General features: G+C 41.5%; 3 protein-coding genes, 1 long non-coding RNA gene and 1 pseudogene across 6 annotated transcripts in view; 2 read left to right on the top strand and 3 right to left on the bottom strand.

Annotated features, from left to right (window-relative positions):
• The first annotated feature begins 4,953 nt into the window (after positions 1-4,953).
• LOC146036644 (uncharacterized) lies at positions 4,954-14,753 on the top strand. Its single transcript, XR_014460893.1, has 4 exons — positions 4,954-5,141; positions 6,454-6,607; positions 9,563-9,675; positions 14,446-14,753. It is a non-coding gene; the product is annotated as an uncharacterized LOC146036644 (long non-coding RNA).
• A 165,665-nt stretch (positions 14,754-180,418) lies between these two features.
• On the top strand, positions 180,419-906,850 carry TENM1 (teneurin transmembrane protein 1). 3 transcript variants are annotated; one of them, XM_083159335.1, is made up of 33 exons: positions 180,419-180,949; positions 353,522-353,800; positions 410,546-410,803; positions 457,688-457,729; positions 552,976-553,216; positions 592,733-592,971; positions 625,564-625,713; positions 635,700-635,899; positions 637,776-637,986; positions 641,459-641,560; positions 651,784-651,981; positions 652,326-652,526; positions 676,993-677,178; positions 679,616-679,639; positions 681,191-681,337; positions 689,435-689,651; positions 699,113-699,232; positions 706,222-706,483; positions 724,806-725,073; positions 740,872-741,015; positions 763,665-763,914; positions 771,093-771,113; positions 783,492-783,724; positions 796,660-796,814; positions 825,219-825,585; positions 827,165-827,675; positions 843,194-843,366; positions 850,458-850,693; positions 882,127-882,423; positions 884,621-885,008; positions 888,031-889,251; positions 892,021-892,163; positions 897,431-906,850. In XM_083159335.1, the coding sequence occupies exons 2-33, from the start codon at positions 353,581-353,583 to the stop codon at positions 898,187-898,189; spliced, it is 8,184 nt and encodes a 2,727-aa protein (XP_083015461.1). In that variant the 5' UTR covers positions 180,419-180,949; positions 353,522-353,580; the 3' UTR covers positions 898,190-906,850. The 3 variants fall into 3 exon arrangements, with proteins under 3 accessions (XP_083015461.1, XP_083015460.1, XP_083015462.1); XM_083159334.1 differs by having other exon boundaries at positions 625,561-625,713; XM_083159336.1 differs by lacking the exon at positions 457,688-457,729 and having other exon boundaries at positions 625,561-625,713.
• On the bottom strand, positions 390,209-390,327 carry LOC146039872 (5S ribosomal RNA; annotated as a pseudogene).
• Positions 906,851-922,765: 15,915 nt separating the features above from the next.
• On the bottom strand, positions 922,766-952,336 carry SH2D1A (SH2 domain containing 1A). Its single transcript, XM_083160579.1, has 4 exons — positions 952,105-952,336; positions 933,531-933,594; positions 932,771-932,900; positions 922,766-923,646 (listed from the first exon to the last, which is right to left on the bottom strand). Exons 1-4 carry the CDS (start codon positions 952,239-952,241, stop codon positions 923,642-923,644), a joined length of 336 nt encoding a protein of 111 aa, XP_083016705.1. The 5' UTR covers positions 952,242-952,336; the 3' UTR covers positions 922,766-923,641.
• A 184,030-nt stretch (positions 952,337-1,136,366) lies between these two features.
• The window catches only part of STAG2 (STAG2 cohesin complex component), a 115,499-nt gene continuing 98,432 nt past the window's right edge, over positions 1,136,367-1,153,433 (bottom strand). Inside the window, exons 29-35 of the mRNA XM_083159333.1 lie at positions 1,148,314-1,148,442; positions 1,147,889-1,148,094; positions 1,147,609-1,147,798; positions 1,147,399-1,147,512; positions 1,143,200-1,143,326; positions 1,139,136-1,139,213; positions 1,136,367-1,138,133 (exon numbers count right to left, since the gene is read on the bottom strand). Of these exons, the coding sequence (XP_083015459.1) occupies positions 1,138,110-1,138,133; positions 1,139,136-1,139,213; positions 1,143,200-1,143,326; positions 1,147,399-1,147,512; positions 1,147,609-1,147,798; positions 1,147,889-1,148,094; positions 1,148,314-1,148,442 (868 nt within the window). The 3' untranslated portion in view covers positions 1,136,367-1,138,109. The remainder of the gene's footprint in view (positions 1,138,134-1,139,135; positions 1,139,214-1,143,199; positions 1,143,327-1,147,398; positions 1,147,513-1,147,608; positions 1,147,799-1,147,888; positions 1,148,095-1,148,313; positions 1,148,443-1,153,433) is intronic.

Below are 1,153,433 nucleotides of genomic sequence, written 5' to 3'. Positions count from 1 at the left end.
GAAAGCAGCCACCCGGGCCATCAAAGGAGCAGCTGCACCCAGGTAAATTCGTCCCTCCACTGTCCCTGTGTGTACCATGTCCCCCATCCCCACTATCCCTGTGTGTACCCTGTCCCCTCACTGTCCTGTATGTACGCTGTCCTCCCCCCAGTGCCCGCCGTGTGTACGCTGTCCCCCCATTGTCTGCCGTGTGTACGCTGCCCCCCCCATGTGTACACTGCCCCCCCTGTACTGCAGCTGCACCCCAGGTAAATCCTTCCCCCCACTGTCCCTGTGTGTACCCTGTCCCCCACCCCACTATACCCGTGTGTACCCTGTGCCCCCGTGTGTTCGCTGCCCCCCCAGTGCCCACTGTTTGTGCATTGTCCCCCCAGTGCCCCCTGTGTGTATGCTGCCCCCCGTGTGTACGCTGTTTCCCCCCCCCCCCAGTGCCCCCCGTGTGTATGCTGTCCCCCCCCCAGTGCCCCCCGTGTGTATCCTGTCCCCCCCCCCAGTGCCCCCCGTGTGTATGCTGTCCCCCCCCCAGTGCCCCCCATGTGTATGCTGCCCCCCCCAGTGCCCCCGTGTGTACGCTGTCACTCCACAGTGCCCACGTGTGTGCGCTGTGCCCCCCGTGTGTACGCGTGTCCCCCCCGTGCCCCCCATGTGTACGCTGCAGCCCCCATGTGTACGCTGTCCCCCCCAGTGCCCCCCGTGTGTATGCTGTGCCCCCCGTGTGTACGCTGCCCCCCCCCAGTGCCTCTCATGTGTACGCTGGGCCCCCCGTGTGTACGCTGTCCCTCACCAGTGCCTCTCATGTGTACGCTGGGCCCCCCGTGTGTACGCTGTCCCTCACCAGTGCCCCCGTGTGCACGCTGTGCCCCCTGTGTGTACGCTGTCAACGTGCCCTCCGTGTGTACGCTGTCTCCCCCCCCTTGCCCCCCATGTGTACGCTGTTTCCCCCCCCCAGTGCCCTCCGTGTGTACGCTGCCCACCCCAGTGCCCTCCGTGTGTACGCTGCCCCCCGTGCATACGCTGTCCCCCCATGTGTACGGTGTGCCCCCCGTGTGTACGCTGTCCCTCCCCAGAGCCCTGCGTGTGTACGCTGTGCCCCCGTGTGTGTACGCTGTCCCCCCAGTGCCCCTGTGTGTGTACGCTGTGCCCCCCCCCCAGTGCCCCGCGTTTTTACGCTGTTTGCCCCCCATGTGTGTACGCTCCCAGTGCCCCCCCCCCCCCGTGTGTACGCTGTCCCCCCTGCTATCCTACATTCCCTACCATCCAGCCAGGGGACATGGCCGCCCGCCAGCCAGCAGCTCCTATCCCCGGCATGCTACATCCCTGGCCGCCCGCCCACAGCTCCTAAAGCTAAGTCCTTTGTTGTTGTTGTTGTTGTTGTTGTTGTTGTTGTTGTTGTTGTTATTATATCTCCTGCCCAGACTCTGTCCTCCCCATGCTGCCGCCGGGACCAGGTTCAGGCGCTTCCACAGCCTGCGGCCTAACAGTCTGGTGAAGCCCCAGCCTTAAGTTGCCTCCGCCACCCGGAAGACAGAAAGCAGCCACCCGGGCCATCAAAGGAGCAGCTGCACCCAGGTAAATTCGTCCCTCCACTGTCCCTGTGTGTACCATGTCCCCCATCCCCACTATCCCTGTGTGTACCCTGTCCCTCACACCACTATCCATGTGCATACCCTGTCCCCCCACTGTCCTGTATGTACGCTGTCCTCCCCCATTGTCCGCCGTGTGTACGCTGTCCCCCCCATTGTCCGCCGTGTGTACGCTGCCCCCCCCATGTGTACACTGCCCCCCCTGTACTGCAGCTGCACCCAGGTAAATCCTTCCCCCCACTGTCCCTGTGTGTACCCTGTCCCCCACCCCACTATATCCGTGTGTACCCTGTCCCCCCAGTGCCCCCGTGTGTTCGCTGCCCCCCCAGTGCCCCCCGTTTGTGCATTGTCCCCCCAGTGCCCCCTTGTGTACGCTGCCCCCCCAGTACCCCCGTGTTTACACTGTGTCCCCCCCAGTGCCCCCTGTGTGTACGCTGCCCCCGTGTGTATGCTGTTTCCCCCCCCAGTGCCCCCGTGTGTATGCTGTCCCCCCCAGTGCCCCCCGTGTGTATGCTGTCCCCCCCCAGTGCCCCCCGTGTGTACGCTGTCCCTCACCAGTGCCCCCGTGTGTACGCTGTCTCCCCCCCCTTGCCCCCCATGTGTACGCTGTTTCCCCCCCCCCCAGTGCCCTCCGTGTGTACGCTGCCCACCCCAGTGCCCTCCGTGTGTACGCTGCCCCCCGTGTGTACGCTGTCGCCCCCCGTGTGTACGCTGTCGCCCCCCCCGTGTGTACGCTGTCGCCCCCCCCCCCGTGTGTACGCTGTCGCCCCCCCCCCCGTGTGTACGCTGTCGCCCCCCCCCCCCCCCCGTGTGTGCGCTGTCGCCCCCCCCGTGTGTACGCTGTCCCCCCCCCCCCCCCCCGTGTGTACGCTGTCGCCCCCCCCCCCCCGTGTACGCTGTCGCCCCCCCCCCCCCCCGTGTGTACGCTGTCGCCCCCCCCCCCCCGTGTGTACGCTGTCGCCCCCCCGTGTGTACGTTGTCGCCCCCCCGTGTGTACGCTGTCGCCCCCCCGTGTGTACGCTGTCGCCCCCCCGTGTGTACGCTGTCGCCCCCCCGTGTGTACGCTGTCGCCCCCCCGTGTGTACGCTGTCGCCCCCCCGTGTGTACGCTGTCGCCCCCCCGTGTGTACGCTGTCGCCCCCCCGTGTGTACGCTGTCGCCCCCCCGTGTGTACGCTGTCGCCCCCCCGTGTGTACGCTGTCGCCCCCCCGTGTGTACGCTGTCCCCCCCCCGTGTGTACGCTGTCGCCCCCCCCCCGTGTGTACGCTGTCGCCCCCCCGTGTGTACGCTGTCGCCCCCCCCCCCCCCCCCCCGTGTGTACGCTGTCGCCCCCCCCCCGTGTGTACGCTGTCGCCCCCCCCCCGTGTGTACGCTGTCGCCCCCCCCCCGTGTGTACGCTGTCGCCCCCCCCCGTGTGTACGCTGTCGCCCCCCCCCCCGTGTGTACGCTGCCCCCCGTATGTGTACGGTGTGCCCCCCGTGTGTACGCTGTCCCTCCCCAGAGCAGCCCGTGTGTACGCTGTGCCCCCCGTGTGTGTACGCTGTCCCCCCAGTGCCCCTGTGTGTGTACGCTGTGCCCCCCCCCCCCCAGTGCCCGCGTTTTTACGCTGTTTGCCCCCCCATGTGTGTACGCTCCCAGTGCCCCCCCCTCCGTGTGTACGCTGTCCCCCCTGCTATCCTACATTCCCTACCATCCAGCCAGGGGACATGGCCGCCCGCCAGCCAGCAGCTTCTATCCCCGGCATCCTACATCCCGGCCGCCCACCCACAGCTCCTAAAGCTAAGCCCTTTATTATTGTTGTTGTCATTATTATTATTATTATATCTCCTGCCCAGACTCTGTCCTCCCCATGCTGCCGCCGGGACCAGGTTCAGGCGCTTCCACAGCCTGCGGCCTAACAGTCTGTTGAAGCCCCAGCCTTAAGTTGCCTCCACCACCCGGAAGACAGAAAGCAGTCACCCGGGCCATCAGAGGAGCAGCTGCACCCAGGTAAATTCGTCCCTCCACTGTCCCTGTGTGTACCATGTCCCCCATCCCCACTATCCCTGTGTGTACCCTGTCCCCCCACTGTCCTGTATGTACGCTGTACTCCCCCCAGTGCCCGCCGTGTGTACGCTGTCCCCCCCATTGTCCGCCGTGTGTATACTGCCCCCCCCATGTGTACACTGCCCCCCCTGTACTGCAGCTGCACCCAGGTAAATCCTTCCCCCCACTGTCCCTGTGTGTACCCTGTCCCCCACCCCACTATACCCGTGTGTACCCTGTCCCCCCAGTGCCCCCGTGTGTTCGCTGCCCCCCCAGTGCCCCCCGTTTGTGCATTGTCCCCCCCAGTGCCCCCGTGTGTACGCTGCCCCCCCAGTACCCCCGTGTTTACACTGTGTCCCCCCAGTGCCCCCTGTGTGTACGCTGCCCCCCGTGTGTACGCTGTTTCCCCCCCAAGTGCCCCCCGTGTGTATGCTGTCCCCCCCCAGTGCCCCCCGTGTGTATGCTGTCCCCCCCCAGTGCCCCCCATGTGTATGCTGCCCCCCCAGTGCCCCCCGTGTGTACGATGTCACTCCACAGTGCCCACGTGTATGTGCTGTGCCCCCCGTGTGTACGCGTCCCCCCCCAGTGCCCCCCATGTGTACGCTGCAGCCCCCGTGTGTACGCTGTCCCCCCCAGTGCCCCCCGTGTGTATGCTGTGCCCCCCGTGTGTACGCTGCCCCCCCCCCCAGTGCCTCTCATGTGTACGCTGGGCCCCCCGTGTGTACGCTGTCCCTCACCAGTGCCCCCGTGTGCACGCTATGCCCCCTGTGTGTACGCTGTCCTCGTCCCCTCCGTGTGTACGCTGTTTCCCCCCCCCCCCCAGTACCCTCCGTGTGTACGCTGCCCACCCCAGTGCCCTCCGTGTGTACGCTGCCCACCCCAGTGCCCTCCGTGTGTACGCTGCCCCCCCAGTGCCCTCCGTGTGTACGCTGTCGCCCCCGTGTGTACGCTGCCCCCCGTGCATACGCTGTCCCCCCATGTGTACGCTGTCCCTCCCAGAGCACCCCGTGTGTACGCTGTGCCCTGCGTGTGTACGCTGTGCCCCCCGTGTGTGTACGCTGTCCCCCCAGTGCCCCTGTGTGTGTACGCTGTCCCCCCCCCTTGCCCCGCGTTTTTACGCTGTTTGCCCCCCATGTGTGTACGCTCCCAGTGCCCCCCCCCCCCGTGTGTACGCTGTCCCCCCTGCTATCCTACATTCCCTACCATCCAGCCAGGGGACATGGCCGCCCGCCAGCCAGCAGCTCCTATCCCCGGCATCCTACATCCCTGGCCGCCCGCCCACAGCTCCTAAAGCTAAGCCCTTTATTATTGTTGTTGTCATTATTATTATTGTTGTTGTCATTATTATTATTATTATATCTCCTGCCCAGACTCTGTCCTCCCCATGCTGCCGCCGGGACTCGTCGGGACCAGGTTCAGGCGCTTCCACAGCCTGCGGCCTAACAGTCTGTTGAAGCCCCAGCCTTAAGTTGCCTCCGCCACCCGGAAGACAGAAAGCAGCCACCCGGGCCATCAGAGGAGCAGCTGCACCCAGGTAAATTCGTCCCTCCACTGTCCCTGTGTGTACCATGTCCCCCATTCCCACTATCCCTGTGTGTACCCTGTCCCTCACACCACTATCCATGTGCATACCCTGTCCCCCCACTGTCCTGTATGTACGCTGTCCTCCCCCCAGTGCCCGCCGTGTGTACGCTGTCCCCCCCATTGTCCGCCGTGTGTACGCTGCCCCCCCCCATGTGTACACTGCCCCCCCTGTACTGCAGCTGCACCCAGGTAAATCCTTCCCCCACTGTCCCTGTGTGTACCCTGTCCCCCACCCCACTATACCCGTGTGTTCGCTGCCCCCCGTTTGTGCATTGTCCCCCCCAGTGCCCCCGTGTGTACGCTGCCCCCCCAGTACCCCCGTGTTTACACTGTGTCCCCCCCAGTGCCCCCTGTGTGTACGCTGCCCCCGTGTGTACGCTGTTTCCCCCCCCCCAGTGCCCCCCATGTGTATGCTGCCCCCCCCCCCAGTGCCCCTCGTGTGTACGCTGTCACTCCACAGTGCCCACGTGTGTGCGCTGTGCCCCTCGTGTGTACGCGTCCCCCCCAGTGCCCCCCATGTGTACGCTGCAGCCCCCGTGTGTACGCTGTGCCCCCCGTGTGTATGCTGTGCCCCCCGTGTGTACGCTGCCCCCCCCCCAGTGCCTCTCATGTGTACGCTGGGCCCCCCGTGTGTACGCTGTCCCTCACCAGTGCCCCCGTGTGCACGCTGTGCCCCCTGTGTGTACGCTGTCCCCGTGCCCTCCGTGTGTACGCTGTCTCCCCCCCTTGCCCCCCATGTGTACACTGTTTCCCCCCCCCCAGTGCCCTCCGTGTGTACGCTGCCCACCCCAGTGCCCTCCGTGTGTACGCTGCCCCCCCAGTGCCCTCCGTGTGTACGCTGTCGCCCCCCGTGTGTACGCTGCCCCCCCATGTGTGCGGTGTGCCCCCCGTGTGTACGCTGTCCCTCCCCAGAGCACCCCGTGTGTACGCTGTGCCCTGCGTGTGTACGCTGTGCCCCCCGTGTGTGTACGCTGTCCCCCCAGTGCCCCTGTGTGTGTACGCTGTGCCCCCCCCCCAGTACCCCGCGTTTTTACGCTGTTTGCCCCCCATGTGTGTACGCTCCCAGTGCCCCCCGTGTGTACGCTGTCCCCCCTGCTATCCTACATTCCCTACCATCCAGCCAGGGGACATGGCCGCCCGCCAGCCAGCAGCTCCTATCCCCGGCATCCTACATCCCTGGCCGCCCGCCCACAGCTCCTAAAGCTAAGCCCTTTATTATTATTGTTGTTGTCATTATTATTATTATTATATCTCCTGCCCAGACTCTGTCCTCCCCATGCTGCCGCCGGGACCAGGTTCAGGCGCTTCCACAGCCTGCGGCCTAACAGTCTGTTGAAGCCCCAGCCTTAAGTTGCCTCCGCCACCCGGAAGACAGAAAGCAGCCACCCGGGCCATCAGAGGAGCAGCTGCACCCAGGTAAATTCGTCCCTCCACTGTCCCTGTGTGTACCATGTCCCCCATCCCACTATCCCTGTGTGTACCCTGTCCCTCACACCACTATCCATGTGCATACCCTGTCCCCCCACTGTCCTGTATGTACGCTGTCCTCCCCCCAGTGCCCGCCGTGTGTACGCTGTCCCCCCCATTGTCCGCCGTGTGTACGCTGCCCCCCCCATGTGTACACTGCCCCCCTGTACTGCAGCTGCACCCAGGTAAATCCTTCCCCCCACTGTCCCTGTGTGTACCCTGTCCCCCACCCCACTATACCCGTGTGTACCCTGTCCCCCCAGTGCCCCCGTGTGTTCGCTGCCCCCCCAGTGCCCCCCGTTTGTGCATTGTCCCCCCAGTGCCCCCGTGTGTACGCTGCCCCCCCAGTACCCCGTGTTTACACTGTGTCCCCCCCAGTGCCCCCTGTGTGTACGCTGCCCCCCGTGTGTACGCGGTTTTCCCCCCCCCCAGTGCCCCCCATGTGTATGCTGTCCCCCCCAGTGCCCCCCGTGTGTATGCTGTCCCCCCCCCAGTGCCCCCCGTGTGTACGCTGTCACTCCACAGTGCCCACGTGTGTGCGCTGTGCCCCCCGTGTGTACGCGTCCCCCCCAGTGCCCCCCATGTGTACGCTGCAGCCCCCGTGTGTACGCTGTCCCCCCCAGTGCCCCTCGTGTGTACGCTGCCCCCCCCCCCCCAGTGCCTCTCATGTGTACGCTGGGCCCCCCGTGTGTACGCTGTCCCTCACCACTGCCTCCGTGTGTACCCTGTCCCCCCGTGTGTTCGCTGCCCCCCCAGTGCCCCCCGTTTGTGCATTGTCCCCCCCAGTGCCCCCGTGTGTACGCTGCCCCCCCAGTACCCCCGTGTTTACACTGTGTCCCCCCCAGTGCCCCCTGTGTGTACGCTGCCCCCCGTGTGTACGCTGTTTCCCCCCCTTCCCCAGTGCCCCCCGTGTGTATGCTGTCCCCCCCAGTGCCCCCGTGTGTATGCTGTCCCCCCCCGTGCCCCCCATGTGTATGCTGCCCCCCCACCCGTGTGTACGCTGTCACTCCACAGTGCCCACGTGTGTGCGCTGTGCCCCCCGTGTGTACGCGTCCCCCCCAGTGCCCCCCATGTGTACGCTGCAGCCCCCCGTGTGTACGCTGTCCCCCCCAGTGCCCCCCGTGTGTATGCTGTGCCCCCCGTGTGTACGCTGCCCCCCCAGTGCCTCTCATGTGTACGCTGGGCCCCCCGTGTGCACGCTGTTGCCCCTGTGTGTACGCTGTCCCTGTGCCCTCCATGTGTACGCTGTCTCCCTCCCTTGCCCCCCATGTGTACGCTGTTTCCCCCCCCCCCCCCAGTGCCCTCCGTGTGTACGCTGCCCACCCCAGTGCCCTCCGTGTGTACGCTGTCCCCCCAGTGCCCTCCGTGTGTACGCTGTCGCCCCCCGTGTGTACGCTGCCCCCCGTGTGTACGCTGCCCCCCGTGCATACGCTGTCCCCCCATGTGTACGGTGTGCCCCCCGTGTGTACGCTGTCCCTCCCCAGAGCACCCCGTGTGTACGCTGTGCCCTGCGTGTGTACGCTGTGCCCTCCGTGTGTACGTTCCCCCCCCCCGTGCACCCTGTCCCCCCCAAGTGCCTCCTTGTGTACGCTGCTCCCCCCCCAGTGCCCCACGTGTATACGCTGTCTCTCCCCCCCCCCCCCCCCCTCCGGTGCCCCCCGTGTGTACACTGTCTCCCCCCCCAGTGCCCCTGTGTGTACGCTGTGCCCCCCCCCCCCCCCCCCGTGTGTACGCTGTTCACTCCTGTACACACTGCCCCCCCCTGCACATAATACCCCCACACTGCCCCTCCGGCACATAATACCCGTTTGTACGCTGCCCCCCCCCCCCCAGTGCCCCCGTGTGTGTATGCTGCACCCCCCAGTGCCCCCGTGTGTGTAAGCTTCCCCCCCAGTGCCCCCGTGTGTGAACGCCGTCCCCATCCTAGTGCTCCCCGTGTGTGGACGCCATCCCCACCCCAGTGCCCCCCGTGTGTGTACGCTGTCCCCACCCCGCTGTCCCCGCCCCAATGCCCCCCGTGTGTGTACGCTGTCCCCGACACAGTGCTCCTGTGTGTACGCTGTCGCCCCCCGTGTGTACGCTGTCGCCCCCCGTGTGTACGCTGTCGCCCCCCGTGTGTACGCTGTCGCCCCCCGTGTGTACGCTGTCGCCCCCCGTGTGTACGCTGTCGCCCCCCGTGTGTACGCTGTCGCCCCCCGTGTGTACGCTGTCCGTCCCCCCCAGTGTCCCCGTGTGTGTACGCTGTCCGTTTCCCCCAGTGTCCCCGTGTGTGTACGCTGTCCGTCCCCCCCAGTGCCCCCGTGTGTACGATGTCCCCCCCCCCCCAGTGCCCCCGTGTGTACGATGTCCGTGCCCCGGTGTGTGTACGCTGTCCCCCACCAGTGCCCCCGTGTGTGTACGCTGTCCCCCACCAGTGCCCCCGTGTGTGTACGCTGTCCCCCACCAGTGCCCCCGTGTGTGTACGCTGTCCCCCACCAGTGCCCCCGTGTGTGTACGCTGTCCCCCACCAGTGCCCCCGTGTGTGTACGCTGTCCCCCACCAGTGCCCCCGTGTGTGTACGCTGTCCCCCACCAGTGCCCCTGTGTGTGTATGCTGTGCCACCCCCCCAGTGCCCCGCGTGTGTATGCTGTTTGCCCCCCATGTGTGTACGCTCCCAGTGCCCCGCGTTTTTACGCTGTTTGCCCCCCATGTGTGTATGCTCCCAGTGCTTCCCCCCTCCGTGTGTACGCTGTCCCCCCTGGCATCCTACATTCCCTACCATCCAGCCAGGGGACATGGCCGCCCGCCAGCCAGCAGCTCCTATCCCCGGCATCCTACATCCCCGGCCGCCCACCCACAGCTCCTAAAGCTGAGCCCTTTGTTGTTGTTGTTGTTGTTGTTATTATAATAATATTTCCTGCCCAGACTCTGTCCTCCCGATGCCTAACAGTCTGGTGAAGCCCCAGCCTTGAGTTGCCTCCGCCACCCGGAAGACAGAAACAAGCCACCCGGGCAATCAGAGGAGCAGCTGCACCCAGGTAAATCCGCCCCCCCTACTGTCCCCCATCCCCACTATCCCTGTGTGTACCCTGTCCCCCCCACTGTCCCCCACACCACTATCCCTGTGCACACCCTGTCCACCCCACTGTCCCTGTATATACCCTGTGCCCCCCCCCTGTACTGCAGCTGCAACCAGGTGAATCCGTCCCCCCACTGTCCCTGTGTGTACGCTGTCCCTCACCCCACTATCCCTGTGTGTATGCTGTCCCCCCACTGTCTCTGTGTGTACCCTCTCCCCCCCACTATCCCTGTGTGTACCGTGTCCCCCCACTGTCCCCGTGTGTACCCTGTCCCCCCAGTGCCCCCGTGTGTACGCTGCGCCCCCATTGCCCCCGTGTGTACGCTCCCTCCCTCTTCGCTCTCCCCCCTGTGACCATGTGTGCGCTGCCTCCCCCCTCGCTGTCCCCCATGTGTGCGCCCTGTTCCACCCATGTGTATGATAGAAGAAGAGGGGAAAAGGATTGTCTCTTTTGCTGGCGCACTGATAAGAGGAAAATATTGCAGAAAATAAATACAAGATGAAATATACCATTTAATTTATTTATAGTAAGACAGTTTAGGTGAAATTTTCACCACATAAACAATAAAAAAAAATTTTTTTAATCGCACGTGTTGTATTTGTGTGTTATTATTGCTTATATCCGTTACGTAATAATTTGGGGAAACATTGATTGATATGTACTAGATAATCCTGGATCTAGAATAATAAGAGTTATCTGGAAATGCGAGAAGAAAAAGACTCTCTCTTTTTTTGGGGCACTCTTTTTGTGTGTGATTACAAGCTGTAATCTGTAAAGACATCGATAGGAATGTCTATTTGAGTATCAATGGTAAGTTGTATAATAGAAGTTGTGACGCAAGCTTGAAAATGGTATGAATAGTGGTACCACTCTTCAGAGAGAAACTCCGAGGTGGGGGCAGTGTCAGGGTGATCCTGACAACATAGTTATTTCTGCTTGGTACCCTGTGCAATAATTGCTTTTATGAGAAACCAAAAAGAGACAGATATTTGCGGGCTAACAGAGAGCCATCAGCAAGGTAATCTGCCTATCCTCCTACTCTCACCATCGTGTTTCAGAGGATAGTGGGATGGGGACTAGGCAGAGAAGCTTTCTGCTCAGAAAGTGACAGTTTTATTTCCTTCTACTGCTTGCCTATATCTGTATGGCGACACTGATGTTATATAACCTTGCAGTGCCGTCGCCCAGATACCAGCCAAGTGAGAGAGGAATGAATAGAAAATTTAGATAAATAGAGAAACGATACAGTTTCTGTGTGTAAATGAGTTTACCAACAAATAGACAGAGATCTGCCGTGCGATTGATACATTGGATACACACTAGCTGTGTGCATAGGAGAAATCTGTTACAATGTATCCACCCGGTTTGTACAGAGAAAAAGTTCAAGGTTAGAGATTGACAGGATATTAGTTCCTATATAGATTCTGCTGTCACCTCATCTTAGATAAGAGGATGAGGGATGAGAGATCTGATAGGATATCTGTCAATTTGGAAGAAAGATAAAGTAAACTCTCTGCTGCTCTGCGTTTAACATGTAGGACCAATCCTGATACTATTACGCATAGCAGGACTTGAACTACCGGTCCCGAGAGTGAGAAGAGTTTATAGCAGTACCAGTTAGCCGCTTCACAGTTAGGTTTAAACAGAGTTATTATAAAACCTTAATATTTCTAATAGCCTTAAACTATAGTGAGTATTTATTCAATTAATATTGTATAATCCAATTAGCATACAGGAGTTATAAAGTCGATGCTAAGGTATATTAAGCAATGTGGGCTGCGCTATATATCAGCTCAAGGTATGAATAGGTAGAGTAGTATACATTTACATATGATACACACCAGCGGGGTCTATTAGATATAGGATGTTTAGTATAGTTTAAACACCCTGTTACTTATCTGGTGTTGTATTCTCCCGACGTCCCATACGTGGCAGACAGGTCTACAGATCCGGCTGTCAGGGAGAAGGGAGAGAAGGGGAAAGCCGTGCCGCTTGATGCAACAAGCATCAGGTGTTCATTAATAGTCCTATTTGGAGTAGCGTAAAGCGGGCTGCAGTTCTTGGAGCAGGCTATCCCTGGGTAGGGCTCCTGTGCCCTCGTACCTCAGATATGTATACTGATCCCTCTGATAGGTGAGGGTGACCGGTTGGTCCGTTTGCGCTGTGTGCCCGGTCTTGAATCAATGTCCCATATGTGACCTGCGGCAGCGTCAGACAAGCTCCAGTCAGCAGGAGCGGATTGCCTCTGGGTAGTTCTCTGTGTGGTGGCGTGGAAAGACGCGTTTCGCCCGTTGAGGGCTTGATCACTTCCTGTGTCACTTTCTGAGCAGAAAGCTTCTCTGCCTAGTCCCCATCCCACTATCCTCTGAAACACGATGGTGAGAGTAGGAGGATAGGCAGATTACCTTGCTGATGGCTCTCTGTTAGCCCGCAAATATCTGTCTCTTTTTGGTTTCTCATAAAAGCAATTATTGCACAGGGTACCAAGCAGAAATAACTATGTTGTAAAATTGTATTACCTACTAAACTAAAACCTTATTTCCGTTACCCACTGCACTTGAGCAAGTGGGATTAACGGTAATAGACCTTATCACTGTAGACCACTCCCTCTAGAAAAATCAAGGGGACAACCATATAAATACTGTGCGCGTTAGACAGCCTCCTGCTAGCCGGAGCACAAAAATTAAGTGTTATATAGGAACTCAGCAAAGTAGCTGAAAATAAGTGTTTCTGTCATTAATAATTAACACTTTCACCTATAATTGCAAGCCATTGAGCACAATTTGAAGGAATCTTCGTATTGAAGACTTCTCCTCTAATTATTATTGGGTTTAACAAGACTCTGTGTGGGTTTTATATGTGTAAGTTCGTCTGTATGTTACATGTAATTGTGGAAATATTGTACACCCGGTTCAGAATTACAACTGAAGGGGTACTATAGGGCTATCTTCTAATTTAAGTAATTACTGCATATAAGTCATATGGAAGCAGTACTTTGTGCAAATGGGTATAGATGTTTAATATCACAGTAATTATCCATTTACATGTTATACGCACAGCCGGTTTCCAAACTGGATTTTATGTAATTTGAATGAGGATACAAATAGTGCACTTTATTTATAACCAATGTTCAATGACACAGTAGATACCCTTTATGTATTGGCAGGTTTTCAAGCTGAGTTTAATGCTGTGTACACACGGGACAAACCAGCATGAGATTTTGACTATATAGTCAAAATCATATGGAGATTGTATGCAGATCGCACAGGTTTTTTACCTTGCAATACTGATGCGCACTCCCGTGAGAGCACATATCGAAATCCAGATAGACAGGGCAGCAAGGACTATATAGTGCAAATCTAAAGCTGATTGTATGTAAAAAGTATAGAGATAGCAAAGATTGTATAGCACTCATAGTACTATAAATAGTAATAGTAAATAGTACTATTTGTACTGCTGGGGCACTACTAGTCCCAGCGGGCCCTTTATTGCCCCGCATGCTGGGACTCTTAAGTCCCTGCATGTGGTGCAGGCTTGCTGGGACTTATAGTGCCACAGCAATACACAATAGTTTTTCTATTTTTTACACCAAATATTAGCTCGATGCCCACAGCCCAGGGGTATCGAGGACAGCCGCGGGCTTTAGCATGGGCAGGTAAATTCTGGAGGGGGGGACCCCTGCTTTGGGGGGTCCCCACTTCCCCAGGACCCCTGCTGACCGGTCAGGGGGATGAATGATTTGGCAGGGGGAACTTGTATAAAAAGTTTCCCCCCCGGCTGTGGCATTACCCTGCTGGCTGGTTGGGCCCGGTGCTGGTTCTTGAAATACGGGGGACCTCTACTCATTTTGTCCCCCGTATTTTGGGAACCAGGACCGGCCCTTGAGCCTGGTGCTGGTTTTATGAAATCCAGGGGACCCCTATTTGGTTTGCCCCGTGATTTTATGAAACCAGGACCGGCTCCATGAGCCCGGGGCTGGTTACGCTCAGGAGGGGGGACCTCACGCCGTTGTTTTTTTAATACCAAAAATCGCATGTTTTGAAATGCGCACATTTCCATGACTGAAAATGCGCACATTTCCATGACTTAAAATCGCACCATATCCCAATTTTTCCCGACGAATTCGCATTTAGTTAAATATGCGGATAAAAAGGGAAAAATGCGAGTTCTAAAAGTGTGATTTGCGCCGATATGGTGCGATTTCAAAAAGTGCAATAAAATCGCATTCTATTAAATGTCACCCATTGTCTCCAGGGGCAAGTAACTGTTTATTTGTAAGTGAATAGCGTATTTAAGTGTCACTATTCATATGTCAATGTTCCCCATCACGTTTATAAGTTTACAGTATTAAACAGACTTCAAGTATTTCTGCAAGTATATTATTACCACTGATTTACCGCTATTACAACTATATTCAATATGCGGCAGGGCTCTCAGCCCTTATTCAGGTAACTACCGTCTCTCTCCCTGCCCGTCTTTTTGAATCTGACCTCAGTCGGGCGGGCCTGGGTAAGTTCAGTAGTGTACTATCTTTACTACTTATGACGCTATATTATCTATTAGCGGAACATTCCGTATGAACACTATTGTAATATTCAGTACCCCTATGTGTGTGCCCTGTCTCCCCCTCTCCCCACGTGTGTGCCCCGTCCCCCCTCGGTCCCCCCCATGTGTGCATTGTGCGCTGTGCCCCCCTCAGTGCCCCGAATCAAAATCTGCCGCTTGCAGGAACCCCAGGAGTCGGGATTCGGAACAGCCGGGCGAGAGCAGAGGGCAGCCCGGCTGTTGATGACTCATGCATGAACCGCGGAGGACACCTGCTCTCTCTCTACTCATGACTCCACAGTGAATCCCCCTTAGCTGGAGACCTGGACAAACCCGTGAATGTGTAGTGTGTCGGGACTCAGACGGCAGGAGGTCTCTGAGAAGGAGCTGAAGGATGGAGCAGGGCCCTGGGAGAATGACGGAGCAGCCGCAGCAAGAGGAGGAAGGTGACATATATACCCAGGGCCTAGCGCTTCATCTGCTCATACTGGTGTCCATCACTTTCACACTGTTCTCATTATCCCCATGTGTGCGCTGTCCCCCCTAATTGTCCCCATGTGTGCATTGCTCCCCCCCACACACTGTCCCCATGTGTGCGCTGTCCCCCCTCACTGTCCCCATGTGTGCACTGTGCCTCCATGTGTGCGCGGTCCCCCCTCAGTGCCCCCATGTCTGCGGTTCCCCTCAGTGCCCTACAGTGAACCTTCTACACACTGGGTGTCATGCTCATCGCCAGGGGTCTCATGGTATGGGTGTCTCCATTGCCAGGGCTTTCATGCTCTGGGACAGGTGTCATACTCGTTGCCAGGGGTTTGTAATGCTTGTAGCCAGGGGTAATGTTCGTTGCCAGTGTTATTATTAAACATTTTTAAAAATCCAATTGTTATTCTTACAGTAAAATTTTACATTTCTGAATTAAAAAAATAAATTGAAAAAAAGCGGTGAAATTCCATAGACAAAAAACCTTACGGTTTTACATGTCCCATTAAGGCTTCTAACACATGATCTGGCATTTCAGAAACCTGCTGTAACTCTTCCACTCAAACGCCAAAAAGCAATGAAATTCCGATCATTAAGGCTGGCGCCTTAATGGACGTGTTCCTTGCGCAGTACAGATATGGTACGCCATCACAGCCTGTGGGTAAGTGCAGATTCAGCACTCTCACAGAGTGAGATTGCTGTCACTCACACAATGGTGGAGCTGCTAATTCACAGATTTGTGTGCTCATTGGAATACACACATGCAGTCTATGCAACTGAAGGTCTGAGCAGTTATGTGGCGCACTCATCCTAATACTGTAAGTACCCGCAATCATCTAAAACTGTCTAGCCCACTGAATTACTATAGTGTTCATTCTAGCACCTGCCATCTTTGAAAACCTATGCAGTGCCTCTTCCCTGCCTGGGGTGTAGCTGTCTGCTGTAGTGCTTCGAGAACAGTGTGGTCTGTATATCAGCACTGCAAACCAGACCTGTGCTAGAAACACTTCAGCAGACAGCAATACCCCAGACAGGGTAGAGGAACTGCATGGGTTTTCAAAGATGGCAGGTGGTAGAATAAACACTATTACTAGAACTATCCCACTGAGGGTCCAACATCTTTCACACTCACTACATATATCCATTTCATTTAGTATTCACATGCAGTTACCAGAAACATCTTTCATAATTGCAAAAAGTATAATACTCCCAACTACTATGCATCTACACTTTCTTCTCCTATACGCCTTCATGCTGTTCTGTCTTCCCTGATACCTACTGCTGTGTGTATTGCCTCATCTGCACCAATGTGTCTTTCCCCATCTGCGCTGCCCTGTCTTTCCACCCCAATGCCACTCTTTTTCTTTCTATCTGTGCCAATGCATCCCAGTCTATTAGTGATACTCTGTACCCCCTCCATCCATGCTGCTCTGCCCTTCTCATCCATGCCACAGTTTCCTTCCATCTATACTGCTATCTCTCTCCTATCTGGTCCACTGTCTTTTCTCCAACTGCTTCACTGTTTCCCACCCAATCGCATCACTCTGTCTTACCTCCCCCAATCTGTGCCACTGTTTTCCACCCATCCGCATTTGTTAGTCTCCCATCAATGCTGCTTAGCCTTTCCACCATCTACGCATTTCTATTCCTCAACTGCACCACACTGTCTCCTCCCCCAATCAACACCACTTTTACCCCATCCTCTCGGCTCTGTTTACTGCTCAGACCTTCAGTTGCATAGACTGCATGTGTGTATTCCAATGAGCACACAAATCTGTGAATTAGCAGCTCCACCATTGTGTGAGTGACAGCAATCTCACTCTGTGAGAGTGCTGAATCTGCACTTACCCACAGGCTGTGATGGCGTACCATATCTGTACTGCGCAAGGAACACGTCCATTAAGGCGCCAGCCTTAATGATCGGAATTTCATTGCTTTTTGGCGTTTGAGTGGAAGAGTTACAGCAGGTTTCTGAAATGCCAGATCATGTGTTAGAAGCCTTAATGGGACATGTAAAACCGTAAGGTTTTTTGTCTATGGAATATATATATATATATATATATATATATATATATATATATATATATATATATATATATATATATATATATATATATATATATATTATGTTTCTATATATTATATATTTCTATATATATATATATATTTCTATATATATATATATTTTTCTATAAATATATATATAAAATATTATTTAAGGCAGGGCTGACCCAGGTTCAGTGTAAATGGTGCAGACCCAGGTCCGACCCAGGTCAAAGTGCTGTGTAAATGGGGTATAAAGCAGGGTCAGACCCTGGATACTCCAGCATTCAAAGACCAGGGTCCGACCAGGGTTTTTGGTGTAAAAGGGGTATAACAGTGGTTTATTAAACAGAATGGGTGATAACAACTCAGCATATTCCAGTAACATAATCCAAACCAACAGTTTCCACAGTAATCCCCTGACAGAATGTCACTTCTAGGGAGCAGAGAGAATCTCTCTTAGTATTATATTATAGCAGGGGTGTGTCCTCCTTTCTTCTGTGTCTTGAAGTATGGAAATAACAGTTTTCAATCAAGGTGAGTACATGAGACACAGAGACAACCTGTTTGGTCAGCTTTGGAACAAAGGAGAGACCACTTCACATAGCTTGGTCTCCTGTGGTTTTCGTAATCAAACAACTATTGTTGAACAACAGAGTATAAACAAAAGGATCAATGGTACCAAGAATCAGTTAACATTTGGGTTGTTTGTAAATAATATAAATCTTAAGGCTACCATGAAAAATTAAGACTGGTTTAAACACAGAGGTCAAGGGGACAGCATCGGCAGCACATTTTCCAGGACTGGTTGGTGACCCTCAGACAAGGCCGCATACATACGGATTGCACCAGTGGCCGGAGTGTGCCACCAGGGACTGGAAGCCGGGATTCCCACTGATCATTAAGACCTACTTAAGTATAACAATTAGAATACACCATGTGCACATAGGTGGGACTGAGTTGGAAAGAATGCTTTCTTCTCTCTGTTTACTAACCTAAACAAAACCGGTTGAATCAAGGAAACGCTTGAATTGCATGCATGCACTAACCATCTGAATACTAGTTAAAGGGGAATTAGTTTCTTCATTGTAGAGCTTTTATACGTGTAGCTTTAATTGTATGCTGATTACTTAGTACTTTTTCTCTTTCTACATTATCACATGCCTAGCTATGTTAATGTGATTTGAATAATCTCAGCTTCCAGATCCAGGTCTAAATAACTGCCTTCGTCCTGCTGTTTATTTTCTGGTTTTGCAATCCATAGATTAATGCATCATTCCCTGTCCTCTTTAAAGTTGTAACTTTTGTTGTGCATTCAGGGAGTTTTGGCAGTATTCAGATTGCAGGTTTTATTAGTGAAAATGAGTCAATGTGTGGGCAGTTTCATAGCATACAGTAGCCTTGGATAGCTTCCCTGTGCTTATGCAATTCTCAAACAGAACTAGAGTACGCTTATATCTACTGTAGATGGATGATCAAATGTTGACTGATTTAATAGAATAATAAGGGCATTTCTTGCAGGTAATCTGTAATATGTGTGATGACGGGACTATTGCTTGACCTATTGTCATATATCATAATTCAAATATTTAATGGACAGGCTACAGTATGACCAGGAAAAGATTTTGGAGTCTGCATGTGATATGTGTACCAAACAAAGCAATGGAAAGTCTGTGGAAATATCTGTAGCATTATTTGTATTTTAACTGCTATTCTTACAAATGATACTTCATCATTGACTGACCTGTTTACAATGGAAGCATAGGATACACAGGGGCAGGGGCGTAACTATAGCCCCGCAGCCCCGCGGGGGGGGGGGCGCTGTGCATGTGGGGACGCTGGGGGGCTGCAGTGTTATAGTTATCCCCGCAGCCCCCATCCCCCGCCCGCCCATCGCCCTCCCATCTGCCGCCCGCAGCCTTACCTGTCTTTAGTGGTGGTCATTCTTCTGCTAGTGAGACGGACCACAATAAAATGTCCGCCCCATATAGCAGACAGTTCTCTGAAACTGTCTGCTGTATGGGGGCGGGCATTTTGTGTTGGTCTGTCTCCATAGCAGAAGAATGAAGCCAGCAAGGGAGCTGGGACCAGCAAGACAGGTAAGGCTGTGGAGGGGGGTGCAGCCGGGGGGGGGGGGGTGCCCAATTCATAGTTACGCCACTGCACAGGGGTAGATTTATTAAGCTCGGTGAAGTGAAAAACGGTCTGGTTTTTATCACTTCACCGAGCTTAATGAATCTGCCCCACAGTATTTACTTTGAATATTTATGCTATTGCTTATATTGCCTTTGAGCGGACTGTAGCATGTGGCTTTCTTTCAAGTATATTGCTGTCACTATAATGGGAACATGATTTGCAAGTTCAATTGGAAAACAGTTGTTAAATAAATGGAAAACATATCCTGCCTTCTGTGGTATTTTACTGTACAATAGGAGCTCTTTCAACAGACAATTACTCTCTTTGTAAGGATAAAGCATATTCCATAAATTTGTATTCATACTTACTTTATTATATATTTGAGTGAAAAACACACATCCACAGTACATACATGGCACAGGCTATAGACGGTACATGTATAGACCTAGCAAAATACAGAGTGAACAAAAGCAAATGCAGAGACCGCAAGAAGCATAACTGCTATAATGCCATAATGTTAGCTATGACATGAAAATATTTTAAGAAGGGGGGGCGAAAGAAATAATGAAAGAAATAATGAAAGAAAGAAAGAAAGAAAGAAAGAAAGAAAGAAAGAAAGAAAGAAAGAAAGAAAGAAAGAAGAAAGAGTGGAAGGAGGCTTCTCTACAAGTATGGTGTCAGAAATGTCAGACTAATGCCTAGCTAATGTTTACACTCCTCAGGGATTTGTGAACACACAGTTTGTTATTTAACCTTAGTTTTTGGGGGCAGAAAAAGAAAGGGGACACCTCCACAAGATTGAGAGTGAGAAGATGAAAATAGATTTTAATTCTCATCAAAAGAAGATGTCTAACTGTCTTTGGCCCCAACATCCATAATAGGCATTCTTCAAGCATTAGTAGCACTAGCAGAAAAAGCTATTTATTATTTATTTTTATCAACAGTTTCTTCTATAGCACACACATGTTCCACAGCGCTTTACAGAGAATATTTGAACACTCACATATTCCCTACCACATGTACATGCACACACAGACCTTCTAGGGTTAATTTTGTTAGCAGCCAATTAATCTACCAGTAAATTTTTGGACTGTGAGAGGAAACCGGAGTACATGTGGGAAACCCACGCAAGCACAGGGATAATATACAAACTCTGCACAGTTAGGGCCATGGTGTGAATTGAACCCATGACCTCAGTGCTGTGAGGCAGTAATGCCAACGATTACACCATCCATACTGCTCCTGTAACAAACAAATGCCATATCCTGAGTGTTTCATTACCACTGAATGTTGGTGTATGGCATATTGGCAATATTTACATTTTTGGCAATAAATGTTGTCTTTAGAATTGATATTTTCATTATTATTGTGAAATATTGTTTAGATTTGAGGTGATTTAAAAAAAAAAATAACAACTGTGTCAGCTGGAACACCATTAACACAACATAAACAGCCTGAACATAAACAACACACCCGTTTAATTTCTTTACATACATACCGTGACTCAAAGCATTTCTAGCAATGATAAAACCCTGGCACTTAATGAATGTTATATTTTGACAGGTTTTTTTTTATATCTTTTAAAATGTGCCTGCACTGAACACACAATACAATGCCTCACAGTGATGCCACCCACCCATCCCATCACTGAAAAAGGCACATCAGTGATACAGCTCAGAGCCCTTCACTGAAAGTTTGAAACAGTCACAGCATTGCTGCATCTCACAGCACTTCCCGGTCTGACACAGTAGTACTGCTGCAGCCCAAAGTCACACACCCTAACCCTCTGGCATCCTTTTATAGAATCTAAAACACTCAAGATTTGATGCTGGAATGATGAAATTCTGCCTCGTTTTGAGATCCGAACCTGGTGGGAAAACCTGTAGCCACGATCAGGAACAACTACTCTGAAACATCAAATTTGGGTGGGTTTGGTTTTCAGAAAACGTAACAGTCACATCTTTAATAATTGCAAAGATCCTGTGATGAGAGACTGTGCTGTATATGAATTCTGCTCTATTAATACCAAATAAATCCAATTTATGTTTTATACTTTACTGTTCCCATTTTACATTTCTGAAAAACACAGCTTTTCTTCTTTGCATTTTGATTTTTTGAAGCTACTAACAGCTCATTAATAAAATATTAATTAAAATAGAGACAAGAATGTAAGTACCCTAGAATTCCCTGAAATCCCATAAACTGCTAATTAGAATAACAAACATGCAAGTGGTCTTGAAAATATTAATTGCAATGATTTTAATGATGTGTTTCCAAGCCAGCAGACAGGGTGACTGGGTGACACTTATTTTTATTACAAGAAAAACCTAAGTGCTTCAGTCTCATTTCATGGTGGCCTAATTTATAGCTACATTAAAGCTATTTTACAAATGAACTATGTTATATTACATACCAACGTTGTATTGATTTGATAACAAAAAAAAAAAATTCACACACGAAGTTAAAGGAATAGCTGGCCACAAAGTTGGCATAATTTAATATTGCAAAAAGTCACATGATGCAACAGTTTCTTTGTACCTAAATATAAATCTTCATATACATTCTGGTTTGTGACAGTAGCATATACTGTAGAGTTACCACCCATCCAGTTTTCAGTGGGATTATTTTGGAATTTGACATAGTGTCCTGGACCAGGAGCATAATGTTGCAAACCTGCCTTAAGTCAATTCCACTAAACCACTGCTGCTGTCTGTGGCTGTGCTGCCTGTAAGAGCCCTCTCTACCTACTCCAATGCTTCAGGCAGCAGCACTCTTATTCATGTCTGGGATCACAGTTCCACCTTGACTTGGATCAGGTGCACAGAGGCTGGTGCCATATTGAATACAGCTGGCTGGCATTGACATGTTCTCATGAATCCTCACTGTGAGCAGAGCCAAAGCGAGAAGCCCAAGGACTATCAGATACCACTTTATGCATGTCTGACACCCATGTCATGTGACCTGGTGCTGCTGATACCAGCCCACTTTTCTAAGTGAGTGAGTTTGGGAATTAAAGCTAAAGCTGAAAATGTTCCCATACTGTATGGCACAATATTTTTATGTGGAACATGGAATATGTCAGAGACTACTTGACTGTTATGAAGATCTTCGAAAACTTATGACATTTTTTTGTACAATGAAAAACATAACAGACTCCAGGGGATTTTACCTGTACTAAATAAGTACATACAATTCTGACAATGCACCTGTGAATTATAGCTGGAACAATTCCATGTAAGCTAACTGCAACTGCGATGTCATCAACAACATGGACTTTAAACCTTTCACTATGACACCTAAAGATCTATAGTGAATTTGGTTCTTTGGTGCCTCATGTTATATTACTGAAATAATTAGCTAACTTTGTTGGAATAAAGTTCAAGGAAATAATGTGATGCGTTCATGCTAGATGGCTATCTCTATATCCTGCAGTAGAGATAACCGTGCACTGCTGGTCTGCTATCAAGACAATTTTTCTAAATCAAAGGGTGAAGAAGGCTGTCCATGATGAATATTTCAGTTTGTAGCCCTAGATGGAGAGTATAATGCTAAAAGTGACTATTCACTTGATTAATACTACCTATGTTTACTGTACATGCTTACTTGTATTTTCCACAAATTCTTTACTAAAGACATTTTCTTGAATGATGGCAACCCTAGTACAGGTTGAGTATCCCTTATCCAAATGACATGCAATTGCATTACATCAGATCTATATCACAAACACTTACGTTACACATTTTCTTATGTTGTACGCCATTTGCTTTTAGGCATCAATTAAAATAAAAAATCTATAGTATAACAGAAACAGTTCTTCCAATTGTATTGTGAATTATCAAAAGCACTGTCAAACACATTATCTATTCTACAGAAATCAATAAAGTACCATATATTGCCAGCAATGTGTACACTAGACACTACCGTCATTGCAGTTAGAAGGGGTTCATAACTCGGTACTTGTGTAATAGCACGGCGCCCGGCTATGCTATGTTTTCAGCGTAGGCTAAGCTACACTGTCAGTGTAGCCCAAAGGCTGCCTAGCGTAGTTAGCGCAGTGACCCTTTAGCAGGCCAATGGCTGCCTAGCATAGCTAGCGTACTTAGTGTAGTGACTCTGTGGCAGCCTGGCTCTGTGCCCGGCGTCCATGGCTCTGTCCAGAGCATCCATGGCTCTGTCCCCAGCGTCCATGGCAAGCCTAGTGAGCGCCTCTCACACAGTGCCGTTAACCGCCAGATCCCCTGCGCTGGTGGACACTGTCGGAGAGGGGATCATGCAGGAGCCGGTGGAGAGGTGCTCCAGCTGTCTGAGACCCAGGTGCGTCTCAGACGCTCCTGCGTCTCAGTAATTATTGCAGCAGGGTATGGCAAACCCTGCCCATGTCCGCTTCAGGGAGATGGGGTTAGGGGGTTTGGTGGCACGTGCGTCTCCTGCACAAAGGGGGTTATGCGGACGCAAGTGCATCTGATGCACAATAAAGGAGGCATTTGCCAGTGCTCCATGTACATACTTTCAAATACCTCCATTTGAAACCCACACTATCCATGCCAGCCCGAAGCGTGGCGAGCAGAGGAGTCCTCCTGACCTTTTCATAACGCCACTATCCACGTCGGCGTGGAGTTGATTTTAGAAAGTGTGGCGAGCACTGCGCTCGCCACACTTTATAAAGTCAACTCCATGCCGACGTGGATATTAGGGGTATGAAATGGTCAGGAGGAAGCATAACGCACCCCCTCGTGGGTGGCTTCGGGCTGGTGTGGATAGTGGGGGTGTTTCAGGAACACATTCACACCTGCCACATCATACATCTGAGACAGTAATGACGACATGTGTTAACTGGTAACTGGATTTTAGTTAATAATAATAAGAAGAAAGCAACTTAACAAAGTAAAATAATTAACAGTGTCAGAAGTAATGCAGTCACTTCACCTCTGACTGACTAGGGTAACTGCGTAACACTGACTGACTACGCTGGCTGTGGGGAACAATACACTGAATCTGACAGAGACGCTGACTACACTGGCTGCAGAAAAACTACATCACTTCTTACTGACTACGCTGACTACGTTGGCTGCGCAAACACTATGCTGATTTTGACAGAGACGCTACACTAACTAATTAATGGGTGCCGTGCTATTACACAAGTACCCATAACTCAAATTCTAACCTAAAAGGCTAACGTATGAGTTGGACCAAGCATATCCATGCATCCTTTCTACAAAATACTAATTCTAATACTATACTGTAAGCTACTTTGGAGGCAGCAAGTCTGAGAAATGCTACTCATTGCAGATTTTCTAAGTCACACCGTAAATCTCACTCCATTTGCAAATATGATGGGTAACTAAGGCAACATCTGTGCTTGGTCTATGTTAGAACTACCCCAAGGTCATTCTGGTGCGTCTCTCTAGGTATAGGTAGGCATAAGTGGCAGCATCACATCAACCTGCATGTGTGTTGTCATTCAAACTGGATATGCACAGTGTGAATTCATGAAACATATTTAATATCAACTGCCATAGTTCTATCTCAGCCAGGTTATTTTTTGTTTAACCTAGAAATGTTTATTTGAATGAGAACTGAACAATAAAAGAAAATACTGTATAACTCGGTGTTATATGAAAAAATATTACAAAAGAGCCTTCAAGAGCCTAAAAAAAGACCACTTTCTCATCTATAATGTTGGTACATAAGTACTGTAAAAAGGTTTATAATGACCAAGGAAAAATGCTGTTTTCCCCAATGGATTCCAGATGATTGCACTCTAAGGCCAAATTCCTATTTTCCTCCTAGCTTTCCTGCTGTATATATTACAATGTTCACACACCAGCTCCCTTTCAAGTCTATAGCATAGCGGGAGCATGCAAATGCATAAAGACTGCTATGCCCTGTTGGTGTTGCTGCAATACACACCTATTGCAGCAAAGACATAAAAGTACACATCTGTACTTCAGTTTGCATTGCTCCTTTATTGAGTTCCACCTCATACCAATGCCCTTCTCAGCTAATACTTCTAAGCCTGGCTCTGGGACTTTCTTCTAACCATGTCATTGGTGTAACAATCAGTGGTAGCTGTTGTCCTGAGTACCTTCTTTCTGAGTGTTGTGGAACATGCTGAGTCTCCAATGGAGTGGTCACTCATAACTCTTTGTGCCTGGGTACTGGATTTATGTCCCTCTTTGAGTATGAAGGCTCAATAACCTAGCTTTGGTATTTGAGTCGTGACATCTTTAGTGGACTACAGTTGATCACAGATTATCTGTATTACCTTGTTTCCTGTTTCTGACTTTTTAAATATTGGTTCTAACTGCATTGTTGTAAAAGTCATGACTGGGTCTTAATTGGTTCCCAGGCAGGCTGAGTCCTTCCAGAAATCACTGACCTCTTTGAAGACATTAGGACATTTCCTATATTGTTGGCTAATACATGAATAAGCAGCTTAAATAGTAACTACAGTATGTTTCCTGTATCACTTTACCTATATAAGTAATAAGTCCAGTCTAATGGTCCTGACTTAGATCTGACCTTCAAATCTGCAATGTGAACCAACCACCATCGCTGGCTCTGTGACAAGTGACCTGCTACGGTTCTATCAGTTTATATGAAAAAATATGTTAGTAAACCGCCTGGGCAGCATTTTCACCTCCATAATTTATCCAGACCTTGTATTTTTTCACTACAATGCTTGACCTGTGACAACACTAGATAATTAATAAATATATTCAGCCAGTAATTTTTGATTCATAGAATGCATTTTGACAGAGATAAATTAAGCTTCAGAATGGTATTTAGAGGCAATTTCATCCATTCAATCTCATCACTATATCAATTTCATATTATTCTCCTTTTAAGGAACATCTGGAAGACTACATAATTTTTGAGTGGTCTACTAGACCCCATGAATGAGTGGTTCTCTTTCTTCATACCCACTTCCTACTAAACTAGGCAGGATAAGTCAAATAAAACTAAGAACAGTGGTTCCATAAAAATAGTGAAGGCAATATGACATGATTCTTTTACAGTCATTACACACAATTGGCGCAGGACACAATAGCATGAAGAGCCTGGTCCCACTGGTCACCCAGTAATCACCTGCCTCTCCACTACAGGCTTCTCCTGAACTTGATAAAAAAATAGTAACTATGATGAAGATTACATTCTGCACATGAATATGAATGCTAGATTCCTCCAGATCACATAAAATACATTCCAGTCATGCCTTTTTTTTCTACAACATTTTGGATGAATCAACTTTATCCAGCCATTGCTGGATAAGACTACTATGAGAACTTGTATTATGAACCTGCATTGTAGTATTACTTTAGGTTGATGTCCTTTTAAAAAATAAAAAAATAAATAAACTGCTCCTGCAGTATGGGCAATTTGGGCATTGGGCTACTAGTTCAGATGAACATTTAAAGATATTTATTTTGTTTGGTGATGGATTAAATTAGCATAATATATGATGAAAAAATACTAATTTCTAGTTAGAATAGTCTAACTGAAATGTTAAACCTTTTGTTTTACCTTTGAGAATATATTCAACTGTTGTATTGGAAAGGATTATAATAATGCATGATAGATTACAAGGAATGAAATATAAAATATATTAATGTTCAATTTGATTTTACCTTTCCACTCTTTGATCTAAAACAAAATGCAGTGTCCTTTCAATTAAAATGGAGATTTATTTGACAACTAAGTGCTCTCACAAATATGGTAGTGTTTGCCTGCTGGAATTATTACCATTATTTATGAATGTTCAAAACCAAGAAGTTGTTTCATTTCAACTGATGACCTTATTGTAGTTGACATTGCCAAGAACAGAAAGTCTCTTAACAAACCCAAGCAATAATACTCACCAATGGGTTTTATAGTGTTTCTTTTTTTAATTTGAGACATGTTAATAATCTCTGTAATAAATTACTGCATAAATATTCTTTCTGATAGGCTATGCATTTATTTCAGTGTCAGTGGACAAATAAACCTACCCACGAGTGACTAACTACCTGGAATAAATAGTATTTTACTCAGCATCTAGCCATAGTACCTTAGCAATGCAATTACATGCTGGGACCTATTATCTCAATTAATGGACTGTTTTATATTCATTATACATTATATTCCAAGTGCTTTCCAGGCCCAGCCTTAACGTTGCTTCTGGCAAAGTAAAAAATTATAACAAATAACTAGGAAAATGCTTTCATTTACTTACTAAGATATGTACCGTGTAATTATACTTTAGGCATAACTAAGCATGATACTGAAATGTCCTTTGGTTTAATTCATCAGAATATTTCATTTTATTAACACTATAATAAAAGTATTCTAAAAAGTATTCTAAATGTTATGACCTCCCAAGATATAACATATGTATTTGCAATGTTTGCCTTTTCCATAAAATTATAACAAATCAAAATATAATTGCAATAAACAGAGACTTTAATAATACTTTAAAAATAGCTGAATAAATGGACTCATAGAGTAATTTTAATACATAGTATTTTAAAATAAGACACATTCATTAAATACTGTACTATGATATTTATTAAGTACCATTCCAAATAAAAACTTTGTAGTTTAAATATAAAAAAAAGATATAGCTTATACAGTATAACTGCTAAACAAAAAAAAATATTACAGCCAAATCCAAATATATTCCTGGCAGGGTTTAAACACCAAAGCCAAGGTAGCCTATCAAATGTGAATAATGATGTTCTTAGGTAGGATATTCAATAATAGTCTTGATTGGCTTTTTGGTTCTATCAGGTACAATTGTATGCGGAGTTGGGGTTATATATATTGAAGGGATACATTGATTATCACCTTAAAAAAGTTGGGTGCATTGCCATAATTTAATTTTATATTTTCTGTTCTTTTCTTGGTTGCGAAAGCACACTCCATGAATCCAGTTAATGAAGAGTATTAGCCCTTGAACCTACTCTAGTTGCTTAATAGTGAATCTTTTTTGATAGACTTGGTGGTTTTCTTCTGATGAATTCATTTGATAAATCCATACATGGTCTTGTGCCATATGTCTGGACAAATTTTGTTTTCATTGATCCACTGGACCATGGGTTTCTAACAGACTGGATGGCAAAGCCCTTTGCTCGTTCAAACTATTTCTAATCTGCAGATCACAGAGTGTCTAAGGAGCATGCTCATCACCAGTGCCCTGCCAGTGTTCCATAGGGATCTTTCCTATTGGAAAGCGTACACATAATTCTCATAATTTAAGCATATAATTCATAAAATGGATTTATTGATGTTTTGACATGTTCTATAAATTACGATTCAATCGGAAAACAACAATGGTTTCGGATTCAAAATGTAATTTGAAATGTCAGAAAATGTGTTCTTCCTTTAGCATCAAAGGTGAAAATAAATTCATCAACAAGGTGTAACATTTAGCACTAATTATGCTAAGTAATACTGCTAGCTTTTTATTGTCTTCCACTGTATAAGTTTGACAGTGTGACTCCAGATATCAATATAGGTGCCTGTCACCATAGCAACCAATAAAAATATAGAAGGTGCCATTAAATGTGGAATTTTTTTCTACCATGCTGCTCTTCATTTGTATATAAAAAAATATATAAGTCAGCAGTATGGGCCTTATTCTAGTTATTTTGTTTCTGTGCAGGGAAAATAGTGACTGCTTTATTTTTACACTGCAATATAGATCTCACTTTGAAGAAAAACCCCACCCAAATCTAATTCTCTCTGCACGTTAAATCTGCCCCTCCTGCAGTGCACATGGTTTTGTCCAGCTAAGAAGGAATTTGCCTCTAAGAGTGAACTAGAATAAGGCCCTATGTTACACATGTGTTGTATTCAGTATTTTTTTATGCCACTGTTGAACATAACCTTGTGTGATGAACACATAGCTGATTTTGCTATGCATCACAAACAACAGGAAACTGATACTTTGGTAAAGGAAAAAGAAGAAGAAGAATCATTTGGGGATTTCAGTTCTAATTACATGAGAGCAATGTAATACTGGCTAATCCAACATGCAATGGGACCCTGCATCCTGAGATGCATATACTGTACACTTGAACAATGCAGAAGATGATGGCACAATAGGTCCAAATTTGCTCCCTCGGGTTTGGTGGGGCTAGCTAATGCGCAAATATACGAATGTGCAGACCCCCAGAGCAAATGCTTCCGTTGAGTTTTACAATAACCATGCATTTGCAACGTGATGGGCTGGCAGGGGACTTTGTGGGCGCACCCAGAGAAATGCTGGACATACTCATGTGAATGCAGGTGTGCACCTGTATCCTCAGGGTAGGTAGCTGAAGTCATTTGATGTCAGTACCTTAATTCAGCGGAAACCGGTCATCTGAAAAGTAAATATAGCCTTATTTTTCAGAGCAAAGGATGGAAAATTATTATATGGTGTGTGACCATCAAATTATTTTTCCTTTGTACAGTTGTGTGCTAGTGGCACTGGCTACCTGTTACCTTGCTAGCACACATACATTGGCACTGGCTACCTGTTACCTTGCTAGCTCCCAGGCTAGACCTATATTGGCTCCCAGGCCAACCTGTTACTTTACTTCAGAGACTTTTACCATCTCCAGTCCTGACTGCCAACAGTACCGTCAACACCTGAGTTGATGACTCACTACTTCAGTCCTTGGTGATCACTACCATCCTACGTCAACCACCAACTATTGTGTACACCAGAGACTTTCACCATCCCTGTCCTGGCTGTCGACATCCCTGACCATTGACACTACTACCGGCTCCCAGGCCATCTCCAAGTATCTTCGGCTCCCAGGCTGTCGACACTACTACCGACTCCCAGGTCATCTCCAAGTATCTCCGGCTCCCAGGCCGTCAACAATTCTAATGACTCCCAGGTTGTCTCCAAGCACCAACGGCCTCAAGGTCACCCACTGTCATCCCTGGCTACCTGAGTATCAATACTTACCTTCGGCTTCCAGGCCGCCAGCTCAGGTCATTTCAAGACTCCAGTACATCCACTCCTGTTCCCTCTGTACCAGCCAGCTTGTACCAGAGGATCAGGGCAGGGGACTGCGACCTGCTCGTCAGGTGCAGCTAAGCCCAAAGCCCCTTGCGGGGTTCCCTGGTGAAAACCACTGGCGAGGTAGACTCCGAGCCTCTGTTCCTGGTCTCAGACAACACTCTGGTCCAGCTGTTCCCTGGTCTCCCAGTGTAAGACATCACCATACATCAAACCTCCAGCCTTCCTGTTACCAGCACCCTCCACTGGTCCACCACGGTCACAGCAAACCCCGGTGCTGACAGGTAGACTGTTCTTGCATTTGATATCTTCAATAAGATAAAAACATAAAACATGGCAGGGGTCCTCGTGGAACCTCAATGAAAAATTTGATGGCTATACAGTAGGCTTCATTTCAATAAGTGGAATTCACCAATACAAACAAGGCAGAAAGTGATAGAGCCTGTGGAGAATTCTAAAACCTAACAAAAATAACTTTTGGGTAATAGGTGAATATTGACAAATATATGTAAAGACTGATTCAAAGAACACTTAAGGCTCAATCTAAAAGAACAGATATGTATGAAGACAAACCTTAATCCCGTTCTCGTATTTGTGGAACAACACTGATGGCGCTTGACTCCAAATAAATGATGGTAGTGGAGTATGGAAAAATCAAGAGATAGCGTGTATAAGATATCTTCAAATCATAAGACCAATGTTTTTATGGGGAGGAATATAATCAAATTGTACCAAACTCACATAATGGAAAGCAAGATCCCACACATAAAGGTATCTTTAGGGGTTCACCAATTGTGCTCAATCCTCAATCAAAAATGGACAGCGTACTGTACTTACTGAGATAGAAAACTTTCACCTCTCATCAAGGTTTCTTTCTTGATTATCAATCCGGCCTACCCTTAGTGTATCTCCAAAGGTCGATATTGCATATGCAGAAAAAATATACAAATATAGGGTTCAGATGTATGATTCTTCTTTCATTTATTCATATAAGGGGTCACGGGGCACCTTTATGGCGTACCAAACTCACAAGAAATCATATCACACCGTGTTTATAAAGGTTTCTTTATATTAAAACACCATGCATAGGAATAGAATATGGCATATTTGAAGAGAAGAGGGAAAAGACTCTTTTTTATTGGGGCACTCTTAATTAAATTAATAAGAGTGCCCCAATAAAAAAGAGAGTCTTTTCCCTCTTCTCTTCAAATACCCTATGCTTACTCTCTAGGGAGCACCTCCACATTTCTAATCGAAACAAGTGGTTTTTACTTGTATCTGTATTCTGACCATACTGTGGATTAGAACATACTAAACCTTATTCTTTACAAACCTACACCAGTGCACTGGTCTATCCCCATATCCCTTACAAAAAAATAGAATATGGCGTACCGTACTCACAGTGCAACTAGCAATGATGTTCCTATCACGGTTTCTTTAGTGATGCTCAGTTTGGACCAATCACCTCACACATAAGGTGGTGTGTGTAAATAAAAAATAGGGACGGTCTTAGACTCATATATAAAAAGTTTAATATAACATCACAGATAAGAACAAGAAAAATAGTAAATAAAAACAGACACCTGAAAGGTGGCCTGGAGTGGACACGGCCACAACCCAGGTATAAAAAATGTCAGTCACTCCTCTTCCAACGCGTTTCAACCGCTTGCTGCTGTCTTCCTCAGCCTTGAGGAAGACAGCAGCAAGCGGTTGAAACGTGTTGGGTGTGTAAGTAAAAATACAGTGCCCAGGTGTTTGATGGAAAGGTGTCAGCTCTGGCCCCGATCTGACTGTTTCTACTACAGCCAATGAGTAAGTCCTAGACTACGCACAGACTGGAAAAATCATTTTACAGTCAGTGGCTTTCAAATGGATTTGCAGCTGATCCAGCTACAGTCATTTTGCAAGACCTGCTATTCACAGGCATGGGGTGGGATTTCACTGTAGGGTGGTGGCATATACCTGTTCAATGGGCTCTGAAATTTAGCAGCTATAGTACAGGATGCTCAGTGGATGGCTGTCAGCGCAGAGTGAGCAGTGACAGAGAGAGTACAGCACTGGAACAGGTCAGATTGTGTAAATGTTATTCAATTGTAACAGGGTTGTTTAATAAAATTGTTTCATTATTTACTTTTTACAGGCACTGCGGAACCTTTGTAGCACCATATAAATAAACAATAATCTTATCATAATAATAATAATTATAATAATAATAATAATAATAATAACAGGTGAGGTATGAGACCCACTTTAACCATTACTTTAAAAAGTAATGTGATTTTATCTAATTTTTACACGCATCAGCCTAGTGACCACCACCCTAGCATGCCCACGACAACCCCAGGGTTCAGCCCTGGATGGGTGAAGCTTGGAGGGGGGCCCCCTTTATTGGGGGGAATCCCACTCCCCCAGGTACCCTGTCCAGGGCTGACCAGCCATGGTGCTCATGTGATGCCGAGAGACCTTGCGTAAAAAGTGTCCCCTGGCTATGGCATGATACTGATATCTGTTAAAGTCTGGTGCTAGTTCCAAAATACAGGGGATATCTATGATTTTTTTCCCCCATATATATTTGGAACCAGGACCAGTTCAAGAGCTGGGTGCTGGTTATGCTTGGTTGGAGGGCCACACACCATTTTTTTAATCTCTCATGTCTAAAAAAAAATGACTAAATACCGCATGTCTAAATAAATCACACTAAATCACATGCGAATTTTGACTAAGTCTAAAAATATCACACCCAATTTACATCCAAAAATCGCAAATGTGATGTGCTATATGGTGCAGTTTTTTTTAGACACTTGAAAAATCACACCCTATTACATTTTGCTCATAGTATCCTTTACATAACAATATACACTTTTGCAAATCAGCACTTTTATTTGGGCAAGACAATTATTTTGAGTTTGATAATGCACATAATTAGGGTCTCCACGTTTCAGTGTTTGAAAAATTAACCTACAGTATGGTATTTTTTTCTGTAATTTGTGATAAATACAGTACATTTATTGTATTATAAAGTAATAGCTATATTCATATTGTGGGTGGAGGTCTTTTGTCTCTTACTTTTGGTAATTATTACTACCACAATATAATGGCATTTAAAGTGCATACACATGGTGCGATTTTGACTACAGTACAGTACAGTATGTATGATTTTCACTATGTAAGATTTTGCCTATGTCATATTTTGACTATACTATAGTATAGATACTAAAATTGTTCTGCCTGTCTATTTTTTCTTGCAATACCTAGCACACATCGGCTGTATACACACAGTGCAATATATGCTATGTTTTCTACTGATATGGGCTATATAGTCTATATAGATCGTTCATATAGGACCCTGTATATGCCCTATTAGGATATTCTTCCCTAACAACAAAGGTAGACTTTTTAGATGAACAATTAGCTTAGAGCCGTTATAACTTTATTTTACTGTAGGGTGAATCGCGTAACCAGATGACAAAAAGGTAATGTCATACAGAACATCACTATGTTGTTATACTTGCAAATCATCAGCCTAGGGCTATGTATTATGGATCTGGGACCTGACAGTGGCGTTTAAGCTTACTCCATTTTTTTTACTTGTATTACCAAAGCCATAAACTAAAGCACTGATGTAATTCTTCTCTTCAGTGTAACAAGCATTGATCGCCTCTTATTGTATATGATAGCAAAAGGGTAGTCAATTAGATTCATTTACAACATAGTCTTTGTTATAATTACTGAAAGTTATCGAACAAGACATGGAGTTATTGCCTGGAAGATCCATTTGAAGCTTCAGAGGGGAATCTGCAAACACAATGAGAAGTAAACAACACATCCTGTTTATAAAGTGCTTTAAAATGTAATACTTAACAAGGCTGTGACAGGGATTCCTAAGCAATCATAACACAACAATTCAAAATTGAAGGACAAGGTACACTAATCTCTATGTAAACACATTACTCTGCTATAGAGCTAACACTTCTGATAAGTTGCATTCAATATAAGAAAGCTTTATTCCAATAATACAAGACTTAGAAGACTAATTATGTATTTTGTGCCTGAATGATCAAATGATACACCATATTCAATGAAAAAAAAAATGTTCTAAATCAGTGGGGAATATATAGATTGTATTTAAAGAATCATGTTGCTTTTCAAGGTATCTGCTTCTCCAGTGTACAGTAAAACTGAACTTTGTATTGTAATATGAATAACTTGAAAAAATAAGGGGGTGTCATTACCTTTTAGATGAACTGATTAGGCGTAGAACATACACTTTTCTATGAATGTGCTAAACTGCTTTATTTGGTGACAGATAAGAGTATTAAAAATCTATTTAGGCCGGCCCTGTGATACAGACACTGCGGAGCCCTGCATATGTACCCCATTCGGAGGGGAACCCCTGATGAGGACCCCAGGGAGTGTCTGAAGCACTCCAAGCGCCCAAAAGCCTCCCCCTACATCTGGTGAGCCTGAGCACAGTACCTGCAAGGAGAGAATCCCTCCCTGCCTGAATCAGGAGCCATTGTAGGATCTCACTGCTGCCTGAGTAAGGTAACTCTGCTATAAAGTGACTCTGTGAGCTTTGCCTGTGCTTCCCCTCTGCTTCATGCTCTCACTGGGGTTTGGAGAGCTTGCTCCTGCTGACATAAAGATTCTGTAGCCTCCAACATGCTGCTTTAACCTTTATGCCTGTAACTTCCCAAAACCACAGCTGATACACATCAACCCGTTCCATTCGCCTCTGTCCCTGCCCATCTCTGCCTCCGACTGTGCTCTCTGCTGCCCTGATGCCTCCTAAACGGCCTAAACCCCCTGCGGCAGTGCCGCCAGTAAGCTTGTTCAAGACTGCATCCAAATCTCCCAGTATGGCAGGCCGCCCTGGACAACCTCCTCAGCCACATCCTAGTACCCCAGTCACCGCCGCGACCCCTCCCACGATGAGCCCATCACTGTCCACAAGATGCTACAACTACTAGGCGACCTTAAGAAGGACATTACTGCTGACATAACATCATCTATACGTGAACTGAAACAGGATGTACATGAGTGAGGTGACCGTACGGACCACCTTGAGGTTAAGATGGGAGAGATGGTGACCTCCCATAACGATCTGATATCCGCCCATGATGCGACTCAATCTGAACTAGCCATGCTTACTGATAAGCTGGCAGATATCGAAGACAGGGACAGGCGTAATAACATAAAGATCCGTGGGATCCCAGAAACGATTCGCCCATCTGAGCTTGAAAACTTTGCCAGGGACCTGTTCCAAAGATTGCTCCCGGACCTTCCATCCTCCCAACTCCTGATCGCATACATCGTTTGCCCAAACCACGCAACGCCCCGGATGACTCCCCGAGAGACACCATCTTAAGGCTTCACTACTTTCAGACCAAGGAACGCCTTTTAAGAGCCTCACGGGACACCGATCTACTTTCCTCGGTCCTGGACCCCCTGCAGCTATACGGAGATCTCTCCGCAACCACCCTGCAAAAATGCAGATCTTTCTCGGCCCTCACTACAGCCCTGCGGCAAGCCTCCATCCCATACAAGTGGGGCTCCCCTATAAGCTAATAGTCACCAAAGATGGCTCGACGGCTGTGCTACTTTCCCTAGATGAAGGCCTGAAATTGCTAGAATTATGGCAAATCCCTTGTTCTTCTGACCCTCCGAAGTTTGCATCATCGCTCATACAAGATTGGTCCAAAACCCCTAAATAATGACCCCTGGAAACGTCACTGTTACATCTAGACCCGACATCTACCATTGGCCTTACTGAGGTTCACCCACTCTACCGCCCAGCTGCTGACACTCACCTTTTGAGTTGAATCGGGACCATGTAACTATGTTTTTCTTCTCACTATTATTCAGTATGGGTGTGTTGACTTTCTATTTTTTTTTTGCAAATGCTAAGTTTTCGTAATTACATTCATGCTCAGGGGACAGCTACCCCATTACTCTGCACTATTGAGTGACCTCTGACACCCCCGTCCCTCCTGGGCGGTATGCCATACTGCATTTGATGTCACATGGGTATTCATATATAGGCATATCTATGTGTATATACATATGCTTTTCCATATTATTTTTCTCTTGATAAGTGTATCTTTGTTAAAGTTTAATTTTTTTTTTTCTTCTTTTAATGTTCCCGGTGGTGGGGAACAATGCCGCTACCCCCACAATTTTCGCCACACTATTTTGTGGCCTACATGACTCTCATTTCTGTTTGTTTACTTTCTTTTTTCCCCTCCCCTATTCCCCCCAGTTCCCCCCTTTCCCTCACAGGGTATTTATTTTATCTCTGCTTAAATGTCAAGGATGTTTGGTCACACTTACGCCAGTTCCCCCCTATTACATAACCATGCCGCAGTTTATGTCTATTAATGCTAAAGGGCTGAACTCCCCCCCAAAACTAAGGACTGCCCTTCGCTATTTTCATTCCCATAGAATTGATATCGTAGCAATCCAAGAGACCCACTTTGCCTCTTCATCCCCCCCCCATCTCTGTCTGATCACCATTACCCAACAGGTTTCTTTGCTAATGGCCCCACTAAGAAAGGAGGTGTTGCTATCCTTATAAACCATCACTGTGACTTCATTTCTTCCTCTCAAACTGCTGACCCTCTAGGAAGATATCTTATACTGACCGGAACATTAGATGGCAAGTCGGTCACCATAGCTTCTGTATACGCCCCAAACACAGGCCAGCTTCGCTTTCTCAGGAAATTCCTCAACACTGTCATAAAAACAGCTGCAGGCCAGGTAATCATCCTCGGTGACTGCAACTTAGTATTAGACCCCAAAATGGATAGAACCAACACTGTCGGTCAAGCCCCCTCTTCACACTCACTACACACCTCTAAGGCCTTTGGGCTCCTATTATTGGAATTCGGTATGATTGACGCCTGGCAAGCCTTACATCCCACGATGAGAGATTACACTTTCCACTCCCGGGTCCACCACTCATACTCCAGAATAGATTATATGTTTTTAGACAAATGGTCCCTACAACAAATTCGCAAAGCCAATATTCTCCCTATAACTTGGTCAGATCACGCCCCCTGTGTTGCAACTTGGGACCTTACCCATAAAATCCCAGCCACTAGACCCTGGATATTTAATAATTTCCTATTGTCTTCAGTGGAAGCCACACAAAAAATTCCGGCCTCTTTGAATGACTTCCTCAAACATAACAACCCTGATGATACCTCCCCTATCAACTTTTGGTGTGCCCTTAAGGCAGTAATACGTGGGACTGTCATTCAAATAACCTCCAGACTTAAGCATCAGGAAAGGGCGACACAGAAATTCTTGGAGAATCAAATTCTTATACTAGAGGGTAGACATAAATTAGATCCCAATAACTCCTCCCGTTTCCAAGATCTAGGGAAGCTCAGAACTGAATTGGAGGTTTACACGCTACGCAAGATTAACGCAAATATTGCCAGACTGAACCAAAGATTTTATGTAGAAGTAAATAGAGCATCCCGACTTCTAGCTAGAAAACTGAAAGGCAAACAAATAAGGGCTTCAACTAAAACTCTATATAACACGGGGCGTGGCCTAGCGGCATATGGAGTAGGACCTGCTGAGCTCCTGACCCTATACTCCTGTTAATACCCTTTGTCAGCGGGGAGAGCCTCTATCTCGGTGGACATAAGTGACCTTCATACCCCTGACCGCGCTGACCCTGAGGTGGGGTGCCTGTGCCGCCTGGATTGAGTTGTACCTGGCTTGGGATTGATACTTCCCCGCTGAACACGCTGCCCGGCGCCATCTTGGGACCGGGAGCGGAGACGGCTGCTACAGCACCTGCTGCGCAGAGCTACACGGACGAAGATCTCCGTGTCCTGCGGTGTCTGCGACCCCCCCGGGCGCAGCGTCTCTGCCCTCCTGGGGTGCGCAGTGAGGAGTTTGCTGCTCCGGCGTGCACCCGCCCGCCGAATGTGAGAAGCGGCGGTGGATGGGGTTCCTCCCGCTTCAGGTCTCCCTCCTGTGACAGCATCGGCGCCGGAGGGGTGGTGGGGAGAAGAGGCGGCCGCTGCTGACTCCGATGCTGAGCGTCTGTGACTCCTTACCTGGCGGTCGGCTCCCGGAGGGCTCCAGGTCCTGCAAAATAGTGAGTACCCCGATACCATCTTGTGGAGGGAAAGCTAAGAGGCCTCAGCGTTCCTTGTACTATTCTGGGACCTTGCGATTCACCGGGGATTCCCCCCCCCTCTGAACAGTAAAGGGAGGTGAAGTTACAGTGGATGCTCTAAATACACATATATTCCCTGCCTGACAGTCTGCACGTGGTGGGACAGAACCTCTGCTAAATAGTGAGCACCCCCCCCCCCCGCCATTTTGCGATAAGAAGGCTGTAACAACTCTGCTGTGCCTAGACTGCCTGATGGTGAGTGGTGCCTGTTTGGCCCCTTATATATTTGAAAGCTGCTAGACTGGGACTGCAGATGGAGTGACCTGTCTTGCTCTCGAGAACTGCTGGATTCTGAGACTCTGCCTCATTACTGACATCCCCCATTATACGGGTTGGTGGCTGGGGTCACTGCGGAACACGTGCTGTACCCCACCTGCTCCTCCATAAAGGACTCACACCTGTGGCCCCCCTTGTGTGCCTTTGACTGCGGGTTGCTGCTGACAATTTAAACACCTGTTGCAGGGGACTATTGAGCACTTTCCCTCCCTTCTTGAGAGACCTCATCCTGCTCTATGTCCCGTAGAAATACACCAGCTGCTGCGGCAAAACTGGCAAAATTTGCTAGACAAGACCCCGCACCACCCCCTGCCGAGGCCCAATCCCCTGAGTCCGAGATGGCGGAATCACCAGAGGTAACGCTGGCACAGCTTCTGCAGGCCATTACTGATTCGGAGAAGAGACTCGCTGGTAAAGTTGCGGAGGTAAAAATTGATATCCTTTATAAGACAGGACATGCAGAAACTGAGGGATCGGGTCGAAGAAACTGAGACCCGAATCTCTATGCTAGAGGACACCACTGCGCCTATCCCTAACCGCCTCTCCACGCTAGAATCCCAAATGTCAACTTGTCAGCAGAAGCTGACAGATATGGAGGGGAGGCTGAGGAGGAATAATGTGAGATTTGTAGGTCTCCCTGAGAAGGCGGAGGGTACGAATCCTGAATCTTTCCTTGAGTCTTGGCTGATATCCCTGTTTGGAAAGGACGCCTTGACCCCACAGTTCGCAGTGGAGAGGGCACATAGAGTACCCACACGTCCGCTGCCTCCTGGTGCACCACCACGTACATTTATTGCAAAATTTCTTCAAACAAAGGACCGTGACGCAGTTCTCCGACTGGCAAGAGTGAAGGGCCCCCTTGAATATGAGGGCCAGCGGGTGGCAGCCTTCCAAGACTTTTCTGTTGAAGTCCAGAAATCCAGATCACAGTTCACTGGGGTTAAGCAACGCCTACGCTCCCTCCAACTGAAATATTCAATGCTTCAATACCCATTTCTTTGATACACCCCAGGCTGCCTCGACATGGATGGACACACAGCCGGCCCCGCGGGAGCTTCCTCCCTGAGCTGGCCCTATGATTTGTCTGCTGGAGACTGTCCAATATGCGCATAATCTTTCCTCTCTTTTTCACAGGCACCCCGCACTGGTAATGTTTGAAATATAAGGTCATGTTATCTAGAGATGATAGAGGTATACTCTCCTACCTGACCAAATGAATATATACCACGGTCAGGGCTACCATGTTCTTTAGGTCATAAATAGTAGTTGCCCCCTAAGGGTTTGTTTTTTTTGACTATATTCAGTTGAAACGTCTCCCTAGAGGACTCGATTCGGGGTTTAATGTTAAGGGAACAAAGTGTACCTATGTTTGGGTGGGTATGCCGGGTGGGTTGGGATTTTTTTGTATATGTTAGTTTTCTTATTTTTATTGAAGTGTGTGCATTGTTCCTACATATCTGCTCCTGGATCATGGATGGGATGGGATGGTTCGACATGACTTTCTCATTGTGTGCTGCCTCCTTCTGTCCACTATCTCCCCCCTGTGTTGTGCAATGGTGAACGTCATAGGATGGAATGTTAGGGGTCTTAATGACCGAGTTAAACGCACCCTGGTAATGAATCAACTTAGGGCTCGCTCCCCAGGAATCGCATGCCTTTTTGAGACCCATCTTGTGGGTAGCCGAGTACTGGCACTTAGAAAACCTTGGGTGGGGTGGTCTTTTCACTCAGTTTTTCATCCTAACTCTAGAGGAGTCTCGGTATTGATAAATAAACGTGTGGGCTTCAGATGCCAAAAAGTGCAAACAGACCCTAGAGGTTGCTATGTGTTTCTGGCAGGCACTCTGTATGACTCCCCCCTTGTACTGCTGGCCGTTTATAACCCACCTCCATATCAACCCACTATAATCAACAAGGCGTGTACCTTTATGCAAGACTTCCCATCATATCCAGTTATATGTGTGGGGGATTTTAATGCTGTGATGGACGAGTCTCTGGACAGGTGGAGACCTGTTCCCGGAGGAGGGAGGAGTGGGGCTACACCCTTTGCGCGACTTGTCAGAGAGGTGGGCCTGGTAGATGTGTGGAGACTAAGATACCCGACGGCTAGCTGCTTCTCATGTTTCTCAGGTACTCATGGGGTTTTCTCACGTATTGATATGGCCCTGATCTCTAGACGGCTGGTCCCCTCTGTGACTGCCATTGAATATTTGTCCCGTGGTGTCTCTGATCACTCCCGGTATGTCTTGAGGTGGAGCTGGAGGGCACCAGGGGCGCAAAATTCTGGCGTTTTAATCCTTTCTGGCTGACGCAGATGGGAGCAGCCTCTGAGTTGTTGGCATTATGGGAAGAATTTTTTGTAAATAATCCTGTGGAGGGGGATGCTTCCCTGGTCTGGGATGCATTCAAGGCGTTCTTGCGTGGCTCACTAATTTCCCGGGTTGCACAACTTAAGGTCTTTAGCTGCAGGGCTGAGACCGAATTGGAGAGGCAAAGTGCAGAGCTTGAACAGAAATATTTGGCATCTGGGCTTACAGTTGACCATGTGGAATGGCTTATTGTCCATAAACAATGGAGCGAGATGCTGCTGGATAAATCCAAGCGACGTCTCTTGTTCCAGTCACATGACTTTTACACACAGGGTGACAGATCGGGCAAATTTCTGGCTTACTTGGCCAGGGAAAACCTTCCGCCCACAATTGTACACAGTATACGGCAGGAGGATGGTGTGATGTGCATAGGGACTCTCCCAGTGGCGACTTCCTTCTATAATCATTTTTAAAAGGTGTATGAATCCCGAGTAACCTACAGCCCGATAGAACTGACTGACTACCTTGATGGGATCACGACCCCTAGCCTGAGCACCGACTCTAGGGAATTTTTGGACACCCCCCTCACATTGGAGGAGGTTGAGGCGGCAATTAAGGCCTCCCCCAATTAAAAGTCCCCAGGTGTGGATGGGCTCCCTATTGAACTATACAAAACCCACATAACATTATTTGCTCCCAGACTACTAGCTCTCTATAACCACCTGCTGAGGCAGGGCTCTCTCCCTGCGTCTATGGCAGAGGCGCTGATAGTCCTTATCCCAAAACCTGGTAAAGACCCTTTATCACCTGACTCTTACTGACCCATTTCTTTACTATCTACCGATGTCAAAATACTGGCTAAACTGCTGGCAATACGTTTAAATGCGGTCGTGCTCCAGGTGGTACATGCTGACCAGACCGGCTTTATGCCTGGCAGATCGACAACTCTTAACTTACGTCGTCTTTTTACCTATTTGCAGTGGGCCCGGGAGGGAATGGTAGATGCAGTTGTGGTCTTTTTGGACGCGACCCGCGCTTTTGATTCAGTTGAATGGGGCTACTTGTGGGAGGTGCTGAGTAGGTTTGGAATAGGCCAAAATTTCCTCTCATGGGTTAGGTTGCTGTATTCTGAGCCGACCGCCCGAGTGATGGTTAATGGCTTTACCACATCCTCCTTTAGTTTGGGCAGGGAAACCAGGCAGGGGTGCCCCCTGTCCCCCCTGCTCTTCGCACTCGCGGTGGAACCACTGGCCTGTTACATCAGGGCATCCCCCCTAATTAGAGGGTTTCGGATAGGAGATACTGAGGAAAAAATTGGGTTATATGCAGACGATATGATCTTGTACTTATCTGACATGACCTCTTCCCTCCCAGCATTACTTGCCCTGATGACAGAATATGCCCGATTCTCAGGGATAGGAATAAATTGGGATAAGTCGGTGGTATTTCCCCTACTTCCTACCACACAACAGCCCCTGTCTTATAGTTGCCCCCTACGTTGGTGCACGCAATTTAAATACTTGGGTATCCAAATTTCCCACTCCCCCGCTGAATTTATACCCCTGAACCTGACTCCGCAGATTGACCATCTACGTCAGAGAGCCCGCACTTGGCAGACGCTTCCCTTATCAGTGACGGGCAGGGTGAACCTCATTAAAATGACAGTCCAGCCCAAATTTTTGTACATTCTGCAGAATTCACCCACATATATACCTGTCTCCTACTTTCAGCTTATAACTAGACATATAGTCTCTTTTATATGGGGGGGCAAACGTTCCCGGGTAGCAGCTAGAACTTTATGCCGATCTAGATATGATGGAGGCTTGGCACTCCCAGATCTAAGGCTGTATTACCTGGCGGCACAACTAGCCCAACTAGCTGAATGGATCACACCAATGCAGCACGGGAATTTGCCTACCGCTCTATTAAGCAGGGCAAATTTATTTTTCACACCCCTGCAATTTCTTCTGGCAAAAACCACATTAAAGACGCTTCCCCCGCTTCTACAACAGGCCCGTAGAGTGTGGGTGACGGTGGGGACCATACGGGGTGACCCGGTAGTGGACTCCTGCTCCCCCATATGGAGGAATAGAGAATTTCCTGAGCTTTACAAATTAAGGGCAGGCTCAGACTGGACATCATTTGGTGTCTCTGAAATAGGCCACCTCTTTCAGGACGGAACATTTCACTCCTTTAACCAAATATGCAATACCAAGACAGTACTTCTATAAGTACCTCCAGCTTAGACACGCAGTGAATGCACAGTGGAGAGGGAATATACCTGACCTTGCTGCATCCCCAGTTCGTACATTGGTCAGTAAACTCCCAGATCGAGGGAGGGTTTCCGCTCTGTACTCTCCTCTTCTCACCTTTTCGGGGGTGGATCGGCTGGAGGGCCTGCGGGCTAGATCGGTGGTGGACCTAGGGCCCATTGAGGACGAGGAATGGTCTCATATGCTGGGCTCACCCAGGGAGGCCACTGCGTTTGCACGGTTCCAGCAGATTCAGCTATATATCCTACATTGGGTCTACTGGACCCCTCATAGATTGATGAGGATGGGTGGTATCGGGTCTGATACGTGTCCCAAGTTCAGGAGTCCAGATGCAGATTTCTGGCACCTACTTTGGCAATGTCCACAGGTACACTTCTTTTGGGAGGCTGTCTTAGCTAGTGTCCAGGACACGGGTGTGCAGGTCCCGCTTACTGGCCCCCGCATTTGTGTCTTTGGACTAGAATTGGAGGAACTGCTCCCTAGATGTCACAGAATTTATGTTAATGCCCTTTTTACTCTGGCCCGTGTGTGTATTGCTAGGACGTGGATGGGTCCCTCCCTCCCGTCACATGCTATGTGGGTGGCCCTGGTCAACACCACTATATCTCATGAACGTTTTATGTATACTAAAAGGAATTGCCTGGGGAAATACAATAAAATTTGGAGCCTATGGCAATCATCTGCCCTGTATCTGCAAGACCCATGCCAGTGATTCCCTGAGACCCCCTGCACTTACAGAATTGATAAACCCTTGTCTGTGTTTAGAGCTCGGTTAAGGCCCTCTGAGACCTTGTTTCCTCCTCTCCTTGGATGCCATTGTACGCATCACCTGTCATACCCATTGTTTAATGTCATAATGCAAATGTGAATATCCGAACACAACAATTATGTTTTACCCTTTTCCCAACCTGGAATAATGTAACACACAAGTAATGTTTAAGTTTTATATCTTTATTATTTTCTTTTTATTTGGTTAGTTATGTAAATGTATTACATGTAACTTGAAAACTCAATAAAAAAACACTTGATTCAAAAAAAAAAACTCTATATAACACTGCCGGTGCCAAACTTAATAATCCACTGGATATTTCCAACGCCTTCGCAGAGTACTATGCCCGTCTCTATAATCTAGTTGAGGATGACAGTATCCCCCAGCCCTCCCCAGAGTCCATATCGGCCTTCCTCTCTAGTATATCCCTCCCTACTCTCTCAGCCCAATCCCTCGACTCTTTAAACGCCCCCTGGTCGGAGGAAGAAATTCGTACTGCCATCAAATCACTGAAAAAAGACAAAGCTCCCGGCCCAGACGGCTTCTCAAATAATTACTACACTGCTTTCAAATCTACCCTTACCCCAGTGCTCTTGCGTGTGTTCGAGTCTGGTACTTCATTAGGTGCGTTCCCCTCAGAAATGCTTGAGGCCCGTATTATCACCATATTGAAACCGAATAATGATCCTTCATATCCCCAAAATTACCGACCTATAGCTCTGCTGAACACTGATATCAAACTATACGCCAAACTAATTGTGAATAGATTGAACCCTCTGCTTCCTAGCTTAATTCACATAGATCAAGTTGGTTTTGTTCCAGGTCGTCAAGGACAAGATAACACCCGGAGACCTCTGGCTGTCTTAGAACATTATATCCGCTCTGGTTCCTCCCTGGTAACACTTTCCCTAGTCGCCGAAAAAGCCTTTGATAGGATCCATTGGGGCTACATGAAGGCAGTCTTACTTAAGTATGGTTTTTCAGGCCGTTTCCTTCACGCTATTTTATCACTCTACTCATCCCCTAATGCCCGAGTCTCTAGTAATGGTTTCCTATCCTCCCCATTCCGAATTAGCAATGGCACCAGACAAGGTTGTCCCCTCTCCCTCTTAGTGTTTGTTTTAGCGACGGAACCCCTTGCTGAACTTATCCGCACCTCCCCTCTCCTTACTGGCCCAATCATTAACGGTTCACACCATAGAATTTGGACGATGTCCTGCTTTTCCTGACAGACCCGGTGTCAGCCCTCCCAGAGTTGCATAACATTCTCCGGAACTACTCATCGGCTTCGCTATATAAATTAAACACCACTAAAACTGAAGTCCTGCCACTGAATATTTCACCTAATACATGATCCCTTTTGCAGTCTAAATATAAATACAGCTGGCAAACACACTCCCTCTGCTATTTGGGTATACACTTATCAGCTACTGAGGAGTCACTCTTAGAGGTTAACTATGGCCCCCTTCTGAAACAAATAACAGCCATCACTAAGGACTGGCTGTCGCATGAGTTTTCCTGGATGGGTAGACTGGCTATGGTTAAAATGACGATCATTCCCAAGATCCTTTACCTATTTAGGTCTATCCCCAGACTCCTACCATCCCATTGGCTTAATAAATTCCAGGCAGTGCTCAATAATTACGTATGGAATAACGCAAAACCTAAAATCGCAAAAAAGTACCTTATGATGTCCAAGGAGCTTGGAGGCCTATCCTATCCCAACCTAGAATTGTACCAGCTGGCATGCTTAATAAACCAAATCAGCGACTGGTCAGTACCCTCTGACCTTAAACCATGGGTGGCCCTGGAATCGAGCATGTTAAACCCTCTCTCCTTGATAGACATAATGTGGTGTTTACCCAAAGTTAGATTGGTCTCTACGCAGGCTTTAAGAGCTTCTGTGGACACCCTCAAAGCATGGGACAAACTCTCTAAACTTTTACTGTAACCATTACCATCACCCAATATGACATTACTAGGGCTCTCCTCCTTAATCCCTGATTTAAACTTATCTACATGGAGTAACAAGAGCGCCAAACAGATCAGTGACCTATTTTCAGACGGTGTCCTTAAGTCCTTCTCACAACTGCAAACCTCCTTTTCTCTCCCAGCTGCTGATTTTGATAAGTATTTGCAAATTAGGCATTGGTTGCAATCATACCCCCTTCTGTTCGACCCCTCCCATGAAGTGCCCCCTTACCTCCTCTCTCATCTCGCTTCCCCTTACCGGAAGGGAGGCATTTCCTTTTGGTACTCAACTTTAGTAGCCTCCACCCAACCTGATAAAACTCAGATGCATTCAAAATGGGAACGTGATCTTAATTTCTCCTTAGAAGCTAAAGAATGGTCCCACCTGTTTTCATCTGTCTTTAAAATGTCTAAATGTATTTCCCATGTTGAAATGTATATAAAACTGTTTTACCTTACATATTTAACCCCTGCCAAGCTACACAAATTCTAGCCAGCACAGTCTAGGACATGCTGGCGAGGCTGCGGATCAGTGGGTGATGTGATTCACATTTTTTGGTCTTGTGCAGTGCTTCGGGCCCTATGGATCTGGGTTGAGGACCTCATACTGAAGGTGACTGGCCTCCAGGTCTCCTTGTCACCACAGGCCGCTCTCCTTCATATTTTTCCAGATTCAATTCAATTCCCATTAATAATAGATATCTAATCACTCACATTCTTATTGCCACCAAAACCTCCATTGCACAGTTTTGGAAACAATCGAACCCCCCCCCCAGTGGACCTCATTAAATCTAAGCTTTCCCACAACTACACCATGGAAACCACTTTTTGCCAGTATTCCCCTTCCAATGCCTCACTGCTTAGGAAATGGTCCGGTTGGCAGGAGTTCCTATGTAGAGGTCCATGACCTTCGACATATATGCAGCTGTGTTTTCCCTATGCTTTTCCGATGGGAGTTGGCCTCCTCATTTTTCATTGTATTGTACATACCGGCAAATCCCGCCTATTAGTGTTGAATATACGCTTGGACTGTTACGTTTTGCATATTGTTATTTGTACCCTGTGCCCCACCCCCTCCCCTCTCTTTTTTCTGTATCCCCCCCCCCCCTTTTTTATTCTGAAAACCCAATAAAAATTACTCTTTAAAAAAAAATTTATTTAGGGAACAATAGAGTGATATATATATATATATATATATATATATATATATATATATATATATATATATATATATATATATAGATATATAGATATATAGATATATAGATATATATATATAATATCATTGATCAATTCATGAACTAAAACCCCATTATTTATTGAATTGATAATTTGAATGTTGAGGTGAGTTAGTTTGTGTTTGTATTTCCTAGAGTGTGTGGTCACAGGCCACTGCACCCCAACCTGGGAAGTGGGTGCTGTTTGCACCCCATTCAGAGGAATAGCGAGTGTGTTGGTACTTCTGTATCTATATCTGTTACTGTGATCATAGCTTTCTCATGCACCCTAGATAAGCTCATTTACCTGAAACCTGTGACAGCTGCCCCTTTAATAATAATTCAGGTGCTGTTTTTGGGATTGTCTCACCTTTAAAAGCCATAAGGTACTTGGCAGTTGAGCTTTAACCCAAGAAAAAAACAGATGTTCATTTTAGCTATGATGTGCAAGCAGTTGCCAGCTTCCAAAGAAAACCAGTTGCTAGTGTAGGACTTGCAGTGAAATGGGGTCCCTTGGCGATGGGCTGCAAGCTTAAATGCATTGATCAATTCATGAACTAAAACCCCATTATTTATTTATTGATTATTTGAATGTTAAGGTGAGTTAGTTTGTTGTAGTGAGTGCTGGGCCCCCTGTGTTTGTATTTACTAGAGTGTGTGGTCACAGGCCACTGCACCCCAACCTGGAAAGTGGGTGCTGTTTGCAACCCATTCATAGGAATGGCAAGTGTGTGGGAGAAGTGGCCACATCCCAGCCAGTGTGGGATGTGGAGCACTTGCCAATATTATATATATATTAATTCCAGTCAAGAATCAAGTCATTAGGAGACAATTAGTTATCCATCATGCCCCGACTTTTTGGTCATTTGAACATGGACCTTTATCAAGGAGCCTAAGATACATGCAAAAAAAATATGCAAAACAACAACTTAATAGATGTGCTTATAATCTAGAACAAGCATCAGTAGAAACAAAGGTTACAATACTTGGTTTAGATGGAGTATCGGCAATCAGCGTGCTGAAGGAATAAACCTCATTGTTGATGGAATCAGCACAAGAAAAAGGCTGCACAGGCCCGGCTTTTATACTCCTTATAAGTGATGAGTGATGAGCATCTAAGCACGTGTGGCACCAGAGCCACACGTGCATAGACGCTCATCACTTGTAGTGTAGTTTATCTGCGCAATTCTATTTGAACACCTTTCACAATGTCCTTATCTTTATTTTAAACATGAATTGGTCTGAAAAACAGTTTTGCATCCCCTATGCTGGGAGCATGTGCCAGAAGAGCAAAGTGGACAATTTAGCACTGGGGAGAGACACTCATTGGAATGAAAGATTATTACAGATCTACTGAGAAGCTGGAGCTGCCAATGAGAAATGGTAAGAGACCAACCAGGGATGGTTTGTTGACATATCAACATAACGTCGACATACCCATGAAGACCTACTGAATGTCAGCATGGTCACTGTCGACTAGTCATACCACAGCAAAAAAACAGAAAATAAAAGTGGCGCTGGTTTGATGAAAGGTATAACAAATGTTTAATAACAATTAAAAATCATATGGTACAATTGCACAACAATATGAGAAAATATAAAAATAGGTGAATAAATAAAATAAATCTGGACCGGAGGCTGAAATGATGGGACAAGTAATGAACTCAGTCTCAATGGATCAGGGGTATAACGGTAAATGAGATGAATCAAAGTGCCCAATGGGCTGATAATTACCACACACTGTCACAGTTGGTCCAATCCCAGGTGCAAAATTGCAAAGGTGTCCTCAAATATGTGCGGCTGTGGGGCCACAGTAGGCACTGACCCAGTATTGATGGGGGCTGGAGATGTAATCAGCATCGCTAGAGGTTCCAACCTCAGAAATGATATGGGGCAGGTGTCCTCGAGGTTGGTAGACTTGTGATGATATTAGATGTAAGTTGCCAACATCAATTCCTGCATTCGATGCACAATATATGTGTGGTGGCTGGGATGGTGACCAGCGATTGTGAAGGGGATAAATGAAAAGTTCCACTGTCGGGGAGACAGACTGGGGGGTGTGGGCGACTGTGTCACAAAGTGATCCAGATGGTGGGGAGTCCAATGGGTATCACGTGGTCCGGTCCAGAAGGTACTCCTCTAGTCATACCACACCCATATGCTATGCAAAAATTTTACACAGCAACTGTTAAGCCAGAATTCTAAAATCAGATGTATTGTGTGTATTGAAAATAATAACAAAATCTACTGGATATGCTATTGAGTGCTGGCTGGACTCCAAGGAGCACACACGCCTAATTGACACTTGTGCTGTTTTCAAATGGTATTTAATGCTGAAAAGTTTGATGTAAAACATTAATGTGATTGTATTGTTCTCCCCAAAAAATTTTTTAGGGGATGAATAAACCAGTTTAAAACTACCTGTTCTTGAGGATTTCATTCCTATTTTAATTCACTTTTGAATGAATTTAAGCACATTTAAGTATATATCTAATGATAAGAAGGATTATCCACCAGCCTAAATGAACACCTGCTGGTTACCAACACTTGGAGTCTCAATATAACAGACCCAGATACTCTTGAACCAAAGAGAAACAATAATATTACTTGAGATTGTAAAAAACCTAATGAAGTTTCTCATGGAGACAAAATGTGTTGGGTATTTACTACAGCTCTTTGAAAAGAAAAATAAAAACATCCATAAAAAAAGAAGCTACAAGTGTATTAATTTATTTTAATTTTAGATACTTTAAGACATTACATACATAAGGCGCTGAAGACACTATTGTGGTGAGATTATATATATATATATATATATATATATATATATATATATACAATTTTTCAAATGAAGTAGGCACTCACCAGCACTGAGAGTTGTGCAAAAAATGCAGATAAAGTTTTATTCCATCAAGTCATCAGTAATAGTCGACGTTTCGGCCCACCACAGGGGCCTTTGTCAAGACAGCAGTATCTGGATACAGCAAGAGACAGAGTATACAGCTGGTCTGCCAGTCAGCTACTTATGGCCTGCACCTTAATTACCTGTTGACGCCCACTCACCTGTGTGGCACAAACAGGAAGTACTCACAAAACCATAAATACACTGTGTTCACTTACCAAATCTAAGGGCATCAATGCCCCTTGCGCCGGGCACCATGTGTTGAGCAAAGCTAGTCGAAGTAGACCATTAGAAAGTAGTTAAAAAAGCTTACTTGCGGCTAATGCCGCAAACCGGAAGTTCCTTGCGTTCCACGACTGTGGAACGCATCCCCCGCCCGGAAATGGTCATAACCCAGTGCTGTGTCAAGCGCAGCACACATTGTATACTAAACAAACAGCTGACCGGCCGGGGAAACATGACAATAGCGCACCCGGAAGTGGGGTGTGCTGCTTCTACATATAACCTCCTCAGTACAGGCTTTCTTTATGCCCATACCACAGTACGTCACCAGCGCCATCTAGTGGCTGAATGCGAGATTTATAGGAGCTATAAACATTATTATTAACCAAGATTCAGGCTTTGCTTATGCTCATAACATGGTGCCCCACCAGCGCCATCTAGTGACTATATGAAAGATCTATATAATTTTAAAATGTCTTTATCAAACAAGATTCAGGCCACAAGTAGGAGATTTTGGCTGACCACTTGCATTCACAATTCATTTTACTTATATCTATTTAGTCTACATATAATAAGTTGTGAAAAATAATAAACTGTGAAAAATAATAAAAAAATATAAAAAAAAGAAAAAAGAAAACGTGACAGATAAAATACATAAATTACTGTTGCATTGTCCAGTATATCACTAGGCTGGCCCCCAGTCAATAGCCACCATATAACCCCTCCATCTTAAAGAAATACATTATAGGCATTATGCTCGTTTAGCCCTTTTGGGACTAATGTCCCCAGTTCGAAAATCCACCTCGCCTCTCTTCGCTGTAATATTTTCTCACGATCACCCCCCCGTTTCAGGGGCGGAACGTGGTCGATCAGCATACACTTAAGACTTGCAACGGAATGTCCACATTGACAGAAGTGTCGTGCCACAGGTTTATCGGATTTTTTATTCTCCAATGCTTGGCGGATCGACAGACGATGATTCGCCATTCTGTCCCTGAACGATCTTGTCGTGAGCCCGACATAGTAGAGCCCACATGGGCAAATCAGGATATAGATGACAAAAGACGAGGTACATGATAACCGATGTCTTATCGGAATCTGCTTCCCACTGTGTGGATGTGAGAAAGTTCGGCCGACAAGCATAGACCGGCAGGTTGTACAATCCACACACCGTACACAACCAAGCCTCTGCGTAGGGAGCCAGGATGCTGCTGCAACTTTTGGTTGTTTGTTGGGGCACATCAGAAGTTGTTTCAGATTAGGCCCACGTCTATACGAGAACATTGGCAATCTCTTATTGATACCCTTCAACTTAGGGTCAGATGTAATAGTTGACCAATGTCTTTTCACTGTATTTTCCATATTTTTGGATGCAGTGTTATAGGTTGAGCAGAAAATCATCCTGCCTGCTTCTAGTCGCTTGGTTGCAGTGCTCTCTTTGGTGTAGTGCCTCATTTTTGCCTTTCTTAAACACCTTTCAACTGGGTAGATCTCTCAATTTATGCGAGTACTGAGGAATAACACCTCTGAGATCAATACGAATAAGCAGATTGAGGATATGCGGAACAGGTTCCTTGACAGAGGATATTCCAGCACCACAGTTGAAAGGTGTTTAAGAAAGGCAAAAATGAGGCACTACACCAAAGAGAGCACTGCAACCAAGCGACTAGAAGCAGGCAGGATGATTTTCTGCTCGACCTATAACACTGCATCCAAAAATATGGAAAATACAGTGAAAAGACATTGGTCAACTATTACATCTGACCCTAAGTTGAAGGGTATCAATAAGAGATTGCCAATGTTCTCGTATAGACGTGGGCCTAATCTGAAACAACTTCTGATGTGCCCCAACAAACAACCAAAAGTTGCAGCAGCATCCTGGCTCCCTACGCAGAGGCTTGGTTGTGTACGGTGTGTGGATTGTACAACCTGCCGGTCTATGCTTGTCGGCCGAACTTTCTCACATCCACACAGTGGGAAGCAGATTCCGATAAGACATCGGTTATCATGTACCTCGTCTTTTGTCATCTATATCCTGATTTGCCCATGTGGGCTCTACTATGTCGGGCTCACGACAAGATCGTTCAGGGACAGAATGGCGAATCATCGTCTGTCGATCCGCCAAGCATTGGAGAATAAAAAATCCGATAAACCTGTGGCACGACACTTCTGTCAATGTGGACATTCCGTTGCAAGTCTTAAGTGTATGCTGATCGACCACGTTCCGCCCCTGAAACGGGGGGGTGATCGTGAGAAAATATTACAGCGAAGAGAGGCGAGGTGGATTTTCGAACTGGGGACATTAGTCCCAAAAGGGCTAAACGAGCATAATGCCTATAATGTATTTCTTTAAGATGGAGGGGTTATATGGTGGCTATTGACTGGGGGCCAGCCTAGTGATATACTGGACAATGCAACAGTAATTTATGTATTTTATCTGTCACGTTTTCTTTTTTCTTTTTTTATATTTTTTTATTATTTTTCACAGTTTATTATTTTTCACAACTTATTATATGTAGACTAAGTAGATATAAGTAAAATGAATTGTGAATGCAAGTGGTCAGCCAAAATCTCCTACTTGTGGCCTGAATCTTGTTTGATAAAGACATTTTAAAATTATATAGATCTTTCATATAGTCACTAGATGGCGCTGGTGGGGCACCATGTTATGAGCATAAGCAAAGCCTGAATCTTGGTTAATAATAATGTTTATAGCTCCTATAAATCTCGCATTCAGCCACTAGATGGCGCTGGTGACGTACTGTGGTATGGGCATAAAGAAAGCCTGTACTGAGGAGGTTATATGTAGAAGCAGCACACCCCACTTCCGGGTGCGCTATTGTCATGTTTCCCCGGCCGGTCAGCTGTTTGTTTAGTATACAATGTGTGCTGCGCTTGACACAGCACTGGGTTATGACCATTTCCGGGCGGGGGATGCGTTCCACAGTCGTGGAACGCAAGGAACTTCCGGTTTGCGGCATTAGCCGCAAGTAAGCTTTTTTAACTACTTTCTAATGGTCTACTTCGACTAGCTTTGCTCAACACATGGTGCCCGGCGCAAGGGGCATTGATGCCCTTAGATTTGGTAAGTGAACACAGTGTATTTATGGTTTTGTGAGTACTTCCTGTTTGTGCCACACAGGTGAGTGGGCGTCAACAGGTAATTAAGGTGCAGGCCATAAGTAGCTGACTGGCAGACCAGCTGTATACTCTGTCTCTTGCTGTATCCAGATACTGCTGTCTTGACAAAGGCCCCTGTGGTGGGCCGAAACGTCGACTATTACTGATGACTTGATGGAATAAAACTTTATCTGCATTTTTTGCACAACTCTCAGTGCTGGTGAGTGCCTACTTCATTTGAAAAATTGTATGATTGGGATGAAGATCCTCTAGAGTGGAGCACCACCCTGTGTCTCCGTTTGTGGACTGAGTGCGGTTCTCCTACAACTGTATATATATATATATATATATATATATATATATATATATATATATATATATATATATATATATATATATATATATATATATATATATATATATATATATATAGAGGTCTTGGGGTAGTGGCGGCACTCTCAGGTAGTAAAAATAACGACACTACACTGGGCAGGCTTAACGTTTCAATTCCTGTTATGGAATTTTCATCAGAAGCATGTGGAAGTCCACACCACTATGTGGAACGCAGGTGATACGTCAGAGGGGGAGGCCAGAAGTGAAGGTATCCCTGTACTCTGCGTCTCCTGCGTTAGCATGGTGAGGGGAAGATGGCGGGAAAGAGCCTGGCGAGGTGACCGCAGGTGAGTGCTTGATTACAGGAAGTTGCACCGGGAGGGGGGGCGTGCTTTTTTGTAGAACACTGCTATATATTTGTATCACTGTGTGTGTAAGTTTGATCCCTGAGGACGGGCAATAGCCCGAAACATGTCGGAGGAATAAACACGTTTTGTTTGCCGCCTGATCAATCTATGCTATATATATATATATATATATATATATATATATATAAATAAACATATCCAGTAGACAGGCACACTCCTCAACGATGGCAACTGTCGCGGTGCTTCCAGCCAGCATGCTATACAAACGTCCTCCAGAAGCGAGCACCCACGGTTTTATAGAAAATAACACTCAGCACTCTGAGATTTAATGCAAGCTTTCGGGCTTTTAATTTAGCCCTTCGTCAGGCGACACATTTACAATAAGACATAGACATACTCACATTTAAATACCTGTGTATCCCCACATCCTGGCGCCGCCCCACCGTTGACAAAGTCCAAAGCGTGCACTCGTGCCGGTACTTCCGGGTGTCCCACTTCTGGTGTTCCCCGCTAGAGGCAACGCTGGATGTTGCCAAGGCAACGCGGCACCTAGATAAACACAAGATGTTACTTACAAAGAAATGCAAGTACAACAAGGTTATTTTATACATATCACATAACATATACATTTACAAAAATGACAACAGCACTAAATCCTTACATAAAAAGTTATTCACAATACTACACTACCACATTAGACTTAATAGAATCATGAAAGGGTGATACGACTCATAAAGCAGATATGGGTCAGCAGTGAAAATAAGCAATATAGAGTATATATACTTAGTCTCTATGAAAACACATTAAAGTTAAGCATATCATTTAGACCTTTTGGCCTCACCGTCTGTAAAATAAAAATCCACTTAGCTTCTAAGCGCAGTAGGCTCTTATGCCTATCCCCACGTCTTTTATTTTCTGGTATATGGTCTATTATGATATGCTTAAAACTCGAAATGTGGTGTTTCATCTCTGCAAAATGCCTAGCTAGGGGCTGATCGGAGGGCTTGCCTGCAAGGGCTGCCCTGATCGAGGTCCGATGCATGGCCATCCTTTCCTTAAAGGGCCGGATGGTTTTCCCGATATAGCAGAGGCCACACCGGCATTTTACCATATAAACCACGAACGAACTGGTACAAGTTAAGGCATGACGTATAGTGTATTTTCTGCCTGTATGGGGATGGAAAAAGAACTTGGTAGCTACAGTGTGTCCACATGTCGTACATCCGACACACTTGTAACAGCCAGGTTCCCTTCTACGGGATCTATTGTCAGCGGACAAATGCTCACTGATGTCCGTATGTACCAGCCAATCGCGTATGCTCTTACCCTTCCTAAAGCAAGGTCGAATTTGTACATTTTTAAAACTTCTTAAATCATTGTCATTTTGCACCATCGTCCATAATTTCCTGCTCCAATAGTTAACATCTTTCTGGGCAGTGGTATAATGTTGTACCCAGTTAATATATTCACCCTGTTGAGTAACTGCTGTCATTTTAGCATGACTAAGAGCCTCAGCTCTTGTCACTTTCCCCACTTTGGCTAAGGCACCTTCTAGTGTCCTATCTGAATAGCCACGCTGTTTAAATTTCTTGGTCATGGAGTCAAAGGTAGGTTGGACAGCTGAAGGAAGACTGGTAATCCGCTTGGCTCTCAAATATTGAGAGTAAGGTAAGCTATTGATGGTAGCTGGGGGGTGGTAACTATCTGCCTTAAGAATCATATTTCTGTCTGTTTGTTTAGTGAACAATGAGGTAGAGATATGGTTGTCATCTACCCGGATCAAAACATCAAGATATGCAATCTCTTCTAAACTCGTCTGATATGTAAATTTTATTGTACAATCTCTGCGGTTTATTTGATCAACAAGATTTATGAAGTCTTCTGCTCGTCCCCTCCACAGAAGTATTACATCATCGATGTATCTCTTGTAAAAAAGAATCCTGTCCCGGACCTCTCGGTTAAAGAAAAAATCTTGTTCAATATCTATCATGTATGCATTCGCGTAAGCTGGGGCCACAGGAGACCCCATGGCACACCCGCTTACCTGCAAATAATACTTTTTGTTGAACATAGAGTAGTTTTTAGTTAATACTACTTGAAGTAATTCCAAGAAGAATGTCAAGTCAGGTCCAGTATACAGAGAATTGTTACAAGCCACCCTCATGGGGAATATTTGTATACAGACTGGTGATGTCCAGGGTACATAACCATGTACCGTCTGGAACATCACCAATCTCATCAAGCTTAAGCAAAAGATCTGTGGTGTCTTTTAAATAAGTATCCCCATCCTGTACACACGGCTGCAAAAAAGCATCCAGATATTGCGAGATATTATTAAATAGGCCCCCCCGGGCTGAGATGATCGGACGACTCGGGGGTTTCTCCAAACTTTTATGGATCTTAGGCAGCATGTACAGAATGGGGACTCTAGGCTGGGAAACTTTCAGAAATTCTCCAACCTGGCTGGAAATAAACATGTTAAATAAGGCACCATCAATGATGTTAAATATCTCTGTCCTATAACGCTCAGTTGGATCAGAACGAAGTTCTTTGTATACATTTTTGTCAGATAATTGCATTTCAATTTCACTACAATAGTCTAAGACATTCTGAACCACCACCCCACCTCCTTTATCTGCAGACCTTATGACCACGTCTTTGTAGCCACTAAGGTCTTTTAAGGCCTCCCATTCATTTTTAGATAAATTATTTCTGCTAATTACAGAATGCTTTTGTGAATCCAAAACTTGAGCGTCAAGAGCCTTTACAAACCCTATAATTGAGGCATTGTGTGTCACTGGCTCAAAATTAGATTTATTATGGAAACGTCCACTGCTTGTAGAACTCACTGTCCCAACCTCGGTAGCACTGGAACCCTGCCACTTGGAAAATAATTCCTTTAGTTTTTATTGGCGGTTGAGGTTATGCAAATCAATTTTCCAATTAAGTTCGTTAAAGGGATTGGTCGGTACGTAACTCAACCCTTTATTGAGTACTTGCAGTTCAGTCTCAGTCAAAGTCCTGTTTGAGAGATTAAAGACTTGATTTATTTGTTGCGGGTCTTCTTTTTTGTGGCGACGTTTGTCTCCTCTCCTGGTGCGCTTGTAGCGCGGCCTCTGCCGCGTCTGGTTGTAACTCCTAAAGGGAGTTTGACACCAGACCTATATCGATGTGTATCATCACCGGATGAGGAAGGAGCTTCACTGGAATAATTGTTTTCAGCATCAAAGCGAGCTCTGCGTTGTCTATAAGGGCGATTTCTGGTTCTGTTATCAGGTTTTCCAGACAACCACCTATATACCTGATGATCAGCATAGTCTTTATTGACTGTGTCCAGTTTTCTCTTCTTAAACGCCACTAGTTCTCGTTTGTAGGATGTTACCTGTCCATCCAATTTAGTCCTGTAACAGCACTGCCTTATTGGTATTTTCATATTCTTTAATTTTCTCTCGCACAAGACTTAACTCACGGGCTGACTCTTCAACCACTATTGTCATCAAATCGAGTGAGCACTTATTCAGTACTGCAATCCATTTGCGACAGAATTCTCCATTGTGTCGACCAATGGTCGGTGAGTTGTTGACCCGAAAACCACGGGGTATTTTCTTGTCTCTCACATAATCTGAGAGTGTTATGCCGTGGAATAAAAAATCTATTTCTTTTTTTCTTCAGACGCAAGAGGTGAAAATATACATCTTCTGGCGTTGCTTCGCCTAGGGATTCAGCAAACTTTTCTGTAAATAATATAGCCTCTGTCTCACTTTCTGACAGGCTTATGGTCTCAGTAAGGGGTACTTGTGTCCAATTGAAGCCAGCTGCTTCCTCCATTGTAGTGGAGTATAGGTGCTGTAGCTAGCACAGAAATGAGCTACTGCAGTTTATACAGCAGCCAATCATGCAGCAAAAATCTGTTCAATCCAAATGTGCAAACAGCCAGTACACAGATTTCTATTGGATGGAGGTGCAATCCGTCCCAGCAGAACCGTAGATCACTATCCACATGTCTGTTCCACTAATACAAACATATCCAGTAGACAGGCACACTCCTCAACGATGGCAACTGCCGCGGTGCTTCCAGCCAGCATGCTATACAAACGTCCTCCAGAAGCGAGCACCCACGGTCTTATAGAAAAAAACACTCAGCACTCTGAGATTTAATGCAAGCTTTCGGGCTTTTAATTTAGCCCTTCGTCAGGCAACACATTTACAATAAGACATAGACATACTCACATTTAAATACCTGTGTATCCCCACATCCTGGCGCCGCCCCACCGCTGACAAAGTCCAAAGCGTGCACTCGTGCCGGTACTTCCGGGTGTCCAACTTCCGGTGTTCCCCGCTAGAGGCAACGCTGGATGTTGCCTCAGAGTGCTGAGTGTTATTTTCTATAAGACCGTGGGTGCTCGCTTCTGGAGGACGTTTATATATATATATATATATATATATATATATATATATATATAATAGTAGTCCAAATAAGAGCACTCACCAGACTTCCAAATTGTCTGTAGTAAAATAGTTTAATACATCACCACCACCAAGTGTCATGTCGATGCTTCGAGCCACGCCGGGCCCTTTGTCAGGACCAAAAAACTCAGATGTTCACAGCATCAGATCATCGCATCTGCCACAAAATAGCATGCGATCGCATGTCATTTTATAGGGTGTTGGATGCCATGACATTAGGTATGCAATCATATGATTGTATGTCCCCAAAAATAGGTTTAACGCAACCCCCCACACACACACACACTATCCACGCCAACCCGAAGCGTGGCGAGCGGCGGCGGAACACGTCCTCTGACTTTTTCATTACCCCACTATCCACATCGGTGTGGAGCTGATTCTATATAGTGTGGCGAGCGCAGCGAGCCACCGAGCCTGAAGCGTGGCGAGCAGACACAGAATACATGTAAAGTAATCCGCATGCGTTTGCTACGCTTAGGGCTCGGTGGCTCGCTGCGCTCGCCACACTATATAAAATCAACTCCACGCCGACGTGGATAGTGGGGTAATGAAAAAGTCGGAGGACGTGTTCCGCCGCCCCTTGCGGGTCTCGCTATGCTCGCCACGCTTCGGGGTGGGGGGGGGGGGGTGCGTTACATCTATTTTTGGAACCTACAGTCATATTATTGTATACCTAATGTCATGGCATCGCACACCCTATAAAAATGCATGGGATCGCATGCGATTTTGTGGGACATGCGATGCTATGCTATGCGATGCGATATTGTGGTGTAAAAAAATGACATGAAAAGTCGCATCGCATCGCATGCCATTATAATGGCCCATGCGATGCGATTTCCCTATGGTGCCATACGTAGCAAATCTAGGTGCCGTGCTAGGAAACAAGTACCAAATAGAAAGAGAGAAAAAGAGAGAGAGATGTATATATCTATGTATAAAACTTATCTTATTTAAATTACATTTTGGTGAAGAACAGGTTCAGGAACTCAGTTCCTGATGATGTCATATTTAATTAGAGGTTTAGGAACTGAGTTCCTGCTGGTTTCTGCTGAAAAATAGCACTGTGTAGAACCGCAGCCTCCCCATAAAGAAGCACGTTTACATTACCATACCCCTGACAGACAAAGGATATGTTTTAGGACTAATTACAAAGATTTCACCACTACTGATTATGACTAAGGGGACAATTCAGACCGGCTCGCAGCTGGCCAAATTCATCCCTGTCCCTGATGGTCAGGGTTTGTTTGCACATACTCATGGGCAAATATTACTCCAATAAGAGTGCCCCACAAAGCAACTTGTTTCTTTGATTGCATCTCATCAATTTTTTGTTGTTTCAGCAATATATACCAAGTTAAGGGAACATCACCAACCAAACTGCACTTAACATACAAAGTTAAGTTATGATATTGGTCTATTATCATACGTTATTGAATATGTATATGACAATGTATGATCGGTCTGATTCTCCCACATCTGATTCTATGTGTTAGAGGACACGTCTGTAAGTTCATCACTGCAGCAGCAGGAATCCATTTTCCTTTAGATTTCCACATATACATTAGAAAAGTCATAGAAACATGGCTCGGACATCATGGTCCCTAAAGGCTGCACAGTAAAGAAGTCACAGGAATATGGAATGGTCATCATGCTCCCTTAGGCCTGCACATGCACATAAGAGAAGTCACAGGAACATGGCACAAGCATCTTGTTCCTTTAGGCCTGCACATGCACAGTAGAAAAGTCACAGGAATATGGCATGGTCATGATGTTCCCTGAGGCTTGCACATCAACAGTACAGAAGTCATAGGAACATGGCATGGGCATCATGTTCCATTTGGCCTGCACATGCACAGTAGAAAAGTCACAGGAACATGCAGGGCCGGACTGGCCATCTGGCACTTCTGGCAAACACCAGAAGGGCCAATGGCCTTGTGGGCCAATTTTTTGTAAAGACTGCAGTAGCACCGCTGATGCCTTCATTGTGTTGAGCCCATGGAGCTCCGGGATCAGCGCAACGCCGGGTGACATCACCTGAGAGCGGCGTCTCACCCAGAAGCCGCCTTAGCCTCTGTTGAGCTCTGTGCTGTGGGGAAGGACGCTGCCTGCCTGCGGTGCACGCAGGAGGCAGTTACACCAAGGACACCACTGAGGGACAGATCAAGCTACAGGGGACTACGGGTGACCTGTGGTCACTACATTCGCCAAGGTACTGCTGTGGAGGCTGACTATAAGTGACTGGGACGCCAGTTCACCTTAAGCAGCTCCTGAGATCTGCCTGTATCTGGCACTGTGGGGCATGTGTATCTGGCACTGTGGGGCATATGTATCTGGTACTGTGGGGCATATGTGTATCTGGCACTGTGGAGCATATGTGTATCTGGCACTGTGGGGCATGTGTATCTGGCACTGTGGGGCATGTGTATCTGGCACTGTGGGGCATGTGTATCTGGCACTGTGGGGCATGTGTATCTGGAACTGTGGGGCATGTGTATCTGGAACTGTGGGGCACGTGTATCTGGCACTGTGGGGAATGTGTATCTGGCAATGTGTAATCGGCATTACGGTGTGTTCCATAATGTGTAATGCCTTCTTTTTGTGATGCTACACCCCCTTTCTGTGAGGCCACGCCCCTTTTGCTGTGCTATTTCGCCGCACAAGGGTCCCACCTACGTCAGCTGGGCCTGTGTGCTCAAAATGCCAGGGCCTATTTCTGGTCTCAGTCCGGCCCTGGGAACATGGTATGGGCATGATGTTCCCTTAGGCACACACATTCACTTAAGAGAAGTCACAGGAACATGGCACGGGCATCATGTTCTCTAAATCCTGCACAGTAAAGAAGTCACAGGAACATGGCATGGGCATCATGTTCTGTTAGGCCTGCACATGCACAGTAGAAAAGTCACAGGAACATGGCATGGGCATGATGTTCCCTGAGGCTTGCACAAGAACAATACAGAAGTCACAGGAACATGGTATGGATATGATGTTCCCTGGGGCCTGCACATGCACAGTAGAGAAGTCACAGGAACATGGAACGGGTATAATGTTCCTTAAAGCCTGTACAGTAGAGAAGTCACAGGAATATGGCATGAGCATCATGTTCTGTTAGGCCTGCACATGCACAGTAGAAAAGTCACAGGAACATGGCATGGGCATGATGTTCCCTGAGGCCTGCACAAGAACAATACAGAAGTCACAAGAACATGGTATGGATATGATGTTCCCTGGGGCCTGCACATGCACAGTAGAGAAGTCACAGGAACATGGAACGGGTATAATGTTCCTTAAAGCCTGCACAGTAGAGAAGTCACAGGAACATGGCATGAGCATCATGTTCCCTGAGGCCTGCACATGCACAGTAGAGATGTCACAGGAACATAGCAATGGCATTATGTTCACTGAGACTTGCACATGCACAGAAGTCTGTGAGGGTCAGAAATGGGGAATGTTCTACAAAAAAAATGCTGCTCATTATTTTAGGCCTGCCATGGCCTGGGTTTTGCAATTTCCTGGACTTGACACAGTTAAAACATCAGTTATCCTGTGTCAATTAGGAGCACTCAGATGGCCAACATGTTCACAGAACGATCTGATGGTGCATTCTCAGACACAGCAGCAGATCACAGAAACTTGGTAGACGCTTATTTTGAAACAAGACACCACCTGCAGCATTAGCACCAAAGATACAGCTGCTGTGTGTACTCTACTGTGGCAGTCTCTGAATCAGGCCCTATTTGGAGGACAGAAATGCATACTGTACAAACAAAATGGGTAATTCTAAATGAAGCTCAAAATGTATTCAACTGTTCAAGCAAACACTGTCTATTTGCACACTGCATACTTTTTATTTTGCTTTTATAATAAACATTTCAATGGATTTTCATTTGCATACATTTCCCTGCAGATCTGCTTTGTGTCATTTACTTATAATACCACAATTTGCTACCTTTGCATTTTCCTACCAGTGATATCTACATTACCTTATGTATCTTGTTTCCTCATAGAAACATTGACGTTATAAGTTCTGTTTAACTTTAGATAATAGTGTAACTGTGTAAAATAACTGTGAAATGCCAATGATAGTCCATGTTCCTTTGTGATAAAAACCAAAAAGAATACATCTGCTCATGGTGTTGGTGAGGTAATCTGAACATAGAGAAAAGCTTACAAAAGTATTGCCTATGGAAAATGAAAATGAAAGTATAAAGTTTCACAGTTTGGCTCATGAACCTTTATCTCCATTTACCAGGTGATGTTTGTACTGTACTTATCCTTAGCAACAGACTGGGTATGTATAAATACAACTAAACAATTCATGCCAGGTTAGGTTTGCCATTAAAATGCCTACGTTACACAAATCAAGATCTGTTTTTAAAAAAAAATATGTAAAAAATACTGGTTGAACTGATAATTAAAAAACAATAAATGTTTATAAAAACATTTTTTTTATATTTTTTTATTTACTAACAAATCTATTGAATAAAAAAAAATAAATGCATGCAGTAAACTTAAAATTAAAGGATAATTTAGTGAATGCTCCAAGTGCAAAATGAGTAATGCAAAATTTTTGCACTGCATGTGGGCCTGTTCCAAGATTCTAAAATTCTGGCACAAGGTGCTGCATTTCATCAACTCACTTTTAAGCCTCTCCCTTCCTCCAGACCCAATAGCCTGCTTATGTCTTAACTTCAAAAACTGGAATACACCCCCCCCCCCCTCTACAAAATGTATCCCTATTCTGTCCATTATTCTAACTCTAGCAAAAAAGATCATCCTAATGCACTGGACGACGACTACTACTCCATCTCTTTGTGAACTTAAAAAGTAAATTGCTCCAAATATTATTGTTTGATAAATGCTCTCTGATGCACAATCTCTATGCAACATATTGTTGTTGTTTGCTTACAGGTACAGTACAAAATGTTGATATTCAGGATGTCAACATTTAGAATGTTTACATGTTGGCATAATGTCAATATGTCATATTGCCTTATGCCACACATTGCCATATTGTCAAAATGCCTAACCCTATGTTTATTCACTACCGTACCCTAAACTTAACTCTGAATGTGCCCATACACATGTCCAAATTGGGGCAATTTCACCCGATCCCAATGGATCGAGCTGAGATATTGGCCCAAATCTGATGTGTTTGATGTCCCACTTGGGTCCGATGCATGGTCCCACAAGTATCGGACCTGAGCCAGAGGCTGGACCTGCTGCCTGTTCGACCTCTGACTTGCACCACCCTCCCAGCTGCGGGGAGCATTGCCCCATGCAATACATCACAAGTGAATGGAGCAATACATAGCAGTAGTATATAGGTATCTTGACTCCAAACCTGAAATTGTTAAAAATGTAGTGTTGACATTCTGTTGTTGATATTTACAATGTCAACATAGTGATTCATGCTGAAGATACAGTATGTCATTTTTGATATTGTGAATGTTGACATTTATAATGTCAAAATGCCAACATTATCAAAATATTCCATGCCTTCTACCAAAGTAAAAAACACAGATTATTAAATACCCCAAGTCTATCGAGCACACTATACTATCCACAGTTATGTGGTGTTTTTATTTCACTAACAATACCTGTAAACAAAATATATGTTTTTTGGAGGGTGTAAAAAATAGTGTAATCAGATGTTTAATAATAGTGCAAGATACTAAGATACTAAGATATGGCCCTGGATCCTCCTTCCTCTCAAACATGCTTTCTCCTGAAGTACACTGTTGATTACATATAGAAAAATAATTCTAACTCCCTTATATTTATCATGTGGAAAATTTAACAATTTTACTAATTTATAAAAAGAGGAGGGTTAGAAAATGTGGAAAAAATAAATTAACATAACTGTAGTCAGATGTTTGTCAATTATCTCCTTGCTTTAATTTAAGTGGACGTCCTCCAAGTTTGATCCCAATCGGATGTCACTTTGGATAGTATATGCAGATAAATGCAATGAATAAAAAAAAAAAAAAAAACAGTGTTTAGTAATATCTGCTCAGAGCCTGCCCCAGCTATCCAGCCATCAGAGGCATAAAAGGCTAGAGGGCTCCCCACTAAACTCGGCCCTTTGCCACTGTCAAGGCAGAGCTGGCCCTAGACAGGCTTGAATGCCCTTAGGCATTGGCCAAGTTTACTATGCCTAGGGCTAGCTTTGTATCTACTGGTAAGTGACAATATATAAAAAGGTGTCAGACCCTAGATGGTAAGGGGTGATGTGTACTGTACATGATGGGTCTGCTGTGCATATCTTCACTCACTCAGTTTAAAGTGTCTAGCATTCACAAAAATGGTATCTTTGGAACCCCTAATGAGATGTGCATACCAATACTCATGTAAAAGTGCTGCGGATGATTTGTATAAAGATATCTTCTCCTCCTGGAAAAATAATATCCATTCAATGATTAAAAAATGATTTACATACATAAAGAAAATATGATAAATTACATAATGGATAAATAGGAAGAAAAAGCAGGCTTTATGATCCGTATGGTTCCACTACACTCTAAAAGAGAAAATCTTAAACCCGAATAGGCTAATGTAAAATAAAGTGCACGGAACTCACCTTTCTCTGACCTGTGTGTGCAGTATCAGGAAAAAAGCTGCTCTTTAGGCCAACATGTTTTGAGACAATGGCCTTTTTAAAGAACATAATTAAACCAAACACAAAATGACCTATGCCACCACAAAACAAGTTAAATATTCACAGAGATTCTAATAAAAATGCAGCTTCCATTTGGCAAAAAATGTTACTGCCCCCCCCCAAAAAAAATTACTCCAGGCTCTAGTTAATAACATCTGCCACTTGTGTCCTCGTTCCTCTTTTAAAATAACAGTAAGAGATTGCACTGATGAATATCCAGAGTCATTGATAAAATGTGTGGGTGGATATTTATTAGATTCCTGCAGATATCTTGTGTCCAGCAACTATTACGTGTAGAATGAGGAAGAGTTCTCAGCTATGTTATTTTTTTCCTTATTCCTTAGAAATATACTCAACTTCTATAAACTGTTTGCTATTAGTAATGGAAGGGAGTGCAGTGGGCCACACACTTATGTGTCCTGGAGCTTTTCTTGATTTTCTGTTTTGAACCACTACTAACTGGGGTGAGGGGAGGGGCAATTGATTCTACTATTATCCTCTGCTTATAATACAACATTGCTGAGTCATGTTTGATCTTACTGCAAAACTTACAGTCATTGGTAGAGCTACATCACACATTCTTCAGGAATGGAGTCAAATGTTAAAAGTGTTAAAGGTTCTGGAAGATAAATGTCCTTACTGGTTTCTTTGCCTGTGTGAGGGGGCAGTTTTATAAGGTTGAATGTGGGGCTGCCTTAAGTCATCTTTATTACTCCACTGACCAATCAATATTGTGATTAGAAAATCATTTGCAGCTGTGAAATTAACACCATGTGCGCTGAAGTATATTAAAAAACACATTACAAAAAATCTAGTGGATATCATTCAATAAGCACTAAGACAATGCTTACAGATAGATTATTATGGTCAGTAATAAATCAATAAATACATAAATACTTATAGGTGGCAGGTATACAATATTTTGTTCATAGCAAATACACATGTACAGTATAACCAAATAATGAAATTGCAATGGCCCACAATATAGGGGAGAAGTATAGAAGAAACCTACAACCAACATTAAGACAACAAATAGCCAGCCTAAAGCAGGCATGTCCAAACTATGGCCCTCCAGCTGTTATGAAACTGAGAGTCCCATCATCCCTTACCATTAGGGAATGCTAAAACTATCACAAGGCATGATGAGATATGTCATTTCAGAACAGCTGGAGGGTCACAGTTTGAACAAGCCTGACCTAGAGGGATGATGTCTCATTGCAATAAGCAGTGGGGCTCTAGCTCAAGTCTTGTGTGATCCAGGCATACATTTTTTTAACATTTTTTATTTTAAAGTTGTTTAGATTAAAAAATAATTAATAACAGGTATCTAGCTCATTTAGTTTAAACCATTAACCATATGTATCTAAGTACAGACACTGACTCATTAGCCATATTGATCTAGAGATACTCTATCAATCTTCTATCCAGGAGTATTGAGAAAAACGGGCATTAGACACACAGATAACCTTATGGGCTAATACTCTGCCACTCCATGCAGCAAATTCTGTGTTCAAGTCTCATCTTATATAACAGAGAATAAAAATTGTTATAATAGAATACATAACAGGATTGTCTGGATGTTTAGGAAGGCAGTCTAGAACACAACACTTAGAAGATGTAATAAATGATCAACACATACTGCAGGGCCATATTCAATTATTCAATCGAGCCCGACCTCCCATGTAATGTGACAGGAGATCATGGGGCAATATTAAATTAATGTTTTTATTCATACATATTTTTCTCATTATGGTCAGGCGTAGGTGAAAGAATAGCGGATAAACCCAAAAAAAACTAATAGGCGTATTAAGAAAAGTCCCATTTGAGAGCTAAAATGGGTGATTTTTCATGCATTCAAGATTGACCCTACCAGGGGTAGCAAGCTGAAATGATGTTAGTGCACCTACTGGCAGAAACAGTTAAATAATGCCGGGAAGCGCACGGGTCCCAAGACTGAAGGAAATAATTTGATACCTAGGGGTGTTAATCATCTCAATGCCTTGTAACTTTAAGCAATTTATTTATTTACAGTTTCTTAAATAGCACAGCAGATTCCATCGCGCTTTACAACAGTATAAAAAAACTAATTGATCTTTCAGCGCTCCTTTAAAATTATTCAGCCCAGGGTCACACGAAAAGGAGCCTTCACCAAAAAGCCCTACTGCAATGTAGAAAACCAAAAGATAGTGACAGCCACTGTGATATGCACATGAACCTCTACCTTTTGTGAGTGGAATGCAAGAAATACAATTATTTATTTAATACGTACATTGTTGCACTATGGATTTCTGTGTCTGAGTTTCAGAAAGAAAAATCTCAATCATTGCATGTTATATGTAAAAGAATACACTTAATCAGCAAATCCAGTGTGTAAGTGTATGCATGTTACTGTACATGATTTTTTGCCAGTGGCTGTCACTATCTTTTGGTTTTCTGCTTTACAATTGTAGGCAGTGATAAAATACACTGGGTAACAACAGACAGACTTGGAGGTAACAGGGCCCTGCTGCACGCTTACAATCAATGTTCCCATCTTTATTTAGGGCCATGTGCCTTGAAACACTGTTTCAATTTTCTCTTCAAAATGTTCCTATGCTTTAAAAATCTTACATTTACCGTATATACTCGAGTATAAGTCGATCCAAATATAAGCCGAGGCACCTAATTTTACAACAAAAAACTGGGAAAACGTATTGACTCAAGTGGGACCCTCACTCGAGAATAAGCCGAGGGGGGCTTTTTCAGCATAAAAAATGTTCTGAAAAAGTAGGCTTATACTCAAGTATATATGGTAAGCTTCTAGTGGTTCTTCCTAAATACTGTTTTCCACATTCACAGCTTAAAAGATAAATAATATAGATATACTGGCAGTTTATTAAATGTTGAATGTTAAACTCCAACTTCAGGGAAAAAGATAAACGTAGTCTTTCCACATCTATAACAGCCTATTGTTTTCTTTAACCAATTAGTATCTTCTTATAGAGGAGTGATGTAAAGTGCCTTATTACTAAAACAAAGTTGGTTATAAAAGATTTTTTTTAGGTTTCCAGTCTTCTTAAATATTACAGATGCTATTTCATAGATAGGGAGAGAGAATCCTATCTATCTTTAACATTTCAAAGTTCTTATTCATAATTTCCTTGACATATTTAGCAAGTAGAGGAGGGAACTCTCTCAGGGCCATCTCAGGGCCTCATCTAAAAGGGTTTCATTGTAAATCTTGATCCACAAATGCTTAAGTGAGATCACTTGCCTGTTCCAGCAAAGTTTAATCATAAGTGCAATTTAATTTTAAATATTCACCTGTGGTTATGTTGTTCTTTCACTTCTGTTGGGGACAACTTCCGTAGTTAAATAGTCGTTACAATCAACATCATTTCTAAAAGTTTTAGCCCAAATTTAGGCATATCTGATGGAGAGAGCAATGTCCAGAAAGGTAATGCGAGAAGAGTGAAAACTATTAAGAGACACTGAGTTAGTCTTAAGGTAAGTCATTAGGGGGTCAGAATTACTAAGCTTGACAAGTGATAAAATGGAAAGTGATAATGTGCCAGCCAATTAGCTCCTAACTCAGTGATTCCCAAACTGTGTGCCAGGACAACCTGGAGTACCACAAAGCTCTTCCAGAGGGGCCACGGGTGGTGGTCCAAGACCAATTCAAATTATTTAGGGTTAAAATGATAGGCAGAACATGTGCTAATGGATGCCAATCATAAAACATGTAGACAATCAGAAGCACAAATGTGTACTAGCACATAGCTAAACCAAAAGATGACAGTAAAGGCACCATTTACTAAATGTAATATTGCATTCCAAATATATCAAGAAATTATTTTACCTAGGGGTGTCATGAAAGATCTAGGGCACCATGATTCAAGAAAGTTTGAGAACCCTTGTCCTTACTGCCATATTACAGGCTGGGTTTGAAAAAAATGACCACGAGGAGCTGATTGGCTGATGGTTTATCTCTCTCCATTTTATCACTTTTCAAGGTTTAGCATATCTAAATAGCTCCCTAAAATATACTTATATAGTGAATACATCAAATAGTACTTAGGGAAAGATGAATTGTAAAATTAATTAGATAAAAAATATACATATGGTTATACACATGGTTTTCCACTATGGTGATCACCTTCACCCTCTTAAACAAATGTTAAATGAATATATATATATATATATATATATATATATATATATATATATATGTATATATATATATATATATATATATATATATATATATATATATATATATATATATATATATATATAGTTAAAATACCTTGGGTGACCTTGACAAGATAAATTAGAATAGGAAAGACACACACTTTCTGTGTAGTAATCACAATTTGACTCATTTGGGACCAAAGTTTTAATTTTGTAAATAAATTTGATGCTCGGGGCCAGAACAGATTATTCCGTATTTTGGAATATTTTTATATTTGAATGAGGTATCTTGATGTACCTTGCATTTATGTTGTATAAGCACATCAAACACATGGAATACACACAAATATATTTTATTTGTGCATGAAACAAGGTTTTAAAACATGAAACAAAGTTTGTGTATAATCTCAGACACTGAATTTGAATGCCAAGCAATCATGTCCTTGCACATACTTAGTGCCAGTCACATGTTATTTCCCTAGTAGTGCCAGTTACAGATGTAGCCAGTAGGTTTTAAGCAAAAAAAATAAAATAAAAAATAAAGGTACATTTTGAAGACTAGGTTTTTAGAATAATTTGGATGATGGATATTTGGATAAGGTATACTCAACCTGTATTCTGCTTTAACATTTCTTAAATGTTATGTTCATATTTCAGCAGTCTAGAGATCCTGCCTATGTATTACATGACACACAAACATTCAATACGATAACATATATGCCCTCCTTAGTATTGCAAGTTTTTAAAGTTTTTAAGTTTTTAAAGTTGTAAGATTGTTTTGAAGTTAGAGGCTATATCATATGGGATTTGCATCATGCATAGTCCACACCTGTGAAATTTATTTCTTTCTTATAATTTCTTATTCTACCTTCTCATTTTGTTGGGATCGCACATTTGACCAGTTTCTTTTTCAAAGTAGGTATTTTTCTCAGAATTAAATTCAGTTGATCAAGAATCAAAGGTTTTTTTCAATAGATACCAACGTTATTTATAAATAAGTTCAATCGTCTTGTGCTGGCCATGGTAGGTAGTAGGAAATAATTTTTTTCCCATATTATTCACTTTGTTTTTATACTTCAGAAGATCATATATTTTGATTTGAGATATAACTTCAAAGGTTAAATCAATCAATGTATTAGAGTAGTCCTTGGTCAGAAATGTTTGTGTCATTTTTTCTACTTTTTTCAAAGATATTTATGTTAGAACAGTTCCCCCTTATTATTTTGGATTGTCCTTTTGGAACATTATTTTGCCATACTGGACTATGTTTACTGCCCATTGATTGCCTATTATTCTTTGTACAAAGTTTACTGTCTTTTACAAATAAAGTAAAGTCTAGGAATGTTTTTGTATTACTTGTGCTAAATATACTGTCATATGAGTATAAAAATATTGTTCAGTCCTGTACGAAAGTTATCTAGATCAATTTCACTAACCTGAAATTGTGCTATTTTAAAATGTTCCCTTGAATGCATTATAGTTACAAACCACCTACTGCAATCCTCCCACAACCCCATAATTAATTTACAATAATTAAGAATATAGAATTTTGGTGATGATCTTCTTCTGCTTTAAAATCGGAAAGTACTTTTAATAACATGGTTTCAGTAATCAATGTTTAAACAAACAAGTGGCTAATGTATTTTCATTAAAAGTGACAGTCAAAATTGATAATATACATGAATCTCTAAACACAGACTGAGGACTTCATGTTGATAAGTCTGACTGATCACAAATTCAACAACTGGATGACTTTAATCTACAAATTAAAGTAATCCAGTTAACAGTTTGTGAAACAGAATTACAGTACATTAACATGGCCACTCTCACATAATTAGTACTTAGCTAAGTTAGCAAATAGCTAAAGAAATATATTTTAAAACTAGTAATATTAATTTTGTGATATATAATCCAGTTAGATCAACTGTATGAACTTTATCTGTTTTTATTAGTACTCTATGCCTTGCTAGTCCTCCCAACCTTCAGCCATACAGTACACCAACAGTTCTACAGAGCAGAATTTAATGACTTGGAACCATCCTTTTCTAATAACCACTTAAATACTTAGAAAGATAGAATTTGTGAGCAGATAAGAACCACATAACTGCCAAAAAAAGTTTTTTTTGTTTGAAATATAATACAGTTAATAATTTGCTAGCTGAGGTCCCCTGCATTTCTCAGGTTTGGTTGTGTAATTAACATTACTGGGACTTTATCCTTCTTTTAATTTAAGCTTAACCGCTTGCTATGCCCATCATGTGACCGGCAAACACCTGTCTGTGGTGGGCTCCTGGATCTGACCAGTTTCTTTTTATTAAATCTTGTTGCTTCCCTGATACCCTTTTTGTGTAGAGGCTGGACAATTTGGCTCCCCGGGACCACCACAGATGTTCTAAGGTTGTCTTACCCTCACAGAATTTCTTTTACAGATTGTAAGTCATATGTGTACCAAGTTTGGTGTAAATTGTTCCAGGCATTCCAGACGTATGCTGGATATATTGCTTCCCTGACCCACTTTGTTTAGTGGCTGGACCCTTTTTAGGCCCCCCAGAACCCCCACGGGGTTTCTAGGTGTGTCTAACTCCCTCAGTATTTTTTTTAAGATTGTCAGACACATGTGTACCAAGTTTGGTGTAAATTGCTCCAGGCATTCCATAGAACAAATATTTAAAAATGTATTGTGCCATAAGACCACCCCTGGGGCATTTCTAGTAGTGCATAGCATTATTCCATCAATGTTTTCAGACAAATCCAGAAAAATTAGCTCTTCCCCATTTGCAGATCACAGTAGGTGTTAATGTGGGTTGATGATTAAACAAAGAAAACAATGTAATAATGTTCACATGGCAAACTACTGTGTTTCCCTCTTTACACATTAGTAAAAGCACATGTACTCCAGAATGACATTCACAGGGCATCCTTGAGTATAAAGTCAGCATATGCCATGTGACAGATGAGATGTTGGAAATCAGTTTTTCACATATACATGTACAGATAGGGTGACCAACTCATCCCTTTAATCCGGGACACATATTAATTACACAGGTTCTGTGGCTGGCTTTCACCTGGTTTTAAACTGCCACACCTCAAGACTCCATTTCACCTGATTTTAAGCTGCCACAGAACCTGTGTAATTAATATGTGTCCCGGATTAAAGGGATGAGTTGGTCACCCTATGTACAGAATGAATTTCCTATTCAAATGCCTTGGCAAATGTAGCCACTTTTGCAAACTTGTCAGAGAAAGATTATCTGGCTAAAGTTATATCCCTTTCAGCCATCTCAGTTAAGAGGCTAATATACTAATGTAAACTTGACAAATGCAAATTTACAAGTACAGATCATTAAATATCTGCCTTGACAGGCTTAGAAAATTTTTAATTCTATAAATTATTCCTTGAATTGTGCTCCTTCACAAAAACAGATAAGTGAAGCCAATGAAAAAGGCCCAATTAGGTTTGGATCATGGTTCTCAATCTTTTGAAACTCACGCCATCAAAACGCACTAAATTGATGGATAAGTGGTAAGTGGTTGCTCGAGCCCTGGATCATCAGAGACACCCCACACTGAGAGACCACCACAGCTGCTATACCTGCACCTCTGTAGACCCTGGCAAGCTTGAAGCTGGTTACCCACAGCAGCTAGATTCCTGTTAATGTGTTGATTATCCTACTATTAAACCAGGAAAACATATATAGTGTACACAAAGCGAGTCTAAAACATACCCTAAGTATGATATATGCTAACCAATTCTTGAATGTAAATGAAACTTGCCCTGGTTAATTTTGAAACATTACCCACCAGTTGATTGCATTGGTGGCTATCATCATTTATGTGTTCCTCAAGATAGTCTGAAAGTATTACATAAAAAACATGCTGTATTATCTCTCACTTATAGTGAATCTATGATGAGATTGAGACTTCTATCTTGGATTCCAACTGTTGGAACGTCCCAACAGTCGGAATCCCGTTCTGTTAACAGTCAGTTCAACTTTAAATCAACAGTCGGAATTCAATGTTCCGGCTGTCGAATGTCGGAAAGTAGGGGTGTCTGTGAAAAGGGTGTGGATTGTCTAAAAGAAATTCGACAATCCTTGGCCTTTTTTGACAAAACATATCCACTTGTTTTAAAGACAGATCTGTTTTGTTGAAATCTGCTTTCATTGCTGTCAAAACAGCAGCAATGAATAGGTGGTGGCCACTATTTCCCCTGTTGTATATAGCAGCCAGGATTGAATACCATCCTAAAGGTTGGAGAGTCACTGATACCTTTGCAAAAACAGCATATTTTTTACACCTGAATTTACAGTATATGTAATGTATAGTTAGATTTGCTAACAGGAAGTCACAGAACAATTCAGTTTGCTAAGAAAAAGTACCCATGTAATAAACCTTGCTTCAAAAAACTTTAATAATAAAATTTTGAGAGTAATTCTAGTAATTGTAGACATTAATGGCTACATGTTGCAGTATGGACTAAAAAAATCCACCATTTCCGATCTATATCATCTATATCAGATAAGGATCCTTAGAAATTTTCTGACTAGGGTGTCTGGAAAATCTGATTCTGTTGATGGAAGTGCAATATCTTTATTTTGTTCCATTGTTTATTTTTATTTATATATATATATATATATATATATATATATATATATACATAAAATATAAGACAGATTAGTGTCAGTATTTAGGCACATTTAATAATATTAGTAGTGATTTTACTTTAATGCTTATTTATATATAAGATATGATAGCATAATGCAACAGATTGCATTGTTGATTTGTACATGCCATATGCTTAGTGCAATGTATTAGTTATAGATGAAACAGATTCTTCTCTGCTTTTTAAGAAGATGTTTCAGTGGGAAGAAATTCTGTCTTATTTTATTAACTCAAAACATTCTTTAGAGAATGTGCTTTTGTTTAATAAGAGAGTTTAAGACCACTAGGGCATTCCTTATCTCGCAAAAACACACACCTGATGTCTCTTTGTTTACCTATAAGATGGATTGTACTAATATACTGTTTTCTGTTCCTTGTAGGCAATGGAGAGAAACTAATAACATGAATAAAGTAATTCTTTAATTAAAAAGTAATTCTTAGCCGGATTGTTTTAAAGATTTTGTTCAAGAATTTTCAGGTAAATGAATGGATTTTACATATTTTTTTGTGTCTTTTGAAAGTGGAATTAATTTTCTTCATTTGATGTTGATGTTCATTATAATATTGTACTGTGACCTCTTAAACAATTATATTTGCAAATGAGTACAAACAGATTGAGCAGACTTGGTTCAGATGAATGCACAGTTGGATATTATAGTAAATTGAGAAAAAGTGTCTGAAAATACATAATTGTATTCTTGACACTTAGAAGGGGTGTGGACTAAACATAATAGGCACACAGCTACCAATGCCTCACTTCTTTTGATCTACAGTATGTCTCCTACACCTGTATTGAACCATAAAGCAGTACAGTTTTTTGAACATAGTTCAAAATTAAATAAATATACAGTACATTGTATAATTTTTATTAAGGTTTGGAGAAACGGTACTTGTATCATTTTTATTAAGGTTTGGAGAAACGGTACTTGTGATTTTTTCATCGCATGCCACTAGTTAAGGCATGCGATGAGACGCGATGGGACCTGTTTTTCGTGCTTTTTAGACGTTCCTTGTACAATGTAAAAAACAGTTGCATCGCATGCCATTGTAATGGCATGCGATGCGACGCGACCAACCCGATTTTTACATTGTACCCAATGTTAAATGGTCACCCCCAGACCCGATTTTTAATTGTATACCCACCATGATGGTTAATTATTAGGTAAAATGCCCCCCCATTGTTAATGCAACGCCACGATAAATGCAAACCTGAAGCGTGGCGAGCACAGCGGTACGCGTCCTCTGACCTTTTCATACCCCTACTATCCACGTCAGCGTGGAGTTGAGTGCAGCAAGCCACCAAGCCCGAAGCATGGCGAGCGCAGCGAGCCCCACGAGGGGACGCGGAATACATGTGAAGTAATGCGCGTCCCCTCACGGGGCTTGCTGCGCTCGCCACGCTTCGGGCTCGGTGGCTCGCTGCGCTCGCCACACCATAGGCATTTAACATAGGAATCAGGCATCTGGGTGCCTGTACAATTAAAAATTGGATCCAATCGCGTCGCATCGCATGCGATGCGATGTGACCGATTTTTGGTTGTACAATGACATAAGATGAAGAAAATCGGGCGCCCAGATAATACACAAGTACCGGAGAAACTCTTCTAATCCCCCCTATGTGCATCTGTTTTGAGGACAACTACAATAATAAGTAAATACACCATATTAAATAAATGTAATGTGTTGTCACATCCTTTCAGTAGAAGTGATGTGCAAATACATCAAATAGCTCAATACTTTCCGACTATTTTTTTATTTACAGTTTCTTATATAGCGCATACATATTCTGCAGTGCTTTACAGAGAATATTTGAACATTCACATCAGTCTCTGCCCTAGTGGAGCTTACCATTTATGTTCCCTACCACATGTACAAGCACACACAGACATTCTAGGGTTAATTTGTTGGGATCTGTATATTGTTGGAATGTGGGAGGAAACCAGAGTACCCGGAGGAAACCCATGCAAGTTCAGGGAGAATATACAAACTCCGCACAGTTAGAGCCATGATGGGAATCGAACCCATGACCTCAGCGCTGTGAGGCAGTAATGCTTACCATTACACCATCTATACTGTATGTACTGAATATAATTACATACTGTATGAATTGTACTACTTGTATGCATTATCTGCACCAACAATGAATGCCCATGCCCTTACACATAAAGACTTCTAGCCTCTAAATCATCTTAGACAAGCTTAGAAAAACCACCCACAATGTTAAGACATTGTACCCAATTTGCAATCTGTTTGGACCAATATGTAAAGTAGCACTCAGCCTCATATCGAAATCTCTTATTTACCTATGGATAACAGGGTTGCAAGCAGCGCTCTGTTTTATTTGTCTGATATGAGCTAGTTTAATTTTCTTACTGTTTTGTTCCCAACTGGAAAGAAGTTTGATTGATATTATGTAAAAGAACAATCTATCCAGCTGCATTTATCGGGTAAAAGAAACCATGATTTTTTTTATTTTTGCTGAAAACTGAGCACCTCCAATGGCGGGATTCCGTGTAAAACCGAGTCCCAGTTCTGTCATCCTTCTGTTCAGATTTTGGATCTAAAAACCCAGATCTAAGTTTTGGACACATGTAAACAGGTCCAAATAACATTATTTTAAGTGATTTATCAATTTGAAAGAAAACTTAAATGGAACCAAAACACTTGGGATGGTTTTGCCAATACCAAAACACAGGGGTCCATGCACATTTTTGAGAGTTGGAGTACAGTGCATCCAGAAAGTATTCACAGCGCTTCACTTTTTCCACATTTTATGTTACAGCCTTATTCCAAAATGTAATAAATTATTTGTTCACCTCAAAATTCTACACACAATACCCCATAATAACAAATTGAAAAAAGTTTTTTGAGATTTTTGCAAATTTATAAAAAAAAAATTAAGAAATCACATGTACATAAGTATTTACAGCCTTTGCTATGAAGCTCAAAATTTAGCTTATGCGCATCCTGTTTCCACTAAACATCCTTGAGATGTTCCTACAGCTTAATTGGAGTCCACCGGTGGTAAATTGAGTTAATTGGACATGATTTGGAAAGGCACACACCTGTCTATATTCGGTCCCGCGCTTAACAGTGCATATCAGACCACAAACCAAGCATGAAGTCAAAGGAATTGTCTGTAGACCTCTGAGACAGGATTGTCTCAAGGCACAAAAAATGGGGAAGGGTACCAAAATATATCTGCTGCTTTTAAGATCCTAATGCGCACAGTGGCCTCCATCATCCATAAATGGAAGAAGTTTGGAACCACCAGGACTCTTCCTAAAGCTGTTCCAAAACTGGGCGATCGTGGGAGAAGCATCCTAGTCAGGGAGGGACCAAGAACTCAATGGTCACTCGATGTCAGAGCTACACCATTCTCCTGTGGAGAGAGGAGAATCTTCCAGAAGGATCTCTGCAGCAATCCGCTAATCAGGTCTGTTTGGTAGAGTGGCCAGACGAAAGCCACTCCTTAGTAAAAAGCACATGGCATCTCACCTGGAGTTTTCCCAAATGCACCTGTAGGTCTCTCAGACCATGAGAAACAAAATTCATGCCAGCTGTCATTTCCTCCTGAATGTGCATGCTTATATAATTGACCTAAACATCAATTATATAAGCGTGCATGCACCTCATCTTTCGATGGTCAGGGATCATCAAAAGATGTGGGATGTTCCCCCTTGCATGCAAAAATGTATGTTTATGTAAAACATCCATTCACAGCCTGTGCAAATGTACATGGTGTGCGAGGGGGCATACCACTTGCAGGGCAGGTTCTGGTTGACTTGCAAGAGTGTGAATTCGCATCCAAGCAAATCAACCAGAATAACCCCCATATTGTATATTCCTGGTTTCTGAAGAATAGTAAACTATTTATTTGTTTGTACCCTTATTGTTATTTTTTCTCTAGATAGTAAATATATATAATCTCCACTGGGTCCAGCACAGCCACTTAAAATTCTTTGGGGGAGGGTGCCCATAATCCAATAAAGATACAATCCAATGCAGTAACAGCACTCCATCCACTTGAAAATAGAAAAACTTTAATCCACTTCCAAACACAGCTGTGTTTGGACGTAGATTAAAGTTTTTCTGTTTTCAAGTGGACGGAGTGCTGTTACTGCGTTGGATTGTATCTTTATTGGATTATGGGCACATATATATATAAAATAAACAGAAGAGAGAGGTGCGCCTCATAGTGCAGATAAATGAGTTTTAATTATGAGCAATAAAACACTCCAGGCATAAAAAGACAATGGCACGTACCATGAATAAAAGCACTATGGACTGATTACCACATGATATGACACATTACCCACGGCAAACTGCTCCTCTAAAGCCATGATCGTCCTCAGGAACATGAATCACTGCAGACGCTGGGTTGCACTGCAGGAGCCAGCACACAGACGGACGGACGGGGGGGCGCCAAACAGGAGACATGTTGGGACACAAGCACGAATGGGTATCACAGGCCATGCCCTAACGAGTTTCGTCAGAGACTTCGTCAGACGGAGACTAGAGTAATTCACATTGGGAAGAGGACCAAGGAAGGAGGCTTTGGAATTCCTTGAAGTTTGCTGATTAGCCTTTGGAACTATCTTTGGAAGATGCTCACTAAACAGTGGTTGAATATCACTTCATACGGTACACCTTTAAAATTGGGGTGTTGGTCTGTCTTCATGTGGTGAAGGGAGACAAATTGATTACTAAAATACTACACCAGAGGCGCCCATCTCACCCTTTTTTTCTTACATTCCATACACAGGGTTCCCGGGAACAAGAACCCATAGGGGAGGTGCTGCCACCCCAAAGAAAGAAGGGGAGTGTATTTGAGACCTGACACAGGACAGTGCAAGAACATTTATATCCAAAAAGTGGGGATTCACCATCGCTAGTATCACCATATATATATATATATATATATATATATATATATACATATACTTAAAAAGATGAGGGGATATATTAAAAAAAAGGGAGTCGGATACATAAAAAAAGAGAAAGAGTACAGTACCTTTTAAAAAACATTCATGATCAGATAAAATGTGAGGAAATCTAATAAGATATATAATAAAAGATGCAAAAAAAAAAAAAAAAATATATATATATATATATATATATATATATATATATATGGATGGGTGATGTTCTGCCTAGGCAAAAAATCAGAGTCGGCACTCTCCAATGATAATAAATGATCTTTAGTAGAAAAAATACATTACAGGTGCTCCAGGTGGCATCGACGTTTCATGGCCCAACCGGCCATTTCATCAGGATGTGGGCTGCGGGTAGAGGGTGTGCAGGTGCCAGGATGGTGTGCTGTAGGTGCGGTCTTACCTGACTTAAATAGTGGATCCCCAGAGTGTAAGTGCTGTCAACTGCTGCTCCGTTTCGCGCCACAGGCCGATCGCCGTGTCTCTCGCTTCCGGGTTGCGTCACGTCACCACGTCCCCGTCAGATGGCTTACGCTGTGCTTCCGGGTTCTGTGACACGCAACCGCTTCCCTGGTGCGGTTCACGTGGCGCCATTCTGGGGGCGGGACGGCTGTCAGCTGCTGCAGAAGAAAAAGAGCAAAGAGATATAATGGGAAAACTCTGTAGGTCTTTGCTGTGCGTGCAAAAAATAACAGTACGGTGCAAGGTATAAAAGGAAGTGACGGTGGGGGTCCTATAACGCATAAGTGTAACTTAAGAGGGCATATAAAGTCTGATAACGAAATACCTAAACTGGTGAGACAGGTAGCTTACAGGGCAAGAGGTAATAAAGATAAGAAATGTGAGAAATGTGAAAAATATACAAAATATAAGGAATATAAGAAAAGAATTTAAAAAATTAAAATATGAAGAGTATGGGACATATAACCCTGGTGGAAATAAGGTCAAAAAGTAATAAGACATGAATGAAACAGGGGCAGTCATGCACTAAAGGATAGTAAAGATGACATGCGTTATTGGGGGGCTGTGCCATAAATGGTGCCCATATTAAACCCTATAATGAAAACCTAGCCCACCACCCCTGTATATGTAAAACCAGGTGGAGGAACGATGTTGGGAGGTGGAATCAATACATATCATAGAAATACATTAAAAGAGAATTTCTCGTTTAGTCCTCCTGGTGCTACAGTGTTCAAGATGTAAATCCATTTGGCTTCTCTCTGGATGAGGAGTTTTTGTCTATCTCCTCCTCTAGGCAAAGGTGGTATATAATCGATGATTTTGTATTTAAGGCTGGTGACCTTATTTCCACCAGGGTTATATGTCCCATACTCTTCATATTTTAAATTTTTAAATTCTTTTCTTATATTCCTTATATTTTGTATATTTTTCACATTTCTCACATTTCTTATCTTTATTACCTCTTGCCCTGTAAGCTACCTGTCTCACCAGTTTAGGTATTTCGTTATCAGACTTTATATGCCCTCTTAAGTTACACTTATGCGTTATAGGACCCCCACCGTCACTTCCTTTTATACCTTGCACCGTACTGTTATTTTTTGCACACACAGCAAAGACCTACAGAGTTTTCCCATTATATCTCTTTGCTCTTTTTCTTCTGCAGCAGCTGACAGCCGTCCCGCCCCCAGAATGACGCCACGTGAACCGCACCAGGGAAGCAGTTGCGTGTCACAGAACCCGGAAGCACAGCGTAAGCCATCTGACGGGGACGTGGTGACGTGACGCAACCCGGAAGCGAGAGACACGGCGTTCGGCCTGTGGCGCGAAACGGAGCAGCAGTTGACAGCACTTACACTCTGGGGATCCACTATTTAAGTCAGGTAAGACCGCACCTACAGCACACCGTCCTGGCACCTGCACACCCTCTACCCGCAGCCCACATCCTGATGAAATGGCCGGTTGGGCCATGAAACGTCGATGCCACCTGGAGCACCTGTAATGTATTTTTTCTACTAAAGATCATTTATTATCATTGGAGAGTGCCGACTCTGATTTTTTGCCTAGGCAGAACATCACCCATCCATATTGACTCCGTCAGTAAGGCACCCCCAAAGTTGAAACTCTTCCTCCGGAGTGCGAAAGCTCTTTGTATATATATATATATATATATATATATATATATATATATATATATATATATATATACCATATATACTCAAGTATAAGCCTACGTTTTCAGAACATTTTTTAGTGAGGGTCCCACTTGAGTCAATACATTTTCCCAGTTTTTTGTTGTAAAATTAGGTGCCTCAGCTTATATTCGGGTCGACTTATACTCGAGTATATACAGTATTTAAAAGTATAATGGTGTTCTTTTTTAAAAATAATTGCTTTTCTAAGGCAGTGCGGTGGGAGCAAGTGACCGACGTTTTCCCAACATGTTTCTTCCATCCGGACTTCATCAGGGGTGACGTACTTTCCCCCCTGTGTACAATAAATTTTGAACCTATTTTGAACCTATTATTTATAAATACTGTTCCATCAAATCTGTGCACGCTAGTTGCTATTCAAGTCCACGTCTTTCACCAAAACTACCCTCTGAACAGTCCACAGTCCAGCTGTTTTTTGGCTGACATCCCACAAAACCAGGGGGGTGCCTTATATGGGGCTGAACTTTTATTTAACAATTCCTGTACAAACACCTTGGCGCACAGTATACTGAATCTACTTGGTTCACATATATATAGTTATTTGAGCATAAGGAGCTGAAACAAGTCAACTTTAAGCCATGTGATAATTTACACCATATTAGAGAAGCAGGTCAGGCAGATGTTGTATCAGCATCTTCTGTTTATACTATGAACAGCAGTGCTGATGCAGCATCTGCTGTGAGCTTTAAATGAACTATTTGCTATTTATCAGAGTTGTTCCCTGATAAATAGCAACTTGCACTGCATTGTTTAGCCTCAGTTATCTGAACTGTTAAACCAAGCTTGCCGAAAAGATGCTGTACCAACAAAGCACTTTACAATTGAAAAGTATATTACAACTAGAAAAACATAACAGATTGATTTTGCATCCACAACAGGTCAAGCTATAATTTACTGGCACTTCCACTGTGGTACAGTGTAGCTAATGTCAGGCCAATGATTGGACAAACTTGTGTCAAGGGTTTAATAAAAAGCTGTTAATGTTCCATACTTTAGTGAAAGCTGCCATTTTGCTGACGCTATGGGTTGATAATTAAGACCCTAAGTCTCTCAAGAGCAACCATGCTCATATTCTGACAAAAAATATTGTTCTTCCCGACCTCGTGTCTAGTTTTAGGTTTCAGACATGTAACCACCTTGTAGTAAAGACGTTTCTATTGCACTCGCAAGTGTTAAATAACCAATTGAGGTCAAACTGCTAGCATTGCCTTTAACAGTAAATTAGTGGCCAAAGCCCATTCTATGATAGTCCACAGAGTTAGATCTTGGCTTACCTGACTGGAGGTGCTAATGCATTTTTATACTCAATGATATCTCAGAGGACCATCTTATGCTATATTGTTATAGAGACAACAGTACAGACATTTCCATGTAGTGGTTGCCATAGACATCTGACTCTTACTGAGTTCTCATGATACGGTGTCTGAGAAAAACTTACTTACCATCTAAGTGTATCTTCAGGCTTTCTAAGAGACCCTCTCCTTTGATCACGCTCCATTATCCCAGCACTAGATGCTGTTACTGCCTACAACCTCCCGTGCATGTAGGCCTCGGGCATATTCCTCATGCCCACTGACCTTCCCTCCAGTTCCCAGCATAGGTGTGGCCATCTTGGATTCATCAACATGATGCTTAAAGCCAATACTGTCAATAATTCTACAACATCCAATTAGCAAAGTCCAGTCCCTATAAGTATGCTGCTAAAAGACTTTGAAAATGATCAGTGCAATGATGTCTCTAGAGTAGCTGCATCTCCAGCTCTGCTCCAGAGTGTATCCTGCTTTCTATAGCATAGTGCAGAATCTCCATCCTGCTGCACAACATGACTCCCTCGTGTCCTGAGTGGGAATTACCTTTGGTTCCAGCCAAGCCTAATTTCTCATTGGTATACCTAATTAGTTTCCTGATCATCATAGCTTACCATCAAGATACCATCATTCAAGATCCCTCACTGCTTACTTTATCTGCTACCTGATCACGTGATCAGTACAACCCAAATTTACCAGACACCTTCTCGAGAGTCAACATTAATATCATCATCATCATCATCATCAGTGTAATACCATTGGTTATCATCGGTGGACCTCTCCCGTACCTGTGTTAGTCGTATCTGCCTGAGCTCCATATCTACCTGTAGAGCTCCTCTGTGTCACAGTACACTATCAATGGTCAATATAGGTCAATACAGAATTCACAGAGATTCTGAGGAAGTCGCTGACTGCAAAGAAAGGCGGGGAAACGCGTCAATCATTTCTGATTATCTGCTATCCACACACCCTGCTGCCCGGGTCTCAGTACTCCAGAAAAGACTGCATGCTAGGAAGCACCAGTGGCCGGGAGGGGACGCGGAGGACACTGACCACAGGGAAGGATACCCTCTGCTAAAACGTGGAGCTCCACACATAAGTATTGCAAATACATTTATTTTCTGTTGCTCATGCTGCATGAGTTCACAATAACTATATCTAACAAATGATTGCCATCTAACAACTACTGGGAACTCTGTTATTACTAACATCTAACAAATACAAAAAATAACATCCTGAACTGTGAGAGAGTTCGGTAAAGGGCCATACTGTGTCCTAAAATACAGACTTACCCAGGATTTGAAAATTATGTCATGTTTTGCACTTTTTAATTTTAAATTTTTATTTACAGCTGTGGGAGAGCTCATTATAATTTGTTGTGGTTTTAAACTTAATACCGGCTGGTATATACAAATTTATTGCTTAAATGTGTATAAGATTGCTATTTTAATAAATTTCATAGATTTTATTTAATATATAATTTGGGTATTTTTAGTTACTTTCAAAAGCCCTGCTTTTCTTGCTCTTTTTCTTTTGATTTAATCCAATTAGGGGCCGAGTACCCCTAAATTAGCAGCTGCATATTTGAATGCAACTGTGAATCTGCGCTTTCGTCCAATTTTTTGTCTTTTGTCTTTTTGTCAATTTAGAACTGACTTCAGTATCCAGAGACTCCAGTGTTGTGTCTACTACCTTACTTATGCGATTCCCGCTGGTTCCTGTCCAGAATTCTCTTCTTCCACCATGCCTCACAGTCACAGCTTCAGGCATAGGATATTTTATATATTCATTAAGGGTCTCCGCTTATGTGGAATAAGTTCATTGAAGAAGGCAGTTTCCAATATATTTCAGCCTCAGACAAGAGTCACCTCTCAGACAGGACATCAGGATTAAACATTTCCTGGACTTCTGCTTATATCTGAAGCCTGGGGTGTGTGTTCACACAATGCAGTAAAAAAACTATGATAGGGAATGGTTCTAATATAAGGAGAATGGTCCTTTTTCTATCCATTCCATAAGGGATCTATATGTGCCCTTGTGCTGAATCAATGGGGAATCTTTGAATCCCACCAGAGCCAAAAGGCTCCTTAGGGCAACAGAGTTTTCATTATTCCCTTTAATGCAAGGTACAGCATTGCTCTATTCTCCCTAGGCTTGGAAAAGGGAACACATGGGGAATGGATACTTCAGCTCTTCCCACAAGATTTGTGGACAGGCTTGCCCACAAGGCTCTATACACAAACCCAACAAAATATGACACACTTACATGTAAAAAATATAAAAGAAGAGTTAATGTGCCTAACACTGCAAAAAAATGCAATGAATAGGTATCAGCCTATGATCCTTGCGCCGGTAAGAATTCTGAGGCAAAAGGTAAAAAGTGCATTGTAAAATAAAGTACATACAGTAGTGCAAAATAGCTTACAAGTGCTTACATGCAAGTCTATCACCAGTGTATTTTCAGACATATCTGACTCAAGCAGCACAAGGTGAACTTTGTATTCAGGCAGCTGGCCTCTTGGACAGTGGACCAGGTGATGGGCCATCACCTACTAAGAGCACCTTTAAGCCACATTGCATTCATAGACATCTAAAGCCCAATAATACAAAATAAATAACTTAAAGAAAAGCAGAAGTTTGGTTGCAACAAACATAATATGGGGCAATTCTGCATGGAACAAGCCAAAGTACTCAGTGGACATTTATTGCCTACATTGCAAAAAAAAAGTTAATATTCTGTAAAAATCAATTTTGTCAATTATGGTTATATCTGTCAATCATTAAATTTGGGTTTAGGATTTTAAATTGGAAAATAAACCACAAGGGTCTATTTTTTTTTATTAATTCAAGGATAAAAGACCATTATAGAAAGAGTACCATAACATTAGACTTATTAATACAATAAAGTTTGTTGCACGTTAAGATTTTTTGCAGGACTCAGAAGTGCAATATGTAGTGGCACCTTTAATGTAAGCGCTTTAGATGTTGACTAGTAGCAGAATTATAAGATATTCCAATAATAAAAAAAAAAAATACTTTTGTAAACCTTAATGTAACTAAACAATTAAATAAATTGTGTGCTCTATTGAAATCCTATATTTAAGGCTTTCCAAAAGACTTATTTTTGTAATTTGTGCATGAGTAGAAAAAAAAATGTAGACATTCATCAAGACATTTGGATCTTTTTGATTTGATATCTAATCAGTAAGATGGAAACCAAGCAGTTATTATTTATCCACTTTTAAACCCTGATTGCATTTTTTATTCTGCACAATATCATGCTCACAATAATTTCAAGTGTTTACATGGTTCATGTCATTCATTTGTCCCCTAAAAAGCAATCTCGGTGTCATGATGGATTTGTAACTATGTTAAATCGAAGTTTAACATTTGATATGTTATAAGTCATTCAAGTGAATGTTAAATGTTTTGTAGAATGTTAAAAGGCAACACATGTAACAATAGTATGTAAAACTTTTCATAAGAAGTACACACAACCAAAGTCAAAAGTAACTGAAGGTAATACACATGGGCTCAGGCTGGGACATTTGGGCTCAGTGATTTAGTTTAGTCAAAATCATGACGTAGCTGTCAGTGATAGCCGGCTGCCAACCCGACCGCTAGCCCATGTGTACAGCAAATACACTGTGCAACATCAAAGTTAACTTGACTGCACAGTCTATTTGGAGGGGAGGTATCAATGCTGTGGGGATAAGCATCGCTATCACCTGCAGTGTACACACAGGGCAATTTTAGCTAACCTTCTAGGCGATTTTGACTATCTAGTTGAAATCGCCTGGCCAAATCGCCCTGTGTGCACACCCCTTAAGAAGTACATTCACTATTACTAATTAGATATCAGGCTATGATAAGCTCACATATTTTTCCACATATCCCATAGAAGTAAGAAACAAAAAAAAAACAAGGTTTACCTCTCATAATTATCTTCTATGTGCATTTAATTAAATCTCAAAATGATTAATGTTAAAAATTATATTTATTGCAAAGTAATCTAGACATTTTATTTATTCACTCCTGAAAATAACCTCAAATACTTTTACCACTATCAGTTAAATGTGTAGACAAGAGATGGAATGAAATCAAGATAAGGACAAGAATGGTAAACTTTCTTAGTGGTAAGCATCCAATGGTAAAAGTCTTGAAAGGGCAATAACACTGCAAGATTGAGATTTGAAGTCAGTTCAGGAGGCAGTTGGCATTCCCTCCATTACTGGCTGCATCTACACATTGCCTTTCAGCAGGATGCAGTTGAACAGGATTCTGTAAGCAGGATGCAGCTTCTTGTATCTACACATACATCATGTTTAGCATCCTCTTGAGTAAGCATCCTGCTAAACAGCTCCTGTTTTCCACAGCATCCTGCTAAAACACAATGTGTAGACACAGCCATATATTTACATGTGCCGACTCCTTCCTGCCAAACAGATCCCTTTAAAAGGGATCTGTCAAAAGACAATGGGAGTTATTCTGGTTCACTTCATTTTGGCAAAATCCTTCTTAGATGGACAAAACCATGTGCACTGCAGGTGGGGTAGATGTTACTTGTGCTGTAAATATAAAGGAGTCAGTATTTTTTCTGCACAGAAACAAAATAACTCACCCAAATCTAACTCTCTCTGCAAATGTTACATCTGCCCCACCTGCAATGCACATGGTTTTGTCCATCTAAGAAGGAATTTGCCAGAAGGAGTGAACCAGAATAACCCCCAATGTGTAGACACAGCCTTAGACCTTATGCTTGTGGTGCTATGATTTTTTTAATTGTGCATGTTAATTATATGGTCTGCAAAGGACAAATGTACATTATAAAGTAATTTGAACCTTAATGAATTTTATTTAAAACATCTATTTTTTTGGTACTTATGTTATATCTGGGCTCCCGTTTTTCTTATTAAACCACGTCCCCTCGCGGGGCTCGCTGCGCTCGCTGCGCTCGCCATGCTTCGGGCACAGTGGCTCGCTGCGCTCGCCACACTATATAAAATCAACTCCATGCGTAGTTGGATAGTAGGGGTATGAAAAAATTGGGTGCATTTAACATGGGAGCCCAGATAATACATAAGTACCCTTTTTTTGTATATTTGTCTGTTTGTTTGACCAGTAAGCATTCGTAGACTGTTGGGCCGATTTAGGCGAAACTAACATGAGGTGGCTTTATTGGGTTTAGATTAGGTTCATGGCCACTTAAACCCCCAATCCTGACCCTGTGGGGTCCCATGGGGCCGAAAAAGGAATCAGGCTGATACACACAGTCAGCCAGAGAAGTAAAATATGGCAAAGTTGCATAACATAGAGGGGAGTAGAGGACATGGGGTTTTAAAAAAAAAGGAGTCAGATCTACAGTGCAGATCTACGGTGTATGCCGGGCATAGAATGAGTATGGGTAGCATGTTTCCTTCTGCTGGAAGGATTTGGATGAGGGATGAAAAATGATCTGGGATGCCAATTGGAATGGTCAGGTCCTCTGTCCGACGTCAAGATGGTATATGCCAGGAAGACCTTTGACTAGATGGATACCTAAACATTTTTTAAAAAAATCCTGCAAATGCCCCACAAAAAAAAAACCCATAAAAAAAGATTACTGCACAGAGAAAGTCTGGGGATTATGGCTACAGGCAAAACCCCATCAACAAAAATGACACTGGGCAGCCACTTCAAGGGTCTGTTGGAAGAGATGGATGAAGTTCACATAATGCTAATTGCACAACAAAACCCAAGCAACTTCAGGTAGCACAGCTATTATGAAATAAAGAAGCTCCGCGGTAATCATCCTTGAAGACAGATAATGTGAAGAGAGATAAAGTATAGGCCAACCAGATCCTGTTATTTTTCAGAAACAGCCTGTAACATAAAAAAGAGGTTTGCAGATAGTGGAGGGTTTAAGGCTCCTCCCCTAACTGTGGGTCCTGGCGCTTTAATAGATATAATCAAATGTAAAAATAAAATAAATTGTAATATAATAATCCACTGCTGCTGCAGGTGTTTAGCAAGTCTGCTAAGAACTCACAATGGGGGTAGAAAAAAAAGATTGAGGGTTAAACACTATGCGCTGCTAAGTGGATGTAATGACTAAAGTCATAGGTGTGCGCAGCCCATTTTCTTAGGGGGTGCACCATTGGAGGGGCATGTCCATCACAGCCTAATTGGCATGTCCATCAATGCAAACTGAATAGAAGGTGACTTGTATTTATGTATATGCAATTCAGAACGAATCATCTCCGCCACACACATATTAGAAACAGGGACAGTGTGCGCCAAAGCCGCGCTGCAAAAATTTCCACTATAATGCCCATTACACATAATGCCACACACTCTAATGCCCTTTACACATAATGCCACACACACTCTAATGCCCATTACACATAATGCCACACACTCTAATGCCCATCACACATAATGCCACACACCATAATGCCCATTACACATTATGCCAGGGCTTGACAAATTTTTGTAAAATATTAACAACAGGTACAGTGCGTGCCGAAGGCACGCGTCAAAAATTTACACCGTAATGCCTCACACCGTGATGCCCATTACACATTGCGCCACACACCGTGATGCCCATTACACATTATGCCTCACACCATGATGCCCATTACACATTGTGCCACACACTGTTATGCCCACTACACATTGCACCTCACACCGTGATGCCCATTACACATTACGCCTCATAACGTGATGCCTTACACATTACACCACATACTGTGATGCCCATTACACACTATGCCACACACATAATGCCCATTACATATAATGCCTCCAGTAATGGCCCTTACACATAATTCCCACAGTAGGGCCCCTTACAGATTTCACATATTAGTGCAGGAGAGGAGAGAAGAGGGAAGAAGAGCGCTCATCGTCACAGCCCTGTGGGGTGTGCGCTCAGCTCCTGTGTGGCTGAGCACCTCATACCGGCGCTGGCGGACATTTGAAATATGGAGCTGGCTCATGAGTCAATAAGAGTTTGCAGTCTAGCAGCCAATTTCTAACTTTGGCTGGTGATCCTTGAGCTCTGACAGGCTGGCAGACAGGCACCATATTTCAAATGTGCATCAGTGCCAGTGTGAGCAGCTCAGCGCATGCACCAGACAGGGCCATGGCGATGGATGGCAGAGAGTGAAGAGTAGCCAATTGCTGCTCCCTCCCAGGACCCAGCGTTCTAGGCTGTATCCTGCTCAGACTGTTAATTTATCAGGCACCTTCCTGTAGTTTTATTACTATTCAACAACCCCCTCCTTGTGGATCAGTTATTAAAATTTTGCCCCCCCCACTCCTTTCCGTAGATACCTTAGTGCTTCTCCTTAGTGCTTCTGTTATATTATATCTTCTGATATTTCAGTGCCCCCCCTCCCACCCTGTTCCCCCCTCCCCTTAAATTAGTTGACTGTACCTGTGGCTCAGGCTCTGGCTTGGACTTGCTGCTCTGAGCGTCATTCATGAGGCTCCTCACTGCTCAGATCACTCGTGTCTGAGCAGTGATTTCTGGCCCGCCCCCCATTCAGCAACAGGCAGCCTTGCGATTGGCTGCCAGTTGCTAGTGCCGACTGAGGGGAGGAACAACCCCACCCGGCGCCCGCACGTCTGTCATACCCCTGCATGAAACTGTAAATGGTGGTAGATCCACCCATGGCGGCCGCCGGCCGCAGCACTGGTCAGCAGCCAGCTCACTGCTGCTGCCGGGAGGTTCTGCAATCGTGTGGGGCTGGGGGTGCCTATCATTAGGAGGTGCCTGTGCACCTCTGGCACCCCCCGTGCGCACGCCTATGACTAGAGTGAACCCCTCTGAATAAAATCAACACTGGACACACTATAAATTATACAAATTTTATATGAAAAAAATACATGTGATTATTATCACAACACAGAATACTAGCACAAGTAATACGTACAAAAATATATATATTAAAATTGTTAAAATGTTCAGAACATGCCAATATAGCATAAATATATAGCAATTGAAAGTAGTGAATTAGTATAGGAATCAGGGTGATGAGTTAGTGAGGGGTTAATTCCAGTCACTGGCAGAACAAAGTTTGCGGGTCAAGCAGGTATAAGAAGAAAGCAAGTAGGCTGCTAATACACAAAAAGCCAGTTACCAAGTAGATGGTAAACACATATAACAGTCATTTTAGGCACATATGTGAATGCAGCTGTTAGTGCTGTGGGGAATAGTTGCTCACCCTTCGCTTTTTGTAGTTGTTTGCTGGAGGAAGCGGCTCCACCCGATGATGGTGGCATAATAATTATGCAGGTAAGTTTATGTCGCTTCGGATAAACTCAAATAAGCATAACCAATCCCACAATTAATTAACTTTGCCCTCTAAAAACAGGAGACATATGACCAAAAAAGTTTAAATAACACAAATAAATAATAATAAATGGTTTATTAGCCTACAAGAAAACATATATGTTCAAAATGTCTAAAAAATTAAATTGTTTGTGTTTTCATACACATTAACAAAGTACAATATTAATGAAGAAAATAATGCATCAACAATCCTTTAATTGCTAGACTACAATTCCCAATCATATTTTCCATTTGTAAAACAACAGAAGAAAAAAAATAAAAACAATTTTTTAGGCTGTCATTGGAATAGCTTGATATATGAATAATACATAAACATGTCGTCCTTCTCCAAAACGTAATTAATGTTTCACATTAGTAACAAAAATGAACTTTTTGAAAGCTCCATCAGAATCTCTTCATGTTCCAGAGCATAAATTTATAAAATATATTGAAATTATCTCCAGTAAAACGTTTAATGCATTTTTAATTTTAAATTCCAGTTACAAATAAATACACTCCTGCATATTGATTCTAAAACCGCTATTGAAGAAATTAATTAAATCTCACGTATGTTTTTCACAGCATTAGATGAAAGATTTTCTTTGTGCACAAAGATATTTTATATTTTAAATGACAATATCTGAATTCAGAAATGTAAACTGTCTGATTAATTAGATAATCTGTACAACATTTAACACGTTAATCTCTTATTTCCTAAGTATTATACAGTACACAACAAAATGTCCTTCACCTGTTATGGCATTCTCTTTCCCAATGACTTTGCTTCATATACCGCATCTGGTCAGCTACAACATTAAAAAGATGTACATTTATATTGTGGTAAATCTTTGTGCAGTTCATGATATTATAAAATAATAACCAAAAATTTAACTGATGGAGACAGAAACAAGGGCATTACAAACTATTAGGTTAGTTAAACATTCATACTGTATAAATTATTAATTACATGCATGGAATGAGAAAAAAAAGGCTGATAGATCTCTTTTAATGAAAACAGGGTGTACAGTACATGTGACTGATGTTTCTTTCACTTGCTAGTAAGAGGATTCCTATGAACCAAGATGGTTCTTGTAAACCCAGAAGTGACATCAATTTTTATCATATATGACTATGAGGATTCCTGAAAATTGGCTACTGTCCCTTTAGGGCAAGGTAGGAAGATTGTTGCAGATATAAGGATATTTATGTGGGTTAGTGTATTGTATTCTATTTGGTTTTATATCTTGTAAGGTCTTGACGAGAGATCAGATGCTCCCAAACACAATGTCAAGGTACAAGGGGGCAGATGTATTAAGCCTTAACAAGAGATAAATGCAAGGGTGATAAGGAGAGATAAACATCCAGCCAATCAGCTCCTTACTGACTTTTTTCAAACACAGCCTGTAACATGGCAGTTAGCAGGTGATTGGCTGGACGTTTATCTCTCCTTACCACCCTTGCATTTATCTCTTGTTAAGGCTTAATACATCTGCCCCAAGGTTATTTTTCTTTTTTTGCATAACTACGTCTCTTAGTGTAGTTAATGTATGTGCTTGTATATGTGTAACTTTAATTTCATGCACCAGAGCAATCTGCTTTGTTGGACTGGAGTGCCAGCAGAAATATATATCTATCCACACACAAAGACACCTAGAGGGCACTATGTACTGTGAATATTCCAGAAATGTTGGTGTTCATATGATAATTCACAAATGTTGGTGTTTATGTAGAAAGTTCATATGATTAATACAGCATATTTTTGGTTCTGTGTTCCATCTCAATATGATTTACATGCTATACTATTGAGCCCGCTCTAAGCAAAAGCTTCCAAAGCTAGTCTCCTACCTTCTGTGTATGTGCATGTGTGAGAAAGAGATGTAGTTTCACTCTCTGCCAGCAGATAGCAGTATTTCAGAGACTCACAGACACTACACACACACACACACACATATATATATATATATATATATATATATATATATATATATATATATATAGATATATCTATCTATATATATATATATATATATATATATATATATATATATATAAAAAAAATCAGGTTGAAGCAAAAGTATCCCAACAGTGGTAACTAAAGTATATATATCCACCAGATCACCCAAGAAATAAGGGCCACATGGCCTATCATTAGGTTGCTACAACTATCCTCAGTAGAATTATATTTTATCTGAGTGACTATCATTACTGTTAATATGGCACGGCAACTGGGTCCTCAGGGGGATTTATCATTGAACCCCATATTGTTATTGACATCTTTAGCAGCTGTTCCGAGACTGAAACAAAATTATTTATTGAAAATGAATGGCAGATTAGCTGAAATTATTTACATAGATGTATTAAAACTTAAAAAAGTGGTTGACTTCCAGTATGATTTGATTTCACTCAGTGATTATTATAGAGCCAAAATGATACATGGAGGCTTCCAGATGAAAAAGTGTCCCACAATTGGAAGATATGAACCTCAATTCCTTAAAAAGTGAATAACTTTGACTAACAGATGTTTGCATGAACTGATGTTGCTCTTGAAAAATCTATTAAAAAAGCTGCTAACGAGGGGGCGTGGCCTAGCTGCTGAACCGAGCAGCAGCATTTTCCCTGCACTCCTGCCCATTCTCCGTTTTTGGGGCATTTACCCACTTATTCTGCTACCCCCCAGCCTCCCCACCGCCTGTACCTGCTGGACGCTGGCCTGGGGCACCGGTGGATGTGCGCTGCGGAGCCGGGAGACGTGGGGAAACGTCTTTGCGGGTTGCGGCCTTGCCCACCTCCGAAGCCGGGACCTCAATTAGTACAGCCAGCCGGGTTTCGAGCTCCGTGACGCGGACGGAGGAAACGGGGGCGCCTGGAGCCGTGATTTTTACATCTGCTACCTCCTCTCCCCTATTCCAGCCTCCGCTGATGCTCAGGACCTGATCTGGGGGTGCCAGCTGTCCCTGGAGAGAGGGGTAAGTGCCTGCAGGCTCTGCCAGCTCCGGCTGCTAGTTACAGCGGCGGCCATCTTGGATGTGACCCCCCCTCCTCTCCTGCTGCTGCGTTCGCCCTCCTGCACCTGGGTTTTCACTAGCCTCTGTTGGGGTGCCCCAGGAGCCCCCTGGAGAGATTGCCCCTCTGTGCCCTGGGGGATCAGTGGGACCCAGGGCCCCCATACTATCTATACTCCTCCAAACATCTAATCTGAGGCCTGTGTTCCTGGGCGACCCCTGGGCTGCCCCTTTGCAAGCTGGACAATATCAACAGCATCTCTCCCCCACTGGTATAAGCTGACACCCTGCTTAGCAGGTATGGCAGGGGTCAGCCTCTCACTGCCTGCCCAGAGCCCTGTGCCGCGCAACAACCTGTGACATCCAGACCGGGCTGTCTGTTGCCCCACCTGTACACCATCCCCCTGTTACCTCTGTGGCCCAGCAGAGCTCTTTTGGACCTGACTCAGAGCTTCACTCTCCGGGAAGCCCCAATCAGCTCCTTATTCTCACTAGCAGCTGTGGTAGCGCCCCCCCCCCCCCTTTTAGCTCCTTCCACAATAGTGGGCTACTTTTCGCAAATCCTCCTGCTGCTCCAGAAGACATCTTCACCTCTGCCCAAGATCCGTTGTCGTAATCCACTATGATGTGACACTACGCCCTGCAATGTCACCGCCCATGTGACCCGTAATCTCATGCTCATTTCATTAACAGGCACCATTCCATTATACTAGTGTGTGAAGCCCTGTCTGTCACTATTTTCATACTCCTCTGAAAACCTCTATCATGTCCCCTAAGAAATCTAAAGAGGTCCCTACCCCGCGGGTCTCTTTTCCTGCTAGGAGGGCCACGCAGGCCCTGGGAACATCTCCGGGTACCTCTGTGGCAGTGCCAGCATCTGACACCCCAGCACACAGCTCTGGCCTGTCATTCTCAATGGCAGGCGCAGATTGTGCCCCAGACACCCCACTAACAGCTGGGCTACTCTGTCAGATACTGTCCACCTTCAAATCTGACCTGACCAGAGACTTAACAACTGCGATTCGGGAAGTCAAGACCGATCTAATTGCTGTTGGGGACCGAACAGATCACCTTGAGAGGAAAATGGAGGAGCTGGTGGCCTCTCATAATGACCTCCTCACCTCCTATGACCAACAACAGGCTGAAATTGAAGCAGTTAAAAACAAGATGGCAGATCTCGAGGACAGATCTAGGAGGAACAACATAAAAATCAGGGGGATTCCGGACTCCGTATCCAACCCTGAACTGGAAGGCTATGTCACCACGCTGTTCCGCAAACTGCTGCCTTCCGTAGAAGAAAGAGACCTCTTGATCGACCGGGTCCACCGGCTCCCAAGACCTCGCTCAGTCTCGTCTGATCTCCCTAGAGACACTCTCCTCCGTGTACACTTCTTCACCACCAAGGAGCGCATACTGAGGGCTGCAAGATCGGCCGGGGAGAAGGGTACATTGGGAGGCCTACAGATTTTTCCAGACCTATCTGCAATGACGTTAGCCAAAAGAAGAGCGCTGACCCCGATTACCACTGCACTATGAGCCAACGAAATCCCCTACCGTTGGGGTTTCCCTGTGAAGCTTCTGATTACCCATGAAGACTCCACACACACCATCTCGTCCCTTGAAGCAGGACTCAAGCTCCTTTCAGAATGGGACATCACGGTGAAACACCCATCCATGCCTAAACGGAGTTCAGCTCCGCGTGCGGAATGGGGGAACACTTGAGAGACCAATCCACTACCCCTTCGGGGTATGTAAGCCATATGTCCTTTATCTGGACAATCCCTGTCTCCTCACATCCTGGAGTCTGACTTCTTGGCTAAGTATAACAGCCGTTTGATTATTAGGCTTATTGTTTGTTTAGGTATAACATGCCTTTTGCTACTATCCTGATGATAATACTGTTTTGCGCTAGCTCGCAGCTAAATGACAGGTTACGTTAATGTTCATACAGTATTTTTCAAGTTATGCACTGGTTTATAGATGTGTTGTTAATTGGACAATTTTCTTATTGGGCCTACATGGGCGGTGGCACTAGGCCACCTATAGAGCCCCCACCTTCTCCCGTACTACTGCATTTGTCTCCCCTTACCTCCCTGCAGTAGTCATGTCGGTCCGATATAATGGACCGTTTTGGTTTAATATTTTCCCGTTCCTTTTCAATTTGTTCCCTATTCTCCCCCTAAGTTACAGCCCTCCCCCTCACACTAGACTCTGTCTTGTACCTCAAAAATATGTACACCTTACATACCATATAAACATTACGCTATTGGTTGACCTTTTCACCCATCATTTTGCCCATGCGATCCTATGACGACTAAGATCCTTTCCTTGAATGTAAAGGGACTGAACTCCCCCAACAAACGTAGACTTGCCCTCACTTTCTTCCATAAGCAGAGGGGAGACGTGATCGCTCTACAGGAGACTCACTTTTCCTCCGTAAACCCCCCTATATTTAGAGATAACAGATATCCTCTGGGATTTTATGCTAGTGGTCAGGTTAAACGTAATGGTGTTGCCATTCTTTTCAGCAATAAAGTGACATTTGTCCAGCACTCCCTTACTGCGGACAAAAATGGGCGCTATCTAATCCTGACTGGACTGCTAGATGACAAATTGGTTACCCTGGTCTCAGTATATGCTCCTAATTCTAACCAAATCCCCTTCTTACGTAAATTATTTCTTCTAATCCGCAAAGTAGCCAAAGGGTCACTACTAATAATGGGAGATTTCAACTTGGTATTAAACCCACATCTAGATAAATCTAACAAACCTCTCACGACTAGGCTCCCTCCCCCCCCCGGACCTTCCTTAGCATTCCGCAACATGCTAACTGAATTCGACCTATATGACATCTGGAGAACTCATAACCCATCGGGCCGCGAATATACATTTTTTTCAAATGTCCACAATTCATACTCTAGAATTGACATGCTTTTATGTGACAAATGGACCCTACAACACTCCAAAGACATAGACATCCTCCCCATCACCTGGTCTGACCACGCCCCGATACTGTGGAAATGGTCTTTAAATAACTTCAATATCCCTCCCAGACCTTGGCGCTTAGCTCCTCATCTTCTAACTGACCCGCTGCCTAATAAAATTATTTCGGACAGTATATCCTCGTACTTCGCTAACAATACCCCGCAAGACACGTCTACATTCACACATTGGTGTGCATTCAAGGCGGTTACTAGGGGTGCTGCTATTCAGGCCGGGGCTGCCCTCAAGAAACAAAACATTCAAAGACAAACAGACTTAGAAAATAAAATTAGGGATTTAGACTGCAAGAACCAATCCTCCCCTTCCGCTGCCCTCAGGAAAGAGCTTTCAGAAGCTCGTAGTCAATTACAGAAAATGCTCCTGGCCCAAACTCAGTTGGCCTTGAACAGACTCCGTACAAAATTCTATCTATCAGGGAATAAATCTGGGAAAATGTTAGCACGTAAACTGAGAATGCAGCATGCCAAGAATAGGATTAAGCTCATACATTCCCCATCTAAGGAGAAACTCCTAAACCCAAAGGATATATCTAACCAGTTTGCTAAATATTACTCTCAACTGTATAACCTATCTCTAGACCCAGACACCCCCCAACCCTCTAAAATGTCTATATCCTCTTTCCTAGAAGGAGTTAATTTGCCTTCCTTATCCAATGATCAGTTAGAAGTCCTAAATGCCCCCTGGTCTCCGTCTGAAGTAGATGCTGCTGTTAAATCCCTACCTAGGGGCAAAGCCCCAGGCCCCGACGGGTTTATCAATAATTTTTACATCACTTACCGCGAAACCCTCACACCCTATCTGACTGATCTTTTCAATACTATCACATCTTTAGGTTCCCTCCCCAAGGAAATGCTGGAAGCACAAATAATAACCCTGCCCAAACCAGGAAAAGATCCAGCCCACTGCCAGAACTATCGTCCGATAGCTCTGCTGAACAGCGACACTAAATTGTTCGCAAAACTTATAGCTCTCAGAATTAAAAATTATTTGCCTATGCTGGTACACCCGGACCAGACGGGGTTTGTCCCAGGGAGGCAGTCGTCTGATAACACACGTCGAGTGTTTAATTTAATTGACTCTCTCACGGATGATCAGGGCCTTCTGCTGCTGTCTTTAGACGCGGAGAAGGCCTTTGACCGCTTAAACTGGGAGTATATGCAGACTGTCCTCTCTAAATTTGGGTTTAGGAATCAGATTATGTCTTCTATTTTGGCACTATATAGTACCCCCACGGCCCGGGTGTTTAGCAATGGCTTTCTCTCAGATCAGTTTCCCATTTCCAATGGAACAAGGCAGGGCTGTCCCCTCTCCCCAATAATATTTGTGCTATCTATTGAACCCCTTGCCTCCAAAATTCGTGCTGACCCTGATTTTCCCGGTCTCCAATCAGGATCCTCATCGCATAAGCTAAGTCTCTTTGCGGATGATATTTTACTTTTTGTTTCTGATCCCTTACGTACATTACCCCACCTACACGATACTCTAGACAGTTTTAGTAAAGCCTCATACTACAGATTAAACACCACAAAAACTGATGCCCTACCCATTAAGTTAGCTGACTCATACCCAATTCTGTCCTCTAAATTTCCATATAACTGGCAGAAAGTGTCTATACGCTACCTGGGTATAAATATCCCATCAGACACTGGGAAGGTCCTTGAGGTTAACCTACCACCCCTTCTTAGTTCATTAGAATCTCTTTCCAAATCCTGGCTTGCGTTCGATGTCTCATGGATGGGACGCATGGCTGCCTTTAAAATGTCCCTATTACCTAAACTCATGTATCTCTTCCGCACGATCCCCTACACTTTCCCGAAAAAAGAGCTTGCCAAATGTAACTCAATCATGCTAAAATATATCTGGTCCTCAGGTCCCCCTAAACTGGCTCGCTCTAAGATGACCCTCCCTAGAGCCAAAGGTGGATTGAACCTCCCAGACCTAGGTTTATACCATGATGCCTGCAAACTGGCCCAGATAAAAACTTTCTTTGAAGCACGCTCAGAATCAAGGTGGGTGGATCCTGAGATATCGCATGCAACGACCCCAATCGATGATCTGTTTAGAATACCTAAACAACTCCGACCTGATCTCTCCTCACTCCTCCCAACTACTAGGGCCTCTATTGCAACCTGGGATGCATTGATTTCTAGACTCCCCCACCCCATATCTCAACTCCCACTAATTTCATTGAAATCATTACCCAAACTAATACCCAATCTACATCTTGCCAGATGGACCACGCTAGGTATTTCTAAACTACGTGATATTTTGGAAGGCCAGCATATCCTCCCGTTCTCTGCCCTCCAGCAGAGATTCTCTCTCCCCAAATCTGAACTACTGCATTATTTTCAAATTTGTCACTGGTGGAATACTGCCCATCCGTCTAATAGTATACCTAGTAACTTTGATTCACATATCTACTCCCGACTTAACCTACTAAACTCGAAAGGGGATGTTACATTCTGGTATAGAACATTGATAGACATTCCAAATTCCCCTAAGTCAAATGCACAGACTAAATGGGAAGCTGACTTAGGTATGACCCTCTCGGACGCTCAATGGAGCAAAATTTTTCTCTCCTCCTATGCTATGTCAAAATGTATGAACCATACCGAGATGCACATAAAGTTAATACACAGATTATACCTAACCCCAGCCAAATTACACTCCTTCTGGCCCACATGTTCCAAGTTTTGTTGGAGACATTGTGGCAATACTGGTCACATATACCATATATTCTGGTCTTGCCCCCTTCTCACTGTGTTTTGGAAGGAAGTATTTGACCTAGCAAATCAGGTCTTAGACACAGCACTATTACCCACTCCATTAATAGCCTTATTTAATATATTTCCCGACACGGTCTTACCTAACAAACGCTATGTTCTAGGCCATATATTCATTGCGGCCCGTGCAGCCCTGGCCCAGTGCTGGAAACAAAACGCCCCTCCTCCACTTTCAAAAGTTACTCAGAAAATTAACTTTAACTTCACCATGGAAACACAATATGCTTCCCACTCCGGCTCTGTATCTGCTTCAATGGCTCGCTGGTTGCTTTGGCATGAATATGTTACTAGTGGAGCAGGTACATCGCACATTTCCAAATCACCCCAATGTGACCCCCTCCAATTCAGCCTTAACGAGAGACAAGCAGAATCTACAGACTCTTCTTGATCCCTTAATTCTCCACTCTATAACCTGCTTGCGTGGTTGCGTTACGTACTTAATGTTTATCTAACTATTTTTACTGCAGATGTATTTGGCTAACATAGATATAGCTTACATTACTATTATGGTTAAATACTTTACCTGATGTTTCTGTTTAGGCTTACTGAATTCTCATTGTGTACCGTATGACGATATTTCTTGCCTGCCTACTTATGCACAGAGTCTATGTACCCTCCCCCCACCCCTTTGCCCCCCCCCTGTTCCCCCTCCTTGTTCTACTTTATTCTGTAACCCCCCATCAAAAATTTCAATAAAATATTGATGTTAAAAAAAAGGTGGGGAGGGATAGATCACCAGCCAATCAGCTAGTAGCTGTCATTTTTCAAACACAGTCTGTGACATGAAGGTTGGGAGCTGGTTGGCTGGTGATTTTTCACTCTACATTTTATCACTTTTTCAGCTTAGTAAAAAAAAAAAAAAAAAGCTGCTAACAGTCAAGAATAACATGACATTGTTTCCTTAAAAACATATGCCTACAATTACTGCTGATAAAGAAACTGAGTGGATGCCTAAATTAGATAATTCAATTGCCTTAAATACTGTAAGAGATATTTACTTAAATTTAAAAATGAGATGCTTAGCAAAAGTTGAAATGGATTATAAATAACATAGAGTTTACCATAGGCTGTCTATTGGTTCAGAAACTAAAGATTAAGGGCGGTATTCAATGAGGCTGATTCGCCATGTTTTTATGGCGAATTTGTGCTGTTTGGCGAATTTTTGACAAAAACGGTGAATCACCCTATTCAATGACCAGATGGCGAATACATTTTTAAGGTTTTTTTCGCCATGATTCACCGAGTAGCAATCGCTATCTTTTTATGGTGAAGTGGAATGTGAACTTTTAAAATAAAGTGTTTTGTTTTTTACATTTGGTGTCAAAAAATCAGGATTTTATTCTGAGGAGGGGCATGCTATTTTTATTTATGTGCTGTAAGCACATGAATATATATTTCATTTTTTTTTTTTTTACACAGACCAGCCAGCAGGGGGCCGGGAGTCGAGCCGCTCATTAGATATTCATATATTCACTGCACCCGATCATTACATATGCATGATCGGGTGTAGTGAATATACCCGGTCCCCTGCTGGCACCCCCGGGGAGACTTCCATCTCCCTGCCTGCAGTTGTCCTCAGGCTCCCTGCGGAATCGCCGCAGGAGTTAAAATTCGCCGGTCAGGGGCAGCAAATTATTAAATGTTGCAAATGGTATGTACAAGTATTAAGTATTTCTTAATCTCCGGAATTCCAATACTGGATATTAAGGGGAGAGAAAGTAGAACACAACATATTGCAAATCAATATGTTTAAAAAGTTTTTAATATACACATTGCACTTACAAATATGTAACTTGCTTTAAAACTAGTCTGTTTTGTCAAAGGAACATTTCCGAAACGCGTTAAGTTTCCAAACCTTGTTACATTGGACTTGTGGACCCTGGATGCCTGCTGAGGTGAAAGTGAACCCCTGACTGAGGCACCTTTTCCGTATTGAGGAACCCAGACTGGAGATCCATTTCAACATCTTTCTGCCTGCTGCATTCCTGGGGAAACTTGTCTTATGCTTTTAAATTAAGTCACATATTTGTAAATGCAATATGTATATTAGAAAATGTTTAATCATATTGATTTGCACTATATTGTGTTCTTATTTCTCTCCCCTTAATATCCAATAGGGGACTATTGGAATTCTGGAGATTAAAAAACACTACATGTGTACATACCATTTGCAACACTGAATAATTTGAGACCCATCCACATTATATTGGTTTTGTATGCATTTATTCATTTATACACAAGGTGTAAATATATTATTTCATAGTTACATCTGAGCACTATCTTTCAGATTCACATTTCTTTTCTGTCTATCGGTTCAGCAAATGAGCCAAGGTTTCCATTTTACTGGCTCAGTATGTGATACTGAGTCATCACAGGATAGTAACAGCCATCTACCAAAAGGAAAGATGCCCCTTTTAGCAGCATAAACGTGTTTAAAAACTTCAGGGAAGAAAGGCACACATATCCATATAGGATGGAATAATCATAGGCAGATTAAAAAGCCTCCTTTGCTCAGAAAGAAATAATCTTCCATTTATCAGCTCATGAAATGCCAAATTTTGAACTCATCGTGTTGAACAGAGGTTTAATGTTTATAACGAGTGATAGCTAATTTTTTGATGGCAGACAGGCAACAACATTTTAAAGAATAGTATAATTCTGCTTCTAAAACTAGCACCATTCCGCCACAACTACATAAGGTCCAGATATGGTCTACATTTGAACTTGATTCTTCAAATGCTATGTTCAAGACATACAGTATATAAGTATTTGGGATCAAGAAGTTACATACATCACTACAAGTCTTCAGTAAAATCCTCCCAATTTGGCACCCGTGGAAAGGGCGGTACTTAAATTTCTAACCAGTTATTCCAACCAGGACATTCAACCTGCCTACACAGTGGACACTATTGTTTTAGCAAGGTCTCACTGATTATAGAATAAAAGTTATGTGACGATTGAATGACCTTACAGTGTATTACAAATTACATGGTGATCCAACAACTTCCTGTAAAACAGAACTTATTGCACTACTAATTATGGCGACAAAACAAGATGTTGATGATATGTTCCCTGTCTTTCAAAAGAATATCCTCTAACACAGGGCTGGGCAACACCGGCCCTCCAGATGTTAATGAACTACACATCCCAGGATGCTTTGCATTAGTTTTGCTATGTGGCCATGCTGAAACTGATGCAAGGCATGCTGGGATGTGTAGTTCATCAACATCTGGAGGGCCGGTGTTGCCCAGCCCTACTCTAACACCTAAGCTATATACTCTGCCAAAAATATTTAAAGGGATTAAACGGCCCCCTCCCCATCCACCCCACACCAAGTACATTCCATAACTGCTGCTGTATCTAAATTTATCCTCGCTAGGAGTTTTTTCATGTTTGATGGTGCAAGAAAGAACAGCAAAAATAAGGATAATATGACATTGAACATACAGTGTGACACTAACTTGAATAAAAAGCCATTTGGAAACATAATAATTTGGTTACTTCAGATGCAGCCTTCAAAATGCAGGCATAAAACCACTTTTGTTGAGTGTCAGCAGAGGACAATCTAAAAGATTATTTACTGTGTGCTTACATGTACCATAAAATGGATGACAATAGCATGTTGTTGTCCCAGAAGAAGGGTGCTTCAAATGCTTAGTCTGCACAACATGCCATGCCATGATAACTGACCAGCACTTCTGCCATCCACATAGTCTCAAGAAAATGTATATATGGTACAGACTATAATGCACACTTGTCCACATTGTATATTATTGTGTGTGCCCCTATGGGCTAATGTACAGCACGTGGAGAAAATGATACATAGGGCCTTATTCTAGTTCACTCTTTCTGACAAAATCCTTCTTAGATGGACAAAACCATGTGCACTGCAGGGGGCAGATGTAAAATGTGCAGAGAGAATTAGATTTGTGTGAGTTGTATTTTTTCTGTGCAGGGTAAATACTGACTGCTTTATTTTTACACTGAAATATAGATCTCACTTTGAAGTAAAACCCCACCCAAATCGAATTAGCTCTGCACAAGTAACATCTGCCCCACCTGCAGTGCACATGGTTTTGTCCATCTAAGAAGGATTTTGTCAGAAACAGTGAACTAGAATAAGGCCCATTGTCTGCAAGAATGAATGAACCTCAATAGATGTGTCTGTTCTCAATTCTATTGGCCTTGTCAACAGGTTATACAGTCAAACCTGTAGTGGAACATTTAATGGTAGGTAAAAAAAACAAATATCTATGCTGAGATATACGGCAATAGGCTGGATTCTATCATCAGTGAGGAGTGGATATCATGCCACAGTTCTATTAAAAAGAGAAGCATACTGGATACATAATTTAGACACTGTAGCCCCTAGAGCAGACATTCCCAACCACACCAACCACAAAACACCTACAGTGCAGGTTTTATGCTGGCCACACATCAGACCGACTTTCCTCCAACCGTCCAACTAGTTGGTTGGATGCAATAAAAACCTGGTACTGGATTGGAGCAAATGTAGTTTGTAATTAGCTCATTTGTTTCCCAAATTGGAAAATGGACAACAACTGTCACTCATGTACTGTAGTTTGACCTATTTGATTTAAACAATTTCACTGAATGTTTTTGTCCATTCTCCTGAGTTTGTGAGCAAATTGCTTATTGGCATTTGCCCCCATACAGTACCATATTTTCAGTCCAACCAACCAACTAGTTGGATGGTTGGAGGAAAGTTGTGCTCAAGCCTGGATATCTACAAAACCTGCACTGTTGTGTGCCTTGAGGAACGTGGTTGGGAATGCCTGCCCTAGAGGCTTAAATGAAATTAACTGTTTAAGTATCTTTGCTTAATTTGACAATTGCTAATGGAAATTATGTGGATAGATAGATATATATGTACACAGCATGTACAGCAATGACAGAAATATGTATGTTTTTATAAAATGCATTAAGTAGGTTTAGCCTTTTCAATATACACAGGCAAAAATAATTCACAAAATTAAAATACAAGGGCAAACTAGGTGAAACTCTGTATAATATAAATGATTTCTTAGTAAAAGCTCAGTGTAAAATGTCAGCATCAAGCAACATGCACAAATGATCTGTCTGCAAGGAAAAGTAGTCCAAATGCTTAAATAAAATAATCCAGGGTGTTCATTAATTACACAGGTGCACAGTTTTTTTAATTTCAAGATTAATAAAATTTAAAGGCTATGAAAATATTACATCTAATTACAGTGAAATATGTTCCATTAATGTATATTTTGATCTTGAAAATACATGAAATGTCTTTGTGAGTTATATATTCTTTCTTGATTTAGTTTTATGTTCTGGGGGTTGATGGGTGGGTTGTACCAACTGCAAACATTAAAAATTATTCCACTTTAACCTTAATTATTTTTTGCAAGTTTTTACTGCATAATAATTTTTAAGTGCCCTATAAATCAAGACACCAATGACTTTTTGTTTAAAATTTATGCTAAAATCTTGCTTTGATCCTTTGACTTTTATATGGAATGCATTTATATTTTCTACACTAACATGCATGACAACATAATTCTTCACACTTATTATTCAACATTATTGCTTTAATGAGAGGAATTGGAAGAAAAGTAATGTCATTGTCTTTTCTACAGGAGCAAGGACTTAGAAATTATGAATTGAGTTCAGAGAAATATCAATATTTTTCCACTGTAAAATCTGAAAAGTTATATTTACAGCAAACACAAAGTTTTGCAAGTAGTCAAGCAGAGAAAACACATTTCATCATTTTACCTTGATTCATTACCTGGGTTGCAATTCCCTTCTCTAGTGCTTCTAAAGCCCCGTACACACGGGGGGAGATATATTGCTCAGCCATATATTGCTAGCTAGATTTATCGCTGGGCCACACTCCCATCACTGGCAATATGGTCGCCTGCGACCATATTTCCAGCGATTTCAGCCCCTATCGCCCCCGTGTGTACACAGCTTTACACACCCTGACCTGTGTCCTTGCAACTTATGGTAATTCAGCATCTTATGGTGTGCAGCATCTATAATCCACTATGTAAACTTACTTTACTAGCCCTCCGGGGCAGTTCATTAAGTCAAGTCTGCATCACTGTTTTTGCTCTAGATCATGTTCACAGCAAATGTACTTTGTGCTTGTGTGCTGACTCTAGGTTCTGACCCCCTCCCCCTCACCCACCCACCCACCACCACCAGCACCACAACCACAACCTTATATCCCCATGATTTCCTCTAGTAAGCTATCTGGAACACTACTCTGATCTCCAGGATATAATTTAACAGCTATTTGGGACTTTGCTATTTGTCTGGACTATACTTTGCTGTTTGTGAATAGCTTACAACAATCTGCAAATAGTTTCTGGTTTTTATATACTTCACCCAGCATTTATCCTTCTCAGCATTAGTTCTGTTAGTGTCAATTATACCTTCAGCATTGCCCGGTAAGTCTTTTCACTCACAAAAGATTGTCACAATTAATTACTGATGTATGGGGCCCTTTACAGGTTCTGCTATTTTCAGCTGAGGATAAGAGCAGTCAGAATGGGGCAGTGCAGACAGCTGACTTGCTCTAAAATAGTGAACACTGTGCATCTGTTCGCAAACAGGGCAAGCAGAAAACCTGACCTGCAAGCCTACTCAGTGCCTCTCTCACACCGCCGGCATTAGCATGATCCCCTCTCTTTGGCGGAACGGGGATCATGCATCACACAGATTACCTTACATGCAATCCATGTCCCCTCATGGGGCTCGCTGCGCTATACACGCTTCGGGCTCAGTGGCTCGCTGCACTCACCACACTATATAACATCAACTCCACGCCCATGTGGATAGTGGGGGTATGAAACGGTCGGGAGGACGCGTAACGCATCCCCTTGCGGGGCTTGCTGTGCTCGCCACGCTTTGGGCTGCCGTGGATAGTGGGGATTTAAAAAGGTGCTACAAAACCCCGAACCCGGTAGGAAGGGTTGCTGTACGTAATAGCCACTCAGATGCAGGAGCGTGTCATTGCTGAGCGTCTGAGATGCTCCTGCGTGTCAAACAGATGGAGTGCCTCACCGCCGGCGCCAGCATGATCCCCTCTCCGCCAAAGAGAGGGGATCATGCTGGCACTGGCATTGTGAGAGAGGCTTGCCAGGGACACCGGGGACAGTTCCCGGCAACAGTATGGTAGTTACTTGTTTAGTATCACGGTTGCAGCCTACACTGATAACATATCTTAAGCTGCCACCATGAAACTACACAAGTAAGGCAGCCATTGGGCTACGCTGATAACATAGCTTAGGCTGCCACCATGAAACTACACAAGTAAGACAGACATTGGGCTACGCTAATAGCGTAGCTTCAAACGTAGCATAAGCTGCCGCCGTGAAACTACACAAGTACCAATATCTAAGTTAGATACCTATATCATTGTCCCTGCACTGTGCCAAGGATAGGTGTTTTTAATGTAGAAGTGACCAATACACAATGTTTTCTTGTTTAATATCAACTCACTTATGTAAAGACACATCATGAATAATTTATTAATGTATTATCACAATATATTACAATTAATAAATTATCCTGTGTCTTTAAAAAATTAGAGAGCGCACTGTGTTGATCTAATATGACATTTATTCAATAAAAATATATATAGCCTAATTAACCCCTTCAGTGGTGTTAAAAAAAAAAAAAACACCACTACCTCCCTGGGTCTGGGCAGCGCCGCTGAACTGTCAATCAGCGACTGCCCGGACCTGCACCTCCCACGCAGCGTACCTGTCCCCGGCAGCCGGCTTGTCATAAGCCGGCGCCGGGGACTTCAATAAGAGACCCGGAAGGGAAGGGGGAGGAGGATGGGGGAGGCGGCTCCAAACAGTGGCAATCCCAAGAATTTTCCGGGATTGCCAGACTGGGCACTGAGGCACAGCCCAGAAAATTCTCAGGATTGCCACTGAAGGGGTTAAATGACATACACAAAAAAATAATAGTGATAATATGTTAAAAACACAGGTGCACCTTCTCCACTGCCGCTGCTCCATCCCTCGCTCCCACCACTGCAGCAGTGTCTTTAAGCGCTCAAGCTACAGTCCCCCTCTGATTGCAAGCCTAGGCAGAGGACAGATGCCGGGCATCAGGAGGAACAGGTGGCCGGGCCTGCCTCCACATAGCCCTGGAGGCCAGCGGCCATGTTTCTTTAGCCCTGGCCATGTTTTGAAAGCCGGCGCCGTGGGCTACAGGAACATAGCCACCGGCAGTGGTGGTGGAGGGGGTAAGGCGGTTGCAGCCTGCAACACTCCAGTTAAAGTGGCCTGGGGGCACATGTCACCCTGCCCCCGGACCAGCCCGCCCCTGTCGCCCCCCGTGCATTCACAAGGGGGACAGATGGTGTGCATCTTCACGGGTGTGGATCATTTGGTCTACAACAACTAGGTTGACAAGCATTGGGTCAGCACCAGTAGGTCGACATGCAGCAAGGTCGGCATGGGTTAAGGTCGACATGGGTCTAGGTTGACATGGGTCAAGGTCGACATGGGTCTAGGTCGACGTGGGTCTAGGTCGACATGGGTCTAGGTCAACGTGGGTCTAGGTCGACACAAGCATTAGGGCAACATGGGCTAGGTCGACAGTCAAAAGGTGGACATTGGGTTTTTCACTGTACTTTGACCCGAATGTCGACACAGTCAACATGGACACAGTTTTAAGTGCACTGCACCCCCTCTCATTGCTTGCTTCACTCGCGATGCTTCGGGAACGGTGACTTGCTACGCTCGGCACACTATTTTGTTCTCCCACCACGCGCTAGTGGATGGTAGGGCATGAAATATCGCCTGTTGGAACATTTCAGCTCAAAAAACAGTGAAAAACCCCATGTCGACCGTTTGACTGTCGACCTAGCCCCTGTCAACCTAATGCTTGTGTCGACCCAATGTCATGTCAACCTAGACCCATGTTGACCTTGACCCATGTCAACCTTAACCCATGTTGACCTTGCTGCATGTGGACCTAGTGGTGTCGACCCAATGCTTGTCGACCTAGTTGTTGTAGACCTAGTTGTTGTAGAACTAATGATGGTATCCCATCTTCACATGCGCAGAAACATTTCTGCACATGTGCAGATGCAGGGTGCCTGTGCCTATGGCGAACGGGATGTTCGTCGGGTGCACGCACCAAACAGTGTGGGCGGGGGGGGGACATGGGGTGGCGGGCCGGGCGATTCCCCCATGGGAACACCTAGAATTTCATGGGCGTTCCCATGAAAAGGCTGGGCATTTCCATGCAAATTGCCCTGTGATGCAGGTGCGGGGGTGGGCAGCTGACATCACCGGATGTCAGCTAACCACCCACTTCCTTCCAATCGTGCATGTATATCTAAGTGACCTGAGAGTCACTTAGATATGCGTGCACCTTCGACATCATTTGATGGTCGGCGACCATTGAATGATGTGGGTGGTTCCCCCTAGCCTTCGAATGGATGTTTATGTTAAACATCCATTCGCAGGCAGTGCGGGTGAACCCACTGTGAGAGGGGCGCAGGCGTCCCGGCATTCGGTGGGCGGAGTCTGGTGGACTCGCAAGGCTGCAAATTTTAACCAGAATAACCCCCTATATGGTTTGTTGCTTCAAATAAGCAGGCTTTTAATATAACATTTTTTTAAATAATTTTGTTGGATATCAAATGTGTTTTAGCCTTGTTTAAACATAAATGTACTGTAAGGCCTTCAGGATATCAATCTAACCTTGACTAAGAGACATAAATACAAAACATTTCAAATTATAATGAAAATACTTTCAAAATTCCAAGTCATTCACATTTAAGTGTTTTACTCATTTCTAACATGCAACATACTTCATTTAAATCACATTTGAATCATTATATGTATATGTTTGTTCCTCTTACTGTAGTTAATGTGCTTCTTTTCATTTTGTTATTTGATGGTTTCCATTATCTTTCAGGCATAAAAAGCAAACTAATGACACTAAAAAGAAATGTGTGACAAAAATAGAATTCTACTGTATAGCTTACATTACTTGCTAAACAAACTACAATGTGAATTGTGGACAAAAAAGTTAACCCATACATTTCTATATTTTTAGTATTTAATGTAAACAATATATCCTTATCACAGCTTTGATTATAGTAGGCAAATTTCTATTAATATCTGATGGAAGTCATTGAGCTATTGAAGTATATAAATTGGAGTTGCTGAATCAAAGGCTGAATTTAGTTAGATATTCCCATATACAGTAGGGTGCGATGTACTAAGGTTAAAAAGTGATAAACCACCAACCAATTAGCTCCTTCCTGACATTTTTCAAACACAGCCTGTGACATGGCAGTAAGGAGCTGATTGGCTGGTGGTTTATCACTCTCCATTTTATTACTTGTCAAGCTTAGTACATCTGGCCCATGCTCACAGTCAACTATGACTAGAATGCAAATAATCCTCCATTACATTCCATCTATTCTGTTCTTGATTTTCTGACCCAGCCACTGACACAATTTGTTTTCTTTCAATTATAGGATTTGATATAGAAATTATAAATAGAGCACTGTGAGCAGATTTTAAAAATCAGTATAGAGATCATATCTCAGTATGATCAATTTCCTGCAATGGATCACACCCATGGTTTACGCTGCTGTTTATATAGATATTCAGAGTAGTTTGTTCATGTCAGTTTCTGTTTTGAACACTGCATTAACAAATTTTCACTGAAAGCTCATCTAAATGATGCCTCAAGCAATGTAAATAAATAACTCTCAACATGTTCTCCTACAGCTGTTGTCAAACTGATAACTACTGTATAAAAGGCTGCATGCATTTGCTAGTGCTAATCAGAGCACCACATCGATAGACTAATGGTATATTAGTCTATCAATATTAAGTGTGTGATACTGTATGTGCATGATTTTAAATTAATTGTTAGTAAACCCTTTGAAAGGCCAAGTGAATTTGTCAAAATATGTGTGAAAATGGGCAAGCAAACCTTTCTATTCATCATAATGACCTGCAATGTTTACCTTATATAGGAAATATTATATTTTTTACACATTTTTTATTTGAATTTATAAAACAAATGTGAGCAACACTGGCATTGTTAGTGGATAATTTGTACATCTCTCACAGAGATGTTGGCACTCAAAGGGTTAATCAGTGGCATGTTGTGGGGTGAGGCAGGTGAGGCACAGCCTTTCCTGTCATACTAGTGCATATGCCGGCATTTTGAATTGATAAAGTATGTCAAAAATACAAATAATTTATAAAAAAAATCTATGGCAGGTGAGGCAGTGCCTCACCTGGCTATCTCTTCTGCACATCTCTTATCAAAACACAGTGAATCTCCAGTAGTACACACTGCTGCACATGTGTATAATGCTAGTATGTACCCCATGGCTCATATATTGTGTGCATATCTGGCTCTGGTACTTGCCAGGGACTCTTGAGCCATTTACCTCACTGCACGTCCATGGGGTTAATATACCATTGAAAACTATTTCTTACATTGGTATAACATATATTATATATATATAAGCATGTTTCATTCAGATAGAGGGGTAGAATTTCTAGAAGTGGCCTTACATGAGCATAAGAACTAACACCAATTTAGGCAAGATTAAAACATCACTACACCCACCTTACCCCTGTGAGGCTGAACACAGACCACATAATCAGCATCAGGCAAACAGTTAATTAACATAATCCTAAAAATATCCCCATGCTTCCCCCAGTGGAGCTTAGAAACACCCCAAAAAATTTTACACCCCCAGATAGCACTCATTGTTGTCCACTTAACAGATGTCCAAATGGATCTAAATGGGAGCCCACCTTAGACTAGTGTTTGCCATGTCAGGTACTTTGCTTTGTGAACCAGAAAAGGTTGTTTGTGTGTGAGACACAAGGGGGTCGGGCCACAATATGGGCAGGGCCAAACCTATAAAAAGATGGTAGGTGACCTCACAGGTGTTCCAGCCTATCTGGAATCCTCCCTGTATTTTGCACAATCCCCTCGCCTGGATGGACAGGCAGACAGACAAACAGACAGACAAATACTTCCAAAAGTCATCAGCTGTTTTGCATGAATACAAAAATTACCATATGTCTCACTGAAATTACAATAAATCTACAATGGTTTATTGTACCACAGACACTAAAACTTAATAAGGTAAGGCAGCTAATGAAAATGCTGTGTAATATATAATGTACAGTATATACCGGGGCGGATTGGCCATTAAAGTTACCGGGAAGGTTCCCGGAGGAGGCCGTCCGACCCTGAGTCTGAAAGCTACAGGTGGCCAGATATTAGAAATCCCTCCCTAACTACACTGCTGTCCCATTGCAAAAGTAATGGAGGGATGGCAGCAGCAGGAAAGGAAAGGGGCCGGCCACTGCAGAGTTATGGGTAGCACTAGCAGCGGCCATGCACCGAAGCAGTTCCCCAGCTCCAGCAGTGTGCTGCTCAAAGCTTATACAGAAAAGAGAAAGTATGTCCGTGTGTGATGCACCTGCTTGAACTTACACGAATAAAATGTAACTTTTATTACTGAGTTATTTAAGAAAGCGAAATATAAAAACACACATACAACAAATACACACTGTGTTAAAAAACGGTGGCTCTCTGATCCTATAAACGGTACTAATTAACCATGAATACAAATACAGAATGAGGGGCCGCAATATCTTTACAATGTAGTAAAAAGTATCAGTGTAATATCACTGTATATTTGGCCACGTTCCCAATGTAGAGGCGCACTGAATAGTTATCCTCAATCAAATTGGATATGTTGACTGATAGATAGTGCTGGAAGTCTCAATAAATGAGGAATAAGGACTGCCTGGGCTGCTGTGTATCACAAACTGTGATCCTAACAAGTGTCGACAATGAAGCCGTCACTTTGGGAATGTCGATTCTCAAATGAATATGTAGAGGCTGGTGGTTTTTTATAATGCGCTAAATAAATGCGCTTGCCACCAATAAGCCTAGTTTGAGGTGACAAACCAAGGTGTGAGCTGTCAATAATAATTTGCAGTTTGCTCGGAACACCTTAAGAAATAGCTGATAATTTTCAACAAACCAACGGTGCTTGCTCAATCTCTTAATTACCCAAGAAAACGGGAATAATATGGAGATAATTAATAGTGTGGTGACCACTCATGGGAATGAACCGAATTTCATCCCAGCGGAGTGTGGTTAAATCTGAAGGTCAGTGGTGGATACAGTAAGTGTGATATCGACACTATGTGTCAGCAGTGGTTGGCAGGCAGACATATAATAGTGGCGTTTATTGTCCTGAGCCCCATTAGAGTAATGTGATTAATGCACAGTTGATTTAATTGGCATCAAGACAAATAACATATGCACCAAATATTGAGCTCCAGCGGCAGGTAATGTAATGTGCCGTGATTGGCAAGGTCTCTGTCCAGGCTGGCTCACATATAAATAAACATATCTCCAATGCCATGCAAGTGGGGTATTTCAAATACTCTCGTGTTATAATTAGGAGTAATGCCCCGCACACCAATAATAGATGTCAGAGGGGTGCAGTAATACTTTTACTGTGATACCCCCAGCGTGAGTCACTGCCTAGTGACTCGAGGGATTCTCTGCCACTGCACAGTGACAAACGTGAGGCTGTCCTCACACTATCAGCCTGTGCGCCTCTAATTAGTACCGTTTATAGGATCAGAGAGCCACCGTTTTTTAACACAGTGTGTATTTGTTGTATGTGTGTTTTTATATTTCGCTTTCTTAAATAACTCAGTAATAAAAGTTACATTTTATTCGTGTAAGTTCAAGCAGGTGCATCACACACGGACATACTTTCTCTTTTCTGTATATGCTCCAATCCCTATGTCCAGTGGTAGCACACCCCCGACAACATATTGATATTCCATTAGTGACTGTACTAATTGGGGGTCCACCCTTTTTCCTCCTATTGATGAGGATCCTGTGCGAATAGACAATCTTTGTGTGCTGCTCAAAGCTGCTTCTCCTCCTGCTCCCTGCATTTGTACAGAAGGAGGCCAGCTGGAGCCGAAACTAACAGCAGCAACAGCAGCAGCTCATGATCGGATGGTGGAGCTGCAGCTTGGATGACAGTGGGGGACTGGGCACAGCAAAGCAGCAATGGAGCCCTCCATAATAAGCAGCAGCTGGAGGAGCAGAGAAGCCCCTGCAGAAAGAGAAGGTAGGGAAAGGGGTATCAGTGTGCACAACTGGCATTTTACCGTGATTCGAGGTTAAACGCCATGGGGGGAGGGGCCTAATTATGTAAATCAATTTGTCACAACACTGAGCAAACATAAATTTGGCTGTTGCTGTGCTGCATAGTCAGAGTCCCAAATTGTACATGATTGTGTGTGTGGCTGCATTTGCATCTAGATGGAACATATCTCAGCCAGCACGGGGCTTTCCAGATTGCCCCCGCTGGCGAAATGGCGCTCCCAGTTACAGCACACGCATCCCAGTTACCGTGCGGCGGGGAATGCGAACCCTGCCTGTCTCCACTTCAGGGAGATGGGCAGGGTTAGGGGGGATCGGGGAGGTGGGAGACTGCATCGGGCACTGGCAGTGGGGAACCGGGGGAAGTCTGTTAGAAGGGGATGTGCGCGCGTCTCCATCCGGCGCCTTTATAGAAAATAGGTATAGTTAAATATTGTTTAGAACCCGGAAACTATAGTAAAAACTAAGAATAAATTTTGTTATTAAAAAAAATGGAAAGAATTTTTTTTTACATATATAGGAGTAAAAATACAATAAGTGAGGGTAGGTAAAAAATTGGATGGGGATAGGAATATCTCCAAGGTCACAAAAAATGGGGGGATAATTAGGGGAACAAAAAGACACACTACATGTACAAAAAATACAATATTGTAGCTAAAATATATATGAGGTATAGTAGAGATTAAATAGGTTATAGGTAAAATATGCGATGAGAATAAAAGCGGAATAAAAAGAATGGCTTAACTTAGTGCAGTGAATAAGGATTTCAGAAGCTGCCCAACATGTTTTGTCACAAAAGGATTTCCTGAGGAAGTCCCTTTGTGACGAAACATGTCAGGCACCTTCTGAAATCCGTATTCGCTGCACTAAATTAAGCCATTCTTTTTATGTATCAGCAGCGCTACTGCTGTCAGTAACTGGTGTGGGCGTTATGTATCAGCAGCGCAACTATTGTCGGGAACTGGTGTGGGCATTATGTATCAGCAGTGCTACTGATGTCGGGAACTGGTGTGGGTGTTATGTATGAGCAGCGCTACTATTGTCGGGAACTGGTGTGGGCATTATGTACCAGCAGCACTACTACTGTCGGAAATTGGTGTGGCCGTTATGTATCAGCAGCGCTACTACTCTTGGGAACTGGTGTGGGCGTTATGTATCAGCAGTGCTACTACTGTCGGGAACTGGTGTGGGCGTTATGTATCAGCAGTGCTACTACTGTCGGGAACTGGTGTGGTCGTTATGTATCAGCAGTGCTACTACTGTCGGGAACTGGTGTGGGCGTTATGTATCAGCAGTGCTACTACTGTCGGGAACTGGTGTGGGTGTTATGTATCAGCAGCGCTACTATTGTCGGGAACTGGTGTGGGCATTATATATCAGCAGTGCTACTATTGTCAGGAACTGGTGTGGGCATTATGTATCAGCAGCGCTACTATTGTCGGGAACTGGTGTGGGCATTATGTACCAGTAGCACTACTACTGTCGGGAACTGGTATGGGCTTTATGTATCAGCAGCGCTACTACTCTCAGAACTGGTGTGGGCATTATGTACCAGCAGCGCTACTATTGTCGGGAACTGGTGTGGGTGTTATGTGTCAGCAGCGCTACTACTGTTGGGAACTGGTGTGGGCATTATGTATCAGCAGTGCTACTGCTGTCAGTAACTGGTGTGGGCGTTATTTAGCTACTACTGTTGGCTACTGGTAACGCCCAGTTACATATAATCGGCATTACTACTGATGGCAACAGTGGGCATTATGTGTGTGTAATGGTTCTAATACTGTGGGCATTATATACATTATGTACAGTAAGCAGCGCTACTACTGTGGACATTTTATGTAAGGGGCACTACTGGGAAATTGTGTAAGGGACACTGCCTGTGGCAAATGTGAATAAGGAGGAGTGTTTGGGTGTGTGGCATAATGTGTGCTACATATTCTGTAAAGGGAAATACCGTGTGTGGTATAATGTGTAACAGCCATTACTGGTAGGCATAATGTAAAATGGACATTATGATGTGTGGCATAATGTGTAATGGGCATTACGGTGTTATTGGTACTGTTATGTGGCCACACCCCTTCTTGATGAAGCCACACCCTACTTTTTTTGCGCGCACCTCCGACACGCACTCTCCCAGTTTTGACTATGGTGGTGGTGGGGGTTCACCAACTCCCTTTCTAGCACAGGGACACCAAAATGGCTAGTTACAGCACTGGTGCTGTGTGAGGTGAATATGTAATGTCCCCAGCCATCCCCATGTATCAACAGCAGTGCTGCACAGTGCCCCACTGCTGGATGCGCCCCCTCCTCCTCATGCCCACTGTCCGTCTCTCACCCCACTGCCCCCCTCCTCTCGACCCACCTCCTCCTTCCCATACACTAAATATAAGTCCCCGGCCATTTCTGTATATCATCGGCAGCGCCACACACAGAGCCCCTCTCCAAGTCTCCATACATTAAATATATTGACTCCCCGAGTCATTCCTCAGCCATCCCTGTGTATCAGCGGCAGCACCGCACAGTGCCTCGCTGCTGGAATGCGGCCCCTCCACTCTCCCCACTGCTGGCCAATGCCCCACCTCCACCTTACCATAGAGTAAATATAATTCCTCGGCCATCCTCTTGTATCAGTGGCAGCGCCTCACACATTGCCGCACTGCAGGGCGTGGCCCCTCCTCTCTTCCTACTGCTGGCCGCTGACCCACCTCTGCATTCCCATAGAATAAATAGAAGTCCCCGGCCATCCCCGTGTATCAGCGGCAGCGCCACACACAGTGCTGCACTGCTGTATGTGGCCCCGGCTCATCCCGCCTGCTGTCCTCCTCTCTCCCAGCTGCGAGTCACTGCCTGCCTCCTTTCTATACAGTTAATATCGGTCCCTAGCTACGCCCATTATTGATTTGTTGCCCCTACACAAGGCCACTTCCAGATATCTTCCACGGCCACTTTTAGTCCTCAATCCGCCCCTGAGTATATACATGTACTAGTTAAATAGAGGGATCGTATCTGTTAGAATGAAAATTTGCATGATATACTGTAAGCACATAAGTGTATATACTGTACATGTAATTGCATACATATAAGACCTACAGTACATTGCAGTTTTTAAAAAATATTTGTTTATACTTTAATGTTATCTCATTCTACAATTGGTCAGTATTTAAAAGTTAAATGGTGTAAAGGTGCACATACATGGTGCACGAGTTTTAAACTAGATTTTCTTGCATATAGTTCAAAATGCAGGCCATGTGCTAAAACACTGTGGGGCAGATTTATTAAGCTCGGTGAAGTGATAATCTGTCTGGTTTTTATCACCGGCCAATCAGCTCCTACCTGTCATTCTTCAAACCAAGCCTGTAACTTCACAGGTAGGAGCTGATTGGCCGGTGATAAAAACCAGACAGATTATCACTTCACCGAGTTTAATAAATCTGCCCCTGTGTGTTTTGAACTAGATGCGATGCAATCTAGTTAAAAAAGTACGGGCAGCACAAACTTTGTGCTGTGCGGTGGGATGTGCGCGGGAGCAATGCACCTGTCCACCTGCCTGGTGACCTGGAAAACATGAACTGTGTGGGGTCCTGAGGACTGAGTTTGAGAACCCCGGGTCTATGGTAAGGAGGCGATTGGAAATGGACAGTCCATAACCATCAATGTTGTCATTCTAAATAACATGCTTTCTTAACCCTTTGAGTGCCAACGTTGCTGTGAGCGATCCTCAAAATATCTACTTAAAATGCCAGCATTGCATCAAAGGGTTAAATTCATTTCATGTGGGTGATGATGACAACCATTGCCGGCTTCATTCTGATGGCAGTTAACACCATGTTGGGTGATGCTATGGCATACATTGTGTTCATTAGAGATGGGCGCTGGGGCCGAAGATTTGGATTTGGAATTGGATTCGTTGCCGGGATTGGGATTTGTCAAGCAGCGGTGAAAGGCTTTTGATTTGGATTCTTATAAAAAATATATATATATGTTTTTTTTTATTTTGTTAAGGAAGCAGCTTGTCCAACCCTAGCATGGAGGCAGAACAATCACACATGGAACATCTGACAGTATCTCACTATGGTGTATTGGGGTGCAGTGCACACAAACAAACAAAAGAGCAGAATATATTTTTTATTTTAATTTTGAGGATGCAGGCTGAACAATCTGACAGTATCTCACTATAGTGTATATTGGGGTTCAGTGCAGTACAGCACAATTATTTCTTCTAAAGTAGACACACTGACTAACAGAGCCTGCCTGCCTGTACACTGTGACTACACTACACTGACTGACACAGCCTCTGCCCAGCACTACACTGACTGACAGTCTGTCTGACACACAAGTTACACAAACCAAACAGTGACTATGTAAACTAGTACTACTACTGACATTGACTATATATATTATAGTCAATAATAATTTATGCCTGGGCCCTTAAAAGGACACCAGGCTAGCACAAGACCCAGCACCAAAAGACCCAGCACTCCACAAGACCCAGCACAAGAGAACCCAGTGGCGTAACTATAAATTTTGCCCCCCCCCAGCCAAAATATTTTCAGGCGCCCCCCCACGTACTGTCCCTTATACATTAGGCAATACATCTTAATGTCACTTAAACTATATGATACACACTGTAATTCCACTCCCACTTCCACCCCACACCATAATGTACCTTACACTATACACTCTATGGTTAGGGTTATAGGTTGCGGGGTGGGTGTATGGTTAGTGTTATAGGCTGCGGTGTGTGTGTGTGTGTAAATTTAGTGTTATAGGCTGCGATGTGTGTGTGTAAGGTTAGGGTTGTGGGATGCGTGGTGTGCATGTATGGTTAATGTTATAGGCTGCGGTGTGTGTGTAAGGTTAGGGTTGTGGGATGCGTGGTGTGCATGTATGGTTAGGGTTATAGGCTGCGGTGTGTGTGTATGGTTAGGGTTATAGGCTGCGGTGTGTGTGTGTAGTTAGGGTTATAGGCTGCGGTGTGTGTGTGTATGGTTAGGGTTATAGGCTGTGGTGAGTGTGTGTATGGTTAGGGTTATAGGCTGCGGTGAGTGTGTATATGGTTAGGGTTATAGGCTGCGGTGTGTGTGTGTGTATGGTTAGGGTTATAGACTGCGGTGTGTATGTGTATGGTTAGGGTTATAGGCTGCGGTGTGTGTGTATGGTTAGGGTTATAGGCTGCGGTGTGTGTGTGTAGTTAGGGTTATAGGCTGCGGTGTGTGTGTGTATGGTTAGGGTTATAGGCTGTGGTGAGTGTGTGTATGGTTAGGGTTATAGGCTGCGGTGAGTGTGTGTATGGTTAGGGTTATAGACTGCGGTGTGTATGTGTATGGTTAGGGATATAGGCTGCGGTGTGTGTGTGTATGGTTAGGGTTATAGGCTGCGGTGTGTGTGTGTGTATGGTTAGGGTTATAGGCAGCGGTGTGTGTGTGTATGATTAAGGTTATAGGCTGCGGTGTGTGTGTGTATGGTTAGGGTGATAGGCTGTGGTGTGTGTGTGTGTATGGTTAGGGTTATAGGCTGCAGGGGGGGTAGGTGTACAAACTCACACGCAAACTTGGTGCAGGTGTATTGGTGCAGTTATTATACTTATCTGCTCCTGCAGAGGTCTCTCTGCTGGCTTGAAGTCTGCACAGCCGTGCAGTCTGGAGCAGGAGGGTTCTATTAGGCAGGCAATGAAATAGCGCTGCAGGCGCTATGTGGAGACACGGACACCATCGGGCGGTGATTGACAGCTCCCCCAGCATAATGTCACAGCGGGCTCTGTCTCCTCAGCTCCCCCGGCATAATGATACAGCGCGGACTCCATCTCCTCAGAGCAGTAGCAAATATAGCGCCGGGGCTCTCCTCAGTCACAGGAGGGACGCTGATCCTAGTTACACAGCGCGGGCACAGCACACTACAGTGCTGGGACCCCCCCCCCCACAAGCAGCGCTACAATTGGCTGTTAACGGAGCGCTGAGGGGCTAACTGCGCTGTCACTCAGAGATGTGAGAGCGCAGGACCGCCTATACTTAGGGATGGTAGCTGCAGGGGACAAACAGCCTGCGGGCTGCTTCTGGGGTTGACATGGAGAAGGTTGCTGAGCGCACATCTCCAACACCTACACCCCTGTGGCCCCGGCTCCCCTCCGCCACCGCTGGGGCTGCCTACCACTAGTTACGCCACTGAGAGAACCCACAGAGCTTTGTGCTGTTTGGAAGCATGAGAGAAATGGTGTCAAATAAGTGAGACACCGATCCTTTGTTTGTTTATTCTTTAATGTTATTTCATTCTACAATTGGTCAGCATTTAAAAGTTAAATGGTGTAAAGCTGCACATACATGGTGCACAAGTTTTAAACTAGATTTTATCGCATATAGTTCAAAACGCAGGCAATGTGCTAAAGCACCATGCGTTTTGATCTAGATGCGATGCAATCTAGTTAAAAAAGTATGGGCAGCACAAACTTTGTGCTGTGCGAAGGTATGTGCGCGGGACCGCACATGCCATCGCTCCCGTACATTGCACCATGTAAGTTAAATATAGCAGAAAGAAATGTAAACACATTACAGTACTTGATGGATGATGGTAAGATCCTAAGAAATAGAGAACGGAACTTGATAGCTACACAATGAAATATCCGGAGCTAATAGAAAAAATGAATTCAGCAAATAGTCAGAGCTAACCAAAGAAAAGAACCATAAAACATGTCTTGCAAGTAAAGATAAAAGCTACAGTATACCACAGGCATAACAGTTAAAACATCCATAAGACTGATAAAATTGAGCAAAGATAAATTTTTTGTAACCCTTATTCTATGAACAAACATTGTATTAAGAAGAATATGAAAATAACTCTGTGTTCAGGGCAAAAGACTCACAAATAAGTTCATTAGTTTGTCTTTAAAGTTCTTTTGTAACATAAAAAAAAACAAGAAAATGTCTGTCTGTTAATACACAATAGGATTTGAACACCTCTGCTGGTAATAGAAGAAATATGAAGAAATAAAGCATGAGTTACACATCTATTGTTAAGTATTCATGATTAAATGCATTCTTGTTTCTCCCAGGTGCAGAGACTCATGCATATAATAACTACATTCTTTACAAAAGTTTGGTGGGGAGATTTTCTTTTATTCCAAAGTTTGAAATCCCAGTTATCAATGTGCACTGATTTATATTTGTGGAAGTAATTTACATAAAATGTATAAATGTATTGCTAGCAAATCACTGCAATTAGCAAATTTATGGTCTATGGAACAGGTTCTCAAACTTGGTCCTCACGACCCCACACAGTGCAAGTTTTGTAGGTCATGGGCCTTATTTTGGTTCATTCTTTCTGACAAAATCCTTCTTAGATGGACAAAACCATGTGCACTGCAGGGGGGGCAGATGTAACATGTGCAGAGAGAATTAGATTTGGGTGAGTAATTTTGTTTCTGTGCAGGTAAAATACTGACTGCTTTATTTTTACACTGCAATATAGATCTCACTTTGAAGTAAAACCCCACCCAAATCTAATTCTCTCTGCACAAGTAACACCTGCCCCACCTGCAGTGCACATGGTTTTGCCCATCTAAGAAGGATTTTGTCAGAAAGAATGAACCAAAATAAGGCCCATAGGGAGTTATTCTAGTTCACTCTTTCTGACAAAATCCTTCTTAAGCCCCGTACACACGGGTGAGATATATTGCTCAGCAATATATTGCTAGCAATATGTTGCTAAGCAATATATTGCTCAGTTTCTCCTTTTCATCAGCGACCAGAGATGGTTGCTGATGAAAGGGAACCTCTGCCAGCGGTGCCGCAGAGGTAATCAGCTGGTCGCAGGAGCAAGCTCCTGTGACCAGCGATTATAACAGGGCTGAAAACGGGATTGCGCACCCGGTGATTTATCGCCCCTGCGTGTACACAGCTATAGATGGACAAAACCATGTACACTTCAGGTGGGGCTGATGTAACATGTGCAGAGAGAATTAGATTTGGGTGTGCTTTCAAAGTGAGATCTATATTGCAGTGTAAACATAAAGCAGTCAGTATTTTCCCTGCACAGAAACAAAATAACTCACCCAAATCTAATTCTCTTTGCACATTTTACATCTGCCCCCCTACAGTGCACATGGTTTTGTCCATCTAAGAAGGATTTTGTCAGAAAGAGTGAACTAGAATAAGGCCCATAATCACAAGTAAAATAATTAGTTCCACCTGTGGATTTTTTAAAAATGTGTCAATGAGTAATGAATGCAGTTGTCCACCTGCCTGGTGACCTGGAAAACATGAATTGTGTTGGGCCCTGAGGACTGAGTTTGAGAACCCTGGGTCTATGGTAAGGAGGCGATTGGAAATGGACAGTCCATAACCATTAATGTTGTAATTCTAAAGAAGATGCTTTGTTAACCCTTTGAGTGCCAATGTTGCTTTGAGCGATCCTCAAAATATCTACTAAAAATGTCAGCATTGCATCAAAGGGTTAAATTCATTCAATGTGGGCAGTTTCACCATGTTGGGCGATGTTATGGCATACATTGTGTTCATTAGAGATGGGCTTCTGGGGCCAAAGATTTGGATTTGGAATTGGATTAGTCGCCAGGAGTTGGATTTGTCAAGCAGCGGTGAAAGACTTTGGATTTGGATTTTTTCAAAAATGGTAAAAAAAACAACAAATCTCAATAACATTAATTTCCAGCCCTTTCCAGACAATTTTGGCCACTTTACAGCTCACAATGTTGTTTTCATTCAATTTTGGCCAAGGTCTATATTTTTTTTTGAGGACGCAGTTGTCCAACACTGCATGGAGGCAGAACAATCACACATGGAACTTCTGACAGTATCTCACTATGGTGTATTGGAGTGCAGTGCACACACACAATACACAAGAGCAGAATATATATTTTTTTTATTTTTGAGGATGCAGCTTGTCCAACACTGCGTTCAAGGCAGAACAATCTGACAGATAGAACTTCTGACAGAGTATCTCATATTGGTGTATATTGTGGTGCAGTGCAGTACAGCAAAATTATTTATTACAAAGTAGACACAGTGACTGACAGAGCCTGCCTGCCTTCTGTACACTGTGACTACACTACACTGACTGACACAGCCTCTGCCCAGCACTACACTGACTGACAGTCTGTCTGACACACAAGTTACACAACCCAAACAGTGACTATATAAACTATAACTACTACTGACATTGACTATATATATTAAAGTCTATAATAATTTATGCCTGGGCCCTTAAAAGGACACCAGGCTAGCACAAGACCCAGCACCACAAGACCCAGCACCCCACACGACCCAGCACAAGATACCCCACAAAGCTCTGTGCTGTTCAGAAGCATGAGCAAAATGGTGCCAAATACGTGAGACGCCGAGCCTTTAAAGACTTAACGTCTAGCTAGAATCGGACGCAGGACTTTGCCGTTCGGCCACACTTGGGTTTCCGAACAAAGCCAGAAACTTGCAAGCGCAGCTCACGGACGGCTTAGGGGGCGGTGTTCAGAGCAGTTCGGATTACTTGGAATCCAGAACACTCATCTATAGTGTCCATTGCAGAGATTCTGAATATAACTAGACATGAGCACACCATAAAGAGCTAAGCTGTCAAATGGATTACAACCAATAGATACAAGACATTTTAGATAATGTTGCAATGGTGGCGCCCATGCAACAATGACACCCTCATAAAAAAATTTACTTTATTTAAATTTTTAGGATCTAAAACATTTGCAATGTACCAAATATGTAAACAGTATGTAGATTTTTGCATAACTTTATGCCTGAAGTGCAAGATTTTTTAGCGAAATTGCTTTATAAGCAGTCATTAGGCCTGATTCAGAGAGGATTTATTTGCAAAGTGATTGAAAGTAAAGGACTGTATTGGGAAGGTAACAGAAGTGGCAGCAAAAATGCAGGCATGCAGTAATCATTTATTATTGCTTGAGGCTGTGACTGTCTGCAGTGTCTTACTTTCTGCACTTCCATAGGGCCAGGAGGTGGTTGATGATTGCCTTATGTGTGTTTAATGGTTGAAAATGGTGGATCAGAGACCCTTAATATAGGTATATGTGCAGTATATATCTCCCAGTAACATTCGCATATTTTTATACTGACATTGCTTGCAAATCTGTAGCTGCAAATGTATTTGCATAAATACATTTGCAGCATGTGTTTGAAAGCATAGTTATGTACAGTATTTAAGTACAGTGGCGAAATTAGTGGGGCTTGTAATTTTTACCCGGTCCAGGTCTGATGGAGGGGCCCAGGGCCCACTACCCCCCTTCCCCATTGCAGAGAGCCAGGCAGTGGGAGAGAGAGGACAGCAACCGTTTAATCCTGGGGATATAGAAGGAAATACTTGTGACACAGGGCCTTATTCTGATCGGTGCGGATATTCCCGCATGCGGACGGACCGCCGATGTTGATCGTCTGCGCATGTGCAGAGGTCACTCTGCGCATGTGCAGGCGATTTCGCCGCACGGATTCTTTATACGCCGCACAGGGGGCGTAGAGGGGTGTGAGGGGCTACTTAGCCTCATTACCCTATGCATACGCCCTGCGTTTCATGGGCGTTCCCATGCAAACGCGGGGCGTATGCATGGTAATGAGGCCGTGATGCGTGGGTACGGGGCGGGCATCTGACATCGCCGGATGTCAGCTGCCCGCCCCCATACATGATTTCACACGGACAAGTGTCCGTGTGGTCTTGTGTTGCGGGACCTGGTGGAGCGTGCGGCCCTGCATTCGATGTTCGGCGACCATCGAATGCAGGTTCTGCTCCCAAGACGGAGGAGGCGTATCCCCGTCCAATTTCATGCGGATCGCCACATATCCGCGTACGGACGGCAGGTGGCGATCCGTATGGAAGGCGGGGATTCGCCTGTACGGTTGCGGCCGCATATTCTGATCGGGCCGCACCGATCAGAATAAGGCCCACACTGACCAGTGTAGTGAAGGACTGTGGAGCCAGCACCCTTTCGCACACTTCCCATATTTACATCTGTGTAGCAGATTGGAGCATGGCCTATCCACAGGAGGATTACACCAGTGGTGGTGATATGCTTGTTTTATGTAATTTATGTGAGTGCAATGTGTAAACAAAAAATTGTTAGTCTTATGACAATATTGCACTACTTCTGCTATTTCCTTTTTTCCTGAATAGGAAGAAAGGCATTAAAGGGCGAGATTCTGGTTCACTCAAATACTGTTCGTACATACGTTTTTGCTAATTTACTAAGCCAAAAGTACATGTGTGTTATATGTTTTATGAATGGCATATTCATTCATATTTTTGCCTATAACTGAATACACATCAAAAGTACACATGCGTATGTCATCATTCATTTCGTATGCTGAATACGGCTAGTAATTTAGCATAAAATATACCTGGAAATTCTCCTAATTTTCCAGGCATATTAGGCTGAAGTCTGCAGAGATCAAGCAAATCCATGCAGTCTTACATGTACAAAAATAGAATAATTAAATAATTTTAGTCGGTGGATATGAGACAACAAAATCATCAAAGTTTACGATATACATCTTGGTATTTATGATGCCAAGTAAATAATGACCCTAGTAAATAATGATTGGAACATGGGTTGTCAGGGGAGCCCTAACATAAGAGAGAGTCTTAAGCTGACCATACAGTACATCTACAGATTTGTTGTCCGATCTGGCAGGTTGGAACAAAAACCTGGTAATGGATGAGAGCACATGATAGTTGACATTTGCTTTAAAATGCAGGAAAACTGCCATAAAACTGTAATTCTGATATTACCAGGTTTTTGTTCCAACCAGCAAGATCTGACAATCAATCTGTAGATGTATGGCTAGCTTAACTTTATTTTCTAACTTTTTATTTATTCATACATTTATCTATTTTCTTTTTCTGATTTGATATGTTTTTGTATTATCTTTTTTGTTCTAATTTGTTCATAAGCACAGTCTATTGCTATATAACTTGATATGTTCTAGTTTCCAATAGTGAAACTCTGTCAATTATTTATGACATTATATTACTATTACGACTAACTATGGATGATATGTGATGCTGTTTACTGATTGCTACCAAACTGTTCTTTAGAAGACCCATCACAGACTCGTTATGTTTTATTGTCCTGACTGCCTTTTTTAAAAAAAAATCAAGTAATTGTTAGTGATGAATTTTTGTATACGTACAAAAGCAAAATTAAAATAATAAAAAAATGCAATTTAATATATATATATATATATATAGATATATCTATATATATATATATATATATATATATATATATATATATATATATATGAACAATGGTACATTTGTCTAAATATTTGACATACAGTATGTGTGTCATACAGCCATAACCGATTGACATATACTATGAAAGGTCTTAGGAGTGAATAGTGGGAGGCATTGCATGGAGGCGACGGCACCCAGACAAAGCACACACAAACAGGACAGTGGAACAAATTACAAATTAGGGGGAATGGTCTTGGATGTACAGTGAAGAGTTTCAACATAGGCCCCAAACCTTGTCATATTTACTTTCACATCCACGTTTAGAGTACATAAAGCGTTCATGGGAGAGGGTGACATTAACAAGTGAGATCCACATAGCATGAGAGGGAGGGTCTGGGCTCATCCAGGTCCTAGTAATACAGACACGGGCTAGATTGAGAAGGTAGTTAACATATAGTCGGAGATGAGTAGCTCCTCCAGATCAAGACCAAAAGTACAAATACGGGGAGTAATAAGGGGGACCTGAACTCCTGTATCCTGGATAATAAGAGTAACAGCCTCCTAGACAGAGTATACATGTGGACATAGCCAAATCAAATGCCAGAAACCAGCCCCAGACTCCGAGTATTTAGGACATGCGTCCTTAGCAGTACTGCCTATCCGCAGCAGTCTGCTCGGAGTCCAGTAAATTTGGTGTAGAATATATAGCTGGATTTGCTGGAACCTGTCATACGCCGTGGCACTCCTCGGGGAGGCAACCATAGAAATCCAATCCTCATCCTCAATGGGCCCCAGGTCAGCCACCCATTTAGTATGTAAAGTACTTCACTTACCAGTTCCGGAGAAGGAGAGGAGAGAGGAGTACAGAGCCGAGATTCGTTGTTGGTCTGGCACCTTACGGACAATGGCATGAACAGGGCACTCAGAGATCTGTGGAGTGGTGCCCCCCTACTGCGCAGTTCCGCATGTCTGAACTGTAAGTATTTATAAAGGTAGGAGCAGGGGACTGCATATGTAGTCACTAAATGTTCAAAGGAGTGCAATATCCCATCTTGATAAAGCTGGCCAATTGCAGAGACTCCAAATGATATCCAACCTGAGCCATCTTTTAATTTATAAAGTTCAGGAAATTTTTATTTCTCCAAATAGGGGAGCAGGTGGCAAGTTTAGGGTTTCCCTGTATCATCTCCACCGCCATCCACACCCAATGGGCCTTTTGTAGGAGAGGGGGGAGAGAGATCAGAGGCGTATGAGCCAGTAGGAATTGCAATGGCAAAAGGGGAAGACTCACCCTGCTTAAGAGAGCAACAGGCAAGTCTCCATAATCACCAGCAAACCAATTCCACTATCTGAGTTAACTGGGCAGCTAAATAATACAAGAGTAGGTCAGCCAGCGCCAAGCCACCATTGGATCGAGATCTACATAAGGTTTTAGGGGAGATTCGCACACATTTGCAGCCCCAAATAAAAGATCTAATATGCCAGAGAATTAGCTGAAAGTGAGAGACAGCGATATAAACAGAGGAATTTTGGAGGATATAAATAAATTTAGGTTGCCTAATCATTTTTATAAGGTTCACCCTACCGGTAACCGATAAAGGGAGGGATTTACAGACACGGGCCTTATGGCGTAATATTTGCAGGGTTAAATTAAGAGTCACATAGTCAGAGGGGGAGTGAGACATCTGAATACCCAGATACTTAAAATGTGTGCACCATCGCAGTGCAGAGGAAATATTACAGATTTAATTAGTTGATTCCAAACCCTGAAAAATGGCAAATTTGGTCACTAAGTCATGGAGTACTGGCAATGATAGGATCATATCATCGGCATAGAGCCCAATTTTTTCCTCTTTACCCTCAATCTGAAATCCCTTCACTTGTGAGGAGGCCCTAATATGACATGCCAGTGGTTCTATCGCAAGGGCAACAAGTAAAGGGGACAAGGGACACCCCTGTCTAGTTCCCCTCTCCAAAGCAAAGGAATCCGTGGTGTAACCGTTAACCACCACCCGGGCGGCAGGTCCTGAATATAGCAATTTGATCCATGCCAGAAAATTCGGACCTATACCAAATTTAGACAGTATCTCCCATAAATAGACCCACTACATGGAGTCAAAAGTGCATGCGGCATCTAATGACACTATAATAGCTTCAGTTATGTCCTCGCTGGCCCACTGTAAGTAAGTAAAAAGATGACGAAGATTAAGAGCAGCCTGGCATAAAGCCGGTTTGATCTGAGTGTATTAATTCAAGTATCACAGCATTCAGGCATAAATCTAAAAGTTTTGCAAGTATTTTAATATCAGTGGACAATAGGATGATAAGAGTCAGGAGATAAGGGGTCCTTACCAGGTTTAGGTATAAGCACCACTAGGGCCTCCGCCATAGAGGGAGGGAGCCATGTTCCAGGAGAATATTAAACAGGGTCAATAGCTTGGGGGCAAAAGAAGTTATATAAAGTTATAAAACAGTTATATAAGTTTTGTAAATTCAATGGGGAGGTCATCTACGCCCTGGGCTTTAGCATGTCCTGATTGCCTTTTTAATTGGAAATGACATCACTGTGCAATTATTTATATTTACTGTGCATTTTATTGTATCTCATATCTTTTATTCAAGTATGTGAATATATGTAATGTCAATATCTGTTATGTTACATTTCATAGATCAAAAAAAGCCCCTGATGAAGTTCCTAACCTGGAACGAAACGCATTGGGTATTGATCAATCAAAATAAACAGGAATTTATTCCAGAAAATCAGAAGCTACAAGCATCTTTATTCTTTTATATATTTTTATATATTTTATATTCATTGAACGGACATTACATATTGCACTTAGGGCAATGGGGACACTATTGTGGTTAGTGGAAATTGTAGGTTCCAAGTGGTAGGGAACCTAAGTGTCTAATAGCGACCACCTGTGTATATATATATATATATATATATATATATATATATATATATATATATATATATATATATATATATATATTGAAGCGCAATTTTGGGGATTTTGTTGTGTATGTGTGTGTATATATATATATATATATATATATATATATATATATATATATATATATATATATATAGTAGCAAAGTCCAGTATTCAAGAGAAAGACTGAGGAGGGCACTCACCAATCAATGCAAAAGATGATTTATTCAAATAGAATCCATATCTCGTGGTCTATATATATAGATATATATATATATATATATCTATATATAGATATATATATAGATATATATATATATATATAGATATATATATGTGTGTGTGTGTGTGTGTGTGTGTGTGACTTGAACCCAGGAGACAGTGCGGGAATGTGTTTGTAAAATGCGATCCTAGAGGTGGAATGTATCATCTCCTTGCTCACAGGGACAGGGTTATGAAAGGAGCCCTTCCCTGCGATGCTGTCAGCCAGAAGCTGGGGGGTCTGCACATGCGTGGTTATTGCTGACCCCCTGCCAACCCCACTGACCGCATTGATCCCATAGGCTACAATGGGCTATCGCCATCTCAGAATGGCGATAGTCCAGGGATGCGAAGCTGGGCTGCCCGATGTTGATACATCGGGCAGTTTTGCATCCCCCATAGAAGCCTGTGGGGGATGCAGCCAGCAGCGGTGCAGGGAGGACTGCAGCAGGGATCAGACAGTGACACTTAATATTTGCAGCTAACCCCTGAAAATGGGTGTTTTCGGGGATTTAACTGCAAATATGGTTTGATAAATGTGGCCCTTAGCCTTAACTATAATGAGGTTTTATCCATACTTAAAAGTAGTTTTTAATAGTACTACTGAAGCCAGAAGTATAAGTCCTTTGCGGTATAAGGTAACTTCCAAGTCCCATACTTCCTTATAACTGAAGTAAGAAAATACAAGAATGGACTTTCCAAACTTTCTAAGCGCAACCAGTCCAGATGTTTTCCGACCGTCAAAACTTTGTTCAGTCTTTCTGTTGATTTATCCGATGGTTCTCAGAAAATAAATCAAAGAAAACCACCAATTAGATGCAGACTCAGTGAAGGACAATTTAAATTCTACTATTTGGAGTGAAGTAGGAGGGCATGGATGAGCGTACCCTACTGACAGTGTGACTGGCACCGTATGTGCACGTAGCGGGTACTTGTCCTGTTGGTAAGTCCTCGATGGCCTCCTTCTTGACTCCCGGTGTTGTGTATACCGTAAAAATAAAAAGTGAACAACAATGTGTGACTCTATTTACTGACAATCAAGTCTTAAAGTGTGTTTGTGAAAACATAATCCAGTGGGCGCACCTCACTCACTTATAACAAGGGTGGGGCACACATATAAAGGTTTCTTTCTCTTGATAATATGTAAATGTGATGAAAATAGTAGGTGTACCCCACTCACGGTTAGTATGAAGAATTCTAAGTCCGTAGCGGTTTCTTTGCCTTTTGGTGTTCTTATCAAATATTTGTGGTATTCAGGATTTCTCCATCCAGAGTGTATATAGAAAAATACAAACAGAAAAGAACAATGTGTAGTCTTGTCACAACTCCCTAAACGTCTATTATAGACCCATAAGGTAGTGATTTTTCTACCAGGAGAATGTGATGATCTCAATGTGCTTTCGTACCGGGACTCACACTGGGTGGTGCTTTTTACAAGTGCGTAAAGGTATCTTTTAGGTGCTCACAGATCCGTGAATCTCTATCCTTCACCAAGTGAAAAATTGTACCCCGTAGTGGTGGGATGATCTGAACAGTGATGGTGGCGTACCCAGACTTACGGTTGAGCAAGTCTTTATACTCTTATACATTTTCTTTAGCTCTGTACTACTGGTCATTTGTTGGGAATTATTCTTCCAGATATGAAACCGGTATGTACAGAGTAAAAAGAAAAAAATATGTATCTCAAAATCCTATCCCACAACATGGGATTTTTTTTAGCAATTTCAGGACAGACTTTTTGTTCCTCCATAAAAAATCATTTATTTTCACTTAAAAAACCTTCATCCCCATGTCGGTAGGATGCCACAGTCAAAAAACAGTTCATAAGACCCACAATGGTCAGACACAAAATAAATATTAAAAAATAATGAAAAATCTTATACATACATCCAATGTTGGGCATAAAGATGTGATGGCTGCTCACTCTCCACACTGGCTGTCGACGCGTTTCGGTGTAAAACACCTTTTTCAAGACATGCTAGAGGAGAGTGAGGGGCCATTCTTTTATACCATGAGCAGCCAGTGGTTTTCAAACAGGAAGGGATGCAATCAAAATCCCTGAATCTTGAACATAGGTTAAAAAATGTATAATCAGACACATAATCCATATTAATACATCTTTCATTATAAAACTTTATACATAGAATAAACAAGAAAAAGCTATTCTATGTATAAAGTTTTATAATGAAAGATGTATTAATATGGATTATGTGTCTGAATATACATTTTAAGACTTGATTATCAGTAAATAGAGTCACACATTGTTGTTCACTTTTTATTTTTATGGTATACACAACACCGGGAGTCAAGAAGGAGGCCATAGAGGACTTACCAACAGGACAAGTACCCGCTATGTGCACATACGGTGCCAGTCACACTGTGAGTAGGGTACGCTCATCCATGCCCTCCTACTCCACTCCAAATAGTAGAATTTAAATTGTCCTTTACTGAGTCTGCATCTAATTGGTGGTTTTCTTTGATTTATTTTCTGAGAACCATCGGATAAATCAACAGAAAAACTGAACAAAGTTTTGACGGTCGGAAAACATCTGGACTGGTTGCGCCTTAGAAAGTTTGGAAAGTCCATTCTTGTATTTTCTTACTATTGTTTTTGGTTATTTGGTGATAACTGGGGATAAGCATGAACTAAAGGCAGCATTGCGCCAAGGAAAGGTCATATCCTGTATCTGTTTTTACACATTCCTTATAACTGAGTATGCAGTAGTAAGTGCACTCCAGCTGTATTCTTCAAGACTAGCTGTATGCATTAAGTGCAGGTCCTATCAGGGTGTCTCTGAGCAATGGAATTCTTAAACCTGTCACTAAAACACATACCAGAGCCGGAAGTGCATTCCGGCACTTCAGATCCAGTCGATGCCTTCTATCTTTTGAGCACTGAAAAAAAATGCCTCCATTCCAGAGCTGGCTGTTTAACTTGGTCCTTTGTGTATTCGCACTATGGGCATGTGTATATTCTCAAATAAGCATGTACAGGGCTGCTGTGTGAACACCTTCGGTGACTTGCACAGTGACCAAGGCATTGGGGCGGGCAGGATGGGGGCAGGCAGGGGGGTTGGTGCATGGGGACCCACAGTGTTTCCTTAGCCTACCTGCAAAAACATTGGTTTCGCCCAGGAAATTGCTGGGTGTCTCCATCCGAATGCAGACGGGCTTATAGCTACCGGGGGTGAGTGGCTGACACAGTGCCTGCCCCGTTCTCGGTCTGAAAAAAAAATGAAAATGAAACAAATATAAAAAATTTGTGTGAATATTCTTGCTAGCATAATTGCTCCATTTGGTGGATGGAATAGCAAAAATACACTTGATAGGTAGGTAAATTTTGATTGATGACGAATAAACATATTGTTCAGAACACCAGCATCTTGTCATTCATTTCATAGCAATACATAACCAAGGTGAGCGCTTAACAATTACTATCTATTTAAAAATACAATTGCACTAAGATATACAGTATATCATTACTAGACTGAGTTGAAGTTGAGTATGGTGTCTCCTATTGCTGGAGATGAAAGATAAAGGAAATGTCCAAGAAGACTGTATTAGGATCTGGAGTTACTCAGAGGCAGTAAGCATAGAGGCAGTCTTAATGGTTTATGAATACCTGGCTTATTGCTGTGTGTAGATCTGAGGCTGAGGCATCCTTTTAGGTTTGGAAAACTGGTTGGGAATGGTGTATGGTGGAGTCTGGTTTTTCAAGGGTGCAGACTGGAGCAAATGAAGATGGAGGACTCAACGTGTTTAAATGTATTCACACGTCTTCTTCAGGAGCTGGAAAAACTTTTCGGTGTTTGGTGACCATCTAATCATTTTGCCCCGTTCGCTCCCCTGTAAATCGCTGTTTATGCTAAACAACTATTTGCATTGCGGTGGGGATGTGTGCATGGCGTTTGAGGGTCAGGAATTCACTCAACCAGTGGATGGTGTTAGATGGCTTGCTAAGCAACAAATTTACACTGCTTAGTGAGTCAGGCCCTTTGTGCCAGCCTTCATCAGGGGTCTGATGAATGATGAAGGCTGGCATGCTGCCGGCTGAAACAGCTGTCGGGACTGCTGACAGACTGATAACTACTATGACCTGTTGAAATACATCATCTTTATTTTCACCAAAATCGTGAGTGCTGGTTTTTCTTTCCTGCTTAGGATTGAGTGCTGCTGTAACTTATGTCTGGACCCTGCACCACACTATTGTTCAAGACTGCGATTGAGTGCCACCTTGCCTAAGTGAATTATATATATATATATATATATATATATATATATATATATTGGACTACATCCAATTTGCATCAGATAAATCATGTGACTTATCTGACGCAAATTGGATGTGAAAAATGGCACATCAAGTGTCAAATTGTATGTGGGCCTCCTGGGAAACTGCCGGGGAAATTGAAGAGAAATCAGATGCAATTTTACAGGTCAGATAAATCTCATAGTGTGTGGGGGCCTATAGTAGTGGTCCGATTGCAGAGCAATACTACTTACAGAAATATGCTTTGTGAATTGGCATGGATAATTTTGTTGTACCGTAGTATTTTTGTTCTGCTAACATAAATACAGTGATAAGAACAATATATTTCTTGATGTACACAGTAAATTATGATTGTATTTTTCAGGACTTTTTGTTGTGTTTTTTTAGTACTTAGCTTATTATAGTTATTTATAGAATAATCAAGTACAGTATTCAATTTCTATTTTAAGCAGTTTATTAGTAGTTATAAAACTTGTATTTGGATTTCAAATAGTGGAGAACCTCTGTACAACACAGATAAATCATCGTCATTATGTTCTATCATGATTGTTTTTCACTTCTAAGGGCTGTGCCCTGCAGTGTTTTATTTTCATTATATACAGCTGACTTATTGCTTTTCTTACATAAATCATTTTCCTGCAACCAAATAAAATGGTCTGCAAGCTGTTCTATATTTACATGTTTTCAAAGAACTCTAATAAAGGGCAATTTACAAAAGAAAGGCAAGTAAAATGTGTATATTTTAAAAATGCATAGTACATCAACAGAGTTTGGAAGGAAAATGCGTATATATGGTACAAATTGCAATTCTTAATAGTGTTAATAAGCAACAACAATCATTGTGAATTAATGGTAATATTGAATCTTTGCAGTCATAACTGATCCAATTTTTTTTTTTTTACTATGAATTCACTCATTATGAAAATAACTGAATACACTTTAATATTGTAAAACGCAACCAGCTTATTTAAGGTGTTGACTGTACAACTGAATTTAATTGTTTTATCATTTTTGATAATTAAACAGAGCAACAATATAAGCATGTGTGCAAAATACTATAAAATGTACAAATAATAGTATTTTTTTAATATGAACAGATATATAATGAGAAAATAACAACCATGCTTTATGAAAATAAACACTGACCACAGAAAAAATATATAGATTTTTTAATCAATGTGGTTCCCCAAATATGTCACAAAGTAGGAAATATATCAATTAGATAATTTATACCAATGGGGATATTTCAGCAAATATTTCCAGCACATATACTTCATGTTATAACATTTAAGGGTAATTCTTATTTCAGATCAATACAAACAATTGACAACTGTTCCCATATTGGTGCAGATTTAACACAGAACTTAGAGGTCAGCTTACAACTACATACTAAACACATATCATTAATGATACTTGGTGAACAAAATCAACTATCAAATATACAAATTACAGGTTGAGTATCCCTTATCCTAATATCCGTTATCCAAATTATTTCAAAAACCATAGTCTCCAAAATGTGCTTTTATTTTTTTGCTAAAAACCAACCGGCTACATCTGTGACTAATGGGAAATAACATATAACGGTACTTGTGTATTATCACTGTGCCGCTGCGTGCAACGTAGTTGGCATAGTCAGAGGTACGTAGTCAGAGCTACGTAGACAGCGTCAGCCAGCGTAGTCGTAGTAAGGCAGCGTAGTCAGCATAGCATAAAGTAATGAGTAAAGCTGGCGGCGTCCACAGGGTTGGGTGCACTAGCAGATGCCGAAACAGCATCGGAGGACGCTCTTCACATACAGCATCGAAGCATGGCGGGCTGACGCATTACGTGTCCTCCCGACCTGTTCATGCCCCCACTATCCACATCAGCATAGATTCGAATTTATAAAGTGTGGCAAGCACAGCGAACCACTGAGCCTGAAGTGTGGCCAGCACACGCGTAAAACAAGCCCAAAGCGTGGTGAGTGGGACGCGGATTACTTTACATGTATTCCAGGTCCCCACCACCATCAATATCTTCTAGTGTGTATGTGCCTTTAGGAAACTGACTTGTACAATTTATTGAGACTGCAATCTCTGGCTATTAGTTTCAAAATCACAAATATCACTACAATTTTGACTGAGAGGGGTAACTATTACTTAAGTCAGTGGTTCCCAAACTGTGCGCCTAGGCTCCCTGGGGTGCCTTGGGAGACTTGCAGGGGTTCCTCGGGTTGGTTGTCCAGGACCAATTGAAATTATTTATGATCAATTATTTCTGGACAAAACCAGTGTTGGTGGCTGCCAATCATAAAATGTGTACAATCAGAACCAAATCCTGCTCTTTACCACATAACTGAACCTAAGAAGCACATATAAACACAGTCTACTTAATTTGATTTTATATATATATATATATATATATATATATATCATTTTTTTTTGGGGGGGGGGGCCTAGGGGTGCCTTGGAAAAATTCTGATACTCTAGGGTGCCGTGATTAGAAAAAGATTGGGAACCCCTGACTTAAGTAGTTTATACCTGGATGTTTCTTTTATTATTGCAAACTAAGGGGGTTATTCAGACCTAAATGCACAGCTGCAAATTTGTAAAGCTGAATGAATATCAAATGACTATGTATGTGTACAACACATAGTAAGCACACACATGGCCATCTTGTGATAATATTCTTCTACTTTTTTTATTGCTGACCGAACGCATGTTAATTGACATGAAGCTAACATTTGGGGTGGTAACCAGCCATGCCTATGTGTTTGAAGGTAGTAGTGTGATATGAGCTCTTGCCCCATTTATCCTGTTTCTATCCACCCACTGAGTCCTGAGTTATGCACAGACTGCACACATGGAGCAATCATTCAATAGTGAGCAGCTTGCATATGGAGTTACTGATAATTGACATTCAGCATAATTTTCACAAGCTGTTTGCTAGCCTTAAACTGCAGTTTGCAGTCTTGGGTTGTGATTTCACTCTGGCTGGCATTTACCTGATCACAGGGTTCTGCAAATTTGTAGCCCAGTGATCAAGTCTGTATAACCCCCTAAATCAATTCCTGACATACTGTAGTTGAGAAAAAAAATATTATAATTTAAACAAGAACAAATAATGGGGAGGAAGTTGGATGCGTAGGTGCAGCAATCCTCCACAACTCTTATTATGCATATGTCTGGGGAGGAGGGACTGCACACTCTAGACCCGCTGCCAGGTCTTCTGGTCCTGCTGCCAGCTCTTTTAGCACTGCTGCCATTGCTTTCAGGTCCTCCACAGCTGCGGGTGATTCTTCTGCCGCTCACGGCAATGCTCCAGCGTTAAGGACACGAAAAGGAAGAATTCCCGCACCAGTATTTTTTAATGAGGATCCTCTTCCCCCCAAATTTTCCTATATTAGGGAGAAGATAATCTTCCCTAAGATAAGTCTAGGGGGTGCTACCCACTACTTATAAACAGACCTAAACACCCACAAAGACAAGAAGTATATTTTAGGGTGCACTGAGGACCAAATAATTTCTTACATAAAAATTAACTTTTTAATGTTATTCTTTAAAAAAGTCTCATATAAAGAGGAGACCTGATATCCTTGAAATTGTGAAATATTAAAAGATAGAAATGTGAATAAAGAGATGAAAATAGTTTGTGAAATATATTAAAAAGGAAAGAGAGGAATATATGTGTGTGTGTGTGTGTGTGTGGAGGTTTATTAATTCAGTATTTTTCATATAAATAATCCTATATCATGCCTCCATTACTGCCCACTTGTCTTAATCACGTTGTTAATACTCATTGTTGTATACTTATAAACATTAACAAGGCTAAAAACTTTCCTTTACTTGAAAAGGATAACGCCAATATAATACAACAAGCCCGATCAGGCTATATAGCTATTCCATGTTAAAAGGAGACTGCCACGTGATTAAGAGAAGTGGGCAGTAATGGAGGCATGATACAGGATTATTTATATAAAAAATACTGAATTATTAAACCTCAACACACATCCAAGGGCACGCCTAACACTTCGACCATACCCATGTTGACGCCCCAATTTATGCCCAGTTTTGCCCACTTCCAAACCACTCCCATAGATACACCTACATTACGGCCATATTGTCCGAGAGTGTTCGGTGGACATTTTTTATGTGTATCGATCTGACCGAGTTCGGAGTGCCGCTATTTCACATGCGCAATGCGTAGGCTACGCATGCACACTCTGCAGGAATACGCAATCCGAACAAATGTGTAGCTGTCCGACTCAATCAGAATAAGGGCCATACTGAAAACTTTAATTGGGTGAATTGAATGGTTTATTAAATAAAGATAGGCAGCTCAGTTTACATGAAAGAAAGCATACAAAAGGTTTATTATTTGCATATATTCAATAGTGTAACAATGGATATAACACTGAGTAACAAAAAAAATGTATATTGGTTTGTGAATATATATATATATATATGTGTGAAAAGAAATGGAGAGGGAGCGCACCATGAGCATAAAATTCAATACTTTACTTGAAAGTGTAATAAAGCTCACATACATGAAAGTAAACAGAGATCTGCTTGCCAGAATAAACCCCCGCACCACACCAACAGCTTCAGACCGGGACCAGCCGTAAACCGTCTGTGGACATCAGGTGGGTCAGGAACAGAATTGCACAGCGTCGTCAATCAGGCCACGCCCAACCGGTTTCGTCATAGGTAGACTTCGTCAGGGGGTGTTTCTATTCAGTGTGCAGGTATGGTATATATATCTGTTATTCAGCTGGAAACAATTGACCCTCTCACGATCAATCAGCATCCTAGCTCTGGTTACAGCGTTATAAATCACTCAACATATATATGGCAATATAATAAAATTTACAAACATAGTAATAAAAAGAAGAATTGATACATAGTATGACAATTTACAATAATAAAAGAGTTTTATACATATATAGGTAAACAATTTATAATAACATTTAAAAACAATTTTTACTGATAAAACACGTATCCGTGCAAAATTTAGCAATTTAGACCGATGTTGTTCATTTACTAAAGAGAGGAGCAGAGAGAACAGACGTTAATGACACAAGCAATATAAAGAAGATTTTCACTAAAGAAAGTTGCGAGGCTGACTTACACCCAGGCAACCCACCGGCGACACACTATCGACAGAGCATCTGAGGTCCGCAGACCCAACACAGAAGCCGGTCAGTGAGCCGTCAGTGAGCGCCCTCTAGTGCAAGAAAGATACAACATCGCAACCCTCATTCATTCCCACTGGCGAGAAGGTACCCAGAGTGTGGATCCAATAAGTCTCCCGTCTGCTAAGTTTTTTTAGGAGATCTCCACCTCGCTCGTCCAGTGAGACTTGCTCTATACCTTTAAAGGAGAACTGATTCAGGTCTCCATTATTGCAGGCTAGAAAATGCCTAGAGACACTATGTGTACTAAGTTTATTGCGAATATTACGTGTGTGCTCTAATATTCTAATTTTGAGTAAGCGCTTAGTCTTTCCAATATACCTTTTGCCGCAACTGCAGCTCAACATATATATAACACAGGAGCTAATACACGACATTTTACTTTGGATATTCCAAGATTTTAAATGATCTTTGTCCCAGTATTTAAATTTATCCCGGTCCACATACTGGCACATTTTACATTTCGTGCAAGGAAAGAAACCCTTCGTTGTTTGTAACCAGCAGGATGTTTCTATTTTTCTTAAATGGCTTGGTGCCAGAGTAGTTTTTAAAGTAGCCGCCTTTTTAAAAACTATTTGCGGTCTATTAGGAATAACAGTTTTTAATATTGGGTCCAGCAATAATATACCCCAATGTTTATTTAATATTTCTTTAATTTTACTACTATCAACATTATATTTGGTTACAAAAGGTACAAACAACGATTCAGATTTCCCCTCTTTCACTCGATATGATAACAAAGATTGTCTATCCTTTGCATTTGACCGATTTTTACATTTCTGCACCAATTCCTGCGGATATCTTTTGTCTTCAAAGCGATTACAGTAAATTTTTGCCTGCTCATTGAATTTTTCTAACGTTAGACAGTTTCTTTTCAATCTAATGAATTGCGAATACGGTATATTCGCAACCCATTTGTTGAGGTGACAGCTGGTGAAATTAATATAACTATTGCTATCAACACTTTTGATGTGAGTATAGGTGTTGATGCAATTATTGGATGCCCAATCAGTGGTGTCCAATACTTAATCAAGAAATTCGATTTTGTCATGGCTAAAGTTGGAAGTAAATCTCAGATTTAAATTGTTAATATTTAATTTCTGCATAAACTCATTGAAGATACCCTCATCGCCCTGCCACACAATAATAATATCGTCAATGAAGCGCTTAAAGCACTTAATGTGTTGTTTATATTCATCATTAATTTCAATATTATTTTCTTCCCATTTACCCAAATAAATGTTAGCCAGGCTGGGAGCATACGGAGTCCCCATCGCAACTCCACAGAGTTGCAGAAAAATTCATCTTGGAATAAAAAATAATTGTTTTCTAGTACAAATGAAATACTATCCAAAATGAATTGACATAAATCACCGCTAATGTTGGCATCTTTTTCCAAATAATATCGCACTGCATCCAGACCTCCTTTGTGGGGAATCGAGGTGTATAAAGCCTCTACATCTATGGTAGACCAATTATAATCGGCTTCCCATTTAAATTCATTTGCCCACTGGAGAATCTGTGTAGAATCTTTAATATGTGATTGCAGACTAACCACATATTTCTGCAGATAAATATCAACAAATTCGGACAACTGGGCTGTAGCAGAACCTATCCCTGATATTATGGGACGACCAGGCGGCTGCTCTAGCCGCTTATGAATCTTAGGTAGATAATAAAAAATAGCCACCCTTGGGTTCTCATTCACAATATACCTTGATTCATTTATATTAATACATTGTTTTTCCAGTCCATTTTTCACCAGTTTCTTAATATTATCTGTCACCTTTTCGGTAGGATTAAGGTCTAATTTACGATATGTTGTATTATCGCCAAGTAATCGATTGGCTTCAGTTAAATAATCATTTCTATTTAATATAACTAACCCCCCCCCACCTTATCAGCACACTTAATAATGATATCATTATTTTTCTCTAATTTCTTAAGGGCACCTCTTTCATTCGGGGTTAGGTTATCATGACCTTTCCTGGAATTGGAACATAAAGTTTCAAAGTCCTTCTGAATAAGGCTCTGAAAAGTTTCTAAATTGCTGACACGCGATTCAATCGGATAAAAGTTTGAGTGGGGTTTTAAATCTGTACCTACAATGGCTTCTTTTTGATCATTTTTATTCTCCAAATTTGTATTATTTTTGGCAAAATGACGCTTCAGCGTCAGATTTCGTATAAACTTATTTGAATCAATAAATAAATCAAAAGCGGTAGGTTTAGCATTGGGCGCATAGGACATTCCTTTTGCTAATAAATTTATCTCATTAGGTTTAAGCTGATAATGTGACAAATTAAAAATCCCTAGCTCTCTTAGTGATTTTGTCTTCTTATTTTGTAACCCCTTTCCTCCTCGGGTTCCTCGTCGTATCGCTCCTGTTTTCTTTTTATACCGGGGCTCTCTCTCATCCCTCGGCTTAATGTCGGTCTGTCTCTCCATTGGGGTCTGTCTAAAAAATTCTTTTTATTTTTAGGAGTAGATGGATTTAACACCTCAAATCTATTTTTTAAAGGTAAAGGCTCATTATTAGGATTATTTGTTCTATAAGAATTCCTGCGTCTCATAGGAACTATTTGCCAATCATTATTTCTTTGTCTGGGTTCATAATTATTTTTATTTGTTTTTTCAACACGGGGCCAGGATCTGACATTGCCGTTTTTATAATCCATTAAATCTCTCCTGAATTTTTTTACTTTGACCTCAATTACATTATCCTCCATTTTCTTAATTTTAATATCACTCTGTTTCATTAGATCTTTAAATTCCTGTAAGTCTTTCACGGGTTCTAATTTAGACTCCAGTGCTACAATTTCTTTGTCAAGATCATTGATTTCATGCTTCCTCTCTCTCACTATCAATTGTATTAATTGTAGCGAACACTCATCTACAATATTGTACCAGGCCTCCAGAAACTCCTTTCGTTCATTTCCGAAGGTAGGATTTTTAATGATCCTCAGACCACGTGGGATCCTTTTAACCTGGACATAATTTTCAAGCGTAGTAATTTCCCAGCTTAATTTCATTTCTTTAGTTAGGAGTTTTTCAAGCTGAATATTTAAGGCATCTATATCATTTGCCTGTTTGGGAATATTCTCAGCTGAATTACCCGAATCAAACACATCATTCAATTTTTTGTGGCATTCTTCGTACCTCCTAATTCTTCTTTCCATCATACCACACTACTAGAATAGTGCCAAATCACAACGCTTAATAAATATACAAAGTCACAGATTAATTATCATAGTATAAGACCTGCAGCAGCTGGAAGGAATGGTCACAAACACAGAAAAGGGAGTCCAAACCGCGCACAGCCAAAAGTAATTAAGAGTGCGTCCTTTTCTGTCTTAGTAGTATTTGCAGCTTTCTCCAGGGAACCAGACCACGGTTCAATATCCCACAAACATGTGAAAAGAAATGGAGATGGAGCGCACCATGAGCATAAAATTCAATACTTTACTTGAAAGTGTAATAAAGCTCACATACATGAAAGTAAACAGAGATCTGCTTGCTAGAATAAACCCCCGCACCACGCCAACAGCTTCAGACCGGGACCAGCCGTAAACCGTCTGTGGACATCAGGTGGGTCAGGAACAGAATTGCACAGCGTCGTCAATCAGGCCACGCCCAACCGGTTTCGTCATAGGTAGACTTCGTCAGGGGGTGTTTCTATTCAGTGTGCAGGTATGGTATATATATATCTGTTATTCAGCTGGAAACAATTGACCCTCTCACGATCAATCAGCATCCTAGCTCTGGTTACAGCGTTATATATCACTCAACATATATATGGCAATATAATAAAATTTACAAACATAGTAATAAAAAGAAGAATTGATACATAGTATGACAATTTACAATAATAAAAGAGTTTTATACATATATAGGTAAACAATTTATAATAACATTTAAAAACAATTTTTTTTACTGATAAAACACGTATCTGTGCAAAATTTAGCAATTTAGACCGATGTTGTTCATTTACTAAAGAGAGGAGCAGAGAGAACAGACGTTAATGACACAAGCAATATAAATAAAACAATCAGAAGATTTTCACTAAAGAAAGTTGCGAGGCTGACTTACACCCAGGCAACCCACCGGCGACACACTATCGACACAGCATCTGAGGTCCGCAGACCCAACACAGAAGCCGGTCAGTGAGCCGTCAGTGAGCGCCCTCTAGTGCAAGAAAGATACAACATCGCAACCCTCATTCATTCCCACTGGCGAGAAGGTACCCAGAGTGTGGATCCAATAAGTCTCCCGTCTGCTAAGTTTTTTTAGGAGATCTCTACCTCGCTCGTCCAGTGAGACTTGCTCTATACCTTTAAAGGAGAACTGATTCAGGTCTCCATTATTGCAGGCTAGAAAATGCCTAGAGACACTATGTGTACTAAGTTTATTGCGAATATTACGTGTGTGCTCTAATATTCTAATTTTGAGTAAGCGCTTAGTCTTTCCAATATACCTTTTGCCGCAACTGCAGCTCAACATATATATAACACAGGAGCTAATACACGACATTTTACTTTGGATATTCCAAGATTTTAAATGATCTTTGTCCCAGTATTTAAATTTATCCCGGTCCACATACTGGCACATTTTACATTTCGTGCAAGGAAAGAAACCCTTCGTTGTTTGTAACCAGCAGGATGTTTCTATTTTTCTTAAATGGCTTGGTGCCAGAGTAGTTTTTAAAGTAGCCGCCTTTTTAAAAACTATTTGCGGTCTATTAGGAATAACAGTTTTTAATATTGGGTCCAGCAATAATATACCCCAATGTTTATTTAATATTTCTTTAATTTTACTACTATCAACATTATATTTGGTTACAAAAGGTACAAACAATGATTCAGATTTCCCCTCTTTCACTCGATATGATAACAAAGATTGTCTATCCTTTGCATTTGCCCGATTTTTACATTTCTGCACCAATTCCTGCGGATATCTTTTGTCTTCAAAGCGATTACAGTAAATTTTTGCCTGCTCATTGAATTTTTCTAACGTTAGACAGTTTCTTTTCAATCTAATGAATTGCGAATACGGTATATTCGCAACCCATTTGTTGAGGTGACAGCTGGTGAAATTAATATAACTATTGCTATCAACACTTTTGATGTGAGTATAGGTGTTGATGCAATTATTGGATGCCCAATCAGTGGTGTCCAATACTAAATCAAGAAATTCGATTTTGTCATGGCTAAAGTTGGAAGTAAATCTCAGATTTAAATTGTTAATATTTAATTTCTGCATAAACTCATTGAAGATACCCTCATCGCCCTGCCACACAATAATAATATCGTCAATGAAGCGCTTAAAGCACTTAATGTGTTGTTTATATTCATCATTAATTTCAATATTATTTTCTTCCCATTTACCCAAATAAATGTTAGCCAGGCTGGGAGCATACGGAGTCCCCATCGCAACTCCGCAGAGTTGCAGAAAAATTCATCTTGGAATAAAAAATTATTGTTTTCTAGTACAAATGAAATACTATCCAAAATGAATTGACATAAATCACCGCTAATGTTGGCATCTTTTTCCAAATAATATCGCACTGCATCCAGACCTCCTTTGTGGGGAATCGAGGTGTATAAAGCCTCTACATCTATGGTAGACCAATTATAATCGGCTTCCCATTTAAATTCATTTGCCCACTGGAGAATCTGTGTAGAATCTTTAATATGTGATTGCAGACTAACCACATATTTCTGCAGATAAATATCAACAAATTCGGACAACTGGGCTGTAGCAGAACCTATCCCTGATATTATGGGACGACCAGGCGGCTGCTCTAGCCGCTTATGAATCTTAGGTAGATAATAAAAAATAGCCACCCTTGGGTTCTCATTCACAATATACCTTGATTCATTTATATTAATACATTGTTTTTCCAGTCCATTTTTCACCAGTTTCTTAATATTATCTGTCACCTTTTCGGTAGGATTAAGGTCTAATTTACGATATGTTGTATTATCGCCAAGTAATCGATTGGCTTCAGTTAAATAATCATTTCTATTTAATATAACTAACCCCCCCCCCCTTATCAGCACACTTAATAATGATATCATTATTTTTCTCTAATTTCTTAAGGGCACCTCTTTCATTCGGGGTTAGGTTATCATGACCTTTCCTGGAATTGGAACATAAAGTTTCAAAGTCCTTCTGAATAAGGCTCTGAAAAGTTTCTAAATTGCTGACACGCGATTCAATCGGATAAAAGTTTGAGTGGGGTTTTAAATCTGTACCTACAATGGCTTCTTTTTGATCATTTTTATTCTCCAAATTTGTATTATTTTTGGCAAAATGGTGCTTCAGCGTCAGATTTCGTATAAACTTATTTGAATCAATAAATAAATCAAAAGCGGTAGGTTTAGCATTGGGAGCATAGGACATTCCTTTTGCTAATAAATTTATCTCATTAGGTTTAAGCTGATAATGTGACAAATTAAAAATCCCTAGCTCTCTTAGTGATTTTGTCTTCTTATTTTGTAACCCCTTTCCTCCTCGGGTTCCTCGTCGTATCGCTCCTGTTTTCTTTTTATACCGGGGCTCTCTCTCATCCCTCGGCTTAATGTCGGTCTGTCTCTCCATTGGGGTCTGTCTAAAAAATTCTTTTTATTTTTAGGAGTAGATGGATTTAACACCTCAAATCTATTTTTTAAAGGTAAAGGCTCATTATTAGGATTATTTGTTCTATAAGAATTCCTGCGTCTCATAGGAACTGTTTGCCAATCATTATTTCTTTGTCTGGGTTCATAATTATTTTTATTTGTTTTTTCAACACGGGGCCAGGCTCTGACATTGCTGTTTTTATAATCCATTAAATCTCTCCTGAATTTTTTTACTTTGACCTCAATTACATTATCCTCCATTTTCTTAATTTTAATATCACTCTGTTTCATTAGATCTTTAAATTCCTGTAAGTCTTTCACGGGTTCTAATTTAGACTCCAGTGCTACAATTGTTGTATCTGTTGTATCTTTCTTGCACTAGAGGGCGCTCACTGACGGCTCACTGACCGTCTTCTGTGTTGGGTCTGCGGACCTCAGATGCTGTGTCGATAGTGTGTCGCCGGTGGGTTGCCTGGGTGTAAGTCAGCCTCGCAACTTTCTTTAGTGAAAATTTTCTGATTGTTTCATTTATATTGCTTGTGTCATTAACGTCTGTTCTCTCTGCTCCTCTCTTTAGTAAATGAACAACATCGGTCTAAATTGCTAAATTTTGCACAGATACGTGTTTTATCAGTAAAAAAAATTGTTTTTAAATGTTATTATAAATTGTTTACCTATATATGTATAAAACTCTTTTATTATTGTAAATTGTCTTACTATGTATCAATTCTTCTCTTTATTACTATGTTTGTAAATTTTATTATATTGCCATATATATGTTGAGTGATTTATAACGCTGTAACCAGAGCTAGGATGCTGATTGATCGTAAGAGGGTCAATTGTTTCCAGCTGAATAACTGATATATATATACCATACCTGCACACTGAATAGAAACACCCCCTGAAGAAGTCTACCTATGACGAAACCGGTTGGGCGTGGCCTGATTGACGACGCTGTGCAATTCTGTTCCTGACCCACCTGATGTCCACAGACGGTTTACGGCTGGTCCCGGTCTGAAGCTGTTGGCGTGGTGCGGGGGTTTATTCTGGCAAGCAGATCTCTGTTTACTTTCATGTATGTGAGCTTTATTACACTTTCAAGTAAAGTATTGAATTTTATGCTCATGGTGCGCTCCCTCTCCATTTCTTTTCACATGTTTGTGGGATATTGAACCGTGGTCTGGTTCCCTGGAGAAAGCTGCAAATACTACTAAGAAAGAAAAGGAGGCACTCTTAATTACTTTTGGCTGTGCGCGGTTTGGACTCCCTTTTATATATATATATATATATATATATATATATATATATATATATATATATTAATCAGTACAAACAGAGAGCGGCACTCAGCGGTCTTGGTGCAGAAAATCTTTATGGTGGGGTGTCCAATGTTTCGGAGCAACTAAGCTCCCTTTTCAAAGTGTACAAAAAACAACATGTGAACTCTTACCTTAAATACACAACCCGACACAGTGCGCATGGACCTCGTACATGGGGCGGGTGGAAGCGTCTGACATAACTTCCGGGTGCGCGTGCTGTACGTGTACGCGTCACCACTTCACTGTTGCTAGGAGACTCAAGACGCCGGGTGCAGGAGACGTCTAAGCGTCATGTTGCTTAGATACCACGGCGCTGTCAGGGTTCCATCCGCCCACCAGGACAGGGAAAATCTGTAAAGTGAACACAATGTAGTATAAATACGTGAATCATAGAAAATGCATATTTAAGAAACCCAGGGGCTATGACATGGTGAAAGTGATTAGACTAAACATATTAAAAAGCCGGGTGGCGGCAACTTTTGGATATCTGTATAACGAGTCCCTGGGTCACCCACCAGGAGTCTGTCCGGATCTTGCTGCATAAGTATGAACTAAATATAGTATGAAATACAATATATCGGGGCTGGGTCGGGCATAGTTGGTTGCTAAATTACCTAGCTAAACTATACTGGGTAAAGGCACAAGGGGGACCTGAGTGTACTGAAGTCCCATCCTCCCTCGTGAATAGGGGGATGTGGATGTGGCAGTCATGTGTATAGATGTTACTTTGGGGGCCAGTGGTATGGATTCAGCAAAAGACTCCAAAGGATAGTCTGTCGCTAAGCCCCTTGGGCTTGCAAGTGTCCAGTAAAAAAATCCATTTTGCTTCTCTCTGTAGCAATCTGCCTTCTCTGTTGCCTCCTCTGTTGGAAATAGGAATGTGGTCAATTGCCATATATTTGAGGTCTTGTAGCGTATGGTTCTGTTCGAGGAAGTGGCGTGCTACAGGTTGATCCGAGGTCTTGCTCTGTAAGGTATTTTTGATGGAAGACCGGTGTAATGCCATTCCCTCACGTAAGGTCCTCACCGTTTTGCCCACGTAGAGAAGGTGACAAGGGCATGTGATGTAATATACAATGAACGTGGATCTACAATGTAGCATGTGCCTTATTGTATAGGATTTATTGCCTTCGGTGTTTTGAAAGGTTTGTCCTACAATTAAATGTTCGCAGGTTGTGCATTTAACGTACCGATAACAGCCCGGTTGTCGGGACAGGAAACTCCTAGGCACGGCTGTTTTGCTGTAATTGGAAATATCAGAGTGGACCAGGTGGTCTTTAAGGTTCTTGCCTCTACGGTAGCACAACATTGGTCTAGTTTTCTTAAAGCAAGGAAGCTCACGATCAGTGGCCACAATGGGCCACAGTGCTCTAGTCGCTCGAGGAATCACTGGACTACTGGTGTTAAATTTAGAGACCCAGGGTATGATAGACGACTTTTCCTTCTTGCGGGATACCAGCAGTTCTTCTCTCGGGATGCTGAGAACCTCGATTTTGTGCTTCTCCAGATCCTTGTGGTTATAGCCCCTGGTTTCAAACTTGGATACCATCCGGTCCAGTGCAGTTGGAAGACTACTGGGGTTGCTTGTAATTCGGGCAGCCCGGATCATCTGCGATTGGGGCAGTCCTCTAATCAGTGATCTGGGATGGTGGCTGTTGGCTCTTAGCAGTGTGTTTTTATCCGTAGGTTTAGTATACATGGACGTCTGGATCTGCCCCTCTGATAGGGTGACTTGTACGTCCAGGTAGTTGAGCGAGGCTGCAGATTGTTGGTGGGTGATCCTGATGGGTGAGTCTCTGCTGTTGATATTTTCCAAGAGTATCATCAAGGCCTCCTACCCCCCTGTCCAGAGGAGGAAGAGGTCATCGATGTACCTGGTATATAATAAAATGTTGGCCGCTGTATCTGGGTCCTCGAAGAACACGCCCTCTTTTCATAAAACATGAAGATGTTAGCGAAGGAGGGCGATACATTGCTGCCCATTGAGCATCCATTGAGTTTCTAGTAAAAGGCGCTTTCAAATAGGAAGTAGTTCCTTTTCAATGTCAAAGACAGAAGTTGAATGAATCTTCTCTTCTCAAAAAGTCCCACATCACTTGTACACCAGAGTCCTGGGGGATGCAGGTATATAGGCTACAGATGTCTATGACACAGATTATGGTGCCTTCTGGTATAGTGTCCAGGCCTTTGAGTTTAAGAAGGAATCTGGTCGTGTCCTTAATGAAACCCTGTTGTTTCATAATGAGTAGCTGGAGGATCGAGTCCAGGAACTGGGAGACTGGTTGGTAAATGCTCTCTTGGGCCGAGATGATGGGCCTCCCTAGATCCGGACAGACTCCTGGTGGGTGACCCGGGGACTAGTTATACAGATATCCAAAAGTTACCGCCACCTGGCTTTTTAATATGTTTAGTCTAATCACTTTCACCATGTCATAGCCCCTGGGCTTCTTAAATATGCATTTTCTATGATTCACGTATTTATACTACATTGTGTTCACTTTACAGATTTTCCCCGTCCACGGGGGCGGATGGAACTCTGACAGCGCCATGGTATCTAAGCAACATGACGCTTAGACGTCTCCTGCACCCGGCGTCTTGAGTCTCCAAGCAACAGTGAAGTGGTGACGCATACACGTACCCGGAAGTTACGTCAGACGCTTACTCCCACCCCGTGTACAAGGTCCTTGAGCACCGTGTTGGGTTGGGTATTTAAGGTAAGAGTTCACATGTTGTTTTTTGTACACCTTGAAAAGGAACTTATTTGCTCCGAAACGTTGGACACCCCACCATAAAGATTTTCTGCACCAAGACCGCTGAGTGCCGCTCTCTGTTTGTACTGATTGCTATCCCCCCCCCCGGGAAGGCACTGAGGGCAGCTGTTCACTCAAGGAGAGTGTCGGGCTGATATTGACTATATATATATATATATATATATATGTATATATATATATATATATATATACGTATAGCAGGGCCGGGCACAACCTCCGGGTGCGGTTGCTCAGTCGGGTGCCCTCGTCAGGGTAGATACACACTTCTGTAGGGATGGACGCGACACTCCAGGCTTTTGTGAACAGCAAATTTCTTTATTCGAGTTCACTCGAATAAAGAAATTTGCTGTTCACAAAAGCCGGGAGTGCCGCGTCCATCCCTACAGAAGTATATATATATATATATATATATACAGAAAGAAAACAACAGTGCGCAAATGGTTAATCTCTCATATAAAAGTCTCTGACGATGAGAGCTCTCACAACTGTTCCCACTCCGGGTCACTTCCAGTTCTTATAGGGGAAACAGATGATAGTCAATGAATGGGAATACACTCAGTTCCTTTAAAACCGGCTGCTCCGTTCTTAACCCAAACGGGTATCCTGAAGCCCACAGGCCAACAAGAATCTACAACAGAAAGAACGGGCGCTCCATAGTGCAATTATCATAGGTATAAAATAATTTTATTTTTAAGAACAATTCACCACAGTGGCTAAGGTGACTTACCACATGTGGCGGTATATAAACACCGCAGAAGATAAAACATAAATGACGGTGCTCAACACCGTGTTACCACTGCCGGAGCGGTCACTTTCACCTGGGCACCACAGTCTCCACAGTCTGAACGTCGCAAGGCCATGCCCCTACGCATTTCGTCACACGGACTTCCTCAGATAATGTAAACAAAACATATACATATTATAAGCAGAATGAACTAACATATCCAGTCCATGCAGAATAAAGAACAAACATTTATCAAGAGAAATAACATAATAATAAGGATAGAGAGCTTACAATTAACTAAGGCTATTCCAGTTGATTTTCTCATTAAGGTCATTGGGATGAATGGTCCCCAGCCGGAAAATCCACTCAGGTTCCTTAATGAGCAATTTCTGGGCCCTATTACCCCCCACATAAGGATTCTGCCACATGATCCAACATGAAATATTTAAGAGATGAAATGGGACGACCTACGTTTTTTAAATGGTGTGCCACTGGTTGGTCCACATCCCTACTTTTAAGGGATAGGTTAATGGCCAACCGGTGTGCCACCATTCTCTCTCTAAAGGTATGGGTGGTCTGCCCAATATAGTAAAGACCACATGGACATACAATTGCATAAATCATGTATGACATTTTGCAAGAACCTGGCTAATATGAAACATTTTGGAGGAATGGACGTGTTTAAAATGGTACACACCACTAGGTATTTACATGTCTCACAAGAAATTCAGCTGTAACAGCCAGGGGCTTTGGTAAAAGAATTGGGAGGTTTGGGGGATGTCTCTTTCAGTAATATCAGCCCTCACCAGGTGATCCCTAAGGTTAGGGCCCCTTCTGAATGCTGCCAGCGGTTTGATCTTGTACAGACCCGGTAAATCAGGGTCCGTTTTTAATAAAGGCCAAATGGCATTCCTGGCAATCCTTATGACCGGGCTCGCTGTAGTGAATGAACTTAACCAGGGTAAAACCCGTGAATGATCTTTTATCCTAGGTGTAAGCAATTCAATTCTAGACATCTCCAAAACCTTGTTTTTTTTTTCTTCAAGAAGGGTAGTATAGTTATAACCCCTAGATACAAATTTAAAAACCAAAATGTCCAGATGAGATTCAATCTCAGACGGATTTTTGATAATTCTAGCCACCCGCATCATTTGAGATTGTGGTAAACCACATTTCAAAGCTAGTGGGTGATGGCTGGATGACATTAAAAAGGTGTTTCTGTCAACATCTTTAAAGTAAACATCAGTACTGATCCTATCGGCTCTAATTGACACTGCTACGTCCAGAAAGTGTGTCTCTAAAGTGCTCCAAGTTGCCGCATGTTTAATGGTGGAGACACCGTGTTCATATCCACCAGCAGATTTGCTAAGAATTCCGGTCCACCCGTCCATAAAATGAAAAAATATCATCGATATAACGGGTGAACATAAACAAGTGAACCTTTACCTGTGGGTTATTGAGAAATCTCAACTCTTCTTCAAAAAAACATGAAGATATTAGCAAAAGAGGGGGCCACAGGAGACCCCATGGCACACCATCTTTGCTGTAAATAATAAAACCCATCAAATCAAAAGTAGTTATGCTGCAATGTGAGTGTCAACAGCTGGATAAACAGCTAGTGATTGAATTATTCAGGGTCAAGAAATTGTATAATGTACTTGCGGGCTGCCTCCACACCCCCATCATGAGGGATGAAGATGTAGAGACTGCACAGGTCCAAACATACCATAATTGTACCATCCGGTACAACATCAATATGGTTCAACAACTGGAGAAAGCTTGTGGTGTCCTTCAGGAATGATGGCTTGAGCCGCAATAAAGGCTGTAGAAGATGATCCAACAGTTGAGCAACTGTTTGGTAAAGGGAGTCACAAGCCGAAATAATCTGTCTTCCTGGAGGTGACACAGGATCTTTATGTACTTTTGGTAATGAGTATAGTACCGGGACAACGGGATATTCTTTGTACACTGCTTTAAACAGCTTAGTCGAAATCATCCCATCTTGGATGGCTGTGATTAGGATCCTATGCAGCTCTTGTTGGTACTGAATGGTTGGATTACCAGGCAACCTTTTATAGATATCTGTATCTGCAAATTGAATATGTAATTCCTGATGGTATTTGACAATGTCCTGAATCACAATGGCTCTGCCCTTGTCGGCGGGCCAAATTACGATGTCCTCATATTTACTAAGAGCACTGAGGGCCTTTGATTCCATCTTTGACAAGTTATTTTTGATCTTGGCCGGTGCTGCTGAGAACTTTTTATTGGATTCATCCAAAATATACCAAATGAACGAATCGAAGGGTTGATGGAGAAAGGGTCAAATTTTGATTGAGATGTCTTAGTTAGGAATTGGTGCAGTGGATCATTGGATGTCACTGGAGGGATGGACTGAAAATGCTCTTTAAGACGAAGTTTACGTAAAAGTTGATGGTGATTTTGTTTTCATGCAAAGGGGTCATGTAAATTAGTGGGTACATAAGAAAGGCCTTTATTAAGAACGTGTAGCTCCAGATCTGTGAGCCTACGCTCTGACAAATTAATTACAGCGGTTTCTTGGCCCTTATTCATATCTGATCGCAGTACAAATTTGTTCTCAAAATGGGCAAAACCATGTGCACTGCAGGTGGGGCAGATGTAGCATGCATAGAGAGTTAGATTGGGGGGAGTTATTTTGTTTCTGTGGAGGGTAGATACTAGCTGCATTATTTTTAGACTTCAATTTAGATTTCAGTTTCAACCCACCCCACCCAAATTCTCTCTGCACATGTTACATCTGCCCCACCTGCAGTGCACATAGTTTTGCCCATTTTGAGAACAAATTTGTACTGTGATCAGATCTGAATAAGGGCCAATGTTCCGACTTTGTTGAGATCTAATAGGGGGAGGGGGTGAATGCTGTGTGTCAATGTGTACATGCTGTGTGTCCATGTATATGTTGCATGTACTGCATGTGTTTACATACTGTACTATGTGTTGGTATGTATATGTGGCTTGCATGTCTGTGTGCACATGCTGTGTGAATATCTTTTCTACAGTACAGTTGGCTTCCCTCTCAACTTTGTTCCTTAGGTCATAGCTCACCATGGCCAGCCATGGCTATCCTATTGTTCTCAGCATCAATACAATACATAAAACAATACAGTAGGGGATTAGCATAGTAATCGTATTACTAACCTAATCCAATTAACAGGCTAAATGTGGAGGGCTCCATCTGTATGTGTGTGTCTGTGTATATCTATGCTATGAGTTTATCTATGTGTGCATGTTGTGTGTCTCTATGCTTTGTTTATCTATGTGTACACGCTGTATGTACCTATGCTGTAGCGTGAATCTATGCTATCGGTTTCTGTATGTATGTTATGTGTGTGTGCATGCAGTATGTACATGTATGCATACCTCCCAACTTTTAAAATCAGTGGGGTTTGGACTCCTACCTGCGCATTACCTGGGTGTGGACAAAAGGGGGTGCAGCGTCCCCATTTTTTGTTGCTGTGGGGGCCATGGCCAGTGCTCGATGAGCTGCTGACTATGCGCTCTGTCTCTGTAAATAGACGCAGTGTCTATTCACCGCTGCTCTGCCAGACCAGCAAATTATGAGGACTCCCAACAGCCACCACCCCCACCCCCACTGCAGGACGCTCAATGTACATACAGAACACGCCCCCCCCCCCATGGAATTCCTGCGTTTGCCACTGAGTGAGACAGCAAGTCATATCCTTTTTGTCAGCAAACAGATATGAAGGGGTGGCATTTCAGATGTAATACTTTAGAGAAAATTATTGTCTTTGTAAATAAAAATATTTCAAGGTAATAATAGTGTCTTAAAACATTTTGAGTATGTTACTTTATACTTTAAAATAATTAATTTAGTGATGTTATTCATCAAAAATATACACAATAAGACCTGGAGGGCACAGGAAAGTTGTACATCTCTTTTTACTGCATGATATTTTATATATGTATGACCTATTAAGATAATATTACCTTGTTTCAAAATGCATAGACTACTAAGGCCATGCCTCTGAAACATGAAAGCTTTAAAAATGTGTTTAAGTGACAGAAACATAAATTGTATAGTACAGGATTTGCAGGTTTTGATGTTCGGTTGAAAGCTGTGGTTACAGTGTATCTCTGTAATATGCTTGTCCTTTCTTTTGAAGAAGTTGTAACTGTCAAAATGTACTGATCTTCCTGAAAAACTATACTTTTAAGCTGCATTATTACATATTATCTAAATGTTAATCACCTGCTCTACCCCTCTCCAGATCTTTGTGCCTCTATATTCAGCTAGTTGTACTGGGCTATCACAGTCCTTGCTGTTGGATGCTTATTCAATGGTATGTGGGTAGGATAAATAAGAAACTGTAGTCTTGGGGACTTCAGCTTGTGTTTTTTTCACTCTCCTTCATAATTTAAAAATTACAAAATTTAAAAGGTTGTATAATTCTGTATTACAGTAATGGAGGTGCGCTGGAGAAAAGATTGAATGGAGAAAACACTAGGCTTACCAGGATGGAAAGTGCAATAAAAATAGTGATCAAGTGGAAATTTAGCACTGAAGCCCCATACACACTAACCAAAAGTTTGAATTATATTGCTCATTTTGGCCATTCTGAGAGACATAGTTTGTAATGTCTCTTATTGTGTATTCTCAATATAGTTAATAATGCACACATGGGTCGTTAATGATGTCATCCATCATCTATACATGCAGCTCAATTCGACTATATCATTAATGACTGCATAGAAGGAGTGGGGACTATGATGTAACTGAAGGATATTGTTAATATCATTCAGTGTATAAGCTCTATAGAAAATTTGCCCAGGAGTTCAGCGGGAATTGTAAATGATATCGTTCATGAATTAATCATCTAATGTGTACCCAGCATAAAACTGGGTATGCATTAGATGATATGCTCTGTGAACAATCTCATCAACGGTTGACCTTGAACAACCTAGAGTGCCAGAACAAACGATATCTTTTGTGAAAAATGAAATATTGTATAAAAGATATTTTCAAAGACACATGTCCTTCTCTGAGGAAGCTGCCGAGTTACCGAGGTGGAAAAAACGTGTCATACCCGTTGGTAACAGGACTCTCTTCATACGGACACACACTGTCATCCTAAGTGCAGAGGCCACTCTCCAGAAAGAGGAAGATTGGAAGTGCTAACCATCCAGAAGTGCTTCTCATAAGGAGACAGGTGGATATCTGTAAAGAACTGCATGTGTGCAGATAATCTACAAAGTGGTAACTATTTACTAACACTACAGTTCCTACTAAGGCCAGTAATGTGCAGGACAAACTTTTTATTAACTTTGAACCTCGCTTTGACTGAATCCAAACGAAAGTAAAGCCACGTCAACAAAGTAATATCTAAAGCAAAACTGGACTCTCTTCTATGAGAAATACTAACCAACTATTTCTAACATACCAACCCTAATAGGAGACTGACCATCCAAATGAGAATCCACTAGTGCATTGTTTACTATCAGATGTGATTTTTATTAATGCCGGCTTAAATAAAGTTGTTGAACTTATATATATTATATATATATATATATATTATTATATATTTTATTGGACTGTTTATATATATATATATATATATATATATGTATATATATATATATATATATATATATATATATATATATATATACTCTGTTTATAGCGTGTGCCGCCACTATTCGTTTGTGTATATTGGCCCCTGCTTGGGTTTCCTGGACGTGCACTGCAGTTTATTCACCAGACGGATGTGCTGCTCCATTCCGAAATATATATATATATATATATATATATATATATATATATATATATATATATATATATATATATTGTGTTTTTGTATTCATTATCTTTATTTTTTGTATTTCTTTTATATATAATTTATATATAATTTAGCTAGATTATTTATTTGTGCAGATATTGTACATTTTGTTTAAGTGTACATGCTTGTTTATTGTTAAAATTAAAGGGATATTCACATCCATATTCTAGTGCAGTCTCTTTTTGATTTCTATTAACTTTTTAAGCACTGCTCCTGCAGTTTTCATATTATTCATATATTTGCATAACTGTGTGTGTTCATCACAATTGCAATCAGTCATCATGATCAACTTCACAGTCATCATTATTAACTTTATAATACACGTTACACTTAACCTGGGTCTGAGCACACGCAATTTAGACCATTATAGGAGGCTGGTTTTCAGTGGACAGCTTTGTTTTACAATGAGAAAATTGTTCATTTGGGCAATTTTGACAACAGATATAAACATTTGTGCAATAGATTGGTACATTTTGTATGTATTTGAATACACATACTGTATGGGCCAGAGAACAGACATTGGCCCTTTACTATCTTAGCATCTACAGCCTTATTGCTACAGTGCCAGTGTAATTCTAAATTAGGAATTACAGTTATACCCATGGTTAGCTTATATGCGATGCATATGCACTAAAGAAAATTGATCAAGTGTGTCTGTAACTGGGAGCATACAGTGCTTGCAGCAGCTAAATGAGGATGCGTCTATATGCACCTTAGCTCAACTATATGCATCTTAGCATGGCTAGTCTTATACACAACGAATCTGCATACGTATTGTGTATATGATGAAAAGGGACACATCTGTAAGTCAGTTCTCACCATTGAATGTAAATGCCAAAATGAATAACATTAAAATATACTTTATCTATTAAAATGCACCTTTGAATTAACTTATATGTGTTCATTTTGCATATAATGAACAAAAATGTTAATAATATTTTGAGTACACATGTATACGGACACTGATTATTATCACGGAGCACAATAATGTGACCAGCACTTATTACAAACCAGGAAGTAACTTCACACACACAGGCAAGGACATACAGCAAACTCCACCTACAACAGTCACTGCAGCATTGTGGTCACAAACAGGGGCGTAGCTAAAGGTTCATGGGCCCTGGTGCGAAAGGTCAGCTTGGGGCCCCCCTACATACAACAAAATTAAAATCTTGGTCTGTTTATATTTTAATGTAGACACATAATATGCCCCCACAGTGCCAAATACACATATGCCCCCACAGTGCCAGATATGCTCCCACAGTGCCAGAGACACATATGCCCCCACAGTGCCAGATATGCTCCCACAGTGCCAGAGACACATATGCCCCCACAGTGCCAGATATGCCCCCACAGTGACAGATACACATATGCCCCCACAGTGCCAGATATTCCCCCACAGTGTAAAATACACATATGCCCCCACAGTGCCAGAAATGCCCCCACAGTGCCAAATAAACATATGCCCCCACAGTGCCAGAAATGCCCCCACAGTGCCAAATAAACATATGCCCCCACAGTGCCAGATATGCCCCCACAGTGACAGATACACATATGCCCCCACAGTGCCAGATATTCCCCCACAGTGCCAAATACACATATGCCCCCACAGTGCCAGAAATGCCCCCACAGTGCCAAATAAACATATGCCCCCACAGTGCCAGAAATGCCCCCACAGTGCCAAATAAACATATGCCCCCACAGTGCCAGAAATGCCCCCACAGTGCCTTTCCCACCAGCAACTCACGATTGTTGCTGCAATGCTGCCTCTCCATCTGCTGCTGCTGCTGGGTGAGGGGGGGGATCCAGTGGGGTCCGGTGGGGTCAGACAGCCTCCTGCTCTCCCTGGCCGCTTAGCCAGTCACTGGCTGCTGCCAGGCAGCCTCCTGCGCTGGCCACGGCTTCCAGAACACGGCCGCGGCTACAGGAAAATGGCCGCCGGCATGTCCTCAGTGCAGGAGGCCGGCGGCCATTTTCCTGTAGCCACGGCCGTGTTCTGGAAGCCGCGGCCAGCGCAGGAGGGCAGCTTATGACTGGCTAAGCGGCCCGGGGGGACCTGCTGCCATCGGCCCCCCTGGCTCAGGGGCCCGGTCGCAGGTGCGACCGCTGCGACCCCTGTAGCTACGCCACTGGGACTCACAAACCATGCTTAGGAGGATCTGCTGACAGAGGACTGAGTAACGTAAGATCACATAGCGGAGGAGTGTAGACATCAGGAGGCTCTCACAGGGCTGACATTGATTCACCTATACACCAGACACAAGCCTTAATTGTAGGATTGATGCCAGAGATGATTCAAGACCTATCACCGGCAGCATCTTCGACATAAATTGCTACAGGTCCAGGACAAGATACTGTTACACAGTTAACAGTGTCCTCAACAATAAGAAGTACCCAAAGGATAATACAGGATTAACAGCAAGATAATATAGAGGTATTGATTGAAAACCTTCAGAGCCATTTACAAGCTTTTTTCACCTTGGATCAAGCTTATGCATTCACACCTATAAAGATGTGGGATGCCAATCATTAGGGTACTGACTACCATAATTTACTTATTGTTTTAATAATTTAGACTTTATGAACTCATTTTACATAACTGTTTATATTTACAGCCTAGATTTGATATTCACCATTAGTCTGACTCAATAACCAGGCAGTATGTGAGGCTTCTGAGTCAGTTTAACTGTGTATGTCTGTATTGAACCAAAACTTACACCAGGAGACTTTGTGCAAATTCAGACTTGTTTGCACAGGTCCAAATTCGGCCCCATCCCCAATGGTAGAGGTCTGTGTATTTGCAAATACCCGTAGCGCGCCCCTTCGGCAAACTCTATTGTTCCAGAGATATCACTGTTGTTGTCTATGAAGCCAACTGCAAATTATGGGAATATACTGTATATATTTAAAAACAAGAAATGATGATATAAAAACACACCCTAAAAATGGTGAAGGCCCGGGTAACCTCAGCCCCAGTTTACATAAAAAGTAACTGGGAAATAGATGATAGTATCCTACACCATCCTACCAATAGGTTTCACAGTCCAATGTTGACAGTCCAATGTTGACCTATTGACAGTCCAATAGGTTTTGACAGTTCAATGTCCAATCAAGGTTATTGGTGACTTTACTGATTGTCGACTGGTTATCTATTGGGATTCTTATGGTGACTCCTTCCCACAACTTTGTTCATAGTCACTATTTTTGGCAAAATTTGAGTCTCATGGACATTGATGGAGACATGGAAAGATTGTGCTAGTATTTATCCCATCTACAGCGGCATATTTTGCTCTTTCAGTAATAAGAGGCATATTGTAACACAAATGCATTCCTGTATATCATGGAGCCTGGCTGTATAGATGTTGACATAAAGTCCGAAGCTCTGTAGAATGAAGGCCTAATTCCCTATGGTTTTGGTACATCTCCAATACTTACAATTGGCAATGCGCAGCTTCAGTAGTGTGCCTGCACAAATATGTGACAATGGCCACAGTGCCACCTAAGCCACAACATGATTGACAGCAGCTGTGCATTTAGCATGAAGTTTCTATTAAGTTTGAACATCATAAAAATGAATAAGGCCTAACAAGCCTATGTATTTAAGTAAAAATTTAATTGTATTTTGCATGTTTTAACACAAATGTTCAACTACACATTGTTTTAAGTAAATTTTATTGTTTAGCTCTTTTCCACAAGCATTGATGTTCTATTAATTTGCTCCATTAAATTGCAGACAAAATACTGCTGACAAAAATGATAAATCAAATAAATTAGATATATGTCAAAAATGTATAAATAATGAACTAAATACTGGTCTACTCATAAATATATTAGGAAACGTCTGCAGAGTCAAAAATAATATTTCCCTTATGGTTTACATTTTTAAAGCATATGAGTAAGTTTTCATTTATGAGGCTGCATTATATGTTTCTAAATATATATAATTAAAATGGAGAGTATTGCTTCTAATATTATATGGTATGTCTTTTTTATTACCATAAATATATGTATTAGGTCGTTTTTTTTTTTTTAAATATGCGCCAGACCAGAATATAACCCAGTATAGAAATATTGTTAGTAGCATACTGTATATTGAAATTTGATGGTTTTTATTTAATCAAAAAACAATCCATGCACATTGGATTATATTTATATATATAAAAAACCTGAATAAATCATTACAGATATATCTGACATTGGGGTCTAACCAGAAATGTGTGGTACTCATAGCTAAATGTTGTAATGTGACTGCCATTTCAGACCTGATTGTAGGGCTACAACTTTTTGCAGCCCTGTGATCAGTTAGCCCCCTCCCAGCCTGAGAGGAGGGTGCCCCTGTGCACAGCTACAAATTGCTTTGCAGCCATGCAAGGGGGAATTCTACTTTCCCCAAGTTCGGTCACAAATGCAGGCTGTCAATCATTTAGCATATGGCCTGTGATCACAGGCCATTGCTGACTGTGGCAACACAGAGTGCTCATGCATGCACAATGAATGCATGCATGCATGATTATTGGTCCTCCGATAATAGACATGACTGCAAATTCACAGCCCTGCAGTCAGGGCTGAATCAGGCCCATAATCCATGAGAGCTCAGAAGCAGGGACAGGCTCACCAAGCCCATACCCAAAACACAGCCATCCTCTGCCTCTCCCAATCATTAATTCTGTGGACATCGCCACAATGACTGGTAACCCAACAGCACCCCCTCCTCTGCCAGCTGTTTATATTGTGGCAGGGACAGGGATCATGCAGGGAGAGCAGCAGCATGTCCCAGACTCTGGCCTAACATCACCGCTGTGCTTACAGTAGAGAAGAGTTAATGAGCATAAATGTTACTATGCGCTCTGCAACTTCTCCAAGGGGAGAAGTCGCATTCAATCCCCCTTCAACTGCTCAGCAGAATTACGTGCAGAAGGATCGCATACAACAAATTGTATGCAGTTCTTTTACATAAAATGTATCGGTACTTATGTACTAACTGGGCTGCCGATTTTGAAATCGGGTCCATCGCATTGCATCGCATCCGACCATATCGCATGCGATGCGATGCGATGGACCCGATTTTTCCATAGGATTCAATGTTAAAATGGACTGAGTCCATTTTAACATGGAATTCAATGGGAAAAGGGGTCCTTTTCATACCCCTACTATCCAAGTGGGCATGGAGTTGGATATAAACCTATGGCGAGCGTAGCGAGCCACCGAGCCCGAAGCGTGGCGAGCGTAGCGAGTCCCGCGAGGGGACACAGAATACCGTCCCCTCGCGGGGCTCGCTTCGCTCGCCACGCTTCGGGCTCGGTGGCTCGCTACGCTCGCCACAGGTTAATGTCCAACTCCATGCCCACTTGGATAGTAGGGGTATGAAAAGGACCCCTTTTTCCCATTGAATTCCATGTTAAAATGGACTCAGTCCATTTTAACATTGAATCCTATGGAAAAATCGAGTCATCCCATCGCATCGCATGCGCTATGGTCGTATGCGATGCGATGCGATATCGCATCGCATCTGATTGTATGCCTTAAGTTAAGGCATACAATCAAAAAATCGGCAGCCCAGATAATACATAAGTACCAATGTATCATATATGATCCAAGGCCTGAGGGATCGGATAAGTCTATAGTGCAGGCCTTCCGATCTCTGGCTCCAATCTAATACATGTGGGACCATCAGATTAGAATCAGAGGTGAAAGACATGCAATTTGACACTTTTCATCTGAATTATCATAGCAATCCATCAGAATTGATGTGGCTAAATCATACTTGTGCATGGGCACCTTTAGAGTAGACACTGCAAACTGCAGAATACTGCTGCTGCAACAGTTCATCCCCACTGAAATATACATATACCACTGCTAATACCCCATTCTCACTGCTGCAAAAACCCGGGTTTTTGCAAGGGCAAGCAGTAATTTCCCGTGTCCTGTCTCAGTGTGAAAGGGTCTTTGTGAAATTCCCGGGTGTTATGCCCCGGGAATTATACACTGTTTTTTTGCAGGGTTTTTCCTGGGTAATACACGGGTGTACGGCAGTGTGAACAGCACAGACCTGTGTTTTTCACACATGATGCCAAAAAAACAAGCTCTAGTCTCATCACACTGTGACTAAGATGCATTTTTGTCTAACAAATGCAGAGTCACAGGGGACCTGCTGTTTGGCATGACTGCCGCAATAATGGGACACATCTGTAAAGAACTTAAAAAGTAGAAAAATGTGTCAATATTAGATTAAGTCCCTATTGGTGGCCCAGGACCAATTCATATTATTTATGGTCAATGCAAAGGGTAAATCCAGTGGTTGTGGATTCCAATCATAAAAATTTTGGGCAAAAAGAAGGGAATATTGTCCCTCAACACATAATTGAACCTAACGATGATATATAAACATAACTTATCTAATTTAATATTTTTTTCTAACTCTCAAAAAAATTAATGAAACAGAATAAAAGTTTAAAAGTAAAAAAAAGCACAAATCTCTACTTCCACCCCACCTAACTACCCTGTCACCCCTTCACTGGCTCAAGGACATTACCAGGACCTGGGCAGTGTCGGTCACGGAGCCAGAGAGGGCTTAATAACCCTGCAGGTTGCGGCCTGACACACTGGACAGAGCGGGGACCTGGATTTCAGCCATGCCAGGGGCGGCGCATGGCCGCGATTAGCCGTGATTCGAAGCTCACAACACCCAGACACTTCTCACAGGCAGCTGCCCCTGCTTGAAATCTGGGTGGCTGCCCACTGTGCAGGACAAGGACCTGGCAGCTGCTGGCTCTAAGCTGTGAGCCCTTTGGTGTCTGCACACCACATAAATCACCCTCTCCCAGCCCAAGGAGCATTGGGATGTGCCCTGTCATGGCTGCGGGGACCCCACATCACACAGCCAGATTGCAGCCTACTTACCAGTCGGAGTTGGGGCCTCAATTTCGGTGATACCTGAAGTGGGACACATTCATCAGCTGGAGCCCATGGAGACAGATTCTACACTCTGGCCCTGGATGCTGGAGGAATACATTGGGACTCATGCAACCAGTGTTTTAATACTCTCAGGTACTCTGCTCATATTGCCCGCACTGTCTGCATCTGCTACACTCTGCTCAGGACCTGCTTCTCCCCCCCACACCTTCAGAACTTTCTACCATTTAATTTTATGGCTGCCCCCTCTGTTTAAGATATGGAGAGTTAAAAGTGCTTGAGCATGGTATGTGTGGGAAATAAAAAATACATGTTTAAAATGTGCTTTGCCGTTTTTAAGAAATACATTTCATAAAATGTTTACAGCTCTTACTGAGCAATTTTGGGGGTCCGAGCCGTGCGAGTCTTCCGGCACTATGGTGAAGAACCTAGGACGCTCTATCTGTCCCTATCCTTACCTAGATCTTCTGGCCTTCTGTCTTCTCCACGTGGCGCTCGTTTCGGATCTCCGCACGCCAGCCATCCGTGACCGGAAGTTCGGGTGCAGCGGCTTCCGGTTTTGGCGGTGTGTGCGGTATCAGCTCCCCGGGCCTCCAACGTGTTTCGAGAATAACACTCTCTTTGTCAAGGATGCCTGATTGTGTTTCCTGTTTGCTTTTTATTCAGTTTTTTCTCCTTACATTATTTGAACAACTTTATTTAAAAATGGAAATGGTTCCATCTTTTGACGGCAAGCACATGTCTAGAGTAATTTTAAAGGTATATACTCTAAAAGTGGTCTGTGTGTTTTTAAATGAGAAATGCTGCTAGTTCTATGTCGATGTTCAGTCCCATTGGTTGGAGAGTGTTTAACACGTATATCCATTTGGTTTCTCTCTGTTTATGGTTTTTTACATGGTCTCCTCCTCTCCAATTCATGGTGACTTGTTCAATTGCGTTAATTTTCTGATCTTCTGGATTCCTTCCATGTTTTTCTGCAAAGTGGCTGGAAAGGCTGTGGGTTGATAGTCCCTTTCTTATATTATAAATATGTTCTGCTGTTCATTTTTTTAGTTCCCTCTTGGTCTGGCCCACGTATTGTAGCCCACACGGGCATTGCAACATATAGATAATGTTTTTTTGAATTGCAGTTTATATGCTGTTTATGCTGATATTCCTTTGCTGTTTTATTTGAGAGGTATGATGTCAGAGGTTTTGTTGAATTTTTCTTAGTTGCTTTACAGCTGACACAGTTCAGACACGGAAAAAAGGCTTTTGTAGTTGCTTCTTGCCTTTGTCTTTTTAGGGGGACGAAGCTCCTTCTTGTCTCTGGTTTTTTGCTCCTCTGTAAATGATTCTGAGTTTTGGCGGTATAAGGGGTTTCAGTTCATTGTCCAGTTGTAGGATGTGCCAATGTTTTTGTATTATTTCTTCTATTTTTTGTGATTTGAGTTGTACTGGGTGATAAATGAGATGGGCAGTTCAGTGTTGTCTGTGTTCTTTTGTTTATATTTTATGAGTTCAGTTCTGTCCAGATGCTTTATTTTTTTCTGCTTCCTTTTCTAGAAAATGTTCTGGGTATCCCTTTCTTTTGAATTTATTCAGCATTGTTGTGCTTTGTTCTTCGAAGGTTGAATATTCTGTGCAATTTCTTTGAATACGGCGCAGTTGACCCCCTGGGATGTTTTTGCGCCAATTGTTGTGGTGATTGCTGTCATAAGGGAGAATGTTATTTCCGTCGACTTCTTTTGTGAATGTTTTTGTCATAATATGGTTTTCCCAGATGTATATTTCCAGATCAAGGAATGTAACTCTTTGTTTGTCTGTGATCGTGGTAAACTCAAGTCCAGCAACATTATTGTTCATATGAATGATGAATTCGTTCAGTTGGTTTTGTGTTCCTCTCCAGATAAAGAAGAGGTCATCATTATAACGATACCAGCAGACTATGTGTTCTCTGTGGGGGTTGTTATTCCAGATTTGATCCTCCTCCCAGTGTACTACAAACAGGTTCACGTATGATGGGGCAAATGATGTCCCCATTGCGGTGCCTCTCGTTTGAAGGTAGAAGTCATCATTATACCAGAAATAGTTATTGTTCAAAATGAATTCAATTTGTTCCATTATGAAGTTTATCTGTTGGTTATGAAGGTTTGATTGTGTTGATAACATTGATCTGACGTAGGTGCATCCAAGGTCATGGCTGATGCATGTATATAGCGATTTCACATCACTAGTGCATAGGATTCCCATTCAGGATGTGGCAATATCTGTAGTATGTGGAGTGTGTCCTTCAGGTGACTCTTCTGCTGTTGCACTATGGGTGGGAAAAATGTATCAATATATTTGGAAAGATTTGTGGTTAGTGAATCAATACCGGAAATTATTGGTCGACCAGGCGGATTCTGTAAGTTTTTATGAACTTTGGGCAAGTGGTAGAATGTAGGTATTTTTGAAAGGTCTGTTGAAATGAATTTATGTTCTTTGTCGTTGAGGATGCCGATGTCTCTTCCTTCATCAAGTTGTTGCTGTAGTCTTGTTTGAAATGTTTTTGTTGGGTCATTTGGTAATATTCTGTATGTGTCCTTGTCCGATAGGAGATTGGTGGCTTCTTTTTCATATTTCCTTTTGTCTAGAATCACCAGTCCTCCGCCCTTGTCTGCGGGCTTAATCACGATAGATTTGTCTTCTTTACAGTGATTTTAGAGCTCTTGTTTCGTCTCTCTTTAGGTTATACTTTATTTTCTTCTCTTTTACAGGGTGAGATCTCAATTCTTCTTTGACTAGTTTCTGAAATGTTTCCACATGTGGTCCTTTTATGTGGGCTGGGTAGAATGTGCTCCCTCTGTTTACACAGCCTATCTGAATCATCTGCTTCCCCAGCTTAGGGAGAAGTGCTGTGTATACAAATTCCTTATGTATTGCAGATAATTGGACTCAGCTTCTGCACCTTTATGTTTTGAATAGGACTCTTCATATGGACTATGGCTTGCTATTGCACTGTAATGTAATCTGGCCTCACCCTCCTAACCCCAGCGGGCCTGACACCTTACAGTTTTATTATACTCCATGATGTGAATCCTTTCATGCACAACTGGACACTCTAACCTCACACAGGTAGCCTACATACTACTCTTCCTGCATTCTTTCATTTGTTGATTGCACCACGGTGGGACTTTTTGTTTATGAAAAAGTTTTTGGTACCCCTTCAAATGTCCTGTGCGGACCAGGCTTTAAACCCCCTCGACGACAACACGTGTGGACATTCTACTGATTCTGATCGCTCCTCTACTAGATCTTCCTCCAGAAATAAGCTAAAAATCAAACGCTAAACCGAAAAAATCCAAAATGAAACCAGATGATATTACTACGGTCATGGGCCCCTTACTTGACGAAAAGCTGGCTGGCCTCAAAAAGGCCATTGATTCTACTCTCACCCAATTGATCAGACATTCTCAGCATATGGATACAGTCGAACAGAGTATTTCATTTTTGGAAAATGACCTCAACACCGCCCAGCGCACCATAGAAGCCTAATCCAAAGATATCACGATCCTCAAGGAGAAAATTATATCACGGTCCTCCAGGAGAAAATTGATGACCTGGAAAACAGGAGCCTTCGTAATAATCTGAGGGTGATAGGCATTCCCGAATCGGTCAAATGTCATGAGCTACTACACCTGTTATCTACCTGGCTCCTAGAGCAATTGGCTCCTCAAAGGAGTCCCATTAGCTGTAGAAAGGGTGCACTGCATTGTCATTATGAGAATCCTAAATTCTGTGGACAAAATTAGAGTCTTGGATCAGTACCGTAAAAAAACTGTTAGCCTCTCCTATAATGGCGACCTCTTACTCATTTTTCATGACTTCTCCAATTTGGTGGCTATCAAATGCAAATATTAAATTGTCCCTACTATATCCGGCCTGTCTTCAGGTGTTTGTAGATGGAAAACCACTCTTGTTTGACAAACTGGAGGGAGCAAAGGCCCACTTTTCCATCCCGGATACTTGAAGACCTTTTTCGTCGCCCCCTTTTTTGTTTTTTTCTTCCCTCTAGTTTACTTTTTATGTTAGAGCTTGATATACATATACTGTAAACGTTGTTTGCTAAAGTTCTATTTCTCTTTACTCAATGTACGTTATGATGTGTGAATATGTATCACAGTGATTAAGGGTTGGGTGACCGTTGGGTCTCTCTTTTTTATTATCAATTATTATCTTTATGTTAGTTTATATGTTGTTTTTGTTTTTTGCCCATTCTCGCCACGTTTGGTCCTTGCTAGATTACAATCCCAAGACATCACGAACCCTCTTGACTACACCATTTGTACCTGTACACATTCTATATCAGTGATATACGCACACATACGCCCTGAACTAGACCCTGACACAGACCTTCCAGGACTTCATAAATTGGCCACACAAACTATGACTCTTGACCCCAAGAACATTCTTTCCACATTCTTACTAAATCTTAAACATATCCCTGCTACCTCTTACCAAGAGATGTCCTACAAAAACATTTATAGAGCATATTATTCCCCTAAGCATTGTCAACTGATGGGCACTGCTAATACCTCTGATTGCCCCAAATGTCACTCACATGAGGCTGATCTATACCATTGCCTTTGGACTTGCCCCCACATACAGACCTTTTGGAATACCCTACATAATTACACTACTTTCTCCTTAAAACTGACCTTCCATTGTAATGAATCATGGGCATTATTTGGATATATTGCAGATCAAATTTCTGTCCCCAAACATGATAAAAAAAACTCCTTGTAATTCTTTCAGTGGTTGGAATGAAACGTAATGGATTCAAATTTCAGCTCCCTCTTTGGAGATGACAACCTCTCAATTACTCTTTCTATTTACCATGGACTGGCTGGAGGCATCGCTCCATATAGAATCCATTACCCCAGTCTTCAAAAAGTTTCCAGTCAGTGGTTACGAAACGCGTTGACGTCATCTAATTTCCTGTGGGATCCCCAGAGCACTCCACTTGGTCTCTACAAGCTACAAGCTACATTGATTGTGCCCACCAATCTTCCAGCTAAGGCACCAGCAGCACAGCCGATACATCTGTCCGTAGAGTGCGGCGGTGCACTCCGGACTCACCCAGCATATACAGTTACCGGCTTCCTTACTCCTAATGCCAATCAGCTATGGGACAGCGCAGTGTATTCAACAGTGCCTGGAGCCCGCATGCCTGTAGGTGAGCAATCATTGAACCGATACACTCACTGTGGGCTTCCATAAGGGTTTAAACATACAATTATCTCTGCCCTCCTGGGAAAGACTCTTTGCCTACCTAACAACTTGTGTGTGTCAGTATACATGCTAAAAGGACTGGCTATTTTACCCACATCGGCACATTAACCCTGCAGGTAGCGGACACCATTTGGTATTTCTTGGACTGCTGCAAATGTTCAAATATAATACCTATTTCAATTACCAATGAGAGATCTGGAGGTACCTTACTACTAAGTGCTACTTCGTATTAACCGGTTATATTTTAGGTTTATTTCTTGATTTTATTTGTACTGTTTGTATGTAAATTACATTTATGTGATACATGTTTTAAAGTTATAAAATTACTATAAAATCTCTACAGTGTGTCTGGATTCATTCTTAATCAGCAGATCTATATATATAAATTTAATTCCAGCAGCGCAGAGTATTAAAAATCCTTTTTTATTACCCCAGTCCTATTTAGATGCTGGGATAAATATATCCAGACTCTACCTCCCAGGACTAAAGTGGCAATCCAGGCATGCTTCCAGTCCAATTCATGGTATAATTTACAGCTTCTTCAAAACAAAACACCTATTATAATATAGCTACTATGGTGCACACTACTCTCCTCTCTCTTTTATCCTTCCCTTTCTTTTACTCTTCCCTTTCTTCTTCTTCTTGTATTTTCTGCTGGATGGCTGGATCGATCCATGGATGGGTTGATGGCTTGGTCTCTGGAACGGGCGATTGTTCCTTATTATATAGTTATTGTTATTAAAAAAAAGTTTTGGTAACCCCTCTTTTAATAATATATGATGTTTTTATTTTGGCCCTTATTCAGATCTGATTGCAATACAAATTTGTTTGGAAAATGGGCAAAACCATGTGCACTGCAGGTGGGGCAGATGTAACATGTGCAGAGAGAGTTAAATTTGGGTGGGGTGTGCTGAAACTGAAACCTAAATTGCAGTGCAAAATTAATGCAGCCAGTATTTACCCTGCACAGAAAAATATAACTCACACAAATCTAACTCTCTCTGCACATGTTACATCTGCCCCACCTGCCATGCACATGGTTTTGCCCAATTTCCAATCAAATTTGTCCTGCAATCAGATCTGTATAAAGGCTACAATGTGTGTCATTACTGTTCCTGGAATGATATTCCCAACATCATCATTTCAACACCGGTGTTACCAAGTTATGTTTTTCCTTTTTTATTTTTCCTTATTAATGTTTGATTGGAAAAAATGAAAATTGTGGATTGCTCCTCATCTGATATCTTTGTCTCAAATTCCTGCTGTCTATATTGATTGTGACTTATGAGGATCAATAAAATATATTTTGAAAAAAAAAAGTAAAAAAATAAATGGTGTCCCCAGCTGTGACTCTAATGGTCCAGTGTTAAAAGTGTGATTCAAAAAGCTAGGTGCTTCAGATAATTCCCATGCATGAGCAGGCACAAAGGCAGAATGGCCAGCAGAAAGAAATATTCTGTAGTAGGAGTTGATGGTATAGCTGGATGGCCTCTGGTGCTGGAGTTCATATTTAGATATATATATTAGGGCAGCATGGACAGTGTAATGGTTAGCATTACCGCGTTACAGCCCTGAGGTCATGGGTTCAATTCCCACCATGACCCTATTTGTGTTTGTATATTCTTCCCGTGCTTGCGTGGCGGTTTCCTCCCACAATCCAAAAATATACTGGTAGGTTAATTGGCTTCTTAACCCAAGAATGTATGTGCTTGAACATGTGGTAGGGAATATAGATTGTAAGCTCCACTGGGGCAGGGACTGATGTGAATGTTCAAACATACTCAGTAAAGTGCTGCAGAATATGTGTGCATTATATAAGAAACTGTTAATAAAAAAATAAATAAATAAATAGGAATCAATTAGAAATCAACATTGTAGATTATGATTTGGAGTTAAAGCAGCAGTTATTAGACTGGAACTGATAAGTAGATTTCAGGCTGAGGCCAAAGAGGTGGTTGTCAGACTCAAAATGATGATGCAGATGTTGAACCAGAACCAAAGATACAAATATCAGGCTGGAACAATTGATACAAATATTGGTCTGGAACAAATAAAGCAGATATTGTGCTAGAACCAATTGTACTAATATTGGTCTGGAACTGATTATACTATTATCAAACTGGAAGCGATGATTCAGATATCTGGCAGGAACTGACAATACTAAATGGAAGGAACTGCAAGGATTTTGCAAGGGCAGGATGCTAGAATGAACACTACAGCATGGGCGCTGTAATGGTTAGTATTTCTGCCTCACACCATTGTGGTTATGAGTTCAATTGCCGCCATGGCCCTGTGTGGAATTTGTATATGCATGCATATGTTTCTTCCAGGCCCTCTGCTTTCCTCAAACAAGCCAAACATATACTGGTAGGTTCTCCCAAAAAATAACCCTAGCATAAATGTCTGTGAGTGTACATTTGGTAGGGAATATAGATTGTAAGATCCACTGGGGCAGGAACTGATGTGAATGAACAGATATTTTCTGTAAAGGGCTGCATAATATTTGTGCACTATTTATATAACTGATAATAGTAGTAATAATAATAATAATAATAATAATAATAATAATAATAATAATAACAATAATAAAATTCAATCTGCATCCAAACCCTCACTGTAAACCACTATTTTAAATCAATGTCACACATGTACAGAGCAACTGAGCTGCAAACAAAGTAAAAAAAAAAAGCATCCACCCCAAGCCCACTGTCTCATTTACCAATTAAATGATGGACAATTTTACAGATTTCTTTTCTGTCTGATTAAACATTAGAATGTAATCACATTTAATGGTCATTTTAGGCACATTCTTAATTATCATGTTATTTAGAACCAACCAGTTTCACAAGTTGATATGTGTGTATATTCATCTTAAGAGAAGGGTGAACCAATACTGTATATCATACTGGCTTCATTTCAGTCTCTTGAAGCATCATTTGGCATTTGTGTCTTGCCCCCATGCCCTATGCTCTGGCTACATCCTTCGGGTCAACAGATGGTGGTTTCTGGTCTCACGTGACCTGGTCAATAGGTGATTCCCTGTTACCATCAGTGACCACCCATTATTGTCTCCACCCACTACACAGTGGGTGGGGATATTGCTACCACCACCACACTCACCACGTGGCATCTGGAACCACGGATACCTAGTCAGTACTACCTGCTAGGGTGTATGCTTTGCCACGCTGCAGTAATCCCATTGGTTGCAAGATAAAAAATGGTCATCTTGAGGCAAAAGGTGTTTATTTGCTCAAAGTTCTGAAAATAACTCTTTCTCCTATCTCTAGGAGGAAAAGCACACAGTGTTCAGTGCTAAGCACTGGGCTCCCTTATCCTTGCAGCCCAGGAAATCCATCCTGGCTGCAGGGGATCCTGAACTGGCTGCACTGGGAGCTGGATATCCAGGTCTCCCAGCCTGCGGCAGGCTACCTTCACACAGACCCCTAATGCATGCCTGAAGATTCCCCCTAGCTCCAGGGCAAAAGGGATTAACCACTGGTCCCCTTGCCTCGCACACTCTAGCCATGGCTGGCTCCTCTGCCTCCCCTTTGCCTCCCCCCAGTGCCCAGAGAGAGCATGGCACTTTCACCACCTCTGGTACACTGGGGGTTTATGCTCATGCTGCCTCGCAGCAGCCATCATGAGTTGCAGTGCTCCCTCACCCAGCAGTGATCACCCCATCTTCCTCCGGCACCCGGAGGTAAAGTGGCACTGCCACTGCCTCCTGCCCCTGTCTGCCTCCTCGATGCAGCCACCGGAGCTGACTTGGGGCTGCAAAGTACCAATTCCTCCTCCGATGCCGCATGGCAGGAGCAGAAAGTTCCTGACTCCAGGCCATGGTGCACAGCATCTGCAGTGCCTGGGAGTGCTGCAGCCGGGGACTCTATTCTGGCTGTAGCAGCTCCTGGCATGCCACTCAGCCATGCTAACCTCTGCGACCAGGGAGAGTCACAGGAAGGACTGTCATGGCCAGATACACCCTAGCCACAGCATTCTATTCAATGTATGTAGTGCTCTAAAACACAGAGACAATTATATAATACCCCTAGAGTTACTGTATGCTAAAGAGATCTTCTGCCTATAAAAGCAGTCCACTTTTCCCTTGGAGTAACACAAACTCACCCATACTTAGGATGATGCCAGGTCTTAAAACTCAGAACAGTAGGGGCTTATATAATTGATAGGTAGTATTGGTATGGTAGTAGATGGAGTTGATAAAGGCAAGGATAAATTTAGCTGGGGCAGATCTGAGGTTTTAAGTTTTATTTGTGGCCACTGATGGAAAATATTGCAAGGAAAGATGACTTCTGAGAGGTATGAGGGATATAATAGTGTGAAGGTGGAGATTAAGCAGCAGTGCAGGGATAAAACTGAATTTCATATTGCAGAGCTGGAGAACAGTGGAAGAAACATAGAAAACAGAAATGTCTGTATATCTTGTGCAATGCAACTGGCCTCCACCTATTGTATATCCCTAAAAGTTACATCAATATGTATTAATTACTGTAGTTTAATACTGTAAATGGGCAAAAATATCCCGTTATTGTGTTTTTAAAAAGAAAAAGATAAATATTCATCATTAACTGGAAAGAGTCTCTAAATTCAAATTTCCATTCTTCAATATAAGTAGTAAAGATCAGAATGTTTTTTCCACTTGCAAAAGAGGATGAGTGTTTATATTAACCTTTTCCTCTCCACTTCTGTGAGTAGACTCCACATATGCAGATCTCTCAAACACATGAATGAGACATGCAAAAACAAAGAAGGAGACTAGTAGTACATAACCTTAATAAAGATGGAAATTTTAATATTAAAATGCATTTACAGTGTAGATTCAAAATAGAGTATATAACACATGAAGCCATTCCAGTAGAATATTTCTAATTAATCGAGACAGATAAAATATATAGGCTTCCCGCAGAGTTCCAGACACTCCATATCCTCAGACACAAAAGCACCAATCCTATTGGGTCAGTGTTTTTCACCCCACAGCTTAATGTGTTTCAAACCCTTAAAAGGTTCATCTTTAAAGCATAGAGTGGTCATTGCCAATGAACAAATATGGGGGTATAAACTGAACTTAGAGACTCTTTCATTTAATAGTGGAGAAACCAGGCACAGTCAAGACACATGTGGTAGCAATATACTATACACCAGGTCAAAAGCTGTAGCATCAGTGGTCATAAGGCTTTTAACAAGAACAGGGATCAATGAGGGAGAGGCTAAGCAGCTGCATGTACAACAGACATTCCTGCAGCCAGGACCAACATTCATGAGGCTATTCAGTCCCAGTTGGTTAGCAACCACCGGGACCAGAATCCCTAGAGCAAGGTATGATGTGGTATCCCAGTTGCCTAATAAGTACTAGGACCTGCTGCAGAGATGGGCCATGGCAGCAGCTCATAAAACATAGAAAAAATAGATTCTGAGTCTCCCCAGCCCCCCTTTCTCCCCCTCTGTCTCCCGCTCTGACTCCCCAGCCCCCTCCCTCCTTGTATCCTCAAACTGTATCTCCCTTTGTTTCCACCCCTGGCTCCCCCTTCCCCCCTGTCTCCTCATCCCCCCGCTCTTCTCTCTCTTCTGCTCCCTCTCCCCCACCTCTCTCTCATCTCTTTCATTACCCGTCTCCTCTTTTTAGCTGCCTCTCCCTCTTGACCCCCTCTTTCATACTCTATCTCTCTATCTTTTGGTTTCTCGCTCCCCTAGAAAGGCCTTTCTCTCTTCCTGGCACTCTCTCACTCCCTGTATTTCACCATTTATTTCCCTGACACTGTCTCTCTCACTCTCTCTAATTCACTCTCACTGTGTGTCTCTCTCTCTGTCACCCCTCTTTCTGCCTGTCTCTCCAACTTTCTCTTCCTGACACTCACTATATTGTGTTTCCTTCTTTTTCTCTCTCTCATTCTCTCTCTCTCTTCCTCCCACCCTCACTGACATTATCTCTCACTCATTCTCTCACCCTCTCTCTATCTCCTTTTTTCTCATTACCACTTTTCCCATGAAGCTCTTTCTATCCTTGACTACTCCTCTGTGTCTCTCTCCTCTCTTTTCCTGACACCCTCTTTGTATATCACTTCCCTCACTCTTTCCTCAGTGCCCTTGACAATGTTTTTTGTGTGTGTGTTGGGGGGGGGCTTTCAAAATTTTGCTAGGGGCCCTAAATTTTCTAGTTACGCCACTGTAAACCTCCACCTCCAGACAGTGCAGGATAGGTTTTTGTGAATGTTTTACTTCCAAGCTAAAGGTTTTTTTTATTATTTTTATTGGGTTTTCACAAGTTAGACAAGTTAACACAAGTCAGGATAAAATTTACTACAAGTTCCAGACATCTGAGTTTCAGTTATGATTGGAAAAACTTTGAACTTACAAAAAGCACAGAACTGTGCTTCAAATCCTGGATAGCTAAAAACTGTATGTAATAGCATACCTCCTATGTAAAATTGACAGTCAAAATACAAGTTAAATTAGAAATTAGAAAAAAAGGGAAAGTGGGGGGATGGGAGATGGGTAGACAAGACAAGAAATATATCATACACAAGGGAGTTTCAGCTTGTATATCTTTAGGTTTAAAGGATCTAGAATTAAACCAGTATTAGTCCAAGTGGTGATTGTTTGGTATGATTTTTTAAAATGACTTACAACTATACCCTGATCATGCGAAATCAAGAACTGTCTGGGGTAATATACAATAATATATTATTTGCAAAGGAAAATTCACTCTAGGGGTTTTTGTTAATTGTCTGTATAAGTACCAAGAGGTTGATTCAAAAAGATTGTATATAAATGTTTGAGTGTCGACCTCCCAACTGCCTATATATCTCTCCAGTGTAGCTCTCCTTTCAAAGTATAGGATTTTTAATGGCATGTTTTTAACTGCAGATAGTGTGGGAGACGATTTTTAATCCAATGTGAAAGGATTTGTTTTTTTTGCTATAACTAAGATGGTGGATATCACCGGTTGAATTCTTTTTTTCTCTGGACCAAGGTGCCATACTTAAAATCAAGAAATAAGCACGCAATAGGATGTTTTCTGGTCTTAATTTTAAATGTTTGATTGATGTATTCCACTACCTTGTACCAGAATCTAGAGATCTTACTGCATGTCCAAAAATTATGGAATAGGTCTGCACTATGGCCCTTATTCTAGTTGACTCGGACAGATGCGTATTTTTCAGACAGGAACCGAGTGTTCTCAGCCCCACCTACCGTACGGATCGCTAACACTGTCCTAACCCGGTAAGACGCTGAGCGAACAGACCGCTAGTGGATGTTTCATGTGAACACCTCCTCCATTTGTGGGAACCTCCCCCATCCTCTGATGGTCGCCGACCATCGATTGATGGACTGAGCGGTCAGGCAGCACCGAGTGCTCCAGACCACTCGGACATGTTTCCATATGAAAGCAGGGAAATGGGCGGGCAGCTGACATCCGGCTATGTCAGCTGTCCACCCCCCACACGTGCCTCCCGGCCGCATTACCATACGTACACCCAGCATTTTCATGGGAACACCCATGAAACGCAGGGCATATGCATATGGTAATGAGCCCAAACAGCCTGCTCGGACGGTTTTAGCCGATCATTTTCTGCACAGAACTCACTCCGTTTACGGACGTGCGACGCATTCCCACATGCGCAGATACGCTTCTGCATATGCGCAAATACCAAACATCGGCCGTCCGGCCAAACACGGAGCTGTCCGAGTCAATCAGAATAAGGCCCTATGTATATTGCATTTAATACAACAGCCTGTGTCCTCAGGGACCAAATGTGCCCTCTGATTAGGGGCAACATATGCCCTTTGAATAAATTTAAAATTTGTTTCCTGTGGGGAGGCAGAGTGAAGTATTTATAATGTTATTTAGAAAACTATCAGACAATTCTAAATAAGGGATATCTCTTTACCATGTAGAGGTCATCTTTAACCAAAATGTATCTCCTGCAGAAACCTTAAAAGTAGAGTAATACTATCCAAGATGAATCGAGCAGTTTTTGGTTAGTGCCATCAAAACGCAGAGAGGGTCCGCGGCGGCTGTCTCCAGCATAGGTAAAGCAAGTGATTGCATGTAGAAATCTTGATTATGAATACTATATTTTAGTTGTAATTCAGCAAATGACCACATATTTTTTCCGCCTGGGTCAAAAACATCTCTTATTGAGGCGATGCCTTTGTCCCTCCAATCAAGAAAATGTGTATTCTCAAGTCCAGGGGTGAAACAGTGGTTACCCCATAATGTATTATATAAGGACATTTCAGGTCTCTTGCCTTTCTTTTCATGGGATTACCGCCAGGCTATATACACATGCCAGAACAGTAAGTTCTTTTTTACTTCCTGAGGAAGTTTATGTTGGGGAGTGTGAAGAAGCGTGGCCATTGAATAGTGATGTAGAGCGGCGAGTTTGTAAATATAGATTTACCCCATAACCAATCTGTGATATATCTGAACACAGCCACTCTACTGGAGAGGACAGGATCTGGTATTCCCAAGCCTCCTTCCCCCTGGGCAGCCGAAGCCTTGCAAAAGGAATTCTAGGTCTCTTACTTGCCCATAAAAAAATTGTAAAGCATCTGTTAATAAAGAGGGTTTCCTTTCTAAGAAGACGGATAGGCAAGGTTAATAATGAATATGCTAAAGTTTAAAGCTAAAAGTTGAGTGAGAGGCTAATATCAGTCATTTGATGTCAACAATAAGCAGATACATGAGTCTATTGCTGTTACACTGACCTGGATTGTTTTCCTTATTAGGGAGAATGGAAACAAGCACCTCAAAAGCATGGGCAAAAAAACATGAGCATCAGAAATTGTATGCAGGGCTTAAAGTAGAAACGGGGTTAAAAGTAGGTTTATTTGTGGTTAAAAGGAAGAGTATTTGTGCTCTTTACAAAAAGGGTAGCATAAGTGCAGCCTCAAGCTCCTCCAGAGTGAAAGGTATCTCTATAGAAGAATGCAGAAAGGGAAAAAGTAAACTTAAAATGTGGGGTACTGTAGGTATAGAGAGCAGGTATTGAGAATATAAAGTCAGAAAAAATATATATTAAAGATCACTGCAATATATTTGGGATGGATCAAGTCTTGCCTAGCTTTAATTTTAGGAAAAAAAGTGTGAGTCACAGGAAAACACTGACCTAGCTAATATGTAAACCAGCATATTACCCTTTACATAACACTTTACAGAACTGATGATAAAGTACAGTAGCTGTGCATTATTTGAACAAGTACTGTCCACATCTCTCTAAAATTCTGCCAACAAAGAGGCATCAGGGATGGCCTCATGCCCTCAAGGGGGTAAATTTACTAAGTTCTATTTCAGATGGGATGTTGCTATTGGCAACCAATCAGAGTCTATCGTCTAATAGAGTTGATCTTCTAATAGGCGCTAAATAAATAAGAAGTACATTTTTATTGGCTGCCCATAACAACATCTAAGGTATATAGATAAACAGGGATGCTAAAGATCTACTTCTACCTCTGCACAGGTCATCGTTCTAACAATAGCAGTGCTACAATCACTAATAAAACTTACATTTATACAAAAATGTAGGTTAAACAGTATCTTGCGCAGATAGTTCCAGTCTGTATATTTTTGCTTTAGAAGAAAGCCTCTGTATGATGATTTCTGTGTATGTAAATCATTGCTCAGGGAACAGGGGTAAATTACCCCAAATGAGGTAAAAATTAAATTCCTGGGGTTGATGTATGATCAGACTGCCAAAAACACAGCCAGGAATGCATATGAATCTATATGCATGCACAGCTGTTTCATCAGCACGTCCACCCATTACTCATAGGAATTTCATTTCATTGCATATAGAATCTATATATTCTATATGCATGGCCGGTTTGTGCAGTGGCATAACAATAGCCCCACAGACCCCACAGTGGCAGGGAGGTGCTGGGTAAATGTGGGTGCCAGGGGTATGCGGGGTTATCACTGCACCACTGCTGCCAGCCGGGTCCTGCAGATCTGCTTGCCTGCAGTCCCAACTCCCAGAACTCCTACTGCTGCTGCTAATGAAAAATAGCCCTAACAAAATGTTTGCCCCCTTACAGCAGACAGGTTTTGAGGATGCTAGAGGAGGCGGCCTCCTCTAGCATCCTTAAAAATGGTCTGCTTTTAGAGGCAGCCATTTTGTTGGAGGCGTTTTTCACTAGAACTGCAGCAGAAAGAGCGCCGGGACAGATCAAATAGATCTGCAGGTCCTGTAGACCCATCAGTGGCAAGTGGATGGGTGAGTGAGGGTAAACTTTACTGGGGGAGGCAGTGGTGAGGGGTTTGAGGAGGGGTTGTGAGGGGGTAGGGAGGCTCTGCCGAATTTTTCTAGTGGGGGGGGGAGGACGAAAATTTTGTAGTTGCGCTATCGACAGTGTGTGTTACAGTACTGTAGTATACAAGGACCTGACGCAGTGCAGTGCATATGGCCCTTGTGCATAACAGGCTTCCAAATCCTCCAGCCTCTTCGGTACAGTTGACTAGTTGCTGCGCCATCTTGGCAACACAGTCTGTACTGTCGCTGTGCTGCCAAGTCTATTCGCCTTTGCACAGACTGTTACTATATCATCTTGAAATACTGACACTAATAGTTGCTTGGACGTCGCATTATCAATGGCTGTACCACAGTCACAGCCTGGCAGTCATTGATGATGATGATTACTATTATGTATGACTGTGTGTGGTGGCAGGCCGAATGCGGAACAGGGGTCGCATGTGATGCGTCACAATTAAAGGACCACATGTGATGGATCACATGCGACCCTGCCGCCCAGGAAGGTTCTGTGCAGCTCGTAGGTGATCAGCTGGGCATACACTGCTGCAAGAAATAGCAGTAGTGTATGCCCAGCTTTATTGGGTCTGAGGGTGAGTAAACAGAATTGGAGGTTATTCAAAGGTGAGCATACAGTATACAGTGATAAATCTGGTTTCAAAAGGATCTCGTACACAAAGCATAAGGCTGGTGCAAATCACATTGATAGCAATAAAAGCTATTTTCACCAGTAATTGGATAGGGATAGTATGGCTGTAAAGATGTGCCCAACTCTGTATACAGTAGGTCCACTTTTATTTCCAGGCATGCAATGTGGCCACATTTGCGTCTAATAATGAATCAGGTTACATTTACTGTATATATTCAGCATTTTTTCACACACCTCTAGGCCAAATGTTTCTTAATGAGAAATTCAGAAAACAAATAAATGAATGATGTAAATTGTGCTTACCTGTCATCTTTAACTTCAGTTATGTGCTGGTGGACAGTGTTGTTTTTCTGATTGCAGCCACCAGCATGAAGATTATAATTTGACTTTGTCTTGGACTTTCAACCCCTAAAACCCCTGCATGTGCCTTTTTTTTCTCGTTTGTTGCAGAAACTGTGTCACCCAGCTGCAAGGATTTTAGTTTCACCAGAACATTACTAAGCTGTTTAAGAGATTACTGAGACCTTTTCCCCATTTTTGCATCTTAATCAAAGGTACATATATTATCATGCCAACACAGAATAAATTCATACCAGTATCCAAGTCCTAATTATTTTTCAAAGTAAAGTGTGAGCCATTAAGCATTAGACTGGAAAACACTAAAAAAAAATCTACATATATAAAACAAACTTGTAATTAATGTTAGCCATAGGAAAAATACAAAAATATACTTTAACTTGTAAAAAAAAAACCATACCGGTAGGTTTGCTTATGTATTTTCACCACAGGTGCATTTTCCCTATGACATTTGATTGCTGGAGTAATGAAGTTCAGAAGCAAAGCTTTATTTACATGTCCTAAAGGTCACAATACATCCAACATATTATTTTTGCTAAACACTGGCACACAGTAGCTTCACAGACTTCTAACCAAAGAGACCTCTACAGTCTGAAAATATATTTTCATCTTCCTGTACAGTCATTTGTGCTGGATTGTGCACTCTTGTGAGGCAGTACACAACTGGGAACGATAATCTATGACACTAAAACATTGTCATTTTCTTTCAACTGTTTTTAGAAAGAGTGAATTCTACTATACAATGGCAGTTATATGCCAATTGAGCTATAATTGTATTGATCATACTACAGCTTAATAAAGTTTGATGATCTATGGCTTCCAAGATCCCACTGACATAACATTATGCTAAAGGATTGCTTTTCATTTCAAGACCATGTATGCACAACTGATGTTGTGTTCTGCTTAATACACACTTTGTATACTCAGCATTTAGGATAAGTATGATTAAACAGCATTTCATTATGTAGTTTTAACAAATCTCTTGTATGAAACTGCTGTATATTAAAATAGTTTATTTAATAATAATGCATGTATGCAAGTGAGTTGCAAATACTGTAAATTTAGTAGCTTATATGTACTAAAATCACCTAACATGTTATAATCGTAAAAGAAACACAAAGATATAGCAATCCGTTGGAGCTTTATCATGTATACATTTGTATGTATTTAATAATGTTCTGCCAGCATTAGTTTTGTTTCAGGCTTAAAATCTCGAGGCAGTCACATAATCTATAGAAAGGAGGGAGAAGAACTACAGCTAGCTTCTACCCTGACATGGAGAAATTTAGTCAGCAGCTTCTCCTCCTAGCTCAGTCCACAGTTGCAGTTGTGTTCATCTCTGCACCTCCTCCTCCTGTCTCTTCTATCAGCCTCTAATCAGCAGCAGCAGCAGCATTGGGAAGAGAGGATGCTGCCTGCACACAGCACGGCCAGCTCCAGTAACAACTGATGGCAGCTTTAAATACTGTTGCACCCGAGCTGATCTGCTAAACCAATTTACAATTCCACCCCTTTAACCAGTGGCTGTGGTACAGTCCTTAGGAGCTGTGTCTGCACCTAGGATGGTAAACGCCTGATTGTAGCACTGAAGAGCCCTAGGAGTGCGACTGGCTGATAATAAAGGAGTGCTGCTTCTGTAGGAGATGATCACTTGCTGACCCATAGAATTAAACCTGTCACTAGCATCTTGTTCCCATCCTTAACGGACTCTTGACTGAGAGAAAAGGCATCCAAGGTGGATTTATCTGCTGCTTGATTTGCACAGAAGCGGTCAGGCAAGGGCAACACAGATCGGCTATGGCAAGACCTGCACAGGGCAAAAGAAATCAGCCTGGGGGATCAGGGCTTCTCAAAGTTCTGTCTCAATAGGTAGGTACTTGCACTGAGGATCCTGTGCATCTCATATATTTATATGCATAGCAGTGATTTCTGGTGTTAGTATTTGATTGCAGACACACATGTATGCACGTGTGGAAAACATGCTCTGTTGCTAGAATCACCGTATAGTGGCAATGACATATCCCGTTACTCTGCCGGCTGTGTATTGCTGGCTGCTAGTACTGTGTGGATTGTAGGAAATGCACTGGGTGGATGGGATTCAGCACTCTAACAAGTGGACAGCGCATCATAGTGTGGGGTTCTCCTATAGACCATAGAAACAGCGAGTGTGATTGCAATCAGCATTAATATAGTAGCAATGCCACGTACAGTAGTAATAAGTGTGTGTGTGTGTTTAAATTAATTATATATATATATATATATATATATAAATATATGTGTGTGTGTATATATATATATATATATATATGTATATATATATATATATATATATATATGTGTGTGTATATATATATATATATATATATATATATGTATATATATATATATATATGTATATATATATATATATGTGTGTTTGTGTGTGTATAGTGTGTATGTATATATATATTACAAGAAGTATCCCTCATATAGTACAAAATACCCATTTGCTGTCTTGTGATACTACTCTGTAATAGTAATTGGTAGAAAATGTAATGACTGATTGACATACTGGAAAGTCAGTGTTATTTCAACATACATTATAGTTTATTCTACTATCAATGTTGATGAGGGAACATGCTTTTCATATTCCATCCCCTGGTGTTTTCATAGTGATGTATATTACCACTGTGTTTGTTTAATGACATGTATGTGCACAAAAATCTTTCAGACCCATTGGTCTCACTATCTCCCTGTCAGGTGGTACAGACAAAACTTATTAAAAGGTACATTTCCCCCTATGAATGGTGAGTGGAGCTAGACAGCTTAGTTATTATAAGTAACATACATGTCACATCCAGTCAAAATTTCTTCCTGTATAACCATCTCTATCCCATTGGCAGTGCAGCTTTAGACACTAGGGTTGTAAGCCACATGATTATGGCCATTAGAACAGTAGCTTTGAAAGGTTCGTTATTATATAGTACTAAAATCATTTTCAGAGATAATCTTCACTTAACACTAGAAGTGACCTCAATCTGCTGTTAACTCATTGAGTATCTTGTAGGCCAGAACTTTGCTCCATGTTAAGCTTCTTCTTAACACATTAGAGGCATAGTAAACATTGTATTTAACATAAATGTGAAGGAAATAAAATTTCTTTATGTATAAAGTATGTATTGGGTGTTGTGACCCATTCAGTCTCCTGAAACCTTTTGCAGTTGCTGCTCTTGCAGGGTATATCAATAGATTCATGTCCGAAATGTCTTGATCTGGTGTCTTCAATATCGATTTTAGAGCCTAATACTTTTGTCATAAAATAATACAGAATATAGTAGTAGTGAGTAACACACTAAAACAGGGTAATTTGCAGTTACTGGGTGAGGCTAGTGATCCATTCAACTAAGGAAGTACTGTAAATGATATGCTGCTTAGTTCCACAGATCTTGAATTTGTTATTGAATCCTTTGATAACGTGAACCAGGATTTGCAGATAGTTTTTGACTGCAAGAAAGTCATTGGTTTTAATATGTGGTTAAGCAGTGTGTTAAGTCTATGTTCTGAGTATCTCCTACCCACATTTATTATATATAACAAATACATTTACATATAATGTCAACTTTTTCGATTTTAACTCCTGCTGATATTTATTTTGTTTACCCTGTAGCTATTAGAAACTGCACAGATCCCAAATAATGATGGCTGTCATGTCTTTTTGCAAGCCAAATAGCAACCACCACATGGTGTTCAATCGTGTATTGAAACACTTTCCCTCATTTTTATTTTTTATTTTATAATAGCAGTAAATTGATAAATATTACCAGAAGAACATGGCAAATACATAAAGTATATATACATATATATACATATATATATATATATATATATATGTGTGTGTGTGTGTGTGTGTGTGTGTGTATATACATCTGTCTATTTCTATCAATATTATGTTTAGCCCACATTACTGTTCAATTATATATTTGTAAATAGCATTTTGATGTTATAGTAATTTTTTGACAGCTCATACGAGACTTTGACAGATTAACCATTTCTTGCTTGAATAAAAGCATGATTTTTGCAACTCAAAGTGACGCAAGCATACTTCTTTTAACTTAAACTAATTACCATAAGAATCAGAATAAATGGCATTTTCATGTATTATTCCACTACCCTAAATGTCCAGGGAGGGTTAATATCCTGTGAAGTGAATATATTTATAATGTCTCTATGGTTATCTGAAGTACAGATGTCGCCATGGTTATTGCATTTTCTAACTCATTAAATCCCACCGGTTTTACACTACTGAACATCTGTATTTCGACTATAGATATTTTAAAGAAATACTACCACATTCTCTTCAAGGGACACTATATTTATTAATCAGAAATCAAATCCACCTTTTATTGTTTTTTAATGTTAATGTATATTCTATTTCCTATTGCAATACATACATTAGACGCAATTATAGAAAACATTCACACAGTTTTCACTTTAACCATTAACTATATTTCGAATTTGGATATTTCCACGGAACATATTCAATATTCCGAGTGAAGATTGTTTATTTGAACATATATTATCATGTATTAATCTACTGGTAATATTTTAGAGAATCAGTTGTGTTGGTCCATAATTATATAGATCACTACTACAACGGGTATTACAGAGCCCACAGGAACACAAACACAATAATATTAACATAAATATGCGACATAGCCAGAATTAAAGTAACATTTTTAAATGTTTGCGCTCTGTACTTATTAAACAATTGTGATTTCCTCTGGATAAACTTATCTTAGCCCATCTATCGATCCTTTACTGTATATACTGTAGAAAAATATATTGAAAACTTTTATGCTGATATGTCTTACTAACTGTTGGTTAGCAGGGGCCTGTTTATATGGTTCAGCATGAGTTCAGAAACTCCCACTTACGTATTTGTTATTGAGATGTTTGTTTTGGGCTTACTGGTAAACAAGCATCACCGTTGTAATTACATTGTAGCTGTGCCATTTCATTGGATAGTCAGCATCAATAGCAAAGAACAAGCAAATAAACATAGGAAATCAGAGCAGGAGTAGTTCCTAACAATGGGAACTGCAATGACAAATTCTTAATGTAAACAGGGACACTGCAGCACCATAGGCTGCAGTGCAGATTTAGCTTGTTGCATCTTCTCCAAAAGAAGCAACAGCAATCAAATGGCATAGAACTGTGGACAAAATCCATCTATCAGTGACTATGCTTATTTACAACAGATTTGCTGCAGCAATACCATGTGATTTGCTGCAACACTTTCTGAGCAGAAGGTTAGCCAGCACATTCACATTGATACACTGAGCTAAGTAAAATTGCATATTTGATCATGGGATTATGTATCATTCTAGAGCAGTGGTTCCCAAACTGTGTGCCTAGGCACCCTGGGGTGCCTCAGGACACTTGCAGGGGTGCAGGGGTGCCTTGGGTTGGTGGACCAAGATCAATTCATATTATTTATGGTGAATGTCACAGGTAAAACCAGTGCTGGTGGCTGCCAATCATAATATATGTGCACAAACAGAAGCAAATCCTGTCCCTCACCAGATAACTGTGACATATAAACACAATGCACTTAATTTAATATATTTTTTTTTCTGAATTTCTCGATAAGAAGCATTTGGCATAGGGGTGCCTTAGAAATATTTTGATGTTCTAGGGGGCCGTGATCCGAAAAAGTTTAGGAACCTTTGTTCTAGAGAATGAAAATTCAAGTATATTTAGAATTTGCTACCATATTGCAAATAGTATTTCTATCTAAAAAAAGAACTAAGGAAAACAACTGTCTAAATAAGATATAGTTATAGAGCTTTGTATAGCATCATTTTAGTAGAAATGGGAAGTGGACACTAATTTCTTAAAATACATTTAAAAGTTAATGCTGTTAAGGATTAAGACAGATTATTGTCAAATAAATATATATTTAACCTGTACAGAAGACACTTAGGTATTACTCACTAGGTAGCTGTACTGAGTGAAACTAGGTCCAATTTGTAATATTTTAGAATGTCAAAATAAAACAGTTCCTAAAGTCTACGTTTACAATGTTGCAAAGTGAAACAACCCACACATGACAAAAGACATGCCAGTTTTCTACATTTATGCTGTGTGAAAAATGTGTCTTTTTAGAAGGTGGGAAAATTTTGGAGCTCGTTATGGATATAACTTTGCATATATACCGTAATTAAATAAATACTTTCATAGTATAATGGTTTGCTCTAAACTGATTTTGTTTATTAAGGACTTTCTCAAAATATATACAGTATATGATCCCTACATGTGTGCTTGTGTATCATTTTAATCCTTGACGCTACTCGAATTTCTGCCAAATGTATATCCTTTGCATATGCCAGCGACAGATGAATGTGCAGATATAATAAACAATACTGTAAGTAAAGTGATAACATTTTCATAATAAAATCCTTAAAAAATCAACAAATATTTTGTGATGTACTGTAGAATTAATAAAAAAATGTTCAGGCCTAGACAATGAGTGACTATCCAGGTGTTGTGAAACTACTAGTCCCAACATACCTTGGCAGCTACTGGCTGTCAGCTATCTAGTACTTTAGGTATTGACTGGAAATAATTCTCAAAGGTAGATTCAAAAGTCAAAATATTAAATAACCTGTATTAACATCTTGCAGATTGCTTTCTATACTATTCTACCTTATTTTTTATTACCAGTTATATATATAGCACACACATATTCTACAGTGCTTTACAGAGAATATTTATTTTGGTTTGAGCCAATGAACCTACTAACATATTATTGGATTGTGGGAGAAAACCAGAGCACCCAGAGGAAACCCATGCAAGCATAGGACTAGTATGTAAACTCGAACAGTTAGGGCTATGGTGGGAATTGAACCCATGACATCAGTGCTGTAAGACAGTAATGCTAACCATTACAGTGACAGTGCTGCCCCTACATGGTTAACAGTTGCTTTGGGTTACCACACATTTGTACTTACATCTACTGTATGTTACTGTGCCACATCTATTAAATATATATTAAAAAGTATAGGCTAGCTCTATTATAAACTGTAGCATCACTAAGTATAGTTTAGCTTTAAATTACAGTTGGCTTTAACATATAAAGCACAGCTCAATGTATGCAAGACATTTCTTATTCAAGAGTGCTAAATAGACAACTCTCGAGTTTGAAAAAATAAGAGGCCCTTGTCTTCTAAGGCCAGTGGCAAGCAAAAATAAGAGCTCTTTAGGTCATCTTTTAGACTGATAGGTACCCCCTTTACTGATACAGTATATATACAGTATATATATCTATATATAGATATAGATAGATATAGATATAGATAGATAGATAGATAGATAGATAGATAGATCTATATATATATATATATATATATATATATATATATATATATATATATAGAGAGAGAGAGAGAGAGAGAGAGAGAGCTGTTTAGCCTGGCACTCACCGTAAAGTAAGCAATGGTATTTAGTGCCTTCCTGAACTTTTACATAGGCGACAATGTAATAAACAGCGACACTCCATGCAATTAATAGAAAGAAAAAAAAGTACATAAGATGAAACAACGTTTTGATGCACAATACGGCCTTTTTCAAGGTGTGACAAGGCTTGCACACCTTGACAAAGGACAAAGGGGCGTATTGTTGGTTTCATCTTTTGCACTAAAAGCTTATTTTTTATTAATTGCGTGAATTGCCGCTGTTTAGTACATCATCGCATATATATATATATATATATATATATATATATACATACATAGATAGATAGATATACACTTAGTAATTGAAGGAGGCACTAATCAGACTTCTTGCAAGTAAAAAATTGCTCCGACATGTTTCAGGAGAGAACCTCCTGTCATCAGGGAACAGCACGTAATGATTACAAAACACAACTTTAGTCAGACAGTCCAGACACCTTCACCAATCCCAAGGGTTCACAGGACCACAACCTGCTGCAGTCTCACCTGTGCTCAACAACCAATCTATCGAAGGCCCGAGCACAGCTGGACCAGCTAGTACTTTGAAACGGAGAACCCCTGAGTACACAGAAATAAAATCAACATAAAAAGAGATAAAAAACGTCAAGGTGCAGTTTCATATTACAGCAAAATACTGTACAAAACATACATCAGTATATATCTATATCATTATATATCCAACCTATCTAACCATACACTGTTATCTGTAAATGTGATAATCATACATATGATGCACCAGTTATGATAATCAATTGGATTAAGTAATCTGTTTAAATACTATAAGAAACAATGTAATCCTGATTTTTCATTAAGTCTTCTGGGAGCAATTGAATCCAGCCTCACATCCTGTTGCTTTCCATTTCCATTATCAGCAATAGTTTACCTCTATCACCAATGGGGGGATGAGATCTATTAATCAAGTAATCTATATAAATCACATCCCCCATTGCAGGAACCAGTGACCAGTGTATATATATATATATATATATATATATATATATATATATATATATATATATATATATATTATATATACAGTATATATATATATATATATATATATATGCTGTTGGAAGAAAGGCGTCACTCTAGGTTGAGCCAGAACACTCTGCACTTTTGCTTTGTAGAATCCTGCCAGATGCCTTCCCAAGAAGTATGCTATGCTGTTGGAGGACAGATGGCACTCTCGGACTTAATAAGACAAGAAGCAAATGGCTGAACTTCAACATTTTGGTTTTATTCAAGACCAACATCCTAGATTGCCGCCTGTCTTCCAACATCATATATATATATATATATATATATATATATATATATAGATAGGGACTAACAACGCTACAATTTGAAGTACACTATTTCCAACAGCGCCCAAAATTTCACTAGGAATTATTCCAACATTACAAACCAACAAATTTCAAACATTAAATTATTTTTTTTTAATTATTATAAAATCAAATAACTCCTTGTGGCTGGAGTAAATCTTGATGTAAGCAGTTGTTTGTAATCATGGATACATGATACCCAATGCGTTTCCTCTTTAAAAAAACTTCATCAGGGTTGAAAAAGATCTACAATTTTAGAATATAACAATCAGTGTACATACAGAGGATCATACAAATATCCAACATATTTCATTTAGAAGGACAGACAAAATATAAAAAAAAAAAATCTATAAAAGGACGGAGGAGAGGCGGCATTCTCAGACTTAATAAGAAAAGAAGCAAATGGCTGAACTTCTACGTTTCGGTTTTATACAAAACCACCATCCTAGAGTGCCTCATGTCTTCCAACAGCATATATATTTATATATATATATATATATATATATATATATATATATATATTATTCTGTGATGCTTCTGTATCTCTTATACTTCCTTTACTGACAATTTGTCTAAGGGATGTTAGATACATGAATGCCTCCTAGATGAATGCATGAGCTCATGCTTGATTTATCACAATCACTACATTATAAACTGCATTAAACCTACAATTCACCAGAGTTTCCAGTATTTTGTTTATAAATGATTGAATTTAATTTGCAGCTTGTATTGGCAAAAGGACATTAACCAGCATTTGTAGCACATAATGAAAGAAATTCTGTAATATTTACCAGTACCATTTATCTTTCACTCAGCAGTCAGCTTTTGGTGTCATTAAAATTCTTGTACTGTGGAAAAAGTAAGAGACTAATTATTTCTCCAGAGATAAAAAGGAAGAAATAATTTCTAGGTTGGTAAAACTGAACTTCTAAGGTTCTAATTAATATGCCAATGGTCTTTGTATATTTTACTTAATTTGATTCACTAAAACATACTCTACTTTGCATTCAACAACTGATACGTTTGGACACATTTTAGTATGTAAACCGATAAACAGCAAGTTCAGTAACATGACAGACAGAGATAATGCTATATAGTAATCCATTCTTCTCAAACCTCTAACAGATGTAGCCCTCATATATAGTTTGTATTGAAGTTTTTCGTCAACTTAATCCTTGTAAATGTATCAAGCATCTTAATCATCTGAAAATAATACAATGAGCAGAATTTATGGTGTTGTAATTGCCACTTGCCATTATGTTATATAAATGAGGACCACAATAGTATATTTAGAGAATATTGTGGAACTACAGTAGCATAAAGAAAAATTGATTTAAGTATACTATTGCAGTAGTATTGGCAAAATGATGATTTTAGAACTACTGTACTTTTCACTAAATTGTGCTTACATATTGAATTATGTGGTACTTGTTTCCTAGAACGGCGCCCACGATTCCATCATATGGCATCTCATCGCATCACATCCCCCGCAATATTGCGGCATGCGATGCGATTTTTAATTGCACACAGATGGGTGCTTACAATGTGATTCCATCATTTAGTGTCACCCGCAGTGTCAACGCCACCCCCACTATCAACGGCAACCTGAAGCGTGGCGAGCGGCGGCGGTACGAGTCCGGCCTTTTCATACCCCCACTATCCACGTCAGCATGGAGTTGATTTCAGATAGTGTGCCAAGCGCAGTGAGCCACCGAGCCTGACGCGTGGCAAGCGCAGCGAGCCCCTTGAGGGAACGCGTAAAATGAGCCTGAAGCGTGGCGAGCGCAGCGAGCCCCGCGAGGGGACACTGATTACTTTACATGTATTGCGTGTCCCCTCGTGGGGCTCGCTGTGCTCGCCACGCTTTGGGCTCGTATTCCGTGTCCACTCGCCATGCTTCAGGTTCGGTGGCTCGATACGCTCGCCACACTATCTAAAATCAACTCCACGCCGACGTGGATAGTTGGGGGTATGAAAAGGTCGGAGGACGCGTACCATTGCCGCTCGCCACGCTTCAGGATGGCGTGGATCCATGGAGATTGCATTGCATCGCACAGCACTAATAACGGTACGCAAAACCATGCGATGGGCGCCGTGCTAGGAAACAAGTACCAATTATGTATATAGCAAATTGCCCAAACCGCTAGGAACTAGTCAGATTATATCTGTCATTAATCAAGGAGAATTTCATAAAAAAGAAAGTGGATGATTGCTCTGGATTATAGCTTGCTAATAAATAAGACAACATTTCTAAATATTATGTGTTATATCAATCAGCTTTGAAATAGTTAATTAATTATTCATGTTCAAATATGTCATTGGGCATTATATGTTAGTCACTTGACTGCTATGATTATTATTATTACCAGTTATTTATATAGTGGAAACATATTCCGCAGTTGCTTTACAGAGAATATTTCCTACATGTACATGCACACACATTAGTCTTTGGTGGGTGCCAACTAACCTACCAGTATTTTTTTGAATTGTGGAATGAAACTGGAGTACCTGGAGGAAACCCACCCAAGCATGGGATTAATGTACAAACTCTGCATAGTTAGGACCATGGTAGGAATCAAACCCATGACCTCAGTGCTGACCATTAAACCATTTGTGCTCCCCGATGACTCTCCAGATAGTTACTACTGTGCTGTATATAAATTGACAAATAAACACATTTTCTATATAAAAAAAAGTCTAATGATTTACAGAGCATTCAGATATTCAAGCATAGTAGGTGAAAATTTACTAAAGTTATAAAAATTAAAAGAGATGATGTTGCCCATACCGGTTTATCCATGCTTTTGGTACTGTATTAGTTAAGTGACTTTGAGTGGAATAAGCTGTACCCATCATATGCTCATAGAACCAAAAAACATTTTAATTGATAAATATGATGCTCTTGACAGAGCCAGTGATGTACTAATGTAGCCAAGCTCATCATGGTTACAGCCGCAGTTGCATGATTAGCACACCGAGTCTCATCCGCGACTCAGGCTGCCGCTTAATAGATTTTCAATGACTCGCCGGTGCAACGATGATTTGAGTGTATGCTGACCTGCAGGCGCATTATGCCACACATGTTGCATACATGATGGAGCCAAGATGAGCATAGCTATATCTGTACCTAAAGTAATCAGGTTAACGAGGAGAGCATGCTAGGTACTAGTGACTTATCTGGGCGCCCGATTTTCTTCATCGCACCTAAACATCGCGTCAAATCGCATCGCATACAATCAGATTGCATGCGATGCGATTTGACGTGATTTGACGCGATTTGCCGTGATTTTAATATGTGAAGGCACCCAGATGCCTGTTTCAAATGTGAAATGGCCCCCCAGACCCCATTTTTAATTGTATACCCACCCTGATGGCTAAATGCCCCCCATTGTTAACGCCACCCCACTATCAACGCCAACCCGAAGCGTGGTGAGCGCAGCGAGCCCGCGAGGGGCGGCGGTACGCGTCCTCCGACCTTTTCATACCCCCACTATCCACGTCGGCGTGGAGATGATTTTATATAGTGTGGCGAGCGCAGCCTGTGAAGCCCTTGAGGGGACGTGTATAGCTGTGAAGGTATCCACGTCCCCTCGCAGGGCACGCTGCGCTCGCCACGCTTCGGGCTCGGTGGCTCGCTGTGCTCGCCACACTATATAAAATCAACTCCACGCTGACGTGGATAGTGGGGGTATGAAAAGGTCGGAGGATGCGTACTGCCGCTCCTCGCAGGCTCGCTGCGCTCGCCACGCTTCGAGTTGGCGTTGATAGTGGGGTGGCTTTAACAATGGGGGTCATTTAGCCATCAGGGTGGGTATTCAATTAAAAATGGGGTCTGGGGGGCCATTTCACATATGAAACAGGCATCTGGGTGCCTGTACATATTAAAATCAAATCGCATCAAATCGCATCGCATGCAATACAATAGCATACAATGCAATGCGATTTTCTCTTCAAGGGAATTTCAAGGGAAATCGCGTCAAATCGCATCAAATCGCATGCTTAGGGTACTGGCATACAATTTCAACATCGGGCGCCCAGATAAGTCACAAGTACTGCATGCTATGTTACATTTGCAGTATTATTACATTGAATTAACCAGTACACTTAGATAAATGATAGACAATGGTATCCTGCACAACTGAGTGGAGATGTGAGGCTCTTATAAAATGAAATTGACACAACAAGCTTCATATATTTACCTCTAGAAACAATAGGTCCAAGCCAATGATATTTGTATTCCGATGGCAATGTAGAGTACATTTATATTTATACTATAGTTGTGTATATACCTCATTAGGGTTCCTGGTATTAGGGTATTTTTGTAACTTTATCAAAGGCTACACTGCCAATAGTTATTGCTTATTATTGTCAGCTATTGCCAGCAGTAAACATGTCAGGCAGTACAGATTTCACTCATCTATAACAAAAACCTTTGTGACATACTTAAATTGTGTTTTTGATTATCACACACTGAATTTAGGGATTTCAATATCCAACTCAAGTTGAAAATGTTTTACTTTACTGTTAAAAAGTTACAAAAGTCATACATCCAGCTTTAATATGGCACACAGCGCAAGATGCCTATCTTGGGTGAGCCTCCAGTTCTTGTGGACAAGACATAATTTACATTAAAATTATGGACAGTTATGTGTTTATTAAAGAAAATGTTCTAATTCATACATTTGTCCACTTCCAAACTACAGGCTTTATTCTAGTTCACTTTCTGACAAAAGTCCTTAGATGGACAAAACCATGTGCACTGCAGGGGGGCAGATGTAAAATGTGCAGAGAGAATTAGATTTGGGTGAGTTATTTTGTTTCTGTGCAGGGTAACTACTGGCTGCTTTTTTTGTACACTGCAATATACTGTAGATCTCACTTTGAAGTGAAACCCCACCCAAATCTAATTCTCTCTGCACAAGTTACATCTGCCCAACCTGCAGTGCACATGGTTTTGTCCACCTAAGAAGGATTTTGTCAGAAAGAGTGAACTAGAATAAGGCCCATAATCCCTAAACTAAATATAATTAAAAAGTTGTATTTCTAAATAATTGTCAGAAAAACATAGTACATGCCCTGCCATAAAAATTACTGTTACGAGAATAATGAGATTAAAAATACCACTATAGTACAATGATTTATAGATATGCTAAATTACATTCCCTGTTTGCCATGGCTCCCAGCCTTATTTCACCTTCATCACAGTCTCTTGCCCTATATACAGTACAATGCAGTTAAGTAAAATATAGATGATTTTATTTCAACAGTAAGCTTTGCTTGGAAAGTACTGTAAGTTGTCCATGAATAAAATAAGGCAAAAACAAAAACCATAAATAAACTAATTGTGTGTGTACTGTATTTAATTGATTACTTACATGCATTTACTAGTCTACTTGATTGACTATCAGTTGAAGCTGATAGTTGCAATCCTCTATTACCCCAGGGAGCCTTCCTAGACAGTTTGACTGGCAGATTCCTGTCAAAAAAGTCCAACTGATTCTCCACCAGTTCTTTTTCAGTGAACCCCATCAGATTCCTGTTTAATGTCCTTTCAAAAATACAATTTCTCACATATACTGTACAATAAACAACAGCCAGTGAAAATAAAATGCTATTGTGTTCTTTCATTAAAGAAAATGTGTTGTTCTACTAGCAATATCAATAGAAAATAATGTTAGTGTTTATTGAACTCTGCCTGCAACCTTTTACAAACAGTTTTTTCTTAATTTCACAAAACTGTTTATCAGGTTTCAGTGGGGCTAACGGTATAATGTTCTATTATGTTAATAGAAAATTAAAGTTCCAAAAAATGTGAAATCTTTATAGAATTCAGTACAATCATTGTAATATACAGGAAACTAATGCTGTGTACACACGGGGGCGATAGTGGCTATAATCGCTGGGAATATGGTCGCAGGCGACCATATTGCCAGTGATTGGAGTGCGCACCAGCGATAAATCGCCAGGTGCGCGCTCCCGTTTTTTGCCCCATTGTAATCGCTGGTCGCAGGAGCATCATAATCGCTGATGCAAAGGAGACACTGGGCAATATATTGCTCAGGAATATATTGCTAGCAATTTATTCCTGAGCAATATATCTCCCCCCGTGTGTACGGGGCTTATCAGATTGAACTAAGAAAGTAAAAAAATAAAAATCCCAGCATAAAAATATGAATTTTCCAAAAATGTTCCTTTATAATCTTGATCTAAATATTTAACAGGCTGTTGAGGTGTGAAGGATTTCGGCCAAAGCATATTTTTTTTTACTCAAAACTGCAGCTTTTCTCTTGAAATGGCTTTATCAGTCATACTATATGGAACTTTATATGGTAATAAATACTGATTTTGTTTTAAAAAGTCTGTCCCTGCTCCCAAACGAAGGAAGTGGATATGACTGAGAAAAAAAGGACCCTTTATTTTTTGTATTCATCTCTATAAAGTTGAGTACAATTTTCAAGCATTATTTATTTAAATTAATAGACTGCATGATTTTTAAACAATGATACCGACTCTAGAGTATAACTACCTACTGTCATTCCCAGCCCTTACCAAATTGGGGCACTGTACAATATTCTGGTTGTGCCCCCCACACACACACACACACACACACACAATCAATCACATACACACATTTTGGGATCTTTTGTGGCCTCACAGAATGGGTATGACCTCACAGAAGGGGTTGTGGACTCATGGTAGCTATGCGGGCTCACTGTGCTGTGCTCTCATCATGCAAAGCTTCATCCACCCTTATATATATTCAGACCCAGCTCATATTGTATTTACTCAACCCCAGTACACAGTCTCTCTCTCTCCAGCCCACACAGTATCTCTAGTCCCCAACACTTATGTTACTTGATTTCTTCTGGCTGCACATCATGGCTCCTGTATGAGCTATATCTCAGGAATGCATGATGTCATGCATGCTGTGCCACAAGAAACCTTTTATTGCACCTGTCACCATCGGTGAGAAAAGAATCTCCCTAGAAGGACCCTGATACTGCCGGTGCTTCCTGGTGTGTTGGTGGCAGTCCTGGTAGGCAAACATTTAGGCTGCCTGTAAGCCTTGTCTACTGTCCTGCAGAAGAATCTTAGAGTATCCTGCCCCATTAAATCAAACCTCCAGATTCCCCACTAAATCATCAGGAATCCAGACTGTGCATGTGCAGGTCTGGATGTGATGTTGGTGAGGCCTTGCTCAGAGGATGTCAGCTAGCCTTCTAGATTCAGATTCACACACACACACACACACACATATAAACTTAAAGATTATACAAAGGTGCAGTACTATATACTGCTGGAAATTTGTTGATCATTTTGATCAGGGATGTGTGGATAAGGCAGGCAGGTGAGGCAAGTCCTGATTATTGTCCATAGAACCTGTCATGGATAGTATGACACCAGAGGCTCTGCCTCACCTGACCGTGCATCACTGCTGGACACCATGGTGATATGGCTAGAGTTGGTTGCCTCAACCAGCCAACTCTGAGGCTGCGGGCCAGATGTACTAAGCTTGAAAAGTGATAAAATAGAGAGTGAAAACCACCAGCCAATCAGCTCCTAATTGTCATGTTACAGGCTGTGTTTGAAAAATGACAGATAGGAGCTATAATATAATGTTTTTCAAGACGCAGGTAGAGCTGGTGCTAACTGTTTAGCAAGGGTATGCTAAGCAGGAAATCACTGTGCTAACGAGGCATCCTCCCCACTCTGCATCCCTGCTTCTGTGCCTGTACTCTGTTGCTGTGGATACCACTGCCCCTGTCACACTCTGGGCAGTAGTGCCAGCAGCCTGAAGCTCCAGTCCGTCCCTCCCTTCTTCCAAGCAGCGCATTCAGGATTTATGTTTGCACACACACACACACACACACACACACACACACACACACACACACACACACACACTGACAGCCAGAAACTCCATCCACACAAACTTTCAGAAAAACAACTTTGTCACCGCTGTTGCTTTCTGTTCCTGAAATGAGGCAAGAAACTATGGGGCAGATGTATTAAGCCTTCACAAGAGATAAATGCAAGGGTGATAAGGAGAGATAAACATCCAGCCAATCAGCTCCTTACTGACTTTTTTCTAACACAGCCTGTAACATGGCAGTTAGCAGGTGATTGGCTGGACGTTTATCTCTCTTTATCACCCTTGCATTTATCTCTTGTTAAGGCTTATTGGGGCAGATGTATTAAGCCTTAACAAGAGATAAATGCAAGAGTGATAAGGAGAGATAAACATCCAGCCAATCAGCTCCTTACTGACTTTTTTCAAACACAGCCTGTAACATGGCAGTTAGCAGGTGATTGGCCTGGCTTTTATCTCTCCTTATCACCCTTGCATTTATCTCTTGTTAAAGATTAATACATCTGCCCCAATACATCTGCCCCATTATTACTTGTACTGTGGTTACTAAGGCCCCCCCTCCCCATGCAGCTTCACAGACGAGCGTGTCTGTGCTGAGCGACCAGTTTAATGCTTTGAAACACTTCTATCGTACAGTAAGTGCTAATGAATGCTCAAGTTGAAAGTATGTGCATCAATTTTTTTTTTTACCTGAGCTATTTATTGTGTGTGTATATATACACAATACAATACTAGTACTTTGTGCATAATGTGTATAAGGGGCACTACTACCCTGCTTATTATATGTATAATCAGCACCGCTATTGTGGACATTGTGTGTAAGAGGCACAATCACTGGGCCTTATTCTGATTGACTCGCAAATTTGCAGCCTTGCAAGTCCATCAGATGCCACCCTCTGCCGGCAGTGCCGGCCGGCCGCCCCCCCCCCCCCCCCTCGCACGTCGTGCCCCTCGCATGGCTACGAATGGGTGATTTACATAATCATCCATTCGCACTCACGGAGGAATAATTCGATGGTCACCAACCATCGAATGATTTCTCCCATGCACGCAGCTCAGAGTGACCTATATAGTCACTCTAAACTGTGGGCACCCTGTGCAAGGACAGGGCGGACAGCTGACATCCGGTGATGTCAGCTGCCCGTCCCCCGCATGTCCCCCATGGCCTCATTAGCCTGGGAACGCCCAGCATTCTCATGGGAATGCCCATGGAACGCTGAGTGTTCCCATATGCTACTGACACAACCCAGTGCCCCCGCCCTTCTCCGCCCACCTTGGCCAAAAGTTCACCAATGGGTGCACGCACCCTTTGTCTGCACATGCGCAGAAATGCGCCTGCGCATGCGCAGACACTAAACATCGGTCCACATGGAGGAGGACCGAATGAATCAAAATAAGGCCCATTTTGTATAAGCGGCTCTAGTTCTGTGTGCATTATGTGTATAAGAAGCGCAGGGCTACAATGACACTGTCGCGTAACTATGACTCCAGCACCGCCCATTTCTACTGCATCATATTCACACTGCCAACCTGTGGAATGGAGAGCCCATAGGTCATCAAGTATCATCTAAAGAATGCTGCTGGAATAATATACATTAAAGCCAGTTTAAGAAATTGAAGCATAAATGTGAAGTACTGTGTTTTTCAATACAATTTTCCATTTAAAAAGATCTGCATAGCAAAGTCAGTGATTAAACAGCTTTTAATATGGATTATAAAAAAAGTTACATTTAAAAGAGTTATGTTGGTTGTGTTCAGCATGAGCATTTCATACCCATTCATTGGATTTATTTAGTCTGTAGAGATTGTGAAGTGTAAGGGTTCTTGTTCTTGTTTGTCATTTTTTTTTAAATTTTGCACTTATAAAAAATTAAAACTGCCAGGAGTCAGGTAAGGACTGCCGCTCCACTGCTGTGTCCACAATCCCTCCCTCCCTGCGCCCATGCGTGTGACTGCAAATGTGATTGCAGCCATGCACATGAGGAGAAAAACATTCAATCCATTGAATGGTTTTCCCCTCTCATGACTGCGCAGAATAAGTCTTGATTTGGGGAGTGTGGAGAAGGCGGCTTCTGATGACATCACCGACACCCCTCCCAATTGCTAGGTAATGCCTGCATTTCAGGGACACTCTAAGAAAATGCTGTGTTCCCACCCGCAAATGCTCACAGGGCGTCAGTCCCCCTGAGGGCAGTCTGCAATGGCTAGCCTTCGCAGGCTCCCATCACTCAAACCGCTTGTGCATGCGCACAGCATACCATGTGCATGCACAATCATTTGATAATCGTAAAGGCTGCGGTTTCGCAGCCCTACAGATGGAGCGGGACTTATCTATCCAGGGGATGGCGATGGCGACACCAGCTGCCATCCCCTGCCCCGCGCCATCTATATGCCGGAAGGGGATGCGCGCGCACGAGGTGCACGTGCGTCCCCTTCCGACGGTGCTGCCAGCGGTCGCCCGGTGTCTACACCGGGTCCCTGCACCCCCCCGCAGCCCCCTGAAGCCCCCCGCAGCCCCCTGAAGTGGGAGGCGGACAGGATTGCGTCCGCCTCGCCGCCCCGCCGCCCGGATACTGAGACGCGCGTGTGTGGGGGACGCACGCGCGTCTCAGTCAGATTGAGTGCCATGTTGCTGGCGGATCGCCAGCAACATGCTGCTGGCGATTCGCCAGCAACAATAAGACCCGCTCCATCTGTACATACCAACCTGAATTGGGGCCTCTAGTCTCTCAAAATGTTTGTTATGAAGAATTAGCATTCCCAAAGATTCCACATTACAGCTGAATGAAAAAAATAACAGATATTTTATGTTTTTTGTTTAAAGTATCAAAACTTTTTTCAGTTTGTCAAAATAATGATTGTTTTATCTATGAACTGTATCTGAGGTAGTTTTTATTCAGAAGTAATTTAATTACTTACTGTATGACTGTTTTGCAGATAATTTGACATCACTTGTTCTACAATGTTGCAAAATATATTTAATCATCTTTTGTAAAAAAAAAAAAGGTAGACTTTTGCAGTGAGTTTGCCAATGCTTGTTGTAGTTTGTATTTCAGACATTCCACTCATGACCAGTAGGTGGCCATAATGTATGGAATTTGTGCAGTGTGTGTAATCATCACCTTTTTAATATGGTCTGCTGCTTGTTTCCGAACAAAATAAAAAACTGAAAAGACCACTTATCCTAAATCCAATTATTCTAAAATGATCCTGTCCTTCACAAAACACTATAAGCTGAAGTTAGTTAGTAATGGCTCAGCACTGCAGCCTATTTATTTAATCACAGTCAATAAACAGTATTGGAAGAAACTAGCTACTTCCTTTCACAGATCCAATATTTTTGATGAATTAAAAACGTAAGTATAATTGACTTCAGTATTCCCTATTGGCTCTTTTTAATACATCTAATAAAGTAGACTTCATATTTCACATCGGACATATGTGTGAAAGCAGAAGAGCTCTTACAGTTTATTTTTACAGTTTTGTTATTGGTATAGCAATCATAAAAGATGGTAATGACCGAAGAGTACTGTATGATAATGGAATGGTTTTATTGGTCTGAAAAGAAAAGCTTCACAAGGAAAAACACTGCTACTTTCAATGTATCACAACAAAGTAAATTCTGGGACCACCATACAGATTCTACTGCCAGCTTTCCATGATCTGCAGAACTGTGTAGACTAGACTCCACTTCTTGAAACTGTATTACTTTTTTAAGATATGGAAAAGCACCTGTCTCAAAGCTTAAACCCCAATGTCAATCACAGGTAAACTACAAAAAGTCACTTTAAAAGAGACAGATAATAAAGATTTATTTGCAGACTATGCTCAGGGCCAATAAGTAAACATTTTTTTTTAAATATTGTGAGCAAAAAACATGTCCATTACATTTGCTTATTTTCCATCAGTGCATCAATTTCTTCTCTCACCCTCCATCCGCTCACTTGCGTGAAGACGTTGGGCAGCAGAAAGAATTGTGTTCTATACACTGTACTTTCCTCTTCTGTTTTTTTTTTCCCACCCCCCTAAGGATACCTGTGATGCTATGAACATATATAATCTCGCTTTAATTGACGGCTAGTCACCATCAATGGGTACTAATGTGACTGTCTGTAATATACTTATTTAATCCTATTTTTAAGAAAATTATTTTTGATTGATCTATACAGACTTGTCACACTTGCTGACGTGTCACTAGCTGTCCTATCCATAGGACTTCAATATAATTTGAATATCAATCTTATATGTATATTTAAACAAACACCACTAACTGCCACTGTTTTTGATACCGATATATGATCAATATCAGTGGACATGTTTTTTGCTCACAATATTTAAAAAAATTGTTTACTTATTGATTAACTCTCCATGGCTAATTATTCATCATGAGATATTATAGAGTTATTACTATTTTAGAATAATTGGAATTAAAAGTTAAGTTTTAACATTTATTCATTATACATCATTCCTAACAATTTAAAAGTGTGCCTCCAAAAAGGAATCCTTTTTGTGAACGGCTGCCCACCTCCTGTGGAACACTGTTTCTCCTCCTCTAAGTATATTGGTACTTGATTCCTGGGGGCACCTCCAACGTTGCAATTGTTGTATTTGATCGACAAAATTGTCTCTTTAGTTGGTTTTTCAAATATATGTATTTATCCATATCCTTATCCTGTGCAGGATACCACCATTATTTGTCTCTATGCTCAGGGCCACCAAGAGGTATGTGGGTTTGGCCTAATCACAGCAGCCCTTTCCACATCCCGCTATTAGGCCACTCCCCTAAAAAATTTAAGGGGTTGAAAGCACTCTAAAGTTCGAGGGGGGAGTTCCCCCCCCCCCCCCTCAGCAGCAGCAGCACACACCTATAGCATGTGCTGTGCTGACAGCAGGCTCAACATGAGCTCTCACGCTGTCAGTGAAATGCATACTGTAGGTGTGTGCTGCTGGCCCGGGTAATTAGTACCTGCCCCCCCCCCCCCCTCATCAGTACTGTTATGAACATAAATAAGTATTAAAGGTATACATTCCAATTAACTTCATTGGAATGGACTTGTTACTTAACTCTAGTGATGACAAGTAGCCAATATTTTAAAGCCTAATCACAAATGGCCTTGCTGTATATTATTTTTTAATAATGTATTATATGTTGAAAAAAGAATGGAGGAGGCGCATGTGTAAGCAATACGTAATACAAATTTACTAAACAATAAAAGCTCACATACATGGGGGTTTTAAAAGATGCATATAGTTGTCACCAGCGTTCGAAAGTGCATACAGTTGGAAATCCTGGTTCAGCGGTTCAGCTATACAGCGATGTTACTCTCCGCAACGCAGGACACAGACCAGCAGGTTCACCGTCAGGATGGACAAGTCCTCGATGCGTTTCCTCCAATGGACGAAACACGTTGAGGACTTAAAACCCCCATGTATGTGAGCTTTTATTGTTTAGTAAATTTGTATTACTTATTGCTTACACGTGCGCCTCCTCCATTCTTTTTCCATGTGCTACGATTTGGAGGTCTGAAAGAGCCTTCCACGGGAGCTGAGGCTGCACTGCACCGGGGATATCTTTACATGCGACAGACTGCTTCTAAAAACACAGAAGACTGAGGGCACAACAGAGTTTATGGTTGTATATATTATATATTACCTTTTTATTCTAAGAAATGGATTTAACATATGATTTTAGATATACAGTATACTAAATATCATATCTTTTGGAGTCCCACTAGAAAGGCAGTCAATAAGAAATGCTGAGCGAATTATAATAGGGTGTGAGAATCAGAGATTTTGAGAAAGTTTACTCAGGTTTTTTTTAAGCAGCAATAATTTGCCTTGCAAAATCAAGCTGGTTTTTCAGTGTAAATCATTGCCTCTTTAAAAAAAAAATGGGAAAAAACTCCCCAAATCTCTCACTTTCTGATTTAACACCCTATTACATTTGACCCACTGTGTCAGATGTTTCCTGATACAAAAGTCTTGGACACATCAATTGTAATCAGCAGAGATCCCAGCTATGTGTAACTCCCAGAGACATTAGAGGCACTGGCCACGTGCTCCATCTGTCAGAGGGGCATGAAGAAAGAAAGACCAAGGGTTTGGACTAGGACATTTCTTATGCCCCTTTCAGACCGCACTAAAAACACGTTATTTTGCCAATTTTTAACGGTTTTAAAATGGTAATATGTGCGGTCTGAAAGGTGCAGAGTGATTTTACCATTTCCAAAAAAACGGTTTTTGGAAACGGTAAAAAAGCAGGGTCCTATTCATTTCAGACCTGTTTTTGTTTGCTGTCTGAACGGGTCTGAAACAGTACCCAGGCAGCAGTGAACACTATTGGTCCCCAGCGCAGTGCATATTTAATGAGCCGGACGCTCATTACATATGCGCATATGTAATGAGCGGTCGGCTCATTAAATATGCACTGCGCTGGCTCGGAGCAGATCAGCTACTGCTCAGTCAGACCCTCTACCCTTACCCTTCCAGCATCCTGCAGCTCCCCTCCCTGCCTGCAGTGCGGGAGCTCCTGCTGACAGTCTAGGTGCGGGCTCTGGTGCCTGATCCCCTCTCTCTATACCTCCAAGAGGTCACTCCCCATCGCTGCTTTCACTCCGCAAACCTGCTTTAGACCAGGTATTTACATGCTATGTGAAAATGGTTAAACTTGCTCTGACCCATTTTAAAAAACGTTTTAAATACCTGGTCTAAGCAGGTTTTGCGATGTGAAAGCAGCATTAGAGATTTGCTACAGTCACTGCTGACTAAAATCCACTTTGCAGCCCTATTCAGCTTAGGTGTCTTGGAATTTATAATAACAGTTCAAAATGAGTATATAGTGAGCTGCATTTTTTTTATGTGTTTTATGATAAAGGAAAGGGGAGCAGAAGTTGTTTTAATGAAATGCATTCGTTCCTATACTACAGATTTTCTGAGGGGTTTATCAAAGCTTGAAGAGAGATACAATTGTGACAGAGAATGTGACAAACCATTCTGCCCCTAACTGTCATTTTTCAAACACTGCCTGTAAAATGTCATTCAGAATCGGATTGGCCTGTACTTTATTGTATCGCTCTATGAGCTTTGATTAAAAAAAAATAATAACTCTTAAAACTCTGGGCCAGATGCACAAAGCTTCAAAAGTGATAAAATAGAGAGTGATAAACAACCAACCAATTCGCTCCTGTCCGACATTTTTCAAACACAAGACCTAATGTATGTCCATTTGCAGCAGGGCTGCGTTTGCGCGAGGTCCAATGTTGTTTTACTGCACATGCACATTTTTGCATGCACCCAGGACAGCAGGCAGGGGGTGGAGAGGGGCATTGGAGGTGGGCAGCCTCATTAGCATATAGAAACGCCTAGCATTTTATGGGCGTTCCCATGAGAATGCTGGGCACTCTAAAGTTATTGAGGCCAAGACACAGGGGCAAGGGGCGGGCAGATGACATCACTGGATGTCAGCTGCCCGCCCATTGCCTTTCCAGCAAATTCGCACCCTTGTGAATCAACCAGAATAACCCCCACAGTCCGTGACATGGAAGTTAGGAACTGATTGGTTGGTTGTTTATCACTCTCCATTTTATCACTTTTAAAGCATAGTGCATCTGGTACTCTATCTGGTACTCTATCTATTATCATGTGCTGCCAGCATAGATTACTTCTTGCCACAATTAGCTGCAATAAGGAATCTATTATTTCATTGACGAGTCACTGGGATGTTAGTGCACCACCTTCTACTTCAACCCCAATTGCCTGGTGTGAAAAACCCTGTATAGAATAGAATATAATAGAATCAATGTTTGGGTTTCAAGGAAGTGTAACCCTAATAAAAATCCTATTATTGGGTAAAGTGTTTAGTAAACTTATTTAATCATGTGGGACCATTTTATGTAAGTATGTGAAAGATGTCAACAAATTAAGTTGAAGATTAATAAGATAAGTAAGTGAAAAGAATTAGGAAATGGTGCTTGATGCACTTGGACACTGTATATGCAAAGTGGATGCCAGATGGCTGACAGATAGTTGGGATTCCGACAGTCATTACACCAATGTCGGAATCCCAAATGTTGAAACCCCAAGACTCGGGATACCGACGGCCACCGGTTATTCTCCCTCGTGGGGATCCATGACCCCTATAGAGGGAGACTAGAATAGGTGGTGAGCATAGTGAGCCACTGTGCCCGCAGCGTGGCAAGTGCAGCGAGCCCACAAAGGGCTTTGTTCCACCCATCCCCCCGCTGTCTGAGTCCGGGCAGTTGGGATCCCAATGGGATAATGACTTTCGGGATCCTGACTATTGGTGTGCTATACCACACCCATGCAAAGCACACAAACAGGCAGCACTAGGTTGACATGCACTAGGGTGACATGCAATATGTCTATACAAGTAAAAGGCTGACATGGCTTTTGTTTTTGATGTTTACTTTTTCTTTTTGGACTTTTTCATGCTTTACAATCCACATTGTCTACAATTTTATTTCATTTTTTTCATTAAATAAAAACATAAACAATGGGGGGGGGTTTACAGATGCCACCTGGATTCACCTTTGATTGCCTACATCTCTGAATCAAGCCTTTAATTCTTATCAACAGGGGTATGTTGAGAGAGGAGGCAATCTGGGTGCTGTCTACTCTCTTTCTGGGACCCCTCCTTTCTAGCTGGCAGTGAAGAGCACTGGTAGTCTGTAATATTGTGCCAGAGTCTACTGCACATGTTCAGGTCTCCTGTACAATTTCCATTGATTTTCCCCACTGTGAAAATTTGGGGAGAATTGCAGCTGCAACATTTTCCAGATACAATGCTGCTACTGCCTATGTGGGACTACATATAGGTAGGTATTGAATATATGGGTACAGGATGTGCGGTGTGGGTCCACCTGGCCCCTGTGCACTGCATTCACTTCATTTTAGATATACTATACAGAAAGCTATTCAATTGTGGGGACTTCTGTTGAATGTGAGGATAAAGTAGCCAGTTGTGAGCTTCTAAAGAAATTGTCAGAACAGCGTCTTCTCATGGTCATGTCTTAACAGCATAAACACAAATAAGGATATTATTTCCTTACAATAATTTCAGTGACTCAAATTTCCAGTAACACATCTATAGTATATTCATAAAATGATTATTAACAGAGCTAATTTTTTCTAAATCTTCATTCAAATGATTGTAACCAATCAAATTACCTTTTATCTCTCTGTTGCAATTAACACAATGCAAACAGATGTCTAATGAGAATGATGCACATAGAATTCGTTCTACAATTGTGCAAATATGTTCTAACACTTGCATGGGTCAGTAACCTACCTATTATCCCGTATTCTCATGCATATTTGGGAAGGAAATGTGTATATAAAAGTAAATTAAGGACCTTTATGTGTCAAATAACAAAGTAATACATGTGAAGCTTTTATATACAATAGTAGAGTCAGAATCAAACTGCCATGCCCCTAAAAATGAAACAGTAGAATTATAACAGTATATTAACATATATCATACTCTGATTATATTGTAAAATAAAATTCACACTATACCTCAATATTAGGCAGGAGAGGAGCCTTGCTGTACTGCCTTGGGGAGTTTCACCACTTGCATGCGGTTATGATTGGGGTATAAGGCCAATACCCCAGTCACCAGGTACCGTGCTTCTTCCATCTGGTGTTCCCCATTTCTCTGTTTTTACACCAATAAATGTGTACACCCCTTTCCTGAAAGAGGCCTTTTTGTCTTTTATATGGTGCAAATTATGGATTCATATTGCCATGGAGAGACCTGGGTCCTTTTCCCTAAGTAAAGAAACCTTTATGCGCCTGTACCAGCAATTCCGACTTGTGAGTACGGTACGCATCCGGTTATCCAAATCCACCTGTGGTGAAATCCCCTAGTGTTGCAAAAGATACCTTTATGAGCACAAATTTTCAATCTTGAGCGTGAGTACGGGTACGCTACTGAAGAACCCTCTCCCGTGTTGTGATAAAGATTATTTCCCTATCATTAAGGTTCTAACCTTTATCATCATTTCTTTTCATTCCTTTCGTCGGATGTGTAAACACCTCTTTATCGCCATTGGTCCCTTTCTGTACGAATACCTCAATATTAGTTGAATATGTTATATGAACATTTGTTAAAGTGCCAATGCCTTTTTGTTTAGTCTTGAAAATATTGGAAATCATCATATATGAACAGTAGCAATGTATGCACAGAAGAAAATCTCACCATATAATGTTTATCTTCTAAGTACACTACAAATACAATGTCCACTGTAATCGCCACTGCATTTTGCTGCCAAGTAGCTGCTCAGACAGCTTTGCAATACTTGGACATTAACTAGATCAGGTTAACAAGAGGCCTGAAAACACAGGAAGTATCATAAGCAGAACAGAAGCAAGCCTTCTGGGCAAGACAGAAACTGTCAGTGGATCAGCACTAGCCAAGAGTAAATGCTGAACTGCCTAGCTGCAGCAGCAACATTCAGGATTTTATGTGAAATGACATGACCCTAACCAATCAGAAAGCTGAGTTACAGCCAAGTCTGAGCAGGCAGCTGTCCAAGGTACTGCAGGTGTTAGGTTAAAATGGTTCCTGACAGCAGTCCAATTTGCTGCAGACATTTCTAGCACTATTACAGGTATCTTTCCATATCCATCTTTTTAATAGTATTATTTTTAGTATTAGTAGTAGTATTTTAAGCTAAATTTAAATGTTATTGTTTTATTTGGTGCTTTTTTTGAGTTTTCACAGCAATTTATTGTAGAAACATGGGTAATCGACATAAGCAATAAGTAATAACAGCTTGGCAGATGAACAAATATCACAGCCCAAACTGTGAATGTGACAAGCAATACATAAAAGAACAACAGGATAAATGACAACAGCTTTACAATTATATTTTGAACGAAGCAAATACAAGTTACAGTATATATTGTTTGACATGAAGTATAAACATAAATATATGACAGAGAGTAAGTAGACTGCATTTTAGCTAAGACTATAATCAAGCAAACACTGTGATACAATATTGCCTTAAGATTACGATAACATATATCATTTGACAACCAATGGAATCACACACACAGATTAGGGGAAAGGGAAGGGATCATGTTTAAGAGCCTTTCGGAAATAGACAGAATGACTTTGGAAGACTGGTCCTCTGATTGATTTACAAATTGTATTGTATTGGGCCTGATTCAGACCTGTTCGCTAAGCCGCATATATTTGCTGTCTAGTGAACAGATAAACACTGTCCCACCACCACTGGGCGCCCGCCAGCTGAGTTAATACTCACACTAGCATGCAAATGGATGAGTACGTTTACACATCCACTGGCATGTGGCGGCATTCGATGGTCGCTCACCATCAAATTATTTCTTTCCCCTTGCATTAATAAAAGTCAGTCAAGACTGATTTCTATTATGGCCGAATTCATGGCGGGTTCTGCTGCCATGTATCAACAGCTGCCTGCCCCAAGCAGGCATCAGCACACCTGCCCAAAGCAGGCATCGGCACACGTGCATTAGTAGGGGTACACCCAGAATTTCTATGGTGCGTTCGCCTGCTTCCTCCCCCTGCCTGCTACTTAATGAATTAACACCTTGGCGAGTGAGAATATTCGTGCAAACATCAGCCGACGGTCCGAATTGGCCAGCAGCGAGCAAGTCTGAATCACACACTCTGTGCATGTTCACAACCAAGTGCCGAGATAACTCATGTTTGGTCTGGTGCATTATTGTAGGAGGTGGTCATTTTTTTCTCTTTTTTAAAAAGTGGGATGGATCTCACTCACTGATATTGCTTCCTATTTTGGGGCTGTACTTAAAATAAAGTGGCTTGATACCATGGTCAGAAATACAATTATAGACTGCCATTAGTGCAGGCAAAAAGAATATGATAAAAGTCCACTGTAAGGCCATCTGATAATGGTGCCTTCAGAAACTTTCAGGTATTTCATTGCTATCCTTCACAGTAATTCAGTATTAGGAGAGCCTACCATAAAACCTGCATCAGAGCATAGTTAAGGCAGTGTCAGACTGTTCCAGAAGGTCTTGATCTTGGGCATCGCAGGTAAAAAAATTGCGTCGGTCGCATCGCATGCGGGCTAAAAAATCGCATGCGATGCGACCGACGCGATGCCCGCGATTTTCCATAGGGAACAATGTAACCAAATCAACATAGGGAACAATGTTAAATGGGCCAGAGACCCCCAAAAAAACCCCTGACCAGTGAAATGGCCCCCCAAAAATAGTTAACGCCACCCCACGATCAACGTGAACCCGAAGCGTGGCGAGCGCAGCGAGCCCGCGAGGGGCGGCGGTACGCGTCCTCCGACCTCTTCATACCCCCACTATCCACGTCAGCGTGGAGTTGAGAATAGATTAGTGTGGCGAGCGCAGCGAGCCACCGAGCCTGAAGCGTGGCGAGGGGACGCAGATACCTGTGAAGCCCGCGAAGGGACGCGTTTACCTGTGAAGGTATCCGCGTGCACTCGCCACGCTTCGGGCTCGGTGGCTCGCTGCGCTCGCCACACTAATCTATTCTCAACTCCACGCCGACGTGGATAGTGGGGGTATGAAAAGGTCGGAGGACGCGTACCGCAGCCCCTCGCCACGCTTCGGGTTCACGTTGATCGTGGGGTGGCGTTAACTATTTTGGGGGGCCATTTCACTGGTCAGGGGGGTTTTTTGGGGTCTCTGGCCCATTTAACATTGTTCCCTATGTTGATTTGGTTACATTGTTCCCTATGGAAAATTGCAGGCATCGCGTCGGTCGCATCGCATGCGATTTTTTAGCCCGCATGCGATGCGACCGACGCAATTTTTTTACCTGCGATGCCCAAGATCAAGATCGTGGCCGTGCTAGGAAACAAGTACCAAATATTACATTTCAAGAAGACCCAGTATGCGAAGATTATCTAATTTATTCCATGCTGGAAAGGGCTGGGTTGTAGTGGAGCTTCTTTTGCTTTCATCCTCACATGCTGAGGGCAGAACCAAAAGTTGTTGATTCAAGCTTTTCAAGCTTAGTCTGGTCCTTTTTGAGGTAATTTATATACATTTGTCACATTAATGATTTATGTCTGACTATGTTGCTAGCTGGCTTGTCATCATCCAGCAGTGAAGTTAATGGTCCTGTTTATTTGTAGAGGGCAGAGGCTGTAGTCCACCACTTTCTGTATGAGATCAACATAACAAGTATAATAGAATAAATGTTAACATATCAGCTCACTTCATTAATATTTAAAAAAAAGATGATAAGATTATTTTAAAATACTGTATGTATATTGTTGACATGTAGATAGATGGTGAAACACTAAAAGCTGTCACCCATAACTGTGTGTTTTTTCTTGACGACTCTGCATTCAAAAACTCAGGCAGTTTAGACTACAGTTGCATGTTGCTTACTTTGCTCTAGGACTGTAGAGTACTTTGCCCAGAAGAGATTGATACATTATCATATTTAAAGCTATTTATCCTACACAATTTATTGGATGTAACTTATTATTACAAACCCATCCTATTTTTGCTACCAGTGTCTCATTTTTTTTAAATTTAGTGTATCAAAGCGACCCACATCTGTGGGCATACACATAAATTAATTGACCCACACTTGTGGTAACATACCTTTGGTGATACCAGAGACAAATCACTGAAGGGACTCAATTGAAGTCCAATAAGTGGTTCTGACCACTGATTTATGTTTTGTGTAGTTTGTTTGTGTCTTTTGTCCATCTGTCACAAAAATTGACGCAGATTTAGCATATTATCATGCATTTGTGAACTGGACACACACCATACAAATTATTGGATGTAACCTATTATTATCTATCTATCCATTTTCACTACCAGTGTCTCATTTTATTGAAATCCAGTGTATCGAAGTGACCCACACCTGTGGACACACTGAATAATTGACCCACATTTGTGGTAACATACATTGTTGATACCAGCGACAAATCGCTGGAGGGACTCTATTGAGTCCGATAAGTGGTTTTTACCACTGTTTCATGTTTTGTGTAGTCTGTTTGTGTCTTTTGTCCATTCTAAAGCCTTTTTAGAATCATTGATTAAAAGTTACGTTTTACAACTGATAACCAAAACAAAAACATTTTTTCTTTTTGACAAGCGTGCCCCCAAACAAAGGAGAGTACTTTTTTCTTTTTTTCCTCAAATTTGTACATATTCTACTCTCAGGGGTGCACCTCCACATGAGTGACACATTTGAAAATATATTAATATATACATTCTCTTGTTTATTGTGGATCTTACAACTTACATATCATAAAAACCATTCCATTTATAGGTGTATCTTGTGCATAGGTTCTTCCCATACCCCCAAACCCCATCCCAAATATCCTATGTCAGCTGTATTCTGTTATCTTTGAAGCTACTCTTGCGGAGTCAAGGTAAACAATGAAGAGGTCACTATGGCTATGTTTAAAAACCTGACCCCAGAATTTGATTTTCTAATAGTGGTATTGGAATCAAAAACTACTACATAAAATTCTGATATTGTAAGGACTAAGCTGCTACAAGATAAGGAATGGATTCCTGTGGAAAAAGGACAAAAGCTGTACACAGAAAAATGGTTAAATTCAATGAGTAAACGCTAACCCATCACATCATCTAATGATTGTACAATACAAGTAGACCTAAAAATCAGAGGCAAATCTATAGCCCCAGATATTAAAAAAGATTTATATGTACCACATTTTGGAAATAATTTAATCGCCATGCTTGGGAAAAAACGTAAAAATTTAATTTGCAAAAGGCAAGTGAGCTGTGCACAATGATAAAGGGAGAATAGTAGCTACTGTTACCTGATGCTCTAAGTTTTACGTTTAATAGTGTTATGCAATGGCTGCAATTGTTGAACTATGGAAATATGGCATATAAGATTGGGACATTTAGATAATGAGAACATACAAAAACTCCAAGAATGGATGGTAAAAGGAATAACTAGAAACAATCATGATCATCCAATTCGTGACAGTTGCAAACCTACTAAAGCTGAGGTATAATTTTCGTTGGTGTAAACAGATGTATGTGGCCTATGGAACATGAATTGTTTAATGGTTTCAGGTATTTTATGACACTATTTGGGAACACCCCAAATGGTTTCAGGTATTTTATGACACTATTTGGGAACACCCCAAAAGGTAGAGTAAGAATTTTTCCAAAATTGCATTCTTAGAATCATAAAGTTTAGAAGAAGTGAAATTAATTAATCAGTGGTCCGATTGCAAGTCTGCTGTAGATAAAGAAATTACATCTTTAAATGAAAATATGACTTGGACACCTGTGAGCAGACCCACTGGAAAACAAAAGCAATTTTTTTTTTTTTTTGTGGAAAGCTACTGTAAATACAGATGGATTGATTGTTCATTTCAAGGCTTACATTATTGCAAAAGGGTTTACTAAAAGGTCCATAAATGGGTATGGTGAAGTGTTCTCCCCTATTACAAAGTACAGTATCCTCATTTTCTATGTGTACTATATGACTCACTGTAGATTTTGATTCAGCATATCTTAAGGGTGATCTAGCTTAAGAAAACTTTATGGATCCAACAGAACACCATGATTAAACTTTATTTCCAGAAGGAAAAGTATTCCTACAAATCATTGGCTTAAAACAAACTGTACTACTGGAGTATGCAAAATCAATGCATGCTCATGTCAACAAAAGTACAAAACAAACTAGAAGCATGTTGCCAACTACAGAGTTGGAAATAGATGAGAGCTATAATATACCAATATGCACTTGGGAGCCTGATGTATGCAAATGTTGGAAGTTGCTCAGACATCACAAATGCAGTGAGCCACAATACTGTAATCATTTTTCACTGAATCCTGGATAACAGCATTGTTTAATGTTTAAGATGATCTTGTTATACCTGAACTGAACTATCTTATTAAAACTATGTTTTCAATTACAAAAACTTTAAAATGTCATAAAATCTGTGATTAAGATTGGAGAGCAGGTGAAGATGACAGATTAAAGTTAAATTTGTGTTCAGTACATATTTTAGTAAAAATAACATGATTAATATTTGAAAGAGAAATTAGCTGTTACTGGCAATGAATTATTGTATAAAAGGAATAGTACAAAATAAAATATGCATATAACATTTTTAATGTAAGGTGCACACTATTAGTCATACAAAAAGTTACTCCTGAGAACTTTGTAGCATGTGTTGGGTTTTTTGTTCTATGTTCTACTTTGTATTTTTTTCCTTGACAGCTGGATAGCCAATAAGATCCTCTTTTGAGATTCGGGTAAATAAGGGTAAATCCGGGTAAATCCGAACCCGCATATCATTTTCATTGATGGAGTACAACACTGATCTTTTTTTCAAAAGCTGGTTTAAATGTTTTGTGGTGGTGATGCCATAGATCCCAGTTAGGTTCTCAATAGACAGTATGTAGTATGTGTACAGTTTTATTTTAATGCTTAGTCTTCATGGATTAAGAGAATTAAGAAAAAAGATAATCTCATAGATTTTAAGAATACTACATTTGTAAAAATTAAACTAGGGATTGAGTGTGCATGTATATAAATTTTGTGATGTTGAATTTTAATATTTTAAATCCTGGCTACTGTAATGTACTGTAATGTATTTTATGCTGCTTCTTGTTGTCCTACAGTAAATGCGCCAGCATATCCAAGCAGTTTATGTTGAATAATGATTAAATCTTTTTTTGGTAACTATGCATAACACAAAACTCACTGTTCATAGTACTGTATGATTGTTGGGCAAAAAAATTTTTTAAGCATGGTTGTTGTTTTCATTAGGGTATTTAGGAGGTCATTCTAGTTTGCAAACATGCCCATGCATTTGCATGGGAATTCACTGTTTTTTTGGTGCAAATGTGCATGTGCAGGGCCTCTTTGCGGGTGCCTTCGGAGGCTTGCATAGTCTCCATGGTGCTTGCAAAGGGTTGGTGCATACGGGGTGGGCAGGGGGCATTCGCATGTGAACGCCCTGCAATTCCAGGGTGTTCCCACGAAAATGTTGGGTGTCCCCATGTGAAAGTGGGCAGGTATCTATCTTCTGGGGGTGGGCAGCTAACATCACTGGACGTCAGCTGCCTGCCCAGTTCTCTGAGCTGAATGCCGCAGATCTAAGTTTGCAGAGACTGACTTAGATTTGCGAGCACTGAAGAAATCATTCGATAGTCGGTTACCATCAAATGATTTCAGGGCTGCACGCTAGCCTTTGAATGGATGTTTATGCAAAACATCCATTTGCAGTGCAGCGTGTACATTCACCCTGCAGCGGGGGGGGGGGGGGGGGGGGGGCATTCGTAAGGCTGTCGGGCGTCATTGCAAGTCTTGCTAAGCAGCAAAATAACGCTGCTTAACGGGTCAAGAATAATGACCTCCTTAGTCCAGTGCTGAACTGTTTGGGGATGTGTGAGATAATGGATTACAACAGAGCAACTCTATGCTGGAAGTAATCCTGATATAATATTACTATGCCAGCCTTTTATAGTTTAGTGCTGTTTGCATTATGTGGGGGGAAGGTGCAGCTTGTGGGGGGAAGGGGATTGACAGCCTTTAAAGACAGCAACAGCAGCAACAACAACATGTTTTTAGCATTCTACATTAAAGCACCAAACATAATTACCAAATTGTTAACTGGCATCCCAACATCATCATCATCTGCTTAAGTGATTCATATGCTATAATTTAAACCCATTTACCATACAATGCTGAGCCACAGTTAGGTTAAAATACATGTTGTAGCTCCAATAATACAATGCAAATGCCTCTTTTAGTACACAACTTACATGTTGTTTTGGACAATAATGCATTTAAACTGAGCATCAGACCATTGTTTTTTTTCTTGTCAGAATGACATTTCTCTTTGCTGTGTTCTATAAATTGGAAACATTAATATTTTATATATACTGTATATTGCATTATTTTTGTATCTGTCTCTGGTTTCAGCCACAAAGCTCTAGAGTTTACGTACTTCAAGCATTTCTGTTTATAACAATATAAGTCAGAGATTCTAAAGAATTTGTGTCATGACATAATGCCTTGGGGAAATATTCCCTGGAACAACTAGTTTAAACCTTTTAAAGTACATATAATTTGCTCTGGCCAACTGCGTCCTTTTTACCTTTAAATGATTATGTCAACGGTGATTGAACAATGGTGTTATGGTGTTGTGGTTTGTAACAGCTTATTTACATACTACTTACGGCAACATCTCAAATAACACAAAATCATTTGAAGAAAATTACATTGCCTACATAATAATTTGTTCTAAATCCCCAAATAAAATCAAAAAAAAAAAAAAAAATATATATATATATATATATAATATATATATGTGTGTGTGTAAGAATAAGAAAAACAGTGCACAATTGGTAAAGAGTCTTTTTAAATAATACCACTTTCTGTTGATGTCAAAAAAGTCCCAGTTTAACTGGCAAATCCGGGTTCCTCAAAGTTCCATGCCTGAGATATATCAATTAGACACTCCACTAATTTAAACCTGGCTGCTCCACAGTTTGTGATACCGAAGGCTCTCCTGAATCCAAACAGGTGCTTCAAATCTAGAAAGACAGTGGGCGCTCAAATAGTGCACGTTACCACTTTTTTATATAAACATTTATTGGACAATGATAAAAATACAAAGGATCGGGTCACGTACCATTAACAGCGGCTAAACAGTTTGCCGCATTTAGATAGCATAGAAATAGTGCTTTCCAGAGTGGTTACACTCACTCCTTCAGCTCGGCTCCACAGTCACGATCACGCTGATGAGAGGCCACGCCCTATATATATATTTTTTTAGGTAGACCAAGTTATCAAGTGGTTTATTATTATTATTATTATTATTATTATTATTATTATTATACAATAGGTAGAGATGTGATGAGAAACCTTTAAGTTATAGTTTTTTTGTTGATGGACACTTATTTATGTAGGGAAAGTGTTTTTTTCCCCCCAAGCAATACCTGTAATAAAGTAGTATTTTTCAACATAATGGCAACAATACTGAGTATCATTGAATTAGATTACATGTATACTGCAGTAAAGATTATTTACTTCTTGCATACAACTTACTTTTCTACAGTAGTTATTGTTATTAATTTTAAGTGTACTGTATATACTGGCACGCAAAACCATATCCCCAAAAGAAGACTCGAAAACGGGACTGTGGCCACATAAAACACACAGGTTTCACTGGACCAGTGTGTTTTGGGACAATATAGGTAATCTTATTGATAGCCTTAATAAATATTATTGAAACATTAAGAAAATAAAAATATTTTTTTTGCTCCTGATGCTTTACCACTGGTGGTTGGATATCTCCATAAGACACATACTCTGTGTACATTTAGGTGGCCTTTCTGTTGTGTTCAGCACCATTGTTTCATTATTTGTGTGTTAAGATAACTATTCAACAAACCAGCCGAGTAACAGAATTATTCTTCTGATACAAATAATAACTGTTATTGCCTTCTATGAGGACAAGCGCCTGTGCTGTCTTTGGTGTAATGAAAGTGTCATCCATTCATTCTTTGTACCTCTAAAAACTGCTTTACTGTATGTTATTATATCAGGTTCAGTGTAACACAACTGGATTAATTAAGTAGCTTAAATAATTAGCTTGGCCCTATCTTCCCTATTTATCCATGAAACAGCATTACTGTGCAAAATAACCAAAGGAAAGAATATTGTCTACTAATCTTTGCACCCCATATTTCATAAACTATTTATAATATAATATATTATTATTAATAATAATAATAATAATAATAATAATAACAACAACAACATATTACCTAACATAGATCTTTGTAAAATAAATAATCCTTTATATTTTAATTAACAAGGGTTTTTCATATTTTCTATTCTATTCTAAAATATATTTTGATTAATTTGTATCTGTACAGTACATGCTGAAATTCTATTTTCAGTAGTTTTATGGCCACTTGTATTTTTAGCTTAGTTTACCTTTAATCTCAGTTAATCGAGGTCAAGTTCTTCAGTGCTCCAAGCCTAGCCACACACAGCATCACATATCGGAAAGTGCTAGGCTTATGTAAGAATGGCTCTTTACAGGATTAACATGTACTGTAAGCATCTTGTTGAAGCACTATAAATTTAGAAAGACTAACAGTAATTCTTTACCCTTTTTGGTTTATGTTCAATGTACCGTCTTACTCTTTATCAAGTCAGTATGATTATAACATATGCAGCATAAAAACAAAATATTTTAATAGGTTTTTAGCCTACCAAAATTATTGTAATGGAGACAAAATACTTGAAAAAAATGTATTTGTAATAGTTACTGATGATATTGTTTATTTGACAAAATTCACTAAAAAGTGTGATCCATTTTAATTGCTCTTTTATAGTAATATTCTTAGACACTAAGTTAAAGATATCAGTGGCTAAATTGTTTTTTATCCACAATGTTTTGCTTATCAGCTTTTTGTTGTCACTTACTGTATCCTGTTTAAAAAAAAAAGCTGCAGATCTTTATATTGGTGCAGTACTTTTTGGGGAAAAAATACAATTTATAGGAGGCAGGTGAAAACCAAACTCCTGATGAGCTCCGAAATTGGGCTAATAGGATTATCTTGTCTAAACAGTGGTAAATAGGATATCCCCATGGTATCAGTTCTCAGTAAGAAGTTAAAGTCTGTAGATAATTGAGAAAAGAGCAGAAGGGCACACCAAATGAGTATAGTATTTTCTTTTATATAAAAAAAGAGAACATATGTATGGCCTAATTTTGTGCAGCACACTGTAGCAATCTGTCAGCCACCCTCCCTGCTTAGACATTCTGCGCACCTGACTAAAGTCCCAGCCACAGCCGCCAGAAGCCAGAGGTCTGAAAGAACACTCTCGGTGCTACACCACACTGATGAGACCTGAGTGCAGCATACCGTGAGAGAGACCATGGTGATAGCTATCTAGCAAGCTTATTATATTTTACCCCCATGTAGGTGAGCATATGTTCTCATTTTTTTTATATAAAAGAAAATACTATACACTTTTGGTGTGCTATTCTGTTTATTCTCTGTTCTCAATACAAATATATATGAAAACCACACACTCTTCCTGGCACAAAGAGGGGTGTCAAATCACATAAATAATTACATATGTATCATCCACTCTATGGTAGATAGTGATTCGCACACCAGTTCTGTGTTCAGACAAAAAGTTTATATAAACTGCGTCACATAAGCAGAAAAAAAACAACAAGCAAATGGCAGCATATTGGGATATCAGCATATTGGGATATAAAATCACGGTGCAGGTTACTTATCAAATTCCATCAGTGTCATAGTGAGTGTGGAAACCTGCCACCAGCCTCCAATCCACCATACCTGACAGCCTGTTTCGGTGGTCCCACCACTTTTATCAAGGGTACAAGCAATAGTGACATACTGCCATATAAATAGAGCCTTAGGTGCCACCAAAATCAACCAGACATCCCTCTCATGTGTGCATCTCCAAGGCAGCATAGAAACAGCCATGTTACCGGCTATGTGGAACGCAGGAAGCGTCAGTGACACGCACTGCCGCTCCTGCCCACAGCTGGCCGGGTCACAGCAAATGAATCAACAATAGGGACATTAAACACCCTGTAACATCTCACATGTGAGTGGTGCAGTCAACACGACCACTTGTGGTGATCCAGTGCCCGGCACACTATCCATGGCTCTGACTCCAACACATCATAAGCAAGTGCCCTTTGGATGTTGAAGAGTACACATGCTCAGGCTACACTAAGGGGATCTCTTTCTTCGCCCCCCAAAAAACTAGGAAGTGATTTTATCAACTTTCTGGAGGTCGAAAAATTAAAGCCTAGACACCTGTTTATTTATATCCTTGATTCAAACCTAGAAGTTAATTAAGGAATCACTCATTGGAGTAACTACTCTCGTTACACTTTGGAAATCTAGTGTGAATAAATTATTCCTACTTCTTTACAAGCTAGAAACATCTTTAATTCTATAAAGATTCATACTATAAGTATCGAACCCCTGATGAAGTCTCATAAAGAGACAAAACGCGTTGGGAACTTGGTATTATCCTGATTCCAAGAGAATACTTATTTTCCAAGAGCACTTGCTTTTTATATGTTTTATAATAAATGTTTTATATTTAAAAAGAAGTCTTGGATGATAATTTTACATTAAGTGGAAAGACTAAACATATTATACTGTCAAATTATATATGGGCGCCGAATAACACTATTGGGTTGTGTATTGGATTGTGTGGATCCCTCTAGTAGGGGGTCTAGTGTTATTGGCGACCGCCTTTTATCTAGCGCAAATTGTTAGTGATATTGTTTTGTTGATATATATATATATATTCAAATTAACTATTATTCATTAGTAAATTGTGTAAGAAATACAAATTCTGTCCAATATAGGGAATCTGTATGCAACAGTGGCAGTATGACTAGCAAATTACATTTCTCAAAATAATTAGGCATATTAAATTTACAAAATGCATTTTGATAACCCTTAGATCAGTGGTTCCCAAGTTGTTTACCTAGACACACTAGGGTGCCATGAGGCTCTTGCATGGACCCATATGGTTGGTGGTCCAAGACCAAATCAATATTTTATGATCAAAGTCATTGGCAAAATAATTTCTAAGAGCTGGAGATAATAACAAATGTGGACAATAAAAGCACAACTGTATACCACCACATAAATGTATCTAAATGTGACATGTAAGCACAATTTACTTAGTATGCTATTAACCATAATGCACCAGCATATATCTCTTTACTTATCACAAAATATCTCCCATCTCGACCACTCCCCTCTGCACAAGATCTGCGTCTCTCTTTTGCACGGATCACTAGCTCCTATTCACTATTACAGGACTTTCATCAGGCTGCTCCCATCCTATGGAATGCCCTTCCACGCCCAATAAGACTCTCCACTAGCCTCCAAACTTTTAAGTGTTTCCTGAAAACTCACATCTTCAGGCAAGCCTATCATATTTAAGTTCTACATGCATAACCCTCTGAGGCACTTATGTATTACTTATATAGCTTTCTTCTGGACTTGCAACTTAGTGGGGCTGCTATGCTATTACTGGTGCCTGTCCTTGTGTTTAACTCCTATGTTCCTATAGATTGTAAGCTTGCAGCAGGGCCCTCTTACCTCCAAGTCTGTCTGTTGTTACCCAGTTTGTTTTCTCAGTGTACAAAACAGGTACTTTCGTAACTGATGGGGCGCCTGTGTGAGTTGCTATGCCAGCAGCAATCAAAAAAGAGATTGTAAGTCCCTATATGTAACAATGGAAAAAGGAGCGATATGATTGCACTAGATTGATGGCAGAAAGAGGCTGATGATAAATGTAAAAAACACTTTTAATTAGTACAATTGTAACACTAAAAATTAGCAAAAGTATGCATAAAACATATCATTAAAAAGAATGGGGAGAAGAGAGTCCTAACCTGGACGCAGCTAATGGCAGATGAGTATTGTAGTTTTTATTTTAGAAATAAATTAATGCGCTGGGGGCTGCCTGACACTATACAGTTGATATGTCACCACATATACAGAAACATACATGCAAAAATAAATACTGACAGTTTTTTTCAGGTGCTCCTCACTTTCAATTTGTTTGTCCAATGCAGTTTCTACTGATACTTCTCAGTGTACATGGAAGAGAAAAAAACTTACATAGTGTGATACCTTAATTATATATGGACTAAACAAATGAAATCCCCAAGTGGGGAACCGTACCCTCTGTTATTGTCCACTTATTTTAAGTATACAATCTGGGCTCAATGGGGGAGGAATCATCTCCAAACCATGATCATCTGTCCCTTGTAAATGGATCACCATGCGGGGAAATGATTTGCCTCCAATAGTGAAATACCATTTTATTCAGTTAAAATACAGTTAAAATTTCAATATGGGTGCATACAATGGACTCTCACCAGAATTATTTGTCCTCAAAACTGCAGACAAAAACAGCGATAGATGGAAAATCACAGGTGTCCCTGGATGCTGGGTGTAGATGTTTTTCCTGGTGATAGGTTCACTGTCTGCAAGTTCCTGCTTCCAACGCATTTCAAACAAAGTTTGTCCTTTCTCAAGGCATAGAGACTGAATCCCATAAGAGGGTATTTATACTCCTCTATCCACTTAACAGAGCATTGCCTAATTCCAGACATGGATTCGCTAGCATTCTAATATCCACATACATTACATGTATATAAGATGAATTCCGGTTCCGAGATTTGTGAGAGGGCTTCTGCCCTTCCCTCGTGTGTTGCTTGATTTTGGCACCAAATCTCCCCCCCCAGAAGTAAGCTGCGTGCCACCGACAGCAGCACGTGTTCTTGTCCAGCTGGAAATCTCATCACTTCCGTGGCACCGGAAACGACGTGCGTTCCATTGCCGTGTAACCTGAAGTTCCTTGCATTCCAATGCCATTTTGACGGTGGTGGCTGATGTGCGATAACTTTATTGTTCGATTTAATAGGACCACTATCCATCACCTATTCAATATGTGGGAAAAAAACAAAAAGGAAACAATTAATATCATTTACCTTTGTATGTGCACACACAATATTTAAAATGCAATAAAATTACAGAAAAAAATCTTTTTTTAAAAACGATATAGGGGTTGACAATAAAATTTCAGCAGTAAAAGTCTCAACAAGGGGAGGACAATAAAACACTTCAAATATTCACCAACACCTCAACACTTACAAAAAAACATTTTAATTCGAAGTCTTTGTTGAAAAAAAAAAATTTCATCAAACCCACATACTCCCGGTCATACATTAACAGTGATAGCTTCCATCAAGACAACTGGCTAAACTCAATACCAACGAGGTCTCCTAAAAATCAGAAAAATAGGGAATTAACAAATACCACACATACCAGGAGAGTAATATTCAATTTCATTAGCGCTTTTTTCACTCAGGTGTAGGTGTATTTTTATCCATTTGTGCTCCTTTCAGAGGGTTGGTGTTACATTATTTTCTCTATCACCTGCAATTAAAAAGCTGCTTATAGCGCAATATTTTTCTCACCTCATTTCTGTACACATTGGGAACAGCTAGACAGCATCTGAGCAATTGCTCAGATGCTGACCTGCATTAGACTGTGCATGCCCAGTATAATCCCAAAATCCTGGAATTGAAATCCCAGCAATTATGGGGCCAGATCCCAGGATCCCGCCGATCCCTACAAATGAATATAAAATGAATATAAAAAATTACACTAAGAAAAATTGTCATTTGGAATTAGAACCAGTAAAATGGGCTACCTGATTGACTTTTAATTGAACTTAGCAAAAGTACAAAACTGTAACTACTCCATGTGTACATACAGTAAAATGTACACTGTACAAATGACACATAGCATACATGCAGTATAGCATACAGTACTTTTATTTCAGAAGTTGTCTGATATTATCATGGTTCTTAAAGAAAATAGATCTTTTTGCTCTTTTATATTGTACAGTATATTTTACAAGTAGAACAAGTTTTACAAGTAGAACATTAGTACCAGGGGCAGAACTCTGGGAGGCAATGGAGTCATCTGCCGCCAGGCTCCTGCACTCAAGGGGGCATCTCTACTCCCATGAAAGTTTAAATCCATTAATTGAAAGCCATCAAAATAACGTCTGTGGCTGAGTTCTGAAATAGATCATAGGCGTGCGCACGGGGGGTGCCAGGGGTGCACAGGCACCTCCTAATGACCGGCACCCCCCCCGCACGAACGCAGCACTGTCCTCCCCTGCCAGCAGCAGTGTGGAGCTGCCCGGCGGCTGCCTGTCGCCGGAAGCAGTTTCCGGCGCCAGGACCTGCATCTATGCGCTCCGGCCCCACAGCCAGCGGCTCCTTAAGCAGGGAGACGGGGGTCACCTCACCTGCGGCAGCGCTCCTCACTACGAGTCCTCCTCCCCGCTTACTAACCAGGAGCACCATCTGACACGGGGGTCACCTGCAGGCTGCAGCATCGCTCAGCCAAGTTCCTTCCCCCGGCGCCCCCTCCCCTCATCTGCCTGGCAGCAGCAGCTTTGTCCCCGGCCCACACACTGCTGCAGTGGCAGCTAGCTCTCGCCTTCCTCCACAGGCTCCAGGCTGCTCTGTCATTTATACATGACACTGCATATATACTCTAGCACAATGGGGCATTATATGTGTATGTAACTACAGGGGGCATTAAGTATGTGGCACTACAGGGCCATTATATGTGTGGCACTATGGGGGCAGTATGTATGTGGCACTATTGGGGCATTGTGTGTGGCACTACAGGGGCATTATGCATGTGGCACTATGCAGGGCATAATGTATGTAGAACTAAGGGGGGCATTATAAGTGGGTAACGAGCATGTAATCCCCCCCAGACAATGAGCATATATCCCCTTGCCCCTTGGGCAACAGGCATGTAGTTCCTATGGCAATGAGCATGCAACCCCCCCCCCCATGTGAAGGGTCATGTAACCCCCTGGCATGGAGCATGTAAACCCTGGCATCGAACATGTAACTCCTGACAACGAGCATGTAGGTAAGCACACTTATATGGCATAATAAGTAATGGGCATTATGGTGTGTGTCATAATATGTAATGTATACACTTATACACCATATAAGTGTGGTGTAATGGGTAATTTGGTGTGTGGCATACTGTGTAATGGGCATTGCTGTGTGTGGAATAATGTGTAATGAGCATTACAGCATATGGTATAATGTGTAATAGGCAATTCGGTGTGGGCGTAATATGTCATGGGCATTATAGTGTGGGATGTAATAGGTAATTGGCATAACAGTGTGTGGCTTAATATGTAATTGGTATTGTGGTACCTTTATGTGGCCTAATATGTAATTGGCATTATGGTGTGAAGCAAAATTGGCATAACAGTGTGAGGCGTAACATGTAATGGACATCACAGTGTGGGGCGCAACGTGTAATGGGCATTACAATGTGTGGTATAATGTGTAAGGCATATGGTATACTATGTAATGGCTGTGTGATGTGCAATAGGCATTATGGTGTAAATTTTTGGTGCATGCCTTTGGCGCTCACTGTCGCTGTTGTCAAGTCCTGGCATAATGTGTAATGGCATTATGGTGTGTGGCATTATATGTAATGGCCATTACAGTGTGTGGAATTATGTGTAATGGTCATTATACTTTAAATTTTTGCAGCACTCCTTAGGTGCACACTGTCCCTGTTTATAGTATATGAGGGGGTGGGGGGGGGGAATGATTCACTCTAAAGTGCATATACATAAATAAGTCACCTATTTATTTTGCATTTATGCCCATTAGGTCGTGATGGACACGCCCAGTAGGCGGCGATGGACACGCCCCCCCCAATGGTGCACCCCCTAAAAAAAGGGGCTGCGCACGCCTATGAAATAGATATGTGTTCTCTCTCTCTCTTTCTCTCTCTCTCTCTCTCTCTATCTATCTATATATATCGGTTTTTTGATAGAAGAAATCAAACGCGGCACTCTGGGAATTTTAAATATAAAACGTGTATTGTAGCAAAATAGCTTCCAACGTTTCGGGGTCTGTATCACCCCTTTGTCAAGGAATACTTGCACAGTATTCCTTGACAAAGGGGTGATACAGACCCCGAAACGTTGGAAGCTATTTTGCTACAATACACGTTTTATATTTAAAATTCCCAGAGTGCCGCGTTTGATTTCTTCTATCAAAAAACCTCTATACTACCGATCCGGAGGGCACCTGGGTCCCTTACCTAATTGGAGGAGTGCCAGGCCTATTCTCTGAACTTATCTATATATATCTATATAGTATCTATATATTTATTTAATCTTTTTTTTTTCATAAGAGGCATAGGTATACTGTATGTATGTATATATAATTATATATGGTTGAGTGTGTGTGGATGTGTTGGGGGGAACCAATATACATCTTGCCTCTGGGCAACTGGGATGAACGTATGCCACTGAGTAGTAGTGCAATCTATTCAGTGAGAACAGAAATAATCAACTCTTCATTGTAAACATAAAATAGTTTGTAAAAAAACACAGAAGAAAGTACAAAAAATAAAACTATGCATGTAATAAAAGTTGCAGGATGATATGTGCAAAGCAATAAAGATGTTTGGAGAAATGCTTTAAACAACGAGAATAAATATTCAGAATCTGTGACTGTTGCTGCAAATCTAAAACATTGGTAACTTTGTAATGCATTATAAATGAAAAAAAAAATCCATAAAACAAGTCAAAAATTTATTTCTATGTACAGTTCTTCTAAAACTAAAGAAAACTAAACTCTACGTTGCTGAATTTAAGCTCTCATCCATATTTACTGTTATACAAAAACTCAAAATATCCAATCACATTTTTGCATTATTCCTCTAATACTTCATACTGTAAGATATTTACCAATTTCTGGATTCAGCTCTTTCCTATTCTTTGCCCTAGTTGGTAGTCATCAGCTCTAAATTGAATAGTAGAAAACACGCTATTGTCTGATAAACAGCAATTTGCTAATATTGCTGCTTATCTCTATAAAATGCATTTGAAAATGCCCTATTTCATAGCAAAGTGTTTCTTAATAGTGATATTTTTGCTGCATATTACTCATAAAAGCTTGAGAGGTAGCTAGATTTTTGCTGCAATAATAATTTCAGAGGGAGCAGTGTAATATCAGGGTGTAAGAGAATACATTCTACAGTATGGACTGCAAATTTATAATGGAAATTGAAGCTGTGTTTGAAAAAAATAACATGTATTAAGTGGTTCAAATTTAAATGTAAGCTTGCAAAAAGTAATCTATCCTAATTTAAAGTGCATATACTTTTTCATTGATAAATTCAATTCTGGGAAATCAATTGATGTAATAGAAATAAGTGCAGATAATGCAAAAGGTAATCAAATAGATTTGCTACTATTTGGCATTGGCAAAATTTCATCAGTTTTCAACATTGTTGGATTGACCTAGAACTTGACTTGCAGAAACTTAAAATGGCATTTGAAATCATTCAGGAGCTATTGGAACGTTGTTAAATTATCAGAGCCCATATCTGTATTTGTGATCTTTGAATTATTTAAAGCAGTCGTATACTGTCTACCAAAGTTTAAGTATTAAAGGAGATGTACAGTATAATGCCATAAACAAGGTTTTCATAACAATTAACAGTGGGGATAATTCAGATATTCACCTACTATAAGTAAATTCATCCTGCTGCAGTAGTGATCTAAGCTGCATCTTAGGATATAGCATCAGATCACTGCAACACCATTGGGTGCTTGTGGCACCCAATAGGTCATGAAAGCTACCCAACACAGAACTTCAAGAGAATCCAGGAAATATATTTGTTCAATGTTGGAGATCCTAGTCTCATCCCTGTCCCTAAACAGTGGTGACATGCATCTGTTTTCATAAATGGTGGCCGTCACCATCACCAAACTATATTAAACTGTCATGCCATTCTGATGCCGTACTGTATCCTGTGTCACAGAACCTATTCATGAATGCGCAGAATGGGTCCTGCACATGTGCAGTGTAGGGAACATGGATACTTTGTTTATTAGGATGCAGATTCTTCGGGTTCTGAAATATAACCATTGTGCAAGTTTGGAGTCTCTACTGTTATTAATAAAGTTACATCTATAATGTGAGTGAGTTAGCTTTATAATAAAAAAGCCTTAAGCAATGCAATTTATAAGATGATAAGACATTGTCCTAAAAATATATTCAAGAGAAAAATGGCTACAACTAATTTACTCAGTCTAAAAAAAAAGTTCAAAAAAGAAACACATTTGCAATCACAAAAGAATTTAAATGTATTACTCAACGTCAGTCTCAGTATATTTCACCAATACTGCCACCAATATGTTTAATCAAGTTTTAATTATGCCAGTGCCACGAAGAAGATGACAAATACTATATTGTAGTTTTTGTCACATATTCACCCTCATACATCTTGCCTTAATTCACCATGCAACAAGAGATTCCTGGCATGAGTGAGCTGACAGGACATGTGCAATTCCATTAGTGTCGGGCATTGGCATTGCTGAAAATGCATCTTATTTGCACAACCAAATAAGATGCACAAGCAAGCTGTGCTGATTAAAATAACACGTGACATGCCGATATACTGTGTTCAACTACCCTTCTGTCTGGATACTGTATGAAATTAAATTGAACAGCCGTGGTCACACACAAAATATAGGCATGCCACATACCATTTTAATCAGCATAAGCTTCATGTGCATCATAAATTGCACTGAAATATGCACAGCTCTACGAAGACACATCACAGCATGGCTTTTAATGTTCAATGAGGCTAGATGTATGTGGTCAAATGGGTAGTTGACTGTCCTACTGAATTTGAACCCTGTTGGACAATAAAATTCATTACTGCAGAATGGCAGCTGTACACATGTGCTCAGTCGACATTACATGCACATTACTCAATTCCAGAGATGAGCTCTTTTCCGAGTCCATGCTCTACATGTGTTTTTTAATATGGTCATGTGAATGTTATGTTTATACCTGTTGTGAAATCTTTGGGGATGGCCAGGGCAGCTGAGAGAAGGGGGGAGCGGGTACAAATTACCCGGGCCCAGGCTTGCTGTGGGGGGCCCTGGTCCGACCCCTCCCTTCCCCCTCCGTCCCTCCCGGGTAGCAACAGTAGCACACACTTCTACAGCATGTGCTATGCTGACAGCAGGCTCAGCATGAGTGTCTCACTGACAGCGTGAGAGGTCATGCTGAGCCTGCTGTCAGCACAGCACATGCTGTAGGTGTGTGCTGCTGCTGAGTTTTCTTTCACCCTCCTTTAAACATTTTGGGGGCGTGGCCTAAGTGTGGGAGGTGCCCACACCTCCCACACTTAGGCCACGCCTCCAAAATGTTACTGGGGCCCGGCATTCCTCTAGGCTGCCCTGGGGATGGCAGGGAGGCAGAGGATGGTAGAGGAGACAGAAGATGGCTGGAAGCATGCCTGATGACTCCTCAGATCTCTAAGCTAGTGATGCTAGAAAATATTACTTGAATCTAATAAGTTTATAGTCTAATCCCAATGTTACAACCCTAAAACTGATCATTTTCTTTATTCATACCACATATGTTAGAAATACCAAATGGAATGGCTGCTAATCTGTTCTCTATCACTATTTGGAAGACTTCTGATATTTAGCTGTTACTTGTGCCTAAATGAAAAATGTAATTGTGTAACTAATTACATTTTTCAGAATTCATAGAAACTCTTAATGTAATGTGCTTACTTCAAGAGATACAGAATGATGTGACCATAGGTAACAGCAATCATTACTTTTCATAATTGTGTTATTTTGACAGAATCTATTAAATACAAATATCTTAGGCAGTACAGTATTTGACGTAAAAAATGTTTTTTCTTAATGGTTTACTAAATCTGTTTCATGGTAAGAAAAATAAAGTGATACTGAAGTTCACTGGGTTAATTTTACAAATGAAATAAAAAATGTGATAGATTTGTTTTTTACAAAAATATACTAATATACAATGGATGCAATTAACCACAATAAAAAAAGTAATTGTATTCGCTGGTAATGCCCATTTTGAAAATATCTATAAAATAACCACTAGCTATTAAAATCATTGTTCTGTTATCTACTCTTGTAGCAACATATGAGGAAAATACAGTTTAATAGCAAGCAGGGTTGAATTGACTGCTGTAGGCTTATAATACTCTATCTGATTGGATTTAGGTAAGCTATATATTGTTGGAGGGATTTTTTAGATAAGTTTTAGCACATAATAGATTGTTTCCAATGTTTCCATTGCCAAAAATGGAAAAAGAAATGTATTTCCAAGACAATATATTGCTCTCTTTTGCGAAAAGTAGAGGAATATTTCTCTTAAATGATATGTGTTTATTCTGCTTTGGAGGGAATTTAAGCCGTGTTATTAAAATTTTAATTTTTGTGTGTTTAGTGCAAGTGCATACATTTAACAACAATGTGCACAACAATCAACTGTGTCTACTACAACACTAGAATGCTGAAAGCAATGTTCTATAAAGTAAGTAGAAGCTAAATGTCAGCTCACTAGTCTCTCAATATATGAAAATGTCTGAAGCTCTAAAGCAATACCACATAAGAAAAGATACAAGGCTGGCTGTGTATCTCTTTGAAATTACAGTCTAATGCCCCATACACACTATATGATATGCCACAAAATGAAGTGGGTAAACACTGAATGATGGGGGGAGGGGGGTATTTAGTCCCGATCGCTGTGGTGAGAATCTGCAAGCTGATCTTTTATCGAACAACTGTGCATACGGTTGGACTTGTGCGCATGTGCAAGGCCAACAGCAACAAAGATTAGCTATTACTTTATTCGCAATTCCCTAGCAAGTTGATTAGCAGAAAGATGGCATTTGTGGGTGTTAGCAGGATGTTTTTTGGGAGTGTCAGGAAAACCGCATGCCCCCTAAGCGTTTCGAAGTTGGGTCTCTGAGGCCAACTCCAGCCTCAATTAGCCTATCTTTGTCCTACACTCAGAGTTATGCACACTTGAACAGACTGTAACATTTATTTGGTGGCGAGTGAATTTTGAATGGATATGCAGATCAGCGATCCATTCGCAAGTCATTCGCAGACTTGCATGGGCATCATATTACTCTGTCTGGGTGGCAGCTATCTGATCTCAGGCCTCTGCAAATTCGCACAGCAGTGGTTAGGTCTGAATCAAAAATATGGTAAAAAAGCGCTATGTTTACAAATGAAATTGATGTGCCTAAGTAATTTAAAAGTGTTTAGGAGTGGTACCTGTAAAAATAAAAGTGGTTAATACCAATGTTTACACTCTTTTGGGGAAAGAGTGGAGTTTTGTGAATTATGATCAGTCCGGTATTGCTGTCCCTATCTTACCCTGAAATGATCCGTGTTGGTAACTTCCTGGGGTAGTGACAATGTGGGTCCTTCTTCTTATCAGCTGTGAGGGCTTCCAAGCGTAGAGACCGGCTGAACCACGCTTGCATGTGGCAGCCACTACGCTAATGCTCCGTCTTCGCTGAAGAAACCGGAAGTAACCGGAAGTTGCACTGAGGCCGCAGAGTGAGTTGGGGACGAGTGTGGGTGACAGCATGCCGGATGATCTTTGTTGTCCAACAAAGATCATCTGAATTAGGTCTGAATCAAGCCCGATATCATTAACAATATCATTCAGTGACTTCACTGAGACCTCCGCTGTTTGGGGTGAATTTTTTAGCATCCCAATTATGTGCACAAGTGAAGTGGAAGCAAAGCCTAAATATAGTACAGATAAATTCCCCCCACTGAGTCTCTGGGGATAAATGAGCATCTATGTAACATAATTACTATACAACACACTTATGGAGTTACAGAAAGCTCTACACACAGGTAAAGTGGAAGCAAAATGGCAAATGTGCTTCACATATCCATCCGCAGCATTGTACTGTAGTTTTCATTATTTGAGCAATTGCCACCCAGCTGCAAAGCACTGTAATAACATGGTTTTGCACGCTTTTGCCATACTATGCCTTAGTGCGCCATAATGGGACATTTCTCATGGCCCGACAATGAAGCAAGGAGGGCAGGCCAACAAGATAGATAAGCATGGCTACATCTTTACTACAGAACTAGAAAGTGGAACATCATCTCTATGGTTCCAATTACCATTCAGTAACTATTTTGAACATAGTTATGGATTTAAAATGCAAGCAAAATAACTTAATTTCCCACAACTTATCATAGTACATCCTAAACTGACAGTTGATAACGCCAATTTCTTAATTTGACTTTGTATGTTCCTTAAACTTAAATAAATCAGTTGTGCTCATGTTTTTGCAGGTGCAATGGCAGCAGCTAGTAGCAGGGGAATGTAAATCACCTCTTCTCTTTTTTGTTATTACCATGACTACTTACAATGACATTTTTGGCATTGCAAAGTTAACAGGTGTGATAAACGATAAACAAAAATGTTAGGCCAAAGTTTAATTTCTGGCAAACATAAATAGTCTTCTACTATATGAGAATAATTCACAAAGTTACTCTGCCTGCTTAAATAAACCCATTACATAGTGACTGTGGTGCTATAAAGCAAGGTGTGAGTACAGTATCTTTATTTAACCCCTTCCCGACATTTGACGTACATTTACGTCATGGTCGGGAAGTACTTCCCGACACATGGCATAAATGTACGTCATGGTTTCTAACTGTCACTGCGTCTATAGACGCGGTGACAGTTAAGAGATGTCTGCTGTCCCTGACAGCAGACATCCCCCCTCGCCGCCCAGGGGGGGCAGGGGTGCCCCCCCCGGTCGGCGATCGCTGTGATTGGCTGTTCAAATCTGAACAGTCAATCACAGCGTTTCCTGTGTTACCGGCGGCTAAGCCGCTCGGTAACACAGAAAACGGTGGTGATCGGTGCAGCACCGATCACCACCGAGTGGCAGCACCCCCCTCCCACCCGCCGGGCACTCACCCGGCAGCAGCAGCAGCTCCAGCGGCTCCACCGCTACGTCCGGAGCGCACGCTGCGCTCCCCTCCTCCCCCCTCCCCCCCGCAGCAGCAGCAGCAGCAGCAGCATCATGCTGCTGCTGGAAAAGTGAAAAATAAAATAAAATAAAAAATAATGGGCAAATGTGTGTATATATATATATATATATATATATATATATATATACACACACATATATATATATATATATATATATATATATGTGTGTATATATATGTATATATATGTATATATATATATATATATATATACACACATATATATATATATATATATATATATATATATATATATGTGTGTGTGTGTGTGTGTGTGTGTGTGTGTGTGCGTATACCGCACCGATCACCAACGATCGCCAGCCCCCCCCCCCTCCCACCCGGCAGCCCCCCTCCCTCCCACCCACCCGGCTGCCGCAGCGCCAGCACCCCTCCCACCCCCCCGCCAGCCGCAGCGCCAGCCCCCCTCCCAAAGCTGGTGACCAAAATGGGGTCACTTGTGGGGGGGTTCCACTGTATTGGTGCTTCGGGGGTCTTGCTAATGCGACATAGCACCCGCCATTCATTCCACCACCAAAAATCACTCCTTCCCTTCTGAGTCCTGCCATGCACCCAACTGGTATTTTTTGGTCACATGTGAGGCATTGCCGTACCCGGGAGAAATTGGGGCACAGATTTTGGGGTGCTTTGTCTCCTTCATTCCTTGTGAAAATTAAAAATTTTGAGCCAGAACTGCATTTTTGTGTAAAAAATTAAATTTTTTTACACAAAAATGCAGATCTGGCTCAAAATTTTTCATTTTCACAAGGAATGAAGGAGACAAAGCACCCCAAAATCTGTGCCCCAATTTCTCCCGAGTACGGCAATGCCTCACATGTGACCAAAAAATACCAGTTGGGTGCATGGCAGGACTCAGAAGGGAAGGAGTGATTTTTGGATTTTGCAGCACAGATTCTGGTTGAATGACCCCTGAAGCACCTATACAGTGGAACCCCCCCCACAAGTGACCCCATTTTGCAAACTACACCCCTCAGGGAATTTATCTAGGGGTATAGTGTACATTTCAAACCCCCAGGGGTTTCACCAATTTTGATACAACTGGGCTGTGCAAATGAAAAATTACATTTTTTACACAAAAATGCAGATCTGGCTCAAAATTTTTCATTTTCACAAGGAATGAAGGAGAAAAAGCACCCCAAAATCTGTGCCCCAATTTCTCCCGAGTACGGCAATGCCTCACATGTGACCAAAAAATACCAGTTGGGTGCATGGCAGGACTCAGAAGGGAAGGAGTGATTTTTGGATTTTGCAGCACAGATTCTGGTTGAATGACCCCTGAAGCACCTATACAGTGGAACCCCCCACAAGTGACCCCATTTTGCAAACTACACCCTTCAGGGAATTCATCAGGGGGTATAGTGTACATTTCAAACCCCCAGGGGTTTAACCAATTTTGATACAACTGAGCTGTGAAAATGAAAAATTAATTTTTTTCATTTTCACAGCCCAGTTGTATCAAAATTGGTGAAACCCCTGGGGGTTTGAAATGTACACTATACCCCTAGATGAATTCCCTGAGGGGTGTAGTTTGCAAAATGGGGTCACTTGTGGGGGGGTTCCTAACTTTTAGCATCTTATGGTGCCTAGAAACCTACATGGTGCCTAAAAAATAATCTCATAAAAAGGAGGCTCCAAAATCAAGTAGGTGCTCCTTCTATTATGAAGCCTGTGGTTTGGTCACCGTGCACACTAGGGCCACATATAGGATATTTATGAAAACAAAAGAATTGGGGGAATCAATTTTTAGTCACATTTCTCTAGTAAAATCTACTGTATTCGTTAGAAAAATGTATTAAAATTGAAACTCTGCAAAAAAAAAGAAATTTTGAAATTTCACCTACACTTTGTTTTAATTCCTGTGAAACACCTAAAGGGTTAACAAACTTCCAAAATGCTGTTTTGAATACTGTGAGGGGTGCAGTTTTTGAAATGGCATCATTTATGGGGGTGTCTCACATACAAGTCCCTCAAAGTCACATCAGAACTGAACTGGTCCCTAAAAAAATCAGTGTTTGAAATTTTCTTGAAAATTTGAGAATTTGCTATTCATATTGTAAGCCTCCTAGTGTCCCAAAAAATTAAAAGGAAGTTGAAATAATGATGTCAACATAAAGTAGACATATGGTCTATGTTAGTTATTCACTATTTTGAGTGGTAAGATTATTTGTCTCACAAGCAGAAAATTTAACATTTTGCAAATCGCAAAATTTTCCATTTTTTTCCGACATTTTGGTATTTTTCACAAAAAAACACAGACTGTATCGACGAAAATTTACCACTAACTTGAAGTACAATGTGTCACGAGAAAACAATCTCAAAATCACTGGGATAAGTAAAAGCAAAAAAAAGTTATCCCCACTTAAGTGAGACATGTCAGATTTGAAAAAAATGGCTCTGTCAGGAACGCAAAAACTAGCTCTGTCAGGAAGGGGTTAAGAATTGTGCCATACACACAGATGGTCTGGAGAATTTAAATGAAATGTACATAAAACAGAACAGTTATACAGTATTATACTAAAAATCAAAATATGTTACCTGCAAAGTAATAATGGGACATACAACATAATCAATAACAATGCTGTAACGAAAGTTACTGCCCACATAATGGTCATGCTTCCTTGTGGCCTTTATCTAGTGAGAAGAAAAATATAAGTCTTAAAACAGTATAAGAAGAAAAATGAATTAGCAATTGAAAGCACTCTTGTACTTGTATAGTTTTTGCTAAGAAGTGATTAAAAGCATTGAGATCCAGTTCAAATGAGTGTCACTGTTTTAAGGTTAAAGTTAAATCTAGTGTACACTCCATAATAGTGTCTGATAACAGGCCTTTTCTTTTTAGTAAGGCAAAGAATAAGACTTAAATGTAGCTGCTACTTCCATGTACAGAAGTCAGAGGCAGGAATGCAGTGTGCTCTGTAGACATGTTCTCCCTGTTTCCACCATTTGCTAAAGAGAAAGCTACAGTATACCAGTAACTGTAGCTTTCAGGTATATTATTATAGGGTTGTGGCATGTGGAGAGGTGTGATGGATATATTGAGGAGGTATATGGTCATGGTGGAGGTTTGTGGGGAAATTGCAAAGGCATGTAAAGGGCATATAGTGAGGTTAGATGGAAATATAATGAGGTCTGTTGAACATATAGTGAGATCTAATGATTTTGTTCAAAGGAAGATATGATGGGAATGTAAATGGTATGTGGGAGGTCAATCGGTCATGTGGTCAGGCCTAATTGGAAAATACGAGGCATGTTGCGAAGTCTGATGTGTATGTGAGAAGGTAAGATAGGAATTTGGGAGAGTTTAGAAGTACATGTGGTATCGGAGGGCTAGTGGAGGTATGAGTACATAAAGAATACATGCATGTTGTGGTAAAAAGGGGTATGACTAAAGAGGGGACTATTTTAGAGCATTGGTGGAATTTTAAAGCAAGTGAGCTAAATGATAATGAATTTGGAATGACTGATATGAGACTCTTGATCTAGTGTTAACCACTTACCTTGCATGGTCATTGTCCATATAACTGCAGCCAGGTAGGCTTTACATGACACAGACATATTCCATATCAATGAAGCAATTCACTGCACACATACAGAACAGATATCCTCCTCCTCATCCAGCATCCCAGCATGCAGTAGAGGTCTGTGCTGCCATCATCACTGCCAGAATTGTATCCCAGAAAGCCATGGAAATGGCACAAAGATACAGAGAATGTAGTTATCATCCAAGCACTTACATATGCCACTATTACCATGTGGGGGTGTGGGGGGGGGGGGGGGGTTTGGTGTGATACAGCTCTGAATCATTTGGCACTAAAACAGCTACTGTATTTTCACTGGTGCATGTAATGTGCTTTTAAATGTAATTGAAAACAATCTAAAGTTTTATCATTTCTGATTCTTTTTATTTTTCAAATTGTCAGTTAAGGGGTTAAAGCTATTTTTTAATTCTTAAGGTGTGACTATTAAATAATTAACCATATCGTTGCTGCATATAGCTGTAACCCGACCGCGATGCATACAAGTCGTACCATTAGAACAGGGATAGGGCAAGCTGAACTGGCTGCACAGCTTGTACACTTTGCTTCAACCAGAAATTGAGCTGTCTACATTAAGTACCTACACCTATACTACAAGTGAGCATCGGATATTGTGGATCCGGTTGTCTATACTCAATAGACGGGATGGTCCCTAAAAGTTTAGTCACTAAATACTTGCACCAGAAAAGGTGTACTAAGAAGATCGTGGACACCCCAAATGTATGTATATGCATCCGTCCCACAATTGAACATCCGATATCTGGGATCCAACGTTTACCCAATTGATGGGAAGGCCTTAATTAGCCAACAGTCACTAACCTATTGCACCTTAAAGGTGTAACAAGAAGGTTGTGGACACTCCACACGCATTTGAAGCGTCTGATATTGTACCTAGATTTTTGGATCTTGTGGAACACATCCTTGTAAAGAACATACGTTTCTTCATTTTTAAGATTGATTTCCTAATTTTTGTGTAAAACCCCTGATGAAGTATTTTTCAAGACGAAATGCGTCGGGTTACTGATGTCACATTCCGAAAAGGAAACAATGTCCTGATGTGGATTTTTAAATATAATAAAGCACTCTGGTTTTAAAGATTACACATTGTATTGGGTTACTGCATTCTGTACCATTGTCATTAGTGGTGAGAATTTAGTTAGGTGGTGAAAGTGCTCTCTATACTTTCTGTTTCTATTTCCACTTTGCCTCCCACTAACAGGGGGGGCTTATAGAGTAGCTGCTTACATAAAAGGGTGCACGTTGGGTCATTCTTTGTTATATATATATATATATATATATATATATATGGAGAGAGAGAGAGAGAGAGAGAGAGAGAGAGGGAGAGAGAGAGAGAGAGAGAGAGAGATGCATGTATTTTATTTACAAACTCAAACATTTTGCCTAGGGCATTCAATTTGCTAGGCTTTGATCATATAAATAATAATAATAATAACAACAACAATAAAACAATAATATAAAAGTTGCTTATTTAAGCTTGCATAGGAGCTAGACAGAGAGCCACAAAGCAAACACTATCTTTAAACATTAACATTTTGTAATATATACATTCAGGAGATTATTAATACTTCAATAATTGAATGGCATTAATAAAAGAATGTTCATGACATGTCATTCAATTGTTGAATGCTTTCAAAGAATTGTAGAATATACTGTATATATATATATATATATATATATTCAATTAAAATATACCATGCCACAGTTTTTTTATACTGTACAGTATACATGCAATAGATTATATATATATATATATATATATATATATATATATATATATATATATATATATATATATATGAAATACAGGGGGGTAGTGGCCTTCTTTCTGCGCTAATATGGGGGCAGCACTTCTATAGTGCCTTGCTGTTAATAAAGGCACGATGGATACAAATAGAAATGGGAAAAAGAATAGGAGTGCGCCCCAAGAACAGTTTAACACCACAAACAATATACACAGTTAAAATATCTGTATTTATTACAGCAATTAGTACATAAAAGAACAGTTTTACATAAAATTTGATCGGTAGATCCAACAAAATGATCCCAGAACAGAAAACGACCCTACGCGTTTCGTCCGTTAGGACTTCTTCAGGGGTGATCTGGATCCAATTAGATCTTATAAATCGAAAAGGTACGACTATTTTCCCGTATAAGATGATAAAAGGGGGTAAAGCCGCTAATGAACGGTCTACAAGAGTTTTTAGCTTCGATTCTTGGGCGAAGTATCACAAAGGCTCCATAGTAACCAAAAGTTTTGCACTTAAATGTTGAGCGAAGATGTAGATGTACATAGGCGACAGTGAGCAATCGATATGGAGTGAATAATTTCCAGTTCAATTTTCACACAATATACTTCAGAGAGCCAGAAGCAATGTGTATTCCCAGTGGAAGTACCGCATAAGGTATGTGGTACTTCCACTGGGAATACACATTGCTTCTGGCTCTCTGAAGTATATTGTGTGAAAATTAAACTGGAAATTATTCACTCCATATCGATTGCTCACTGTCGCCTATGTACATCTACATAGTTACTATGGAGCCTTTGTGATACTTCGCCCAAGAATCGAAGCTAAAAACTCTTGTAGACCGTTCATTAACGGCTTTTCCCCCTTTTATCGTCTTATACAGGAAAATAGTCGTACCTTTTCGATTTATAAGATCTAATTGGATCCAGATCACCCCTGAAGAAGTCCTAACGGACGAAAGCGTAGGCTCGTTTTCTGTTCTGGGATCATTTTGTTGGATCTACCGATCAAATTTTATGTAAAACTGTTCTTTTATGTACTAATTGCTGTAATAAATACAGATATTTTAACTGTGTATATTGTTTGTGGTGTTAAACTGTTCTTGGGGCGCACTCCTATTCTTTTTCCCATTTATATATATATATATAGAGTCCAGAGGTGAGCAGCACTTCCTCAACAGCGGTATAACAGCGGGGTGCCATCCAAAACCCCGATGGGTTAAATAAACAGATTCCAGGCGGCGGCACTCACCCAACAATAATGCACAGAGGCAGGGAATAAACTTTCAACGTTTCGAACCTTTAATTAGCGGTTCTTCATCAGGATACAACATACATAGTCAAACAATAAGCATATTTATACATACCCCAGTGCTCAATAACCCAATGGCCACACAGTACCTTTGGCGCCCTCCGTTCAGGTCGCGGCGTCAACGTCAGGTGCGCACAGTCAGCGCGTCACAGCGCCCAGAGAGCGCGTCACTGCGTCTGATGCGCGTCATCACGCTGACGGACGCTCAGCTAGACAATCACAGGACGGACCAAGTCACTATGGATACCAAACAAACAGAGCGGTCACATGACGCGCATCTGCTAATACAAAAAAACCCACAATATCAGAAATCAGTCGTGCAAATAAGAAAAATATAAAGAATGAAAAAACAAGAAAAACAAGAAAATATAAAACTTGTACAGAATATATAACAGACATCATTATTACAATATAAAAATAGTCATAAGCATATCGAGATCAAGAATATGTTGATGCATAGGTGCAAAACATCTATAAAAGACATAAAAATCTAGAGTTGACTCAGTTAATTTATAGGAAGCAGTGTAAACCTTTAAATTCATTGAGGCCACGAGGGGACAGCGTACCAAGCCGCTGTATCCAACGTGCCTCACACTGTAACAAGTTTTTAGAACGGTCTCCTCTGGTGATAGAGACAGGGATGTGATCAATTATAGTGTATCGTAACATCGGGATCGTGTGGCGGGCTTCTAAGAAGTGCCTCGCCACAGGTTGATCACTAACACCTTTCTCCAAAGCCACTTTGATAGCATGTCAGTGATTTGCCATCCTCTCTCTCAGTGTACATTCGGTTTTCCCTATGTAACTGAGAGAGCAGGGGCAAGTAATCATGTATACAATAAATTTAGTAGTACATGAAACTCTATGCCTAATGAGGAACCTTTTGCCACTAGATGGGTGGACAAAAGAATCCCCAGTGACTAGAGCACTACAAGTGATGCATTTAAGACACCTAAAACACCCAGGTTTGGTGCCCAGGAAAAGTTCGCTACCACTTTGCTGTAGTTTGGCAACATCGGTTTTCACGACAATGTCCCTTACACTTTTTATACCACGGTATCACGTTAAGTGATTACTATAAGGCAAAACGTATCCCTAGAGGCTTTAGGGTCCGTAATGCCCCTACTATTGGACGATTTAATGTCTCCTTTTGTAAAAAATGGATCGCTGTACTGAATAAGTGCAGCTTCGATCTGATCCTCCTTGTGATCGAGGAATCGGGTCGGGAGCTTGAGTTGGCAAAGGAGCGTATTAAAAGCTTTGAAGAGACTCACAAAACAAGTTTCACTGCTGACACCGCTGTGGACTGGCTCGACAAATTGGGCAAACAGGTCACTAACTATAAACGTGATCTAATCCAATTCAAGAAGTCTAAGCTTATGAAAGTAAATCTTGATTACGAACAAAACCGTGTCTACTCATGGATCCATGGTGGGAACCAGTACGGAGGTCCTCGACGTCAGGGCCGTCACCCCAAACAACAAAACAGATCCAACTATGACACGTCTGACTCCTCCTATGAGCTTCAGACCACCAGTGATTCCGATGGGGTCCCCAAATCAAGGAGAAGAGCAAAAAAGGTGATTCCCCCTTTAGGGGTACGCACACGCCAACTGACGCGCCCCGAAGGAGGTACAGAACGCGCCGAGGAGGTCAGTGTCAGAGGAAGAGGGAGAAGGGGCAGACCGCCACTGAGAGCATAGTCTTTAACCTCTCATCTCATACACTGACCCAGGCGGAACACAGTGTGTTAAGCAAGGGACTCTCATTCGTACCCACCGCAAGATTTGATGACATGCAGTGGGAAATTGAACGATATAAGCTAAATAGGACTCTAAAGCTTAAAGAACACTTCAATAAGAATGATAAGACTGTTGTTGCCCCTTTGAGCTTAACACCCCCTGAGATTCCCCCACAGTTATTGAAATTGCAACCTCGTTCAGTTTTTGATCCATTTTCTATGAATCACAATATTAAAACATTTATGCAGGCACTTGAATCCAATGTGGCTAATGATATTGTTGGTACTAAATCTAGAAATACTCGCTCTAATTTATCTCGTGATGAATTTTGTGCTTTACGTGATCTAGGCAATTACACAGATATTATTATACGGCCCGCTGACAAAGGCGGTGCCGTTGTGGTACAGGACTTAGTGGACTATAAATCCGAGATTTCACGCCAACTGGCTGATGTCACGGTTTATATGCCACTTAACAAAGATCCTACTGTTGAATATAGTAATGTTTTGAACCACATTCTTGATACTGCTGTTGGTGAAGGGGTAATTTCATCCGAATTGTCCATTGCTCTTAAAGTAACTGATCCAGTTGTTCCATTGTTGTACACCTTGCCCAAAATACATAAGGGCCTCAGGGCCCCCCCTGGCAGACCGATTATTGCTGCCAGAGGGTCACTATTTCAAAAAGTTTCTACATACATAGATGCCCTACTGCAACCCTGCATTAGGGCATCTGAAGGGCATTTACTGGATACCACTGCTTTTCTTAACAGTTTACTACAATTGGGCCCCATTCCAGCAGGTAGTCTACTGTGTAGCATCGATGTTACTAGCCTCTACACGATTATTCCCAATGAGGCCGGACTGGGATCAGTGCGGAGGCTACTAACCAATAACCCTAATTATCAGGGACCTGATATTGTTTTTGTGTTGTCCTTGCTCGAATTGGTGCTTACGCACAACTACTTTCTGTACGACAGAACGTTCTATCTTCAGCGCGTTGGCTGTGCGATGGGGAGCAATTTTGCCCCATCGTACGCCAACGCGTTTATGATGGACGTCGAAAAAGACATGTTTTTTTCTTCCGTCGATGTTTCGCGATATATTTTTTTCTATACGCGTTACATCGACGATCTCTTTATGATTTGGACAGGGCCACGTGACACTTTTGTGTCTATTATCGAGGAACACAATAATACTTCTAGTCCTGTGAAGTTAACATTTACCGTTGATTCAGACTCCGTGAATTTCCTTGATGTGGCTCTTACGATCAGTGAGGGACGCATCACTACTTCTGTGTTTGCGAAACCCACTGATCGTAATACCATCTTACATGCTACTAGCTGTCACCCTGCCTCGACCAAGTTCAGCCTCCCTTATTCCCAGTTTTTGAGGGCTAGGCGTATATGTAGTTCAGATGCTTTGGCACTGGAACATATGAACGCTATGTCTGTTAAATTCTTAGCAAGGGGGTACAGTGCACCTTTATTGCATGAGGCCCGGGTTAAAGCCATGTCCAAAACTAGAGAGTCTTTACTAGTATACCAGCCCAAACATGTAACTCGCAACAGATTGCCTTGGGTCAATCATTATAACACTGATAGCACTTTAGTGAGCAAGGCCACCAAAAAACTGTGGCCCCTAATTCAGATGGACCCCACTATTGGATTGGGTGACACCGCGATAATGTCTTGTTACACTCGTGGCAGGAGTGTAAGGGACATTGTCGTGAAAACCGATGTTGCCAAACTACAGCAAAGTGGTAGCGAACTTTTCCTGGGCACCAAACCTGGGTGTTTTAGGTGTCTTAAATGCATCACTTGTAGTGCTCTAGTCACTGGGGATTCTTTTGTCCACCCATCTAGTGGCAAAAGGTTCCTCATTAGGCATAGAGTTTCATGTACTACTAAATTTATTGTATACATGATTACTTGCCCCTGCTCTCTCAGTTACATAGGGAAAACCGAATGTACACTGAGAGAGAGGATGGCAAATCACCGACATGCTATCAAAGTGGCTTTGGAGAAAGGTGTTAGTGATCAACCTGTGGCGAGGCACTTCTTAGAAGCCCGCCACACGATCCCGATGTTACGATACACTATAATTGATCACATCCCTGTCTCTATCACCAGAGGAGACCGTTCTAAAAAATTGTTACAGTGTGAGGCACGTTGGATACAGCGGCTTGGTACGCTGTCCCCTCGTGGCCTCAATGAATTTAAAGGTTTACACTGCTTCCTATAAATTAACTGAGTCAACTCTAGATTTTTATGTCTTTTATAGATGTTTTGCACCTATGCATCAACATATTCTTGATCTCGATATGCTTATGACTATTTTTATATTGTAATAATGATGTCTGTTATATATTCTGTACTCGTTTTATATTTTCTTGTTTTTCTTGTTTTTTCATTCTTTATATTTTTCTTATTTGCACGACTGATTTCTGATATTGTGGGTTTTTTTGTATTAGCAGATGCGCGTCATGTGACCGCTCTGTTTGTTTGGTATCCATAGTGACTTGGTCCGTCCTGTGATTGTCTAGCTGAGCGTCCGTCAGCGTGATGACGCGCATCAGACGCAGTGACGCGCTCTCTGGGCGCTGTGACGCGCTGACTGTGCGCACCTGACGTTGACGCCGCGACCTGAACGGAGGGCGCCAAAGGTACTGTGTGGCCATTGGGTTATTGAGCACTGGGGTATGTATAAATATGCTTATTGTTTGACTATGTATGTTGTATCCTGATGAAGAACCGCTAATTAAAGGTTCGAAACGTTGAAAGTTTATTCCCTGCCTCTGTGCATTATTGTTGGGTGAGTGCCGCCGCCTGGAATCTATATATATATATATATATATATATATATATATATATGTATACAGTACAACAGGTTTCCCTTAATCATGACATAAATGTATTGAAGTACTATAAATGTTTTCACATTTGAAATATTCATTCAGTTCATTCAATTCTTCAGTATTAAAGAAATACAAACTTTAAACAAACAAAAAAAAAAGAAGTACAGTAGGTAAACCTTTAAAAATGAATACTCTTGAAATAAATGAATCATACAAATAAATGAAAATATGTATTTATTCCTGACAATTGTTACTCTCTGGGTTCATAGAAAATGAGAAAATACGGTAAAGTACAACTACAGCAAAGCCAATGTATTTGACACATTTGTGTGTTCGCTAAAAGAACCGTGTTCCTGACAAGTCAATAATCTTTTCTGCAGCAAGAAAGAAGACTGACAGGTTGTTAGCATTGGTAAACCTTATAATGATGCTCTGTAATTGCATTAGGAGAGCTGCTGAAATCCTCTGCTAATCTCCAGTGTTGGCTGAGTATGTGTAAACTGGCCAACTCTCTCCTAAAGGGAATACCCTTGAAATGATAGAGTAATTCCAATTGAGTCCCTATGTCATTTAATAATTAGTCTTGGGATCATTCCACAAGGTGCCATATGGGAAATTGACTGCAAAGGTTAACAAATGTATTCACAACAGAACCATAAGAGATAAATTAAATATAAATATACAGTATACTGCAATAAAGTGCTCAGTACACTGAAACATATTTTTAAAACCAAAATATTAGCTTGAATAAAATTTAGCCTGTCTACATTAGACAGCTACAAATGAAGTCGGAATACAGATATGTCCTAATAAATATTTGCTACAGTTGCTCTACATAGCCCCTACTGGCATGACAGATCCCTGAAAACTCTGCTAGTGTTGGGCATTTTTTCGTGAAAACACAACTTGCACCAGGAGACTATGCTGATTAATGTAATATGTAAAATGTGTATATCTGTGTGTGACTGAGGGGGGTATTCAGTCCAGGGTTCCGACTGTTGGCAGTTGGAATCCCTGAGCATTTTCTGCTGATCTGTACATCAACAGTTAGAATTCAGTGTTCTGACTGTCGAGTGTCTGAAAGTCTGTGGATTGGCAAAAACAGCCGCAGATTGTTGAAAAACGGGCATGAAATTGACAATTCACGACTTTTTCGGACAAAAGAGATCCGACTTTTAAAAAATTGGGATCTGACAGCCTTCAATGCTGTCATTAATGGCAGCATTGAATAGGCGAGTGCCGATATTTACCCTGTTGGAAAATATTGGCACAAATTGAATATACCCTTGAGTCTCTAAATCTGCATACAAAGTGATACTGTGCAGCAGCCACCACTTTCTTCCCTACTAATTTCCTTTGTGCTTCATATACTGACTCAGTTGCACACAGATATTCAAGTATTTATTGTCATCCACATACTGTACCATGTATGTCATTGCTGACAATGTGGACAACATATAACAAAGAGATCAAGAACTCTTCTTGTTACACTTTCACATGTGGATTTTTGTGTTTCAGCTTCATTTGGAACACAAGACAAAGCATGCAGTCAAGTCTTAAATTAGCCTACCTTGTAGATTTCATTATTTTTTGATATAGCAGTATATTGTAGGTAGAACCTTGAAAGCAAGTAGAATTTTATATAGAAAGAATGGTCATTATTGTAACATAACCCAAGTCTGTTGTACCACAGATTTGATTGCTTTATATATATAAACTGGAATATTTGTATCAAAACCATGAAAAAAGATACATTACTTGGAATACAGAATGCAGAAAGTTACCTTTTACCACCACGAGGTTCTAAGACCATCAATACAGAACTTTGGTAAGGTCACTCATGCTTCACGTCCTTCAGGAGTCACACATTCCTATCACTATATTATCCAGTCTCTGCTTCTCACAGTTTGGAGCAGAGACAGCATGCATTACTTGAAGAGTTATGGATTGACAGCACTGTTAATAAAGACAAATGGCAGAGTCAACGCTATTAATATTAATATTGTGGATAATGCAGCTTTGCAGAGTTCGCTTAAGAATAAAGTAGATCTCATTCCTCCCATGTAAATCATGAATGTTAAAGTTGTTAAATGTTCACATCATTTATGCATCAGTTAAAAGTCAATAACATTCCTAAACAAATACAGTATATTGATGTATACTAATAATAATAATGTATTCATTGCGAATTAAAAACAAGATTACGCTAACACCTCTTTCTCACTAAGCCAACTCTAATACACAGCTTTTACCCGGCATTTGAAGCACGGATTGTTTTTCAGTCCCAGCTCAAACAGAGGAAGAATTTGCTGGGTTAAGCATTTGGACACGGTAAATTGCTGGGTCAATCCATATAAAAGGGTCAGTGCACGTCGCAATTATTAGGACATATTTTTAACTTGGCTTGTATTTGAACATTTCAATTTGGATACTATTACAAATCTGTTAGAAGATAGTAAAATTAAACTGAAAGGTGTTCAGAGTCTGCACTGTACATCACAGAGTGTGTTGACCTGCTCTGGCTTGCATTTCTGGGTTGCAGTGACATCACATACATGTCAATAGGAAGCCACAGTTTGATTTGATTTTCCATTATAGCCAATCCAATCCAATTGTATCAGATTTTCATTAGATATGATGAGACCACAGATAGTGAATTTATTTTTCAGTAATAAGCCTATAGATTATTGCTGTTTATCTAGCATTGAGAATCAGAGGGCTGTGACGAAGCCGTCTGCATCGGATCATTGCCCGCCGCGTGCTGTTTGCCGCTTGGTGAAAAACATCAGAGTGTAACCACTCCAACACACTGCTGCGGCATCAGCATTCTATGTGATTCATACTGCGGTGTCTATACCGCTGTATTTGGTACGAGATCCCTGCTGTCTATCACCAGTTTTTACCTTGTATCAATAAAAAAAAATTAAATTGATTCACGCACTATGGAGCGCTTGCTCTCATCATTTTCTTCTAGATATATATATATATATATATATATATAGTCCAAATAGATAATGGCACTCGCTATACATACAATCCTGGTCCTGTTGCCTTCCGCAATTAGGAGCGCTCGGTCCCCACAAATAGACAATGTCCGGCGGCACTCAGGAATTTGAAAGAAGGACACAGCCATGCCCTGATGAAAATAAGATAAACTTATTGAAACGTTGGCTTAAAAGCGCCTGTGGCTGTGTCCTTCTTTCAAGTTCCTGAGTGCCGCCGGACATTGTCATATATATATATATATATATATATATATATATATACATAGAGTGGTTGTGGAGCAGCACTTCCAAACACAAAGTTCAACTTGCTCCATTGCCAAGCTATAGGACGAACAAGGGTACTTGTTTCCTAGCACGACGCCTCCGATTTTGATCGTAGTACATCTTATACAATCACATTGCATCGCAAGTACCAAAAAAAGTGTAATTTTATACATTAATTCTATGTGATCAGCTAATTTCTATTAAAACACACATTTTTTTCTCCCTCAAATCTAGACTGCTTGCTATTGTGACTCACTGGGATTGGAGTAATCTATCAACAGTATTTATGAAAATGCTCTTGTTACATAGGATGTATTTACCAAATACTGATGAGCAAGGTGGTAATTATTTTTGTCAAGGAATATAATTATCCCATATGCCTTCTTAGTTTATTAGTATTGTTCTCACTTTTTCCCTATTTATGTCTTCAAATATCACAGCACAGTTCTTCTATAAATATAACAGATGGAGGCAAAAGTGTTATTTTTATGAAGATCAAAGTTGAGTCAGATCCATTCAGAAAAAATATATTTACATCAATGTGCTTTGCACAAACAAAATACAAAATAGTTTCCTTCTTAAAAAATAGAACTTAAAAATATAAAATAAAACCTCTTTATCTCTACGGGTGAGCATCTAAAAGTGGGAAACATGTAATTGTATTTCTTTGCATATACAATTTGAATGCAATGTATTCAAGACATTATTTCCACTGCAAAAAATCAGAAAATTATTTATATAAAAAAAATGTATAATACAAATCTGATGATGCTTTCTTAATAACTAATCACTAATGCTCCTCCCAGAGCCAACCAAAAATATAGATTGCTATAACCCCAAACTCTAAAGGGGCATGTACACGGAGTGAATATGTGCTATTTTCTAAGCCATGGGTCTTCAAACTGTGGCCCTCCAGATGTTGTGAAACTACAAATCCCAGCATGCCTTGCCACAGTTTTAACACTCCCCTATAGCAAAACTGTGGCAAGGCATGCTGGGATTTGTAGTTTAACAACATCTGGAGGGCCGCAGTTTGAAGACCCATGTTCTAAGCAATCTGACTAGATTGCTTACAAAAGTAAGCACAGATCTCTCCGTGTGTATGCTCCAATAGATTAAATATCTCTTGCTAACAAAAGCTGGTTTCACCTTGCAAAAACCTGCTTTCAACCCGTTTTTGTAAACGTGCCTTAAAACGGCTCAAAAGACAGTTAAACCTCTTTCATATTGCATGTTTTAAAGGTATATTGCAGTTTCAATACCGTTTTTTTAGACCTTCAGATTAAACCCGTTTCACCCATAGAAAGCCATACATTGTAATTTTAAATGTTTTTTTTTTCCTGCTTGAGGGCGGGGATCAAGTGTGGTTATCATTTGTAGCAAATACAGTTTCTGAGCTGTTCAGTCTGTAGGGAAAACGGCTCTGAAACGCGTAGGATCCTGCTTTTAACACGTTTCAAAATACCGGTATTTTGTAACCGGTAAATTGATTGTGGAGCTTTCATATTGCAGCTGGTACCGTTTTAAAGCAGTTAAAAATCGGCAATATGCCGTGTTAAAACTGCAATGTGAAAGGGGCTTAAGTCAGTGCATGCAGTCAAAATCTAGTCAGATTGCTTAGCAAATTACTGCAAATTTCTCTGTGTGTACAGAATGAGAGATACTGATCTCAATCTCTCATTCTGATCCACTACCCTGTACTCACTGTTTGGGTAAATTGGCAAGGATTCTCCTGGAACATAGAATAGGCCGAGCGGCCGGCGAGGTGGTTAGATGGCGAGGATGGCTTGTTTTCGGTGATCCTCTCCAAAAACAAGCCACCCTCACTGCAGAAACCCCATTGAATACCACCATAAGTGAAACCTCAGTATTTATAAATGACAAGTAGCTAAGGTTGGAAGCTTGCTTGTGGCATGTGTGATATCACAAGGGGTTAATGCAACGGATACACCTTTTTATGTAACAATATTTTCTGTAATACAATATGCATAAAGTGAGTCCAGCTACTGTATTCTACAGATTCTCTGAATTGTATACATATGCTGTAAAATTCATACTATACAGCTGTATACTGTACACTACATACTGTATAGTAACATAGCAATGTTTTTGTTTGTATCACTCTAATATTTTCATCAGGTTTGTGTCATTTATACATTCTTGACCACTGATTTATAGCATAGCTTAACCACGTTTTTTATGAGGCGTGAGATAGGATATGCTCTTTATTTCTGAGTTTGTACATGTGTATTGCTAATATGCAGAAAATGACACAAGCAATTTCAAAAGCCATGCTAGTTTTCAAAATATTCTTGAATAGCTATTTGATCATATCTCTGTGACTTTTTATTAAGTATATAGTTACAGTATTATCAAAATGCCACTTCTGTACCAGTTATTGCTAGCCTGCAAAACAAGTGTCACTTTTAAAATTATATTGTGATCATATAAACCCAACTCTGCACCAGCTACATAAAAACAGTAATTAAGTGATATTTGTTTAATAAATCTGCTGTATGTCATTTGCTCTGTTTATTTATCTTTCTATCTTTTGTAGTGCAAAGTTATTGGGGATCTGATTCAAGTAAATACACAAATGTTGTCTGTTACATATTCTGCATTCACAGTCAGCCAGCATGGTCTAGTTTGGTTTTTCTGTGTATTACAATTTAAAAAAACAAACAAACATAAAACACATGAGTAAAACAGACTTTGACAGGAGTTGAAAACTGTACCTGGCAATGCTGCTATAGAAGAACAATATTCAGTAACTATAGTGGGTGCAGGTGTTTTCAGTTCTATAGAGCCTGAAGATTTTTTTCTCACCTGCACCTGAGTCACACTGACATTTAAAGTGGGGGCATTGTATTGCATAATAAGAACTGTGGCAATGAATGGAATGATTTGGACTGGAACACTACATTGTGGCCTAATGTGAAATGTCACTTACATCATATTTTAATTTAAGTGTGATTATTCAAGTAGTCTTTACATACAAAATACCATTTAAAAGTTTGAGGTCACACAGACAATTTGGTGTTTTACATGAAAACTGACTTTTATTTATTAAATGAGTTTCAAAATGAATAGAACATATAGTTCAGACATTGAAAAGATTACAAATGATGATTTTTATTTGAAATAATATTTTGTCCTTCAAACTTTGCTTTTGTTAAATAATGCTTCTTTTGCAGCAATTACAGCATTGCAGACCTTTGGCATTCTACCTGTTTTTTTGTTTAGGTAATCTGAATAAATTTCACCCCATGCTTCCTGAAGCACCTCCTACAAGTCGGAATGACTTGATGGGCACTTTTTGCATACCATACGGTCAAGCTGTGCCCAAAACAGCTCAATGGGGTTGAGTTCTAGTGACTTCTCTATCCATTCCATTACAGACAGAATACCAGCTGCCTGCTTCTTCCCTAAATAGTTCTTGCATAATTTGGAGGTGCGCTTTGGGTCTTTGTTCTGTTGGAGGAGTAAATTGGCTCCAATCAGGCGCTGACCCCAAGGTATGGCATGGCATTGCACAATGGAGTGATAGCCTTACTTATTCAAAATCCCTTTTACCTTGTGCAAATCTTTTACCCTTTTTCCAGTACCAAAGCAGCCCCAGACCATTACTTTACCTCCACCATGCTTGACAGATGTGCCAGGCACTCCTCCAGCATCTTTCCACTTGTTTTGTGCATCGCAAATGTTCTACTCTGTGATCCAAACAACTCAAACTTTGATTAATCTGTCTATAACACTTTTTTTCCAATCTTCCTCTGTCCAATGTCTGTTCTTTTGCCCATAATAAAATTTTTCTTTTATTGGTCAGTCTCAGATATGGCTTTTTCTGAAGGCCGGCATCCTGGAGTCGCCTCTTAACTGTAGACTTTGACACTGGCATTTCGTGGGTACCATTAAATTAAACTGCCAGTTCAGGACCTGTGAGGCATATATATCTCGAACTAGAGACTCTAATGTACATATCTTCTTGCCCAGTTGTGCACTGGGGCTTACCACTCCTCTTTCTACTCTGGTTAGAGCCTGTTTGTGCTGTTCTCTGCAGGGAGAAGTACACACCATTGTAGGAAATGTTCAGTTTCTTGGCAATTTTTTGGGATGGAATAGCCTTCAGTTCCAAGAACAAGAATAGACTGTCTAGTTTCACAGGAAAGTTCTCTTTTTCTGGCCGTTTTGATAGTATAATCAAACCCACAAATATGATTCTCCAGATACTCAACTAGCTCAAAGGAAGCCCAGTTGTATAGCTTCTCTAACAAGCAAACCAGTTTTCACCTGTGCTAACATAATTGCACATGGATTTTCAAGGGTTTTGTAATCATCCATTAGTCTTCTAACACGATTAGCAAATGTACCATTAGAACACATTCTTTATTTGTACAAGAATAAATCAATGTGTTTTAGACAACGTAACACATAAAGGGAGGCATAAAAAAGAACATTGACAAATCTCCAAAAGTTTTTTGTGAACATAATATACATTATAGTAAATTGAAAAGAACAAACAGGGAAAAAAAGGGGGAGTGGAAGGGGGGAAAAGAAGGGGGACAGGAGCAGGTCCAATGCTTATAGAAATAGGGAGACATTTGTAGTACAGTGTATGTTAATAAGGCTTTTTACTATTGACTATTGAAACACTGGAGGGGAGGGAGGAATCCAGGTGGAGGGGCACAGGGGCAGACCAGCAAGCGTGATTGTGAAGATGTCAGCTAATAAACTATTAGGGTGGTACATGTTGGGAAATTACCAAAAGCCAAGGGCCCCAAATTAGAGCAAATTTATAGGGACAGTCATGGAGGTAATATGTTATTTTCTCCAAGCTTGCGACAAAGCAGATGTAATTGTGTAGGGCAGGTATAGTAAGAGTGGCAGGAGATTTCCAGTTTTTAGCTATTAACGATTTAGCGGCTGTTAAAATGCAGTTTGTTTATGGGCAGGTCTAAGTCAGGGAAAGGTCGGGATAGTAGGAATGACCAGGCGGTCTCTACTAAGGCGGTCTCTACTAAAATATGGTAAATAGAAGAAATTAGTTCGCTACGTAGGGGATTGTCAGTGCAGAGAGATTCAAAGGGAGTGAGTGCATGTTTAATATTAGTTTGTGGTAGGGAGAGAAGAAAATTTTGGATCTGGAAATATTCAAAGAAAGGAGGGGATAAGGAAGGGAATTTACCTTTAATTTCATCAATGGATGCCCATTTGTCCCCAGAGCTTAGGTCGTGTGCTATGAAGATGCCAGCTCGTCGCCATTGTTTAAAATATAGGGGTGTCACTCCAGAGGGGAAAGCAGGGTTGTCCCACAAGGGTGTTACAGGAGAGCACGGGGAAGACAATTTTTATTGTCCAAGGGACCTGGACCACAGGGAGACACAAAAACGGAGGGATTGAAAGGATTTTGTCAGAGAGAGTTGATAGGATCTGTCCAGACCCCACAGGGAGGCCAACGAGTTGAGGCCTAAATAGGAGGCTTCCAAGTCTAACCAGGCCATGCTGCCCCTTGTGGCAAAGAGGCCACCAGCTGACTCAGATGGGAGGCCATATAGTAAAACTTAACATCAGGGGAGCCCCTGCCTCCACCTGAGCGGGAGCGTCTGAGAACATGAAGGGCGATTCTCGGGGTTTGGCATTCCACACAAATTTTTTAAGAAAGGTCTGGACATCTTTAAGAACCCCCTCCGGCACAAATATTTAAAGTTTAAAAGAAATTGTAAGAGCATTTGGCAAATCTTTATTGTAAACACTTTATTTGCAAATAATTTAGATATTTCCCTAATTTCTAAATTTGCATTGAAAACTAAATAAAAATAAAATAATTATTATTGTTTTATTGTATATAAAATGAACAGATTGCAGTTTCTACTGTATATTTAGTGCTATTGAAAACCTTAGCAAAAAAAGAAGAAGGTAGTGGAGCGCTAGGTTGATTATTTAAAAAAAAAAAATTATTCTAATTCCTTTGATAAAGTTACCAGCATAGGTAACGAAACGCGTTAGAATATTGCTAGATTGGACTCTGAGCTACACTGCGGGACACTCCCAAACTACATCTTGCCTAGCCATCAGTTTTGGATCCAATTTCCATCCGTACCTCACTCACTGGAAGAGAGCCTTGGGATACCACCACCAGCCTATTCATTGGGAAACCTATTCTTGACCGGTGCATCTGTCTACAAAACATCCAGACAGCAACATTCTACACAGTGGCACCAAATTCCCAGCATGGTATATGGGCACCCAACCTCCACAAACTCCAGTTAAAACTACAGGACGGACTGGCGTATGACATTTGGCAAGTGGGAGAACGCATAAGTATAGTGCTCAGGCCAACCTTTCTTAATTCTTTTATATGAATTGTTTTTATACATTCATTTATGTGTATATAAATGTATTAAGTAATTTTTAACTATGTTTACCAGTGTTGAATACATTTCTACCAATTGTAATACCCAACTGACCATACTTATAAGAATTTTTTTCTAAATAATCAACCTAGCGCTCCACTACCTTCTTCTTTTTTTGCTAAACTTTTGTTTCAAGGAACTGACCTTCCTGGGTGTGAGCTGCTTGGATCACAGGACACCCCCTCACTGTCGCCCACTTCTTACCTTCGGGTAGGAAACCAACCCCTTTTTTTCTATTGAAAACCTACTGTAGTTTTTACTAAGAATAAGAACTAATGCACTGTATGTTTTCTCCTTAACTACTACAGTATGTAGTGCCTGCTTTCTAATTGATTTTAATTACAGAGAAGTAAAATGCTGTATATTTAACAATAATGGTTTTATTATACCGTTGTATAAAATATAGCCTTCCATGAGAATAAAGTTATTTTCAGTAATAAAGACATTGAAAGCAATATGAACTAAATTTCAAGAACATGATGCAGAAATATTACAATATTTAGCTACAAATATATGTAAATTCAATGTACATTTAAATTTATGATCAATAGAATATAAGCAGAAGATAAAGTGAATATAGATTACAGGAAATTAAAAGGGGATATGATTTATAAGACCTTATAAATGAGGTCATACAGTATTCAGTGGCAGATTTTACCTATGGCCTGCAAGACTGCAGCCTCCCAGTAAAATCCGCCACCTCAGCTCAGTGACAGTGAGCTAGATGCACCTGTTTCACAGCGACTGGCAGTGACATTCTATTGACAGTTTTTTCTCTCAGTCCCAGGCACTACAGGCATTAGTAAAATAAGGCTGCCAAACCTGCCTTTCTTGCAGCTCTAGCCAATGCAGTTCAAAGAAGCAAGCATTTTATTTTACTGCAGATTGTCTGCCTGCCAGATCCATTCTGAAGGTGCCAGGACCTGGGCACAGGTGTAGCGGCAGCCCTATCTAGCAAGCATGGTGGAGCTGCTGCAGCTCTTATTTAATAATTGCATGTTTAATTCTCAAAATAAATTATTTACTCCAAAGATTTTGGTACTTGTGTATTATCACGGCGCCTACTACTCCATTTGCGTAAAGGGCTATTCATGGTAGTGAAATCGCATTGCATTGCATGCCATATTGTATGGCATGCGATGCAATGCAATTTTCTTATCTAATGTATTCACTGCTCTGTGTCAGGCATTATTGTATGGCACACGATGAGATATCGGTTCTGATGGAACCTAGAATAATGCCATTTAATTGTAAAATGACATATAATGTCATTTATTTTTCCCCCCCCCCCACTATCCACATCATCCCGAAGCGTGGGGAGCGGCGGCGGTACGCGTCCGACCGACCTTATCATACCCCCACTATCCACATCAGCGTGGAGTTGATTTTATATAGTGTGGCGAGTGCAGCGAGACACCGAGCCCGAAGCATGGCGAGCGGACGCATAATACATGTAATATAATACACGGTGTGCTCGTAGTAAAATCGGGCGCTGTGCTAATACATAAGTACCAAGATTTTTTTTTTTACTTTATCAATTTACATTTTTCGCTGTATCTATTTTATACATTTTTGGTTGATGTCATTCTCAGTCAATAATATTACAGAAGTTATATACATAACTAGTTTTCGGGATAAACCATGACTAAAATAAACTATATTGAACGACAAACAAAAATAGTAATATTAAAATGTATTAGCTATATCAAATATATGGCCATTTACAAAAAGACTTCAAATACTGGGGATTAGAGGGGTGCCAACAGTCGGGTATTCAGATGTCATTATACTGACTATTGGAATCCCGACTGTCAAGCCTCTATACCATACCCAATTAAAGTGAATAATGTTGAACATACTGTACAGGTTTAAAAGGTTGACCTTGATGAAAACAAGATCAACTTGATGGACGAACATCTTCATTCAACCTTACATACTATGATACATCTGTTTATAGAGAATGTTTTGCTTTTTTCCATGCACATGCTCCAAAATGTAGCACAGGCCAATGCAAAGACTACTTAGCCATACACATTTAATCACATCTATACTTATGACTGAACAAATGTAACATATATGATGGTGTAGTATCATATATGTAGAGTTAGGTTGGAGCATGTTGATGCAATTGCAGAACATAGAGAATTTGCTCTAAACATCTATAAACTTGTTTGGAGGTACAACTTCTGCTCTGTACAATATGGTGGATGCAAGCAGGGGTAAACACAGGATTTGTAAGGGGGTTTCAATGTATGTATGTTTGTATACATATTCAATCCCATATACTGGCTCTGTAAGTACCCTAACCCTCTCCCCTTACCCCGTAACCATACTTGCTTGCAGCCTAACCCTATCCATGCCCCTGATAGTGCCTCACCCTCCTGACCTGCTACCTGACCCTAACCCCCATCTAAGTGTTTATACCTAACCATCCCTCCCCACAGCCTACGTTGAACAACCCCCTACTCTAACAATAAAGTCCCCCCTAGTGCCTCAACTTATCACCCCCCCCACTACTGCCCAATGTTTCGAATCCCTACATACTGATGATTTAACTGCATCATATATATATATATATATATATATATATAGATTTCGGGAGATGGTGGCACTCCAAGCACAATGATAGTTTCACTGGAGATGAGTAAGGCGGTGCCCGTCCATGAGCAGCACAGCTGGCAATGTAGGAGGGTACGGGGTCGGCGGCACTCGCAGTAAATAAACCACATCCGCCTGGTGTGGTTTATTTACTGCGAGTGCCGCCGACCCCGTACCCTCCTATATATATATATATATATATATATATGTGTGTGTATATATATTCACCGGTTGGCTGGCACTCTCATGTGCAAATGAATTAGTTGCTGGGGTGACCTTCCATAAAGGGCCATAGGCTGGTCTAGTATAAACAAAGGTCCTAGAGGTGGACCGAAACGTCGACCACACTATTGTCTGCCATGCTGCCTGGTTAAACAAATTTTAAGCTGCAAGGCTGGTGAGCGACTCCTGCTGAAAATTTGTATGTGTATATATATATATATATATATATATATATATATATATATATACATATACACACACACACACATACACAAAGAGAAGCTGCCACTACTAGGCTGTAACCTCCCGCTCACCACCCCATACACACACACACAGACTGTTCCCTCTGTCACACACACACTCAAATGCAAACTACTGTACGTCCTTGCACACTCACACTAGGAAAGCAGACTGTGACCTCACCCACTAGGACTGTGTAGCTCTCCCTTACACACTTGCACTTAGACTTTAAACTGCCTCCTCCTCTGCATAGACTCAGACTGTTCCCTCCCTCACACACACACATTAGTACTCTAGACTGACTGAACCTCCGACACATACACACACTTACTGAAGTCTTTAACTTCCCCAAAACTTTTGTACTGTAAACTAAGCATCCTCCCACACACACACACACACACACATTTGTAAAGCTGCACAGTTGCACTGCAGACTTTACATTTCCCCTTACTGTACACACACTAGTCTACACACTTTGTGACTTTAATAAGATTACTCACTCCACTGCCCTGGACTCACCACTGCCCGTGGCTGTGACTAATCTGTGCAGTACTAGGAAGAGGGAAGACTGTACAGCAGTCGAGCAATTACAGCGGCTGGAGAGGATCTGATGCCGTTGTACATGTGCAACAGCTCCCATTATCATTCTCCAATATACAGTGCACCGCACACTGCAGGGAGAGCAGTGTGGTAGCTCTGATTTGGAAATGTTTTTTTTCCTTCAGGGGGTTTCTGGGTACTCAGAAACCCCCTCTGCATGCGCCTCTGGCAAGTGTACAATAATAGCTACAAGCAAAACAAATATACATATATTACAGAGAGCGCATAGAACACAGTTTATAAATAAAATATACAGTTTAATTTGGTACAACACTATAATAATTAATTAAATAAAATTAATAAAAAATATAACCACTTAGAATATAAGCCTCATTTACAGCCTAAAAGTAATAACGTTACAATGGGCCAATTTATCACTTTCCGCTAAAGAGGTTAATATTAATATATCCAGGTATATATATTACAGAGTACTGCAAGATTCATACATCTCAGCATATGGGGTGAATTATTACTTTACTTCAATTATTTTCAGTGATTTTCTTCGTAAAGCAACTATTATTCCTTTTACACCCAATAAAATGTAAACTGTTTAAGAAAATGTATATATTTATTTGTCTATTTTTATGCTTGGGAACTATGTATAAACAAGGAGAAGTTGAAGGGGATTCAGCATGAAAAGTTAGCGGTCGGGATCCCGGTGTTCAAAATCCAGACGCCGGAATCCCGAACGCCGAAATCCCAACAAGGGGGGGACGTGGATCGCCCCCCCTTGGGGGCTCTCTGCGCTCGCCACGTAGCGGGCCCGGTGCCTCGCTGCGCTCGGCACACTAATTTATTCTCCCTTCGAGGGTGTCGTGGACACCCACGGGGGGAGAAAGTGTTGGGATTTCGGCGTTCAGGATTTCGGCGTTCGGGACTCCGGCGTCGGGATTTTAAACGCCGGGATCCAGACCGCCGGGATTTAAACTGCATCCCGCTGAAGGGACCTCAATCAGTGGCATAACTAAAAAATGTGCTCCCCCCGCCAAAATTTAGGCAGTGCCCCCCCAGTTAAAGCCCCCCAGTTAACCCCCCCACCAGTGCTGCTGCCACTACTAGGAGCTCACCTGTGGTCAGAGTCCAGAACCAGCATAAGATTTGTCTACGTTCCCAGATCCTCTGTGTGCTCCGTCCTGGCTCCAGCGTCTAATGAAAATGGACCATCACAAAATATTCGTCCCATACAGCAGTTTTCTGCTGTATAAAGGCAGACATTTTGTGATAGTCTTTTTAGATTAGTCCGTTTAGATTACAAGCATAAAATGCGGGTCCCGGGCTCAGACCACAGGTGAGCTCCCGGCAGTGGCAGTGGCAGAGTCATTACAATAGCCCCACAGACCCCGGTGCCCATACCTAAACTGTGCATCCCCGCCACCGCGGGGTCTGCGCGGGGCTATTGTTAAGCCACTGACTTCAATGATTAGTTTTCAAAACCTTAAGGCTCTTATTCAGATCTGATCGCAGTACAAATTTGTTCATAAAATGGGCAAAATTATGTGCACTGCAGGTGGGGCAGATGTAACATGTATATAGAGTTGGATTTGGGGGAGTTATTTTGTTTCTGTTAAAAAACAAAGAATTGTGTACCAGCGCAGGCTGAAAAAAATTGTTGTAGTGAGAACGGTATCCTTTACAAAATATTTTATTGTGTTAAATAGCTGTAATTAGCTGTAATTATGGAATTCCATAAAACATTAAATGAATAATTAAAATGGAAAATTAATACTGGACATTCAATATAAAACAATGTAGCGAAACATCACAATATAATTAACATTTGTGTTGGCATATTACCATGAGGACATCATAGTTTAGTTGAATCCCAAGTATAGCAGGTGAGCACCAGGTGGCCAATAGGTCCCAATGACAGAGTCCATAAATGAATTAGGTTCCTCTGGAGGGGAAGATGGTATGACCTGGATGACTTGATTAGTCTGTAGCTGCCTCGGATATCTTTCCGGATGGGAATAAAAGAATGAATGAGCAGTGTCCTTATTTCATGGGTTGCCGCAAGTAATGTAGGTAGAGAATGTCCAGAATTTAAAACAGCTCAACGCGTTTCTCTGGGATTAACCTCCCAGCTTCTTCAGCAGCAGAGTGTTTCTGTGCAGGGTAAATACTGGCTACATTATTTTTACACTGCAATTTAGATTTCAGTTTCAACACACCCGACCCAAATGTTACATCTGCCCCACCCGCAGTGCACATGGTTTTGCCATTTTTTAGAACAAATTCAGATCTAAATAAGGGCCTCAATGTGTATATTTGCAGAACAGCAGTGCAAGCAACTTCCTATGTTTATGTAAAGCATCCTCAGATCACTCAAAAGCCAGTGTATTACAGAAATAAATGAACCATTTTACTCAGCTCTAATTGTTACCTACAATCTAAAACATTTAGTCATGCTTAATTTAACACAGATTATTAATGGATTTTTTTTTCTGACCCTTTTTGAGCTTATTAAGTAGGGTCTGTCATGACTAATTGTAGTGTTAATATAATTTCCTTCTTCCAAATACATTAATTTCTCTTTTCATAGTATGGTCCAGTTTCACTAATGTTCTACAGATTAGTTTTATAAATATATAATAGACTTTACTAAAGTAGAATATACGGTATATACAGCAAAATAATATAAGTAATACTGTAAAGTCAAGTGCACTATCTCTGTATTATCTCCTTAATCGTTTCCAACTATATTCATTTCTTAAAATAATTCTCCACCTTATAATAAATCATGATCATCATGGAACATCAGGATCAGTTTATTAATGTTTCACAATAGTAAATGTGAAGGTTTTTATTACAATAGCAGATATGTATCTTTCCCATATAAAGTGTTACTTACAAATACCATTCTATTTAAAGTGTAGCTTAAGAGCTGATTAAAAAACCATAGGCAAAAGAAATGGATTCACTCCACTCTTTCAATATTAATGTAATTTCTTGTGCTGCTATTTATCTATATTTTAAATTCATGCAAATGAGGAGAATTTCTTCATGTCTCAAAATATAGAGCTCAATTCAGACCTGATCGCATTGCTGCCAATTCGTACAGATGGCAATTACACTGACCAACAATGAAAATGGTTCTGGCTCAAAATGAGTTTATTCTTATGTATTTCCACCTGCTAAATTCAAAAATCACCATAAAAATTAACAATTAGCTTGATGCAATGCTTGAATCTGTATTACTTCACAACGGCAACCGTCTTCCTTCTATTCCTGTTGGTCATGCAGTTCGCATGGAGGAAACTTATGCAAACATGACAGCCCTCTTTCACTCAAATATGCTGAGCACAAGTGGAAAATCTCTGGTGATCTAAAAATCCTCGCTGTACTCTTAGGAATTCAACTGGGGTACACTTAATACTGCTGCTTTTTGTGTGTGTGGGACAGTAGAGATAGGAAATCACATTACATTCAAGCAGACTGGCCTGCAAGAAATCTTGGCTCCAGTGAGCAAAATGTTGTTGGTGAGTCTCTTGTGGACCCAGAAGTTCTTCTTCCACCCCTTCATATGCAACAAAAGAGATGATAACTACACTCATTTGGTGACAGTTCTTCTGGAAAATACCATGGACTTGGATGCATCATGTCCCTTTAAATCCTTTTTCTGCACTCTCACTTGGACTTTTTCACTCCTAGTTGTAGACATGTCAGTGATGAACATGGAAAAGATTCCATCAGGATATTTCTGTAATGGAACAAAGATATAAGGGCCGTTGGAATGAAGCAGTGCTTGCGAATTACTGCTGGTCTATTTGTAAGGATGCTCCAGAACTCACAAGTGGCAAGTCAAAAGAAAACAATCTCATGGATCGACCACATGATTCTCTTCACACAAAACCCCCTGCAAGGTATTCTTCCATCAACTTTGAAATCTTACAATGTAATTGTCATTTAAAAAGATTTAAATGCACTTTCGATGTGATTGACACCTAGGAAACAACATGACAAATAGGTGAATTATTTCCAATGAATACCCAAACTTTTATACCTTCTATGTCAGGTAAAATTGATATTAAACACTGCAAGCTTTAGGTCACTTTTTTCAATAAATTGAAGTGAAGTCATAATCAATATTCTCAGGATGACAGAGACAAGGTTCTCACCTCACAACCTGGTCGCCAATCTACAAATTTAATCCTCTGAGTATAAAATATGTGACACATGGAAATTCAGCACAAGCTGACCAATTTTAGCCATAGGAATGAAAATCAGTAAGAACATATAGCAAATATTTAATATATGGTACCTAAATTATTTTTAAATACTCAAAAATGTACGTAAAAAAGGATAGAACAGATTATGTTTATTGCATTACTGGATGAAGGTAATCATATTGATTTGCATTTGAAGATGGCTATGCTGTTGAGTGGTAATCTGGAGAAGCTCCTTGATAAGTACACAGGGAGCATACCGTGGCATTACTATGGGGGTGTTTGGTTTGTGTACCATTCCCAGGGCCGGCGCTACCCGCTCAGCAGCGGATGCAAAGCAGGGAGGCGCCAGCGTGCAGAGGCGCTCTCCTTGCCTTTGCTATCCGGCTGCTGACGCTGCGCCTAGCCTGACCTGACAATCCATTAGGGAACCTGCGGTGCCGGCGGCTGGAGCGGGTATAGATAAGCAGTGCGGCTCCCTCCGTCATCTTACTCCTCTCTCCTCGCCACACTCACCCCTTGCCCGCCCGACAATCAATCGAACCAGCTGAGCGGAGCTGAAAGGAGAGCAGGGAGGCTGTGTAGAGCTGCATGTAGGTGGCGCTGCAGTGCACACAAAGCTCTGAGTCCTCTGCTCTTCTGCAGTTCCTTCTACTCCGTGAGACAGTGACCACATGGGGCTTTCAGATGTAAGCTGATGCTGGCCACTGGTTGATGTTGACTCAGGGCTCGGAGTGGGGGGCGCCTTAAATAGCTGTATACTGGCCCAGGGAGCATTATGATATCTTTGCAGCTGCAGGGGATTTTCTATATTTGCTTGTGTGGTTTATTTGTTCTAATAACAAGTATGCCTGTACTGTGTATATATACAGTTTGCTGTGTATGTCTATAGCTTGTGTATATTTAAACATATATTGTGTGTGTGTGGTACTTGTGCGCCCTGTGTGTCTGTATTCATGGTAGGTGTGTATGTATGGTACTTTTATGCCCAGTGAGTATGTATGGTGCGTGTGCTTGTATACCTAGTGTGTATGTACATTATGAGTGCATGCCCTGTGTATGTGTGTGTATGGTACGTGTGCATGCATGCCCTATGTGTATGTATGGTACGTGTGCTTGTATAACCTGTATGTATTGGGTGTGCATGCCCTGTGGGTATATATGGTATGTGTGCCTGTATGCCCTATGTGTATGTATTTTGTGTGAGTGCATACCCTGTGTGTATGTATGGTATGTGCGTGTATGTCCTATGTGTATGTGTTTATTATGGGAACCCCCCCTCTGAAAATCCTGCGTTTACCCCTGCCTCCTGCACCTCTGTCAGGGTGCCTAGCGCTACCAGGAAGTGCTAATTCCAGGAGCGCTGGCATGCTGTGCGCCTGCATCCCCAGGAATGTAACTCCCCTGGCAACAAGCATGTAAACCACCAAAGCAACTCGTGTGTAGCAATCATAAAGCCCCTGGAAAGGAGCAAGTAATGCCTGGCAACGAGCATGTAACTCCTGGCAATGAGCGTGTAGGTAAGCTGAACTTATGTGGCATAATATGTAATGGGCATAACGGTGTGTGGCATGTCTAATAGGCATTACAGTGTGTGCGGCATAATGTGTAATAGCAATTATGGTGTGTGGTAGAATATGTAAGGGGCATTACGGTGTGAGACATAATGTGTCATGGACATTACGATGTGCGGCATAAAGTGTAATGGGCATTATGGTGTGCTTAGTGCTGGTGCAGTATTTCTATAGAAGTTCTATCAAGCGCAGGGTGTCTAAGGGCTGTACCTGGCACAGCGTGTCTAAAAGTCTCTACCTAGCGCAGTGCTCTAGCTGGAACAATGTGCATAAGTGGCACAGTGAACACTCTCCCTGTATTCAGTGTGTGTATGTATGGGTGGCAGGAGGTACAGGGACCTAATTCCTTTTCTGGCACAGGGCACCAAAATGTATAGTTGCTACACTGATGCTACTGGGCACATGATGTGGCACTACAGGTATTATATAGCTTTTTTTTTTCAGCGTCCACATTAGTTACTTACTGTCTCTTTCTAAAGTATGGGAGGGTGCAAATTTATAGTTTGCTGGAGGGCGCCGAACACCCTAGCACCGGCCCTGACCATTCCCAAAGGTATGGTAGGCCATACTGGATTTTATCAGGATGACACCCCTGCATGCACAGCGATATGATAATTTATTTATTTAAAAATAATATGGTAAAAATAAGATTTAATTTTGTGTGACAAAATAAGAAGTGGTGCAGGAGCAGTTAGCATCTAAACATACAAATAGAACATGATGGCAAAAAAGAATCACATGACTGCTCTTTTTTATCCTTTGGGAAAAATCAACCCTTTTTTTACTTTTCTTTGTAAGGATATTCATATCTCTATCCCAATTATTTTTAAATTGCTCTACTGCCTTAGCCTCTGCCACCACTGGGAGGCAACTCCTCTTATCTAATAGCCGTTCTGTGAAGTAATTTTTCCTTAAATTTCACCTGAACATTCATCCTTCCATTTTCAATATATGTCCCCAAGTTCTAACACTTCTGTTGCTTTGTAAAATATATCCCTCCTGTAAGTGTCTAAAATCCTTGGTATATTTGAAAAGTTTCTATCACTTCAACAAGTCTGAGATACCAGATATTGGATCTCATACTCTATGCTTTCTATTTAATGCATCTTGCAAACTTTTAGTTGTTCTGTTGTGAAAATTCTTGAAACTCCATCTAAAAATCATAATTAACATATATTAGGTACACGGCAGTAATTTAAGGTGTATAGATTTAAAATAAAGAATCTGAGTCTATGTTTATGGGATGCTTTAAGTGTTTCCATGTTGAAAATTCCCAGGTGAATTTGTAAACTTCCACAATTAGATGATATAGTTGTTAACACAACTAAAATATGTCTTTATTGCACTTTTTAAATCATGCAGTACACTTATATTGTTTTGAAGTGAAATTTAAATACTATTAAAAATAGCATGCAAATAGATTCATTTTACTGTTTTTTGGATAATATTCACATTATAATTGAAATACAAACTATGCCTGAAAATGATTAGAGAACAAATTAGTATAAGATATTCAAAAATACAGAGTTGTCTGAGAAGAAATTTGGTTGCATAAAAATGTGTTTTATTTTTAGAAAAACTGGGGAAGTAGTTTATTATCAACAATACAGAGTTGTCTGATAAGAAATTTGGTTGCAGAAAAATGTGTTTTATGTTTATAAAAACTGGGGAAATAGTTTACTATTAAAACTGGTTCCCTGGAGATATTTGCTAAATGAAAATCAATTAGTTTAGAGGTATGCCTCAGAGATCATTTCCTAAATATATCTAGCAGGGAAGGCTTGAATTCATTTTTACAAATTACATTATATTGTGTACTTGAATTCATTTATTTGTGTAAATGTATATATTACTATTTTTTGGCATTATCACTTGATGATGCTAATGATGGTTTTTATTATTCATACTACTACTACTGATAGTAATGATTATTATTATTATTATTATTATTATTATTATTATTATTATTATTATTATTATTATTATTATTATTATCAATAATTGGCATATGTCAGTTGAATTTAATCAATCTCATGATACACCTGCACAGTTTGCATTAATACATAAGGTGCATGTGATGGAAAATGTGAGTATACAGTAATATTGTACCTAATTGTTGACTTAAATCTGCACATATATAGTTATGATATGAATAGGGATGGCACCGGCACTTTTAAATTTTATAGGTATACAGTATTATTTCTGTTTCAAACCAACAAAAAATGTACAGTAAACTACATGGCACTCCCAAAGTTAATAAATGTCACATAAAGATGCCATAAGTGGACCATTGTCAATTTGGTGATACTGGTATCTGTTTGAAAGTTTTAGTGGTCTTCAGTGGTATATCCTAGGCTGCTCCATTGTGGCACCTTGAAAATATTTAGCATGTATTTTATTTCCTATTAAATAAAATATAGTGTAAATGTTGGAATAAAGGACTGCAGGTCAAGAAAGAATGTTATATGCTTACCATTTTGTAGCTACTGTATACACAAGAATTGTGTTATCATTCATCATTCTGTCAGTAGTGATGGGTAGTTCTACTTTTACCTTAAAAACAATTTATTTTTATTTTTAGATTTTAGAAATACTTAGTTTTGTAACCTTTATCCAGGTTTTTATTCTGGTACTTAGGGCTAAGTCAAGCATGTCCAAACTATGGCCCTCAAGCTGTTGTAAAACTACAATTCCCATCTTGCCATGCCACAGTTTTGCTATTAGAGAATGCTAAAAGGGTTGCAAAGCATGCTGGGATATGTAGTTTTACAACAGCTGGAGGGCCATAGTTTGGACATGCCTGGGCTAAGTACTAAAACTCCATGAAAAAAACTGCTCCTGTTTCACCGGTTACAGTTTGTACTAAACATAGACCAGTTTTGGAGAATGAACATTAAGTCACCCCCACAGCAGAGACAGCAGACTCACAATCTCTCCTGTTAAGCTGTAGAAGTAACTGCACTTTAATGACAAGTGGCTAATGTGACAGAGTGCTCACTTCCCTAAGGAGAAGTAGATAATGGCAGGTACAAGTGACAAAGCTGGAATGTGAGAAGGCAGCTGATGTGATGATGAGGTAAGAGGCCTCTCTTCTTAGTAATATCAGGATCATTAAGCAATAAACTTGCCTGCTTTTTGTGCTAGAAGGCAAAAGACAGCTAAACCCATTTAGAACATATCAATTAGTATTACGTACAGTACAGGGATTTTTTTTGTATATTCCATATTGTTTCAGTCCATTTTAGTCCATTACTTTTGAAAGATACTGATGCACACTGCAATTTTAAATAAATGTCCAAAGTATATGCCTTCAAAAGGCGAGGTATGATTTATATGCCTTGTAATTCTGTACAAGCAAGGATTTTGTTTGTATTTTGAAAACTAGAGTACCATACATTGCAGTGGGGTGTGGGAAGCAGTGGATGGATCTCAACCTGTGAGTTGTGACAATTTGCAATTCCTAAGGCACATATGTTACTGCCTGATTAATCCAGATGGAGAAACTTAACAGTTTTAGCCTAAATTGTGCAAGAGCCCAGTGCATTGGCTCTGGCAGTCTGGAACTGAAAGAATACAATTGTGCAATGCATTTCTTATGTTCAAGCACATTTAATTGTCAACCTCACTCAAACAACTTCGTATGCTCATATTCCATTTGAACCCAATAAAAAACTATGGGCCTACTTCTGCATGTTTATGGGTCTGACTGGAAATGTACATAGAAAAAAGAGTAACAAATCTATCACTTTAACAGAGGAAATTCCATAAAAATTTTCATTTGATTATTTTTATTAAACTTTTTATTTTCTCTTATTTGTATTGTATTTAAATTAATCATGCAAGTGATACATTATGGGGGACACCTTTATGACATGTTTTACTTTAGATCATTTTAGTATTACTTGTCACTGATATTTGTCTGCCAATGTGAGTATTTGCATACAGGGAATTCACAGTTAGCATATAAAAATACCTGTGAAAAATGCACATGATCGTTGCTAACCAGTGAATAAATTTTATACAGTATGTTGGTGCAATTTGAGGTGCATAAGTTCACCTAGACCTTAGGAAACCCTTATCCTTTCATAACAATCAGAAGATGCTAAAAATCCCCAACAGGAAACTTCAATAGTTGTGATAGACAAAACTGTGCATGTGCAAATCCCATCACCGAACAGCTTCAGCGAGTTACACACTATCCTGCCCATTCCTTGCAGTGAGGGAGGGGTGGGGGCAGTAATAGTGCTGGAGCATAGGAACACCCAGTATTTTATGGGTGTCCCAATGAAAATGCTGGGCATTCAGTTGCATGTGAGGGATGTATTCTCGTATCCCCTTGCTTGGAACTGAGAGGATTCAGCAGCGGGTGTGGGTAATCTGCTAGGTGCCTGGCAGAGTTTCAGCACTAGGTAAGCAGCAAACTTTGCTGCTTACCGTGCCAACCAGAATTAGACCCACTGTACAGGAGACTGCACCTTTGCACAAATTCCCTGCTACAGTGGAAGAAATTGTATATCAAAATGCAGTCATTCATAACCACAATTTCTAAAGTGTCTCCTTTTGTGGTTTTCAACCTATGTGATATATCTAAGTAAATGAGCACATGAACAAATGAAAACTGTTTCAAACTGTCAGATTGTAACCCTCAAAGTCACTTTCCTATGCAATAGTTCTTTGTTTAGATATGCCCCAAAAAATGATTTTGTCTAGTGGTTCCCAAACTTTCTTGAATCACAGCACCCTGGAATATCTGCATTTTTTTTACCCCTAGGATAAGGTCTTTTACTGATACATTTTGGGGGGAAAATTAAGTAAATTATGCCTACCTGTCAACCTTTGGTTCAGTTATGCAGTGGTGTACGGTTGTGTTTCTGATTATCCACATGTTTTATGATTGGCAGCCACTAGCACTGCTTTTGCAGTTTGGTCCTAGTGAACCAAGTCCAGGCAGCCTAGGGTTACTAGGCACACAGTGTTGGAACCACTTATATAGACCCAAATAGAAAAATACTTTATAAAATACATATGCATCTGGAGCATAGACATTTGGATCACAAAGGAGAAATTCCTATAAGAATTATATTAAATATACGTATGTTAGTATAAAACTTTTCTCAGCATCATGGACCAAGGGCACAAACACTCTCTAATGGACAAAACCATGTGCACTGCAGGTGGGGCAGATGTAACATGTACAGAGAGAATTAGATTAGATAAAACTATCTATATTGCAGTGTAAAAATAAAGCAGCCAGTATTTATCCTGCACAGAAACATTAAAACACCCAAATCTAACTCTCTCTGCACATGTTACATCAGCCCCACCTGCAGTGCATATGGTTTTGTCCATTAGAGAGTGAGTGTGCCTTTGCAAGTGGACTAGAATAACCCCCCAAATGTAATAGGTTGTGATAATCAGAAAGTGAGAGATTTTGGGAAAGCAGCAATCATTTACACTGAAAAAACAGGTTAATTTTGCAGTGTAATTGATTGCTGCTTTAAAAATTTGAAAAACTCCCTCTTAAAAACTCTCAGTTTCTGATTCTCACACTCAATTGAGAGTTCAATTTGGCCCCATATCTTAAATCCATTGATAGCAATTTTTGCTTGATGTTTGGCATACTACTGTATCTGCAATGCTTTATATAAGCTGTTTGACATCAGATGCTATTTTAAGAAATACTGCTGATAAAAAAAATATGTCAGTTTGCATTTGAAAACTGCATCCCAATGTAACTGTTTTTTTTTTTTTTTCATTTGCTTAAAAAATGTAATTTGGTACTAAGTATGCTGGTCATTCAACCTTCAAGGTACGTTAGAATGTGACATTTTCCTTTTAGTTAATCAAGTAATCAAATCAGATGCAAAAATGTACTTTTTATCTAAAATTGGAAGGTGCAGTAAACAATAAACTCATTACACTAATTAATCTACTGTACTGTTTATTACATATTTTGTTTTCACACAATGACAAACGGACATCATTTTAAGTTGCACTTACATTTGCTATGCAGCCAAATTCTGGCTATTTTTCAATGTATCAGCCATCTTCTAAAACTGTGGCTAAAAGTGACTGAAAGTCTCTGTCATTTAACTGATTTGCTGTCAGGATGTCTAGTAAAATGTCCATGTTCATTATCAGATATCTTGGTTAGCGATATGCTCCTGGAATATCTAAGCATATCTGTGTGAATGGCAATTGTAGCTTTACCATTTAGGTTTTAGTGGTCATTTAATTAAAACCCAACATATACACAAACAAATGCATTTATATATGAGCTTTTTAAAATGTCCAAACTTTGTTTCCATTAGCCAGGTTGTTCTATTCCAAACAACTGTACAATTAAAAGAATGTGTTATCTGGAAGTGTTGATGCAGCTTTACACATGTGATTTAATAAGAGAAACTATTACGAGAGTCTCACAAGGTGTTGTATAATGCTGTGTACAGCACCTTAAGCTGCAGCTGTCTCTAAAGCATCTCACCTCCCTTTAGACTACAGTTTGCCTCATTAGTGGCAGTAGAAGAAATTATCACTTCACAGGCCAAAAATCCTCTATAGCAGTTGAGGTGATTGATGTAACAAGGCTAAAAAAAATAATGATGAAATGCGTGTTCCAAAAGACAGATTCAAATGGCAGGAACTTCAAAGGCAATTAAATGTGACACAGAAGGAGTCTTACTGGAATAAAATAAATGACAAGTAGAAAACATATTGTTTTCTTACTGCTGGTTCTCTGACTTGTATTTATTTTTTAAATGTCTGTAATAAATATTAGACGTCTACAAAGTAAACTTAAGAGTGACATTTGAAGTAATATACTGCTTTTAGGCCCCAGTTGAAGACGACAATCATTAATAATTCACCACAGGCAGCATATTGAAGTTATACAAGTCTAGATGAAACCAAACATAATGTTGATAATGATGTACTAGATCAGTAAAATATATGTCTTACAGTCTATGGGGTACAAAAAGCAAAAACACCACTTATACCCACAGTATGTATGCAGGAATAGTTGCCACCAAGATCCAGTTCCGGTGCAATCTCTTTAGCACCTATTAGGCTGTTTGTGTTTGTTTTTGATTATAGCAAATATGGGCCTGTAACAGTAGTCTCACTTTATCTGAAGTGCTGTGGTTTCCTTTATTTGTTGTAACCAGGCTGTGATCCAATGCAATTCATCTCGAAGGACTTAATTTGAGAGATACATGTTCTATATATTTATTCATAATCTGTTTGCTTGCTAGTTATCTTTCAAGTATATTCATGAATTCTGTTTTTTCTTCTACATGTTGGTGTCATATGGGGTGCCACCAGGATGGTATGTTACCTACTCAGTCAATAAAATATGGATTTGGTTCAATCTCTAACTGCTGATGAAATAAGCCGGTTGGGGGTCAGGACTGTTTTAACAGCTAATTTTCCCCCTTCATGAGGAATCACTGTATAGAAAGACTGAACATCAATAGTAGCCCAGCTCAAACCACTCTCCCACTTAATACGTCTAGCCATCTGCAGCATATGTGTGGAGTCACTTATAGAGGAGTACACATAGTGTTTAGTCATTAAGTCTACATACTCTGAGACTCTAGATGTTTAAGAGCCCACCCCTGCTATTATCAGGTGGCTGGGGGGCTTCTCCAGCCCTTTATGAATTTTAGGAAGATGGTAAAACGTTGCCAGATTCTGTGTAGTATTATGAAGATATTTGTATTCTACCTTTAAGTCTAAACCTTTTTTCAAAAGAGTCTCCAAATTTGTAACAAACAATGGTATATATATACTGTATATATATATATATATATATATATATATATATATATATATATATATATATACAGATGATAGATTTTGACTCGGCACTCCAGACCACTTTCAAACTTGAATAAATGTATTGTGCTCAGCAACGTTTCAATACATGTGTATTATCTTCAGGCTTGGTGTATACATATGGGTGTATTTAGTGTACCCGAATGGGCCAGTCCAACCCTTGTCACAAAATTACTATGTTTGCAGTCACTGGGTTGTAATAGCTGATTTAAAAATGGAAGTACTGTAGCCCGTATCTTTTGACAGTTGTTTAGAAATCATTTTACGCTTATTATTTTACAAAGCTTTTTATTGGTTCACATTTGTGTGTTAGAATGTTCAACGACTGAGGTGTTCACTTTAAGCATGCATAAGTCAGCTTTAATGGGTACGGGGTTTTATGAGGCCTGCGCTCAGGGTGTGTGTAAATGGTGGATCTACAGTATAAGAAAGGGGTAATGTGTGCTGGGGGGTAGCAAATGATCCCAATGCTTAAGCTATGTATGGGTTAATGAATGGACAAAACAGTGATTGGGGATAACAAGTAATTTATTGATAGATCCCACTGAAAACACTGAGTCTAAGCGTGCTCTGGGCACCTTAAACTATACACATGTGGTAACAAACTTGCAAGTGCGAGTGGTGTAGTGTAACTCGCCTAGCACAGTGAATCAACAATGAAAAAAAGGGGGGTGTGAACTTGTTGCTGACATGCAGCAAACAGGGGTCGGTGGGGTAGCAATGGAGAGGGGTAAAGTCACAATCACAGTCAAGGAAACCAGGTCAGTGGTGCGGGGGGTTGGCGTCCCGTCCTCACCCGCAGTGCACTTCTAACCTGAGCGCGCTGCTGGTGATGCTTCCGTCCTCCTTCTTTCTCCTTTCCTGCCGCTGGCTGTGGTTGGTGCCGTGTCCGCTCAACCCGCCGGCTTCCACAGACTCTGCCGCAGTTGAGACTTCCGGGTGCGGGGTCCCGCGGGAACCCGGCACCTAAGTCTCAGTGTGCAGCGAGTGCTGTGCGCTCGACTCCTAGCCGGGAGGAGACTAATGGGTTGTGTTCAGTTGAGTGGGGGCAAGTCCTCCAACGCGTTGCGACCCTATTGGGTCTTCTTCAGGGAGATGTGTTAATGGTCTGGCCCGTCGTGGTATTTAACCTACTGTGGGTCCAATTAATTCAGTCCATGGTGGCCATTTTACTTGTGGGCAATTTTCCCATAGTGTCAGTCACATAAGGGAATTCAAGTTCCGCCTAGTGGAAAAAAGAATGTCTGCTCAAATGAGCGTTACGTTTGGTTGGATAGTCTGCTCAGATGAGCTGTATGGTAGGGATAGGATACTGGTTCAATTATATGTGAAAAAATGAATGAAGTCAACCACCTTACATGTAAAGGGGGCGTGGCCTTCCTCTGCTCAGTTTCATTACTGGAAAACTAGAGAGTAGAGAGAGGGGTTAGTGAATTGTCAATGGAGGGGGGCCGGTCTGTGGGATGCTAATAATGTTTAATAATTGCTAATTGACCTGACCTCGTTATCAGCATTAAGCCCTCTTGGTGTCATGGATCTCAGTGTTAAGATCCACTTTAGTTCTTCTTTGTTTATAGTTTTAATAAAGTCTCCTCCACGCCAGTTCTTATGTACCAGTTTGATCCCTATGATCGCTAGTCCTAAGGGATTGCTGTCATGTGTGTCTTTAAAGTGCTTGGAGAGGCTGTGGGTTTCCACTCCATTGGTGATATTTCTGACATGTTCGGCAGTCCTGATTTTAAGTTTCCTAATCGTCCTCCCTACATACTGTAAGCCGCATGGGCAGCTGGCTAAGTAGATTATGGCCATGTGGTTGCAGGTGATGTGATCTTGAATTTTGAATTCCTCTTTTGAAGCTGCCAATACCCTTTGTGGTGGTAGTGCATCCTAGTTTACAGAGTTTACATCTACCACATTGGAAAAAACCTTTGTTGTTTGTCTCCTGGGATTTTCTGTGGTTATGGGTCAGTTTTTGTTTGAGATCAGATGACTTCTTATATATCATCTTAGGTTTGGGTGGTAGGATATCTCCTAGAATTTCGTCCTCTAGCAGGATGTGCCAATGTTTCTGCATGATATTGTAAAACAGTCTATTGTTGGTATTGTATTTAGTGATATATATCATTATATTTGAATTTTTCCATGTCGTCCTTGGGTTTGGTTTTGTAGGTCAGTAAACTGTCTCTGTCTGCTGTCTCTGTTTTTTTGTAGGCCTCATGTATTATGTCGCTGTCGTACCCTTTTTTCCTGAACTGTGTGCTCATAATGTCTGCTTAGGTCTGGTAGTCTGTGATCTGGGTGCAGTTGCGTCTAATTCTTTGGAACTGGCTGGTGGGGATACTGGATAGCCAGTTGGGATGGTGTCCGCTAGTGGATAAATATAGCTGTGTACATCTTTGGGCTTTTGTTAAATTTTTGTGTTGATCTGGTTATTTTCGATGAATATGTTTATGTCAAGGAAATTGACCTGTTTTTTGCTATATTCAGTAGTTAAAATGAGGTTACTCTGATTGTTATTTATATGTTGCGTGAATGTGTTAAGGCTGCTTTCAGTCTAGATGATTATGACATCATCGATGTATCTTCGCCAGAGCACCAGATTCTCCTCTAGCTTGCCAATCGACCAGATGTTGTGGTCTTCCCAGTGGTTCATAAAGAGATTGGCGTAGCTAGGGGCGAATCTGGTGCCCATAGCGGTGCCTGTTGTCTGCCTGCAGTATGTGTCCACGAACCACAGATAATTGTGCTCCAGTATGTGTTGGATACAGTCCAAAATGAAGTGTGCCTGATCGGTGGGTTGTGTGGTGTCCTTTTTGAGATAATAGTCTACTGCCTCTAGGCCTTGTTTGTAATTAATGACAGAGTAGAGTGAGGTGACGTCACTAGTGCAAAACCAGAATGTGTCATCCCATTGTATGGTTTGTAGTGTCCTGATTATATCCGTGGTATTGCCCACAAGTAAAATGGCCGCCACGGACTGTATTAATTGGACCCACAGTAGGTTAAATACCACGACGGGCCAGACCATTAACACATCTCCCTGAAGAAGACCCAATAGGGTTGCAACGCATTGGAGGACTTGCCCCCACTCAACAGAACACAACCCATTAGTCTCCTACCGGCCGGGAGTTGATCGCACAGCACTCGCTGCACACTGAGACTTAGGTGCTGGGTTCTCGCGGGACCCCGCACCCGGAATTCTCACCTGCGGCAGAGTCTGTGGAAGCCGGCGGGTTGAGCGGACACGGCGCCGACCACAGCCAGCGGCAGGATAGGAGAAAGAAGGAGGACGGAAGCATCACCAGCAGCGCGCTCAGGTTAAAAGTGCACTGCGGGTGCGGACGGGACACCAACCCCCCGCACCACTGACCTGGTTTCCTTGATTGTGATTGTGGCTTTACCCCTCTCCATCGCTACCCCACCACCCCCTGTTCGCTGCATGTCAGCAACAAGTACATACCCCCCTTTTTTCATTGTTGATTCACTGTGCTAGGCGAGTTACACCACACCCCTCGCACTTGCAAGTTTGTTACCACATGTGTATAGTTTAAGGTGCCCAGAGCACGCTTAGACTCAGTGTTTTCAGTGGGATCTATCAATAAATTACTTGTTATCCCCAATCACTGTTTTGTCCATTCATTAACCCATACATAGTTTAAGCATTGGGATCATTTGCTATCCCCCAGCACACATTACCCCTTTCTTATAGATCCGTCATTTACACACACCTTGAGCGCAGGCCTCATAAAACCCCGTATCCATTATAACTTAGAGGGCAGCCCCCCTCCTATTTGAGGACCAGCGACTCGAGTGTGTAAGGTACCTACCATTGGGATCAGCGCCAACGACCTTTACCACGTTCATAAGTCAGCTTTAGACAGCAACATCAGTCGTGTTTGCTCAATTCATAGTCACTGTGTGTGACTATAACACATTGATAGAGCTTTGATTACATTTTTAATGAGGGTAAAAACAGGGGATATGGTCGTATTGTCGACAGCACTTAGGTCGACAATCATTAGGTCGACACCAATAAGTTGATAGGTGGCAATGTCAACAGGGTTCTAGGTCAACATGGGTGAAGGTCGACAGGTGTCAAGGTCGACATGGGTTTAGGTCGACATATGTCTTAGGTTGACATGGGTTAGGTCGACAGGTCATTAGGTCGACATGGTTTTTTTTACTGTTTTTGAGCCGACATGTGCCGACAGGCGGTATTTCATACCCTACCATCCACTAGTGTGTGGTGTGAGAATAAAATAGTGTGCCGAGCGTTGCAAGGCACCGTGCCCGAGGGGCTGCAGTTCACTTCCAACTAAGCCCATGTCGACTGTGTCGACATTCGGGTAAAAAAACAGTGAAAAGACCCATGTCGACCTAACGACCCGTCAACCTAACGCATGTCGACCTAACGCATGTCCACTTAGAACCCTGTCGACCCAACAGTGTCGAACTATGTGTGTTCGATAAAACAATCCACACCCAAAAACAGAGTGGGCAAATAGGGATTTAGAGTGACTACTCCTGTTTTATTATAAAAAAATGTCCCAAGCACCCTGAAAAATGCTGTAGATCCATTACCTGTATTTAAAGACTTACCTAAAATAATATATTTTCAATTTTATAACAGTATTAGTACAAGTAACAGCTATTGAGACAGTCATTCTCCCCACCAACCACCCCCATAGAAAATAGTGATATTTGGTTATTTTTGTACAACCCAGTAAAAACTATTATCTTATACGGTTATGGTATATTAGATCTACAGTGTCTAGGTCTACAATCATATGATCGACCACTTATGTTTTACAGTCACAAGCTCAACAGGGTTAAAAGGTCAACAGGTTCCAATGGTCGACATTGAAAAGTTTGACAGGGTTTAAAGGTCGACAGTGAAAAAGTCAACATGGTCAAAATGTCGACATAAAAAAGGTCAACATGAAAAAGGTCGACATGAGTTTTTCGTGTGTTTTTTGTGTCTATGCCAACATAGGTCAACATGGACACTGTCTAAGTGTACCGCGTCCCCTCAAATGGCTCGCTGCGCTCACCATGCTTCGGGCTTGTTGCCTTGCTGCGCTCGGCACACTATTATATTCTCCCTCCACGCTGTAGTGGATGGTAGGTCATGAAATATTGCCTGTCGGCACATGTCGACTTAGAATTTTGTAAAAAATATGCATGTCCACCTTTTCCATGTCGACCTTGTGACCCCGTTGACCTTTAAACCCTGTCAATCTATTGTCTGTCAACCTTTAAACCCTGTGGACCTTTGGACCCTGTCAACTTTTGGACCCTGTTGACCTTTCGACTGTCGACAAATAGTGGTCATTCTTATAACTGTCGACCTCATGTCAATCTATGATCAGTCCTATAGGTTGACAGGGAAAAAGTCGACATGGTCAAAAGGTCGACCTGAAAAAAGCTTGACATGAAAAAAGTCGATGTGTTTTTCATGTGTTTTTGGTGTCTATATCGACATAGGTTGACATGGACACTGTCTAAGTGTACCGCTTCCCCTTGCTTCGGGCTCAGTACCTTGCTGCACTCGGCACTCTATTATATTCTCCCTATGTGCCATAATGGATGGTACGGCATGAAATACCGCCTGTCGGCACATATCGGCTCAATATTTTGTAAAAAAAAATGCATGTCGACCTTTAGACCCTGTCAACCTTTTTACTCTTGACAAATAGTGGTCGACCTTATGACTGTTGACCTAATGTCAACATATTGCCAAAGGTATCAAACAGGATCTTGAAATATTGAAGAAGCCAAGCAGCTTCAAATTAAGACTTTTTAACCTCACTATATAAACTACACATCTTTGAAAATATAGTTTATTTTTAGTTTTGTTTTTTTTTATTATGTGGTTTGTATTGTATTTCAGTAATTCTAACATGTTACTGAGCTCTGAATTCCAAGGTCAGGGCAGTACTGTATATTGTGTTTTACATTACAGTATCTCTGATAATATTATTGATGCTAGGAATTATAAGTTTCAGTTGATCAATCTGTTTAAGAAGATCTCTTATAGCCCATACACACTAGTAGTCTTTCATTCCAAAAGACTTTGCCAAAATCTTTGATAGATAAATCTTTCACCAAAGTAGTGCGTACACACTGGACTATTTTCCTCAAAGAGCAAGAGATTTTCAGGAGGCGAAAGACTTTGCTGAAAATCTTTCATATACAAGGCTATTTAAATAATGGGCTGGGTTTGAATTCCAAGGGGCCATTTTAATCAGTGCATTCCTGTTCTTGGTGCCTGATTCAGAACTGATTGCTGGGCTGCGTATATTCAGAGCCCAGCAATCAGGTAAACTCCACCCCGCGCCGCCCGGGTGATAGTGACAAATTGTGGGTGACGGCAGCGTAAGGGTGGCCAGTGATGGTGACGTATAGTGGGTAACAGCAGCGTGAGGGTGATGGGCAGTGGGTGATAGTGACAGATTGTGGGTGACGGCAGCGTAAGGGTGGCTGGTGATGGTGACGTATAGTGGGTGACAGCAGCGTGAGGGTGATGGGAAGTGAGTGAGGGTTACGGGTAGTAGGTGAAAGCTGTTTATGTACGGAGTGTCACCTGGCGGTCCCGCAGTTGTAGAGTTGTACTGGCTCGGGGGGCACATGCCATCCTGCCACCTGACACAGTCTGCCACTGGAACTTGGGCCCCTAGAATTATAGGGCCCTAGGGCAACCGCCCATCAAGCCCTTGCATTATGACGGCCCAGAATATATGCATTGCTGACCTGTGCCAGCAATGTATATATTACTGGCTTATTAATAACATTGGTGCCCAGTGGTGCCAGTAATATATACATATATACATATATAATGTATATATTACTGCATTATAAAAATTATTGGTGGCCAGTGGTGCCAGGAATATATACATTGCTGGCATGTGCCTGCAATGGATATATTACTGCATTATAAACATTATTGGTGGACAGTGGTGCCAGGAATATATACATTGCCGACCTGTGCCAGCAATGTATATACTGTATTAATGGCTTGTTAATAACATTGGTGCCCAGTGGTGCTAGTAATATATACATTGCTGGCATGTGCCAGTAATGTATATATTACTGCATTATAAACATTATTGGTGGCCAGTGGTGCCATCAATATATACATTGCTGGCATGTGCCAGCAATGTATATTAATGGTTTTTTAATAACATTGGTGCCCAGTGGTGCCAGTAATATATACATTTCTGGCCTGTGCCAGCAATGTATATATTACTGCATTATATATATCATTGGTGGCCAGTGGTGCCAGGAATATATACATTGCTGGCATGTGCCAGCAATGTATATATTACTGCATTATAAATATCATTGGTGGCCAGTGGTGCCAGGAATATATACATTGCTGGCATGTGCCAGCAATGTATATATTACTGCCTTTAAACATTGGTGGTCAGCGGCTGCATGTGATACATACACGCACTGTGGAGCAGGGAGAAGATGCGGCCAGTAAGCCGGGGGCGGGGCGTTCGGACGGGGGCGGGGCGCTCCGGCGTGTCGTGTAGCCGGGCGGGGGAGAGGAGTCTGCTGCGTGCAGCAGGTCTGCAGCGTGTGCCGTGTGAGCCGGGCAGTGTGGGAGTGAGGAGGGGTGAGTATAAGCAGGGGGAGGGAGCGGGCGGTCAGCTGGGCTGAAAGTCTGTGATCTTTCAGCCCGGCTGCCGTACACATTTAGCGATGATGGCTAAAAAACCAGCCATCATCACTAGATGTGCTGGTAAAACCAGCAGACTGCCCACCTCGGTAGCGATGATGCGGGAGCGCGCATCATCGCTAGTCGGGGATCTCTGGCCCATACACACTAGGCGATTATGAGCTGAAAATCGGTCAAAACTGGTGTTTTGACCGATTTTCAGCTCAAAATCGTCAAGTGTGTATGGGCCTTTACACTCATTTATTATTTGTGGTTGAAAATCGCTTACTTTCTCATTTTAAATGTCTTCAAGTAGACCATATTCATATAGTGTATATGAAAAGTCATGATATTTTATATCAATATATAAGTCATATTGTAATTGACATTGTAGGTTTTGGTGATGCCAAAGACTGAAATCAGGATAAATCATATCAGGTCCTTTTCTACACCACATGTGATGTATTTTTTTTTTATTTTACAGGAAATATGTATCAAGTGCAACCCACAATTTCATGATTGCATACATTTACACAGTTATATATGGGCCTGTAACTGACAGGGGCTTAACTAGTACTCTGTGGACCCCATAGCTAAAATTTGAAAGCCCCCCCCCCCATTATCACTACAATGCTGCCTAGGGATGATTTAATTCAGCGTGCTGTGAATAGTGCACTGTTATGTTGGAGAATGCCGGTTCTCAGGTATGTTCTGTAGTCGCAAGTACCTTCATTCTTTGACTAAAGTGCCCGGCCACTGTGCTACTTGCCCTATGATAGGGCACAAAATAACATTGCCAATATAGTTTTATCAGCTTTCTGCTTGCGCACACACTGGATGAGAATGACCAGGTTTTCACCATTTGCTTCCTCGCAGTCAGGTGATCAATGATCCAGGAGCACGATTCTGGGACCCCCAAGGAGAGAGGATAGCCCTGCCTCTTTCATGTGTACTAGGCACCTCACTTTTTTATTGCAGCCCTGTCTCCTGAGAAACCTTCTATGAATTTTAAAAGGCCAGCTTTTTACTCATTGGCTTAGAATGATCACATTAAATTATTGTCACAACCTATAAAACAGCCCACATCAACCTATAGATAATCTAATTCCCAAACCATCATAACAGCTGAAACCGAGGTAAGGAGCCACAATTTTACAATGGATTGTCTACCTATATATATATATATATATATACATATATATATATATATATATATATAGGTACTCTTTACCTAACACGGCGCCCATCGCGGGCATCGCGGGTACATTTATGTCTGGCCGCGACGCGACCGACGCGATGCCCGCGATTTCCCATTGAAACCCATGTTAAACATGGAAATCGTGTCAGTCGCGTCGCGGCCGGCCATAAATGTGCACACGATGGCCGCGATGCCCACGATTTGCCATAGGAATCTATGTTAAAAGGCCCGATGGACACGATTTTCATGTTAAATGGCTGAATGGACCCGATTTTATCATAGCAAACAATGTTAAATGGGCCTTAGAGCCCAAATACTTACCCTGAACTCTGAAATGGCCCCCCCAATTGTTTACGCCACCCCACGATCAACGTCAACCCGAAGCGTGGCGAGCGCAGCGAGCCCGCGAGGGGCGGCGGTACGCGTCCTCCGACCTTTTCATACCCCCACTATCCACGTCGGCGTGGAGTTGAGAATAGAATAGTGTGGCGAGCGCAGCGAGCCACCGAGCCCGAAGCGTGGCGAGCGCAGCGAGCCCCGCGAGGGGCCGCGGATACCTTCACAGGTAAACGCGTCCCCTCGCGGGCTTCACAGGTGTCCGCGTCGCCACGGACACCTGTGAAGCCCGCGAGGGGAGGCGTATAGCTGTGAAGGTATCCGCGTCCCCTCGCGGGGCGCGCTGCGCTCGCCACGCTTCGGGCGCGGTGGCTCGCTGCGCTCGCCACAATATTCTATTCTCAACTCCACGCCGACGTGGATAGTGGGGGTATGAAAAGGTCGGAGGACGCGTACCGCCGCCCCTCGAGGGCTCGCTGCGCTCGCCACGCTTCGGGTTGACGTTGATCGTGGGGTGGCGTAAACAATTGGGGGGGCTATTTCAGAGTTCAGGGTAAGTATTTGGGCTCTAAGGCCCATTTAACATTGTTTCCTATGGTAAAATCGGGTCCATTCAGCCATTTAACATGAAAATCGTGTCCATCGGGCCTTTTAACATTGATTCCTATGGCAAATCGTGGGCATCGCGTCGCGGCCATCGTGTGCACATTTATGGCCGGCCGCGACGCGACCGACGCGATGTCCATGTTTAACATGGTTTTCAATGGGAAATCGTGGACATCGCGTCGCGTGCGGGCATCTTTAGCCCGCATACGACGCGACCGACACAATTTTTTACCTCACGATGCCCACGATCAAGATCGTGGGCGCCGTGCTAGGTAAAGAGTACCTATATATATATATATATATATATATATATATATATATATATATAATCCGGATTTGAAGCAAAATAATTTGTATTTAAATCATAAAAAACAAGAAAAGGTTCAAAAAAATCAGGTCATGGGTGTTTTATATATATATATATATATATATATATATATATATAGACAAAAGAGGAATGGTTCAGGTGTTGCGCTTATTGAGAAAAAATACCAAGCTGCAACTCTGAAGTGTCTCTCCTGTTAGTAAGAGACACACAAGAAAGCTCAAAGACAAAAGTGAAGATCAGAGTGCGCTCAAATCGTACCACCTAGCATGCATCAACATAAGAAATGATCAGACAATCATTGATTTTCCATGATGGGTTAGTGGAGTTCATCAGTAAGATGAAGACTTTGTTTACACAAATATTTTCTTTATTAAAAGGAGCCCAACGCGTTTCGTCAACACGACTTCATCAGGGACCATACAAAGTACAGATTCAGACATAAAGATTTACAGTCAAGGGGTATTCTTTATACCAAACAAACGTATATTTTAGAGTTCGCTATCGGGTGGTGAGGACAGATTCACTAAGGTGATGTTAACTTCACCCCTGAACGAGTGAATAGAGGCCATACTAATATAGATCACACTTAGATGTGGAACCACCCTAATAATACGCCATTTAGGATATGGATTCCAGCAAGATGTTGAAGTATTCCTAAAGTACAAGATATGAGCTCATAAACAGAACTACACCAATCAGAGGTTTTCAGCGGTTTTCTTAACTCAGCATAACAAGCAGGGGAAGATCACCCACAATCAAGATCAGATAGCTCTCTCCTTGAAGGCAGAAAGTGGGCACTATGGTTTTGTCAATTTCTGGTTTTCCTACCATTTGAGAGAACTAACGGTAGATTGATACCTTGTTACCCCTGAAGAAGTCCCTTTGGGACGAAACACGTAGGGTCATTTCAGGAAAACACTGGCTAAAAGTGGTATCAAGTATTGGAGAATTTGATGTGAAATCTTCTATGAAAACTAATTGCGTAAGGGTGGCTGGTGATGGTGACGTATAGTGGGTGACAGCAGCGTGAGGGTGATGGGAAGTGAGTGAGGGTTACGGGTAGTAGGTGAAAGCTGTTTATGTACGGAGTGTCACCTGGCGGTCCCGCAGTTGTAGAGTTGTACTGGCTCGGGGGGCACATGCCATCCTGCCACCTGACACAGTCTGCCACTGGAACTTGGGCCCCTAGAATTATAGGGCCCTAGGGCAACCGCCCATCAAGCCCTTGCATTATGACGGCCCAGAATATATGCATTGCTGACCTGTGCCAGCAATGTATATATTACTGGCTTATTAATAACATTGGTGCCCAGTGGTGCCAGTAATATATACATATATACATATATAATGTATATATTACTGCATTATAAAAATTATTGGTGGCCAGTGGTGCCAGGAATATATACATTGCTGGCATGTGCCTGCAATGGATATATTACTGCATTATAAACATTATTGGTGGACAGTGGTGCCAGGAATATATACATTGCCGACCTGTGCCAGCAATGTATATACTGTATTAATGGCTTGTTAATAACATTGGTGCCCAGTGGTGCTAGTAATATATACATTGCTGGCATGTGCCAGTAATGTATATATTACTGCATTATAAACATTATTGGTGGCCAGTGGTGCCATCAATATATACATTGCTGGCATGTGCCAGCAATGTATATTAATGGTTTTTTAATAACATTGGTGCCCAGTGGTGCCAGTAATATATACATTTCTGGCCTGTGCCAGCAATGTATATATTACTGCATTATATATATCATTGGTGGCCAGTGGTGCCAGGAATATATACATTGCTGGCATGTGCCAGCAATGTATATATTACTGCATTATAAATATCATTGGTGGCCAGTGGTGCCAGGAATATATACATTGCTGGCATGTGCCAGCAATGTATATATTACTGCCTTTAAACATTGGTGGTCAGCGGCTGCATGTGATACATACACGCACTGTGGAGCAGGGAGAAGATGCGGCCAGTAAGCCGGGGGCGGGGCGTTCGGACGGGGGCGGGGCGCTCCGGCGTGTCGTGTAGCCGGGCGGGGGAGAGGAGTCTGCTGCGTGCAGCAGGTCTGCAGCGTGTGCCGTGTGAGCCGGGCAGCGTGGGAGTGAGGAGGGGTGAGTATAAGCAGGGGGAAGGAGCGGGCGGTCAGCTGGGCTGAAAGTCTGTGATCTTTCAGCCCGGCTGCCGTACACATTTAGCGATGATGGCTAAAAAACCAGCCATCATCACTAGATGTGCTGGTAAAACCAGCAGACTGCCCACCTCGGTAGCGATGATGCGGGAGCGCGCATCATCGCTAGTCGGGGATCTCTGGCCCATACACACTAGGCGATTATGAGCTGAAAATCGGTCAAAACTGGTGTTTTGACCGATTTTCAGCTCAAAATCGTCAAGTGTGTATGGGCCTTTACACTCATTTATTATTTGTGGTTGAAAATCGCTTACTTTCTCATTTTAAATGTCTTCAAGTAGACCATATTCATATAGTGTATATGAAAAGTCATGATATTTTATATCAATATATAAGTCATATTGTAATTGACATTGTAGGTTTTGGTGATGCCAAAGACTGAAATCAGGATAAATCATATCAGGTCCTTTTCTACACCACATGTGATGTATTTTTTTTTTATTTTACAGGAAATATGTATCAAGTGCAACCCACAATTTCATGATTGCATACATTTACACAGTTATATATGGGCCTGTAACTGACAGGGGCTTAACTAGTACTCTGTGGACCCCATAGCTAAAATTTGAAAGCCCCCCCCCCCCCCATTATCACTACAATGCTGCCTAGGGATGATTTAATTCAGCGTGCTGTGAATAGTGCACTGTTATGTTGGAGAATGCCGGTTCTCAGGTATGTTCTGTAGTCGCAAGTACCTTCATTCTTTGACTAAAGTGCCCGGCCACTGTGCTACTTGCCCTATGATAGGGCACAAAATAACATTGCCAATATAGTTTTATCAGCTTTCTGCTTGCGCACACACTGGATGAGAATGACCAGGTTTTCACCATTTGCTTCCTCGCAGTCAGGTGATCAATGATCCAGGAGCACGATTCTGGGACCCCCAAGGAGAGAGGATAGCCCTGCCTCTTTCATGTGTACTAGGCACCTCACTTTTTTATTGCAGCCCTGTCTCCTGAGAAACCTTCTATGAATTTTAAAAGGCCAGCTTTTTACTCATTGGCTTAGAATGATCACATTAAATTATTGTCACAACCTATAAAACAGCCCACATCAACCTATAGATAATCTAATTCCCAAACCATCATAACAGCTGAAACCGAGGTAAGGAGCCACAATTTTACAATGGATTGTCTACCTATATATATATATATATATATATACATATATATATATATATAGGTACTCTTTACCTAACACGGCGCCCATCGCGGGCATCGCGGGTACATTTATGTCTGGCCGCGACGCGACCGACGCGATGCCCGCGATTTCCCATTGAAACCCATGTTAAACATGGAAATCGTGTCAGTCGCGTCGCGGCCGGCCATAAATGTGCACACGATGGCCGCGATGCCCACGATTTGCCATAGGAATCTATGTTAAAAGGCCCGATGGACACGATTTTCATGTTAAATGGCTGAATGGACCCGATTTTATCATAGCAAACAATGTTAAATGGGCCTTAGAGCCCAAATACTTACCCTGAACTCTGAAATGGCCCCCCCAATTGTTTACGCCACCCCACGATCAACGTCAACCCGAAGCGTGGCGAGCGCAGCGAGCCCGCGAGGGGCGGCGGTACGCGTCCTCCGACCTTTTCATACCCCCACTATCCACGTCGGCGTGGAGTTGAGAATAGAATAGTGTGGCGAGCGCAGCGAGCCACCGAGCCCGAAGCGTGGCGAGCGCAGCGAGCCCCGCGAGGGGCCGCGGATACCTTCACAGGTAAACGCGTCCCCTCGCGGGCTTCACAGGTGTCCGTGTCGCCACGGACACCTGTGAAGCCCGCGAGGGGACGCGTATAGCTGTGAAGGTATCCGCGTCCCCTCGCGGGGCGCGCTGCGCTCGCCACGCTTCGGGCGCGGTGGCTCGCTGCGCTCGCCACAATATTCTATTCTCAACTCCACGCCGACGTGGATAGTGGGGGTATGAAAAGGTCGGAGGACGCGTACCGCCGCCCCTCGAGGGCTCGCTGCGCTCGCCACGCTTCGGGTTGACGTTGATCGTGGGGTGGCGTAAACAATTGGGGGGGCTATTTCAGAGTTCAGGGTAAGTATTTGGGCTCTAAGGCCCATTTAACATTGTTTCCTATGGTAAAATCGGGTCCATTCAGCCATTTAACATGAAAATCGTGTCCATCGGGCCTTTTAACATTGATTCCTATGGCAAATCGTGGGCATCGCGTCGCGGCCATCGTGTGCACATTTATGGCCGGCCGCGACGCGACCGACACGATGTCCATGTTTAACATGGTTTTCAATGGGAAATCGTGGACATCGCGTCGCGTGCGGGCATCTTTAGCCCGCATACGACGCGACCGACACAATTTTTTACCTCACGATGCCCACGATCAAGATCGTGGGCGCCGTGCTAGGTAAAGAGTACCTATATATATATATATATATATATATATATATATATATATATATATATATATATATATATATAATCCGGATTTGAAGCAAAATAATTTGTATTTAAATCATAAAAAACAAGAAAAGGTTAAAAAAAATCAGGTCATGGGTGTTTTATATATATATATATATAGACAAAAGAGGAATGGTTCAGGTGTTGCGCTTATTGAGAAAAAATACCAAGCTGCAACTCTGAAGTGTCTCTCCTGTTAGTAAGAGACACACAAGAAAGCTCAAAGACAAAAGTGAAGATCAGAGTGCGCTCAAATCGTACCACCTAGCATGCATCAACATAAGAAATGATCAGACAATCATTGATTTTCCATGATGGGTTAGTGGAGTTCATCAGTAAGATGAAGACTTTGTTTACACAAATATTTTCTTTATTAAAAGGAGCCCAACGCGTTTCGTCAACACGACTTCATCAGGGACCATACAAAGTACAGATTCAGACATAAAGATTTACAGTCAAGGGGTATTCTTTATACCAAACAAACGTATATTTTAGAGTTCGCTATCGGGTGGTGAGGACAGATTCACTAAGGTGATGTTAACTTCACCCCTGAACGAGTGAATAGAGGCCATACTAATATAGATCACACTTAGATGTGGAACCACCCTAATAATAAGCCATTTAGGATATGGATTCCAGCAAGATGTTGAAGTATTCCTAAAGTACAAGATATGAGCTTATAAACAGAACTACACCAATCAGAGGTTTTCAGCGGTTTTCTTAACTCAGCATAACAAGCAGGGGAAGATCACCCACAATCAAGATCAGATAGCTCTCTCCTTGAAGGCAGAAAGTGGGCACTATGGTTTTGTCAATTTCTGGTTTTCCTACCATTTGAGAGAACTAACGGTAGATTGATACTTTGTTACCCCTGAAGAAGTCCCTTTGGGACGAAACACGTAGGGTCATTTCAGGAAAACACTGGCTAAAAGTGGTATCAAGTATTGGAGAATTTGATGTGAAATCTTCTATGAAAACTAATTGCTTTTATACTGTCATACAGAATACTTTTTTATATTTTTTGTTTACCAATGTGTATATGCCTCTGGTGAAACATCTATTAGCGCACCTCTATACTCCTTCTTTCTCTCTCTCTCTCTCTCTCTCTCTCTCTCTCTCTCTCTCTCTCTCTCTCTCTCTCTATATATATATATATATATATATTGTGATGTGTGATCTGGCACTCTCCTCAGTGCATGAAATGACCCGGTGCCTTTCAATGAAGATAGGTAGACTGGTAGAAAGGACGAGGCACTCAGAAAAACTTTTAAGCAAACACTGTATTGTGAAAAAAACACCAACGTTTCGGGGCCTGGGCACCCCTTTGTCAAGGTGCAAAAGAGGTGAATCGAACAAATATATCAAGTGACTGAACATATAAAGGGGTTGCTGTACACTCACCATCCCCATGGTCGCAATTTGCGCTGGTTACCACTTGTGGAGCACAGGTGGAACGCAAGCCAGACTGTGGTCTAGGTAATCAGTGTCTGCTTGTGTGTAATGCTGGTCCCAGGAAGTATGTGATTGGCTAAGGGGATGGAAAGTGTTGTCATAAAGGGGTTTATTCTAGTTCATTCTTTCTGACAAAATCTTTCTTAGATGGACAAAACCATGTGCACTGCAGGGGGGCAGATGTAACATGTGCAGAGAGAATTAGATTTGGGTGAGTTATTTTGTTTCTGTGCAGGGAAAATACTGACTGCATGATTTTACACTGCAATATAGATCTCACTTTGAAGAAAAACCCCACCCAAATCTAATTCTCTCTGCACAAGTTACATCTGCCCCACCCGCAGTGCACATGGTTTTGTCCATCTAAGAAGGATTTTGTCAGAAAGAATGGACTAGAATAACCCCCACAGTGAACATCTATGCACATAGCGTGACAAATAAAATAAAAAATAAAAATAAATACAAAAGATTAATGCAACAGCAATGGTGGTAATGGTGATGTTAATAAAGTGCCTGGCATTATGAAAAATTAGGCTAACATATGCCGTGTTAAACAGATCCCATGTGCACTGACAGAGGTGCTCACAAATACTAGTAATCATGTCTGGGAAATATGTTTAGCTGTCAGTTGGGTAATGCAAGATCATCTTGAAAAAAGTGAGTTTAAGAGTATCCAGCTACCGATGTACGTCGGTATGTGGAGAAAGTTAGTATATATTGTAGTCCACACACCGACGTATATCGGTAGCTGGATACTTTTAAACTGGGGCAACCAATTGAATTCTATCTATTATTTTCAAGAAGGTGCTAAATAAATGAGTATATCTGATTGGTTGTTATGGGCAACATCCCATATTCAATAGAACTCCTATCTTCGTAAATAAACCCCTTAATGTGCATTATATTTTTTCTTCTTTAAGATGTCATCACTAATATACTTGTACATTTTCATATTTGCAATGCCTTTTTTTGCAATAGAAGCAAACTAAAATATATATTTTTTCAAAATTGGATTTAAATAATAAGTAATTTACCTATAATAATTAGAGATGTGCAGGTTCTGATTTACTCTGATTTACTCTGATTTCAAAGCAGGATCTTATTGGCTATCCCAAATCACATGACAGTTGTTGACAGTTGATATCAAATAAGATCCTGCTTTGAAATCAGAGTAAATCAGAATAAATCAGAGCCTGCACATCTCTAATAATAATTTATTTTCATGTTTTTGTTCCCAGTATTAACAACACAATTGAAATTAGGTTTTCTGTGAGAAAGTGTATTTGGCTATGTACCATAAACAGGCAATGTGGAGAGGATTTGCATAAAGATGGAATGCATAACATGAAAATTAGGATAGAGTCTGAAAAACCATTCTTCACCAGTAAATAGCAAGCCAATTAGCCTCTTAAAATGTAAGATGTACTTTTCTAAAATCAGCATCTTAGGGATATGACACAGACAATTTTTACACCACTGAGATAATGCCAGTAAGACTCTGCTTAGATATGGGAATTAATTGCTATATATAGATATTTTTACTAAGGCTCTTTCACATATTAAAGCTTTTCTGTAATATTTTTGCAGTTAGCCCACATGACAACCTGATAACAGTTGACAAATTAATAGTTTCTTCTTTTGTGTATTCAAGAGCACATTATTGGATTGATTATTAATTGGAAAGAAAGAGCAAGTACAGTAACAATGTATAGTGGTAAAACCACATTGCACTTATTCAGAGAGATTTAGAGGTGAATTTATTAAGATGGGAGTTCAACTGATGGAACGTTGCCCATAGTAACCAATCAGATCATATCTATAATCTTCTAGAAGTTGGTAAATAAATACAAAGTTGAATCTGACTGGGTAACATCCCATTTTCAATAGAACTGCCATCTTAATAAATGGTCAAAATTGCACATTTACCGATAATCACACATGTAGTAGTGTGCGATTTACGGTAAAAATCACGTTTTGCCCATGACCCACAAAAAATGCACTTCTAAAATAGCTTCCAGATGTTTTATGATTGAAAACATCAAAATTACAAATGTAAAATGGTGTAAATTTTAAAATGACACCATAAACATGACCAAAAATCGCAAGAAAAATAGACCTGCTACTGGTAGACTAATTTGACAGAACCATGCACAGATCAATGAGATCTGTGCGCAGATCTGTCAAAAAAAAGTGTGTTAAGTTAAAAATATAATAAAAATTGGTGTGGGGTCCCCTCCCCTGCACATAACCTGCCCTGTGCTCTTTAAGGGGGAAAAGTAATTGGGACCCCAGTATTTAAGCAACCAGCACCGGGTTCTTGGTTCTGGTCCTGGTTCCAAATTGCGCAAAAAAATAGTTACACTGGGTGAATGCACACTTAAAATATTTGTATTGAAACTTTATTGTTTTTAATAATGGAGTCAGTAAGATTTAACTTTTAATAAATGTATTAAAAGTCAAATCGGTACTTGTTTCCTAGCATGGCGCCAATCGCATACCATCGCATACCTTAATTAGTGCGATGGCATGCAATGCGCTCACTAATAGCAGCTTTTAGTGGATTTGGATGGTTGTTTAATTGGAAAAAAGCGCTTGTATAATTGATTGTGTGTCATAATAAAGAATGGTAAAAGTGCTTTGCCGCTAAAATAAAAGTGGTAATAAACAATGTTTACAGCCCTTTACGGGCTTTTTGGGGGGTTGCGGGTCCCAGCTGTGGACTTGAAGGATAGCACTATGTATGAAGATCCCGGCAGCTCTAACTGTCCCTAAGCTTACCTACTGTAGGTCTTCTGGATTCTCATTCTTCTTCCATGCCATCTGTGTTCTGGACCTCCGCGAGTGTGCCGCAACTACCGAAAGTTCGGGTTTGATGACTTCTGGTATCAGCGGTGTGCGGACTTGTGTGTTCCCCGGAAGCCCCGGAATAGACAGATGGGAACAGAAAACCATACTGATGGGGAACTGGCAGATGGATGGATGGGGTGCAGTATAGATGGAGGGAATGGTGGGGGGCAAAGATAGACAAGGGGACAGCCAGATGAACAGACGGAGATATACTCACCATCACCAGGTCTGTAGACTCCAAAAGCCGGCTACACCTTCATTCATGGTGCGGTTCTGGTCAGCGGCAGTAGCAGCTCCACTGTCTCTGCAGAGCAGCTCTGGGCAGCAGTAGTTCCTCTTCCCTCTCCTCATGGTGTAGCTCCTGTAGCTCCTCGCTCTCTCCTACCCTCTCCCCAGCTATGGTGCGGCGGCTCTGGGCATCGGTGGTGGCTCTGGGCATCTGCAGCAGTAGCGCCGGTGGCCCCTGCTGTTAGCAGCAGCTCCTCGCTCTCCTCCCCCAACTATGGTGCGGTGGCTCTGGGCATCGTCGGCGGCTCTGGGCAGCAGTGGCAGCAGCGACGGCTCCTACTCTCTCCAGTACTGTCAGCAGACGCTGCTGTCAGCAGCAGCTCCTCCTCATTCTCTCCTCCTCCCCCGGCTAACCTTCCAACTCACAATTTATCCATTTCTTATAAACAGCCCACATTCAACTCGCCTGCCACCCTGTGTTGCAGCCATCCTTCCAGCTAACAACCCAGTCTGCGGGTCACCAAGCGGAAGTGCGTCATCATCATGTCATCATCCTGACGCGTCACTTCCTGCATACAGCTTAATGAAGAAATTTGATGTTAAAATTTCAAAAAGTGTGCCGCCACTGGTTTTATCTGTTGTTTGATGGGCATAGGCAAGTCGGATAGAAGACCGATGATGGTTCATTCTTTCATGAAATGTACGTATAGTCTTCCCCATGTAAAAAACACCACATGGGCATCGCAGTCCAATGTACAAGTTACGGGAAAGAACTGATAGCAAAAAGAATCAGGATGGGGCGCAGATTCTAGAGCTGGGTTGCAAAAAAAGCTGCAGTACAAAAAAAGGGGGTGTCACTCCCCAACAATGAAATGCAAAAAGGAAGAAGGGTGGACTGCGCTAACTTTAAAGGTGGAATCTGATACTAAAAAGATGAAAGTAACCTTCATAAAAAGTACAATATTTATTATATAATATAAAAATTTGCATTACATGTTAGAAACAGTAAATGGCATGAAAATATGCACATAACATGATAGTGGATTGGAAAAGCAAAATGGGGAGAGCTATTTAGCTCATAAAAAAATGGGTGAAGTGACTGAAAAAAAGTATTTGATGTCCGTACGGTACCGTATTGAAATGTCCAGCTGGGTTTACAGAGGGTGATGAGCCCACTTAGATCTGTTCCTATTTCGCCTCCGTTTTACAAGGACTTGGATGGCAGGGGATGTATTCCAGCTTAGCTTCAGGGAGTATATGAACCTCCTGCTAGTTCTTGTTACCAGATTGGTATGTTGTAGGCTGGATTATAGTGGTCTCCCGATGTTAAAGCCAAAACTCGGTCTCTAAGGGCTTTTAACAGTTGTATTAGGTGGTATTGAAAGGGGTCAGTCACTTGAGGAATCCACCAACGCGTTTCGCTCTATGGTAGAGCTTTTTCAAGGTGTGTATATGGCTGCACCCAGGGGGTTTATATACCCCTGACCATTGATTAAGGGGCGGTTACTTAGCACAGTAATTAATCAATTAATATAAATAAACATTAAAAATACATAATATATATGACCTATCATGAGCAGGAGACAGGAATATGCACACAGAACATTAATAAGTGGAAAACGAGTGTTATAAATGCAGTTTTTGGATACAAATATCTCCAATATCTTTGTTTCCGGATATCCGGAAGTGACGCGCTTCCGGTAGTTGGAACGCACGCCACTTCCGGTATTCATAGTTCTGGACCGCAAGCCAGGGGTCCCGGCGGCTATTCCGGATGGATGTAGTGCATCCAGATATTCAGTGATGATGCATTTCCGATAGTTGGAACGTGTGCCATCATTAGTCTTTCTAGCTTTAAGCCGCGCCTCATCTGTATAGGGTTTATGTACAGGAGGTCCCAGCGGCCATTTTAGGTCAAATTATGGACACTCTATTCTGATTTTATTTGGCGTCGGCCATCTTTTTGGTTTGAATAGAGGCACTATATGCTTAGGCTATTTTCAGGGGCATAAATAGAAGTCCTATCCCGGCCATTTTTTCGGTTTAAGAGCAGAGATTATCATACTTAAAAGTAAAGAAAAATAAAAAATATATAAAAAATATATATAATATAGTAATGATATTAAATAAATGTATATCAATAAAGTTACATGGAATGAAATAAAATAAAATAAAAGTATGTACAAGTTAGATGATGCTGTATATTAATCCTTTGGCCAGTGTAGGGATGATGGAATGAGGGGCCCATGATGAGGCTTCGACATGTCGTGCAGCTTGGGTACTTAAAGCACCCTGACTTAGCCACAAGTCACCTTTTATCCACCGTGGGACTATGAGTGACATCAGGTTTCAACAGGATATCCTTTCAATTTTGTCCCCGTCAGGCAGCAATAAGTGGTGGTGCCTTTGTTACAGTGTTAAACACTGGGTATATGCCCAAAATATGCCAGTTGTTTTTGATGGATTTCTCCATTTGTTTGAATTTTGTATCACACTTCATCACCACTGTCATGCGTTGTGAATTGCACTTTTTCTTGGATGTAGGGGAATTAAAAATCTGCAAGACTAACCAAATTCATCTTGCAGCCTGCTTAATCACAGGGGCTGTGAGTTCCACCAGACAGGAAGTGACGCGTCAGGATGATGCCGCGCTTCCGCTTGGTGACCCGCACACCGGGTAGCTAGCTGGAAGGATGGCGGCCACACAGCATGGCAGGCGTGTTGAATGTGGGCTGTTTATAAGAAATGGATATATTGTGAGTTGGAAGGTGAGGAATATATATATACACAAGTGACCAGTACCTATTTATGATGTTTGTGAGGAGGTGTGTCCATTAACTCATGCGGTGTTTATAGGTTTCTGTGTGGCATTAGGGGGTAATGCTCTTTAGGAGGAGATAGTGGGAGCCTTGAGAAGGTGGACCGAAACGTTGGCCCTTGGCCCACTATCATGCACATTGCACTTTATGTTGAACTGTTGAAGATGGATTAAAAAGTTTGTTATACAAACAGAAGACCAGTGAGTGTCCTCAATTCTTTCATAAAAAAAGAATTGAGGTATCAAAAAGTGCTCTTGATACCAAGCTTAGACAATTTATCCCTGGTCCATCACTTTTAATCACCTTTTCAGAGCACCGCACATTATCTTTAAACCCACTGATCACATGCACTGGGGACATAGCGCGCCTGTCACTTACTCGCGCTTCACTCCAGTATGATAGTGCCCCGTATTGAAGATAGACATCGGGGCACAGGAATAGCAGCAGGATACGTCACAGGGGTTCCCTGATGACGCGCCCACACGTACACCCCCCCCGGTAACTAGGTTACCGCATACAAGCCTCTGCACACCGCCCGTGGTCCTGAGTGACAGCTCCTGGAGCTGAGGCTCAAGGCAGGTTTGGCGCCGGTTTGTATCTGCTATTTAAACCTGCTTTTATTCATTCTGTGTCACCCCTGAAAAAAAACGGACTGGGTTCCGGTTGAAACGGCTGTCGGGTCAGCCCTGTTGTCTACACTTGATTATGCTGTACTTTTCTTGAATACAAACCTTTTTTTCACCTAAACTGAGTGCTGGTCTGGTCCTTTCCTACTGAGGTTGGGTAAGTGCTATATATATATATATATATATATATATATATATATATACACACACACAAACAGACACATGCACACAGTACATTTTTATTTTGTCATTGCATTTGAGCTTGTTATTGTGTACAAATGTATATTCATTTTGGTGTTGACTTCAATATAATTAACATGTGTATACCTCACAGATGATATTGCTGGTAACTTTTTAATCACAATTTTAAATGTTATACATTATAGTCAAAACAATAGAGAGAACGAGAGAGAGAAGAAAAAGACAGTAGCACTCAAGATTTTAAGTGAAAAGAATCCAATATATTGACCACAAAAAAGGAACAACCTTCTGTGGTGCCCTCAACAAGAGGTGCCACTCAATATGGGCATCACATCTAGTGCAAAATCCACAATTGTGTGTGTCATTACTAAGGAAGACATAAAGAACATAATAGGCATTACATAATGAATTATAACATGTATTTTAAATTAAAACACATTTGTGTGTGTTACATCAGCATTCTGTACATCAACAGATGATTCAAACTATGAACATCCCACTACATAACTGATCCTAAGGATGGCATACTGTATTACACAGTTCAATTAATGTAATATTTTTATTTATTTCTCAATTAAATTCTTCTACTCAAGGGCATTGTAATTAAAAAAATTTGGGTGCCAATGCCATAAAACATAATAGGGCAGATTTTTATTTTAATGAATGTTTTGCATACAGTAATCCAAAACATTTTAGTAAGAACATAGTTCATATGTAACTTGATTTTTATGCATTAGGACTAAGGAATAACAAAAAAGTAACTTGATTAATATAATAAAGTTCAAATATAGTGGGTGAAATGTACAGCTAAAAAATTAGACTCACATGTAATAGGTGCGATATTTTAGACCAAGACAGAAATCACATGTGATTTTATCAATATTTAAGTAACGGTAATGTGTTATTTTTTTACACATGGTGCAGTTTTTAGTAATTGAAATATGCATTTTTTTTCGTAGTGGGAGTGTGTGTGTTTTATTGGTCAAATACAAAAAATGGCATGGGTCATATGGATTCCCATATAGAGGGGGGGGGGTATTAACTGTGTTCCCCCTGTATTTAAGAAACCAGCAATGGGCTCTTGGACCTGGTTCCAAAAATACAGGGGAAAACTTAGTGTTGTCCTGTATTTTGGAACCAGCACCGAACTCCAACAGCCAGTAGCGTGATATCATATCCAGTGGAGACTTTTTATACAAGCTCATCTGACCAAAACATCACCCCCTGGCTGGTCACCCTGGATGGGGTCCCTGGCGGAGTGGGAACACCCCATTAAAGGGGCCCCCCTAGGCTTCACTCTTCCAGTGCTGAAGCCCGGGGCTGTTCCCGGTGCCCATGGGTGCTGGGCTGATTGCTTTGATGTAAAAAATAGATTTAAAAATTAGCATTAAATAAATTTAGAATTCAAGGCTGAAGGTGATTTTTCACTCACTATATGATTTTTTATTAGTATAGTATGGGTTATCACTTCATTATTCAAACCTGTAATAAATGCTTATTTTTTTTATATCAAAACAAATGTTTAAAGAAATAAGTGTAAGTAACACATGTGTGACATACTTGGCATATACAGTAAGATTTTGCTACAGATATGACTTTTATACTTTGCATATGCATACCTCCCAACCGTCCTTATTATAGTGGGACACTCCCACTAATTGGAGTCTGCTCCCTTGTCCCTCTTGCGGGTGGCAGTAGCAGTAACACACAGGTGCGAGGTCAGTTGGGGGAAGCTGGAGATACTGTGACTGCTACTCCTGGTGATTGCACTGCATCTCTACAGTACAGGGAGGGAGGGAGTGCAAGGACATAGCCGGGGCTGCCCAGCTGCTAGTGTAACCCTGGGCATGCACCCCAATGTGACAAAAATGGTGGGCTATGGTACTAGGCCCCGCCCCTCCACCCAAGGCCCTGAGTACCATTCTGGTAGCCTCTCCCCCTTTTCAGGCAGGCCGTTACTTAGGTGTGGTAGGTCATGGTTTTAAACTCCTGAAATTAGGAGTTATGCATATAAACAAGTGTAATTGCAATGTTTCACCTACAAATGTGTGCTCACTCAGCACTAGACCTTTATTACTTAATTCTCATAGGCCCTTATTCAGATCTGATTGCAGTACAAATTTGTTTGGAAAATGGGCAAACCCATGTGCACTGCAGGTGGGGAAGATGTAACATGTGCAGAGAGAGTTAAATTTCGGTGGAGTGTGTTGAAACTAAAATCTAAATTGCAGTGTAAAAATAATGCAAAGTGGGGGGATGAGCGCTAATAAAGGTGAAAGGATTAAGGAAAGGAAAATAAGAATAGGGAAATAAGTGAGAAAAACACCTGAAATAAAAAGGGTTAGTATAAATGCTTACAGCTCCTCTGAGCCGATGTGAATGTCCGTGGAGCGTGCTTACTATCTGTCCCTACCTCTAGTGTCAGCACCGAGTGTTGCGGGTTGGGAGATCAGCGTGCTGTGGCTGGTTGAGACGCCGCACGTCCTCTCTCTTCTCCCGTCGGCACGAACGGTGTGTCTTGGACGGCGGGTGCCGCTTGAGCTCTGTTGGTGTGGAGCTTTCTTCCAGGGGTGGGGAGCACACTTGGGGGACCACGGAGCTGCCTTCTACGCGTTTCTTGCTATAAAGCACTTTTTCAAGAATGGCTTGGTTAGGTTCCATTTGGCTTTTTATTTGCAAAAACTTTTAAAAAACTTTATTGATAAAAACGGATGTGAATATGAAAATGGTGGGAACCTCATGTTTGTTCTTTGACAATACGGTTTTTGGGAATAAAAAATGGACAATTGCCCTTAAAAAAGATACAAGGTGTTTTTTTAAAAAAATATAGAAAAGAAGAAGGAAAAAGAAAAAGAGAATGGTGTTAATGGTATTGATTATTGTCAAAAAGAATTTTTATGAAAACTGAATATTTTACAAAAATGCATTTAACTCAAAATCGATGTTCAAGCCTTTGGGTAATAGAGTCTTTAACTCATAAATCCATTTTGTTTCTGTTTGTTTAAGTGTTTTTATGAAATCTCCTCCTCTCCAGTGCTGGTTAACTTTTTTTTTATTGCCATGAATTGTAAACCGGAGGGATCTTTGTTATGGATCTGTAAAAAATGATTTGATACACTGTGGGTTATAAGGCCTCTCTTGATGTTATATATATGCTCAGGGAGTCTGATTTTCAGTTGCCTTTTAGTTTGTCCGATATATTGTAAGCCACATGGGCAGCAGAGAAGGTAAATGACTCCTTCAGTTTCGCATGAAATATGGTTTTTTAGGTACTTGTTTCCTAGCACGGCCACAACGATCATAATCGCGGTCATCGGGGGTAAAATCGGGGCCATTTCCCCATAGAGAACAATGTTAAATGCCTCAATTTACCCGCAATGACCACGATTTCCCATAGGAAACAATGTGAAATGGCTCAATTTACCCAAATTATCATAGGAACAATGGTAAATGGGCCAAAAACACCCCTGAACATTGAAATGTCCCCCCAAAAGTAGTTTACGCCACCATCAACGTGAACCCGAAGCGTGGCGAGCGCAGCGAGCCCGCGAGGGGCGGCGGTACGCGTCCTCCGACCTTTTCATACCCCTACTATCCACTAGGGCGTGGAGTTGATAATAGAATAGTGTGGCGAGCGCAGCAAGCCACCGAGCCCGAAGCGTGGCGAGCGCAACGAGCCCCGCGAGGGGACGCGGATACCTGTGAAGCCCGCCAAGGGACGCGTTTACCTGTGAAGGTATCCGCGTCCGCTCGCCACGCTTCGGGCTCGGTGGCTTGCTGCGCTCGCCACACTATTCTATTCTCACTCCACGCCCTAGTGGATAGTGGGGGTATGAAAAGGTCGGAGGACGCGTACCGCCGCCCCTCGCGGACTCGCTGCGCTCGCCACGCTTCGGGTTCACGTTCATCGCGGGGTGGCGTGAACTACTTTTGGTGGGACATTTCACTGGTCAGGGGGGTTTTCTGGGCTTTCTGGCCCATTTACCATTCTTCCCTATGATGATTTGGGTAAATTGACCCATTTAACATTGTTTCCTATGGGAAATCGGGGTCATCGCGGGTAAATTGAGGCATTTAACATTGTTCCCTATGGGGAAATCGCGGCCATCGCGGGTGGACCATTTAAGCATTTTTAGGCGCACACGACGCGACCGACCCGATTTTTCACTGTTTTCAATGCATTTCAATGGAAAAATCGGGGGCATCGCGTCGGTCGCGTCGCAGGCCACTAAAATTACCCCCGATGGCCAAGATTTGTGGCCGTGTTAGGAAACAAGTACCGTTTTTTATATCGTATTCTTTTTTTGTAATATTTGATGAGAAGCTAGTAATTGGTTTTGTTGAGGTCACATTCTGGTTTTTACATGCTTTGCAGTTGAGGCAGTGGTGAAATCCTTTGTTTTTTTTTTTTTTTTTATTTGTGTGTTCGGTTGGATGAAACTTGAAACTAGTTCCTGACGTAAGTTTCTGGCTTTTTTGTATATGATTCTTGGTTTTTCTGTTATTATTGGTTTTAAATCGTCGTCCAGCTGTAATAAATGCCAGTTCTTTTTTAGTATATCTTCAAATACTTGATGTTCGCTGTTGAATTGGGTTATGAAGGTGATGTTATTTTCTGTCTTTTGTTTCTTCGCTTGATATTTTATTGTGTCTTGGCGGTTGAGGTTTTTTACAGTGTCCAATTGATTACATAATGTTTCCTCTTTATATCCCTTTTGTGTGAAATTCTGTGTAAGTGCTTCTGTTTGTTCCAAAAAGGTGTTCTGGTCTGTGCAGTTCCTGCGAAGTCTTCTGTACTGTCCTAGGGGAATGTTTTTTTATCCAGTTTCTATGGTGGTTGCTCTGGACTGGAAGGATGTTGTTTCCATCGACCGGTTTTGTGTATGTTTGTGACGTGATGTTGCCTTCTTTGATTGAGATTTCCAAATCTAAGAATATGATTTTGTCCTTGCTTGTGATGGTGGTAAACTGAAGATTTAGTTGGTTTGAGTTGAGATATATGCAGAAGTCTTTGAGTTCTTCTTCACTGCCTCCCCACACGAAGATGATATCATCAATAAATCTCTTCCATAATATGATGTTTTTTCGGTGTGTGGTGTTTGACCATATCCAGTCTTTTTCCCATTTGGAAACAAATAAATTTGCATATGACGGGGCGAAGGGGGTCCCCATCACAGTTCCGCAGGTCTGAATGTAGAAGGTTTCATCATTCCAGAAGTAGTTGTGGTGTAAAATGAACTCTATGCCTTCCATGATAAAATTGATTTTATTGTTAGGAAGTTTGGTTTTCATGAGGTAGTGGAGAGTGTGCTCGCAGCCTTCTTTATGACGGATGGATGTATACAATGAGGTGACATCACTTGTACAGAGAATGTATTCTTCTTTCCATTCAAGGTTTTCCAGAATCTGTAGGATATGTATGGTGTCTTTGAGGTAGCTGGGTTGAGATGAGACTAGTGGTTGAAGAAATGAGTCTAGAACAACTGAGAAATTTGAAGAGATTGAGTTAATTCCGGACACGATGGGACGACCTGGTGGTTGTGTGGAGTTTTTATGTACTTTCGGTAAACATTAAAAAGTTTAAATTTTTGGATGATTGATCTTGATAAATTTGTGTTCATTTTGATTTATGATGCCTAAGATAAGGGCTTCGTCAAGGATGGCTGTATGTTTCTCCTGAAATTTGGAGGTCAGATCGCCTGGAAGGGTCTGGTATGTGGATGTGTCTGATAATAACCGTGATACTCCTTTTTGTACATAATTTTGTCTTGTACTACGACTCCTCCGCCTTTGTCGGCCGGCTTTATGACGATGGTTTCATCTTCTCGTAAATTTTTGAATGCTTTTTTTTATGGATTTATGAGTTAAAGACTCTATTACCCAAAGGCTTGAACATCGATTTTGAGTTAAATGCATTTTTGTAAAATATTCAGTTTTCATAAAAATTATTTTTGACAATAATCAATACCATTAACACCATTCTCTTTTTCTTTTTCCTTCTTCTTTTCTATATTTAAAAAAAAAAACACCTTGTATCTTTTTTAAGGGCCATTGTCCATTTTTTATTCCCAAAACCGTATTGTCAAAGAACAAACATGAGGTTCCCACCATTTTCATATTCACATCCGTTTTTATCAATAAAGTTTTTTAAAAGTTTTTGCAAATAAAAAGCCAAATGGAACCTAACCAAGCCATTCTTGAAAAAGTGCTTTATAGGGAACAATGTAAAATGCCTCAATTTACCCGCGATGACCCCGATTTCCCATAGGAAACAATGTTAAATGGGTCAATTTACCCAAATCATCATAGGGAAGAATGGTAAATGGGCCAGAAAGCCCAGAAAACCCCCCTGACCAGTGAAATGTCCCCCCAAAAGTAGTTCACGCCACCCCGCGATGAACGTGAACCCGAAGCGTGGCGAGCGCAGCGAGTCCGCGAGGGGCGGCAGTACGCGTCCTCCGACCTTTTCATACCCCCACTATCCACTAGGGCGTGGAGTGAGAATAGAATAGTGTGGCGAGCGCAGCGAGCCACCGAGCCCGAAGCGTGGCGAGCGGACGCGGATACCTTCACAGGTAAACGCGTCCCTTTGCGGGCTTCACAGGTATCCGCGTCCCCTCGCGGGGCTCGTTGCGCTCGCCACGCTTCGGGCTCGGTGGCTCGCTGCGCTCGCCACACTATTCTATTCTCAACTCCACGCCCTAGTGGATAGTAGGGGTATAAAAAGGTCGGAGGACGCGTACCGCCGCCCCTCGCGGGCTCGCTGCGCTCGCCACGCTTCGGGTTCACGTTGATGGTGGCGTAAACTACTTTTGGGGGGACATTTCAATGTTCAGGGGTGTTTTTGGCCCATTTACCATTGTTCCTATGATAATTTGGGTAAATTGAGCCATTTCACATTGTTTCCTATGGGAAATCGTGGTCATTGCGGGTAAATTGAGGCATTTAACATTGTTCTCTATGGGGAAATGGCCCCAATTTTACCCCCGATGACTGCGATTATGATCGTTGTGGCCGTGCTAGGAAACAAGTACCTAAAAAACCATATTTCATGCGAAACTGAAGGAGTCATTTACCTTCTCTGCTGCCCATGTGGCTTACAATATATCGGACAAACTAAAAGGCAACTGAAAATCAGACTCCCTGAGCATATATATAACATCAAGAGAGGCCTTATAACCCACAGTGTATCAAATCATTTTTTACAGATCCATAACAAAGATCCCTCCGGTTTACAATTCATGGCAATAAAAAAAAAGTTAACCAGCACTGGAGAGGAGGAGATTTCATAAAAACACTTAAACAAACAGAAACAAAATGGATTTATGAGTTAAAGACTCTATTACCCAAAGGCTTGAACATCGATTTTGAGTTAAATGCATTTTTGTAAAATATTCAGTTTTCATAAAAATTCTTTTTGACAATAATCAATACCATTAACACCATTCTCTTTTTCTTTTTCCTTCTTCTTTTCTATATTTTTTTAAAAAAACACCTTGTATCTTTTTTAAGGGCAATTGTCCATTTTTTATTCCCAAAAACCGTATTGTCAAAGAACAAACATGAGGTTCCCACCATTTTCATATTCACATCCGTTTTTATCAATAAAGTTTTTTAAAAGTTTTTGCAAATAAAAAGCCAAATGGAACCTAACCAAGCCATTCTTGAAAAAGTGCTTTATAGCACGAAACGCGTAGAAGGCAGCTCCGTGGTCCCCCAAGTGTGCTCCCCACCCCTGGAAGAAAGCTCCACACCAACAGAGCTCAAGCGGCACCCGCCGTCCAAGACACCGCCGTCCAAGACACACCACCATAATACTAATAATACAGTAGAAAGGGCCTGTTTCGGACCTGTTTACTAGGCTGTGTATACTTGTAGTCTAGCAAACAGGTCAGCACCGCCAACCGCCCTCCCGAACACCCACCCCCTGCTCTTCCCATGCTGCCATCTCTGCCCACACCCCCTCACTAGCATGTAAGGGTAGGTTTATGAGACACATCCCCTCACATGCGGCCAAAGGGGAAATAGATCTTAAGATGGTCGCTGACCATCAAATGATTTTGCGCCACTTCAGTAAAAGTCAGTCTACATTGTCTTTTAATTCCAACGCAGATCACTGAAAAGGGGGTGGGCAACCTGCGACCCACCTGCATCCCCTGGGGAATGCCCAGCATGTTCATGGGGATGCCCATAAAATGCTTGCTGTTGCTCCAGCCCCTGTCTGTCCCGCCCGCCCCCTCTTGAGCAAATGGCCCGGCGCGTGTGAAATTGGCTGAAGCTGTTTGCTACCAGAGTTTACATGAGCTCATAAAAGCACATGTGCAAACCCAAATAATCAGGGAAGGGAATGAATTTGGAATGTTGGTCTGAATCGGGCCCAAAGACTGAGTTACTATCTTTGAATCTAGGTTCCTAACATTCAAATTCGCATATGGATGGGAGAGCACTCTAACACGCTTATAATTGTACTTACAAACATGGGGCACACAAATTGATGGGATTCCCCACATTCAAATGAAATCGTCCTCTAATAGATATATCCCCATAAGACTACATTATACTGTGCTATAGAAAACACATGGCTGGGAGACCGTTATTCACTATAATAGCCATAATTGCAATTGCAACTATGGGGACACACACATTTTAAAGAGGAAATATCCCCTTAGCAGATACTTTCTGGTGATCATAAAAACAATGGGAGAAAGTCTTTTATTTTAATGGGTGCTCTGATTTATGGGATGGGTTGCCATTGCTATCCACTGCTGAGGCATCTACATTGTCGGCCTCTTAAAGGAATAGTCCTAAATAGACTGCTCTAAAGCCTTTGCTAATGTTTGAATAACTTTCTTGACTTACTTGCCATCTTGATAAGTGCACAAAAGTGTAATTTTGTTAGTAGCTAAGAATTGGTGCAGACTCTTGGTAATGTCCTTTATGATTCTTAAAGTGAGCTTAAGAATCTCTTGGTGAGCTTTTAAAAATGTTTTGTAGTTTGAGAACTGTGAATTCAGTTATAACCCAATGCATTGGCAACTGTCCGGAATTTTCTTTTCCCTCCTGCTATAACAGTACTCTTGTCTCACAGGCCCTCAATCTGAATTCCCAACAGTGACCGATGTTGAAGATCTGCACAGGCACATAAGTGAATATGCTCATGTTCAGGTCTTTACTGTGGGTGCCCTCAGAGACTTGCATAGTCTCCGTGGCGCTCGTTGCGGGAAGGGAGCATGCGGGAGGCGGGTAGGGGGTGTTCACAAGTGAAAGCCCTGTATTTCTTGGGGTTACCCACAAAAATGCTGGGTGCACTCAGGAAAATGCTGGGCATCCCAATGCCAATGGGGCCTTCCGTGTTCGGGAGGCTGATGTCACTGGATGTCAGCAGCCCACCCTGTTCACAGAGCAGAGTGCCACTAATCTAAAGCACCAGAGAGCGACTTAGATTAGCCAGCGATCATCGAATGATTTTGAGCACCCACGCAAGGCTGCAAATGGATATTAACATCAACTAACGCTGCTTTGCAAGCCACACTTTTATTACAGCTCTCTTCTACTTAGTGACCATCTATACCCACATCTCCAATTACTCCTTTGCATCCTTATATCTCATGTGTATTGTGTACAGATTGTTGCTTGTGCTCTGTTTTAGTATTCCAGGTAAAGTTCTGTACACTCTTTATTGTTCTAATGTGTACCATATATATAGGCATATAATTAAAATGTATTAGAATAATATAAAAAAAAATCAAAGGGTCATATACATATTATTATACACCTTATTTGGGGTTTAATCTCTTGGGAATAATTTAGTGCAGGTTCTGATGTGCACTCATCATTGTAAACAAAACCTAAAATTGTATTATCTGTATAATACCATCAGATATGGAATATATATATAGGACCTGATACAGGTGTGTTTGGAGTTGTATCCTTGTATCTTACACTAAAACCCAGTTAAACTTACTCAGCAACAATTGGAAATACATATGAAGGATTTAGGCAAAATGGTAAAATTCACTATGTTAATAGTCCCAATGTGGACATCACATCATTGTTTAAATGTTGTCCAGCAACATGTGAACATTCTCCAAATGCCTACATGTGAAATATTGACATATTCATAATGTCTAAATGATGGGGATGAGGGGGTTAAGGTTAGGCTTTGAGCAAGGGATTAGGTGTATGAATTAGTGAGGATTGGGCAATAATATTTACAGAAACATCAGAGGTCACTCTAGCTTTAAGTGCAGCACACGGCTTATATCATCATGTGGAAGACAGCACTTCAGAGAAGGCAGTATTGAGGGAAAGCACGCATCTCCCGGAACCCTGGAGTGATGGACACAGTTGTTTGGATGCTTGGCCATGCATTATTCCACAAAGTCACACTCCTGTCCCATTAAGCCACACCTCCCTTTTATAGTGACATGTATCAAGTGTTAATTTGTGATGCCACCGCCGTGTGTTACATTTATGATGCCACCACCGCTGGGACACAGAAGTGGCTGTAGATGTAAGCCACCACTTGGCTTGCTCTTTGATAAATATACGTAGGTGTGCCCATTTATAAGTGATGCTATCTATTTAGGAGCACAAGGCATTCCGCACTACAAAATCAAAGTGATCTTAATCTTCGAATCCTTACATTTTAGATGAAGACACTTTTTGGGCCCTGTGCACATTATAATTACCAGACTCATTATTTCACTGGCTCCAGAAATATCTCCATGAACACATTTACATTAACATGAATATATTTTCTCTCTTTCACTATATATATATATATATATATATATATATATATATATATATATATATATATATATATATATTGTCTTTCCTAATACAGTGGGTGCATTATCTACATAAAACATCCCTGCTAGCATTTTATGACAACAAAGGACTTGATGTTTCATAATTGAGATGAAAATTTGGTAAACACTGTAGGTGAGTAAAGAAATGGTAATTACATGTGTAGTTTTCTGTGGTTTTTACAATAAGTTATTTAAAAATTCTCATCATGGTGTTTTTGAAAGCATTATAGAATTGTTATGTGGGAGGACCGGTTATTTTGGAGTCAGAAGGCACACCAATGACTGTGAAACAATATTTTAAATGTAAACCTTTTAGAAAAAAAGAAGTAAAAGTAAAAAAAGGCAAATGCAAGATATTTATTGGTGTCAAATGTTACTACTACAGAAACAGGGAATTATAAGGCTCTCGTGGCGACACTCCTGCAGTAAAAAAAAGAAAGTTTTTATTCTTTTTAAAAAAAGGCAGCTCCCCTGGACTGATACGGAAGACTTAACAGCACCCCATGAAACACATGGAAGCACCCCTGAAATTATACATGACACATGGCAGCACCCCTGGAATTATACATGACACATGGCAGCACCCGTGGAATTATGTCACACATAGTAGCACCCCTTGAATACATCCCAGATGGCAACACCCAGTAATTATAATGCACACGTGGGACACCCCTGGAATAATACAACACACATGGCAGAACCCCTGAAATTATACACGACACATGGTGGAACCCCTGGAATTATACACGACATCCCCCATAATAGTGTCCGCCTTAGTAGTGTTGTCTGAAATCAATTGCAGAATGAAGATGGCGCCAATGCCAGGACTTTTATACAGCATGGGTCTCGTGAGAATCCAACAGTGGGGTGATGATATTTTGGCTCATTCCGGGATCCGAGTATGGCAGGAACAGTTGAACGCCTCTTGAAGAAGAAAGTAATGATTGATCTTTAATTTGATTTAATTTAAATCTTTAATTCCAGAAATTGTTAATTAAGGGTGGTATTGGGAATGGTAATGATTGTATATTTTTCTCTAATTGGCTTTTTTTTCCTCTGAGTCACTGTAAAAAGAAGGAAGGATTAGTTTACACTTTGATGGCAGATAACCAATTGCCACTTCTAATGCACACTAGGGTTAATATTTTTTTTTGTTAACAATCAACCTAGCAGTATGTGTTTGAATTGTGTGATACAACAGTCATAATCATGCTATATTGTACTGAATGTGCTGCGACTATTGGGTAAATTTACATTGGTTACAGGTTTTGTCTAGATCCTTGATATTGGGCGGGTGCCCAGCCTTTATGAGTAAGCATGACTTGTTCTTGTTAAGTAGCCCGAAACAGCTTTTCCATCAAGCTTTCCTGCTGACATGGAATGATATTAGTATCATGCTTGCTCTGTATTTTGCATCATGCTGCTTATGTTTGGATAATATAAGCATTTAAATCAATATGGTGGTGTGCTGGTCTCTTCTTCTTGCGACACTTATTGTGAGCCATAAATTTAATTATATATTGTGGCAGAGACAGCATATCTCCACATGAGAATAATGTGGTGGAGCCAGACCAAGTTTTGGAGCAGTAGCAGATGCCAGGTGTGTAACCCGCAGCATTTGTGATTTCCTGATATAAGTGTTTCCAGGGCAGAGTATAAATGCTCTTGATGGAGGATTAGCTGCCCAAGTGGTAGACCAGGGTGTGGCTATGGTAGAGACCACTGGTGCATTTGTAAGAGTCTGTGATGCTGCTGCTGCCTGTAACTGTGCTTGCCTATGGAATTCATCTGGTATACTGTGACCTGCGTTATAAAATAAAGTTAAAAGTACTAATTTGAATTATTGTGTATGTAATCCTTGTCTATATATATATATATATATATATATATATATATATATATATATATAAACGGGTAGGTAGGTTGGCGGCACTCGCAGGGTTTTAAATGAAGATAATACACTGATGTTGTCTTAACGTTTCAATTCTATTTAAGAATTTTCCTCAGAAGCATTAGACATATGGAAGTAAACATACCTTTATAGAGTCCCGTCACCCTCACCTCCCGTGTGTAGACAACGTCCCTCTGCCCCGCCGCGTGCGTGCAGCTTGCTGTGGCGCTTCCTGGCTGACGTCACGCTGCTGGAGCAGTGTTGGTTGCCTAGTTACCGTAAATAACACCAGAAAGATAAAATTTGTATTTTACTTTTTCTTTTCTTTTTTTATCTTTCTGGTGTTATTTACGGTAACTAGGCAACCAACACTGCTCCAGCAGCGTGACGTCAGCCAGGAAGCGCCACAGCAAGCTGCACGCACGCGGCGGGGCAGAGGGACGTTGTCTACACACGGGAGGTGAGGGTGACGGGACTCTATAAAGGTATGTTTACTTCCATATGTCTAATGCTTCTGAGGAAAATTCTTAAATAGAATTGAAACGTTAAGACGACATCAGTGTATTGTCTTCATTTAAAACCCTGCGAGTGCCGCCAACCTACCTACCCGTTTATTCTAACTGACCCAGGATGGCACCCAGGAACCAAGTATACGTTCACCTATTAAGTGGAGTGCCGACAAATCCAATATATATATATATATATATATATATATATTATGGCAAGAGAAAAGAGTGCACTCACCAGACTTTCCAATCCTTTAAAACAGGTTCTTTAATTCATCATCTTAAAAGAGGGGGTATGGTCGACGTTTCGGGTCACTGGGGACCCTTTGTCAAGACAGCAGTCAAAAGCAGCTCCATACAGCATAAAATCCTAAGCTCAAATGACCGGTTTAAGTACCATTACTAACAGAGGAACTCCGCCCACCGTCAATCAATTTATTTTAGCGATCATGTAATGTAACTGACACTCATAATGGAGACATAGCTCTTCTATTATCTAGTATAGACTCTCCGCCCGAGTTTACAAAACAAAGTTTGGACACATACCTGCTAAGAAGCGCCGCTCGTGGTTCTACCCCGGCGTGCGTTCCATCTGACATTACTTCCGCACATGTCTGCGGTTCAACTGCCGGAAGTGCCGGTCAAGTTGTGCAGCTAGCTAAGCCGCTCAGTCAGAATCTCTCAGTGTGTGCGCTTAATCAATGCGCATCAATGCAGATTGTTAACCCTATCGTCAGACGGGGCTCTAAACATTATTTAATATGAATGCGGTAGTGCTTATCCCTCAGTCAGTTCTGGCACCCACGGTCCCTCTGAGCTTTTACAAAAAAACGACATACATTTAAAATAACAAATACTGGCACAGAAAAACCCCATTAGTGCAACCATAAAAATTGGCTGCGTCCAAAGGGGTCACTCTGTGTCATTTCATCCTACATGTGCATACAGGACTTGTCTGGCGAGGTAGTACCAAGAAAAAAATTTTTTAGAAAAAATTCCGCATAAAGCAAGGAAATTTTTATATACAGAAAAAGAAAAAAAACATTTTTGTAATCAGGAGAAAAATTGAGAAAGAATGAGAAAAATGGAAAAAACTTGAGAAAAGCCAGTGAAAAAATCAAGATATCTTGAAGGGTCTTTCTTGAGATGCAAATGGGTGGTACCACTTCTCTCTGCCCCTGGAGAGAGGAAGAGTCATCTTGTCAAAAGTGTCCATTCAGCTTTGTATGGATTTCCATCTATAAGAAAATACTTAGGGAGTTTTTCTCATTGAGGCCTCTCGGGGCTACCGTATCTAGATGGTGAATCCAATATGCCTCTTTTTTGAGAAGCTCCAGACCTCTGTCACCTCCTCTCAGGGAAGGTGCGATCCAGTCTATTACCATGTGTCTTAAATTGGTCACCTGGTGCCCTTCTCGCAGGAAATGCGCAGCCACCGGTTTGTCTGTCACTCCAGTCTCGATTGCCAGTCGGATGGAGGAACGATGTTGGTTCATACGTTCACGCATTGTGCGGATGGTCTTTCCCACATACATATGGCCACATGGGCATTTCAGGAAATAGACCACATGGTCTAATTGACAATGTAATCTGTGCCTTAGGAAGATCTTCTTTCCATTATGCGGGTGGCAAAACGATGGACCACAGATCATTGATCGACAGGTTAGACATCCTGTGCATTTGAAACATCCTTTTTTCATGGACCCCAAGTTTCTGGTTTGTATTCCATGTATCTGGTTGGTGCGGTAAAGATGGTCTTTTAGATTTAGACCTCTAGAGATACTAAGGAGTGGCATTTTCTTATCAAGTCTCTTGAAGGCTGGATCAGTGGTAACTAATGGCCAGTTCTTTCTGATGCTCTTCTGGACTTTATTCAGATTCGTATCGCATTGCACATTGAGAATCATCCTGTTGGGATTGGCGCTGGTGGTGCTCTCTTGCCCCTTTATGAATTTTTCTCTTGCTTTGGTTAAACAGTTCGCTACTGTTGATCTCTTGTAGCCTCTGTTAACAAAGCGCTCACAGCATTCCTTGATCTGCTTCTCGGCCAGTTGATCATCAGAATTATTTCGAAGGACCCTTAAGAGTTGTGAAACCGGGAGGTTTGATTTTAGGGCATTTGGGTGATGGCTGGTTGCCCATAGCAGGGTGTTTCGGTCCGTTTCTTTCCTGTAGAGCGTGTATGCAATGCTCTGTCCTGACCTGAAGACCGTGACGTCCAGAAAGTTCATTGTGTCCTTGTCAGCTGCTGCTGTAAATCGAACTGGACTTTGTAGCTTATTTAAACGCTCCACCATTGCAAAAAAACTCTCTGTCCCTCCTCGCCAGACAATGAAAACATCATCGATGTATCTTTTAAAATATAGTAAATTGTCTACATAAGTCTCAGTGATGTACTGGCGCTCATAGTGATCCATATACAAATTTGCATATGTTGGCGCCACATTTGACCCCATAGCGGTGCCAGTTTGTTGGGTGTAAAACCCGCCTTGATACATAAAATGGTTCTGTTCAAGTACCAGTCTCAGCAATTCTAGTAAAAATTCTGTCGGTGGATTCGTCTGCCCATTGGTCATCAGGGCCTCAGTAATTGCTGAAAGACCTGCTTCATGTGGAATAATAGTGTACAATGAGCAGACGTCCATTGTACATAGAATCGCGTCTTCTGGTAAAAAGCTGAGGTGGTCTAGATCTTTAAGGAAGTGGCCTGTATCCCTCAGGTAGGTCTTAGTGGCTTTGACAATTGGCTGCAAGAAAAAATCTAGATACCTCGCCAGGGGTTGTAGGACTGATCCTCTTGCAGATATTATTGGACGCCCTGGCGGGCACTTCAGGGATTTGTGGATCTTTGGGAGGGTATACAGGACTGGGCAGACTGGGTATTCCACCGTTAGAAACGAGTGGGTGTCCTCGTCTAGCCAGCCCTGTGTCCTCCCCAGGTCCAACAAATTGTCCACTTTCTTTTTAATTTTTTGCATGGGGTTAAACCTCATTTTACAATAGGTGGAGACATCAGATAATTGTTTCATTACTTCTAGATTATATGAGTGATAGTCCTGGAGCACTACGGCCCCTCCTTTGTCAGCTCTGCGTATTACAAGCTCATTGTTTGTTTTTAAGGATTTCAAAGCCTGTCTCTCATGGGTTGTTAAATTATCAAATTGATGACTACCCTTTATTTTTTCTTCTTCTGTTTCTGCTTTAGTCATTCTTAAAAAAGTTTTTAGACTAGGGTTCTGTGATGTCGGATCGAAACAACTTGGATTTTTAAAATTTTTTTTATCTGTATTCTGTCCTGGTGTTAATGTCACTTTATTATCAAAATATTCCCGGAGTCTTAGCTTCCGTCCTATTTTGTACTGGTCTACTGTCCATTTAAACGGGTCATGTCTGTTCGTAGGGATGAAGGATAGGCCTTTACTTAGTAGGGAGGATTCTGCAGGTGTTAAAGTGTGACTCGATAAATTGAAAATTAGTTCCTCACCCCCCTGCGCCCTCTTGGGCGTTCTCTTCTTCTTCTTTCCCCCTCTTCTCGGATGTGGCCTCTTTTTCTTTGATTTGGATATTGAAGTCCTAAACCTGGGCCTAAAAAAGCAGTGGAGGTAGAGGTGGAAGGGCCCTGTGGGGGCAGGGAGTCTGAGAATTCTGCTTCTGACGATGACTGTGATTGGTACCTTTCGTTACCACTGTCAGTATACTGCTGACGGTTGTAGAAAGTTCTTTTAGCCCGTCCTCCCCTATTGCTGCTGTTGTCTCCTGATAGCCAACGGTAGACTGTATGTTGTTGATAATCGCTGTCTACTTGGTCCAGCTTTTTGCGTTTAAACGCTATCAGATCTACCTTGTATTTATCTACTTGTTTCTGCAAGCGGTCTATCCAGTCTTCTGACTTATCCGCTTTGAGGGTGGGTAGGGATTCTTTTTCTAGGTCTTTTAAATCTATTTTAACTTTTTTTAGCTCGCTACCAACTTCCTCTATTACCAGGGCCAGTAAATCAAGGGAACATTTGTTTAGAACCCCACACCATCGGACACAGAACGCTGGATTCCTCCGTCCGATGGTGGGGGTGTTGGCTACCCTGAAGCCTCTAGGAATTTTTTTCTTCCTTGAATATTCAGAGAGAAATTGTCCGTGTAATAACAGATCTATCTCTCTTTTCTTTAGGCGGTAGAGTTTATGGTAGCGGTCAGTCGGTGTTTGTGAAGGGATACTTCCAAAGTCCAATTCGTCAAACAGAATTCTATCTATCTCGTCATCAGTCAGGCTAATTATATTGGTCTCTGCCTCACTGATTTGTCCTTCCTCCAAAAAACCTAGATTTGTAGCCATAATACGATATACAGCACTTACACAGTACACAGTATAAAGATGCACATGTAGGATAATAAAAATGTGCTCAAAAAACAAAATAATTCAAAGAAATTTTTCATTTGATTAAATGCAATGGTGGAGTCTCATGCTTTTCTGTAGTATTTACAATTATGAAAAAGTAGCTTATTGATATTAACCATGCGAAAAAACTTTCCTTATAGGGTGCCAAACCAAAAGAAAAACCAACGGTCTTTCTCTATATACAATGTCCCGGAATAGGTAGCACTCACTTTGTACTCAATTTGCTCCTGCTGGGGTAGTCTCCTCAAGGCATCACAAATTTGCAGGTGAAGCCCATAAATAAGGCAAGAGAAAAGAGTGCACTCACCAGACTTTCCAATCCTTTAAAACAGGTTCTTTAATTCATCATCTTAAAAGAGGGGGTATGGTCGACGTTTCGGGTCACTGGGGACCCTTTGTCAAGACAGCAGTCAAAAGCAGCTCCATACAGCATAAAATCCTAAGCTCAAATGACCGGTTTAAGTACCATTACTAACAGAGGAACTCCGCCCACCGTCAATCAATTTATTTTAGCGATCATGTAATGTAACTGACACTCATAATGGAGACATAGCTCTTCTATTATCTAGTATAGACTCTCCGCCCGAGTTTACAAAACAAAGTTTGGACACATACCTGCTAAGAAGCGCCGCTCGTGGTTCTACCCCGGCGTGCGTTCCATCTGACATTACTTCCGCACATGTCTGCGGTTCAACTGCCGGAAGTGCCGGTCAAGTTGTGCAGCTAGCTAAGCCACTCAGTCAGAATCTCTCAGTGTGTGCGCTTAATCAATGCGCATCAATGGGCAACCAGCCATCACCCAAATGCCCTAAAATCAAACCTCCCGGTTTCACAACTCTTAAGGGTCCTTCGAAATAATTCTGATGATCAACTGGCCGAGAAGCAGATCAAGGAATGCTGTGAGCGCTTTGTTAACAGAGGCTACAAGAGATCAACAGTAGCGAACTGTTTAACCAAAGCAAGAGAAAAATTCATAAAGGGGCAAGAGAGCACCACCAGCGCCAATCCCAACAGGATGATTCTCAATGTGCAATGCGATACGAATCTGAATAAAGTCCAGAAGAACATCAGAAAGAACTGGCCATTAGTTACCACTGATCCAGCCTTCAAGAGACTTGATAAGAAAATGCCACTCCTTAGTATCTCTAGAGGTCTAAATCTAAAAGACCATCTTTACCGCACCAACCAGATACATGGAATACAAACCAGAAACTTGGGGTCCATGAAAAAAGGATGTTTCAAATGCACAGGATGTCTAACCTGTCGATCAATGATCTGTGGTCCATCGTTTTGCCACCCGCATAATGGAAAGAAGATCTTCCTAAGGCACAGATTACATTGTCAATTAGACCATGTGGTCTATTTCCTGAAATGCCCATGTGGCCATATGTATGTGGGAAAGACCATCCGCACAATGCGTGAACGTATGAACCAACATCGTTCCTCCATCCGACTGGCAATCGAGACTGGAGTGACAGACAAACCGGTGGCTGCGCATTTCCTGCGAGAAGGGCACCAGGTGACCAATTTAAGACACATGGTAATAGACTGGATCGCACCTTCCCTGAGAGGAGGTGACAGAGGTCTGGAGCTTCTCAAAAAAGAGGCATATTGGATTCACCATCTAGATACGGTAGCCCCGAGAGGCCTCAATGAGAAAAACTCCCTAAGTATTTTCTTATAGATGGAAATCCATACAAAGCTGAATGGACACTTTTGACAAGATGACTCTTCCTCTCTCCAGGGGCAGAGAGAAGTGGTACCACCCATTTGCATCTCAAGAAAGACCCTTCAAGATATCTTGATTTTTTCACTGGCTTTTCTCAAGTTTTTTCCATTTTTCTTATTCTTTCTCAATTTTTCTCCTGATTACAAAAATGTTTTTTTTCTTTTTCTGTATATAAAAATTTCCTTGCTTTATGCGGAATTTTTTCTAAAAAATTTTTTTCTTGGTACTACCTCGCCAGACAAGTCCTGTATGCACATGTAGGATGAAATGACACAGAGTGACCCCTTTGGACGCAGCCAATTTTTATGGTTGCGCTAATGGGGTTTTTCTGTGCCAGTATTTGTTATTTTAAATGTATGTCGTTTTTTTGTAAAAGCTCAGAGGGACCGTGGGTGCCAGAACTGACTGAGGGATAAGCACTACCGCATTCATATTAAATAATGTTTAGAGCCCCGTCTGACGATAGGGTTAACAATCTGCATTGATGCGCATTGATTAAGCGCACACACTGAGAGATTCTGACTGAGCGGCTTAGCTAGCTGCACAACTTGACCGGCACTTCCGGCAGTTGAACCGCAGACATGTGCGGAAGTAATGTCAGATGGAACGCACGCCGGGGTAGAACCACGAGCGGCGCTTCTTAGCAGGTATGTGTCCAAACTTTGTTTTGTAAACTCGGGCGGAGAGTCTATACTAGATAATAGAAGAGCTATGTCTCCATTATGAGTGTCAGTTACATTACATGATCGCTAAAATAAATTGATTGACGGTGGGTGGAGTTCCTCTGTTAGTAATGGTACTTAAACCGGTCATTTGAGCTTAGGATTTTATGCTGTATGGAGCTGCTTTTGACTGCTGTCTTGACAAAGGGTCCCCAGTGACCCGAAACGTCGACCATACCCCCTCTTTTAAGATGATGAATTAAAGAACCTGTTTTAAAGGATTGGAAAGTCTGGTGAGTGCACTCTTTTCTCTTGCCTTATTTATGGGCTTCACCTGCAAATTTGTGATGCCTTGAGGAGACTACCCCAGCAGGAGCAAATTGAGTACAAAGTGAGTGCTACCTATTCCGGGACATTATATATATATATATATATATATATATATATATATATAAACAAGAGTTATACTCACTGCATGCATGTGCAACCTCAGGAACAGTGAAACTCAGGTAAATAAATGAACAATTCACTCCTCCCTTTCCTACTAGATTGTAAGCTCCTCCGAGTAGGGCCCTCTTCCCTCCTGTTGTCAAAGCCCACTTCTCTTCACATTTCACTCACAGCTCTCCTTTACTCCAACACTCAGTGACCATCTTCGTCTGCATACTCCTCTCCATCATTGGCCTCAAGCCTCTAGTTGTATGTTGATTGAGTCCTCACTACTTATTTCCAAGCTGTAATGTGTATTGATCTGTGGCGCTCTTTGTTTGTACTGTATTTTTGTTATTTATTCAATGTTATGCCAAGTTTTGTCTCCCTGTATTGTTCCTTTGTACGGCGCTGCGAAACACTTGTGGCGCCTTATAAATAAAATTATAATAATAATAATAATAACTCCAGTAAGGATGCCAATATTTTGTCAGGGCAGAAATAACAGAGACAATACACTCACCATTTAAATGGTAAGGCCTCAGCACTTTGTGTGTCTGGGCGGCGCCTTCCCACTGCTGGGAGTCGCGCCCGGATGTTATCACCACGTGTCTCCACAATTTTATAGGTTATCCACTGTTACATATTAAATGAACAGGAAGTCATAGGGCCTTATTCTGGTTCACTCTCACTGGCAAATTCCTTCTCAAATGGACAAAACCATGTGCACTGCAGGTGGGGCAGATGTAACATGTGCAGATAGAATTAGATTTGGGTGGCGTTTTTCTTCAAAGTGAGATCTATATTGCAATGTAGAGATAAAGCACTCACCCAAATCTAATTCTCTATGCACATGTTACATCTGCCCCCCCCTGCAGTGCACATGGTTTTGTCCATTTGAAAAGGAATTTGCCTCTGAGAGTGAACCAGAATAAGGCCCATAGTCTATATACAGTATACAGCATATTGTCGTATACACTTCATTCATATCGGCAGTTTATAAAGTAAAGGAAATGACAGGAATGAAAGGTCTTGCAGAAGTTATGTCCCTTTTCCATACTGACAATGTTAAATCATCTAACCTTTTAGCTGCTGCCTAAATTTCATGAAAGAAATGTTTTGCTCATAACATAAAAAAGCATGTACTTGAATGTTTTCACTAATTAGTATATAATGTTCAAAAGGCCACATGTCTGCTTGTCATAATCTGTGAACTGATGCATTTGTTAACTTTGGAAGGGCTGTGAAAGGGCAAATACATTTACTATGCGTTCATTAAGGCGAGGTAGGAAAAATGCTACTGTACTTAAAAAAATTAAGATTTTAAATCACCTTAAAGCCCCGTACACACGGGGGAGATATATTGCTTAGCCATATATTGCTGAGCAATATATGGCTGAGCAATATATTGCTCAGTTTCGCCTTTTCGTCAGCGACCAGAGATGGTCGCTGATGAAAAAGAAACTGCCGGGAGGAGCCCGGCAGTGGTAATCAGCTGGTCGCAGGAGCATGTTCCTGCGACCAGCGATCACTACAGGGGTAAAAACGGGAGCGCGCACCCGGCGATATATCGCCGGTGCACACTCCCACAGCGGGCAATATGGTCGCTTAGCGACCATATTTCCCACGATATTACACAAAATCACCCCCGTGTGTACGCACCTTTAGTGTTATATTAGATTGTGTTATATTAAAAGAGCAACACTAAATCAAGGTATAACAATAACTTACCATAACCTATATATTTAACCACGCAGCTCAACATACTGTATGCTAATATTCCAAAAATGGTCATATTAAAGCATTTGACATATTCTGGACATTCCAAGCTAAAAAAAATAACAGTTTATTCTCTATTACAGACATTTTAGAATGCAATTGATCATAAGCCAGAAAATAATGACATTCTAAAGATAAGTTTCTGGAAACAGGAAAAAAAACTCTGTTCAGCCACACACAAAGAGGGAAATTTACTAAGATGGGAGTTCTACTTCACATGGGATGTTGCTATGGGCAACCAATCAGATGCTATCTATTATCTTCTACAAGGTGCTAAATAAATAAGAAGTAGGTTCTGATTGGTTGCCCATAGCAACATCCCACGTGAAATAGAACTCCCATCTTAGTAAATTTCCCACAAAGTGCTTCTAAGGTTTCATACTGCAAGTCTCTGCATGGAAAATCATTGCACTACTGCTGCTAATGGCTTCTCTGTAGCTTAACTATTAGTAACTGTGTGCATAGGATATGAAAGAGGAAACACTTGCCAGCTGAATGTTTTTGCAAAACATAACTTTATGTATAACAGGGGTTTTCTAAATACATATTTAGAAATATAAGGTTCAGTGTATCTACATACAGTACATTCCTCTTGGAAGCTGGGTAGCTCAGGAATATTATGGAACTCTCCGGCATCCTACCAGCTTCCTAGTGATTTGAGCAGGACTGTATTTTACTCAGTGGCAATTATGGGAGCCTCTGGGAAGGGGCAGGGTTGAATAACTGCATTGCGTCATTTAGCCCCACCCCTCCATAGGTTGAGGGTGTGGTCTAATGACAAGTCAGTACCACCATCTAAAGTGCCCTGCAATGTCTCTGATCTTCTACAGGAAAGGAGACTTACAATAATAAGCAGCATAATAAATAAGGGCAGGGCACATCATAAGCAGTGTAATATAAGATAACATAAAATAAGGACAGGGCACAGAAAAAGCAATGTAACATAAGATAACATAAGATAAGGGCAGGGCGCAAAATAAGAAGTGTAATTTAAGATAACAGAAGATAAGGGCAAGGCAGTGTAATAAAAAATAACATACAACAAGGGCAGGGCACAGAATGAGCAGTGTAACATAAGATTAGGGGCAAGATGCACAAAGGGTCCTCACCCCCAACACCCACCTCCCCCAGCTCACCTGAGCACAGGCCAGCAGCAAGAGCCCTCTCTCCCCCTGGTGCTCAGTGTGGCTGAGCGAGCAGATCTTGGAAAGTCATCGGGTCAGGCGAAGAGGGAGAGAGAGAAAAGCAGCTGTGGTAGATGGGGACATCCCTCACTGCTCAGCGCACATGTCATATTTTTTTCAATCAGTGTCACCCTTGAAATGTTGTCACCCATAGGCAGGTGCCCAAAGCTGCCTAATGGTAGCTCCGGCCCTGGACACATGGTAAGCAATGTACTATAAGATAACATAATATAAGGGGAGGACACATTATACAATATAAACACAATAAAAAAAGGCACTGCAGGACACAGAATGAAAAGAATTGTGTAAGATGAAAGAAAGACACATAGGGCCTTATTCTAGTTCACTCTTTCTGACAAAATCCTTCTTAGGTGGACAAAACCATGTGTACTGCAGGGGGGCAGATGTGACATGTGCAGAGAGAATTAGATTTGGGTGAGTTATTTTGTTTCTGTGCAGGGTAAATACGGGCTGCTTTATTTTTACACTGCAATATAGATCTCACTTTGAAGTAAAACCCCACCCAAATCTAATTCTCTCAGCACAAGTCACATCTGCCCGACCTGCAGTGCACATGGTTCTGTACATCTAAGAAGGATTTTGTCAGAGAGTGAACTAGAATAAGGCCCATAATGAGAAATATAATATTTAATATAGGCAGGGCACATAATTAGAAGTATAATATAAGTGTACAGAATGTGTTATATATGAAATGATAAGGGCACAGAATAAGAAGTGTAATATATGATATTGTCAAGGCACAAAATAAGAAGGTTAATACTCTCCTGTAAGGACACTACTGCACTGTATATATTTGTCCTCAGAGAGCAGCTTAAATGTTAATAAAACTTAGGGATTTGTAAAGGAAAACGTAAAGGTTGAAACTATGAGTTTTGTTTTATTTTTTGCTCCTGGTGAATCATTGACGCTGAAAATCATTCCAAATACTTTAATACTGTCTTGAAGGCATTACCGGGTAGGCACAGCTCCTTTATAAAAAGATGCAATTATTTTTCAGAGCGGAACAGCCTGAATTTTTACGCCTGCTTGCAGAACATGTAAACTGATATTCAGTGGGAAGCTTAACCTGTCTTTAGGTGAAGAGATGGCAGATGTGTAATATTTTAAACTACAGAAACTTTGGAATGTTACGGAAATGAGCCATAGAGACATAGGTGTTTACATATCAGTTTTTATAAATACTATAAGTTACACTTAAGGCACAGAAAAATACTATAACCTCTTTTCAGAAAGCATCAAATGCAATAACAATAGTAGTGGGTATGTCCATATGTATGCTTGTTGCATACAAAGGACCTTATTCATAGGTAGATGCTTGCCGATGCTGGAAGTAATGGAGCAGTTTTGCTAAATTGCTTTGTCCTTTTTATGTCGATTGAAAGCTGTACTGTAGCTGCACTTTCAGGAGCACACAGGGAGAAGCGTATGAAAAATGTAGTGGTCTTTCCTGGGGCAGTGAGAGAAGGTGTCCTAGTGTATGCATAGAGACGGTCCATCTTGTGGGCATGTTATGGGAGTGTCATGAGTGTTTATACAAACAACGAGAGAAAAGAAACTCGGTGGGGTGCACGCTGGACTCCCTCACAACTGATGTGCCTTGATGCAAAACATTTTATTATAGAGGTTTTTTTTTAAAGATACAAGGCTGGCATGATGTGGTCGTCAAGCCAAGTGACAAGGGTGGAAATGTTGTAATTTTGGCAAAAGAAAAATACAGTACATGATGGAAGCATATCGCCAGCTAGAAGATCAAAGTTGCTATAAATCCTCTTAATTTAACCCGATGGAAAATTTTAAGGAACAGTACCACAGGATTATTGACACAGCAAAATCAGAGGGCATCATCACACAAAAAGAACATAAATATCTACAGAGCAACAACCCCAAGATGCCAACATATTATATGTTGCCCAAAATACACAAAAATGTGGTTACCCCACCAGGAAGACCTATTGTGTCGGGAAAGGGAAGATTAACGGAGAAGGCGTGCACGTTTATCGATCTCCAACTAAGACACTTTGTCCTAGACTTACCATCGTTTGTTGAAGACACATCGGATGTTCTTCGTAGACTCCATAATATCGCTCTTGAGGATAATCAATTTTTGGTCTCATTAGATGTTGAGGCCCTATATACCTCGATAAATCATGACCAGAGACTCGAAGCGGTCAAGTACTTCATGGCAACAGAAAGACAGGAGCCCTTTCAAGATTTTATACTGGATTTGTTGAAATTTATCCTACACCACAACTTATTCACATTTAACGATCGCTTTTATGTGCAGGTGAGGGGCACGGCGATGGGGGCGGCATGTGCCCCCACCTATGCGAATATGTTTCTGGGGAGATGGGAGAAGGAAGATGTTTTCAATGATGAAAATGAGCTATTTAATCTCATGTCACGATATGGATTCGATATATCGATGAAGTTTTCTTTATTTGGGAGGGGGACCTGACACTCCTTCTCCAATTCATACAAACACTAAAAGTTAACAACTTAAATCTTCGATTAACACATACATTAGCCAAAAAAAACTGGCATTCCTGGACCTTAAGATATACAAAGATGGGGACAATAAAATAGCCACCCAACTGTACAGGAAGGAAACGGCCACGAACACGTTATTGCATCAAACTAGTTCCCACTTCCCACCGACTATTGAAAATATCGCCAAAGGGGAATTTTTAAGATTAAGGAGAAATTGTTCGAATGAGAGTCAATACAAAATCCAAAGCAAAGATCTTACATCCCGCCTGAGGGATAGGGGATAGAGCCATACCTCCATTAAAAAGGCTATGAGAAATGCCTTTTTACAGGACAGATAAAATCTAATCTTTGGTCAAAAAGACAAAAAATCACAGGATAACATCATACGATTTGTGGGGGATTTCTGCCAGGAATGGAAAAGTATTAAGGAAATCCTACAAATACACTGGCCCATTTTGCTTTTGGACCCAGCACTGTCGCAGAAACTAGGGACAAATGTCTCAATGAGTTGGCGGCGGTCTAAAAATCTAAAAGATCAATTGGTGAAAAGCCATTTTATGAGAGGACAACCACAAAGGAGCAGAATTAAGGGCACTTATCAGTGTGGGCAATGTAAAGCTTGCCAATACATCTGGACCACAGATCAAATCACCGACAGATTCGGTATGAATATGCAGTTATATGACTACATCAACTGTAAAACAGAGGGTGTGATATACTGCATAACCTGTGACTGTAATCAAAGATATGTGGGCATGACAACGCGACCCCTAAAACAGTGAATTTTAGAGCACATAGGATCTATCCGTAATGTGGAAAAAGACAAAAAGAAGTTCAAGCAGATAACATCTGTCGCGAGACACTTCCACCTACAACATGGAGGAAGAACACAAGGATTCAAAGTCTGTGGTCTCGAGAAAATCAACTTGGGCATTAGAGGGGGTGATCTCACCAATGCACTTTTGAAAAAGGAGAGTCGATGGACATTCAACCTTGGGGCTCTAAACCCACAGGGGATGAACGAATACATCAATTATGGAGAATTTTTGGTGTAAAAACTCAATCATCACTCTATCACCCCCCTCCGCACCCCCAATGGCAACATGAGACATATACTAACTAATAGCTATCCTTCCAGACCAGCCAATTTTTAAAGAAACTTTTTCATGCAATTGGTATGTGCAATTTCCTATGTGTAAAATTTAGTATGTCTTGCTCTCCTCCATTTTTATGTACAATATTCAATGCTTTTAGATGCCATATGAAGGTTCACTGAGTAAGGAGTCCTATGAGGCCCATTCGTTAATCAGAAGGTGATGCACCTACGGTGGAATTGAATATAAATTTATCCACTTTACACCAACTTATGGGTATGTAAATATTGATATCTTATTGATCTAGAGATCAATGGTTAAGACCTAAGAGCTAAAATAGTCTTCTCCATCTTCCACTACCTAGAACTTTACCCCTGAAGAAGTCTTTATGATGAAAGCGTTGGGTGTGTTTCTCCTTGATGTTCGAACTGACTCAATTGCTTCAACGAATGAAAAAGTGTTATCATTGTGTTTTCTATGCATTTTTATTAAATTTTGATTATTGTATGTGATTATAATAGTTACTAATATCTGGTGGTGGAGCTATCGGATAGTCGCGCACTCTATTTAACATTCTACACATCTTCCTCTTTTCCCCCCACTAACAGGGGGAACTTATAGAGTTGCAGCCCACAAATTTTGCAGCGCATTGAAAGGGTATTCCTTCTTTTCTATATATAATATATATATCTATATATATATATATATTGTATGAATTGTTTTTAATTCTTTGAAAAGATACATTTAGATATATATGCTTCCTTTAGTACATTCTCTGATAACTTTTGAATGTGTTTATTTGTGAAATAAATAACATTTTATCCTGGTTTATCTTTGAGAAGGTTAGCAGCTAAATATTGCCAAGATACATTAAATTATTTTGCTTCCAGAGGAGTTTTGCATTCCTGTTCATTGGTTGACTTATGTATAGTCATGACATTCTATAGTATATAACATTCTCTTTTAAAGTTGCTTATTGATTGTGAAAAAAATATTGTTTCAAGTTTTCCTAAGATTGGCAGATAAATAATTTGTTACGGTTGCAAAAGAAAAAAAGAGAAATGTAGTTAGTAGTCTCTTGATTGCTGTATTAAAAAGTTTATTCCATATCAAATGTACACATTTCAAGCCCAGACATGTTTTGTTAAAATGTCCTTGAGAGGAATATATCACTTTATAGAAAAATGCTTTTATGACTTATCTTTTTCGAAATGAATGACATTTGTCGATGTCTTTTGACTGAAATCTAAGATAGACATCCTTAACAAAGTTCAAATAATGACTAATGCATTTCAGCAATCCACCATCTTTTCATGAAATCAGTTTGAATAATATTAAGATGTAAGCTGTCGCTAAAAAGACTATAATGATACACATTTTAGTGGAAAACAACTTAGACTCTAATTCCTTTTTTGACCATCTGACTACTGTATCTTGCTTAAAGTATGGACCAGTGGTGGATTTGGGCCACATCACTGAATTAGACTTTGATACAACCAAAACCATGTATATTAAATTTGAATAGTTTAACTTCTGATTTTGGTCTGTAGGTTTGGATTGGATACAAATCTGTTGTAGTTACACAAAAGAAGAGCAGGTTGTTAAAAATTACTAATTTTATTATGGCGCAGAAAAAATTTGCTGCCTGTGATCCTAAATATCTTTCATGTTGCTGATTTCACTTTTCTCACCACCAATCCGCACCCAAAGTGTTGTATTAAAGAATGAACCCAAACTTTTATGCTCAGTTAGATATGAACAATACTACAGATATACTGCTTTCTATTTTAGATTGATAGAATTATACCAGTTGTACATGTTGTGGATTTGGATCTTGTTTTTTATTTGACAATATGCTGTGGTTGCAGTCATAAATTATTAAATTGGGAAAATAAATGATGTATTATTTTAGGGTCATTCCATACATCTATTCTTGTTATACTCACAGTATTGTAAACCTAGTATGGCAATCAGATTTTGGCTGTCTGTTTATGCAAAAGTTATAGACACAACCAACCCCAATGCTGCGATGCACAATAACTGCTTGACCCCTTTCTTGTGCCAGTGATATTTACTGTACAGTAGGAGTTCAACTATTCAAATGCCAATGTGTCTCTATGTAATAGTGATGCACACCATGATGCCCATTGCAAAATATCAATGTTAGTGTTATTCTATGCTTGAGGGGATTTAGGGTGATGATGATGGCAAGGTCATCATAATCTGACCATTTTTGACCCCACCAGAGTTTTTATTTTGTTTACCAGGGCATACTTTTAAACTCATGTAAAAACTCAACCTTTGTACATCTCATAACTGTCTGGAAACCAAATAATAAGTGCTTCTGTTTCTTTCTAATTGTTTGAAACTTTTACAAAGCCTAAAGACAATAGGTTACAATAACATTTTGGTTCAACCCTTCATCTTACCTGGTGTGGGCAAACAAATAGCCAAGCGCATAAAGCACTCTTAGGAGTGACAATGATTTGCCTTATTTTTATTTTTTTTTTCAATTATCAACCCCACACTAGGTCAGTGAAGAGGAAGTGGCTATATGAGGAGTGCTGATTTAAAGCCCACTGATATTAGACAATATTGCTTTATCTAAGCTGTTATAATTCTATTATATCACTGGGTCGGGGGCTAAGATAAGTAAAATAAGTGTTTTGTTTCTATAAGTTTGTGTTTCACACCCCAGAAATGTACTTGATCACTTTTTGGCACAACGTTATAAATTAAGATTATCATTGCAATTAATGCACTCTGTGCTATAACTTTAAAAGAAAACTAGAATTTAAAGGTAGAAATCATGTTCTTATGTGTGTCTTCTTTTCGGGCCCTAAACTTTCAGTGGTACTAAAAAAGTAATTGGGATATATATTTAATTAATTTGGGATTTTGCCTTTTGTTTACTAGAACAAATTCCACACCTGAACAATGTGTTCTCAATACATGCTTACAGTCTCAATAAAATGATTTCTGCTGATGATATTATAACTATTCAAGAAAATAAATACATTTCTGTTTCCAAGGGCCAGATGTACTAAGCTTGAAAAGTGATAAAATGGAGAGTGATAAACAGCTAGCCAATCAGCTCTTACCTGCCATGCAACAGGCTGTGTTTCAAAAATGACAGGTAGGAGATGATTGGCTGGTGGTTTTTCACTGTACTTTTGATCACTTTTCAAGGCTTAGTACATCTGGCCCCAAGTACTTTATATATTTTAAAGAAACACTGATTACAATATCTAGCAAACATGTATTTGAATGACTGCACCACAAATAGATAAATATTACATGAACAGTGAGCCTGGATATATTTCTTGACTGTGAGGCATATGTAAAATTACATAATTGGTATATAAAGTAGTTTGATTTAAATGATTGTCAAGTGTTTTGATACTAATGATTTACATATGTATAAGTCCTAAATGTTCATACATTATTTATTTAACTTCTGCAAAACATGTCAATGATTGACTAATTTCACAATACTGTACAGTGCTTCATACGCTAATGACAAAGTTGTCAGCAATTATGTAGCAAAAGCTATGTACAGTGAAAAAGAAATGCATTACAGAACAAAACAGTAAAAATAATTAAATTGATTGTAGAGGAAAAAAACATTTCTGGCATAGCCACAAGCAGAGGTCATTCTAAAATGCAAGTCTGTTTATTTCTTATTTTTGTATCCTCACATTATTGAATTATAATTTTTTAAAGCTTAATATTCACAAATCTTAATAAATGCAACAATTTGCAGAATTCTTTATTTAAAGATTGTACTCACTATCTAAGATCTGGAGGCACAATGTGAATTATTCATATTGATAAAAAAAATTGTTGACATCACAAAAAAATGGTTTTGCATAATTTAAGTTTAACATCAGGAATTGCACTACATCAATTATGAGACTTGCCCAAGTGAAGATTGAAAATATAAAATAGAGCAGGCCTGTGGATGTTATAACAGGCCTGTGGATGTTATAGAGTTTTCATTTGTGCTTTGGTTTCAATAGTCTATTAGTTATGGCTGACTAAATATTTTCTATGGTGTATTCAAAGAGCTCAGCTGATGTAAAGTTGCAAAATGAAACAAACTGAGAATCTATTGAAATATTAAAGCTTTCTTTTCTTTATAAATGGTAATAAGTAGAACGTTAATGCATACAAATAAACAATGCAGATTGCTTCCATGTGAATGGTTTTCTCTTGATCCAGTTTTAGGCAGAGCATATCTGAAATTGGTCACATATGAATATTTTTAAGCTTATTTTAGTAAGATGGATATCACTGTGGGATCACTAAGGGTAGAACATTTATAGCATTATATGGTAATTTTTACCCTTTATCCTTTATCCACCTTTCTACATTAAGTAAATTTTAGTAAAATTATTAATGGTTCACATTAAGTACAATTTAACATCTAACTTTAAGGTGGTGATTCTGATTACTCGCTAAGCAGCGGAAATTCCCAGATAGACAGGGCAGCAATGACTATATAGTGCAAATCGAATGTAGATTGTATGAGTTGTATGTAAATAGTACAGAGTTAGCAAAGATTGCATAGCACTCGAATCTTAAGTCGAATAGCAAGGGAATCTCACCGTGTGTACACAACATTAGTCACTATGGATTGACCAAGACTTGCAGCATCTGGATCCGAGAACAGGGCAGGTGGCTGATGTCCTGTGACATCAGCCACCTAACCACAAAAGGCAGGGGCCCAACTGCATCCACATGGGGACGCCCAGAATTTTCCTGGGTGCAGCCACCATTTATGTCGGTACGGCCAGGAAACACAGGGCATTTGCATACGAATGCCTCCTGCCCGCCTACTTCACCCTGTGCAAATGCCACATTGACTATGTCAGTCCCCGAAAGTGCCTGCACAGAGGCCCTGCACATGCACATAAGCAAATATGTGCATGCGCAGTGCGTAAACATCAAACATTGAAGCTATGAATTGCGATAACTTTCCTCCAAACAACTGCAATCACTGTTCTGGAGGTGGCACTGACATATGAGGTATCCAGAAGGGGAATAAGGTGCCCTAAAAATACTTGAGGGGCCATTTTTTGTATATGAACTTAAAAGTGACCATTTGTAAAAAAAAAAAAGCATTGGTATAATTTGCAAATACTGTACAGTATATTGATTCATATGCATGTTCAAGCAACCTTAATTCTAACATATATATATATATATATATATATATATATATATATATATATATATATATATATATAGATTTTATTAGAGAAAAGAGTTATCAATCATCATTATCATCAAATGAAAAAATGGTACTTGTGTAGTTTCACGGCACCAGCATGGCACCGTGCTACTTCCGGGTTCTACGCTCACCACAAACTATGTTAAAAAAAGTAACTTAACTCCATGCCAACATGGATAGTTCATACCCCCACTATCCATGTTGGCATGGAGTTGATTTTAAATAGCGTGGTGAGCGCAGCGTGCCACTGAGCCCACAGCTTGGGCGAGCGAAGCGAGCCCCGCAAGGGGACTCAGACGCATGGCTCCATGCTGCCGCCGTGAAACTACACAAGTACCGAAAAAATTTGTGCCCATTTTATTTACAGATTAACACCTCTAATCCAACTATCCAACTGCTATGGGTCACAAGTACTGTATGTGAAACTCTAAATACAATTGAAAGTTCTATGCATGAGCTTTACGTATCTATTCATATACTACTAATGTACTAATTCACTTATGTGTTTTGTTGCACATAAGCAGGACCCAAGTTATCTGATTCCTTACTGTCCTACTTGCTTAGGTGGCCTACACACGGGGCAGCGGTGCTGAGAGATTTGAGCGGTGCTGAGAGATTTGAGCGATGCTACATTGAGTGTAGCCCTATTGGCGAAACCCGAGTCGCGTCAGCGTCTGAGACGGTCCCTTCATGGATTAGCGCTGCAGGAGATATTGTAAAGTAATGTACTGTATTTCAGGTCAAGTCGACCCCCTCCACCCCTAGGGGAAGGGGAGGAGGCGGTTGACTTCAGCTGCATACACATTACTCCCTGGAAGAGACAATAATGCAATGGTACTGTAGCCAAATCAAGCCCTCTTATTCTACAGGACCAACACTGTTTTCTCGAACACCTACAGTAGCTGGGGCATAGGTGTACTCATTACTGACTGACACATTAAAAATGATCCACAGGTGGAGCTAATTACTTCATTTACAGTATGATTCTGTGAGGAGACCTGTAAAACATTAACTGTTTTTTTTGTCTAGTTTTGTTAAAAATTTTACATTTAATGGTCTAGTTTTATTAAATACCACTTTCCAAAATATTCAAATAAAAGAAAAATTTGACACCCTAATCGAACACGGGTCTCCAGCATGTAGAGCTGCGCAGCTATCCACTACACTACGCAACACAGTGATGTGTACGGTCTGTAGAGTGCTGATATAATCAGTGGCATCCGTAGCCCTATTGGGGAAACCCGAGTCGCGGCGTCTAAGATGGTTCCTTCGTGGAATAGCGCTGCTGGAGATATTGTAAAGTAATGTACTGTAGTTCCCCTTGGGAAAGGGGAGGAGGCAGTTGACTTCAGCTGCACACACACATTATGCACAGTACCAACAGTTCAAAATATTCAGCATCAGCTACATGAACGTGAAGGTAAATATTTGTATAGGGTCATTACACTACACAGCCCATTTGCTCGCAGCGATGTTCACACACGTCTCATTTCGCATGAGCATCTCATACTGTAAGCGCGCTCCGTACGGCGAATGGCGGGATTCCATTGGCACATTACAGTATATCACTCCGACGCTAGCTTGATGGAGCATTAGCCACCCAGTGGTGGCGGATTGTATTGCATGGTGTGCGCCCACGCCCCTTGGCGGACACCAGAGCAAGAAGAAAATCGAAACGCCAGAACCTCCGCCATGGCGAGCTGGCAGTAATATTGAGAGGGGCTCCATCTGTAGATCGCTCAAATCGCTCAGCAAGATTGCTCAGCACACAGTGATGTGTCAGCAATGTGTGCTGAGCAATCTATCAAGGCCAGTGTTCTTTAGTGAGATATAACTAGATTTATCCAGCTGGATATTAAAAGCCGGGCGATAACTACACGCAGGGCTAATGTAAAGCATCACTGAAATCTAGAAAGCGGGGTACACTCTTGCCGATGTACTGGATCAGAACAATATACTGTATCAGCCACATCAGTGTGTATGCTCTATTTGCATGTTCCCACAGCTATGTCACTTCATTACTGCCAGCATTATCACATTTGTATCTATCTAGAAACAGTGGCATATCTGTGATGCAGTATGTGTGGTGCACATAGGCCCATGGATCCAGACGATCCCACACCATACACCCTTGACCTATTTTTTCAATAATGACCTCCTTGGAGCCATACAGCAGTGGCAGTAACTCTGAGCACTAGGAAGTGCATAGGTCTCCATATAAATGGGTGCTGCTCTATTTTACTAGCATTTTGAACATACACATTTAGAGAACTCACAGAGTCACTGACTCTTTCTGCTAGACAATAGGGGAGCCAGGTGAAAAAAGCACATGTGCCACCTCCCCTCTATATGCCACTATTTAGAAGGACTGAATTGTTCCAACTAGGACCCATTTCATTGTGTCTGTTTTGACAGTGATTACTGACAGCTCACCCTACATTAAGAGTTACAAGTCCAACTCTGGCCTTACATGGCTGCAGGGGAGATCTGCATGGGAGAGAAAGCTTTCTGTTGACATGGACTTTTTGAACTATTATGGGGATATGTACAGTATAAAGCAATGAAAACTGTGGACATGTGCACTAATGGAGATCAGTGGAGTGCTTTTTATAAAATTATACATGTGCAGCTGGTTTGGTTGCAAACCTCTCCAATGGCTCACTTCTCCACTCTTTCAGTGCTTCATACATCTATCCCAAAGAAACGCAGGGGGAATTTTACTAAGATGGGAGTTTCCCATAGCAACATCCCATATGAAACAGAACTCCCATCTTAGTACATTTGCCCCATAGACTCTGATAACAAATGGGAACCTGGCTTACCTAGGGCCAGATGCACAAAGCTTTAAAATTGATAACATGGAGAGTGAGAAACAGAAAACCAATCAGCTCCTGCCTGCCATATCACAGGCTGTTTGATAAATGTTAGACTGTAGCTGATTGGTTGGTTCTTTATCACTCTCCATTTTATAACTTTTGAATCTTAGTGCATCTGGCCCCTAGTCTGCCCTAAACATGTGTACGTACACCAACTTACTTACTAGAGTTTCTTCTTTTCTGGTAAGCATTTATAATACCAAGGTTTTTAAGTATTATAACTAAAAAGAAAGTGCCATAGAATAAAAACAGCAGATTTATTTATTTATATCTTCATGCTTAAAAGAGCAGTGACACATAAGAGTTCCACACTTGATGCTTACTCCTCAAAAGCAATCTGCACAGTTTCCTCAAAAGTCTGTCATTACACCTCCCTTGCTTTACATTGCATATATATTTGCTGTTATTGTGATATAACCATGTTTTTGATTATTTCCTCTTATTACATTTGCAAAGACTCAAAGTAGGCTTAGCTTAAAGCATACTGTACTTTTAAGTGGATGTATGAAAATGAATTTCACAATCTATTTAAATTAATGATGAAGATCAATCCTCTTTTAGAAAAAAAGGACACCCCCAGTGAGCCAGTACGTTGAACATTTTGCAGCGGAGCATAACATTAAGCACACCTCCCTACAGCCCAAATTGCCCCTACAGGGCAATAACTACTCAGATGTGTTTTAAATTAATTGGATATACTTGATAGGCTAAAGAGGTGGAATGATGTACAGACGAGAATGGATATGCTAAGGGCAAAACCTTGTCATTCTAATAAAAATAGATTATAAATGTAATTTTCACATTTACTTTATCAGTGAAATTAACTATTATACTGTATATGTAAGATACCTCATGTCATATGTAACATTTGTACATATTGTAAAAATGTAGAAAACTGTTTAGACATCCACTCACTGAGATTCATTACAGCATTGTATTGTTGATACTACATGGTGCTTTCAATATATTATAATATGTTAACAGTTAAACTCTGTTTCCAAGACTGAAGGAATATTGCACTCTCTCCTGGATAGTTTTTTTCTATACAACTACTTTGTTATATTTTCCATTTTCATGCACTATAGAACTGGCCATCAAACAATCCACCTACTGCTTATCTGGATTACAAAAATAGTGGATGGTTGTATAATGTTTAGTGCATTGCACATTTCAGGCAAATTTGGGACATAACAGCAGAAGTAAAAATGTTCAGTATACAGTATAGGGGAAATCCAATGAGCAATGGTAATTTACTGCTGCTTATTGACTCGTTAGGGTCTATTTTATGAGCCAATATAGCCGGTACTTAATCCCCCAATCCCGGCACTTGGCAGGCCAATCCAAATCAACTAAAAAAGGCTGCTTTACCCACAGTCTGCGGCTTTTCATTGTACTTATGCATTTACACATGAAAAATGGGAGTTATTGTGTGAGCTAATAGGATAGTAGTGATACAACAATTGAGGTGGGTAAATAAGGGTGGAGTCATGTAGGTGTATGGGGAGTGTGTTTAGGTGCGCACCTAAAGAAAGCTCTGCTAGGCACTATATAGTGGCCACCGGCACACCATAGAGGTGAGGAGCAGCATTAGGATTTTATTATATAGAATTTGATAACATTACCCACTACATAGTAGTGTATGATTTTGCTGTTACTATTAATAATGAGCTATAGACATAGATATGGGTAATTTTAAAACATTTAGGCATAAGAGAGAAAATATGTGTTTAAAAATGATCATGTATAATATATTTAAACTGTATATGAAATAAGATTCATCTTTAGAATTCTTTTAGCGGATTTATAAAAATTATATTACTTTTGAGAGTTTCTGTTTTTCTAATCTTCATTCGGTTACGGAATTTGCAATGCATGTCTCTTGGCTATTACAAAACATTATCAAATTGCAAGTTAATTGTAAGGCAACATGAAGGCTAAATTAACTCTGCAGGATACTATAAATGTGTGCCGTGTTTTTCTGAAGTTAAACCAGCACAACGGCCCAAATGATTTTATTACCGCTACAAGAAGAACATAATCCTTCTAATTTCATACTAGTAATCTAGTTAAGAAAAACTCTAGGGCCAAATGTAATAGGGTGTGAGAATCAGAACGGGAGAGATTTTGGGATAGTTTTCCATTTTTTTTTTAAAGCGGCAATCATTTTGACTGAAAAACCAGGTTGATTTTGTCATGTATTTATTTGGCGCACCATATTACATTTGGCCCTTATTCTTTAAGAACAAATAAAGAAGTTAGTCTTTTGCAAAAAGTTACCCGGTTACATTTACCTAGTTATTATTAATCTATTATTTATATACTACATGATTGATTGATTGATTGATGAATGATATCGGACCCGCACGCAAGCCTGCGAATGGATGTTTATGCAAAACATCCATTCACCGGCCTGCGGGCACAATCGCCATCCGGCGGGGAAGGGGGGGGCAGGCAATTGCACACCCGGAGATAAGCGTTAGCTGGTTCGCAAAGCATCAAAATTACAACTGCTTTGAGAGTCACATAGAATCAGGGTCTAGGAGTTGTAAAGGCTATTAGTTGTTAAAGAGCAGAAAAAAAATAATTGATAAAAATATATTTTATTAATAATAATTTTAATTAATGTATTATTTATTAAAATTACAATAGGGTTATATTTACTAATAACCCCATTTTATTCTATTTAATCTAAGATTATATATATGTAAACTATACTTATCTCGGTTATTTTGGGATGTGCGTTGTTGACCAGTTTAGTACATTATTTTTTTTCCTTTTCTCAGATGCATAGAAAGAAACTAACAATAATGAAATGCATTTGCTTTGTATTCACTGAAGAACTAAACCAGTTGTATGGATTGCCTCACCATTTTATTTTATCATTTTTATATCTTTATTATTATGTTGTTTGGAAGCTTAAAGAGAAACTCCAATCTTCAGGCATGGATTATGCACAAATGCAGCAGAAACAGCTAATGGAGACACGATATTTCTAAAATGACACAAAAAACTGGCTTGATTATTTAATGTTTGTTTATTGCCGATGTGGATTACGGTTGTATCTTTCCTGAAGGCTGATGAGTGCAAATGGATTGAACAGCTGGTGTGCCCTACTATCTGGAGGTCAGAACAAAAAGCATTATGTGGAACATTTACATACTTTTCATAATATGAAAAGCACTAGAGAAAAATATGAATGCGGATATAAAGTTTTCATTAGAGAACAGAAACTTATAATGCTGCTTATCTCGGAAAAGATAAAGGACTAAGAAAAATCTCTTCCTGTTAGCTGATAATGCAGCCTTAATTGGGATGGGAAAATGGAGGTCATTAAATGCTGGCACACTCTTACTAACAACCATGCAAATCACAGTCATCTCAAATATACAGCCAAGTTAAGGCTGCTTTCATACAGAATGGCAGACCGTCTTCACAGCACAGCAATCAGGCAGAGTTTGTGCCAGACTACACTTGTGCACTAATTGTATGTTAGAAGGTCTAAACCAATATAATACACATACTATATTACAATTTTTTTTTTATTAATATAGGAGTAATTATATAATATTATCAGAACAGTTACTAGAGCCTTGCTTTGAGCATTGTAAAAGGGAAGAATATATCTAACTCTACACCTAGTTCATAGTAGAGCATCATTTAAAGATCTAAAAATTTATGAATCTTAAAGAAACCGGTTGAAGGTTCATCTATATTTTATTTGCAACACTATATATTGTGCAAATACAGGTACACCACCGATAAACTGACACTTGATGGTTTGGTACCTAATTTAATCTGGACACATCAGGTGCCTGGGGAGAGTTACATTGAGGGGATTTAGGCTGGGAGAGGGCTCAGTTAGGCTGTGGAAGGCTATGGAAGGTTTAGGTGCTGAAGGGAGGAGGATGCAGAAGGGCTTGGTTAGCCTGTGGGAGGGATTCTGGTTTGCAGGAAACACACAAGGGGTCACTGGTGGGCTGGCTAAGCAGTGAAAGTTTGCTGCTTAGTGAGCCTTCTAATGCCGCCCACGGGCATACAAACGCACGCCGACCACAGTCCATACATCCCCGTCGCCGTTTGCATAAACATCCAATCGCAGGGTTGCGTATGAAGGCAAAATCATTTGATGGTCGCTGATCATCAAATGTTTTTCCACTGCTCGCAAATCTAAGTCAGTCTGGGCTGACAGACTTGCGGCATCACGGTATGAAAACTGGGTGGGCAGCTGACATCCTGTGAAGCAACTAGAATCAAGCCCACTATATGATGTATGTAGCCAAGATCAATGCGTTCATGGGGGGAGCAAGCAACATCAGGTACATGTGCACTCACCAATGCCAGCAACAATGAAGTACTGGCAGTGGCGGCCCTTGCTAGAGATATCTTCCATTGGCCCTGCATGCATCGAGGATGTTGCTGAAGATGAGCAGGAGAGTGCATCTTCAGAGACATACAGTAGTAAATATTAGACAATGTGCCTCATATGAAGATCTGATCCACCAGATCAGACAACATCGATGAACCCAGCTTAACATCTAGGGCTGGATGTAGTGCAGTGTGGCCATGCAGAAATCCTAACTCAAAGGTTTTTTAAAGGGTCTGTAATTTACATTCCTTGTAATCAATAAATATTGATTTACTGTATCTAGCAACCAGACCAAACAGTGCATCTGATCTTTAAACTCTCTCCAAATATAAAATCAGCTGAGGCCTCAAACAGTATACTATACTGTATATGATAATGTGATCTAGGACATCATCTATACATATTTTGGATGTTCCACACATGGCAAAGCATGCAGAACATTTAGAAAATATTACCAAATTTGTCAAACAAATTGGTGTTTTTCCATAATCTGAAGACATGCTTTTCAGGAATATGAATTTCTGTTTTCTGCTTTATTGTACATGGTTATTTTCTATATACACGTTATGAGCAAATGTTGTAGGAACAGTATATATTTCTGGGCACATTATATAATACAGGAACAGTATATAATTCTGGGCACATTATATAATGCAGTTTTGGTAATTTTCAAAGTTCAGAACTATGAATTCTCAATGAATGAGACATAGATCACTGTTCCATATTACAGTCAATTCACAATATATTATTAGTTACAAAATGGCAAAATTCCTGCAGACAAATAATCTAATTTCAGCCATCTGTTTGGCGCTAAACACCGAAGGGCCTAATTAATTTGTGATTTTCATATGTAAGCTGCTCTTTTCCTAAGAGGCAGATGTGCCATGCTATGTATACTACACATGAAAAATGAAGAATGCTTAGATTTGCAGAGAAAGTTTAATAGAGCAAAGCAGATGCTGCAGTTGTGTAGCTTGTCTTTGGTGGGTTAGCTCAAGTCTGTTATTAAGTTAAGTAAAATGTATACATTCTTTGAAAATAGAGCACCCAGCATATATTGTACAAGTAATCAGCAAAAGTGACTTGGGGGCCTATGTAATATTAATCATACAATATTGAGAATAACACAATGCACTTTAGTTTACTAAAAAATAAAACTGTAACTAGGAATCCAAGTCACTGCTAATTGGAGAAAACTGTTGCCAAATTGTGCAAGTGGATATTTGAGTAATCATTTTGCTGATATTATAAGCCAGCCTGATGCAATACTTGTAGCCTTCTGTACTTTTAGTAATGTACAAAAATTATACAAATGGTGTTCCAATTGCAAAAAAAAAATACTCCAATTGCATAGGGTCAAAAGAAAAAAATCCTGTGTTGTCGCACTCTTTACATTTCATTATTATACCTCTAAAAAGCATGGCAGTACTGTATATAGTCTACATAAAAGCATTAAACTATAATGGGATCTTCCTTTTCTTTCTTATTAGTTATAAGGGAGTATTATCCCACCTCTTACAGCAAACAATGTAAGTAGTATGTCTTCAGCAAAATGTTTAATTGCCCTATTAAATTAAATTTGATCATCATACAGTATAAATTAAGATGGCTGAAAAAACAAATTGAGTTTTTGATCTGAAATGCACAGTGATTCCCCTTTTCTACAATGTAAGGTAGACAGATTATTATTTATTTTTTTCAAGATGTGTTATGATTCTGTTTTAGTGATCACTTGAACCATATTAGATTTGTTTACAATTCACAAGAACATTTAAAACTGCATGATGAATTTTCTGGATATCACACAAGAAGTGGAGACATTTCCCCTTTCACTTATTGTAAACCAGTTCATACAAATCATTGTATTCACTTTGCAAGCAATCTTCAAATCAATATCCCTTATAGACAACTCCATAGACTTTGGAGAAACTGTTCAAATACATACTTAAAAAAAAAAAACATTGTTATCCTTAAAAATGCTACCTACAGTAGTGAATAATCCTGAAGGAGTTTTTTTGCTGCAATTGCTGCAATTACTGTATAAAGATCTTCATTTTTGGAATAATCCATTTTAGTTCCAAGAAATATGATGCTTAGGAAAGATTGTTATACCTTAATAGGATGAAAAAGCAGTGATTTTTTTTTTGTGCTGCACAGCCTCCTTCCCCTTGAGATAGTTGCTAAAGATGTTGTGTGACTTCAATATATTGTAACAGTATACACTTTTATATAGATGTGTACACAAACATCTAGCCCCCTGGTGCATTAAACAGCTCTTCTAGTCCATCATGCCATAGCATTACTCATAGTGCTGCACATCTGTGTGTGCAACTTTTTATGTTAAATTCATCTCATTCAGAAATTCATGTGAATAGGACATGCAAACAACTTTTACTCTTGATCTGATTTACCCATAATATGTTGGCAAAGCTCAGAACGAATCTCGCTCCACTTCAGATTTTTATGCTGAATGTCTTAAACTTTTGCTGTCCAATTTTTATTTATTTTTTTGCATTCAAACAGTCTGGTTTAAATGTTTCAATTAATTGTAATTTTTTGTTATTATTCAATAATGGTCTACATTGAAAGTTGAATGATGTTCTTATTTTAAAGTGGCTCATCATTGGATCTGTTACTAACGCTAGGGCTGTTGAGTCTGACTAGACGTTGGACGCTGGAATGGGTTAAAGAAATAATTAGTTATTAACCCCCAAAATAGTTTTGTGATAAAATACAGTGAAAAGAATGTAACAAAAAAAGTTTGTTGATGCTCTGGGATCACTGACAGCCAGCAATGCCTGTCTAACTGCATCAAGGCCCATTTCATTATAAATTTCCACATGTAGTAAGAAAATCTTGTTTTATATGTATATTCCAAATCTAATTTAAAAAGTGTATTGTATCCTGAGTGTGGGTTCTCAGATCTGAACTAAGTGCTGAAACAAGAAGTTAATGAATGCACCCAAAATAATTGGCTATACACATGAATGTGAAAGACCTGTTTTCTACAATTTAGGCTAGGTTTGTTGGGTAATATCCTGTAGAAGATTGTATCTTTAAGTTGAAGATATTCTTCCTCAAGGTAAAAAGATGTATTTTGGATAATTAATCCCTACCCCCTCTTTAAAAGATTTTTTTTAAGTAGTCTTTCTGTGTTTTAGTATAAATGATGCAGTACTAGGGATTCCATTCTAAACACGTGGTACAGTACCTTATATTCTCTAAATTGGAGTCCTTATCTTGGAGTTCCTAAAGTAGTCAAGGGTCAATTTTATAAAATACATCAGTGTACATTTTTTTTAACTGAATAAGATAAACAAAGATTGCTTTTTGCAATTGGGTTTGGAGCTTAAAGTTCCATTATGTGTAGTGTTAATATAAAACATCTCAACAAAACTACTTTAATCATCTGTAGAATCATTCTCTATGAATAAGCTGCATAAATCATCTATTTATTTATTTATTTACAGTTTCTTATATAGCACAGCAGATTCTGTTGCTTGGAGGTAAGTGGGACCTGCTGCAAGCTTACAATCTATAGGGACATAGGAGGGAATCACAAGGACAGGCACCAGTAATAGAATAGCAGTCCCACCAGGTTGCAAGTCCAGAAGAAAAGCTATATACTGTAATACATAAGTGCCTCAGAGGGTTATTCATGTGGAACTTAAATTTGATAGGCTTGCCTGAAGAGGTGAGTTTTCAGGGAATGCTTGAAAGTTTTTAGGCTAGTGGAGAGTCTTATTGGGCGTGGAAGGGCATTCCATCTAGACAGAAAATGTCATCATCAATATCATAATCTTAAGCTGAATATACAAAATGCAATAAAGGCAGCCAACAATATTGTAACAATTTCCCTTGAATTCTCCAGAGCTAAAGAATGAAGGATATACTGCAGTGCATACATACAGATGGAGCAGCTCTCATTAGAGCTGCTCCTGGCAATTCAATCGCCAATCAAGTGGGCACGCATGCATGAGATGCTCGCGCCTCCCATTCTGAAGGAGTGCTTCTCCCCCACCACTTCCCACACCCCGCACTGAACCTGCCCATCTCCCTGAAGCGGAGACAGGCAGGGAGTCCACCTACCCACTGCCATGTAAAGGGGACACACATGCATGTGAGACACTCGGGCATCCCCATCGGATGCAATGCCTGGCAATTCCCTGAGCTGGCTGAGAGGCGCTACATCTGTACTGAATGATTTCAAATGATAAAGATAGAGTTTGCTTTGTTTTATGAAAAAAATATCTTTATCATTCATAAACACTGAACAATATGTGACTAATTATAAATGACATAGGCAAAGATTGACTGCATGTAGAGTTGAGAAAGAGGGGCCAATAAGGATCCATGGGATGCGCATAATTATCTTTATTTTTCATACACACACTGAAGAATATGCATAATTATATTGTTAACAATATTGATATCGTGCATATCATCTGCCTTTTATGAGATAGTGTGTACAAAGCTTAAGACTACAGCCACGTCATAAATTTTTTGTCTATTTTTTCTCTTATTGATGATTTTTCCTTGCAGACAGTATTTCCATAATGAAGTGATAAATCAAATTCCACATATATGGGGGGGGGGGGGGTGTTGGGATGAGGCAGAAAATTACAGGGAGCAAAATGTACATAAATACACTCTCATATCAGATGAGAAATATTATCACTTTTGGCATATCTTCAAAACAGAAGAAAAAAGTCTGTACTGTAAGTTCAGTAAGTTGTTCAGTAAGTTGTTGGCAACAAGGGGCATATAGTTTTAATCATATAGGGAGAGATAACAAAGTTAAGAGCCATTCAACATAACACTTACAGTATGCAAAATATCAGGCCATAAACTTATTTTTCCTATGTACAGTATAAGCTTAAATTGTACATTTTGCTTTTAGACCCTCAACTCAAAACAAATCTCATAGAAGGGCCAATAATGCAAATGTTGCTATCAAAGGCCAGTCTCTTCTTGAGAAAATAATTTGAAAAATGATAAGTCCATGTATTTTCCATCCTATCAACAAGTGTACCAGGTGAGACAGCAATGTTACATAGAAACATAGAAACATAGAAACATAGAATTTGACGGCAGATAAGAACCATTTGGCCCATCTAGTCTGCCCCTTTTTTACCCTTCAGGTAAACTCAACCCTTTTTAATCCTTATTTCTTTGTAAGGATATTCATATGCCTATCCCAAGCATGTTTAAATTGTTCTACTGTCTTAGCCTCTACCACCTCTGATGGGAGGCTATTCCACTTATCCACTACCCTTTCTGTGAAGTAATTCTTTCTAACATTTCCCCTGAACCTACCTCCCTCCAGTTTCAGTGCATGTCCTCGTGTTTTATTACTTGTTTTCCTTTGAAGAAAATTTCCCACCTGTACTATGTTAAAACCCTTGATATATTTGAAGATTTCTATCATGTCCCCCCTTTCCCTTCTCTGCTCCAAACTATACATGTTAAGATCTTTTAGTCTATCCAGGTAAGTTTTGTGATGTAGGCCATGAACCATTTTAGTTGCCCTTCTTTGTACACTCTCCAATGTATTTATATCCTTCTGAAGATATGGCCTCCAGAACTGGACACAGTATTCCAGATGAGGTCGTACCAATGACCTATAAAGTGGCATTATTACGTCTTTTTTTCTGCTACTGATTCCTCTCCCTATGCAACCAAGCATCTGACTAGCCTTCCTCATTGCTTTGTTACATTGCCTCCCTGCCTTTAAGTCACTTGAAATAGTGACTCCTAGATCTCTTTCCTCCTCAGTAGTTTCCATTATAGTACCCTTGATACTATATTGAGCCTTTGGGTTTTTGAGTCCCAAGTGCATAATTTTGCATTTTTTAGCATTAAACTGTAGTTGCCATTCTCTTGACCAATTCTCAAGTTTACTTAGATCATCAGTCATTTGATTTACCCCTCCTGGTGTGTCTACTCTGTTGCATATCTTTGTATCATCTGCAAAAAGGCATACTTTCCCTTCAATACCATTTGCAATGTCACTGACAAAGATATTAAAGAGCACTGGTCCAAGTACAGATCCCTGGGGTACTCCACTGGTAACATGTCCCTCCATAGAATGCACTCCATTTACGACAACTGTCTGTTTCCTATCCTGCAACCAGGTTCTTATCCATTTAATTGTTTTATAATCCAATCCCACACTTTCAAGTTTATTTAGCAGCCTGCGATGTGGGACAGTGTCAAATGCCTTACTAAAGTCTAGATATGCCACATCTACAGCCCCCCCTTCATCTAGTATTTTGGTCACGGAGTCAAAAAAGTCAATGAGACTTGTTTGGCATGATCTCCCTGCAGTAAAACCATGCTGTTTTGGATCCTGTAAGTTGTTTAATTTAAGATATTCCACTATTCTTTCTTTTAATAGTGTTTCCATTATTTTCCCTACTACTGATGTAAGGCTCACTGGTCTGTAGTTACTTGCTTCTTCTTTGCTTCCGCTTTTGTGCAGTGGAACTACATTTGCTTTTCTCCAGTCCTCTGGAACTGCACCTGTATCTAGTGACTGGTTGAATAAATCTGTTAATGGCGCTACCAACACCTCTTTTAGTTCTTTTAGTATCCTTGGATGCACTCCGTCTGGCCCCATTGATTTATCCACTTTCAGTCTTGAAAGTTCTGTTAGGACTTTCTCCCTAGTAAATGTACCTCCATCTACCTTATTTTTATAAATGTCCTTGCAACTTAACTGTGGTCCCTTCCCTTCTCCTTCTATAGTGAATACAGAGCAAAAGTAATTATTTAGCTGATCTGCAATTGCCTTGTCTCCCTCCACCAAATTCTCAGTGTCTGTCCGCAGTCTTATTATTCCTCCATTTGATTTTCTCCTTTCATTTATATACTTAAAAAAAGTTTTGTTTCCTTTATCTACCGACTGAGCCATTTTCTCCTCAGCTTGTGCCTTGGCACGCCTGATCACTTTCTTAGCCTCTTTGCGTCTGGCAAGATACACTTCTTTGTCATTATTATTTTGAGTCTGCTTGTATGTCCTAAAGGCCATCTTTTTTGCTTTTACACTAGTTGATACCTCTTTTGTAAACCACACTGGCTTCCTTTTCCTGGTACTTTTCTTAACCCTTTTGATACAAAGGTCCGTTGCCTTTAGTATTGCACTTTTTAATTTTCTCCACCTCTCCTGCACTCCTTTCAAGTTCGTCCAATCCGCTAATGAGTCGCTTAAACATCTCCCCATTTTTGCAAAGTCAGCCTTCCTAAAATCCAACACCTTAGTTTTTGTGTGACTGGAGTTGGACCCTGACTTGATACTAAACCATACTGCTTGATGATCACTGGATCCCAGGTTCTCACCCACATATATGTCTGATATCCTGTCACCATTTGTGAGTATTAAATCTAATATTGAGTCTTTGCGAGTAGGCTCCCTCACCAATTGCTTGAGAGAGGCTCCCTGTAGGGAATTTAGAAATTTGCCACTTGTAGATGATCTTGCAAAAGACTCCTCCCAATTCACATCAGGTAGATTAAAGTCTCCCATGATTATGACTTCTCCCTTTAAAGCCATTTTAGTGACATCAAGCAATAGGCTCCTGTCCAAATCCTGCCCCTGGCCTGGTGGCCTATAGATGACCCCAGTACGAATAATGTCCTTCTCCCCCATTTCTATGGTCACCCAAAGGGCCTCAGTTTTTTCTTCAATATTTTGTATTAAAGTAGCATTTATGTTTTTCTTTACATACATTGCTACCCCTCCTCCGATTCTTCCCATTCTGTCCTTCCTAAATAAATTGTATCCTGGTATAGCTACGTCCCAGCCATGGTTCTCATTCCACCATGTCTCTGTGATAGCCACAATGTCTAAGTCATCCCTTGTCATTATTGCTATTAGATCAGGAATTTTGTCTCCTAGGCTTCTAGCATTTGCACACATAGTTTTAAACATTTTGCCTGTGCATCTGTTATTCCTAGCCATGTTCATACAGTACAAAATTGAAATCTAAAGTTGAAATTACCTGTTTGATGATGTTGTTCAATGTCTGTTTTTATTTTTTACTGTTCAGAAAAGCTGCAGGTCACTAATTCTAAGAATATAGTGAGTCTGTTCAGGTCAGGCTACACCTGAACACTAATGGCCAAAGGAGATAATTTGCACTGTGTTTGAGTAGACATCAGGCAGAATGCAACACTAAACTATGCTTCACTGAACAACTTCACCAAACAAGTAATAACAATTACAACCAATTCATTAAATCAGAACTTTTCAAATCATACAAGAGTTTGCATAACACAGAAATAAAGAGAGCATATTGGAGATGAATTACATACTCTTGAGGTATCAATGCAGTCCATGTGTGTTTTTGTTGATTTGTAGTAGTTTGCCTTCAGTTTTCCTTCGGTGTAACGCAGGTATAACGCTTGTAGTTATGACTCTGTTTTCCCACTTTAAAACGGTCCACTTCAATACAGGGCCACAGCTAAACTATGGCCACAGCCGTATGCAATGAGAACTAATATACTCTAACAATGCCTTCTTCCCAATTTCCAATAATTGGAAGAATCTACACCCTCAGTCCCCACCCCCTGCTATACAGAGCAATAAAAGTGGCTTACAAAAACAGTTCTGGCATTCCAGGATACTATATCTCTTTTAGAATAAAAAATACATGCCTCACTACACACAGGCAAGGTACTGTTGTTATTTACACAGATCAGATATTTGGTTGAATTTACCTATAAGACAATCCCACACACAAGGGATGCAATGTTCTGCAGTGAAGACACTTGCTTGCAAATGTACCCAATAGAGTTCAAAAGCATGTGGATGTTACAGCAGAGAGAGATAGTCTGCACGTATGCCTGTGACAAAGTTGAATTTACCTATAAGACAATCCCACACACAAGGGATGCAATGTTCTGCAGTGAAGACACTTGCTTGCAAATGTACCCAATAGAGTTCAAAAGCATGTGGATGTTACAGCAGAGAGAGATAGTCTGCACGTATGCCTGTGACAAAGTTGAATTTACCTATAAGACAATCCCACACACAAGGGATGCAATGTTCTGCAGTGAAGACACTTGCTTGCAAATGTACCCAATAGAGTTCAAAAGCATGTGGATGTTACAGCAGAGAGAGATAGTCTGCACGTATGCCTGTGACAAAGTTGAATTTACCTATAAGACAATCCCACACACAAGGGATGCAATGTTCTGCAATGTTGTGCAATGTTGGGCACACTGTGAAGTTTACACTCTGGGAGATAAGCCATACATGTGTGTAATAGTATTATATAGCCTGTATGAATACATCCACGTGTAATATATCCTCCCAGTGATATTATAGCATACAGGCATAAACACAGTGGTGTGGAAGAACATGGTAAAACAAAAATACTAGCTAGATAGTAGGGTACAGTAACTTCAGAAAACTGAAGAAATCATGGCACAGTCCAGAATGGAGACAAGCACTGGCTCTCCCCCCTCTGCTCCATGCTCAGTTGGAGGAGTCTGAAGTTGGTGTTGGTTTGAAGGTAGTGATGTGGGCCAGACCTGCATACATGGCCGATGAGAGGCCATTGGGCAACTGCCATAGCTGGCAGACAATTTAGGTGGATGGAGGCTGTGAACTGAAGAGAAGTATCTCCAACAAAGGATAGAAAAAGAGTGTGCCCTTGTTGTTTGAATAAAATGAATGTGAAATAATCCACCCTGAATGATAATCAGGCAACTGGATGACTCCAATTGAAATTATCTCCATTTCAGGGATTCCTGGTCACGTGACCACTGGAGTGGCTGACGATAGACCAGCAATACTAGCTCTATACACCTGTGTATAAATGGCATTAAGAAAAGTGGGATAAAAAGGAGAACTTTAATGGACTAGTGGGATAACCAGCCTTGAAAAGGAACATAGCAGTGGTTAAAATGCATCAGCACATTTGGGACACAACTTCCACAGGGCCTGAAGAGGAAGAGGACAAGGATGATTATCAGAGTCGCCATTGGGAGACTCTGACATAGAATGATGCCTTCCATGGGAACTAAATACATCTTAATTCTCCACTCAAGCTGGTAATTGCCCTTTACCAGGTGTTTTAGGATAGCATCCTATGTGGATTTTTATGTATTGTGTTGAATATTTTTTTGTATTAAATTGTATCACCCTATGACCATTTATCACTTTGAATTTCATTTGAATTTATGAGCTATGGACCTTAATGGAAATTCGCAGCCTTGCGTGTCCATCAGACACCACCCACCCCCCCCCCCCCCCTCGCACGCATGACCCTCTACACGGCTGCAAATGGATGATTTATATAACCAATCGCAAGCTGGAAGAAATCATTCAATTTTTCAGCGACCATTGAATGATTTATCCTGCGCTCACAGGTCTCTAAACTGCAGCTGACCGCCCCCCGCACCCGCATAATGGCCTTGTTACCACGAGAACAGTCAGCGTTCTCATGGGAATGTCCATGAAAAGCTGGGCGCTCCCATATGGTAATGGGGCTGCCCGGTGCCCCCCGCCCTTCTCCGCCCCTCGTCCGTGGTATAGGGTGCACGCACGGAGGACCGAATGGATCTGAATAAGGTCCGATATCTGAAGGAGAAAAGTGGAGATCAGTCCAATTTAAAAGTGTCACCCAGTCGCCTGATTGTTAAAGGACAGACACTCACTGTGTGCATCTTGGGGGAGACTGTGGAAGGATGAAGCGAGTGGCCACCGTGGCAGGTGGGTTTGTACAGAGAGGAAGGTGTAGTGGATGAAGTGTTGTCTAGTGCAGAAAATGATCGTAAGTGAATTTTTCATGTGTTTGCTGACTGAACCACTTGAAAAAGGAGTATGTTTGATAGACAAACTTTCAGGCAATTGACTAAGTTATATGGTTTTCACTAATTTACCTTATATTTGATTTGCATAATACCGATTTATTGGTTTTATATTATTTTTCATTATTAATGTTATGAAAGGTAATTTAAAGGAAATTATTTGTCAATTTACTATTTTGATTAATGCAGACATAAAAAACATCTTAAATGTCCAGCAGGACAAACAGTTTACCTTTTTATGTAGAGAAATAACATGTATGTACTGTCACAAATTCACCTGCATTGTAATACAAGAGTGATCAGGGAGTGTATAGAAACATAATGCAGTTATTACTCTGCGAAGGCACAACCTCTATCTATTCCATAGCCTTACTTATTAATACTACAAACTCTATTCATATATGCAGAATAAATCAGTATGATATATCAATTAATTAAATTAATTATTAAAAAGTTAATACTTTGCATATTTAACTTACATTATCAGTTATTTTTAAGTGTACAGATGAAACTAAGGGGTCATTCTAATTCATTCACTTACCTGCATGTTCGCACAGGGGAGCGATGTTTAAAGACTCCTCATAAGCATTTATGCCAGCTCATAAGCAATTATTTGCCAGACTGTTAACAGGAAGCAGTGGGGGGCGTGGGACGGCGGACATCGGTTGTGCCCATTGGAATGCCCAGCATTTTATGGTCGTTCCCATGAAAATGCTGGCTGTTCCCATGGTACTTCACCAATGACGTGGGTGCTAGGACCGAACAGCTGACATCACCGGATGCAGGCTGCCCGCCCTCTTCCCGTACAGAGTAGCTGCAAATCTGAGAAACCAGACAGTGTCTTAGATTTGCATGCATCTTAGAAATCATTCAATGGTCGGTGACCATCAAATTATTTTGTACTCGCACGCAAACTGTGACTGGATGTTTTGCATGCATGCTGATGAAATGTGCATGCGTGCGGCAGGTGGTTGTTCATACGGGCGACGGTTACTCAGACAATCAGAATGACCTCCTAAGTTTATTTCACATTGTTTGTTTTTGTATGTGTAAAAAAGTGGTATTTTTAAATGCAAAATTCATAGAGGAAGATGCAACTCTAGTTGAATACAGCCAGTGATGACTGTGTAGAAATGGATGGTCAATGAACAAAAGTTTTTATAACAATATATTATAGATCAATAATGGCAACAAAATTGGAAAGAAACTGCAATTAGGATTTCAAGTACAGATATGAACTCAATGGAATCCAGAAGTCAATTAACTATCAATAATTAAAATATGTCATGCTTATTGCACCAATGAATCATAAGAAATTTTCTTAAAAGCTGTGAAGACTAGCTTTTCCTTTCTGCATAGGCATAAATAGTTTAATTGCTGTACTCATTTAGAGCTGTGTTCACTCCTGGCTAAATGCTAATTATCCCTCCAATGCAGAGAGCCTACCTCATATTCAGTTTTAATGTGTCTTAATCCTATAAAATAGAAGATAACTACTGTATGGCTAAACATGTGGTACAGTGTGCAAGTATGTATCTGTTTTTCTCTTGCAATAAATATGATCTTGTGCACGAATTATATCTCTATCCCAAATAATTATAATAATAATAATACTAATAATAATAATAGGTACTTATGTAATATCTGGGCTCCCGATTTTCTTATGAGACCGCGTCCCCTCGCGGGGCTCGCTGCGCTTGCCACGCTTCGGGCACGGTGGCTCGCTGCGCTCCCACACTATATAAAATCAACTCCATGCGTAGTTGGATAGTAGGGGTATGAAAAAATGGGATGCATTTAACATGGGAGCCCAGATAATACATAAGTACCTAATAATAATACAACAGATGGAAACACAGGGCCATAGAAGGGAAAAAATGTGCCATGGGCTGACCCCCGTAATCCTGCACATGGGACATCATGATGTCACAACGAAAGGGCGGGGTGCAGTGAATTCAGAGTAAGACAAACACAGGTAACTCTCAGAAAGATATTCAGGCTGCTTAATGTTATTTAGGCACCTTACACCCAAATGCAAGTACCAATAAGGAAGCAAAGGTAAAAAGGTATAACATTATACTAACATATCCCATCAGCACACCAACATTTTCCTTGGACATTTTATTCCCTACCCTTATTCTGTTATCTACATTATGGGGTAGATTTATTATGCTCGGTGAAGTGATAAAGTGGCTGGTACTTTATCATCGACCAATCAGCTCCTAACTTTAATTTTTCAAAGCCAGCCTTTAACTTGACAATTAGGAGCTGATTGGCTGGTGATAAAGTACCAGCCATTTTATCACTTCTACAAGCTTAATAAATCTGCCCCTCAGTCTCCTATCTGATCCCTTTTAGGCTTTTTTTTTGTCTGTTCCCAGCATGCCTACAATTGATAAAGGTCCATTGGTCCCCAATAACTTTAAGACTGGTAACAATTACAGCCACATCTAGCATGACAATTCTACACCTTTGGATAAAATATGATATTGCATTCAACAGTAATCAACAAGGAATGTATTAATTGATCTGATTATTTGATTATGGCTGTATGATGCTAGCTATTTCATATAAATATATCACTTAAATAAAAAATATAGCTAAGCTTGACCTATTGCAAATTTGTTTCATTTCCTGGGGTGGGATCTGTACAAGAAAACATTGCTTTTTATGAAAAAAAAATCCCCCCCATCTTTTTGATTGATTTGGATAACTCCTGTACTTTGCATCTACTCTAGATTTGTATTTGTCCAGATTTAGGTCTACTTATATCATAGAATAAACATTGCAGTAAAAAAATGGTTGCATGGCACTGACTAGATATATGCAAATCATTAACATTCCCTCATTACTGCATTGTCTACAACATATGTCAATCCATGTGTTCTCCTCTAAGATTGTATACCATGGGGGACAGCATGATTATTTCAAAACAATTTCAGTGTCCCAATTTCCCCTACACCTTGCTGTTTACAAACACCTCTAGGCATTACTGGCTGGAGCAGAAACTATCCATGTGCCAGAGCTGACTTCTAGAAAAGGACGTTTACATTGCAGAATAATCTCGGAAAATATGTTTAGTCTAGTGACAGATTGTGTTACACCTGTGAGACAGTCTATAGAAGATAGAACCACAGATGCTTTAGTATATTATTAATTCATTTTGGAAAAAATATAGCTGAAGCTTAATCAATCAAGCCAGTAAATACCTACCATGTGTTATTTGTGTTTTATTTAAAAAATGTAACTAGTTATTTTTATGAAATGGGATGAAATCATAAATTAATCCAATTTTAAAGAAAACCTAAAACATGTAAACTCACCCATGTAAATATCTTTATCTCAATATTTTTACTGTATAAACTAATTTTTTTAAATACATACTACTTTTTTATCAGTATATAATTTTATTTTAAAACGTAAAGTCTTGTGATGTACAGTAATTGCACGGTTTTCAAATGCATAAATAATGAGTAATATTGTATTCAATTTGTGGGCTATAGTATAAATAGTTCCAAATATTTACAAAAATAATTTTACCAGTGAAGATCAGATTACACAAACATCCATTTCGGTGTTTAACTTCTTCAGTGGTAATCCCAAGAATTTTCCGGGCTTAGTGCCCAGACTGGCAAGCCCTGAAAATTCTTGGATTGCCACTGGATAGAGCCAGGCAGCACCGCTGAGCTGATGGCTGAACTCAGCTTCAGCACTGCACGGCTCCGGCTGCTCAGCAGCGCGTCCCCTTATCCTCCCGTCACACCGGTTGCCGGGGGCAGTGCCGAGTTGCTGGGGGCAGGGCCGGGCAGAGGCTGACATAGTGCTCAACGGCACTACCAGGACCCTAGAAACAGCGTGGTGGGGGGTTTTCCGGTAGCGCTCCCCATAAAAACTCACACAGGGGGGAGCTACACTACTGAAGGGGTTAAAGTGTATTTTTTTACTTAAGTGAGTTTAACTTGTTAGTTTGGACATGGCCACCTGCAACGTTTACTAAATACATTGTGCCATGCTTCTGCCTTATGTAGCCCATACACGTTACAATTATTGTATACAATATTGTATACAATATCGCATCTCATCGCATATCGGTTTTGCGATGAGATGAGATCTAGTAAAAAAAGTATGTGCTGCACATACTTTTTTACGAGATCTCATCTCATCTCATTGCAAAACTGAGATGCGATGAGATGCGATATTGTATACAATATTGTATACAATAATTGTAACGTGTATGGGCACCTTTACTCCTTTAATGTGTCATTTATGTCTTTATATTGTCAAGTAGTGGCATTTAAAGTTGTACTATAGCTCTGCTGTATTCTCTGTATTTTATACACTTGAGTTCAGCAGAGGTCATGTGCAAGTCAATGAATTGAAACAATGTAGATGTGAAACCCTCTCTTCTCCTATTCTGAATAAATAAATGTCCCTTTACAAGGTAACATTTTAAACAACATAGTCATTTTATATAATATTTACTAACATGTCCACATTAGTTTTGGTTACATTACACAATACTGTTAGTCTCTAGACCTAGTGGCAATATATTGATATTGGAAGTTAGACAGACAGTATAATAGCATTACTTTATGTATACAAACCAAAATCATTTTTCATTGTCTCATCATATAATAGGGAGCATTTTTCCTCATCATTTTTGTCATCTCTTTATAAAATCACTAAGAATTGTCCATCGTCAGTTGCAACAATAACTTAAGACAATTATTCTTATGTATTTTTATTTTTAAGAAAGCTAAATAAATCCATGACCTTTATGTTGCCAGACACCAGTCTTTGTAGCTATAATACTGATCAAGAGTCTGTTCGCCCAACATTTCTTTTTGTAAGAATGTACTCAGTAGATTGAAAGGAAAGGAAATCTGCAACACTGTGGTGTTTCATACAGTTGCTTAGTGCAAATGAGAAAGCTTTGCTTGACAGTAAACTGATAGAAAGGTCAAAAAAAGAGGCATCTCTTGTGGAATAAAAACATTAAGTCATTCGAACAAAGGTCACTTAGCTCTACTTGTATGAGCCTTTATCATCTATCTGACAAGGCCAACTAGATATTGATCATCAGAAGCGTCTTGGAAATCACAAGTGGAGCTTGAGCAAAGTGAGAGGGGAAAAAAAACGTATGGTTAAGCTTCGAAGAATCACAGTGTTCTTTTGTAATGTGATGTGAATTCTTCTTGGCCTATGTTTTTTTATGATCTGGCCCATTATCCTTGTGTCGTATGCAATTTCTCCTCAATCGGCATGATGAATACTGCAATAGGGGATTTAAGAGCTCTCTGTTCTGTATTCTAGTTCTAGCTGGTTTTCTTGAATAGAATATCTCATTAAGTACAAGAAGAAAATATTGTATCTGACAAAAGGCCAGAGTCACATATATCTGAAACTTAAAAAGGGTATACCCGATGTGATCAGTGTACTGTACTATGTTTGGCAAAAGAAAAAGTAGAATCTCCTAAAATGTATACAATTTTAGACTTAATTACAATTTTGAAGGTATGTGTGGGATTTCAATGAATTTGTTTTACAGTATGAATAAAGTAAGCAGTAATAATACACTAACGTATTTATAATCAGTGCAATGTGTGCACTGCACACCAGCCCCATACTGCCGAAATCTCTGGGAAAATAGTGCAGTGGCCATTGTCCTGTGATTTTTCACATGCGTAGTGAAGAAATCGCACTCTATTTTTGAAAAGTTCCGTACATGTGCATTAGAGTCTGAGCCCTTAAGTGCCTGCTCATTCAGCTTTATAAAATGTACTTTATATATAATTTTCCTAGCATTAGCATTGCTCCTTTCAGACACAAATATATATATATATATATATATATATATATATATATATATGTATATATTAAGCAGCAGCAACCCCGATGCCTCCTGGATCATTTTGTTGAAAATGGCAGAAGCATACCGCAGCAATCAAAGGGATTTTTCAAACGTGTATTGCAGAAATCAAAACCAACTTTTTGGGGCTGGCATGCCCGTTTGTCACCCACACCTTGACAAAGGAGCGTGCCAGCCCCGAAATGTATGCTTCTGCCATTTATATATATATATATATATAATAATGTCCAAGGGTCTGGCACTCTCAATAGTATGTACAACTTGTTCTGGTGCGCATCCAAAGTAAGGATGTATACATGTAGAAAGGGATGTCACTCAGAAACTTTCAATGCAAAAAAGAAATACGCTGACTGCAGTAGGTTGAGATCAACGTTTCAGGGTTGTACCCCTTTTATCAAGACCTGTTGAACCAATGCGATAAAGACATATATATAGACATGACAGACTTACAGTTTAGTGCGCCCCACACCTGCCGCGCTGTCCGTTCGGGGTCCGGTGACGTCACTGGTGTGCGTTCCCAGGGACTCCCGGCACCTCCCAGAGGGTGCGGCTTCACCCAGGGTCTGATATCCATGGCAACAAGTGATGCGTACACTGACACACTTGGAATCACTGCTTGTGTGTGGACAGACTCCTGTGAACAATATAAACATAAACCAAATCACCAATAATGAAAAGAACGAGGGATGGGGGATAGAGGAACAAATATATATATGCTGATGCAACGGGGAAAAAATATGTTTATATTGTTCACAGGAGTCTGTCCACACACAAGCAGCGATTCCAAGTGGGTATCACCGGCCGTCAGTGCGCCAGAGTGACAAGCCCCAGCTTCACAGTAAATACGAACTGTGTCAGTGTACGCATCACTTGTTGCCATGGATATCAGACCCTGGGTGAAGCCGCGCCCTCTGGGAGGTGCCGGGAGTCCCTGGGAACGCACACCAGTGACGCCACCGGACCCCGAACGGACAGCGCGGCAGGTGAGGGCGCACTAAACTGTAAGTCTGTCATGTCTATATATATGTCTTTATCGCATTGGTTCAACAGGTCTTGATAAAAGGGGTACAACCCTGAAACGTTGATCTCAACCTACTGCAGTCAGCGTATTTCTTTTTTGCATTGAAAGTTTCTGAGTGACATCCCTTTCTACATGTGTATATATATATATATATATATATATATATATATACATCCAAGATCCGACACTCAAAGATATAAAATGAAATGACTTACTAGAGTCCACGTGGGGCCAACAAACAGAGAGAGGAAGGAGGCGGCACTCGTCAGGCTGAAGAATAGGTGTCCTTTAATCCTACAGTATCGGGGTTACCCCCCGTCATCAGGGATGGACTACATACACGCAATGATACATAACAGAAGTGACCTTATAAACACACCCACACCAAACGACCCCGCCCCCCAACCCCATTAAAAACAGATTGAGCTCACCTGCCGGACATGGGAGCGTCCCACTAAACCAGGTGAGACCGGAACGGTCCACCCAGCAGTAGGCGTCCCTCCGGTCCAGCTGACTGCTCCACATGTCAGTTCCCCCTCATGAGCCTGCCAGTCCGGGGAGCGCACTCCAGCAGTACACGGGGACAGACGCCCGGAAGTAACAGTATATTTACCTCACTTCCGCCAACCGTCTCACGTTCCCTGCATTGTGCCAACCCCAAGATGGCGCCCGCGATAGGGAACCGCAATAAAGATAATCAAAGCCCAAACTGTTGCCTAGACAACAGATCAATAACAGTGTATGTATGTCAAAACATGAATATGTCTAATAAGGCAGTATGTCTGACTGTCCAAAACATTAAATGCTGTACTCTCAATTGAATTTAAGCACGGAATTTGCATGCATATAAATAACTATAGATATGACATTGCAGGACAACACAGAGTGAAAACAGGAAAATCCCCACATAAAGTTACAAGCAGTGATAATGAACATATAAGCATATAATTCATAAACAATTAAAGTGATCTGAGAATAGTATATCCCCAGAGCACTCCACAAGAGGTGGCAAGTTATTAGTTATATGCACATGATGCATGCTAATTTATTAAATTATTAATTTATTAAATCAAATAGATACCTGTAAATAACTACTGTATTAAAGAAAATACTGTATTAGCATGAAACAGGCTAGAAGAGGTAAATCATTACAAGAAGCACTGTAGCCCCAGGGTCTCATTCAAGCCACCAGGGGCCAGAGTGCCCAACATGAAAATCCACCTACTTTCACGTTGTAGGAGGAGTTTATTTCTATATTGCCCCCCCCCCTGATGTTTTTGGGGACATGATCAATAATGATAGAACGTACCTCATTCACAGTATGATGGTGGGACAAACAGTGTCGGCAAGAGGTTGATCACTGTGTCCTGTGTGAATAGCCTGACTGATGGCTGTCCTATGCAGGGCCATGCACTCTTTAAATTGGCGCTGGTTCTTCCCCACATAGGACAGCCCACAAGGGCAAGTAAGCAAGTAAATTACATAGGTAGTGCTACAAGTAAGGGGATACCTGATGGTATGGAATTTGTTGGAATGTGGATGCCCGAATTTATCTCCAGTGTCCATGGTTTTACAGGTGGTACATCCCAGACACCTGAAACACCCATTTTTCCTAGACAGAAAATGTGAAGGGACCTTTTTGTCCCAGCCGGTAATATCCAGCTTGACTAAACTATCCTTCAAATTGGATTGTCTGGAATAGCTAGGCATCAGCTGTGTATTACGTAAGAGAGGGAGATCAGGGTCGGTAGACACTATCAGCCACCAGTGTTTAGCCAGGGCAGTTGTGTGCCTACTGTCCCATGAGAACCGGTTAACTCATGGGACTTTGCGACTAAATAGAGTATCACTGGTCTCTGACTTTTTTCTTAATGGGTAATAAGGTGGATCTGGGATACCCACGTTGAACAAATTTGTCCACCATGGTATCCAGTGCTTGTGGTACCTGGGATTCATCTGACGTGATCCGCCACACCCACTCTTGCGGCGGATCACGTCAGATGAATCCCAGGTACCACAAGCACTGGATACCATGGTGGACAAATTTGTTCAACGTGGGTATCCCAGATCCACCTTATTACCCATTAAGAAAAAAGTGTTGGAGACATCCAGGGACAAGACATTACAAGTAAAATCAGAGACCAGTTATACTCTATCTAGTCGCAAAGTCCCATGGGTTAACCGGTTCTCATGGGAATGTTTGGAGCTGAGCAGTGTACACCCATCTATTGGATCACAAATACCAATTGTGGACTTGTCAAGCAAAAAAACTATACATATAGTATCTGAAGGCCGTTTCTTTCGTTTAAAAGAACCTGAGGTGCTGTCATTCTATATATTATATACAGCAACCAGTGGATTTCTGGTCGTTTGTATTAATATTACCTGAGAATCACCTTCGCTTTATCATTTACCACCTGGGAGAATTTTGTCTCATTTTATAATTGCGTGATCATCTTGTACAACTGTCGCATCGTGCCCCTGATGAAGTCATGCAAATGACGAAACGCGTCGGTTATATGGGCGTTTTGAAACACTTGTTGTGATTGTACATCATTTGTCTAAAAATATATAATTTATATTGTGATTCACTGTAATTGTATCAAACCTTTATTGTACACTGCTATGCCCTTAGGGCAGTTTTATATTAAATTGTTTTACCATACTTGAAAGATTCTGTTCAAACAGGAAAGGTTAAACGCACCCTGAAACCCCCCTTTTTCCCCCTATATATATATATATATATATATATATATATATATATATATATATATATATATATATATACAACACCAAACCTGTGATGAAAGTAACAAAAAATGTACATGGTGTAAATAATAGTCTATCTCCCCTGCGGTTGTCATCAGGGACATGATCAATTACCATGTGCTTGAATGTGGAGATAGAGTGTTTTAACTCAGCATAGTGGCATGCTACTGGGTGATCAGATGCTTTTCCACCCAGATCTGCTCTAATGGCCGATCTATGCATTGCCATTCTCTCTTTTAGTGGTGAATAGTCTTTCCCACATAACACATGCCACATGGGCATTTGATTAGATAGATAATATAAGAACTGTTACATGACAACAGTGGCACAGGCTATGTACTTAATGGGCTTCTGTTGTGTGAATGGGGTGAGTGGCAGCACTGCTTTGTGCTGGCAGGGGAAGTGTTCTGAACATGGCTGTGAGTCGATCAAGAATGGGAACAAGTGCACCGCCGCTGATGGTCTGCTGGGTGAGGGGTGCAGTGTGCTGGCCGCAGCGGTGCTGTGTCCTGATGGGGTAAGAGCTGGACAGTGGTGCCGGCAGCTGCAGTGAGGAAGATGTGTGGTTGCTGGCTGCTTCTCTTTCTTGATTGCTGAGAAATGCAGAGTCATATTTTCATGCATTGTCCATTCAGTCTTCTCTACATATGTAAAATCTCAAGAGAACTTCATAAATTTGTTTAATTCTGAATAGGCTATCAAGTCTTAGATGTTTAAAAAATGTATTCGGTTATAGATTTAAACAGGGTGCGTTATCCTGCTTATTTGTGTTCAGAAATTTTGATGGAAAACTTCCCTCTGGTGTGTCCAGCCATGGATGGTTCAACATTGATTTTAAGTTAAAATCCCTATGAAAGCTTAATAAAGTATGTGATTGATGTAGTGCTGCTTAGCTTTAATCATAGGCAATCAAAGGTTATTTTTTTTTAATTTAATTTATTTTTTACAAATTTTCCATTGATCTGCGGTGGAAATATGTTACAATAGCAAATTGAGTCTATTACTTATGGGGCCTACACACATAGCAATGTAGGGCATTTTCTAAGCGATATCACTAGATCACTTAAAAAATGCACCCACATCACTCCATGTATAGAGGCTATAGCGATAGCTATCACCCGGCGAATTATATCCAGCATGCTGAATAGTAATCAGCCACAGCCAGAGTTTTTACCGGAGAACACTGGCCCTGACAGATTGCACAGCACACAGTGTTGACACATTACTGTGTGCTGAACTATCTTGCTGAGCAGTCTGAGCACTCAGAATGCTCAGAAAATCTCTACGTGTGTAGGCCTGAGCAATCTTTCTGAGCGTTCTGAGTAATCTAGCATCCTTTAGAACGCTTAGCAAATCTGTAGGTGTGTAAACCCCTTTAACATGAATGAGTTGCCTATAAAAGGCTATATCTTGAGATCACCATAGAAACATTGAAACATAAACTTTGACAGATAGGAACTACTGGGCTAATATAGTCTGCTCCCTTTTTAATCTTTTTTAACCTATTAAAAGAATGTAATCAAAATAATGTTTTGCATTCAAAGTAATTGGGTAATCTTTTTTTAGTCATTGCTAAAAGGGTATTAATCAAATCTTGTTTCCTTAATGTTGAAAAAAGTGGTAATTTTTGGATCATGTAAGGCAGTGGTAGCCAACTCCAGTCCTCGAGAGCTACCAACAGTTCACATTTTCCAGACATCCTAGCTACTGCACAGGTGCACTCATTACTGACTGACACATTTTAAAAGATCCACAGGTGGAGCTAATTACTTCAATTGTGATTTTGTGAGGAGACATGAAAAACATGCATTGTTGGTAGCTCTCGAGGACTAGAGTTGGCTACCCCAGATGTAAGGAGTTGTTATCATCCAGGAAATGTATTGATTGCTGACTGACTGAACTTAAGGGTAATTTTATATGGGTTGAGGTGTTGTTGATCATGTACTGTAGAACATGACTTCCATTTCCTGATTTACAAGAACTTTACACAAACTTATTACAAATATCATATATATATATATTTTTTTTTTTATTTTTTTTTTCCAATCATTAAATAAGAACAAACTCTAAACTTGTTAACTTTTTAGTGAGAGCTACAAGGTGACAATCTACATTCCACTTGTTCACCTTACAGACACATTTCAATTTAGCGAAATATAGTTTTGCAGCTAAGAATTATTTTTGATATATACTGTATATATATTTTTTCTATTTAAAAAAAAAATGTTTATCTTATTATTATTACAGAAATAGCTGTCCTTTCAAACATCACACTGTACTTCATGAAATAATCCGTTTTATGAAATATGGAACAAATGGACAGTAAGCCTTACCAACCATTATCAAAAATTAAGCATGAAATGGATCATACTTACACCAGCTCTTCAGAAGATAGTGAAGATGAACGAAAGCCAAGACAATCGTACAACTCAAGAGAAACTCTCCAGGAATGTACACAAGAAATAAGACTAAATTACAACAGCCATAGCAGCAGGAAAAGAAAAGCAGTTGAAGATCCCACTCAAGGTAGTACAATATAATTTAATTAAAAAAAAAACAAGATGTTAATTAATCAATTTGCTATATTACTAACATTGCAGTTTTAGAGGCTATTATATAATGTAAAAATGTATCAAAAGTACATTAATCATATTTGAAGAATGCTTTTTTTTTCTTAACAACATACTTATCTGTAACATACTTAACTAGAGAATTTCCATGGCCATGTGATCTGCATTTTACAATTTATTCATTTAACATTTAAATCAATTAAGCATTCATTACACATTCATAATACCAATTCAGAATATAAAAAAAAACAATAAATATTGCTAAGAGTGCCGGGAGCCAGGCTGCAGGAAAATAAAATAAAAAAATACAAAAAAGGGCAGCCACTGATTGGATGAGAGAGCTCACTCAGCCAATCAGTGGCCTCCCATATGTATACATTTCCTAACACTCGGCGTTGCCCTGCCCGGCACCCGGCTCTTGGAGTCCCCCCTGCATCGGATGCGATAAATCGTGGGTGCTAAAAAGCACCCAAAATGTGCTTCTGATGACTGTACATTTATCTTATGTGCAGCTGGTCCGACCTCCGGCTCAGGTCCGATGTGCATTGGACCCGAGGGGGACATCAAACAAGTCCGATTTGGGCTGATTTCTCGTGAGAGGCAGACCTAAGTAAAAATATGAAAAGTGGTCCATTTTTTTAAAAAAATATACAATTAGTGTATATTACATATATAACACATCAGCAAAGAACAACAAATACCATAAGCCAATAAACAACGCTGAGCTTGTCAAAAACGTATTCTTTCTGGATTGGCATACTGGTAAACATTTATTAATGCTATTATTTGTATTTATCCAAGTTTTGAGAGAGATATAGTAGAAGAGAGATAAAGTACCAACATATCAGCTCCTGTCATTTTGCAAACACAGCCGGGAAAATTACATTAGGAAACTGATTTGTTGATCATTTATGTATTTATACTTTATCACTCTGCAAACCTTGAAAATATCTTCCCCTCTGGACTTATAAAGGGGCATTTTTCAATAGCTAGGCAAAAAATTGCATGCACCACACTGAAATAATTATGTGATCTCTATTAATTATTGTAAGTCATTTACTATGGTTTTTTCTTGTAAATTGGACGATAAGGATGAAAATTTACCACCAAGTGATAAGCCTACAATAAGTCAAAAAAGAGGATACATGTACTCAGACAATCTGACATTGCTAATATATATATAGCATATGAAAAAAGCTATACTACAGTAGTGTTAGTGGTGATGCATAATAGAAAAGTAATGCTGATGTATCAGTATACTCTTTCAACTTATGTACAATATACAAACTGTAAATAGGGGGTACAGTAGCAAACATAACAATGGTTGTTACCAGGATTTATAACTGATCTCCAACAGCATTACATGTCTGGATGGAGGATTCTATAAAGTAGGATTTATCACACCCCATTGTGTAATAGAAAACCTTGTTTTGAGTAGTCAAGTTATCCCTAGTGTTACTTGACCAAGGTAGCCCTAAAATCTCCAAACCAGAGTTCTTAAGTGTCCTCAGATAGGATAATATATATATATATATATATATATATATATATATATATATATATATATATATATATACACTGTATATATATTACTGTTTACATCATATGTGGTGCCATGGGGCGGTTTGGGTGTGTATGGCACCCCATAGGTTAACCCCTATAATGTTAGTGACCTACCCAATGAGGTTATCTTGATCTTTGGTGGGCAGGATCATAAGGATGTATAATTATCAAATGTTTTGTAACCTGCTCTCTTGTTTATATGTTATACGTAAATAATTATCATAAATATTTGAAATTTTGAATTCATCATACAAAATTAGAAACATGTTTCCTGACCTTTAATTTTCTAAAAGTTTTGGCTGCTACGAAACCTTCTGCAAAGCATTTTTTATGCAGTACCGCACAATCAAAATAAAGTTCCAATGAGCCATGCATGTAGGTAATTTAGTTCTGGTATATTGCAGGTCAGTTTAGAAATGCACTGGCTCAACCATAGCAAAAGTAATTAAAATACATGTTGGGAAATGTCTATTCATTATTGATTGCTGTGTTTTCCCAAGTATCGGTTCATTGCCTGCATTCACATAAATGTGCCCTTTATATTTTTGCTTTGCAATACCAGAATAGAACAGTGGCTAGATGACATTATAAGAAGATGAGTTTTATAAAGAGGTTGCTATGCAATATAAATAACATTGAAATGTATAAAGTACGGTATGTGTTATAAGATTTACAGCAATGGTTCTCTTTCATTTGTTACCATTGACTTAAACTGTGCAGTTGCCATTTGCAATACTACCTGATATAACAGACTACTTTTTGTGCAGGTGGGCACATTTATCTTTGTAAAATAATTGAGGTCCATAAAATGTTTCTTGTGACTGCAGGATATGGTGACATGATCATGAAACCTACGACAGAAATTAGAACACGCAGATCCCAGCAGTCCAAGTTTTGAGTTTATTAATGCTTGGCCACAGGTGACTTAATTAGCACTTCAGTCAATTAGATTTAACTGTGCTGAGCTAAAGGCCTGTACACAAGGGGCGAATTTATCAAAAATTGCCAGGGATATGGTCGCTGAGTGATCATATCCCCAGACATACAGGGCATGGGTTGCTGGAAGCATGCTCCCGCAACCAGCTCTGCAGTGCACGCTACCACGAATGGTGGCTTCCCCCAGCAGAGTGCCTGGTTTTTATCAGCGTCCATCGCAGGTGAAAACGGGAACTCAACAATTTGGTCGCTGAGCGAGATTTTGCTGAGCGATTTACCACTGAACGACCAATGGCTCCAAGTGCACAGAGCTCAAAACCTATACCATTGGGGTGTCTTGAGGACAGTGTTTGATCAGAACCTCTCCCCTATGTACTGTATTGAAGAAAGGGGAAGCAGTGTATTCAACTACCCTGGCAAAGATATAATGGTTAATTACGACAATAATAGATTTTCTGTCACTGCAATACTGAATCCAAACTATCCCTGCTTTTTGTATAATAGATCTCTAATGCCCCTTTCCCACTGCAGGTCTAAAACGGTAAATTGCAGATTTTTCAGCACAATTTACCGTTTAAGGCTGCAGTGGGAAAGTGCCAGAGTTGAAATACTGGTTAAAGATAACCAGTATTTCAACCCGTTTTAAAAGCAGAGTCCTACACGGTTAAATACCATTTTTGAGGCAGTGGGAATGCCTCTGAAACGGTATTTAGTTTAAAAAAAAATCGGCCTGGGGTCCCCCCCACTGCCGTAACCAGCACCAGGCTGAAAGAGAAGGGGCTGGCATTAAAAAATCAGGAAACCGGACAAATAGGGCTTCGCTGATTTTTTAAAACCAGCCCCAGGCTCAAGGGCCGGGGCTGGTTCCCAAAATACGGGGGACAAAATGAGTAGGGGCCCCCCGTATTTTAAGAACCAGCCCCAGGCACAACCAGCCAGCAGGGTAATGCCACAGCCGGGGGGAGACTATTTATACAAGTCCCCCCGGCCAAAGCATTCATCCCTACCGACCAGTCAGCCTAGCCAGGGGCCCTGGGGGAGTGGGGACCCCCCCAATAAAGGGGTCCCCCCCCTCCAGGACTTACCTGACCAGGCTGAAGCCTGGTGCTGTCCCCGGTGGCCCTGTGCGGTTGCCACCGGGCTGATGATTGTGTAAAAAAAATAGATGAAAAACCTATTGTTTTAAACTGTGGAACTATGAGTCCCAGCAAGCCTCCCCCGCAAGCTGGGACTTGGAAAACCACAAGTCCCAGCCTGCGGGGCATTAAAGGGCCCGCTGGGTCTTGTAGTTCCACATTAAAATATAGATAAATAAATACACACTGACACATTATAAAAATAAAAGTTTAATACATACATTACACAAACACACTGATACTTACCTATCTTGATCCCGTAGGTAGGTCCCAGGGTCCGGTCCGGTGGCTTGGTTCCGGGGCCTTGGTTCCGGGGCTGGTCCGGGGCTCATAGGCTGAAGAGTCCGGGGTCCTGGATCCGTAGTAATCCAAAGGGGTACCTGGGGAAAGAAATCCTACTCACCTGTCCTCTGGCGTCCACCCCGGCATCTTCACTTCAAGACGCGCTGCTCCCAGCTGCTGGTACCCGCTCCGCTCCACTGTATACTAGAGACGCAGAGATCCTTCTTCCTCGGCGTCTCTGCTCAAAATGATTTCTGGCCAATCAGGAGCCGACTTTCTCGGCTCCTGATTGGCCAGAAATCATTCTGAGCAGAGACGCCGAGGAAGAAGGATCTCTGCATCTCTAGTATACAGCGGAGCGGGTACCAGCAGCCGGGAGCAGCGCCTCTTGAAGTGAAGAACCTGGGACCTACCTACGGGATCAAGATAGGTAAGTATCAGTGTGTTTGTGTAATGTATGTATTAAACTTTTATTTTTATAATGTGTCAGTGTGTATTTATTTATCTATTTTTTTTACTGTGGAACTACAAGACCCAGCGGGCCCTTTAATGCCCCGCAGGCTGGGACTTCTGGTTCTCCAAGTCCCAGCTTGCGGGGGAGGCTTGCTGGGACTCACAGTTTAAAACAATAGGTTTTTCATCTATTTTTTTAAACAATAATCAGCCCGGTGGCCACCGCACCGCTTCAGCCTGGTCAGGTAAGTCCTGGAGGGGGGGAACCCCTTAATTGGGGTGTCCCCACTCCCCCAGGGCCCCTGGCTAGGCTGACTGGTCGGTAGGGATGAATGCTTTGGCCGGGGGGACTTGTATAAAAAGTCTCCCCCCGGCTGTGGCATTACCCTGCTGGCTGGTTGTGCCTGGGGCTGGTTCTTAAAATACGGAGGACCCCTACTAATTTTGTCCCCCATATTTTTGGAACCAGCCCCGGACCTGGAGCCTGGGGCTGGTTGTTAAAAATCGGGGAACCCCTATTTGTCGGGTTCCCTGATTTTTAATTACCGGCCCCGGCTCTTTCAGCCTGGTGCTGGTTACAGCTGTGGGGGGGACCCCACGCTGTTTTTTTTTTTTTTTAATCCCCCCCCTCAGATTTTTTATGGGTTAAACGGGTTTTTAAACGGCAGTGTGAATGTGCCAAAAACAGCTTTTAAACGGTAATTTACCGTTTAAAAGCTGCAGTGGTAAAGGGTCTTTATGGCTCTTGCCGTTTAAAAACCTGTTAAAAAAAAACGGGTAATGACCCGTTTCAGCAGTGGGAAAGCAGCAAAAGTTCTTACAAAGTAGTTTATTTATTAACATGGTTTACATCTGTGTAAAGCACATATCAACCAATCTGTCACTAGTTTTCACCTAGCCACTGCAAGATCAACAATTAATGGAAAAGCATACAGATTTGTATCTGAGTAATATTAGTTCCAAATTCTGAATGTAATAATAGAATCTAAACATGTTTTAAAACAAATGGCTGCAATTATATAATCAGGTTTTACACATTGCTATTAACAAATAATATTTATGGGTTCATATTGTAGTCTTTTTTAAATGGACAACATTGTAGTGTTTATAGTTGTTGGATGTCAAAAGTTTGTTTATATATAACAAGCAAAATAACCAATAGAGCTATTGCAATTGTTACTTTATGACAAAAAGGCACATTAAAATGGGATACAGTCATTGGGTCACCAGCAAGTTGTTAGACAGTCATTAGGTTGACACCACTAGGTTGACATGCAGATAGGTCGACATGACTTTAGGTCCACATGCAGTAAGGTCAACAAGACATGTTGACATGGGTTAGGTCACCAGTGTCATTAGGTCGACATGGGTTAGCTCGACAGGGTCATTAGATCGACATGGGTTAGGTCGACATGGGTCATTAGGTCGACAGGGTCATTAGGTCGACATAGGGTTTTTAAACTTTTTTTTTCAGCCAACATGTGCCGTCAGGTGGTATTTCATGCCCTACCATGCACTTGGGCGTGGTGGGAGAATAAAATAGTGTGCCGAGCGTAGTAAGGTACCGTGCCCGAAGCATGGCAAGTGCAACGAGCCATGCGAGGGGATGCGGTGGTACGTTTTAGTATTTATATTGACTGTGTCGACATAAGGGTAAAAAATTTTTTTGGGGTTTTAAAAAATGACTTTTTCTCTGTCAACTTTACTCATGTTGACCAAATGACCATGACGACCTTATCCACGTTGACCTAATGACCCTGTCAACCTTATGACCCTGTCAACATAAACCATGTCGACCTAGACTCATGTCGACCTTCCTGAATGTCGACCTACACACACCTAATGGTGTCGATCTAATGACTGTCTAACCACTTGCTGGTGACCAACTGATCCACACCCATTAAAATACGGATGGCACTCATGAAAAGCAGTGTTGACAATCCCAGCAACACACAAACTGGGAATATTTGTCGGTTTAAGGTCAAATTATTAAGGACAATTGATTAATGAGTTGTAAATGTGAAATCGTTATGACTTAACATACGGGTCTTGAATTTGCAGTTAAATATATCACCTCAATACATATGCATATTTTTTTTTACATATTTCCTAGCCTGCATAATAGTATCATAAAATATATGTAATGACACATTACAACTAGAATAAAACATTATGTACCAGGTTTTGAATTTTGCATATGGTCAATGCAAATGTACATCTTAGAAATACTGCAGCTGACTACAATAACAATTTAATAGAAGAATTGGAATTCAGAGTTGGAATGACCGGTATGAATCAGAATAAGCCAATTTTCAAATGTCTTTCAAGCTTTTGTGATTTAGTTTAAGTGGCTTTGAATATGATTTATTTCAAGGTTTGTCACTTTGAAGAAATACTTTAAAGAGTAATAAAATAGCTTGAGGTTTTTATTCAAAGGAAATTCAATGGCCTTCACTTATTTGCTATTTTCAAGGAACGGAAAGGGTCCTGCTATTTTTATATTTTTTTACTGGCATTCTGTAGATATTTGCTCTCTATACTGCAATTCTAATGCATGGTAAAATGTTTAAAAATGAGAGCCATTTTTGTCTCCGGATGTTTGAAACCTCATTAAACATCACTTAGGAAAGCAAAGAACTTGCCTAGATGCAGCACAGTAACCGTTAAGTTGGAAAGCATGGACCCAATTCCAGCAACAAGTTATACATTTACAGTATTTATGTAGCTACTTTATTCTGCTCCATAGGAAAAAGGTGGATAGTACCTTTGAGCATCCAGATTCAGCTCAATTTGCCAGTTATGTCTCGTTGCCATTGTTGATGGCTATAACAAGTATCATAAGTGTATTGTGGAATGCAGTTTTTAGGTATTAAGAATATGTGGAGAATAGGTTATTAAATGGATTCTTTAACAGTACTGTATGTTTCACAATGAAAAGTGTCATGTGTCAGAAAGGATGCAGTATAGTGTTATAGGTCTTATACAGTGTAGCAGCTTTTGCCTCAAAATAAATATCTGTAATTTCACAGAATGGACAACTTGCTTTATTGCCCGCCCCCCATCGCCTAGCGAAAATACGCGCTGCACTGCAAATCAATTATTTTCATATACATCCATTCGTAGGCTAGCGCGCGGGCCCAAAATCCTTCAATGGTCACCGACCATCAATTAATTTCTATAGTGCTCGTAAATCTAAGTCAGTCTTAAGGCATTTAACAAAACAAGTACACATATACATTAACTAAAATAAATACTGTATATTTATGGCAATCTTTACACAAACTGTATGTTTAAAAAAAGTGTTGTTTTTTAAGTTTTTTTTAGCACAATTAATAATATTAATGCACTAGAACTAAATTATTAACGGCTGTTTTAGTTCCATAGTTAATTTATTACATATCAACATTCATATCTTAACAACTTGAATACTAGTGTTATATATATAAAAAAAAAAAAAAAACTAGTGTTTATACCAGCCGCTCATATCAACATCAGAGAAAAGAGTACAGTGGGCACAATGCACGTCATACTAATTGACATGCTCCCCTGCGTGCATCTGTGCATGTGCATTTATATGCATGTGCAAACGCTGGGTGTGAACGGGCATGGCGAACTTCTAGTTCGCCGTCTTGCTCGCACCTAGCAGGGCAAGCGGGGGGCGGCGTTACATCCACACACAACATTGCAAATTAGAATAAGGTCCAATATATATTATTTTTAATGATTGGTGCTGTAAGGAATGATTTGAACTGATTGGTTACAATGAAAAATGTAATGGTTAAGGAGTGCATAATTATGTACCATACATGACCCTAAACATATTTTAAGATGACAAATTTGTGTTACATGATTTTTTTCTTTTATTTATACATTTTCTTTTAGAAGTGTGGGATAAATTAGGTGGAGTGTTGATGAAAAGGCATAGGTAGTAATTAAGTGACCCATTTACTGTATATTAGGAAATATTTTATTTAGTCTGCTTAAGATGAGCATTGCTATCATGCATTAATATCAAACCAATTGTTGTAAAAGCATGTGACATGTACTGTAAGTACTTACAGTATATGTTACACACTTTTACAACAATTGATTTTAATGCATGATAGCAATACATCGAAAAGTAGAATAGCATCATGAACCTGTTTACTGTATGCGTATGTGAAAAGAATGTAATCTCTGCTTTTTTTTCTGGTTCATCAAGGTCCACCCATATTTATACACATAGGGGATTATTCTGGTTTATTCGCTGGGATGCGTATTCACACTATTGCAAGTGAACCTCCTTGCAAATGGTGGTAAGCCCACCATTCGCAAGGCACTTTCTTTCGCATTGGCTGCGAATGGATGTTTTACATAAACAACCATTTGCATGTCAGTGGGAACCTCCCCCATCCTTTGATGGTCGCAATATGCAATATTACCTTTATTACTGGCATTCTTTTTGGTACTTATATGTTAGTTGGGCACCCACTATAGTAAGTACGCTCATACCCCCACTAGCAATGGAGTTGATTTTATATAGTGTGGCGAGCGCATCGAGCCCGAAGCGTGGCGAGCCCCGCGAGGGGACGCGGAAAACTAAGCAAATAGGTTAGTGGGCGCCCAACTAACATATAAGTACCTTCTTTTTACTATTATTTTGCTTTTATAGTATGGTAGAATTTGTTTATGTTAATATGATTAAAATGTTTTTCAAAATGATGCACTTGTATTATGTTTTCCTGTAAATCTATGCATTATATAGCATATATTTGTTTTATGCATGTATGGTATAATTATAAAAGAGATGCAGTTTCCTTGAAGATTATGTATATTCTCAAATATATCATAAGATTTCAGTTTATTTAATTCACATTCCAGGGGAAACATTTAATTTTCAATCAATTAAGCTGCTAAAAGTTCAAATTTAAATAATTATAATGATCAATCATTCACTACTACAGTATGTTAATTTTTGAAATGAGAATATATCAGTAACAGATTTATGGTAATTTTCGAAAGTGAAGCTTAATTATCTCTTTAATTAATAGATTAAGATCAGACTTCTGACAGTTGACTAAAATACTTGCGTAACTTGCTTTGCTAATATAGAGAACTTAAAAAATAAATAAATAAAAGGTAACTTCGTAGCTGATTTGCCCAGTTTCAATGAGGCAATGGTTTGATGGGTGGAATTTTTTACCCCTTTTTACCCCCATAGGAGTCATATCCCTGCTTAAAGGATGGCAGAAATAACAATAACAGTTTCCAAACCAGACTGCAACTGGCTCACTAAGGTGGCAGATTTCAATTGGGGAGAGGGGGGAACTGCAGTTCTGCAGCCCATAATTAAAATCTGCCACTGGGAGTAACAACTACAACACCAATATTGTTCTGCAAATCTATTGACCAAGACCTTCAATTTTGTATATGAAACATGTCGCTGATAAAATTCATCCTATATTTTGCCAAGAAAATGCCCGATGTTAGCATAGCCGCACAGGACCTAGGGCCGGTGGAAGGCGATGGAGCACCCCAGGCGGGGGGGGGGGGGGCGCTCCGGTGCTCACCCATTCCAGCATGGGGGGTCGCTCTGTAGCTCCACTTGGGGGGTGGCGGGCACTCTGGCGCTCACCTGCTCTGGTCGCTCCGTCGCTCCATGAGCAATTTTCGATGGGAGGGGGCGTGTTTGATGTGGCTAGGGCCACGGAGTAACTCCATGGGGGGTGATGCAGTTGTGGCGGATGCTGAGTCGCTCCAGGGGGGGAGATGGGTGGGAGAGTTGCCAATAACCTACATCCATGGGGACCTGCTCCTAACTGCCACACATGCAATGTAGTATAGAGGGTTGACAAGGTTGGATGCATAAAGATAGTCGGTGGGCCGTTAGAGCAGCAGTAATGCTAGCTAAACACCGGCGGCTAGTTGACGGGACCATGATCGATGGGACTTTTTCAGGATATTTTGGTGCCGATTGTCACAGGAGTCCCCGAGGACACTGTTTATGTGCACAGTGTCCCCACACTGTATTGAAGTGCGCATTTTGTGGAAAAATGTACAAACATAAAAAACTCATCCAACACTCCATCCTTTTTATGATTTGCAGAAATGTTTGTACAGCATCTGGTCTGAATATCATGTCTACCAATACCAACTTATTTATGTCAACTTCTTTTTCTCCTAAAAAACAACAAGATGAACTTTATTTTTTATTTATTTTCTGTATTGTACCTCATGACAGTAAGTAGACAGTAAGTAGAGATTTCATCCATGCATCATGATTTGTTACAATTGTAGACTATACGATAACGGATTCCTGATATCTTCAAAAAAGATTAGCAGTCTGTCATCTGTGGTTGATTAAAACACCCAAGACTAAATCAGGAGCCGTCTGCACATGTGCAGTCTCCAACAATTTACTTACAGTACATATATAAAAGTAGAAATGAATTTACAATACTGTATGCATTACACATTTGTCACTCAGAAAATTACTATAATCTTAAGCAATTCTCCAGAACCAGTATTCCTACTGCTAAGGTCTAAATGCATTATATAATTATTGATACTAATAAGGTTTGAACATTACAATATTCATATTTTAAAGTGCAATTAAAATGTCAACTCTACAGTTGTTTAATCAGTCAGCAGAATAGCTGGACACACCTCTGCCCTCAGTACATATTTCATTTATAGGAAAAAAGCTAAACACATGAAATCATAGATACTGTAGAAACAAAGGCCCTTATTCATATCTGATCGCAGTACAAATTTGTTCTCAAAATGGGCAAAACCATGTGCACTGCAGGTGGGGCAGATGTAACATGTGCAGAGAGAGTTAGATTTGGGTGGGGTGTGTTGAAACTGAAATCTAAATTGCAGTGTAAAAATACTGCAGCCGGTATTTACCCTGCACAGAAACAGATTTAACTCACACAAATCTAACTCTCTCTCCGCACCTGTTACATCTGCCCCACCTGCAGTGCACAAGGTTTTGCCCATTTTGAGAACAAATTTGTACTGCGATCAGATATGAATAAAGGCCAAAGACAAAACCATAATGTTATATTTTTTGTGAATATGTTTTTAATACTTTAGACATCTTTACATAAAGCTGAATCAATTCAAACAGTATTTGTGTTTACTTAAGTAAAATCATTTAAGTTTTTGTTTGAATGATTTCCTATGAGTTTGAGTTTTTCCAGATTTTATGGACTGGCTGTGCTTCTCCTTAGGCATAGTGTGTGATTTGTGGGCTGCAGACCTGCCAGGTATTTATAATTTGTGTGCTTTTTGAAGAGAAAGTAGATTATGTTCAATTGATAAACATCCTGGAACCAATTCCAAAGAATACGTACAGAATATAAAAATGCAGTAATAAATTATGTTTGCATTTTGCTGTGTAAGATAGTTTTGGTACTATAGTAGATCCAGTATTATAACATTACTAATGTTTTAAAGCACAAGTATATACATTGTATATAAGAATATACATGCATGTAAGGACTATAATTACAGTGATGATAATCTATAAAATCACTGTATCCTACTATGTGAAAATCACAAGCTGTTTGTATTTTTCATTTGTTACTTATACTATTATTCTTATTCGTGTTTAGTATCTTCCCAATTCCATTTTCCCGTGAATAATAAATCATGAATCTTGTAATCTTGTAAGATAGTGCATAATGGGCCTGATTCAAAGTTGTATGAAAATTCAGTAGTTTGCCTTCTACTCCGTTGGAGGGTAGACTGCTCATGTGCAAATTCCAAATGAGAATCAATAAAACAAAAACGAGATGTTTATCAGATAGAAAATAAAGCCAAATCAATCAAATACTATAGATTGTGGTAGGAGGAGAATAAAATACACAAAAGGAGTAATACAAATATATATTTGCATTTTTTTTGTAATGTTGGCACATCAGATTTATTTTGCCCTGTAATGTTGAACATTTGTGTCCTATAGAAAAATATTGCCCTTACTCTGATACAATGGCTTTATTTACAAATACAGTGATGATGTTAAAGTCACATAATGTAGCTGACTGTAAAAAATTGCTGATTTTTACTAGGTTAACAATAAATACATCACCTTACCTTTGCCAGCCCCATTGCCTTCAAAGTACCATATATTCTCGAGTATAAGCCTACTTTTTCAGAACATTTTTTATGCTGCAAAAGCCCCCCTCGGCTTATACTTTGAGGTCCCACTTGAGTCAATAAGTTTTCCCAGTTTTTTGTTGTAAAAATAGGTGCCTCAGCTTATATTCGGGTCGACTTATACTCGAGTATATATGGTATATCTCAGAATGTTCCCACAAAATTAATTTTCAATGCCATTAATATAGTTTTGGTCAGTCCATGAGTAATGCAGTCTTAGAGTACTCTGCATTATGATAATATTATTCTAAATTTAAAGGTAAGAAAGTTGCACAGATATGACATAATTATACAGTAGGATTTCCTTAGACTATCGCAGGAAACAACTGAGTGAATTTTTGCTGAAATTGTACGGTAAACATGATTTGTGCAACTCCCTAATGACTTGGCACTAAAAATGTATATGTTCTTACTCTTCCGTTCTATTCCACACACATTATAATTGAGGTTGCTTGGGCTGAATAAAAGATACAACTGTACAACATTACATTCCGGTAACCCATCTTTCTAAAAATCAAGCTTTAGTTGTCCTAGAAGATTGTAGAGAATTGTAAATGAATGTTTAATTTATTCCCACGATATCTAGCAAGAAACATTAGAAAAAATGTACCTAGAGGTATATTTTTCAACATGTCAGTTGAAAGTGTATTGCGGAATATCATTAAGGTTTTGATAAGTTAGAGTGCTTGATGGCAGTTAGCTTTCATTTTATCAAGCCTACAGCCCAGTTAAATGTATTTGAAGCTCATGCCCCCAGGATTGAAACTAAAGCTGAATAAAGCTTGCTTACATCTGAACACAAACAATGTTCCAGATTAACCATGTCATACCTAGAAAAAGTTATTACATGTCTTGACAATACAATAGGGTGTCAGGAGACATTAAGCATTCTATTTTATATTTGTAATGCTCTGAAAGAGTTTTCTTGTTATTACACCAAATAAAATGCGATTGCATGTACAGTACAGCTGTAAGAATTTGGAACAGACAATGCTATTGCTTAACCCCTTCATGACTGAAACTATTCTAGATGAATAACTAAATTATTTCAAATGTAGGAGTTTTGTTGGTTTGACATGGAATACAATTTATTTCATAGACTAGCCTCAATTGTTTTACTGTTCTTTGGACTTTTAGATCTTTGCTTATGTAATAAGTCAGTCTATTTTGTATGATTGCAATTCCATTGTACCAAGTAAAATGGGGATCTAAACACAGTTTCCATGGATCTTCCTTATAGTTAGTGTACTTTCATGCTGTGAGTGCATCCCCAGAAATGTATTCCAAACAGTTTTACTGAAATATATAATAAAATATACAGTATGTTGTAAGTAAACTATTACAAAGCTCTAGGGTCTATAGCAAAGTACAAAAGTTTAAATGTTTTTATTGTGGGAGTGAGATAAGGCAGATATGGGGTTCTATGATTATCATATTGAGGATTTACCGATTTCAGTATTTGCTATAACAATTCCAAGTAGAGTTATTTTTTGTGTACATTTACATGACACCAATACAACATGAGTCACAGTAAATGTTTTGGCATTATTGTTGCAGTAGGTAGCAGTGGCATCACAAGGGAGTCAGAGGATTTGAGACTCACCCCCTTTGCGCAGCAAGATTCAGTATCCTTTTTTGGTGGACTGGCTACATAGAAAAAGTTTAAAGGTAATACAAAGCTGTAAATAGATAAGATATTTGGTGACCAGTGTAAAACATCAAAGAAATTCTCCAACTTCAGAAACCAAAATGAAAAAAAAAATGCTTTAAAAACACACATTGAAATATATTATTTCCATGGAAGACCTTCACCAACTAACTGGTAAAGTCCAGATTAGACTACTTTAACCTCCTCCTATATGACCTTCATGACAACTTCAATCTGTCCTCAATGCTGCTGCCAGACTCCTGTTCACTGCCTACCCATGTGTGTAACCCTTGTATGTCTTTCATTGTCTGGGATTTCTTTTCTCATGTGCTTTCCTTCTCTTTTTCTTACTATCATTAACTTCATCAATGGCATTTATCACTTGGTTTCTGCCACCGGATTCAGTATTGAATCCCGGCGGTCGGGATCCCGGCGTTCAGATTCCCGACGCCGGAATCCCGACAGCCGAAATGCAGACAAGGGGAAGACGTGGATCGCCCCCGATTGCGGGTTTGCTGCGCTCGCCACGCAGCGGGCCCGGTGCCTCGCTACGCTCAGCACACTAATTTATTCTCCCTCCAGGGGTGTCGTGGACACCCACGGAGGGAGAATGTGTCGGCATTTCGGCGGTCGGGATTCCGGCGTCGGGATTCTGAACGCCGGGATCCCGACCGCCGGGATTGTAACTGCATCCCCTGCCACCATGTTGCTTGAGTTTTATGAGTTGTCCTGCATTGTATTGTACTTTAACGTTAGGTGCTGTGAAACCATTTTGCAATATATAAAAAAGGATAACAATAATTATGAAATTATTATTATGATGATGATAATAATAATAATAATTAATAATAATAATAATAATAATAATAATGATAATAATAATAATATTGGCAAAACAATGTATGGCCACATAGTATGCCCAATATTAATACATTCAAAACTGCATAATTATCAAGCATGTTGGAAAATGTTAACAGAAGATAACTGGTGTCAATCTGCATATCTTATAACAGTCCTAACAACTAAAAGTAGAAGTAGTACTGAAGCCAGGTGTGATGTTACTATTCAGTTCACTAAAAAGTCAGAATGAGTACAATTTAGCCACATCCTGAATACAGTATGATCCTGTTGTTTGCTTGTTGTGATCTTTTTCTAACAGTCAGGAAATATATCATGAAAAATGTTTTCCAAATCTGCATATTGTGTGTGTGTGTGTGTGTGTGTGTGTACAGTATTCAGTAATACAGTGTGTGTGTGTGTGTTTCTGTGTAGGTCTTGATTTTCTATTATTGTTTTTTATATTTCAAATTTACATTTTTTGTAAAAAAAAATTATTATTTTAAAACGTTGCTCTTTTATTTAACATAAGAAAAAATGGATCTAATGAGCACTAAGCAACACCTTAGCTTGTAATAAAATCAAGAAGTAAGATTTTTTCAATCTTTAAATCATTATCACAGTTTCTCTGTTTGGGTGATGACCTAAAACTAATGGAGCCCTCATTGATCTTTACCCCTTATTTCAGCCCTCATTGATTTAATACAGAGAAATTTGAGTTTGACATGCTTGGCATACAATCTTCTCTTATAAAGTAAATCCCCTTCCTTCTTTCTATTTGAATTTTGCATGATTATCATAACTTTGCCATTGCTTTAAAAGTGAAGTCACATAAAATAACCTATACTGATAAAAATACAGTATAACTGAAATATACATTAATGCTATGATCACAAATATTATGTACAAGACATGAAGTATCATTTCATGCCATTTTATTTAGGAAATGAAGCTTGATTTCAATAATTAAATGAGATTTTGGATTAATTTAGAAAAAAAATGAAGCATATGTTTGAAAAACCTGATAATATTGGTGAGCCATGCTAATATACTGTACTACAATCAGCATAAAGCTAGTTGGATTGGTGATCAATGATTTGAAAGGGTTTTCCTAGAACATTATATATTTTTTTAACACAATTAATATTTTATCCATTGTCATGCATAGCAACAAAGGGGGTTATTCTGGTTGATTCGCAAGGCTGCGAATTCGCAGCCTCGCGAGTCCACCAAACCCCGCCCGGCGAACGACCCCGCCCCCTCAAATTGCGGCTTCGCCCGAACAGCTGCGAATGGATGTTTTGCGTAAACATCCATTCGCATGGCTCGGGTAACTGCCCACATCTTTCGATAGTCACCGACCATCGAATGATGTTTAGCGTGCACGCAAATATAAGTGACTTTTTAGCTACTTACATTTGCGTGCACGCTTTCGTGGATATGGGCGGACAGCTGACATCTGGTGATGTCAGCTACCCGCCCCCCACACCCACGCCACTGCCTCATTGCCATGAGAATGCTAGGTGTTCCCATATGGTAATGGGGCAGCCCGATGCCCCCCACCCATCCCCCCCCCCAAGCCGCCATGGATGCAACAGATGGAGGGATCGCCATGGGTGCACGCACCATACGCCTGCACATGCGCAGACGTGCAACATCGGTACTGCGTGCGATTGCATGCAGGACTGATGTGATCTGAATGAGGCCCCAAGAACCTTTGAACAATCATGTGCATGCTAGTTGGTTTTGTCTGGCCTACTTGCCACTATTTCAGTAAATTAATAGTTGTAAAAATGGCTGCATCATATGTGGGTTACATCATTTCATATAAAGACAGAAAATTGCATTGTTTATCCTGTCCAGTTGATAACATTTTTTGCCTAAGTTTTTATATATTTTTATTACTTCAGTGTATTTTTTTTGTAAGATTTAAAACAATATTTATTTATGATTAAATAATATTTATTTTTTCTGTTCATACACATGTCCTTCTTGCAAATGCTATATAGTTTGTATATTTTATTTTATTAATTTAACTTTTTTAAATAAGTCAGCTGTCTTTTATTTCAAACAAGACAAAACCAGAAAATAAAACCATATATATAACACATGTATGAATAACAAACTATCTAGTCAGACACTCCATTTTAGATCCTATTGATAGTGAATGACTATTAGCGGTTATCTTCCATAATGGAAAACTTAGTGATGTGTTCCGTAATTCATGTCACAGAATTCAGGTCTAATCATTGTTCTTCAAAGCAACTGTTGTACTTTTCAGAGCTTTCTTTCATGTATACACATTCCATCACCTTTAAAAAAATATGACTTTAGCCACTACTTTTGATAAAATTGTCCCAAATAGATGCAGTCACTTTTTTAATGAAAAAAAATCCTATCCTACAGCAGATTCTTTGAAAAAAGCTGATTTAAAAATCTGACTTTAATAAGTTGTTTTCATTATTAATTTTTGGTGATTGCATCAAATCTAAAGCTTTAGAAAAGTTTATTTTGTAATTATGATAGGAATTTAGAAGTATGATATATACAGTGTATATCTATCTATCTATCTATCTATCTATCTATCTATATATATATATATATATATATATATATATACTGTATATATCTATATATAGATAGATATACAGATATAGGAAGGAAAATAGCCGGCACTCCACCTTCCACCCAGTGCCTTCCTCTGCTTGAGCCTGCATCCAGGCTGGCATATGCATGCGAATCACTAGGCGGCAATCTCGAAAGATCTTGAAGAACCTGTGTGTGGTCTCTATTCTTCCAAGAAGTCGTCCGAGTTTTGCCTAGTGATTCACACAGATATATATATATATATATATATATATATATATATATATATATATATATATATAGTACACTTAGCCCCCCCCCACAGGATTTCAGACCAGCACTCAGTAATTTGAAGGAAAGGTTTTTTTTACTTCATGTGCAGAAAGACAGAATTTTTTTCTAGTTTTCATATAGTTCAAGAAGGAAGGCACTCAAACACCATTTGTAAAGCAAATATCACTGTATTAAAGTACCAAGTACTTTTGTGGACTGCGCCCCGTCCTCAGGGACAGGATGACAGCTGTCAATACAAGCCCACAGATCGCAACATGGGACTCCATATTGACAGCTGTCATCCTGTCCCTTTAAAAATGGGATTACCCTATTCCAAAATGATCAGAGTTATGCGTATTAATTCTGATAGATCTCAAGCCATTGAACAACTAAATGACCTTATAAAAAAAATTCTTGCCAAGGAGGTACGATGAAGCCCATTTAATCAGCACAAAAAATAGAAACTATTAAAAAAAATTGCCTGGATGTTATAGGTGTGGGTGTGACCTGCTAATTCATGTTGGCAGGGAGCAGCTTTCATCATCCACATTCCAGTGTCAAGATCATGATCAAACAGCATTTCACTTGTGAAAGTACTTTCATTGTCTATCAAATAATCTGCCCTTTTGGGCTAAGTTATGTGGGGAAGACACAATGTACGTTTAAGACCAGAATGGCTGGGCACAGATCGAGTTTCAGAGCTGTCCTAATAAGTAAGAAAAGTGACCAACCTTTATCCTGCTGAGCACAATCACTCTGTCAAGCCTGAGATACAGAATCATTGACCAGGTTGCGATGCCAGCTAGGGGAGGTGATAGAAATCATATGTTACTCAGAAGGGAAGCTCAGTGGATATATCGACTAGATGTGATCTCACCTAAGGGTTTGAATGAGTATATGTCATATTCTGGTTTAGATTTGACACTATTTAGCAACATTTATGTATATTCTATCTATGTCATTTATATACTATTTTGTATCAGCTTTATTGTATATTCCTTTTGTTTTTAATTCAATTTTTCATTATGTTAATGCCCATTATGCACCAGTAGTGCGTCAATGACGTCCTCCACTGCCTCCGGGTGTGGGGCGTGCTTGGCCTCTTCCCAACTCCTCACACTGTGGTGTTATATAAGGTTGGTTCATTGTTTGTTAAGTTTATCTGACGATAGTGCCGAATAAAAGTACACTGAAACGTTGACCTAAAGACACAGTATTGTCGACTCTTCATTTATTTAAGAAATGAGTGCCGCACCTACAACCTGTGTATATATATATATACATACTTTTAATATTTTAATATTATTTGTATATATTGGGAATTACAGTGGCTTTTATTCAGCACTTCAGAATGTAGTAACAATGTTAAGTTTATGCAAAGTAGTATCCATCCCATATTGGCCATTATTACAAATATTGCATTATTCTTAGAATTCATTATTACAAATATTGCATTATTCTTAGAATTCTGTGACCAGTGAATAGCCTGGGATCTTTCCAGTAACTTCTTTTTCTTATAAGGTACAGTTGAAGATATATTATTTCATGTAAATAGTGTAATACCATATCTCCCAACATGACTCTCTCCAGGAGGGACACAATTTTCTGTTTCTGGACTTCTCCCTTAATTTATAATTGACATTACCTGTGTTGACGCACCTTTCTTATAAATTAAACTGTGTAAAACAGGTGATGGCAATCATACATTAAGAAGCAAGTTTAGAAACAGAGCATTGTGTCCCTCCTGGAGAGGGTCATGTTGGGGGGTATGTATTACCATCTGAGTGTAATGCTTTGATTTTTCTTAGTAAGAGTAGTACCTCATTTGTATCCCTCAGAACCTGTTTATAAAAGCAGCATTTATCACTTATTTTTAGTAGTTAAGCTACTGCAAGTCAAGATGGACAATAATCATAATTATTATAAAAAAATAGGCCAGAAACACGGCAGATAAAGTTAATAAAAATGGACTTTATTTCAACCCATCTGACTCTAACAAGTCAACAAGCATTGTTTCAACCTAGCAAATAGGATCAACCACGGTAAACATCAAAGAAAGGAAACTTGAAGGTGCATGTTTAGCAAAAAGCCCCTGGGCTGCTTTAACAATCACAGAAAGAATCAGTAGATAAGAAAAGAAGATGGTGGAACGAAACGTGGAAGTGAAAAAAAGAAAGAAATATTAACAGAAAATTTGCTATCAGAAGAATTATTTTCACAGGAAGATTTAATTAAAGTGGATAGAGGAAACAGGTTAGCAGAGAACCCTTCTTAAACAGCATGATAAAAAAAATAAGAAGACCAAAAATATTGGTTGCATAATTTTAGATGAAAATACATCAATCTATTAAAACAATCAAAATAAACTACAACTATGCAAATAGTAAATATAGTGTCATAATAATTTCCTTCTCACCATAATGGATAAGGAGTATAAACATGACTCTTCCCATGCGAGAGTCAACCAGAATGACCTTCATTGTGTATTAAAAAATATACAATATTCATGAAAATACATAAGGAATGTAATAATGACATAAGGAAATCCATGGCACTGCTAAGTCATATAAATAATTACTGACCAATGATAACTAAAGAAAGCTCACAAAAGATAGATATTTATTCAAGACATGTCGTTGCACTGTATTTCATTGAGAGATCCACTTAGTTTCCCATTGTAAGTGCATTCTATCACTGTCTCCTCCTCTGGGGTTTGCTTGCACATGATCTACAATTTTATAGCCAAATTGTGCTAAGCTATGCTCCATGTCCCTAAAGTGTTTTGCCACAGGTTCATCTGTGGATTTACCTACCAGGACCAAACAGATTGCACTTTTATGTTTTGGCATCATTTTTTGTAAACTGCCTGGATGTTTTTCCAATATAATATTTAGCACAAAGACATTAAATATAATCACATATTGACTATTGCACGTTACAATATTTTGGATGGGTATTTTTTTTACATTAAAATTAAGTAATATTTGTTACATTTTTCATGTAACTAAACAAACTTTGAACCCTGACGTTGAAAAAATGAGCACATAGAATGTAAAGTCAAGTATTCATTTGATTGTACAAAAAATGAGAAATGCATAGAGGATAGATAATAGTGAAATGTCTTTGTCAGCGTAGGTGTAACACCATTGCCATCCGGGCATTCTAAAACAGGATAGAAAGGAGCACATTCTTACAATAATATCACTTATTGTGAGGAAGTAGATAATAAGTTGCCATCCATCAGGAATTCTATACTAACCCAAATATACTATCCACCTATCCCCACTAGACCCAATAACACCTTAAATCTAAGAAAAAAAAATCCTGATCCCCCACCCTGTATACCTCAAAAATAACCTCAACCCTCCCCCCTCAATTACAGGATCAAACCCATATGGACTGACTGGAGCAGTAAATTAAGTTAACAAACATGACCAGTACAAACCGGACCCCTCCACCAACATGAGGATATAGAGGTCAAGCAGCACTAGCCAAAAATTATCAAAATAAGAATTGACAGACCGGAGCAGAACACCAATTACAGTAGTGAAAGTCATGGCTGGCTCTCTTGCCAAAAATAGGATATACAGTGACAATCTCAGATAGTGAAATGAGTATAACATAAAAAGTAAAAATAAAGAATAGGCAGGTATTAAACAGCCCAGCAGTCATAAGTATACATTAAACAAAAATAAGGAATACAGGAGCATATTAAATATTAATCCAGCCAGGTCCTCTTCCCCCGCAGAGCTTCATCTATAGCAGTCCCGTACCATATATCCCAGGATGCACACGGAGCAATCGGTTCTGGGACGAGAGTTCCAGAAATATTTAAACCAACCAAGGATATGTATGGAAATAGTTGGGCAAATAAGGAGTTTTTTTATCATCCACACAGCCGCCATAATCATATGGTCGAACTTGAGGTAGTCCTCATTGTTAGGAGCTGAGACCATAGCAGAGGTGGTAGGGGATATCTCCACTCGACAGGATTGATCCAGAAGGGGCACAAATGTAGATGATACACAAAGGACAGTTGTAAGACCCTTAGATATAATGTACACATTTCCAAATGCAGCAACAATCCTCTGCGTGGGGTCAGTAATGGCCTTGAGTATTTGATGTAATGAGTCAGACATCACTGAAGTAGTGTAGTCAGGGTATACTGCAGGCTTAGAGCAAAGGCAAGAGAGTGGTGGCTAGCACACCACACATCGCCAAAATAACGGAATGCAGATAGCAGAATGTACAGTACTTCAAGCAAGTAATGAAGTTAGTTCAGTGCAATAGGTAACCCACAAAGCCTCGACCAAAGACCTTTTGAAAGCAGCTGATTGTGTCAGATGCTCAGTAGTAGGCACCATTGATTCATTCATCCCTTCAATAATAGATGAGGGTCCGGACAATATTATGTCTCAGGAAAGCTCAGAATGATGTCCACGCCGTGGATAATTACAATTTTCATAGGGCACAGTCCCCAACAAGATAGCAAGTCCTCTGTCATCAAACAAGAGAGAGGTAGAGGCGGAGAATCCCCGTCGGGTGCATGGGATAGGAAAATGCATTGGTACTGTAACTGTGCAGGTGCTGCGTCGACGGAGCCCTCCAAAATGGCATTGACTGGAGCACGGGCAAGAAGGACCAAGCTGCAGTTACCACCACCACTTCTCTGCCCACTAACTGAGAAGTACTGCTGTCGTGGTGACCCAAAGGAGTTGTGGAGGAAGGTAGGCCAGGATAGATAGGGCCCCTCCACCATAAAACAGGATTTTTAAAAGGAGATTTTATGGAGCTCCATCTCCCAGCTGCCGCTCCCTCGCTCAGCCAAACCACACCCTCCCTTAAGAATTAAGAAAATGGCAATCCCTTTTATGGGGCTCAGAGGACAACTGGGTGCCACTAATAGTGTAGCAGTCAGTCGGTTTTGAATAATCTTAAATTTTACCTGATTGCTAATTTTTGTAGCGGACACATCCAGAATTTTTAGGTGTTGTATCTCAAATATGAACTTAATATTCTTGTCAAGGGAATTGATCTCCTGCTTCATCACCACTAACTAATTTTTTATGCCTAGCAAAATTATAAAAAACTTCATCTATAAAATGTTTAAAAAACATGTATGTTCATGGCATTTCTCTCTGGAAAAAATAAAGCATTTTTTACTTCAAACATGAAAGAGTTGGCATAGGCAAGTGCAATGCATCTGCACATTGCACAACTCAACTTTTGCTTATAATACACTCCATTGAACATAAAAAAGTTTCTATCAAGTGCCAATTGTAATAGTTTAACAAAGAAGGGAATGAGTAGACCTGTATAATCATCATTTCCCAATAATAGAGTCTGGTTTGCTGAAACACCTCTTGATAAGGGGATACTAGTATATAAACTAACCACGTCAGTTGTACACAATTAAAAACAGTGCAGCCACATGGCTTAATAAATATATATCTTTTTGTGAGCTTTCTTTAGTTATGATTGATTAGTAGTTATTTAAATGACTTAGCAGTGCCATGGATTTTCTTATGTCCTTATTACAGTAGGTCGTTTCATGAATATTGTATATTTTTTAGATACACAAATAATATAGTGACATTTGTAGGCATTTCTTAAGTTTATTGTAACCTTTTTGTATCTTCATCTTGCATAGATAAATTTTTACTGTTTGTTGTTTTGTTACTATGCTGATGGTTGAAATGATGCCTAGCCTCCAGGAGATAACGTGGCAGCAGAGGAACTGACCATTGCAAATTATGTCACTGGAAGTAGGTGCTATGCATGTCATTGGCAGTGAAAGTAAACATGTTATTTAAGGTAAAATGTGTTTTTATAATATAATTCCTCATACTGGTTTGGTGATATTAAACCAAAACCTATAAAATCACCTGTTAAGTGTATGTTCTGTTACTAAAACTAAGAGAGAGAGAGAGAGAGAGAGACATAAAATTTAGAGATTTGTAATGAAGAGAATTTTTAAGACTCATAATGCAACAGTGAAAGACAATACAAAATACTCAAGGAAAAAAGAGACATTTAAAAGAAAATGTCATATCCCAATACTCAAAAACAACCTACTGTAGGTATAAACTATATACAATAGCCACACATCAAGAGAAAGGTACTGTAGATATCAGATGGCATACTAATTAAATATAAAGAAAGTACTGTGTGATCACTTAAAAAACTTGTTAAGCGAACATGGAGCAATGTCCCCTAAACATTCAATCAACTCCAATCACATTGGGCTTAACTTCACTCAATTACCCTCATTTCTAAATGTCATACATTTTAATTGTGAAATATCAGCCAATGTAATAGGATGCAATTTGCAGGACCAGCTTGATTCCAGCAAGATAGTCATTAGATTTAAAACAGCAATTAGTTTAAAAGCAAAATGAACCAATAATTGCCTTTAAACTAATTGTCACTTTATATCTAATGACTATCCCACCAGAATAATGTTGGCTCCTGCAAATCCTGAGGCTTTCCAATGTGGGCCATAGCATTCTCTTCAATGATTGCCTGTACATCATATATCATTCTTAGACAATTTGTGCAAATGTGTACACATTTCTAAGTTCATGACCAATTTATGGCATGAAGTGTAATAAGTTTCAAGAGACATGATTAATCTTAGAATAATGGTTACTATCAGGGGTATATTACTGCTGGAGGGAACCAATGTACAGTGGGCAACCTCCTATGAGTAGCAATCATGCCCAGCACCTTACCTAGTGCTAGATTGTGGATCCCATCATTCCGTTTTCCAAAATATATTAAGAATATGGTTTATGTGAACAAGAGAGAAAAGGCTTCAGCACAGTTCCAGAGTTTTTGCTTTCTCTGCATGGCACCATCTCTACTGTGCAAATTACATAGTAACATAGTAACATAGTAGTTGAGGTTGAAAAAAGACATATGTCAATAAAGTTCAACCTTTTTATCAAGTTCAACCTTTTCAAGTTCAGATCCTCCCATCATATCTGTTGATTGCAATATGTTCTATTTCTAAAATCCATTTAGCTCATATATATATATATATATATATATATATATATATATATATAAAACTAGAACACAACATTGAATTGTTGAAACATTGTTATGTGCTAATATTAAAGTCATGTTACTATTTTTCTACTACCAGGCTGGAGTGCTGCATCTTTGCCCTTCTGTGTATCACTGGTACGGGCACCCGCCAAAGAAAAGTCTTATTCGTTGGAAGTGCCGGACGCCAGTGTTTGCTATATATATATATATAATTTTCATATTTGCATTTAGTTGTCATATACAGCTAGTACAGTTAGGGCCTGATTCTGGTTCAATCGCAAAGCACATTTCAGCCCTTATAAGATCTGATCGCACCTGCAGGTGGGGCAGATGTGTGTGTGTGTGTGTGGGGGGGGGGGTTTGAAACTGAAATCTAGATTGCAGTGTAAATATAATGCAGCCAGTATTTACCCTGCACAGTAACAAAATAACTCACACAAATCTAACTCTCTCGGGTTTTGCCCATTTTGAGAACAAATTTGTACTGCGATCATATTTGAATAAGGACCTAGGTTTGCTAATGTACAAAAACCATGTGCACTGCAGGGAGGCAGATGTAACGTGCAGAGAGTGTTAGATTTAGGTGGGATTTGTACTTCAAACTGATATCTTTATTGCAGTGTAAAAATAAAGCTGCCAGGATTTACCCTGCACAAAAACAAAAAGGTACTTGTTTCCTAGAAGGGCGCCCACGATTTTGATCTTAGGCATCGCAAGGAAAAAAATTGCGTCGGTCACATCGCATGCGGCCAAAAAATCGCATGTGATGCGACCGACGCGATTACCGCGATTTTATATAGGGAACAATGTTAAATGGCCGTATTGACCCGATTTCACATAGGGATTAATGTTAAATGGCCCACAGACCCCAAATACCCACCCTGAAGTGTGAAATGGCCCCCCCAATTGTTAACGCCACCCCACGATCAACGTCAACCCGAAGCGTGGTGAGCGCAGCGAGCCCGCGAGGGGCTGCGGTATGCGTTCTCCGACCTTTTCATACCCCCACTATCCACGTCGGCGTGGAGTTGAGAATAAAAAGTGTGGCGAGCGCAGCGAGCCACCGAGCCCGAAGCGTGGTGAGCGTAGCACGCCCCGCGAGGGGACGCGGAACACGCTCCTGAAGCGTGGCGAGCGGACACGGATTACTTAACATGTATTCCGTGTCCCCTCGCCATGCTTCGGGCTCGTATTCCGCGTCCGCTCGCCACGCTTCGGGCTCGGTGGCTCGCTGCGCTCACCACACTTTCTATTCTCAACTCCACGCAGACGTGGATCGTGGGGGTATGAAAAGGTCGGAGGACGCGTACCGCCGCCCCTCGCGGGCTCGCTGCGCTGGCCAGGCTTCGGGTTGACGTTGATGGTGGGGTGGCGTTAACAATTGGGGGGCCATTTCACACTTCAGGGTGGCTATTTGGGGTCTGTGGGCCATTTAACATTGTTCCCTATGTAGAATCGGGTCAATTGGGCCATTTAACATTGTCCCCTATGTAAAATTGATAATCGCGTCGGTCGCATCGCATGCGATTTTTTGGCCGCATGCGATGCGACCGACACGATTTACAGTTCACCATGCATTTCTATGTAAAATCGCGGCCATCGCATCGGTCGCATCGCATTCCATTATAATGGCATGCGATGTACATGCGATGCCCGCGATGGGTGCCCTTCGAGGAAACAAGTACCAAACAAAATAACTCACCTGAATTTAACTCTCTGCAAATGTTACATCTACCCTACCTGAAGTGCACATGGTATTGTCTATTTAGCAAACCAAATGTGCTTTGCGAGTGAACCAGAATCAGGCTCTTAGCTGATAGTGCGATCCCGTTAATTAGTAGATTTAAGTCATCCAAGACATCATCAGCACCAAGGTATACCTGAGTCCAGGAGGTGAGCATGTGATAAGACATCTGCATCATGGAGGTCATTGACACATTTTCACTTCACATCTAGTTGGTACCTTTGTAGATGGAGCATGAAACATTTATTGCTGGTGCAGGCACTTGCAGATAATTTTGATCAGAGGTTGGAAGTCTCTCTCAAGCTGAAATGGGTAGACAAATTTATGACATTTTTGACAAAGACTAGAGCCAACAGTAAACCTACTCTCAGTAAGGTCTCTGGAAGCAAAAACAATGAGCGTGTTATGCTGTCAGCAGACAGCACTGACACTATGCTAAGAGGCATCATTAGAGATCAAAACAGTAAAATGCATTAAAAAAATTGGAGCACTGGTATAGAAGTGTGCCTTGAAATAAGAAGTAAAAGCAACGTACGTGATACCTACAGGTCAAAGTAGGTAAGTATCATTAAGTATGGGGTGTATGTAATAAAGTTATACATTTCTGGTGTGTTTGTGTTTTTATTTGGCTAACTGGTTCTGCTATCAAACTAAGAGTCCCAGCATGCCCATTAACGCCCCGCATGCTGAGACTTGTGGTTCTCCAAGTCCCAGTAAGCGGGGGAGGCTATGTTTTACACTATTGCTATAAGCACAGTGACCACTGCCCTGGGGCACTGGGGACAGCCCTGGGATTCAGCCCAGGCAAGGTTAATCCTTGAGGGGGGACCCCTGCCCAGGCTGATCAGTAAGGGGGTATAATGCTTTGGCCGGAGTAATATAAATATTTTTCCCCGGCTGTGTCATTACCCTGCTGGCTCTTTGGGCTTGGTGCTGGTTCTCAAAATACGAGGGACCCCTACTAATTTTTTCCCCATATTTTGGGAACCAGGACTGGCCCTTAAACATGGTTCTGGTTTTAAAAATTACAGGGAACCCCATATGAGCCAGGAGCTGGTTACAGATGTGGGATTGGACCCCACAACGTTTTTTAAAATTATTTATTTATTTTTGCAACTGTTTATACACTGCAGTCTTCATGGATCGGACTGATGTGGTGAAGGTTGGTGACTTTGTATTTAGACTTATATTTGTATTTAGCACACTTATATACAGCCGCTAAATACGAATAAGGCAGCATAGAGCAGCCTACTCCATCGGGAGAATACGAATACAAAAATAGGGCAGGTTAGCAAATCTGCCCTATTTACGAATTGTATTTTCCCAAAAATATGACTGATGCCAGTAGTATGAATTTTTACACGACACCGGTCATATTTGGGGATGCTAGTAAATTTCCCCCATTATTGTTATTTTCAAACACATGCAAAGGGATGACACAGCAATAACCCGGATCCCATCTGCAGTGTGAACATTCTTTCAAGCAGCTTTACATGTCTTGAAACTGTGTTCAATAACCTAGATTAAATCTGGGTTATTAGATTGAAAGAGGTATCACTATAAAATAATTCAACTCATTTTAATGTAAGTATGTCCATGCAGCTTGGATATTATAATGTATGATGCTTAGTAGTCTCGTGGTAATTTCATAAATGGGGCATTTGAGGGTTCATTACTCTGGGGATCAAAAATACTCTTTACCTCACACATATCAGTTCACTTCACAGTAAAGCAGGAGTGACCAATAGTGAGTGACACTAATGATGGTTCCCCTGCAGATGCTTATATACTATCAAGGTTATCCACCAATGGCCAGTTAAGAGTAAAACTATATGTAGTTTTAACAAAGACTTCTAATTTCTTGCATCCAGAAGCCTGTCTTTCTCAGGATTAATGTCATGCCTAGTGGCAGCTTCAGAGGTAGGGATGCAGGTCAGTTCAAAATTCAAATAGGGGAGCCACTGACTCCCTTGCAATTGGTGTTGCTTCCCTATTTGAATTTTGAACTGTTCTGCACCCCCTCCTCTGGAGCTGCAACTGACTATATTTGGTATACCAGCAAGCCTCAAATGATGTGTCATAGCACCTTCTCTCTCTCTCTCACACATTCTAATTATATTTTTCAAACTAACTAATAACTATCTTGAAAACCTAATTATTGTTTTCTGCCATTTGGCTTTAATTCTGAGCTTGTGTTCTTATTTGTGATTTTACCATGCACTCTATTTTTCTACGTCAGCTGATAGACATGTATGCTTGGAAAACTACTGTCCAAATTGTGCATATTAGATAAAATCAAGAAGTTTGACTTGGTGAATTTAAAATATTCCTTGTTGCTTTAAAGTAATTTTTTTTGAGTCTACATGACAAAAAGAAAACATAAAAGACCGTATCAAAACAAAACAATTAAATTGTCTTTAATTGAATTATTTGTCAAAGTCCTCAAGAGATTGAAGAACACAATGCCAAATAATGGGGGTTATTCTGATTCACTCGGAAAGGCAAATCTCTCTAATGGAAAAAACCATATGCACTGCAGGTGGGGCTGATGTAACATGTGCAGAGAGAGTTAGATTTGGGTGTACTTCAAACTGATATTTATATTGCAGTGAAAAAAATAAAGCAGCCAGTATTTACCCTGCACAGAAACAACAAAACACCCACATCTAATTCTCTCTGCACATTTTAAATCAGCCCCACCTGCAGTGCATATGGTTTTGTTCATAAGACAGTGATTGTGCCTTTCTGAGTTAATCAGAATAACCCCCAATGTGATAGCTATTGTATCAAAATCTACAATCTTGTTGAACTGGACGATGGCACAACTGCATATGGAAGGTATAATAAAGTAATTTAAGTAATACAGCCTAATACAATACAAAAACAAACAAAGCTGTTGCAATATATTTGATTTTTATTTGTACATTTTTATTTCACCTTTCATTGTTGAAATATAGGGAGAAATTTACTAAAAAAAATAGGTGTATTTGTATTCAGAAATTCACTCTTTTTTGACACTTACTATCCTGAAAATACGGCAATTCGTATTCGTATTGATAGCACATCATTACGAATACGAATTACAGTTTTTTCGGCATAGTAAATGTCAAAAATAAGTGTATTTCTGGATACAAATACACCTATTTTTTTACAAAGTTCCTTTGGTAAATTTCCCCCATAGCTTCCAGCATGTTCTAACAATTTGTTTTGAGCTGTTAGTGGGTTATTGTATCAAATACAGAGCATACGCTCTTCTAGATGTTGGAGAGAATCTTGTTATGTTTTCTTAGATATATTGTATTTTTTTATTAAATAACTGTTAGTTCATGTTCTTTTGTTCCAGATTAAAAAAATAGAGCAAGTTTAGGAAGTAGGACAAGAAATTACAATCTCATTGAGGGTTTAAAGAACATCTACTGTATTTGTGTGGACAAAAAGCCAGGATCCATCACTTACCTATTGCTCCATTGTATTTCTAAATGATTGCTGTTGCTTTTCTGATAAATTAAACTACAGTACATAGCAGGTAATAGCCGTTGTTTAAAAATATTCAGCCCATAAAGATAATCTGTCTATAAAAAGGTGAAGAGCCACTTAGGCCTAAGGGAATATTTGTCAATTTTTATTTCACTGTAATTTTATAGCTATACTGTAATGGATCACATGGGACACCTTTATTTCTATTGGTTAGTCACAAAGATTCAGGCAATTGGAACAATAGAATAATGATTGCAGATTAAAGATCATTCAGTCACCATTACTTGTAATGGCAGTTTGAATATTTTACGGGACATAATTGCTTTTCTAGGTTCATAATCAAAATTTAATTAATGCCGGAAGGCTTAGCTTGAAAACAAATAACATGAAATATCCCAATATGCTTCAAAAGGATGAACATACTGTATGACAAAATGAGCAGTGTACTGAATGACCTCTAACGTTGCTACAGTAAGATTCTTCATGTTTTGTACGTGGTTGACTTTTCAAGCAGTAAGTTATATGACTATAGAAAAATGCAACATCATGCTCTTTATAATGTATAACTACTGGATAAATTCTAACAAATGTCAGCAACTTTGCCTGATTCATATTTTAAGTGAAATACAAAAAGTTACTCCTTTAACATTAAGTTAAATTGGTCCTTTGCAGTCAAGTCATGCTTTCTTTTAGCTGGCAAATAAATTAAATTAGTATTTTAACCTGATTTTTTTGCAATTACTTTAAAGAGCCGAACTTTACAGACAGAAGTATTCTACTATTAAGGATGCCTGTACATAAAACTAATGCCTATAATACTCCAGATGTCTTGAAAAAATTGTAATGTAGAAAATAAGGATTTATATGAACTTACTTTCCAAATGACGAAATTCAGAACGCCAGCATGAGAATGTTGACATGATCTGAATTTTAACTTGCAGGATGTTGGCATGGTCACAAGTTTGATATTTAACATGTCATATTATGTCGTGTTTACAGGGAGAATGTTAGCAATGCTATTTAATTCTAACCCTAAATGCAGCTTACCCATAGCTGCAGCCTAACCTTAGCTCTCAATTATTATGCTGTAGTGCAGGTATAGGAGCAGTGTGCTACAAAAAAACTACAGGTGTTCAGATGACAAACCCAGGAAAGTCACATAATTGAAAAATAGTAAATATGTGTCTTATCTGCTTAGTTGACTTCAGTTAATTTCTCTTTTGCTGCCTGGTACAGAAAGCATGTGACTGATTAACCAGAACATCTATGGGGGAAATATTTTAAGAGTGTGGGAGTGTCAGCTGCCTGTCAGTCTGGGGGAGTTTTATTTATAAAAGCTTGTCTTGGGCATTTATCTGATAGATCTTTTCCAGAATAGGTCTCAATTAGTGATAGGGCTGTTTGTGAATCTTCTATGAGGAACTTGTATGAACGCTAACTGTATGAAGGATATTGGCCTGAAGTCATCCTAATGAATTATCCTAATGAAAATAAACATGGTAAAGTAAAAGTAATCAAACATCCAGAGTTTTACTGCATAGCTTATTTATCAGAGTATACATGCACCATGACAACATTTTGTCATTGTGAACATGTTGAATGTTGACACATAGCTTGTTAAAATTCTGAAAAATATGTTCATATTCCCCTTAACTTATTTGTTATTAAAAAAAATGTTTTAAACATTTTAACCAGAGTGTCTTTGTCTCTCTCGACCAAAGCACCTTCCTCATTTAAGCATTTGCCATATCTGTAAACTAGAACATTTTGTGCACAGGAACAGGTTAGTGAAAATGTAAATATAATTTGGAGCAAGTGCCATTCTATTGGGTGAATGATGATAAACCTCCTGCTTGAAACTGTAACAAATACAAAGTTGATGGGCGTGCCAGGTGATCTTCAATTAATAAATATTTCACACCACTTTCTCATATAACTATACACCTACTTTAAATTATACTTAGTTGCTTATCTTACTTTCTATATATACAAGATCAAACAACACTCCTCACTTCACAGTTGGAGGTATTTGCATCTTTAAGTTTGTTTTCACAATGCATAGTATCACCAAAAACAACCCTAGCAGCACACCATTCACAGAGCACTAAAGACAGTTTAGATAAACAACCTAACTCTGTGTTAGGGAGAGCGAATGCCATGAATGTGGTAATACTCTGGATAACCCTTATATAACTGCAGAGTTCCACCCTTCCTTTTGTGGACCATGAGTAATATTACTAATATACAGTACAATATGCATTAAACAAACCTGTACCCATGATGGATCTCTGAGGTTCTCCACTTGTCATTTGTCCTTTAATCCAAGGATGTTCAACATCCAATTACATTTATTGTGGCATACTGTACCATATTAAATCCCCTGTTTAAAATAACTCTAATTAAAAGTTAGTTTTTTCCTATACCTAATATATATAAACAATGTTTTGCTTCCAATTTTATTGTGCACTTTGCGTAAGAGGTAGCTTATGATCTTATTATCATTAGTTTGTTGTTCCTATACTTGGATCTAATAAAGCTAATGTTAAAGTATATTCCAGTCTCCTGGGCCCCCACTCTACCCCTGACCTACACAGTTTGTTTAGTCCCTTTACGGGAAGCTTTTTTTTCATCTAATTTGGTTTGTTATGTTTTGCTTAAGGGTAGTTATGACACTTATATCAACTGCCACTTCCTTGGAGAATCTTACTGTATTTGTTTTTTCCCCTTTGTTTACTGTTTCTAACACATAGTACAAGGATATGTTTAATTTATTAAATGTTCTTTTCTATTATGTCTGCAATCCACCTTCCCTCCTGTTCTCACATCACTCATCTTGCATTTCAACTACAGCTCTCTTACTCACATACAATCTATACCTGCATCTATTCTCATTCACTTCCTTATAGCCCAGCTGTATTATGTACTAAGAATTGTGCTTTAATTGTGTTATGTCTAGTTCTGTGTACCCTGTACTGTTGTAATGTGTTCTATATGTACAGTGCTGGTGGGTGCAATCATCATGTGGCACGGCTGAATGGCTGCCTGGGTGCTGTACAGCTCAGTAGTTATATGTTCCCCATGTCCATGTCCCTTATTGGTGTACATCTAGTATATATATATATATATATATATATATATATATATAAAGGGGTTTGACTCTGAATTGCGCTCAATTGTGTGTGCAGCACCACCAAAATTCCTCCTGTTAGTGAGGAATATTGAAGTATCGAAAGAAGGGGGGGATTGGGGTGCGCTACCTATTACAAAATCTGTACCTTCCAATGTAACATAATAAAATCAATATAGCATTTCAGAAATTTGTGTACGCAATTATTAGGCCAAGTCCATTTCAAGGTGTAGTCCTTTTATTATAGATGGAAAAAAACCGACGCGTTTCGTCTTTAAGACTTCATCAGGGGTAAAAACTGGGGGTAGTACAGAAAAGAAGAGGGGAAGTTTGTAAATTTATAATACTTTCACATTCATTTAAAAAAACACAGTGGTTTAATTTTTTGTTTTACATACCCAATAGCTGAATTAAGTATGTGCAGCTGGTCCTAGTAGGAACTTCTGCTTCATTCAATAAAAAACATCTAAAATAATGAAACTAATCCTAGAAAGCATTTTTTAGGAGAGAAAAGGGAGATTTCCTATCATTCATTTCAAAGAAAAGAAGAATTACACAACCGTCTGGATTCCCCACAAAGGAAAAAATGGAGCTTCTATGTAAAAGAAGAGGAAAGAGAGGTGGTCGAGCTCAGTCCAAAAAGTAGCAGACGTGTATTGCAACTACAAGAGGCACCAAGACAGGGGTTGTTAACCTCGCTCAGAGGGAGCTACAACCAACACAAATTTAATTACTAGAAAAAGACCTAAAATTCGCCCCAGACGGACACGTGAATAAATTTGATCTGTTCATTGACTTAAATAAATTTGTCCGTAATCTAACCCTACAAAGGCACTTTCTAAAAAAAAACAAGGATAGAAGACACCCCAAATAACATTGTCCAGGAACCCAGCACTGCAACTGTCTTGCTAAAATCCAAGTTCTACCCTGTGGAATCCAGAGGGAGCTATATAGACGTATTTTTCGATTCTGTAAATGAAGATTTCAAGGGAATCTAAGATATAGACATGAGATACAACAGTAACCTAAAATCCAAGGAAGTGAGTGCTCTGAAAGAATTGAAAAAAGACGAAGAATTGGTTATAAAGAGTGCAGACAAAGGGGGCGCTGTGGTAATTAAATCAAAAGAAGCATATCTTAAGGAGGCAAATAGGATTCTATATGATGGCTTCACGTATGAAGAATTGGTGGAAAATCCTACAAATAAATTTCAAGAAGATCTGTACCGTTTACTATCTGAGGCAAAGAAGAATAAAGTTATCACTCAAAAAGAATTTGATTATATGTATATCAAATTTCCATTAACTCCATCCTTCTACCACTTGCCGAAAATACATAAATGCAAGGAACCACCCCCAGGACGACCAATAGTCGCAGGAATTCAATCCATCTCATCCAATTTGTCGCACTTTATCGACTTGAAACTTCAACCGTATGTCACAAAAAATTCGTCACATCTAAAAGACTCCACTTGCGTGCTGAGAAAGCTGAAAAACCTAATCTGGTCAGAAGACATGACATGGATTACCATAGATGTACAGGCCCTGTATTCTTCCATACCACACAAAGAGGGCATTGAAGCAATCAAAAACATCTTACAATGAGACGAAAATCTATCCGCAGGAATGACTAAATTTATACTGGACAGTATTCTCTACATTTTGAACCATAATTATTTTGAATTTAATAAGAAATTTTATTTACAAATTCACGGCACAGCAATGGGCACAAAATTTGCACCTTCATATGCAAATTTAGTAATGGCAGTGTGGGAGGAGACTTACCTGTATGAATCAACTTATTTTTCAGTCATGCTCCTATATAAAAGATATATTGACGATATAATAATCATTTGGAGGGGAAATGCAGATGACATCGAGAAACTAATGGCCCATTTGCACAAAAAACACTTTGGCCTACAGTTCACACATAAATCAGACCAGAAAACAATTGATTACTTGGATCTAGAATTAATTGGAGAACCCGGAAAAATAGTATCGACAAGAAAGTATTTCAAACAAGTAGATGCTAACAGTTTCATACCCCAATCCAGCTGCCATCTCCCAAGATGGAAAAACGGAGTGCCATTTGCACAGTTTTTAAGACTGAAACGTAATTGTAGTAATGATGCCGACTATTGGACTCAATCAGCCAAATTAGGGGAACAATTTATTGAGAGGGGCTACAACCCTGACAAAATTAAAGATGCACAGACAAAAGCTTTCCAAAGAGATAGAGGAACATTACTGGAAGAAAAAGAAAAAACAAATAGCATAAATCTTTTGGGAAACAAAAGCCGTCCATTTGTCACACAATTTAATAGAGAGAACAACAAAACAAAAAGAATACTGGAAAAACATTGGCCAATTCTATTAAAGGACCCCATTCTCGGGCCAAACTTACCAACAAAACCATTGATAACATACAGAAGGGCTCCAAATTTGAAAGGAAAGGGTGGGGAAGGGCCCGCACAGCTGGATTAATTGTAGTTAATTAATCAAATTTTGTTGTAACCAACATAGAAACCACATGGTCATGAATACTGGTGGTTATTTGGTTGGTGGTGCGCCCAGCGTTCAGTAGCAATAACTGAGGGTGGGTTGGTTTTGTTTGCAAGATGCAAAACAAAAGAAAGCAAACGCTTTTTGGGCGCACTCTTTAGAAAAATGTAGAGTTAATTTATTTAAAACATAACTTTTATTATGGACTTGTTAAAATAAGACTGCATGGCGCATAAATACAATAAACATCGTTCTGCATGTGCAATTCGTTTAATTTTTGTTGTGTGGTACTTTTGGATAATAAATAATATATCATATATCAATAATATGAAGAAGATAGCCACACATATAATTTGTCATTAATTGCATATAGTCATCAAAGGTATAGTGACCTGAGTGACCAAAGGTGGCAAAAATGAGTTATTGGTCCCCAACTGTGAAACAGATGGGGTTTCCGTGACCCCACGTTACTAGGTAAATCTATTCAATAATTGCTGCCTAAATTGGCAAATAAACTGAAACAATTACTGCCAAGGTTGGCAAGAAATTATGAGAAAAAGCAGTAGGCGGCTCCTGTGCTGTCAGTCAGTTGACTTGGATACCTAAAACAAAATACCACACCTGGACTTCTCCAGGGGTCACCCACCTGGATACTGCCCTGGCCCTTCACTGCTTGGCTTCCAAGTTCGAGATGGGTTTGGGCACTCCAGTGAGGTATGGTGGTACACTCGTTACGAGTTGGGTCACGACCCGACAGCTCAGGTTAACTGCTAAATATCCCCATTAATTGTGGATACTGGGCCCAAAAAGTTGGGGCAGAAAATTATGTAATTTGTTAGATATAAGTATATAGATATATAAGTCTCACACCAATGATCATAAGAGCTTTTAGAAATTCAATAGCTGGCAGCTGGTGATGGATTGAAAACTAAATTGGATACAATATCTGAGAGAATAAAGGATTGTTATGTAATACCTTACTTATTGATGTAGTCCCATATTAACAGGTTTTAACAATGCTTTAAAGTCAATTGGTGGTTTTAACAACAGTGTATCATTGTATAAGATTGTTGCTCATAAAGATGCTGTGTGCCTGGTTGATGGAATAATTTGGTCTCAGCTGTATACAATACAAAGAAACCGCAGATGATGACCTCTGACAAAACTTAAACAATCATTTATAGCCTTTCAACAATGTTTCTTTACACGAGGAGATTGCTCCAAGAGATGCAGTGTGCCTCTTTGTTTGAGTAATTAGGTCACAACTGTATATATTATAAAAGAATAGCAAAAAGTTAGTTGATGGCAATTATCCACAGAAATGTCATATATACAAGAATATTAAGTTTTGCTCCTCCGGAGGAAATATATGATTAAACACAGTACTGTTAGCTGGCACCCTATAGGTAAAACGTGGCAGGCGTTTATATTACCTGGTGTTCTGGAGCAACAAATATAATGTAACAGAGATGGCAGAGATTATAATTATGGAGTATACCACAGATTGTGGCAACTCCAGTACCTGATCCTTGTGGTGTACGGGGAGAGCTGGCTGCTCTGATGCTGTGCGTTGTCCTCAGCCGGCAATTGGCTGGGCGAGTGACACAGTCCGTCCGGGTGTAGGGAGTGCGGACTCTGATGCGGCTGATGATGAGGTCACTGGCCGCCGAGTGCCGCGGCTAGCGTGAGGGAGCCGATTCGTCGGTGGAATGACAGCGGGAACTGGCAGTAGGCTCGGGGGGTGGTGAGGGAGCACAGGTCCGTCTCTGACTGCTGAATAGTAACGTGGGGCGCTGGGTAGGACACGTGTTTCGCCTCCGTTGGCTTCTTCATGCAGCGCCATCTTGTTTAAGGGCAACTGCCCTTTATTCAGTTTCCTGACCAATTGTTGAGCAGTAACCTTTGATTGACCGTTTGTGGAGCCTATAGCTCATGATGAGTATTACTGAGTGTCAATTCTCAGCTGTTTAATATTGCTTTTGCTAGGTTTTAATGTTAGAAGACTGATAGTTGCTGTAAATATAGGTGGAATTGGTAATGATGTGCTAAAATGTACAGCAAGAACTTTTGATAGTAACACTTTGGTGATTAATTTTGTTAAATTTTCGTTTTTTATTTTTATAGTTGTTTTTGTTGAAGAAAAAGTTTTTAGTTTTTTATTAATAAATTTTTTTATTTATAAATTTTTAATTTTTTAATTTTTTAATTTAGTATTTTGTTATTTTTTATTTATTTGTTATTTTTGTTTTTATTTAAAGTAATTTCTTGAAGGTATTGGTTTGCTGTTTGTTATAATTATACCTTTTGGGTTGTTGTTGTTCTGATTGATTATTCCTTCTTGGAGAAAGGAAGTGGAACTTTGAAACAGGAGCCTATAAAGTCTATGATTGGGCAGGTTATACCGGAGACCTTGATGGGTGGTATATACATGAGACCAACTTGGGGGGGGCAAAAAAAGAGGGGGAAAAAAGAGGGGGAAAAAAGGGAGAGAGACCCATATAAACCGGTTAGGCAATGAGGGACCTGGAAGGGCCTGGATCTATGGTAGATTAGGGGTGGCTTGGGGATACAAAAAATTGGATTATTACCCTGTTTAGGGCTGCTGTGGTAGTACCAGTGTTGTGCCACCCGTTTGAAAGTGTTAAGGTGAACAGTGATCGTGCTGGCTTGCCACATTAGTGGCTGCCGTGAAGCTGTGAATTAATGACTCGAAAATAATAAATAATAGATATTGTAGTTGAAAGTATGCAAGATACCAAAAAGTGAGGTGAAAGTTGATGCACTTGTGATGGGGACCCTGTGGGTCTAAGGTGCATGTAAAAATAAGAGGGGATAAACCCAGGAATGATTAGACTGTGAACTGCAATTGATATACTGTGAAAAAAACGTGAAAATTCACTCAAAAAAGGGAAATAGAGTGTGGAACATAGTGATGTGGATAGGATGGTGTGATTATTAGGTGAGGTATGTGACGCCTTATGGATGTGATGAATGAATTAGATGATTAGATAATGGTTTGAGGAAGGCCTGTCCTTAATGGCCTTGATTGTTAAGGTTATTGATGAAGGTTAAATTGTTTAATTATTTGAGAAAGGATCCATATTTAATGTCCTCATTTAGACCATGTGGGGCTAGTGATCCCAGGCGAAAGATCCATTTGCTTTCTTTTTGGAGTAATATTACATTGAGGTCTCCTCCTCTTTGGCCCAGATGAATCTGTTCCAGACCACAAATTGAAAATCCCTTGGGTTTTCCATTATGAGCTCGATAAAAATGTCTGGCCACTGTAGTTAATTGTTTCATCTTCTGAATATCGGTGGGGGCATTTCGGATATTACCCAAGTGCTCTAACGCTCTCAACTTCAACATCCGTGAGGTCATTCCTACATATCGCATGTTGCATTCGCATGTGATACAATATATTACATTTTTGCTTTTGCAATTAAAGTAATCGTTGATAGGAAAGGTCTGGTCATGTTTGTCCACTATCTCATTGGTCTTCTTGATATATTGACATATCTTGCAGTTGCCACATGGATAGCTCCCTTTGGGTAAAGTGGTTCTAGACTTCTCTCTTGTAAGATGGCTCCGTACAAGTTGGTCTTTGAGGTTTGGGGCCCGCCTCCATCTCATGTCTACCTTTGGTTTCAACTTGGCTGCCAAATCACCATCACTCATGATGATGGGCCAATGTTTTTGGATAATGTCTTTTATTTGTCGCCATTGAGAACAGAAGTTACCAACAAATCTGATGGTGTTATCTGTGGTTTTCGACGGGGATTGTGCGTTCTGGAATAAGATTCTTGACCGATCCGTTGTATGGATACTTTGTTGTGCTTTTTTTATGGACCTGTTAGAATATCCTCTAATCTTCAGCCTCTCCGCCAGATCTTTACTTTTGGATTTATACACTTCATCGCTTGAACAGTTTCTTCTCAATCTTAAATACTCACCCTTTGGTATGTTAGTAATCGTGGGTGGGAAGTGAGCGCTGGATTGGTGTAACAAAGTGTTCGTAGCCGTGGTTTTCCTGAAGAGCTCTGTCTCGATTTTATTATCTTGTCCTCTGTAGATTCTCAAATCCAGGAATGTAATGCTTGATTGATTATGTTCGTATGTTAATTTCAAGTTTAATGAGTTGTTATTCAAGTTATCCACAAACTGAGTCAGTTGTTGTTCAGAGTCCTTCCAGATCAGGAGGATATCGTCTATGTATCTCATCCAAGTACTGATGCTGCTTTCATAGACGGAATTGCTGTCATTGAACACGTGTTCACGTTCCCACCATCCAAGGAAGAGGTTTGCATAGGTTGGGGCACAAGCTGCGCCCATAGCAGTGCCTCTTCCTTGGATGTAGTATCGACTGTTGAAGATAAAATAATTCTTCTTGAGGACAAAATCCAGTAATTCTAGGAGGAAGAGGTGGAAGTCATCTGTTTCTTCCATTTCCAGGAAAAATTTAACCGCTTGGATACCCAGATCATGTTTTATACTGGTGTATAGTGCCTCGACATCCATACTCACCAAGTACTCATCCTCCTCCAGGTATATTTCATTAAGTTTTCTCAACACATCAGCTGTATCTTGTGTGTATGATGGTAGTGAGAGTACATGTTTCCTTAAGTGAGTATCTAGGAAAATACATGCCTGTTCTATAAGGGCCCCATTGCCCGATACTATGGGTCGTCCAGGTGGTTCATTGATATTCTTATGTACCTTAGGTAACATATAAAATGTGGCAATCCTTGGATGTGGAGTTTGGAGGAATTGGTGTTCACTTTTTGAGATGATATTGTTGTTTCTAGCTTTGTCTATGATCCGGTCGTATAGAATCTTGAAGTTTGAGGTGGGGTCAAATAATGTCTTGGTATAGCATGTGGTGTCATTCAGTTGTTTATCTGCTTCCTTGAGGTATAATTGCAAAGGCCAGATGACAATATTGCCTCCTTTATCTGACGGTTTGAGTATCACATCCTCCCATTGTTTTATCTCCTGGATGGCCTCCCTCTGGGTTCTTGTAATGTTACTGTTGTACATTTTGTTTGTTCTTAATTGTAATTTGTCCAAATCACGTGAAACCAAATTTGTAAAGACCTGTACTTCCGGACAGATGTTAATGGGAGGAAAAAAGGTGGACCTTTTCTTACATCTAGGTCTACTTGATGGTTCTTTAGGCTCGTCATCACCATCCAGGTCTTCCAGAATGGCAAGTGCTTCCTCTTCCTGGCTAGTCCAGATGGTGGCTGGTGTTTCATTCTGTTCTTTTTTAGCATGAAATTTTGTGAGCAATAGCTTACGACCGAAAAGTTGAAGATTCGTCTCCCACTGAAATCGATCAAAGTTAGAGGTTGGGCAGAAGGTTAGTCCTTTTTGTAATACTTCTTGTTGGGCTTCTGATAGTACATGTGATGATAAATTAATTATCTGTAACTTTGATATCCCCGCTCCTTGGGTTGTCTGTCCCGTTGCGGATAGCGGTTTGGAGTTTGTTGTTCCCATCTTTGTCTGTCACAGTTGGGGACAAATAACTCATTTTTGCCACCTTTGGTCACTCAGGTCACTATACCTTTGATGACTATATGCAATTAATGACAAATTATATGTGTGGCTATCTTCTTCATATTATTGATATATGATATATTATTTATTATCCAAAAGTACCACACAACAAAAATTAAACGAATTGCACATGCAGAACGATGTTTATTGTATTTATGCGCCATGCAGTCTTATTTTAACAAGTCCATAATAAAAGTTATGTTTTAAATAAATTAACTCTACATTTTTCTAAAGAGTGCGCCCAAAAAGCGTTTGCTTTCTTTTGTTTTGCATCTTGCAAACAAAACCAACCCCTCCAAATTTGAAAAGCATAATTGCTCCAAGTAGGTTAAGAAACTCAAACTTGGACCCAGTCCCGAAAAGAACATTCTTAAATACTTCCAATCAATGTGTACCATGTCAGCGGTGTATTTGTTGTAAATTTATGGAAAAAACATCATTCCAACATAAAATTGATTCAAACAAAACCCTCAGATTGAATTCTAACTGCACGTGCAATACTACATTTGTAGTCTACAAGATAAAATGTAGTTGCGGTTATTCATATATTGGAAAGACAAAGCGACTACTTAAGTTACGTATACAAGAACATATGCGTAATATAAAAAAACAAATTCATGCTACACAGTCTATCAAGACACTATTGCGAAAAACATAGCTCAAGGATTGACAAAGAAAACTTCTCCTTTACAGTTTTGGAATGTATCAAGTTGGACCCCCGAGGAGGTGATAGAGAGCTGAGTCTGTCAAAACGCGAAAGCTTTTGGATCTTTTCGCTCAACACACTTGTTCCACATGGGCTCAACGAAAACATAGATGTGGTTTCATTTTTATGATCAACGCTCCTAGTCATAATCAGTCCCACCCCACATATACTTCAACTCAATACATTCTTTTCTGTCTTATTCCAACATATTAGTAAATATATATATTTTGTATGAAAGCAAACACATATGGAAGTCAGCATCCTAATTCTTAAAATAATTTTTCATACAATTACTAAAGTTTTCCTCTTCCTAAATTCCCTATGGTGACAAAAATTTTTTTGTATAGAATGTTTAAATACAAAAATATGATGTTGTTATAAATAAAACCATTATGTTGGCTTATAAGAGCTATTAGTTGGTAGTATAACAACAACCATTGTAAATGCACTTATTCTTTGGAAGTATGATATTATTGTAGTAACTATTGTAAATGCACAATCTGTCTTCACCATTTAGAAGAATAGTGTAATCATATAGTTCAATATACTATCCTCTGTCACCTAGAATGCACAACAAAGCACATCGCACATGACAAAAATAATATAGCAAACTGAGATCCTGCAGCCCCCACTAATAAATATAGTAGATTAAAAACTGACACATATAATATAAAGTTAATAAATTCACAAAATAACACACCATCAAACCTTCTAACACAAGAGCACATTATTAACACATTGCACATAACAAAATTATATAACAAACTGATAACTTATAGCCCCAAATATAGCAAAATTACACATATATACAAAGTTAATAAATATCACAAAGTAACATACTATTAGCCCTTCAAACAAAAGAGCACATAATTAACATAGTAGTCGAGCTTAATTCACATCACACACCTAGACTAAGTAGGAATCCATAAAATCCAAGAACTATAGATCACCCCTAACTATAGGCACTAATAAGAGAATAAAATGTTCAATCTCAAAAATATTAATACCCACTCACATGAGAGTTAATGTACCCTAATATTCACAAATTAAACCATATACTTACTTTGTGTATAAAAATATACTTGTTCCTTGTACTGATAACCCTTTGTATTACAGTATGTGCATCGTTATTTTTAATGTCTGTAAAGTGCCTTGAGTCCTGTTGGAGAAAGTGCAATATATAAATAAAACTTACTTACTTACTTACTTACCTATTTATGACCATAATGTCAGAATTCAACTTTATTTTAATTTAAACACTTGTTTTTTTAATATTATTATTATTATCATTGTTTATTTATTTTTATGATGCCACAAGGGTTTCACAGCGCCTAACATAATATATAAAGAAATGAGAAACAAGATAATAACAACTTACAGTACTAGACAATGTAAGACAAGTACATGGTATACAAAGTTTGTTGCATCAAGGAACAGGACACTGAAATAATCATTAGGGTAGCAGATACATAGGATTAGGTGTCGTTGAAATGGGTATGAAGTAAAAAATATACTAAAAGAGGAAAAAGCACACGAGGAGAGAGTGCCCTGCTCATGAGAGCTTACATTCTGTAGGGGAGGGGCTGACAGATGACTTGGTAGAAGTGAGCATGTAACACAAGGTTACGATGAGAGATGGCTAAAAGTTGGTCTACTTTTCTGCTGCCTGCATAATAAAAAATAAAGACACCCCAAATGACCTCCTATATACATATTTTATACTACTTTTCCATTATAAAAACTGAATATATGATGTATTCCTTGTGTGTTGGTTGCCTGTGATATTACTTAGGAGATATACCTTGCCAGCAAACCATAATGTACTTGATTTAGCAAATGGAAGATTATCATCCACACATGGCATATTGAAATTTACCATAATTGTCTTGTCTCCTTTCATTTACATTTAGATGTAAATGCTGTTAAATTTACATTATACATAGCTCAATGCCATGCATGCAACATTTAAGGACATAGAGCATCACATCCAGTATGTTTCCAAGCCACCATGTTTTATAATCGCTGAACACATTTCATTGCCAAAGTGGAACTACTGTAAATGAACAAGGCAGCTTTGCAGCACATGACTCTTCTGTAATATTTTGGTATGATTGAAGCCAATCCATGGAACCTACTTCATAAATGGCAAAATTTGCTTGCACAGTATTTAAAACTATACTGTTTCTTTTACAGTCAACTATTACCATTACAAATTTTATTATTTTTGACAGTACAAAGAGATTACTACTTTATTCAGCCACTAATTTTAACAGTTTAAATAACCAATAATAGAAAAATAGGTACTCTTTACCTAGAACGGCGCCCACGATTGAAATCGCGGGCGTCGGGGGTAAAAATCGCGGTGATCGCGGTCATCGCGGGCATCGCAGGTAAATCGGGATGGCCGCGATGCCCGCGATGACCGCGATCACCGCGATTTTCCCATAGGGAACAATGTTAAAACGGCAGATTGACCGCGATTTTACTGTTAAATGCCTCAATGGACCCGATTTGGGGCCAAATAGGCCAAATTAACCCTTAAATGTCCCCCCAAATTTTTAACGCCACCCCACGATCCACGCCAACCCGAAGCGTGGCGAGCGCAGCGAGCCCGCGAGGGGCGGCGGTACGCGTCCTCCGACCTTTTCATGCCCTACTATCCACTAGGGCGTGGTGTGAGAATATAATAGTGTGGCGAGCGCAGCGAGCCACCGAGCCCGAAGCGTGGCGAGCGCAGCGAGCCCCGCGAGGGGACGCGGATACCTTCACAGGTAGACGCGTCCCCTCGCGGGCTTCACAGGTGTCCGCGTCGCCACGGACACCTGTGAAGCCCGCGAGGGGACGCGCATAACTGTGAAGGTATCCGCGGCCCCTCGCGGGGCTCGCTGCGCTCGCCACGCTTCGGGCTCGGTGGCTCGCTGCGCTCGCCACACTATTATATTCTCACACCACGCCGTAGTGGATAGTAGGGCATGAAAAGGTCGGAGGACGCGTACCGCCGCCCCTCGCGGGCTCGCTGCGCTTGCCACTTTTTATACTACTTTTCCATTATAAAAACTGAATATATGATGTATTCCTTGTGTGTTGGTTGCCTGTGATATTACTTAGGAGATATACCTTGCCAGCAAACCATAATGTACTTGATTTAGCAAATGGAAGATTATCATCCACACATGGCATATTGAAATTTACCATAATTGTCTTGTCTCCTTTCATTTACATTTAGATGTAAATGCTGTTAAATTTACATTATACATAGCTCAATGCCATGCATGCAACATTTAAGGACATAGAGCATCACATCCAGTATGTTTCCAAGCCACCATGTTTTATAATCGCTGAACACATTTCATTGCCAAAGTGGAACTACTGTAAATGAACAAGGCAGCTTTGCAGCACATGACTCTTCTGTAATATTTTGGTATGATTGAAGCCAATCCATGGAACCTACTTCATAAATGGCAAAATTTGCTTGCACAGTATTTAAAACTATACTGTTTCTTTTACAGTCAACTATTACCATTACAAATTTTATTATTTTTGACAGTACAAAGAGATTACTACTTTATTCAGCCACTAATTTTAACAGTTTAAATAACCAATAATAGAAAAATAGGTACTCTTTACCTAGAACGGCGCCCACGATTGAAATCGCGGGCGTCGGGGGTAAAAATCGCGGTGATCGCGGTCATCGCGGGCATCGCAGGTAAATCGGGATGGCCGCGATGCCCGCGATGACCGCGATCACCGCGATTTTCCCATAGGGAACAATGTTAAAACGGCAGATTGACCGCGATTTTACTGTTAAATGCCTCAATGGACCCGATTTGGGGCCAAATAGGCCAAATTAACCCTTAAATGTCCCCCCAAATTTTTAACGCCACCCCACGATCCACGCCAACCCGAAGCGTGGCGAGCGGCGGCGGTACGCGTCCTCCGACCTTTTCATGCCCTACTATCCACTAGGGCGTGGTGTGAGAATATAATAGTGTGGCGAGCGCAGCGAGCCACCGAGCCCGAAGCGTGGCGAGCGCAGCGAGCCCCGCGAGGGGACGCGGATACCTTCACAGGTAGACGCGTCCCCTCGCGGGCTTCACAGGTGTCCGCGTCGCCACGGACACCTGTGAAGCCCGCGAGGGGACGCGCATAACTGTGAAGGTATCCGCGGCCCCTCGCGGGGCTCGCTGCGCTCGCCACGCTTCGGGCTCGGTGGCTCGCTGCGCTCGCCACACTATTATATTCTCACACCACGCCGTAGTGGATAGTAGGGCATGAAAAGGTCGGAGGACGCGTACCGCCGCCCCTCGCGGGCTCGCTGCGCTTGCCACGCTTCGGGTTGGCGTGGATCGTGGGGTGGCGTTAAAAATTTGGGGGGACATTTAAGGGTTAATGGGCTCTGTGGCCCATTTAACATTGATTCCTATGGCCAAATCGGGTGGATTGAGCCATTTAACAGTAAAATCGGGTCCATCGCGCCTTTTAACATTGATTCCTATGGGAAATCGGGAGCATCGCGTCGCGGGCATCGCGGGTACATTTATGACCGGCCGCGACGCGACCGACACGATTTCCATGTTTAACATTGGTTTCAATGGGAAATCGCGGGCATCGCGTCTGTCGCGTCGCGGCCACACATAAATGTACCCGCGATGCCCGCGACGGGCGCCGTTCTAGGTAAAGAGTACCGAAAAATATTTAAATAAAGTTTTAACCTGCTAAACACTATGGCAAATACAAATAGGTTGTGATGCAGTATTTTTTTATATATTTTTTAAACTAATAATTCTAATAATGATCTTATTTTCCTAAAGGTGAGCATTTCAGAAATGTTCTCCCTTGTTTAAGTTAGTGCCTTAAGTTCATGCCTTAAATAAATAACTAGGTTGGATGTAGTACAAGAATGATAAATGTGATACAATTGTAAAATAAAATATTGATTTTCTTGTTCAATTTTACATTTAACCACAGTATATTTTATGATTTTTCTTTTTTTTATCAATACCTGGTTTAAATATTTTTGGAGAAAAAAACAGATGTGTTTCAGTGTAAGAAAGACTGAAAGCAACTAAAAGACTTACAGAATAATTGGAAATATAGAACTATATATGTTTTATTTAATTACCAAAAAGTAGACAGGGAATAACAATGGTAGGGTAGAAAAAAAACCTGGTTCCAATTGTTCTGTGTGTACAGAACAATTGTTCTGTGTGTACACATAAAAAACTTAATAGATGCACCTACCCTGTGTATGAATGTCTCTAAAGGTGTGTACACACGGGCATAAAATCTCTGGCAATATGGTCGCTGAGCGGGATGCGCGCTCCCGTTTTCAGTCCCCTAATGGTCGCTGACCAGCAACTTCCCCTGCCTTTTCTCCCGGCAGTGTGTCATTTTCATCAGCGACCATCTCTGGTCGCTGATGAAAACGGAAAACACTGAGCAATATATTGCTAGCAATATATTGCCAGCAATCATATTGCTCCGTGTGTACACAGCTTAAGTCTTCATTATGTTCACATTTCGTTAACTATGCTTGATTCATTTCTGTTTGAACCATAGAAGAGTTTGAATATAAATTTAGCACATAAGACACACAGAAGCTTGGTATCAGTTGAGTTATAATGTCTGATTTTGTACGCATGTTGAACTATGCCATAATTTCCCAATTTAATATTCTCTGCTGTAAAATGCAAGCAATTTATATTAGTTAGAGGCATACAGAGAATGAATCTGTCATAGTTAAAACTGAAATTATGTTACTTAATTATGCCCTGTGAATAGTGTTTTTTAGATGAAATATCAATTTTGCATAAAACATGTGTCCCACATTAAACTGTATATTTTTCTTAATATCTCTACAGAAGTCATAATAAGACATCACTCAGACTCTGGCAGGAATATTTTTTCTATGTGCTTACAGAAGAATATATCTATGCAAAATAGTAAAATACTTATTAACGGGTTTGTCTAATATTAAAAGTGTTTCAGATCTACTCACCTTCCTTGTGGCTATCTTACCAACAAGGTTTCCACTTTTGAAAGCCCTTGCGAATATTTTCTGTGTTGACCTCTTTCTTACTAATAGCACTGAGCCTGCAGCTGCATCCACCAATAATGAGTACTGTTTGAGATGAGACAGGAAGGAGCTGGTTCTTGATAATAGAAAGGAACCCCTGGGTAATGCCTTGTAGAACTGGTAGTCCCGGATGTTGTACTGTACTGTTTTTGTTTTTAAAAAAAACAATGATTTTTCAATACAAATGGTTGATATACACTTAACATAGGACTTATGCAGACAAGTGTCCCCTATTTAGAGTAAAATCATTGTATGTGAAATCCTACTGACATATTCTTCAAAATTCTGTACTGCAGCCCAAATAATACATCTAACATGTAAAGAGCAATTAAGGAATTTCAGATACATGATTGTTATTGGGACCCACTATCCAGCATCATAATTATTGATGTTCCCTGCAATATAGATAGGATCTATGGTAGATCTCTATTGAGTGGGATTCGCTGTGCAGACCTGTACTGCAGTGTAATTGAGTAGGCCACGACCCCCCCCCCCCTTGCTATATGGGGATATTATTAATTATTAATTATTAATAATAGTAAGGTTTAAAAATGGTATGATTTAGAAATAAATATTTCAATATTTGGAATTAAGCAATACAACATAATGTAATATTTTACTATGGTACTACAGATGAATCAGAAAAAGTATCAAATCGCAAACTGTAAAACAAAAACACTGTATTCATTTCATGGAATAACAATAATATTAATAATATTAATTATTATTACAATCAGTAGTAGTAATAATAATAATACAAATAATAATAAAAATCCTCAGTTTGCATTCTCTGACACATCTGCTTTATTCTGGATTTGAGTAATTGCTAAATATACAAAAATAATTGAAAATCTGCAGAAGACAACCCGATTTTGAATTTTTTATTATTTATTTTTATTAACATATATAAAATGTATTGTACAACGAGGGATGTAGCACCACCTGCGGTGTACCACTAATGCTCTAGGTGGAAATAGTCCCAAATTACTCACACTTTTAATGGGTAGATTAAGATAAGATCAGAATTTTGGTTCTTATTTCCTAAAATCTTCTTATTGTTTATATATATATATATATATATATTATATATATATATATATATATATATTCTCTGCGCCTTCAGTGTTTTTACACAATTCGTGATACAGTAATCCTTCTCAAACATTGATATATGCGTACCAGCAAGTAGGTGGGTGCTCGCATGTAGCAATGTCTTTCAATCAAACGATGTCACTCCTTCATCTTTTCTCCTGTCGGCACGTCTCAGTGGACCATTCCGGACATGGGAAAAGTGGCAGGAAGGATTTATTAATATAAGTGCTTATTTAGTGACTTTGAAAAAGGTTTTTCTCATGAGTGCTTTGTGCATGAGAAAAATAGTTAGGTGAACTACGCCACCTTGTGGTGTATACAAAAATACACGTGTGAATCACCTTGTGAAAAAAATAGAGATTAACTTTCTTAAAAGTCAGACTCACACTCGGAGTATCTCGGTTCTGGTATCGTTTCCAGCAAGTGTTCTCCAAGAGCCTTAAAACCAAAAAAGTCTCCCAGAGAGGGAAGAACTCATAGCGTGATATTGCTTTTGTAAAAAGTACATTTATTCAAAAAACAACATATAGCGGTTTAAAAATACATAAAAACAGTAACAAGTGAACCCGTACATAGGTAAAAGAATTTGTAGCTTATCTGGTATTGATGCCAGTAGGGGATGGAGAGGTAATTTACCCAACCGGTTTCGTCCCTTTTCTCCTTATACTGGGACTTCCTCAGGGGTTAGAGATGAAGTGATCAGGGTGTGGGGGAATATATATACCCTGTGTGATTGCCCTTAATTGGGTAGCGTTCAGGAAATGAAGCTGCGTCTGCGCGCAGTTCACGCGTTGCCTTGGCAACCTCCAGGGTATAGAGTCCGTGTTTAGATGTACTGCGCATGCGCGGGCACCCCGCGGCATCGCGAGAGTACTACTAACAGTGCTTATAGATAACATTGCGCGTCTCCTGCGCATGTGCAGGAAGCTCCCAATGACGCGGCATTGTGCTCGCGCATATGCAGGAGCAGTCCTGCTACTAATGTGGGGATGCCCGCGATGACGCGGCACTGAGTCCGCGCATGCGCAGAAAAAACCTACTCGTGGTGTGGGGATGTCTGCAATGACGCGGCACTGTGCTCGCGCATGTGCAGGAACGATCCCCCTCGCAGTATGGGGATGGTGTCTATCTTCATTGCAGGCATCACTGCGATTACGCAGAAAATCCTGCTTTCATCATTATGTTATCTGGGCATTCCAATTGAATCTAAGGCAGACCATATTTGCGTATGCCTAAAGACTTAGATTTCCAAAATAAGTTTATATATAGCGTTATTCATTACACCTGTAATTATTATATCAAAAATGCATTGGCCATATTCTATACAGTATGGCTTTTAGATGTTCACAGATTCTATAAAAAAGGGGATATTATTTAAACCGTGCATTGGGGGCATAAAAGCAATATAAGCCATCCACACTGCTCAGCATGGACCTGCTGTAGCAGTGTATTGAACAGCCATACACTGTACATGCTACCCAACAAATATAAATAAAGCGATAAATTAACATGTATAGCAACAATTACAATTACAGTATCATGGTATTCTTATATCCATAGCATGTCATTCAGTGTGGATCCACTGTAATGGCATGATGGATACCCACGCCTTGCAATCCTAAACAAATTATGCAAATTTCTATGCATACAACAAGTTAAAAGAGGGAACAATTAAAATTAGATACAGATAGTATACAGACATACTACACCACTATGTGCACTCCTATGCCTCTATCTGATACATAAACTGTTGGCGTAGGTTAGAGGAAGGGTGCTATTTCATAGGAATCATTCAGTCCAAAGGGGGTCATGGTATTGAGTGAATATATCCAAAACATCTCCCTTTGTGATAATTTTCTGTCTCTATCCCCTCCCCTCTCCCCTAACGTGACATGTTCTACAGCCTTAAAACACAGATGTTCAGGGTTAGAATTGTGTGTATTTAGGAAATGTCGGGGGACAGAGTGGTTTTCCATTTTATTTTTAATAGCCCTAACATGCTCCTGTATCCTTATTTTTAGAGGCCTCTTAGTCTTGCCAATATACTTATAACCGCAAGTGCACTCCAAACAATAAATTACATAAGTAGTGAGACAGGTCATTCTTTGTTTTATTTTTTTGTTTTATTTTTAAAGAATGACCTGTCTCACTACTTATGTAATTTATTGTTTGGAGTGCACTTGCGGTTATAAGTATATTGGCAAGACTAAGAGGCCTCTAAAAATAAGGATACAGGAGCATGTTAGGGCTATTAAAAATAAAATGGAAAACCACTCTGTCCCCCGACATTTCCTAAATACACACAATTCTAACCCTGAACATCTGTGTTTTAAGGCTGTAGAACATGTCACGTTAGGGGAGAGGGGAGGGGATAGAGACAGAAAATTATCACAAAGGGAGATGTTTTGGATATATTCACTCAATACCATGACCCCCTTTGGACTGAATGATTCCTATGAAATAGCACCCTTCCTCTAACCTACGCCAACAGTTTATGTATCAGATAGAGGCATAGGAGTGCACATAGTGGTGTAGTATGTCTGTATACTATCTGTATCTAATTTTAATTGTTCCCTCTTTTAACTTGTTGTATGCATAGAAATTTGCATAATTTGTTTAGGATTGCAAGGCGTGGGTATCCATCATGCCATTACAGTGGATCCACACTGAATGACATGCTATGGATATAAGAATACCATGATACTGTAATTGTAATTGTTGCTATACATGTTAATTTATCGCTTTATTTATATTTGTTGGGTAGCATGTACAGTGTATGGCTGTTCAATACACTGCTACAGCAGGTCCATGCTGAGCAGTGTGGATGGCTTATATTGCTTTTATGCCCCCAATGCACGGTTTAAATAATATCCCCTTTTTTATAGAATCTGTGAACATCTAAAAGCCATACTGTATAGAATATGGCCAATGCATTTTTGATATAATAATTACAGGTGTAATGAATAACGCTATATATAAACTTATTTTGGAAATCTAAGTCTTTAGGCATACGCAAATATGGTCTGCCTTAGATTCAATTGGAATGCCCAGATAACATAATGATGAAAGCAGGATTTTCTGCGTAATCGCAGTGATGCCTGCAATGAAGATAGACACCATCCCCATACTGCGAGGGGGATCGTTCCTGCACATGCGCGAGCACAGTGCCGCGTCATTGCAGACATCCCCACACCACGAGTAGGTTTTTTCTGCGCATGCGCGGACTCAGTGCCGCGTCATCGCGGGCATCCCCACATTAGTAGCAGGACTGCTCCTGCATATGCGCGAGCACAATGCCGCGTCATTGGGAGCTTCCTGCACATGCGCAGGAGACGCGCAATGTTATCTATAAGCACTGTTAGTAGTACTCTCGCGATGCCGCGGGGTGCCCGCGCATGCGCAGTACATCTAAACACGGACTCTATACCCTGGAGGTTGCCAAGGCAACGCGTGAACTGCGCGCAGACGCAGCTTCATTTCCTGAACGCTACCCAATTAAGGGCAATCACACAGGGTATATATATTCCCCCACACCCTGATCACTTCATCTCTAACCCCTGAGGAAGTCCCAGTATAAGGAGAAAAGGGACGAAACCGGTTGGGTAAATTACCTCTCCATCCCCTACTGGCATCAATACCAGATAAGCTACAAATTCTTTTACCTATGTACGGGTTCACTTGTTACTGTTTTTATGTATTTTTAAACCGCTATATGTTGTTTTTTGAATAAATGTACTTTTTACAAAAGCAATATCACGCTATGAGTTCTTCCCTCTCTGGGAGACTTTTTTGGTTTTAAGGCTCTTGGAGAACACTTGCTGGAAACGATACCAGAACCGAGATACTCCGAGTGTGAGTCTGACTTTTAAGAAAGTTAATCTCTATTTTTTTCACAAGGTGATTCACACGTGTATTTTTGTATACACCACAAGGTGGCGTAGTTCACCTAACTATTTTTCTCATGCACAAAGCACTCATGAGAAAAACCTTTTTCAAAGTCACTAAATAAGCACTTATATTAATAAATCCTTCCTGCCACTTTTCCCATGTCCGGAATGGTCCACTGAGACGTGCCGACAGGAGAAAAGATGAAGGAGTGACATCGTTTGATTGAAAGACATTGCTACATGCGAGCACCCACCTACTTGCTGGTACGCATATATCAATGTTTGAGAAGGATTACTGTATCACGAATTGTGTAAAAACACTGAAGGCGCAGAGGTCATACCACTTTGCTATATGAACTTTCTTGGTCCTACGGAAATTAGGACAAATTGATGACCTCCGACGACACAGTCATAATTTCTGGAGTGTTTTTTCACTTATGTTATTGTACATTGTAATTATCATTTACAGTGTGTATTGTTAAACTGTAAAACACTGGGAGAACACTGAGTAAGTGTTAGCGCTGTTAGTGCACCACACACCCTATATATATATATTCATATATATATATATATATATATATATATATATATATTATTTTATAGATACGTTTTTTATGTATCTTTTTATGTATCTTATGTATTTTTAATAAATAAAATGTGTGTGTGTGCATATATATATATTTATTGAAATAAACCGAAACATAGAAATTTGCACTTAATACAAGTGTCACTTCTTTATTTGAAATCCTGAGAGTGCCGCGCATCCTGCTATGATATACTTTCTCTAAAGAGAAGGCACCGGGTGAAGCTATACCCTCTACAAAGGCAGGAGTACCAGACCGCACACAACGATATATATATATATATATATACAGACGTTTTTATGCCCGGCACTCACTGGCTCCAGAGATAGCTTGCTGGGGGTGCCCTCAAATGGCCTTTGCAGGTTCCAGATATGCTTCAGAAATAACTGCGGCACTCCTCAGTCGGTGTGATAAAGATAAAAATCCTTTATTGGCGCCCAACGGCGTTTCGGGGTATATCCCCCCGTCTTCAGGGACTAAAGGTACAAGTGATATGTGCAGTACAAGCATATATATAGCATATGTGACACTCAAATAATTAAAACAAGAGTGCTCTCACCTGTCCGGCGTCGCCGCCCGCTCCGGGTGCTCCACGCTGTTTCCCCGTCGCGTCCAATGCACGTGGGACGGCGGCGCCGTACAGTGACGTCACTCCAGCAGTGAATCGTGGTTGCTAGGCTGCGCCCACTGATGTAAACAAACGGCGGCCATTTTTTTACAGCGTAGCGATTCCTGCATAATAACAAAACATATAAAGATTAATGTTTAAAATATCAAGATAAAAACTATTTAAAAACTATTTAAAAACATTTGAACATTTGAGGTTATGGTCAGCAGTGAGTGATTACCTCAAAAGAGGCAATACTACATAGAAACTGATACGGTATTCATAATACATTATACATCCTTTAGGGGGGATAATTTCCTCTACCTAAGGGTAATAGTGACCTAATAAAGAGACAAAGAAACAATGACAAACACTGAGGTAGATACATTAAAGAAAACACTGCAGTCCAAGGGCCTCATTCAGGCCTTTAGGAGCGATGGTATTTAAGGAGTATATCCATTTGCTTTCTCTTTGCAGAAGGATTTTAGCCCTGTTCCCACCCCTTAAAGTGTTGGGGACATGGTCTATGATAATAGCTCTTAGACTGGGAACAGTATGTTTATATTGGGCAAAATGCCTGGCCACAGGCTGTTCACTCGATCCGCTGCTAAGGGCTTGTTTAATGGCGCTTCGATGCTGCGCCATGCGCTCCCTGAACTGTCGTTGGGTCTTGCCCACATACGACAGTCCGCATGGACAAGTTAACATGTATATAACATACGTGGTGGTACAGGTGACAGCTTGTGTAATATTTATGCGTCTACCTGTATGTGGATGATTAAATGTTTTGCTGGGTGTTAGGGTATTGCACGTAGTGCAACCCAGGCATCTAAAACATCCAGTTTTTTGTGTTAAGAAATGCGTATGTAACATACGCATTTCTTAACACAAAAAACTGGATGTTTTAGATGCCTGGGTTGCACTACGTGCAATACCCTAACACCCAGCAAAACATTTAATCATCCACATACAGGTAGACGCATAAATATTACACAAGCTGTCACCTGTACCACCACGTATGTTATATACATGTTAACTTGTCCATGCGGACTGTCGTATGTGGGCAAGACCCAACGACAGTTCAGGGAGCGCATGGCGCAGCATCGAAGCGCCATTAAACAAGCCCTTAGCAGCGGATCGAGTGAACAGCCTGTGGCCAGGCATTTTGCCCAATATAAACATACTGTTCCCAGTCTAAGAGCTATTATCATAGACCATGTCCCCAACACTTTAAGGGGTGGGAACAGGGCTAAAATCCTTCTGCAAAGAGAAAGCAAATGGATATACTCCTTAAATACCATCGCTCCTAAAGGCCTGAATGAGGCCCTTGGACTGCAGTGTTTTCTTTAATGTATCTACCTCAGTGTTTGTCATTGTTTCTTTGTCTCTTTATTAGGTCACTATTACCCTTAGGTAGAGGAAATTATCCCCCCTAAAGGATGTATAATGTATTATGAATACCGTATCAGTTTCTATGTAGTATTGCCTCTTTTGAGGTAATCACTCACTGCTGACCATAACCTCAAATGTTCAAATGTTTTTAAATAGTTTTTAAATAGTTTTTATCTTGATATTTTAAACATTAATCTTTATATGTTTTGTTATTATGCAGGAATCGCTACGCTGTAAAAAAATGGCCGCCGTTTGTTTACATCAGTGGGCGCAGCCTAGCAACCACGATTCACTGCTGGAGTGACGTCACTGTACGGCGCCGCCGTCCCACGTGCATTGGACGCGACGGGGAAACAGCGTGGAGCACCCGGAGCGGGCGGCGACGCCGGACAGGTGAGAGCACTCTTGTTTTAATTATTTGAGTGTCACATATGCTATATATATGCTTGTACTGCACATATCACTTGTACCTTTAGTCCCTGAAGACGGGGGGATATACCCCGAAACGCCGTTGGGCGCCAATAAAGGATTTTTATCTTTATCACACCGACTGAGGAGTGCCGCAGTTATTTCTGAAGTATATATATATATATATATCTTTGAAAGCGAGTAATCGCTCACCATAATTTCAATATTTGTGGATTTAATATTGATTTAATACAGTACTTACCATCCCAGATACCTACGGTCCCTGTATATCTCTATCCAGTGTTTTTCAACAGATATAAAATGTAATTTAAGTATTTTCATAATATATTCTAGTTGAAAATTAGAAATAACCTGCTATTTGATGACCCAGAAATTAACATTTCTTTTGGTACATTTGACAGAGGAGAAATTCTCAAATTGAGTAAGCCTTTAAGTTAACACAAATGTTCTCAATAATATAAATTTTTCTTTTACTTCAGGACTCATTTTACACTACTAACTACTATTAGTTTCATTTGGAAACCATTAAAACTGCAGTATCCCTGTCCATTAAGATAAAACGAACAATTATTTTCAGTTCTCTCATTTCAGTTTCATCTTTTCCATTTTTTCAGAGATGGAATACTGTGAATCTCCACGCATTATATGTGGCTACCAGACCAATCTACACAATGTTGCACAGCATAACTACCCACTAGAGGTGGGTTCTGATGCAGATACGGAGACCGAAGGAGCAACTTCACCAGAACATGCCCTCAGGATGTGGATGAGAGAAATTAAATCAGAGCACAGTTCCTGCTTGTCAAGTAGAGCCAACTCTGCACTATCGCTAACTGACACTGACCATGAGAGGAAGTCTGATGTGGAGAATGGTAATACACCAAATATAGATTATATATGTAATTTAAATATAATAGAAATGAAAAAAATGACTACAATTTTTTTTAGTTCAGAGTAACGTCAGCATCATTTTTAAAAGGCATTTTAGTTGGGGCTATGAAGCTGTGAAATGTTAATGAAAATGTATTTGAAAGCACCAATTTTTACTGACCTGGTAGTTATGTTAAAAATGAGTACAGTGTTCATAAATTGTACGTTCATTAAATCACATAAGTTCAGTTCATTGTTATAGTGCATTTTATATGTACTTATGAATGTCATATTTTTAACTATCACGCTATTTTCTACTGATATACAACAATTTTCACAATGCTGACAGACAACACATTTCACAATGCATTACTTTGTCAGTAGACTGTCACTAAGCATCCATAACTGTATGTAGTGAGACTTACTTAGCAAGCAATAAATTACAATGATAGTGGACCAAATGAACGATTTAGGTAACGTCTACTGTTTTTTGGTGTCACTGAACAGCAACTTTTCAATACAACTCTTCATAGGGATTAAAAAAAAAACAATGAAACACTTAACATTTCCAGATCATTAAGCTAATAGTAAATAGTGATAATATAGCAGTAACTCATCTAGTAACATTAGCTAAAATGAAATGTTAATGAAGGAAAGAAAACTGGAATAGTGAGACTTGCACATATTGAAAGGTAACATCTGCAAAACCAATGTAACTGAGTCTGGATTATAGGATGTGTGGCTAGGAGATATACAGCACCAGCTATGACATTTATGAATGTATTTCCCAATAGTCATAAAGTTTAAACTGTAAAGTCAGTTACAATTGCAGTCTGGAGCTGTGTTTCCATTTCTTATTTTCACTCATACTACGAAATCATTTTCCTGTGATGCTCCTTTGTTTCCATGGTATAATACAAGTAGTATTATATATATATAATATATAATGATATATCCAATTAGTCACTGTCAACCTTTTTTATTCTCATTAGTGGCTCAACCACTAATAAGAATAAGATTTTCATATTTTATATCTCTGATTTAAAATTAAATGATCTCTTTACTATAAACTATCAATCGCTTCCATCTTCTTTTACTAGCTGTGGTCTAATATATTAATATGAAGAAGAGAATTTAGTTACAATTTCAGTCCAAAAACAAATATATTCTCTGACTGACATTTTGATGTGCTTTAGTGATAGAAATGTGTTATTTGAATTTAAACAATGGTAATTGCAATAGGGCAGCATCACAATGTAAGGGAATGGTTGGAGTTCCATTTGAATTAACACACTATGATGGGAATTTAATTGATCGGGGAAAATTTTAATATAAAAAGCTTTTTTTTTATTTTTCCCAATGTTTTTTTCAAGCAATTTATTAAATGGACAATTGTTCCTGATACATTTTACACACTGTTGTGTGAAAAAGCACAGGATTTCAGATAACTTTCCAGATGCCTGCAGCCACAAACATGAAAAAAATAGCACGCTACAGATTTTTGATTCTCCTACTTCTGAACAGGTGAAAACAAATCCTTAATAAAGTCGTCTATTGGGGATAATTGAATTACCCCTCCCCTGGGATCAAATAGCTGTGTTAAATTACTGCAGCTAATTGAATTTTCCCCTTAGCATTAATTAGTGTAAGGAGCAATATTCAATTGAGAACTCAGTGAAAATCTTATACATTGATAAAACGCAAACACACATGCAACTGTTATTAATGCTGTTAAATATAGAATAAGATTTGTTTTTATGTACATTTTGATTTAGTTGTATATATAAATGAAAGTTACAATGTTTAAAACCATAAGTCCATAATTGCATTTCATAGCAAACATCTAATTTATTATTGACTGCTAAAAAAAAAAATATTGGTACCCATTCAAATCTAATGAGTACATTTGCCATCATAAGTATTATATCCAGAACTGGAGTCACCATGTTTAAAGTAATATGTAAATATTCAAGGGGGCGGGGCCACGACGGAGCGGGAGTAAGGAGAGGAGTGTGAGCTCCCCAGCAGGGAAAAAAAAAAAATATCCGTCTTCCCCACGGCGCTAATCTGCCTGCCTCCCCGGAGAAAACTCTATAGCCGGGTAGAGGAGGATTGTGGGACAGCCTGCTTGTCAAGTCCAGAGATACCTGGGTCGGGTATCCTCTGCGCTGAGGGTGTCCGGTGTACAGGCGCAGCTTCTCTGGCGGGGATCGCTGCTGCAGCGCCGCTGAGGTGACCGCGCTGCCGGAGATAAGTGGCGCATTGGAGACAGAGTACTGGAGCTAGGGGCAGAGAGCCGGAACGTGCGGCCAGAGCCACGTGGAAGCTGTGGATCAAGGCGTCCTTCAGGTGCACAGCGCCGGGTGAGAGCCGACCAGGAGCAGCAGCAAGGGCGGCCTGAATACCCCTGCAAAGCACGCGGCTGTATGAAAGAAGGGATTGTGTGCTGGGAGATCCCTGTGCAAAGAAGCTACCCCTGACTAACAGAGCGAGAGGCCTGACCACCTTTATAATAACGCTGCTGGTATACTCCCTGAACAGGGGCAGAGAAGCGCTGTTGGCTGCATACTGGGTCCAATTGATTACTGCAGCGAGGGAGCCCTGCCTGGAAGTGTGCACTGGACTGGCTCTGCAGCCCGAATACAAAGACAGCCCTGGAGACCGGTGCAGTATATATATATATATTTTTTTTTTTTTGATTATAAATCATATTTTTTCGTGGCTTAAACATTATTAGAACTGTCAGTAAAAATTTGCCTGACTCCACTCTTGTGCCATATTGATAATCACTGACCTATACTGCTGCCCGGAGTATTTCCATTCTTGTTCAGCTACTTGGGTAAAAGCGGTCCAGGACCTGGGCTCAAATTGTAGTAATTAAACAGAAGTTTAATTAAGTACGGACTACACCTTAAACTCTTTTTGCTCCACTGCCTCACTTAAAAAGCAATATGGGCAAAGCAAGCAATGCCACGGCAGCGGCCCGTCTGGAGAAGTTTGCCAGGTCCCAGCCGAGTAGCTCTGCCCAGACCCCATCCACCACCCCACAGGCTACCCCGACAAAACACAAAAGTCCCAATAAAGCAGCTGATCCCACTTTACAGCAGGTGCTAGATGCCATTACCAACTCAGAACAGCACCTCTCTGGCCAGATCACAGATCTCCAAGCCGATATTCTGTCCATGAAAGCTGACCTGAAAGCCGTTAATGAACGTATGGATGAAGCCGAAAAACGTATATCTCTCATTGAGGACACTAATACACAATGGCTGAAAAAGGTTAATAACTGCGCTCAGCAGACCTCTGAGTTGAAAGCTAAACTTGTAGAGATGGAAGGAAGGCTGAGGCGCAACAACCTTAGGTTTGTAGGCCTACCAGAACACTCTGAGGGACAAGACCCCCAAAAATTTGTTGAAAGCTGGCTGAAGGATACAGTTGGCCAAAACGCATTTACACCTCAATTTGCGGCCGAACGGGCGCACAGAGTACCACCCAGACCTCCCCCTCCAGGGGCACCGCCGAGAACTTTTATTGTAAAATTCCTAAGTTTTGTTGATAGAGACATTGTGCTGCGTTCAATACGCACCAACGGTCCCCTGCTATTCGATGGAAACAAGATCTCTGTTTATCCGGATTTTGCCCTCGAAGTGCAGCGGGAGAGGGCAAGGTTCGGGGAGATAAAGAAAAAGTTGCGTGAAAAGAACTTAAGCTACTCAATGATATTCCCCTCTAAACTCCGGGTCGTAGACGATAATTCTACACACTTTTTCTCTACTCCCAATGAGGCAGCCCAATGGCTGGATGCAAAATCTATGGGAACCAGGCAGATGGCGCACGTGTAGAAGCACGTACAGTGAAAATATTACACTATAGCCTGCTGGGGAGTCTCCCCCGTTCAGGGGTGGCCCTATATGTTTTTCAGTCCCCATAATGTGACTTTTTTTATTTTTTTTGCTGTCTTTGTCAGCACATCTGTGTCCTCTTTATGTTTTTTTCTTCTTTTTTTCTTTTTTTTCTTCCATTTTCTTCTTTTTTCCTTATTCTGGGGGGTGGGGGGGGGACGGGAGGGAAGGGGGATAGGTATGCCTACAGGGTGCGGGTATACAGGGTGGGGGGTGGTTGGAACCCGCTTGGGGATAGCTAAAAGTGGAAAATGTATTTCTAATAGAAATTGTCTTGCCTATTGTTTCCCTCCCCTTTATATTGTGCAAATTACTGTTCAGTATCTTAAAAACTGGAAGAAAATGTTGGATTGTACTGTATAACTACTGGGAATATATAAACAAACTAAGGTATGGTTAACACTCTTAGCATGGAATGTTAGGGGTTTGAACAACAAGATTAAACGTTCTCTTGTGATGAATCAGATACGAAACTATGGGGTAGACATAGCCTGTTTATCAGAAACCCACCTTGCTGGTGGGAAACTTATGGCCCTCAAGCAACGTTGGGTAGGGTGGGCTTTCCATGCCCCATTCACAACCTCCTCTCGAGGAGTCTCTATACTCATAAGGAAGACATTAACCTTTGTATGTAATCGGATTGAAGTGGACCCGGGGGGTAGGTTTATTTTTCTGGACTGCGTAATTAACTCTTCCCCACTGGTATTGCTCGCAGTATACATTCCACCTCCCTTTTCCTACGAAACCTTGGTAAAGGCCGTCACCTTCGCGTCAGGTAACCCCTCTGCATCAGTAATATGCGCAGGGGACTTTAATAATATCCTAGATCCAAAAATGGATAGATGGAGAAATAGCTTAGCTACAGTCTCTGGGAGTGGTGGTGCTTTCCCTAATTTCATACGGTACTTAGGTTGGGTGGATGTTTGGCGAGAGTGGAATCCAAAGGCCCTTCAATATTCCTGCTATTCTCTATCATATAAAACCTTTTCTAGAATTGATTTAGTGCTGTCATCTAGGTCCTTTATTCCTATGGTTAAGAACATAGAGTACAAGCCTCGTGGCATATCAGATCACTCCCCCATAATGATGGAATTTGAAGTCGGACTTCAAAGGGGTCAGGGATTCTGGAAATTAAATCCATCATGGCTATACCAGATGGGACCAGATGACAGCATTGAAAATCTCTGGCAGGAATACTGGGTTAACAATAGGGGTTCGGCAAACGCCGCGGTAGAGTGGGACGCCTTCAAAGCCTATATGCGGGGTGTATTTAGAAAGCGAATAACAGAAATTAGAAAAGTTAATAAGGAACGGTTACAGGCTATGGAAATAAAATGCTTAGGCCTAGAAGCTGAATATATATTAAGTAAAACTGAAATAGCAAGACAGAGCTGGCAAGATGCCCATCAGAACTGGCTGGCGGCAATACAGGACGAAAACACAAAATTAATGATGTATCGGTCTTGCAAGGCCTACCAAATAGCCGATAAAGCAGGAAGATATCTTGCCTATTTGGCAAAAGCCGAAGCCCCGCCCTCCTGTATAGGCCCCATAAAAGACGCACAGGGACAATTGATATCAGATACACCATATATGGGAGGAATGTTTTCCAATTACTTCGAAGAGCTATACTCAACCGAGCTTAAAATTACCCCAGAAGAGCTAAAACTACAGATTGGGGAGATTGATCTTCCCTCCCTCCCTCAACCTGATAGCCAAGAACCAGAAAAATCGATTGATCTTAGTGAGGTCCGTCAGGCAATAAAAGAGCTGCCTGGAAGTAAATCTCCCGGGTTGGACGGAATCCCTGTAGAGGTTTTTAAGAAGCACATAGATATAATCGCCCCCTTATTACATACTACCCTGACTCGCTGCTTCGAGGAAGGTGCACTTCCCGGATCAATGGCAGAGGCAAAGATAGTATTGATATTAAAACCGGGGAAAGAGGCTTGCAACCTCGATTCATATCGCCCAATATCTTTGCTATCCAATGAGGCCAAAATCCTTGCTAAAATCCTCGCAAACAGATTAGCAAAACATATCCTTAAAATAATACACCCTAACCAATCAGGGTTTATGCCTGGTAAATCAACGGCAGCAAATTTGCGAAGATTATATACACACCTGCAATTACCTATAGAGTCTGAGGGCCAACCTGTAGTTGTGTCCCTTGACGCCACTAAGGCGTTCGATGTCGTAGAGTGGCCTTATTTATGGGCCACTCTGAGGGCATTCGGACTTGGCACCAACTTCATTAAATGGATACAACTCCTATACAAATGCCCCACCGCTAGAGTGTCCCTGAATGGATGGACATCACCGGCCTTCAGACTCTCTAGGGGTACTAGACAGGGGTGTCCCCTTTCCCCTCTCTTATTTGCACTCGCAATTGAACCCCTTGCCTGTATCCTAAGGACCCACCCGGATATCAGAGGAGTACGAATGGCCCATGAGATCGACGTTGTGTCCCTGTATGCAGACGACGTACTAATTTATCTTTCAGATTACAGAGACTCTCTTCCAATTGTTTTTAAGCTGATTGCCGATTTTGGTAAACTCTCCAGCTTTCAGATTAACTGGAACAAGTCTCACATAATGTACCTTGGCACAACTGCAATCCATACACTGTCTCCTCCTTTAAACTTGACCTGGGCAACTAAGTTTAAATACCTAGGGATCCAGATCACCCGTAATACAGAGGAATTTGTCCAGCTTAATGTCCACCCAATGTTAAATAAACTAGATGCCAAATTTAAATCTTGGAGCAAACTGCCACTTACTGCCACTGGACGGATTAATTTAATTAAAATGGTGGTCCTCCCGCAGCTACTATATTTAATTCAGCAGTCCCCAGTCTTCCTACCTAAAAGTATATTCAGAAAAATCAATAGCAAACTGTCGACATTCATTTGGCACAACACACGCCCAAAGATACAGCTGAATAAACTTATGATGGATAAGAGGGCTGGTGGTCTGGGGCTGCCAGACTTCCGACTATATTATATAGCCGCTCAGCTGTCGCATTTACGCCCATGGTTAATGGAGGGAGAAGACAGTGACTTAGCAAAAGCGGTGGTAACACACGCCGCCCCAAGGTGCCACCCCAAAAATAGAATTTTACAACCGGGTATTCATGCAATGGATCTCCCATTAGTGGGACAAGCCATTAAAACCTGGCAGGAAGCAGCTAAAATGCTAAATATAGAGGGCGTAGATCCATCACACCCAATAGATGATCCCTTAAGATTCCAGGAACTAGCATCACTCCAAGTTAAAGAGGTCTGGAATAGATATTCAATTACTACTCTTAGTCAAATCTATTCCTCGGGCAGAATAAAAACCTTCGCCGAACTAAAGGCCGAATTTAGTCTCCCTAAATCATATTTCTATCGTTACTTGCAGTTAAAAGCAGCCATGGAGGCACAGTTCCAAGGGGAACCCCCGGTTTTCCGAGAGTCTCCAATTAAAACCATAATTATGGCTGGAGGTAAGAATAAATTAGTTAGTAGAATATATAAACGTCTTAATCAGGAAAAGGGCAAGGATAATATGGAGGCGGTAAGGAGTAAGTGGGCACAGGATATAGGGCCAATAGGGGAGGAGGAATGGCGGATAGCAGTCCTTCACATTACGCATGCTACCAGTGCCATCCGGGTACAACAGGTTCAATTTTTCATACTGCATAGAGTATATATGACTGCAACTCGTATGGTTAAATTTAACAGACGAGCATCAGCAATGTGCCCCAAGTGTAATGTTAACCCGGGAACGTTTTTCCATCTTATATGGCAATGTCAACATGTACTTCTGTACTGGGAAGAGGTCATCCAAGTGCTAGTAGACTCCGGTATCCCTAGAGCGGCCATGACAGTAAAAGGTTGTCTCTTAAATATTATTGAAGAACGATACCTTGAGACCGGAGACCGGCAATATATGAATAACCTATGCTCATTGGCAAAGGTTATTATAGCCAGAAACTGGATGGCTAAAACTGGGCCGAACTTGGCATGTTGGAAAGCACTAGTAAATTACACGCTTAGGCACGAAAAATACCTTTACACTAGTAGAAACATGCTGCCTAAATACCGGAAAATCTGGCATCGTTGGATGAGGCTCTTCCCCGATACAGAGGCATAAAACTTATATGATTAAAAGCCCTGCAAGGGAGACAATTCATATACAATCTAGGCCCACCCTATATAAAATCCACTTAAAAAATTCACGTAATATTTATTTCTTTCATAATGAATATCACACTGTACTTTAAGAAAATTGCAATATTCACAAATCAATCTTTAACAAATATAGAAATATAGTTATAATAAAAAAAAAAAAAAAAAGGAGATGGAGACACCCATTTGGTACACTGTGTCTCGACACAAATAACACTTGGCACGTTGAAAGTTGATAGAAACAATAAGTATGTTAGTAAATAACACACAGAAGGCTTGTGATAAGTCCCTTGTTTAATAATAAAAAAAAAAAAAAAAATGCACTTTATTCTTCTTTGAAGATCTCGGCAAGTAAAAAGCGTCACAACCACCTATATTATTCATATATATATAAAAAAAAAAAAAATATAATAATAATTAAAAAAAAGGGTGTATAAGCAGGTCATACACAGTGAGCTCCCAGCGTTGGAAACAGGAATGATGCACTAAACTGGGCAAGATAACAAATAATGATTTGGCAAACGAGAAATAGATAACAAGTGATAACAATAGCACCAAGCGGGGGGGGGGGGGGGGGGGGCGGGGGATAGGGAGGGGGGTGGGAGGGGTAGTTAGACTGTAAGACACGAAATACCCATAGGATTAAATTTGAATGTATGTAATATGCAATGGAAGGATACTCTGGATTAAGAGTTGAATTACTCTGTAAAACAAAAGTATATGCATTTTTCCATTGCTTTTTATATATTTGTATGATTCATGTTTTGCATAAGAAAAAGTGAATAAAAATTATATAAAAAAAAAAAAAAATATGTCAATATTCAAAGGGTATTAATTCATGATGATAACAGTTAAAATGTTGACATCATAAATGCCAACACCTGCAAACTTTGATGCCAACATTTTAACTTTTGCATTAGCTTTAGAGTTAGGATTAGCAATAGGGTTATTGTTATGGTTAGACTCACATCAAAAAAGACACAGTTGTAATTTCAGCAATGTCATCATTATATCAGTGTTGACTTGCTGAATGCTGACATACCTAAGATATTACCTAAAGTCCACTACAAGAGTGAATTTCCCAACATATGTAGATTTTAAACTGATTCTGGTAGTTAATTATATACATAATAAGGTTCAACAATATATTTTTTTTATGTTATGTTCATGTACAGTGCTTAAAGTGGTCCTGGTGAGGTGGTGGAACTCTCTTCCCCGCCATCTCCCCCCCCCCCCCATATGTCACAACCAGGGCGGGTGCTAGGGTATTCGGCGCCCCCCTGCGAGCTCAAAATGTATGACCTATCTCACATAGACATGGAAACAATAATGCGGGCCACATAACGCCACCCTTAATGCAAATTATGCCCCAATGTGCAAAAGAATGTAACAGGCTAAACAATGTGAAAGTGCGCGCCGTAGGCGCGCCACAAAATTTTAGGGCATGGCTTTGTGGGACAGGGGATTATGCACACCGTAAAGCCCGGCTGCTCCCCCTGCATATCAACCAGGCCACCACAGGCTGCTCCCCCTGCATAACAACCAAGCCACCACAGGCTGCTCCCCCTGCATAACAACCAGGCCACCACAGGCTGCTCCCCCTGCATAACAACCAGGCCACCACAGGCTGCTCCCCCTGCATAACAACCAGGACACCACAGGCTGCTCCCCCTGCATAACCAGGACACCACAGGCTGCTCCCCCTGAATAACCAGGACAAACAGGCTGCTCCCCCTGCATAACCAGGACACCACAGGCTGCTCCCCCTGAATAACCAGGACAAACAGGCTGAAAACAGTGCTTAAAGTGCCCGCTGCATTATATATATATATATATATATATATAATGAATAGGAGGTGGCGGCACTCAAATAAAGGCAATATAATGTATAAATAAGGTACATACCAGGTACCTGGGAGCCGGGCCTGGGACACTGCAGGGAGGGAGAGAGGCTACTGCTCACCGGATGGTGGGGGCCGGGGGTAGATAAAGAGCGCGGATTTCAACGGCCGCGTCGGAGAGAGGGAGCCGCTCTGCAAGCTGCCGCCTGCGCTGTCATACAATATGACAAGCGCGGCAGCAGCAGTTTAAGGAGCATAGCAGGGAGAGCGTCCTGGCCTCCTGAGCGGGTAGCGCCGGCGGCCATGTTCCTGTAGCCAGCCCGCCCCTGACAGCCGGGTAGAGTGCTGGAAAACCCGGCTGTCTCAGAGCACGTCGTCCATCCCTCCGTGTGCGTTGCAGCTATTTGAAATGACGCGCAGCCCGGCTGCCAATCAGGCAGTCGCAAGCTGGCACGTCATTTCAAATAGCCGCCCGCGGACGGATGGACGACGTGCTCTGAGACAGCCGGGTTTTCCAGCACTCTACCCGGCTGTCTTGACTTGTTTAGCAATGCAGGCAGGGAGAAGCAGAGGGGGCAAGGTGAGCGGATGGAGGCGGAACCGTTCCGCCTCCAAAATGGAACTGACGGAACGCAGTTCCGCCCCGTTCCGCCTCACTTTAACCCCTGTTCATGTATAATTAATAGGTGTGAAAAATCTGAATTTTCACCAAGGATGCATGTGTAAAACAGATTATATGAATTCTATATATAGCCGATTAAGGAAGTAATAAGACAATATTGTGTACATTAAACATAACACAATATATTAATATATGAATGATATTAGACATATTTAATGTGTTTCTATGGAAACTAGTAGGAGATGAGAAAATGGATATTTTTCCTCTATACATAAGATTAAAATGTATAAAGTATGAACTGAAAAAATACACCTGCCAATCATTTCTCTGGAATGCTATAGCTTGCACCTCTGCATCATTTTTATATTTACAGAAAATGGTTATAGAAAGCTCATTAGAATATCTAATGATCTTTTATTTGTACTTACACAGTAGGTTATGATTTATTACAATGGTTTTAGCTAGAGCCTGCTGTTTATATGGATAGCATGACAGCTAACGTACAGTTTGATATTTATAAATGATTTCTTCCTTTGCTATATTTTATACTACATTATAATGTGGTTTGTTTTAAGGGTTAGAAATTTACACTATTATGATATATATATATATATATATATATATACAGGGAGGAAGAACCTGTCACTCAGGGCTTATGGAAGCTGCAGTGTAGCGTAGCCGGCTCCGTTGCCATAAGACGATAGACTGTGTCGCCACACAGACATCCAATGTAAGTACCAGACAGACAAAGGCACTCGGAGACTTGTAAACGGTGAAAACTGGAACGGATTTTAATCCATCGGCCTGTCAACGTTTCGGGGGTCGTACCCCCGTCGTCAGGACATAATTATTAATTATTATTAATTATAGTTATCTTGCCTTATGTCCTGACGACGGGGGTACGACCCCCGAAACGTTGACAGGCCGATGGATTAAAATCCGTTCCAGTTTTCACCGTTTACAAGTCTCCGAGTGCCTTTGTCTGTCTGGTACTTATATATATATATATATATATATATATATATATATATATATATATATATATATATAAAGAGAGAGAGAGAGATAGAGAGAGAGAGAAGAGAAGAGAAGAGAGAGAGAGAGGTTAATGTGCAAACCAATAGTAATCAACACCAGGATATGATCTCCATGTCATTTGCAGCATCTTTTAATCCATGCAAGGGTCAATCCATGATGCAGAAATGTTGCCATTTGGAAAAAGAACACACGGAAAGGCACACCAAATAAGTAAAAAGTAAAGTATTTTATATGAATAAAGAAGAACATATGCTCACATGAAGGTTAATGATAAACAGCTTGCCAGTATGCTTTGAACATCACTGCTGCAGGTGTTAATATCCAGGCAGCTGCAGTAACCCGGTAATGGAACAGCATAATTGGAAATCACTTACACCCATATCAGAAGCTCTATAAGGTAGCCCAAAGGTTCTTAGTGAGAAATAAAGTTGAACAGGTGGTGAACGAGCAAAGGCACAGTCCAAACTAGGGGCCTTATTTTGGTTCACTCTTTCTGACAAAATCCTTCTTAGATGGACAAAACCATGTGCACTGCAGGTGGGGCAGATGTTACTTGTGCAGAGAGAATTAGATTTGGGTGGGGTTTTACTTCAAAGTGAGATCTATATTGCAGTGTAAAAATAAAGCAGTCAGTATTTTCCCTGCACAGAAACAAAATAACTCACCCAAATCTAATTCTCTCTGCACATTTTACATCTGCCCCCCTGCAGTGCACATGGTTTTGTCCATCTAAGAAGGATTTTGTCAGAAAGAGTGAACCAAAATAAGGCCCAGTGGCTGAAGCAGCTGGAACGGCAGGAGCTGATGTTGTATGCACTGGTTCTTGGTGCACATCACAGTGTTAGGCCATGCGTTTATTTATATAATATATTTTACTTTTACTTATTTGGTGTGTCCCACCACTGTTCAAATGCATACTGGCATAATGCCATATGCATGTAGTTTTAAGCAAAGGACTGCTCTCCTGATTAGAGTTTTCCTTTGTGGCATGGGAACCTCTGGATTTATGACTTGGGAGTCATAGTGCATATTAGTTGCTATCAGTCAGTACATGCATGAGGCACAGGGGACACTAGGAGGGTTCCAATTGGATCCCTCTTATGAATTGTTGTAGAGAAAAGCCCATAGGCTTCTATTAGGCAACACCATGTATTGATGACATTAGCTACAGGGTCCAAGTTCCTGGCAATTTTGTTTTACAGAGCTTGGTACAAACAGAGAGTGTTGCCAAACCCAGTCTTTTCCAGAATCCTACCATTTCCACCTCCAGAATACTTCTAGAGCTAGGAAATGTCTTAACTTGAATGCTGCTAACACTCTATTCATGTACTCATTATTACCTGCCTCAATTACTATAATCAAATGCTCTCTGGCATCCTAACTCCCAACTTACCCCTCCATAGTCTTTACTCAACTCTTCCAGCCACCTTATTTTTCTCATCTATGTCAATCACTCCAATGTTTTCCTTTACCACGCTCAAATAAATTCAAATTTCACCTACAATCTGTCAACATTACAGATCTTTACAGCAACTTCACCTACCTACATTTTGAGCCTCATTTCCCAATATGCTCCCTCCCAACCTATTTTTTCCACTACTTATTGTCACCTAACCTCCACCCCACTACCCACTCTGGCATTTTATTCTTTCAATTGTGTCCACCCATCTCCCCATTGTATTTTATACATAATTATGATAAAGGCTAACTTTATTTATGTATCCAAGTGAATTTATATATTTTTGTACTAATGTTTCTTGTCAGTTATATCACCTTGTACAGCACTTGCAGTGCATAATAATAATATACAAATTATAATATAATAAATCATACAATTTGTGTATGTGACTCCAAATTAAGGGCCCAATTCAGACCTGCTGGCTAGGCTGCATATATTTGGAGCCTAGCAAGTTGGTAAACGCTGCCCCACCACCCCAGTCAATGAACGCCAACCGCAGAATCCCCTCGCTATGCTGTGAACTACTAACCATCAAATTATTTTTCACAGCAAAAGGTAAGTTCTGAATTGGCCCCTAAGAACATTGTCAAATAATGATTATATGAAAAGCAATGGAACATAAAATGTAGGTGCACTGGGAGAGGAGCCACCTCTGATGAATTTGATGCCTTAGGCAACATTGTAGCTGATGACTCCCACCTGATGTGGGACATTTCATGGTACTCAACTGAAAAGGTTGTGTGGCCTCTCCAAATGAGCAAGATACTGTGACAGGGGGTGACTGGGGATGCGGAGGATGTCAGCGTCTCCAGTCATTAAATATCCCCCCTTTGTGTCTACAGCCATTAAATCTCTCCAACTGCTAGTGTGTCTCCAACCTCTAAATTTCCTTCCACCTTTTGCCACCAGCCATCCAATTTCTCTCTAATTTTTTTCCTCAATCAATGAAATATCTCTCCCTGTGCATTGCCAGCAATGAAATATAACCCTACCTTGTTACTCCAGCAATCAAATTTTTACTCCTTGTTTGTCTCCAACAACCCAATCCCCAATCTATGTCTTTAACAAGCTCTTATATTTTATTTACCTTTGCTATCTTCCTTCTGCTTCTTTTCTCTGTTGTATGCTCTCTGCTAGCATTATTATCTTATTCAGAAATAATAAAAAAAATATAATGGTGTGAAAAAGCCATGCCAATCACCCAGATATATTATAATGACAAGTGTAGAATACTTAATTTAATGTTTAAATGTAAAGTGAAGCACAGGCATACCTATGTATTCCAAATGGATTCCTTCTGAGTTTTGTATTCATTTGCTAGGATAAATTACCTGTTTACCAGTATATTGCTCAAAATTTAAATGATGGCTAAGTAAAAAGAGATCAGAACTATTGCCCCTTATAATAGATCCTTCCTACTGTTATATAATCAATCTTATCTATCTTTGAATCAGTCGGCTCAAATGACAGTTAAAGTTAACCAGGAAAAGTTCTAAGTAGTGTGAAATATTAATTTCCTTAAAGTTTCTTTAACCGTTTCTTATTGGCCTACTTTTTTAAGATACTGTATGCAACACCTACTTCACCACACCGCACTTGCATAAAGTGTACTCTTTCAACCAATCACATTACATCCTTATCTACTAAAGGTTAGTATAGTAGTTAAGCAAGTTTAAGTCTTGTTCCTATGTAGTAATTATCAGGCCATCTCATTAATCAACAATGATGTCAAAGTTGAAGGGAACAAGATGCTCATTAACATGTAAAAAGTTGATCTACTGTTTGGAACTCCATTGTACAGTATGGCTAAATGGACAATAAACAGCAATTGATCTTTTCCATACATTAATCTACAGAGCAATTTTGGATTTATATGCAATATGGGACATTCTGTACATGGCAAGATGAATGCAGTGGCCTTTTTATAATAGAAAGATCCTTTTACACTATTTTTAGCATTTTCCTTTTTAATAGAAAGGAACGCAAGACATGTGAGATCTTTTTTCTGTTACACCTAAAAAAGTGTTGCTAAGGTGAGCACATCTAAGACTGCTTGAACCACATTTTAAATCAAACAATACTATACTATGTATATCTCTTTGAAGAATAACTGAACACTAAAGAGAATATCACAACTTTGATTTTGATTTAAAAATTTTCCTTTCACTTAACAAAGGCGAGAATATATTTATTTCTACTGTGTTTGATGTCTACTCAGGACACCCAATGCTTTATAATTTTCATTATATTTGCATGGCAAATACTCTGATTATAATATGTGATAATCTGAAAAATCACACAAAGAAGGACTGTAAGTGTTTATATATGAATTATGTACACTTAAATTAGCAGGATTAGCAGGATATTTACAGGTTTAAAATTCAATTGTTAAAAAAAACACAATACACATTATATTATTTTAGTTATTTTCATTTTGTAAATTTTATGCAAAAATACACGATTTTGCCGACCTTACAATTTATTGGAGGATAGAGGAATGTCTATTACGAAAAGGTAAAATTGATGCCGCCCCCCCCCCATAGAGGGATGTGGGCTAGCAGGGAGAGGAGTGGACTTGGGACAGGGGTGTGGCCTTGCCAAAAAAGACTACCTTGCAAACCTAGTCCCGAATCAGGAGGTGGAAGCACATAGACCCACTGTCAACCGCTAAAGGCCTTCCCCTGTTACTGGGCTCAATGACAGGGGACAGTATCACGGAAGGGTAAGTGGCCTGGTGGGAGTTGGAAGAAGGGAGACACTGGGCTGGGGAGTCAGTGAACTGGTTAGATGGACAGCAGTGTGCTTGTTGGGGAGGGAAGACATGGAGATACGGATCTAACACGGTGGGAGACACTGAGCTGGAGGGATAAATACTGGTTGGGACACTGAGCTGGAGAAGGGGTAGACCATGGGAGCACTGACCTGCTCCTGTTTTCTGCCTGGCCCTGCACAGCACAGGTGCTCTCACAGCAGCCTCTCCCTACAGCATCATCTCTATGCTGCCAGCAGCTCACTCCGGGACCAGGATCTCAGCAGCCGCAGCTCTGTTCCATCTCCCCCTGCTCCTTGCAGCTCCCTGTGCCCACACTCCACTATAGGAAGGCAATTCTGTACATCTGTCCAACACCCCTTCCCAATGCTTAACTCCTTTTAGCGGCTGCTCTGTGGCTCCCACCTGGCTCCTCACCTCTCCCCGCACCTTTGTATCTCTCCCCCCTGTCTCCACACTCTGGGCAGATCCTTAAATACCTCACTGTGACACTGCACTCAGTATCTCTGTGGCTTACCCCTGGCTCCTTGCTCTGTTCCTCCAAGCAACTCCATGTCCGTCCGTCCCCCCGCCTTGCACTCCCAGCAGGATCACATGCCAGGTCTACCATCCTTTCCCTGCACTTATGGGCCTGGCAGCAGCCAGATCCATCCTTCCTTCCCCCCTGTCACCACAATAGGTCCGTTTATATGTGGTAAACAATATTAATAATTAAAGGCAGATGGCAGCTGGTGATCAGGACTCAGGGGAGGACCTGTTTTCCATCTGCAATTGCAACATTGGGAAGCAGCTGCCCCTTGTAAAAATGACCCTGACCCTACCTTCCCAAAACGTAACTCTAACCTCAGCCTAAACCTAAATTTCCAATATGACAGCCTAGCCCAGCATACATTCTGACAGATGTCAGAATTCCTGTGCCATTCCTCTGACCATGGACATCCTTTTCATTGGGATGCCAACTACATCCTGTCTTTAACCTTCCTGTAAAGAACTTATGTGTGAATGCATAGTTCAGGCCTGGCCAACCTGTGGCTCTCCAAATGTTGTGAAACTACAGTACAAATCTCTTCATGCCTTGCCACAGTTTTGCTGTAAGGTAGTGTTAAAACTGTGGCAAGGCATGTTGGGATTTGTAGTTTCACAACATCTGGAGAGCAACAGGTTGGCCAGGCCTAGCATAGTTTACTGTTCCAGGAACATTGTCTTCCATCTTTGCTATTTACTGTATAGTGTAATGCTGTGCTGCTATAAATCTCCTGGAGATCTCCCTAACAAGTTCTCAGATGTTTACAGCAGTATAAATGAACTGTTTATTTTTGACCAATTCAGAGTTGTTTCATATTCTGTTTTTAAGATGGAGCTGACAGTACTCTAGGGGACAGTTATAGTTATAGCTTAATCAGTATAATTAGGAAAATCCAATAATTTTCAGAAATGTGCGATTTTGGTTTAACAAAAAAGTGGAAAAAAAACAGCGTTGGTCCCCCTTTAAGAGCATAACCAGCCCCGGGCTCAAAGAGCCGGTCCTGGTTTCAAAAAATCATGGGGCAGAACAAATAGAGGTCCACTGGATTTTACAAAACCAGCACCAGGCTCAAGGGCCGGTCCTGGTTCCCAAAATACGGGGGACAAAATGAGTAGGGGTCCCCTGTATTTCAAGAACCAGCACAGGGCCCAACCAGCCAGCAGGGTAATGCCACAGCCGGGGAGAGACTTTTTATACAAGTCCCCCCGGCCAAAGCATTCATCCCCCTGACCGGTCAGCATGTGCAGGGGTTCTGGGGAAATGGGGATTCTCCCAAAGAAGGGGTCCCCCCCTCCAAAACTTACCTGCCCATGCTGAAGCCCCGGGCTGTCCTCAATGCCCCTGGGCTGTGGGCATCGAGCTGATTTTGTGTAAAAAATATATGAAAAACTATTGTCTTATACCGTGGAACAGCAAGCCTCCCCCGCATGCTAGGACTTGGAGAACCACAAGTCCCAGCATTAAAGGGGCCCGCTGGCACTTGTAGTTCCACAGTAAAAGAAATAGTTAAATAAACACACACTGACACCCATTAAAAATAAAACTTTAATGCATACAAAGCCCACACATACTGATACTTACTTCTCTTGAGCCCGTAGGTAGGTCCCTGGGTCCGGGGTCCAGTGCTGCTGGGTCCTGGGCTCAAGGGCTAAAGAGTCCGGGGTCTGGGGCTGGTCCAGGGTCCTGGGCTCCAGGGCTGAAGAGTCCGGGGTCCAGGATCCGAAGAAATCCATAGGGGGACCTGTGGAAGAAAATCCTACTCACCAAGGTCCTCAGGAGAAGATCTGTCCTCTTGATCCGACGTAGTCCAGGTCTTCTTTTAAAAAAAAGTGTCTACTCCCGCTGCTACCCATCTGACGAACTAGCCGGAGAGACGCTGATGCTCCATCTTCAGCATCTCTCCTCCGAATGATTCTATTGGCCGCCTAGCGGCCAATCAGGAGCTGAGTTTGGCGGCCAATAGAATCATTCGGAGGAGAGACGCTGAAGATGGAGATGCTGACGAGCGGCTAGTTCGTCAGACAGGTAGCAGCGGGAGTAGATGCTTTTTTTTTTTTTTTAAAGAAGACCTGCACTACGTCAGATCAAGAGGACACATCTTCTCCTGAGGAACTTGGTGAGTAGGATTTTCTTCCACAGGTCCCCCTATGGATTTATTTGGATCCTGGACCCTGGACTCTTCAGCCCTGGAGCCCAGGACCCAGGAGCACCAGACCCTGGTGCTTTATCTTTTTTCTCTTTTTTGCTATAAGTATAACAAAAAAGAGAGGCAAGCCAAAAAAAAAACACCCCAGTGTTCTCCATTTTTGCATTGAATACACAAACGGCGAAGGTACACAAATTTCCCATAAGAAAGCAATGACCAAGTGGCGAACAGGGCAAAGCTCTCTGGGTTTTTTTGGCAAATAGGGAGCATTGAATAGGGCGAGAAACATTTTTGGAGAGAGGTCTTGCCTTCTCTCCAAAAAAAAAGCGAATCTCGCAGGAAAAAAAAGCGAAATGGGAGCATTGAATACTGCCCATAGGGTGAGCTTTAATAGAGTGTGATTTTTAGACTTTTGCAATTTTTCGCAAAAAACAGCCAAATTCACACAATTTCCGAAAATCACACGTTAAATAGCATGTGAATTGCGCAAAAAAAATCACACTTTTTTGCCACGAAAATCGCATATTTTCACCTGTTGATTTTTTTCTCAAACTTCAATTCACATACAGATGTTTTCCATGATAGAGTATACAACTCCCAAATTTAATAGACTGCAATTTTTGCTAAATGTTAATAGAAAATAAAAAATAGACCAGGTTCAGACTGGCAAATTTGATAAATATGTAAAAGTTAAAAAATAAAAAAATGGCGTGGGGTCCCCCTCCTGAGCATAACCAGCCTGGGGCTCAAATAGCCGGTCCTGGTTTCAATAAATCACGGGGCAAAAGAAATAGGGTCCCCTTAATTTTTTTAAACCAGCACCTGGCTCATGCACTGGTCCTGGTTCCCAAAATAAGGGGGACAAAATGACTAGGGGTCCCCCGTATTTTGGCAACCAGCACCGGGCCCAAACAGCCAACATGGTAATGCCACAGTATTCAGCCCTGTGGCTGGTCAGTCCAGACAGGGACCCTGGAGGAGTGGGGACCCCCCCAATAAGGGGTCTCCCCCTCCAGAGTGACCCCTGACCTGGCTGAAGCCCAGGGCTGTCCCTGATGCCCTGGGCAGTGGCCATTGGGCTGATAAATGGTTAAAAGTAGAAGAAACTATTGTATATTGTTGTGGAACTAAAAGTCCCAGCAAGCCTGCACGGCATGCAGAGACTAGGAGAACCACAAGTACCAGCATGCAAGGCATTAAAGGGCTGCTGGGGACTTGTAGTTCCACAACAGTTCAAATAGTGAAAAAATACACAAACACACACACACACATACACATAGGAACTGTAGAAGTTTATTACACACATAGCCCACTCATACAATACTTACCTACACTATCTTGACATGAAGGATCGGTCCCCTTTTCCTGTAGACTCCATTTGGGGTTCCTGTTGAAAGAAAACATACTAACATGCCGGCTTGTCTGCTTCTCCGGGACCCCATGAACACTGTAGACACAAGAGGGACTTGTGTTTACATCAGCTCCACCTACAGACCTGGAGTTAGGCCTGCCTACCAGCCAATCATAATCAAAGAAATCGATGGTGAGCGAGCCTAACTCCCAGTCCTCAAATTCGCACTCATGACTTAAAATCACACCATATCACATTTTTTGATGTGTATTGGCATCTCATTAAATAGTCGAATTCTTCAACAACAAAAAAAAGCGATTTTAAAAAATGTGATAAGGTGTGATTTCGAAACCTTACTAAAAATTGGCTCCCATTAACTCTCACGCATACAGTTTGTTAAAATCAAATATAGCATGTATGAAGGTATCATACTTGAATAAATAAATGAAAACATTTAAAATTAATTGTTAAGAAGATCGATGATGTGACAAAATACTAATAGCAATGTGTGACCGATATTGCCTTTTATTGCACAAAAGGACTCTTCAGTCTGCTTTCACACTAAGCAAAACATTTTAAACACGTCCACTGGTCTTTTATTATGTCACATCATCTATTGTGTATAGCACTGCTAGAAACTTTGCTGAGCATGGAGGTCTGTTCTGTGCAGCGTATCTTTCAGCTTAGAATGCATTTCTGAAACATCTGGACAAGACAGTTGGCATCAATTCACAAATACAGGAAAAGGAAGATAAATCCTTTGTTCAGAATCACTTGGATTCATTTTCTTTTAATTCGCTCCAACCTATATATGGTAAATTGTTTTGTCTTGATATAAATATATAGCCACCACACAGCCTACAACACAGTTGGTACTGGTACGGTGGCATTTCAATGCCCCCTAAAATAAATGAGACAAAAAATATTGATTTCAAAGGGTGCTAATAGAATCAGGGGGGACATAGTAGCATGGGGAGGGTATTCATTACCTTTCGTGCTCTGGGAATCGGTCCCCCCTTCTCGATCGGTAGTATTTAGGAAGATGGCACTAGAGAGCAAAGACCCTCCAGAGTCTTTGCTCTCAATGGGGCAGATGTATTAAGCCTGGCAAAGAGATATGGTGGAGATAAAGTGAAGGCGATAACGTACCAGCCAATCAACTCCTAACTGTTATATTTCAAACAACAGCTGGGGCGTTTTCTCCTTCCACTTTATCTCCACTTTATATCTTCGTCAGGCTTAATACATCTGCCCCAATGTGTAGTGCCATCTTGAAGATGTCACTGGGCCAATGGCATTGGCTGTGGTGAATGGACCAGCTTTCCAGATGAAGGTAAGTATACTCATGGTGGTTAGTATCCACTACTGCCCTAAGGTGGCAGCTAGGAGCTGATTTGCTGGTACTTTGGGGTCTATTTGATAAGCCTTTACAGAACTAAAGTGCAGATAGATAAAGTATTAGACAATCAGCTCATATCTGCCATGCTACAGGCGATACAGGCTGGGAAAAACAACAGAAGCCAGTTGATTGGTACTTCATCTCTGTCCACTTTATTACTCTTCAAGGCTTAGTACATCTCCCCCAGTATCATGCGAATTTGACAGTACACTGGTATTACAAAATAAAAAACACATATAAAGTGTAATTGGGAGACAAGCAATTCTGGCACCAAAGAAATGTTTTTAAAATGTATACTCAATCAATATCTTTTATTTATTTTCATAGGTAGCATTAACCAAATATGCCCTATACATCTGAGTCCCAGCTGTAACTGAAAGATATCAGAAATTACCACCTCAATTTTTATTATCAGATCAGCAATATACAGTACACAGTTTGATGATTATAGTGACCCTAATACCTGCACTGTACTGAAGTATATTATACAGTCTCCATATTCTTTTGCTACTGTACTGTGTAATACAAAGCACAAGGCATGGTTTTAAGTGCGAAGCTGCAGCATCTGTGTGTTCATCTTTTGCGGTAACTTAATGTAAATTCCACTAGAAGTCCTTCCCTTGCATACATCTGTGCTTCTGCGTTTGCAACAACTGAGTCATCCACTTTAAGCATTTTAAATGCTTGAATACCACTTTAGACAAAACCATTGTTCACACCATCAAAACTTGCACCAGTCCCATACTAGGTGCAGATTGCCCATCAGGGTATGATCTCCAATGTGAAAGACGATGGACCTTATTCTAGTTCACTCTTTCTGACAAAATCCTTCTTAGATGGACAAAACCATGTGCACTGCAGGTGGGGCAGATGTTACTTGTGCAGAGAGAATTAGATTTTAGTGCTATTGGTACACCTGGCACCATTTTGTGTGGAGAGTCAGGAAGCATATGAGGTGGAAAAGGCTCATCCAGCACCCATCTTTATGGATAGGCACTCAACTGTGGATATTAGCCAAGGGATATTAGCTCTAGAGATGAGTGGCAGTGCATGCACTGCCATGGCCGATCCCAGTGGCTGCTGCTGCATATGGATGGCAAGAATGAGAGTTGGTGTTATCTGTACAGAAGGAGAGAGTGAGCTGTACAACGTAACATTTCTAGGGTGTGCTACAATATATAGAGGTATATGTACAGGCTGCTATTACTGTGTGGACATAGTGTGTAAGGGGCACTGCTATGGTGGGCATAACATCTAAGGGTGGGCTGGTACTACTGTGTAGGTTTAATATGTAAGGTGCAATACTACTGTATGGGCATAACATGTACATAGCACTATTACTTTGCCGGCATAATGTCTAAGAGGTATTACTACTGTGTGGACAGAATATGTAAGGAGTACTACTACTATGGGCCAGCATATTGTGAGCATATATGTGAGCATATTGTGTAAGAAGCATTATTTCCACTTCTGTGTGGACAGGATATGTAAGTAACACTCTACTGTGTAATCATAATGTGTAAGGTGCATTATTTGTAAGGTGGACTACTACTGTGTTGGTATAATATGTGAGGAGTACAACTACTGTGTGGGCATACTGTGTAAGGGGCAACACTACTGTATGCATTATGTGTTAGATGCACCACAACTGGATGGGTGGCACTACTACTGTGTGGGCATAATATGTGTGGGGTACAACTATTGTGGGTGAAATGTGTACATCTGTGTAACCTAATGTAAATAAGTAGCACTAGTTTGTGGTGTAACATGTTTGAGGGGTACTAGGGTGACTTAATGTGTAAGGAGCAGTATTGTGCGAATAAAGGGCATTAGTGTGTGGTGTAATGTGTATAATGGGTTTTACTGTGTGGCACATGAATAGGAAACGTGTATATAAGGGACATTACTGTGTTATATAATGTAAATAAGGGATACTAAAATCCACTGTAATGTGAGTAAATTACACTACAGTATGTATTGTGTGGTGTTGTTTGGCCATGCCTCTTCCACATGAGCTCCTGCTCTTTTTCGGCATGCACTGACCCTATTTAGAAAGGGGGTTACCAATGCTCTTTCTGCAATAGGGACCAAAACGTCTTGTTACAGCTCTGTATCTACTAAACTTTAATAGTCCCATTTTTACTTACAAATGCAAATATATAATATATCTGTTACAAAAATAACAATAGACCTACTAAAGAACAGTATAAAAATTACTTAAAAGTGTTCATTTACCTGTCTGTGGCTATAAACAGTGTTTTGACACATTGGAAAATGACCAATTTGAACACTGTGTTCTGTTATAAGACATAGCAGATTTTCGTGGTAGAGCTGAAGCATCATTTTCAAGTGTTATGAGGTGTGCTGTTTCATATCCTCCTATTGATGTTGCTGTCATTAATCATCTTCTGGCTCTGCACAAGCTTTGGGGTGGTAGGTTGTTATTGAATGTTGCTTTGGGCTTTTTTATGTATGCACTAATCGTGTCATTTGTTTTAGTGCTTGCTTTGATGATTTCCGAGTCAGTTTTGTAAAAGCATAGTGAATTTATTTTTTTATCCCTATCTGGCTGTGATGGAAAGAGAACTGGAAGTATTCTTTTTATCTTGTAGGATATGTATTTTTGTAGCATATTTTATTGTTTGTAAAGTAGGACTTTTTTGTTGTTTGTTATTGCATACAAAAAAATAAACAACTGGAGGGCGATTTAACATAAACATCTGTAGATGTATATTATACTCTCTTGACTGGTTTACTACGTATTTTCTATATAATTGCACTATTTAGCCAGAACTGTATTCACATTTAAAGTAATTTCATATTGTCTTGTTAATACATATGCTTAGTGTAGTGTAGAACCAATGGACTGAATCAATTGCCATAGTACACAAGCAGTATAGGAAATCAAGGGCATAACTTTATAACTTGACATCAATTTGCAGCACAAATTACTCTAAGAAAATGTTACAAATTCAGTCAGAGACTTTTAATACATCATTTCATTATGACCAATTTGGATATTTGACAGTGATCAAGCCATGGTACAATTTGAAAGGGCTGGTGATAGTATGTCACAGGAGAAGGTGGCACATGATGTAAACTGAGCTGTACTGCTTTTAATGAGTTTTAGACTATATGGTAGTCTGGATGAAGCACATCATTTGTCCCCATCATCTACATCTATTCATAGAAAAATGTAGGAATCAATAAAACATCTCTAATTCTATTTTTAAAACAACATCTGTTTAGTAGCATTATAGTATAAAAGGTGCAGTATAAAAATGAGCATAAAGAGGAGCAGGAATTGACTACATACAGAGCAAATAACAAAAATAGTGCTCCGTCACAACATACCGTATTCAAACTCTACAAGCTATAAGTGTTGATCACCCAAACCCAGGTTTGATTAAATAAATCTGTAAAACAAAAAATTCCCTACATTAAGACAGAAGTTCCTCACATGGAAAACCTAAAAGAATGTAGAAGAAAAAGAATAACAATACCAAATAAACAAAACAACATAAAAGAAAACAAAAGGAAAATTATAGCAGAAACAATGACAAGTTAATTTTGAGATGTACACAATTTCTTAGCCACTGTAACTATAATAGTTATTAACAGAATACATGAACATTGTTCATGGCCTATTTTCTAATATAGTAAGTTTCCACCCAATAAAAGTAATAGGTATGTGACTAGACACAAATAACAATAAAAAATGTGCCTACACATGTGCAGGACCTGTTCTGTCCAGTAAAAAACATAATTAGGCAAGGGGCCTGCCATGAATCATTAAACTATAGAGAAATCAGTAGCAGAAATAAAATGTAATAATGCCACTATATAGGTCATTTAGTATATAGCCTCACCTAGAGTACAGTTCTGGGGACCATATTTCCAGGAGGATATAAATACATTAGAGTATACAAAGAAGGGCAACTTAAATGGTGCATGGCCTACATCACAAAACATACCAGAAAAGACTAAAAGATCTTAACATGTAAAGTTTGAAGCAGAGAAAGGAAAAGGGCGACATGATAGAAACTTCTAAATATACCAAGGGTTTTTAACAAGGTACAGCATGGAATCATTCTTCAAAGGATACGTATTAGAATTTGAGTATATGCACTGAAAATGGAGGGAGGGAGGCAGGTTCAGGGGAAATTTAAGGAAAAATTACTTCACATAATGGGTAGTGGATAAGTGGAACAGCCAGGTTGGCTTTGCCTTGTAAGTGATTGCCACTTTATAAATTGGCTATTATCAGCCAACATCCCACACCTTTGGCAAACTCTGACCCTATTACATATACATCACAAACTGAAGATATATATATATGTGTGTATATATATATATATATATATATATATATATATATATATGTGAGAAAAACACAGAGAGGCGCACAATGAGCGTAAATGTAAAAACAACTTTACTAATATACTGTAAATGCTCACATACATGAAAAGTTTAAAACAGCAGGCTGGCGAAGGCAATATATTAACCCAGATGACAGCAGTAGAATTTTCACCAGAGTGGATGTGCACAGCGTGCACGCAGCTAAGCCAAAGAGCCGGGACCATACAGATGGACGTCAACAGTGTCAGAGATGGGAGTCAGTGTCAGTCAGAGGGAACGCCCCCTCTGAATGACACTGACTCCCATCTCTGACGCTGTTGACTTCCATCATCTGTCCGGTCCTGGCTCTTTAGCTTAGCCGCGTGCATGCTGCACACATCCACTGCAGTGAATTCTACTGCTGCCATCCAGGATAATATATTGCCTTCGCCTGCCTGCTGTTTAAAACTTTTCATGTATGTGAGCATTTACAGTATATTAGTAAAGTTGTTTTTACATTTATGCTAATTGTGCGCCTCTCTGGTTTTCTCCTATATGCTCCAGAATTGAGGTTTTGGTGAACCTCTCCCTGGAGACTGAGCTGCAGTGCATGATTCTAAAAAGCTATTTTGGACAGATTTGCATTTTAACTGGACTTTGCGCAATTTCGGTATAACTTGTATATATATATATATATATATATATATATATATATATATATATAGACAGATGGGGCAGGTCCCATCTTGGCAGGGGATGGCGATGGCGACGCCAGCCGCCATCCCCCGCCAGCGCCATCTGCATAGCTAGAAGGGGACACGCGCGCACGAGAGGCGCGTGCGTCCCCTTCCGACGGCGCTTCCAGCCGCTCCCCCGAGTCACCACTGGCTTGTCGGCGGTAACCCGGGGTCCCCGCCGCCTGCCCGCACCCCCCCCTAACCCTGTCCATCTCCCTGAGGCGGAGACGGACAGGGTTCCCGTTGCCCCGCCGACGGAGATTGTGACGCGCGTGCGCATGAGACGCTCAGTCAGATGGTGAGGCAGGCTGCTGGCGGATTGCCAGCGCTGACGTTCTGGCGATTCGCCAGCAAGGAAGAGGCCTGCCCCATCTGTATATATATATATATATATATATATTCCAGTATAAATGGTGGCACTCCAAGGGCAGTATTCAATTAAAATATTCTCCATGTGCAGAGAATCCTGTTTAGGCATTCTCCAATGCATTCTCCAATGCATCAGGGGCTTGCTGACCCTGACGGCGAATTTGTCCCAACCCGGCAAATGCCGCAGGGAGCCAGGGGGATGGCAGAAGGCAGGGAGATGGAAGCCTCTCTGCATGCGCCGGACACTGAACACAGCAGTAGGGGGAGAAGGAGGGCTGGCAGGGACACAGGCAGCACAGAGTCAGGTCAGGGGTCCCTATGGTGTATGTGAGATCAGCGGCAGGGTCCCTGCGGCAGATGGGAACTAGTAGTTCCTATCTGCCGCAGGGACCCAGACGCTGATCTCACATACGCTGCAGGGACCCCCTGCCCCACAGCACTACCCGACCTGACCCTGCACTGCCAGATCCTGCTGCATGCCATCCACCAGCAGGCAGGGGGTCCGTCCATTATCAGGGAGGAGAAGGAGGGCTGTGCTGGTCCTGCTCGTGCATATGTAATGAGTGGAACCAAGTACAGTGAATATCTAATGAGCATATTCATGTGCTCCAAGTACATGAATCCAAATAGCAAGACCCTTCAAATAATAAAATTAATGATTTTTTTACACAAAAAAAATCTTTATTTTAAAAGTACACATTCCAGTTCACCTTAAAAATATGGCAAATGCAAAACGGTGAAACACAACGAAAATCACGGTGAAAGCAGTCCTAGCATTGAATACACTCTCGGCAAATCAGAGTCAAAACCCCATTGAAAAACACCAGCGAATTGCAGCGAGCATGAAACTGAGAACTGGCCGGCATTCACTGTTCGCTTTCGGTTAACAGTGAACATTGAATAGTAGGGTGAATCAGATTTTCAGTGAAAAAATTCACTGCAGAGATTTGTCAAAAAAAAAAAAAAAAAACAGTAAATCCAGAGCATTGAATACTGCCCTAAGAATTGATAAAAACTTTAATATTTTCAGATAAACATCAAAAGAGGTGCATCAATAAGCCAACGTTTCAGGGAAAGCTCCTGTTTTCAAGACGAGTGACAAAATATAATATAAAGTGCGCCCGTCATCAAGTGATCCCGGCGTCTGGGTCAAAGTGACGGGTACATCACTTCCGGTCTGTCCGCCGGGCGAGTTTGTGTGTGTTGCCAAGGCAACAAAAAAAATGTAATCTTGTGAAGTATGTGTATAAAGGAACAAGATACATGCACAGCAAATGTGCAGGCATAGACCTACTTATAAAGGTAAATTATATCAGCTGCACAATAGAGTAATGCGTCCATACCTTTTTTGATATGTTATCACGTGCATAAGTATCCTTTATTATGCATTGCTCAAAATAAGCACTCAATATGTGCATGAACGCAAATTGTGTTGCAGAGGGTAACCAAATTGCTGCCCTATAAATTTCTGACCAATAATTTTGTTTATATGGAATCCATGCCTAAAGCCCCAATGTTACCTTTAGAGATGTATTTGCTTTGGATGAAGGTGCATAATATTTAGCTGACACCAGACAAGATATATATATATATATATATATATATATATATATATATATATATATATATATATATTTATTTATATAAATATATATATATATATATATATATATATATATATATATATATATATATACTGTACAGTGGGGGATAGGTAATATATGCTATAATACACATGTAGACCACAGCAGTTGCATGGAAATGATTTAAAAGTCAATTTGGAAACATTTTGAAGAGTCCTACACTTAATTTGGTTCAAGGCTGAAAAATCTCAATTAGATCCAACAGTCCCAGATTTATGTTATAACAAGTAAGTTTTAGAATGATTAATAAGCTAGTAGAAGCTGAATCCTTGTATGAATTTGGACCCTTATATGTATGTAATAAGGAAAGCAAAGTTTACTGATATGCATATACCAACTGCATAAATAATTCACTGTAACATGAGGTAGCACATTTATAAAACTCAATTAACATTGAAAACCATGTACATTATGTCAGTCCAGTGGCACTGAGAAGGGAGTGAGCATGTATAAAGAATAAAGGTCAGAAAATGTTCCCTGTCTGAACTGGACCATGAGATTACAAAAGTGACAAAGTGGACCAATTGCATTCTATTAAAGTACTAGCTTTTCTCAAATCATCACTCTCCTATTTGAGAGTGTGATCAAATCTCCATAGACTGCATTTGGTAAAACTTAAAAGTTTGTAGCAATTTCATTCTCATTACACTATAGACAAATGTGTTACAGCATGTGCACTGCCTTAGGAGACAGTAAGTGGAAGAAGGATACAAAGAAAACACAGGGGTACACTGCGCTAAATAACAACAATTCTAAAGAAATAACATGTAGTGCCAAATGGGTGAAAAAAATATATGAAATATTTATTAAAAAACATAAAAAGTCATAGCTCCCTTTCTTCCTCAAATGAAAGGGAGAGGGGGGGGGGGTATTTAAAAGAAGAGGAATAGTGGTGTGTTCCAGTTCATACGGTACCGTATTCAGTAGAAACCATGTATCGATGGGTCCGTTCCTATGTTTTCTCCAAAATGAAAAGTTGTGAATTTGTATCCAATGTGTCCAGTGTGGTTATGGGACAGGATTTTTGTGGAGTAGCAATCTCCTGGTGTAGCACCCGTATCCTGATTTGGGCAAATGGAGGCCCCAGATGGAGGGGCACCTAGTGGTTGCCAGTGGTCAGAAATTGGACTGCAAACACGGAGGAGACTGGTCCGGATCCAGATAATGGAATGCAATGATGTTTGGGAACTGGATGTGGGTATTCCTCTGATCCACCAACGGGTTTCACCAGGTCTCTGGCTTTATCAAGGTGTGAAGAAGGATCCCATCACTCCCTCTATGCAATGCAGACCTCCTCCCCATAGGATGAAATGAAGCTTCAGGTACAAGTGCCATCTGAAGATAGACTACAATAATTTGATAAATGATAGTCCCTCTTTTGTAGAGCGGGTGTTGGTGGCAGGATCACAGATGAAAGTTAAGCAAGCAATCTCTTCTACATTGTTCTAACGTAGAAGAGCTTGCTATTCAATGTGCTAAATAGCTTCAAAACCTGGATTTTACAATTTAACTGAAAATAACTATTTTCACTTGCATTTAGTGATGATGAACAGACCCTTTAAATACTTATAATCAACTTTTTGCATCATTACCTCAAACAGTATAACATGTTGATCATTTAAACTAAAGGAATCTTTGGTCCGGGACATTAAAATTTAAGAAGACAGATCACAAAAATTGATAATGTCAATGGATGATAAATGTGGCAACTTACAAATACTGTAACTATTATTAGAAGTAGTTTTTATGTAGAAGTAAGGTAACAGGCCTTTTCACACACATTATGTTCTCTAATTCATTCTAATTTACCACTCGGCTGGAGCAGGTAGACCACTACTTCCCACATGGCCAGATTCCACCCCATGTCAGTCTTACTATCCTAACATCAGCTGTAAAATGGCTGGTCTAGCCAAAGCACTGAGGTACATATTGTTATCAGGTAAAAAGGAACAAAGTATGAGCGCTAGGGACAAATGTTGTGTGCCGTGTACAGATGGTCGCCGTCAATAATTGCAAAAACAGAAGAAAGAACCAATAGGCGCCGTATGTACACAAAAAAACACAATTTAATAATAAGTACTGATGATAATAAAATTAGTTGATTGCATGCATGCAAGAAAAAGGGGGGGGGGGGTGTACATTAAAATTACCACATACAAATAACACATACAATTAGGCATCCGTTGTTAATTACCGGTATTTGATATGTCCTGATTAATGCAGGTAAAAGTGCACAGATTAAACTAAGGGTAAGTGTCCCAATCAGTTAGTGGGGGGGGGGTTTGGTATCCTCCCAATAAATCTAGTGGGTAAGTAAACTGGTATGTACTCACACCTGGGCCTCTTATTCCAGTAATTTTGGGGATGACAGCGGCACTCAAAGCTCCTAATGTTGGCAAACAGATCCGAGAGAGCACAGGAGCAGCCGTCACTGACTGTCTGATGTTCGTGCTGGTCTGCCGCAGATGAGAATGACCAATCTGTTAGTCACTGGATACATGCAGCACCGCTTGCACCTTGCGGCGTGTGATGATCTCCAAGCTACTGCACCGGTCAGCGGACCGAGGGAAGGCTGGGGCTGACTGTTCTCAGCAGGTGCGTGCTTCGGTGAGGGCGCACTCCTGTTGTGGCGGTGCCCAGATGGCTGGGCTGTGCACTCACTCCTCCAAATGGCATTGATTGATGCAACCCTCTCTGTGCAATCTGCACCAACTTTGCCGGGACCATGATGGAATGGGATAAGCAGGTTGGCAATTGTGAACAAAGATGTGTCCCTCCAGGCCTCGGTCTGTGGTGCTCAGGAACTCCTCAAAAATGTGTTTCACCGCACTCAGTTCAGCTTTTTCAATTCCGAATTGAGGGACTCATCTTTGTTCACAATTGCCAACCTGCTTATCCCAATCCATCACGGTCCCAGCAAAGTTGGTGCAGATCGCACAGAGAGGGTTGCATCATTCACCACCATTTGGAGGAGTGAGCGCACAGCCCAGCCATCCGGGCACCGCCACAACAGGAGTGCGCCCTCACCGAAGAATGCACCCACTGAGAACAGTCAGCCCCAGCCTTCACTCGGTCCACTGACTGGTGCAGTAGCTTGGAGATCATCAAGGTGCAAGCGGTGCTGCGTGTATCCAGTGACTAACAGATTGGTCATTCTCATCAGCGGCAGACCAGTACGAACATCAGACAGTCAGTGACAGCTGCTCCTGTACTCTTTGGGATCTGTTTGCCAACAGTAGGATCTTTGAGTGCCGCTGTCATCCCCAAAACTACTGGCATTGGAGACCCAGGTGTGAGTACATACCAGTTTACTTACCCACTAGATTTATTGGGAGGATACAAAAAAAAAACACTAACCGATTGGGACACTTACCCTTCATTTTGGGACTAACAGAAATCTGTTTCAAATCTGTGCACTATTACCTGCATTAATCAGGACATATCAAATACCGGTAATTAACAATGGATGCATAATTGTATTTGTTATTTGTTGTGGTAATTTGAATGTAACCCCCCCCCCCCCTTTTTTTTTTTCTTGCATGCATGCAATCAACTAATTTTATTATCATTGGTATTTATTATTAAATTGTGTTGTTGTTTTTTTTGTGCACTTACGCGCCTATTGGTTCTTTCTCATGACATAGTGTGATCAGATCTACACCTGAGGTGTACGGTGATAACACCATGTCATGGAGAAAGGTTTGGGTTTAGTGCAATTCCTTTGATAACAGCAGGGCAGATTTTCAAGATGAGCAATGATCTAGTCAGCCAAGTGCATCTACCACAGATGACAATGTGTGCCACATTCTGATTCAGGAGGACAGTTGCAAGAGTTAATGATAATGCTGATGAACTGAACATCTAAGTCGGTACTGTGCAAAACATCATTCATGACCAACTGGAGTACAGGAAAAAGTGTTACTATTGGGTACAATAGCAACTCACAGAAGTTCATGAAACCAGTAGGATTGGATTGTCTCTTTTGCATTTGAGGAGGTATAAGGTTATAGTGTAGTTTCTCCAGCCTATTGTTACAGGTGATGACAAATAGGTGCATCATGCAACATAAGAGACTAAGCAAACATCCATGGCATAGAAACACGCATTATATCCTACTTCGAAGAAATTCAAAACAACTTCAAAGAAGGCCATGGCGACTGTATTTTGGGACCACAAGAGTATGCCAAGGAGATACTGTGAATACTGACCACTATTTTAAGTTGTTAACATGCTACTATTGGGAGATACTGGACCATCTTTCCTACAGCCCTGATCTGGCACCGAGTGATTTCCATCTCTTTTAATCAATGAAGAAACACCTGAGTAGAAAGCAATTTGCAAACACCGAAGTTCAACAACCCGGCATGTCCTGCTTCACTGATTTTCTTATTGCTGGTAAAGATGCCATGGTGTATTACTGGAGCAAATATGGAGACTATGTGGAAAAATAATCTGTACCAAGGTCATACTATTAATTATGCGCATATTTAGGAGTGGAATAAATGTATGTAATAAGAAGTATTTTGTCTTATTTATTCAATCACCTTAGTATATCATAGGATTTGTACATGCCACTGAAAACATGTAGTGAAAAGCATTCTTTAATTAGTGACTAATAAGCACCAGGGTGATAGAAGTGTTATGCATGTGTCAATAAATTTAATTAATCTCTGCAGGTGTGTTTATTTTAATACTTTTTTTATTACTAAACAGTCCAAAGGTATTATGTAAAAAGAAGAATATATTCATCGTAAGCATATGGGCAGAGATTCTTAAGTATCCGTCTGTATCTGTGTAATAGTCTGTATCTTTTTATTACTGTTTTGTTCTGAATTGGAAATTGCTACAAAATATATATAATAATAATAAAAATAATAATAAATATATTTCTTAGGCAAGATTCATCTGAGAGAGTGTATACATCATCTTAAATCAGGGCTGGGCAATTGCGGCCCTCCAGATGTTGAGGAACTACACATCCCATGATGCTTTCCATTAGTTTTGCTATGTGGCCATGCTGAAACTGATGCAAGGCATGCTGGGATGTGTAGTTGCTCAACATCTGGAGGGCCGCAATTGCCCAGCCCTGTCTTAAATGGTGCCTCAACCTATCAGCCCCTAACTGTTATGTGTTTGAATAATGAGGAGGTGATTAGTAACAAGTGATAACAAGAATATTCTGTTTTTAAATACTCTTACATTTTAGATTTAGTTGAAAGACAATAGCCATGTCTGCCATGACAATGCCTCACAAAGGTTATAATGTAAATTAAGATAATTTAAGATATCTACTCCAAGGTAGGGTTTTGAGTTTTGTCATTAAATAAGTAATATTGTCTACATGCTTATCTGTTTGGTACTGCAATTAATTGTTTACACAGCATGTGAAATAAAGAACCAGTTTATTGCCCATTGAACAGTTCTGTGTTGCTCCAGGTTCTATCTTTTCATATATTTTAAACAATCTGCCTTGTGATTAAGATCACACCCTTGTATACCCTCAGTTACACTGGGAAGTCTGTAGATGCAATTAAGAAATAAAATGTATGCTGACAATGTGATCAAACAGCTGTTTTTTATTTTTATTTGACATCACACACTTCTAATCTTCCATCCCCAGAACATCCCCTCTTCTCCCACTATCTCCATCAGCATTGGTGAAACCGAGATCACCTCCACCGACCAAACACGCTTCCTCGGTGTCATCATTGACTCCTCCCTCTCTTTCACCCCCCACATTCGTGCTCTCTCACAGTCTTGCCGCTTTCACCTACGCAACATCTCACGCATCAGACCATTCCTCTCCACTGACGCGACCAAAATTCTCATTCATTCTCTTGTCATCTCCCGCCTTGACTACTGCAACATCCTTCTCTCTGGGCTACCTCTCACCCGCCTCGCACCTCTCCAATCCATTCTTAATGCTGCTGCTAGGCTCATCTTCCTCTCCCGCCGCTCTACCTCCGCCTCCCCCCTCTGTCTATCTCTTCACTGGCTCCCCATTCCTTTCCGAGTTCTCTTTAAACTCCTCACCACCACCTACAAGGCTCTCTCCTCCTCCACCGCTCCTTACCTCTCTTCACTGATCTCTATCCACACTCCCTCCCGTCCTCTTCGCTCCATCGCTGACCGCCGACTGACCTCTCACCTAATCACCTCCTCCCACTCCCGTGTTCAAGACTTCTCTCGCGCTGCCCCCCTGCACTGGAACAACCTCCCGCCACCCATCAGGCTTTCTGATTCCCTTACCTCCTTCAAGCGCTCCCTCAAAACCCAATTTTTTCAACTAGCCTATCCCTCCTCCTAACCTCTTTTGATCCTCCTATCCTGCCTCCTTTCCCCTCCGTTCCTACTTATCCTATTGTTTTTCGTTCGTCCACCCACCTATTTTTAGTATGTTAACTCTTATGAGTAGGTTCCTCCTTCCTCACGTACTCACCCTACCTCTTTACCTCACCTGTGCTCCTGTCCTGTTCTTCCCTTCCTCTACTTCATCTTCAGTCTCCTCGACAATTTTGACACCTACTTCTGAACTGATGCTCATTTAAGTTCTACCAGCTATACCCCTATTCATACTGTATTTTTCAACACACCCTGTACGTTACCTTGTAATTTGTTTTTTGTTTGCTATGTACGGCGCTGCGGACACTTTGCGGCGCCTTATAAATAAAAACGTACTGCTACTACTACTACTAACTGTAATCAGATTTAAAAAAAATGTAATTGATCATTTTTTTGTTATCATTTGAAATATTTGCTTTTCCTCTAAAAATCGTATTTAAATGCATCCAAAGTTTTAGGGCTCATCCTGATACTACCTTTGTTGAAAAGAATTTGCTTTCATTAGATTGTGTTATCTTTATCGATCTTCTATGAGCTGCTACTGTATAATTTAGGCTTCAAAGGTGAACTTTTTATGGTCTTTTCATCTGTAAGTTTTCTTTTCATTTATATATCTTGCGGTCTTACAATCAATATGTACTGTAGTGCTGTGTACAGGTGCATGCATGTTTTTTCATGCTGCTGTTGTTCTTCAGACTTCAGTGCATTTCTCATTACTTTGCCCAGTAGCGATTTTGGTCTTTCCATCTCATTTTAGTATACAGTATATTCAGGTTTGATTAGTTCCTCCCAGAGCTCTGCTCCTGTGGCTTATACTTTCATATAGATGCTCTGTTGCACAATATACATTGCTTCGGCTATTTCAATGTTTCCCAGAGTCAAAGATCATGTTCATGTAGATATTGATTCATATTTCTATTATTGTTTTTTATGATTTGCCTTCCTTTGATATAGTCATCCTCTCTACAAGTTGTAGTGTAGCTTATTTATATCTTTCTTTATTTAACAGGGTGATAATCACATTCAGGGCAAAGATTGTTTTTTCTTGCATTCTTTAACATAATTTTATTAGGGCTTTATTTATATTTAATTTGAATAACTTAATAAAAATTTAATTCAAATAATTAATGGAAAATGACATGGATAACATTGTAAGTGAATAAAACAGTTGAATAGAGAAATGTTTTATTCACTTACAAAGCTGTAAAGACAATGGTGAAGCACTTTGAGTCCTATTGGGAGAAAAGCGCTATATAAATATAATTATTATTATTATTATTATTATTATTATTATTATTATTATAATTATTATATTTTTGTTAGTGATGTGCTGCTAAAAGTGAGGCATTATGCACTGTTGTCAGTGATACACTGCTGTGATTGCTGTGATAGAGAGTAGCTGTGAGGCAGGAATGTGCTGCTGTCACACACAAAATGAAATACACAAATAATAGTGCTGTCCTAAACTAGCTCTTGAGGTTATCTGCACTTGAACAAAGAAAAACATCAAGAGCTAGTTTAGGACAGCGCTATTACTGTATTTGTGTATCTCATTTTGTGTGTGATTGTGATATAGGGTGTGGTTAGGGTGACCAACTCATCCCTTTAATCCGGGACACATATTAATTACACAGGAATGCTATATTATGCAAATGGAGAACCCATAAGCATAAGAAAGCAGCGTTAGACAATTGGATAAAAATACCACTTTTAATAATTCATATATTTTTTAAAAAGATACATATAATTAATTAAATAAAAATAAATATAAATATAAAAAATGTAAAAATAAACACAATCTGATAATGGCACAGCAATAATAAACCTTAAGGCCCCCATACACTATGCGATTTTGGGACGATTTCATCCGATTTCGGCACTTTGTGCCGATAATCGGATGAAATCGGCCCAAAATCGTAGGTATGTGACATTTGATCCGATCCGATGCGCGGTCCCTTGCGCATCGGACCGGATCAGGGAGGTCGGACGGTCTGTACATACGATCACATCCGACCTCCCTGTATGCATATGCCTGCCACCTGACAGGCATATGCATACAGACACCGGGGGAGTAGTGGGGGCGGCCAGCGGCAGCGGTGGTGGGGGCGGCCAGCGGCAGCAGTGGTGGGGGCGGGCAGCGGCGGTGGGGACGGGCGACGTGTGCGGTGAGCGCAGTGTACTTACATATAGCAGCAGCGGCGGGGACGGGACGCGCAGTGGCGGCTATTATATTTTTAAAATACTTGTCAAATGACCGGCCGCTCTCTGATTGGCCGGAGAGCTCTCAGCCAATCAGAGAGCGGCCGGTCATTTGACAAGTATTTTAAAAATATAATAGCCGCCACTGCGCGTCCCGTCCCCGCCGCTGCTGCTATGTGTAAGTACACTGCGCTCACCGCAAACGCCGCCCATCCCCGCCGCCGCTGGCCGCCCCCACCACCGCTGCCCGTCCCCACTACTGCCGCTGCCCGCCCCCACTACTGCCGCTGCCCGTCCCCACTACTGCTCACCGCCCTGCAGCTCCCCGGGTTTTTTTTTACATGGGATAAATCGCATGCGATTTATCCTATGTAAAAATGGCACATCAAGTGCCAAATTGTATGTGAGCCTCCCGGGGAGCTGCCGGGCGGCTCGCAGGTAAATTGGGTCCGACTTGTCCCTAGGACAAGTCAGCCTAATGTATGGGGGCCTTTAGGTGCTGGTGGTTAGCCTGGGGGCCTTGATTATGGCCATAACTTGCAAACTTTGTATGGAGGTATAAGGGGTGTCTCCGGAGGTATTATTTATAATAGTTACAGAACTGGTCGCCACAAGTTGGATAGATGATTAATTCTTTGAGTGTGATGCAGTCCAATGCACTTCTTGTGTAAATTCAGAAACCAGCTGTCTTTGGTATAATGCAGTTCCTCTTAAGCCCCGTACACACGGGGGAAATATATTGCTCAGCAATATATAGCTAGCAATATATGGCTGAGCAATATATTGCTCAGTTTCTCCTTTTCATCAGCGACCAGAGATGGTCACTGATGAAAAGGAACCTCTGCCGGTGGTGCCGCAGAGGTAATCAGCTGGTCGCAGGAGCTTGCGATTAGAAAGGGGCTGAAAACGGGAGCGTGCACCCGGCAATTTATCGCTGGGGCACACTCCCATCACTGGCAATATGGTCGCCTGCGACCATATTTCCAGCGATTTAAGCCCCTATCGCCCCCCTGTGTACACAGCTTAACAGAGATAATCCACCTTAATAGTATAAAAGTGTCCTCCTAATGTTGATGGATCTCAGGCTTGTCCCCACAATGGCAATCCTCAGGTAAGTGATGAAAACACCAGGGGTGAAATGTAATAGGATGAGAGATTCAGAAAGTGAGAGTTTTGGTAAGAAATCTCCAGTTTTTTTAAAGCAGCAATCATTTACAATTCAACATCAAACTGGCTTTGCAGTGTAAATGATTGCCTCTTTAAAAAAACTGGAGATTTCTTACCAAATCTCTCACTTTCTGAATCTCTCATCCTATTACATTTCACCCCTGATGCATTTCCCTGATCAACTGGCAGCTTTAGCAAAGGTGATATGCACTGAAAGCCTGGTGGCTTTATATACCTCATCAGACAGGAATTGCCAATTAGACCCCTAAAATCTATTACAACTAGAATCACAGTATATCCAATATTCTTTCAATGAGCGACTGAATCATATTATACCAAGCTCATTTCTCTATAATTACTATATACATAAATATATTTTGAAAGGCCTTATTTCATACTTTATCTTTATAAATCCGGTACTTCCGGTTTTGGCAATTTTCCCCGGTCACGTGATCGGTGTTACCCTGATCACGTGACTAGCACTCACATTCCTGTGTAGAGAGCATATGTCCGCAGACAAGAAGTCGCAAAATGATTATAAAATTTCTTTCCTTTCAGAGAATGGGGAAAAGGGTTTTATATATTACTATATCTGTTTTTATGACTTTATGTTGTACTTGTCACGATATACAGTCACGTGACCGCATATCTCTGTTCATATCTATGACCTTATCCATTTAAACATAGTACACAATTTTTTTTAAATAACAAATGCAAGCCTTTTACACATAAAAAAGGAAGGAGAGGAAATAAGAATAAGAAATGAGATTACCTTTATATATATAAATGAATTGATTATAATGTTATATTCATAACAAATTTATACTTTAGCACACATTTAGAGAAAATTTGTTACATCATGTGGTTTCTATATGTTCTATACCTATCAAATTTAAGGCATTCTGGATTACTCTGGTGTGCTTCTGAATAATGTCTAGATACACTATGTAATAACTTTTTGGGTACTTATATGTTAGTTGGGCACCCACTGAGCTATTCGCTTAGTATTCTGCGGCCCCTCGCGGGGCTCGCTGTGCTTCGGGCATGGTGGCCTGCTGCGCTCGCCACACCATATAAAATCAACTCCATGCCGACATGGATAGTGGGGGTATGAGCATAGTAACTATAGTGGGTGCCCAACTAACATATAAGTACCCATTTTTGTTTATAATGTTTTGACGGTGTTCCAGAAATCAAATTTTCAGAGCACGGGTAGTTCGACCCACATATCGTAGTTCACACCCACAAATGAGCATGTAGACCACGTATGTGGTGTTGCAATTTATAAACCCTCTTATTTTTGTGACCTCTAAAACTTCAACCGAGATTTAGTGTTTTGGTTTTATTTTGAATATAACCACAAGTTAGAAATTAGTTTTTGCCACATCTATAACACCCTTCTATTTTATTAGTTAACCAGGTCTTTGTGTGTATTTCATCTTTTGATCATTTCTAAAAAAGCTGGGTGCTAATAGATTTCTAAAGGTTTTATTTTTCTTAAAGATAAAATTAGGGTTTATCTGGTATGATATTTCTCAAAATATCTTGTTTAAGAATGTTATAGTTTTTTTTTAATTATTCCTTTAATACTCTGAAACTGATTATTAAGTTTGGAAATAAAAGAAATGGTTCCCTCATTATGTCTCTCGATTTGTTGGCCCTTTTTAGTTCCCTCTAATAGGACATCTCTCTTAAGTGTTGGAATGCTGTCAGTGAAGCAGTGATGTGCTGTTGTCAATGTGGTAGGGATGTGTGACTGTCAGTGAAGTAATGCTGTCAGTGGTGTAATGCTGCCAGTGAGGCAGTGCTGTGTAATACTAGTGATATCTCACACATGAGTACTGGGGACAGCTGTGGACAAGACAGTGCCAGCACTAGGCTGAAATGCTGTGGGACTCCAGCAGGGATCTCTTGAGGTGGTGTTTTCACATCTATATACATATTAGGGCTACTGCTTCTTGGTTTGCCTCAGTAAAGAGGTGAAGCAGGAATTGCTATACACGTAGGTTATAATTTCTTTACCCCAGAGTGGACTATTGCTAACCAAAACTAAAACTGAAAGTCACCTGTAACCACACCACTCAGCATTGATGGAGTAAGTTTTACCTTAGTCCTACAATGGCTGTCCTACAGTATGCAGATTTATTGAGAGCTATGGTATGAATGGCTTTAGAGTTACTTAAAATACAGTGAGGGAAGCAAAATATGAGGAAGCCAGATAATTACAGCAAAATTGAGTCTTGCCAGAGAGAGACAAGATATGAACTGAGGCACTAAAGTGTTGCATAAAAGGATCTGAGGGCACTACAAGTTGGTACAATGAGTACTGGGCACTACAATGTGGAATACATTGATCTATTATAGGGCATCACATGAGTTAAGGCACTACTAGTACTAAAAGGTATATATTAAAGCACAGCACTACAATTGTGCATAAAATTAACTAGGACACCACTTTGGGGCAGAAAATGAATTAGTAGCTACTTTGGGCTAATACATTAACAACAAGTGTGAAGAGAGTGTCTCTCTAGAAACACTGAGGGATCCTTCAACTTATTGCTATGAGGCCCACCAAAATATAGTTAGACTCCTGCTTCAAAATAAATATTAATGCCAGTGGTCATAAGTACAGTATGTACTGTACAACAACTCCACAGTTCTAAAATAAGTTACTACCTGCTGGTATCAGTATTAGTTCCAGGTAGGGTTGATTGATACTATTTGTGAACATTTTCACAACATTGCAAGAATGCACATTCATATATAAATTTCTGGCATTTAAGATTCAAATGAACACAATGTAGTATGTGATAGAAGCACTAGGAAAGTAATACATGGGAGATTTGTTTGTCAAGGATTCTGGCTTATGTATTTTAAACTGTCTGTTTTGCTAAACAGACTTGATTAGAGTTTGGGATTTCTGTAGTGGGTCCTAGGGTGTGGATGTAAGAGACAAATGAGGACGCCTTCCATCAGGCCCATATTGAGTCTTTTAGCCTTCAGTCTGAGACTACACTAATCAGTGCTTGCACCTGTAAAATCATGTCACAACATCTATGTCTAATTTAGACCTTATCGAATGGCAGCCGATTATCAATGAACTGCAACTGTGTACAACCTGTAGTACGCAATGCCCGGCACCTTTCAGCAAAGAACTGGACATGAGAGGGCCCCCCTACCCTGATCTCCTCACAAGTGATATAGACAAATTACGATGTAGAGCATAATCATATTTTCTAAATCTATGCATTAAGATATTTTTAATTTGAAACTTTTTATTTTTCAAATTGATGCAAATGTTAATATAGTTTAATGATGCAACTTTTTTGCACAACTACAGTATTTTATCTGCATTTTATATTATATGCAGACATCAGTGACAACAGTAGTTCAACATATTGCTAATATGGATTTAGAGATTTTGGTAGAACATGATTTCTGTACGCAATGTTTTGCAGTAATGTCTCATTTTATTAAGAACAGCTGGATTTCATTTCTATATTCCAACATGTTGGCTACCTTTAAGTGTCCCGTGAATCCTTAACAGGTCAACAACTTGCTTTCTGTTTTTCAGTTGATTAATCCTGTGACATCCTGCTGACTGAGTTGCTTCATATATAGCATTCAACACTATTTATTTTACTTTTTCAAGAAAAATAGGCATTTCCAGTTATTGTTATAAAGTTATCTTCACACTACATGTACAATGTGTGTAGAAACAAAAAAGAAAGATTTAGAACAACTCTGGTGCTGTACTGATGTAAACAACAATAACACGGCTAGGTTAAACAAAGAATTTATTAATAAACAAATTATTAAAATATAGTAGCATGCATGTTAAAAAATGAGCCCACAATTTGACAAACAAATAATGTCTGTTTGTATACTGCACCTCCAGAAGGTTGGTGGGGAGTGGGGAATGATCACATGAAGATCCGGTCAAATACCCAGTTATAGGGCAGAGTCCAGGCAGCTTTTTTGTTTAGCAAACTCAATGGTAATATCCAAGGGGTCCACAAAGCAAGTGATGGTGGACATTCTTCCCTCGTCGAGTTGGATTCAACGGTACCTGGAACCTTCTTTTTGTAGCCGTCCAGAACTGAGGTGGAATTGTGTCCGTTAGTGTACAGTATAAAAGTCCATTCAGAGTGTGGGCTCAAGTTAAAAAACAAGCTCAGGCAAGCTCAATGCATTTCAACATGGAAGTGCCCATGTCTTCATCGGGAGCAGAGTGAATAACTAGTGTCCTGGGGCTTGTATAAGGGATGCAGTTTAAATCCCGGCGGTCGGGATCCCGGCGTTCAGAATCCCAACGCTGGAATCCCGACCGCTGAAATCGCGACACTTTCTCCCTCAGTGGGTGTCCACGACACCCCTGGAGGGAGAATAAATTAGCATGCCGAGCGTAGCGAGGCACCGGGCCCGCTGCGTGGTGAGCGCAGCGAGCCCACAAGGGGGGGGGGGGGCGATCCACGTCCCCCCCTTGTCGGGATTTCGGCGGTCGGGATTCCGGCGTCAGGATTTTGAACGCCGGGATCCCTACCGCCGGGATTTCATACTGAATCCTTGTATAAATACCCCTGAGTTAATTAAAATAGTGAATACAGGTGTATCTAGCCGTGTGCAATTTACTTAAACAATACATAAAAATCGTAAGCACAGAAGACATACTATGTAAAATACAAAAATCTATTAATTATTCAGTTTTTATGGATATATATATATATATATATATATATATATATACGAACGAATTAATCCAGGTAAATGGAAAAATAGGAGGCGGCACTCAACTTGTAAAAAGGTATATTCAATCACATCAGAAACATCGTGACAAAAATCAGCATGTGCGTCAACAGTTTCGGAGCTGGCGCTCCTTCATCAGGACAGCTGATATGTGCAGCATAGCAACATAGCAAACATCGTGCAGAAACTTTCTGCACGATGTTTGCTATGTTGCTATGCTGCACATATCAGCTGTCCTGATGAAGGAGCGCCAGCTCCGAAACTGTTGACGCACATGCTGATTTTTGTCACGATGTTTCTGATGTGATTGAATATACCTTTTTACAAGTTGAGTGCCGCCTCCTATTTTTCCATTTACCTGGATTAATTCGTTCGTATATTACACCTTGTGGAAGGCACCTCCACCATCTCCCCTATCAGTCCAAGTGCCGGTCCTCATCGCTACATATATATATATATATATATATATATATATATATATATATATATATATATATATATATATATATATACAAAAACAGAAGTTTAATATATATAAAAAACAGAAGTTTATAACAAATACCTATAGGGTCACGTGACCCTATAGGTATTTGTTATAAACTCCGGGGGCTATCTTGTTTGAAAAGGGCCGATCCCTTTTTCAAACAGAATTTCCTTTTAGTAGATAATTACTAGTGATTATATCAAAAGCAAGAATGGCAAATCATTTCTTGGTGTGGGTTTCAAAAAAATTGCTAGTGTTTATTTTTTAGCACATTCAAAAAAAAGCATGGCCATTTTTTACAGATTGTCATTTCTCCTCAAAGGACATTCTGTAAAAAATGAGTGGTTCCAAAACTTTCTGGAATCACAGCACCCTAAATTATCAGTATTTTTTTATGACACCACTAGCATAAAAATTTGGATTTTGGAAAAAAAATATATTGTCAGTTTTGCCTATCTATCATCCTTAGGGTCAGTTATATGGTGGTATTCAGTCGTGCTTCTGATTGTTCATACATTTTATGATTGGCAGCCACTAGCACTGGTTTTGCCTATCACTTTGACCACAAATAATTTGATTTGGTCCTGGACCACCAAGCCGAGGCATCCTTGTTGCTCCCCAAGGTGCCCAGGGACACAGTTTGGGAATCACTGTTACTGTATATTCTATTCAGCAATGTGAGCAGCCCAAATAGGCACAATAACTAAGAAGTTAATTAAACAAGCAGTTATAGAGGTACAGAAGCCTGCACTTTTTTGTGAATAGTAGAGCTACACAATACAACTATGCAGAGTAGGTGTGCACTGAATGGATCATTCCAGATGCACTGGGCCAAAGTAATGAAAGTAAAGACATTTTGCAGTGGGAGTCAAGTGTATATGAAGATTTGTTTTTTATTTTTTAAAGGAAAACAGATAAATAAATGTTTGATTGGCATACCCTTCAATTGTTGCTATTTGCTATTCTGTCTTCAAACACATTCTTTTTGCAGTTTTATGTAGTACAAGTATTCAGAGAACTTGTACACTGGCATACATTTATAAAGACTATTTTTCATGCTTGACCCTGAAAAGAAATACTACACTGACCAGCAATGTGTAGCAATGATTGCACGCACCACTGCTTGTCTGATGTGTACAATTTTTTGCATTTGTCTGTCTCAAAGCAGTGAACAGAGACATTTTGTGATGATAAACCCCTGTTGGTGATGAAAATATGTTTTCAGATCCATGACCCACAATAACCAGAAGCTTCATACAAATTATATCAATGTTATAAGTGCTTCTCGCATTTGTTCCAGCAAAAGTATTTGGAGACATTTTTTAAGTCTGCCATGAATTTTAACGCATCAAGATTTGACAAGAACAAGTGTGGATTTCTTGCCTGAGATGATTCAGTATCCGTTCTTTTTCTCCCTCAAGGTCAGAGGATATCACATTTTATTTTATGCATTTTTAAAGGAATGTAATTGCGTTTGTTCACTCTGAAATCCTTGGGCTGAAGATGAATGCATGCCTAAAAATTCCAAAGGCCTTTGGATGGATGGGAAAACCTGATAGCTGAAGAAAGGTAGGCTGTCAATCAAAGATGTGTTGCAAAAGCTTTGAAAAAAATTGAGTTAAAGATAACTAGAAAAAAATTCAGTTCAATAAGATTATTTGATTAATTTTTAATACTTCATAGGAGCAATGCGCGCAGAAGATGAGATTTGATAAATCCACAGCTTTGAATTCATTCCTTGACTTTAATCTCAGAGGTTAATTTATGACTTGTCTTTTCATCTAATGGAACCTGAGGGATTACACGGGGCGTCAGGTCACCTTCGCTGATGCATCTGTATGATTTTCCAAAAGATGGAATGAAGTCAACTTAAAACAAAAATAAAATTACTTATGCTACAATTGAGTTATCATTGTACAAGAAACTTAGGTCTGATAAAGCAGATGTAGATTAAAGCTGTCTTTAAACCAAAACGTATCATTTCTCCTTGGGTTTACTTCTTAAAATGTAAATGCCTATTCAGATCTTTTTAATGCAGGATCATGAAGGACGGATCGGACAGATTTATAAAAATAAGCTACAGTATAGTGTTGCTCTCCCAGTTTACTTAACTGACATAAAGGGGAGTAATCAATGGGTTTTTTCTCCATGTGCAGCAAATCCTGTTTTGGATTCGCTGCACATTTGCAGGGTTCCGGAGGGCTGCAGCATTCGCTGCCAGCCCTCCCTGTCACCCTATTCAATACCGCAGGGGCTCGCTGCCCCTGACGGCAAATTTTAACCCCTGCAGGGGACGGAGGCAGGCAGGGAGATGTAAGCCTCCCTGTTTGCGCCACAATGTGTGGGGGAGGGCTCCCGGGGACACAGGCAGCAGAAGCTGCCCCCCCCCCCCCCCCCAGAGAGCTGGCAGGGGACAGGGGTAGGGAGCTGCTTCACTGGTCCCCTTGTAATAAGCCGGGACCAGTGTGAAGTGAAAATATTAATATTTAATGAGCTGCTCCCGGCCCTCTGCTGGCGAATGTGTGAAAAAAGTAACAAAAAAAATTAAATATATATTGATGTGCTTCAAGCATATGAATAAAAATAGCATGCCCCTTCACAGAAGAAATATCAGATTTTTTTACACCAAAAAATTAAAAAAACCTTTATTTTAAAAGATCACTTTCCAGTTCCCCCAAAAAACCCAGGCTAAAATACAAAGAATAGTCCCAAATGTATTTTTTAATGAATGGATAAAATTCTATATAAATACGGCAGTTTAGGAATGGCGCTAGACCTTTATGGAGAACAGTTCATATTTTGTTGTTACATGCCTTATAAATACTACAGAACATTTTATTTTATTTATTTTTGGAACTATGACATTAAATATTTCCCCTCATAAAAATAGGGCCTGATCCCAATCTTGTTGGTATTGCACAGCAGCAAGGAATCGGTTGTATAATAATGGCGTCTATATATATCGAAACGATGATGACAATACAGTAGTCGCTGTCTAATTATGCAAGGAACGTGAGTGCCACTACTCTTAAGTTATATTTGTGATTGCTGGGCTTGCAGGCTAGTGATAATAGGGGGCACCCGTTCAAGTTATATCAAGTTTTGATTGAGTGCTGGATATTCCATTGATCATAAATATATATATATATATATATCTCCATTGTCTATTTATTGGCATCCATACAGTACCAGTAAGTGATATACTGTACAGTGTATGTATATATATATATATATATATATATATATATATTTTTTTTTTTTTGTATATATATATATATATTTTTTTTATTATTTAAACTATTAAGTTGTATTATGAAAAATATTTCATACAATTGGGGAGATATATGAAACAATGTTTAACTATAATTTTTCTGGTACAGCCTGTAAAATTAAAGTTAGAAGCCGAGTGGTAGCTATTGGCTCCTTTTCTATTTAATCTTTATCCAACTTTTGATATATCCCGCTTCTATAATTTGTTTTGTGACTTTTTTGTTCTGTTTTTTTTTTATCTTCAAATAATTCAGCCACATTACATTTTAAACTATTCATCTACAAGTACATATATTTGCTTTTGTGCTTAATTTAAACCAACCAGACAGCAAAAGAATGAATTACATCTATTAATTATCTTACAGACTGGACTAGACTATTAGACTGTGGGACCTGTTCACCAAAAAGTAAGCTCCGCTTTCCATTCAATATATGCATTGAATTATAGTCTAGTACATGTGTAACTTTTTCACCACTAAAACGACTCATTGTATGTCTTGATTGTACTGTATCATTTAACACAATTTCATTGCTTGACTTCATGTAGACAATAGTACGTACTGTAGTTTGTGATAAAGGGACAATACATGAATAGAATATGTAGACTATATGTAAACATGCACTTTATCTTTCCAGATGTGTTTTCTCTTTTAAGAAGCCCTACCAGTTACACTTTTAATAGCAGGTTTTAACCTTTATTGTACTCTAAGGGACAGATGTACAGATGTAGCGCCTGTCAGCCAGCCTGACGGATCACCAGATTGCATGTGCTGGCGCAGGCTTGCATACGGTGGACTGGCTGACTGAGACGCGCAATCGTCTCACTCGCTCATGCATCCCCATCAGCAAACCTGCGGGGAACGGTGATCTGTGGCTTACCGGCCTGTCTCCGCTTCAGGGAGATGGACAGGGAGTGCGGGCAGGCTGCTGCTGACTGTCAGGGAGTGGGGAGATGGGCAGAGGGCTCCGACAGAATGGGGCACATGTGCATCTCATGCGCGCGTGCCCCCTTCTGTCGGAGGACGATGGAATCACCAGGAGCAGCTCAAATGAGAGCTGCTCCTTATATAGCAAGCTTCAAAAAGTGATAAAGTAGAGAATGAAAAACAACCAACCAATCCGTTCCTAACTAATATGTTACAGGCTGGGTTTGCAAAATTAAAGGAAAGAGCTGATTGGCTGGTTGTTTATCACTCTCCACTTTATCACTTTTTGAAACTTGATACATCTGGCCCTAAAAGTGAAGTTTACAGTTAGTAAACTATCTCTTTATTGGGTATAGTAGACACCGCCTGCAGCAATGGTGTCAAAAATCATTTCAGAATTCAGAGTATGTGATTCACAGAAATTTAGAACCAGAAAACATGTCTGGAACATTAAATGGTGATGTTACGTAAAAGCTGCATGTCTTGTACTGTTACTGCCCCTTCATTTCTATTTGCCAACTTTCAACCAGGAATTCCACAAAATCTGACAATTCTCCATGTTGTAGAGCATCTGGCTTGGAAATTTTATTAATCTTACAAGTACGGAAACTTATTTCCAGTCTTGGGAGATATCACCTAACACTGTCAATAATGTATATTAAATAGGGATGGTTGATGGGCTGGCATTCACAAATATGAACAATTCATAAATGAATAAGGTACAGCAAAAACACAGGGTAAGAAAAAATTATTAGTATAGCTCAGTTGCAAAAATGAATTATTTCCAACTGTGTTCAAATCACATTACTTGTCCCCGTGCAATTTGTAACCACCAATGTACTGTAATGTTAAGGTTACTTATACTGGCATTTTCCCAAAAGTACTTAAGAGAGAAAATCAACAATATGGTGAAATACTGGTAAAAATAAATGGTTTATAATTATGCACTCTCTCTGATTGAAGTACACTGATAGGAGAAATATTAGAAGATGCTTACCTCATCATAATGTTTTCGACTTTTTACAGTCCTGAAAAGGGTGAGGACATCACTAGAAACCCTTTTTTCAATGACAGTATTACACCATATTGTAATTTTTTTTCTATTCTATACCCAGAGGACTAAACAATGAGCTACTAACTGTCAGTTTACACAGTGTTTACAGGCTGTGCTTGATTGGTTGGTACTTTATCTCTTTCCACAGAACAGTACCTCTGTTACATCACCTCAGTGCTGTAACTAGATAGAAGGGAATTGGTGCCCCCAAATTTAAAAAAAGGAACAGTGCACGCTGGAGGCAAGTGGCAAAAATGTGGGGGTATGGCTTCACGAGGAAGGGGGTGGTCACATAATAGTACCAATGATTCCCACAGGAGTAGCACCCCTTTCACACATAATGCCCACAGGACTAGCACTAATTCTGCACACAATGCCCACAGGAGTAGCCTCCCCCTTTCCCCAGTGTTAGCCCTGTCTTACTTCACATAAGTGTCATTCCTGTCTTACTTCCCCTCAGTGTCAGCCCTGCCCCCTTGCCCACAGTGTCAGCCTTATCTTCCTTTCCCTCAGGGTCAGCCAAGCCCCCCTTCCCCACAGTGTCAGCCCTTTCCCCATTTTACCATACAATTTTGGGGGGCTGTCAGTGCCCACTACTGCTCCTGCTGCTCCTCCCACCTCCACACCACACCACAGCTAGTGACAGCGGTTCCCCTCCACACTGCACTGTGTTCCCCCGCTGGATGTTCCCATCCATTGTCAGTTGTGGTGCCACCGGCCAAGCAGAGCACTGAGTCTAGGACACAGAGGGGGAGCATTGATCAGTATCAGCACAGTGCTTCCCCTCTGTCTCCTAGACTAGGCACTGTGTTATGCTGGCCACACATCAGACCAACTTTCCTCCAACCTTCCAACTAGTTGCTTGGATGGAATAAATATCTGGTAGTGTATGGGAGCAAAGGACAATCAGAAATGTGCTCACAAACCCTGGAAAATTGACAAAAACATTCAGTCAAATTGTTTCAATCAAACATGTTCAACTACAGTACCGTGTCTGAGAGACAGTTTTTGTCCTTTTCCAGATTTTGGGAGCAAATATCTGAAGTAAATATTACATTTGCTCCCATCCAGTACCATATTTTTATTCCATCCAATTAACTAGTTGGATGGTTGGAAGAAAGTTGGTCTGATGTGTGGCCAGCATTAGCCAAGCGATGCCATGACTGATTGATGCAGTGTGTAGGGGATGCACTGTCACTGTCTTTGGCCAAAAGAGTTGGGGGACAAGGGGTGCTGGCGTGTGCGCCCACAGCGCAGATGTGCTGTGGGCAAGGCATCAATGGCACACACAGTTATGGCCCTGTATCTACTCCCTGTTCTCTAACACTTAAGCTGTGTACACACGGGGGCGATAGGGGCTGAAATCGCTGGGAATATGGTCGCTGGCGACCATATTGCCAGTGATGGGATTGTGCCCCAGGGATAAATCGCCGGGTGTGTGCTCCCGTTTTCAGCCCCATTCTAATCGCTGGTCACAGGAGCTTGCTCCTGCGACCAGCTGATTATCTCAGCGGCTCCCCCCAGCAGAGGTTCCCTTTCATCAGCGACCATCTCTGGTCGCTGATGAAAAGGAGAGACTGAGCAATATATCTCCCCCCATGTGTACACAGCTTTACTGAAAACTATAGAATACATACAGTATTCAGAAGAAATGGATAAAGTCCAATATTTAGCAAATTTATTTTAGAATCAGGATTAAAAACAAATGCAAGTAATATTTAATCTTATAGCAATGTTTCAATTACGAAGTCAAAATAGTTCCCTCCATGACCTTGCATAAAGGTAAAGAAGACTGCTTCCTGACCACTGTGACTGTCTGTGGCAAGTCATTGGGAAGTTAAATTGAAATACCCATAATATCCTTCGCTCTACTGCATCAATGTCCTAAGCAATTTAACTCAGGATTCCTGGGAGAGTTGGCATATATGAACTAAGCATTCTTTAGTTTACAGACTCGGCAAGACATGTTGCAGGTTTTTTATTACCTTTCATTCAGTCTTCATTTGGATTTACATCTAACATGTCCTTGCAGTTTTGTGTGTCTAATAATCATTTTAATTTGTGTCTCTGTGTTCAGAAACAGGCATGTAAAATTATTGTGACAAAGGCACCTAATGCCGTTGCTACTCTTGGCTGAAAAACATGCAATATTGTCTATAATTAAATTCAACACTGCTTTCCCCCCAATAATCATCTCTGTGTTCTCCATCATCATTAGAACAGTGATGTGTCACCAGGGAGCAATTCATCTTTATAACAGATCCCTGTTAGCTCATAAACAAGTTTTTACTATATATCAATAGTTTTATTGCTTGTATATTAGCAACAGAGATTAGAAAGATTAAACAATATTCATACCTGCCAATAGTTCAGGGCTTAGGTCGACACCTGAAATAGGTCAACAGGGCTGGAAAGTCGACGCAAGTATTATGTCGGCAACGGGAAGGTTGATGTTCAAAAGTTCGACATGCATTTTTTTTGGAGCCGACATGCGCCGACAGGTGGTATTTCATACCCTACCATCCACTACAGTGTGGTTTGGAGAATATAATAGTGTGCCGAGTGCAGTGAGGCATCTTACCCATTGCATGGCGAGTGCAGCGAACCATGCGAGGGGACACGGTACACTTAGGAGGTGTCCATGTTGACTATGTTGACATCCGGGACAAAAAACTTGAAAAATATCTAATGGCAACTTTTTGATTGTCGATCTTCCCATTGTCGACCTAATGCTGGTGTTGACCTTCCAAATCTGTCAACCTTAGCCATGCTGACCTAATTCAAGTGTCGACCTAAGCCCTGTGTTGAGCTATGCCTTGTCAACCTTAAGTGGTTGACCCAATGTACGTTGACCTTCGTTGTGTCGACCCTATGTCCCCGACCCTGAAATATATAGGTCATGGTGTGGTGTGAACATTATGAGGAAGTATCCTTGTTAGTACCAATTTTTCAATAGAAAAGAATATTAGAACTGAGAAGTAAAGCTGCTAAATATCTAATCAATCAATGGGTCAAATGCACTAAGCTTCAACAGTGATGAAATGGAGAGTGATAAACAGCCAGCCAGCCAGCCAATCAGCTCCTACCTGCCATGTCAGACTGTTTTGAAAAATGAGGTAGGAGCTGATTGGTTGGTTATCACACTCCATTTTATCACTTTTGAAGCTTAGTGCATCTGGCCCCAATATTTACTATACTAGTCTCGGTATAAAGGATGAAAGGTGCCCAACTCTGTAAACTGCATATACTGACTTGACAGCTACTGTTGGTTGACGACATGTAAAGTTCAAGATTCCAATAAAAAAGCATTACTGCTTAAAAGTGAATTATAGTCCTAAAACAAAAACAACCACATTATGTTAACCCCTTCCTGACAGAGCTAGTTTTTGCGTTCCTGACAGAGCCATTTTTTTCAAATCTGACATGTCTCACTTAAGTGGGGATAACTTTTTTTTGCTTTTACTTATCCCAGTGATTTTGAGATTGTTTTTTCGTGACACATTGTACTTCAAATTAGTGGTAAATTTGGGTCGATACAGTCTGTGTTTTTTTGTGAAAAATACCAAAATGTCGTGAAAAAATGGAAAATTTAGCGATTTGCAAAATGTTAAATTTTCTGCTTGTGAGACAAATAATCTTACCACTCAAAATAGTTAATAACTAACATAGACCATATGTCTACTTTATGTTTCCATCATTATTTCAACTTCCTTTTAATTTTTTTGGACACTAGGAGGCTTACAATATGAATAGCAAATTCTCAAATTTTCAAGAAAATTTCAAACACTGATTTTTTTAGGGACCAGTTCAGTTCTGATGTGACTTTGAGGGACTTGTATGTGAGACACCCCCATAAATGATGCCATTTCAAAAACTGCACCCCTCACAGTATTCAAAACAGCATTTTGGAAGTTTGTTAACCCTTTAGGTGTTTCACAGGAATTAAAACAAAGTGTAGGTGAAATTTCAAAATTTCATTTTTTTTGCAGATTTGCAATTTTAATACATTTTTCTAAGGAACACAGTACATTTTACTAGAGAAATGTGACTAAAAATTGATTCCCCCAAATCTTTTGTTTTCATAAATATCCTATATGTGGCCCTAGTGTGCACGTTGACCAAACCACAGGCTTCATAATAGAAGGAGCACCTACTTGATTTTGGAGCCTCCTTTTTATGAGATTATTTTTTAGGCACCATGTAGGTTTCTAGGCACCATAAGATGCTAAAATTTAGGAACCCCCCCACAAGTGACCCCATTTTGCAAACTACACCCCTCAGGGAATTCATCTAGGGGTATAGTGTACATTTCAAACCCCCAGGGGTTTCACCAATTGTGGTCCAACTGGGCAGTGAAAATGAAAAATTAAATTTTTTACACAAAAATGCAGTTCTGGCTCAAAATTTTTCATTTTCACAAGGAATGAAGGAGACAAAGCCCCCCAAAATCTGTGCCCCAATTTCTACCGAGTACGGCAATGCCTCACATGTGACCAAAAAATACCAGTTGGGTGCATGGCAGGACTCAGAAGGGAAGGAGTGATATTTGGATTTTGCAGCTCAGATTCTGGTGGAATTTTGGTGGGTGCTATGTCGCATTAGCAAGACCCCCCAAGCACCAATACAGTGGAACCCCCCCACAAGTGACCCCATTTTGCAAACTACACCCCTCAGGGAATTCATCTAGGGGTATAGTGTACATTTCAAACCCCCAGGGGTTTCACCAATTTTGATACAACTGGGCAGTGAAAATGAAAAATTACATTTTTTTACACAAAAATGCAGTTCTGGCTCAAAATTTTTCATTTTCAGAAGGTATGAAGGAGAAAAAGCACCCCAAAATCTGTGCCCCAATTTCTCCCGAGTACGGCAATGCCTCACATGTGACCAAAAAGTACCAGTTGGGTGCATGGCAGGACTCAGAAGGGAAGGAGTGATTTTTGGATTTTGCAGCACAGATTTTGGTGGAATGAATGGTGGGTGCTATGTTGCACCAATACAGTGGAACCCCCCCACAAGTCACCCCATTTTGCAAACTACACCCCTCAGGGAATTCATCTAGGGGTATAGTGTACATTTCAAACCCCCAGGGGTTTCACCAATTTTGATACAAGTGGGCAGTGAACATGAAAAATTACATTTTTTTACACAAAAATGCTGTTCTGGCTCAATATTTTTCATTTTCACAAGGAATGAAGGAGAAAAAGCACCCCAAAATCTGTGCCCCAATTTCTCCCGAGTACGGCAATGCCTCACATGTGACCAAAAAATACCAGTTGGGTGCATGACAGGACTCAGAAGGGAAGGAGTGATTTTTGGATTTTGCAGCTCAGATTCTGGTGGAATTTTGGTGGGTGCTATGTCGCATTAGCAAGACCCCCCAAGCACCAATACAGTGGAACCCCCCCACAAGTGACCCCATTTTGCAAACTACACCCCTCAGGGAATTCATCTAGGGGTATAGTGTACATTTCAAACCCCCAGGGGTTTCACCAATTTTGATACAAGTGGGCAGTGAACATGAAAAATTACATTTTTTTACACAAAAATGCAGTTCTGGCTCAAAATTTTTCATTTTCACAAGGAATGAAGGAGAAAAAGCACCCCAAAATCTGTGCCCCAATTTCTCCCGAGTACGGCAATGCCTCACATGTGACCAAAAAATACCAGTTGGGTGCATGGCAGGACTCAGAAGGGAAGGAGTGATTTTTGGATTTTGCAGCTCAGATTCTGGTGGAATTTTGGTGGGTGCTATGTCGCATTAGCAAGACCCCCCAAGCACCAATACAGTGGAACCCCCCCACAAGTGACCCCATTTTGCAAACTACACCCCTCAGGGAATTCATCTAGGGGTATAGTGTACATTTCAAACCCCCAGGGGTTTCACCAATTTTGATACAAGTGGGCAGTGAAAATGAAAAATTACATTTTTTTACACAAAAATGCAGTTCTGGCTCAAAATTTTTCATTTTCAGAAGGTATGAAGGAGAAAAAGCACCCCAAAATCTGTGCCCCAATTTCTCCCGAGTACGGCAATGCCTCACATGTGACCAAAAAGTACCAGTTGGGTGCATGGCAGGACTCAGAAGGGAAGGAGTGATTTTTGGATTTTGCAGCACAGATTTTGGTGGAATGAATGGTGGGTGCTATGTTGCACCAATACAGTGGAACCCCCCCACAAGTCACCCCATTTTGCAAACTACACCCCTCAGGGAATTCATCTAGGGGTATAGTGTACATTTCAAACCCCCAGGGGTTTCACCAATTTTGATACAAGTGGGCAGTGAACATGAAAAATTACATTTTTTTACACAAAAATGCAGTTCTGGCTCAATATTTTTCATTTTCACAAGGAATGAAGGAGAAAAAGCACCCCAAAATCTGTGCCCCATTTTCTCCCGAGTACGGCAATGCCTCACATGTGACCAAAAAATACCAGTTGGGTGCATGGCAGGACTCAGAAGGGAAGGAGTGATTTTTGGATTTTGCAGCTCAGATTCTGGTGGTATTTTGGTGGGTGCTATGTCGCATTAGCAAGACCCCCCAAGCACCAATACAGTGGAACCCCCCCACAAGTGACCCCATTTTGCAAACTACACCCCTCAGGGAATTCATCTAGGGGTATAGTGTACATTTCAAACCCCCAGGGGTTTCACCAATTTTGATACAAGTGGGCAGTGAACATGAAAAATTACATTTTTTTACACAAAAATGCAGTTCTGGCTCAAAATTTTTCATTTTCACAAGGAATGAAGGAGAAAAAGCACCCCAAAATCTGTGCCCCAATTTCTCCCGAGTACGGCAATGCCTCACATGTGACCAAAAAATACCAGTTGGGTGCATGGCAGGACTCAGAAGGGAAGGAGTGATTTTTGGATTTTACAGCTCAGATTCTGGTGGAATTTTGGTGGGTGCTATGTCGCATTAGCAAGACCCCCCAAGCACCAAGACAGTGGAACCCCCCCACAAGTGACCCCATTTTGCAAACTACACCCCTCAGAGAATTCATCTAGGGGTATAGTGTACATTTCAAACCCCCAGGGGTTTCACCAATTTTGATACAAGTGGGCAGTGAACATGAAAAATTACATTTTTTTACACAAAAATGCAGTTCTGGCTCAAAATTTTTAATTTTCACAAGGTATGAAGGAGACAAAGCACCCCAAAATATGTGCCCCAATTTCTCCCAAGTACGGCAATGCCTCACATGTGACCAAAAAGTACCAGTTGGGTGCATGGCAGGACTCAGAAGGGAAGGAGTGATTTTTGGATTTTGCAGCACAGATTTTGGTGGAATGAATGGTGGGTGCTATGTTGCACCAATACAGTGGAACCCCCCCACAAGTCACCCCATTTTGCAAAGTACACCCCTCAGGGAATTCATCTAGGGGTATAGTGTACATTTCAAACCCCCAGGGGTTTCACCAATTTTGATACAAGTGGGCAGTGAAAATGAAAAATTACATTTTTTTACACAAAAATGCAGTTCTGGCTCAAAATTTTTCATTTTCAGAAGGTATGAAGGAGACAAAGCACCCCAAAATCTGTGCCCCAATTTCTCCCGAGTACGGCAATGCCTCATGTGTGACCAAAAAGTGGCAGGACTCAGAAGGGAAGGAGTGATATTTGGATTTTGCAGCACAAATTCTGGTGGAATGATGGTGGGTGCTATGTCGCATTAGCAAGACCCCCAAAGCACCAATACAGTGGAACCCCCCCACAAGTGACCCCATTTTGCAAACTACACCCCTCAGGGAATTCATCTAGGGGTATAGTGTACATTTCAAACCCCCAGGGGTTTCACCAATTTTGATACAAGTGGGCAGTGAACATGAAAAATTACATTTTTTTACACAAAAATGCAGTTCTGGCTCAAAATTTTTAATTTTCACAAGGTATGAAGGAGACAAAGCACCCCAAAATATGTGCCCCAATTTCTCCCAAGTACGGCAATGCCTCACATGTGACCAAAAAGTACCAGTTGGGTGCATGGCAGGACTCAGAAGGGAAGGAGTGATTTTTGGATTTTGCAGCACAGATTTTGGTGGAATGAATGGTGGGTGCTATGTTGCACCAATACAGTGGAACCCCCCCACAAGTCACCCCATTTTGCAAACTACACCCCTCAGGGAATTCATCTAGGGGTATAGTGTACATTTCAAACCCCCAGGGGTTTCACCAATTTTGATACAAGTGGGCAGTGAAAATGAAAAATTACATTTTTTTACACAAAAATGCAGTTCTGGCTCAAAATTTTTCATTTTCACAAGGAATGAAGGAGAAAAAGCACCCCAAAATCTGTGCCCCAATTTCTCCCGAGTACGGCAATGCCTCACATGTGACCAAAAAATACCAGTTGGGTGCATGGCAGGACTCAGAAGGGAAGGAGTGATTTTTGGATTTTGCGGCTCAGATTCTGGTGGAATGAATGGTGGGTGCTATGTGGCATTAGCAAGACCCCCGAAGCACGGTGAAAATATGAACCTAATATTCCATAGATGTGTGGTATATTTTAAAACACTCCTTTATACATAGGCCGGGTTTGTCGGGGCAAGTGTCACACTGGAAAATAGTTTGCTTTCTTATTCCCTTTTTATAGCAAACTTTGCACCTTTTTTGTGTCCTGCCCTTTTTTCCAGTGGAGGGGATTTCATCAGGAAAATGCTGCCCTGGTACAATACGGGGACCAGTACTAGAAGTACTGGGGCCCTCTGCCTGCTGGTTCCCAAATATTAGGCCCTTTATGACTTCCTCTTGAAAGTGCATAAATGTCCCCCTCTGGCAGGTAGAACGGAATAGCACGTAAGCGTTATACAGTGCCATCTGGATGATATACACGGCCACCTTCTTGTACCAGATTTTTGTTTTCCGCAGGGCACTGTACGGCTTCAGTACCTGATCTGAAAGATCAACTCCGCCCATGTACCTATTGTAATCCAGGATACAATTAGGTTTGGAGGTGTGGGTACTGGTACCTCGTACAGGGATGGAGGTGGTACTGTCTCCGTGAATTGTTGTCAGTATAAGGACATCCCTCTTGTCCTTATATTTGACCAACAACATATTTTCGGTGCATATTCCCCTGCTTTCACCCCTTCTCATTACTTGGGCAATGTGCGTTTTTGGGAGGCCTCTTTGGTTCTTGCGCACAGTACCGCAAGCTGCTGTACCTCTTGAACCAAGGGCCTTAAACAGGGGGATGCTGGTGTAAAAGTTATCCACATAGAGGTGATAACCTTTATCCAGGAAGGGGTGCACTAAATCCCAGACAATTTTCCCACTAACACCTACGAGGGAGGGGGGGCATTCTGGCGGTTCAATTCTTGAATCCTTCCCTTCATAAACCCTAAACCTGTGGGTGTACCCTGAGGTGCTTTCACACAGTTTATACATTTTTATGCCATACCTTGCCCTCTTACTGGGAAGGTACTGGCGGAATTTAACCCTTCCTTTAAAATGTATAAGGGACTCGTCGATACAAATAAATTTTTCAGGGATGTACACCTCTTCAAATTTGGCACTGAAATGATCAATGACCGGCCTGACTTTGAATAGCCGGTCAAAGGTGGGATCATCTCTGGGTGGGCACTGTGCATTATCGGTGTAATGTATAAATTTAAGAATTGTCTCAAATCGAGTCCGGGTCATGGCCATACGGTAAAATGGAGTACTGTACAGAACATCTGTACTCCAATATTGCCTAATTTCTGGCTTTTTTACTATGCCCATATGAAACACCAGACCCCAAAACGTCATCATCTCTACTGCATCTACAGGGGTCCACCTAGCAAATGATGACGTGGGGTTTTGAGCAATAAACTGCTGGGCATATAAATTAGTTTGGTCCACCATTAAATTTATAAAATCATCAGAGAAAAATAATTTGAAAAAGTAAATTTCTCTGAGACCTGTGGAATCAAATTGGATTCCTGGCATGGCCAAAAACTCAGGAACCTGGGGCTCAAAATTGTCTGGTGGTGGGGTCCATACGAGATCAATTATTGGGGGGGGGGTCTCAGCTGCTCTACGGGGGCGTCTTTGAGGGGGTCCCTCATCACCAGAGGAGGAAGAGGAGCTTAAGGCAAATCCTTTAAATTCCCCGCTTGCATCACTGGCTGTGTCAGAGTCAGAAGCAAGCATGGCATATGCCTCCTCCACTGAATACATTCTCCTGGATGACTGGGAGGACATTTGGGAGGACATTTGGGATGCCATTTTTATTTTTGTGTTACTGGTAGTGAAATGTTTCAACACGTGTATAGTGTAGGGGGGGGTACAAACTTTATTTCAATCCGGGGGGTATGTAGTGTGTATGTAGTGCAGAAAAAAAAAAAAATACTTTATACCAATAAAAAAAAAAAAAATGAAGGGGTTAAAAATAAAAAATTGAAGGGGTTAAAAAAAAAAAAAAAGGTCCTGCGCCAAAAATTGAGCACAGATGTTGGTCAGTAACGTCTGTCACTGAACAGCGCTCAAAGGCAACAGGAATTTGATCAAAAAAAAAAAAAAAAATAGATCAACCCTGTGCCGAAAAAGATGATCAGTGATGTACGTCACTGATCAGCGCACAGCGGCCACAGGACACCCACAAAATCACAGTGTGTGTAAAAAAAAAATTAAAAAAAGACCCCACAGCACACACACAAAAAAAAAAGGTGATCAGTGATGCGACACTGATTACCAGTGAGGTGCAGCAGGTGCACAACCTTTGGTGCAACTGACAGGTATATATAAAAAAAAAAAAACCTCTGTACCCCCAAAAAAGTTGCTGATCACCTCAGATATAGTGATCAGCACAAAAGGCGGGGGCAGCAGACACAAATTTTAGCACTCTCTATCACTCTCTGTCACTATCTCTCTCTATCTCTCTATCTCTCACTATCTATCACTCTATGACACTGCAGCAGCAGCACTGACAGGTATATCTATATATAAAAAAAACCCTGCGCCCCCAAAAAGTTGCTGATCAGTTAATTTATACTGATCAGCACAAAAGGAGGGGGCAGCAGTCAGTTATATAAAAAATATATAGCACAATCTGTCACTATCTCTCTCTATCTCTCTCTCTCTCTCTATCTCTCTCTATCTCTCTATAACTATCACACTGCAGCAGCACAAAATATAGCACTCTGTCACTAGGCCTCTCTATCTATCTCTCTCTCTCTATCTCTCTCTCTCTATCTATAACTATATCACACTGCAGCAGCACAAAATATAGCACTCTCTGACACTATCTCTCTCTCTATCTCTCTCTATCTCTCTCTATCTCTCTCTATCTCTCTCTATCTCTCTCTATCTCTCTCTATCTCTCTATCTCTCTATCTCTCTATCTATTTCTCTATCTCTCTATCTAGCTAGTACACTGCAGCAGCACAATTTCACAGGAAGGCACAAGTAGCAACAGGATCCAGGAAGCAGTGATGAAGCAGCGATCAGGTAAGTATGGAGCAAGTTTGGAGCAAGGTTCTGGTCAGTATGGCGGCAGGGGGGTACGGTGACCGCACTGCACGCTATTCCAGACCGGAATGGCGTCTGCAGTGCAGTCACCGTTAGTTTAAATCCCCCTCCTTGGCTGTGATTGGTCCGTCGGTCCGACGGACCAATCACGGCCTTTGGGGGCGGGCGGGGTGAGGTGGGGTGACACCAGTGTCACCCTTACACCCCGCGGTGATTGGTGCTGTACTTTACAGCACCAATCACCTCTGATCCCGTGTCACCGGCGAACGTTATTCGCCGGTGACACAGGAAAACGCTGTGAATGGCTGTTCACACTGAACAGCCAATCACAGCGATCGCCGACGGGGGGGCGGCATCGCAGCCCCCCCTGGGCATGCACGGACATGTCTGCTGTCAGGGACAGCAGACATGTTGAAACTGTCACCGCGTCTATAGACGCGGTGACAGTTTAAATCCATGACGTACATTTACGCCATGTGTCGGGAAGTGCTTCCCGACCATGACGTAAATGTACGTCAAATGTCGGGAAGGGGTTAATTGTTGTTGTTTTTTGTGGGAGTACTTAATATTGCATTGATACAAGTCTTACAAAAGCAATAGAGTAATAATTTGGTGCAATAGTTCTTAGCACTTACCATAGTAGTCAGCGGTACAAAATGAAATGTCTATAAGTTTTTTGGGCAGATCAAAAATGTGACCAGAACTGTGATGATAGGGGCAAAGCCACAACACAACTTGGATGTTTCCATATCAGGGAATACAAATTCAAAGAGATAAAATTCTGCATACAATATAGAAATGCTTTATGCACAATTGTCTCCTTTTATAGCTCATTGTCAGGTCTGTAATTAGAGGTGTGCAATTTGTGCCGCTATCATGGGCTAATTAAGCTGGGGAAAGTAGGGCACAGTACTCACTGACAGAAGCTCCATCCAATGCTGGAAGGTGGGGGGGGGGGGAGCAATGACATAGAATTTTGAACAAGACACGGTGAGTACTTATTGGTTCACAAGCAGCACACATTTCAAACAGCAGACAGCAAGCTTGGATTGGCTTGCAAATAATACTACTCTAGTCCATCTCCCTGAAGTAGAAATGGGCAGGGAAAGCACTCCAGTCAGATGGATTGCTTCTCTGCCAGCTTTCGCCAGCATAGGGAATCTGAAGATAGTCGGGCAAATGTCAGCAGCAGCAGCCGCAGTGTATATTTGCTAAGCCACAACTGATACACTGTAGGTATTGACAAAGGTGCATACTATAGTTAATTTCTAATAGATTGCAGCTTCCTTCCCCATCCTGCCTATCCTGTTAAAAACAGACACAGATGTATATGAGCCAATCTGTGTAGGTATATATGCAGGATTTTTTTCTTTGAGAGCATGCATGGCTGACATTTGCTTATTTGCTATGCAAACATTCATATATTCTGCTACTATGGAAAAATGCACAATGTCGCAGTTATGCGTTGCCAACATTGCATTGCTCTACATTAAATTGTCTCAAACACTAAATATGGCTCTACCAGTTATGCTATATTTGTTGGGAAAACAGCTTTATGGCCATTATGTAGCAATGTGCATCTGGTATGGAAATACAGTATATGCACAGAAAATGTTATGAAGATCAGTATAGCTGGCCATGTTGCAAGAATAAATTGACATTATGTTAGAAACAAAAGAAAGATTGATGCTGTTTAGTAGAACAACAGAAATGTTTCAGGCAATACTACTGATGATAATATAATGTAGACTGTACAGTGCTGTAACTGCATAATAAGTTAATAATTAATGTAAACCTGTTATCATCAAATAAGTCATTTGGACACAAAAAAGTAGAATACCTAGGGATAAATTATATTTTTCTTCTATCATTCTTTATATTAGATATACAATAGTAATATATTATTTAGTTCTGTGTGTATATTGTTCTTCTATCATTCTATATATTAGATATATAATAGTAATATATTATTTAGTTCTGTGTGTACACTAGGCTACTCTGGAACATAGCCAAAATCTTAGGTGTCCCTGCCAATGTTGGAATATATGTTAAAGTTATCTTTATGTATATCTAATATATTGTATTTGGTATCTGATTGCATTTTAATTTAAATGTTTTTTCTAGTTGACAGATTTTACACCCCCCACCCATCCCTCTCAAATACAGGGCCAGATTATCTAAGCTTCAAGAGTGATAAAATGGAGAGTGATAAACAGCCAGCCAATCAGCTCCTGTCTGACATTTTTCAAACACAGTCTCTGACATGGCAGGTAGGAGCTGATTGGCTGGCTGTTTATCACTCTCCATGTTATCACTTTTGAAGCTTAGAGAATCTAGCCCAGAGTCAGTCATAGAGTGGTAAGCCAAAAGCAGTTCACATGACTTAGAGGCTGCTGGAGCCAGCAACAGGTGGCTGATGGGTACTGTGACATCAGTTAGTGAGTCCTGAGGTAACCATTGAGGGCAAAGGGTGTGCTGCTTAGGAACATCTGGTGTTGGCTGTGCATGTGAGTCATGCTACCTCATGGTAGGCAGCTTCTCTGTGGGGTGGAATCAGAGGGAGAATTGTAAAGCCCCATTCACATTACTCGATCCCTGCCAATGCCGATATTGCGGTGGTGGGACTGGCATCAGCAAGTGCATATACACTTGCCAATTGCCGGGCATGAGGGGGGGCGAAGGCAAGGGAGCAATGGTCATGTTGCATGGCCATCCATAACAAGGACCCCCCTCATCTGAACATGGGAGCATCATAAACGATATTGAGTGTACACACTATGGGATATTGTTCACAATATTGTTCAGAAAGTCCTTTCTGGGTGATGTTTGTGAACAATATTGTCTATTGTGTATAGGGCTTTAGATCAGTACTGGCCTCCCCGTAATATAAGGAGACAAGTCAGAGGAATGGCTCCAGAACAGGGTAGAGCCAGAGGCCGAACTTGGGTGTTAACTGACATAAATAAGAGGCAGGTCTCACTCAGAAAGTGACAGCTGCAGATAGCCTTATGGCAGGATAAAGTAATGGAGCAGCCCCATAATGCTGAGGTGCTGACTGGGCCAGCAATCAGTGAGGATAAGGTGTGTAATCCACACCTCACACTGCACCTGCTGTATACACTACCCCTTACACACTGACCAGTACCTGAGAGAAAGGAAAGCTAATGCCCATTGATACCTTATTATCCTGTGTGCTACAGAGATCTCACAGTCCTACTGATAGTAAAGCCCCGTACACACGGGGAGATATATTGCTCAGCAGTGATGAAGGGGAACCTCTGCCGGGGGAGACGCAGAGGTAATCAGCTGGTCGAAGGAGCAAGCTCCTGCGACCAGCGATTAGAATGGGGCTGATAACGGGAGCGTGCACCGTGCGATTAATCGCCGGGGCACACTCCAATCACTGGCAATATGGTCGCCAGCGACCATATTCCCAGCAATTTCAGCCCCTATCGCCCCCGTGTGTACACAGCTTAACACTCTAAACTACAAGCATCATGCACAAATGCACCACTAGCTCTGTCTACTTGTACGGAGTTATCTGAATGTTATTAATTTTTATGGAAGGTTAAAACCTACAGTACAAAGTATTGTTGTTTTTATGTTCCATTCTGCTGAAGTTTCATTGTAAAAGAGTATAACTGTACTGCTGAATAATCCTAAATTCTTATAACTGAAGGAGTCTTCTCCATCAAGTTTTCAGTTGAAATGATTTAATTTGGGAAGTCTCAAATGAATGCATTTAATATAATCTGTATTACTTCTCTTGTATATTGCAGCGGTTGTGATTAAATATAAATATAAACACAGAAAAACTTTACACCTCTTCATATCTCAATTTACCAGGATTTCTCAAACCCATAATACTTAACTAAATCCCGAAAATGTACAGTATACTTATCAGTATATTACACTAGTGCTGTATTATCTAGATGTTTGCTGCTTCAATTAAATCATTGTCAATATTAATTATCCTCACCTTTCCTTATACACCTTCTGCAATACATCATATACTACTACAGTAATAGAAGTGTCCTAAATAACAGCATTTTACTACAAGGTATAAAATAGTGCAGCCTAGGCAGTATTAAGTGGAGCATATGAGACGATTAGTTTATCTGTGAATAATAACAACTTTGGATACTTTTGTTATTGTAAGAAAATACAGTCTCATTCACTACAAACAACTGTCCACGATGCATATTCTTCAGGCAGTAAGGACCAGATTTGGCTATATAATTTTTATGAAGCTGTTTAATGTAAATTTCTTTGCAGTAACCTTCAGAAATTATGCAAATAATCATATGTGAATGTCATATCAAAATACATTCTAAGAGATTACTTTGGTATATTTAAGAATTACTTAAATTTATTGTTCATCAGAGGATTAATTGGGGTCAAGCCTCAAGCTCCCTGTATGAACCAAAGAGACATGTGACCAAAAAATGGGGTGTGGCTTCATGGAGAGGGGTCAACCCTTTCACTATCACTTCAGGGATGCTGGGTTACCCCTCTGAGTCTCATCTGGCTGCACTGACAGCTCCTACACCGTGACAGGAACTGACTTCTTCATATCATGTCACAATACAGCAACTGTCACTGATAAGGTGTTAGCATTTTGATGTCACATCTCAATCTTCCAGTAACAATTTCCAACAATTAATAAAAAGAAGAAATAAAAACTGTAAACACATAGGGGCTGATTCAGTTCAATACATGTTGAACTGAAGAAGGGCCGATTTGAAATGTAGTGGGCTTGTGCTTGCTGAATTAAAGTTACCCAGCATTTTTATTCTACTGTACATGCAAAAGCATTAAATATTTTCTGTACATGCATAATTATTTTTGTTTTATATTTCTGGCAGTTATTTCAAATACAGTATTGTGTACAGTACCTATATGATTTCCTTTGTGTTGTGATATACGCTACCCTTTGTGTTGTTATTCTGTGGTCTGTAATGTTTTATAAACCCTTTGGGAGTTGAGAGGATGTTCAGACATTGAATTAATGAGCTAATGAAGATTTATCCTCCAAGCATTTTAGTTGTATTTGCTGAATTAATTCATTTATGAGAAAGGAGTTTCTTAATAATTGATTAATTTATGTGAATAATAAAAAAAGAGTGAAGAAAAACAAGCAGAACATTATTTTTGTACTGGTCAGAGCAGGGGTACAAGAAATATTCCAGCCCTGGTATTTACAGGGTATGATGGTGGAGGTATGAGGTATAGGCTATCATAACCTTGCTCAGTTGGTTGTGTCCATGACAACTTAATTGCAACATCCTCTTTTCATCCAGGTTTTGGCCCTCTGATATTGCTTTGCGCACCTCCTCTTGGTAAGTCTGTTTGAACAGTGGCTCTTATCCAGTGGTGCAAGTAGAAAAAATGTCTTAGTGGTACTGTGGTGCGCGCCGAAGGCGCGCCCCGAAAAATGGCCGTGGTTAGGGGCGTGGTCATATGACACAAGGGGGAGTGACTACATGACAAAACTTTAGAACACTATGACATTTCTGTTTGGGCTTGTGCATTGCATCCTGAACACAAAATGTAGGGGCCAGGATCAAAGTGTAGGAGCCAGATAAACCATAAATAGGGATATTGCACGCCAAAGGCGCGCTGCAAAAATCTACACAGTACTGCATATTACAGGTCACACACCCAATATATACCCATACTATAATGCCCATTACACATGCCACACACCTCAATACCTATTACAAATACAAAAATTACAGACCCTGTACAGAATCAGGCCAAGTGGGAGTTCGCAGTACCCTCTACCTATTACAAATACAAAAATTACAGACCCTGTACAGAATCAGGGCAAGTGGGAGTTTGCAGCTGGCAGCAGAACAGTGTCAGAATTACTCACTAGAAGCAGCTGGCTACGGGCTCCCGCTCGGTCTGATTCTGTACAGGGTCTCTAATTACGCTGGGGGCCATGCACTTTTAGAATTGCACATGCCAGGGCCAAAACTATGATTTCTGGCACCCGGGTCAAGGTAGTAGTCTGGTGCCCCCCCCTCCAAAAAAAAAAAATATATAGACTTTCCCGTAGTGGCACTGCCTGTGGCTGCTTTTATGCACATACATACTGTAGTAATAATTGCCAACATACCTCTGACCTTTTAGCAATAATTTGTATGTGCACTGCCGGTGGGGGCTTTGTGGCATCTCTCACTGTGCTGCTTGCTGCTGCAGCTCCTGTCTGCCTGTCCCTCCTCAACAGGGATTATTGCGCAGCGGACCAGACTGTGGTGCTGGGATGATGCACCGGCATGGGCCTTAGCGTCTCTTCAATGTCTGCTGGTGACTGGCACGGCGGACTCTCGTCTGCACCGTCTTCCAGTTCCTCCCACGCCGAGTCTGCTGGACGGCACTTCCACCACCACCAAGGCTTGTGCAGGAGGCAACGGTGTGATGTCACAGGAAGGGGAAGATCCCAGCAGCGCCGATGATTTATCTTCTTCAGCAGCACAGGACTCAGAGGTTGTCACTAAATGAGTGCTACGGACTCATTATGACCCCCCTATCCAGCACCTGGTTCATGTGACACCCTAGCTGCCCCCTAGTTAAGGCCCTGGCCTGCACATGCCACTATGCCCCCCAGCACAGTCCACCCCTGATATACAGCGGCGCAGCTGCAGTGGGAAAGCAGGACTTCAAAAAAAAAAAAAAACGCCCATACAATTGAATGGGAAGCCATTCATTGGCTGAGACCTCTCTCAGCCAATCGCTGATTGGCTGAGAGAGGTCTCAGCCAATGAATGGCTTCCCATTCATTTGTATGGCCGTTTTTAGCAGAAGTGTGAGCGAGGCGAGCCTGGGCCGCCCGTGATGATGCTGTGCCTCGGCTTAAAGTCACTGCGCAAACCTGCGCATGCGCAGTGACATGCTGGGATTTTGTTATGGCGGTACGGGGTACCGGCGCAATATGTTATAGCGGTACGCCGTACCACCCCGTACTGCCACACTTTCACCCCTGCTCTTATCTGATCTGATCTTATCTGATCGCAGTACAAATTTGTTCTCAAAATGAGTAAAACCATGTGCGCTGCAGGTGGGGCAGATGTAATATGTATAGAGAGAATTAGATTGGTGTTAGTTATTTTGTTTCTGAGCAGGGTGAATACTATCTTCTTTATTTTTGCACTGTAATATAGATATCAGTTTGAAGTACAAACCCTACCCAAATGTAACTCTTTCATGCACAAGGTACATCTGTCCCACCTGCAGTGCACATGGTATTGCCCATTGCCGATTAGATATGAATAAAGGAGCCCATACACGCTCCGATCCTGGCGGTGCGATGTGTGCTTTGAGGCGTGCACTCCCGCGGCACCTCATCGCACAGTACAAAAAGTATGTGCTGCACATACTTTTTGTACTTGCTTTTCATCACATCGCATTGCATGCACAAGGCATGCAATACAATGTGCTGGATGCTATTTTAGCCCAGAACGCACGCCGGGATCGAAGCGTGTATGGGCACCTTAAGAGCCACCGTCATAGCAGAGTTTGCACATATTCACTTAAATGTATATTCAGAAGAAAATTGAAGCATAGGGAAAGTAATATTGGTGTATCTTTTTTTACTCTGCTTCCTGCTCAAATGCTCCCCATGGACTGAAAAAGAAAATATCAGTGGGATACAAAGTGTTATTATTGCCGCTTCATCTACTCTATATGTCTGTTCTTCCTATATTTCTTGAAAATCCAGCTGCTTCCCCTCTACTATTCTCTTTAAGTTGCCTAACATTGTCACCTGAAATGCATGAATTATTCATTTTGAATGCAAATGTTAGTTATTACCTGCTTTCTCAACCTAAATTTCCACATTAACAATCTTAATCAGTAGAATTTATACTAAACTGTTCTCCAAATTTCAGCTGGTTAACAAACTGAATAAGACGTAAAAAGACAAAAATATAGTCTGTACTAATCCCACTTTCCCATGCTGGGAAACACTTAACAATCTTAAAATTGAAGAATTAGTACCAGCTGTTTAGATGAAATTAACATTCAGCGTATTTAGCAGCAGATAGACAATTAAATCTAATCAGTAATGACCTCACTTTGTTGGGATTCACATACACTGTTTCCCACCATTCTTTGTGCAGAATTGGAGAAAAGGGATACAAAAGTATATTTTAATTCATTAAATCTGAATTATTCAGCTTTGTATCTGTCTTTTTAGATTATAAATAACTACGGATATTACTGACTATAGTAATTGTGAAATGTTACAGAATCTTGCACAATATTAACAACTGTACAGCTGTCATGTACCGTATGCACAGCAGAGACAGCCACCTTATAGTAATCAATATTCCTAAGCATACTAGGACTTATACATGTTCAATTTGCCATATTATGCACATGGTAATATGGGTTGGGTACAAAATGTTTACAGTCATCATGCCAACATTCATCTTGTAGACAGTGATGAAATGTTGACATATTAGAATGTTGACATCATTCCGGTGGCCCAGCAGTGACTTACCTTCACTTCAGCATCTTCAGGATCAAAGCAGTTATGTGACCTTCAATTCCAAGTCAGACCTTTGCAGTTCCAATACGTTTTTCTATCCCTAACTCTAATCCCTACCCATAAACTTTACTCTCCCTTTAGTGCTTAATTCTAGCCTCTTGATTCTGCAGCCTAATCTAACTTCTTGCAACCCAATTATAATCTCCCTTCCACAGGCTAAAGCTGGCCATACATCTACAAATCGATTGTCAGATTGGGCTGGTTGGAACAAAATCCTTGTAATGGATTAGAGCAAATTACAGTTGACCATTTGCTTTGAGATGCTGGAAAACTGCCAAACACTGTCATTCAGATATGACCAGGTTTTTGTTCCAACCAGCCTAATCTATACAATAAAAATGGTTTGTGAACAGGTGCGCACAACACACATGCAGCTTATCCACAGTTTAGGGTGACATCCAATAATCACCCAATAGAGACATATGGCAAAACAAGTGAAAAAACTGAAGAATTAGCGCTTGTGGTGTTCTTAAAATATAATAAAAACTCAGTTCATGTGAAGATATTCACAAGGAGTTAATGTCACCAAATGCAGATATCCAAGCATAAATGGGATTATTGCTAGTAGGGTCCTCAAATAGTCAGGTCCTCAATGGTGGTATATAATATGAAATGACACAATGAAAGAAAAATAGTGCAAACCTTCTTAGACAAATGAATTTAATAAAGATGTGCACTTACAATTTAAATGCTTCATATAAGCATGTAGATAAAAGTCGCTAAAGGCAAGACTGCGGTCCAACAGATGGTTCAGGGGCACAGAACTCACACCAGGTCCGGATACTGGGAGGAGTGGGAACCCAAGAATAACCACAGCCAAGTCCGTTTGCAGCGATTAGACAATAGGACACGCCAAATGCATTTCGGACACAACAGGTCCTTCCTCAGCAGCGTGAGGAAGGACCTGTTGTGTCCGAAATGCATTTGGCGTGTCCTATTGTCTAATCGCTGCAAACGGACTTGGCTGTGGTTATTCTTGGGTTCCCACTCCTCCCAGTATCCGGACCTGGTGTGAGTTCTGTGCCCCTCAACCAGCCTAATCTGACAATCAATCTGTAGATATATGGTCACCTTTACTCTAATGTCAACATTAGGACAATGTTAGAAATGTCACCAGTCAACATTCTGAGAATGTTGACATATTGCCTATCATAATTTTAACCATGTTGATATTGAAACTTTTGGCCTTTGTAATGTTGACATTATTATTATTATTGAAATGTTGACTTCCACTATAAAACCATGTTTGCATTTTGTGCAGCTATTCTTTTGTTTGTGACCATACTGGTCTGCATTTAGCTCTTATGCAACTTCCCGGAATGCAAGAAATTATTTATGCTAATAAACGTTCTACAAATTAGAATTTCAAAATGTTTATCTATCATTATAATCCCCTTTGTATCCTACTGAATATTGATGTATTACGGCCACCATATCCTAAATTTATCTGTGTTGAACCTAAATTGTTATTTTACAGTCCAACTTGATATTTTTTATCTAGTATAGTAATATACAGTACTGATTTTTTTTACATAGCTCTATTTCCCATTAGATATGATACATCATTACTAGATAAAGTTCTACTTTGGGACAAATTATTGTTTTTCTGTGACATCACATTAATTTAGCAAATTGAAAATTTACTAAAGTTATATTGTAGATAAAACATGACTTAACACTCTAAATTCACCAAACTACAAATAAAAATCAAGTTAATAAAATCAATCAAGATTGAAACCCACTGCTCTGGGTTTTTCTGCCATGGCATTACCACCCTGCTGGTTGAGCCAAGTGCTGATTACTGAAAAAATGGGGTACCCCACATAGATTTTCCCCACAATTTTCCAGTACCAGAATGGGTTTAGAATTCCTAGCTGGTTATGCTTTTGGGAGGGGTGACCCTATTCTATTTGTTTCTTAAATCATCTCAACACTTTATAAACAATAGAATATACCAAATCCTACACAGATTATATTGATCTGTGTAGTGCTAAGAATGACCTGGCAAACTGTCTGAAATCACACTAAAATTTACAGAAATTGCACACACCAAACACCAATGACTATCATGATCAAAAAAAATCTGTGATTTTGAGTGTAAAAATGCTTTAGTGATGTGTAGCAATTTTATTTAGATTTCAAACATGGCTCTTAGTAAATTAACGCCTTGAGACCCCAAACAGAGTATATGATAAAGGTATGATATTGTATACCCCAAAAATACATGCAAATCCCTAAATACTGTACTATAATTTAGGGCTCTAATTTCAGGGTAGCTCCAAGTAAACCTTTGAGTGCCAATATTGCTGTGAGCCATCCTCAAAATATCCACAAATAATCCCAGTGTCGCTCACAGCGACTATTCTTTTAGTATAAATAAATACTAGTAAAGCCAAGTCATTTAATTGAAGTTTAGTTACATATTGCATCCAAAAAAAGAACAGTCACTGTGAGCGACGCTGGTATTTTCAACCAATATTTTGAGGATCTCTCACAGCAACCTTGGCACTCAAAGGGATAAAAAAGCTTAAAGATTGAATATCCAAATAGTATTCATTTTCATGAGAAAATAGTAGATAGTAAAATCATATTTTATTTAGAATATATCACCTTATACAGTAACTAGAGTGTTCAATATTTCATTGCCAGCATATAGTTTTAAGGCAAACAGGATATTACAGGTTTAGGATTTTGATATGTCTCTCTCATAAATATGAATAATGTTTGCCAATAAGTAGCCTTCTAGTGAACATGTATAATAATGAATATAAAAATGTTTCTGAAAATGTTTTTAAAATGTATAATAATGAATAAAAATATTTTTCTGAACCAGTAAAACATATGTGGCAAAACTAAATCAATAACCTATAAAGTAACAAATAAATACTATAAATCAAATAAACGTTAAAAGATGCAATCCTCACTAAAAGGGCTCTTGCGTTGCGTTTCCCATTGCAACTAACCGCTTCCTCTTGCAATGTAGACTACATTGCCTGATGAAGCAGTCAGTGGGCTGTGAGTGAATACCTTTCTAAGAAAAGTTTTATTGTTCCTCAGTGAGAAAAACAAAATAGCAATCTAGCAAATATGATACCTTTTAATGGCTAACAAAAATAAATGTTGTTAAAATGCAAGCTTTCGAGACTTCTTAGGTCTCTTCCTCAGGCATGGTATAACAAGGTGTGTGAAGAACCACATATATATACACAGCAGAGTAGGAACAAGATGTGATAGATGGACATTCTTAAGATCAAAACAAAACAAAATAACAGAATGAGCTTGTAAATTGAGTCCTTAATTGGTTTGTAGATAAGTAGTGTGAAAGTTTTATTGTCTCTAAGTTGATGACAGACCAGAGTTAGAGCTCCGATGCCCTCACTCTCTCTGGGCCAGTGTCCTCAGATTTTGTAGTGGGCCATAAATCCCTCGGATAGATTCAGTCCTGTGTTAAGGGTGTCAAACGTTGTCATTAATTTGTATTCCCAGACCCTCCTGTCTCTTTGTGATTTGAAATTTCCTTTTAGTATAATCACTTTCATATGATCCTGATTGTGTCCTGGGCTGCAGAAATGTTTGGCCACAGGAAAGTGTGTCTTTTTTTCCTTTATTGTGTGGCGATGGGACCTCATCCTTGCCTTAACTTTTTGTCCTGTTTCTCCAACATACAGACCCCCAATAGGACATTTGGTGCACAGAATCAGGTACACTACATTGGTAGTAGAACATGTGAATGTCCCTGGGATCTTATAGTCCTGTTGTGTGTTGGGGATCCGTACACTGTCTGTAGTGAGGATATGGGCACAGGTTTTGCAGCTCCTTACATTGCAGGGATAGGTTCCTCTTTGTGTAATGGATGGCAGTGAACTTCGGATTATAATATTTTTCAGGTTTGCAGGTTGTCGGTAACATAGTAGTGGAGGGTCTGGGAATATTGTTTTCAGGCGGTCATCTTTGTGTATGATGTGATGTAGTTTTTTTGCAGTTTTTCTTAGCACCTCAAGCTGTGGGTTGTAGGTGACTACCAGGGGTACACGGTTGTTTCTTTCTCTTTCTTTATATTGGAGAAGTTGATTTCTGGGTATCCTGATGGCTCTGATAATCTGATCGTTGATTGATGTGGGATGATATCCCTGATTTAAAAAGGTCCCTTTAAGTTGTTTTAAGTGGACATCTCTATCTGCTGGGCTGGAGCAGATGCGATGATATCTGATGGCCTGGCTGTAGACAATGGATTTTTTGATGTGTTTCGGGTGGAAGCTGTCCCATCTGAGGTATGAAGGCCGATCCACGGGTTTTCGGTATAGGGTTGTCTGTATTGCGTTGTTTTGAATTGTTATAGTGGTGTCAAGGAAGTTTATCTCGGTATATGAGTAATTCATTGTCAGGTTTATTGTTGGATGAAATCTGTTAAATTTTTCATGGAAATGTATGAGTTCTTGTTCAGAATCAGTCCAGATGATCAGGATATCATCGATGTAACGGAAGTAAGCCAAGGGTTTGATTGAGCAGGATGCCAAGAAGTCACTCTCGAGTTTGGCCATGAACAGATTGGCGTATTGCGGTGCCATTTTACTGCCCATGGCGGTCCCGGTGCGCTGTAGAAATATTTCTTTGCCAAAGGAAAAATAATTGTGTGTAAGGATGAATTTTGTAAGCTGTGTTGCAGGACCAGGAGCAATCCCATTGGACTCAAGATATATCTGGCATGCTGTCAGTCCATCTTCATGGGGGATATTGGAATATAGGGATTCCACATCCATGGTGGCAAGGATGGCTCCATTAGGGAGGGGACCTAGGGTTGATAATTTATTCAGTAGGTCCGTGGTATCTTGGAGAAAGCTGGTTGTATGTCTCACCAGTGGTTTCAGGACACCCTCTACCCATCCTGAGATTTTTTCAGTGAGGGTTCCCACGCATGAGATGATTGGCCTCCCTGGGTTGCCGGGCTTATGTACTTTGGGAAGCATGTAGAATATTCCAATTCTGGGACTGTCGGGTATCAAGTCCAAAAGTTCAGTAGACTCTGCTGACAGCCCCCTGATAAGCCTTCTCAACTCCCTTAAATATTTTTGAGTTGGATCTTTGTCTAGTTTGGTATAGTATTGGATATCCATCAGCTGTCTATTTGCTTCCTTAGTATAGTCCGATGTGTCCAAGATGACTATGGCCCCACCTTTGTCTGCAGGCTTGATGGTGATTTTCTTGTTGTTTCTTAAGGTGTGAATAGCTCTTCTTTCTTGCACACTGATGTTAAAGTATTCCTTTTTATGTTTTTCCAATATTGTTGACTGGACCACATTTCTAAAAGAGTCAATATATAGGTCCAAAATGGTACTGCGGCCAGGTGGTGGTGTCCAGACAGAACTCTTCTTGTGGACTGGTCTAATTTGTGTTTGGCTATTTGTAGGTTCTGTCTCCTCTCTGTCATGGAAGAACTCCTTCAGTCTTAGTTTCCTAAAATATTCTTCCATGTCACTACATAGTTCTGTTTTGTCGAGAGGCTTGGTCGGACAAAATGTAAGTCCTCTAGATAGCACACTGACTTCTACTTTAGTGGGTTTGTGAGATGACAAATTAATCACACAGTTAAATTTACCTGTGTCTTGCTGGGAGTTCTGTTCTAACCCTCCAGACTTGGGGTGGACTTTCTGTGTGCTTGAATAAAGTCCTGCTTTTATGCGAAGTCTGTGAAGTTTCTTTTTCTTGTTATTGATTAGACATAGCTGTAGTGTTTTATAATATTGTTGTAGTATCTGTATTGAGTCCTTTGTGAGGGAGCGCTTTAAAATTTGTATTTCCATTTGGACATTTCTCTTGGTGCTGTAGAAGACATGAATAAGGTGGTTTCGCAGTCTCTCAGAAGTCCTGTAGCAGAGATGATGTGCATATTGAGTTTTGTAGGTGTGCAGAATGGGGTTCTTAAGGCAAAGTCCTATACCTTTCTAATTGATTGATTTTCCTTAGAGCTTAACTGTTTTAAGTGTGATAGACCCAGCATGCCTGTGTGATTCAGGGTCCAGGCCATTCATGTGCCTGTTTGGTTTAAAATTACATTTGATAGAATGTGTCTGTATCGCAAGCCTGAGAAGAATAATGCATCAGAGTAGGTAGGGTGGGCCCAGAAAAAGATGCTACCTACAAATATATAGGTTGAGATGTGAGAGAGTACAAGTGTAAAACAATACAGTTTAGGAGAGGAGAAGCAGCATGCTTTCCATACAAGTTAATTAGGGCAAAACTTCCTAAAGACTTTCCATCAATTACACTATGTAATGTAAGGTAAAATAAATCCACAATCCCCAGTATGCTATAATTAAAAACATCGAATTTCCCTCACTCTAATTGAGGGGCCATAACTATTGGTGTGTGCAAAGTGCCACCTGTTGGTGTCTGCATTTGACTTGCAGCCTTGAGAGCCACCTGAGAGCAAGACTTGTGCACCCAAGTATGCATACAGCTCTTGGTTTGCTGTTCCTGATATTCCAAGTGCAGCGAGTGGGACTGGCCCAGGTGTAAGAATGCCCTGCTATAGTGTTACTCTGATTCATTGCATATATAATGAAGCCAGGTATACTCCATGGCTCATTCTTAAATGGTTTGAAAGCCAATAACCTCAACATTAGATTTTTTTTTTACCATTTACAACTTACATTTTTATGATTTATGAAGTTTCTCAAATTTGGAACTCTATGACAACCCTTATCCTCTAGCACTAAACTTCCTATTTTTACAATCACTTTAAACTAGAGTGTGGGTTCAGTTTTACTTGGATTTACTCGGATATCAAAGCAGGATCTTATTGGCTATGCAAAACACAAGACAGCTGATAGCCAATTGGAAGAATCCAAACTTGCCATCATTTGGCAATAAGAACTGAGTAAATTTCTTGGACATCTCTACTTTAAACATTAGTAAGAACATGTTTACGGGTTTAGCCCCAAACCCACATGAATGCATTTGTGGCAAATTTGTGATGTTAGGGCACTGCTTAATGTTTTTACTCATATTCAGTGCTACAAGTGTAAGTGCTGACTGTCAACATTAAAATAAACCCATTTGACATGTATTGTTTGTCATTTCACTTTTTCCGTTTCACATACTGATCAATAAAGTTTGAACAAACAAATAAATACATTTTTAAGCATATAATAGTAAATATCTCACATGTAATTTAATAGACTGTATCTTTAGTAATACAAGAGAAAGGGATGCAGAAAATAATCCAAGCACTTAACAGTTGTTTCAGAATAATAATTGAAAGACAGTGAGAGAGTGTTCCTAAGTAAAAGGTTATACACAACTATTTTTTTCATAGATAAAATGTCTTTATTTCAAGGTTAAAAACTAAAGGTATATTTATAATAGTGTACATACAAAAATACAGAAGAAACTAAAGGTGTACACTTGTGTTTGGTGCTTGGGGCTCCAAAGCAACTTTTACAGAATAAAAGCTTAAAAAAAAGTAACCTTTCAAAAATAGAAAATCCATCTGTGCAGAACAATATCTTTTTTAAGTACTCATTTTCATTCAGTTCCAGCTTTCGTTGGACATAATGACTTATTTAAAACAAACTGCCAACAATTGACAGGTTACCCTTTTGTAGGAACCCTAAACTTTACAAATGAAGGCTATATTTTTCACAGTCTGGTTTCAGCCTATTTCTAGGACCTGTAAAGTCTGCCATTTCATTTTTATTATTACAGCTGACAGTTATTCTATACTTTCAAAATAATTTCTTACCATTTCTGAAAATGTTAGTTATCTTCCAACAATTTTCTATTGCCACCTGTCTCTTTTGTCATCAGCAAAGGTTTCTACCCACTATTTTGTGTTTGTTCCATGAACCTTTATGAAATAAAGGTTTAGGTTCATCAAAAAAAAAAAATCATGCAACATAAGATGTGTGTGTATTTACAGCAACTGCAGTTTATGCACTTTGTTTATACCCCCCATACATCTCGAACCATTAAAACTGTGTATTATTAAACTATTTGTTTTACTGTAAAATACACATTCATTATTAGACATCAATACAACTTCAAAAATAAATCTCTGCAGAATATGCTAAACTAGTCTCAAAACGACATATAAGTCCTATACAAAGCAATAAGCAATGGTGATTCATTCAAAATAGCCATTCATATGCAGTTCATTAGTGTGTGTACCCTTCATTGCCACCCATTAATTGCACTTCACTTTACATATAAAATAGTTTTCTCAGGTATTTGTTTCTGTGTTCTGACTCATGTAGGTACTCTATGTTTCTGTGTCCTGCCTGGTGTGGATCAGTAGGTAGTCATGAACCCCCACTTAGTGTAATGAGTACCCCCGCGTGGCTTGCTTTGCTTGCCATGCTTCATGAATGGTGCCTCATTTCCCTCGGCATTCTTTACTGTTCCCAATTTTAGCCCAGGTGGATTGTAAAGTATGAACAAGTTATCTGAATGGAAAAAAGTAAAAATCTCATGTCCACCTTTTCATGTGTTAACCATAGCAAGGTTGGCCTACTGCTTGTGTTGACCATTTGTCAATGTTGACCTTTTGTTTGTTGACCAATAGAAGTCGACCTATAGACTATTGACCTTGACACATCTAACCAAACAACCAGAACCATTGTCTTGATATATATATATGTCAAGTGTCTGTGTGGCTCAAAACACTGTTGGCAGCAGGTGAAACTACATCTACTAGCTTTCAATATATATAATTTTTCAAAGGTGAAGCACTCCAAGTGATGATGTAAGTATAGCTGGTGCCAGGCGAATAGAAAATGAACAAAAACACTTGTCCCTTCAGGGAAAGGAATTGGAGCCAGCACTCAGCAGTTGGTGTAAGAAAAATAGTGTTTTAATGCAAAGACATAGTTGCAATGGTGACAGCTGTTATCCTGACAGCTGTTTCAACTGCTCCTTGGCAGTTTTCATCAGAGGCCTCTGATTAAAACTGCCAAGTAGCAGTTGAAACAGCTTTTTGGTGCTTAAGAGTGACTTTGTCTGTTTGTGAGACACCAGGCAAGGTTTTCAACCCTGCCATATATATATATATATATATATATATATATATATATATATATATATATAGCAAAGTCCAATAGACCGGCACCCTCCTCAACACAGCAGCTGCCGCGGTGCTTCCAGCAAATTCAACTTACAGCAACTCCAGATGCGAGCACCCACGGACTTGGAAATAACGGCAACCACAGACCAAAAGGTATCTGCAAGCTTTCGGGCCTTTATTAGCCCTTCGTCAGGCAACACAGGATCCTGTGTTGCCTGACGAAGGGCTAATAAAGGCCTGAAAGCTTGCAGATACCTTTTGGTCTGTGGTTGCCATTATTTCCAAGTCCGTGGGTGCTCGCATCTGGAGTTGCTATATATATATATATATATATATATATATATATATATACATACACAGTATATATATATATATATATAAACATAGGCGGGATGCCGGCTCTCTGCTCCGTCCTCAGAGTCTGGGCCCCGTGCCTTCAGAAGTGACCCACAATGCTGGGTCAATAGATATCAGTGTAGTAACTGCGGCACTGGGGACTTGGGAAAAAAATACAACACACAGCTTGTGTCTCGTTACCATCACAGGCCATAAAAACTCCACAGTAACCGGATGTGTACAGCAGGGGTCCACAAACTAGAATTCTAGTTTGTGGACCCCTGCTGTACACATCCGGTTACTGTGGAGTTTTTATGGCCTGTGATGGTTAAGTCATCTTGGTTATTGTGACCTGATCCCTTCTATATTAAAAAATCTGCCATTCGGCCACCAGTGGGTTGACCATTCTGCATAGTGATTGGCTGGGGATTATTGAATTTGTATCGTGATCTGGACTGTCCTGATTTTAAGACATTTGTAACCTTGCCTCCTGTGGCTTGTTTAAATACAACCTGGTGTTTCAGAATTATCATCTGACTGAAATCTGTGTTCAAACCACCTCTTTTTAAATGAGACCCTATCCAGTAATTTTTATGTATGAAGTGTAACTTCCATCGCCCCTGAGGAAGTCATTCTATATGATGAAACGCGTTGGGAATTATATTCATTATTGGAAATCTCCACTTCAGGGACACTACCTCATTTCACTTGTTATATGAAGTGTATCATCGACTTACTGTGATGTCAACTCTTGGCCCAAAGGGCACTGTTTATTGTTATTAATAAATTGTATTTTTATTCAGTTGTTGTAATTACATCCATAAGCGCACCCAGCATCACCCTTCTTTTTTCATCTCTAAAACTCTGGGTCCTGTCTAACAGGGGATCCTGCAGTGGTGCTGCTCTCACTCTGTTTCGAGCGCAATTTTGGGGTATTGCTGTGTTTGTCTATATATATATATGTTAAATAAATATATATATATACATATTTGCTCTGTGTCTTCTGGAGTGCATGCTGGTGATTCACAAAATATAGCTGTGATGGACGGCGGCACTCAGGACGTTCAATAAAAGAGACTCACACTGTCGTTATAGTATTTAACGTTTCAGCGCCGTGGCGCTTTTATCAAGAATGGCATATGAATAAATATATAGAGTATACAGATGGAGCCAGTCTCATCTAGCCGTTTTTGGATAGCCATGGTGAGCCATGCTGAGCCAACGCCTATTGTTCTCAGATGCAATACAATACAGATGGGTCTGTTCCCATCTTGGCAGGGGATGGCGCTGGCGTCGCCAGCCGCCATCCCCCGCCAGCGCCATGGCGATCGTGAGAAGGGGACGCGCGCGCACGAGAGGCGCGCGCGTCCCCTTCCGACGGCGGTTCCATACGTTTCCCCGGGTCCCCGCCGGCTTGCCGGCGGTAACCCGGGGTCCCCGCCACCTGCCCGCATCCCCCCTAACCCCCCCCTAACCCCGTCCGTCTCCCTGAGGTGGAGACGGACAGGGTTTCCGCCGCGCTAGCGACGGAGACTGAGACGCGCGTGCGCGTGAGATGCACGCGCGTCTCAGTCTCCTCGCTGGCGAGGCTGCTGGCGGGTCGCCAGCGCGTACGTTCTGGCGACCCGCCAGCAAGGATGGGAACAGACCCATCTGTACATAGAACAATACAGAAGGGATTAGCAGAGTAATCCCATTACTCAGTTAATCCTATTAAAGGGCTAGATGAGGATTTATTTAATTCCAATATAGAAGCAGCACTCAGTCAATAAAATCTGAAACAAGGCTGTGTCCTCTCGCAATATGTAATGTGATGATGTCATTTCTGTATGCATTCCCCTGGACTTGTATGTCCGGCGTTTGATGAGCACCTTACACCTGGGTATTTAGGGGATGAAGTATTTTGTGTGAGCCTGATGACAATGCGTGTTTAGCATTGAAAAGTTGCTGTGATAATAAATGTTTCAGATTATATTGATGGAGTGCTGCTTCTATATTGGAATCCTGTATGCTATCTAAGCAAAGCGGATGTGCTCATCCTGTTGTCATATATATATATATATATATATATATATATATATATATATAAAATATAATATACACATTAAATGCGGTTCTAGAGGGATAATAGCCAGTGACTTTCGTAGCTTACTTTAAACCTTAGAGGCAGCTTCTTGCCTGATTGTTGATTGTTGGATAAAATAGGGAATAATACAAATCAACCATGATGGAAGTACCATTAATATATTAGCCAAAAAAATGAAACCATAAGACCAGTATATGTTATTTTACAATCACCTCATACGAAACATTAAACAAAACAACTTGACACAATATTATTATTGCATGATAAACATTAATCTGTAAATCTTTGGGGCAGCATGGAAATTGTAACATTACAGCCTCACAGCACTGAGGCCATGGGTTCGATTCCCTCCATGGTCCTAACTGTACGGAGTTTGTATATTCTCCCTGTGCTTGCGTGGGTTTCCTCCGAGTACTCCGGTTTCCTCCCACAATCCAAAAATATACTTGTAGGTTAATTGGCTGCCAAAAAAAATTAACCAAGAGTGAATTTGTGTGCATGTATATGTGGTAGGGAATATAGATTGTAAGCTCCACAGTGGCAGGGACTGATGTGAATGTTGAAATATTCTCTGTAAAGCGCTGTGGAATATGTGTGTGCTATATAACAAACTGTTAATTAATAAATAAAATAAATAAAAAAACATTTTCTCTTAGCAAAGTTATGAGTTACATATTTTTTACTTATCACTAGATATACTGTATCCAGTTCTGCATATAACTCATGATTAAAATGTTTGCAGTATGCTACAGATATAACAACAGCCCTTATATGGGATGAAAAATTCCCATCTATATCAAATATTTATTACGAGTAGCTGCAGGCTGATTAAAAACATCTAAATCTCGGTTGATATGATTAAGTGCAGTTCCTACAGGTTGCACATGCACTAAAAATCTAATTGAAATGAATAGTCATATTAAAGTCATATTAAAATGAATGGATAAAGCTCAGAAAAAGCATAGAAATGTTCTAACACTGGTGAAGTCACCTTGGTAAATCGAGAGAAGGTGTAGAAAAAAGTCACTGGTTGTCACAAAGAAATCATATTTACTGTCATGTCAAGGCCTTTTCATCAAAAGGTTATATATATATATATATATATAGTTTTGGCGCAAACACAGGCAGCGGCACTCCCAGGGATTTTTCAAAGTGCTTTTATGGGTGTACCGATGTTTCGGGGCTCTAGTACCCCGTTTTCAAGGTGAAAAACAATCCACCATCTTGAAATCACCTTGAAAACGGGGTCTTAGAGCCCCGAAATGTTGGTACACCCATAAAAGCACTTTGAAAAATCCCTGGGAGTGCCGCTGCCTGTGCTTGCGCCAAAGCTATTCAAAGCCTCCAGATGGCACCTGGGTAGTTGCTATTTGTATGCAGAGTGCCGGACTGACCATCACTTATATATATGATGAAGTCTCAGTGACGAAACGCATTGCGTACTGCCTGCTGACTCCTCATAATAGATAAGTTATGTTTTTATACTCACTAAAAACAATTTTATATCCCCATTTTGAGCGATCTCATATGTAAGCCATTTTTTATAAAAATTCGCATCTCTTAATTTTCTGTTTTTTTCTGTGTAATCTACTCTTACTGTTTGTTCTTATAAATAGTGCTATAGTGCACTTTTTTGTATCAAATTATATCAAATAAATTTTTATATGTTTTAAAAAGGACACGCTTACTGTACAGGTATTTATAGTCGCTTATGCCTTTATCCAACCTATTGCATTCTTTTTGATACACCCCTTACCAAGGTGTTTTATTCTTAGAGGCTAGATGACACCCTTTTTTAAAGGTATACCTGTTTTCTTTACCTAACCCAACAATTAGGGTGTTAATTAGTTCAGGACACAGGTTGCGCCATACATCCCCCTTTTTCTTTATATATATATATATATATATATATATATATATATATATATATATATATATATACACAGTATATATACACAACATACACTGCTGCCCTTTACATTTGGGAGATTTATACTAACAGAACAAGTCTAGATTTTATGAGACAGACATAGCAGTAAGAGAGTTACTCACGATTCTATAGCAAGATGATAATTTGATATAGTACTTGTTGTATATTGGTTCAGTCAGATATCATTGGAAATAAAGCTTAGTGTGACCACTAACGCAGGGGTCCCAGTGTTTTCAAATAAATGAGAATAATTGTACATTTGAGTCAGAGTGGTGGTAATCAGCTGGAATTCACTAAAGGTTAGGTGTTGATACAGAAATGTGACAAGCTTGTATAGAGAATGTTTTGGGAGGTAAATCTGTTTTTTTCTGCATTAAAGATAGATTATAGGAGGACAGGAAGAAAATTGCAATAGCCATTGCTCAAGATTATGACTGCATATGACTATACAGTATTTATTAGGATGTTTGTGTGTGTATTCTGGGCATTATTCTTTGATGTGTACAGTCTCTACCATTGTTTGGCTACATATCAGATATGCAGAACAAAGGACAGTTCTGTGTTAAGAATAAGACCAAGGCAATGATTTTGGGCGGTAGGCTTTATTTTTGTGTAGCGGCTATTCATCATCAATCAACTCAATTCAGCATGGATCGCTAATCAGAGAATTTGCAGTGGACTCGGAGCAGAAAGCTGCCCAGACAGAAAGAAAAGACACCCCCCATCAAACTTCCAAATGCATCGCAAATAGTGAGATATTCTCAGATCCATTTACAAAAAAACTAAATATCAAACAGTTTTCTCCATATGTGCCATCCCGGTCCTCAATGCTCTATCCCGGTCCTCAGGACTCCACCCTGGTCCTCAGTGCCCTATATCGGTCCTCAGCACTCCATCCCGTTCCTCAGTGCTCTATCTCGGTCCTCAGCACTCCACCCCGATCCTCAGTGTTCTGTCTTGGTCCACAGCACTCCATTCCGGTCGTCATCACTCCATCTCGGTCCTCAGTGCTCTATCCCGATTCTCAGCACTCCATTCTGGTCCTCAGTGCTCTATCCCAGTCCTCAGCACTCCATCCCAGTCCTCAGTGCTCTATCCCGGTCCTCAGTACTCCATCCCGGTCCTCAGTGCTCTATCCCGGTTATCAGCACTCCACCCCGGTCCTCAGTGCTCTATCCTGGTCCACAGCACTCCATTCCAGTCCTCATCACTCCATCCCAGTGCTCGGTGCTCTATCCCGGTCCTCAGCACTCCATCCCGGTTCTCAGTGCTCTATCCCCGGCCCTCAGCACTCCATCCCGGTTCTCAGTGCTCTATCCCGGTCCTCAGCACTCCATCCCGGTCCTCAGTGCTCTATCCTGGTCCTCAGCACTTCATCACGGCCCCCTGATCCCACTGCACTTCCATATTCTGTCTGATGGGACAAAGGGGGCAATTCAGACCAATTCATAATGGTCCGAATTCATCCCCGTCCTTGATTGTATGGGGTTTGTGCATGTGCAAATATGCACATGCGCAAAACCCAGGAGCAAATGATTTTGGCAAGTTTCACACTCGTTGGGCCGTTCGATCTAGTAGAGGCGGGAAGGGGGTCAGCCGGGGACAGTCGCAGGGGATTACCCAGCATTTTATGGGCATCCCCATAAAAATCCTTGGAGATGCAGATGCAGACATGGCAATGTCTGCTTGGGGCTTGGTTGCTGTTGTCACACGAGGTCAGCGTCTGCCCTGAATTCGGAGGACAGCGTGTAAATGAAAAGTCAATCCAGGCTGACTTTTCATTATGAATTGCAGAAAAATCATTAGATGGCGAACGACCATTTAATCATTTTTTGGCAGTGGGGATGCATGCAAGGGGATGCGTTAGCATACACATGCGAGGATATTCGCCTAGCAGGAGGGGGCAATTGGCCGGGTGTTGGTGGCATTTATCTGTTCGCTAGGCTGTGATTACACACAACCTAGCAAACAGGTCTGAATTAGGCCCAAAGTGCAAGCTCATTTTGAAAACAGATTGTGAATGATAATGGCACAAGGCAGCTCTGGGAGAATTGCCTCATACTACTAAAAACCTGTCTCCACTGAATTCACAACTTTATGGAAGTGATAACTGGGTGAAGGACTCAGGATAACTGCCTCCAATATTTACATGAATCTCACTCAAAGTTCAATCCTTAATTAGCACACCACACATTTTCTACACGTTGAATAAGCTCCATAGAAATATTGAGATATAATATAAGCAGTTTCCGTTAAGTGGTGGGAATATTATTAGCTCAAGTTTTGAGAAACTGAGTTGTTGAGAAAGGATAATTTATAAAGTGGATTTAGAAAAACAAACATGAAAGTGCAGCTGAACCACGATAATACCCTTTTCCACACAGACTTCTTACTTCATTTATCATATAAGTAGACAAAAATCAAGTAAATTGTGATATCATTTTGTTTTAAAAATTCACAAAAGTTATACAACTTGTATTTCAAACTTGTATACAAATGTGCATTTCTATCAATATCCATTTAACTAAAATAATGTGAAAACTCAGGTTTTTACACCTTTTTCACATGATTTTATTACCATTTTTTACAATATTTAAGTAATAGGTATGAACTGTTCTAAAGGGAAGCTGGAGAAGAATTATCAAAATTCTACTACAATTACTTAAACTCGCAATCCAGAATGCATTTCTCATGCTTATAATGGGAAATGTGATCTTCCACCAGTTTTACTATAAAAGATTGTACAAAAATATCCTGATGGAGTCTTGTGATAATGATGCTATCTTGGGGTACCATTATCTGAACTTCCCTCTGGTTTCAATAACCCTGCACAGACTTTTGTGCCTGCTGGCAGCGAAAGCTGTGCTCAAATCTGCCCCTTGGAATCTTGTGTGTCAAATAGATTCAATATGGATACGGATTTGCTCCTTTGTGGAGCTGGTGGTATGTCTGCACTCTAAGAGAATTTAGATGTATATGATCCGCAGATCAAATCCCCACATTGGATCGGTTCGCGGGGGTGCAGTTCCCAAACAGTGATAGTTAGGCAATAAACAGGAAGAAAAAAGGACTGTTGTTTAGGGAACGCACTTGGACAAAAAAATTAATCACATAAAATGTAACTTTTAATGAGTTATATTGTTAAAAGGTCCCATTATATAACATGGTGGGAAGCCGCAGTGAATTTAAAGAGGTTAAAATCATACGCACAAACATATACACACAGATGGTGTTTAGGTGATAAAGAATTGAGGAAAAAGTGATCCTAAAAAGATCTTGACTGGAGAATGTCAGTTTTATTTATTAAGCAGATTTTCAATGTGTGGAGAAAATAATTTATTTATTGTCTAGAGGATGTTGTTATTTTATAAATACCTCTGACAATAAAAATTCTTGTGTTTGGTACCCAAAATGTGTTTTTAGTATTAGGTCACTGATACTTTGGTTGACTCTCAGCTAATCCGCTAAAGAGTCATGGGCACTTTAAATGCATGAGGCCCAGGGGTAGATGTATATTGGTCCCCTATGCTATGTTCAAAAAATATTCCCAGACAGACACAGTCACCTATAATTGGTACCGTGGTTGTCAGGTAGGTATTTAACAGATATGATGCATCATATCTGTTAAATACCTACCTGACAACCACGGTACCAATTATAGGTGACTGTGTCTGTCTGGGAATATTTTTTGAACATAGCATAGGGGACCAATATACATCTACCCCTGGGCCTCATGCATTTAAAGTATCAGTGACCTAATACTAAAAACACATTTTGGGTACCAAACACAAGAATTTTTATTGTCAGAGGTATTTATAAAATAACAACATCCTCTAGACAATAAATAAATTATTTTCTCCACACATTGAAAATCTGCTTAATAAATAAAACTGACATTCTCCAGTCAAGATCTTTTTAGGATCACTTTTTCCTCAATTCTTTATCACCTAAACACCATCTGTGTGTATATGTTTGTGCGTATGATTTTAACCTCTTTAAATTCACTGTGGCTTCCCACCATGTTATATAATGGGACCTTTTAACAATATAACTCATTAAAAGTTAAATTTTATGTGATTAATTTTTTTGTCCAAGTGCGTTCCCTAAACAACAGTCCTTTTTTCTTCCTGTTTAGTGTCAAATAGATTCAAAGGCTGATCACTGTGTAAAACATAATTTTTTATATATATATATATATATATATATATATATATATATATATATATATATCTCAAACATACAGGGGTAGATGTATGAAGTAGTGATAAGGGATGAGAACTGATAAAGTGCCTGCTACTTTATCACCGGCCAATCATCTCCTGACTGACTCACTCAGAGGCTGTGGGCATGTTAGGCAGTCACTGCTGGCACATATTATGCCTTGCTTGGTGGCTGCATTAATAGCTGAGTTTATGGAAATCCTCCTTGAATAAGATAAACTGGTCTGGAAAGATGATGATCACACAGTCTGGCAATAGATGGAGTGCCCAATCAGGTACCAATTATGCTCAACGCATTTCATTGTGCATCCATCGTCTTCTTCAGGAGCTGGAGTGAGCAGTTTGTGTGGGGAAGCTCATGTTGTACCCTAACTTAATTGGTTGATTGATCCCTGGTAAGTATAATTAAGATGGGAACCACATGTTTGCTATTTATTTAGTCCAAAGAAGAACTGTCACTCAGGACTTAATTGATCCACACTGTTAAAGCTTGCCCTGGTGCCAACCACTGAGGTGCTCAGACCTTCAATGTAACAAGAAGAATAGAAGGGCACTCTGAGACTGTAACAAGGTGAAAAATGGTGAGACCAAAGTTTTAACCCATATAAGTCATCAATGTTTTGGGGTCGACACACTCCCGTCATCATTGACGACTGATATGGATTAAATGTTTGGTCTTACCATTTTTCACCTTGTTACAACCTCCGAGTACTCTTCTATTCTTCTTGTTATATATATATATATATATATATATATATATATATATATATATATATATATATACATACACTTTACAGCACAGGGGGTCATAGTAGAGCAAAGGAACCATCAGATGGTTGCCTTCCCGACACATGGGGGTCAAAGGGGTACCCCGACTTTCACATCAAATACCCCAAGATTTGCAGTAAATGAATTTAACAGGGACAGAGCTCCTTTGCAATCTCTTTCCCTGCACGCAATAAATTACCACATCCCGTCCACATCTGAGATGCAAATTGTGATGATCTAATGTACTTGTTAGTAAATACATAATTAGCTCAGTACTGTGTAATTTTGAGAACAGTAATTTAGAGAACAGTTTCATCTATCACTACAGTTTCATAGAAAAGCTAGTCAGTACAAATAATTCCTGTTTAGTGCCATTTTGGTCATATAAATGTTTTTTATTTAAATTGCTTTGTTTATTTGACACTTGCTTATTGTTTTTTCAAAGTATAGTCAATAAGGGATATGGTCAATAGGTCTACAAGCATTAGGTCGACATGCATGAAGGTTGACATAGAGAGAGGGGTGTGCCGGCGCTAGCTGCTTCAATAAGATATACTCAACGGTTTTAAAAAAGTATAAATTTATTTAGCACAATAGTCTAACAATACATTTCTAAAAAACATATATGTATGCATACATGAAGAATAAAAAATGAAAGATAAAAATAATGAATAGAATATTCAAGTGGTGCTGTAGTATTTTGATATGAGCAAATTGCGCAATAGAAAGTCTAGGACTCCATAATGAAATTGTATATTACCATCCTTTTTGTGTATCACCTGGATATGGGGCTGGTCCAGGTAAGGTGACTCCAGAATGTCCTTGCCTTGTATTGTCAAGGGCTCCCTATTTGGTGAATGTCCTCCTTTTGGCTGGATTAGGAATATGGCGTATATCCCAAATGAAAGTCCAGTTTTTAAGTGGAGTATTTTGATCGTCGCCGGGAGAAAAAAGGACTGGTCACTCTTTAGGTGGATGGGGGGTCCAGACACGTGAAATATCAGGCTCAATGCATTTCCCCGGCTTGTCGTGGCCGGCTTCCTCAGGAGCAAGTGTGGACTGGTAGTCACAGCCCAGTTTATATAGCAGTGGGTTTAATGCTCAATTGGTGTTTAATTGGTACACCTGTGTTAATTAGCACCTGTTGTAGTAGGCTGATGTATTCCTACAGGTTAACATACATACAAGATTTAAAAATAACTGTTGAGTAATAATAGATTATTAGGTTCTATCAGTCCAGGAGGCAGATAGGACTGGTAGAAAATAATTTTAATAACAACATAAACATTTACCATGCTGAATAGACATGTTTATTGGGTCACATGACCCGGAACCAGGCACAGAGTAAATCGTGTTATAATAACATAGTTTTTACCTCATATTGAGGTTCCAGATTCGTTCAGTGCAGCACGGGGCACCCGAGGGAGCCCCCGCCCACAGCCAATTGCCGGTATAGGCGGTAGGAGCGGGGGGGATCCCCACGGATATCCCATGCTGTGTCCGCCGCGTTGCTTAGGAATGGGTGCATCATGACGACACGTCACACACAAGGTGACGGTGCGTCACGTGATGCAGCGCCGTCTCACTGACGGAGGAGACGCCGGCTCAGCCCCCAGTTCCACAGGGAATATGTGCACCTACGTGCAGTCACATACTGCACGTGATACACGCCCCCAGTATTGCCGGGCAACAAAAACGGCATCTCCTGTGATATAGATATACCACTCGGAGGACAATCCCTAGGGATTACTGAAATATGTCCAATTGTATCTGGTATTAGTTCCCTCACTGCTAATTTATCACAATTTGTAGATTTTCATTTACAGCCCTATGTTCCGCTCCTCAAATCCTACATAAAGGACACTACTGATTTATTAAACAAAATTCAAACGGTTACTTGGAAAGAAAATTATGCCTTTCTGACCCTTGATGTGAACTCCCTGTACACACACACATTCCACATCAGTTGGGATGTGATGTGATACAGAGGAGACTTCTTTTAGACGAACAATTGGAACCGAAACATAGGGATTTAATTTTGAAAAGTATATTATTCATTCTCACTCACAATTACTTTATTTTTCACGGTGATTATTATTTACAGGTAATGGGGACGGCCATGGGGACCAGGTTCGCGCCCAGCTATGCAAACCTATACATGGGGGAGATGGAGGAGACCCATGTGTGGGGGAGCAGCTGGGGGGCAAGCCTGTTCTTCTATGGCCGCTATATAGATGACCTTATTATTATTTGGGAAGGTGACCACACATCAGCTTCACTATTTGTTCAAAATTTAAATTTAAATAAATATAATTTATCCTTCACACACACACCTATAGCCCCACTTCTGTAGACTTCCTGGACGTGACCCTCGAGATCAGGGAAAACAAAATTGTATCCTCTAACTATGTGAAACCCGTTAACACAAATTCATACATACATTTTAGGAGCGCACATCACACCCCTTGGAGGACAAATATTCCCAAGGGGCAAATAATGCGACTCCGTAGGAACTGCAGTGACACCAAACAGTTTTTGGAACAAGCTCACACAATGATGGATTCCTTTAGAGAAAGGGAATATCCTGAAGCACTACTTCAGACCGCACTCTCTGAGGTGCTTCTGATGGATAGAGAAACATTACTTCAAAACAAAAATAAAAATAAAAATAATAAAGGAGAAAAAAATACAAGAAATTGATAGAGAAATCTCATTTATTAGTAAATATAATAGCCGTACTTCAGACATTAAAAATATTGTAACACGCAACTATAGAGTCCTGCATCAGGACAAAATCCTATCTAATATTATTCCCCAGAAACCAATAATTATATATAAAAAGAACAGAACCCTTAAAACTATATTGGCTCCTAGCCATTTACAAAAAAAGAATCCAAACAAGCTTTCTTAAAAAAACTGGAACACACTTGAATTGGCTTCCAGAGAAACCCAGAGGTTTTTTTAAGTGTGGAAAGAACAAATGTACTACATGTTTACATATTCCTAAAGATATAACCCCATTTTTAATAACCCCTTCTGATTTGCCTTACCAGTTTAAATCATTTATTAACTGTGATTCCACTCACATAATATATTTATTAAAATGCAGTTGTAATCTCCCATACATTGGGAGGACAACTAGAACACTCCGTACTTGTTTCATGGAGCACAGGAGGAACATTTTAAAGGGTTTTGCTAAACATAGTGTCTCAAGACACTACAAATTAAAACATGGATCCAACCCAGCATGTTTAAAAATAATAGGTCTAGAACACGTTGCAGGTACCTCACGTGGAGGGGATAGATATAATTTACTATGTAAAAGAGAAATCTTTTGGACCCTGAAATTCAATTCTCTCCACCCAGACGGACTGAATGAGACAATTGAACTTAACACTGTGTTATAAATGTCTCATGTTTTATTATAAAACAGTCCAACTACCCCCCCCCCCCCCCCAAAAAAAAACAATAAATGAAAAATATATGGTTGTTCTTTACCAGACCAAATGTGTTTATGAGAAATCTCTTATTATAGTTCCCCCATTCTTTCACCTCTGGTTTCCCCCTGATATTATGATATTTTGCGGACTTATGTATTATATGGTTTTCGTTATGATATATTTACCAAAAGTTCTGATTTTGTGCCATTTGAATGTTTAGATCCTACAAATAAGAAAGAAATCTATATATCTGTTTTTTTCCTGTAAAATCTAGTATTTTTTAATGCCGATATACCCATCGAAATTATATACTAACTGTCTCTGTCATAGATATTTATAATAAGATCAATTGATGCCCCTCGATCTTGACTAAAGGAATTTCGTATCCCACAGATATTTCAGTAATCCCTAGGGATTGTCTGCCGAGTGGTATATCTATATCACAGGAGACGCCGTTTTTGTTGCCCAGCAACACTGGGGGCGTGTATCACGTGCAGTATGCGACTGCACGTAGGTGCACGTATTCCCTGTGGAACTGGGGGCTGAGCCGGCGTCTCCTCTGTCTGCTAGACGCACCGTCACCTTGTGTGTGACGTGTCGTCATGATGCGCCCGTTCCTAAGCAACGCGGCGGACACAGCGTGCCGGGGAAATGCGTTAAGCCTAATATTTCACGTGTCTGGACCCCCCATCCACCTAAAGAGTGACCAGTCCTTTTTTCTCCTGGCGACGATCAAAATACTCCACTTAAAAACTGGACTTTCATTTGGGATATACGCCATATTCCTAATCCAGCCAAAAGGAGGACATTCGCCAAATAGGGAGCCCTTGACAATACAAGGCAAGGACATTCTGGAGTCACCTTACCTGGACCAGCCCCATATCCAGGTGATACACAAAAAGGATGGTAATATACAATTTCATTATGGAGTCCTAGACTTTCTATTGTGCAATTTGCTCATATCAAAATACTACAGCACCACTTGAATATTCTATTCATTATTTTTATCTTTCATTTTTTATTCTTCATGTATGCATACATATATGTTTTTTAGAAATGTATTGTTAGACTATTGTGCTAAATAAATTTATACTTTTTTAAAACCGTTGAGTAAACCTTATTGAAGCAGCTAGCGCCGGCACACCCCTCTCTCTTTGTAACTATTTTTTGTTGGGCTTGACAACCCAGTGCCGGCTGCTTAGTGATAGCGCACCACTCAAAAACCCTCTTTTTCCTCTTTATGAAGGTTGACATGACTGAAAGTCGAGGTGCAGGAAGGTCAACATGACTGAAGGTCGACATGGGTTAGGTTGGCAGGGTCATTCGGTCGACACAAGCATTATGTCGACATGTGGAAGGTCCAAATTCAAAAGGTTGACATGGGGTTTTTCACATTTTATTGAGCTGACATGTGCGGACGGGCGGTATTTCATGCCCTAGCATCCACTAGGGCGTGGAGGGAGAATAAAATACTATGCCGAGTGTAGCCAAGTGAAAAACCCCATATCGACCTTTTGACTGTCGACCTAGACATTGTCGAACTAATGACCTGTCAAACTAACGGCCTGTCGAACTAATGACTTTTCGAACTAGACCCATGTTGACCTTTTCCCATGTTGACCTAGACCCATGTCGACCTTTTCCCATGTCGCCCTAATGACTGTCGACCATCATACTGTAGACCAAATGATCCCAAGAAGGCTACACCATGCACCCATTATTTTAATACTAACCCCTCTGGAGTCTCGTGATTAAGGGGGCATTGCTGCTGGAATCACCAAAAAATGACCATGGTGCCATTTTTCGGAGATCTGGGCATGCATAATAAATTGAATCCCTCTAGTGTCCCGGTCTTGCAAACTCGGTCCTCAGGACCCCACACAGTGCATGTTTTGGAGGTCTCCACACAGAATCACAAGTGAAATAATTAGCTCCACTTGTCGATCATTTAAATTGTGTCAATGAGTTATGAATGCACCTGTCAGGTAACCTGGAAAATGTGAACTGTGTGGAATCCCGAGGACCTAGTTTGAAAACCACTGCTCTAGTGCTCATACTCTATTGTGTGGTGCAGCACTGCAGCCGGGAGAGAGTAGGGGGCCCGAACTGAGGAGGCTGCACACGGGCCTCCTCCCTTAAAGATCCCCTGTGTACTGTATATGACAACATAAAGGGATATAGCCTATTAGTCACAGTTTATTTTATCTTACAGCAAATGCAATTAACCATTATAAGAATGCAGAAAGATATATATGAAAACCAATTAATTAAATGCAAGCAATATAAATAACTTGCAATTGCTTCCAACTCCGGGGGTTATTCAGAGCTGACCACAAGCCAATCGATTATTGAAAGACTGCGCGTGTGTAATGAACAAATTGCGAGGTCAAATAGCGACAAATATCAGCAATTAGTCTTTTGCAATCACCTTGCCACTTGACTGACAGGAAGCCAGCATTTGGGGGTGGCAACAATCAATATTCTGGGAGCTTCAGAAATAATGCAGGCATGCCCAGGCATTTTCATGGAGGGTGATGTAAGCTCGATCAGCCTGCCCCTGTCGCAGAGATATGGAAGGGTCACAGTTACGCACAGTAGCACAGATCAGGAAAATATTTGATGGTGAGTGAATTGCATATGTATATGCAGCTGGCCGGCGATCAGCTATATGTTTTCAAGTCATTCACAGACCTGCAGGGGGCAGGATTTCTGGGTGGTAAATAACGGTACTCTTTACCTAGAAGGGCGCCCATCGTGGCCATCTCGGGCATTGAATGCACTAAAAAATCGGGTGCGATTCAACCGACGAGATGCCCGAGATTTCCCATAGGGAACAATGTTAAATGTCTCAATTGACCCAATTTTCCTGTTCAATGCCTCAATTGACACGATTTTTCCATAGGAAACAATGTTAAATGGGCCACAGAGGCCAAATAGGCACCCTGAAGTGTGAAATGGCCACCCCAATTGTTAACGCCACCCCACGATCAACGTCAACCCGAAGCGTGGCGAGCGAAGTGAGCCCGCGAGGGGTGGCGATACGCGTCCTACGACCTTTTTTTACCCCCACTATCCACGTTGGCATGGAGTTGAGAATAGAAAGTGTGGCGAGCGCAGCGAGCCACTGAGCCCGAAGCGTGGCGAGCGCAGCGAGCCCCGCGAGGGGACGCGGATACCTTCACAGGTATCCGCGTCCCCTCGTGGGCTTCACAGCTGTCCGCGTCCCCTCGCGGGGCTCGCTGCGCTCGCCACGCTTCGAGCTCAGTGGCTCGCTGCGCTCGCCACACTTTCTATTCTCAACTCCACGCTGACGTGGATAGTGGGGGTATGAAAAGGTCGTAGGACGCGTACCGCCGCCCCTCACGGGCTCGCTACGCTCGCCACGCTTCGGGTTCACGTTGATCGTGGGGTGGCGTTAACAATTGTGGGGGCCATTTCACACTTCAGGGTGCCTATTTGGCCTCTGTGGGCCATTTAACATTGTTTCCTATGGAAAAATCGGGTCAATTGAGGCATTGAACAGGAAAATTGGGTCAATTGAGACATTTAACATTGTTCCCTATGGGAAATCTCGGGCATCTCGTCGGTTGAATCGCACCCGATTTTTTAGTGCATTCAATGACCGAGATGGCCACGATTTTTTACTAACGATGCCCACGATCAAAATCGTGGGCGCCGTTCTAAGTAAAGAGTACCTAAATAACTTATCGCAGATCTCTGCAAATTTGCACAGCAGCGATCAGGTCTAAATTAGGTCTAATGAAAATCTAGACAAACTTGTATCAAAATAGATTCCAAATTTACAGACCCACCTTTAATATTGTATGCTTCAAGGGAAAAAGGGGAGGGGATGGTGACCGGTGCACAAGAGGTAAAAAATATATTTCAATTTTTTGAAGAGAAATGAGAAAGTCCACAATCGAAAATAATTTGAGGGGATAGTTAGTCTCCCTGTTTTTTTAAAAAAAATTTCAGGTGGAGGTGCGCCCTGGAGAGTAAATGGGTTACTAAAGAAAGAAGAGAAAAGACTCTCTCTTTGTTGGGGCACTCTTGGATAGTTGAGGTATATACAGTAATAATAATATCACATGTGTAGGTGATGAGTCAACCACACAGACCACTTGCCAGTGTAATGCCCAGAAAAAGGGGAAGTGTCTGGCTGTAAGTGCTAGATAACAAGGTATTTAGGAGAACAGAGCTGGAGCACCCATGAGCGGGGCTAACTCTGAGTCCTATTCGTGAGAATATTACTTGTATTAAAATATAACTTTTAATGAAAACTCTTAAAATATACTAGACAAACATGTAGACAAGACAAGGACATGTGTACATGTAGACAAACATTTACGCAACAGTATATTACAGTGCAACAGAGTCTGATACCACTATTAGTAACAATACACAGTTTAACTCTTGTGTTATTGCAGTGCAATAAATATGGTACTGCTATGGGTGACAATAATCAGTTTGACTCCTGTGTTGTTATTGTGCGGATCTCCGTGTGTATGGCCCACTGGAGTCTGGGCACGGTTGGAGCAGGGAAAGGGGGGTATGTTGGGTATATGGACCCCTTAACACAGTTGTTCCCACTCACTCTCTATCCCAGCTGCTGATCAGTATCTTAAGTCTTAAATAACTAGAGACCAATTGCTAAGGGATAATGTGTGTAACAAATTTGACACATTCTACATATATTGATATAGTATTGCAACAAAATTGCTGATACAGTAGGATCTGAATGGGTGGGAATGCGCCCATCACATGTACACACCGCTGACTGGCTGCCACCCTAACAGTACGGGTGGCAGCCAGTCAGCGGTGTTGAAAGCATTTCTGAAGAAGGGAGACCTCTTCAGAAAATTATGTATTAATTCCACCCTGACGGAGAGGTATATAAAGCAGGGCAGCAGCCGCCGGGCACTAAAGGCCCGCTGAGCTATCTATAGTTTCTCTGAGGCTCCCAGGGGGAGGTGCTCCCCCACAATACCCATAAAAAGCCCACTTAGGTGGCAGCTTGACCATTGGACGAGGGACCTGCCTGACGGTAAGGGAGACCTTTCCTGTCAAGACCAGGCTCCACAACCTTTTTTGCTCGGGTATACAAAGTCGGTTTGGGAACACCTCATTACAACCCCAAGGGACCAACAGACCTTTTCTCTCATTTTCTATTTTTGAACCACTTTAATCCCGGTACCTTGACAGGCGACAACCCAGAGTGTAACACATTTTGTCATCTTCTTTGTCATCTCCTATACTGACCTTGTGTCCCCATGGTGAAGTAAAGGGGTTAACAAGCACATAGTAATTAAGACAAACAGCGGTGGACACCATGTACTGATACCCCCTTAAAGTGTGTATATTATTGTTGTATATACTGACTGCTCTGCTGGACTGAATATTGGATAGAGAATTTTCAGTAGATTTTTTTATGCCCGCCGTGGCAGCAACAGGACCACGATGTGCAAACAAGGTCTTATACCTCAGTGACAACTATTGAATGTTCTAAACACTGAGACCTTGGATACTGAAATGTGCATGAACTGGCCCTCCGTGGCAGCAACATGTTGAATGTTTTAAATACTGATACCTGAATATCGTAGTGTGTAAGAATTGGCCCTGTGTGTAAAAATTGGCCCTCCGCGGCGACAACGTGACCACCAAGGTAAAGGAATATTTCGTGTGTGTACATGTGATGGGCGCATTCCCACCCATTCAGATCCTACTGTATCAGCAATTTTGTTGCAATACTATATCAATATATGTAGAATGTGTCAAATTTGTTACACACATTATCCCTTAGCAATTGGTCTCTAGTTATTTAAGACTTAAGATACTGATCAGCAGCTGGGATAGAGAGTGAGTGGGAACAACTGTGTTAAGGGGTCCATATACCCAACATACCCCCCTTTCCCTGCTCCAACCGTGCCCAGACTCCAGTGGGCCATACACACGGAGATCCGCACAATAACAACACAGGAGTCAAACTGATTATTGTCACCCATAGCAGTACCATATTTATTGCACTGCAATAACACAAGAGTTAAACTGTGTATTGTTACTAATAGTGGTATCAGACTCTGTTGCACTGTAATATACTGTTGCGTAAATGTTTGTCTACATGTACACATGTCCTTGTCTTGTCTACATGTTTGTCTAGTATATTTTAAGAGTTTTCATTAAAAGTTATATTTTAATACAAGTAATATTCTCACGAATAGGACTCAGAGTTAGCCCCGCTCATGGGTGCTCCAGCTCTGTTCTCCTAAATACCTTGTTATCTAGCACTTACAGCCAGACACTTCCCCTTTTTCTGGGCATTACACTGGCAAGTGGTCTGTGTGGTTGACTCATCACCTACACATGTGATATTATTATTACTGTATATACCTCAACTATCCAAGAGTGCCCCAACAAAGAGAGAGTCTTTTCTCTTCTTCCTTTAGCCACCTTTAATATTGTTTTGCACCACTAAGTAAAAAAATGTTAAATGTTTTTCATTTTTCATAATTGATACTAGCTAAGTGTAAACTATATAGTTGATGGCCATAACAAGTAAATAAACATTTTATTTTAATATAACATTAAAGACACTTTGTAGAGCCAAGGCTCTTAAGAGTCATCCTTTTTGCTATCTGATATATGATGAAGTGATGGTTGGAATGACTCCAACAAATGTATATTTAAAGCAAATAAATGCAGTAAACACCATGTTTATTTTTGGATGATATACTTTTAAGCATACCTCCCAACTTTCAGGGAGACGGAGGCAGGACAGAGGGATGCGCGCCGCAGGCGTGCCGAAAAAATGTTGGGGGCGTGTCCCCCGTTTTGACGCTATGGGGGCATGACCCAGAGGCTCTGTGAGCCTCTAGCCATGCCCCCAGCCCCCTGGCTGCGGGAATAGATGCTGTGCGTTTATTCACCACTGCTCAGCAGCCAACAGGGGGGACTCCCACCAGCCCCCCCTCGCCGCGGGACACTGCCGGCCGCTGGAGGGATGCGGGAATGTCCCATAAAACCGGGACATTCCCACGGTTTTCGGGACTGTAGTGAGGTATGTTTTAAGCAATGTTATATATGCTATAGAAATAATAAAACAAGCAGAGTTAGATAATGTATTCTTACTGTAGTTCTCTCTTGACATGCTCATTGCAGAAAATAAATGATAGACATAGCTACTGAGTGACTTGCATACTAAATCATTATATTCTTTGCAAAATGGGTTCATTTTATAGCAGGTTTGTCTTGATTTCACATCACAGTTTACATTGTGAGCACTGAAATCCATTATTTACCTATATCCTTTCAGTTAAGCTGTGTAGACATGTCTGAAAAATGAATGTCAACATCCCACATAAGATAAAAGTGTACAATTTAGCCCAGAACATTTCTAGGAATTTTAAGTATTCGAATATTCCTCAAATCCTGGCGTCTTGAGAAACTTTTCTACATTCAGTGAATGGAGATCATGGCTTTAGTGTTATTAGAGTACAAATGAATCGATTTGGCTCTTGTGTGGATAATTCTAGGACAGGCTTTGAAATGTCCTTAAAATTCATGACTGCCCTGCGTGTACCTGCTTTCTGCTGAGATTACACTAATATATGAATGATATTCTTATAGAAGTGATCTTAGCCACTGAAAAAGCAAGCACAGTGTGACTCTCTTAGTGTAATTTGTCTTGGCTTTAGCATGTGAGATTAATTTATTATATTTCCCGATAGGGTGCTCCACCTTTTATGTCTGCATTACAGATGTTCTCTAGAGGGAAAAAAAAACAATATTGGTCTTCCCTTACCTTGTACAGTCAGAATTGTCACTGACAGCAATTAACTTGGAAGTGTCATTCTTTCCTATCCATGTATAATATATGTATCTCTTATTGATTGCTTTCTTATTATATATACTGTCTTTCAGCACATGGTGCAATTGTGGACATTCCTGTGCTAAGTAACTGATCTCATTATAGTAATTCAAAGAAAAGTTTTAAAGCAGCGGTGGCCGAACCTGTCCTCAAGATCTACAAACAGTTCATGTATTTCAGGCAACCTGTGGATCTATAGTATGAATGAATGTAGCAGGTTTGAAAATGTGACAGTAATGACTACAGCTGTGCACCAGCTAGGTGGTTTGGGGAATGTGACAGTTAGTAATGACTACAGCTGTGCACCAGCTAGGTGGTTTGGGGAATGTGACAGTTAGTAATGACTACAGCTGTGCACCAGCTAGGTGGTTTGGGGAATGTGACAGTTAGTAATGACTACAGCTGTGCACCAGCTAGGTGGTTTGGGGAATGTGACAGTTAGTAATGACTACAGCTGTGCATCAGCTAGGTGGTTTGGGGAATGTGACAGTTAGTAATGACTACAGCTGTGCACCAGCTAGGTGGTTTGGGGAATGTGACAGTTAGTAATGACTACAGCTGTGCACCAGCTAGGTGGTTTGGAAAACATGGACCATTGGTAGATCTTGCGGACAGGTTTTTTCCACCCCTGGTTTAAAGCATTACAACTTTGAACATAACACTGCAGAGTTAGCATTATGTCTGATTATTACAGGAATACAATACTACTAATAGGAAGCAAAGTGTCTTTTAATAATTTCCTTAACCCTTTGAGTGCCAAAATCTCTGTGAGAGATGTTCAAAATACCTGATAAAAATGGCAGTCACTCACATTTGTTATATAAATTCAAATAATAAATGTTGTGTAAAAAAAGATTATATTTCATATATAAGGTAAACGTTACAGGTCACTATGGTGAATACAAATGTTTGCTTGGCAATTTCCATACCTATTTTTTACAGATTTACACTTGGCATTCAAAGGGATAATAGTAGCACCATTAGTATAGAACTTTGATGTGTTACCTATTTTTGCCATCTGTTATTTGATGCTGTTAAACTTTCTTGCACTACTGTATGTAAGCAAGCTTCATCATTCAAAATATAGTAAACGTCTATGTAATACAGTACTTTTTTCTTATGCAGACCCAATGGTCACAGTAAGCCACTTATCAAATGTCTCTCTGATGGGAGAATAGAGCATTAAGATCCACAGACACACACAGGGGACTTGGTAGGAAAATCTGTAGCCATTGGGAATGTTCAGAAGCCCTATTCTGTCTTTATAATAATAATAATAATAATAATAATAATATTTATATAGCGCTTTTCTCCCAATAGGACTCAAAGTGCTTCACCATTGTCTTTACAGCTCGAAATACAAAACAAGCTTAACAGTGGATGTCAGTGAAATGCTTGAGTAAATAAGTATGTCTTTAGTGTATTTTTAAAGGATTCTACAGTGGGGGTTTCTGCACTGTGCAAGGAAGAGAGCTCCACAGAGTTGGAGCAGCAAAGTTGAAAGCTCGACCCCCAGATGAATTCAGATAGATTCTGGGTACTGTTAGTAGTCCTTCTTCAGTGGATCATAGTAATCGAGTCTTTATACTGCATGTAGTGGCTGCTAGCTACAGTAAGCTGATGAAATGTGGGATTTCTGGGCAACTGGAACCCCCCATCATGCTATTCGTTAATTTGTAAGCCTTACAGACTTGGATGATGGATATTTTCTGTAGACAATTAGCTACATATGAACCATTTTCAAAACATTGCATTAAGGGATGCTACCAGTGATAGTGGTACCAATAGGTGAGCACAGGCTGTATGTCATTTGTGCATATGGTTAACAAATGCGTAAAACAATGAAGGATTGACTTAATGTATTTCATAAAGCATTTTAACACCCCAATGGGCAAACTGCCTGTTGGGCCTTGGCACAGAATATTGTCTGCTGATAAAGGAGAAGCTACTCACAACGTCCTAGTTTTTACAGTGTTACACAGAGAATGTGATGCTTGTTTATAATGCCTGAAGGGCAGAGGATGTTGGCTACTTACTGCTTTCCAATGTATGCAGTGTGTGTTTTGGGGTGGGGGCTGCTTAGTTACTCTAGAGCTTACACCAGTCCTGAATACTATCATAGTACAATCATGCTAATTTATGAACACTGGCACTTATTCTGGTTCACTTGCAAAGGCAAATTCCTTCTCAAATGGACAAAACCATGTGCACTGCAGGTGGGGCAGATGTAACTTGTGCAGAGAGAATAAGATTTGGGTGAGTTTTACTTATATTGCAGTGTAAAAATAAAGCAGCCAGTATTTTCCCTGTTCAGAAAAAAAATAACACCCAAATGTTACCATCTGCCTCATCTGCAGTGCACATGGTTTTGTCCATTTGAGAAGGAATTTGCCTTTGCGAGTGAACCAGAATAAAGGCCAATGAACCAGGTTTTATTAAGGGAAGGAATGTAATGTACTGTACTGTAGCTTATAAACACTGTTATGTATTTTACTATTAGCCAATAAGCTATCAGACATTTCAGCTCTCAACTTTCATGTGGGTAGCATATAACACCCTGCAAAAATGAGAGAGAGAACAATAACCATTTTATTGTTTTTATATATATATATATATATATATATATATATATATATATACGCAAGACTATGGAAATATCAACAGATCAGGAACACTTTGTTCTCTCCAGTATTGCCTGCCACTCACTTTTGCAACAGTTTGATGAAAACGCCTGAGTTATTTTGTCGTGAGCAGCAAACTTTTGTACTTTCCAGCTGTCATAGAGTAAAGAACTGCTTATCCATAAAATATGTCTGTAAACCCTGATTAAACTGTCTTTGTTAAAATGGCTTTTCTGGTTTGAAACAAGGCTCTTCTATTTTAAACAGGGCAATCCTAGATCAAGCTGTTATGCATCTTTTAGAAATATACATCAAATCCCTGATTCCTATCTTTGCGTATCAGATTTCTTTTCATAGATTGTAATTATTTTGACCAGTGTGTTTGGTTTCGGAGAAAAATACTACTATTGTTTAACATGAAATTTAAAATGGCAAAATAATATGTTCCCAACTGTGATAGAGTAGAGACAGAATCCAACTGCTTGTCCCGGTTTTTCCATTACTATGCAGAAGTGTAGCAGATGACCAATAAAAGCCACCAAATGAAGACAGGGGAGGGCCCCAAAATGAAAGTATTGTGAATGAATTACCCAGTTACCAATCTGCATTTCTAAAACATCATAACAATGAAAATAAAAGCAATAATGCCCACTATGTTTTACATTGGGTATTGCCTACAATGAAAGCCACATTGAGTTGCTCCAGTAATTCCCATATAGTCACCATAATATGATGATATGATGATCATATTATATAGCCACTCTACAGGGCGTATTTATGCGGATGTGATAAAATAAACTACATTTGCAATGATCATTATATCATCATATTATGATGACTATATGTGAATTACTGGAGCAACTCAATGTGGCTTTCATTGTGGCTTTCAACCCATTTCCAGGAAGTATAACATCACAGCTGCTGGAATGTAGCAACAGTAGATCCCCCCCCCCATGCACGCGCACACACACACACACACACACACTGTAAACTACATGCTACATGCAACCAGGACCAGTGATAGGCAAGTCCTGATCACCTGATACTGTGCTTATGCTTTGTTACACCTGTCATGTCATCCATGCTGTAAGGATGTGCTGGATGGGACTTCACAGTATCTCCATTCCATTTGCAGATCAAACAAACCTGCCTTATAAATGATTGCTTCTTTAATAATATGAGCATACTTGGCAGAATTCCAGCACATCCTACATTACTTTACGTAATTCCAATTGTATCGGCATAAAAATGTTAGGATACAGTGTATCCTAGCCAAACAGTGTAACATATTTTGTTATGCAAATAGAGTCGCATACAAAGATATGTGGCTTGTCTTTAATTGCGACTGTATTTGCATAAAAATTGCCAAAAATCACAATCAATTTCTGGTTTGTGCTAAAAATTCACACCCTATTGCATGTGCGATTTTGCAGAAAAAGTTGCACATTTGACATGTGGAATTTGGTGGGATTCTGATAGTTCACTAAAAAATTGCACCCTATTAGATTTAGCCCCAGATGCATTAACATCAAATGTAGATGTGACAAAGATGTGTCAAGAAAGTTGCAACATTACTATCATCCCAAACATTTGCATCCGAGTCCATCCATGTAATCATAACATTTAGGGAGTTGTGTATTAGGATACAAGATTATAGATCCAGTAGGATTTTACCGAGTTTGCAGCAAAGTTTAAAGTGCCAATCAATTTATGTTTTTCATTATAACTAATTTCCTTTTTAAATAAAGCCGCATCCTCACTGAAATCACACCAGTTCCGTAATATTGTAATTTATAGTTATGTTCATTTTGAACATTTGATATTTTAGCAATCATTTAAAAATATATAAATATCTACTGATCTTACAACTATAATGTCCATTTACATTAAGGAAAGATGTATCAAGCCTTTGAGAGAGATAAAATGGAGAAGTTGTCATAAGCAACCATTGAACATGTTATTGTCAATTCATAGATGGTGCTAGACAAATGACAGAAGCTGATTGGTTACTTTGGACCACCTCACCACTTTATCCCTACAAGGCTTCATACATCTTCCCTAGAATGATTTTATGCATTGCTTTCAGGTTTGCTGTAATAAAAGTTTTGCATCCAAGATATGATCCCTTCCCTGTGCCTTGCTAATGAATGGTTCATTAGTTTTGGCATGTCTGTGAATGCACATGTTCAGCACCATGCCTGAGAGGTGAAATGAAGACATTATTAAACAGTTAGTCTCCAGCTGAGCCCAGGTGTTATTCATTAACATTTGAAAGTGCTATAACTGTACAGTATGGAAAAATTATGAGTATATAAGTATATATTATGAGCACTCCCTTGTTTGTGTAATTGCTGGTTGATTTGGAATCCATGAACTAGTTTGGGTTGAAACATGGGGAAGCTTCTACTGTTCTACTGTAAATAAAAAAAAACACTGACTATTCCGTACAATATGGCATGTTGTTGTACAGTAGTAAAAGAGTAAATGGACATAAATGTATTGAGTACAGTATACGCACTTACAGTATGCTGTGTTATTCCATTAATATTACTAAGCTTAGCAATACAGTACACACTTTTTTTTTTGTATAATCTGTGTACACAGCTTTTGATATAAAATCCTGGTGGATTTACTCTTTATAACATTTATGAATTTATAACATTTATTTGACTAAATGGTCAATTAAAATGAACATGGATAGCACAATCCATAAACTATAGGCATGCTAATAAGATGCACATTTCATCAATAAGAGTCAAGCCATTTATCTTCATATTCTAGAATAATAATTATTTTAATGATTTATTAAACACGGATTTCCGAAATCCTTCAAACATAAAATGTCCATTATGTATAATGAATGGTAAACTGACTCTAAACAAAGAATGCAACATTAGACAGTGTCTTAGATCTGTTGTCGTTTGTGGTTAGACTGAAATTTATAGTCTCCTTCAGAATTAAGTCATTGTTAAAGTTCAGTCTTCTGTGTTTTTGGCTTAGCTGGAAATCAGATAAAGTATCTGGATATATGTCTATTCCTGGAAGATCTTTATGTAATGAGATTCTTGACATTTGGTCTATGTTTTTAATAATACCAAGGTCTAAAATATAGTGTCCCTTTTCTTGAGGCATCCTTGAGTAGAAGGTTATCATGTATCTAAAAGTCATCATCAAGTTTAATTATTTCAAATCGACAGGGCTAGACAAAAAGAAAAATCATCTTACAGTATAGTAAAAGGAAGAGGTTTAAGAGAGTAACAGTAGGCGTATAGCCATAACGGCTTTAGCTGAAGTGTTCCAGTCATTGATGTGATAATGGCTAAAATTAATTAATTCTGTCACTGACATCTGACAAGGTTTCAAAACATTGGGTTTGATTTATTGAATTTGACACTGCATATATTTATCGTGTTGTCTTTTTATGTCTCGTTTTGATAAAAGACGGTATCAGTCATGTCTTTTTTGTCTCAGAGTGATGAATATGGAAATAGATAAAAATATATTAGGTTGGACATTCTCTTGAAGGATGAGCTAACCCATGGTGTATTACTAAGCTTTATAAAATAACTGAAATGTTTGTACTAATATAAATCTGTACTGCTTGCTGTCACATCTCTTTGCTGATAATTACACACTTTAATAATTTGTTTAGGAGGACACATATCTGTCTTGAGTCACTCTGGGGCTACATAGAACATGGATATGACTGGCAAGGTTCTGATTACAGTACCAACACAATGCCCGCATACAACAAAGTAAACCAGCTGAAACAAATGACAATATGCTGTGAATGAACAAAGATTATCCTTTGATAAATGATCACAAACTGAACAATATATATGTTCATACCTGCACCATATCAATATATGGAAGCTATAGTTATGGTACTCTGCGATCTGTGTTATGTAACAATATTGGACCAATCCAGGAGAATTTTTTCAAAAATATATCAGAAATGTATTTTCAAATGAAGGCTAACACAGTACATGGTAACAGAAAAAAGGAAGGGATGGTGTCTCTTAAGAATTATACGGTACTAAAAATATATAAGTGTGCACAGCAATAAAAATACCATTAAATGCTGTAAAAACACAAAAATAATTTAGCTCTGTTTAAAAGTAAATTACATACAGGATCATGCAATTATAAAAGCAGGATTAAAAGCTGCCCGACATGTTTCGTCTAACAAGACTTCCCTGAGGAAGTTTTGTTAGACGAAACATGTCGGGCAGCTTTTAATCCTGTCTCCTTACTCAGCTAAGCGATTTTATATACTATATTCATTTTATGCAGTATTCCCGTTTTTTATAATTGCATGATCTTGTATGTAATTTACTTTTAAACAGAGCTAAATTATTTTTGTGTCTTTACAGCATTTAATGGTATTTTTATAGCTGTCAGTTTATGATAGAATTTATGTCTCAGATGATATAATCTTTATGTTTCAGATGATATAATCTTCCACCATTTTTTCAACGGTGACAGCAACCAATGCAGCGACAGTAGACATGTCAGCAATTGTTGGCAGGTCCTTTAGTCCAGACCAGATGTCCAAACTCCTTCCTGCATGCCCTGCATGTAGCTCTTGTGGATGAAGCCCTCCATACGGGATTGGTTTGAAATCCTGGCGGTCTGAATTTTGGCGGTCGAAATCCTGGCGGTCGGAATTTCGGTGGTCGAAATCCCGATGCCGGAATCCCGACCGCCAAAATCCCGACCGCCAAAATCCAGGTGCTGTCCTCGATGCCCCTGGGCAGTGGGCATCGAGCTGATACTGGTGTAAAAAAATAGATGGAAAAGCTATTGTTTTAAACTGTGGAACTATGAGTCCCAGCAAGCCTCCCCCGCAAGCTGGGACTTGGAGAACCACAAGTCCCAGCCTGCGGGGGAATTAAAGGGCCCGCTGGGTCTTGTAGTTCCACAGTAAAAAAAAGTTAAATAAATACACACTGACACATTAGAAAAATAAAACTTTAATAGATACATTACACACATACTGATACTTACCTATCTTGATCCCGTAGGTAGGTCACAGGGTCCAGTCCGGTGGCTTGGTTCCGGGGCTGGTCCGGTGCTTCAGGGCTGAAGAATCCAGGGTCCAGGATCCATAGTAATCCAAAGGGGTACCTGTGGAAGGAAATCCTACTCACCTGGTCCTCTGGCGACCACCCCGGACCTGGAGCCTGGGGCTGGTTGTTTAAAATCGGGGAACCTCTATTTGTCAGGTTCCCTGATTTTTAATTACCGGCCCGGCTCTTTCAGCCTGGTGCTGGTTACGGCTGTGGGGGGACCCCACGCTGTTTTTTTAATTAATTTATTTATTTTTCCAATTTTTTTTTTACACTAAAGCCTGCACGGATCTGACTGATCCGTGCAGGCTTAAAGCAAATACGACAGGACAATCAAGGTGTATTTTCCTGCCGTATTTTCGTGGCTGTTTTACACCAATTAGCAGCCGTATTATCAATACGGCTGCTTAGTAAATCAGGAACCACCATTCTTTTGAATGGTGATTCCTGTCATATCCTATCGATGGTGTAGACATTCGTATTTGTAAATACAAATACGAATGTGCCATCTTTAGGAATACGAATTGCTGTATTTTCGGGATAGTAAATCCCGAAAATACAAATGTGTAAAAAATAGGTGTATTTCTGCCTACGAATACACCTATTTTTTACGAATTCATAATAGTAAATTTCCCCCAATACCTCCATCAACCATCTAAATCCGATGTCTAACACCAACATAGCTATCAAGGCAGCAGTTATCAGCTTTGCCATAGAATGACTGCTGTCGTATTTCATCTTCATGGCAAATGACTGTTGGGCGGTCAATTGCTTAGTTAAAGATGTAGCAGTCTTATGACTTCCCCTCTGGGATGATGACCAACTCCCAGCAGCAACAGCAACAGCAGCAGCGGCAGTCAGAGGCGCTGGAACGTTTTTAGGTTGGGGGGGGCAAGATATAATCTCATTTTGGCGCCCCCTAAATTGCTATATGTTACCCCCGGGCACTATACACACTGGCAGCGGCATATATGCGTGGGCATAATACACCGGGCAGCGGCATATACATGTGGCCAGAGACACCAGGACTGACATTAATCCAGGGGTTGTCATTTACTCGTAAAAAGTGGAAAAAGTGGCAGTGTCACCCCCAAACAGATTTATGTGATTATGTCTGATTATGATAATCAGACATAATTACATAAACCTGTTTGGGTGTGAATCCAGGGGTAAATGACAACCCCTGGATGTGTCAGTCACTGGGGAAGGGAGGGTGAGAGAAGCAGCATTGGCGGTCGCACATCTTCCCTGCCACCCGCCTGGCTATATTACTGATTAATCAGCTGCCCACCCGCCCGCCAGGCATGTTTCGCGCCCCCCCCCCAATTTGTAGTAGGTGAGGCTCCTGCTCCGTGAAAAGTGGGCACGGCCCAACATTATACCACACACCGTAATGCCCATTGCACATTTTAGCAAACTTTGTAATACCAATTACGCATAAAGCCACATGCCATAATGACAATTACACATAAGGCCACACATGATGCCAATTGCATACTATAGAACACACCGTAATGCCCGTCGCATACTAACACACCGCAATGCCCGTCGCATACTAACACACCGCAATGCCCATCGCACACTATTTAACAAATCGTAATGTCCATTACACATTTAACACATAAGTGCCACTTACCTACATGCTCGGTGCCAGGGGCTTCATGCTCGATGCCATGGGCTTCATGCTCGATGCCAAGGGGGACTGAAATTGCTCGTTGCCAAGGGGGACTGAAATTTGCTCGCAGGGCGGGAAGGTGTGAGTAAATGATAGTGCAGAGCAGGGAGGGTGGGAGTGATAGTGCACAGCAGGGTGGGTGGGTGAGTGAGTGAGGATAGTGCACAGCAGGGTGGGTGGGTGAGGATAGTGCACAGCAGGGTGGGTGGGTGGGTGAGGATAGTGCACAGCAGGGTGGGTGGGTGAGGATAGAGTGCACAGCAGGGTGGGTGGGTGAGGATAGTGCACAGCAGGGTGGGTGAGGATAGTGCACAGCAGGGTGAGTGAGGATAGTACACAGCAGGGTAGGTGGGTGAGGATAGTGCACAGGTGGGTGAGGATAGTGCACAGCAGGGTGGGTGGGTGAGGATAGTGCATGGGTGGGTGGGTGTTGGAGGATAGTGCAGAGATTAGTGCACCCCACCCCACCCACAGTCGGCAGAGCAGCAGCGGTGCTTTCCGCGCACCCCCTCCCCCCTGTCGCCGGGGTTGCCCGCTCCCGGCTCCCTGCTGTGCACAGTGCTGCTATTCAAAAGTCACTCACATCTCCCGCTGGACCGCGCTAGCCAATAGGCGCTTGCGGTCCAGCAGGCAATCAACTGGTGGCTATTGGACCGCGAGCGCCTATTGGCTAGCGCGGTCCAGCGGGAGATGTGAGTGACTTTTAAATATACCACGTCTCCTGGGGGCAGCGGGCAGCGGGCAGCCGGCGGGGGAGCCGCACTGACTTGGGCACCTGAGCGGGCGTGATGGCTACGCCTCTGTCATTATTATCCGCCCGCCCGCCCTCCTATATTACATACCAGGCGCCGTGGATGGCTGCTGCTGCTGCCGCCGGGGAGATGTGTAGAAGACGCGCCCGCCAATCACAGTGTATGTGGAGGGGATGCGCCGGCAGTGATTGGCTGGCGCGTCTTATGCACATCTCCCCGGCGGCAGCAGCAGCAGCCATCCTCGGCGCCTGGTATGAAATATAGGCAGCCGGGCGGATGATACTTTTTTATTATAGGCGGGCGGGCGGGCGGCTGTAATATAGGCGGGCCGGACATACTGGCGCCTCAGTAATTTTGGGGGGGGCAAGCTGCCCCCTCGCCCCCCCCGTTCCGGCGCCACTGGCGGCAGTAGTAGGCATAGCGCTGCAGTCCTCCGGAGGAATCCCGGATAGAAGAGGAGTCAGGCCTGCAGGACTCCCCCCCATCCGGATCCAGGAGGAAATTGACGAGGAGGGAGTTGGTGGTGTGCTTTTCAGGTGTCCCTGGACTGCTGACGGTTCTAGCCACAGTTCCTAAACTAAACACTGATTTATGAAGGGTCTTCAGGTGACGAATAAGGGAGGAAGTCTCTAGGTGGGCAAGAGCCTTACCCCTGCTTATTGGAGCTTTACATAAGAAACATATGGCAATACATTTGTTTTCTGGATTTGGATAAAAAAAAATCCAGACCGAAGAGGTGGATTTATTGGTCCTTTTCCCAGGCATGACGATGGGCTTTTTCATCAATTGGACAACAACTGTTTCCCCCTGGTGCCTCATTTAAGCAAACCACCTCATCATCATCCTCATCAATTTCGTCCTCAGTGTCAGCTACATCAATATCCTCCTCTCGGTCAACAACATTGACACCTTCATTATCTAAACCAGGAACTGCACTGTGGGTGATCCTTCCAGCATATGCAGAGGGAGTGCTGAAAATGGTGGAAGGAGCCACCTCTTCCCGTACAGCGATGGGAAGGTCAGGCATCGCAACCACCAACACCCTTGAACTCTCCTTGGGGGTTTGTGATAACATGTTTTCTTTAGTAGGCAGAGATGTTTGCTGTGTTTTTGATGACAGCTGAAATCTCTTAAAATCTCTAAAGGGGGGAGTAGGAGGGCTTACATTGTCATGTGAATATAGGCCAGGGCCTTAACCGTTCCTTGCCACTCCGTTTCGTAAATGGCACATTGACAAGTTTACTTTTCTCCTCCAATGATTTCAATTTATTTTTTTGGGTCCTTTTTTACTAAACTTTGGCTTTTTGGATTTTACATGCCCTGTACTTTGACAGTGGATATAGGCCTTGGCAGAAGACGTTGATGGCATATGATTGTCTATTTCATCATTAATCCTTGCAGTTGCAGCAGAAGTAGGAGGAAGCGACCCTTCATCTTTCCCAAATTGATTCTCCATATTTTGGATCGCCATTATTTTTGTGGAGTTATGTAATATATTACACCACAGGACAGCACCACTGGAGTGCAAGTATATACGGCAGTAGATGCACCAGTAGACTGGTATTATTTATACAGCAGTACAGTAGATGCACCAGCAGAGAGGTAATATATATATATATATATATATATATATATATATATGGTAGTAGATGCCCCAGTAGACTGGTATTATTTAGGTGAAACGATCGTTGGTGGTTTTAGGGAGTGACGCTACCACCAAGCGCCTCCCTTAGCAGCCGCATCCACGCGAGAGACAGAGGGATAGACGCTACTATTCAGCGTATCCCGCAGCAGCAGCATTGACGCTGACCACACGACACCGCTCGTGGACCTCACCACCCGGCAACCCTGGGGAAGCAATCCCAACACTGCGTGTCCCCCGCAGAAGCCACCTGAGCCTGCCGAAGATTCCGGCAGCATCGGGCAGAGATTAGCCGAAAGCCACGCTCAAGGGGGACTCCCCAGGTACCCTCCCGCCTCTTACAAAGCAGCCCGCACAAGCTAGCTGAGCAAACAGGTGCAGACACAGGACGCCGTCTCGCGCAGCCTCCAGTCCTTGCAGGAGACGTCCCAAGTGCCACAGTGTGTACGCTGTACACAGGCAGGTACCACCTTCTCCCGCATCCCCCGCTACCTCTCCTGACCACTGTTACCCACCTCTTTTTTCCCTTGTTCCCTTCTTCCTCTCCCCCCCCCCTTTTTTTCCATAAAATCCATCCACCTCTTGCCCACCCTACAAACTGCCTCTCACTAGCTGGCTTTCTGATAGGTGCCGCTCAACCTCCACCATTAGTGACGTTTTCACATGTGGAGGACTATAGCACACCTGTCCCAGCCCTGACTATACACCATTCAGGGCAATACTCCCTGCTCGGGGAACACTCATCCGGGCACAGCACCCACGATTCACCCTGCACTGGAAACTATCCAAACAGGGGAATCCGGGGGTCTGCCCTGACAGTAGTTTCCCCACTTGACTGCTCTGGTGACATATCCCTCTTGTTGCGCCAACGTAAGCCCGCTCACCCGCCATACCTTTGAGGTCCGTCGACAAACTGACGGTAACCGGCCCAGGGCGTATGAAGGTCCTGTGAGAGAAGGGGGACCTCTCCCATAGAACAGTATTCCACCCTGAGCCCACAGGTATACAAGGCTGGGCAGCAGCCGCTTACTATAGAGGATCACCCTGAGCAGTCTTGCATTGCTCACCCCAGACCTGATACCCCATAAGGTTGGCAACATCCCCCACAATACCCAAAAAAGCCCACTCTCACCAAGTGGCAGCTGACAGTTGGAGTAGATAACCTGCTAGAGGGGAAAGGAGACTTTCCTGCCTTGAACCAGACTCTCCCTTCTGTTATGGGTATATAAAGTCGGTGGGACCACCCATACCCACTGGGCAGACCGGGACCCCAACCCCTAATTCATACCTTATTCTCACCCCCACTTGCCCTTTCTCCTCACTCACCTTCCCTCCCCCTCCTTTCAGCCCTTTCCCTGTCTCCTTGCGGGAGAAATAGTTAGTTTATACTGCTACCTTTTTCCCGTGATTTAGATGTGCCTTTTTTGAAATAATTTTACAAATGTAACATGTAAACTCAGCGAAACTTCACTTAAATCAGCCTTTCTACTGTGCGGTTCTCACGTGACTTTGTGAGACAGATTGTGTGTTTGCTTGGGAGGCGGAATAACCAAATATTCACCCTTCCAAGGGATTTTTTGGTAACTAGGCCACTACAGGCCAGCATTTTGTGTCCTCTTGTATGAGTAACGAGACCCATGACCTATTGAGAGATCCCCTCCTCCTAGTATTCATTTTGCGTATAGATTCAATCACAATTTTTTATGTTTTAGAATGGTGTAATGGTGCATTGAGCACATAAACTGTTAAACTGCATACACTGTAGTCAATTTCTGTACAAAGGTCAATCCTGCTGGGAACATCATTGCTCAGGAAATGTAACATTGTGACCGAATCTAGAAATTGATGCCTGCACTGTGTTTCCTTTCAGGGAAGGTTAAAAGGACCCAAAGGGGTTTTTCTGGGCTAAACGTTGTGGATAATCTCCTCGCCCCAAAAAAGTAAAATTGGGTTAGAGGGGTTTATAGCTCATACTGGTAATCTTTGACCATATTTGTGAGATATATAGCATGCCATGTGATTGTCTTTGTATGTACCAAGTAACCTTTGACCCCGCTATTATTAAGTCCCCCCCGGAAACGAGGGACCTTTCAAACAGAGATTGAGCCACTACTGGCAAGTGAAAGAGACTCTAATACGCAACCCACCTCAGTGGGGGTTTCAACCCCACCAGGGATTTCATACATAACCAACCTCAGTGGAGGTATCACAGGAGGACACAGTGCCCCAAGGGCACAGATACCAAAGTGTTACCCTAATTTGTCTACATGTCTAAATGTTTTGTGTTAAATGTCTGTAAATGTCTGTCTAGAAATTATTTTACCTTATACCTAATAAAAGCTAATTTTTAAACGTTCATAACTCATTTTGAGGTGGAATAGTCCACCCTCCAACATATTGTGCAACTAGCATTTACCTACTTTACTCCCTATTCCTGAGCTAGTACCCTCAATCCCATCGATATTTCATTTCAGATAATCTAGTAATCATAACTGTATAGATTACTAGATAAAATCATCAACTAAGAGTGCCCCAACAAAAAAGAGAGTCGTTCCTTCTTCTTCTTTCCATTATTTATACGGCAGTAGATGCACCAGCAGAGATATTATATATATGGCAGTAGATGTACCAGCAGAGAGGTAATATATATATATACAGCAGTTGATGCACCAGTAGACTGGTATTATTTATACAGCAGTAGATGCACCAGTAGAGTTGACTGGTATTATTTATACGGCAGTAGATGCACCAGCAGAAAGATATTATATAAACGGCAGTAGATGCAAAAGTAGACTGGTATTATTTATACGGCAGTAGATGCACCATTAGAGAGGTATTATATATACGGCAGTAGATGCACCAGCAGTAAGATATTATATATACGGCAGTAGATGCACCAGCAGAGAGATATTATCTCGATGTACCTCGGCATTAAAAAAGTAACCTCTTAGGTGTGGAATTATTTTTATGTTTGTGAAGGTATGTTACATTTTCGAGGCTGAAATTAGCAGCGGAAGGGATGTTAACCATGTAGGCACCTTCTTCATGTTATTTTATTTGCAGCGAGTTTATGAAATTTATTTTACAACCTTTTTTTATTTACCCTCATTATCAAACTTCTGATTAGTAATTAGTGGTAGACCTTTCAAAAAAGTGTTTTTCAGGGACCCAAAAAAAATCTAACAATTCAGCCACACAAATAGAAGTTCCTGTCACTGGACTACTTGCTTTGTTAAACTGACAATGTACTGATACTCAGAGAGCTGTCTTACATCTGGGAGCGCTGTAGAAATCACTTGATGGTTGCCGACCATCGAATGATTTCCTCCCTGCATGCAAGCTGCGAATGGATGTTTATGCAAAACATCCATTTGCATGTGTGCGGGAAAACTCGGCGTGCGAGGGGGGAAGCGGATGGTCATGTGGGCGGTGGGTGGCATTTGGTTATAAATTTTGCAGCTTTGCGAAAGAACCTGAATGAACTATGTATATTGTGTCACTCCTAGTATGTATATACTTGGTCTCTGTTCACACCTATGAAATCTAACTAGTGGCCATTCTAGTTGAAGAATAGCAAAGCCGAAAACCTAAACTACAATATTTAAAATGCAAATGCATTAGATCTCTGATGCAAATGTGTGAACTGTTCAATTACACTTAAGTGGATTTATAAAAAGTGCCAAAGGCATTTGTGCTAATGCTTGTCTCATACTGGGTTAGTATCCTTTTAAAACATATTTTACTTATGCTCCAACACTTCTGAAAATTTACTAGCTGACAGTATCTGCCACATCACATTAGTGAAATCAAACACACCTCCAACCTTTTTAGTTCCTTGTGAACGACCACAGAGGACAGTTTGCTGAGGGTTTTGCCTTTTTTCTGTTTATATGCAGCTTAAAAGACCCTTTATCTATTGTATATTTCAAACATTAGAAATTGTATATAAAATACCCTGTATTAGACTAGACTAGCACAAGCACACTCTTGGTTTTTATTGCTTCATTGTCCTTGCATATGCAATGAGGAAATAGTTCTTAAGGGGCCAATTCATTATTAAACATTGCCGCAAGTTGTGGTAGTGGATATAGATTTACTGGAGTGGTTCCAGAACAGTAGTTTTGTAAAGCAGCTTTCACCTGCTAAAACATGCTATTTGTGGTGCTAATTGGTCGCTTTGCTTACAAGCACTGATAGAGAGGGCCAGTCAATGCTAAGGGATCTAAATGGATCCTTCTTGCACCAATAGGAATGAATGTGGCTGCAGGTGCTAACGCCATCTGACAATGGCATTGATAGCCAGAGTAAAGCTCCAACAGCTTGGCGATTAAAAATTGAGTTTACATCTGGACTCCTTGATGAATGGACCCATTACTTAAAATATGTGGACTACTGTTTCCATGAATGCAAGATGCCTATTCACAGAAATGGAAAGACTTCTAAGTAGTTTGTATGGGTAATGAAGTAATAGTACTCAATTATGTCATAAGTAATAGTATTCAATAAATAAGTATTACAGTATTTAGGAGCATGCAGAAAGCAGTTAGAGCCAGCATCAGATTAGTTTACCTATATGTCCTAATTTCTATTTAATCATATACTTTGCAATTGTCTAAGAAATATGCTCAGAAAGTATCTAGTATAAACTGTTACAAATAGTGATACTTGGCCCACTGAGCTTATCCCATCTCAGAATCCGAATTCTCTTTAGAGCCAAGTATATTTGCACATACATGAAATATAACTTGGTTAGGTTGGTGCATAAACAAATATAGCTAAAATGTTTTAAGAACCAACATTACTATTAATATAAATGAAATAATTGCACTTCTATCAGCAAGAGTGAGAGTAAAATGAGGCGATTAATCCCATTGGTATTGAAAGGCTGGGTGCCCTAATGCAATGGGAAAGAAACTGTTGGTATTTTCTGTAAAAGGTGGTAAGGTGGTGGGGAGAGTTGGTGATGACCTTCACTGCTCTGTTTCTGGTCCCAGAGCAGTACAAGTACAGCATAGATAGGTAATAGCTGATTATCTTCTTGGCAGACCGTATGAGCCACAATAGTCTGCCTTTCTTTTTGGCAGTGGTGACATTGAACTAGATGGTGTTACTGAGGACGGACTCATTTATGGCCATGTAGAACTGGCCCATCATTTTCTGTGGCAAGTGTAATTTCTTTCTGATGCCTTAGGAAGAGCATCCTCTGTTGGACTTTCTTAAAAATGTCATGTAAGTTATGTGCTCCTCCTACCTGAGGTCCTTTTAGGTTGTAGTCTCTAGGAATATGAATGAATCCACATAATTAACTGGGGAGTCACAAATGATGGGGCGGGATGGGGGGGGCAGTCTTTGTGCATTTTGAATAATAGGTATCTAGAGATGCAGCTGTTTTTTTAGAAAGAAGAGCAGGGGAGAGATCTCGCAGCCTTGTGTGGCCCAAGTACTGATGGTCTAAGACTCTGAGCCTAGCCTTATGTACTGCTTCCACTTGCTCAGCTTGGATGGTTTGTCCCAGAGAAGAGCTGGTGGTGATATTACATGTGTCCACAAACAGGATCCTAGCATAAGTGTTGGGAGAGTCTATATGCAGGAGTATGAAATTAAATCCCAAATTGACTACAACTACTCACCTATTAACGCTATAGGCAAACTGTCTGAATGTGTGGGCAAGAGTCAAGGCTGTTCCATTGTCTGTCAAATTTACAGTAGACCTCATTCAGGTCATTTTACAGTTTGTTGTCATTCATAGAGTTGGGGAATTATGTTTAATAATTTGTAATCTCCCTAAGTCCCTTCCAGAATGAAAGGCATTGGATGAGAATTGTTGTTCCAGCTTCTCAGAGTACTTTGGCATCCTTAATCATCTTAACAAATGTTCACTTAACCAATAAAAAACCTCCCTATCTTTTGAATGCCGTTTCCTTCTCCAAACAAAACCACCTGATTCTTGCTGTGTTTGTTATAGATGTAACTCACTCTGGTTTGTGTTGAAATACAAGTACCGTCACAAAAGATCAAATATGAGGTCACAGCCTTTGTGTATTTATCCAGGCTATTTAAAACAGTACCAAACTTTTCCCAGTTGTGTTTTCCAGACAGTCACATAGTTCCTCCACTGATTCTCTGTTGATTCAATGTATGTTTATCCTCCTAACAGGCACTGAAACTTTTTAATTCTGTCTGTATGTTGTGATCAGATGAATGTGAGCATGGTCAGACAGTCCCAGGATCGAGGGACTGTGTGATATGCTGTACCAATAGTGCTGTAAAAGTGATCCAATATCTTCACCTTCTTGGTCTAACATTTTTTTAACTAAGTTGTCTTCCCATAATTATATTTGGAGAGACACCTTACATTGCTGTTGCATCTATGGCAGCTGCTGGTCAAAAGAGGCCTTTTTATCAGCAATTACAACATTGCCCAAGTGATGCAGGTTGACACTGTTGTCACTTTCAGGGGACAAGAACTGTTACTGCACTGCTTGCATATGTATCTAGTAAACATAAACATTTGCGGCTTCAGGTATGGGGTTGTACCTCAGTTCAAAATTCAAGCAGGGAATTCATTATTTGTATTTTATGCTGCAGTCCTACATTTGGTCCTTACATTGCTGTTGCATCTATGTCAGCTGCTGGACAAAAGAGGCCTTTTTATCAGCAATTAGAACATTGCCCAAGTGATGCAGGTTGACACTGTTATCACTTTCAGGGGACTAGAACTGTTACTGCACTGCCTGCATATGTATCTTGTGAACATAAACAGTGGCGGCTTCAGATACAGTATGGGGTTGCTCCTCAGTTCAAAATTCAAGCAGGAAATTCATTATTAGTATCATATGCTGCAGTCCTACATTTGGAGCTGCAACTGAACATAGCTTACATCACTCCAATAGGATCATTTCTGTGTCTTCTACTCACTACATGGCCTTCACTTTCTATCTAAGCAAATGCTCCTCCTCTATCTATGCATACCCTCCACTCCCTGTATCTGTATAAGTTGCAAATTGCCAATTTTTCAGTATTCACCATCAGTACCAGTTAAATTGGAGTACCACCTCATTACCTGCTATCTCACGTTGATCATCACTGATATCTTCCTAACATTGATTCCCAACATCAATACCAACCAAACTGTGAATTCAAGCAGCAGTACTCAGTAGAACCAAGTGTCATCCCTGGTGCTTATTTGCATTTGCTCTGCCTACCAAACTTCCAGTGGCATAATTCAATGGTCACCATTGGTAACAACCAATAAAGCATCTCCTTCCAGTTCCAGACGATTCCAGCTTCTCCTTCAGTTCCAACCAAATCTAGCATCTCTTTCGGTTCCAGCTAATTCTAGCAACTTCTTCAGTTCCATCCCATTCCTGTATCTCAATTGTACACAGGTGGGGCTCAGCATTCTAGTGTTCAAAAAGTCTGATATTCAATGGGCTGGGAGAAACAACATTTGAATGATTCCAGTATCTCCTTTGCTTCCAAATGATTCCAGTATCTCCTTCAGTTCCAGCTAATTCCAAGTGTCCACTCTGGCCCCAGGTGACTAACGGAGTTCTTCTCAAATAGACAGTGACCTCTTGTTACAGGACCTACCATTCTCCACTCCAAAACTCTTACAGATTCAGGCCAAGCATTCAGGCTCCATGCTCATAATTATCCTGTGAGGTCTATATATGGAGGAATTCTATTAAGCCCCTACACTTCCACTTCACTAGAGCTCCAGAGTCACACGACAGATCAGGTCAGATTGAACACTTAGCCATGACCCACAAATGCATTATGCAGCCTTTTCAGGGTATGTTTCACAAAAAGTACAAGTATATGCAAGATCCCGATCCCCCCCTTGAACTTTTTCATTCCTCCAGCTCTGGTCATCTGATCACCAGCTACCAGCTTTGCGGCCCTGCTATCTGCTGTCAGCTGTAAATTGAGATGCTGTTTTGCAGCAGACATGAGATGACTGGGGTCAATGAGATTAAGGTGGCTAACAGTGTTGTAACTCATCATCATATCTTGTGTCCTTTTGCGGGGCAACTGATGTGTCTATTTTAAATGTGGTACATCTAGATATTGAATGCAAGGTTACAAAAAATGCTTGAAAGGGTTTGTCCTTTTGTTTTTGAAAATTCCGCAATAGTCTTTTTTATTGCATAAAACAGCAGTAGCAGTATCATAAAGATAGGCCACAGACTGAGACGTTCCTTGCTCATGATTGTGGTGTATGGCATGTTGGCGGTTTTAACTTTTCTGTCATTAACTTTTTCTCTCATGTTTAGATGTAAAGTTTTTTTAATGATTGTGAACTGCTGTTTGATTTGAGGTGCTCTTTTGCACACTTTGTATCCCTCTAACCACCTCTAGTAGATGTCAGGGGAATAAGTTGGAACCTGATGCCCAGAAGGGAATAAGACAATGGTGTAACTCCCTGCACACAAAAGTATGCACACACAGAGGCACATATGCACATGCACAGCCACACAAATAGCCAAATATACATATACACACACAGCCACATAGAAACATAGGCACATATACAAACACATTGCCACATATTTACACAGCCACGCAAAGAACCAGATATACAGTATATAGACACACAGCCACATAAGAAACAGCCCACTGCCCACTGAGCTGATACAATAAGACAGCACTGCTACATACAGTATGCATGAAGGTACAGTCAGAAAATAATATTCTTTGCAAACATCAGCTAATGACTCGAGACAGATCTGGTCATCGACTTGACTTGATTACTTAGCAAAAACTAACAGAAAAAAATAGTTTTTTTCAAGCATACAGGGACTATTTAAATGTGAAATTAGAACTCACAATATTAAAAAGCAAATACATATTAACATGTGCAAATTACTGGGGTCAAGCTCAGTGCATATTAAATCAAGCATATTCTCAATGTCAGCTCTGTAGACCTTTTAAAGGTAATACAGTTCAACCTTCATCATTTAAAATCTTTACATGCATATACATTTTATGGGGTCATGTGCCTAGTGGGAATTTGTCAGGCTGCATGATCTTTGAGCTAGTGTTTTTTTTTTTACTTTTAAACACCGATTTTGACAATGTAGATTAATGCTTTACCTTGTGACTGCTTCTCAAGGTAGACTGCTGTGCAAGACTCACAATGACATCTGTGGTTCAGGCTTTCCTACCAAACAGAGGGGTGTTGCAATGGAACTATAACTGTATACATTTTCACATTTTAATGTTCATATTGTGCGAAGTGCACTCTCAAATCATTCTTAAGGGGTGTACAAACACTTTGATTTTGACAGGTTTTCGATTCGGTTTTGCTTATAGAAGCAAAGTTGTATCGAAATTGAATGGTTTTAAAGATGCTTTTGATCTGCATTCGATTAGATGCGTGCTCCCATTTTCTCTATATCGAAAAGAAAAGTAGACTGTGCAGGCAAGGAAATATCGAATTAGATCCAGTAAATCGAATGTGTACACTGTACCTTGAATGTAAATCGAATTCGATATCAAATGCAAAAGTACAGATCTAATGCCAAAACTAATGGAAAATCAGACATAGAATCTAAAGCAAATTGAAGCGTGTGTACACCACTTGATACTGATTTCAAGAGATAAAGGGCCAGATTCAGAGTTGACGCAAATGCCAAATCTATCTCAAATGGGCAAAATCATGTGCACTGCAGGTGAAGCTGATGTAACATGCGCAGAGAGAGTTAGATTTGGGTGAGTTGTTTCTGTGCAGGGTAAATACTGGCTGCTTTATTATTACACTGCAATTTAGATTTCAGTTTGAACTAAATCACCTAAATCTAACTTTCTCTGAACAGGTTACATCTGCCCCACCTGCATTGCACATGGTTTTGCCCCTTTGAGATAGACTGTTACCATCACCTTACATTAAGCTTCATGTAGAGAAACATATTTGTGAGATATATTTGACATTTTTGCTATAAAAATAGGTAGAATATCATAAACAATAAAAAACTAAATAGTGTCTTACATTAAGTTCACATTCTTAGAAAAGTATATATATGCATACTTGTATGTGTGTATACATACTGTATATATGATCGATATTACCTCCCAGTCAGCTACAGCAGTTTCCTTGTTCAGCACAGACTACTGACAGTATAGCGCTATTAGGCAGAGTACCATTCATACCTGTCGTCAAACTGTGCAGATGATCAAAGCAGAGGTTGCAGAGGCCAAGTGTGAGAAGCTAAAGTAATAATGTCTATTTACCATCTAGTGTAATAGTATAGAGTTATAGTGGTTGTAAGCTGTCACTAGGTCACCATTTTACACAGTAGGTACAGTAAATATCAGCAAAATTATGAAGCATACATATATTTTTACTTACTTTCTCTGTTTGTTGTACATGCTTACCTTCCGACAAATCAGAATCTACACATGAGACTCCAAGATGGCCCACTGTTATAGTGCTTCTATATTTATGTTATAATCTGTATGAATTGTTACACGGTAATGCATCCAGTTACAACAAATACAAATAACAAACACAATTAATGAACTTTAATAGCTTCCTTAATTTGAACACATACAAACAAAACAAAACACAGTCTGGTAAAATCAAGAGGTACAGTGGAAAAGTCTCATTATGTCACAATAACACTGTGTTATTGTGATAACTTTCCCCAAAATTGTTCATTTTCAGCATACCAGTTATAAAATGAACAAAACAGAAAAGGAATAAGCCTGTGCTCAGTTTTTCTCATATTTTACAAAGTATCGCTGCACAGCAATATTAATGCTTTTATAACTGGTGGATTCAAACTTGTGGTGGATAGTGTTCTCTTCCGGAATGGTTTCAATCAAAGGTGGATCTTCAGAGCAATGAAGAGCTGTAGAACACACCAGCAGGTCTTCGTGCCTATAACAGCTGCCATTTCCCTTAAGGCTAAGCTCACCTACCAGTACTGGATGCAACCAGGACCTATGTCACTGGTGGTAGTACAAGCTCAAACCTGAGTGACTGAATCAATGCCGGCTGTACGGAGTTTCCTACTAGGAGACTGGAGAATGACTATAGATACAAGGTGGGAATTCGGAATTCAGAAGTATATAGAGAGATTAACTCTATATAGAGGAGGCAGTGGCTGAGAGGCTGGAGAGTGAGGTAATAAAAAACTAAAGACAATAAAAGCTAGGCATGGGCTGGTGGAGATGGGTAGAGCCAAGAACACATGAGTTAAAGTAATGGAGAAACTGGGACTAGTACCAGAACTGGAGATAGGAAATAATAAGCAATCGGGCTGGTAATAAAGGGAGAATACTGAATACAATACATGAGAACAGAAAGGGTAACTGACTGAAACACAATAGAAGGTGAATGGAAAACGGAGCTGGAGAAATGCTGAGGACTGGAAGGAAATGGAGCTGGAACAAATGCTGTGGCTGGCTGGAAACTAACTGGTACTAAAGCAGAGAGTTAAGTGTCAAGGGCTCACACCACAACGCTGAGCTATGACCAGCACTAGGAGAAAGGAAGACCAGGAAGATAAAGGAAGCATGGTCCAATCAGGATGGCTGGAAAAAACACAAGCCTCCTGAAACACAGATTAACTGCAACTGAGAAGTCAGACCCATGGTAATGGAATAATTGTGTGACAGTTCTGGACACAAAACAAACACACAAAAGTAGGCTATAACGTTGCCATATATCTATTGAAAACAGAAAGGGGGTGGTTCAGGTTGGTTTGCAAAAGCTAAATACTTTTTTTTAATGGACAACACCATGTGCACTGCAGGTGGGGCTGATGTAACATGTGCAGAGAGAGTTATATTTTGGTGTGTTATTTTGTTTCTGAGAGTAAATACTGGCTGCTTAATTGTTACACTGCAATTTACATTACATTTCAGTTTGCACCCAAATGTAACTCTCACTGCACATGTTACATCTGCCCCACCTGCAGTGCACATGGTTTTGCCCATTAGAAAAATATTTTGTTTTTGAAAGCCAACCTGAATTAGGCTCAAAGACAATTACAGGATGCCAAGCTAGGAAAACATATATAAAGAAATTAATTAAAAAAATAATTTGAGATTTTTTTTTTAGATATTTTGTATACTTAATTAGTATTATCACACTTAATTTAGCATTTTAGACACCGCCAAACATTGGTACATCAGGCAATTGACTAAGCTTGCCTAATGGCAGCACTTGCCCAGATAAATGCTTTGATGTTATACTGCGTGCATTTTGACTTTATATAAAATGTCATTACAAAAATTGCTATTGTTTAATTACTAATAATAACCTGCAGATTACTTATTTAAATATTCAATTAAATAATATATGGCCCTGATTAGATATTATAAGCTGTTTTTGCTTCAGTTATTTAATTGCAGGTCCTTGTATAAAGCTTCTGGTGCAGAGCTCCTTACAAAGCTGGCCTACCAACAAGGCTAAAATCATTAAACAATCATTACGATCAACTGACAATGGCCTACAATTTTTTTGCAGCTGAAGTGGGAGTTGATGCTTGATGAACAATCCAATTAAAACTGGCAAGAAAAGACCTAAAATGTCAGCCAAATCGCTTTTTAATAGTCAACGCAGCCGTCACAAAACATAAACACAGAACTCCCAACAGAAGCATAAAGCTCGAAACAATCATAGAAAATGAATAATTTTAAGCAGCCTGAGAATTCTCGTAACACTGGAGCACTCATTAAAATGTTGTGAATGGTGTTGTATACTGTGTCTTCAGATAAAGGAAATTAATAAAGGAGGAATGTGATTACTCCATACCTGGCTGGTTGTATACCATTTTAGAATTACATTCTCACCGCATTAGTATGCAAATCATATATGAATAAAGGGATTAACAGAAAACGGGAGGTATTTATCACAAATGTTATACCATAACTATGGCATGTTTTTATTTATTATTATTTATTATTTACTAACAGTTTCTTATATAGCGCACACATATTCCACAGCGCTTTACAGAGTATAGTTGAACAGTCACATCAGTCCCTGCTCCAGTGGAGCTTACAATCTATATTCCCTACCACTTGTACACACACACAGTCATTCTAAGGTGAATTTTGTTGGGAGCCAATTAGCCTACCAGCAGATTTTTGGATTGTGGTAGGAAACCAGAGTACCGGGAGGAAACCCAAGCAAGTACGGGCCATGGTACCATGGTGGGGATCAAACCCATGACCTCAGTGCTGTGAGGCAGTAATGCTAACGATTACACCATCCGTACTTTACTGTATACAGATACAATCAGATCTCTTGTACGTGACTGTACACTGGGCTTGCACTTATACTGAAGCCTAATTAGTAACCTACCGACAGGAGCAATTTTTCAGCATAACATTTTTCTATTATTAAACTAGTAGTTCCGGACCTGTCCTACGACAGGTCAGCATTCATTAAAATAATAATCAACTTCATGGAGAAAATAATAATCAACTTATTGGAGATGGTGAGTGAGTGGGCACACACAGTCATTCTAATAGGGCCTACACACATACCGATTTTGGCCAGTGATATAGCATGCCAGATTTAGCATAGCAGATTTCGGTACTTATGTAGTATCTGGGCTGCCGATTTTGTGATTGTATGCCTTACCTTAAGGCATACAATCAGATGCGATGCGATTTTGCATAGGATTCAATGTTAAGAAGGTCCTGTTCATTTCCCCACTATCCAAGTGGGCATAGAGTTGATTTTATATAGCGTGGCGAGCGCAGCGAGCCACCGAGCCCGAAGCGTGGCGAGCGAAGCAAGCCCCGCGAGGGGACGCATATTTCTTAAAAAGTATTCTGTGTCCCCTCGCGGGGCTCGCTACGCTCGCCACGCTTCGGGCTCGGTGGCTCGCTACACTCGCCACAGGTTTATATCCAACTCCATGCCCACTTGGATAGTGGGGAAAGGAAAAGGACCCCTTTTTCCCATTGAATTCTATGTTAAAATGGACTCAGACCATTTTAACATTGAATCCTATTGAAAAATCTTGACCATCGCATCGCATCGCATACGATTTGGTCGCATGCGATGCGATGCGATGCGATGCGATGCGATGCGATCCGATCCGATTTCTAAATCGGACGCCCAGATACTACATAAGTACCCAGATTTCCTTTGAGCACAAAGTCATCTATATTGCTTAGAATGTGCAAAATGTGTCAGCGATATGCCTCAGCGATTCTGCTAAGTGATTTAAGCATGCCAGATTCTTCTCAAGCATGAGAAAAATAAAAAATAAACTCATTTAAATAAAAATGGGCAGTTCAAAGGGCTAGGGGAGTTCTTGGGGAGTTTTAAGGGGAGAGAAGTCAGGAGAAGTGTTGCAAAGAGTACCTGTACATAATAGCACCTTACCAGAGTGTTTGCATCACTTTCTCTACACTCCTCACCCCTTGAAAAAGATTATTTTTCAAGGGGATAGAAATCAGGCAAAGTGTTGCAAAGAGGAACCATACCTGTACATAATAGAACTTAAAATTAACAATAAATTACATTTTGAAATGAAATGACACCATACCGTGTTTTTTAACATTTATTGAAAATACTCTTTTAAATATATTAAAAGTATAAAAGTGAACACCACTGGGTTCATCAACAATATCAGGCCGAGAAATGCCTCTGGGCCAAAGACTTTTCAAACAAAAAAAGGGATCAGGCCAACAAACTCACTACAGTATACTAGAGCCAACAGAAGTGATGACTCACAAAATGTGCAAAGAAGAGATAGCAAAGGTAAGGACAGTCTTTAGTGAAGGACACATAAGAGTGACTGATATCGCATCATTCTGGAGTCAGGGCTAAATGACCTATCCAAGCAGACATAATAGTCTACAAGGATTCGAAAACGCATGGAAGAAAGAGCAATTTTTTCAACTTAATTATAATTAATTTAGATTTTTTTTTTTATTTATAATGGATAATAAACAGCATCGTCCTGTGCTTGTGTACTCGAGAAAGCGGAGTACATTCCAGTGGACAGAGTGCTGGTGGTGACTGATGTGGCCGGGTTGGGTGAAGGGGCTCCCGTCGTGTTAGGAGGGGCAAGCTGCGGAGGAATTGCCGGCGGATTACTATAGGGTTGGTGGTAGGGATACTGTGGCGAGGGTCCGCAAGATGCGTAATGCATCGGGTCGCGCATTAATTTTAGGTCATCAGGAATGTTTTTATCCTGGGCCCGAATTATATACACGATGCATTTGAATTTTCGACGGGTGTCGTCATCCATTGAACGCATCTCCGAGTCTACCGTATTTGAAAACTGACGAATTGAATCAATAGGCTTATTAAGCCTTGCCTCCGCAAATTGAAAAAATTGCTCAGAGCTGCCGGCTACAGATCTTTTGGCTGTCTTCTTCCTCTGCCTGGGTGGTGGCGTTGGCAGTGGGGTAGAGGTTGAGGTTTCTACTTCCTCACACTCAAGATCTGCAGCCTCTGTAGTCTCGGACGTCTCCACAAACAGCTCCGGAGTAGCATCCTGTAAAATAAAATAAAAAACGTTAGGACCATGAATAATGATGACATGTTGCATATCTATATGTGTTCAAACTTACCAGATCCTGGCTCTCCTCCTCTTGCCTAATTGGAGGCACAGGATCCATGTTATTCTGTCCATGCGTTTTCGAATCTTTCTCCAGCAGGAGGTGCATCTGGTCGTAGTACCATAACGTTGGCTTGTATACGTCATCGGCACCGGCTCCAGAACTCTGCGATTCAGTCACTTTTGCGTGCTCCTTCACAAAGACGGTCCTCAAATTCGCTATCTTCTTCTTCACACATTCCATGGTGTCATCACTTCTGTTGGCTTTAGCATAGGCCAGCAAAGCATTATAGGCCTGATCCCTTTTCTGCTTGTTTGAAAAGTCTTTGCTGGTAATTTGCCACAGGCATTCATGGGCCCGATAGATGTCAATGAACCCAGTGGTGAATTTTTTAGACGAATTTTGCTTTGCCATTTCTGTGTGAATAATATGGTATAAAATGTAAATACATAATTAACATATATGCATCCACCATTATGTACATAAACAGTCCAAACTAGGTCAGCTTACAATCTATTGTCCCTACCACATGTACATGCACACACATTCACTGTTGTTGTTTTTTTTAAGGGTTTGGAAAGACAATTTACCCCATCATAGACATGCAAGTAAACAACACATGACTAGCTTTTGCAATGTGCCATCACCCCAGAGCATGCAAGTAAACAACACATGACTAGCTTTTGCAATGTGACATCACCCCAGAGCATGCAAATAAACAACACATGACTAGCTTTTGCAATGTGCCATCACCCCAGAGCATGCAAGTTAACAACACATGACTGGCTTTTGCAATGTGCCATCACCCCTCCCCAAACTTGCGCTGGGGGCAGCGGGCATCACATGACACCCTCACCCAGAAGCATGCTTTATTTTATAACATTGGTGGCACAGTGGTCGCCTCACATCCCCCCAAAGATCCTCGTGCCCATATTCTTGCGCTGGGGGGCCGCGGGTGCAGCGGGTATCACATGACACCCTCACCCTTAAAGTTTACATTGGTGGCACATTACCACCCCACCCCACCTGTAATCATGCGTTGGTGGTGCTCAGTGGATAGCATAGTACTTACCAGCTCTGGAGGGTTCACAGCGAGTGTTCTCTGACAGCATCAGCATGTGCAGAATGGAGAGGAGGGCTCAGGGAGTGTCCAGATGAGGGAAATCGCTGGTCATTTGAGCACAAAAAAAAGACACCACACAAAAGGCGCCCGATATGCAGGGTCTTGCTAAACGATTTTACTAGATTGATGGGACATGCTCATTCTTCTTCTTATTGCGATTTAGACGGGCGGGGCCGCACATCTACATCGCTTTAGCCTCCACACACACACCGATGTATGCTTAGTTTCTAAGCGACCTAGCTAAATCGCTTAGAAAATGGCTCAAAATCGGCATGTGTGTAGGCCCCATAAGGTTAATTTTGTTAGGAGCCAAATAACCTACTAGTATATTGTGGGAGGAAACTGGAGTACCCGGAGTACGGGGATAATATACAAACTCCACACAGATAGGACCAATGGTGGGATTAGAACCCATGACCTCAGTGCTGTGAGGCAGTAATGGAAACCATGTTTCTTGTTGCTTACATTTAACTGGAAAAGTCGGAAACATATAGACAATACTTAACTTACAAATCGCAAACATTTTGAGAATAATATTATTTATTAGTCTGGGGCATAGGTACATTTTGGGGTAGGTCTTGTGATTCTGATGCATCCTCCAATAGAATTTAGGGGCAATTGTAGGAGTTCTAAAGGGAAGTATAGTGGGGTTACCATAGTTTTTATATGCTTAGTGAGTTGAATGCTCATTGCAGCCTAGGGAAGGTCATAATTAGCAGTTAGCAATATATTATTATTTATTATTTATTAACAGTTTCTTATATAGTGCAGCATATTCCGTTGCGCTTTACAATAGCAAGTCTGATGTGTTGAGAGTTTAATTTCACAAAGTAGACTAGGTAGGAAATGCTGCTGTCACTGGCCATTAACAGCAGCTCAGTTACATCCCTATCACTGCATTTCGTGGCCTCTGCTCTAGTAAAATCCCATAATATAATATGATATTGTTATTAGGACTTCTCTGGCCTGGAGGAAGGTTTATGTGCAACTGGAAACTCCACTTCATGCATTGGCCTATTGCTCTGTTCATGAGAAGCAATGCTACTGCTCTGTGCTCAAGGCCCATACACACAACTCAGTTTTGTTGTTTGAGCCAGTGATGAGCACCGATATGCACTCCCAATTCATTGCTGGCACTCATCTGCTGGTATTACCAGCAGATGAGCTACAGGGGTGGATGGCTTTTTATAGCATCCTGCTATGGAAAGTCGACCACCCACTGTGAAAATCACTGGCCAGGGGGAGAATCGGCCAGTGTGTATTCACTGAGTGATTTTCAGGCCAGCGATTTTCACATCATCGCTGTCCATACACGCTGAGCATACATGCTGAGCAAAATCACCCAGTGTGTATGGACCTTCACTGAGAGAAGGCCACCTGCTCTGCAGTTCTGAAAGAGAGGTTGGGCTACTAATAAAGAATTTCTAATTCTCTCACCCTATTATATTTCACCCAAGGTTTTAAACATGAAACAAATTTTGTGTATAATCTCAGACACTGAATTTGAATGCCAAACAATCATGTCCTTGCACACATAGGTGTGCGCAGCCCATTTAATTAGGAGGTGCACCATTGAAGGGGCTTGTCGATCACCACCAACTGGGCGTGTCCATCACCGCCTACTGGGCGTGTCTGTCACCGCCTATTGGGCGTGTCCATCAACGCATCAATGCAAATTTAATAGAAGGTGACTTATTTTTGTATATTCTCTACAGAATGAATCCCCCCCCCCCCCACATAGCAGAAATAAGAACAGCGCTAAAGGCACGCTGCAAAAATTTACACTGTAATGCCCATTACACATAATGCCACACACTCTAATGCCCATTACACAAAATGCCATATACAGTAATGCCCATTACACATAATGCCCAATAAATATTATGCAAGGGCTTAAGAATTTTTTGTAAAATATGGGCAATAGGTACAGTGCCATACACATAATGCCCATTACTTATAATGCCTCCAGTAATGACCCTTACACGTAATTCCCCCAGTAGTGCCCCTTACAAATGTTTCCATATTAGTGCAGGAGGGGAGAGAAAAGGGAAGGAGAACGCTTACTGTCATGGCCCTGTGTGGTGTGCGCTCAGCACCTATGTTGCTGAGCAGCTCACACCAGTGTTGACGGATATTTGAAATAAGGTGCTGGCTCAATCAAAAAGCAGTATTCAATGCCGGTGCGAGCGGCCGGCGAGGGGGTTAAACTGCGAGGATCACAGAAAACCAGTGATCCTCGCAGTTTAACCCCCGCGCCGGCCGCTCTCACTATTCCGGGGGAATCCTCGCCGTCACAGAACGGCGAGGATTCCCCTAAACTGCGAGTGCAGCAAACTCGCTGTAATTAGCTTTGGCTCTCGCAGTTTTTGGAGGCACATTCGCAAATTCCCCCTCGCTCAAAAAACGGAGCGAGGGGGAATTTGCGAATGAGGGGGGTCAGTTGAATACTGACAGGGTGAGCGGTGACTGTGAGCAAAAAGTCCTGCTTGCAGTCACTGCTCGCCCACGGCATTGAATATATGCCAAAGCTTGCCCAATCACTAACTCTGACAGGCTGGCAGACAGGCACCATATTTCAAATGTTCAGTGTGAGCCCTGGTACCTCCTTGTAGTTTTCTTAGTATACAACAACCCCCTCCTTGTAGTTCTGTTATTTAAATGTTGGCAGCCTCCACACCCACAACCCTCCCCCCCCCCCCACACACACACTCCTAGATAATTTAGTTATTTTATACTGTATCATGTATGTATGTATCACTGTATTCTAATATTTCTGTGCCCCCCTTCCCCTTAAATTAGTTTACCTATGACTGGCTTTGACTTGCTGCTACCAGCGGCATTCTTGAGTCTCCAGTCCACTGCTCAGATCACTCATGTCTGAGCAGTGTCTTCTGGCCCGCCCCCTATTCAGCAACAGGCAGCCTCGTGATTGGCTGCCTGTTGCAATGCTGACCGAGAGGAGGAGCAACCCGTCCGCACGCATATCTTTCATCTTTCATCATAGATTTCGGTATCACCCTGCGTGCCCGCGCACCCACGATGGCACCGCATCCTCACTGCGGCCACAGCACTGGTCAGACAGCAGCCAGCCCGTCCGAGCACAGCATCATCACTGCTGCTGCAATGGTGCGGGGGAAGGGCACCATAGGCGTGTGCACGGGGGTGCCTGTCATTTGGAGGTGCCTGTGCACCTCTGGCACCCCCCGTGCGCACGCCTATGCTTGCACATATTTAGTACCAGTTAAGGTACATACACACGGGGAGATATATTGCTCAGCAATATATTGCTGATCAATACATTGCTCAGTTTCTCCTTTTCTTTAGCGACCAGAGATGGTCGCTGATGAAGGGGAACCAGCTGGCTCCTGCGACCAGTGATTAGAATGGGGCTGAAAACGGGAGCGCGCACCCGGCAATTTATCGCCAGGGCACACTCCCATCACTGGCAATATGGTCGCCAGCGACCATATTCCCAGCAATTTCAGCCCCTATCGCCCCCGTGTGTACACGGCTTTACATGTTATTTCTCCAGTATTGCCAGTTACAGATGTAGCCAGTACGATTTAAGCAAAAAATAAAAAATAAAATTACGTTTTGGAGACTATGGTTTCAGAATAAATTTGGATAATGGACATTTGGATAAGGGATATTCAACCTGAGTGATGTACACAGTCAACCTGAATGATGTAAACAGTTAGTCAGCTTTTTATGTATTAAAACTGAAGATTGTGTTAATAAAATGGATTCAACCATCAAAATTAAGGGGCAGATGTATAAAGCAGTGATAAGGAAGGAGAAGGAAGCTTCTGGAGAAGCTATCCATGGCAACCATTCAGCACTGGGGTAATATCTATAATTTGCATACTATAAAATACAAAGCAGCTAATTGGTTGCCCTGGGCAACTTTTCCATTGACTCCTCCTTCCTTATCACTGCTTTATACATCTGCCCCGGTGACTAAAACTATTGCATTTATAGAAAATATATGTAATCATATAATTGGTTATCTCATTCATTTTATAAATATTAGAATGGCATTCCATGTAAACCACCTGTCATTTTTTTAATAAAACAGATATCCCTTTACAGCTAACTATTTCACAATTGTACAGTATATACAGGTAGCAGGTAGTGACAGACAATCAGCACAACCTCCCCCCACTGCGTAATATACTATGTCTGGCAATACTGTCAACTGGAATTTCTGTGTGTGCTTACAATTTGATTCGTTTGATTTAAAATGGGTGATGCAGCAGTGGGGGTGACTCAAACTATCAGCGTGACTTTATACACTTTGCAACTCATGAAAATAGCTTAGACCCGGATTTTGAGCTGAAAATTAGGTGCTGTTTTTATTGTGAAAAGTAATTCCTCTATGGCTATTAGATTTTTATTTGTAGACACATTTGAACCCTTTTTTTTGTAAATGATAACTCAGTTTATCCTTTATGTAATGCACTAATTACTTTTCATCTTAGTCGCCATCTCTTTCCACACATGTGCGCCAACGCTTGACGATTTGGACAAACCTGAGAAGAAAGCTGGTGTTTTTTGTCATAGCCAGGACTAAACGGCAGCTTTCACCTGCTTGTCAGAGTTGAAGTGTTGACCCTTAAGGTGCTCTTTCATCTCTTGGAAGTGGGTTGCAGCGCCTGCAGTTCATGGAGGTTCTGCCACACCTGTCGTACATCCCCAACCTTGAGCCCTGTGACTTTCACCTCTTCCCTAAGATGAAAGAGCACCTTAAGGTCAAAAACATAACCATGGAGGTATTACTTTTCAAGCCTCATATGTATATATATATATATATATATATATATATATATATATATATATATATATATATTTGGGCTTTGTTCGTTCCCTATCCCTCAGGGAACTTAGTGGTGAGGCTGCCAAACATATAATTGTGACACATTGTAAACATTTTTGTGAAATAGGCTTTAGCGCGAGTTGGAATATTGGGGATACATATATATATATATATATATATGCAAATGGGGGTTTGACCCTGATAGCGCTTCCAATACTAGATAGCGGCTACCTCTACAAAATCTCCCCTGTTAGCGGGAGACAGAAACAGAGACCAAAGAAGAGATGTAGAGGGCGCTGATGAGATTCCCACCACCTAGTTATGTGCTCAGGTTACGCAAATGGACAATATAGCATTTTCAATAACATTTATTTAAAAAACATAAATTAGGCATTTCCAGATTTGGATTCTTTGAAAGCGCATGGAAAAACCCGAAGCACTTCGTCTCCGAAGAGACTTCCTCAGGGTACACAAGAATGTGCGGTATGCTAGGTCTAAGACCAATACCAGAATCTTTTGTATTTCTTTAAAATTTCAGATAAATCCGATAGCGATGAACCTTTAGTAAGGGCCCTTGAAAAAGACGGGGCACTTGAAAAGGGGGGATTAATTAATACCAGAATAGTGTAGACACAAGTGAGTCCTCCAACACCTTTTCTGATTTTATATATATATATATATATATATATATAAAAAAGTTTTTTCTTTTAATGGTACGAAATCTTCTTTCCTCTAGTCTAAGCATATGCCCACGTTCCTAGGACTCTTCCTCAAAGCAAATTATCGATTGGAATGCTGGATTTAATATATATGAATACAGTATATATATATATATATATATATATATATATATATATATATGTGTGTGTGTACCGTATATAATACAACACTACTGCTGCTCCACCCCTCTGTAAGAGGAATTCAAGTGTTGAAAGTGCCAGCGGCCACGAGATGACCGCCGGCGTTGCTGCATTCAGACGTACACAACCACCAATGCTGACACCAATGTCATTCCGGAATTTTGACGGAGATGTTACTAGTGTATATATGCGCTATATATACCATACAAATTGTATAATAATATTGCTTATTGTATAGAAAATAAATTATGTATTCATTTAAGACTATACAAAAATTTAATCTTTCAAATTCCTTAAAGTTAGCTGATGATATACTGTACAGTAGAAATTAAATCCCAACATGCAGCGATTTGCAGCAATACATGACAGATGGCCGAGACTGGAGAATATTTCCTGACAGAAAATGTATCTTACAAGTAAATTTCTTGGCTTCAAATTAAATTGGATCAAAATCCCTTATCAGTGTGTGACCTTGTGCAAGCTGCTCAGCATCCCAACACAGCAAAAACACGGCTATATCTTGGAAAGTATATTGTTTTTGTTGTTTTGTTATTACTCTTGCTACTATTAATATCTTTTTTTAAATAAGTGCATTAAATTGTTATTGCTGTTGAAAATGCAATAGAGAAGTGTACAAGATAAAGATATGTCAGAACGTCAACATGTACTGTAGCATGTCGATACGCATGGCATGTGGTCGTTCAGCACATTGGTATATACCATGTAGACACTGGTGAAATGTTGTCATGATTAAAATGTATACAGAACATCCATGGCCATTTAGTGGTGATTGCATCCTACAGTAAAGAGACAGCAGGTAATATATAAAGGTAAAAAAAAAAGAACTTCTGCACAGGCACAATTCAATTATTGTAAAATTAAGTTCCACAGTCACCACCTGCACTAAGGACCTTATTCTGGTTCACACACAGCATTGCTAGCTTTCTCAGCGATGCATTTGATTTTCAGCACGCCCACCATTCGCAATGTGTACTGTACAATGTGTATCATCTGTATGCATAGACCTGAACATTTGCAGAATAAAAGCACAACAGACGTTCTTTGCAAATGGACTTTCATTTTACTCTGTATTGACTCTAGATCAAGGCCGTGCAAGCCCTGTCAGCACCCCAGGAGAAATACCCCCCACCCGCCGCCCTCCGCTCCCCTCCCACTCTGACTAGTTTCAGGACTCACATCATTTAATTTACTGGTACTGGAGATTTCAGAAATGTTCATACATAATTATTATACCCAAGCTCTGCCAATTCTGTTTTTTTTTTTATATTATTTTATTTATATAATGAATAAAACAATACAGGTCTACAAATACTATGAAAGGTTTTATGACAATTAATATACATTTGGAGTAAATTATTTCTTGAGCTTGATAATAAGCTTGTGTAAATGGTTCATTAAACCACATGAAGGTGGGTCACTGTTTTTTGCAGTAGTGGGGGATTGCTAGATTTCAGTTTGACAGTGTAACATCATGTGTGGAATCTGGCATGTTATATGCTAGCTGTAGTTTTGGTACAAAAATATGCCACCTTCTGCCCAGTGGCAGATTTCCCATTAGGCACGGAGGCACATGCTTAGGGGTGGCACTTGTTAGTGGGCAGAAACTTGGATGCTTGTGTTGGTATGGTCAGCCCGAAATGTACCAGTAACTGTAAGATATTTCAGCTGTACTGTACCATATGCTATCTTGCATGGCATGTAAACGCTAGGACATGCACATACTACCCTGTAACTCTCCTACTTAGTAATTATGTGTACGTAATTCAAAATACTAAAAAGTCATAGATTGTGGATTCTTTATTATTCTATTAAATTGGAAAAAGGGGGCTTTACTGGTATGTATAGGGGCACCCTTACCTATAAATTTGACCCGGTTTCTGTCCTGAAATCACTACACAGGGATCATATTTTGGGAGGAGGAAAACACTTAAACAATACTTTCAAAATGGTAGACATGTTTTGGTTTTGGTTCTAAAGTAATACTTGTGGTTTAGTTTTGCAAAACCACCCTAATTTGTTTTTGTTTGGAATTGAATTTTGGTTAATTTTTTGGAAATCGATTAATAAAATAGATAAAAGCAAGTAAAATCATGTCACTTTTATGATGCAATATCTTAAATTCAGATTTAAAATCCAAATCCTATTATTATTAATTCTGTGAAGATATAAACCAATACTTGAATCTCTTTAGGAGATCCAGACTGGATTTTGGTTCCATTCAAATTCATAAAATCTGGGTGGATTTGGATTTCTGGAGAATCAAACCACACATCTCTGTAAATGGTAATTGTTTTATAGCACAGAAGGGTATGCCAGTGACGTCACAGGTATTCCCGTCTACAGGCATCCCTGTCTGCGTTATAACACATGCTGCTCACTGTCAGTGCCGAGTGAACAGCGGCAGAGGCAGAGAGAACACCACACTGGATAAGGTATGTATGTGTAATCTCATGATGTAAAATGTGTGCTAATAAACTTATGCTGTTCTGGGTGTCTGTTGTTATTTACACATTCATTATACAGGTGAACTATGAGGCCCAGCGAGCATATTTATGCCCTACATGCTGGGTCTTGTAGTTTACTTGTATTAAGCAATGTGTTTAAATCTATTTTTGCACACATTAGCCCAGCGTTCATTGCCCTGGGATGCCAGGGACAGCCCCAGGCTTCAGTCCTGGATGGGTGAAGCCTGGGGGGGACCACTTTATTGGGGGGTCCCCACTCCCCCAGGTACCCCGTCCAACTCTGACCAGCCATGGTGCGGATGGTATGCCTGGGGGACGTTACTTAAAAAGTGTCCCCCCGCTGTGGCATGCACCTCTGGCTGTTGGAGCCCGGTGCTGGTTCCAAAATACGGGGGACCTCCAGTACTTTGGTACCCCATATTTTTGGAACCAGGATCGGTCCAAGAGCCTGGTGCTGGTTTCTTAAATATGGGGGTCCCCTACAGATTTTTCCCCCTGTATTTTTTTAAACCAGGACCGGTTCAATGAACCTGGGGCTGGTTATGCTCAGGCTCAATTTGTTTAATTTTCATTTTAACACATTTTTTTTTGTCAGAATCATGCACAGATCTCGCTGATCTGTGCATGGTTCTGTCAAACTCATCTGCCAGAACCTGGTCTATTTGTTTTGCGATTTTTGGTGTTGATGTTTTCCAAAAATTGCTCGCTATTACATTTGTGAGTTATATACTTTATCGTAGGAAAACATCTGTATGCGAATTGAAGTGTTAGCAAAAATCGACTAGTCAAAAAGTGCGATTTGTACTGCAATTTGCATCCTATTTCATGTGCGATTTTTGAAAAATTTGCAGATTCTCCTGTTTTTTTCCACAAAAGTCGAAATATCTCATCCTATTACATGTCACCCATTGTTACCATAAGGAATAGTGAAAAGAGCTTCAGGGTTTTAACATAGTACAGGTGGGAAATTTTCTTCAAAGGAAAACAAGTAATAAAACACGAGGACATGCACTGAAACTGGAGGGAGGTAGGTTCAGGGGAAATGTTAGAAAGAATTACTTCACAGAAAGGGTAGTGGATAAGTGGAATAGCCTCCCATCAGAGGTGGTAGAGGCTAAGACAGTAGAACAATTTAAACATGCTTGGGATAGGCATATGAATATCCTTACAAAGAAATAAGGATCTAAAAGGGTTGAGTTTACTTGAAGGGTAAAAAAGGGGCAGACTAGATGGGCCAAATGGTTCTTATCTGCCGTCAAATTCTATGTTTCTATGTTTCTAACACTACAAGACCCTTTATTTTGTTATTTTGATAAATGTTTGATTTTGTACTTGCTTTTTGTTTTTTCCTTCAGTAAAATGTAATGCATTATGCCTATTACTTATCCAAAATTGGATATAGTTTCCTAGGAACAGAATGACATCTTTTCATTCATTGGCTATAAAACCAGTAGGTCGATTCAACCTTTTAGTGACTTAATAATACAGAGTTGTAAAAATAGATGCTTTAATTCTGTTGTTCTCCATAGCACTACAGAGTAGAGTAAAGTTTTTATGATTATTGTAAGTTGGCTCGGGGGGCATGTGCTGCAGGGAAATAATGAGAGAATATCAAAAGTAAAGTAGGACATGTTGTCGGCAAATACTTTGCTGTGATTTTTATAGTAGACTAATTTTCTACAGAGACTGAATGTACATTTTCCTTAACCAGCCCTGGAATCAATTGTTCAATGGAAAATCTTAAAAATGAAAGTCATTTGAGGATTATAGCATGCTGTTTAACATTTCTTACTGTAAAGATCTTCCTGGGAAATATCTAAACCAACATTTCTGAGTTGGGAGAAACAATTATTACAATCTTTTGTAAAGGGCATAAGAAAAAAATCAAATTATCTAAAGCAAAAAAGATCATTACGATTTCAAATCTCTAAATCATTATAAAATAGCTGTACTTCCTATATATATATATATATATATATATATATATATATATATATATATATATATATATATATATATATATATATTAGGTATAAGAATTAACAGCAACAATTGTTTTAAAAACAATGAGATGGACAAAATAGATATTCTCTTTTTAAAAAATAAGACTACAAGAAAACTCAATTCTCCATTCTTCCCGTGTATGAACTTCTAGGATAAACTAAATAAATATTTTGGGCCAGATGTATCAAACTTCAAAAAGTGATAAAATAGAGAGTGATAAACAACCAGCCAATCAGCTCCAACCTTTGATTTTTTTTAAACCCAGCTTGTAACATTACAGGTAGGTGCTGATTGGCTGGCTGTATATTACTCTCCATTTTATCACTTTTGCAGCTTGATACATCTGTCCCTTTATATTAACGTATAATACGAGATATTCATTAATGAATGCTATTAAAAACATGAAATATTGCAATAATTTGTATTCTTAAATATGTCTTAAACACTGTCTTACCTCCGTCCGCAGTAGGTTGCTATGTTGTGTGATGATGGTGGTGATGTGTGTGTTCATGGTGGGGGGGGGGGGAGGGGCTGATTTGGTACTTTTTAGATCAGAAGTCTTACATTACAGAATTAATCCTGTGTAGATTAGATTATTCGTTCAAAGGGTCTGGGTCAAAAGTGTCACAACCCCAATGCTCAGTCCCAGTTTATACTTGACTCTTTATCAGAGCAGTAAATGGTCAGATTAATACCTAATTATGTATTTTGTCTGTTCTAGAGAAAATGTGTACTGAACAATAATAAAGTTCATAATTTGTGATAACTTTATTTACTGCATGGGATTGGTATATTTATCCTTACATTAACCAGACACTGGGGCAGATGTATTAAGCCTTAACAAGAGATAAATGCAAGGATGATAAACAGAGATAAACATCCAGCCAATCACCTGCTAACTGTCATATAATAACAGGCTGCGTTTGAAAAAAGTCAGTAAGGAGCTGATTGGCTGGACGTTTATCTCTCTTTATCACCCTTGCATTTATCTCTTGTTAAGGCTTAATACATCTGCCCCATTATTTTTTTATTATTGTAATAATTGTTGTTATTATTATTATTACTATTATTATTATTAATATCATCCTTAATTTATACAGTCACACAAGGGATCAGCAGCACCCATTTACAGAGTAAATAAACACATAAAAAAAAAACAAGAAACCAGTGGCAAGTACAGGATATACAGATTGAGCATCCCTTATCCAAATATCCATTATCCAAATTATTCCGAAAACCATACATTCCAGAAAGTGAAGACATTTTTTTTTCTTGCTATAAACACTACTGGGACATCTGTAACTGGCACTACTGGTGACATCTGTAACTGGCACTACTGGGAAAATAACATATAACTTGCACTAAATATGTGCAAGACAATGATTGCTTAGTATTCAAATTCAGTACCTGAGATAGTAAACAGACTTTGTTTCATGTTTTGAAACCTTGTTTTATACACAAATAAAATATATTGGTACTTACGTATTAGCAGGGCGCCCATTGGTTGAGAATACCAATACACCACTATGCTGTCTACCTAACTTAAGCAAATTACGTAATTTACGTAAACTACGTAATTTATGTAACTTGAGCTGTGCTAATACATAATGGATCATATCCCCACTACCCACGTCATACCCCCATTATCCACATGGGCCTGGAGTCAACTTTATAAAGCATGGCGAGCGCAGCATGCCACCGAGCCCGAAGCGTGGCGAGCAGACGCGGATATGCATCCTCTCGCAGGGCTCGCTGCACTCGCCACACTTTATAAAATTAACTCCACACTCACGTGGATAATGGGGGTATGACGTGGATAGTGGGGATATGATTGTGTTAGTTGGGGTTGTGTGTGTGGTGTGTGTGCCTGTGTAGTGCATTATACTTACCTCAATGATGTCCACGGCACTCGACTCCACATCCGCCATGACCGTCCCCGCCGGCAGCAATGTACGCAATTAGCATAGTGCCGCTGGGGGAGCAGGGAAACCATGTGATGCTCCCCCAGCGGCATTACACTGAATTACATCCATTGCTGCGAAGATGCATATGCATCTTCTCTGGACGCCCACCCGCTGGGATCTCCCCCTCCGCCCGCCGAAGCTCCACTGCGCGCTGTACGTAAATTACATATTAGTCGGGAGCCCGGCAATGGCTATGCTTACAACAAAGCCTAAGCTACGTTGTCAGCGTAGCGTAGCCGGGCACCCGGCTAATACATAAGTACCAATATATTTGTGTGTTTTTCAGGTGTTTGATGTGTTTGAACAACAAAAATGCAAGATACCTCAAGATATATCATTGAAATATTAAATATTCTGAAATAATTCGTTATCCAAAATTCTTCTGGTCCCAAGCATTTTGGGTAAGGGATACTCAACCTGTATAATTATAGTTGAATTAGCAAATGACACTGAAATACATTTTAGGGTGACCGAATATTGAGGGATTTGATACTTTTGAAAGCAGTATATGATAGTTTAATGAGAAAAAGGACACAAGGAAAGAGGGTCCTGCGGTAGAGCTTACATTCTAAAGGGCAGGGGCAGACAGACATAGTATAGACAATTATCATGAAAAAGAGGGCTAGGATGAGCGTTAGCTGGTTTTGGTGAAGAATATGATCTTGAAAGCCAATTTGAAGATTTTAGAGATGTGGAGTCTAAATGGGAGAGGTTAAGAATTCCAGACAAAGAAAGCAGCACTTGCAAAATAGGCACTAGAGGTAGTGTGCATTAAGGGAGTGAAGGGTCTGGCTGGGAGTGGAAGAGATAAGGTCAGAGATGTAAATGGAAGTGGAGCGGGTAATACAGTAGCTTTGCAAGTGATCGTGAGAAGCTTGAAGTGGATTCTAAAAGGGTAGGGGAGACAGTGAGTGTCTTGTAAGAGAGAGGAAGTGGATGTAGGACATTTGATAAGGTGAGCCAGGAAGCAGCTTTGAGAATATATTAGAGTTAAGAAAGGCATTATTCAGGGATGACAATTAGGAGATTACAGTAGTCCATTCTGGGAATGACCAGTGAACCAAAAATGTTCTTAGAAGCATTCTGGGTGAGAAAGCGTCTGATCTTGGAAATATTTCTTCAATGGAAATGGCAGGTTTATGAGAAGTTCTAAATGTGTGGTTTGAAGGTAAGGAAAGAGTTAAGGATTACTCCAATACAGCACACTTTAGGGCTAGAAGAGACTTAGGGTCAGATTATCTAAGCTTCAAAAGTGATAAAATGGAGAGTTATAAACAGCCAGCCAATCAGCTCCTGTCTGACATTTTTTCAAACACAGTCTGTGACATGGCAGGTATGAGCTGATTGGCTGGCTGTTTATCACTCTCCATGTTATCACTTTTGAAGCTTAGAGAACCTGGCCCTGAATGCCATCAAAAGATAATAAAATGGAACAGGTGAAATGGAACATTTTTTTTTTGCGTCTGATGCAGGGAATTCAGTGTACAGAGTCCTGGTTACCCAGACAACGGTTGCTTGGTGTAATGAGATGCTGAGCTCAAATTTGTTACTGTAATGTAATTCTTGGGTGATCCTGCTTATGGATTGGATGTTCTCCATATATGTTCTCTTTCTATGGTTCTTCCATTTAATGTTGGTGTAACGTCAACATTATGTTTTCAATTTTAGCTATCTTTGGAATTGGTGGACACAGGCCTCTATCGCCCAAGCCTCTATAATTAAATAACTAAATAAATAAACATTGTAATCTACTGCTAGGAATAGCACAGTGTTTAATATCCATTATACTATGAATTTTTCATTTCATTCATTCAGAATCAGTTCTGGTGGTAGAGCTCAGTTGTTTATTAGTCCCACACACAATGAAGGAAATATACTTAGAAGTGAGTTCTATTTTACATGGGATGTTGCTATGGGCAACCAATCAGATACTAACTATTAGCTTCTAAAAGATGCTAAATAAATAAGAAGAACATTCTGATTGGTTGCCCATAGCACAATCCCATGTGAAAAAGAACTCCCATCTTAGTAAATTTCCCCCAATGACTATGTTGGATTGGAAGCAAACTGACCTGCAATTGTTACTCTAGTGATTAGTCCTCACATATCAATGTCCTTGCCAATGTCACTGTTTTTATTCATGCACTTGAAATTGTCTACACCCTTGACAATCCTGATGGAGGTCTTTATAAACATGGATCATGGAATACTAGTCATTTTATTTCTGTAACTTTCCAAATACTGATGTACTGTAGTTACCTATTATCCAAACTGTATTTTTGTCTTTTCTATAAAACAGTTCAACCACTTTGCATCCTTATAATGTAAATTGTAAGCCTTAAGCTAAGTACACACTATGCAATAATTAAACTGTGCAAACGATCCACAAACTGCTCGGTCTAACTATTGTACAATGTATACTGTATGCAGCACCCAGGACAAATTGTTGTTTCAAATCTGTTGACTACCTGACCCTCTCCTTCAGGGAGAAAATGCTCTGCTTCTGGACTTCCCTGGTAATGTAGGATTGCCATCACCTGTGGGGAAACACTTTTTTTATCAATTACCTAGCTCACCACAGGTGATGGTAATCATACATTACCAGGGAAGTCCAGGGACAGAGCATATTCTCCCTGAAGGAGATGGTCAGGTAGTCAACCCTGAGTTAAATGGTCACCTTTGATGTTCTTTAGGATGCAAATCATTTAGATGGGAATAGACAATTCCATAGTTCTGTATGTACTCTGGAAATCACTTCCAGTCTCAGAAAGTTTAGTGAAAGTTGCAATCATCAACTATAAAAACAACGACTGATGAAATGATTCAGAGAACATCCTATTTCCTATATGCTCACAACACAATTATCATTCTATAGAAGCAAAAACAGTGATAAACAAACTACCAATCAGCTCCTGCGTGACATTTTTCAAACACAGTCTGTGACATGGCAGGTAGGAGCTGATTGGCTGGCTGTTTATCTCTCTCCATTTTATCACTTTTGAAGTTTAGTGCATCTGGCCTAATAATTGATGCTTGTGTCACTTGCTGCACTGACTGTCATCTAATGGGATTTCCATAATTACACTGGATATATACAGTATTTTTTCTAGAATGTAAATTACTAGAATTGTAGTAGAGCATTGTATGAGTATGGTTGTATGCTCTCATTTTATGCTTGTAACAATAAGAAAGAACAACAAAAATATAACAAAATGGAAGCAAAATAGATACAAATAACATTTAAATTTAGAATTCTTTATCCGCTCATAGTCAAATGTCCAGAAAACTTACCAATTGTAAAGTTATCTTCATGATGAATCTGATCTTCTACTTAGGTCTAATTTACTTCCATGCTTGTTAAAGGCTTGTACTTCTAATGATTTCTTTTACTTTACATTGCTTTTCTGTTTGATGTTGTAGAGATTCCCGGAAGCCCACGAAACCAGTTTACCTTCAGGCCACTCCCGCCTCCGCCGCCACCACCACACGCGTGCACCTGCAGCCGACAGACTTCGCAGACTTTGGATACTCTCCAGAGGAGCTCCATGACATCTCGCAGTCAGCCGAGCACAGCTGTTTCCAATCCTCCTACTAGCACTCAAGATTCTGTGCACCTGCATAACAGCTGGGTCTTAAACAGCAACATACCCCTGGAGACCAGGTAAGATACAAATGAGGAGAAAAGTTCTTTCAAACTCAGGCGAGTCTTGTATTTGCCGTATCAGAAAAAAAAATCAGCAGTTTATTCTGTTTTATTTCACACAAGATAGACAGTGTTTGATGCTGTTTAGTACAGGAAGTGACTGCTTTGAAACTAAAGCACACTGCAGCATAATCGTTATATCTACAGAGCTCCTACTGTTTTCGTGCTTTTACAGAAAATTTAGTGTTAAAGCAGCTATTAAACGGATCATACAAGGAGTAGCTTGCTGTATAATTACTTGATCTGCATCAGTTTGATGGCATGACGTTAGAAACAAATCAGAAAACAATACTTTCAGCTCATGAGGTTCTAAATGCTGTCAGAATGTTAAATTTAAGGCTGGATGATGTGTATATCTGTGTGTCTCTAGTAACAGTATTACAGTAAGTATACTGTATAATTGTAACTCTTTATCATACAATGGGCGAGATGTATCAAATGGAAAATGCGGTAAAACCCCGGTTTTACCGCATTTTCCAATGTATCAAAAATGATACCGCATTGAAGGGTATCGCCACCTTTGGGTGGCGATACCCTATAGAAGCCTATGGGCTTCTTTTCGCCGTCCGCCGCGTCACCGCAACCCCGCCGCCTCACCGACCCCCCCTCTCCCCCTCCCTTGGGCTTACCTTCTTGCAGGTCCTCCTGGACCCCGGAAGGTAAGCCCTTCCTCCCCCTATCAACGCAGCCGGACGTCCTTCCGGCTGCAGGGGGGAGGAGGAAGCGCCGGGGACAGCCTGCTTAGCTGTCCCCGGCGTGAAAGCAGCAGAAGCCGGCTGGGAGGTGACGGAGACCCCCCGCAGACCACAGTACAGGTATCGCAGGGGGCCTCCGTCACCGCATCGCGATTCCAGCCTCATATGTTAGTACATATGCGGCGGCATCGTGGCGGGGGGGGGGGGGGGGCGCGAAGGGCGGCGATGTATATTAATACATCCCGCCCAATGTAAGGGTTTGTTAGCAAAGGCCCATATTCATAATTTGAGCAAATAAGAGAAAAATACCAACAAAGGAACAAATTGCTCCCAGAACAAACTATGAGGTCTATGTACTAAGCCTTGAAGAGAGATTAAAATGGATGGGGATAAAGTACCAGTCTGTAATTTTTGAACAAATCCTGTACCATAGCAGTTAGGAGCTGATCAGCTGGTACTTTATCCCCATCCACTTAATTCTCGGCAAGGCTTAGTAAATACTGTAGGGCATAGTTCAGGGTTAGTTGTAGAGGTTGTAGAGGATTTGCTAAACTACAACTCCCAGCACTAGTATGAGGGGAAGGGGCGGGGCTCCTAGCACAGGAAAAGGCCCCCCTGCACACCAGATCCCGCCCCACGATCTGCCCACAAAATATTGTGGGCAGAAAGTGTCGGGATAGTGTTGGGATTTCGGCGGTCGGGATTTTGAACACCGGGATTATAACTGCAACCCCTACTGTCAGTGGTGGCTCTAGAGCAGCGTATCTCAAACTACTGTATTTAGCTCTGGGACCTCGTCAGACAATAAGAATTATTACAGGACCCCAGCAGGTTGAGAACCGCTGCTCTACAGGGTGGTCTGCAGCACAGTCCAAAATTCAAATGTAGAGTCACACCAAATGCCACCCAAATACAGTATAACTAAATTGCACATACTGGCAGTTGGTGTTGATCCCCTATTTGAACTTTGGACAATGCAATACCTCTAGAGCCATGTATAGGTCATTGGGTCAACTCAATTTAGGTCAACATGCATTGGATTGACCACTGAAGGTCGACATGGCTTAGGTCGACACCTGAAATAGTCAACATGACTAAGGTCAACAGGGTTTTAAGGTCGACACAATCAATAGGTCAACAATGACAAGGTCAACAGTCAAAAGGTCTACATGAGTTTTCAACATTTTTTGTCCATAATATAAACATAGTCAATATGGACATCGTCAAAGTGTACCGCTGCGCTCACTGTCAACCTTCAGTGGTTGACGCAATGCATGTTGACCTTAATAAGGTTGACCTAATGACCATATTCTCTAGAGCTGCCACTGCCTACTGTGCAAGTCAAAAAAATATAGGGCTCTATTAACTTAGCCTTGAAGAGAGGTAAAGTGAATAGTGATAATGTTCCAGCCTTTCAGCTCATAACTACAATGTTGTAGGCTGTGTTTGAAAATTGACAGTTAGGAGCTGAATGGCTGGTACTTTTTTATTACCATATACAGATGGAGTCACTCTCATTAGAGAGGCTCCTGGCAAAAGAATCGCCATGCACCAACCCTCCGCCCCTCTGCCAGAGTACAACAGAATGGGGCATGCGCACAGGAGATGCTCATGCGTCCCATAATGTCAGAAGCCCTGCAGCCAGCTGCCCATCTCCCCTGTTCTCTCCCACTCTCCCCTGCTCCCTGCCTGTCTCCCTGAAGCAGAGATAGGCAGGGAAGCACCCCACCCCCTGATGCCTTTCAGAAAGGGACGTGCAAGCGAGTGAGCCGCTCGTTAATCCCTGTCCGCCAACCACACCTCAACCAGAGCTATGGATATGTTGTGCTGGCTGAGGCTGGCTACAGATTTACTTGATCTGTCTCCAAGGTTTAGTAAATAGACAATATAGACTGTAATCTTCACTGGGACAAAAATGATGTGAATTACTAAATATTCTCTGTAAAGAACTGTGACATGCTGTATGTGCTATAAACATTGTTAATAAATAAAATTGGAAATCAAGCATAGAAAATGTGGTACTTGTTTAGTTTCCCCGATCCGATGCGATCTTATGCAATTTTTTTACCTGTTCAAAACCCCACTATCCACTATGCATGGAGTTGATTTTATATAGTGTGGCAAGCGCAGTAACCCGCGTCCGCTCACCATGCTTCGGGCTCGGTGGCTCGCTGCGCTCGCCACACTATATAGAATCAGCTCCGTGTGTAGTGTGTAGTGGATAGTGGGGTTCTGAACAGGTACAAAATCGCATCAGATCACATCGGATAGAGTCAGATTGCATTGGATCGGCCGATATATCGCCCGATATCACATCCGATATATCGGCCGCCGTGAAACCAAACGAGTACCAGAAATTAAATAACCTAGCATGTATTCAGCTGCATATTGATATACAGTATACAACAAAATACACTATGTATTAATGTAGCATATTAAATGATTACCATAGACTCCCGATCCTTACTGAATGCAGTAGTACAGTGGGAAATGAATATGGCAAATTACAGAGTATGGGGAATTAAGAGAACAGATGAGTGACTTAAGCAACACTAGTACAAGAGATAAGTACAAGAGAACATACAGAGGTAGGGAAATATATAATAGTTGTAATTAGGACACATCAAACAAAATAAGATGACAGAGGGAAACATTTTTAGAAAAGTATTTGTTTTCAACACTGGAAGAAATGTGGAAATGTCTCCTACACAGATATTATAACTGTGTGCATTCTCACTTTCCACTGTCCATATGTTCTGCTGTATGTTTGAAACTAAAGAAAGAAAGAAATTGGGTGAAATTTACTAAGCAAAATACGCCTAAAATAGGTGTATTTGTGTAAGCTAAATATGCCTATTTTAGGTGTATTTGTATTTTCAGCATTTACTATGGCATAAATATGAGTAATCCTAAAAGTATTCATGGTACATTTATAATCACAAATATGGATGTACAGTATACGCCATTGAATGAATACGACTAGGAATCACCATTCCTCTCTCAACATTAATGGTTTTGACAGAGGGATAAAGGCAATGGCTGGGTAAAAATTAGGATGTGGCCACTACCCCAAAGGACATTTCTTAATTAATTTGTAGTGTTTCACACTGTCTTCTAAAATCAGGAAAGTATCACTGGACAGCTAACATCAATCATGCTACTGCAAGAATGAAAGCTTTTCTACTTGGCCATGGAAGCCAAATACTAGCATAGATTGATCCACCTTTAGGCACCAGACCAATTGATCATCTACTGTAGAAACAATTGTTTTACAGATCAGGCAATTGTATGGTGTCTAATAATGGTTAAGAGGGAAGGGACCACTAATGTTATTCATAACTCCACAGACAAGCAACTGCCTATGTCTTTGTATGTTACTCCACATCAGGCCCTTCATGTCTGCTATGTACTGTACTACATATAATACTCTGACTTGTCATACAGTAGGTCTGTTCCACCTTTTTAATTCTAAGAATGTGCTATGCCCAGTGCCCACATTGTTTTGGATGCAGAACAGATACTGTAGTTGCTTCAGCAAAATGCAGCAATAGTGTAAGTACTGTATATCTCCTTTAAAAGAGATGCACAAAAAGAAATGACTACTTTTCCAGGGACCCATCACAAACATTGATAGTAATGGTAGTAATAATGATAGTAGTAGTAATAATTATAATAATAATAATAATAATAATAATAATAATAATAATAATAATAATAACATTTCCCCACTTCATTTATTTTTGCTGAAAGTTATTTTTTTGTTGCTATAGGACCAGCCAGACACCAGCAGATTCTGCTGATTAAAATGATATGCAGCATGCCTACATTCTGTGTGTGAGTGAGGCTGTATCTGCATATGAAATAGTGTATTCATGGAAATCACTGTAACTTAGCATTCCGTATGCAGGTACAGCCACAGTCGCACACAGAATATAGGCATGCCGCATATTATTTTAATCATCAGAAGCTCCATGTGTGTCCTGGTCACATAACAATGCAAATAAGAAGCATTTTTATCAAAAAAGGCACCCAACATTAGCAGAACTGGCCAGGAGCTGCATGGCCTATTGAGGCAAGATGTATGAGGAAACATCTGTGTCCAAGCAGAGGCAGAGGTCACAGTGTTAGCGGCTGTGCGAGTGCTGTCTGCGGGTGGGTTGGTTGTGCAATAGTGTTCGGCATATGTATAAGGGGCATTATGTGTGTCATGTGTATAAGGGCATTAATAATGTGCAACATATGTGTAATGGGCATTATGTGTCTCATTATGTGTATGAAGGGCATTAATAAAGGTTGGTATAATGTATAAGGGGCATTATGTTTATAAGGACATTAATAATGTGTGTCATGTGTTAGGGGCATTACTTTGTGGTATTATCGGGGTGCCGACAGAAAGGGGTAGGGGGTACAAATTACCCAGGCCAAAGTCTGATGGAAGGGCCCAGTGGGGGCCCCAGACCCCCTCCCCTTAAGTGACAGCAGCAGCAGCTGCAGCAGCTCTTCTCCACTGCCCAGCACAAACTGCTTTGTGCTGGGTTGCAGTGTGGCCATGGAGGTGCTTAAAATACAATTTTTTCTCAGGATTTTTTTTCTAAGGGTATAATGTGAATAATGTGAGGAGTAATGTATATAAGGTAAAGTGGTACTACTGTGTGATGTAACGTGAATAAGGGACATCATCGCATGATATAATGAGAATAAAGTTGCACTACTGTGTGGCATAATTTGAATTGGGGGTACTATTGTGTGGCTATGCCCCTTCCCAGCAAGAGCACACCCCTGTTTGGGCTGCGCACCGAATGTGTGCACTGTTTCTATTTAAAATATTGCAGGTAGGAGCACCAAAATTATGACTGCTATGATGAGGGTTGATGGTGCTGGGAAAGGGGAGCAGGGTCAGAGGCGGAACTAGTGGTGGTGCTAGGGGGCACCAGCCAAAATCTTGCCTACGGCGTCATTTAGGCTAGGGCCAGCTCTGGGACCAGCCTGACATTCCCCTGCAAATATTAAGTAGTAGTAATAACATAAACCCAGATTGTTCTCTCCCCTTCCCTTACTTCAGTTGTTTCCCTTATCTTCTGACTTGCAGTTATTTGTGACTACATAGAAGTATTAGAGCTGATGTAGGTAAGATATAGCTATTTATGCTGTGTAATTACACTTGACATCAATCACTCCTAACTAAATAATGAGTCATCGTTGTGTGTTTCCCATCCCTAATCCTCAGAACATATGTAACGTTTCATCAAGACTGACTACTTCTCACATGCACTATAATATAATTAATATCACACTTTTCACTCTAGTTCCCAAGTCTAAACTGTGATAGGGAAGACTGTATACGGTACAAGGCTCCACTGATACACCAGTAACATTATATATTCATCTTCTGACTAAGTCTGAAATCGCTGTGGACTTTGGAGGTCAGGCAGTATATCACATTCTGCAACTTAATATTTAAACATCCAGCAGCTCATACATTTTATTCTGTAATGCATTATCTTTTAGCAACAATGCTGAGATTATTTGTTTATAAACCAGTCTAGAGAATTGCAGAATATTGTCCTGTTCCAACTATTATTTGACAGTTACATATTAAAATATTTTCATACATTTACAGGTAGTCCTTGGTTTAGCATGACCCGTTATTTGTATACAGTGTAACGAGCAAATGATTTGTTACTGTCACTGGTACTAGCATTACTTTTTGTGGTATTTAAACCTACATTGAGGGCCTAAAGCAAAATCTCTCTCTAATGGGCAAAAAATATGTGCACTGCAGGTCAAAGCCATCTTTACAGTATTGTAGGCCCTGAGCAAAGCATTGCACTGGGGCCTTTACCCAACCATTAACAGGATTTTTTTTTTATAAATATAATTTTTATTGAAGCATTAAAAATTTTGACATTGCATAACAGGTTCATTATAACATGCCCATCCTGCCCTGTAGTTCTGTACCATCTCTCCACTAGCCTCCATACAGTGTATGGTTGTCATCAGCACTCTTATTGGTAGATAGTTCCAGCCATTCAACAATCAGCATGCTGACAGCCATTCACTGAATGGCTGCAGGCTGGGAAGCAGGAAGATAATGTTGTATTCTGATTAGTGGAAGAGAATGCTGCCTGGCCAATCTGATATTCTCTACTGCTTCCGAAGAAGCTCACGAAGCATATGCTCTCATCCCAATCTGCACCTGCTTGAAGGCCCCTAGAAATGGGGGGCTCATTGGCAACTGCCCATTAAGCCCATACGTTAAGATAACTCTGCTGCAGGTTAGTGTAGAGAGCGCTACATACCATTTCTCAGATTGATATCTTATAATGATCAGGTTTGAAGGAGCCCATACACAGTACAATTTAATGGGTGCAATGAGATGCGAGCTCCCATGCACATCACATCACATGGTACAAAAAGTATGTGCTGCACATACTTTTTGTACTAGATCTCATCTCATCTCATTGTATCTCATTGCATTGCAAAATGTATGCGATGTGATGCGATCTAGTTGCATCCAATAATTGTACATGTAATTGTGTAATTGTAATTGTGTATGGGCATCTTAATTATAATCTATAAAGTGTTACTTTGTATGTGTCTTGCACAGACAAGGACTGAAGAAGGATCTTTTCATCCACACATTTAACTGCAAACATATCCTGTCACTGTTTGTTTTAAGAATTAATCTGTTTTGTGCTGCACTTTTCTAATCTATGTAATACTTCTAAGCAGATTGCATTCCATTATTTTGTGAATTTACTGTGTGAAAGAAGATTTAGACTGAGCAGAAGTAGATTTTCTGGACTTTAACCAAAGAAAAAGAGAAAATGTGAATGTTCTCTGATTAATTCAAATACATTGCATACAGTATAATCCATTGGCACCAGAAGGATATAAACTGCAGTAGTGGAGTAAGATGTATTTAGCATAAAAAAATACATTCAAGAAATAAATTTACAAATTTATTGACCACGAGACATCACTCTAACAAACTGTAAAATAACTGTAGAGCAAGTCGAGACTGTTGACTGTTTATTAGTCTATTTTACTGCAAAAATTCCAATTCCGTCTAAAGTTCTTTACCTAGAACTAGTGAAAAAAAATATATATATATATGTACAGTTTTGAGTTACAGTACAATGACCACAACCTTGCAAATGATAGTTTTGCCCTCTTGTGCTTCCTAATGCCCAAATGTAGTATGAGTAACAACTGATTCCAGGACCATTGGAAGAGTAAAAAGGATTACAGTGGGGTTCCGGTTGGGATGTAATCAGGACCCGTTCCAGTCATCTACAGTATCTGCAAATGTGCAGAAGCTGCCTTCCTCATTGTAGGGACAGAAATTACATCATAGATGGGGCATATTGTCTCACTAATCTTAAGGGGAGTATTCAATGCCATGGCGAGCGCATGGCTGCGAATCCTGTTTTTGATTCGCAGTGCACTCGCCATGATTTTTCACTCCCCTTCAATTCGCTGCCAGACGCCAGCCCACACTATTCAATGCATCAGGGGCTCGCTGCCCCTGACGGCGAATAGTGTGAAGAGTGACGAATCCCCCTGCGCAGATGCTCCATGCCTGTCTGGAGTCTGCAGGGGGATGGGAGGGACTGGTGTTGCGGCGGGGGGGGGCGCGCTGATGCAGGCGGGAGCCTCCGCACAGCCTGGGGACAGGTCCAGCAGCAGCTGTCCTCCGGCTCCAGCAGTCCCAGCGCTGACATCACCGTGCTGTGGCTGCCAGAGCCAAAGGTATACTGCTGCTGGGGTCCCTGTTCTGAGGCTGTGCGGGGGCTCCCTGCGACATCAGTGAGCCCCCCGCTGGAGAATCTCAGCAGCAGGGGAAAAGTGCCATGGCGAAGGGGGCGGGCGAATGTGGCATGGCGGAGGGCGGGAGAGCACTTCAGTACGCACAGCTCCCCCGCCTCTGCTCACTGAAAGCAGCAGTGGCTGCTATCTGCAAAAGATTCAGGCTGCTGCTGCTGCTGGTCCCGTCCCTGTCAGCTTATCTCTCCCCCCTCCCGTCCCGTCCCCTCACCTCCCTCCCCTCACCTCACTTGCAGGGTGCTGCTGGGGTCGGAGCCGCTGCACTCTCACTGGTCCCGATCATCGGGATCAGTGTGCAGTGAATATATGAATATTAATGAGCGGCTCCGGCTCCCGGCCCCCTGCTGGCGAATGTGTAAAAAAAAAAAAAAAAAAAAAAATATTGTTTAAAAAAAATATATATATATTAAAAATATATTCATGTGCTGCACGTATATGAATAAAAATAGCATGCCCCTTCATAGGAAAAATATTCAGATTTTTTAACACAAAAAAAAAAATTTCAAACGCTTTAATTTAAAAGATCACATTACAGTTCACCTAAAAAAGCTGCCGAATGCTAAACGGAGAATCATGGCGAAAATCAGTGGAGAAAGCAGTTCTCCATTTGAGCATTGAATACACTGTCGGCGAATTCCACTAAAAACCCCATTGAAAATCACAGGCGAATTGTGGAGAATAATTTACGGCGAATCGGCAGACATTCGCTGTTCATTTGTGGCGAATTGCCTCCATTGAATAGGGAGAATTGTTTTTTCTAACAGAAAATTCGCCGTAAACCCAGCGAATTGCCAGATTCACTGAAAAAAAACGGCGAATCTGAGGCATTGAATAGGGGCCTAAGTATTACTTTGCAATAAAGTAAAGTTACTTGTGAGATGAAGGATAGCTTAAACAATGTGTTAATCAAGTAAATAAAATGTAACAATAAATGTTTAATGCTGTTCAAAGTATAATCAATGTAACCTGAGGCCTTACTCCTACTGTGTGCACTTCAGGACTGAGTAGCTTATTGGCCTTGTAATGACAATCAGTAAAATGAAGTTTTCAGTGTTTGTGGAAGTATTTAATGTCATACAAACAGCAAACAAACTTTACAACATACAAACTTCATATAAACCACCAAAGAAACATACACTTCTGCCCAACGCTCCATACAAGTGGTATCTCAGTGCCTCCGGGCCCTACAGTCCAATACCCTGGCTCTAGATTACTTGACCTACCAGCTGGATAACATACTGAACATGGTTTAAATCCCTGCTACTGCAATCAGATTACTTCCCAGCTATGGCTGTGCAGGTCTGAAAACCCAGACCGGAGGCGTGTGCTTCAGAGCCCACTCGTCTCTCACTCAGACACACCTCAGACCCATTCCTGGCTTTGCAGTGAACCAGGTTCTGCTACATGGTTGCTAAACTCTCTCTGTGAGGCTGTGTGGCTCCTTCTCAACCCATTACACTCTCTGTAATAATTATTTATTTATTTATTTAATCAATCATTAACATTTACTTATATGGTGCCAACATATACTTTGTGCTTTTAGGTTTGTGCTATCAGTTTTGGCGAATAAATAAAACTAAAATCAGGGACTGCTGCCTCTGGGAAACATACACAGCAGGGTCACACAAACATCAGGAGTCACACACACTCATAAATATTATACTTAAGGTGCCCATACACGGTCCGCTTAACGGATCCATTTGGGACTTAATTAGCACACATCGGATCGGATCGGATCCCTAGTGCATGCAGTGTGCATGCACTGTGATCCGATCCGATGTGTACCTAGTACAAAAAGTATGTGCAGCACATACTTTTTGTACCGTACGATGAGATGCGCGGGAGCGCGCATCTCATAGTACAGAACGGACGGTCCGGGAACGGACCATCTATGGGCACCATTACACACATCTCACAAACATTACTTTTTGCTGTTGCATAGGTCTGGATCCATTTCTAAAGGTTAACAACTCAGGGGGGTGCCAAAGGAGTCGCAGAGTAAATCCCAGGGATTTGTTCAAAATTAATAATTTTTGGAAAAGTAGATTTGCTCTGTCCTGTAATCCACACTGAACACAATGAACAGGTTGAGTATCCCGTATCCAAAATGCTCGGGACCAGGAGAATTTTGGATAACGGACTATTCCGTATTTCGGAATATTTTAATATTTCAATGATGTATTTGGAAGTATCTTGCATTTATGCTGTATACACACATCAAACACATGAAATGCACACAAATATATTTTATTTGTTCAAAAACCAAGGTTTCAAAACATGAAACTAAATTTGTGTTCTATCTCAGATATTGCATTTGAATGCCAAGCAATCATTTTCTTGCACATATTTAGTGCCAGTTAAATGTAAATTCTCTCTGCACAAGTTACATCTGCCCCACCTGCAGTGCACATGGTTTTTTCCATCTAAGAAGGATTTTGTCAGAAAGAGTGAACTAGAATAAGGCCCATTGTGAGGGGGAAAATGCTAGGCCCAGCCACCAAAACCCTGTGATTTGTTGGTTTGTGGGGAAGAGTGAGTGGTTAAATGAAGAACATTTGCATGATTTAACCCTCTCCATCCATACGGCATCACAATTTTCTGTATGATCCCCCTGATCAGACAGGATGCAGAAAACCCGACCACTGCCCCCCCCCCCCCCCCCAAAAAAATATCATGATTCTTCCTCCACTCGTGGCAGAGCAGGAAAGTGTTTGTTATAGTTTAAGGGAAAACACTTGCTATCCTCTGGGATATTAAGTATTAAGAAGAGTGTCCTGTTTATAGCATACTGAAAGCGTATGTGTAATACAGACATACTGTATTTCACATTTGTTAACATAATGATATTTGTTGCAGAGGAAATAACAGACAGAGACAAGAACAAGATGTTTATGTTCTGGAAAGCTTTATGACAGAATTTGAATGTTTATTTTATTGGTAACACTTAACTAAAGCTTGCATTAAATTTAGGCATTGGTCCTTTACTAGCAGGCAAAATAATAAATCTTTTTCATTACAGTATTTTTAGTTGCTGAACTCGCAACACATATGGATGTGACTAAGTGCTTAGAAAGTGTGATTTGAGATTTGTAAAAGTTGATTTATTGCATCACATTGATTTCTATAACGAAGGCTCTCCCCGCTTGTCTTTCTAACATGTTAAAGTGTTGCTTAGTATATGACTAGTGTTTTTTTCTCCATTTCTTCTACTCCCCAGTAGATGGAGTGGCAGAAAGCAATTTCGTTGATGGGATGATTACAGTTTTTTTTTCAGTTCATGCTGTTAAACCACTTCCAAACCCAGACATTATTATTACATATTGCCATTAGCAAAGAAAATACGTTTGTGAATGTGAAGGGACTAATGAACTTGTCTTATCAATTTCTGGTTTGTAGCTGAATCATTTATCTACATCTACTGTACATGTATATCTGTATTTTTTCAGCCATTTGTAGCACTTCATTAAGAGATGAAGAATCAAAAAGGACATTGACAGAAAAATGATGTGACATACCGGGGGGCGCACTAACATCCACTGCCCTACATTGCCGGTATTTGCCAGGTTATTGCATAGTTAATAATCATATATGCATTAAAATTAGGGATGTGCACCGGCCACTTTTCGCGTTTTGGGTTTTGTGTTCTGATTACCTTCAGGTTTTGGGTTTTTCTGGGTTTTGCCAAACCACCCCCTCAACATTTTGGTTTTTGGGTTCTGATTTTTTTTTTTTTTTTAAAGCATCAAAAACACTAAAATTACAGAATTTAGTTTTTTTTTTTATATATAAGCTATTATTAACGTCAATAGCATTCATCTCCACTCATTTCCAGTCTATTCTGAACACCTCACACTTCACAATATTGTTTTTAGGCCAAAAGGTTGCACCGAAGTAGCTGGATAACTGTGGGCGGCACAAACACTAGACTGATACGGTACACTTAGCATCACCACTGGACAGATACGGCATACTTAGCATCTCCCCTGGACTAATACAGCACACTTGGCAGCACCCCATGAATTATACAGCAGACTTGGCTCACCCCAGGAATTATTTGGCACCTGCTTAGTTACTGTGCTTAGCTACACTGCAATACTCCCTTGCTGCTATGCAGAGCAGAGTAGCGCAAAGGCTCCGCCAGAGAAATTGAGTCTGGATAACAGGACTGTAGTGCTGAAAATGGTACAGCTGGGAGGAATACTATCATACATTTATTTATTAACAGTTTTTTATATAGCGCATACATATTCCGCAGCGCTTTACAGAGAATGTATTCACATCAGTCCCTGCCCCAGAGGAGCTTACAATCTATGCTCCCTACCACATGTACATGCACACACAGACATTCTAGGGTTAATTTTGTTGGGAGCCAATAAGCCTACCAGCAGATTTTTGGATTGTGACAGGAAACCGGAGTTCCGGGAGGAAACCCACGCAAATTCGGGGAGAATATACAAACTCTGCAAAGTTAGAGCCATGGTGGGGATCGAACCCATGACCTCAGCGCTGTGAGGCAGTAATGCTAACCATTACACCATCCGTACTTTACTTAACACAGATACAATCAGATCTCTTGTACGTGACTGTACACTGGGCTTGCACTTATAGTGAAGCCTAATTAGTCACCTACCGACAGGAGCAATTTTCCAGCATAACTTTTTTCGCTTATTAAACTAGTAGTTCCGGACCTGAATCAACTTATTGGAGATGGTGGGTGAGTGGGCAGCCCAAATTGGCTGTATCACAAATAAATTCTGATGCCTCTTTTAATGTTCCACAACTTGCCATTGGGCCTTATTCAAATCTGAGATCAGTACAAATTTGTTTGGAAAATGGGCAAAACAATGTGCACTGCAGGTGGGGCAGATGTACCATGTAGAGAGAGAGTTAGATTTGTGAGAGTTAAGGTGCATACACACTGTACAATTTTTTTGACCAGTTTGGTTGAAAGACATTTCCATTGAACCCAGTGTCCTGCACGGAAAATGTTGACAAAAGATATTGTCAACAAACAAACGATGAATGATGATGCGCATACCCGCCAGTTGTTCATCAAGATTGTTCGTCAACTGTGCATGCAGCTCAATTTGAATATCTTTCAAAAAGAGCCTATAAACTGTAGCTAGATCTTTCTTCTTTCGTCTGTCGTCAATATCTTTTGTCAACATCTTTAGTCCAGGACACTGGGTTCAATGGAAATGTCTTTCAACCAAATTGGTCAAAAAAATTGCACAGTGTGTATGCACCCTTACAGTATTTTGTTTCTGTGCAGGGTAAATACTGGCTACAATATTTTTAAACTGCAATTTAGATTTCAGTTTCAGCACACCCCACCCAAATTTAACTCTCTCTGCACATGTTACATCTGCCCCACCTGCAGTGCACATGGTTTTGCCCATTTTCCAAACAGATATGTACTGAGCTCAGATCTGAATAAGGCCCATTGTCTCTATGGATTGGTGCTAAAGAAAGGTAACCAAAAGTAACCAAAAAATCATTACTAAAGCTGTGTACACACAGGGACGATAGGGGCTGAAATCGCTGGGAATATGGTCGTTGGCGACCATATTCCCAGTGATGGGAGTGTGCCACAGCGATAAATCGCCGGGTACGCGCTCCCTTTTTCAGCACCGTTCTAATCGCTGGTCCTGCGACCAGCTGATTACCTCTGCGGCACCACCGGCAGAGGTTCCCTTTCCATCAGCGACCATCTCTGGTCGCTGATGAAAAGGAGAAACTGAGCAATATATCTCCACCGTGTGTACGGGGATTAAGAAAATGCAGTTGCTGACAGTTGGCTTGTAGTCTGACCTCTCCCAGAGTCATTTATGTCATTTCCTGGGAGTCTAACAAGTATTGAGCATGTAAGAGACAGGATGGAGCAATTATAATAGCTATTAAGAAATTTTTAACACAGTATGTTTGCGGCACTATAGATCCTAGATAGAACAGCACGATAGATTATACTGATGCTTGCAGTTTAAAAACTAGCAATATGGTCTGGCAACCATCAATATGCTGGCACTTGTAACAATGTCAGTTTATGGTTGTGAGGTCTTAATGGAACCCCTTTATTTTATTATATCACCATGTTTATTTCCTGGAGGGGGACTGAGGCTTAATAGGCTGGGGCTGACCTCCGCTGTAACAGGAGGTTTAGCCCAACCAGAATAGTGCTTGCAGTTTTAGCAAGGCAACCCTAATGCTGTTTATCCCTTTTGTATTAAAAGTAATATGTCCTAGCTATAATTACAGATGCACATTTATTTAATAATTAGTTTCTTTTTTTCTTTAATAGACATTTAATACACTGTTTACTGTCATTGGGTTGATGATTTTTTTATACTCCTAAACTATAACTTTGTTGAGCTTTCAACATGTCTTGATGCAACCATATTCAAATAAATTATTTTGAGTTGCCTGTATGGTACTGTACTATGCTATTCAAAATAACCAAATAAGACTATTCACTGCAGAGTAATGTTGGCAATGTTCTATTAAAACGGTGGCACTTATACTTACTGTATATTTGGACCAGAAATTGTGCTCAACTTTCAATGACCTCATGGTAAGCTACAGATGAGCCCTCTCATGCTTGCCCGGCTCTTGCCAGAAAGTCCACACTGGCGAGAATTCAGCCCCCATTTACCATAGTCTTCTTTACAATAATATAAAGCAGTTAAACAAATGGGAAAAGGTGTACCGTCACAATGGAAATTTTTCTTCACGGATTCACTGTATTACTTTCTCTGTTTAACTACTGATCATGTCAAGCTATTGCAGTTGGTTTCTCTGTTCAACAACTGAGCAATCCCAGGGCACCTTAGCCATCTGTATGAATGTACAAAATATAATTTGTTAGATTTATTTATGGTTCCTCACAGACAAGAAAAGTGCCCTCTCATACCTTTAAGTACAATGGATTGATAATTAAAAATACCACCTGGCCTTAGATTACAATAGTAAGCAGCAGGTAACTCTTCTGCTCTCAAACAATTTTGCAGTTACGTTTGGGTGGGTTTGTACTTTAAACTGATATCTACATTGCAGTGTAAAAATATTTACCCAGTATTTACCCTGTACAGAAACAAAATGTCAACCAAACTCTCTCTACACATGTTACACATCTGCCCCACCTGCAGTGTACATTGTCATTAGAGAGAGAATTTTCTTTTGCTAGTGAACCAGAATCAGTCCCATTATGTGTACAGTAAGTATATTGTCTGAATTCACAATGTCAGCACTGGGATTCAAACATGAGTTTAATGCTCTTTGCAACATTTTAGTTGTGCGTGTATGTTAGTTAAGTCATTAAGAATCACAAAGACAGTTATAGGCCCTTATTGCTAAGGCAAATTCTTTCTCAGATGGACAAAACCATGTGCACTGCAGGGGGGGCAGATCTAACTTGTATAGAGAGATTTAGATTTGGGTGAGTTATTTTTTTTCTGTGCAGGGAAAATACTGACTGCTTCATTTTTACACTGCAATATACATTTCACTTTGAAGTAAAACCCCACCCAAATCTAATTATCACTGCACATGTTACATCTGCCCCACCTGCAGTGCATAAGTTTTTGTCCATTTGAGAAGGAATTTGCCTTATAGAGTGCATCAACAAAATGTGATAAGGGCTGCTTACTTTATCGTTATCACAATAAATTTCAGCCTTAAATGAATGAGTATTGTCAAAAGTATTAGAACATGCTAAGCAGTGATGGTTACATTGTTCCATTATGCACATTTTCAGGTCTATAAATGTTTCCTTATATGGGAGTGCTTACAAGGAATGTAAAATGTGTGTGAACCATGAAATGCAGCAGGTGGATTAATAAACACCAGGGCCGGTGCAAGGCACCGGAGCGCCCCAGGCGAGTCGGGGTGGGGGCGCCCCGGTGCCGGGGGAGGGGGGGTACCTGTCCTGCGGCGCTGTCCGGGGCCGGGGGAGGGGGGTACCTGTCCTGCGGCGCTGTCCGGTGCCGGGGAGGGGGGTACCTGTCCTGCGGCGCTGTCCGGTGCCGGGGGAGGGGGGTACCTGTCCTGCGGCGCTGTGTATTTAAATCTGGCGGCGGAGGCAGCGGGGGTCCCTGCAGTCCATTAGAAATAACGAGCGCTATCCGCCGGGCTATGCGGAAGCGCTTCTGTTGTGAAAACACTGGCAGCACGCTGATTGGCTGAGACCAGCGTGCGCCGTGCTGCCAGTGTTTTCACAACAGAAGCGCTTCCGCATAGCCCGGCGGATAGCGCTCGTTATTTCTAATGGACTGCAGGGACCCCCGCTGCCTCCGCCGCCAGCTTTAAATACACAGTGCCGCAGGACAGGTACCCGGGCGGGGGGGGGGGCAAAATGCCGCCCTCCAGTGGCCGGCGCCCTAGGCAAATGCCTAGATTTGCCTAGTGGTGGCGCCGGCCCTGATAAACACACTTTCACAGTGATGTTGCATGGCTCCTACAGTATCCTTACAGTTTTACTCAAACAGGCACACTGATAATAAGAACACTTGGTTGCCTACACTATAGTCGTAACTATAAATACTGTATATTAGGAAAAATCCTATGTTGTGTGCTTCTAACTGTATGTTGCAATAAATGGAGTATGGGCAATGAGTTCTGTGTGATATTTATATCCACGCTCTCCCCTCCTGCTTCCGGGTCCGGCGCGGTGATGTCACATCAGCACCGTGTCTGGCCAGGGAACGGGGGATTACGCGGTTACCATAACAACAAGAATAACAAGTGTAATCTAAAAGAGAAGAAGAATGACAGATTACTGAGCACCAGCATTGAAGTACTACATCAAGACCCCTTGATGAAGTCTTTACGACGAAACGCGTTGGGTACAGCCTGCTGACTCCTCCCTTTTAGATAAGTGACACTCCACTTCAGCTTTTAAGAAAACGTTTTTTTTTCATTGATCCTGTTTTATTTACTTATTATAGCTTTATCTCTCTCCCCCTTCACCCCCTTTTTTATAGCGAATTCTGTTGTAGGCCTTTTTATAATATTTCGCATATTTTACGTAAAAGTGTTTTTTCTATTTTTACCCATTGTTTGCTCTTTTAACTAGTACTGTGTACTTGAATAAAAATCCTTTGTTTTTTACAACTGGATAAGTTTTTTATATAGGTACAGGTAGTCGCTATCCTTTATCCAATTTTGCTGCTAATTAATATATATATATATATATATATATACAGTATACATACAGATGGAGCCTGGCCCATCTTTGCAGGGGATGGCGGAAGATTTGCCAGCCACCATCCCCAGCCAGTCGTCGTAAGGGGACACGCGCGCATAAGAGGCACACGCGTCCCCTTACAACGGGGCTCCCCCCGGGTCCCCGCCGCCTCGCCGACGGTCGCCCCGGGTCCCCGCCGCCTTGCCGCACCCCCCCTCCCTAGCCCTGTCCATCTCCCTGAAGCAGAGACAGACACGGTTCCCGTCCCCCCTGGGATGCACGTGCGTGTGAGACGCACTCGCGCCCCAGTCTCTATCGCCGGCGCTCGCCAGTGCAAGGGATCTGGCGAGTGCCGGCCAAAGATGGGACATGCTCCATCTGTATATATGGGATGGGAGAGCCAGCAAGGGTAAAAATACACCTGCACTCACCATGGCAGGGGATTTGTGAACATCTACTCTTCCCTGGCTAATGGTGTTTTTTTTCCGGGCCTATTCCTGTCTTCCTACAGTGCTGATGATGGAGCTGGCTCTGTACTGTGCTGGAATCAGGATTAGGGACAGCCTAGGGAATTGTTGAATATGGATTTGGGATAGATTAATGCGCTGAGGGCAGCCTGAACTGTACAGTCAATGTGTCACCACACACATTACATATAGCAAAAAAAATGGAAAATACGGACAGTCTTCAAGCGCTCCTCAGTTTCAAATTGTCTCTATGTCCAATACCAAGTCTTTACAGAATCCACTGGAATCTTTCAATACACATATGGAAAAGCAAAGAGACCATACATAGGCCCTTATTCTGGTTGGTGCGGTCAGAGCCGCACACGGGGCTCCGACCGCACAAACCAAGGGCCGCCCACCAGACGGATCGCCACGGCCGTCCGTACACGGACGGCTGGCGATCCGCATTAAAATGGTGGAGGCTACGCCTCCACCATGGTGGGAGCTGCCCCCTGCATTCGATGGTCGTCGACCATCGAAGGCAGGCCCGCACGCCGCGGCAGCTCCCGCAAGCTAAGACCACACGGACAATCGTCCGTGTGGTAGCTTGTATGGGGGCTGAAAGCTGACATCCGGCGACGTCAGCTTTCCGCCCCCATGTCATGGTAATGAGGGCGTCATGCCCTCATTACCATGCATACGCCCCGCGTTTGCATGGGAACGCCCATGAAACGCGGGGCGTACACATAGGGAAATGAGGGCATGAAGCCTCTCACGCCCCTATACGCCCCCTTTGCGGCGGACAAAATACGTCTGCGGCGAAGGGGGCTGCACATGCGCAGATTGACCTCTGCGCATGTGCAGAGTCCAAACATCGGCGGTACGGCCGCACGCGGGCCGTACCGACCGAATCAGAATAAGGGCCATAGTGTAATACCGTAAAATTATATTCTGACATATTCAGAAATATGGGAACAATACCCTGTATTGTTGTCCACTTATTTTAAGTAGTCATCAATGGCTCAAAATGGAGGGAGAAATTGATCTCCAACAAGGTCCTCTTTCCCTTAGCGATTTTTCAACATGTGGAGAGAATCAAGAATATGCCTCCAATGATGAAATAACGTTTTATTCAATTCAATATACAGTCAAATTCTTTGTATGGGTGTACACAGTGGACTCTCACCGAAATTTAATGTCCACAAGGAATGTAGACACAGACAGAATATGATAGAAAACCACAGGCATCCCTGGATGCTGTTCTGGATGTTCCACCCGGTGATTCATCCACTGCTCACAAGTCCCTTCTCCCAACATGTTTCAAACAATATGTCCTTTATCAAGGCCTGGGGAATTGGTCTTTTACTCCGGGCTAGGGGCTCAGACATGCAGACTAAACACTAGGTGCTTGTGTATTATTTATTTATTTATTAACAGTTTCTTATATAGCGCAGCATATTCCGTTGCGCTTTACAATAGCAGACAGTGAAACAAAACAGGGTATTTACAGACAGTCAAAATGTAGGAGGGCCCTGCTCGCAAGCTTACAATCTATAGGGAAATAGACATTGGTACAAGGATAGATACTGTACTCTTTATTGCATCGATTCCACCAGAACGCAAGGTTCTATGACTGGTTCTGGAATTTGATAAGCTTGCCTGAAGAGATGAGTCTTCAGGGAACGCTTATAGGTTTGGAGACTGGAGGAGAGTCTTATTGTGCTTGGGAGGGCATTCCACAGAGTGGGTGTGTATGGCATTAGTTTGCATCAATGTCAGGTTCTTTTGAAGTAAACGGGAGGTGGGTGCATGAGCATGCCAGATGCCACCTCCAATTCGGTTCAAAGGCCTGCTCCCTGCTATGCAGCAATATAATAAGATATAAGAGTACACATGTGTAACAGAGGTTTGACCATATAGTACAGTGTCCCACCAGCCAGCACCCAGTGTCCATGTAGCCTGCCCCCAAAGTATCCCTGCAGCCAGCCCTGACAATGTTACTGTAGCCAGCTTCAACAGTGTCCATGCAGCCAGCCCATACAGTGTCCTTCCAGGCAGTCCATACATTGTCCCTCAAGCCAGTTACACAATATCCGTGCAGTGAGTGTGCACAGACTCCATCCAGCAAGTGACCTTGCAAGCCAGTGTGCTTGCTATCCCTGCAGCCAGTCCCTACAGTGTGCCTTCAGCATACCTTGCGCCAGACCCTAGAGTGTCCCTGCATCCCAAGCTGCAATAAAAAAAAATGATTCTTTTTATGCACCAGCCACAGCTGCTCCAAGTACAATAAAGCATTAGTACATTGATTCCAATGACATTACTGGAGCTGCCTTCACCATTGATTATACTGCAGTGGTAACAGCCAGTTTTAGTGAACCTCTGGGCTAAATACAGCTATACCCTTAGTCCCCTGTCCCTGTCATCAGGTGTGCACTGAACACTGAAAATAGAGGCATTGGCTTTTACAACCTATCGTACACTGAACCCGAACAGCCAGTCCTTTGTCTCGAGATTGGAGGTGGAGTATGGCCAACAGGGCAAACTTCTACAGATAACATTTCGTAGCACCATAAAGGGTTATGCAGTAATAATGGTGACATTCACAATGCTGAAAAACATAAAGCTGATGCCATTTCTGATCAGGGCCAGAAGGAGCTGATCATGGGACATAACCTACTCATAGAGAGATGGCCATGCCATCTACAGACATGCAAAATGTTCAGAGCCGCAAAGCAGCGCAGTGACTTGCACAGGGACAGATTCAGTCCAGACAGAGGCAGATTCAGGGTGACAACCTTAGGTATAGTCTTCTGGACAGGCTTAAGGTTAGGCATTAGTGAAGGTTGGGGTGAGGCTGCAGACAGGGTTAGGAACTATGGTGAACGTTAGGGATAAGGGTTAGGAATATGTAAAGAATACACAGACCTGCTGGGGACTCTGCTGCCATGAGAGAGGGTACGTCACCACTGGACCACCATTGATGGTCTGTCAACATTCTATCATATCAACATGTCAACAGTGTTCACATTATCAATGTGAACAAGCTGCATGTCAACATTTCAACCACATCAATATTATGAATGTCAACCACACAACCATAAACGTCATATTCACTAGTAGAAAACTTTAAACAAAATTGAAATACAGTCTATAAATATTAGAATCTAGTGCTACATTACGGTAATTGTATAGTGCTACAGAATATGTTGATGTACTGTAAATACAGTATCTGTTACATAATTATACAGAGCCTTTGGATGCAATGGTTTGTACAGACTGTGTTGTACTTAGATAAACCTGCATGCCAGCATACTACTGTATATTATTAGACTATTATATTTATCTAGATGGAAATCTATACTATTAGCTACTAATACATGTAGTTTTAGTGACTGTTATTCTAGTGTTACTATTTGTGCTATTACTGTAGTTTGCTGGTGTGGGTGTTGTTATTGTTATTTGTTACAGTAGCATTTATTCCATTGTCCCACTGAGCTGACAGATCAGACTTTTCAATATGTAGCACTACATAAAAATATTAGCATTTGTGCTAAGGATCACTGGATATTATACCTGACCTTTCAATTCTAAAATATTATGCAAAACAAAATGCCTTAGAAAATATTTTAAAGTCATTTGAATGTGCACTTACGACCATGTCAGAGTCATTTTCATGAATAGTTTGTGGTACAGAAATGTCTTTGAAGTTCTTACAAGTGTATCGTGCAGCATTAGCAGGAAAATAACCTTAACAGAAACTATAACATGCTTAAAACTAATACAATATAGAAAGAGCTTTAGTTCTTGACTACAGAAAAGTATAATTATATTTGGAAACATTATTACTATTTTTAAGTTCTAATAGTGGAACATGTTCATAATTAATTGCTACATAATCTCTCTTCGTAGTACTTTGATGTATATATGCAGTTTCATGTGTCCTTTACAGTGGACTTGGGACCTTATTCTGATTGACTCGCAAGGCTGCAAATTTTGCAGCCTTGCGAGTCCATCAGATGCTGCCCACCTCCCTCAGTGCCGACCACCCCACCCTCACACGCAGGACCCCCCGCAATGCTGGGAATGGATGATTTACTTATTCATCCATTCGCAGGCAGGGAGAAATCATTCAATGGTCGCTGACCATCGAATGATTTCTCCAATGCTCGCAGATCAGAGATACTTATATAGTGACTCTAAACTGCAGGCGCCCTGTGCGAGAACAGGGCAGGCAGCTGACATCCGGTGGCTTTACGGTCTCATTAGCCTGAGAACGCCCATCTATATGGTGATGTGGTTTTCCGGCGCCCCCCCCCACCTGCTGTGTAGGGTGCCTGCACTCAGTGAACCGAAAGTTTTCCGCACTCTGCATCTGCACATGCATAGAAACGCGCCTGTGCATGTGCAGACTCTAGATATCGGTCCTCCATGCGAATGCATGAAGGACCGAATGGATCTGAATAAGGTCCTTAGTACATAAATGAATACTAGGCCTGAAATGGTATCAAGGATTTGTATTTGTATCTAACAGTCAATAGTTCCACCACTATTGGTCAACATACATTCGGTCAGATGATCAATATGGCACGTCAACATTTTGTGAACTTTTTCGTATTTTACCATCCACATAGGACTATGATTGAGAATGGTAATCTGTGCTGATCCAAGCGGTAGTAGAGCAGGGACCTTGGGGGTGATTCAGCTTAATTCACAATGAAGTGAATTCTGCCTCATTGTAATGTTTTTTGTATGACACTCACTGAGGTATTTGTACGGGAAGGGGAGGGGGTCGATACCTGCATGGGGCAGACAGCTGACGTCACATGACATCAGCCACCCTCCCCATCTGTGTAAATAAAATTCAGCCTAGACTGGTCACGTACACATCCATTCGGATGCTACCGAAGGGATTTGGTGTGGGGTCGGGCGTTCATATACGCAGCTCCCCCACGTGTGGTGTTAAGGCACTTGCTATGCAGCGAATGACTACTGCTTAGCGAGCTATACTGAATAAGGCCGCTTGTGCAAAATATGGTGAGCATTGCTTGCCATGCAAGGGAGACAGTGGGTTATGGTTATTCAGACCTAATTGCTGCTGTGCAATTTTACAGAGTCTTGCGATCAGAAAGAGGGAAAACCCGCTTTGTGAATGACTTGCGAATATATCACAGATCATCATCCAGCTGCAAATCCAGTCCGTGCAAGTGTGTGTAACTCAGACCCTTCCCCAACTGTGCGACAGACAGGCTGATTGAGCCTGGAGCTGACGTCACACGCCCTGCTGGAAAACACCTGGGCTTGCCAACGTTTTTCCTGATACTTCCAGAAAATGTCCAGTTGCAGCTCAGGTGGCTTCCTGTCAGTCAAACTGCAAGAGAATTGTGATTAGATTCTTCATTGTCGCTATTTGGCCTTGCGCATCCGTACTGCGATCCTTACGCATGCACATTCATTCACAGTCATTCGATAATCAATTGCTGTGCAAATTCACACAACAGAGACCAGGTCTGAATAATCGCCAGAGTACACTAATCGGGGACCATGTACTGTACTACAATGTCAAAATTGACACCCCAAAAACAGAGAAACTCATGTTGGCATGTTGTTTATGTGTTGACCATTTTCCTGTTGACCCTTTCATCTGCCCCCCCTTGCATGCAGGTAAAGGTTTCACATCCAGCACCCGGGGCATACACCTCCCAGTTGCAGCCCTGGTTGGGTGCACATTTATCAGGTTTCATGCAGATTGTTGTACTAGAAATAACACAGCCTTGCTAATGCAGAGTTTGAAAGCATTTACAATCTCACCTTAAAATGAATTTATGAAATAAAGTGCAATTGCCTTATAAACGTGATAGAATATGTGTTAGTCTGCACCAGGAACCAGGTGTATGTTACAGTAAATGCACTTACATGGATTTGTTTTGTTAGTGAGGTACACATTCATTATTTGACTCGAACGAAATAAAAAAATATCTCAAATAAAGCATGCAGAACGCTTCATGGGGCAGATTCAATTATCTGTGGGGTATTCAATCAAGGGGTAGATTTTAATGACTTAAGCCACATAGAGGGGCTAATGTCAACAATTCCTTACAGCCTCTGGAGCGACAAAGAAAAAATCTGTATTAGATGCACTAGAATCTAAGGGTTAATGTACATTAGCCATGGGTTCACCTCACGCTGAAATTGCCTATTAACTGTAAAGCTCCAAGCATTACACCCAGAGCTATAGCACCTTGTAAGCACTGTGATTAATTGAACCTACTCCTTACGTATGAATAAAATCTTAAAAATGCTTTGATAAAATAAGCACATAACTCATATAATATATGAGCGTCCAATTCAGCATTAGCCTAGTATATACACAAAATTCCCTGCATTTGTCTATAAAGCCAAATGCCTCAGTTCTATATTTTCTGAAGTGCACATTAAACACTTAAATACTTAGATAAACCACTGCATTGTCAATAATATAGCAGCAAAAACATAAAGGTAATCAATTAGGAATTTAGAATAACAAATTATAAATAAAAACCATACAATGGTAGTATTAGAGGAATATAAATACAATATCAGTTTTATATTTTCAGATTGATGAAGTACCAAAGTTCTACAAGTTCCAGCATGCAGACACACTTCAAGATCTTGCACTAGAGGCATATCTATCGGAGTCCCGGGGGGCCCACACTGCATCCATTTTGGAAATACTTAGGCAACTTAAATACTTAGCCTCCAGAGTCCCGCAGCAGGAACGCTGCAGAAATCACCAGAAAATGGCATGGCAGCCATTTTTCAGGCAATCTGCGCATACGCAGTGGAGTCTGAACTCTCTAGTGCTCAGACTCCACAGTGCAGGGGAGGTTTGTGCATGGGCAGTAGCGTCTGAGCACTAGAGCACTCAGACACTAATGCTCCCGGCAAGAGGAGGCTGCACACGGACACCCATGTCTTGCACCATATTTGTACTGTATTACTCTGATACCCAATGGGCTAGTGGTTACAGTATTGGCTAAGTGGTACTCAGTTCTAGACCAGGGGCATTGAGCTGAGCATTTGTCACTTACTCCCTCCCACCTAGAAGACTGGATCTGATACTGAGTAGGCTGGGCTCTTTTTGGCTAGCATGCAGTTTTTAAACTGCCAAATATCAGATGCATTATGCGGTTTTTAGCCTTCACACTGCAGCTTCCTGTAATGAACCCAGCAGTTTGGATCTGAAACCGCATCTGATGTGTGATATTTGCAAACTGCATACACAACTGCTGACAGCGATTTGGAATGAAAAGTCTACAGTGTCTAGGTAGAAAGTCAATATGTTGACAAAAAAATGTCAATATGAAATAAATTGACATAGAGAACATGTTGACATGCACTAGGTCGACATACAAAAGTGTCAACATGCCATAGGTCGGCAGGGTCGAAATGGAAAAGGTTGACATTCGTTTTTTTATGGGTTTTTGTGTCAATGTCTACATTAACATGGGCCCACAATTAGTGTTGTGCATACCTAAGCATGGCTCGCTTCACTCGGCTCACATTACAGTTCCCAATTGTAGTACACATGGGTTGCAAAGTGTGAAAAAGTCCCAAAAATGTGAATGTGACCATTTTATTGTGTCACTCTTTTGTCAATGGCGAGCTATTGAGTGTCAACATTTTATTGTTGACCTAATGGCTGTCTACGTAAACACTATAGCAAAGTGGTCTGGAAAACATGGAATGTTGATAGACCTTTCAACTAATTGCCACTGCCAGTAAAGTGCAACGGGGTCAATGGAAACTCAAAACTCTGGTGTGTACTGGAGTATGACATGTACCCACTGGCATAACATTATGATAAATATAGTAATAAGGTTAAGATTAATATACATATTGATATAAATAAAATCAACTTTAGTATTGTGTTGGATACAGATGTGTACTATCCTCCGTGTCCTACAAGTCATAATGTGTGAGCTCTGTGTGACATGTCGTCTTTGCATGTGACTTTTTCTGTTACAATGCCTATTTTCTGTGCGTCAATGCAGGTTTATATTCGTATGAAATGCTACATTACAGTGTTTTATTAGAAAACACTGTAACATAGCATTTTCTTATACAGGGCCTAATTCGGATCTGATCGCAGGGCAAAATGGGCAAAACCATGCGCACTGTAGGTGGGGCAAATTAAATATGTGAAGAGAGAGATAGATTCGGGTGGGGTGCATTGCAGTGTAAATATGAAGAAGCCAGTATTTACCGTGCACATAAACAAAATAACTCACCTGAATCTTACTCTCTCTGCACATGCTACATTTGCCCCACCTGCAGTGAACATGGTTTTGTCCTTTTGACAACAGATTTGTATTGCAATCAGGTCTGAATTAGGCCCCCCAGCCGTGGTTTCACACAGAATATAGGCATGCTGCATATAATTTAAATCCTGTAGATGCTAGTCGCACTGCTTTGCGAATAAGATGCATAATGGAAAAAGTCACAAACAAAGACACTCAGCACTAGAGTCACACCATGGTATGTTGCGACTAGAGGGGCTGTTTAAAGAGCAAGGAGGCTAGATGTACAGTACAGATGGAGCGGGCATCATCCTTGGCCGGCACTTGCCAGATCCCTTGCACTGGCGAGCGCCGGCGGTAGAGACTGGGATGCGCATGCGCATGCGTCTCACACGCACGTGCATCCCAGTATAACGGCGGCTGGGCAGCGTCTCCCTGCCCGTCTCCGCTTCAGGGAGACGCTGCCCAGTTCAGGGGGGGGGGGTCGGAGTAGCGAGGGGGACCAGCGGGGGAGGCAGCAGGGACCGGCGGCAGGCTCTATCGCCAGCCCCTGCACAGATGGAGCTCGCTCCATCTGTATGTGGACACATCAGAAGGTGTTTAGGTTGTATCTTTTGAATGATATTATTTTTATACTTTGTGCATTATTATAGGGAAAAAAACAAGAACCATAGAATCCTTTACACAGTTACAGCATCCTATGAATCCTTACTTGCAATAAACATGTTTTGCTGAAATATTTGGGTACCAGATATATGACTGACATGTACGGACACAGTTCTGCGGCATGGAGAGAAAGAAGTCTGGAGCTTCCAGTGCAGGAGTACAGGGTGTAATTGCTTTTTTGACACTACTTTGCATAATTGTGTCTATTTTCACATGACTCTTTATCTGTACGCACCAAAATGTGTACAGTATGTGAGCAAAGAATTCTATGCTGGCAATAATCTACATAAACAAACTTACTAATTGACTCCTTTTTATCTTGAATTATCTGTCACAAATGTCCCATTAATGTTCTTTGCAAGTTGCAGGCAGATAAGACTGCTAGCCATGGTCTCTGCACAGGTAGCGCAGCCTAGCAGGCAGTTAAATATGTATAAGTCATGACAGTTCATTACTTCAAGTTCCATACATTGCTTTTTATCACCCTATCTGAACCTATTTTGACAGTTGTTTGAATCACCTCTAGCTTCATCCACTGTCTCTGTGATTTAACCTCATCCAGTCCTGCTGTGGAGCCCAGGATAATCACATATTGCAGTGTGACCAGACTATCTGATTGTAGATGGCCTCGAGATAGCTGTGGTGCAACATTAAAATAAAAAAAATAACAGTCAAAGGTAATCGGAATTTCCCTAAATGGTATATAAAGAACATTTTCTTTACATATAATACTTAAATGAAATTTTGAATTGATGAAGGAAGTTTATTCTGCTGAGCTCTGCTGTGGTAACTTAGCACCCACAACTGAAAACCTCTTCACTATTCATGGTCCTTCCTATAGGCAGTTGCAAGTGCCTGAGGCCTGGCCTGTGGGCTGCTAAGACATTGCCTTCTCTTAACTTTACTCACAATACAGGTGTGTAATCAGATTTTTAAAATAATTTCTAAGCTTTTATGTGCAACTGGCCAATCAGATCAAAACGTATTGTCTGAAATCATTATAAAATCAGATTATTACTGGCAATAATTGAAACTATATTTTATCAAAATTGTGATCACCAACGGTTCAAGGAGTTTCTCCAGACATCCATTTATACTTATTTGATCTGCAAAGAATATATGTACAGAAACTATATATAGCACTAGATAAAACTGCTGTTATCAGAACCATTTGCCCCTTTCTTACTCATACGCCTACAACACTTGTATTTTATAGAATATTTCTACAACAGGAATTTAAAAATGTAAATATTAAACATATTCTTTTTCTTGCCTTCAGTGACTGAACCTATAACGTTTCATTCAGATAATTTTTAATCTCTTTAGTTTTGTTCCTTCCAGACTTTCAGATGCAGAAATCAGTTCTATTTATTGTACCAGTGTGCTGGGAAGGCCAGCCAGAGGGCAAGAAACCAGTGCTTCTCTAATAAAAAAGGACCCTCTTTTGGGCTTGCCTGCTGAGATTCCTTATCCTATGAGCATGGAAAATATCTAGCAAATAACCGATACCTTGTTTTATCATAACACAATATAAAATGTATCAGTTCTTTGTGTTTAACTATTTGATACCCCTTTTACACCGCTGCAAATACCTGGGTCTTTCCCTTGGGGACCCGGTTCAGCGGCGGTGTAAAAGGGTTACCCCATGTCCCTTTACATGGGACTTCTACCCAGGTCCTTACCAAGGTAGTACACGGGCAGGACCTGGGTAGAGGGCAGTGTAAACGAGTACACCGGTTCATCCGACCCGGCTCCTGTTTACATCAATGGGGGAAGTCCAAACGCAGCAGCGTCCGCAGGTTGGACGGGGGGGGGGGTGCACACAGCCTCCACTGCTGTCTGCTGTACTGTGCAGACAGCATTGGAGGCAGGGTAATGCCCAGTTTCCCAGTGATGCTATCTGGCAGCTGTTGGAATATACATACAACTAGGTAGGACAGTATACCACATGAATGGGCCACAGTAGAACTGGAAGCCCACTTTTCACTTCCATTTCCACTTTTGAAAAAAATATAAAATGTAGAGCACAAAAAAGAAAAAGTTGATGTCTACCATAGGGTACTGTAATGGAGACTAAAGTACTTTAACAAACACTAGATGGTCATAATAATTGGAACTACAGTATTCCATTGCATTAAAATATGTCAGTGAAGACATATAAATTGTATATGAAGAGCCTTTCTTAGTTATAAACATGTGAAATAGAGGGTTCTGGAAAAACGACTTTATAATTAGCAATCCATTTAAAATATACAGTATGGGGTTTTTTTTTGTTTTAGAAAATCCTACAGCAGACAACAAGATGCATTTTACTCTTACAGTAATTACCTTGTTTCTTGGATTGCTTCTTCAAACTGCAATTTCCTGTGGTGTCTATGTGACTACTATGCCAACCACAGTCACATGACAACAGAATTAAACCGCACAATGCCAGACTGAGATTTGTCTTCACTGTGTCATCCTATCTCTTCCCCCCCCCCACCCCCCCATCTAGTGAAATGCAACCATACATTTTCCCACTTTAGGACTTTTGAAAAGGAGTAAAGGTACCCATACACGTTACAATTATGTAGCTTTCACATCACATGAAACATTTTGAAACGTTTTGAAAAACTGTAATTTTAAATGGTATTTTAAACGGGTCTAGTGTTCATATTGCAGCAGATTACCATTTAAAAATACAGTTTAAGTACCATTCACATCACCAGTCAAGCCGTTTAACCTCTGAACAAGTTTCTACCCACAGCTTATTTCCTGGTTCAGGGAAGGGACACAAGACAAGGGACAGCCTATTACAGTGCTCTAACCTTTATTTTTTACTAAATACCATTTCAGTGCCATTCAGACAGCACAAAAAAACGGCTCTGAATTGGCTTTAAAACGGGTAGGACTCTGCTTTTTAAACGTGTTGAAATACCAGTTAACTTTAAATGATATTTCAACTATGACACTTTCACACTGCAGCCTTAAACGTTTTAAAAGGCAAAAAAACGGCAATATACCGTTTTAAAAGTGTGATGTGAAAGCTACATTATTCTGTACAATATTGTATACAATATCGCTTTTTCATCGCAACTTGGTTGTGTGATGAGATGAGATCTAGTACAAAAAGTATGTGCAGCACATACTTTTTGTACTAGATCTCATCTCATCTCATCTCATTGAAAAACCGTGATGCGATGAGATGCGATATTGTATACAATAATTGGGCACCTTTAGTGATAAATGATTTGTAGGATGCTACGCAAGATTAAAGACATGCTCAAAAAGTACCAACTTTGCTATTTAAATACAATAACAACATCTTCTATTTAACATTGCTGCTGCATCATTGTCTCATTGAAGTATTATACAGTATTATCCTTAAATTTTATTAGATGTATGAAAGATGTATACTTTTATATGTAGAAGTGTTCTTTCTGTTTTTGCAATATAAGAAGAATAGCATTCTATTATTGAGATTACAGTTAACAAGGTAATACAAAGGGCACATAAAGGTACACGGCTAGGGAAAGAATTAATTAGATTACCGCAGACTAATTGATCCCACCGAGCTACCTAATTAGCCCTAAAGCAAGTCATCATTGGGGATTTCTTTCTTCTGCCTCACCGATTCCAAAAAAATCCCCAATAACTTGGGGGTTTAGGAGTGTCGCAACAGCATTAACACATGAATCTGTAAATTTTTCATAGATTCTGTACATTACCATCTGTTAACGAGGTTCCCATTTTCACCAGTAGTAAATCACTATAGGTAATTTAAATCCCCCCTTTGTGTTCTTTAAATGTTACAGTATATGAATTTAAGGTGGCATCTAATATCTGTTATAATCATAAAGTGTGTCGGTTGCCGGTTCGCTGATGTCATGCGGGGGCGGGGCAGGGTGGTAGTGAATCATCGGGCTGGGGAGGAGGCAGTGCTTAGAGCTGGTGCTGCTCCAAGCCCTGCCTCCTCCATAGTGTGAATGAGAAACGGGTTTATCAACCCAATTAACCCATTCATACCTCAAAGCAACATGGCAACGAACCGGTAAGAACACTTTTTTCTGGTTCATATTGCCGTGTTGCTACCGGTTTGCTGGACCCGGTAACCCCTTTCACATCGCACCAATTACCCAGTAGAACTGGCAAGAAACTGTATTAAATCTAGTAATTAAGTGCTAAGTTCTGTTTTGACTCTTCAACCATTACCTCCCCCAAACATGATGAAACTAAAAGTGGGAGCCAAATGAAGTAATAAAAGCACAAAAACAATAGCAATAAATAACAAACAAATATTTACCATGCTCTGTCTCATTCTCTGCAATGTTTAAAGAGAAAGACCAACCTCCATAGGTTTTCCCAAATTTATAGCCTTTGCTTGGCTCAGTTAACAAACCTACTGTTCATAGATTTCAATCATGTCTAATAGTTAGATATGGATTTCCCTTCTTACAGACTATTCATTTATTATTTGTGCCTATACACTGCCTTCTTATTTTCTGTCCAGCATCAGTGCTACTCTGCACAAAGACATATTCTTAAATCAGTTCTATAGGTTAAAAAGATTGTGTTGTTGCTTTGGATAAGATAATAAAAATTAAAATGCATAAACAAATATATTCGAATTTTGCTGTCCCAGCAGACTTTAAGTATACTAGCGAACATAATTCTTAACAAACTTAATGCACAAATAGCTAACTTAATACATAATAATATTGCTAACTTAGGGGCTGATTCAGATCCATTAGTACGGATCCCGAATTTGGGCACATTTTCGATGGTGCGGGGTGCAGACCCCCTGTTCAAACGCCTTAGGTGAGTATCCAACTTGCCTAAGTCATCGCACGGGCAGAGGAGGGGGGAGGTCAGGAGGTGGCATCAGGAGAATCGGCAACGTTTTATGAGCATCCCCATGAAAACGCTGGCCATTCCCCTGGGAACCCAGGTGGATCGATGCCTGCTTGGGACGGACAGCTGATATCATATGAGATCAGCGCCTACCCCATCTTCGGCGATCAGCAGCGGGAAAAAAAGTCAGTTTAGATCGACTTTTATTTCCAAAGGAGAGAGAAATCATTCGATGGTTGAGGACCATCGAATGAATTTTCTCCTCTTCAGACGCATGCGAGGGGATATGTTCTCGTATAAATCCCCTTGCATGTGGCGGAGTGGTTGGTGGGAAGGGCGTTCAGTGGGGCAGCGCTGACCGGTACACTAGGCTGCGAGTAAAAGCAGCCTAGTGAGCACGTTTGAATGAGGCCTTTAATGCATAATAAATAATTCCAAGCAAAAAGTTAATGCGGAGATCATCTGCGGATATTAGAGGGAAGAAATGCAGTAAAATATTTAAATTAACTAATCATGGATATGTTTTCACGACAGTATTCCATTTTTCAGTATGTTACTATATTATTTAACAGAATTACATAGTATTCCTATAAGCTTATTCAATGACAAACTGCAATTAGCATAATTGTGATTGTAAAGTTGTGAGTTGAAAAATTAGCCATTATAGCGAAAGCTGGACTAATGGCAGTCAATCACTGAATTCCTGTTGTACTGTAGGCCACAGAATAGTATGGGCTTTGCCCTAGTTACGGTATAAATGAATAAAAGTAAATTGTTAATATTACTCTTACCTTGTGTCTGATTTTTGTTTTTTGTGGTTATTATATTTTTTGTTTTAACTCTGCATTGCTTGACAAAGCCACTGTACAGTAGTTTACATTGTATTCCTGAACAGTGAGCTGGGAAAGTACTATAGTAACATATGGACGTATTAAGCTATAGTCTGTCCACTGACGCTAATATTCAACCACCTCTAGAAATGTAGAAACATAACTGCTTATGTAATTAGACCCATCTAGGAAACCAGTAACAATTATTGCAGCACACAAATTATTATTATTATTATTATTATTATTATTATTATTATTATTATTATAATATTTTAATAATGTTATCAGCATGTATCTGCCTTCATCTGCTTTTCTTCAGAAACCCAGCAACTAGCATGGCTTTCAATCAATATCCCACATGTAACATTTTCCCATTAAGAAACAAAAATTCAATACATTTCCTTTCTAAATCTGGATGGTGGATTAAATGTACGTGTCAGATGGCACCTCATTAACCTTAGTGCATTTACAGAAATATATTGGATAGTAGAAAGCCACTAGACTGGAGGACTCTATGTCTACAATAAATACAAGTTGCTACCTCCAGCTGAAATAACTAGCAGGACTTACATTCTGTGCTTTATGCAAATCTGAGATTCACCAGTTTTTTCTTACTTGTACTCTATTTTTCTCAAAGTTCTTTAGATTATTGAATGTGCCTTGAATTATGTGAAAGTATTGTAGTGTAAGCCTACCTATTCATTTAAGGCAGCTTTATGTCATATGCACTGTAATGCGATGAATATCATATACTCTACAGTACTTCCTAACATGTGAGGATTGCCCTGTGTGTGCATCAGTGATAAGTAACATAAACTGTAAAAAAGAAGACATATATTTGTCAGAAACTGTTAGCTATTTATTTAAATGCACTATAAATATTTAAACATGCAATAAATAAATATTAAATTATGCTGGCAATGAAACAATGGCTAAAATCATTATCAACCCCCAAAATGGTTTTTGTTTAGTTTCACGGCGGCAGCATGGCCACCCGCTACTTCCGGGTTCGGCGCTCGGCACACTTTCTAAAATAAAGTCCATGCCAATGAAAATAGTTCATACCCCCACTATCCAAGTTGGCATGGAGTTGATTTTAGATAGTGTGGCGAGCGTAGAGAGTCGCTGAGCCCGTTGCGTGGGTGAGCAAAGCGGTTCAGCAGATGCAAACAGTCAACGAAGCCGAGCACACCTAAAATAGAACCAATCCAACTCCAATCGATATTCACACCAAAACAGGTAACCTGCCATTCTTATCTGCCTACAAATAGCCAATGAAGAAACCACTGAAAAGAATATAGGGCAGGATGGTGGGAAGGCAAAAGCAAAATGAGGGTGACCCAGCCCCAAACCAGCCCTAAGAATAAGACACAACGTCCATTCCTATATGACAAGCCCTTACATCTGAAGCCCAACAGGCTCACCCCAGCCACTGAGGTATATCCCTTCCCATTGCTATCTTGTCTTTACACCCCACATTTTGTTTTATTTGTATAGTATAGTTAAAACTTTTTTTAGTGTTCCCAACTGTTCATAAATGATTTCTGCATTTTAGCTTACCTCCAGACATCTATATATTCTTCTGATAGTCTTAGATTTCAGTACAAAAAGAACAGACTATGGACCTTATTCATGTCTGTTAGCAACCGGCGTTCGTTTGCACAGTGACCGATTTTGTGTTATTGCGCATAAGCAGGGTGCATGCACCCACTGCGAATAGTTGGATCAGTGTTTGCACCCAGGACAGCAGGCGGTTGGGCGGAGAGGGGCGTGGGGCTGCAGGTGGTCCATTAGCATATGTGGCCGCCCGAAGTATCGGGCGGCCATGCTGCCACCGTAAAACTAAACAAGTACCGTTTTGGGGATTTGATAATGCCTCAGAGCACCCTTACATATGCGTGCAGGTTCCACATCATTTGATGGTCGCTGACCATCGAATGATGTGGGTGTTCCCCTGCGTGTTTATTTAAAACATCCATTCGCAGCCAGTGTGAAGAAATGCGCCTTGTGAATGGTGGGCTGGCATGCCACCATTCACAAGGCGGGGTTAGGTTGACTCGTAAGGATTAAAATTCGCATCCGAGCAAATCAACCAGAATAACCCCCTTTATCCATTTCTGCTTTCCGACAGATCATTGTGGGGAGCTTGACATTATACAAAGTTTTAGAAGTGAAATATTGGCAGATACTGTTTGATCTACTTAATTAAATATAGTGTGAACTCATTTATTTTCAAATGTCCTGTAGACTCTTGGATTGATTCCTGAATTCTGCATTGTGACAAGCCCTTTTTAACTAATGATAGCATTACACATTGTTAATTAATTTAGAATTATGCACTGACTTCTAATAGAGTGTTAATATAGAAATATGTTTTGTTTTTGTTTATAGGGGAGTCTCTTGCTTTTTCCATGATTATATTTGTTTATACTCTCAGAGCTTGTCAGTTGTTTCCACATGTTTACGTTATCTGATTACTATGGTATATAATTATGAAATATTTGAATTGTTGGCTTTTGCATGTACATGTGGTTTATAGTTACTGTAGACATAATTATTTTCTGTAGTAGCAATTGCACACAATAATTAGGATACATATAATTATGAGGGTTTAAAAACAATATTATTAATACAATTCAATATTTTTTATATGGTTTGATGTTTGAGCTTGGCATCTTGGAGAATTTGTTAGGAATTTCTAATCTTATTTTGGGTCTCCCAGTTCTAGCACACAGAATATGTGTGTGTATGTATGTATGTATGTATGTATGTATGTATGTGTGTATGTATGTATGTATATATGTGTGTGTGTATATACATCAGTATGTTTGTTTGGATTAAAGTGGCTGGTTACCACCCCCATACACAGCTACTGAAAAAAGCATACACTGGTCATAAGACAACAGGTTGTGATTCTCCTCTATTAGAAGTGATTATGTATTAGGGGCTGGGTCAAATATGTGTCAAGAGGAGGAAGCCATTATTATTGGACATAATGGGGCAGATGTATTAAGCCTGGAGAAAAGATAAACTGGAGATAAGGAAAAAGGAGATAAAGCACCAGCCAATCAACTCCCAACTGTCATTTTTACTTTGTGCCTGTGACTGCTGTAGCCACGCTCATAGCTGTATTACTATGGCTCCTCATATCGCTCTGATCATCGGCACTGTCTGTGCACTGCGTTGGGGAGGTGCGGGCATCTGGCAGCGGTGGGAGAAGCAGGTATTGAGCTGTACTCATCTATGAAGCAACAAAAGGCTGCAGGCACACAGCAGTGGCAGGAGAAGCAAGTGTTTGGCTCTGAACCAACATGAAATAAGAGGTGCCAGTCTTAGGGCAAGATTCTCTAAGCTTCAGAAGTGATCAAATGGAGAGTGATAAAAAGCCAGCCAATCAGCTCCTGTCTGACATTTTTCAAACACAGTCTGTGACATGGCAGGTAGGAGCGGATTGGCTGGTTGTTTATCACTCTCCATTTTATCACTTTTGAAGCTTAGAGAATCTGAGTATTGTATCAAATTAGAACTCCGAATACTTCCGTCAGCACAAAATGAACTCGGACACACTGTTTAGATAAAGTATACAATTTTATATTTTAAAATCTAGTTCATTTTAAAAAGGACAATCACATAGGAATACAAGACAAGAAATAAAGAATAACATTGAAAAAAAAATCTATAATTAAATCATATAGTAATAGCAATTGTCAATTGGGTCTCCACGTTTTTCTATATATTCCATTTTTTTTATCCAAAACGTATGTTGTAAATATATATTATTGTAAAGTCACAGTATGTATCCAAAGGCTGTCAGCAGTTAAGAATCACAAAGATCCATATAACCTTGTCTTAGTAAGCAAGAGGTTATGCAATTCACGGCAGTCTTTTTAGCATGTGAGCAAACGCGCATATATGATGGCTTGGCTGTATTAGTAGTGTGAGTTAGACAGGATTAGTTAGTAGGAAGGAAGCAGTATGTTTTAAGCTCCTTTTCTCCCTTAAGTCACTTGCAGCCCCCACCAATAAATTTGGTTTTGATGTAAAAGAGATGGAGGTAATTTATGTGTCACACCCCACTGTGGGCGGCATGCGCCGCTTGTTCGTAGATAGTCCGCTCCGTGGGAAGCAAATAGTTGTTCGTATAGGGCACCTCTCCGGGTGCCAGCAGTAAAGGTGCAAATAGACGGTCCGTTTATCAGATCCGTTCGGCACTTATATAGTACACATCGCATCTCATTGCATGCCTTGTGCATACAGTGTGCATGCGATGCGATGAACAGCTAGTACAAAAAGTATGTGCAGCACATACTTTTTGTACCGTACGATGAGATGCGCGGGAGTGCGCATCTCATAGTACAGAACGGATGGTCCGGGAACAGACCCTCTATGGGCACCTTTAGTTCTTCACCACGTGCAGTGGGGGATAGAGAGAAGCCGGCCCTTCACATCACCGCTGGATGGAAGCCGGTGTAGGGCATTTTTTGGAACAGCAAGTGCGCTGACAGTGTGAACAGTGAAGGGAGACCCAACGCAGGATATCTGATGACGTCACCAATCAAATGGTATCAATTTCAGTGAAATCCTCAGTGTAATTTACACAGCTGGTAGGGGAACACAATTATCTGTGCTTCCAAAAATTGATCTCTACTCAGGGATCTAGTGTGTGTATCCTTCCCAGGTTGTAGGCACACAGACACACAAGGGGAAATTTACTAAGATGGGAGTTCTATTTCAGATGGGATGTAGTAGTAGATTCTGATTAGTTGTCCATATCAACATCCCATGTGAAATAATACACCCATCTCAGTAAATTTGGTTCTTGTGTATTAGCAGGGCGTCCGGCGACACTTCGCTGACAACGTACCTTAGGCTACGTTGTCAGCGTAGCATAGTTGGGCGCCCTGGTAATATTTGCCTTTATACTTACTGAGCAGACGGCGGTGGGGCACTGAAGGGCAGGCTGCACATCAGTCCGGCGGTGAAGGGCGGGCGGCGGAGAACTGAAGGGTGGGCGGTGGGTGGCACATCAGTCCGGCGGTGAAGTGCGGCGGAGCTCTGAAGGGCAGGCGGCAGGCGTACGTAATTCAGCATACTGCCGCTGGGGGAGCATCACATGGTTTCCCTACTCCCCCAGCGGCACTATGCTAATTGCGTACATTGGGGAGCGGGGATCTGGCACTGGCGCACACAGGAGGGGGAGCGCAACGCTGCCGCTGGGGACATGTAAGTATAAAGCAACACACACACATTAACAACGTCATATCCCCACTATCCACGTCATACCCCCAGAATCCACATGGGCGTGGAGTTAATTTTACAAAGTGATGCAAGCGCAGCCACGCTTCAGGCTCGGTGGCACGCAGCGCTCGCCACACTTTAAAATGAACTCCACTCCCACGTGGATACTGGGGGTATGACGTGGATAGTGAGGGTAAGAACCGTTGTGTATTAGCACAGCTCCAGTTATGTAAATTACGTAGTTACGTAAGTTACGTAGTTTACGTAGCCTGCATAGTGGTGTATTGGTATTCTCAATACACCACTACGCAAACTATGTAATGGGCGCCCTGCTAATACACAAGTACCGTAAATTTACCACAGTATTTCTATATACTATGTTTTTTTTGTATGTACAATTAAATACACACATGCAACTGTTGGGAATACATTGAGATATGTCATATTAATGTCTTATAATCGATAAGTTGTGATGACGCTTTGGCATTAAAATGATGTGTTTGTAAAAAAAAATATGCTTTGTTAACGTAAATGGTTTTGAAAATAAAACTCTTTGTACTAAATGATATGGTACATATCTGCATAGGTGATTTAGAACTTGTTTTCTACCATGGTACAATGCTCATAATGCTTTTTGCTCCATTTCAATGCAGCTGACATGTACTGTATCAATTTATTTCAAAACTAAGATTTATCTCAAACAAATACCATTGTAAATACAGTGACATATACCTCAGAAGCATTTTATGGGTATCCACAGGTATGTGGTGTGAACAAGATGCCAGCTTCCTTTTTTGTCACAGATACATATTTAAAAATTACAGATTGCACTCATTTGTAAACACATCTTATCAGACATGTCACATAACAAACACGCTATCCACAGTATGTACCTGAAACTCTTCTGTGATGGATATCATAACTGTCAGTGTAGGCAATACTGCTAGATATTGGAACACTGCATAAAAGTTACTTGATTTATTTAAATTGACAACTTGTTTATTATAGAAATAATACACTGCTTAATGCAAAATAAAATGTCAGGGGTCACCACAGGAGACAGACAACAGTACTGTCCCATGTGATCATTATGGCAGCTTCTACTCAGCGTAAGATTCTATACAGTAGGTCACCTTTCTTTTGATCAGTTTAATTAATTTCTCTTAAATCTGCAGTCACAAATCTGCAGACTGCAGCATTTTATGTTGACAGATAAAAAAATAACTTCAAATATTGTATGTTGCTTCTAATTAGTTTCAAAAACATGCATGCCTTTATTGGAAGAAAATTACTTTCTTGTTACAAGGTTTTGGCAATATTTCATTGCAAGAAATGTGCATTCAAATCTGTATTTTGACATGAAGTTCATATCATAAAAAAAAGATTGTTTGATCCTGTGTAACTGATTGTTAATTATTATTGCATAACATAAACGTTTATGTATAATAAGCACTCTATGTAATTTCAAGTTTTTCTTTATACTTTCAGGCATTTTCTCTTCAAACATGGATCTGGTACATCTCCAATCTTCAGTGCTGCCAGCCAGAATTACCCTTTAACTTCAAATACAGTTTACTCTCCACCTCCAAGACCTCTGCCCAGGAGCACCTTCTCCAGGCCTGCCTTTACGTTTAACAAATCATACCGGTGCTGTAACTGGAAATGCACAGCCCTGAGTGCTACAGCAATTACAGTAACACTTGCACTCCTACTGGCATACGTTATCGGTAAGAGTTCCTTTTCTTCACTGTTGGCTTCACTGAGTACAGTAAATAAAATCATACTGTTAGTACTCCTGTAACTGGGACTAGTAGTGTATGAAATAATAGAAGTCTGTTTTTATATGAATACATCACCCATCATTTGGTTATGTCTCTTGCTGTCATGAGTCCATGCCTAAATTATTTCTTAGGAGCCCCCATGTTTGCTTTTCATTGGATTCCCAGCATTTTTACTTTACTAACTGTGCCCCACAAAAAAATATAACTTTTTTTGATTATCTCAAAATTGGTAAATATTTTAGTATGAAAGTCAGTAAATGTTTTAATTTAATGGAATTATACTGGTAAATGAAAGTAAACACATATATTTTATTAACTGAATTCAACCCTGTTAACTGCATCTCATTTTAATGTGTGACCTTCAAATTCCACAAATGTGTAAGCAAAAATAATTTATACAGTAGATATAATTTGTTTTTTTACATTTTAACTACTTTGTTTTAATTTTTAAACTGTCATCTTAAAAAATCGACAACTTTTCACATGCAGTATTTTTAACCAACAAATGCTCCAGTGCCAAGTGTCCTGTGGCAGACATAAAATACTGTAATTAGTATCATATTTTCATGTAGGAACCAAAGTGTCAGTAATGCTTTCAACTTGTCATCACAGGTATAGTGAGGACAGCTATTTTTATAAGACCTAGGGCATTATTCGGAGATGGAGATTTGCATGCACACAGCATTGAATTTTCATCCGATCTCTAGGAGGTGCAAGCAGGAGACATAATCTCCATAGAAGAGAAACTTCCTGCATTTATCTGCAATACCAGCCACAAGCTGGGATCCATAATCACAATTATCAGTGGCGATGTTCTCTTCACAAGGCCTTCTGAGTAAGCCTCCGCTGGCACAGCTGGCCAATGGAAGCAGTGGCTGTGAGGCCAAGAAGTCTGTGTTGTGACATGTCGACTCTTGGCTTTCACCTCTACCCCCTCTACATCCCATTAATGCTTCTGCCTGTCAATCACACAGAAGCAGAGGTGAGCTATGGTCAACAATGCAAGTCATGTTCTGTGCAAGTGCAGAACATGCCTGGAACAGCTGCAGATTCCCAGGACTCTGAATCATGCCCATTATGTACATATGTACAACTATTTACATATAAGTGAGGTCATATTGAAGTTCTAATCTGTGACTAATGACCAAAGTGTATAATGTTGAGTATGCTAATGCCTATCAGTGTGCATCATAAACACACACATGTGGGACAGGCATCTATGTAAATCTTATGTTACTGAGACTAAAAGTGTTTTAATGTGATGTTCCAAATCCACCAGGCCCCACCAACCCAGGAGGCCCCATTTCCTAAGCTCATCCCTAAAACTAGGTGGACTTATGATTATGGCACCAATCCAGTCTGTAAATGCTAAAGATCCATACTAATTGAAAATAACTTTGTGTAGGAGGGAGGGTTGCTAATCTATTCTGAAGGAATCTCAATCTTGAGATGCATCCCCTCCCATATAGGTTCCCTCTTCCCCAGATATTAAAGATATTTGGCTGTTTAGTGATCCAGGTTGGCTTGCAAAGCACATTTGGTTTGCTAATGGGTAAAACCATGTGCACTGCAGGGGGGCAGATGTAACATGTGCAGAGAGAGTTACATTTGCTTGGGGTGTGTATTTCAAACTGATATCTATAGTGCAGTGTTATAATAAAGCAGCTAGTATTTACGCTGCATAGAAACAATATAACTCAGCCAAATGTAACTCTCACTGCACATGTTACATCTGCCCCACCTGCAGTGCACATGGTTTTGTCTATTAGCAAACCAAATGTGCTTTGCAAGGCAACCTGTATCAGCCTCTGTATGTGGTTATAAAAATGTGATAGTAAACACTGTGTAAGAGGGAAGGCATCCCACTGCAGACATGTGCAGATCAGGACAAGGCACATTCAAGCAAATTAAAATACACTAAACCTCTGCAAAAATGATAATGAATAATCATCACAGAAAGTGACCGTGATGTTGATAGCCAACTCAATTAAGAGCAATAGAAAGGTTATTTGTTTAAATGTATGGTTAGCATATTTTTTGTTACACACAGTAATAATACTGTACTTGGCACAGGTATAGATATGGGTTAACAACTTGTCTATTTTATATGGCATGTCTAGCAAACATTTGTGTGGGAGGAATTCTTTAGCTTCACAATGTAGTTATCACATATTATTCATGCCCTGGGGCATATGGTCTATGTTTACATGCTGTTTTCTATTCCTCTAAGCAGGATATAAGTTCACTCTTTTAATGGAATTAAAGGAGATACAATAAACTACCAAATATATTTTTGTGTTCCATTGATCCTATGATTTAGCACGTTCCCCTATCTATCTAAATGGTTTTGGGGTGTTTATATGTATCAAGAGACCCAAAAGTATCCACAGATTTACCTCCTTTACTGTAATTCCTCCCCAAACTAAAGTTTGTAGTTAAACTTAAAATAATGAAATAATTAATAAAAAAGAGAATTCAACTAATGATACCTACATGAAATCTAAACTGTGTATATGTTGCTTAGCTACAGTATACTGTATTAGTACCCATTTAGTTCTTTTTTAGATTTTTGATTAGTACATGCTGTATTATAGACATATCTATAGCAACAATATGGTATCCACAATTTGCACAGTACCTGCTTTATAATACTGCAACCCACAGTAGGGGAAGGTTGGCTAGTTGTTACAGAGGCAAGTTGTTACAATAAATCTAAAACCACACCCATGCCGTGCACTGGATCTTGCAACTGGGAACAAGTTTGAATATGTACTGTAAGCTTCAGTGCTCAATGCAGATGTGTTTTGTACTAGGAACCTAAACAAACTAGTTTTTCTTGTTCCAAAGTAATAATTTTCACCTATATTTGAAGTCATTCCTTGGATGGACTGTTAAAAGTATGGGTTTATCATTCACATTGTTAGAATAACAGACCATCAGTGTATTTTTTTATTATTGTTATAATTGTGAATTGAAGTATAGATATTGAACTATGGCCATCTTAGGTATCTGATGTCACTTGTTGTTATACAATATTAGGGACAAGTTGTTACTTGCAACAACATACCCACAGTGCTACATAGCTCAAAACTCTTAATTATGGAATCAGGACTCCTGCATGTGGCTTGGTTGTGCTTCCAAAAAGGATTGTGGCCATGGCAACGGAGGTGTGGCTTCACAGTAATGCTGCAAATGCAAGCCACACCCATATTTGTCATCACTATGAGGGCATAACCAGCAAGCTGTGAGCTGCTGGCATGCCCCAAATCCCCCCTGTTTGATTTGAATAGACCCAGAAATGAGTAACAGGGCGGCAATCATTTACACTGCAAAACCAGTTTGATCTTGAAGTGTACATGATTGCCGCTTTAAAAAAAACCTGGATATTTCTTACCAAACCTCTCACTTTTTGAATCTCTCATCCTATTAAATATTACCCTGGATGCAAGTTACACCCAATATAAATAGAAAAAAGAATACTGTTTTGTCTGTACATTTTTTCTGTTTGTTTGTGGTGAAAGATTTTTGAATATCTGTGTTTTTGTAACAACTAGCCCAAACTTTACCTACAGCAATGTACAATAAAGAGATACTTATTTTTATATTGTTGCAAATTTGAGTATCAAGAGCTGGTACTCACTTCAAAATGCTCACGAAACATGCAGGCAAAACATTTTAACAGAGCTTTTAAAGTTCGCAAGTGCAGCATAGTGTACAGAAATCCATTATATTGTAACCTGTGAGTTCTGCTGATAATGTAAAAACTAACAAGCACTAAACCCAAGCAAGGCAAACAGAGGTCTAACCACTTACATTTGTTTGACTACAGAATCAGCATTGAAGAGTATTTACCAGGCTTTTAATAATGCTTGTTAAATGTGTAATATTAATGCCTGTATGTATAACCTCAACCTCTCACTTATATACTCACAGCAGAATGCAAGTTAATGTTTTCCATACAGTTTCTCCATAACAATAGAACTTTTAAGTACAGTATGACACTAGAAATTTGAATCAGCCTTTTCCCTGATTATTTCATGCATTATAATTCTGTTTAATAATAAACCATTTGGATTAAGCAGATTCAAGGTATCCGGGAAATATTTCTTTTCTGCATCGACTATAATTATATACACAGCGGTGGGATTAATTTATCATGTGTTATAATGTACATGGGCGGCACAATGGAGTGTCATAGAGGCTACATTATTTGAGTCCAATTTGTCATGTGGAGCCAATTTAACTTCAGTAAAGGAAAATGAGACTAATTAGATATCTGTAGGTCCTTTTGATTAAAATCATATTCACTTGGTATTATTATTCATACTGATCTTTTTACATCTCAATTTGTCCAAGAATTAGCAAGAGCCAGCGGGGCTATTTGAAAGGACTATAAACAGGCTGCCTAGACTGAAAAGAGGCTCAAGAGCAGTATCCCTCACTAATAAGGGCATCCATTTTCTTTTTTCTTATGCCTGATATTATAAGAATTATTGCGTGGGAGCAGTCAGAAAATAAATGTGTCAGAGGAAGCTTTGTTAGATATTTTAATTAGTGCTTAATATAGCATATCATTAAATCTCTTGAAGCTGAAACATAACTATTAAATTTCTAGCAGTCAGACTTATACCTTCAATCAACATCTAGCATACAGTTGGTCCCTTCCTAATAACGTGTAATAATGAATGAGTAGACATTGGCATAACGAATGATTTGTACTTAGTTGGGAAAGCATCACAATAAATGTCTCTGTAATGTTCTGTTCTTTACTTTAATTGACTGCATATTTTTCAACTCAATTATCTGTTCTGTCACGCCTGCCGTTTATCCTACATTTTGCTGCTTGTTAAGGCAGGGTCACCTATTCAGATTTCCTCATGCATCAATCTGCATGCAGTGTCTCCAAGCGAGGACAAAAACGGGCATTAGTTACAAAGTGCCTTGACCTGGGCTTGTCCATGGGCCTTAGCTGCCTAGGAGGCATAGTCAAATGCCCAAGATATTGTGGCTCTGTCTACTTGAGCTGACAAACATGCTGCCATGGTACTGGGCAAGATATATCTCCTGGCATCTCTGTTGGTATTGTGATAAGGATAATATAGACTGGTTAATATTCAAACTGAAGATTTATTTTTTTCTCCAGGAGATAGGTCATTTATATGGGTATGACAGCAGTTCACAGCAAGTAACAGTGTCACAATCCATGGTCTGACAAGCAATACTGGTTAGCAGACAATGGCTCCTAAAGTAACTCCAGAACCCCAGCCTATCACCTGGCCAGCTTATTAAGTATCAGGAGCCCTTTACCGGTCTAAAGACACCATTTCTAAAGGCACCTAGCATGTGCAACAAATCTCCTTGGCTGCAGTTGATTCCTGATCTCAATCAAAACCTGGACTGGATACATGTTTAACTGCTGTCATGTGCTCTAACCAGGCAAATTCTGTTATACCTGTCACAGTATGTACTGTATTACTTTATGGCTTTAGTCATTTTGAAATTACCGTAGGTTTCATAATGAAATGTGTGTAAAAAAAATGTATGACACAGCAATAGTACATACTGTATGAAAAATCCCTTCATATCATTTTTTCCACTTTTACAGTAATGTTACTCATTCTTCAAGAAACAAATCACACTTGTTCAAAATTACTTTTATTAAATACATACACAGTATTTGTAGATCATTTTGCAAGTTGGAATGCATCATTATCATAAATATCACTGATTATTATATTTTAATGTTAGGTAATTGTGATTTCAAGTAATCTTTTTATTAATCTGAGTTTCATTTAAAGATTATGAATGCATTATTTTACTAGATCCTGATTTATCATTGTATACCTACATTGGCATGGACCACACAGCGCATGCACATCTCATGTGTATTTCCATTAAAGGACGCGTAATATCAATAAAACCCTATGATTCCAGCACTACCATTAATGGACCTGTGCGCCTAATGAGAGAGTAGGTAGAAACAGTTTTATTCCGTATACTGGTACCCACTATACCGATATTACTATCCTTGTCAAAATGAGGTGGCCACCCACCATTTCTCTGCTTAATGTTGGGTGGTCGTCAGGAAACCCTGTGACTTAAGTATGATGTCACCAAAATCCCATTAGCTGTTTAAGATCTTTCTGCAGCCAACATGAACACTCCAATTTAAGATAGATAACAATAACACTTGTGGTAATGTAAAGTGTCAATCTATCAGACTCTCTGATCACTTTGATGGGTCTCCTAAATTAAAATATAGTGAAAAAGAAACATTGGAAGTGAATTGTAGCTGGTACCAGCCCCCAGCTTCTCCCACCGTAGTGTTGTGTGCTCATGGCGTCATTGTAAATATATGTAGTAACAGCACAACGTAAGGTAAAAAAACAATAATAGTAACATAACATGAATACATTTATCAATACATTTTTGCTAGCACAGTTATTTAATAATTAATTATACAGTAGGTTGTACAAACTTGCTGTATTATATTGCTCTGTAGGACAAATGAATAGCAAACAGCAACACATTCTCCTGCACCTCTGTATGAAAAATGCATCTACTATGTTTTTATACTATACTTATTATATGCAATATGGAAATCATCCTTAAAATAGCTCAAAATCTAATATGAAATAAAGGTTGATTGATTTATCAGAGATTTTTATAGAGAGTCTCTACTGCAGAAAATCTCTGTTGATATAGTAAATATTCACTGATTTTCTGGAAAAGTTGAGGTTCACCATGCAGAGGAACACCAGCTACAACTCATTGTGTAACAGCAGCATATGCAATTAGTGTGCCAGGTTATTTTCAGACACCACTGAGTTCAATATAACTGCATGTTCATTACATTTTTTATCCACTGGGCTTCATTACTGTTGGCTGCAACTACAGGCAGATTGCTTGGGGGAAACCTCTGTGACATTCTCCAATAACATTTCTGGATTATCTATAAGAACATGTTTGGAGCAGTTTTCAGATATGGATTTTACTATCATAATCACTGAGGAAAATGGAGTTTTGACACTATTCTTATGGGATTGTTTGCAAAACAAATGTGATGTGTTAAAGTGGTGCATTACTCTCAGTATGATTTTTTTAAGCTGACAGTCATTGTTTTTATTTTTGCTCTATATAATATTTATTTAACATGTACATTATAGATGATTTTTCACATTGTAATATTATTATATGCTATGGGTAAAATTTAATAGGATGAGAAATTCATAAAGTGAGAGCTTTGGTAAGAAATATCCATTTTTTTTAAGTGGCAATCATTTACACTTCAAAATCAACTGGTGTTGCAGTGTAAATGATTGCCGCTTTAATAAAACTGGAGCCTTCTTACCAAATCTCTCACCTTCTATGTCCTAACCCTGTGTCTCTGTCCATGGTGCTAAACACATACATCCATGTCCATTGTGCTGATATATACCCATGTTAATGGTAGTATGATAATCTCTATGGAACCTGAGTGTTTGGTAACAGACAGCAGGATCCAGAGAGAGAGAGAGTGTGCAGCTGTAACAGAAGTGATACTGTCTACTAACCATGAACCTATTGGTACCCCTAATCTCCAGCTGGTACCTGCAGTGCTAGACTTCACCTTTAACAGCCACATTTGAAAGGGTGAATTAGGTCCGCTCTAACTCCAGCGTCGCCAGGTCTTATGTGGGGAATAAGGTACCAGCAGAGACTAAGGGAAGACAAGAGGAACACTGAATAAGACTTAACTTGAACCTCAGGAGCTTGGTATACCAGATAGGAATAAGCAGCTCTGTCGCAATAATAAATGTTCAACATAAACAGATGTGACCTCATTGCTAACAAACAGAAATATAAGCGACCTCGTCACAAAACATAATAATAATAACAATACATGTGACCCTGTCACTGAACAGACAGAATATATCAGACAACAGTAGCTATGGGTGAAACAATGCACAGGATGATAAATTAAACATAATAAATTCAGACTGGAAATAGAGGGAGAAACTCAATAGTTCAGGTAACAGGCAGGGAATGGGCTCGATTGCCCACTGACCAGACACAGACTGCACCACGACTAGACCTGGATTGCCTGCAGTAAACTACAGGCTTAGAACCATGGCTGGAACCAGACTACATGTATCAGGTAACAGGCCTTGGAAATATGACACAGACAAGGACACAGGATCCAGACTGCACACAATGACCAGGCTGCTGGAAGCTAGAAGCTGAAAACTAGAAACTATAACTGGCGTCAGGTTCTGGGTCTGCAATGAGTATCGAAGGAGAGAGAACCAATCAGGATTGCTTGAAAGGCACAAGCTTCCTGAAGCACAATTACCTGCAGGTGAGCTGCCCAGACCTAAGATAATGAGGTAATTATGCAACAGACTTATGCACAGAGCAACAAACAGGATTGAGTTGCAGTAGCACAGACTAACCACAGGCAACCACAACAATCCCATACAAGAACATGAGAATCGAGGAATGCATACAGAAATATGACATGAAAATATAAAACAGGAATGAGCCATAGCACATAACAGTACCCCCCTCTTGAAAAGGGGTCAAAGAACCCCAATATCCAAATTATCCTAAATAATGATACATCAGAACATGGAATACTGGTTCAAATAAAGAGTAGCACAAACAAGATAAAACAGAAACAAGCTGTGGCAACAGCTTGTAATACATGGTGCTGAAAGTCTTTATTGAAAGTGAATTTCTACAAAAACTTTAAATACATTGCTGGGTTTCAGACTGGTATTTGTCTCTACCTCAGGACTAGACTAATGCTTTATATTCTTGGAAGAAATTACTAATTAAAGTATTTAATAATCGAAAAGAAATGGAACAAAGATAGCCCTTTACAAGTACTGTAGAATGTAATGGAAATTATGAGGCATAAATACAACCCTAGCAATTAACAAATAAGTATGATCTACAGTAGCTATAAGAGTAGTTGAGCCTGCACACGCGGTGGGATTCTAGGTAGAATCGCCAAGGATATGGTCACAGAGTGACCATATCCCTGTGCATATGGGGCTACTGTCGCTGGGAGCATGCTCCCATGACCAGCCCTGCAATGGTCGCTGGTTGCAGGAGCATGCTACTGCGACCAGCGGCTTCCCCCGGCAGCTTTGCGGCAAACAGCTGTGTCCCCCTCCGGCTTTCCCTGGCAGTATCTCCTTGTCATCAGCGACCATCTCTGGTCACTGATGACAAGGAGATACTGAAAAATATGATAGCTGAGCAATATATTGCCAGCAATTATATTTCTCCACTTGTTTACAGAGCATTAGTTTACATTAATTAGATAATAGGGCCAACAGTTAAGTTTTATCTATCTATTAATCTATCTATATATGTCTGTGCATGTGTGGGTTTGTATGTATGTATGTACGTACGTACGTATGTAAGTACGTATTAATGTGTATATAAACAGTATATATAGAGAAAGAGAGAGAGATAGAGAGAGATAGATCGTTTAATTCACTCACAACCAGCGGTTGGCAAAGGTTCAAACAGTAACACACTATAAAGACTAAACAAATGTAAAGATGTAAAGGGGCATAGCTAGACATTTATGGGTCACAAAGTAATCTTTTTCTTTCATTGTTGATACAGAATAAAAATCTACACCTGGGGTTTTAACAGCGGAGGCTGGAAACCTGAACTGCAGGCAGCACTACAATGGCATCCCATTCTGCCTAAGTGAGATACACCTTTGTAACAAAGTACAGCAAATGTATTCTTACATGAAACCAGGTGCACTAAAATAAATTACAAAATGTGTGACATGAAACAAAAGCACAGAAACACAATTATGTAATGTTAAGTATCTGCAGTGAATATTTCAAGACCAGACCTTGCAAAATTGAAGTTGACCATATATATATATATATATATATATATATATATATATATATATATATATACTGCCAAGGGGTCCGGCACTTCTCACCACCACTGTATGCGTGGTATGGGTGCCCGGCTTTAACCAGAGGATCATTCTGGTAAATGGATACTTACAAAAAGGAGTGTGATTGTCCTGAAGAAGGGCTCAGGCCGGAAATGCCGTTGACCTAAGCAGTAAAGACACTTGATTTTAAAAAGCACCTGGAGTTCATGCTTTCCGTTTTGCAAGTATATATATATATATATATATATATATATATATATATATATATACATATATATATATATATATATATATAAATATATATATATACACACTTAACATCGGCACTCACCTTTCCTAGTTTTGGGGTGCCCTATGGCTTGTGACCACATTGTTTAAACAGACATTATAGGGGCTCTGCACACACTAAATTAACTGATAATAAATAGTGGAGATTTGTTTCATGAATTGATCAATGCATTTAAGCCTGCTGCCCCCTTCACGGGACCCCACTTTTCTGCAGGTCCTAACACTATCGCTGAAAATGGCTACAATACACATAGCTATCACATCAATGTTTGATTCCAGGCATGCTATCTGGTCTGAAGCTCACAGCACACTTTGCTTTTATAGGTGAGCAGCTACCAACACACCTGTCCCCAATCATCTAGGGAAATGGTTAACATAAGCTATGACATCTTAGTTAAACAGGGTGCATGAGAGAATGTGACCACAATAAGACTAATTTAAAAAAACTAATCTAATAAACAAAATATACACTTAACATCGGCACTCACCTTTCCTAGTTTTGGGGTGCCCTATGGTTTGTGACCACATTGTTGAAACAGACATTGTAGGGGCTCTGCACACACTAAATTAACTGATAATAAATAGTGGAGATTTGGTTCATGAATTGATCAATGCATTTAAGCCTGCAGCCCCCTTCACGGGACCCCACTTTTCTGCAGGTCCTAACACTATCGCTGAAAACAGCTACAATACACATAGCTATCACATCAATGTTTGATTCCAGGCATGCTATCTGGTCTGAAGCTCACAGTACACTTTGCTTTTATAGGTGAGCAGCTACCAACACACCTGTCACTAATCATCTAGGGAAATGGTTAACATAAGCTATGGAATCTTAGTTAAACAGGGTGCATGAGAGAATGTGATTTTATATATATATATATATATATATATATATAATATCGCACCAGTTTCACAAAGAAAGTGACCGTGCCAGGTCCAAATGAATATGCTCACAGATTCCAAACGTATTGGAGTGACCAGCACCAGTCCAATTGAAAAAATAATCAATGCACCCCTCTTGATAAAGGTGCAGAGGCACCGAAACGGCCGTCGAGGTGACGCTGCCACAATACATTGAGAATGCTAAGTATAGCCTCATTTATGCCTGCTGGGTGTTTGTATTTCTGACATGATCATGGCTGATCGTTTTTCTGTCTGTGGACAATAAATATGCATTGATTATTTTTTCAATTGGACTGGTGCTGGTCACTCCAATACGTTTGGAATCTGTGAGCATATATATATATATATATATATATATATATATGTATATACAGTATATATATATATATATATATATATATACACCTTGAAGAAAGTTGGCACTCGTGAGTCTTTCAATAATGCAAGTAAAAGGATCTTTATTCCGACATGTTTCGGTCAGTGACCGTCGTCAGGGAACAATACAATAAAATGAACAAGGCATACTTATACCTACACAAGATATTTGCCCCACTCCAAATGAATGGTCAACTGTTACTGTATGTGAGATTTATTGACGATTTGTGCTTTATCACGTCAAAATCAACACAGAATCTAATTGAGGTGTTGGAGTCACACAATGCTACTGGTCATGAGGTCCAATTCACATGGGTTACTAGTGGGTCAGTGGTCAGCTTCCTTGACGTGCAGATCCGATTAAACAATGGCCATATTACTACTGGCTTGCATGTTAAGGAGACTGACCGCAATTCAGTGTTATTGCATGACAGCTGTCATCCCTTACCCTTGCGCAGGGGGCTTCCATACTCCCAGATGTTGCGTGTTCGGCGGATTGTGAGTGATCCGGAGGAAACTATTATTGAATTGGATAAAATGATCAATCGTTTCACACAAAGAGGCTATCATTTGGCAGATTTGGTCGCGGCAAAAAACAAGGTTTTAGCTGTTACTAGACAACATTGTCTGACTAATTCACGTGATAAAAATGTAGAAAAAATCATGCCGTGGATTAATAGATATACAGTTAATAGTACCAATAACAGCAAATATGTAAAATCATTATGGCCAGTGATCAACACTGACCGGGACCTGCCTGCCCTACACAATAGTCGACTTATGCCAGCCTACACGCGAGGTAGCAACTTACGTGATAGGCTGGTTAAAATTGATGTCTCTGAGCTAACCAGCCTGCCAAAACCTAGCAACTTTTTGACTAAAACCAATGGGTGCTACCGCTGTGCGGGTTGCACAACATGTAGTTCACTGTTGGTGGGTGGACACTTCGTGCATCCGTACAGTGGGAAGAAGTATTTCATCAAGCATGTACTCACTTGCATGAGTAAGTACGTGATATATTTGTTGTACTGTCCGTGCGGCTATATATACGTTGGTAAGACGGAAACTACATTCCGGGAGAGGATGGCAAATCATAGATTTGCCATCCGTACGGCGCTGGCAGCAGGGACCAGTGATCAGCCGGTGGCACGCCACTGGGCGGACATGGGTCACCCCGTGGCTAGCCTCCGTACGAAACTCATTGATCATGTTCCTATTCTCAAGAGAGGCGGTGATAGGGGTAAATTACTATTAAGAATGGAAAGCAGGTGGATTATGACCCTGGATGCTTTGGCACCCAGGGGATTAAACGAAAAATTGGGACTCCACTGCTTCCTTTAAAATATTCCTTATAATATCCTGCAAATAACGTGTACCTTACTGATGCTTTAAAAATAAAAATAAAAATAAAAATGACATTCTTGTTTAAAATAGGTCGCCAAATGGGGCCTCTTTATGACACATGACAAGACTAGATTGCACAATGTGTACAGCATTTTTGATGGTGATTTTGAGTTTGTGTTATTATTGGATTTTCAGTCTATTTGCCTTGCATTTAATAATTGTTCAAATATTTTCAAATTCGTGGTTTTGATATAATATGTAATGTAACCTATGAAGTAACTTGTTGTTTTTTATAAAAAGAAAAGTATATGTATGGTGTTCTGTTTGGTCCGCCCCTAATGAACGATAGTGACACCTGTGAACGTGCTGGCTGGCATTAACCCACAGGTGTGCTGTATGTGATGGGGGAAGGTCTAACAGATTTTTAATTGGTGAGGGTGTGTCTTGTGTAGGTATAAGTATGCCTTGTTCATTTTATTGTATTGTTCCCTGACGACGGTCACTGACCGAAACATGTCGGAATAAAGATCCTTTTACTTGCATTATTGAAAGACTCACGAGTGCCAACTTTCTTCAAGGTGTATATTTGGGACCCCAGGGTTCAAAGCCGGCACCGGAGCAATTCACGGACATTTACTTCCAGAGGAGTGCCGGGTTTTCCTCTCCTATATATATATATATATATTTATATTTTTTTTTTTTGTGCAAGGCGGCACTCAATAAAAGGTGTAGAATGGTGGTGGTGCAGGATCCATAAATAGTTAAATATCAGCACTTACCCCACCTCCGCAAAGGAAAGGAAAGGACAGCACTCACGGTTAAGTTGCAAGAAAAGGTTTATATGTAGTTATATATAGGTTTTATATATATAGTGCGCAGGGGTCCAGCACTCCAAACAACTCACGATAGCTGTAGCCGGTGCCTTCACAAATAAATTATATATATATATATATATATATATATATATATATATATATATATATATATATATATACATATATATGCAGTAAAATAATTCATCACTTTGGGTAATATTAAAATGCAGAAAATAATATACTGTTAAGCATGTCTGAGTATTACAAAGAATATATGTTGTATAGTTCTATATATATATGGAATACCTTTTTCTATTTTATTGCTATTCCTTATAACATTCTTTATGTATAGTGGTAGAATCCTAAAAGACTGATATTGGAATATTTCTCAATTTGGAATGAATGCATTGTAATATGAAGCCCATATATCTTCTGTTTCTTGTTATTGTTGTGGATTTTGGTTTTAGAATGTTTTATATTATTTATGGCATTGCATTTCTCAACTTTCTGCAGTCACTGTTTCATGTGTGCTACAAATAAGGTACATTTGAAAACACAAAGCGATAGCGGTGATAAATCGCTGTCTATTACAAAATAATAACTCAGGCTCCTGAGATCTGCCTTATAGTTTAGAAGATTCTATTAATTTTTCACTACTAAAAAAATCATATAGACATGTAATCACGCAGAGAAATGGGTAAAGTAGAAAAGCAGGAGTGAAATGTCTTATTTAATTCTCAGAGCTACATATGAACAGTTTGAAAAATAATCTACTGTTTAAATTTGATAACTTCAGTTGTTTACACTGTGGGTAAAACTATGCTACTCAATCACTTCAGGTTATAAAACTAAATGAAATAAAATCATACTGTTTCTTTGAAACTGTGTGTGGGATATTCCTTCTGCAAGTCTCTCACAAGTCAAAACCAATAATATTCAAAAGCAAAAAGAGATTAAAAGAAAGTTTACCGTAAATTACAGTGTAATATTTATAGTAATAAAGGGAATCGCTCCTCAACTCCCTGTTAACGCTCAAGGTTCCTCAAGAAATACATATTAATTTCCCATAATAAATTTTCTTCAATGTCATGTAGAAACATCTCATATACCACTTTTACACCAAAACTACCGGGCAGTTGTTCCCTTTTACCCCCGCGTACCCCGTTATTATGCCGGGTGGGTGACAGCGGTGAAGTCGGGCCCTGAGCCGGCGCTTGGAGATTACATCATCTCCAAGCGACAGGAAACCCGCCAGCCGGGACCCCCGCATTGCTGGCCGACACGCTCGGGGCAATCCCAGCACCCAGGAAAGCTGCTGGACTGCCCCCATCCTCCATGCACACCCAGCCTCCATCCATGAGGTTAATGGATGTTGCATACAGGCATCCATTCACCTCCTCCCAGCCTCCACTGCTGTCTGCATAGTACTGCAGACAGCAGCGGAGGCTCTATGTGGCCCCTGTCCAACCTCCGGACCAACCACAGGACACTGTGGTCCGGAGGTTGGGGGTCCCCTATTGGTGGAAATGGGCCCCTGGGTCGGATGACCCAGGTTACCCATTTACATGGCCCCTGACCCCGGGAAAACCAGGTGTCCGACCCTCAACATTTGCCGGGTCGGACATCCAGAGAACAGGACATGGGTTATTTTTTTTACCCCTTTTACACCAAGCCCCAGCCTGGACTAGAGCGGCAATAACCCGGGTCGAGTTTTTGCTGTAAAAGGGGTAATAGAAAATAGAGGTGTCCACAATGTTGCACTCTAACCTACTGGTTTTGAGTTGCACATATCTCCGGATTACTAATCAAATAAGGTGTAGGAACGCAGTCACATTTATACAACCTGAACTTCTAAATACAAAACATTTGTAGTTCATCTTGACTTGGTAAGGCCACATTGTAGATGAACCAGTTATGATTAACTTAGTAAACTGTGTGCACAGTAAAGCCAAGTGTAATTTAGGGGCAGATTTATTAAGCTTGGTGAAGTGCTAAAGTGTCTGGTTTTTATCACCGGCCAATCAGCTAATACCTGTCATTTTTCAAAGCAAGCCTTAACTTCACAGTTATGAGCTGATTGGCAGGTGATAAAAACCCAGACACTTTATCACTTCACTGAGCTTAATAAATCTGCCCATTAACAACTAAAAGCTAGCTTTACAGCAAATATGTTTGTCCTATGTTCCATTCCCATCTGATATGGCCTTATGTGCCTTTGTGTAACACATAGACAGCGGACACATGCTGCCATGTCTAAGTGTAACTACTGTAAAACATGTTCCTTTTTCTCACTCACTGCTCGTTTTACCTTTACCTTATAGAAATGTTCCCTTTCTTTGAACCTCAATTTCATGTTCAAAAACTAAGAGAATCAAAGAGAAAATGTGTCATCTGCTCCCTCTGAGCTGTGTACTCTGATAGTCTAAAGACAGAGCTTGTTAAGAAATAACACTGTAAAGGGTTATTATCATCTTCGTCTCTAACGTATTTGAAACAGGACTTTGTTGTGGTACATCAATGCACATCAGAGAGAAACACAATAGCAAGTCAGAGCTAATCAAAGCCTGAAGCCAATTAGATTATAGCTGTATGGCTTTCATTCACAAACATGGTGAGCACATAAAAACTCCATGCAGATAGCAATGGAGACTGCTGTGCTTACCATTGTGTAATCGAGAAAAGCGGAACCTCAGTTAATTTTAGACTGATCTAATAACTATATATGAAATTATACAACAGAAATGAACAGTCAGGGCTAACACTGTGGTTCATTTAGGATGAACGTTTACAGATTACAACAATGGCAGAACTATAAATTGAAATACGAGGCTGCATTCTGCATTGCAAGGGGTGTACATTAGAAGTGTGAACTGAATGCCATGCTTTGGTGTTGAGTTTTTATTCAATTTGTGTTTTAGTTCTTATTTTGCTAAAGCACCCTCACGTGTACTTTAAATAAAACAAGCTAAAATAAACTAAAATAATGTAATTTAGGCAAGTTTTTGTCCCTAACGTATTATTAACCCGATTGACAATAATTTTTAGTAATTTCCAGTCAGTTTGAAAACCTCTTAGCTCACAAAATTCTATGCCAATATCGGCCAAGGGCTGGCTAAACTAAGTAACAGGTCAACAGCACAAATACACAGCAGTTATTTCAGTTTAAAAATGGTTGCAAATTGGTACTCTATTAGAGCAATAACCGATAAAAAATTATTTGCAAAAAAAAGACCATCCCTAATACCCGCCCAACTTAGAGCCATTATGAAAAAAAAAATGATGGTGTAATTGTCCCTTCCCACCTTATGTTGTATATTAAAAGGTACATGCACAGTTAAACAAACCAAGCACTTCAAATGAGGGAGTGACACTTTTCGGCTGAGGAGCTTGGTTTGTTTATGAACACACAAACCAATTTTTTCTAAATATTACCTGTGATCGTTAATGAGGAGATTAATGATGTATGTGTTGGTAATGGAGATTTTACAAATTATTATAATTTGTAAAATAAATGTCATGAACTGCAAATAACATAACATGAACGATGTGTCTAGATGGGTAATGTTCCTTCCTCTCCTAACTTTGACTTCACAATTAGAGAAAATTACTTTACAAGTGTCAGGATTTGGGAAAAAAATAATTTCCAATATTTGTCAAGAAGTAGCCAATAGTACAGGTTATGGTGTATTTTGATTTACCTACCTTGGCAGGTGAAACAAATTCCCTGATAACTGCCGTCAATGGAGACAATTGAATAGCCTTGAGCCATTCAATTATCCATGGTTAATTACCACACATAATTGAATATCGGCCTAGGACTGATGACTCCTAAGTTATACAATGATAATTTTGGCATATTATGTGTCACGTTTTATCATTTACAGTTTATAGTTTGTGTTTTTGATAGTCTATCTTAATAACAGTACTACATTTTTATTTTTTATTATTAATAAAAATAATAATAATCATAATAGTAGTAGTTGTTGTGCTCATTACTTGTATTTGTTGGGTTTTTTTAGTTGCAGGGATCAATTATGGAGCATGTAATAATCTATATTTTTTATGGTAAATATTCAGATGCTAAGCACCATTTATTTTTGTTCTATTTTTTCCCTTCTGTATAAATGTGAACCCTTTACACTGTAACTCAACATGTTTTGACAATGTGCAAAACAGAAACCTGTCTTCAGGGAGCCCTAACGGTGCCCTGTATACAGGTATCATAGTTGGTCCACATGTGCAGTCATTATGGGCTGACACATTTTAATAGCCCATGGGTGGAACTAATTATTTTAATTGTCATAGTCAAAAAATTATGCCTAGAAAGGGGTCCCTGTGAACTGGAGTTGGGAAACACTGGGGTATATATATATATGGTACTGCTTTCCTAGCACGGCGCCCGTCTCATTGATTGTATGCCTTAAGTTTAAGTTACTTAAGGCATACAATCAACGCGATGGACTCGATTTTTTAATCTCATGAATCTTATGCATCCATAAGATGCATGAGATCCATGAGATCCATGAGATAAAAAATCGTGAGCCCCCAATAACCATTGTTAACGCCACCAGCACTATCAATGCCAACCCGAAGCGTGGCGAGCTCAGCGAACCCGCGAGGGGCGGCGGTACGCGTTCTCCGACCTTTTCATACCCCCACTATCCACGTCGGCGTGGAGTTGATTTTATATAGTGTGGCGAGCGCAGCGAGCCACCGAGGTCGAAGCGTGGCGAGCGCACGCGGACTACTTTACATGTATTCCGCGTCCGCTCGCCACGCTTCGGGCTCGGTGGCTCGCTGCGCTCGCCACACTATATTAAATCAACTCCACGCCGACGTGGATAGTGGGGGTATGAAAAGGTCGGAGGACGCGTACCGCCGCCCCTCGCGGGCTCGCTGTGCTCACCACGCTTCGGGTTGGTGTCAATAGTGGGGTGGCGTTAACAATGGGGGGGGCATTTCACCCATGAGGGGGGGCTAGCAATTAAAATTGGGGTTTTGGGGCCTTTTTACATTGATTCCAATGTAAAAATACCGTCGATTGCATCATCTCATGCATCTTATGCCGCACAAACACATAAGATGCATGAGATGCTTGAGATATCAGCCCCACACATACAATCTAGATCGTGGGCACCGTGCTAGGAAAGCAGTACCATATATATAACAGCCATTTGCAGCTTGCATGTATGGCAGAAATCATCCGGTGATGTCAGCTGCCCACCCCTGACACCCATGTCAGGGCACAATTTAAATTAGAATGCCTAGCTTTTTCATGGGAACATCTGTAATACGCTGGGCGTTCCCATGGGCGTTATCCGTGGCCACCGCCCCATGCTATATACGAATGGGCCAACGAATAATCAATTTGCCGTGCCCTCTCACACAAAGAGGCTGGACATGTGCATAAATAGAGGAATGTGCCAGCACTGGCACATTCCTCTATTTTCCATATCTTTTGTCATCCATTAGGGCCTGACAACCCTGTGCCAGCAGCTGTTGATTGCGCACCACACACATATATATATTTTTTTTGCATGTGCATAAATGTTTATGTGCATGCGCAGTTGCACAACATCGCTCCCCTGTGCAAACATGCAGGGGAGCGAACCGATCTGAATGAGGGCCAAAGTGTGATTGCCGTCACATGTGTTGAGCTAGCTAATTGATAAGAAATGCGTTTCACTACAGGTGTTGGCAATCATGCCTTTAGAGGAAAGTCCAGGAATAGAACATTTTGTCCCTCCTGGAATGGGTCATGACAAAAAACTCTATACAGTTACAGTATACCGCTTTTGTACACAGTTTCAATCCAGATGAGACCAATCCTGGTTTATTGGCAGGTCAGCTACGTTGCTGGATACTTGACCAATGCCAGTGCTTGGGGATGAGAAAATCTCCTATCTGTAGCTCCATCTATGCTTTAAGTTGATTTTAAGCCTTTTCCACTGAGTTGCTCCCAGGTTATCCTGACTATAGCCCACGTTTTTAGCAGAAGTTGAAAAGGGGTATAACAATGTTTCTAGGTCCATATTTTATTTATGTTACTGAACAAAAATCAATATTTACATTTACAGGGCTTTTTGTCAATGGACAAAAGCTGTGTTAAATGCTATTTCAAATGATACTATTTGAATTCACATATTTCATTGACTCTTGTTAACTTTTTCTAATACTCATGTACAGTACAGTACAGTAGGTTATGTTTTGCCCATTGGTATTCATATCATGTACTACAGCAGTGGTTAATTAGTACCTTACTCAGTTTGATTATACCATCTTTGCACAAGCATGGATATCCTGGATCCCTGGACTGTTGGGGGGGATTTATTAAGATGGTAGTGCTTTTTCACATGGGATGTTTGCTATGGGCAACCAAACAGATTCAACTTCTTATTTATTCAGCACCTTCTGGAAGATAATAGACAGTATCTGATTGGTCCCCCATAGCAACATCCCTTGTGAGACAGAACTCCCCTCTTAGTGGCCTTGAGGACCAAGTTTGGGAAACCCTGTACTACCAACTATTTGCAGAGTAGAGAAAATCAAGATATTGGAGGTTATTCTGGTTGGTGCGTAAATTTCAAAATTATTTCGGAGCGGTCCGCACGCCACGCTGTGCAGACATGGTACGAAGAAACGCCCGCCGGTCCTCTGCATTCGGACGGACTCACACTTTAAGAAGAGGGCGTGTTTACGGACGACATCCAAACCTTGCGTGTGCAGTGGACACACACATATTCTGCACGGTCTTACAGCGTCTGCAAGGTCTTACCGCGTCAGAACGGACGGGAACCTGCCCGTACGCACCGATGCGGTGTATTTTTCGCAAAACTCACCACTATTATCTGAACTCAGAAATCCGTCACATGACCCACTTATGCAATTAGGCAACCTCATTAAAAAGGTATTGTTTTTAATGGTCATCTATTATTTCTCAAATTGATAATTAAACACTTTACTACCACTTTAGATTAACCATTACATCATGCTAAGTTCAAAACATTCTTAATACATTGATTTATTTTTATTTATTTTTATACATTCCTGGTATGGTACCTTTAATTTGTTGTATGTGTCAAAAAACATGCTTTTTCAATTTTGTGTTTGACCTTAGTCTAATAAATTTATATTTTTATCCCCAAATGTGTGGTTTTATTGGTAAATGTACAAGTGACATGTATATTTATATTAGTGATAGGAAGTTCTGTCCATTGCTTGCAGTGGGTTAGGTGGGGGTGATCCACTGCACAAGAATGGGAGTTGTATATTAATGTTTGTTTATACAAATTAGGCCCCCTCTCGAAAAGTTATTGGTTACTCTAGTACGTAGTTAGTAAATATTCAGGGGTGTGCTACCACAGACAAAAAGTTCAGACTTTAATACAAAGAAGAGAGAGTAGCTTGTCTTATGGTGGTGCACCATTTATAATCATGAGACATAAAATATACCTTTTAATCTTTATTCAGTTAAAAATCTGCGAAATATAACGAACAAACATATAACATAAATACAAGTGAGACACAAGTGTGAATTAAAAATGGCACGTGCGGCTTCTCACTCTAATTATCTTATCAATATGAATCTGACACAGATAGAAAATATCACTGTTTTGAACCAGCGTCTCTATCCGGTGTTGCCGCTGCCGCTGGTCAGCCGGCGTACGCTTCGCTTCGCAAGAAGACCTTATCTATTAATTATTATCACTAACTGTGACTGTATTTACTAGTCCTTTTCAGGACTCTAATGTGATTAGATACCAGATTGCCTATCGCCCTAGCTAACCGCTGTGTGCAATACCAACGGCGCTGGGTGAGAAGGTGGATGCACGCCAAGCCGGCAGCACATGAACTCGTCCCCTACAGGGAGAGTCTGTGACTAGCGGCAGCGGCAACACCGGATAGAGACGCTGGTTCAAAACAGTGATATTTTCTATGCACGTATGAGCGCAGTACACAGAAATTGCATTTGTTAGGCATATAGCCACTTTGCAAGCTATCTGTACTATAGCTGCCAGTTGCGGCGCTGGGAAACCGTGCATCTTTTTACTCCAGTGATATGGACATTTACCCCTTTCACTAAGATAATAATTACAAGTGGAGTTGCATGATCACTGCATACAGTTCACAATCATTATCTGAAAAACACAGTCCCCTTTAGACCCAATTGGTTATCAGAAGGATCATTATTTAACTGTGTCAGATTCATATTGATAAGATAATTAGAGTGAGAAGCCGCACGTGCCATTTTTAATTCACACTTGTGTCTCACTTGTATTTATGTTATATGTTTGTTCGTTATATTTCACAGATTTTTAACTGAATAAAGATTAAAAGGTATATTTTATGTCTCATGATTATAAATGGTGCACCACCATAAGACAAGCTACTCTCTCTTCTTTGTATTAAAGTCATTGCTTGCAGTGTAAATGTGTGTCAAAAATGCAGCATATATTTGTGTGTTTAGTAATGGTCCATTTAAGCTGCAATGGTTCCAATTGAAGCAATGACAAGAGTGTAATTAATGAGTAATGAGTAAAGGAGTGGATTGAATTGTGTGCAGGTGACATTGGTTGAGGTGCAGCCATACTGATTGGGCGTTCCGTATGCCTAGCGCATGACCGAGTGGTGTCCGCAAAGCAATACTTGCTTATGAAGACCGCATATTTCCTGCCTTTTTGTTCATGTGCAGTCGGTGTGCTGTCCGAATGTACGCGTACCAGAATTAGTGCACTCCCTCGTGTACGCCCATGTTTGCGCCCAGTTTAGCCCACTTTGAAACTACGCCCCTGTGTACTTCCGAATGATGGCCCATAATACGCCCATATCTCCATAGTGAATGCGGTGCACATTTCTGAACGGTATTAGTGAGAACAAGTACGGAGACCTTGCGTGGCACATGCGCATAGCGTTGCCTATGCATGTGCAGACGGCTAAAAAACGCCATCCGAAAGAGTTCGGGAAAGTATGCATCAACCAGAATAAGGCCCATTGTCTTTGTATGAATAAAAATCATTTAAGCATGAATAATTTGCTTCAAACAGAATTTAATAATAGCACGGTATAATTAACTATATTTCCAATAACAAAAGAGAAGATGAAAAAAACTAGGAAAAGTTAATGCAATTTACTTATACTTACAATTTAAATAATGTATTAAATTAACTATCTAGATATTAGCTTTCCTTAATGATCTCGAACCTACTCATTCATTTCTTGCAAATAACATATCTCACACAAAGAAAAATTATCCAATTTTATACCATTTACTCATTTCCATAAAGGAGACTTTATCGCAGCAACAGAACATAATTCACATGTCTTTTCACTGGACATTGATGGTTCAGCAATTATGAATCTGGTTCTAACAGTCTGAGCATTGAACACATTTGTTCTTTGAATCAGGTAACTTAGTTCTTTTTTCTCTTTGTTCGAAAAAAGGAGCGACAGAATCAGGAATTTTTGTTAAATGTAAGGCTTTTTATTAACAGTGGAAAAAATTGGAGGCATTGTATGAAATAAAAGACTTGAAACCGAGCACGTCATTAATTGAAAAAAAAAAATCTACAAACTGTGGACTGAATTGTATTCTTCTTGACAGATTAGTTTTCCTGAGATTTCTGTATTGGAATATACTGCACATCTGATAATTAGGAACCTCTAAAAGGTATACAATCACATTTTGTTCATGTCTACTAGGTGGGCAATTATAATTTGTCCATGTAGATAAAGACACTTGCTAATCCCTTTGCACCACCAAAATATATTGTAGACCTAAATATATTTTTTAAGAATGTATTTTTGGATGTTGGTGTAACACAAGGACCCATTTATCATTACATAGTTCTAGCTATTTCCCTGAAAACACCCATTTTCTGGGATTAACATAAAATATTAAGTATCCCCCATAAGCATGAAGGGGGATCACCAGATATCTATGATACCTGCTGCAATCCCTCCATTCCCGCATGCTGCCACATCCTTCTAAATGCAGAGCATTTTAGATATTGGTTGCCACATGCACTAACAGGGCTATAGAAGGGCTAAAATAAATCCTGTGTAGGTACAGAACTCAGAAGAGTGAGAACATGATGAAAGGCGGGGCAACCAAGACCAATCAGGAAGAGAAGTACCTTGAGTACTTCTCACTGTGGCTCACACAGCTCTACTAGCTGTAAATTGCTGTGGCACCAGTAAACCAACTTCTGACTCCACATGCACATTAAAATATACTTGACAACCTCTCTATACACAAGTAGGTGCAAGTATAAGATATACTCACGTAAAATATGAATATAAGTGCTGTACGTGTGCAGTACATATCTGTGGTGGCTCCAAAGATGGGGCAGCAGCGCAATCCAAATTTAAAATAGGGGAGTTACACCAACTGCCACTTCAAACACATCCCCCCCCCATTGACTTACTGTTAGTTGGTATGGCTCCCATATTTTAGTTTTGTACTGCGCTGCAGCATCACCTCCAGAGCCTCCACTGATAAATATACATAAACATAACCTAAGTATAAGAAAACAAACATGTAACATGAATTATCATAAAAGTTTTGGTCTATACTCAGATCGTAGGTAACACTTTCCTATGCATTAGAGGAACCATTAGAGAAATAAAGTAGATGACTCTAGCTCAGAGTTTGAACTTAAACACTGACTTGATGTTCCAGTGTCGCAACAGTTCATATAGAAAACAGTGCCCATTTGAAATCCAAGAGATGTCGTCAGTCCATATCAACTGCAGTCAGGTCTACAGGAATGCCTCTCCAACTTGCATATTATTTTTCAATGCAACAGAAAGGCAGAAACAGGCCTCATTATTACATTTGTAATGATAAGAAATAGTAACTGACCTGCCGGCAAGCTCCTACACAATCAGCCCCCAAACCTATTTATGTACAGGGTCTAAGGGAGATGTACCAGTTTTCACCATCTTCCTCTGAATAAACTAGAGAGAATGTGGAGGAAATCATGCATAGCACCCACTATCTGCTCCTCTGTCTGCATCTCCACATGATGTTCCATAGTCAGAAGTTGCTGGTGCTACCCCTGGGTCACAGCCAGGTCCCCCTCCCTACCCCTGGCTCCCATCACCCATGATGATATTAAGCAATGTGGGAAAGTCCCAATAATTTGCTACATTGAGTCCTACAGATTGAGGCTCACTTAGTGAAGTAACAATTATTTTTGTGCAACCCAAAGTGCTAAGATAGGAGATCCTACAACATTGACCCAATTAATCAGGAAACAATAGGGTTACATTACCTAGAAAGGGAGTATAGGTAAAACCCACACATTTCACAATCCAAAAATTGGTTTGGCACAGTTTCAAAATGTATGAGAATCGTCAGAATTGACACAATATGCCATTAGATTTATAAAACAAATTTTAAAAAGTACTTTAATATCATTGAAATAAACATTTACTGTGTATACAGAATGATTATATGCACAGAAAATAGTCTACAATCATACTGTATTATGTACCTACAGTATTACTTACTTTTTTCACAACAATACCTTGCAATTAACCACTAATTTGTTTCTACTCTATATATTAATTAGTCATGTTCTCAGTATGATTCAGATTAAGGATAATTGTAGACAGCACTCCAACCGCACATATAAGATTCCAAATTTCCTTATGTATATAGAGCACAAATATCATGCAGTGCAAACTACTCACATTAAATGAGTGTAGTGGCAAACCACTGTCTTACCAAAGGTAAATAACTGTACACAGACGGGCCTCATGCCAGGAACACCGCTATCTCTATTTATGCCTCTATGAATGCATTCAACTATGAAAATACATTGCAGATTGATGATTTTGTTTTGCTTATCAAATTAGTATTTGCTAAAGTCAAAAATGATGTGTTATATTTCAAATACTGTAGCACTTAACCATACTGTATGTATTACATAAGCAGTACTCTTACCAGTAAAGCAGTCCTATGAAGACATGGCTGAATGTATATACATGGGATTTGTGGGCAAACAGCACTTCATCTTCAGACTATTCCTTTTCACAGTACAGTCTGAAATCTTGACAGTAGTATGGGAGTATGTGGCACCATTTAGTTCCTCCACATGGGATTCATGTTTCTAAAGTAACCACCATTGGCCAATTTATGTTAACAAACTGTAAGTTGACTTTTGTCATTCCTTTTTATTGTTTTCAGAATGTAATGTATTATAGGCATTCTCTTAATATCATGCTACAATGTGTTACAAGCCAAATATATCAACATTCGGCCTACATGAACCATCAAAAATGCATTGGCTCAAAATCACTTTGGCTTTCAATTGTTTTGAACAAAGTTGTTTTAGGACTTGTCCTCAAGGGACGTATCAAAATTCAGCAATTTGGTAAATGAACAAACATAAGCCTGGAGGTTTTCCTGATGCTGATAAGAGCCTGGAAGAGAGATGATCTCTCTCCTAAACTCCTAAACTGCAAGACTTAATTGCCCATCATTTGGTATATGCAAGGTTACATATTCATAATGATTACCATGTATTGTGAATTAAATAATGAGGAAAAGGACACCACAGACTGCTCCCCTGTATAATATCAGGACACCGCAGGCTGCTCCCCAGTATAATAACAATAACAGGACACCACAGGCTTCACCCCATATTAAAATAACAGAATAAGACAAAACAGGCTGCTCCCCCTGTATAATTATACTGTACCTTACACCACAGGCTGTAACCCCCCCATCCCCCCCGCATAACCACAAGAAGACACCACAGGCTGGTCCCCTGCATAAAATGAACAGAAACCACAGGCTGCCCCCCTGTATTAAAAGAACAGGACACCACAAGCTGCTCCCTCTGCATAATTATACCATTACACCACAAGCTGCTCCCCTGTATAAATTACCAGGACACCATAGGCTGCACCCCTGTATAATTATAACAGGACACGACAGGCTGCACCCCCTGTATAATTATACCTTACACCACAGGCTGCTCCCCTTATAACAAGAAGACACCACAGGCTGCTCCCCTGCATAAAATGAACAGACACCACAGGCTGCCCCCCTATATTAAAAGACCAGGACACCACAGGCTGCTCCCCTGTATAATTATACCAAGACTGTCCTGGTATAATCATACCAGGGGAGCAGCCTATGGTGTCCTGGCAGGATACCACAGGCTGCTCCCCCTGTATAATTATACCAGCACACCACAGGCTGCTCCCCCTGCATAATTATACCAAGACTGTCCTGGTATAATTGTACAGGGGGAGCAGCCTGTGGTGTCCTGGCAGGACACCACAGGCTGCTCCTCCTGTATAATTATACCAGCACACCACAGGCTGCTCCCCCTGCATAATTATACCAAGACTGTCCTGGTATAATTGTACAGGGGGAGCAGCCTGTGGTGTCCTGGCAGGACACCACAGGCTGCTCCTCCTGTATAATTATACCATGACACCACAGGCAGCTCCCCCGCCCCCCATTATAACACCCAATACATAATGACTGTCACCTGCCTTTCATAGGATTACCATAGCTCCACTGCCGTGCTCCACTGCTGCAGCTCCCGTCTCTCTGCCCTGCTTTGCTTTCCCACGCTGTGGCTCCATCCTCCGAGTAGCTGTCTTCCGTCCTACCACCCTTCCCCCCTAGACGCACAAGTGGGCGGTGTCGGAGTCATGACTTCACACGGCATCCGTCACACTGCAGTGCTGAGTGCCAGGAATCAGGCCAGGAAGTTAATGTAACAGGAGGCCGGGACCTGCACTTATTTATCCCAGACTGGAGAACATGTCCTCATGCAGGAGGCCGGCGGCCATGTTCCTGTAGCCGCAACGCCGCCTACAGGAGAACAGGAGGTAAAATATGAGGCGGCCTGCAACAGTAACTGTTAGAGCGGCCCAGGGGGCACATGGCATGCCCCTTAATAACTATACTCATTTTTTTATTATAATTACATTATGAAATGTAAAAAAAAATAAGAAGGAAAAATCACTTTTACTAAAAAATATTGTTTTATTGAGTTTTGGGGTAAATTTACTAAGATGGGACTTCTATTGAAGATTGGATGTTGCCCATAGCAATTAATCAAATTCTTTCCATTTTATAAGGTGCTAAATAAATAAGAAGTAGAATCTTTTATGGGCAACATCCCATCTTCACTACAATGCCTACATTATCTTAGTAAATGTACCCCTTTTATTTATCATTAAAAACACACCACATTACATGGATGTGCACTTGGGTTCCATAAAGACACATCTTCGTTCTAACTTTCTGTACACAACGTTGTACGCATCTTGTTTTGGGATTGCTTTATATTTGGAAAAGTAGATCACGGCCATTATAAAGCAAGTGGGGGCCATTGAGGATGTCACATGCAAGTTGACAAATTCATTAAAGTAGAATGGGCCTGATTCAGGTTCAATCGGACGGGCCGAATTCGGCTCCATTTCTGATTCTGTGGGTCTGAGCATGTGTATGGGTGAATATGCGCATGTGCAAACCCTCTGTGTGAACACCTTTGATGAGAATCACATTTGCCGAGGTGTACGCACGAGCAGGGGAGAGAAGGGGGTGGGCAGGGGCCTGTGGCAGGGGAACACCCAGCATTTTATGGGTGTCCCCATAAAAATGCTGGGCCTTCCCTCAGAATGCAGGCTTGTTGACGTCTGCCCACCATTTTGGCCATTTTCGTCTCCGTTAGACTGACTTGTACAGTATTTGCGAACGGGGGAAAAAAATCATTCCATGGTCAGCAACCATCGAATTATCTTTCCTTTGTGCGGAGGCATGAGAGGGGATTTGTAAGAGTACACATCCCCTCGCATGTGATTGTTGTGTTTTATGTGGCGTGGGGGGCTGAGGTTCAGTCAGGCGGTGTTTACCTGTTCACTAGGCTGCAAACATACGCAGCCTAGCGTACAGGTCTGAATCAGGCCTTTTGTTTGCTTTAGTAAATCTTCTCTTCTTTAATGTATTTTTTATTTATAAAAAAAAAATATCAATACCTTATTAGGATGAAAAAGTTAAAATATGGTCCAAGAATTTCAACTTCCAAATACACTCAGAGCAGTTCCTTACACAGTACACTCCGTAATCAGCTCTATATGGAGAAGTATTCTGTTATGTTTAATACCATGTATTTTCTGCACAAATGTCTCAGCCAAAAATTGGGGCATCTAAAAATAAACCTGTTAAAATGTTATAGAAACTGATGTTCTCAGACTTCTAACAAGGCCATATCTCTTATTTGTTATAGCTTTTGCTAATATCTATCCAGCATTTTGACATCTTTGACGGCAATTTTCTTTTCAGTCTGTATCATTGTGTGGAAGGAGGATAGTAGATATACTGTAGCTAATAGTTCATAAGTTATTTGGGTATTAATAGAAGCAAAAAGAGATCTTTCTAATAGATAATGCATAGATTAACTTGTGTCCCACTTACACATTGGTCATACCTAACTACACACCTAGGCAAATCCTACTGGAAATTTCAGAGTACCCATTATATTTAGGGTTCAGTAGGTCTCCCAGACTCCTGGAAGAAGTCTAGCCTCTTGGATCCATCCACTATCCTAGAGAAGAGGGCAGCCCAGGTGCCTCTGTATGTTATTTGTAGTGAATGGATTCCTGATGCTGTAAATTGCGGCACTGTAAGTTATTTGTGGCACTATGCCATCCGTATGTCCCACCTGGTTCTCCCATCTGGTATCTCTGGAAATTGAGACCAGTGGGATGTGCAGGTGTATGACTTTGTCAGCATCCTTCGTGGCTTCTTTAAGTTAATTACTTTACTTTAAAAGGCAGATGTAAAGCTATATACTGCAAACATTAATGTGATCAAGTTAATTATCAGAGTATGTGTGTGTATTTTTAAGATGTAAAGATATTAATATACAGTTCATGAAACTTAGACTCCAGAGTGATGCTGTAGCCAGAGTAAAGACTTGGGATTCTGTGAGGAGATCTGGAAAACATTTAATGTTGGTAGCTTTCGAGGACTGGAGTTGGCTACCCCAGCTCTAGCTTGTGGAATAATATGCACTAACATGAAATGACAGTCAGAGCTGTACTGACCATGTAGTTCCATAATAGTATGTCTAATAAAATAAAATGAAAACACACCCAAACCCCAATCACATTTTATTGTAAATTCAAAGACAAAGTTGTTAATTAGATTTTGACACCACAGTCATTATGGTTTACATTTTGACATGGAAACCCAAAATCATTGATAAAGTTCTGGAGCTGTTTTTCATTTAAGAATCCCAGGTGTGCATTACATTAGGAGGGAGCCCATGTGCAATTTTCAATGGGCCCCCACTTATCTTACAGTTGGGCATCAAAGTAGTGTCATGCAATTTTACCCTACTGTGCATGTGCAAAACTCTAGGAAAATGGATGACACGCCATTTTTCTGGTGATTTTGCAGGGATGATGTTGTACCACTGGACTCCAGAGAGGTAAGTACTGAAAAATGGGTGTAGTGTGGGTGGTGTGGTCCCCCCTGGACCCAAGGGGCCAGTGTACACCCATTATAGATATACCACTGCATAAGCCATACATTATAGTGTTCTAGCGGTTTGTGGAGTCAGAACTACAAAGACAGCCGGGCATGCACAGCAACTCCCCATGTGGAGATTTTCCTGTCTCTACATAGACTTTCTTCTGCACATGCGCAGAATGTAACTTACCAAGCTTCCCAGTGGCCTGCTCTTTTTTCACAATAGTAAATGTGGGGCTCCAAAAGTATACATTAGCTGCCACATGCTGCCCATGGGCCAAGAGTTTGACTCATCTGTTTTACATAGTCAAAGGCAAATACAAATTTATTTTTCCGTTAAAAATCTTAATATCAAAATCTCAAAATATTCTTAAGAAGAGTTACTGATAGCATGATGTAACCTTATGAAATGGTCTTGAATCCAGCTTTTTTATTCCATTGTCAAGTCTAAGTTTAATTCTGTTGGGTGAAGTTGTATTGTTTTCTGCAAGATCACCAATAAAATAACACTCTAAAAGTGCAGCCTCCTAGTTTGTAGGAATGCACTTCTTAAAGATTTAGCTCAAAGTATAGCAGTACATATCTAAAGATTGTAAGCTTGCAGCACGGCCCTCCAACCTCTATGTCTGTCTGTTTTACCCAGTTTGTTCTTTCAGTGTTGTTATCAGTTGTAAAGCGCAATGGAATCTGCTGTTCTATATAAGTAACTGTAAATAGGTAAAATAAATAAATAGCATAATACACCTTACATAGGTCATCCCTCAACATCAAGGGCGGCTTCCATGTAAGGTTCAGCAGCAGTTAAAAATGGAGAGGAGCGCTAAATTCAGGAGTTGTCTACTTAAAAGCTGCTGCTTATTAGGAGATGGTCAGTCCCTTATCAAGATACAGAAAAGAAAAAAGGAGAAAAGCAGCACTTAAGTAATAACTCTACCAAATGAATCAATTAAGATAAATTTTTAATGCGCAAATATTTAAAAATACAATGAAGATAAAAATAATAGTAAAAACAACAGTATGGATATCCAGATCAAGTGTTGGAAATATAGCAGGCTCAATGTTGAGCTTATATAGAACCTACACTGTACCCAATAGCAGCTGTCCCAATTATGGAGTGCATACGGTGTCCTGTGGGCAGCACATGTTTTGGGGGCGGCACTTGGATGCCTGTGATAGTACTCTCAGCCCAAAATGTACCAATAACTGCAAAATATCCACTGTACTGTACTATATTCCATCTTAAATAGAGTGTAAATGGATAGGACATGCAGATACTGCCTCTGTAAACTGTCCTACTTACTAAATATGTATTCATAATAAAAGAACACGTTACAGTTAGTGGCTTTTTTATAAATCCATTATATTGGCTATTATCAAATGAGGGCTTATAAGTAATCAATAAAAATAATAAAATTAGGGGAGGTGCGAACATTATTGTTGTGCCTAGGGGTGCCCTCATCCCTAAATCTGCCCCTGGTCCAAACACCAGCTTTATCAAGGGTTCAGCAGCAATAGCCACTCCAACCACATTTGAATCAGGTTCATTGTTGCAGCTAGGCTCAGGAATTGCAGTTTACGAACTCAAAAGCTACAATTGTATGGCAATTATTTATATGTATTTGTAATATTTAATTTTCCTATTTACCATCTCATGCATTCGCATATACAATATGGTAAATTAAATGTAGAGATAGAGCCATCCTTATCTAGCCCTTTAATAGGATTAAGGCCCCACCTGTATAGTCAGAGCATAAAAGTCACTGTAAATATTTGTTACTTACTTCTATCTTTGATTCATAAGTCAATGTTGGATCTAAAGACTATATAATGTCTTCTTTACATTGTGGCATTACTCAGAGCATAGATTCACTTTTCAGGAACAATTCTTTTAAGCGAAGATCCACAGTTAAGCTCTTGTAAGCTGCATCAACCTTGATGCTCCAAAATGCTTCTTTTTACCATTTTTCTGCAAAGAAATTAGTGATCTTTCTCTCATTCATCCCTTAAGTGGATTCTCATTTCCGTTAACAATAAATCAGCTATCTTAATTACAGTAAGTTGTACACTGTGGAACAATTGTAGGATGCCAATTAAACCTATTTTAGTAACAATGTGTTTTTGTTTTTAAATAAGTGACTATTTCAGCAGATGTATCGATGATTACTCCTTTGTCTGTTAAATAAGTTTAAAGAAGAAAAAAGCTTTTTAAAATGATGCGCAAGAATGAGTCTCTAGCGGCTTATATAGGAATGATGTCTTGGTTAATACAATCTTTAGTTCTATAAGTAGGAATTAGAGGATAAAGGGGATGATTTTAGATACCAATAATTTTATTTTATATGTCTATGGCTTGTGTTTCTGCTTGTGGGATTAATTTGTTTTCTTCCTTATAGCAGTTCACTTGTTTGGATTAACTTGGCAACTTCAGCCGGTTGAGAACCATCTTTATGAGAATGGAGTCAGTAAAGGAAGCAGAGGAGAGGAGTCTGCTGATACCACTTACTCACCACTCGGAGGAAAGGTTTCTGATAAAACAGAGAAAAAAGGTATTTTTTATTGCACAGCTATATTATACTAATAATTATATTTATTTATTTATATAGGACTAAAGGTGCTAAATAAATGTATAGCATCCTCAAAAGCATGTATGTCAACATTTAATTGATCACATAACGATTATTGAAATAGGTGGAATTTTAATTAAACTTCCCTAATGCAAAATCATTTAAAACTCAGCTTAATTAATTTAGGCCTATAATAAAGAGATTGGTGGTATCTACTGTTATGCTGGGTACACACCAACATGATGCAGCTCATGAGCAGGTCGCTCAGGAACTGCACCTGATGTGATCGCGATCTGATCGAGACCCGCACCCACTTCAATGGTTGTTTCTCAGATCCTACCTGCTGCAGGTAGGATCTGAGAAAAGACCTAACGACACGCGGGGCCACGCATCGGATCGGGATCACATCAGAAATGGCAGTGAAATGGCCCAAAACATGGCCATTAGAATACACATTTTCATTCAATAATGACACCAAATGAATGGTGAGTTACCTTTTTTCCACTTACTAGAGAAAGAAAAAGAAAGCTTTCCCCTTGTTTGTATCATATTTGATGTATGCCACCTGAAGATGTCCAATGTAGGACTACATGCGTAGGGTGAAGTTGCCATATCTACTGTAATTGCCACACTAGAAGCCTACCATTTCTGACCCCATATCTGAAGGGGTATAGATGGAATAGGTTCCATTCCTTCTTTATTGGCAGTTTCAGACATCATAATATAAGTGTGAACGACTTTTTTATTCATCACATTTTTTATCACCTTGTTAAAAAATAAAATTGAAACTGGATTTTACATAATGGGAGACCCACGCTCCTCAGAAGCAATACATAGGGTGCAGGGTTGTTACATTGAATAGTCCTCAGGTAAGGTAAGGTAAGAGGATGGCCCCTTAGGGCATAGGCGTGGATTTGAAAAAATGTTGCTGTCTTCAGTTACTGCTTATTAGCATCTGGATTGATAAGTATATGGATCATTGTCATATGGATCATTAAAAGAAATTCTGTGAATTTATAAGGGTGTGCTGGCCCATTCTGTCTGTGGAGGGGGTGAGACCTCCCCATTGATTTCCATCATAGGTACACTTCAACTGTGAGAGTTGATTAAAAAAAACAGGAAATCACATTGTATGATTTTTAAACAATTTATTTGTATATTCTTGTAGAAAATAAATATTTGGACAATCAAAAAGTTAAACTTAAATACTTTGTAAAATAACCTTGATTGGCAATTACAGAGGTCAAACGTTTCCTGTAATTCTTGACCAGGTTTGCACAAACTGTAGCAGGTATTTTGGCCCACTCCTTAATGCAGATCTTCTCTAGATATGTCATGTTTTGGGGCAGTCGCTGGGCATCACGGACTCACAACTCCCTCCACAGATTTGATTGGGTTGAGGTCTGGAGACTGGCTAGTCCACTCCAGGACCTTCAAATACTTCTTAAGGAGCCACTACTTGCCTGTTGCCTGGGTGGTGCGTTTGGGGTCATTGTCATGTCACGTTCCATCTTCAATGCTGTTACTGAGGAAAGGATGTTTTTTGGCCAAAATCTCACAGTAGATGGCCCCATTCATCCTCTCCTTAATACAGATCAGTTGTTCCATCACCATTGTTGAAAAGCAGCCTAATAGCATGATGTTTCCACCCCCCATGCTTCACAGTGGATATGGTGTTTTTGGGATTCCACTCAGCATTCTTCTCCACACAAAGACGGGGAGTTGAGTTCATACCAAAAATTTATATTTTGCTCTCATCTGACCACATGACATTCTCCCAATCCTCCCCTGGATCATTAAGAAGGTCACTGGCATATTTTAGAAGGGCCTGGACATGTGCTAGCTTAAGCAGGTGGACCTTTTGGGCGCTGCAGGATTTGAATCCATGACCACATAGTATGTTACTAATGGTAACCTTTGTAACTGTGGTCCCAGCTCTCTCTCTGTCATTGACCAGGTCCCCCCCATGTAGTTCTGGGCTGATTTTTCACTGTTCTCAAGATCATTGATACCCCACAAGGTGAATCTTGCATGGAGCCCCAGGTCAAGGAAGATCGTCAGTGATCTTGTATTTCCTCCATTTTTTTATAATTGTGCCAACAGTTCATCTCTTTTCACCAAGCTGCTTGCATATTGTCGAGTAGCTCATCCCTTGTGCAGCTCTACAATTTTGTCCCTGGTGTCCTTAGACAGCTCTCTGGTATTCGCCATGGTGGAGAGGTTGCAGTCTGACTGTTTGAGGGTGTGTACAGGTGTCTTTTATACAAATAGCCAGTTCAAACAGGTGCCATTAATACAGGTAACGAGTGGAAGATAGAACAGCTTCTTAAAGAAGAAGTAACAGGTCTAAGAGAGCCAGAAATATTGCTGGTTGGTATGTGTCCAAATATTTATTTTCCGCAAGAATATACAAATAAATTGTTTAAAAATCATATAATGTGATTTTCTATTTTTTTCCACATTCTATCTCTTACAATTGAAGTGTACCTATGGTGGAAATTACAGATTTCTCTCATATTTTTAAGTAGGTCAACTTGAACAATCGGTGGCTGTCAAAATACTTTTTTGCCCCACTGTATACAGCAGAGTCTGTTCCAGTAATCCTGTCTAAAGTGTTTAGGTGCCTTTCCATGTATAAGAATACCCAGGGCCGGTGTAAGGCTACTCAGCACCCTAGGCAAAACTTCAACCTACCCCCCCCCCCCAAAAAAAAACAACAACATACAAACAAAAATCCTGTGGCCCTCCCAGCCCCCCAGGGAGGGTGGGCAGGTCCCCTGCTTTCCCTGGAGGCCCTCTTCACCCTCCCCTTTGCCACCCACAACAGAATACAAGGAAGGGGGGACAGCAATATATGAAAGTAAGTCTCAAGGGAAAGTATGGAGGTGAGGTCTTAGAAGTTCCACAGCCGCCACCTGGTAAAATCAGCAGCCTGTGTTTTTTTTGCCAAACATTTTCGTGGACAGCTTCCCATCCTCAGGATGTCAAACAGTACATAAACAAAGACAGAAATGAAACAGGGGTATATAGGGGGTAAGAAATTGTTTCTGTCTGTGCTTATGTACCGTGTTTGATTTAGTCTGTGTTTATGTATTGTGTGATGCCCTGAGGATTGGAAGCTGTCCCCTAAAACTTTTGCCAAATACACATGCTTCTTATTTAACCTGGAGATTTTGTCTGAGTGATTCCTTTTGCAGGACTCATATTTATTATTTTGGGAAAGCACCTGGCCTGATAAATCATTGAGCTTAGTGACGGCAGAGGGTAGATTTATATGAATATAAATTAATATTAAAAATCTAAAAAAAGATTAATTTTTAAAAATGAACAGAATGTTTTCTTTTTTTCCACCTCAATATTCTGCCCAACAGTTATTAGAAAGGTCTCTTAATAATTTAAACTAAGAGATTTATGGTGCTTGTTTGGAACTTTACCTTATACGTGTAATTAATAAAACATGTACTTTCTTCAATAAATTGTTGTTTTATTTATGTATTTATAGACATCTCTACGGTTTCCACTGTAGTTGCAGGTTTCGTAAATTTGACCCTGTCTTTTTTGAGCAGAGGCATATGTTATCTTCAATATAATTACACACAGAGATAATACCATCAATTTGATATTCAAATATGTACCTTCCTTTCCCCATACATTAGTTTAGTCAATATTGTAATTGGTTTGTTAATGAATTTTGGAATGGAGACTTTGTATAGAACATTAACTTTTATTGGAAAACCACAGCGAAATGAAAAGAGGACCCTACAATATCCTAGCATGTGAAACCTCAGTAGATGATGACTTCAACTTAACAAATGAAAAGTAGGAAAGATCATCAAGATATATTTTAATGAGGTCTCTTGCTACAGAATAATGGTTTCAACAGGGTGCAGGGTTACACCATTAAGGAATCAGAGAAAAGTATGATATCCCACAATCAGTTCAAATACACAAATTTGATTAGGCTAATACAATTATCCATCTAGTTCTTTGAGTGTAGTCTTGCAGAAATAAAGATAATATTACATTTATATTTATATACCATGGATGTAATACTTAATAGTTTTAATGATATACTTTAATAGAATTGGCTCAATTAGGGCTGTAGTGATAAAATAATATGAATGTAATTATCATGATTAGGTTCTTCATTTTGGAACCTATATAAGGCAGTAGAGCCACCTAGAGATAATTAAGGCCCAAGTAATTAGGGGGTGTTGCCTAGTCTAGAGTCAAGACCGTATCATATTTTGAGGCATAAATTTACCTATCTGGCACCCTCCATTGTTATAAAAAGAACAGACAATATATACACACAAAAACACACACTAGATAGATAGATAGATAGATAGATATAGCACTCGCAGGCTTCAGCCATAACAAAAGACCTTTGTCAAGACACAGCATATTATGTCAGATATGTTACACTGTTGCTGTGAGGCTGTAAGTCATAATAAAAGTCTATCAATAACTAAACATTACATGACTGCCATGAATTGCTACAAATAAAAGCACCTTTGATATATATATATATATATATATATATATATATATATATATATATATATATATATATATATATAGGATGCAGTTTAAATCCCGGCGGTCGGGATCCCGGCGTTCAAAATCCCGACGCCGGAATCCCGAACGCCGACATCCCAACACTATCTCCCCCCGTGGGTGTCCACGACACCCTCGGAGGGAGAATAAATGAGTGTGCCGAGCGTAGCGTAGCGTGACCCTAAACCTTACCATTAAAGGAGGAAGTTGATTCTCAGGCAGCGGGGCTCATTGGAGACTTCTCCTGTACCACTGTGAGCCAGTCCAACCCTAGCCCTAAATATAAAGCCTGCCAGAACTGTAAACCTAGGCTTGACAGACGATTCATTAACTCTAGATTAAAACCAGTGTTATGTGGAAGGGCTGGGTCTCTGCATTTAAACATTAGTCAATGGCATATGCTTTTGTCTTGTCATATGCAGGGCCGTAACTAGGGGGGGGGCTGGGGGGTCACGCGCACCGGGCGCTGGAGGGGGGGGGGGGCGCTGTCAGGTCCGGGAGAGTGACAGCCAGCGGGGTTTCGGGGACTGATGTAGCCCGAGTCCCGCTGCTGTTAGCTAACCCGTCGCTTTTTCACTGCTGCTGCCGACGCCGTTAGTGCCCGTCTGTGCCTGTTGCGCACAGCATTACTGGGAGCTTGGGAGGGGACGTGATGACGCGGCAGCCGCCTCCTCGCCGTTGGTTGGCGCAGCCGCGTCCCCTCCCACGCTCCCAGAGAAATGCTGTGCGCGGCAAACACAGACGGGCATTAACGGCGGCGGCGGCAGCAGTAAAAAAGTAAGCCTAATGCAAAGCTTATGTTATGATGTCTAGACCTTATCAATAGAGTGGCAGGGGGAGGCTGGATGTTTTACACGATGAGGGAACATTAAATCTCCCACCACCCGTCTCCACTCTGATTCTCCCTACTTGTTGCCTTTATACAGTGCAGCACAACTTCCTTTGGTAAAACGTCTCCACCCATGATCCACCCACTCCACCCACTCATTAATAAGGAGCATCAAGGTGTGTGGCATATGTATAATGGGCATCATGTGTGTGACATATATGTTTAATGGAGCATCACGCTGTGGGGCATATGTATAATGGGCATCATGTGTGTGGCATAAGTTTAATGGAGCATCACGGTGTGTGTCATGTATAATGGGCATCACAGTGTGCGTCATATGTATAATGGGCATCACGGTGTGTGGCATATGTATAATGGAGCATCACGGTGTGTGTCATGTATAATGGGCATCACAGTGTGCGGCATATGTATAATGGGCATCACAGTGTGCGGCATATGTATAATGGGCATCACGGTGTGCGGCATATGTATAATGGGCATCACAGTGTGCGGCATATGTATAATGGCGCATCACGGTGTGCGGCATATGTATAATGGAGCATCACGGTGTGCGGCATATGTATAATGGAGCATCACGTTGTGGGGCATATGTATAATGAGCATCCAGGTGTGGGGCATATGTATAATGGAGCATATTTATAATGGGCATCACAGTATGCGGCATAGGTATATTGGGCATCACGGACTGCACTTTTGGGGTCATGTGTATCTGGCACTGCACTATTGTGGGCATATGTGTATCACACCTCCATTTTCTATGGCCGCACCCCATGTGGCTACAGCTCTTAGAGAGCTGACCATGCCCTCATAGCGGAAAAAATGGGGGGTGTAGTCTCGCAGGAGTACCACAGTAGTAGGTGAACGCTCTAATTTTCGGCACGCGCAGATGTCTCCTCTACTCTGCCTCCTCTCCTCTGCCTCCAGTGTTGGGAGGTATGTTTGTGACATATTGGACATTGCAGTGTGTGGCACATTGTGTATCATTCAGGGACAGTGTTCTATCCAGTGGCAGCAGCAATTAACCATTGCTTATAATGTGTACTGGGGGGGCATTACGGTTTGTGGTGTAATGTGCTCTGGGCATTACGGTGTGTGCTGGAATGTGTACTGGGCATTACGGTGTGTGCTGGAATGTGTACTGGGCATAACGGTGTGTGCTGTAATGTGTACTGGGCATTACGGTGTGTGCTATAATGTGAATTGATACTACTATGTGACCACACCACTTCTCCCCCCCCCCCAAAAAAAAAAAACATGCCCTAAATTTATTGGTTGCTGTCAGAAACTCCCTCATTCTTTTTGGAAGCTTTGATACGGTACATCTCAAATTCTAAATATTTAAGACTTTCTCAGACGAAATAATCATTAACGTTACATTTGTGATACATTTGTAATATAGCTGTTTTTTTGTGGCTATAATAACTTGATATTTATCCTGGTCTAACCATTGACCCATACAATTGTGTTATACTGTATATACATAATATTGGATTGTGTACAATTTAATAAAATTGCATTTGTAAATATAATATCCTTAATTAAATATTTACATTTAAATACAATAAATTTAAATCCCAACCCACAAAGGGGTTTATTCATGTACGATTATGAAATTATTTTATTTTGTTTGTACCCGCTTCTAATTCTCCAGTTCAAATTATAGTAGCTGCTGAATTGCTTTTCAAAAAATGTTATAAATTGGGATTAGAGAAGTATACAGCGGCAGAAAGAATCTATTCACAAAATCGATGCTAAAATAAGTGGAATTTTTATTAAGCATTTTATAAGTTCATAGGAGAATACCCTTGGAAACAGCAATAAAAAGGTAACATTCTTGCAGAGAAACAATTTTATTAGCTTATGTTACTGCTGCATTACAAGGGGGAATAGGAAGAAAGAGACTAACAGCCAGTTACCATAAAGTACAGATATAATACATTAAAACACAGAAAGGTATTTAGTGCAAGTTGTTTCTCATCCTACATTATAGTATGTTTTATACTGAATTACCTTTTCCAATATGCTCCACTTAATGACACAAAGTCCCTACAGCATTTAAAAAATTGATAAATTGAGCTGATATACAATACATATAGTTAAATCTAATCACTGTGTAAAATATTAATGTTATATTTAGTGCTTGACATTAACGGCACTATGGATTATAGAAGCCTGCTTGCTCATTCACTCAGCAAGACAGTGCTTGATTCCTTAATATTTAATACAGAACAGATTAAAACACTCTGGCGCTTACTCAATTTCTTCTTAAAATCTTTTACATATTTTTATACAGACGCAAAAAATGACTGCAGCTACAAATTGGTTCTGGGTGTATTGGTTTTGGATACAAACCTGAAAGATGCAATTGTGTAACTGCGATCCACATGACAGCTTCACAGTTCTGTGATGTGAGTGTGGAAACAACCCAGATCCTAAGGGCTGTTTCACACAGTACGGTTCCTGCCGCACGGTGAAATCCAGCCGGATCCCCCCACTGGAAGGGACGGCTGCCGGGCTGTGGCCATCCCTGCCATTATAAAATTCTGAGTGCGGCGCGGCTCCCTGACCGTACGGGATTTCACCGTGCGGCAGGAACCGTACTGTGTGAAACAGCCCTTACAATGGCTATTGTACATTTAACAAAAGTTGCGAGATATTGTGACTTTTGAAACAACTTATGCAATGTGATAATTAAAAACAGGATTTTCAAAACAAAGGCTTATATATAAAACAATGTGTGAAATGTATTCACTTCACAGAGCACAATGGTGAAGCATAGCAGCTGAAAACAACTGCGATAAATTCAGTGTCATTCATCTACTGTATGTGAAGGAGTCACTGTTTTGTTATTCATCTCTAATTATAAAGGCATGCTGTGATGAAGTATGTAGGGGATTAAGGAAGCACAATCTGAGCACAAGGGAAAGCATATGTGAGTTACAGTACACCAAAGTATATGCAGGCTAAGAGCTAATTTATGAAGTTGAGCCTGCCTCTTTTAACCATGGATTGTCCCCTTGGCAGAGATGGCGACAGGGGGGGGGGGGGTCAAGGGGGACAAGGGGCACTTGCCAAGGGGACAAGAGTGACTGACCCCAGCGATCTGAAGGGCCCCAGTGCTTCCATGCCCTGGCACGGCTGCATGTACTAGCTGCCCTGACAGTGACCAGGCCATCTACTGTGCACCATCTGTGTGTGGCTGAGTCTGACTCACTCGCTGTGTACCACTGCTGTCTATTGTGTGTGATTCCTGCCACTCAACACTTAGAGCCGTCTACTCTGTGTGTGCACACAGCCTGGGGCCGCAGGCGCACAGCCATACCCACCACTGGCACTGTGGCCTCAGTCTCTGGCTCCTGTACTTTTACTGCACATACGCGGGTCATCTGTTCCACACTCTGTGAACAACCTGTGCCTGCCTGCTCGTAGTTCTCATCCTTCTTTTGTCAAAGTGACAGGCCAGCAGGACTGAGAACGAGAGAAGTCTGCACCTGAAAGGTTAAATTGGATCATGCAGAAGAGGGTTGTGTGGATTTGGGATTAGGTGGAGGCCCCCGAAATATTAATGTACAGGGCTGCAAGATTCCTTTTGCCAGCCCTGCCCCTTGGACACCCTCAATTATATCTCATACAAAAACACTATTCCCTCAATAAATGTTATACTGTGTATGTGCGAGGGTGGTAGTGGTTATCATATAAACTATAATACAGATGGCTTTTGAAAGAATTATTGTAATAAGATTATTATAATGAAAAGGGACATGCAAATGTTCAAATACCTGTAGGCAGGGCTATATTCTCAGTTAAAGTAACAGTCATTTAATTAAATCGAGGACAGACCTGGCGATACATTGGTAATAATATGGACAATATTAATATTGTTAATGATATTGCCTGCATATTGTCCAGTGTGTACGGTCAATATCGTTACTGAGGTGTTCGGCCATGGTTCGCTATTTACCCCCTATTGTCTGTACATGTAGCTCAATCTAACATTATTGTCATGGACTGCATGCATGTAGTGGGGGGGGGGGTGACTTCACTGATTCCTAACGTAAACAATATCGGTCACTGTGTATGCGCTATATTGTTCTTGCGGCCACAGGAATCACGCCAGTGTGTACCCAGCATGAAAATGACTTTAGGGAACAACTTTACCGTAATGATTTGGTCAATGCTTGTTCTGGCTGTGCACATTCCTACCTTGGTCTGTTAATATTTTGTTCCCCAGGAACAGTTTCTGATTGGATGAGCTGACATGTTTTTTCAGGCATTTCAATTTAAGCGCAGATTTTTTTTACATGAAAACATGTTTTTTTGGGCTAAAACACAGGATCTGGGATAAATTCCACAATCTAGGTCAGTTTAGCCTTGTACATAGTAAATATGGGACTCGCAGAAATTCCCAAACAGTCTGCACCTATCACATATCACACCTGCACTTATCACATGTAAACTTAAATCCTAATAATGTCCATGTCAAAAAAATAATTTCTATGACTTTTGTAGCAATGTATAGTTGTTTAATGTCAACAAATTGTTTTGGTATTTTTGCCTGCAGTTTATCAAAGAGGAAGAGCGATAGATTCTGGAGAGGTGGAAATCGGAAAGCAGATTGTGCAGACAATCCCACCTGGTTTATTCTGGCGTTTCCAAATTACTATACACCATCCAATGTATCTAAAATTTAATGTTTCATTTTCAAAAGACTCCCTTCTTGGTATATATGGGAGAAGAAATATCCCACCGACGCACACACAGGTATTTAATATGCATTCTTCTGCAACTGGTGTTACCACAGTGTATTAGGAAACAGATATATTGTGGAAGAACTTGTATCTCTATTATAGTATATTTAAGTCACTCTAGAATTTTATATTGATAAACAACATTTTTAGCTGGAACTAATAAATAAATGAATAAGGTGAAAATGTGACAGGTTTTATGCATGAATGCTAGTGTTATATCTACAAATCAGAGGTGGAATTTGGTTTGAGTCCTAATCCTCCATACCACACCCTATAATGGATTAGCCTTCATTGTTCCAGTCGTGTACATCCATCCAAAAAAATAAAAAAAGGTTCAAATGTAGGGCCTAATTCAAACCCCATAGCCAAAAATGGCTTCTTGGTGATTTACAGAGATCTGAAATTAAACGAACACAAACTGTGCTCTCACCATTACCACAGTATAAGTTGCAATGGGGAAGGGCTGCAGCATATGTGTGATGTCTCAGAAAGTGAGGAATTTGGTAAGAAATCTCCAGTTTTTTTAAAGCGGCAATCAAAATCAAACTGGTTTAGAAGTGTAAATGATTGCCGCTTAAAAAAACTAGAGATTTGCATGTCTATGCATTAACTTTATGAACTGGCATATTCCACCCCTTGCTCTGCTGTTATACTCCTCCTCACAACCATCCTCACAATGGCAAAAAACTCATATTAACCCCCTGGACAGTAAGAACAGCGCCAACATTGGATGAGCTAAAGAATAGACTTCCAACTACTTCTGTTCGACAAACATACCATTCTACTTACCCCCTCTATGACCTCAGACAAACTCCAAGTCAAATGGGGCATATTCATTGAGTCATTAACACCAGAACAGAAATTGCAAGTCGTGGATACCCCGACACCACATTAGAAGTCTTTACTCAATTTGATACGATCAACCCACCCAGTTCATCCGTATGTTTTCCAGCGTAACTATATATGCGGAATCTACCTTCCAGGTCGAACTCTACCTCACGGAGGAACACCCCTCAGAATAAAATGGAAGCTACTCCCCAAAGAAGCAAATATCTCACACAAAACATCAAGACTCATCAGCTCCAGATAACTCCCTCCAAATATTGGAGATATCTTACCAAATCTCTCACTTTTGTGCATCTCTCTGGCTTCAGTATTGTCAAATAGCAGACCAGGTCCTGGGCCACTATGCCCATGCTGAGTGTCTAATTTGCTCAAAATATGCATCTTCTTCACACAGAAAAAATGAGTGAGAGTGAGAGAACTGCATTGCTAGAGTACACAGACCACTAGCAGTATTTGTACATCTGTGTGCAACTGATTATCACTCTGTATAAAAAGGGCTTCAATGCAGGCAGCTGCTGCTGTTCTTCATCTATGACTTTGTACTGTACGTGTGTAAAACCAATTCCTGTGCAGTTAAAGTCACAGCTTAGCACCTCTAGTACACTGGGGATGACTTTTCGCTGTTCCCGCAATGTGACTAAGAGGCAAAATAGAAATTAAAATATGGTATGCTATTCTTCTCCGAAACACACATTGTATGAGGAAATATCTGTATTGTATGTTTATCTGTACAGTAGAATACCTTGCAAACTGTATGTTTTACTGAGCCTTGGAAAATGGAAAATAACCAGTGCTCTAAATTCTATACAGTAGCCCAATGAAAGCATTTACAATGAGCATTTGCTGCATATTGATACTCAGTGATCCATTTGAGTTTATGAAATAGAAATGTAACAATTTAAAACATTGCTTAGTTCTGTTGTGTTATTACAGAATTAAGAAATAGCTTTTTGTTTGTCTTTGACATCTCCAAAGCTCTAAAAATTCCAGATGTACACAATTATCAGCTTAATCAGATGTGATTTTCCTTGATCTTCACACAGTTTGATTTTGTAAAGTTGATGGATGGAAAGCATTTAATAAAGCAAGAACCAAAAAATGCAGAGAGCCCGCAGCATGCACCTCGGAGTCTAATTCTGGCATCTTTACAAGAGACAGGCTTCATTGAGTACATGGATCAAGGTGCATGGCACTTAGCGTTCTACAATGATGGAAAGAAGATGGAACAAGTCATTGCATTAACAACTGCAATAGGTTAGGATTCTTATTCCTCTTGAGTGACCTGCTCAGAACAAAGTTATACCATATAAGTGTACAGTATTAAAACATTTGTTATTGTGCAGGATATCATACAATAGCTAGCCATATTAGTGGTGTAATAGGAAAAAATATATATATTTTTGTGTTCTCTGGCTAATAAGAAATGATCTATACATGTGTTAGCTTGCAAATGAAGGCTTCGCTCTTTAGTGATAATGATATACGGAACTAGATAAGTGGATTGTCTTTTTATTTTTTTTCTGCTAGTGTATTACTACCGGTAATTATTTTTTTACACTATTAATTTAGGTTCTGCATCGATCAAACAATATGATTCACAGACTCGTTCATCTTCTCTTCCCAGTTCTTTTCACACCACTTTGGTGGTGTTGGCAAAGTTGCACAGTAAAATACTGTAGACGAAAATTGAATAGTGGCACTCAAAAAGAATTTGATTAAAACCTTAGCTTGTCTATTCCGCAGAGAATAATTTCTAATTGGTATTTTAAGCTTAAGTACATAAAAATTCTCTAACACTGCCAGTAAGTATCCCTCATTCTGCAAAATAGAATGCTGTATAGTTGATATTTTATATACAGTAAAAGTCCCTGTCATCAAGGGTGTATTTAGGATGCCACTTCAGTAACATTATCGGTCACCCCCATTACGTTACTACAAACTTGCACAAATATTTGCTACCTATCCCCCCCCCACACACACACACATACACACACACACACACACAATTACAGGTTGCGAATTAAAGAAATAGATATCCACTTCTTCATTTACTATAGCAGCCAATTTTTCTTATAAAGCAGTGGGAATGGGTCAGGTGCAGTCAGCCAATCAGAAATGGCTGTTATTATAATCAATCAATGCATAATTTGCTTCAGTGGTCGATTTCGATATGTCTTCTGATAAGCGCTTATGTTTATGTGTCAAGTTCTATATGAGTGTCAATTCCATAGAGGTTTGTAAGGTTAAGATGTGACCAAAACTTCATATGTTTGTACATGTGGAGTATGTAAATGTGTAATATACACAATAAAACAAGAACACATCAAACTTTACATGCGTCTATAAATGTATAATGAATATTTCTTATGTATTCATAAACATAGTAAATATACAAACATTACATACGTAGGTTAATTATAAGACGCATTAAATTAACGTTATTGAGTTAGAAGCTTAATTAACCAAAAAGCTTAACAATAAGATATAACAGATTTAGGTGTTACTTCAAATTGTTATGTTGCATTAAGCGCAAGACTTTAGAAAATATCTACTAGAATTACAGTATCGTATCTGTAACATTTCAGATCCAATTAGCCACAGAAACTAAGCAATTCTAACATTCTAGGTTTTGCATAATATGGCTTTTCTTCCGGAAACCCTGAGTAGGTAAAATATTTCGGATCAAATCTCCCGAGAACCCTCCCCCATGATTAATTTGGCACTTAGAAGATTTCATTTTAATTTGCATAATTTGGCCAATAATTATATCATTTTTGGGGGTACTCTGCAAAATAATTGAAAGAAATAATGGAATAACTTTGGTGGAAAACACTTGCTTTCTGACATTTTTCAGATGTTATTAAAATGCAAATATCAGACAATTAACTCAAATAATTTGCTTTTGGTCACTTAAACACTTCTATACTATTATCCAAAGTTAGTTAGCACTTTTATATGGTACAGGATAATTTTAACTTTTTACCCCACATTCAAAGCCGCTAACATTATATAAAATTATAGAGTGACCACCTTTTACTAACGGACATCAAGGCAGTCGGAATCCCGGGCCATTTTCGATCATCTCAACAAAAATTTGACGGCTGGAATTCAATGTTAAGCTGTCTAGTGTCAGAAAGTGGGTGTGTCGCTGAAAACGGCCGCTGACTGTCAAAAAGGGGCCGTGAATTAGACAATCTGCATCTGTTTTTGACAAAACATATCAAACTTGTTTTAATGTCGGATCTGTTTTGTCGGAATCTCCCTTCAATGCTGTTGGAAACAGCAGCATTGAATAGGCGTCAGCCTCTATTTCTCCTGTCGGAAATAATGGCTGGGATTGAATGCCACCCTTAAAGTCCTCTTAAATTCCATAAGAGAGTTTTGAGCACCCGTGCCTATTTCAAAGCAATGTCTCTGCGAGAATCAAGAGGAGATTGCAGCTCATACTGAATGTACTATGAGTTCATAAGAATAGGAATCACTCATGTGTGAGTTCGAAACTTGTTTAGACTGGATGCTTAACGTAAACTGTGTGTATGTATATATATATATATATATATATATATATATATATATATATAGATGTGTAGGGTCCGGCACTCCCAATGAAAATATGTAGCTTTGTCCGGTGCCACCACAGGGGGAATAATACACAAAGCAAAGGTGAGGCACACAGGATAATATAGATAATAATGAAGAGAGGCAGACAGAGCTTGAATAAATAAACTGAAACGTCTTAGCAAGACTTGAAAACAGTTGTAATAAACGGAAACATTGTCTTAGCAGCTCCATTTGCCTCTTCTTTATCATCTATATTGTCCTGTGTGCCGCACCTTTGCTTCATATATATATATATATATATATATATATATATATACACACACACACACACATCGTATAGTGGGATCCCGCACTCCACACAATAGTAAATACAGCTTACTCGCTCCACCTATGGCCCTCCTACAGCTAGCACAGCTGATGGACAGAAAAAAGGCAACGGCGACAATCAGGGATTTTCATAAAGCAAGTGATATTTTAATCACAGTTACTTCCAACAATGAGTTTTGAGGATGAGCGTATGCTGGAAACATGTTGTCAGATGTAACTGTGATGAAATTCTCACTGGCTTTATAAAAGTCCCTGAGTATATACAGTTTACAATGTCCAAAGGATGATTCAGATAGCAGCTTTACCTCTGAATGATATCAGGTAAATGTACATCATGATATATAAAGAATTAGTCTCTGTCCGCAAGTATGTCACCACCATGTATTCCATATTCATCAAGCCCAGTGTTTTCTCCATGCATTTTACTAAAGTTCTGCAAATGCTGGCATTGTGGCATTTGTGATGTATTGACAGTATTAAAGTTTTAAATACTCCCACATGCAAATGATCTATTTAACAATGTATTGAACCTTAGTGGGTAACAGGATAACTCTATAATAATCTTATTTGGTCATTTATTTGTTCACTGTTACATACTTTATACTGAATCATTTTTCTGTAATGTCACTGATTTTATGACAATTTTATTCAACCAAGAAAATTCTATATAATGAAGTACTTATGTAAGTTCTCTGTATAACAGCTACTATGATTATTTTTACGGCAAAAGGAAATATGCGGCAATTTCGCTGCAATTGAGACACTCATACCACATTACCTTTAAAGTTGAATTCAAACGGTAACTCAGTCTACTTTATGCCATTTTATTCACACACAGAAATGATGGATGATTGCTCAACCAACTGCAATGGAAATGGAGAATGTATATCTGGCCATTGTCACTGCTTCCCCGGATTCCTGGGACCAGACTGCTCCAGAGGTAAAAATCACTGATTAACATATTATTTGCATTTCTCTGTATATTCCACTCGCTTGAGCAACATATTCTGCTCTATGCATTCAAACGGAGCTTAGGATAAGTTGAATAAAATGTAGCTCGCTGCATTTGTTACAGGCTTAGAAGTACATAGTTTAATGTATTAGAAAATAGCTCACTCAGAATGTTTTGTTGCTGATAATCTGGCTCTGCAGTGCACTTCGGTATTCTGCCCACTATGGTTCCCTTATTTACAGAGCCAGATTATTTGCCAGTGGCTACTCTGTAATAGATATTTGCCTAAAATGTACTGATGTAACATAGGCAGAATGTTGTACAGTGCAGATAGACAAGCTGCAGTCTGAGAATATATACTGTACAGAGTAAAGGTACCATACCAGCAGTACTGGGATTGTCAATACATGGGTGAATAGATTAGGTTAAAACCCAAATTTACAGTATAAGCAAAATAGAGTTGAAATCTAATCCAACTCAAACGGATATCGAATGCATTCAATTTCAATTTGATCGTGATGTGCAGTGCCGCAGCATCAAAAACTAATAGAAAATTAGACTGTGCAGGCAAGATTATTTATTTTCTTGCATTTTGTACTATATAGTCTAAATCAAATGTGTACACGGCACCGTGCGATTCGATCCTGATTCAATCGGGATTGAATAGAAATTCAATTGCATCATGTGTACACAGTTTAGGAGAGCCTGCCGGTATGCAGAAATGTCATTTATATATCCTTATGAAAGGAACCTTGAACCCAACAAGCACTTTAACTGCATTCGTACCAAGCCTTTGACCTTGCAGAAATATGGGTAATCCCGTTATGTGAAAAGGTCACCCGGGGTTATCTGTGCTGGATCCTCATCCCTGATCATTCCCGAGTCCGAAACAGATATAGTGTTAAAGGTGGACCCAGGAAATGTTATAAGGAGTTCACTTACCTTTTTCACACTGAAGCATGGACCTGGGGAAAATCCTGTTCATAACCAGGGTCACAGAGCCAGGGCACAAAGCCTGGGTGGACCTATTTCACACCTACACATGACCCGACTTTTTTCTCAAGTTTCTGCAATGGTGTGAAAAAATGTCAAAACATGTTGGGACCATGTTTGTTATCCCAGCTCAGACTTGGGATTTTGGTCTAAAAAGGTACTAATAGCACAGCTTACACATTTTCAGGTAGATTTGGTACTGACAAATATTTTGATAGAAAATCCAACATATAAATTAGTACTTAGTACTACTGACCTGCACTTAAAAAATGACCAGACATTTGCAAACATAACTGCAATTCCCCATTTCTCAGTAATAAGTACATCAGAAAAGTAATTTATAAAATATTTGCTTTATAAATTGCTAAAATGTTATCACAGACTTTATAGACAGGGGGCGATATTTAATGCCGCCCGAGTTCAGAGGCAGTGCAAAATGTCCGCCGAACTTGGGCTTTTTTAAAAGGGGAATTAACGTACAAGGCATAGTTTTGCCTTTTAAAAACGTCTGATTTCAGCGGACATCTCGCACTGCTGCTGAGCTCGGCGTCATTAAATCTTGCCCTTAATGTTGCATCAAATACAGAGACACAAGTGAGATGGGGGCCTTCATTTTTGCATTAAGATTCTCCCATTAATTTATTGTCACATTCATTTAAAAAGTGTTAATAGCATTTGCACTATGCAAATACCCAATCATTCGAAGCAACAGAAAACATGGGCATGGTAGAACTAAATCAGTGACATCAAGAGTGCATGGCTCCTTGTATTAAAGAAACACAGCTCAATCCATCCTGCTGGCTGTTTATTTAGGGGATTCATTTGTCTGATGGACTTATTAAAGGTTGTATTATTTTGAATATTTTTTTTTTGTTTGTTTTTTCTCTATTACTGTTACGAGTCCCCTTTGGCCGGTCTGTGTAAATGCAGCCTGACTCCTGTATTTGTTCTGTGTTCAGTTTCACCTGTCATATAATCAGACAATTAGCACTCTGCCTTGTGTCACGCTGTGCACCTGTAGTTACTTTCCTCATTAAGGGGGCTTGTCCATTCTAGCTGTTCTGATTGGACATTGCTCCTTATATCACACAGCCTGCCCTAAACCATTGCAGAAGAGCACATGCATGCTTTCCTGACCAACCCTTATGCTGATCTCCTGTACTTAGTCCTTGTCTCTATACCCTATCCTACTCAGCCCTGAACTTGTACCTACCTGGATCCTGTTTCCCAAAGTTTGCTTGACCCTTCATGTGCCTGTGCTTGGTTTGGTCCTGTCTGTCCCTGTTGATACTTGCTCCAATAGAGCTTCTGTCTATGTACCTGTGTTTTCACCCATTTGTAACCAGAACTGCCCCACAGTCTGGTCCTGCTGTATGTACTGTCTGTATCTACCTGCCTGTGCCGGCTCTGCTCTGCAATCCTGCCCTGTCCCTTGTCTGCCTGTCCTGTTTTGCATTTAGACACTGCCTGGGACTGCACCTCTAACACCATTGTGGTTCAGTACCCAGTGCTTAGTAATAACATCTACAGTACTGTGGTGCTCAAGTATACCATCTGCTGCAGTGGTCCCGTTCTAATCGCACATGGTAGTGTGCTAAAGTTTGTATTTGTGTGTCTGGTCCTTTTTTGTGTCCCAGTCTAACTCCAGTCCTGTGTTTGCCTTGCCCAGCCTCCTGTAGCAGCCTTGTCCCCACAAACGTCCTGGGGGCACCGGGGTTGGGGTGAACCTAATATACCTCTTCGAATGTGGCTGTTATAGGTGAAGCCTTAGCCTGCAGGAGGCTTCAAGGACTGCTGGGCAAGTGCAACAGTGCCACCTATACCACCTTGGTGGCATCACTAACAATCACTAAGGATCAAGACAGATACAAGACAGATACAAGAATGCATTTAGCACAGCTTTGGTAGTCTGCCATGATAAAATAACCTGCCCTGAACACACCAGTCTGTGACTCCCTTTTTAATGGAAAACAGTCTTGGTGGACACACTGCAGATTGTGGATTGTTACTTGCATATACTAAAACTGCTCACAGGTTGATCTCACCATCCACAGAAAAATGCCCACCAAAAAATGCATGTTACCATATTTCAAATATTGTGTCCCTTTTGTACTCACCTATGATCACAGTACAATGTTATACAGCTCAATGAAAAATGTATGTTTTGCTTATTTGGGGGTAAGAAGTACTATGTGTCCTCTCACCTCCACCATAACCATACATTTGTCAGCACTCATATTTTAAAGAGGGGGGTCCAATGTTTAAATGATGTTGACACTAGTAGCTATTGTTTGAGGATCAACCATGATACCCTTTACTACAGAAAATAGACACTGGTTGAGAGGGCAAAATCAGTGATATTGATGTTGGGATGTGACAAGCGCTAACATTATTAAATGACCTTAGAATAAGGATGATGAACCCCTCAGACTTGAAGGGGTAATAGCAATTGAGACAGCCACAGAACTTATGACCAAGCACACCTTTATTTTCTTATATTACAAACGTAGCAATACTGGATATTGCTGAAATATTTTGGTGTTTGAAAAAACTGCAATGGTTTCTAAAAAACTTTGTAACAAAACACCACTAATACCTAATTAATATGGAGGTGTTCTTTGTTATTTACAGTACTTAAAATTAACGGCCACTGGCAAAAGAAGAGGGTACAAAGTAGATGAATACCAGGCTCCAGAAACTTTAAGATGTAACCTATGGAAATCAAATAACCATTTCCAGTTTCTAAATTGTACTAGAAAAATGGCAGAATGTAATTAGTTACTATGGGTTACAACAGTTAACCCTGCATTAGTTTTCATAAATGTCTCTAAAGGATTCCTGAGAAATCACAAGGGCAGTTTTCATTACATAGAATAAGGAAGACGCTGTAAGTTGGAAGAGAAAATTAAATGTTGACTATAGCTTGTACTGTTACTCTCGAAAATGCTAAATAAGCAAATAAGTATAAGGATGCATTTCAAGCAAATAACTAACATTATTAAAAGACATGATCTTTCACAGTAAATACATTTTTACATTTAAATTGCTTGAATGTCAATTCAAATTTGAATTGAAAAAAAAAAAAACAATTAGAATTTAAAATATTGAATAAGATTTGTTAAGAATATATATTAAGATTCCTAGAAGAAAAATAAATCACAATTTTTGCATCTTTATTTACACCATTACTGCTTGTTTATCATTGTCTTTCTCAAATACTGATGTGCTATGTCACATTTGCATCAGCAGCAGTAGTAGTAGTAGTAGCATCATTATTGTATTAATAGTAGTAGTAGTAGTAGTAGTAGTAGTAGTAGCAGCAGCATCATTATTGTAGTAGTAATAATAGAAGTAGTAGTAGTATAGTAGCAGTAATAATAGAAATAGTAGAAGTAGTAGAAGTAGAAGTAGTATACTTCTACTTAGTAGTATAGTAGTAAGTAGTAGCAGCAGAAACAGTATGGTAGTACAAGAAGTAGTAGTTGTAGCAGCAGCAGTAGTGGTGGTAGTAGTAGTAGTAGTAGTAGTAGTAGTAGTAGTAGTAGTAGTAGTAGTAGTAGTAGTATTAACAACTGCAGTACTAGAAGTGGAAAGTCGTAGTTGTAGCAGCAGCAGATGTAGTAGTTGCAACATTACTTTAGTAGTTGTAGAAGCAGCAGTAGCAGCAGCAGTATGATGTTCTTTAGGTCCTTCATGCCTCATTTTCTCTGACACTACCCCCTCTGCTTTCAAACATTCTAAAAAAAAAAGTCAACCCTTTAGTCTGACACTCTTTCCAATTACTGCCAATCTCTCTTTTCCCTCAAAGATTATTGAGCAATTGTCTACTTCCATGTGACTGATTTAAATGATAAAGTTCTTCTTTGCTTTTGGCAATATCGTAATTTTGTCAAAATGTTATCCATTGCAGAAAGTAGGACATACAGACATGGGGTCCTATAATACACATGCATATACAGATTAAACTTGGCCACATGACAATATTTGCATTTTAAGCATATTTTATCCAAAACTGAATTCCAGATTGAGACAGATTGGTTATCATGCAGTGGAGATTATGAATTGCAAACTGAAGTGGGTCTGGCTAGGAAAGGAAAGAGGAGAAAAGAAAGGCAAAAAAAATGTTGATTGATTATTTATTGATTATATATAAATAATTTAATAATAAATGTACATTTGCGCCTTTCTTTCCTTCTACTGTACTTCCAAACTGGCCCACTTCAGTCTGATGTTCACACTCTCCACTGTATAGAATATACAAAAAAATATAGGATATTGGCAAAAGAAAAGAAGAACTTTATCATTTAAATCAGTCACATTTGATGGACGACATTTCTGTTGCTTTAGGGTAAACTAGGCGAAATCATATAAACCTTAACAAGAGATAAAGTTAAGGGTGATAATGAGTGATAAAGGACCAGCCAATCAACCCCTAACTGCCATTCAAACATTTCTCAAACTCTGCCTGTAACATGGCAGTTAGGATCTGATTGGCTGGTCCTTTATCTCTCTGGATCGCTGTCCACTTTATCTCTTAAGGCTTAATACATTTGGCCCAATATGTATATTAAATTAACCTTTTTACATATACTGCAAACATATATAATATATATATATATATATATATATACATACATACAACAAGATAAGAGGTGCGCTAGCCTTTTGGCTTACAAATTGAAGTAACTACACCTGTGTAAGTGGTAGTTTTGGCAAGAATTACAGTCCTCCCACAGAGTCTGCTCAAACGTGCACTAGATCCTTATATATCCAGGACCGCTGCTTCCAACCAATAAAGAATCCCTGGATCCAAATGGGATTAGGACAATCTGTAGAAAAATGTAGAAGGAAGTGCTTCTTAGTGCAATAACGTTTTTAATAAAAGGCAATCTGCCACTTCATAGATAAAAGACACAATGGACAGGTACTTGTACCCCACAATTCATCAGTGTGGGCTTAGATACCACATGATATGAAATCAGTAAATAACCACGGTCACCATCAGTCCTATTGGTGTTCTGCTTGGGACTCTCACTGCAACGTCTGTGTATATCACCGGGAACCCGTGCAGGTTCGCGTCTCTCCCCCTCCTGACAGATGACCGGCTGAAGTTAGCATCTGGTGAGGCACACCCAAACGCGTTTCATCATGGACTTCCTCAGTGGGCTGTCATACCTATATATAATATATATCTATATATATATATATATATATATATATATATATATATATATATATATATATATATAGATGATATATGTATATATATATATAGTAGTGAATATAGAGTGCGCTAGTTAGCCACCACCTTCAAAATGTAAATCTTACACAATTTATGTTCAAATAAAACAACTTTTAATAAAATTTTAAATATACAGATCAGACATGGCATTCCAGTTTCTTATTTCAAGGTGGAAAGAGACCTGACGCGTTTCATCACGGAAGACTTCATCAGGGGTGCCGTTACCACTACGTCCACCGTAGGGATCAAACTTTTTAGGACAGATGTTTAATGTCCTCACTTTTATATACAGTAAACAGGATCAGAAATTTATTCCAGCGCTCTTTAGATACAATCTATGGTGTCAGATTAGGGGTTTAAACCCAATATAGCAGCCTCCCCAGAGTGGTTCCAATGTCTGAATGCCCATATATATATATATATATATATATATATATATATATATATATATATATATATATATATATATATATATATATATATATATAATATTAAGGCTTTGTATTGTTCGCTAGAATAAATTCATGACATAACAGAGTGTTTATACTTGAATTAGACCACCATGTTTTTGTTTATTCCCTTCTAACCGAACACACTGTCTGAAGAGTGCAAGGATGAACAAAAACATATGCCTCAATCCTTCAATGTAAACTTCAGCAACTCATCTGAACCTACCAAGTGAATGTAGAAGGGTAGTGGATAAGTGTAATAGCCTCCAGTCAGAGATGGACGAGTCTAACCCAGTGGAGCAATGTAAACACACTTGGGTTTGACATACAGATATTTTTACAAAGACCTAAGGAAAAAACAGGGTTGACATTGCCAAAAGTTTATGTAAAAAAGGGCTGACTTTATGGTCCAAGTGGTTCTTATCTGTCAATAAATTCTAGGTTTCTATAGTGACTCACTGTACCATAAAAATAACTTCAGATTGAGATGGAAGCCTGAAGATCTTGGCATGATCACAGTTCCAGAACAGACTTTTAATTCACCTCATGAAAGAAAACACTGTGGATCATAGAATAGTTTATTTGTAATAATAATCCTGCATTATTTGGATAATTAGGATCTGAAGGAATATAGACATGCAACAGCATATTTGTTATCCAAAAGAAACTTAAAGTGAATTTTATTAGCTAAACGACTTTCTATTCCAAATTAAGGGAGCCCTAGTAAGAAGAACTATAAGATTTACCTTCAAGTAGAGCACTTTAAAGCATGTTTTACCATTGTCTCCCTGAAGACACTTAGCTTCTCGCATGAGCTCCTTCCTGTAAGGAAAATAACCCTGTGGTCTCCCGCAACTCATTTGGCAATGTATTTAAAAGCAATGAAGTCATTTTATTGTAGTTAGTGATGGTACAGGTTAATCCATTTGAGCAATGATATATGATGATTTATTTACTAGGAGTCAATTAACAGAGAATACATATGAATAATAAAAAAATGTTTTTTCTTTCTTTTCTTATTTCAATCACTACACTTTTTAAGGTCACATGAGAATGGCCAGTAAGCCGTATAAAAAATTTATTCAGTTAGATTCATACATATATAAAAAAGTGTTTCGAAGATATATATCACTAATTAGGTGACATAATAAGTGAGAACATAGGGCCTTATTTTGGTTCACTCTTAGAGGCAAAATCCTTCTTAGATGGGTAAAACCATGTGCGCTGCAAGGGGGCAAATGTAACATGTGCAGAGAGAATTAGATTTGGGTGAGTATTTTGTTTCTGTGCAGGGAAAATACTGGCTGCTTTATTTCTACACTGCAATATATATCTCACTTTGAAGAAAAACCCCACCCAAATCTAATTCTATCTGCACCACCTGCAGTGCACATGGTTTTACCCATCTAAGAAGGATTTTGCCTCTAAGAGTGAACCAAAATATAATGGTATACTATTGCTGACAAATACTTGTCTGTCTATGTGACTGTGTATTCTTCTTTTTTTTTGAAAATTTCAATAAAAAGCATAAAAAAAAAAGAGTGAACCAAAATAAGGCCCATAGTCTTCTGGCAGTAAGCATAGTAACATTTTTGATATATTAACAAGTTTAAGTTTATTACACTCTGCTGAAGTTATATACAGTTGAAAAACTCATTAAATAGTAATGTTTTTTTTTATTTTTTCAAATAAAGACAAAGTGTTCCTGGCTTTAAAGTTTTTGTTGAAGGTTATTTAAGGGTGTTTACAGGACCGATGCTAGGGTGTTTGGCGTCCTCCTGCAAACTATAAATTTGCACCCTCCCATACTTTGCAAAGGGACAGTGCACCCCGAAAGAAAGACATGTGGTCTCACAAGGGGCATGGCCAAACAATAGTACTCCCATTCCAAATTACACCACACAATAGCATCAAAATCATATTCACCTTATACAGCACCAGTGCCCTAACAATATTTTGGTGACCTGTGCCAGAACGGGAATTGGAGACTGATGCACCACCACAATGAAACCAGGGAGAGTGCGTGCTGAAGGCGCGTGGCAAAATATAAGAGCATGGCTTCACGGGGAAGGGACGTAGTCATATAAAAGTACCAATAACACCGTAATGCCCATTACACATTATGCAACACATTGCAATGCCCATTACACATTATGCCACACACCATAATGCCCCTTACACAATATGCCACACACCATAATGCCCATATGACATTATGACACACAATATGCTACATGTAATGCCCAGAGTACTCATGCATATGCCCACAGTGGTATTTCTGCTTATACATAACACCTACAGTTGCATACAGTAGTAGTACTTTTTATATATAGATAACGCCCACAGTTACCAACAGTAGTAGCGCTGCTCATATATATATATATATATATATATATATATATATATACTGTATATATAACGCCCAAACATTGGAACTACTCCATCTGGATTGCTACACCGGGTTTATCCTTATTTGAATCTTGACACCTGAGATTTTTTTCTCTCGTGATTGCTGGATAATTGTATTGATTCCAGCCAATTAAAAAGGTTCACTCCTAAAAAAGTGACGACACAAAAATCTACCACTAAAAAAGTGACGACACAAAAGTCTACCTCAATAAGATTATTTTCCCTATGGTTAAGTTGACGTAGTGGTATCGGCTCCCCTGATGAAGTAATTTGTGATGAATTGCGTTGGGTCTTTTAACACCTCAAAATAACTCAACAATGGAACCCATGTCTGGTTTGTGTATTTAATTTTTTACACAATTTTACATTAAAACACCTTTTGTGCAATTTCACACTAAAAAGGTAGTGGTCAACTAGCGTGCTCTATATCTATCTCCATCTATCCTTTCTTTTTCCTCCACTAACAGGGAGGAATTATAGAGTGCCTCTCCTATTACTAGCACAAATAAGGGTCTTTTTTGTCTATATATATATATATATATATATATATATATATATATATATATATATATATATATATATATATATATATATATATATATGGCGGGATACCGGCACTCCGTGTTTCAAAAATATCAACTGCCCGGGTGCTGCACTCAGATAAATAGATAGATACGGCAATAGTGGCACTCCTGGGAATTTCATCAAAAATTATTGATGAAATTCCCAGGAGTGCCACTATTGCCGTATCTTTCTATATATATATATATATATATATATATATATATAGCTCACACGTCCTGATGAAAAGGCCAGTCGGCCTTGAAACGTCGACATGACGTCCCTGCAAATTACCTTGATGGAATAAACACTGTCATCTTTTTGAATCAAGCCCGCTGAGTGCCACTTTCTTTCTTCCCCTTGGGGGGCTGAAAAATCGAGACTATATATATATATATATATATATATACACACACACACACACACACACACACGCATATATATATATATACACACTAGTAAGCCCACTCAAAGCAAAAGCTTTGGACACATATATACGTATATAGATGATGGATAGGATGTGTTTTTCAGATATGTCTTCTCAATGGTTTTTTCAGATTCCTGCCCAGTATTATGCAGCGGAAATGGTGAATATGAGAAGGGACATTGTGTGTGTAGAAATGGCTGGAAAGGAGCAGAGTGTGATGTTCCAGAGGAGCAGTGTATTGACCCAACGTGCTCTGGTGGTCATGGGACATGTATAATGGGTGTCTGTATCTGCGTACCAGGATATAAAGGAGAAATATGTGAAGAAGGTTTGTTAGAATAATTTCTATATATTTGACATAAAAATAGCATTGTATACATGGTCATGAAATTACATGGCTTTTATTGTTTTAGGTTAAAATTCTTATTTTTTTGGTCCAGCATCCAGTACCATTCACATTTGAATTGCATTATGGCAATTTGCATGTTAGCAAGCCTTTATAACTACTTTGTAAAGCAGATCAGCTTTGTCTCATATGATAAACATAATGTATGCATATGTATATAAAAATGATATCTAAATAGCTATAACATAAGTATTGAAAAGTAGTTTAAAAAAAAAGTTGATCGTGCTTGTTTTATTTACACTGATTTTATGCTTCGTGATACACAGAGAATTGCCTGGATCCATCATGTTCTGACCACGGAGTGTGTGTACAAGGAGAGTGCCATTGCACTGCTGGCTGGGGAGGTGTGAAATGTGAGAATGTTCTAGCACTGTGTCAAGAGCAGTGTTCCGGACATGGAACCTTCCTTTTGGACAGCGGTGTCTGTAGCTGTGAGCCGCAGTGGACAGGTGCAGACTGTTCTACAGGTAACTATACCTTAAATGATCATTTATAATGTTATCTATTTTGCAGTCACGGTCATAATAGAGGTTTTGTATTATCATTAATTGTGTGCATGCTATTCACCTGTTGTATTACTATGAGTTTAATTCATCTAAGCCAGGCTTTCCCAACCACGGTCCTCAAGGCACACCAACAGTGCAGGTTTTGTAGATATCCAGGCTTGAGCACAGGTGACTTAATTAGTACCTGAGTGATTCTGATTAAACCATCTGTGCTGAAGCCTGGATATCACTAAAACCTGCACTGTTGGTGTGCCTTGAGGACCGTGGTTGGGAAAGCCTGATCTAAGCTCTCTCTTTTGGGTATGTAAAACACTGACAAGTGTGATAACGTGTTTCCAGATAGGAAATATCATTTTTTATTTAGTAAAAATTAACATCTAAACACATGAGATGCCGCATAACTGAGAGATGCTGCATAACTGAGAGATGCTGCATAACTGAGAGATGCTGCATAACTGAGAGATGCCGCATAACTGAGAGATGCCGCATAACTGAGAGATGCCGCATAACTGAGAGATGCCGCATAACTGAGAGATGCTGCATAACTGAGAGATGCCGCATAACTGAGAGATGCCATATCCTTATTAAAGTTTCCAAAATGTGTGACAATTTGTGTCCTGAGAGTTAGCACAATGTTCTCTATGATAGTTACAAAAAACAGCCGGATTGTAATTAGCAGTCAGTGAAATAAAACCGTGCGACTTTTGACAACTTGACAAGTTTGCATTAGTCTGTGTGCATAGATGCATACTCAGCGAGTTTCAATTCTTTTGACTTCCAGCTTATGAAAGCTTTTCAATTCTTTCCCATATCTGGGACAGATTTTTGTTCAGAAGGCAACAAATACCTTTTACATGGTACTATAACCAGCTAACTGCATATCCTGTAAGACGCTGAGAAAAAAACATTCTAGTTTCATCTATCATTAGTTCTGGATGTCACCTGCACACTGCGGAAGTTTAGCACATGTCTATGTATTAACAAAAATCTGATGCAGTGTGTTGAATGGATGGAATATTATGATGACAAAAGATATAAAATGAATATGCTGCAAAGAGCATTTGAGAATTTGGTACTTGTGTATTATCACGGCTCCCATCGCATACCGCTAAGTAAGGTATGCGATGTCATGCGATGGCATGCGATTTTCCCCGCAAAACGGGAAAATGTACAATTAAATATTGCATCGTATGCCAGCAAATGGCATGCGGTGCGATCGCATGCAATTTTTAATTGTACAAGCACCCTGATGGGTGCATACAATGTTAAATGCCCCCCCATTGACAATGCGCCCCCACTATGAACGCCAACCCAAAGCATGGCGAGCACAGCGAGCCCACGAGGGGCGGCGGTACGCGTCCTCCGATCTTTTCCTACCCCCACTTTCCACGTCGGCGTGGAGTTAAATTTAGATAGTGTGGCGAGTGGACGCGGAATACGAGCCCGAAGCGTGGCGAGCGGATGCGTAATAATGTGAAGTCATCCGTGTCCCCTCGCAACGCTTCAGGCTCGCCACACTGTCTACAGTCAACTCCAGCTTCCCCCTTGCTGCCCCCCTCCCCAAACAATGCTGTCACTGTGATTGTGGAGTAGGGTGATATACGATTGCAGCAGCAGGGGTTGGACACATACTAACCCGAAAGACACCAAACACATCTGACTGTGGCGGTCGGTACCTCCTCACTGCAGCAGACAGCAAGGTAAAGGCGCGCTCACCGGGGCCCCACCTTTAGTGTCCTGTGCTGTGCTTCCCACATCTGATGCTCTGCCCGCTTCCAGCTGGAGGCTGTGAGCCGCTTGAAATGGCAGCACGGGCTGCATTTGGCCCCCGGGCCTGACTTTGGACATGCCTGGACTAAGGGGTTTATTTACTAAGATGGGATTTCTATTCAAGATAGGATGGGCAACCAATCAGATTGTATCTATTCTCTTCTAGTGCTAAATAGTAAGAATTAGTCTGATTGGGTGCCATGGGCAACATCCCATCTCCAATAGAATTCCAATCTTAATAAATAAACCTCTAAGAGTCCAATATTTATGGAGCTACGCACATTCTCACATACAGTGATAAAGGTCTGCTTCTGGTTTGTGACATTTACAGCAATTTGATGATATCCCCATTAGACAGCGGAGTTTAGGAGTGATGTAAGAGCAGTGTAATCATTAATAAGGCATTTTGGCATAGAATTAGAAATTTGTTAAAACAGACGTCACCTGCACAGGGGGGGTCATTCTGGTTGACATGCGAATTTCCCAGCTTTGCGTGTCATCTGTGCCCCTCCCACATGAATGCCCCTGCATGCCAATTTCCCTGCACACAAATGCGAATGGAGGGTTAGCACAATCCTTCATTTGCAGCCTTGCATGCGGGGACAAAATCATTCCATGGTCTCCGACCATGGAATGATTTTGCAAGTGCTCACAGATCTTAGACACCTCTCTGGTGTCTTAGATCTGCATACGCCCTGTGTGGGAAGCGGGCAGGCAGCTGACATCCGCTGACGTCAGCTGTCTGCACTCCCCTCAGGGGCAAATTTCAGAACGTCCATGAAACACTTGGGCATACCCATGGACACAACAATGTCCCGACGCTCCATGCCCACCCACATTGCTACGTGCAAATGGGGCAGCGAATAAGCAATTCACCTAGCGGCTGCACATGCACATACATGTGTATGCGCATGCGCAGTCCCAAACCGTCATTCCCCTGTGCGAGCACACAGGGGAGAGTATGGATTAGAATGAACCCCTAAGTTTAGTCTTAGTTGTTACAGTAGGTAAGCCTATGGCCCCCTTAACCAACCCTGTATGAATTCCATCTTTTTTAAGTTGACTTTTAATGTGAGAATAAACTAAAGAGATTGAATGACCACTCCCAGGGCAGCGGTGCAACATACCATCAAGCACATACTGTATATCCTGCCAGTCTCAGTCAATTTGCATAATAAGTTAACATTGTAACTACTAACTTGGTAATAGCCAAACATTGGGATATTAAGGTATGGAAATATCTCGTCTAGTTAGGTCATACTGTATTAATTCTTTTTGGGTGGCTCTATCGTTTGGGGAGTAATATAGGTGTATAGGTGCAATGGGTGTCACCACATCCGGGGACGCCTTTAGCTCTAGTGCAGGTTAGTTCTTGCACCATACTCGTAAACATAATAAAAACCCACACCCAACTAAAACGCTACTAAAAATCTTTAAAAAATTTAAGCAAAATTGGCATCTAGAGATATTGGTATGGAGAAAAGATCGGCTATACATGCTGGTCCAAGATGCTTTTCTATCTGCCATACAAATAAACTTACCCTTAATATTTTTGGGGCTACTTTAATACGTTTTTGTACATATTATAATGCATACACAATGGGAAATAAAAATAAAAATAAATATCTGTTGAACCATTTTAGTTATAGCAAATGTTTATTGTTCTAGAAAAATAAATCTGTATAATGAAAACTACTTTAAAAATATTAGTCCTAGGTTACCAGAAACGCTCATGCCTTAAAGTTCAACTATACATGACAATTGCTAAAAACACATGCAATTATTGTAGCAAAGATTACAACTATTATATGTGTAATGATTTAAGTCTATTACAGTAACAACTGCACGGCTATGCAGGGCTTCCATAATATCCATTTCTGGCATCTGGAAAGCTGCCGTGTATGATCTGCATGTTTGCAAATTACAGCTTCAGTGCACAAACCCTGCACTTACTCTACAGCATAACATATTCATACATAGAAATAAACCTTTATCCCAAGGGGAATGAGTAATCCTTTTAAGTATTATCAATTTCCATGGCTCTGGCCTACGAAATGAAATATACGTACTTATACTTACCATCAGCAGCGAGTTCGGCAAAGTTGTATTGATTTGTTTTTTGCACTGTGAAAATTAAGTTTTGAACCACAGAGGAATAAGCACAAACTGCAATATTACATGTCTATTACATCTAAGGCATTTGGAGCCGGTATTATGTATTAGGGAATGTAGTGTTTCATTTTTTTCATTCTGGGTAGATGGAGTTTATTCTCATGCCATTTAATATTATACTGGATGCAAATTTTATTCACTACTGATATTAAGAAAATAAAGAAAGGTATAAAGGAAAAACAGAAATAGAGCAATGTAAATTAACTGTGTCTGGAACAGATCCAGTTACTGCATATAGGCAGGTGACCAGGTGGTGCACAATCCTGCATTGGATAGTGCTGAAAGGTAGAAATGATTTCTTTAATTTACTGTATCTACCGTTTCCTGCTTTCGCCATGTACCTCCACACAACTGTATTATATGCTAAACCTCCATTGAAGTGCATTCTCTGTAGGCAGAATGTACTTCCCCTAAATGTATATATCATTCATATTATCTACATGTGCAGCATCTGACTGGGTGATGTACAGGTGCCTCTCATATAGCCCAGTCCTGGCGATTCTATCACCAATCGCCAGGACCCATCATCAAACGGAAGGGGCACGTGTGCTTGAGATGCTTGCATGCTCAATTCCGTCGGAGTCTACCTCAGCCTCCCATCGCTTTCCCACTGCTCTTACATGCCTCCCCGCACCCCCCTGGCCTAACCCTGCCCATCTTCCTGAAGCGAAGACAGGCAGGAATTACACTCCCCATCGTCGAGAGACAGGGATGAATGTGCATGTGAGACGCTTGCGCGTCCCCATCAGATGGAGCATCAAACAGAGTGACCCATCCCTGTATTCCTGTGGGCCATTCCAGCCTTGCCCATGTGTCAGATTCCCCATGTCCTGTATGCTTTGGGTCCTTGTATTGCCTATCTCCTACAGTGTAACCTTCGTAGTATGCCGAACATGGCTGCCTTATCTAGTATGCTTATAGATGGTATGAAAAAAATATTCTTAACAGCTAGGGTGAGACCTACTCCTTGTGTAAGGACACTGCCACCACCCCATTTTCTATCTTTTCTTCTAGACAGGATTTATTTCACCCTTTGTATTGCACCCAATATGGCTGCCTTACCTGCTACCTTTATACAACCCATGGAAGTTATTACCCAAAATGTCTGCAATAACCATGCTATTTAGGGTTAAGGATGGGATTTTGTTATAAGCAACCAACCAGATTCTATTAGATTATCTTCAAGAAGGTGCTAAATAAATTAGAGAGGTTGATTCTGATTGCACTGGGCAACACATTTTTATATTTTTTGGGGATCCTAAAAATTACATATGTTTATCAATAGAATTTAGGGTGTTGAAAGCGAAAATGACAATGAAATTGAAAAAAGTCTGTTGCCGTTTTATAGTTATTCACATTTCTTTTTTTCCAAAACAAATAGCTTAATATACATACACAACATCAACAATAATACAAATCATTGCTTTTAATGCCGCTTTCATTTTGCAAGTCGCTCGTACACTATTTCTGGGCCATCTCTGAGAAGTGTCCAACATAGTCTGCTTGCATTGAAGCATTGCATTTCCCCTGGTATTTCTACACCATCTCAGAAATATCCTGGTGTAAATGTTTGCCGTTTTCATCATTAACGGTGACGCAGTTAACTGGGAAAAAAATCTTAGTGTGAATGAAGAAAATGCATCTACAAAGACATATTGCACCCAAGTGTCTGATATGATATGAGGAAATCCTATTTTCAAATATTTTAAAATGGGAAAATGTCTGCAATGCGTGACCACAGCATTGATCTAAGATTTAGTTCACCACTAAGGATCTTAAAAACTTGAACTAATCAACAATTTTAAACATCATATTCGTGTTCAGTGCATTTAAATCAGTAAGAATTGGTTGTTGTTACGTAGGATCCTTTTTCGCTGTTGCCTAGTGTTGGTTGCCCATAACAACTTACCATCTTCAATAGAATGCCCATCTTAGTAAATAAACCGCTAGGTTTCTGTTTTTAATGTGGTAATACCAAACACTTGTTTACGGTACTGTAACATGTTTCTGATGTTTTATAAGCGACTTTGAGTCCTATGGACAGTGTAAAAAAAGAACTATATTATTTTATGTACTGCATATCTAAATTGCTGTGTAATTGCTATGTAATTGCTAAGCCACGTACAGTAAAACTGGATTCAATAATCTGACATTTCAACAGCTGAAGTTGTGTATTTATGTTGAAAAAAAAATGTTACATACTATAAAACATTACTCTGGCAGGAAAAATGTCACATAGAATCCTTTAAGGGTTAATATTCATAATCTTCCTTACAGACATTATTAGGTGCCAGGGGATCAGCAAAAAGCTTTAGAATGGAATTCATCTTAGAGTATAACTACTATGACATGAAGCTACTTTTTGGTAGAAAATGAATACGAAATGTGTGGGATGTGTGTGAAGGATCTAGAATAACTGAGAAGAGGCTCCAGAGAATTGTTTAGATATTACTTTTCTCTTTTATGCTAGCTTTGATATTTGGATTGATCAAGCAGCGTCAAAAAGATAAATGGCTATGGATACGTAATTTCATGGAGGGTTGAAAAGTTCTGACTAGAGTATAGTAAGATTGGAAAAATGATACATTATAGGATATTATCAGCCAATGCCAGTGCTCTTTATTGTAAGACCTATCTATAACATAATAATAGATAACATAAATCAAGCATCACTCTATTTGAAAATTAAAAATAGAAAGATAGAAAGAAGTAGATAGGCATACAGTACATTAGAGAATAAAAAACGATTGCAATTTCTGTGCTCCCTTATGCTCTACTGTAGCCAACACAGCCAAGAAAAGTTATCCATGATATATACACACAAGATCCAGGTGCTAGATACATTCTAGGTTATCTCAAAATTAAGTATGTAACTAATAATATTATGTAACTATTCAGATGAAAATTCTATTCTTTTAAAATATTTTGATAAATATATATAAATTCTGAGTCAGTCTACTTATGAGAGGGATGTGGGCCCTTTGGTATGGGATGGTATCAGGTCAGAAGAGAGACAGAGGAATCCCTATGTAAAGGCCCCCTACACCTTTTAGGAATGCAGCCTAACCATACCCCCCCTATTGCCAGCGTCACGGATTGGTATATGCAAAGTGAAAAAAAAGGTAATAATGGTCACTGTGAACATGCTGTATATGTCTCTCCGGGATGAAGAAATCAGTGTATATAATAAAATATATATATATATATATATATATATATATATATATATATATATATATATATATATATATATATATATATATATAAAAGTATATTTAAAAAAAACATTATTTCAGTATGTATTCATTGGCATGTATTCAATGCTCCTATGTCGCCGTAAAAAACGGTGAGAGTGCATGTTTTTTGGAGAGTGGTGAACTTTTCTCTCCTATTTTGTGCTTCCCTCTATTCAGCTCTGTTGCTTCTCCAAAAATATTTTGCGAAGCTAACTCAGTTCACCCTGCACTTCTCCCCGGTGTTCGCAATGTCTGTTCAATGGGGATTTTAGTGTCTCTCTCCAAAAGTGTATTCAATGCACAAATTGCGAGTCCTGTTGGTTTCTTTTTTTAGAGCAGTTCTCCATTTTTCCCTCGGCATCTTTTTTAGGTGAACTGTAGGGCTATCTTTGTTAAAGTTGTTATTTTTTTTGTTTTTTATGGTTTATAAATTAAAAAAAATGTACTCTAATGTATTTATTGCAAGTGCCATAATGCTGTACTTCTATATTAATTTATTTGGAATTTAATAAGTTATTTTAATGGTATCCAATAAGAAATCAGTAATGCTCCTAGTTAGACCCCCCCCTAACATAAAACAGCATGCAGCAGGCAGGGAAGCTCAGGGAGACCCCACCTAACATAAAACCACAATTTAGGGGTGTATTAAAAAAAACTAAACTAAACCAAAGCCCCCAAAAAGGCATTTCAAAACGCTAACAATTACAAAATAAATAAAATAAAAACCCAAGGCACTGAAAGGCCAAAGCACAACACAATAATAAGAATAAATGAGGACAAAATACACAGCACCAGTCTGCAGCCACAAACCCAATTAAAATTGTCACACAGCCATGTGTTGTAATAAAAACAATGCACAAAACACTAACCTTAAACCTGTTCAGAAGCCAAAATCCACAGATCCCCCGAACACACTGCTCAAACACAAGTCTGCACACCTCACATGGGCCCTTATTCTAATCGGCTCGGTACGGCCCGCGTGCGGCCGTACCGCCGATGTTTTCTCTCTGCACATGCGCAGAGGTCACTCTGCGCATGTGCAGGGGAATTCTCCGTGTTAAAAATTTAGACGCCGCAAAGGGGGCGTATAGGGGCGTGAGGGGCTTCATCCCCTCATTTCCCTATGTGTACGCCCCGCGTTTCATGGGCGTTCCCATGCAAACGCGGGGCGTACGCATGGTAATGAGGGCATGACGCCACTCATGGGGGCGGAAAGCTGACGTCGCCGGATGTCAGCTTTCAGCCCCCATACAAGCTACCACACGGACGATTGTCCGTGTGGTCTCAGCTTGCGGGAGCTGCCGCGGCGTGCGGTCCTGCCTTCGATGGTCGTCGACCATCGAATGCAGGGGGCAGCTCCCAGCATGGTGGAGGCGTACGCCTCCACCATTTTCGTGCGGTTCGCCAGCCGTCCGTGTACGGACGGCCGTGGCGAACCGTATGGTGGGCGGGGATTCGTCTGGTGCGGTCGGAGCCGCATATGCGGCTCGACCGCACCAACCAGAATAAGGGCCATGGAGAGCAGGAGAAACCTGATCTCTCCTGCTACAGCTCACCCTTTTCCCCTCGCATAATTATGCAGAGTTCGCAAAAAGGGATGGTGAGCTGCAGAAGCGTTGAATAAGGAGACAGACAGAAAGGAGGAGATGATTAAAAGTGGTGAGTGCTTCAGCGAGGTCACGGTGACATGCAGGAGCGAACAGTGAGCCTGACTCGCAAAAAGCATTGAATACATGCCATTCAGTCTACATTGTACAGTTATTATAAAAATATATAAATATTAATTTAAAATTAGTATCCCATAATTTTTTATGTTTTGTCAATGGTATTAATAGTAGTAACCTAGAAGGAAGCATTGTCTTCTTTAAATGCACCCATTTACTTGTTCCTAGACATGTAGAAAGCAAATGCTAGAATTACCTTCTTTTGTTTGCCTCAGTAGCGTGTGATATCATTTTAGTTTATCAAGATCTCACCTTCTATATATCTGGTTAGTCAGACTCCGGCACTACAATGTCATGGAACGATCTTTTTTTTTTTTTTAAATACATTTAATTGATTTCTCATGTTTACTCACTTTGTCTTGAGATATATGATGAATCATTGTTTTTATATGTAAAATTCAATAAATTAAAATAAATACATTTCATTGGGTACTTGTGTAGTTTCACGGCGCCACTTACATAGTTACTGTAGCGTCCCTTTCAGAATCAACTGATTAGCGTAGCAAAGTGATCCCACGGTAGTCGCAAGAGCATCCCTGTGCTGTTACCCATGGACAGCGTAGCGGTAAGCAGTTAGAGTAGCCAGTCATTTCCCGCGACTACGCTGCCACCTCGTCCCTGTACTGTTCCCCGCAGACAGCGTAGCGATAAGCAGTTAGCATAGTCAGTCAGGTCCCTGTCAGATGTAGAGTAGTGTTCCCTGTCAGATGTAACGTAGTGTTCCCCCGGACAGCGTAGTGTAGTCAGTCAGCTGGTATATTCAGCGGTACGTAGTTAGCATAGTCAGTCAGCTGTGATGTAGCATAGTGTTCCCTGTCAGATGTAGCATAGTGTTCCTCCGGACAGCGTAGTGTAGTCATTCAGCTGGTATTTTCAGCGGTACGTAGTTAGCATAGTCAGTCAGCTGTTGGAGATTGTTAGAGACGGTGCTAGAGACGTATTGGAGCTGCCCAGACTGAGGAGGATGCTGTGGCATTTTTGCAGAGGCAGAAATTCCTGCCTGACACACAGATCTGCCCCAATGGACACCCTATGAGGCTTAGTGTCAGGGAAAGGATGTGGCGCAGCCATATCCATAGCTGCATGAAGGTCAGTGTCAGGGCTGCCAAGTGTTTAAGAGGCTGCCATCTGACTTTTGTGACACTGATCAGATTCGTCTTCTGCTGGGCAGAGGAGGTGACCAGCGTCCGCTTCTGTGAGAGACACCTGGGCATCTCACAGAAGATGACTGTACAGTACAACTGCTTGATGCGGAAGGCCTGCACCGTCGACCGCTTGTCGCAGCCTCACCGGCATATTGGAGGGCCAGGCACCATTGTGGAAGTGAATGGGAGCCTGTTCACCAAGCAAAAGAACCAGGTTGCTCACGTGCTATCCCAGCAGTGGATCATCGGGGGGCATCTCCAGGGAGACCGGAGAGTGCTTCATAATAGCAGTTGAGAGGCTTGACACCAGCACTCTCATGGCTGCCATCGAGAGGCACGTGCTCCCGGGGACCACAATTTACTCTGATTGCTGGAGAGCCTACAACAAACAGCAGTTGGAGCAGGCTGGGTATCACCACGCCAGGGTGAACCACCGGTACCACTTTGTGGATCTGGACACATAAAAGGTTGACACATGAAAAGGATGCGTCCTCCCGAACTTTTCATACCCCCACTATCCATGCTGGCATGGAGTTTATTTTATAAAGTATAGCGAGCGCAGCGAGCCCCCACGAAGGGACGCGGAATACATGTGAAGTTATCCGCGTCTGCTTGCCATGCTTCGGGCACGGTGGCTCGCTGCACTCACCACACTTTATAAAATCAACTCCACGCCGAAGTGTATAGTGAGGGTATGAAAAGGTGGGGGTATGCAGATACGCCTGACAGGGCATGTCAAGCACATCTGCAGCTAAGGCAGATTGAGCATCTGAGACGCTCCTACGTCTCACACAGATGGAGTGCCTCTCCTGACAGGAGTAGGAGCAGTAGGAGTCACTACGCTGTCAGCCTATGGGCAACATCAGCAGCCTATGAGCGCTGCTGCTGGAGCAGTAGGAGTCACTACGCTGTCAGCCTATGGGCAACGTCAGCAGCCTATGAGTGCTGCTTCCAGCGCTACGCTGATAACGTAGCTTAGAGCTGGCAAGCTTCCAAGATTGAAACGGCAGGATCAAAACAAAGCGTAGCGCAGAGCTGGCATGCGCCGGCACCGTGAAACTACACAAGTACCTTTTATTGTTTGCAGAACAAAAAGGTTACAACTGTATCCAATGTTTTCAGACCATAGCATATTGGCCACAATTACTAATTTTCCTAAAAGCATTGCAAAAAAAAAACATATTAAAAGACAATGAAATAAATAATTTAGACATCCTGTATAGGGAAGTGCTCCTAAAAAGTGTGCCTAGGCACCCTGGGGTGCCTCGGGACACTTGCAGGGGTGCCTTGGATTGGTGGCCTAGGACAAATTAATAATTGTTCTGGGCAAAGCAATAGGCAAAACCATAGTTTCTCACTACATAATTGATCCTAAAGATGACATATAAACACAATTTACTTAATGTTACATTTTTTTCTAAATTTATCAACTCGAAACCTTTTGACTTATGGGTGCCATGAAACATATTCTGATACTCTAGGGTGCCATGGTTCAAAAAAGTTTGGGAACCACTGGTATAGGGGATGATTTGATTACTGTTTTGGCATCCTTTTCAATTGTTCTGCCTTTTGGGTACCATCGCCAACATTGTTGCTTGCAGCCTCCCGTGGTGGCAAGCAACAATGTATGAAATGTACCTTGACGGGACTTTCTGCATCATGGATAAACTCAGTGCCCTAACCTTAACACCTTTGCAGGGCCGATGCTAGGGTATTGGGCACCCTCCTGCAAACTATAAATTTGCGCCCTCCCTCCCATACCTTATAATAGAGACAGTGCATGCTTGAGGCACGCACAATAAAAAAGGGGATATGTTCTCACAGGGAGTGTTTTTTTTATTACAGTAGCATATTACACTGCATGTAGTGTTACTTATTTACATTACACCTGGACTGGGACAAAATTCACATCATTCCACCCAGGCTGAGACAAAATTCTCATTATGCAACACGTTTTAAGCCAAAATTCACGTCATGCCATCCAGATTGAGCCAAAATTCACATCTTGCCACCCAGATTGAGCCAAAATTCACATTATGACACCCAGATTGAGCCAAAATTCCCTTCATGCCACCCGGATTGAGATAAAATTTATGTTGCATGGATTTAAAAAAAAAAAAATTCACATTTTGCCACATGGATTGAGCCAAACTTGACATATAATTTGGGGACACAGGGACCCTGGGGAGGCAGGGACAGGGGGGACACAGGGACAGGGGGGACGCAGGGACAGGAACGAGGAATGACGCATGGATAGGGACAGGAACTGCGGGATGACGCAGGGACAGGGACTGGGGGATGATTCAGGGACAGGGATCAGGGGATGACGCAGGGACATTGACCGGGGGGGCAAGGACTGGGGGGGACACAGGGACAGGGACTGGTAGGGGACAGGGTAGGACACAGGGACAGGGACCAGGGGGGATGCAGTAACAGAGAACTACCAGGGGTCCAACAGTGATACCTGGCAGATCTCCAAGGGCGGGGAGGATGAGAGCCTTGTGCCCCCTTCTAGCACAGCAGGCTTTAATAGTAGAGTCCACAGCTGACCTCCAATGCAGTGACATGCACATGCAGCAACAGTGACACTGTCACTGTCAACCTCCTGCACACTCAGTGTTTCTCATTCGGTGGCTCCTCAGTCAGGCTGCAGGCACACTGAACAGTGCAGCCTGCAGAGCGCCGAGCATAGGACACAGAGGGGAAGCTCCATGCTGATGCTGATCGGCACTCCCTCTCTGTGTCCTAGGCACGGCGCCCTCTAGTCTGCACTGTGCAGCATGCCTGACTGAGAAACAGTGAGTGTGCAAGCAGGAAGGAGACACTGTGTCGCTGTCAATATATGTTGAGGAGGGAGAGCAGCAGCGCTGCATTTGATTCTACTTTTAAAGCATTTGGGGGGACAATGAATGAGACAGTGCGCTGTGACACTCGACAGGAGTAGTGTCAATGGAGGGGGGAGCGCCTCTCAGGTCCGACGCCTACCTGCTTTGCAGGCTGTGCCGAGTGGGAAGCGCCGACCCTGCACCTTTGGTAACCTCAAGACTAAAATGGTATATTTCAAAGGTCTTTTGAGTTTATGACAATCTGATCTATGTAGCTACTGGGTCTCCAGTTGCACTGTTTTGTATCTTGGAAAAATGCTTAATTACTCACACTTAATTAAGAGGAATAAACAAGTATACTGTATGGGCGGTATTCAATGAGCTGAATCGTTGGTCACAGCGATTCAGTTTTTTCATTCGCCAGCCAATCGCCGGTTTTTTGCTGCCAATCGCCATGCATGGGGATTCGTGGGGAGTCGCCGAGTCACCCTATTCAACGTGGCTGAGAATCGCCGGCCCTAACGGCGATTCTCAGCCAACCCTGCGTTTCCCTAAACAGCTTCATTAATGTCGTCAGTGTTTAAAAAATTGCAGTGAAATGCAAGAAAAATGCAAATTACCCTGAATAAACGCTTCCAATACAGCAGACGGCAAAATCTGGGTAATCTGCACAAAAGCCAAACGAAGGAGTGAGGTGGGGAGGAGAATCATGGGTAAGTGAGGTGCACCATGGGTAAGAACAGTGCTTTGTGGGAGAAAAAAAAAATACCTCAAAAAATTAAATATATATTTGTATAGCACTTCTACGACCATCACATCACACAAGGGCAGCAAATAATAATACATTACACTTGCACAGTTAAATAGAACACTTAAAACCAATTATTTGACATGTTCCTATAAAAGTTCACCAGAAAAAGATGACGAGGGACACTCGGTGAGGAACGGCGATATGTAACAAGAAAAAGGAATCGCCAACTTCTCATTGAATACACTTTTGGCGATTCCCCTCGACTACCGTCGATTCCCCATGCAAAATCCTATAGACTAAAAACGGCGATTTGTAGAGAATAACATTTGGCGATTGGTGCTTCATTCACCGGTCCTTATCGGCGATTATAGGTCATTGAATAGGGTGATTCGCATTAGGAGCTCCAAAAATCACCGTCAGACACGAAAAAAACACAGAATCGCCATAAAACTTGGCGATTCTGGCTCATTGAATACCGCCCTATGTCTAGGAAGGTGTATAGTGAAAGCACTTGTGTACGGAATCTGAATGGCTGATAGACAATGTATATCTAGGTCTACAGTCAATAGGTTAAAGACACATGAAAAGGTTAATATGAGCTTTACATTTTTTTTACTTTTTCATACTTTACCATCCACTTGGATTCTGTTTGGGAACATTAAAGTGCACCAAGTGCAGCGCTAATGGAGAAGGCACCTGACCTGAAACATGGCGAGCAAAGCAGTAAACTAATTGGTGGTCAGTGTCCTCAGTTGTCGACATTGACACATCAACCTTTTCATGTGTCAACCTTTTATGTGTCAAAATTTTGCTTGTATCAAACTTTTTTCAATGTCGACTTTGTGCATGTCCACCTTTTAGTGTTGATTTAGACATTGTCGGCATTATAAATCACACCCCATGTATAGATTTTGGAGCCATCCACAAATTTGAATGATTTAATTCACATCTTTAAGCAGCTTTACATTTTTTGTGCTGAAAACATGACCACCCATTATTCAGAATACAATATAAGATACTATAATTGCTATTAAGATGAGCTTAATTATCCAAAAGTGGACAATTCATAATTTTAGGTTAGCTTCCAAATGTACAAATTAAAATACTTAAAACCATACTTTGTATCTTGCCATGTAACCCATACAGCTGGGGTAGCCAACCCTAGTCCTCGAGAGCTACCAACAGTGCATGTTTGCAGGTCTCCTCACAGAATCACAAGTGAGCTAATTAGCTCCATCTGTGTATCTTTTAAAATGTGTCAGTGATTAATGAGTGCAGCTGTGCAGCAGCTAGGTTGTCTGGAAAATGTGAACTGTTGGTAGCTCTCGAGGGCTAGGGTTGGCTACCACTGCCATACAGTATATCCATTCTTAGATCGTGGCATAAAGGGCCACCTGGGGAATACAGTGGTAGGCCCTGTAGGGGCTTGGCTAACCATTTGTGAGTGGCCAAAACAGCCAGGGCCACAGAGTAAACCTTCTACTTCCTATTCTTGTATCATTTAGACTGTAGTAATAGTAAGCTATAGTACAATCATGTCATGTTGGCCATTAAAACATCTTGAAGATGTCTTAATGGCCAACATTAAAACATCTTCAAGATGTTTTAATGTTGGCCATATATATTTTTATATTTGAAACTGTCACCTACACCAATTGAACATTAAGAAAATATAAAATTAGACACTATAAAAATAATGTATATACAGTAGTTGTAGGTGTAGTTCATGTTACAGCCATAAAGTCTGATACATGATATTACACATTCACATCCCCTGTCTAATATCTAGAATACTTCAGCCATTAAGCAGGAAATACAGACAGAAAGTGGGGCACATTTTAGAACTGTTTGTATAATTTTACAAACATTTTGTCTTGTAAATGCTGATTTAAAAACTCAAAAAAATTCAGAATCTTCAGCACCTCGGAGGCTCTTAAGTGGCATACACATGGGCGATAATCACCCCATTTCTAAGCGATTTCACTTTAGATTGTTTAGAAATTATGAAATTTAGAAATTAGCACTTATATATATATATGTGTGTATAGCCCCGGGCGAGGGCGATGCACAGTGTTGCGTGTCGCCATCACCCGCAGGGACTTGCACTGTCTTTCCCGCTAGATCGCGGGGCTTTGCCTATAAACAATAGAAAAAAGTTTTTATTATTGTTTTATGGATAGAACATTATGTAGGTAAAGTTTTAAATACACAAATTTACATTTCCTTAGGCCCCTTATCAAAATCTCTTTAATCCTGAGAAGAAATATTTCACACGTCTTCTGGGGTCAGCCTGGTCTACAATCCTGGAAATGAATAATAAAAGGAAGTTTAACGGAATAGTAGATTTCATAAATCTGCTAGAGCAAATGAGAAATGACAATGCAGTTTTAGTAGTTGTAAATTGCCCAGCTGCTAACACTTTGTTTTCATTTCCTCTCACTTTGTCTGAACACACTGTAATGTGATTGTTATTGATGTGAATTTTAAATGAAATTGTTAGCATGCCTGAATAAAAAAACACTACTAGCAAGAGGAGAGATGTGTCAACATACCCTGCAACATTTTAAACCGGTATAAAGAAGGAAAGGAGGCATGGTTGTGTGTAAAGGGGGGGGGGGGGGGTCACACCCCCTTTCCTATACTTTCAATGTAGAGTCAGAGACCCCAAAAATCTGTACAAAGCCCTTTTTTGGTCGGTACAGGCCCCAAAAAATGGTTCCAAAAAGGAACAGTTGGAGGGTATGTGCCAAACCTTGGAGAGAGATACATTGGAGAGAGATAAAGTACCAACCAATCAGCTCCTGATATTTTTAAACTGCCTGCCACTTGGCAGATAGGCTTTATTGGTACTTGTTTCCTAGCACGGCGCCCATTGCATACCGTATTTAGTGGTGTGTGATGCGTGCGATGCGATCTTTCCGTTAAATTAACAGGAGTGCTTGTACAATGAAATATCGCATAGCATTGCAAGCCAGCAAATGTATTTATCAGTGCTCAAAAAAAAAAATGTAACACCCATATATTAAAAAATATTTAATTCTATAGTTATCTAAATGATCTGTATGGAAAAGTTGATCTTTAAGTGTATTTTCTGATCTTGGAACCATTAAATAAGACACAGCTGAAACAGACTGTAGCATGGATCTCCCACAGTTGTTAAGCACTATTCCTATCACTACTTTTGCAGTTATATTCAAATGAAATGCCCTTAATTTAGATTCTTTATTTTTGTCATAAAATGTATTTTAGGACTACATTCTCATGGGCGAATTCTTAAGTAACTAAGTCATATATTCTATATTTAATAATTTGTCAAACAGTTGCATATGTTGTGATGTTATCTAGTTATTTACTACAAATTTTACATACTATTAGAACTTTATTGAAACAATTGATTTTACTGACATACCTTGGGCCCAGTTATAAGAACTAAGAACAGTGTTCTAACCTGTAATTTTCTGATTTAAATAGATTTCTTAGTATCTTGCTCCACATAAACAAACACATCAAGGAAATCAAGCTTTTGATGTGAAATGTATTGATTACATTACATTTAACCTTTAATTTGATTAAAAATAGGATAAAAGATTGGAGAAACGTCATTGCAGTACTCAACATGAAATAGATCATTTATATAGTTTTCATAGAACATATGAGGTGTCTAATAAAAACTGCCTGGAGCTTGTTTTATAGAGGTTAAAAAATAGAACTCAAAATGGAAAAAAGTGATTGAGTTGAAGAGCAAGTTTCCAAAACTATAAGACTTAAGGGCCCATGAATTTTTAGAATGTGAAGTGTTCCATGGATTACACCTCATTGCTACCACCATCTGAAGATGGCTGTAGCCCTTTATAGTCTAAAGGCTATTCCCCGCATAAGTAGTTTCCATAGAACCCTGCATGGAAATAGCCGCTGTGCGGTCAATGGGACAGTGAATGAACAACAACCCGAACAGTTCATTGAATGCATCTCAGGAATGTGGTTTTTTCACAGCCTGTGTACTTATTAATGGACTAGCTGACCCGCCTGCTGTTGCCCAGCAAAACCTTGGGGGTTTTTTAATTTCCAAAATTGCTATAAAATTTTGTCTTATGCTGTGACAAACGGCCAAGCTTGTAATTTGTTAAAACCTCCACCATAATGTTCAAATGTGTTTGGATTGATACTCAATGGCAGCAATGAAATCAGGTGTGGTGTTGTTGTTTGAAACACACCGCTCCTGACTTGATAGATTGTGTGTTGATGAATTCCACATCCACTGCTGAGATTTAGCACCTACAGTATCATGCATTTATTTTTGGTGTGTTCTGTGTGTTTGTTTGTGTGTATGTGTTGTACTGTTTTTCATTTCCTCTCACTTTGTCTGAACACACTGTAATGTGATTGTTATTGATGTGAATTTTAAATGAAATTGTTAGCATGCCTGAATAAAAAAACACTACTAGCAAGAGGAGAGATGTGTCAACATACCCTGCAACATTTTAAACCAGTATAAAGTAGGAAAGGAGGCATGGCTGTGTGTAAAGGGGGGGGGGGTCACACCCCCTTTCCTATACTTTCAATGTAGAGTCGGAGACCCCAAAAATCTGTACAAAGCCCTTTTTTGGTCGGTACAGGCCCCAAAAAATGGTTCTAAAAAGGAACAGTTGGAGGGTATGTGCCAAACCTTGGAGAGAGATACATTGGAGAGAGATAAAGTACCAACCAAACAGCTCCTGATATTTTTAAACTGCCTGCCACTTGGCAGATAGGAGCTTTATTGGTACTTGTTTCCTAGCACGGCGCCCATCGCATACCGTATTTAGTGGTGTGCAATGCGATCTTTCCGTTAAATTAACAGTTCTTGTACAATGACATTTTGCATAGCATTGCATGCCAGCAAATGTAATTATCAGTGCTCAAAAAAAAAAATGTAACACCCATATATTAAAAAATATTTAATTCTATAGTTATCTAAATGATCTGTATGGAAAAGTTGATCTTTAAGTGTATTTTCTGATCTTGGAACCATTAAATAAGACACAGCTGAAACAGACTGTAGCATGGATCTCCCACAGTTGTTAAGCACTATTCCTATCACTACTTTTTCAGTTATATTCAAATGAAATGCCCTTAATTTAGATTCTTTATTTTTGTCATAAAATGTATTTTAGGACTACGTTCTCATGGGCGAATTCTTAAGTAACTAAGTCATATATTCTATATTTAACAATTTGTCAAACAGTTGCATATGTTGTGATTTTATCTAGTTATTTACTACAAATTTTACATACTATTAGAACTTTATTGAAACAATTGATTTTACTGACATACCTTGGGCCCAGTTATAAGAACTAAGAACAGTGTTCTAACCTGTAATTTTCTGATTTAAATAGATTTCTTAGTATCTTGCTCCACATAAACAAACACATCAAGGAAATCAAGCTTTTGATGTGAAATGTATTGATTACATTACATTTAACCTTTAATTTGATTAAAAATAGGATAAAAGATTGGAGAAACGTCATTGCAGTACTCAACATGAAATAGATCATTTATATAGTTTTCATAGAACATATGAGGTGTCTAATAAAAACTGCCTGGAGCTTGTTTTATAGAGGTTAAAAAATAGAACTCAAAATGGAAAAAAGTGATTGAGTTGAAGAGCAAGTTTCCAAAACTATAAGACTTAAGGGCCCATGAATTTTTAGAATGTGAAGTGTTCCATGGATTACACCTCATTGCTACCACCATCTGAAGATGGCTGTAGCCCTTTATAGTCTACTCCCCGCATAAGTAGGCTACTCCCCGCATAAGTAGTTTCCATAGAACCCTGCATGGAAATAGCCGCTGTGCGGTCAATGGGACAGTGAATGAACAACAACCCGAACAGTTCATTGAATGCATCTCAGGAATGTGTTTTTTTCACAGCCTGTGTACTTATTAATGGACTAGCTGACCCGCCTGCTGTTGCCCAGCAAAACCTTGGGGGTTTTTTAATTTCCAAAATTGCTATAAAATTTTGTCTTATGCTGTGACAAACGGCCAAGCTTGTAATTTGTTAAAACCTCCACCATAATGTTCAAATGTGTTTGGATTGATACTCAATGGCAGCAATGAAATCAGGTGTGGTGTTGTTGTTTGAAACACACCGCTCCTGACTTGATAGATTGTGTGTTGATGAATTCCACATCCACTGCTGAGATTTAGCACCTACAGTATCATGCATTTATTTTTGGTGTGTTCTGTGTGTTTGTTTGTGTGTATGTGTTGTACTGTTTTTGTGTGTGTGTTGTATGTTTGTGTATCTGTGTAATGTTTAAGTGCGTGTGTTGTACTGTTTTGGGGTGTGTGTACTGCATGTGGGGTGTTATGTATGTGTGTTGTGTGTATCTGTCCAATGTGTAAGTGTGTGAGGTGTGCTATGTATATATGTGTGTGTGTGCTGTGTGCGTGTGTGTGTAGTGTGCTGTGTGCGCGCATGAAGTGTACTGTGCTTGTGATGTGTGGTATATGTATATCCATAATTTTTCCCAATTGTTGAAAGCCTCCACCATAATGTTAGAATGTGTTTGCCTTCATACTCAATGACAGCAATGAAATCAGGTATGGTGTTGTTCCTTAGTCATCTGTTTCCCAGATTGTCAATCTTTTTCTCCAGATCACCTATCAAGCAAATTGAACCTCTGTGGTTTTAAAATTTCTAAGTGAAATTTCCCAAAAACAAAAAACAAATTTGAGGTGGGTGCATACCACTGGGTCTAGAGGTCTTATTGCCAAATTTGGCAGCTCTGAGTGCCATGGTGTGCCCACAATGCGACAGAAATGCACGCACACACACAAACACTCTTCAACTTATTGTATAGATTCACCCAAAGTGATCACATATGTGATCATGGGTGTTAACATCACATCCATATGTAATGAGCCCCTTAGTATTGTAGAAAAGAGAAGAAATAGCATAATACCAGTTGCAGAAAATGGCTAAGATATTCTAAAAGCCAAGTAGCTCATACTAAATATCTGGCTCTTAACATATGTAATAAGAAGGTTGACATACCTTGCTGTCCAAATCAGGGGGCAGGTCACGAGCAGGAGCATTCATGTGAAAGATTATTTAAAATCAGGCAGGCATACCTATAATCTGAAATGGTGAGCAGCAGAATCAATAGGAACTGGTGGATCCAAGGAGAAGCCTAAATAGTAGCACCACTGGGGAGAGCCCACACAGTACACCAGACCACAGTAAACAAAACACAACTCTGATACATGGCATTAAAGGAAAGTTTATACTTTTATAATGTAATTCTCATTTTAGACATAAACCGGGCATTAACCCAGCTCGGAATCAGAACACTGAACAAATTGTAGCTGGGGTTTCAATACTAACCTCCATTCACACCTAGGTGTTCGATTCCCAGGTCAGTCTGTCTGTGCCTGCCAATCAACTACTTTAAGGTCTAACTTGGGTCATCATGATCCAGGTCATGCCTTTTTAGACCACAGACAACCCAGGTAGAGCCTCAAGCCCCAACAATATCTAATCTATTTTAGGGACATTCTTGCTCTAAACTTCCAACATGGTATATTATTTTGTGACAATAGTCTTCTATTTTCCTTATCAGTTAGTTGCATACTTTTATCATCTACTGTGTAATATATTATTTGTACTTATTGATAATTATATACAATTCAATTGATATTTAGTATAAGGTTTTATAAATTGTACAGCTTTTTGCATCAGTTTTTCCTTCAACCATTAAGTTTTAATTTATCTCCACCAAAAAAAGTGTAGATATTTATAAACAATACAATGTCATATTTCATTTTGCTATGTTTTCTTCAATTATCATGAAAACTGTTCATATATGTAGGGATTTGGGCAGAGGGCCAACTTCCAATCATGTTGAAAGTGTACACTTTCTATTTTCTGGACAGCTGATGACCATACCATCTAGATCAGGGCTGGGCAATTGCGGCCCTTCAAATGTTGATGAACTACACATCCCAGCATGCCTTGCATCAGTTTCAGCATGGCCGCATAGCAAAACTAATGCAAAGCATCCTGGGATGTGTATTTCCCCAACATCTGGAGGGCCGCAATTACCCAACCCTGATCTAGATTAATCATTTGCCAAGCAGTTTTTTGTGTTATCAAACTGCCATTCCATTCCACCAAATACAAATGGCTCCTGCACTTCTTTTGGTTGTAATCACCTGGATTTAACTAATTAATTGATGAGAAATGTGTTTCAACACAGTTGGATACAATCATAAATTAGGATGAGCAAAGCAGTATGTATGGTGTAATGGTTAGCATTACTGCCTCACAGCGCTGAGGTCATGGGTTCAATACCCACCATGGCCCTAACTGTGCGGAGTTGGTATATTCTCATCGTACTTGCGTGGGTTTCCTCCGGGTACTCCGGTTTCCTCCAACAATCCAAAAATATACTGGTAGGTTAATTGGCTCCCAAAAAATTAACCCTAGAATGTCTGTGTGTGCATGTACATGTGGTAGGGAATATAGATTTTAAGCTCCACTGGGGCAGGGACTGATTTGAATGGTCAAATATGCTCTGTAAATTGCTGCAGAATATGTGTGCGCTATATAAGAAACTGCTAATAAATAAAAAAGATATCTTGCTGAAAGGAGTCACTTTGGGCCTTATTCTGTTTGGTGCGGTAATTTCCGAATTCTTTCGGAGGGCGCTTTTTAGCCGTCTGCGCATGCGTAGGCAACGCTATGCGCATGTGTCACGCATGGTCTCCGTACTCGTTCTCACTAATACCGTACAGAAATGTCCACCGAATTGACTCGGGAAATATGGGCGTTTTTGGGCGTCATTCGGACTTACACAAGGGCGTGGTTTCAAAGTGGGAAAAACTGGGCGTAAATATGGGCCTACACAAGGGAGTGCACGAACTCTGGTAGGCGTGCATTCGGACAGCACACCGACTGCAAACGAACCAACATGCATGAACTATGCGGTCTTCATAAGCAAGTTTCACTTTGCGGAGACCACTTGTTCATGTGCTAGGCATTCGGTTCGCCCAATTAGTACGCCCACACCTGAAGCACTGTCAGCTGAACACAGTACAATCCGCTCCTCTACTCATTACTCATTAATTACACTCTTTTCATTGCTTCAATTGGAAGCATTGCTGACTAAAGGGTCCATTACTTAAAGGGGTAACAATGATTGAATAGCACTTCACATGATGTAAGGGTTAATGTAAAGTGGTAGTTATGTGTTTAAGTATCAAATAGGATTTAATTGATTACAATTACAAACAATCCCTTTTTTATGAGGTAGCCTAATTGCATAAGTGTGTCATGTGACAGATTTATGAGTTCAGATAATAGTCGTGAGTTTTGCGGAAATACACCGCATTGGTGCGTACGGCCAGCTTCCCATCCGTTCTGAGTTTGTAAGACCGTGTAGAATCTTTGTGTGGCCACCGCACACGCACGGTTTGGATGTTGTCCGAAAACACACCCTCTTCTTATAGAGCGAGTCCGTCCGAATGTGGAGGACCTGTGGGCGTTTGTTCTTACAATGTCCGCACAGCGTGGTGTGCGGTCCGCTCCGAAAGAATTCAGAAAGTTACGCACCAACCAGAATAACCTCCTTTGGATGGTCTATGTTTTGGGAACCATCAAAGATGTCTTGACATCTCATACTACCATGTTGGCTCCTTTAATGGACAGTGATATTGGTAAAGTGTGTTTGTTGAACTCTAATAGAAGGGAAAATCTTAAGTAAGATTAAAATTGTAGGGCAGGGAAATTGCTCTGTATGGACCATTAATAGAAAAATAAATAGGATAGTTAATTACACCCCTGAGCATATCCTGTAAACAGCACAATGCTCAGTGGGTGCTAGGAAAACAGCCCTGACTTTTTTACAAGCTTCCTGTAAATTCACTATTAACCTAATAAAACTAAATTTTTTGACAATGCAACTGTGTATATTGGGTTTTCATAAATAACTAAATTATAATAATAATTTCTCGTGGAGAAAAGCAACAAAGCTAATAAAAATTATTAAGTAAAACTTGAAAAATAAACCTTGAGTCTTTCTGAAGCACTTGTCCTGCTGATTAAAATATTCCACGTGAGGCAAGAGTCATTCATGTTTGACAGATCCCATCTTGGATTGTTTATTTTGTCAGGAGTGTTTTAAAATACCTGCTGTACTTGTCGTATACTAAACAACTGCATGACCATAATTTTAATTAACCTGTCCTAACTCATAACAGGATCAGCGCGGTGACACAAAGTCATTTCATACTTCACTACCCGCAGAGACTAGAACTGTTTACTCCAACTTAAGCAGTTTTATAACATTTGCACATGCTATCTGTTATGTGATTAGCTTATGTGAGGCTACAAAATAAGAAATACTGGTGTACTGCTGCTATGATTCAGGTTTTCCTTGATTTCTGCATTTTTACCTAGATCAATACATATATTCTATTTTGAGATGTGATTTCTCTACCCTCTAGAGTGCGTTTTCTGCTTTCCAATCTATCACACTTTAGATGCTGGAATATTGCCCAAGTGCAATACTTTTCTGGAACTAAGTTAATATTATAAATATAATAGACCCCTACTTTTCAAAATAAGTGGAAATTTCAATATAATTTGTTTCTTAACATAAGTAAAAAATTTACAGTACTGTAAATGAATTTCATGCTGTCAATCTGAGTTTTTTTTTATACAATGATACTCCTAATAAGGATTTAAATTGCTTTAAGTAAATTGGAAATGCCAACATGAAACGTTTCTGTGACATATTCATACTCCCTATTGCTTCTTTAGAGCTGTGCGCGGTGGACTGTGGAAGTCATGGTGTATGCTCAGGAGGTATCTGTCAATGTGAAGATGGCTGGGGAGGAGCCAGCTGTGAAGAGCGCATCTGTCACCCAAACTGTGCTGAACATGGTCAATGCAAAGATGGAAAATGTGAATGCAGCCCAGGATGGGAGGGTGAACGATGTACAATTGGTGAGTGCATCAATGGCATTAGGTTGTCTGCTTTATTTAAAAAGGAATAATTTCAAAAGATGGCTGATGTTAGATTTTATTCACTGCACAAAATCAGGGGTGTACTGTAGGCAGGTTTGTTTTCTCACTCAATAACTGACTATACAGACCAGGCAATGGAGTCGGATTTCGCTGGGCACCTGTTCGGAGGGGTGGGGGGTGGGCATGTATCCTCTGCTACACTGTTCTAAAAGCCCACGCAGCCCTCTTTCACTCCCAGAGTAGAGGAGGAAGAGGGACCTGTCAGCTGGCAATAATCTCTGCTGCAGCTTTGGTGGGTTCAGGGCTGCAGTGTATTACATGTATCAGTATTTGCTGAGCTCTAAATGGAAGAGAGCCCATCACATGCTTCTCTGACCTCTGGAGATGAGCAGTTGCAGAAGACGGGATGCCAGACTCCCCAGCTGGCACTCAACTTTCTCTGCAGTTTCTACTTGCCAGCACCCTGCAGGCACAGGAGACCCCACACTGTAAGCAGCTACCAGCCAGAGCCAGGAGCTCATCCCTCGTCATTTCCCTTGCCCATGGATCACACAGGTCAGTGGGATTAGACAGTAATGGAGCTTATAAAGAGCAGGGGAGGATCAGTGCATGGGCTACAGCCAGAGACAGATAACCTGCTACCTCCTGCAGCCTTACCCTAACCTAACCCCTAACCATAGCCTCTACTCTCACAGCCTTACCCTAAGCTCTCCCCTCCAGCAGCTTTATCTAAACTTCTCCCCTAACCCTAGCCTCCCCTTCCACGGCCTTACCCTATTCTCTCCTCTAATCTCCCATCCCGCAACCTTATCCTATCCTCTAACCTAACTTTAACCTCCCTCCTGCAGCCTTACCCTAACATCTCTCCTAACCCTAACCTCCTCTCCTGAAGCATTACCCTAACCTATCCCCTAAACTCCACTCTTGCAGCTTAACCTTGTGGTACCTGTAGCACTGGCATCATTATTTCACATATATATAAGATGACATGGTTAATCAGTTAACCTGCCTGGCTGTGAATGCATGGACACACTAGGGGCAAAGCTGTGAGCTCTTAGGAGCTTCTACACCAATAACCCACTATCTACCTATCTATCTATGGGACAGTGTCACCAACATTTATCTTGCCTCCGGGCAGCTGGGATGAAGTTATGCCACTGCAACCAAAGCATCATTGCTCCTCTTTATAGTGCTACAAAACTTTATATGGTCTGAAACTTTTACCAAAAAATGCTTACTTTAATTACATTACAGCCTCGAACTTGCAAAATGTCGAAAACTGATTTTATGTAGTCACCTGCTAAAACTTTAAAGGGATTCTGATTCCTGCAAACAAAGTTCTACATCTACAGTCAATGCATGATTTTCACATAATTATCACATTGACCATAATGTAAACAATAATACAACTAACAACCTGTCTTTATACTGCAATAGCTATTGAAATAAAAATAAAATGAGAAAATGTGTTTTAAAACATAAAAAAATACAGAGACAGACACTATCATCTTTATTTTCTTTAGACAAAAATATTACTTTTAATATTTAAATAATTACAACTTCAAAAACAATAGGTAAAATAGAAAGACATAACTTTTAGACCAACATAGATACATGAGTTATATACAACTGTTCTAATGGTAGCAAGCAAAATATTTGTTGATAGTGGTGAAATCATCATCCATATATAATAGTGTAATCAACAAATATTAAAAGTATTATTTTTTTTCTAAAGAGTTTCTGAGTTTCTCTTAGAGTATATCTATATAAACTATCAAGAAGATTCTACAATCTTCAACCCACCAGTGCTCAAGATTTTCTGCCTCCACTTCCCTTGAATAACAAATTTCCATATTCATGGTCAGAGGAAAATGTTTCCTTTAAGAACTCACTTAGTTCTGTTAGCTACTGACTCGGGCCGCAAGTATCTTCCCCATAGGATGATGTCATCTCTCCAGCGCTGGCCGGCCCTGGTTGCACGGTCGGCGGCCCAGCCAGGGAGGAAAGCGGACAAATCTGGACTGGCCCACCTGGAAATGGCCCGGTTTCCCGGTGGGCCGGTTCTGTTAATATACTATTAAATACAGTACAAAGTAGCTCCTAGTTTATTTTTGAGATAATGGAATTGGAAACTCATTAAATTTAGATTGTTGCTTTAAGAAGACAATAGGTAACTTGATGGACTAATTACATTTCTTATCCAGGAGTATCTTAGATTCTGTTTCAGAAGTAGCTGAGTCACAAAAGGGTGCATCTATCATCATGCTTTGCTGTGATTATGAAGACGTTAATTGTAAAAACCCAATTTTACTTAATTTGTGTGTCTTCACATGTTATTTTATTTAATTTATTTAAAACACTTACATGTTTGTATTATTCATATTATAGTTATGCTTTTCTGTATTTCCCCCTACAGCTCACTACTTGGATGCTGTAAGAGGTATGGTTTTTGAAAATTAAAAAGGCAATGTTTAATAATTTTATATGTGATACAATAATGAATTATGAGGAATATGAGTGATGACATTATCATCATCATCATTCCTTTATTAACATTTATAGAGTGCACACATATTCTACAGTGCTTCACATCAATCCCTACCCCTATGGAGCTACACACACACACACATACACAGATTTTTTTTTTATCAGAAACCAGTTGACCTATTGGTTTGTTTTTGATCTGGTCAAGCTATGCTGAGTAATCCTATACAAACACGGGGAGAACATACAAACTTCACACAGATACGGTCTTGTTGGGAATCCAAATGAAGACTTTAGTGCTGTGATGTAGCAAGTTAACAATTGTATTATTGTGATGCCCATCATCATTAGCTTCCTTTATTTATAATGTTTCAAGAATTTAATGCTGAGCCTGGTATAAGCTGAGATGCACGGCCATGAATGATTGCCAGAACATCTTAGGTAGGACTCTGTATAAGTAAATCAGGAAACTTGCAATTAGATTATCTGCAGTAAGGGGGAAAAGTAATTAAGTGCCAGGAGGAGTTACCAGGGGAATCCGCCCGATACTTCAGCAATTTATGGTGGTGGGGATCTCGCTCAACAGTGCTTGCTACCCCATACGCAAGAAACTGTATTGGGCAAATCCAGCATTTGGATTGCCTGGCAAAGGGGGTGAATCAGACTGCCACTGATGGCATTAAAATGCAGTGAAAATGGCTGATTTGCTAAATTCCCTCTTACTAGGCTTTACGTAACCTGTCATTTTCCTGGCTTTTTCTTGTTCCTTTTCAAACTTCAGTTTTTTCTAATCTATATATAAGGAATATACAGTAGGAGCGAATCATCAAACCTTCAAAAGTGGAAAAGTAAAGATGTTGCCAATACCAGACAAGTCAGAATCTAGTTATCATTTATCTAGTACAGTAAATTGTATATAATAATAGCTAGATTCTAATTGGTGGAATTGGACAAACCCTCCATGTGTCCTTAATAGAAGGTTTGCTAACCTTCTCTTATTGTTGTTCACTATACTGTATTAATATGTGTCTCATACACCTCTAATTCAATGCACAGATTTGGCTACACTTAGGGGTTTATTCTAGTTCATTCTTTCTGACAAAATCCTTCTTAGATGGACAAAACCATGTGCACTGCAGGGGGGCAGATGTAACATGTGCAGAGAGAATTAGATTTGGGTGAGTTATTTTGTTTCTGTGCAGGGAAAATACTGACTGCATGATTTTACACTTCAATATAGATCTCACTCTGAAGAAAAACCCCACCCAAATCTAATTCTCTCTGCACAAGTTACATCTGCCCCACCTGCAGTGCACATGGTTTTGTCCATCTAAGAAGGATTTTGTCAGAAAGAATGGACTAGAATAACCCCCTTAGTTTGACCTTTACAATTACTTGTGCATAACAAACCTCCCACTAACAACAACCACAACATTTTTTTAAAAACTTATTGTACGATGAAATTCAAATTTTTATTGAGCTAACATAAGTTTATATATCTTTTTAGATGGCTGCCCAGGTCTATGTTATGGGAATGGGCGGTGCACACTTGACCAAAATGGGTGGCACTGTGTATGCCAAGTCGGCTGGAGTGGAATAGGGTGCAATATTATTATGGAAATGGTTTGCGCTGATAATATTGACAACGATTCAGGTACTTGTTACTCCTCAAATATGTGATCTGTGTTTATATTTACATTTAATGTAGTATATAAGAAAGTTCTATTGTCTTAGTGTTGTTTAATATAGGAGATGATACATTTCAAAGCATAGCAAACAGTTGGAATTGGATGGTTTTGGAATCCCGGTGGTTGGGATCCTGACAGTCAGAATGCTTACAGCAGCATCCCAACTATCAGAATGCCAACTTATTTTAACCATACCCCTATACCTAGCCCACCCTTCATGCAGCCGAAAACTAGCCGTTCCAATTCAGTCTGATGACTCTTCCTGATTGCTCCTTTGGAATTGCTTCTAGTAACTAATTTTTGACCTTAGCTATTCTCCTAATTTTTCTCATCCACTGTTACTTTTTTTGCCCATCTAGTTTTGACACATTCATTGCAACTATGCTTTGCGGTTGTCCAGTCTCACTGCCTTTTCTCAGTTACTTCATACCCATCGGTCCATACATTTCAACACATTCAGAGGTCTGCAACATGACAAATGGGCAAAGTTAAGCGCAAACCATGTTGCAGGTCTCGCTGGTGGAGGACTACAATTCATTAGACTCAGCGCCACTATTCTGGGTTTACACCAACTCCCAGTGTTCTAGAAGCATTCACACAATTCACGAGTTTTGTTACATACATTACACTTTTGCTACTGTTTCAATATTCTGTCCTTTGTATTATTACATTGTATGCTGTCCTTACCCTTTGTTCTGTATATATTTTTGTGTATTCTCAATGTTATGAAAGGTTCAGCATTCCATTGCCAAGTTGTGCCTTACAAACCACAGATGATAATAGTAATAATAATAATAATAATAATAATAATAATTTATTTTGAAGCGAACTGTTGTGAAAAATGTGTTTTATATAAATTATTTTCCTATTGTGTCATGTAATTGGACAATTTCTTTAATGTTGATTATAGAAACCCATTAGTGGGTACACAGCTTTAAGCTAATTTACCCACAAACACATCTTTCATGCATATCAGTTTTATGCTTAAAAATTATTATAAATATTTTAAGTTATAAATTGACATCATATATAAAGTATAATGAAGCAGAAAAAAATAGTAGAGTAATAGCTTTAAGAATAAGGGAAACAATTTACAGAATAGGGTTTGGTTTTAAACGGCAACTGAAAAGCTAGATAACTGCACCTAGAGTACAAAACCCAATTAATCCACATGTAGTGCGGGAGGAGGGCGGGGTTAGCTATAAAATGGGAGTTCTATTTCACATGGGATGTTGCTATGGGCTAACAATCCAAATCTACTTCTGTATTTATATAGCACCTTCTGCAAGATAATAGATAGTATCTGATTGGTTGCCAATAGCAACATCCTATGTGAAATAGAACTCCCATCTTAGTAAATTTCACCCAAAGTGTTTCTTTTTAACAAAGCATTGCTGTTCAGATTCTTATTTCATTTGTCTATGTCAAGCAACTAGATTATATTATATATCGGATTTGACTTTAATGATCTAACACACATATTTATGCTGCTTCTATCAAGTGATTTTATACTTGTACTAAGCAAATCATAAAAGGGTGACCTTCAATACTCCTTGATATCACTAGATCACATACAATCAACCATACAATGTAGAGTATGGTAGCAGATAACTGTTAAAATGTGGTGCAGGATCTCTCAAAATGTGGTATCATATAGAGAACTCTATTTTGTATAATGTATAATATAATCTCCTTAATGTCAGTCTTGCAGTTGTGCAGTAGATCAGATTGAACACTCTACTCTATCAGAGTTCTCAGTGGCTGACAAGGGCCCTTATTCAGATCTGATCGCAGTACAAATTTGTTCTCAAAATGGGCAAAACCATGTGCACTGCAGGTGGGGCAGATGTAACATGTGCAGAGAGAGTTACATTTGGGTGGGGTGTTTTGAAACTGAAATCTAAATTGCAGTGTAAAAATAATACAGCCAGTATTTACCCTGCACAGAAACAAAATAACTCACACAAATCTAACTCTCTCTGCACATGTTAAATCTGCCCCACCTGCAGTGCACATGGTTTTGCCCATTTTGCGAACGAATTTGTACTGCGATCAGATCTGAATAAGGGCCAAGGTTAGAAGGATAGATGCACTACAGTACCCCCAGTTTCTATTTTCATTACTTTTTCTTGCCCAATGGTAAACATAGAATGAAAGTGGGGAAATTACTTTGCACATGTATGAGATTAGGATTTGTTTCCTTGATAGAACTTGACAGTGTGCAATACCCAGGGTATTTTATTGCACAAGTTGTACTGTAGTCTTGTTCTTTATTGTAGCAAAAGCACCAAGGTATAAACATGTGATACAATGTAGAATTACATTTTCTGACATTTTAACTGAGATAGATATATCTGATGTTAGCATGAAGAAATGAAGGACATTTGGGTCTGGTTAGAACTATTTTTTGAGGGGATTGACATTCTATAATTGAAAGAAATGCCCCTTACCTTGCATCGGTCTGGTCTACTTCTGTGATCTGCGTGTAAGACAGCCACAGTAGAATATTATGCTTGCTAACCTAATACATAAAGGTCAATATGCTAATTATAAAACCTTCTATGGTAATATAACTAATATAGTTATAATGCCATAGATAATATTCATATTTTATACAGAAAGACTCTGTATGGGTTTTGCCAGTGTATGTGTCAAACAGCCTATTGTGAAGTCCTACCATTGATCTTGTTGTCTGTCCATGTGATACCTTCTTTGTTATCTACATGCCTATCAAGCAATCATTCCACCATTATTTTGTTCAGCTGACTCAACTAAACTGTGTTTGATGAAATGTACATGGAAAATCTGCATATTTTATGGACCCTGGATGATACATCTGTTAATTCATTTCTTCTGTTTGACAAAGTAATTCAAATACAAATTGTCACTTTACCAGTTTAGCAATAGCACGATCGTGTCATCTGCACTGGACATTCTAATTTCAGGATTGTAATTATAATATCTTTCTTCATTATTCTCAACATGTTTGAGTTTGTCACCAAAGCAACTCCTAAGATCTGGTACCTACATGCAGAAACATGTTTTTACAAGAGCATTCTTCTTCCCAAGATTGGACTTCAAAGGATAATTAATTACTTTTACATGCTTGTTAGCTAAACAGTTGACATATTGTCAATGTAATATTTAAAGGTTCAAAAACATCCTGCGTTCATTTTAGAGATGGGCAACATGGATCATTAAGCTGAGCCGGGATCCGCCGGATCTTTCAGTGAAAAAAAGATACAGATCTTTTAGGCAAATCCACGGCTCGCTTTAAAAAAAGGGGAATATACATGACTGAGTAAAAACACTGATCGATGGCTGGGTGCAGAATCGCCATCGATGGCAACCATCTATGGCGTCTGCACCGATGGCCATCCCTGGCAGCAGCAGCTAATCTTTCTATCACTTGTAGTCACAGCACTGTACTCAGTCTCCAGAGTTAGTACATCTCAGCTGCCACAGGTGACAGCACTGAGATCAGGGAAATGCATTGTAATGGTAAACGAAACTGAAACGGATCACCTTTTAGGGATCGGCGGCTCACTCGTCCTTTAATGGGATCCGTTCAAAAGATCCGGTTAGTTCGCGAACTACCCATCTCTAGTTCATTTAGGTTGACAACACCGGGTCCAAGTGTAGACAGGAATCAGTGTGCCATCCAACCAAATTTATCTAAGAAGTCCAGCAATGCTATGTTCCGCCTAATACTAAATAGATTACATTGTCTGCAAAGTACTGTATAATACCTTAATGTGGCCATTTATGTTTGCATACTGTATATTGCCTAGTTGTCCAACAGTAGGAGTTTTTTCTTTAATGTATTTTTGATTAAGCATGAGATTCTCCTTCATAGTTCAATGACAAATTATTGGTGCTAGAGTACTGTAAATTCTCACTTTTAAGATGACTGCAGTACTTTCATATACTTAATGCTTATAAATCATTTTTGGTCTGTCTGTCTTCAGCCAGATGGTATGATTCAGTAAGATTTAGAAATGTGCTGAACAGTAGTTCAGCATTTTAGTGTTGAGTTGAGTCCTAGACTTTTACACACATGGAAATATAGCATATTAACATATCCATAAAGCAAAGTTCAAGCTGTCATTAAGGAAGATCTTACCATCTGATTTGCTTGATTTTGCCAATTCTATATTGCTAAAATTGCAATGTTGGAAAATGGGAACAGTTGCAAAATGGTATATAAAACTATGGATTCATGTAATCTACATAAATTAAGGCAGTTATCATTTATTTAAGTGAAATGCAAATGAAGGTTTTTCTTTCACTAATGGGACATTTCACCCATGTAAATTCTTCATTGATAGTAACAAGTGTGATATATATTTTTTTTATTTTATCTTTTTAATATGTGATTACAATTTTCAAAAGTGCACTGTGCAGTGTATAGACTGATTCCATTTAACCCTTTGTGTGCCAACATCTCTGTGAGAGATGCGTAAAATACACATTAAAAATGCCAGTGCCACTCACATTTGTTATGTAAATTGAAATAAAAAATGTTGTGTAAAAAAAGATTATATTTGCTATTTACGGTAAACATAACAAGTCATTATGATGAATAGAAATGTTTGCTTGGAAGCTTTCAGACCTATTTTGACAAATTCACTTGCCACTAAAAGGGTTAAATTATATTGGGCTAGGAAATGAATCTTGCGCAGCTGCCTGTGGAACTATAGTTCAGATCTCTCGTACCTTGGGCATAGGTTATTAGTTATTCTACAGACTGAAAGGTTTACTAACAAAAAAAAAAAAAACATTTGACTGACTATAGTGTTTTTTTTTTAACAATGGTAAATTGCAAACTTCACACCATTACTAGAAAGCACCGTAATTATTATGTTTCTCGTTACTCATTTTATGTAAATTAAGGAAATGCAACATAACATTGGAAATGTTGGAAATCATTGTTAAACAACAGCTCAGCGCTGATTTTGTCATAGGAAGAGTTTATTATTGCACAAAGTAGTAATCATTTGTGGCCGCCTAGTCAATCCACGGGGGGTTGTGGCCGCCGCCGGTGCCACTCATCTCCATGGGGGGGACCTGCTGCAAACTGGCGGCCTCCAGTGGCAGGCGCCATAGGCAAATGCCTAGAGCTGCCTAGTGGTGGCGCCGGCCCTGCATGTAGCCAATGATTCCAATGGCTAAAAGCAAGTACAGTGAACAAAGACTTCTTATAAAGTACACACTGCAGGTAGTATACATATTAATAAATAAATAATAATTATTAGAATTGTCAGCTACAATTAGATTATATATACACCTCTGCATTAGCAATATAGCAATATACTCTGTTCTTAAAGCTAATGAGATTTATTAAACTGCCAGTATATAGATAGCAGCAATGATTAATTCATATAGAAAATGTAGATATTTATGCATAAATTACATGTATATAGATAAGAGAGAGCATTGGATAATTAATTCATACACTGAGGTGTTTTAACATGTTTTTTTCTGCCTTAACCATTGACTGAATGGGAAAAAAAATATTATTGGTTCATATACTGTAGCAAACACATAGTTTATACCACAGGTTCTTAATCTCAACCCAACAGGTCATGTTTTCAGGATATTTGTCAGTGGAAGCAGATGGGGTAATTATTGATGAAGTTATTTACTTTCTTCATCCGCCCAGTTCAATGCAACTTATGCTGTGTACACACAGTGAGATTTCCTTGCTATTTGACTTAAGATTCGAGTGCTATGCAATCTTTGCTATCTCTGTACTATTTACATACATTTCATACTATCTACATTTGATTTGCATTATATAGTCTTTGCTGCCCTGTCTATCTGGGTTTCGAATTGTGCTGCCACGGGAGCGCGCATCAGGATCGCAAGGTAAAAAAAAACCTGTGCTATCTGCATACGATCTGCGTGCGATCCTGATGCGATTTTGACCATATAGTCAAAATCTCATGCTGATTGTACCATGTGTACACACCATTAGACCTGTTCCATTCTTTATGTAGTTTCTGCATTCCCTTTTTCAGGTGAACTTGGCTGGTTCTCCCTGCTTCAGGGTCATGATCACCACGCCAGGTTGATTAACAAACTCTGCAATGTACCTTCTTGGACCTTATAATGCTGGCCACACATCAGACCAACTTTCATCCAACCATCCAACTACTGTAGTTGGTTGGATTAAATAAAATATGCTACTGGATGGGAGAAAATGTAATTTGTAATTCTGTAATTTGCTCTGAAAATGTGGAAAACCTGTCGCTCCAACAAAGTAATGTAGTTTTATCTGTTTGATTTAAATAATTTCACTAAATGTTTTTTGTCCATTTTCCTGGGTTTGTGAGCAAATTGCTCTTTGTCATTTGCTCCCATCCAGAACCAGATTTGTATTCTATCCAACCAATTAGTTGGATGGTTGAATGAAAGTTGGTCTGATGTGTGGCCAGCATAACACACGTATAATATATATTATCAGTAGAATCAAAATGATACTGCTCCTTTCCATGTATTCCAATGATAAGTGAGGGCTCTGCCCAATATTTAACCTGACACAACTAAGATTGTAAAAATTAAAACTGCTTGTCATATTATTTTGAGGAAATTTGCTTGAATGTCTAGCCCCCATCACAAAACTAAAGTGAACTTAAGAGATCCTATGGCCAGATCCTGTGCAGTAGTCTGCCCGATGCTGCTACCGTCTGTCCATATTCATTGTACTGCCCTCACCTTCTTGGTGGATGCTGGTGGATATGCAAATGCTTGATCAGCTGCACTTGGCCTCAACTAAACTGTTGTTGTCTAATGCATCCCTCTGATTAATCTTCTACTGTAGAACTGGATTCTCCAAAACCAGTTCTCCAAAATGAGTCCTGGGATTATCCTACCTCTTGACACCAGTTATTACTGTGAAAGGACATGCTTACCTAGCTATCACACTATTCATCTTTGGGTTAGAATTTCCCCCAGTGCGTTATTGTGCCTATGGTTGATGTAGGTGCACATATTGCCTACTTCTACCACTGCAAGTGGGGCAAATATAAAGCATGCAGAGAGATTTATTTTTAAGAAGTTGGTGTCCAAACTTAAGCCAAATTGTAGTGTATAAACAAAGATGTCCAGTATTTGGAGGCAACACACAAAAGCAGCCAGTATTTACCCTGCATGCAAAATAAATAAATGACACCCCTTGCATTGTAGCATGGTTTGTCCATGTGGGAAATTAGATGTATTGCAATGTAAGTCCTGCAGCTGTGCAGGATGTAGGCCAAAGGCAGACATTTTTTAAAGAGGCATTCATTTACAAGGCAAAACAATGCCTTGTAAATGATTTCCCCTTTAAAAAAACAGCTGAGTTCAGCCAGCATCCCACCATCCCAGCACCCCTGTATTTGATGTTTTAGACACGGAATACATTTTCTATCGAACTGCAAGAGAACAATTTAATATGTTAGATATTATAATATACTAAAATCAAAACATACAAATGATATTGGTGATGTGGCTAAATTTGCCACTAATGTTCTTAAAGAACCACTAAAGCTGAATTACAAGTGTCCTTATGGGAAAATATGATATGGACATTAATACATACAGTATATAGGTAAAAAATGTCTACACATTTATTTAATTTAAGTCATATTACATTGAAAATACATTTGCTGTCCAGTTAAGTACAGTATATTGTCCACTGTTATCACCTACATTCTGACCACTGAGATTATCTGCAGTGTCCTTTCACTGGATTATAGACATTATACTGTGCGTATTGTGCATAAGAAATGCTCAATTACATCTCATCTTTATATAGGAAACTGCACTTATGTATACAGTATTTCTGAAAGCTTTTAAAAGGTATTCTATTCAATTAAACTTGTATTTTTTTTTACCTGGAATAGAGCAACAATCTTAAAGCAATTTCAGTAATATACTGTATTTCTCTCTTTTTATGTTGAGAGCAGCACACTTGCATGTCTTAACCCCTTGTTTTAACATGTCATTAGTATTGCAGCTCTGGTATATAAAATCTCTATAGACTTTTATTGGCTGATTTATGGTAATATTATCCATTGCAGATGGTTTGACAGATTGTGTGGATCCTGACTGCTGCCAGCAAGCCAATTGCTTCTCTAGCCCTCTCTGTCAAGGTTCACCTGACCCGCTAGACCTCATCCAGCAAAGCCAGCCACCCTTTTCCCAGCATCCTCCGAGACTCTTCTATGACCGCATTAGATTCCTTATTGGCAAGGACAGTACACACGTAATTCCTGGAGAAATAAGTCTTGACAGCAGGTAGATATGATCTTACTTTTATGACATCATGAAAACATAATAAACACATAAAATATGACAGCCCTTTACTTGTATGATGACAACATTTTTCCTCCTCAGAGATGATTTAATGGGTGCTTGTACTTGTTCTTGAATTGCCGACACATAAATAATTCAAACACAAACATAACAGAACCTTTTTTTTTAAATGACTTGTTATTTCATTATGATGTTTCTGTTCATTGTATTTGCTCCTCACTTCCTGAACATCTCTACCTATTACCTAATCATACCTACAGTATTATCACTACCTATTACCTAATCATATCCCACAATTTATGTTTTTTATCTTTTCATTTAGCAAAGCTATTGGCTTAGCTTCTATATCATTCCTACAGACACTGCAGTGACAATGAACTGGAGAATGCCTGTTTTGAGTGTCCAAAGGTTCCACTGCCACAACAATACTGGTTGCTCGCCAGAAATTATGGGGCAGTTGGGCTGCAATCGTTCCACTTATAGAAGTCTTCCCTATATACAGTAGGAACACTTGTACACCCCTACTTATGGCCTTGAAACAAAACATTAGTGGATTCTACTGGGATATATTGAATATTTGAGGGTATTGGAAGTGACCTAATATATACAAAATCATTTACAGACGAAGTGTATCTTTTTTATAATAAAAAATCTTTATGTAGAGCACGGACAGCAGCAGCCCCTATTTATACAGATATTACTTGATAGTTTCTACATAAGCATTGCTTGTGTATATTATAGAGATTATATAGGGTTAAATGAAAATGTCAAGTTGATTGTAATCATAAATCAAATAAGTGGAATTCCAAGCAATGGAATCATTGCTATATGGGTGAAGCTATCGGATCATGTACACGTCAATAGAAACATGTATTATTTATGAACTATGCCTGATTTCACACACTATGCAGTGAAGTACTAAAGTGTATAGCGTAAATATTGATGTAAATGATACTTGTGTTCTATTCCATTTACAATTATAATTTATATCAATGCACTTTTGCATTGTCTTGTTCAGTGCGTATGTCTTATACCATAGCACAGATCATAAATTATATGATTCAGGTGCGGCGTAAAACACCATCACTATTTAGTATAGAGGTTCCTCTTTAACTGGATGTGTTGTTTAAAAGATATATTTTTTAACAAGAGGCGTAGCATCAAAATATCTGTTTTACATAATGAACACTGGAAAAAATCAATAGAGGTGGAAAATGTTGTTTATGCTATGCAAATAAATACATTTATAGTGCGGAAGGTGGCAAGACACTTTAATGTAGATGCGCCTGGAATAAGGAATTGCATACTTCATATGAGTGTTATAATACAGCGCGGAATGTAAAATATGAGATCCAAGGCAAGTCTGTGTTCACAAGGTATGAATGATGGCAAATAAAATAAATGCATCAAGAAGCTTCAAGATAACGCAAAGGAAAATGATGGATGTGATGGATTTATCTCAGGAACTTTGGGCATTGCATTATATGTGGAATATTAAACAGTGCAACGAAAAGTCAGTTGGAAACAGGGAGCAAAATAAATGAGCCAGTGCATGGAATAATGGATAGATTACTTCTACCTGTTCACTGTGTGTTCTCTGGCACCAAAGGTTACAGAAACACTTTCACATCTGCAGACTTGCATGGAACAGGAAAACATTTGTTACAATCATTTGGGGTAATTTCTGCAGGAAAATACAGTACAGTCTAGTATTTTTAAAACCTAACAAGGTTATTATTTTTTCTCCCCAATGGTCTTTAAGGTTATAAGGTCTCAGAATCAATAAAAAAAACTAATTTAATATATGTGAGAAAACATTACAGTCTAACACATATATGAGAAGGTTTCAGCTTCACTGAACCAGGTATTAAGATGGTTGTTAAATTCAGCTTTCAGACAATCAGTGGTGTTATCTTTTCATATCTGACAGTTAATGGCAGGATAATTATCTCCTAGAACTCCCACTCTAGATGCTGTTCTGCTACATAAATGTATTGCTACTTATTAGAATATTAAGGTGACTCATCTGGGACGAGGTGAAGAACCGGATTAAGGTTTTTACAGTAGATTTATGTGCATTTTCCTATGCTCCTTCATTTGGAGGGCAGGGGGCAGTTCTAATTATTACTGATTTCTGGGATGCTTTTGATGCTGTTTTTTTCTAAAACTTATATACAGTACGTTAAGGATGTACTGTATATTTTACACACAGTTATTTATTTGTATATATATATATATATATATATATATATATATATATATATACACATACATATACATATACACACACACGAAAAAGGCTGGAATAGGTGCGCTGGCACCTTTGCTCAATCAGAGCTAGAACACAGTTCTTAGTCTCTCTGCACTTGTCCTCAATTAGTGGGCCGTCGCTCCCGATTCCCACGAGAGAGCACCAAACTTCTCTTTTCTTCCATTTTTTGTAGATATATATTGTTTTATATATATATATATATATATATATATATATATATATATATATATATATATATATATATATATATATATATATATATATATATAAACAAGAAGCTCTGATGTGCGCTCAGTCCTTTCAATTAGAATGTAGTCTGCCATATAAATTATGGATCCAATGTAGCGCTGCCATTTCTCCCACTGGAAGGCTTTCTCACAACTCCAATACGATGCACATGTAGAAAAGAAGAAAGGGAGGAGGCGCACTGTAAGCAATTTGCAATAACACTTTACAGTACTTGAATAAAAGCTGACATACATGGGGGTTTTAAAAGATGCACCATCACGTCACCAGCGTCCAAATAATAGTAGACACAGGAATCCCGGCTCAGCAGTTTTAAGCAGCATGCAGCGGCTCAGCAGAGTTTCTCTGCACTCCAGGAAGCAGACTTGCCGGTTCACCGTCACTCTGGACACGCCCTCAATGCATTTTATCCAATGGACTTTGTCAGGAAGAATGTCTGTTGGTATCATGGGTCTGTATATATATAGCCTGTACACATACTACACAGCTGTTCATGCTAATTACAAGCTCAAAATTGTTAGCTAATTAGTGCAATCATTTGGACTTCACTATGAGTGATTATTTTTAAAAAGAATTCATCACATTCACAATTTTAACAATACATAAAAACTGGTTGTAAATACAAAGAAATAATATATTCAATAATACAAAGTATAACATACAGTATTAGACATAATACATTTATCCAATAATACATAATATAGGAAGGAGACTACGATAAAAATACAAATATAAATAAAAGTACTAATACTTCACAAAAAAACTGGTCTTTAACATATATATATATATATATATATATATATATATATATATATATATATATATATATATATATATATAGATATATATATAGATATCTATATATTTCTCTACACGCAATGATTTGATGTACTGATGCGGTAACCTACATGGAATGAGAAAATAATATCACAGAAAAAGGGATAACAAGGAATAAACATTAGTATCATTATTTGTTAGATAGACATTAATCATGCAATTAACATACTTATAGTAATTTTCCACTCAGTCTTAAAACGTAGTGACATAACTTAATAGATGGGTGCGTATCCTATAATGCTTCTATTTGAAAAAATGAATGAAAGACCTGCCACTGAACTTAATAATAAATAGATGTGTATCCCATAATGCTTCTATTTAGAGAATGAATGAGAAAACTGACACTGAACCTGCACACCGAATGAGTGTGCAGGTTCAGTGTCAGTTTTTTTCATTCATATAATATACTGTAACAATATAATATAACAAAAGATGATACTAATGTTTATTCTTTGTTATCCCTTTTTCTGTTATTTTTTCTGTAATACTATTTTTTCATTCCATGTAGGTTACCGCATCAGTACATCAAATCATTGCATGTAGAGAAATATATATTATATATATATATATCATTCAGCAGTGTCCGGCACAGCCTCTTAGCGATTTTACTGGCGTGGGTGCCCTTGTCAATTTCATACAAACGACATCCAAAGAGCACAGCACTCCACGTCTTAATGCAGTAATATACTTTTATTTGCAACATTCAATACCGTAGTATCATCATCAGGCAGTACTGATGTATTGAGATATATATATATATATCTCAATATATAGGGCCACTTAGGTCCAATTAAGGGCACTCACCAAATTCCAAAGAAGTATAAAACGTTTATTACATCACCATATCCACATGCTTAATCGCAGAAAACAATTCTGGGGTCGACGTTTCGGCCATGTATGGTCTTTCTCGAGACACAGAAGCTGTTGACGACCATTCAGTTCCAGAGACAGTGGCCGAAACGTCGACCCTAGAATTGTTTTCTGCAATTAAGCATGTGGATATGGTGATGTAATAAACATTTTACATTTCTTTGGAATTTGGTGAGTGCCCTTAATTGGACCTAAGTGGCCCTATGGATTGATATTTGTGGAACATTTGGGTACTTATATGTTAGTTGGGCGCCCACTATAGTTAGTACGCTCATACCCTCACTATCCATGTCGGCATGGAGTTGATTTTATATAGTGTGGCGAGCGCAGATAGATAGAGAGAGAGGGGCATGAAGAAGGCGGCACTCAGCAGACTGAAGAAAAAGGGTCCTTTTATTCACCAACTATTTCGGGGTTACCCCCCATCGTGAGGGCAGGACAACATACACAACTCAATACATGTAAGAAACTACCATATATACCCACACATACAAAGCCCAACCCTCCCCCAATTAGCAAGCTGACAATGTTCACCTGCCGGACAGTGGATCACAATTCAATGCCTGGCAGAACTGGAAGTGTCCCACCGGCTGAAAGCAACCCCCACGTCCTACAGACAAAGGTTCCTACTCACCAGCATGCACCTAACCGCCGTGGGCTGCTTGTCTGGGAACGCGCATTGGATGTGGAGCTACACAAGCCTGTGTGACTTCCGCCCACCAGCCGCACACTCACCTAACCTGCCAGCCACCACCGGAAGTATCATGCCGGTGAGCCCTCTGATTGGAGCTTTCTCTGTAACATAGCAACACAGTACTAACAATAACACCACATGACCAATTCATTACATTTGTGAACATATATACACTGTATATATACATATACATATAAGTTGCCGACGGCCTGGCACTCTCCCAATCCTGTTAATGCCCCGGTGCCTTCCGGTATATATGAACAAATGTGCTGAATAGAAACAAACAGCGGCACTCAGAGGAAACTTGAACAGGAAAATTCAATAAGGCATTTAATAAAATGCTGGGTCACTGATGTTTCGGGGCTCTAACACCCCTTTTTCAAGGTATAAGTGAGACAATACATACATGAAGTGTTCTTCCCTAAATAGGGTGTCCTTCGCCCCATCTGACATCCCACTCCCCGTCTTCCGGGACCCTGCTGGCTAGAAGTCGGAAGCCACGTGAATTATATGCCTAGGTACACCACTTGTATAGGAGGTACTGCAGACCTCCTGTATCAGAGCTTTCAGCCATTGTTATTTGAATACAGAACAAAATCGATACCCCCACATGGTACTTTACAGGGAATCTAAGGTTGTTAGCTCACAATAGAAACCTGTAAAAGGCCCAATAAAACCTAATTAAAGGGAGAGTCTCACTAGAGGCACGCGGGGTGTGGGGGCAGTCTTGCACCAAATTCTTTGAAAACAAGAGAATACATAAAGTAGCATGTTCCGCCTCTTCCCCTTCTCCTTAATCAATTTCTTTTGGGGAACTGGCTGGCCCTGCCCCTTGGAACCCTTCTGACAGATGTGTCTAAAGGCCATTACTTCTATTGCCTCCAGGAGTTATGCCACTGCCTAAACATCACATTTATCATAACTAACAGCAGAGTAGGGTGAGAATGAACACTTTCACAATGCTATCTCCTGTCCTGCTGAATCCATCTCTTTGCATCATAACGAATACGGCTACTGTTTGCTATTACATTGCAGCAGTCTATATGCTCAAGTCATATTGAGTAGCAGGTGATTTAACCATATTATTTGCTGCTGTGGTGGATGGCTTATCACATATTTTAAAATGTGTGTGACTGAGCCCTCTGCATTTTATTAGAGCACAGAGACACAGAGCCATTTAAGCTCTGGTGTTATACTCTTACTTAGTTTGCCCATACTATTTGATGCATGCAGAACTTTTTACAGTATGAGATGAGAGTAAATACATTCCTTGCTAAGTATTAAGTACCAATGTATTATCTTTTAAATAACAGTATAAAAAGGAGATTTAATAAGTGGAGCAAGGTTATGGATAGGAGATAAAGAGGCATGTGGTGCACATTTTTAGTGGTGCTCCTTGTTATGCAGAGACAGGCCCAGATATACCAGGTATATGTTTAGGACCAGGCAGACTGTTGAGGACACAGCAGCCACCTCCCACAACAGTGGTCCCCAGTGGGGCCTATCACACTTAATGATTTATCCATTATTGATTTGTAATTAATGAATGGTTACTAGCATATGAAAGATTTGTCACTACCACTTTGTTTCCCCTTCTCTTCATCCTAATATAAAATTTGAGGCATACTGTAAATTAGGTTATACAAGCAATATTTTAGGAGTTGGATCAGAGTTTTTCTCCTCCTCACACAGCTACTGTAGGTGCACTTCTAAATTGCAATGATGTCTCTGGGCATGGAAGAGTAGATGTGCACCATGATGTAAGTGCATGGATGTGAAATAATACAGTATCATTCTCTGTACATGAAAGACCCTATTCACGGTCACTGAGGCGCCCATTCAGTATTTAGTGGCCTAGTTTTCACAAAACTCCTACAACTAAAAGTTTCAATGTGGGAACCTACGCCATGAGAAAGAGGTCCAGGTTTCCAAGAGGCATCTGATCCTTCTGCCTCATCCAATCCTTTCTTCTCTCCGACAGTGTGCATGCATTAATTCAGTTCATGCTTACGCACTAACAATGCCGAATCAGATGCAGTAATGTCAAGTTCTGCCACTGCTGTTTATCAGCAGAATAAGCAGTGATGGTATATTTCCATTGTTGCACTCATGGTGAGTTGGATACTTAATAATCATGATTTTCCCAATGGGACATTAGTTGCATATGAATATCAGTAAAAATAACATATTGTTAGTAAACACATACTGTACAACAATAAAATGTCTAAAGCTTTCAATTCAAATTCATAGATGTGCATCAATAGTAACTCCAAGGGAGCCCCTTTGCCTAATTCAGTTAGACACCCAAATCAGACAGCATGGCGATCTGGAGAACCTACGGAGTCTCCTGTTAACTTTTCTATCCTTAGGAGGCAGTTATGAAGCGGTAGCTCCTCTGATATCAATCCAAATGATAAAACATTAATTCTCTATCAAGCTTTACAAGCCTATAGCTTCTGTTCTTTACTAACCATGGTTGATCCCAATAAATAGAGGAGTTAGTTGAATTACAGTTACAGTAGTACTAAAAAGTAAACTAAGCTGACAATTAATCTACTGCATCCCCTATTGTTAGTGCTGTGTGCAGAAGTGCAAAAAAACACAATCAGGCAATTTCAAATATATTGTGGCATATCGCGGGATCGGTCATATCGCACCGCCTGCCGCTGTCACTCTCACTGCGCATGTGCAGGTGTTTGAAAATTGCCTGATCTGTTTTTGTGCACTTCTGTACACAGTACTAACAATAGGGGATGCAGTAGCTTCATTGTCAGCTTAGCACACTTTTTAGCCCCCAGCATGCAAAAGTCTGCAGTTTCTTCTTGACTTGCTGGTGTATCTTAAAGACCTCTTATGAACAAATTCCCTGCAGACACATTTCAGCTACAACCTTTCTTGAGAAAGACAGTATGCAGTCAAAGTGCATATTTAGATTTTTAGATTGGAATGACCTTGTTATTTAGTGTTCTGTTGCTTGTGTGACAGTCATAACTTTACTTCCAAATGCTAAATACATAGAATTTGAAAAACGCCCTTTGATGTTCATATGTGATTTACTCTGGGTTGCATTAGGTCATATACATTTAGAAACTAATTGCAGGAAAGAACATCCATTGTAAGAGGCCCCTTTTATATAAATTCAGTAGGAAAATTGTGCTGTCATGTTCCGGTTTAGTTTATTCACAATAGTCCCATAGGGATAGCTACTTTTTTTAACCAGATCATCTCTCCAGGATAGGATTACACCTCTGGGGAGGAATTATAAAATATAATCAGATCAGATTTGCAAGGTAACAGAATGTGGATTTGTGTTAGATTCATTAAGCAATTATTTCTGCGGGGCTTCAGTTGAAAGTCTTAAAGCGTATTAAATACTGTGTACTTTTTACATTTCTATTTTACTTTTGCTTTTGATTGCTTTATTTAACAAGCATGTATACAATATACACACAGAAGCAGGTTTTATAACCCATGGGTTCACACAGAGTTCGATCTAGACCACCTAAATGATCTTTTCTGATGCTGTATTTGAATTAATGTGTATATTTCTTTTATATTTCTTTTTTAATTCTATCTCAGTGCCATAGAGAGAACAGTTTACTCCTTATAATAGCAAATTGGTGCTTGGGGCATTCGATGATGAAGGCAAAAATTCAATTGATGTCGAAAATGCCATCTTGCCGAAAGATGGCAGTTTTCAAAATTAATAGGTTGGAAGGGCTCCGATCTATTCAATGCTAGCTGTTTTTTTCGGCAGGTCAGAATGTTCCAAACTGACGAAAACCAGGTGGATTGGCGGAATAGCCACTAATCCACCTGCTTTTGACAGAAACACGTCCAGCAATCTCAATGTGAAATGAAAAGATGTCAGATTGAGGCTGGGAGGACGGCATCAGGTGAGCAGCAGCAATTTACATGGTGCCGCCCTCCTGTCTGCTGCCTCCCACAAACCCCCCTGCCACCTCCCATACCCTCCGTGGCCCACTTGGCCCTGTCCCGGTACCCACTGCCTCCCGCTGCCTCCTGGGTGATCCTCACGCAGCTGCGCTCACCTGGTCCCTGTGCCGGCCAGGTGACCATCAATCAGCGGCCAAATTCAACATCCAGATTTGGCCGCTGCATTAAATAATGTTTTTCCTAAAACAGGCAGACATGCATGGAAAGAGAAATTATATATATTTATGGCTAAGCCTAATTTATCTCACTTTCTCATATTACATGATGTACTGTATATGGAGTAAAAAAAATTTTAACGAAGAAAATTATTTTTTTTATATTTTTTACTGCACTTTTTTACTGTAATTAAGATACCGTAGTAATCCTTTTTACTTACCAGGCATGCAATGTTCTGTATTTTTTAACAGCAAGATGAGTAAAACCATGTACATTTTATAAAGTTAAATCAATCATAATTTTTTAACAATGTATATGAAAATTATCCATTGAATGACTTGTTTGCTTATATATAATATGTATATATATATATATAAATATAAATTAATAGTTACATTATTATGCTTTCAGTCACGTCTGTGTGGTTCGTGGTCAAGTAGTAGCTGTTGATGGGACACCACTGGTTGGAGTCAATGTCAGCTTTGTGCACCATAACGACTATGGATATACCATCAGCCGGCAAGATGGAAGGTACAATTATGGTTCATTAAACAATTAAATATTCTATTATGTTTTCAGCAATAAGATGTTGTTCTGTGGGGGGGGGGGGGGGGTTTCTTTAAGGATAAATTAGAAAATTTAAATAATGCAGATCCAAAGTGCTATTTCATTTGCATAAATGCAGCTGATTAACTTTAAAATGCATTTGAAATTTTGGGCTGAAAGCCACCCATTTGAGGGCAATGTACGTAAACTGACAGCATATACTTCATAACAATTGCATGGTGTAAACATTAAAACGTTACTTAAAAGTCCAGACCACTTTCAGATACCTTTCATTAAAAAATCTTTCTGTTAGTGACACAGCAAAAAGAACACAGAAAAATACTGCTTGCATAACTTTTTATCCCCTGTAAACTACAGTAGTTCATCTCTTAATCTACAGCAAGATGGTTCACAAGCGTGAGGTCGATACCGTTAGGTCGACATGAGGAAACATCGACATGGTTCCAGGTCGACATGGGTCAAGGTGGACATGGGTCTAGGTTGACATGGGTTTAGGTCGACAGGTCAAAAGGTCGACACAAGCAATAGGTCGACAGTCAAAAGGACGACATGGGGTTTTTCACTGTTTTTTGACCGAACGTTCACATTCCAGTCAATTACCTCACTTCGCTCGCAATGCTTCGGGCATAGTGCCGTTTGACTGTTGACCTAGACCCTTTTGACCTAATGCTTGTGTCAACCTAATGATCTGTCAACCTAGACCCAGGGGAATGGGGAGGGGGAGGGGGTGTTAGGGGAAAGGAGTTCCACCACCTCTCCAGGACCACTTTAAGCCCTGTATGGCACTATCTTTCATCTGTGTAAACTTGGACTTTCCACAGCACATAGAGTAAACCTTGACCTTCCAGAGCACATGGAGTTGTTCAAGCTAAATATTTAATTTGTATCTTAAAAAAAATAGAAATCCAAAGAAGGAGGCACTCCAGTATTAGTAAGCAAAACGGCTGTATTAATAGCGCCAAGCACTTTCGGGGATGAAAGCCCCTTCCTCAGGGCTGTTGTGCCCTGAGGAAGGGGCTTTCATCCCCAAAAGCGCTTGGCGCTATTAATACAGCCGTTTTGCTTTCTAATACTGGAGTGCCTCCTTCTTTGGATTTCTATTGATTGATGCGGAGTGCACCTGGATTCATCCCTACAAACGAGTGCCGACCAGCAGTGGAGTTTAAAAAATAAATACATTTGCAGACAAATAATAAATTGTGAGTTTGAAATCTTGTTTTAAGAGCCTATCGGTTCACAATAAAATTTCGGACTGCCAATCTTTGTAAACGTCTTGTCACAAATAGTCCAAGCCTCTGCTAAATCTGGATACACACCTACTGATTTATCTGTCCAATCTGTCTTGGAAACAGACATCTGGTAATATATGGAAGCAATGGACAATCAAATATTTTATCCAAAATGATGAAAAACAGACACTAGCCATATAGGCAAATTGGTTAAAGCCAGTTTCCAGTGTTTTGGTGGGAATGGTTGATTGTCCAATGTTTCCATATATTGCCAGATATTTGTTACCACCGGACAGATTGGACAGATCAATCTTTCTGCCTATATCCAGCCGTACTCACCTGTTACACCATTCCTGATTCTGGCTCCACAGCAGGTGATCCACTGCATCTGTCCTTATCAATTCCAAGTTGCATCGCTGTCTATGTCCAAAGATCCCAGGTGTTTCTAGGCCACAATCCACGCTGACACCTGGGTGCTGCTATGACAGGCACCTGGACACTACCATGGCGGACCAGCCTGAACCATCTGACACTGTAAAGCCAATCCAAGCACAGCTAGGGGAATGAAGCTGCAGCACTGGCACTTCCAAATGGCCAGTTCAATGTTGTATTTACACAGTCCTTACTGTGTAAAGCTGTTATGATCCATGTGCTAGTTTAAAAACTAGATGATTCCCAGACCAGTGTGTTTGCACTGCAGGTTCTAGTCCAATCTAGTACACAGTATTCAGGTTGCTGTCACTATTGACATTTCTATTCCAGACTACAGAACCCAGAAGATGTCTGTGTTATTTGTATTTTCAATGTCAGCCTATGTATCCCCCGTGTCATAGTAGTTCAACTACTGTTCTGTTATTCCAGTAACCTCCTGAACTAATTTATAGCAACTCTGTAGGATTCCTAAGAGACTGTGAATTGTCAGCAGAAAGTCTAATCATTCCTCTATATGGTTCACCTGTGCTTCTCAATACCATGAATCTGAACTTCTGCAGTGCTATTACCTTTGAACTTCCACCTTTGATTCTGTATAAATATTATCTGAGCTTCCCTGCATTTCAGTGTAACTGGGCCTTATTCTAGTTCACTCTATCTGACAAAATCCTTCTTAGATGGAAAAAACCATGTGCAATGCAGGGGGGCAGATGTAAAATGTGCAGAGAGAATTAGATTTGGGTGGGGTTTTACTTCAAAGTGAGATCTATATTGCAGTGTAAAAGTAATGCTGCCAGTATTTACCCTGCACAGAAACAAAATAACTCACCCAAATCGAATTCTCTCTGCACATTTTACATCTGCCCGCCCCCCCTACAGTGCACCTGGTTTTGTCCATCTAAGGAGGATTTTGTCAGAAAGAGTGAACTAGAATAAGGCCCACATTCCCCATGCTTCTACGGTCTTCCAAAGTATCAGCATCAAGCTGCACATTCAAGTCATCAGCTAGGTCCAGTTTTTACATTAACTGCCAAACTGGGGCCCTTATTCTGGTCGGTGCGGATATATCCGCGTGCGTTCGGCCCGCCGATGTTTTGTGTCTGCGCATGTGCAGAGGCGTCTCTGCGCATGTGCGAGCAGAGCGTACGGCCAAATCCCGCATGATATGTGAACACTCCGAACAGGGGGTGGAGAGGGGCGTGAAGGGCTATTTGGGCTCATTACCATATGCATACGCCCCGCGTTTCATGGGCGTTCCCATGCAAACGCTGGGCGTATGCATGGTAATGCGGCCGTGACGCACGTGTAGGGGGCGGACATATGACATTGCCAGATGTCAGCTGCCCGCCCAGATCCCTGCTTTTGCACGGAGAAATGTCCGTGTGGTCTGAGGTTGCGGGAGCTGGTGGAGCACTCGGTCCTGCATTCGATGGTCTGCGACCATCGAATGATGGGGGAGGTTCTCTTAGATGGAGGAGGCGTATTCTGTGTAAAATACACGTGCGGTCCGTTCGGCCAGCTTCTTACCGCGTACGGACGGAGTTGGCGATCCGTATGGAAGGCGGGGTTTCGCACGCACGGTCCTGGCCGCATAATTGGATCCGGCTGCACCGACCAGAATAAGGCCCTGAGTTCTACTCCAACTTACTCTGTTTCATTTCATTTCTTGTGTAGGCCAGTCCTGCCTTTTCAGCTTCCAGGCTGGAACATTATTCAGTGCTATCTGATCGAGTCACTGGTTCTAGCCCAGTTTGTGTATGCTTCAGAGCAACTCCAGTACCAGACCTACAGTGCTCACCCAGTTCAAGCCTAGTCACAGTCTAATGATCACTCTACAAGATCACTCTACCTACAGCTAAAAGATTCCACAGGTTGCTGGTACAGCTTATTCAATAAAATATCAAGCAATGGCCCAGACATAGGATAGTATTCAATCTGCTGTACTGGACCATGGCTCATTGATAAACTGTTCCATATCTGGCAGTAAATGGGGATTTTTTTTCACCTGCCCAAAAGACTGCAAAAAACATATGGCTTTTGGATCTTATGGGTGAAATACGCGGCTGTATTGACAAGTAATGCCTCCATGGCTATACATTTTTTTATTTGTGAACACATTTGAACACTATTTTTGTACATGATAACTCAGTTTATCCTCTAAATATTGCACTATTCACTTTTCAATGAAGTCCCCATCGCTTTCGACACATACGCACCTAGGGCTGCCATTAGGTATCTTGGGGCCCTGGACTAATTTACAGTCTGCCCCCCCTCCTCCTCATATGACTTACCGTAACCTGGCTCCTGCTACCCCATCTCCTCTTTCACTGAGCTGCAGCCCGGAGGTCCCGGTGTGCAGACTTCTTCAACTCAGGATTCCGGCGGCCAATTAAAATGCAGCACCGGCTGGTGAGCAAGCTCGCATTCCAGCATTTGCTCTGATTAACTGCCGGTATGCGAGCTCTGATTGGCTCAAAAGCTGGTGCAGCATTTTAATTGGCCACCGGCGTCCTGGGTTGAATAAGCCTGCGCTCCGGGACCTGCTTTATTCAGCGCACTAAACGCAGCAGAGGCAGTCAGAGGGGGGGGGGGGGGTTGCAGTGGGTAAATGAGCTGCCGGGGCCCTTCTAGAGGCCAGGCCTGGGAAAGCTGTACCCACAGCACCCCCTATTGGCGGCACTGTATGCGCCAATGCTTAAATGAGACGGACAAACCCATCTTAGAAGAAAGCGGGTGGATGTCAACTACATCAAGACCGAACGACAGCTTTCACCTCATCGTCTGAATTGTAGTGTTGACCCTTAAGGTGCTCTTTCATCTTTGGGAAGAGGTGAAAGTTGCAGGCGCAAGGTCGGGGCTGTACGACGGATGTGGCAGAACCTCCCTGAACTGCAGGAACTGCAAATCTATGCCCAAAGATGAAAGAGCACTTTAAGGGTGAGTATGTTAAGTGAGGGTGTGGAAGTGTATATGAAACTTGTACTGTACTATGTGTACATGTCTTTGTTCTACATTTTCACAGGTGAACTACAAGAACCAGCGGGTCCATTAATGCCCCGCATGCTGGCACTTGTGGTTTGTCAAGTCCTAGCATGCAGGGGAGGCCTGTTGGGACTTGCAGTTCAACTGTATTTTTTACACAAATTCATCAGCCGGGCACCCACCACCCAGGGGTATCGAAAACAGCCCTGGGCTTCAGCCCTGGAAGGGTGAAGCATGGTGGGACCCCTTTATTGGGGGGTTCCACTCCCCCAGGGACCCTGTCCAGGGCTGACCAGCCAGGGTGATCATGGTTCGGCTGGAGAACCTTGTCATGCCACCCCGGCTGTGGCATGACACTGCTGGCTGTTGGAGCCTGGTGCTGGTCCCAAAATATGAGGGATCCACATTTTTTTTGTCCGCCGTATTTTTGGAATCTGGACCGGTCCAAGAACCCCATGCTGGTTTCTTAAATATGTGGGATCCCAAAGATTATTTCCCCCATATTTGAGGAACCAGGACTGACTCGATGAGCCCGGGACTGGTTATGCTGGGGTGGCACGCCTGTTTAACAAAAAATTTTTTACACAAATCCGAACACTTCAATTGCTAAAAAAAACATTTGTCTTAAAAAAACTGACATTTTAATTACTACAAACCTGCACTTGTCTAAAAAAACGCACATTTTTGTTGCTAAAAATCACCAAAAATCAAATATGAATTCTTACTTTGTCTGAAAAAAGCACCCTATTACATTTCAAATTTCAGCCAAAAATTGCAAATGTGACATTAGCTGTCTAAAAAGATCTCACCCTATTATATTTCACCCCTCCTGTATTTTTGCTCGAAAATGGGTTATTACTGTACAGTATATAGTATTTCATGAAAAAAAAAACTGTTATTGGATACCACGATAATGAACATTTCATGCAACAAAAAAATGTGTAGGTAATTATATACCTCTTATAGTGGCATTGTATATATTCTTCGCCATTTACTGATGTGTTGCTGTTGAAACAATAGTTGCTAAGTTTCTGATCACATTGCTACTTTAATACTTATTTGACTTAAAAGACCCATTACAAAGGGAAATGACTGTTAGAAGTAAGTCAGCAGGCTGTTTATTGATGTATACATTAAATCCACTTTATCTCAGAAGAATGTATTTCACTGTACTTGAGATAAGGCAGTACGGATGATGTAACAGTTAGTATTACTGCCTCACAGAATACTGAAGCAGGTTGGACCTTTGTGCAGCAAAAAGGGAGCATGGCCTCATGGAAAGGAGGCATGTCTTCACAAAGAGGGGCATGGTTTTACACATTAGACCACACACCGTAATGCCCATTACACATTTTAGCAAACTCCGTAATACCCATTACAAATAAAGCCACACACTGTAATGGCAATTACACATAAGACCACACACCATAATGCCAATTACACATTGTGCCACACATAATAATGCCCATTACATACCATATAACAAACCATAATGCCCATTACATATTTGACACATACAAGTGGTGCTTACCTACATGTTCATTGCTAGGGGGTTCTTGCTTGATGCCAGGGGCTTCATGCTCAATGCCAGGGGCTTTATGCTCTATGCCAAGAGGGCTTCATGCTCCTTGCCAAGGGGGAATACATGCTTGTTGCCAAGAGGGAGTTGTTAAATGCTCATTGCAAAGGGGAGTGCGGATTGCTCGTTGCTAAGGGGGAATGCAACATGCTTGTTGCCAAGAGGGAGTGAATTGTTCCTAGCCTAGGGGGAGTTAAATGCTCATTGCAAAAGGGGAGTGAATTTGCTCGTTGGGGGGGGGATTGCTTGTTGCCATGGGGGATTGCTCGTTGCCAGAGGGAAGTGAAATTGCTCATTGCCAAGGGTGGGTGGGAATTGCTCGTTGCCAAGGGGGAGGGTATTGCTCATTGCCAAGGGGGAGTGACACTGGATGCACACAATTTATAGAGATATGAAAGCCGGGCAGAAAGGGCTGTGTGCTGCCCGGCTGTATAGTCACTGTCTAACTTTTAAGCAAAGCAGCAGCTCCATCCGTGTCAATATCTTTATTAAATACTCATGCTGGACCGCAAGCCAGGTGCCAATCAGGAGCAGTATTGGTGATATTGGTGGCCACTCCTTATTGGCTGCTGGACCGCAAGCTCCTATTGGCTCACGGACCAGTGGGGCCTGCAAATCTAAGCACTATAAAAGAAGGTTTATTCGTGCAAATGTTGACAAGTGACATACAAAAAATAGTTGCTCTGCACTTTGGCTCATTTAACTTTTTGTGTATTTTTCATTTATTTCAGCTTTGATCTTGTCACTATTGGTGGCATCTCTATCACTCTACTTTTTGAGAGATCCCCTTTTATTCCTGTGAAAAGGACTCTGTGGCTTCCGTGGAATAAGTTTATTGTGGTTGACAAAGTTATCATGCAGAGGACAATTACAGAGATGCCATTATGTGACATGAGCAGCTTTATCAACCCAAATCCTGTTGTTCTTCCTTCTCCATTAACGACATTTGCTGGATCCTGTTCACAACGAGGATCTGTCATCCCTGAACTACAGGTACTTGAATTTCATAAAATAAATCTGCCCTCAACCTTTATCTATGAGTTAAGTAATGCATTTGCCTTAGACATAATAGGATATCAGAAGTATCCTGATTAATTCACTATAACACAAGTTTATATACTGTAATCAAATAATTTTTCCAAATGTCACTTCCTAGGTCACTATTTAATGTGTGCTTATGGGCAGGGCCGGCAACAGAAATCTTGGGGCCCTGTGCAATGCTATTTCTGGGGCCCCCCACCTAATCCCAAATCCACACAACACTCTTCTGCATGAGCCTCATTTAACCTTTTGCTGCTCCAGATCCTGCTTCCAGGTGCGGACTTCTCTCGTTCTCAGTCCTGCTGGACTGGCTCCTGGCTGTTGCTTCCTGCTGGCTCCTGCTGGCCTGTCATTTCCACAAAAGAATGCTGAGCACTACGAGCAGACAGGGCAGGTCTTTCGCAGAGTGCGGAACAGACGATCCGCGCATGCACAGTAAAAGTACAGGAGCCAGAGACTGAGGCCACAGCACCAGTGGCGGGTACGGCTGTGCGCCTGCGGCCCCAGGCCATGCGCACACACAGAGTAGATGGCTCTGCGCACCAAGTGGCAGGGCGCACACACAGTAGATGGCAGTGGCACACAGTGAGTCAGTCAGACTCAGCCAAAAACAGATGGTGCACAGTAGACAGCCGGTCCACAAGGGTCACTGACAGGCCAGCTAGTACAGGCAGTGGCCGTTCTGGGGTATGGAAACTCTGGGGCCCTCCAGATCTTGTCCCCCTTGACCCCCCCTGTTGCCTGCCCTGCTTATGGGTATACTTACTATACAGTAGGTCGATTTCACTGACCTATTAGTGAAATTGTTCATTGTTCCTTTGTTTGATGTCTTCACATGTATCAGGAGATGACACAGACTAGATATCTCTAAGGTCATATGTAGTGATTGTTTCACTATACTGACCTTTGCGACTGTTGTATTGTTGTATTGTATCAAAACTAAGTCAGGGTTTACTCAGATTGGGTTTCACACAAACATAAAGAAACAAGAGGGGACATATCATTAAGAATTAACCATTAATGTTTCACATCCAACCTTGGTAGTTACGTTTAAGCTACTAAGATGCAAATGGCGTACTGGAATTGCGCAGCAGAGGGCGGTCGTAATACCTTAATGGAGTAGAGATGCAATTTTGACTTCCACAATATATATATATCATGCATACATACATAGAATCTGATGGCAGATAAGAACCACTTGGCCCATATAGTCTTCCCCTTTTTTAAACATGTTACCTCAAACCATATTTTATCCTTCTTTGTAAGGATATCAATATGCCTATCTCAAGCATGTTTAAATTGTTCTACTGTATTTGCCTCTACTACATCTGATGGGAGGCTATTCCACTTATCTACTACCCTTTCTGTGAAGTAATTCTTCCTCAAATTTCCCCTGAATCTTGCGCCCTCTAGTTTCAGTGCATGTCCTCCTGTTCTGTTGCTCCTCTTCCTGTGAAGAATGTCTCCCACCTGTATCTTGATATATTTGAAAGTTTCTATCATGTCCCCCCTTTCCCTTCTCCACTCTAAAGTATACATATTAAGTTATTCTAGTCTTTCCTGGTATGTTTTGTGATGTAGGCCATGCACCATTTTAGTTGCCCTCCTTTGAACAGTCTAATGTATTTATATCCTTCTGGAAATATGGCCTCCAGAACTGAACACAGTACTCTAGATGAGGTCATACAAATTACTTATACAGTGGCATTATTACTTCTTTCTTTCTACTGCTGATACCTCTCCATATACAACCAAGCATCTGACTTGCCTTCTCTAGATCCTTCTCTTCCTCAGTAGTTTCCATTATAGTGTGTCACAAACCCCAGTAAACACCCCTATCTGAGACCACGTTCATTACCTTCCCGATGGTCTGTGCTGCGGTTAAGGTCCTTGGTCGGTACTAGTGCTTGGCACGATGTCCCCTGTGGGCCGCGGGTGACCGGCGATGTCCCTTGTCGCCGCCATGTTGACATGCCAGCTCCGGACGGCGTGGACGCCGCCATGACACCTCTGCTCTCCTGACCAGGTTGACCAATCCAGCTGACCAGCAGCCTGACCCCTGACCCGCGCACACCTGCACAGTGAGCAGGTGTGTCTGTCTTTCCCCAGCGTTGATTGGTGCTGCGCCTGGCAGCCAATCACAATCCGGCAAGGGGGATATAACTCAGGCCCTTTGCCTTCATTCCTCGCCTTGAACAATTGCTTTATATGCTCCAGAGTTCTCCTTTGTTCAGAGGAAGTTCCCAAGGCTCCAGGATATCCAGGCTCACCTGTGTCCTTATCTCCAGCGTTTCTCCAGCTGCTATTACTTACCTGGTTCTTTCCATCTCCAGAAGACTCCTGCGATACCATCCCTGCAGTCAAGTATCAGGTGCCCCACCTGAGCCAGCTATCACCATCAGAGACTTATACCATCCTGTCCTGATCCTGTCGACAAGTCCCCGTCAACACCTGGGTTGACTACCGGCTATTGTGCTCCATAGTGACTAGTCCACCATTGTCCTATCCAGTCTATACACCTGTCTACATTCCAGTCGACATCCCAAGTCGTCACTCCCGCAGTTCCCAGACTGCCCCCCAGTCACCCTGGTCTCCCAAGGCCGTTCCAGGGTTCAGCCTCCCGAGTCCCAGCCTGCGTCCAGAGGACCAGGGCAGGGGGCCGCGACCTGCCTGTCAGACGCAGCTAAGCCCAAAGTTCCTTGCGGGACTCCCTGGTGAACACCGCTGGCAGGTTAGACTCTGCGCCCCTCTTCCTGGTCTCCGTCAACACTCTGGTTCGCTGTGCTCCAGTCCCCTCGTGTATGTCAATCATCAAACCCCCTGTATTCCGCTACACAGCGCCCTCCACTGGTCCACCACGGTCACAGCCGGGAACACAACAAACCCCTGAGCTGACACAGTGCCATTTATACTATATTTAGTCTTTGGATTTTTGAGACCCAAGTGCATGATTTTGCAATTTTTGGCATTAAACTGTAGTTGCCGTGCACTTGACCATTCCTCTAATCTATCTAGATCATCAATCATTTGTTTAACCCCTCCTGGAGTGTCTACCCTGTTGCATACCTTTGTGCCATCTGCAAAAAGGCACATTTTAAGCTCAATTCAATTTGCAATATCACCAATAAAGATATTAAAAAGCACTGGTCCAAGTACAGATCCCTGGGTTACTCCACGTGTAACCTTTCCCTCCTTTGTCTGTACTCCATTTACTACAACTCTCTGTTTTCTGTCCTGCAATCCAATCCCAAGCTTTCAAGTTTATTTAAAAATATGTGATGTGGGACAGTGTCAAAAGCCTTACTAATGTCTAGATAAGCTACATCTACAGCCCCACCTTGATCTATTACTTTAGTCTCCCAGTCAAAAAAGGCAATAAGATTTGTTTGACATGATCTTCCCCCAATAAACCTTTGCTGTTTCAGATCCTGTAAATTGCTGGTTATGAGATATTCTACCACTCTTCACTTTAAGAGTGATTCCTTCAATTTCTCTACTACTGATGTAAGGCTCACTGGTCGATAGTTGCTAAACTCTTCCTTGCTTCCACTTTTGTGTAGTGGGATTACATTCACTGTTTTCCAGTCCCCTGGGATTACTCCAGTAGCTAATGACTGGTTGAATAATTCTGTTAATGGTTTTACCAGCTCCCCTTTAAGCTCTTTTAGTAACCTTGGATGTATCCCATCTGGCCCCATTCATTTATCCACTTTCAGAGTTCTGTGAGGACTTTCTCCTCTGTAAATGTACTTGTTTCTCCCTCATTTTTCTGATTATACTTGCAACTTAACTGTAACTTATACTTGCAACTTTCCCCTCTCTTTCAGCAGTGAATACTGAGCGGAAATAATTATTAATATGATCTGCTATTACATTGTCCCCCTCAAGAAGATTAGTCTTATTACTCCACTTTATGTTTTTCTCCTTTCATGTATATACCTAGAAAAGTTTCCCCCCCTTTACCCACTGACTGGGCCATTTTCTCCTCAGCCTGTGCTTTTGCGCATCATATTACCTTCTTAGCCTCCTTCTGTCTAACACCTCTTCGTCCTCATTATTCTGCATCTTCTTAAATTTCTTAAAGGCCAACTTTTTGCTTTCACAAACCACACGCTTCCTTTTCCTTGTGTTTTTCCTAACTCTTTTGACACAACGTTCTGTTGCTTTTAGTATTGCACTTTTTAATTTTTTCCACTTCTCCTACACTCCTTCCAAGTTCCTCCACTCTGCCAAAGAATCCCTTACAGAGTTTCCCATCTCTACAAAATCAGCCTTCCTAAAATCTAACACCTTTGTTTTTGTGTGTGATGAGTCGGTCCCTGTCTTTATTTTGAACCATACTGCTTGATCCCAGGTTTTCACCCACATTTACATCAGATATTCTGTCACCATTTGTAAGTATTAAGTCTAATATTGCATCCTTACGAGTGGGCTCCCTCACCAATTGCTGAAGGGATGCTCCTTGCAATGAATTCAGAATGTCCCTACTCCTTACAAAAAAATAAGGATCAAATATGGTTTGAGGTAACATGTTTAAAAAAGGGGCAGACTAGATGGGCCAAGTGGTTCTTATCTGCCATCAAATTCTATGTTTCTATGTTTCTATGAGCAAGGGGACGCGGTATGCATCCTCCCGTCCTGTTCTTACCCCCATTATCCACGTCGGCGGGGAGTTGATTTTATAAAGTGTGGTGAGCGCAGCGAGCCACCAAGCACAAGTGTGGCAAGCGGCAAAAAAAAAACGAGCCCCGAAGCGTGGCGAGCACAGCATGCTCTGTGTGGGATTGCAGAATACACGTCAAGTAATCCAAGTCCTGACTGCGCTCGCCACGCTTCAGGCTCATATTCCACATGTGCTCGCCATGCTTCATGCTGACGTGGATAGTGGGGGTGTGCTAATTCGCATCGTATGCAAATCATATGTGATAATGCACAAGTACCAGGTAGACTTTATGCTTTATTTTCACATATACTAATATATAGATAAAAGTTGTGTTTTATTTTTTACAATAAAATGTTACCTTTATGGTTATTTTTCCTTCATCGTCTTACATTTTACACACATCAGTGAAATAAATTATGATTTCCCTTACAAGCTCATATACAGTGTTTCTAGAAAAGGATCATACTTTATATGTATTTTCTGCATGTTTTCAAAATTACATGATAGCTCTTGCATAAAAATCTATGAGAAAGCTTGTAGAATGGTGCAATCCTTGAGTTTGACCCTTAAGATTTACTTTGCGTGGGCTTAATATACATCCTCTTATTCTGACACACTTATTGCTCCTTCCCTTTCATATTCTCTGCAGTCAATAACATAAATCTAGGTACCTCATCCAGCTAGAAATGTATCTGTTTACTTTCATCTATACCAGATGCCAACTTAGTGAACTCGTCTCATCCCATTTTTATTTTTCAGCTTTCTGTTGTAGTATCAATGCATACAACATTTTTTTCTATTATTGCATTGTATTTTTCAAGAGTGTTAACGTAAAAAAGTATAAAACAAAGAGAGCAAGGAAAAACAAATGCAATATGCAGGACTATAGTTCCCAAATTCAGTCTTCAAGCCACCCAACACACTGAAATATTTAGTGTATAATAGGTGCAGTGAGTGTGGTCAAAGAGGCCCAAACTGCATACGCTGCACCCATTATTTAATACTCATCTTAATGGAGTCCAACATTCCGCCAAAATCAACACTAATATTTCAGTTAATATTTTCAGGATATTCAGTGGCACCAAGAGGGGAGGTTGGGCCCTGTTGGGGGGACCAGTGGGGGCACATACTGTAACAAGCAGCGATGAGGTTCTTCAGGCAGTGAAGAAGAAGAGACTGCATCAGCACCAGCTTTTCTCCCAGCTACTCAGTTACTCAGTTTCACATAAATTGAGATTGTAACATCCACAACACACCCACTACATGCCCTGCATCCCAGAAATTGTGTACCCATCCCACTGACATGCCTCCATCACTACTTTTATCATTGCTAAATGCAATCAATACTATGGGGGTTATTCTAGTTTACTCGGAAAGGCACAATCACTCTCTAATGGATAAAACCATGTGCACTGCAGGTAGGGCTGATGTAACATGTGCAGAGAAAGTTAGATTTGGGTGTTTTATTGTTTCTGTGCAGGGTAAATACTGGCTGCTTTATTTTTATACTGCAATATAGATATCAGTTTGAAGTACACCCCCCACCCAAATCTAACTCTCTCTGCACATGTTACATCAGCCCCACCTGCAGTGCACATGGTTTTGTCCATTAGAGAGTGATTGTGCCTTTCCGAGTGAACTAGCATAACCCCCTCTGTCAGTTAATGAAAACCACATTTTTTCATTAGGCCCGATTCAGAGCTCATCGCTATTTGGAAATGTCCGATCTTCTACACATATGCACATGACATTGCTACTATTGCAGTTTCAGAGCCAGCAGAGGCTGTACTATGGCATTGCATGGTCAGGATGTGGTATTTTGTGGGAGAGGTCAGGAAAACACTGGCATGTGCGGCCCTGTCCTGTGCTGGGTCCCACTGCGAAGTGCCGGCAGTTGCAGATTTGTGAAATGCTGTAATTCACATTTGCAACTGATTCTAAATAAAGCAATGAAATGCCATTGTAATTATCTGTAGCTGCAGATCTGCCCATGTGGTGCAGAGGGGATTGCTAAGCACAGATATATACATTAAATACATGCTATTATGTATGTAATATATGTGCTGAATCCTTCCTCCAGGGTCAGCATCACAGTTCACATCAGCATAAGCCAAAATATACTCTTTCTAAGGCCTTCGCCAGATATCTATTGGCTAGTTTCCCAGGAGTCCATGGACAGGCTAAACAATGTGTTATGGCTTATGCTGATTCCCAATAGGTACTTTAATGCCGATCCCAGTGGGATCCATGTACTGTAGCACATATACTCTATATATATATATATATATATATATATATATATGGAAAAAAAGGGGGGTATCAGAGTGCGCTAAATACAACAGAAGTAGATTTTAAACAATCAATGTTTAATATAAAATATAAAAGTATAAAAAATTATAAAACGAGCCCTTATATTTAAGGGTATCTTCAAATATACAATTGATGAACAGAGATGATTTGTTGTTTAATTCAAGTAGTCTTGATCACAAATAGCCCAACGCGTTTCGTCAAAACATGACTTCATCAGGGGCGGATATAGTAATCAGCAATGACCATATATGTCATAAACACAATAAATAGCTGCTCAGTATTCCAGAGTCAATTCTGATATGACCACAGCAATCGTAAACATAATGTAAGATCACAAACAATTTTCATCGAGGTGTCTCAAAGATATTCCAATGCAATTTTCCAGTATAATTTTCAATACATTTTTTTTCGCAATCATAAAGGTAGGGTGATTCCAATAGAAGTGTCAAGAGAATTGCCAGATATATAAAAAATTAGTGGAGAGCTCTAAAACCAGCAACCAGTCAGCAGGGATTCACCAATAAACGTTGGAGCACTATTAAAGCACTTTTAAAATCCCTGGGAGTGCCGCTGCCTGTATCCCCGCCGATTACTCTATCTATCTATATATATATATATAGTCAGGGGTTTGTTCGGCACTCCGGACAAATGTAGATAGCACCGTGGTGCCTTCCTCCGCAATTAATGTACAAGTAGATGATCCAGGGGCTTGTGGTGGGGCTCCCAGAAATAAGGCGGCACTCACGGAATTTAGTAAATCAAATCAAATGTATTGAAAGTGACACAACCGTGTCATGCGTCAAGTCGACGTTTCAAGGTCTCGCAGGACCTTTTCATCAGGACGTGCAGGGGTGAATAAAGTGCTGTGCATAAGGGGGTGCAAGGCAATCTCTTACCTATTTGTAGCCTTCTAACGTCTGTGTCCTCCTCGCTGCCGCTGCATCACCGCTGCTGACTTCCGGGAGCGCTGTCAACGCCCACCTGTGACGTGCGGTGGTTGCCAGGCCAACCCTGGACGCCTTGCCACGGAGCTGCTGCACGGCCGTGCGGGGGGATATTCAATCGGACCAACAGACACACTGTTGGATAAAGTGATAGAAACGTGCATGATTAAATGGACAATTTGTGCAAAAAAATTAATATAGAAGGCTATGGGTATATTAACTGAGTGTTAAAGTGGTGTGGGACAGAATGTTAAAGATATTTTTAAGAACGGAAAAAACGGAAAAAGCTGCATAGCAATTTGCGGGCTGACTGAACCCGGGGATATTTGTAGTACTTAAATAGATAATTAGATCGCGGAGCACAGCAATTTATACATCGCTAGCATGGGGGTAAAGCAAAATATCACATGGAAGTTAGCATGGAAGTTAGCAAATGTGCATAATAGCTCAAATTCTGTTAAAGGAGCAAAATGCTCAAAGAAATGTCTTCCATAGCAATTGTTCATTCATCCCATTTGGGACCAGGGTGTTCAATTTGAAGATCCACATCGATTCCTTTTTGGTCAGCAGTTTTTGTCTGTCGCCCCCTCTGCTGAGCGGAGGGACATGGTCAATGATCTTGCTTTTGAGACTGGCCAGCGTGTGTCCACATTCCCTAAAGTGCCTTGCGACAGGCTGTTCGACTGCATTACCTTTGGGTGCATTTGTCAATGAAGATCTATGCAATGCCATTCTTTCCCTAAAGCTCCGAATGGTTTGTCCAACGTATAGTTTACCACAGGGGCAGATGATAATATAAATGATGTACGTGGACTTGCAATGTAGGACATGTTTTATGGGAAATTTTTTTCCCGTTTGTGGATGGCTAAAGTCGGAGCCGGCTAGCATATAGTTACAGGTTGTACAAGACGGACATTTGTAACAACCCGGTTTTTTCGTTTGAATGTTAAATAACGTTGGGGGGGGTTTCTTCTCAATGTTGGTCTTGATCAGCAAATCACGGAGATTTTTGCCCCTCTTGTAGCTTGACACCAGTGTCACCTATTGTCACCAGTGACACCAGCCTTCCTGGCCTAAAACAGAAGACGGTTATGTCAAGCTACAAGAGGGGCAAAAATCTCCGTGATTTGCTGATCAAGACCAACATTGAGAAGAAACCCCCCCCAACGTTATTTAACATTCAAACGAAAAAACCGGGTTGTTACAAATGTCCGTCTTGTACAACCTGTAACTATATGCTAGCCGGCTCCGACTTTAGCCATCCACAAACGGGAAAAAAATTTCCCATAAAACATGTCCTACATTGCAAGTCCACGTACATCATTTATATTATCATCTGCCCCTGTGGTAAACTATACGTTGGACAAACCATTCGGAGCTTTAGGGAAAGAATGGCATTGCATAGATCTTCATTGACAAATGCACCCAAAGGTAATGCAGTCGAACAGCCTGTCGCAAGGCACTTTAGGGAATGTGGACACACGCTGGCCAGTCTCAAAAGCAAGATCATTGACCATGTCCCTCCGCTCAGCAGAGGGGGCGACAGACAAAAACTGCTGACCAAAAAGGAATCGATGTGGATCTTCAAATTGAACACCCTGGTCCCAAATGGGATGAATGAACAATTGCTATGGAAGACATTTCTTTGAGCATTTTGCTCCTTTAACAGAATTTGAGCTATTATGCACATTTGCTAACTTCCATGCTAACTTCCATGTGATATTTTGCTTTACCTCCATGCTAGCGATGTATAAATTGCTGTGCTCCGCGATCTAATTATCTATTTAAGTACTACAAATATCCCCGGGTTCAGTCAGCCCGCAAATTGCTATGCAGCTTTTTCCGTTTTTTCCGTTCTTAAAAATATCTTTAACATTCTGTCCCACACCACTTTAACACTCAGTTAATATACCCATAGCCTTCTATATTAATTTTTTTGCACAAATTGTCCATTTAATCATGCACGTTTCTATCACTTTATCCAACAGTGTGTCTGTTGGTCCGATTGAATATCCCCCCGCACGGCCGTGCAGCAGCTCCGTGGCAAGGCGTCCAGGGTTGGCCTGGCAACCACCGCACGTCACAGGTGGGCGTTGACAGCGCTCCCGGAAGTCAGCAGCGGTGATGCAGCGGCAGCGAGGAGGACACAGACGTTAGAAGGCTACAAATAGGTAAGAGATTGCCTTGCACCCCCTTATGCACAGCACTTTATTCACCCCTGCACGTCCTGATGAAAAGGTCCTGCGAGACCTTGAAACGTCGACTTGACGCATGACACGGTAGTGTCACTTTCAATACATTTGATTTGATTTACTAAATTCCGTGAGTGCCGCCTTATTTCTGGGAGCCCCACCACAAGCCCCTGGATCATCTACTTGTATATATATATATATATATATATATATATATATATATATATATATATATATATATATATATATATATATATATATATATATATATATATATATATATATATTGTCCAAGGATCCGCACACTCATCCAGGAAAAAGTAATATATACGGGGTGCTCCCCTAAGGAAAGGGGTATTTCCAAATAATAGCAACAAGTCCGGTTTTTTAGGCCAGAGAGGGCACTCACCACCACAGCAGATAAAATTGCTTTTTATTTAGAAGATGTAAGCAGGCATGGTCGACGTTTCAACCCCGGAGGGCCGTTTTCAAGACAGCTACAAACAATCCAGTGTGTTACCACCACAGGTCAGGCATACACTGATGCTACCATTGAGGCTATTTATACCTTAGCCAATCCTGGCTGATTGCCACTTAGCAGTATTAATTAATTAGTCAACAGGTGTGTGGGACCTCTTTATACACACCCACTCCAAAACAATAGGTCAAATCCAATACCAATCCCTATCTAGCCAATGGACACACGGAACAAACAAACATATAACATAAAACATATATACATACGGCCAAACTGCCGTCCAGGTGGGTCATAAGGTGAGCCGCTGGCTACCGATAAAGCCGATCACTGTGTACGAGGCCGGCAGCACACGCCGGCGGCACCCATACCAGGAAGCTTGCGGTTTACCTGCGTTCCAGCGTGTCACTGAAAGCTCATTGGTCAGCCGGCGTCAGCTGTTTAGTGTCACAGGATGCTGCGGCGAGACCGCTTAGCGTCTGTGACAGACTCATAGCAACCAGCAGTTACGTATTCAACTGTGTTAGCTGGCATGTCTGCGCAGGCGTATAGGCATGAAACAAGCACCCAGGTATGCCAGAATTAACTGTAGTTCCCGGGGCGTCATGCGTTCCACCTGCGTTGCATATGTTTTAAAGAGATATGCTGAGCATACACACTGGGACATAATCTCATCAAAAATTGACAGACAGAAAATAAAAACAAACAACATTTAACATGAATTGTATGTGCCATTGGTCATGGTTTATAACCATTGGCATCCATAGTTAAATCCAGATCATAGGTGAATATTCATTCATTCAACATGGGGCACGGCACAAGGGTGGTATGGAATACTATTTGGAGGTCCATATACAACTATATTCAGATTTCTATGTATAACACAACTAAATATTCAATTTTACCCATAAGGCCAGGTAGAGATAGACACTCAATGGTAGTTCACAAAATAAAGCAAAATAAGGCCGCATAACACGGCTAAATTAAAAATCCGGGCAGTCTGCCACCTATGTACACCACCAACTAGTAGGGTGCTGTCAATAGTGCGAAGACTGTCCAGAGCATTTCTCCAGAAAAACGACATACTGTAAATCATATTATTGTAAAAAAATGTTTAAAGGGTTATTTTCATTTAACCCATTAGGGTCAATCGTATTCAAATCAAAAATCCAACGTGATTCCTTCTTTTTAAGGATTAATTCCCTGTTGCCACCCCTTTGTAATTTCGGAACATGGTCAATAAGCATACAGCGTAAAGTTGTGACCTGATGCTTATGTTTCAAAAAATGTCTTGCGACCGGTTTGTCTGTTCTGCCGGTCTCAAACGCAGAGCGTATTGATAGTCTATGATTGGCCATGCGGTCACGAAAGTTGCGGGTGGTAAGACCAATATAATAAAGTCCACATGGACATGTGAGAAGATAGATGACATGGTCCATAGTGCAAGTGAGTTTATACTTTATTTTGATTTTTCTGCCCGAGTGGGGATGTGGAAAAGAAGGTCCGGTTAGCATTGCTCTACAGGTTGTACAAGATGTACATTTGAAGCACCCCAACTTGGTGCTCCGCAACCAAGTATCTGTGGTCACTGTAGGTTGTAATGTTGGGCGCATCAAGAGCTGTCTTAGGTTAGTTCCCTTTTTCTAGGCACACATTGGAGAGGACATTTTCTCAAGTTTTAATGTAGGGTCAGTGGCTACAAGTGGCCAATATTTACTCACAATCTTTTTAGAGGTATTAGACGTGTGGTCATAAGTAGTAACATAGGTCATCCGATTCTTTTTTGTCGATGGCCTCGATACTGTAGTCTCGGATAACTTCATGTACGCCTTTTCAATGCATCTGTCTACTGTGGTGGTGGAATAGCCCCTTTGAAGAAAGCGATCTTTCATTTCTTGTATCTGTATTCCCGCTCTGTCAGCAGAGGAGTTGTTTCTGAGTACTCTGAGGAACTGCGACACGGGAAGGTTTTCTTTAAGCGCTGTTGGGTGTTGGCTACTGGCACACAGCAGCGTGTTACGGTCTGTCTCTTTTTTGTATAATGTAGAACCAAGTTTGTCACCATCCCGAAATATGGTAACATCGAGGAAGTTCATTTTTTCTTGATCAATATCAAATGTGAACTTGACTGGTTCATCTAGTGCATTAAGGGTATCAACCATAACTATAAATTGCTCCTTGGTGCCTGACCACAGGACGAAGACATCGTCAATATATCTAAAAATTTTTAGCTATTTGTCACCATACACCGGATAAATATATTTACTTTCAAACGCTGTCATGTAAATATTGGCATAGGCCGGGGCAATGTTGCTGCCCATTGCAGTCCCATTGCACTGGCCGAAGTACTCATTACCGTAGATGAAATAATTTTTTGTAAGAATTACTTCAATAAGTGATATCAAGAAATCAATGGGCGGGTTTTTGTGGTCCGAGTGATGTAAACTACTGCGGACTGCATCCATGCCACTGGAATGGGGAATAATCGTATAAAGGGACTGTACGTCCATGGTCGCCATCCAAACATCAGGCTGGATGTCAGCAATTTCTCAGATTTTTGTCAAAAAATGACCAGTATCCTGTATGTAGCTAGAAGCACTGCACACAATGGGTTGTAAAAATTGGTCAACGTACACAGCAAGCGGCTGGAGTACCGACCCCCTTGCCGATATAATCGGTCGGCCTGGTGGGCACTCCAACCGCTTGTGTATTTTCGGCAAAGTGTAGATAATGGGCGTGACTGGGAAGTCGACCGACAAAAACTTTGCTGTCTGTTCATCTATCATTCCTCCCAAAATTGCACCATTGATTAATTGATCGATGTTATTCTTAATAGAGGCAGTCGGGTTATGTGTCAATTTTCTGTATGTGTCAGTGTCTGACAGCTGACTGACAATCTCAGCATTGTAGTCAACCCAATCCTGAATAATAATAATAATAATAATAACGGATCCTTGGACAATATTTGGGATTACATCGTAATTTGGATTTATGGTGTTATCTATCCAGCACCCATTGGATACATTATTATTATTGTTGTAACTGTTATATTATAATATATTGTGAAATATACAAATTGTGTGTTAATAACTAACAGGCCTAGCTTACACTGAGTTTAATTAGCTCTGATTGTTTTTAGCTGGTTTTCTCTGGACCGACTATATTGTATCAAGCCCATTATCTACACTTTGCCGAAAATACACAAGCGGTTGGAGTGCCCACCAGGCCGACCGATTATATCGGCAAGGGGGTCGGTACTCCAGCCGCATGCTGTGTACGTTGACCAATTTTTACAACCCATTGTGTGCAGTGCTTCTAGCTACATACAGGATACTGGTCATTTTTTGACAAAAATCCGAGAAATTGCTGACATCCAGCCTGATGTTTGGATGGCGACCATGAACGTACAGTCCCTTTATACGATTATTCCCCATTCCAGTGGCATGGATGCAGTCCGCAGTAGTTTACATCACTCGGACCACAAAAAACCACCCATTGATTTCTTGATATCACTTATTGAAGTAATTCTTACAAAAAATTATTTCATCTACGGTAATGAGTACTTCGGCCAGTGCAATGGGACTGCAATGGGCAGCAACATTGCCCCGCCCTATGCCAATATTTACATGACAGCGTTTGAAAGTAAATATATTTATCCGGTGTATGGTGACAAATTGCTAAATTTTTTTAGATATATTGACAATGTCTTCGTCCTGTGGTCAGGCACCAAGGAGCAATTTATAGTTATGGTTGATACCCTTAATGCACTAGATGAACCAGTCAAGTTCACATTTGATATTGATCAAGAAAAAATGAACTTCCTCGATGTTACCATATTTCGGGATGGTGACAAACTTGGTTCTACATTATACAAAAAAGAGACAGACCGTAACACGCTGCTGTGTGCCAGTAGCCAACACCCAACAGCGCTTAAAGAAAACCTTCCCGTGTCGCAGTTCCTCAGAGTACTCAGAAACAACTCCTCTGCTGACAGAGCGGGAATACAGATACAAGAAATGAAAGATCGCTTTCTTCAAAGGGGCTATTCCACCACCACAGTAGACAGATGCATTGAAAAGGCGTACATGAAGTTATCCGAGACTACAGTATCGAGGCCATCGACAAAAAAGAATCAGATGACCTATGTTACTACTTATGACCACACGTCTAATACCTCTAAAAAGATTGTGAGTAAATATTGGCCACTTGTAGCCACTGACCCTACATTAAAACTTGAGAAATTTCCTCTCCAATGTGTGCCTATAAAAAGGGACCTAACCTAAGACAGCTCTTGATGCGCCCAACATTACAACCTACAGTGACCCTACTAGTTGGTGGTGTACATAGGTGGCAGACTGCCCGGATTTTTAATTTAGCCGTGTTATGCGGCCTTATTTTGCTTTATTTTGTGAACTACCATTGAGTGTCTATCTCTACCTGGCCTTATGGGTAAAATTTAAAATTTAATATTTAGTTGTGTTATACATAGAAATCTGAATATAGTTGTATATGGACCTCCAAATAGTATTCCATACCACCCTTGTGCCGTGCCCCATGTTGAATGAATGAATATTCACCTATGATCTGGATTTAACTATGGATGCCAATGGTTATAAACCATGACCTATGGCACATACAATTCATGTTAAATGTTGTTTGTTTTTATTTTCTGTCTGTCAATTTTTGATGAGATTATGTCCCAGTGTGTATGCTCAGCATATCTCTTTAAAACATATGCAACGCAGGTGGAACGCATGACGCCCCGGGAACTACAGTTAATTCTGGCGTACCTGGGTGCTTGTTTCATGCCTATACGCCTGCGCAGACATGCCAGCTAACACAGTTGAATACGTAACTGCTGGTTGCTATGAGTCTGTCACAGACGCTAAGCGGTCTCGCCGCAGCATCCTGTGACACTAAACAGCTGACGCCGGCTGACCAATGAGCTTTCAGTGACACGCTGGAACGCAGGTGAACCGCAAGCTTCCTGGTACGGGTGCCGCCGGCGTGTGCTGCCGGCCTCGTACACATCGATCGGCTTTATCGGTAGCCAGCGGCTCACCTTATGACCCACCTGGACGGCAGTTTGGCCGTATGTATATATGTATATATGTTTTATGTTATATGTTTGTTTGTTCCGTGTGTCCATTGGCTAGATAGGAATTGGTATTGGATTTGACCTATTGTTATGGAGTGGGTGTGTATAAAGAGGTCCCACACACCTGTTGACTAATTAATTAATACTGCTAAGTGGCAATCAGCCAGGATTGGCTAAGGTATAAATAGCCTCAATGGTAGTATCAGTGTATGCCTGACCTGTGGTGGTAACACACTGGATTGTTTGTAGCTGTCTTGAAAACGGCCCTCCGGGGTTGAAACGTCGACCATGCCTGCTTACATCTTCTAAATAAAAAGCAATTTTATCTGCTGTGGTGGTGAGTGCCCTCTCTGGCCTAAAAAAACGGACTTGTTGCTATATATATATATATATATATATATATATATATATATATATATATATATATATATATATATATATATATATATATATATATATATATATTATACAGGGGGATGCTCACAGGGGAGCGATGGCCGGCACTCACGGAGACTCTTCAAAGAAATCAGCAATCAACACAGCAGTGTTATGTCAACGTTTCTGAGGACTTTAAAGTCCTCAGAAACGTTGACATAACACTGCTGTGTTGATTGCTGATTTCTTTGAAGAGTCTCCGTGAGTGCCGGCCATCGCTCCCCTGTGAGCATCCCCCTGTGTATTTTCCAAGGCAAGGTCACCTGGAGCAATTGTATATGTCTTTACTGAGTGCCGGATCATACACCCCCCATCGATATATATATTTATATATATATTATAATATAATATATACAGTATGTGCATAGCGATCAAAACATGCACCCCATGGTCGGTGCTGCAACCACAGCTGATTGTAGTGCACAGTTTATCAATATTCCAGTTAAGAAATAGGCATGTCTTTATCCCAGTGACATCCACTCCTGGTTGTTCTAGTTGTAGCTGATCATCTAGGTCATTTCAGGGTGGGCATATTGGTTGAAAAACCTGACAATATAATATTTCTGCAGGGCTCTAGAGTAAGCCACCCACTGCTGCACTTTGCTAGATTTCCAAATCCAGAGCAGCATAAAGCATAAGAGAAAGTCGTGTTGTGTTTTGTCTCAAGTCATTTAACCTTGCACCTTATGATTTGGAACAATAAAAAGATGCTCTCCAGCTTGGCTTCAGTTATTTTTGCTCAATGTACTTAATGGACATATAGTGCTGTAATAGAATTTAAAAATTCATGGGATGAGCCGAGCGATATGGAAAAAGTTAGAACACAAGAAAAAAAGGTCAACAAGTTTTACAGTAAATTGGGGTTATATGGACGGCACTGCCCAGGTTTCTATGTTTGCTTTAGTATGATAAGAAAAGAGTAAAATAAAATGGGGTCAGCTGTAGCTGGTGCAAAAAGTCTTAATGCTGTAATACATTGGTACTGTCTTCAGAAAATATGCTGGCGTATGACATATATTATATACTTTAAAATGCAAATAAACTGTTTACCGCTTCTGAGCAATACACAGATACAATGTTACTCCTTATTGCTGCCCAGCAACACTCTTTGTACACAATTCTCTCTCCTGCACCCCACTCAACCAGACTTCCCGCTTGGCCTGCATACAGTACAGTTCTTTGCCTCAGTCCTCTGTCTTCATCACCCTCTTTACCCCACACCCCTGTCTACTCTGCATCCCTCTCTTCTCCAAAATTCTCTGTCCTACACTGAGCTCTGCACTGCACCCCTCCATACCTGCTCAATTCTTTACCCTTCCCCCTTTCTGTCGGTACCACCCTCTCTGCCCCAGACTGCTCCGGAGGACCAGATGTATCAAGCTTCAAAACGTGATAAAGTGGAGAGTGATAAACAGCCAGCCAATCAGCTCCTACCTGTCATTTTTCAAACCCTGTCTGTAACATGGCAATTAGGAGCTGATTGGCTGAGTGTTTATCATTCTCCATTATATCACTTTTTGAAGCTTAATACATCTCGCCCATGTCTATCTACTTCAGCCCCCTCCTTGCCTTATATCCAATTCTGATCTGGGCACTTCTGCCTCAGAATCCTCCCTGTCCTGCATCCTTCCCTGACATGAATCCTTCTCTCCTCTGCACCCTATACAGTAGGTGCTTATCTAAAAACAAAGGGCTTTCACAAACAGTCAGGCTTTCACAATCATTTGACCTTCATTTTGGCATACTGCCTCCTGCATGGGTCACTTACAGCAGATTAACCTACACTCAGAGGAGTCAGAATGCCCCTTGACAACTCTGGGCCATACACAAATCTGGAGGGTCAGTAGCAGTGTGGTAATTTGATGGCACGTTCGCATGGTTCTTTATTACAACTGTTATGTTGTAGATAAAACACAGGTATTATTAGATTAATTGTAGTTAGTCTGCTGTACAGTTACAGGATGATGTCCTGAGCAGCCGTAGGTATAGTCACTTCACCTGCTTTATATACAGCAAAAAACTCCACTCACTTCACATAGCAACAACTATTCATTTGGACAAAGGTATGTACAGGGTGATACTACGCTTAATGTGCTCCCTACAGAATGTAAATGATATTGAATTTTATGACAGTTTTTCTTTTGTTTTACTTTATAGGTTGTACAAGAAGAAATCGTCATGCCATCTAGTTTTGTGAAGCTCAGCTACCTGAGCAGTCGAACACTTGGATATAAGAGTCTTATACATATTATACTCACCCACGCAACTATCCCTACTGGCCTAAGCAAAGTGCATTTAATTGTAGCAGTGGAAGGACGTCTTGTGCAGAAATGGTTTCCTGCTGCTATTAACCTGGTTTATACCTTTGCCTGGAACAAAACAGATATTTATGGACAGAAAGTATCTGGTCTCTCAGAAGCACTAGGTATTGTTTTTATTAATACCTTTCATCATGTTTATATTCATATTTATCTATAGCTGTATTTTTATGTATTCTTCAGAAAATGTGCACTCAGTTCTTGGTCATACACGTGGCTATTGAAAAGCAGCAAACTTAGAATATAAGTATAATGTGTTCCTATATGAAACCATCTGCACTTAGGGGTTATTCAGACCTGATCACTGTTGTGCGAAATCTATTGATGAATAATTGCACATGTGCTTGGGTCACAGTGCGCAAGTGCGAGGCCACACGGTGACAAAAATCAGCAAATTCTTTTTCCATAACTCAGTGTTTGATTGATGGGAAGTCACCGTTTGGGGGTGGTAACCTGCCATTTTCTGGGAGTGTCAGGAAGCATGCAGGTGTGTCCAGATGTTTCAACACACTTGCGCAGACCAGGGAAATCATCCAATGGTGAGTGCAAACTGATTTACAGCTCAGCGATCTATTAGAAAGCCATCTGCAGACTTGCACGTGGGCGGGATATGATTCTGTTGGGTGGCGGCTATCTGATCGCAGACCTCTGCAAATTCATACAGCAGCAAGCAGGTCTGAACCAGGCCCTGAGTTTGAACTGGGCCAGCACGGTCGGTGTAATGGTTAGCATTACTGCCTCACAGCAATGAGGTCATGGGTTCAATTCCCACCATGGCCCTAACTGTTTCAATGTGCATGGGTTTCCTCCTGGTACTCCAGTTTCCTACCACAATCAGATAATATACTGGTGAGTTAATAGGCACACCACAAGATTAACCCTAGAATGTCTGTGTGCGTGCATGTGGTAGGCAGAGCTGCAAGTATGGCGGTACGGGGTGGTACCGTTAAAATAAATAATGCGTGCATATGTAAGTGGCGGGGGTGTGGTTTTCGCCGCCCCGCCACAGCTGATTGCTTTCGGAGCGGAGGGGAGCGCATCGAACTTCTCTCCCTCCCCTCCCTGTGTCACTTAGACTAGGCTGTCAGGCGACAGCCAATCAGAGCTCGCGGGCTGGCAGCCAATCAGGAGCCAGCCCGCGAGATAGAGTCAGTGAAGCCAGGCAGAAGAGACGGGAGATGCACTCCCTCCCCCTCCCCTCCCCAGGGAAGCAGAACAGCGGGGGACTGTAGGGGGGGAGAGGACCTGACTGGACCGGACACAGCCAGCACTGGTGAGTTGTGCTGCTGTGGGGGCATTTATGTGTGGCACTGTGGGGGCATATTATATCTGGCACTGGGGGCATATCTGGCACTGGAGGCATATGTGTGGCACTGTGGTGGCATATCTGGCACTGGGGGCATATGTGTGGCACTGTGGGGGCATATCTGGCACTGAGGGGCATATGTGTGGCACTGTGGGGGCATATCTGGCACTGGAGGCATATGTGTGGCATTGTGGGGGCATATATCTGGCACTGGGGCACTGTGGGGGCATATCTGGCACTGGGTGGGCATATTATTAATGGGCATCAGTTGTGCGGTGTAATGAGCATTATGGTGTGGGGAATAATGTGTAACGAGCATTATGGCATGGGTCATATGTATTGGGTGTGTGACGCGTAACAGGCATTACTGTGTAAACTTTGGCCGTGTGCCTTCGGCGTGCAATATTCCAGCCACTCCCCCTAGTGTCATATGACCACGCCCCTAGTCACACCCCCTGACCACGCCCAATTTTCGCCTTTGGCGCGCGGCACAGTACCACTAAGACCTTTTTCCTACTTGCACCACTGGTGGTAGGGAATATAGATTGTAAGCTCCACTGGGGCAGGGACTGATCTGAATTTTCAAATATTCTCTGTACAGTGCTGCAGAATATGTTTGTGCTATCTTAATAAAGAAATAAAAATAAATAAACTAGAAAATAGGTAGAAAATGAAGAGTCTGCTCTATGTTGCTATTACGGTTGTCACCTCACCTCATGGTATTCACTGCCCAGAGTTGTATAGAGTTGCATCATTACATTCTATAACATTTCACTTAAATACCAACTGGACACTTTATAGCCATGGGTTGGTGAGTTTGAATATTCATCCTGCATTTGTGTGGCTTTCCTATGGATTTTATCAGACACTACAAAAACATACTGGTACTGTAGGTCTATTGGACTATAATAAATGTCCCCTTGTGTGTGTGTGCATTTATCGGATTCTAAAATAAAATTACCCTAGTATGTGTGCATTTGTATGTTGGCAGTGGAAAACGAAGGATTTCTTCATGTGGGTTCCCAAATGCATTTCACAATCTACTGCTGGAGCAAGTGTGGGAGTCTGGGGAGGTGAACGATGAACCTAATATCAACTCTGGACATAGATGTTAACCTTGGTCTTTATAAACACTGAATAATACAGATGGAGCAGGCCTAGTCTTTGCAGGGGTTGGAAAAAGTATCACAAGCCCCCGCCAGTGGCCAGCTCCCACCAGGAGCTTTCCCCGGGCCCCTGCTGCCTCCTCCGCCATCACCGCCGGTCCCCCCTGACACCCTCCCCCGTCAAAGGGGGGTATTCAATGTTGGTTGATGTTTCCGACAGGTGGAAATATTTGCCTTTTTCGACATTCATAGGTCAAATGTACATTCGCCTATTCAATATCGGGGCCTTTTCTCTGACTGCCGAAAAAAAATCCAACAGTCCAGAAACACAGGGATTAGCGAATTACGCGCTGTGATTTTTGTCGGAAACGGACACTAATTTAAAAATTTTGCAGCAAGCTGCTGACCAACCTGCTGCAAAAAAATTCAGATCTGTGAGACGACGGGCATCTCGACAGGGAGCCTATCAGCAGCGGCTGCTGTATAAGCATTGATACAGGAGCAGTGCCTGCTGCTGCAGGTTTCTTACAGCTGCAGAAGGGAGCCAGGGGAGAGTGCTGACAACGCTGCATGGAGCTGGAGCCAGGAGAGACTGACAGCAGAAGTGACAGGACACACTACCTGCGGGACCGCATGGTCCCAGAGCTGGGGAAGATCTGTCACCAGGACTCCCTTCACTGACAGCAGCAGGCAGTATGTCCGTCCATTGCTGCTGTCAGTAAAGGTAGCCCTGCTGACAGATCTGTCAGCACTCTCCTCCGCAGGGCCGGCGAGAGGGGGGAGCTGGTACTAACTACCAGGGCCCGGGCTTGCTGGAGGGACCTGGCGGGGGCCCTGGTCCGACCCCCCTCCTTCCCTCTCCATCACTCCCGGGCAGCAGCAGCACACACCTACAGCATGTGCTGTGCTGGCAGCAGGCTCAGCTTTAGCTTCTCACTGACAGTGTGAGAGCTCATGCTGTGCCTGCTGTCAGCACAGCACATGCTGTGGGTGGGTGTGCGCTGCAGCTGAGGGGGGCAACAATAACACTACCCCCTCGACTTTAGAGTGTTTTTAACCCCCCTTAACATTTTGGGTTGCGTGGCCTAGTTGCGGGAGGTAGCCATGCCTCCTGTGATTAGGCCACGCCCATTTTTTTTTACCTGGGTCTGGCATACCTCTCAGCAGCCCTGTTCCCCCAGCTCTCCCCCCAGCAGCTGCAAGCACTCTGCAGCATTGGCCACAGCTACAGTATCAGCACTGTACAAATGATATATATTCTTTGTACAGCGCTTCATTAACTGGTTGCGCTAGGTAAGTAAATTAATGCTACAATAGCTGATTTCCATTCTTTTTAATTTTTTTACCAGATGAGTCGACAGATATACCGCATATTCATTGTGACAAATATTTTTAAAACCCATAGAAAATTACCATATTTTAATTTACAATATATAGTTTACAATCTAAGGCTTATAATGTTGTGGTATTGCAGATGCAAACTGGTATTTTGAGTGTAACACATAAGTTACTTGACACATCATTTGGGAACATAAATCCTAACACTTCCATATTCGAGTAGGTAAGAAAAGCTTGTCCTCATCTTCCGCTAATAATGCATTAGCTGACAGCATTAGGACAGAAAGGATGTGTATTGATCTAAATCTTGTATTAATCAAATTAAATTATATTAAAGTATTTATTTACTAAAATGGCAATTGTTTAAAGTTGTGGAGAGGAGAAACCACTGTAAATGTTATGCAGAATAGGACTCTTCTCCCGTTTTTCTGTGCAGAAACTTGGGGTGACATTTAATAGGACGAGAGATTCAGAAAGTGAGAGATTTGGTAATCTCATGGGGTTTTTTAAAGCGGCAATCATGTACACGGCAAAACCAGACTGGTTTTGTCGTGTACATGATTGCCGCTTTAAAAAAACTGGATATTTATTACCAAATCTCTCACTTTATGAATATCTTAACCTATTAAATTTCCCACTTATGCTCATTCTCCCCCTTGCACTTGTCATTACTGGCCGGAAACTGCATGGAAGAATATTACACTGTCAAAACACAGAGTAAAGACAGTATAAACTTGGTCAATGGGTAACTGCAGGGGGGAATATATATATATATATATATATATATATATATATAGATATATAGATATATATCTATATATCTATATATATATATATATACACACATATACATACATACCACATGAACAGCCTGTGTTTGTCCCTCTGCACCTTACTCTGTAGGACTGTAGGAGACCTCACATTCCCAGTGCTGCCTCTGATTAAAAATCCTCCCATGACTAGGCTGCTGCTGCTGTCCTCCATGGGCCTGAGAAGCATGTAATGAGCTTCACCAATCAGAGCTCAGCACACCTCTCAGCCTCTGCCCTCTTTTGCAAAGTGTCATGGGACTTAGTCAACTCCCAGTAATGCACTGCACACTTGTGCAGTCAGTGTGTCTTCGCACCCCATGCTCAGCACCATTAATCATTGTCACATTGGCAGATAGGTGAAGCTGCAGCACTACCCCACTCCCATGCCCAAAACCTTTAGCTAAAAAAAAAAAAAAAAAATACAGTACATGCCAACCACAGGGGGCCTCTAGCTAGAGGGGGGCCAAGGTTACCCTTTGCCCCTGCTTTAATCCAGCCCTGCTCATATGTCAGCTGTACCCATTCTGTTTCTTTTAATAAATGCAAGCATTCCTTCGTTATAAAGCTCCAGTAAAAGATGCAAGGTAGAAGTAGGCTTATCTAATCAATTCCATACCCACCCATCTGGTCAAATTTTATGCTGCCAATTTGCACCATTGAAAAAGTTACCAGATTACGCCCCAAACTTTAAATAGTGTTTAAATACATACATAAGCTGCTTACACATATATACAGTATGTAGAGAAAAAAGTAATAATTATTAAGCCTATAATATTGTAAAAGCTTCAAAAAAGTAAGACGATAAATAAAGTGTGAGTATACAGCCAATTGCAGAGCCAGATTATAACACTTATGCATTGATAGCTACAAAACTAGAGTTTTAGCAGTCATGTGTTAAACCTGAATGTGTTCTTAGGCATGGTGCTATTTTCAGATGGCCTTATGCTTAAAATGACCCCCAGCCCTCTATCACTTTCCTTTATTTGCAATTCAATTCTTTTAGACTCTTCCTCTTGACTTGAAGGCTGTCATACAGCTATTTATAAAAGACAGGTTATATGAGGATTGCACTTAGAAACAGAAACATTCTTCATTATTCTTGCACTATGTCATATTTAAATTCTGGAGCTGGCAGATTTATTACCTTCTTTAATTACAAATTCCTTTAATCATTTATCTCCTGATCAGTTTCTTTAATGAGCAACTTCTAAAGGTGGAACATGTTCTTTTAAAATTGTAACCAGCTTCTTAATGTATGCAAGAACACTTATGTTTAAGAATAAATTTTACTTTAATTACAGTATATTACTTGTCAACAGGATTTAGAAGTTGATGACTTCTTGATATGTTTGCATTTATTAGGTATGTTATGTCTGCAGAATTATCAAACTCATTTCACTCATTTCACTGCTGTGTGTAGGGGTTCAGCATGTTGGCTATAGCACAGGTTTGAAATGTCCTTGTAACTTACATCAACATAGAACAGTGACTTTTTCCATAACACTGTTTATATACATTTAGCAGGCTGTGTTTGTTGAGAAAAACAAGATAACTTCCTTGTGTCAGTTTCAGCTGTCGCTTATATGGGCATTACAGCTGCCATCAGAAATTGTAGTGCCCAGGACTGATAATATACTGTAGGTAGACATGGCAGATCATCCAGCATGTCCAATATGATATTTTCAAGTTACAGATGGCTGGACATTTCCCCTGTTCCTTCACTCAGGAGGTACGGAATATGTCTACTCTACACGAGAAGGAAGTAGATAATGTGGGCCATGCACTATGAGATATCTCACATTATATGCCCATAATATTTGATGGATGTGAAGCTGCTAGATAAAAGTGCTAATGCTTGGTAAACAGCGAGCATCGAGTGACTGAGATGCCACCCGCCGCCTGGCCGAATCCCCCCTGCCAAATCCCCTCGGTACCATGTGACAGGATGTCTACAAGAACACATCCCCTCCATCAGTGACGTGCGGTGAGGTCATTGCCTGGGGAGGCACTGACCTCACCGCACGTCACTGCTGCATACATACATAGGTATGCAGCGGCCGCCCACCGCCGGTACATGCGCGCCCCACCTGCCCTCCCACCACCCGGCGGACTCACCTGTCATCTTCTCGGTGGTGACGGCGGCCGGTCCCGGTGAGTGACAAAGGCAGTCTCCCAGCAGGCGCCGGACTCCGCGCTGCTGCTGCATCCTCTCACGGTCCTGCATGTGTGATTGGGCCAGCAGATCCAGTGCTGGATCCGCTGTCCAATCACATCTGGGGGCGTGCGTTTATACTGGTGCCGCTGTCATTGCGGCACCAGTATGAATGCCGCTTCCCCATTCATATTCAATGGGCTTTTACAGCCCATTGCTGCACCCTGCCCCCCTGCTCACCCCTTCCCGCCCCACGCTGCCCGGAATCTCAATGTTAACAGCGGGAGGCACCTCTCCCGCTGCCTCCCACCCTCACATGCAGCAGTGTAAGAGGGTGGGAGGCAGCCGGAGAGGGAGAAATTATGAAAATAATAAAAGAAGATATATAAATATCTTCTTTTTATTATTTTCATCATTATGACAGGGGAGGCTCTGCCTCCCCTGCCTCCCCTGACTGCACGTCCCTGCCCTCCATGCCTCTGGCAGCAGGAGAAATCCTTTGATGGTCACCGACATGTCAGCTGTCTGCCCCCCCGGCAGGCATCGGCCCACCTGTGTATCCATGGGAATGCCTAGTATTTTCATTAGGACACCCATAAAGTGGTGGGTGCTCCCATGGGCACCCCTGTCTGCTCTTGGCCCTCCCTCCCTGCAACGTATGGCCCGGTGAGTGTGTAACTTGCAGAAGCCATTTGCTGTTAGGGTTTGCATATGCATAGAAATGCAAACCACAATCATCAGGTCTAGAGCCGAATTCAGATCACTACGAGCGACCCTGAATCAGCCCCAAAATGTCTGTTGGTCCGTCTGACAGACATTTTAGCTGACTGTGTAAGGACAGCTTTAAAAATGCTAAGTAAGCATGAGAGAATGTTGCAAGCTGATTTGGACACAGGTGAGTCTACTGTAAAGAATATTATAATGAGCTCATTGTAGTAAACACTGGGTATACTGTACTGATTTTGGTTATAAATTCATCCTCATGTTTTGGGTTTGCACAAGTACCCTCAATTGTTTTGGCTCAAATTTGGATCAATGAAAACAGCTAAAATCATGTAATTTTTGCAATCCAAAACCCAAAATTTGGATTTAAAATACGAATTGTGAAACCAAACCGGGACATAGACTATTTTTTAGTTTGGATTGGATCTACAAAATTCAGGGAGATTCTGATTCTAGAGAACAAAACCTGGTCAGTTCAGCCCTGGAGCTGGAGACATAGGCTATGGCAGAAGAACCTACTGTAGTAGTGGCCCTAGATATATGTACAGATTGGTATCTGCATACATGGACAATGGCCCTCATTCTGGTTGACCCACCAAATCCCCCCCCCCCCCCCGCCGTGTCTCCTCGCAACCATGCAAGGCACATCCCCTCGCATGTCCCGCTGCTGGAGAAATCATTCGATGGTCGGCAACCATCAAATGATTTCTCCAGGGCTCGCAAACATAAGTCAGGTTGGGCGGTTCATGTCACATGTCCTGCCATATCAACTGCCCCCCCATGTGAGAGCCATATCGACAGTGCAGGTCTGCAAGGGCACTCACACAGAAGCCCTGCAACATGTGCATTATTGATTATGTGCATGCGCAGGGAACAAACATTGGTCACCTGTGCGAATGCGTGTTGGACTGAATGAATCAAAATCAGAGCCAATGTATGTAATACTGTGTTAGTAATTAACCCAATGATGGTCAAAAGTATAGGCTGAAGAGGAACTAGTTTAAACAGTCTCTGTATTAAAAATACTTATCTCCAAAAGATAGCCATGCCATGTACATTTAAATACTTTACATAGTACATTTAATAGAAAATAGAACCAAGCTTTCCATGCACACTGTCTCTCACCTTGTCTATTAAGACACCTGTCTTTCTGCTGACATCTGCTCCCTGATCTTGTATGTCTTTTGAGAGGACTGAGTGTTCCTACTGTATACTGTACATAAAGTAGACTGTGTAGGAGAAGCTGGTACCACTAGGCAGGCAAAGAAACACCATTCTTTGTTGTTTAGCATTGTAATATCTAATATGTTGCACTGTTACTCAAAAATAACACAAAACACTGACTTAGCATATATACAATGGTGCTTGAATGGTTGTAAACCCCTCAGATTTTTTTATATTTCTGCAAAAATTTGGTCTAAAATTACGTCAGATTTCCACACAAATCCTAAAGCAGATAAAGAGAACCAAATCAATCAAATGAGACAAACAATTTAAGGTGCTAATTTTTTTATTGAGGGAAATTATCCAGTATCACATATCTGTGAGTGTTCAAAATATGTGACCATTTAGGCTTAGTAGATAGTTTGAAGGAGAAGTTAGAGTCAGGTATTTCCAATCTATGGGATGACATCAGGTGTGAGTGGACAACCTATTTAAAAGAACAGGGATCAAAGTCTGATGTTCACAACACTTGTTTGTGGAATAATACAATGCCACATGAAAATTAGATTTCTGAGCACCTTTAGAAGATAAGTTGTTGGTGCTCATCAGGCCGGAAAAGGTTAAAAAAAAAACACTTTAAAGTGATTGGACTATACCAATCAACAGTCAGACAAATTGTTTACAAATGGAGGAAATTCATTATTATTACCATCCCAAGGAGTGGTCGACCAACAAAGATCATGCCAAGAGCAAGGCGTGACTCAGAACCAGTCTTACCTGGGAACAGATGGTACAGAATTATTGTTACCTCTGAGTCAAGCAATGGTCTATGCCATTCAAGATGAACTGATAGTGGGTCCCTAAGTTCCTAGGAGCTTCTGTCCATTTCACCTGCTGCATCACCATTAGTTCTGCCCTTGTTGCTACCTTTTGTCTCTTTCATCTAACAGAAAATGCAAAGGACAATTAAACACTGAATGAATCAAAATCAGAGCCAATGTATGTAATACTGTGTTAGTAATTAACCCAATGATGGTCAAAAGTATAGGCTGAAGAGGAACTAGTTTAAACAGTCTCTGTATTAAAAATGAAGGAAATACTCGCACAAGGCGAGTTTAGGCAGCGCTTAGGTCTGTATTAAAAATACTTATCTCCAAAAGATAGCCATGCCATGTACATTTAAATACTTTACATAGTACATTTAATAGAAAATAGAACCAAGCTTTCCATGCACACTGTCTCTCACCTTGTCTATTAAGACACCTGTCTTTCTGCTGACATCTGCTCCCTGATCTTGTATGTCTTTTGAGAGGACTGAGTGTTCCTACTGTATACTGTACATAAAGTAGACTGTGTAGGAGAAGCTGGTACCACTAGGCAGGCAAAGAAACACCATTCTTTGTTGTTTAGCATTGTAATATCTAATATGTTGCACTGTTACTCAAAAATAACACAAAACACTGACTTAGCATATATACAATGGTGCTTGAATGGTTGTAAACTCCTCAGATTTTTTTATATTTCTGCAAAAATTTGGTCTAAAATTACGTCAGATTTCCACACAAATCCTAAAGCAGATAAAGAGAACCAAATCAATCAAATGAGACAAACAATTTAAGGTGCTAATTTTTTTATTGAGGGAAATTATCCAGTATCACATATCTGTGAGTGTTCAAAATATGTGACCATTTAGGCTTAGTAGATAGTTTGAAGGAGAAGTTAGAGTCAGGTATTTCCAATCTATGGGATGACATCAGGTGTGAGTGGACAACCTATTTAAAAGAACAGGGATCAAAGTCTGATGTTCACAACACTTGTTTGTGGAATAATACAATGCCACATGAAAATTAGATTTCTGAGCACCTTTAGAAGATAAGTTGTTGGTGCTCATCAGGCCGGAAAAGGTTAAAAAAAAAACACTTTAAAGTGATTGGACTATACCAATCAACAGTCAGACAAATTGTTTACAAATGGAGGAAATTCATTATTATTACCATCCCAAGGAGTGGTCGACCAACAAAGATCATGCCAAGAGCAAGGCGTGACTCAGAACCAGTCTTACCTGGGAACAGATGGTACAGAATTATTGTTACCTCTGAGTCAAGCAATGGTCTATGCCATTCAAGATGAACTGATAGTGGGTCCCTAAGTTCCTAAGAGCTTCTGTCCATTTCACCTGCTGCATCACCATTAGTTCTGCCCTTGTTGCTACCTTTTGTCTCTTTCATCTAACAGAAAATGCAAAGGACAATTAAACACTGAATGAATCAAAATCAGAGCCAATGTATGTAATACTGTGTTAGTAATTAACCCAATGATGGTCAAAAGTATAGGCTGAAGAGGAACTAGTTTAAACAGTCTCTGTATTAAAAATACTTATCTCCAAAAGATAGCCATGCCATGTACATTTAAATACTTTACATAGTACATTTAATAGAAAATAGAACCAAGCTTTCCATGCACACTGTCTCTCACCTTGTCTATTAAGACACCTGTCTTTCTGCTGACATCTGCTCCCTGATCTTGTATGTCTTTTGAGAGGACTGAGTGTTCCTACTGTATACTGTACATAAAGTAGACTGTGTAGGAGAAGCTGGTACCACTAGGCAGGCAAAGAAACACCATTCTTTGTTGTTTAGCATTGTAATATCTAATATGTTGCACTGTTACTCAAAAATAACACAAAACACTGACTTAGCATATATACAATGGTGCTTGAATGGTTGTAAACCCCTCAGATTTTTTTATATTTCTGCAAAAATTTGGTCTAAAATTACGTCAGATTTCCACACAAATCCTAAAGCAGATAAAGAGAACCAAATCAATCAAATGAGACAAACAATTTAAGGTGCTAATTTTTTTATTGAGGGAAATTATCCAGTATCACATATCTGTGAGTGTTCAAAATATGTGACCATTTAGGCTTAGTAGATAGTTTGAAGGAGAAGTTAGAGTCAGGTATTTCCAATCTATGGGATGACATCAGGTGTGAGTGGACAACCTATTTAAAAGAACAGGGATCAAAGTCTGATGTTCACAACACTTGTTTGTGGAATAATACAATGCCACATGAAAATTAGATTTCTGAGCACCTTTAGAAGATAAGTTGTTGGTGCTCATCAGGCCGGAAAAGGTTAAAAAAAAACACTTTAAAGTGATTGGACTATACCAATCAACAGTCAGACAAATTGTTTACAAATGGAGGAAATTCATTATTATTACCATCCCAAGGAGTGGTCGACCAACAAAGATCATGCCAAGAGCAAGGCATGACTCAGAACCAGTCTTACCTGGGAACAGATGGTACAGAATTATTGTTACCTCTGAGTCAAGCAATGGTCTATGCCATTCAAGATGAACTGATAGTGGGTCCCTAAGTTCCTAGGAGCTTCTGTCCATTTCACCTGCTGCATCACCATTAGTTCTGCCCTTGTTGCTACCTTTTGTCTCTTTCATCTAACAGAAAATGCAAAGGACAATTAAACACAGTGGGTGGAATGTAATGCCGCCGGAGTTCAGTGGCAGTGCAGGATGCACGCCGAACTCAGACATTTTTTTAAAGCGGCAATCACTCACAAGGCAAAACCATGCCTTGTAAATTATTGCCCTTTTAAAATAAATTCTGAGTTCGTTCTGCATCCCGCACTGACTGCTGAACTCGGGTTGCATTACATTACACCACATGGAGGAAGTCATTTTGCCAATGAACTTGCAATCATTGTGATCTAGCCAATTTTTAACTAATAGAATTGCTAGTTTTGAGTCTGTGACACCATGTTAGCAGTACCTCCATACAGAGTGCAGGGCTGTGTGGACAGGACTGTCACAGCTCAACAAACTCTACATCAGCTTTGCTGCTGCAGTGCAACCAAGACCATACATTGGATGCTCCAGGCATCCACACCAAAGTCTGTATGCACAGCCAGCCTGGAGCATTCTGAGTAGGCACCAGGCAGTGCTAGTCTTTCAGTCAGCTGGATGACCCGCCCCCCCCCCAAAAAAAAAAATAGTGTCATGCATTTAGGGGTGCATCGTAAAGCCCTGTTATGGCTCTGCACAAAGTGGTTGCACACAATGATTGGTCCACACCACCACATTTCGCTGGTTGTGGGTGCACATTTAAGATAATTTATTTGTGTATGTGCAGAACAGCCCTTTGGTTCATTTGTATGTTCCTCACAACCATGTTAGGAACAGTATAAATGAAAGTATGTGGCGGTGCGGCGAGGGGCGGCGATGTATTTTAATACACCCCGCCCACAGAGAGAATATTTTGTTTTTGAATTTGCAGCATACTTCCTTTCAAAATAACCCCAATAAAAGCATTATACTCACTGACAATGGAAATAAAAATTATTTCACTTGGGTATCTAACTTGCACATCCAAATGTTTGATCAACAAAATCCTGGACACCATGTATGGTTATGAGATCACAGAAGGCGCCTGTTCCCTTCAGATGAATGCTTAATCGTTATTCTTATATCCCACAAAATGAATTGATGGTTTATGAAATCTGAAAATGAACGGTAGTCAAGTTATTAATAGAGGATTTGGAAATAAGCCATGAAAGGAATCAATACTTTATTTTTCAAGCTAATTTAATCTGGCTGCCTTTTCTGCTAGAGAGCAGTCTGATTTTATCTGGAGACTGTTTTCTGCCACATCCTGAGCATTCTTACAATATGTGAAGGGCCCATTTCAATGTTATTAGCTTAAAATAAGCTTTCCTGGATCTATATTTAAAGTTCAGAAATAATGAATTTTTGTTCAGGTGAGGTAAAGGATGCATTTTATGTATGACTACAGTAAACATTTAAATCTCAGTTCTTCAGGCATACAGTATTTTGCAACAGCCATATACTGTAGGTAGACAGTAAAACATGCACTAGATCAGTGGTCAGGGAACTCGGTCCTCATTACCCCACACAGTGCATGTTTTTTGCTGGTAACCCGGCAGGTGCACAGGTGTACTAATTACTCACATACACATTTTATAAGGTCCACAGGTGGAGTTAATTATTTCACTTGTGATTCTGTGATGAGACCTGCAAAATATGCACTGCGTGGGGTAATGAGGACCGAGTTCCCTGACCACTGTGCTAGATGTATCGTGATGAGGGACACGGACAGGGTGTGAATACTGTATGTTTCCCTTGTCCGTGTTCCTCATCAGGATACCTCTAGTGCATGTTTTACTGTCTACCATTGTTTTACTGTCTACCTATTTGGCTGTTGCAATCACCAAGTGGCGCCACTTATTGGCTGCCTGGTGCTGTACAGCTCAGTAATTATATGTTTCCCATGTCCATGTACCTCACCAGGATACATTTAGAGCATTTCTGTACGTGTGATATATATCTGTACTGTCACTGTTTTACTTGTTCCCACCGTGGCTATTGCACAGCAATCCAAGTCAAATTCCTAGTGTACACAAGTGTACCTGGCCAATAAAGCTGATTCTGATTATTGTCAGGCATTATCTCATTATCTCTACCCATTCCCCCTTAGTATAATACCTCAACTTCTTATATCATAGTCAAGGAGTGGGAGGTCGGAACAGCATTAGGTGCATCTCAGAGTGATGGTGTGGTACACTGAATCCTAGTCGTGCCACACCTTATTACAGATCTCCAAAGACAACAGCTGTCAGCGTGATACATCCTGCACAATACATTAAGCAATTAAGCAATGATTGGCTGAATTACTTGATCCCTCCCACTTTGGTGCATAAGTTCATTTTAGCCACTCAGAGGCATGTTGGAGTTTGATGCAAACACCCACACACACACAAACCTTGATAAATAGTGATCTCACTGGGAGGATGCACTGAACTGTCAGGGTTCCAGCTATATTCTGTGACAATGGTCAGTGGTTTGGGCTTAGACTCATGGGATTCCTCCATCTGCAATATACAGGATCACCATTCACTGGTGGATCCCATCTCCTAGTCCAGCAGAGGAGTCCACCATCGTTTCTTGTATCACAGGCCTAGTTTTACCAGGTGTGACATTGGCAGGACAACTACAATAGAGGCAATTGACTCTGCAGTGGGTGCACCACAGAGCTCTGTCGGAAGAGCATTAGTCACAATGCATCCTGCTGTAATTCACACAGGTGCTGCTGTACATGCATGTGCCCCTTCAGGGCTTGGAGCCCCAAAGCAGGCGTCTCCTTTGCCTCTGGGAGTTACGCTCCTGCTCCCACTGATATTATATTAGTCTGTTTGCTGTTTTCTATTTGCATTGTTTATTAGACATTTGCCATTGGTCTGTGGCAGGAAAGCACTTTTTGGGGGGTTTTAACAAAAGGTTAGGATGTTCAGGTGTAACAGCTTGATTAGTACTTAATAATTGGATTTGTGCCTACATTTAATTGCATGCTATAAAGTAAACTCATACTTGATGACTTTCAGGCTGCTCCCACCGAAAGGGAAAAGCCAAGTCGCCTCAACAGGGGGAGGTGTAATGTGATCTTGTCATCTCAACCCAACCCCCACTGTACACATAATCGCCTTTTGTTTCTGGTAGATGGCAGCGCTCAGTGAGTGGGGGACAGTGTGGAGATGGGGTAAGCTGGCTCCAGGAGACTTGCCCACTATTCCAGGTGGGCAGATTCTGATCTCCAATTCCAGGAGAACAGAAACGTTTACTGCTGTTCTCTCATGGGCTAAAGATAATAGAATTAAATTGGTGGCTATGGCCAATATACCATCTTCAATAGAACTCCCATTTTAGTAAATGGTATAAAATGGGCACATACAGTATGCAGGCTAAGTCCAGCTCTGAGGTGAGCAAACTGCATCTATTTTTGTTTTTTTTGGGTGCATTTTACGCCTTACTTTTTGGTGCACTCATGACATAAGCGCCTTAATGACTGCTGGGCTGATTCAGTGCTGTAGAATATTATTTTTTTTTAAACAAACTACAGTAGAGTGCATTGTAATGATAAGGAATACTCTGTTTCTAAGTTACTTTGTATTTTCAGCATTTCATAAGCTGAAATATGACTTTTCTGTGCTATGGGCAAGCAGTAATAGAGGCAATTTAGCTTGGCTGCTTTTTCATTTGAAGATAACATGTCAGCTTTCTGGGGGAAAAGAAAACTGGAAGTTCTTCATAAAGATATACAAACCTTATTGATTTTTTTATACTTATAATATACAACTGTCCTTAGTCGTCATCAGATTTAAGCTATGACTGATCTAGTTATATGTTCATCAGAAAAAAAGTGAAATTATAAAATGCACAAAATGCATAGAAAGCATAAAATGTATTTATAAATATATTTATTTCCTATCTGACAGTGTCGGTTGGATATGAATATGAATCATGCCCAGACCTTGTGCTATGGGAAAAGAGGACGGTCACCTTGCAAGGATTTGAAATGGATGCTTCCAATCTTGGCGGATGGTCCTTTAACAAACATCACATATTAAATCCTCAAAATGGTAAGTGCAGTTATGAGTGCAATGGGCCTGATTCAGTGATTTTTACAGTTCAGCGATCATCATTCTGTGCATGCATCTAAATCACAGTGCACGCTTGCTGTGATGTTCTTGTGACATTGGTCGCAGAGAATATTGTATTTATGACCAAAGTGATTGACATTTAGGGACCATTTGGGGCAGGTAACGGGAAGTGATGGCAAATATGCAAGTGAGTCACAACTGTGTAAAGGATGTGTTTGAGGCTACAACTACGAACCCATATAGAGGTGCAATGTCTCCAATGTCTTGCTTCCTGCAGTGTTGCTACAGGACTATAGGCCTTGTCTGAACTTCAGTAATAGGCTGATATGTGTTGGATGCATGTGTAGATTTGCGTAGGTGTCTCATAAAATCAACAGGCAACAACATTTGCATATTTTTGCACAGCTGCTGCATACGCATTAACAGCTGCAAATGCATATCCATACATCTCAGAATCAGGCCCAGTGTGTGGAAATTTGGTGCAAAATCAAATTATTTTGCGTTGGTGCAAAATTACAGTTTTTAGCTATAGATTTACTTCACCATGCCATACAGCATATTTGACAACACTCCCACAAGTTGTGGGAGACTCCTATTTTTTTGGGCAGTTCCCCACACTTGCAAAAGAGTAGCCGAACTGCCCGTCTAGTGGTGGAGGGAAGATAATAACCATGATTCGCATTACCATACATAGGGTGTGGGGAATGATACAAATATGAGCTATTTTAGTCCCACCTCCTTCCCAAAGACACGCAAATCACTGCATTTTGCATAAATGGGGGCAGGGCTACTCCCAGAGAGGAGACCATCAAGGTATTGTAGGCGCATATGCCATACAGTGATTTTAAAATTGCAGGTTGTTGAATTTATAGTCTTTGAAAAGAGATGGGATGATGCAGGGCAATTCATTCTACAGTGTTGTGTGGTTGGAGTAGGACTGCAAACACTTGCCACACTACTTCACAAAGTCCTACACTGGCTCTCAATAGTCTCCACAATCCACTTAAATTATTTGCCCTCAACTAAAGCTCTGTCTACAAAACCACCTAGTGGTGAAAATGTTGCCATTGTGGTGTTGTTGGCTTTGGAGACAACATATATGCCTGTATTCAGTTTTGAACTGACTTAACATTGTTAAGCTTAATACATTTGTATTAAAATCCACCACTAATCACAAAATACAAATTCCATCGCTGTTATATCCGGTGTGATGAAGCCTCAAATATATGTCAGTTTCTCCACGGCTCAGTGTGACATATACCAAATTGTGTAAATCTATAGAAATGTTCACAGTAGAACCTTACTTATAAGAATGAGTCAGTAACACAGGCTCAGGCTTCTTTTCTGTGTCACACGTTCCTCCATATTTCAGAATTATTGTCAGGGACGAGCTATCTGTAAAAGCACAGATCTCACTTCTGCACCTGAAGCCTTGCCGTACAAACTAATAGAAAGATATTTTCAATGCTGTTACTCTCCTCCAGGTAACTAATTCATAGGCGTTGATATAAATTCACCTACAACTGTTCATTGGTTTATGTTTAGTGTATTTTTTTGTTTTGAGTTTGTGTTTTTTAAAACTGTTCAAAATTGGCAAAATCATTAAATGTTGACCTTTTTTTCTCCTGCCATTAGTATTTATATCATTAACAATCATTTATAGTAAATGTTGTAATGATTGCCTTAAAACTTTCAATGTTTTTCCCAATATTGGCCAATGGTTGCATTAACATGGCTAGCTAAAATTAGCAAAGGACACTTCCGGTTCCGGAGCTGGAGGAGCAAGCAGCTCAAGCCTAGAGCTCCGGACGCTCCCCAGCCTTATTCCACCACAACCGGCTCTAACCTCCCGAAAACCCGCTACAACAGCAGGAGGTGACTGCAGCTACATCCCTCACCCACTACAGAGACTCCGGGCGGCTTCCTCCCAAAGCTACGGGCCCCGAACAGCTGAACCCGGCACCCGCCATTGCTGAGCTCCGGGCGCGACCACGTGACCGGCAGCGAGGCGCATACATACCTCGCAGACGCTTGCTGAGACGGCTGGCCGGCACCGCAGGCACTCTCCCGACTCAGTGAAACGATACCTTGCCGCTCCCCCTCACAGCTGGAGCCCCCGGACGACTGACACAGCAGCAGCAGCCATTGCGGAGATCTCCGCACAGACACGTGCCCGGTGAGAGACACGCACGGTCCCCGCTGATACCTGGAATTCCTGGGACCCTGCACTCATTCAACTTAATCACTCCTGGCTCTCCCCTCTTTACTCCCTGGCATCATGGACAGAACAAAGGAGCTGAACACCATGGCTGACACCCCCAGACACCGTTCATCTAGCAGAAACGCTAGAGACAAGATGGCGCCTACCCCTGCAGCCATGCCACAATCGAAACAGCAGCAGCCGATAGGAAGAGGAAGGAAAGGGGCAGAAACAGCAGAACCCTTGAAGCTTACATCTCACGAAGTAAGTGACAATCCCTCTGATTCAGAGGAATCCCCTGATGCCCCGACACCTCCCCCAGACACGGCAGCCCTCTTTCCCCCGGCTGAGAACACAGCATCCCAGTCTCAACGTGCACATGAAGTCCCTATAACCTATTCTGATATGGTTAAGGCCATTCAGGACATTATTGGCCCCATTATGGAGGCACACGCTAACAAAGTCTCACAGGCGGTGCAGGACCTTAAATCCCAATATAAACAGATCTCTAAGAGACTTGCTGGCACAGAACAGGTGGTGGGAGGAGTATTTCAAGATGTCACAGAACTGAAAGATAGCTCCATTGCCATGCAAAAAACACAGCACCAAATGCAAGCAAAACTAGACGATCTCGAAAATCGTTCACGCAGGAACAACCTACGTATAGTAGGTCTCCCTGAAACCCTGAAAGCTCCTGCCCTGTTCACGTTTATTCAATCCACCCTCCCGGAACTCTTGGAGGTGGCCGACGAATGTTCTGGGATGATAATAGAGAGAGCCCACAGAATTGGACCACAAAGATCCTCAACAGATGCCCGTCCTCGCCCTGTGATTCTTCGCTGCTTAAATTATATTCACAAGGAAACACTATGGTCAGCCTCACGCCGAAAGCGTGACTTGACATGGAATGATACGAAACTTTTTATCTTCCAAGACTATTCGGCAGAAGTAGCCAGAGCTAGAAAAGAATTTGCCCCTTTGTGCTCCCGCCTAGCAAGAGGCAACCGTAAATTTGCTTTGCTATATCCTGCTCGTCTCCGTATCTTCTCCGGTTCGTCCTTCAAAGATTTTTCCACAGTTAGAGATGCAGAGGATTTCATAATAGAAGAAGACACCGAGACAACTTCCCCCTCCTCCCCTCCCAGGGATCAAAATACTTAAGAACTTGGGCTTATAAATGAAGATGGACTCAGTTATCCTACTGGACATTCTGCCTTAGTCCAATTAACCGAGATTTCTGAGATTCTAATCCTTAAGATTAAGCGGGTTTAGGAAAATTATATGTTATAAGATTGATACTACCTAATTTAGAGCGTTAAAGGTTGATGATATCTGATCCAACACCGTATTGGTGTTATTGTTTATTTGTTTGGCAAGGCTGGGGGGACCCCGAAGCCGCTGGTTCGGATCTAGGGCCCTATGCCTGATCTTGCCACACTTGTTAATAACCGGAAAGTACTAATTAGAAATGTTATTGTAGTCAGAAATGGCTGCTTTTTTTGTTTTTGTTTTTGTGTTGTTGTTGTTTGTCTGTATGTCCCCCTCCTTTCCCTCATGTTTGTCCCTTCATGTCTCAGAACCTGTCTAACGTCAAACTGTTTTTTCAGTTCTCTTGAGTATAGAACACCTAGCATGTTGGATCTCACGGATGACGCTTTGACCTCCAGGACCTGTAAGGTATCATCTCTTTTGGTAGATAAATGATCTCTCTAAAATTTGGCACATTTAATGTTGGGGGCTTTCATTCACCGGCTAAACGCAAAAAAATACTTTTGTATCTATCCAGATTAGCCTTAGATGTGGTATTTATACAGGAAGCGCATTTGGTCCCTGCAGAAATGCTTAAATTAAACACGAGGGGTTGGACAGTATTGCTGTCTGCCCCATATAACTCCAAAGCAAGAGGGGTGGCCACATTGATTAGAAATAATATTCCTAATATGACCCACTCATCCCAAATCGATATAGAAGGAAGGTACTGTATAGCAGATGTAACCTTACATGGAACCCGATATGTCCTAGCGAATATATACGCACCAAACTCTAATCAAAGCCAATTCTATATTAACTTGGCTACTAAATTACTTCCCTTCACACACCAAAACTTGATATTGGCAGGAGACTTTAATCTCACGGCATCTCCTACTCTAGATAGAAATATACAGACCACTACTAGGCGATCTAATCCAAAATATGGATTGACATATCTCTTGACCCAATTGCATCTCATAGATGTGTGGAGAGCATGCCACCCGATTGAAAGAGAATACACGTGCCTCTCAGCCGCCCATGGCTCTTTATCTAGGATAGATTATGTTCTCATGTCTGCCCCATTATTCCCGAAGGTCATAAACGCGGAATTAGAGCCAATCATATTATCCGATCACGGGGTGAGCTGGGTAGAGGTGGCGACAGAGCTAGACAAAGGCCCTAACAGACAGTGGCGATTCCCATCACAGCTTACAGATACTCAGAACTTTCGAAATATGTTAGAGGCATCTTGGATGGAATACAAGCATAATAATATACAGGCAGAGGAAGAATCCCCCTCATTGTTTTGGCAGGCCTCTAAATCTGTATTAAGAGGAAACATTATCTCCTACACTTCTAAACATAAAAAAGATGCCCAAAAATTATACTTAGATGCCCAGGGGGGACTAACCGAAGCGTACCAAGCATTCCAAAACAACCCAACATTGACCAACAAAGCTAAATATAATGAAAAAAAGACTTTATTTGATGCCCTTTTAACCCAATTGGAGTCCAAAATCACATTCCTGTCACAAGCCAAATTCCATAGATTTGGTAATCGATCAGGCAGGTTGCTATCTAATTTATTGAAAGGCCAGCATCCCCCTAGTGTCATCCAGGCACTTAAGACAGTAGATGGCTCAGTAGTACACTCTGGACAGCAGATTACAGACACACTTCATAAATTCTATGAGACATTGTATGCTCCACCTTCGGGGGGGGACCAGCGAGGGGAGACTTTCTGGGAGTCTCTCACACATCCAACCCTAGATCCAGATTCCTCAAATTCTCTACTGACACCTATAACGGAGGAAGAGATATTAGCTACGATTAAGACACTTAAAATAGGTAAATCTCCAGGCCCGGATGGATTATCTAATGAATATTATAAATTACTGGCCCCTAAAATTGTAAAACCCCTTTCCATATTATATAATTCCATATTACAAGGAACACCACCTCCATTATACTTTAATTCGGCCCTCCTTAAAATTATACACAAACCTGGTAGAGACCCTTTACTCCCGGGATCCTACCGACCCATATCCCTTTTAAACTCTGATTATAAAATTTTTACAAAAATATTAGCGGATAGACTCAAACTCAAGCTTCCCTCGCTGGTACACCTTGATCAGACAGGTTTTGTTTGGGGCCGCCACTCAGTTCTTAACGTTCGTAAGGCCCTCACAGTTATGCAGTGGGTGGAGTCCACTGGGGAGCCCGGACATCATGCTTTGCTTTCATTGGATGCTGAGAAAGCTTTCGACTTAGTCACATGGCAACATCTATATGATACCATGGAGAGGTTTGGGCTACCAGGGGACTTCATCCGCACTATTAGGTTATTATATTCAGACTCAAAATCCCATATCTTAACGAACAACTATTTATCGGACCCGGTTTCACTATATCGAGGCACCAGGCAGGGTTGTCCTTTGTCACCCCTGCTATTTGCACTCGCAGTAGAACCATTAGCAATAGCTCTGAGAGCTTCGAGCGAATTTACTGGAGTAAGGGTGAATAATATGGAGGTCAAACTTAGTCTCTTTGCGGACGACATACTTTTATTCATAGCCAATCCCACGACTTCGATCCCTGCCATACAAGAGATTATATCTCGTTTCTCTACCTTCTCGGGCTTTAGGGTAAATTATGATAAATCACGTTTACTACCACTGAATTCCTCCTCAGCATATTTTAACTCCCCCTCCTTCACTTCTCAGTTTGCCATATGTCCGCATTCGCTTAAATACTTGGGAGTCCAAATCCCTAAAAAACTAGATGACTTATATAATATAAATATTAACCCCTCATACCTATCGATTGAAAAACTTTTGAATGGCTGGATGGGATTGCCGCTGTCTCTAGCGGGCAGGATAGCTGTAATTAAAACTGTAGCCTTTCCCAAGTTATCCTACCTTATTCAGATGTTGCCACTACAAATCAGAAAGGGAGATCTGCAAAGATTCAAATCATTGTTTCTTAAATTTGCCTGGGCGGGAAAGGGGGCACGTGTACCCCATACTAGATTAAAACTTAACAAGGCGGATGGAGGTTTTGGCATGCCTGACATACAAGCATTTGCTCTGGCGGCACATTTCAGATATATCACGGACTGGTTCACAGCTAGGGCAGAATATACTTCCCCCTCTCTTGAAAAACAATTATTCCACCCTTATTCACCAGCAGCGTTATTGCATGCCCCAATAAGGTTGATACCCAAACCAATCAGAGATTTAGTTCTATTTAGGGACACTTACAGGTCCTGGAGGCAAATTAATAAAATATTGCATAGACAATATACATCATCCCCATTTACAACTTTATGGGGGAACCCCCAGTTCCTCCCGGGACTTGATAATGCGGAGTTCCTTGGCTGGAGAGACAAGGGTATATCTAATGTTCGTACATTATTTGACCCGGGGGGCTCAATACGCCCATACACTGAACTGGTAGAAAAATTCGATCTACCTAACAGACAATTTTACATGTATCTCCAGTCGAGGCACTTTGTGCAGTCTCAACCACCCTCCATGAGTTTGACCACTCAGACAGACCCAATTGTATCTTTAATTCGCCCCGATTATGTGCTGGGCTATAGGATCAAATATTTATATTCAGAACTCATTTTGGCAGGGAAGGATGTGCAACTTCAGAAACTCCACACTAGTTGGCTACTGGATATTCCCGACCTTCCAGAGCCAAATACTTTATATAACAAATTGTCACTCTCCATGAGGCATCTGCAGTCGGCTGCTTTGCAAGAAACCCATTCCAAATTTATAAATAGAGCATATATGGCTCCAGCGCAGAGAGCGCACTATGTCCCCACTGATACTGGGGCATGTTACAAGTGCCAAAAATCCAATGCCTCTTACATTCATAACTTTTGGGAGTGTAGGAAAATTAGATATTTTTGGGACAAAGTCATCAATTATATAAATAGTATTTACTCCCTGAAACTGCGAAAGCACCCGACTGCATGCCTATTTCTATGTTATCAGGTCTGGGACCTCGGCCCTAGGAAACCCCAGATCATACCTGTTTTGTCCATTATTCTAACTCTAGCAAAGAAATTGATTCTTACACATTGGATTCATGGAGTTGGTCCCTCTATTACTGAGTTAAAAAAATCCATCCTAAATACCCTGTTTTACGAAAGACAAGCAATGAGATCAGATTTGGAGAAAGGGGCTCCGCGTTTTTATAAAAAATGGGAAATTTATGTACTGAGTCTGGACCAGCAGGTACAATTACAAATACAAAAAATGTTTGAGTCCACTACCTGGTTTCTTCTTCGACAGATATAGCTTTCATCCCCACCCTAATGTGATGTCTGTGGACCCAGAGAGATCTACTTATTAAGAATTGATAGATAATATGGAGAGAACTGAACCTTATACTGGAAATTATGATAGGTTTTGTCTTATGTCTCCCCCCCCCCCCCATTCCTCCCTCTTCTTCCCTAACCTTATTTAACCCACTTGTTACTATTGTTAGAGTGATGTATAGAATAATGCTAATATGTTAAGAATACTTCACAGAAATGATACTATTATTTTTTTACATTTTACAATTTCTTTATTGAAAAGTATGTATACTACAACACTTGAAAACTCGTCACACAATCGTGTTCATCTATTTCTGACATTTGTTGTATGTATTGTTCTATTTTGCTCTACTTTGCAAAACAATAAAAATCGTTTATAAAAAAAAAAAATTAGCAAAGGAGCAGCTGCACAAATACATGATAATTTAATTAAATATCTTCAACACCTCTTGATGCTAAGGTGCTAATTAGAAAAAAGGATATTCCTTTAGGTGCGATTCAGTGCAAATAAACTTTATATAAGCAGCACGTATCTATCGTGTCAGTGTCCACACACCAGTTTTCCCTTGGCTGGCCACATGAACTGTGGCAACCTACGTAACCACTTGATAAACCACAATGAACAAATGATTACTGTGCTTATTTAAAAAATATGTGCACCAGGGCAGGGCTGAAATTTCATCACCACATTGATAAATTCAACTTCAATATATAATATATTTAAAAAATGTATTATTAGTACAACACTTGCATCAATCAGTGGCCACCTACAAATTACTCACATATATGATCTTGCAAATGTACTACAAATAAATATAAAATAAAAATGCAAATCTATATATACTGTATATTAAAAATGTATGTATGTATGCTCCAGCATAATTCTGGAATGCCTGGAGTAATTTACACCGAACTTGGTACACATATGACTTAAATACTGTGGGAGTAAGACACCTCTAGCACCCCTGTGGATGTCCCGGGGGGGGGGGGGGGGCAAAAAGGGGTCCAGCCACTGCACAAAGTGGGTCAGGGATGCAGGATATGGCAGAGTTTCATAACATAAAGAAGCTAGAGGACATGGAGTTTAAGAAAAAACCTGTGGTCAGATCCGGGAGCCCACCATAGAGAGTGCATGCCGGTCACACCAGGGGCATGGTGAGCGGTTAAGCTTAAAACAAGGATAAAGTTCAAGTAATGCTAATTGCACAACCAAACCGGGGCAACACCGGGTACTTCAGATAGTAAATAACATAAAAGACTATGAATGCTCTAATAATTGAAGCAATATTCTTATTAAAATGGATCTAAACTGTGAATGAAACAATCTATAAAGTCATATAAATTATATGTTTGCCTTAATTTTAATAAATATAACACCTATGAAAAAAAGGGACATAGTATTAGCAGAGGGCAGGGGCTGGCTGGCAACTTTTAGTCTACAGTAGGTCGCAAGTCTAGAGCACTGGCCCATTAGTAATGACCTACTGTATCATAAACTTGTGCAGAGGCCTGCATGGATGCTGCCTATGCACAGCACCTACTGATACTGTATGTTTAAAACAATAACCTATAAAACTGCCCTATTGTTTTCCTTTGCCATACAATAGTATGGTGACAGCAAAATTGTTAAATGTTTACAGTTATGGTAGAGAAAAGTTATTTTCTCTATTTTATCTGCTGTGCTACATCTAGGCAACAAGAGAAAGAAAGGTGCGCTCCATAGTGCATTAAAAGCATTTTTAATAGGGTGTAATAAACAGCCCGGGTACATCACAGTATGGCCTCGTACCAAGTATATAGACACTGTGGGCTGGGTACCACAAGGTTTAAAAGTAGAAACCAAAAGGCAAAGCTGCTCACGCTACTGGATCAGGATCTGTCTGGTATCCCTTTAGACGCTCCGCCAAGCTGGGTTGCCGTGCAGGTAGCCGTGGGGGTCCCGAGATGCACAGACACCTGGAAGGTGAGTATGCCACAAGAGAGTACACCTATTAAAAAGGTCGTCGAAGTCCAAGTGACGAAACGCGTCAGGGCGTGGCCTACTTCCTTCATTCTAATGAGAATGATGCTATAATTTATGTTGATTTATAATCAGCACATTTGTCCCTTTCTATGTACTCCCATACTGCATCCACACACCGCTAAAAAATATTTGGTCAAAGCCATGCTGTACCTCATTATCTGTCAGTTGTCTTAAAAGCTTCATAGTTTTCTTCTTTACCTCAGTAACTCATGCAAAACATGTTGCCATGAGTACAGATATGACTTTAGGTAAAATAAAGAAATCACACAGTGCTAAATCTGATGAGTATGGATGAAATTATAGTACTGCAATCTGTTTCTCAACCAAAATCTGCTTCACAAAGAGTACTGTGTAGACTACAGGTTTCTTGCATCCGCTATTGCACCTGTATGCTAAGGATGCAGCCAATCATGATCCTGCTAATATGCCACACAGCTGCAGTACGAATCTGCCAATGTATTTGCAAAGACACTAGCAGTGAACCATCTGCCGGTCCATTGGACCCTGCATCTGCCTAGTCACACCCACAACGTGTTCGCCATCAACCTAGTCACTGCCCAGATATGCTCTGCAAAATTGTGTGTATGGGATGTATTAACAGTACATCTTGGATGCATGCAAAGAGAGAAACCATAGGGCGCTTGCATACTAACTAATGACTTTGTAACTATATCTGATCAAGTACATTCTAGAAAAAAATAGCTATAAGCTGATTGATTGCTTTAGATAGCTTCTCAAAATCTCCTATCTAGAAGCTTTGATGTATTTCAGCCTTAAGGCCCAATACACTTTTGTGATTTGGCAATTTTTTTTTCTCTTTTACTTGTGCGATTTGGCCTGTTTTTATCCGATTTCGAAGGCTTAGCCCGATAAATCAGCGAAAAGTGACCAAATCGCAGGTGTTTGACATCTGATCGGATCCAATAGGCATGCCCGTGTGCATCGGATCGCAGTCAGAGGTCTTATGTGCAGAACATAGGATAAATTGTAAGCGTTCCCATCAGCGGCAAAGCAGCGGTGCTTTTTACCACCTGTGATGTACCCCATCCAATCTTCCTTGAACTCCCCTGGCAGCTCCCTGGCAGTCCTTTTATTTGCGATAAATCGCATGTGGTTTGTTACCTGTAAAAAATGGCCCATCAAGTGCCAAGTCAGAGATAAGCCTTCCCGGAGAGCTGCCGGGAAATTAAAGGGAAGTCGGGTCCGACTTGTAGGAGGTACAAATTGGACTAGTGTATGGGGGACTTTACACTATAGTGAGGATTCTGTGAACACCTAATTTCTTCTTCAGCCTTTGTGTATAGTACATTTATTGTATGTGTCTGTATTGGTGGTGACTCACATACTATGTTAGCAATAATAATAGATGGAGATACAGAATATGCACTACTATGTTAATGCTCAAATCAGAAGCAGATACTTTCTACGAGACTGTCAACCCTTTCCTACTCTTTCTTACCACACATGACCTTTGTTATTACTAGAGGTTGAAAGAATACTAATGTCAGTACAATTACTGGGATCCACCAGTCAATGGGCGGTATTCAATGAGAATACCTGCGAGGTGCAGCGAATCCTTTTTAGGATTCGCTGCACATTCGCCACGTTCCGGAGCCGGCGGGCTAAGGTATTCAATGTGTCAGGGGCTCGATGCCCCTGACTGGCGAATATGAGCTCCTGCGGCGATTGCCGCAGGGAGCCTGAGGACGGTGCCAGGCAGAGAGATGGTAGTCTCTCTGCCTGCCCCAGAACTTTGTGGGGGGTAGGTGGGCTCCCCGGGTGCCAGGCAGCACAGGCTGCCCCCCGGGGGTGCCAGCAGGGGAGCGTATATTCACTACACCCGATCGTAACGATCGGGTGCAGTGAATATATGAATATGTAATGAGCGGCTCGGCTCCGGCGCCCCCTGCTGGATGCTGTGTAAAAAAAAAAATGTTTTTTTTTTTAAAATTAAATATATATTCATGTGCTTACAGCACATGAATAAAAATAGCATGCCCCTCCTCAGAATAAAATTCCTGATTTTTTGACACCAAATGTAAAAAACAAAACACTTTATTTTAAAAGTTCACATTCCACTTCACCATAAAAAGATAGCGATTTTTACTCGGTGAATCATGGTGAAAAAAACCTTGAAATGTATTCGCCATGTGGTCATTGAATAGGGTGATTCACCGTTTTAGTCAGAAATTCGCCAAACAGCACAAATTCGCCATAAAAACATGGCGAATCAGGCTCATTGAATACCGCCCATAGACTGATCTATGATAACAATAGTAAAGCTACTTGAAGTTGTAGCAACATTACTTGCAGCTACTGTAACACCACCGGTGAATGAACAATGAGATAGGGGAAGAGGGAATGTTCCCTTGTACAATCAGCTGCTGAATCATAATACTGTATAAATGCTGCAGTTTTTTGTTTGTTTTTGCAGCAGGACGGGTATGGGTCAAGCAGCTCCTTCTATTTTTCCCACTTGCAATCAAATATCTGATATTGTCCCCCACATAACACCCTTTACATTTAACAACATGAATTTCAAAATCAATAAATACTGTGTTATATGGTTTGCTGCTCTAAGTCAATCTGCAACCTGCTTTTTATGCTTCCTATGTTCAGATCAATGAACTTGAGTGGTGTATTAAAATAATGCATTTTTTCCAGAAGAAAAATGTTACATTTCAACAATCAATGGACTTTTTTTTTCTACTTAACCCTCCTCCTTCCCATCACACATTTGTCTGATACTATAAATATACCTTTAAATTCATTATAAAATCATTAATGTGCATTCCTAATTAATAACATACAAATAATACTTGTAGTCATTGATTGAATTTCTAACACACAATTCTACTCTAATCCACTTCATTTCTGCATAAATCCTTATTACAATTTATCCAGGTCTCAGTTCTTCATACAGTAGTTCATCCAAAATGTGGTTCTGATGGTATAGTCATAATCTGAACCTATTATCGATGCTTTCAATTTAGAGGATTACTCCCATAACACATATTATATTGAAGAATAGTACTAATAAAGTACCCCACCCATAGAGTAAATCCTCCCCCAACTAGAAGTTAGAATTTTATTCCCACTGTATATCTGGAACACTCACCAGCACTAATGCAGGGTACACACCAAAACGATTTTGGCACAATCCCATCAATCTGGATCCAATTCAGACTTATTGGATGCAGATTTGGTCAAAATCGTTTGGTTGGATCTGAATTGGATCCAAATCCGATCCTACCTGCTGCAGGTAGGATCTGTAAAAGATCCATTCATCTGAATACAGAGGGGATCAGATCGTATCCAAATCGTATGCAAATCATATGAAAATCGTACGATCTGATTTGCATACGATTTGCATCCAATCCAAATCGTTTTGGTGTGTACCCAGCATTAGAATTTTGCGTTTCTGCCAGGGGTGTAACCACAACATTATGGGCAGCATAGAAACATTTCGAAAGGGCCCCCTTCTCAATGCTTTTAGAGCGACTCCTCTCACTGTAGCTGTTGTTCATGAACATAGTAGTGTCCTAGTTAATATTTTATAAAGGCTGAAGACCAGCGAAACGCGTCGGTGACCACAAGTTCTGCACCAGTGCCCACTATACCCTGTCCAAGAATACAAGATCATTGTGACCGGACCATTATTGAACATCTTGGGAACACTCCATCTGGCTTCATTCCATCTCAGGGACCTTATCCGAACAACGCCATCTTCTGGGAGGCATGCCACCTCTATAAAACTGGTAAATAATTCAGGTACCCCATCTTTCTAGTGGAGTCGCTATACTTTCTTCATCTCCTTAAAGGGACATACCTAGAACAGACACTTCCACTATCCACAAGCCGTGGACACAGGGTGACTATAACATAAGAGCCGATGCACACTTTCATATGGTTATATATCTTTAATTTTATTATACAACAATTTTTGGTACTCTTTACCTAGCACGGCGCCCACGATGTCCATCGCGATCATCGGGGGTAAAAAATCGCGGGCATCGCGGCCATCGCATGCACTAAAAAACAGGTGCGACGCGATGGCCGCGATGCCCGCAATTTCCCATAGGGATCAATGTTAAAAGTGTGATTGGACGCGATTTTACTGTTCAATGCCTCAATGCCCGCGATTTTTCCATAGGAAACAATGTTAAATGGGCCACAGAGCCCTAATAGTCCCCCTGAAGTCTGAAATGGCCCCCACAATTGTTAACGCCACCCCACGATCAACGTGAACCCGAAGCGTGGCGAGCGCAGCGAGCCCGCGAGGGGCGGCGGTACGCATCCTCCGACCTTTTCATACCCCCACTATCCACGTCGGCGTGGAGTTGAGAATAGAATAGTGTGGCGAGCGCAGCGAGCCACCGAGCCCGAAGTGTGGCGAGCGCAGCGGATACCTGTGAAGCCCACGAAGGGATGCGTTTACCTATGAAGGTATCCGCGTCCCCTTGCGGGGCTCGCTGCGCTTGCCACGCTTCGGGCTCGGTGGCTCGCTGCGCTCGCCACACTATTCTATTCTCAACTCCACGCCGACGTGGATAGTGGGGGTATGAAAAGGTCGGAGGACGCGTACCGCCATCGCTCGCCACGCTTCGGGTTCACGTTGATCGTGGGGTGGCGTTAACAATTGTGGGGGCCATTTCAGACTTCAGGGGGACTATTTGGGCTCTGTGGCCAATTTAACATTGTTTCCTATGGAAAAATCGCGGGCATTGAGGCATTGAACAGTAAAATCGCGTCCAATCACACTTTTAACATTGTTCCCTATGGGAAATCATGGGCATCGCGTCGCACCCGTTTTTTAGTGCATTTGATGGCCGCGATGCCCGCGATGGGCGCCGTGCTAGGTAAAGAGTACCCAATTTTTATTTTGTTCTTTTAATATTAAATTGTTTATTATTTAATCACACTGCACACTGTTATTTAAGTGCAGCTAAACCCTTTTTACCTTTCTTTGCATATATATGTGGGATTGATCCCCAGTTTTTCTTTGCTGCAGCTTCACAATGCAGTCTTAAATACAGCGCCCCCTGGATAACTTGTTATCTACCTCCTGCACCTCAAAATGAGATCTTATCCAGAGCAAAAATCCAAAATGTTTAGTCATATGAGCTGCTACAATTTCACTGACCCTACCCATTGCATGGATTAGCCAATTCACCCAGTCTTTTTCTGTATAACAACAACTTCCAAGCTATTAGTCATTCACAATGGGCCAAATTCAGATGTGGGTGAAGCTGAGCCCTGTCCGGCAAAGTACAGATTATCGGAACCTCGTGCATGTGAAAGACCCATTTTGGTGAGTGGGTCCTGCATGTCAGTGATTGACTGATGCCATGTGGTGGGCAGGGAGGGGGTGGCAATGGCCTCAGTTTGTAAAAAATGGAGGCATGTTGCTGCTATTTAGGGAGACAGTGATTGCCTGTCCTCAGGCTGCCCGATGGTGAGTCAGAGATCCAATGCTGCATCTTAGGACATGAGTCAGAACACTACAGCAGTAGGAGGCTTCTGCTTGTAATTACACCTCCTGATTCATTACCATAGAGGACTATCAACTGCTAGTACCTACAACCACATATGAATCATTGCCAATATGTTTTGTGAAAAAAAAAAACATGTCCAACCGAATATAGCAATGTGCAGAAGAGATTTTTTTTGTATGTATAATATATATATATATATATTTCAGGGGTTAAAGTTGATCTTTAATATCTGATAATATTGTATCTTGATGCTGTATTCAGTATATGTTAACTGTTAAACATGTAGAAATTTGCGCAAAGTAATATGAAATTGTGTTTCTCTTTTGCTTATCTCTGTAAATGACATCGTAGATAGTTCTGTGGAAAATATTTAACAGATTGTCATAAACAATAATGATCTCAGTCAGCAATTTTACAATGGTGGTGCTGACCAGTGTTTTCATGGGAGGAACCATATGTTCACACTGAACCATGGTGAGCAAGCTTGAAAAAGACTTGCTAATAAAACACATCACATTTCATGTGTGCTTGAGCGGTGTCTAGAAGGATATTGTCATGACTGAAGTTATAAAAAGCTGATGTGGTTTACAAAACAACATCTGGAGACATGCTCGTGAAATCAAAAGTGCTTTATAGTTTGTTACATCAGGTTCTATTAATGGTTAATTCGGCTTTTTAATCATGAAACATCAGGATTAGCCATTCATTTTTTGGTATTCCATATTTTTTTTGTTTACTAAAGAAACTGCTTATCCCAGTAGTTAAAAAAGCTGTTCTCCTCACAATTCTCTATCACTTCTCTATAAAATTGATAAAAATGGATCACGCTCTCTATATGACTGCAAATGGTTCTCCAAGTTTGTGTATACTTTTATGCCTCAATGTTATGGAGCTATTTTTATTTTGTATTGTAATTCACCAATAAACAAACGTAAAAAAAAAAAAAGCTGTTTTCTTTACAGCGAATTCAGTGGAAATCCTTTCACAGTCGGAACACAGTGGAATGTTCTTGTTGAGAGTGGGCTATACTCTATACATTATAATATTTGTGAAACAGAAATTGCATTTCATGAATTGAATTGCACATATGGGGCCTAATTCAGCATGGATAATTAATCTGAGAAGTTGCAGTGAACTGCAAGCAGTAAGCTGCTTCTGCTGAGACAGAAAGAGAGAATTCATTGTGCAAATTTGTGAATGGAGCACAGATCACTATCCACTCACAGATCTGTGCACAAATCAGAATCAGCTTTATTGGCCAGGTATATAGTACTTTTGTTTACTAGGAATTTGTTTCCAGTTACAATGCAACTGCCAAGTGACAACATAACTGAGGAAAGTATACAATATACATAGACAACGTGGATCAAAGAATTGTTCAGTAGGTGGACTGCTTGGGAAAAGAAGCTCTTTAAGCTTCTAGTAGACTCTACAGGGATGGCATTGAAGCATCTACCAGATGAAAGCAATTTGAGCAAGTTGTTGCCAGGATGCAGGTGGTCTGCTGCAATTTTACTGGCCCGTTTCTTGACTCTGGACAAGTACAGGTCCTGAACATCAGGTAGGTCAGTACCTTTGATCTTTTCGGCTGTCCTCACCACCCTTTGTAGCCTGCTTCTGTCCCTCTCAATTAGTAGATCCATACCAGACTATGATCAAGGAGCTTAGCACAGACTCAACAATCAGGAAGTAAAAGAGGAGCAACAGTTTCTAAGGAACGGTAAACTTCCTGAGTTGTTTCAGGAAGAACAGCCTCTGCTGTGCATTTCCAATGATGAGTTGGGCCCCCATTTTGGGTTTCAGGAGATTTTGCAGTCCAGGAACTTGAAAGAATATACGACGACACCACAGTGTCAGCAATCATGAGTGGGGGCATGACAGTCTCTTTCCTTCTGAAGTCTACTACCATTAGTTGGTCCACTTCCTGTCTGTAGGCAAACTCATCCAATTCATTGAATATCTTTACCAATTGATTCTCTGAGGTGCAGTCATTGGTGTATAGGGAGAATAGCAGAGGGGAGAGTAGACATCCCTGAGTGGGGGGGCTGTACCACTCGTACACTTGAGAATAATTTCCCAGCTTTCACCACCTGGCTCCTGTCTGACAGGAAATCCACTAGCCAGGAGCAGGTGGATCCTGGGACCCCTAAATGGAGTTGAATGCAGAGCTAAAGTCAACAAATAGAATTCTTGCGTAGGTGCCCGGACTATCCAGGTGCTACAGATTATAGTGCAGACCCATGTTGACTGCATTCTAAACACACCTGTTTGCCCGGTAGGCGAGCTGTAGGGGGTTCAGATGAGGGCCAGTTATATCTCTGAGGAGGGTCAGCACAAGACGCTCAAATACTTTCATGACTACAGACGTCAGGGCAATTGGTCTGTAGTTGTTCATGGACATGATAGATGATTTCTTGGGGCCGGGACAATAACAGAACATCTGAAGCAGGAGGGGACCTTGCACAGCTCCAGTGAGGTACTAAAGATCCTGGTGAATATGGGGGCAAGCTGGGCAGCAGAGATCTTCAGCACAGAGGGTGACACGCCGTCACTGACCCCAAAATAAGAGTCTTTGCCATCTGAGGCTGCCACTACTCTGCAAATGAGACAGAGTGGAAGTGGTCTTCACTGACATCAGAGATCCACTCTAAAAAACCCTGGGCAGCCTGCATTTTTTTTCTGACACACCAAGAAAACAGCTTGTTTCCACCCCCAAACACTGGCTTTCTGTCACTTAAAATGCAGAATCACTGTGATTGCATAGTACTTTTGTTGAAAAAGAATTGGTATAAAGATGCACTTTAAGCACAAAGATCAGCCGAGGATTTTATGTATAGGCTGCAGGACTAAAGACCCCTCCACCGCAGTAAAATCTTCGACCCTCAGGTACGGCCTTGCAATGGCAGTGACTTACCATTGTTTTCTCTCTCTGGGACAGCCAGTCCAGACTGCAAAAGCTGAGAAAGCAGTTCCCATGGAAAGCCACTCCTCTACTATACTGTCAGGGCTATCTAGCTTCTATGGGCTGCAGCTGATTCAAAAATATTTTGCACGAGGCATAGCAAGGGTCGCTTTTATCAGAACTTTTGCCTATTTTGCAAGATTGAGGACTATACACCTTATTCAGAGATGTATTCAAATCCAATGGTTTATGTAAAATTCTTATTGTGGGAGATCTGTGCATGTTAAGCTCTTGTTTTGTGGGCCACTTGGGGACATGACAAATCACATTTTCAGGGCATACTAAAGCCAGTGGCTGCATAGACCTATGTGTTTATACCACCTAGATGTAACAATGAACACAAAGGAACAGAAATGATCCGGCTCCTGCATTGTGCTTAGAAAGAAGAGACCATAACACCAGTTTCTTCACTCCTATATTAGGACGCCTGTGCATGTGCTATCTACTGAGTTATTAACTGGAGGAACCCTCTTCACTTTTGGAATTATAGCTCCAAGGCTACAGCAGCACAGCACAATTTGCAGGGGCTGAGCTGTGGAATTTGAGCTTGATAAATCTGCTAAGGTTGCATCTCCTATAGAAACTTATGGAGGCTGTGGGCACTGATGGATAGAGCTAAAACTATTATTTCAGTAGGTACTGGTAGTAGGTCATAGTTTCTTTCTCCTGTGAGTGCAAAAACATCCCAGCAATTTGGGCTCCTTAAATAAGGTCCTTACCAGACACTTTTCCCAATTGAATCAATAAAGTAATTAATGTACCTTGTTTAACAGGATCTAAATGTATGAAAAATGAGTGATGAGGCAAGGACTCACTAAGTATAAAGCACACATCTTAACTTTACCTATTACTTTTAAGACATCTATGCTGCAAGTCTTTATAAGGCTTCCTTGGGGAGATCAGGGTGCCCTTGTCAGTCTATTTTTTAAAACACAAAAGCCTTTACTACAATGCTGCCTGCAATCATTTTTATGAGTTGCATTAATTCTTGGTTAGCTGCCGTTTTCTTCCGGATCTGTAAAATGGCTTTTCAAAAAAATTGTAAAGTTGATATTTAATGAACCTCTCAAATCTGAGAGATTTTTATAGTCAAGTACTGCTGCCATTTGATTAGGTCACTGTCAAGTGTACTATACTGTCACCTCTCTCCACTGCATGTGAGGACTGTTTTTTTTATTGCTAAAAGGCTTTCTTATAGTAGTGCTATTTTTTTATTATTATTATAAGCTGCAATTGCTGCAACTATAAATTATCATTAATATAATATATTCATAATGTTGAAAAATTTTACCTTGATCAATCTGCCCCAAAGTACAGTAGATGTTCATTCTTTGGAGAGGTTCCATTTTATAGCTCTAAAGAAATAAATACAGGTTGAGTATCCCGTATCCGAATATCAAAAAAAACTAAATATTACAAAAAAAACACGTTTTTTCGGAATATTTCATGTTTTTTTTTCTCCCCTTCCCCCCTGCCCCTTTTTGATACTAACCAAGTCCCCCAGCATCCACGGTGGGCTTCAGGATCCTCTTGTGTGGCATCTCCGGTCTCAGGTGTGCAAGGCGTGAGTGTGCGGGTGCACCAGTGACATCACCGGTGCGCCTGCAAAATTCGTACAATGCACCCCTGGGACCACTGAAGAAGACCCTGAAGGCCACCGTGGATGCCCGGAAATGCCGGGGGACCATTGGAGGGACCAGATAAGTATGTTAAAAAAAAATCCATTAAACCGGAAAAATCCCTTATCCGGAATGCTCGTCGTCCCAAACATTTCGGATAAGGGATACTCAACCTGTATGTATGTATCTGTATATATATATATATATATATATATATATATATATATATATATATATATATATTGACAGAATAAGAGTTAAAGTACATTACTGGTTTATGTCGCTGCTGGTAAACAAGGTCGACCAGCTTAGTATTTCATTGTAATTTACTATTAGCTACATGTCTGCTAATTGACACATTTCTATCTATCATTTCTATCCATTTCCACTGAACCTTATACCAGTGCACACCTCAAGAGGGACAGTGAAAAACGGTCTTGGGGACTAAATTCCACTTTATACCAGTTATACTTGTTCTTGAGTGCAGATCGGTTGGCCTAAAATGAGACTGTACATCAGACAGAGAGAGAGGCACACCACATATAGTCCATGATGATGCATAGAGCATATCCACATTTTACCATTTAATGGTGTCCATCTAATGGAATACCTCCACCTTCCCAATATTGAAAACCTATATATCCTCCTGGAGATTTGTATTCAAACTCACAATCACACAAAGCTGTCCACTCAATTACACGCAGATAAAGTCTGTGGCAGAGAAGTGAAGACCCTAGCACCAGCACAGATTTTAATAGAAACTTCCAGAATAAGATTGCGCAGCAGTGCTTATAAAGGACCCATTGTTATAAAATGTCTAGTTGGAGACTAACCCCATTTGAAAGTGTCGTGGGAATAGTTTAAAAATCATTTGCAAACCCCTGATGAAGTCCTTGATAGGACGAAACGCGTTGGGTACGTTTGTTTGCTAATTTGAAATATACTTTTGAAATCTTTTTATGGTCTGGAAAACCACCAATACCAAGTGGAATAAGAGACTTTTTAATAAATGTTTATAAATTTTGGACTTTACTTTGATTTTCTTTGATTTACTTTGGAATTAACTAAAGGCTATTACAGAACCAATCACTGAAGGTTCAACAAGGGCGCCAATTTACAACCAGGGCTATTTTTGAGCAGGCTCCAGCAGGAACTGTGGCCCTTATTCTAGTTCACTCTTTCTGACAAAATATTTCTTAGATGGACAAAACCATTTGCACTGCAGGTGAGGCAGGTGTAAAACCCCATCCAAATCTAATTATCTCTGCACAAGTAACACCTGCCTCACCTGCAGTGCACATGGTTTTGTCCATCTAAGAAATATTGTGTCAGAAAGAGTGAACTAGAATAAGGGCCACAGTTCCTGCTGGAGCTTGCACAAAAATAGCCCTGCTTACAAATATATATATATATGTATATATATATTTTGACAGAATAAGAGTTAAAGTATGTTGCTACATGTGGTTTTTCGGTTTTACGGACTGGTTTATGTAGCTGCTGGTAAACAAAGTCGACCTGCTTAGTATTTCATTGTAATTTACTATTAGCTACGTGTCTGCTAATTGACACTTACATTTCAATCATTAACATTCTAGGACTATTGGTGCTTTACTCCAGGCAAAGCTATTTCAACCTTTAACTTTATATGCTTAGCTAACGATTACATATTTGCACTGGATATAATTTTGATGTTTCACGTGAATGAAGATTATAAACTGTAAAATGTATGCCCCAAGACTTGGATACACTTTGAAAGAATTTAATTTAGCTTTTGATGTGGTCTATGTTTAAAGATGTATGTTTGGGGATAAATGTGAAAAATGTCTGCAGCTCAAGCCAAAATTACAGTACAAACCTAATAATGCAGGTTTGCAAAATTGGGCTCATTGAAAATGTCTGCAATTAGACCGCTGATTCTTATGGTTTTTCAAAAGTGACAGTTTTTTTTCTATTTGACAAGGTTTTATCACAGAGCGAATGTGATTTTAAGGGAAAATAGCATAATCATATGTATTTAACACATTTATTTGTAAAAAAAATTGTGTTTTATTAACAAAATAATTAGTAAATATCTATTCCGTCATTGTCAAAACTATAAAAATAATTTTACATATGTTTAAATCCTCCTGCCACACCCCACACCCTATTACCTCTCTTTGTTCGGGAATGCTCCTTCTTCAAAACTTGATCAACTAATAGTATTAAAAAAATGTTCTCAAAGCACTACAATGTCAGATTTAATTTAAAGCTCAATACAGTAATTCTGGAAATTCTGAGAACACTTTTTGTACGTTTTCTGAAAATAGCAGCCAAAACCCTATAGCAATAGACAATGTTTTCATTGTAACCATCAGCATGAAGGTGAAATACTTTTAGAAATGAACAGTTTCCTGGTCAATATCCAATATTTGGCTGGTCAATATCCTGATGACGAGATAATACATCTCAAATGTCAATTTTAAAAACAGGCTTCTGTTTTTATTTCTAAGACACTGAAGTGCAACCTTCACTGCTGAATATATATATATATATATATATATATATATATATATATATATATATATATATATATATACTGTGTGTATATATATATATATATATATATATATATATATATATATATTTGCAAAGCTTATCGAACAGACAGCAATCATTCACATTCCTGTTTATTTTGACTAAGGAGGATGAGAGAAGTCCATTTTGTTTATACTGTTTTATGAATCTTTTCATTTAATTTTTTTTTCTTAGGAATATTGCACAAAGGAGATGGAGAAAATGTATTCATTTCTCAGCAGCCCCCAGTGATCTCTACACTGATGGGCAATGGTCAACAGAGAACACTCTCCTGCTCTTCTTGCAGTGGACCGATGCATAACAACAAACTCTATGCTCCTGTTGCTATGGCAACTGGACCTGATGGTAGTATCTACATTGGAGATTTCAACTTTGTAAGACGGATACACCCAAATGGAAATGTCATCAGCATTTTAGAGCTTAGGTAAGGATATTAAATGTCATCAATATTTTAGAGCTAAAATACAAATAGGTTTAAGGGATTTATAGGGAAAAAACATGATAAAATACTGTTTTTTTTCTTTACGCATTGTAAATATGTTGTCTCTAGTAGGTCCTCATTACAATGTTCTCATTACAAATGAGAGAATTAATGTGTGAAAAATGGCACTATTTTTAAGCAACAGTGACTGCTTATTTATTTGCCTGCTTTCATTTGCTTATATCAGAAGGGTATTGCTAGTCTGTAGTATAAAGCGATGTTGTGAAATTTAATGGGAATGTACAATACTGTACATAGTATGCTTTCTTTTTTAGCAAGAAAATCCATGATCAGATCCACTAAGATCAGCCATGTTTTTTGTACTGAGGGGGTGTGGCCAAAATACAAAAATTCAGAGGAGGCAGCAGCACAAGGGGCATTTGGAATTTGTCCACCTTAGCAGCACTTGGGCAATGTTGCCCAAGCCCTTAGCAACTGACCTGGCCCAGTCCAGGCTACCACAAGGCCTCACCAAAAAGCCATGCTAATTATTTAGTCCCTTACTGCCTCATAGCACCTGTGCATGATGTATTAGCTTTAATAGCTGTTCCAAGTTGGAGTTTAGATCAGTGTTTCCAGAACATATCTTTTTATTTTACCCAGTTATGTCCTTTTTTTCCTGAACACGAACAGTTGTGTCAGAGACAGAATGTTTTTGTTATCAGCCAGGAATTTTTTTCCCTCTACATCTCTATAGAACACGCAATATTGATTTAGTACTACCTGACACACCAAATAGTAATAAATCACTATCATTAGGAGGTGGAATAGTCTGAAGTGGTGCAAAAGTTTAAACACCACATTAAAAGTCCAAATCTAAACCACTCATGACCCAGGGAATGAATGTGATTTATTTCAGAAGTTATTGCGTATGCAGAAGATATAAAGGACTATGGTTTTGAGGGTCTCCTGTGCGAGCGCTATGCTTCTCAAGATGTTAGCCAATGATGGCACCTCTGGCAGGAAGTGTAGGCTACTGCTGCATGGTCATCACATTGAAACTGTCCTGGGTGCAGTGGGTGCATTATGAGACCCCCATAGATAGGATCCTAGAATCATTCATTTCATTTAACTTTTTGGGGGGTTGTTTGCTCACTTTAACTGATATATGGTCTCAATTTATTATGAGAAAGGAGATCTCTATTATTCTTGTTATATTTTTCGAGTTTCTTATTTTTCTTTTTACATGTGCCTAGAAATATGGTTCTGTAGTGCAACTGGGAAAATGAAGTCTCTACAATAGTACTGCACAAAGGTACATGCATTTGCTCAGCAGGGAATGCCTTTGGTCTGCCCAATTTCTCCAATTGCATTTCATGCTCAATAATTTCCAGGTTCACCAGTGTAAATTATGGAACATGCCATTGCCAAAGATTATTTTGTACTCCACCCCAGGCATGTTGTACTGTATAGGGGCGCAGGGATAGAAACCTCCCGAAGAGCAGGAGACACAGTAGCATATGGGTAGCAATAACCGAGGCATATTCTCCATTCCACTATACCTAGGATCATGGTGCTTTCAGAACAGGAGATGAAATTTGTAGACTAGAGGTGCCAGCCTACAAAAGACCCTATGTATAGCACTTTGCAATGTTATTATATCTTTTTTTATAACTTCTGTTGTAGTAAAGCAAAACGTTATTCATTCCTTCTAATTCCTACCAATAATTTATATATGCAGATACAGAGAGAAGGCAACTGAGCATTGTACAGTGAATTTGCATTAGCAACCCATACATTACAACTGGAGTATTCAACATAATCATCACACAGAACTTAATATTTCCAATTTTCCATCAATGCATGAATGGTTCATTTACGATATTAACATTTTTACAGTACCTAATTTTACGTGCTCAACATTTACCCAACTCAATCAGATTTCTGCCTCTGGTGATATAGAACTTTCAGAAATACTCATGTGGATACACTGCACTTTCTCAACCAGAACAAACAGCAACATGAGATTACATTTCATGAAGCCTTGAGATTGTTTTTGTATAAATAAGCAAATGAATTTGAACTTGTACTAAGCAATGCAATTATTTGTTAATGACGAGACACTGTTATGGTTGCTGTAACACTAATTTAAAATGATTTGCGGTGCACCTTCAAAACAAGATGTTAAATCTAGAAAGTATATCCCGGGGCTAAGTGTCAAAATAAGTAAAATTAGCATTTGTAACATTGTACACAGAAGAATAGAAAGTAATCAGTGCCCTGTCAACATATTACCTTTGTATTAGTGGTGTTAATGAAACACCAATGAAAACCCTATGGAATCCTACATGATTAGTGTGCACACTGTATTAGTTCTTAGTATGAGTGCAGTGAGCACAATCTCTGATTTATGGCTATGAGAAGGAAATAACTTATTTAAAGATTAAAGAGCCTATTTATAAAGGGCTTCTTATGGGCATGACTAATGTAGAGTATCAACATCAATACCCATTACTGGGGATCACCAGTACAGCCTATTTATCAAACACAGGGGTGGTATCAAGTTGGAGTTAGCTGAGGATCTGTAAAAAAAAAATATCGACACACAATTTTTTTTCTATTTTGCACACATATTTTTACATTGTTTTAATAATTAATTAATTTAACCCAAAAGGGCAACATATATCCTGCTTGTAAAGTATATGAGCAGAATGCCCTAAGATTATGGTTAGGTACATTCAGCAATAGGAGGGAGGAAATGCTAAGGTTCAGTAGGTTTACTGGTTGTTAGATGGGGATTGATACAAAATCCCGACGGTCCGAATCCCGACGCCGGAATCCTGACCGCCGAAATCCTGACAAGGGGGGGAAGGGGTGTGGATCGCTCCCCCCCCCCCCCCCCCCTTGTGGGCCCGGTGCCTCGCTACGCTACGCTCGCCACGACACCCATAGAGGGAGAAAGTGCCGGGATTTCGGCGGTCGGGATTCCGGCATCTGGATTTTGAACACAGGGATTTCGACTGCCGGGATTATAATTGCATCCCATTAGATGGTGCTTTGTCATCACTGATAGTGGATGCTCCGTGGGAGAGTTAAGTTGCAATCTGTGACCATGTTTTTTACTTTAAAGTAAAGGGCTGCCAGTATTTTCTGCTCCTACGATGCGGGGCTATGACCTCGCTCATGACAAATTGATAGTCATTTCATCTACTTCTTCTTATGGGTATTCGATTATGGACATTTTTTAAGGCTAGTCCCAAAAGAACGGACATGCCTCTTCAATTACTGATGTTTTTGCACACTTTTTCCACTAATGCAGTTTCACTTTGTTAAAAAGTCGGCACAAAAATTTCAAAAACAGCCACAGTTTCGACTAAAACATGATGATCGGCAAGTGATTTGCCAATCTACGTGTTTTGCGACTGTCAAGATTTTTTAAAAAGTTGGAAAATCATTACTTTAGTTGAATAGGTTGAATCAAACCAATACAACCAAATATTGTGAAAAAGTGTTGATTTTTTTGACTGTCAGTAAATCATCACAAACTGTTACTAAATGAGTTTGTAGGTTAGGTGCCCCCACTATTAGAGTCCTAAGCAATCTTCTAGGTTTGCCTAATAACAGCAACGGCCCCAGGGGCAGTTTAAATTAGGAGAGGGCCTATCTATCAGTTGCCCTGCAGCCCCCTACTCTTGCCAATGTATTCTCCAAAGAGACGTTGGAAATATTCCAATGTCTACTGTGCAGATTTTTGGGAACACAATGAAGTAATATTCCTGGTGACTTCTGTTATGCTCATGCGCAGACCTTTAGGTAAATGGCACCTATGTTATTTTCATGACTAAGCAGAGAGTTTAATGGTTCATTGCTTCAGTGTGAGCAATTCCCCCATCCCCAGACTCAGACCTGGTGCACAACCTGCACCAATTGTAGGTATGCACCACCTTTATGCACTACTAGAGAGAGTTATTGTTTATTCATCAATACTACTGGGTTTTGAATTGCACACTGGTTTTACAGTTGATTATGGCAAGAGAATTCTAAATATTAACATAGTGGTCTGCTCTATATTGACTATCTCTTTCAGGTTGTAGTTACATAAGATGCAAATATTGACATGATGCTCGATGCTCACCGTGGGTCAGATTAAGGTGCTGATGTAGCTGTTGCTTGTGCTACCGATGTTTGGTACTGTGTGCATGTGCTGCACCCATACAGCACATGCACACAGTGCGGTTCTGTGACATTGTATGCAGGAGTGGGGGCAGTGTTAACATTAAAATATTAGTGCTATTGCTGCTGCTTCCATGTAAGCAATAGCAAATGCAACTCCAAACATCAGAATCAGGCCCCATCTCTCCCCATTTCTCTGTATGAGAAAGGTTGAGGATTAAATAACAAATTAGGATAATTGCTATAAAGCTTTAATCAAGGAGAACATTTTATCCTATGCACAGCAGGCTCCTGTCTGTAAATCTATTGAAGAACTCTGCAGCTAGCCTCTTAACTCGAAAAGGCCAGCAACAGAGAACAATAGCCTGTACTCAATGTACGCAAAATGTCAAACACCTCAAGTGTTATTAAGGTAAGGGAATATTTTAATATACTGTATGCTTGTTATTATTTTCATATGGCATCAAGCTGGCTTTCAGAGATTGCATAATAGACTAATCCACTCTTAGACCTCTATTTTGGGTAATCAAGTTTTTTTCAATGATTTTGTTCTGTCTCCAGCATCTGAAGTCAATACTAATGCTGTGAATAACCCTTTGTTATGCTTAAAGAAATTGAAAAGGTCCAATCGATGGTGAAGACACCCGTTTCACAGGGATGGGGGAATCTTCTTTTATTTTGTTGATTACTAAATTTTATTTATCTACTGTTTCAAACAAGTGTATATTTGGAACTGTTGGACTGTTACTATGTTGCAGTTAAGAAGTATATGTATTATTAACAGTTTCTTATATAGCGCATACATATTATGCAGCACTTTACATAGAATATTTGAACATTCACATCAGTCCCTGCCCCAGTGGAGTTTACAATCTATATTCCCTACCACATGTAAATGCACACTCAGGCATTCTAGGTTTAATTTTGTTGGGAGCCAATTAGCATACCAGTATACTTTTGGATTGTTGTAGGAATCCGGAGTACCCAGAGTAAACCCACGCAAGTAGGTGGAGAATATACAAACTCCGCACAGTTAGGGCCATGGTGGGAATCAAACCCATGACCTCAGTGCTGTTTGGCAGTAATGCTAACTATTACATACATCAATGTGACAGATTATTACTAAATTATTGGCAAAGGAAGAATAAAATAATCACTAAAGACAAGAACATTCTAATATTCTTGTTGTTTATTTACCAATAATTATTGTTCTATGGAACCTGCAAAAAAAAAAAAAAAACATTCCATGAAACTTGAGATTGTAACAAAGGCTAACTTTAAAATATATTTCCACTAGCCTTATAAAGATACATTTGCTACTCTCTATACATGTATAATAGGTTCTCTCCCTTGGGGTCTTTCTTTCTTTTGCACCAATATAGATTAAAAGCAAGATCTTCACAGAACCAGATGTAGAGCTCTGAGTGCGCTTAGTTGGCAGCCCCCAGCTGATTGTACTGCCACTTCATTTTGGCAACATAGAGAGATCTGAAAGTCCAAGGACAAATTGATATCATGCTGGGGTTTTCAAATCATATCTGACCATACAATGAGACTTGACAGAAAGAGAACTGTCAATGGTGCCAGGTCACGCTCTGCTGTCTGGATTAAATCAATTGTACTCATCCTGCCCAGCTCAGGCATGTCCGTTTTAAACTAAATTTAATGTCACTTATGGCAGCAACTAAGAGCATCTAATGGTGCTTATTCTCAAGCAAAAAAAACACTATGATCCATAGTTGCCAACATATTAAACAGTTTCCAAGATTACTCAGATGCCCAGAAACCTGCTACACCCAAATCCTGTTTTGGCATATCTTGGACACGATGCCCATCACATCATAATGATATTCAGAATACAGTAGCATACATTTCTAGATTTGGTACTTGTGTAATAACTGGGCTCCCGATTTTGAGATCGGGTCGGAAAAATCACATCGCATGCATCCAAATCGCATGCAATGCGATGCGATCGACGCGATTTTCAATATGATTCAATGTTAAAATGGTCCTGTTCATTTCTCCACTATCCAAGTGGGCATAGAGTTGATTTTATATAGTGTGGCGAGCGCAGCGATCCACTGAGCCCGAAGCATGGCGAGCGCAGCGTGGCCCGCGAGGGGACACAGAATACATTTGAAGTAATCCGCATCTCCGAGCAGGGCTCGCTGTGCTTGCCACGCTTCGGGCTCGGTGGCTCGCTGCACTCGCCACGCTATATAAAATCAGCTCTATGCCCACTTGGATAGTGGGGAAATGAACAGGACCATTTTAACATTGAATCCTATGGAAAATCGAGTAGATCGCATCGCATGCAATTTGGTCGCGATACGATGCGATTTTGACGAAAATCGTGTCGCATCGCATCTGATTGTATGCCTTAAGTTAAGGCATACAATCAAATAATCGGGCGCCCAGATATTACACAAATACCCTAGAATTTTATATATTCTCAATTCTAAATTTCAGAGAATTGCAAACACATTGTAAGGCCAGTATTCAATGCTGTGGGCGAGCTGTGACAGCGAGCTGGGTCAGTATCCAACTGACCCCCTGCATACACCGATCCTCCCTCGCTCCATTTTTAGAATAGGATGAGCGGCCGGCACGTGGGTTAATCAGCGAGGATCGCTTGTTTCGGCAATCCCCGCTGTTTAACCCCCTCGCCGGCCGCATTGAATACGGGCCTAAGAATGACATGTCACATGCAGAAAAAGGGGGATTCTTTATGCATTTAGCCAATGCTGAAAACTAGAGATATAAATCTTTAACGCTTGGGACTGTCTGTGAAAATTGGAAACTATTATTTTTATTATACATAACAGTTCCCAACAGATATCAGAAGCATCGTATACTACAAATTAATTCTAATTATGCAATATAGCATTAGCTTTAACCATTTTATAAAGTGTAAAAATACATTGATGCTTTGAATATTATACTAATATTGATTTCTCTTTATATTCTATTTCTCCCTTTTCTGCCACAAACCTTATTTATTGCATCAGAAACAGAGATACAAGACATAGGTAAGTGAATCACCAGTGCGCTCATTTATAACTTTATTGATTTGTACATAAAAAAAGACAGGACAGCTATAATATATTACAAATGTGGTTAAGATTTGGCAAAAAATATGTTCGCAAACAATATTCAAGGCACAAGGGGATTTTCATCTAATTCCATTTTATTGTCATGCTCCAAGTGTGACATTAGGCAATCATGTTTTCCTCCATTAATCAATCACTAATATAACTTGTCCAACAATAATTCTGTTTTGCGGAATTAGCAGAGGTTCCACTGCAGCATATATAAAGTTTTGTATGCAAGTCAATCGTTATAAATGGCGCTGCAAGTTTGCTGAATGTTGTGTATTTGTATGGGCATTTTTTTATTTATTTTATTAGAATCAGAAAGCATTGTCCATTGATTTTACTGCAAAGGATATTTAATAAGGGGAATACTGTACATTCATAGCAGTTCCTATCTTCCTAAGTTCCTTGCCTCTTCATCTGTTAAGGAGATATGGCTGCAGCACAGGGTTTATGGAGTAGACTTCCAGCTTTTTTTAGCCAAACAATAAGAAAGTTACTGTCTGTATTGGACAGTGCAGGAGTTACTGGTGGCACTGGCCGTATGTGTGCAGACTGCTCTCTCCGGCATCTGATCTATATGCTCCACGGGCTAATTGCCTGGGATATCTCAGCCTTTAATCAGTAACTAGCACAGATGGCATACTCAGCTGCTACAGTAGCTGCAGGTCATCGAGGTACAGTGCTCAGTGGACTGTTCTGCCGAGAGTAAACGGGAATCAGATCTCAGCACCAGTTACAGCACCCATGAGTTGTTCATGTTTCTTTCCTCTCTTCTCCACTTCCCCCTGTCTGGAAGGCAAGGATGGTAACAAACTTGGCAAACGCAAACAGTAGATGTGTGGCAGGGACTGCTGAGTGGCGTGTGGCTGGGGCTACTGAGGAATTTGGGGCTTGAGCTGTGGCTGGGTGCCCACCTGCTAAAGGATTATGGTAGAGATGATTTTCACCTGCATATTGTCTTCTTACATTGTGTACCAAAGAAAACACATAGGAAGGGCAGTGTATCCCCATCATAAACCTGTATATTTACTTCCCTCATTAGTCCATCCCTTTATACACATTCATTATTCCCATTCTGGAATTATGCTTATAACACTGCCTGATAATATTAATATAGTATGGCATATTCTACATTTACAGATCATAGCCCCAATGAGTTATCTTAAAATATTAAATTCAATGTCCTGACACACTTATTAACACTCAGACCAAACCCCTGAACCTAGAAACCTGATTTACTAATCAACACCAAAAGAATCAAATCTGGATTTGGGGGTGACATTCTGAACCCCCAGAGTGACAAGGCTGCTTTCATTAATCACACCTTACTTCAGTCGTTGGGACAAAAATGAAATAAAAGTCTGTGGATTCTGTGCTGCAATCGATGATGCTTATCCATTATGAGAAACCCTTTCTCTGTATTCTTAAAGGTAGTTAACATGTGCTACTAATCAACTTGGCTGCAGTTCATTAGTGACCTCAATCAAAACCTGGGCTGGATAAATGTTCAACTGCTGTTATCCTGCTTTAACCAGTTTGGAGGTGATTTGCCTTGGTTACTACTTTTTGTGTAATCCACCTGGGAATAAGGAGGAGAAACCTATCCTCCGCTTTAGCCAGAAATTACTGCCCAGAGAATGCAAATGCTCTTCGGTGGAACAGGAGTGTTTGATGATTTAAATGGGCGGTAGAATCATCAAAATTTGCTGGAGTGTTGCACACAAAGCAAAATACTCATGCAATTCATTGGTTTTTGGCCTTGCAGCCATTTAAATTTGAAGTGTAGCATCATCCTGGGAAGCAACACTTACATGCAGATGCCCTTTCAAGAAAGCTTGTGGGTCCTGATATTCCTCACAACTCTGTGGCAAAGCTAGGGGAGGTGGAGGAAGAGGATAAAAAAACAGCATTGACTAGCATCCATCTGCAATATACTGTAAACTGGATTTTGAACTCAGGAGCCTGCAAACTGGAAAGGTGTGACTCATAGTCAAAGCTAAAATTGACTATGCTGTGGTGTGTTCTCTATGAGGCCGGATCAATTTGTATATAGCTCTTTCGAAAGTTGTAGAAGCTCCATGCAAACCAAAGACAGTACTTACTGGAAAAGAGACCATGTGGGGTGGAAAAGGTTGTTTTGGCCTCAGCAGTTTCAGTCAAACTTTTCAGTCTACTTTTTCCAATACCCTTCTATTAAGTCAAGAGTCATAACTATGCTTTTGCTGCTGCTGAGCCCTGGACATGTGCTTATTCAGAAGTGGCACAATCAGCCCTAAATACTGTTGAGCCACAAACTAATTGATGTTAGGCTCCTGAATTTTATTGGGGCAACTGCAATAGATTATAAAGGGCAGAGACATCTTAACAGCATTGTAGAACCTGAAAATTCAGAGGTAACCATTTAAAAAAATCATACATTCCCCCCTGCGTTCTTGCGCTATCTCTCCACATGCTTCCAGTGAATGGCTATCAGCACCCTGATTTGTGGAAAACTCCAGATATTTACCAATAATCATGCTGATAGCCATTCTGTGGGCCAGATGCACTAAGCTTCAAAAGTGATAAAATGGAGAGTGATAAACAACCAACCAATCAGCTCCTGCCTGACATTTATCAAACACATAATTGAAGGAATTTCTGCGCTTTACCCCTATATACAATGATAAATGGAGATAAAAGCTTATTTCTCAAAAAGCTTTTTATTGGTGCAAAAAACAAACAAAAAAGTGATATAGACTGATCGGTGTCAGGTATATACAGTGGATTGAAAAAGCACGTAAGAATGTCTGTGTCACAAGGCTGTGACCCTTGATGCTTAATTCTGAGCAGTGAGGGCTGGCCTGTCCCGGTAACCTGCTGAGGGTATCCCCTGGGGCTCTCTAACTACGTCACTGTTGATGTAATGCTAGTTGGGACGGTAGTTAGTCTGCACGGTTAGGGGTTCAGTTGGTTGGTCGGGACGCCCCCCCCCACTGATCAGTTTGCTCCTGACCGTCCCGACCAACCAACTGAACCCCTAACCGTGCAGACTAACTACCGTCCCAACTAGCATTACATCAACAGTGACGTAGTTAGAGAGCCCCAGGGGATACCCTCAGCAGGTTACCGGGACAGGCCAGCCCTCACTGCTCAGAATTAAGCATCAAGGGTCACAGCCTTGTGACACAGACATTCTTACGTGCTTTTTCAATCCACTGTATATACCTGACACCGATCAGTCTATATCACTTTTTTGTTTGTTTTTTGCACCAATAAAAAGCTTTTTGAGAAATAAGCTTTTATCTCCATTTATCATTGTATATAGGGGTAAAGCGCAGAAATTCCTTCAATTATCTCTTACCTCTGCAGTCTGATCTTCTGCACTTTTCTAGCAGCTAACCCCGCACATCTGCACTTAGTGCGCAGTCTCACAACCAACTTTTACCTTGACTCATCTAAAGATCAAGTGAACTGCAGCAAAAGTACACACATGGGCCTCACTGATATAAGACTCAACAGGGAAGGGAGAGCTGAAGTACTCTTCTCCTCCCTAATAGAGCACAACCCCAACACAGAAGCGACCACTTTTTGTGATACATTTCTAAACTTAGAAAAACTCATAAACAAGGAAACTAAATTATGGTGGGACACGTACACACTAAACTGGTACATACAAAATAATTTAATACCAAAAGGACTTACCATCAGCAAAGCACCGACACACAACCAGGAAAACCAAACATGTATGCACCAATGGGAGAAAATCCTCAAAGATTGCTCCTTTAAATTGATGCAGCTACTCGTAGACGACAACCACACCAAGTTAGAGGCACTAGACAAAGAAATTAAAACTCTAGACAACATTCTAGATCCCTACAAAAAAGAGGAACACTTTATTAATCTAACAGAACTCACGAGTTCAAAACTTAAAAAGACGGAAAGCACAATTATAGAGAAAAAGAGAAACAAAATACTCAGGGACAAATTCCACATAAAAAAAACCATTGATAGAAACGACAAAAAGAAAAAAGCCCACACTACCCTGAAACATAGACACCTGCTACCCCTACCAATACAGAAAGAATCACAGAGACTCACCAATAAGAAGAACCTAACCTACCAACAATATATGTCCAAAATCCACAAACACATAGTTACCAGCCCAAACCCACCAAAACCAACTGAAAACCCAGAAACTAACGACGAAAACAGCACAACAGACTCAGAAACATCGTTCTCCACCCACGAGACCGAAGGACTTCCTAACTACCCCAGACTAGCTAGGCTATCACTAGGCCTGGGGTGGAACACCAGTGACATTTCAAACATTTCAACCCACATAGGAGAACCACAGAACCCAATCAGCCCGGCACAAGCACAATTACCTGACAGAACAAACACATTGGATTCTGACATAGACAAAGAATTAGAATCCCTGACAAACTTTTCAATACATCACAATCCAGAAACTGACAACACTGATATCCCCGCGATAATTCTTACTGAACAGACAGCTGTAACCACCACAGCAACCACATCTGGGAACGACACAACACCAAAAACATGTGTAAAATACCATCCGTTTTTTTTAGGGAACCCACCAGCCAGGGCAACACAATCGCAACGGAAAACCGGCAAACGCACAACTTCAACAACAAAAAAACAAGGAGGGGGTGCAGGGGAGGAGAAAAAAAACAAAAAGAAGCAGAACCAGGACACAGAGGCACAACTAGGCAAAGGGATTTTCAACCTTAGCAACCACACATTAACAACTGACCATTTACGCTTACTGGACAAAGGGTTGAAATTTGCACCCACAAACAAACTGGATAAATTCCAGACCTATTTAGACCTTCACAACTTCACCCGCAAGCTAGCACTCAAAAAATACTTTTCATCAACAATACCGACACAAGTTAGAAACGAAGCCGACCAATACAAACACACCAATTTAAAACCCCCATCTACCTTTTATCCCAGTCACATGAATGGCCCACAAATCAATGCATTCACAAAAATGGTCGAAAAAGACCTAGAACAATTACACCTCCATAATACCAAGAACAACCTAACCAATAAGGAATTCTCCGCCCTTAAAGAACTACAAGACCTACAATCAATCATAATTAAACCTGCAGATAAGGGCGGAGGAATTGTTGTTCTGAACAAAGATGACTACCTTACAGAAGCACACAGACTACTCAATGACGAACAGACATACAGCAAACTCACAAGAGACCCCACAGAGCAATTTCATAGAGAGCTAGAAAAACACATACAAAAAGGACTACACACAGGAATACTAAATCAACAGGAATACAAATTCATACAGAAACATCACCCGGTAATACCCGTATTCTACTACTTGCCAAAAATTCATAAAGACCCCATACACCCACCAGGCAGACCAATAATTTCGGGTATTAATTCACTAACCACCAACCTGTCAGAATACATAGACACACTACTCCAACCGTACGTACAAACACAACAATCACACCTAAAAGACAGTACACAAATCCTCAATAAATTAAAAGACATCAAGTGGGAGGAGGACATGTGGTTGGTTACATCAGACGTAACCTTACTATACACCATAATAGACCATCAACAGGGAACAGACAGCATTGACTACCAACTTAGGAACGACCCCAGCATGACAGCAGAACAACGCAAATTCATCACTGACAGTATACTATTCATTCTGAAACACAATTACCTCTGGTTTGAGGATCAATTCTACATTCAACACACTGGGACCGCGATGGGCACGAGATTCGCCCCAAGTTATGCCAATCTGTTCATGAGTTGGTGGGAGGACAACCACATATGGCAGAGTGGGCACCTTGGGACGAATCTCGTGCTCTGGACACGCTATATAGATGATGTTTTCTTTATATGGCGCGGCCCAGAACACACCCTACAGCAATTCCTCACAAACATGAACATAAACAACAACAACCTGAAATTCACCAACAAGTACAGCAGAACAGACGTAGAATTCCTTGACTTACACATATTCATAGAGAACCAACAATTACATACTAAAACATATAGGAAATCAGTAGACGTCAATAGCTTCATACACTCCACCAGCTGGCACCACCCCAACTGGTTAATGGCAATACCCAAAGGACAATTCATCAGACTAAGACGCAACTGCTCAAGAACCACAGACTTCCAGACACAAAGCGCACATCTTACCACACAATTCACAGACAAAAAATATGACCCAACCTCAGTAGAAGTTGCCTACAAAGAAGTACACCAATACAAGAGAGAAGACCTTCTAAAATACAAAGATAAACAAGACAAACCCCAAGAAATACGTTTCATAACAGAATACTCCCAACACTCCAAAGAACTTCAACACATACTGCGTAAACATTGGCCACTGCTCAAAGAAGATGACCAAATAACAGACCTCCTCCCAGCACACCCCAAGATCACATTTAGAAAAGCACCAGACATCAGAAGTAAACTAACTAACAACCATATCCCCCCACAACGGACAATACAAACCACAATTGATAAGTACAATGAAACAGGAGGTCACTACTACTGCGGCACATGTATAGGCTGCACCAACGCAAACAAAAGAAGCACCAAGCCTATAACCGAGTTCACATCCACAAGCACACAAACCAGATATAAAATAAAAAACCAAATAACATGCAACAGTAAAGGAATAGTCTATTTATTAGAATGTCCATGCCACAAGCAATACATCGGCCGCACCATTAGACAACTTAAAATACGTATAGGAGAACATATCCGCAAAATCAAAACAGGGTCAGATGAACATAACTTATCCAAACACTTTAAAGAACATCACGGGAGCAACCCAGCAGGTTTAGAATTCATAGGCATACAAGAAGTACCACAGAGCTGGAGGGGAGGAGACTATATTCACCGCATAAACAAAATAGAACTGAGATGGATCTACACCATGAAAACTTTCTCCCCACGGGGTCTTAACATAGACAATGAAATCAAATCCATAGTGGGTAAAAAGTAGAAATAAAGAAAAAAAGAAAAAAACCACACCCAGCAATTTTTTTTTTTTCTCCATACTGTAGCACTCCCAACGATACCACTCACTCATTCCGTGAATTAACCATTTAAAAAAAAATTTTTTCACAAACCTAAGCATTCCATTTTACCTCAACAAGTACCAGCATATTCTACTTTCCTAATACCACCCAAATGCTACCCAGGCACTTTTATATACAGCAACCAATCTCCCACAGAAAACAACAGATCTAGCTACCTAGACAATTATCACCAAGACTGACTGATGCACGAACCAATCAGTGAGCCAGAAACGAACCAATAGGAGGATAAACACCGGGCCAAGTCCCGCCCTCCGTCCCTATATACTGCCTGCTATCCATCCAAGACATTTAACTCCTTAGAAGAAGGCCCACGGGCCGAAACGCGTCGGAGACATACCCATTCCAGCACTTTCTTACACCCAAGTCTCCTCCAACCCCCAGGAGTCGAGCACACGGAGCTCCGTTTGGACAGGTACGCTCCCGGCGGACGAGATCTCGCGAGATCGCCCGACCCGGAAGTCACACCAGCCAGCGTAGAAGCACCGTGTACCCGGAGCTGCAGGAGCAGCCCGGGACTTCCAGCAACCAGCACCAGAAGCAAGCCGCCAGCAACGAGGGACCGAGACGCAGCCAGCGCGGGTGCACCACCCGAGGTAAGGGACGCCGTCCTCCGGTGCCACCCAGCGCAAACGCTCACCACCCACCAACGTACTGTACTCACCCCCGCTGCCGTTTGCCTCAGGACCACGCTCACCCTAGCCAGTCCTCCACACCAGGAACTGAATTGGGCAATATACTAAACCCCCCCCCACTGATCAGTTTGCTCCTGACCGTCCCGACCAACCAACTGAACCCCTAACCGTGCAGACTAACTACCGTCCCAACTAGCATTACATCAACAGTGACGTAGTTAGAGAGCCCCAGGGGATACCCTCAGCAGGTTACCGGGACAGGCCAGCCCTCACTGCTCAGAATTAAGCATCAAGGGTCACAGCCTTGTGACACAGACATTCTTACGTGCTTTTTCAATCCACTGTATATACCTGACACCGATCAGTCTATATCACTTTTTTGTTTGTTTTTTGCACCAATAAAAAGCTTTTTGAGAAATAAGCTTTTATCTCCATTTATCATTGTATATAGGGGTAAAGCGCAGAAATTCCTTCAATTATCTCTTACCTCTGCAGTCTGATCTTCTGCACTTTTCTAGCAGCTAACCCCGCACATCTGCACTTAGTGCGCAGTCTCACAACCAACTTTTATCAAACACATGTCTGTGACATGGCAGGTAGGAGCTGATTGGCTGGCTGTTTATCATTCTCCATTTTATCACTTTGGAAGCTTAATGCATTTGTCCCACTATCTGATTGCAGGCTGTAAGGCAGGTAGATATTGATGCCTGGCTGTTCTGATTGTGTAACACCCCCCTCCCCACCCCTGCATGAAGGCCCCAAAAATTGTGGGACACTGGGAAGCTGCTCAGTGTGTCTATACAGTACAACATTAAGGTGGGCCTAGTACAGGGGGGCCCTAACCAGGTTGCCCCAGCTTGACTCACTCATTTAAAGCTTGCAGTATTTAGTTTGGTTCCTGTTAAGTTGCGATCTTAAGAAAATGTATCAAATATATGTTGTCCTTTGAAATACATTTTAGATTTCAAGTAAAATTCAGGTTTAACAATGTCATCATAAAAAATGTACTTGCATTATTATCCAATTTTCAACTTTGGGTGTATGAACTTAATAAAAAATATTTTTATAGAAGTATAAAAAACATGCAAGGTTTTGTTTATGACGGGTGAGCTCTTGCCTTGTTGTGATTTGCCCGCATAGTCAACTTGCATACATTTTCTTTTTCATATTTAATGATAGACTGCTGCACATTGTTCTGTGTAGAAATCAAGGCCCAGGGGATATTGAAATGCCTAAATACACCAAACAACTACTAAGCCCCTGAACAGTGGTTCCTGCTGCTAGGAGAGATTAAAATGTCTGCAAAGCAGAAACTCTAATTGCAAGCAAGGCATCTCCATGGCAACGTCAATCAGTTTTCTGTATTTGTACATGGAAGTCTCTATTTTGAACCCAAAATTCAGACAATTGCCGTTTTCTGCATAAACAAATGTATCTTTAACGTTATAGGAAATGTTCAACCAGCCTACATTAATCAGCGACTAATTATCTATTATCTTGGTCTAGGGGCATTTAATCATATATTATTTAGCACTGGCATAGTTCTTCTTGAGTACATATATTTGGGCATGTTCAGCCACATGAGAAAATTACACTCCAAGAGTTTTAGCATATGTTGCAGTGCAAGTGAGCAATTGAAATTCAAGGATACTGTAGGCAAGCAATATCTGATAGATTAATCTTAGATAAAGATGATATAAACAAAAAGCATAAGCTTAAAAAAATAAAAACACCAAAAAATTGTATTCACAACTATTTTCTGTATAATATCTATAAAAGTATATATCCCCTTTATGTTGTGGTGAAAATGGACAAGGAAGATCAGCCTGTTTCACAGTATATTGTAGTTCTTTCATGTCTAGAGATGTTTGAAATTTGACAACCAGGGCTTGATTTACTATGTTCAAAAAGGAAGACAAAAACAAGCAATTAGGCAAAACCACATTACGGGTGGGAAGGAGGTAATATGTGCATAGAGATTTCGATTTAGGTGGGGGCTGGTGCTCAAAATAAAATGTAAATAGCAGTATAAGGTACTCTTTACCTAGCACGGCGCCCGCGATTACAATCGCGGGCGTCGGGGGTAAAAAATCGCGGGCATCGCGGGTAAATCAAAAACGGGTGCGACGCGATGCCCGCGATGCCCGCGATTTTCCCATAGGGATCAATGTTAAAAGTCAGATTGGTCGCGATTTTAGCGTTAATTGGCTCAATGCCCGCGATTTTTACATAGGAATCAATGTTAAATGGGCCACAGAGCCCTAATAGTCCCCCTGAAGTGTGAAATGGCCCCCACAATTTTTAACGCCACCCCACGATCAACGTGAACCCGAAGCGTGGCGAGCGCAGCGAGCCCGCGAGGGGCGGCGGTACGCGTCCTCCGACCTTTTCATACCCCCACTATCCACGTCGGCGTGGAGTTGAGAATAGAATAGTGTGGCGAGCGCAGCGAGCCACCGTGCCCGAAGCGTGGCGAGCGCAGCGAGCCCCGCGAGGGGACGCGGATACCTTCACAGTTATACGCGTCCCCTCACGGGCTTCACAGGTGTCCGTGGCGACGCGGACACCTGTGAAGCCCGCGAGGGGACGCGTTTACCTGTGAAGGTATCCGCGTCCCCTCGCGGGGCTCGCTGCGCTCGCCACGCTTCGGGCTCGGTGGCTCGCTGCGCTCGCCACACTATTCTATTCTCAACTCCACGCCGACGTGGATAGTGGGGGTATGAAAAGGTCGGAGGACGCGTACCGCCGCCCCTCGCGGGCTCGCTGCGCTCGCCACGCTTCGGGTTCACGTTGATCGTGGGGTGGCGTTACAAATTGTGGGGGCCATTTCACACTTCAGGGGGACTATTAGGGCTCTGTGGCCCATTTAACATTGATTCCTATGTAAAAATCGCGGGCATTGAGCCAATTAACGCTAAAATCGCGACCAATCTGATTTTTAACATTGGTCCCTATGGGAAATCGCGGCCATCGCGGGCATCGCATCGCACCCGTTTTTTAGTGCATGCGATGGTCGCGATGGTCGCGATGGGCGCCGTGCTAGGTAAAGAGTACCCAGTATAATAATAAATCAGACTAACATTTGTGATCTACATGCAAAAGCAGCCAGTATTTACACAGCACAGAAAATAAATGTTTTTGTTCCCCTTGCAAGACACAACGTTAATTACTTATTTTTGCTTTACTTACAAACACGAATCAGGCCTGTCCCATGAGGCCAAATTGTATATACTTTATAGATCTATTCATTTAGCATTCATGTAAATTACCACTTTGTATACGGGATGTTTGGGGTTTGAGCATGCGCATTTATGCGCATGTGCAAAACCTGGGAGCAAACGGCTTCAGCGAGTTTCACACTCGCCCAGTCGTTTGCTCCAGAGGGGGTGGGTCAGAGCAGGGGAATGCGCAGTATTTTATGGGTGTGCCATGACAACAGTGGGTGTTCCCCTGGGAACGCAGGCAGGAGATGCCTGCTTGGGGCGGGCGGCTGACATTACATGACACAAGGGCCTGCCCCCTTTTCGGCCATCTCTGGCTGAAATAAAACTGAGGGGTAGATTTATTAAGCTCAGAGAAGTGATAAACTCTCTGGTTTTTATCACGACCAATCAGCTCCTACCTGTGAAGCTACAGGCTTGGTTTGAAAAATGACAGGTAAGAGCTGATTGGCTGGTGATAAAAAACCAGACAGTTTATCACTTCACCAAGGCCGGTGGGGGGAGTATGGCTATGACACATTGCAATATTATATTACTGCATCTATCACTTGAACCAAAAATACTTGATCACAACCCAAAATACAGACTTACTGTAGTTTACCACAACTTCACTTAATTGGAAAGTATTGCTTCAGCATTTAATGCTCCTACTTTATAATGTCTTCTCAAAGCAGAGCACATAATTGACTTCAAAACAAGGAGAGCCTTATAAAGAGGTTGGCATACAGTTTAATGAAACTAATATGCAGAGTGCCTGTTGCCCTCCCTGCAGTTTTTCTAAGTGCAATACACCTGCTGGTGAGCAATGGTGGTGTAGTGTATAGAAAGAGTATTGTATCTATGGGGTAGATGTATGAAGCAGTGATAAGGGAGGAGAAGTGATAAAGTGCCTAGTTTAAAAACGGCCAGTTAGGCGCTGATTGGCCGGTGAAAAAGGCACTTTATCACTTCTCCTTTATCGCTGCTTCATACCTCTATATGCCATATTTATCAGCTTCCATGCACATTTGCATATTTTCCTACCCTCTCAGAAGGGCAGAGAGGCTCCCGAAAATCATCTCCCCCTCCCAGGCCCCTGGAAAGGTGGGCAAGCCTCCCGCATGCCCCTGGACTCCCCGCATCTCCCCCACTCTGTCATTTAAATACTGCAAATCAAGCTCTTCGGGGAGGGGCTAACATGATACAAACTTGCCAACAGTTTGATGAGATGGATATCAGTCCCCACCGGTGCTCCTGACAGTCTCCTCTCCGGGCTTCTCCTGGGGAGGAGAAGGGAAAAGTAGGTATCGATGCATATACAACAGTGAATACTAATAGTGCAAATACGTTGTACATAATAATAAACCACAATATTATTTCTTACAGCACTAGCCCAGCTCACAAGTATTACTTGGCAGTGGACCCTTCTTCAGAAGCTGTTTACCTGTCTGACACCAATACTAGAAAAGTCTACAGAGTGAAATCTCTCACAGATGTGAAGGAGCTGACAAAGAACTTTGAAGTGGTTGCAGGGACAGGAGACCAATGCCTTCCTTTCGACCAAAGTCACTGTGGAGATGGTGAAAAAGCAAATGAAGCTTCACTGAACAGTCCAAGAGGTAAATTAATATAAACAGCATATGTACTAAGCTTTGGAGAGGGATAAAGTATCAGTGAATCAGCTCCTAATTGTATACCTCCCAACTGTCCTGATTTTTGTGGTACAGTCCTGTTTTTGTACATTGTCCCACTCGCAGGACATAGTGTCCCAACATGGCGGGGAAGTTCACCAACTTTCCCCCCACAGCAGCAAATAGATGCTCTGGGCATGCCTCGCGATTTAGGGACTGGGGGCATGCCTTGCGATAGAGGGACTGGGGGAATGCCTTGTGATAGAGGGACTGGGGGAATGTCTTGCGATAGAGGGACTGGGGGCATGCCTTGGGATAGAGTGACTGGGGGCATGCCTTGGGATAGAGGGACTGGGGGCATGCCTTGGGATAGAGGGACTGGGGGAATGCCTTGCGATAGAGGGACTGGGCCTTGGGATAGAGGGACTGGGGGCATGCCTTGGGATAGAGGGACTGGGGGAATGCCTTGCGATAGAGGGACTGGGGGAATGCCTTGTGATAGAGGGACTGGGGGAATGCCTTGTGATAGAGGGACTGGGGGCATGCCTTGGGATAGAGGGACTGGGGGCATGCCTTGGGATAGAGGGACTGGGGGAATGCCTTGCGGTAGAGGGACTGGGGGCATGCCTTGGGATAGAGGGACTGGGGGCATGCCTTGGGATAGAGGGACTGGGGGAATGCCTTGCGGTAGAGGGACTGGGGGAATGCCTTGCGGTAGAGGGACTGGGGGAATGCCTTGCGGTAGAGGGACTGGGGGAATGCCTTGTGGTAGAGGGACTGGGGGAATGCCTTGCGGTAGAGGGACTGGGGGAATGCCTTGCGGTAGAGGGACTGGGGGAATGCCTTGTGGTAGAGGGACTGGGGGAATGCCTTGCGGTAGAGGGACTGGGGACATGCCTTGTGGTAGAGGGTATGGGTTTATGTGGTAGAGAAACTAGAGGCATGCCTTGGGATGCATTTTGCTAATACCCTTTCCCCTTTTCTGTGAGCAAGCAGCAGATACAAGTCACTGAATGTTGAGAAGTATGCCATGTTAAGAGCTGGTTGATTGATATTTTATCTCTCTCCTCTGCTTAGTAAATTTCCCCATATATCTTTTGCTAGTTCTTGTTAACGCTTTTTTTTTACAAGAGTAAAAGAATACATACAAAAACACCTTGATGGTAAGAAAACTATATGAAAAACAAAAACAAAATGTACATGTGGTTTTGACGGGTTTGCACTATATAAAAAGGGTTCTCATTAAGCTGCTGCTGCTGCTGAAACTTTTCCTCCTGCTAAGTTCCTTTGTGCCTAATATTTGGCTTTGTATGTATGTAAAACCAATTCTTGTGTAGTTAATATTTTGCCTAGTCTCTGTCCTGAGCTACTCAGTTATTGCTGCTACTGTGCCCTGTAAACTCCAAAGGGTGTCTTCGAGTCAACACATTAAATACACCCTCTGGGGCTTACTGCTCAGGGTAATCCACAGATTCTGCACACATCGCAAAATCTATGGGATAATACATGTTAGCTGTGGGTTTACCATGTGGGGGAAATTGCCTTTTTAGAAAACATTCCCATACATTTGTCATGAGTCAGAAGAAAAGACTTGGCTGTGCGGCAGAACACATTTGGACATGAGTGCTCTGTCCCTCCTGTTTGTCCTTCACATCTAGTCAAATATTGTAGCAATTTGAAATCATTTTAAGACAGACGATTACGAGAAAAGCACATTTTAATTAGACTTGGATAAACTTTTGAGAATAATTAACTATTCCCCACTCGTGGAAAGACAATAACAATGTGTTCATCAATAAATCATGATGTAGACAAGATAATTAATATTTATTTAGTACTTGAAGCCATCACACAAAAGTTTAATTGCATGTATGTATGTATGAAATGAATAATGTGCATGTGATTTGTGCAATTCTAGAACAATAAAAAGCACCCTTCTTGTGTTAGTAATATGGTAGTCATACCGGTGTAAAATATGAATGAATCTATATTAAGACATACAATACAGCATACGGTAATAATACAATAAATAGTAAAGAAGTGGTTGACAACAGTCACAAGTCCAGATGCCCTAGTGTCTGATGCAGAATGCTGTTCTGGCTCCACTGCTACCCAGAAGCAGAGAAGAATATACCTCCCAATGATCCGCAAAATGTAGTCCTCATTGTAACAGATATTCCCATCTCATAGAAAATGTTGGCAACAGCCTCTCCTACCATACTTACCTACCCTCCTGGAATGTCCGGGAGGGTTCCGAAAATTGGATCCCCTCTCCCAGCCCCCCAGAAGGGTAGGCAAACCTCCAGCATTTAGCAGGATCAAATACCAGCATTTGCAGCTCTTTTGAGGAGGAGACAGTGCTTAAATCTCTTCATTTAGAACCTCCCCGAAGAACCCCGAAATATAGCATTTGTCTGAAAAGCTGCAGAGAGTCACCTCTCCAGGCTTCTTCAAACAAACAAAAAATGGAGATTTCAATAACTGAAAGTATGTGACACCTGCAGGGTTGTCAAGTGTTGGTACCATGTACAATTATTTATGGCCAATGTGCTAGGAAAAAACAGTGCTGGTGGCTTCCAATCATAAAATACAGATGGGGCTCCCATTGTGCCGTCTGTCATTCCACGCCATCTGTCCTGAACCTAAGGATGACATATAAGCACAATATACTTAATTTTTTTTTATTTTGGGGGAATTTCTTAATTAGAAAATTTTTCTAAGGGGTGCCATGAAAACAACGCTAATAACGGCTCCATTATTCACTAACGTTTGTGAGCCATGTTATATTATATTAGTACAGTATATGGTCAATAATGTTGACAGTGTCTAGTTTGACAATCCATAGGTTGACCACTATTTGTCGACAGGCATGCACATGAAATAGGTCAGCATGACGTATTGACAGAAGTCAACAAAGACAACAAAATGTAATAAAAACTCGTGTCAACCTTTTCCTGTGTTGACCATTTATTACTTTTCGACCAATAGTCAACCTATTGAATGTTGACTTAATAATACTCACCAATTACTACATACATCTATGAAGTAAAGCCCTGTACACACAGGGTGATTGAAACCATTATCGATGGCAAAATGGTCACTGAGCTACTATAACGCCAGTGGTTTCTCGTGTTGTGGGAGATAAATCTCTAGGAGCGCACTCCCGCAGCCAGCCTTTAATGGTCACTGGTCATAGGAACATGCAAAAAATTGCTGGTCACTGGTGCACAATGCACTGTGCACCAGAGACCAGCGATTTCTAGTCAAAATGAAGTAGATACAGAATGAGACAGAACAGCATGCAATTTACAGACAAAATCGCTGGTCCCTGATGAAAACGATACTGAGCAATATATTGCTGAGAGATATTAAATCAAAATTGCTCAGCGACCATATTGCACCTTGTTCAAAGCTTTGCCAGAAATTGGAATCCAGGAATATTTTTGTGAGTTATATTTTTAGTTTTGGAGTGAAGCATATGACAGCAGCACGTCTCGGAGTCACAGCTGTGCCTCTGAGTTCAAAACCAAGGCCAATTTTGTGAGACTTTTGTTACAAAGCACTGACTTATCAAAGTGCTAATTAGCATAAAAACAATCTCCCTCGTTACCTAGCATCCTGGAAGTATGACCTGTACTGTAGGTCATTTTATAGAATTAGCCTTGGGGAGCCCATTATTTTAGAGCACATTGTTCACTGGATAAACAGCTATTTCAATTAGTAATGTGTTAGGGAGAAAATGATAAAACATGGATTTTTTTAAAAGCAGCATATTGAGAGTAAGATGAATTATGGAACTGGTTTTATAAACCCCCCCCCCCCCCCCCCCCCCCAACATAATAAAAGTCAGTCTATTCTGACTTTTATTTCCGCCGCTGTTTGCCGAAGACGGGGCAGGAGCTGACATCATGTGATTTCAGCTGCATGCTTCTACAAGAGTTTTTATGGGGATGACCCCTGCATGCCCCCGATGCTCCCTCCCCGCAGCGAATGGCCTGGTGTAGCTCGCCAAAGCCGTTCACTTCCGGGGTTTGCATATGCACAGAAATGCACATGCTCAAACCCCGACCATTGGCGCTGGGACCGAATTAGAATCACAACGAGTGATCCTGAATTGGTCCCTACTTGCAGCAATAGAAATAAATGTTATTGCTCATATTTAAAAATAAAATGAAAAATTGTCTGGTTTGTTAATGTTCTGCCTCCTGGCGTTATTATGGCAGCAGAAGTAAGTTGTGACTTCCTACCTTACCAGCCATATGGTTATTAGGCAGCAGCAGTAAGTGGTGACTTCCTACCTTACCAGCCATATGGTTATTATGGCAGCAGCAGTAAGTGGTGACTTCCTACCTTGCCAGCCATATGGTTATTAGGCAGCAGCAGTAAGTGGTGACTTCCTACCTTGCCAGCCTTATGGTTATTAGACAGCAGCAGTAAGTGGTGACTTCCTACCTTGCCAGCCATATGGTTATTAGGCAGCAGCAGTAAGTGGTGACTTCCTACCTTGCCAGCCATATGGTTATTATGGCAGCAGCAGTAAGTGGTGACTTCCTACCTTGCCAGCCATATGGTTATTAGGCAGCAGCAGTAAGTGGTGACTTCCTACCTTGCCAGCCTTATGGTTATTAGACAGCAGCAGTAAGTGGTGACTTCCTACCTTGCCAGCCATATGGTTATTAGGCAGCAGCAGTAAGTGGTGACTTCCTACCTTGCCAGCCATATGGTTATTATGGCAGCAGCAGTAAGTGGTGACTTCCTACCTTGCCAGCCATATGGTTATTAGGCAGCAGCAGTAAGTGGTGACTTCCTACCTTGCCAGCCTTATGGTTATTAGACAGCAGCAGTAAGTGGTGACTTCCTACCTTGCCAGCCATATGGTTATTAGGCAGCAGCAGTAAGTGGTGACTTCCTACCTTGCCAGCCATATGGTTATTATGGCAGCAGCAGTAAGTGGTGACTTCCTACCTTACCAGCCATATGGTTATTATGGCAGCAGCAGTAAGTGGTGACTTCCTACCTTGCCAGCCATATGGTTATTAGGCAGTAGCAGTAAGTGGTGACTTCCTACCTTGCCAGCCATATGGGTATTATGGCAGCAGCAGTAAGTGGTGACTTCCTACCTTGCCAGCCATATGGTTATTATGGCAGCAGCAGTAAGTGGTGACTTCCTACCTTGCCAGCCATATGATTATTATGGCAGCAGCAGTAAGTGGTGACTTCCTACCTTGCCAGCCATATGGGTATTATGGCAGCAGCAGTAAGTGGTAACTTCCTACCTTGCCAGCCATATGATTATTATGGCAGCAGCAGTAAGTGGTGACTTCCTACCTTGCCAGCCATATGGTTATTATGGCAGCAGCAGTAAGTGGTGACTTCCTACCTTGCCAGCCATATGGTTATTAGGCAGCAGCAGTAAGTGGTGACTTCCTACCTTGCCAACCAAATGGTTATTAGGCAACAGCAATACGCAGTAGATTCATACCTTGCAAGCCATATGGTGATTGGGTGTCAAAAGTAAGCAGTGATTTCCTACCTTGCCAGTGACTATTAGTGTTTGTGAGCAATGACTTTGCCCAGCAATGCCTTTGCCCAAGGATCTGTGGGCGGCACCATCAATACCCCATAATACCTTAATGTGGCTTGCAGGGTGCCTAGAACGGCACCATGAAGCCAGAAGCACTACTGCAGAGCTGCCTGTATAGAGAGATACTGATTTGAGAGGGACATATCTGAAGTCAGTATGATTTTTAGTGTAAAAAAAAGTCTGTCCAGCATTTGTGGGTTAGGTAGAAAAGCTGCCAATATTGACCCTGCATTCAAAAAATAAAGGTATTTGCAACTCTTGCATTGCACCATGGTTTGTTCTTGTACACAGGGGATTATATAGGCCTGATCGCAAAGCTGTTTTTTTTGGTACTCTTTACCTAGAAGGGCGCCAGCGATTGAAATCGCGGTCGTCGGGGGTAAAAATCGCGGTCATCGCGGGCACCGCGATTTTCCCATAGGGAACAATGTTAAAAAGGCTGATTGACCGCGATTTGACTGTTAAATGCCTCAATGGACCCGATTTGGCCCTAGAAATCAATGTTAAATGGGCCACAGAGCCCAAATAAGCACAATTAACCCTTAAATGTCCCCCCCAATTTTTAACGCCACCCCACCATCCATGCCCTACTATCCACTAGGGCGTGGAGTGAGAATATAATAGTGTGGCGAGCGCAGCGAGCCACCGAGCCCGAAGCGTGGCGAGCGCACGCGGATACCTTCACAGTTATACGCGTCCCCTCGCGGGCTTCACAGGTGTCCGTGGCAACGCCGACACCTGTGAAGCCCGCGAGGGGACGCGTCTACCTGTGAAGGTATCCGCGTCCCCTTGCGGGGCTCGCTGCGCTCGCCACGCTTCGGGCTCGGTGGCTCGCTGCGCTCGCCACACTATTATATTCTCACTCCACGCCCTAGTGGATAGTAGGGCATGAAAAGGTCGGAGGACGCGTACCGCCGCCCCTCGAGGGCTCGCTGCGCTCGCCACGCTTCGGGTTCGCGTGGATCGTGGGGTGGCGTTAAAAATTGGGGGGGACATTTAAGGGTTAATGGGCTCTGTGGCCCATTTAACATTGATTTCTATGGCCAAATCGGGTCCATTGAGCCATTTAACAGTAAAATCGGGTCCATCGCGCCTTTTAACATTGATTCCTATGGGAAATCGGGAGCATCGCGTCGCGGGCATCGCAGGTACATTTATGGCCGGCCGCGATGCGACCGACACGATTTCCATGTTTAACATGGGTTTCAATGGGAAATCGCGGGCATCGCGTCGGTCGCGTCGCGGCCAGACATAAATGTACCCGCGATGCCTGCGACGGGCGCCCTTCTAGGTAAAGAGTACCTTTTTTTTTTTTTAAAGAAAATGTGCACTGCAGGTGGGGTAGATGTAACATGTGCAGAGAGAGAGAGAGTAATTCATACTTGCCCTCTCCATGGGGGAGAAAATGCTCTGTTCCTGGACTTCCCTGGTAATGTAGGATTGCCATCACCTGTGGCAAAACACCCTTATCAATTAACCAGCTCACCACAGGTGATGGCAATCCTACATTACCAGGGAAGTCCAGGAACAGAGCATCTTCTCCCTCAAGGAGAGGGTCAGGTAGGCAAGTATGAAATAATTTTGTTTCTGTGCAAGGTAAATATTGACTGCTTATTCTCACGCTGCAATTTAGATTTCAGTTTTAACACACCCCAACCAAATCTAATTATCTGTGCACATGTTGCATCTGCCCCACCTGCAGTAGTGCAACATGGTTTTGTCCATTTGCTAAAAGATTTGCGATCTATGGTCTAAATAACCCCCATAGTTACTTACTATTTTTTGCCTTACAATCCAGCCCCCGATGCTTAATGTTTTCTGCAGCCTCCTGACGTTATCTTAGTTTACAAGCTGTCTTTGCTAGTCTGCTTAGAAAACTTTAAGAGAACTTTTCTTCAATTAACTTGATTCACTTTGACTTTGAACTTCATTTTGCATTCTGGGTGTGACAGACAACAGGCAGTAATTGAATGTGCATAATGCTGCACCATGGGCTACTCCGTTTTGCGCAGTGGGATATTTGATTATTACTTAAATTCTTTAGAGCTTGTTCTTAACTCTTTTATATTTTGTTTCATTTATATTTAGGATTCTAATTAGAATCCACAATCTGTCTCCAGTGTACCATTGATTTTTTCCCAAATTGAATGCCTTTCCATCTTCTAATTGTGTAAATAAATAAATAAGTAAATAAGATGGTATGGCAGTATTGCAACACTTTATTTGTGAGTAAAAGTCTCCCAGCGACTACAGTAAACTGCTGCTTCATCACAATCTCTTCTTAACCATTATCCTTTAAATGTTGAACAGGTGGCAGAAGGCAGATGTAAACCCTTAAGGAGAATTAATGCAGACACCAACTGTATAAATGAAGTACAAATGAGTGACAACAAAGTCCCTTTAACAGAATATTCTTTGTATTACATCTCAGTAAAGTTATGTACGGAAATCTGTTAACAAGGTGTGTGGCAACCTTCCTTAATAGAGGATCGAACCGGTGAGGCATACTATACAGAATCACCATAGTCCTCTGAAAAGGTTAATAATTCAGCTTTAAAATCCCCCAGCATTCGACCATGGAGGTGGATGGAATTATTAGATGGTCCGGATAAGCTATAATAAATGGCATTCTTAGTAATAGGGTGTTTCCACAATTCTTTATTTTCTTTGTAATCTCCGAGAATGCATCTCCCCGAAGACTGAGAGCAGGCCACAATGGAGAGATTTTCAATTTAGATTTCTTGTCTAGAAAGTTGCAATTCAACCTGTTTTCTAAAGGCTGCTGAGAATCCATGGCAGAATCACACAGGAAAGTCTCCCTTGCAGATGTTTAAAAGCTGCATACAGTACGACCAGCATTATAACAAGTACAACTGCTCTGTTTAGATGATAGTTCTTTGACTCATTGGCTGCCTTAACGTACTGTATTATAGCCTGAAAGTCCAGTTGCCTGAAACCTAGTTGAATGTAGAATAAAGCCAGTTGCTCTTAAATGCAAGTAAAAAAAGACAAAAAAGAATCCTGTCCCATTTGTCAATCCCCACTTGTGCCTTACTAATACTACTTTCAGACCGCAAATGCCGTGTCGCACACGGGATTAGGACACGGGTCCCATCCCCAGAGCAACACGGCAATGCGGTCTGAAAGTTACGACACCGACACGGCATATTGCCGAGTCGGTGACGTCACATGGGGCGGTGCTGGGCGGCGGCGCGTCATCGGGGGCTCGGGAGGAGGCAGTACTTGGAGCTGACAGTGCTGCCTCCTCCATACTGTGAACGGGACATGGGTCGCTCGACCCAGGCACCCGTTCACACTGCACTTGACACGGGTCATAGCCGTGTTCAACCCTGGTCATTACCAGGGTTGAACACCCGTGTTGCTCGACCCATGGTGGCCTTTTCAGACCGCACCGTGACCCATGTTTAGGCCCCGCGAACACGGCAATAAGCCGTGTTCGGAGTGCGGTCTGAAAGCGGTATTACTGCTTGCATCTTAGAACATTTGTTTTAAATGCTGTTAATAACTATAAATTAACCCTTTGAGTAAATTTGTCGAAATAGGTGTGAAACGTGGCTGTGAAAAGTTTTAAATAATGACCTGTACCTTATATTGAAAATATAATATTGGAAAAAAAATGTATTTGAATTTATATAACAAATGTGAGGGACACTGGGATTTTTAGCAGACATTTTGAACATCTCTCACAGAAATGTGACACTCAAAGGGTTCATATTAAAATTCCAGGTGCTTCTAGCTTTTCTTGGGTTTCAGTCAATGAAGAGACAGTGTCTAGTGAATAGGTCGACTCTATGTGGTCAACATGCAATAGGTCAAAATGTCAACATGACAATGGTCTAAACAGGTTTTGGGAGATTTTTTTCTACTTCTTCATAATTTCACTTGGACTATGATTGAGAATAGTAACCTGTCTCTGAAACATGGCGAGCGAAGCGAGGGTCCACTCTGGCACCTAAGACCTAAGAAATAACATCTGTGGCTATTTATACATTTTGCACTGATAACAAAGATGTAATTTATCACTGCTTCTTACAGTAATAGAAAATCATTGTGGGAAAATGTAAATAAAATATCTGGGTGGTCCAGTCAGTATAAGGGGGATACTCCATCTGGACTGCTTGTGTAACATTAGGCTCGTTCTGCATAGATCTCTGCTCAATGCTGTCAAGGAAGACAGCATTGAATAGGGCCCCCGCCACTATTTCCCCCCCTCGGGAATAGCGGCGGTAGATTGAATACCCCCCAAATTCTAAAATACAATGCAAACAACCTGTCCAGTATGTGCAGAAGCAAGATGGTTCCATAATTTGCAAACTCTATACCCTAGCAATTATTAATTCTAAATATAGACCAAGGACCTGGCCTCCTTAAGGGCCAGACCACAGCGATGCTAGAGCATATGTATTAACATATGTGGCTAGCATCGCAGTGCAGTGATGGAGGCCCCCCGCGATACCTGTGATGTGGTGTGCAGGGGCTCTCCATCACTTCCCTGGGCGCCACCTCCTCCCCTCACGCAGGGAAGCCTAAGCAGGCTGTCCCTGGAACTCCCCCCCCCCCCCTGCAACGGGATAGACGTCCGGCTGCATTGGCTAGGGGGAGGAGGGGTTTACTTTCCGGGTCCAGGGCGCCTCCTCCTCCCCTCACACCGGGAAGCCTAAGCAGGCTGTCCCTGGAACTTCCTCCCCCCTGCAACCGGATGGACATCCGGCTGCATTGGCTAGGGGGAGGAGAGGTTTACTTTCCGGGTCCAGGAGGACCAGCAGGAAGGTAAGCCAGGGGAAGGGGGGTCGGCGGAGGTGGCAGGTTTGCGGCGGGTGGCGATAGAAGCCCAAAGGTGGCAATACCCTGCCCTGCGATGACGTGGCGGCCGGGTATTAGTACATTAGAAAACGGGGTGTTTACCGCATTTTTAGCTTAGTACATCCCACCCTAAGTCTTATGCAGGGTACACACTTTATCAACTTGTCCACCAACCCATAGATCCAGCAACCAAGTGGCCAATTTTGGTAATCATACATACTTACTGATCAGCTGCTCAATATATTTGATGCCATACGTCACAACTAAGCAAACAATTAAATTTGCCAACCCAGTAATGATGTCATTGTCGGCAATTACTGCAGGTCAGCTTATGGGTCGATTACTGGGTCGGCTGTACACACAAGCAGATGTTGTGATATAGCTACAGGATAAATTGGCTGTGCTGCAGTGCCACTGTGATTTGTCTGAACAATGTCATTCACATACTGCATATTGCATATTGGTCCTGATTCCTATGCCAAAGGATCTTCTGTACTGTAAGGGCTGAATGAGACTGAATTGCAGGGTTGCGAATTTGCAGGGCAGAGCATGCGCACATTCCACAGTTCGCAAGTGTGAGTCCTCCGTGTGATCACAGGCCAAACGTCAGAGCGCTAGCCATGCCACCACAGGGGCGGGGATATTGCATTGCAGGAGTACTGTGATAGTAGGTCATTCACCCTGACAATGAGGCCATGTCCCCTATTTTTAGGTGTGTCCCTCCTTCACAGGAAACAAAGTTGGGAGGTATGGGAAGAAAGTAACAAGACATTGAATATACTGACAGTAGGAATAATTCTAAAGAATTTGGCAGTGTAAAATAACAGGCAACTAGAATGACTATGCATATACCACATTTGTCTCTATTTCAATTAATAATTTATTTCCTGGACATATTTTGCTATTTTTCCCTGCACCACCTGTATTTACAAATATAGCTTTTAGTTTCATTTACATTGGGAAATTCTCTTGCATTTAGAATTGTCGGATTAATGTGGGCAGCTGGACATCTGTGCTCTAGTGATGTGAAACAGATAAAATTAATTGCATAGTCCATAAGAGATTTCATTGCAATCTGTTTTTTCTTTCCTAAATTAATAAACCCCTTAATTCAATACAACTAGGGAAAGAGTCTGTAGACCCTGGGCATTGAAATATTATCATGCATCATCCTATGAGTTCTAGCCAATATTCTGCAAATCTTACAATGCAACTAGTATGCCTGCTCAAAGCAAATGCTTATATATACAATTAGAGCAGCACTCCTCAATCCGACTTGCTGGTCGGTGCCTCCCACTAGCTCCCGATGCCGGGGCAAAACATACATCCATGGGGTGGTGGTACTCGATAAAAAAACTCTCTTACAGGCGGCCTCTCATAGGTCGATGATGTTACATACTGTAGACAAAAGTGTCCTTTTACATCCATGGATATGCATTGCAGAAAGCAAAAGGTGGCATAGCAGGGAGCGTGGGTTTGTCACTATGCCATTGAAGTGAATGGGAGCCAGCATGTGCATACGCCCATCTCCCACTGACTTCAGTGGAAACCGGCAGTGATGCAAATGACTGCATCGTGCCACAGCAGCAATGTAGCAGGACACATCTGTATAGCAGTGAACAATGGCTGCAGCATGAAAATCCTGCAGGAGGGATGCTATAGAAGGTGCTCAATAAGGTCCTTTGCCACTTACTAGAGCAGGGCTGGTGTAAGGGGATGCAGTTGAAATCCCGGCGGTCAAAATCCCGTCGTTCAAAATCCTGACGCCGGAATCCCGACACTTTCTCCCTCCGTGGGTGTCCACGACACCCATAGAGGGAGAATAAATTAGTGTGCCGAGCGTAGCGAGGTACCGGGCCCGCTGCGTGGCGAGCACAGCGAGCCAGCAAGGGGGGGGGGGGGCGATCCACGTCCCCCCCCTTGTCAGGATTCCGTCGTCGGGATTTTGAACGCCGGGATTCCGACCGCTGGGATTTCATATGTATTCCGGTGTAAGGCTTCTAGATACCCTAGGCAAAACTTCAACCTACTGCCCCAACCCCACACTGCCACCAATACCCACTTTCCAGCCACACAAGTAAAGGGGAGGAGGTGGCGTCTTAAAAGTTCTACAGCTGACACCTGAATTATGTGTATTAACGCGTAGGGACTTCAAGCTTTCCTTTTATGGAAAAATCATCTGTACTTAGCATGTTTTATTGAATGTTTTTATTTGAATGTAATTCTTATTAAAATAAAAATGCAGAATTCCTCTTTACATAAGAGGTTTTAACCTTAAAAGGTGGTGGTAGTACTATTATTTAATATAAGGGCACTCTATTACTTCTTTCTATCTACCTATTCACTGCCCCTTACTAGCAGGGAGGCTTAATAGAAGTGCTGCTTGTACTATACAGCGCATTCAAAGGTACAAATACAAAGGTACAAATAATATGTATATGTAAAATTCTGCTCTATACATTAAGATGGCAGGATTAATTTTATCAGCAAGGCTAACTCTGATCTCCTTCAACAGGCATTACTGTGGATGCACATGGCTTCATATATTTTGTTGACGGTACCATGATACGGAAAATTGATGACAGAGGTATAATTTCAACAGTCATAGGCCTGAATGGATTAACCTCAACTCAGCCCTTAAGCTGTGACTCAGGGATGGATATCAGCAGGGTAAGAGTCATTTATTACATTCTCTTAACAAACTCTACTTTTGCATTGATAATTGAAGCCGGATGATTAGGGAGGAAAGGGAACAGGAGAAGAAGCACATGTGAGAAATGAAAATCAGAATTTGATGGATTGTTTTTCTTAAAGCAGTAATAGTTTCACTTTAAGTACATTTCAATTTGTTGATAATTGCTTACTGTTGGTGAACATCACCTTAGTTCTATGTTCATAACACACATTGGTTTACACTAGAGATGTGCACCGGCCACTTTTCGGGTTTTGGGTTTTGGGTTTTGGGTTCTGATTACCTTGAGGTTTTGGGTTCTAATGGGTTTTGCCAAAACACCTCCTAAGTGTTTTGTGTTTGGATTTCTTGGGTTTTGGGTTCTGATTTTTTTGTTAAAAAAGCATAAAAACTGCTAAAATCGCAGAATTTGTATTTTTTTTTTTGCTCCTACGCTATATTAACCTCAATAACACTAATTTCCACTCATTTACAGTCTATTCTGAACAGCTCACACCTTACAATATTGTTTTTAGGGCAAAAGGTTGCACCGAGGTAGCTGGATATCTATGATAAGCCACACAAGTGTGCGGCACAAACACTAGACTGATATGGCACACTTAGCATACCCTCTAGGCTGATACTGCACACCTAGAATTACCCCTGGACTGATATGGCACAGGTAGCATCACCCCTGGACTGATACGGCACATTTAGCATCACCCCTGGACTGATATGGCACACTTAGCATCCCCCCAAGTCTGATATGGCACACCTAGCATCACCCCTGGACTGATATGGCACAGGTAGCATCACTCCTGGACTGATACGGCACATTTAGCATCACCCCTGGACTGATATGGCACGCTTAGCATCACCCCTGGACTAATACAGCACACTTGGCAGCACCCCATGAATTATACGGCAGACTTGGCTTACCCCAGGAATTATACGGCACAGATGGTGGCACCCCTGACCTGATACAGCACACATGGAATTATACGGCACAGATGGCGGCACCCCTGGACTGTTACGGCACACATGGCGGCAGGCATGGAATTATACGGCAGACAAATTCCTGCAGTAAAAATAAAAATGTGTATTCTTTTAATTATAAAAAAGAGCAGCACACCTTACTTAGCAACACCCCATGAATTATACAGAACTCTTGGCTCACCCCTGGACTACAGCGCATTTAACAGCCCTTGCAGTAAAAAAAAAAAAACACCTTAATTTTATTTTCATTAAAAAAAAGGGCAGCTCCCCTGGTCTGATATGGGACACCCCTGGAATTATACGGCACACATGCGGGCACCCCAGGACTGATACAGGGCACATGGGGGCACCCATGGAATTATATGGCACACATGTGGCCACCCCTGGACAAATACAGCACACATGTGGGCACCCCTGGATTGATACAGGACACTGGGCAAAGCAGCTGGACTGATATGGCACACTTAAGTTAACACCCCTTGCAGATTTAAAAAAAAAAAAAACCTTTTTTTATTTCAATTAAAAATTTAAAACAATATCTCTTAGCTGCTATTATTACCAAAGTTGAATTATTTATCTCTCCTCTGTTTCATACAGTGTGTTATTAGCATTGCCTAATTGATCATGTTGAAGACACTGTTGTGCTCCAGTCTAGATGGGTGTTACTCGCATAGACATTTGGCAGCAAATTAAGCTAATTGTTCCTGTTTAGTATTTAGCTCACGTTAATTCTCTCAAGTGTTAAAAAGCAAAGTGAAAGATTAAAAGCAGGTTATTTTCCTGAAAAATACTCAGCCGTTACAGATATTTATGACACATGACTCACGTTAAAAGTACATTTAAAATAGATGGCTGCAATTTTTCTGCCAATTCTTGGTTTTAAAACGTCATTAACCCTTCACCCGTGCAGTAAGGAGAAGCTGGAGTTCCTCGATTTTCTGCCCTTTGTTTCAAGTGATCTCTAGCAATTAACCTGGACTTTCATGAGATACAAGGATAGGCAGTATCTGTTAAATAGATAGTGACTTAGTACAGACAATCTTAGAGTTTTGCCTTACCACCTGTGCGCACAGACAGCACGGACACATCCGTGCTGTCTGACTTCTACATGCCGAATGAAGATGACGCCGGAGCCGGACCTTTTATAGAGATCCGAATCCGACGCAGGATGATGACGTCTTGGCCTCGATTTGGACTCCTGAAAATGGCGGGACCCGGCGAACTCCTCGGATCCGTCCTCGGATAAGGTAAGTTCTGGTGGGTTCGGATCTCTAGGATCCGAACCCGCTCATCTCTAGTTTACACAAGCACGTTTGTGGAATTTTCTTTAAAATGATGGACGTGTCATCTTTACATATTGTTAGATATTGGTTCCTACCAGTACTGTTGAAGCAGTACTTGCTGTCACATGCAGGCCATCCTTGCCCACTATCAGGCTGCCACCTACACAAGGAGGCAGCCAGGTCAGTATTGCGGGGTGCATGGCATGGCATATAGTACAGCATGCGGACAGGCTTGAAATCACATAATTGTGGCTATCAAATTCATCTCAAAGCCACTACAGGGAGTTTTGTACTTCCCTCAGCATGTCAGAAAATTCCATGATACTGTAACTGTTAAAGTCCATTTACATGTTATTTTGAAGGATGCTAAGTTAACAAGGCTATTGGGTGAAAAGAGGTATACAATTGAATTCACCACAGTTACTTGAATCCTAGCAGCATGTAGTACATAGAGAGAAGTTGGTGGATCTGCATTCAATAGTAGTGGCAGCGCTACACACAGGTATAAATGAATGCAAAAGTAATATGTAGGAATAAGATGCTTATTTATGAAAAACAGGATAAACACAGACCTTCCAAATGACGCATATTCAGAGAGCACCCTTTGTAATTCTCCTGCATTTCCTCTTACATTTGGAAACTTTGTTTCTATACTGTTTTATATATATATATATATATATAGACTTGTAATTATGCCGAGCACTGCCTCCTATTACGATTGCTTGTCGGGTGCCTTGGTCCAGGGAATCATATAGACTGCATGGGGGTAGACGAAGCACTCCAGACTTAGTTTCAAAATCCAAAACGATTTATTGAAGACACAGCAACGTTTCAATGCTTACGCATTATCATCAGGCTCAATTCACATCTAAAAACACCATCTTAAATACCCCAGTGAGCCCTGCGGGAGGGAGGAGCAGTCAACGCCACCTCCTCTCTCACAAGGTGTGTAGACAACACCTGTCTCCCATGTTATCTCGTTAATCAGAGTACACCATAGGAGGCAGGCCCGTGTCCCTTCGCCGTGCATACATCTTAGACTTATATCGAATGTGGAAAATACCTGGTCATATTGTACATAGTGATCCCCAGTACCTAAATACATATACATAAATACTGTACAATACAATTAATCTAATCCAAAATCTGTACAAGGAAGAAAAAAGTGTATATAGAAAAACATACAAAAATTATTTTTGTAAAAAACATATACACAAACATCTATATATAGGCTAAAAAGATAACTCTACGTACTAGAGAAATAGTATAACATATATCTCCCACAAATCAGTCCCTGGGGGGACATCTATGTGCACTCAATTTATATAGTGTATCTTAAGTGTTATATATCCATCAATTGGACCCCTAGTTGAATGGATCATCGTGTCAACCTATCGACATCCAATCTTGGTGTCGGAAATGTGTGTGTGTAAGAATGATGTGACCAATAAAGTGCAAAACTTCTCCCTTGTTATCTATATCATAAACAGAATTCCATGAGGTTGCTGAATTACATTGAGGGTGAGGAGAATTGTGTCGGATCCTATTTTAGCAGAGACTCAGATGGACACGATGATATCGCGCTTTAGGGAACGGGGATATCCTATGGATGAATTACAGGCCACTAAACATAAAGTACTCACTCTAGATCGTAATAAGTTACTGAATAAACCTAAGCCAATAACTGACAAACAAGAACGTCTACCCTGGGTGTCGACATACAACCTCGACAGCCCCCAGACTACAGCTGTAGTACGTAAACATTGGCCCTTGATACAATCAGATTTGTCCTTAGGCCTTAAACAAACCTCTTTACTCCCCAGTTATAAACGGTCCAAAAGTCTCCGAGATATATTAGTCAAATCAGACGCAGCACCTTCCAATATACGCAGACCCCCTCAACGTGTGGGCTGTATCAGATGTCTATGTACAACTTGTAGCTTTTTGATCCCGGGAGCATCATTTAACCATCCACACACAGGCAGACCTATCCCTATAAGATATCCACTCACGTGCAATACAGCATACACCATATATCAAATTATTTGCCCATGTGGATTATCATACATAGGGAAGACGGAACGGCCCTTTAAAGAGCGGATGGCGGCACACAGGTCGTCCATCCGCAAGGCCATAACGAAAGGCTCTAGTGACCAGCCGGTCCCTAGACACTTTATACAGGCAAAACATAGTTTATCATCCCTTAAATATAGGATGATCGACCACGTTCCACCGTCCATACGGGGTGGGAACCGGGGACTACAATTATTACGCTGTGAAGCCAGATGGATAGCACAACTTGATACCATTTCCCCTAGGGGTCTAAATGAACATACTGGTATCAATGTTTTATTATAGCATAACATATACCTAGACTGGAGGTCCATCAGTCCAGGTGTAATTCAGCAACCTCATGGAATTCTGTTTATGATATAGATAACAAGGGAGAAGTTTTGCACTTTATTGGTCACATCATTCTTACACACACACATTTCCGACACCAAGATTGGATGTCGATAGGTTGACACGATGATCCATTCAACTAGGGGTCCAATTGATGGATATATAACACTTAAGATACACTATATAAATTGAGTGCACATAGATGTCCCCCCAGGGACTGATTTGTGGGAGATATATGTTATACTATTTCTCTAGTACGTAGAGTTATCTTTTTAGCCTATATATAGATGTTTGTGTATATGTTTTTTACAAAAATAATTTTTGTATGTTTTTCTATATACACTTTTTTCTTCCTTGTACAGATTTTGGATTAGATTAATTGTATTGTACAGTATTTATGTATATGTATTTAGGTACTGGGGATCACTATGTACAATATGACCAGGTATTTTCCACATTCGATATAAGTCTAAGATGTATGCACGGCGAAGGGACACGGGCCTGCCTCCTATGGTGTACTCTGATTAACGAGATAACATGGGAGACAGGTGTTGTCTACACACCTTGTGAGAGAGGAGGTGGCGTTGACTGCTCCTCCCTCCCGCAGGGCTCACTGGGGTATTTAAGATGGTGTTTTTAGATGTGAATTGAGCCTGATGATAATGCGTAAGCATTGAAACGTTGCTGTGTCTTCAATAAATCGTTTTGGATTTTGAAACTAAGTCTGGAGTGCTTCGTCTACCCCCATGCAGTCTATATATATATATATATATATATATATATATATAAAATATCGTATTCCCATATGTCACCATCTCCAAAAGATGAGAAGTAGTTCTCATGTATTCTTTGCAAGAAAGGGTGCATAGAGACTTCTAGTTCCAGAAAAGCTAAAGGCCGCAGGTTTCATTATCTTCTTTTAACTTAATAGATATCCTTTCCCATGATTAGACGGAATTCACAATGGTTTAAGAAACGGAATTCAGCTATAACAATCCAGCAGAATTTGCTGCATATGGTGTATGTGTGCCTGGCCTTCAAAAGATTGTCTGCTGTTGATTTACCTTTCATCCGGAGAAATGGTCCTTATGTTTGTACTGAACTATGAAAGCAGGCATAACATCAAAACCATTCTACAGGAGAGCAGCTGTAATAACTGAAGAGGATGCTGGGGAATATAACATGGACAGCCGCAAGAGTTTTGATAGGGAAAATGCTTCTGAAATATGGGCTGAAGTAGCAGCTTAATAGACATGGGAGGAAACAATCAGCCTGTTAATGCAATGCATATAGATTAAGGAGATGATTTACAGTTGTACGCAAATCATTTGTTGATGCTGCTGCAATAAGTTCTTAGTAATAAACATGGATTTCAGCCATCATGCAGAGTTGGTGGCACTGGCTCTGTCCCTCCACTTGGGAATGTAGCCAAAATCACTAAGTTGCACCAGTCCTATACTTGGCAGAGGATATATAAATTAGACACATCTTTACCTATGCACAACTCTGAAAAGCTACAAGTCTTCTAATTCACCAACAATATGCCCTCATTCTCCATAACATAGCCAAGCGGCAGCCAAGTTGTAGTCAAGCCCTGATAAAATGGTCCCTAGTGCAGTGCAGTTACCAGCATTGTAGGCCCTAGGCAAAGCAATGCTCTGAGGCACCTACCCACCCATTAATTGGAAGTTGTTTAAAAAAAAAAAAGTATAACTTGCCCGTCCAGTGGATGGCTGCACTCTGATTGGTGGATAACTCCACCCATCTACTAATTAGCATGTAGACAGTATGTCTGGCAGCAGGCTGGGATGCGGGTAGAGAATTCTGCCTGGTCATCAGGGGGCTGCAGTCTCAATTCTCTGTTCTTGGCAGGTCGGCAGTGATAGGCATATTCAGCCACAATAGCAACCGGTTGGTCATCAGAGTGCTGCCTGCAGGGCTCCGCAGGAAGGTGTCCACAGCACTGCTCTCTGCAAGTCAGCAATGACACGTGTACATGCTTCAGTAGCAACTGATCCGAAAATAGAGGCACATGTACTATGGGCCATGATATATTTTTTTGTAGGTAAGCATCATAGCACCCTCCACCCCACCTTATATATTACGAACATATTAAACCTTAGGTACCCACCGACTCTGTGTGCTGATAAGGGGGTGTGACCTATTTGAAAGGGGGTGTGGCTTTGCAGGGATGCCTCTCCTGTGAGGCCACCACCTATTTTGCCACCATGGGGGTATGGCCAGAGCTCTGTTAGCTGTTGGCCATACCCCGTTAGCTGTTGGCCATACCCCGTCCCCCTGCCTGCCGTGAATAGATGTTGTGTGCATGCAGCATGTGACTCCCAACTGCCGTCCCCCTACCGTGGGACACTGCCGGCCCCGGCTAGGATGCAGGACCGTCCCATAAAAAGAGGAAAGTCCCACGCAAATAATGACATTTGGGAGGTATGTAGATGTAAGATTATTCATTATTGTGGAGAAAAAGTATCAATACACGTTATATGTGCTGATACCACTTCTCCTCCATGTATTTCTGTGCCAGACTGCAGTAAATAGCAGGGGAGCTATGCTATCTAAAAGAGTGCAAAGCTATGCATGACATTGCCAATTATAATTTTCGACAGTTGCAGGTGTCTTTGCACTATCTCCACAGCTGGGACAGTGCTGACCCTGGCTGTTCCGGTCCAGTCTCTGGGCTGCATGTGAGATCTCAAGTGAAGTAGCAAGATCTGGTACATCTGGAGTAGAGCTGGCTGGGCAGAGAGACTCCGAGTTTTATCAGCAGTAAAGGCTCATAAACACGGTGCGATTCTAGAATATAACACCAGGGATATGGTCGGTGAGCCACCATCTCCCCATTTGTATTGGGCGACGGTCACCGGAAGCACACTGTTTAGCATAAACATCTATTCGCAGCCTTGGGTGCGAGGGAAAAATCATCTCATGGTCTGCGACCATCGAATGATTTCTCCAGTGCTTATAGATCTGAGACACCTCTGTGGTGTCTCTTATCTGTGGGTGCCCTATGTGGGAAGCAGTTGGGCAGCTGACATCCGCTGACGTCAGCTGCCCACTCCCCACATCGGCATAATCTGGGAATTACCATGAGAATGCCCAGCATTTTCATGGGAATGCCCATGAAACACTGTGCGTTCCCATGGGCAGATCCCCCAGCCCACCGCCCTATGCCCCCTGGCCGCTCGCACACAGCTGCTGAAGATATGTATACATGACTATGCGCATGTGCAGTTGTGAGTTCACGCAGGGGAACAATTAAACTAGAATAGGGCCCTAGTATGTTTGGAGAGTAAGATGAGCTGGGCAACAGCATTGAGGATGGCTTGGAGTTGAGAGAGGCGTATGTGAGGGAGGCCAGGCAGGAAATTACAGTAGTCCAACTGGAAAATGTCCATTGAGTGGATGAGGGTCTTTGTAACATTCTGGATGAGAAAGGTCTGATCCTGGAGATATTTTAGGTGGATTTTAGGTGGCAATGGCAGGAATGTGAGAGGTACTGAATGTGCAGTTTAAAATAGAGAGGGAGGAAAAATGAAAGGAGCTGCTTTCAGATAACAATTGAATTTGATGTTAAATATGCCCCTTTATAAGATGAGGCATATGGGGCATCTCAAGGTATTCGTATACCACTATCAAGCTAAACAGATACAAGAAGGAACGTCAGTGCAAAGTTGTAGGTAATACTTTACCTCTATTAGGAGATGATGTAATCTCAAGCATTAATATTGGTCATGAAGGCAGAATGACGTTGTAGACAGAAAGTCCCTTATCTCTTTCAAGTTCTAAATCAGTCTACCCCTCTCCCCAGATAAATAATTGCCAGTGTTATCTATGCCTTTCTGCCTTTAGTGACATGCTTCAACTTATACTGTCTCAGATAGCATAACAGTTCCTGTTCCCAGTGCTTAGAGATGTCTCATGAGTTAGTAATTCACGTCATGGTATGAAGTGTGGATATAAAAGATTGACATTTGTGGTCTTAGTAAATTATATCTTTTATATTTTACTGTCATGAATCTTCAGATATAAACAGGAGTTAGATTCAGTGACAAAGGTCACCTTGTATACAGTATGTGATTCTGGACAAATATCCTGTACAGAGAAACAATGAAAGTAATAAACCTATTTATACAGAGCCTTTAGAGATATTTATGTAAACAGACAAGATGATTTTGAGTTGGATGCATAGAATAAGGTTTGTACTGTATTTGTAAAACCCCACCGGCACTAGGTATGCATAACTGTAGTCACTGTGTATGGTGCATCACACTTACTTTCCTCCGGCTGGTCATGGATAAGGCACAGGTACCAGGGGGTTCCTTGCATAATCAGGAGTTTAATTACAGTTGCATTGTGGGTGTGGACTACAGGTGTCACTGCAGCGCAGAAACAATTGGGCGCCAGGCCATCTCATAAAACAGCATAAACAGTTTAACATACAGCAGGGATATAGTTGGCATAACTTCTGATCACTCTCCTCCAGCACACCGCATAATGATTACATTAGATCACATATCACGCCATCTCCTCCAGCACATTAACCGCATCGGTTACATCAGGGCACCTCACATCACTTAATTGAAGCGGCATAAATATGGTGAACAGCAGTATGTACCAGGGCATCCTGCACCCAGTAGTGCTACACATAACAGGTTACAGTCTTTCTCATCCATAACAAGGACTCTTGTCAATGGGGGGCTACTAAGCATTCCACGTGGTTTCCAGCTACTTACCCAGATACATCCTCTTCTGAGACTCACCCAGATACATCATTTCCTGAGACTCACACCTGGCACACTCTTCTAGGGCAGCCCTAAAGGTGGGCATCACCCTCTCACTGGACTCAGTACTGCTGCTATCACACTGGGGTCTCTGTCAGGTGCCTTGCTGGGACTGGCAGCACTCCCTTCATGTTCTGTGAGGGGCTCTCACTGAGGCTGCATTCTCCTCATATTACTCTGCAGAAATGGGCTCTATTCACAGGGACCCACGTGTGCTGCCAGTAGCGCACGCAGGGGGGGTTTCTGAGTACCCAGAAACCCCCCAGGAGTCTAAGGGCCCTAGGCTGAAAGCTGAGGGTCCCCTCTTTCCATGGGTATAAGAATTTTAAAAATCGGCCCATGGGAACTGGAGATATCTGACTTCAAAACAGTGGACCCCATCCAAGTCTGTTAATTGCTCTTCTCAGTCAGATATTTCAGGTTCTGTCTAACTTAGAGTTTTTCTGATGGTATATTACAAAAGCTGGGACTCCCCCCCTTTGAGGGACATAAGTAGCTTGTCTCTACTGTTCCCAGAACCAGAGATATCAGCCTTCCAGCAGCTGGTTACTGCTCCAGCTCCACACACCTGGTATGTAGTATTATATACTCGTTGGCAGATTGCTCTGCCTCCTGAACTCTGATCCCCTAGTCCCCAGTACCATTTTGTAGGTGGGATTCTCTAGTTTTTAATTTCATTAAAATCTAAGAAATCTATTTCTGGGAACTGGAGATATCTGCAGTCAAGCGAGCTGTCCTCCCACCAGAAAATTATGAATAATACGCCCACTCCACTATACACCCCTCCTCTGCGTATTAAACATCCTCTACCACCCTGGAAGTTACTGTATGTATCAGGGCCCTTTCGTTCAGCCCAATGCCCCCTTCCCCCACCCCATCTCCCACCATCTGTGCAGTAAAAGTGTAATTAGTGGATATTACTGATCCAGGCTCTACATGCTGAGCGGTTGATATAATACCCCCTACCACCCGGGGGACATCAAAGCTTCCCCCACCCCTACCGCTGGAGGATCGGTAGATGCCCCAATGCATTGCTATGCCCAGGGGTCTACACTGCTGTTGATGCCCCTGTATGTATATATATGTATGTATATATATATATATATATATATATATATATATATATATTTTATTTTTATTATTATTATTATTATTATTAATATACATTTGGTCTATCTATAATACTTTAACTGACCCGGCATATACTGGGTCACCTAAGTGTCCATCTCTGTGCTTTACTCCGCCCCTCTGGAAACCCCCTTCTGAAAATCCTGCGTTTGCCACTGGCTGCTGCTCTCTCCATAGAAGGAGTGCAACTCACATCTGCTGTTTCCAAAGCTGGGGACCACGTAAACGACGGCTGGCCATCCCATGGTCCCAACAAACATGCTGCTTCTCCTGGCTAACACTCCACACTTGTGCTCTTTTCTAACTTACACTTCCTGTTTTCCCCTCTGCATGAGGCTTGCACATGAAAACTGGCTAAGCTCCAAACCGCCCCCAATCATTGCACAGTAAATAGCCCTTGTTATGCATGATAAAGCTACATAGTTGTTAACCCTTGCAATTACATATTTATGCAGACAATGCATACCCTCCAACATGACCCATGCCATTAGGTACAAAATGATCTGTTCCTGGACTTCCCTGCCACTGGCAGTTACAGAGGTTGGACTCAAGCACAGACCAAAATTCAAAGAGGGGGGTTACATCAACTGCCAGTGAGTCCAGGACAGTGATGTTTGGAGTGGCATTAGGTGTGGCTCCCCTTTTTGAATATTGGACTGTGCTGCAGCCCCACCTCTGCAACTGCCAGTGGTAAGGAAGTCCAGGAACAGAGCATTTTGTACCTAATGGAATGAGCCATGTTGGAGGGTATGACAATGTATGCTAAGGGAATCCAATTAGGCACATTAAAACACTCTGGGGGAAAAAATATCACAAAAACACAAAGGTGCTGTGAAACCTGTGTGTTTTTGCAGCCACAGTCCTGTTTTCACATGAAGCAGGGCTGCTTTTGAGTATTTTGTCTTGCTTGCATAAAACAGTTAAAAGAACATCCCTGATAAGTGGTGCCTTGCGCTGGCTTATCAGAGCTAATTAGATAGCTCCGGGCAATATAATTACTGTTAGAATTGACTCCATGGCTCTCCAAGGACACAGCTCCCAGCTGTTGCCAGGTGACCAGGATGCTGCTTCTCCTACAGATGGGGGGCTGGTGGTTACCGCCCAGTACATAGCAGCAGGGACGCAGCTATGCCGGGGAGCTGCCAGGGGAGCTCCCTAGCAATGGGGAAGCCAGAGACAGATGGCAGGGGGGGGGGACATCATCTTCTTATTTAGTACCTCTAAAGGTCATTGGTCAGGCTTATATCAAAACTACCCCCTGTGCGCAGATCTGTGCTGTGATAAAATCCTTCACATCTGGATGAACTGCTAGCACTGCATGCTGTGTACCATTGTCTCTGCTGACATTGTGTCCTGCACTGCATGTATTCCTGCCTGCAATCAGGTGTCATTATGATTATTGTCCTGTTCTGTTATTTCTGTTTTCATGTCTATATATACTAGTGTTGGGTTTTAACCCCTGCATTCACCTTACCATGTTAGTATTGTATGCCCAGTATCCGCTTATGCTTTGCTGGTCCCCAAACCCACCCATACCCTTAATCATATCCTGCTTTACCTCTGCCAACATCCGATATCACTTGGTACCACTACTCTATGCTTCCCACTTCCCTCATCTGTCTACAGTATCTCTCTTTCACCGACAGTTGACTCCGGTCACTTGGGGGTAAGCTTGCACTGGTGTAAGTCATGGTGGCATCCCAGTACCTATAAGCATGCCTAGCATTATGAAAAAGTGGCAATTATAGGCTAGAAGACCTGTTGGTGTCCTCTAAGTTTCTTAATGTTGTGTGTACAGGGGTTAATGTCCAGAAGGTTTGCTGTCAAGTGACAATATTGCTGTGAGTTATCTGCCATTTGAGCCACTCCTGTCTATTTCCACAGTTATTACTTCTGTGAGTCTAACAATTACCAGCAGTAAAATGACCACAGGTCATTGGACACAGCCTTAGATGGAACCATCTCACTGTGACTCCAGCTGTGCACTAGTAGCATCCGCCCTGGGGTCACATCACACATATATCAGATACACTTGCACCAAATTAATTCATGAGCCAAATATTTTTTGATATGTGCTTTGAAAGTAAAAATAAATGAAATTAAAAACTTTTTCAACATAGAAATTATTGTCTTCCTTCTTGTAAATGGAACTAAAGGCCTGATTCAGACCTGGTCAGTAGGATGCATACACTTGCCGCCTAGCGAATGTCACACCAGGGGTCTGAGTCGACGAGACTGAGACCTCTGGTGGGGACCTGGACCGGTACCTGAACCGGGGAGGTTGGAGAGGACCCTTACGCATAGAATGCGTGACAGTGCACCCGAAGCCAATAAACAGTCAGTGGTAAAATACAACCGAGTTTTATTTAGCAGATAGTTGTAAATAGACAAGCAGTAAAGTATGCAGGAGATAGGATACAGTCTATGTAGATAGCGATACTTTACAGCTGGATGATGATGATATGGAATCGATGTGGAACATCGGATACGGAGTAGTAGACTGTGGGTCCGGAATGACGAACGGGAACTGGAGGATGGAGATCCGGAGTATCAGATTTTACAGACGATGATGGAACATCGATGGTGAGCGATGATGGAACATCGGATATGGAGTAGCAGACTGTAGGTCCGGAATGACGGACGGGAACTGGAAGATGGAGATCCGGAGTATCGGACTACAGATGATGATGGAACATCGATGGTGAGCGATGATGGAACATCGGAAGGACCAGAGTCCCGGAGCTAGGCTTGAGTGCTGGGCTGTCGAAGCAGGATCACAGGAGATGGAATAACCTGGACTTCACAGGAGATGGAATGCCTGGAATACACTGCAGCATAAAGGAGACAACACCAGCAGGAATACACTTGCACGGAGACAAGGACAGCTGACCATACACTGGAGACAACTGAAGCACTAGCAATTGTTCTGAGAGCTCCCAGCATACTTATACCCACTGAGTGGCCAGGATTGGCCGGGCAGGTATGACTGGGAGATCAGAACCATCAGGATTGGACAGAGCAAACATGTGACTGGGAAAAACATGGCAGCCCCCATGTCTGCTATGGCGGGAAAGTATGTTTGTGGACGCCATGCTTGAGACTGGGAGCAATGGCGGCGGACAGACGGATTGCCGTGCACTGGGTACTGTCACTAGGAGTCAGGAGAGCGGTGCGCCGCGCAGCCGCGGACTCAGCAGCGCTGAGAGGACTGGAAGGTAGCAGCAATGATGGCGCACGGCAGACAGGACGCCGGCAGGGATGACACTTGAACCGCAAGCTGAGCCTGCGGAGGCACTTAGCCGGTAAGATAGTCTGTCTGAGAGCTCGGATCGTGACAGCAACCCCCCTTTAAGGGTGGCCCCAGGACACCTTTTAAGCTTGCAGGGAAACTTGGAGTGGAACGACCGGATGAGTCTGGGAGCATGGACATCGATGGCATTGGTCCATGATCGTTCTTCGGGGCCGTAGCCCTTCCAATCGATCAAATACTGCAGACGACCATAACGGATGCGAGAGTCCAAGATTTTACTGACCTCATATTCAGTTCCACGCTGGGTGCAAACCTTGGGTGCCTTGGGGAGCTTAGAATGAAAGCGATTCAGAACCAGCGGCTTGAGCATCGAAATGTGGAATGTAGCTGGCGCTTTCAAATAAGGCGGCAACTTGAGTTTGTAGGCCACCGGATTGACGACTCGCTCAACTGGAAATGGACCAATATATCGGGGAGCGAACTTCATAGATGGCACTCTCAATCGAAGATTCTTGGTTGACAACCAGACACGATCTCCTGGACGGAGGGCTGGCACAGCTCTGCGTTTCCTGTCGGCAAATTTTTTGTACCTGTTTGAAGCTTTCAGGAGTGAAGAACGAATGAGCTTCCAGGATTTGATGAATTGCCGGATGGTCGTGTCGACCGCTGGAACAGAGGACACAGGTTGCAGAGTGAAGTCAGGAACTCGAGGATGAAACCCATAGTTGGCAAGGAATGGAGTGACATTTGATGAAGAGTGATATTGGTTGTTATGGCAGAATTCTGCCCATGGAAGAAGTTGAGCCCAGTCATCTTGGGAGGAAGAGATATATGTGCGGAGAAATGCTTCAAGATCCTGATTCACCCTCTCCGTTTGGCCATTTGTTTGAGGGTGATAGGCTGTGGAGAACTTTAACTTGATTTGAAGCAGGGAGCACAGGCTTCGCCAGAATTTGGCTACGAATTGGACCCCTCTATCGGAGATTTCTAGAGGCAGTCCATGAAGCTTGAATATCTCTTTAATGAAGAGCTGGGACAGCTTGGAAGCTGACGGAAGACCGGTGAGGGGAACGAAGTGAGCCATCTTGGTGAACCGGTCAACAATCACCCAGATGGTAGTGAACTTGTCAGACTCTGGAAGATCAGTTACAAAGTCCATAGATATATGCGTTCAAGGACGATGTGGCACTGACAGTGGCATCAATTGCCCAGGAGGAGACTGACGACTGGTCTTGTGCTGAGCACATTTAGCACAAGAGGAGACAAAGTCCTGTACATCCTGTTTGAGGGACGGCCACCAGTAGGACCTGGTGATAAACTCGTAAGTTTTCTGAATGCCTGCATGGCCAGCAAATTTTGAAGAATGCGCCCAACAAAGCAGCTTCTTTCTTAGGGCTGGCTTTACATATCTTTTCCCTGTAGGGGGCGTGAGATTTGAAACTCCTGTTGCGGAGAATGCCACTGGATCAATAATGAAATGTTGATGTGTGGACTTTGACTCACTATCTTGCTCCCATGAGCGGGAAAGGGCATCAGCTTTTCGATTTTGTGTCCCCCGGACAGAATGACAGCTTGAAACGGAACCTGGAAAAGAAAAGTGTCCATCTGGCTTGACGGGGATTTAAACATTGAGCAGACTTGAGATACAGAAGATTCTTGTGGTCTGTGATAATTGTGATCTCATGGACAGCGCCCTCTAGAAGATATCTCCATTCTTCTAATGCCAACTTGATGGCGAGGAGCTCTTGATCGCCGATGGCATAGTTACGCTCTGCAGGCAGGAACTTACGGGAGTAAAACCCACAGGGATGAAGACGTCCATCAGGCGCTTTCTGCGAGAGAACTGCCCCAACACCCACAGAGGAGGCGTCGACCTCGAGAATAAAGGGCAATGTGGTGTCAGGCTGTCTTAGGACAGGAGCTGAAGTGAACCTCTGCTTCAACAGATGGAAGGCTTCGATGGCTTCTGCCAGCCACTTCGCTGGATTGGACCCTTTTTTTGTTAGGGCAGTGATGGGTGCCACAATAGAAGAGAAGTTACGGATGAATTTTCTGTAATAATTGGCAAAACCCAGGAAACGTTGAATACCTTTCAGCGAAGAGGGAATTGGCCAATCTTGGATGGCCTGCAGTTTTCCTGGGTCCATTTGTAGACCAGAACCAGAGACAATGAACCCAAGAAGGGTATAGACTTCACCTCGAAGACACATTTCTCCAGTTTGCAGAAAAGATGATTAGCTCGCAGCCGGGACAGGACCTCTTTGACCCAATAACGATGTTCTTTGATGTTATTGGCGTAGATTAAAATGTTATCGAGATATACGACTACATGTCGATACAGAATGTCCCGGAAAATCTCATTGACATAGTGCTGGAACACGGCTGGGGCATTGCTGAGCCCGAAGGGCATGACGAGGTACTCATAGTGGCCATCTCTGGTATTAAACGCCGTCTTCCACTCGTCGCCCTCTCGTATGCGGATGAGATTATATGCGCCCCTCAGGTCGAGTTTCGTGAAGATGGTTGCACCGCTGACACGGTCAAACAGCTCGGTGATGAGGGGCAACGGGTATCTGTTCTTTACTGTGATGTCGTTGAGACCGCGATAATCGATGCAGGGACGTAGGCCTCCATCCTTCTTCTTTACGAAGAAGAATCCTGTGCCAGCAGGAGAAGTCGAAGGACGGATGAATCCCTTTGCCAGATTTTCCTTGATGTAATCGGTCATGGCCTGAGTCTCTGGAAGAGAGAGAGGATAGGTTCTACCTCTTGGTGGTTCTTTGCCTGGGATAAGATCAATAGGGCAATCCCACGGTCTGTGAGGAGGCAGAATATCAGCGCCAGACTTGCTGAATACATCTGAGTACTCTTGGTAGGGAAGAGGCGGAAGATCTGCTGCATCGGCTGAAGAATGATGAGTACCTTTTGGAGACAGGTACCGGAGCAGGAAGGATCCCAGGAAAGGATTTCAGATGTCTTCCAATCGAGGCGAGGATTGTGAAGACGGAGCCAGGGCAAACCCAGAACCAGAGCATGAGTGGCTCGGGGTAATACCAGAAAGGACAAGAGTTCGGTGTGCAGGACTCCCACTCTCACTGTAAGTGGCAAAGTTCTGCGGGAGACTGTCGCATCAGGAATCCTACTGCCATCCACAGCAGTAAGGAAGACAGTCTTGGAAAGACTTTCAGTGGGCAACCCCCACTTGCGGACCAGTTCAGCAGTGACGAAGTTGCCAGCGGCACCGGAATCAAGAAGTGCGGAGACAGTCTTGAAATGCTGACCAACTTGTAAAGAAACTGGAAGTACACAATCAGTTGCTGATGGAGAGGCCACTGGAGCAGCAGATAAAGAAGGCGGAGGAGTTGGCACTTTAACTGGAGCGCTCTTGTGACGTTCTACAGCCCTTTCATGGAAGCGTAGGTCTACTTTGATGCATAATGATATAAGGTCATCTAGACCTGAGGGTAAGTCTCTGGTAGCGAGTTCATCCTTAATACGGTCGGATAGACCATGCCAGAAAGCTGCGTATAAGGCCCCATCACACCAGGAGAGTTCAGACGCCAGAATCTGGAATTGGACCAGATATTGCCCGACGGAGCGGGATCCCTGTCTGAGACGGAGGAGTTCAGTGGAGGCAGATGCTGATCGCCCAGGCTCATCGAAGATGCGCCGGAATGTTGACACAAAGTTCTTGTAGTTAGACAAGATGGCATCAGATTTTTCCCATAAAGGTGTTGCCCACTCTAACGCTGCTCCACACAGGAGGGAGATGATGTAGGCGATCTTGACCCTTTCAGTAGGGAAGTTAGTGGGTTGCAGCTCAAAGTGAATCTCACACTGATTGAGAAAACCTCGGCAGGTCTTGGGGTTCCCATCATACTTAGTGGGGACAGACAGATGAAGGCGAGGTGCAGCAGCCATTACAGGAGGATGAACTGGACTTGGAAGTTCACTGACAGGCTCAGGGCCACTGAGAGTGGTCTGTAGTTTATCCAGCCGGGAAGACAGATCTTGGAGACAATGAATCACTTGGCTCTGCGCAGCCTCTTGCTGATCCAAGCGAACAGCCAGTTGCTGTACAGGGCTGGATGGTGATGCTTGGCTTGCGGCTGGATCCATTTGGCTAGTGCTTACTGTCACACCAGTAGTCTGAGTCGACGAGACTGAGACCTCTGGTGAGGACCTGGACCGGTACCTGAACCGGGGAGGTTGGAGAGGACCCTTACGCATAGAATGCGTGACAGTGCACCCGAAGCCAATAAACAGTTAGTGGTAAAATACAACCGTGTTTTATTTAGCAGATGGTTGTAAATAGACAAGCAGTAAAGTATGCAGGAGATAGGATACAGTCTATGTAGATAGCGATACTTTACAGCTGGATGATGATGATGATATGGAATCGATGGTGGAACATCGGATACGGAGTAGTAGACTGTGGGTCCGGAATGATGGACGGGAACTGGAGGATGGAGATCCGGAGTATTGGATTTTACAGACGATGATGGAACATCGATGGTGAGCGATGATGGAACATCGGATATGGAGTAGCAGACTGTAGGTCCGGAATGACGGACGGGAACTGGAAGATGGAGATCCGGAGTATCGGACTACAGATGATGATGGAACATCGATGGTGAGCGATGATGGAACATCGGAAGGACCAGAGTCCCGGAGCTAGGCTTGAGTGCTGGGCTGTAGAAGCAGGATCACAGGAGATGGAATAACCTGGACTTCACAGGAGATGGAATGCCTGGAATACACTGCAGCATAAAGGAGACAACACCAGCAGGAATACACTTGCACGGAGACAAGGACAGCTGACCATACGCTGGAGACAACTGAAGCACTAGCAATGGTTCTGAGAGCAGGATTGGCCGGGCAGGTATGACTGGGAGATCAGAACCATCAGGATTGGACAGAGCAAACATGTGACTGGGAAAAACATGGCAGCCCCCATGTCTGCTATGGTGGGAAAGTATGTTTGTGGACGCCATGCTTGAGACTGGGAGCAATGGCGGCGGACAGACGGATTGCCGTGCACTGGGTACTGTCACTAGGAGTCAGGAGAGCGGTGCGCCGCGCAGCCGCGGACTCAGCAGCGCTGAGAGGACTGGAAGGTAGCAGCAATGATGGCGCACGGCAGACAGGACGCCGGCAGGGATGACACTTGAACCGCAAGCTGAGCCTGCGGAGGCACTTAGCCAGTAAGAAAGTCTGTCTGAGAGCTCGGATCGTGACAGCGAACAGGTCAGCGTGGCCCACTGCCCTGCTCTGGAAAATGTAGCTTTTCAGAGCTTGATACATATGGAGAATGCTGTTAACCCTTTGAAAAAAAACACTACCACTGATTATATCAATAGCAAAGAAAGAACAGTAGTGTAACACGTTTTAGAAATAAGTGTTCAAATAATAATGGTTCACTGCACACAGAATGTGTGTGTGTATGTGTGTGTGTGTGTGTGTTTGTGTGTGTGTTTAATAGGGATAGTGCAGTTGGCACAGATGAGGATAAGTGACTTCACTAAAGTTCAATAGATGGGGGGTTCTTTCAGCGCTCAATCGCTACTGCATAGTGGCTAATGTGGGGGTGTTGAAGTGTATGAATGGTAATGAACAATCAGATTCTGTGTGTTTGACAGTTTTACTGAAAAGTCATTACACAACATTACATACATTATCATGGATGTCAAATTAAAAAAGGGTGTGAACATAAGATGTGGTGAAATGAGGCGCCATAGCATGCAAGACTGGTTTTCAAGAGAGTTCAATAATCAAAGTACAATGTACCAAAGTCCAGTGGCTCTATGTTGTGGTAGGCAATAACGAATTGGGGCAGACCTAGGGGCAGCATCCCACTTACGTGTCTGTGTGTCCTGTACAAGTAATCACAACTCACTTCCACAGGTTGCCTGCTAAGGCCCTTGATGGGGTATTGAGCCTATATGGTGGATGTCTATATGGAGATGCACACCACCGTCGCTGCACACCCTTCCAACCGCAGCAGACAGATGGCTAATGATGTGTGTGTACTGTAATATGAATAAGGGTCACTACAGGTTGAGTATCCCGTATCCAAAATGCTCGGGACCAGGAGAATTTTGGATAACGGATTATTCCGTATTTTGGAATATTTTAATATTCCAATGATGTATTTTGAAGTATCTTGCATTTATGCTGTATAAACACATAAAATAAACACAAATATATTTTATTACCACATAAAATACACACACATATATTTTATTTGTTCAAAAAACAAGGTTGCAAAACATGAAACAAAATTTGTGTACTATCTCAGATATTGAATTTGAATGCTAAGCAATCATTTTCTTGTACAAATACAGTGCCAGTTACATATCATGTCCTCAGTAGTGCTGTTACATATGTCCCAGGTGAGTTTTTAGCTAAAAAAATTTTTTTTTCCACTTTCTGGAAAGTATGGTTTTCGGAATAATTCGGATAACGGATATTCGGATATAGGATACTCAACCTGTATTATGTGGTGAAAAATGATTAAGGGGCAATATTGTGTGGTCCAATGTGAATAAGTGATGCAACTGTGTGGCATAACATAATAAGGGGCACTACTTTGTGGTGTAATGTGACTAAGGGGCATTATTCTGTTGGGTAACATGAATAAGGGACACTGCTGTATAGTATGATTTGAATTGAGGGTACTATTTTTGGCCACGCACCATGGCATGCGCTGTCCCTATTTAAAATTGGTGAAGGGGTGGCATTGCTATTGCTCTTTCAAAATGCTTTGTTACGGTTCTGCTCAAGCTCTCAGACACTCATCAGTGATTTATTTATTTACTGTATATGCATTCTGCATGAACATACTTTTATTGTGCTAGGTCTGTAGCTATACAGGCCTACTCCTCTCCATTTCATATCTCCAATATTAAAGAGGTGTAAGTGTCATATTGGCATGCTGATGTAGCTGTTCACTTTTTGTATTCATACACTAAGTACAATACACAAATTTGACACAAATCAAACATGTGTACCACTAACTAAGTGAAATTACCAGTGTCACTATAGCTAGACAAAATGGTTTTGGCCATGTTTCCCAATCTTTGTATCGGTATTTTCCTACAATTTCTTAATATTCATACCTTCAGTTTGGAAATTCAGTGCAAGTTCTTGAAAGTTCTACTACTTGTCATTAACTTCCGTATAAATAACATTTATTATTCAAAAGAAAAGTATTGTTCAATATTGTGGGTGAAATTTAATATGATGAGAGATTCAGAAAGTGAGAGATTTGTTAAGAAATCTCCATTTATTTTAAAGCGGCAATCATTTACACTGCAAAATCAAACTGGTTTTGTAAATTTGGTACCAAATCTCTCACTTTCTGAATCTCTCATCCTATTAAATTTCACTCAGGGTTTCTATACTTCATGTCCCAGTTTTCCAATGACAGGCCATGATTTCCACCTAGTATATTTGCAGCATATTTTTGCGCTACCATAATTCTGCTGAAACCACATTAATAGAATAAGTAAATATAGGTTATTACATTATAACGGTTTTACTAATTTGGGACTTAAAAGGAAGTGTGGGATTGATTTTATAGTCTGAGTAAACTTAAAGTTACATGGTTGTCCCAGTTTTGCTGACAAAAGGATTTAAATGAACGAATGGTTATTTGGGCTGCAATGCAGAAAATAGAGTTTAACTCGCTATGTTTTGCACAGCAGGGCCCTTATCAAAAGATATTTTAATAGAAACAAGGAGCAATCAAACCAACACAAGGAAATTGAGGGGAGTGTAAATTGTTTATGAGTTCTGGACATTGCACAATGGACTGGTATTCAACAAGAGAAGCCAGAGGGCAGTTTCATCTCATGAAGGGGAGAAAACAGACAGAATGTTCTATTCATATTTAGAATAACACATTGCAGGATTTTATTAACTTGCAATTCTGCAAGTACAAGTCAGCAGCACAAAAATATAGAAGATTATTAGATTTTAAACTTACTTGGATCTGATTTCCTTGTCTAAAAATGTGTCCACTTTATTCTGCTTTTTCCCCTACTTATTGTATGCCTAAATCAAAAGAGAAGGTGGCAGAAGTGGAAAAAGATTGTTGGTAGTAAATTCATTTTATGACTTCATCGCATGGCTATTTCAACTTCTGTCTAAACTGTTATTGGAAAATAAGCATGAGCAGGAAATAAAGGAGCCTGTTTATCAACTAAATATTCGTCTTCAATCATGTGAAAATGGCTGTTTCATAAATGTTTATGGAGAGTGCAAACACATGGTTTCTCAGAAAAGCTTAGCTTACAGCCCATAGGCCTAAATGTCCTTCCCTGCAGCCCATATCATGGTCATGCATACACACTAGCTAAGTAGGGTCAGATCTCTGCAGTAAAGTTATAGGGAAATGCTGTCGCTCTCAACAGCATTCAACAACAGCATACAAGCAGTCGGGCCCATTCTGCCGAGAACGGCTGTGGATTGTCAAGCTCACGGCCACAGTTTGAGGATCCATGGGAGTATCTCCCGGCCACACCCCCTTTTCGACATTCAGCAGGTGGGACATTGAATCCGTCGAGCCAGACGAGAACGGGACAGGGTCACGGCTGTCGGGCCAGCCCAATAGTGGTGACCTGGGATTGATTATCCCCCATAGTGAAAGCTTACTGTATCTCAGTGTTCTTTCGCTCATCGCCTTTATTGCAGCTACTATCACAGCAAGACCATTTTCATAGCCCTGCAAATACATTGCTAATGGCGATATGGAACAATAAACAATTACAACTTTTTACTCAAATGCTAAGGGTGAATATACTAAAGTGTGAGTTTTTAGAAGTTAGTTATATTGCCTGTAACAACCAATCAGATTTTATTTATTATTTATCTAGCACTTTCTAGGGTATAATAGCTAGAATCTCACACTTTAGTATTCCAGGGGTGGCCAAACCTGTCCCCAAGATATGCTAACAGTTCATGATTTGCAGGCAACCTGTGGATATATAGTAGAAATTAATGCAGCAGGTTTGAAAATGTGATAGTTGGTAATGACTACAGCTGTGCAGCAGCTGGGTGATTTAGACAACCAATGAGATCTCATGGACCAGTTTAACCAGCTCTGCCTTAAGGTGTCCACAAACGGTGCGATGTGCTCCATGCGGTTTGAACTACATTGCATCTAGTTAAAAAAACATGCAATCAGCTACAACAGCATGCGTTTTGAACTAGATGTGATCTAGTTAAAAAAGTACGTGCTGCACATACCTGTACTTTTTGTACTTTGGGATATGATGTGCATGGAAGCGCACATCTCACCGGAAGTCCAAAACGCACCAATTGTGGTCACCTTTAGGGTCTTAAGAAAGTAGACAAACTATAGTGCATGTTTACAAAAATTGCATGGAGATTCATGAGAGAGGAAGAGGAGAGTTTAATTATGAAGAGCATGGTTGTAATACCCGAAACTTCTGATATTTATTTCTAAAATTATTGTCTTTTTAAAAATTTGTGGCATAAACACAATCATAAGTTTCATATTTTACAACCTGATGCTTTGTAAAGAACCCCACTGGAATAGATTTCGTACAGACAGTGCTGGATAATGTTGGATAATGTTAGTGGATAGTGTAGGGGTGATAATATTATTATTGGTGAGGGGGGAGGTATTTGGGCTGGAACCAGATGTCTTTAGCGAAACCATAACAAATAATCAAAATGCATAAATCATTTTGTTCACCATAAGTAAGAGGACAATAAAATATAAAAATTGGTCTCAAATAACTTTAAGCCAAAGATTTGTTCTCTTAGATTAGTGTGTATTTGCTGCTCACTAATATACTACAATAGCTTTTAAGAAGGAGAACCTTAGTTCCAATTAATTAAAAATGATCTACAGCTATTGGAGTAAGTGCCTCCGCTAAGCCACTTACTGCTGCTTGTTCTACAGTGAACACTTCATGCCTGATAGAAAACAAAGGTGTATATGCCTGGATATTCCCAGTGCCTAAATACAGCAGAAGCCAAAAGGGCAAGCACACAGCATGAATAAAGATTTGCTTATCCAGGATTCAAAATATCATGGGCAGCCAAGCTCATCGATGAGAACATCCTGTCTGCTGCCTTTTGTTGCAGACATTCAATTAGATAAGCTCTTGAGATTTATTTTTAGGAAAGAATTTCCTAATGTGTTCTATCCATTTTCTGGGAAAATATAATGGAGGAAAGGTTTATCATGGGAAATTAATTTCAGTAAATAAGCACTAAATTGTATGCAAGGCATATCTCTGTAGATGGTGAACTATGACCTGTAGAATGTAGACGTCTCGGAAATACACACACTGCAAGCTAATACAATGATCGTATATTCCAGTTTTATGGGAGGGAGTTTTGGGGAAACAGACATTGACAAAACTGCTAAGGTCACACCATAAATGTCCATAAATGTATTAGTGCAACAAATAATTGTACATTCATGTAACAAAGAATTCCAATTCATTTATGATAACTAAAGATAATTTCATATATGTATGAATGGATTTTTGAAAAAATATTTCCAACATTCATGTATGAATAATGTGGTAAAGTACTTACAAAACCAACCATAATGTTGGCTGGAAGCTAGCATTTGTATATCAGGTTAATTTGCAATGCTCCATGCGCTCATATATTTGTCAGACACATGTCCCCTTTGTGACAGATTGCTCTACATGTCTGTTTTATGACATAAGGCTTCTTCACATGCCCCATTCATGTCAGACACAGGCCCCTTTTATTTCAGAATCCTCAGCGTCCCTGTCAGAAGTAGCATAGTGTTCGCGCGTCCAGCGTAGTCAGCGTCCCTCTCAGATATGTGTTCCTGAAACACCCCCCACTATCCATGCCAGCCCGAAGCGTGACGAGCGGATGCTTTATGTGCCCCCCCCCAACCTGTTCATACCCCCACTTTCCACATCGGCGTGGAGGCGATTTTATAAAGTGTGTCAAGCACAGCGAGCCACCGACGTGGATAGTGGGGGTATGAACAGGTCAGGGGGACGTGTAACTCGTCCCCTCGCGGGGCTCGCTGCACTCACCATGCTTCGGGCTGACGTGGATTGTGGGGGTTTGAAAAGGAGGCTCTCCCTGAAGCGGACACGGGCAGGGTTGCCGTACCCTACCGCAATAATACTGAGAAGCAGGAGCATCTGCGTCTCAGACAGATGGAGCGCCTCTCCGCCGGCACCCACATGATTCCCTCTACGCCAGCTTCCGCCAGCGCAGGGGACCTGGCAGTTACCGGCGCTGTATGAGAGGCGCTCACTAGGCTTGCCATGGACGCCGGGGACAGAACCATGGGTGCCGGGGACAGAGCCGGGCTGCCGTGGAGTCACTATGCTAACTATGCTAGGCAGCCGTTGGGCTACGCTGACAGCGTAGCTTAGCCTACGCTGAAAACATAGCGTAGCCGGGCGCCGTGCTATTACACAGGTACCTAAAATACTTTTCCAGTGCAGTTTCTAGCTATCCCTTCCCGCAGTCTAACCCTATATCCTGCACCCCCGCCCGGCAGCCTAACTCACACCCTCACAGCTAGTGCCAAACTTTAACCCTGGTACACTTCTGCCTAAACCTAACCCTCCTGGCCTGCAGCCCAACCCCCACCACGGCAGTTTAACCCAAAGTTCCCTTTAGTGCTTTAACAATTATCCCAACCCTATTTGAAATTACTATATAATATATAATATAATAAATATATAATGCAATATACATTAATTGAACAGAAACCACTATTATTGTGGAGAAAGGGTTTACTTTCATACATATATTTTGGCACATTGTATACAGCAAATCATACAGGAGCTGGTGTTATTGCTGGCAAGGACACTGTTTTATGTTAGACGGCCTCCTGATATATATTTTATTCACATGGTGTGCCTTTGTTTTCTTTGTACTAAGCAAACTCTCAGAATCAAATGAGTAGATCCCTGTTGTTTGCAGTAGTTTAGTCTAATAATGTACTGTACAGTAAAAGGTAGAGGTCAGATGGGTATTTATAGTGAAGTAAATTGACTTTGCCTAGAATATGTGCAAGGAAAAATGAAATATGCAACTATTGTAGCCATCTATTTTTCAATCTGTACTGGTGTTTGGTCCTGATTCTGTCATGCGGCACATGCAAAGGTTCCAATGCCAGACCTGTACAATACCTCCCAACATTTGTAACACACTAGGAGGGATGCTCCCAAAATTGGGGGCGAGATGTAGTGGACAGGGGAAGTGGCCTAAAATTGCATCACTCCAGCAAGGGCACACACCCGCTCTGTGAGCTGCTGGCCATGCCCCCAGCTACGCTGTCTCCAGAAATAGATGCGCACAGTGTCTATTAACAGCTGCTCTGCTCCACAAAGCGGCATTGGGCAAGGGATACGCCCAACTTCCCCCCCACCAAGAGAAACTGCCAGCCGGGGCGGAAAGTGGGACTGCAACCCTCAGACCCCCCCCCCATAAAAAAAATGGGACGGTCCTGTGAAAATCAGGACAGTTGGGAGGTATATAAGTAGTGAACATGAGATGATATAATACAGGTCTTATTATCAAAGCAACATATTACAAACATCTGTTTGCAATGTAAGGCCAATATACCTGGACTAGAGACTTTATATACCTCTGGCAACAAAAAACACATAACATCCCATACAATATATAAATCTTATAGAAAAACACAAAACATCAAGGATGGGAAGACAAGTAGAATAATTAATGTGATCAAACATTGAAAAATAATTCAGATTGGTTAACTGTTTTAATATAGGAAAATTAAATTAATTAGATGTTCTGATTTGGCAAATTGGATAGCAATATGTAGTCTCGAACAGTCTTTGAATGTGTGTTTGAATTGATTCCTCTAGCCTGTCAATATAGATGCTCCATTACCACTGGTGCACATGTTTATAAATAATTTCTACATTACTTGTCATATGCTTCCTTTTTTCAATACCGCTTAAGTATAAAGACATTGTCGACCCTGTTAATGGATCAAGGCCCTTATTCAGATCTGATCACAGTACAAATTTGTTCTCAAAATGGGCAAAACCATGTGCACTGCAGGTGGGGCAGATGTAACATATGTGAGAGAGTTAAATTTAGTTGGGGTGTTTTGAAACTGAAATCTAAACTGTAGTGTAAAAATAATGCAGCCTGTATTTACCCTACACAGAAACAAAATAACTCACCCAAATCTAACTCTCTCTGTACATGTTACATCTGCCCCACCTGCAGTGCACATGGTTTTGCCCGCGCCCGCCCTTCGCCGCTCATCACTGACATAATTATTGCATATGCTCTAACATATGCAATAATTATGGCAAAGGACAGCTCTTGCGTTAAGAGCTGTCCTTTGCGGTGAGTCAGCGGGACCCGGCGGCTCCCCCTCCCTCCCTTACCCGGCTTGTGCTGCTGCGGGGGGCTGGCTCTCCTCCTCCTCCCTGCACCCGGAAGAGGATTACAGTGCTGGGAGGAGAAGGTCACAGGTCCTGGCAGCACAGCTCTGTGCTGCCCAGACACAGATGAGGGGGGAGTCATTGCGGGGGTCGGTGCGGGGCGGCGATGGGTCGCGGTAGAAGCCCATAAGCTTTTATGGAGCTGGCGATGCCCCGCGTCGCGGTAACCCGGTGGGGTTTTTTAGAGAATCCAACAGTGTGGTAAAATTCTTGATAACGGGGTTTTTACTGCATTTTTCCTTTTAGAGAATCTCCCCCAAAGTCTTTTATCATTGACTCATTAACTCAATGCTGCAAGTATGCCCTTTCCAAAACAAAGTTGGCTGGTGGTGCGGGTCTTGCTATGTATTTCAATGACTTGGCGAGGTGTGCTATTTATAGCAAAATGTGTAGATTAAGCTAGGTGCATATATTGAAGCAAATGAGGTGAGCCAAATGTTGGGGCATATCCAGCTAACTGTTGATACTGCCAGATTCTGCAGAGGCAAGATTGTTCTTTACAGCCTCAGAAGCTAGCAGGAAAAATCTGCATCAGTTGTATGCAAAACCCACAATATTCCAAATTTGACTCTGAATCAGTGTATTTCTACGCATTTCCTCAGATATTATTGTTTAGGAAAAACTGGGAGCTATTCCTGTGCATGAATACTCATTTTTAATTGAATGTGCCCCATTGTGTGTATTAATAAAAATGTAACTGAATGCAGTTGCTCATTCTTCACAATTATGAATGCTTGCAGTGACAAATGTTCAAAGCATGGAAAAGGAGAGTTTTCTAATTGAATTGGAGAAGTGGCAAATTGCACCAGTTTCTGCAATCACCTTTATAATTCTATCTACAGTACAGTAAAGACTTGGGAAAGCTAATTAGTATTATATTTGTATCAATTTAAGGGTTTTGCATTGAATTACCAGCCTCAGTGTTATTAAGTTTCTGTTTTCTGGAAGAAAAAAGTGCATTCTGTACGAAGTTACTTAGGTAAAAAGACTATTACAGTTCATTGTAAATGTCTGTGTGTATCATAAACCATTGTGTTGGCATTTGACCCATTTTTGCTTTTTTGTATTCACTGTATTGCAGGTTCGACTAGAATGGCCGACTGACCTAGCTGTCAATCCTATGGATAACTCATTATATGTCTTGGACAATAACATTGTGCTCCAGATTTCTGACAATAACCAAGTGAGGATCATTGCTGGTAGGCCCATACATTGCCAAGTTCCAGGTATAGACTATTTCCTTGTTAGCAAAGTAGCGATTCACTCCACCCTGGAATCAGCTCGAGCCATTGCTGTGTCGCACAGTGGGGTAGTCTACATCGCTGAAACAGATGAAAGAAAGATCAACAGAATTCAGCAAGTCACCACTAATGGAGAGATCTCCACTTTAGTTGGAGCACCCACAGACTGTGACTGCAAGATTGACCCAAATTGTGATTGCTTTTCAGGTCAGTGCTAATAGTTCATTACATCTTGTACATTCTTGGTGCAGTAATAACAGTATATAGTATACTATAGGGCTCGCATAGTGTCAGACAATTTTTTCATGAGTAGGACAGGCACAAAATGTTTGCAAAATAATACACAATACAGTGTGTATACAGAGTCAGGTGCATTCCAAGATGCCTCCAGCTCTGTAACAGCAGCATACAGTATGTGTGAGGCTTTTGCTAGGATTAGCCCTTGGTTTATGCCAGGGCTGATAAAAGCATAATGACCTGGTTTAATAGTATTATTAGTAAACTCTATAGTCAAATTACCCAATTTGTACACAATATAACCAAGTGTGTATACCATATAAAATACAAATGTCTGTTTCCTTTTCCAATAAAACTTGAGTATGACAATTCGTAACTGTAGCGTTGTATTATATATGCAAATACCAGTCAAGGCAATAAGAGCCAGCTGATAATTGTCATCAGTATCATCATACCACCAAAAGAAAAACACCCCATGACCGGCACAAATGCGTAACCAGACTACTCATACAAATACATCCCCTTGCCTAGCCATTCTGTTTCTCTAAGCATATGGGAGGGGAGAATTCAATAGCTTTGAATATGGGTGTTCATTTTGGGCATGCCATGAAGCAATTCAATTGTTGATCTGCTTGGGTGCGAATAGCTACCACTACTTACAATTCAGCTTGCTGCCCCCAGAGGCGGCAACCTGAAATGTGTAACAATTCAGCTGCTTGGGTGTCAAAAAATAGCTTTTCTGTTAGCACCCATTAGTTTAATTGTGTATAGCCACATTTATGCAGCTAAATCCTGACTAACTGGATACAAAAAATTGAATTGCAACATTTATCGTAATTTATTTTAAAAAAATAGAATCCCCCCCCCCCCATGGAGTTGACATGAGAGATGTCACAAAATCTGTATATGGACAGAGGTGTTTTTTTGACGACTTGCACAATATAGTGTAGATTATATATTTGCAATCAGTGAGTAGTTACATAATTATTTGTGAAGTATAGGTAAATTCACCAAAAATTGCACTAATATTAGTGTCACGGTACATTGTTGTGGAAGATGGTGGCAATCCATGCACCTGAAGTACAGCAAGAGACCTTTATATTCAAAAGAAACTTCACCCAAATACATGTTTTACCTGAGGGGTTTTACTTTTTATATGATATTTAACCCTCTAACAAAATAATAATGTAAGCAAAAACTGCATTCTGTTTTGCTAAACAAGTCTCTATTTACATGCAAGTACAGTAGTACATTGAGGATATTGCTGTGTAGGGAAATTCGGCAGATGTCCTGGCACTGTACATGTCGGAAAACAACAAACAAACAATTTTTATACCAGCAGGGCTTTGGATCTTCAGAAATTGCAATTGCTGAGATAAATGTATAATAATGCCAATCTTTCCTGATTCACACTTAAATTGATAATATTGGGAGTAATGATTTGTGAAATGCACTGCATATTACACTTGTGTCTATATACTTTCTGCCACATATAAAAAGAACATATACAATTTGCTAATGAATTAATTTGATACTATTTGTCCCTTAGGTGATGGTGGATTTGCAAAAGACGCCAGGCTGAAAGCGCCCTCCTCGTTAGCTGTGTCTCCAGATGGCACACTGTACATAGCTGATCTTGGCAACATACGCATCCGAGCAGTCACCAGAAACAAGCCTCATTTGAATGCCATGAATATGTATGAGGTTGCCTCTCCGGCAGACCAAGAATTGTATCAATTCAGTACCAATGGGACCCATCTACACACTTTAAACCTTATAACTAGGGACTATGTATACAATTTCACCTATAACGGTGATGGGGATATTATATCCATCACCAGCAGTAATGGCAATTCAGTACATATACGAAGAGATGCTGGTGGCATGCCTCTGTGGCTGGTGGTTCCTGCAGGACAGGTCTACTGGCTCACTATCAGCAACAATGGAGTTCTGAAAAGGATTTCAGCCCAAGGATATAACCTAGCCTTGATGACGTATCATGGTAATACAGGACTGCTGGCAACAAAAAGCAATGAGAACGGCTGGACTACTGTTTATGAGTAAGTTGAATATAGTTTGAGTTATACAGTAGTTGTATCATTTGTGTATTTTTATGTAAATTTTTCACAATGGGGAAAATTAAGATCCTCAATAATCCGTACTTTCCAAATATTTAAAATAGTTGTGTAAATGCGCAATAAGGCATCAGTAAGTGAAGGCTATTGTTGTACAGCCAATTCCAGATATACTTCCTATACCTCAAATAAAAGCTTTCAGGCATAACGAAGGCAACTCTGAGTTGAGCGCAAGGCAGACATAATTGCCCCGTGTCTCCATATTTGTCAAGCTTGAAATTAATCTTCTATTTTTCTAATGCACTATTTTTGAGATATTTTTCATTTTTATGAATACCTGGAATATTTACTCCTGGAGGAACCAGATAGATATAGGAATTAAACACATTCTGCACACACTTGTTTGGCACACCCATTTATCTCATTGAAGTAAGCAGAATACATAAAGGGTTTTACACCCCCTTTTCCTCCATCACAGTGTCATTGTTCATTTCACCCAAGGTATAAAAAATAAAGAGATTCCTTTAATGTATAATAACAGTGACTTAAACTAAACTACATGCTCTAAACGGTTCACAATGAATTCTAGGTAATATAATCAATATTTGCATAATATATATAGAGCCCCTACCGTTTATTTTTAAAGGTGTCGATGTTTAGTGTATATTGTTTATTAGATTCATTTTTAATTAGTCTTATTGTGGTCACATTCTCTCATGCACCCTGTTTTAACCTATAGTACATAGCTTATGTTAACCATTTCCCTAGATGATTAGTGACAGGTGTGTTGGTAACTGCTCACCTATAAAAGCACAGTCTGCTGTGAGCTTTAGACCAGATAGCATGCCTGGATTCAAACATTGATGTGATAGCTATGTGTATTGTAGCCATATTGAGCGATAGTGCTAGGACCTGCAGAAAAGTGGGGTCCCTTGAAGGGGGCTGCAGCTTAAATGTATTGATCAATTCATGAACTAAATCTCCACTATTTAATAATATCAGTTAATTTAGTGAGTGCAGAGCCCCAACTATATATATTTATATATATATATATATATATATACACATATATATATATATATATACATACATATATATATATATATATATGTATATATACATATATCTATGTGTGTGTGTATGTATATATATATATATATATATATATATATATATATATAGTATATAGTAACATAGGAGGCCCTGCGTCTCCGTATCTACGGCATACTATTAATTTACCTGGTTGTCCAGGGGCTGGTAGGGGGGGTGGATGCTGCCCGCCTGGTGTATCTGCCGGCAGAGATACTTGGCATCGGCTTGCGGTGGATGACTGGCAGCCGGAGTGGCATCGGAGGCCGCAGCAGCAGCGCTATGGAGGAGATGACGGCGAATGTTGTTTGGAGTGACCCGGCGGTTACCATGGAGCCGGAGGTCACCCTTCCTGTCTGGCCGGGCAGTGTACGGAGGAAGCGGCGGGACAGGAAACAGAGGAGTGGGAAGAGGGGAGGCCTGCGTGAGAGGCTGAGACAGGCACCCTCTCGGCTCCCACTCCCCACCATATTTCTGGCTAATGTGAGATCCCTGATAAATAAAATGGAGGAGCTGCAACTCAACATCAGGCACAGTAAGAGGTTTTCTGACTGTAACCTTACCATCTTTACAGAGTCATGGTTAAACGATGGCATATACCTGCTCGATGTGTTATTAGGGCTGACAGAATTTCCACTGATGCTGGGAAATCTAGAGGAGGAGGGCTATGCATATATATTAATAATGCGTGGTGCAAGGACTTTGTTGTTACAGAGAGACATTGCTCAGCTGACCTCGAATTCCTTATGAATAAATGCAGGCCCTTTTATTTACCATGGGAGTTTACCTTCATTTTCATTATAGCAGCTTATATTCCCCCGGATGCTACGGCAAATGTGGCTATGGAGGGCCTATATAACTCCATCAATAAATATATGACTGCTAATCCGGAGGCGGTGTTTATAGCCGCTGGTGACTTTAATCACACAAATTTAAAAACAGTTCTGCCAAAATTCTATAAAATAAGGTGGCTGCTCTTCCCCATCTGGGGCAATCGGATCATGTATCTTTATTTCTCTCCCCAAAGTATATTTCATTACGACAAAAGACGGAGCCAACCGTTAAGGACATTAAAGTTTGGCCTGTGGGAGCTGATGTATTATTGCAGGAGAAGTTTGGACTTACTGACTGGAGTTAATTTAGACCGTATGAACCAAGGGGGTCATATGTAGTTGCTGATTTAAACCTGTATGCTTATTGATTATATTAGCGTTACCACTGATAGTGTTACTACCTGGAAAAAGATCTCGTATACCCGAACGAGAAGCCGTGGATGAATGGGGAGGTTCGGCTTCTGCTAAGGGCTTGTAACATTGCCTTTAGGAAAGGGGACGCTGTAGCCTATGGTAAAGCTAGGGCAGATCTGAAGAAAGGCATTATCAGGGCTAAACGGTGTTATAAGTTAAGGCTGGAGGAAAATTTGGAAAGATCCGACACCCGCCGTTTATGGCAGGGCATTCGGGGTATCAGTAATTACAAAGCTGATAAAGCTAGTTCATCCCTTCATCTATAGCACGTTTTATATACTGAGGAATAAATGCTAAACTAATATCATGTATCTGTTCCTAGACAAAGATCAGTACATGACAGAATAAATTTAGAGATAGTTCTACATAAATGTTATTTAGAGGAAGAGCAAAAATTGAGTGTACAGTATGTAAATTGTGAGGATTTTTGATATGAGTATTAATAGTCTTTGCATAATATTTAGTCAAGATATTCTGAAATGCCATTATAGTGAAACAAGCAATTTGATATCCTCCAGAGTAAGGAGAATTGAATAGGTATAACACAGAACCTAGAGCAAAGGTCTAATCTCATTTCAGTGCAAGTATCCACCAGCTGGAAAACATCAGGAAATTTAGCAAAACAATAATACTTTCCCACTGTTATAAATAGCTATAGCATTTTAAAGATGAAATTCCCTTTAATAAAGTTAATGTTGATTTTCAGCAAACTTACATGATTATATAATAATATTATAATGTTTGCAGTGATAATATTAGATAGTAATAATATTAGTTAGCAATTATTTTATATTATTACTTATTGAAGTTCACACAACACTGATAAGAAACCCAAGCATAAAGACCTTTTCATTTCCATGTCATCAGCAATTATTGTGGTGTCTGAGAAGAAACTTTGATGAATCTTTGAAGTTAGGTTGATTTTATCCCTACATTTCCTTAAGCTGCCACATTGCTAAATGTCTGTATGTAACTTCAAAGACCATTATAATAAGTCATTGATGGTTCTTGGTTGCAAGGACTTTCAACATTGTCTTAAGTGTATTCTGGTGGTAGAAACTGGGGGGAAATAAGGTCATTTAATTAAGCAAATAAAAGACTTGTTCAATTATATAGCTTTGCACTTGTAATGTAATGTATTATGACACACAGTAGCTTACTGTATGACTCAGTGTACAGTTGGAGAAATGATAGTACAGTGGCCAAGTGAAGTATAAATGACACTGCTCATTTAGTGATGGTATTGTTATCAACAGTTGTCCTTCAAGAAAAGTAATACAGGTTGAGTATCCCGTATCCAAAATGCTCGGGAACAGGAGAATTTCGGAAAACGGATTATTCCGTATTTCGGAATATTTTAATACTTCAATGATGTATTTTGAAGTATCTTGCATTTATGCTGTATAAACACATCAAACACATGAAATGCACATAAATATATTTTATTTGTTCAAAAAACAAGGTTTCAAAACATAAAACAAATTTTGTGTACTATCTCAGATATTGAATTTGAATGCCAAGCAATAATTTTCTTGTACATATATAGTGCCAGTTACATATCATGTCTGCAGTAGTGCTGTTACAGATGTCCCCAGTGAGTTTTTAGCAAAAAAAAATTATTATTTTTTCACTTTCTGGAATGTATGGTTTTCGGAATAATTCGGATAAGGGATATTCGGATACAGGATACTCAACCTGTATTTGAAATGATATTGGTTTGTAACTGGTGTTGTGGTTTCCCTCAGGGGTGTGTAATAGCAGCAGCTGAGGTCTTTCTTCATGTGTATTCATCTTCCCCGCTTACTTAAAAGCAGCTGCATTTTGTATAGGAGATAGTTATTTTTCTAATCAGATGTGATGTTATTTGGCACTTGACTTTTTTATTCTAAGCAGTCTCTCTGTCATAAAGTAATTGTAGTAAACATTGTCACATAGGACTTAATTTAATGGAAGACATATGGCAATATGCAGCAGGGAGAAGTTCTAGCAAAGTAATGATTATACCAAGTACACTAGTATCATGGAAAAGGGGCTTTATAAAAATAAGGTTAGGATATGATAGTGTTTAAGGTGACATTAAATTGTACTCTATATACTCCTTTTCAGAAGAAATACAAGGGTACAGTAGATGTATGAAGCAGTGATAAGAAATTATAAAGTGCCTTGTACTTTATCACCAGCCAATCAGCTCCTGACTGTTACGTGACAGGCTGGGTTTCAAAAGGGATAGTTAGAAGATAATTGGCAGGTGATAAAGTACCAGGCACTTTATCACTTCTCCTCCCTCATAACTGCTTCATACATCTACTCCGTAATGTCTTATTGCATAAAGCTACTTATTGTAGCATTTACACATCTCACTTTAAGGGGCCTATTAATATTTGCGGCCTTGCCACGATTATTAACATTCCATATTGTGGCAGATATTTTCATTATTAATAAATATCCTTTCTATGTACTTAGGGAAACTGGCAGGGACAGTGATAGCAATAACCACTTTTAATTCCTATTTTAATACCTTAGGAAACCTGCATGGACAGCAATAGCAGTAACCGCTATCCTGCCAGTTACTTCAACAGCATTTTCAAGGAGTTTTTCAGGTTTATGAAAGGGGAGGAGTCTTTGGGATGGCATTTTAAGATGGTGTAAACTAACATTGCTACATTTTGGAGAAGGTTGTAAAATGAAATGGTCAACATGAGTTTTTCACTTTTTTAGTGTCAATGTTGACACCTGAGCCTGTAGAACAGTGGTGTCAAACTCATGGCCCTCCAGCTGTTGTGGAACTACAAGTCCCAGCATGCCCTGCCACATATTTTATATAATGGATTGCTAAAACTGTGGCAGGGCATGCTGAGACATGTAGTTTCCTGCTGAAGGGCCAGGAGTTTGACACCACTGCTGTAGACCCTCCATTATACCCATTTCACATTGCTTCTTATATTGCTGGGTTGTTACTGAGTTGACCCGGGTCAATGTGCAGTGTGAAAGCATCAGAACTTATTACCTGGTCGAACAACCCTGCAATTCGATCTTGGATATGAGAAGGGTTAAACCCGGGTCGCCCGGTGTATAATGGGGGACTTAGGTTTAATTTTAAAATGTCAGACCCAGGTTGGAACCAGGTCTGACCTGGTATAGTGATGTGAAAGCAGTACCAGTGTAACGTTAACCCTCACATGGTCCGCTTCATTCACCATGCTTCAGACTATGGGCTAGATTCTCTAAGCTTCAAAAGTGATAAAATTGAGAGTAATAAACAGCCAGCCAATCAGCTCCTAACTGTCATGTCCAGTTTGTGTTTAAAAAATGTCAGACAGGAGCTGATTGGCTGGCTGTTTATCACTCTCCATTTTATCACTTTTGAAGCTGAGAGAACCTGGCCCCAGGTGCCTCGCAGTGCCTGACACACTTTATCGTTCCCAATCATAGTCCACATGGATGGTAAAGTATGAAAAATTAAAAAAAAATGGAAAAAAATCAAGGCGACCATTCCATGTGTCAGCCTTTTTTTCTGTCGACCTTGTGCATATCAACCAATTGACTGTTGACCCATCATTCATATCCTGTGCCAATTAGCATTCTTCAGCCAATTTCTGTGTATTCTCCTGCATTATGCTATTAGTACAAAGCCACAAACTACAGATATGTAGAAACTTCAGTTTCTACTTCATTTTATGGGAGAAACTTTTTAGAATTATTCCCCTAAATCTGAGGATGAAAAGTTGTATAAAATTGATGTCACAGCAGCTGCCACTACCTGAATGCTTGTCTGTCTATCAAGAATATTTGGCCAATAGCTGGGTCACTTGGCATTCAGCAAGGGAAGCCTGCAATAGTCATGTGCTATAAGCATCTGTACTGTATGTAACTAGTGTCAAATATAAAAGACAAATATTTAATAAATCCATAGCAATCACTAATTTAGACTTTTACAGAATATAAATTGTATTTCCTGATGAATGTCTGGATTTTGCATCCCAAATAGTTAGCAACATAAATAGAAAACTCAGGTAATCATTATATGTGCATAATACCACCAGATTTCCTTTCCCTGGCTTAAAGTGGCCAAATACTTTTCTTCTCTGAGGAAAGAAGTTGCATGCAATCACCCCTTGAGCCACTAGAGAACCTCCTGGGTGGCAGAACTGCATATGATACATTGTATGCAGTCATTTTGCATACAACATATTGTATGCAATCCCAGCAAAGCCTGCTTGATTTTGGCTCGTGATGCGACACATTTTACCTGCAGCCATGCAATTCTCAGGCTTCATACACTAGATCAGTGGTTCCCAACCCTGGTCCTCAAGTACCCCCAACAGTGCACGTTTTCCAAGTCTCCACACAAGTGACATAATTAGCTCCATCTGTGAATCTTGTAAAATGTGCCTGAATAATGAGTGCACCTGCTGGGTGACCTGGAAAATGTGCACTGTTGGGGGTACTTGAGGACCAGGGTTGGGAACCACTGCACTAGATGATTCACATGTGATTTGGTCACTTTTCATGCGATCACGACAATAAATAGCATGAAAAATGTCCAAATCGCATGTGATTGACATCAGGTCTGATGCGACGCATGGTCTTGTGTGCATCGCATTGGACCTGATGCCAATCACATGCTATTTGGACACTTGTCATGCGATTTATCAATGCAATCACATGAAAAGTGACTATAATGCCTGTAAATTGCCCAACTGCAGTAGTTCCTAAACATTTTTTAATAACAGCTCCCTAGAGTATCATAATTTTTTTCAAGGCAACCCTAGGCCAAAAGTTTCTGAGATTTTTATAAATTGTGTTTATATATAATCCTTGGGATTAATTATGTGGTCATGGACTGGATTAATTTCTGTTTGTTCCCATATGTTATGACTGGCAGCCACCAGCACTGGTTTTGCCTTAGATTGACCAATCCAAGGCACCCTGCAAGTGCTCTAAGGTACCCCAGAGTGCCACAGCACACATTATAGGAACCACTGTCCTAGTGTATGGGCACCATTAGTGTAGATTTTTTCATTTTATCAGCACCAGCACTGGAGCCTGGCTGACCTGTACACGACAGGTCAGCCAGGCTCCAGTAAAATGGAGGGGGCATGGCCACCAGGTGTGGGCGGGGCCTCCAGGAAAAAAGTAAATGAGAGGGAGAGAGAGGACAGGCTGTCGCTGCAGCTATCTCTCTCCCCAATTTAGCACACGGCATTGAACAGAGTGTGCTGAGCTGGAGAGAGATAGGCTGGGCCATGGCAGCAGCCTGTCATCTCTCTCCCTGCTGCCTAGCTGCCTGCAAAGTCCCTCCACCAGATCCAGGCACAGGTTAAAAGTGCTTGCCCCCCCTCTTGACACCAATGTCTGTTGGTTGCTAACATTGTATATTTTCCTGGCTGGCAGGAAACACCTAAAACACCTAAAGATGGATTATAAGAAGCTGCAAAGCAGACACAATTAATGTTTCATGCTAAACCAGTGCAGTATAAGAACATCATGATAAAAATGTGGTTATACATTTCCAAGGCAGATTTAGGGATCAGGCCAACCCTATGTACAGCATTAATTGCAACATCCCCATCTTCTTCACAACTACCCTCAGCCTCATTGACCTTGGGAAGTTAAGCATAGCTGAACATTTAACCAACAGCAGTAATAGGCGGCTCCCTAAAGACATCATGATAGTGGCACTGTCGGCTCAAGCTTCTCCCACTTAGTTACACATGGTGGCAGCTAGTCCAGAGGTTAAAGCCTCCCAGAAGACCACGGTTAGGCAAGTAGCTCTGTCACATCCTCGCACTGGTGCAACATATAAAAAAGATCAACCAGCTCTGATGTAGTTGTGGCATTGCTGTGCCTCCCCTAACAGGTGGCACCCCTAGGCACATTCTGCATGTTCTTAGTGATTAATCTGGCCCTGCTACACTACCAGTTTTATTTTGGGTTTTGCAGCATGATTTGTAATATTGGGCTCTTTCTATTTTCTGGAGATTCAATTATTTATATTTTTATAATCAATTCCAACAGAAAGAGCTCATTTAATCTATCTGTATATGGTATATGTATATACTGTATCTATATTTGTACAATGTATACATACACACACGCATACACACACACCCACCCATATTATTATTGAGCTATTATTGAGGCAGTAGAGATATGGCCTACTTAAATGTCTTTTTATGGAACTTTATAGACATAAGTACTTTAAACAGGGGACTCCAGATGGTCTTAGAAATATAACTATCACAAAAGAAAAGGAGACCTGGAGGAGCAACTGCAGGAGACAAAAAAAATATTATAGCAAGGTTATTTGTCTTCCAAGGTTGTCATGGCAACATTAGAATGGGAATATTGAGGACTATTGTAGGTGGGGGGTACCTCTCAGCTCTGGGTTTCAAGCTGTAATACTACAGTATATTATGTTCTACTGATCTTTGTTGTTTGCTACTTGTAGCGTAAGCTTTTTTATGTTAAATTGGGTTTGTTTGCATGCCACAGTGTGCATGCATGTGTGTACAAGAGGCATATATGTATGTGTATATGTATATGTAGAACATATGCATTCTGCACTATGTATCACTATCAATGCATTTATGTCTAATATACAGACATAAAATTATATCTTTAGTAAATTAATTTTGCAATTATCTGTTTATTACACACATTAAGATGTGTAATACTCTACATGCACCTTAATAGTATTAGTAATGTGCTTTGATGATGATAACCAATGTTTTACTTTATATTAAAAATAATTAAATAGATGTATAAATAATGTAAGAAACAGCATGCATGTTCTCCACAAGTGATCTGGATTTGTAGCACAAGTGCAGAGGAACGCACAGTACAGTGTTCTTTGTGCCATAGGGATTTGATGTTGTGACCTCCCCATGTCACAGTGTTGCACAGCCATATTCTTTTCAGCATTTGGCTGCAGTATATGGACAAGTAATTTGTGGGACACCTGAACATCACACCCATTTGTGCTTAGTGAAAATTGTATTTCAAAACATGTATCATTGATTTAAAGGTGTCCCCCACTGAACGGCCTCCATTGCCCCGGGAAGGCTAATCACTAGATTAGCTAGGCCATCACGGACGTTGGTAATATGGCCCAATTTTCCAATACATCTCTAAGATGTTTACTTGATGTGGTCCAGGCTATGCACAGGCCAGTCAAGCTGTTCCACTAAACTTGTATAACCTTTTTGATGGATCATGCTTTTAGCATGGGGCCATTGTAGTGCTGCAAAAAGCATACAATTCATTAGATGGACAGTGTTTCTGGTAGCATTTTAATTTTCTGTTACAAGGTCCAAAAATGAAAAGTACCAATTTAAGGGCCTGATTTAGCTGCGAACGCTTGTGCGATCTGCAGCACAGTTCCCAATGTTGGGGTAACTGCTTACGCACAGGACTCATCCTCCACATGTTCAGAACAGGTTCTGGGATCACATCGAAAAATTGCCTGAGTGGCCAGACCGTGACTGTGTCAGGAATCAATCGCATGGCTTATTTGAACTCTGAATTTGTCCATTAGTCTGTCAGAAAGTGAAGTCCTATAACTGTGTGTTTGCCACCGCCCCGGCATTGAGCAGTGTCACCTGTGGATTTGTATGACTGCTTGGACTTGGAATCCCAATCGATGAAGCTCATGAGGAACAGCTAATATTGCTTATTCTGTACATGTAGTGAGTGTGTAATGAGTCTGGCAACTGAGATGATTTTTACAAGTGCAATGTAAACAGGTGAGGAGAAAAGCACTCTCTTTTTTTTTTTACAAGGTTCCATGTTTTAAAACTCAGTGGTTCTATACTGAGCTTGTGTGGCCTACAACTTCACATCCTGGCTGTTGTTACTCTGTGACATTTCCACTTCACAATAACAGTCCTTGCATTAGATTGGGGAAGCTGTAGCAGTGCAGACAGCAACATACTAAACCTTCTTGCTGGAAAGTGACATCCTATGACATTGTCACATTAAAAGTCACAGAGCTCTTCAGTAAAGGTCAACTTACAGTTGTACTGCTGGCGTGTGAAATGCTTTACTTGCTGATCTCATGGTGCTTGTGTTCTGGAGTTCACATACTGCTTATAAACATTCAAATTGTCAACAACATGTAAGAATCTCCATAAAATGTTCTACACACACATACATACACACGTTTTGCAGTTTGAAAAAATAAACCTATAAATGACACATACTTCTCCAACAGGAGCCTCATAATGAAAAGACAAATCTCTCAGTTTGTGAGTAGCTAACCACACAGCTTCACTCTGATTGGCTAGTGCAAAATAAAGTAATTTTGATTGGTTAAGGGCAGATAAATAAACATTATTTAATGGCTCTATATAATGTATTGATACATTGTAGTTAATTTCATAACATGTACTGTACTTGGCCTTTCTAAGCATAAGAGATTGCGTGTAATAGGGCGTACACGCGGTGCGATGTAGTCAATTTTCTATTTGATTTTAATTAAGGAGATGATAAAGTTAATGATGATAATTTATGATGTTGAAAGTTAATATTATGGCAACACTGCACGTTTTAATGAATTTGAGGATGTGTTATTTAATGATGAGGGGGAAATATCCTGTGGCAGTCATAACAATGTTTTTGTAATATATTGTGGTCAGTAAGATGATCTTATATTGTGTGGTTGCTTTGTAGTTATGGCAATCATATATGTGGTATATGGTGGTCATTATTGCTCTCTGCATGATACAGCAGTCCGTGATCTCTTCTATATTAAATGGTGGTCACGGTGATACTCTGAGTTATAGAGGCATATTTGTATGTGAAGGCCTGGAGCTGTAGTCCCATCCACCCCATTGTTGATGTCCCTGTTCTTAATAAATGATAGGAGAAAAGGAAGGTTTTCTTATGTTGCACTGTTATACTGAGAATATTAATATAATGGCATTAATAATAAATAGCTTTGATTCATCTTATTTTGCATACATTATTTATAATTGTATTTATTAACAGTTCCTTCAATAGCGCATACATATTCCGCAGCGCTTTACAGAGAATATTTTAACATTCACATCAGTCCCTGCCCCATTGGAGCTTACAATCTATATTCCCTTCCTCATGCATACGCACACACAGACATTCTAGGGTTAATTTTGTTTGGAACCAATTAGCCTACCAGTATATTTTCGGATTGTGGGAGGAAACCGGAGTACCCGGAGGAAACCCATGCAAGCACGGGGATAATATACAAACTCCACACAGTTAGGGCCATGGTGGGAATCGAACCCATGACCTAAGCGCTGTGAGGCCGTAATGCTAACCATTACACCATCCGTACTGCCCCATACATATTGTAATATGGTAAAGATCCCTATATAGTGTATTACAGCTATGTGTACCAAGTGCTTTTTCGGTGTATAACACATCACTCAAATCCCTGAAAAACACAGATGGTTGTCAGTGTCTACTACTGCCGAAGAGGGGGTTGCCCAATCAGAGCCTGCACACCGGCCCCTCCTCTATTAAAGCACTGCTGATTGTTAACATTAAATTATATACATATAGATATACTGTATCTTCCCCAATAGTGGTATAGCGCCAATAGATTAATGATAGTCCATGTGTTCCAATGTTTTTCACAATAAAACAACTGCAGAATTCTTCTCAGTGATGCTTTTAAATATATATAACTGTGCGGAGTTTGTATATTCTCCCCGTGCTTGCGTGGGTTTCCTCTGGGTACTCTAATTTCCTCCCACAATCCCAAAAAATATACTGGTAGGTTAATTGGCTCCTATTAAACTTATCCCTAGAATGTCTGTGTGTGCGTATACATGTGGTAGGGAATATAGATTGTAAGCTCCACTGGGGCAGGGACTGATGTGAATGCTCAAATATTCGGAATATGTGTGCATTAAGAAACTGTGAATAAATAAATAAATAGATAGACAGATAGTTTGCAGCATATATATCACACATTGATTTTTACTCTGCACAGTATGCAATGAACAAGATTTGACCATCTTTAGTGGTTAAGCAGTGCCATCTAGAGGTAGACTTGAAGAATGGCAACAGTATCTAGTAAACCTCTTAAGCAAATTGCAGTAACCTGTATTTACACCTTCAGGTTTATTGATTTCCCTGAAACAGCAATGCAATAAATAAATCAAACACTCTAAAACTAATACACTGGTGGCATATGAATGTGAGATACAACGGTAGCTTATTTTCCTTTGTTAGATGAGCTAAAGTGACTGCCAGCCATTAAGACCTTTCTATGAACTGTGTTTCAAAGAGCTGGAAGATATGTGATTTGTGCTTAAAAGCATTTCCTGGTAAAGATGCTTGCTTAGAGTAAGGTGAGACTACAGAGATTACATTGTAACAATGATTATAGAGTAGTATAATTGGGCTGTATGGGTCCATAGTCTGTGATAAACAGAATCCAACCAAACGGTAAATTTTGACTTATGCAGTATTCATCATGGTACTGGATCTGATCACATCTGACATTTTTACATCTCAAATCAAGACACATCAGTCTGCATACTGTATGCTGTGCTTTGTCGAAAGGATATGAAACCATTTAAAAAAAAACTGTATACAGTATGTCAAAATTCTGCTAAAAAAATGTCATTATCTTTCTCATTGTAATTTATTGCAGACACAAAATCAGACGATACGGTACCATACAAAATGTACAAATAAAGTAAAAAAAAAAATGTTATTATGATTTATATTCCTGAAGAGTCATATCATTCCAGAGCAAGGTTATGACATTCACTTTACACAAGAGTGGTTAGTGAAATGTCTCCTGGCTGTTAATCCATGTGGAGACCTACAGGGGATGTGACATTGTATGCCCCGGCCTAAATGTATGATGTTATCCCTGTGAGGGCACTGTTCTGTATAGTTACATTTAGTAAATGCAGTGGGGATAATTGCTGGAGAGGAACTGGCTCGAATCAGAGACAGATATACAGGTTATATGTCAACGGAATTCTGGGACAAATGATACTATATACACACTGCCCAATATTGCTAACAATAGCATTCAGTGATGTCCCCCGGCCACACTCAGAACATACCCTCATTGACAATATAATCAAAATTCGACTGCCTGTTCTAACAACAGGGGGGTCATTAATAACCCCCGAGAGCACGCATCATTAACTATACAGTGTGTTTACGCTAGACAACATGCACGATAATATTGTTAACAATATCGTTATCATGTATATCGTTAACAATTATCACATACCTCCCAACTGTCCCGCTTATCGCGGGAACGTCCCGATATTTTGGGACATTCCCGCGTCCCTCCTGCCGCTGGCAGTGTCCCGCGGCGGTTGGGGCAGTTGGGAGTCCCCCCCTGTAGTCCGTGAATAGACGCTGTGCGCATGTGCACAGCGTCTATTCTTGCAGGCAGAGGGGCTGGGGGCTGGCCAGCAGCTCACAGAGCTGCTTGGCATGCCCCCACCACGGCGATAAACGGGGGCGTGGCCTCACAATAGTGCCGCGCGTATAGGCCACGCCCCCTTTCCAGAAAGGCCACGCCCCGCAAAATTTGCCACGCACACCGTCCCGCCTCAGCCAGCCCACATGTTGGGAGGTATGTTATCATATAGTGCAGTGGTTCCCAAACTGTGTGTCATCACACCCTGGGGTGCCTCAGGACACTTGCAAGGGTTCCCTGGGTTGGTGGCCCAGGACTAGTTCAAATTATTTATAATCAATATAACAGGCAAAACCAGTGCTTGTGGCTGCTAATCTTAACATATTTCGATAAAACATAGCAAATATTATCCCTTACCACATAACTGACTCTAAGCAAATATAAACATTCATCCTAGAGGTGCCAAAAAATATTTTGATGCTAGGACGCCGCAATTCAAAAAGTCTGGGAGCCCCTGGTATAGTGTCTAAGCAGCGTAAGTGTGGAAATGGTAGGCAGGCGAGGCTTCACCTGTCATACCCATTTTACTCCAGAATTACAAAGAAGAAATATCATTTATGTATTTTTTATATAATCTATATCTATAAAAGGCTAACTACGCCTCACCTCTGAGCTGAAGTACCGCTATTGACCACTAGAGGCCACCCGACTCAACAAACCAAATCACTCCTTAACAGAAAGTGAAAGCAAAATTATCTGTTTCAAACTTGCTGTATATAGAGGGGCAGATGTATAAACCAGCGTTAAGTGTTTTTTCTGCAACTGGGGGGATTACGTTTGTTCACATGTATGAACAGCGCACCTAACATGCGCTATGGACAGCCCGCAGAGTAGCGCTCGGCAGGGCTGTCCCCTGCAATTCCCCCCCCAGTGTTTAGCGGCCGGGGCAATGTATTAACAGACGCTTTCGCCAGCTCAGGGCTAGCGTTGTCCTATCCCCCACTGCAGGGACAATGCTAGCCCTGCTTCTGGCTCCGGGCTGCACTGGAGATCTCGCGCATGCCCATTACAGCCGGCTGGGGGGAGAGAACATGTGCAGGGTTGCCTGGGAGCTGATAAGGAGAGCCATTATTGCTGGGCATAACGACTCTCCTTATCGGCGGAGGGGGAGGAGCATTTGCTCATAACGGGTGCCCGATTCTTCACGTTAAGCAGGAGAAGCGGGACCCGTAATTTTAAAAACGTTAGGGGCGCAATAATACATCTGCCCCAGAGAGAGGGAGCTGTGAAGACAGAGATTGGAGGTAGGAGCATATAAAAAACATTTAACTAGTTTTATATAATTTTACAGTCAAAACCTTGGAGTATACTGGAGTATGTGAGGCTCTGCCTCACTTCACCAAACATCAGTGGTCAAATTATTTCTGACAGCCATCTGATTTTATTGCTGCTAGTCTGATGTGAAACCAAGGCAAACAATTTGTAAATGCAGAAGTAATGTATGAATTCTGATATGCTTAAGCTATAATATTTGGACATCCATATCCCTGAGTGGGCACTTTCACTGTTACTGTTACATAAATAGAGCAATACTTTTAAATCTATAACATAAAGTAATTGGTTAATCAAATTAGTGTCATAAAAAAACATGACTATATTTAAAAGCTTTGTCATTTTAAATTGAGTTATAGTAAAAACAAAAAAGGAAGAAAATAATAATAATAGGGATGGAAACTAAACCTCGGTCATTTTTAGAAAGCTAATGTCATGTATGTGTTTTCTTGTACTATTTTAAGGTATGACCTTGAAGGACATTTAACAAATGCAACCTTTCCAACCGGAGAAGTCAGCAGTTTCTACAGCGACATGGAGAAATCCACTCGGGTCGAGCTAGACACTTCAAACAAAGAAAATGTTATCACCACAACTAATATCTCTGCAACAAGCATTGTATATGCTTTAAAACAAGGTATTGTAAGCAAAGCAACAAAAGCGTTCAATTCAAACAACTAGAGATCTTTGTCACCTTATTGAGTAGCAGGATTGTTTTTTTTTAGCTTGAACTAATCACTATTAGAAGCAGTAATATTACTCAGTGCAGCAATGTGGATTCTCATGCATGCCAAAAGGTGTGTGGTCGGGTGCAAATGATGCCATTCCCACATGGTGTGTGGCATTTTGGGGGTTACACCCCTATACTTATTACAATTAATCCATGCTCCCTGGTGTGTGGCATTTTAGGGGTCAGACCCCTATTCTTGCTACAATGAAGACATGCCCCTTGGTGTGTGGCATTTTGGGAGTCACACCCCTATTCTTGTCACAATGAAGACATGCCCCTTTGTGTTTAGCATTTTGGGGGGTCACACTCTTTTTGCAGCAGCTGCTGGGTAGCCCCCATCCACTACCCAGTGTCCACGCACAGTTTGGCTGCTTAGTGAGACCATTACTAAGGTATGACATCAAAATAGCATAGCAGCTCTGCTATTCTGCTGTCACCACCTTGGATGGTGTCACCCAGTGCATCCACACCCCTAGTGAAGTCAATGTAGCTCTAGCTTTTTTCCATTACAAGTTCCGTTGTGCTCCATATACAGACTCAGTTGCACCAAATACTGTATAACTGTGCAATATCAAGAAGATTCACTTGAATTGTACGATGATGAAGTCAGAGTAAGGATGCACAAGTTATCATCATCATTAGGGGCTGATTTATCATCATATTTTAAAACTCATTGCATATGATAAATGGAGCACCAGTCAATCAGCTCCCAACTGCCACTTGCTTGGAAAATGGTGGTTGGGAGCTGTTTGACCAGAGCACCATTTATCATACAAAACCAGTTTGATACTATGATAAGTGTCAAGGAAATGCGATATCAAGATATTGATGGGACGCTTGATAGAAGGAGCTGTTTTAGACCCTAGCAGCAGCAAGAAAAGGGGGTGTCAAGCACTTACACAATATAAACGTATAAAAGAAGGGTGTTTTTTGCTGCACTTTAAGAATACAATGATACATTTTAAATAAAGAAAAATATACCTGGTTTTAATAAACAAACAAAACAATAATAAAAATACATGGTATTTGTGTAGTACCATGGCGCCCACTAAGCAATTTGCTTAGTGGGCTATTCTGCGTAAGAAAATCGTAGCATCGCAGGCCCAGTTTTAGTGCCGTGCGATGGGATGTGATGCAGTTTTCCTATGTAATTTATTTACTGCTCTCTTGAGTGATCGCGCCTCACTCAAAATCTCATGCAATCGCATGCGATTTTATAGGGTGCGACGCCATTAACTTTATTATACACTTCTATGACATGCAAGGAGTTTTAGTTACCCCCCACTATCCACGCCACCCCAAAGCGTGGCGAGCGGCAGCGGAACGCATCCTCCCGACCTTTTCATACCCCCACTATCCACATCGGCGTGGAGTTGATTTTATATAGTGTGGCGAGCACAGCGAGCCCAAAGCGTGGTGAGTGCAGCGAGCCCCGCGGATTACTTTACATAGATTCCGCATCCGCTCACCACACGCACACGCACTATATAAAGTCAACTCCACGCCGACGTGGATAGTGGGTGCGAAAAGGTCAGGAGGACGCGTTCTGCAGCCGCTCGCCACGCTTCAGGGTGGTGTGGATAGTGGGATTGTTTTAGGAACACATTCACACCTGCCATATCATACATCTGACACAGTAATGGCGACATCTGTTAACGATTAACTTGAAATTTACTTAATAATTAATACTAACATATCACATTAATTACAATTATAACAATAAATCAAGTAAAAGAACATGAATAATGACAATTAATAATGAAAAAATATATAATAATAACAAAGTTACACTTCACTCAGAATGCGGAGAAACGCATTATCAGCGCCCAGAGTCTTACGCCACATAAATTCTTGTAGGTAGGAGTCTAAATGTTTGCGTGACGTGCCTCTTTGGTGCTTGTTGCACCATTTACATGCCCCCTACAGGCGCTCAATGTTCTGGATGTGAACACCTGACTCAGGGTCGGCAAAGTTTACATGAGCATGTTCGTATACGGCCTGCTCAAGCTGCTCCGTATTGTAAGCCCACCAGCAATCAGAGTAAATCATTGTTCCTGGTTCCACAAAGTGATTGATGGTGGCCATCAATGTAGTGGCATCACGCTTCTCGACTGGAGTCACAAAGCAGTCACCAGTCTCCCTGCAAATCCCTCCGAAGCTTTACTGCTGAGGCAGCTTCTGTCCCACATGACTTTTATGTTTCACAAACAGGCTCTCATCCACTTCTACTATCTTGCCGGGACCGCCAATTTGCTGATGGGGCTGTGCAATTAGGTCCAGAGTGCAGGCCTCATGCATTAAACTGTTATACTGCACTGTAGTTTTATTAGACAACTGCAGTTGACGGTCACAATAATTTACAGTTGTAAACTCCTCCGCCCAGGAATATATAAAGCGGACAAGGGAAGGGAAGGGTAAATGGCACCCCAGGAAACAATGCGCCGCTCAGAGGCTCACCCTCTTGTGACAGGCTTTAATGTGGCAGCGCCACATGCATTCTTTCATGGATAGGTGTATAGGGTGCCCGTTCACATAATTTTGCGTGACTGGAAGCAAATTGTGCTGCTAGAAATAACAAACAGCCTCCTCCTCTGTATTTGGCAAGGTGAACATGCTCACAGGTTCACCAGACACTACTGTCACTTTGTGCACATTTTCTGCTCTCCCCGATGCAGCCATTGCTGTCAGTTATTCAGCTCTGGGACCAGGAACACTACACAAGTTCTGGCTGACTACGCTATTTGTGCAGCCTACGTTGATTTTGAAAGCACAGCTACGCTAACTGCCTAATGTCCATGCCATATTCACTACTGAGATCGCATCGCACGCATCACACAGTACTAAAACGGGCCGTGCGATGCGATTTCCCAACGCTAGCATACATATGCTAATTGGACGCCCTGCAAATACACAAGTACCAAATACATTGATATATCATGCTGATGTAATATAGAAAGTATTAAAAATAATAATAATATATATGGGAGAATACAAAATTATAAGAGGTGCATATTCAGATTATTATATTCACCCGTTGCCTCTGGTTGAACTGTGTCCCATAGATCTTGTGTAATGTCCCAGTGGTTTCTCCAAATAGCTATTTGGGTACTGAAGAAATTAAACATGTATTGCTGGCAAGGTTGCTTTTCCTGTGGAGAGATGATAGGCACTGCATGGTTGCAGCAGGCTGGATATACCTGTCTTCTCATATTAGCCAGTTACTGTTAAAGCCGTAGATGTTGGTAGCAGGTAAGATGGAAAACATCCGCAGTGGAGTCCCAATTGTTGATGGTGAAGGTTGACTGGTCAATAGTCGGGCCAAGGCATCTGGGTGTAGTGGAGACTGAAGTGAGCACCTCTCCACCTGAGGAGCGCCTAAGTTCAGAGTATATATTCTTTTATTTTGACATTTTCCTTATAGGGATCTAGGGGTAGATCCTGCTTTACTCATACAGGCAAACCTCCACTTATAAAAGAGCCACGTTATCCTTCAAACCATTGTTCTATAACAACATACTACTAGAAGCTGGTGGCCAAAGATGGAGATGAGTATGTGGACAAAGATGGTCACTGAGTGTTTGCGTATGGGAGAGCTGTGATGGAAATGTGAAGAGAAGAGGGCTTTGACAACAGGAGGGAAAAGGGCCCTTCTCTGAGGAGTTTACAGGCTAGTTGGAAGGGGAGACAGACAGATTACATGAGGTGCAAGCAATTGGGAGGTGGTTTGATAGCAGGATATAAGCAGGCAGGGATGGTCAAGGCATGAGGCAGGGGGTCGGTGGACCAGCCTCAGGACTAGGTTATGCAGCGGAAGGGTACCCGTTGATGAATAGGTAAGTTTTCAGTGCCCATTTGAAGCTCTGCAAGGTCGGGGAGAGTCTAAGGGAGCAAGGGAGTGTGTTCCACTGAAGGGGTGCAGCACGGGCAAAGTCACGAACTCTAGCATGGGAAGCAGTGATCACTGTGGAGGAGAGAAAACAGTCTCTACCATACCAATAGAGCACACAGGGGTCTTCAATGTAAGCCATGCCCCTCTGGAATTTGGTCTTGCCCCTTAATAAGCTTCTTGAATCACAGGTTGTGCAATGTGCACCCTCCACTCACTGCTGCTTCCTATCATACCAGCCACCAACTGATCCTCTTCCTGGAGGCACTTGTAAAGGCCCCCATACTCTATGTAACTTGGGCCTGATTTCACCTGATTCCAGCGGATTGGCCCGAAATCAGTCCAAATAGCATGCATGTGACATCAAATGTGCGGTCCCTTGTGCATCAGATCAGAGCGAGATCATACATGCTGCATGTAAGATATCTGGGTCAGACCCCCTCCCGGCAGCAGTGAACGGGTATCACATGAAGTAGCACCGAATGTGATGAATCACATGTGATCCTGCCGGTCGGGGAGGTCCCAGGCTGCTCAAGGAGGATTTGATGGGACTTCTCTGAAATGGTTTTCGAGTTTATCTTATTCCAAAAATACTTTTATATCTAGTTCCTCCTGCATTTTATTAGGGGAAGGTTGGTCATAAGACATTGGTGTTTCTCATGTGTTGACTCTAATACAATTTTTGGATACAAGAAATCTCTGAGTACCACCATCCATTTCAAGATAGATAGATAGATATCAATATTTTACATGGATAATGGTTTCCTTAGCCTGGCTTTTGGTTAACTCCATCAATGTCTAGCCCTTGTCCTTTTTCTATTCAGCAATGATTTTTAGAACGGAAATATCTCTATGACTATTAGAAAATACATTTAATCTATCTGTCGTTTCATGTAGGTCTATCTCTCTACACTAGTTTAACGGACCCAACATGTACTGGGTCACTTCAGTCTCCACCCCTGTGCTTAGCTTCACCTCTGTCTGGAAACCCCCTCCTGCAAATCCTCCATTTGTCCCTGCATACCATGACCCCTTTGTTACTACCTACACCCTACTGACTGCCAAAATATAAATGTCTTGGGAATATCTGAATTGTTGGGATGTATAAAATGTAGGATTCTTTTAGATGGGTGTTTAACATGTCATTACATTTTAATTACTATCAATTGTCATCTTGTGTTTATTGTGTGGTGTTTAAAAATACATCAAGTACTTAGAGCCTTCAAGCAAGAGCAAGAAGTATAACCTGGAAAACTTTCATATCTTTACTAACATAGAGCTTAACAATTAAATATAAAACTTAATTGGTTACAATGTACTGTAGGCGTCATATACTGTACATACAGGTCAATTACATGGGAAGTAGGGATGTCAAGTGTGAATCTTGTGGCCTCACAGAGAACTAATTTACTACAGCATAAGTACTGAAGCATTGCAGCCTTATTTACTAGCATGCTTGCTTCTTCTAATTAGCAGCTGTTAAATAATGCAAGAAAAGTACACACTGGCATTTCGTATATGCTGGAACAAGTTCACTCAGGGGGTTATTCTAGTTCACTCTTTCTGACAAAATCCTTCTTAGATGGACAAAACCATGTGCACTGCAGGGGGCAGATGTAAAATGTGCAGAGAGAATTAGATTTGGGTGAGTTATTTTGTTTCTGTGCAGGGTATATATTGGCTGCTTTATTTTTACTCTGCAATATAGATCTCACTTTGAAGTAAAACCCCACCCAAATCTAATTCTCTCTGCACAAGTTACATCTGCCCCACCTGCAGTGCACAAGGTTTTGTCCATCTAAGAAGGATTTATCAGAAAGAATGAACTAGAATAAGGCCCTCAATTTGTAAAGCATTATTTGCAAGAGCAGTGCTACTTCCTGGACTCTGCACACCTAAGGATAATCCAAGTTACCCGGCAGCCCTAATTAAATAATTGAGATTGTGTAGCTGCAGCCTGTCTGCTCCAGTCAGTCTTGTTGTAGAAAAAATGGGTGAAAGTTAATAGAATGGCAGATTCAGAAATTAAGATATTTGGTAAGAAATCTCCAGGTTTTTTTTTTTTTTTTTAAAGCGGCAATCATTTACACTTAAAAACCAGTTTGATTTTAAAGTGTAAATGATTGCCGCTTTAAATAAAAACTGGAGATTTTTTACCAAATCTCTAATTTTCTGAATCTCTCATCTTATTAAATTTCACCCTGTATGTGTAGACAAATCGGCAGAGAAAACTGATGGAAGAAAGACGAGCAAAGTAGACAAATAGATACACGAGTTTGCCAAACACTCCTATCTGCCTTATAGACTAACTGATGACAGACAAAATAGACCTCTTAGTAGGTTACATAAAATGCCTAACCACTATATCTGGCATAATGTAAGGCAGTTATTTTCAACAGTTTTCAACTCGTGGCACACCGAACAGGATTTTAAAATTGCCAAGGCACACCATTAGTCCTCCCAGAGAAAAACACACAGACACTTGCACCCACAGGAAAAACAAACACACCCATTGGCTCCCACACGAACAAAACATTAGCCCCCACATAAAAAAACAATAATTTATACTTACGCCCATAGAACACAAAAATGAAACACATTGGCCCCCAGATGAACACAGTAAAGTATAGTACAGAGTCTATGCCAGACTTATCTGCTTGCAGAGTGCAGAGTGCCCCAGGGTGTAGAGTTAAAAATGCATCTCTGGCTCCAGCGGCAGACTTGAGAACTGCTCACGGCACACTAGTGTGTCACTTCACAGTGGATGAAAAATGCTGCTGTAAGGTATTATTGCTGTCACTGCATTCATCTTTTACAATAATACGATTTAGCTACTGTATACATACAAAACAAAATGTGTAATGTTATTGTGTTATTCTCATAGCCACGTAATGATGAGGTTTTCCACGAGAATTAAGTCATTTCACATATTACATGATGAGCTAAATTGAATGTCTGTAACATTCAGGTGCTTGCCCTGTTTGTGTAAATAGACCCAATATTAATGCTATGCGACTCTAAGAAATAAGTTAGGTTATAAAAGCATTACCTTTACAAACCACTAATCATAATGTGATCAATCGCTAAACAATTGTTCCCTATCTGTTGGCAGAAAACACTCTTAACATTTATCGTGTTAATCCTGATGGCTCCCTACGTGTCACCTTTGCCAGTGGAATGGAGATCAGCCTTAATGCGGAACCCCACATACTAGCAGGAGTGGTCAGCCCAACTTTGGGTAAATGTAACATCTCACTACCTGGGGAGCACAGTCCAAATCTTATTGAGTGGCGACAACGTAAGGAGCAGCACAAAGGCAATATTTCCTCTTTTGAAAGACGCTTAAGGGTAAGGCTTTTTCACTGTCATATTACTACCTTCCTGTAATAAATTACAATGCTTCTTGTACATTCTTACTGTGTGGGAAGAACCAATTTGTTTCATGTACTGTAATTGCAAAGCAGAAATCATACAGCGGTTTCACATCCTGAATTCACTTTGAGAACTTAAAGGGAAACTACCATTTCAGAAGCACATAGGATTATATGTTATCATAGCTACACTTTTTAACATGATGCTTCTTTGGAAAAAGCAAAGCGAAATACATTACTTGCCAAAAGTATGTGGAGACCTGTTCTAATTAGTGTGTTTGGAATTTCAGCCACCGCCATTGCTATATTCAATCACGATCACCACACGGTACAGTGTACCCATTCGATTTTGAATATATAGTACAGTTCTGTACTATATCTAGTCTTGCCTGCACAATCTACTAGTTATGTTTGATATAAACTGAACGGGAGCACACATCAGCATCAAATCTAATGCAGCTGAAAACCGTTCAAGTTTGATTCAATTTTGACTATATAGTCAAAATCAAATCGAAAGTGACCCTGAATTGCACCATGTGTAAAGGGCATCAGCCTGGCCCACAAGAGAAATTCCCAATGGGCCCTACTGCCTGAGGGCCCCAACACTACTTCAAGTGCCAGGGTTCAGACAGTACCCTCAAATAATACATTGCATTATACAGTTACCTGGTAAAAGCAGGAACATTGATTAAACAGACCATGCACTGTAGTATCCATGTTCTCTACATAATATGTCCTATGAAATGGTTGGCCAAGCCTTTGTGGTGGTGACCAAAATAAACACCAATCAGAAGAATATAACATTACTTTACATAATTATCATGCCATTCATGAGTGATAGATTAGATTAGATTTCTTTACAAAAGTGTCTGTAGGCCAAAATGAACCATTGTAATGAATAGTTTTACTAAGCAACAACTTTTAATGTGAATGTCAGCAGTATCAGCAACTGTAGCAACCGTATTTATACTTCAGAAAACAAGCAGAGTGTGTGTTCCCCCCGGTGACAGCGATGCTCGGTCCCGTGTGCCACCATTGCCTGACTTTTATACTGCATCCAATATAAATCTAGTCATCGCCAGTGTAATAAGATTGCTCAGCACAAAGGCACAGTCGCCCCTTGTGTGTGGGGCATAAGGATTCATTATAATACCAAAATGACGTTATATGCATATACAGGTTGACTATCCCTTATCCGAAATGCTCAGGACCACGAGCATTACGAAAAAGGGATTTTTCAGTTTTTTGGAATATTTTTTTTACATACTTACCTGTCACCTGGTGGGACCCCGATGGTCCCTCGGCGTCCATAGCAGGCCTTCAGCTTCATCTCCGGCGTCTCCAGCGGTCTCAGTAGTGCATTGCGCGAGTTCCCAGGCGTGCCGGTGACGTCACCAGCGCGCCTAGGAACTCGTGCAATGCACTCCTGGGACCGCTGGAGACGCCGGAGATGAAGCTGAAGGCCTGCTGTGGACGCCGGGGGACTAGGTAATATTAAAAAAGTACATTATTATGCAATTATATATACACTGCACTCACTGTATTACAGTGTAGAGGCACAGTCAGAAACATCTATTATTTTGACTTTGAGAAAATAAGGTCATTGCTGATTTATGTTTTTTTACATCTGCAATTATTTCATTTGTGCACTCTGCACATGTGCTGTTTTGCTTGCGGTAAAGGCTATCTCTTACTATGAGGTCATACCCAGCATAATAATTGTTTTGAAAAAAAGCACACATAAGCATCAGCTTGATTAAACTACTTATGACAGGGATAGTGGAACTGAAGCTTCAGCAAGAATGCAAAGTGAAGGAAACAGACATTAACATTAGTTTGCTTCATATTCCAAGCACTACACACCAATGTGGCAGATTAGATAAATTCCCCTGCCTAGGCATTTGACTATGAATTATGACTTGAGTGGAAAGTCATAAATCAATGCCATCAAACCCGATCCTCTGTCTCCCTATTTTGACCCCTTTGAAATTAAATACTAACGCATCTTTATGAATTCCACATAGAGTTCCTGCATTTGAGCTGTAATAATTCTTTACCACCTACAGAATAAAATAAATATCTCATTAGCGTTCCATCTGTGTTCACTTTACCTTTATCTCTCCCTTCCCCCTCTCTGTCTCTAATGCGGCATACACATGGGGCGATTTAAATCCCAATTCTAAGTGATCTGACTAGATTGCTTAGAAATGAAGCACAGAACGCTCCGTGTGTATGCCCCATAGCCATGGCGATGCACATCACCATTGCCGGCAGAGATAGACAATGCATGCATCCTACTAGATTGCCGTGTTTTGACTAGCAAAACACTGCTCAGCGCAGATCGCTCAGCACACATCTTAGGTGCATCGCTTGTGTGCCGCGATGTGGGCCGAGCGATCTGTGCTTAAGCACCTCATTCATCACGGAGGTGGTGGCACCTTGTGTGTACTGGGCTTTAGACTTTCCCATTTCTCAGCTTTCAGCCCCCTACTGTACCTTTCAAACGCTCATTCTGATACATTGTTTACCCTGCTCACTACCTTTCTCTCTCTAACACAACCATTTCTTCTGTCTTTCTCTGGAAAAGAACATTTTTCTGTAATTTAATCGTCTCCCCTTTTCCATATAAAAATTGTAAATGCTTATTGATTTCAATAAGTTACAGGTGACAACAACTTTAAATTTTTAGGAACATCTTAGTACATAGGCAGGCATGTCATTATATTTGTATTTATATTTTATGTACACATATAATTGAAATGCTATACAATCTACCCTTGAGTTCTTCCTGTACAATAGACATTTCAATTACATGTGTAGTCCTCTGCTTTGGGGAAAAAAAACATTGTTAACAGGATGCCTTCGATGGTGGAAAATCATTGGATCAACACCATTAGTGGCAAAAACATTTGACCTTCAGTGACAAACTTTCGATAAAAGTTAATAATTGGTGGTCGATGGCAATACTTAAATCCTGGTGCTGGTTCTTAAAATACTACTCCTACAAAAAATGTTCCTGGTATTTTTGGAAGCAGCACACACCCAAAGAGCCTGGGGATGGTTATGCTTAGGAGAGGGCTGGGGGGAGGGCATGGTGGATTTTGACATTTTAACTCTTTCTTTTAAATTTTACCCAGAGAAGCACCGCACACTTCTAAATGACTGATTCATTTCAGCAGCCAAAAAAGTGGAGCTGAATTAACGGCTGCGTTTGCTAATGCAAACTATAGTAAATATTGGTGAAGTCGTGAGTGCATATGGAAAGTCCTGCTGAGTTTGGCTGATGGACTTTTTATTCATACTTGTGTGTGTGTTCTGCCGTGGTTTATATTTGTATTTGAGCAAATGCTGCCAATTACTGTGTTTAGTAAATTTAGGATATGGGATTCCTGGCTGAGATTACCTCATTAGAGCTTGTTTGATTTTTTAATAAATGTACCCCTTAGTGTCAATCCACAAATGCCAAAATACACTTAGGGGAATAAGCTAAGTACAACTCATAGCAGTCTTTTCAACATGTTCTGTTCTTACCACATTTGTAGCACAGCTAATATTTTAAGCACAAAGACTGTATGATGTGTTAGAGCGCTTCAGAAATGAACCTTTATCATAACCTTTATCATAGAGGTGGCATTTTGAAGTACTATCCAGTCTATGAATTCACTAAGAACAAGGGACTTCACTGACATCATGAGAATAGTGGTGTAGGCCACTAAATGATTTTCACACAATAGAATGGTATGTCCTATTACCATTGGCGGATCCAGTGCAGTCAAAATTCAAATAGGTGAGACACACCAAGTGCCAACACAAATCGGCCAAACTTCGACATCCAGGCTCACTGGCAGTTGGTTTGGCTCCACTATTTGGATTTAAAATTGCACTGCAACACACCAATGGATCCGTCACTGCCTGTTACATGTGTCGCTATATGGTATTACAGTAAATCTCTCTCCCAGACTGTCAGGACTTCTCCGTGTGGTAACAATGAAAAGATTATTTATTTTCCTCATTTGGAGCCAGCACTACTGAATTATTAATGCCTCCATCTTACCTGTGATCTGATTATTAATGTCCTACCAATCTGTAAACTGATTCACTGCACATGACAATGGTGACCTATTAGCACACAGGGGGCCCTATACAAACCTCTTTTTGGCCTTTGCCAGAACAATTCCTGGTAAAACCTGCTTACTAGCCTTCAGTCAGAAATTGTTTCACAGTTTGGCTAAGCAGTCCGGTGTGGTTCATCTGTTGCTTTGATATCCAGATGCCAGTGTTTAAAACTTGGTGCTCTCATAGTTTCCTATGTGTTCCTATGATACTCCAAATGCCAATGTTTAAAACTTGGTGCTCTCATAGTTTCATATGTGTTCCTATGATACTCCAAATGCCAAAAACTATTAAAGGTTTCCAGTGTGTTGCTGTTGTGCTCCAAGTGCCAGCCACTACTGCTGGAAACTGTCCACAGTTTCTAGAGTAATATTGTTATTCACCCAGCACCAGTCACTACTAGTTTGGGCTCTTTCTAGTCCCCCATGTATTCCTAGGTACTTTCAATTAGGGATGTGCACCGGCCACTTTTCAGGTTTTGGGTTCTGATTACCTTGAGGTTTTGGGTTCTAATGGATTTTGGCAAAACACCTCCTAAGTGTTATGTGTTTGGATTTTTTGGGTTTTAGGTTCTGATTTTTTTGTTAAAAAAGCATAAAAACTGCTAAAATCACAGAATTATTTTTTTTGCTCCTAAGCTATTTTAACCTCAATAACATTAATTTCCACTCATTTCCAGTCTATTCTGAACACCTCACACCTCACAATATTGTTTTTAGGGCAAAAGGTTGCACCAAGGTAGCTGGATAACTATGCTAAGCCACACAAGTGTGCGGCACAAACACGTGGCTCATGTAAGAGTGACTCTGCAGTGGTAGATATGGCAGTACTAGGCACCAGACAGGTAGATACAGCAGTACTAGGCACCAGACAGGTAGATAAGGCAGTACTAGGCACAAGACAGGTAGATACGTCAGCAATACTAGTATGTGCACCAGCAGAATTTATAATAAGTAATTTTATTATTAGGTACTGCTTGGCAATGGCACTCAATGGCACACGTCAGTGCACCAGCAGCATGGAAATATTTTTTACAGTCCCACGCAGCACAAGTATTATTTTTTTAATTAAATTATATATAGCAGCCTAGTATGTAGTTGTACTACTAGGTAGGTACACTGGTCTGTGTAAATAATACTGGCAACCTCTATTCACAGTATTCAGTGCAGGCAGCACCATTGGACTATATATAATTAAATTAATTAAGTATTAATAATAATATAGCAGCCTAGTAGGTAGATAAACTAAACTACTAGGTAGGTAGGTAGGTAGGCAGTAGCACTGCCAGTGGTCAACACAAAAGGTACTGTAGTTACACACCACCAGTAGCTTTATGCAGTGCACCAGCAGAATTTATAATAATTAATTTTATTATTAGGTACTGCTTGGCAGTGGCACTCAGTGGCACACATCAGTGCACCAGCAGCATGGAATTATTTTTTACAGTCCTACGCAGCACAAGTATTATTTTTTAATTAAATTATATATAGCAGCCTAGTATGTACTAGGTAGGTACACTTAGGCAGTAGCACTGCCAGTGGCAACAGTGGACTGAGTAACAAAATAATACTGGCAGATTCAGTGCAGGCAGTACCAGTGGACTATATATATAATTAATTATTATATATAATATTACAGCACAGCAACAGAGGTAGGCCCCAGCACAGAGGAGACAGTAGTATTACAAGTACACAGTTAGACTGTCCTCCTTGCTAGGGAGATCCCAACCTAAGCAGAGAGGAGAACAGAGTACACAGCAGCACTGAGGGAGACAGCTCCAGCGAATAAAATAATTACAGCACAGCACACCAGAGGTAAACCGCACAGAGGAGACAGTAGTACTACAAGTACACAATTAAACTACACAGCAGTACGGAGAGACAGCCCCAGCGAATAAGAAATATTGCGTTCAAGGTCAAGCTCAAGTTTAAGCCCCAGCAGCCGCACCAACACACCCTCTCCCAACCCACTACTAGACTGAAGTGAAGATGGCGGGCGCAGTAGCCGCTATTTAAAGCCTCGAGAAATCCGGCGCCGGGTGATGATGTTCTGACCACGCGGATGGACCCGAGTCAGGCGGGAATCTCTGAGCGCTGCTCGGAACCGGGCTCGGAATGATGATGTCCGTGGGGGCTCGGATCTCTGGAATCCGAGTCTGCACATCTCTACTTTCAATATCAGTATACTCTGCTGTCAAACAACACAAGTTCCAGAATACCACATACTGGTTGGGTTCCACGTCAATTGTTATTTAATCAATTGGCACAAGCACAACCTCCAAGTTTGTGTACATCTTGACAATCAATGTAAGGGAAAAGAAAAATGAGTAAAAACAACAAAAAAACAAGAAGGGGATGTAGAGGGGGAAAAAAAACAAGAAACCAAGGAAAACAATGAAGTAGACACAACAGAGATAGGTAAAGGGGTATTAATCTGAGAAAGCACACCACCTCAAAATTTTGGACAAAGGCTTAACATTTCCCCAACTAATAAATTGAATACATTTCAGACATATTTAGACCTGCATAATTTTGCGAGAAGACTAACCCTAAAAAAACACTTTCTGAGCACAGGTACAACTATTGCCAACAGCACAACCACACAGACAATACATAAACACACAGACCTACAGGACAACAAAGGCCTAATTATAAAACCAGCGGACAAGGGGGAGGGACAGTTATCCTAAACAAACAGGATTACCTGCAAGAAGCACATAGGATCCTGGACGATACAAACACATATGCAAAATTAACATGTGACCTGACACCAAATTTTAAAAAGAAACTAGACCAACATCTGAGACAAGGCAGTGAAAAGGGCATTATTAATCAACAGGAACTGAAGTTCATTCAAACACAACACCCAGTGATACCCGTGTTCTACTATCTACCAAAGATTCATAAAAAACCTTTAAACCCACCAGGAAGGCCCATCATATCCGGAATTAATTCTCTCACTTCAAACCTCTATCAATACCTGGACGCTCATCTACAACCTTATGTGCAAAAACAGAAATCATACATACGAGACACAACACATATCCTGAAACATCTGCAAGACACCGAATGGGAAGAAGACCTATGGTTAGTAACATCTGACGTAACCTCATTATACAGTGTAATAAGTCATGAACAGGGCACGGACAGTATTAAATACCACTTATCAAAAGATGAGACAATTGAACCAGAACAGTTAGATTTCATTATAGACAGTATAAACTTCATCCTTAAACATAATTATGTGTGGTTCAAGAACGAATTCTACATTCAGACGACAGGAACCACGATGGGCATGAGATTTGCCCCTTGGTATGCAAAACTTTTAATGAGCTGGTGGGAGGACAGGTATATATGGGGTGAGGGGGCCCCAGGGGCAAATCTCATGCTATGGAAAAGATTTATAGATGACATTATCTTCATCTGGAGGGGAGATGAAACTTCCCTAAAAAACTTTCTAAAATACATGAACAACAACAACAACAACAACAACAATTTAATCTTCACAAGTAACTACAGTTAAAAAGAAGTAGAATTCTTAGACCTCAAAATTTATATAGAAAATGGCCAGCTACAAACCAAAACTTACAAAAAGTCAGTAGATGTGAACAGTTTCATATTATCCACAAGTGGGCACCAGCCTAACTGGTTAAAATCAATACCCAAAAGCCAATACATAAGATTGAAACATAATTGCTCTAAAAACACTGACTATCTAGAACAGAGTAAAGAAATGACAATAGAATTCAAAGAAAATAAATACAAAGAAGCAGAACTAAAAACAGCCCTTAGACAGGTAGAAAGCATAGAGAAAGCAGAACTCCTCAAATATAAAGAGAAAAACAGGAACACATACAAAGAATCTACTACACTCCAGAATATACTGCAGAAACATTGGCCCCTACTGCTACAAGATGAGTTACTATCAGACATTTTACCCACTAGACCTAAAATAGTATACTGCAAAGCTCCGAATATCAGACAGAAACTGGTAAACAACCATATACCGCCCAAGCGACAGATCCAATCAAACATCAATAACCAGCAACCCAATAAAGGATTCTACTACTGTGGAACCTGTACGGGTTGCAAGAATCAGCAAAAGACAACCAAAAAACCCGTCACTTCATTTAAATCAACAAGAGCACAAGAAATATATGACATTAAGAACAGAATAACATGTAATAGCAAAGGTGTGATTTACTTGCTGGAGTGTGGGTGCCAAAAACCATATGTAGGGCGCACGATTAGACCATAAAGGGATGAATGAGCACATACGAAATATAAAGAAAAAGAATGCAGAGCACAACCTGTCCAAACATTTTAGTGACCACCATAATGGAGACCCCAGCTCACTAAAATTCATAGGTATGGAGGAAGTGAAACATAACTGGAGGGGAGGAGACTACATTTTGAAAATAGATAAACTTGAGTTAAGGTGGATGTATGAATTAAAAACACTAAAACCTCGGGGCCTAAACTTAGACAATGAGGTGAAAGCTATAGTGGACAAAAAGTGAACTAGTCGGTCAATATTGTAAGTACTGGACAACAAAGATATGTGCACACAAGGTAGTTGAAAACTACTACACAAATGCATAACTAACGAGGAGTAGACAGAACAATATAAACTATTGTATAGGAAATAAATGAGCAACAAATGTATTTATTTATGTATCTTTTTAGTTATAGGTATTGATATACAAAGCATAATGGCTTAAATAAGCGATGTAGGTACAAACTGCAACAATGTAAAAGGAGAAATAACAGGTTTACACATCCAGCCATGCTGACAGACAACCCTGCGAATCAATTAGAGGAAGTCTATTGTGAACCAATGAAAAGCGCGCAACACAGAGTGGAGGGCCATTTAAACCCAGCCAAGGAACACCAGCATACAGCTCCCTAGAAGAAGGCTTTATGCCGAAATGCATTGGTGAAACAACTCTAAATATCTATTCAACAACTAGGCGGGCATTGGAAACAGTTGCAGTTACTGCACGGCAGCGGTAGACAGTGTGTGCAAGAGGTGAGTACGGAGAAGGGGAAGTGACAAAGTGTGTTTCGGGACCTGTAAGGCGGCGAAGAGTCACTGCAATGGGTGAATACAAAACCTGAAGCGATGAGCTCATTAACCGCCGTCCAACAAGGGGCAGTGCCTGGCCGGTTCTCTGCCTGCACAGGCGGCTGTGTAATACACGCAGCTCCCCGTATCAGACGGCGCAGGCCGCTCCAAGAGTCCGCGACCTGTCAGTACACAGGTTAAACACGAGTACCTCATCCGGAAAACTGAAAATGAAGCTATTTCCCAATAATTTCAAACCTAAGACACTGTAAAATCCAAAAAAGTGGGACGCCGCTGTAGTACTGACTGAGAACTGAGGAACATTTACTTAGGAGACTTACACCGGCAAACCGGCACTGTTGTGCCGAAATTGACAGGTCAATCTTGATATTATTTGTTTTTATACCCCATTTTTCTGTTTTTTCATTCATTTCTTTGGTTTTGCTTTTGTTTTTGGAGGTTGGGTTTCAAGTCAATTGGTATTTAATCAATTGGCACAAGCACAACCTCCAAGTTTGTGTACATATTGATATACAACTCACCCAGACAAAAGTTTTTATTGTATTCACCTTGACATATTCTTTGTTCATTAGTCAATTAGTCAATATTACAATTAAGGAATTTGGATTAAATAAAAAGTGTATAAGATATATATCTTGTAGCTTTTAAATCATTATGCAAACCAAATAAAGGTAGAGTGCAGCACAACCCCCCCCCCCCCCCCCCAAACTATATTAACCTAATGGAGACAGTCATCCGTAAGTGCGGCTGCTAACCAAACAAATTAAAGATTCAATGAGCCATTACCGACCCAAAAATCCATATAGTGTAGGAATAATGCAGCCTTTAATAATGCAGTATTTAACATGCACAGAAACAAAATAACTCACACAAATCTAACTCTCTCTATACATGTTACATCTGCCCCACCTGCAGTGCCAGGGCTGGTGCTATCCGCTCAGCAGAGGATGCATGGCAGAGAGGCACCTGGTAAGAGAGGTGCTCTCCCTGCTGTAGATCCCCTGCTGTCCTCTGTGGCTGCCAGCAGCTGCTGCGCCTGTGTCACACTGCATTACAGGCAGCCACGCTGAATGCGCAGAGGCTCCCTCCCTGCTCCTAAGCACCCTGGTCAGCGCCACTGCGTGGACTGAAAAAGGGGTGGGGTTAATGGCTGGAGGGGGCGGGGCTACACGAATGGAGGGAGCTACAAGGAAGGAAGACTGTCTAATGGAAAAAGAAGAAGGAGAGGATGAGCTGCAAGCCTGAATTGCCCTGAACTAGTTCAGTAAAATGTGAGTGTACTGCAACTGGTGTGGGCATATGTAAAGGCAGCAATACTACTGTCGGTAACTGGTGTGGGCATTTGTACAGGCAGTGCTACTAGTGTCGGCAACTGGTGTGGGCATATGTATAATCAGCGCTACTATGTCGGCAATTGGTGTGGACATATGTACAGGCAGCGCTACTAGTGTCGGCAAAATGTGTGGGCATATGTATAATCAGCGCTACTAGTGTCGGCGACTGGTGTGGACATATGTACAGGCAGCACTACTAGTGTCGGCAACTGGTGTGGGCATATGTATAATCAGTGCTACTAGTGTCGGCAACTGGTGTGGACATATGTACAAGCAGTGCTACTAGTGTCAGCAACTGGTGTGGGCATATGTATAGGCAGCACTACTAGTGTCAGCAACTGGTATGGGCATATATATAGGCAGCGCTACTAGTGTCGGCAACTGGTGTGGGCATATGTATAGGCAGCGCTACTAGTGCCGGCAACTGGTGTGGCATATGTATAGGCAGTGCTACTAGTGTCAACAACTTGGTCCACTGCCCAGATTGTCATTGGTTGCCCATAACAACATTCCATGTGAAATAGAAATCCCATCTTAGTAAATTCCCCCATAAAGTTTTGCCTGTACCAAGCTGCAGCAGATAACAATACACAAGGACAGATAGATGTTAAAAGTCTCTTTAAATGCTGTATTGGTGGCAGAAACATCTGTAGAACATACACAATGTAGTTTGTCCAGTAATACATATTTTCCCAGTCTTTAAACAAAATACAATGTAAGTATTAAGGTCCATACACACTGGGCGACTATGCCCAGTGTTTATGAACAGCGATAATCGCATTCATCGCTGGGGGAAAGCCGCTCAGTGCATACACACTGGCGCCAACAGAGGGGAGAGGACAGCTTTGCATAGCGCAGAGCTATGCAAAGCTGTCCTCAAAGCAGCTCATCTGCTGGTATTACCAGCAGTTGAGCGGCTTTTCCAGTGATGGTGCGGAAGGGCATAGCATCGCTCACCACTCATCACTGGGTCATACACACTTTAATACACACAGATAATACTTTTTATTTAGCCTTCAACAAGTCCACTGCTTTGTACCCTCGTGCTTTAAATTTCTCAACCATAGTGGAGAGAGCCACGTCTAACTCCTCCGACTGACAATGCGGCGCACCCGCAACATCTGGGAGAATGACAGACTTTTAACGGGGCAGGATGATGGCTAGACGCCATTAATAAGTTAGTGGGTTTACAAAATAAGGATGTGGAAATGACGCCCTCAGTGTTCCTAATATCCATGTCCAAAAATTGTATGTTATCCCCACTGATATTGAATGTTAATTTTACCAGTGATGGTGAAGTATTGTGATTAAAAATCAACTGTTCCAACAACTCTCGAGGACCTGACCACAGGATCAGCAGGTCATCTATGTAGTGTGTGTACAGTACAAGATGCCTGCTGATCCCAGGGTCATCAAAAAACAGTAACTGTTCTACATTGAACATGTAACTGTTGGCGAGCGATGGGGCCACAGAGGACCCCATCGCGCATCCACATCACTGAAGATAAAATGTATTATTAGACATGAAAAAATTATACTTTAAAGTAAGACCAAGTAGTTGTAGAAACAAATCTATGTAGGGGCCCCTGTACAGGGGGCTATCCGTGATCAACGTACGGACCGCTGAGAGCCCCCCTCATGCAGAATGCATGTGTAGAGGCTCGCGACATCCACCGTGCACAGGAGACACCCCTCCGGCAGGCGCCCCAACTGTTGTAATTTAAGTAACAGGGCATTGGTGTCCTTTAAATATGTCATCCACCCTTGGACACAAGGCTGCAAAAAGCTGTCCAAAAATATTGACACAGGCTGATAAAGAGACCCCTGGGCAGAGATGATGGGTTTGCCCGACGGATTAACTGCACTTTTGTGCACTTTTGGTATGGTGTACAACAATGGCACAATAGGATACTCGGTGGTTAGGGCTTCTTTTGTAATGGAATCAATTAAAGAAGTTTGCACCGCTATGTTCAAATGGAGTCAAGTTCGCGTTTATATTCAACAGATGGATCTTTAGGAAGTAATGCATATACATCAGGGTCAGACAATTGATGAGCGATCTCTTGAAGATATTCTGAATCACCAGTCCGCCCCCTTTATCCCCTGGGCGGATAGTAATTGAGGTGTCAGAACCTTTAATGCTTTCCAATCTGTAGCAGAAAAGTTTGCATTTGTATCCATAGAAGATGGTAAAATAATTGAAGTGTTATGTTCAGTGAGCCTATTAAACGTCTTGATAGAAGGATTTACGGACAAAGGTTCAAATTTAGACTTTTTGCGTAATGCTGCTGGTAATGGTCCCGTATTGACCAACACTGTATCCTTGTCCTGAAAGTGCTATTTTAATTTTCATTGACAGTTGAGTTTAAATTGTTCAACCTTTATTTGGAATGGATCCGCTTTATTGGTTGGAATAAAATTCAAACCTTTAAGAAGTACTTTTTCTTCATCAAGGGATAAAGATCTAGATGACACACTAAAAATTGGCTCCATTATTTCTTGTTGACAGGGGGTTTCATTTGTCTTTTTTGTCCTTTTGTTTTGGCCTCCACGGTGGGTGTAGGCTCTTCGCTGCAGGCCAACTGGTTGCGGGTGCGCACCCCACCTGGATATCAGCCACCCATCCTTTCTTCATCCAGCTGCATGCAAATGAAATTCAGTTTTCACTGACTTCTAATTGCCAAGGCAGGAGAAATCATTTGATAGTCGGCAAATGATTTCTCCTGCAGCGGAAGCATGCGATGGGATGTGTTTTTATTACACTTCACCTCGTATGTTACCGAGAGGAATTAGTGGCGGCAGGGGGGTGGACATTCGGACTTGTGACGGGCTGCGTTGTTTGCAGCTTACCAAGCCAACCTGAATTGGGCCCTTTGTTTCACATGTCTCAGGCAGGCAAAACAATGTCTCCAAAAGCAGTCCGTTTTACACAAAGGTCCTTATTCAGGTTGATTCGCAAGGCTGCACATTCGCATCCTTGCGAGTCCGCCAAACCTGCCACCACCCATTCACAAGGCAAATTCGAACACAGGGCATGCGAATGGATGTTACACAGCAACATCCATTTGCAGCCTGGTGGGATCTGCCCCCATCATTGTGAAGGCTCACGCATATGTAAGGTTGCCTCAGAGCAACCTTACAGATGCAAGTCTGCTCGGAGGGAAGTAGGTGGGCAGTTGACATCCAATGATGACAGCTGTCCGCCCTCCGCCTGTCCGTCATACCTCATTACCATGAGAATGCCCGTGAAACGCTGGGCGTTCCCATATGGTGATGGGGCATACCGCCGTGCCCCATGCCCCTCTCCACCCTCTGCTCCCAAAACTTTTTTTATTGGATACCTCCCTAAAGGTTTTTATATTGAAATTTCAAGATATGAAAAAAAGCTAATTGTTTTATTTTATTTGTTTTAATGTCTTAAAAAAATACTTTGTTGTTCTTGTTTTACCAATAAGCCTCTCCAAAATAGTAAAAAGCTGGATTCTATTTTTAAGCTTTGACAAAATAAATCTGCACTTAAAATGAAAATGCATAATTTTTACAGTTTTGTTGTCTCAATTTAAATGCTTACTATGTGCAGGAAAAATATGGAGCCAGATTCCTTTTAACCCTGCAGAGATTACTATGAAAAGCATTATATGGCATAAAGGAACTATTGCGTCCAAGGGCTTTCTTGATTATCCATATCCAAACCTGATAGTTTACAGCAGGGCTGGGCAATTGCAGCCCTCCAGATGTTGATGAACTACACATCCCAGCATGCCTTGCATCAGTTTCAGCATGGCCACATAGCAAAACTAATGCAAAGCATTCTGGGCTGTGTAGTTCATCAACATCTGGAGGGCTGCAATTGCCCAGCTCTGGTTTACAGTATATGTTCTATATATGTACATAAAAAGTTCTAAACAGTAAGGGAAAGATCTGAGACATAAACAGACCAGTTTATGGTCCACGTAGTCATTAATTCACAAAGATATCCACAAATTCACTGAATTACACCTCCCAAAAAAGGTACTTTGGCCTTTGGCTGTCAATATACTTGACATGGGGAGGTAGTATAAAAGCAATGCAACCCGTCATTTAGGGTTTGTTCCTACACATGCCATGGGAACAGTGGCATATTTATAATGGGTGCAATGTGCATGGTGCACACAGGCCCCTAATTCCCAGGGTGGTGCACACCACGAATGCTGCACCTACTTTTTAATACTTACCCTCCTGAGTCCTGTGATGAAGGCAGCAGCACTGCTGGAATCACCGGAAAAATGGATGCAGCACCAAATGGTCTGCGCATGCACAATCCAGTCTGAGCGCTCTAGTGCTCAGACTTTATTGCGCTGGGCAGCATCAGTGGTGTAACAATAGCTCGGAGTCACCCGCGGCTCTGTGGGTCCCGACTCCCGCGACGGGGGGAACACCAAATCGAGGCCCCGGCTTCCACAAACGGGTAGGCCGCAACCCGCAAGGACTGGTTTCCAAGTCCCCCGGCTCCGCAGCACTCGCCCGCTCAGCTGTGGGTGTTCAGCGGGGGGTCCCCTGTGAAGGGGAGAGACAATTGGGGATGGGAAAGGGGTGTAACGGAGCCCTTTGGTCCGGCGCAGACGGGAGCTCTGCACCGCACAACCTTCTCCTTTGCCCGTCAGGCCACGCCCCTTCATCCTGCTAATTTTTATAAAGCTTTTAAAGCTGATTAAAGCCCAGTCCTTCTATCGGACTTTAATGAAACATCTGACCTAAACTTCTTCCCTAAAGAAATGCTGGAAGCGCAGATAATAACTATTCCCAAACCAGGAAAATCCCCCTCCATAATGCAGAATTATTGGCCCATTGCCTTACTTAATATTGATATTAAGTTATATGCTAAGATTTTGGCCAATAGACTATTCCACTACTACCGACTCTCATTGGTCCCGACCAGGTCGGATTCGTGCTTGGCAGTCAGGCCCAGACAATAAACGTAGAATGTTCAATGTGATAGAGCATTGCTCCAGTACAAAGGACTCACTGCTCCTCTTACCTTTAGATGCCAAAAAGGCCTTTGATAGGTTGCACTGGGGTAACCTCAGATCTGTCTTGCTTCATTTCGGTTTTGCGGGTAGAATTTTAGACTCCATACTAGCCTTGTATTCATTCCCTTCAGCAAAGGTATATGCAAATGGGTGTCTCTCTTTGAGTTTTCTTATTACTAATGGTACCAGACAGGGGTGCCCTCTTTCCCCTCTGATTTTCACTCTAGCGAATAAACCCCTGGCAGAGAGGATTAGAGTGACAGGTTCATTAGTAGGCCCAGAGCTTGAAAATTTGTCCTACAATATATGTTTGTTTGACAATTACATTTTATTATGTATTTTGAATCTTGTCTCCTCCCTCCCAGCCCTACATGACATCCTGGCACAGTTCTCTTCTGTTTCCTACTACAAGTTGAATACTAGTAATACAGAGGTCCTTTCCTTTTTTACGCCTACTGACATACTGACCAGACTTAAAGATGAGTATAGGTATGCATGACATTCAAGATCTTTGAAATACCTTGGGGTTTGTTTGGCCTGGTATGTAGATGTGATTGACTGCAATTATGGTCCTCTCCTGAAGGCATTTGAGGGCCTGGCCAGAGATTGGATGATGTAGGAAGTCTTTTGGTTAGGTAGAATTGCTGCAGTAAAGATGGTACTGCTCCCGAAGCTAATGTATTTATTCAGGGCAATCCCTAGATTACTCCCAAAGCCTTTGTATAATAAGATCAACAGGACTTTCACTAAATATGTTTGGAAAGGCTTAAAACCTAAAGTAGCCAAGAATATATTAATACGGTCTAAAGCAGCCGGGGGAGTTGCCTTTCCGGATATAGAACAGTATCACTGAGCGTGTCTCCTGAGTCAGGCAAGGGACTGGTTTGCGCAAGACTCCTTAAAACCCTGGGTCCACATTGAGAGGCTGGAGGCCTCACCTTGTGGCCTAGCTGATCTACAATGAATGTCACCTGCCTCCTCCCGCTCATTGAATATAGTAAATACTGCTGTAAAGGCCACAGTGAGGGTCTGGCATGAGGGAATATCTTGTAGAAAGGACATAGCCCTGCCAGCCCTTCTCCTATCCTTATGGCCAGTGGTGGCTTTGATTCCAAATGTGTGGCTGATTAACTGGGTATCAAGGGGACTGATTACACTGGGTGATTTGTTTATTTAGGAACAGCTAGCCCCCTTTACCTACCTACAGGAAACATACGATATCCCTAAGAGTGACTTCATTAAATATCTACAGCTGAGAAACTGGCTCCCAAGATCTCTCCCCTCCCCGAACATGACACCACATATTACCCCAAATGTACTATGTAACCCCAGCCGCAAAGGTGGGATTTCCAGGTGGTATGACCTCCTGGTTTCTCAGAACAGTCTGACTAGACTCAAGTCTAAGGCTTTATGGGAGAGGGATTTCCACAGAACCTTGCAAGATGAAGAATGGGTTTTAATATATGTCATGTTTTAAAATGTCCAGATGCATCAAACACTCTGAGATGTTTTTTTAAGTTAATGCATAGGGCGTACTATACACCTGATTGCCAACATAAAATATGGCCTAACATCTCCAAATCATGTTGGAGAAATTGTGGTGGAATAGGTACAATTTTCCACATATTCGGGGAGTGTCCCATGTTGAAGCCACTTGGGAGTCTGTGTTTTCTGCATGAACAGTAAAGTGGTTGGAGAATCGATTAGGGCTAATCCTTAGATGGCACTGCTCCACCTTTATTTAGGCCACCTGTCCAAAGGTGAGACCTATGTCCTCAGCACATTTTTATTGCCACAAAGGCAGAAATCGCCAAATTATGGAGGACAGCTGGGATCCCGAGTATTGCCCTGATATGGGATAAAATCCAGAAACACTATAACTCCGAGACTGCAGGAGTACAGTATTCCTCCTCTGCTAATTCTATACATATGAAATGGTTAGGGTGGTATACATATAGAGAAGCTATGGGCCATACAACACTGAATAGCAAATCTGTAGATGTCAACCTCTTTTAACTCTCCATGCTCTGATTGTTCATATTCTATGGTTCTGTTGTGGTCAATCCTGATCATAATTCTGTAGAACATGTGGGTAATGTATAATACAGATGTAGCACCGCTCTTCCAGAGCCATGGCTTGCCAGACCACCACTGCTGTCGAGCGAACGCTACATCTGACTGGGATGCGCAAGCGTCCTACACGCATGCGCGTCCCAGTTTCCCGTCGGCAGGAGACGGGAACCCTGCCTGTCTCTGCTTCAGGGAGATAGGCAGGGTTAGGGGGAAGCGGGGAGATGGGGGAATGCGGCGAGGCGGTGGGGACTGGCGCGTGGCAAATCCACCGCCAGCCCCTGCAATGATGAGCGGCACTACATCTGTATACCTGGTTTTTCCACCTTTTTTTCTTTCTCTTACTTATTATGTCCAGAGTAGGGTGTATGTACACTGATTGTGCTAATCCTTGGTTTCTTATTGTGCTTATTGTGGTTATTGTATTTCCTCTTTTTATTTTTTGTGTCCCCCCCCTACATAAAGGTCAAAATGTTATATTGAAGAAAATGTAGAACACTAGAAGTGAGTGCATAATAAACATTTCTTACTAGTTTTTATGTGGTTTTCAGGTGTTAGCGCCAGCGAATAGCGGAAAATCCGCCTTTAATACACCAAAAAGAAACCATCCTGACGCCTTACAAGGCTGACAGACATCATGGCTTTTTATTCTGGCTGGAAAATAAAACAGTTTTACTAATATTTTAAACAGACTAAGCGGCGTCTGTAACAATAGGAAAATATCAGGCACATTTTCTTTCCAATAAGTGTCTCATTCTGAATCACAGATTTTATCAGAACACTTCTTGTGCTTTCTGTGCTATTCATAGCTTGTGTTTCTGTATTTTTCAGAGGTCAGTGCTCGTAATATCAGCGATCAGACAGTTTATGATGTAGCTTATTATTTGCAACATAAAAGAGTACAAGTGTCAAGGATGGATTTATGTCCCTATAGTGCTTTGCTGCACAGACCTATCATTCATGATAAATTGTATCTGATGCTTATGCATAAGCATATATGTGTCTGTGTATTACCACATGCTTTTGAGTTGTGAGATTCATAACACAAAACATCTCTAGGTGGAACTGGATCATAAATTGTAACTTTGACTGGAATGGAGATTTCTTTATAAAATGTTTTAAAAACAAGAGTCATGTAAATCTATGTTTAAAACTGAATGCAGCATGTTCAGTAGCGGAACAGTAACCTGCCACATTTCTTGCTTATGTGAAATTATTGAAGAACAAACTTTAACCCCTTCATGACAGAGCCAGTTTGTGCCTTCATGACAGAGCCCTTTTTTTCAAATCTGACATGTCTCACTTAAGTGGGGATAACTTTTTTTTGCTTTTACTTATCCCAGTGATTTTGAGATTGTTTTCTCGTGACACATTGTACTTCAAGTTAGTGGTAAATTTGGGTCGATACAGTCTGTGTTTTTTTGTGAAAAATACCAAAATATCGTGAAAAAATGGAAAATTTAGCAATTTGCAAAATGTTAAATTTTCTGCTTGTGAGACAAATAATCATACCACTCAAAATAGTTAATAACTAACATAGACCATATGTCTACTTTATGTTTCCATCATTATTTCAACTTCCTTTTAATTTTTTTGGACACTAGGAGGCTTACAATATGAATAGCAAATTCTCAAATTTTCAAGAAAATTTCAAACACTGATTTTTTTAGGGATCAGTTCAGTTCTGATGTGACTTTGAGGGACTTGTATGTGAGACACCCCCATAAATGATGCCATTTCAAAAACTGCACCCCTCACAGTATTCAAAACAGCATTTTGGAAGTTTGTTAACCCTTTAGGTGTTTCACAGGAATTAAAACAAAGTGTAGGTGAAATTTCAAAATTTCTTTTTTTTTGCAGAGTTTCAATTTTAATACATTTTTCTAACGAATACAGTAGATTTTACTAGAGAAATGTGACTAAAAATTGATTCCCCCAATTCTTTTGTTTTCAAAAATATCCTATATGTGGCCCTAGTGTGCACGTTGACCAAACCACAGGCTTCATAATAGAAGGAGCACCTACTTGATTTTGGAGCCTCCTTTTTATGAGATTTTTTTTTAGGCACCATGTAGGTTTCTAGGCACCATAAGTGCTAAAAGTTAGGAACCTCCCCCACAAGTCACCCCATTTTGCAATCTACACCCCTCAGGGAATTCATCTAGGGGTATAGTGTACATTTCAAACCCCCAGGGGTTTCACCAATTTTGGTACAACTGGGATGTGAAAATGGAAAATTACATTTTTTTACACAAACATGCAGTTCTGGCTCAAAATTTTTCATTTTCACAAGGTATGAAGGAGAAAAAGCACCCCAAAATCTGTGCCCCAATTTCTCCCGAGTACGGCAATGCCTCACATGTGACCAAAAAATACCAGTTGGGTGCATGGCAGGACTCAGAAGGGAAGGAGTGTTTTTTGGATTTTGCAGCACAGATTTTGGTGGAATGAATGGTGGGTGCTATGTTGCACCAATACAGTGGAACCCCCCCACAAGTCACCCCATTTAGCAAAGTACACCCCTCAGGGAATTCATCTAGGGGTATAGAGTACATTTCAAACCCCCAGGGGTTTCACCAATTTTGATACAACTGGGCAGTGAAAATGAAAAATTACATTTTTTTACACAAAAATGCAGTTCTGGCTCAAAATTTTTCATTTTCACAAGGAATGAAGAAGACAAAGCACCCCAAAGTCTGTGCCCCAATTTCTCCCGAGTACGGCAATGCCTCACATGTGACCAAAAAATACCAGTTGGGCGCATGGCAGGACTCAGAAGGGAAGGAGTGATTTTTGGATTTTGCAGCTCAGATTCTGGTGGAATGAATGGTGGGTGCTATGTTGCATTAGCAAGACTCCCAAAGCACCAATACAGTGGAACCCCCCCACAAGTCACCCCATTTAGCAAAGTACACCCCTCAGGGAATTCATCTGGGGGTATAGTGTACATTTCAAACCCCCAGGGGTTTCACCAATTGTGGTACAACTGGGCTGTGAAAATGAAAAATTACATTTTTTTACACAAAAATGCAGTTCTGGCTCAAAATTTTTCATTTTCACAAGGAATGAAGGAGACAAAGCACCCCAAAGTCTGTGCCCCAATTTCTCCCGAGTACGGCAATGCCTCACATGTGACCAAAAAATACCAGTTGGGCGCATGGCAGGACTCAGAAGGGAAGGAGTGATTTTTGGATTTTGCAGCACAGATTTTGGTGGAATGAATGGTGGGTGCTATGTTGCATTAGCAAGACTCCCAAAGCACCAATACAGTGGAACCCCCCCACAAGTCACCCCATTTTGCAAAGTACACCCCTCAGGGAATTCATCTAGGGGTATAGTGTACATTTCAAACCCCCAGGGGTTTCACCAATTGTGGTACAACTGGGCTGTGAAAATGAAAAATTACATTTTTTTACACAAAAATGCAGTTCTGGCTCAAAATTTTTCATTTGCACAAGGAATGAAGGCGACAAAGCACCCCAAAGTCTGTGCCCCAATTTCTCCCGAGTACGGCAATGCCTCACATGTGACCAAAAAATACCAGTTGGGCTCATGGCAGGACTCAGAAGGGAAGGAGTGATTTTTGGATTTTGCAGCACAGATTTTGGTGGAATGAATGGTGGGTGCTATGTTGCATTAGCAAGACTCCCAAAGCACCAATACAGTGGAACCCCCCCACAAGTCACCCCATTTTGCAAAGTACACCCCTCAGGGAATTCATCTGGGGGTATAGTGTACATTTCAAACCCCCAGGGGTTTCACCAATTGTGGTACAACTGGGCTGTGAAAATGAAAAATTACATTTTTTTACACAAAAATGCAGTTCTGGCTCAAAATTTTTCATTTTCACAAGGAATGAAGGAGACAAAGCACCCCAAAGTCTGTGCCCCAATTTCTCCCGAGTACGGCAATGCCTCACATGTGACCAAAAAATACCAGTTGGGCGCATGGCAGGACTCAGAAGGGAAGGAGTGATTTTTGGATTTTGCAGCACAGATTTTGGTGGAATGAATGGTGGGTGCTATGTTGCATTAGCAAGACTCCCAAAGCACCAATACAGTGGAACCCCCCCACAAGTCACCCCATTTTGCAAAGTACACCCCTCAGGGAATTCATCTAGGGGTATAGTGTACATTTCAAACCCCCAGGGGTTTCACCAATTGTGGTACAACTGGGCTGTGAAAATGAAAAATTACATTTTTTTACACAAAAATGCAGTTCTGGCTCAAAATTTTTCATTTTCACAAGGAATGAAGGAGACAAAGCACCCCAAAGTCTGTGCCCCAATTTCTCCCGAGTACGGCAATGCCTCACATGTGACCAAAAAATACCAGTTGGGCGCATGGCAGGACTCAGAAGGGAAGGAGTGATTTTTGGATTTTGCAGCACAGATTTTGGTGGAATGAATGGTGGGTGCTATGTTGCATTAGCAAGACTCCCAAAGCACCAATACAGTGGAACCCCCCCACAAGTCACCCCATTTTGCAAAGTACACCCCTCAGGGAATTCATCTAGGGGTATAGTGTACATTTCAAACCCCCAGGGGTTTCACCAATTGTGGTACAACTGGGCTGTGAAAATGAAAAATTACATTTTTTTACACAAAAATGCAGTTCTGGCTCAAAATTTTTCATTTTCACAAGGAATGAAGGAGACAAAGCACCCCAAAGTCTGTGCCCCAATTTCTCCCGAGTACGGCAATGCCTCACATGTGACCAAAAAATACCAGTTGGGTGCATGGCAGGACTCAGAAGGGAAGGAGTGTTTTTTGGATTTTGCAGCACAGATTTTGGTGGAATGAATGGTGGGTGCTATGTTGCACCAATACAGTGGAACCCCCCCACAAGTCACCCCATTTTGCAAAGTACACCCCTCAGGGAATTCATCTAGGGGTATAGTGTACATTTCAAACCCCCAGGGGTTTCACCAATTGTGGTACAACTGGGCTGTGAAAATGAAAAATTACATTTTTTTACACAAAAATGCAGTTCTGGCTCAAAATTTTTCATTTTCACAAGGAATGAAGGAGACAAAGCACCCCAAAGTCTGTGCCCCAATTTCTCCCGAGTACGGCAATGCCTCACATGTGACCAAAAAATACCAGTTGGGCGCATGGCAGGACTCAGAAGGGAAGGAGTGATTTTTGGATTTTGCAGCACAGATTTTGGTGGAATGAATGGTGGGTGCTATGTTGCATTAGCAAGACTCCCAAAGCACCAATACAGTGGAACCCCCCCACAAGTCACCCCATTTTGCAAAGTACACCCCTCAGGGAATTCATCTAGGGGTATAGTGTACATTTCAAACCCCCAGGGGTTTCACCAATTGTGGTACAACTGGGCTGTGAAAATGAAAAATTACATTTTTTTACACAAAAATGCAGTTCTGGCTCAAAATTTTTCATTTGCACAAGGAATGAAGGCGACAAAGCACCCCAAAGTCTGTGCCCCAATTTCTCCCGAGTACGGCAATGCCTCACATGTGACCAAAAAATACCAGTTGGGCGCATGGCAGGACTCAGAAGGGAAGGAGTGATTTTTGGATTTTGCAGCACAGATTTTGGTGGAATGAATGGTGGGTGCTATGTTGCATTAGCAAGACTCCCAAAGCACCAATACAGTGGAACCCCCCCACAAGTCACCCCATTTTGCAAAGTACACCCCTCAGGGAATTCATCTGGGGGTATAGTGTACATTTCAAACCCCCAGGGGTTTCACCAATTGTGGTACAACTGGGCTGTGAAAATGAAAAATTACATTTTTTTACACAAAAATGCAGTTCTGGCTCAAAATTTTTCATTTTCACAAGGAATGAAGGAGACAAAGCACCCCAAAGTCTGTGCCCCAATTTCTCCCGAGTACGGCAATGCCTCACATGTGACCAAAAAATACCAGTTGGGCGCATGGCAGGACTCAGAAGGGAAGGAGTGATTTTTGGATTTTGCAGCACAGATTTTGGTGGAATGAATGGTGGGTGCTATGTTGCATTAGCAAGACTCCCAAAGCACCAATACAGTGGAACCCCCCCACAAGTCACCCCATTTTGCAAAGTACACCCCTCAGGGAATTCATCTAGGGGTATAGTGTACATTTCAAACCCCCAGGGGTTTCACCAATTGTGGTACAACTGGGCTGTGAAAATGAAAAATTACATTTTTTTACACAAAAATGCAGTTCTGGCTCAAAATTTTTCATTTTCACAAGGAATGAAGGAGACAAAGCACCCCAAAGTCTGTGCCCCAATTTCTCCCGAGTACGGCAATGCCTCACATGTGACCAAAAAATACCAGTTGGGCGCATGGCAGGACTCAGAAGGGAAGGAGTGATTTTTGGATTTTGCAGCACAGATTTTGGTGGAATGAATGGTGGGTGCTATGTTGCATTAGCAAGACTCCCAAAGCACCAATACAGTGGAACCCCCCCACAAGTCACCCCATTTTGCAAAGTACACCCCTCAGGGAATTCATCTAGGGGTATAGTGTACATTTCAAACCCCCAGGGGTTTCACCAATTGTGGTACAACTGGGCTGTGAAAATGAAAAATTACATTTTTTTACACAAAAATGCAGTTCTGGCTCAAAATTTTTCATTTTCACAAGGAATGAAGGAGACAAAGCACCCCAAAGTCTGTGCCCCAATTTCTCCCGAGTACGGCAATGCCTCACATGTGACCAAAAAATACCAGTTGGGTGCATGGCAGGACTCAGAAGGGAAGGAGTGTTTTTTGGATTTTGCAGCACAGATTTTGGTGGAATGAATGGTGGGTGCTATGTTGCACCAATACAGTGGAACCCCCCCACAAGTCACCCCATTTTGCAAAGTACACCCCTCAGGGAATTCATCTAGGGGTATAGTGTACATTTCAAACCCCCAGGGGTTTCACCAATTGTGGTACAACTGGGCTGTGAAAATGAAAAATTACATTTTTTTACACAAAAATGCAGTTCTGGCTCAAAATTTTTCATTTTCACAAGAAATGAAGGAGACAAAGCACCCCAAAGTCTGTGCCCCAATTTCTCCCGAGTACGGCAATGCCTCACATGTGACCAAAAAATACCAGTTGGGCGCATGGCAGGACTCAGAAGGGAAGGAGTTATTTTTGGATTTTGGAGCACAGATTTTGGTGGAATGAATGGTGGGTGCTATGTTGCATTACCAATACAGTGGAACCCCCCCACAAGTCACCCCATTTTGCAAAGTACACCCCTCAGGGAATTCATCTAGGGGTATAGTGTACATTTCAAACCCCCAGGGGTTTCACCAATTGTGGTACAACTGGGCTGTGAAAATGAAAAATTACATTTTTTTTACACAAAAATGCAGTTCTGGCTCAAAATTTTTCATTTTCACAAGGAATGAAGGAGACAAAGCACCCCAAAGTCTGTGCCCCAATTTCTCCCGAGTACGGCAATGCCTCACATGTGACCAAAAAATACCAGTTGGGCGCATGGCAGGACTCAGAAGGGAAGGAGTGATTTTGGGATTTTGCAGCTCAGATTCTGGTGGAATGAATGGTGGGTGCTATGTGGCATTAGCAAGACCCCCGAAGCACGGTGAAATGATGAACCTAATAATCCATAGATGTGTGGTATATTTTGAAACACTCCTTTATACATAGGCCGGGTTTGTCGGGGCAAGTTTCACAGTGGAAAATAGTTTCCTTTCTTATTCCCTTTTTATAGCAAACTTTACACCTTTTTTTGTGTCCTGCCCTTTCTTGCAGTGGAGGGGATTTCGTTGGGAAAATGCTGCCCTGGTACAATACGGGGGCCAGTACTAGAAGTACTGGGGCCCTCTGCCTGCTGGTTCCCAAATACTAGGCCCTTTATGACTTCCTCTTGAAAGTGCATAAATGTCCCCCTCTGGCCGGTAGAACGGAATAGCACGTAAGCGTTATACAGTGCCATCTGGATGATATACACGGCCAGCTTCTTGTACCAGATATTTGTTTTCCGCAGGGCACTGTACGGCTTCAGTACCTGATCTGAAAGATCCACTCCGCCCATGTACTTATTGTAATCTAGGATACAATTTGGTTTTGAGGTGTGGGTACTGGTACCTCGTACAGGGATGGAGGTGGTACTGTCTCCATGAATTGTTGTCAGTATAAGGACATCCCTCTTGTCCTTATATTTGACCAACAACATATTTTCGGTGCATATTCCCCTGCTTTCACCCCTTCTTAGTACTTGGGCAATGTGCGTTTTGGGGAGGCCTCTTTGGTTCTTGCGCACAGTACCGCAAGCTGCTGTACCTCTTGAACCAAGGGCCTTAAACAGGGGGATGCTGGTGTAAAAGTTATCCACATAGAGGTGATAACCTTTATCCAGGAAGGGGTGCACTAAATCCCAGACAATTTTTCCACTAACACCTACGAGGGAGGGGGGGCATTCTGGCGGTTCAATTCTTGAATCCTTCCCTTCATATACCCTAAACTTGTGTGTGTACCCTGTGGTGCTTTCACACAGCTTATACATTTTTATGCCATACCTTGCCCTCTTACTGGGAAGGTACTGCCGGAATTTAACCCTTCCTTTAAAATTTATAAGGGACTCGTCGATACTAATACATTTATCAGGGATGTATAGCTCTGCAAATTTGGCACTGAAATGATCAATGACCGGCCTGACTTTGAATAGCCTGTCAAAGGTGGGATCATCTCTGGGTGGGCACTGTGCATTATCGGTGTAATGTATAAATTTATGGATTGCCTCAAAACGAGTCCGAGTCATGGCCATACGGTAAAATGGGGTGCTGTACAGAACATCTGTACTCCAATATTGCCTAATTTGTGGCTTTTTTACTATGCCCATATGAAGCACCAGACCCCAAAACGTCATCATCTCTACTGCATCTACAGGGGTCCACCTTGCAAATGATGACGTGGGGTTTTGAGCAATAAACTGCTGGGCATATAAATTAGTTTGGTCCACCATTAAATTTATAAAATCATCAGAGAAAAATAATTTGAAAAAGTCAATTTCTCTGAGACCTGTGGAATCAAATTGGATTCCTGGCATGGCCAAAAACTCAGGAACCTGGGGCTCAAAATTGTCTGGTGGTGGGGTCCATACTAGATCAATTATTGGGGGGGGGGTCTCAGCTGATCTACGGGGGCGTCTTTGAGGGGGTCCCTCATCACCGGAGGAGGAAGAGGAGCTTAAGACGAATCCTTCAAATTCCCCGCTTGCATCACTGGCTGTGTCAGAGTCTGAGGCAAGCATGGCATATGCCTCCTCCACTGAATACATTCTTCTGGATGACTGGGATGACATTTGGGATGACATTTGGGATGACATTTGGGATGACATTTTTATTTTTGTGTTACTGGTAGTGAAATGTTTCAACACGTGTATAGTGTAGGGGGGGTACAAACTTTATTTCAACCCGGGGGGTATGTAGTGTGTAGTGTGTATGTAGTGCAGAAAAAAAAAATACTTTATACAAAAAAAAAAAAATTGAAGGGGTTAAAAAAAAAAAATTGAAGGGGTTAAAAAAAAAAAAATTGAAGGGGTTAAAAAAACAAAAAAAAAGGTCCTGCGCCAAAAATTGAGCACAGATGTTGGTCAGTAACGTCCGTCACTGAACAGCGCTCAAAGGCAACAGGAATTTGATCAAAAAAAAAAAAATAGATCAACCCTGTGCCGAAAAAGCTGATCAGTGATGTACGTCACTGATCAGCGCACAGTGGCCACAGGACACCCACAAAATCACAGTGTGTGTAAAAAAAAAATTAAAAAAAGACCACACAGCACCCACAAAAAAAAAAAAGGTGATCAGTGATGCGACACTGATTACCAGTGAGGGGCAGCAGGTGCACAACCTTTGGTGCAACTGACAGTGCAACTGGCAGCAACTGACAGGTATATATATAAAAAAAAAAACTCTGCGCCCCCAAAAAGTTGCTGATCACCTCAGATATAGTGATCAGCACAAAAGGCGGGGGTAGCAGACACAAAATATACACTCTCTATCACTCTCTGTCACTATCTCTCTCTATCTCTCACTATCTATCACTATCTATCACTCTATGACACTGCAGCAGCACTGACAGTTATATATATAAAATAAAACCCCTGCACCCCCAAAAAGGGGGGGTAGCAGACACAAATCTCTCTATCTCTCTACCTCTCACTATCTATCACTATCTATCACTATCTATCACTGTATGACACTGCAGCAGCAGCACTGACAGTTATTTAAACCCCTGCACCCCCAAAAAGGGGGGGTAGCAGACACAAAATATACACTCTCTATCACTCTCTGTCACTATCTCTCTCTATCTCTCACTATCTCTCACTATCTATCACTATCTATCACTATCTATCACTCTATGACACTGCAGCAGCACTGACAGTTATATATATAAAATAAAACCCCTGCACCCCCAAAAAGGGGGGGTAGCAGACACAAAATATAGCTCTCTCTGTCACTATCTCTCTATCTCTCTCTATCTCTCTCTCTATCTCTCTATCTCTCTATCACACTGCAGCAGCAGCAGGAAGTCTCAGGAAGTCAGATCCAGGAAGCGTCCAGCACGCTACAAGCAGTGATCAAGTGATCAGGTAAGGTATTTGCAAGGATCAGGTAAGTATTAGGCAAGGATCAGGTCTGTATCACGGCAGACAGGCACGGTGACCGTTCTGCACGCTATTCCAGACCGGAATGGCGTCTGCAGCGCAGTCACCGTTAGTTTAAATGTCGCGCCTTGGCTGTGATTGGTCCGTGGGTCCCACGGACCAATCACAGCCTTGGGGGCAGGTGGGGTGAGGTGAGGTGTCATCGTCACCGATGACCCCCTCATGCCCCCTGACGCCCGGCGGTGATTGACACCTGTGTTACCGAGCGTCTGATTCGCTGGTAACACAGGAAAACGCTGTGAATGGCTGTTCACACTGAACAGCCAATCACAGCGATCGCCGACGGGGGGGCGGCATCGCAGCCCCCCCTGGGCATGCAGGGACATGTCTGCTGTCGTCCCTCTGTCACTGCGTCTCTAGACGCAGTGACAGTTTAAAGTCATGACGTATATATACGTCATGTGTCGGGAAGTACTTCCCGGCCATGACGTATATATACGTCAAATGTCGTGAAGGGGTTAATTTCACCTTTGCTTTAATATATGAAAGCCAAAAACGATGTCTCCGTCTGTATCAGAGGTCGGGTGTGTTATTCTGTTTAATGTGCAAGTCCCTAATTAGCTTTTTTGAAGTGTTCTTTTGTTATCTTACATCTGCTAGTATCAGATGTAGTACTGTAACATCTTACAGTATATGTTATTTACTGCCATTTTGTGCTACAGCATTTGATGCATTTCTAGTATCTGGTAGTGGATCTTTGCTTTGATGCTATAATAACCATATTTCATACTAACTGACCCACCCCGCGTTGCCCAGGAAAAATTTGCTTTCTTTTATTTTCAAAATTGCTGTTCCAAAGACCTAAGATTGTAATTTGTTAAAGCCTCCACCATAATGTTAGAATGTGTTTGCATTGATACTCAATGACAGCAATGAAATCAGGTGTGGTGTTGTTGTTTAAAACACACCGTTTCTGACTTGATAGCTTGTGTGTGTTGATGAATTCCACATCCACTGCTGAGATTTAGCACCTATGACATACCCTGCAACATCTGAGGTCAGAAATCGGTATAAAACCAGAAAGGGGCGTGGTCATGGAAAAGGGGAGTGGTCACACCTCCATTTTTATGCTTTTAATGGTATAGTTTCTACGGTATGTAATTACAGGTGCTAAGTGCATGGAGACCAGGGTGGGCGTTACTATCCATGTCATACCCCCAGTATCCACGTCGGCGTGGAGTTGGTGATATAAATTTTGATGAGTGTAATGAGCCTGGCGGGGGCTCGCTGCGCTCGCCATACTTTATAAAATCATCTCCACGCTGATGTGGATACTGGGGGTATGACGTGGATAGTGGGGGTATGACGTGGGTAAAATGGCAGGTCTATACTTACACTCCTCCGGCCTGGGCACCGTGTCAATCCCCTCTGACTCACACTGGGATCCACGGTAACTCCCCGGCAGTCACATTCAGTCCCTTTGCTCTGGCACTCGCCAGCGGCACTACGCTGAATTATGTACAGCGTCCGCTGCCACCAGGAAGTGACCTGCGCTGCCTCTGGGGAGTAACCGTTGCTGCTGCCGGGGAGTCGTCGGGGATCGCCGCCCGGAGGAGGGTAAGTATAAACCACACCAGCCTGCTCCCAGTGCTGCCTCCTGTATTATCACGACACTGGCTAGCTTAGCATACGTTGAAAATGTAGCGTAGCCGGGTGCCCTGATAATACACAATTAATAAATCTTCTCTATGAGGTAAGGAGGTGGAGCCGCATTGTGAGCACAGGAGAATGTCTGACCCTGTCGCCAACACTCAAAGCATCTTTGATTACCACCTTGGTTTGCCTATGCATGTTATAGAGCAGTAGTTCCCTCTCTCTTTTCTCTCTTCTGTACCCCATGATTAGGATTTTCATTTTTGAGAACCGCCTGAAATTTTCAGTATCGACTTATGAGTGGAGTGGAAGTTAATGGCATGTGTATCCTTATGTGTGTCCTTATATTAAAGGCATAGTAGAGGAGTATTGTACAGTCAGGAATTGGGTATCTCTGTGTCTGGCCACTGGCTGTGTACTGTCTCCAGGGTTCCCACTAATGCCTGTGGTATTATTGTTGCTGTTTCTACCACCTTCCACAATACTTCAAGCATTGTTAATATGGCTCTATAAATTGCAATCACATTTAGTAATCATTCTGAAGTAATATTTTGTAGTACATTGATTACTTTCTATCCAAATAACTCCTGAATGTAGTTGCATAGAACAAATATCCATCACATTGTCCAAACTCATTCATTCATTTAAGATGGAAATAAATAGTTAAGAGTCTACTGTGTGTATATTTACTAAGAATTGGATAAAGATAAAGTGGACATAAAGTATCAGCCAATTGGCTCTAAACTGCCATGTTACAGGCTATGTTTAAAAAAAAATGGGCTAGGAGCTGGTTGGTTGGTATTTCTCTGTTCACTTTATCACCATCCAAAGCTTAGTAATAATACCCCTGACAGTCCATCATCAAATCTGTGTAATGTTTGTAATGTTCTAGGCTTCTCTGAAGAGAATAATTCCTGTCTCGCCAATGTTTTCAGAGACTTGGGGCCAGATGCACTAAGCTTCAAAAGGGATAAAATAGAGAATGATAAACAACTAACCAATCAGCTTTTGCCTGACATTTTTCAAACACAGTCTGTGACATGACAGTTGGGAGCTGATTGGCTAGTTGTTTATCACTCTCCATTTTATCACTTTTTGTAGCTTAGTGCATCTAGCCCATGATATATACTGGATCAAGCTTGGAAATAATATGGTGACGTTCCCCAAAGGAACCAATTAGCTTCTATTATTTTTGTTTACTGTGCTATAAAAAGCTGATTGGGAAATGTCTCCACTTAGCTTTCTGACATGAAAATATGCTACTATTGTCTGTCAATCTCAAAATCTACTATAAAACAGACCATTTTCTGTTCACTCTATAGAGCAGACAGTGGGAATTGAGCCTAGTGTACAAGTCTCAGTAGCATTTTACTCAACATCTGACAGACTATGTTAATAGCTGTAGAATCAATCCACATTTTTATCCCTGCTCTTTTTAAATATAACTCCTATTCAATTTGCATTTACAACTTATGCTGTGAAAGAATAGAATGATCAAACAGCATTTGTTTTACTAAGCAACTACTTCAGAACCTGCATCTTGTGACTGTTATATATTCCTTTTTAGGCTCATAACAGAAATTTGCTATCCATTGATTTTGATCACATCACCAGAACCGGAAAGATCTACGATGATCACAGAAAATTCACTCTTCGAATACTTTATGATAAAACTGGAAATCCCATTCTATGGTCCCCAAACAGCAAGTATCATGAAGTAAATATCACATATTCCCCTACTGGGCGAGTAACTTCTATTCAAAGGGGAACATGGACTGAGAAAATAGAATATGATGAAAGTGGAAAGATGGTGTCAAGAATTTGGGCCAATGGTAAAATATGGAGTTACACATATGAGGAAAAGGTGAGTCAATACTTAAAAGTTTGAAAATGATCCATTAGTGTTATGCTACACCTTACTATGGCCCGTATTCAATGCGGCCGGTGAGGGGGTTAAATGGTGGGGATCGCAGAAAACCAATGATCCTCGCTGTTTAACCCCCTTGCCAGCCACTCACCCTATTCTATGTTCCGGGGAAATCCTCGTTGTCACAGGACAGCGAGGATTCCCCCAAACAGCGAGGCTCGCCAATAATGCAGGGAGCCCGCTGCATTTAGCCACGAGTCTCGCTGCTTCTGCGGCCGAATGAGCCGATTCCCCCTCGCTCCAAAAATGGAGCAAGGGGGAATCGGAGTATGCAGGGGGTATGGTGAATACTGACAGGACGATCTGTGACAGTGAGCAGGCAGCCATGCTTGCTGTCACAGCTCGCCCCCGGCATTGAATATACCCCTATGAATTGGCATTATATGATCCCATTAACACTGAAAAACAGCAGTGTGTGGGGGAAGAAATACTTTGTTCTTAAGTTTAACTGACTAAATAACTATTATTTCTCTCAATAATAATTATCAATCAGCTTACTAACACAATAGAAAGCAAAGAAAAGCTATTACATTCAGTTTCATCTATCTTTTGTGACTGAATAATGATTCGCTCTGCTTTATGCATGAGTCTGAGAATCAGATTATCACAGTACTTTAATGGGATTTAAAGAAAAGCAGAAGTTATGTGTTACATTTTAGACTAAAGGCACGACATCTTATTATGTTTTTAAATAGCAAGTGACTTCTTTAGATAACAATTTTCTTTCCCAATAAGTAAGAATATTCTTTGGATAAAAGGTGCATTGCACATTATAAAGATGCTGGGTAAAGTGGTAATCATTATACCATATTTAAGGGCTCTGTTAAGTAAACATAAAACCTGTTTTCTTCAGCATTTTAGCTGAAGAAAACTACAATGAGTTGACCATGTCACTGAGTTTTATTCTCTTTTCTAGATACGGCCCCTATAGGTGTCAAAGGGGAGTGATCAGATATGCTATTGATGGAGGAGAACCATTTCTCCAAAACTGTACATGGTTTTTATGTATAGGTGTTATAATAGGAGAAATGAGAAAAGCACACAATGTGCAAAAAAATATATATATATATTAATAAAAACGGATACATGACTTTATGTGCACGACACTAAATTAACTGTGCACATTAGGATTGCTGGGAATGGAGCAGAGTATATTAGAAGAGGGGGAGGGAAGAGAAGGGAGAGCGGGGCAAGAAAGTAGACTGGGAAGTTTTGGAAGGTTCATGCAGTATATGTACTAACAAACTGAAGCAATTAAAAAAATACCATGCTAAAGCTGTGTTCACACGGTGCAATATTCCCAGTGATTTTTTTTGCTGCAGCGATAAATCGCCGGGTGCGCGCTCCTGTGTCCCGCCCCCTAATGGTCACTGATTGCAGGAGCTTGCACCTGCGATCAGCTGTTTCCCTTTGCTGTTCTCCAGCAGAGTCTCCTGTTCATCAGCGACCATCTCTGGTCACTGATGAAAACTGGACACTGTGCAATATAATGCTCAGCATTATATTGCACAGAAATATATTGCACCGTGTGTACACAGCTTAAGGTGAGCTGACTTATTTGTTTTACTAACTACATAAATATCTCATTGTTTTTATTAACAAATAGATAATTATATTAATAAGGTCTGCAATCAGATCAAATGATTCAAGTTCAGTAACTCCTATGGTAAGCTTACTAATAAACAATACTAGAAGGACTGAAAAAGCTACTGTAATTGAATTGCTAAAGTCAGAAAAATAAATAAGGATGCATGGTAAAACATGGCAAGTTTTTACTTGCGCAAAACAAATGTTTGTGAAAATGGGCCAAATGTACTAAGCTTCAAAAGTGCTAAAATGGAAAGTGATAAACTACCACCCAATCAGCTCATATCTGTCATGCCTCAGGCAGGGTTTGTAAAATGATAGTTAAGAGCTGATTGGTTGGTAGTTTATCACTCTCCATTTTATCACTTTTCAAGGCTTAGTGCATCTCACCCAATGTCCCATTAAAGTCCCAATTAGAAAGTAAAAAAGAGCTTTAGTAATTGTAAAAACAATTACAAGTGTTTTAATGTGTTTTCAGATTCAGATTCTGTTTAGTGAAAATGTTTACGATGCAAATAATAATGGTGACATTTGTTATTTTTTTCAGACTATAAGCCTCTTTCTGCATAGCCAACGGCGTTACATCTTTGAATATGATCATTCCGATTACCTTGCTTCTGTAACGATGCCTAACATGGTCCGCCATAATCTGCAGACAATGCTATCTGTGGGTTATTTCCGAAATATTTATAACCCACCAGACAACATTGGCGCTTTCATTCAAGATTACAGTGGGGACAGTCGACTTCTGATGACATTACATCTTGGGACAGGACGTAGAGTCTTTTATAAATACACCAAGCAAACAAGGCTTTCTGAAATTCTTTATGATACTACTCAGGTTACGTTCACCTATGAAGAATCAAGTGGAGTCATTAAAACAATTCATCTAATGCATGAAGGATTTGTTTGTACTATTAGATACAGACAAACAGGTACAGTACATGATGCTGCACCTATTGTACAAATGATTAATAATAAGTGTTTTTGGTACTTGTGTACTAGCACGGTGCCCATTGCATCGCAGACCATATCGCATGCGATGGTATGCGATGCGACGCGATATCGGCCGATGTTGTACAATGGCATACAATTTTAAAATTGTATGCCATTGTATATGGCATACAATGCCATACAATGCGATGCAATGCGATTATAAATTGTATAAGCACCCTAATGGGTGGTTACAATGGTTAAATGCACCCCCACGCCACCCCCAAGTATAAAGGTGTGGCGAGCGAGCGCAGAGAGCCCGCGAGGGGCGGCGGTACGCGTCCTACGACCTTTTCATACCCCCACTATCCACGTCGGCATGGATTTGAGAATAGAAAGTGTGGCGAGCGCAGCGAGGGGACGCGGATACCTTCACAGGTATCCGCGCCCCCTCGCGGGCGTCTGCTCGCCACGCTTCGGGTTCGGTGGCTCGCTTCGCTCGGCACACTTTCTATTCTCAACTACACACCGATGAGGATAGTGGGGTTATGAAAAGGTCTTAGGACGTGTACCGCCACCCTTCGCGGGCTCGCTGCGCTCTCCACGCTTCGGGTTCACGTTTATACTTGGGGGGTGGCGTGGGGGTGCATTTAAGCATTGCATTTAAGCATTGTAAGCACCCATTAGGGTGCTTATACAATTTAATATCGAATATGAGTTAAAATCGTATCGCATCGCATGCCATCGGGTGTATGGCATACGATGCGATTCGATTAAAAAATCTAATTATCGGGGCGCCATGCTAGTACACAAGTACCATGTTTTTTTATAAGAAAATTGAATGACATATTTAATTGTCTTTGATTATCTCTTCCTACATTAGTTAGGAGTATAATAGCAATTATCAGAACACCTCCATATTATAATGAATAATATACACACTTATAGTAGATTATAAGAGTGTTACAATGATCATGAATAATCCTAATGAGAGATGGGTGTCTGCACACATGCACAGTGTAAGGTGTAGACATCACATCAAGCTCCTGACACCATTCAGTTCCACTATGTGAATTCATTCATTTCTCTCCACAACATGCTGTCTCTTTTAAATACATTATTCCTGACAGTGAAGTATTGCCCTCTTAATGTATGGGCTTACTAGGCAGCTACCCTGGGGCCCCACAATTCTAAGAGCCTTCAAGCAGGGGTCTGCTGTTGCTTCTGGAGGTATGAATTACACAAAACCAGAGCTGCTGGAAACATTCTCTTCCGGGCTACAGCCATACCGTTAATGGCTTTAAGCATGCTAATTGCTGGATGACTAATAGCAGGTAGAGAAGCCACAGGAAGTCGCTAGATTTTTAACTTTAGTAGGGGCCCCAGTGCATTGCTTTGCCTAGGGCCCATAATGCCGTTAAGATGGCTCTGCAGTAAAGATATCTATTATTATCTAATAGGAACAGTAAGAAAGTCAGATCCAGTGGCGTATTTTTAATAAGTGCAGGGGCTTAATCCTAGACATACATAGACGCCAATTTATTTCCTTGGTGAATGTGCAGTTTGCTTAATTATGCAAAATCCACATGCATTGCAACTTTTATGCAACAAAAGAAATAAATATAAACTTACCAAATATTGCAAAGAGAAGGATCAGCATCCAACAAGGGATTAAGATTTTTTTTCATAGCAAGAGTCAAAGCAACTGTTTAACCCTTTGAGTTTTCTGTGAGAGAGATGCTAAAAATGGCAGCGTCGCCTATGTTTGTTATATGAATTCAAATAAAAAAATGTTGTATTAAAAAAAATATATATTTCCTATATAAGGTAAACATTCCAAGTCATTATGATGAATAAAAATGTTTGCTTGGCAATTTTCACACCAATTTTGTCGAATTAACTTGGCACTCAAAGGGTTAACCAGGGGTGAAAAATTCTCATGTGGACCTACTGTAGCTGGTGTATTGTAAATTCTGTAAGTGCAGGGTACTAAGACCAAACAAGAGCAAAGGTGTCAAAATTATATGTTTCTCCATCCGAGAATAGAGATCAAAATAAGTGAGATAAACAATATACAGTACTGTCTTATACAGATAGATTCTGAAGACAGACAAATACAGGGGTTGCCAGTTATATCAATATATCTTTATTAGGACTAGTGGAGAATCATAGCATATGTAGTGGTAATCAACTGCATGCTATTGTCAGATTACTTATGATGAGATGAGTGCAGTTAACTAAAGTACTGTTAAAATAAGAACAGTCATTAGATGTTTTATATGAGTTCCACACAGCAAGATTGTAGGTTTTCCTATGAAAGAACCGCGATTAGATGTAATATGTATCAGTAACTCTATTAAAGGAAATGCATATGAGTTAATTCATTAGAGGCCTTGAATAATTATTAACACATTCAGTAATGCAATGACTACAACATGTAATGCAAGTATTATTGTAAGTGAATAAACAGAAAATTCCTGAGAGAATACATATTATGTGCTTGCAGCTAGATCAATTATATAGATCTAGCGTTTAATAACAAGCCAGCACAAAATTACAGAGACAGTAAAGTAAGTGTCAGACAGCAGGATTAAGGAGTGGCAATATCATTAACCACTATCATTTACTGAAGAAGTATAGTATTATAGAGACAGTGAATAAAGTGCCAGGGATTAGAATAATAAGAGTGGTGATTATGAAAATTGTCAATAATTCAATTGAAAGGTCACATGAAAATGTTCCTTTTTAGGTGACTACAGATATTTTCTGATATAACATAGATATACAATATGATAAAAAGAAAAGATCCCTAAAACTTGGACAAAGTGTTGAGGACTTTATTGATAGTTGTACCAACCTTTTGATCGCTGTTTCAGAATCTTTAAATTCACACTTTTAATTTAAGATACAGTATTTCTAAAAAAAGAATTGTTTGGAGTTATTAATGATCATTTCTAACAATTTGTTGTTGTAGTACTTTATTTTCCCTATAATGAATAAAATGTTTTTATTTTTTTATAACAGGTCCCCTGATTGGGCGACAGATCTTTAGGTTCAGCGAAGAAGGTCTTGTTAATGCCAGGTTTGACTACAGTTATAACAACTTCCGAGTTACCAGTATGCAAGCCATGATAAATGAGATTCCTCTTCCCATAGACTTGTACCGTTACGTTGATGTCTCTGGGAGGACTGAACAATTTGGAAAATTTAGTGTGATCAATTATGATCTAAATCAAGTCATCACCACTTCAATGATGAAACATACTAAAATATTTAGCTCTAGCGGACAAGTCATTGAAGTTCAGTATGAAATTCTAAAAGCTATTTCTTATTGGATGACTATCCAGTATGACAACATGGGTCGGATGATTATGTGTGGCATACGAGTAGGTGTAGATGCTAATTTAACAAGATACTCTTATGAATATGATCCAGATGGACAGCTTCAAGCTGTGTCTGTGAATGATAAACTTCAGTGGCGTTATAGCTATGATTTAAATGGAAACATCAACCTACTAAGCCATGGAAATAGTGTTCGTCTAACTCCACTGAGATATGATATTGGAGACCGCATTACTCGATTGGGAGAAATTCAGTACAGAATGGATGAAGATGGATTCCTAAGGCAGAGAGGCAATGATATATTTGAGTACAATTCCAATGGACTTTTGATCAAGGCATATAATAAGGTTGCTGGATGGAATGTACAATACCGATATGATGGACTTGGAAGACGTGTTGCAAGCAAGCCAAGTACAGGCTCTCACCTGCAGTTCTTCTATGCAGATCTAGCCAATCCAATAAGAGTTACTCATTTGTACAATCACAGCAGCTCTGAAATAACATCACTATATTATGATCTTCAAGGCCACCTTATAGCCATGGAATTAAGCAGCGGAGAGGAGTATTATGTTGCATGTGACAATACAGGAACACCCCTGGCAGTATTTAGCAGCCGGGGTCAAGTGATAAAAGAAATTCTATACACACCATATGGTGACATCTATGAAGACACCAATCCAGATTTTGAGATCATCACTGGGTTTTATGGTGGACTCTATGATTCCCTAACTAAACTAGTGCACCTTGGTCAAAGAGATTATGATGTTGTTGCTGGAAGATGGACTACACCCAATCACCATATATGGAAAAAAATAAACACAGAACCAAGGCCTTTTAATTTGTATGCATTTGAAAACAACTATCCAGTTGGCAAGATCCAAGATGTAGCAAAGTATACCACAGGTACAACATATGTTGATTATTTTCAATCCTAAAATTAAATCCGAATAGGTGGTGTACTCAGCTAACATCTTCTACACCCAGTCACAGCACACATTTCACATTAATACATAGGGGAAATTTCCTAAATGTCAGTTTAATCAAACCATCAATTTTTGTGGTTTAGTGATCTGCCAAACTGCTGTAATTCCACCATTTTTTAGACACTGTCACTACACATCTCCAGTTTTACAGTGATAAGAACCATCCAACTTACTAAATGGCGCTTTCGAAAAACAATGCTGTCAAAACTGTCCAAATAAATGAGTAGCTTCAGACAGTAATGCTGTTGGACCTATCTGGTAAATCAGAATCATAGGAATTACAATTTGATTATAATAAGGGCCGTTGTTATGTATTGAATAAGAAGGCAGATAAGATTAATAATTCTCTTATAAGGGTAATATTATTTCATTTTAATAAAACAAACAATATTTATTTTCCATTATATTAAAGAGGGTATATTAATTGTTAATTGGTATTACATTTTTTTTTAGAATTGGCAACTTTTATTTTTTTATTATGTGGGCACCATTTATAAAGACAGAAAATGATAAATATAGCCTTATAATAAAAAGATTTTAAGCACAAATTAACAATTAATATTAATGTTGCCCTTAATATATTAATAAAACATTGCCCCTTTGAGAGATATATTATTGTTGTATGTCTACTTATTATTACATAATTATTGCAGTCATTATAAGATTATTGTGAATCCTCTCATTCTGATTGGCCATATGCAGTGGTTTTATGTCTTTTTGTTTTTGCCAGTGTTCACAGGGGTTTGGCAGTTTGTAAAGGTTTGGATATTGCTGGAGGGTTGATAATGACTGTCCAAACTGCTGATCAGTCCGGTAGTTTAGCGGTGAAAAAGGCCAGCAAAGTGCAACCATTTCAAACCAATGGTGAAACTGGCATTTTCACAGTTTGACAACAGTTCTAGAGCCACGAGTTGCAGATGCCTATATAATGCAAATGATATATTATCAGAATCAGAATCAACTTTATTTGGCCAGATATACTTGTGTATACTAGGAATTTATTTTGGATTGCTGTGCAACAGCCAGGCAGGTAACAAGTAAACAGTGACAGCACAGATATGTAACATGTACAGATATACACTAGATGTACCCTGGGCAGAGTGACGTACAGGGGCAGGATAGACATGGGGAACATATTTTGGCTGAGCTGCACAACACCTAGGCAGCCATCAGCTGTGTTACTTGGTCATTGCAACAGACAGGTAGGTAACTCGTAAACATTAGCAGAACAGCTATATAACATATACAGATATAGACTAGATTTACCCTGGGGAGGGTGATGGACAAGGACATGGGAGACAAGGGGAACATATTTGGCTGAGCGACACAGCTCCTAGGCAGCCGTCAGTGGTACCGTCTTGATCATTGCTACTTCCAGGGCAGCAGGGCCTAACAGGCCAATTTTCTTATCAGCATCTTACAGTTACTGAGTTCCGGGATTGTCCATCGGTGAAGCTAAGGGGGTGGGCCAGCGTGTCTGGGGGCCTTGGTTGGAGCCACGTCTGTGGAATGTGCCAGTGTGTGGAGAGAGGCAAGGCTGAATCTGGGCCTTTACTGGGATGCGGGCCTTACCTCCTCCTTTAGGGGTTCTTCCCATGAGAGCCCCTGCTGGGTTTTCCCGGAGGTTGTGTGGGGTGGATGGGCTTCAGAGGTTGCTGCTTGCAGAGGACGCCGCCAGGGATCCTGCAGGCTGGGATGCACCCCCCACTGGGGTCTCGGTCTCTCGTCTTCAGGTCAGCGAGGTGTCCTCTCATCTGTTCCTACTGATCCTTCATTGATATATTGTGGGACTATAATTCGGAATCCTACACTGTATTCACATTTTTGCAGTGTATATCTCTAAATTGGGTGAATGTTGTTAATTTTTGTTTCAATATGAATGTTTATTAGATGCTGCAAAGCATGCTGGGGCAAAATAAATATTACAAATACATAATCATATCTGCAGTATCTTTAACGTTACACCGGTGTGTGCTCTAGCCTTAATACATCATGTACCGCAAGATGCCAGTAGTTCCTGGAAAGCTCTGCTAATGCGGGGCATCTTGTTTTTTGCAGTAAATGCATGTTATTTGCATCACTATCTGAATAAAATACACAAGCAGAAATTGCTAAAGATATGTATTCCTATACTCTGTGTGTGACTGCGGTTATATCTACACACGAAATGGGGAGAAAATCAGGGAGAAAATTCACAAAGATGCCCGCCATTATTAATCGCACTGACCGCTAGATGCGGCTATAATAGCTGTTTAACATGACTGCAGTAAAGATGTAGGAGGACACATCTGTGCTATTTGTTGTTGATGAATATTCACATAATGTTATTTTCGATAAGTATTTGATCAATTTATGCTATTTTAATAGATACTGTATTAAAATCTATACTTTTTCTCCATATATTTTATATATATAAAATCTATTATATCTTTGTTATACTGTACAGTATATTTCTGTGCTAACCTTTACCCCTATTACTCTTCATTTACAACAACTAGTGACATTGTACCTTGCTCTAAATTAGTTATTTTTAATTAATTTAATGAGTAAGTCTTTATGGTGCCATAAAATGTACATATTAAGCAAGACACAAAAAGTATGAATAACTAATTACAAGCCTGAATCTTAAAACATAAGTATGCAAATGAAGAGACATACATTTAACAAAACATATTTTCTCCTTATTTAGACATTGGGAGCTGGTTGGAGCTCTTTGGTTTTCAGCTACATAATGTACTCCCAGGATTTCCAAAACCAGAATCAAAGGGATTTGAATCAACATATGAGTTACTACAACTGCAAACCAAGACCCAGGAGTGGGACCCTGGGAAGGTTGGTATTCTGTCTCAAATATATTTAGTATCTAAAACTTCCCATTTATTTGAGTAATTCCAACTATGAGTTACCCAAAATGCCACATGTCCCCATTTTTTTATGTCCATTTGTCTCTTTATAGCCAACTTCCATATTCAACAACTGAACATTTTGGAGTTCCTCTGTGTCTCCTGCTTGCAAAGTTAGCAAACAGTTTGTGGGTTGAACCAATACTCATGAGAATGTAGCCTATCAATTTATAAGGAGCTGGTGCACTGTGTACTGTATTGTGGTACAAGGCAAGGTGGTACAATACAAGGTGGTGTCTTCACGAATATCTCATTAGCCCAGCTTTCACCATTTATATACAATGCAGCTATACTTTAACAAACTGACAGTAGAGCAAATTAAAAACAATTATTACCTGTTAATTTAAATTCCTGAGACATTCTGTATCTGCCGGAACTAATTCTCATACTAAACAGGAAAGAAGTTTGCACCTGAAGTATGTAAGGACACTTTTTGTCCCCTCCATTGTCTACTGATTTTCCCAACATATAACTATTGAGCAAATCTTAAACCATGCAAAATAACAATAGAATATTAATACAGTACAAATCAAGGAGGGTGGCAAGGCATGGAGAAAAAGAACCTAATTGTCAAATGACAGTACAGTTAATACCCCATAACAGCTATAACTATATGAACAGAATGCAGACAGTTAAATTCACTGCTGGGATTCAACAATTTTAAATGTTTTATTTGGCCAAACTAAGCATCAAAAATGCTTAAATCAAGCATAATTACCAAAAGTATGCAAGGACCTCCATCCTACTCTACATAAGTCCACGTATGTATTCCGAAGCCTCTCTGACATAAAGAAGCTAGGATATTTCAGTATTCCCCTTTTAATAATAAAATCACCAAACCATATTACCCCACTGTCGGTTACCTTCTGAAAATATAACCATTATTATTTGTCTACCTTAATTACTTGGTCCTATTTAAAATGCCAAATACTTTTTTTAAATTGGATTTAAAAAAAAAAAGACCAAGATTATATCCCGAAATGAAACCTTCTGTATTATGTGTGCAAACTACTGTACTTGGCAACTGTATTATAAATAAATGAGGACAAAGAGATTTGTCAAAAATGCTTTCAGCTATTTATTATATTAAATATATATTTATTTAAAGGAAATTATGGTGGTAAAGAAACAACCGAAATCACCCCAACTAGGGATACCAATCCCGGGGCATTTTCTTAATCCCGGGACTCCTGTGGATGGGCAGTGGGCATGTGGTTGGGCGATCGGGATCGGGACAGTGATCTGTGCTGACAGGCATGCTGGCGGCCAGGCTGTGCAGCGTGACATGATGTCAGGACTCACGCTGCACAGCCTGGGCGCCGCCATGCTTGGCAGCACAGATCACTGTCCCAAACATTGGCACTGCCGGGTGGCACAGCACTGGTAACTGGTCCGTAGCAGTCAGCCGGGCAGCATCTGAGCCATATAGGTGCTCAGCACTGCCCAGCATTAAAAAAAGTGAATTTTACATGGGGTACTAATTCCGGAATCCCGGGATTGGGAGCTTCAATCCCGAGATTCAAATCCTGCCAATTTTAGGCCCAAATCCCGGGATCCCGCCGATCCCAGGATTGGCCTCCCTAACCCCAACCTTCAATGTACAATAACAACCAACAACATGCATTGTAGGTTGATACCACCTAAGGTGCACAAACACAAGTCTTAGGGTGGTACAGCCAAATCCCATTCAACAAATGGAGCGAAACTACTGTAAATTAAAAAAATTGCACCTGGATTGATGACATGGCATTACTTCCCGTCCATAAAATAGCCTACAATAAACCACCAAACCAACATGCTCAAATGGAAGGGTGGGACAACTGAAAACAAAGAGGCTTTGGTCCAGAGCCCAAACATTATTCAAACATATTGAATAAACCCATACAAAATAATGCCCCTGCTCTACTATAGGCTGCTAATAATAGTGATTAGCAACCATGCCAACCCCCATACTAGGTTTTATACCACCTCTTTTCTTATGTAAATCATTCAGCTTCTTGGAGCTTAGTGCATTGATTTGAATTGTAAAACAAGAAAGAAAATTGAACTATGCAGATGGGGGATGCATATAAGCATATAAAGCAATGCTCAGTCAATTGTAATACATTATTATTAATACATATGCACAACTTTTAATAAAGCATAAAAATATATAAAAACAGTTCAGCACATTGATACAAACAATAAAAGTGATTATGCCTGGGATGAAAGTGTTTGTCAGCCACTTGTTCCTATTTTGCCAGAGAGCAGATAGTAGTGGCATATATATATATATATATATATATATATATATATATATATTCATTATAAATGCGGAGGTGAAAGGTGGTCTCCGGAGGCGTTTATAATTATCAAACTGATTGCCGCTTCAAACAGCCTGGGACATAATTATACCTTGGGAGGAGACCTTATTGCATGAGGCGTACATTCTCTGTTCAGAGGGACTGCCATTTATACCCCTTTTACACCGCCGAAAAATCTGGGTCAGCGGTGGGTCAGACCCGGATCTTCGGCGGTGTAAATCCCTAATGCCGTGTCCCTTTACACGGGACTTCTACCCAGGGTAGAACACGGCTAGGACCTGGGTAGAGGGCGGTGTAAATGGGAACGCCGGGTCGGATAACCCGGCTACCATTTACATGAATGGGGAACGTCCAACCTGCGGACCGCAGCGTCCGCAGGTTGGACGGATTGTCAGTCTGACACTGACAGCCGGCGCTGCTGTCTGCTATACTCTGCAGACAGCAGCAGCGGCGGGGGAGGGAGGTGAACGGATGCCTGTGTGCGGCATCCATTTACCTCCTGTCCAATGGCGGGGGGTGCGCGCAGGGACTGGGGGCAGCCTAGCAGCTTACCTTAGTGCTGGGCTGCCCCCAGCAGCGTTCCGGGTACGGCGGCGTCGATCAGCGCTTGAAGATGACATCACGCTGTCATCTTCAAGCGCCGGGAAGGGGGTGCTGGCGTTTAAGCCCGTCCGGTGTAAATGCCCCTAAACGCCGGGTTGCACCCGGCTTCAACCAGGGTCCAAAAAGTCGGGTGCGACCCGGCGTTTTGGTCCAAAAGGGGTATTATCTACAACAACTGATTGCTGAATATCCTATTAGTAGTGCTCTGGACTCCAGCACCCTAGGGGGAAATGACCTTCTCTTAACCTGTGGCAACTAGTTTGGTAATTATAAACACCTTCCACCTCCACATTTATAATGAACATAGTTGGCACTACTATCTGCCCTCAGGCAAAATAAGAACAAGTGGCTAACAAACACTTTCATCCTTCAGGCATAATCACTTTTATTGTTTGTATCAATGTGCTTAACTGTTTTTATATATTTTTATGCTTTATTAAAAATTGTGTATATGTATTAAAATTGACTCTGCATTGTACAATTTTCTTTCTTGATTTCTTGTGAGGATCGACTACCCTCACACCCAAAGCAGCTGCTAATGGGGAAACTTCACAAATCAAACGCTCAATTGTAACCTTGGTTACTTTGTTTATTGAGATGTAAAACAACCACCCTGTAAGAAATCTAAACTCAAAACTTTGTTTGTTACTATTGATCTTCATTCTTTGCCAATTCACTGGATCGTAACTAGAGGGTTCGGTTTTATCTGGATTTACTCTGTTCTCCAAGCGGGATATTATTGGTTATCCAAAACATGTTACAGCCAATAAGATCCCGCTTTGAGAACCTAGTAAATCCAGATAAAACCAAACCCGTACACCTCTAATTCTAACATACTGAATTGGTGGGTGTGATAGTCTTCAGGAAAAGATGAGTTATCGGATAAAAATAGGCTGCTATGTCTGGCCTTACATATGGCACACAGGACTTTTACCACCAAACATAAAGAAAAGCATAATCATACTAGCTAAAAGAATAATATTGCACCTAAATTATTCACACTTAAAAACTGGGGACACTGTGCAGGCTCTCTAGGGTGTAGAAATCGAAATTTAGTTCTCCAAGTAACCACAACTAATAGTCATGTTGCAAGAATCGCATATCCAAGCAATCACCACCCAAAGACCTCTTACCTATTCCTCATCTTAGTAAATGGAAACATTTTGATGCTTGTATTTTTAAACTATTGGTTTATATAGTTTCTCACTTCACCATTTTATACACTTTGATAGCTGCAATTCTAAACAAACATAATATATGTTCATAAACTACACACAAAGTTATTCATTGAATTTTATGGTATTATATATGTAATATTGGGTTAAGACTTTTTAAAATATTATTATAATGAGGAAATGCATCCGGTTAACTCAACCATTCCATTTCCTTTACACAAAAAATAAGAATATTAGGTGTAAACCATGTGAAACAAGCATTGTTTTAAGTACTACTCCAGTGCCAGCACTCCCCCAATACAGCATGGGACTCACATAGGATTGAACGCAATGGCACAAGGGTATAAATGAATGTGGGCCGCAGAAGTGCATTCTTGTATATTAATGTTGTGCTTCCCATATGCATTGGGATGCACTGTGTTGGAATGGGGATGCATCAGAATACGTTTAGATCACATAAATATACGCTGAGCCAAGAGTGAACTAATCATTTTCTCATGCATACTGTATATTACTGTATGTGTTTGTGCCCGTGTTTTATCGAATGGAGGTGTACCCTCTGTATTAGAAAGATGCTCTGTGTTTTGTCAAAGCCTGATAGGGAATGAATAAAAAACATGACATGAGTACATATTCCTAATTTAAACCTGAAGCATATGCTACTGATTCAAACAAGCGCCAGTACCAGGTATCTTGTGATAGTTGCAAATGGCCTAATTTGCAACCTTTATTAGTGAATGCATTTTACTATGATTTCTTGGCATGTTCATTAGTTTCCTTTAACATCAATTTAGAAATATATTCATAACTCTATATTTTAACACTAATAATCATTTGCATTTTAACTTTGAATCAGATTTATGGCCGGGTTCCATATCCATTATACAGTACTCCGTATTTAGAAAATGTAAAAGTTTTCATATGCAAAAGTGGAAACAATAGTGATGAAACACATTTAAATAAGCTAATTGTAGGAATTTTGCAAAGCTTTTACTGTATATGGTTGACAGGAGTATTTGACAAAATAAATATGTACCAGTCCTTTCCACAAATTATACACATTTTTATTATTTGTTATAAATTGAAATTAATTGCCATTTTAAATATCTTTTTAGACAATACTTGGTATTCAATGTGAGCTACAGAAGCAGCTAAGAAACTTCATTTCCTTAGACCAACTTCCAATGGCTCCAAAGCAAACTGGTCAGAAATGCCAGGAAACCATAAAATATCCCAGATTTGCAGCTGTGTCATCTCTATTTGGGAAAGGCATCAAATTTGCCATCAAAGATGGAGTTGTGACTGCAGATGTCATTGGAGTTGCTAATGAAGACAGTCGCCGCATTGCTGCCATTTTGAATAATGCCCATTACCTCGAAAATTTGCATTTTACTATAGAAGGACGAGATACTCACTACTTCATTAAGTTGGGTTCCTTGGAAGAAGATCTTACTGTCATTGGAAACAGTGGTAATGGTCGTATTCTGGAGAACGGAGTCAATGTTACTGTGTCTCAAATGACTTCAGTGGTTAGTGGGAGGACTAGACGGTTTGCTGATATACAGCTTCAACATGGCACTTTGTGCTTTAATGTTCGCTATGGAACAACAATTGAAGAAGAGGAGGATCATGTTCTGGAATTGGCAAGACAGAGAGCGGTGGCCCAGGCTTGGACTAAGGAGCAGAAGAGATTGCAAGAAGGAGAAGAAGGCATAAGGATGTGGACAGAAGCAGAAAAACAACAACTTTTAAGCACAGGGAAAGTCCAGGGCTATGATGGATATTTTGTTCATTCAGTGGACCAGTACCTAGAACTTTCTGATAGTGCCAACATTATTAATTTCATGAGACAGAGTGAAGTAGGCAGGAGGTAACAAACAAACAAAAGACATTATTTGCCTTTGCGTCACCAAAGACTGCCTGTTTTTAAAACAAAAAATGGTTTATTGTAACAATTTTTTAGATCAGATATCTGTATATGTAAATATGAGGAAAACATATCCAACTGCCTTTAAATGTGACAGAAGATGGTATTTTAATATTGTTAGCTGAGCAATGTAATTCTGAATGCACCAGGGAGGTCTTTTATCATAATTCTGAGCGATGTGTTTAAAATACACTTGTCACCTGTACACAGTTATGTGGCAGCATTCATTTTGTGGGCTGAAGCAATAGCATTAGAAAGCAGCCTGTTGATAAAAAAAAAAATAAGTGACATCACATAAAGAGAAAGTGATATGTGCCGAGTCGGGCTGCATTCTAGTGAATATCTGTACATCCCACTAAATGGCTATCTTCTCTGTGTAATTGTCAGGCAAATGTTAAGGTCTCTCAAGTACCCATGGGGTTTAAAAATTACCATAAAGCTTCTTATATATTGTGTGGCAGTATTCAGCATTTTCGCTTGCATATTAACCACTACAAAGTTGCCATCCTTTTCCGAAAACTAGAGCTTATGTGATAAGAGCTTATACTGTAGTTTCTAGACAAAAAAAACCTACCTAAAGTATTAGTAAGTATATGATAAAAACTAAATATGTAATACTGAAATTCTGTCATTGTTTCTTATTTTTCATAAATTAACATTCTTTCAAATAAAAAATAAAATGTTGTGAGTCATGAATACACCCATTGGGCTCTAAACCTACCAATTACCTAAACAATTCAAAATAACTGTTCAATTAGATATCATTCCTAGGCCTAGAAGCACTATGGGGGTTTGGCTTATTGCAGCTGATGATCAAAAAATAGCTAAAAATGCACTGATTTAGTGTATTACCTCTTTTTAATGCAAATGTGGGAAAAAAACTACATTTATTAACTCATCTACAGATCTACAGTATTTCTGATGTCATTAATTCAGTGCTTGTAAGAAATCTAATGAATTTGTAGGTATAATGTACCACTTACAGTACAATATAGTGTTATGAATATTAGAAGCAAATTCAATTTTTATGACCTGTACAGTTAATTGCATATAATGATGTTTGGTCAAGGGTATAGTTCTACAGCAGGGGTGGCCAAACCGGTCCTCAAAAATCTACCAAGTGTCCTCATTTTTACACATCATCTAACTGGTGCACAGCTGTAGTCATTATAAAATGCCACATTTTCAAACATGCTGCATTCAGTCCAACTATAGATCCACAGGTTGCCTGAAAAATATGAACTGTTGCTAGATCTTGAGGACATGTTTGGCCACCCCTGGTCTACGGTATTACTTCTTCTTGCCCATAATGTTTTATGCTATTTACAAGCAACATACTGATGATTTTAGTTTTCTCTTCTCCATCCTTAACAAAAATGAACTCCTATTTCAAGTATAACATACAACAATAAGGAAAATATGTTTGAACATAATATGCGATGCTAAGTATAAGAATATTGGGTCTTAATAAGAGGTGGACACAGTAACATTCACAACTGACGACTTCCACTGGCGGCATCTGTAATTCACTGATTGTGTACAAAGAGGCACCATCTTCGCTCATCAAACTACTGCACATCCTATGGTTAATGTCAGTCTGAAGTAAATTGCTTGAGCCATTACAACTGTATATGCAGGTGTAGTCATTGGCTGCAACACACATGCAAAATGATTGCAACATCCCTGTGTTTGACTAATCACCATCCCATTACAGTACTGTACTTCCAATATATGTTCTATAACAGTCAATCATTATTAGTCCAAATTCTTTGAAAGTACACAATCGCGATGCATGTGCAGTACAAATATCTGCATAACATCCACTGTTTTTTATTTTAACAGTAGCAAGATAAGTCCACCAATAACTTTGCTGGTGTCTTTGTTTTCTCATCCATTTAATTCAGAGCCCTTCCACCCTTCCTCTCAACACCCCATCTGTTTGATGGTCTCCTTGTTCTCTGAAGCTATCTGTTTTTCCTTGGCACCTGTTCTATTCCCTGTCCTGGGATCTAGTCCAGTAGCAGCCTCTCCTGTTTACCCTGGCACCCAGTGTATTTGGACCACTTTCCCGTCCCATTACACTTTTACTTTTCCCTGTTAGACTTTCCATTCCTCTGTTATTCTGGTTCTGTCCACTGTCCCTTTGATTTGGGTTTTGACACCTTGTCCTCTACCCTGGCACTGTTCCTTAGCCACCTTCAGATGGCACCTTCTGAATCATCTTCCCCTTTCTTCTCTTATCTGTTAACAGGTCTCCTTGGACCCTTTTAGCCTCCTGACACCTTCATTTTTCTCTAGTTCATAATCCATACATCTAAAATCTTGTCATCTGACACATCCCCCTCACCATTATTTGAAATAAAAAAGAGAAAAAATCAATGTATATTTTTTCCTTTTTCTGGTGTATGTATTCAAAAACTTTAAATAACACCATAGTTTGCACTTTAAAAAAAAACTGGTAGCAGTAACTCTAAATATAATAAACCAACAATTAAAAAAAATTAAGTAAATTATATAATTCTGTTTGTTTTCTCTTTAGGGTTACTGCTACCAGTGTTCTCTCTCTTTTTCTTCATAATGATTAGAATAACTGCAGATGTCATTGTTTGCTGTTGCTGTTAATAAAACATATTAGAACATGTTTAAGTTCTCTACAAATACCATTACCGTAGAGACATGGACATAACACACCAATAACATAAAAACTAAGCAATTCTTTGTAAGGTAATGAATTGTAAAGGTCAGTAATATTTGATTGTATACAACATATTAATCATTTTATGTTTGCATGAGTTCACCTTTAAAGGGGACTTTTTCCCTTAGGCTCTAGCACCAAAGATTGTATTGTCATTTCAAAAAGGAATGGGCATCAATTAAGAAGACAGGAGCGAATTTTTTTCCCGACGTTCCTCTCAAATTTTCACAAAAGACCAATAGTAGGGAAATGTAATGCTTAGCTAGCTTAGCCCAAAAACCTTATTTAATGAAAATCAATTTACAGTTTTATTTTTCTAAATAATGAAATATCTCACTGATACAATATGTTTTTCAGTGTTTACATTTATATAGTAAATCTCTGCTCACTATATTCATCATAGAAAATATGTGTTCATGTGAAATTTGAATGTATAATAATGATATTTGAAGTCAGTCAACGTGATGGTCCATGTGAGGTTTTGCATCCTGAATTATGGGCATATACTTTTGTGAAACTTACACCATATAAATGATGCTGATATGTGTTGAGCTATATGCTGCTATTAAATGATGAAGTACAGAAATTGCAATATAATGCAGTCTAGATTTCATACTCTTCCTATCTGCCTACATTAGAACAAAGTAGTTGCCTTGAGAGGTGTAGAATAAATAACCACACAAGACAGTACTAGATAAATGGCCAATCCAGCTCCCAGTATATCTGGCTGATCTGCATGTTATGCTCATACCTCTTACAATATAGGTTTCTTTACTACCAGTTGGGTGAGAGACATAACAGATCTAAACTGAGTGATTGTTTATACCTACTTAGTTACACTAATGTTTTGTAGCAAGTTATCTCTTTCTCAGCTTAACTAATAGTGATAAAAAAATATTGGGAACCAGTCACAGCGTCTGCACAATTCTATTAAATAGAGTATACTATTATTTCTAGCAATTTTGAGGGACAAGACACAAAAATAAATAAATTAATGGTAATTTTCACAGTTGCAAAAGTGTAGCAAAGAAGACATAATGTTGTGACACTATATTGCATATTTCTGCAAGTCCAAGCATGTGTATTACACTGCCACATGGAGCAAGATTTTGGGGAGAGATAAAGTACCAACTAATCAGCTCCTGTCATTTTATAGGCTGCTTGAAAAATGATTAGTTAACACTTTATCCACTTTATCTCTCTCCAAACGTTGAGAGGACAGTATGGGAAAGAAGTGGGGCTTTTTTGCTGAATGTAAGGTAGGTTAAATTAGATGCCCATGTGTAAAAAAAATAGATTTTATGTTGCAGAGCAAGATATTTAAAAGGCAATTCAAGTGTTGGAAATATGGGGCATATAAATGGATCAATATCTTTACTCACCCTTAGAACATTATTGGAGCTCCCTAAAAATTGCTCTTGGCCTATACTTTCTGTGATATGCTATATATAATAACCAGATGTACTTTATATTGGGAAATAAATATTTTATGTACACAAATACTATTCTAATAAAATCATGAGAAGTATATTTCAAAACAGAGATTATAAACCCCTTTAATATATATGCTTATTGCAACATGGAAAGATAAATATTGGAAACCTAAATATAAATATCTTGAAAAATAAAATATATTTTCTGAAACCAAATAGTTAAAGTAGCACTAATATTGCTTTAAAGCAGAACTATGGAACTCGAGTTTATTTTAATTGATGGTTGGCAACCTTCAAATGATTTCGCTCCCGCATGGGAATGGATGTTTATGCAAAACATCCATTCACATGCGTGCAGTGAGATTTGTGGTGCGTGCCCGTGATGTTCAAATTACTCACAGCTTTGCAAGTCAATTAGAATAACCCCCTTCTTGTTAATCATTAATAATATTTTTCTATGGATCTTTCCTATTTTAATGCCACTAAATACGGATGGATGTTATCTGTTCTGTGTAGATATTGTTCAACGTGCTACTATAACCTAGCTGAGGACTTGCATATGTCAGTTCTTTAATTGTATCCTGAAATGAAAAGTATACAAGTTTTTTTCAGTACAATAATTACAGGCCTAATTAGCTACATACGATATCTTTTCTATACACTCAGCTGACCAATTTGGGATGCTTGAAAAGGAAATTATGCTGCTGGGCTGTTTCCTTCCCACTGAGTCACTTTGATCTTCCTATCTTAGTAAGTCTCAGTAGGTCGAGGATCAAACAGAGCGAGTTCAGGCTCAACACATAAGACAAGCTGTCAAGAACAAAAATCCTCTTCAACAGGGTAAAGGCTCTGTGGGCTAAAAAAAACAACTTCAAGGACAAATGTGTGTACATAGGCGTAGAAATTGTACTAAACTATTTCTGCTGACTAAAAGCTATTTCATTACAAACGGACATAAAAACATAAGGATTACACAAAAGCTAATGGAAAAAAATATATGTGAAGCTGGTGTACTTGCAATTACCCCAGACTGCATAAGGTATAAATACAATGTAAAATAAGTGTCTCTTTTCTCATGCCCAGAAAACTGTTGACACACATGCATGATAAGTAGATTTACCAGAACCTGATGCTGATATGTTTTTTTCCCAATCTTCCACACTTTACACATTTTTCTTAATGAGTGTAAATCAGCTCCTAGCTGAGACAAGGAGGATGTCTGTCGCTGGTCCCTGCCACCTGGCCACCGCCACCAGTTCCCCACTGCCGGCTAGGTCCCAGCATCTACGGAATGTAACTGACAGGTTCCAGGACCCTATGGCATGTGTATATGTTCAAATCCCCATCTTCCATAGTCCTGCAACCCATAGATAGATGTAAATAGATAAAACAACTACAGTAAACGTGAAAAAAAATTCTATTGCATACTGTAATATTGGTTAGTATCCGTGCTTAAATGTCCAGACACCTTGGTTGCAGGAGCTGCTAGGTACATGATTTTTCCAAGCTGAATCTAAAATAGCTGTATACACAGTAGTGATGCACTCTGCACCATCTTCCGTATAGTGTGATGTTAAATACAAATTAATCAAATTATTCTATGACTATCAAGAAGGGATAGAGATATTAATGCAAAACCAGTGCACATTTACAGCATTACTCTGTTCCTTAATATTGAGTAGCCACAATGCTCCTTAATTATGCCAGCATTTAAGATAATATGAATTAAGCCAGAGCAGTGCCACTCTTAGGGAACCCCAATGATGGTGAGTTAGGCAGGACTTTTAGGGAACTCTGGGATTAGAAACATATTGTTATAAGGGATAATAAAGAGTTGTTTCAATTCAGTTGCAAATAAGAAAAAAAATTAAACAGCATACATCAACTGAATGAAATATCAAAATAGTGGCCTATTCATGATAGCGCTTCCTCTTGGCTTGTCATTTGTACCACTGTTCTGGGGCACATATTGTCACTGTTCCACCGTAGTCAGCAAGCATAGAAGTGTTCCACCTACGCTGATATCTTGGTTCAATTAGAATCGTTCACCATGCTCGTCAGTCAACTGCACCACATTTCTCAGGGAAGAAGTCCGGATGAGAGTCAAGAAAGTGGATTTTGAGTTACATGTTGTGGCCTAGTTGATCATACTTTTCTAGAAGGTTATTCACAATCTCAACTTAGTTTCCAACCTTTCTGTTAACCAAGAAGCAATGCCAAAGGCCAATAAAGACTTCCTATGCTGCTTTCTCAATAATCTGGGAGACTCAGTGGAAGATTTATCCTTAAAATGTTGACAAATTTGTGTACCAACAAAGATTCCTTCCTTAACTCTACCATTATTCAGAAGTGCAAATCGTCCTCTTAGGTACTTGAAAGCTTCACCATCATTGCTTGTCCCCTTTACAATATTCTTCGTAAATCCAAATTTGATGTTTAAAAGGGCAGAATTTTGCTTGGATCAACAAAAGGACTGTGGTGTACATTTTTTTCCCTGAGGGCACATATTTTCCCTTGGAGGTCAGACTTTTCTGTTGTAAGCCATAGCTCAACTGTCTCACAGAGGAAACAGTAGTACTTGGTGTATACAAACTGCATGGCCACCAGTATTGTAATCACCTTATGATCTCCACAGATGTACAATTGATGGTCTTTGTACAAAAATGTTTACAGAACCTATTTTAGATTATGATATGCTTCCTTTATGTTGACAGCATTACCTATAGGCAGTGAAAGAAATTAGGTTTACACTAAACTTTATGAGCCTATTAACAGCCTCCAGTCCAATGGCTTGTGCTCCATAATCAAAGCTCACCTCAAACCACTGACAACAATGCAACTATTTTTTTTTTTTTTAAATATGGATGTCCTCATTGGAGAAATTTGGCATTTCCAGGTGGAAAATATCACATCGCCACACACATAACAAAAATTATGAGCCATTTCAAACCACAAAACTCAAACAAATTAAAGAGACATCACTTATAAACTTCACTTGATGCAAACTTTATCCACACAATAAACAAACATGTCCTACAATGACACAGCATTTCTGTATTGGTTTGCCAACCTATATATTCCCATGACACCAAATTTGGTAATATCTAACAAAATACCCCTACAGCATCATACATGGGCTTGATCTTGAAACCGAGAGCTAACTGTGAGTTATAAATAATCAGAAGTAACTATTTTCACATCAGAAGCAATTTCACCATTGCGCAGTGTAAGTACCAATACACAGACTCCTAGTGATACGACCTCAGCAAAGCAAGACTGAACTGTCTAAGTAAGTAATTGCTATTGCATATGGTAAATTAATATCAATGCTAACACTAGTGATGACTTTTCACAGACAGAATTCATTGCCTCCCAATATTTATTTATATATATATATATATATATATATATATATATCCCACAAATCTTTACATATAATGTATACACTGCATTGAGTTTCATGGCTATTATTTTATATATTCCATATGCATACATTTATACAGTATCTTGTCCCTTTTGTGCTACTAATAATGGGGCAGATGTATTAAGCTTTAACAAGAGATAAATGCAAGGGTGATAAGGAGAGATAAACGTCCAGCCAATCACCTGCTAACTTCCATGTTACAGCCTGTGTTTGAAAAAAGTCAGTAAGGAGCTGATTGGCTGGACATTTATCTCTCGTTATCACCCTTGCATTTATCTCTTGTTAAAGCTTAATACATCTGCCCCAATATGTCTGTTCTGTTTAAATCCATCCTCAGCTACAAAGGGGAGGAATTCAATTTGCTACAGCTGTAAATGACCTTGACTTATTGGTCCCTGGGGGTAAATCAGTTATACCCAATAGCTGGTACTATCATGGATTCTGTTTCACTTGTCTGGAAGCAGGAGAACCCCAATCTGTGATAGGTGCCTTTTTTTTACGATTGCAGGAAAAATATGTATCTGGGAACATCTCCTTTTTTGTGTGATTGTGGGTAAGTTTAACTGCAAAAAATGGGCTTTAATTGAATTGTCCAATAAAAACATTGTGCAGAAAATTGCCCCATTTGTTTTCAGTAAAATTCACTGCGATCAGTTGCATTTGCAAGTTATGTGGGAAGATCTCTCATCCAGCTTCCATCTTTATCTCCTTATGCTCAAAGGAATGAATGTTTGGCAGGGCAACACATTTGTATATAATGGTTATTTAGGTAAATTAATAATTCCAAGAATAAAATTGTTCACAGTATTTTCCCAAAAGACCTAGAAATCTCAGAAATCCATGTACCCTTGATTTACCTACTCCAGTGATTTTCAACCTTTTTACCTTGTGGCACACTAAATAAGATTTTTAAATTGCCAAGGCACACCATGAGATCCCCATAGGGCAAAGCACATTGGCCCTCACAAGAAAAAAAAAAAAACCTATTGGCCCTCATATAAAAATAAAACAATCAAACTGATCCCACAGGTAACAAAAATAAAATACATTGGCCCTTCACATGAACAGAAGAGACCAGTAAATAACAGTTGAACTAGTGGTGGCTGTAAACTGGCTTGGGCATCTCTAGATCTGGGGGCACACTTGAGAACAGCTCCAGGCACACTAGTGTGCCACTGCACAGTGGTTGAAAAACACTGACCTAGACAATATAAAATTGTCCTGCTGAAAGTGTTCTAATGGAATTCATTCGTCTAATGAATCAGAGTTCATAACAATACAAATATAAAATTGTTTTATTGAAATTGACACATGAATAAAAGCAGTGCAATGTGTAGACTACCATTTATGACAGGCAAATTATACTAAAATAAGTATAGAACCACCCAATAAAGTTAGTAAAGAACTACCTGTTTAATCAATCAAAGGGGTTAAACTTGCATTATTAGTAACATGGCTCCATACTGCATTAAATAGAAGGAGACCTCTAACACAAACAAAACACATGGCTATTATGTATGCCTGGAATTTCAAAGTACTAAAATATAACACAGCAGTCCGATAAAGGGTTCATTTTATACTATTGAATGGTATATATATATATATATATATATACTGTAAGCATAATATTGCAAAAGCATTATATACTATGAATAATATGGTTATTAGAAGACATTTATATTTCTCTGATCTGAATATGGCCATTGGTGTCACTAATTTCCAGAGTATTAGTAAGTATGTGATTAAAAAAAAGCAATGAAACATGTAAAATTGCAATCTTGCCATTGTTTCTTGTTATTAACTTTTTAAAAAATATACAAAATTGAGTATTGTGATTCAGTTATATAAATATTACATTTTAAACACAACTCATTAATGTGCAATTTAAGCAGTTCTAAAATAAGGTATAATTTATTCATTTCTATATTTAGAAGAGCAGAATTAATTCTAGCTGACCACAATCAAGCTACAGATACAATTGCTTCATTCATCTATTATCGGTTTATAATGCACAAGTGACATTGATTCATTTATAAACACCTGTAAATAGTATCTGTATAAAAGGTGAGTTCTGATGTCATTACTTCAATGATTATTAGGAAAACTTGTGTATTATAAGGAATAATGCAGCGATACTGTAAAGTATTATGGATATACGTAGAAGTCCCAGTGGACGTCTGGTCTGTGAGCTATGTAACAGCACAAGGCCTATAGCATTGTGACCTTGGTGATATCTATTATACATGTCATAGGAAGGAGTGCATTATCTCATATATATTTTCAATAGTTGTCAGGCCAGGAGTATATGTTAAAAATGTGGCGTATGGCTTTTCATATACGCATCATTGTAACTGTAAGTCCACAATAGTAAAAGACAGGTTTTATGGGTAATATGTCATGTTAGTTTTTAGTCTGTACTTAATCCAAAATAATTCGGATACATTGTAGATTAATATGGTGATGTAAAAACACTATTCATGTTTAATTACGCTCCCAACTCTGATCCTTTTCCAGCGTTTAAACATAAGATTCCGATTCTTAGATGAAATGGTGAGTTTGCCATTCTTAATATATGTTAGCGTTACAGATTGTGTTCTTAGTGATATGGGCAAATGTGAAATTAATAACAATAAAGCAAGTGTGTTCAAAATAAATCAGTGAGAGATAAACTTATCCAATATTTACTGGTTAAAAGTCTCTGTAGAATGTTTGCTTATTCATCAGCAGTAACAGTGTTTCTTGGCTATGCTGTCTGGTCTCTTTTTTAAGTATGACAGTTGTTTTGACCACGTATACCATTGTGTTGCTTTGACCTATGCTGTGTTGCTAGGGAACAACATACAGTACACAATTTTGTATTCTGTTTAAATTCATGTGCTACTATTGGAAACTATACAGGTTTTGTGATATGGCTGCAGTTAAATGCTCTTGTTGCATTCTGCTCTGGTCTTTATGCCAGAAGCATGCTTTTTATACAGAAGCATCATGCTGTAAATATATAAAAATAAATGAATATATTGTGTCGATATTTGAAAAAGAAAGTAATTTGAATATTTCATTTTTAAGAAATAAAGTAACAAACCAACAAATTGTGTCAATGTATTTATTTTTTATGTATAATGTATGTATTATGTATGTATAATGCTTGTATTAAAATGGGGGTTTTAACACAAATAAAATAAGATATCTGCACTCTGCTATTGCCAGCACCACTAACCCCCCCCCCAAACAATAAATTGAGAACTTCATGCTTTAAGCCCCGTACACATGGGGGGATATGTCGCTGAGCGATATATCGCTCAGTGTCCCGTTTGAATCAGCGGTCAGAGATGGTCGCTGATGAAAAAGAAACTGCTGGGGGAGCCCAGCAGTGGAAATCAGCTGGTTACAGGAGCGCTTTCCTGCGACCAGCGATCACTACGGGGGAGAAAACGGGAGCGCACACCCGGAGATATATCGCCGGTGCACACTCCCATCACGAGCAATATGGCCCCATGGACAAAATTGCTCCATGTGTACACAGCCTTAGGTAGAGGCTGAATGAGCTGAGTATTGCATAGGTCTGTATGCAAAAGCAGCTTAACCCTTTAAGTGCCAAGGGAATTTGTCAAAATAGGTTTGAAAATTGCCAAGCAAACCTGTTTTCTTAAAACGCTCCTGCACACAACTATACAATATATTTTGGTCATCCTGATAATTGTAAAAGGGTGTGTCTAGCTTAAAGGTGTGTACACTATATTTTAAACAGTATGCACGATATTGACCATTATTAACAATATTTTCATGTGTGCAGCATCTCGTGTGTATGCACGATGATATATCTTTTTAAAAGATAACCCTCATTTTGGTCCTACTGAGCAATATCTTTTAAAAAATTGTTTCATTTGTATTCTAAATATCGCTAACGATGCACATCCCCGAGCATCTCTAACACCCCCCCCCCCCCCCCCCCCCAGTATCTGTGCTGCATGGTCAATGTTGACAAAACATGCAGCAGCCAGGGGGCGGGTGACATCACAGATGATATCGTCAACATCAGCTATACTCCTGGATGTGGCCACTGAAGATATATTTGAAGATATATTTTGTGAAGTCATGCGGTTTTTACTAAATATATTGTTTGTTCTGGAGCTCTGGGGAGTGCAAGGAAAATGGTTAATGATATCATACATGGAGCATATTGTCTAATGTGTACCCAGCTTCATTGAATCTTCACTGCTCTACCAGCAATGTAGGTATCAAGTTTTACATCTAAGAACTTTCAAAAGTCATGATTAATTATTATTAGCTGGACACATACGCTCCTTTTTGCCAACAAAGCCATCCATATATTGTTCAGTTGATTCTTCTAGACCACATGGGCACGGCTTTTCATTTTTGAAAGGGAATATAAAACAGCCTTAGCAGAGCACATTAATGTAAAGTTTCTATGATGGCACTATTAAGCAGTGGTGGATATTACGTAGTGGCTACAGATCTGCAGCCTCCACTCTCAGTAAAACTCGTCACTGGACACCATACCCAGAGAGTTATCCCATACTGGTAGCACTTTCTGGCAGTGATAGATATGATGCAGGACCATACAATAGAATACTGGCCCTAAAGGATGAGCGTACAAGTAGTGGCTTTCTTATGGAAACTTTTTACTCCTGGACTGCCTAGCAGTGGCAGTGACTTCCCATTAGAAGCATTCCCTGCTAATCACAGCCAGATAGGAAGTCCATGGGGAAGGTGTTTTCTCCCCCTGGGACTACCAGTGCAGACTGTGACACCACAAAGAGCACTTATGCAGTCCGTAGCAGCCAGGCTGTTCTCTACCAGTGCTGGACTAAAGACCACCCCTGGACTTAAGCTCCACCTCCAGCTGCTGCCAGACTTAAGTACTACTTCCAAGTGACATCCGCTATCAATCACCAGTTGGGAAGGACCAAAGCTCCAGTAGAAGATCAGACAACCCCACGACCAGACAGGTAAGGAAATGCCAGGCTTCTAAAGATTGCTCCTTTAAAAATATGGGCAGATGTGTAGACATTCCTGAACAGACAGCACCTTGCAGGCTACTACTGTACATATTGCTCCAGTAGAGGAAAATAGTACTTATTTCAAATTAACTACATAATCATACTTAAATATAAACTGAAACATTTCAGTGGATCAACATCCACCTTTTCCAGTTGTTTTTCCAAGTACATTCCTATCAACATTTTTTTTCTCTAGTTAATTTAGGCATTATGGGATTGTGTTTCCCAATTAGCTGAATAATGGCATTATTATCATTAAAGTCTTGTTTTTGCAAACAAAAAAAAAAATAGTGATCTGTTCCCCTAGAGTGATGAGATATGTGAGACATTGGTAAAGGCAGATGTAGAAACCGGCAAATTTATTCTATGGATTCAGACTGGCACTGTCATAGTCTATCCTCTTGATACATAAGGGAGAGATTTCAACTACGTTGCTGTTTGCAGAAATAAGTCTTTAATGAGCCAATGGGCCAACTTATGTTTAATGTTGATCATACTGCTAATTAGGTAACATAATACTCATTATGCTGCCAATTAGGACTCATAATAACTGTGCTATGTTTGCATTTGTAAAATCTCATATTCCAATAAATGGAAATCTGAACCATGCCAACTCCCTGGCAGCCACACAGCATTAATTACTGCAGTTCGTGGAAGTCTGAGATGGTCATCTGTTTCATACAAACATATTCTATTGAAACTTGAATTTAAAGCTATTTAGTCAGAACACAATAATAAATACACAACTCCCCTAATTGGCCTACAGAGCTTCATAATAACTCATCTGTATGTTTTTGCACTGTGATGACCTTGGCTGACCCCATGAGGAGATCCCGAGTACAAAATTTAAAGGGTTATATTAGTGCTTCAGTGGGTTTGAAGTAATTAGAAGCATGTTTGTGGAAAGGTGACTTTTAACATCCAATAATTAGTAAGTGACTTTAAAGGCCTGTACACACTAGACCAGTGGTTCCCAACCCTGGTCCTCAAGTACCCCCAACAGAACACGTTTCCCAGGTCACCCAGCTGGTGCACTCATTATTCAGGCACATTTTAAAAGATCTACAGGTGGAGCTAATTATATCACTTGTGATTCTGTGTGGAGACCTGGAAAACATGCACTGTTGGGGGTACTTGAGGACCAGGGTTGGGAACCACTGCACTAGACGATAGCAGGAAAACAACGATAAATAATTCCATTATATTCACCTCCCTGTACAACCAATGAGGACATTGATCAGGGTCGTTCTTGAGGGGAATTGTTTTGCATCATCTACTGTGTATGCCTTCAACGATGGGCAACAACCATGCATGCAGGTCAATTAGGCTATGTCGTTAACATCATGCAGGGCGAACGACAGTGAACGATGGTCACCGATGAATGACAGTAAATTACCATCGACGGCGGGCGATCTAGCCACTCCCAGGACCCATACAGGTTCCATTTCCTGAGTACACAACACAGTGGAGGCTGCAGCAGCACAGCACAGCGCAGCACACGGCAGGGGAGTTCCAAAATTTAATTTTAGTGAGTGGAGGGGGGAGCAGGGGGGCCGAGGGGGGTGGTGGGTGCAGAGCAGATTTCTGACTTTAATGGGGTGATGGGTGGGTGCCTGCCTGTTTGGCATTATATGTTTCCTGGGGTGGGGTGGTGGGTTTGTGCAGTGGGGATGCTGGATGGATGGCTGGCTGTTTGGGGATATATGTTTTCTGGGGTGGGGTTGTGGGTTTGTGCAGTGGGGATGCTTTGTGGGTGGCTGGATTTTTGGGGATATATGTTTCCTGGGGTGTGGTGGGGATGCTAGTTGGGTGGCTGGCTGTTTGCGGATATATGTTTCCTGGGGTGTGGTGGTGGGTTTGTGCAGTGGGGATGAGGGATGGGTGACTGACTGTTTAGGGATTTATGTTTCCTGGGGTGGGGTGGTGGGTTTGTGCAGTGGGGATGCTGGGTGGGTGGTTGGCTGTTTGGGTATATATGTTTCCTGGGATGGGGTGGTGGGTTTATGCAGTTGGGATGCTGGGTGGGTGGGTGGCTGGCTTTTTGGGGATATATGTTTCCTGGGATGGGGTGGGGTGGTGGGTTTGTGCAGTGGGGATGCTGGATGAGTGGCTGGCTGTTTGGGTATATATGTTTCCTGGGATGGGGTGGTGGGTTTATGCAGTTGGGATGCTGGGTGGGTGGCTGGCTGGCTTTTTGGGGATATATGTTTCCTGGGGTGTGGTGGAGTGATGGATTTGTGCAGTGGGGATGCTGGGTGGGTGGCTGGCCTGGGTGTACTCAGTGGTGTGGTGGGGTTGACTTGGTGTTTGAGTGGGATATGTTGTCGCTGTAGCTATATTTGTACTGTAGGGGTGGTGCTAGTGCAGTTTTTGCATGTATTTCCTCGCTTAAAATGCTGCGGGCCGCCCAGTATAGTTTTTGCATGCAAAAGAGTATTCAAACATATTGCTGAACCACTTTGTGTAGCTTTTTTGATTTTAAAAGGTATTACGTTATAATTATTTTTTCTTTTGTATTATTTTACAGACATGTCTTTGGAAATTATCGAACAGGACCACTGGACTGGATTCCTTGAGCTGTACCAGTCCCTTGAGTGCCTACGGAAAATAACCTCAAAACACTATGCCAATAAGGATAAAAAAGCAAAGGCATACCAGCAGCTCATTGACTACTGCAAGGACAGAAACAATCAAGCTGACTTGCGGTTTGTCAAGAGGAAGATCCAGAATTTTCGGACAGTGTTCCTGAAGGAACACAAGAGAGTGAAGGAGTCACAGCGTTTGGGAGCAGGGGCTGATGAAGTCCGAAGGCCCACACTGTGGTACTACAGCCTGCTCCTGTTCACCCTGGAAGAAGAGCCCAGGACGCAGTCCACTTGCTCCATGATTTCAGTGTTGCCTGAGGAGATTGAGGAGGAGTTAGTGGTCAGTGAAGACCTGGTAAATAGATATATATACGAAAAACACACCCTTCACCAGTGATGGATATAACTTTGACACTCCAGCTGTTGTTGAACTACACATCTCAGCATGCTCTGCTACAATTTATCTATTCGGCCATGCTAAAACAGATGCAGGGCATGCTGGGATGTGTGGCTCAATAACAGCTGAAGTGTCAAAGTTTTAGCCATCACTGTCCTACATCATATTTGTGGTCTCTATAATTAATTTTTTTAATCCTCTATTACAATCTAGACCCACAGAGTGTGACCTGGAACTCCCCATCAATGTGCGTGATATGAATCCCATTCAGACCTGTTCACACGGCCGCGAATTTGCACGCCAGTGAAGTACCAATAGACTGCACATGTGATTAGGCCGCAATGTGAGTGTGAAATGCCTTCCAGGGATGAAATCCTTTTTTTCCTATTCGCAAGCTGTTTGCAAGGTGATTGACATAAGGCATCTGTGGGTGAAAACTGTTAATTTCAATGGAGTAGAAAAAAAGGGGGGGATAGCAGCTCTCTAGGGATATTGCCCAAGATTTTGATCAATAAATAAAATTGGATGATCTTTACAAATATTTAATGATAGTAGCACATAATATTAATACATATCTTAAAACTTCATGTATAAAATAAACTGCTAAAAAACAATGCCGATACCCACAATTAAGTCGACAAAATAGAGGGAGAGTCCGTTCCTATTAGGCCCAAACTTTGTAGATAGGATGTTTTATAGTTACCACTCCTGGTTAAGCTCGGTTGCTTCTATAGACATCGTCCATAAGTCCAAAGTGACCGGCCCAAAGTTGGCACAAATAACCGGTTTCACTGACAAATTTTTTTTGAAGAATGGTGGGTTTTTATAGCAGGAGAAGGTTTAGCTGGTGCACCGGAAGGTGAGATGGCCTCCCAGATTGAAATAGGGTGGCAAATAAATTCAATCCTGTAGGGCTGGTCCGGACTGCAATCCCAATAGGTGGGTATAGGGCAGGCACTCCCTGATGCGTTTCGCCGCTCCTGGCAGCTTTATCAAAGGTATGCCAGGATATGCCTGATTTTTATCGATTGAGTCTGCGATGATTTGTGCCCAGTGGAAACACCATTCGATAGCGAGCCTGTATCAAAGGGTTTTGAATATATTCACCCAGCAGCAACATCTTTGAAAGGATTACACATCCTTTCGCATGAATTTAGAAGGCGGGTCAGCATCTAGAACAGGGCAGCGTCTACCTGATCACTAGCCACTGCACATTTGGCGCAGTGTGATCGCATCTGAATTACCTCCTATATCCACACTTCCCGTGACCACTGCAGTCACTTGTTGCAAAGATCAGAGCCCACAGCAAGAGAAAGTAGATCTTCTCTGGATTTTAGTAGTGGTTGATAAATATTGTGTGCTAATTATTAGGGAACTATCTATAGCCAGGTATACAATACCCAATGCTTGTACCCAGGGCCGGCACCATTACTAGGCAGCTTTAGGCATTTGCCTAGGGTGATGGCCACTGGAGGGCTGTACTGAGCTGCTGGAGGAGCAGAAGCTGCAGCAGGAAAGCTCCTGCGAGGAGAGCAGCAGGAATAAAGGTGCATCTGCCAGACCAGTTACTCTGCTATTCAGGTGAGTGAGCCGTACGCCCCCGCCAGCCTCCGTCTGCCTGTAGCCCGCCTGTGTTACTACCACGCTGCGTTAAACTCGCGCCCCCCCCTGCCTGGAGCCCGTCTGTCGCCTGTGTTAGTAGCAATCTTCGGAGAGTGGAGCCTCCCCCCCCAGCTAGTCAGCGTCGCCGTCAATCCGCTGCCCCCCTGTGCTAGACACAGCAGCAATGATCCGCAGCAATCCTCGGCGGGCAGTGGCCGCCCCCCCCCCTCCAGCTAGTCAGCAGCAATATGCTTCCCCCCCTTGCATGCAGCAATCGGCGGCATGTGTCCGCTGCCCCCCCCCTTCCCCCCCCCCGCTGACCAGCAAGGCAATCTGCTGACCCAACCCCCTCCCAGGTGAGTGGCGCCCGCAAACACCCCCCCCCCCCCAAATTTTGCCTGGGGTGGTGAAAGTGCTTGCACCGGCACTGCTTGTACCCAGAGATATTGGTGGCAGCAGTGATCAGTGACCTGGCATAGTGATGGCACACACACTTGCCAATGCCAACGGGAGGGAACGGCGGGGAGAGTGGGGGCCATGTTGCACTCATGGTTTGTTACATGTAATAAAAGAATAATGCTTTTGTTGCCAAACCGTTTCTGTATGCATATTTTTAGTTTGTAAGAGTTTCATTACATTGTTAATGTTAACACAAGAGATGCCCTCTCAACACCAATGTTCATGTGTCAAATATCAAGTGACCAAAAAGATATACAGTACAGTATTTTTTGAACTCCATAATTTAAGCCAGTCAGTAGGGACTGCAGCTGCCAGAGAGGTGAGAGATCTTTCATAGCAGTCTCCTGTGTTTGGGATGCTCAACCCCTTTTTCTCTTATATTTTATGGTTATATATATATATATATATATATATATATATATATATATATATATATATATATATATATGTGAGTATAAGACAATTCTATTTATTATATTATATTATAATAAATGATTAAAAAAAAAAAAATATATATATATATATATATATATATATATATATTAGGATATTAATGTGATTTAATATTTACCTTTTCATAAGCACTTAAGCATGGTCCAGGGAGAGTCTTCTGAACTTACTGAATATGCCCAGATTTGGTTTGGTGCATGTGCGCTGTTTACTCTGTGCTCTAGAGGGATTCTTTGTTGGGACAGTTGTTGTTAGGAAGAGCTCTCAAAATTTTCATGTTTCAAATATTTCCACACAAATATGTTTCCCCGATAATAAGACACTGTCTTATTTTTTTTAACCACCAAAAAAAACCCTAGGTCTTATTTTCGGGGGAAGTCTTATTTTAATAGACATTGACAGCAAATGTCCTAAAACATTAACATGTCCCCAGTCCTCCTTCATTAACATGCCCCCAGTCCTCCATCTTAAACATGCCCCCAGTCCTCATTCATTAACATGCCCCCAGTCCTTCATTAACACGCCCCCAGTCCTTCATTAACATGCCCCCAGTCCTTCATTAACATGCCCCCAGTCCTTCATTAACATGCCCCCAGTCCTCCTTCATTAGCATGCCCCAGTCCTCCTTCATTAGCATGCCCCCAGTCCTCCTTCATTGTCATGCCCCCAGTCCTCCTTCATTAACATACCGTGCACAGTGTCAATCAGGGTATCCGTCGATTCTGGCACAGAAGATTCCAGCACTGAATTTTGCTGCGCCACAGTGTGCCGATCTGCAGCCGCGTGATGTGCACGGTGACGTCACGTGCAGCTCGCAGTGCATGACTGGGACCGCGAGTTCGGCAGAAGCAGTCCCAGTCATGAGGCCAATGATCTACCCTTAGGTGAGGGCAGTTAAGGGGGATGACTGGGGGTTAGAATATATCACATGAATGTGAAATATGGAAATTTAAATAGGCCTTATTTTCGAGGGAGGCCGTATTTTGGACTAGCGTCCAAAATCTGGGGTAGGCCTTATTTTCGGGGGAGGTCTCAAAATTGGGAAACACGGTATATATATATATATATATATATATATATGTAGCAAGAATCCGGCACTCAGTGGTAAAGCAAAAAATAGTACAGCTTACTGTTAGCTGGAATTGGGCTGCGGTGCCCTCCAATTGAAGTCCCGAGGGGCAGCAAATGTAGAGGCAAGAAGGAGGCGGCACTCGTCAGGCTTGAAGAAAAAGGGTCCTTTTAATACCGACCGTTTCGGGGTTACCCCCCGTCGTCAGGGCAGGACAGCAGATGCAATACAAGTACAACAAACACTGACATATATACCCAGTACATAGAACACACCCCCAGTACCCAATTAGCAAACCGATCGGACTCACCTGTTGGACGGCGGGACATGCTGCATTGCCAGACAGGAACAGGAAGTGTCCTGTCAGCTGCACACGGCCCCCGTGTCCGGCAGTCAGAGAATCCCCAGCAACGCATGTAGCACTAATTCGGTCCATGTCTACCCGGCCGGAAGCACCACCGGGAGCTTCAGTCCACATTAATGTGTAACTTCCGCCCTCCAGCCAAGCACTCTCCTGACCGTGCCAACCAAGACCGGAAGTGCATCACGCTAGCCAGGACTCTGATTGGAACCCGATCGGTTCCCTAGCAACACAAGTAAGCACAAAACAATGCACAGTTATACACTATCACCGGGCAATTGCAATAAGTACATACATGTAAAAAACAACAGCTGCATGAATCACCACAAGTAAGGCTGTTGTGCATAACCAGGTCCAGCACCATAATAAATCAGGAGACATAAAACACATGGAAACATACAGAAAATAAACAAACAAATGGCTTATATATTGAAGCCTAAAAACAAGTGTCCCAAATGGGCAGACGTCACTCACAGTAAAGCTCAAAATTGAAACAGTATAGGGGGGGCACATGAGAGCACAAGGCAGTGTAAAAATGAGCGTGGTAAACATAGTGTAAGATGTTTGCAAAAACACTGGGTCCCTGAAAAAAATATATAAAGGGTTATAACCTATAAAAAACACTGGGGACCATGGCTCCCAATGGATTAAATGAGTCACTTGGACTCCAGTTTCAATTTTGAGCTTTACTGTGAGTGACGTCTGCCCATTTGGGACACTGTTGTTTTTAGGCTTCAATATATAAGCCATTTGTTTGTTTATTTTCTGTATGTTTCCATGTGTTTTATGTCTCCTGATTTATTATGGTGCTGGACCTGGTTATGCACAACAGCCTTACTTGTGGTGATTCATGCAGCTGTTGTTTTTTACATGTATGTACTTATTGCAATTGCCCGGTGATAGTGTATAACTGTGCATTGTTTTGTGCTTACTTGTGTTGCTAGGGAACCGATCGGGTTCCAATCAGAGTCCTGGCTAGCGTGATGCACTTCCGGTCTTGGTTGGCACGGTCAGGAGAGTGCTTGGCTGGAGGGCGGAAGTTACACATTAATGTGGACTGAAGCTCCCGGCAGTGCTTCCGGCCGGGTAGACATGGACCGAATTAGTGCTACATGCGTTGCTGGGGATTCTCTGACTGCCGGACACGGGGGCCGTGTGCAGCTGACAGGACACTTCCTGTTCCTGTCTGGCAATGCAGCATGTCCCGCCGTCCGACAGGTGAGTCTGATCGGTTTGCTAATTGGGTACTGGGGGTGTGTTCTATGTACTGGGTATATATGTCAGTGTTTGTTGTACTTGTATTGCATCTGCTGTCCTGCCCTGACGACGGGGGGTAACCCCGAAACGGTCGGTATTAAAAGGACCCTTTTTCTTCAAGCCTGACGAGTGCCGCCTCCTTCTTGCCTATATATATATATATATATATATATATATATATATATATATAACACTCCCTTATTTTTAGGGCATCCACTAGCACCTAGGTAAAGATTAGTGGTAAGCTACTTGAAGGATAATTGGAATAAAAGTTATTGGTTACACAACTATAGGTGTAATAAAATTTATAAAAGTGTCTTCAAACCAGATAAAAATGCAGACAATTAAGTATATAAAAAGAAATCCCCACACATAGATAAAAAATATATAAAATATGTTATATCTAAAAATTGCATAATAACAGGCATATAGAGGAATTGAGAAAAGTTTAACTTTGTTAGCAGAAGGTAGCTAGGAAAATCACCCAACATAGGTGGCACCCCTTGAAGCAAGTCCATTGATAAAACGTGCTGGATGATTTTCTTTGCTACCTCCTGCTAACAAAGTTAAGCCTTTCTAAATTCCTCTATTTGTCTATTATCATGTTATTTTATATATAATATATTTTATATACAAGGCTGGATTGAAAAGTAATGCCTTCATGGCTATGTTTTTTATTTGTGAACATATTCGAACACTTTTTTGTACTTGATAACTCAGATTATCCTCTATGTCAGGCATTCCCAACCACGGTCCTCAAGGCACACCAATAGTGCAGAATTTAGTAATATCCAGGCTTCAGCACAGATGGTTAAATCAAAATAACTGAGGTAACACCAGGACCGAACTGCAGCTTTCACCTCCTCATCAGAGTTGAAGTATTGACCCTTAAGATGTTCTTTCAACTTTATGAAGAGGGTTGCAGCACCTGCAGTTCAAGGAGGTTCTGCCACATCTGGATAGTGGCTATTCCTGCCCGCTTGATCCTATCCCCTCCAATATTATCCGTCGTCTCAGTCCATCAGTCTGCTCTCACCTGGCTCACCTCTTTAATCTTTCCCTATCCTCTGGGATCTTCCCTTCCTCCTTCAAACACGCTCTTGTCTCCCCAATTCTCAAAAAAACAAATCTGGACCCCAACTCTCCATCCAACTACAGGCCCATCTCCCTCCTCCCTTTTGCCTCCAAACTCCTAGAACGTCTGACCTATAATCGTCTCCTAAGCCACCTTACTGCTAACTCCATTCTAGACCCCCTCCAATCCGGGTTCCGCCCTTTACATTCCACTGAAACTGCCCTGACCAAAGTCACTAACGATCTACTATCGGCTAAATCCAAAGGCCTCTTCTCTATCCTCATCCAGCTTGATCTGTCGGCTGCCTTTGACACTGTTGACCACCCTCTCCTGCTCAACACCCTCCGCTCCTTTGGCCTCACTGGCACGGTCTTCTCCTGGTTCACCTCATACCTCTCCAATCGCTCCTTCTCCGTCTCCACTCCGAGCTCCTCCTCTCCTACTACCCCCCAGCCAGTCGGTGTTTCCCAAGGGTCAGTCCTTGGCCCTCTCCTCTTCTCCCTCTACACCACCTCTCTGGGCACCCTCATCAGCTCCTATGGTTTTCATTACCACCTTTATGCTGATGATACCCTAATCTATCTCTCCTCCCCCGACTTATCCCCATCACTTCTGTCCAAGGTCTCCGAATGCCTCACGGCCATCTCAGCCTGGATGACCCAACGCTTCCTGAAACTAAACATGGCTAAAACTGAACTTCTAATCTTCCATCCCCCGAACATCCCCTCTTCTCCCACTATCTCCATCAGCATTGGCGAAACCGAGATCACGTCCACCGACCAAACGCGCTGCCTCGGTGTCATCATTGACTCCTCCCTCTCTTTCACCCCCCACATTCGTGCTCTCTCACAGTCTTGCCGCTTTCACCTACGCAACATCTCACGCATCAGACAATTCCTCTCCACTGACGCGACCAAAATTCTCATTCACTCTCTTGTCATCTCCCGCCTTGACTACTGCAACATCCTTCTCTCTGGGCTACCTCTCACCCGCCTCGCACCTCTCCAATCCATTCTTAACGCTGCTGCTAGGCTCATCTTCCTCTCCCGCCGCTCTACCTCCGCCTCCCCCCTCTGTTTATCTCTTCACTGGCTCCCCATTCCTTTCCGAGTTCTCTTTAAACTCCTCACCACCACCTACAAGGCTCTCTCCTCCTCCACAGCTCCCTACCTCTCTTCACTGATCTCTGTCCACACTCCCTCCCGTCCTCTTCGCTCCATCGCTGACCGCCGACTGACCTCTCACCTAATCACCTCCTCCCACTCCCGTGTCCAAGATTTCTCTCGCGCTGCCCCTCTGCACTGGAACAACCTCCCGCCACCCATCAGGCTATCTGATTCCCTTACCTCCTTCAAGCACTCCCTCAAAACCCACTTTTTTCGACTAGCCTATCCCTCCTCCTAACCTCTTTTGATCCTCCTATCCTGCCTCCGTTCCCCTCCGTTCCTACTTATCCTATTGTATTTCGTTCGTCCACCCACCTATTTTTAGTATGTTAACTCTTATGAGCAGGGCCCTCCTTCCTCACGTACTCACCCTACCTCATTACCTCACCTGTGCTCCTGTCCTGTTCTTCCCTTCCTCTACTTCATCTTCGGTCTCCTTGACTATTTTGACACCTACTTCTGAACTGATGCTGATTTTAGTTCTACCAGCTATACCCCTATTTATACTGTATCTTTCTACACACCCTGTACGTTACCTTGTAATTTGTTTTTTTTTTGTTTGCTATGTACGGCGCTGCGGACACTTTGTGGCGCCTTATAAATAAACGTACTACTACTACTACTACTAGGTACTATTTAAGTCACCTGTGGTCAAGCTTGGATATCTCTAAAACCTGCACTGTTGGTGTGCCTTGAGGACAGTGGTTGGGATGCCTGCTCTATGTCATGCACTATTTGCTTTTTAATGTAGTCCCCATCCCTTTCCACGCATGTGCGCCAATGCTTGAAGAGTCAGGCAAACCCGTCGGAGAAGAAGGCTGGTGGTTGTTGTCAACACCAGGACCGAACTGCAGCTTTCACCTCCTCATCAGAGTTGAAGTATTGACCCTTAAGATGTTCTTTCAACTTTATGAAGAGGGTTGCAGCACCTGCAGTTCAAGGAGGTTCTGCCACATCTGGATAGTGGCTATTCAGACATACAGAAATGTTTTATGTGTGTACAGATGTAGATTTTTCTCTATGCAACATTTGTGGTGTAACACATGAACTCACTGCCGTGCATGTGTGTTTGTTGAACTCGCACCTGTGATTCGGAGATACATTATCTGATAGCCTGACATTGCCTGGTGCTCCAAGTCTTTGGTGAGATTTGCTGCACCAAAAGGGCATCCGAGCCTGCAATGTAGCCACAATCTTTGACTGTATGCTATAGTTAAAGGAGATTTATCATAGGTTATCTGTTTTTTTTGTGTATGATCTGAAACCAGCTGTAGCTAGGCAATTGCGACCACCCTTAAGTCTACAAGTAGGAGACGCCACTGAGATTTACTGTTTCTCTGTATTCTGGACTTGTTTATTGAATACATAAAAGTATTATTTGGACTGTTTTGCAAGCAGCAGTCATCAGTTTTGAAAATGAAACAAAAAAACTTCTAGGCAAAGTACAGTACTTTATTATTATACAAATAAAGACAATTAAAGAACATTACAATTATTGATTTTCAAATTGTAAGTATTTGGATCTACAAAGTAAAGAGCTGGGCTACTATTGAAATGATGTACATTAGTTAAAGTTTATAAAGATTGTATAAAAAAAAGTAAAATAAAATACTTTTACAACATCATAATAGCGCACCCAAAATTCCATATTCAATTATTTGAATTAATTATAAAATTACTGTTCTCAGGGGCAGATTTAGGGGTCAAGCCAACCCTAAGTACATTATATTACTGGGCACCCCCACAATCCACCCCCACCAACAGAACCTGTCAACTTGTGGTGGGACTCCTCTACCTCCAGCCGCTATTTTTTGCTATTAACTGGTTTATATTGAGGGCTAAGAACCTCCTCATTAAGACATTCTGATTGCACATGTGTATGTTGCAGAGGCTCTCTTTGAAACACACCTGCTCTTTCGGGTTTCTTGGCTGCACATGTGCCCACTTCTGAGATTCTCTTTGATGGACCTACTGGATGTTCTCAAGCAGAAATGTTTTCAAACAAAAAGGATAAATATGTCACTAGAACTTAGAGGATTTACAGGACTTCAAGTTTAGATAAAAGCTGAATCAGATCCAATACAAAATGAGGTTAGTAGTTTTTGGTGACATGTAATTTAAATAAACATTTACAGTAGGTAGGGTCTGTCAATGCTACTGTAGCCTAGAAAGCCCAACCCACATTGATCTGTAGAGTAAAAGTGATGAGAAGTGAGGGGAGGTGCAGGAATGTGAAATTGGTAAGTCAACATTTACATTGTTACCCATGTACTGTAGTGGCCATACCCCCTACACCCATAGTATATATTAGTAGATGACTATTTGATTTTTTTTAAACATAGCAGTTTTCAAAGGCAATAAAGTGAGTTCCTCAAAGAATACATATATGTTGGAATCCATTGTAGTTAACCTGCAGATTGAAAAAGAGCAACCAGTTAGTTCTGACCAAAATGTTTTAAATATAAAGTAAGCAAATTAGATTAATTATAACTTTGTATCTAAATGAATGTGTATTACAAACAGAATGTATATATACACATAATAATATATGGATATATTGGAGGCATAATGGTAATCAGTAGTTACAATTATTCAATTATCTTCAGGCATCGGTCCATATCAGGACTCATGATAGGCATATAGTATAACATTCCTTCAAATGTGATAAAATTCCAACAACTAGCTGTATATTGGAGTTATGTAAGACCTGGTGTGTAGTTTATATGAAGCATGTAAACGATAAGTATTCGTACAAACCTTTGGTTGCAAAACCAGTTTGATTTTGAAGTGTAAATGATTGTCGCTTTAAAAAAACTGGAGATTTCTCACCAAATCTCTCACTTTCTGAATCTCTCATCCTAATAAATCCCACCCCTCATGTGGCAGATCTTACACTGTATAAGTCCTCTCTATCTAGGCTCCTGCACTCAGCAATGAATGGTGATAGCCTGCGAGTGTAATAGTAATTCGCCAGTTGTTGTAAATCCAGGAGTTGGTACACCTTGAAGGGTGATAGATTGACTGTAGAGTACACATAAATGGTCATGACTAATGCAATTCATTACAGTGGGCATGTCCACTCCTTCCCTTGGAACATGGTTTATCTAGATACAAAGTTATTTGTTTTCTTTTGGTTTGCACCCAACTTGGAACCAACTCCATTATGTTTAAGGCACTAATCTGCCAATACTCAAAAAAAAGCACTATAAGCTTGATTTTCTCTAATCCTACTAATGTGATACAATGGTCTCTCTGACAACACCTATACACATGTGCAGGACTTTATAGGGCCAGTTACTTATAGGGTTTTTAGCTGAAATTTCCAACAAGTAAGTAGATATTCCGTTTGATGTGCTCTATCTATGCTTATTTGTATAGCCCAATGGTCATCTTAATGCAGCTCTATATATAAAATATGTGCATTTATTGGAATGCTATGGGAGAAACTCATTCATATGATGTATGCACAATCCTTACAAGCAAGAAAATATGTTTATATACCTCTGGAAACATTCATGTACATATTTCTCGATAGCTTGAGATGAAGATGCTACCCTGCAGCGTTAGCTTGATGTGTTATACTGTATAGCAGATCTCATCCATGTATGAATTAAAAATAAAGTTGTTGATGTGTAATATTAGTGTAAGGTAGTCAGCGTGTGAGATACCCAATTGTGGAATACAAAGGGTCCTGCTTGCCTCCTGCAGGCCAAGACTTCACCTCTAACAGCCACGTTTGTGGGGCCAAATTAGGTCCAGCCACAGACCGGTGCCACCAGGATTTATGAGGTACAAGTTTGCATACAGGAGACTTTGTAATTCTGCTGCACTCAGGGAACCCTAATGAGGATACAGGACACAAAGGCAACAATGCACAGATATAGCCCAAAACCAAAATAGCAGGTGCAACAATGAACAAATGGTGGTACCAATAACGATAACCCTGGTTATCTGCACAGGGAAGGGCGTTAACCCCTAACAGGTCAAGCCTGACCCCTGTGCAGGTAACTGCAACAATGCAGAGATGCTGAATTCAGCCAATCAGCGTCCGGCAAGTCTTTTCTAAATCATCAGCGCTTCCTGCCGCCAGGCAAATAGCGAGCGGCTTGTGTATGTGAAAGCTGCCGCTACACCAGTCCCTGGACCCCCACTGCCAACATACCTGTGTGCAGCCAGCGGGGGTAGGCAGCGTCCAGGGACTGGTGTAGCGGCAGCCTTCACTCACTCCGTCACCTAGCGCTATCTGCCTGGCGGCGGGAAGCGCTGATGACTTTGAAAAGACTTGCCGGGCGCTGATTGGCTGAATTCAGCCAATCAGCGTCCGGCAAGTCTTTTCAAAACCTGCTTCCCACCCACCGCCAGGCAGCGCTAGGAGCCGGAGTTAACCTTCTCCAGTCCCTGGACCCCCGCTAGGACCTGAGGTTAACCCACCAGTCCCCAGACCCCCACTGCTCATCCCAGGGACCACGCTGCCGGGACACCACACTAGCGCCCCCACCCTCCAGCGCCCGGTGCACGTGACACCCTAGCCCCCCCCTAGTTATGGCCCTGGAATAAGTACAATACAATTAGAAAATGCTGCAGGGAAAACCCCTGAATTATCTACAGATAAAGCACGGCAGGCTCAGGCAAAGGGACACTGCAGCAGGACCACAGGACACAGAGCCGGAAGCGTCAGACAGCAAGTCTGGCCAGAATTTATTTGAAAAGCCCATCCGGCCAAATGGTAATGTCAGCACAGCATGCCCCACAACCAGTGGTGCAAGTAGAAAAAATGGGTGTGGTCATGGGCGTGATCATGGGCGTGGTCATATGACACGAGGGGAAGTGGCTACATGACAAAACTTTAAAACACAATGACATTTCTGTTTGGGCTTGTGCACATATATGCCCCCACAGTGCCAGATATCATTTACCCCCACAGTGCCACACATATATGCCCCCACAGTGCCAAGTATGCCCCCAGTGCCAGATATGCCCCCCCAGTGCCACACATATGCCCCCACAATGCCACATATATGCCCCCACAGTGCCACACATATGCCCCTCAGTGCTAGATATGCCCCCAGTGCCACACATACGCCCCCACAGTGCCATACATATGCCCCCAAAGTGCCAGATATGTGCCAGCAGTGCCAGATATTCCCCCACAGTGCTTAGTATGCCCCCAGTGCCACACATAAGTGTCACTTATGCCCCAGCAGTGCCAGATATGCCCCTAGTGCCAGATATGCCCCCACAGTGCCACACATATGCCCCCAGTGCCAGATCTGCCCCCACAGTGCCACACATGCCCCCAGTGCCAGATATCATATGCCCCACAGTGCCACACATATGCCCCCCAGTGCCAGATCTGCCCCCACAGGGCCACACATATGCCCCCAGTGCCAGATCTGCCCCCACAGTGCCACACATGAATGCCCCCACAGTATTCAGCAGCAACTAACCATCAGGTGTTCTCCCCCTCCTCTAATTCCCCGCCGCCGCTGCCTGCATCTTCCCTGGGGCCGCTGTCTGCTTCTTCCCTGGGGACTGGAGGGGAGCGCATCTTCCGTGTCTCCAATCTCCAGCCCTGCAGTCTCTCTCGCGGGCTGGCTCCTGATTGGCTGCCAGCCCACAAGCTCTGATTGGAGAGCAGGTGTCTGTTCACAGTGACACAGACGCGCTCCCCTCCGAACGCTATCAGCTGTGGGGGGCGGCGGAGGCCACGGTCCCCGCCACTTCCATATGCGCGCATGCGCATTGAGCATTTTTGGGGGCATTTGTTATGGCGGTACGGGGTACCGACAGTATATCTTTTACCGGTACGCCGTACCACCCCGTACGGCCATACTTGCACCACTGCCCACAACCGTGAAAGAACGGAAGCTTGGGGCATTGCCTAGCCAAGTCCTTGATGCTTCTGAGTCAGGGGGTTGCCCAGAAGAAGATGGATACCACGCACTTTCTTCCCCGAGGCTCTGGTGCCAGCGACAGGGAGACAGTGGGGAGATGGCGGCGCCCAGCACAGCACCTGACATCCGGGCTTAAAACTGACCAAGAAGCTGGTGTAAGGGTTCTAATTTTAATGACAACTGATTAATATCTCTCAATGGGGACTTTTCTGCGTGGTCTTTGCTGTGTGGATTACACTGGATCTAAACATGTTGCCTTGAACTCCTGATGACGGTCCCTTGAGGACAGAAACGTTAACCGTTGAGTATCACATCTATTTACAAGCTTTATCTATTAAAATTCACGGCTGGTTTTACATTTTACAAATACTGGAGAGTGCTTCTTGTTCTTTTTCTATATATATATATATATATATATATATATATATATATATATATATACAGTATATATATATATAGGATACTTGCGATCTGGCACTCCTGGTACCTTAGTCGATGGCCTGGGTGCCTTCGTAGACAAATGTACATGCAGGTGGGTGAGGATTACTCCTAGGAGATAAGTCACCAACGCGGCACTCCAGGTCTTGTGAGAAACAGAAAAGTTTATTGTGCAACGGTTTCGGGGACAATGTTCCCCTTCCTCAGGCAGACAGCAATGTACATATATATATATATATATATATATATATATATATATATATATAGATAAAGTGTATATATATATATATATATATATATAAATCCACAAACAGCCTGCACTCGCACCTCTATCTGGAGATATGGGTGGGGTGTCTATAAGGACAACAGGTGTGACCTGTGTTTAATGTATACAGAACAAATGATCCCACACAAAGTGGGAACAAGACAATAGCCACCGAAATTTTTTTCAGAAATAAAGCTCAGCAAAGTATAACCTGTATAGAAGGTCCAGTTATTCTCCCAATGTTTCGATCACCCACAGTGATCTTTGTCAAGGAATCAATAAGGTCACATGGTCAATGGAGCCTCACAAGACAACAAGACAACTTCCATGTAGATTGGAGCCACAGAGCCTGTGGTAAAGCTGGTGCAGTATGGTTAATAGCTTTATATGCCAGCAGAAGGGTTTTATATTGAATATGGTAAAACACAGGTAACCAACAGGTAACTAGCAGAGTGGATCAGCAGACAATGAGGGTGGAATTTAATGGTATGAGAGATTCAGAAAGTGAGAGATTTGGTAAGAAATCTCCAGTTTTTTTAAAGCGGCAATCATTTATACCTAGTTTTACAACTGGTTTTTCAGTGCAATTGATTGCTGCTTTAAAAAAACTGGAGATTTCTTACCAAATCTCTCACTTTCTGAATCTCTCATCCTATTAAATCTCAGTTCAGTCTAGCAGCAGCATTTAGAATGGATTGCAGTGGCAAGAGTCTGTTCTTGGGAAGACCAGTTAGGAGACTATTGCAGTAGTCAATGCGGGATATAACGAGTGCATGGATAACAGATTTAGTAGTGTCTTGTGTGAGATAAGGTCGTATTTTGGATATGTTTTTTAAATGCATGTAACATGATTTGGTGACAGACTGAATGTGGGTAACAAAGGACCGTTCAGTCAAGGATGACCCCTAGGCAACAAGCTTGTGGGGTAGGGTAGATTGTCGAGTTGTCAACAGTGAAGGAGATATCAGAATGGTAACTGTTCTTGGCTGGTGGGAAAATAAGTAATTCTGTTTTGGAAATATTGAGTTTGAGGTGGTGAGAAGACATCCAAGATAAGATGGCAGAGAGGCATTCAGAGACTCGGCCCAAAACCACTGGTGATAACTCTGGGGTTGAGAGATAGATTTGAGTATCATTTGCATATAAATGATACTGAAATCCGAAAGAGCTGATGAGTTTGCCAAGAGATGAGGTATAGATTGAGAAATGCAGAGGACCTAAGACTGAGCCTTGCGGCACTCCAATTAACAGAGGTAGTGAAGAGGAGGTAGAGTCAGAGAAGAGAACACTGAAAGAGAAATTAGATAGGTAAGATGAGAACCAGGAAAGGGATGTGTCATTAAGACCTAGGGAGTGCAGTGTTTGTATGAGAATAGTATGATCAACATTGTCAAATGCAGCAGAAAGATCAAGAAGAATAAGTAGTGAATAATGGCCTTTAGACTTGGCAGTTACCAGATCATTCACCACTTTAGTCAGTGCTGTCTCAGGGGAGTGTTGGGAGTGAAAGCCTGACTGAAGCAGGTCTAATAGGGTGTGAGAGTTAAGAAAGTGTGTGAGGCGAGAGTAGACAAGTCTCTCCAGAGGCATGTGATCTGAGAGATAGGACGATAGTTAGAGAGTGAGTTATGGTCAACATTGTGTGTTTTTAGAATGGGAGTAATCACTGCATGTTTGAGCAAAGAAGGAAAAGTACCAGCAGCAATAGAGAGATTGCAGATTTTAGTTAAGGTTGGGATAAGAACAGGAGACAGACTTTTAATGACTTGTGCTGGTATAGGATCAAGAGGAGAGGTAGTAGAGTAGGAGGATAAGAAGAGTGTGGAAACATTCATTTCATTTGTGAGCTCAAATGAAGAGAAAGTGCCAGAGGGTTCAGGTGGGGAAAAAAGAGGGTTAGAGGTTGTGGAAGAGCATACCATTTCATCTTGGATGTTATCAATCTTTTCCTTGAAGTAGGAGGCAAGTTCTTGTGCACTGATGGTAGCCGGAGGGGGAGGAGAGGGAGGGCACAGAAGAGACTTAAATGTGTTAAAAAGTCGCTTAGGGCTGGTGGCATGCAAAGAGATGAGAGATTGGTAGTATGTTTGTTTAGCAGTGTTCAAAGCATTGTAGTAGGAGTGGTAGATAGACTTATGTGTGAGGAAATCATTCAGATTACTAGATTTACTCCATCGGCGTTCTACTTTACGTGACTGAGTTCATAGTTGTCTTGTCATTTTGGTGTGCCACAGCTGGCATCTAAGCCTGCGGTGGGTGTAATGGTGTAGCTGGAGCCACTTCATCAAGGGCTGTTTCAAGATTTTGGTACAGGTGGGAAACAGTCGGGAGAGGTAAAAGTAGGAATTAGAGAGAGCTGTTGTTGCAGAGAGGTGGAAAGTTGTGTAAAATTAATAGCATTAGTATTTCTACGGGTTAGAGTAGGCATGCATGATTTCTGTGTCAGTGAGCTAGGAGTAATGGAGGAGAGCAAGAGGGTAATGAGATTGTGATCAGAGAGAGGGAAGGGAGTGTTAGTAAAATCAGGGACTGAGCACAGCCTGGTGAAAAGAAGGTCAAGGCAGTGGTCTTCCTCATGAGTAGAGGAGTCAGACCACTGGGAAAGGCTAAGAGAGAAGGTTAGAGAGAGGAGTTTGGAAGCCTGCAGAGATTGTGGACTGTCAATAGCAATATTGGAGTCACACAGGATGATGATGGCGATGTCAGAGGATAAGAAGTTGGGGAGCCAGGCAGAGAAATCTTCCAGAAATTGAGATTTGAGAAGCCCAGGTGGGCTTATATATATTGAATGGAGATGAAATATATAGATATTTCATCTCCATCCAAGCCAGGTTGTTTTTAAGATCTGTGTTTCTCCAATGACTTTATATATTTTTTATACATACATGTATAATTCCCTTATAACAGTACAGGAACTGTGATGTGACCCTGTAAAGTTGACCCATAAAGAATGTTTTTCTAAACTTTTTTAATATTTCTCAAATGTTCTGCCCATCTTTCTAGAATCTAGAGATTCTACCCACATAATGTAGGTGGCAGTAGCCCTCAATTAATTAGATACAATTTTTACTAATGTGAAGGGGATGACAGAAGTGCTCAAGTTCGTCAGAATATGTTTAGAGAGGGAGCTGCCAGGTATTGGGGTGTGTCCAATTCGCCCAGTATTTAAAGGCTTGTGTACAGTGGTAGAATACCTTGTGCTCAACATATGTACAGGTGTGGTATGTGTGGGAAAAAATAACGGAGTTGAGTCAGTTTGTAGTTTGAAAGTAAAAGTGCAATTTATTATGCTAACAAAATAAATAAAGATAAGTCCTGAATACCTAAGTCCTGGTATTGTAATCAGGAATAGGCCAGCAAGGTATCACTCTGTGTGGCCTTAGTGCGGGGCTTAAGGGTATCCTTTATGGGGACCCCTTTAAACCATAGGTCCCTAACCTGGGACCTATGTCCACTCACAGGTGACCACAGCGGTCTCTGTGTGGGCTGGAAGGGGGAGCTGATGGTTGCACAATGTGCAGTACTGTCTGGTGTGGTTGCTAGGGGCAACCGGGGGTATGAAAGTTAATGCGGTGATACTGGATGGCGGATTTATGGTGGTATGAAATCCTGTTGTGTGTTGGCTTCACACACTTTCAGGCTTTGTGCGGCACTCACAAAGTGTTAAAGAAGTATAATGCAACAAGTGGCGTCCCGCTTGCTGAACTTGCCCCTAGCAACCACACCGGACAGTACTGCACATTGTGCAACCATCAGCTCCCCCTTCCAGCCCACACAGAGACCGCTGCGGTCACCTGTGAGTGGACATACTGTAGGTCCCAGGTTAGGGACCTATGGTTTAAAGGGGTCCCCATAAAGGATACCCTTAAGCCCCGCACTAAGGCCACACAGAGTGATACCTCGCTGGCCTATTCCTGAGTACAATACCAGGACTTACACTCAACTCATATTTTAAATAAGTTTTTCTTTAAAAAAAATTATTCAACATTTTTTTGCATCTTTATTTATTTTGTTAGCATAATAAATTGCACTTTTACTTTCAAACTACAAACTGACTCTACTCCGTTATTTTTTCCCACACATACCACACCTGTACATAAGGTGAGCGCAAGGTATTCTACCACTGTACACAATTTTTACTGTTACAGATAATTAAATCCATGGTTTTATGTATGACGCCTATACAATTGGTACCCTCCATAGGGTATTTTAGTCAGATATCCATCACCATATAGATCACGACTTGAAAAAGATTCCTAGTGATTTGGAACACATTGGTGCTTACTAAGAGGGTTACCACCAGGACTGGGATATACCAGAACACCTTCACCTTACAAGCCAACTGCTGCAAATTCCTGATCCCAGGAAGTGTCAACAATTACAACAAAAATGCGAGTATAGGTGTAGCTTTCCACAATCATTTTTATTGGTATGTCATTATTTTATTTATGATACAGTAGATCACCAATATTTATTTAATTGATCACCTTGTATTTTATACTATGAACAGAATTACACTACAGTATTTTGAATTTTGTTTCTCCCCTACTTCTGTTTTACATGACCTTGATATAATTGTGTAGCCCAAGAGAACCACTGTGAAAAAGAAACAGAGACACTAGAGGGAAAAGCATTTATCAAATATCAATTTAAGAATTATCTATGAGGGAAGGACCTGTATTTGAGTGGACAACAACACATAGACTTTTCTTTTATGTTTTTGGTCACCAGCATTGTAAACAATAGACTATTTTTTCCCTTCATAATCTGATTGGAAAGTGCTAGGGTATTCCATGTAGCTTTATTCAGTGCACTTAGAATTTATGACAGATTGAAGATTACAGTTTTTTTTCCAAATTTATCACTTAACTGTGATTATAGATTGAAAGTAGCATTGTACAAGATACAACACCTCTTACTGTAATACAGTACATCACCTTTTGCCTTAGGTACTTTCCTCTCCACTGGATGCTGTAGATGGGTTGCAATCCCTTGATCTGGTTTTTTGTAAGCAGAGATTAGATTGTGAACCTTTCTAAACATTCTTTTTGGGACTCCAGGTGCAGCCTAAAAAAATAACCAAAATCTAATTAAACAATAAAAATTAAATTAAATAATTTTCTATTTTTATATTATGCTATTTGTTTTGTTTTTATTACCATTTTATATTCCAAGGGGGGTTTCCAATTAGGTGTGATGAAACATCGGGAGTGAACAATGGGAGTTTATCTGGATTTTTCCCAATGTTTCACTGATATTTTTTAAGGGGTATTCGATTAGATCTCCCAAACAAATAAACAATTTTTTTTTTGTGAGAAAAAAACACAGGTTCAGTCAAAGCACAACCCTGAAAAAGGGATTTTGCTTTGCCAAGTTATCATGGGTAATTGTACCCCCCCCCCCCTCCACCAAGTTGGATATTTAAAGGTAAATATATTCTGTTCTACATTCTGTGCAGTTGTATTTATTTACTGGTTTTTCTACAATTGAACAGTTTGAACAGGAAGACTCAAATCTTTGAATGTAAATACGTGATTGAGAGAACTATATTACAGTTTGAAAAAAGGGCTTCTTAGTGAAAGAGGTATCAATATTTAAAGTGGACCTGTCATCTTGACATAAAAGTAAAATTTAAAAAATCAAGCTCATTCTTACATTTTTCCCTGGCAATATGGCTGTAGTAAATAGACTTCTTACCTCAGCTGACCAGGACCCAGTTGTTGTTTGTGACACTCTGTAGGTGTAAATCACATCTTTGTGCCTGTAGAAAAGGTGCGAATGTTGGTAAACACATGTATTACCACATTTCCAGCATGTTATTGTCAACATTAATTTGGATAACAAATGCATATAGAAGTTTGTCAATTGAGGAAAGTATTATTTTATTTAATTTTATTACAGTATTGCATATATTTATACAGTATAAGATTTGACAATGCTTTGGCTTGTGGAAATCAAAAAAGTATATAATTTTATTCAGATTGATTTATTCAGCTTCCAGCGTATGCGTAGGGGCACCAGTCCTTTATTGGATGAAACGTGTTGGGTGTGGCCTAACACTGTGAGACATACTGAAGCTGTACACCTGCTGATCACCGTGCCTGACTGCCGTGAAGTGTCCTGACTTGAGACCTCGCCGCGTAAGATGGAGGCTTGAAAAAACTAAGTGGTTCATCGGTGTGAACAGAGCTTATGTGATCAGACATTTGGCTGCTGCAGACGTCATGAGGGTACAACCTTAGCGTAGTTAGCATGAGGGCAACAGGGGCAAACGCAGGATTTTCAGAAGGGGGTTTCCAGAGAGGGGCGAGCAAAACATGGAGATGGTCACTTAGGTGACCCAGTATAAGCCGGTCAGTTAAAGTATTATAGATAGACCAAATGTATATAAATAATAATAATAATTATATACTGTAAATATATATATACATAAGAGCAGAGTAGACCCCTGGGCATAGCACTGTATTGGGGCACCTACCTATCCTCCAGTGGTAGGGGAGGGGGGTGCTATGAGCGGAAGCTTTGATGTCCCGCGGGTGGTAAGGGGTATTATATCAACCGCTCAGCATGTAGTGCCTGGATCAGTAATTTCCACTAATTACCCCTTTACTGCACAGATGGTGGGAGATGAGGTGGGAGAAGGGGGCATTGGGCTGAATGAAGTGGCCCTGATACATAACTTCCAGGGTAGTAAAGGATGTTTAATATGCAGAGGAGGGGTGTATAGTGGAGTGGGCTTATTATTCATAATTTTCTGGTGGGAGGACAGCTTGCTTGACTGCAGATATCTCCAGTTCCCGGAAATAGATTTCTTAGATTTTAATGGAATTAAAAACTAGAGAATCCCACCTACCAAATTGGGGACATGGGGATCAGAGTTCAGGAGGCAGAGCAATCTGCCAACCAGTATATAAAAATACATACCAGGTGTGTGGAGCTGTAGCAGTAACCAGCTGCTGGAAGGCTGATATCTCTGGTTCTGGGAACAGTAGAGACAAACTACTAGTGTCCCTCAAAGGAGGAGAGTCACAGCTTTTGGAATATACCCTCAGAAAAACTCTACGTCAGACAGAAACTGAAATATCTGACTGGGAGAGTAATTAACAGGCTTGGATGGGGACCACTGCTTTGAAGTCAGTTATCTCCGGTTCCCTAGGGCCGATTTTTTAAATTCTTGTACCCATGGAAAGAAGGGACCCTCAGCTTTTAGATTAGGTCCCTTATATTAGTATTCTGGTTCCTTAAAAGACACATTTCGCCGCGCACTGGGTGTCTTTATGACGCCAAAACAGCTTCACCCAGTTATTTATTCCGGCGGCTCAGTGGGGAAACGCTGCTCAAGTCACGGAGCATCTGTGGACATTGCTCACTCAAGTGTGCCAGCCGGCTTCTCTACACAAGCGGCAATCCAACAAGCCTTGGACCCTAAGCCACCCACAACACAAGGGAGGCAGGAATCTGCACACGTAAGTGAGCCATTAATGAATAGCTAACTCCTAGCTTTGTGCCACACACCCACGTACAAGAGACTCTTTTGGGACTTAAAATTATAGGTGTAGATCAAAATATAGAGAGGACAGGAAAACCACAAAGTGGACCTCTGGGTTTACACTAAACTAAGGGTCTGAAACTGACCAATTGCCTAAATACAATACCAACATCAGACAGAAACTTGATAGAAAATAATTACATGTGTACCTTTGATGTTATGTTTCACAGTGCATTAAAGTTTGCTCCATTTGCTCTATTTCTATGTTTATTTTTTATTTTTATCCTTAAGTATATATTTCATGTGATTTTTTAAGTAATAAAGTTTTATATATTTTCATATTTTATTGATTCATTTTCTATATCCCGAGCGCCTAGTGGTAATTTTCTCTAGTATTTGTCCAAATAGAGGGCAGCATCCCTCTACCATAAAAGGCTGCTAGGATACAGATAACACCCATAACTCTCACCCACAGCGCCAACAGACATTCTTTTTGTTTAAAGTACTTAGATCCTAATGTAGGTTTAACTCATACTTCTCTGCTCCCTAGCTTTAAAACAGGCATGTCCAATGTTGGCCCTCCAGATGTTTTGAAACTACACATCCCAGCATGCTTTGACACAGTTTTGCTATTAGAAAATGCTAAAAAAAATTGCAAAGCATGCTGGGATGTGTAGTTTCAAAACATCTGGAGGGCCAACGTTGGACATGCCTGCTTTAAAAGGTCTAAGAATTTTAGAGACATTCTTGTAAAATCAGATGCATCTCCTATTAGAGCTAAAAAAGGTAGCACGAGGGTAGGTTGTGTAAGATGTACATGTACCACCTGTAATTACCTTATACCAGGATCTTCTTTTAATCACCCCCATACAGGTAGGTCTATTCAGATTCATTATTTACTTACCTGTAATACTATGTTTACAGTTTACCAAATCCCTTGCCCATGTGGACTTTCCTACATAGGAAAAATGAAACGCTCCTTTAAGGAGTGAATGACAGCTCACACGTCATCTATTCGGAATGCATTATCTAAGGGTTCTAGCTACCAACCAGTATCTCAACATTTTTTGGAGGCCAAACACAGCCTTGCATCCTTGCGATACAGGATGATTGACCACATTCCCCCATCACCCCGCAGAGGGAATAGAGGGTTATTACTACTGAAATGTGAAGCCCGCTGGATCGCTATACTAAATACTGTATCCCCTCGAGGTCTTAATGAATATTCAGGTATAAATGTGTTATTGTAGTCAGGTTTCTCCTAAATGTGACTTCAAATGTTACTTTAGCATTCTGTTGTATTGCATAATTGAAAACATTATATATAATTCCATGTATATATACTATTCCAGGATGTATTATATAGCTGTTAGAATATATGTTGTAAATTTTATTGTTTGTCTGTTGTTTATTTTTTTGTGAGTGTCACTTATTTTCTGATTATTACCAGCACATTTTTTTGTATATGGCTGGTTTGTGTAATTACGTCATGGATATGGCTTGGTGGGCATGATTCGTGAGTAGGTCTGGCCGGCCTCCAACATGTCACTGATCCCATCTGCATGCTGTTGCACCAGGGGGCAGATCTTGGTGACGTTCCCTAAACGTAATGAACACCAGATTGCTATTTATATGTGGTATATGTCACTTGTGAATTTGAGCCTGATGAAAATACAAACGTATTAAAACATTGCTGAAGCTTAATTAAACTTATTCAAATTTTTAACTGGTCTGGAGTGCCGCATCATTCTATCATCTGTAGTGCTGTGGATGAAGGTACCTGACAAGAAACACACATTTAGTGGTGTGCCGGGCACCTGACAAAGTTATTTATATATATATATATATATATATATATATATATAGAGAGAGGACAGGGGTTTGGCACTCCTTGTAACAGCAAAAACAGCAGCGCCGGTGCCTACACAGAGGATTGGTAGGAGATTTGCGGTGAGGCACTCGTGGCAATTATAATCCAGAACAAAGCTAGCCAACAGGAGATAGCAGCAACGTTTCAATTTATTACTTCAAATTTTCGTCAGGTTACACAGAAGCAAAGATAAAAACATACCTTTATAGCACACTACACCAGAGGAGTGAGGCTGAGACGCCGGGGGTTTGGGACGACGCCCACAGGATGCCATATGATGACGTCACCTGTTCAGCCAGTGAACAGTGACTGGAGAGTAGAGTTACCATAGAAACGGTAAACAAAGACAACTCCTGCACTGAGGGGAAAACACCATAAATTACAAAAGAGTGTGGGAAGGGGGAGCTGGAAAAATATATATAGATGCAGGCAGCGCTATCTGCATACAATCTCAGGCTGACTTTCAACAAAAATGCAGGCAGCGCTGTCTGCACGCGATCTCAGACTCACTCCACAAAGGGATGTAAGAAATGTAACAACCACAAAAATAGATGAGAATAAATGTAACAATATCATAGCAACTCAAAACAGACAATAAAACATTATAGCGGTATATACAAAAAAGGACAGTACTAATAAAAAGAAAAACAGACAATATAATGTTAGCAGCATCAAGTAAGAAAACATATTAGCAGCATCAAGTAAGAAAACATATAAGGACATAGCAGCATTAACGAAAGACAGCAAACGAAATTTGCTCATTAAGGCCTTTCGGCGCAATGGTGTTAAGGCGGTGTATCCACCGCGCTTCGCAGCGCAACAATTGGGTCCCACGGTCCCCACCACGGATATTGGGAGGCACCCAATCAATCATCCTATATCTGAGACTATGTAAAGGATGTTTATGCTCGACAAAATGTCTCGCCACAGGCACCAGAAGTCAGTGCCTGGCGAATGGTACTCCTGTGCATGGTCATTCGCTCCTTGAATTTCCTGATGGTTTTGCCTATATAAGACAAACTACAAGGACAAATCAACTGGTAAATAATAAAGGAAGAATTACAAGTTAAATAATGCCGGATTTTAAAAGCCTGTCCAGTGTGGGGGTGATTAAAGGTATCACCTGTCAAGAGAAATTGGCAAGTAGTGCATGCACATTTAAAACAGCCTTTCTTTTTATTGGCACCCAGCCATGTTGTGATTTGCGGTGCAGGGTCAAAGGAGACATTGGTTTTAACCAAAATGTCCTTTAAACTCCGACCCTTAGAATAACAGGGCATAATGCGATGCTCACCAAACGGTAGAGTCGTATCACTTTTAATCAGGGGCCAATTGCTTTTGACCATGGTGGTCGTATCAGTGGAAACAACATTATACCGGTTGACCCAGGGCATAATTTTAGACATTGTTTTGTCTTTGGGTCTAGGTTGTAATAAAGATTCACGGTTAAGTTGTAGAACTCTATTTTTACATGCCAGCAAGTCTTGGCGATTAAAGCCACGTGCCAAAAATTTATCGATGAGGGCATCGAGCTGGAGATTGCAGTTGGCTTGATCGCTATTAATGCGATAATAGCGCAACATTTGAGAATATGGCAGTGACATAACAAGACTGCGGGGGTGACAACTTGTTGGAGATAGCATGGTGTTGCGATCGGTTGTCTTGGTGTACACACTGGTGGTAGTTTTACCTGAAACAAGGGTCACCTTAACGTCAAGGAAATGGACCTCCACATTTGAGGTCTCAAAGGTAAACTTAATTGCATTATTGGTAGTATTGTGTTTGGATATTAAATTATGCAATAAAGCAATGTCGCCTTGCCAGATGGCAAACAGGTCATCTATATACCTTTTGAATACAATAAAATGATCTGCAACCAAGGAATCAGACAAAAAAATATCAAACTCTGCAGAAAACATAAAAATGTTGGCATATGAAGGAGCTACGGAGCTGCCCATAGCACAGCCCCGTAGCTGTAAATAAAAAATATTGTTGTAAATGAAGAAGTTGTTATGCAAAATTAAATCCATAAGTTCAACCAAAAAATCAATTTTCACAGAGTCAAAATCACTGTGAGAAATAAGAAAACGTCTCAAGGCAGTAAGACCCATGGAGTGTGGAATGACAGTGTACAAATTTACCACATCAATGGTGGCCAAATGGCAATCGTCGGGCAAATTGGGGAGTTGGTGGAGAATCTGTAAAAAAGTGGTGGTATCCAGGGCCGGTGCTAGGGTGTCCGGCGCCCTCCTGCAAACCATACATTTTGCGCCCTTTCACATTGCCATTGCAACAAGCTGCAGCCCGATTGTGGGAGTGTATGCAACATGTGATCCTATGGAGGATCTCGGGTGCATGTACATGTATGCATACACCATCTCAGTGCTGTGTCTCAAAATGTTGCAGGCACTAAAGGTGCCCATATAAGCTGCGAGAATCTAATGCGTTATGGGCTAGATTGCATTGCACGGCATGCATGCAATCTGTGTGATGCAATCCAAAATCATTGCAGCGTGAATGGCCACCTTTAGGCACATAACCCAGCCCATTATTTAATAAGTGTCTAAATTAATATAAAAACATCTACAATTATTAAAAAATTTGTTATAAACATGTATAATAAAAGACTGTTCTTTTGCTGTTTAACTCTTGTGCAGTCCCTCCTCTTCTATCTGCCTAGGCAGGAAGCTGAGGACACCATTACACCCCTCGTGACTGAGGGGGAAAGGAGGGGAGAGAAGGAGGAGATGGAAGAAGTTTGGAGGAGATAGAGGGGGTGGAGTTTTGAGGACTGGCAGTGGCACTGGCACAGCACACTGAGAAGCGGGAAGGAAGGGGAGGCGGCACTGCTGCCTGTTCATCATTTGATGACAGCTGACAGGCGCAGGGAGCAATGGGTAGGGGCGGATCCGGACATGACAACCAGGCATTCACAGACAGAGCTACATGCCTCAGCGCAAGTGTCTGTGAGGAAGAGGGGGCAGGTCGCAGGAGGAGGACAGTGTGTGCGCGGTGCAGGCAGCTGCTCAGCCTCTCCATACTGCCACCCGCTGTCAGACAGGTGCTGTGGGCGGCATGCAGGAGGCGGTGACAGTGAGGGCTGAGGCAGGTTTAGCAGAGCAGGGAGGGAGAAAGCGCCTTTTCAGCATGGCGCCTCCCTGCTTTGCAGGAGCTGCTGAGTGGGTAGCGCCGGCCCTGGTGGTATCCAAAAGAAAAGTCGGTTGTGTCTTGATAAGTGGCTGCAAAATATCGTCCAGATAAGTAGCTGAAGGTTGTAACATGGACCCGCATGCCGACACAATCGGGCATCCCGGGGGATGGGATAAGCCCTTGTGGATTTTAGGGAGTGTGTACAGGCACGGGGTAATAGGAAAATCCGGTATTAAGATGGCTTGTATATCCTTGGAAATAATCTTAGCATCAACGCCCATCTGAAGAATGTTAGACAGTTTCTGTCGACATTGTAGAGTAGGATTAACTGTCAACTGACGATAAGTGTCGACATCAGCCAGTTGCCTCATTATTTCTGTATGATAATCGGACAGATCCTGGAGGACCACAGCCCCACCCTTGTCCGCCTGTCGAATAATGAGGTTTTTGTTATTACTTAGATTTTGTAATGCCAGCCGTTCAGATGGCATGAGATTAGGATGGACATTTTTTCTTTAATTTCTTTAACTCCTTCGAGGAGTTAGCAGCAATTAAAGAAAAAATTTCTAATTTTGAAACTATCCATCTAGCTACATTGGTAGCTGAAAAGGAAACTGATTGGTTGGAGAGGCTGAAAAGCCAATTGGCATCTTATAAAAGGGAGCTTATTCTTTTCAAAAAAGAAAAGTTGGTTAAAGTTCAAATGGACTATGACAGACATACTGTCTATAGGTGGTTGGCAGTCAACTCTGGCGAAGATTCCTCCAAAAAACCTTTCTTTCGTCGCAATAAACGACGCCCGCAGAGGAATATCGATCAATTCGATTCCGAGACATCAGCTGAAAATACTAGCTCCAACAGTGAGGTTGATCAGCGAAAAACTAAAGGTGCCAAAGCCGGCCCTTTAGGGAGGCATCCCCAGAAGGGTCGAGGTGGCCCCAACCCAGACGCAAGAGGCGCCATACCCGAAGGGGGCAGCAGTGGAAGAGGAGGCGGACGTCCGGGTCGCCCACCAACAAATCCGAGAACATAATTTTCAATCTCTCGTCCCATGAATTATCTACAAGTGAGATTAAACTCCTTAATCATGGACTCTCTTTTGTACCCTCTGTCCCTTTTAGTGATCTTCAGTGGCAAATTGAGAAGCATGAACTGGTCAGAAAAATTAAACTACAAGAATTTTTCTCTTCTCAACCCAGCTCCAATAAACCAGCTAAACCACCTTTGCCACCGACATTAAAAAAGTTTGCACCAGCGTCATCATTTGAACCTTACTCCAACAACGCCAGCATTAAATCTTTTTCAAGAATGCTGGATGTAGGTTTACCGGATATAATAGAACGCTCCTCTAATGTCCATCCTAATCTCATGCCATCTGAACGGCTGGCATTACAAAATCTAAGTAATAACAAAAACCTCATTATTCGACAGGCGGACAAGGGTGGGGCTGTGGTCCTCCAGGATCTGTCCGATTATCATACAGAAATAATGAGGCAACTGGCTGATGTCGACACTTATCGTCAGTTGACAGTTAATCCTACTCTACAATGTCGACAGAAACTGTCTAACATTCTTCAGATGGGCATTGATGCTAAGATTATTTCCAAGGATATACAAGCCATCTTAATACCGGATTTTCCTATTACCCCGTGCCTGTACACACTCCCTAAAATCCACAAGGGGTTATCCCCTCCCCAAGGACGCCCGATTGTGTCGGCATGCGGGTCCTTGTTACAACCTTCAGCTACTTATCTGGACGATATTTTGCAGCCACTTATCAAGACACAACCGACTTTTCTTTTGGATACCACCACTTTTTTACAGATTCTACACCAACTCCCCAATTTGCCCGACGATTGCCATTTGGCCACCATTGATGTGGTAAATTTGTACACTGTCATTCCACACTCCATGGGTCTTACTGCCTTGAGACGTTTTCTTATTTCTCACAGTGATTTTGACTCTGTGAAAATTGATTTTTTTGGTTGAACTTATGGATTTAATTTTGCATAACAACTTCTTAATTTACAACAATATTTTTTATTTACAGCTATGGGGCTGTGCTATGGGCAGCTCCGTAGCTCCGTCATATGCCAACATTTTTATGTTTTCTGCAGAGTTTGATATTTTTTTGTCTGATTCCTTGGTTGCAGATCATTTTATTGTATTCAAAAGGTATATAGATGACCTGTTTGCCATCTGGCAAGGCGATATTGCTTTATTGCATAATTTAATATCCAAACACAATACTACCAATAATGCAATTAAGTTTACCTTTGAGACCTCAAATGTGGAGGTCCATTTCCTTGACGTTAAGGTGACCCTTGTTTCAGGTAAAATTACCACCAGTGTGTACACCAAGACAACCGATCGCAACACCATGCTATCTCCAACAAGTTGTCACCCCCGCAGTCTTGTTATGTCACTGCCATATTCTCAAATGTTGCGCTATTATCGCATTAATAGCGATCAAGCCAACTGCAATCTCCAGCTCGATGCCCTCATCGATAAATTTTTGGCACGTGGCTTTAATCGCCAAGACTTGCTGGCATGTAAAAATAGAGTTCTACAACTTAACCGTGAATCTTTATTACAACCTAGACCAAAAGACAAAACAATGTCTAAAATTATGCCCTGGGTCAACCGGTATAATGTTGTTTCCACTGATACGACCACCATGGTCAAAAGCAATTGGCCCCTGATTAAAAGTGATACGACTCTACCGTTTGGTGAGCATCGCATTATGCCCTGTTATTCTAAGGGTCGGAGTTTAAAGGACATTTTGGTTAAAACCAATGTCTCCTTTGACCCTGCACCGCAAATCACGACATGGCTGGGTGCCAATAAAAAGAAAGGCTGTTTTAAATGTGCATGCACTACTTGCCAATTTCTCTTGACAGGTGATACCTTTAATCACCCCCACACTGGACAGGCTTTTAAAATCCGGCATTATTTAACTTGTAATTCTTCCTTTATTATTTACCAGTTGATTTGTCCTTGTAGTTTGTCTTATATAGGCAAAACCATCAGGAAATTCAAGGAGCGAATGACCATGCACAGGAGTACCATTCGCCAGGCACTGACTTCTGGTGCCTGTGGCGAGACATTTTGTCGAGCATAAACATCCTTTACATAGTCTCAGATATAGGATGATTGATTGGGTGCCTCCCAATATCCGTGGTGGGGACCGTGGGACCCAATTGTTGCGCTGCGAAGCGCGGTGGATACACCGCCTTAACACCATTGCGCCGAAAGGCCTTAATGAGCAAATTTCGTTTGCTGTCTTTCGTTAATGCTGCTATGTCCTTATATGTTTTCTTACTTGATGCTGCTAATATGTTTTCTTACTTGATGCTGCTAACATTATATCGTCTGTTTTTCTTTTTATTAGTACTGTCCTTTTTTGTATATACCGCTATAATGTTTTATTGTCTGTTTTGAGTTGCTATGATATTGTTACATTTATTCTCATCTATTTTTGCGGTTGTTACATTTCTTACATCCCTTTGTGGAGTGAGTCTGAGATCGCGTGCAGACAGCGCTGCCTGCATTTTTGTTGAAAGTCAGCCTGAGATTGTATGCAGATAGCGCTGCCTGCATCTATATATATTTTTCCAGCTCCCCCTTCCCACACTCTTTTGTAATTTATGATGTTTTCCCCTCAGTGCAGGAGTTATCTTTGTTTACCGTTTCTATGGTAACTCTACTCTCCAGTCACTGTTCACTGGCTGAACAGGTGACGTCATCATATGGCATCCTGTGGGCGTCATCCCAAACCCCCGGCGTCTCAGCCTCACTCCTCTGGTGTAGTGTGCTATAAAGGTATGTTTTTATCTTTGCTTCTGTGTAACCTGACGAAAATTTGAAGTAATAAATTGAAACGTTGCTGCTATCTTCTGTTGGCTAGCTTTGTTCTGGATTATAATTGCCACGAGTGCCTCACCGCAAATCTCCTATATATATATATATATATATATATATATATATATATATACACACACACACACACAGATGGGGCTTGGCCCCAACACAACATCCCACCAATCCCGCCAGGCTCACACGCCCCCTGGCAATGGAGCATGCCTCCGGTCCTCGCCGCCTCTCCCGCCATCGCCGCAGGTACCCCTCGCCGCCGGAGCGCTCCACTAACCCTGCCCGTCTCCCTGAAGCGGAAATGGGCAGGGACACGCAGCGCCCCGCCGAGAGACTGGGATGCTCGTGCGTGTGAGATGCACATGCGTCCCAGTTCAGTGTAGCCCCTGTCCCAAGGATGGCAGGGGCTACAGATGCTCGTGCACCCCCTGGCAACGGAGCCTGCCTCCAGTCCTCGCCGCCTCCCCCGCTGTCACCGCAGGTACCCCTCGCCGCCCCGAGCGCCCTCCTAACCCTGCTTTTCTCCCTGAAGTGGAGATGGGCAGGGGCATGCAGCGTCGCCAAGAGACTGGGATGCGCGTGCATGTGAGACGCACACGCATCCCAGTTCAGTGTAGCCCCTGTCTGCTGGCGCTTGCCTGCGGGGAGGGTCTGGCTAGCCCCGGCCAAGGATGGCAGGAGAACTGGCTGGAATTCACTGTTCGCTTTCGGCGAACAGTGAACATTGAATAGGGTGAATCATATTTTCAGTGAAAAAAATTCACTGCAAGGAGTGAAAACAGCCCGATTCTCCAAAAAAAAATGGTGAATCGAGAGCATTGAATACTGGCCAAAGTGAGTACAAAATGGATACTCACAACTACATTGTCCATTGCACACAACTGGAGTTTGACTGTTTCAAAATAATTATCAAAGACGTGTAGTGATCATTACAATTAAATAACTGCCAGTCATATATTGTTGTTGTTGTTAATAATAATATCATCATAAGTTTACACTGTATAATAACAATACTCAAATTAAAAAAATGAATTGTGATGTTTTTAGAATGCCTGAGCTTTTTGTAATAGACTTTTTTCTTTTAAATGAATGCATTTTCCAGCAATTGTAAATCTTTATTTAACTACTTTGTTTTTCAGAGACTATGGGTGTTATTCTGGTTTACTGGTTTAAATTCGCAGCCTTGCGAGTCCACCACCACCCGACCGCCAGTCCACCGTGTCTCCACCCTCACGCACTGTGATCCCCCATACAGCTGCAAATGGATGTTTTTCATAAACATCCATTCACAGCCTTGGATACGTGGGGGAATTTTTCGATGGTCAGCAACCATCAAATGGTTTCTCTCGCATATCTGAAACACCTCTGTGGTGTCTCAGATTTACGGGCGCCCTGTGGGGAAGCGGGCAGGCAGCTGACATCCGCTGGCATCAGCTGCCCACCCCCCTGCATCCGCGTCACCGGCCTATTACCATGAAAACGCCCAGCATTTTCATGGGAACGAACATGAAACACTGCTCGTTCCTGCCGCCCCCCGCCCGCACTGTTGTGTGCTATCGCCCTTGCACACTTGCACACAGAGGCTGCACATGTGCATAAATGACTATGCGCAAAATGCGCGGGGACCGATAAAATTACAATCATCCCCTATGCCTATGCCATAGCTTGCATAAAACCTTTTGCTTGTATTTTACACTTTGGATTAACATATACAGTACTTTGGATTATCTTTGTTAGCTTAGTTCTGGTAGTGAAAGGGTTAGCAGTGAACAGAATGTTTTGTACTACGTTGTCAATGCTTATAAACTGACAGGTTGTTTTCAAGTCATTTCTGCTAACGGAACAGATCTTATCTGAACTCTATAGCTTTGTCAATTGTTGAGCGCTTTTTATGCGACCACTTCAAAGCTCCGCACATCCACTTTGAGAGGCATTGTTCTCTCTGCCAACAAAAGACCCAGAAATAAGGAACTTGCTGATTGTCTATTTTAAGCATTCTTCAAAATGAATCTGAAATTGGTTGGAATTCGAGCAACATTTAGAGCAAAATCAGGTTTTGATTATAAACTGTTTTAGTGAATCTCAGAAAATTCTGTAAATGCATAATAACAAAACTGATCAAATAAATGAGCTAAATTGCAGCCCTGTGTTTATCAAGTGAAATGTACTATTGTTTTCTATAGAACAGTTGGTGATTCTACCACTGCATGCTTTTGCTGTCCATTTATACACATTTCTGATCCATTTAAACATACTGCAAATGAACTATAAATATATTGTTGTGAGTGAAAAAAATGGAACATACTCAAAATGCAGTTTTAAAAAAGTGGATATATCTTTTGATAAAAGGGTGATTTGCAATTTTATTTTGAATTAATAAAGAAATATTGTTAATGTTTATTCTGCCTACTATTTTACAGTTGTTTCAAATCTCTTTTCTTGCTAGAAAACACAAAGGGCCTAGTGTATTTTATTTTTAACACACAAGTATAAATACACCAGGCTCTTAAATCCACATTTTAAATTTGTGGCAACATTGTTGCTTCATTAAATGATCGGAGTTACAAGTCTATTCAATTAAATATTGTTATGGAAGAAAATGAATAATAAAGCTATATGTATTTTTAATCTTTGAATCTTTAACTTTGATGTTATTGCCAGGGTTTTTTTTTTTCACCTACCTGTAGAACTCTATTTATAAAAACAAAACTTTTTTGGTGTTCAAGTGCCTCTAAAATAGGTCAGTAAATAGTCAAAACATATATTTAGTATTAAAATATATAATGTGTTGGCTAATAAGGGGTACATTTACTAAAGTGTGAGTTTTTAGAATTAAGAGGCGTGGGCTATAGCAAAGCAATCGGATTCTACTTATCATGTATCTAGCACAATCACATTGGTTGCTATAGGTGACATCTCTCATTTTAGTAAATGTACCCTAACTCATATCAGAGTTGACTGCATTCTGTGACCTGAATAATACACTTGGGGACTGAATCTGATCTGACCACGAAAACGCTGGGTGCGCCCAGGAAAACACTGGCCATCCCCATGCAAATGGGGGCGGCTACTGGCCTTCCATGGGTGGGCAACTGATATTACCGGATGTCAGCTGCTCGACCTGTTCATGAAGCAGGGAGCCGCTAATCTAAGGCACCAGGGAGTGACTTAGATTAGCGAGCGATTCAGAAATCATTCAATGATCGCCAATCATCGAATGATTATGGGCACCCATGCAAGGCTGACAATAGATTATCCATTCGCAGCGCAAATAGCAGGGGTGGGCGTTCGGCCACATGGTAGGCGGCTTTACAAGGCTCGCAAAGCAGCAAACTAACGCTTTGCGAGCCAACCAGAATGAGTGCCCTGGTCTGTGTCTTTGTATTGTGTATCTTACTATGGAACACCTTGGTAATCTTAAAATTGCTACACTACATTACAATATGCATTATATCTCATAAAAACAATTGTAAATGAAGTAGGTGTGTTAACATTAAGCTTGTCTTGTTTTATATCAGTCGTATGTGACAGAAACCACATTATCAGTGAGATTTTAGCCCACAGTTTCCTTGCAAGTTGCCATCAAAGAACAGGGAGGAAGCTCAGGGCACAACACGTTGTTTCTTTAGCAGTGAGTGCACTTTCCCTCTATACACAACCCGTGTCGTGCTAATTAATAGTGTTAATTTAACATTTAAAATGTCAGCGTATACCTTGCTGACTTACTACATTAAGGGCCAGATGCACTAGGCTTCAAAAGTGATACAATTGAGAGTGATAAACAGCCAGCCAATAAGCTCCTAATTGCCATGTCACAGACTGTGTTTGAAAAATGTCAAGCAGGAGCTGATTGGTTGGTTGTTTATCACTCTCCATTTTATCACTTTTGAAGCTTAGTGCATCTGGCCCTAAATGAAATCTATGTTTATTCAAGTTGTATTTTTGAAAAAATAGTAACTCACTATTTTGATTCTAAAAGTAAATTAAGATGCAGTACTTCAACACAAAGACGGTGAAATCATAATCTAAATACATCACCTTGCTTTGAGTTAAAGTTCCTTTAATTATTCCTTTTATAATGGAATTGTATCTCTCCATTTACCCCCCTCCCTCCCTCTTTTTAGTATCGCTTTTTAACTTTTTATCTCTGTATTTAAGTCATTATTGCCCCTTTCAGACATACGCAAAAATCCCAGGATTTTTCACGTGCACGCGCATAATCCTGGGACTAGTGTATGTCTGAATGGCTCTACCTGGGATTTTAGTCTACTAAAATCCTGGGTCCTGCACACCTGCAATGAATGCAGGATTTTTAAAAACTCAGGATTGTACCGGGTTTAAAATCCCAGGTAGTATGTCTGAAAGGAGTAATATATTCTTATGCACTTGTTGTTCTGATGAGTGCAAAACTTTTATATCTTTTTTTATGATTGTTGTATCTTAAATAAATGTACTTTTGATTTCTTATATTCATACCTAGTCCTTAAAATTATCATAAGACACTGCTGGTCGCTCTTTTTGTCTGATCATCACTGTCACTATATATCTATATAATAAGTTGAAGAATCTGTGTGCGTGTGTGCGTGTCCGTCGCATTGCGGACACACCGTGGCACTCAGAGACACCAAATTCAGCAACAAGATACCTCTGGACCCGGTGGTGTGCACCTCGAAGCCGTTTTTGGGAAATTTCACTTAGAAATTTAAAAAACACCAAGTTTTAATTTACCTTCATTGATGTTCTGGGGAAAAGATCGATGATCTGGGAAACCGTTTGCAAAGGAACAACTCCACACCTGATTTCATTGCTGTCATTGAGTATGAATGACACATTCTAACATTATGGTGAAGGCTTTAAACAATTAGGAAATAATTGAGGATATACATAGACCACACAACACACACACATACACATTGTACACGCACACACACACAGTACACCACATACGCGCACACAGCACACAACACACATTTATACGTAGAGCACCTCACACACTTACACATTGGACAGATACACACACACACAACACACCACATGCAGTACAATACAAATCCATACACACTACAACACACACCCAAAAACAGTACAACAAACACACAGAACACACACACTTAAACATTGCCAGGATACGCAAAGCACACTACACACACATATATACGTAGCACACATCACAAACTTACACATTCGGCAGATACACACAACACAACACTCACAGTACAACACACACCCACATTCACTACAACACACACCCAAAAACAGTACAATACACAAAGCACACACTTAAACATTGCACAGATACACACAGCACACTACACACACACAGATTTATACATAGCACACCTTACGCACTTACACATAGGGCAGATACACACAACACACACACATAACATACCTCTAACAGCACAACACACACCCACATTCACCACACACACCCAAAAAACAGTACGACACACACAAAACACACACTTAAACATTGCACAGATACACAAAGACACAACACACACATACTGTATATACGTAGCACACCTCACACACTTACGCATTGGACAGATACATACAATACAACACACACAACCACATACACTACAACACACACACACAAAAACAGTACAACACACACAAACACACAGAACACATACAAAATAATTTGCCGTTTATTTAACCGTCTGTACCGGCAAATAAAAACTGTACCTAATGTACCGTTTCTACTTTGTTCCCCATATCCGTCTCTCCAGTCCTCCAGCCTGTCACTGCGCTCCCCGGCCAGTTGCACTGAGAAATCTTTGTCCTGGCCTATGCACCCATTGATCAATACAAAGTGGGTACACTGCACTCACCCTGTTAGTCAGTTGGATATCAGGCACTGCTCTGCCTTAAGGGTTTCCCAGACTCTTTTGGTTCATAGATAATGTTTGGTCGATGGGCATGAGCGCTGCATGTATTTGTTTGAATGTTATGAGTGTAAGAAGTTGAAGAATAAGACTGAGATGAAGATTTGTCACGTTATAGTGTACAATTTACTCAATAAATCGTGAAAAAAATATGTGTACATAGAAGTACAGTACAATCAAGAAATGAAAGTAGGATTAAAAAATAAATTCTGATTCAAACTGATAATTGTTTGGATGGCGGTGGGTTGCGAAACAAATCTATAGGTGGAGGGGGGATGGATATTGTGGGCATAATTGGTGTTTGGTACACCTACAGGGGGTCCCCAGTTGATGAGAAATTCTCACTACAGTGTCACCATAGGGGGATTTCCAATTGGGGTTCAGGTGGTCTTTTAGGGACCCCTTTACAATCCCGTTGGTCTCTTCTCCTGGAGCCTACGGTCTCCCTCAGTGAATGACTATCATTAAGGGAGACTGTAAGCTCAAGGAGAAGAGACCTACAGGATTGTAAAGGCTCCCTAAAAGACCACCTGGACCCCAATTGGGAATCCCCCTATGGTGACACTGTGACTGTGACACTGTAGTGAAAATCCCATCAATTGAGGGCCCCCTGTAGGTGTAACAAACACCAATTATGCCCACAATATCCATACCCTCACCTATAGATTTGTTTCACAACCCACCCCATCCAAACAATTATCAGTTTGAATCAGAACTTATTTTTTTATCCTACTTTCATTTCTTGATTGTACTTCTATGTACACTTACATTTTTTTCACGATTTATTGAGTAAATTGTACACTTTGTAACATGGCAATTCTTTTTCTCAGTGTTATTCTTCATCTTCTTAAACTCCAAACCTTATCAATGCATCCATTGATGATTGTGATGGCTGAATCAGTGGATTGGCCCGGCGGGTGTAAGGAAGAATTTGGCCCATTGCACCCATTCCCAGTGGTGCATTACAGTGGTGCGGATAGTGTGCGTTGCGTCATGACATCATGTGGCCTGGCCCGCGGACCTGCTCCCACACTTAGGGGCTGCCCCACTGTTTGGTAGAGATGCTCGGTGCATGTGCTTTACAGATCCCCAGACCTCAGAGACTGCTGCAGGCAGGTTCGGTGAGGGGAGTGGCAGTGGCAGGGAGCAGTGAATTTTTAATTAATTATGGCGCGGTAAGTAACGCCCACACCGAACCCCATGCACTCAGCGCCTGTAATTACACACCCTAGAAACTGTACCATTGAAAGTATAGAAATTGAGGTGTGGACATGTCCCTTTCTGATTTTGTACCGATTTCTGTACTTATGTAATATCTGGACTCCCGTTTTTCTTATGAGACCGCGTCCCCTCGCGGGGCTCGCTGCGCCCACCACGCTTCGGGCACGGTGGCTCGCTGCGCTCGCCACACTATATAAAATCAACTCCATGCGTAGTTGGATAGTAGGGGTATGAAAAAATGGGGTGCATTTAACATGGGAGTCCAGATAATACATAAGTACCCCGATTTCTGACCCTCAGATGTTGGAGGATATGTCATACAGTAGGTGCTAAATCTCAGGAGTGGATGTGGAATTCATCAACACATACAAGTTTTCAACTCAGGAGCGTTGAGTATCAATGCAAACACATTCTAACATTATGGTGGAATCTATAACAAATTACAATCTTAGTTCTTTGTCACAGCATACTGTAAGATTACATTTTTCAGCAATTTTGGAAATAAAGAAACCCCAAGGTTTTCCCGGGCAACGCCGGCCAGGTCAGCTAGTATATAAATATATATATATAAAGCCTATGACTACAAAGAAACCACAAGTACTGCAGTTCAGACTTTGGAACGTCTGCATGACACATAGTACTGCTGTCATACCCTATTGATGACCCCTTTCTTTTATATATTTATGTGTAATGTAAGACAAACATATCTTTGAACTTGAACAAAAAATAGCTTATACTGCTACAGTATATTAAGAGCAAAAGTAAGTAAGTACTTACAGAACACATAGACAATACATGTTAGGCTTTGTCTCGCTGTCACGCAGAAGATAACTTCCATCTTTTCCAGATTCACAGAGGAGTTTCTCTCCAGCTTCACGGCTAATGTTACCATGGTAAACCAGCACGTTCTCCATGTTTTGGAATAGATGTCAGTGATTCCTGGTAATGGAGAAATAAAATGTTCTGAGAACAAGTAGAGGAAAATATCTTCATCTCATGAAGTGTAAACACTGAAGTACAGCAGTGTCACAGAGATACAAAGTTTCACAAGTGGTTGACAAATCCCGCCCACATACTTAAATGTGTAAAAACAAAAGCATGGCATGATGGCATCCTTTACAATCTGGTATGTGTTCTAGAGATAAAAATAAAAATAGAAGACAATTTAAGTTTATAAATAGTACATACATAAAGTAGCGTGCAAAACAAATATAACAATATTTCCTTGTAACAGAACCATCATGTTAAAAGTTGCAGAGACATGTGGATATGCATTGTAAAGCCCTGATGGTTAGGGGCATATGCAATGTAATGCCACTAGATGTAATCTGCATAGCAAAGCCACCAAGTTTTGTGTATCCACAGTGTAAACTAGACTTGGCGCAAAGGATGAGCCTATTGAGGTACCTTAAAACTGAGGTAGACAAGGCTCATCCTACATCCTGTATCTTATTTAATTGTGGGAGGCACCCAGGACACTGATGCTCAATTATGAGGATTGCCAAGCCTCACCATATGTATGTGTGTATATATATATAGAGAGAGAGACAGAAGGCACCTCTGGGGTTACCATCCGGGCAAAAACTGGAGGCCCAAGAGGAGGTTCACGAGGCGCGGTGGGCAAAATAAGAGGCAGGGGCAGAGCGGGCAGACCACCCAAGCAGAAGTAAGCACAAGTTATAACCAAGCAAGTGAGCACAAGCTTTTAAGTAAAGGACTGTTGTTTGTCCCGTCTAATGGGTTTGATCAATTACAATGGAATGTGGAAAAACATGCCCTGAACCGAAAATTGCAACTAAAAGAATTCTTTCACACAAGACCCCCAGAAGGAAATACCATCGATGGAGATAACAATGCTCCAGCAAGAAAACTGCCTGATAAACTCAAACAGTATGTTCCTGCATCCAGCTTTGACCCCTGTCCAATAACCCCAGCATCAAGACTTTTTCAAGGATCAATTACCCATACAACATCACCACAATCTTTTCCCTTCGGAAAGGTAAGCTCTCAAAACACTATCACAAAATAAAAGCCTTATAATATGACCGGTCGATAAAGGCGTGGGCATTGTGCTCCAGGATCTGCAAGATTACAAATCAGAAGCTGAACGTCAATTATCGGACATTGAAGTGTACCAACCTCTAAGTCGGGATCCCACCATTCAGTGTAAAAAATTACTCAAAGATTTGCTTAAAGAAGCTGTGAACACTGAACTGATTGAGGATACTTGGTTAACAGCTTTGATCCCAGATTACCACATTGTCCCGCTTTACTATACTAACCCAAAAATGCATAAAAGTATAGAATCTCCTCCCGGGTGCCTTATAATAGCCGCCCATGGCTCTTTGTTCCAGCCGGTAGCTACTCTCTTGGACACTTTACTCCAACCTTGGATAGTCCAAGAGCCTAGTTTTTTGAGTGATACAGGTCAATTTTTGACCAAATTAAATCAAATCACTTTGGTTCCTTATGATTGTTAGCTTATTGGAATTGATGTTGTTAGCTTGTATACTTCAATCCCCCACGAGTTTGGGTTGGAGGCAGTCAAAAGATTGCTATTAAAGAAAAAAGCTTTTCTTGATACCCAAATTACCGTTATCATTAAATTACTGATATTGATTCTCTCTAACAATTTCTTTATGTACGATGACAAATTTTTCTTGCAAACACATGGCTGCGCGATGGGATCGAGCGCAGCCCCGTGTTATGTGAATATCGTGATGTTTGCCGTGGAGGACCAACTGTTTTACAGTAATCCTACCATGGTGCACAACTCAATATCGTTCAGTCGGTATATAGATGACTTTGTTGTGGAACGAAGAAGGGTCTCGACGGCGCTGAACAAGTATGTCCCTCGGAATGTATGTTGCTCGTGATGTAGGGCAAAGAATATATAAATAAAAACGTGTTAGATTTTTCAAAAAAAAAACGGGGTGTTTAAATAAACCACTTAGTAGGGGAATTCGTACCCAGACTCACAGGGTAGGGGTGTGGTAAAGGTGTATAAAGGTATCTTTAAAGGGGTCCACCCGTGCAGATAGAAAATAGCTGGAGTACCAAGATAATGGAACAGTGTCCAAGATGGCGTACCGTACTCACTGTATATACAGGAGCTTGACGTGTATAAAGGTATCTTTGGTCACACACACAATACAAAAATATATCCAGAGATTGCAGATGCCTACCGTACTCACTAGGTGGGTAGGTGGGATACACATATAAAGGTTTCTTTTGGACGTAGCCGGGTCTCTCAGATCTTTATCAACCCCATCCCAGGGGTATATGGTGTATAAAAGAAAGGAGGACCGGTCTCAATAAAAGATTTATTGTAGGTACACCTGATATGTGGCCAATTGGCCAATAGCCACACACAGAAAGTCCAATGCAATAAAAACAAAGATAAAAGATAAAAACTCACTTCTCTGCCAACATGTTTCGGCTGTCACAGCAGCCTTTTTCAAGGTAGAGAGTGAGTGAACAGGCAGTGGTTTAAATAGGGTATGGAGAAAGCACTTCCGGGTTAATGTAATTAGACTTAGAAACTCAAAAAAGAATGCAATAACATATATAAATATAGTCCAGTAATGTCGCTATAATAGCGGACAAACTGGGGAGAACTCTCATGAAACGTATAATATTAAATAGGCTATAAACGATACGTTTCCCCGCAGTGGAACGCATATTAGCGTAAGGCTTCCGCGATTTGGAACGCAAAAACCGGAAGTGTCGTATAGACCACATGACTTCCGGCTAATTCAGTCGCTCGGGGCATCCAGAACCCCGGTCTGTGAAGCACACAGCCGGAAGCTTGAGATTGCGCTCACGTGGGGCTGCAATATTAAGCAGCACCGATGGCTCTAATAGCCAGATGGTTTATATCAATGCACCGCGTAACACTTCCGGTCTGTGGAACGCACAGCCGGAAGTAAGATAACGCTGTGGACATAAATAATGGCAACTTTATAATAAAAATAGCGCATCATGAAATTCAACTAGAATAAGAATATAGTGACTGATAAAGCATCCTATATTAATATGAGGATTAATGGGATAATTACTGAAAATCCTCATTCAAAAATATGCTTTCTCCATTGACATCATATACATGTACAAAAAATATACAAAAGTATAAAAATACAAAAAGTGCAAATGACATATTAATAACAGAATCAATAGATTAAAAAATCTTTAAAATATTTACAAAAACAATTTTAATTTAAAATCGTGGTTTAGGCCACCAGGGAATAGAGTGGACAAATTAAAAATCCAACGCATCTCGGTTTGTGCAAGGCGAACATCCCTATTGTTATATCTCCAGTTGGTTTTAACCATCTCCAACCCCCAAAGCCTGATGGTTTTTCACACATAGATGTTACCACAGGGACAGGATATTGTGTATATAACGAATTTAGATTCACAATTGAGGCGCTGAAATACTTTATACTTGATGCCCATTTTCGGATGGATGAAATGTGTGCCCACTTTTAGGAAAGGACAGTTCGCGCACCCAGTGCATCTAAATGCACCAATGCTCCTTTGGAGCCAGGATTTATTGATATTTGCAGATGGACTGATATCAGAATATGTCACTCTCTGCTTGATGTAAGGGACTACGTTTATAGCTCAAAAGTGGTCATTTTTGGCAGTCTGGTTCAATCGTCGGGTCAGAACTGATAATGTGCCAGTGTTCCAGGATGGCCATTTTGATGGTACTCGACATCGTAGAATAGGTCTGGGAAACACTACCCTATCCAGAGTTTTGGTCTTAGAGGTAGTAGCGAGAAGAGGTTCTCTGTCAAGTTCGAGACATCTATTGACGGCAATCTTGACCTCTTTACTGTCATAGCCTCGATCTATGAATCTTTGTGCCATGTTTTTTAAGTCCATCTGTAGATCTTCTTTCTCAGAGGTGATGCATGCCACTCGTATCAGCTACGAGAAAGGAAGGCCCTTCTTTAGAGGTAGTGGATGAAAGCTGGTATAGACCAAGAGAGTGTTTTTATCAGTTTTCTTTGTAAATACCTTTGTGGTATATTTGTCAGGTGTCACAATCACTGTGACATCTAAGAAGTCCATTGTGGTCAAATGACTGTTACATGTGAATCTAATGCGTCCTGGAAGTTTGTTCACGTGACCAATGAAGTCATCAAGTTGAATTTGACTACCAATCCAGAACAAAAACAGGTTGTCATCATACCTGGTATAGAACTTAATGTACTTGGAATAGGTAGGATCAGACATGATATGCACCCTCTCATAACTGTACATAAAAAGATTTACATATGCTGGGGCCATATTTGACCCCATAGAAGTCCCAGATAGCTGCAGGAAGAAGGCATTGTTAAATAAAAAGTAGTTTTTATGTAAAATGATGTTGATAAGTAGGATAAGGTAGTCTATCGGTGGACCCGTATAGTAGGGGCTTTCCAGAAGTATGTCACGTACAGCAGCTGTACCATCTTCATTCGAAATGTTCGTGTACAAACTGCTTATGTCTAAGGTCACCAACAGACTGTTGAGTGGGGGTTTACCAATATTGGCAAGTTTAGCAAAAAGTCTGCCGTGTCCCTTGTAAAATAGGGTGTTTTAGTTACCACCGGGTGGAGGTGGAAATCTACAAATTGAGACTATGGATTTTGGGGAGTATGTACATCAAGGGGATCTTAGGGTGATCCTGTAGTAGAAATTTTTCTGTATTCTAATCAATCCACCAGTTTGACACTCCCATCCTAATCACGGCATCTATTTCTCTTTTAAATAAAGATGTAGGATCAAAGGTTAAGCGCTTATAGCTATTAGCATCAATAAGTTGTCTCATAACCTCTGCGACATAATCATTCTTTTCCATTATTACAATTTCCCCACCTTTATCAGCGGGGCGAATTACAATATTGGTGTTATCATGTAGAAAACATATAGCATTTGATTCATCTTTAGATAAATTGGACCTAAATTTTTTAACACAATGTTGTATTTTTCCACATCTCTTTTAACCAATCTGAAGAATGTATCCACGGAAGGATTAGTGGTTGGTGGATCGAATAAACTTTTTGCGCTGAATGTCACATCACTTTGTATATTATGAGACTCATGTTTTATGGTTTCCCATAGCAACATCACATGTGAAGTAGAATACACATCTTAGTAAATATCCCCCATTGTATTTAATAAGTGGTTTGTAGTTTGCCCTTTGTTTTCTGTAATGGTCACATGATGTCAGTACTTTGTATTATTGTGCAAGTATTGTTTACACCTGTCAATAAATATTCATATCATATATCACTTATTAAATGCTCTGTGTGTGATGTGAATAATACAGGCTGTCCTCACCTCCCATAGCAACAACCTGAATAAGACGTAAGATAAATAAAATTAAGGGGGGGGGAGGGGGTGGTCACAACTTTAATACATTTAGAAGGGGGGCAGGGGCACAAGTTAAATATATTAGGAACACAGTGAGCATTCGTAAAATATATTAAAGGGATAGGGGGCTCAAATAAATACTATATACGGAGGGACGGGTGGTCAGAAGGGCACAAGTAGGGATGCCAATCCTGGGGCATTTTATCAATCTCGATAACAGGGATTGGAATAATGCTCAATCCCGGGATTCCCTGGATCCTGGGATTGGCATCCCTAAAAGAAAAAGAAAAAGGGAGATTATGTGCAGCTGGAAGCACAGGTCAGGAGGCGGGCAGCGCAGATCAGGAGGAAGGGAGTGCAGGTCAGGTGCCGCAGTGACCAAGTCACGCACATTGGGGTCAGGAACAGCCGAGCAGCATCTGTGCGGGGTGCACAGACGCTGCCCAACATTAGACTGTGCATGCGCAGTCTAATCCTAAAATCCTGGGATTGGATACTGCAATCACAGACATTTTGGGGCCAAATCCCGGGATCCCGCTGATCCCGATCCCAGGATTGGCCACTCTAGGCACAACTTATATAAGGAGGCACAATGTAATTAAATTTGTAAGTAGAAGAGGTAGAACAACTCACTTAAACATGTAAGGGGGACAAATTAATTAAAGCACACATTCATTAATTTGTGCATAATAATTAAACACCCTCTGCCTCTAAATGACTCCTACATGCCACCTTCTGTCTTTCCTTGGCACCATCTACAAGTTCCTGTCATCCAATGTCAATATCTGTCTCTCCGGTCACCCTTTGTTCTCCCTGTCACCCACTGACTCTCTCTGCATTTATAATATTTTCACCAGCATATAGTAGTTACTATACCTATTTGACACTGTATCCTTATCGCTGTCAACTTAACAATCAACCCTGCCGCACAAACTCACTACTTACATTAGCTGTCATCTTTGAGTCTGAACCGTTCTTTGTTCACCATTTTCAATCTATTTTTAAAACCTATTACATACAGTATATCTAAAAACATTTTCAAAATATGTCCATATCTTACACAATACACTGCATGCACTCATTATCTTCTGTATTGGTTATTAAAATAGTCTCCTTACCGGCCTTCCCCAAAACAGCCTTTCATGGGACACTGTGTGCCTCTCTGCACCCACCACAGTCCAGCACAAAGCAGCATTTGCTAGGCAAGGGAGACAGACAAAAGAATGGAAGTATGTAAATCGGTGGAGGACCTGGGCCCCCACCAGACCCATCCATCATGCTTAGGTAATTAGTACTCGATCTGATCACAATTAACTTTTTTTTTCGAGATTGATCTTGGATTTCCTTTAGCTATACAAAAAAATAAGAATTATTAAATCCAACATTGATTTAAGATGATGGTATGTTTTTGCTTTGTCACATTTATTTTATATTCCAACCTATTTATATTTTATGGCACTAGAGGCCTAGTTCAGAATGATTTGTAGTTTGTGAGAAATTGCAAAACTACAACTCCTTCCACTAGCATGCGGGCCCCCCCCCCCCCCTCCCTGTCCTTGAGCTGTCCTCCCACGTGTCCTCCCTCCCTCCTGTTCGATGCCGGTTCCCGCCGGCCGATATCAAATCGGTATTGATGGCCGCCACATCGAAGCATGCATATATGCCATAAGAACTCAAATTTGTTGTATTTCTAAATCTCAACACTTTAAATTAGAAATGTACTCACATTTTAAATTTTTACTTTATTTATTTCCATGATATAGCAAAATAGGCAAAATTAACTCTTTGATCTTTGACAACTGTTAACAACTTCCTCAATTTATCAATGTACAATTACCCCTGGATATGTAATATCGCCAAAACTTGGCAGTTAAAATTCAGATGGAACTATGTTGCAATTTTTTAGGCAAAGAGATTACTTGGAGTCCTCAGTCTTTAGGTGTAGGCAGTATAGGCAAAGTTATGGTTAGGCTGCAGGGGGTAAGGTTAGACTGTGGGGAATGTGTAGGGTTAGGCACTAAGAAGGGAGGGTTAGGCAGTATGTTGATTGCTGGAGTTCCATCTGTAACCCCAGCAATCAACATACTGCAGTGAGTTTCCTGCCTCATCATCACCTACAGTCTGCACAACCTGGACACTGATCTCCATGCTGAACTAAATGCTGTCACACACTGCTTCTGTCTCCCTTATACATTAACTATACTTCCTGTAAGCTCTCCACGCTTCCAGTATATCACCCTCTCACTACTCATTCTAGGCCACTCCAACCTCATTCTATATCACTACTCTGTGTTAGGATCCGCCTCCAGCGGATCTGTGTTATGCGCAGATTCACATATTCTGTGTGTAGTTTCATGTTCTCCCTGGATTCTGCTCCCTGAGTTTATCCCAGCCTGTGTGTGTGTGTTACTTGCTGGTGGCATCCAGTGGTCAGCCTGGGCCATTGCAGCTCACTTTCAGTGCTGTGTGTTCTGGACTCAGGTGTCTTGATTAGGCTCCTAGCCTGCAGTGCACACCTTTAGGCAATGTGTAATCAGCACCAGATTGTGCTCACTATAAAGACTCTCTGCTCACACACTCCGGTGCCAGTTATAGTTTTCAGTTGCATTGTTCAGTTCGTTGTAGTCCACTCTGTCCTGCTTCAGTCAGCGTTCTGTCAGCCTATGTCAGAGTGTGTTCCTGGTCCTGGTTCCTGTTGGGAGCCTTCCTATTGCTCCACGCCTGTCCTGCCCTGCCTGGTTTGGTCCTGCTGTGTCTGGGATTCAGCTTGTCTGCCCGGCTGTACACTCATCTGCCCAAGAGATCTGCAAGTGGTGGTCTGGGACTCCGTCATCTTCTCAGATAAGTCAGGGGTTACCCGAGTGGGGGCCCGGAGGCCGCAGCCCCGAGTGGGGGCCCGGAGGCCGCAGCCCCGAGTGGGGGCCCGAAGCCTCAGTTTGTAGCCCCAAGTGGGGGCCCGAAGCCTCAGTTTGTAGCCCCAAGTGGGGGCCCACAGTCACAGTTTGTAGCCCCAAGTGGGGGCCCATAGCCTCAGTTTGTAGCCCCAAGTGGGGGCCCGAAGCCTCAGTTTGTAGCCCCAAGTGGGGGCCCACAGTCACAGTTTGTAGCCCCAAGTGGGGGCCCACAGCCACAGTTTGTAGCCCCAAGTGGGGGCCCACAGCCTCAGTTTGTAGCCCCAAGTGGGGGCCCACAGTCACAGTTTGTAGCCCCAAGTGGGGGCCCACAGCCTCAGTTGGTAGCCCCAAGTGGGGGCCCACAGCCTCAGTTGGTAGCCCCAAGTGGGGGCCCACAGCCTCAGTTGGTAGCCCCAAGTGGGGGCCCACAGCCACAGTTAGTCACTGCCTCTGCCGAGGTTCCTAAGGCCACTGTTTCAGGGGGGCTCTCACTGGTCTTGGAGCTACAGGAGATGCTGAAGGCCATAACCTCTAAGGGGGTCCCTAAAGTCACAGCCTCAAGGTTCTCATGTGAGGTCAATGGTGCCACTACCCCAGTGAAGCACTCGAGCCAGTCAGTGCAAAAGGCCCAGCCCATAGCTATTTCCGCTGGGTGTGCCTTTTTGTCTCCCTCTTACAAAGGTCTTCCTGAATTATTACCACCTAGAGCGCTGGTATCCAGGTTTGATGCTTTCTCAGATTCAGACTCAGAATTTGTGTCTGAGATTGATGGGTATTCGGTGTATACAGGCCCTATGGTTTATGAAGAAGCCTGTTTAAGACCAGGGACATCTTCTCGTACCAAACATTCTAAGAGAAGGAAAAAGAAGTATATGCACTGACCTTTTGCTTGTCCTGTTTGTCATATCTGTTTGTCTGGTCTTGTGGTGTCCGAAGGCCACCTTTGAGAGGGGGGCAGTGTTACAAGCTGCAGTCACAGCTTGTTCCTGTTTGTTGGTTGATACCCCCATTCCAGGGTTGGTATTCTCCATGTAGTGGAGAACCTGGTATTGGGGTCCCTTGACCCCTCTTCAAGGGGGGGGTACTGTTAGGATCCGCCTCCAGCGGATCTGTGTTATGCGCAGATTCACATATTCTGTGTGTAGTTTCATGTTCTCCCTGGATTCTGCTCCCTGGGTTTATCCCAGCCTGTGTGTGTGTGTTACTCGCTGGTGGCATCCAGTGGTCAGCCTGGGCCATTGCAGCTCACTTTCAGTGCTGTGTGTTCTGGACTCAGGTGTCTTGATTAGGCTCCTAGCCTGCAGTGCACACCTTTAGGCAATGTGTAATCAGCACCACATTGTGCTCACTATAAAGACTCTCTGCTCACACACTCCGGTGCCAGTTATAGTTTTCAGTTGCATTGTTCAGTTCGTTGTAGTCCACTCTGTCCTGCTTCAGTCAGCGTTCTGTCAGCCTATGTCAGAGTGTGTTCCTGGTCCTGGTTCCTGTTGGGAGCCTTCCTATTGCTCCACGCCTGTCCTGCCCTGCCTGGTTTGGTCCTGCTGTGTCTGGGATTCAGCTTGTCTGCCCGGCTGTACACTCATCTGCCCAAGAGATCTGCAAGTGGTGGTCTGGGACTCCGTCATCTTCTCAGATAAGTCAGGGGTTACCCTGTCTTTCTCCTTACGCAGTTTTGACACACGGTGTCACTGGGCATGATAGTCATTTCTTTATATAACATCTCATTAGCATTGTTGCCATTTCATTATATAACATCTCATTAGCATTGTTGCCATTTCATTGTATTTCATCCCACTTGCATTGTTACTAGTCAGTGTCACCTGCTCAGCCCGTATTTCTTTTGGGTTTCTGGGAGTTCCCCGACATAGGGTATTAGTTAGCTTGTCCCCTTGCTCTCTCCTGGTCTTGGTGGGCGCGTTGTCACTCTTAAGACCAGGTGGCATCGGGGTTGGAGACAGACTAACTGTCTCCTTCGAACGCGGCTATTATTGGCGAAGCCTAGTTCTGCACGCGCCCGCCAACTCCAGTCTGAGGCAACGGAGGAAGGTCGGCGGGGACACTCCCGGAACCCTTACACTCTGATCAACTTTACACAGTAATATGGCTCCTAGATCCAGTCCCATACCAGTCCTTGCTATCAGGTCTCACCCCCTCTCAACCTCCACACCTTTCACACGCACCCACAACCCTCACAACCTAATTACTATCTCACCTGTCCCCTCCCTTCCTTTCTCCTGTGCTCTCTGGAATGCTAGATCAGTCTGCAACAAGCTCCCAACTATCCACGACCTCTTTATCTCCCACTTTTTTAACCTTCTTGCCATCACTGAAACCTGGCTGTCCGCATCTGACACTACCTCCCCTGCTGCCCTCTCTTATAGAGGCCTCTCCTTCACACACTCGGTCAGACCGGATGGCCGCCAGGGTGGAGGAGTGGGCATCCTCCTCTCCCCCAATTGCACCTTCCGCGCCATCCCACCTGAGCCCTCCCTCACATTCTCCACCTTTGAGGTACACACTATCCGCCTCTTCTACCCCATTCACCTCCTTGTGGCTGTAATCTACCGCCCCCCTGGCCCCTGCTCCCCTTTCCTTGATAACTTTGCTGCGTGGCTTCCACACTTTCTCGCCTCTGACCGCCCCTCTATCATCCTCGGTGACTTTAACATTCCTATTGACATCAATAATGCTGCCTCCTCTAACCTTCTTGACCTTACCACCTCCTTTGGACTTTCTCAATGGACCTCCACCCCCACTCATAATCTCGGACACTCCCTTGACCTAGTCTTCACCCACCATTGTAATCTCTCTGATTTCTCTAATTCTTCCTTCCCACTCTCTGACCACAATCTGCTCTCTTTCACCCTCTCATCCTCCCCTCTCCCCTCATTGCCCAGACCCACAGTCACCAGACGTAACCTCGGGTCTCTTGACCCCACTGTCCTGTCTTCCCTGGAGACTTTACTCTCTCCTCTCTCAACCATGACTTGCCCCAACCAGGCTGCCTCTTTCTATTACTCTTCTCTCACCTCTGCTCTCGACTCTGTAGCCCCCCTCCACACTGTTCCCCTTCGACGCTCTAAACCACAACCCTGGCACAACAAAATAACTCGTTTCTTGCAAAAATGTGCACGCTCTGCTGAACGCCTCTGGAGGAAATCTCACTCTCTGGAAGACTTCCTCCATTTCAAGTTTATTCTCTCCTCCTACAGCGCTGCTCTCTCCTATACCAAACAATCTTTCTTCAAATCTCTCATCTCTTCCCATTCCTCCAATCCCCGACGTCTCTTTGAAACTTTCAACACTCTACTTCGCCCTGCACCACCCCTCCTCCCTTCATCCCTCACTGCCACTGACTTTGCCTCCTTCTTCCTCTCTAAAATTGAGGTAATCCGACATGATATCTCCTTCCATACCCCCTCTGCTGCCCACCCACCCCAATCATCCTCCCCTACCAACTACCCCACTCTGTCATCCTTCTGCCCTACTACAGCTGAGGAAGTCCGCTCCCTCATCTCATCCTCTCCCCCCTCTACCTCTCCCTTGGACCCTCTCCCCTCCCGTCTCCTCAGTTCCCTCTCCCCCACTGGCTGCTCCCACCTTGCTCACCTCTTTAACCTATCTCTTTCTACTGGCATCTTTCCCTCACCCTTCAAACACGCTCTGGTCTCGCCTATTCTTAAAAAACCTAACCTGGACCCTTTATCTCCCACAAGATACCGCCCTATCTCTCTTCTCCCATTTGCCTCTAAAATACTAGAACGGCTGGTTTACAGGCGTCTCACCAGCTACCTGTCTGACCACTCCATCCTAGATCCCCTTCAATCTGGCTTTCGCCCACTTCATTCCACTGAGACTGCCCTAGTGAAAGTCACCAATGACCTGCTGTCAGCCAAATCCAAGGGTCACTTCTCCCTGCTTATCCTTTTGGACCTATCTGCTGCCTTTGACACTGTGGATCACCCTCTCCTCCTCCACACACTCCAAAACATTGGCCTCTCTGGCACAGTCTTCAACTGGTTTTCCTCTTACCTCTTCAACCGTTCCTTCTCAGTCTCTGCCTCTGGCTCTACCTCACCACCTTCTATCCTTCCTGTCGGGGTCCCTCATGGTTCCATCCTTGGCCCCATTCTGTTCTCTCTGTACACCTCCTCTCTGGGTGCACTCATTAACTCCTTTGGCTTCCAATATCACCTCTATGCAGATGACACCCAAATCTACCTCTCCTCTCCTGATCTGTCCCCCACTGTTTTCTCTCAAGTTTCCAACTGCCTTGCTGCCATCTCTACCTGGATGTCTGAGCGATTTCTGAAGCTGAATATGGACAAAACCGAACTTATTATCTTTCCCCCACCCAGAGCTATGCCCCCTACTAATATCTCTATCACTGTTAACAACACCATCATCTCCCCTGTTCCCCAACTCCGCTGCCTGGGTGTCACTCTTGACTCCTCCCTCTCCTTTGCACCCCACATCCAAACTCTGGCCCATTCTTGCCGGTTCCAGTTACGCAACATTGCTCGCATCAGGCCCTTTCTCTCACAGAGTGCAACTAAGCTGATCATCCACTCATTGGTCATCTCACGGCTTGACTACTGTAATGCTCTTCTCACCGGCCTTGCTCAATCCCAACTAGCTCCTCTCCAATCTGTCCTCAATGCTGCAGCCAGGCTTATCTTCCTCTCCCGCCGCTCTAATTCTGCTACTCCCCTTCAACAAAATCTGCACTGGCTTCCATTCCCCTACAGAATCCTCTTCAAACACCTCACACTCACATACAGGGCCATCTCTAATTCCATTGCTCCATATATCTCTAACCTCATCTCCATTCATACACCCTCCCGCCCTCTACGGTCAGCTGACGACTGTCGTCTCTCCTCCACCCTGATCACTGCTTCCCATGCTAGAGTACAGGACTTTGCCCGTGCTGCACCCCTTCAGTGGAACGCACTCCCTCGCTCCATTAGACTCTCCCCGACCTTGCAAAGCTTCAAACGGGCACTGAAAACTCACCTATTCATCAAAGCGTACCCTTCCACTGCATAAACCAGCTGGTTCTCCGACCCCTTGCCTGTTTCCTGTTTACATCCTGCTATCTAACCACCACCCCCTCGCTTGCACCTCTTGTAATCTGTCTGTCTCCCCTTCCTACTAGATTGTAAGCTCCTCCGAGTAGGGCCCTCTTCCCTCCTGTTGTCAAAGCCCACTTCTCTTCACATTTCACTCACAGCTCTCCTTTACTCCAACACTCAGTGACCATCTTCGTCTGCATACTCCTCAAGCCTCTAGTTGTATGTTGATTGAGTCCTCACTACTTATATCCAAGCTGTAATGTGTATTGATCTGTGGCGCTCTTTATTTGTACTGTATTTTTGTTATTTATTCAATGTTATGCCAAGTTTTGTTTCCCTGTATTGTTCCTTTGTACGGCGCTGCGAAACACTTGTGGCGCCTTATAAATAAAATAATAATAATAATAATAATAATAGGCAATAATGGAGTAATCCTGAACCACCACCACCACCACCCCCCCCCCCCCCCTTGATTGGGTACATTCATAGAGATTGCATGTTCGGCTGCCGCAGGACCACACATCACTTTGGACCTTTTGTCATTCATCTGGCTCTTTTTCTGCGATTGATCCCAGTAAGCACAGGAAAAGAGCCCAAACTGCAGGTGAACTGCATAGTTTATTTGTGCCAATATGTATGTTACCTACTATCATTTCCTATTTCTTTAGGTGAAATGAAACAGAAAGTAATGATTGCTCTAACCAACTCAATGTACACTCTAAATATCTAACACCCTAGCAATGCATTTCTTATATATTTGGCTAGATCTGTCACTCAAAGTTTGTGAGTGTGTGTATAACAGGAGGGACACATTGCTCTGTTTCTGGACTTCTCCCTTATTTAATGATTGCCAGCACCTGTGTTGAAGCACCTTTTTAATCTATTAAAAACATGTGTGAAACAGGTGATGGCAATCATACATTATGAGGGAAGTCCAGAAACAGAGCAATGTGTCCCTCCTGGAGAGGGTCATGTTGGGAGGTATGTGACTAACTCACATGACAGAGAACCAGCCCAGTGAGCCCACAGTGCCAGACATCCTCTGCCTCCCCATGTTGCCCAGCAAAGACACTGCACCAGGTGAGCGCCCCCCGCCGCCCCACCCAGAGCCGAATTTCCCATTAGGCACGTGCCTAGAGGCGGCACATGTTTGGGGGCGGCACTTGGATGCCTGTGATAGTACTGTCAACCCAAAATGTACCAATAACTGCAAAATATCCACTGTACTGTACTATATTCCATCTTAAATAGAGTGTTAATGGATAGGACATGCAGATACTGCCCCTATAAACTGACCTACTTAGTAAACATTATTGTTGTGCCTAGGGGCGCCCTCATCCCTAAATCCGCCGCTGGCCCCACCCACGATTCGCGGTCCCGCGATTCGCGGCACCTGCGACCCCCCCCCCCACGATTCGCGGCACCCCGCCCGCGCGCCCCCACCCACAGTTCACGGCAAAACAACCCCCTCCCGCGATTCGCGGCAAACCCCCCCCCCCCCCCATGGCTATGGTCGACAATGAAAAAGGTTGACATGAGATTTTGAAATTTATTTTTCATTTTTTGAATGTTCTCATATTCATTATCATGTGTCGATATGGACACCAATGAAATGCCACACTTATGTCAACATTTACATGTGTTGACCTTTCTGTGTTGATTTTTTCTTGTGGCGATTCGCGGCACCCCCCCGCGATTCACGGCACCCCCCCTGCGACCACCCCTTCCCGTGATTCGTGGCACCACCCCACCCTGTGACCCCCCCCTCCCGCGATTCGCCGCCAACCCCCCCTCCCACGATTTGCGGCAACCCCCGCGACCCACCCCTCCCGCGATTTGCGGCAACCCCCGCGCCCTCCCTCCTGCGATTCGCGGCAACCCCCCGCGACCCCCCCTCCTGCAAGTCGCTGCAACCCCCCGCCGCAGCCCCTTACGACGGTGTGAAGAGCGCTCGTAGGGCGCGATGAATCACCTTGTGTATAATATATTTAGCCCTTAACTAATAGCTGACAAAGTAGCACTGCACAATCCCTTTACAATCAATTTGTTCAATGCTAAGGTTCCCATGACAGTATTACAATAAATTATCTTACCTCAGACTAATTACTGGTGAGAGCAGCTCTAGCACTTGGAGACAGCCATCTATAGTGCTACAAAGTATTCAAAAAGTGTGTTGGCAAAAATATTGCAAACAAAACAAAAAATAGGAAACTGAAATAAATGATGCAAACAGCTATATATATATGATCTTTAACAAGTAATTTTCCTTCAAAGGGAAGTGAGTTGAAAATAATAGTCGGAATATTCTTGTTTTCAATTTTAACCTATTTAACAGTACCAGTGTAATCTGTGAGGTTGTGTATAGACAAACAGTATAACACATTAGGAACCAAAATGCAACATTTTTCATACAACTTGCAGAAGTTCTGGTTAAGTAAACATGACAATTACAAATAAAGACATTTTGGGGTAAATTTACTTAGATAGGAGTTCTTTTGAAAAACCATTCGGAACAGCTTACAAAAATACACTTTTTATTATTATTTACATTGCTGAAACCGACAAAAAATATAATGCAATTTCTGAGATATACAACTCAAAACAAACAAAAATGTCACATAATGCAAAGTAGAACTATATCTAGTCAAACGCCAACACTAACTAGAGAATATACTGATCAATTGTAGCAGAAGAGTTATGGGTAACAAATTGCATTAAAGTCTATGGCCGGTATTTAATTACCTGCGATCAGGGATTGCGGGTTATTGTGTTGCCAAGGGGCTATTCAATTAGCCTCAGACAGGACAAACCGAATCCACTGGAAACAGCCCTGTTTTGGGCAAAAAACAGGGCTGTTTAAAAAAAAAATATATATATATATATGTTTTGAGGAAATGGCATCGAATAGATGGAAAAAATATGCGAGAAATATCAGGAAAAATCTTATGTTTCTTCAGGGCTATTTGAATACCGACCTTTTCCGCAAGCATTCCGACAGTAATCATAGTGACTCTCGCAGGGACCTGAGTAAAACTCTGCATACTGTTCTTAATGTCATGCAGAAAAATTGTATTTACATGACGGCGGGAGCAAAACAATGACACATTGCACTTCTGAGGAGAAGCAATGTCTGTTCAGTGAGGGTAGAAATGAACACTCTGACAGTGTGGACAGACAAGGACAAGAATAATAGACCAGAAATTGTTAGCGTGTTGGAAATAAGGTAATCATATAATCAAGTACTTATTATCTAATGGCATCCCTACAGGACACTTTCGTATTGGACAATGGCTATTTGAACCACAGTGGGCTGTTTATGGATCTTACATTTTTGTGAATGACTTAATAATGGTTTTAGAGAGACGTTAGTGTTGAGCGTAAAGGACGGTTATCTGCAGTGCTTTTTTTGTTGGAAAATAGGTTCAGGAACTGTGGGCAGGGCAGAAGTGGGTGGTGATATGGGTGGAGCTACCAAAGAGGCGGGGCATCGATTGTTGCATAAACTTTTTTTTTAACACATACTGCCCTTAGCAGTGCCATATATACACATAATGCCACCAGTAATGCCATATATACACATAATGCCACCAGCAGTGTCAGTTACACAATGCCCCAATACCCGCAGTAATACCTGGTACACAATGCCCCTCAGCAGTGCCAGATAAACAATGCCCCCCAGCCAGTGGTACAAGTCTAAAAAAATACTTAGTGGAAGGCGCTTGCCAAAAAGGTTGTGGCCATATGCCACATGGGGTGCAGCCAATGAAAGCGGGGGCGTGATACACATATTCCCAAATAGAGCAGTGCTAGATACACATATGCCCCTGCTAGCCATAAAGTGCCAGTCTCTGCGGAGAAACAGCCGACACGCTGGGGGATGAGGAAGGAGGGTGAAGGGGCTGAGCGCCTCACTTTATGGTTATGCTGCTGCAGCTGAATCAAATACTATTTCAAAGAGGGCATACGCCGCAGCAGTGCAGGAGGAGAAAAAATGCATGAAAATGACAGGGGAGGCACGTACCTTGGTGCCCCCCCTCCCCCAATTTAAAACACTGACACACACTCCTATTATCCTCATGCTAACAAATGTGACAAAAACACCCCCCTGACAACTCTAACCACCTCTCTCTCACACACACACACACACACATAGGCCCCCCTCCCTAGTCACACACTAGCAACATACATACAGTATATACACAGTGACAGCATGCATCACACACACAAAGGCAGCACAATCCCATCCCCAAAGCTAACAGCCACCACAGATTTCATTGACTCACAGGCTCCAGCTCACAACAGCAGCCATGTCTCCTCTCCTCATGAGCTGTCCGGGAGGCAGGCTGCAGATCGTGTACAGTGATGCTACACACGTCCGACACCGGGTTACATGGACAGATACCCCATCTGTGTCTCTCCTTCCTTTCACTGTGACATCAGCCATTCAAAGCTCGCGGGCTGGCTCCTGATTGGCTCTGATTGGCTCACGGGCCACCCGCAAGCTTTGATTGGCTGATGACTGGGACACAGTTGAAGGTTCATGGCTAGCACAGTGAAGGGAACTTGGGTAGGAGAGGCACGCGGTGCGCTGCACTCTCCTCTCAGAAGGACAGGGCCGAAACTAGGGTTTCTGGTTCCCAGGGCAAGGCATTCATTTAGTGCCCCACCCCAAAAAAAAAAATATTTACTAAACATCAGACACATAGCCTGATCAAAGTTCGCTTTTGTTATAACACCGTTTTGCACATATCCAACCATTTGTTGTTGGTCTTATTTACAGTTGATCACACGGAGACCTGACGCGCACTACAGGAGAGGCGTCCGGTGGTTGCCAGGAGACGCAGACGGAGGTATCCGGTGAAGTCACCGGCACTTCCGGGGGCTCGACTGCGGGACGCTGATGGAATCTGCACGCTCACATCGTTACACAGATCAGCTATATAAGGTAAGAAAGTCTTTGCTTTCCTTTGGGTCACCAGCACAGCACTATACGCACTTTATGGTACTAGTCTTGAGGAAAAGACCTGTAGGTCTTGAAACGTCGACTATGATGTACTGTACCTAGATGGATTAAATTTCTTTTTTTCACTACTGGAGTCTGTGGAGTGCCGCTTTTTCCTACCTGGCCCTAGCCAGACCAGGAGGTATTGTGTCAGTATCATTATTGCTCTGAAGGCATGCCAGCAAGTTGTCCTTTCCTCCGGAGTGCCGAACAAACAACGTTGTTATACTGTGTGAGATTGTGGGACAGGTTTTGCTTCACAACACTCCAAGTGTTAAGGCACCGGTACTATTGCTGCTATTTTTTCCATACGTTTATATTTATATACTTATGTTGCACTGAGTGTTTCCTGAAGACTGCAAGCACTTTACACCTAGCACTGAGCACTTTTTTCTGCACTAACCAGCACGCTGCACTTTGAATATTATGGAACCTGTGCAAAACGAAGATGTTACCTTTTTGGAGATTCAGCAACATCTGGATGAAACCTTTTCATATACGCAGGAGCGGGTACAATCCATCCTATTTAAGAAAGATAGTAATCCCACACAATCTGTAAAAACCTCGGAGGACATCTATAATACCCTCTTCAAACTCCACAAAAAAGAAACAGATTTTCTGCTCCACGGTTCAACCCTCTCGGACTATTACAGGGCACACAGGATCCCTCGAGGATTCAGAATTGCTAACATCCCCACCATAGGGAGAAATAATCCTAAATTTTGCCTCAAATGGATCTCGATCCTGAATAAATGTAGCCAGGACCTCATGGTCCTGGTGATTGAAGAATCAGGTCAGACAAGATAAAAAATTGCTGAATTAAAACAGGAGAATAAGGCAATGTTTAAAGATAAGAAAATTCACCCCCTATGGGAAAAACTGGAAACACAGATTGCCCAATATAAAAAGGAGGTTGAACAATTTAAAAAGAAAAAATGGAGTACGGTGGAAACAGACTATGAAGATGGACGTGTTTATCGGTGGCTAAGCGGCAATACACCATCCAGAACAGGGGGCAGACAACAACAACGCCCCTCCTGGAGGGAACGCCGCAACAGAGACCAGTCCAGATATACCAGCGACAGCGATTTTCAAGTCGACGACTCTGATGAGAATACCCCTAGCACATCACTCCCTTTAGGACGGGCGACCTGAGCAAAAACAGGGGGAAAGCTCGGAGCCGAACCCGACGTGGGGGTCAATCGTACAGACTCCAGAAAACCGCCGACAAACAAAAAGAACCCGACGTGGGGGTCAATCGTACAGACTCCAGAAAACCGCCGACAAACAAAAAGAAAAACCAAAATTAGTTTTCAATCTGTCCTCCCATAAATTAACAGAATCTGAAGAGAAAGTACTAAACTACGGGCTTTCATTCGTTCCAACTACTCAACACAATGACTTTAAATGGAACGTCGACCTACATAGGTTTGGGAGATCTCGTAGGGTCAAAGAATTTTTTCAAAATGCGGCAAAGCCCACACCCGACATTCACGAAAGCTTCTTGATGAAACATCGATCCTCAGTCCCATAATCCATCAGTGAAAACATTCACTCGACTGATGGATGAAACAATAACCAGATTTGACCAAACATCCAACAAGAAATGGTCTAACCTAAACAACAAAGAGTCCAGGGCACTAAGTGATCTTGCTAAAAATCCGAGGATTACAATACGCCCCACCGATAAAGGCGGAGGCATAGTCCTAATGGACACTGAAAAATACATCAAACAACTTGATGAACTACTATCGGATACAACAACATATCGTAAACTACCTGGAGACCCGACCATTCAATTAAAAAAAGAATTGGATACAGTTCTCCAGTCAGCATACCAACAAGGACATTTCAGCAAGAAAACGCTCAGTACATTGACACAAGAAGCTCCGGTATGCCCGGTGATTTATACATTACCAAAAATTCACAAAGACCCCAGTAATCCCCCTGCAAGACCTATTATCTCAGCCCGCCAATCTCTTTTTCAACCGATTGCTCAGTTTCTGGACACTTTGGTACAACCTTACATCACAACACAAAAAGCATATTTAAAGGACACCACACAACTATTATTGAATCTTAAACAACTGGAACAGATACCCCAACACTCCCTGCTGTGCACAATGGACGTAAAAAATCTGTACACTGTAATACCACATGCTCAAGCCCTATTCGCAGTAAGAGCTTTCCTATATAAGGTCAATTTTTCAGCATTAGATATCCCACTTTTTCTTGAATTATTACATCTGACCTTAACGAAAAATTATTTTTTACATAATGGTCGTTATTTTTTACAGCTCACAGGTTGCTCAATGGGATCAAATGTTTCACCATCTCTAGCGAATATGTTTATGTTTGAGCAAGAAAATGAATTTTTCTTTACAGATCCATCCATTAGTTGTCACCTTCTTTTATATAAACGTTTCATTGATGACCTGCTTCTGATATGGTCAGGACAAGAAAGTGACCTGGTTAAAATCATCGAAAACATCAACTGGCAAGAGGGGCCTATAAAGTTCACTTACTGCATAGACAAACAACAAGTAAGTTTCTTGGATGTGAACATACGGCTAAAGGATGGTGTAATTAGTACCACAGTCCACCACAAAAGCACGGATAGAAACACCTTCCTAGAATACAGCAGCCATCATGCCCCTGCCCTGAAACGGGGACTGCCAAAGTCCCAAATGATCAGGGTGGCCAGGATTACAAGTGAGCCTAATGAATTGGAACCCAAATTGGACGAGATGATTGAAAAATTTGCCAGCAGGGGGTATCAAAGATCTGTTCTCATGAAACAAAAGAATGAAGTATTAAATACCCCAAGGGAACAATTATTGAACAAAACTGCTAAGAAAACAAATCCAAATAAAATACCCTTGGTTACAACCTTTACAGCAGCAACACAAGGGTTATCTATGGCCACTAAGGCCCTTTGGCCCATAGTCTCGGGTGATAAAAATATTCCCATCTTTAAACAGAAAACCATCATGCCAAGCTACAAAAGGGGCAGAAACCTCAAGGACATCTTGATGAAAACAAACATCCAACCAAAAGACCCCCCCACTTTGTTTAACATCCAAAAAAAGAAACCTGGGTGTTATAGGTGCCCTTCATGCACAACGTGCAATTCAATGGAACCAGGGACCGACTCTAAACACCCACAAACGGGGAAAAAGTTCAAAATCCGACACGTATTGGGGTGCAAATCCCAATTTATCGTGTATATCATCATTTGCCCATGCGGAAAATATTATGTCGGGCAAACCATCAGGACATTCCGTGAGCGGATGGCACTCCACCGGTCTGCGATCAGTGCCTGCCTTAAAGGCGAGGACATTGACCAGCCGGTGGCCCGACATTTTAAAGAACATGGTCATACTTTAGCCAGTATAAAGTGTAAGATCATAGATCATATCCCCCCGCTAAATAGAGGAGGCAACAGACGCAAACTGCTAACCCAAAGGGAAACAGAATGGATATTTAGATTGAATTCCCTAAAACCTGCGGGTATCAATGAAAAAATAGATTGGAATGTCTTCATTTAAAATTCATTGTGAAAGTGTCCTAAAAATTTATGAATTGTGTAGTGATTTGATGCATGATTATATATGTTTGTGCTCTTATGATGTATATATAAGGTCCAGACAGTGCTGCACTTAATTAAGCGATTTTATTATATTGCTTACTATATATGTATAGCCTTTAACCCCATTATTCCATAATCCCAGGCAGTGGCCGGTTTTCTACAGATACACTTATGCCTAGAATCAGCCCAAGAAGGGGTTAACACATTGCACTTTAAAATTTTGTACAGGCAATATTTACTAAACATCAGACACATAGCCTGATCACAGTTCGCTTTTGTTATAACACCGTTTTGCACATATCCAACCATTTGTTGTTGGTCTTATTTACAGTTGATCACACGGAGACCTGACGCGCACTACAGGAGAGGCGTCCGGTGGTTGCCAGGAGACGCAGACGGAGGTATCCGGTGACGTCACCGGCACTTCTGGGGGCTCGACTGCGGGACGCTGATGGAATCTGCACGCTCACATCGTTACACAGATCAGCTATATAAGGTAAGAAAGTCTTTGCTTTCCTTTGGGTCACCAGCACAGCACTATACGCACTTTATGGTACTAGTCTTGAGGAAAAGACCTGTAGGTCTTGAAACGTCGACTATGATGTACTGTACCTAGATGGATTAAATTTCTTTTTTTCACTACTGGAGTCTGTGGAGTGCCGCTTTTTCCTACCTGGCCCTAGCCAGACCAGGAGGTATCGTGTCAGTATCATTATTGCTTCTGAAGGCACCCCAGCAAGTTGTCCTTTCCTCCGGAATGCCGAACAAACAACGTTGTTATATATATATATATATATATATACTCCAGGGAAAGACCGCACTCACACTGGGGGTGATAGATCAGCTGTGGGGTGCATGCGAAGGAGTCCAGACAGGAATCCGTCCTCCAATATGTAGCTAGGGTTCTCTTAAAGAGACGCAAGCACTCTCCACTTTATCAAAGAATGATACTTTTGATAAAAATAAAGATAGTTTTATTTTCAACATAACATGTCAAGTAAATCCTGACTTCACCATAGCCCCGACGTTTCGGTCCTATAGAAAATGGACCTTTATCAAGGAGCCTGGAGATATACAAATATTGCAGATATGCCCATTAGTGCACAAAAACAAATCTATACATCAGAAAGTGATCAGGTAGCAGTAAACTTACGTTTTAGTGGTGAGTAAAGGTGAGGATAAAGCTTCAGGAGCGAAGTGTGTACACCAGCATAGGTGCAGTGGGTGAGACACCCAAAGAGGCTGCAGCGTCTGGTTTAAGTACCTGGAGACCGGAAGTCACAGGGGCGCACGCTTACCAGCGTGTGCCAGGTGACTGACAGCCCGCTTCGCGCCATAATAGCGCTAGCAGGAAGAAGCGGCTGCGTTTGGAACGCACTTGGACCGCATCGCGCTGTCACCTCCGGATACCGGAAGTGACACGCTGTCAGCGTGTAAGAGCTGACAGCGTGTGAGCACTGTTAGGTGTCAGTGGAACGCAGCGCTTCCGGCTTAGCGGAGCGTCTGCGTGTCATTCGCGTATAAGACATCTGGAGACAAAGGGGGAGAATCACAGAGCCCTGTGTAGGTGCTCTGGAACGCAAACACTTCCGGCTAGCGGAGTGTTTGCGTGTCAAATACCGTATGAGGAAGCGGGTGTCAGCACTAAAAGTTGCGACCGCACCGCTGTGTATGGGAGAGATGGGGCATAGGGGGCATATAAATAACAAGGTGTAGGAAGCCTGGTTGAACCCCAGGTTATCCAGCACCAAGTTCGGTCTGATGTAGGTACTATAAACCAGGAGAAGGGAAAACACATAGATAGTCGTAAATGTGTATAAACAAAAATCAATGTGCACACCGTGATGAAGTTATTCAACATTGTGCAAGCACCAGTGGAACAAAATCATGCAACCTCGTGCAGCAACAAATAAAGTGTTCAAAGTGGGTCAATGGCTAAAGAGATCCGAGCATAGAGCGATAAGTATCAATACCCATAGGGATTTAAAGGAGGCCTAATCACCCATTATGATCATGCCACCACAGGTGACAAAGTGGAATGCATGTAATGGTGTGACATAGTAATATACATGTGGTAAACCAGTCAAACTGATGACACATTGTGGCTGTATTAGAAGGAGTTCATTTAAGAAAGATGTTGAGGGGATTGTTCTCGTTCCGTCCTCTGGGTGCCAAGGTGCCCAGCTGGTATATCCAGCGACTTTCTTTCTTTTTCAAGATAAGTCCTCTCTCCTGATGAAGGGCCTCTCCTTCGTCCCAACGTCCTCCTTTGACCCCTTTGAAGCGACTGTCGACCTTTACAAATTCGGAAAAAAACTCAGACTACATGAACAATTCGGAACCAACGATCCTAAGATCCCCGATGTCCCCAGATCCAAATTTAAGCCACCTTCCACCTTCGACCCAGCCTCCTCTAACCCCACCATCAAGACGTTTACCAGGATGGTTGAACATGAGATCCAAGCAACCCCATCAAAACCACAGTACCACAACCTCACATTGGATGAACGCAAGGCTTTGAGTGCGCTCAAACAAAATCAAGATATCGTCATACGCCCAGCCGATAAAGGGGGAGCAATTGTGATCCAGAACTGGACACAATACAACAACGAAATCATCCGACAACTCTCTGATGCTAAGACATACAGACTGGTCCCACAGAACCCAATCCCCGCCTTCAAAAGACAAGTTGATGTATTACTCCTCACTGGTCTGACGCACCATTGGATATCTCAGGAGAATTACAACTTCCTGACAGTGCCATTCCCGGTTTGCCCTATTATTTACACGCTCCCAAAGATTCATAAATCTGATACAGATCCCCCCGGCAGACCGATTATTTCTGCCCGCAATTCATTATTACAACCTCTGGCCAAATTCGTCGACTTCTTTTTGCAACCACTTGTCACCTCCGGGCATTCCTATGTCAGAGACACCAGCGACTTCATCCGACAGCTCAAGACCATGAACATCACTGAACATCATCTTCTGGCTACCATGGATGTAAGTTCACTCTACACCGTAATACCACATGCAGATGGCCTACGGGTCCTACAGAAGAAACTTGACCAACGAGCTGAACTGAATCCTCCTACGGAATTCCTGGTGGACATGGCCACCTTGATCCTACAATGCAACCACTTCCTCTACAACAAGCGGTACTATGTCCAAATTCCTGGCACCGCGATGGGCTCGAATTTGGCTCCCTCCTACGCATGTTTGTTCATGCAAGAATATGAGGACCAATTTATATTACCCAGTTACAGCCAACACATCCAAGTTTTCAAACGCTACATCGACGACATCTTCCTTGTGTGGACCGGCTCCCAGGTTGAGTTCACAGACATGATCAACTCTCTCAATACCTTAAATAATCCCATTCGCTTCACATACACCATCGACGCCTCCTCGATCAACTTCCTCGATATCAATGTAAGTTACACCACTGGCACACTACAAACCTGCTTATTCAGAAAATCCACAGACAGAAATACACTACTGGTGACCAGCAGTCAACATCCCCCCACCCTCAAAGAGCACTTGCCCATTTCGCAATTTATGCGAGTAATACGCAATAACACCAATAACACCGTCCTGGATGAACAACTGGCAGAAATGACCAACAGGTTTAAGTCACGAGGATATTCAAACCAAGTACTGAGTAGATGCCTACGCAAAGCTAGGCACAACATGTCGACCCAGAACAGCAAATCAAGAAATGATGCTACCAAAGCTCCTCGTCTGACCTTTGTCAACACCTACAACCACTCTTCATCTTACATCCAGAAGAGCCTCCAGAAGAACTGGTCCATGGTCTCCTCCGACCCCACTCTGAAACTTCAAAGACACATCAGCCCGATGATGTCATATCGGAAAGGCCCGAATCTTAAAGAGCTGCTCATGCGACCAAATGTATGTCCAGAACCTAAACAGAACTCGACTTGGTTACTGACCCAGCGACCCGGATGCTACAGGTGTACGGGATGTACCACCTGCAACAGTATGCTAACTGGAGCTTCCTTCCCCCATCCCCATTCAGGGAAACAAATTAAAATAAAATTTCGTTTACACTGTTTACTGGACCATGTTATATACATGTTGACGTGCCCCTGTGGCTTGGCCTACACAGGCATGACCACGAGAAAATTTAGGGAGCGGATGGCAAACCACCGTAATTCCATCCGCAATGCCCTTGACAGCGGTAAGGCCGATCTCCCAATCCCACGCCATTTCATCAAAGCAGGACACCAAGTTTCCAGTCTACGATGTCGTCTGATTGACTGGGTCCCCCCACCACCGAGGGGAGGTGATCGAGGACTTATCTTGAAAAAGAAAGAAAGTCGCTGGATATACCAGCTGGGCACCTTGGCACCCAGAGGACTGAACGAGAACAATCCCCTCAACATCTTTCTTTAATGAACTCCTTCTAATACAGCCACAATGTGTCATCAGTTTGACTGGTTTACCACATGTATATTACTATGTCACACCATTACATGCATTCCACTTTGTCACCTGTGGTGGCATGATCATAATGGGTGATTAGGCCTCCTTTAAATCCCTATGGGTATTGATACTTATCGCTCTATGCTCGGATCTCTTTAGCCATTGACCCACTTTGAACACTTTATTTGTTGCTGCACGAGGTTGCATGATTTTGTTCCACTGGTGCTTGCACAATGTTGAATAACTTCATCACGGTGTGCACATTGATTTTTGTTTATACACATTTACGACTATCTATGTGTTTTCCCTTCTCCTGGTTTATAGTACCTACATCAGACCGAACTTGGTGCTGGATAACCTGGGGTTCAACCAGGCTTCCTACACCTTGTTATTTATATGCCCCCTATGCCCCATCTCTCCCATACACAGCGGTGCGGTCGCAACTTTTAGTGCTGACACCCGCTTCCTCATACGGTATTTGACACGCAAACACTCCGCTAGCCGGAAGTGTTTGCGTTCCAGAGCACCTACACAGGGCTCTGTGATTCTCCCCCTTTGTCTCCAGATGTCTTATACGCGAATGACACGCAGACGCTCCGCTAAGCCGGAAGCGCTGCGTTCCACTGACACCTAACAGCGCTCACACGCTGTCAGCTCTTACACGCTGACAGCGTGTCACTTCCGGTATCCGGAGGTGACAGCGCGATGCGGTCCAAGTGCGTTCCAAACGCAGCCGCTTCTTCCTGCTAGCGCTATTATGGCGCGAAGCGGGCTGTCAGTCACCTGGCACACGCTGGTAAGCGTGCGCCCCTGTGACTTCCGGTCTCCAGGTACTTAAACCAGACGCTGCAGCCTCTTTGGGTGTCTCACCCACTGCACCTATGCTGGTGTACACACTTCGCTCCTGAAGCTTTATCCTCACCTTTACTCACCACTAAAACGTAAGTTTACTGCTACCTGATCACTTTCTGATGTATAGATTTGTTTTTGTGCACTAATGGGCATATCTGCAATATTTGTATATCTCCAGGCTCCTTGATAAAGGTCCATTTTCTATAGGACCGAAACGTCGGGGCTATGGTGAAGTCAGGATTTACTTGACATGTTATGTTGAAAATAAAACTATCTTTATTTTTATCAAAAGTATCATTCTTTGATAAAGTGGAGAGTGCTTGCGTCTCTTTAAGAGAACCCTAGCTACATATTGGAGGACGGATTCCTGTCTGGACTCCTTCGCATGCACCCCACAGCTGATCTATCACCCCCAGTGTGAGTGCGGTCTTTCCCTGGAGTATATATATATATATATATAGTGGAGAGTGCTTGCGTCTCTTTAAGAGAACCCTAGCTATATATATATATATATATATATATATATATATATATATATATATATATATATATATGGATAGAAAAGATATAGAGTGCGCCTCCTGTTGTTTCACCACCACCACCTTAAAATTCAGATGGACATAGACATTTCAGATAAAAATAGTTGTACAATTTATTATAAAATAATTCTTAATATTGTTCCGTATGTAGTCACAGTCTTCTCAATCACAATAACTCGACGCGTTTCGTCCTTTGGACTTCATCAGGGGTATAACATATGACTCACACTGGCATGTGTTCTTTGGTAAAAAGCGGTTATGCTGGTTCTTCAGTAGGGTACTGGAACCGACTAAAACGATGTCTCACTTTCAGTATGGAATGGGGCAAAAATGGGTGATTTGGAAAGGGTTTTTTTCTGTCAATCCTCTCATGAACAGATACTGTAACTCCCAGGCTGCCACTCCAAATAGCTGCAGATATATATATAAAACACTGAAGAAACAATGACATTTAGATAAATATATATAGATATTTATTATATATTCATACACTGTATTCTGAAATGAAATATATATTTATCCCTCAGTCACTGACTCTCTCAGTTAGCAGCTGGTTAATAATAATTTACCTTTAGAGAGTCAGTGACTGAGGGATAAATATATATTTCATTTCAGAATACAGTCGCTGGCTAACCCCCACTTTCTCCCCAATATGTTCCGTGCATAACTTACTGCCAGTCATGAGATGTCAGAGGAAACTGGTGACCAGCAGAGCAGGGCGTGTGATGTGGCGGCCGCGGCTGTCGGCGTTCCCCGCTGTCACTCCTACTGCCGCTGCTACAGAAGTCCTGCGTCCCCGGCTCCTTGAATGCGAAGAATGGGGCGGCCTGATGGCGCGCTGGCAGCCGCTGTAGACAGTGCTGCGGCTTCTGCCTCATCCTGCACATGCGGGAAAGAACAGAACTTCCCACGCGCTGACTGTCTTTCTGGCACCAAGTCCTCCCCCTGCTATCACGCGTGGGCAGCGCCTGCGTCATGACGTAACCCACATGGCTTCACAAGGGGGAGGAACCCGGCGGCGATGACAAGTGAGTTACAGACACACTCACAGTTTAACTCTGTGACTTGCGCTGCCCCCCCCCCCCCCCCCCGGTGCAGCTCTGCAAAGGAGGACGGAGTCAGATAGCAGGGCGGGCCGCAGAGGTCCCGGAATGCCATTCCTGATTACATCATTTTGCAAAAGAGCTTCAGGAACAGAGTTCTGGGGCATTCCGGCCCAAAAATAGTCCTGTTATCTGGAGGGCTGGCAATGTCTAGGCCAACAGCCAATAGCTTTCCACCAAAAGGTAAACATGCACAAGGGATTACTTCACAAGATGCTGTTTAGAAGTTCCTGGAAGGTAGACCGAGATATTAGGGTGGCATACTCTATGTTTAAGCTTTATGGGACAAACACGTGACATACGTATGTCTGAGATTACCTTCTAGTGTACCCTGTATTGTTCTAATGTGTGCCGTATGCACAGTGCTGCAAACTACTTGTGGTGCCTTACAATGTAATAATAATAATAGTGCAACCAAAATGGGCTCCAGCATACCTGACATGTCAGCAGCAACCAAAATATTGTCAATCACTTCCAGTGAGGCTGCTAACACTGACTATTATAATTATTATTATTATTATTATTATTATTAATACACTAGCAGCTAACAAGGTGAGTGATCTTTATTTTTATTTCAACTTTACAACATCTTTATATCATTTGTTTTTGAGGAAATGATTAATACTCGAGCGACAAGAAACACTATGTTTGTAAATAAAATATTTTTAGCATGTGCAAGGAGGGGGAGGAGAGACCATCCACAGTCACTAAAAGGAAAAAACTCCATTAAATGGAAATAGATTTAACCTGTTTTCCAGAGTATAAAGTAAAAAGCTAATAGTAGTTGTGGCTATCTGCCAAGTTGTTTTGCAGCAAATAGGTAATTGAGAGGGATGTAAAAGTGCAGACAAGTAAGATGAAATCTCCAGTTCACCAGAAGATATACTGAATAGAAAAGAAAAATGCCTGGACTTCAATATTAATGCGTTGATAACATTTTGAAAGCAAGAAAGTTTTAATTAGAGTAATAGCTTTTTATATATTTTAATTCACACTGAAAAAATTCTAGGGGGTAAATATACTGCGGGCAGTACTCAATGAGGTCAATTAGTCAAGTTTCACGGTGAATTTGTGCTATTTTCGCATTGGAAGGTGATTTTTTGTGTCAAAAAAATGAATCACCGTATTCAACGTGCACTTTTCGCCGCCAGCGAAGCGTGAATAACGGACAATTTGCTGTCTGATACTGTAGTCTCCGCAATTCGCTGGGTTTTTCAATGTGATTCGCCGTGAGTGTATTCAATGAGAAGATAGCAAATTGATTTTTGCCTTGTGTCACCGTGTAGCAATCGCCATCTTTTCATGGTGAAGTGGAATGTGAACTTTTAAAATAAAGGGTTTTTAAAAAAAAAATTGGTGTAAAAAAATCAGGAATTTTATTCTGTGAAGGGGCAAGCTATTTTTATTCATGTGCTTACAGCACATGAATATATATTTAATTTAAAGAAAAATATATTTTTTTTCACATAACAGCCAGCAGGGGTCGGGAGCCGAGAGCCGCTCATTACATATTCATATATTCACTGCTCCCGATCATTACATATGCACGATCGGGAGCAGTGCTATCGGCTCCTACCCGGTCCCCTGCTAGCTCTCCCGGGGGGCAGCTTGTGCTGCCTGGGTCCACAGTGATTACACAGTCACACCACCTTTTCTGCTGCTGAAAATGTAAAAAAAAAATCAGAATAAAATATCAGAATTTCTTTTTAAAAACAAAAAAACACACCACTCTTCATTCAGCGCCTGAATCAGGAGGGTAACCTCAAAAAATCGTTGAAATATATGAGAGTCTTTATAAGATCAAACACTCAAACCAGTCTGTTGATTGGATACGAGTCAGAACACTCTCCATTTTCCAGTGAGCTATTTCTATGGCAGGAACTGCTGATTGGTTGAAAGTGCCTGAAATGCAGAGAACCACGAGAGTTCAGCTATTCTCTGAAATAGCGCTGAATGTACATAATAAACATATAGTACTTGTGTCCACTGGAGATGGGACTGATCAGCACCAGGAACAAGAATCTATTGTGAGGGGTAAATTTACTAAAGGTTCCAAAATTGAAAATAGGTGATGTTGCCCTTAGCAACCAATCTGATTTGGTTTATAATTTTGTAGGATGCAACAGAGAAATGATAGAATCTGATTTGAATCAGAATTGCTATTGGCAACATCACCTTTAGTGAATTCCCCCCTGACCATAAGTGCAAGAGTGCAATACAGTATTACTAATTGGTGTGTTTACATTGTCTTTTTTTAATGTTTCCTTTACATGTTTTAAGATTCCAGGTGTCAGGGGGACATAACTGCGTGGGCATGCTGGCAATTATGGATCACCAAGTGCCACCACATCGCACTAGTTGAACCCAGTGCTTGTTTTTGAAAATATGGGGAACCCTTTATATTTTCCCATGTATTTCTATTACCAGGACTGGTTATTTGGCCCAATGCTGGGGGGCATACAATTTATTTTCTTTATATTTAAATGTTTCCATTTATTTACAGTGTATCACACAGAAATACTGCACAGATTGCACTGATCTGTGCAGACTTCAACACAACCAGTGGCGGTTTTTACCTATGGGCTGCAGGGCTGCAGCCCCCCCAGGTAAAATCCGCCACTGTCTCTGCCTAAAGTGAAGCCAGATGCAGTCTGTGAGACTGCACTGGCTTCACTGCCAGTCACTCAAGGCATCCCATCGGGAGCATAGGCGCCGATTCTGTGGGTGCTCAAGGGCCCGAGCACCCACAGGAATTAATGAGCACCCACTTGCCCATAACTCCAGAGTCTCAATGCCAGGCCACTGTATTTGCTTGTTAAGCTTTTCAACAGGCTTGAGCACCCACCAGCAAAAACATAAATCATCACCTCTGATCGGGAGGTGTTCCCTCCCTCTGGGATGCCTCTCTGGGCAAATGCACGGCAACCCCCAAAACGGGTTCTGCGCATGCAAAGGCAGCCCCTGGAGGCTTGGGCCAGTGCATCCACAGTATCTATGAAATTACTGCGCATGCGCTTGCCCCGTTCAGGGGACCGGGGTGCGCATGTGTGGTTTATGGGGATGGCAGCAGCAGCCGGGGACAACAGCGGAGGTGGCCGGGGACAACAACAGCAGCACATTGCGGCAGCCCCCTCCATAATGGTAAGAGCTGCTACTGTACACAACACATTATTTTGGCTTGAGTTTCCTTTGTGTTTAGAAACACGATCCGTAGTAAAGCTGCGTATTGTATTCCTGTCTATTGAAAGTACTTATGAGTTGGTTTGATGGTCAATTGAAGTCTATTTGCATGTTCAGATGTGTCTTTCAGATAGAGTTTAATTTTTTTGGTCTTAGTAAATCTCTGGGGGGAGATGTACAGTACTAAGCCATGAAAAGTGATAAAATGGAGAGTTATAAACCACCAACCAATCAGCTCCTACCTGTCATTTTTCAAACACAGCCTGTAACATGGCAGGTAGGAGCTGATTGGCTGGTTATTTATCACTCTCCATTTTATTACTTTTCAAGCTTAGTACATCTGACCCTGAGTTTGAACATAGGGTAAACTGGCATGAAACGCAATCTCAGCAAAACATAATTCTTAGCAAATTTAACCCTAGGCGTCATAATCAACAAAATGTGCATTTAATGTATTTTAAAATTTATGTGCTAATAATTTATAATTAACATATCTACTAATAGTTGTAACGGATGACTAAATTGCAAGGTATTTGTTTATAACTGAAGTCTAATTTGTTTTTTACTTATTTTTAATCAAACAAGCTCATAGAGATAAATATACTGTAATTGCAGCTGATGATTTTGGCTATCATACAGCAGCATAACAATGAGGGGGAGACTGTCAAATTATAATGTATACTGTACCTATGTGACTTATATCAGGAATCTTTATGACTTCTCACTTTGCAATTTTCACAGATTATAACAACTTGATGACTGATAAGCATAATTAATGTGAGGGAAAATCAATGACGCAGATAGGAAGTAAGAAGACCAACGTAATACTGCATGAGAAAACTTAAAAGGAGAGTTTTGACTGAAAGATAAGGAGATATATACACTGTGGTAAAGTGATGATGTTGCATATCTACAACATTGAGTTTTATTTAGAGAATGGAGGAAAATCTGCTGAAAGGTGACAATTTGCACCTTCACAAAACACATTGGAATGCTAATGATTTGCTTAATGCTTGCAAGAGAAACACTGCAATGCAAGCAGGGCAGAAATCCTGGATTGCTTTATTTTTGCATCACTGGTAACTGGGAAATATCAATCTAGCCCTGATACTACTGTCTATACAGTATGTCCTGATACTAACACTTATCATGGATTATGCTTCGCGTACCAGAGACACACAAAAACATAATCCCTGATAACAGCCATGAATGAACCCGTGAAAACACATGGGATCATGGAATTATTCCTGATCCCATGTATTGTTGCTTGATGGCGGGCCCATTTTTGGGAATTGAAAACAGCCTCTAATTGGATACTAATATTCACCAGTCATAAATCACGATATCTGTCCATATTTAATGGCCATGGCTGCTTCAGGGATAATTGGCTAGCCTCCTTTAACCTGTTAGGGGGTTCACGCCTCCCAAATTGAACTCTCCCCACTGTTCCGTACCCATGATTTTAACATGATTTTAATATGGTGCAAGACTGCACCACCTAGCTGGATATTCTCCTGTAAATGAGATCCTGAATAATAATAAAAAAAATTGTGTGTAAGATATATTTTAAATAAGTTAATAGAGAATCAGATAAGTAATGTTTCCTATGGGGTGCATATTCATTAATTATCTATACCCAAAGCCTCTAAGCCAACATTTCTTCCACATATATCATGGTTTCTTTTAAAGTAGATGAGGGGGGTGTACCTATATTTACGGTAAAGAAGATGAATCCAATCCTAATATAAATACAATCACAGATGAGGACCAATGAAACCAGCGTGTCACATGCAATACTTTACACAGCTAATACCATATAAAAATGTAGGTAACTTGGCCCCGGTGCCTACAGATCACAGCAGCGCTGGGATCATAAATACAATGCAAATCCAGTGGCACTCGGGTACTCAACAATAATGACGACACACAAATGGTGTTAACCATTGTTACACCATTTGTGTGTCGTCATTATTGTTGAGTACCCGAGTGCCACTGGATTTGCATTGTATATATATATATATATATATATATATATAAAGTGCAATTGTGTGCGTCACTCTCAGGATTTTTAGTGAAGAAATGACACTGCGTACAAGTGCTGAATTTCTACGTTTCGGTTTTATTCAACTGCGGTATGCTGTAAACACTACACCATTAACCTGGGTTATTAAGCTTTGAATTTACTTAAATGCAACATATCCATTACGCTGATTGTTTTTGCATTGTTTAGACCAGGAATTCCCAACCACGGTCCTCAAGGCACACCAACAGTGCAGGTTTTAGTGATATCCAGGCTTCAGCACAGATGGTTTAATCAGAATCCCTCAGATACTAATTAAGTCACCTGTGCTCAAGCCTGGACATCTACAAAACCTGCACTGTTGGTGTGCCTTGAGGACCGTGGTTGGGAATGCCTGGTTTAGACATTAAACATGAAATGCCGTTAAAAGATATCCAGGTTAATGCAACATAATATTATACTTCCATGCTGTGGGACTCATTTGTATATATGTGATATATGTAACCTTTCACAGTCTCTGTATAAATGTACATACAAGGTGAAGGTTTTTTTAGATTAATTGTCACTAACTGGTTAATTGATTGATGATGCGCAGACTTCGGGAGGGGCCCGGTCTGATGAGGTCATCCTGCACATGAGGTTCACTAAGGGTGTTTTTTCATTTGTTCATTTGGCTATTTAAGCAGTAACAGTCTGTACTACTTGTATTCCTGATGACGGTTTTGTGAATAAAACCGAAACGTAGAAATTCAGCACTTGTACGCAGTGTCATTTCTTCACTAAAAATCCAGAGTGCCGCACACAATTGCACTTTATCTACACCCTCAGGTGAGGGCACCGGGTGAAGTTTATAAAGTCTCAACGGGTGAGTGCCAGATACCAAATCGAATCTATATATATATATATATATATATATATATATATATATCCTTTGCTGACGGCTGACGTCCTCTGGTCCGGTGAAAAGACTTTCTCGGCTCTGTCCTGACTGCGGCGGGTGGACGAACCCCGCTGGGCTGATCACCCCGCGTGTTCCTGAAAATCTGGTTGACCCCGCTGTGCTGGTGACAAACGCCGTATTGTGGCAATTTATCTTTTATATCCCATGTATGTCATTTTTTATCCCTGCTAAAAATATCAGTAAAAACTATTACAAATTTACATATGGTTTTTTTGACTGTGCGCTCTATCTATTTTTTCTCTTACAAAACATATGCCCTGGATTCGTGGTTGGATCCTATTGTTTGGAGCTGCACACATTGGTGATTGTGGATTGGACCTGATTTAAAGACTGTGGTGGACTTAATTGTGCTGGGTATCTCTTTCTCTCTCTCTCTCTCTCTCTATATATATATATATATATATATATATATATATATATATATATATATACACTGTATATTAGAAACACAAATGACTAGTCTCTGAGAATTCAGGATGAGAGGAGATGAGTTACTTAACCTACTTGAAATCTGGCATAGTGGTATAGTTGGATACTAAAATTAAAGCAAACAGATCTGCAAAATTACAAGTTGTATTTGGGATGTAAATGCAGAGTAATGAGTTCAAATAAGAAGCAGAATTAGATTAAATAGTTTTTGAAGAACTGTCTGATGAACAAACAAGAAGTAAGAGGTAATTCAACTTTCAAGAAAATGGCTACGGTCAAGGCAGGCAGTAGACAATGAAGGTCCATTATGAGGCCAAGGACAGGGCAGGCAGAAAACAGGATAGCCCACTTTACCTGCCAAGTCAGTAATCAAATAATCAACAGCAGGAATCACATAGGGGTACCAAGGAAGTATCAAACATCGTAAAGTCTGTAATTTATCAAATACATTCTATATAATGATAGCTTAATGGTTGCTGCAGTATGGGCATCTTCTCAACCTGCCCTTTTTAGAAGTTTTGGCACATATTTATTTATTTATTTATTTATTTATTTAGTAACAGTTTCTTATATAGCACAGCCTACCAGGCCTCCCTTATAGCAATGCTTCATGTGCCACCCACTAGTAAAGTAGTGGCACATTCCTCACGTGTCTAGTAGGAAAAGTTATATCTGTGGGGCCAATTTAATGTGTGGACTATAGGTAAGGCCTCCAAAATTCTTAATGTAGCCACCATGTCCTTGAACATGAGAGACGTTTTTTAGGGAGTGATGCACCAAGTCTCCTAAATACATAATATCAGTCATCCACCAAATGTTAAATGGGGTTAAGGCCTGGCCATTTTGAAAATGAGAATTGACAAGAAACAAGGACTTTCAAGCACTCAACCCATATTTATGGCAAAGCACATGCCAAATATTTATGGTACTTCAAAGTACCAGGTCAACTAATGAAACAGTTGGACAGTCTGAGAAATGCCTTAAGCCCCAGCCCTTCTTAGTTCTGTAGAAAGATTTATTCTCCAGTTCTGTCTGTCTAACTGTTAACACCAGTAAATCATCACTCCTACCACACCACCCAGATTATGGGACATGGTCACTGCATTAAAGCTGCAGGAGCCCATTGCTTCACGCCTGGAACTTGAGACAGAACAGAAGCTTCTACCATAGCAATTCCTCTTATTACCAGGTTCTAAAGCTATCACACCCCCAAGTGCACTGGTGTACAACTAAAGACAGGCAAGGTAACTTTGATATAATGAGTAATGGTCAGGACAAGATTAAGACTTATTCAGTTTAGGACAGAAAATCCACATTCCGCAGCTGCCTATTGTGAATAAAGATTATAGAGCTTCAATCACTGTTCTGTGGCACACAAGTGTGATTTGAGCTGTTCTCAAGTGTGCCACCCAGGGGTGTAACTAGGATTTTGTGGAACCCATAGCAAAATATTCAAAGCCCCCCCCCCCCCCCCGTAACTGCAAGGAGAGGAGATGAAGAAAAACAGGGTATTGGAGAGTCAGTTAGAGAGGGGGTAAGAGAGACCATGTCAGAGGGAGAGAGATGGAGTAAGAGAGTGTCAAAGATAGAGAGAGTGTTAGTGAGAGGGAGATGAAGGGGGCAGGGTAGACTGACAGACAGAGCACCATGTAGGGAGACAGAATGACAGATAGAAGGAGGGTGCAGCATAGACAGACAGAAAGGGGGTGAGCATAGATGGTCAGACAGAGCACCACATGGGGGAAAAGAGAGACAGATGGGGGGGCATAGACAGACCAGACAGAAAGGGTGGGGGGAGTACTAGACAGGTGGACCATGGTGGGACAGACTCACAAACAGACAGATGGGGGGAGGTTGTTCTCACCATCCCCAGGTCTGTAGCGTCCACTTCCTCTCCTCAGTGGTGTGGCTTGGGGCAGTGGAAGCAGCAGAAATGGCTCCTTGCAGCGGGTCCTCCTTGGAGCATAGCCGGGCAGCAGAGGGACCCATCTTCTGATACACACACAGGGTGCTGGCTCTGTGTAGTGCTGCTCCAGGAGGCAACCACAGCGGGGTGCCGGGACCCGGCCTCTGACAGAGCGCGGCTCTGGGAGGCAATTGTAGCCGGTCTCCTCCACCAGGGAGGAGTGGTCTCTTGCGCAAGGGAGCAGCTCCGGGCAGCAACAGCAGCGGGTCCCCTCCTTCGTCGGGGAGCAGCTCCGGGCAACAAACAAACAGTCCTCTCCTCTTTCCCCTGACACCGCCGTCACAGTCAGGCAGCCGGCAGGTGCAGCAGCAGTGGGACTTCTTCTGCTGTACTAACAGCTTCCGGGCAGTGGTTCTGACACTACCCCTTCCTCCCTTGCACTAAAAACACTGTCCCCTGACCCGCGGCTTCACTGCTATCTTTAGGGGGATAGAAAAATAACACAATTACAGATGGTGCAGGGGATAGCCTGCTAGGATTTGGGGGGCCCCCGGGCCCCATAGTAGTTGCATCCCCTGCACCCTCTGTAGTTAGGCCACTGGTGCCACCAGCACTAGAGATGTCCAGACCAGTTTACTGCCACCACCAGTTCAAATGGACTCTTGTTTTCCTGTGGGAGCCATTGTGTTGTCCCTGTGGGGTCTGTTTGTGTGCCTTGTCAATTTTAAAATCTTGTTTGGTGTTCCATGTGTTAAAAAAGGTTACAAATCACAGTTATAGAGGAATACCCATTATCTGTACATAATATAGCCTATGCGTACTGGTGCAAGGGTGAGCGTGTTTATAATAACTTTTTAAGTGTATGGTAGAGGAGTGATACTTTAACATTTTGTATTCAACATGGATACTAATTATTAAACTAACTACCGATACATTCTACCTATTAATATACCATATGGTTCTCTACTAAACTGGCTTCTGTAGTTGAGCAGACTAAAATATTATAATTGCCTGTTTACTTACTAACGGAAACTTTTAAGAAATGGTACTAAATACTCGTAGATTTCACGTTATTTATTATTGGTACTTGATTGAAAAGCTTCAATATTATTATAATTTACCTTTATTGAATGCATTACAATGTATCTGTATTTGATAAATTACTGCTGTATCTTGTATGATATGTGCAAGGTTTTTGGTTTTGTTGTGCAGGCATTGAATTGTATGTAATAACAATGGTGAGATGGCACCCTGAGGGCAGGTCTTATTAATATAAAGCCTTGATTGGCACTCAACAATAATAATAAGAAGTCCAAAAGTCCTTGAGTGTATTTTATTTTCATAAAAAGTTCATAAAAATTGATAAAATTTCACTTAACGGCAGATGTTCTCTTACAGTATTTTAGCCTATTTTTGAGCGTGGATGGAATATTTAGACATAAAACCCTTTTAATATCTACTGTGAAAATATTCTATAAATGCTCAAAAAGTGGCAAAAATACTGTGTGATGCGATGTGATGCGATTTTTTATTGTAGAAGCACCCTGATGGGTGCTTTCAATGTTAAATGCACCCCCACTAACAACGCCAACCCGAAGCGTGGCGAGCGCAGTGAGCCCACGAGGGGCGGTGGTACATGTCCTCCGACCTTTTCATACCCCCACTATCCACGTCGGCGTGGAGTTGGTTTTAGATAGTGTGGCGAGCACAGCGAGCCACCGAGCCTGAAGCATGGCAAGCGCTCGCCACACAATCTAGAATCAACTCCACACCGACGTGGATAGTGGTGGTATGAAAAGGTCAGAGGATGCATACCGCCGCCGCTCACCACGCTTCGGGTTGGCGTTGATAGTGGGGGTGCATTTAACATTGAAAGCACCCATTAGGGTGCTTGTGCAATAAAAAATCGCATTGCATGCCGCTATATTGCATGCGATGCGATGTGATTGTATAAGATGTACTACGATCAAAATCGTGGGCGCCGTGCTAGGAAACAACTAGCAAAAAAGTATAGGGAAAGAAAGCATTGACTAAGACTAGTTTTCCCTTTGTATGATAGAAGCAGGTGATGCCTCCATCCCTCCAGCTCAACTGACATGATCCTTATAGCAGAGGAAAATAAACAATATATAAATGATGAGGGTTACAGGGAATTTGTATTCCAAAGTGAAGTGAAGTGATCTGGCATCCAGCAAATGGCTACACTTTGTGTCCAAGACCCAGGAGAACCAAAGCATTCTGACCAAAGTGCAGTAGATTAAACAGGATCAACTGAGAAGCCAGAAACCTCTGTAAAGGTCTTCAATATAGAAAAAACTAAGGGATTGAAAAATGGCATTTGGATAAGCCGAAATGTTAATTTCTCTTCTGCCAAGTATAATATCTCAGAAATGGACCAAGCTTTGTAATAATCTAAGGAAAGGATCAATTACCAAATAAAATAATAGGGGACAGTGGCCATACCTGACTGATACCATGATACATGAATGGGTAGGCTTCTGTGGGCCAGGTGCACAAACTTCAAAAGTGATAAAATGTAGAGTGATAAACAGCCAAACAATCAGCTCCTGCCTGACATTTTTCAAACACAGTCTGTGACATGGAAGGTAGGAGCTGATTGGCTGGCTGTTTACCGATCTCCATTTTATCACTTTTGAAGCTTAGTGCAACTGGCCCCTACTCCCTTACCATAGAACAAAGTGAAAGGGGAGTTATAATTATTTTAGTCATTGTTTGACTGACCTCAGCATTAAAACATCTGAGATATTAACAGGAAGCGTCAATCAAACTTTAGAAAGGTTTCAGTAGTTTGTTTCACAAGTTCCCTGACCATCCTGCAATATCACTTACATAATAATGTTTAACTTCTTGCTTGTCAGCGCCAATTAAATCACACATCACTGCTTTTTATCTTTCTTGGTCAATAGTATGTAGATAAAAGTGATCATAGGTCTTGGCTGTGAAATGAGCTGCTGATCCATCCCGCTGCTGCAAACCAGAATGTTTACAGTTTCATTTTGCATCCAAGAACTGCCTGGCACAATGGTCTTTCACTGATCCTTTTAACATTCACAGTTTGCATTATGGAAATGTTTAAAATATCTAGAACTATTTCAGTTTGTCCTAATAGCCCCACAAGGACAATCTGCATATTTCAGGCAGCAGATAATTATGTTCCTGGACAAGCGTAAAATGCTCATTTCCAAATGGCGGAAAGCAGGGGGTAACATGACAGTCCAATCTAAAGTCTTGTAGTGGACACAGACAAGAATACATTTATGTGTACTAGGTATTCCAAATTGCTTTGCAAGTACCTAATCTAAGTGACAACATGACTTAATTAAAATCAGCATTGTAATTATACTAGAAATGGTCTTTGTCAAATACAAAGCAAAAGGTAAAACACCATAAAATCACTTCTGTGTTCTCGGACATTATGTGTTTACTAAGAGTTACTGCCAAAATCCTGTTTTGTGCAAAGTAATTTAAACAGGTGAAAAGCCAGAGGATGCACTCTGGGCCCCAATGCAAAGATCACCTTCTATTTGAGACAGCACCTCCCCTACTTCAATCTATAGAAGATGGAAAGAACATCCAGTCTGGTAAAGTGTCCCTGACCAGTGATGTCACACCTCAGCACCCCTGTCCCAGCTCATCATAGACACTGCAGAGCAGCAGCTGACATTGTTACAGAAAAAATATTGCTTGCTGTTTCTCTTCTATTTCAGCAGGTGTGCTCCCAAGTGTATAAGAATACTAGATGAGTGACATTATGGGTGACATGTATCAAAAATGTTAAAGAGATAAAGGGACAGATGCATCAAGCTTCATAAAATTTTAATTTGGAGAGTGATAAACAACCAGGCCAATCATCTCCTACCTGTCCTGTTTCAAACCCATCCTGTAACATGGCAGATAGGAGCAGGTATGACGGGCCCTGCTAAAATTTTGGGGGCATGGCCTAATCATGTGAGACATGGCCACCTCCCATGATTAGGCCACACCCCAGAATGTTTAGGGAGTGAAAAAAACACGCTAAAGTCGAGGGGGAAGTGTTATAGCAGCAGCAGACACCTACCTACAGCATGTGCTGTGCTGACAGCAGGCTTAGTATGAGCTCTCACGTTGTCAGTGCTTGGGAAGAAGCAGCTGGAACTGAAAAAAGTATACTAGCACACTTCGAAAACTGTGTTGGGGGGTGATTGCCCATTAATAAAAGAGCCTCATGCGGCTTGAAAGCCACGGGTTGGCCACCCCTGATCTGTCTTCAATTTAATTATTGGTAGCTGTATACAAGCTGGTAGCTATATACACTGCTCAAAAAAATAAAGGGAACACTAACATAACACATCCTAGATCTGAATTAAAGAAATATTCTTATTAAATACTTTGGGGCAGATGTATTAAGCCTTAACAAGAGATAAATGCAAGGGTGATAAGGAGAGATAAACGTCCAGCCAATCACATCCTAACTGCCATGTTACAGGCTGTGTTTGAAAAAAGTCAGTAAAGAGCTGATTGGCTGGACGTTTATCTCTCTTTATCAACCTTGCATTTATCTCTTGTTAAGGCTTAATACATCTGCCCCTTTGTACTTTACATACAGATGGAGCCATCCTCATCTAGCTGTCTCTGGATAGCCATGGTGAGCCATGGCTATCCAAGGACCATTGTTCTCAGCTGCAATACAATACATAGAACAATACAGTAGGGGATTATCAGTGTAATTCTATTACTCACATAATCATATTAAAGGGCTAGCTGAGGATGGCTCCATCTGTAGTTGAATGTGCTGACAACAAAATCACACAAATTATCAATGGAAATCAAATGTATTAACCCATGGAGGTCTGGATTTGGAGTCCCACTCAAAATTAAAGTGGAAAAACACACTACAGGCTGATCCAACTTTGATGTAATGTCCTTACTCTCTGGCCGTGCAGGGTTTGGCAACTGCACGGCCAGAGATCGTTCAAAATTAGAACGTATTGTTAAGACCGCAGGAAAAATCATTGGAGTGCAGTTGCCAACCCTATTAGAGCTCTATAACTCTAGAATTCGAAAGTGTGCTAAAAACATTCTGGCCGACTCTAGTCACCCGTTTTCTAGCTCATTTGAGTTATTACCCTCGCAAAAAAGGTTTAGAACCCTTAGAGCACGCACTAGCCGCTTACATAACAGTTTCCTATCGTCAGCAGTACGGTTGTTGAATGCTTGACGCTCTTGTTTGGTTTTATGCATCTTGTTTGGTTTTATGTATCTTTTATGTACCTCTTTTTGTATGTATGTATGTATCTATGCGGATATTGCTTTTACTGTACTGGTATTTTATGTATGATATCATTTCGTCTGCAGAGAGGGAGTTTCTCCTCTGTTGATGACAATAAACCTGACTTGACTTGACTTGACTTAAAACAAGTCAAAAAGAGGCTCGGTAGTGTGTGTGGCCTCCACGTGCCTGTATGACCTCCCTACAATGCCTGGGCATGCTCCTGATGAGGTGGTGGATGGTCTCCCGAGGGATCTCCTTCCAGACCTGGACTAAAGCATCCGCCAACTCCTGGACAGTCTGTGGTGCAACGTGGCATTGGTGGATGGAGCGAGACATATCATGTCCCAGATGTTCTCAATTAGCTTCAGGTCTGGGGAACCGGCGGGCCAGTCCATGGCATCAATGCCTTCATCTTGCAGGAACTGCTGACACACTTCAGCCATATGAGGTCTAGCATTGTCTTGCATTAGGAGGAACCCAGGGTCAAACGCACCAGCATATGGTCTCACAAGGGGTCTGAGGATCTCATCTCGGTACCTAATGGAAGTCAGGCTACCTCTAGTGAGCACATGGAGGGCTGTGCGGCCCCCCCAGAGAAATGCCACCCACACCATTACTGACCCACTGCCAAACCGGTCATGCTGGAGGATGTTGCAGGCAGCAGAACATTCTCCTTGGCATCTCCAGACTCTGTCAGGTCTGTCATGTGCTCAGTGTGAACCTGCTTTCATCTGTGAAGAGCACAGGGTGCCAGTGGAGCATTTGCCAATCTTGGTGTTCTCTGGCAAATGTCAAACATCCTGCATGGTGTTGGGCTGTAAGCACAACCCCCACCTATGGACCTCAGGTCCTCATACCACCCTCATGGAGTCTGTTTCTGACCGTTTGAGTAGACACATGCACATTTGTGGCCTGCTGGAGGTCATTTTACAGAGCTCTGGCAGTGCTCCTCCTGTTCCTCCTTGCACAAAGGCAGAGGTAGCGGTCCTGCTGCTGGGTTGCTGCTCTCCTACGGACTCCTCCATGTCTCCTGATATATTGGTCTGTCTCCTGGTAGCGCCTCCATGCTCTGGACACTGCGTTGATAGACACAGCAAACCTTCTTGCTACAGCTCGCATTGATGTGCCATCCTGGATGAGCTGCACTAAATGAGCCACTTGTGTGGGTTGTAGACTCTGTCTCATTCTACCATTAGAGCAGGCATTCCCAACCATGGTCCTCAAGGCACACCAACAGTGCAGGTTTTAGTGATATCCAGTCTTGAGCACAGGTGGCTTAATTAGTACCTGAGTGATTCTGATTAAATCATCTGTGCTGAAGCCTGGATATCACTAAAATCTGCACTGTTGGTGTGCCTTGAGGACCGTGGTTGGGAATGCCTGCACTAAGGAGACAATACCGCCTGCTTTCAAAAGTGAACAAAACATCAGCCAGAAAGCATAGGAGCTGAGAAGTGGTCTGTGGTCCCCACCTGCAGAACAACTACTTTATTAGGGGTGTCTTGCTAATTGCCTATAATTTCCACATGTTGTCTATTCTATTTGTACAACAGCATGCCAAATTGATTGTTGCTTCCTAAGTGGACAATTTTATTTCACAGAAGTGTGATTGACTTGGAGTTACATTGTGTTGTTTAAGTGTTCCGTCTATTTCTTTTTGAGCAGTGTATTTGATGTGAGCAAGGATGTTAGTCCACATGTTGACTCAGAGTAGGTTTTTTTCAAGATACAGGTAGTAGAAGATAAGTAGAAACAATATCATAAGGCATCAATCTCTCCTAAACTAAGTACTATACAGCCATACAGCCATACAGCCATACAGCACTGTGATGCTCCAATAACACAGTGAAAAGCTTGGGCACATGTAGTCCCTTTTCTAGAACCAAGTAGACAACATGCATCTGCAATCTAACTACCCAGACCAGGTCAACCAGCAGTCAAACATGGAGAGTTCACCAATTGTCACATTTTCCAGAGCACAATGATGATGCACTGTAAATGGCAGGCAGATGTTTTGCCACATAACTCAGAATCAAAGCAACCAATTACAGCACTAATATGTTTCAAAAAGTATATGGCTCAAGACCTTTAGTTTGGTATTTGCCCTGCTCAGACAATAGCATCACAGAAATGTCACTCATAAAATATATCCTCCTGCTATTAATATATAAATATGAATACAAAACTGAAATCTATGTAAAAACTAGCCACATAAATTAATAATCTTAAGGTTCATTACGCATTTTGCCCAGAGTATATGCAGACAGACGATGGGAAAAATCGCTGGGTTGAAAATTGCACAATGAATACACACTGAGCAATTTTCATCTGTCCAAGTGATTTTCTCAGGGATGGACGACTTTCCATGCTATGAAAAGCCATCCACCCATGCTCATCTGTAATAATACCAGCAGATGAGCTGCGGTGGTCAGTGATGGTGCAGGAGCATGCATCAGCGCTCACCACTCATCACTGGCCCGTACACACACGAAAGCAGCTCAAACAACAAAACTGAGCTGCTTTCAGATCAAAATCCTCTCAATGAATCAACCTAATAGATTTATAACATTGGTACTTTCTAGGGTGGCCAATCCCGGACCGCCGGCACCCCCCCAGGATTGCAGGCAAACTAGATTTGAATGCAGCAGCACCTGGCGGCAATCAGGACTGGATTACTTGCCGGCCGCAGCCAGTCTCCAGCCTGCACGCCACCAAACAGATCACGGCGGCTGGGGGCATAATGGGAGTTGCTGCTGTGGCGCTAGCTCAGTTCCATAAAGTCAGCCCCCAGGTCTGGCCCGCTCCAATCTGCAACACGGACACAGTGCACAGCGCACATGCGCCATACCACATCCCGCCCGCCTGGTGAGGTCTCCCACCTGCAGTGCTCAGAGTCAGGTCACCTTCCTGTGACCTGCAAGTTCTGTTTCTGCCTGGCAGTGTGCCATGCTGAGCAGGAGACAGCTGCAGCCATTGTTCATCCATGCTTTTTAAAAATTAACCCCCTGGACCATGAACATGTATCCCCACCTTGGCAGCAATCATGCAAGATTTCTAGGCAACAAGCATATAAGTCTCCTTGTTAAGGAGCATGTAACCCCCCTCCCCCTGACAACAAGCATATAACTCCCCCCTGGAAATGAGCATGTAACCCCCTGGCAATGTGCATGTAATTCCCCCTAGCAACAAGCATGTAACTCCCCCTAGCAACGAGCATGTAACTCCCCCTAGCAATGAGCATGTAACTTCCCCCCGGCAATGAGCATGTAATCCCTCATGACAATGAGAATGAAACCCCTGGCAAGAAGCATGTAACCCCTAGCAACGAGCATGTAGGTAAGCGTCACATGTGGCATAATATGTAATAGGCATTATGGTGTGTAGTGTAATGTGTAGTAGGAATTGCGTTGTGGGGTATAATTAGTACTGGTTATTCCAGTGGATGACATGATGTGTAATGGGCATTACGGTGGGTGGCATTGTGTAATGGGCATTACAGTGGGTGGCATAATGTTTCATGGGCATTATGGTAGGTGGCATTATGGTTGATGGGCATTACGATGTGTGGCATTATGTGGAATGGGCATTACAGTGTGTGGCATTACAGTGTAAATGTTTGCAGTGCGCCTTCAGCGCACACTGTCCACATTCCTGGTGTGTTTAAGGGGAATGATTAATTCTGAAGTGCATATACATAAATAAGTCATCTTTTATTTTCTTTGCATTGATGCCCAGAAGGTGGTGATGGACACACCCCTCCAATGGTGCACCCCCTAAGACAATTGGCTGTGCACGCCTATGAAAGAGAATTGGATCATTTTACAACCAAAGCAGCAGGGGGAACTCATCCAAATAGTTAATGCTACACAGCCTACAGTTCTGGGAGTTTTAAGTACAAAGTACACAGCTGTTGGTGGTCTTGTCTAAAATGCTGTTAAATACTTCCAAAAACAAACTAAATGTGTTACTTTAGCTATTAATTGGGTTGACTGATGCCAAAGTGTAGGTAATTATAAATATAAAGGTGCGTACACACGGGGGCGATTTTGTGTAATATTGCTGGAAATATGGTCGCTAAGCGAACATATTGCCCGTGATGGGAGTGTGCACTGGTGATAAATTGTCGGGTGCGCGCTCCCGTTTTTACCCCTGTAGTGATCGCTGGTCGCAGGAACATGCTCCTGCGACCAGCTGATTTCCCCTGCCGGGCTCCCCCCGGCAGTTTCTTTTTCATCAGCGACCATCTCTGGTCGCTGATGAAAAGGAGAAACTGAGCAATATATTGCTCAGCCATGTATTGCTCAGCAATATATGGCTGAGCAATATATCTCCCCAGTGTGTATGGGGCTTTACTGTGCTGCCTTTATTTCAAGTGATCTGAATTAGGGCATATTTGCTTTCTGTGGAGATTTGCACCACCTGCAATGTTTTTAGGCGACTGAAGTTTAGAGCATATATATATATATATATATATATATATATATATATATATATATATATTATAAGGGCACGGTAGTGCCCTTATATTAAGGCTGAATCCAACAAACGGATTTTTCCCATAGGGAACTTTTCGGATGGGGGCATGGTGTTTGAGGGACTGCACCTCAAAAGTGACTGGGCATACTGAGCTGAAATTTGGCATGTACGCGTAGAATCGTCAACCGGTGCTGCGTGCCAAATTTCAGGTCGAAATATAAAAAAATGACCAATTGGGAGCGATCTAAACTTCCAACTGCCAGTTTTTTTCTGACACTCGAGAAATGACACTTTGTCACCCATGTTAGTCTATGAGGGTTTTTTTGGGAAGGCATAACTCAGGGTAGAGGAACAATTGAGACTTGGGGTTTGTTTTATTAGGTAGATATTGTCCCAGTGGAGTGCCTTTTGGGGTTGAGGATTTTCAGATAGGTACAGTTTTTTTATAATTTAGTGAAATGTCCCCCATTATAAAGATAGGAGAGCTCAACTTGTTGCGCATGCGCCGTGGCCACCAACAGGGGGAGTACAGAGAGAGGCTTGGTTTGAGTGCACAAACACAGCCAGCTTGTTTCTGAGAGTAGAGGAGGCTGAGTCAGGGGCATGCCGGGAGTTGTAGTCTCTCTGGTGTGAGGGGAGCTGTAGTGCATACACAGGGAGGGATAATAGATATGAAGCGTGACATGCAGGCTGCGGACTATCATTCCCAGCATGCCCCACCTGCTGCTGCCTGCTCCTGCAGACTTTTGGAATGTGAGAGGAGGAGGCGGCAAGAGGGAGAGACGGCGGTATTCACATAGCATTTCCAGAGGTTCCGCTGGGCGGACCCAGCATGTGGCCGCTTTTAGGAAAAATCTCCGTGCCGCTGCCCTGCAACGCAGCTGACAGGCACTTTCATCTGCCGCTCCGGCCCCCGACAGCGGGTGTCACAGGAGATACTAGTGGGCAAGAGGTCTGATTCCCCGCTCCCCACCGCCAGCGCACCACCCGGAACTGCGGGCGTTTGGAAGGACGCCGTTTGCCGCAGGCGCCATCTTGGATGCCCTGTGTGCCGCGGAGATCTCTAGTACAGCGGTGCAGCAGGCACCCGGCGGCCGAACCCTCTTTCCTCTCCCCTACCTCCGGCGCTGCTGATTCCCAGAGGCTGTAGCACAGGTTCCACAGGCTTGGTAAGTGATCCTCTGATCACACTGTCCCCCCACAGTGGAGCTGTACCCACCAGGGGCTATAATAACGGTACACCAGTCTGTTCTAGTGGTGTATGTGTGTTGTACAGATGGCTCTTGTCCCATCTTGGCAGGGGATGGCGCTGGCGTCGCCAGCCGCCATCCCCCGCCAGCGCCATGGCGATGGTGAGAAGGGGACGCGCGCGCACGAGAGGCGCGCGCGTCCCCTTCCGACGGCGCTTCCATCCGTTCCCCCGGGTCCCCGCCGGCGGTAACCCGGGGTCCCCGCCGCCTGCCCGCACCCCCCCTAACCCTGTCCGTCTCCCTGAGGCGGAGACGGACAGGGTTTCCGTCGACTGAGACGCGCGTGCGCGTGAGACGCACGCGCGTCTCAGTGTATTCGCTGGCGTGGCTGCTGGCGGGTCGCCAGCGCGGACTTTCTGGCGACCCGCCAGCAAGGATGGGACAAGACCCATCTGTACCTCATAACAACTGGCAGCCTGACACCTGCTCACCTCTCCCAATAACTGACACCCCAGAGACCAGCTTCAGCCTTGGGAGAGGCAGCCTGCATCTTTCTTTATCTGGGGGGGTACGCTGTGTCTCCCCCCCAGTGTGTACGCTGTGTCCCCCCCAGTGTGTACGCTGTGTCCCCCCCAGTGTGTACGCTGTGTCCCCCCCAGTGTGTATGCTGTGTCCCCCCCACACTGTGTACGCTGTGCCCCCCCCAGTGTGTACGCTGTGGCCCCCCCAGTGTGTACGCTGTGGCCCCCCCAGTGTGTACGCTGTGTCCCCCCCCAGTGCCACCGTGTGTACGCTGTGTCCCCCCCAGTGTGTACGCTGTGTCCCCCCCAGTGTGTACGCTGTGTCCCCCCCAGTGTGTACGCTGTGTCCCCCCCCAGTGTGTACGCTGTGTCCCCCCCCAGTGTGTACGCTGTGTCCCCCCCAGTGTGTACGCTGTGTCCCCCCCAGTGTGTACGCTGTGTCCCCCCCAGTGTGTACGCTGTGTCCCCCCCACACTGTGTACGCTGTGCCCCCCCCAGTGTGTACGCTGTGGCCCCCCCAGTGTGTACGCTGTGGCCCCCCCAGTGTGTACGCTGTGTCCCCCCCCCAGTGCCACCGTGTGTACGCTGTGTCCCCCCCAGTGTGTACGCTGTGTCCCCCCCAGTGTGTACGCTGTGTCCCCCCCAGTGTGTACGCTGTGTCCCCCCCCAGTGTGTACGCTGTGTCCCCCCCAGTGTGTACGCTGTGTCCCCCCCAGTGTGTACGCTGTGTCCCCCCCCAGTGTGTACGCTGTGTCCCCCCCAGTGTGTACGCTGTGTCCCCCCCCAGTGTGTACGCTGTGTCCCCCCCCAGTGTGTACGCTGTCCCCCCCCCAGTGTGTACGCTGTGTCCCCCCCCAGTGTGTACCCTGTGTCCCCCCCCAGTGTGTACGCTGTGTCCCCCCCCAGTGTGTACGCTGTGTCCCCCCCCAGTGTGTACGCTGTGTCCCCCCCCCAGTGTGTACGCTGTGTCCCCCCCCAGTGTGTACGCTGTGTCCCCCCCCAGTGTGTACGCTGTGTCCCCCCCCAGTGTGTACGCTGTGTCCCCCCCCCCAGTGTGTACGCTGTGTCCCCCCCCAGTGTGTACGCTGTGTCCCCCCCCCCAGTGTGTACGCTGTGTCCCCCCCCCCAGTGTGTACGCTGTGTCCCCCCCCAGTGTGTACGCTGTGTCCCCCCCCAGGCAGTTTCTTTTTCATCAGCGACCATCTCTGGTCGCTGATGAAAAGGAGAAACTGAGCAATATATTGCTCAGCCATGTATTGCTCAGCAATATATGGCTGAGCAATATATCTCCCCAGTGTGTATGGGGCTTTACTGTGCTGCCTTTATTTCAAGTGAACTGAATTAGGGCATATTTGCTTTCTGTGGAGATTTGCACCACCTGCAATGTTTTTAGGCGACTGAAGTTTAGAGCATATATATATATATATATATATATATATATATATATATATATATTATAAGGGCACGGTAGTGCCCTTATATTAAGGCTGAATCCAACAAACGGATTTTTCCCATAGGGAACTTTTCGGATGGGGGCATGGTGTTTGAGGGACTGCACCTCAAAAGTGACTGGGCGTACTGAGCTGAAATTTGGCATGTACGCGTAGAATCGTCAACCGGTGCTGCGTGCCAAATTTCAGGTCGAAATATAAAAAAATGACCAATTGGGAGCGATCTAAACTTCCAACTGCCAGTTTTTTTCTGACACTCGAGAAATGACACTTTGTCACCCATGTTAGTCTATGAGGTTTTTTTTGGGAAGGCATAACTCAGGGTAGAGGAACAATTGAGACTTGGGGTTTGTTTTATTAGGTAGATATTGTCCCAGTGGAGTGCCTTTTGGGGTTGAGGATTTTCAGATAGGTACAGTTTTTTTTATAATTTAGTGAAATGTCCCCCATTATAAAGATAGGAGAGCTCAACTTGTTGCGCATGCGCCGTGGCCACCAACAGGGGGAGTACAGAGAGAGGCTTGGTTTGAGTGCACAAACACAGCCAGCTTGTTTCTGAGAGTAGAGGAGGCTGAGTCAGGGGCATGCCGGGAGTTGTAGTCTCTCTGGTGTGAGGGGAGCTGTAGTGCATACACAGGGAGGGATAATAGATATGAAGCGTGACATGCAGGCTGCGGACTATCATTCCCAGCATGCCCCACCTGCTGCTGCCTGCTCCTGCAGACTTTTGGAATGTGAGAGGAGGAGGCGGCAAGAGGGAGAGACGGCGGTATTCACATAGCATTTCCAGAGGTTCCGCTGGGCGGACCCAGCGTGTGGCCGCTTTTAGGAAAAATCTCCGTGCCGCTGCCCTGCAACGCAGCTGACAGGCACTTTCATCTGCCGCTCCGGCCCCCGACAGCGGGTGTCACAGGAGATACTAGTGGGCAAGAGGTCTGATTCCCCGCTCCCCACCGCCAGCGCACCACCCGGAACTGCGGGCGTTTGGAAGGACGCCGTTTGCCGCAGGCGCCATCTTGGATGCCTGTGTGCCGCGGAGATCTCTAGTACAGCGGTGCAGCAGGCACCCGGCGGCCGAACCCTCTTTCCTCTCCCCTACCTCCGGCGCTGCTGATTCCCAGAGGCTGTAGCACAGGTTCCACAGGCTTGGTAAGTGATCCTCTGATCACACTGTCCCCCCACAGTGGAGCTGTACCCACCAGGGGCTATAACAACGGTACACTGTGCCCCCCCGTGTGTACGCTGTGCCCCCCCGTGTGTACGCTGTGCCCCCCCGTGTGTACGCTGTGCCCCCCCGTGTGTACGCTGTGCCCCCCCGTGTGTACGCTGTGCCCCCCCGTGTGTACGCTGTGCCCCCCCGTGTGTACGCTACCCCCCTCTGTGCCCCACCGTGTGTACGCTGTGCCCCCCGTGTACGCTGTGCCCCCCCGTGTGTACGCTGTGCCCCCCCGTGTGTACGCTGTGCCCCCCCGTGTGTACGCTGTGCCCCCCCGTGTGTGTACGCTGTGCCCCCCGTGTGTACGCTGTGCCCCCCGTGTGTACGCTGTGCCCCCCGTGTGTACGCTACCCCCCTCTGTGCCCCTATGTGTGTATTCTGTGCTCCCCATGTGTGTACGATGAGCTCCCCATGTGTGTATCTCCCTACAGGTCCCTGTGGCATGAGAGCGGCGGCTGCCGCTGCTGCTGCTGCTGCGTATAAGCCTGGAGGTCCCTTTGGCAGCTCCGTGAAGGTCCTGGCGGCGATAGACAGCGGGTCCCTGCGGCATGAGTATGGCGGCGGCTGCTGCTGCTGTGAGTCAGCCTGGAGGTCCCGTCGGCAGCTCCGTGAAGGTCCCGGCGGTGTAAGAGCAGGTACAGTATATGGTAGCAGCCCATATGGTATGCCCCCCCCCCCCGTGTGTACACTGCCCCCCGTGTGTACGCTGCCCCCCCACCCCCGTGTGTACACTGGCCCCCCTCTGTGTATGCTGGCCTCCCTTAGTGCCCCCCGGGGTGTACCCTGTGCCCCCCCCCGTGTGTACGCTGTCCCCCCTCAGTGCCACCCTTATGTACGCTGTCCCTCCTCAGTGCCACCCGTTTGTACTCTTCCCCCCTCAGTGCCCCATGTGTGTACAATTTTCCCACTCAATGTGCCCCCCGTGTGTGGGCTGTGCCCCCCGTGTGTGGGCTGTGCCCCCCGTGTGTGGGCTGTGCCCCCCCGTGTGATGGCTGTGCCCCCCCGTGTGATGGCTGTGCCCCCCCGTGTGATGGCTGTGCCCCCCCATGTGTGATGGCTGTGCCCCCCCATGTGTGATGGCTGTGCCCCCCATGTGTGATGGCTGTGCCCCCCCATGTGTGTGGGCTGTGCCCCCCCATGTGTGTGGGCTGTGCCCCCCCATGTGTGTGGGCTGTGCCCCCCCCTTGTGTGGGCTGTGCCCCCCCCTTGTGTGGCCTGTGCCCCCCCCTTGTGTGGACTGTGCCCCCCCCTTGTGTGGACTGTGCCCCCCCTTGTGTGGGCTGTGCCCCCCCTTGTGTGGGCTGTGCCCCCCGTGTGTACGCTGTCCCCCCCCAGTGCCCCCGTGTGTACGCTGTCCCCCCTCAGTGCCCCCCATGTGTACGCTGTGCCCCCCGTGTGTACGCTGTGCCCTCCGTGTGTACGCTGTCCCCCCCTCAGTGCCCCCCGTGTGTACGCTGTGCCCCCCGTGTGTACGCTGTGCCCGCCCCATGTACGCTGTGCCCCCGTGTGTATGCTGTGCCCCCTCAGTGCCACCCTTGTGTATGCTGTCCCTCCTCAGTGCCACCCATTTGTACACTTCCCCCCTTAGTGCCCCATGTGTGTACAATATCCCCCCAATGTGCCCCCCCCTTGTGTGGACTGTGCCCCCCCTTGTGTGGGCTGTGCCCCCCGTGTGTGGGCTGTGCCCCCCGTGTGTGGGCTGTGCCCCCCGTGTGTACGCTGTCCCCCCCCAGTGCCCCCCGTGTGTACGCTGTCCCCCCTCAGTGCCCCCCATGTGTACGCTGTGCCCCCGTGTGTACGCTGTGCCCTCCGTGTGTACGCTGTCCCCCCCTCAGTGCCCCCCCGTGTGTACGCTGTGCCCCCCGTGTGTATGCTGTGCCCGCCCCATGTACGCTGTGCCCCCGTGTGTATGCTGTGCCCCCTCAGTGCCACCCTTGTGTATGCTGTCCCTCCTCAGTGCCACCCATTTGTACACTTCCCCCCTTAGTGCCCCATGTGTGTACAATATCCCCCCTCAATGTTCCCCCCGTGTGTGGGCTGTGCCCCCCCCCCCGTGTGTGGGCTGTGCCCCCCCCCCCCGTGTGTGGGCTGTGCCCCCCCGTGTGTGGGCTGTGCCCCCCCCCGTGTGTGGGCTGTGCCCCCCCCCGTGTGTGGGCTGTGCCCCCCCCGTGTGTGGGCTGTGCCCCCCCATGTGTGGGCTGTGCCCCCCCCCCCGTGTGTGGGCTGTGCCCCCCCCCCCCCGTGTGTGGGCTGTGCCCCCCCCCCGTGTGTGGGCTGTGCCCCCCCCGTGTGTGGGCTGTGCCCCCCCGTGTGTGGGCTGTGCCCCCCCCCCTTGTGTGGGCTGTGCCCCCCCCCTTGTGTGGGCTGTGCCCCCCCCTTGTGTGGGCTGTGCCCCCCCTTGTGTGGGCTGTGCCCCCCCTTGTGTGCGCTGTGCCCCCCATGTGTGCGCTGTCCCCCCGCAGTGCCCCCCGTGTGTACGCTGTCCCCCCTCAGTGCCCCCCATGTGTATGCTGGGCCCCCCGTGTGTACGCTGTCCCTCCTCAGTGCCACCCGTTTGTACACTTCCCCCCTCAGTGCCCCATGTGAGTACAATATCCCCCCTCAATGTCCCCCCCGTGTGTGGGCTGTGCCCCCCATGTGTGGGCAGTGCCCCCTGTGTGTGGGCAGTGCCTCCCCGTGTGTGGGCTGTGCCCCTCCCCCCGTGTGTGGGCTGTGCCCCTCCCCCCGTGTGTGGGCTGTGCCCCTCCCCCCGTGTGTGGGCTGTGCCCCTCCCCCCGGGTGTGGGCTGTGCCCCTCCCCCCCGGGTGTGGGCTGTGCCCCCCCCCCCTTGTGTGGGCTGTGCCCCCCCCCTTGTGTGGGCTGTGCCCCCCCCCCTTGTGTGGGCTGTGCCCCCCCCCTTGTGTGGGCTGTGCCCCCCCCCCCCTTGTGTGGGCTGTGCCCCCCCTTGTGTGGGCTGTGCCCCCCCCCTTGTGTGGGCTGTGCCCCCCCCTTGTGTGGGCTGTGCCCCCCCCTTGTGTGGGCTGTGCTACCCCGTGTGTGCGCTGTACCCCCCCCCCCCCAGTGCCCCCCATGTGTACGCTGTCCCCCTTCAGTGCCCCCCATGTGTACGCTGTGCCCCCCATGTGTACGCTGTGCCCCCGTGTGTACGCTGTGCCCCCCGAGGCTGTAGCACAGGTTCCACAGGCTTGGTAAGTGATCCTCTGATCACACTGTCCCCCCACAGTGGGGCTGTACCCACCAGGGGCTATAATACTGGTAGCCTGATTACACCAGTCTGTTCTAGTGGTGTATGTGTGCTGTGTGTGGGCTGTGCCCCCCCCCGTGTGTGGGCTGTGCCCCCCCCCCGTGTGTGGGCTGTGCCCCCCCCGTGTGTGGGCTGTGCCCCCCCCCCCGTGTGTGGGCTGTGCCCCCCCCGTGTGTGCGCTGTGCCCCCCCGTGTGTGCCCTGTGCCCCCCCCGTGTGTGTGCTGTGCCCCCCGTGTGTGTGCTGTGCCCCCCGTGTGTGTGCTGTGCCCCCCGTGTGTGTGCTGTGCCCCCCGTGTGTGTGCTGTCCCCCGTGTGTGCGCTTTGCCCCCCGTGTGTACGCTGTGCCCTCCGTGTGTACGCTGTCTCCCCTCAGTGCCCCCCGTGTGTACGCTGTCCCCCCTCAGTGCCCCCCGTGTGTACGCTGTCCCCCCTCAGTGCCCCCCGTGTGTACGCTGTGCCCCCCGTGTGTGTGCGCTGTGCCCCCCGTGTGTGTACGCTGTGCCCCCCGTGTGTGTACGCTGTGCCCCCCGTGTGTACGCTGTGCCCTCCGTGTGTACGCTGTCTCCCCTCAGTGCCCCCCGTGTGTACACTGTCCCCCCTCAGTGCCCCCCATGTGTACGCTGTCCCCCCTCAGTGCCCCCCGTGTGTACGCTGTGCCCCCCCGTGTGTACGCTGTGCCCCCCGTGTGTGTACGCTGTGCCCCCCCGTGTGTGTACGCTGTGCCCCCCGTGTGTGTACGCTGTGCCCCCCGTGTGTGTACGCTGTGCCCCCCGTGTGTACGCTGTGTACCCCGTGTGTACGCTGTGCCCCCCGTGTGTACGCTGTGCCCCCCGTGTGTACGCTGTGCCCCCCCGTGTGTACGCTGTGCCCCCCCGTGTGTACGCTGTGCCCCCCCGTGTGTACGCTGTGCCCTCCTCCCGTGTGTACGCTGTGCCCTCCTCCCGTGTGTACGCTGTGCCCTCCTCCCGTGTGTACGCTGTGCCCTCCTCCCGTGTGTACGCTGTGCCCTCCTCCCGTGTGTACGCTGTGCCCTCCTCCCGTGTGTACGCTGTGCCCTCCCCCCGTGTGTACGCTGTGCCCTCCCCCCGTGTGTACGCTGTGCCCTCCCCCCGTGTGTACGCTGTGCCCTCCCCCCGTGTGTACGCTGTGCCCTCCCCCCGTGTGTACGCTGTGCCCTCCCCCCGTGTGTACGCTGTGCCCTCCCCCCGTGTGTACGCTGTGCCCTCCTCCCGTGTGTACGCTGTGCCCTCCCCCCGTGTGTACGCTGTGCCCTCCTCCCGTGTGTACGCTGTGCCCTCCCCCCGTGTGTACGCTGTGCCCTCCCCCCGTGTGTACGCTGTGCCCTCCCCCCGTGTGTACGCTGTGCCCTCCCCCCGTGTGTACGCTGTGCCCTCCCCCCGTGTGTAATCTGTTCCCTCCCCCCGTGTGTACGCTGTGCCCTCCCCCGTGTGTAAGCTGTGCCCCCCCCGTGTGTACGCTGTGCCCCTCCGTATGTACGCGGTGCCCCCCTCCGGGTGTACGCTGTGCCCCCCTCCTTGTGTACGCTGTGCCCCCCTCCGTGTGTACGCTGTTACCCCCCCCCCCAGTGCCCCCGTGCGTACGCTGTTACCCCCCCCCACAGTGCTTCCCGTGCGTTTGCTGTTTCCCCCAGTGCCCTTGTGTGTGCCCTGTCCCCCCCCCCAGTGCCTTATCTATATTGACTTTGTGTAGTCTCTGTTCAAATCGTCCGTGAGTGCCGCCATGCTTTTTACTATATATATGTGCCCCATGTGTATGCTGACCCCCTTCAGGGCCCCCATGTGTATGCTGTCCACCCTTCAGGGCCCCCATGTGTATGCTGTCCCCCTTCAGGGCCCCCATGTGTACGCTGTCCCCACCCCTCAGTGCCCCCATGTGTATGCTGCCCACCCTCAGTGCCCCCCAGAGTGTAATGGGCAGTACGGTGTTTGCTATAAAGTGTAATAGGCAGGACGGTGTTTGCTATAATGCGTAATGGGCAATACGGTGTTTGCTATAATGTGTAATGGGCATTATGGTGTATGCTATAATGTGTAATGGGCATTATGGTGTTTGCTATCATGTGTAATGGGCATCACGGTGTGTGGCATAACTTAATGGGCATATGCCATGTGGCCTTTTACTATATAGGATCATCTTATCATGATCCCAAAATAAAACTTTATTGATTTATTAACAACAGTATGAATGATGTTATTTATAGATTTTTTTTCAAAATTTAAAAAACTTTCCATTTTGAGAAATTTTTGATTTTGACCATTTTTATTAAAATATACTGCTGTTTATAACTAATATGAAAGCCCATAATTTAAACCTTGTCCAACTCTTTACCTCAATTTCATCTTTGAAGGCTTCACAAACCAATATACGTTAGCCGAAGAATTTGAAGTTCTCTCACATCCAAGCCATCAATAAATATAAAAAATGCAATTGTAACATGGATTAGTCAGTTTAACACCCAGCGAGAAATGTAATAGGGTGTGAGAATCCAAAACTGAGAGATTTTAGGAGAGTTTATGCCCTACACTAAAGCTTCTACATGCTGGGTGTCATGCTCATTGCCAGGGGTTTCATGGGCTGTATGTCTTGCCTGTTGACAGGGGTTTCATGCACTGGGACGGGTGTCATACTCATTGCCAGGAGTTTGTAATGCTCATTGCCAGGGGTTTGAAATTCTTGTGGCCAGGGGTAATGCTCGTTGCCAGGGGTGTGTTGTTGTTAAACATTTAAATAAGTCCAATGTTTATTCTTACAGTGAAATTTTAGATTTCTGAATTAAAAAATAAATTGAAAAAAAGCTATGAAATTCCATTGACAAAAAACCTTACGGTTTCACATGTCCCATTAAGGCTTCTTACACATGATCTGGCATTTCTGAAACCTGTTGTAACTCTTCCACTCAAACGCCAAAAAGCAATGAAATTCCGATCATTAAGGCTGACGCCTTAATGGACGTGTTCCTTGCGCAATACAGATATGGTACGCCATCACAGCCTGTGGGTAAGTGCAGATTCAGCACTCTCACAGAGTGAGATTGCTGTCACTCACACAATGGTGGAGCTGCTAATTCACAGATTTGTGTGCTCATTGGAATACACACATGCAGTCTATGCAACTGAAGGTCTGAGCAGTAAACAGCCGAGAGAATGGGGTAAAAGTGGTGTTGATTGGGGTAGGAGGCAGTGTGGTGCGGATGGGGAGGAATAGAAATGCGTAGATGGTAGGAAAGCTAAGCAGCACTGATGGGGGACTAACGAAGCAGATGGGTGGAAAACAGTGGCACAGATTGGGGAAGGTAAGACAGAGTGATGCGATTGGGTGGGAAACAGAGGAGCAGTTGGAGGAAAGACAGCACTGATGGTGGAGGGGGTTCGGAGCAAAGGGGATAAAGGGAAAACAGAGCAGTACAGATGGAGAGGGGAGACAGCAGTACAGATGGAAGGAAACTGTGTCATGGATGAGGCGGGCAGAGCAGCATGGATGGAGGGGGAGACAGAGTATCACTAATGGAGGGGAAGCCAGTGGCACAGATAGAAGGAAACAGTGGCACCTGTGTGGAAAGACAGGGCAGCACAGATGGGGAAAGACACAATGGTGCAGATGAGGGAATACACACAGCAGTAGGTATCGGGGAAGACAGAACAGCATGAAGGCGTATAGGAGAAGAAAGTGTTGATGCATAGTAGTTGGGAGTATTATAGTTTTTGCAATTATGAAAGATGTTTCTGGTAACTGTATGTGAATACTAAATTAAATAGATATAGGTAGTGAGTGTGAAAAATGTTGGACCCTCAGTGGGATAGTTCTAGCAACAGTGTTTTTTCTAGCATCTTTTAAAACCCATGCAGTTCCTCTACCCTGTCTGGGGTGTTGCTGTCTGCTGTAGTGTTTCTAGCACAGGTCTGGTTTGCAGTGCTGATATACAGATCACACTGTGCTAGAAGCACTACAGCAGACAGCTACACCCCAGGCAGGGAAGAGGAACTGCATGGGTTTTCAAAGATGGCGGGTGCTAGAATGAACACTATAGTAACTCAGAGGTATAAACAGTTTTAGATGAATGCAGGTACTTATTAGGATGAGTGCGCCACATAACTGCTCAGACCTTCAGTTGCATAGACTGCATGTGTGTATTCCAATGAGCACACAAATCTGTGAATTAGCAGCTCCACCATTGTGTGAGTGACAGCAATCTCACTCTGTGAGAGTGCTGAATCTGCACTTACCCACAGGCTGTGATGGCGTACCATATCTGTATTGCTCAAGGAACACGTCCATTAAGGCGTCAGCCTTAATGATCGGAATTTCATTGCTTTTTGGCGTTTGAGTGGAAGAGTTACAACAGGTTTCAGAAATGCCAGATCATGTGTAAGAAGCCTTAATGGGACATGTGAAACCGTAAGGTTTTTTGTCAATGGAATATATATATATGTATATATATACCGTATTTGCGGCATATAAGACGACTGGGCGTATAAGACGACCCCCCAACATTTCCACTCAAAATATAGAGTTTGTTATATAAGCGCACCTGGCGTATGACGACCCTCCCACTTGGAGGCATGTTTTTCAGGGAAAAAAAATAGTCTTATACGCCAGCAAATACAGTATAGCTGCAGGCTTAAATGCATTGATCAATTTATGAACCAAATCTCCACTATTTATTATCAGTTAATTTAGTGTGTGCAGAGCCCCTCCAATGTCTGTTTAAACAATGTGGTCACAAGCCATAGGGCACCCCAAAACTAGGAAAGGTGAGTGCCGATGTTAAGTGTATATATTGTTTATTAGATTAATTTTTTTAATTAGTCTTATTGTGGTCACATTCTCTCATGCACCATGTTTTAACTAAGATTCCATAGCTTATGTTAGCCATTTCCCTAGATGATTAGTGACAGGTGTGTTGGTAGCTGCTCACCTATAAAAGCAAAGTCTGCTGTGAGCTTCAGACCTGATAGCATGCCTGGTATCAAACATTGATGTGATAGCTATGTGTATTGCAGCCATTTTCAGCGATAGTGGTAGGACCTGCAGAACAGTGGGGTCCCTTGACGGGGGCTGCAGGCTTAAATGCATTGATCAATTCATGAACCAAATCTCCACTATTTATTATCAGTTAATTTAGTGTGTGCAGAGCCCCTCCAATGTCTATATATATATATATATATATATATATATATATATATATATATATATATATATATATATATATATATAGTAACACGCATCAGGTGGCACTCGGAGGCTGATTCAGTGAATTCAAACGGTGTTTATTTAAAACGACATCTACGTTTCGGGGCTCTTGTCCCCTTCGTCAGGAAGAAAAACAGTGAAATAAGTGCACAGATAAATAGGAGAACTTACCCCTCCTCCCTCTGTCCCGAGCGTCCACTTCCTGCAGCTGGATCAGCTCCCTGGACTGCTTCCTGGGTCACTGACCCCTCCTTCCTCTGGAAGGCCGTCCTGAGTTAAGTTCTCCTATTTATCTGTGCACTTATTTCACTGTTTTTCATCCTGACGAAGGGGACAAGAGCCCCGAAACGTAGATGTCGTTTTAAATAAACACTGTTTGAATTCACTGAATCAGCCTCCGAGTGCCACCTGATGCGTGTTACTATTGTAAGGATTTCCAATCCTGCTGGAAGGCACCGGAGCACGTGAGTCTGGGGGACAGCAGAGTGCCAGGACGCACATCGTTTGTATATATATATATATATATATATATATATATATATATATATTATAATATTGACTCAGCAACTGGTGGAACACAGGTATATTTCCCGGGGAGACATAGCTATAGTACTGGGGTAGCCAACCCTAGTCCTCGAAAGCTACCAACAGTGCATGTTTTGCAGGTCTCCTCACAGAATCACAAGTGAGCTAATTAGCTCCATCTGTGTATCTTATAAAATGTGTCAGTGATTAATGAGTGCAGCTGTGCAGCAGCTAGGTTGTCTGTGAAATGTGAACTGTTGGTAGCTCTCGAGGGCTAGGGTTGGCTACCACTGCTATAGTGCATAGCCTACCTTACCCTCTCCATGCGGGAGAAAATGCTCTGTTTCTGGACTTCCCTGGTAATGCATTATTGCCAGCACCTGTGGGGAGCTAGGTAAAGGTGTTTCACCATAGGTGATGGCAATCATACATTACCAGGGAAGTCCAGGAACAGAGCATTTTCTCCCGCATGGAGAGGGTCAGGTAGTCAAGTATGCTACTGGGTACCAGAAGTCCAACCATACCACCCTAGCCTTGATCCTACAATAATATTTAACTGTAGAGCACAGTTGTTTAATAAAAACTTAATTAAAGCTGAGTTGTTAATTTAGTCAAATAACAACAGCTCTTTGTCTTAACAGTGTTTTCACATTCCTCTAATTAACATAAAGCTAATCAACTAAACACTATGTATTCCACTAATCCTTTCTGGATCAGTTACATATTAATTGAAGAAATTGTTAAGGCAGCTAAACTTGGAGATTTTGTTTAAAAAAAGGCAGTTTTATTAATAACAGCAGGAATCCATTATTTTCAGTTTTGAGTTATGAAGGTGTGAGTGGGGGTCAGATTAAATCAATTGTATTTTGTTTCAGTTCAGCATTATAGCATCATTTCATGTTTTTAATTGTTTTTGCCAAAGTATTTTAATTCATTATAGAAAAGATGCTATCCAAATCTAATTATTCAACTTTATTACTATAGGGAAATAGAGGTTTATTTAATAAGGTGTTATATTTAAAAATCAACAATTTTGACAACTTCTACAGCAGGAATTATAGAAGCTTATGTTTTGGAGGCATAAGCCGCTAAGCACACATGATGGGCTGGAACATTCTTCAACCTGACACAGCACATTTTGGGGGAAATTTACTAAGATGGGAGTTCTGTTTTAGATGGGATGTTGCTATTGGCAACCAATCAGATGCTATCTATTATCTTCTAGAACAGTGATTTTCAACCTTTTTACCTTGCGGCACACTAAATAAGATTTTTAAATTGCCAAGGCACACCATGAGATCCCCACGGGGCAAAACACATTGGCCCCCACAGCAAAAAAACAAACCTATTGCCCCCCATGAAAAAAAAAACAATCACACTGGTCCCCACAGGAGACACAAATAAAATACATTGGCCCTTTACATGAAAAGAAGAGACAAGTAAATAACAGTAGAACTGGTGGTGGCTGTAAACTGGATTGGGCATCTCTAGATCTGGAGGCACACGAGAACAGCTCAAGGCACACTAATGTGCCACGGCACAGTGGTTGAAAAACACTGTTCTAGAAGGTGCTAAATTAATAAGAAGTAGATTCTGATTGGTTGCCCATAGCAACATCCCATCTAAAGTAGAACTCCCATTTTAATAAATTTCCCCTGATGTCTGTAAAAAAAATTGCAGCTTTAATTTCCACAGCAAAATTAATGAAAATATGTACTAAATACACCCTGTAATAAGTTTAAATGCAATTGACTTATATTGTAATTTGTTATTTAATTGTTTTTATTTCATTTTTTTTGCTCATTTATGTATTGTTAGGCACTGTGGAACCCTTGTGGTGCCATATAAATAAATAATAATAATTATAGAAATGATATATTAAATTATCCAAAATAGATACAGGGAGTTTAAAAATTCCCTTCACATGACTGATTGCTAAGCAAGTTTTTTCTCAGAGTATGTGTGCTAAGTAAGATATAATGTGACAAGTTAATTGTTTTAAACACATTACTTACATGAAATAAAGCAGAATTTGTTTTACCCTTTGACACAGCATCCTCGACCCGGGTTATTGCTGGGTTGATGATGTTATCAACCCGGATCGAGGTGCGGTGTAAAAGCACCAAAACTTATAACCCGGGTTGAGCAACCCAGCAATTCGACCCAGGTTATAAGGAGATTTAAAACCAGGGTGCCCTCTGTATAATGGGTGACCAAGGTTTAGTGGGAATGACCGAGACCCGGGTCTGACCCGTGTAATACAATATTCTTTGAAAACTGCACATGCGCCCCATAAAGTTAACAAGAGATATAGGACCAATATAAATGTCTCTGAAGTGGGGACAATAAAAAAACGGTTACTAAAACATCATTTCTCGTGGTAAATAACACTAGAATAACGCTCACCGGCGCTCTAACACTGGAAGTACTGGAATCACCATTTTAGAAATGGGCAGAATCAGACCAACTTTCTGCCGCCTATAAAGATATAAGGTGGAACGCATGTGCGGTTCATTGGCCGGAAGTTCCGTGCTCCGGATATCCCGAAACGGACTCCTAAAATAATAAAATTCTTTTAGCTTATTTTATGCTTTCCAATATTCGTTTTTTAAATATTTTTGCATAAAATAGGAAGATTTTGTCTCCTCTTCATATAAACAAGAGCATATAAATGTTATTAGCACTGTGATAGAATTTAGCAATCTAACATGCAACAGGTGTTCACCATCAGCCCTGTTACTGAGGGTATAAATAAACCAACAGGAGGTACTGCAGACATCACCTTGAAAAAGCTTCACAGCGAAACACGTTGGTGACCTACAGCATACCCATTCACCTACTGCCACCCTGTCCACCAATGGATAATCTGTGACCGGACCAGCTCCCACATCACTCCAGCAGCCAACTATATTGGGACTACCTACAGCCAGCACTAATACGGCAGGAGAACACAGCCTCCCCACAAACAGAGCCCCAGGCTTGGAGAAAACACTTTTGCCTCAATTACTGAGATACGGAAAGGAAGCGTAATAGGAATGGACACAGGACAGGACAACTACACTGAACAGTGGGTGACTATATAAACTTTTTAAAAATGGTTTCTGCACAATAATAGCAGTACCCTTTTACCTCTAAGCAATTGAATATTGCCTTCTAATACCAAGTATTTTTACCTAATAAATGTGTTACTTTTATACACCTGTCCGTTTATCATTATCAGCCACATTATCAGCTATGCATCACATCGAAATAAGGAACACAAACAACTTCTTCGGTCCCTTACAAATCAGGTCCACCAACTTCAGACACTTCATAAACTTACCCCAACTGATACACTATATAAACAACTCACTGCAGCAAAATCAGCCCTCAATACTCTTCTCTCAGATAAAATTGAGAACTCACTTAGATGGCTAAATTAATTCTTTTATGAGAAGAGAAATAAGGCAAACTCTCTTCTAGAAAAATCTGAAGGCTCAAAAGGTTAATTCAACAATACTGGCACTTAAGGACTCTCCGACTCTCATAAATATAGCCACTCTAAAATTAACTCTATTTTTAGAGATTATTATTCTCACATCTATAATCTCCAAACTCATGCCCCACCCCTAGTGCCCCCCCATGTGCCCATTCATGAGTATCTTTCTTCATGCTCACTACCACAGATGGATCCTGCCACTTCCATGACACTTAATCTCCCCATAACTAAAGAAGAGGTTAGTAATGTGCTTAAAACCCAGAAACTATCTAAAGCACCAGGCCCTGATGGATGTCCTTTCTCAGACTACAAGACCTTTCAATGTTCTCTTGTTCCTCATCTTCGAATAGCCTTTAACCATGTTTTAGATGGCAGTTATTTTTATTATCCAGACACTACCAGAGCAAAGATAACAGTTATTAAAAAACCAGGTAAAGATCCTCAATTGGTAACTAACTACCATCCATCCTCACTTTTACATAACAACCAACTCTCCTCCACCTGGATCAAGTAGGTTTTGTGCCTACCCGCCAAGCCCTCAACAATACTAGACACACAGTGGACCTAATTCACCATGCAAATACCCACAGGCTCCCATCCCTTCTTCTTGATGCCGAGAAGGCTTTTGATAGGATCGTGTGGCATTTTATGACTACTACTCTATGCAGCTTTGGTTTTAATGGCAAATAACGGCTCTTTATGGCTCTTTACCACTGGACTGGGCGTATACGGCAGTATAACGGGACTGGACATATGCAGCTGTATCACTGGACTTATGCAGCAGTACCACTAGACTGGACTTATACATCAGTATCACTGGACTTATGCAGCCGTGTTACTAGACAGGATTTATGCAGCAATATTAATTGACTTGAAAGGCAATACCACTGGACTGGACTTATACAGCAGTATCACTGGACTTATGCAACAGTATCAATAGACTGGACTTGTGCAGCAGTACCACTTAACTGGACTTATGCAGCAGTATCACTGGACTTTAATGGCAGTATCTCTGGACTGGAGTTATACAGCAGTATCACTGAACTGGAGTTATACAGCAGTATTACCAATGGTTTTTAACGGCAGTATCACTTGATTGAACATATATAGAAGTATCACTGGACTGGACTAATGCAGCAATACCCAATGGACTTTAACGGCAGTACCATTGGACTGGACTTATACAGTAGTATCACTGGATTTATGTAGAAGTATCTCTGGGCTGAACTTATGCAGAAGTACCACTGAACTGGAATTACACAGCAGCATCACTGGACTGGACTTATACTGCAGTAGCAATGGACTTATGCAGCAGTACCACTGGACTGGACGTATACAGCAGTATCACTAGACTGGACTTATGCAGCAGTAAAACTGGACTGGACTTATACAGCAGAATCACTGGACTGGATTTATGCAGCAGTATCACTGGACTGGACTGGACTTATGCAGCAGTACCAATGGACTTATGCAGCAGTACCACTGGATGTATACAGCACTATCACTGGACTGGACTTATGCAGCAGTAGTAACAGACTTTAATGGCCGTACCATTGAACTGAACTTGTACAGCACTATCACTAGACTGGATTTATGCAGCCATACCACTGGACTGGACTTATGCAGCAGCTTCACTGGACTGGACTTATGCAGCAGTACCAATGGACATATGCAGCAGTACCAATGTACCTGACGTATACAGCAGTATCACTGGACTGGACTTATGCAGCAGTATTAATGGACTTTAATGGCAGTACTACTGGACTGGACTTACACAGCAGTATCACTGGACTGGATTTACGCAGCAGTATCACTGGACTGGACTTATGCAGCAGTACCACTGGACTTATGCAGCAGTACCACTGGATGTATACAGCAGTATCACTGGACTGGACCAGGGCCATCTTAACCACATTACGGGCCCCCGGGCAAAGCTGTGCAGTGGGGCCCCTGCCTAATTTTATATATATATATATATATATATATATATATATATATATATATATATATATATGCACCACTGCCTGGTGCTCCTTGTCATTGGATGTGACATATACTGTCTTGACAAAGATTCCTGTGGTGGATCAAAACGTCGACTGCTACGATGATTTACAATAAACCTTTCATTCAACTTGCTCTTTTGCCTATGGTGAGTGCCTGCTTCAACAAACTACATATATATATATATATATATATATATATATATATATATATATATATATATATATATATATATATATAGTGATAGTGCTGTACAGAGGTGTGTTGCGGCCCGGCACTCCAACTTAAATGCACAGATTCCCAGGTGCCTTCCAGATACAAAGGTAGAGTGGCTGTAACTAGGTACAAACAGACAGCGGCACTCAGTGGGTTTTTTAAAAAAAGCGTGTATATTCTCCAACGTTTCGGGAACTAGCCCATTTGTCAAGGTGCAGGAACAACAAAGTGCAAAACAACATGTCTAGCTTAAATAGGGTGGTTTTACCGTGAGAAATGGTTTTACCGTGAGAACCCACTGAGTGCCGCTGTCTGTTTGTACCTAGTTACAGCCATGCTATATATATATATATATATATATATATATATATATATATATATGTATATATATATAAGAATTACCCTCTACATTACTGACCCGTCTATACCACTACACCACTGAGCCCTCCATACCCATCAGTACACTACTGACCCCTCTATACCTGCACTACACTACTGACCCCTCTATAGCCTACACTACATTACTGATCCCTCTATACCCACCACTACACTACTGACCCCTCTATACCCACCACTACACTACTGACCCCTCTATACCCATCACTACACTACTGGTCCCACTATACCCACCACTACACTACTGGTCCCACTATACCCACCACTACATTACTGGTCCCTCTATACCCACCACTACACTACTGACCCCTCTATTCCCATCACTACACTACTGGTCCCGCTATACCCACCACTACACTACTGTTCCCGCTACACCCACCACTATACTACTGGTCCCGCTATAACCACCACTACACTACTGACCCCTTTATACCCACCAGTACACTACTGACCCCTCTATACCCTACACTACATTACTGACCCTTCTATGCCCTACACTTCATTACTGACCCCTCTATACCCACCACTACATTACTGACCCCTCTATACCCACCACTACATTACTGACCCCTCTATACCCACCACTACATTAGTGACCCCCCTACACCCACCACTACATTACTGACACCTCTATACCCGCCACTACATTACTAACCCCCACTATACCCACCACTCTATTACTGACCCCTCTGATGGTAGAGGGTGACAAGGAGAGACAGAGGGTGATGTGGTTGGTAGAGAGAGGCCAAAGAAGAAGGCGTCTGAGAGATAGTGGGTGACTGAGGAGGCAGTGGGTGACAGGGTGGAGGAAAGGTTGACACCGAGATAGAGTATGACAGGGAGATAGTGGATGACTGGTGAAGCAGCAGGTGAAGTTGATGGCAGAGAGAGGGAAACGGTGACAAGGGGTGAGGGTAACAGGGAAATAGTAGGTGACAATAAGAGGGTATGGGTGACATAGTGAGGGTAAGTGTGACACAGAGAGGGTAAGGTTGACGGGGAGATAGTGGGTGATACAGAAATGTTAAGGATGACATGGAGACGGTAAGGGTGACACGGAGAGGATAAGAGCGACACAGGAAGGGTAAGGGTGACACAGAGGGCGAGGGAGAAAAGGAGAGGGTATGGGTGACATGGAGAGGGTAGGGTGACATGGAGAGGGCAAGGGTGAAATGGAGAGGGTAAGTGTGACAAGGAGAGGGTAAGGGTGACAAGGAGATAGTGGGTGAAAAGGAGAGGGTAAGGGTGACAAACAATGGATAAGGGTGACAGGGAGCTAGTGGGTGACAAGGCGAGAGTGGGTGACACACAGGGTAAGGGTGACATGGTGAGAGTGGGTGACACAGAGAGGGCAAAGGTGACACATGAAGGGTAAGGGTGAAACGTGGAGGGTAAGGGATAAAAGGAGAGGGTAAGGGAGAAACGGAGATGGTAAGGGTGACATGGAGAGGGTGTGGGTGACAATGAGAGGGTAAGGGTGGCAGGGAGATAGTGGGTGACAGGGAGAGGGTGAGGGTGACACAGAGAGGAAAGGGGTGACACATAGAGGAAAGGGGTGACAGACACAGAGAGGAGAGCGGTGACAGGGAGAGGAAAAGAGTGACAGGGAGTTAATGGGTGACATGGAGAGAGAGAGGGGCTGCCGAGAGGGGGGGGGGTCAGGTACAGTTTACCCGGGCCCAGGCCTGTCAGGTGGGCCCGGGTCTGGACACAATCACACACTGCTGGGTGCTCTGTGTCTGCTGCCTCCCTGCATGCATGAGATCCAACTCTGGAAGTCAGCATGTAACCCCTGACAGAGCATGTACTGTAACTCCATTTCAACAAGCATGTTAACCCCTGCCAAAGCATGTAACCCATGGCAGAGCAGGTTAACCCCATGGCAATGGGCATGTTAACCCCTGGCAGAGTATGTAACCAGGCAGAGCATGTAAACCCATGGCAACAAGAATGTTAACCCCTGGCATCAAGCATGAAACCCATAACAACGAGCATAGATTGTAAGCTTGCGAGCAGGGCCATCCTACCTCCATGTCGGTTTGTATCTACCAAGTTTGTTTAATCACAGTTGTTTCCAATTGTAAAGTGCAACAGAATATGCTGCGCTATATAAGAAACTGTAAATAAACAATAAATACATTTAGGTAAGCGGAACTTACTGTTTGTGGCATAAAATATGTGGTATATGTAATAGGCATTATAGTGTGTTGCATAGTATGTAATGAGCATTATGGTGCATGGAATGACATGTAATGGTCACCACGACTTAAAAAAGTACAGGACACCACCACTGAATAGAACAAGTTCACCACCCCATGTGCTCAACAGACCACTAGTAACACGGACCCTTCCTCCCAGTTCCATCTCCAATGCTGGAGTGAAAATGTTGGCTGGGGGGTAGCGGGTTATTGAGTCCAGATCTTGCAAGATCCGACAGTGGGATGATGCTGTTTTGCCACGTTCTGAGGCCTGAGGGAATTCCCGGACAGTGCTCGGGTCCGGACTTGGATCAGGGGTGTTCGGATTTACAAGATCAAAACATGCTCATCAATAATATGAATATTAAGGTAATGAAACTAACATGCTTGATACAAAAGACTAGTTTAAACCAGATAAATATATGAACTATTATATAGTAGTCTATAGTAATTGCATTGTTTAGATATGTTTATTTTTACTATTGCCAGCAATTGGGTATGTACTATGGCTTTTAGTTGTTTTACTGAATTTTGGCAAATAAACTAATATTAAATACATTTAAAAAATGTTATATTAGCTGTACAGCGCTTCCATTGGGATCTTAGTCCTCTAGATTTTAGTTTGCATTTCTGTTTTGAGGTTAATTTTCCTTTGAATAGGGAGTTGTAATTTCATTAAATTAATTAATTGTCACTATGCATTATTTGGTACTGTATTATCTGGGCGCCCGGTTTTTTCATTGCATGCCCCTACTTAACGCATGTCCCTGCTGTTGAAATAGGGCTTTGCCAGCCGGCTGCTGGCAAAGCTGATAGCAGCAGCGGGCGGAACGGTCAGCGATGTTGACCACCCCACTCATTTACCGCACACTGGGCTCCTTCATACATGGGGGAGAAGCGGTATCAGTACACATAACATACTTGCCTACTTTTGAAAACTAGTTTTAGGGATATTATAGTTGGTAATAGAAATTTGCACAGTGAACCATTGAGGGGGCGTGTCATGCTCCACCCAAAGGTGGAGATACAGATCCATCCTTGGCTGGGGCTCGCCAGACCCTCCCCTCTGGCGAGCACCAGCGGCAGGGGCTACACTGAACTGGGACGCGCGTCCCTGTCTCTCGGCGGGGACGTTGCATGTCCCTGCCGGTCTCCACTTCAGGGAGACGGGCAGGGTTAGGGGGCACTCGGGCGGTGAGGGGTACCTGCGGCGACCTGGCATTGAGACAAGCCCCATCTTTATTGTGAAAAGAGCTTGTGAACGTGGCAACTAGAAGCGTGGTTGTGTAATTTAAAATTACTTCTATCTAAATGTAGATGAGCCCCAAAGCAGTTAGTTTGAGCTACTATAGTGTAAAGTAAATGTATCTCTCTCATTGCTTTTTTCCAAAAACAGTGTAATGTGAGCTAGATGAAATGAGAGAGATTGCTAGACTAAAGAGGGGGAGAGGGAGATTGCTACTATTTCAGGCAGTCTCCTGCAGAATGCAGGCGGGTAGGCACCTATGGCACATAATGTGCGCTGATACTCCTTCTACCCCATACCACACCATCATACATCTGCCCCATTGTCTCCCCGGGACTCACTGGCAGTTGGTCTGGATCTTGTATTTGAATTTCAGACAGTGCTACCTCTGGAACCACCACTGTTAGTAATATGTTTAACAACTTTATTTATATTTAACAATTAGCTTCCATATATCCATCACAGCTTTTGTACTTTGCCCAAACAAGTCCCACAGGGGAGCTTATGGTAGAGGTTGGCCCAGGAAAGAGCATAGTGCAGTATGAAATATGTTCAGAAGATGAGTATAGCAATTAACATTTAACCCCAATGACAGTATCTCATTAATAAAGTGCTTGAAAAATGCAGAAACATTGCAGTAAATGATTGGAAGTATAGAAATACTGTATCAAACACTTTTAAAACAGTTTTGCTTGCATGGAGTTTATTCAGTAAACACATAAAAGAAATGATTGCATAAATCCTGTTATGAATCAGCCACCTGATAAACAAGTATATATTTCCTATTTTCACATAATTAAAAAAAAATGGATAACACAAAACATGTGAAAAACAGCTTTTCACACCATGTACAGAAATCTTACTCTTACGGGAAGCCAAGCCCACCCCCTTCTAAAGACATGAACAATGCACTGACTACAGATGTGGAAATGGCAAGCAAATGTGATACATGCTAGATGTGTTTTCTATATGCAAATCCAAAACTACAGTACTGTAGCTCTGCTCTTCTGAGAAACAAACATTTAAAAAAAAAAAAAAAAAAGAATTCAGTAATGTAAAACTGATTGCGGCTAGGGAATAGCTAGGTGATAGCAAAGACCATACCATCTTAAGGGGCATACACACAGGGGGATTTCAACCCCATTTGTAAACGATGTGACTAGAACACAAAAATGTAACACTGATCACTCTGTATGAACGGCCCACGGTGACAGCGATGTGGCATCCAGGCACATCACACCTGATCTTTGAGAAAGCCACTGACACATGCAAGCGGGGAAACACTGCCGGTCGGCACAGTAAAGCCTGGATTAAAACCAGGGTCTGGTCTCTAAGTATCCCAGGATGCAAAGCAGGATTACTGCTTGCCTTAGCTGATCCTAAGCTTTCATTTTTTTTCCTGCATGCCATTTATCGATTAACCGGAGGATTGGTAATTATAACTTTACCAGCTGCATCAGAAATCATTTTTCATTGTCATCATCAGTGACTGTTAGTAGACTGCTTGCATAGTAACCCTATTAACAACAAAAAGACGTCTGATTACTTACTAACCTACTAAACTGGCAGCAGCTGATTTGAAATTGTGGGGCAGATCTATTAAGCTTGGAGAAGAGATAAACTGGAGATAAAGAGGAGAAAAGTTAAAAGGAGATAAAGCACAGCCAATCAGGGCAGGCGACAGGGGGGGTCAAAGGGGACACCTGTACCGGGCCCCAAGCTTGTGAGGGGCCCCAAGGTTCTGATGGGCTCAGGGGCTGTAAGCATGGCTGCGGCAGTGCAGTGCCTAGCAATGGGTGATAAAGGTACCCGCCTGGATACCCGTAAGGGTACTTGCCTGGAACCCCCCTCCGGTATTAGTGAATATGAATTGCTTCTTTTGTAACAAAAAAAAAGTTCTGTTCAAGGGGGCGGGGTATTGGGCCCCCAGATATAAAATGTTCTGTTCAAGGGGGCGGGGTATTGGGCCCCCAGATATATGAGTGTACCGGGCCCCAAGATTTCTGTTGCCAGCCCTGCAGCCAAACAACTCCCAACTGTCTTTTTCAAACACAGCTGATTGGCTGTGCTTTATCTCCTTTTACCTTTTCTCCGCTTTATCTCCAGTTTATCTCTTCTCAAAGCTTAATAAATCTGCCCGTGTTTTTCAAAATGAAAAAAGGGGACTCTATAAGCTACGTATATTTTTGAATTTTATTACAATTTTTTTTTCTTCCTTTCTTCCTCTTTTCTTTTTTTGTGTATGGTATTGGCCGGTACCTGTGATCCTATTGGATATTAAAATGTGTATGGTACACTGTTAATTTCTGTATGTTGTCGTGTTGTCAGGGCCGGTGCAAGCACCGTCTGCACCCCAGGCAAATCCCCCCCCCCCCCCCCCCGCCAGGGATTTCAGCACGGCACTACCTGTGGATTACCGCGCCCGGGGGGGGGGCATACCGTGGGCTGCAGGCTGTTTATATATTATGGCAGCTGCAGCCTTTGATAACCTGGGCTAGCTGAACGTTGATGGGTCAGTATGCTTATAATCAATAGGAGACAGTCCTGTTATAAATAATATCAATGTATATACTGGTGTGTGAGTGTGACATATGAAGCTACATTACATCGACCATTAATAGCTGTCTCAGCGAGGCTACTGTGAACCCTTACATACATATTTGTAAGTGAATAGCTGCATTTTGCACTGGATCCATTTAAATTTTTGATATACTAGGCGTCACCTGTGCTTCTACTCCGAGACAAAATCAGAGAAGCCGGAATTAAGTATGTACCAAAACTGTTAAAAGGGAAAATATTGTGTTAATCTTTATGGTTCTTTTTACTGCAGACATCAACATTGTATTTTGATTGCTCATACTCATCAGTGATATATGGAAACCAGCACATACATTACTGCATTAAAAGCACTCACATATCATCAGTGAGATTTACATATTAAGCATGCCACAGAGATGCTAATCTGTCTGTTTTATGTGCAGCTGTTACCATTAGTCAGACTCTGGGTGCCTATGAAATATCCAAATCATTTCCCAGGACTGGAACATTTTTAGATATGTGGATATTACAGAGAAGGACTTATGTCTACAGTAACTGATGTGCAGAGTTTAACTACAAGAAATAAATCTGGTGTTTCACAAAGTGTATTCCCCTAACCTAAACCTATGGTGTAATGTGGCTATCATTTAGCTAAAGCGCATTATGTGACTAGGTCAACTCTGGAGCAGTAGGAACACAATAATCTCTTCCTGACTGAAAGAGCAGATACGAGTATATAAGTCATTCTGGGACCACAACTAGCTGAGTGTCTCATTATAAGCAGATATCTCAGTGCAGGGCAGAGTGTAGCAGTAGGAGCAGGAATAACTGTGCTAATTACACAATTAATTGTCTATTTTTTGGGGGGACACAAAGCCTCAGTCTCTCTTTCAATGGCCTTGTTGTTAACAATGAATGGCTAAGAAACATATAGCCTACATTAATCATTGCCACATCTTAAGGGTCTATTGTGAAATAGCCAGGGCAGGGGACAGGGGACAGGGGGGTCAAAGGGGACACCTGTCCCGGGCCTCAAGCTTGTTAGGGGCCCCAAGGTTCTGAAGTGCTCATGGGCTGCTGGCCTAGCTTCGGCAGTGCAGTGCCTAGCAATGGTTTATAAAGGCACCCCCCTGGTTCCTGTAAGGGTACTTACTCGGACCCTCCTCCGGTATTAGTGAAATATTGTAACAATAAAAAAACACATTCAATATGCAGTATACTAAAAATGTTTTGCTCAAGGGGGCGGTGTTAGGGGGCCCACCAGATATATCAGTGTACCAGCCACCAAGATTTCTGTTGCTGGCCCTGGAAATAGCCCACCAAAAGATTACTATTTTTTCACTGTACCATCACCTGTAAGCATGATAGCAGGTACTGTAGCTCCCAGGCTGTGAATGTAGCTTGGAGACCACTTGACCATTGGAACATACCATGTGACCTGCGGTGGCAATGGTAGCAGCAAGGTCGGTGGAACACCAATTTCACTATCCACGCCACCAGCGGTTGCTTTTAGAAGTGGTTAACGGGAAAGAAAAGAGTGTCTTTTGTTGGTGCACCTAGAGATAGAGATATTTAGTAAAACGTCACTTTTATTTAATTCATTAAAATAGTTTGCGAATATAAAAAGGAAATGACAGGACATGAGACAACATATAGTGAGATAAAAAAGGATAGAAATCCTTACACCTAGTGGAAACCCCACTGTCTATTATCCCAATCAATCAGTTTTAATAACTAGTGTGGCTCAAAGTAATGGGTGTATTCCCATTTAATTATAACGTAGGATCAGGGATGTTACTAATGTATACTTAATGTTACAATTGACCCTGTGCTTTCTCCAGCAGCCGCTGGCAAGCGCCTGAGCACGGATAATATTCCGTCTCAGCGCTCCTACAGGCTTGCTGGAGCCAGTAGTACCACGTCCTGTAGCTCTCCCACTGAGCAGTGTGAGAGGAGTGCCTGTGTGCACTTCCTCGCTCGAGTGGTTTGAGAGCGAGCAGGGACACTGACGGTTCTGGCGCCAGATACCGTGTCCGTGTCTAACTGTAGGGCACCGTGTCCAACGGTCAGCCTAACGCAGCCAACAAGTTAAAATCATACAATTTATAAATGGGGAAGGGAGAGTGGGGTATTAGACACACTAGGTGTGTAGTAGAGTCAAGCGTACGCTTTCGCAACAAAGCTTCCTCAGGACCACCGGGCAAGCCGCCGGAAGCTCCTTAAGTACCAGTTCCTCCATGCATATTCATGGTATGCAGATTCGAGTGGGAGTGTATTGGTGGATTCCTAATTGCTATTGGTCAATTCATGCAGGTGTCACGTATAGTGCATGTGTCTACACCTGCTGTCAGTAATTTACCAATCACTTGTGCTTAGCGCAGTGTCTTACAAATTGTTTACTAGGGTTGCCATGGCAATCCCCATTTCTTTGACTGCGCCCTAAGACATTGCCGGTATGCTGTCATATAAGATTGTTAAGTAATATATCCGTGTGGTTCTATTTTGCTGCCATTGCATTTAACATTCGCAGTGGAGGAAGAACCTAGACCCGCATCAGTGGATTGTTACCGTGTATAATTCAATCTCAAAAGCCAGAGAGTCATTGTCTCTATTCAGTATTATTGGTACTGGCTTAAAAATGCTAATCCATTACGTAGAGAGAAGTGCGGCTCTTGTTGAGTTAAACACTTACATGGGATTTATCCGTGGGATTTAACTTTTGCCGGAACGTACTGTAGGTCTATACGTATGTGGGTCGATCGTCCCGTGTGTGTGCTACCCAGTATGTCATAGTGAATACATCCGTGGTTCTGAGTACAAATATCTAGCCTGCTGTCAGTGATTTGCCAAACACTTGTGCTTAGCGCAGTGTATTGCAATTTGTTAATTAGGGTTGCCATGGTAATCCCCATTTCTTTGGCTGCGCCTAAAGACAATGCCAGTATGCTGTCATATAAGATTGTTAGGTGATATGTCCGTGTGGTTCTAACTTGCTACCATTGCAATTAACATTTGCAGTGGAGAAAGAAAATAGGTACGCATCAATGGATTGTTACCGTGCATGATTCAATCTAAAAAGCCAGAGAATCATTGTCTCTATTCAGTAACAATGGTGCTGGCTTAAAGAAGCTAATCCATTATGCAGAGAGAAATGCGGCTCTTGCAGGGTTAAACACTTGCATAGGATTTGGCTGTGGGATTTAACTATTGTCAGAACGTGGGTTTATACGTATGTGGGTCGATCGTCCCGTGTGTATATTGCCCAGTGTGTCATAATAAATACATCCGTGGTACTGAGTGCATTGGGGGTAGGTGTGTTAGCGATAGTCATCCCACATGCTCTGTACAGTATGGACAGTGTAACGTGGCTTTTTTCCTATGACGAATCATAATTATAGTGTGTAAGTATGTGGTGTCGAAAATATAGGTTACGGACAATGGTAGCGTGTGTGTTGATGCACGCCTCATCTTTTCATTATCAGAGATACCGTGGTGATGCTGGATCCACATCGCAGACCGGCCGGCCTGGTAAGTATATAGGTAGGCATTGGTTGGTGCGTGTGTTGTGCGTTATATGTACATTTGAGTATTGTTCACGCATGTATGTGGAGTAGTCTGCTTTTAGAAGTGAGTCCATGAGGGTACACTTTTTGTGTCCTATTGGCTACTTTCATGCTCCAGCTGCCCTCCCAGGTCATATGGTATGTCCGGTCAGCAGAAACATTTACTAAAGAGGATGTATCAGGGTTCATTCTGAGCATGCTTGGTCTGGCTGTGTAATGCGGCACATGGAGCCCCAGTCACAATCTTGTAAGTGACACAGAAATCATGTAACAAAATAGAAATTAATATGATTTTAATATGGCTTAGAAATTGATTTCTTTGCAGGTTTATATGTTTAATAAAGCATTCTCTGTACCACATTATGTTGTTGTCAGCTCCCTTTCATAAATAGATACCGCACTGTTTTTCTGTGCTATATCCACCACTATGGGGTACATTTACTAAGATGGGAGTTGTATTGAAGTTGGGATGTTGCCCAAAGCAACCAATCAAATTCTACTATCTATTTAGCAACTTCTAGAAGATAATAGATAGAATCTCATTGGTTGCCCATAGCTACATCCCATCTTCAATAGACCTCTCATCTTCGTAAATAAACCTGTATGAATCTGATGATTATGTGAAGTTAAAATCTCGATCTAGCTTTATATATATTATCACTGACAATTTCTAGAATCATCTTTTTAATCTAATTATTTAATTCAAGATCAAATAAAATGCCATGGGTTTCTCAAATGTATATTGATATGACTGTACAGCTCAGTAATTCAGAAATGTAAAGCTAGTAAGTGCTAAAAGATATACTGTCGTAGAGAATAGAGAGTTTTATCAGACACAGTAAAAAAAAAATCTCATTTGTATTTAACTCTCAGCAGTAAATAGCCACAAAATTGTGAAATCTGAAAAATAGTAAATGTTCACTATAGAAATTACTCAGATTCTTTAGAGGTTTCTTCAGAAAGGCCCAATGAGTAATATTCTGTAGGATCTTTGTGTTATCACCTTACTCAGGAGTTTATTCATTTCCTCTACCCAAGCTCAGGTGAATGTAACAAAATAAGTTCTAGACCGGCCAGAGAAATGTGTATGGGGAACATGATATATATTTTTTGGGTTTGTCATTGGTTATTACAAGGATAACCATGATAACAAAATACAGTAATCATACACGAATTCCATTTATAAGGAAATTAATGTATGAAAAATGATAAAGTAGAGTCTTGAAAAGTAAGATCAGAACATACATTAAGTCATACAGAAAATAGAATGGTTGCATCCCAGTAACATCATAAAATAATGGCTACAATCAACAAGTGCCAAAATAGGGTGAAAAATTTGAGTTATTTCCACAAAGATATACCCATTCCTGCCGAATTCACAATAGGGTCATTCCATGAATATTGGGACATAGAGGTGATTTTTCAAAGTTGCCAGATTAATTCAAATGATTGTTTCTTAAGAGACAACAATGTATGTAGTATACTCTAGTGTCCTGAAGATACAATTCCATTGAAAGAAGATGGGGCAAAATCTGTGTGTTGTCTATACCCAAACAGATGACATAGATGAACTTTAATTTGTAATGGTTGTTGCAAGGTTAGCCAAACCAAGAGAAGTTAGAGAAAAGTTTTATTTCCCACAAAAGCTACCTGTGACAATTGAGTGACCTTCATGTACTTTACTACTCTATTTAGTTTAAATTTAGTTTTACACACTGCCTACAATGATATCAGACTATGTAACGTTTGTTTCTCTCTCTCTCATCGAAATTAAAGCATATCATGTACCACACAAACAAAATTTACTTTGCACAAAATATTCAAAACACATGCACAAAAAAAATATATTTCACATGATCTGTTTAGTCAAAAAATGTAACATTTGTTACCATGGAATAACCCAATATCCGAAACAGAACATGCCATTTTCCCTACTGCAAGAGTGCAAAAGTGCCCTTCCTCATAATCAGCAGCAATACCACCCCTTGATGTTACCATATACTCTACCATTCACATCCAGTCTCTGAAGCAGTACTGTCATCTCCATCTTAGAATCCAATACAGCAGATACTGGTATCCATTCTCTTATCACTCCCTCTTCATTGACTACTGCAACCTTTTCCTATCTGGCATCATCTCACTGTTCCTGCTTTAGTCCACCCTAAATGACACAGCAAGACTGATCTTCCTTCTAGCCACTTCACATCCACTGTCCAACTATTCCATATCTGTAACGGAGCAATTTTTTAGTGATGACGTCACCTACAGATCTCAGCATTATCGATCTTATAATAATCGTCTTTATACCCACTTTGATCTGCCTCTGACCTTTGTCCCATTTCTGATAATTACCTTTGTACTCCTTCTAACAAGTGTTTTTCCATGTTTCTATCCACCTATAGAATGCTTTACCACACTTGATCAGACTCTCTCATGGCCTTAAATGTTTAAGAAACCGAACTCTTTTCGCATTATAAACTCTTTCATGGGCACTCCATAAACCTTTTGTTTTCACATCTGTACTTGCTTTATCTGCATTGAAGGTTCCTTTCTCACAGGCTGCATGTTTGCAGGGCAGCGATAAAAACGGTACTTATTTCCTAGCACGGCGCCCGTCGCAGGTGATTGCATACCTTAACTTAAGGTATGCGATGGACGCGACCGATGCGATTTCATGGCTATTTTTAGCCTTTTCCCCAACAATTAAAAAATCGCGTCCAATGCGACCGATGAGATGAACGCAATTTTACATAGGGAACAATGTTAAATGGGCCAATGGACCTGATTTTTCATTGTATAGCCACCCTTATGGGTATTTGACATAACAAATGCCCCCCCCCCTCCCCCCATTGTTAACACCACCCCACGATGAACGCGAGGGGCGGCGGTACGCGTCCTCCGACCTTTTCATACCCCCACTATCCACGTCGGCGAGTGCAGCAAGCCACCGAGCCCGAAGCGTGGCGAGCGCAGCGAGCACCGCGAGGGGAAGCGTAATACCTGTGAAGCAATGCGCATCCGCTTGCCATGCTTCGGGCTCGGCGGCTCGCTGCGCTCGCCACACTATATAAAATCAACTCTACGCCGACGTGGATAGTGGGGGTATGAAAAGGTCGGAGGACACGTACCACCGCCGACGCTCGCCACGCTTCGAGTTGGAGTTGATCGTGGGGTCGCGTTAACAATGGGGGGGGGCATTTGACCCATCAGGGTTGGGAAACAATAAAAATTGGGGTCTGGGGGCCATTTAACATTAGGGCCAATGTAAAATCGGGTCTCAGGGACCATTTCACATTGATTCCAATGTAAAAATCATGTCAATCGCGTCGATCACATTGCATGCGATTTGGTTGCATGCGATGCGATCGACACGATTTTTTTTGACCCGATGGATACAATCTTGATCGCAGGCGCCGTGCTAGGAAATAAGTACCATAAAAACAAAGCCACTTGCCCAAGGACCCTGTAATGCAGGGGTGGGGAACCTATTTTGTGCCAAGGGCCGTTTGTATGGGGAAAAAATCCTTCGGGGGCCATATATAAAAATTGTCCTGCTGCAGCCGTCCCATGCTCCGGCAGCTGCTGCTGACTAGGACTGACAGTGTCCGGCTGCTGTTGATTAAGAGAATCTCGCGAGAACTACCAACCTCTCGCGAGAATTGCCTTGTACTTGATCCCAGCAAAGCTGCCAGGCGGGTGGGAGGGCCACTCAGACGGGCTACGGGGGCTGCATACGACTCCCGGGCCTGAGGCTCCCCACCCCTGCTGTAATAGTACCATTGAGCTAGAATTGCTAATTCAGTGCTGGTTGTAGCATACTTTGAATTTATTTATTATTATTTATTAACAGTTTCTTATATAGCGCAGCATATTCCGTTGCGCTTTACAATAGCAGACAGTGAAACAAAATGCTCCAGACATGCACACTGCAGCTCATACAGCCCTCTGGACACTTCTGCGGATGATCCATGCAGTGCTGTAATTCCCAGCGCTGGTAGCTGGGGGGGGATACTTTTCTCCAGGCCTGAGCTTGCTGGAGGGGCCCAGTGGGGGTCCTGGTTCTCACCCCCTTCCCCCTCTGTCCCTCCTGGGAAGCAGCACACACCTACAGCATGTGCTGTGCTGACAGCAGGCTCAGCATGAGCGTCTCACTGACAGCATGAGAGCTCATACTGAGCCTGCTGTCAGCACAGCACATGCTGTAGGTGTGTGCTGCTGCTACTGAAGGGGGGGGGGAATAACACCCCCCCTCGACTTTAGAGTGTCCCCCCCCCCCTCTTAACATTTTTGGGATGTGGCCTAATTGCGGAAGGTGGGCATGCCTCACGTGATTAGACCACACACCCAAAAAATGTTTTCTATGGTGCTGCTGTCCAGCATTGTGGCGCCTTACAAATCAACAACGATAACCATTATGATGACAATACTTTTTGTGCAACATCAAAGTTACAGTATATAGATGTCGTATCAGAATTATTACGGACTTGGTTTTTTTTACATTTGCTCCTTTTATGTAAATGGACAAATGTTTCTGAAGGGTAAGTTCCCAGATGAGAATGACGTAAGCTTGTTTTTTGTTTATTAAGGTTTGCAGCGTCTCTGCTCTCAGCTCTTGACACCTTGCTCACCTCATCTCTACCACAGTACATTCAGTTACACCAATCTGTGAAAGATAGCAAATCACTATTTCCATTTGCAGATAAGCTCCTTAGTAGCACTGGGAGTGTGTTTTGCATTTTAGCCGGTACCATTTGCAAGCTGCTTCAGAGGAAACAGAAGCTGTAACAATAAGACATTTCATGTGCATCACAGCATAACCCTGCAAATGAGTGATGTAGTTCTTACCAGAAAATCAGAAGATGTATCTATAGGGGCAACAGTATGGTATATAAATAAAGCATCACTTGTTAGTAGAACACATGTCGAGCTTTGCTTTGATAATCTAAGCACCACTGTACGTGTACAGAAATCAGAAGCACAATCGTGGGTTATTTGCACATTGACTTTGCTCATGTGTTTAGACAAGTGCAGCTTGCAGTTGGGTTTGTTAACACCAATCTAAACTCCAATCTGCAAAGCTTGTCAGATGATCAAAGCTCTGTACCTACCAACCAATATTATAGCTGAATCTGTTTTCAGAAATGTTTTCTTTGTTTCATTCCCCGCACTCTGCTAACAGGGTGAGACTAGAACAGAAAAGCAGCCGTCAAAAAAGCACACCATCCCGCATTTATGCCAATATTTGCTAACAAGCCCCACCCCTGCCATCCTTGAAGCATGCTAGCTGTTGACTATATCATCATCTACAAAGCCTGCTATCAGGTGAAGTCCCTGACAACATAGCTTAGCGTGTATGCACTATATCCATCACCTAGTGTGTACAGAGGTTAAGGGGAATTAAATTAGATGTGAGTTTGTACTCTCCAGGCAAATTCGTTAAATTTGTTTTGTAAATTACATTTGCGACAAACCCTGAGCAGGTGCACAGATAGGGAAAATCTTTATTTTAGGGTACAGTAAAAAATGTCCAGACTTTTTTTAAACCTATCGTAACGTTTTGCGGTAGTGGCACAATGCTCCTCTGGAAACATTTTGGATGACCAAAATGTCTTTCTTGGACCTCTTGGGACCTCCTGAGTCCGAGGAAGGCATTTACGTTGCTTGTGGAAAATCTGTCTCTGCCTTAAAGTACTGCAAAATCAACTTTTTTGATTTGTTTCTGAACCCCAAATTGAATTATTTAAATGCATTAAAATAGCTTTTTATCATTGTAAAACTTTTAAAATATATATACGAATAGTCACCTCAAATTACTAACTGTTTTTTTTTTTACTTTTAATTTAGCATTTTTTATTTAACTCCATTGTAATTAAACAAAATGTGTAAGCTTTTTACAGTATTTTTTTTCTGTAATGTACAAAAAAGCCATTTGACACGTTTAAAAGGTCCAGCACTTTTCTTGTGCTCAGTCCAGTCTATATGATTCTGCTAATGCAGACAATTTTGGAGGGTCTATGAAGGTCTCCCAACTTTTTCCTGTAAATTTCCCATTTCACTTTTTGGACAAAATGCATAAAATTAATATACATTTTGAGAGCCTAATTGAATTTTCCCAAAAAAGGAGTGATTATGATTTGCAAGTAATGGTGATATTCATGTAAATGGTGAGTATTTTTCAACTGCGCTAAAAAGTCACACAGCATTAGCACTGAGTATGTGCAATGTCAAAAAGTACTGAAAATGCATTGATGACTGGGAGGTGGCTGTTCAGGCACACTAGAATGCAGTGCTTTATGGGAAAATTATGGGATTATCGCAGGCATATCACTGAACTGATTGCGAACTCAGATGCCTATTTGCTTACAATAGAAGCCATACTCTGCACAAAGCATGGTCCTGCCCAGTAATTCTGAAAAGCATTATAGTGTGCAAGGAAATGCCAAAAACCCTAATGCCTAATGGGGGGAGGGAATGTAGGTGGCAGAGAAAAATAAGTTCCATCACCTCTGTAGGACCACTTTAAACCCTGGGCTAGTGTAGGTTTTTATAGTTGTGTCTAAAGGGCACAAAGTAGGCGGGCCAAGCCTTGCACATTCAGATGCATGCTTGTACCCTAGTTAGCCTTACATTAGTATAGCATAAAGTCACAAATGCCACTATAGCAGAAGAAGATAAAGCCATCACTTCTTGAAATCAGTCCTTCAGTGGCATATTTGTTATCAGATAACCATAATTACTGCTATAGTAATAAGAAATGATCGCCCAAATTTATTAAAACCATAAGCAGAGACAGGGGCTGCTATGTGTTAGTAGTAAGTGGTTGCTTTTGTGATCACTTCCCTTTTTCTTTAGGAGCTGATCACACTACTGCGCAGTCTGCTGACCATGCACAAGTGCTGGGATCCCTCCCTCAGTACGTCTCTGAAGATAGCTTTAGCAAATGGGCCAACGAATGCTTCACATTACCTTAAATATTACTTGATGAGAATGAAGTAAGCTTGTTTTTTGTTTATTAAGGTTTGCAGCGTCTCCGCTCTCAGCTCTTGACACCTTGCTCACCTCATCTCTACCACAGTACATTCAGTTACACCAATCTGTGAAAGATAGCAAATCACTATTTCCATTTGCAGATAAGCTCCTTAGTAGCACTGGGAGTGTGTTTTGCATTTTAGCAGGTACCATTTGCAAGCTGCTTCAGAGGAAACAGAAGCTGTAACAATAAGACATTTCATGTACATCACAGCATAACCCTGCAAATGAGTGATGTAGTTCTTACCAGAAAATCAGAAGATGTATCTATAGGGGCAACAGTATAGTATATAAATAAAGCATCACTTGTTAGTAGAACACATGGTCTTGGAGGCGGCGGAATAAGAAACATCTGCCTCCCACAAGTGAGTGCTCCCCACGTACACCCCACAGGTGACAGCGGACAACCATTAACCCCATATTGCCACTACCCAATCGGTGGCTGGAAGCAGTGGCCTGGAGCTACTTGCTCAATCCCCATAGTGACTGCCCTCTCAGAGCCTTTTGGGTCTACTAGTGCCCTAGATTCAGTTCTCTCCACCTGCTCTCCCTGCTGCATGAGCACCTGTGTCTTTTCCGGCCTCTCAACCAGACTGACCAGGAGGCACTGGACCCCCACCACAGGGTCACGCTTGACACCGAGACCTGGTCTATGTAATATACAAGTACAGGAGTGATCCGTGACCTGTCCCCATAGTAGCTGGCTGTAACAGGCACTTGTAAAGACCCCCTACACTATCGTCTGAACAATGCCGTATTACTGGGGCCCGGAGCTAATACAATGAAAGCTAGCTCTCACATTTTGGAAAAGATCAAATGATCTGCATGCCTGCTGTATGATGCCATAAATAGCCATGCTGAGGGAACCATGCGTTGAACCACCAATGGATTGAGATCTAACCTTAGAGGGAGAAATCTTCAGCCTAGATCACCTACACATGACAAAGCGTATCAAATCTCTACCGGGGACCCCTGCAAAGCCATCTCAAGTTGAAGCTTTCTGCTCTCTTTTTGGTACCCCTGTTCCTGAGTCGGCAGCCTCTGACCCCTCCTCCCCTACTGATAAACCCCCCCTCCCCCATATGGATACTGCAATGGCGACAAACTCTTCCGCCTCCAAGACCAAGCCTACAGCGGAGAGCACTGAGCTTTCAGTCATCCTTTCTAAATTGAAAGCGATCCCGACCCGCCACGAGATGCAACAAGATCTACTTTCGACAGAAAAAAGGATCCAAGACTCTATGCAGACCCACATCTCTGCTATTAAATCAGATATTAAACAAGTCGTAAACAGAGTAGTCTTGCTTGAAGAACAAAGCGAAGACGTGGACTCTCGGATCTCTGAACTACACGACCTGGTCTCCCGCCAATCCAGATCTCTGATAGAGATGGGCTGCAGGCTGGATGATATCAATAACAGGGGACGGAGAAATAATTTAAGAATTCGGGGTCTACCTGAAGACGTCCTGCCCCCAAACATAGAACATGCTCTGACCAAAATATTTAACAAAATCAAGGGGTCAGACCCTAATTATCAGATAGTATTTGCTAGAGAGCATCGTGCCCTGAGACCCAGGGGGTCACCAACAGAGAAGCCACGTGATGTCATCTGTCGACTCCATTATTTCCAGGAAAAGGAGGAGATACTAAAGGCGGCCAGAAGTCCCACAGACATCGACGGCCATAAAATTCAAATTTTCCAAGATCTCTCCTGGTCTACCCTCCAGCAGAGACGGTTACTTCGCCCAATAACAGAGGAACTTAAGAGATGAGATATTAGATTTCGCTGGGGTTTTCTGCTTAGCATACATGTGAACCACAAGGGAACAACAGAAATCCTACAAGACCCAGTGGAGGTGGAAGACTTCTGCGCCACACTGGGACTCACTGTCCCAATTCTACCCAATTGGCTGGACCCAACCGAACTCTCCACTCAACCAATGCCCTGTAGAGAACGCTGGCACACAGTCCACAGAGCCCGGAAAAAGACTTTAGATGGACCTCAAAAGGGAGTGTCCACTGCCAAGGAGAGTGACCAGACACAGCAACTACCCAAGATACCTGGACCTCCAAACACGGACACGTGATTATTAATCCTCTTTGTGATTGCTTTGTTTCTCCCTTTGTCATTGCTAAAGCCATTGCTCTATTGCTTTTACAATGTACTAGGTGCCCACATACTCTTAAAAGGCGGAAAGAAGTACCATAAGGGTCCCCCGAACCTTACTAGTTGGGAGAATATTGTTTGTATTCATTGTTTATCAGGATTCCTTAAGTTCTCTGGAATTCCTGGGCAAAAATTTCTCCCCTCTCCAAATGTTAATGTTCGAATTATTGATAGTTGACCCGACTTCCTGTCCAGACTTCCCTCTTATCTGGAATGGAATAAACTCAAGTTATGCTAGTTACTAGTTCGCTATTTCATTATGGTGGTTCACTTTGGTTTCCCTCACTCCCCCTTGCTCTGCTGTAAACTTGTAGAACATTGGTCTCTCAAAGACTCCCATGTCTAATAATGCAGAGATTCTTTCCCCCTATTGATGTTAATTGTTATATATCTCTGATGATACTCATACCCCTCCCCCTACCCTCCTCATGTGTTGTCCCTGGCTCCCCTCCCTCCCTCCCTTTACTCCCTAGGATGCGGTTTCATAAATGAAAATGCTATGGTTCCCAACCTAATGGCCAATTTAAAACTAATATCCCTTAATGTAAAAGGTCTTAACATCCCTGAGAAGAGATCTAGGGTCCTTCACTCAATGTATATTGAAAGAGCTGACGTGGTGTTCTTACAGGAGACCAACTTTAAAAAGGGAGCAGCCCCAAAGTTATACTCTCGCCACTTCCCTATAAGCTACTATAATGATTTCTCCGAGAATAAGTCTAAGGAAGTTGCAGTTCTGTTTTAAAAAAACATCCACTTGTCTGAAGCAACGGAAACTCCTATAGGGGATGGAAGGGGATATTAATAAAAGCAACTATCGCCAACCAAATATTTACATTTGTAAACTTATATCTCCCCAATAAAGGTCAGCTGCTCTTCCTGAAGACTGCTCTTGAGTCAATAGAACATTTAATAGAAGGTGTACTTGTAATGGGAGGTGATCTCAACTGGGCTATAGAGCCATCCTTAGACTCCACATCCACCTCGACTACACTTCCAATTAGAGACTTACTGCGCTTCAAAGTACTATTGCATGATTTCCAGCTAATAGACACATGGCGACTATTACATCCTAGGGATAAAGACTATACATTCTATTCGCATCCTCACAACTCTTATACCCGTATAGACTACTTCTGTCTAAACCATAAGTCCCTAGAATGCCTCGTTGACGCCTCAATAGGACAGATAGTGGGCTCTGACCATGCTCCTATAACTCTCACCTTGTCACTCCTTCACCCCCTACCTGCCAATGGAATTGGCGTTTTAACGAACAGTTTCTGAGAGAAGATGACTGTAGGAAGCAGATAGCAGATACAATAGAGGACTATATAACACTAAACTCGACCGACGACATATCCCCCGTGACATTATGGGAAGCGCACAAATGTGTAGTCCACGGTAAATGCATCCAGGTAGGCTCCTATCTTAAAAAGAAAAAAGCAGAATGTCGTGAGACTCTGCTTACTAAAATCAAGACATTAGAATTGATTCATAAATCCTCCTTGACTCCTGACGTGTTTATAGAACTCCAGGAAGCAAGGACATCGTTAAACAGCCTGCTCAACGAAAATACCCGTAGGGCCTTCTGCCGCCATAAGTTTCATAGGTGGGGAAACAAACCAGGGAAACAGTTAGCGAGAGCCCTACGTGCCCAAAGGTCCTTAACATATATAAAGGAAATGAAAGATTCCACAGCTAAAATACATGTCAATAACACTAAGATGGCAGAGATCTTTCAAAACTATTACACAAACCTTTACAATCTCTCCTCCCTGAATCCCCCGAAAGATCCACTGGCCCATGAACATGTAATTAAAGCATATCTAGAGGAAATTCAATTCCCAATCCTCCCCGCTGACTTAGCGGTACCCCTAAATGACCCTTTCATGGACACCGAGCTACAGTCGGCTTTAAAGTCCACTCCATCAGGTAAAAGACCAGGCCCAGACGGCTTCACCATAACATATTATAAAGCATTCCAAGACAAGCTCTTGCCTCTCCTCCGACGGGCTTGCAATGCGGTCTCTTTAGACTCTCCCTTTTCTACCCAGTCCCTGGAAGACCACATTGCGGTAATACCGAAAGAGGGTAAAGACCCAGCCCTCCCCTCCAGTTATCGACCCATATCTTTACTTAATGTGGATGTCAAACTATATGCGAAACTACTCGCAAACCATCTATCTCCGATAATCCCACAAGTAGTCTATTTAGATCAGGTGAGGTTTGTGCGTGGGAGAGAGGCAAGAGACAATACCATAAGGGTCATTGACTTGATTTCACAGGCACAATCCACCAACACCCCCACCATGCTCCTCTCCACGGATGCCGAAAAGGCCTTTGACCGGGTAGACTGGAAATTCATGGAGACGACTTTGCGCTACTTAGGTATTAATGACCCATTTCTGCAAAAAATCCTTGCCCTATACAGATCTCCTTCTGCCCAAGTAAGAGTTAATGGCATGCTCTCTGAACCAATAATCATATCAAACGGGACAAGACAGGGTTGTCCGTTATCGCCCTTGATATTTGTAATATGCATGTAAGCCCTGACGAGAGCCATTAGACAGAATCCGAACATCAGTGGACTAACAGCTGGAAAGGGATACCATCGGCTAGCCTTATTTGCTGATGACCTTTTGGCAGTTATTACAAACCCTGTAATATCACTCCCAAATCTTATGTCAGAATTCTCACACTTTGGGAAATTATCAAATCCTTAATTATACCCCCCTACTGCAAACGGTACGAAGAGAAATGTCACAGTGGGCCACTCAGAAGTTCTCTTGCCTAGGTAGAATGAATATTGTAAAAATGAACATATTGCCTAGGTTTCTCCACCTATTCCAAACGATCCCATTAAAACTTCCATCACAACACATAGCTGAAGCTCAAAGAGCAATTTGTAGATTTGTTTGGGGAAATAAGAGGCCCAGATTTAAACATTGTTACCAATTTCGTAGGAAGACCCAGGGAGGTCAGCAGCTCCCCATGCTAATGGCATACCACCAGGCCTCGGTCTTACACAGAGTACTGGACTGGTCGAGAGTGGACTTAAAACAGTGGGTAGACTTGGAGCGACACTCCTCCGATCTAAATTTACAGGTAGTACCGTGGCTCCCAAACATAGTGCGTTCCACACACCTAACAGTAGAGCCTACTCTAGCTTGCTGGAGATCCACACGATACAAGCTAGGTCTCACAACACCGACTCATTACTACTTCCTATCATCAACAACCCAGAGTTTCCACCAGGCACTAATGGACAGATAGCCACTAGGTGGCAATGTAAAGGTCTCTCTAGGGCAGGTCTGGGCAACACCGACCCTCCAGATGTTGATGAACTACACATCCCAGGATGCTTTAGTTTTGCTATGTGGCCATGCTGAAACTGATGCAAGGCTGAATTAAAATCAGAGAATTTCACTGAATTAAAATCAGAGAAAGACCTACCCCAGACAGACACTTGGTTCTACCTTCAAACACAACATTTTATCCACTCGAAGAGACCTACCGCTACATTAGCAAAAGACCCTACACCATTTGAAGTGCTGTGCTCCCACCCCTCGGAACCCGCACATATGATCTCAGCAATCTATAAGGTTGTTCTACATAATTGTACTACTGATGTTCCCTCCTTCTGTACGGCTTGGGACTCAGATCTTTCTCCGCGAGGAATACACATAAAATGGGAAAAACATTGGCCCTTATTCTAAATCGGACGGTACGGCCCGCGTGCGGCCGTACCGCCGATGTTTTTGTTCTGCACATGCGCAGAGGTCATTCTGCGCATGTGCAGCCCCCTTCGCCGCAGACGGATTTCGTCCGCCGCAAAGGGGGCGTATAGGGGCGTGAGGGGCTTCAGCCCCTCATTACCCTATGTGTACGCCCCGCGTTTCATGGGCGTTCCCATGCAAACGCGGGGCGTGTGCATGGTAATGAGGGCATGACGCCCTCATTACCATGACATGGGGGCGGAAAGCTGACGTCGCCGGATGTCAGCTTTCAGCCCCCTTTCAAGCTCCCACACGGACGATTGTCCGTGTGGTCTGAGCTTGCGGGAGCTGCCGCGGCGTGCGGGCCTGCCTTCGATGGTCGTCGACCATCGAAGGCAGGGGGCAGCTCCCACCATGGTGGAGGCGTAGCCTCCACCATTTTTGTGCGGATCGCCAGCCGTCCGTGTACGGACGGCCGTGGCGATCCGTCGGGTGGGCGGCCCTTGGTTTGTGCGGTCGGAGCCCCGTGTGCGGCTCTGACCGCACCAACCAGAATAAGGGCCATTGTGAGAACATGGCTCGGTGTTCGACGAGTCTGGAGGTTGTGGAAATGCAGTACAAATTACTGACTAGATGGTATAGATGCCCTACCCTGATACACAAATTCTTCCCCGCAGTATCCCCCCTCTGTTGGCTCTGCAACTCCCAAAGGGGAACCCTGGTTCACATATGGTGGGACTGTCCCAAAATTGCGGCCTTTTGGAAATTGGTTATTCAACTCTCCTCTGTGATCCTGGGATCCCGAGCACCTGATACACTAGAATTTTGGTTGTTGTCCCACACCACCATACCCTATGCAAAATATGAACACTCACTCTTAAAACATCTTAACAATGCAGCGAGGGCGGTGGTCCCAGTACACTGGAGGTCCATAGATCCTCTTACCATCTTGGAATGGTTCCAGAGGATAGAATTCTATAGAACCATGGAGGACATTTACTATGAAGCATTAGATAAACAGTCTGATTATGTGTTTACATGGCTACCGTGGATTGAATTTAAATCTTCCTCCGCATACAAAAGATACATACCAACAGACAGGTCCACACTTTGGCCCTTATTCTGGTTGGTGCGGTCAGAGCCGCACACGGGGCTCCGACCGCACAAACCAAGGGCCGCCCACCAGACGGATCGCCACGGCCGTCCATACACGGACGGCTGGCGATCCGCTCAAAAATGGTGGAGGCTACGCCTCCACCATGGTGGGAGCTGCCCCCTGCCTTCGATGGTCGACGACCATCGAAGGCAGGCCCGCACGCCGCGGCAGCTCCCGCAAGCTCAGACCACACGGACAATCGTCCGTGTGGGAGCTTGTAAGGGGGCTGAAAGCTGACATCCGGCGACGTCAGCTTTCCGCCCCCATGTCATGGTAATGAGGGCGTCATGCCCTCATTACCATGCATACGCCCCGCGTTTGCATGGGAACGCCCATGAAACGCGGGGCGTACACATAGGGAAATGAGGGGCTGAAGCCCCTCACGCCCCTATCCGCCCCCTTTGCGGCGGACGAAATCCGTCTGCGGCGAAGGGGGCTGCACATGCGCAGAATGACCTCTGCGCATGTGCAGACAAAAAACATCGGCGGTACGGCCGCACGCGGGCCGTACCGCACGATTCTGAATAAGGGCCTTTGACCTTTGTTCCTCAACAAATCCTACATAAAAAACTTTGACTCAATGAAACTAGCAGACTTACGGAACTTATGTTTCATACCTCTACACCAGCATCGCCCCCCACCCCTGCACTCCCATTCTCCTCCCTAATTCTCTTAACCCCCTGTCTTGTCATCCCATAGCTACTGTATTTAATGGATTATGTTGGTAAACATAAGAAATTAGACCAGACTAAAAATTGAGATAGATAACTTTATTCCGGAACGACAACATCTTATTTGATTTGTACTGTTAATCTTTGTTGCCAAGAAATGTACAGTCTGTATAACATTGCATGTTTGATCTACTTGTAATGACTTCAATTCAACTTAAAACCTAAATAAAGAATATATATATAAAAAAAGGTCAACACAAGCATTAGGTTGACTTTGGGAAGGTCAACAGTCAAAAGTCGACATGTACTTATTTCATGCTTTTATTCCAATGCAACCACCCTTAAGTCATATTAACAGAACAGAGATCATGCTACTACTTCTTAAATAAATTAGGAGGTACTAGACCCTAAAATGAGGTAAAAAAAATCAGTTTATTAGGATGTTATCGCATTTTCTATATGTACCAAGATCCAGAATGCCTGATGCCTTCAAAAGCATGGTCCCACTATGTAATGCCATCTTTGGGTGATGTTGCCCAATTGAGCTCTTTTCATGACAACCCCTGAAAGGGATCTAATCAGATCCCTACCAGCATGCCCCATGTTGCAAGCATCCCTCTGCACATGCGCAAAAGGGCTCCTGCACCCTAAAACCAGAAGTCCTTCTTTTGCAAAGGACAGCTCTCATTGGAAGGGATGTCCTTTATGAATTTCATGGTACCTACCAGCATTATTTACGTCAGTATGTACCCAATAAGTAGTGGGATTTACCACAATGGTTCTAAGCATAACATTCACAGAGACTGTACTCTTTAAAGCCATGAAAAGCTTACTACTATCACCACCATTAACCCCATTGATATAGAGAATCGCTCCGTGTGTATGGCCCTGAGCATCAGCAATAATAGACAAATTTTTATTATGGATTATTAGAGAACAAATCACTTGTGCATCGCTTGTCTGCCACCATGTGTGTGTACGGGGTTTTACTCTTTCTTAAACAGACCTATCAAACTGTAACCTTCATTAGTTGGTGATATATAAATACAATAACAATACATTAAAAACAGAGTGTTATTAATGTCAATAGGTGGGGTCTCAAAATCTAAGATCCACTGTAAATTATGTCCAAATCAATAACAATCATGTGTTCAGTTTCATGATTTTCACTGCCTTTACCTAGAGACTTATTCCTGTTTAGATGATGGGTATAGTTTTGCAATCATAAGAATGTGCGTTTCCTCTGTCACCTTTCTAGAACAGAAGTGTGAAATGCTGCTAGTTCCCCCATCTCATTCATATATAAATTATTCTGCAAACCTAGTTCTAAACCTGCAATTCTGTTTGCAAGAATTAACGAAGAGTAGAAGAGTATAGGCTTTAAAGAAAGATGTAGAATATTTTAAGTAGTTTTTTTATGCTTTATGGGAGATTAAATATATCTAGAATTGCATTAGCGCTTCGCTGAGCATTTAGCTACAGGCTCAGAAGGGAAAGAGAGATATAATGGTTTTAATGTAACTAAGACTTGTGGATTTGTATTTCGCTTCCCTGCTGAGCTGTCTGTTCTATATTTTTTCTAAAGAGCCCTGATTATCCTAACAGTGAAAAGAGCAGCTATTAAAATACATTGGTTAATGCAATTAATTTAAGATTCCAGACCTCATTTGGGAGTACTGTCCAGAGATAGACCTCATTGTAGAGCTGACAACAGATTTCTGTGGTGCAGGCCTATTACCGCTGTTTGTGGAAAAAATACTACCTAATATTAAGAAAATGTGTTTTTTATCTCTTAAAGTAATTAAACTTATTAAAGTAATTAAACTTATTATCTGTTCTCCAGAACCACTTCATGGGCTAAACTTACAAAGCAGCAGTTTGGGATCATTTATACCCCTTTCACATAGCAAAAAATTACCGGGTGCAAGTCGTTTTGACCCGGTAATTAGTGCGATGTGAAAGCAGATACCATGTCCCTTAAACGGGTGGCAACACAGCAATACAAACCGGTAAAAAAGCAGAGTTCTTACCGGTTCATTACCGTGTTGCTTGGTGGTGTGAAGGGGTTAAAAGGGTCAATACACCTGTTTCCTGTTCACACTATGGAGTAGGCAGCGCTTGAAGTAGCGCCAGCTCTAAGTGCTGCTTCCTCCCCTGCCTTAGATGATGCGCAGGCTCAATGCCGCGTCCCTGGATGACATCAGCGAACCGGCATTATTGCCGGTTCGCTGTGGGGATGTGAACATCCCAAAATGAAGGTCCGCGCCGGGACTGATCCGTTTCAAAGTCCCGGTGCGAACCTTCATTTTGCGATGTGAAAGCAGCATCAGAAACCACCGTCAATTGACGTTGGTGTATATGACTAGTTGATAGCATTTACTGATCAGCAGTTTAAGTGTCAAAACTGAATCTACCAACAATTTACGGCAGTTTCTAAATGACAACCTGCTATGGCATGTTCTATTTGGCAGCAGTTTCTATAGAAACTGCTGCACATTAAGAGCTCTTCTATTCATATTCATTAAATGGTGCTTTTACAGAAACAACATTCGCCTAACATCATAGAAACAGCTGGTTACTTTCACTTTGTTGGATTTTGAGGAGTTTAAGAGGAGAAGAAAAAGTTGTAGGAAAGTATAAGGGGCGGGATGTATTAAAATACATCGCCGCCCTTCGCGCCCACCCCCCCCCCCCGCCGCAATGCCGATATGTACTAACATATGCGATAGGGGGAGGAGAGGTTTACCTTCCAGGGTCCAGGAGGACCCTTCAGGAAGGTAAGCCAGAGGGGGGGTCGGCGAGGCGGCGGGTTTGCGGCGGCGGGCGGCGAAAAGAAGCCCATAGGCTTCTCATAGGGTATCGCCACCCAAAGGTGGCGATACCCTTCACTGCAGTATCATTTTTGATACATAGGAAAATACGGTAAAATCGGGGTTTTACCGCATTTTCCATTTGATACATCTCGCCCTAGGAGAGAGAAGTGATTGCTAATTGTGGGGACTTTTACATTTACCTTATTTTTTGTTCTGTACAGTATGGGGGAAATTTACTAAAGGAAATTTGTAAAAAATAGGTGTATTTGTATCCAGAAATACACTTATCTTTGACATTTACTATCCCGAAAATACGGCAATTCGTATTCGTATTGATAGCACATCAATAGGCATACGATTTGCCGTATTTTCGGGATAGTAAATGTCAAAAATAAGTGTATTTCTGGATACAAATACACCTATTTTTTACAAATTTCCTTTAGTAAATTTCCCCCTATATGTCTAATTAAGGTGTGTTTTTCATGTAGATCTTTTTTTGGCATGGGTAGCATAAGCACATGTGTGTACATGCACATAATTGCACACATGCGCCATTGGCTGTCTGTGGTGCAATCCTAGATGCAAATAAGATGCATCCCGATGCACGACTACCTGTGCCGCCTTAATTTGATAAGTGTCACATATCAAATTAATCGGCTTGGCGTACATAACTTGCTTTTTCTTTTAGTACTCCCATACAGCTTGAAAAAGGACTAAAGGGGAAATGTACTTGGCAATGGGGAGTGATAAAATGATGAGAGTCAATCAGCTCCTGTCATGTTATAGGCTGTATTTAAAATAATGTCAGGAGCTGTTTGGCTGATACTTTGGGCCTGGTTCATGTTGACTTGCAATTGTGCAAATTCGGCCCCATCCCGATGTTTTGGGGACTGCGCATGCACATGCTCTATTATGCGCATGTGCAGCCTTCCCTGCGAATGACTTCGGCGACTTGCATAGTCGCCGAGCTATTCGCAAGAATCATGGCAGGCCGGGGGCGGATGAGGGGCAGGTGCACGGGATGCCCAGCATTTAATGGGCGTGCCCACAAAAATGATGGGTTGGCCCAGGAAATCACTGGTCTTTCCCATGCGAATGCAGATGGGCAGATGCCTGCTGGAGGCGGGCGGCTGATGGCACATGAGATCGGAGCCTGCCTCGTTCTCTGAGCCACACACCCCAAATATAGGTCATCAAATGATTTTTGGCCCATGCTCTGCCATGCTTAATATCCATTTGCAGTGGGGATGTTCGCGTGGCGTTCAGTCACTCGCCTGGCGGGTGGCATTAGAGGATTCGCTAAGCAGCTCATTTTTGCTGCTTAGTGAGCCTTTGTGAATCGAGGCCTTTATCTATATCCAAGGCTTAGTACATCTCCCCCTAAAGGACCAAAGTGCATTGGTGGAAGACTGTGAGGTGATGCCTGCTGCAGAGAGCAGGCATGTCCAACGTTGGCCCTCCAGATGTTTTGAAACTACACATCCCAGCATGCTTTGCAATAGTTTTAGCATTCTCTAATAGCAAAACTGTGGCAAAGCATGCTGGGATGTGTAGTTTCACAACATCTGGAGGGCCAACGTTGGACATGCCTGCTTTAGAGGAACCACACTGTAACAAGGAGGAGTGTGTTTACCTGGGAATGCCACCCATCCAAAAGTAAAAATGTAGATGCAAACTCCATAGTACCAAGCACTGCTAATCGGAATAATTGTAATGAACTTGAGGTGCTTGGCATACTTTTAGGCCCAAAAATATCGGCCCACCAATCAGCATCCAAGTGACCAGGGTCCCTAACACTCAGTTCAAGTCTGGGGCATGGGACCCCACTGAAGACGACAAGTAAATGGCTCACTTGCAGCCTTCCAAGACTACTGTAAAGAGAGGTAAGTGCGAACTTAATCAAAGATATATAAAATGTAGAGGCAGAAAGCTATAAACAAGTACGAGAGACAAACTGAATGTGAAACACCATGGCCAGAGAGACCCCAGCTGGGCACACATTGCATGATATTTTAAATGATTTGACCAATTTCAATAGAAACGATCAGATCATCCATTGTGTATGCATTATGTCGCTGATGATGCATGTGCCGTCAGCAACAGCAACATCCTCCATCATCTGTAAATGCAGGACAATGGAGGACATCGCCAGCTAGGATCAAGCTCCAGAACGCAGCATGATTGGCACTAGCTCTCAATCACTGCCGACATCGGCTATCGTGTAGTCACCTAACCCGCATCAAAGAGATTGCTGACACTTGCTGTGATACAGCCAGACTAAGCATCCCAGTGGAATGGAAACCTCCATTCATCCCAGACTGATCAGGACAGGAGTGTGTGCCGTTGCATGAAAACTCCACTGATTTGGAGAAAGATGTACTAAGCACTGAAAAGTCATAACATGGGAAGTCTTACGGCGGGATGTACTAAGGGAAAATGCGGTAATACGGGGGTTTTACCGCATTTTCCTATGTACCAATACACACAATGATAGTTTATTGAGGGAACTAGTATACAGAATTAGTGAAACACTGAGGGGTATATTTACTAACGTGCAGAGTTTTAAGAGTGGAGATGTTGCCATTAGCAATCAATCAGATTCTAGCTGTTATCATCTAGGTGTTCGATAAACCCACACTTTAGTAAATATGACTTTGAGAGTCCAGCTTGAATACATGAGGGAATACTATGAGTTCAGATTAAGTACAATACAAATGAAGGTAACCACAGGAAATATAATTCGAGTACACAGTGGTCACAACGGAAAACCTGATAAGTAGTCTGAAGTTTGGGTACTTGTGTATTTGCAGGGTGCCCAATTTACATATGTACGGCACCGTAGGAATATCGCATCGCATCAATTTTCCTTAGTTATATTTAGTGCACCCCTGCCCGCGGATCGCAACGCATTGCATGCGATTTGCGGTGCAATGCGATTTTTCATTGTATAAGTACCCATGCGATGAGATGGTACTTCATTTTAAAAGCACCCATGCACACCCCCCACTATTCATGTTACCCTGAAGTGTGGTGAGCACAGCTATCCCTGTGCGGGGACGCAGTTACGAGTCCTCCCGACCTTTTCATACCCCCACTATCCATGTCGGTGAGGAGTTGACTTTATAAAGTGTGGCAAGCGCAGCGAGCCACCGAGCCCGAAGCGTGGCGAGCGGACGCGGAATACATGTAAAGTAATCCGCCTATATACTTTATAAAAATCAACTCCAAGCCAACGAGGATGCTTCGGGGTGACGTCGATTGTGGGGGTGTGCATGGGTGCTTTTAAAATGAAGTACCATCACATCTCATTCCATGGGTGCTTATACAATGAAAAATCAAGAAAACTGTTGTTTCCTGGCACACAAGTATCCAGACACAAGTTATAATCCAGCAAGGTGATGGATCAGCATTAAATAGACAAGTGTCACATAATAAGTAAGCAATTGCCTGACACCTAGCCGGTGAACAGACTCTGAAGAGCAACACCTTTGGAAGCTTCCAGAATTGCAGCTCTGATTCCACAAGGTGACCCCTGGTGATGGACAATTCATACTGATGTGAATTGTGAGAGAGTGAATTTGCCCTCTCCATTTCATCCACTTACAGAGACTTAAACAATGGGTGTAAAGGTTGTTTGCACTAAAGGGGGTGTGAGTGTAAGTTTGGTTTGAGCAGAGCCGGCCCTAGTCTAAATGACGCCCCAGGCAAGATTTTGGATGGTGCCCCCTAGCACCGCCACTAGTTCCACCTCTGACCCTGCTCCCCTTTCCCAGCACCATCAACCCTCATCATAGCAGTCATCATTTTGGTGCTCCTACCCGCAATATTTTAAATAGAAACAGCACACACATTCGGTGCGCAGCCCAAACAGGGGTGTGTTCTTGCTGGAAAAGGTGCATGGCATTGGCCACACAATAGTACCCCCAATTCAAATTATGCCACACAGTAGTGCAACTTTATTCACATTATATCTTGCAATGGTGTCCCTTATTCATGTTACATCACATAGTAGTACCACTTTACCTTATGTATATTACTCCTACATTATTCACATTATACCCTTAGAAAAAAATCCTGAGAAAATATTGTATTTTAAGCACCTCCATGGCCACACTGCAACCCAGCACAAAGCAGTGTGTGCTGGGTAGAGGAGAAGAGCTGCAGCTGCTGCTGTCACTTAAGGAGAGGGGGCCCTTCCATCAGACTTTGGCCGGGGTAATTTGTACCCCCTACCCCCTACCCCTTTCTCTCTGTACCCCTGATAATACCACACAGTAATGCCCCTTACACATGACACACATTATTAATGTCCTTATAACCATAATGCCCCTTACACATTATGCCAACCTTTATTAATGCCCTTCATACACATAATGACACACATAATGCCCCTTACACATATGTTGCACATTATTTATACCCTTATACACATAACACATAATGCCTGTTACACATATGTCGCACATTATTAATGCATTTATACATGACACACATAATGCCCCTTACACATATGTTGCACATTATTAATACCCTTATACACATGACACACATAATGCCTGTTACACATATGTCACACATTATTAATGCATTTATACATGACACACGTAATGCCCCTTACACATATGCGAACACTATTGCACAACCAACCCACCCGCAGACAGCACTCGCACAGCCGCTAACACTGTGACCTCTGCCTCTGCTTGGATACAGATGTTTCCTCATACATCTTGACTCAATAAGCCATGCAGCTCCTGGCCAGTTCTGCTAACGTTGGGTGCCTTTTTTGCTGAAAATTCATCTTATTTGCATTGTTATGACCACACAAGGAGCTTCCAATGATTAAAATGATATGTGGCATGCCTATATTCTGTGTGCAACTGTGGCTGTACCTGGATAAAGAATGCTATGTTACAATGATTTCCATGAATACACTATTTCATATGCAGATTCAGCCTCACTCACACACAGAATATAGGCATGCTGCATATCATTGTAATCAACAGAAGCTGCAATTGCCTAGTTTGCCTATGCCTAACGCCGGCTCTGGGTTTGAGTAATGACTCTAGGCTCATATAAATAAGTTACTGTACAATTTAGAGCTCTGGACTCAATGTATATGTGACTGCTTAAGTACTAAATTAGTACATCAGGACACAGTCATAATTATCATTTATCTGATTTTATAGTAATTCAGTTGGACTATAACATTTCTGCAATTTTAACCTAATGGACTTTGTTGTCAAAACACACAATAAAAATACATATGATATAACCAATGCAATGAAATTCTGTCCCACTTATAGCAATGAGCATTTAGCTACAGGCTGAGTCAGGCAGGCCGAGAGAGGTCTTCTTTTTCTCTGGACAGTCAATACCTAGTGATGGGTATCTTTATTGTGGCTGCCATGCCTAGAATTGGGTAAAAAGTAGCCATCTGGGAAATGGGTTTAATTCACTGTAACAGATATAAAGGGGGTTCACACGCAAAGGCAAATTCACTCTCTAACAGACAAAACCATGTGAACTGCAGGTGGGGGAGATCTAACATGTGCGGAGAGAGTTAGAGATGGGTGTTATATTGTTTATGTGCAGGATATATTCTGGACGCTTTATTTTTACACTACAATATAGACATCAGTTTGAAGTACAAACCCCGGTACTTGTGTAGTTTCACGTCACCACCGCGCGCACAGTCTGTATTTACTGTTTCTCATGAAACTTGGCTGCCAGACTCTGTGTTTACTGTGCGCGTGCCGCTCTAGATGTTTTCAGCACAGCGCGTGGCTGCTTTACATATGTAATCTAAGTTATCAGCGTAGCGCTGGCAGCAGCAGCAGCGCACGCTGACAGGTCATTGTGGTACTTGTAGTTCCACAGTGAAATAGACAGTCCTGCACACCGCTAACAATGGGGGCATGTAAACTGGACACCCCAGCACACCGCTATCAAAGGGGGTCAGCGTAGCACTGGCAGCAGCAGCGCGCTGCCCAGCGCTGCCAGGTCATTGTGGTACTTGTAGTTCCACAGTAAAATAGACAGTCCTGCACACCGCTAACAAACGGGGCTTCTAAACTAGACACCCCGGCACACCGATATCAAAGGGGGTGTCCCAAATGTAGACGCTAAATTTAGACGCTTTAGCGTCTAAATTTACACTCCATGCAAACCGCTAAGAAGGCTGCACCTAAATTTAGACGCTAAAGCGTCTAAATCTAGACTCCCTGCAAACTGCTAAGAAGGGGGCATCTAAATTTAGATGCTAAAGCGTCTACATTTAGTTGGGTCTAGGGATACATAGGGGTGCACTGTGCAAAACACTATTAAACCTGTTCACAATGACATTAGTTGACGTAACAGCTGTCGACCTTGTTAATTCCACTATCCACACCACCCGAGCGAGCGCAGCGAGCCCCACGTGGAGACGCGGAATACATGTAAAGTAATCCGTGTCCGCTCGCCACGATTCGGGCTCGGTGGCTCGCTGCGCTCACCGTACTATATAAAATCAACGCCGACGTGGATAGTGGGGGTATGAAAAGGTCGGTCGGACGCGTACCGCGCCCCCTCGCCACGCTTCGGGGTGGCGTGGATAGCGGAGCTGTTTCAGGAACACTTTCACACCTGCAAAATCATACACCTGAGACAGTAATTTTTTAACTATTAACTGGTTTTTAGTTAAACATAACGAAGAATAAGGAAGAAAAAATGATTAAAAAAAAATATATAATTAATTTAAAGAACAATAAAATTTAGAAAGAAGTCATGATTAAGAACATGAAGCAGCTGCTGCATCATCACCACCACTTGCAGAGGAATCAGCTGCTGATGTGGATGCTGTCGGCTCTGCGTCGTGATCTTTGTCAAGTTGGGGGAGCAGGGTCAGCGCGTACAGGATGCGCTTAAAGGGGTCGTGTGCGCCTACATTCTTCTTCCAGATAAACTCCTGGAGGTATGAGTCCAGGTGATGGCGCGCGGTCCCCCTTTGGCGCTTATTGCGCCACTTGCAACTACCCCACAACCGTTCAATGTTCTGGGTGTGCACCCCAGTGTCAGGATCCACAAAGTGGTACTTGTGGTTCACTTTCGCATGGTGGTACCTGGCCTGCTCCAACTGCTGCGTGTTATATGCCCTCCAGCAGTCTCTAAAGATGGTGGTACCTGGTTCCACGTTGCCCTCAATGGCAGCCATTAGAGTGCCGCATCCCGCCGCTCCACTGCAGTGATGAAGCACTGGCCTGTCTCCCTCGAGATGCCCCCGAAGACCCACTGCTGGGGCAGCATGCGTCCATCGTGGCTCTTTCTCTGGATGTAGAGGCTCTCGTCCACCTCTACAATGGTACCTGGCCCTCCAATGCGCTGCTGAGGCTGCGGTAACAGGTCCACTGTGCAGGCCTCCCTCATCAGGTTGTTGTACAAGACTGTTGTCTTCTGAGAAATGTTGATGTGCTGGTCACAGAACTTGATGCTGGTCAGCTCTTCAGCCCAGCAGTACACAAAGCGGATCAGGGTGACAAAGCTGAGATGACACCCCCTGAACCACTGTGATGACCTGCCGCTGATTTTCTTGCGGCAGCTGCGGATATGACAGCGCCACATCCTTTTCCTCACACTCAGCCTCATGGGGTGGCCATTGGGGCAGGTCTGGGTGTGTGGCAGGAATTGGTGGGCCTGCAGGAATGCCACCGCCTCCTCCTCCGTCTGCGGCAGAGTGAAAAGAGTCAGGTTCGCCATCGCCATAGTCAGGTTAGCCATCGCCATCATACACGTCCGTCTCTCACACAATCCTACTACGATTACTGCGTACCACTCTGACTGACTACATTACGCTGTCCGCGCGGTACTAAACACAGACTGTGCGCGCGAAGTCTGGCAAGCTGCCAAGTTTCATGAGAAACAGTAAATACAGACTGAGCGTGTGGTGGCGCCGTGAAACTACACAAGTACCCAAACCCCACCCAAATCTAACTCTCTCTGCACAAGTTACATCAGCCCCACCTGCAGTGCATATGGTTTTGTCCATTAGAGAGTGAATTTTCCTTTGAGAGTAAACCAGAATAACCCCCAAAGTTCAGTGAGCACTGTGGTAATTTGCTCCACACCAATTTTTTGTACTATAACACATTCCTAGAGAGATACTGCTCCATATAAACCAAGGAATTGAGGAATTGATGCATTCTTTATAATGGTTCTGAAAATCATGTCTGTAGCACTTGCATTTGGGAATGGACAATTCATAACATCAGCTTAAGTAACCCATTAGACCATGGGTCTTCAAACTGTGGCCCTCCAGATGTTGTGAAACTACAAATCCCAGCATGCCTTGCCACAGTTTTAACACTCCCTTATAGCAAAACTGTGGCAAGGCATGCTGGGATTTGTAGTTTCACAACATCTGGAGGGCCACAGTTTGAAGACCCATGCATTAGACTGTTTGCTGAAAACTTTCTAAACAGATACTGTAAGCCTATGATTATTTGGCGAGCTTAACCAACACAAAAGTGGGATGAGTCTGCCAGACCACTTGTCTACAACCAAAGCTGCAATGGTAAATGCTGTTATCAAAATTGAGGACATTAAGGCTAGACCAGTGGTCAGGGAATTACCCCAAATGGGTTAGAAATGTAATTCCTGGGGGTAATGGACGGTCACACTGCCGAAACACAGACGGGCATGCATAAAAATCTATATTCATGCCCAGCTGTGTCTCAGCAGCGCCAGGAATTTCCTTTCATTGCGTATAGAATCTGTATATAGATTATACAGTATATGCATGCCTGGCTGTGTGTGTTACAGTACTGTAGTTTACGACCTGACATAGTACAGTGTGCCAGGCCCTTGTGTATAAGACACTTCCCTGTATGATACCCCGGCCCCATCTCCAAGTCCACCCGCATATTCAGTCGACTAGTTGCTGCACCATCTCGGCAGCATGCAGTCTGTACTGCCGCTGCAGCGCTACGTTTCTTTGCCTGGTTATAGGCTCCTGTCAAGATATACCCATCACTAGTCTAGGGAGAAAAAATTGCACAGACAAACACTATATCATCTTGAGATACTGACACTAATAGTGGCCTGGATATCACATTATCAATGGCTATACCACACACAGCCTGGCTTGATACATCTGGCCCACAAAGAGTAACATCTATACAAAGCTTGCCTTGTGAGCCACACTTCAGAAGGCCTCTTAAAGCATTGACTGAAAGTATTCATGATCGCACAAAACAGAAAATGCCAGCGCTCAGTTTTGCCTGTCTCTTACATGGTACCAACTGCATGGCAGTATTGGCACAATGCATCACTGGGAAGGTACTGTATGAGGATGGAGAGAGATACAAGGAATGAGCCAATGGCTTACTGACCTGTACCTACCGAAGGGAGATGGGGTGCCCAATAAGATGACTACAAGGTTTTTGTTGTTGGCTTTGGGGTAAGTACTAATATTTACTTTGACTTTGCACATTCATTCTTGTACTCCATGATTTTAGACAATATAGAGTGAAAAAAAGTTGCTCAAATCTAACATGCAGATATAAACGTAATCTGTACTGTAGTTTATGTTCTTTGTTATTATTAATGGTCAGGGACACATTTAAAGAACAAATGATAATGTGTAAAGGGGGTAAGTTGGCGCTCTCTAGATGGTATATTGTTGCAGCTGCTGGTCTCCAGTAGGAGTGATGGTTGGAGACCTGCGCTCTAGATGTATATGCAACAGATTCGATCATTGTAAAAGTAATGCACAAGAATGTGGTAAAGTAAAACAATTTATTGAGCACAATGTTGCTGACTTAATTTAAATTGTTATCAACATATGCGTAATGTGATAAAAGGGGGAAGGGGAATCAAATTGCAGAGTGGGAGAAGAAGGCAGATTCTGCAAGAAACAAATGTCCATGCAATCACCGCTGCACCTGAATAGGTGTATGCGGTCTGATTGCATTCAAATGTTAGTGATGGCAAGAAAAAAAAAGGGGGGGGGGGGTAAATGGAAAAAAGGGGGGGGGGGACAGAATGACATGTCTGTAGTAAGCAAAAAAAATATGGATGAGCATGGTCTGTCCAGCAGTGGGTGGTGGGGTAGAGTCACTTTGGGGTCAAGGAGTGGCTTGTTAGTGCTGTGGACTGTACTTGTCATTGTGTTTTCTAGCACCAGACATCCAGCATCGAAATCGGATATGATTTCTGGAATCATAAGTCATATGATTTAAATAATCTTCTTATGATCATATTCATAGAAAGCAGCAGGCTATCTCCATTTTGCATACATGCTTGGTACTAGGACCAAGGTAGCTCTGTCCTCCAACTTTCTGCACCATGTGACTGAAACCATCTTTAGTACAGTGAGACTGTAAAAGATATGAAAATATAAGTCTCATACTTAGCACCAGAGATCCCAGTTATTACCTTTATGAAGCTTTTCGAGTATCCCAACATCGCAATCTGCAAGCAGTACCGGCTGGTGAGCTGTATAAAAACCCATTTCACTCAAAGTTTCAATCTATGAGAACCAGGGTGTATGCACCAGTGAGTGCATCTGTGCCTGCTAACTTCAACATCACTGGATATGTATTTGGGCTATTTCTAGTTTTAGTCATCTGTTTCTTTATGCCTCATTAACTCCTAACATACGTGTATGCATTTTTGTTTTTTGTTTTTATAAAGTAATGTGGCCATTACTTGTAGCCCCCAAACAGAAGATGCGGGACAACGCATCTGCATTGGCCAACTGTGTACCTGATCTATGTTCGACCGTAAACTTAAAATCTTGCAATGATAGTTACACGAGCATTCTGACCTCTGTTTACATCCATCCATTTTAGAGGCGTGATCTGTCACTAGCCTGAACTGTCTTCCTAAGAGGTAATACCTCAAGGTATCTAATGCCCATTTAATGGCCAAAGCCTCCTTTTCTACAATGACAAACCTTTTTTCATGTTCTTTGAGTTTCCTACTCAAATAGATGATAGGGTGTTTGTCCCCATCTCTGAGGCATCTGTCTGTACAACAAATTCTTTTGAGAAATCTGGTGTTATCAGTACAGGTTGTGAACACAAAGCCACTTTTAACGCTTGGAAAGCTTTTTCTGCATCAGAGTTCCATTTCACCACATTTGACTGCTTCCCTTTGATAAGGTCTGACAACGGCACTGCTGTGGCCACAAAATTAGGAATAAATCATCTATAGTACCCAGTTATTCCCAAAAAAGCCCTTACTTGTTTTTTATTCACTGGACAAGGCCAGTTTTGAATAGCAATTTTGTTCAATTGGGGCTTAATCAGACCTCTACCAATGGTGAAGCCCAAGTACTTAACCTCCTCCATTGCGAGGCAGCATTTCTTTGGGTTAGCAGTAAACCCTGCTTCTATGATTGAGTCCAGTACTGCTTGTACTTTAACCAAATGGGTCCGTACTGTGAATTACCACATCATCCAAAGAGGCAGCTGCATATTTTCTATGGGGCCTCAAAATTGTATCTATCATCCATTGAAAGGTTGCTGGAGCCCCATGCAACCCAAAGGGTAACATCTTATGCTGGTATAGCCCCTCCGGAACCGAAAAGGCTGTTTTTTCTTTTGCGCTATCAGTTAAAGGTATCTGTCAGTAACCATTAGTCAGTTCCAATATGGTGAGAAACCTGGCTGTTCCCAGCCTTTCTATAAACTCATCCACATGGGGCATGGAGTATGCATCAAATTTGGACACCTCATTTAATTTACGAAAATCATTACAGAAGCGTATGCTACCGTCTGGCTTCGGGATGAGAACTATAGGACTGGACCACTCACTGTTGGATTCCTCTTTGACTCCAAGTTCTATCATGTTTTAACTTGTTTAGAAACAGCTTCTATCTGAGCTTCAGGAATCCTATATGGCTTTAAATGAACCGTGACCCCTGGTTCTGTGACAATGTCATGTTTTATTATGGTCGTTTTGCCAGGCAGTTCTGAAAATATCTCCGTATTTCGGATGAGAAATTCTTTAACCTAATTGCTTTGATCAGCTGACAATGTCTCCGACACCTTCACTGCGGGAAGCAACTGAGGTGAAGACACCGAAGAGCAAGGCTCCGTTGACAGAGAAAACCTATCTTTCCAAGGTTTTATTAAGTTATCATGGTAGATTTGTTCAGGTTTTCTCTTTCCTGGTTGAAATACTTTATAATTAACCTCATTCACTTTTTACCGAATCTCAAATGGACCCTGCCATTTAGCTAGGAACTTGCTTTCCACAGAAGGCACCAACACAAAAACTCTATCCCCCGGAGCAAATTCCCAGATCTTAGCACTCCGGTTATATACCCTCTGTTGAGCACTTTGGGCCTGTTCCATGTGCTCTCTGACAATAGGTACCATGGGCTGCAATCCTATCCCGCATTTGTGATACATGCTCAAAAATGCTTTTATAAGGAGTGGGTTGTCCTTTCCACGTCTCCTTGGTAATGTCCAACAGCCCACTGGGGTGTCTACCATAGTACAAATCAAACAGAGAAAACCCCATAGAGGACTGAGGAGCTTCTCTGATGGCCATCAACAAGTAGGGCAACAAACAGTCCCAGTTTTTCCCATCTCTGTCAACAACCTTTTTTAACATACTTTTTAACGTTTTATTAAATCTTTCCACCAACCCATCAGTTTGGGGATGGTAGATAGATGTCCTGAGATGGGTGACCTTAATTTGCACAATTCATTCATGACCCTTGATATAAATGGAGTACCTTGGTCAATCAAAATGTCTTTTGGTATTTCCACTCTACTGAAAACCTGCACCAGTTCCCTAGCTATAGCCTTGGTTGTGATAGTGCGTAAAGGGACAGCCTCAGGCATAGTTCATTATTACCAGGATATACTGATGGCCCCGAGCGGACTTTAACAAGTGCCCCACGAGATCCAGGGCTATTCTATCAAACGGGACCTCTATAAGAGGCATGGGAACTAGTGGGCTCCTGAAATGAGGTCTAAGGGCATGATACTGGCATTCAGGACAGGAAGAACAATATTCATACACTTCTTTATAAACCCCTGGCCAAAATAACCTTTGTAAAACGATTTCAGTGGTCTTTTCTGCCCCTAAATGTCCTGCTGTAACATGAATATGAGCTAAATCTAGTACCGTTCTCGGTACTTGTGTATTATCACATTTTTATCGCATCGCATGCGATGCGATGCGATTTTTAGCCCCCGATTCGATTAAAAATTGTATAAGCACCCTAATGGGTGCTTTTAAGCACCCTAATGGGAATAAACTTCACTTGATTGTTACACGAAAAGCCCCGGAGTGACGCTTGTTTCTTGGAGAGAATATATATATAAATATATATTATTTATTTATTTACAGTTTCTCATATAGTGGTGCATATTCCATTGCGCTTTACAATTGGAAGCAACAGTGATTAAACAAACTGGGTAGAAATAAACAAACAGAGATAGGAGGGCCCTGCTCGCAAGCTTACAATCTATAGCGATAATAGGAGGGATACATAAGGATAGAATTCCATAGCATGGCAGTGCAGATAATAAAATAAATTTAATGGGATGCAATTAGATATGAATGCTACTGGAGGTTGTGTGGTGTTCCTGAATATGATAAACTTGCCTGAAGAGGTGAGTTTTCAGGGAACGCTTAAAAGTTTGGAGGCTAGAGGAGAGTCTTAATGTGCATGGGAGTTCATTCCATAAGGTGGGTGCTGCCCGACAAAAATCCTGCAAGTGTAAGTGGGAGCGAGTAATGAGTGTGTATGAGAGATGCAGATCTTGTGCAAAGCGGAGAGGTCGGGTGGGGATATATTTACATATGCCCACCCGTGTGTGTGTGTGTATATATATATATATATATATATATATATATATATATAGAGAGAGAGAGAGAGAGAGAGAGGTAGACGGCCTGGCACTCCCTCAGCTGGCATTCAGTACCTGGGTGCCTTCTGGAGCAAACAGGTAGTCTCGTAGGAAGGAACAGACAGCGGCACTCCAAGGGTTTTCAACAGCGTGTATTAAAGCAAACCAACGTTTCGGGGTATCATTCACCCCTTTGTCAAGGTTTAAGTGCAATAATAAGTTATTGCACTTAAACCTTGACAAAGGGGTGAATGATACCCCGAAACGTTGGTTTGCTTTAATACACGCTGTTGAAAACCCTTGGAGTGCCGCTGTCTGTTCCTTCCTACAAGACTATATATATATATATATATATATATATATATATATATATATATATATATACACATATATATATATACACATACTGAAAGACTGCTGAAAGGGTCACTAACAAATGGTTGTGTCAAGATCCACTTCTGATCTTTGATGAGGAAGTGACGTTAGATGAGGGATGCCCTCACAACGTTTTTTATTTTATTTATAATTGACATAGGTGTATCTTATTTTCTTTTATTAAAGCTGGATTATACCATCATGGGCTCGCTTCGCTCACCATGCTTCAGACATGGTGGCTCCCTTGGCTCGCCACACTTTTATATTCCCCCTCCAGGTATACATGGACCCAGTGCATGATGGTTAAAGTCAAAAGACAGAAGTGGTTCTGGCCACAACCATTAAAAAATACTGCTGGATGGTAGTGAATGGGACAAAGCCATCAGGAATTACAGGTTGTGTGAACTAGATAACCATGGGTTAAGCCACTACACTAGCAAACTGCTTGCTGACTTCAAATGCTCTACTTAATTTAATTTTGTTTTTACATAAGTTGAGAGTGGTTTCAACTCAGGGTTTTTAAATCCTCTAAATGTGTAGTAGCAGTAGTTGTTGTAGCAGTAGTAGTAGTATTAACAGGGGCGGATCCAGGATAAAATGACAGGGGGGGCACCATGATAAAAGAGGGTTTAGGTGGGGGAGGGCCAGTGTTAGTGGTGCCAGTGTACATGCTAAGAGAGCGGCAGAGAGAGGGTGGGAATGGGATTAAAAATAGGCCCTGGCATTTAAAGTATGCAGGCCCACCATGGCAACAAAAGTGAAGGATGCAGTTGTGCGCGCGCCGAAGGCGCGCTCTGGAAAAGGGGGTGTGGCCACTCATGTCCTTGAGTGTAGTGTACAACACCATATACGACTTCTACACATTATGCAACAAAATACTAGACCCCATTATACTTGCCCCTTACACATGATGCCAAATGGAATGAGCCAAAATTCACATAATGCCACAAGGATTGTGTCAAAATTCACATAATGCCACACGGATTGAGCCAAAATTTACATAATAACACACGGATTGAGCCAAAATTCACATAATGCCACACGGATTGTGTCAAAATTCACATAATGCCACATGGATTGTGTCAAAATTCACATAATGCCACACGGATTGAGACAAAATTCACATAATGCCAAATGGATTGAGCCAAAATTTACATAATGCCAAATGGATTGTGTCAAAATTCACATAATGCCAAATGGATTGAGCCAAAATTCACATAATGCCTCACGGATTGAGCCAAAATTCACATAATGCCTCACGGATTGAGCCAAATTCATAAGATGCCATATGGATTGAGCCAAAATTCACATAATGCCGCACGGATTGAGCCAAATTCATAAAATGCCATATGGATTGAGCCAAAATTCACATAATGCCACACGGATTGAGCCAAATTCATAAAATGCCATATGGATTGAGCCAAAATTCACATAATGCCACATGGATTGAGCAAAAATTCACATAATGCCACACAGATTGAGCCAAAATTCACATAATGCCACACGGATTGAGAAAAAAATTCACATAATGCCACACGGATTGAGCCAGAATTCACATAATGCCACACAGATTAAGACAAAATTCACAATACGCTTCATAAACAGGGACATTGTCCACCAAAGGCGCGCATTAAACATTTACACCATAATGTCCATTGCACGTTTAGTTACATGGCATGATGTCCATTATGTATTATGCCAAACACCATAATGCCTATTAAAAATTATGCTACATACAGTAAGTGCTACTTATCTACATGCTCATTGCCAAGGGTTCCATGCTCGTTGCCATGTGGGATTACATGCTCATTGCCAACGGGGAATACATGCTCGTGGTAAATGGGGGACAGCCGCCGCCAGGCAGAAGTGATAGCCACTGACAGTGGCAGAGCCTGGCTGTATTCCGAGCACTGCAGGTCCCAGCTATTTAAAACAATACCCATTTCACACCATAAAATGCATTCCCAGGTTGGCCCCTTTTACACCAGCCTAGTCCCTACATTTCCTGGTGTGAGGGGGAGAGAAAACCACCCCTCCCCCCCTTTAACCAGTTATCTCATTTAACCGGCTATATCTTCCGAACTAACTGACCCATTTACATGAGATAAGTTCCATATTGAAGAACTTTTGAGTGGGCTTTGAATGATTTTGGTCCAGTAAAACTGGAACGTTTGGTTACAGAGTAATCTGCCCTCAAAGAACATGAACAGCCATGAAATTACATTTCAAAAATAAAATCGATTTACACGCTATATCTCTGGAACCGATTGACCGATATGGACCATCCTGGTATCATATTGAAGGCCCAGCGATTTGGAATTGAATCACATCAATCACAAGCTCCTGTGATGCCAGGGGGGGAACTGACAGCTGTCGGAACCGGGTGGGGGTTGGAATTGACGGTTCCCATATTATCCTATGGGGAAAAAATGTTACAGCTTTGCCAGGCGATATCTCTGGTTCCCGGGGGGCTAGAGACATGGGGCTGGGCTCGTTAAAAAGCTCTGGTCCTCATCTACAAAATGAATGACAGGGGGGGCACGTGCCCGGGTGCCCCCCCCCCTGAATCCGCCACTGAGTATTAATAATGTATATTTTCAAGCAAAAACAATTGGTTTTAAAATATGAGTGTAAATGTTTGTGATGTATTCCTGCTGTAAACCAGGTGCATATTCTGAAAATGCAGAGCCCTACACATCTCGAGATGGCAAGTGCAACAATTGGTACTGTAGCTCTAGCTAGTCTTTTCTTATTGTGTCTTGATCCCTCGAATAGTATTTACTACTATACGACTATACTATACGACGCAGGGGCCATCAACTTGCATTACTTAATCGTTATTTCTAACTGTATTGCACAAGTAATTATTCTTTCCAATACTTAGAGAGAAAATAACAGATATTTGTAATTATTTTTTTTTATTATACTACAGACGCTTTTTCCTTTGAAGCGTGATACTAATATTATTATATTGTGCACAAATAGAGTAATGCAACTTTCTTACTTACTACTAAACAATACAGCCATGTATCTACACTTTCTCCATACTACCACTGTTATTAATTTGTACTATTGGCCCAGAACCAGATTACGGTTTATGAGGTCACCGATCCACCGATAGCAATGTTACTGTTGAATGTATATAACACATTCTAGTGCCCCCTGTTCACATACTGTATGTTGTAAGGAAGATACTGGTGATGTGACCATGTGTGGATGTCCACTCTGTTGCTGCCCCTGGGCGACCACCCCAGCTGCTCTATGGTTAATCCGGGGTACTTGTTTCCTATCTGGGCGCCCGCTAAGTTAATTGCGCACCATGCTATTCTCCGTAGAGAAATCTGATCGCATCGCATCGTACACATACACGATATTGAACGATGCGATGCGATGCGATCCGATTCGATTTCCCATAGGAAACAATGTTAAATGGCTCAATTTAGCCAAATTATCATAGGAACAATAGTAAATGGGCCAAAAACACCCCTGAACATTGAAATGTCCCCCCAAAAGTAGTTGACGCCACCCCGCCATCAACGTGAACCCGAAGCGTGGCGAGCGCAGCGAGCCCGCGAGGGGCGGCGGTACGCGTCCTCCGACCTTTTCATGCCCTACTATCCACTAGGGCGTGGAGTGAGAATAGAATAGTGTGGCGAGCGCAGCGAGCCACCGAGCCCGAAGCGTGGCGAGCGCAGCGAGCCCCGCGAGGGGACGCGGATACCTTCACAGGTAAACGTGTCCCTTTGCGGGCTTCCCAGGTGTCCGAGTCGCCATGGACACCTGGGAAGCCCGCGAGGGGACGCGTATAACTGTGAAGGTATCCGCGTCCGCTCGCCACGCTTCGGGCTCGCCACGCTATTCTATTCTCACTCCACGCCCTAGTGGATAGTAGGGCATGAAAAGGTCGGAGGACGCGTACCGCCGCCCCTCGCGGGCTCGCTGCGCTCGCCACGCTTCGGGTTCACGTTGATGGCGGGGTGGCGTAAACTACTTTTGGGGGGACATTTCAATGTTCAGGGGTGTATTTGGCCCATTTACTATTGTTCCTATGATAATTTGGCTAAATTGAGCCATTTAACATTGTTTCCTATGGGAAATCGCATCGGATCGCATCGCATCGTTCAATATCGTGTATGTGTACGATGCGATGCGATCCGATTTCATTACGGTGCCGTACGTAGAAAACCTGGGCGCCCAGATAGGAAACAAGTACCTAATCCGGTACTGTAGGGGCATATACGCAGTTGTTGCTTGTAACAGCAACAACAGGGGATGTGTGCTACTGAACACAAGCAGTGCTATTTTATTATATGGGCACACTGGCTAGCTGCTCCTAGTCCTACAAATCCAAGGTCCTTTGAGCAGCTGCAGATGGGACAGGGGGTATCTGTACCACCTTGAGAGGCAGGTATAGAGCTGCCCAACAGGTCTGATCTCTACTTGCATCCCAGAGTGATGCCAGACAGTGAATGGCTGTTAGCATGCTGATTGGTGGATGGCTTCATGGATGTATGGAAGCATGTGGCGAGAGGGAGTGGGACCATAGAGGGGGTAATTTTTTTAAAATAAATATTCCGTTGAATGTGTGTATAGGGAGAGACTAAGTCAGTGGTCTCCAACCTTAATTGAGCGAGAGCTACTTGCGTCAAAAAAATACAAAAATAAACTCCCGGAGAGCTACTAAAATTTGACCAATGCCCCTGATACTATGCTGCACACCATAATGCCCCTGCGCAATATGCTGCACACTGTAATGCCCCTGACACATTATGCCACACATTGCAATGCCCCTCACACATAATGCATACCTCCCAACTGTGGCAGTGGATAAAGGAATATATGAGTGTGCCGCAGGCATGCAGCTAAATTTTTTGGCACCGTTTTGTCGCTGTGAGGGCATGGCCAGTGCTTTGTGAACTGCTAGCCATGCCCCCAGCCCCTCTGCTTGCCTGCCTGATTAGACGCATGCACAGTGTCTAATTCCTGCAGGGATGTCACACAAAAATCAATAATCACTATGCCACACCACATTGCCCCCCCACAGTAAGGCTTCTAATAAATAGTAAATTACCTGCTTATTGCCAGGGGTCAATATTTGCTGTGAAGGGGTCAATACTAATTGCCAGGGGGGTTAATGTCTATTGCAATGGGGGTTAATGTCCGTTGCCAAGGGGGGTTAATGTCCGTTGCCAAGGAGGGTTAATGGACATTGCAAAGGGGTTCTTGCTCATTACCATGGGGGGATAATGTCCGTTGCCAGGAGTTCTTGCTTGTTGCCAAGGAGGGTTAATGTCCATTGCCAGGGGTTCTTGCTCATTGCCAAGGGGTAATACTTGTTGCCAATGGTAATGCTAGTTGCCAAGGTGGGTTAATGTTTGTTGCCAAGGGGTTTACATTTGTTGCCAATGGTTAATGCTTGTTGCCAAGGGGGTTAATGTCTGTTGCCAGGGGTTCTAGCTCGTTGCCAAGGCGTTAATATGCCCCGTGTGTCTGGCCACCCACCCGTCAGCTGCCGTCTCTGCCTTTCCCTGCCTTCCACTGCACACAGAGAGACAGACGCTAAGTAATTTTTCACTTCCAGTGTCTTGACAGGGAGCACCGTGTTACCAGGAAGTGCAGAGCTGCGCTTCCTGTCAGACGCTAGAGGTAAAATATGACTTTTAACATCTGTCTTTCTGTGTGCAGGAGAAGGAACCGACAGGGGAAGGCAGGTGCAGGAGCAGCTGATGGGCGGTGGCCAGACACAGGGGGCGGGCAGGCGGACACACGGGGCAGGCAGGCAGACACACGGGGCGGGCAGGTGGGCATCAGTGGTTGAGCCACCAATTTTGCTCAGGCGAGCTACCGTAGCTCACGAGCGATGGGTTGGCGACCACTGGACTAAGTCATCCATGAACACATGCACGCATAACACAGAGGCGGCCAAAGCTGCATGACCTATTTAGTCCTAAATATGCATACACACGGTATGGTTTATTTTTTACCAATCTTTTTTTTTTTTTGCAATATATGTTTATTGGTTTTTAAAAAATTGTTACAAAATTATAGCATTCAATGGCACTGTAATCAACAAGCCAGGAAGTACAGATCATATGTTATAAGGACAAGATAATAAAATATTATATCCTGACAGATCGACTAAGTCTAAATGATTTGAATTGTACACATAACGCGCCTCTGGAGCACATAACACATAAAAAAGCTGAAAAGATAAAAGACAGAAAGAAAGGGGGGATAGTAGTTAGGGAAGGAAGATAGGAAGGGGAAGTGCGGCTGGGGTCCACAAAAGTTTTTTAGACTGCCCATTAGTTATTGGCTAAGAAGACCTGTGAAGACTTAAACTCCATCCACGGGAACCATATTGCTGTAAACTCCTGGGTACGTTCAGGGGGTACTCTCATGTCCTCCATGGACATATATAAATCTATACGAGTAAACCATTCTTTAATCGTGGGAGGGGATGTGGAACGCCAGCGTACTGGTATGACCGCTTTTGCGGCACCATTCAAAAATTTCAGAAGGGATTTTTTATAGGAACTCACCGATCCGGGGTACAAATTAAGTAACCAGAACGCGGGAGTCGTAGGGATTTCTTTACCCACAATAGACTTAGTAAGTGACATAACTTGATCCCAAAAAGGGCGGAGCAGTCTACATTCCCACCAGATATGAAGAGGAGAACCAATCTCCTCGTTACATCGCCAGCACATGTTAGATGTACCAGGGAACATTTTCGCTATTGTGAGGGGGCATCTATACCAACGAGAGAGAACTTTAAACTGAGTTTCAATTACAGAGTAGCTGAAGGAGCTAACGAATGTGGCCTGGAACATTTTTGTCCAAGTCTCTACGTCTAAATCAATAGAAAGGTCCCTGCTCCAGGCCTGGGCATAAGCAGGCAGTGTATTGTACTTGTGTTCTATCAAGAGTCCATAGCCCCTTGACAGGAAATGCGTCGGGCGCAATGGTGCGAGACACATATTCTCAAAGGGCGTCAAAGCTCTGCTGGCAGCCACACGCACCTCCCTCCCCTGCGCATAATGTTTGAGTTGGAGGTATCTCCAGAGCTCCGATGAAGGTAACCCCCACTTATCCTGTAGGGCAGAGAAGGACATCACCTTATTCCCATCCATCAGCTGGCCCACCCGCTGTACCCCTTGTCGTTTCCAAGTATCGAATATTGAGTTGGCAACTCCGGGAGGAAAACCAGGGTTATCAAACAATGGGGTAAGGGGAGAGAGTTGTGATGAGACACAGGAAATTTTCCTGAGTCTGTTCCAACAAGCTACAGTGGGGCCTATTGTGGGGTGCGGAATGACCCGAACTTTTAACTGCCAGGGGTAAAATTCTATAGGCGTGGGAAGAAATTCATTTTCTAGGAGGACCCATTGTTTAGCGTCAGCTGACCGCGTCCACTCCAAAACCCTGCCTAATATAATAGCATCATAGTACACTGAAAAGTCTGGTAACTGAAGTCCTCCCATATGCTTTCGTCTGAAGAGTATCGCGTGTTGGAATCGTGGTCTTTTGCTACCCCAGATAAATGCTCTAACCTCGTTATGTAGATCACGAAACCAAGCCTTTGGGATGTGAATAGGTAATGTTTGCAGAAGATATAGGACTCTAGGGAGGACGTTCATTTTAACCACACTAATTCTGCCCAGCCAGGAGAGGCGTTTATTCAGCCAGCTTCTAAGTTCAGTGCGGAGTGTAAGTAGCAAACGTTTGAAGTTATCATAGAGACGGGACAGGTCAGAGGACAACGTGACGCCAAGGTATCTAATACTTGTAGGGTGCCAGGTGAAGGGGAAGGACTGTTTGAGAATTTCCAAACTGTCAGGTGGGGATGATACGTTTAGTGCCACAGATTTGGTCATGTTTATTTTAAAATTTGAAAGGGAACCAAATGTCTGAAATTCTGCCATGAGGTTGGGGATAGAAATAATCGGGTTAGTCAGTACCGCCAACAAATCGTCGGCGAACAGAGCTAATTTATAGTCAGTTTCCTTTACTTTTAAACCGGTGATATTTGGGTTAAGTCTAATGGTACATGCTAGGGCCTCCATACACAGTATGAATATTATAGGGGAGAGGGGGCACCCCTGCCTGGTTCCGTTACTAATTTGGATCGGTTCCGAGAGGGCCCCGTTAATTCTAATCCGAGCCGTGGGGAATCTATAGAGTGCCATGATACGTTGCTGACAAATCGGGCCCAACCCTATGTGTCTTAAGACCCCTTCCATAAACATCCAACTAATTCTGTCAAATGCTTTCTCGGCATCGGTAGACAACATAACCATTGGGATGTTCTTAGTAGAAGCCAAATATATCAAGTCAATGGCTTTAGTCGTATTGTCTCGCGCCTCCCTCCCAGGCACGAAACCCACCTGGTCAGAGTGTATCAAGTTAGGCAATACCAACTTAAGTCTATTGGCTATTAATTTTGCGAACAATTTGATATCAGCATTCAGGAGGGAAATTGGACGGTAGCTGGCACATTGGCTCGGGTCTTTATTCTCTTTAGGTATGACCGTTATATGTGCTTCTAAAGATTGGGGGGTAAAACCTTGGTCAGCTGCTACTGCGTTAAATGCCATCAGCAACTTAGGTAAGAGTATATCTTTAAAAGACTTATAATAGGAAACAGTGAAGCCGTCGGGGCCCGGGCTTTTCCCAGACGGGGTATCCCTTAGAGCCGTCTCTAGCTCCAAGAGAGAAAAAGGGGATTCCAATCGGGCTTCCTCTTCCTCCGACAGTCGAGGGAGACCCGCATCACGGAGATATTGCTCCACAAGGACATGGGAGGAAGGCAGCGCCCCAGCAGTGTTAAGATTGTATAATTTAGTGTAATAGGAATGAAATGCCCCAGCTATGTCCCGCGTGAGAGTACGTCTGGTCCCATCTGAGTCTCTTATTGTGTCGATATATAACGTAGCCCTCTGAGACCGCAGTGCTCTCGCCAAAAGCCTCCCCGGTTTATTGCCCCACTGATAGTAACGGTTCCTACACAGTTTGTAGTCCTTCTTAACATCTTCAAATAATAAGGCATTAAGCGCCGACCTCACCTCAGCAAGTTCTAACAATGTTTGAGGGGAAGGGGTAGATTTATGCGCTGTCTCCAGAGTTCGTAGTCGCTGGAGCAAGGTCAGCTTTTTACCCAACCTTTCTCGTTTTAGCATTGTGCCCAACTGAATGAGTTTACCACGAATCACGCATTTATGGGCTTCCCATATCGTAATTCTAGACACCTCTGGTGTCTCATTATCAATAAAATACTCAGTAATTGCTGTGGTTAGTTGCGATTTGCATCTAGTGTCAGCGAGGAGATGTTCATTCAAACGCCATGTACATTGCTTAATATTGGTGATGGACGTGTCAAGGGTCAGAAATATAGGGGCGTGATCCGACCAAGTGGTCAGGCCTATGTCAGTAGCTTGAATCAAATGGAGATACCTATGGGGAAGCAAAAAATAATCTAACCTAGAATACATATTGTGTGGTCGAGAGTAGAATGTGTAATTTCTATCCACCGGGTGTTGGAGCCGCCATGTATCCACCAATTGGTGATCATGTAAGGTTCTTCTGACCTTACGATGGGAGGCGGTGGAAGGTCTACCCATGGGCCCTGAGGTGTCAGTCTCCGGTTGGAGTGACCAGTTCAGATCTCCCCCTACGACCAGAATGCCCTCGACCAGCGGGGCAATCCGGTCCAGAGCTATAGAAAGATAGGAGGACTGCATTTGATTTGGCACATAAAAATTTGCGAATGTATAGGACTGGTCAAAAAGTCTACATTTAACCAACAATGTTCTGCCCTCCTCCAGAGCTACCGAGGTCACATCCTTAAAAGGTAGTCGCCTAGACAGTAGGATAGCAACTCCCAAAGACTTGCTTTTTGTATTGTTATTATAGAAAGCAGTCGGGAAGTTGCGATCTGTGAGGGTTGGCGCAGCATCAGACCTAAAGTGGGTCTCCTGGAGAAATGCAACATCGGCTTTAAAAGCATACAGGTCTCTAAGTACCCTAGATCGTTTTTCTGGAAGGTTTAGGCCCTTAACATTATAGGAGACCAGTCTAATAGCGGTGGGCTTCATATTAGCCGCCATCATCTATTGGGAAGGAAGCTAGAAACAAGCTCTGGAGGAGGGCACCAACCGCACTAGGGTGAGGGATAGGAGTAGGGAAAGGGAAGGAGGAAAAAGAGAGTAAAGAAACAACCTCAAAAAACACTTTCAAAAACAGTTTCAAATTGTACAGCTTACTTAAAAGTAACATCAGAAAATAAGTAAACAGCACACTGCCGCCGCTTGGGAGTCCGGCCATGAGGAGCATGTCCGGGTCCAAGAAAAACATGGCGACGTGGGGGCACTGGGGGTCAGTGCCAGCGGCTGGCCAAAACAACCAAATTTTTTGCATAAAACCGTAACGAGAAAAGACCAAACATTAATTCCTTCTTGTTAAACACATCAACTCACCAAAAAATGTAACAAGTCCCAACGCTAAAATGGGTAGGCCGAAATTTAAGTCCATACTGTGTATCGTTTTATCTTTAAACAAGGAAAGAAGTACTCAAGTCGAGATGCTGGAGGAGTAGGAGAGGGCCCTCAAACCGTCAACGTGGTCCCAAGGTGAAGCAAGGTGGTGGGTCATCATTTGGGAGTAGCAACTCCAGGAGCCCGTTGCTCCAATGGTGGCCTGGGGTTTCGCTGTACCAGCTGCCAGTCATTGTTAGGATGTGCAAGTTCCGGTGGGATAGAGCACACCAAGGACTCCTGCCATTCTGGAAGGGCAACTGTAGGGACATTTAATGCCTGGCAGAAAGCCAGCAGGTCCTCAGAACCCCTGAAAGTATGGAGTTTGCCGTTGTGAGTCACTTGCAGGCTGAAGGGAAAGCCCCATCTGTATTTCAGTCCCAATTTGCGGAGTTCGGACGTCAATGGACGTAGAGCTCTCCGTTTTTGGAGGGTGGCCCATGACAGGTCTTGGAAGATCTGGATTCGGTGGTCCCCCCGATCAATGTACTCGCTCTGACGAGTCCTTCGGAGGATATCTTCCTTCTGGGTAAAATAATGTAGGCGGCAAATTACGTCTCTTGGACGGTCTGTAGGGGCTCCTCTCGGTTTCAATGCGCGATGTGCTCTATCAAACTCAACTTGGGTGTGAGGGTCCTGTCCCAAGAGTTCATTGAAAACCCCGGTGAGGTAGTCTATGAGATTCTGTGGAAGGATTTCCTCAGGGATACCCCTGATCCGCAAGTTATTACGACGCCCCCTGTTGTCCAGGTCATCCAGACGCTCGTGCACATGTTGTAGTTCAACCGCCTGTCGTATGACTGCTGCTCGGAGGTTGTTATGTGCAGTTGCAGAGTCCGAGGTGAATTCCTCCAAGGAAGATATACGAGAACCGATCTGGGTTACCTCTGACTGAATACCGGCAATTTCCGAACGGACAGTGTCACGGAGTCTCTGTTCAAGCAGGTCAAGGTCCCGCCTTGTCGGCATGGTGCTCAAGATCTGCAGGACTTGTGATATACCTGCCGATTCTGTTGGGGGTGTCAACTCTGTGGGGCATGTGTTTTGGGGTGTAGTGTCCCCAAACTGCGACAGGCGTGGTGTAGAAGGTATCTCGACTTCCTCAGTAGGGGGGGGGCCCTGGGGTAACAAAAACTGCCGCATGGAAGGGGCCGGAGTAGTATCCACCGATTGCGTAGCGGGTCCCTTCTGAGATTTGCGGCCGTCCATTGGAGTGCTCTTCTTACCCTTCACCATGGAACCTGGAAATTTGAGTAGTATAGGTGGGATTCGTAAGACTCAGGTGAGATTTCTCGTGGTCTGCTTGTGGCGTTGTTGGTGTCCCCGCCGGCACCTTCCCCCCATAGGGTGGCTAGCACAGCATCAAAAGGTCACACAGGCCATCTTTACGTGTACCATCTCAGCACCCCGAGGGGGTCACTGGCCAAACACAGTCCAGGTGTATGTGGCAAAAAGGGAATTTTTTTTTTTTTTTTTTTTTTTTTAAGATATATGGAGATGTGGTGCAGGTATATAATTGAGCCACCAGGTGGAGCCCCAGGCCCACTAAATACCTCCTCTGTGTGGTATAAATGATATATCCCAAAGCTGCGAGTATAATGAAGGGTGATCAGTGCAGTTCAAGTCCTGTATTTGTTTATATCAGATGTGCAGGTGTCACAAAGCAGTAGTGGCTCAGGGGTTAAATAGGTGGCAGAGTTTGTAAGCAGGTTGCAGCACTCGTTCTCAGTGCCACAACCAAGATGGCTGCCCCTCTCTTATTCTATTCTCTCTCTATTCCTTTATTTATATGTATTTCTTTGAGGCTGCGTGCCTCAGGCTATTAGTTAAATCAGGGCTGGGGTCCCTCACCCTGTCCCGGGCGCGCCGGCCGCCAGCAGACCCCTTTGCTCGTTTCTGTGTGCGCAGCTGCTGCACACACGATTTCAAGATGGCCGCCGGGACAGGAGAAGGGGAGAGACGCCGGGGCTCCACGCTCCCCACGGCGCGCTGGGATCACCAGGTCGGAGGGGGGGATGTCTGGGGAGGGAGGGGGGAGTCCCGCTAACCTTTCTGTGCCGCGCAGCACCCTCCGGAGTCCCGAAATCGCCGCTCGCGGGTCCCGGAGCTCAGGAGCTGGGTGGATGGTAAAATTGAGTGCCCGGCTTGAGGTAGGCGCAGGCCACAACCCGCGAGGCAGGGTTTCCCCTACCCCCGGCTCCGCAGCGCTGCTCGCCTCCGGTCTGGGGGTCTCCCTGGAGAGGTGCCTGTGCCTCCAGGGCAGTAGGGCGGTCTGGTGCTGGTTTTATTTCCTTTTTTTTTTGGGGTGTTTGGCAGGAGCTCAGGCTCTGTCCGTCCTTTCTCTCCTAGCGCTAGGCCACGCCCCATTTTTTACCAATCTTGTTCATTTGGGCCGATCTGAATGATATTGGTCAAAATGTCTTTCAGTGTATATGCTACGAACGACGATGGGCGTACCCACCAGTCATTAAGGTTGTTCATCGAATGTGCATGTATCTCAATTTGAATATCTAAAAGAAAAAGGCTTATAGACTAGCTAGATCGTCTGTCTTTCATCAAATTGTTCAATGTGTAAGCACTACATCTTTCATCTAGGACACAGGTAACACAGGGGGAAAAAGGGATGGGGGAATTTTGAGAGCAATACCGCACTGGCCAGTAGTATAGCACCACTTTTAGTAGCCCTTATATAGTCATTTATTTCTCTAGGGTAACTGGCATAGACTTCAGACTTAAAGGATATCTGTCCTAGTTCCTTTTGTGTTTTGTGTTTGTTTCGTGTTTGTTCCTTTCGTGTGGTGCACACCTGAGTTCAGCAATAATCTTACTTAAGCAAATGGAGTTGGAGAGGAAAAAAAAACTCTTTTTGGGGCCACCCTTAAATCACAGAGAAATCTCCTATGTGAAAATGCGGTTTTAAACATAATTTTTAAAAGATATGCATTAAAATGAATTAGATAATTTCCTGGTCACAAAACATGTGCTAAATATTTGATGTAATATTGAAGCTATATATACTTGTACTCAGGCCGGTCTCGGCAACAGAGTTACAGTACTTATGTTTGCAGTGACCCTCATTTCATTGTTTTTCATATACCTAGGTATAGGTATAACACAGGTAATATACAGAAAAGATCGATGTTAGTCAAAATTGTGGTTTTCGTTGTCACACAAAATATAATAAAAACTAATATTTTATGCCAATATGAAGCAGAGAAAAAAAGGGACCTGTTTCTTAGTGGTGTGCCACTTCTGTCTTTCTCCTGTCTTGGCCATTGGGTATAGGAGAGGAATGAGAGTGTGACATCCTGATATCAGATTGAAAGTACAGGTCCAGGGAAAAGCATATAAAGCTGAGACCATGGTTTCAATCCACCCTCTGTTGCACAGCTGTGTATTGCAAAAGGTCTAGGACAGCAGTTCTCAAACTATTTTGCTCTGGGACCACGTCAGACAATAAAAAATATTACAGGATCCCAGCAAATTACCACAGAATGGTCACACACATGACAGTATTGCAGTATTTTGGAGGCACAAAATGATACAAGGAGTCTGAAGTAACAGTCAATGCAACTGATTTTTCATACTCCTTTCATCACTGGCTGAGAGTTTAGAGAAGTCATCAGCCTGATGGTCAACAACATGGAGTCACAATACAGAGATGGTCACGACACACTTTGGGGTCAGGACCCACAGTTTGAGAAGCACTGGTCTAGGACACTGGGGAAGTTCAAGGGAAACTGGTCATCAATGTCTTTCAGTGCAAACATCGCCCACCTGTTAGAGGTAAAGACAGTACTTCCCAATTTCAGGGTGTTGTACTCAGGGGGAATCAGTGATAGAGTAAGTGTCCAATTAGGAAAATAGTGGCACTTTCTGGAAAACACTGACGCTCTTGAAAATTTGGGAGCCTCCCAAATCTCTGGAGTAAGTATGCTTATATACAGCCATTGGGGGATATCTCTCTAAATGGATTATTTTTTATGTTGTCTACAATCACTGTTGCTATGATCCCCATGACAACTTTGTTACCTATGTACCTTACAACTGCAGATAATCATGAACATGCCTTAAGGGTATGAGCAGTAATACCTGTGCAGAAAAAAGTCCCCAAAAATATTTTTATCACTCATATTTTAAAGATCTTGTCATTAGGTTTTTCAGTGAATTTAGAAGGGATCTGTACCAACATACTGTTACTGGGAAGATTTAAATTGTACATAGTTACATACAGGGGCTGGCTGGCAACTTTTAGCCTGGGGGGCAAGTCCAGAGCACCGGCCCATAAGTAACAGCGTATCGTTAAATGGAGGTTTTTCGTATATGTATTAATAAAAAAAAAACAATAATAGGACACCACAGGCTGCTCCCCTGTATAATATCAGGAGCCCCACAGGATGCTCTCCCTGGCTAGTTATGCCAGAACCAGTAGCATTACTAGCCACTTTGGTACCCTGTGCCAGAAAGGAAATTGGTGCTTGCCCCACCACTACACTAAAAATAGGAGAGTGCGCGCCGAAGGCGCGCGGCAAAATGTAGGAGCGATACTTCATGGGGAAGAGGCGTGGCCCTATAAAAGTACTAATAACATCGTAATGCCCATAACACATTATACCACACACAGTAATGCCCATTATGTATTATGCCACACAGCGTAATGCCCCTTACACAATATGCTGCACACCATAATGCCCATATGATATTACGACACACATTATGCTCCACGCAATGCCCCGAGTACACCTGCATATGACTACATAATGGCCCAGGGTTACCGACAGTAGTAGCGCTGTGTATATATATATATATTGCACACAGTTACCGACAGTAGCAGCGCAACTTATATTTTACATAACGTCCACATCAGTTGCCGACAGTAGTAGTATCACAACTAATACATACTGCCCACACCAGTTGCTGACAGTAGTAGCGCTGCTTATACGTAACACCCACACCAGTTGCCGACAATAGTAGCGTTGCCTATACATAACAACCGCACCAGTTTCTGACAGTAGTAGTGCTGCTTATACATAACACCCACACCGACACCAGACGCAACAGCAGTAGTGCTGCCTATACATATGCCCCCACCAGTTGCCGACACTAGTAACGCTGCCTGTACATATGTCCACACCAGTTGCCGACACTAGTAATGCTGCCTGTACATATGTCCACACCAGTTGCCGACACTAGTAGCGCTGCTTGTACAAATGCCCACACCAGTTGCCGACACTAGTAGCGCTGCTTGTACAAATGCCCACACCAGTTGCCGACACTAGTAGCGCTGATTATACATATGCCACACCAGTTGCCGACGCTAGTAGCGCTGCATGTACATATGCCCACACGAGTTCCCAACACTAGTAGCGCTGCTTGTACACATGCCCACACCAGTTGCCGACACTAGTAGCGCTGATTATACATATGCCCACACCAGTTGCAGACACTAGTAACGCTGCCTGTACATATGTCCACACCAGTTGCCGACACTAGTAGTGCTGCTTGTACACATGCCCACACCAGTTGCCGACACTAGTAGCGCTGATGATACAAATGCCCACAGCAGTTGCGAACACTAGTAGTGCTGCTTGTACACATGCCCACACCAGTTGCCGACACTAGTAGCGCTGATTATACATATGCCCACAGCAGTTGCAGACACTAGTAGCGCTGCTTGTACATATGTCCACACCAGTTGCCGACACTAGTAGCGCTGATTATACATATGCTCACACCAGTTGCCGACACTAGTAACGCGCCTGTACATATGTCCACACCAGTTGCCGACACTAGTAGCGCTGCTTGTACATATGCCCACACCAGTTGCCGACACTAGTAGCGCTGCTTGTACACATGCCCACACCATTTGCCGACACTAGTATCGCTGCTTGTACATATGCCCACACCACTTGCCAACACTAGTAGCGCTGCTTGTACACATGCCCACACCAGTTAAAGTACACTCACATTTTACTTAACTGGTTCAGGGCACTTCAGGCTGGCAGCTCATCATCTCCTTCACAGTGGTGTAGCTCCGCCCCCTCCGGCCGTTAGCCCCGCCCCTTTTTAGATCCCTACAGGGACGCTGAGCAGGAGCAGGGAGGGATCCTCTGTGCTGTCCACGCTGCTGCCTGTAATGCAGTGTGATACAGGCGCAGCAGCTGCTGGCAGCCACAGAGGTCTGAGCTCCTCAGAGTCCACAGCCACTCTCTGTAGCGGCCTCCTGCACTAGACGTCCTAGACGTCCTCAGTGCAGGAGGCGGCGGCCATGTTTCCGAAGACCAGTCGGAGACTGGTTAGCCGTGGCTGCAGCAGCAGCCTCAGACAGAAACAGACAGGCGGCCCGCACACAATAGATTGAGCGGCCCGGGGGGCACATGGCACCCTGCCCCCCGGCCCAGCCCGCCCCTGGTTACATATAATAACATAGTAGTTGAGGCTGAATAAAGACTTGCGTCCATCGAGTTCAACCTTTAGCAAGTATGATCTAATAGCTTCATCCCTTGTTATACGTAGTGTATTCTCATATCTTTAAAGACAGATAATGATTATTGTTTGTACCCCTGGATGTTTTTAACCAATAGATATTTGTCCAACCTTATTTATAACATATTTATTGTGTCTGCCGACACCACATCTCCAGGAAGAGAGTTCCATAGTTTGGCTGCCCTGACCATAAAAAAATGTTTCCTTCTAAGGGAACGAAATCTTTTTTCCTCTAATCTAAACTCATGTCCACGTGTCCTAGGCTTGTTTTTAAGTGGAAAATGTACAAGTGCATAAGGTCTCATCATTTGTCTAGAGTTCTACTGTTTTGCAAAGAATACTAAAAAAAATATAGGATTTAAAAAAGCGGCGTTATAGAAAGGCTTTGTTCAGATACAATTTTATTTTTTGATAGTTATGCAAATGAACAAAAAAAATCCCCTTCGTAGGAGGATGTCTTGGAACTCAGCAGATATGTTTGAAGCAGAATGTCAGATTACACAGACTGAGTGCTCTGCAGATCTGTAATAGTCATTGCAAGCAATTACATTAATTGTTGGAATCTTTGCTGATGGAACAATAATCTTACTTCGTAAGGTATTGTGTTCCCAGCAGCAGTTCATCTTACTTGGTAATGTGAATGTTTCACAGTCATGCAGCAATATACACAAGTAAGATCTGTACATGCACATGTCAGTAAAGGAACACTATACTGAAAAGACATATATACATTTTGTGCATGGTTAAGATATTTTTCGCCAATACAGTATGGTGAAGAATTATATGGACTGGAGATTGCCAACATGGCATTATACATTTAAACATGACCGTAAAGCACGTTTAAAGATTTAAAGATAATTACTACATTACTACAGCGTTTACAATCTCATATTGCTGTTACCATATTGACAGCATTAAGATTAACTAAAGTAACTACTACCCATTGAAAAATTTTCTGTATTTATCATTATGAAGAAATGAGGGCAATTCAATTGCTACTAGAGGCTGCCCAATGTCAACAAATCAATTGTTCTGCTGTTCAGGATACCAACAGCCATGGAAGTCACATTTTTGTTCTTACAGGCTCCCGAAGAAAACAAATATGTATGCAAACTCAGCATTTTGGGATATTGTTTGGATGCCCAAAGCAGGACTTTACGTGGCCCTTTCTGCTTGGGTGCAATATGTGCGAAAAACATGTGCATCCAAACAACAACTAAATTGTTACAATTGTTTGGGTGCCTAAACAGTCCTGTTTTGATAAGACAATGAAATATCCAAAGCAATTTAATTTTCCTTAATATGTGCTTTATAAAAGTGCAGACAAGCACTACTGTATACATAATTAATGTGTATATATAGGCAATATGTTCAAAATATTGTGTGTTTTCTTTAAACTGGCTACATTTGATGCACACTTCAAAATAATGGAAAATAAACATTATTCATTTTCTAAAAAAACAATGTTAAAGCTCTTTTTTGACATTATGTAGGAGTTGGGTTGAGCAGTAAAACTTCCCTCCAGTGCGGTTTGTGAAGGACAATGTTTGAGTGCAGAGCCTAACTAGCCCAGACTTTCCCACAGTGTCTTTCTGGCAGTTTGGGTATATGCTTATGAACTCTCCAGCCCAAGTCCCTCCCGGATGAAGGTGTTACAGTATGTCTGACAGGAAGTGGCCAATGTTGATGTCACTCTGCAATACACTGCTAGCATCTAGTCCCCGGTTCTCTTCTGGTCTCTTATATGTATCAGATGTGTTTTAACATTATAAAATAAGCATTTCCTTTGATGTTTACATTTAGATTTCAAGGTTTTAGGAGATCTTCCAACATATTGTATAATGGTTTTCTACTGCATACTGTACATGTTAAGTCCATTTGGATCTTTATTGTGAAAAGCTGTGACATACAATTAGTCCTCCTTACTTTATATAGATTATAAATGTATTCCACAATTCAATTTTTTTTTTTAGTTATTATAAGTTTGGCAGCATTTTTCTATTATTCTTAAATCCTTAGCAATTCAGACAGTGCCGTTATATATAATGCCTGTTTTTTTTTTCTCTTTCTCTTTTGATTTCATATTAGAAAATAGCTGTCAGTTCTCTTTTTAAATTATTAGCTTTCTGTAGATAATTTCAGGTGCTTTCAAAAACAAATAGAAACATTCCATTAAATAATTATGAGCAGAATAGTTTGTAATCTACAGTGGTTTTGATACAAATGTCGGCAGCAGTGTGTCATTTCTGATCCAATTGGGATTGATTAAGGATAATGTTATCATGATCATGCTGCTTGGTAAATTCTATGAATTAGACATGAAAATTGGCATCAATCCTCTGTAGGTTCTGATGGTTCTTAATCAGTGGTCTCTAACCCATCGCTCGTGAGCTACCGGTAGCTCGCGGCAGCGATCTGGGTGACCCGACCACTCTGCCGCCGCTTGCCCCTCCATTATCCGCCGCGGCTGCTAACCTTTTCCCTGAGGGGAGGAGAGCACATTGGGCATCTCTCCTACCCCTCACTGTGCATCCCTGTGACTAAGCCGTCCTCCAATCAGAGCTTGCAGGCTGGCAGCCAATCAGGAGCCGGCCCGTAAGCTTTGATTGGTGGACGCTACAGTCACAAGGAAGTGAGGGGAAGGTGAGACGTGCAGTGCGCTGTGCTCTCCTCCCATGAGAAGGGAAGCAGTGGTGCCGACCCCGGACACCGAACACAAGACACAGACAGCGCCAATGGCAGCAGCAGCACTGCAGGGGGACACCGAACAGTTCTCTCCCCGGCAGCAGCAGCAACAATGGTGAGTGTGCTGCTGCTGGGAAACACCTGGCACCGTGGGGGCATACTTATTGCTGGCACTGGGGGGCATACTTATTGCTGGCACTGTGGGGGCATACTTATTGCTGGCACTGGGGGGGCATACTTATTGCTGGCACTGGGGGGCATACTTGTTGGCACTGTGGGGGCATACCTGTTTCTGGCACTGTGTGAGCATTCCTGTTGCTGGCAATGTGGGGGCATTGCTGGCACTGTAGAGTCATACCTAGCACCATGGGTGTATTCCTGTTTCTAGCACTGTGGGGGGCATACCTGGCACCGTGGGATCATATGTGCATCTGGTACTATTTGGGCATATGTATATCTGGCACTGCACTTTTGGGGGCATATGTGTATCACACCCCCCTTTTTCATTGGATGCACCCCATGTGGCTACACCCAATTTTTGGCGCACGCCTACAGCATGCGCACGCAGTTATGCATGTGCGATAGTGTGTCAGGGGCATTACAGTGTGTTACATAATGTGTAAAGGGCATTATTTGGTTATTAGGAAAAAAAATTTGAGTAGCTCTTTGGGTGGTTTATTTTGACACTGTTCTTTTGGGAAGATTAACACCTTATTTTTATCTATTCAAAGATGTCTTGTTAATAACAGAAGATCAACACACTATTCTTATTACCATGCTAAGAGTTACAAAGATCATATCATATTACTTGCAGAAAACACGATGGATATATTTTTTAAAAATCTGTTACCGTAACTTACTACTAGCATTGGTCTTAGACAGCATGTACCTTGCTTTGCAATTTATATTTCACAGCTCTACAACATTTGTTAGATAAATCTGATACCAAACCTACCATACTTAGCTAAATTTGCCTCTATGACCAAGGTGCATTCTTTAATCAAATATATTTAAAAATTCTGTAAAGGAATAGTAACTGATCTGGTTTGGGACCACATACAGTATAATAGCATAAATTAAAAAAAATATTATTATTGATTATTAAAACTAATTACATGTATAATAGATTAAGCACACACCTCATTACTTACAAGAGCAGTAATTAAATATAATATTACACTTTAATTGGTTTCTAAAGTCTTAAGACACTTTATTTACCTCTTGAAGAGTCAACCAATCTGGCCCATCTTCTGCCCCACTGGCTTCTGGTGCGACAGCAGAGTAAAAGATGTGTGGAGGAGGGGTATATGCATTGGCACATAGATGGGAAGGGAGAATGCAGTTTTGGTAGAGATAAAGGTGTGGGCAGAATAAAAGACTGATCTACAGGAGAATATGTGGGCACGGTAGAGAGGGTGGACTCCCCTCTTCTTGTTCCTCTAAGGGGGTGTACACATGGAGCGATTGCTTAACTATTTGATCGGGATCGAATCGCATTGAAAGCTATACACATTAGAATTTGTCTATATAGTCTTGCCTGCACAGTCTATTTTTCTATTACATTTTGATACCGCGGGGCCATGAAACAGGTTGTGGTTAGAGGATGTAGACGTGGTGACATCATACATGAGACTCCTGGAGCGGGAAGCCGACTTTGCTTTCTGCAGACGTGATAATGTGCTGGAGGCTTCCGGAGGCATCAGCTACTGACACAGATGCTGATCGCATCTTTTTTAGATGTACACTACCGTTCAAAAGTTTGGTGTCATCCAGACAATTTTTGTGTTTTACATGAAAACTGACTTATTTATCAAATGAGTTGCAAAATGAATAGAACATTTAGTCAAAACATTGGCAAGGTTAGAAATAATGATTTTTATTTGAAATAATATTTCTTACGTTCAAACTTTGCTTTTGTCAAAGAATGCTCCTTTTACAGCATTGCAGACCTTTGGCATTCTAGCTGTTACTTTGTGGAGGTAATCTGTAGAAATTTGACCCTACGCTTCCTATAGCACCTCCCACAAGTTGGATTGGCTTGATGGGCCCTTGTTGCATACCATATGGTCAAGCTGCTCCCACAACAGCTCAATGGGGCTGAGATCTGGTGACTGCACTGGCCACTCCATTACAGAAAGAACATTAACTGCCTGCTTCTTCCTTAAATAGTTTTTGCATAATTTGGAGGTGTGCTTTGGGTTATTGTCCTGTTGGAGAAAGAAATTGGCTCCAAACAAGTGCTATTCACAGGGTATGGCCTTCCTTATTCAAAATCCCCTTTACGTTGTACAAATCTTCCACTTTACCATCACCAAAGCAGCACCAGACCATCACATTACCTCCACCATGCTTGACAGATGGCGTCAGGCACTCTTCCAGCATCTTTTCACCTATTCTGCATCTCACAAATGTTCTTCTGTGTGATCCAAACACCTCAAACTTCGTCTGTCCATAACCCTCTTTCTTCCACTCTTCCTCTGACCAATGTCTGTGTTCTTTTGCCCATATTAATATTTTCCTTTTATTGGCCAGTCTCAGATATGGCTTTTTCTTTGCCACTCTGCCTAGAAGGCCAGCATCCCAGGGTCGCCTCTTCACTGTAGATGTTGACATTGGAGTGTTCCAGGTACCATTTAATGAAGTTGCCAGTTGAAAACCTGTGAGGCATCTATCACAATTGTAAAGCGAAACGGAATCTGCTGCGCTATATAAGAAACCGTAAATAAACAAAAATAAGTAAATCTATAACTCAAACTAGAAACTCTAATGTACTTGTCTTCTTGTTCAGTTGTGCACTGGGGCCTCCCACTTCTCTTTTTTACTCTGGTTAGAGCCTGAGGCCCTTATTCTACTTCACTCTTTCTGACAAAATCCTTCTTAGATGGACAAAACCATGTGCACTGCAGGTGAGGCAGGTGTTACTTGTGCAGAGAGAATTAGATTTGGGTGGGGTTTTACTTCAAAGTGAGATCTATATATCAAAATAAAGCAGCCAGTATTTACCCTGCACAGAAACAAAATTACTCACCCAAATCTAATTCTCTCTGCACATTTTAAATCTGCCCCCTGCAGTGCACATGGTTTTGTCCATCTAGGAAGGATTTTGTCAGAGTGAACTAGAATAGGGCCCTCTTTGTGTTGTCCTTTAAGAGAGGTGCACACACCATTGAAGGAAATGTTCAGTTTCTTGAAAATTTCTCACATGGAATAGCCTTTATTTAGAAGAACATGACTTCGCCATTCACATGAAAGTTCTCTTTTTCTGGCTATTTTTAGAATTGAACTCACAAATGTGATGCTCCAAATACTCAACTAGCTCAAAGGAAGGGCAGTTTTATAGCTTCTCAAATGAGAAAACCCATTTTAAGTGGTGCTAACATAATTGCACAAGGGGTTTCTAATCATGCATTAGTCTTCTAACGTAATTAGCAAACACAATGTGCCATCAGACACTGGAGTGATGGTTGCTGGAAATGGGCCTCTATACACCTATACAGGTCCAGACGTTTACAATGTATAGAGTTTATTTCTGAATTTTTTTATGTTATCGTCATTTAAAAAAAACCTTTTGAATGTATGTATACTGATGCTATTAAAGTGATTTTTTTTAAATTGAAATTGATTGCACCCCCATCTCTTTTCTTATATATAAGCACGGTATGTCATTAAAAAAAATAATGTGCTTGAAGCATAGCAACAAAGTGAGCCTTACACTAATTGGGGGTCCATGTCGATATAACAAGTGTTCCGCAGTTTGACATTGAGTGTCGGCATTTCAACTCTCGGTAGTATTATGTACCTGCTGGGATTTTGACCATCAGTATTTACACCCTATCAGTATAACAGTGTTGGCCAAGTGATTGTCAGTATTTAATTTGTTGGTAAATCAAACTAAACCCCTTATGAGGGTATGGGGTATACTATTTTGAGGTCCATGTTCTGAAATGTATAAATTTATACCATACAAACATGATAAACCTTTAAATGTCTTGACAATTTCTTTGAACCATTTAGAGCTTAATAATTCCAGTTCATCCCAAAAGTGTTCAATGGACTTAAAAGGTCTCTGTTTGGGCCAATCAAGATCTTCCACACCAAACTCATCAACCCATGCCTTTATAGTCCTTGCTTTGAGCACTGGTACATATGTTGGAATAAAAAAGGACCTTCTCCAAACATGGAAGCATAGCATTGTTCAAAATTTCTTGGTAAGTATTAAAATGCCTTGGTCCAAACCCTGAAAAACAGCACCATACCATTATCCCTTGTGCATCCAATTTTAAAGGTGGCATAATGCAGTCAGGCAAGTAACATTCTCCCAGCATCAACCAAACCCAGACTCTCCCAACCTACTGCTAAGCAGAGAACAATGCTTCCACACTCTATAGTCCAGTGTTGGTGTGCTATCCACAACTCCATCCAATACTTGGCACTAGACTTGGTTATGTGAGGCCTGCATGTAGATGCTCAGCAATCAAAACCCATTCCATTAAGCTCCCACTGCACAGTTTTTGTGCTTACATTAATGCCAGTGGAATTTCTGAACTCTTCAGTTATGGAATCAGCAGAGCAATGGCTACTTTTCTGCACCATTCATATTTGTTTGAATCTGCTCTTTGATTTTAATTAGCCTTCCACTACATGGCTGAGTTTATGCTGTTCCTAAATGCTTTCACGGTCTAATAAAGCTACTTACATTTGACCATGGAAAAATCTAGGAGTGCTGAAAGGACACAAAACTTCTTATTGCAAAAGTGGAAGCCTAGTACAGTACCATGCTTGAAGTTACTGAGCTCTTCAGAGTGACCCATTTTCTATCACAAATGTTTGCAAATGGAGACTGCATGGCTAAATTCTTGGTTTAATACACCTGTGGAAACAGGTCTGATTGAAACCTCTGAATGGTGTGGCAAAGGAGGTTAACTTGGGGGGAATGGGGTGGAACAGATTTGGAGGGACACAAGGTATGCAGCTGGTGGAGGAACATGGATGGTGAGATGCTGGTGTGACAGAGGCAGAAACATTTATAAGGGAAACTACTATGGGCATGATGTGTATAAGTGGCACTACTGTGGCATACATGTATAAGGAGTAGCACTGTAGTGTAGCATGAATAAAGGGCACCACTGTAAGTCCTGGTGTGGCCAAATAATTTTGTTCACATAATGTGTATATACATTATGTATACATACTATATATATATCTTCTAATCAGATCTTCTAATCCAGTATATGGAGTCTTTATGAAAAAAGATGCCTCTTTAATGCAGCACTGATCCGAGTTCTTTGTCCGAAGATCAACATTGCATACATCTAAGGCAGGGGTGGGGAACCTTTCTTCTACCGAGGGCCATTTGGAAAATTTGAAAACCCTTCGGGGGCCATATAAAAATTATCAATTATCGGCATATACACGTGGGCATTATACACAGGGCACCGGCATATACATGTGGGCATAATACACAAGGACAGCGGCATATACATGTGGGCATTATACACAGGGCACCGGCATATCCCAGAGAGGTGGTAACGGCTGGCTCATTAAATGCGTTCAAGGCAAAGTTGGACAAACATTTACTGGAGAAAAACATCCATGGGTACAAATAAGAAATATAATTTGTCTGTAAAATACCAGAACCTACCAAATCAGCAATGGATATCTATACCAGGTTGAACTAGATGGACGCAAGTCTTTTTTCAGCCTTACCTACTATGTAACTATGTAACTATATATACATGTGGGCATTATACACAAGGACAGCAGCATATACATGTGGGCATAATACAACAAGGACAGCGGCATATACATGTGGGCATAATACAACAAGGACAGCGGCATATACATGTGGGCATAATACACAAGGACAGCGGCATATACATGTGGGCTAATACACAAGGACAGCGGCATATACATGTGGGCATAATACACAAGGACAGGGGCATATACATGTGGCCATTATACACACTGGCAGCAGCATATACATGTGGGCATTATACACAGGGCAGCGGCATATACATGTGGGCATTATACACACGGGCAGCGGCATATACATGTGGGCATTATACACAGTGCAGCCGCATATACATGTGGGCATTATACACAGTGCAGCGGCATATACATGTGGGCATTATACACAGTGCAGCGACATATACAGGTGGGCATTATACAACGGGCAGCGGCATATACATGTGGGCATTATACACAGGGCAGCGGCATATACATGTGGGCATTATACACAGTGCAGCGGCATATACATGTGGGCATTATACACAGTGCAGCGACATATACATGTGGGTATTATACACAGGGCAGCGGCATATACATGTGGGCATTATACACACGGGCAGCGACATATACATGTGGGCATTATACACACGGGCAGCGGCATATACATGTGGGCATTATACACACGGGCAGCGGCATATACATGTGGGCATTATACACAGTGCAGCGGCATATACATGTGGGCATTATACACATTGCAGCGGAATATACATGTGGGCATTATACACACGGGCAGCAGCATATACATGTGGGCATTATACACACTGGCAGCGGCATATACATGTGGGCATTATACACACGGGCAGCGGCATATACATGTGGGCATTATACACAGGGCAGTGGCATATACATGTGGGCATTATACACGGGCAGCGGCATATACATGTGGGCAGAGACACCATAAAAAGTGACAGTGTGGAGGAAGGGGGGGGTGTCACCCCCAAACAGGTAAATGTGATTATGTCTGATTATGAGAATCAGACATAATCACATTAACCTGTTTGGGGATGAATCCAGGGGTAAATGACAACCCCTGGATGTGTCAGTCACTGGGAAAGGGAGGGTGGAGAGAAGCAGCATTGGCGGGCGCGTATTGATTAATCATAAGTAAACAACAATATTATTCTAATAGTCAGTCCACGATAACGGTTCGTACATAAATATAGTTCTGGAAATAAGTACTTTGATAGACCGACGACAGGGATGAAATCCAACCATTTCATATTGGTATATAGTTTGGTGTGTGTTTTGATCCCATATCTGAGCAGCCTACTCTGTTCTATTCTGTACCTGTGCTTCGGATTAGTTGTAGGGCTATGGTATGAAGTTGAAAGTGTAAATTTAACTTTTATGATTTTATTTTTTCAAGAATTTTTACATAGTTTTTTATTATTTATATATTTACAAAATTTTCTTTAGTAAGGTTGCTGTGTGACCATATTTTCATAGACAACTTAGTAGATTTGCTAACCTTAAAGTTGTCTTTTTTTCCCAGGCTTTGCAGTTTCTACAATACAGTTAGGCATATTTTTAGTTATTCATTTTAGGGAGGCCACATTTCTCTCTGCATTAAATGTGCACATCAATTTTTTGAGGGTATTGCAATGTTTTTTCAGAATTTGCTGGTTTCATGGCTATCTTTATTGCGTGGTATCGCAATGTTTTTCAGAATGTGCTGGTTTCGTAGCTATCTGCATTGGTTTTTTTGGGTTTTTTTTTATTTAGTGTTGGTGCTTAAGGCTTCCTTAATAGCCTAAAAGCATTTATTAAGAACATGTATAAAGCACATACCTATTTGTCGAAAAAAGAAAAATATACCAATTAGCTGTATTATATCGCCATCTAGTGGCTATGTTGGAGTAGTTTATTTCAAGAACAACATAGAACATGGATCCACAATTTCATTATAAGAAATAAGACAGATAAGATCAGATGATATTGTGCTAAACTAGGTTAAATGCATTCTGTGAATAAATTAATAAAAAAAAAAAAATTGGTTTAAATTAAGAGCATCTAGTACAATGTGAGTGTATTTCCAGGCTCTGCTTACAGATTGCGATCATAAAACCCATAGGCATATGACATGATTTGTCAATGGATCCCTACCGGATGTTGGACACCTGATGCAAAATAAGAACTCATGAAGATCAGTGGCTGGTTCTTGTATTAATGAAAGTATTAAGTATTAAGTATTAAGGATGTGTACAATATTGTTTTTTGGATTTTGAATTTACTACTATTACTCTATAGGGACATTTAAACATCACCAGAACCTTATACTGCCCACTGAAGGAGACACATATGCAACATTAAAAAAGCAACATATTCTGACAATAATATAAAAAAAATACACAAATGTAAATATATAAAAATATGTCAAATTAATTAAAATAGTATATGCAAAATTGGTAATGTTAAGTGTTATGTGGAAACTAACCCAATTCAATACAACTGAAAAAAGTTAATGTCAGAACTGCACAATAAAAAATGTAGTATAGTGCTTTAATGAGATATGAGAAACATATATATAAAATTATAAAAAAAAAAATATTTTTTACATACATACATACAATTATTGATCTAAAATGTCAAACACTATATAGATAACTGAGTAGTTAACAAAATGAAAGTCTGCATAAAATGTCTATATAAGCAAGGTCCAGTTTCAAACAAATCATATAAACTTTTACTTGGAAGATCTTTGGAAAGGATAGGAAACAATTGGCCTAATTCAGTACCAGATGTAGATTAACTAAAAACTCTTTTAAGTGATTTTTATTAATCTGCGCTTGCGCACACATGAGCAAAAGTGCGCTGAGGGGTTTATTTTTACCCAAGACCAGGTCAGATGGAGGGTCCCAGGACCCATTGCAGGGAGCCAGGCAGTGGCAGAGAGGACAGGCTGTCGCTACAGCTCAGTCCCAGCCAGGGCTGCTGAAAGGGGAGAGGGGATGGGTACTAATTACCCTGGTCCAACCCCCTCCCCCTCCGTCCCTCCTGGGTGGCAGCAGCAGCACACACATACAGTATGTGGTGGTGGTGTTGACAGCAGGCTCAGCATGAGTGTCTCACTGACAGTGTGAGAGCTCATGTTGAACCTTCTGTCAGCAGGTGTGTGCTGCTGTGGAGGTGGGGGGATAATAACACTCCCCCTTGACATTAGAGGGTTTTTTCACCCTCCCCGTAATATTTTGGGGACGTGGCTTTATCGTGAGATTTGGCCGCACACGGTTGTGCAATCCCATCTGCACCCCGCTGCCTGTCTGCACAAATATTTAATTCTTCACAGGGGGTGGCCACATCCCTCACCATGATCACGCCCCCCTTCATTTTACCAGGGTCAAGTCGACCTGTTGGTGCCCCTGCAGATGTGAGCCCTGAAATTGCAGTCACATAAAAAAAAAGTGATCGCCGTCTAATTACCTTTGAAGCAATTGCACGATTCTTACCATGTGCTGGGTTGCCCCCTGCCTGCTAACACCTGGAGGTGTAGTTTTAAGATAATTCAATTTGGCTGACAGACATTGTCTAGGTCGGTAGTCAATGTGTTGTCAACAAAAGATCGAAATGGTAAATGGTCAACACATAAAAGATATACATGGGCATATCTAGTAAAAAAGGCTGCTGATAAAAGTGTTTAGGGCTGCCCTGGGGTCAGGGCCTGATTAAAAGGTTCCAGGGTCCCTAGGTACACATATATCTCCCCTTGTAATGTTGCTAAACAGATGTGTATGGGTACTCAGGGTCACACCATTCATACTGCCAATGTGCAGGGAATCCTGACTGTTGGTCTGGCATACCACACCCTTTTAACGCACCTCCCCAAAATTGAACACACTCTACACGTTACATTTGCCCCACCTGCAGTGCATTATGGTTTTGTCCATTGACATGATGGAGTCCCAGCACAATATCAAACTGCTGAGGTACTGCTTTCGACACAAGGGATCCAGTGGCCTTCCTACTGGATGCTCTGGTAGTGCCATGGACTTTTCTTCTGCTGTAAAACTCCAGTAGTGCAAGTTCTTTGCAAGTTTAAACTTGAGGGCAGTACCATGATCTTTGGGTATTTGTCCATTGAGGATATTGTTTAATTTCTGCTCTGGACGGAATTCACCATATTGGCAATCCTATTTTGCCTGTTGCTGAACCAGAAGTTTTTATTCCGGGTTCTTTAGTCTTTTTGCGGACCCTGTCTTTACTTCAGACAGGTCTGGATTTGGGCCTAAAGCTTGTTTTTTAAGGTTCAGGTTTCTGCCATTTCTATGCTTTTTCATAAACAAACTGAACTTTTACCTGATAAATTTAGGTGTTTGTTTTTTTAAGATGTCTTGCATGTTTAGCCTTCAGACTACAGTGGACCCATGGGATCAAACCGTGGTTCTTCAGTCTACCACCTTCGTAACCATTGTTGATGGTGGACTCGCATTGGCTCACACAAACAAACTTTCTACCCAAGGTTTTGAGGTATTCATGATGTTCTACATGCTCTTCATTTATACATTGAAAGGACCAGAGATTTTCTCAAGTTGGATTCTCTTATAGGTCTTATATTATTGCCACAAGCAGCACTCATATAACAAACCTTGGCCCAGTGGCTCTGTTTAACTATAAGCCACACCTATTCGGTAGCAAGTCTCTTCTGAACTTACTGCCCATCTTACATGGTCGGTTGGACCTTCTTGGGCAACTCAATGTGGGGTTTTAGCAGAGTAACTCTAAAACATCCATATGGTCATCTGCTCTCACTTTTATTTGTTTCTACACTGTTGATACTTTTGAATCTTCAGATGCTGGTTTTGGGTGTTCCGTATCAGTGCAGCTCAGGGGCATCACCATTCCATGAAGGGGACAGTTTTGCGACATCCCATGGTAACCTGTGCCCCACAGCAGATCAAAAAGAAAACAGGATAGAAGTTATTACATGTTAAATATTTATCTTTAAGTCTGGAAAGGGAGCATAGGTCACAAACCTTGACATACCTGGTCTGTGGGGGTAAGGGGGGGGGGGGTTGTACCTCTTTCTGTCCTCTTTCTCCTAGCACACACACACACACACACCACCAATCACTGCACTGCCATGGGCTTGCTTACCTAATTTGCTTGCCAGATGTATGAGCGGGGTAAAGTGGAGAGACTAGGGTTGCTGGGAAAGATATTTTTAACTGATTGATAAGGGCATCAATTAGTTAAAAATAAATTTCCCAGCAGCCCTAGTCTCTCCACTTTACCCCGCTCATACCTTTGGCAAGCAAGTTAAAAGCTTCTTCTATAGCTTCCAAGCTATACTAATGTTAAGAGCTTAAAGGGGAGCTGGTAAAACCAATAACAGAATTATTCAACCAGTCACTAGCTACTGGAGAAATCCCAGAGGACTGGAAAACAGCGACTGTAGTCCCACTGCACAAAAGTGGAAGCAAGGAAGAGGTAAGCAACTATCGACCAGTGAGCCTTACATCAGTAGTAGGGAAATTGATGGAAACACTCTTAAAACAAAGAGTTGTAGAATATCTCAAAACCAGCAATTTACAGGATCCAAAACAGCATGGGTTTACTAGGGGAAGATCATGTCAAACAAATCGTATTGACTTTTTTGACTGGGTGACTAAAGTAATAGATCAAGGTGGGGCTGTAGATGTAGCTTATATAGACTTTAGTAAAGCTTTTGACACTGTCCCACATTGCAGACTGTTAAATAAACTTGAAAGCTTGGGATTGGATTCTAAGATAGTTGAATGGATAACAGTATGGTTGCAGGACAGAAAACAGAGAGTTGTAGTAAACGGAGTACAGTCAAAGGAGGGAAAGGTAACAAGTGGAGTACCCCAGGGATCTGTACTTGGACCGGTGCTTTTTAATATCTTTATTGGTGATATTGCAAATGGAATTGAGGGTAAAATGTGCCTTTTTGCAGATAATACAAAGGTATGCAATAGGGTAGACACACCAGGAGGATTAAAACAAATGATTGAGGATCTAGGTAGATTAGAGAAATGGTCAAGAGAATGGCAACTACAGTTTAATGCCAAAAAATGCAAAATCATGCACTTGGGTCTCAGAAATCCAAAGACTAAATATAGTATAAATGGCACTATAATGGAAACTTCTGAGGAAGAGAGAGATCTAGGTGTCACTATTTCAGGGGACTTAAAAGCAGGTAGGCAATGTAACAAAGCAATGAAGAAGGCAAGTCAGATGCTTGGTTGCATAGGGAGAGGTATCAGCAGTAGAAAGAAATAAGTAATAATGCCACTGTATAGGTCATTGGTACGACCTCAGCTAGAGTATTGTGTTCAGTTCTGGAGGCCATATCTCCAGAAGGATATAAATACATTAGAGACTGTACAAAGAAGAGCAACTAAAATGGTGCATGGCCTACATCACAAAACATACCAGGAAAGACTAAAATATCTTAATATGTATACTTTAGAGCAGAGAAGGGAAAGGGGGGACATGATAGAAACTTTCAAATATACCAAGGGTTTTAACAAGGTACAGGTGGGGGACATTCTTCACAGGAAGAGGAGCAACAGAACACGAGGACATGCACTGAAACTAGAGGGAGGAAGATTCAGGGTAAATGTGAGGAAGAATTAATTCACAGAAAGAGTAGTAGATAAGTGGAATAGCCTACCATCAGAGGTGGTAGACGCAAATACAGTAGTACAATTTAAACATGCTTGGGATAAGCATATTGATATCCTTACAAAAAAATAAGGATCAAATATGGTTTGAGGTAACATGTTTAAAAAAAGGGGCAGGCTAGATGGGCCAAGTGGTTCTTATCTGCCGTCAAATTCTATGTTTCTATGTTTAAGATGTGCCCTCTGTGGACTAAGGAGAGGATTTATTTTACCTCTCTTGATGGTGTGTGATTTTGAGAATGATCCTTCTAATTTAAATTTGTAAAACTGATGTAATTACAGTTGTATAAGGAAAAAGAATGGTTACAGTATGTGTACACATTTGCAGTCACAACTCTAGAGGGCCATATAGGATCATAGACTCACCATAGGGAAATCCAGCAGCAATTAATGTAAAGGACTACAATATCCTTAAAACCTGTCCTGTGAGCATAAAAGAATATATTTGTAGCTGATCATTATACAGTAAGCATAGTTTCATTTGGTTACTATGACAAGTAAAGCCAATCAAAAACACAAAATAAACGGCCTGCCTATCTGGATATATGTAATTACAAATTATAATCTGGTCCAGCCACAGGATTATTTTTGAATATGGTGAGACATTTTTAATGTATTTAATTATTTATTTATTTTTAAATGGAGTTGGTTTTAACTATTTATGCCAGGCATGTCCAAACTATGGCCCTCCAGCTGTTGTGAAACTACAAATCCCATCATGCCTTGCCACAGTTTTGCTATTAGGGAATGCTAAACTATGGCAAGGCTTGGGATGTGTAGTTTCACAACAGCTGGAAGGCCAGTTTGGACATGCCTGATTTATGTGCAATAATTATGTAGGTACTTGTTTCCTAGCAGGGCGCCCACTACTCTATTTACGTAGTGGGCTATTCAGGGTAAGGAAATTGGATCGCATCGCATCGTATGCCCTTAATGGCATCCAATCAGATGAGATCCAATTTATTATCTTATCCTATCTTTTTAATGGGCTAAGTCAGAGAATACATTAAAAAGATAGAAATCGGATCGCATCGCATCGTATGCCCTTAATGGCATCCAATCAGATGAGATCCAATTTATTATCTTATCCTATCTTTTTAATGGGCTAAGTCAGAGAATACATTAAAAAGATAGGATAAGATAAAAAAATCGTATGGCATACAATGAGATGGGATCCAATTTTTTTTATCTTATCCTATCTTTTTAATGGTGAAAGCGCCTAAATACATGTGAAAGATAGGATGCCCCCCACTATCCACGCCACCCCGTAGCGTGGCGAGCACGGTTGACGCCACCCCGCCATCAACGTGAACCCGAAGCGTGGCGAGCGCAGCGAGCCCGCGAGGGGCGGCGGTACGCGTCCTCCGACCTTTTCATGCCCTACTATCAATTAGGGCGTGGAGTGAGAATAGAATAGTGTGACGAGCGCAGCGAGCCACCGAGCCCGAAGCGCGGCGAGCGCAGCGAGCCCCGCGAGGGGACGCGGATACCTTCACAGGTAAACGCGTCCCTTCGCGGGCTTCCCAGGTGTCCGCGTCGCCATGGACACCTGGGAAGCCCGCGAGGGGACGCGTATAACTGTGAAGGTATCCGCGTGCGCTCGCCACGCTTCGGGCTCGGTGGCTCGCTGCGCTCGCCACACTATTCTATTCTCACTCCACGCCCTAGTGGATAGTAGGGCATGAAAAGGTCGGAGGACGCGTACCGCCGACCCTCGCGGGCTCGCTGCGCTCGCCACGCTTCGGGTTCACGTTGATGGCGGGGTGGCGTCAACCGTGCTCGCCACGCTACGGGGTGGCGTGGATAGTGGGGGGCATCCTATCTTTCACATGTATTTAGGCGCTTTCACCATTAAAAAGATAGGATAAGATAAAAAAAATTGGATCCCATCTCATTGTATGCCATACGATTTTTTTATCTTATCCTATCTTTTTAATGTATTCTCTGACTTAGCCCATTAAAAAGATAGGATAAGATAATAAATTGGATCTCATCTGATTGGATGCCATTAAGGGCATACGATGCGATGCGATCCGATTTCTATCTTTTTAATGTATTCTCTGACTAAAGCAGCCCATACACGCTGCTATGAGGGCGTGCTGTACTAGCACGGATCACATTGCATTGCATTGCATGTGCATCCGTTGTGCATGCAATGCAATGCAATTTGATGAAACCTAAGTACAAAAAGTATGTGCTTGCACATACTTTTTGTACTTAGGTTTCATCAAATTGCATCACATTGCATGCACAACGGATGCACATGCAATGCAATGCAATGTGATCCGTGCTAGTACAGCACGGAAAGCACGCCCTCATAGCAGCGTGTATGGGCTGCTTTAGCCCATTAAAAAGATAGGATAAGATAATAAATTGGATCTCATCTGATTGGATGCCATTAAGGGCATACGATGCGATGCGATCCGATTTCACTACGGTGCCGTACGTAGAAAATCTGGGCGCCCTGCTAGGAAACAAGTACCATTACGTATAATAAAAGCACTATACACCTTCATTCATTGAGAAGGGCATCTATTCTGCTGGGTTCTTCCATTAAGGATGGTGTTTAGTTCGTTAGAACCTATTGTGTACAAGGTCCTGCCCTAGTTCACCTGAGTCAACTGAAAATCAGCTACAGATGGGTCCTCCTCCAACTATGCCATGCACACGCACACATGTACAAGCACCATGGCAGCAACTATTGGATGTTAAAACAGGGTCTTTTGTTTATACAGTACTATAAAACTGTACTGTAATTAGCGGATGCTGTCATTGAAAATCCAGGAGTCCACTTCTAGACTAGTTGAATAAAGCAGGAACCATGTGGTTCCACTTTTGTCATCGTTTAAAATAATTTATGTTAAAAACTTAAAGGGAGTCACTCAAAAAATAAAAAATTAGAAAGCATTTCATTCAATATCTATATACAGACCTAGGGGTTCGAGGGTAAACACTTTCTATAAACTATTTTTATTTCACAGAATAAATGGAAGGTCGGCGATATACTGTGGGTTAAACGTGATGTTCTAAAGAAAAGTCTCACATATGTTAGTCCTTCACAGGTCTGTTTCCCAGCTCTCAAAAGAGAATATATAAACTGAGCGCAAGAAACCTGGTGGTATATGGTGTAGATAAAAAAGAGAGTATACAGCGCTGGGTAGTTCTGAATGATGACCACTACACACTTGGTATAGGAAAATACAAATACATTTATTAGTATGTGTTGCAGAAAGCAAGCCAGAGAGAGAGCTGGTGCTGCTAGTGTCCATCTGGGACCTGCCAACTAAGAGACAGTGGGGTATATATACAGCTTCCTGCTACATCCTGTTACCACTGCTCCTGATGAAGACGTCCTGAAGACGTCGAAACGCGTTGAGCTGAGCCATATTCAAGACCCTGATACCCATCCAAGTCCATTCCTCGCCTTGGACCTCTATCAAGAGCCTGAACCACCTTGCACCAGGCTCCACCACAGTGAACCCATTCCGGACCAGCTTTTATCATCTTGGGCCATTGGTCCCCACCTCCCTTGGCAGTGACTTACGGTGGTGGCCTTTCCATCTTCCACCCACCATTCCTGCTTCAATTTACCTGAGGCCCAGGTCCATACCTCCCAGGCAGAGATTCACGGCGGTGGCCACTCCATCTTCCACCCACCATTCCTGCTTCAAATACATCCGAGGTATATTGGAATGACAAGCTGGGAATTAACCGGTACCTTCTCCAGGTCCCCAGATGAGATCCTGATGTTCTAAATCAACTGGTGGTAATTATAACCTAATATTGGCACACGAACTGTCTTCATCATTTTTTTCTTGGAGCCAAGTGCATGCAATAACCCCCCCCAACAAACCCTTTTTTTCTTCTTAAACCCCCCCCCCATTTTTTATCCATTGCGCAAATTTTTTAATCACATGTGTTCTTCATATTTTATTCTTAGAGAGTACTCTCTTTAATTGTTATTTAGTACAATAAATGTATTTGTATTTTCCTATACCAAGTGTGTAGTGGTCATCATTCAGAACTACCCAGCGCTGTATACTCTCTTTTTTGTCTTTGTTCCATACGGGGAGCCTTACACACTCCCATATACAGCAGCTTTAATTGGTTTCGAGGTTCACTCCTTTCTTTCTAGTATATGGTGTAGATATCTCATTACAGGATCACCACGTGCGACAGTCAAAGATGGTGCTTACATAGAAGCTTACATTAAGGAGCTAATACCCCACACATCAAGGTTTCCTTTAGGAAGATCAAAGTGAATGCTCACTTGTATGCTTACATGTAGGTGTAATGTCGCACTCTCATCAAGGTTTGTTTAGATTAAATTCTCCCAAATGCGATAAATAAAATCTAAAAATATTTTTATTTTTATTGAATTACATCCGATTGAAAAGAACTAGTGCCAGATGTATACAAACCAACAATGAACCAAGGGATCGATGGAAGCTCACCTCAGGTAAGTTGATGTCTAGGCTCCCAGTATAGTTAAAATAATATGACAGCATGCACAGCACCAAAGCGTTTAGACCAGGCATGTCCAACGTTGGGCCTCCAGATGTATTGAAACTACACATCTCAGCATGCTTTGCAATAGTTTTAGCATTCTCTAATAGCAAGACTGTGGCAAAGCATGCTGGGATGTGTAGTTTCACAACATCTGGAGGGCCAACGTTGGACATGCCTGGTTTAGACCTTTGCAAGGTCTTTATCAAGGTGGTGCCATACATCCACATTCTTGGGTCTAAATACCCATGAACATGCCATTTATGTATCAATAAACCTCATACGCTAATAGAGTTGTATAATACATGTATACTGTCCTTTTACATTTATATATAAAACATAATATATACATCTTAATTCATATGCAAAAATCTTATCTTAATACATGGTAAAATAAATGGTTATTAAATACTTCCAGACCGGAAGTCCTTATATGATCATTCCTTTTAACTTTTTTTATTGAAGTGTGTGGCATCACTACTGCAACACTTAATGTGGCTCTAAGGTTCCCTCATATTGTGGCATTGTTTTCCTGTAATTACCTCAGAGGGTCCGGGCTCATCCCCAAACACTGCCCGGCGCCAGACTCCATAAACGGACAGCGCTGGAACGCACCGCCATCTTGGAAAAATCATGCTCACCTGACGTGGTGCAGAGTATACAATCACTTAAACCTGTGCCCTGGAGTAGAATGTATCGCTTACATAATATGAAGAACCCGCTAAATAATATCATAATGGTAGGAATAGTTTAGATGGTGGGCACTGGAACGCAATGCCATCTTGATTGCATAATGGTCGGGCACTGGAATGCACCACCATGTTGATTACATAATTGGTCACCTGACATAGATAACCATGCTTTCCTTAGTATGACACTAACATAGTGCCATAATGTGGAATGCACTGCCATCTTTGTAATGGGTAGTAACTTTGACATGCAGAGTCATAATTTTCTTTATATTTTATTGTCAACCTATGATTGTGCTACGTTTCAGTTTGATAAACATGTGTTCCAGCTTTTGGAAGATATACTTTTACAGTAAAAATAAGACATACATCGTAAAAATTGCAGTAGGCGACATAAAACTCATACAGTATTTCAAAAATATGATTGGCAAGATGATGTTGCAATGCCCTTAAAGCAGTGATTATGGCTCTGCGTGTCAAAGTTACTACTCATTACAAAGATGGAACCATGTTAGATAATCATGCGCTCCTTAGTATGACACTATGTCAGGTGACTGATTAGGTCAGTGATTTTCAACCTTTTTACCTTGTGGCACACTAAATAAGATTTTATAATTGCCAAGGCACACCATGAGATCGCCACAGAACAAAACACAGTGGTCCCCATAGGAAAATATAAAAACTATTGGCCCCCATATAATAAACAATCACACTGGTCCCCACAGGTAACAAAAATAAAATACATTGGCCTTTTAAATGACAAGAAGAGTCCAGTAAATAACAGTTGAACTGGTGGTGGCTGTAAACTGGTTTGGGCATCTCGAGGACTGGGGCACACTTGAGAACAGCTCAAGGCACACTAGTGTGCCACGGCACAGTGGTTGAAAAACACTGGATTATGTAATCAAGATGGCGGTGCGTTTCAGCGCCCGCCATCAAAACTATTCCTACCACCACGATATTATTTAGCGGTGTACTTCATATTATGTAAGCGGTACATCCTACACCAGGGCACAGGTTTAAGTGATTATATGCACTGCACCATGGCACCATGTCAGATGATCATGATGTTTCCAAGATGGCAGTGCATTCCAGCTCTGTCTGTCTAGGGAGTGTGGCGCCGGGCAGTGTTTGGGAATGAGCCCAGACCCTCTGAGGAAATTACAGGCAAACAATGCCACAATATAAGGGAACCTTAGCGCCACATTAAGGGGTTTATTCTGATTGGTACGGTGGGACCGTATACGGGCGGATCAGGTTTTTTTTTCATCTGCGCATGCGTAGCTTTCGCAATGCTCATGTGCGGCGACCTCACACCGCTCACGGACGGGTCTCTCCGTGCGAAAAAACCTGTCTGCAAGAGTACGGTCATTGTGGGCGTTTTTATGGGAGCGGCCGGAATAATGAGGAAAACTGGGCGTACACACAAAATGCACGGTGCCACAACCACCTCGATCGGCGAACGTGCCGTGCATTTTGGCCCAAAAACAGGCGGCCGCCTCCAGACCACCCCTAGAGATACTGCATGAGAGTGGATGCCTGGGTCTGCTAATTAACGTAATGTAATAAGCAAAGCTACAGGCTATTAAGTAAAAACCATTATTTTACTACCTGCAAGCCACACACAGCCCTCAAACACATTGGAAGCTTATCTTTCTACACTTCTCAACATGTAAAGGTTGGTTTAATTTGAGGTAATATTCATTCTAATACCTGGTTATATATGTCCAGCTAGTTATTTTATAACCATCTACACCCATTCAGAAAGTGTTTTTTTATACTTTAAAAAGCAGGACACTCAATTCACAGAAGTCGACGTGTCAACTTTTTCACTGTAACACAAACATACCACTTTTTTATTATGAAAAAGACACATAAACCACGTCTAAGAGCAACAAGGATGTGATGTTTTTGGACTCAATTTCTATTTGCAATGGTGGAGCAATGTCCTAAGGCCATGGCCACTATTTTGCACACAATCTTTATATTTTTGCCCAACAACATACATTTATGCACTTTCATATCTGCTATGAATTTTATGTAGCACATTCTGTATGTAAGATGCCACCAAGCACATTATTGCAATCACATATCTCTAACAAAGGATCCCAACATCTGCCTATCACACTCTAAAGTCTTATTTTGAACAATATTAGAACATGTTTGCATGTGGTATACGCTCAGATATACGGAAGGTGTCGGTGTGAAAACGGACAAGATTCGTCTGTGCACTGTGGCGTACGCTCTGATGTACGCCAGGTATCGGTGGCTAAGAGGGAGATCCCTCCGTACATGGTGGTGTACGCTCAAGTGTATGCCACTCCATATTGTCGGTGTTTGTGACCGTACGTGTGCGGCTGTTCTGTGGGCGGACTTACGCTCACCGTGAGCATACGGGAAACGTACGGTGTGACGGACCGTACGTACGTTTCACCGTACCAAACAGAATACCCCCCTAAGTGTTGCAGTAGGCACGTATCAAATGCCACACACTTAGATAAAAAAAAATGAAAAGGAATGACCATATAAGGACTTCCGGTCCAGAAGTATTTAATAACCATTTAGGGTTTTACCATGTATTAAGATAAGATTTTGCATATGAATAAAGATATATATATATATATATATATATATATATATATATATATGTTGAAAACTCTGCGTCACTCCGGTCTTTCGTAGATGGTTTAGAAGAATAAGGAGACTGCACACATGGGTTAAGCAAAGTTTCAACTCCTTTAATTGGAGTTTTTGTCAAGCCACACGGTACACTGAACAAGAAGCTGGTTAAATATCAAAGATCTCAAATCACGTTAACAAGCCACCTCCCACAACCAATGTTCCCTCTAATTTTACGAAGGCTGTGTGCGGCAAAAGATTTTGGCTGTGCAACTTTGGAAGGAAATTAAAATACTTGTGCGTCACATATATAACTGGAAAATAATGTTCAGCATTTGTGTTAACTTTACTTCAAAATGATATTAAACATTCAAAACACAGCACACAATGTAGTTAATGGGTGAAACACACATTAATTTAGTCCACAACTAAAAGTGACCACTGCTGCTTTGTGTGCTCTGTTGTAATGTCTGTGTGCACGCCCGTCAAGTTGTGTGCGCGCGCATAGCTTAGAGGGAAACACTGCCCACAACCGGATCTAGTCCGTCAGGGGTGACGTCAAACAACAGCCAATTTAACACTTAAAAAGAATAACATGCAAAAGATACATCACATACATTACAAAAAAATGGGACACACATATAAAAAAGACTGTTAAATAACAAAGTATATACTAACTCCACTGCCTTGAATACTCTGTCAAATCAATATGGTAATAAGATACAATATATTAATCTATAATGACAAAACATCACATTGGAAAGGCAAACACATTGCATAACAGAAAGACTGTTTCTCTATTAACCCGGCGTCGGGTACTGTACTGGCATGTGTCGGCCTCCATGTCAGGTGAGGAGGCAGGCAGAGGTCCGGCAGTGTGGAAGTCAGCATGGGAGTCTGCAGCGTGGTCCCGCTCTTGCTTAAGGGCAAACAGGGGATTGGGCCAGGTCAGGTATTCTCAACTGTTTCACTGTGACAGCCAATGGCAGCTGCCCTCTATGCATATAAGGGATCTGCCTAGGTAGCTCAGTGTCAGTGCAAAAAGTATTCTGTGCCGTGCACTTCCTGGAAGGCTCCTGACTCATTGTGCCCTTGCTATTCCCGCTGTGTCCATCAGCTTGCTATTGGCTATTTGACCCCATCGCTCATTCCAGTCACGCTGGTCGCCAGCTTCTCCCTGGTACCCTTGGGTGCTACCTCCTGGATTCCTAACTCCTGTCCCGCTCCTGGATCTTCCAAGAATCCATCTCCAGCATCCTCACATCTCAGCCATTCCTCATAATTCTTTCAGTCTCCGGATCCATTGTTTTTGCCATCCTTCTACTTCTTTACCTGGACATTCCTCATCATTGTACTCTGGACATTCCTCATCATTGTTATCTGGACATTCCTCATCATTGTACTCTGTATATTCCTCATCACTGTTATCTGAACATTCTTTATCATTGCTATTTATTATTTTGCCTGCCTTTATCTCAAATAAGTATTTGAGTCCCTGTATGACATCATTTATTAAACCCGCTCATTTTAACCCTACTGCTGCTGCCTCGTCTCCAGTCCCTGTGCATCACACGACCCCATCTGAATCTTCAACCGTGACAGGTGTCACTGTAAACCAAGAAACTCATTTAAGCCTTTTGTGCTAATGTATCTAATTTGGTTATCCAGCGAGATTCCAGTCTCCGCAATGCTTTGGACCTATCGCCTCCCCGCACCAATGGGGGTATGTGATCAATAATGCGATAGCGTAGCGAGGACAAACTGTGCTTGGCTACAGCGAAGTGCCTCGCTACTGCCTGTTCACTTGTACCCGATGCCAGCGCTGCTCATATTGTGCTGCGGTGCTGATTCATCCTTTCTTTAACCCCTTCCCGACATTTGACGTACATTTACGTCATGGTCGGGAAGCACTTCCCGACACATGGCGTAAATGTACGTCATGGATTTAAACTGTCACCGCGTCTATAGACGCGGTGACAGTTTCAACATGTCTGCTGTCCCTGACAGCAGACATGTCCGTGCATGCCCAGGGGGGGCTGCGATGCCGCCCCCCCGTCGGCGATCGCTGTGATTGGCTGTTCAGTGTGAACAGCCATTCACAGCGTTTTCCTGTGTCACCGGCGAATAACGTTCGCCGGTGACACGGGATCAGAGGTGATTGGTGCTGTAAAGTACAGCACCAATCACCGCGGGGTGTAAGGGTGACACTGGTGTCACCCCACCTCACCCCGCCCGCCCCCAAAGGCCGTGATTGGTCCGTCGGACCGACGGACCAATCACAGCCAAGGAGGGGGATTTAAACTAACGGTGACTGCACTGCAGACGCCATTCCGGTCTGGAATAGCGTGCAGTGCGGTCACCGTACCCCCCTGCCGCCATACTGACCAGAACCTTGCTCCATACTTGCTCCATACTTACCTGATCGCTGCTTCATCACTGCTTCCTGGATCCTGTTGCTACTTGTGCCTTCCTGTGAAATTGTGCTGCTGCAGTGTACTAGCTAGATAGAGAGATAGATAGAGAGATAGAGAGAGATAGAGAGAGATAGAGAGAGATAGAGAGAGATAGAGAGAGATAGAGAGAGATAGAGAGAGATAGAGAGAGATAGAGAGAGAGATAGTGTCAGAGAGTGCTATATTTTGTGCTGCTGCAGTGTGATATAGTTATAGATAGAGAGAGAGAGATAGAGAGAGAGAGATAGATAGAGAGGCCTAGTGACAGAGTGCTATATTTTGTGCTGCTGCAGTGTGATAGTTATAGAGAGATAGAGAGAGATAGAGAGAGAGAGATAGAGAGAGATAGTGACAGATTGTGCTATATATTTTTTATATAACTGACTGCTGCCCCCTCCTTTTGTGCTGATCAGTATAAATTAACTGATCAGCAACTTTTTTGGGGCGCAGGTTTTTTTTTATATATAGATATACCTGTCAGTGCTGCTGCTGCAGTGTCATAGAGTGATAGATAGTGAGAGATAGAGAGATAGAGAGAGATAGTGACAGAGAGTGATAGAGAGTGCTAAATTTTGTGTCTGCTGCCCCCGCCTTTTGTGCTGATCACTATATCTGAGGTGATCAGCAACTTTTTTGGGGGTACAGAGGTTTTTTTTTTTTATATATATACCTGTCAGTTGCACCAAAGGTTGTGCACCTGCTGCACCTCACTGGTAATCAGTGTCGCATCACTGATCACCTTTTTTTTTTGTGTGTGTGCTGTGGGGTCTTTTTTAAATTTTTTTTTTACACACACTGTGATTTTGTGGGTGTCCTGTGGCCGCTGTGCGCTGATCAGTGACGTACATCACTGATCATCTTTTTCGGCACAGGGTTGATCTATTTTTTTTTTGATCAAATTCCTGTTGCCTTTGAGCGCTGTTCAGTGACAGACGTTACTGACCAACATCTGTGCTCAATTTTTGGCGCAGGACCTTTTTTTTTTTTTTTAACCCCTTAAATTTTTTATTTTTAACCCCTTCATTTTTTTTTTTTATTGGTATAAAGTATTTTTTTTTTTTCTGCACTACATACATACTACACACTACATACCCCCCGGATTGAAATAAAGTTTGTACCCCCCCCCTACACTATACACGTGTTGAAACATTTCACTACCAGTAACACAAAAATAAAAATGGCATCCCAAATGTCCTCCCAAATGTCCTCCCAAATGTCCTCCCAGTCATCCAGGAGAATGTATTCAGTGGAGGAGGCATATGCCATGCTTGCTTCTGACTCTGACACAGCCAGTGATGCAAGCGGGGAATTTGAAGGATTTGCCTTAAGCTCCTCTTCCTCCTCTGGTGATGAGGGACCCCCTCAAAGACGCCCCCGTAGAGCAGCTGAGACCCCCCCCCCAATAATTGATCTCGTATGGACCCCACCACCAGACAATTTTGAGCCCCAGGTTCCTGAGTTTTTGGCCATGCCAGGAATCCAATTTGATTCCACAGGTCTCAGAGAAATTGACTTTTTCAAATTATTTTTCTCTGATGATTTTATAAATTTAATGGTGGACCAAACTAATTTATATGCCCAGCAGTTTATTGCTCAAAACCCCACGTCATCATTTGCTAGGTGGACCCCTGTAGATGCAGTAGAGAGGATGACGTTTTGGGGTCTGGTGTTTCATATGGGCATAGTAAAAAAGCCAGAAATTAGGCAATATTGGAGTACAGATGTTCTGTACAGTACTCCATTTTACCGTATGGCCATGACCCGGACTCGATTTGAGACAATTCTTAAATTTATACATTACACCGATAATGCACAGTGCCCACCCAGAGATGATCCCACCTTTGACCGGCTATTCAAAGTCAGGCCGGTCATTGATCATTTCAGTGCCAAATTTGAAGAGGTGTACATCCCTGAAAAATTTATTTGTATCGACGAGTCCCTTATACATTTTAAAGGAAGGGTTAAATTCCGCCAGTACCTTCCCAGTAAGAGGGCAAGGTATGGCATAAAAATGTATAAACTGTGTGAAAGCACCTCAGGGTACACCCACAGGTTTAGGGTTTATGAAGGGAAGGATTCAAGAATTGAACCGCCAGAATGCCCCCCCTCCCTCGTAGGTGTTAGTGGGAAAATTGTCTGGGATTTAGTGCACCCCTTCCTGGATAAAGGTTATCACCTCTATGTGGATAACTTTTACACCAGCATCCCCCTGTTTAAGGCCCTTGGTTCAAGAGGTACAGCAGCTTGCGGTACTGTGCGCAAGAACCAAAGAGGCCTCCCAAAAACGCACATTGCCCAAGTAATGAGAAGGGGTGAAAGCAGGGGAATATGCAACGAAAATATGTTGTTGGTCAAATATAAGGACAAGAGGGATGTCCTTATACTGACAACAATTCACGGAGACAGTACCACCTCCATCCCTGTACGAGGTACCAGTACCCACACCTCCAAACCTAATTGTATCCTGGATTACAATAGGTACATGGGCGGAGTGGATCTTTCAGATCAGGTACTGAAGCCGTACAGTGCCCTGCGGAAAACAAAAATCTGGTACAAGAAGGTGGCCGTGTATATCATCCAGATGGCACTGTATAACGCTTACGTGCTATTCCGTTCTACCGGCCAGAGGGGGACATTTATGCACTTTCAAGAGGAAGTCATAAAGGGCCTAATATTTGGGAACCAGCAGGCAGAGGGCCCCAGTACTTCTAGTACTGGTCCCCGTATTGTACCAGGGCAGCATTTTCCTGATGAAATCCCCTCCACTGGAAAAAAGGGCAGGACACAAAAAAGGTGCAAAGTTTGCTATAAAAAGGGAATAAGAAAGCAAACTATTTTCCAGTGTGACACTTGCCCCGACAAACCCGGCCTATGTATAAAGGAGTGTTTTAAAATATACCACACTCTATGGAATATTAGGTTCATAATTTCACCGTGCTTCGGGGGTCTTGCTAATGCCACATAGCACCCACCATTCATTCCACCAGAATCTGAGCCGCAAAATCCAAAAATCACTCCTTCCCTTCTGAGTCCTGCCATGCACCCAACTGGTATTTTTTGGTCACATGTGAGGCATTGCCGTACTTGGGAGAAATTGGGGCACAGATTTTGGGGTGCTTTTTCTCCTTCATTCCTTGTGAAAATGAAAAATTTTGAGCCAGAACTGCATTTTTGTGTAAAAAAATTTAATTTTTCATGTTCACTGCCCACTTGTATCAAAATTGGTGAAACCCCTGGGGGTTTGAAATGTACACTATACCCCTAGATGAATTCCCTGAGGGGTGTAGTTTGCAAAATGGGGTGACTTGTGGGGGGGTTCCACTGTATTGGTGCAACATAGCACCCACCATTCATTCCACCAAAATCTGTGCTGCAAAATCCAAAAATCACTCCTTCCCTTCTGAGTCCTGCCATGCACCCAACTGGTACTTTTTGGTCACATGTGAGGCATTGCCGTACTTGGGAGAAATTGGGGCACATATTTTGGGGTGCTTTGTCTCCTTCATACCTTGTGAAAATTAAAAATTTTGAGCCAGAACTGCATTTTTGTGTAAAAAAAATGTAATTTTTCATGTTCACTGCCCACTTGTATCAAAATTGGTGAAACCCCTGGGGGTTTGAAATGTACACTATACCCCTAGATGAATTCCCTGAGGGGTGTAGTTTGCAAAATGGGGTCACTTGTGGGGGGGTTCCACTGTATTGGTGCTTTGGGGGTCTTGCTAATGCGACATAGCACCCACCATCATTCCACCAGAATTTGTGCTGCAAAATCCAAATATCACTCCTTCCCTTCTGAGTCCTGCCACTTTTTGGTCACACATGAGGCATTGCCGTACTCGGGAGAAATTGGGGCACAGATTTTGGGGTGCTTTGTCTCCTTCATACCTTCTGAAAATGAAAAATTTTGAGCCAGAACTGCATTTTTGTGTAAAAAAATGTATTTTTTCATTTTCACTGCCCACTTGTATCAAAATTGGTGAAACCCCTGGGGGTTTGAAATGTACACTATACCCCTAGATGAATTCCCTGAGGGGTGTACTTTGCAAAATGGGGTGACTTGTGGGGGGGTTCCACTGTATTGGTGCAACATAGCACCCACCATTCATTCCACCAAAATCTGTGCTGCAAAATCCAAAAATCACTCCTTCCCTTCTGAGTCCTGCCATGCACCCAACTGGTACTTTTTGGTCACATGTGAGGCATTGCCGTACTTGGGAGAAATTGGGGCACATATTTTGGGGTGCTTTGTCTCCTTCATACCTTGTGAAAATTAAAAATTTTGAGCCAGAACTGCATTTTTGTGTAAAAAAATGTAATTTTTCATGTTCACTGCCCACTTGTATCAAAATTGGTGAAACCCCTGGGGGTTTGAAATGTACACTATACCCCTAGATGAATTCCCTGAGGGGTGTAGTTTGCAAAATGGGGTCACTTGTGGGGGGGTTCCACTGTCTTGGTGCTTGGGGGGTCTTGCTAATGCGACATAGCACCCACCAAAATTCCACCAGAATCTGAGCTGTAAAATCCAAAAATCACTCCTTCCCTTCTGAGTCCTGCCATGCACCCAACTGGTATTTTTTGGTCACATGTGAGGCATTGCCGTACTCGGGAGAAATTGGGGCACAGATTTTGGGGTGCTTTTTCTCCTTCATTCCTTGTGAAAATGAAAAATGTTGAGCCAGAACTGCATTTTTGTGTAAAAAAATGTAATTTTTCATGTTCACTGCCCACTTGTATCAAAATTGGTGAAACCCCTGGGGGTTTAAAATGTACACTATACCCCTAGATGAATTCCCTGAGGGGTGTAGTTTGCAAAATGGGGTCACTTGTGGGGGGGTTCCACTGTATTGGTGCTTGGGGGGTCTTGCTAATGCGACATAGCACCCACCAAAATACCACCAGAATCTGAGCTGCAAAATCCAAAAATCACTCCTTCCCTTCTGAGTCCTGCCATGCACCCAACTGGTATTTTTTGGTCACATGTGAGGCATTGCCGTACTCGGGAGAAATTGGGGCACAGATTTTGGGGTGCTTTTTCTCCTTCATTCCTTGTGAAAATGAAAAATATTGAGCCAGAACTGCATTTTTGTGTAAAAAAATGTAATTTTTCATGTTCACTGCCCACTTGTATCAAAATTGGTGAAACCCCTGGGGGTTTGAAATGTACACTATACCCCTAGATGAATTCCCTGAGGGGTGTAGTTTGCAAAATGGGGTCACTTGTGGGGGGGTTCCACTGTATTGGTGCAACATAGCACCCACCATTCATTCCACCAAAATCTGTGCTGCAAAATCCAAAAATCACTCCTTCCCTTCTGAGTCCTGCCATGCACCCAACTGGTACTTTTTGGTCACATGTGAGGCATTGCCGTACTCGGGAGAAATTGGGGCACAGATTTTGGGGTGCTTTTTCTCCTTCATACCTTCTGAAAATGAAAAATTGAGCCAGAACTGCATTTTTGTGTAAAAAAATGTAATTTTTCATTTTCACTGCCCACTTGTATCAAAATTGGTGAAACCCCTGGGGGTTTGAAATGTACACTATACCCCTAGATGAATTCCCTGAGGGGTGTAGTTTGCAAAATGGGGTCACTTGTGGGGGGGTTCCACTGTCTTGGTGCTTGGGGGGTCTTGCTAATGCGACATAGCACCCACCAAAATTCCACCAGAATCTGAGCTGCAAAATCCAAAAATCACTCCTTCCCTTCTGAGTCCTGCCATGCACCCAACTGGTATTTTTTGGTCACATGTGAGGCATTGCCGTACTCGGGAGAAATTGGGGCACAGATTTTGGGGTGCTTTTTCTCCTTCATTCCTTGTGAAAATGAAAAATTTTGAGCCAGAACTGCATTTTTGTGTAAAAAAATGTAATTTTTCATGTTCACTGCCCACTTGTATCAAAATTGGTGAAACCCCTGGGGGTTTGAAATGTACACTATACCCCTAGATGAATTCCCTGAGGGGTGTAGTTTGCAAAATGGGGTCACTTGTGGGGGGGTTCCACTGTATTGGTGCTTGGGGGGTCTTGCTAATGCGACATAGCACCCACCAAAATTCCACCAGAATCTGAGCTGCAAAATCCAAAAATCACTCCTTCCCTTCTGAGTCCTGTCATGCACCCAACTGGTATTTTTTGGTCACATGTGAGGCGTTGCCGTACTCGGGAGAAATTGGGGCACAGATTTTGGGGTGCTTTTTCTCCTTCATTCCTTGTGAAAATGAAAAATATTGAGCCAGAACTGCATTTTTGTGTAAAAAAATGTAATTTTTCATGTTCACTGCCCACTTGTATCAAAATTGGTGAAACCCCTGGGGGTTTGAAATGTACACTATACCCCTAGATGAATTCCCTGAGGGGTGTAGTTTGCAAAATGGGGTGACTTGTGGGGGGGTTCCACTGTATTGGTGCAACATAGCACCCACCATTCATTCCACCAAAATCTGTGCTGCAAAATCCAAAAATCACTCCTTCCCTTCTGAGTCCTGCCATGCACCCAACTGGTACTTTTTGGTCACATGTGAGGCATTGCCGTACTCGGGAGAAATTGGGGCACAGATTTTGGGGTGCTTTTTCTCCTTCATACCTTCTGAAAATGAAAAATTTTGAGCCAGAACTGCATTTTTGTGTAAAAAAATGTAATTTTTCATTTTCACTGCCCACTTGTATCAAAATTGGTGAAACCCCTGGGGGTTTAAAATGTACACTATACCCCTAGATGAATTCCCTGAGGGGTGTAGTTTGCAAAATGGGGTCACTTGTGGGGGGGTTCCACTGTCTTGGTGCTTGGGGGGTCTTGCTAATGCGACATAGCACCCACCAAAATTCCACCAGAATCTGAGCTGCAAAATCCAAAAATCACTCCTTCCCTTCTGAGTCCTGCCATGCACCCAACTGGTATTTTTTGGTCACATGTGAGGCATTGCCGTACTCGGGAGAAATTGGGGCACAGATTTTGGGGTGCTTTTTCTCCTTCATTCCTTGTGAAAATGAAAAATTTTGAGCCAGAACTGCATTTTTGTGTAAAAAAATGTAATTTTTCATGTTCACTGCCCACTTGTATCAAAATTGGTGAAACCCCTGGGGGTTTGAAATGTACACTATACCCCTAGATGAATTCCCTGAGGGGTGTAGTTTGCAAAATGGGGTCACTTGTGGGGGGGTTCCACTGTATTGGTGCTTGGGGGGTCTTGCTAATGCGACATAGCACCCACCAAAATTCCACCAGAATCTGAGCTGCAAAATCCAAAAATCACTCCTTCCCTTCTGAGTCCTGTCATGCACCCAACTGGTATTTTTTGGTCACATGTGAGGCGTTGCCGTACTCGGGAGAAATTGGGGCACAGATTTTGGGGTGCTTTTTCTCCTTCATTCCTTGTGAAAATGAAAAATATTGAGCCAGAACTGCATTTTTGTGTAAAAAAATGTAATTTTTCATGTTCACTGCCCACTTGTATCAAAATTGGTGAAACCCCTGGGGGTTTGAAATGTACACTATACCCCTAGATGAATTCCCTGAGGGGTGTAGTTTGCAAAATGGGGTGACTTGTGGGGGGGTTCCACTGTATTGGTGCAACATAGCACCCACCATTCATTCCACCAAAATCTGTGCTGCAAAATCCAAAAATCACTCCTTCCCTTCTGAGTCCTGCCATGCACCCAACTGGTACTTTTTGGTCACATGTGAGGCATTGCCGTACTCGGGAGAAATTGGGGCACAGATTTAGGGGTGCTTTTTCTCCTTCATACCTTCTGAAAATGAAAAATTTTGAGCCAGAACTGCATTTTTGTGTAAAAAAATGTAATTTTTCATTTTCACTGCCCACTTGTATCAAAATTGGTGAAACCCCTGGGGGTTTAAAATGTACACTATACCCCTAGATGAATTCCCTGAGGGGTGTAGTTTGCAAAATGGGGTCACTTGTGGGGGGGTTCCACTGTCTTGGTGCTTGGGGGGTCTTGCTAATGCGACATAGCACCCACCAAAATTCCACCAGAATCTGAGCTGCAAAATCCAAAAATCACTCCTTCCCTTCTGAGTCCTGCCATGCACCCAACTGGTATTTTTTGGTCACATGTGAGGCATTGCCGTACTCGGGAGAAATTGGGGCACAGATTTTGGGGTGCTTTTTCTCCTTCATTCCTTGTGAAAATGAAAAATTTTGAGCCAGAACTGCATTTTTGTGTAAAAAAATGTAATTTTTCATGTTCACTGCCCACTTGTATCAAAATTGGTGAAACCCCTGGGGGTTTGAAATGTACACTATACCCCTAGATGAATTCCCTGAGGGGTGTAGTTTGCAAAATGGGGTCACTTGTGGGGGGGTTCCACTGTATTGGTGCTTGGGGGGTCTTGCTAATGCGACATAGCACCCACCAAAATTCCACCAGAATCTGAGCTGCAAAATCCAAAAATCACTCCTTCCCTTCTGAGTCATGTCATGCACCCAACTGGTATTTTTTGGTCACATGTGAGGCGTTGCCGTACTCAGGAGAAATTGGGGCACAGATTTTGGGGTGCTTTTTCTCCTTCATTCCTTGTGAAAATGAAAAATATTGAGCCAGAACTGCATTTTTGTGTAAAAAAATGTAATTTTTCATGTTCACTGCCCACTTGTATCAAAATTGGTGAAACCCCTGGGGGTTTGAAATGTACACTATACCCCTAGATGAATTCCCTGAGGGGTGTAGTTTGCAAAATGGGGTGACTTGTGGGGGGGTTCCACTGTATTGGTGCAACATAGCACCCACCATTCATTCCACCAAAATCTGTGCTGCAAAATCCAAAAATCACTCCTTCCCTTCTGAGTCCTGCCATGCACCCAACTGGTACTTTTTGGTCACATGTGAGGCATTGCCGTACTCGGGAGAAATTGGGGCACAGATTTAGGGGTGCTTTTTCTCCTTCATACCTTCTGAAAATGAAAAATTTTGAGCCAGAACTGCATTTTTGTGTAAAAAAATGTAATTTTTCATTTTCACTGCCCACTTGTATCAAAATTGGTGAAACCCCTGGGGGTTTAAAATGTACACTATACCCCTAGATGAATTCCCTGAGGGGTGTAGTTTGCAAAATGGGGTCACTTGTGGGGGGTTCCACTGTATTGGTGCTTGGGGGGTCTTGCTAATGCGACATAGCACCCACCAAAATTCCACCAGAATCTGAGCTGCAAAATCCAAAAATCACTCCTTCCCTTCTGAGTCCTGCCATGCACCCAACTGGTATTTTTTGGTCACATGTGAGGCATTGCCGTACTCGGTAGAAATTGGGGCACAGATTTTGGGGGGCTTTGTCTCCTTCATTCCTTGTGAAAATGAAAAATTTTGAGCCAGAACTGCATTTTTGTGTAAAAAATTTAATTTTTCATTTTCACTGCCCAGTTGGACCACAATTGGTGAAACCCCTGGGGGTTTGAAATGTACACTATACCCCTAGATGAATTCCCTGAGGGGTGTAGTTTGCAAAATGGGGTCACTTGTGGGGGGGTTCCTAAATTTTAGCATCTTATGGTGCCTAGAAACCTACATGGTGCCTAAAAAATAATCTCATAAAAAGGAGGCTCCAAAATCAAGTAGGTGCTCCTTCTATTATGAAGCCTGTGGTTTGGTCACCGTGCATACTAGGGCCACATATAGGATATTTATGAAAACAAAAGATTTGGGGGAATCAATTTTTAGTCACATTTCTCTAGTAAAATGTACTGTGTTCCTTAGAAAAATGTATTAAAATTGCAAATCTGCAAAAAAAATGAAATTTTGAAATTTCACCTACACTTTGTTTTAATTCCTGTGAAACACCTAAAGGGTTAACAAACTTCCAAAATGCTGTTTTGAATACTGTGAGGGGTGCAGTTTTTGAAATGGCATCATTTATGGGGGTGTCTCACATACAAGTCCCTCAAAGTCACATCAGAACTGAACTGGTCCCTAAAAAAAATCAGTGTTTGAAATTTTCTTGAAAATTTGAGAATTTGCTATTCATATTGTAAGCCTCCTAGTGTCCAAAAAAATTAAAAGGAAGTTGAAATAATGATGGAAACATAAAGTAGACATATGGTCTATGTTAGTTATTAACTATTTTGAGTGGTAAGATTATTTGTCTCACAAGCAGAAAATTTAACATTTTGCAAATCGCTAAATTTTCCATTTTTTCACGACATTTTGGTATTTTTCACAAAAAAACACAGACTGTATCGACCCAAATTTACCACTAATTTGAAGTACAATGTGTCACGAAAAAACAATCTCAAAATCACTGGGATAAGTAAAAGCAAAAAAAAGTTATCCCCACTTAAGTGAGACATGTCAGATTTGAAAAAAATGGCTCTGTCAGGAACGCAAAAACTAGCTCTGTCAGGAAGGGGTTAAAGGTACAGTCCGTCTTACCTACATAAATGAGGGAACATGGACAAGTGCACAACAAATTTGGTAGTACAAGTTAAGTAATGTTGTATGTAAAAAAAATTTGCCAGAAAATGGATGATTAAAAAAAGCGAGAGAAAAAGATGTGAACCACGGAACCAGTTAAAGCTGCTGTACAGTATATGGGAGTGTGTAAAGCTCCCTATTAATGTTTAGACAAAAAGAAAAGGGTATACAGCGCTTGGGTTATTCTGAATGATGACCAAACACAAATATGTTGAAAAAATACAAATACATTTATTACATAGCACAATATTAAAGAGAATTCTCTATGAATGAAAAAAATGAAAAAATTGCGCAATGGTTAAAAAAAAAAATTATAAAAAAAAAGCACCAGTCTGCAAAAAGCTACAATATATGTGATACAGTGGGGGCACTTAAAGCATCCTAGTCATTTCGTACCCAAAAAGGTAGATGTTAGCGGAGCTTTGGTTAACTTAGAGATATCATTTTTACCGACTAAATCTTTAATGTTGTGACCGCGTTGATGGCAGGGCATTATTTTAGAATGTTGAAACACTTTAAGGTCCTTATCGGATGATATGACAGGCCATAATGATTTGGCTTTATCTACGGACAATGGAGATAAATGGTTAAATGTATTACTCCAAACATGCCTGGATTTGGATTTATTAATCCAAGCATGTCTTAGATTTGGTGGCGGTACTTAGATGTATTTGATGGGCAGGGATGTTCAGTACTTTTTGTCTAATAATAATAATTATAATAATATATATATATAAATAAAATATTTTATATATGACTGTAAAAGGACAGTATACATATATTATACTCACTTTATTAGCTCATGAGTTTTATTGAGAACACGCCCCGTTGGGATGTACTTCTGGTTTATGGGTATTTAACCACTTCAGCGGTACTCACATGAAATTTTTGGGCTAAGCAAAATGTTCAAGTCGGCAAAACCAGAAGATCTCTGTGCTGTTCTTTTTACTAATCGCCTGACTGAGTTTGTTGTCAGGTGACCTCATAAATGAGCTTATTGTGCCATCTTGTGGCTTTCAACAGTATTGCTCAGTGTGCACTATTATTCTAGCTGAAAGTATCAGTACAAAGTACAGTAGCTAAATGTATCATTACCACAGCCAGCAGTGTGTGCAATATAAAGTATACATTGCAATTCAAAGTATCCAGCTGAACAATAGCAAAAATAAAACAAATAAGCAGAAGAAGCAAATAAAATGTGTGCGGAGGCAATTTTTGCTTTTATGGAAGATAATTATGTAGATGATTTTAACCTTTCAGAAGAAAGTAATAGAATTTGATTATATAATTTTGCTTATATACTTTGCTTTCGTGGCAAAATAGTCTGAAAGCTACTTATTGTATTCGTAAATAAATTTTTGTAAGACGAGTTTTCATAATCAACTCGTCATTTAAAAACCCGCCCTGGGAGGGGTGACATAGTAATAAAAACTCACCACTGAAGGGGTTAAACCCAAGCATGGGGATGTATGGCACCACATTGATAAAGGAGGTCGAAACACATTGTTGCTGTGTCTGCTGTCATTTTTACTATACCGAGAGCCTAGACATCAACTTACCTAAGGTGAGCTTCCTGGGTGTTCCATCGATCCCCTGGTTCGTTGTTTGTATACATCTGGCACCAGATCTTTTTAATCGGATGTAATTCAATAAAAATAAAAATATTTTTGGATTGTACTTAATGCATTTGAAAAAATTTCATCTAAAGAAACCTTGATGAGCGTGTGACATTACACCTACATGTAAGCATTCACTTTGAACTTCCTAAAAGAAACCTTGATGTGTGGTGATATTAGCTCCTTAATGTAAGCTTCTATGTAAGCACCATCTTTGACTGTTGCACATGGTGATCCTGTAAGAAGATATCTACACCATATACCATAAGGCAAAGGACCCATAACATTTCCCATACTTTATTCTCGGACATACTAAGCTATATATGTTTTTATTTCATTTGCTTTTTATGTTCGTGGGGGAGTTGTTAAGAGTTGAAAAATTCAAAGCAAAGCTGGGAAACAGAACTGTGAAGGACTAACATATGTGAGACTATTCCTTAGATCACGTTTAACCCACAGTATAGCGCCGACCTTCCATTTTTTTCTGTATTTCATTATTGTATACAGGGTAATAACCCCTGTAGGTTGGTGGGCTGCAGTTTGATTTGCGCAACGGAATTTAAAAAAAAAAATCTTGTTTTGTATACATTATTTTTATTTCACCTACAACACACTTATTTACACAACACTAATAATTTATCTTTGTATGTTTTTTCAAATTTTTTATGAGACACCGAATATATTTTTATTTAACATAAATTCTTTTAAACCATGATAAAAGTGAAACCACATGGTTCATCTCTCTATATTTTTTTTTTATCAAGCACTCTTAATATGGACAAAGATTTAGACAGTTATACCTATGCTTCATCTATATAAAATGAGCTCTAACTGAATTATATATAAGTAGGTTATTCTGATTCACTCGGAAAGGCACAATCAATCTCTAGTGGACAAAACCATATGCACTGCAGGTGGAGCTGATGTAATTTGCAGAGAGTTAGATATGGGTGTTTATTGTTTCTGTGCAGGGTACGTCTGCTTTATTTTTACACTGCAATATAGTTATCAGTTTGAAGTACAGACCCCCAACCAAATCTAACTCTCTCTGCACATATTACATCAGCCCCACCTGCAGTTCATATGGTTTTGTCCATAGGAGAGTGATTGTGCCTTTCCAAGTGAATATCCCCATATATCTCTATATTTTGAGGAATCAGCACACTTTTGAGAGAATATACCAGGGTGTTGATCAGCCAAATAAACACAGATATAACCATATGTCAGTCTGCAGACTGGAATAAAAATGCATAAGCACCATACAGTATTAAATGAAGAAAAAAAAACGACTTTTAATACAATCAAATATGTTTTTTAAATAAACTCATAGTAGCAATAAGTCACGTTATAACAAGCCCATTCTTGAAAGTATTGAATCTTGTGAACAGTCAACAATACCATTTCGGTTAATACACCTTCATCCTGGATTGCCAGATATATAAGTCTACATTAATACTGGCTTCCAGGAGGAGACTGCTGTCACCATAAAGAGTAAAGCAAGTTTGACCAGGTCTCAAAATGATGCAGTGAAAAGCATAACCTTTCAGAGTAAGTTAATAGTGACACTCTTGTGAAGAAAGCTTGTATGTGAAACAGTGACTATATGCATATATAAGGATAGAACTGCAATGCAGTTGAATTTTCTCTGTGAGGCAGAGAAGTTATTTCACACTACAAAGCACGTAAAGCAATTAAACCAAATCTGATGCTGCTGGAAAATGTTGACATTTTTCATATTTCTATGGCACTAAAAAAGAATGCTCAAGAAGTTCAGAGAGATGTGAGCCTCACTGAAGTGGCAGAGAGATCAAGCATGTTATATGGACAAGAGAATATATAATCTGAGAGAGTCAAGGTTTGGTGATAATGCTGGTGGCACTCTGAGTTATAGTGGTTCTTTAAAGGAAGTGGAGTTACCAGTGAAGTATGCTAATAGCCAAGGCAAACTGGAAGATGTTTTAAACAGAAGTTGGCCAAAGCAGGTTAAGAGGTCTAACCAGGAGAAATATCAGATTCCTACCTGATAATATGTTTTCCTCTACTCCTCCATGGCAGCCAAACACTGGGTTCCTCCCCCATTGGGCAGTACTCGCAAAGGGAAAAAAAGACACAGCCCCCAATATAAGGGTCTCTCCTCCCTCGATCTGTGCCTTCATTCTTCCAGCTTCGAAACAAATCACAGTTCATTAGCCATTTCACTCCCCCAACCCACAGCAGGGCCAGGAATATAGGAAGGAGATTCCGAGGAATAATCCAAGGAACATGCAGGCGTTTGGCACAGTGTGTCCCTCTAGGGTAAGCTGCTGCTCAAAAAGTGGGGATAGTCAGTCCCCACCAAGAAATACCAACAAAACCAATCACGCTCAAGACGTGGGAGAAGCGCTAAAAATACAATGGCACACAATTATTTACTGTGATGTAAAACTTTTTACTGTATTAAAATCAAAAACATATACATAAAATATACATAAACATCAAATACACAATATAAAGACTATTGCCGGCTGACCAGAAGAGGAGTTCCTCACATCACAGGATTTAGTTAAATGTGGATGAGCCCAATGGATGTGAATGGGTGAATTTTTGATAAAGCTGCAGTTGGCAGTGAAACGCGTCAGCGTACAAACCTGTTCCTCAACTCCAGGATTGTTTATGTGGACTTCTTCACCTCTACTGGATTCTACAACTTGTGGTGCATTATCATTCACAAATTCATTGCACCCCCCAATTGGGAATTCTCCTATCCGATGTATGGTGGCTACTCCTCCTCCTAACACCCAGTGGCACAATTCCAACGTGCAATTTTGGAGGACATTCCCCAAGTGAGTAACCCATCACCATTTAAAAGGTTCCTTTGGTTCGGCAGACACCGCTTTGGCTCCACTGGGGTGACATCTCTTCCCCCCACATTCCAACACCCTGCCTCCCCTTTGGTCATCAAAGACAAGGGACATCAATTTGAAGCGGAAGCCGACCTACCCTTCACGGCTAAACAAAGTGCCATTCATTCCCGTGAGTACCTCATAACATCTGAGTGGAAACCATGGAATACTAACAGCCTACCGGAACTGGTAAAGTGCACTCACCAGTGACTATTTTTTGCTTCTTTGCCCCTCCCCCAAACCCCCTCATTCCCCTCCACCGATATTATTCACCCATTCACATCCATTGGGCTCATCCACATTTAACTAAATCCTGTGATGTGAGGAACTCCTCTTCTTGTCAGCCGGCAATAGTCTTTATATTGTGTATTTGATGTTTATGTATATTTTATGTATATGTTTCTGATTTTAATACAGTAAAAAGTTTTACAATACAGTAAATAATTGTGTGCCATTGTATTTTTAGCGCTGCTCCCACGTCTTGAGCGTGATGGGCCGGGAATATATGCTGCCATGGAGGAGTAGAGGAAAACATTATCAGGTAGGAATCTGATATTTCCTCTACCTCCTCCCATGGCAGCCAAACACTGGGTTTTACCCCAGCAGTAACAATATAGGGAGGGATTATTCATACAAACCATCAAAAGAAAATGGATTTCGAAAAAGAAAAAAAACGGAATTTCTTCTCTAGTGGTGTCTCAGATAGCTGCTCTGAGCACCCTCCTTCCAAATCTCGTGTCTGCCAAGGACCAGACGTCCACTCGATAATGCCTTGTAAAGGTATGTACAGAGACGCCCATCCTGCTGCTTTACACAACTCCTCCACTGTGGTAGATCCATCCTCTGCCCACGATGTGGCTACTTGTCTTGTTGAATGAGCTCTTAAACCTTTTGGGAGCTCTTCTCCTTTTATTTTGTAAGCTTTATGGATACAATTCCTTATCCATCTTGCAATGGTATCCTTATATGCTTTTTGGCCTACATTTTTACCCTCGTTCAGCACAAACAGATTCTTTGTCTTCTTGGGACTCTGATCTTTGAATATAGATCTTCAAAGCTCGTACTACATCCGATTTATTTAGTCTTTCCTCTTTTTCGTTTCTCGGCCTTGCACATAAAGATGGCAACACTATTTCCTGATTGATGTGGAAACTGGACACCACTTTCGGGAGAAAAAGGGGGTTTGTGCGCATCACCACCTTGTCCTCGAAGAAATTCAGGAAGGGTTCTTCCACCCACAGTGCCTGTAGCTCTGAAACTCTTCTCACTGAGGTCACTGCTACTAAAAACACCACCTTTCATGTCAGAAGTTTGATGGGCACCTCTTGCAACGGTTCAATGGGGGGTTCCATCAACACCTCCAGCACTAGATTCAGATCCCATGGAGCTAATGGCTGCCTAATCCTTGGCCTGATTTTACTGGCCACTTGCACAAATCTTTTTACATATCTATCATTAGCAATGTCCCTGCCCAGGATAGCTCCCAATGCTGAGATCTGTACTTTTAAGGATGCCAACGCCGGCCCCTTTTCTAGCCCTGTCTGCAGAAACAATAATATTGTTGAAATGTCTTCTGGATTATTTCCTTCTTCCTTACACCAGAAACTGAACTTTTTCCATATTCTATAGTATGAGTTGGATGTTGTTTTTTTCCTTGCTTTTAGTAATGTGTCTACTACTTTTTCCAAGAAACCCTTCTCCTTTAGGTTCCTGGACTCAATAGCCATGCCGTCAGGTTCCAGGATTCTGGCTGAGGCCGCCAAATCCCGCCTTGGAATAACCGGTTTGACAATCCGGGAAGCCTTACTGGTTCGTCTACCGCCATTTGTAAAACTTTCGTAAACAAAGCTCTCCTTGGCCAATAAGGCAGTATTGTTATAACTATGGCCCATTTACTGCAAATGGTGGGAACACATATCCCATGTCGTTGATAGGGCGTCCACCTGCGCCGCTCCCAGGTCCCGGTACCTTGAGAAGAACACTGGTACCTGATTGTTTCTTGAGGTTGCCATGTGGTCTACTTGTGGCATACCCCAACTTTGTACCAGCTCCATAAACACCTGCCTGTTAAGACCCCATTCGGTTGGAATACAGTCTCCCCTGCTGAGCCCATCTTCCCATTGGTTGTCTCTCCCGGCCAAGATCACTGCTCTGATGTTTGTCACACATTGTTCAGCCCATTTGAACAGTTCTGTTGCTTCCTCAAGGCTGAGCTTTTTGTTCCTCCTTGCCGGTTGACATAAGATACGACCGAACGATTGTCTGACCGAACAACCACTTCTTTGCCATACAGTGTTTTTTGGAAATGTTGGCACGCTAGCACTACTGCCCTCATTTCTCTTATGTTGGAATGCCTTTTGCTCCAGGCTACTGACCATGTGCCTTAAGCGGTTTGGGACCCGCAGACTGCTCCCCATCCCATGCTGCTTGCATCAGTGGTTACTGTCACTTGGTAAGAAATTTTCCTTCCATCAGTCTTCGTCCGTTCTGCCACCACAGCAAATCCTTTTGGTCAGGTTTGATAGTACTATCCTTTGGGATAAGTCCTTGGAATCTCCGTTCCATTGTGACAGGAAACACCTTTGCAGTTTCCGCATATGGAACCTGGCCCAAGGCGCCGTATCTAATGCCGCTCCCATCAACCCCAACATTTTCATACAATCGTCTGGTGACACTACAGTCTTCTGAGACATTGCTCTTGCCTGCTGGACTATCTTCATCCTCCTTTCGCTGGTTAGATATATCCTCATATTTTGAGAGTCTATTGTGAGACCCAGATATTTTATTTGTCTTGTGGAAGTCAGATGGCTTTTTGCATTGTTGATCAGCCAACCATGATATTCTAGACAGTCTAGCAGTCTGTCCGTATGTCTTTTGACCCATTCCTCTGTGTCTGCTACCACTAGGAGGTCATCCAAGTAGGGCCAGATTGCAATTCCCTCTAGTCTTAGCTGTGCTATTACTATTACCAGGACTTTGGAAAAAGTCCTTGGAGAGGTGGAGAGGCCGAATCACAGATCCACAAATTGATAGTCTTTGCCTGCCACAGAAAAACAAAGGAACTTTTGATGACCTGGAAAAATTGGGACATGCAGATAGGTCCAAGATGGTCCGAAAGCCCCCTAAGGCCTTCTTTACCACGAAGAACCTCGAGTACCAACCGGTTCCTCTCTGTTCTTCTGGCACTCTCACTTCTACACTTTGCTCCAACATTTGTTGTAGACTTGTTAGCAAGGCTGCTTTTTTTCCCCTGTTGATGGGAACTGGGGACTGTAAGAAAAAATTTCCTGGGATTTTTAAAAACTCGATTTTGTAGCCAAATCTTACCACTTTTAACACCCCCTTGTCCGTAGTGGATGTCTCCCAGATGTGATGAAATTTGAGTAGCCTGGCTCCTACCTGCACTGTTGTTGGTTTTTTTCTTGATGGGAATCTCCCATCACGGCCTCTTTGGCCATGAAAAATACCTCTAGCCTGCCAAGGACTTCTTCTGTAACTTCTACCGGGCCTATAAGATGCAGCATCCCTAAAATTCCTGGGACTGCCTGAAAGGCTTTGTTGGAGGAAACTTCTTTGCTGCCTTGTCCTGGGGTAGCCACACTGACTTACCCCCTGAAATTTTTGAAATTATCTCATCCAGCTGTTTGCCAAAGAGATAATTGCCTTCAAACGGTAAAGACAGCAACTTATTCTTGGCCTGCACGTCCGCTGCCCAGGGCTTTAACCACAACGCTCTCCGCGTTACTGCCATTACTGCACCAGCTCTGGCAGTCAACTTTACTGAGTCTACTGAGACACACTCACACAAACTCAACTGCCAGTTGTAAATTTTGAATGGTCTTCAACAGATCAGACCTTCTTATGCCATCCAAGACATCGGCTTCTAGCTTGGTTACACCATCCTCTCAGCACCCTGGATGTGACCGGCATGGCGGCTGCCGGCTTCATTGCGGCCCCCAGTGTGAGGTGTTGTTTCCTGAGCCCCAGCTCAACCCGCCTTTCCATGGGGTCTTTGAATACATTTGTCTCTTCTAGAGGTAATGTAGTCTTCCTGGATATGCGAGCTATTGCCGCATCCACTTTGGGTAACTCGTCACATGAGGAAGTCTCTGCTGTATCAAACGGGTACATTTTGCTCACTTTAGTAGGGACTGCTGTCTTTCTATCCGGGTGTTTCCATTCCCCTTGAATCATTTCTTTTAGTGACTCAGACAGGGGAAAATTTCGGTATTTACTGTATGTATTATCTGGGCGCCCAATTTTTTCATTGCATGCCACTACTTAAGGCATGCAATGCGATGCGATTTTTCATTGTAAAGACCCGATTTATAATTGTATAGTCAAACATGGGTGATTTCATACCCCCACTATCCAACTATGCATGGAGTTGACTTTATATAGTGTGGCGAGCACAGCGAGCCACCGAGCCCGAAGCGTGGGGACGCGGATTGCTTTCCATGTATTCTGCGTGCGCTCGCCATGCTTTGGGCTCGGTGCGCTCGCCACACTATATAAATTCAAATCCATGCGTAGTTGGATAGTGGGGGTATGAAATCACCCATGGGTGACTATACAATTAAAAATCCAGTCTGTACAATGAAAAATCGCATTGCATAAATTGTATGCCACTATATTGCATGCGATGCGATGAAAAAAATCGGGCGCCCAGATATTACATAACCCCTTGTCACTAAGTACAGCTTTTTTCAAAAATAATAAAAACATAATCCAAGGATTACCCCGACTTTTTCGACTGCCGTTTTTCTTTCTTGGTACCAGTGGGTGTCACTGTAGCTGGAGCAGGATCCTGCTGCCCTGTTTGCTGCTTGGATTCGTTTGCCAAAAACGGACAGGCTTAGGCAGCGTGATATGACCCACAGCTCCTAGCGGTATCCTCTCCGGCGGCCACACACGATATGCGCAGCCACCCCGGCATCCTTATGCCGGGTCTCCTGCTATGTCACTTCTGTAAATCCGCCTCCTCTCTCCTACAGATGAACAGAGGCCAGGAACGCGCGCCGCACCACGTGCCTGAGGACGCCGCCGCTCAAGCCACTCTAGGCGGCATGCAGCACCCGGGTATTAGCCCGCAGAAGGCCGGCACCCACCTTCCCTTCCGACTGACTTCTCATAACGCCAGCGGGGATCGCTTCACGGGGTAAGCCACCAGTACTGCCCATTTGAAAGGGAAAAAAAAACACAGATCGAGGAAGGAGAGACCCTTATATTGGGGGCTGTGTCTTTTTCCCTTTGCAAGTACTGCCCAATGGGGGAGGAACCCAGTGTTTGGCTGCCATGGGAGGAGGTAGAGGAGACCTTTATTCTGTTAAACAAATTGCTTGATTGTTATGTAGTTGACAAGAGTGTAGAGGAAGTATATACCTAATTACACATAATTACTTAACATTCTTAATGCCTGAAGTGGTGTTCAAGAAATAATCTGAAGTACTGCATATAGAAAGCAAGGAGTTCAAGGGATAGTATAAAGAAATTTTAAGCTGCTACAGATTTATTGGACACATACCAACTTTTGCCAGTGCACTTTATAACTTGATGCACTTTATCTGGAATGCTGCTTGCACCTTGCTCTTTACCTTGGGGACTTATATCAAACTGCGGTGGTGCCGCAGAACTTCAGCTGATGTATAGCCCACTGCAGCACCGTGTAATGTTGAGATGTCCCATTGGTTTTCCCAAAGATGAAATGAAATATGCGATCCAGTTGATGCCCGTAAGTATTTGTTATATGTAATTCCTTTTGTGAAAAATATAATGTTTTCTTGTGATTTCCAATAAACCCTTGTGAATTACATGGTGTTTTACGAACATTTTTTTAAGAAGGTCGCGCTTAACTGAACATATTCTGCACCAATTGTATAGTATAAAGAAATGTTAGAAGAAAAGGAAACCACAGAACTTGGAAAATAAGACACCCAGAGATCACAAGAGCCTGGCTGATATCTTAGATGTGGTGGATGACCCCAATGAGGAATGTAAAGGGAGACTTTGCCAATGTGGCTCAACCCAGAGATTTTGAGCTTTAGAGTGGGATGTGTAGCTACATGAAGGTAAATTGCACATGGTTTCTGCGTGAAGTAGTGCAGTCACACACCCAAGAAAATGAAGATATAAGCACACCTAGGGCTGCAGGATGAAGTCAGCCTGGAAGACTGCTGCAGTCCTGTCATGGTGCTAAGGTCAGGTGGACAGGGTACATACCTGGAGAAAAGGAGAACTGAAGCCTTTGTACTGATTTACATGCAAGAATCAGACCAGGCTTAAACTTTTTATTTATTGTTTGCAGTGGGATGAGAGCCCGACCACTGGTGAAGCAAATTGAGCTGGAACGGTCTGGATCTGAACCAACCGTGCTGGACAGCCTTGAAAGTGGCGACCATTTTTTCCTAGGAGGCAGGGATCCAGATGTTTAGTTACTAGCCAAAGTTGTTAATACCAACCGAACTATGAGTTGGAGTTAGGAAATTATGTCCGGTGGCAAGAAGACCTTGTGTTGAACCGTATCCAGAATCATCCCCAGAAACAGTAACCACTGTGTGGGCTGGAGCTGCGACTTTTCAACGTTGAGTCTCCACCCATGTTGTAGGATACTTTGGGTCGAATGTATATTGGAGTCTAGAATATCCGGTGAAGACTCCTTCAGGAGGAGAAGGTCATCTAGATAAGGCACTACCCTGGGACTGGAGTAACTGCATTATGACTGCCATGATCTTCGTAAAGATCCTGGGTGCAGAGGATAGTCTGAATAGCAGTGGCTGAAACTGAAAATGGTGGTCTTTAATGGTGAAACATAGAAACGCCTGATGTGCTTGCCAAATGGGAATGTGTAGGTAAGAGTCTTCGATGTTCAAGGACACGAAGAAATCCCCTGGCACCAAATCTGCGATTAAAGAGTACAATGATTCCATTTTGAACTTTACCACTCGCAAGAAGGGGTTGAGATTTTTGAGGTTGAGTATGGGTCTTGCCGAGCCATCTGGCTTTGGCACGAAAAACAAGCAAAAACAGCACCTTTGTCTATAGAAGCTGCCAAACACAAGTGTCCTGACTGGATTGGAACCATATATCACGCTAAAGGTGCAGACGCGCCCCCACTATTGGATTCACCAAGTGGGTTGGAAGAGTGTCATTATTTAGTTTTTGAGGAAGACTCCCCTACCATGACCCCTGGTACCCCAGCCAGAGGAAGAACCAGCCACGGTATCTTGTCTTTGGATGATAGGATCTAAAAGATGGCCCCTGAAAGGACCGTCTAGGGGGAGCTGGAGGGGCTGCAGAGGGAAATGTAGACTCACCCCCTGTAGCCTGTGAAATCATTTTGTCCAATTCGGGACCAAATTGAAAACCTCCCTGAAAAGATAGTGCTTCCACTGCCCTTTTGGATTCAGCATTGGCCTGCCATTGACGCAGCCAGAAAGCCCTGCTTGATGCGACCACATATACATCAGCCGATAGGCCGTGGCCTCCTTAATGTGGTCAGCCAAAGCCACCAACTCACCCGCAGCTGGGTCTTTTCGAAGTTCCTTGGAGATCTGGGCTGCCCAGGCCTCCATTGCCTTTAAATGGAGGTCCACAGGAAAAGCAGCTGCTTGTCTGCATCTTTTACCAAACATCTGTGGATGAGCTGGCAATAAAGCCTCAGTCTACATTTAAGGTAAATTTAACCATGGCAATAAAGTCCTCCAGCCCCTGTGAAACCGGCTCTGGAGCCAGTTGTTCCATTTAATGGAATCGGCAAACTGTCACCTCTTCTAAAGGCGACATGTCATCATCCGACCCATCTGTATCCACTATATCTGGAAACAGTCTTTTTGAGTTAGGTAAAACTGGAGGGGCTATAGGTTCAGGGTCTCCTGGTGCTAGGGCGCTGGTAAGAGACTCCACAGCCAATGTTAAATCCGCCTGTTGGGATCTGGCAGTTTCCATATCTTTCTGTGAGGCAGACAATTCAGAGGATAAATGAGAAATAACCTGTTAGTTGTGAAGCCATGCAGGAATTTCCTGCTGGGGAGGTAACACCGGCGGTTCTGTACAGTTATCACATATCACAGTACCCTGTTTGTGGTGTAAATTTGTTGTTACATTTCTTACCTGTCACCTTGTGAGATGCCTTTGAGTTACCTCCTGCCATAGAATACCCCACACAGAACACACTATGCACACAATAAAGGAGCAATAAGGTTAAATGGTTAGAAAAGGACTGGACAGGAGAGTAGAAAAAGGAGGCTGCCACAAGTCAGTACTGTGCCATGTCATATAAGACTGGAGCTCTATGACTTACAGTTTTGAAACACAACCTATCTCCTGAAATGGCTTCTAAGTCCCCAATGTGACTACAGAGCCTAAGCAGTGCAGAAGCTGCCTATTTGTAGGGTAAAAGTAGAAAAAAATAAAACATAATTGAAAATAAAATTTCTATGAGCCCTGGAGAGAGCAAAGTAGCATCCAGCTCCCGCAGGGCACAGTCTAAGACTGACTGGGAAGAGGAAGTAGAAGGGGAGGAGCAAGTCACACTTCTTTAATATCTTAAAGTGCCCATGCTCCTGTTAGTCGCCCTTCTTTTCCCCACTTTGAACTCCAGTGTCACCTAGTGGATGAAGTAGAAATAAATAAATACATTATATCATTTATTCACTGGGAAAGCTGTGTGTAGAAACTGATTAAGCACCCAACACTGCACCAGTACAACCCTCCACCAAGCTAATTGCCCCATATCATTACAACACATACAGGAATTCCACATAAATAACTGGCCAGGATATATTAACATTTGTTGCATTGTTCGGGCTTCCAGGCCTTGAGAGTAGTGGTAAGAGCAGTCATCACCATATCCTCCCTTTAGGTGTCCTATGCTACTATAACTATTTGTGCTTTGTTAAGCCTGGCACCACAACCTTTTGTTTAAGGGTAGGCACAGAGCATCCACTCCAAATTGTACACTTTCAGTAGGGTAAGAGAAGCCATTGCATTAGATCCAACCACCTACCCATTTATTAATATGTTCTAGAGTTACTTTTTCTGGAAGGTGACCTCACTTGTTGGCCAGCACTCCTCCACAGATTGTCACTTGTTAACCTAGTGTTGCCATGCTCCTTCAGTATTTAAAACAACCGAGGAAGGGGTTAGAGTGTAGAAGATTATACACTATAAGCAGTTGACCTACTGTATTTAGGGCTGACTCCTCGACCTAACCTTATCCCCATGGTCTAGAAGCAATCTGCAGATGGATGGAGTAATTAAGATATGTTGGCAAGGCTGACTAGCAGTACATATACAAATTGTGCTGTTATGCTTATCTAATGAAATTGCTCAGAATTAAAACTCTGTCCATAGTGACATAGTATGTACTACATAGAAATTTGAATTGCATATTTTTATTACTGTAGGTCAATAGACTATAAAATATTGTGGAACTGCATACAAAGTCAAAAGTGCAGATGCACAAATCAAACTCCCAATTTAAAATATTGCAATCAAATTTTGCATTTTTAGCGAGGTTCTTCGCTTATTTATGGCCATAAGTAACGGCTTGCCCACCGCGTCCAGGTGACCTCATTAGTCGGGCAAGTCCCTAACATTTTGGGGGGTACAGATCTAGGGCACAGGGCACCCCAAAACGGTTCAGCCAAGTGACCCCAGGGCAACACAAGACTAAAAGAAATATATAGTGAAACAAAGTGAGGATAGGTTAGTGAGAGAGGCTGCTAAAGATAGCAGGGGTAAGTTAGAGAGAGGTAAAAAATGAGAGATAAAGTAAAGGTGAGAAATTAATTACATTGAAATAAAACACACAATAGGGATGAAAGTGAATATGAAAATAAGTGTTAATTTGTGTTGCTCCTGAGGCCAAACAGCCACACCAGTCCAGATCAGGAACTCTCCCTGTGCCAACCCCTGTATCACTGACTGCAGAGACTATTTTGAATTTGACCACCTGCAAGTATGGGTTCAAATCCTTTAAAAATTTAGAATGGGGCCATCCGGCTTTGGCATGAGAAAAAGACTGGGGTAGTAGCTCTGGGTACGCTGTTCTGCAGGGACTGGAACCACCACTCTTCGGTTTGGCGATGGCTGCCAATAACAGTTGCCCCTTCTCTGGAGGAACTGTCAGTCCTGTCTTGAAGAACCTGGTTGGGGGAGATTGACAGAAATGAATCTTGTAGCCTAGCGCCACAAGATCCCTTACCCATGAGTCCTGACAGGACTGGAGCCAGACGTGACTAAAGTTCCGTAGTCGAGCTCCCACCCTGGGGTCCCCCAGATGGGACGAAAGACTGTCATGCTGTGGGCTTGGTGTTCTTGGGGTCCAGTGTAGTTGTAGAGGCGCCTCTGCCGCAACCTCTGGAACCTCAGTGTGATGGAGCACCACCTCTGGATCGACCCCTACATCTGAGGGGCAAAAGGATTGAAAGGAAGGAACCTGGGTGGTCTTGCGAGAAGGAAGCGGTGCTGCCGAAGGGAGGATTATCCAGGTCGGGCCCGAACAGGACATTCCCATTGAAGGCCAAAGCCTCCACTGCCACTGGTGCAGCCATAGGGCTCTTCGTGCAGAAATAGATAGCGCAGAAATTCTAGCTGCAACTATACAAATGTCTGAGGATGCCTCCATCAGAAATGTTGAGGCTTCCTGAATCTGCTGACAGTTGAATGACAGTAGCAGGGCCTGAACCCTCGCTTATCTCAGTTACCACCTATGGCCTCACATCTAACTTGCACCGGACGCTGTAACACCCCAGAGGCTAAAAAAAATATTTTGGTACTTGTGTATTATCACGGCGCCCCCGAATTCCATCGCAGGGCATTGTACAACCACAAAATCACACGATTGTACCCGATTTTTAATTGTACAGGCACCCAGATGCCTGAATCCTATGTTAAATGGCCCCCAGACCCGATTTTAGATTTTACACCCACCCTGGTGGGTAATAACTATGTACAATGCTCCCCCATTGTTAACGACACCCCACTATCAACGCCAACCCGAAGCATGGAGAGCGCAGCGGTACGCGTTCTCCGACCTTTTCATAACCCCACTATCCATGTCAGAGTTGATTCTATATAGTGTGGCGAGCGCAGCGAGCCACTGAGCCCGAAGCGTGGCGAGCCCTGCGAGGGGACGCGTAATACTTGTGAAGTAATGCGCGTCCGCTCGCCACGCTTCGGACTCGGTGGCTCGCTGCACTCGTCACACTATATAAAATCAACTCCATGCCGATGTGGATAGTGGGGGTATGAAAAGGTCGGAGGACGCATTCCGCTGCGCTCTCCACGTTTCGGGTTGCCATTGATAGTGGGGTGGCGTTAACAATTGGGGGCATTTTACATAGTCATTACCCATCAGGGTGGGGATACAATTAAAAATCGGGTCTGGGTGGGCATTTAACATGGAAATCGCGTCGCATCGCATGCCATTATTCTTAAATAAACCAGGCAGATCAGCATCTTCAGACACAATAGGCCAATACTGTATAACAGCTTTTTTGGCTACAGAGCTCGATTGTTGTACAGAACCTATCTGATGATAAAAACAAGATAGAGAAACAACTGAGTGACAGGGTCACATACCGATTGCTGGATGCTGATCCGACTGTCACTTTTAAACGTGAGCTGGATCTGTACCTCAGCAATGCCTGCTCTGCTGGCATCATTACTGTCAAGGTGTTAAAATTACTGACGTGCAAGTTTCCTAGGAAACCGTTGCTATACACATTAACCAAATTACACAAAAATCTTGCTTGTCCCCCTGGTAGACCGATTATATCGGCCAGGGGGTCAATTTTCCAGGTCATTTCTGCCTATTTGGACACGTATCTTCAGCCGCTTGTCCAGCAGTCGGCATTTTGTTTGCAGGATACCACTGCATTACTATTGGCGCTTAAAAAATTGTCCAATGTCCCTAAAGATTGTGTACTCAGTAGCATAGATGTCAGTTCACTGTACACCTGTATCCCACACGTTGAGGGTATTGCCGCGACACGCAGATTGATTTCCTCTAGCCCACTTTACAAGGGGCCGCCAGTTGAATTTTTTTGTTACCTGTTGGAGATGGTTCTTACGAGAAACTATTTTTTTTATGATGGTCACTACTACCTCCAGCTGGTGGGCTGTGCGATGGGGTCCTCGGTGGCCCCATCGTACGCTAACGCCTACATGATGGGGGTAGAGCATGACATTTTTCTCTAACCCGAACATTGCGTGTAGCGGTATTTTACTACGCACGCTACATAGACGATATGCTTCTGATGTGAGAGTGACAGACCCATTAAACTAACAAACACGTTTTCTTTATCCACCATCGATTTTCTTGATGTTCGCATCAACCTGACCGATGGTGTGTTACACACCTCTCTCTTTGTGAAGCCCACGGACCGCAATATGCTGCTCAGCCCCACCAGCTTTGACCCTGCAGCAGTAGTTAAGGGGTTACCCTACTCACAACTACTACGGGTCCGCAGAATTTGCAGTGACCCAGCGGATGTGGAAATCCAGATGGATCTCATGATCTCAAAATTCTTGGAAAGGGGTTATGATGCTGACTAACTTATGCGCACCAAACAAAAAGTTCTTGCTATTCCCCGATCCAAAACGTTAAAACGCAAAATCAAATCCAGGTCACATAATCGTTTGTTTTGGCCTAATCGCTACAATACTAACAGCTCTGTAGCCAAAAAAAGCTGTTATACAGTATTGGCCTATTGTGTCTAAAGATGCTGATCTGCCTGGTTTATTTAAGAAAAAATTAGTAACCAGTTATTCCTGTGGACGCAACTTACGTGACCATCTGGTCCACAGCGATGTCACTGGATTTGACAAAGACAGTGCTGTACCATTCTTTGGGGCTCCAAAGAAAGGTTGTGTCAAGTGCATTGGGTGTACCACTTGTGGCTACATGTCGACAGGTGACACCATTAAACACCCTACCAGCAATAAGCAATTCAAGATCAACTTTAGACTTACCTGCACAACCAAGTTCGTCATCTATGTTTTAATATGTCCCTGCGGCAAGTATTATGTCGGCAAGACCGACTGTCAATTTAAAATCAGAATGGCCCAGCACCGCCAAGCCATCAGAGCAGCCATATTAAAAGGTGACAGTGAACAGCCTGTCGCTCGCCACTATGCGCAGATGGGGCATTCCCCCACTGCGATAAAACACAAAATTATTGATCATGTCCCTCCGCTGCTACATGGTGGCAATAGATCAAAAATTCTGCTTCAGAGAGAATCAAAGTGGATTTTCTTGCTAAACACCTTGAGTCCACACGGTCTTAATGAGACGCTAGGTTTAAACTGTTTTTTATAAAATGTTTTCCCCTTTCTTCTTTGCAGTACGTATGACATTATGTGCTCCCGCTAGCTTACATGCTTTAGATGTACTATTCAGCAAACGCTGTTTCTGTCTTGTAGTTTTGTTTATGTAACCTTGGTGATGGGTGCACGTGGGTGACGTCATCATCATGAGCCGGCTTACACACGCTGCAGCGCGGGCTCTTCAGACGCCGTGGTGATGGGATAGAGCACATAAATGGTGAGTGTTATGTTTTATTTTTGTGTAATGCCCTGAGGAAAATGCAGTAGCATTGAAACGTTGGCAATCAGGCTGAGGTGTCCTGTCGTTATTTTCACGAGTGCCACCGGTAAACCTGCTGTTTATATATCTATATATACACAGGGAGCGATATATAGCTCTAATGTTTAACACAGCCCAACTGTCTTTACCTAGCACTAAACCCCCACTGTACCTCACAGACCGGGTAGAGCTGTAGCAAGACGGTCACCAGGAGAGCAGGGATGTTGTAACATGCAGCCTTGGTAGAGCGTGCAAGTGTAACACAGAGCCTCCAGCAGGGTGTCCAGCGGCGCCAAGTACAAAGAAAATGGCCACCGCCTGCACCCCGTAACGCTGGGGATAGCCGGGGCTGCTGGGAGCACCGCGTGGTAACTTCACCACCCGCTCCTTCTCCATGGCGACAGATTTAAATAAATCCTCTGCTTTAGCCATCTTAAGTGCCCTGACCTCCACTGCTAACAGCGGTGTGGCTGGGGGAGTATCGCGGCGCATGCCTCGGTGAGCGGCGCCCAATCCATTTCCAGAGACGGTGGTCTCTGCAGCCAGGGAGCCTGGCGCAAATCACAGCAGCAGCCGGCTACCTCCAGCAGGCTTCCCACGTAGCAGGCAGATAGTAGCAGCAACTATCTGCCTGTCCTCATTGAAAAAAAAAACTTGCTGCTTTATCTATATTATCAAAATGCCCAGGAGTGAGCACAAGTGTGACCTGCTCCCTTGCGGGCACAATCTAAGACTGCCTGAGAGGGGAAGTAGAAGGGGAGAAGTTGGCCACACTAATTTTATAGTTAAAGTGCCCATGCTCCCTGTGGTCGCCTTCTATTTTCCAGTGTAACTCCAGTGACACCTAGTGGATGAAGGTGAAATATTGCCTTTTGACAGAATAAATAAGGCTTATTAATAAGGAAAAGACTGCACACATATGTCAGTGTATTGAGAGTGGATTTCACCATTTAAAGTGGTAATTTTCACAGATAAAATCTTCCGTTGCATCTGAGAGGTTTGCCAGGATGTAATTCTAATAATGTGCCCATGTCTCCGTAGAACTGCATAAAATGCATCCACTGAAAGGCTATGGATGGAAAGCCCTGTTGAATTAGGTTGTGGGTCATTATTAGTTTTAGAAGGTATTATGAAGTTATTTATAGGTTTGTTGTACAACTTACATAAACAGACAGTAAAAAAAATGCTTACACCTATTTTTTTAGCACAGTAATTCTGAACAATACATTATTACATGTGCTGCTGCCTAATGAGTGTCACATTTCATATAAATTTCAGGTCACCAGACATGAATCCAATTAACTTGGCTTGGACCCAGCTGAGGTTTACAAGACCTGAAGGGGCCTACACATGTAGCGACACTGCCAAACATAGCATCGCTCAGCAAGCCCACTCAGGACACAGCAATGTGCCAGCGTGGTCTGCTGAGCGATTAGCTATTGCGTTGCCCCTACACACGGAGCGTTGTAGGGGTATTTTCTAAGCTGTCTTGATTTATCCAGCTTCCTGGATATTAAACGCCGGTCAATATCGATGCAGCAATGTAGGGGCATTATCTATGGAGATCGCTTAGAAAATGCGTAGGCCCCTTGAGGTTAAGTCTCAATAGCATATAATCTGTGATGTCTTTAAAACAGGACAATAAATATATTGATCATTTGTATAAGGTCTTGCCTGTGAAGGTATAAAGAAAGCCAATGCTACTTAGCTTTTAATATATTTTCTGTGTACCGTATACCCATCCATTATAAAAACTAGATTATGAAGTAATTATTGTAATTAACAATGATAAAGGTTTGAATAAAATAGCTTAAATAAAATTAAGCAAGCGTGTGGTTTTGTAATGCTTGCTAAAAATACAAGACTATGGTAAGATTATGTATGTGTAATGGTTGTAGTCACAATTTCTAATGTGATTGATTAGAAACATGGTAACAATTAGGGTGGCCAATCCAGGATCGATGGGATCCCGGTATTTGGCCCCAAAAATGCTGGGATTTCAGGATGCTGGGCAGCATCTTAGCACCTGCTTCTTTCCTACGATGCATGGATGATGTGACTCAGATATGCATGCTGTTGGTAGGCATCAAGAGTGGTGCTGACCTCATCTGGCCACGGGCCCCAGTTGTCAACATGGTACTGTGGTGGTGTGTTCACATGACATGGTTTGGGTCTGGCTTTAACACATCACATCGTCAATATGTAATTGCTACTTTGCATTGCTTGGTGTATATTTGCAACCCTTTACAGACTTCATATATTTCATGTACTCCACCCCACAATGATGGAATATTCCAAACAGGATAATGCACTGTGTCATGGGTTCCAAGTTCTTCAGGACTGGTTCAAGAAGCATTCTGGAGAGTGGCCACATCTGCCCGAAATAAACCCAATCGAGCATTTATGGGATGTGATGAAGAGATCCATGTGCACCAAAGATCCTGAAACCATAAAAAATCATTTCGCTTTGGGAAGCTATTTCAGACAGCGTCGGTCAACATTTCCATCCACATGTGACATTCAATGTCATGTTGACTTGCTGCACTTTGCCAGACTAGATACTGTGCAACACTAGGCACATTTCCCATTGACTTCTGTTACATCAGTGTAAAATGTAGGTGCTAAAATGTATTGCATAACCTCTACCAGCACCAGAGCCTATTTTGCAGGCAGGGGAGACCCAGCTACACACACTTTCTTAATTAAACACTATTCAGTAAAAAACGGTCAGTATTGCTTTTTTTGAGCACCTCAAAAGACTCCTAAGGCCCAAACACAAGGATATTTTAGTCCTAGTTATAAGTGATCTGTCAAGATCACTTAGAAGATCTGTTTAGGAAAATAAAACACAGATCGCTCCATGTGTATGCCTCAGAACGATGGATCACAACTGTTCTCAGAGAACACTGGTCAGCACACAGTGCTGGTGCATAGCATGTGCATACCGGCAATGTGTTCTGAGCAATCTGTGCTAAACTACATTGATCAGCACGGGGATGAAGTCACCCAGTGTGTATGGGCCTTTATTGTGTTTATCACATCACACTAAAGTAGAACCTGAGGGCTGTTTCACACAGTACGGTTCCTGCCGCACGGTGAAATCCCGTACGGCCAGGGAGCCGTGCCGCACTCAGCAGTTGTGAATGGACACTATTGTGTCCATTCACACGGGACGGCCACGGCCCGGCCGCACGGCTGCAGCCGGATCCCCCCACTGGAAGGGACGGCTGCCGGGCTGTGGCCATCCCTGCCATTATAAAATTCTGAGTGCGGCGCGGCTCCCTGACCGTACGGGATTTCACCGTGCGGCAGGAACCGTACTGTGTGAAACAGCCCTCAGGAGGATATTTACAAAGGTTAAAAAACACACTATTGATATGAAAAGATTTGTATAACCAAACATAACACCAGACGTAACATAAATGTTTAATGGTAGCTACATAGGTTCACAATGCTCTATTACAATACTGCACCAGGCTATACTATTAGGAGAGGTTGATTAATATGATATGGAGGTTGTTTTTCTTTTAACTTCATGAAAAACTGAAGAAAATTTGTAGTCCAGTGGAAATAAGTACAGAAATATGTTAAATAGGCTAGATATACTAGGTAAATATATTCAGATCACTACAGCAGAATATTGCAGCTGTTAGTAGTGTTGTTGATCGAACCTACCTAGTAATAGATCATTACAAAATTCACTGGTTTGAAGTGATCTGTTTTTATAGCATAGCAGCGATTACATTGCATAGTTAAAAAAAACTTCAAAAGTTTGGCATTAAAAAAGGTCCAAGTTTCTACAGTAATGTATTGAATTTCAGTCAGATTATAGTTGTAGCAACAAGAAGATCTTATACAAACCACTAATAAATAAATATCTATATCTATCTATCTTAAAAATATGGGTCAGGTAATATAGACCTGGCATAAGCTGGGTCACTTCAGCCCATTCTCTAATGCCCTGTACCATCCTTTTTCACTATACATACCACTTGTTCTGTCCTCTTGACTGCCATAGTAGCCACTGGATAGGGGAGACCCTTGTTTTCACTACACAACGGAGATGGAACAAAATACCCTTCATTATTATATACATGCAAATAATCCCAGCAAACAGCTAAACATTTGTACAAAAAAAAAAAAAAACATGGTTCCATTCTCGTTACATAAATGTTCTAATATTTTACAAAGCATAAAAATATCAGATATGTAGGAAGAGCCCTGGGCCCAATTTAAAAAATGTGGTTCCTGGGCACACAATCGCCACAGAATGCTATGAAACTGTTAACCTCATCTAAAAGCAGGTCCAGTGTGCTTGCTCGACATACGAATGGGGAAACATTGACTATGTTAATACTGGCAAAATGTCAACAAAACAGTGGTCAATAACTTCTGTTCAGATCTAGCAGTCTTTCAGTGTTCGCCAGTGGCATCGGATTCCCTCTACAGCATGACCATAATGTTAATCTACAGATGGTTGACATTTAGCATTGGCATGTCTTGTTGACACTTCAAAAATTTCAAACAATGGTCGATTATATCTGTTGACATGGTGACTATCTTCTAGAAGCATGTATGGTTCAAAACATACATGCATCAAATAATGCTGTAAATAGGGAGTAAAAAGCAACAGATTTGCAGATTTATGTTGTTTTCAACTTTCTCAAAAATAGATGAACAAACACTAACATAAACTAAAGCAGTCGGAAAAGCTAATTATGGAAAATCCTATTTGTAAAAGTTATAAAGCACTCACCCTCAGTTATAAAATGACAAAAAAAAAAAACAACAAAAGAAAAGATTGTGGGGAAAAACACTGTAAAACAATGAAACAAGTTTAATATTTATAACTACGCAATCAAAGTAAAACTAGGTGTCCCACTTCAGGTTCATATAACAGTCATCAGGTGCATAATGTAATTTCTTCATAGTGCATTATGTTTTAATCTCAAGTAATCCAGCAATGGATTGGGAAGGGCATACAGCATATTTAATTTTTAAAAACCCTGAATAACCGCATTAACTTTGAAACATTAGTTTAAAACCTTCGCAACTTCCTTCTTCTTGCACGACTTGTCTGTGGGATAATCAGTACTAGAGGGCACCTGCATCATTGGAGCCTCCTTTACTTATTTTGTAGAAATGTGAAAACTTCATGAAAATAGACAGACATCGACAAACCAACATAAATGGTTAATTTGTGTTTTTAAAGCCAACAACCCAAGCATTTAAATCATACAAAATTAAATAGAAAAACAATTATATACTGTAGGTTTTATTTTATTCAAAAAGTTACTGTCTCAAGACATAAATACAAATCAGAAAACAGTACAGAGGACAATAGAATGTGGAGGACAACAGGTTAGGTAAATATATAAAACATTTTAGCTGGTTGAAAACAAAGCTGTAAGAACTGCTTTCACAAAGATATACTCTGTCTAGAGTAAGAAAGAAATCGACAAGTTTAAAATGATATATACACAGTCCTTTCAGCAGTTCTAATAAATGCAGTGGTGTGAAGGAAGGATAGGCAGTCATTTCAGACACGAGTTTTATGCAACATGAGTCATATGTATCCATATTCTGTGTGTTAGGACTATGAGGTTCAAAAAAATTATATTCTATAATTCTCTGGTTAACTTATGGTTTTTGGCTACCTCAGCCTAAACAAGATTGTTACATACTTTTTTTTTTTAATTTTTTTTTTTTTACACAAGAGAAGTTTGTGTATTGCAAGCATAAGGCATGGAATGACTTTAAACCTTAGAAAAATGAAAGACAACTGACAAAAAATATACACATGAAATATAAGTTAATTTATGTTAATGTCTAGCTGCCTAAGCTGGGAAAATGGATTGATGTCAGATGGCAATTTTTGACCGTTAGCTGTGAACAAAGTATGAAGTGAGGAACAAAGCTTTGCTACAATAAAGCCAAGTGATTAGGAGTTACCTAGTTTTTTTTTTTTACTAAAATGGAGGAAATGTACTGTAACCTGCTGGAAGTATACTTAACCTGAAGACTGCTTGCAAAGACAAATAGATAAAACAAATATAAAATACAAATTTAAAAATTATTTTAAAGCGAGAATTCACGCTTCAACTATTTTTAAACATTGTTAAAACTTTCAATATATTTCTGAAACCTCATTTTAAACTTGGAATTTTAAAAGTAAGAAAAAACTAAACAAACTGCGCAATTATAAAATCAGCACCAATTTATATATATATATCATTTTATTTAAAATTTAGAACCCTATTCCCACACTCTAATAAGCTGTATAATTTCTGTTTAAATTTTTTTCTGCAAACATACTACAATAAGCGTCTTTATTTGGAGACAAAATACAGTGGCACTACTGGAAGGAATTCCACAACATTACATGTTTCTTAAAAGGACAAGCAAACTTTAAGGGTGATTAATGAGGAAGCATGGTTACCTCTGGATACCCTTGAGCAGTTAACCTTCAGAAGAGGTGTCTGAAAAAGGCTCCTTTGAAAGTGAAAAAATACAAATAAAACACCCAAAAGCTGGTTGTAACTTTTTGGAGACTGGTTACAACATAATTTATTTAAAAAAGAAAAAAAAAATGATTTTACAAATTTTGGAAGATATTGGAAACTAATACATAACCATATGGAAAATGTGTAACACAATCCAAGTTCCCCTAGTGTTAACAAAGCCAACACTATTGAATGGTAGAATAAGAATTAGGAATAAAAGAAAATCTTTGTGGGCATTGCAAAAACTAAAATATATAAATAAAGGGTTTTCTCCAAAAATAATACAACATAGCTTATTTCCCCACTGTTTACTTGTCCTTTATAGTTTTTAGGCATTCAAAACTGCCCCTCAATGCACTTAATCTTGGTAAGCATATCAAACTCTCCTTAGAGAAAAATTCTGTACAGAATTTCAATGTAACTACCACAAATTTGTCATTAAAAACTTCCTCTTCCATTACAAAAAAACTTCACCACAGAGTTGATAGATGAACTGGTATTAAAACATTGATACCCCAAGAACCTAGAGAGAAAAAAAACAAAAACACAAAATGGAAGTTAGGAGTATGTAAAAAAATGTAGAGAGATAGAAATGGAAAAATAAAAAAATAAAACTTTGGATGCATGTCAAAATTTGCAAAAATTATAAAAGCAATTAGGGAAAATGAAAAAAAAAAGTTATAGTATATACCTATGAAAATGTGACTTGCTGCAATCAAGTATCTACTGTCATGCACTACAAGTGTTTTGAATGGTAGGTGAATGGCGAATCATGCAGTTGTGTATGTAAAATGAGAAGTGGTTTATTAAAACAAACTTTTCTTGTGTTCTTTTTCTGTGTAAATTTGGCACAAAAGCCACATAACCGATTTGATACTTGTATTAAAAGTTATACATATTGAAATTACACAGAAAAGCGATATATTTTAACCGGAAATGACTGAATGAAGCCTTTTAACTCATCGATACTACTGTTGTTAGAGATTATATTTTAGTAGTATGCACACGAATGGCCTTATTCTTCAAGTCTTCTATAATATGTTATGAAAAGTCACACCACCGGCTTGAAAAGCATGACTGTTTAACCAGGAACACTAAGCAAATATCTTCAGGGATTACTGACATTTCCTTGCGTTTCCCCCCCAGAGTAATGGCAGTAATATTAAGGCCTAAAAACTTCAGCACACTTTAAAACTCCGTTGTTCTGTTTGGCAAAGCCATCAGTAAAATAAACATGTAATAGTCACAACCTAAAAAAATAAATCTGCACTACAGAAACAAGAGTTATCTCGCTAACAATTACATATAGAAAATATACTAGGACATTTTAAAATTTAAGTAATCCAGAAAAGTATTGACAATGATCATCAGTACACCTCAAATATTTTACATTTTATTAAGGTTAACCCACTTCATTGTCCAGTTATGATCAAGTACCAAATGGGTATCAGAACCTCATCTCTTCAATAAGTTTATTTTATTTCATTATTTTTAAAATAGCAGGTATGATGTATTTTAAGCTTACAGATTCATCCATGATTGAGGCAGGATCGAAGAAATCAGGTTTAAGTTCTGTTCTCTCTCGCCTGTTTTTAGATGGAGGCTAAAAAAGGAGAGTAAGTGTGAAGATATGCAATATAAATACAACTTATTTATATACCTTATGTAAAATATAAAGAATATCAGTCAAACATAATATATTGAAAGCACAAATCAGTTCTGCAAAAATATAAATTTACCAAACACCTGTTATTATATTATATTTGCTACAAGTTTCTAACAGTATTGTGTTCTTTAAGGAGATGTAGGTCTACACATGCAATGAGTTTCTTATTGTTACTACTTTTTCAAGATGTAGCATCAATACAAGTTTATCAGAATTAGTTGTAGTAAGGTGTACCCCCTGGGTTAAGTACATCGTATGTGGTCCGGTAGCATACAATGTATCATGTGCAACCCCCAGCAAGTGCTGTCAGATCCGATAAAACTTATGTGCAGCACTTGCGATCTTCTGACACAATCGTTAACGATGTTGTCTGTACATGAAGGTGGACATAGTTACCGACATGCGGAGTGTGCATCTGTGACAATGTAGAGCATAAACACTAAGCTATATTAAAAATAATATTGGCCCAAAAGGGAAAAAATAGATAAATAGCTTATAATATTGCTTGGTGGGCTTTCGGGGAGATTGCAAACCCCATTACAGAACGGGGGAAAAAAAAGGAAAACGAATGTGCTGGAGACATTAATCTTTTTATCTTGTAAAAAAAAAGGTTACTGCACCTGATCAGTGCAAAGCATCTCCGTAAGGGGTTAAAAGATATTGTTTGGGATAAAAAAAAAGCACTAAAAGAAAATAAAACATAATAAAAACATGCAATACCAAATGGATGTTTAAGCTCTTGTGATTTTTGCGGTGCCGGGTAAACAGAAAAGTTCTTGCCATGTGTCATAAAATTAGTTTGCCGTGGTGCAGCGGCAGTGGGCCGTGTGATAAGGAAGTCCTATCTGTCCCTTACTATTAATGGCAGGTTAACGGCTTTTCTCCTCAGCGAGGCATCACTCTCAGCATGTGGCCTCAGTTCTGTGCTTGTCCCCGGCAACTTCCAGTAATTCGGGTTAGTCTGCTTCCTCCAAAGCATTTAGTCATGGATGTAGGAAACTGGTTACTACTGTATGTTGTTTTTATGTTAAAAGTCTTCAATTTTTTTTTTATTTTTTTTTTTTAAACGGAACCAGCTATCCATAAATGTTAACTTTTTTGGCGGCAACCACGTGCGTTTATTGGTATTGCATACAATAAAAGAAAAAAAAAGATAAATAAAAATTAAGTTAAAACATGACAGTATACTTGTAAATAATTCTTTGTTTTTTTCAAGTGTGTCAAATCACAATTGCCGGTTCAAAATAATTTAATTTAAAAAAAAATTTTTAAAATCTATGTCTATGTTTAATCCTGAGGGATATGGTTTCTTCATATGATATATCCAGTTTGTTTCAATTAGTAAGATATTCTTTAACAAGCCTCCTCCTTATGTTAAAGAAAAGAATAAAGGTTACTACCATTGTCTGAATTGCATGCCATGTAAGAGTACAAAAATGAATTAAACCAAACCAGCGGTAAGATTTAATCCATATCAAACAAAACATATATACAATATAAAAAATGGACTTACAACACATAGGGGAGTATTCAATGATTTTTTTTTTCTCCATGTGCAGTGAATCCTAAACATTCGCTGCACATTTGCAGGGTTCAGGAGGGCTTCAGCATTCACTGCCAGCCCTCCCTGTCATCCTATTCCCTGCTGGCGAATTTTAACCACTGCGGCGAACGCCGCAGGGAGCCAGAGGCAGGCAGCGAGATGTAAGCCTCCCTACCTGCCCCAGAATTTGTGGGGGAGGGCTCTCGGGGCACAGGCAGCAGAGGATGGCCCCCGGGAGGGGCAGGGAGCCACTCCTCTGGTCCCGCACTTAACAAGCCAGGACCAGAGTGAAGTGAATAAATGAATAGCTAATAAGCGGCTCCGGCCCCCTGCTGGTGAAAGGGTAAGAAAAAATAAAATAAAAAATGTTAAAATAAAATAAAAATGTTATATATATTAATGTGATTCAAGCACATGAATAAAAATAGCATGCCCCTTCACAGAAAAAAAAAATATCAGATTTTTTTACACCAAAAAAAAACCCTTTATTTCAAAAGATCACTTTCCAGTTCACCTTAAAAAGATGTCGAATGCAAAATGGTGAATCATGGCAAAAATCAGGGAGAAAGCAATTCACCATCCTAGCATTGAATACGCTCTTGGCGAATTCCAGTGAAAACCCCATTGAAATACACCAGCGAATAGCATCGAGCATGAAACGGAGAACTGTCCGGAATTCACTGTTCGCTTTTGGCGAACAGTGAACATTGAATAGGGTGAATCAGTGTGAATTCAGTGAAAAAAATTCACCGCAAGGAGTGAAAACAGCCCGATTCGCCTAAAAAATGGTGAATCGGGAGCATTGAATACTGGCCATAGTGAATACCATAATAAGGATTTTTTAAAGCTAAAAAAATTGGAGAGGGGGAGACTTGGTAAAGAACCTCTTACAAAATGAAACAAAATGGATATATCATATGAAGACATTAAGCTTGGAAAAGTGATTAACTGGAGATAAAGCGGAGAAAAGGTAAAAGGAGATAAAGCACCAGCCAATCAGCTGTGTTTGAAAAAGACAGTTGGGAGTTGATTGGCTGGTGCTTTATCTCCTTTTACCTTTTCTCCGCTTTATCTCCAGTTTATCTCTTCTCCAAGCTTAATAAATCTGCCTCTATGTCCTTTAGGATTAAACAGACATAGATTTAAAAAGTTTTTTTTTTTATAGGAAATTATTTTAAACCTGCAATTGTAATTTGACACACTTAAAAAAAAAAAAAAAAAAAGAATTATATACAAGTATACTCTTACATTTATAATTTCATTTTTATTTATCTTTTTTTCTTTTATTTTATGCAATACCAATAAAAGCACATGGTTGCAGCAAAAAAAGGATTCCATTTCCAGATAGCTGGTTCCGTATTTAAACAATTATAAATAAAGTTTAATGAAACCTTTTAATATAAAAATAACCTAGTAACCAGTATCCCACATCCATTTTTAAGGGCTGAGGCTCGAAACGCATTGAAGGAAGCAGACGGAGACAGGAAGTACGGACCCGGATTACTGGAAGCTGCCGCGGATGAGCAAGGAGCTGAGGCTGTGTCCTGAGAGTGAAGCCGTGCGGAGGAGAAAAGCTGCTGACCTACAATTAATAGTAAGGGGCAGATATGACTTCCTTATAACACAGCCCACTTTCGCTGCACTACGGCAAACTAAATTTATGACACACGGCAAAGAGAACTTTTCCGTTTATCTTATCTTGACACTGCAAAAATCACAAAAGAGCTTAAACATCCATTTAGTATTGCATGCGTTTATTTGATTTTAATTTGTTTTATTTTCTTTTAGCACTTTTTCTTGCAAAAGTAAAATAATTGGACACTCAATGCAGTTAAGAAATCCTCTGGGAATTACAGCAATGTGTTATGCTTGATAATATATTGTGTATGAGTATCAATATTGCTGCAACTAAAAAAAAAAGTAAAACAAGGATCATACATTACAGTATATTTTGCATGAGACTTTTTTTGGATGTGTGCCTATACACTCCATATCAAATTGCTCAAGATATGATGTAAGTTTTGCAAATGTTTTTTATGCTCTGAGTACATGTTTTTGCCTAGTTTTATGGAATAAATTATATTTTCAATATAAAATGCACTGAAGTTCAGTGGATTAATTTCACTATTCCTATAAAAACAATGTAATAACATCCACTCCATAAATTAAGCACTCCTAAACTTCTACAGTTTAAAGTCAATGTTAGAATATTAAAGCGACAAGAGGGTGGAAATGAAAAAAAAAATATATATTAAAACCTCTATAAGTTGGAGTTTCAATAATAAAAAGGAAAAAAAAATGGATAAAAACCATAAAGCATTTTGTTTAAGCGTACGGATAATCAGTTAATTAAAACAAATCTAAAAACAATATTACTTACTAAGTCTATATCCATTGTGTCAAAATCCATGCCTTCATTAAGATCTTCAATTCGCCCATCCGATGACATCATTACATCTTCAACAATTGGTTCTTCATCATCTTCCATCAGCCCTGGGTTACGCCGTCTTATAAAAAAAAAAAAAATCATAGAAAGCATTATAGTTAAGGAAGCCAAATTAGACAATGAGACACTATATATTGACCTATAGTAAAACAAGCAGCGATGCTAAGTTTTATTTATATAGCGCACTTTCCCCAACAGGACTCAAGGCACTTTACAGACATCAAAACAATGCCCATAATACATAGGATTTGGGTAGTACAGCAATAGATAAGTCACTCAGACATAAAAGAAAGGCTTGAGATCACAGTAAGCACAATGAAGTGTTGGCGCAGGCATTTTGGATAATAAGTTACATCAATCTTTGAACATACACATTAAATTAAACAATTCCAGGTCTTTCATTCATCCAAGCATGGACTAGTAACAAATAAACCATATCACTGCTTTAAGCGCACCCCCAAAAAAGTGCACTTTATTTTTACTTTTAATTTATGCTTTAGTTTTTCTCTAGGAGCCTGCCCAAGCCAAACTACAGTGGATTCAATTCAGTGGCATAGATGGAATTTTGCAAATTTTAGCTACTATTTCATATGTCGTCATAAGAGCTTTCTGAAGCTATTCACTAACCAACCAAAGTCAGAATTATTGGATTTGATCGCACTCCTACAGTATGTATTAGGAAATATTTTTGTTTCTTTGGCAGAAGCCTGTGTGGCTTAAAGCTGGAGTACATTCAGTTTTCTTTAGTTCTAAGCTTCAGAACATTAACCTTATGGAAGGAAACACGTTCTTGGTATCCACAATCTTCAGTCTCTGCTTTTATGGTTTGCATCCTGAGCTTAGCACTTCCAATTTACACTCTTCCTTTTGGTCTTGCAATTGCACCTAAAGATTTAGCAAAAGATCCATAGGAACGCACATCGGATCTTAAGATAAACCTTTGGTAAAGATGTGCGCTCGCCTGAAATCTTTTGTCCAGGAAGGACAAAAAATGTCAAGGCTAATTTATGCGCACATCTTAAAATCGCAGATCCTTTTTAGGCCCCAATACACTATGCAATTTTGGACCGATTTTGGACCGATTTTGGACCAATTTTGGACCGATTCCATGCGATTTCAGCACTTGGGCTGATAAATCATGTGAAATCGGCCCAAAATCGCATGCATTTGACATTTAATCTGATCCGATGCGCGGCCCCGTGCGCATCAGACCGGATCAGGAGGTCAGACGAGCAGCATGTACGATCATGTCCGACCTCCTGCAGCGGGCGGCAAGCAGCGGCTCTTAAATGAGTGGCCGGCGGGTGCAGCAGGGGTGCCTGTGAGGAAGCAGTCCAGCCACGGCGGTGATAAGAACAGTGGGGCGGGTGGAGGAGATCATCAGTGTGCTTGGTGCAGCGGGCGGCAATTACAACACTGCCCGGCTAATGATTGGCTGAGAGTGCTCTGTCTCAGCCAATCAAAAGCCGGAGAGTCATTTGACACATTATTTGAAAGATGTAATAGCCGCCGCTGCGGCGCTGGACACTGATTATCACCGCCGCCCATCCCACTGTTCTCATTACCGCTGCAGCCGCACTGCTTCCTAACCGGCACACACACACACACACCCCCCCCGCTGGCCACTCATTGGAGAGTCGCCGCCCGCCACACTGCTCCTCATTGTCCTGCAGCTCCCCCTCCTTTTTTTTTTACATTCGATAAATAACATGCAAAATTTTTTTTAAAAATAGCTCATCAAGTCCTAAATTGTATGTGAGCCTCCCGGGGAGCTGGCGGGTGGCTCGGAGGAGAATTGGGTCCGACTTGTCCTTAGGACAAGTCGGCCTAATTGTATGGGGGCCTTTAGATTTCTACAAAGATTCAGACCACAATGGCTTTGATATTTTGTAGCTAGATGACTTATGGCAAACTAATTTCCTTTGTTTGAGTATTCACAGCCAGATGACTATCTGGTACTTATGTAATATCTGGGCTCCCGTTTTTCTTATGAGACCGTGTCCGCTCGCCACGCTTCGGGCACGGTGGCTCGCCACACTATATAAAATCAACTCCATGCGTAGTTGGATAGTAGGGGTATGAAAAAATGGGGTGCATTTAACATGGGAGCCCAGATAATACATAAGTACCGACTATCTAGATGTTAAGGGTCTCCTGGATGTCCCATCGATAATTAAAATTATACAGATTTCCATTCAGAAAATATACCATAGCTCACACCATGATCCACTCCCAGAGGGATAAAATACTCTATATTCCTCAACTTTCTTTTTAATGTAGGATTGCCATCGCCTGTACTGAAAAAGTAACTAGTTCAACACTAAATGGACAAAGAAGTGTTATCTGCTGTCAATTTCTATGTTTCAATGTAACACAAGTGATAGCAATCAAACTTTGGGGCTAATCTACTACAGTATTGATAAAAAATTATGAATTTTGCATTTTTTTTTTTAACTGTATATGCTTTATTGCGAGACATATTCTCTAGATCTAATACAATGCTGGTTAAAAGTTTGAGAGCATCCACATTGTTCAAGTTTTTGTTGACATGCAAGCAATTAAGAGTTCAGTGAATAACCTGAAATTGTACGAATGTAAAGCGGTAACTGCTAGAGGTTTGCAGACTGAAAAATTATGTAAATTTCAGAATTCTAAGTGCCCTGTTTAAAGGATCAAGTAATGGACTAAAGGGGTATGCAATCCTGGATCACGGCTGTCGATAGCTCCCGACAGCCGTGATCCTGTCCCATTTGCGTTTTGCCCGACAGCAAATCGGCAGGTGTGATTCAATGTCCCGCCTGCCGATTGGCGAAAAGGGGGTGTGTCCGTGAACACTGTTGTGGATTGTCGATCTACAGCCAGGATCGCGACAATCCATGACTGTTATCGGCAGAACGGGCCAACAGCTTTTAAAGTCGGGCTAGTTCTCCCATGATCCCTCTTCAATGCTGTTGGTAAACACCGCATTGAATAGGGCCCCACCGCCATTTGCCCTGTCGGAAATAGCGGCGGAGGATTGAATACCCCTCTAATTATTCACAGCTTTTCTGTAGCAATGGAAGTAGTTTAAACTAGGTAGACACACTTTACAAAAGGTTTCAATGGGAAATGTAAATAAGGAGGGTAAATCAGGAGTCTCTTGACTAATTCACCAAGCAAGAGAGTTGTATCTATTATTTACTAGACACCAGCAAGAATTAAAAAAAAAAAAAAACTAAATAATGTTAAACTTGTTAAATCAATTTCAATGCATTTCTAAACAGAAACTGAATGACATTTCTAAAAACACATACAAACTATGCAAGATAAAAACTGCTAGTTTCATGTGCAAGAAACTAAAAAGACAGCTTTGTTACACATGAACAACCATTAACATAAATAGCATGAAAACATGCATAGCATGTAACATGTATAAATCCATATTACTGAATGTTTGTTAGATCAGTATAAACAATAGCAATAAATGACATTTGGTAGCTATGAATGCATTGATAGGATAAAGTAGTGATCCCTAAACTTAGTCCTCAAGGCACCCTAAAAGTCCAGATTTTAAGACATCCATACTTAAACATGTTTGATTTACTTAGTACCTCAATCCCTAAGAATATACCATCTGCGAACCAACATGGATAGCCTTAAAACATGGACAGTTAGGGCATCTTGAGCACAGAGCTGAGAAAATGTGAGATGATAGGGAAACTAGTTAAAAGGTTTATTTAAGAATACACTGCTCTATAAATAGTGGATAGTTTCAACTAAGAAATTCAGAATAAATGTCAAAAAATTAGAACTTAAAGCACACCTCATGATGTCATAAATAGTGAATGTATACACTCCCAAAAGAGGTAATCTTCATATGGCTATTTACTCCTTTAATATACGCCTACAGAATTCTATTCAAATTTACACTCCCAGTTGCTTATTTGGGCTACCTGGTGATTAAAGAGAAGGCTGTTCTCCTTATCCACAACACATTATACTTTATTAATGGCTCCTAGATTATGTACCACCCAGAAGATTAAGAACCAGAACAAAACATTTTATATATAAAATTCAAATCTGGCTTGAACATAAATATTTTTTATATTTTAAGTTCAAGTATTGATGACATCAGTTAAAGTTTAGTATCTTACATGGTTTGTTGCAGATTAGTCCTCAGCTTCACATAATTCATGGCGGCTCTCTCTTGCTGCTGCCTTGCTACTTCTTCCTGCTGTCGCTGAGCAAGCATCCACGTTACCTGTGTACTGAACACAAATGTTCTCTGTTACTACCTTTCTTCTCTATACATAGTCCACCAAAAAACACACCACATAAAAAATAAAAGAAACCGTAACACTTACTTATAAACAAGGGGAGGTTGATGGTGTTCAGGCTGCAATGGGTAGACAGGCATGTAACTTTCTTCCGGCCGTAATCTCTTCGGTTCTCTCATGATGGTGGATGTTAACTGAGGTGTTTGCATCATGACTGGAGTATTCATGGTTTGCTCCCTGTTTAGCCACATACTGTCACTGCTACTACTCTCTTCAGCTAAAAATAAAACATATCATTATAGGTAAATGCACAAGTCTAAAATATTAGGGGGAAAATGGAGAATGGAGTGGCATGCTAATGTAATACCTTCTGGCAGTTTCCGCTTTCCTGTTGCTGGTTTTGTTTTTTTACTCCTCACTGAAGACCCTCGTCCACTCATTCCACTCATTACTGACATAGTATCATCATCCCCTCCAGCTAATAAAGAATTTCTGTAAGACATGAGTGGAAGCCAGACATCTTCTCTTCGGAGAGACATTTGAAAGGTCATGAATTTCTCAAGGTACGCGTATCTATAGGGAAAAAAAAAAAAAACAGAAAATGGATATTAAAATATAAAACTGCTGTGACATTGTACAGGCCATATGTAAAATATTTATATTTTGGCAAATATCCATGGTCATTAGAAAATATATATATTCTTTATAATAAATGCAAAAAAAAAAATTACATGGAATCAAAACAATATCTAGAAAAAACCAACATGAAGAAAAATGATTGAAAGTACTTACACTGTTTTTTTGTCCTGTCGCAGCAGTTTAGATGAAAATTCACTTAAAATGTCAAGGAAAGCCATATTTAGAGGCGGATGGACTTCCCCTTGCGGGCTTGGCTCTTTGAAGGCAAATTCAATACCATCTCTAGAAGAAATATATATATATATATTTTTTAATGACAAATTTCCAAAAGTAGAATCAATTTGTAAATAAATCTTTATATCACACATGCTACTTTCAACAAAAAAAAAGTATATCGAAATTAAACAGTAATGAGGTCAACAATTTTGACAAATTAAACATTTTGCATGTCTATTTGCTTTCATAATAAATGTGCCTACATTGCCAGCCTTTAGCCATAGTTTTCCTCAGGAGTCATCAATAGCCCAGCCCCGAGTATGACTAGAGCAAGAGATCACTGGGTAAAACAAAGTAGTCATTCTTGCCACGCATTATATTTAGCATGGTGACTTGACTGTCAACCTTATTAGTGCTGACCTGCTGGCCGCATACCTACTTCTATATTTTGCATGGGCTGTGGACTATAGGTGGGGCTACATGTGCAAATGTGTGTAGTTACAATGGTTTGGTTGACAATGGTAGGTAGACAACAGTTCACGTTTTCCAGATCACCTAAGCTGGTGCACAGGTGAAGTCGGTACTAAATCACATTTCATACACCTGGTGCATTCATTCCTAACTGACACAAATCTACAGAACCACAGGTCTGGAAAACATGAACTGTTGGCAAATCTCAAGGACCGGTTTGCCACACCTGACTAACATAAAAGAGGTTTTGTAAAATTGTAAAAAAAAAAAAAAAATGTTGGTAGCTGTTCACTTCATGCCTGCTCCCTCTAGCTCATCTTCCACTAAGTGCTAATGCATTGCCACATAAAGTAGATTCTTATAAAAATGAAAGGAGGTAAAAAAACTAGGCTTTTTGTGCAGCTGATGGGAGAAAAGAGCTTATAGGGGTAAATTTACTAAAGTTTTATTTCAATTGATCTAAATCGATTAAGAATGCGGTTGTGTTTTAGTGGCTAAACTGAACCCTTAATATCCAAATAGTTTATTGTTACCAAGGTTTATCATGCATAATTCTACCGGTACTTGTTTCCTAGCACGGCTCCCATCTCGTTGATTGTATGCCTTAAGTTTAAGGCACTTAAGGCATACAATCAACGCGATGGACTCAATGTTATGTCAATCACCAGCTAATTTGCTGGTGAAAGACAAAGTCGCGTTGATCGCGGCCCCTAATAATAATGTTAAATTATTTTTAAAGTGAAAATCAACCCAATTTTACATAGGTGACAATGTGAAATGGGCCAATATGGCCCATTTCACATTGAATATGGTTAAACATTGAATATGATTAAAAAGTATGTTTAATGCCCCACCCCCCCCCCCCCCCCCATTGTTAACGCCACCCCACTATTGACGCCAACCCGAAGCGTGGCGAGCGCAGCGAGCCCGCGAGGGGCGGCGGTACGCGTCTTCCGACCTTTTCATAGCCCTACTATCCATGTCAGCATGGAGTTGACTTTATAAAGTGTGGCGAGCGCAGCGAACCACCGAGCCTGAAGCGTGGCGAGCCCCGCGCAGGGACATGGATACCTGTGAAGCCCGCGAGGGGACGCGTATACCTGTGAAGGTATCCGTGTGCGCTCGCCACGCTTTTGTCTCGGTGGCTCGCTGCGCTCGCCACACTTTATAAAATCGCCGACGTGAATATTAGGGGTATGAAAAGGTCAGATGACGCGTACCGCCGCCCCTCGCGGGTTCGCTGCGCTCGCCACGCTTCAGGTTGACGTCAATAGTGGGGTGGCGTTAACAATGGGGGGGGGGACATTTAAAACTTGGGGGGATTGGTATTAAAATGGGGGGTTTTGGGGCTTTTTACATTAAAATCAATGTAAAATCGGGTCTCGGACCATTTTACATTGATTCCAATGTAAAAATCGAGTCGATCGCGTCGCATGCGATTTGGTTGGCATGCGATGCGATCTACACGATTTTTCCGACCCAATGGATACAATCAAAATCGGTGGCGCCGTGCTAGGAAACAAGTACCATTCTACCTCTTAAAAAAATTCCAACCACCTTTACACAGCTTTCTGCAAGCACAGCCTGGGTTAAGGCACTAACCCAAACCAGCTCAGCAGTGTCTGCTGAGGCTAAAAGAACGAAACAAGGCTCTTTGCTCGCTAACATGGCACCTGTAATTTTGGCTTTGCCACCTTCTTTTTTTTTTTTACATTAATCTTATTACAATATCAGGGCCAATATCCTACTAGCCATGGCAAATTACTGTCCATAACGCTATCCTATTAGCCCTGATGACAATGCTTACTGTCAATTGTTTTTTGCATGCATCCGTGAAATTGCATAGTTCCATGATTTTTCACAGATCCTATGTATTTTTGTGCAATAATGGGTTAATTTGAATAGCCCAATTTTACCATCTGCCTGGAATCACAATAGACACCAGGGGTGAAATGTAATAGGATGAGAGATTCAGAAAGTGAGAGATTTGGTAAGAAAGCTCCAGTTTTTTTAAAGCGGCAATCATTTACACAGCAAAACCAGTTTGCCTTTGCAGTGTAAATGATTGCTGCTTTAAAAAAACTGGAGCTTTCTTACCAAATCTCTCACTTTCTGAATCTCTCATCATATTACATTTCACCCCAGTTTTTTTTTTTTTCTTTTTTCTTCCTTTCGGCAAATATCCCAGGGTAAAATCATGAAACAGGAATAAACCAACAAAAAAATTTTTATTTGTTGGCCACCAGAAAATAACGTGATGTCTAATGCCTTAGTATATGTACAGGAAAAAAATAATTATAAAATCTACCTTTCTATAGTAAACTAGATTCCTCTATAGAGAATAGAGGGATGGGAAGTTGAACTAACAGGGGATTTACAATCACTGTGCTGCATAGGTAAAAAGGCTGTGCTGCTGTCAAAACTGGCAAAGGAGCACACCCACATGTGGAGCAGTCAACAGGATCAAACTAAGGAAGGATACAGTTCTCTAACTGCACCGATCATGTAAAATTAGGGCACCTGTATACTGTGCCGACATAAGATCAAAGCACAAATTTGAAAAGCAAAGGACTAGCTGTGATTGTTTATTAAGCCGAACGCAATCGGCTGGTTATGGTGAAACACCAAAACCACCTTTGGCAGAAACTGCGAATGAGTTCCGCCCTGTCCTCATAAAAAAATCAAATAGGGGCTTTCACATGGCAATGCCCCAAATTCAAGGACATGCCTAGCTGAGGTCAAAACCAAAAGCATAACCGGTTTCCACATACAGTAAGGAACTTATCCTCTACAGAGTCCAATGATTCAAACCAGGAAGACTGTAGAAAAGTCAAAACCACAGACAGATACCACGGAGCTGTGGGCGTACAAAAGGAGGCGTATGTGCAGAACTCCCTGTATAAAGGTCTAAACCTCCAGTAACAAAGCCAACATATTCTGAAAGAAAATGGATAAGGCTGATCTCTGCACCTTAATAGAGCCAAAATGTAGACCGATATCGACGCCAGCCTGTAAAAATGTAGGAAACAACTCAGATGGAAAATAGTCAGAGAACAGCGTCTCCCCTCACACCAAGACACATATCGTTTCCATATCAGATGATAGTGTTTTGACGTCACCGGCTTCCTAGCCTGAATCATGGTTTGAGATCACGTTTCCCGGGAATACCCTTCCAGGCCAAAATTTGCTGCTCAACCTCCAAGCCGACAAACGAACCCGACCTAAGACCAGATAAACGAAAGGCGCCTGCTGAAGATCCCTTCTCAGCTGAAGAGGCCTGGGCTCATCCACTGACATAGCCAGAAGATCGGCGTACCACGCTCTTTTAGGCCAGTCTGGGGCAATCAGAATTGCTTGCACCCTCTCCCTCCTGACCTTGCGGAGCACCCGGGATAGCACCGGAAACGTATCCAGAATTCGTATCCAGAATCTCTGGTCCTGGCACAATAGAGCTTCTTGTTGAGCTGGGACTTCATCAGATCTATGTCCATGATCAGCCAAAAAACCTGGGTGCAGGTCGTGGCGACTGAGAAAGTCTGCCTCCCAGTTTTTCATGTCTGGGATGAAAATGGCCTTTACATGTTTTTCTGCCCAGAGGAGAATCCTGGAGATATCACTCATGCAGGCTCTGCTTTTTGTCCCTCCCTGACAATTTACACAGCCATAGCATTGTCCAACTGCACCTGAACCGCTTGATTCAGGAGCAGACTGGAGGCCTGAAGCAGAGCCCCATATATAGCCTGCAGTTCCAAGATGTTTATTAGGAGAAGGGACTCATGGCTTGACCACGAGTCCCTGAAACTGCACCCCTCATGCTACAGTGCCCCAACCACACCGGTACACATTTGTCGTGAGAAGAATCCAATCCTGGAACCCGAACCTCCATCCCTCCAATCGATGGGACGAATGAAGCCACCACATCAGTGAAACTCTGTCCTGAGGGGAAAGCCATATCATCCTATACATGCGTAGATACAAACTTGACCATTTGAGATCCAATTGAAGACTCCTGGCGTAGAATCGTCCATATTGGATGGCCTCGTACGACGCCACCATTTCCCCCAAGAGGCGAATACAAAGATGTAACGAAACCCTGTCCAGTCTCAGAACACCCCTGACAATCTCCTGAAGGATCTTCGCCTTGTCCGGAGGGAGGAAGACTCTGGGCCACCATGTTCAGAATCATCCCTAGAAAGAGAAGCCTGTGCGTAGGCACCAGATGAGACTTCTGGTAATTCAGAATTCACCCGTGCTGGGACAACAGGTGGATGGTCCAACCAATGCTGACTAAAAGCTGTTCCCCAGAAACCACCTTTATCAGAAGGTCATCCAGGTATGGAATAATGTTGGTCCTCTACATACGCAGCAGCATCATCTTTCAAGAATATCCTCGGTGCTGTGGATAGTCCGAAAGGCAGAGCCTTGGAACTTATAGTGATAGGTGTGCCAGGTGGGTTGGCCAAATTGGAATGTGGAGATACGGATCCTTTATCTCCAATGAGGATAAGAAGTCCCCCACGTCCAGGCCCGAGATCACCACTCTCAGGGACTCCATCCAGAACTTGAACACATTCAGGTAAGAATGC

The sequence above is a fragment of the Crinia signifera genome, chromosome 9, assembly GCF_055691185.1.
Source record: "Crinia signifera chromosome 9, ASM5569118v1, whole genome shotgun sequence".
Lineage (NCBI taxonomy): Eukaryota > Metazoa > Chordata > Amphibia > Anura > Myobatrachidae > Crinia > Crinia signifera.
This window is presented reverse-complemented; position numbering and strand designations above follow the sequence as displayed.

Excerpts from the sequence above, each read along its gene's own strand:
- SH2D1A (XM_083160579.1), bottom strand. The coding sequence starts at position 952,241 with ATGGAGAACGTGCTGGTTTACCATGGTAACATTAGCCGTGAAGCTGGA. Across the intron at positions 933,595-952,104 it reads ATGTATTGTCTATGTGTTCT|GCACAAAGATGTGATTTACA; the intron begins GTAAGTACTTAC and ends CCTTTTCTACAG. Across the intron at positions 932,901-933,530 it reads CTGGGTCCTGGTCAGCTGAG|GCTGCACCTGGAGTCCCAAA; the intron begins GTAAGAAGTCTA and ends TTATTTTTTTAG.
- TENM1 (XM_083159334.1), top strand. The coding sequence starts at position 353,581 with ATGGAACAAATGGACAGTAAGCCTTACCAACCATTATCAAAAATTAAG. Across the intron at positions 677,179-679,615 it reads GGGTGAACGATGTACAATTG|CTCACTACTTGGATGCTGTA; the intron begins GTGAGTGCATCA and ends TTCCCCCTACAG. Across the intron at positions 725,074-740,871 it reads TGGTCTCTCAGAAGCACTAG|TGTCGGTTGGATATGAATAT; the intron begins GTATTGTTTTTA and ends CCTATCTGACAG.